The 930,419-nt window shown below is 48.7% G+C and overlaps 52 protein-coding genes, 1 long non-coding RNA gene, 10 other non-coding genes and 1 pseudogene across 127 annotated transcripts; 29 read left to right on the top strand and 35 right to left on the bottom strand.

Moving 5' to 3' along the window:
• Window positions 1-7,953: 7,953 nt before the first annotated feature.
• On the bottom strand, window positions 7,954-79,589 carry ATAD2B (ATPase family AAA domain containing 2B). 3 transcript variants are annotated; one of them, XM_072333270.1, is made up of 29 exons: window positions 79,159-79,589; window positions 65,055-65,209; window positions 62,920-62,966; window positions 61,723-61,876; window positions 59,516-59,618; window positions 58,868-58,976; window positions 57,512-57,628; window positions 56,877-56,952; window positions 55,109-55,207; window positions 53,935-54,046; window positions 52,977-53,092; window positions 51,991-52,165; window positions 51,146-51,234; window positions 49,948-50,107; window positions 48,944-49,034; window positions 42,945-43,256; window positions 39,548-39,680; window positions 37,884-38,070; window positions 37,033-37,218; window positions 36,336-36,471; window positions 35,814-36,010; window positions 33,254-33,413; window positions 29,456-29,578; window positions 26,573-26,710; window positions 16,360-16,509; window positions 15,817-16,257; window positions 14,086-14,213; window positions 12,889-13,017; window positions 7,954-11,338 (listed from the first exon to the last, which is right to left on the bottom strand). In XM_072333270.1, exons 1-29 carry the CDS (start codon window positions 79,312-79,314, stop codon window positions 11,297-11,299), a joined length of 4,221 nt encoding a protein of 1,406 aa, XP_072189371.1. In that variant the 5' UTR covers window positions 79,315-79,589; the 3' UTR covers window positions 7,954-11,296. The 3 variants fall into 3 exon arrangements, with proteins under 3 accessions (XP_072189371.1, XP_072189370.1, XP_072189372.1); XM_072333269.1 differs by having other exon boundaries at window positions 15,817-16,509; XM_072333271.1 differs by having other exon boundaries at window positions 15,817-16,509; window positions 65,055-65,254; window positions 79,159-79,194.
• A 6,830-nt stretch (window positions 79,590-86,419) lies between these two features.
• Window positions 86,420-103,956, top strand: UBXN2A (UBX domain protein 2A). 2 transcript variants are annotated; one of them, XM_072331994.1, is made up of 7 exons: window positions 86,420-86,598; window positions 88,844-88,896; window positions 90,271-90,406; window positions 91,973-92,082; window positions 93,636-93,776; window positions 98,710-98,874; window positions 101,575-103,956. In XM_072331994.1, the coding sequence occupies exons 2-7, from the start codon at window positions 88,865-88,867 to the stop codon at window positions 101,861-101,863; spliced, it is 873 nt and encodes a 290-aa protein (XP_072188095.1). In that variant the 5' UTR covers window positions 86,420-86,598; window positions 88,844-88,864; the 3' UTR covers window positions 101,864-103,956. The 2 variants fall into 2 exon arrangements, with proteins under 2 accessions (XP_072188095.1, XP_072188094.1); XM_072331993.1 differs by lacking the exon at window positions 86,420-86,598 and adding an exon at window positions 86,616-86,795 and having other exon boundaries at window positions 101,575-103,048.
• Window positions 103,957-104,736: 780 nt separating this feature from the next.
• On the top strand, window positions 104,737-134,687 carry MFSD2B (MFSD2 lysolipid transporter B, sphingolipid). Its single transcript, XM_072332938.1, has 14 exons — window positions 104,737-104,787; window positions 108,600-108,716; window positions 112,418-112,542; window positions 114,970-115,093; window positions 116,531-116,609; window positions 119,420-119,598; window positions 123,426-123,516; window positions 123,611-123,732; window positions 125,202-125,285; window positions 126,226-126,306; window positions 130,825-130,934; window positions 131,703-131,846; window positions 133,549-133,725; window positions 134,549-134,687. Exons 1-14 carry the CDS (start codon window positions 104,737-104,739, stop codon window positions 134,604-134,606), a joined length of 1,542 nt encoding a protein of 513 aa, XP_072189039.1. The 3' UTR covers window positions 134,607-134,687.
• A 4,787-nt stretch (window positions 134,688-139,474) lies between these two features.
• LOC140249810 (WD repeat and coiled-coil-containing protein) lies at window positions 139,475-146,824 on the bottom strand. 2 transcript variants are annotated; one of them, XM_072331967.1, is made up of 6 exons: window positions 146,599-146,824; window positions 146,153-146,245; window positions 146,078-146,116; window positions 142,929-144,823; window positions 141,650-141,767; window positions 139,475-140,101 (listed from the first exon to the last, which is right to left on the bottom strand). In XM_072331967.1, exons 4-6 carry the CDS (start codon window positions 144,801-144,803, stop codon window positions 139,830-139,832), a joined length of 2,265 nt encoding a protein of 754 aa, XP_072188068.1. In that variant the 5' UTR covers window positions 144,804-144,823; window positions 146,078-146,116; window positions 146,153-146,245; window positions 146,599-146,824; the 3' UTR covers window positions 139,475-139,829. The 2 variants fall into 2 exon arrangements, with proteins under 2 accessions (XP_072188068.1, XP_072188067.1); XM_072331966.1 differs by having other exon boundaries at window positions 146,078-146,245.
• Window positions 146,825-151,594: 4,770 nt separating this feature from the next.
• Window positions 151,595-166,510, bottom strand: LOC140249842 (WD repeat and coiled-coil-containing protein-like). The gene is made up of 3 exons (XM_072332043.1): window positions 164,588-166,510; window positions 156,146-156,266; window positions 151,595-152,523 (listed from the first exon to the last, which is right to left on the bottom strand). The coding sequence occupies exons 1-3, from the start codon at window positions 166,508-166,510 to the stop codon at window positions 152,357-152,359; spliced, it is 2,211 nt and encodes a 736-aa protein (XP_072188144.1). The 3' UTR covers window positions 151,595-152,356.
• A 7,269-nt stretch (window positions 166,511-173,779) lies between these two features.
• FKBP1B (FKBP prolyl isomerase 1B) lies at window positions 173,780-215,075 on the top strand. Its single transcript, XM_072332042.1, has 4 exons — window positions 173,780-173,951; window positions 175,684-175,731; window positions 212,100-212,212; window positions 214,371-215,075. The coding sequence occupies exons 1-4, from the start codon at window positions 173,915-173,917 to the stop codon at window positions 214,497-214,499; spliced, it is 327 nt and encodes a 108-aa protein (XP_072188143.1). The 5' UTR covers window positions 173,780-173,914; the 3' UTR covers window positions 214,500-215,075.
• Window positions 215,076-216,355: 1,280 nt separating this feature from the next.
• On the bottom strand, window positions 216,356-221,325 carry SF3B6 (splicing factor 3b subunit 6). The gene is made up of 4 exons (XM_072331865.1): window positions 221,193-221,325; window positions 220,904-221,022; window positions 219,410-219,548; window positions 216,356-218,935 (listed from the first exon to the last, which is right to left on the bottom strand). Exons 1-4 carry the CDS (start codon window positions 221,220-221,222, stop codon window positions 218,846-218,848), a joined length of 378 nt encoding a protein of 125 aa, XP_072187966.1. The 5' UTR covers window positions 221,223-221,325; the 3' UTR covers window positions 216,356-218,845.
• Window positions 221,326-221,554: 229 nt separating this feature from the next.
• On the bottom strand, window positions 221,555-226,093 carry TP53I3 (tumor protein p53 inducible protein 3). The gene is made up of 6 exons (XM_072332318.1): window positions 225,930-226,093; window positions 224,737-224,879; window positions 223,903-224,170; window positions 223,153-223,365; window positions 222,288-222,484; window positions 221,555-221,923 (listed from the first exon to the last, which is right to left on the bottom strand). Exons 2-6 carry the CDS (start codon window positions 224,872-224,874, stop codon window positions 221,732-221,734), a joined length of 1,008 nt encoding a protein of 335 aa, XP_072188419.1. The 5' UTR covers window positions 224,875-224,879; window positions 225,930-226,093; the 3' UTR covers window positions 221,555-221,731.
• A 718-nt stretch (window positions 226,094-226,811) lies between these two features.
• On the bottom strand, window positions 226,812-229,996 carry PFN4 (profilin family member 4). 2 transcript variants are annotated; one of them, XM_072332320.1, is made up of 5 exons: window positions 229,836-229,996; window positions 229,575-229,704; window positions 229,222-229,359; window positions 228,719-228,824; window positions 226,812-227,922 (listed from the first exon to the last, which is right to left on the bottom strand). In XM_072332320.1, the coding sequence occupies exons 2-5, from the start codon at window positions 229,689-229,691 to the stop codon at window positions 227,894-227,896; spliced, it is 390 nt and encodes a 129-aa protein (XP_072188421.1). In that variant the 5' UTR covers window positions 229,692-229,704; window positions 229,836-229,996; the 3' UTR covers window positions 226,812-227,893. The 2 variants fall into 2 exon arrangements, with proteins under 2 accessions (XP_072188421.1, XP_072188423.1); XM_072332322.1 differs by lacking the exon at window positions 229,836-229,996 and having other exon boundaries at window positions 227,767-227,922; window positions 229,575-229,794.
• A 1,122-nt stretch (window positions 229,997-231,118) lies between these two features.
• Window positions 231,119-236,044, top strand: FAM228B (family with sequence similarity 228 member B). Its single transcript, XM_072332319.1, has 8 exons — window positions 231,119-231,213; window positions 231,553-231,672; window positions 232,197-232,271; window positions 232,840-233,037; window positions 234,646-234,723; window positions 235,102-235,189; window positions 235,274-235,403; window positions 235,868-236,044. Exons 1-8 carry the CDS (start codon window positions 231,127-231,129, stop codon window positions 235,908-235,910), a joined length of 819 nt encoding a protein of 272 aa, XP_072188420.1. The 5' UTR covers window positions 231,119-231,126; the 3' UTR covers window positions 235,911-236,044.
• A 264-nt stretch (window positions 236,045-236,308) lies between these two features.
• On the bottom strand, window positions 236,309-299,595 carry ITSN2 (intersectin 2). 13 transcript variants are annotated; one of them, XM_072331344.1, is made up of 40 exons: window positions 299,463-299,595; window positions 291,501-291,564; window positions 277,967-278,059; window positions 276,410-276,473; window positions 275,254-275,417; window positions 273,731-273,928; window positions 272,977-273,073; window positions 272,128-272,270; window positions 271,098-271,161; window positions 269,314-269,451; window positions 269,088-269,173; window positions 267,866-268,128; window positions 267,023-267,172; window positions 266,656-266,796; window positions 264,480-264,567; window positions 263,735-263,874; window positions 262,807-262,887; window positions 260,561-260,697; window positions 258,416-258,792; window positions 257,551-257,672; window positions 256,494-256,669; window positions 255,927-256,071; window positions 255,419-255,621; window positions 254,759-254,823; window positions 253,799-253,965; window positions 253,430-253,475; window positions 253,118-253,239; window positions 252,594-252,690; window positions 252,072-252,263; window positions 242,972-243,093; window positions 242,598-242,704; window positions 242,303-242,486; window positions 241,429-241,527; window positions 241,091-241,258; window positions 240,192-240,404; window positions 239,858-239,979; window positions 239,230-239,312; window positions 239,007-239,090; window positions 238,571-238,744; window positions 236,309-237,768 (listed from the first exon to the last, which is right to left on the bottom strand). In XM_072331344.1, the coding sequence occupies exons 2-40, from the start codon at window positions 291,529-291,531 to the stop codon at window positions 237,611-237,613; spliced, it is 5,304 nt and encodes a 1,767-aa protein (XP_072187445.1). In that variant the 5' UTR covers window positions 291,532-291,564; window positions 299,463-299,595; the 3' UTR covers window positions 236,309-237,610. The 13 variants fall into 13 exon arrangements, with proteins under 13 accessions (XP_072187445.1, XP_072187446.1, XP_072187450.1 ...); XM_072331345.1 differs by lacking the exon at window positions 299,463-299,595 and adding an exon at window positions 299,380-299,457; XM_072331349.1 differs by lacking the exon at window positions 299,463-299,595 and adding an exon at window positions 299,156-299,271.
• Window positions 299,596-302,740: 3,145 nt separating this feature from the next.
• GPN1 (GPN-loop GTPase 1) lies at window positions 302,741-317,933 on the bottom strand. The gene is given in 17 exon segments (XM_072331701.1): window positions 302,741-305,348; window positions 305,875-305,988; window positions 306,459-306,549; window positions 307,165-307,204; window positions 308,340-308,422; window positions 309,459-309,605; window positions 312,203-312,248; window positions 313,970-314,064; window positions 314,157-314,235; window positions 314,781-314,818; window positions 315,697-315,763; window positions 316,604-316,643; window positions 317,475-317,568; window positions 317,639-317,778; window positions 317,781-317,856; window positions 317,858-317,903; window positions 317,905-317,933. Coding segments are annotated over 17 exon segments (1,317 nt in total). The 3' UTR covers window positions 302,741-305,256.
• Window positions 317,777-336,363, top strand: ZNF512 (zinc finger protein 512). Of its 4 annotated transcripts, none has more exons than XM_072331699.1 (15): window positions 317,799-317,946; window positions 319,547-319,611; window positions 320,000-320,208; window positions 322,680-322,769; window positions 323,950-324,045; window positions 325,397-325,521; window positions 325,887-325,973; window positions 326,450-326,548; window positions 328,036-328,203; window positions 329,455-329,646; window positions 330,164-330,265; window positions 331,463-331,525; window positions 331,970-332,068; window positions 332,543-332,859; window positions 336,252-336,363. In XM_072331699.1, exons 1-14 carry the CDS (start codon window positions 317,932-317,934, stop codon window positions 332,837-332,839), a joined length of 1,707 nt encoding a protein of 568 aa, XP_072187800.1. In that variant the 5' UTR covers window positions 317,799-317,931; the 3' UTR covers window positions 332,840-332,859; window positions 336,252-336,363. The 4 variants fall into 4 exon arrangements, with proteins under 4 accessions (XP_072187801.1, XP_072187800.1, XP_072187799.1 ...); XM_072331698.1 differs by lacking the exon at window positions 336,252-336,363 and adding an exon at window positions 333,396-333,527; XM_072331700.1 differs by lacking the exon at window positions 336,252-336,363 and having other exon boundaries at window positions 317,777-317,946; window positions 322,683-322,769; window positions 332,543-335,694.
• A 4,280-nt stretch (window positions 336,364-340,643) lies between these two features.
• On the top strand, window positions 340,644-346,689 carry FNDC4 (fibronectin type III domain containing 4). 2 transcript variants are annotated; one of them, XM_072333519.1, is made up of 6 exons: window positions 340,644-340,858; window positions 343,481-343,596; window positions 343,787-343,991; window positions 344,284-344,373; window positions 344,696-344,829; window positions 345,448-346,689. In XM_072333519.1, the coding sequence occupies exons 1-6, from the start codon at window positions 340,786-340,788 to the stop codon at window positions 345,481-345,483; spliced, it is 654 nt and encodes a 217-aa protein (XP_072189620.1). In that variant the 5' UTR covers window positions 340,644-340,785; the 3' UTR covers window positions 345,484-346,689. The 2 variants fall into 2 exon arrangements, with proteins under 2 accessions (XP_072189620.1, XP_072189619.1); XM_072333518.1 differs by having other exon boundaries at window positions 340,645-340,858; window positions 344,718-344,829; window positions 345,448-346,688.
• Window positions 346,690-347,641: 952 nt separating this feature from the next.
• On the bottom strand, window positions 347,642-355,775 carry LOC140249770 (low density lipoprotein receptor adapter protein 1-like). 4 transcript variants are annotated; one of them, XM_072331889.1, is made up of 9 exons: window positions 355,668-355,775; window positions 352,530-352,672; window positions 352,266-352,378; window positions 351,395-351,509; window positions 350,968-351,040; window positions 350,436-350,548; window positions 349,431-349,480; window positions 348,521-348,606; window positions 347,642-348,359 (listed from the first exon to the last, which is right to left on the bottom strand). In XM_072331889.1, the coding sequence occupies exons 1-9, from the start codon at window positions 355,750-355,752 to the stop codon at window positions 348,196-348,198; spliced, it is 942 nt and encodes a 313-aa protein (XP_072187990.1). In that variant the 5' UTR covers window positions 355,753-355,775; the 3' UTR covers window positions 347,642-348,195. The 4 variants fall into 4 exon arrangements, with proteins under 4 accessions (XP_072187990.1, XP_072187991.1, XP_072187992.1 ...); XM_072331890.1 differs by having other exon boundaries at window positions 348,521-348,603; XM_072331891.1 differs by having other exon boundaries at window positions 348,521-348,561.
• Window positions 355,776-355,825: 50 nt separating this feature from the next.
• On the top strand, window positions 355,826-385,334 carry IFT172 (intraflagellar transport 172). Of its 2 annotated transcripts, none has more exons than XM_072331198.1 (48): window positions 355,826-355,995; window positions 356,096-356,239; window positions 356,338-356,450; window positions 357,638-357,677; window positions 359,159-359,224; window positions 359,847-359,926; window positions 360,855-360,942; window positions 361,741-361,955; window positions 362,046-362,169; window positions 363,517-363,612; window positions 364,619-364,780; window positions 366,122-366,175; window positions 366,789-366,892; window positions 367,581-367,666; window positions 368,149-368,261; window positions 369,217-369,384; window positions 369,652-369,788; window positions 370,152-370,259; window positions 371,078-371,162; window positions 371,497-371,589; window positions 371,907-371,984; window positions 372,893-373,141; window positions 374,610-374,688; window positions 375,060-375,180; window positions 375,556-375,700; window positions 375,773-375,862; window positions 376,149-376,246; window positions 377,479-377,614; window positions 377,691-377,807; window positions 378,181-378,323; window positions 379,008-379,101; window positions 379,341-379,405; window positions 379,528-379,708; window positions 380,213-380,322; window positions 380,608-380,737; window positions 381,266-381,364; window positions 381,710-381,819; window positions 382,087-382,150; window positions 382,390-382,476; window positions 382,552-382,668; window positions 382,797-382,907; window positions 383,104-383,223; window positions 383,465-383,560; window positions 384,024-384,083; window positions 384,164-384,262; window positions 384,495-384,648; window positions 384,881-384,956; window positions 385,183-385,334. In XM_072331198.1, exons 1-47 carry the CDS (start codon window positions 355,957-355,959, stop codon window positions 384,943-384,945), a joined length of 5,133 nt encoding a protein of 1,710 aa, XP_072187299.1. In that variant the 5' UTR covers window positions 355,826-355,956; the 3' UTR covers window positions 384,946-384,956; window positions 385,183-385,334. The 2 variants fall into 2 exon arrangements, with proteins under 2 accessions (XP_072187299.1, XP_072187298.1); XM_072331197.1 differs by having other exon boundaries at window positions 384,865-384,956.
• Window positions 385,335-385,502: 168 nt separating this feature from the next.
• KRTCAP3 (keratinocyte associated protein 3) lies at window positions 385,503-387,792 on the bottom strand. 2 transcript variants are annotated; one of them, XM_072331202.1, is made up of 5 exons: window positions 387,550-387,792; window positions 387,385-387,444; window positions 386,338-386,538; window positions 386,026-386,160; window positions 385,506-385,891 (listed from the first exon to the last, which is right to left on the bottom strand). In XM_072331202.1, exons 1-5 carry the CDS (start codon window positions 387,766-387,768, stop codon window positions 385,826-385,828), a joined length of 681 nt encoding a protein of 226 aa, XP_072187303.1. In that variant the 5' UTR covers window positions 387,769-387,792; the 3' UTR covers window positions 385,506-385,825. The 2 variants fall into 2 exon arrangements, with proteins under 2 accessions (XP_072187304.1, XP_072187303.1); XM_072331203.1 differs by lacking the exon at window positions 387,385-387,444 and having other exon boundaries at window positions 385,503-385,891.
• A 57-nt stretch (window positions 387,793-387,849) lies between these two features.
• NRBP1 (nuclear receptor binding protein 1) lies at window positions 387,850-409,198 on the bottom strand. 2 transcript variants are annotated; one of them, XM_072331199.1, is made up of 18 exons: window positions 408,843-409,198; window positions 402,922-403,044; window positions 402,244-402,345; window positions 402,062-402,151; window positions 401,536-401,576; window positions 400,200-400,294; window positions 395,855-395,878; window positions 392,155-392,238; window positions 391,842-391,900; window positions 391,135-391,233; window positions 390,927-391,059; window positions 390,678-390,780; window positions 390,144-390,194; window positions 389,868-390,003; window positions 389,729-389,782; window positions 389,204-389,267; window positions 389,062-389,117; window positions 387,850-388,885 (listed from the first exon to the last, which is right to left on the bottom strand). In XM_072331199.1, the coding sequence occupies exons 1-18, from the start codon at window positions 409,050-409,052 to the stop codon at window positions 388,787-388,789; spliced, it is 1,623 nt and encodes a 540-aa protein (XP_072187300.1). In that variant the 5' UTR covers window positions 409,053-409,198; the 3' UTR covers window positions 387,850-388,786. The 2 variants fall into 2 exon arrangements, with proteins under 2 accessions (XP_072187300.1, XP_072187301.1); XM_072331200.1 differs by lacking the exon at window positions 395,855-395,878.
• Window positions 409,199-410,029: 831 nt separating this feature from the next.
• PPM1G (protein phosphatase, Mg2+/Mn2+ dependent 1G) lies at window positions 410,030-423,515 on the top strand. Its single transcript, XM_072330976.1, has 10 exons — window positions 410,030-410,293; window positions 412,767-412,836; window positions 417,987-418,072; window positions 418,409-418,541; window positions 419,851-420,320; window positions 420,744-420,881; window positions 421,621-421,855; window positions 422,284-422,413; window positions 422,532-422,634; window positions 422,763-423,515. The coding sequence occupies exons 1-10, from the start codon at window positions 410,174-410,176 to the stop codon at window positions 422,961-422,963; spliced, it is 1,686 nt and encodes a 561-aa protein (XP_072187077.1). The 5' UTR covers window positions 410,030-410,173; the 3' UTR covers window positions 422,964-423,515.
• Window positions 423,516-423,925: 410 nt separating this feature from the next.
• Window positions 423,926-427,903, bottom strand: LOC140249430 (E3 ubiquitin-protein ligase RNF19B-like). 2 transcript variants are annotated; one of them, XM_072330978.1, is made up of 9 exons: window positions 427,820-427,903; window positions 426,753-427,371; window positions 426,183-426,373; window positions 425,771-425,921; window positions 425,420-425,582; window positions 425,196-425,310; window positions 424,925-425,056; window positions 424,499-424,682; window positions 423,926-424,353 (listed from the first exon to the last, which is right to left on the bottom strand). In XM_072330978.1, the coding sequence occupies exons 2-9, from the start codon at window positions 427,196-427,198 to the stop codon at window positions 424,194-424,196; spliced, it is 1,542 nt and encodes a 513-aa protein (XP_072187079.1). In that variant the 5' UTR covers window positions 427,199-427,371; window positions 427,820-427,903; the 3' UTR covers window positions 423,926-424,193. The 2 variants fall into 2 exon arrangements, with proteins under 2 accessions (XP_072187079.1, XP_072187078.1); XM_072330977.1 differs by lacking the exon at window positions 427,820-427,903 and adding an exon at window positions 427,610-427,750.
• Window positions 427,904-427,914: 11 nt separating this feature from the next.
• On the top strand, window positions 427,915-431,641 carry ZNF513 (zinc finger protein 513). 3 transcript variants are annotated; one of them, XM_072330980.1, is made up of 4 exons: window positions 427,925-428,088; window positions 428,188-428,289; window positions 429,711-430,301; window positions 430,515-431,641. In XM_072330980.1, the coding sequence occupies exons 1-4, from the start codon at window positions 428,049-428,051 to the stop codon at window positions 431,264-431,266; spliced, it is 1,485 nt and encodes a 494-aa protein (XP_072187081.1). In that variant the 5' UTR covers window positions 427,925-428,048; the 3' UTR covers window positions 431,267-431,641. The 3 variants fall into 3 exon arrangements, with proteins under 3 accessions (XP_072187082.1, XP_072187081.1, XP_072187080.1); XM_072330979.1 differs by having other exon boundaries at window positions 429,708-430,301; XM_072330981.1 differs by having other exon boundaries at window positions 427,915-428,289; window positions 429,708-430,301.
• Window positions 431,580-437,349, bottom strand: SNX17 (sorting nexin 17). 2 transcript variants are annotated; one of them, XM_072330983.1, is made up of 15 exons: window positions 437,151-437,348; window positions 436,420-436,494; window positions 436,140-436,257; window positions 435,654-435,718; window positions 435,449-435,559; window positions 435,110-435,200; window positions 434,930-435,017; window positions 434,225-434,294; window positions 434,015-434,107; window positions 433,662-433,865; window positions 433,384-433,506; window positions 433,183-433,260; window positions 432,920-432,994; window positions 432,605-432,646; window positions 431,580-432,516 (listed from the first exon to the last, which is right to left on the bottom strand). In XM_072330983.1, the coding sequence occupies exons 1-15, from the start codon at window positions 437,208-437,210 to the stop codon at window positions 432,397-432,399; spliced, it is 1,413 nt and encodes a 470-aa protein (XP_072187084.1). In that variant the 5' UTR covers window positions 437,211-437,348; the 3' UTR covers window positions 431,580-432,396. The 2 variants fall into 2 exon arrangements, with proteins under 2 accessions (XP_072187084.1, XP_072187083.1); XM_072330982.1 differs by having other exon boundaries at window positions 431,753-432,516; window positions 433,384-433,521; window positions 437,151-437,349.
• A 119-nt stretch (window positions 437,350-437,468) lies between these two features.
• Window positions 437,469-441,398, top strand: EIF2B4 (eukaryotic translation initiation factor 2B subunit delta). Its single transcript, XM_072332252.1, has 12 exons — window positions 437,469-437,618; window positions 437,705-437,837; window positions 437,987-438,196; window positions 438,390-438,472; window positions 438,704-438,795; window positions 438,999-439,113; window positions 439,415-439,491; window positions 439,687-439,789; window positions 440,342-440,469; window positions 440,590-440,770; window positions 440,853-441,033; window positions 441,148-441,398. The coding sequence occupies exons 1-12, from the start codon at window positions 437,487-437,489 to the stop codon at window positions 441,348-441,350; spliced, it is 1,638 nt and encodes a 545-aa protein (XP_072188353.1). The 5' UTR covers window positions 437,469-437,486; the 3' UTR covers window positions 441,351-441,398.
• A 541-nt stretch (window positions 441,399-441,939) lies between these two features.
• On the top strand, window positions 441,940-442,103 carry LOC140250841 (U1 spliceosomal RNA). The gene has a single exon (XR_011903298.1). It is a non-coding gene; the product is annotated as a U1 spliceosomal RNA (small nuclear RNA).
• Window positions 442,104-444,269: 2,166 nt separating this feature from the next.
• Window positions 444,270-444,433, bottom strand: LOC140250836 (U1 spliceosomal RNA). Its single transcript, XR_011903293.1, has one exon. It is a non-coding gene; the product is annotated as a U1 spliceosomal RNA (small nuclear RNA).
• Window positions 444,434-446,490: 2,057 nt separating this feature from the next.
• LOC140250835 (U1 spliceosomal RNA) lies at window positions 446,491-446,654 on the top strand. Its single transcript, XR_011903292.1, has one exon. It is a non-coding gene; the product is annotated as a U1 spliceosomal RNA (small nuclear RNA).
• An 835-nt stretch (window positions 446,655-447,489) lies between these two features.
• Window positions 447,490-447,653, bottom strand: LOC140250837 (U1 spliceosomal RNA). The gene has a single exon (XR_011903294.1). It is a non-coding gene; the product is annotated as a U1 spliceosomal RNA (small nuclear RNA).
• A 318-nt stretch (window positions 447,654-447,971) lies between these two features.
• GTF3C2 (general transcription factor IIIC subunit 2) lies at window positions 447,972-454,347 on the top strand. Its single transcript, XM_072331872.1, has 17 exons — window positions 447,972-448,438; window positions 448,869-449,166; window positions 449,552-449,646; window positions 449,802-449,879; window positions 449,999-450,097; window positions 450,175-450,396; window positions 450,491-450,602; window positions 450,740-450,857; window positions 451,727-451,758; window positions 451,940-452,069; window positions 452,164-452,308; window positions 452,475-452,636; window positions 452,762-452,849; window positions 452,954-453,082; window positions 453,279-453,410; window positions 453,678-453,785; window positions 453,887-454,347. The coding sequence occupies exons 1-17, from the start codon at window positions 447,972-447,974 to the stop codon at window positions 454,064-454,066; spliced, it is 2,595 nt and encodes an 864-aa protein (XP_072187973.1). The 3' UTR covers window positions 454,067-454,347.
• A 42-nt stretch (window positions 454,348-454,389) lies between these two features.
• Window positions 454,390-457,905, bottom strand: SLC30A3 (solute carrier family 30 member 3). Of its 2 annotated transcripts, XM_072331876.1 has the most exons (8): window positions 457,791-457,905; window positions 456,895-457,085; window positions 455,773-455,919; window positions 455,547-455,700; window positions 455,282-455,471; window positions 455,104-455,209; window positions 454,827-454,961; window positions 454,390-454,746 (listed from the first exon to the last, which is right to left on the bottom strand). In XM_072331876.1, the coding sequence occupies exons 1-8, from the start codon at window positions 457,850-457,852 to the stop codon at window positions 454,601-454,603; spliced, it is 1,131 nt and encodes a 376-aa protein (XP_072187977.1). In that variant the 5' UTR covers window positions 457,853-457,905; the 3' UTR covers window positions 454,390-454,600. The 2 variants fall into 2 exon arrangements, with proteins under 2 accessions (XP_072187977.1, XP_072187976.1); XM_072331875.1 differs by having other exon boundaries at window positions 454,416-454,961.
• Window positions 457,354-464,147, top strand: LOC140249759 (uridine-cytidine kinase-like 1). 2 transcript variants are annotated; one of them, XM_072331874.1, is made up of 14 exons: window positions 457,354-457,407; window positions 458,650-458,756; window positions 458,856-459,026; window positions 459,258-459,329; window positions 459,420-459,609; window positions 459,695-459,756; window positions 460,107-460,123; window positions 460,601-460,699; window positions 462,295-462,388; window positions 462,484-462,546; window positions 462,913-463,035; window positions 463,115-463,222; window positions 463,304-463,460; window positions 463,548-464,147. In XM_072331874.1, the coding sequence occupies exons 1-14, from the start codon at window positions 457,374-457,376 to the stop codon at window positions 463,619-463,621; spliced, it is 1,371 nt and encodes a 456-aa protein (XP_072187975.1). In that variant the 5' UTR covers window positions 457,354-457,373; the 3' UTR covers window positions 463,622-464,147. The 2 variants fall into 2 exon arrangements, with proteins under 2 accessions (XP_072187975.1, XP_072187974.1); XM_072331873.1 differs by lacking the exon at window positions 457,354-457,407 and adding an exon at window positions 458,099-458,375.
• A 374-nt stretch (window positions 464,148-464,521) lies between these two features.
• DNAJC5G (DnaJ heat shock protein family (Hsp40) member C5 gamma) lies at window positions 464,522-466,608 on the top strand. Its single transcript, XM_072331878.1, has 4 exons — window positions 464,522-464,733; window positions 465,027-465,240; window positions 465,787-465,931; window positions 466,187-466,608. The coding sequence occupies exons 1-4, from the start codon at window positions 464,621-464,623 to the stop codon at window positions 466,267-466,269; spliced, it is 555 nt and encodes a 184-aa protein (XP_072187979.1). The 5' UTR covers window positions 464,522-464,620; the 3' UTR covers window positions 466,270-466,608.
• A 264-nt stretch (window positions 466,609-466,872) lies between these two features.
• On the top strand, window positions 466,873-469,834 carry TRIM54 (tripartite motif containing 54). The gene is made up of 10 exons (XM_072331877.1): window positions 466,873-467,040; window positions 467,196-467,368; window positions 467,753-467,924; window positions 468,014-468,109; window positions 468,350-468,583; window positions 468,681-468,703; window positions 468,831-468,955; window positions 469,038-469,130; window positions 469,270-469,308; window positions 469,714-469,834. Exons 1-10 carry the CDS (start codon window positions 466,873-466,875, stop codon window positions 469,722-469,724), a joined length of 1,134 nt encoding a protein of 377 aa, XP_072187978.1. The 3' UTR covers window positions 469,725-469,834.
• Window positions 469,835-470,394: 560 nt separating this feature from the next.
• On the bottom strand, window positions 470,395-470,953 carry UCN (urocortin). The gene is made up of 2 exons (XM_072333590.1): window positions 470,904-470,953; window positions 470,395-470,789 (listed from the first exon to the last, which is right to left on the bottom strand). The coding sequence occupies exon 2, from the start codon at window positions 470,771-470,773 to the stop codon at window positions 470,471-470,473; it is 303 nt and encodes a 100-aa protein (XP_072189691.1). The 5' UTR covers window positions 470,774-470,789; window positions 470,904-470,953; the 3' UTR covers window positions 470,395-470,470.
• A 690-nt stretch (window positions 470,954-471,643) lies between these two features.
• On the bottom strand, window positions 471,644-475,411 carry MPV17 (mitochondrial inner membrane protein MPV17). Its single transcript, XM_072331880.1, has 7 exons — window positions 475,326-475,411; window positions 473,832-473,947; window positions 473,650-473,742; window positions 473,398-473,493; window positions 472,238-472,270; window positions 472,091-472,143; window positions 471,644-472,010 (listed from the first exon to the last, which is right to left on the bottom strand). Exons 1-7 carry the CDS (start codon window positions 475,384-475,386, stop codon window positions 471,941-471,943), a joined length of 522 nt encoding a protein of 173 aa, XP_072187981.1. The 5' UTR covers window positions 475,387-475,411; the 3' UTR covers window positions 471,644-471,940.
• Window positions 475,412-475,437: 26 nt separating this feature from the next.
• CAD (carbamoyl-phosphate synthetase 2, aspartate transcarbamylase, and dihydroorotase) lies at window positions 475,438-488,037 on the bottom strand. Of its 2 annotated transcripts, XM_072331869.1 has the most exons (45): window positions 487,757-488,037; window positions 487,529-487,668; window positions 487,066-487,195; window positions 486,772-486,914; window positions 486,563-486,704; window positions 486,044-486,215; window positions 485,777-485,962; window positions 485,599-485,708; window positions 485,078-485,223; window positions 484,872-485,003; window positions 484,548-484,781; window positions 484,241-484,462; window positions 483,803-483,991; window positions 483,596-483,720; window positions 483,378-483,511; window positions 483,197-483,309; window positions 482,871-483,121; window positions 482,557-482,803; window positions 482,371-482,469; window positions 482,043-482,267; window positions 481,792-481,974; window positions 481,499-481,717; window positions 481,247-481,414; window positions 480,999-481,181; window positions 480,827-480,931; window positions 480,508-480,756; window positions 480,311-480,392; window positions 479,802-479,968; window positions 479,540-479,704; window positions 479,322-479,453; window positions 479,043-479,244; window positions 478,782-478,972; window positions 478,578-478,718; window positions 478,368-478,463; window positions 478,159-478,300; window positions 478,004-478,051; window positions 477,605-477,649; window positions 477,380-477,534; window positions 477,218-477,292; window positions 476,940-477,152; window positions 476,719-476,844; window positions 476,490-476,645; window positions 476,321-476,422; window positions 476,014-476,108; window positions 475,438-475,593 (listed from the first exon to the last, which is right to left on the bottom strand). In XM_072331869.1, exons 1-45 carry the CDS (start codon window positions 487,839-487,841, stop codon window positions 475,491-475,493), a joined length of 6,768 nt encoding a protein of 2,255 aa, XP_072187970.1. In that variant the 5' UTR covers window positions 487,842-488,037; the 3' UTR covers window positions 475,438-475,490. The 2 variants fall into 2 exon arrangements, with proteins under 2 accessions (XP_072187970.1, XP_072187971.1); XM_072331870.1 differs by lacking the exon at window positions 478,004-478,051.
• Window positions 488,038-488,098: 61 nt separating this feature from the next.
• Window positions 488,099-488,262, bottom strand: LOC140250840 (U1 spliceosomal RNA). Its single transcript, XR_011903297.1, has one exon. It is a non-coding gene; the product is annotated as a U1 spliceosomal RNA (small nuclear RNA).
• Window positions 488,263-488,793: 531 nt separating this feature from the next.
• On the top strand, window positions 488,794-493,927 carry TMEM214 (transmembrane protein 214). Its single transcript, XM_072332352.1, has 16 exons — window positions 488,794-489,208; window positions 489,473-489,623; window positions 489,826-489,960; window positions 490,320-490,402; window positions 490,544-490,649; window positions 490,964-491,045; window positions 491,155-491,256; window positions 491,684-491,825; window positions 491,907-491,998; window positions 492,132-492,180; window positions 492,255-492,368; window positions 492,456-492,573; window positions 492,679-492,775; window positions 493,035-493,203; window positions 493,301-493,452; window positions 493,615-493,927. Exons 1-16 carry the CDS (start codon window positions 488,897-488,899, stop codon window positions 493,739-493,741), a joined length of 2,031 nt encoding a protein of 676 aa, XP_072188453.1. The 5' UTR covers window positions 488,794-488,896; the 3' UTR covers window positions 493,742-493,927.
• Window positions 493,928-494,129: 202 nt separating this feature from the next.
• Window positions 494,130-494,202, top strand: TRNAA-AGC (transfer RNA alanine (anticodon AGC)). The gene has a single exon. It is a non-coding gene; the product is annotated as a tRNA-Ala (tRNA).
• A 228-nt stretch (window positions 494,203-494,430) lies between these two features.
• Window positions 494,431-502,307, top strand: AGBL5 (AGBL carboxypeptidase 5). 2 transcript variants are annotated; one of them, XM_072333398.1, is made up of 14 exons: window positions 494,431-494,679; window positions 494,784-494,955; window positions 495,066-495,232; window positions 495,512-495,689; window positions 495,808-495,986; window positions 496,106-496,583; window positions 496,827-496,996; window positions 498,431-498,566; window positions 498,637-498,824; window positions 498,908-499,077; window positions 501,288-501,406; window positions 501,516-501,562; window positions 501,667-501,979; window positions 502,066-502,280. In XM_072333398.1, the coding sequence occupies exons 1-14, from the start codon at window positions 494,474-494,476 to the stop codon at window positions 502,141-502,143; spliced, it is 2,601 nt and encodes an 866-aa protein (XP_072189499.1). In that variant the 5' UTR covers window positions 494,431-494,473; the 3' UTR covers window positions 502,144-502,280. The 2 variants fall into 2 exon arrangements, with proteins under 2 accessions (XP_072189499.1, XP_072189498.1); XM_072333397.1 differs by having other exon boundaries at window positions 501,667-502,307.
• On the bottom strand, window positions 502,290-503,800 carry OST4 (oligosaccharyltransferase complex subunit 4, non-catalytic). The gene is made up of 3 exons (XM_072333400.1): window positions 503,663-503,800; window positions 503,373-503,538; window positions 502,290-502,428 (listed from the first exon to the last, which is right to left on the bottom strand). The coding sequence occupies exon 2, from the start codon at window positions 503,535-503,537 to the stop codon at window positions 503,424-503,426; it is 114 nt and encodes a 37-aa protein (XP_072189501.1). The 5' UTR covers window position 503,538; window positions 503,663-503,800; the 3' UTR covers window positions 502,290-502,428; window positions 503,373-503,423.
• A 563-nt stretch (window positions 503,801-504,363) lies between these two features.
• On the top strand, window positions 504,364-509,347 carry EMILIN1 (elastin microfibril interfacer 1). Its single transcript, XM_072333720.1, is given in 8 exon segments — window positions 504,364-504,626; window positions 505,924-506,049; window positions 506,436-507,979; window positions 508,371-508,478; window positions 508,560-508,577; window positions 508,649-508,783; window positions 508,905-509,167; window positions 509,170-509,347. Coding segments are annotated over 8 exon segments (2,385 nt in total). The 5' UTR covers window positions 504,364-504,498; the 3' UTR covers window positions 509,233-509,347.
• A 105-nt stretch (window positions 509,348-509,452) lies between these two features.
• On the bottom strand, window positions 509,453-514,582 carry LOC140249421 (cGMP-dependent protein kinase 1-like; annotated as a pseudogene).
• Window positions 514,581-516,256, top strand: KHK (ketohexokinase). Its single transcript, XM_072332633.1, has 8 exons — window positions 514,581-514,687; window positions 514,758-514,874; window positions 514,981-515,115; window positions 515,275-515,347; window positions 515,435-515,581; window positions 515,711-515,799; window positions 515,901-516,058; window positions 516,157-516,256. The coding sequence occupies exons 1-8, from the start codon at window positions 514,581-514,583 to the stop codon at window positions 516,240-516,242; spliced, it is 912 nt and encodes a 303-aa protein (XP_072188734.1). The 3' UTR covers window positions 516,243-516,256.
• Window positions 516,257-516,327: 71 nt separating this feature from the next.
• Window positions 516,328-518,011, bottom strand: CGREF1 (cell growth regulator with EF-hand domain 1). Of its 2 annotated transcripts, XM_072332635.1 has the most exons (6): window positions 517,825-518,011; window positions 517,423-517,488; window positions 517,154-517,224; window positions 516,931-517,055; window positions 516,487-516,846; window positions 516,339-516,450 (listed from the first exon to the last, which is right to left on the bottom strand). In XM_072332635.1, the coding sequence occupies exons 1-6, from the start codon at window positions 517,920-517,922 to the stop codon at window positions 516,445-516,447; spliced, it is 726 nt and encodes a 241-aa protein (XP_072188736.1). In that variant the 5' UTR covers window positions 517,923-518,011; the 3' UTR covers window positions 516,339-516,444. The 2 variants fall into 2 exon arrangements, with proteins under 2 accessions (XP_072188735.1, XP_072188736.1); XM_072332634.1 differs by having other exon boundaries at window positions 516,328-516,846.
• A 71-nt stretch (window positions 518,012-518,082) lies between these two features.
• On the top strand, window positions 518,083-520,267 carry ABHD1 (abhydrolase domain containing 1). 2 transcript variants are annotated; one of them, XM_072331845.1, is made up of 9 exons: window positions 518,083-518,519; window positions 518,658-518,822; window positions 518,889-518,934; window positions 519,028-519,140; window positions 519,218-519,391; window positions 519,492-519,540; window positions 519,616-519,781; window positions 519,861-520,040; window positions 520,175-520,267. In XM_072331845.1, the coding sequence occupies exons 1-9, from the start codon at window positions 518,137-518,139 to the stop codon at window positions 520,177-520,179; spliced, it is 1,281 nt and encodes a 426-aa protein (XP_072187946.1). In that variant the 5' UTR covers window positions 518,083-518,136; the 3' UTR covers window positions 520,180-520,267. The 2 variants fall into 2 exon arrangements, with proteins under 2 accessions (XP_072187946.1, XP_072187945.1); XM_072331844.1 differs by lacking the exon at window positions 520,175-520,267 and having other exon boundaries at window positions 518,084-518,519; window positions 519,861-520,151.
• A 59-nt stretch (window positions 520,268-520,326) lies between these two features.
• On the bottom strand, window positions 520,327-522,280 carry PREB (prolactin regulatory element binding). 2 transcript variants are annotated; one of them, XM_072331846.1, is made up of 9 exons: window positions 522,105-522,280; window positions 521,837-522,020; window positions 521,548-521,759; window positions 521,399-521,479; window positions 521,201-521,328; window positions 520,919-521,092; window positions 520,779-520,851; window positions 520,548-520,707; window positions 520,327-520,468 (listed from the first exon to the last, which is right to left on the bottom strand). In XM_072331846.1, exons 1-9 carry the CDS (start codon window positions 522,234-522,236, stop codon window positions 520,374-520,376), a joined length of 1,239 nt encoding a protein of 412 aa, XP_072187947.1. In that variant the 5' UTR covers window positions 522,237-522,280; the 3' UTR covers window positions 520,327-520,373. The 2 variants fall into 2 exon arrangements, with proteins under 2 accessions (XP_072187947.1, XP_072187948.1); XM_072331847.1 differs by having other exon boundaries at window positions 521,201-521,325.
• A 138-nt stretch (window positions 522,281-522,418) lies between these two features.
• Window positions 522,419-525,589, bottom strand: SLC5A6 (solute carrier family 5 member 6). The gene is made up of 15 exons (XM_072333219.1): window positions 525,225-525,589; window positions 525,065-525,130; window positions 524,946-524,997; window positions 524,801-524,868; window positions 524,562-524,716; window positions 524,314-524,454; window positions 524,109-524,238; window positions 523,947-524,035; window positions 523,753-523,865; window positions 523,597-523,664; window positions 523,424-523,510; window positions 523,155-523,339; window positions 522,972-523,075; window positions 522,780-522,901; window positions 522,419-522,685 (listed from the first exon to the last, which is right to left on the bottom strand). Exons 1-15 carry the CDS (start codon window positions 525,552-525,554, stop codon window positions 522,557-522,559), a joined length of 1,839 nt encoding a protein of 612 aa, XP_072189320.1. The 5' UTR covers window positions 525,555-525,589; the 3' UTR covers window positions 522,419-522,556.
• A 1,142-nt stretch (window positions 525,590-526,731) lies between these two features.
• ATRAID (all-trans retinoic acid induced differentiation factor) lies at window positions 526,732-529,055 on the top strand. Its single transcript, XM_072333220.1, has 6 exons — window positions 526,732-527,124; window positions 528,182-528,253; window positions 528,364-528,435; window positions 528,509-528,630; window positions 528,720-528,820; window positions 528,892-529,055. Exons 1-6 carry the CDS (start codon window positions 526,829-526,831, stop codon window positions 528,994-528,996), a joined length of 768 nt encoding a protein of 255 aa, XP_072189321.1. The 5' UTR covers window positions 526,732-526,828; the 3' UTR covers window positions 528,997-529,055.
• A 466-nt stretch (window positions 529,056-529,521) lies between these two features.
• On the top strand, window positions 529,522-529,685 carry LOC140250839 (U1 spliceosomal RNA). The gene has a single exon (XR_011903296.1). It is a non-coding gene; the product is annotated as a U1 spliceosomal RNA (small nuclear RNA).
• A 1,097-nt stretch (window positions 529,686-530,782) lies between these two features.
• On the bottom strand, window positions 530,783-530,946 carry LOC140250838 (U1 spliceosomal RNA). The gene has a single exon (XR_011903295.1). It is a non-coding gene; the product is annotated as a U1 spliceosomal RNA (small nuclear RNA).
• Window positions 530,947-532,997: 2,051 nt separating this feature from the next.
• Window positions 532,998-533,161, top strand: LOC140250834 (U1 spliceosomal RNA). The gene has a single exon (XR_011903291.1). It is a non-coding gene; the product is annotated as a U1 spliceosomal RNA (small nuclear RNA).
• A 2,136-nt stretch (window positions 533,162-535,297) lies between these two features.
• On the bottom strand, window positions 535,298-535,461 carry LOC140250833 (U1 spliceosomal RNA). The gene has a single exon (XR_011903290.1). It is a non-coding gene; the product is annotated as a U1 spliceosomal RNA (small nuclear RNA).
• Window positions 535,462-535,787: 326 nt separating this feature from the next.
• Window positions 535,788-540,473, bottom strand: MAPRE3 (microtubule associated protein RP/EB family member 3). Of its 2 annotated transcripts, none has more exons than XM_072331959.1 (7): window positions 540,344-540,473; window positions 537,822-537,949; window positions 537,583-537,728; window positions 537,298-537,499; window positions 536,746-536,897; window positions 536,500-536,652; window positions 535,788-536,408 (listed from the first exon to the last, which is right to left on the bottom strand). In XM_072331959.1, exons 2-7 carry the CDS (start codon window positions 537,940-537,942, stop codon window positions 536,343-536,345), a joined length of 840 nt encoding a protein of 279 aa, XP_072188060.1. In that variant the 5' UTR covers window positions 537,943-537,949; window positions 540,344-540,473; the 3' UTR covers window positions 535,788-536,342. The 2 variants fall into 2 exon arrangements, with proteins under 2 accessions (XP_072188060.1, XP_072188061.1); XM_072331960.1 differs by having other exon boundaries at window positions 536,198-536,408; window positions 537,343-537,499.
• A 974-nt stretch (window positions 540,474-541,447) lies between these two features.
• On the bottom strand, window positions 541,448-548,043 carry DPYSL5 (dihydropyrimidinase like 5). 3 transcript variants are annotated; one of them, XM_072333081.1, is made up of 13 exons: window positions 547,935-548,043; window positions 546,322-546,586; window positions 545,545-545,703; window positions 545,110-545,289; window positions 544,967-545,035; window positions 544,823-544,867; window positions 544,655-544,730; window positions 544,406-544,562; window positions 543,427-543,568; window positions 543,196-543,338; window positions 542,916-543,123; window positions 542,281-542,449; window positions 541,448-541,908 (listed from the first exon to the last, which is right to left on the bottom strand). In XM_072333081.1, the coding sequence occupies exons 2-13, from the start codon at window positions 546,580-546,582 to the stop codon at window positions 541,823-541,825; spliced, it is 1,695 nt and encodes a 564-aa protein (XP_072189182.1). In that variant the 5' UTR covers window positions 546,583-546,586; window positions 547,935-548,043; the 3' UTR covers window positions 541,448-541,822. The 3 variants fall into 3 exon arrangements, with proteins under 3 accessions (XP_072189182.1, XP_072189183.1, XP_072189184.1); XM_072333082.1 differs by lacking the exon at window positions 547,935-548,043 and adding an exon at window positions 547,769-547,914; XM_072333083.1 differs by lacking the exon at window positions 542,281-542,449.
• A 9,179-nt stretch (window positions 548,044-557,222) lies between these two features.
• On the bottom strand, window positions 557,223-582,954 carry DNMT3A (DNA methyltransferase 3 alpha). 5 transcript variants are annotated; one of them, XM_072333854.1, is made up of 24 exons: window positions 582,699-582,954; window positions 582,419-582,527; window positions 579,919-580,121; window positions 576,817-576,921; window positions 571,102-571,441; window positions 569,043-569,089; window positions 568,555-568,701; window positions 563,639-563,851; window positions 563,384-563,542; window positions 563,196-563,303; window positions 562,792-562,948; window positions 562,554-562,703; window positions 562,247-562,291; window positions 561,903-561,982; window positions 561,703-561,815; window positions 561,322-561,505; window positions 561,152-561,236; window positions 560,300-560,445; window positions 560,096-560,186; window positions 559,605-559,753; window positions 559,415-559,500; window positions 558,963-559,032; window positions 558,712-558,830; window positions 557,223-558,220 (listed from the first exon to the last, which is right to left on the bottom strand). In XM_072333854.1, the coding sequence occupies exons 3-24, from the start codon at window positions 579,985-579,987 to the stop codon at window positions 558,079-558,081; spliced, it is 2,805 nt and encodes a 934-aa protein (XP_072189955.1). In that variant the 5' UTR covers window positions 579,988-580,121; window positions 582,419-582,527; window positions 582,699-582,954; the 3' UTR covers window positions 557,223-558,078. The 5 variants fall into 5 exon arrangements, with proteins under 5 accessions (XP_072189955.1, XP_072189954.1, XP_072189956.1 ...); XM_072333853.1 differs by lacking the exon at window positions 582,699-582,954 and having other exon boundaries at window positions 582,419-582,602; XM_072333855.1 differs by lacking the exons at window positions 579,919-580,121; window positions 582,419-582,527; window positions 582,699-582,954 and adding an exon at window positions 577,063-577,406 and having other exon boundaries at window positions 571,171-571,441.
• Window positions 582,955-590,605: 7,651 nt separating this feature from the next.
• DTNB (dystrobrevin beta) lies at window positions 590,606-725,783 on the bottom strand. Of its 18 annotated transcripts, none has more exons than XM_072330818.1 (22): window positions 725,663-725,783; window positions 725,258-725,326; window positions 717,004-717,071; window positions 711,846-711,926; window positions 710,104-710,317; window positions 705,864-705,949; window positions 699,141-699,295; window positions 693,867-693,972; window positions 685,582-685,748; window positions 679,695-679,819; window positions 664,682-664,759; window positions 650,858-650,947; window positions 645,815-645,902; window positions 636,208-636,293; window positions 634,804-634,917; window positions 630,936-631,032; window positions 625,558-625,578; window positions 601,088-601,232; window positions 596,823-596,912; window positions 595,568-595,621; window positions 593,071-593,106; window positions 590,606-591,616 (listed from the first exon to the last, which is right to left on the bottom strand). In XM_072330818.1, exons 3-21 carry the CDS (start codon window positions 717,068-717,070, stop codon window positions 593,102-593,104), a joined length of 1,869 nt encoding a protein of 622 aa, XP_072186919.1. In that variant the 5' UTR covers window position 717,071; window positions 725,258-725,326; window positions 725,663-725,783; the 3' UTR covers window positions 590,606-591,616; window positions 593,071-593,101. The 18 variants fall into 18 exon arrangements, 16 of the variants coding, with proteins under 16 accessions (XP_072186919.1, XP_072186922.1, XP_072186916.1 ...); XM_072330821.1 differs by having other exon boundaries at window positions 595,568-595,618; XM_072330822.1 differs by lacking the exon at window positions 590,606-591,616 and adding an exon at window positions 592,730-592,851 and having other exon boundaries at window positions 595,568-595,618.
• Window positions 725,784-728,787: 3,004 nt separating this feature from the next.
• Window positions 728,788-805,109, bottom strand: ASXL2 (ASXL transcriptional regulator 2). The gene is made up of 12 exons (XM_072332391.1): window positions 804,898-805,109; window positions 787,803-787,885; window positions 777,410-777,518; window positions 773,785-773,941; window positions 754,635-754,750; window positions 751,217-751,343; window positions 747,156-747,296; window positions 745,522-745,685; window positions 742,719-742,815; window positions 740,695-740,800; window positions 739,327-740,032; window positions 728,788-737,801 (listed from the first exon to the last, which is right to left on the bottom strand). The coding sequence occupies exons 1-12, from the start codon at window positions 804,952-804,954 to the stop codon at window positions 735,429-735,431; spliced, it is 4,236 nt and encodes a 1,411-aa protein (XP_072188492.1). The 5' UTR covers window positions 804,955-805,109; the 3' UTR covers window positions 728,788-735,428.
• Window positions 805,110-813,579: 8,470 nt separating this feature from the next.
• KIF3C (kinesin family member 3C) lies at window positions 813,580-826,624 on the bottom strand. Its single transcript, XM_072332548.1, has 8 exons — window positions 825,150-826,624; window positions 820,937-821,038; window positions 820,682-820,804; window positions 820,147-820,265; window positions 818,935-819,051; window positions 818,626-818,734; window positions 817,208-817,383; window positions 813,580-816,671 (listed from the first exon to the last, which is right to left on the bottom strand). The coding sequence occupies exons 1-8, from the start codon at window positions 826,557-826,559 to the stop codon at window positions 816,578-816,580; spliced, it is 2,250 nt and encodes a 749-aa protein (XP_072188649.1). The 5' UTR covers window positions 826,560-826,624; the 3' UTR covers window positions 813,580-816,577.
• A 6,977-nt stretch (window positions 826,625-833,601) lies between these two features.
• On the top strand, window positions 833,602-865,287 carry RAB10 (RAB10, member RAS oncogene family). The gene is made up of 6 exons (XM_072331390.1): window positions 833,602-833,788; window positions 852,005-852,065; window positions 859,510-859,648; window positions 861,865-861,954; window positions 862,418-862,519; window positions 864,852-865,287. Exons 1-6 carry the CDS (start codon window positions 833,662-833,664, stop codon window positions 864,933-864,935), a joined length of 603 nt encoding a protein of 200 aa, XP_072187491.1. The 5' UTR covers window positions 833,602-833,661; the 3' UTR covers window positions 864,936-865,287.
• A 3,079-nt stretch (window positions 865,288-868,366) lies between these two features.
• GAREM2 (GRB2 associated regulator of MAPK1 subtype 2) lies at window positions 868,367-876,031 on the top strand. Its single transcript, XM_072331440.1, has 6 exons — window positions 868,367-868,626; window positions 870,681-870,821; window positions 872,420-872,550; window positions 873,033-874,115; window positions 874,727-874,890; window positions 874,966-876,031. The coding sequence occupies exons 1-6, from the start codon at window positions 868,515-868,517 to the stop codon at window positions 875,822-875,824; spliced, it is 2,490 nt and encodes an 829-aa protein (XP_072187541.1). The 5' UTR covers window positions 868,367-868,514; the 3' UTR covers window positions 875,825-876,031.
• A 193-nt stretch (window positions 876,032-876,224) lies between these two features.
• On the bottom strand, window positions 876,225-899,440 carry HADHA (hydroxyacyl-CoA dehydrogenase trifunctional multienzyme complex subunit alpha). The gene is made up of 20 exons (XM_072331441.1): window positions 899,324-899,440; window positions 895,331-895,372; window positions 895,180-895,250; window positions 894,552-894,685; window positions 893,184-893,322; window positions 892,053-892,172; window positions 891,865-891,967; window positions 889,951-890,073; window positions 889,184-889,302; window positions 888,301-888,357; window positions 885,461-885,570; window positions 884,831-884,965; window positions 884,503-884,674; window positions 883,752-883,838; window positions 882,182-882,322; window positions 881,585-881,653; window positions 880,207-880,402; window positions 879,214-879,328; window positions 878,489-878,634; window positions 876,225-877,152 (listed from the first exon to the last, which is right to left on the bottom strand). Exons 1-20 carry the CDS (start codon window positions 899,409-899,411, stop codon window positions 877,007-877,009), a joined length of 2,313 nt encoding a protein of 770 aa, XP_072187542.1. The 5' UTR covers window positions 899,412-899,440; the 3' UTR covers window positions 876,225-877,006.
• A 202-nt stretch (window positions 899,441-899,642) lies between these two features.
• On the top strand, window positions 899,643-911,141 carry HADHB (hydroxyacyl-CoA dehydrogenase trifunctional multienzyme complex subunit beta). Of its 3 annotated transcripts, XR_011903137.1 has the most exons (17): window positions 899,675-899,758; window positions 900,837-900,911; window positions 901,263-901,304; window positions 902,670-902,769; window positions 902,991-903,035; window positions 903,880-903,979; window positions 905,027-905,114; window positions 905,647-905,834; window positions 906,743-906,923; window positions 907,790-907,911; window positions 908,239-908,318; window positions 908,410-908,457; window positions 908,619-908,706; window positions 908,839-908,913; window positions 909,681-909,845; window positions 909,968-910,496; window positions 911,013-911,141. XR_011903137.1 is itself a non-coding variant. In XM_072332980.1 (16 exons), exons 2-16 carry the CDS (start codon window positions 900,845-900,847, stop codon window positions 910,001-910,003), a joined length of 1,425 nt encoding a protein of 474 aa, XP_072189081.1. In that variant the 5' UTR covers window positions 899,643-899,742; window positions 900,837-900,844; the 3' UTR covers window positions 910,004-910,545. The 3 variants fall into 3 exon arrangements, 2 of the variants coding, with proteins under 2 accessions (XP_072189081.1, XP_072189082.1); XM_072332980.1 differs by lacking the exon at window positions 911,013-911,141 and having other exon boundaries at window positions 899,643-899,742; window positions 909,968-910,545; XM_072332981.1 differs by lacking the exon at window positions 911,013-911,141 and having other exon boundaries at window positions 909,968-910,545.
• A 379-nt stretch (window positions 911,142-911,520) lies between these two features.
• LOC140250316 (uncharacterized) lies at window positions 911,521-913,556 on the top strand. The gene is made up of 3 exons (XR_011903136.1): window positions 911,521-911,622; window positions 912,144-912,233; window positions 912,440-913,556. It is a non-coding gene; the product is annotated as an uncharacterized lncRNA (long non-coding RNA).
• A 5,800-nt stretch (window positions 913,557-919,356) lies between these two features.
• LOC140250473 (interferon-induced very large GTPase 1-like) lies at window positions 919,357-926,658 on the bottom strand. The gene has a single exon (XM_072333218.1). The coding sequence runs from the start codon at window positions 926,656-926,658 to the stop codon at window positions 919,357-919,359; it is 7,302 nt and encodes a 2,433-aa protein (XP_072189319.1).
• Window positions 926,659-930,419: the final 3,761 nt, after the last annotated feature.

The raw sequence follows: 930,419 nt of genomic DNA, 5'->3' as shown, positions 1-930,419 counted from the left end.
AGACTGCAGCGAGGTGTTAAGGCTGAGCTTAGCACAGAGCAATCAGATCAGCCTCATTAGAGCACTCATTACACCCCAGCTTGCTCCAGGTGTGAGCACCCATGCCCAGAGCTGTGGGATTAACACTGAGAGGCCTTCCAGATGGGAGCTTTAATCAGCAGGGAGGGTGACTCTGTGCATAGGCAGGTAGTGGTAGGACACAAGGGGGAATGGTTTTAAACCAAAAGAGGGGAGATTTAGCTTAGATGTTAGGAGAAAATTCTTTACTCGGAGGAAGGTGAGGCACTGGCATTGCCCAGAGAAGGAACAGCCTCAAGGAAGGTGAAGGGATGTGTCTCCAGCACAGTGCTTCCATCCCCCATCACATGAAGCTGGACAGCCATACCAGAGCAAAAACACCATTTCTTCCTCTGAAAAGCTGGTCTGTTGGAGGCACAACTGAAGATCGCTGATGGAAGCTTTCGGTTCTTTCTGTTCAGCCAGCAGATTTCTTATACAGTAACAAATCCCAATTTTCTTCATCTAAAATTTCATTTAAATCAGCACCAGCTCTACGCGTGGAATTAAATGTTTTGGCTCAGTTTCTACCTGGGAGAAGGAAGCTCCAGAGCTGTCATCAAGTCAAATCTGCCTCTGAATTTTTCATTAGTGGCAGTCTTTACAATAAAGGTCTGAAAGGCTGCCTGCTGGTTTTAATTTCATCATCTGTTCTTTCTGACTGACAATCTCCTTCCCTTCAGAGCTCAGACCCCCATCTCACACAGCGAGATTCATCCTGGCAACGACATCAAACTCCTTTTCGACCTGTCCAGAGAGCAGCACTCATAATCCCGGGTTTTCAAGAGCTTGACAGGAAACTCCAGCACACTGCTTGTAAGCAGAGCAATTAATACAGAAGCAGGAACTGTAATGAGGGGAAATTTAGGTCAGATTGTTAGGTGGAAATCCTTTACTCAGAGGGCGGTGAGGCCCTGGCACTGCTGCCCAGAGAAGCGTGGTGCCTATTCCTGGAAGTGCCCAAGGCCACGGATGGGCTCTGGGCAGCCTGAGCTGGTGGGGGGCACCCAGCCCGTGGCAGGGGTTGGGGCTGGATGGCCTTTCAGGTCCCTTATAGAATCATAGAATCATAGAATTACCCAGGTTGGAAAAGACCTTGAAGATCATCAAGTCCAACCGCAGCCGAACCAGTACCCCATCTCTAAAAAAAACACCTCTGCTAAATCATATCCCTGAGCACCACATCCAAACGGCTCTTAAACACATCCAGGGATGGCAATTCAACCACCTCCCTGTTTATCCCATTCCAGTCCCTAACCATGTGTATCCCATTCCAGTCCCTAACCACCCTTTCTGTAAAGAAGTTCTTCCTAATATCCAACCTGAACTTGCCCTGACGCAACTTGAGGCCATTTCCCCTCGTCCTGTCACTTGTCACTAGTGAGAAGAGACCTGCCCCACTCTCACTGTAAGAACCTTTCAGGTACTGGAAGACGGCAATAAGGTCTCCCCTCAGCCTCCTCTTCCTCAGACTAAACTTCCAACCCAACCCTGTGATTCTATGATCAAGGGCTGCTGAAAGCCACACCATGTTCCACAGACAACGCACACACCTCCTCTGCTGCTCAGCATCAGTGACTTTTCCTCACGTTTTTGTGGCTAAAGAGAAGAAGCCAACAGTGACAAAAGCTTCAGCTCATTCCTCTTCCCCACCCTATGAAAAACAGTTTTATAATAGCTCTTACAGGTACCGATTCCTCTACAATTTTGGGAACTTGACCGAAGCAGTCCCTCATTCGTAATACAATGGCCTCGTGCTGGCAGACAGCATCACAGGAAGGATCACTGAACTGAATCTGAAGGTGATGCACCAAATGTTTGAGGCCGTAAGAACATAATGCTCATTATGCTCTGCCAGAAACATTGGCCCTCCACGCAGGTAAAAATAATCAGCTCTTGCAAAGCAAGCCTGGACTTCGAGACCCACTGGAATTTCTGTAGCCATTCTGTTTCCATTAAAAGAGATCGTCTTTTAATAAGTTATTTACTTCCACGTCCAATGAATGCATTGTTCCATTACAGTGTTCCATTACTTGTTGACACCAAGTTCAATTTTACCTACTTCAATTTATCCTCAGCCTTTCTGCAAGCTGCCTGTTTATGTGTTGGAACGTACAAATGTCACATACAGCTTTGCCAGGGAAAAGGAGGAGCGGAAATGTGGCAGAGGGTGTTATGGAATGACTCACACTGCGTTTCCCATTCAGAAAGATGCATCCTATGGGGATTAAGATCTCATTTCCAGACTGCATACTACCTGCAAAGGTAGCCCAATGGCTTCCTCTAGTAGATAACAAGTTTCAAATTCAAAAGGGAACCCATCCACTTCAAGAAAGCCTTAAATGTCTTAGCCCTGCTGACCGTCCTTTTTAATAACATTTGCAATACCCGGGTATTTCAGAAAGTGCTGAAAATACAACAGTTGTCAAAAGGGCATGCTAAAGAACTGAGTAATTACAGGGCACTCACCTGGCATCAATCCCAAGCGAAAATGGAAAAGATGATATCTGACTAAACTGATCACAAATCAAAGAGGCAAGAATAAACATGATGATTTTTGAGAAAATGGGCCCTATCACACAAACCTGATTTCATTCTCCGACAGGATTACACATTTGATTGATAAAGTAATAGATTTTCAACAGCGCGTGACAAAATACTTCATCTTTCTCACTGTACAACATCCGGACAGAAAATACTCAGCAGGTTAAGAATAGGTAGATCAAGGAATATCTGATCTGTTCAAGTACTTCCCATTTGGTATTATCTGAATATTCCTAGTGGGTGGGGGTTGTGAGGATCTACTTCTTTCAAGTTCTGAAAGGATAATGTTGAAATAAATCGCTAGCCAAGGATCAGTGGAAAGACAGATGAGCAGAGGAGAACAGGGACCAAACAAAACATAAGCCTTCTGCTGGCTCCTCTGGCTAGCTGGGACCATTAAAGCAAACCTTGTGTTCATAAAACTAAGGTGGATCTCAGAGAGGTGGGAGTGAGGAATTATGGCATTCAGGAGGGAGCCCGGCAGCAAGCTGGGCAAGAACCAAGCAACAAGAGCTCCTAGTCTGATTTCAAAGTATAAAAGGACTGCATTGATTTTTGGACGTGTAAAGAGGGGATTGTTGAGTGGGAATCTGCAATTTTAGTTCTAAATACAGCACTGGTGGGACCAATGCTGGAATATCAAATCCATTTCCACTGTGAACAAGTGTTTCAGGAAACGGTGAAAAATTGACCTGCTACAAAAAGAGTCACAAAAATGACTTAAAGGCTGGAGCAAAGGCAGTGAGAGCCACGAAGAACTCACTCTGCTCAGCAAAAAGGCAGAGAGGCTCTGAAATTATGCTGCAGTACTATCTTTGGGGATCAGGGGGGGGAAATAGGCATGAAAAGTTCATTTAATCTAGAAGAAAAAGCAAAGACAAGGAACTGTTAAATATACGCTAGACAAAAGCAAATGAATAAGGCCTGGTTCTGGCAGTGAGCTTAACCTCTCAATGCAAAGCTCTAAGCACAGGGCAGACGTACAGACTCTCCAACCAAGCCTCTGTTTTACCCAACAGCAATTAGGAGATGCTGGGCACTGAATCATTTGTGGCAGAGCATCAGATTCAACACACCAATGCTTTCTACTGATGCTGCACTGCGTGAGTGGACCTGAATTTCTCTGACAAATGGCGAAATGCTTAAATCATCATTCGGTGTCAGAGCTACGAGTCACATCCATTTCCAAAATATATGCACAAGTATTGAAGAGATTTAATAGTTAAGATTTATGCTCAACTCGTGCTTCTGTGGTTGTGTCTGAATCTTAGGAAAATGATGCTTTTTAATCTTAAAATAAAGCCTTTCCACCTGCTAAAGTTAAGAGGATAACTCTGAAGCACTCCAACCCTGGTATATATAGGTTAACCATTCATTTTAAAGCTATTGTATGTGAAGTGTTTCATGTACACGTATGTAGTTGTTCTACATGCTTGCATTCCTGCTACTCAAGATGCCTACACAAAACAGGAAACTGATGCTAACCATCAAACTGAACGTGCAACATTTTCTCCACCGATCTAAAACCTTTCATATTGTCACAGAGAATCACAGAATTGTTTGCTTCGGAACACCTAAAGGTCAACTGGTCCAAATGTGCTGCAATTAACAGGAACATCTACAGCTCAGACAGGTCGCTCACAGCCCCATCCAACCTGACCTTGAATATCTCCAAAGATGGGGCACCCACCATCTCTCTGGGCAACCTGTTCCAAAATCAGGTACTGTGTTCTTCCAGCCAGCTTCCACACAGCAGGTATCCTACATTTGGCGGCCGGTCACAAGTGGCGTCCCCCAGGGCTCGGTGCTTGGGCCGCTTCTGTTTAACATCTTCATTGATGATTTGGATGAGGGGATTGAGTGCACCCTCAGTAAGTTCGCGGACGACACTAAGCTGGGAGGGAGTGTTGATCTGCCTGAGGGGAGAAGGGCACTACAGAGAGACCTGGATAGACTTGATCGATGGGCCAAGGTTAATGGAATGAGTTTCAACAGGGCCAAGTGTCAGGTCCTGCATTTTGGTCATAACAACCCCAGGCAACCCTACAGGCTTGGGGAGGTGTGGCTGGAAAGCTCCCAGACAGAAAGGGACCTTGGTGTGCTGATGGACAGTCGGCTGAATATGAGCCAGCAGTGTGCCCAGGTGGCCAAGAAGGCCAATGGCATCCTGGCTTGTATCAGGAATGGTGTGGTGAGCAGCACTAAGGAAGTCATCCTGCCCCTGTACTCAGCATTGGTGAGGCCTCACCTCGAGTACTGTGTCCAGTTTTGGGCACCTCAGCACAAGAAGGACATGGAGGTACTGGAGCAGGTCCAGAGAAGGGCAACGAGGCTTGTTAAGGGCTTGGAGAATCAGCCCTATGAGGAGAGACTAAGGAAGCTGGGGCTGTTCAGTCTGAGGAAGAGGAGGCTGAGGGGAGACCTTATTGCTGTCTTCCAGTACCTGAAAGGTTCTTACAGTGAGAGTGGGGCAGGTCTCCTCTCACTACTGACTTGTGACAGGACGAGGGGAAATGGCCTCAAGTTGCGCCAAGGCAAGTTTAGGTTGGATATTAGAAAGAACTTCTTTACAGAAAGGGTGGTTAGGTACTGGAATGGGCTCCCCAAGGAGGTGGTTGAATCGCCATCCCTGGATGTGTTTAAGAGTCGCTTGGATGTGGTACTCAGGGATATGATTTAGCAGAGGTTTGTTGTTGTGGTATTGTTTTGTGGTTGTTTTTTAAGAGATAGGCTACTGGTTAGGCTGCGGTTGGACTTGATGATCTTCAAGGTCTTTTCCAACCTGAGTAATTCTATGATTCTATACAAGATACAGCCAACACAGTATGAGAATGTAAGCAAGCTCCTTATGACAGAAACAGCGCTGGGGTTTGGGAGACAATGAACAGTTCCCTTAAGATGAAGCAACTGTAGTTTATCTCCTTTTCCATAGCAGAAAAACTCAGTTTCATAGCAAATTCATTCACTCAACACTCAAATGCAACATATTTTCAAGGAGTTTTATGTTTTTGCCTATGCTTTACATCATTTACTAAGCATTTCAAAGGAAGCCCCTCTGAAACTTGCCTGCATTTCCTTCATCCCAATCTAGAGCTGAAGGGTACTGGCCTTCTACAGACTGCCATACACAGACAGGCACCTCTAGGTTATAGCAAACGTGAAATTCCGCACTGATGCAAAGGCTTTTTCATCACAACGAATGCAGCTCCACAAAAAACAAGCTGACAAACGGTGTGAGCATTCTCAGCAGCCATATGAATTCCTGACTGCTATGAGGCAGAAGTTAACACCACAAAACACGAGAGGAACCCATCACAGCACGACTATCTCAGTATCTGCAGCGTGCCCACACGCCCCAAGTGCTGCAACACTGATGTCCCAAGTGCAGACTGAATGTGAGGAACCTTCTAGCATAAACCAATTGAAGAATACCTGCTGTACTTGTACCCTGAAAACAGCTGTATTCCAAATCAGCACCCAGCCATTAGCAAACCTTGATGAGGATGGCCAGGTTTACACAAGCATTCCACTGAAAGTGGCAAATCCATTTTAAATCTCAGCACCTTGTCCTATTTTCTTTTAAATATGGTAACTCCACTATCAAAGCAAGGCTCCGTGCAGCACAAATCAAAATGTAGCATTCCAAAAATAAACTGAATTTAGTAGTAGCTGCAGACATTTACTGGCATTGGATTAAACAGAAATATACTCCCTATGCAAATGATAACACTGTAAAAAAGAATTTACTCACCTAGAAACTGAATGAGGCTGAAATAATTAGTGTTAAAGTTTATAATCCCCGATTTTTACATAATAGTTACATGACCACAAGTGATGCATAAAAGGGGGAGAAAAAAAAATGAAGTGTTTAACTTCGTTGATCAGTACGTAAGTTTACTGATTTGGCTTTCAGAATTTAGTCACGTGCAGCGCCAGCTTAAAACTCCAAACGCTGCATGTCCTGATCAAAATCCCGCCTGAAACAGAGAACAAAAAGATCTCGCTTTTAATTCATTTAAATGAAATATCTGAGTTGCAAAGAGGAAAAAGGAGACGTGCGGCACTTTAAATTTAGAGCTGTATAGGAAATTGCACATCAAAACTACACAAAATGCAGAAACAACAACAGAAGGAAGCAGGCTTGAGCAGCACACATTTGACAAGTAAGGCTGCTGCTCCAGTTTTTGCTACGGCTTTATTAACAGCACATGAAACTCAACTACTGCTTGCTAATTCACACTTTTGAAGGACCAGAGCTCCCTGATTTTCCAAGAAATGTTTTTCCAATGTCCCAAAAAAAGCAGTTTTGTCTCTTTTGACTGCTTATATTTACCAGCACTGCTGGAAATTAAGCCTTCCACTGTTCTCTCCGTTAAGGTAGCCATCACCACTCCAGAAAATAGAAACTAAGAGCAAGCCCTCAGCCCTGCACTCTTTGTTCAGAACCTACTGATTCCTTGGACAGCATTAGGTGTCTGTAGGGCAGCAAATCTCACGACCTTCAAATCCAACAGACCTGGCCATGCTGGCTGAAGGGGTTGGAGCCTGTTTGAGCTCAGGCTCCTACCCATCACCTTGTTCACTGTCTGCTTTCCCACATTCTACCTAATTGTGCAGTATTTAAGAGTTAAGTCAGGCATGGAACAAGTTACAACCCTCTTTGCTTAACCACTGTTTCTTGCAGGAAGCCTGTAGTTTGAGGAACAGGGAGGAAAAAACAAGCCAACGTTGTCTATGTCTTCCCTCTCAAGAGGAACCCTACCAGATCTGTGCAACATCTGCTGACGTTCTGTGCCACATCAAACAAGTTACCAACGCTTAGCTCTGGATAAACTGCCAACGTAGATCTAACATGAGTGAGATGTGGGTTGATCCTGAACTTCCATAACCTCTGACAGATTTAATAGATATAAATTATCTTTTTCTTAATAAATAAAGAAATAAGGATAACTATGATAGGTAGGGAAGAATTGAGAGAGTGTTTCCTTAAGCACCTCTAGCTAGAAATTCTGGTATAACCTGCATGCTGATGTACCATAAGCAGCCCTGGGTATTTCCCCCACAGTTCAATATGAAATGTTTTCTAAGCACAGAATGTAAACTCATAATTACATTGTCCACCTGCCAACGTACGATGCTAATTTCACTTCTTCAGTCAAAATTAATCAGGACTTTAATGGACAAACACTGAACACAAGAGTTACACATTAAAACCACCGCAAACAACACCACAGCGAGATCCCAGAGTAAAACATGTCACCTGCAGCACCAGGGAATTCTGTACAAAAAGACTGCAACCAGCTAAGAGGCAGAATTGCTTTTTAAATACAACACTTTTGAAGGAACTAAAGCTGTGTTTTCTTGTCATCTTTATTCAAGTATTTCACAGCAGTTATATTACAAATTACAGTAAAATGTTCAAAATTTCCAGAAGTTCAAAAAAAAAAAAAAAAAAAAAAATTAAATAACTTACTTCAAACTAACGTAAAATGAAGTCAAACTGCAAAACATCCATTTGAACACAGTTCCGAATAAAACTATAGAATTCAAAATATACCATAGTTGATGAAGGAAGTCTACTTAATCCACCAAGTAGACACACGTTAATGAAACCAAACAGGACTCCCCAATGTCTAAATAACCCAATGTACAAGATACAAAAGATGCAAGTACAAGCCCAAATTCAAGCTTATGTTGCGATTACAAAATAAAAACAAAAGAAACGACTATCAGCTGCATGACCTGCCATTCAGGAGACTGAAGGATAAGCCCACAGCTGACCCACCGAAACAAAAAATAAAGGAAGACGGGATATTACAAAAAACAGTAATCCTATAAATACATTGGCATATGAGGAAATCAAGTAACAATACAGAGGACACAGAACAAAAAAAATAATTAATCACAGGTGAGATTCAAGCTTGCAAATACAATCAACTCCATAGCCATCGACTCCACCCAAGAGCAACGCCATCATCTCCAGTACAGCCCTGCCAGCCCCACGGAGAAACCCCCTCTCTCACGGGTGGCCACATTTCATTGACCCCAGCACAAGGACTCACACAGGAGTTTATTTGCAATTTTCACAATAAGAAACAAGGAAGAGAGGTCAATTTATACAAATTCTTGACAGTGCTATATGGCAAAAAAAAAAAATAAAATAAAAAAAAATAAAATAAAAACATACAGAGAGTAAACAAGTTTAGACCACATGGATAGATTAACAGCTGCTTTAACTCTAGAACCACCAGACATCTGTAAAGGAAAACAAAACTGAACTGTGGTTATTTGGGCTACAAAGGCGGGTATACCATTTTATGTAAGCTGTCCACTATCACATTTGAAATCAGCTACTTCTCTCTAAACAACATGGCAGCTCTCAAATTAGCAGAGCCGCCTCTTAAAGATTTTTCCCAATCAACAACTGACAGTAAAAATTTTCCTTTAGAAACATGACTTTTGAGAACCATTTTTAATGCCAGGCATTAGCTTAAACTTGCATTTCACACTCACTGGTGACTAAACTTCTCAACTGTTTTTAATTCATATAAATGTATTATCGTCTTAAAAACGTATGCAGTTTTATCTTCCACAAGTGCTGCTGTTACTTGAACAAAAACTCCTTTGAGTAAGTGAAACTGGAATAAATATTTTTAAAAAATTCTGCAGCAAGAACCTGAGACTTGCAAAAAACCCTTTTATCAGAAACTTGCTACAAAAAATCTGCTACATTTTATTTAATCAAATCTTAAAGTTTGTAACAATTTCCATCAAAATACAAAATGCTGTTAATGTACCAGACACAAAAATATCTCAAACAGGTATGACGCTAATAAATACTAAACAAAACATGGAAAAAAATCCCCTAAACAAATCTGAGATCAAAGAATCTCATCTAAAATGTGTTTTCTGCTTGTTTTTGTTGTTTTTAATCGCACTTTCCCACCTAAAAAATACAGCGATTCTGCATGGGTTCTGCATTTAGGTGTAACTAGATGTACAAGAATACCTAAAACCTTTTTCTGCCATTAGCTACAAAGAAAAACAGCGGCATTCGGGGGAGAAATAGTTCCAAGATAGAATTATGTTGAATTATAATATACAAAGCACTTTGGATTACTGCAGTAGCCCAAGGCCCGTGTTTGTTTCTCTGCAGTGGCATACTACTATTAGCCATAGAGGTGGAGACAAGTACCTTAGCTTCAGCTTGTAAATGGGAGCAGAGTGATTACAGTCCTCCATAAACACTGTTGGTAACTAAAATACAAAAAGCTGAGGTAGCTCAGTATCTCTGCAGTAGTCCAAGACTGTTTGCTCTAATTAAAAACTAATCACACCGTGTTGCATATTTCTGGAAAGACACTTGCGCAGCTACGTAGGGATACGATGGATGGTTAGAGACGGTAACACCAGCCAACTTCTCTACCACAGTTTCCACTTACATTTGAAAGGAATCAGCCCAGGTAGCATCTTAATACCGAGCTCTTGACAAAACTTGTTTCTTGAAACTGCCTAGACCGTTCTCTTCGGTTTCCAGAGAGGAAAGGTTCTGAACTACACAATTCAGACTGGAGAACTGTTGTCCGAACAGATCGATTTGAAAGGCCGTCCTCCAGTCTCCTGACATTAACAGTGCTTTGCATTGTCTGAGTCTTGAAGCCCAGTTTAAGTTTTATTTTCAGGTGAGCTTGGGCTCCAGGATTTTGACCAGCATCTTCTTACCTGCACTGCACAGTCCAAACACAGAAACCCGCCAGTATTAAACTGGCTTTTCTTAAAGAACTCAAGATGGCAACAAGGGCAACAAAGAAACGGTGGGAAAACGCTTCACTTTTAGCAACACAGAAGAGTTTCACTGTGTAACTTGTTTCTAAAACAAATCTATACCAATGAAAAAGAAATGTCACCATTTTGGTAAAGTATGTGGCTTTTTCAGAGTGTCTTGGTTTAGTTCTGTAGAGTAAGACAGGCATTACAGAACCATAATACTGGCTGCCATCCAATGAAGGGAATACAAATCATCTGTTTGGAGATGGTCATTCTGAAGAGAGCTTTCTAACATTGCCATTTGCTATAATCCGAACCAATTGATTAGCCTTATCTTTCTCAATTGACTAAAAGGCACATAATAGGCAGTTCTAGAGAGCCTCATCTTCAAATTACTGTACATCCAGTTACTCAAGATTCCTACCACAATGCATCATTGCCGCCTTTAGAACAGATTTTTTTTGTCCATTGCCCCAGAGAAGAGAAAGATCAGGAAAAAAAACAAAAAACAAAACAAAAACTAAAAAAAAGTTGCCTGTTTAAAAATATTCAACTTAGATCTGCTCTTTTCAGTTCTCTCACGTATGTTGGTCTCCACTTTGCCTGAAGTTTCACCAGAGATAATGCATGTAGAGTGAAAAAAAGAGCAGAAGAGAGAACAGTTTCTGTAGCACCAAAAATCTCCAAGCTGTGGCATTGTATTCTTTATTTATATCAGATACAACTATTTGAAGTTCCGTTTGGTTCTTGTAGGCTGGTTGGTTTCAGGTACCTGAGACAATAGCACCAAATTCAACAGAAAGAAAAAGAGAGAGCACTTAAGACCAAGGCTCTGCACATACTTGGTGCAAATGGAAACTGAATGGCTCAGAGGACTGCTCTCCCATGAGCAGTTTAAGAGAGGACAAACCCACCCATCTTGACGAGTTCACAGGAATGTTTCAAACACATGAACTGTTCTTTCCATCTCCTGCAAAAAAAAACAAAGAACTCCAATTATACACAAGTACAGAGAGAGACAAAAATAAAGTTATTTTACATCATCATATTTACTGGGACATCACTGTTTCTTTTCTTGAAATCCAAACAAGTAATTCACAGGAAAACAGATGTTTCTGTTTATTAGCTCTCATCTGCTAGCAAAAGATGGTGAAAGAGGACACTACTTAAGAAGATCTTAATGCAGAAAAGCACTCCAGTATTACAATCCATGAGAAAACACAAGACTAGTAGGGTCACGTATAAAATGTAGGTACTTGATGAGAAAGCACTGCGATAGCACACTGCATGGATCCAAGTCTTACTGCACATTTGAGCTACTGGCAACTTGGCTGTAAACACTTATCTGCACGGTTTGAAGAATCAAAGAAAAGATCAGTCTCTACACAGTTCTTCTGCATAGATGCCTTTTTAATCTACATCATATTTGTCACAGGCTTCTAGCACACTTTTAGGTGAAGATGGCAGAGGAAAAGTATGAAAATGGCTTTTAAGTATTTTGCAGGACAATACCCTATGCTACAGCCTCTCCAGATTTCGTAGTCAAATATTTATGGAGAAAAGTATTCAGGGTTTGGGGTTCCAATTAGAAACTAGCAACTGTTGTCTCTTTATCAGCAGGGTTATCAGTTGAATGACAAAGTTGATCTAAACCACTCAGCTGCTAGAACAATTTTGCCGGAGGGAAAGCATGTCCAGAGTTATGATCAGTCTGCATCAATGGTGAAATGACCCACTTACTCCTAATGTAGACAGAAGGCCTTTGAAATGAAAACACTTTAAAAGGAAATGCTGTCAGCAGAGCAGGCAACTGGCCTATATCACACTGTACTGAACTTTCCCAAGACTATCAGGAGTTTATTTTTCAATTCAGAAAAAGCTTGCACACTTTTGTATTTTAACCTAAACTGAATAACATAGTGCAAATCAGTGAAGAACAAGGAAAGGTATGTTCAGATTGATACATTCACTTACTAGGAGGGAAACCAAACCTAATGAATGGTGCCCCAGCCCAGGACAGGGGAGTTGGACAAGATTATTTTTAAAGGTCCCTCCCAACCCAAACCATTCTATGTTTCTACCCATAAAGCCTCTCCAATATTATTTTTACAGACTTCCATATAAAATAGCTACAATTAAGCCTGTTTATCAGTGCTCCACACAAATAAGGGAAATTGTTACTTAGTTGGAATAACACTTTGCAAAGCCAAGATGACCACCTGAAAGCTCCCATTTCTGTTCCATTCTTACTCTGCTAGCAAATGCATCTAAATGTTGCTGCATTCTATCCTCCTTTTCCTCTGTTATTTTAGGTTAAATTCTTAATCCTCTTCTGAGAAAAGTATAAATAGAAACAATCTCTGTTGAAGTCATTACTACACTGCACTTTCTTCTGTTCATAAATACTTCCTCTAAGTCTACTTAAAGCTCTTACATTCTAGTACAACAATAAAGTCATAGATTCTATGGAAAACCAGTCACACAAAAGTCAAATAAATAAAATGAATTCTATAACATCACCTCTATAAGTTGTGATTTGTCATAGTCTCTACGATGCCTGTAGATGCATTGGCTGAGTAGCGAATACAATCTCTCAAGTTGGTCAACAGTCAAGTTGTCACTTTTCTCAACCACTAAATTAAGCAGTTCCTGTGGAACAACAAAGGGTAAAGTTTAAAAAGCCTTTATAACCTTTTCTTCTTTTGTTTCTTCTTTTTTAAGGGCAAATTGGATTAATCTGCTTCTAAAACGCTGTTTTGCAGAGATACATACAAGTAAAATGGACCAAATCTGGCTATTAGTAAGGCCACTGCTTCCATATTAATTCAACAGAACTCAACGTTTATCTTTACTTCTGTATTTACACCCATGCTTTTCTTAGTGTTTAAGCATATCATAACCACTGCGTTCTTTGTTCTGCTTGGAATTATACTTAATCCTATTGCGTATTGGTTATTATTACTGTTTATAAACAAAGCAAGCCATGAAAAGTATCTCGATAGGTGAACACTCAAGAACTTTTGTGTTGACATGAAATTTTAAAAGTACCAAATGGAAACATCTGGAATTCCACAAATGTCAAACAATGATACAATAAAAAGCATCTGTAGGGAAAACATGTAGACCTGCTCATAAACAAATGATGCAGAAAGCGAGGGAGTCTAAATTTCTTCATAGTTCAAGCTAGTTTCTACCACAGAAGATGGCAAAATCTCTTTTAATTTTGCTTAAATTTAGACAAAAGTGAAACAAAATTAACTAGCAGAGGTCTGAACTATAGCACCAAAACATCCGCACAAATTCCAATTTACTGTCCAATTCGTTAACAATTCTTCCCACCAAGTACATATACATGGGACAGGAAATGATATGTTAACGCCTAATTACCAGGCACCTAGCAGTTCCTCAGTCACTGGAGTTCAATTAACACATAAGAGTATCATCAAGAGCCACAATCAGAATAATGGACTGTCATGTCATTACTGCATTTGTAAAGGTAGTATTAATTGGACGATAAGGCTTCAGTAGGTTCATTAACTTCTCATCCAAAAGAAAAAACAAAACCAAAAGCCACTAATCAACAAGTCATCTTCAGAAGTTACTGGTCCCAAAATACAAGTTTGTAACTAAAAATAAAAGGAAATTTTACTTTATAGAGGAAGGAAACATTTTTTTCATGAAGCCTGTTACAATTCAATTTAATTTTCAGTTCATTACCTTTAGTCTGTCATGGTCAACAACTAGAGAAGGTAATGGATCTGATGGTTCCTCTGGGGCATGCTCCAGACTTGGGAGTTTTGACTGTTCCACAGTGACTTTTCGAGTTTTCTTACTCTTGAACATACCTGTAATTTAAGGGGGGAAAAGCCATTAGCCGTATCAGTTCCACAAAATAAACAGCTTTTGTCCTAGCTTTGACTAGATTTTTCTTGGATCGTGTGAACCAGGAAAACATGACATTTCCAGTGTACATTATTAATCATCTCCACAGAATTCTCAAGGTTTATGAGAACTAAAATCACAGTTCCTAAGGCACACATGAAACATATCAACTTCAAAAGTGACCTCTGAAGTCCCAACAGAATGCTGAATGTCACTGGAAATTTCTCCTTTGCATCATTTTTGCTTAACAACATCAAATTACATAACTTTCAAAGGAAGTTCAGATATCCAGCTAACTCCCAAGACCTTCCAAAGTGACTGAGAATCCTCCCTTTTCCTTCCCAAAGCTGTTTTCATCCCTCCCTTCCCTGTTTTCATCCTCACAGTAATTCCCATCATGGTAATTCTGACATCTGCTCTAAACCCAAAACTTCATGTTTTGGTACGACTTCTAATTTCACCTACCTCTGTATTAAAGCTGCTGTCCAAACTCCATCTCTACACTTACTCACTGCCTTTCTCCTCTACAACTTCTAAATGCCTTTTTTTTTTTATTTCCTAAGACCTTCCTATTACTTACAATCATCCTTAATGCATTCAAAACACAACTATTAAATTCAGAAGTGTAATGGCTCTAACGTACATTGCACTCCTCTTCTGATAACCTTAGGAGCTTTTCTCAGCTACGCTCCTCATCCTTGGAGAAAATGTGTATACACACATTTTCAGCGTGTATACAGTGATATTCTCATAATTCATCTCTCTCATTAAAGCTCATTTATTTTGTAAATCTCAGTGCTAACTTTTGAAGTAAAGATTTCATTCTTTTACATAATTCTGAAAAGCTAATTAAAAAGGCAATCATGCATAAGGCTTTTATTTATCTTCCCTGAGGAAACTTTGTCTCTTTTCTTCAAAGGACACGGTCCCTTCTTTTATGCACCACCAGGATTTCCCTTCTCTTATCTTTTTGCTGCACTACTACTGCGCTGACTGTAAATCCAGATACTTACTCCAGTAGATAAACAATGATGTATCTGGCTTTTGCTGAGCTTAACTATTTTAACTTTCATTATGAGCCCACGCTTTATTTTTTTAAGGAGTCATTCAAGATTAAATACATTCTATATTTCTGTGGTTTTTGATCTTAACAACAACTTTTACGACAAATTCCACCAAAAAAAAAAAAAAAAAACAACAAAGAATGTATCACGTATACCCAACTACATATCATACAGTTATTTATATTCATTGATAATAGTTTTTATATCTTGAATTGTAATTTAAATAACGTTATCGCAATACTTACAATGTCTCCCTTCTATAAAGTATTCTGGTTTTTTAATGCTTTAAATATGAAGAAAACTTATTTGCTCAAGATAACATAACAGCAAGTCAACAGTGAACTTTTAATTGATTTATGTGGAATTAAATGGTATAAGCAGAAGTTTCAAATAACTAAACATGAGATTACAAGATATAATAATTATCATAACTCGCGTTGTTACAATTAAAAAATATACACATTAACATGGACACTACAATGACACTGAGAATAAACTATACCTTCTTTATCTGTTTCAGCATCTTTAGTCTCAAGTTCTGTGCTCTGTAGTGTTTTTTCATTATTGCTGCAGTGTGGTACCTCGGCTTTCACTAAATCATCTCCTTGGTTTTCACTGCAAGGCTCTGTTTTCTCCTTTGGCTGATCTTCAGAAGATTTTTTCTTGTCAGCAGATCCAGCGCTGTTGTCATTGGCTGAAGCAGCATCAACTGATTCCACTTTACCATTATGGCATGCTGGAACAGGTATACCCTCTAAGCTGTGTACAGATGTCTCTCCATTTACACAGTCTCCTTTCAATGTAGAGTCTTTCCTTAAATCCTTTTCAGCATTCAGGGTAACACTCTCGGTTATTAAGAGAGATTCATTTGAGCTCTCTTCTTCTGTGGATGCAAAGTTGTTTTCCTTTCCTGATGTTCCATTGTTAAGCCTCTGCTCTGCATCTATATCCATAATATCACAAGAGGATTCATCATTTGTCAGAGAGAGATCTCCTATTTCCTCCCCATTCTCCTCAATGCAGTCAGTGCTGATTTCTAGCTCACCATTTTCCAGCAATTTACTGTCCTCTCCGTGATTTTCATCATCAGCAAACTTTGCATCATCTTCATCTTTCTTTAAATTATTGACTTTCCTCTTCTTAATAATGCCTTTGCCCCACTGTGAGCGCCGTCTTGACTTCCTCCTTATTCGAACTGAATTACAAGGGGGAAAAAAAGAATTCAGACATGCAAGTACCTCCCATTAAACAGACTAGTACATCTGAATATGCTGTATTGTACTGAATATATTTTATACATACTACGTATCCATTTGAAGGTAAATCACTCAAAGAAAACAGCTAAACAATGATGTAGAACCCAGTCCCCTTTTTGTAACACCAGCTACTCGAATCTATTATACAACAAAAGAGATCGAAGCGAAATCCGTGTACTGTTAGATAATTCATGTTGGAGGGTACATCAGGAATTCTCTAGATCAACCTCCTGCTCAAAATAGGGTTAGCTATGAGGGCAGACCAGGTTGCTCACGGCTTTATCTGGTCAGGTATTGAAAAACTCCATAGATGTAGACTACATGACCTCCATGTGTCTTGTACTGATGCACAACTGAACATCTCATTTCTATTTATGTCCACTGTCAATTCAAACACATCTTCAGTTATTAAATCACCTGAGGAGTAATCCTTTTCTCCATCTCCTGTTCACTCTCACCTCTGTACACAAGGTCACTGCACTGACAAAACGTGGCTTTAAAAGAAAAGGACTTTTTTCTTCAAGTCCAGACCATTTTAGCAACCCAGTCTACAGCAAGACCTGACAAACATTTGTGTTTATGTATTCAGTCTACATGAAGAACACAAAACAAGACTCTTAAAAAGAACTTACTAATCCAGCATCATGTCTTTCTCTCGCTATATGCAACTCAACCCAAAGCAACATTGGTAGATGATTCTTTTACCATTACTCTGCATTTATACTTTCTTACTTTTCCTTTTGGAAGAGGCCTAGTAAGACACAGCTCAGAAGACTAAGGAAAAGAATGGGAAAAATGGAAATGCCTATATTCATATTAAGGCAACAATGAAAACTGTTATTTTGCAAAGTTGCAGCCAAGTGTTTATAACTGAAAATGATAGCCAATACTTAGCAGATTAACAACAACTCCATTTCAAAATGGGGACCTGCTGAGCACCTCCATAACGGTCCTCCTGTTCATAGGTTGCCTTGATTTATGGGGTATCAAGTCCTAGGTCTGCACCTGCCAGCTTCACACTGAGTTACAAAGATTGGTGTTTATTAAGTTGCTTTTAAGATGCAAGCACTATGTAGGTACACATGTTGAGAATTAAATGACAGAAAGTCACAGAGCATCAGGCTCAGCACTGCTAGCTGGGCGAGAGAAGGGACTGTCCCACACAGCTATCTGGTGCAGCCTCCCTTGCAGCACCATGTGTAGTTTTGGGTACCACAACAGAAGGAGGACATAAAACTATTAGAAAATATCCTAAAGAGGGCTATGAAAATGGGGGAAGGGTCCAGAGTGCAAGACATGTGAGGAGCAGATGAGGCCCCTTGGTTTGCTCAGCCCAGAGCAGAGGAGCTGAGCAGAGGCCTCCTGGCAGCTGCATCTCCTCACAGGGAGCAGAGGGCAGAGCTGAGTTCTGCTCTGGTGACATCAATGGGGCCCAAGGGAACAGCATGGAGTGCACCAGTGGAAGCCCTCGCTAGATTTCATTATCTACATTCTCCTTACGTTTACTGGGAAAAAATAAGGCACTGCTGAGGGCCTAGATGATCTAAGAGGAATTTTCCAACCTTAATGATTCTAGGACTGACATGGACCTGATAAGCTATAGATCAAAAAGGAAATAGGAACCAGCATAAGGTAAAACTCATAGAAAGCTGAAGGGCAAATGTTCATGGATTGCTGCTAAATAATGAACTTAATCCGGAGTTCCCTCTCCCCTGCTTTCACATTCATCTTCTGTAGGACTGTTAACCATCCGGAGCAGAATCGCGCTCTTTTTATTTTGCAGTTCATATGGTTCGTAATACATTGAAGTTTTCAGTAACAGAATGGGGTGATCATTTACAGAAGAAAAACTAGGAGTTAACTTTAAGAAAAAAATAAAATAAAAAAATTAGCAGAGCATATACAATTGCAAGTTAATGCATTAACACCTTTTCAATTACTTCTTTCAGAACTACTCATCTGAAATGTATCATTGATAGTCAGTCTTTTGGCACTATTTGTGCCAGAGGCAGTAGAAATACTATTGTCAGAGGAATCCTGCTTTTTAGAACTGAGTTTCTATAACTCAAACTATTATAATACCAATTATTCACACATGAATACATTCACTCGCCTTCTGAATTGCAGAACTGCTCTCTCTATAATCTTCACATAACCTCTATAGATTTGCCAAGGGGATCCTCACATCAGTTCTAGCTTCCTTCTGCTTCACTTTTTTGTAAATCATTAGCCCAGCTCATACAGAATTTTTAATAACACTAAATACATGTTTGACCACAAGTCGCATACATTTCACTTGCGTGTAAATTTGATACCAGAAATTACCTTCCTCGCTCATTAATTTGTGCTAAGCTGCATGGTTTATGCAGACAGCATCTTAAAGGACAACGCAACACAATGCAATTAATCACTGAATGTGAGCTTATCCTACATTTTCTTAAAGCATTAAGCGGGGTTTCTCGATTCCTCTATTCCTACCTTGACAATCTGCTGAAATTGTCAATCCCTGAATTGAAAGCAGACAGCATTTTCTGCAGGAGCAGCACAAGTTAAGCAAAGGGAAACCTACAGCAGACTTTCAGAAATCCTCAATCCTTGTCCACTGACAGGTTCCGCTTCAAAATGTTCATGACAGATACACCAAGTAATGACAACACCTGCTGAAATAATGCATATCATGCATGGTGCACACCAACTCTGTCCAGAGCAGAATTCAGCTCTTCCACACTGAAGAGATAGCAAAAACCAAATCCAAACTCTTCCAACAATCTTTAAGTATTTCCACAAGTTCTAGAGGTTATCGCCACCTTACTGTAATATATATTGAATAATAGCCCTGAGTGCCTAACAAGTTCTCTTTATGCTGCAGAAAAGTAGCATCTTCATATGTCTCTGTGCTGCTCCAAAGGCCACCAGAAAAATGGGACTAAACATCAATAAAAGATAAAATTCACATCCATCAAACAGTAGATAAATAAAGAATTGCTGGGGATTCAAATCCAAAGATGATTCTCTCCCAGCAAACAAGATCACCATGGATCTAGGTTTTGTGCCCGTGGTACCAAGAACCACTTGATTCAATGCATACTTCAAGGCTTTCTTCCACGACCAAAACCCCAAGGTTCCTTTTGATGTCTTGCATATAACTCAAAACCCTGAAAAAGCACTTATTACCAGCAATTTTGCTTTCCCTTATGCAGCATCCAGAAGACAAACATATCAGTAATTGAACTGCTTCCAAAAGCTCCACGTTCCTTACCAATGGACATGGAATAGCCCACTTCAAAGTTTCTGAAGTTTCAAGTCACAAACTGCAGACAGAGATAAGAAGCAAGAAAGAACAGAGTACTGTTCCACAATGGCTTAAAACGCAAAATGAGGTGCCAGCTTCCACCAACAGACAAAACCATTTCTCCCTCCAAAGCCAGCTATATTATTCCTACCACTGCATCTGTGCTGGTATTACTGTTCCTGCAGTAAAACAGATAAGGAAACTAATCTGTCTGAAAGTCAGTATTCTTTCCCGAGTTAGTTTTCAACTTCAGTTCCCAAATAGAGATTTCCAGCTCTCAAGTGATGGTGCTCACTTAAGAGGGTGAGTGGGGAAATGCAGACACTGAAAAGTAAGACTTCTTCACTAGGAACCTGCAGCTTGACCAGTTTGAAGGGGCTGCAGAACTAACCCCTAAGAGCTATGTCATTTTCTTCATTTAGATGAAAGGTGTGAAGATACTCAAGGCATGGACCTCATAAATATTTAAAAACAAGAACAACCTGCCTGCAGCAACACCCACCCCACATATGGCCACCAACAGCATAAGAACTGTTAAATAAAGGCATACTTGATGAATCTGGAAACTTCTCAACAAAGAGGAATCAGATTCCACAAGGAGAACTGGGAATACATGTCACAAAACAAGCTTGGCTACAGCAACCTCAGTGCTCCCCCCTCTCTAGGCAAACACTATCCCCAACCATTCCATCTGACACTCAAGCCTTTACCAATACCTCTCCAGAAACCCCTCCCAGTATCTTTTGTTCCACCGCAACCCCAGCTGAGTAGTATGCAAGATACACTACATCTCAGGTGTGCACGCTCTGTCTGGCCAACATGATGTTTTAATCGATCAGCTCAGAAGGCCAGGCAGAACGGGTAACTACCATTTTCAATCTAGAGGCCTTTCCTTCAGCAGATGCATAGATTTATTCAGCTAACAATTTTCACAAAACCTGCAGGAATCCAATCTTTTAGACCTCAACTCCTGTCAAATCTGTCTGAACCAGGCTAAATGATTCAGAAGTTATTACGGAGCAGAGATGGACAGAGAGGATAGGTATTATTTTCTTGGGAAACCAAGCTAAAAATATAATTTACATGAAACCAGAGTAATTATGTTAGCTAAGTACATGACAAGACAGTCACACAGGAAGATTAAAAAGAAAAATGAAGTCAGAAGAGAAGAGACAATCAGATTAATATCACCCGTGGAGATCAGTTTTAGACTTTCCACCTCTATAGCTCTGCTCATTTTCCTTCTGCTGAGTAGCTTTTTTACAATAGCAACTATTACAGCTATTTACATTTTTGGTACATTTAGCTGGTTCTTAAGGACTGCTGAATGACATCTTCTCTGCTGCAACAGAGCTGTGAACAAACGCAAGGTTATTCTGCAATTCCATAAGTGGAGGACAGGCTCCCACTTTACATTAATTAAAATGACATTTGACAGTTTATGGCGTTCTCTTCTATCACAGATCTGAAAGGTTCACGGCTGCTGGTTGGTTTCCACAACAAGGAGGCAAAGTAAAAAAAAACAAAAACAATACACTGCTTAAAATGGAAGTGAAAAAACAAAAACCAACAACCCATACGAGCACAGACAAACCATTAATATAAGAGTATAAGGCAGAAATTTATATATACTCCTAAATAAAGCAAGGACAGCTGAAGCTCTCAATCAGGAGGAAGGAGTAATATCTCTAAAAAGCCTGAAAACTTTTTTATTGCATTACTGATCTGTACCCCACTTACAGTAAAAACAGTCATCAATTTTAGAACTCAAAAGTATATTATTTTTTTTCCTACAAAAACCCTCTTTTCACCACGTGTAAAAAAGGCTTTCAGGCAAACCTTGTTCTTAAGAGAGGCTGAGCCATCTTGGATTACTGAGTTAGAAGGAGATGAATCACATGAGAATGTAAGAAAAGCACTGATGCAGGTAAACTGCAGGACCGTTTGCCCTATCTCAGAGTAAAGAGAATTAATTCAAGAGGCAGAGTATTTAATAGTGATAAAAAATTTCTTTGCCACTAGGTACCACCACATCCAAAAGCCTGATGGGATTCCAAAGAAGAACTAGCAGCCAGGATTTATAAGAATACTCACAAATTCACTAAATGGGATTTTAAATTAGAAGAATTACAAAGCCTATGGGTTTAAAACAACTGTTAACCAACTCAGAATCAGCTAAGATAGTCTATCCTTCAAAAAAATCAGGTATTTTTACTTCTCCAATTTCCTTTGCAATTTCCTTTCAAAGCACCCAGTCGAAGCCAGCATCAGATACAAATCAAACTGCTCCCACCCAAAATGCACACTCCGAAACTACCAAGAAATGATGAAGAGGCAGTCATCTCAGCTCTGAGTAAAGGAAGTTTAGAGGAAGTTTTTCACCCAGAGGGTGGTGACGCACTGGAACAGGTTACCCAAGGAGCCTGTGGATACCCCATCCCTGCAGGCATTCAAGGCCAGGCTGGATGTGGCTCTGGGCAGCCCAATCTGGTGGCTGGTGACCCTGCACATAGTAGGAGGGTTGAAACCAGATGGTCATTGTGGTCCCTTTCAACCCAGGCTATTCCGTGCTCCTACGATAAAGATGTTCACAAATTCCAAAGAAGCATTTTTAATCACGTTTGTCAAGTCGTAGTGTTTGCCTCCATCTCAGGTGCACTGTGAGAATCAATACACATCTCTTTGCAGGAGGAGAACAGGAACCAGTAGGAAGTACAGGATTCATGGTTTTGACAGGACATCAGCTGCTACAAGGAATTTAACATTAACATCTGGCTGGCTGTTATTATGCACTACCCCCAATTCAGTAGCAAGTGGGACAGAACGACTGTTAAGATAATGAAAACCTTAAGGCATCTGGCCTGCCATGTCCTCTGATAAGGCATAGCCGCATACATTCACACAAATGCCCAACGTACTGCAATCACTGACAAAGGAGAGGTCCAAAGGAGAGACAAAAGCAATGAAAAGCTGAATGACCAAGAATGAAACGGCTTCTGAGAAAGAGGGCAAGCAAGATTTTTCTCCTAAATTTACTTAGAACAAACACTTCCTCCCAAACAAAAACACCTCCTCCCTATTAGATGAAAATACTTATTTCTACATTTTAAGAGCAAAGATTGCCATTCAGCAAAAGCCACGGAGAAGTGCACAAAATGCTATTTAATTAGTGGGTAAATTTTCCACAGCCGTTTTTTATTTCCTTATCTGATCTTCCAGCCATTCCTTCTATAGCGACCACTACTCAATTCCATCACTGGGAGAATTCAGCATAAGGTCTACTTAAAATTCATTGTATGAAATATGACCTCAAACATTTCTGGTAGTTCACCTAACAAAATGCACTCTAATTTTTTCTTGCTCCAAATGTCATTCTCACATTGGCCAGCTACTGTATTTATCATTCTTCAAGCAAGACACTCCTCTGTGAAGGAAGCAAAACCTGTAGTCTGTCACTATGGTACATTATTGTTGAATAATGCAAAAAAAATTATAAGAATGGAAAACTAAACCTTCCCCATGCAGGTTATTTATACGTAACATTAACAGAAGAAAGTGCAAGAGAATAAAATAACATGGCAACATACTCCATCTACTGGCAAGATGCAGTAGTAGAACAAAGTTTTACTATACAGCACCAAAACAATTAAAGAGATAATAATGTTTTACACGCTAAAGCCGATCTAAATCGCTTAGCAATGATTAATTTACCAGACACAAAACTCCGTGTTGCTGGTAGTTTCTTCTTCCATACATATTACACAATGGAAAACTCAGACTCCTCTCATTAGTGCTCAGTCCTAAGAGGCAATGGGCACCGACTGAGACACAAGAAATTCAATTTGAAATTAAGAAGTGTACTGTGAAGGTGGTCAAGCACTAGAAAATGTGGCAGAAAGCATGTCATGGAGCCTCCATTCTTTGACATACTCAGAACAGAACGGAACACAGGGCTGAGCAACCTACTCTGAGCAGGTGAGATGGGCCACATGATGTCCAGAGGTTCCTCCCAAGCACAACAATTCTTTCTTGGATCTTGCAGCTACTTAGGCCAGGCTTACACTGTGCAGGAACTTGCATGTTTCCCCCAAAATATGCAGTCAATACTGATGTATTTTAAATCAATTGTGGCAGAATTCTATCAAATGAGTTCTAGAAATGCAATACTTCTGAAAATCATCTATATTGTAATACAGAATCTACTATAATTACTACCTCAACAAGGGATATGAAGTTGCAGATTAAATTTAACTATATGATTTGCACCACGTTTCTGATAACCCATACAGACTAATCATATGGGGGAAAAAAAATGTGAAATAACATTAGTAAAATCAAATACATCCCAAAACAATAGGTAACTACAAATCAAAGTAGCATTTCATAAAAAATACATAAACCTCAGAAAACAAACCAACACTAGATCTCCTTCATTGCTGTATTATCGGTGAATAGTTAACAGGGATTTAAACTGAGCAAGGCCGCTACACTACCTGTAGCCCACCGTGTTTCCAAAGAAGATGCCTGGCAATACTTTCTTTAAGGTTCTCAAACATTTTACCTGAATTGACTCTTTTGAAGCCTTTTTCTAAAATACTGTGAACAAAGCTCCTAAAAAATAATTTCATTGAGAAAACAACATTAATATTGGTGATTACAAATAAGGAATATAAATATAAAAGAAAAAGTATGCTAGACCAGCCCCCCACCCCATCCAAAAAAAAAAACACCCCAAAAATACACTGTGTAAGGAAAAAAAAATGAACTCAAATTCAAAACAGTGAGGAAAAAGAAGATCTTCAGTATTATTAACAGGCAAGTCAAGTCTTCCTCATACGTAATTAAAATAGATCACTGTCCTTGCTCCTCTGCTACTGTAATGCAGCTTAGTCTTCAAAACTTTCTAGTACTTGACCACAAAAAGATTCTTCTGCGCCTCTAAATCATCTCTATTCTATAATCAATTATTTAAACTACTTTATTCCATTTATACAGTCACAATCTGCCATGCAATTTGCAGCTATTTGAGCTCCCTTGCCATCTGCCCAGTTCTGCTCTTGCTTTAACTCCAGCTCCTTCCTCCAGTTCCTCTTCTGCTCTGCCTCTCTTCCTCATTTTTCAGTCTCTGCAGAACTTACCACATCAGTCAAAGTGCATCCATGTAGCACCTGAATCCCTTCTGCACGTTTCTGATTGGGTCAATCAGCTCCTGTTTCTCCCTCTTGACTACTTGATGCACAACACTACTCCTAGACCAGCTGCCTTTCCCAATCTGATTCTAAAAGAGAAGAGCTGCACTTGATGGTAGTCATAAACAACACCATGTCTCCAGTTTTCCTATCTTACAATCTAAAGCACCAAAACACTAGCAGAAAAGGTCCATTAACACAAGCTCTTCTTCTGTTTACACACAGTAAAGCCGGAAAGTTGCTTCACTTGATGGCTCTAGTCTTGAAACGACTGCCACTGAATGCACAACAGAATAACAGAACAGATAGAAGAGTTTCTTTTAATACAGTACTAACCAGTAATGGCTGCTATCTCTCTTCATGAGAGATGTCCAGCTTAAAAGTCTGTAACCAGTGCTGTCCGCTGTATACCAAACAGAGCCAGGAACGATCAGCTGGAGTGACAATCTCCCCTGTGGGTCTCATAGGAAGCTAAGAACACTGCGAATCCTCTCCCTCTTTTTTGCCAAACACAATTCAATTTCTTACATAACAATTTAGTTGAACCATAGCACTGTATGATTGATTTTAATTCCTTTAGCAGAAGAAATTACAGCTCTAGGAAATCCAACTACACATATGTAATTAAATAAACTCTTTCACATCAATGCTATCATTCACAGAAACAAAGTTCAGCTCTGGACAGTTATCCCCATGCCGAGAAAATGCTCTCACCACGAAAAAAAGAAAAGCACCATCAGGGAGAAGAACAAAGGCCAATGAAAATGTGACTTTCCCAATGCAGTCTGCCTATTAAGCAGCCATTTTTCTGATTCCACACCTTCATCAGGAAAGCCATGCATTACAATCAGCATCTCTCTCATACACACCATTTCTTACTATCTTCGTGCTTCTAACAAAATTTACTGTAGCATATTTACCTGTTCTAATCAACTCACCTCTTGAAAGTAATTAGCATTGCCTCCAATTACCTACACAACAGTTAAGTAGTTACAACTCTTCATAATTTTAGAGACTTTGACCAATTAATTGGACTAATTCAGTAGGCTGCATCAAGAGCATCTTAACATCCTTCAGTAACAGGCACAGACCATTGAAAACCAAGTACCACAAATAAGAATAGCTGTATTTGTAACTACTTTATTATAAGGCCGTACGCATTGCAGGATAGGAAGTAACCAGTGTATGTGAGAGTATAATGCAGCACGCAGGTACATACCTGTCAATATACACACTGCATAAACAACGGAGTGGCCAAGAGTCAAAACTGATGAACATATTGAACAGCAATAATAGGTTTTTTTAAATTTAACATATAAAATACACTACAAGAACAGAAATCCCTCTTCTTTATGGTTTATTGGGCAGAAATTTCATGTAGTCAGAAAGAGAGCAGCTCTTAAATTTCCATGCCTCAGTATTACCTCTGGAAACAACCCAGTAAGCAACAGTACAGATAGGTGAAATGTCTGCCATCAGAGGTGCCTGTAATTGTGCACAACCATCACCCACAGTACTCACATGCACATTTAGTTGCAGAGTTGGGCCACACCGCCATTGTGGGCTTCTGTTTGTTCCGAAATGTTTCTTCAACTCTCGCTTCTGTTTTGCGTACAGCGGAACTGTGAGGATTTATTTGTTCTGCTGTTACTGATAAGCCTGCAAACAGAAAATAACCATACCTATTTAAATAAACCAAGCTGCAAAAAACTTCAATTTTAAAAGAAACTTGGGATACCATGCAATATGAGCGCATCAATTAATATTTAGTTGGACATTCAAAAGAAAGATTAGAATCAAGAGTATTTGTTTTCTACTAACAGAATAACTTACTGGCTGTACAGTCTTCAAACTGTCAGCTCTGACAGCCTAGGAAAACATAACTCTCTGACAGCCTAACTCTCTCACACCCAGGTCTCCAAAGACCACACACTCCTATCCATATTTTCCCTATAAAACAAATTCCTATTGACTGTTTCAATTTTTCCTAATTTTAAAGAGACAATTTATATGTGTGTGTGTGTGTGTGTGTGTGTGTGTGTGTGTGTGTGTGTGTGTATAAAATATGAAGTTTCCTATTTGTGAATGAGAATTAGCTATTCATCCACTGTTAACAGTCTTCTTAAAAACCTCCAAGAGAAGCCAGAATAAAGTGACTGAGTGCAGGCAGGAAGCTCTAAGACTGACAGAAGCCAAAATAAAGATTCACGAAGGAACTCTCACTTAGCATTTTAAGCACAAGTATTCCGGAATCATTACGAATATTTTAAACTACATATCTGATACATTTATTTACTCAAAACATTCAGTGTTTCTACCTTGCTATCTGCTAGCTTCAACAAGAAGCTGCAATTCCCAGTAACTTAGCATATATTTTTTATTTACCAACTTAGGTTTACACTCTTCCAACAACAGACACATTTCTGTAATACAAGAACAAGATATTCTAGCTTAACTTCCAGACACTAATTCTGCTACTCTGTAGTACTGTGAGATTTGTCACCAGTCACAGTACTAAATAAAATCAGCAGACCTGACAGAAGTGTAGAAAAGATATTTTTGTTTGGAACTGTGGGGAAAAAGAAGAAGAGAGGGAGAAAATAACCTGCATTTTCAAGCTATGTAAGATCACGAAACAGCTTGCCAAGATAACTGTGAAGAAAATGGATAGAGAGCTTTTTAGCCTTAGTCCTCATCTCCAGTGTTTCCTGGAAACCAATTAAGAGCTAATAAATGGCAACATTCAGAAAAATCAATGGCTTTTCAACTGGGCAAAGATTAAAAAGTCTACAAGATGTGCCACTTGCCTTCCAAACTCCCATGTGCTCAAAAACACTTCGCAGAACTGCCGGAGAACCTACAGAAGTCTCAAACAGATCAGCTTGTTTGAGTCCTTCCCAATCTCAAATTGAAGCCTTTCTAAAAGTAGCTGAGAAAACACTGGCCGAGATCTAACCAACTTCAGGGCTTGTTCTTTTAGTCAAGTTGATTTCTGATGGTCACATTCACCACTATAGCTCAATCTGTGGACCGTAGTACTGCTCTTAACTAATTCAGGTCTAAATGAGAATTGAGCTGCTAGTGGATTCCAGTTAGCTCTTGAGAAACCCTCAAGGAGCAACTGCGAGCTCTAGTCACTCTTTGTAACAAAAAACTCTTACACACAGCAAACTTTAACCTCAGAAGCAATCATTGGGAACATGCAATGGATAATTAAGCTCTCAGTGCGACACTAAGGCCAGAATTGTGAATATTCTTTTAACCTCAAAAGACAGAAAAGTATTGGTTCAATTTTACTATCACGGTGAATTACAATTTGTTCTCTTATCAACTATTTAAGATGCACATTGGAAACTCGAACAGAATTAAACAAAAATACACGAATGAATTGGACAATAAAAGGAACTGTATCTGCTTAAAGCTGAAGAGAAAGCCTACAGACACTTGCTTTGAACAAAGAAATTTACTAATAAAGGGTCTTCAATCTACTGAGAAAAGTGTATTTCAGGAACCTGCAAAAACAAGAGTGGCCAAAGTCAATCTAGAAATCTAATAATGCAAGTTTTTGTTCTCTTTTGGTTGGTTTTGGTTTTTTTTCAAAGCAGTAAACAACCTTGCAAAGCAAAGCTGGAATTACTCAAACAAGTAGGCATTAAAGAAGCAGGATTTTTTTTTTTTCAACCTTTTTCAATTTTCAGAAAGAAAAACTCATGGAGGTACAGAATTTCTCCTGCAAACAGAGCCGTTCTGACAGCACATCTGGGTTTTCAGTTACCTACTGCGGTCAACTTTAGAAGTTGTCCACAGACTTGGTGGTCTATGAGCTACAAGTTGAACACAACTGCGCTGATTTGTATAATAATGAAGTCAGTGCCCAACAGAGGGGGATCTATTTCCTGATTCTGGATTATTGGACTGTCAATCCTCCCTCAGCGTGGATTTAAGAGACATTTTCTAATCCAAAAAGTCAATATATTATCACCAAAAGTACACGTAGGCACATGCCAGGCTGAGCTGAAAATCCAGTGTTTTAAAATGGTATTCTCCCAAATGTTGTTATTGCACTGGATTATATTGCCACTTTAGAACACAGCTCTGGTGTCACCATGCCTTCAAATAGTACAGCAGTCCCGATGCCTATCTATCTGTCCACTGCATTCAACAGTACTTTTTGTAGCAACAAACACTGCATCCTTCTTTTGTAAAGAAGGACAGCGCCTTATCAGATAAACTCACACAACTGGAAAAAGTAGACAAGTTTCAAGCTCAGCCATCCTTTAACAGGTACTGCCCGAGCCTGACATGCACTCCATTTTCCATTTTAAATTTAATTTTTTATGTGGACATTTGTAATTGTCTTCTATCCTACTTATGTTCTGTTATGATAAATGAAGCTAAACATACCTCTTTTTCTTCTTGCTTCCTTGATTTCTTCACACATCTTATTAAATTCTGGATCCAGTTCAGCAGCAATGATAGCGTGAGCAGTGTCCTTCAAAGTACAAGCTCTATGTCTTATTATTTTATCTAGAAAACAGAACAGAATGCTGATTAATTTTAATCACAATTAGCAAAAGACTTATCATTTCTATGTAAGTTTGTATCATATATGACAACACTGATATAGATGGAACTGGAAATAGAAATACGTGAAAATGTACACAGATCAATATCACAGCATGCTCAAAAATTCCAACCCAGCAATGTTAAAAATACAGTAGTTTTCAGAAGTGTAAACTGTTAATTTAATCATTAGTGGCATTTCTAAGCAAATGCAAACAATGAAAGATGAACACACTTAAATCAACTCGCAGCTCTTCAAAACTTGCAAAAACCAGCTGGTGTAACCAGTTCCCCCAGGCAGATCTACACAGAATAATGGAGTACAATAAGAGTGCCCCAAGTAACAAGAGACTTGTCCAGGAGTAAATTCACTCACTGAGGGGGTAGCACTCATATATTGCCAGCAAAATTGTACTGGACGCCCTCTGCATTCGTATGGCAGATCTGGACCACATTACACCATATGTGGAGGAAACTGACATCTAGAATGCTGCTTTTCAATGAAATCCACAACGCCATTTACTTTTAGCGCAAACATATTTAATTTGTCAATTCATCCACACTGAATTGCTTTTTCCAGCTGATGGATGTACTTCTACAGCAAACACCAACATTAATGTCTACAACATATTATATAATTAGCATATTTAATCTGTTTTAATAATCGCTAAAGACAACAATTAAGACTATCAATGAATGTTTATTAAACAAGGTTTATAAATCTAAAAACAGTAAATTTTACAGATGAGAGGGCAGCTGAGTCAAAAATAACACCAATATGCAGCCCAATCAAGCCCTCGGTATGTTATCTGGGGAAATCTACTACTGCTTAAATTGACTGTAAAGTAGATTTATTTTTTCTTTTTACCCACATGTATTGGTGAAGCACCTTGATTTGTGATCACAAATAAACATCTGCAGTTTGCTTGTGTATAAGTCAGTCAGGAAATAAAGCATAAAACACCTTAGTAGAGGATGGGGGAAAAAAGCCTCTACAGTGGTCAAAGCTCTACGTGGAGTTTAAGTTGGGTTTTTGATACTGATTAGAAGCTTGCTGTTGCAACAGCCCTCTCCAAAACCAGGTTTATAGAGTCACGCCAACATGCCATACTTGCAATTCCATTCCACTTTAACCCAATAGGCTTTTATATGAACCATGAATGTTAAGTATGAGTTGAATCACACTACCACCATCCACACTACGGATGACCATAGCACCAACTGTATTCTATCACACAATACGGGGGCACAGATTTCCAAGACTACACCAGTCATTTTATTGAAAAACATCGCAGTATTATTCCATAATGGCAAACATTATTTTGCATCTGTTGAAGGGAACATTTGACTGAAATACTTTTTTCCTCTAATCCTGTGATAGACAGGACTTTCCCACAGACATTTTGACATCTAACGCACAAAGTTTGTTCCCACTCCTGAAGAATGGAAAAATGGACAAATAATGGAAGGAAAAAGAAAGGTTCTCCTATGAAAATCTATCTGCAATTGCATAGCAAAATACATTTTAAAAGAACACAAAGAATCCAGTTTTGAGCATTTATATTCAGTAGATGAATCGGTAATCCAATAGCCTTTCCAAACGAAAAGGCAGAACAGAACCAGGTACAGCCTGATCCTGTTGCAAATTCATGCGTGAGACAGAGGAAGCATATATGCCCAGCTCTAAAAATGTGAATGTTTATATCTAAATAATCAGTTAATGGATATGAACACATAATGCCTACTCAGAATAGAAATGATGTACTGTTTCAGCAGTGTATTCAAACAAAAACTCATGACATCTTGTACGTGAGAAGAACAATATATCATCAACCTGTGACAACACTAAGACAGAACTATCTTTCAATTACCTTCTCAATGTTGAGAAGCTACAACCAGAAACTTAACCTAGAAAGAGACAGATCCATTTCTCCTCATTTGATCCTGACATAAAGAAAAACTAGAATGTTCCTATTTCAGTTCCCTGCAAGTGTTTCCCTACAGCACTTCTCTCTGGTCAAGCTCAATGAAAAATTCTGCCTCTACATTCTGCCCAAGCTGCCTCACCAAGCTTGAGATTCATGTCACGATTCCTAGAAGACCTGACCTCCAAAATCTGTTCTTTGGAGGTAGAGAGACCTGCTCTACAACTTCAAGAACCTCTTCAGACTGTATATCCCAGAATTAAGCAACCAAGCTCACAGATTCAAAAGGCCTAAAAAAAGGAGAACAAAAGGTGTGTATTAATGCCAGTTTTTCCCAAAGCTCATCATTAAGTCAAAAACATGTCAGTCACATGCAGGAGGTGTTTCTCCTAGCCCTCACTAGGTAAGCAGGCACTCTTCAGGGACACTTGGAGAATCCCACATGCCCATCATGGCTTTGATTAGCTCCTAATAATTACACATTAGAAGTCCTTAAGCAGTGTTATCAAGAACACGTCGAATCATTTGCTGCATTCCACCAGTGTATTTTCTTTTAGTTGTAATACAAAAAGCATCCGTAAATCAAAGAAAGGTTTATTTTCAATAGCTATGAACTAGCACAGCAATCAAAAGGCACAGGAAACATGAAAAACACTCAACTCGAGGCTTCACAACTACACAAATGCAAGGCAATTCTTCTCACGTGACCCTGGCTTTGCAAAGCTAGGATCTGACATTACAAGAACTAAACTGTGCAAAACAATTTTAGAATTACAGCATGCTTTTCAAAATAACCACCCAAGAGGATTAGTGCTCTCAGCATTCACCTTACAGCTCAGAAGTACAGGAGAGCGGAGAATGGGAAAGAATGGCATCAAACAATTTGAGTAGAAAAAATATACATTATCAGGCGATAACCTGGTAAAATTATTTCATAAAATGCAACGAAACACTTAAATGCATCGATCTACAGACAGACTCAGGCTTCAGGTATCACAGATATTAAATAAAGCTACGCTAAAAGGACATTGCTTTTGCATATTAAATGTTTTCTTGATGATTCTGAAAGCTGCCAAATGAAAGGCTTTCTTTTAGCAACATTCACAATAAGGAGGCCCCTGCAAAGAGTATAAAATATGCCCTTTCCTTTGAGTACAAACAGTTTCCCATGCATTTCATTCTACAAATTTTGCCTTAATTGAAAGCACAGGGTGACACTTTGTCAGACCATACCCTCTAAATCTCTCCTAACCAGCTGCAGCAACTTCCTTGCCTGATGATCTATCTCACTTTATTTCTATCCCCAGACAGACAGTTCTTAATTTCTGTGGGTGCATTTCACATTATAAGCCAACGAGAAAATAAAAGCAGACCACTGCCAGATTGTGTGTAGTATTCTCTACACAGCTCTCCAAATTGCACTGGCTTTTGTTGCATATGCAAAGTCAATTCATTGAAAATGAGCTATTGAGTTTAAAAAGGAGCTACAAAACCTAATTTATTAGGGAACAACTCTGAGTGCTGTAGCTCTTGTAACGTTCCCCAGTGCTCCAAGTGCTTTAAAACACTAAAAGCAAAGACTCTTAGGAATATTTGCTTGTTTATCTTAATTATTATAATGCATGCAGGTTATTTAGAGGCCAAAATAGTAACTGAGTATGCGATTAAATACAAAGCTTTCAGTTTTGGTAAGCCAAAATGAAGTAGATCTTACCTCCAGGATCTTTGTCTGGATTGTACTCCAATGCATTGCTGCATATCAGATCAATATCTGTTAGGAAATCCTTGGCTGTTAAGTAGTTGTGTTTATCAATTTTGGTTATTACTGTTGACAGGTCCATTGGCTCTTTGATAACCTCAAGGTAATCTGAAACCTACAATCAAACAGCATACAAAAATGACAAAGAACTGTAGTTGAACACTGCTAGTTTCATATCTTTATACCCTTATTCATTCCACATGCTTAGCTCCAATACAATAATTAACAGCTTCAATAATAAAAGAAAAATTATGTTAAAAGGCAAAATTTTAACTGGACTCCCAAAATTAGTGTCTTCGGTTTCTTTAAAATGGATTTGATGGTGTTTTTGAGGCGCGGCACTTTATCTAAATGTATTTTTATTTCTACTTTTTTTGTTACTGTTATAACGTTATCTTGAGCTGGAAAGGGAAACCAAGCAGCTTCACCCAAAGAAAAGTGAGGAAAACTGCGTGTGGTTCAAGTTTTAAGTAAACTTCTCATTAAACTGAACAGTCAAATTGCCAACTTGTAAGTGTATGTGATTAATTAGTTCCTTCGATCCATTTTATTTTTTTTAAAAAGATTTTAATGATTGAAGGCAGTAACTTTACAGAAGGGCAGCCTAAAGAGAAAGTACTGTGCCAGAGTTCAGAGCTTACTACAAGCTTAGCTCATAAATGGGTATCCAGCATCCACTAGGGCACACTGAAAAGTATTTCACATAATTAATGGTACCATAAGGGGCTCAAGCTTGACAGTCAAATGTATCAGCACAGCTGCTGTAGCAAAGTTCACCAAAAAAAAAGAAATAAACTATGAATCTGTTATTTACTTCAAGGCAGAACAATCCTATACGTGCATGTTTCAATGCAATTAAGGTTACAATCAATTAGTAACACTGGCAGCCTCAGAAACAGCACTGCTTTTTTTCCTTTTGAAATCACCCACGTATGATGATAGCTGCCAAAATACTCAACAGTTACACACGTATCCAGATTAAGCTACAATGGTTCCATAAGACTTTGGTTTTTCTAAATAAAGTATCTATAGATATTCATACAAAAATCTACTGCAATATGAAATAACTTGAATGCAGCGGACAGCAGTATATAGCCTAATTCCTTACACACAAACACTGAAATTTATGCTGAAAAACTCAAATGGCAAAAATTCCCCTTATGTCTCTCTCTATAGAAACACGATAATTAGTTCATTGAGTGGAACGCCAAGTCACGATCTTCCTCTTCTCATTAGCACATCAGAAATAATCTTCACTGGAAACTGTAAACACTGCTGTTGTATTAGTCAGGAAAACCTCTGATTTGTCACACAGCAGCATTCCTTCTGCAATGTAAGCAGGAGGGGAACAAGCTCAACACTCCCTCAGAAAATCAGACAGCTCTCCTACAATGGGACAGAGCCACGCTTAAAAGTACGACGTGGGACAAAAAGGGACAATTTCTAGTGCTGTCGTGCATTACAAGACTTGCAAAAAAAATCCTGCTAACATGATTTTTTAATTCAAATTTCTCCACCTAGAAAACCAGCACTGTGGTTCTGTGGGTGTTGGTTGTTTTTTTTCTCCCTATCTTACCCACATGTATTTGAACTACAACTTCACTGGGGGAAAAGAATTTTACCATGAGTATGGTGGATTCCCCACAACTCCTATGCAGCTTCATAATAAAAAGACTCCTGTGACCATACTCACAATAAACTGCCTTATTGAAGAGCTCCTCAGTCTTACAAAAACTGATACACAACACTGAGGAAAGCTCCCATTAAGAAGACTGCATCAGACTATAGAAATATGCCATTTAGACAAAGCAAATTCATTTTCTACAGTGCCGTACTGCAAAATATTTGTCTTGTAATATCTTCTTAAAGAAATGTTTCTTGTGAAACAAAAGACAAACAATCCTAACTACCAGACTTGCAGCATTTGCTTTCTAAGTCAGGCTAAACCACATCCTTTTCTTATACAAGCATCTGAAAATAGATTTGCAGATCGAGTCATCTTATCAGTTAGGTGTGCACACCATATAATCAACCAGCAAATGTCTTATAAAGTGCTACCATCTGCAATTAATGGCATCTATAAGCATTACTGCTGAAATTATTCAACAATACTATTAATGCTCGCTACATTACAGAACACAGATTGCTTCTCCAATACTATCATGCCTACAGGACTATTATGCTCTAAAAGCTTTTGTTAAAGAATAGTATTTATGCTTCCAAATATTTCAGAAGTACTGGTAGGGATCGGAGTGGCATTTTTAAATGCTACTTTTAGTTGGAAAACTGACAGGAAAGCACAGCTTCCTACAGGTTACAGGTACGGACAACACTCACAAACTCCTTGCATCTCAATTGATGTGGCTGACTACTAGCTAAAACTAGTAGTCTAGACAGGAAAGATCATGGCTAAAACATTCATTTGACTTATTGACTTATCCATTTCCTTTTTCAATTGATACTCTTTTTTTCTAATAATTTCAACTTCATTCTTTGCACATCACTGAAACAAGACCTCTTCAATATCCACCGGTTTGCTGAAGATGTTAAAGCGCTTGTCTGTAGCCAGCCTCTTGGTAACATCCCTGAGAAACAACCGCAGCTCCCTCAATGTGTTCTCCTCCTGGTCTTCCATTCGTTGTTTTTCTGCTTCCGACAGCTCGCGGGCAGGAGACGGCAGTGCAAGAGGAAGAACTTCCATAGCACGAAGAGCTAGGGAAAAAGAAGTTAGACAACAGAAGTATTAACAACAGCGTATCTTATCATTATGCCCCTCCAAATTTCATTACGCATTTAATGTGTCTCACCAACACAACCATCAATAAACCCTTAGTCCCACAGCTCCCCTTTTCTGAAACCAATAATTGCAATTCCTCCAATCCTCCTCCAAATAAACTTTTTTCTGGGTACAGAAACACTGCCACATTATTATCTATACTAGCGGTCAGTTACTCGTGCCTTTTGAAAAGAAAAAATGTTATCAGAAAACAAAACACCGAAATCACATTATTATTGGCTTTACTGTAATTTAGTTTACCAGCCTGTTTCCTTCTTGGTGGGGGCATTGCTGCCTCATCAAGAATTAATCCTCTGAAAAATCTCAATCTGTCTTCTTCACTTGGTTTTTGAATATAAAAAACCTCCTCGTATTGGATTCTGAAAATACATTTCACCTAGAAAGAAAACAATGTTGTGTGAAAATTGAGCCTCCACTCAAAATGACATAATTAGCAACCATACTAAAAAGCTGGTCACAAGCTTCCCCACAATTAGTCAAATTAGAGAAGATAGGAAACTCTACCCAAATCTGCGTACACAGAAGGAATGGATGCCATCCAGAGGGACCTGGACAGGTTTAAGAAGTGGGCCCACATGAACATAATGAGGTTCAACAAGGCCAAGCGCAAGGTGTTGCACATGCATTTGGGCAATCCCAGGTACGTCTACAAACAGGATAAAAAGGTCCTGCAGAGAAAGACTTGGGGGCCCCAGTGGATGAAAAGCTAGACAACTCATTTCTAAACAGCAAGTGTAGCTCAAGAACTACTTGGTCTCCTCAGCAAAACAGCGTGGAGATTATGATTATCAGTAATACGGTACATCCCTCATTACAGAAAATTACAGATTTTATTATAAAGTTTGAAAAACATTGCAAAACAATGTTTTTGTGTGGTCAGAACATGCTGAATAGCACAAGCATTCATAATTATACTGCCCTCCCACATTAAACTCACCTCTTCAGGCAATTCACTATACATGGACTCGGAGGTAGACAGTAGAAATATAGGGGAGAAAGATGGTATATTTTGCAGCAAAGTTAGAAAAGTAGCTCTCACAGTTTCACTGACAGCTTCCCACCAATCACCAATCTGAGGCATGTAAACAATACTTGGTACTGTTCTTCGAGCTTCACGAAAGATCTAATTAAAAGTAACAATGATATTTAACTAAGAAATTGTTGTTATCCCCCCATGAGAAGCAAAACTCTTGCAGACTAGGAAATGACTTGTGTTGGTAGTACTTGGTATATGAATGCTCCAATAAAATAACATTATTTAATGATTAAGGCTTTCTAAACAACTGTTTGCAACTGTTAGCTGTATCATTCAGTTATTTTACATCAATGTGGTAATGCCTATAAAAATACTGCTTTCAGGTGTGTTTTAAAAACTTGTCCAGATTGAACTACCAATATGAAAATTAAACTGGCTTGCTATCTTTACACGCCATAAAATTCACTGCACACGTAAGCACTTACAGTAAGTAATTGAGCATAAAACCGCAACACAACAATTTACACATAAACTAACAAAAATGAAAACTTGGACCCAAAAACCCAGATTCGGTTCACTTGAGATAAAGTATGTGCCTGAGCAGTCACATTAAAAACACGATTACTCTTATTAGTCAACAGAGAGATCTGAATATCCATCTAGAGAGACATATATTTAAAATATCAAAATACAAGGAGCCTTTGAAAACCTGGCTTTTACCTAACATTCCACTCAGCTGCCGTTATTTAAATGCTACTGATCTGTTCCAGAATTACATCTGTTACACACTACAAGAGAATTTTAAATGTCACCTGTGCACACGATTCTTCAGGTGTTTTGGCACTGACTGAATAAAGTGCTGGCAGATCTAGCCTGTGTACAGAGAACTTTTCAAGGGTGTGCAATAGCGCTGGAGCAAGGTGTGAAGTCTGACCCGAACCCCTCTCTCCAGTTAGCAGTAATCTCGGTCTGTAAGAGGTTGGCTGGTGATAAGATGACCTGTAACAGACAACAGTTAGAATTAACACGCCACTGTTATCAATGGACATACGTATAACTTCAATCACTGCTTCATTTCTGTAAGCCTGGGTATTTGTTTTGGGTCTTCTGTTTGCTAAGAATCCAAAAACCCGAGTAATGGACAACTTCCAACAACAGCCTAAAAAAGATTCAACAAGCTGTAAAAGAATTCAGCACTAATTCAGCTCTAAGCAACTCAAGCTTTCTCTATTGTTTTTAATTTCACAACAATTTTATTTAAACTTATCTGCAAAAATGTGCAGATATGAAACTTACACAACATCACATGAACATACTCTCACATAAATGGACTTTCAGTCAAGATATCTATTTAGTCACATGCTGCTCTGGCATCATTTTTTAGCAGAAAGAAAATTTAGCATTTTTCCACAAGATGGCTCTACTGAACAGTACTACTACTGAACAGTTCTCCTAACCTCATTTTCTTTATTAAGCAAACTCCCCAGAGAACCTACGGAAGATAGGCTAAAACAGTTCTAACTAAAAACCAAAGCAATGTTACTTTATAATTGATTACTGTAGGCAATTCAAATTAAACAAGAAGGATTCAGCCAAATTTCACACAACCTTTCCAAATGCCCATTTCCCAAAAACTTTCCAAGAAAAACAAGAAAAAAATGTGCTAAAAAGCCCAAAATATTTTTATCATTTAACCAAACAACTGCATACACTGAAGCTCGACAGTACTTCAGACCAAGACAAAGCAAATTATCTCTACTGTCACTGTAATGTTTCCTACAAAGTAAACCTCTAAATCTTCCCCTCCAAAATCACAGAATCATAGAACCTTTAAAAGTTGGAAGGGACCTCTGAGGGCCATCTAGTCCAGCTCCCCTGCAATGAACAGGAACACCACAGCTACATCAGGTTGCCCAAGACCTGACCCAGACTGGCCTTGAAAGTCTCCAGGGATGAGACACCAATCACATCACTGGGCAACCTGTTCCAGTGTCTCACCACCACCACTGTAAAAGATTTCTTCCTCGTATCTAATCTAATCTACTCTTCCTGAGCTTGAAACCATTTCCCCTTGTTCTATCACCACAGACCCTGCTAAAGAGTCTGTCCCCTTCTTTTCTGTAGCTCCCCTTTAGGTAATGAAAGGCTGCTCTTAGGTCACCCCACAGCTCCAGCCTAGGAAAATATTCCACCATATCTCTCTTCCCAATGTGTGGTATTTCATTTCAATACCACTTGTTACAATTGAGAATTACTGTTAAGATCACTGCTTCTAAGATAAATCTATCTGTTCCAAGCTGTGTCTGCTTGCTGTGTTTGGTCTTCCTAAGACCATTTCAATCTAAAACCTCTTATCCATGCAGTTATATTTTTTCTAGCACAGAACAGCATTACCATCACACTTCTATTACCACTGCTGATCTAAGCGTACCATAATTCCAGCAATTTGGTTAGAGACAGTTAAAGAAACACTCACGTTGTAAAATGAAGGTAGGGTTTATGTATAGCAGCTGATGACTGTTTCTTTGGTGATCCTGAGGGACAGCTCGTCTCAAAAATTGATGAAGCATTCTCATCTTCACTATCATCTAATATTAGACTTGGTACATCTGTTCCAAGAAATACATTAATTAGTCCCATCACTTATACTCACAACAAACAAGAAAAGGCATTACAATTTTCTTCAATTAAAACACTTATTTTCAAGAGTAGAAAAAAAAAAAAACTATTATATCTGTCAAAAATGTAAGAACGCAGAAAAATAAATACTTTCAAAAAAAGCAAATTATTAAATACTGTAGAATTCTAATAATTACAAATTTACTCTTCAAGCCATCAAGCAGAATGCTCCCACAAACAAAAATGTTTGACTTGCTATGAATGGCTTCATTTAATTTTATTGCCAGAGATTTTTCAAGGATAAAGTAACAAAATTTTTAATTCCTCAGACTATAAAGAATTTTGTATTTCTTCCTTTAATAGGGGTGCCCCAATATTTACAAGTACACTTCTTCCAAAATTATTCCCTGCATGATTACGTGGGCAATGGGTGTTTATAAGGAAACGTTTCCCATAATCTGACTACCTGCCAGAAAACAAAGCCACCACAAATGAAACTGCTACAATCAGAGCAGCTAATCCTGAGTTCACATTCTGTACTTCAACCTATCTTAATTCCTTTTCTAATGTATGAACGTGATGAAGTAATTTCTACACAGTCCTTCAGAAACAAAAAGCTAAAAGACTGATTACATTCTAAAGACAGCCCCTGGGGACAAAAAAAACCTGCAAAATATGTTAAGCGTGGCTGAAAACCAAAACAACCAGTTGACAGAAGACCCATTTGAAAATTAGGTTCTGCTAAATTAACTACCATGGCTACAGTGGGATAAAGAATAGACTGCTGCCATTAGATAATGGAAAATCAACTGCTATGAGATCTTTATTCGCTCCTTGGAAAGGAATTTATTTGATGTTAACTTCAACAAACCATTCTCATTCCCTCAGCAAAATCAGTTTGCACGAACAGGGTGAAAATGGTCAGCAAGAGAAGCGCAGAGGTCAACAAAATATTGTGTAATGGATGGGCCAAGCTTGAGAGCGGCTCAGCCACAGCTGCACTCTGCTTTTGCAGGGTAACCATCAGAGATCCTAGCAGCACCCCAAGTTGGCCACAAACATTTAGAAAAATTGAGTGCTGTGGGGAAAAAAAAGCACAAAATAAAGAGATAGAATCATAGAATCACCCAGGTCGGAAAAGACCTTGAAGATCATCAAGCCCAACCACAGCCTAACCATAGTACCCTAACTCTAACAACCTTCCACTAAATCAGGGCCCTGAGCACCACGATCACACATCCAGGGACAGTGACTCAACCACCTCCCCGGGCAGCCCATTCCAGTGCTTAACAACCCTTTCTGTAAAGAAGTGTTTCCTGATATCCAACCTAAACTTACCCTGGCACAACTTAAGGCCGTTTCCCAACATCCTATCACCTGTCGCCAGTGAGAAGAGAACAACCCCACTCTTGCTGTATGTATTCTTTAATAACAACAGTATCCAAATTGAGTATTTGCACAAGAAAGATATGGAAGTACTGGAGCAGGTCCAGAGAAGGGCAACGAGGCTCGTTAAGGGCTTGGAGAATCAGCCCTATGAGGAGAGGCTAAGGAAGCTGGGGTTGTTTAGTCTGAGGAAAAGGAGGCTGAGGGGAGACCTTATCGCGCTCTTCCAGTACCTGAAAGGTTCTTACAGTGAGAGTGGGGCAGGTCTCTTCTCACTAGTGACAAGTGACAGGATGAGGGGAAATGGCCTCAAGTTGTGCCAGGGCAAGTATAGGTTGGATATTAGGAAGAACTTCTTTACAGAAAGGGTAGTTAGATACTCGAATAGGCTCCCCAGGGAGGTGGTTGAATCACCATCCCTGGATGTGTTTAAGAGCCGTTTGGATGTGGTGCTCAGGGATATGATTTAGCAGAGGTGTTTTTTTTAGAGATGTGGTACTGGTTGGGCTGCGGTTGGACTTGATGATCTTCAAGGTCTTTTCCAACCTGGGTAATTCTATGATTCTATGATTACCAAAAGGTAAGAAGTATGAAGGTAGACAAATTTCTTACACCGCTCTGGCTTCAAGAGAACCTAATATGATCTAACCACAGTTGCAATCTAGTTCACTTCCCTCAGCTCACTGCCACTCCTGGATGCCACTTCAGGCTAACTCCACCCTTGAAACCTTCAGCTATCCCAGTCAACACAGAAGTAACCCAACAAAAGTATGTTTTTAAGCAAGTTTGCCAATGAAATGATTTAACAAAAGGCCTGACATGTACATGAAATTCAATGGACAGAGCAAAACTGCACAGCTGGTCTGGTGGAACTGCTGCAGCCAGCGCAACAATCAGCCTAAACTGCCTGGGGTGCAGTCTGAAAGCATTTTCTGGAATAGGAAAGAAGAAGAAGTCATAGATGTCACAGATCTGCTTTATGACTAGGCTATTTTCAAGTTAATTACACACAACCACAAGTAGTGTTTATAGAGCCAGGGGGATTGAGGGAGCTTCCAAATATGAACAGTAAAAAATATTATGTCAGAATACAAAGACATCAGAAACCAAAGTAATTTCAACATTTAAGTTAAGAAATGACAAGGCTAACTATTAAAGTATGTCTCCAAGAACACAGAACCTACTGAACCACTGCCAGTCAAGACAGTCAGTCATGTTCCTTCTTACTCTCTGCTTTACTAACACACTCGTACCACCTCCCTTTGCAGGAGGGTTCTGACACACTTTCGACCCCTTAACCACATTAAACATCACACACTCATCTGGCAAAAAAAGCTAACGTGACACAACAGCGAATAGTTCTCTGTTTGCTAACACAGCAGAAACAGCTCCAGGATCGGAAGCATATCAGGCACTTCAAGGTGAATAAATCCTCAGGACTTTCTCATTATCCAGGAGATGACCAGCCCACAGGCCCAGGGATCTTGTCTAACCTAAACTCTGAGCTCCCCATTGAACTCCTTTGCAGCCTGTTTCTATCCCACTAACAAGCAAACAACTGAGGACAGGTAATTGCCACTCAGGCAGGAGCACCAATTCCAGGTCCTAACATGTTGAGAAGGACTCTATTTAGTTCCTGTTTGTTTTTATACCATCTGATTACGTTCTATTATTTCTGATTTAAGCTGTAACTCACTTATGGGTGTGGGTTTGGGTTTTGTGTTCGTTTTTTTTCAGGTAGCACTGAAACCTACAGCATGTTGGTCTACAGAGGTTAGTTCATTAAATGCCACGGCAACTTAAAAACCTGCAAAACTATTTAGGCAACAGGTTAGCAATACAAGAAAGCCAACTGACAACCCACATACCTTCACTTCTGTCACTCTGGCTGAAGTCAGCGTGAGGAAACACTTTGTGTAAAGCCTCAAGAAGGTCAGCGAAGGTCCGTTCCAACAGTGGTCTGATCACAGGAGATAGCGCATGTCCTGAAGACATCACGGCACGTTGGGAAGCAGGCACAATGTTCTGCATTGCATGGTAAAAATCCTGCGCACTGAGAACTACCGACGAAACATCGAGCTGCAGCTTCTGACTGCTCACATAAATCTGGGGGTAGCGTCGTCTCAAGGCGATCAAGGCAGCCTCAGTGCAAAGTGCTTTGATGTCGGCCCCACAGTACCCTGGTATACAAAAAGAAGGAAAGAAAAACAAAACAACCTTCCATGAAATAGCACTGTTGTGCTGCATACGTTTCGAGCATGCCTACAGCTAAAAACAACCAGCAATACTTTGTTGTCAAGGTCCACAAAGCATCTGCCAAAACATGCCAGGCTATAATCCAGCAACAGCATTGTATATCAAGAAATTATGTACAGTTACACTGAAATACAGACTGAAATGAATCCTACACGATGGTTCAAATGACCTCTGTTTTCACTACACAGTGTTTATCTTCAGCTCATGGTTTTCAGTCTGTCATCACTCTTCCTGTTTCAATACTGTCTCAGGCATACTTGCCATAGATACTTGCCACTTGTAACTGCTTAGCCCTGGGATTTTTGGTTTCGTGTGTTTGCTGCTGTTTTACTTTGCTTGACTTAACATCTCTATGTGAATATACATATTAAAGCAAAGTTGTTTTGTTATACTGGATGAGCATCTAACTATTAGAGACTGAGAAAAATAAGCACCATCAAGGAAAAAGGTTCATGAATAAAGGTTAATAAATAAAGAAGGAATCTCTGGTTAAAAAGGCATAATGTAGATTCTTAGAAAAACCCGAGCTTCTACCATTGAGGAAAACATTTCAGACTCCTTACAGTTTTCTAACGTTACCAATAAAAGAGTAGGAAAGCTACTAAAAAGCAGGACAATTTTCATCCAGCTTCTAGGTATCTACAGGTGGCTTTGCATAATTGCTTAATCGTCATTATTAAGAACCATAGATCTGATAATTACGAAATACTTAGGGACTTAATAGCTCTGTGTTTTTTGCAGTTCCAGTGGCTTGGGGTTTCTCCCCAGAGCTAGAGATTACATTACAAGTTTTCTCATCTCTCTCAGCAAGACGCATTTAATGCGCTGCTGCATTTTGTAGCACGACAGCTCCATCTTTCAATGAATTTTTAATATTATTCCAGTGGGGCACAGTCACCACAGGAAAAGGCAGGATATTGTACAGAGGTATTGTCACCTACGTTCATAGTTTTGCAACCAAGTGTTTACAGATACTAATTGATCAATTCTCTAGGTAAATTCTTGTGGCTCTTTTCCTCCCCCACCTCCTCCCATTCATACTTTTTCTATTCTATTTTTGTATCAGTTTTTTTGGCAGCACCAAGTCCCAAAGGCAAAGCCTGCTGCCTTGCTTCTCTCCATCCTTTAACGTTCTTGCACTGCTATGGGAATGCATAGTTTTACAAAAATCAATACAGTAAAAGGAACAAAGTTGATTCTATACACAGTGTTGAAAAATAAAGAAGCAATCGGATGAGGGGGAAGAACAATTTCCCACCCTCATCTTTCAGTTGCATTATTTGGGGTTTTATAATACAAGATGCCAACTTTCCAGCTACAAAGACAACTTGCAATGGCTGAGACTTAAAATTCCACCTGAAATTCTTGTATTTATTCAAACATAATTCAAGAAACAAAAACCAACCAAAGAAAGAATGCCGTGAATGTCAGACCTGTAATACAACTCCTAAGCCGTGCTCACAGAAAAGTTAGTCACTACTACTATGTAAACTGCATGAGCACACGGGTTGTTTTCTAAGCAGCAGCCAGCAATTCACATTCACAACTTACCTTAAAATGGAAGAAATATATGTTACATTTGAAATATGCTTAAATATGTCCACATACGTCACTCAGCAAGTAATTATTTTCAGTGCTAAGGCTGTTCATTTATTTATTTACACCAACCCCCACCATGAAATCAAAATCATGCAGGCACACTTTGTCAACCACATGTACTTATTGAACAGTACCTACAAGTCCATCTAACAAACCAAAAGCAGGTTTTTTTTTATCCAAGTTTTGCTTTGTTCTTTCAACATGAGTTAGCCTTTTCCCATTTAAATTAGTCTAATTAGCATGTAACAAGCGTTCTGAATTTAACAAGTCTGGGGGCACTAAGGCAAGGCTTGGATCAAAGATGTACAAGAGATATATAGAACTCCAGCGGCCTGTCACCTTAAAAACTAGTTCAGCATCTTTGCCACAGAAGATTCAGCAGCTCAGGAGCTCGGTCCTTTTCAATTTTTCTATTAATAAATGCTGTAATACCACTTTCTAACAGTCTTTTTAATCACCGCTTGCACATCTCCAAGGAACTGCAAAATTAGGAAATAATAGCCTGTAGCCTACTTCTAAAATTACATTCTCAGGTGATCAGATACACAATTAGTCTCCATTTCTATTTTTCATTTCTCAGGAGCAATTACATTTGAAGAGTAATAATTGGTGTCTCTTTCTAAGGGATCCTCTTGTGTACACTCTACATCCATTTCAGCGACAGGAAAATTGCAAAAAAAAAAACAACAAAAAACCATATCTTGTGAAACACTGAAGAGTTTTTTGTTTCTAAGAAGTAAACGCACACTGATAAAGATGTGAATAAACACGAGTAAAATGCTGTCAACGGGAATAATAAATAAAATGAGTCATAGCTAGATGAAATAATCTGAATTTATTTCTGTCTAAATTGACACTACTGAATCAAGGCTCAGTGCATTTATTTCCATTTTGAAGAATTCACAAGGGATGCTCATTTTGGCAGGCAAAACACACTGGCACAACACATCAAAAAGCTCTCCTCAAGAAGCCCAATTTGCTCAGCCTATCACCACCACACTGCGCTAACTAGTTTTGAAACCCAGCTTTCAGAAAGCAGATTTCCAAAGAATGCATTTTGATCACTGAAATCTTACAAGTAGTGTTTTACTGTCCCTATCCTGCAGATCCTGCAGGTACTATGTCCTCTCTAATGTATCCCCTGTCCAATATCCATCCAAATATCTATAACAAACTGCACCTGAGTTAGGCTGAACATCTAACTTAATGATCTTAACCACTGCTTTTACAATAAAGGGTAGTGAGGCGATGAAACTGGTTGGCCAGAGGTGTAGGACCCATCCCTGGAGACACCCAAGGTAAGGCTGGTGGGCCCTGAGCAGCTCATCTAGTGTAGGTGTCCCTGTTCACTGCAGGGGAGTTTGACTAGATGGCCTTTAAGGATCCCTTCCAACTCAAACCATTCTGTGATTCCCCCAGTTTTTGCAGTACAGCTCCCTACAATTCCTCCAATGGAGAAAAGTAAGTTGGTCAAAGTTCAGTATTGTGAGAGAAATGAAAACCGTTTTCTACGCATTGGTGTTTTTCATACATTTATGAAAAGTATGAAGCACTAAAACTAACACCGTATCTTCCTTCTTCCACATTACATTAGGGCAGGAAGAAGATCTAACAAAATAACTATGTTGTCTCAAAATGTTCCTTCAAAAATAAGCTTAACAAGCACCTTGAGTACAATGGCTTACAGAACACTGTTTACATTGTAAAAAAAATTCATCTGCAAGGTGAAGGCATTCACACTTCATGTTGCCAGTATGTTCTGTTTCCTACAAGTCTGAGTTAACAGCCTCACTACCTACAGAAAGTTTAGAACAATAAAGCAAGCACAAGAGAAAAGCGAATATTATAAAGTTCAGGACTGCTGTGACCCATCTCCACTACTCACATAGATAGCAAAAATGGTACTAAGTACTTCTGCTTTTTGACAGTAGTAGAAAGACATCATTGTGTGGTCTTCAGAGTAATTCCATGTTCTCCCCGAGCAGCTTCACTTGTCACACACACTGCATTTATGTGGCAATTCACTGAAGTGTGATCATTAATTCTCACAAACAAAAATCTTCAAAAAGGCATCCATAACACCTGGGACAAAAATCAGCCCTCAGAAATAACTTTTTCTGTGTGTGTTTGATTAAGTCTTGGAATCTTTCCCTTGTAATATCATTAAAATTGTACCCCCGATCTTAGAAAGTTTTGAGTCACACATACATCTGCTTCCCCAAAGTCATTTGCTTTGGTAGTATTTCAGCAGGTTTCTTCATTAGGATCCACATGCTTGTAAGTCAAGTGTTGCCAAGCTTGCTGAATTGGAGAGAGGTATAAACCATGCTGTGCAAAAAGCCCGCTGGGTGTAGGAAGCTTTCAGGGGCACAAGGAGAGGCTTTAAAATGGAAAAAAGAAACCAAAAGCTATACACGAGGAAACAGACCAGCACATATTCTTATCAGAGTGAGAAGTGGGCCAGTAAGTTCAATTTGCAGGGATACAAAGGATCTGGAATGCCTGCTTAAATATTAGTTGCTGCTGAGTTCGCTTACAGAAACGATGATGCAATCTGAAGGTGAAGAAGATAAACCACTCTTCAACTGTTTTAAAAGATCTTTGTAACAGCCAAAAGGCTTTAATCTTGGATGTAAAAAAAACATGTATATTCCAAGACACGGAACTGAGAAAGTCAAGTGCACAATAGCTGGACAAAAGGAAAGCCAAGGAAAACAGAAAAGGGCATTTCCTTTGATTAGCTGGCTTTTCCACAGAACAGGTTTTACTGAGAATGAAGAATGTCTTCCGATCAAACCTACCAACAGCTCTCCTTACGGTCTGACCTTCTAAAACACACAATTGTGTTCTCAATGCAAAAATATGGTGAATTTTCAATGAAACAATTGAGTTTTACATCAACTACTCCCCTCTCTCCCACTAAGCAGCATCATGTCTTTGCACAAATCAAGCAGAATTTACATGAAATGGGTTTGGCACATGCTGTCTTATACCCGGCAAAGCTTAAATTGGAGTTTGCTGGACAGTTATCTTTTCTCCTCACCAGAAGATGTTGAGGTCTTTGTGCATCAAAAGCGGAGGGATGCTGCTTCGATGATAGATGTCCCTGTGGATGAAGAGGATAATTCGGATGTACTGCAGCTGACTGAATGGACTGATGTTCAATTTAAAGTTCTTATTTCTCTGATGATGGGGTCCAATGCACAGATATTTGAGACCGTCCTTTTTCTGAGAACTTCAGTGCCTCTCCAAGCAGATGACTGACAGAGGATGCATCTTTGCATGACAAATTGTTGAGAAGAGATTTGTGGTGTGTGTTTTAGGGTCACTTCCTCTGTTAAATTCACTATAAAAATATTGGGTTTTATTTCTGATTAGCTTTTAAGCAGCAGGTTTATCTTGAACAACCATCCTCCATTCAGTACAGCAAGTCTTTGGGCGCTCCACAGTTAACATACTCACGCTGTGGTGTTTTTTCCCTCCACCCCCGCCTATGTCTACACTTTGTATGTTCTATGCTAGCAATCTGTAAAGAAAAAAACCACCTTTAGAAAGGCTGAGTAGTCTGTGGGATTTCTGTCAGAGGAGAACATGCCAGGCAATGTTAAAACAAGTGCAGATTATTTTTTTTTGTCCATATGTAGACAGAAAAAACCAACACATTTCCCTACCCCATCTGTAGGATTCTATTTAAATGGGAGATCTACCTGACGATTCCAATTCCCACTTCTATTCGTTTCTTTTTGTGGGTATGCATCCTATTAAAGGACAAGTGGAAGTTGCAGAAAGGAATAATGATATTATTTTACCTTCAAACGACTGATTTTGTATTTCAGTAAGACAGAAGCATGTTTTACCACACACACAAAAAAAAAAAAATAACACTGTTGAAAGTACGAAAGTTCAAAAAGATAAAAACAATAAAATATCCTGATATATTTAACAAGCCTTCCAAGTTACACACAAAGGAGAAAGCATACATTAGTAGAAGTACTAACATGGTAACACTCACCAACACATTTTTCAGCTAGTTCTCCTAAGAAAGGATCTGACAGTTTGGGGTTCCAATCCCTGGTATGAATTTGTAAAATGTGCTTTCGTGCCTGATTTAAAAATGAAAATAAAGTCAGCAAGACAAACCCATGGCAGAAGATTTGAATATATTATTTATTCAAGTAAACATCAATTTATTTTCCCTTGACATGTGCCTGAATTGTATAAAATGCAACTTATCATGCAAAGATCTCCTGAGAATAAATGTTTTCCCCTCTTTTACAGTTTTATATAGCAGCAGTAATCTTTTCATTATAGCAGTTACGTGTTTTAATTGTTCTATCAACACCAGTATTACATGTGAACTGATCACAGTTCATGTTCTTGTAGGAATTATCTTAATTTTATAACTGAATGTTTAAGTGCTGTATATGTGATCAACAGCTTCCACTGCCAAATGCCTCACCAATTCAATTAATTTTTTGCTGAGTAGCACAGTATATACACATGAATTGCAAAACTATTTCATTTCTGAACTGTAAAGAATTCAAATAAGTTAAAAAATAAACTTATTATGAATGTAGTTAAGTATGAATTCATGCAATATTAAGGCTGAATTCTTAAAAACACAGAACAAGGAACTGACATATTCCTGTCATCTATCAATTACCTTTTATGTTTACGTGTACAATTTTTGTGCTTTCAGAGTATTATTTTCTTTTATTGTAACTTCCGAAATCCCCAAATTTGACATTCCTTATATAAATCCATACAAAAACATAGGTTTTAGCTAAGATATCCAGTTTAATGCAAAAAAGTTTACCTTTGTTTTTATTTTAACTATATGCTGAAGATTTGGAGTTCAGTACAACTTCATATACACTATCAATGTGTTTTTACTAAACAAGTCTTCACCAAATTTCATATACTTACCAGAACAAATGTAATCTGCTTTTCTTTATGAGCTTGGCTGTCAGACATTCAAATGCATTATGCTCAAGAAAAAATTACTTTAAGTTTTACCTTTTGATCAGGCAAGTTGAAAAGAAATTCCCTGTCAAAACGACCAGGTCTCCTGAGTGCAGGATCTATAGAATCCAGTCTGTTTGTAGCACCAATAACAACTATCTCTCCTCTATTATCCAGTCCGTCCATGAGGGCAAGAAGAGTAGACACTATAGAACTAGAAGAGTTTTCAATAAAAATAAACAAAACAATAGGGAACAGTGTAATTATTTTTGCTCTTTCCCTCTTCATTTTAAAAACTATGTATGTCAAAGAAAAACTGCTCAAGTATTTCAAGTTTCAAACCAAGGAGAACTCTTTTGATATAATTTGTATTGCTCTTAGCATAACCACTCCATTATGCACTACAACAAGTTCAAGCTTATTTCTTTATAGAACATTCTGGGGAACGTGAGCTCAGTTAGTCACGTGCTGTGACTTTAGAGACCTCTTCCATTAACAGTGTATGCATCATCCCATTTAAAGCAAGTGGTGGAATAGCACCAAGAAGAAAGGTGCAACAAAATGAAGCCACATACATCCCATAAACTAGCCTGCCGTCCCCAAACCTCCTTCCTTTTTCCCTCATTTGAGTCATGGGAGATGTGCACACAATATACCACAGTATGCTTATAACATGAAAAACACAACCACGCTGCCATAAAGGGCACAGCAAGACTGAGACTGAAGGCAACCAGAAAAAAGTACATCTAGCAGTAAATCTGTTTTTAAAAAAATATGGAAGTCAATCAGGATACACTTCTGCATCACCCAGAAATCAAAAGGACGGAGGTGTTCATTCATAGAACATTACAATTGAAAAATCTCAGTGCATTTTCAGCTGATTATCCTATCAGGGCGGTAAGAGATAACCTGTTCACATACAAAACCAGCAACCAATCCTTAGTTGATACCTCAGCTGACAGGTTATCCACTGCTACAAGTTGACTGCCAGAAAATTGCAGCCCATCTGAAAAGCTAAAAAGGTAATTTTCCACAGCAAAAAAAGCCTCAGCAATCTGTCCTTTCTCCTGTAATAGACCTTACGCAAAGGTAAAAATCCTTCTTGAAAGCTCAATAAAATTATGCTTTAGAATTTACCAAAATAACATGGTCCTGTAGCCAAAAATTGAACTCTATGATACTTGTAGGTCCCCTCCAAATCATATTCCATTCAATAATGTATATTGCTTGATAGCACACAAAAAAATAATACCTGTGAATCTGATCTTGTCTACTAGAACGAACTGGAGCCAAACCATCTATTTCATCAAAGAAGATTATAGATGGTCTCATCAAGTATGCCTGGTGTGCAAGAAAAAAAACAAACTGAATTCACCATTAATTCACAATTACTCCATCAACATCAAAAATAGCAATAACATGCTAAAATAACACACACTGCAACACTCTGGTTAAAGGTGCAGTCTGAAAATAAAAATGTTCAACAACAGTACTGTTTCAAAGGAAACAGATGCATTCTCCTTTGAATAAGCAAGATGGCACCAGTGTATCAGTTTTACTGTCTGAGAGATTCAAGACAGCACAGTTCTCATAAACTGAGACACCTTACACTGAGTTACAGAAAACAGTATCTTATCTGCACACAATCCATTTGTTCAGGCGTCTGTCTGTAAACAGCTTGTCTGTACAACTGTGTCTCACTGCTTGATAAGACTCTCCCATCTATCATTTTCCAAGCCCCGTGAAGGTACTAAAATGCACACACAACAGATGCAGTTCAGCATCCTCCTCTACACAGCATATCTTGAACTCAACAGACAACTTCAAACTCACTGTCTCTACTTTTCTTTCCCCTTCTTCCAATTTTTACTCAATCTACTCTGTCCATTTTATTAACAGACAAGTTTAGAGACGTCTTCCTCACAGTTCTCAAAGCAAAATAATGCTATCATTTGTACATTAATTTATTATTTCATACGAATATATAAGCTATTTAGTATTTAATTTCATTTGCAAATAATCTGGGTTGCCTAGAACACAGTGCAGATGCAATAACAAAAAAGCAGAGAATATACACAAGATGTATTTTTTTCTAACCTGATCAAAGAGGAGTCGAAGCTGACGTTCAGATTCACCAACCCACTTACTGAGACAGTCTGCTCCTTTCCTCATAAAGAAAGCCACCTTTTTGTCTCCTTGACTGCATTCATTAGCTAGAGCTCTAGCTACCAAGGTTTTACCTGTTCCAGGAGGACCATAGAATAAACAGCCCCTGAAGATAAATGGATCAACACAGTCACAAACTTATTTTACGTCTCCTGAAAAACTCCAAGTCAAATTTTATAATGAAGACAGGGAGCCTGGAGAAGAAAGACTTCAGTACTATTATTACTACTTATAATGTATTCAACATGATTTCATAAAATCTATGTTTGTTTTATGCTTTTGTATATAAGCTTCAAAAGGATTGCTTTACTCTAGTTAAATAACTCCTCAAGCATTAACTGTTCAGTAATACTTCAAGGCAGTTTTTATTACTTCTTTGGAGAGATTTACTCCTTCAAAATGACAAAAATATCTCAAAGTTTTCCTCTTATTTCAATTAGGTGTACCCATTTAAATCTCACACTAAAATGGCTGATTAATTGACATTAAAATCATAACATAACATTACTGAGATTACTTCAATTTAAAAAAAAAATCAGCACTTACCTTAATTTAGTCAATCATTTGACAAAAGGATTGAAATTTAAAAAATGTCAAGATATTAAGGCTGCCTTTATAGTACATCCAAATTCATTCTTCAACCAAATCACAAAAAAGTTCACTTTACCACAAGAAAAATAGATTATAGATTAAAAATAGATTATAAAAATAGATTATAAAAATAGATTATAAATTAGATTTTTGTAACTCCTCATCCTGGTTATTACATTCCAATAGACATGTGGAGTGGCAGACATGTAAGTCTATTTTAACTGTAAACACTTGATGGAAAGAAGCAATCTCTTATTTGTTTTCAATTGAAGCATACTTCAAGTTTACCAAATTAAAAAACAAGAAATAAGAGCAAATACACCTACCTTGGTGGCTGAATTTTGAATTTTTCAAATATTTCTGGATAGAGAAGAGGAAACACTACCATTTCCTTAAGTGCAAGGATATGGTGACTCAATCCCCCTATGCTATCAAAACGCACCTTAGGAAAAAAAATAAAAAGCAAAGCATGTATAAGCAAGAGCTTTTATAATTAGAGACTCTTCTATGAAAACAACATAATCAAAGAAACACTGCAAACAACAACACGTTAATTAAAAAAACTGTACTATAATTGGAGGGAGCTCACTGAAGTTTAAAATGTTGACTAAGTCAATTTCTCAGTGACTGAGGTGAGGTTTATCTGGTTTGAAAATTAAGTGTGCCGTGGATGGCTGGATGTCAACAGCGATACAAAAACTTTAAGTTCAGGCACCCAATACCATGAATACACCTTCAGTACTTCTAGAAATCGGTTTGGATCTGCTAATAATACAGCAAATTCTTCACAATACACACCATAAACAACACACATCATTGCTCCTCAACAGGTTTTATCTTGGGCCAAACTGAGACGATACACTGAGTATATACCAGGACTATACACTGAGGATCCACACACACCATGCATGAAGTTTGCACAGGACCATGGCTAGCTCCACAATCAGGCTTACACCTGTTTCTGCCCCGCTTATGATATCACATGTTTCTCTACTAGAGTAATAGTAGAATAGAGAATAGTAGTTCTACTAGAGTAATTAAAACCTGGCTATAAACAAAGAAATCTAGTTGAGAAACAAGTTATGTATGCAGCCTGATGATTACTTAGAGGCAAAAAGCAAATGCTTTCTAGCACAAGATAATAAACAGACAACAGACTTCAAACAATCATAAGAGATCAGTGAGTTTATAATTAATTTATTTCTATTTCATTGAGAGGATGTGGTGAATTCTACTTATGCAAAACTGATGGAAGGGGAAAAAAAACCTTCTGACTGAACTTACCGACTTATCAACAATCATGGGGTCAACATCAGCCAAGCTTGCACCAACTTTCACACGTTCTCGCAGGATTCCACTAGCTAAGTCTTCTGCTCTGAAGTTTAAAGGCAGGCATCTGTTCAACCATAACAAAGATCAAATATTGTTTTATTTCAATCATTTTGCAGGAATGGGCAAAGACAAGAGAGTGAATGGCTTCATCCCTTGAATTAAAACGGACATCAGCTTAACCAATTTTCATCAAATTTCAAAACTCTTAGTAAGGAAAAAAATTCATCAGGCTGATTAAAAAGAACTTAAGAATAAAGAACTAATTCTCATAAGGATAAGTAAAAATTGAGAGCACCTAATAAGATGACTTTCCCAGTTTGATAAGGCATTAAATACTAAAGTTTTGGTAATTCTTCTGTATTTAGGAGTTCCTTAAACACACTGTTATGCTTGCAGTCTGTAGAGATAGAGAGGACTTATTATTTCTATTAAACACTGAAAAAATGCTGAGCAAAAAAAATGAGACTATCTGCTGGCAGTGATGAAATGCATAAGTTCAGTAAAGTAAGAAAAGTATTAACAGAGCGTATCAGAGTAAGGAAACATTAAAAAAAAATATTGAGTTTTAAAAAGTCCAAGTCAAAAACAGTCTTACAGATCAGCCAGTCTTACAGACATGATACAAAGAAACTTCAAACACTTCAGTATTTCACCCTATGAATTACCAAGCAAGAGAGGAAGAAAGATAACAGTAATACACTGGTTACACTTGCAATTAGCACTTTTGATAGCTGTAGTTGGGGAAAAAAAGAAAACTGAGTTTTCCTACTAAGCTATCTGTGGCAGTGAACAGATCTTCCATTCTGAAAAAAGAAGTGAAAAAATGCAAGGCCAGAATACTGTACTTTGTGTTTAAAACGTAGGTATTGTTAAACAGGAAGAAGACAGAGTTGGTACTGGAGTACTTCAAGCGGCTGGAAGCACCAAAGTAACTTGTGGTAGGTTTTTTGGGCTTTTTTTGTTTGTTTATACACCAATAATAACAATATTTTTAACTGACATGAGTTATATCTTGTAATCCATCTAAAGCTCTCTCTCACAACACAACACTATCACTTTGCAGTGGTTTATTTTATGCCACATAATAAAAATCAAACTCTCCCAAAGACCCAGGATGACTTCGTACCTATTTCTTGCTCTGGCCATGCTTTTAGATTTTCTTCTTTCAAAACGTTCTTCATCTGAGGAAGTGGTGTCACTGCTGTGAATGGCATGCTTCTTTCTCCTATTGAAATCACAAAATAAATATCAAACTCTGTCCTTTTCACGGTGGAATAGCATGTTTTGATTTTTTTTATTAAAAATCAAATTGAAAGGGCAAACACTATATTGCTCAGGTTTACCAGACACGTGGGAATTGTTGTGTATCAAAAGAATTATGAGGAGGAGATGATGATATCATCATTTACAGTCTCAAGGATATCAACATGAATATCACTGGAACAGCAAATCCTTATAAGACGTGGTCCAGTTCACCTTAACAACAGTGAGTGTGATTAAGTATCCAGACCTTAAATTGTTGATGTTCAGACAGTTACAAAGAAAAGTTTTCAAACACCAGAGTTATCCATCTCTAACATAACAGAAATACCAAGACCTACGTATTCAGTTTGATGCTTCCCTCTAAATATTCCTCCCTTAAGAATTCCATACCTCCTACAACAAAACTTCATAAAAGGAGAGAGCACATCTGAACAGCAGAAGTTTTACAAACTACCCATGTTATTCACTTTTCAACATCTGTATGACTCATTTCTTATGGTAGTACCACAATATTTCAGAAAGCCCTTAGAAAGTACTACATCACATGCATTACTTGATTCTCTGTATAGGAAAATGTCCGGTTTTTGAGGTTTTTTTTCTTGTTTTTTTGGATTTGTGTGAAAAAAAGAAGCATTTTTTGCAAAAACAAACAGGAATTGGCTAACAGAATAACTCATGCATTTTTAGCAAATATGGTGAGCTGCATCATCTGTAAGAACATGATATGCATTGATGAGATGCTTTCTGCACAAAGAAAACAAGTAAAGGACTAAAAATTAAACCCATTTTAAAACATACCAAAGAGAACACTATGCAAATTGGGAAGAACTTCTTCCAGAGTGTAAAACATGCTGAGAAGTAGAAATAAAATGGCAGCGGAAAAAATAAGCATGTTAAAACTGAAGGGATATCTGCCTTCAAACCCTTTGCATCTTGCTAGCAAATACAAGTTCAGGGATTATCCAATAAAATGCTGTATATGCATGATAAGCAATAGTAACACTCTCCAAAATTATAAATGGTAATTAGTATTTCAAAGGAACTCATAGGATAGTAGGATTCTGCCACTGAGCAGAACCTTTGAAAGTTCTGAGTGAAATTATTCTCACACAAACAATCTAATCGAGTTTGCTAAATAAAAGCCTTTCAACTGCTTCCAAGAGAGTTTGGTATACTACAGATTCCTCAGACACAAAAGATAAAGTCAAAAAACATTTTCAGCTAACTTTGTGTTAAACTGCTAATGCTACTTGCAACTTGAGTGAAAAGAAATTACCTTTTTTTAATCTTGTAGAGCAGAAGAGGGGCGTCATTTTAACTACTGCTTTAGAATTAAATACTAAATACAAACCCTTAAAGAAAAAGTTACTGTGTTGTGCAAGAATCTCTTTCTGGTACTTGCAGCACATTTGCTTCCAGTCTGCTTCCAGATCCCTTGTTACAAGGCTTCTACTGCTATTGTGAAATGCTGTGAAATTCACTCTCATATGCTGATCAGGAGCTCAACCTGATACACAATTCAAGACCCGTCCGTGAGGATGAATGAAATGAACAACAAGAACACTTTTAAAATCAAAAGGTAATAGAAATGTACCACGCAAACAACTGTGTACCAAAAGACTGACACTTACCTGATATGGCTTCTTCTTGCAGGAGATCTGTGAATATCAAACAGTGTATTTTCTCTCTTTTTTTGGTGAGCTGGCACTGAATGAGAGAGTGACAGGTTTGTAACGTCAGTTAAGAAAATAATAATAAAATAAATAGAGCTACAAAAACAGGAACTTAGCAACTATTTTATCACTGGTTTCTCCAACAGCTCAAATTAAGAAATTTCTCATTAAGGTAATAGGTGGTTATACCTCTGCTATGCATTTACCTAGTTATAAATAGGGCTTATCACTCAAAAACAAAAAACAACAACAAAAAATTAGCAATCTTTCTACACAATTATTTATTACGTTCCTTTCTGAGCTCATCTTTCGCCAACTACTTCTTTCCAACGCTGAGCACAGAGCAAGGCAGTACGTGCAGAGTTCAATGAAGCAGCAAGCATTAGAAATGCCCCCACAGTTCACTCTTCACAGATGTTCTGAGCAATCGCACTCATACAGTGAACAGGAACAGACAATAACAGAAGTCACAAAGCACTGCATGGGATCTCTTTCAGTGATCAGGAGCAGCCACACTAATTCCCTTCCCATGCCCGTGGTGTTTCCTAGAGGTAAATAAAGCAGAACTGTATGAGCAGGGTCCAGTTCCTCACCTATTGGAGGGGCCTGATACCTTTCAACAGTTTTTCTCTGTCTTAGATTATATGGTCGGTCATTTTCTTCCCCTTCGGCTTCTTCTGCTTCTATATCTCCATCTTCTTCCTGAGACTCTGTTTTGAAAGAGGAAAAATTACAAAATTCATCTTCTTAACATCAGAACATCAGAGAAATAGATAATTTGATGGACACAGAGAATTGTGCCCCTCCTATTCATTAGTAGTAATCGGCAAGTCACTAGAAATTTGAACATCAAGATAAATCTACAAACTATTCACACAATCTCTTCCAGTTTTCCACAGACAGTTCTGGAAAAGCAACAGACAAAAGTAAGTATAATCAGATCAGTTTTAGTTGTGAAGTACTGCAAATATCTGCTATCATTCTCCCTCAGTAATTATCCTCCATGTTAAGAATAATGCCTCTCTTCTCTCTTTTCACACACTAGCCTGGGAAAATCAATATTTGACACAGAAAAATAAGATTCACGGTATAAGTTTTACACAAAGCAAATGAGCACACTTTATACCAAGATTATTACCTAGATCTATCTGTTACTACGATCTGTATTTCTATCCCTGGATCACAGAACAAAGACTGCATTCTTACTAACTGGTAGAGAACAAAACTCCTACAGCAAAGTTTCAGTTTGAAATCAAAAGACACTGCGCTGTACCCTGCATGCATCCCTAAAGTCAAGTTTGATCCTGACTTCCTTAGGAAATCAAGCATGCTGTTGACCATGCCTCAGAGTTAGCCACCATCCATTCTTTCTCCAGTACTTTTTGAAACTACTGGCCACTTTCAAGCAACATTTCAAAAGAATTTCAAATGCAGCTGCCTTGACAAGCCTTCTAAGATTCAGAAGACAGAAAACAGAGACTTCAGTTAATACCTTCAACAAAAGAAAGGATGAAGAACCAACCTATACATTCTTTCTGGTAAGTCATCCACTATTAGAGAAATAGTGAGGCAATCAGTACATACACAGTTCTGGAATACATACAACAAACACTGGTTTCATAAAAACACAGGATTGTTAGAGGGAATATGAGTAAAGTGCCAATCATTTAGCAATACAGAAAACACAAGTAAAGGAAAGCAGAAAACCATTTAAAAGCCAAGCTTTGTTGTACTACTTTCAGATAAACTTGAATTGGTTTTGTTCAAAGAAAACTATTTACTTTTCCCAGTGCATACTTCCTTACAATTCTTTAGCTGTTTAATAGCTCCAAATTCAGATCCCAAACCAAATTATTCTCTGCAGCTTAATACATCACTAGTTTAGGTTGAGCAGAGCATCGTTTTATAAATATTTCAGACAAACCCTTACAATCCTGTATAATCCATACCTTCTTCTTCACCTTCAGTGGACACTTCATGGTGGTTCTGAATGCCATAGCTATTTCTCCTCAGTGATTTCCTCCTTCTTTTTACTCGTGAATACATATCCATGTTCTCCTGAAATAAAAGTAACACGCAGCCCATCAGTACCATCCCATGTCACACTGTTACTGCACAGTTCAGTAACACTAGATAATTTCTAGGCCTCAAATGTTTCTTCAACTAAGCCCACTACAGATAGACCACAAAAGCACTTTCATTCTATAAGTGTTAAAACAAACCTCTCAGTATCCAGACTAATACATTGCTAATAGCAGTATGAGGCTGTTTTAGGGAACAAAAAGATGACAGTCCTTAGTTCTGTTATCACACTGCCAGAGCATGCATCAAATCAAAAGAGAACCACCAGAGCAAATCAGATGGTCACAGTAGTCAATTTATCAATAAAGAACACGTGATTTTGTACATGTGATTTTTGTGCCAAAATACATATCACTTTCATTAATTTCCTTCCTAACTTGAGTTCAGCAAGTTTTCCAATGTCATCCTCCAATGAGGATCCACAGAGCTACTGACTTGTGCACAGACAATACAAAAACTAACGTGCTCTCCCTTCATATTGCTTTCATCCAACAGATAAGAAATGCTCCACTTACAAACTCAGTATCCGTCCACATTCGCAGCCGTTCTACCTCCCCAGACCGCCTATTTCTCCTGATGTTAATATTATCCATCTCCTGTAGGACAGCCTCGGCAGTACTGAAATATATGCAACAGTTAGCAAAAAAAGAATAGTCTTGAAATAGTAGACACAAAGAACTCTTTATCATCCAACAGCTTAGCATATCTAATTATGGTCTGTTATGGTTATCTCAAGGTCAACAAGATGACTAAACATACAAATGTCTCAAAATATGACATTTTTAAAGGTAGCTTTCTGAATCTAGCAATTAAGGAAAATACTAACTGTAATAAAGAGAACTGAAAGTTACAGAATATAACCTAGGGATTATGCATAAGAAAAAATCCCGATGCTCCAGGTTCATATTAAACTGTAATGTTTTAATTTTGTGCTTAACATGCAATATTTGAAACTGCTTATAAGAAGGTGCCAGACTTGCAGAGTAAGGAAGTAAAGCTTTATGTCCACATTATTATAATATTGGGAAAGCAGTCAATGCTTCACAACTATAAACTTTACAGCTTCCCACCTTGGCCTCAAAAAGACAAAAATAAAGAAACTACTTAAAAACTATTAGATCAGTAATTTCACCATTCATTACTTGAGCTCGTTACTCTATCACTTCTTATCTACTATCTAACTAAACTACGTTTTCATTATCTAGAGTATTTATAAAGAGACTGCAAAGCAATCTGAGGTTGTGAATTAGAGCCCTGTCCAAGAAGCTCTATTGTTAAGGAAGAAAACAACAGAGTGATTAGCAGAACTAATCCAAATCTTTGGCTAGCTGTTCTGACCACCTAGTTACTACCTTCTGTAGAGATTATGGTACATTTCTTCTTGAATTCTACTATCGTTGCATAATAACTGTAAGAAGATGCAAACTTTCACTTCTTTTAAGCTGTTTAAAAGTAAATCTGAATTGGGAAAACTTGTCCAGAGAGATATCAATGGAATTTCTGGTCACAGATGTCAGTAAAGTCAACCTTTCATTATGAGTACCCCTCTCAATTTTAAACAATTCTTCTACAGCATCCGGGATGTGTCATATTTATTGTTTCAAGAAAAGTCATGCTACAGTTCATTACCAAAGAAAGCAGGACTTGGTGGGACTGGAAAAGTCTACAAATTCTTCCAGACTAAAACGAACTACACAGTATCTAAATCACTGCTGACATACATCTGTTTAACCTGTTCTTAAACCTCCAGTGATTGATTATTGGAGGCAGTACAGTCAAAGTTCACATATAGACTTCAGTACCATAATCTTATCAAATTACAGTATTCACAGTAGACTTTTTCCTATTGTTCATGAGGAGAGGGAGATTCAACTGCAACTAAAAATGTAAATGTTAAGTCAGTATAAATTTGTCAAGTGATATGAAGTAGTTATTAAGTAAATTGAAAAGAAAATTTAATGAATCAAAGATTCAACAGAGTGTGTTTAGCAATTCAATGTTCCTATCATTTCTCAAGCTCTGGCAAGCAGACTCTGAAAGATGTGACCATTGAAATCCATCTTACAGGTGGGAAAATTGACACACATTAAGCAGTCTGCCCAGGGCCACACAGAAATAACAGCTCAAGAAAAACACTGCGGGCTCCCATTCCTATGCTCAGGCCAGACCGTGCCTCCATCTCTGACCTACTTTGTCTGCACAAGTAAATGTCAAAAAGTGACACCCACCCTACGTGAATTGTTAACAAATGGTAAATAAAGCAAAAACAAAAACAACAAAAAAAGAAAGCTACAAACTTTTGATAATTTTATGATCCAAATCATACAAGCAATATCTGGAAAGCTTTCCATGCATTGTTGCTAATCACTACTTTAGATCACATTCAGATATCACTACGTGAACGGGTTACTAAGAGACAAACCAGGGTGTGGATTTACAGCATGTCAACCAGCCCGCAGTAACTGCCAACATACACAGCTTTATCAAGGGGAAAACACAAAGGAGTACCAGACACCAGGAGTCCAGCAGGCTACTTTGCATTTAGAGCATGGGTAAAACTGGCAGTTACAGCACGGGACCCAGCCTTTAACTCAAACCACAACCCAGCCAGTCTCAACACTAATATGTTTGCACAGTAAAACACAAGGATGGCACTGGAAGACGAGGTTTTCTAACAAAAAGCAGGCTGTTTTGTGAATACAGCTGAAGCATCCCCACATACCTGTTGACTAGCTGATCAAACAATAAACTCTGATTCAATGTTTCAAATCTGTTTTTCCTGGACCGACAACTTTTTCTGACTTCTATATCTCCGTTTATGCAAGCATGGTCCCCATCTCCCTTTTTTTCCCCTCGAAGGGGATGGCTTTTGAGAGCTAAGAGAAATTTGTATTACTACTTTAAAATGCAGTTCAAGAACATTTTCACAAACAAAAGTTAATAAACAGAATACTTAACAAGGACAATAAACCAGAAGTTATTACGGAGCGCAATAAAAGCATCCTTACATTCACCTAAGAAATACATACTTAAAATTCCAATCAAAGTTGTTTTTTGAACTATTTCTTCAGGCTTAAGTTTGTTTCCTTATAAAAATCGATCTTATGACTGAAATTTGCTATTCATATTTTTAACTTGATATTTTTAACTTGACGTTAATGCTAAATGCACACTTGGCCCCCAGCTTTGATTCTTAGGCTTCCAAATACAGCCCCAAGACATCAGATACAACACATCAATTTCACACATCTGTGCCAGCCACTCTGTACAGAACCAAGCAAAAAGAGGTCCCCCCTCCTGATTGTCCCTCAGGTACCACAATTAATAAGTAATAAAAATAGCAAAAATGCTTCATGAAGTAACATTTACACAGAGTCAACAAAGAAATAAATGAGACAATTTATGAAAAGGGGACACAAAGAACAAAGTGGCTCTCACTGAGATATGAAATGAGATGACAAGTGAAAAGGAGAATCACATAGGAAAGCTGTACCAAGGCAGAAGGAGCTGCAGACAAGGCAGGTCTCTCCAGCAATAACAGAGTAAGTAATGCTAGGAGCCACAGAAGGCCAATTCTTAAACAATCAGAGAGTGTAAGGAAATTAAAGACACTAGCTGCGAGAGGAAGGCCAAAATTAGTTCCCAATACTAAATTTGGGAATTAAAGAAAACATCACAATCATGGCCAAGAGGTCTGAATTGAGAAAAGAAATGGAACTGCATCTGAGAATGTTCTCCATGTCAACAGAGAGCATCCAATATTAACAGAAGAAAGCTGAGCCAAAACAGTAACATTTCAGGTCAAAATAGCATAAGTAATCAGTGAAGTTATTAGAAAATATATGCAACTGAAAATCATTGACATAAAATTGTTAGATGTAGAAGTAGATACCAACGGGGTCCACTGTAATGCACTTACATAAGCTACGTCCATTTGATAGTGTAGCACCAGGTGGAGAAGTTAACCTAGGAAACAATTAAATTAGACAAACAAACAACATCATAGTTCCTCAGCCAAGCAAATGTTACACAGTGCAAATAAAACCTTAGAAGTTAAATGCAACTTAAAACGTTGCACAATAAACCAGGACTTCAAAATCATTGTGAAACCAAGAGCAGACTTTTTGTCTCTGAAGATTCTGCTTCATGCCCAATGTCAGAATGAGGGCAAAACTGCCAAATACCAATTACATGAATCCTCCCAATTATCCAAATATCTCTTATTAATCCCTCCAACATTCCCTCATGCCATGTCCTACTATTAACTCTCCCTTTCTGCTTCAGAACAGGATCTTGATATAGCTCTTCAAAAGCAATTAACATTTAAGCACTTAGAATAAACTAGGAGAAGCAAAGAAAGCTGTTCTGTAGTCACACACTCACACAAAAAGAAAATTTAATAAAATTAAGAACTGAATAAGATTATTTTATGCCTGGTGTACTTCAATCGGGAAAGAAGTAATTTCAGGTTCTCTATCAATTCTTTTTAAATTAACTTTTCAGAGAATTTAACCTCTGCTATTCCATAATTAAAGAAAACAACACAGTCTCAATTCTTCTGAAATGTTATTGCCTAAGCAACTGCTCATTCACTTTTAAATAACTTCACATTGCTTCACTATTAGACATTATCATTCTGAAAGAATAGTAGATAGAAACGAACGAGAACTCCACAGCTATTAGCACACTGTTAGAAGCCATTTGTCAATATTGCTATTAAAAGCAAGTCACTTAATAGAAAAAAATACGTGTTATCCATCTTCTCCACCCTAAGCAGCACTCAGTACTTTAAAGATGAGTGACGTGTAGTGTACAGTGCACACCAGTACCGGACAGGAAGGGGCACCTTGTTCTCAAATTCAAACCTACAGTAAATGTCATAGGAAAAAATAAAGAGGAGAACTAAATAATAAATGGAATCTGAGCTTGAATTTGACCAAAAGTTCAACATACTACAAACCATTTAACTTAATAGAAGATGTGAGCTTTGGCTATTATTTTCCTACCAAATACATATAAAAGAAAGGTAATCTAAGGGCTTGCTGCAAGACTTTGCAACAATTCCGCACATTTTTTGAAAGCCACATTTAAATACATCCAAGTTTCCAATCATGTTTTTCTGGACAGATACTTGACGTTTTTTCAGAAACCACAACTGAGGAAATGAAACTTGATTATAATAAAAGGCTCGGGAACGAAACCTTGGCGAAAAGCCTTCAAGACTTGAGATCATTATTAGGGACAGCACTTCAGATCTGGGCCAAAAAGAACAACAAAAGCTCAGAAGCAAAGAGGAGTCACGGTGCGTTTCCTATACAGAAACAAGAGCAACAGTAACCTGACCAAGTTCCATCTGACACAGTGATCTAAATTCTCCTAACTGTGTTATTTTTCTCTCTTAGAGTTCCTAATACATTACAAGTCTATACTTGCAAATGAAAAAGGCATGAATCACAAATATATTCAATTTATTCTGTTTTAAAAGGGAAAAGCAAAAAGAAACAGAAAAAAGAACAGATCTATTTAAGCTTTACAGAGTTTTTCAAAATATCTCACCCTAGCAGTTGACAGCCCTGTAGTGAATTACGGTCATTCATATATACAAAGTGTGTAGAAGAATAGTTGTGATTTGCACACAAACATGAAATACCCATCTACAAGAACACTATTAACTGAACATTCATTCTGCAGGAACATACAGTCTATGACATCTCATAATTACTTGGAATTGTGTGAAGAACCTTATGAACAAAGAATGGCTTTTAAAACTATGAAGAGTTAGAAAATGAAACAAATTACTTCACTTTTGGATTATAAGAACGGGGCACGACCTAGGCCTTATTTAATAAAACACAGTAGTTTGTTCAGGTCCTTGTAACCAAAAATAGGGAAGGGTAACTTTCTTTCCACTGTCATTTTCTGCCTCTCTTCCCTGTCCATTTGGAGCTCATCAAAAATACCCTCAAGCTGCAGCTCACTGCAGAAACAAGCAAAGTGCATTACAAATACAGAAAGAATTGAACAAACTCTGTACTTCTTTTAGTATCAAGTTACCTGGACTGTCCAGCTGAGATGCTCCATTCCTCTCGCTGCCCAGTACTGCGTGATTTTGATTTCTCTTTGCACACAGGATCCGCATGTTTCGAGGTACGTTTGGCAGGAGGAGATATGTGGCTGTCGCTCAAACTACCATCACTACCTTCATCTTTCTGAAAATGAAGAAGCGCCATTAATTGGCTCGTTTTTTATATATCCTTATAAAAGAAAAAAAGAAAGAAATTAAGCTTTGTAAAATAGAACTTTAATGTACTGTACTTTACCCACTGTATTTTGTATACATGACGCTGTTACCCTTACTCTATTGCAAAAGAACTAATAGTGAAATAAAGACTGAGGAAATTAACGCACTTAGAAACAGAGCAGGAATTCATCTTACTGATATTATCTTTGTATTTAAAATGCTGAAACAGTCACATTATAATCTCCTTGGATAGTATCCATAGGTACCTGGACAGGCCTGAAATGTGGACTTGATGAAACCAATGAGGTTCAACAAGGTCAAGTGTGAGGTGTTGTACTTAGGTCGGGACAATCCCAGATAACGTGTACAGAATGGGAGAACTCAATCTTTAATCAAAGGGCAGTGAGGCCATGGCACAAGGTGCAGAGAGAGGCTGTGGGTGCCCCATCCCTGGAGGTGTTTGAAGCCAGACTGGATAAAACCCTGGGAGCCTGAGCTGCTGGGGGCACCCAGCCTACAGCAGGGGGGTGGCAGGATGCAAGCCCCCTGCTAAAGCAGGTACCGTATCATAAGTTGTACAGGCATCCAGATGGGTCTTGAATACATCCACAAAAGGAGAATCCACAAGCTCTCTGGACAACCTGCTTCAGAGCTCCGTCACCCTCACCATAAAGAAGTTCTTTTGTTTGCTTGTATGAACTTCCTATGTACGAGTTTTGGGTCATAGCTCCTTTTCCTATTGCTACATACCACCAAGAAGAGCCTGACCTCATTCATTTGCCTCCCACAACCCTTCAGACTTTTGTAAGCATTAATGAGATCCTCCCCCTCGTTCTTCTTTTCCCCAGGCAGAACAGACCCAGGTTACTCAGCCTTTCTTCTTACAGGAGATACTCCAGGCCCTTTATCATCTTTGTGGCCCTCTGATGGACTCCTTCTAGATCCCTGTCTTTTTTCAACTGGGGAGCCCAGAACCAGACCAAGTCCGCACAGCGTTCTAAAGCAGCCTCACCAGGACAGTGCACAGCAGGAGGATCACCTCCCTTGAACTACAAGCCATGCTCTTTTTAATGTGCCCCAGGATACTACTGGCCTTCCTGGCCACTAGCATTATAAATTCTCTGCTTTATAAATTCTTAATTCAGAGATACACGCACAGATCCTGGTTAAAAACCTAAATATCTACTACAAGAGAGTAACAAGCCTCTGAGTATTGAGACCTGGGAACTGTCAGAAAGCACTTAAAGCTAAGAAGAAAAGACAGTTTTACTTATATGCAAGGAGACGATGGTGGAAGTCCAGTTTATTCATCCAGCTTAAGTGCAACAACAAACCGTTTTGTTCTACAAGTGATTCAAATTCTGGATCACAAAAGTATTCAAGAAAAAAAAGAAAATGTTGTTTCTAAAGCAGAAGAAAACGATCACAGCACATTTAGAAAGCTGCAAAGCCTAAAGCAAAGCAGATGCAGGGGAGCAGCACAGTAACAGAGCAGACCCAAAGGAGCTCAGCACCAGTGAACTTGCCAACCTCCTTTGATCTTGCCCTGATGTTATCTGACCCACCCAGAAACCAAACCAGCTCACTGAGGCCTCACAAGTTCATTTTCTTTCAGCTGGATTAGTTTCTCAGCTGCTTAAAGAGCTGAATTATTTCATTAAAAGATATTAGATTGTAACTACCCACGTTCCTGTGTCGTTTAAGTTGTTTTAATCACGGCAGTTATTTACCTGGGAGTAGGGAAAGCAGGATGTTTCTATTAAGATTCAGTCTTGGGAAACCTTTAACCCTCATCAACAACAAAACAAAATACAACAAAAAGCAAAACAAAAGCATGTCCTCCCTCACTGCTTCACTTCTTCAGGAAGTGCATCCATTTAACTCCACTCTTTATATTATCTTTACTAGAAGACTACAACCAGAAGTTTACATGAAACAGGATCTGGGGTCAAACCCTCAGACTCAGGCAAAGTGACAGCAGAGATGAGAGCTCCCTTCCCAAGCATAACCCTTGTGTCACTTCACACAGTGACACCCCACAAGCCCTGTCATCCAGCTGCTCTGCACGGCATCCAGCGCCCACAGAAAAATGGCTTATCGCAGTTCTGATAACTGAATATGTTCCATTTGCATACTGTAGGTATTTGTGCTTATCCATTAACCAGAAGCAAGCTCATTTGTGGACTTACGCAAGTGCTGCACTGCTAAAATGTGTGTCAGTAGGAACTTTCTCTTTGCAATTACCAGAGCAGAATGAAAGCAGAGGCTTCAAGGGAAGCCACAGAACCAGTTTCAAACCGGCTAAGCCAGAAAGAGAAAATGAAGCTAAGAAAAAGGAACAAACAAGTAATGAAGCTTTATGAGGGGTTTGTGAGCAGGGAAATACATAACACCTATTCTCCTACGCTCTGTCTGTACTCCTTCCCATGCAAAGATCTTCACTCCTCCCAGGTCTCCTACAAGCACCTTTGTTTGCACTTCCTCCAGTCTCCCGCCCCCAGCCTGGCTGCTGTTCCTTGTTCCCCAGCCATTCCTCCTGGCTATTTAGTGAGGAAAGGAAATATGGCACGGCAAACTACTGCCCAGCTCTGTGCACACTGAGCAGCCAACCAGCAGCTAAAACACAACAGCCTTCAACCCAGGGATAGAAGGTGCTGCTTTGGGTCTCTGTTTGCTACTGAGTCCTAATCCTCACAAAATACATCACAACTGAGGAACGCTGAGATCTCTGCTACTATCAGACAGGAGGAGAACCATCTCACAAATACAAAGCCAGTCTGGAACTGAAGACAGTTAAGCCCAAATACTAATCCAAGTGAAGAACACTAACATACAAACTGTCCTAACTGAGGCAATGACAAAGCCACAACAGTGAGAAATCGATGCACATTTAACTGTATTAATAAGTCTAGAAACTCCCTTTTCCAGTCAACACTCCACGGAATCAAACCCCACCAAGACAACATCCAGACTTTTCACCTACCTACAGCAAAACATGGAGATAGAGATCTCATTACTCTCAAGTGATTAGCCAGATGGGATGCACGTGAACAAGAAAATAAATTAATCTTAAATTGAAAAGCCTTTATGAGAGTCGTCTTCCCATCGCTTCCTCCCATTTATAGCAAAAGAGGTCTAATGATTCCACTGCACTCAACTTGCTCCCTCAAGAAACTGGGTCTCAAATCATTTTATATCTTTAATGATTAAAAACAGTACTTAGGTTTCACCCAGAAACTTATTACTTAACAGTACACACTGTGAGTATGTTCAGGGACCAGGAAGGAAAATGGACGATAAAAGTATCAAGCCTAGAAATTGTGCCATTGTAGAAGCAGGAATCAGCACACTGAATTCAAAGCTCCTAATGAAACACTGGCACGGAAGCAAGCCCGCTCACATGCTGAGAGCAGAGCTGCCACCAGAATTCAGAAAATCCTAATTATGCCAGAAACTGCCTGAAAGTACCAACACCGCACAGTTATCAGTGCTGGAAGGTGAAAAAAACGCTATCAGATAAACCTGATTTAGCACAATTCTATTTATCTGCCAGAAACAAGAGACCCACAGTAGTCCAGATACGATCCAGAACCCAGTGCATCACTGTATGGAAAGCCGTCTCACTAATAACGGGCTAAGAAGTAACTGAAGTTAAGAAGACAAAACCTGCAGTCTACCATGGAGAAACAACGTTCATTGTCATGGGATATCCTGAGTTGGGGGAAGGGATCCATGAGAATCACTGAGTCCAACTCCTCCTCCTCCTCTATGGAGGTCTCCTCTTCAAATTGCTCCAGAGCTGAAGGCCTCATGAGTTCACTGAATGGAAGGACTCTGGACCCCTGTTCACTGAATAGGATTCAGGATCTCCATTCACTAAATGGAAGGAATCGGCATCCCAGAAGGGCCCTTCCCTTGTATTAGCCCACCTATGGATTCAAGAGTATAATTGAATTTGATAGCCAAAGGAATATTTCAAATGAGCTGTTAAGTACCCACAGCAAGCCATGCAGAAGTAGTGGCAAACTCTGGAAACATGATTTCACAAAAGCACTTCAATGACAGTAACGATTAATCTAATAAATCAACCCAAAATCATTAAGTCAAGTAATAAAGCAAATATATCTGCACACTTTTATGTTTTCTTTGCATGAAAATGATGGAAAAAAACATTTATCATCTTCTAATACACAGGAGCACCAACAGACACTGTTACTTCAGTCTGCTCTTCCAAATCACCACTACGCACAAATGTCAAAGCAATAATCTGACATTCAGAAAACTTTAGTGCAACATTCAGAGGTAAGTTCTTCAGTTCTGAAGGATCACAAACTAGACATCAGCAAATAACACTAAATTCTCCTTCTCCACCTTTCTACTTAGAAGTGACTCAACTGATGAAGACTCTCAGAAAGACCGGAGTACACGTGCCATGGGATTCCGAATTCAAAGAGGATTCATCTATAAAGGCTGCTTTTAGGGACATCAGAGGGGCCAGCTGGCTAAAACACTATCACTGATTAATTGTCAAGTCAAAACACATACATCACCTGTAGCGCATTGAAGATATCATATAGAGGGCTAAAAGCTTGGTTTTGAGGGTGGTTTTGGTGTTGATCTTTTCTAGCTGGTTGGTTTTGGTTTGGTGGGGTTTTTGTTTTTTAAATAAGCTGAATCTTCTGGCCAGGAGAACATCTGTAGGAATCCTCTATCAGTCTGAATATCCCAAAATAATTACAACCCAGAAGTCTTGGTGATAGACGATGAGTTATCTAACACTGCCATCTTGAAGAACACCGACTCGAGTCCATCTCGTCTTGGGTGAAGCAACAACACTATACTAAAGCACAACACCATCTGGCAATTTCAGGAAGAAGCATTTGGTTTGCTGCAGGCCCAACTGTATTAAAAAACAAGTGTGCGGACAGGCTGATATATTATTTGAGCTTCCCATGATGGTAAAACTCGCTCTCCTTGCCATGCCTTCTGCAGGTCACACCCTTCCTCTGACTAACTCTCCCACACCCAGAAAGTTACCATGATTGCTCCTGTGGCTTCGCAAATCAGACCTGAGTTACCAACACAGTATTTTAATTCTTTCAGGTATGCTTTTCTCTTTTCTATCATCTCTGCCCACGTCTAAGACATGAAATAAAGACCAACCAGCACTCAAGCTTCAATTGATTAACAGTATTCCTCCGCACTTCAGACAACGTACAAACCATTACAACTAGTTATTCGCTTTGCTCTGATGAACGATCAGAATCTGAAGTTCACTCTTGCCTTAATTTAAAGCAAGGAAATAAGCATAACAAAGAAATCCACTTCAGCTGCATGTTTTCACTTATGTCTACTAACTTTGTGCTTCGGTAACTATTCAGTTCACAAACAACCTGCTTCTTCTGCACTTTATCTGTAACGTCATTTCGAACACATGAGAACAAAATGGAGCTTGTCCTGTGATTCTGGACAAGTCACCTGCTCCCCTGCATATCAGATCCTGCAAGAGGTAAAACGTGTGGATTAAGACATCAGCTTAGGCAGATCTACTGCACTGAAGACCTACTTTGAGATCCATTGCTGAAAGTGAGGCAAGAGCCAGGCATCCCTCCTGATGCATTTTTGGGTTAGACATACTAAGCAGGCAGAAAAGCCAAAACATTTCACAAGTTGAGTTATTTTTAGCTTTTCCCTGGTTTGATTACAAATTCTAGCAACAAAACCAAGTGAGTTTTCTGCCATAACTACGATAACGTCATCTGACTATAACCGAGTAAACCCCTTCAAATCTTACCTCTACTGTTGTCATTTGGTTTTTAGCTTCTTATCTTCTGGTTCTAGCTCCCAAATCCACACTTGTATGCAATCATTTCTCTGATCTTACCACAGGCGTTAAGAAAGAATAGCATGATTTATGCTCAAGTATTTGATGATAAAGGAATTAACAACTACGACTGCTGTAATTTATTGGTGATGATGGCAGTAAAGAGTGCCCCAATTGCAAGTTGAGCAGAATTCTTTAACATTCAGCTCCTGCATTTTAGCTTTCAGTAAATGATACTTAAGTCAGCAGTAGCCATCAAGAATATAGAGAACACCATCAACTTCTTCCCAACTCATTCTTCCAAAAGAAACACCTCCTGCATGAGAGTTGCTTTCATTATTACAACAGATTTCTACTTTATTTCCTAGAACTCTCCAACCCAAGATCTTTAACAAATGGGAAAGCTTTTGATTAAAGAGTTAAAAGTGTAAAAACAGAACACAAGCCCACTTGTTTATTGGGTATTTTCATACTTGCAAACGTTCATCCTTCCTGCAGCAGCAACCTGCTCAGAGCCAGGCTGAGTATTGAACAGAAAAGCCCTTGAAAAAGAGGTTCTGATCCGACACCCAGCAGCTCCTGCAGTCCATGGGCTACCTGCAGGTTGATAAGGGAGAGCCTCTGCCAAGGGGGCTGAGGTTTGTCCTCCTCTCCTCACCACTGCCCCCTCCAAACTCTCCACAATGAGTCCCTCTCCTCCCTCTTGTGCCTTCCCAAAAACAGATGTGAAAATGGGAATTTCCAGCTGATAATCAGGGCAAGGGGAACAGGAGGAAGTGGGTTAGATTGCAGCTGGACCAGCAACCTGATCCTGATGCAGCTGATCAGATGGCCAGACAAGCATTAATACTGCCAAGTCTGCCCCTTTTCGCAACTGTAGAGCAAGCAGCTCGCAGCACAAGAAGTCATGCACCTTCACATGAGCAAATCTACTGAGATGAGGTCTCTGTCTGCTGTAAAGGGGTTTGCACTTTACCCAGAAGCTCTTCTAGAATACATCAGTTCTATATACTACCTATCTGCCCAATTTAACACTAAAGGAATACTAAAAGCAGGGCATTTTCAGTCAGAACCACTTCCACGAGTTTCAAGCTTCTGTTAACAAAGACCTTAAAAACAGAAACATTTACAGGATGTTTACAATTCAGAAGTGGAAAAAACAAAGCATTCCAAACTACTTTTTTTTCCCCCCTTCAGTTCTTAGTCTTCAAGAATCTCATTTTTTTTTTTTTTTTCCAAATCTCAAAAGACTTGAACTACTATGAAACCTAAATACAGAAAGATAATCATCTGAATAAGGATAACAAGCAGGAGGGCAGAGAGATCCTTTAGGACAGAGGTTTCCCAAAGTTTGGACATAACCACGCAATCAAGCTATTACATCAAGCAATGAAGTGTCCATAGCAAGTAAAGTCAACAATAAGGTAACCTGCTGCTTTAAAGTACGCGGGAGTCAAGATCATAGAATCATAGAATTACGCAGGTTGGAAAAGACCCTGAAGATCATCAAGTCCAACCGCAGCCTAACCATAGCACCCCAACGCTAAAACCCTCTGCTAAATCATATCCCTGAGCACCACATCCAAACGGCTCTTAAACACATCCAGGGATGGCGATTCAACCACCTCCCTGTTTATCCCATTCCAGTCCCTAACCACCCTTTCTGTAAAGAAGTGCTTCCTAATATCCAACCTAAACTTGCCCTGGTGCAACTTGAGGCCATTTCCCCTCGTCCTGTCACTTGTCGCCAGTGAGAAGAGACCTGCCCCACTCTCACTGTAAGAACCTTTCAGGTACTTGAAGAGGGTGATAAGGTCTCCCCTCAACCTCCATTTCCCCAGAGGGAAAAAGGATGCTTGTGGATCTCAATCTACAGAGCACTTAAAGACACTACTTCAAAAGTAAAACCAAATTAAAACCTTGTATGTTATCTTCAGATTAATGTCTTGAATCTTAAAATCAAGATGAAAACAACATTCAAGATAACCTCAGAGGAATAACAGAAAGTAGTTAATGAACATTTAAAATGAGGGACTGCAGAAACACAGCAACAAATGTTGATGTGCGTAAACTCTTCCATGCGGGCAGGGAGAAGAGCTGCTTTGGTTTTGGTGGGTATTTTGTTGTTGTTGTTTTGCTACTTGCTCACTTAATTTCAAGAAACAGATTGGATGCTGTAGAAACACAAAGAGCCCACCTTCCGAACTATGGAAGTGCCCAAACCGAAGTATCTGCTTTGAGCGCAGCCAGGCAGAAAGCAGAAACATAACAACATGAAAATCTGGATAGGCTACAAAAGCTGCTCAGGAGCTCTGGACAAACTGGAGTTGTGTATTTCTGGTAGGAGCACAAAAGCTGCATCACACAATCCAAGTTCAGATGGAGTTGAAGCTATCAGGGCACACACATTCTCAGTTCAAAACTGAAAGGCTGATAGAAGATCGCATCTGGGTCAGAAGAGCCATGTTTCAGTGCCTACCTAGCATGAAATTGAACTTATTCAGGAACAGAACCCAAGAAAACATAAATGCAAAATAACACCTGAATAATTTAAAGCAAAACTCGTGGTTAAACTAAGCCACAAAAATCCATTAAAGGTAATGAAAGCAGTGTTTCAAGAATAAACTCAGGTAAAAACTGCTGAGAAAAAGCAGCGAAGTATGAAGAGTAAAACAGGAGCAGGACAAGGGGAAATGGTTTTAAGTTGAGGGAGGTAAGATTCAGGTTGGATGGCAGGGGGAAGTTCTATATCAAGAGTAGTGAGGTGCTGGAACAGCTGCCCAGAGAGGCTGTGGATGCCCCGTCCATCTCTGGAGGTGTTCAAGGACAGGTTGGATGGAGCCCTGGGCAGCCTGGACTGGTATTAAATGGGGAGGCTGTCAGCCCTGCATGCAGCAGGGTGGTTGGAGACTCATGATCTTTGAGGTCCCTTCCAACCCAATCATTCTGTGATTCCATGATGAGAAAACTGCAGGATGAGAAAGGATGGCAAAACAGTTCTCTCTGCAGTAGTAAGGAGGTTTATTCCCACACGAAGTAATATATTACACCTCAAATATCTATCAGCATCATTTAAATGGTCACAGCTATGATATAAGAGCAATGAAAGCTTCATGCTACCAATTCCCACATGCAGGATGCTTTGGGTTGGGAAGGGTTTTCTTCATCAAACTCTGTAAAAACATTTAAAGCATCACTAGAACAGCATGAAAACTTTTCCACACATAGCAAATACTCAACAATTTAGGGCAGGATATGCAAAACTTTATCACATCCAAGTGAAACCGCAGGGGAATGTAGGTGATCACAATGTAATTTACCTGAGCTAATTATCTTACGTAACCCCAGGCTGTACGCCACTCTTGCAAAACTGTCATGGGATCTCTCCCGACAACTGGTTAAGCTTTTCTGCCTTGAGTTTTAAAGGAGAGACAGCATCGTGAGCAGCAGCTTTTGCTAACATTCCCTTTTGGTCAAACCCAATATTCAGAGAGCAATCAAACATCGGCACCACTCTGAGTATTCCTCGGAGCTGTTACCCGCTGCAGTAGTCCTTGTATTTCTTCCTTGTCAGGCCCTCTAACAGTATGACGGCAAAGATAGCAGTTTTGAATGACACATGACTTCCTCCTAAAACAAACTGCGTGTCCTCAGGAGGTGCCGTGAATTTGCTTGGTGACTTATTCTGCCTGGGTAACGCAGATAGGACACACACACATACACACAAAGAACTTTGACTCAGAACAGCCATTTGGAAGCACGGAACTGTTACAAATGCTGATTATAGAGAATTTGGACAGCAACCTGGACACGGATCACTCCTGACAAGTACTCATTTCCCCGCTGCTCACAGTGTGTTAATATCACACTAGCAAGGAACAGACTGCACGATCTGTTATAGATCACTGACTTTCTCCTGGTACGAAGAACAAGAGAACACTAAAACAGAAGGAACTGCCGTTTCACCGCACTGCTAAGATGAGCTTAGTCAGAAACTCTCTTTAAACTGAAGTTATTCTCAGTAATTTCAATAGGCTCTGTATCTCAGTATATAATTCGAAGAGCTGTAGAAGCACTGAGTCCCCTCAGCACCTTCCTTAATTTATTGCAAACTCTTAGCCATAACCCAATTAAATTTATTATAAAATGTAAGTATTTAAGAGGAGCTTCTGTCCCTGAAGAGCTCTCCATGCAGAGGGTAAGCAATAGTAATTCCCCCTAGGGATGAAGGACGCACCAAGTTGTGTTAAGAGTTTTACTCTAAGTCCATTCTGGGCTACCCAGAACACAGTAAGATGCTCTGCAAAGGAGCCAGTCTGAAAAAATAACCTGCATCAAACTCTTTCACAAAGAAAAGGTTTATTTTCGGGAAGCTCTAAGTTTAAAACTAGAATCATAGAATTACGCAGGTTGGAAAAGACCCTGAAGATCATCAAGTCCAACCGCAGCCTAACCATAGTACCCCAACACTAAAACCCTCTGCTAAATCATATCCCTGAGCACCACATCCAAACGGCTCTTAAACACATCCAGGGATGGCGATTCAACCACCTCCCCGGGGAGCCTATTCCAGCACTTAACTACTCTTTCTGTAAAGAAGTGCTTCCTAATATCCAACCTAAACTTGCCCTGGTGCAACTTGAGGCCATTTCCCCTCGTCCTGTCGCTTGTCACCAGTGAGAAGAGACCTGCCCCACTCTCACTGTAAGCACCTTTCAGGTACTGGAAGAGGGCGATAAGGTCTCCCCTCAGCCTCCTTTTCCCCAGACTAAACAACCCCAGCTTCCTTATCCTCTCCTATATATTCTATAACAAATCATGATACACATTAAAAGTTCGCTCTGTACGTTTGCAATAGCTGACCATTAAAGTGCATTTCTTAAGGAGTGAAGCAGTGGGTTTGCGCAAGGAAAGCTGCATTATCACATTTTCCAAAGCAAAAAATGGAAATATTTTGTTACAGACTGAGATATTACAGTAAGAGATGTAGAAATATATGGGTATTACAGAGCACAAAAACGCCGCTTAGTTTTATACTTGACCACACTGCAGCTCTTTCTGTCAGTCCCAAGCCTGTGCTTGTTCCTATTAGCAATTAAGTACAATGGAGAGCTCTATGTTGCGACTGAGCAAGCTGAATGATGCTGGCAGCACTACTTTTAGATGGGATCACGTGCTACAATTAACACAGAGCCCTCAAGTAGCTCTTAAGGCACTGCTAATGCTTTCTTGCCTAATTAAATTAAGTTAATCTCGTATACATTTCTACAGTGTCTAACTAATACACTGACATGTTTTCAAAGTGTTTATTTCCCAAGAAATCCCCCTTCTCAATGAGCATTTTGATGCTTTTGTACGTTGAGAAAAGCCATTTCCATTGCCAAATAAATATCACAAGCATCATCACAACTCAACACCTGAAAACATCAGACGTAAGTAAACCTCAGCTACACTGAACCACTTATGGTCATAACCTCCAATAATAATAAATAATAAACTTCCTGGCTCTCTGATGCATTTAGTGAGGGATTCTGTTCATTTTCATCTTGCTGCTCAGTGGACACGCATCTATTCATCTCAATCATTGCCCAGAACTCCAAACAGTTTTCTTTTCAAATACTGATGTCATTGCTTTGTCTGAGATGAGAAAATACTACAGAGGGAGTAAAGAGAATATGATACAGGTTTTCTGTGGAAATGATCCATCACAGTCTTAATATGTATTGCTTCCACATTAAGATCCAAAAAATTGGACACTTAGTAAGCAGTTTAACACAACATGGAACCTAAAGCAACTTCAAGTCAGATCTTCTTTTCTGGGCTTGGGAAAGAAGGGATTCCCACCTACCCTTGTACACGTATAGAGAGAAAAACAAAAACAAACCACAAGGAAATAAGGAGAAAGGAAATAGACCTATAACACTGTTCGTAGTACCTGGTCTACAAGTGTTTCACAGGATGCCATTAGATTACTAACTCAGTTTTCCTAACAAGGAACAAATAGATCATCTGTTAAAATACACTCCAAAAGGGAATTACAAGGGTTGCCACCAATGAGCGCTTCCCTGTGAATTCAAGTTCAAACTTCCTCAGCGGAGGGAAATTAAGTCACAGTGCAAATAAGCAGCGTGACATCTCTGCCAGAGCTCCCAGCTCTAGCTGCCCATTAACCCAATTAACTGCCGTAGTAAGGCTGCTTTCTGACATTACAACTAAAAAGTCTTAAAAGGACACGCTGTTCCAGTCAACAACAGCAACTGCACAAAAACAAACCCGGCACCAAACAGCCTCCCCTATCTGTCTGCTGACACTCACTTCCAAAAAGCAAAGGCTTTGTCTTCCTACCGCTGCACTTACTCACGCTGTACTCACTGAAATCCTCCTTTGGCATTATTTCAAGGAGATCCGGGAGCTCAGAAACACTGCATCACTGACAAACACTTAGATCTGAAGAATAAAAAACTGTTGGACAAAGATCACTCAAAAATAGGGTGGGATATATATATATATATAGATAGATAGATATACACACACACACACATATATATGTATATATTACAGAGCCAAAGCATTTCTTCTAATGTTGAGTGAACGTATCTTTAGACGTATGGGGTGCACCCCGTGATGAAAAATATCATCATTAAATCAATAATCTCCTTTCTTTAGAGCATGAAAATCACACCGTGTAAAAAAAAAGGTGTGGAAAGAAGCCCAACCTATTTACTTAGCAGCTGCAAACTCCCTGCTATATAAACCAGTGAGAGTTACGCCAAACTTTGCCTTGCAAACCACAAGACCCACGATACAAATAAACAGAAACTGCACATGAGAACAAGCAGAACGGCTCCGTACAGCCACGTCCTCCATCCCCACGAGCCCAATGAAGTTACACACAGAGTAAGGGCCACTCAGAACAAGTAAGGTGTGCAAAGAGGAGCAACGTGAAGCACAAGGGAATGGAAAGAGTCCTTAGAAGGAATCTGACAGTGATTTTATTATTTTCAAACAAAAGATATGGGGGAAAAGGCTCTCTGGCCATTCCAGCTGTCATCCTCCAGATCTGCTGCTGTTTTCAGTCTGTCTAATTAACATTTTCCTTCGCACAGGGCAGGACGTGGTCAGTTGGTGCACGACTGACAAACAACCAGACCCCTCCCCATTTTCACTTCTGTATTTACCGAGTCTTTCACAACACACAGCTCTGAAAACAGGCATGCGGCTGAGCGAGCTATAACCATTAGCCTAAGCCCTCAAGCACCTGAAAAAAAAAAAGCCTTGTATGTAATGAAAAGAACAGCGCTGTCAACAGAACCGCTTGGAGACACCAAGGCAAAACCAAAGGGTTTCGGAATTCTCTTTCCCAGTTAGTTTGTTGCTCGAATCTGTCTATGGAATTCATCTGCCACCAGACCACAGTAAAGGCATTATAAGTTACGTTGAGAAAGCGTTCAACTTAACCCCGTGCAGCGACGGCACAACCGCGTCCTCCCCGCCCCACAGCGAGCGGGGCGTCCCACCGACAGGACGGCTTCCCCAGACGACAGTATGTTACCTCATGAGCCGCTGCGAGCCCTCGCTTCAAACGCACTGAGGTCATTTAGGGAAGGAATTAGGAAAAAAAGGAAAACGAAAAGAAAAGAAGGGAGGAGGGACAGACGATCGCGAAGTTGCGACCGGCGCGGCTCCCAACTTTTGTCTGGCGGCGGCGCAGAGCCGCTCTCGGCCGCAGGGGGCGCTCCGCCCGCAGCGCGGCCCCCGCCCGCCGTGCCGGCCCTGCCTCAGCGCCGCGGCCCCGCCGCAACTTCGCCTCCCGTGTCCTCGGCCGCCCCCTGACCCTGTCAGGGGCCGCCCGCTCGGCGGCTTCCCTACAACGCCGCGTCCCCGCACGCCCCGCTGTCCCTCCGCTCCCCCTCCTCCGCTCAGCTCGGCACCGTCTCGGAGCCGCCCCCCTGCGCGACAGCGGCGCTGTCCTCAGCGGTTCCCGGCCGAGGCCCTGACGCCGCCACCGCCCGCCACCCCCCCCCCCCCGTCCGCCCCCGGTTCCCTTCTCCGCGTACGCTGTCCGCTGCCCGCTCCCCGCCGCCAGCCCTCACCCGCGCCGCCGCCGTCTCTTCTAGCCCGGCCGCATCTGCCTTGGTGCCCCTTTTGGAAGAGCGGGTCCGGGACGAGATGAAATGGCTGCCGGCTCCGGCCGCTGCGGCCGTCGCTTTGCCCAGGGGGCGCAAGGAGCTCTTCCTGGTGTTCACCATGGCCCCGGGAAGGGGGACACGGGGGGCCCCGCCGCCGCCGCCGCTGCTGCTGCCGCTGCCGCCGGCGCGGAGGGAGGAGGGAGGGCGGACAGGCGGGGGCTCGGGCAGGGAGGGGAAGGGAAGGGGAGGGGGAAGAAGGAGAAGAAGTCCTCTGGGGACGCCGCTCCGCCGGGCAGAGCCACAAGACAGAACCGCGCCGACTCCTCCCGCCGCTGCCGCCGCCGCCGCCTCCTCGGCTGAGCCGCGCACTAGCCGGCCGCCATTACTGCCCCTTCTCCCTTTCTCTCCTCGCCGCGCCGCCACCCCGGCTGTTGCCGCAGGAGGGCGCTGCGGCGCCGCCGCCGCCTCGCGCAGGGCCGAAACGGCTCCCGCTGTGTACGTTCTAGCACGGCGCCGGCGCCGCTCTATGGGCCTGGTACGAGCCGCGGCCGCGGGGGGGGGGGCCGGGAGGCGGCCGGCGGGGTCCCGCCGGGATCGAGCCGCGCCAGGTAGCCGGCGTGTCGGGCTGGAGGCCGCAGCAGAGGTCTGGAGGCGCGCGGTCACCGCTTCTGTCAGGCGGTGCCTCCCCCGGCGGGATCCGGCCCCTCGCGTTTACACCAGCAGCGCTCCGGGGCCGGGCCGAAGAAGGGACGGCTGCCCACGGCCGGGCCCGCGGAGCTCTGCTCAGCCACCGGACTCCGTGTCGGTCAGTGACGCGGCTTTCACGGACGAGGATTAGGGAACCCAGCCCTTTGCGTGGAGAAGTTATTTCGCAGCCTGTGAAGGAATGCTCTGCTGCCCAGCTGCCTCAGCTCGCGTCCGATGTCCATTGCTCAGCACTTGGAAAGCTGGCTTTTCTGTCTCTCGTATCACAGATCCAACAATCACGTTACAAAGATTTGTATCTATTACACTGCCTGAGTGCTTTTCACACTGTTGGCAAACTACAATCCCTTCACACTGATGTGCAGCAAGAAATCCTTGTGCCACCAGCTGTTGGCCTTCATTGAACTTAACCACAATGCACGTCCATAAGCCCTCAAACACATTCAGCATAGAGCTGTAGGTGATGTAGGCAGCAATAGAAGCACAGAGCTGTAGGTGACAAAGTCGCAGCCTCTGTTTGTTACTCTGACTTGCTTGGCACTGCTGTTTTGACCAAAGTAATACAAGTAATACAAGTAATACGAAGTAATACAATTACAGATCACATGGCTGGGGCTGCTAGGCTCATATAGGCTCTATCAGTATTCTTAGTGCTTAAAGGTGGAAATTGCAATGATGTTTAAATAGAGAACAATAAATGTAAAAACTGTTATTCTGGTTCACGTCCATACTCCCACGTGCTTCCTTTCAAGATTGAAGTCTGAAAGCACAATGGAGCATATACTTAACAATGTAAAACATACAGTAGTTCCATTAGGATGTATAATATGAAAATGGGCCATTTAGATTTCCGAGAAAATAAATATCTCCGTATACAGAGACCATTTTTCATTTTCCTAAGGTACTCCTGAGTACAGCATCTTTCGAAGTAGAAATGATCATCTTCTGGTTATCTGACGTTCTCTGTTTACAGCTTTTAATCTGTAACAGCAGCAGTACTTTGTCTCCTGGTTAAGAGCCCGCAGTCTTTCTAAAGCACAGTTGTTCTGCTCAGTGCAATTTGTTTGGTTACATTGCCTATTCTTCATTTATTCCTTTATTTGTATTGAGGTCATAGAAAGATGCAGCCATTTCAAACCCTTGTAGGGTAAAGGAGTATTTTAATGAAAAACGCATGACAGGTTTTGAAAATGACATTGGGAAACAAGTTGTAGGAATGGAAGCTGTGCTTTACCAAACACGTTGTGGGAAAGAACCCAGAGATATGTTTCCTACAAGAGCTACTACTGCAACCATGTGATGATAGATAAATGTGCTTTCCCATTTCCGTCCTTGCTACCGATCAGCCATGGAATTCAGATATAGTGTTCGAATTCTTCTGGTCTGCAAATGAAAAATAGTATTTTGATCTGAAAGTTTTTTGTGTGCATCACAAAAATACCATCCCCATTTTGGGAAAACCGACAGATGAAGCTGTGGCCCAAAAAAGGACCCAAACTGTAGATGCAGTGAATGTCATAACTCAGGATTGCAATGCATTGGCAGGAGCGTTTGGGGAAGCTTGCATAACATCTGCTTGCAACATGCCTGATTCAAACCAGCACTCCTCCCTCCTCTCAGGAACACTGATGGCTTTTTAAAAGTAAAATCAACTTTGTCATTATGCAAGCAAAATTATTTTCTGGGTGCCTATTCAGATCTGCTCGAGGCAACAGAAAGCCCACAGCATGAAAGCATTTAATATTTACTCAATATTTTGACCGCAGTTGTATCCTTTTGTTGTTGTTGTTGTTCCTTTGTCCTTTTGTTGCAATGCTCTGATCTCATTCCTGTGAGCCACGCTCTTTATGACGCCAGAGGGACCACTCTTGCGGAGGGATTGATGTCGTTAAAAATCCCTGCTCACTGCTTTGAACACTCTTACTGCTTCATTCTCATTATGTTAGCATAGTAGGGAACAGGGAAAGACATGTTTCATTTTGGATGTTTCCTCCCTACGTGGTTTTTGGCAGATGGTTTTATTTCCACGTTTCTTTGTTGTCCCGTTGTTCTCGCAAGGCGTGGCCAGTAACGGACTCAGTCATCTCATGGCTTTCTGGCTTCTACGTGTGCTCCATCGCCATTCTGAGTAGGAACGCTATAAGTGAATAAATCGTAAATCACGAGATTTTATTGTCACTTTTGTTTGGGGTTTTTGTTTCTTACACAAATGACATCGTAACGTCAGATTAACATTTTATATTACACGTACTAAGAGATGCTGAGGAGCTCCGAGATCTGGTTTAGTGGTTTGCTGTAGCTACAGTAATGGGAGGATGGATGGACTGGATGACCTTGTAGGTCCCTTCCAACCTTGTGATTCTATGATTCTATGATTTCTATACAGTTTAACAATAAAAGATGAAGTCCTGCAGACATGAATTTACAGCAATTTCACTAATTCCAAAATGTATTTGTTCCCTCTTTCTTATTTGTTGTTTGTGTCTGCTGTAATATAATGATGGCATTAAAACCTGTTTTGACCCTCTATACGTAGGGAGAGCTCTGTGGGGAAAAAAACTGAGTAGTGAAAGAGAAAAGACAAGAAAGAAGGGGAGAAGGAACGCAGTTATACTCCACAAAGTATTACATAAAACTTTGGTAGGGTTCGATCTCAGTAAGATTCAATTTGAAGGTTTGTAGTTTGGTCTTGAAGACAGACGGGTAAATGCTTCTGAAAATAAATGCCATTGGGAAGGACTCTGTTTCAAATTGAACCAATTTATAACAAGTGCTGAAGCTTGCAGCAGTGTTCAACACCCTTTTATCTCCAGTTATTAGAAAAGAAGATGAAAATAACCAAAACTTATATTGAGAAGAGGCCAGGACATCTGCTGTGGCTGGTACGCCACTGAGACATTGGGAGACAATGAAAAAGTGCTTGAGCAAGAGAATCCCTTTAGCTCAACAAGACTTGGGGAATTAAGTCTTATTGGGACTCGGTGACATAAAAAGACATTAAAAGATGAGCCAGGATAAAGAAGAATGGAAATCCTTGTTTATTCCATAAGTAACATTTAATGTCATGGGAAATAGTTGGAGATGGAAGATTTTGTTGCCATCTGTTCCTGTTTTACAAGGAAATCAGGAGCACATTATAACAAAAGAAAAAGTGCTTCGTCATTTATTAAGAACTTTTGTAGAGACCTTCATCCCAGTAAGGACCAGAGGGCTTTTTTTGGTGAAATCCTATTTGCTTCAATCACAGGCAATTTATCAGAGATTGCTTTGTAATATCTCTGAATAGCTGTAAAGTTCCAAAGAATGGAAATTAAATCATCTTTTCAGGACTCTATTTATAAGCTCTTGCGTGCTTCTCTCTGTCATGCTGTCAACTCATCCTGGTTTCAGCTGAATCTCAAAATAAAGAGATTCAGAAGAAATTAGGCTTTTGTACATGTGCTCTATGTCCTTTCTTGAAAGAACTTTAGGAAATTGAGATGGAACAGCTTCTCTCTTGAGAACTGTCCACTATAAAGATAGGCCTTTAGGGAAACTTCAAACAAGGAGGGTCTGTTAGCCCGGATTGGTCCCACCTAACACTTAAGCACATAAAGTCCCTCCATGTTGCAAACACTTTGCAGTGATATTAAAGTGACCCATTCTTAATAATAATTAACTTTGAATGTTCTGTTCGTATGTTCAGCTGAATATTGCTTTCCAAACTACAACAGGTAACGTAACTGCAGCTTGAAATGATATCAGGGAGCAGATTAAATAAACACGACATTAAATAGGAGTGATAAGAACTACCTCCTGATATATCAAAATTAGCTTCACATCACATCCAGCAATCAGCTTCCATACCATTTCCTGCTGAGCTAAGGTTACATACAGTAGATGGTCTGATACTAGAAAGGCTGATGACACTCTAAGCCAGGAATCTGCAGGATCTGTTTTTTCACTATCATCCCATACTGAAAATTGCTTCCATCTAGGAGAAAAGTGGCATATCATCTCACTTCGGTGTTTATGATCATTAATCATATGAAAGTAGTACCCCAGCCTGTTACTACGCTGGGTGATATATAGCTTTGTCATAAAGAACAGACTCTGCTCTAAAATGCTTACAATATAAATAAGTGTTTATTAACACATTTGCAGATAAGCATTAGGAGTATATGAATGCAGAATAAAGGTCACATGGATAGTCCACTGGAAACCTTATTTGCTCATAAATCTCCCTGCTCCTCACACACAATCTTAGCTTCAAAATTAAGTTTTCTTGTTTTGCGCCTAAGAACAATCCTATAAACTGTGCTACCATATCTTAATTTCACATGAAAGTGCCTTTGTTTGGAGAATTCACAGCATTTCCAAATGTGTGTTATCTGGTACTAACAGTTGCTCAAGCTGTCTTTGTGGCTTCATACATTCTATGGTATTTTTAAATTGAAGCTATGTTCACTTTGCTGTGGATTTACACTCCAGGGGCCCAGCTGCATGTGTGGATACCTCATTGCATGGGGGTAACACCCTGTTCATGAGTGCTGACTCACGCAGTGTCTCCCATAAAGCAATGACTCGCTTTCCCATTGCACTGATTTTCCAGCAATGTGAGCTCCCAAACTATTTCTCCCATTGTGGCAGCCTGCAGCACTTACCATCCCTGCAAGGAGCAGGGGGGAAAAGGACACCGCACAGAGGAATGTGCTGTCATGTCAACAGAACTACCGAGCACGGAGTGACCAAACTCTGTTCTATTTTACAATCCCATTTCCCTCTCGGTCTGTTACAGCTATATAGATATGTGTATATTACTGCAAAGGCTTCAGGCAACAGCTGCTATCTCAAGTAAAGGTCAATCAATATAACCGATGTGTTGATGTTTAATTATAGGTAGCTGCTGTTTTCCTCTGGCATGGGTTAACCTTGGCTTAAAATATACCTTCAGAATTAGTTTTCTGATTGTTTTTAGGTGCACCACGTGCAGTGCTTCTTCTACAACCCTGACAGCTGGGCAGTGACAGCTGGAACAGCGCTTCATTTTTGTCATCATTGAGATTCACTCCTACATTATAAAACAAGTTCAGGGGGTTGTTACCGTCTTCCACACCAGCGCATCTGATCACTCCTGACAAAGGGCCATGAGATGGTTGTATTCATCTAATGAATACCCTGTTACAATGTTTTTCAGTGAACTCAGTCTGGGTTGTTTGCTTCTATTCGCCACACTGTAAGAAAAGGACCATTTGCTTCTGTTCATCTTCTATGATGTTTCTTGCCAGAGAATAAGTTTAAAAAATGCATAGTCTAAAAGGATTTCAGTAAAGGCTCGATTGTAACCACACTAACTTGAACATATCCACTTTTTAAGAAAAGGAGATTTTTTTTATGCTATACTGGAGTTGAAGGCAGATTTTCCTTTTATTTTTCTTGCTCCCATGCTTTGTCAAGTTTCAGTCCTGAGGGAAAACAGCTGCACTTAGAAGAGCTATTAAGGAACCACTAAATTCACTAGGACACCAATTCCTATTGTAGTAGGTCAGCGTGTCTCCAGCTGTACTCTGATTTGCAGTAATAGATCTAATCTTCTAAATCAATACTTGATTGCAGTTGAGAAGCCCGCAACATTAAACCAGGTAAAGTCCAATCTTGCCTTTTGCTGTGCTTACCTTGGGTCTAATACAATTTTTGCAGAAAGGGCCCCAAGGCAGGTCTTGCACTTATTATAAAGCTTGTGTGTTCAATGGAATGAAGCAAATGTACTTAAGATATTGAAAGTAAAATATGTTCGGCACCGCAGAACAACTTTATTATATTTTACCCAGCAGAATTTGTAAATTCCTTACATTTCTTCAACAGCAGCATGAACACCTCGTGATACATCCCTTACACGTACAGATATATATGTGTATATGTGAGGTATAAAACTCGGTAGAATCATAGAATCACTCAGGTTGGAAAAGATCTCTAGGATCATCTGGTCCAACCCCAAACATTACACCATGCCCACGTCCCTCATTGCCACATCCCCACGTTCCTTCAACACCTCCAGGGCAGTGACCCCACCACTCCATGTAGCTGTGCCACTGCATCACTGCTCTTCTGAAGAAGCAATTTTTCTTGATATCCAACCTGGACGTCCCCTGGCACATCCTGAGGCCACGACCTCTCCTCTTATCACTAATTAACTGGGAAGAAAATGCCTACCTACCTACAACCTCCTCTCAGGTAGGTGTAAGGTGGTAAGCATGGTCTGCTAGATACCATAATTAGGCCTGCAGTCTGAGACCACCAAGAGGAGAACTGGAAAGCTAAGCAAGGAGGTGTAAGGTTAAGCATCTCGTTTCAGTTTTAGCTTTGAAAAACGTGATTTTAGTTGTTACACGCACTTAAAGGACAGCACAACGTGTGAAGAAAAAATAAAACGGGTGACCTTTGCTTTTAGAATTATCACCGATCACGCTGGATTTCCTATTCATTAAAAGAATTAATTCGTTCCTAAAGCGAATTAGGAACCAACGGAGAGAATCTGGGACCCAAACGCTCTCTTTCCAACATGGCGGCCCAACACCGCCTCCTCTGTGGGCGGGGCGCAGCCCTCCCCGCCCGGCCCGGCCCGGCAGCGGGTGCCCGGGCCGCCTCTGGCCGCGCGTGCGCAGTGGAGCGCGGGACAGTGAGGAGTTGGTGCGGCGGGGAGGCTGCGGGCGGTGCCGGGTGAGTTGGTGCGGGGAGCCGGGAGAGTGTGTCCCATCGAGCCGGTATCCCCTCGGCTCCGAGCGGGGTTTGAACTTGGCTCGACGCTGTGCCTGAGGCCGGCGGGCCGGTCCCGGCCCCCCCTTGTCCGCGCTCCGCCTCAGCGCGGGGTTACCTCATCGGCTCTAAAAATAGCTCCTGCGCGGGCTGCCCTTGGGGTAGGTCGGGTTGGGGGAGGCACTGCTGGGGGCTCTCCGCCTTGCTTTTCGATATACGCGTGGCTGGCTGGAGATCTCGGAGCCGTGTTTAGCTGAGCGTGTCGGGTTGGCGCACTTGGTGCTCTTCCTCCTTGTCCGTTTTTCCTGCGTAAGTTGTTCCCTGTCGAGGCGCTGGGCTGCGCTCAGCCGCGGCCGTCGGTTCTGAGCTATAGAAGTTCTGCTTGTGCTAAAGTTAGCCGGCCAGCCCCGGCTTCCCCTTAATTGTGTTTAATTTCCAAGGCTGGAAGCTCAGCCGTGCGATATGTTCGTTACAAACGGCGTAACGAAACTCCCAGCGCTGTGGGTGACGTGTGGGCGCGTCTGTCTGAAGTTGGCCGAAGGGAGCTGCTCCCTCTGCAGCACCCTGCGTTCATCTGGGCGCTGTGCCCCAATGGCTCTTTGCTCATAACGCATGTATTTCTTCTGAGTACAACCCAACACCTTCGAAAGGCTGTTGAGCTTCAGTGGGAGCAGCAGCTTTTCACAGCTGAGCGGTTCTAAATGCCGTTGGTGCGGGCTGGAGGCCAGTCCTGTGTGGCTCTGAGCTCCCTCATTGTGCTGTGTGTCAGCAGCTCTGCTGGCAGCTCACAGAGAAATCAACAGAAGACAAGAAGAGAAATCAACATTTAGAGGTGGCTTGGGGACACATGATGCACACAGAGACAGATTTAATCCAAGAAAATGACTTAGCTGTGTTAAAAGTTAATTTGAGAGAAGCTGATGAACATTAATACATTAAGCATTCTGGTTACTGAAAGTTCCTGTTTTGCAGAGCAGGTGCAAAGTTCCAAGTGCAGCAATCAGATACGCTCACAAGGTTGTGATGTACCAGCGCAGGCTTGGCCAACTATAATTTTCTGGCTGTGAGGAAGAAAAAAAAGCTGTGCTGCATCTTATGTGTCATGTCAGAGGTATTCGAAGTGTAGTCTTCTGACCTAGCTTATAGCAAAAGCAGATAATCTGAAGGCTGCCTGAACTTTCTCATAGTAACACAGAGTGTTACAACCAACACTACTTTGTGGTTGTTCTGAGTGTTCTCTGAAGGCTCTCGTGCATCTCAACACAAAGTGTGTTGCTGTACATGATTATTCTTTTTCCCTAGGAGCACATGGGCTGTTGCTGCTTAGTTTGATACTGATATCTGTGCGCAATATGATGACTTAGTTCTAAGCCTGCCAGGAGCACAGCATCATCTGTGTAACCTCTGTCCAGAAATATTTAAACAGTTGCTGTTTAAAATGTATGTCCTTCTGGAGGCTTGTTTAATTTCAGGGTGGTTTTGGGGGGGTCTCTGGCTTTTTGTGGCTCTCTGTAACATCTCCTCAGAGCACTCAGAAGGTTGGGATGACATTCTTGGTTTCTTCTGACTCAGCAAACAAATCCTTATTTAGTACATCCAAATCCAGGATTTTCTTTCCAGCTGGGTGGTAGACTAGAAATGACAACGTTATGCAGATCTTTGAGTGCTGCACTAAGAAGTTGAGGTATGTTAGGAAGAGGAACCTGACAAATCTCACACCTTTGGGTAATGTGCTCTGTTGAAGTGAAGGTCATCAGAGTGCCTGCAGTGGCAGTGCAGTTTTCCTTTGACTATCTCATAGCACTGCTAAGAATCAGGAGATTTTAAGTCACGCTGATGAGAGAAGGAATGTGATCGAAGGAATGAGATCTCCTTTTTCTCAGTTAGTGTGGCTGTGGATGTGCATTTGCAATTCACATGACTGTTGTGAAATTGATTCCTCTGCGTTTATGTGAGAGTAGTGTTTGTTTAAAAGGTCTAAAAGCGACGTTTGGTTCATGTGTCATCAAATTAAAAGTGGAGGAAACAAAGAACCATCTGGGGTGGGTGCGGGGGGTGAAAAGATTCAGGTTTCAGGTTAAACTCACTTCCGACACAGGAGAAACTTAAAGAGCATTTCAGCTTCAGTTGTAGGCAGGAGTGCCAGGCGTATCGTCTGCTGTTGTCCGTGTGGGTTTTGTGTTGTTAACTGTTGTCTTTTCGTAATTAGGAGGAGCCCCAGGATGAAAACATGGACAATATCAAAACTGTGAAGGAAGAATGGTAGGTCTCCTTTAGCTGTTTTCTTTCTCTTTCCAATTAGTGTTTCTTTGTCCTATCAGGACTTCTTAAACTTCCTGTCCGATTTCAGGATTCAATTCCTTGTTTGTTCTGCTGTGCCCTCTGTTCCGCATATAGTGAAGTTTCAAAGAAAAAGATTTTTGCTTGGAGATTTCTCCCATACCCAGAGTGTTTCCTAGATGCGAGAAGTGGCGTAAATATTTTACTTAAAATAGAAAGGCAGGGTTACACTTTGCTAACTCACTGTGTACTTTGACATTTAGTATGGAGGTGTTCGGTTTTCCAGTTATGCTTGTGAGATAAAACGTAGTTATGGCCTCAAATAATGCTCCAGGTTTGTTTTGTTTCTCTTAGGAAACAGAAGTGGGTGCAGTGTGGTACAGCATGCTTCTGAAGTCTTTCTTAATGTCACTGAGTTTTTCTTTACTTAAATACATGAATCCCTAGCGATTCTTACTGTTGCATGGATGCACTGCAAACAGTAATTCCTTTTAATGCAAATGTGGCTCGTTACTAGTCAAGTAAGCATTGCTTGCCTTGAATTTATTGCAGAGTTTTACATAAAACTGGATGTTTTTTGAAGAGCTGCATTTCTTTTCCTAAATTACTTAGAATAGATTTCTGAATCTCCAGTTGAAATGACTCCTGCAGTGTTTACCAAAACCTGCATAATCCTCTTGCTATGCAAAGAATCCAAACTGCAAGATAATTGTTCATTCATGTTGCATACATCTGCATTTTGATTGGTCAAAATCTAACAGAGGCAGCTGTTACGTATACAGCGTTCTATAAAAAGATGTGGATGATGCATCTCTTTTTATACTCTGGCAGTCTCCAAGGTGTTAAGGTCTTCTATTGTATTTCTTCACTGTGGTGCAAACACTTGTTCTTCTGTTTCTTCACATCCTTCCAAGGACAGGAATGGGGGATCTGTGGTGCTGATGGGAACGGGCAGTAAATACTAGGGCAGTTTTCCTGTATGTGGCTTTTAAAACTGAAGTCACTGAAGCCTGTATCATGGAAGTGCTTTGAAGATCTTTCAATGGTGTGCAACAATTTGAGTTAGAGATGTGGCAGCAGAGCAAGGAACACATCCACGTTTAGAACTTTTTCATGCATGAGTTCACCTTTTCTATTGGCATTTTGAAATCTGTGCTTCTGAAGTGCAAATGCAGTTACAGGTTCCTGAAACTCTTCTTGAAAAGGGCCCGATACAAAACCGACTTGATGTTTTCTAACAGCCAAGTAAGCTGGTTGCAGGAGAGCACATCTTTTGGTACTGAACTTCCAGGGTAACTGCTTGTTGTCTTCTGTGCTGTCTGGAACATCTTCGTTATGTAAACATTTGTTCTGCAGGATGTGTAAGTCTAGAACCGATGACCAGATTTTGAATGGTACGGAACAAAACCATGACTGTTTTGTCGATAACCTTTTTGAAGAAGCTCAGAAGATTGGTGCAATATGCATGTCTCCAACTACAGTCAAGAACCAGGTAGGTGTTGATGAAAAAAAATACTCATTTAACATAACAGTATTCCAGGAATACTCCAGAGAACAAATGCAAGAAGTTCAGCAATCTTATCCAATACGCCTATGGGCAAATGCATGCAGAAATCAGACAGCAGTAGGAACAATCTGCCATCTCTGGCTGAACCAAGCCTATAATTCTATGCTTCTGACACCTAAAAACCACTATAAGCCTGTTGTTCTAGGACTTACCTCATGCACTTCTCATTAATTGCTAAAGAGAGAGAGATCGTAATTAAGTGCAAGGAGTGATAACTGCTATTTCAGGGAAGGCTTTTAAGAGCTGTGACCTTTCTATGAAGAAATAGTCCAGATTTTTTGCTTACTCTCTTTTATATAGTTGTGGTAGTGGGATGCTTAGGATGGCTTTATTTGTCAGTGGTTTTGTCCTTTTCATGTATTTCTGTTGCTCCTGAAGATGGTTGGATGAGAAGCTGAACATGAGCCATCAGTGTGTGCTTGGAGCCCAGAAGGCCAACTGAGTTCTGGGCTGCATTAAAAGAGGGGTGGCCAGCAAGGAGAGGAAGGTGATTGTCTCCTTCTTCTCAGCTCTCATGAGGCCCCATCTGCAGTACTGTGTCCAGTGCAGGAAGGACATGGAGCTCTTAGAGTAGGTCCAGAGGATGGCCAGTAAGATGATCAGAGGGCTGGAGCACCTCTCCTATGAGGGAAGGTTGAAGGAACTGGACTTGTTTAGCTTGGGGAAGAGAAGGCCCTGGAAACACCTCATTGTGGCCCTCCTATACTTGAAGGGAGCATATAAATAGGAGGGGGAATGGCTGTTTATGAGGGTGGACAGTGATAGGACAAGGGGGAATGGTTTTAAACTGAGATGGGGGAGATTTAGGTTGGGTATTAGGAAGAAGGCTTTCACCCAGAGGGTGGTGATGCACTGGAAAAGGTTGCCCAAGGAGGCTGTGGATGCCCCATCCCTGGAGACATTCAAGGCCAGGCTGGGATGTGACTCTGGATAGGCTGGTCTGGTGGCTGGTGACCCTGCATGTAGCAGGAGGTTGAATCTACATGATCTTTGAGATCCCTTTCAACCTGAGCAATTCTATGATTCTGTGATTGGAAGGGACTGAAAAAAAAAAGGGCTGCGTTCAACAGAAATGTTAGGGAGAGATCTGGAGAGAGGACCTCTACAAATTATATTCATAGATCCCTGCCTGGGCAAGGGGAGAAAAGGAGTATTGAGAGTAGTACTTGAACCCTGGCTTCTGAAAGAATTCCATGGCAGTACTAGTTTCTTTCAGCTTTGTTTGTTTTTTACTGCTTAATAGGATGAGTGTTTGTGACCAAAGAAAGCGTAATGATTGGAGTGAGGTTTACTTCTAACTCTGATTGACAGAAGACACTTGGAAATCTCGCTTTCCCCTTGCAGTCACTCTGCCTGTCGAGACAGGGTCAAAACACACTATTCAGTATTTTCAGTCCATGCGCTGGGTGGTTTAAAATCATAGGGTACTGTTGCTTATATTAAGCTAGTTATAAATCAGCGTTAAACTGAAGAATTGTTCTTGCTTTACAGGTTGATGTGATCATTAAGCTTTGGAAAAATGGGTTTACAGTAAATGATGGTGAACTTAGAAGCTACGCTGATGTTGGAAATCAGCAGTTCTTGGACTCCGTTAAAAAAGGGTGAGGGAGTTTTGTGTTCCTTATCTGCCTGAGTTAACGTGCTTTGGACAGCAGTTTGCTCATACTCTACATTTTTGGCATTGCTTCGCTACAGTAGCCCTGCAGGAGCACAGTCTGCTGACTCTGTCATTTCCTGCCATGCTGATGACGTTTCACATGCTTCAACTGAAAGCAGTCATACACTTGCTGATGGAGTAGATAAGTGGGTGTTGGTAGGAGGCACGGCAGACACAGAATGAAATAAAAAGGAAATAATCGTGCCCAGTAATAGCTGCTGCTCAAATGGTTCTTCTGCTGACAGTCTCAGTGTGAAGGTGCTTCAGCATGTCTGGTTTGGTGGTCTTTGTTTTCCTTTTATTGATGAAAAGCCTTTGGTGGGTGCAGTTGCTGCACTGTAATACCAGGAAGCTTCAGTCAGCCTTCAATTGCAGTCATCTTCCCTTGTACAAACTTACTATTTCACTCACTCGTGTGTGTATATAGTGATCCTACTTTTATCCAACTACTGAAATAGAGCATGCTGTAATGATTTCTGCTTGGGTTTGATGCAGTCTTACTTTAAAATAGCAGATTGGACATAGAAACCAGTATAATTTGAGCCTTTCACTTGTAGTCTGTTTCCTCATCCTGTACAAATAGGAGGGAGAAAATAATTTTGCACAGTATTATTTTATAACTCATTTTCATGTATATGAAATAATTACACCATTCTATTATCATCTCTTCTGTGCTTTACAAGCCCATAAAAAAAAAGTACTAGTTTTACATTTAACTTTATACGTGTCACCTGCATTGGTTGTAATAGCAGTTGTCTGCATTGTTGAAAGCCCTCTACTTTCTTTGTATAAGTGAGATGTTTACCACCTCCCTTTCTCTGTTTGCTCATGGAGATGCTGAGTAACTACCAGATGGTTCCTGCATGATTGGTGATGGTAGAGTGGCACCCAGCACCACCCAGAAATGAGGCCTGCATCAGAGCCCCAAGGCAAAGCCGCTGGGTTCTGCTTAAGGCAAATAAAGCATTGCTGAACAATGTTACTGCACTGCAGACTGTGGCTATTAGTGATCTAATTTCTTAAAGCTGAGCTTCCTGTTTATCACTAATTAAACGCATTGTTTCTACTCTCAGTCTTTCTCATTAAAAGTTGATCATTGTTTTCTTTTTTCTTTTTTTGGTCTTTTATTCCAATAAGTTATGAAAAAAAATTGAACCTACTGTGTATTGCTGCAGTAATATTAAACTCTCTGCATGTTGTTGTACTTTGGTATGGTAACTACTGGGTAAATTTCAGTATCATTCAGTGAATTACATTGTTTTTTTTTCCTATTGTTCAAGTTGTATTTAATTAGCAGCTCAAGAACTTGGAGTTATTTGCATATCATGCAGTTAGTATGTTATTAATAAGTTATGTAGTTCTTTAGTTCTTTAAAGCATGATCTCTAAAGATCATATATGATATAGATCATATTTATAAGAGCTGGTGTTAATCATTAATGTATTTTGTATACTGAAACAGTATAATTCTTGTTCTGATGTATTTTTTTTTCTTAAGGGAACTGCCTTTTGAGCTACAGAAAGTATTTGAGAAGGAAGAGGTAGATGTGAAGGTGGAAGACAAAAAGAATGAGTTGTATCTGTCCTCAAAAAAGCCAATATTTCATCCCTTTTCTGGGCACGGTTACAGATTAGGAAGGTGAGTAACTTGATGTGATCTGTGATTGAGAAGCTGAAGGAAAGTGTACATATGGTAAGGGATCATATAATTCAGATTGGAGGCTACCTCTGGAGTTCTCTAATCCAGGCTCCCATGTGAAACAGGCTCACTGTGGGGACAGATGGGATTCCTTAGGGCTTTATCCAGCTGGGCTATGAAATTCTGCAAGGATGGATGCTGTGAAACTTGGTTCAGGGACCTGACCTCACGAGGGGAAAAAATGTTTTTCCTTATACCCAGTTTGAACTTGCCATGTTTCAGTTTATATTCACCATGTAGAGCCTGATAATGTCCTGTAAGTACTGGCAGGTTGGTGCCAAGGTCCCTAGTATCATTTCTCCCACAGACTGAACAAGCCCACTTTTTCCATCCTCTCCTCCCAAGGCAGATGCTCCAACCCAAGCACATCTTTGTGGCTTTCCATGGAACTCCCTCCAGTTTATAAATATTATTCTGTCATTGGTCTTTTATCAAGAACCAAATCTGAGTTCAGTATTTAGGTGTGTCTGATGAATGCTGTGTAGGGGACTGTCAGCTCCAAAAAATCTTCTGGCTGGGGTCCTGCTAATGCAGCCGGGAGTTTAATGACTGTCTTTGCTCAAAATTGATGAATGTTATCAGTACTTTCTCAAAGAACTGTCATCCAATTTCTTCTATTCTGTGATTTAATAAAAAAGGCTTTGCTGTTAAAGGTTAATGTACAGTACTTTCTATGAGAGAAGGGAAATGTGAGTATTGGAGCTGAAGAGGAGAATATTATGTATTCTGTTGAGGTTCTTCAGTGTTTAAATGTGTTCGTTGCAGCTGGACTTCTTACTGATTCTTTCCTTTGCTGTGTGGGTGGATAGAGTCAACCAGCACAAAAACTGGACTTGGTTTATGACCATACAGCGCTTTGGAAATCGTTTGTACATGGGCAAGCCAGGAGTTTGCCTTTAAAAAGTCTCTGCAACTTTAGCTTCTGTTGAATCATCTTTTGCATATTTGTCATGTAAGATTTGTGTGTATGAAAAAGGTGACTTCAGCCTTGGGAATGAAATACAGTGACCAGGAATCCACAGGTAGCCTTCAGTGCTGGGTATGCTTAGTGACCTGTAGAGCGGGGTTAGTAGGCTGTGCTGAAGCCTGAAATGAACAGCTTGTTCTGATGTACTGGGAAGGGTTTGTTGTTCAGGCTCAGCACCCAAGCTGAGAGACAGCATCAGCAGGATAGGAAGGGGTGAGGCTGGGGGAGAAGCTGGTAATGTGCAGAGTAAAAGGCTGGTGTGGCAAAGAGTGAGTGGTTTCAGGATGCATTAGAGAAGCAAGCATCTTTGATCAGTTTCATCCGTTTCAGTTGCTGTTAATTCAATTGCTGTATGCTTGGGTTGATAGGGAAGAACTTCCCTGGAGAGGTGGATGAGAAATGCCTCAAGTCTCACTTTTGACCTTTGCTCAGGATTTCAGTGCTACCAAGAGTTTAATAGCATTTCACCTACCAGTAGACATATATATAGCAGGAGCAGATCTTCAGCATGCTGGGTTTCTGCTGCTAAGCGGGGCTAAGTGGCAGGTTGTTCAGTTGCTTGTCGTGCTCTGTCATGCCTACAGCAAGTAATGATCTGGTTTCCCAGTAGGCGGGTTAGGCTCAGGAAACATGCTATTCTGTGACTTTCGCTTGAGTGGTTTTGCACACTGAGACATCCCACAACTTGCTCAGCAATTTTGTTCTGTATGAACAGGATAGAATGTGCCCTCCTGCTGTCTGTTCAGTGCTGTGGTATCAGAATGTTTTCTTTCAAGACTACTAAATATTTTTTGTTGGTGTTGGAAGCATGAGCCATGAGTGTTTCGTTAACTGGTCCTCGCTTCCTGATGTTAATAAGCATCCATTGCATCCATATGCTACTCTTGGAACAGAAGAGCCTTTTGGGGAAATAATGATACTGCCTGAGATGTGTATGTTGTGGTTTAACCCAGCAGTCAGCTCAGCACCACACGGTCTTTTGCTCACTACCCCTTCCTCTCACTGAGTTGGGGAAAGAACCTGGAGGGGAAAAAGAGTTTTTATCTCAACCTGCAATTTCTTCTATTTACTAAGACAGAAAAGGAAGAGAGAAATTGATATCAGTGGTAATCCGAAGTGTTTACATTTAGAAGTGATGCACAATGCAATTACTTACCACCCACCAGCTGATGTTCATCCAGTCCCTGAGAAATAGCTGCCCTTCCTCCCCCCAGCCAAATTCTTACAGCTTTATAATTTTCTTAATGATACCATCTGATATGGAAGGTCCATTTGGCCCTCTGATCCCTTGGATCAGCTGGCCTGGTTCTGTCCCCCTACCAGCTCCCTGTATCCTCTCATTCACTTCACTGTGACAGGACAGCAGGAGAAACTGAAACATCCTCAGCCCTGTTAACCACTGGTGAGCAACAAATGAACACTGATGTGTTATCAACATTGCTTCTCTCCTAAAGCCAAAACGTAGCATCACAGGAGATGCTATGAAGAAAACTAACTCTGTCCCAGCTGAAGCAAGGACAGTATAATAAGGTTGAAGCTGTAGAGCTCCCTTTACTCCCTTTGTGTGCTTAATTAAAAGAGAGGGAGATGAATGACTGACTTACCTTAGCTTATGACCTGCTTATCAGTTAAACTTCCTAACAGTCTCTATAGATTTTTCTACTAATGTTTCCAGGTGAATGAATTACACGAGTGGCTGCATTCTATTGTCCCAATGGAAGCTGGTCAGTTGACCACCTCATTAAATTTGTTTGGGGAAAAAAATAGAGGAACTAGAACTGTTTTTATTTGCTATTTTATTTTTAATGCAACCCAAATGAGTTTGAGCCTTTCCATTTATGTTGTACAGGAGAAGACTTTTCCAATATGCCTTAGGTAGCTGCATAACTAATGGATATATTCAGGTTTATTTACCCCTGCTCAGGTTCATTTAATAGCTTGACTAGCCAAAAATCTCTGTTAAGTTTAACAAGGTATTTTAAAGCCAGCCTTAGAAAGAAGCCATGCTGTTGACTGAAATCACTTGTAGCAAAATGGATTTGCTGTACAGTGTTATTAGGGTAAAAGTGTGCTTCAAGCTTCTTCACCATTCATCTGGGTAAGCACAATACGTAAAGAGAAAAAGCCCGGTGTTTGAAAAATTGCCTGCAGACTCTTGTGTCTCTTCAATCTTTGTAAGATTATCAAAGGAAGATGTAAAAGGAGTAAACTGTGAAAAGGAATGATGATGGTTTGATGTCAGGCTAATAGAAGACTTAACATTTTTGGTTTGTGGCTTTAGTCAGAGCTCCCACCACTGGATGGCTTTGTCTGTCAGTTCTATGGGAGCAAATTTAAGTATAGAAATGCTTTAGAACTTGGTGGATAGAGTAATAACTTTCTCCTGTGGCTTAGTTTAATGTGTTGCCTTCAGTTTGGCATGTGCCAGCTATTAAAGAATCATCTCCAATGCTACTACAAAGTCTTTAGATGTGGAAAGAGGAGAGAGGTGGTTTGAGAACAGCATCAAAATTTGTATGTATGTGAGATAGTTGTCTGAACTGCAGACATAGCTGATGGGACTAAAATGTGTCTGGTTTAGCTTGGGCAGAGCTGCACAGTTGGTTAGCTCTCCAGCATTCACTGTACTGGATACAGCTGGCCCACGTGTGACTGCTTACGTGTCAGTGTCTGGGCTCTGAACTGGACTGCACTGTCAGGCAGCCAGTGAAAGCTGATCACTGCTGGACTTCAGTATGACTTACACATAATTTTTGTTTTTATTTCCATTGCCAAGATTGTTTAACTTTATCTTGTTGATGCTTAAGGGCATTTATTTTTTTTTTCTTCGAATCTGGACTACAGCTAGGGTTTATTGTGTCTTCAGGTCAAGCACAGTGAGAAGCTGGGTGTGAGTTAAGTACATCAGTAGGGGCAGATGGGTGATAGTAAGTCACCTGTACTTGGAATGCAACCAGATTGTTTTACAGATGCACATCTTGAAATCTATTGGTTCCTAGTTCTTGCACCCCAGATGGTTTCTGTCTGTTGCCTTCAATTATAGTGAGCATCTCTTATCACTTGAGAGTGAGATTGCTTAATTCTCTTTGGTTTTTTTTGTTTTGATTTGGTTTTTTATCAAGTTTCAGTGGAAGAAATCAAGAGTGCCTCTACTGGCTGATAGCCTGGGAATTAGAACACTTACCTGGGCATGAGTGGTAAAGAATTCATGAAATGCTTCAGATTGAGAAGGGCTTTATTAGCTGGAATGTGTCAAAACAGTAGACAACTTTGTTTTTAATAAAAAATGAGCCCTGACTTTTCTGCTATATGGTAAAACTAATGCAATACAACAACATAAGGATGCAAAGCGGATGCAGTATTGTTAAGAACTGTTCTATTGTTTAGTGACTTTTCCCTCAAGAAACAGTAGGTGATTTGTGTGTGTGTGTCTGCAAAGTGAGCTTTGTCTGAAGCCACTGTGAAGCACTCGTGTAGTCAGTAACCACTGCAGAGCTCAGAAGAAATGCTGACTCCTTAAGTCACTGCTATTGTTTTGCAAGCAAACATCTGCTTATATTTACGTGTGCTGAGGATGCGTCCATTGGATCAGGCCTTAGTGGTGACATAAACAATATGTACTGAACAAGATTGCTCCTGAAAGAAAAACTTTTCCTAAACAAAAGTGCTTACTGCAGAGAAGCAAATTCTTTAGTGTATTGAAGACGTCAACATGGAATTATTAGCATAGTTTTATGTTGTGGTTTTTTGTTGTTGTCTTTTGAAATGATATCAAATCCTATGACCTTTATTTATTATTTTTAAGTCAGCGATGCTCTTTGACACAGGGCTGAGAGCTCCAGAACAAGAGATCCAGACAAAGGTTCAAACTTGTGAGAAGACATAACGTTGGCTTCTTTTTTTCAGTGCAACTCCAAGGATAATCTCTAAAGTAAGAGAGGATCATCAAGGAGCTGCAGATAAAAGACACCTTCCTGTAGTACCCTTAAATGATTTGGAGCCTGTCACTAACATCCAGATCTGGTTAGCAGATGGGGAGAGGATCATTCAGAAATTCAACATTTCACACAGGTAATGCTGTTATTTGTGCTTGCACCTGAATTGTTTGTGCTCTAACTGTATGTGTAATACATCCAATGTCTGTAACTCATCTACCTCCCCAGTTCACTTCACATTGCATTGCTCTTTGGCTCTACCTGGAGTATCTTCTTTACTTTTTTTTTTGAGAAACTTCATTGCTTTTTAGGGAACAAGTGAGAGGAGTGTGAGAGAAACTTGAGCTGACGTTACCGGTCAGCTCGTAACTGGGCATAAATCAAAATCCACTGAGGAAACTTGAGAGTTTTTAGGTTAGTGGAAGTTAAGGTGTATGAATTGTTCATGGCTGGAGGAAACAGTTAAGTGGATTTATGCAGCTCCTACCACGACAGGGCTGTAAGAGCCCTGAATGACTGCCTCTGGAGCAAATCGCTTATTCAAAATAGCACCTGCTGGTTGTTGAGCAGACAGCAGCACAGGTGTTGGGTTTCAGAAAATCCACTTGTGTCTTTTCCAGCATGGAAAAGGAAGTGGAGGACGTGACTTTGAATTGAGCCAGAGGAACATCCAGGGACAGCTGAAGATAAGCAGGCGAGTTTATTCACCTGCATGTCTGTCCTGTCAGCATGGATAGAACAGAACACATCCAGTGTGCTTAATTCTTAATTATTACAATTTCCAGTTCCCAAAGAGGCTTATAAATGGGGGTGAAGTCAGAAGGTGTCAGCACAGCAGATGTATGGGGGAACCTTGAGAAAGTAGGATTAATGGCTTAACATTAAATTTTAGAACTGCTGTCTTTAGGGACCTTTCTCCAATTTGTAATTTGCTGCTACAGTACCACACAGTCACGTCATATGCAAAGGTTACATTGCCTGTGTTTCCCTGTGAATCACTTTAAAGTGATCATAGGTTTTAATACAACCCAGTTTGCTGTCAAGATTAACTGTGAATAGCAGGCTTCCCAGACTGATTTTGGAGTCTCCTCTGAAGATACTCAGAACCCCCTTTGGATTCTTTTCTGTGCAACCTACTGTAGAAAACCTGCTTTAGCAGAGGGTTGGTCTGGATGATCTCCAGAGGTCTTTTTCCTATCCTGACCGTTCTGTGACTATGAATAGTCAGAAGAAGAGCTCAGGTGTTTAACTTGGACTGATTTATTATTCTTAGCAGCTTAAGGTGTGATGTAAAATGTTGTTGTGATGTACTGCTGAAAGATCAACTGCTAATTTAATTATAAGCTCCCAAGTAAAGATTTTTATCTTTGTTATTCCAAGTTTAACAGGTTTAAGTATATTAAGAAGGCTTTATTTTCTTTGTGATAAATAGTGTTATTTACAATTGTGAAATAATTCAACAAGGATTAAAAAATCCTGATAAGCAGAACAACAGCCTTGCTAATGTGATGTTCTTTTCAGGAGATTTTAATAAATACTGCTTTGTAACGTATCTTCCTGTCACAAGATCTGCAAGTTGATGCTGTTTCTAGTATGTCTGTATGAGTTAATAAGAGATAGCATAGAATCCTCTTAGGGTGCTGAAGGTAAGCATTACAAGTGCAAGTATAGCAGCTTCTTCAGTGGAGAAGCAGGAAATCCAACACTTGTTAAAGCTCTGTAGCATGTATATTGCAGTGTCTGGGTAAATTGATTTCTTTTACCTTTTCACAGTGGGAATGTGTGGGTATGTAGCCTAGAAAGAGGCTTGTTCATCCTGAAGCCGGTAGCTGGTAGCTAATGACCTGAGTTGGTCTTGAAATTCATTGAACCTTAGATATAATGCTTGTAAGCACCTGTAAAATGCCTAGCCAAAACTTAAAGTCTACTCGAGATTTTTCAGGCTTTATAGAACAAGCACTGTCTCTTAATTGAGGCCAGTATGCCAAGAATTAGTTGCTGGCTGTATCTATCCTACTATGAGTAAGGTGTGGAATTCTTACTATGAGTAAGGCATGGAATTTGGTCATCTGTGCTGTTAACTCATAGAACGGCTTTATCTCAAGGCAACTAGCACTATCCCAGACCATATCCAGGCTCATATGAAAGTTAGTCCAGATCACAGATGATTCCCAGCAGGTGGCAAATGCTGTGGGGCTACCCTGGGCATGGGGGAGAGGAAGGATGAGTTTAATGATTTGCCATGGAATATACTCCACTAGTTGGGCTCAGGATCAGAGAATGAGTACTGTGTTTAGTCCTCTGGCACAAATGTATCCTGTCACCTTGATTTACTCATTAAATTCGTCAGTTCTTGTTACTGGAAAACCTGTGTCTTGCTTACTCTTGAAAGATTCTTCTCACCTTAGCAGGCATCATGAATTTACTATTGCTCCCTGCTTTGAGAGACAGAGGCTACTTTGAGACCTAATGAATTAATTATCCAGGCAATCCTTGCAGATTTTGCTTTTATGGTTCTGCTGCATGTACCATACACTGAAGTCTTCCTTATTCTAGCTCTTGGCTATGGAAACTTCAAGTAGAGCTCCACCAGCTGGCTAAGAAATAGCAGATTTCTGTAGCAACCATCTGTGAGCCATGGTGAAGCATTTCAGTCCTTTTTTTTCTCTTGTTCTCAAGTGAACCATGTGCTTCAGGATACCTATTTCTGCATTTGTATGCCGTCAGCCATTATGTCTTATTCTGTTCCTGAGGTGACTCTGTGCGTGCTGTGGTTGTGTTCTGTGTTGGGACTAAAGTACTTTGATGCTGAGTCTTCTTGTTTTTTTCTTCTCAGAATAAGCCACGTCAGAGACTTCATAACAAAGTACCAAGGATCAGAGGGAGGTGTTCCCTTCATGCTGGCTACTTCCATGCCCTTTCGAGAACTGCAGGATGAGACGCTCACGCTAAAGGAAGCAAAATTGCAAAATGCTGTTGTTGTTCAGAGACTTCGGAAAACAACAGAACCTTTTAGACTCTTAGTGGTGAAAGCTCCTGACAGTGACTGTGGAACTGCTTCTACACCTAATGGACGGCTCAAGAACGAGCAACAAAACGCTGTCAGAAGCACAAGTTCAAATTAGTTTAGAACTGACTGAAAGCTACAGACAGGCAGAACTAGACAAAACATAACCAGCAATATCTGGATGCACTGTCATTCTTACCTAGTGTGATCTTAGAGAGCAGGTGTGTGCTGTGCTGCAATCTGCTGTAACAAAGGGATTTTCAACTAGTTTTGGTGATCAGAGCCTGGGTGAATAATGCAGCAGAGGTAACTGTACAACAGGGATTATCCTTATGATTTCCTTGGCTTTGCTGGCATGTTCTTTAATGAATATACTTAGGTGGAATGGTACTCTGAGACTTAATTACTACTGGTAACACATTTTAGGGAAAAACAATATTTATTTTTGCACTTTGAACTGAAGAGAGACTGAACTGGTTGATTTAATTTATACTTCAATATAAATTGCTCCAGTTTCCCTTTTAGCTTTAGTAACAGGCAATAAATACTGCAGGAAAGTTCACATTTGAACTCCTCTGAGAATTTTGAAAACCAGTGTAAGTATCATTATTAGTATTTAACTTCATCACAGGGTCTGCGGTGTGAGTGTCCTATTAAGTCTTCACATGATGGTAGGCGCACGTGCAAGAAGGTTGAAATTAGGTAGCGTGGTGCATACTGGGTATGAAGTGCCTCAAAGTAAGCTCTGAAGGAATTGTTATTCCTCATGGTTGAAGTGTTTTCTGCCTCTCGTGTTCTGCTACAGATGTCTTACAGACAGGGTGATGTTAAACTGGCTCACTAGGATAGAGAGCTGCTTTTAGCCTCGTTACAGAGAAACTTCAGTTCTTCTGTGGTTTGCCATGTGGCTGTAGTGGCTCAGAGGGACACAATTGTTTTTGTACTACATGTCTGTCTGTCCTGAACTATCCATCTGACTGAGGCATCGACTGCATGCAGACAAACTTCAGAGATATCTAAAATCCCTATTTGAAAACTGAGGCTGCTCCTCTACCCCTTCACCCTCTTTCCATTCAGACTGTATGGTTTTTTTTTGTCCTTGTATTTTTTGTATAAGATTTGTACGCAACCATCCCAGCTAAAGGAGAACATTAAGGACTAAATCTATATATTTTGTATTGGTTGTGTTAAATCACACGTGGGTTTGTGTATAAACCTAGAGTTTCTGACTAAAGACTTTCTTGGGGCCTTCAATAAATGCTGTCTAGTTTGTGCTACCTACACACGCGGGTGATTGTCAGTTAAACTCCTTTCGCATGGTTAAAGATCATTTGGGGCTTCTTTGTTCTTGTTTTAATTAGAAAATTATTTAACTGAGATGACTTGAATTATTTCTAAAAGTCCTGTTATTTCATGCTAAGGATGCACTTCTTTCATTTACAGGAATGTAAAACAGCTAATTTTGTTCCAGGGTCTCTCTCAGAGTCGCAGCATGGCTGAGGTTGGCAGGGACCTTAGGGGGTCTGTCTGATCCAACCAGAAGGACTAGGGGAACTCAAAGCAGAGTGTCCAGCACCACATCCAGCTGGATCTTAGAGATCTCCAAGTGACTCCACAACCTCTCTGGTCAACTTTGCATGTGCTGGAGCACTGAGAAGTACATCCGAGGACAGTCAAATCAAAGTCAACTGCACGAATAACTGCTCAGTGTTTTCAAGAAGCAAATACCTGAACACTGTGAGCCATGCGGTATGCACTGTTTTCAGTGCTGTAAACTTGATGTGTTGCTGTATCATTCAGGTTTGTTTTGTTTGCTCTACCATCCTGCATTACATGCAATGCCTACCAGATCTCTAGTGGTAAGAAAGAGTATCCAGATGAGTCCCTTGATAAAACTGAAGAGACAAGTCACCCACAGGCATATATTCTATGCTTAGCTTGCTATTTTAAATCAAATTGGTTATGGTCAGCTTGTAAAGACTGATGAGGCTGTCCAGGTACTACAGGCAGCTTATCTGTTGCTCAGTGCTGTAGACACCTATTGTGATTTGATCAGAAAGAGGAAATCTTTCATCTAGTTTCTCCTTTGTGTAGAAGCATGTAAATGTAGCTAACAAAGACTCGGTGTATTTTGGATACGATGCCTGAAGTCTAAGTGAAGAACCTACATGTTGAGTTTGAGTTTCTGAAGTTAAAAGTGCTCCAACTTGCATCTAGCTTAGAGTTTGTTCCATTAGTGCCGTGTTGGGATACAACACTGAGCAGTCCAGCACCTGCCCTTAAGGATGCTTTGGAGTCTAAATGCTTTACTCTTCTGAAGTGAAACCCTGCTGCTATGTGGGGAGCTCACCAAGTGAGCGTAGCAGATAATGAGCTGCAGCAGCAGCTCGCTGTCTGATGGGGAAATGCTGCATGTATAGATTAGTCCTTGCCTTCACGACGTGGACATGGTGCTTGTTGCTGTGTTTAAGCCCTCTTTTCCTGTTTGTCAACGAATTCATCGTTGGAAAGGCACTTTTCTTGACATTTTTCCACGCTCGCTGAGTGAAGCTGTGCCGGTGGTGAACTTACACTGCCTAAATTAAGACTGAAGCACGACGGCTGCTCTGTCTTGGTACAGAACCAGTTGCTCCGTGGCCGAGCAGTTGGATGCCCGCTTCCCTCACGTAGAGCGGGGCCGGGACCAAGCGAGGGAGCGGCGCGGGGCTCTGAGGGGAGCGGCGGGGCGGGCTCGGGGCGGCCTTTCCAGCGGGCGCTCCCGCAGGCTGCCGGCTTCGGGTAGAATAAAGCACCAATTTCACCTCTCGGGGCGGAGATGCTCCCGCAGCCCTAGTAGGGAATGCCTTCCCCGAGCATGGAGGGCAGCGATAGCACCTTCGCCCCTCTTGGGCGGGAGGGGGAGGGCATCGCCCGCGTTGTCCTTCTCTTTCCCTCCGCCCGCCCCGCCCCGGGCACGCAGGTGTCGGACCGGGCTGTGCTGTCCGCAGCACGATGGCGGGGGCTGCGAGGGACAGCCTGGAGCAGCCGGAGGAGGAGGTGGAGGTAAGCGGCTCCCGAGGGGGAGATGGTGGACGCCGGGGGGTCCCGAGGCGCCTCTCGGAGCGCTGAGATGTGGTTTTCAGCTTTTCCTCCTCGGTGCGAAGGGAGCGTGCACCTCGGAGGGGTTTTCGGGGCTACCTGTCTCAGTGAGAGACCTGAAGGAAGGAGTTCTTCAGCTCTTCAATCTCCCCTTCTCTGTCGTCGAGAAGTTGGATGTACTTCTGACGCTTCCCCTCCAAGTAAAGACACAACTCTTGCTATCCCGTTTGGTGGCTGGAGGAAGCGCATCACGCTCTGTGGCTGCTCCTCCGTCCGGGTATGAGTCTGTAGCAGTAGAGAGCTCACAGCTGATCCCCGTCGGCGCCGCAGGTGCGAGGCGGTCCCAGCACCGCCATCCAGCCTCGGTGCTCGTGGGGCCAGAAGTGAGGGGCAGCGGAAGGGTGAGGGCAGCCCCCTGTGTGCCTTCGGGGCATCAGGTAAACCTGGATGCTTTGAAGCAGCCTGAGGTGTAGTCAAACCGTGGGGCTCATCAGCATTGGATGCTTTGGGGTGGGTGCAGTTTTGGTGTGAATTTAGGGGTTACAAAGCAGGGATTCACAGAAGAAATAAAGATAAAACCACCTCTGGCTCACACAGCCCCTTGGCTCTACAGTGTTGGCAGATGGAAGAGTATCCCAGAGACCTACTGCTGCCTCCAGCCTTAGTGTGCCCATCCCAGTCATCTGCAGCTGAGCCCCATTCCTGCTGTTTCCCCTGCTCAGGGCTGGGCTGATCACAGAATGCTTTGGGTTGGGAGGGACCTTGAAGATGGTCCGTTTCCAACCCCTGCGGCAGGCAGGGCTGCTTCTAACTCAGACACTGGGTAAGGTTGATGGTGTCCCTAACAAACCAAAGAGAGGCTTCACGACAGCTGACATGAGAGCTTAGGGATCTCACCTGTCACAGTGGCACTTCTGCTTTTAAGGGGACATTGTATGGTCACTCACAGAGCAACAGCTTTGACTATTAAAGCTACGTTGAGAGAAAAGCTGACTCAGAAGCTGTTCCTTGTTAGCTGCACTGTCTCTGTTTCTCAGATAAACCTGCATTTATCTGGGACTTCCAGGTTTTGCTCTCTCTTCTTGTTACTCTTAAATTACACGTTGCCTCTGTTCTGGACAGAGCAGATAAAGAATAGCTTAGGACCAAATGCTCGCAGCAGACCTTTGTGCTGGTAGTGTATGTTCGTGAAAGATCTTCACACCATTGCAAAGTGTAGTTTTCAACGTGATTAAGACTTTCCTAACATAAATAAGATGATCTGTTATGCTGTTCAGTTCCCATTCTGTTGGGGAACAGGAAATGTAAAGCAGAAATGTAAAGCACCGAATACGGTTTTCACTCACAAAAGAATGAAAAATAAAGGAGTTAACCTGAAAGTAGAAAATAACAGATCTTAATGTCACCTTCCTTTCTCTTATCTCCTACCCCATCCTTTCACCTTCCTCCCAAAGACCTGTAGAAGCAATTGGGTGTGGATGTAAATTGCATTCAGCTGCATTCTCACAGCAGAATTTTGAGTACGATCCCTTTGCGTTTTGCCCCTTGATGGCTGCTCACACATTCAGCTCTCTGTTTTTGGCAGTGCTTTAAGCTTACAAGCAAACTTACACAGGTGAAAAAGCTTTTGCAGGGGTCAAACAACTTCTGCTGCTCAAGGTAGCAATGCAGCAGGGGCTTTGGTCATCAGAGTAACAAAGAAAACCTCCCTCAGCTGCTCACAGCCAGGCTGCTGGTTGCTATCACTGCACAGGTGTCATTTCAACCTTCTCATCCTTTGGGATGAGTTTAAGGTTATGGCCTTAAACTGCACCAGGGAGGTGTTAGGTTGGGCATTAGGAAACATTTCTTCTCATAAAGAGCAAAAATGCAGTGGGACAGCTGCCCAGAGAGGTGGTAGGGTCACCATCTGTGGAGCTGTTGAAGGAATTGGGGATGTGGCACTGAGGGACGTGGGCTGTGGGCATGGGGGGGTGGGCTGGGGTTGGACTGGGTGAGGTCTTTTCCAACCTGAATGATTCTCTGATTCAAGACCATTTCTGGCTTTGCACAATCCCAATGAAGGCTGGGGAGGTTTACTCACCCAGATCCTGTCACCTTTTCTAGTCTTAACTGACTGCCCAGGGGGGTTGTGGAGTCTCCTTCTCTGGAGATATTCAAGGCCTGCCTGGACATCTACCTGTGCAGCCTGGTGCAGGGAACCTCCTTTGGCAGGGGGGCTGGACTCCAAGATCTCTGGAGGTCGCTTCCAACCCCTATGAATCTGTTGGCTCTGGAAGTTAGAAGGAACGATTTCACTTCACAGGTGCAGAGACTCACTTTCATTCCTACCCGTACCTCCAAAACATTGAGGTAGAAAACACAACGATTACAGTAAAACAGGAGTTTGAGTAACTATTGGAATGATTATTTGCGGTAGGGGGTGCTGGGCAGCAAGTTTAAAATGAACCAGTTCCTTTCACAGTACGCGTCATTCATGTGTAGACTGTGATGTGTGTAGGTTGCTCCGAAAGTAATGCCTCCTATTTATTTCGATGGAAACTACAACAGGTACAAAGAGCACAACAGCGCTATTCGATAGAGCAAATTCTCAGCTACAAAGAGTTATTTTTTGGTGTAGTCACCACCATTTTCATTTTTACCAGCCTTGGAGAATCTGCACCAGTGGATGTGAACACAAAAATGGTGTCCACGTAACTAAGCCAGTAATGAGAGCTGTGGTTAACCTGAGACTTTTTACTGTTTCTCTGTAGATGCAGAATAAGGGAAGGGTCCTGATACTGTGCTCACTTGCTCACACCCACTCAGATAAAGCAGTTCAAAGGAGAACAATTAGATGATGAGAGGCTCTGTCTGGAAGGCTAAAACTTATCAAAACTCTGTTATGTAGTGAAGGTGATGGTGCTAAGTACATTCTATAACATTCAGAAGTCAGGTAATGCATCTGAATACTATCATCATTTGGGATCTCATTACCGTACCTCTATTTTTATCCTGATCTAATTGAAGAACTTAGGGCTTGTGTATTCAGTTCAGAGGCACAGCAGAGGCAAGATGAACACCGCTGCTCTTCCTGACAGAAGTCTTCAAGGAGGGATGGAATATGTGTGAAACTTCTCAGCACTTGGGTTGGATGTGTTGACCCTATGAAGGGAATACAGGACTAACAGAGCCACTGTCTTCTGATACTTGGAGTTTTATGTAATTAAATTCATTCTGAGATACTTTTAAAAGCTTTCTGGTATTTTTTACCTAGTGGAAAGCACAGCATTCTTCATTAGAATTTCTATTAGACTGTACATCTTTGGACTTTTAATTCAGAAATTTCACCTTCTTTACAACTTTTATCAGACCTTTATTTGTCGGTTTGATTAAAGAATATTCTCAGGTGCTTGTGGTACTTTTGTGGTGTTTTTGATGTCTGAATCGAACGTTCCAGACTGCAATCATTTTGTTTCTTCTTGCTTGTAAACAGGTTCCTTTTTAGTAGTTAATGAGAAGCAGGTAGGCAAACCTCAATGCCACTGTAGGAAAACCATGGTTTGTTTTTAGACGCTGAATTAAGGAGCAAAACTGTTAAAAAAAAAACAAACAACAACAAAAAAAAGAATGAGCATTCCAATGATGGTGGGAGTTTAGGGCACTTTTGTTAATGGAAGACCCATGAAGCAAATATATGATTTTGGTGTTAGCCTCAGATTTTAACATTGGATTTCTGTGTTTTTTATGCGCATACCTTGGTCTTCTCATCAGTTGTTCTGTTTGTTCTTGCACAGGAACACAGGCTGTCAGTTTGCAGCAAGTTATGCTATGCCATAGGAGGTGCCCCGAATCAAGTGGCAGGGAGCGCGGCTTCCTTCTTCCTGCAGATCTACCTGCTGGATATAGCCCATGTAAGTAGCACAAGAGACCTTTACAGATGGTAGATTTACCTCAGCTCTGATGTCATTTACAATGTCCCTAGAACGATAAAGGGTAAATTAGCCAATAATGCTTTTAAATCTTCTTCTTAGCCTTGCTTTTAGCCATTCATCACCCTGGAAGCTGAATAAACTTCTTTGAAAACGCTCTTTATTTTCACTAGATTCTTTTCTGCCTTGAGGTGGCCAATGTTTTTATGATTATTAATTGTTCTTTGTAAAGAAAGCTGAGTGATCCTTCCTGAAGGTTCCCCGCTGTCAGTTTGTGCAGAAGCAGACCTGGTGAAACAAAGAAGTAGGAGTCATCCCATTCATATGACTTGCAGCTGCTCCAGCTTGATTCTGGGACAGCAGCGAAACAAAGAAAATGATTCTATAGGCTTTTTTTGTTTTACTGGTTTGAATGGTCTTGTATGGTTTCATGGTAACTAGGTGAGGTAGGTAAAGTTTCACAGCATAGAAGAAAACACTTATAGGGAGATGAGACCAAATTGCAGGGGCTGTGAGAAAGCTGAGGTTTGAACTGTCATAGATTTCAGTGCAAATGCCAAAGTTTATGCTTAATGCTTTTCATATAAAAGTCCAATATCAGAAGCCGAGGCTATAAAGGAAAAACTAAATCCTGTGTGCTACTTAAATACAATTGGTCACAGAATAAGACTGGCACGTAAAAGTGAGATCTCATACGTCTGGTTGAGGCTGCATTCACTGGATTTGGAAAGTGAGCCAGATTTGGACAGCAGTGTCAAAGATGTCAAGTGGATGCTGTGGAGTCTGAGGACAACTGAATGTGGAAGAAGTAACTTCCTGGAGATGCAGCAGGAGGTGGATGCAGCTCCGACCTCTTTTGATTTTTACTTAAATTGAGGATGGCAGTACAAGCCATTGGAGATGACAAGCGGGAACTGGATGAGAAAGGCATTAATATGATTTTCCCAGCATGCTTATCAGTACTGGAAGTTACCCATCCTCTGCCAATCACAGAAACTGGAAGATCCAGAAGCTAGGGAACTTTTGTTTGTTTATGTTTGTGTAGTGTTCAAAATACTGGGGTCCCATTCCCGAATCTCTGCATGCCACCTAAAAACAACATAACTCATTTTGTTTACAGGCTTCTACTGAAAGCCAGTAGCTTTGCTTAACATTTGTAGCTATACTTTTATTACCTCATTAAAGAGCCTGAATTATTGAAACCTTGATGGCTTAGTTTGTTCTATGAAGTAATTCTTCATAGAAGTTTTTTCAAGATCAGATCAAGAGCTTCCTAAGTCTTTTCTTCCACATATTTCCAGAGGAGAATATGTCATTTTATAGGCAATACCTGAATTTAAATCTTACCCACTTGAAGGGCAGATCTGCTACTGCTCTTTCTGGGAGGCTGTACGTAAAACTTCATATGTTATCTGGGCCCCTTCTGACAAAACTACATTTGTATTCAGTTTCTGTAGCTTACACTTTGTTCCATATCAATTCCATGTTCCACCTAAATTACCTGTATAAACTACAAGTTTGTAACTGCAAACCACAGAGAATCCTTGTGTCAAATCACTAGAAAGCACTAAAACCTCTGATATTAGGATACTGGTCTTTACTCCTTTTGAGGTGGATGGATAGAAAAAGGGGAAATGTCTTCAAGCTTTAAGAGGGTAGATATAGGCTGGTCTTCAGGAAGAAGTCTTTTACAGTGAGGGTGGGGAGGCACCAGAACAGGTTGCCCAGAGATGTGATGGATAACCCATCCATGGAGACTTTCAAGGCCAGGCTGGACCAGGCCCTGGGCAGCCTGATATAGCTGTGGCGTCCCTGTTCATTGCAGGGGAGATGGACTACACGGCCTTCAGAGGTCCCTTCCTACCCTAAGGATTCTATGATTCTATGAATTTAGCTTGTTTTATCTTGTCTGTTATCACTGAGAAGCTGTTGATGTTAGTGCTGACAGAGTGTTTAAGTTTAGGGGCTAACAAAATGCAGCTAAGGGACGCATAAGACCCTTATGAAAATGAAAGCAGGGACACCATGGTAAGACTCAGCCCTCCATATGAGGCTCTCTTCTGCCTCTGTTTATTTAGTACCTACTTCCTTTCTGTCTTTTCACTTTATCTAAACAAAACACCAATGAAAAATTCACCTAATTTGAAACTTTTTGCCCGTATATCCTTCATCACTGCAGTATTTCAACAACTGTATCTTTCTGACTCATTGCTCTTTTGTTCTTTTGGCCACCCTGGCTATAGGAGGGCACAAGTAGCAGAGCTGGACATCAGCAAGCTGCTGTGGCACCCAGCACAGCGTCCCAGCAGTGCAGCAATGGGATGCTTGGAGTGCCACTGTCATTACCTGCTACATCATCAGTCTCAGTCCTCCCTTGTTCTTAAGCTTTCTTGGAGCTGTGTGTCTTGGAGCTGGCAAGTGTGAGGAAGACTGACTATTCCTGCAATTCCAGCTAATCTGGTCTAAAATTTAACAAGTGTGGTTATGGAAACGCATAGCATCTGTCTTTACCAAAGTCACTCAGGATACTTCAGATATAGTTTCTTTTTGTCACCTCTGAGGAAATACCTGCAGCAAGTTCATAGAGCAGGGAACCAGCTGGAAGCTGTGTGACAGTGCCTGGGAAAGAATAGCAAGCTCAGCAGATGAGCAGGGAATGCTAACTCAAGCTTGGTGTTGCATTAGCTGCATTCACCAGGTTTCCTGCTGAGTTAAAGAACTTCTGGCATGAAAGAGTATATAGATGAAGGGTATTTTTTGTGCAGTCACTCTCTAAGTTCAGTAGGCTGTTTCAGTGGGCTCTCTCTCTCTATATATATATATATATATTAGAGATTTAAGAGAACATTTATCATTATATAGACTTCAGTGACTCTTATTTTTTTCCCAGGCCTAAAGTTTTAATGGCATGAACTAGACACTTCAAGGAGAAGTCACATTTTTTAATCCACTGTGTGATGTGAATTCCTAAGGTCTCTACAGATGCAATGGAAAAATAAACACACAACCCAGGCTAAGCTGTAATTCTAGACACACACTTAATTATGGTCGAACTTCAGACTTGGCTATTTTATTCACATATAATGCCTGAACGTTTTTCAAGTGAGGTTTGTTGGGTGCGCACTGGTAACGTTGAACAGATGTGTGTTACGCAGTTCAACCCTGAGGGGATGGGATAGAATCTGCTGTGCTGCAGCCTCGTCCAAGCCACACTGCACCAGTTGGCAGCCTTGTTGGTAGTCCCAGGAGGTGAAAAACCCAGATGCATGCAGACACTTACCTCTGCTTTTATCTGCTTCCGGTCAAGGTAGTGATCTAAAAGTGGGACTGTATGAGAGAAAAGTTACAGAGATGCTCTGTCAGGTTTTATGTCTAAAACAAGGACTTTGGGCTCCTGTTTGACTCATTCTCCTCATTCTAAGCACATCTATAATCTCACCTTCCTTGCATTTTTTCCTCTGTAATCCCATTTTGACTTGTCTCAGTCTTTCGGCTTTTTTTTTGCTATGGGAAACCAGTAGTGTATCCAGTAGGAATTTCTGTGACAGCAACAGACACGTTTTGTAAACGAACTGACATTACTCTTTAAAACACCAAGGTTCTTTCTGGAAAGTTGCTTTATGCTGTTTCATTGTACTGTGGAACAATAGCTCGTGTTTAGAGTCCTGTGTTTCTGTTTTCAGATTACTCCATTTCATGCCTCTTTGGTGCTGTTTATTGGCAAAGCCTCAGGAGCTGTTACTGATCCTGTTGCTGGCTTTTTTATTAGCAAAAGTAGATGGACAAAAATTGGCCGTCTCATGCCTTGGTAAGCAGAAATCTGTACGTGTATTTACACATATATATGTAAATATTTTGTGTGTGTGTGCTTTAAGGTCATGCAGTCATCTCACTGAGTTATTTTTCCCTTGCCTGTTTCCCAGACAACTGTGATTGTATTATTTCTACATATATAAAAGCAAAAAGAGAAATTCTCGTGTCATCTATTTCCCTTCAACTTGCTCACCCATGGAAAACAACTGGAGAAACAAACAGATAAAGCCAAGACAATGCGCTGTTAACAAAACTGGAATCTCATGTGTAAAACCTTCTTGCTGACTGAATTTTCACCTCTGGCTAGATTCCATTTAGTTTGGCTTCATTCCCTCACAAAGCTGGGATGAGTTTCTTCTTGTGTCCTAACGTGCCATCACTTCTCACATCAGCTTTCCAGGAGTTCCCTTGGCTTTAATTGGCTAGGCCTTCCAAATCTGTAAAGGATATGTGCGTGTGTGTGGAGCAGATGTGACACCATGGCACTGAAGGGCCCAGCAGTTAGCAGTGCCTGACACTGTCTCTTTCTTCCTAACAGCAGTCATTCTGCTCCTTAAAAAGAGGAAAAGAATTCCAGTATTTGAAAGGAGATTATAAACAGGAGAGGGAATGGCTGTTTTTGGGGGTGGACAGCCATAGGACAAAGGGGAATGGTTTTAAACTGAGACTGGGGAGGCTTAGATTAGATATTAGGAGGAAGTTTTTCACCCAGAGGGTGGTGACGCACTGGAACAGGTTGCCCAAGGAGGCTGTGGATGCCCCATCCCTGAAGGCATTCAAGGCCAGGCTGGATGTGGCTCTGGGCAGCCTGGGCTGCTGGTTGGCGACCCTGCACACAGCAGGGGGTTGAAACCAGATGGTCATTGTGGTCTTTTTCAACCCAGGCCATTCTATGATTCTATGAATCTATGATTATTTCCAGAAGGATTTTTCCTATTTGTCTTCTTTGTAATGGCAATCTTTCCATGGGAATTTGGTTCTTGTGCTTTTGCATTCAGATTGTCTTCATGCAAGGAAAAGAATGTGTCTCCTGTTAGTTAAAAAATACCTTTTTATTAAGTGTCCAGAGTGAGGATTTTACCCTTCTTTGTGTTTTCTATTGCTGACCAGCTGGAAACGAGCTGTGTGCTCCGCACGGAGAGGCAGAGAATAGCAGAACCTGGCACTTTCCTTGTGGAGGTTCAGCGCCCAGTGATGCCCTCCATCCCCACAGAGCAGTGTGGGAAAGTCATTGTTTGACTGAACTATTGACACATTACTCTTTTGTATGCCACGTTTTTAGTTCACGATTGCAAAATAATCAGCTGACCCCAAATGTCGGTAGAGCTGCTGTGAAGGGATTAATCTGTTTTCCTTTTTTGTGTGTCTGGATATTTTTTACTGGAATCTTGGTCATCTAATTACATTGTTCAATGTGTTGTTTACAAGGAGAGCCCTGATGCTGCTGCAGCTCGGACTTTTTGGAAATAATGGCACTTGATAACTTCTTCCATATCATTGAGTTTGAAGTGTTGTTCGCCTGCAATAATGCTTAGACCGAATGTAGTTAATCACTATTATGTGTCTGGAATTGAAGTTTCTGCAGTTCTGTTTTTCAGCCACTTTCCTCACCAGATGATGCTCCTTTTGTGTTTTGAGTGATTAGGAATTTTACTGTTGAGTAAAATAGAGCAAATCGTTATATATCAGGGTAGATACAGACCGTAGTTGTGAGCTGTCCATTTTCTTTTATGCTGCTTCAGCATTTTTCATACACTCATTGAATGGCCTGGGTTGAAAAGGACCACAGTGACCATCTGGTTCCAACCCCCTGCTGTGTGGTCACCAACCAGCAGCCCAGGCTGCCCAGAGCCACATCCAGCCTGGCCTTGAATGCCTGCAGGGATGGGGCATCCACAGACTCCTTGGGCATTTTAAAGTATATCGACATATTTGCATTTGTTTGAAATAGCCCTGAAGAGACCAGATTCAAAGGAAAACTGGAAGAGTTAAAATTAGAGCAAGGAATCCTTCATAATAAGTAAGCTCATGTAAACGTTGCTGAAGTATGTTATGACATGTGACAGGAGGGCTTAGCTCTCAGTGAGTCTTTTAACAGAGATTTTGTCTGAGGGATGCGCAGGCATGGCAGTGTAGTTATGCTGTTACAGTGTGTGTGCAAGGCAATTGTGTCCATTCTGAATAGGATATTAATTTAAGTATAGCACTTTTCCTTCAGGTTTGGTATTTTATTCCATTTTGTGGCGGTATTTGCATACATTTTACATTAATTTGTGCATTTAATGCTTAAAAATCACATCTTTATTGTGTTTTGGGAAAACACGTAACACAAATTGCACGATATCAACTATTAGCAGGAAAACATTCTATGCTTTGCTGTCATGATGTTGAGATTGTTGGCGTGTGTTCCATTTCTTTGCAGGATGCTGGCATGTACACCCTTCACAGTAGTGTCCTACTTTTTCATGTGGTACCTGCCTCCTTTTGTATCAGGAAGGGCTGTATGGTACCTGATTTTCTACTGCATTTTCCAAGCACTGACCACAGTAAGTAGGTTACAAGTCGTGGTGCTCTCAGCAGTAACTTCTTGGTTTTCTTTTCCTGCCTGTTTTGTTGCATTCCAGTTTAGTAAACTGAAGTTACCAAACCTTTTCATTATATTTCTGCTTCTAGTATCTTTTAAGGTCTCGGCAGATGTCCCTTTATCAAGCTCTCTGCTGGCCAACAATTCCTGCCCAGGCTTTCTCTGTCAAAAAGTTTAGCAATTCAGCCTCCAGTCACTATCATTGAGGCTAAGGTGGTGATTTAATGCCGAGGGGTTTGAGAAGCCTGAATGTGAATCATAGAGTCATAGAATAATAAAATATCCTGGGTTGGAAAGGACCGCAGTGTTCATCCATTTTCAACCCGCCCTGCTATGTGCAGGGTTGCCAACCACCAGACCAGGCTGCCTAGAAGAGGAAAAGCACATTTGGGGAAATACGGTGTCAGAAATCATCTCAGCTTTTTGGAAAATTAGTCACTTATGTGCTCAGTTCATTCTTGTATAGATCCACAGTAACATTTAGATTCCCAAACTGCAGTTAGATCCCGGCTTCTTGTAACTTCTGTTGTCAGGGGCAGAATGGGAGACAAATAGTTTTGTGGCTTTAATTCTGGGTGCTTTATCTCAAAGTGGAAGGCAAAGAGTCCCAAAGAGTCCCCACTGGTAGTAGTCATTGTGATATTTATGCCTGGATAGGAGGGTTTGAGCACATGAATTTTTGCACTGTGTTGCACTACGCACAGTACATACGTATAAGCCTTTATTTTAGATGGTCCCAGAGAACTTCATCAATGATTCCAGCACTGCATGCAGGAATGTATCACCTGTTTCTGCCTTGTAGCAAGTATCAAGATGAAACAAGGTGTCTTCAGTGCCATGCAGGGTCTCACAGCAGGCTAGGACTGGAAGTGAGGCAACTGTATTGCAACGTAGCAGGATGAAACCTGAATGAATTTCGTTGATCGGAGCTTGAAAAAGGAGCTCCCAGACATTTGAAGAATTACACAGTGAAAGAGATACTGAAATATTTGGGAGATTACGCAGTCTTTTGGTTTTAATAAGGTGGGATGCAGTATTGTCTTCATTATGGCTCTGTTTCCTGATAGCAGGCTGAAGCTAGGAAAGTGATTCTCCTATTGCAAATAAAACTAAATGCTTTATAGCCTGATAATAAAGGAGTTTTTCCTGTGGAAGCTGAAGGAATACAGCATAAAGGTAAAGCCTCTTGTTTACTTTTTACTTATTATTTCCATTATGACAGAGGTAATTTTTCCTCACTCTTTATAAATCAGGAAGAAAAGACAGGACTTGATGCTAAAAGACGCAACGCTCTAAATAAGTGAACCCCAATGTTGCATTAAACCATTTTCCTGGATATCAGTGAAGTAAAGCATCTACTCTGAAATGTCTTATGTGATGTTCTTTTCTTTTTGCCTAGTTATTCCAGGTACCATATTCTGCTCTCACCATGTTTCTCAGCGCAGACCAGAGAGAGAGAGATTCTGCAACAGCGTACCGTGAGTGTGATATGAGTTATTCCATGAGAACTGGGGCTGTGTTTTATTTCAAATCATTCACTAAATATAGGGAATTCCTAATACTCAGTGTCCCTGGACTGGACTTTTCCTTGGGACTTCAAAGGAAAAGCTTTTGTCCTGTAACCACTACCATTTTTTTTTTATCTAAATAGGAGACATTAATGTTTTATTGTCTCAAACTGAGGAGGTGTGAACTCTTTACAATTTATTTTTACCCAAAGCTATGGCAGGCAATAATTATTTCACTGAAGGATGGTTTGTAGAGGAGAAAAAAACAAAGGGCTGATCTCCTTCTATGTTTAATTAGGAAAGAATCACAGAATCACAGAATTGGAAAGCCTCAAAGCAATTTTTTTGGTTTATTTGTATTCAGTTTGGATTTCTGTGGGTTTGTGTGTTTCACGTTGTAAATTCAAGGTCCCAACCTCTGAAACCTCCCAATCTCTGGAAAATTTCTCTGCAAAATACAACCAGGGCAGTCGACCTCGCCAACAAGAATGAAAAAGAAGAAGAAATTTGTATGCATGTTCACGCCAATTCAAATCTCTCTTTATAATTCTATCTATAGCTATTTCACTCTAACACATGCCAGGTAGTTTGAAGAAAGGTCTTACTGAAATATTACCAACACTCAGACTGTATCCATTAAAAGAATGACAGCTTCCAGACCGTATCTCTGGCTCTTAAAAAATCAAAAACAGACAAGGATTTTACTTTGAAGCAAACTGATCAAACTGAGAAAGTGCAAGGAAAATCTTTTCAAGGTTTCCTGTACAGACCATTAATCGCGTGTAAGAACAGTTCCTTCCCTTACTGTTCTCTTCAGCTCTGTTCTCATGCCTTCTTTATTATGTAACTGCTGTCTCTCGTGTCTGCCAGCATTAAGCAAGGTAAAGAGAAAAGAGTGCTGAAACATCACATGAAAGTTTTTTCTCTGTCACAACCTGTCCTTCAGTGGTGCTTTAGAATAGTTTCTGATTTCCTTTTTTATTGCATCTGTTCTTTCTTTGTGGCAAGATCCCTTTCAACAGTCAACGTAGTTGCTTGATTATATTGAAAACTAAGCCATAGAGGCACAGTGATACAGCCATAAGTCCTAAAATTTCACATCAGGAATTCTAAATGTATTCCTTGAGCAACACCACCCTTCTTCAGCCACGTGGAATAGTTGTAATTAGCATCATCATCGTCTCAAAAGAAAGCCACAGCTAGTAGTCAGAGGATAGGCCTAAACAGCAGGAGATTCCAGTTGTGTTATATTCTTTGGCAGTGGTTCTGTGTCCTGAGTCATCTGGCTGAAATTCTAACTAAATAAATCCACATACTTAGTATTTTCTGCTGTCTGTTTTTACCTGTTCGGAGGCTGTTACCCAAAGAAATGTGTTTTCCTACCTGCTAGTCCAATATAACGCCTCACAGGCGTGTGAAATTCTTGCTCATAAAGGCTGTTGAACTCCATGGGTGAGAGACATTTATAATGTCATTTTTCTGTTCAGAAAAGTGTTTCAACTTTCTAATGCACAGCTCTTCCACTAAGACAATTTTAGGGTGGTGCAATGAACCGTAATTTTGACTTCTCAAATGTTGGTGCTTTTGTTTGCATTTGTGGTAGTACAAATAGTATTTGTTTGTAGGCAAGTTTTCTTGGAATGGTTGTGACCACACGAGAATCATTTCATTTATTTAGTCTTTACAAGGCTTTACTTAAACACTCTTCTCTTACCTCTACTTGGGTTTCAGAAAGAATTAATTCTTGGTTCTAGACATTCTTGGACGCAGTCTGTTGTTCAGGCATTCGTCAACTGCTTAAAGAAAAGCAGCTGTAATATGAGGTGTGCTTTAGAAACACAAAAGGTTGGGACCAGAGGATCCACTACCCTCTACCGGAGACAAGCAGAACTGTTTATCATCAATTTTCCCCTGCTCCTCCTTGTAAATATATGGCAGAAATACTGGATTCCAAAGTTGCTTTAAGATAAATCCTACTTACACTCTGTGCAAATTAAAACTTGCTCCAGTATATAATCTGCTTCCTGGAGGATCTGCTTTGCTGTCTAAGGTGGAAAGTGATACGTTATAAATTCTGAGCACACAAGAGCTTTGAAATCTGCTTGTTTCTCGGCTCTTGGTACTTTTCAGTAAAGAAGTTTCATCTCAGTTGTATCTCTGTTGCCTGTAATAAATTGTCTGAGTTTTAGTGTATGATCCTATGATGCTGTTAAGAACAGCATCTGCTGTTTTCAAGAGCTTTACAGCAGTGTTATTTCCTACAGAAGCCTGAGGTAAGTATCATTTCATTTTACTGTTGTAGAAGCCCAGAGATCTGAGCAGATAAGTGGCTCGCAAAATGTTTCATGAAGTTACCGTCAAACCTGAGATGAAAAGTCTCATGTTATGGCTCCTAGTTGTGCTTTGGAAACGTGGCATTCAGTATTTAATTTGTAGTTCAGCTCTTGCCCATGAGATGAAATGTTTCTGTGTTATCCCCTTACAGCTCTTAATCCCAGCCATACTCGTCACACAGCCTGTGTGTAAAAGAAGCTTTTCCCGTAGAAGCTTCTAAAAGCTGATCAGAAAACCAGTTATAAAACTCTCTTTCACTGACACTATTCTACCACTGGCCTTCCAGTTCAGCTGCTCTTCATACTGCTTTTTTCTGTCTGATATATATGAAAGAAAATGGTATTGCTTTAATGTAGTTGCTCTTCAGTGAGGTACATGAGGATGCTTGTAAACAGTGGAGGAATCAGGTTCTCATCATCCACACACATTTGTGCTTCCTTCTTTAGGAATGACAATGGAAGTCCTCGGGACCTTGGTTGGAGCTGCACTTCAGGGGCAAATAGTTGCCAGCGCTCATCTCTCTCACCACTGCACTTTGAACCCCCCAGTAAACACCACCAGCCCTACCTACTCCTTGCACAACGCTCCTGGCTTTCCCGAGCCTTCAGACCCCTTGTCTCATCAAGTAAGTGTCTATGGAAGCATGCTAAAATCTCTTAGGGAGAGGAATGTGTTTTTTTCTGTAAGACCACATCATATTACCCAGCTGGATAAGCATGAACATGACTTCCTTGAAGCCAGCAGTGCTGGAGCTGAGGCAGTTCCCTTGTTGAAGAACAAGGCTACATATCTGTTGTATTTGCAGCCTGTACTCAGTGTGACAGCAGAATTATACTGAGGAGCTTTACTGATGATACTGACCTGTGAAGTAACTGGTAGGTAGGTAGCTACACTTTGTTTTCACTAGAGGCTGATCTACAGTTTAAAATAGAAGCTTAGTGAGAAAAAGAGGCCGTAGCAGAATCTTTCAGTTCAGCAACACTGCTTTCCAAAGCAGTAGTAGGCATCTGCTGTGAAGATTAATGGCTGGCACATGCAAGAAGCTGTAAATCCTAATTGGAATCCATATTCTTGTGAAAGTACAAAAGACAGTTGATAGTAAATGGTTGGTAACGGGGAATAAGCGGGAGCACTTCTCCATGAAGAAGCCTTCTTTGACCTCAGTTTAGTCTCAGGTGCACACTGCAAATCAGGATGTATGTATCTGTAGCCAGCGCTCTGCTTACTGTAGTTAAATCAAATCACTACTATTACCAGCAACAGAAAAATCACAGGCTAATGTGCATACCCTGGCACCAGCACAGGAAGGGGACTAACCGGTGCATCCCCCCCATCTCAGACACTGCTCTCTCCTGCTTCTCTTTTTGTTGGCACAGGCCATTGGATGTCTTCTCAGATGGCAAATTATTTGAGAAACTGACTGGGGAGATCTGGACCGCTTTTCTAAGTGGCAGTGCCATTTTATAGCTGATTAAAGTGTTTTTGAAGCTGCTCATTAGGTAACTCCTAGTGCATGTTTTAAAAAGACACAGAACACCATTATTTCTTCCCTTTTAGCTTCTAGTGGACAATGGCTTGCTGTAGAAAACTGCTGTGCTATTTCAGCTCTGTGAATTGTGGACTCAAGTAGCTTGAGGAGCTGTAGAGCAAGCTGAATTTCATTGCACAGCAGATTCCTTATCTGAATCTGCCCTATGCCATAATCACCAGCTTCCACTTTCAAATCTCCTAAATGGCTTTCAAGGAGAAAAAAAAAAAATACATGACTTTATTTTCTTTTGAACCACGTGTTCTTTCCTGTGCTTTTGGACGTAAAGGAGAGACAGAGGAGGAAGCTTCACAATGCAAGTAGCTTGCATTGTCTGAGCTAGTACAGGTTTGTAGGTGTAAGTAATCCTTTTAATCCAAGTATCTGCTAGCACTGAGAAACAATGCAGAAGCATTTGGGCAGGCAAATATTTTAGATCTGTTTCTTTTTCAGATCTGCAGAGGTAGGACTGTAAGGTTGCCTCTTAGTCTTTCTTTTTGCCCCAACTGTACAGGTTGAATAAAGATACCACCATTTCTAACAAATCTGTTGTTGGTTATGTTCTCCTTTTAACATTATTTCTACAGCTTTAGTGCTGCCCTAAAATACTGTGGGTTGGTTTTGTTCTATATATATATGTATATATAAATTTTCCCTCTATTCTGTGTGTCACCTTCTCAAGTCTTGTAGATGAGTAGTGTCCCATGGTTGAGAATGGTCTGGAATGTGGTGTCCAGCTGTTTTCTTTGGGAAAGGCTCTGTTCTCTCCTTGCTTTCTGCTGCCCTTTTCCCCCACAAAAAAAACCAAAACCCTCAGGTATAGCCATAGCCATAGAAGCCATAGTTTGAATAAACTGCTTTGGCAACTCGCCTCGCTTCCTACTACCCTGTTTTGTTAGGATACAAATTTTTGCCACTTGCATGACCTGACATCGGTTCCTTTGTATTATGGGAGCATGCCTGGCCACCAACACACGCAAGAGAACTGCTTTACATTGCACGACAGGGCACCTGTCTTTCATTTATGTGGTGCGCAAAGAACATGCACCCAACTAGATGACTGATATATACTGAATCTTGATTGTGTGAGTGATGGACAGTTGTTTATAAGTTAAGCAATGGATAGGGTCTATGAACATATATAAACATACATGTACATTTAGAAGCGGTGAAATCCTGATTATTTCTCTTAGAGTCATTCGGGAGAATGACCCTAATTTTATTTGTCACACAGACTGACTCTTAGTTGCTCAAGTGCACACCTCTTTTAAAGGCAGACCCTGTGAATGACTGAGGTTACTTTGCTTATTATTAATAAAGGGAGGTGAAAGAACTGGTTATTTTGCATCTTAGCTCTCCTGATGTCATTTCTATATCAAACTTCAAAATGGCTTAGTGGAGTGGGTCCTTCCCACTGCAAATCATGCATGGACAGTGATACAGGCTAACAAGTTTTGCTGAGGGTCAGAGAATCTTATTTGGCCCACCATGAAAATCCTTAATAGTTTGAATGAATAAGGCTTGACTTACACATAGTTAAGACTTAGGAAAGAAAGCATTTAGCTCAGTTGCTTCAAACAAACTTACAAATGAATAGATATGAAATACAGAATTCATAACGAATCCTTGTAAATATCCTTTTTAGCCCCTTCTGTCCTATCTAGGCTGCTTTTGAGGCTGAAATTACCTTAAGTGAATTTAAGTATCTGCACTACTGTATTCTGCAGTCTGTACAAACCATAGCCAGCAGTATAAATGTAATCTGTGGCTGTGTTATAGTTTTTGGCATCCAAAATATCTTTATCCCAAATAAAGAAACACAACACTGTTCTTTATTTCACCAAGTCCCTTTCTGAAATGTGAGTACCTTAACAAAAGTTGTCATCTAAAGCTTGTCTAAAGGAACGCTTGAAGACTGTCTAATTGAAACACTCAAGTGGTTCACCTCTCTGACTTTGCATCTACACTAAACGACTTCGTATCTGGGAGTACGTTCTTGTGATTGCATGCCTACTTACCATTTTGTTCCTAGATTTATAACCCTGGCATTTGCAACATGGTACCCATCATTCAGAATTCGGTTTTCCAATCAAGTAATCTTTGTGTCAAAAAGCTCTAAAACCAGCACTTGCTTTATCTTTCATAATATAGTAAAAAAAATAAATTATTACAGAAAACTAAAGCAAAATAAAATCGTAAAGCTTTATTCAAGAGTCAACCTCATCATGGTCAGAAACAATAGATACGGTTGGTGTGGGAGGTGTCCTTGGAGGGCTTTCTCGCCTGGATTAATAGAAAGCAAAGATTTCTGAATTTGCTTCAACATTTCACTACCTAACTGGGAAAACAAGCATGCAGGCTGCTCGGTTCTCAAACCAGCATCATTAAAGTGTGCTTTCTAAAATTCATTACAACCTAAAGTAAGGTTTTATTACTGTGATGTATATACGCAGTAACTGTAAGAGTTAGGTTTGCATCAGCTCAGAAGCCTTTCCCACCCAGAATGAAGATACAATTTTAGGTCTGCTTAGAAAGATCAACAAGATTGAAAATAAGATAAAAAAATACAAACATCCAGAATCATTCCATGAATGCTGTGTGCTTCTGACAGATGACTGTGTATGCCTATAGCTAGTCTCAACATAAGCATTTTCTTTTCATGTTCTTGTTGCCAGCACAGCAGACCTTTGTTCACACCTTCTTTTCCTCCCCCTCCTGGATTTATCCTTAAGTAGGAGTTATTTATAAATGAATTGCAGAAGTGAATGTTCTTCACAGAAGTAAAAGATAGACAGTTGGCACTATTTAGGTGGGCATTTCTTCACTTGCAGATGACTCACCAGAAAAAAAAAAAGACTGAAATTTTCATACTGATTTGTCACTCTCCTGTCACCATTTCAAATGTGTCCTTTTTCTTTCCGAAGGCTAAAGTCTACATGATTGCAGCAGGGGTTATAGGAGGTATATATCTTCTGGGAATTATCATTCTTTTCCTTGGAGTGAAGGAAAAAGACGGTAAGATATATTTAAACTTGTCTAGATTTGCTAATAATTATTTCCTAGTTGTCTCTGGAAAAGGTTGTTATTTTAAGTGTTCTGTTCCTCCTAGATCCTTATGCCTTGAGTTCAGACAGAGCAATTCCTTTTTGCAAGGGGCTTGGACTCACCATGAAGCACGGCCCGTATGTGAAACTTACAGCTTCATTTCTTCTCATCTCAGCAGCGGTTCAGGTAACTTCAGTCTCTAAGGCTGTATGTTGGCCTCACTCCAGTCTCAGCATGAGAGAGTCTGAAGCAGCTAAAATGCAAATAACCTTTGACTTGTGACTGGAGGTGATGATCAAGGGGGTGGTACCTTCCCCTAGAAACCAGCAGGGAACCAGAGCCTTCTTTTGGTGCCTGGGGTTCTGTGCTGCTGGAGATGGTTCATTCAAACGAGAAGGAAAACCAAAGTCCTGACCATTTAAAGATGGGTTTTTATTTTCTTTTTTTTTTTTCATAAAAGGTGAAGAAGTAGTTCCAGTGACCCAGATTGGGTCATTATATGTTATCCATCTACACTCTCCTGTGGTTTCAGTTGCTTAGAGAGTGTTTTTGCTCTTCTGTCTGATCTTTTGTGCCACTTTAAACCATTGCCCCCTTTCCTTTGCGTAGGTGACTGATCTCAGACAGTGGCTGAACTGGTTCTGGTAGAGAATTCTGTGATGGAAGGCATTAGGTTAGAGTTAGAAGATATTCAGAGGCAGGTGGTCTTACCTATTTCAGAGCTAGATAGAGCTGATTTTCAAATCAGGACCTGCAGTTGAATGTGACTCTCACAAAATGATGCAGTATGTCCTTCCACAGAGAGGAGATGTAGAAAAAAACATGAAGCCACTTGGTAAGAAACCTTTACTCCCTGAATTCCAGGGGTCTTTTAAAGGTTGTTACATGAGCTGTATTTGACTCAATAAATACATAGTTTTAACGCGAACCTGACGTTACGTACATATAAGTTGAAGTGGGCTTTATTTTAGCAAGCACACAATACCTGTGTTTTTGTCAGTCACGTGAACCACGGATCACAGTGTGTATCAGGAGAAAGGATAAAAACCAAGACACCAGTGCTGTGTTCACCAGCAGTCATGGTGAATTACGAAGTTCCTTGGGAAGTCTGTGTGCCAAAGAAGCACTGAAGTCTCCTGATGGCATGAATTTGGGCACAGTTAGTAAGGCTGTCCTTTACTTGGAGGCCCAAGTGTGAAAAATGAATGATAGGAGAAGCATTTTTGCTTACATCTGGGAGCTGCAGGCACCAAAAGCATCAGAGACAAGGAGGAGATGAATGATGGAAGTCTCTTTGGTCTAGATCCGTCCAGCACCCATTCAATCAGTATGGGTACAGCATGAATACAGGAGCCGTTCAGTCAGCCCCCATCCAGTGAACATTCTCCTAACCCAATCTTTAGATAGAACCCTCTCATGAGGCATTTTTATGCTCTGTTAGAATCATGGTTTTCCTCTTGCTTGCCCTGATATTATCAGTGTGTTACTCCAGTGATAACAGGAGAGTGACTGCTTTTTTAACTTGATGCAGGACTCCCAGATCCTACATTTGCTAAATCAGTCCCCATGTATGTTTGGCTAGTACAGGGGGTGATGTCTTTTTATCTTTTCCCTTCTTCCTTCTTTTGGTGGTGGTCACCAAATAACTCCAACAGCTGGAGCAGAGCAACTTCGTCCTATTCTGTACTCATGCAGCTGGTCTTCGCAATCACTTCCAGTATTTGGTGGTGACCATCTTGGTGAGTTGGGGTTTTATTTATATTTTTATCTGCTAGTTCAATCTCGCTGTTTTTTGGCACAAATTATAAAAGATAAGAAGATTTTTATGTATAGACTGAGCTGGGGCATATACTCTGAGCATACTTCCAGATAAATGTAAATTGCCATTCAGCTTTCTTCCTGTACTGAGGGATAAGGCTTAATTGAATTATCATGCATCAGGTTCAAATCACGAGGTAAAAGACATCAGGACAGAGTACAAGTATTTGCAGTATGCTTGGGCTTTAATGATTGTGTGGCTTTAACTGCAGTGGCTTAGAATCATAGAATCATAGAATTACTCAGGTTGGAAAAGACCTTGAAGATCATCAAGTCCAACCGCAGCCTAACCAGTAGCCTATCTCTTAAAAAACAACCACAAAACAATATCAGAACAACAACACACCTGCTAAATCATATCCCTGAGTACCACATCCAAACGGCTCTTAAACACATCCAGGGATGGCAATTCAACCACCTCCCTGGGGAGCCCATTCCAGTACCTAACCACCCTTTCTGTAAAGAAGTTCTTTCTAAAATCCAACCTAAACTTGCCCTGGCGCAACTTGAGGCCATTTCCCCTCGTCCTGTCACATGTCACTAGTGAGAAGAGACCTTACATTAGGATTAGGATTAGGCTTACATTAGGAAAAGGAAAGTTAGATACCGTATTTTGATATTTGTCTATTTTATGTAGATATTTATCTATCTATAAATCTAGATATTTATCTATCTCGCATCGTTTTCATTTGTAACATATTAGAGTGAACCAGACAACCTGGAGAGTGACAGGGAGCAATCTGCAAGTTAGCAGATCATCATGTACTATACAAAATGATACTGGTGAACTCTACAGCCAATGAAGACAGTGAAGCCTATGAAGTAGCAATAAGCGCAGCACTGATTTTCTGTTAATTGTAGGTATCAGCAGCTGTGAGCATTCCCTTCTGGCAGAAGTTTCTGCAGCGATTTGGCAAGAAGTGTGCAGCATGTGGGATTTCGGTAAGCAAATCCTTGGAGAAAAGAAAAGAATCTTGTGCTCGTTTACTGTGACAAGTGGAGCCATTGCAGGAATTATTTCACGTGTTTATCACCTCAAGGTCCAAGAAATTTGCTCAGTTTTAAAGGTTACACAAAAATTTTAGATAGATTCCATGTTTTCAAGAGAAACCTTTAAGAAACGAATGGATGCTGAAGGAAATCTCGGAATATTCTTATAATTACTGTTGTTAAGAATCTGCACAAGCTCTGCATTTCACTGCTCCCAGAAGTGAGCACAAATGATGTTTAATGAATTCAGATCCATTTTGACTCAAGTTGGCAGGCTATCCGTTCAAGTAATATGTTCTACGAGGTTAGTTTTGTCTACGATGCTCAGCTGAATGCATTTTTAATGCAGTCACAAAGGAAGAAACACAAGTCTATTCCTCATCCTATTCTAGAAGCCTAAGCAGGAAGGGGTGCCCACATCCCTGTGACTGGGAATGGACAGTTATTAGTGAAGTAATGGAAATTACCTGACCTGCTGGAGAAAAGAAGCCTAGTTTTACTCTGACACAGCTCTACAAAGCCACCTCAGGGAGCCTGCCCTCATCTCTGATGGATTATTTTAAATCCTTCACTTAGTGAGGACAGTAGCAATTTTCTGTCATCATCCTCAGTGAATCACTGTATAGGCTTGTTACTCCCCATTTTCCCCTGTTTACCTTCAATTACTTATGAAAGAGGAAAAAGAAAAGAAATTGTCTGTCTTGTGTACTACAGAGTGTGAAGACTTGAAAAATCCAGCCTGAAGTTATATGTCAAGTCTGAACAAAGTCAGAAAGTTTAGGTCCGGTGACAAAAAATGAATATAACTGAATAGTTATCATTTTATGCAATTACAGCCTGTGTGTTAGAATGACTTTCAAGGAATCAGAAGTAACTTTAAAACCACTATTCCAAATATGCGGAATGGTTACGTGTCTTGAAGTAAACATCTGGAACCCAAGTCCCATCCCCATTAATTTTTAACATTAGAGTGAAAATAATTGCTAAAAGCAGTATTGGACCACTGGGTGGATCAGGGCATGAAGATTCCCTTCTTAGGAAAACCCCTGCGTATATTTGGCTATGAAAAATGCTTTCTTCAACCAACTTGGCTATATAAATTCAGTTTAACATAACTGGAAAGCCTGTTGACAACTCTGCAAACATGGTTTAACTTAATTTTACAGTTGAATTGCTTGACTGTGTTATGATCCAACCAGGGGCTGGACTGAAAAAAGCCACATCTCCCTTTCACCTTGTAGATATTTCTCAGGGGACTGTGAATGCTTTCTGTGTGTTCGGTGATGGATGTTATGTCTGGCAGTGCATCACAGGAGCTTCCTATAGTACCACCCTGTGTGATCTGTACAACTATTCTGTTCTCTCTCACTGTGAAGAGAAATCACATTATTCAAAGCTCCTGTGTTTGTCACTCAGGAATGTTCTTCTGGAAGGGAAGGTGATGGGAGAAAAGCTTTTCCTCCAAAATCTTGCTCAGCTTTCGGGGTGTAATTTGACTATAAGCTTCCAGAAAAAAAGAAGAATTAGAGTTTCTCTGGAGTCATTTTTTTCTGTGAAAGCAGTTCTGTGTTGAAGGGACCCCTGAAGGAGTATAGAAGGCAGGGTAGGTAGATGGGCAACAGGAATCTTGGCTTCCCACTACTGGTATTGTTCTCTTTTCAGTTGTTCCCCAGATGACCAGCCATTTGTGTACTGACTAGAAGTTCAGAGACTAGATCCCTTTAAATATAGGGTCATATCCAAACGAGATTCTCCATGCTCAGGTTGGTGCACAGACTAGAAATGTCACACTGCAGTTTATTGGCTTCTGCTTCCATATGCTTTGTATAATTTAGACAGTTAGGGACAAACATTGAGTTTACAATCATTAAGTCCTGGTGGCTGGAAGGAGGATTTTCATGAAGAATTTTGCACGTGGCAGCTGTTGAATCATGGATTTGGCAAGATGTCTATTAGAAGACATCTCTTTCTCTTGTATTTGAGTAGTAAAGATTCTTGGAGATGCTGTGTATGTGCAGATAATGTGTTTCTCTTTTTTAAGGCCTAAGTTTGCTTAACAATAAATGTCACAGATCTGCCTTCCGTCTTAGCTAACATTTGCTTTTCACAGAGTCATACAGTATCCTGAGTTGGAAGGGACACATAGGGTTCATTGAGTCCAACTCCTGGCCCTACAGAGGAACAGCCAGAATTCAAACCCTCTGTCTGAGAACACTGTCAAAATGCTTCTTGAACTCCAGCTGGCTTGTGGCCATGACCATTGCTCTGGAAAGCCCGTTCCAGTGCCCAAACACCCTCAGACAAAGAACCTTTTCCTAACACATAACCAGGCCCTCTCCTTAATCCATACCTAGAGTCTGTCAGTCATGTCATCATGAGCTCCATACAGTCTGACTCCCCAGTAACATACAGTGCTACCCCTACCACACGTGCCTTGCCTGTCACTTCTAAAGATCCCATAACCATCTGTTGTAACCACCAGTCTCAGGGCTCTTCCCACTAAGCCTCATCTGTGCCAGTGTCTCCATAGCTCTGATTCAAGCCAAAGCTTTTACCTCTTTTTGCTTATTCTTCATGCTGCATGCACTGGAGTTGAAACATTTCAAACATGCTACTATGTACCTACTATCTTATGGAAAGAAATGAAGGAAATTGTTACTACCCTGTTCCCTGTTAGCTGTGGGATCCCATAGCTTATCACCAGTGAGCCTGATTATTTTCCTTTCCCCTTCAAACCTAGTTTAAAGCTCTTTGAGAAAGGTGTAGCCCATCAGGTACCAATCACTATAATGCCATGTAGACCAGAACATGATCAAAAAACCCCAACATTTTGCCAGTGACACCAACCTTCATAAGCTGATCTGCCTTATTCTTCCAGTATCGTTCCCTATACCTGAAAGAGCAGAGGGAAATATTGCATGTACTTGCATGATCCCTTAACCAATCATCTCAACGCCCTAAAGTCTCTTAATGGATTCTTCGTTGCACCCTCATCACTGCCTACATGAAACAGTAATGATGGATAATAATTTGGGGGCCATACTAGACTGAATTTACTGTACAAACTTTAACCCAGCAGCAATCTTCCCTAAGCAGAGGGATGCCAGACTGACTTTCTGAGCACTCTGTATCTCTGGGTTTTGGAGGACTTTGTAAAAAAAAAACAAGAAAATTAATTTTAATCCACAAATTTCTTTGGTCTTTCATTTCACCAAACACATCCCTGTCTGAATGCCGTCCATCAGCACTGTTCAGCATGGAAGCACGCTTCTGTGTGAAGCCTCACTGCAGCTTTTCCTGCTCTGCCCTTCATCGTCTGCTGCTGCACAGATCAGCATCACCTTCCACATCCCAGAGGGGTCCCCTGCCATTGTGCTGCCAGCAAATGGATGGAAGATGCTTGTTAACTGTGGGATATTGTTTATGACTCAGTGCTGCGGGTAGGGAACAGGGAGCCAATAGCAGAGTATTATTTGCTTTACAAATAAGAAGGAAGAAGACACTCTGGCTGTTCATTGCAGCAGGAATAGTACCCTCACAATGGCACTAGCATTGCATGAGTGAAACTCCAGGGCATTGCAGCCTCAGTCCTATGGGTTGTTCTTCTCTTCCAATAGAAAATTACCATTATAATGATTATTATTATTGATCCAGGATTTTGTTTAAGTGCTTTGGTTTCTGAGCGGGGCCCCATGTGGAGCGTAAGCCTGTCATGAAATCGCTTATTGGCAACATAAAATCTTGTATTGCTGGAGTGCTCTCTTGTGGTGAAATAACGATTTTGCCACAACACTGGGCTGTCTGTGCTGGGAACGTGCTGTCAGGAAAGGTTGTTTTCTGCCTCCTTAGGATAGGAGAAAATGCTTTAGATGGGAAACGCATTTAAAACATAAACGTAATGGATTAGACTCCAGGACTCCTAGAATCACTTATCATATGGAACTGTAAATAGCAGTGCTTAAGGGAATCACTCCCTGAGAAAGCTCTTCTCATACCCTCAGTTCCCTAGCTGTGACTATAGGAGATTGAAATGCTTTATATTAAACTAATCCCCTATCATTAAAAAGCCCTGTAGATAAGCCCGTGGTTCTGGGTTCTACATGTGCTGCGCCTGTGGTTCACAGGCAGGGGAGATGGAGCATGTGATGGATATGTGACAGCTGGGCTGTGTACATTCAATCAGCATTTAAAACAGCGGATTTTCAGTCCTGTAAGCCCACTGCCTCAAGCTGAAGTTGAAGAAATCTGGTGGTTTAAAGTACTGCCATAAAAAGAGTCCTGAGCAGCCCAAATTAGTTTAATTGGAGTAACCTTAGTGACTTGTGCCATTTCACCATAATACTGAAGCATAAGTCTTTGCTCTATAGGATGTATCATTTCACAAGACGATCTTTTATTTTGAAAGAATATTTATATACCACTAAGTAGCGCGTACTGTAAGTGATGTGCGCTGTTTTCCTTCTTCCTCAGTGGATGATTCCTTTTGCAGTCATGCTGGTGACCATTCCAAACCCAATCCTGGCTTACTTCGTGGCCTTTGTCTCCGGTCTGAGCATTGCAGCATCTCTGCTGTTGCCATGGTAGGAAAATTTTACATCTGAGGTGGAGAAGGGTTGTATGTCTATTTGTATAAGTGTGCTGGGTGGAATTTGCCTCTGAAAGAGACATAGTCTGGCAAGAGTCCCTTCCAGTAATTTGTATTAGCTTTTATAATAAAGGCTGTTTGTAATTGTGCTGTTGTTAATGGATTATGCCTGTATTGTAACTGTAGCTGCTCTTTGTACTTAAAAGTATCCACATTAATCGTTAGCCTAAGTAGTTGTTGAAGTTGTGAGAACAGAAAATCAGTTGCTTAGGTCTGGTTTCTAATAGAACTACAATAATGGCGAAGTTGGATGTTGTACTCAAATTAATGCTTGAGCAATTAAGTAGCAAAGAAAGTCAAGCAGTGTATTTCTCTTGAGCAATCCTACGTTACGAATTAAATACCACAACAACATGGATAAAAGAAACTGCGATGTGAAGGTTGTTGGTTCTAGGACTGAAAATATGCGGGGAGAATGGGAGATTTCTTTTCCATGTGGAATAATTATTGTTCAGGTCAAGTCGACCAGAAAGCAAGACCACTGTTGAGAGTTGTGTTCCACTTCTCATCTGGACAGTTCCCTGAAAACTCTGAAACTCCGAAGGATCATGTAATATAATATGTAATGTAATATAATATGTAATGTAATATATGCTGTCAGGCTACAAATGCCTTTCTGCACAGAAGATCACGAGCCTTTTATTACAACAGCAAATGGTGAAATATACTGGAAAGTTGAGTTTTACTCTTATATTGCTTCTAGGTCAATGCTGCCTGATGTTGTTGATAACTTTCGCCTGCAGAATCCTCACAGGAAAGGACATGAAACCATTTTCTATTCTTCTTATGTTTTCTTTACCAAGATGTCAGCGGGAATTGGCCTGGGAATTTCTGCAGCTTGCCTGGAGTAAGTAACACTGTGTTTTCATTTAGTGGATCTACTCTGTAAGTGCTCTGCCTTTACCCTATGGAGTTAATTGCCTTTTGCCCTGAGTCGGAAAGTGCCAGCAGCTCTAGTTGACTGACCACTAAAGAGGGGATTGTTATCACTGAGGCCAGGCCGCTGAGCATTCAGCCACTTGCCCTAGAAAATTTCAGTTCAGAAAGTCCTGACTTGCCTTTAGACATTACATTTTTCAAACTCTCTGTCATGGTTTTGTAAATTGTAGTGTTTTACATGAATAAAGAACTGAATATGAAAGCTCAGCGGATGAAGGTCTCCCATGAGAGATACACCTCTTCTGAGCAATCCCTGTTGTATCTGGGTTAGTCTACATGAATGAGTTTGTAAGTCTCTGCGCACACTGCAGTGCTTTTAGGGAGCCTAAAGGCCTGTTCTGCATGAAAGGATCCCAAATTCCTGCATGGTTTTAGGGAACTGAATGCAGAACAGAGTCAGGAACCGAGATTTTCTCACAGCTCTGCTCATAACCTAACTGATATCAGCCTGGAAGATGCTTTCTGTTCTCCTCCCAGCACCTGCCTTGCATGTTCTGATTAGAAGGCCACACTGGGAAAGTTGCCTGACACCTGCCCTACATTTGTACATGACCCAGGTTCCAGATGAACAGCACACAACCGTGCAATGAACACTTAGAAGTGAACTTGTCTGAATTGTTATTTAGCTTTTGGGCTCCGGGTCAGGTTTTGGTAACCAGACTACTTTGCTTCAGGGCCTGCAGTCAAAACTGTTAAATAACAGCCAGTGCTTTGGCCTAGGAGCTTTAGACCCTTACAACTAACACCCTCATTTGAAAACCAAAGAGCCAAAATGACAGGAGGAAGGCTGGGTGAGGCCTACAGCATGAGCTGTTCATGGCTGTTCACTTAGCAAGCTTGTTTTGTGAGGGATGCCACAATGCCTCCCCTCCTCAAAAAAAGGGGGGATAAAAAATAAAAGGAAAAAAGGAAAATAATAATAATTTTAAAAAAGACCCTGAAACCAAATCTGCTTGATTTTACTATTTAGGAAGAGTTTAAAACAAGCAATTTAGCTGTTTACCAATGAGGTCTTTGATGATTCCATTCCAGTTAGCTCCCAGCAGTTTGCCAAGGCAGATGTTTGTGAGAGAACGCAGGTGAATATTATGAGGAATACAAACTCATTCCGCAGGCTGGGAATGGGAACTTCAGTAGATCAGCTCTTATGGGGCTGCATGAGAGCTCTGTATCAACACAGTGTAAATGTGTACCTAACTCTCAGCACTTGAGTAAATTTGTCTGTGTTGAACAGCGTGCTTAAGTATGTGTTTAAATTAAGGTTATGAATTGCTGCTGAAATTGGTAGGATTATTTGCATTTTTTAAAGCTGAGGCTAAATACTTCACTGAATATTTATAGGAGTCACAGATCAGACCAATTTCTTTGCCTGGGATTCCAGCCTCCTCTTAGTAGTTAAATGTTACAGTACGATAATGAGAAAATACAGAGATAAGGTAGCTATATGAAAAGGCAGAAAGATGAGATCTGAAAAACAAGATATAAAACGTGTAGGGAAGGAGAGGAAAGAGCATAGGCAGAAAGGAGTGATCCAAACAGGAGACTTTCAGATGAACAAGAGCCTATAAGTTTTGGACATCTGCACACCACTGTAATTTCCATTGGTTTAGGTTTACTGGGTACAAGCCAGGAATATGCAGACAATCCAAGGACGTGATCCTCACTCTGAAAATCCTCATTGGAGCAGTTCCTGCTGTCCTCATCCTCGTAGGTTTATTTATACTTCTCTTCTACCCAATCACTGAAGAAAGCCGGAAAGAAACAAAGCTCGCACTTGAGGTGTTAAGGTAGGTTTGAACTAGCAGCGACATCATTACAGCAGTCATACTGGGGAAAAACAACCAGCTATCAGCACATACATTTATATTCCTCAGAACAAAACAGAACAACATTCTCTCCGTTGAATTATTAACTGAATGATACCATTACATGCTCCACTACCTTATTTTTGTAGCATTGTGCTGGCTGTTTAGAGGAACACTTGCCAGATATATATCAGCTGCTAGGTTTTACTTCTTTGGGGTGGCACACAGAGCGCTGTTATTGCACAGTGTTTCAGTGCACACATGAAGAATCTCTCAGATACGTTAAATTAACCGAAGAAAATGTGAATGGTTGCAATTTTCTTACATATGGAAGAAAATAGGGTTATTGACAGCATTCATGGTGTTTATGGTGTGTAAGAAATATAGAAATTGTTCAGGGGAGCAAGCAGACAAGATCATGGGAAAAAAAGAAAGGACAACTTTGAGCACTCTTTCCCTTTTTTCCTTGTCCCTGACCCTTCATCCCCTTCTTTCTTCTCTATTCCTCTATAAAGAAAATCTTGCCTAGCTCAAAATCATCCATCTCTGTTAAATGAAAGCCTCGTAGATTGAGGGCGTGCATAAAAGCAGTCTATCCTACAAGACTGATGGATTAAATTCCAAAGCATTTTCTTACACCCCCAACCTAAAACATCACCCACCCCTCCGCATACACACAACAGTCACTGTCCATAACAAGCACATCTTGATGGTGGTTCTAAGTTGTATTAATTGTTTGAGACTGCCAAACTGTGGCCTATCTAGTTAACAACAGAAGCCGTATCATTTGTCCTGCTTTTAACAGAAGGAGCCATCAAAGCACAGAGAATCTGGATGACCACAAAGAGGACACCTCACTCTGAACGTTCTGAATACGGAGTCTTCCTAAACTCAATTTCACATCCCACACACAAACTCTGTGAGAGTCTCCTGGGTCATTTCCATGCTCCCATATTGTCAGAAGGAATAAATAATAATTCTGATATTCAGTAATGAAATCGAGAGAGGGAAATCACTATGCAAAAAGTAGGTATAATTCTATGAGCTGTTCTAAAAGAGACATTGCAACCGTTCAGGAATGCAAGCTATTGGAGATTTGGGGTTGGTTGTTTCTTTGTTTTTCAGTGATAACATAAAGCTGCCATCTTTTTGCAGCAGGATGGTCTATGAACTCGTAGGCAAAGGGAACAGCACGTACATTTGGTGTACTACCCACATTTTAACATCCGATATCTATCAGCCTCAGAGGCTGGGGTGGTTTCTGAACCTATAAGCCCAATCTCTACCTCTAAACTGCACACCAGTGTGTTCAGTGAAAGCACTTTGGAATCCCGATGTTTGCCATAGACATCCAGGTTTTCATCATCCATTTTGTCATCCATACAAAATATCATGGCATGGCTGCTTATCTCTGCTTGCACACGGTGTTTATAATAACAGGGCTATGCCTGACTGGTGATTCTTTTCAGTTAGAGATCTCATCATGCTTTAGATACATTATCAGAAACCTCATTTCTACTATAGATTCACACGCCAAACATGTTTTGTTGATAAAAGGTGCAACTAATGGCTGGTGCTTTGTGGGGTAGTTAAGTTCAGGCCTTGTCATTTGGGGCTTGAAAGACAGACACCTCCAATCTCAGGCTAAAATGACTGGACTCTAAAGGAAGATATCTGAATTTGGAGGGGAGAGCGATGAACCCAAGAGCTGAAGGCTTGTTCTCATAAAGAAACCAGCACAGTGCAAGACAAGGAACAAATTTACAGGCCACTGTCTGCACCATGAACATATGGAAAGGTGCCTTAATTCTGTACTGGAAGTGCCTTTGGATGAGCAGCACACCATGTTGGGAGGTGTCACTGGGGACAGTGATCATAACGAGTTTGCTCAGGGTCATCTGGGAAGGCAAATCATGGTCCTGGGACTGAAAACTGGGAAAGACGCTGTGAAATAAAAACAGCACATCCACAGAGTGTCTCGTAAAGTTTAAGATGGAACCCTAAACCTTTTCAGCCAAGTCTGAGAGCTAATGAACTGTCCTAATTTGGTGAAGTGCTTCATTACAAGTGAGCCTTTAAGTGCGTGTGGGTAAGAGTGAATGATGTTTAAGACTTGTATTGAACCAACACCTGGGGATGGGTTTTTTTTAGGCTGCAGCTTCTGAACAAACCAAGATTTGCATTGCCTGGGGCGTATGTGTTCACAACAATAAAAACCATAAGTCTGTTTACAGTTTGCAGTCTAATAGAATTTGAAGTACAAGTTCACTTGATTTTGTAGTGGGTAAATGATGTAGTGTTATTACAGAGCTCCTAAACAACATAGAAAACAATGTGTGGGGTTTGATTTGTTCTGTAACATTTGTGTCTGTCTGAATGGTCTCCTTTAAAAACATTCAGAAGTCCCAGTAAGTCTCTATTCACTTTAATGGGTTTTGCTTTCAGCTGCTATGAATCTGTAGCTACAAGGTAAAGATTTCACATCAGTTACTTAAGCCAATATCTTGGTGTGATGGACAGAATTCCCACCTACGTACAAACTGTTCCAATTAATGGATTTACACAAATAGAGGGAGAAAAGGACAAGAGAATTAACTGTCCTTGGGTAGTCCTCTGTAATGCAGATTATACCCATTCCTGGTCCTTGCGTGATATAAGCTAACGACCACCCAAACCTTCTAGACTGGCCTGGTTGCTGCTATAGTCAGTAGCAGAGCTTGTCACACGACACCTCTTCCATTTTCATCCGCTTTGTATTTTCTGCTTAAAAAACGATGCTGAAAACTTCCAGCTGGAGCATTGCTGCTGGCAGTCGGTCTCCCTGCAGGTTGCAGCCGAGTGTGCAGACAAGTTGCTGTTCCCTGTCACTGTCAGGGAGAGTTGCTGCTGGCAATGCCACCAGCCGTGCCGTGTTGTCCTGTCTGCCCCTGGGCTTGCGGGCTGTTGTAGCTTAGGGGGATTAGATCCTTTGTGCTGAGTCCCCCACTTCAATAGGTGACATCGGACATCTGTCCCTGGGCACCTCCTTAGGTTTCAGGTCACCGGGTTTTCAAGAGGGGCTCTTGCAGATTTGAGAGCTAATTCCTTATGTCACTTCTGCACCTCAGCATAATCGCTGCGAGGGTCAATCCCTGCCGCATCCTCTGGTTTCTTTTCACCTTCTGTATTTCAAGTAAAATCCTCAAAAGCGGACAGAGCTCAACTCTGCTTTTCTGGGTCCACGGATCGTTGCCAAATAGAACCTGTTCGTCTCCTTTCCTACTTGCCTTTCTGGGTCACAGATAAAAACCTCAAAACTAAACCGGTCATCTCCGTCAGAGGAGGAATTTCCTTGAGAGAAATCTAACGCCCTCTAAGACCTGGTGTGTTTTTTGGCAAACCCTTTGAAAACAAGCAAAGAAAGCAAGGACATTCCACGTCTCATGCGATAGGGCGCAGCAAGTAGCACTTCTGTGTACACCAGTCAACCACGTATCTTGTATGATTTTCCCATCGCTGCTTAAAAAATAGGAAAAACAGCCTCCAAGAGCTACAGCAGGAGCTTTCCCTTCAGAAAGCCGCTCACCTCACTGATGGAAAGGTCACCTGGATCCATACAGCTGACAGGTGGGTGAGTTTCTGTTGGCTTGTAATTTCTTCCTGAGATCCCAGGTTCCTTGCGCTGCTCAGAGTGTCTTTTTTTCCACCTTAACTCCCTGTAAGACCGTGGTTCAAATACTAGCAAGAAAGCTGAGTAGTATGGTTATAAAAACGAGTTTATGTTATAGGTTTAAGATATGAAATTAGATAGCTTTCACATCATTAAGCACCAAATCTGCTGCATAAACACGCGCTAACTCACTGCGAGGCTTCATTTCAAAGACAGAGAAGCAGCACATGCCTCAGCCCTTCAGGTGGAGGAGGTGACTTTTCTGGTTTGCACCTGAGATCTTGCAGCCTCTGGAAACACAACCTGGAGCCAGAGCACTCTGCAGGAAAGGTGGGTCCCAGAGAAATATCAGAGTTCATAGAGCAGTGTCTGTAACCCCAGCTGGAGAGCAGCAGTGCCGTTGGATGGCAGGGAAACGTGTCTTTTCTAAAGGCGTAGAAGTAAGATTTAGGTCTTCAGGAAGTTCTTGCCTGGCTTTCTCTTTTCAGTACTGCTGCATTCTGTACAAGTGGTGAGGACTGTGTGGGACTGATACTTGTTCAGCTTCACCTGATGGAGATACGCCTTGGAGCCCCACATCCAACCCCTGCCTCTCTGACTTTGCTGGTGCCCCTGCAATCACTTACCTTCAGCAAGGGATCAATGGGATTTCCTTCACAGCTTTGTAGGTTCCATCCTCTCCTTTACCTACAGGATGTTTTTACCCTAGAGATTACCTTTTCACCCTCGCATCCATTCAGGCCACCAGCTTGTCATGTTGGTAACAGCACCAGGCTTACAACGGCTGACCAGCTGTTTTGTTTGGTTTTTCTTCTGCCCAAATAAGCTGCTGTCCATGAGGAAGAATTTCCATTACCAAAACAAACTCACCCAACATTGAGAAGACTCTGTACGTTGCCACCAGCCTCAGCTGCGGCAGTTCCACCAATGCAGGCCGCCTTGTCAGATTCTCTTTGCAGCTTTTAGCTCTGTTGTACCTTTAGCATCGTATTTTGTGGGCAGACGATTTATGACAGTGGCTAAATTTCCAAATAGGCAATAAAAAAAGAGATTATGTTATTCCAGAGGCAGCAGCTCCAATTCCATAATCTCATCACTCGATTCCTTCTCACAGTTAAGTGTCACTGAAAGCCCGATAAACCGCTTATTGTGACCGTGCTTTAATTTTATGGGTAGCAATCTTGGATTACTGTGTTTTCCTGGTGCTGCAATCCACGCTACATAAACCTGTGTTCTAAATGTCACTGTTTCCTCTCTCACTACGAAGGCAGTAGAACCTTTTTCTTTTGCCACCCTTTAAACTGGAGGCTCTCAAGGCAGCAGGTGATGGGCATTCTCTCCTGCCAGTTCAATACATGCGTATGTATAGGCAAGAAAAAGCTTATATATATATATAGGGAGAGAGAGAGACAGATATAGCTGATATACATCTATATATACCTAGATAGGAAGCAACTTTGTTAATATCATAGTATTTCTTCAAAGGAAATAGTGACATTTTCAATATAAAGACAAAGAAATGAATGAAAAGAATGAAAACGCTAGCGAGGAAGTTGTACAATGAATCCAAAGCAGCTAATGCCACTTTGCCTACAAAGACGTAGCAGGTCTGGCTGTGGTGGAGATAAGTTTACTTTATGGCAGCCCGTGTGGAGTTGTGCTTTGGATCTGTGACCATACAGAGCTGCTGGCACAGCAGTGCCTCACCTGCTGCTGAGCAGCATTCACACAGCATCAAGGCTTTCCTTTCTTTCTGCCCAGTAAGAAGGCTGGGTCATCAAAGGGACGTTCCATTCCACACCATGCCACGCTCAACAATAAAAGCTGGGGGAAAAGAATGAAGGTGGGAGAACGTTTGGCATTATGGAGTTCAATTTCCCACGTACCCGTTAAGCACAATGACACTCTGCTTGCCCTCAAAGCTGCTGGAGATCTGCCCGCTGATGGGAAGTACTGAATGAACTCCTTGTTCTGCTTTGCTTGCACACACAGCAATTTTCTGCTGGACGCAGCATCTGCCCACTCCTGAATACGAATGCAATATTCCAGGATCTGACAGAAGTGAGAAAGTGAGGAAGAATGCCGTGTTTTCACAGATGTCTTTATTAAGCAAGTTTACTATTATCTAAAAACACCAACGTACTAAAGAGTAGGATCAAAGCTTCAGCCCTGCAGCTTGTAAGAACTCCTACCTCCAATCACGGATACAAATAACTGGCATACAATGCAAGAGGCATATTATAAAACACGGCTCAGTATAAAATAAAAAAGCTAAGGTTTCCAAGGACCAAATAAATAACTTACAGCGACGGTGAACAAAAATGATAGAAATCCAACAGGGCTTTGAGACAGACCTTCATTTAGAATTTGCAGTCCTCAGCTGTAAGTTCAGGAGTCTCCTACGGTAAGACAGGCACTACGAAATCAATGTCCAAAGTTACATTTTACTGCTGGGTTGCTCAGAAGGACTGCTGCCATCCAAAGCCTTGGAGGAGCAATCTCGGAGGACTTCCAAAGAGCTGGTGATATCCAGGCTTTCAGAAGCAGCATGTCTGCAGCCTTCTGTGGAACGGATGATGTCCAAAGTCTTGGAGGATCGGGCACTGTAGCCTTTCATACTGGCATCTCTCACAACCACCTCCTGCATGGACGTAAACGTCAACGGGACGAAGCCCTCACTGTCTGCTGTGAGAACGATCCAAGATGAACCTGTGGAGACAGAGAAGCTCCTGTTCATAACCACCCCTGTAGTTAGGTATGTTGATAGTACACAAAACCCATTTCGTCTCAAATGGAATGTTCATGGTTTGGGCACCTCAGCACAAGAAGGACATGGAGGTACTGGAGCAGGTCCAGAGAAGGGCAACGAGGCTCGTTAAGGGCTTGGAGAATCAGCCCTATGAGGAGAGACTAAGGAAGCTGGGGCTGTTTAGTCTGAGGAAGAGGAGGCTGAGGGGAGACCTTATTGCTGTCTTCCAGTACCTGAAAGGTTCTTACAGTGAGAGTGGGGCAGGTCTCTTCTCACTACTGACTTGTGACAGGACGAGGGGAAATGGCCTCAAGTTGCGCCAGGGCAAGTTCAGGTTGGATATTAGGAAGAACTTCTTTACAGAAAGGGTGGTTAGGGACTGGAATGGGCTCCCCAGGGAGGTGGTTGAATCGCCATCCCTGGATGTGTTTAAGAGCCGCTTGGATGTGGTACTCAGGGATATGATTTAGCAGAGGTTTGTTGTTGTGGTATTGTTTTGTGGTTGTTTTTTAAGAGATAGGCTACTGGTTAGGCTGCGGTTGGACTTGATGATCTTCAAGGTCTTTTCCAACCTGAGTAATTCTATGATTCTATGATTCAACACTTCCATATGCTTACAGTTCTTGTAGCGCTAAAAGGGATGGGGAGACGCAGGTTGTGTAATCTCAAAGCCAGAGGACTGATAGCAACCATGCAGAATTCAGCTTCCTGAGCAGTTTTCCCACTCAGAGATGTGACTGTAAGAAACGCACACTTCAATAATAAAAAGGGAATTCAATTCGGAACAGAATCCATAAGCATCCAGAGTTGGTTTTAATTAGGCATTCAAAGGCTACTCTGCAGTGCTTAAGCTGTGCAGACACCTTACAAAGCAGCCATTTATTAAACTATATGACAAATATAATTAAAAACAAAAATTAGGAACGGATTCTGTTATGTAATTTCAATATGATTAATCCCAATAAGCATGAGAAAGGAACACTGTGCTGTACTGCACAAGCCCCATGTCTCTGGCCTATTTGCTATTTGACTTTGCATTATCATTACTCTTACAGTTTGAAGGCATTTACTGCAACAGAAGCACTGAATTCTACCAGTTCTTACAGGGAGTTCTCATGGCTGTATCCATTAAGTCAATGAAGTAGATGGAGATGGAGGCACATGGGAGTTCAGGGAACCACTTCCAGCTGTTCATACAGTTACATTATGTAACTCCATGGCACAAGTGAGGTCAGGAGAAGACTGCAGCTTAAAAGCACACGGCCCTTTGAGCTTTCGGCTTCATATCTCATTTGGAATAAAACTTGAATGTCAATTCAGGAATTCAAAACTACCTACACTATTGCCAAAGGTAATCCATTGAGAGCTGACATGTATGCAGGCACATGAGATGTGAGCATGGGACCTTCAGGGTTGTTTTTCCAGATCAGATTATGCACAGTGCCACTGCCCACTGTGAACGTTGCCTGTGTTTCAAGTGTTTGTTTGATTGGATCATTACAACGTACCGTGCTGCATCTCCACCAGAGAGAGGTTGAAGATCTGCTGGACTACGCTTAGACAAAGTTTACCCTCACAAAGAAGAACAGATCGCCTCTCATCTGAATCACTTCTGGAAAGCTGCTTCTGCAAATGCAAGAAAGACTCATTAGATACAGCAATCTATTTTTAAGCGGAGATATCAAAGTAATGTCCATCAAAACTGTATCAGAAGTCTGTAAAGCAGCAAATTCTCTCTCCCCTCCTCCCTGATCCTCATCTTATGAGAAGGTAAGAACTCCTGTGCACAAACAGGGACAACCCCGCACATAGCAGAGGGGTTGAAACTACACGATGATTGTGGTCCCTTTCAATGCAGGCCATTCTATGATTCCATTCGATGAGGAACAGGCCAACAAATCAGCAGTGTTTGTCTTTCTCATCTCTGATCACCGCTGCTCTAAGTCTGAGATGCCGCAAAGAATATCCCCCCCAAGGGGAAAAGAAAAGCAAATGACAGAAACAAAGTGAACTCTGACTCCTCTTCCATGCCCAGAGCCACCCATCCACCAGGAAGACATATGTTCCAAATTAGAGGAGACCCTGGTAGCTGGTTTCCTGAGTGACCTGAGGTCTGCTCTCCCCATAACCAGTGCCAAAGCTCTGCTGGCAGTTTTCCCCCTGTCACCCGAATGCTTCATGTCACTATGGCCAAGGCAGCCACCAAACGTCACTTCTCCCACAGGACCCTCTCTGTATACAAGCAACAAATCTAAGAGGGCATCCTTCCTAGTCAGCTTCCTTAGTACCCGTACTCAGTTCCTGTACCAGGAAGTTATCATAAAGGCGGTTTAGGAATCTCCTGAAGCTGTGTAGTACTCCCACTTAAATGTGAGTCACACACAAAGACAAGGGTGGCTGGCCTGGACATATCTCTTCTTCCCTTACAGATTAATTAACCATTGTCATCGTGGGAGTCTACTACAGGCCACTCAGCCAGGAGGACAACATCAGCTGTATTTGTGTGTCCCTTGGCCCTTACCCTGAGGCTCTCAACCACATCACTGTGATCTACAAACTCCAGTCAGATCCCTCCGCTCCATACAGTTCCTCCCTGCCCACCCCTCCTGAGGAGCCCGTAACTACCAAGTGCAACACACCAGGGCTCCTCCCATCTAGTTTAACTTTACACCAATGACGTCCTGCCCTTCTAGCATATAATCCCACAGGAGCTTTAACCCCGTGCTTTACAAAGACCATATATCCATACACAGATATCGTCACTAAAGTTTCCAGCGTTAGAGTTACCTGATAGGTGATGTTAATAAAAGGGGGTTCCTGAGAAGATGGGTACATTGGAAGATTTCTCTTCCCCGCTTTTAGCAGCTCGGTTAATTCACAGACATGATGTTGTAATTGGGTAAAGTTACCAGACAGTTTTTCTACATTTTTGGAAAAGTAACTTGCTTCCTTTTCACTTAATAGGTTATTTTTGTAAGAATTTGGTATTTTGGAAGCTGTTTCTATCTGTCTTTTTGGAGACGTTGGCTTGTTAGAAAATGCCAGCGATGTGGACAGTGATGGAGACTGATTAAGCGGTTCGGTATTGAGAGACTCGACAGCCAGAGGAAAATTCAAGGAAACCTTCTTTTCTTTGAGGTCACTCATGTTCAACAAACAGCTTTGCTCATAACCAGGACTCTTAATTTCTTCAATAAGTTTTCTTCTGCTGGTAGGGGACTGGAGAGCAGCACGATCTGGTATCAAGAGTCCACGACTAAGAGGGTGAACATCCGGAGAGACATCGTGAGGTATGTTTGAAAGATTCAAACTCCCATTGACTGACGCACAGCTCCCATTAACTGATGCAGATGTTGAAGGAGCCGCTTCAAATACCAGCTCTTTTATCATCAACCTGATCATGTACTTGTCCGATCTGGAAGATGGAAGAAAAGCGGGATCGGTGAATTTCTGTTTCCCAACCAGTATCAGTAACAATTTACTGGTCAAGAAGCACAAACCCTTTGGTTTTTCATTTTTCTCTAGCTGAATCTGTTGAATATTCGGCAAATTGGACGAAGTCAGCGAATAGACTAAAACAACGTTACAGGTATTTGAGGCGACCGATACGGTTTGAGTTTTGAGGTCAAAAGCCATTATGTCGGGAACCAGAATGCCCGGGATGCTAACTTTTTTGGTGGAGGTCACCTTTCTCTCAAAAGTCACCAAAATGAGATGTGAAGAATCTTGGCCGCTTCCCGTTAAGTAGTCCTTGGGCCTCAGATGAAGTAGAGGGCTGGAATCAGCACCCGGCTTGCTAGAGAGTATGTGGGTCAGATCCACGGGAGATGTAACCGCAGACATGGGCTTCTCAGCATCCAGCACCTTCTTCCCCCCATCCATGGAATACTCTTCCTCGCCACATAAGCTGGACTGCGAGGGAAAGGATTCCGTTTCAATGCTGGCTGGGACTTCAAAAGCCACACCGGCATTTAAGCCACAGATCTTGTCCAGAGGAAGCTCAGTAGTGACAGCAATTTGAAAATTCAAAGTAGCTTCTACAGCACAGATGTATCCTCCCACATCAAAGACTGGGCAAAAAGTACAAGCATTGAGCGTCTTCTGAGTGTCATCCCAAATATACGAATGAAGGGCACTGCCTACGCCGACCACTAAGCGATTGCCTTCCTTAGTCCAACAAGCACAATGGATGAGACCGCTGCCTTTAATATCTGCTTTAATTCTACAGTTGTTGAGATGAACAGAGTGCAAGACCGAGGCATCCCGCGTCGTCAGCACGGCCAAGATCTCCTTCTTTGGATGCCACACACAACCTTGGGGGAGCACTGGAAACGACTCACTGATGTCACAGATCTGAGAAACCAAGAGCTTATTTCTGTCTGCAGTGTTAAAGCAGAGCTGCCAAACAGTGATATGCTTCTTGTGTTGAACAGCAAGCAGGGCTGGGGCATCAGGGGGACCCGGGCCCCAGTAGAGTCCATGGACATGTTCAAACTGACCAATGACGCTCGAGTCACCAAATTTTGGCTCTCCATTCTGAAGGTGTAAGGAAGTTAATATGACCTGTTTCCCATCAGTCCAGGCAATCCCGTGCACAGGGTGAATCGTTTGGTGTAAGGCATTAAGGCCTGTTCTCAGAAGCTTTGCCTTTCCTAGCTCCATGGCTTTTTGATACGAGACATCTAAACAAATTAAAGAATAAAAATTATTGTAGAGGACAGAGGCAAACATCCATATGTATATTTAACTTACGATGCTCCCTGTGCTGGACTCTTCCTTTCAGCCAAGTCAATATGTACAAATACTCATCTATGCTTAATCCACAACCCTACTTTTTTTTTTTGTTTTAATGTCTCCACAGTGAAATGTGATTTTAAAAGAAAGCGGTTATGATATTTATATAGGCCAAGGCTGCTTCACTTTCAGTACAAAACCAGTTTGCTCCTTCTAACTGACGGGTTGCTGCTTCTCAGAATATTTTCTAACAACTTCTGGCATTCCACACGTTGAAAATATTGCCCCTCGTTCTCAGCTTCATCAACCATTTGTGATCACATAAAGTAATCCCTTACAAGTATAACAGAGCATTAACGTATTATTTATAAATCTGACCCTGCATTAAGTGGGCAAGTAAGAGGCACTTGCCTAGTTATTTCAAAAACCTCCATAAAAGAGCAAGTGTAATTGTGAAGGAAGGTAGTATCAAAGCAGATTTCTCCAAGGAAATGTATGACAAAGAACTTAAAATATAACTTTACAAGAGGTGCCATACAACAGGGAGATGATTACCCTGTTACCCCTGAAAAAGCGATATCTCCACTGGCGTTTTGTGCCCAGTTCTGAGCTTCACGGTCCAATGACAATGGAAAGGCTTTGTTGAGATCAAGGACCAGAGAAGCATAAGAAATGGGTTCAATTAGTTTGGAGAAGACCGTGAGACTAAATTTGCAAACACAAGCCAGGTTGTTGGTGAGAGAGCACTTGTCAATTTTCTCCAAGTCCACTGTGCAAGGTAATAATCAGCTTAGTGTTAACAAAGGAGATTTAGGTCAGCTATGAAGGAAAAACTGAAAATGTCAGCTCAGCACAGAAGCAGGTTACCTTGGAGAGAAGGTGCTCCATGAATTCGATAATCCTCAAGAGCTACTGGGTAAATGTCTGTCAAGGACAAATCCAAGCGGTCAAGTGGGCAAGTCTGGTGCTGGGTGGAGGGTTGGACCTGATGATCTTAGAGGTCTTTTCCACCCTTAATGATTCTGAGATTTTAAGCATGCTGGATGCTTCCTCATGGCAGAACAGCTGGAGGACCTGGATGTACCTCACCACCAACCTGGCTCTCCTCTAAGCTCCAACCACAGACCTCAATCACAAACACCAAAGCGTGAGTCGATCACTGTAAGTAACACGAACAGCAGCTCCCTGCGGGCAGTACTTACTTAGGGAAAGGAGATGACAACTCCCCTCACGGGATACACAGAGACACCGGGATACACGGAGACACCGGGATACACGGAGACACCGGGATACACGGAGACACCGAGCCTTGTGGCCATCCGGGTGCCTTCCTCCACCACGACAGAGGCTTCACATTCCCCGCAGCAGACCTGCGAAAGGAAAACCAGGCCCGGTGTTCACACAGTGCCACACCCCCAGCCCACCACACGGCCTCGTACGACCCTCGGGACGCCGATTAGGCCGGGTCTCCCCGCAACCAGCCTTCGCCTCTCACCCCAGCAGCCTCCAATGGCCCAGCTGACCCTGTGAGGGCCGCAGTTGAGGAGCGAGGCGGGGCTGCGCGGCCGCGGTGAGAAAGAACGCCAAAACGCGCCCGCCCGCACCGCTTTACTCCGCGCCGGGTGCCGCCCGCCCCACAGCCCCAAAGCCCCGCCGCTTCTGCTCGGGCCCGCCCGCACCGATCTCCCCCCGCCTCCCTCAGCACCACGACCGGCAGCCTCACCCGCTCGGCGGCTCAGACCGGCTCCGTTGAGGCGGTACCCGCAGCGGAGCACGCCGTGCCCACGGCCGGACACCTTCAGCCCCCAGCTCGGTCCCGCCCTCCCTCGCTGCGCTCCCGCCGGCCACGCCCGAGCTCCGTGACGCAGCGGGCGGCGCCTCCGTGGGGAGGACGGCGGGACTACAGCTCCCAAGAGGGGAGCGGGAGCGGCCTCTTCCGGGCTCCCCAACCGTCGTCGTTCCTGAGGGGGGGAGTTTTGCTTCTGAGGTTCCGTTTATAGTCAGTGAAGAAAGCTACAGGTCCTCCGTGCTGTGAAGCGCAGCAGCAAAATAATGAATAAACTAAATCAAAACCTCAGGTTTGAGACTGTTACTTCGAAGTTTTAGTACGTTTTAGAACAGCTGCCCAGAGAGGCTGTGGATGCCCCATCTGTCCATGGAGGTGTTCAAGGCCAGCTTGGATGGGGTCCTGAGCAGCCTGGGCTGCTATTAAAGGGGGAGGCTGGTAGTCCTTCCTGTGGTGGGAGGTTGGTTCTGCCATGCTTAAGGCAGAGCTGGGCCAGCAGAGGGCTATACCAGACAGATTGCTGCAGAGGAGATGAATTCTTCAGTGCCGTTATACCCCTATAAAAGTCCTGATTTCACCTTTTTTTCTCTATCTGTTTGAACGTATCAGGTGTCAGGAGGAAAGACCGCACTGAAAAACGCCTTAGAAGATATTTTCACATGAATAGAATCATAGAATATCCCAATTGGGACCCATAAGGATCATTGAATCCAGCTCCTGGCTCCCTGTCTGTGCCCAGAATAGCCAAGTATTCTTAAAGGCTGTTATTTTAGTCGTGTGAATTTTCTCTTTCCCTTGTTCTACAAACAAGCCAAAGACATTACAGACACACGTAGTCACTGGTAAGTCTGTCAAATACAGCCAGTTGTGTAATATCTTGATTACAGCCAGTTTTGATTGCAGCAGAATTGTCTCAGCTTATCAGAGTGCCCGGATGGTACGTAGGTAGTTACTATTACATCTAGATGGTTATTTCCATGCCCGATAGGGTGTGTAACCACAGCATGGCTGTTGGTATTGTAGAACAGCATGAAAGTGACTGTGGGCTGCTTGGCCAGTGGCTGCTGGTCATGGCTATTTACACAGCTGTAAGTATGAAGAATGGCAGGGAAAGAAAATGAAGTGGATGCAATAAGGAGCCATGCTGTAGTATTATTTATGTTCACCATGGAGTCTACCTCTGCTTTTATTATTTGCTCACGCGAGGAACATAATATTGTAAGGGAAAAAGAATAATTTGAAAATACTTGCTATTAACTTCGTAACTATATTTTATGAGATCTGCTTAATCCAGGCGATGGGCATTACTTGAATGAGCAAGAAGATCTCATCATTATTTCTTAATGGGAAAGCTCGGTGAGACACCGCTGTGTAATTTAGAGCCTTAAACCAGATGTGGTAAAAGCCTAAGATCAGTAATTAAAATGTACACACGTTTTAATTGCTTTCTGCTATTACGGTAAGAAGATGTTTTGGTTTCTTCTTCCATTTGGGAAGCTATTAGTAATAAAGATAATAAAAGATGAGTAATTTTGCAGAAAATGACCAAGACCTGGTTGAATATCATGCTGTTACAAGAAGGCAGACATCATAGTGGGATGTGTGAACGGGATCATTGTGTGCAGGGAGTATATGTGAGTAACTTGGGCTGTTTGCTTGGCTGCATGAAACCAGAAGGGCTCACTGTGTTTCTGAATGCAGGCAAAACTGAATGTTTCTGCTCCATAGTGAAAGGACTTGCAAGGAGTTCCATGTGGCTCCAGCCTTTAGAAGAATAAGGAGGATTGGTGAAAGTTTGGGGGGATTAAAACAGCGACAGAGTGAGATGGAATTTAAAGTTCAAGGCCAGCACTGGCTTGATGCAGACCAAGGCTGAGCTGCAGCAAGCACTTTGGACGCAGCTGAGAGGCACCCAAATGCCATTAGCAGGGTAGGCAGCCCCCCCTGCTAGATAACAGCACCAGCAGGGACCTGCTGAGCCTCCACAATGTGCATTTAATACAGAGATGGTGAAACTGCCTCAATCTGGCAGAAAGCTGAAGCAACAGTATCCAGTAATTAACATATATAAACATAGATAATGCTAATACATAAGCTCATTTCTGCTGCGTGGGACAATAGGAAATAAGTTCATAACTTCAAATGAGATACTGAATAACCTCTGAGATTCACCTGTGCCTGACTTCACATGCTTTAAAGTTAGGTCACATGAGCCTGAAGGACTGAACTGTTTCAGCTTAGCAATCCAGTACTGTATGGTGGGGGTTTTTAAGAACAAATTAGATAAACTGTTTATTGTGTTACATCTTAGAGAATCACTACAGTTGGAAAAGACCTCTAAGAAGACCAAGTCTGGAGCTTTATTCAAGGGTACCCAGGTCTTTAGTAATATCATCTAGTCATCTAGTCTAACCCACTGCTAAAGCAGGTTCCCAACAGCAAGTTACACAGGAAGGCACCCAGGTGGGTCTTGAATTTCTCCTGAGAAGGGAGATTTCACAGACTCTCTGGAAGCCTGTTCCTGTTCTCTGTCACCCTTACCATAAAGAAGTTCTTCCTCATGTTTGTGTGGAACTCCCTGTGTTCCAGTTTGTGCCCATTGCCTCTTGTCCTGTTGCTGGGCACCACGAACAGAGCCTGGTCCCATCTGCTTGACTTCTGCCCTTCAGCTTTTTGTAAGCATTGATCAGATCTTCAGCCTTCTTTTCTCCAGGCTGAACGGTCCCAGGGCTCTCAGCCTTTCCTCATAAGGAGATGCTCCAGGTCTCCAGTCATCTCTGTGGCCATCTGTTCAGCTCTCTCCAGGATGGAGAGAATGAATATAAATGTATATGTATGTAAATGTATATAAATGTGCTTGATAAAGGTGCAGAGGAATTTAAATGGAACTTCAAATTTTCTGCTATGCTGTTTATTCCCCACAAGGGAAAGAGGAGCTGGTATACCACGAAGTGCTCTGAGTGCCACCAGTATGGCATACTGTTAAGCTTTGGCTTCTAATTTAAGCCCCAAGGTTCCTTAGCTTTCCTTTGTTTAAATGATGACAGAGACTTCCCACAGGTTGACTCTAGGCAGGAGTCAGCATTCCCATTGCTCTCCTAGAGGAGCCCGAGCTTCCTGCTGATGACAGAAGGAGCCTGAAAGAGGGGTTTATCCCCTTCACAACACAGAAGTGACCCAAACAACTCTTTTTTTCTGTTTCAGCCACTGGATATAAAAGAGCCTTGCTGGAGGAAGGTGAATGCTTCCCAATCTGTGCTTTTCTCCTTTTCGCAGCCTACGGTCTGCACAGCCGAGCACTTCCACACGCCTTTTACATTATTTGTGCAAAAATCTTCTGTACGGCTTGTGCTTAATAGAACAGCTTTCTATCTCTCTACTTCACTGATTCTCCATCTGTTCTCCATCCAAACCGAAGCTGAACATTTATCCTCTGCTTTGCATGAATCCCTTCTGCACTTCCTTTAGCGCTTTTATTACAGCCCTGTGATAGACACTGTATAAAACACTTCTGTGCCGGAGCCCTAAATCACTACCTGTAAACAAGTATTTCTTCGCTTAGGAGTCATTTGGTTGTAATTGCACGCATATGATTTAAACATTTTCACATTGAGTTAGATGCGCATGATGCGTGTTCAGAAGCGTGGAAGGTTTTGCTGGTTTTTAATACTATTGATTTTTATTTGATTGTCAAGAGCACTTTTCCTAAGCCAGCCTGTGTAATTCGAAACGCCCTCAAATGAGACCCGGGGTCCCCATTTGTGACTGGACTAATTGTGCTGAGTAACAATAGTGCCTTCAGACAGACTAGTTCCTCTGTTGGTCCATGAATCATACAGCAAGGGAAAACAGTGTCCCCAAAGTACAACAAAGAAACAAAGTTTGTTCAACATCACAGAAGTGAGTTTTGGAATGTAACAGTCAGCTGTGCCCTGAAACCAATTGTTCTGTCACCTGAAAGATTGTTGGCCTCCTTTTATCCCCGTTGAACCAAACCAAACTCTGACAGCCATTCTGGCACAGAAGCTCTTTTCATTCCCGTTCTCAACATTCAGACCATTTAGTAGAGAAGTAGTACATAAACAATTAGAAGGGTAGTGTGGCAGGCTGACATTGAAATGTTTAGTGATAATTGTTCTGAGGCAGCTTTGATGCACATACTTCCTGATCTTAATAGTTAAGATTTCCCCCTTTGGTTGCTCTTGTGGCACTAAGGCATGAAGATGACAAAAGGGGGAACGTGAGTATTCCTCCAACAGCAAGGAATCCTTCGGAATAATGCATATCATGAACTCAAAGAAACTATGGAGTACAGGTGGAAGTGTATTGGTGTATAACCAACATGGGAGGCTCAGTCAATTGTTCAATTGCGTATGTTCATAGTGCAGATCTGATCCATATAACACATCTTTTGTGTTTCAGTAGCCTCATATTAAGTGGGACTATCACCATTCCCTTTAGAAAGCAATACTTGTCTATAAAATTTCCTTCAGTTCTTCCCTTAGTTTAGCCTAAATGTATCCTTCCATCATTTCTAGTCAATTGAAGTTTGTATTTTAAACACTAGATTCTGCTGTGAGACACAAGGATGTTGTTCAAATACACCGTGCTTTTTCAAAATACATGACATCAGTGAGAAAGCTGGTAGTACAAATACACCCAGCTACATCACACACCTGAGCTTGCAGGCTCGTTAGAATGATGGTCTCTTAGTCTCTGGGAAGACATTTGCATGAGAAGGACATATTACTTATGTCAGTGAATGGAAACTTCTCAGAGTGAGGTTCATCTGAATAAATGTGAATGCCTGTATTCACAGCAGTCACACCAGCTTGCTTTGCAGCCAGTAGAAGGGAATAGGCACTTAATTACGTATTTAATAGGGATGGCTCACCATGACCAGCATTAGAAGCTATGGTAGGACACAAATAATCTGCTATAGGAGTGCTTTCCTTTATTTGTCTGTTCATACAGGTGCCTGGATGGAAAGTTCAGCACAGACATCTGAATTTAACCAAATGACATTTACACTCAACGTCTTTGATCTTTAATTTACCCATCAAGTTGTGTTTTTTTTACTTTCTCTTCGGTGTGCACGTATAAATCTCCACGCGGTGTGAGACAGTGACAGGAGACAGTGACGCAGCCGTATTTGTAGCTGAACATTTTCATGTTAGAATCATGCATTTCTGAAAGTGTTGCAGGTTTCCATGGGACCCATAGGAACTCCATATAGAGCCAAGAAGTGCTTTCCCTCCTCTTTATGCAGTTTTCCTTTGCATAAATGCTCGTTTTAGTAGCACTCGCTCCAGCTTTTATGTAGGCTGTATTGGTTTGGCTGTTTTTTACTGCATGATTTTTAAGCATACTGTTGTTTCTCCCAGAACATCCTGACCACAATTAGAAGCTTGTCACTGCTCCAGTCTGCCAGCAGTCATTAATAACAAAACGTTGTTAATAACAATTAATAACAGTGGCAAACTCCATTCTAGGTCTGATCATTCTGAAGAAATCATAAGGGTGCAGACAACCCTAGGACTCAGCTACTGTGTGACTGTGCCGCAGATTTTGTCCAAGTGTATTGAAAGTAGTGAAGACAACTTTCTAATCATTCACTGTCTGATACCACAGAACATCTCTGCATTGCTTGAGTTAAAAACAAAACCCACGATCATTGGTGTTCTTTGGTGAGCACTTATGTCACTCTGCTCGGTGGCTGCATTAAACTGCCCTTGTTGTAGGAGTGACGACCGCAGACTTCGGAACTGTCAGTTCCATCCCTTATGATTACGTCCTGTTTTGCTTTGAATATTAATGGCACAAAGCCATCCTTGTCTGCAGTGAGCACGATCCAAGAAGAACCTACAAAAATTAAGCAAAAAAAAAAAAGGAAAATGAGTGTACTGCTCTGGTTATATAAAGGGTACAGAGATGTTTTAAAACAGTCATCTGGCACATGAGCAGAGCAGGCTTCCTTTTGCACTAAGCCTCATTACCTAACGGCATTAAGGCCTGGCAGTCTGTGCTAAACACACCTTTGTGTAAATACAAGGGGAGGCAAAATGAAGCTCTTCAAAGTTTTGAGGCATTTTGTCCCTTATGGAACTTAAGTGGAAAAAACACACATATCTTTGCCAGTTTTGATAAACAATGAGTATCTCCATTTTTCTGACACTCCAGACAACCTTTCCATGCCAACTTTGATCCACCTCTGCTTCTCCCATTTGCTCATCTGCTGTATCCAAACAATGAATCACAGATCTGCTGGGATTGGAATTCTTTAGCTACACACCACTGAAAAGAGCCTGGCCTCATCCAGTCGTCTCCCACACTTTAGGTATTTATGAGCATTGATCAGATCCCCTTTCAACCTTCCCTTCAGATCCAGGTCTCCCAGCCTTTCCTCATACAGGAGATACTCCAGGCCCTCTATCATCTTTGTCTCCCTCCACTGGACTCCTTCTAGGAGATGGTAAAGAAATTGTTTGTACTTTATTGATTCCAGAGGGAAATAGGGGTTTTCTTCTGCACTAAGCCAAGGTTGTGCAGTATGCTTACAAATTCATATAGCAAATGGAAGGAAGTTACATCTCAACGATTTACAGAATTGATACTATCACGGTTTTTTTTGCCTTTTAATTATTAATCAGAACTTTTCATAGATAATAGAATGAACAAATTTAAATGATATTTTTAATGTTGTTGTTTTGTTGCTTTTTTTCCCCTGAAAAAAAAAGAGACAAGATTACATGAAAAAGACATCAAAATCATTCAGGTTTACTTTCTGTATTGCAGAGAAACAGAAATTAATCTTAACCCTTTGATTTTACCTTCCTTTGAACGCAGGTTTGAAACAGAAGCGTTATGAACTATATTTTTCTCTAGTGATTCATCCGTTTCCTGTTGGAGTGGATATTGCAGCTGTTACTGCAAATTCTCTCTTTTGTTCAGTTTTGACACTTTGTGGAAAGGAAAAAGAATGAAAACAAACTGTAGCAGCTGGTAAGCACTGCGGGAGCCTTCATGTCACACACTGTTCTTAGGGAGTATGATCCTGTCATCTCTGGGTGCTGGCATTAGCTGGGATTGGAGGTAAAGAAAGTCTTGTTACAGTTGTTCAGATTTTTACTTTGGGGACATAAAACTGTTCTTAAAAAGGATGTGGAATAGGAGAATGCGGGGGATATAGGCTTCATTTTTGTCATTCATAATGAACCATGTTACTGGACTAAGCAAATCTCTCTTCCTTATACCATTAACAGAGCACCTTTTCAGGCTGCTGCACTATTCCACGCTGTCATGTCACCTGTTACATCATAAGAAGATTGTCATTCCAAACCACGAATCTTTAATCTTCTGCTCTTAATACTTTCTTATTCTGGACTGTCTTCAGATTCTGAAAACAGTGGGACTAGGAGTGGAAATTCTGCCATCCAAACTGGTAGTTACATTGGTGGTCAAGTTGATAAAGCATATTCTTTTCGTCATACTTTTAGGACTTTTTGTTTTCTCCTGTTGAAACAGTTGAACTTCTCTGTGTCATTGGTAATGCTTGCTTTGAAGCATAACCCACATAATAAACATATTGAAGGTAGGTAAATCTTGTGCTGAATGCATTTTCCTTCTGTTATGCAAAGTTCTTACCATGATAACCTTCAGAAAATAGTAACTCCCATGTGCTAATGCCAGGGATCTATATGGCAGGTTATATTTAGTACAGGTAATGTTATTATAGTTCCTGGACTTAACATCCACATGATGAGGCCAAGTTCACTGCTCTTATAACTGTTATGATCTTAATGGCTTTGCTGTGGGTATGAATTTGGTCTGCAGTTATCAGCTTCTTTATTTCAATATGTTCATGTTGAAGAGTATATTCATAGTTTAAAAAATGCAGGACTGTCTCTGCAGTATAAGCACACTCTTGATTACATCCCTTTTAATTGTAAATCGTTAAAGGATGGGAGTGACATTTTTAAACACCAAATGTGATATTCAAGCCTAGTGGCAAAGGAAGGGTTTAGGAATTTAAACCTCTACTGGTCATAAGTGAATGAAGAGATACATAACAACCTCTGCCCAGAACCTGATAGTGCCTCAGGATTATGGTGAGTTTCAGAGTGATTCTTGATTCATTCTTTCTTTCTGCTGTCAACAGATTTGATTTCTGAAACACCAAGGGGTCTGAAATACAACGCAGGAGATTGTAGAGGTGAGTTCTACTAACTTAATATTCAGTCATCCCATAGAGCTGAAAATAGACATTCTCCATCACATAATGTTTCATTTTCATACTGAAAATCTGCAGCAAGTGAAGGTTTTTTATCATAGCATCATGGAATGGCCCGGGTTGAAAAGGACCACAGTGAACATCTGGTTTCAACCCCCCTGCTATGTGCAGGGTCACTAACCACCACATCAGGTTGCCCAGGGCCACATCCAGCCTGGACATGGCTCCTTTTTTTATCAGCCTTCACTGCACTGTACAGACAAGAGAGACTGCCGACAAAAATAGAGAAGTTGCATATCTTTATATTCTGGAGCAACTCTCAGAAAGTCAGGGAAAAACTGAAATATCCCAGTAAGCCTTGGCTAAAGGCACTTCCTTGATCTGTAGTCTATGTGTAGTCTTCCCATCAATTAGCCTATTACACACCAGTCATTACTGATAACTGTCATCATTTGGAAAATTGCAGTGTATTATTACTGTCCTTTTCATTTTGCTTTCACCAAGAGTCAAATTCAGTTCTCGTGAGATGGGATATAGTGATTAAGCCTATGTGTGTCAGCCTGTCAGGGGCTAAGGGTCAAAGACAATGAGCTATTTGTGGATCTCTCCATGTGGAAACAATGCAAGCAGATCACAATTACAGCCAATGCTTTATACTATCTAGGCTGAGATGAGAAAAGCCATTAGAAGTATTATGGAGAAGTGGCTAAGAAAAATAATCTGTATATTGCTGTATATTGTATACATGCATGAACAGACAGGGACAAGGTCATTCAGCAACCAGTGTGGGGATAGGTTTTCCCTAGTGGTGTCTGCATTTAAAAGTTGATCAGTGGTGGTGGTAAACATGTGATGGGAAAATTACAACACTGAGCTTTACCGTTTGTCTTAGATTAAAATAATCCCAAATGCTACATGATATACATGTCTGTCACGTCCTGAGAGTTAATTTTCCTCCAGCCTCTTCCATATTGTCAGGTGTGGGACATGTTGTGAAGATAGAAAAAGCAGAATACCAAAAGGTCTCGTAAGGAAGAATTGCTATTTCCATATATCGCAGCAGACTGATTATTTTCTCAGCCTTCCTCTGCAGAAGCATCCAACATATCACTCTGGTAATAGGTAGTTCTGCAATTAGCATTTAAGTGAATTTAGCTATCACCACTTGCTACAGTATGGGATAATTACCACAACTGCCTCATTTACTCTAAAAATCTCAGTCAAAACCAGATACTAGAAATAGAAAGAACTTACCATATTTCATTTCAATAACGGTCAGGTCAAACAGCTGCTGGACTAAATTCAAATGGATCTTGCCATCACAGAGGAGAACATCCTTTGTTTCTTCAGTAACTGCTCCACTTGAAAAATTTTTCTTCAAACGCAGATATGTAAAAGAAAACATCTTGTTAAAGGCTTAGATATTTTACCAGAGTTCTTCTAACCATTCCTCTCCTCACAGCCCTTTCAGTTCTTTAATATATTTGCCTTTTTTTCCTCTGTCATTGCTACAGTTTATCAATGGCACAATCCCGTGTGAAGAGGCGTTTGCCTCCTCACTTTTTGTGCTAACACAATTCAAAACTGCGTGGTCTGTGATATGCAGTGTATTAGGCCATGTCTACTTGTGTCCATTGGGCCCTTCTGCCCTAATGGTCAATTCAGTGAAAAGGAATATATCATAACTGGGAGAAAGTCACTTCGATTTTACATTGCCAAAGCGAGTGCTTTGCTCAGTATCAGTGCTATGTGTGGGTGTTTATGATAATCATCTTTCAGCTATTCCACCCCAGTAAAATCCCCCATTTCTGGCACAGAGAGAATTTCATAGAGACAATCTCTTTGAAAAGCTGTCACAACAAGGTAGCTTGGAAACTACAGCTTTTTTTTCTTTTTTTTTTTTTATTTTATTTTTATAGATAATATATGGATTTACTTCCCTGGAAGTTGCTCTAACATTCACTAGAAAATACTCTTTAAACAGAAGGGTGGCATAGTTGAGGTGGCATTTGTGATGTTTATCTGGTCTTGAACCATTATGTTCTGTCATTCAGATTACTGCAAAGTGCGGGGACCACAGAATAGCTGAGTTAATATGAATACGGAATGAATATATATTTGCATTTACAATTTCCTGCTGTCTTTTGAAAGTCAGTCTTAACATTAAAACTTCTCCGGTGACTTAACGCCACTATAAAAATATTTGAGTCAGCCATTTGCTTCTAAATTATCTTGCTCTACTTTTGTTCTGCCAGTTCCATTTGGATCTTTTCTCTGTCCACCAATAAAACAGAACTTCATTGTCATTTTTATGTCTCTCCAAATTATATTCTGTTGAACCCAGGTACAGTTAAAATTCAGTGGACAGAATTTTCAGCACGAGCACATGCATTGCATTTGCACTCCAAAGATGCTATTTGCCTGTTCAGGTATTTCAGTGGTACATCGCTGCATATAGTAGATCAGTATATCTATAACTACTTCATTTTCCTAATCTCAGGATGAAATACTAGAGTTTATTCAGACTTGTACCTCAGTTAATGAATTATGAAAAGAGGTGGGCTTCAAGTGAGACAGGTACCCAAGTGGTATTTTTCATTACACATGCATCAGCTCAAAAATAATCAGAAAATGATCTAGCTGTGCCTCCACTGACTTGAAAGCAGTTGAATAGACTTGGATGACTTTGTTCTAGTATGATTTCTACCTAACCATGCAAGTTATTTTAATGGCCTTTAGAACTGGAAGACATTTTTGCACATACAAAATACACGGTATCTCTTTTTTATCCTTTCCTATGGTTTTACAGTTTTTCAAGTACAGACATCAGAGCTCGCATTTCAGAGGTGCTTGTCTTTCATCACTTCTGGGCCTTCATATCGGCTTTTCTTTCTTTGTGAAACACTCCTGCTCATCACATTAAACTTGATCACATTTACGTGTTATTTTTGTCTGCTGACAAATTCTCTCAGCTCAAGATTTCTTCTTTTTCCCTCTTCTTGTTTGTTAGTTTCTTCTGTTTAATGTTTGCTTTAAGTGATGGTAACATTTCTCCTTGAAGAATACGTTGACACACGTGTGTTTTCTTGAGAGCTGGGTAACTGCTTTTATTCTCTTCTTATAGACGATCAAACCATTACACCAGAAGATTAAGAGATTTACTCAAGGTCATGCAGGTAATTTGTGACAAAGTTAGAAGCACAAATGAAATCTCACTTTAGTACCTGCCATTTTCATGCCTTAACCCAACAACAATTTTCTAGTCAAATCTAAATTCAATCATCCACTTCCTAAAATATGTATCTGTTTTGCAGTGCTGCTATTAGTCTCCAGCAGAAGCCAGAGGACTTGCAAATTTCACATGAAAAGCCCTTACTGTTGGTTGTCTCACTCTAAACCAAAGTTTATTGGTGTACTTAGCACACATTAACCACAGAATAAACAAATATATTTCCACATACTTGAGCGGATACTTTCAGATAAAGTTTCTGTAGCCAAATTCCTGTAGTCTCTCAGGTCCAACCATCCCTCAACAAAAAATCCAACAGAAACCAACCATCAATTCAACAATTGTTTTCCTTCATCTGTGTCAACCTGCCCCTCGATCATTTTTTATAGCCTACAAAGGATCTTCTGGGCAGCAGCCAGCTGGTCACAGCGTTGCCAATCTGTCTTTCAGAATTCTTGTTTTGGAATACAAATATATATGCGAAAAATAATTTGCTAAGGCAAGAAAAAAAAACCAAACCAAAAAAGTTCCTGGATTAGGTGATGCACACTGTATGACTGCACAATAAATAACCTTCTTTTATAGTGTTTTTGCATCCTGCTGAGCAGCCAGCTGGTTCGGCTTCTGGGGTCTTCTCTCTAGGTACCTTTTGTTTTCTTATAGCCTACGGTTACCTGGATGCAAAGATCATCTTTGTGAACTTAAATTCAATGACTGACAAAACTGTGATATACTTCATGATACATTACCAACCAAAAATGTTTTGTACTAATATTGGGTTAGTAACTGCACGCAGTTTGAATGTGTTTTTCTCTTACATGGATGTCTAGAAATGGAAACTGCACTCCAGATGAAGCCTCACACTGCATTTCTTTTTGTATGTACCTCCCCAATATATCAAAAAACTGCCTTTATTCTTTTCATAAACTTATCATCTTCCTGATTGATACTTGTCTTGTATTCACTTAACACATGCAAGCCTTTCTCTTTTTCAGCTTCCAGCCTGTGAGTATCCAGTTTACAACAGTAATTTTTGCTCTTAATACCAGTATTTCCACTATGCTCTTCAAACTAGTTCATTTCAATCCATTTTTATTATTCTAGATGTTAAGGTCATCAAATTACAGGTGTGATATCTCAATCCTCTATTGAAAATACTACCGACATTAGGCCATAAAGGGATTTTAATAGCTTATCTCAAGAGCGGTTGGTGACCCTGCACATAGCAGGGGGTTGAAAGTAGATGATCGCTGTGGTTCTATTCAACCCGGGCCATTCCATGATTCTATGATTCTATGAAACTTTTAGATTAGCCTGAAGGTCAATCATAGGCAAATCCACAAGTAAATCGGTTCCATTTTCTTTTATATTACTACAGTCATCATTCCAGCCAATTTTCAACCATAGAATCACAGAATCACAGGGGTTGGATGAGACCTTGTGAGGTCAGAGTCCAATCCCCTGGCTAAAGCAGGTAACCATCTTACACTTCTCCTATTAATCCCAATTCTCTGCTATCAAACCAATAATTTTCCCTATGGCACAATTATGAGTGCTGTGTTGAACCACAGATATTTTAAATATTCTTCATATCTTTTGTGTTAATAATCTTTTATTTCATAAAGGAAAAACATCACGTTTGTCAGTCCTATTTATGCACTGTTAGATGAAGAAGGGCTGTAGTTGTCTAGAACTCTGTTTTCTTTTTCTTACACCCTTGATTTCAGCTCTTTGGTTTGTGTCTCATTGAAATTTCAGTTGTGATGCCTTAATGACTCTTAGTCAGCTCGCTCTTGCTTTGCCCCCGCACTCATTGTGTGGGATGCAAGACAACTGTCAAATCATGTAGACATGAGGAATCTGACCAAGAAGACAATGGAAGATCATTGAATGGCTGAGGAAGAGCACTGAAGAGGAATAAGAATTGTGATTTCTGATATTCAAGGTACTGTCTGTCTGAAAGCTATGTGCAGCATTGCTATAGATACCACCCATGAAGTTTGGCAGCCTGGACTGCTTCCCTTTCCTGTCATGAGTTCTACTTCTGGTGGATCCTGATTTTATTTTGGTAGAGTTCTCAGTATCCCCACAAGCCCTTAAGTGGGAAATTCCAACTGCAACCCTAATTAACCTGTGAGAGAAGTATAAGCCTGTCAAATGTTTAAGTTAGAAGAGATTTGAGGTGCTCAGGGGTGCTTAAATCGCAGTACAGTTTGCATTTATAGCACACAGAAGGAGTTCAGCTCTTCCAATGATACAGTGCTAGGACTTCTCTGCTCTTGGGCCCCTGTTGATAATTCTACAATTAATATGTTGGCCATCTCATTATCTAAGATACACCTTATTCCCTCATACATGTGCTTCTGTGATCTTCCAGTACTGTCTTTTTAAAAAAAGAAAAAACCTGAATCTTAACTTTCTTTCGGTACAAAAACTAGGCTGCATTTTTGACATTACATATTCCTTTATCTTTTGTATCTATGTTTCTGTCAACCAAATGATCATAGAATCATAGAATCACCAAGGTTGGAAAAGACCTAAAAGATCATCCAGTCCAACTGTTCACCTATTACCAATAGCTCCCACTAAACCATGTCCCTCAACACAACATCCACTCGTTCCTTGAACACCCCCAGGGTCGGTGACTCCACCACCTCCCTGGACAGTCCATTCCAGTGCTTCACCACCCTTTCTGAGAAGTAATACTTCCTAATGTCCAGCCTGAATCTCCCCTGCCGTAGCTTGAAACCATTCCCTCTAGTCCCAATGATCTGGCCTAATAAGAGATGTCACATCTCCTGTGCAGACCCTGCTTGTCTGCTATTGATCACTTTCTCAGCAGTGTCATCAGAATTTGTTCTTAACAGATTCTTCAACCTTTGCTCAAAATGTTTTCGGTGCATTGATCACACCTCGGCTTGACTACTGCAGGTTTTTTATGATCATCCTAAATCTCTCTGTTCTAAACTTCGAGATGCCCAGTTCTCACTCTGGGGAGCAGTCAGACCACCTTCCTTTTCCATCATTTTCATGACTTTCTATTGCTCAAGTCGAGTCAAAATTGCCCTTTGGTTTTCATGAGGTTCATGCTCTTCTTACAACTGATCACTGAAGTCTGGTTTCTCTTTATGTCTTTGGCTCACTTCACTGTCACTGTTATGCAGTCTTTCTCCTTTATCTCTACTCCATATATTTGTATATATAAAAAAATAGTGTGGTGTGTTTGGACCCCTTCTATTCATCTCCCAGCTCTGCATAAAAATTGTTTATTTCATAGCTGACCTTGTTAATAAAATTTCCTGTAATGAATCATAGAAGGACATTATAAAAGGACAAATTGTGTATACAATTGTTGGCCAAGGTTAAGAAAGGGAAATCCTGGTGACTACTTGCTGCAAAGAAATCTATTTCCAGTTTAATCATCAAATATATGCTTTTAGCAGTACAGATCATACAGACATAATACTGCTTGTGAGCAAAATGTAGGAGTTTTACGATACTCCTTAGATGAAAAAGAATCTTATTCCTTCTGGAGAGATTTGCCTAAATGCCATCATTTTCAAATCCAGATTGGCTTTATTTCCACTGTAATTAGCTTTTGAATGAGGCTAGTTTAAATATTCTGCAGCTGTTTCTTTTCTGGGAGATGGATGAGAAAATGGATAAGAAAAGTATCTTTTTTTTTTTTTTTTTTTTTTTTTCCCCCAAAATGAAACAGAAATAAATTCTCTCTCTTCTTTTTTTTCTTGTTAAATAATATCTTCTTATTGCATCTGTCTGTCTGCCCTCCCACGCTAGCCTGAATCACAAGTCTGTATGTGATGAAAGAGCAATAATATTTGCTTTTCAGGGTTGAATGATCAAATCACCTCTGGTGGCTGGATGCTATTACACAAGTGATAGTGCAGTGACATTTCCGAAGTGTGAGCGATCATGTTTTTCTTTTATGGCCATAGGCTACAAAGCATATAAATTCTGGTGGTACTGCACGGACATGACTTCAGAGAAGTTATGTGCAGGCTAGCATTAACAGGATAAATGAAGGTTGTGAAGACTATTTAGTAAGCCAACATTATGCATTATTAATTAACACACATCCTGTTTTATGCTAGGGTTTTTCTAAGCAGAACTGGAATCTTTCTGTGTGTCAATACTGCTTCTGCACAGTAGTGTTCATAACTGACTGTTCGTTATTGCTGCTTTTTGGGTTGTTTTTTTTTTTCTATATTGTTTTAAACTTTTATGTTTGTAATGTGTAAATGTGGTTATGTAGTACTGATCATTATACCTTATAGTACAAAAGATTTCTTAGTCAAGATTGGGCCTCTGCTGTGCTGGGGATTATGCAAACACTTAAGAAGACGCAGACTTGGCACAAAAAGTTGACAGATAATGGCCATATTATTGACTAGACTGCAGTGTTCCTGAAGTTTAGAATGTTTTCCACTGCCTGATATTTATATCATAAGGCAATAAAGCTATTTCCTGACTCTGCACTGTGAACAGCTCCTGGCTGGAACCCACAGCCCAGCTGCTCTCTGAGCTCCCGGAGCGCTAATCAACTCCTGGAGGAGAATCAAGGTTCAAATGTCTCAATCCAAACTAATCAAAACAACTATTTTCTGAAAATATATATATATATATTAGCTGCCTACGAAGCAAATATTTCCTTCTCTGTCTGGAGACCTTTCTGCCATCAGTCTATTTTTCATTATCTTTTGGCATCATTCTGTGATCCTGTTAGATTTCAGAAGAGGAGCAGAGCTATGCAAAGCATTAAAAGTGAGGCTCCAACAGAAAAGCTATGTGTTTTGGAAAGCTGTGAAGTGGCACTTTTTCTGAGTCATTATTATGTAGTACTAGAGGGACTTTCTTCTGGCTCAATGCGAAACTAACCTGCTTAGATAAATAAGTCTGCTTTTCTCAATGCAGTTAGTCTGGCAGTATCTTAGGCCCACTGGTTTTATTATCTTTGTCTCATTCCCAAAGAGAAAAACCGGAAAATTATTTCTCACTGCGTGTGCAAGTCAACACGTGCACAGTGACTTCAGATCTTGGATTAATGTTAGGTGTCACAACCAGAACTTCTCTTGGGAGAGGTTAATCCTATCGAATCCAAGTGACAGAGCTGCTTGTAAAATGAATAAGGTTGATTTATATTAAGAAAACTGAATTAATTTGAACATGCTGGAGAACAGAAGAGCGCGCATCTTGGCAAACAAAATCCTAAATTATTTTCAAAAGGCATCTTGCTTTTTTTCACCAGAATTCATATAATATACCAAAGTTACAATACTAACTCAGATCAAAAGCTTTGCTTTCATCCAGTCTACTTAGCTTACTAGAATCTGCTAAAATGCCAAGTGAACAATTGATAAGAACTGATGAATATTTTCGAATGGAGTCACAATTCCCTTAATGAGTGCTTAAGGAAGGATATTTAGATGTCTGTATTACCCCTCCAAGTGAAAGGAGGCTGTATAGCTGTGAGTCAAATCTGTTTAAGAAACGGGAACTTTGGCATCATCACTATGAAATAAATGTATCACTTGACATAATTCTGCTTATCTTATAATAGATAAGAATCCATTTGAAATTGGCATCAACATCCCTGAAAGGAACCCCAGTTCTAGCAGCAACACAACTAGTATTAGCAAGGCCAAAACTATTATCAGTATAATGTCAGTATTACTGCTAATAATAAGAAGAATAATATCAGGAAATGATTGTGTAGTCTATGTTCCCAAGTTGAAATCCTTATTGGAGCCAGTAGGAATTTTGCCAAAACAAGGGTGGGGTAGGAACATGGTGATTTGACATTCATATCTTCATTTAATGAAATGATAATTGTACAATGACAGATTTTTTTTTATTATTTTTTTTCCTGAAAATTTGAAGTGGTAATACTTGCAAATTGATTATGTCCAGCTGTGTAAAGAGACAAGTAGAAATAAGACAACTTTGTATCATCTGCATCTGAATTGTCCACGAATTGAGATTCACTACTTTGTTTCAGCCTTCATGAGAGTCTAGAGCTACCTTCAAATTCTGGATTTGCAGTGATCAGGTTTCTAGTGGGGATGCCTAATTTTGGCTACTTGCAGGCTCATCTCTACACTAAGCACATAAATCTTTTTTGTACATCAGTAACTGCATGCCTGTTCTCTTATTTGATAGCTGCACCAAAATCAGCAACTATACAAGACTGTTTTGCTTAGAAGTTGTGCAAAGAAGACACAGGCCTCCTGTGTGAAATATCCTCTAAGTCACTGACATCATCCTTAGTTATTGTTTCAATAATAAATTATAATACCATTTTAAACTAAGCTCGATGCCGAACTAGGTTTACATTTCTCAAGAGTTGACAAGGATCAAACTGCAACCTCTTGTTTTTAAGTGATAGAAATAAAGATAGTTTAAAACATCAGTGCCCCATCACAGTGTTTTTAAGTTGATGAAAAATTTACCTGGTAAGTGATATGAATGACCGGTGGTTCTTGTGAACTTGGGTAGGCTAACGATACCCTTCTCCCATTTTTAGCAAAGTCTGTTATTTCAGAAAGACTCAGTTGTAAGTCATTGAAACTGCCACAGAGCCTCTCTAAATTTCTAGATATGTGACTCATGCCCCTTTCACTTGGCAAACTGTTGTTTTTTGGAGAACTTGATGTTTCTTCAATCACATTGAACTGCACTTTAGGAGAAGCTGGTCTGCTGGAAAGCCTGGTAGCTGTTCCAAAACCAAGAAGAGCCATTGAACGATTGATAGGTTCAGCATCCAAAGTTTCCAAGGCAACGGAGGGGTCACCTGGGAGCTTTTTCTCATCCAAGTCACTAACACTTGATGAAGAGCTCTGCTCATAACTAGGGCTCTTCACTTCTTCTATGAGTCTTCTCCTGCCGCTGGGAGACTGAATAACTGTACTTCTTGGTATTAACAGGTCTCTGCTCTGATGCTGGTCTTCTGTGGCAAGGTTTTCAAAAAACTTCCTTTTTCCGGGTATGTTCACAGATGATACAAAGTTATAAAGCATATGCTGCTTAGTGTCTGGCAGCGTTGAAGCATCTTCTTCCAGCATCAGTTCTTTGATCATCAAGCGCATTACATACCTGTCCGAACTTGAAGATGGAATGAGATTCGGCTCAGGGAACTTTTGCTTCCCAATTAATATCAAGAGGAGTTTATCTGTCAAAAAGCATAAGCCTTTTGGTCTTTCATTTTTTTCCAGCTGGATTTGTTGAATATGGGGCATGCAGGAAGAGGTTACAGAATACACCAAAACAATGTTAGAAGTATTAGAGGCTACTGCCACTATCTGAGCTCTGAGGTCAAAAGCCATTATATCAGGAACTAGAATACCTGGGATGTTGACTTTTCTGGTGGTGGTTACCTTCCTTTCAAAAGTCACCAAGATCAGGTAAGAAGAATCTTGACCATTTATTGCTGCAGAGTCTTTGCGTTTCAGAGTAATGAGAGGACTGGGATCAGACCGACGGTGGTTTGCAAGGATGTGGGTTAAATCCAAAGGACCTGATGAAGAAGAAGCTACTGAATCAACAGTGCCTGATCTGTCGGAGTCTGTGGACTTTCTTCGCAGGTCCATGGAGTATTCTTCATCACCAAGTGCTGTAGTGGACTGCGAGGTTAAAGAACTAGTTTCAGCACCAGATGGCATGTCAAATGCAATGCCCGCGTTCAAACCACAGATATTATCTAAAGGAAGCTCAGTAGCTACAGCAATTTGGAAATCCAGGGTGGCTTCTATAGCACAGATATAGCCTCCCACATCAAAGACTGGGCAGAAGGAGCAGGCATTTAGAGTTTTTTGAGCATCATCCCATATATAGGAATGCAGGGCACTGCCTATAGCAACTACTAAGCGATTACCGTCCTTAGTCCAGCAAGCACAGTGAATAAGCCCGCTGCTTTTGATATCTGCCTTAACCCTGGTATTGTCCGTTCGAACAGTGTGCAAGACTGAAGCATCTCTTTTTGTAAGGACAGCCAAGACCTCCTTTTTTGGATGCCACACACAGCCCTGGGAAAGCAATGGGAACGGCTCACCGATTTCACAAGTCTGAGAAATCAAGGGTTTGTTTTTCTCCGCAGTGCTGTGGCCCAGCCGCCAAACGCTAACATGCTTTTTATGCTGAACAGCAAGCAGAGCTGGGGTCTCTGTAGAGCAACACGGGCCCCAGTAAAGCCCATGCACGTGTTCAAATTGACCAACAACACTCGAGTCTCCAAACTTCAGCTCTCCATTATGATAGTATAAAGCAGTCAGTATCACTTGCTTCCCGTCTGTCCAGGCAATTCCGTGCACAGGATGGATGGCTTGGTATAAAGCATTGAGGCCGGTTCTCAACAGTTTTGCCTTTCCCAGCTCCATATTTTTAGGCTCTCTGTCTATTGGTGATTGTTCCAAAGACGAGAATCCATGGAATTCATTTGTAGATCATGAGGAAGAAAAAAATATATATATGCCTTTTATTTCCTTCCTTTCCTTTGCAGAATGAAGCTGTTTGTTTTTTTCCTTTTCTGCTAGCTGTCGAAGAGCCTGTCTTGTGAACTCCTTCCCCGTAAGCCTGCAGCTGCTCTTCTAAGTATAAACCCATGTCAAAGCTGCTTTTGCTATGTCTTTTCCTGGGAGGAGTTATCATCTTCATGTGATGCCTAACAAGGTTTAACCAATTACTGGACGTTTTTGTAGGTGTCTATTTTTAACTCTTTACTGCGGGTGTATCTTTAAAGATAGCATTCTAATACCTTGACCTTCACTGAATGAAGGTCTTTGGTGAATAGTGGAGAGGGATCATATACTGTTAACCCCAAGCATTAAGCTGCAGCCTGAAATAATGACCTAACACTTCTTTCAACCAGCCTTTGAAGGGTAAAAGAAGATTTAAATATATCCGAGAGCTGCACAAAGAAGATTGCAATCTCCAGTGGATAGTACATGTCAGATATCTAAGACCTCAGAGGCTATGAAATGAAGGTAGAAAAGAGAAATTACATTCTGTTCTGCTAGTAATTACAGGAAGATGAAGAAAGGTGAAATAAAAAAATTAAATTAAATTAAAGGGCAAATATTCTCAAAGCAGACATCTGATTAATGTTCATTTTACTGGGTCAGATTTTGCAGCTGCAAAGGAACACTGATTTTGACTAATGTGAATACGTTACACCTGGGCAAAGAAGGTTTTCAGCTGGCAGATGTAATAACTACAGCTAGAGGTTTCAGACAACTATATGCATTCTGCATCTTTGTCTGAACTCTAGAATCATAGAGAGGAAAAGACCTCTCAGATCATCTAATCCAACCATCCACCTACCACCAACATTGCCCACAAATACTTCATATTTGAAGACAATTTGAAGACAAAGTCTAATTTCAGATAGAGCCGGGGAGGGGGATGTTCCCTTCATTCCATTCATCTATTTTGCTGGAAATTAGTAAAACATTTTAATAATATTCCTTTGTCACCCTGGCATGCATAGATCTATATAATGCATGAAATAAAGGCTGGTAATTGAAAGCTGCCCTGGAAATACTTTAGTTTTCCTTTGAGACTGAAGAAAGCAACAAGAGTAATCCATTAGTAATCTGAGTCGTTCATTGAGCAGTCACAGTCTCTGTGCAGGTACTGAGCTAGATTCTGATCCTACTCATGTAACTGTGCCTCTGATCAGCTTTGCTTTAACTAAGGTGTTCCCGCTGGTGGCACCTTTGCTGGCTCTGTCTACTTCAATGGTTTTCAGAAGTACCACACAAAGTCTAAGACTGAGCAGTCCACTGATGGTGTGTTCATTAGCAGGTACAACATAGCTGTTGAAGAGCTGGGTTAAGTTCCCATAGTTCACAATGAGTGCTGGAAAACCAAATCCAGCCCTCATCATTACAAAGGTCACTATACACTTTCTACAGTTGTGATTTTACAGTGCTGTTTTCTCACATTGCCGTACCCATTATTCACCTCTTTCTCCTGGGAAATGGTGAATACTTTTTGTATTCAGTATGCATCAGAGCTAATGAGATGCAGGCTCTTAAATATACCTACTTGCCTACTTCCTGTCTAGGAAGGTATCTAAGTATCTCCGTGGACTGGAGTTCAGTGCCTTGCTGGAAAAGCTGTGACTCCAGTCTTCATTTTCTCCTTTATTCATGGTAAAATTCCTTCTGGGCTAAATCTTGCTTCGAGTTAATTAAATTGATGTTAATATTCCTGGTGACTTCAAAAGAAGACAGATCCAGCTCAATATGTAATGAAAACATAACAGTAATATTTTTTTCTAATAGTAATTTAATTCAAATGTATAAAATATCTGATGCTTTGTGATATTTTTACTTCAAAAACATTTCTATTTAAAGCTACCCACCATGATTTCACCCATTTAAGCTGATGTGTCACTGAGTTCAATACTTTCAAGAAGCTTGAGTAATGTATTTATTTTTCCACATTGACATTTCTTTTCCTCGAGATCTGATTCTAAAAAACAGTTATCTGTCACAAGCTGACTGGAACAGAATGTGAAAATGATGTGCAGTTAATAAAGATACAGAATACGTAATCCATCAGAGCAGATCCACTGATGCCACTTTGTAAATCAGCATCCTTCTGACAGTGCTATGCCTGGGTGCTGTTACTGCTCTCCAAATAGGGTTTCAGCTGCACTTTTTTTGCTAGCAAGGTACATGTCAGGTAAAGTAGGAAAGAGCTAATGAGCAACCGCTCATTAATTTGTTCAAGCAAACCATTCAGAAGCCTGGTTAATTCCAAAACATTATGTAAATTATTATTTAAACTAAAACCCTGAGCTTTTCTATTCAGGCTATATTCAAACTAAAGAGACTCCAGGATGGGATGTCACAGCTTCTTGTGTCTCAGGGTGAGACTTTTGATCCATGGGGCTGGAGGAGGAAAACCAGAGCATTCTGGGAGGATACTTCATTCTTGGTCCCACTTGTCGGGCTCAAGTTTTTTTCTGCCTTTCACAATGCTAAAGCAAAATAGCTGAGGAATTATGAAGGAAGGCACGTAGAGGGTAGTTGTGCAAACACAATCACAGAGAATGAGATTCAGCTGACTTTTAATTGTAGGGATGGGATTCATCTCCCAAATTAACATGCTGAAGTTGAGGTATACACATATAGCTGCCTACAGGAAAGTAATACCCAAGCTCCTATGGGGCAATTGAGCTGGGCCTCACCTTTCTGACATAACTACTGCCATAAACAGCGTGATTGTCTGAGTCTGACCCTCTGCTTACTGACTCATTTAGAGATTAATAGATATAGTATAGATATAGATATAGAGATTTATAGATTAATAGTGAGAAATTGACACTTTTAGGGCATGATTCATTCCACTCTAAGGTACCTAAGATAGACAAATGATTCTTGCTTTATGAGTCTAGCTGATGTACTTAGATAGGACATGGTTATGGGCAGATGAATGCCCAGACATGGTTCGGTAGGCATTTCATACATGTCTGTTACAGCTAGAAAACTTATCAGCAATCAGCCCACTGACAGCCCTTTCTAGAGCTGCAACATTTGTGTGGAATAGAATCTCAAGGAAAATGATAGAAACTCCAGCACTTATGTTATTAAAGTTAGAGTGGGGAGAAGAGTATGAAATGTTCTTTAGAAAACATCCCTGTCTTGGCAAAGAGAGGGAAGGAATGATCTAATAGGTCTTTCCATCTGTAAGTCAGCATTCAGCTTCCAAATAGTGCCAGTCTTTTTCTTTCACAAGCATTACATCTATTTATTCTTAAGGAAATATCCATTAATATTTTCCATTGCACACAGTGAAGCAAACAGAAGGTATATACCTTCTATATTACCATAGATAGATAATATTTCTATATTATCTATATCTATATTATCTATATCTATTATCTATATTACCATATAGACAATATTTCTATATTAACAAGTCCTAGCTTGGTAATTTGTAAAGGCTTCTTAGAATGTGTCAGTATTGGAAAAGCAACTTATGGTTGTAACAAGACTCAGAACAGCAGGAGTCTGATATAACCCTGTATCAAAACCGGTTCATTGACATTGCAGACCAAGTCAAACTCTTGGCAACATCTACTTTGGAAAGTGCACTAGAAAGCAAATTGAATAAAGTATATCAAAATTGGCTGCTTCTGAGTCAAGTGGATTCTAGCATTTTTTCAAGCAGTTAAGCCATGGTTGAGAATTTTGATTGAGAGGGATTGCCAGGTCTCTCTCAGAATCTAATTTTGCTTCAAGGATGGGATGTGTCTGATGATAACACTTCTGATGGGATGTAACACGACCATTTTCACCGCTGCCTTCATTGGCAGAACTGTTCTGCTTTATGGATGATGAAGGGATGTTTTGAGAAGGATGTGAACAAAGCTGCCTCCCAGCTGTATTTGGAAACCCTTGTAACAAATCACATTTGGCTTGGTCTTCCCTAGAAAAGTTCCTGCTAGTTCATCATAATGGGACCCCCCTATTTCTCCCAACTAACACAAATAGGTCAGTGAATGTCGTCGAATACAAGCATAATAATTAAAGAAAGCTAACATCCTGCTGCTATCCATCTGTGCTGTTTGGACACAGGTCTGTGGTAGACCTGGTTGGTTCACCTTTCTGCCTCCGGGATTTTTCTTTATCACTTCAAATCACTTTGGTCTGGAGGTTCTAGAAGCTCATTAAACAGCATTATAATTTCACGTGCAGAATAAAGGAAAACAAATAGAGCCTTAATTTTCTGAATCCATTATTCATCTCCCTTGATTCATTTATCTGGAGGACCGAGAATGCCAGTTAATTTCTTTTCCTCGGTTACATTTTCCAGTATCATCAGAAGACTAATCAGGAGTTTGTAGCTAATATTTGCAGTTTGCTTGGTTTTCTCCCATTGTTTGAACTGCTTCCAACACGTCTAGCCAGTGACATTTCCTCACAATGCAGAATAAATACCAAAACTATAGAGAAAAGACTTCTACTGGGAGAAAGCAGTAAATACATTGCATTGTAAATACAAAGACTCTCAGTGATCCTTCTGTCGCTTCCATGGCGAGGAAATGGCAGAGCTGGAATAATTGGTGTACTGTTTATAGATAGGATTCCAGTTCTGTTTTGTTCAGCGTGAAAGATAGACTTACATCTCTTTTTATCCCCTTTTATTTTTTGTTATGAAAGACTGGATGAAAGAGAAATGTTAATCCCCCCCCGGCCTGTCTGCTTGTGATATTGTTATTATGAGAAATTTTATCTGTGAGAGCACACTGCATGACCCCGGGTTTAGTCTTTGGGCCCCAAGCCGTTCCATTTATTTATTATAAAAGAGGACCTCTGCTCTTCAACTGTTTGCAATCTAAACAGAAGAGGCAGAATTATCATCCTCATTATATAGGGGGGATACCGCGGCACACAGCAACTCGGAGTAGAACTTCAGTTCAGCAAGCTGGCTTCCAAATGGCGGGCAGTGAAGCACATCCATGCAACAATCTACATGGTGCTAATTAGCTGGATGGATGCTGCAATTTCATATTTATGTGGTATCTGAAATGCCCACTACTTTTTACACGTACCGTTGTACATTGCCCAATAGACATATTAGCCAGTTTGGAGTATTACGCACTGCAAATATAACCAAAGTGATTTAGTGATGCAGTCAGTCTGTTCCAGAGCCGTGAGCTGTAATTGCATTTCTTCAGTCTAAGATGAATGCTGTGCAGTTCACCTCACCACCGCTGCTCTTCTTCCTCATTCTATGGGAAAAGCATTACAGGCTCATACAGCAGTCGAAGGGAAGGGATCTTTGGAGGCCATACGGTGCAACAGCTAGCTCCAAGGTTTGGTCAGGTTCCCCAAGGCTTTGTGCAGATTTCCCTGGTGTTGGAAATGCCCTTTTGATTTGTGTCCATTACCTCTTGCTGTGCACCTCCACCCACATGAGGGAGCTGCAGACAGCAACAGAGGCGCTTCCTTAGCTTTGTCTTATGCAGAACAGCCCCAGATCCTCCTCCCTTCCACACCCTCCGGTCTTATCCATGTTGGTGGCCCTTTGCTGAACTGGCAGCATCTTGCACTGGGGAGACAGAAGCTTGGGAAAGAGTGAGTTCAGTTCAAGACATTAATCTTACACCAACATTTTTTGGAAGTGGTAAATTGTATTGACCTCTCCCTTAAGTCCTGGTGTCGAGGGATATTTGCCTCCATTTCTGAGCACATACTATCAAATTCATTGCTCTAGAAACCAATATGTCAAGCACTTGAGAGCCTTGAAAGCTGAGGCTAGAGGGCTTTATACTTGAGACACAGACCTCCCAGCAGAGGAGGAGGTGGATGTCATGCAATAGCTTTAAAGAGTGTTCTTTAAAACATTAATCTCCTATAACTTGGTTTTAGCCGGTCATTCAAAGACTTTCCCTTTTGGCCCTGTTGTTCATTTTGCCAATCCTCCAATCCTCTGCCAATGCTAAACCATTTTCCCTTCTATTTCAGAGGCTTTCCTGAAGATAACGTTCATTGCTTCAGCCTTCTCTTCCAAGCTCTTCATCCGCTATGCAGTTGTTAACAGCAGTATCTTTGAGGGCCTCAATAGCACTGAGTGAGTACAGTAAGGTGAGAAACAACAACACTGTCTGCTGTTTGATATCTGTGATAACAAAGATTTTAAAATATATCTTCGGAATCACAGAATGACATAAAATTGGAAGGAACCTTAAAGCCCATCGAGTTCCAATGCTCTGCCATGGGCTGGCTGCCACCCAACCAGCACAGGATGCCCAGAGCTCCATCCAACCTGGCCTTTGTTTACTCAGAGCGGACAGGACTGCAAACAGAACTATTTGTTTGGAGTCAGTGGGAACTTCAAGGTTCACATGCACAACAGCCTATGAGGAAATAGTTTTCCATTCTCCCAGGTACATCTAACAAAGCAGTGAGGGGTCTGGAGCACGAGTCTTATGGGGAGCAGCTGAGGGAGCTGGGATTGTTCAGTCTGGAGCAGAGGAGACTCAGGGGAGACCTCATTGCTCTCTACAGCTCTTGAAAGGAGGTTGTGGTGAGGTGGGGGTCAACCTCTGCCCCCTGGGCGAGAGGTGATGGCCTCAAGTTCAGGAGGTTCAGGTTGGATATTAGGAAACATTTCTTCTCAAGCTGGTGAGATATTGCAGTGGGCTGCCCAGGGAGGTGGTGGATCACTATCCCTGCAGGTGTTCAACAACAACGGAGATGTGGCAGTGAGGGCAGCCCCAGGCACAGCCGGACTAAGATAACCTTGGTGGTCTTTCCCACCTGAATGATTCTACAACTCTCCGATCCACCAGAACCGGCTGCAGCTCTCGAACAGGCAAACGAACTTGCGGTCTCCCATCACGGGAGCAGCTACGGAATACAGACACACGTTTTCATCTTTAAGGCTGAGGGCGGTGCCTGAGGGCGGGGGTGCCGCTGCCCTCCCCGTGCTGAGGGGGCCGCGCTGCTGGAGGCCTAGCAGAGCATAGCATAGCATAGCATAGCATAGCATAGCATAGCATAGCACAGCATAGCATAGCATAGTATAGCGTAGCACTGCACTGCACTGCACAGCACAGCAGCCCCGCGCCCCTAGGGAGCTGCGGGCGGAGGCGGGCGGCCCCCCTCCCCTGCCTCCCCGCCCCTGCCCTGCATTGGCTGCGGGCGGCTGACGGGCAGCCGGGGAGGCCCCTGTCAGCCGGCCGCGGAGGGGCATGCCTGCACTGGGGGTCCGGCCGCGCCGAGCCGAGCCGAGCCCAGGGCTGCCGATCGGAGCCCAGCGCCGAGATGGGGGTGGAGATCGAGACCATCTCTCCGGGAGACGGTACGCGCCGCAGCGGGGATTAACGAGCGGTAGGGCAGCCCTGCGGGGGTGCCCGGCTGCGGGGTGCTCCCGTCGGACGGAGCTCCGACGCCGGGGAGCGGCCGTACCCGGAGCGCCGGGTCCCGGGAGGCGAGCGGAGGGGGCAGCGCGGGGGCCGGGGATTTTCCTCTGGTATCCGCCGACAGCTGCACGACGCCGAGAGCTGGCAGTCATTGAGGCTCGTCAGGCCGGCACCGCCCCGCCGCAAACTTTGCCCGGCGTTCTGCCGGCTCTCCCGAGGGCGGGCGGCCATTTGGGGCAGCATCCATCCATCCCTCCTCCGGTACCCGGCTGGGAGCGGCATCGCCCTGCAGAGCCTCGCGGTCAGGCTGCAGCGTCGTTTCACGGCTCTGCTTTTTGTTGCGATGATTTGTACGCAGCCCCCGAGATCCCACCATCCCCGTCCGCCTCCAGCCCAGATTCACCCTCGGCTCAACGCGATTCGCCGCAGTCCGTCCCTGTGTAACTTTCTCGGCCCGTTTTCTCCGCTTCCTCCGTGTGTACCTTTAAAACTGCCTTCTCTCTCCGTGCTCTTGTCCGCGGGCATCGCGCTGTGCCCCTGGATGGGCGCTCAGAACGCCGCGTGGGTGCCCTGGGCTCGGAGTGCAGCACTGCGTGTGAGCTCTGAGATCTTTGGAAGCCATCAGCTATCCCAAACAAGGAGATATCGATCATTTCTCTTGCTTGACTGTTGCACCCACAGCTGGAGGGGCTGCAGCCACACACAGGCTGCTGGCTCAGGGTGTTCCAATGATGCTCGGAAGCACCATCTTCTCCATTGTATGACACAGATCTCTGTGGTAGCCTGTTCTCCTACTGCTTGCTTGGTGCTTTGGGCATACGAGTCTTGAATGCACAGCTTGTATTGTTAGCTGATGATTTACACACGATTGTGCATAACTTGCTCTCATGTTAAGTCAGACTAAGGAGGCGAGAGATCCAAGATACAAACAAGCCTTAGTTTCTATCTGAATCCCTATTTCCTAGCTTTATGACAATGCTGTTCTTTAATCATTTGTCTCGTTCATACTTCCTAAGTTCTTGAGTCTCCCCTTGCTGGCCAGCACTGCTTTAGAGATCAAGGTTAGCTGAGCTAGTGTGCATAGAGCCCAGCAGATCTTCCCCCAGCCTGCAGTGCCTGGAGCAGGTAATACGAAAGCAGTGATTCCATCTTTCATTGAGGAAATAAGCTTCATTTTGGGGTGAACGTTTTAGGGGGAGCTGCCAGGCTCACACAGGGGTTCAGCATCTCTCTGCTCTACCATAGCTCAATACTACAACATTAACATTAGTGACTGAAGGAGCTGGGGCTGTTCAGTCTGGGGGAAAGGAGTCTGAGGGGAGACCTTGTTGCTCTCTTCCAGGAGGTTGGACTGGATGATCTTGTAGGTCCTTTCCAACCTTGTGATTCTATGATTCTACGACAGTCTTTTTGCACGTGGGGAATGTAAGTGCATCTATTATACACACACAGATATAGGGAAAATTAACTTGGTGCGAGTAAAATACGATTTGGTCTAACAGCTTGGCCAAGCTGAAGTGTTCTACCCAAACCCTACCAGTTCCTGCCCATCGTTGTCAGTGTTTTGATAAGACACAAATCTCAGTCTGGTGTTTTCTTCTTGAAATACACACCTGGGTAGTTATAGGGATCACAGAGAACATATACAGTAACCCGTTATCCTTTTAACAGGACGGACGTTCCCGAAGAAGGGGCAGACGTGTGTGGTGCACTACACAGGTAAGGCATGTTCTGGTTGTTGTGTCCATGCCAGCTGCATCATGCCCAGCAGGGTTGTATCAGTTCAGTTGTGGCTGTTGCTTTGTGCTGCCGTTCACAATCCATTTAATCGTGTTGTGATGGATCTCCTGAATGTTTGATTTGTCATTCAGTATCGCGATGCGCACCAGTCAATTTGTCAAGAGTGGTGTTTAGTGGGGACAAAACAGATGAATCTGCACACCCGATTCTTTAAGTCATTCCATGAGCAAATGAAATGGAGCATGAAGCAATGCAAATGCCAGGTTCGTATTTTTCCAGCCTCTGACCTTGATGCAGACAATTCATGATTGCTTATATCTTAAAAGAATCTGTGTATCGCTGGTAGAATTCATTCCGGTTTGAAGAGATCCATTCAAGGTCTGGTTAACACCTGCTTTGTGGGCATGCGTGAATCTCAAGCGGTGAGTTAGCTGGTTGTGCTGTACCTCTGCACAGAGGGAAAGTGTCCTTTAAGTCAGTTTGCAGTGTTGTCTTGTGTATTTAGTTACGTCAGTTGTCATAAGAATGCAAAGACTTCTGCAGCCCGAGTCCTCAGTGTGACGTTCACATCGAGAGCTGCCATTTCAGGTTTTCTCCTTAGAATGTGAAACATCACCATTTTCATTTGATACAATTAATGAAGTTATATGCATTTACATTTATAAATACATACATTTGTATTTCCAAGAAGCTTTTTAACATGGTTTCAATAATCTTTCTCCTCAGAGGTTACACTGTTAGCACACTGGCTTAGGATATGAGGAGTCAGGGTTTGCTCATGTATACATTTATATGTTCAGAGTATTTTTATCTAGGGTTTCTATGAGTATTTTTATCTAGGGTATCTATGAGTTAGAACAGTGGGGAAGTTAAACACGTGGATCTCCCATGCCAGCTTCAGCTCTTGCAGACGTTTCCTTGCACCTTGGATCTGAAAACGGGTGTTTTGAAGCTGTTTTTGTGAAGGTGCTGAAAGATACGTTTCTGTTCCAGCCCCAAATTCAGAAGTTTTCCTGCAAGAAAACTGTCACCTCCCACCTCCAGTTGGATTTAGACACGTGAATGTCAGAGGTGAAAGAGGCAAACACTGCAGAGGTGGCAGTGCGTAGAGGTGGTGGCAGTGGTCTGTGGCAGCCACTTCAGAGGGAGTGCAAACAATGAGTGTGGAAAGAGAACAAGGTGCTGCATGCTGTTCTTGGCATTAGATAGATGACTTAGTTGAGGCTTTCGTAACCTGGCTTTTGATACAGACTTTATGAAAACTCATTAAATCAATCCCCGGCCTAAACTGCGCTTCCTCCATGCATGTTGCTATTGGTGCTGTGCTCTCTAACTCCCAGATTAGAACAACGCCAGATGAAGGGAACACGTGATTCATGGATAAGGTGTTTCTTTCCAATGTACTGCAAAATGTTAGGCTTCTTCTTGGACGTAACTAGAGATAGGATGAGAGGTGATGGCCTCAAGTTGTGTGCCAGGGGAGGTTCATGTTGGATGTTAGGAAACATTTCTTCTCATAAATAGCAGTGATGCAGTGGCGCCACTGCCCAGGGAGGTGTTGGGGTCACCATCCATGGAGCTGTTCCAGAACCGTGGGGATGTGGCACTGAGGGACGTGGGCAGTGGGCAAGGTGGGGTGGGCTGGGGTTGGACTTGGGGATCATTGAGGTCTTTTCCAACCTTAATAATTCTCTGATTCCATGTGGGGAAAATATGAAATATAAATGTCAAATTTTAACTCAGTTTTATCTGAATGCGATATGACTTTGTACTGATGTCCAGATATGTCTGGGATTCATCTTGAAATGATCCGCCTTATTTGTGTGATCTCATTATGCCTCATGGTTCTTCATGTTTATCCTCAGCACACTCATAGCAGCCCAGTTTTGCCAGGCAGGTGGCTAAGTTGCAGAGATATCTGGGGAGATATCCAGAACATACAGCAGCAAGAGGGTGACAAATTGGTTCAGGCATTTGTGAGAGTGCTGGAAGAGTTGTATTGCAGTCTATAGGATTCGTTTTGTACTTCTTTAAGCCCTTGATTTTCCCACGCAGTGGTGCATCATCTTGACACCTTGGTTGGCCCCATATCTTATTGCATTGCCCATCACCGCTCCCGTACCTGTGCACATATTACAGTGATGCAGCTCCTTGGCATGCTGTTAGTTCCTTGCTTCCCTGAGAAGTTATTTTATTTTGAGCAGAACAAAGCATGGTCTGTTTGCTAACTGTTCATGCTTTTAGAGCTTCTTGCAAGGAGAAGGAAACCAAGAAGGGGCTTAAGTTATAAATTTCATAGGAGAAGTGACCCCTCCTTGGAAGCATTCCAGGCCAGGCTGGATGGGGCTGTGAGCAACCTGGTTTAGAGGGAGGTGTCCCTGCCTACAGCAGGGGGTTGGAACTACATGAACTTAAAGGTCCCTTCCAACCCAAACCGTTGTATGATTCTGTGAGATTCAAACAAAGGAATGGGCTGTGGGCTCTCTTGCCTTCCTTCGAGTCCCGCAGGTGCCCATTCCCTATGGGATGAGGAGTGATGGAAGAGAGAGTACGGGCAGGAGCAGACTACTGCTGCAAGAGTGAAAGGTCTGCGGATTGATTCTGAAACACATCTGGGAGAAGGCGGTTCTGGGAGCAAGCTGTCTCTGCATGAGTTGTCCTGACAGCGCATCTGCAGCAGGTGAGAGGCTGAGCATCCCAGTGCAATGCAGCAAGTGTCCAGAGAGGACCACAGTCTGCTATCCTCCATATCTGGCAGAGCTTCAGAGTCCTGGCTGGTCACCTTCTGCATTGCTTGATTTGTTCACCTTCAGGGTAGAGATTCACCAGGGGAGTTTCTAGTCTGACAACCCCGAGAAGTGGGAAGTGAGAGCTGGAATCTCCTCCAGATGAGGGAGAACTGTGAGTTTTACACTTCTTCTGCCAGTGCTTCAGCTATCAGGCTGTTCATGTGGCAGCTTTGCCACTTTCTCTCCTTCTGCAATTAGATGCATAACCCCAGGAGCAGGCATTGTGGTCTGACTGGCAAATCAATTTCATTGCGGTGCCTCAATGAACAAGACTTAAGTTCCAGTGGCAGCGGGAGGTAAGGTGCAACTTCATTAGGGAACAGATTAGAAGGAACATCCAGTTTAAGCAAATATTTTTTTTTCTTCCCCCCTTAGGAGTAACTCCTGGCTGTGTTCAATTAGAGCAGGATTTTTGGATTACCCTTCAGGAGTACCTAATTGCCCTTCCATAAGGCGCCTTAGAGCCTAGCGTGGTACTGTAAATAACCTGCTAATTTTTCAGCTTGGCACAGCCTTAGTTAAGTACACACATAGGTGATTAGATAGGAAGACGGGTAGAGAATATGAAACAGGGTCCTGATCTTTTTTGGTGACAAGAATATAATCAGATCCCCATATGTTTGTTAAGAAATATAACGAACACAACCACTTTTTCTGATCATCCAGCATCTATGTTGTGTCTCAAAAGCAACCTGATAATGAGTAATGAGATTAGTGGATATGGCAGTGAGTTGGCACCGAAATGCATTTCCAGCAGCCATGGTTTATGTCATGCTTTTGTCATAGATTTCCTTGAGCAAGCTTCTGAAAGCTTTTGGCAGTCTGCTCTCTCCTTCTGTTTTCTGTCTGCAAAATGATTGTCATACTTTGTCTGCCTTGTGGAGATAGATTGCAAGCAATGTGGGGTATGGGCTGCCTCCTTCCTCGTGCCTAATGTAATGGCTTCCTAATCTTGATTGGGTCTTCGGGTTCTGTTGCAGCAGTGATAGCAATGCCAGTAAACAAATTACATTATCATTAGTCCTGGAGTGGATCAGCGGAGCTGAGCCATTTGCTGTAGTTTCCTTCCCTGTGATTTTTTAATGTGTTGACTCTGGGAGCAGGGATCAGCAGTGCTGAGTTTTCAAAGATGGGTGAAGATGATGCAGCACGTGGCCCTGAAGATGACAGAATCTTTGCTGAGCTTGTGAGTGCTTTGACTGTGTGGTCAAACCTTCATCCTGGGAAGGTGATTTCTGGCCCTCCTGCTCTTGGTGGTTTGCCCTCAAATAAGATTTGTGTTCACAGCTGCACACCTGCAGCTTTTCTCTCATTATTCATAGAATCACAGACTCATAGAATGGCCTGGGTTGAAAAGGACCACAATGATCATCCACTTTCAACCCCCTGCTATGTGCAGGGTCACCAACCAGCAGCCCAGGCTGCCCAGAGCCACATCCAGCCTGGCCTTGAATGCCTGCAGGAATGGGGCATCCACAGCCTCCTTGGGCAACATGTTCCAGTGCGTCACCACCCTCTGGGTGAAAAACTTCCTCCTGATATCCAACCTAAACCTCCCCTGTCTCAGTTTTAAACCATCCTCCTTTGTGCTATCACTATCCACCCTCATAAATGGCCATTCTCCTTCCTGAGCAGACATTCTCTGGTAGTTTGTGGTAAAGGTAGGTTTGTAACCTTGTCATTGTCCTCCTTGCCCACATGTACATCTGTGGTAATACAATTACCCTCTTAAAGAAACTGGACGTTCAGCATTTGTAGCTGCAACAGATCTCTTGGAGTAAGACCATCAAGGCACATTAAGTCATTAATTAATTTCTTAAACCAAACTTCTATAAAAGAAGATTTTCCCTGGACTTCTTAGTTCCAGGCAATGACCACAAAATTACACTCAATATCAAGTAATTGATTTTATGTTGCTCTCTATTGGAGTGTTAGAATGCTACTCTGTATATTTCAGATATGCTGTACAGATGGATTCTGTCTTAGGAAGCAGAACAAAAGATGACTTGTTCTTTTCCTAACCATCTGGGGACAGACTCAGATCATCTTCTTTTTTCCACATATTACCAAATTGCTTTGTGTTATTTATTTTTGTTTCTTCAGCTTCACCAGTGCTGCGATGCTGTGAGAGTTATGCTTGCATCTGTGTAGCTGAAAGCCTTTTTAATACTTTTTTCTTTAATAACAAAAGCAGACTGCATAGATTTATAGAACATGCCTGATTTACTGTGATGTAAAATGCGTCTCCATTGAACTCGATACAAACATAATGCAATTCCTCTGCAAAAACACTTGCCAAAAAGAAAAGAGATCTGCCTATATTTTCTTGGATTGAAATCAACCCAGCGTAAAGCGTATTCAGTAATAGCCAGACATTTGCCAAAATGCTCTCAAAGAGACTGATGTAAATCCAGGATAACACTGCAGAGTGTCGTGTTCTTATCTATGAACCTTGGATTCCACATGGCTGGTGTACACCAGCTCAGTGTGGGAGTGCTTTGTGTGAGGTGGGCACGGGGCTGTGCCTGATTTCATTCTGTGCCCTGCTCTCATGTTCTGAAAAATCTGCACGACTTCTGTGAGAGCCAAAGAGATCTGCGAGGGAACGACAGAAGGAATTCAATCCGAATTATTTGTCTCCAGAAAACTGTCTTGGTGGTTTGGGAAGAGAAGAGCGAACAACGCAATTGGAGCCATCGTTAAGAAGAACTCGTTTTTTAACAGACATTATAATTGAGTCTTGAATTAGAGCCAGCTAAATCTCGCTTACCTAGAAAGAATGTAATTGTTTCATCGAGCACGTTCACCAGATGCATTCTTCCAGGAGAGTGAGACGTCCGTCCATCCTTTGGGGCCTGCCAATGCCTGCAAGTTTTTGACTTGAAGCAATCTCTCCAAATTGCCCTGGTTTAAAAGATGAAAGCCTTTTACGTCTGGAAAGATCTTTGTGGCAGCTGAGCACTTAAAAACATGGGCTTTTTTCCCCTCAGTAAATCATAACTGCAAGAAGTAGGTTTGACTCTTCAGTGTTCTTTTGATGTCCCGCAGACGCGATTTGCAAGTCTTAAAGCTCTTGATAAAAGGAGTGAAATGTTCATCTTTGCTTATTTGTTGCGGATCGGTTACCTTTGGAAATGCTTCAGTGGCATGTTCAGGCTGATAGCGATTGGAAAACTGAAGAGGGCAAATTTCTCTGAAGCATTTTGCTGCCAGCTGAGTGACTGCTTCCAGACACATAACTTGCACCTTCAGTTTTGCAGCCTGACAGGAAAAGGGCCCTGCCTCCCAGAATGGTCTTGAAATTAATGCTTACAAGTGCTGTGAGGCTGTCTATGAGAAGAGAATATTGATGTGAAAAAATGGTTTGATGGGGAGGGGAGGAAAAAAAAAGGGTTCCACCATTTGTGTGAAGAAATGTGGTTGCTTCGGCAGTTAAATTAGTGGGTTTAAATTGAGCACATCAGATTGTTGTGTGATGGAAAAGGTTTGGCATAACTAGCCTCGTGCTTCCTGGTTCCTCCTTGAACACACATTGTGCCCATTGGCTTCAATGAAATTCCTTGTACTATTGGATGCTATTTAATATGGATTCATAAACAGCTTGAAATTATCCACTGCTTTCTTGCAGGCAACCTCAACAGCACTGCTATGTTTTCATAGAATCATAGAATGGCGTGGGTTGGAAGGGACCTTAAAGATCATTGAGTTCCAACATTCCTGCCCTAGGCTGGTTGCTCTCCACCAGCTCAGGATGCTCAGGGCCCATCCAGCCTGGCTCTAAGCACCTCCAAGGATGGGGCATCCACAGCTTCTCTGGGCAGCAATGCTAGGGCATCACTGCCTTCTGAGTAAGAATTTTTTCCTAACATCTGACCTAAATCTCCCCTTTTTTGGCTTGAAGCCATTCCCCATTGACCTATCACTATCAGACCATAAGAAAAGTCAGTCCCCCTCTTGTTTACAAGTTCCTTTCAAGTACTGGAAGGCTGCAATGAGTTCTCCCTGGAGCCATCTCTTCTCCAAGCTAAACAAGCCCAACTCCCTCAACCTTTCTTGATAACTCAAGTGTCCCAGCCCTTTATTCATCTTCATGGCCCTCCTCTGGACCCACTCCAACAGCTTTGCATCCTTGTTGTGTGGGGGGCTCAGACCTGGACACAGTACTCCAGATAGGATCTCACAAGGACAGAGTAGAAGGGGACAATCCCCCCTTGCCCCTCTGCTGTTGCAGCCCAGAACACAGTTGGCCTTCCAGGCTGCAAGCTCACACTGCTGGCTCATGTCCGGCATTTCATCCACAGGACCCCCAAATCCATCTCCACAGGACTGCTCTCAAGGGGTTCTTCTCCCAGTCTGTATTCAGTGTATGGGATTGCCTTGACTACAGTTCAACTCCTTGCACTTGATCTTGTTAAACCTCATAGGGTTCACGTGGGCTCACTTCTTGAGCCTGTCCAGGTCCCTCTGGATAGTACCCCTTCCTTCTGTTGCGTCAACTGCACCACTCAGCGTGGTGTCATCAGCAAACTGCTGAGGGTGCATTTGATCCCAAGAAGACAGGATGAGTTTCTTGCAGGGTATGGATTATAGAGAGACTTCTTTATGAAACCATGCACAGGTGCTTTCCTTGCTGACAGACACTCTTCTATCAGTATGAGAGAAGCTGAATAGCTTTGACTGCTGGCTTCTGTGTTGGAGCACACACCAAACTCTAGAGCTTCTATAGGATTTCTTTTCACGGACACCCTGCAGTATCTTTCTCTATTCCTACTGCACATAGAAATGAAACTGCTGGCAAATCAGATTGCATAGTTTAACAAAACTAGTAGCCACAGAGCATCGAGTTCTTAGAAGCTCACAACGATTCCAAACGCTTCTGTCTTAAAAAAAAAGAAATAATAATGGCTATTTTCAAACAAAGTATTTTTGCCCCATCCTCTTCATGTGAAAATAATGCCACTTTTCTTACCGCTTGTGCATATATGCAATGACCAGGACCTGAAAAAGTTTGCGTCAGCCCTCGATAATTAGAATCCCAGATCCTCACAAGGCTGAGATTTAAATTATTTTGCACCATTTATTAGAAATCAAAGAATTCCTCGAACAGTTGTTGGATAGTGGACTAAATAGTTGGTTCCTGTAAATGGACAAATGGTTACAGCGTAATTAAATGAGAAACTCTATCAGCTGGCAACAACATGGATAGGCTTGTCTCCCTTTATTGACAAAATAGACCTGACATCACCGTATTTACCTAATTAAGAAGTCTAAATTGAGAGCTTAGTTACCTTATGCTACCTAAATATTTAGCCTTTGGACGTGCCTCTCTCTGTCTCAATTAGATAAAGAGCTTAATCAGGTTCCTAAGCCAGACAGCTCAGCCAGGCAGGGCTTGTGGCAGGGGTGGTAATTTAAATTAGACAAGATGCAGTGTCATTGCTCTGCGGGGCGCAGACAGCACCCACACTTCAACTGGCACCCACCCGGCTACTGCATGGCCAAGGCCATCTGCAGGTTGGTGATGATCTGAGCTCTGCAGGCTGCAGTCTGAGGGAGGATCACTGCCCAGGAGCTCGTGGGGTGTGATGGATCAGGAGGCCACGGAGGAGCCCCACGCTGCTGCAGGAAGCAGTGACTGGGTGCTGGCAATGAGTTCTGCTGAGCCTCGCTGAACCAATGCCAGGGCCCTGCCGAGTGGGCTCAGTATTGAAAGTGATGTCTCACAATGGAGATATATTCTCGAGCTTCCTTTACTGCAGGGCACTGTAAATCTTATTTAATTTCTTTCATGAGCCTGCTGGCTGCAGAAGTTTGTACTCCCTCCAGTGCAGATGACATGGCCGTGGTGGGTCCTCATCACTGGGGCAGCAGCAGGTCCAAGCAGTCAGCAGAGTCCTCCAGCTGCCATCCAGCATCCCAGGGCTCCTAAAACTCAGTGTTGCAGCACTGACTTGTAACTTTCCCTCTGTTTCTGTGTGTGATATTCCAAGTCTGGTTTCCTCTCCCAGACCTTTTCTGTTATTCCTGTGTAGTTTTTGGTTCTCGACAGCGTCTTGCTGCTCTAAATCACTTCTCCTTTAATGATGTGGCTACCAAGACTGACCACTTCCACACGAAGAGTTCTTCTAATAGAAGAATTTTGTTTTGAGAAGGGAGAATTCTTCTTGGAGAGAGACTAACCTAACGTGTGATTCCAATCCTACGTTTGCTGTATGCAGTACACTCTCTAACACATTGGTTGTCTGCTTTTAAATGACCGAAGTGATAATGCTATTTCTGCTACATTAGTCACAGAATCATAGAACAGCCTGGGTTGAAAAGGACCACACTGATCATCCACTTTCAACCCCCTGCTACGTGCAGGGACACCAACCAGCAGCCCAGGCTGCCCAGAGCCACATCCAGCCTGGCCTTGAATGCCTGCAGGGATGGGGCATCCACAGCCTCCTTGGGCAACCTGTTCCAGTGCGTCACCACCCTCCAGCTTTCTTTATAACTTCAGAAAACACACACACAGAACAATAACAAAGGATGGTCATTCAGAAAATAGGCTGTAGTACTACATAGTAGTTACAGTAATTTAGATTTTCATTCTTCTCCATGAATAAGTTTCTCCTTATTCTACAAGCAGGATTTCCAGTAGAAGGGGAAGATTGGTTACTTTGGGAGATGGAATTTAGCGATATCTGGGACACGTGAAAGAAAAGAGGAGATGAGTCACACAGTTCCTGAGAAGTTCCTGAGGCATCACCACGATGTATCGCCATTTCCAGACTGGGATGCATAATTTTCAGCTTAGAGAATTGGAGAGATTTTTTTGTTGTTGCAAAAGCTGTAATTTTGGTTGAAAAAGCTTTTCCCACAAGTTTTATTTTGAAGGTTGAGGATCTGAGACTGAAATTCACAGGCTAACTGCCAAGTCTATATTGGTTTGAGCTGAAGTGTTGGATATTAACAGAAGTATGTGGCAGGATTTAAAGACGTGGAGCTGAATTTTACAGCTCAGGCTTTCATTCAGATCACAACTCAAGATGTCTCGGTGGGTTCTCCCTGTTTTCACTGCAGGATAAGAACATTCTTCTTATTAAGGACTTATTCAGTCTGACCCTACTGTACCCCATCCTGATCTTTCATGCCTGAAAGTTACGCGGCACGATGGTCAGGTTACTACAGTCCTGTACCACATGAGGAGCATCAGGCCATGGTGTTTGCAGGTATGGGAACTGCTATCCAAACATGCTTTAATTACTGAGTAAAAGCAGAATCGCATGCAGTGTTTTTTTCAGTATGAAACTGTTCTCCTTTTCATGGAAGAGAGTAGAACAGTGATCACAGTGACTTTAACCCCCAGGAGAGAAGTCTTCCTATAGGATGTATGTCATTGATGGAGAAGAGCAGGCTTGACAACCTGACTTTGGCTTCAGCTTGAGGTCCCCATCTGGCAGTGTGTCTCCACTGGCCAGGACAGGAGATGCTTCTGTCACGCTGCCCTTTGACTTGCTCTCCCATCCCCTCCGTGCCCAATGGTGGCCAGCTGGCAACAACTCTGTCACAGCACTGACTGCATCTGTCCCACCTCACCAGGGGAATTTCTGAGTGTCCAACCAAACCCATCCGGTAGCTTTCTGCTTATGCTCTGCTTTCCATTTTCTTCTGCTGTCATTTGCACCTTGTCTTCAGCCAAATAAATAGCAGGGGAAGCTTCACAGCTCCTGCTCTGTTCCTTAGGTCACTCAGCAGCGCTTCTGCACAGCACAGCTGAGAGCTATCATGTGGCTGGGGCTGAGCCCCTTCTGCAGTGTCCTGCCTTTTCCTGGCTCCAACTCAGAAGTCACGACCTTGTATCCGAACCCTGAGCACTTCTGAGTCTGTAGCTGCAAGAAGAGATGTCGAAAGGGCAGTGAATCGGATTGGAAATGCCTCATTAAAAAATCACACTCACTTTTGCTGTTAAGACTTATTCCACGTGAGACCTTTTATACAGCTCACCTCCTTTTCAACATTTATTCTGATTCCTGGCTGGGAACGTAGGAGTGTCAGACACCTGCGAGTCAAATGCAAATTCATGCTTGATACCATAATGAAGAACAGCCATTATTGAACCCCTGTGGATAATTGTTAAAGTTGAATCTGATCAAAATTCTATACCCTTCACTCATAAATCACTTTGGGAACGGAAAAGCATTGTTTACCTCACTGTAAAAGACAGGAAAATTCAGGAGGGAAATGATTTATCTGGAGAACGCAGCAAGTCTTTGATAAAACTGGGGACAGAAATTTGTTTCAAGTGCTTATCTATTATGTTTTCCACTAGGCTGTATCAACTCTGGAAGAACTGTTTTTCTCCAGATCCAAAAAGTGCTTTTGAGAACAAACTGTATGCGCTCAGATAAATGTCAGAAGATCACACAGTACTGTGGTCTTTTATTAGGTTCTCTGTCTTTCTCCGACCAGTCCTGATTTCATTGGTTATACAAGCATTGTAAACAGATTAAGAGCTCAACCCCTCCTTGCTGTGAAGAATAATAGGGGATGTAATGCTAACTCTAACTCAGGAAAGAAACTAAAGCTTGCCATATGTTGATTGGATAAAACTGCAGAGCCATTTCGAAGGGCTTTCATAAGGAAAGGTTGAGGGAACTGGGATTGCTTAGCTTGGAGAAGAGAAGGCTCCAGGGAGACCTCATTGCAGCCTTCCAGTACTTGAAGGGAGTGTATAAACAGGAGGGGGAACGGCTGTTTGTGAGGGTGGACAGTGATAGGACAAGGGGGAATGGTTTTAAACTGAGGCAGGGGAGGTTTAGGTTGGATCAAAGGAGGAAGATTTTCACCCAGAGGGTGGTGACGCACTGGAACAGGTTGCCCAAGGAGGCTGTGGATGCCCCATCCCTGCAGGCATTCAAGGCCAGGCTGGATGTGGCTCTGGGCAGCCTGGGCTGCTGGTTGGTGACCCTGCACGTAGCAGGGGGTTGAACCTGGATGATCATTGTGGTCCTTTTCAACCCAGGCCATTCTGTGATTCCATGACGAGCTATCATGGCACATTCAAAACTCTTCTTCAGATGCAATAGTTTATATAAATTGTTTGGGAAAACAACATCAAGCAGAGAAGTTGGGACCTGAGAGAGAGCTGGAAATACAGATGCCGGAGTGAACAGAGAACTGAGAAATGATTTTGCAGTGCAGGAAATAAACAATTAAATGAATATACAGTGAAATGTTGAGTTGGGATTCTTCCCTGCAGGAATATGGGCAGAAACAGTGACTGACTGCAAAATTCCTCTGTACAGTAATGGAGTCTTAAGACCTGTAACCTTCCTGTTATTCAGTCCATCCCTGTCGGACTGGCCCACGTCTAGAGCACAAAGCATTTAAATGATGACAGTTGTATTAGGGAGTAATGCACGTGGTTATCCCACTGTGTTAATAGAGGGCAGTAAGATAAGAATAACTATCAGTCTTCAGTGCTTCCCACGTTTATTTTAGTTTTCGGACACCTCTGTACATTTTGTGGACAAGTAGCTGAGTTGAAAAAGGTGGGGAAACCACGGCAATGGTTATCTTAGCTCTTGTTTTCCTTTGAGAAACTGATGTACAACACAGACTGAGAGGGTGTTGGCTGATAAAAGCCAGGCTGATGTGAAGCGTTCTTTGGATTTGATGTCAGGTCAAGGAGCTGAGAGAAACTGAATGGTGTCTGAAAGCACAAAGAATAAATGAGTAAGTGAGTGAGTTAGTGAGTGAATGAATGAATGAATATCCCCAGTGTGCCCTTCCACTGCACCCTCCTGCTGGCCTGGGTTCTCATTATGCACAGGAGCCCTTGTTTTTCTTCAGCACATAGAGGTTATAATAGACTCTTGGAAAAATTTTCTAGCTTAGTGCACACTTAGATGTCATTTCACTTTCACAGTTCATTGAATTACTTCACATATCTTTGGAATTTTTAACTTAATATTCATAGAGCTGGAGAGTCACAGAAGGATTTGAGTTGGAAGGGACCTTAAAGGGACCTGGAAGGGACCACATTTTGGCCTTGCAGTACTTAAAGGGAGTTTATTAACATGAGGGAAATGAACTTTTTACACGGGTAGATAGTGAGAGGACAGAGGGAAATGGTTGTAAACTAAAGGAAGGGAGATCTACATTAGATGTCAGGGAAGTTCTTTGCTGAGGTGCTGGAACAGGTTGCTCAGAAAGGCTGTGGATGCCCCATCCCTAGAGGTGTTTAAGGCTAGGTTGGATGGGGCCCTGGGCAATCTGGTCTAGAGCTTGATCTAGTGATTGGCAACACTGTCTGTGGCAGGGGCACTGGGACTTCATGATCCTTGAGGTCCCTTCCAACCCAAGCCATTCTGTGGTCATGCAGTCAGACTGACGCGTGTTTTCTCATTGCCACTTCAGAGGGAGAGGTGTGTGCTATGAAATGTTTTAACCCATCCAAAGTGTTAATCTGAACCTGAATTCCAGACTGGGTTCCTTAATGCAGACCAAACCTTGGCTCTTAAAACTTAAAACAGGCCTCCATTTGCAAGAACTTCTTATCTGCATCTCAATTTTGTAGCTTATTTGTTTGTAAACAGCCAGAATCAAAGTAAAGTGGGAGGAAAAAGGGACTGGAAAGCATGAGTGTCTTAAGCAGCGCTCTGGGAATGTGTGATGTTCATCTTCTGTCCCTGATCTCGGGTACATCACCTGGCTGTGTTTCCTTGTTTATAACATCACCAGAATCAGGAATCATAGAAACAGGAACTTGACACAAGAAGAAGAGACTGAATGCAGGGCAATCAATTTCACGTGTATTTTGTGTTAGTAAATTGAAAACTATGTAAGCTCCTCAAGGCTTTGTGTTAGTAAATTAAAAACTATGTAAACTTTGCAAGGCTTGGGGCAAAAAAAGAATGAGGTCATTGAGTAAGAGCAAAGCTTAGAAGAAGAATCACCAGGCCGGCAATTGCAAACTGCAGGCTTTCTGCCCTCTACATTCCTCAACTGATGACACTCCTGCTTACATGAAGCTGTTGTGGCTTTGGAGCAAATGCCTGAATTCACAAGGAAACAAAGTAGGAGAGAGTCTGACAGTGTGCAGTATGCTGTTTCTTTTCTCATTTAGCCCTTCCAACAGAATCAGAGACCTAATTTTAGATAGTATCAGGGTAAATGTCAAGTCAGAGAGGACAGCCTATTCTGTTGTCAGTGGAGTTGGGGATATCAATGAGAGCATGTTATGCTTCTACCTCAAAAAAGCAAGCAAGGAACCCCATGAGTGCACCCTGCATTTGCAGATGCTGCTTGCAGTGTAGCGCAGTGGGTTCCCAATAGGTTCCAGGGGTGCTGGGATAAAGGTATTTAATCAGTGTGAGGCTAAAACAGGGCTGACCAGAGCCATTTCTTGTGCCTTTGCACTGTTCTTTGTGCACACAGACACATTGGTGGTTGCAGTGTGAGCTGGGCTAAGGATCTGACATGACATCTGCGACAGAATTATTGTTACTAATGTGTTTATTAATACTGCATACATTGCTGTTTTTGGAGGACATGGTGCTGCCCTTCTACTGAGCGACTGCAAATTTAAAGCTTTATAATTAGCTTCTTATCAGAAAATAAATCAATGTCACAAGCTGAGGATGCTTCTGAACATGACTTGCATAAACCTGTCGTTGAGGAGGATCCGCCACTTGTCCCCTATCAAAGAACAGCAGCAGAATGGACGTGACAAGTCCTACCAGGGTGAATGATTTAAAGACCCCCACCTTACCCTGAAATGCTGCTCTTACAGCCAAGGAGCTGCTGGTGGAGTCAGTTGTCAGCAGGTTTGCTTGAGAAACATTTGAGCTGAGTAGGAATGGACTCCATGACTGACCACAAATACAAGGAAGAGGCTTGTTGCCTTCCTACCATGAGAAGGAACAATTCATACATGGTCTTCTACTGCTGCTTGCCAAAGAGGGAGTAAGACATCTTAGAGCAGTTTTGGGGTGTATGGATAGCTGTTGTTGTCAAGCTGGCTTTCCAGGAACAGGTATACGAACAACAAGACAATATCTACAGAGATATAAAGTTTTCCATCATGCTCTGCATGGGACTTGCAATGCTTTGAGTAAGACACTGAAAAGATAGAAAATAAATATGCCAGTGGATGTAACATTGGCTTTTAGAGTTGGAGGCTTTCTGTTGGGTATTAAAATGGACTGTAAGTGACACTGTAATAGTAGAAAAAGATGTAAAAAAGACTACAGGTGATAAGAAGAAATAAATACTTCCTAAATAAGGGATCTCATTCACATTGACACACAATAATAGGGATCACTACCTAAAATGGTCCCAAGCAAATAATATAGTTATTTCTATTTCTGTGAAACCTTTTGCTCTTACACATAGGACCTTATAAAGAAGGTAGTCTGCACATATAGATAAGAGGATTTTGTCAGAGAAGCAACAACACTGACAATATCCTGGAGAGTGGTGGCTGATTATCAACTGAATGCAAATCCCAGAGCAGCTTTTATGCCAAAAAGCTGACTACAGTCCATGAGCATACATAAACATGAGGAACAGGGAGGAGGTTCAGGGCATCGCACTCCTATGGCTGTTTTGAAAAGAGGCAGCTCAGTTTTGTAATCCACAATTCAGGAAAGAGACATGAGAATGGTGGAGGGGTTGGGAAACTGGTTTGTTCAGAAGAGGTGAAGAGGTGTTTTGGGGAACACGGGGAACAAAGAACTCATAGGATGACTAAGTTGTTCTGTTAGTTCACCAGGGCATCTTAAAATGTCATGGCTGGAAAGTGATATCTTACAAGTTCACCTTAAAATAAGGCATTTGTTTGAACTGGAAATAATGATTTATAATTGAGCATCGGTCAATAACTGTGGCCAGTTCATCACCCCAAAACATACTTAAATCAGCACTAGTTCAAGAAGGTATTTAGTGAAAATCCTACAGCCTACACTAAAGTAGGAAACCAGATGAAGAGATTGCAAGGAGCGTTTCTAGTATATAAGTGCATTAACTGATCGCTTTGTCGTGTACTTTGGAAGCATTGGTTGCATGCTCTTTTAATGCTCTTTCCCTTATGTAGGTCATTCCTGAAAGTTTCAGACTGTTCCTGGATATATGGCTTTTAGGGATGGGCTGACAATTAGTCTGACTTCCCCAATAATACTAACATTGGAGCTTGAGCTCATTTGCTTCTCTAGGCTTAATCAAGTCAATTATTTTTCCTTTATTGCGTTTCATTTTTTGCTTCCCCAGGGAATTGATGTGCTTTTCTGTATAATGATGCAGGTAAACCACAAAATGGAGCTGATAAATGTTATCTGCTTTTTCAGCTTCTCCTTGGCTTTATAATGGTCAGAAAAACGCTCTGGTGAAATTTACTGTCAGCAGAGGACAGTCAGCGCTCTGCAGGGGATGCTCTGTATCATGAAAAATGAGCTGGTACATAGCTCTAAAGCTATTGGCCTTCTCATGTATTCTGGTTACCAGCCTGCACCAGGCACCCTTAGAATTGGTCACTTCCCTAAAAAGAACTCAGAGCATATTAAAAAGTGATTAACAAGATGGTTAATCGATTCTAGGATATAGTATTACGATACCCCCAAAGCCATTTTCTGTATGTAGCCAGAGGGCTTAATTAAGTTTTTACTTCCACTTTGGGTGATATGATTTTTATTAGATAGCTCTTCACGTGCATAAAAACCAGAACGATTGCATTAAAACAGATGGGTACATAATGTCAGGGTCCTTCAGTGCAGAGATCACTCAGCAGAAACCTTTGTGCTATAGATGTGGCCGGATCGTTCCTTTGGTAAGCGCTGGTGAGCGTTAGAAACACCCAGCATAAGACTGCAGCCACCACTGGAGGGGAGGCTCTGTGTCACCATCTGCAATGCACAGAAATATTTGCAGTTCAGAAGACTGACAAGCCAGCATGCTGCTCGGGGTAACTAAAGCCCTTTGCACGAATCCCCTTGCCACAATCACGTCTCATTTAATTGACATCCCCACCAGCTTGCGGTTGCGGTTTTGGGTTGTTGGTTTTGTTTCTTTCTTTCCTCTAAAATTTGGCTGAGCTCGCTGGAAAACCCTGCATTACCAATTCTAACACTTCTGCTGTATTCGGGAGCTAATTTTAGCCTGGTGAGGCATTGTCCTGCCTTCAGTCCTGTCCTGTGCGTCACTGCATGCCCAGCACTGGGCTCCCGTGTGCCGCGGGCCGTATCGCATTACCAGAAAACCCTGCGTTGGCAAACGGCTTTCACAGCTTATGCTGGTAAGTGTACCTCAAGGCCATCTGTGTATGGTAAAAATAACAACAGCCATGGGGCTGCAGGGCTGTGGAAAGGTGCAGCAGAAAGAAACAGAGCCATGATGTCATTGGGTGCGTGGTTGTGCGGCCGGCAGCGTTGAGTAGGAGAGGTGCAGGCCATGTAAGTCTGTGGGAATGCTAAGCCCAATAATGCCTGCACGTCTTCCCCTGCGTAAACATGCAGAATAAACAGTACAAAAAGTGAATTTCTTCCTCGTCTCTAATCCCAAACTATCTTTCCTTAGTTTAGAACCGTTGAAATACTAAGTTCAAGCTTGGGGTGAGCACAAATATCTTGAAGTCCAGTCATAAAATACAGCCTTATCCTGTTAATAGTTTTGGTATCAGATTTTTCAACTGTAGTATTTTAAGCAGACAAAAATGCCTTTCTTGAATATTTTTAGAGGGGGGGTTTGAGGGGGGGAATAGGGCTATAGATCAAACTAAATGTACAGCAACATGTCTGTGAAAGAACATGGACTCATAGAATGGTTTGAGTTGGAAGGGACCTTCAGAGACCGCCTGGTTCAACTCCCTGCAGTGAGCAGGGACACCCACAGCTCCATCAGTGCTTACAGCCCATCCAGACTGACCTTGGCTGTCTGCAGGGACATCCAGCACCTCTCTGGACAACCTATGCTAGTGCTTCTCTGCTCTTATGGTAAAAAAAACTTCCTTATATCCAGTCTAAATCTCACCTCTTTTAGTTTGAAGCCATTCTCCCTTGTCCTGTTACAACAGACCCTCCTCCCTTTCTTCTTACATCCCCCTTTCAGGTACTGAAAGGTTGCTCTCAGGGTTCCCTGCAACCTTCTCTTCTCCAGGCTGAACAGCCCCAGCTCTCAGCCTGTCCTTACAGGGGAGGAGTTCTATCTCGTGGATCATTTTTGTGTCTCTTACCTGTAATGTCATGCAACGATAACTCTCAAAACAGAATCTCAGGATCATAAGCACGAACCCACCAGTAAGCCCTGATTGTACTGTTCATCAGTCGTGTTTTGACTTCAGCAATTGTATTCTTCAAGTATATATTTGTCATTATTTTCCACACAATGCAATCATCCTTTATTTGTGTTACAGTAACCCCTAGAGGTCCCAATGGAAGGTTTCATCATGCTACTTACAACTGACATAATAAGGGTCGTTTTATTTAGTGTCTGTGTTTCTCTGTACCCCAGTGCTCATGATTCATCATTTCTTTTGTCAGTGAATAGTGAGATAGTGAGCTAGGAGGCTGACAAGGGCAGAAATAAATTTAGATTTACAATAACTGATGTGCCTTGTGAGCAAGTTCAGCTAAGGAGGACCTCCATCTGTTCGATGGGCATTGCTAGGTCAAAGCTGACTCAGAATCAGTATTTATGAACACTCTTTCAAAAGGTAAGCATAAATAATAATAAACGTCTTACTAATACACACATTAACTGATGGTTTCCACTTACCAGTATTTTTTTAAACATCTATACCCTGGCATTGAAAAGAATAGTACTTTAAATATCGTTGGCTCGGGGTTACGGCTGCCTCTTGTGATGCACTGTGTTCTTTATTCGAGACAATAAGATTATGTGTATGTAGACATGATAGGATTTGCAGTGTTCCTGCCTGTCCATTTCCTCATTTTTTAAGAACTGGGTTTTAAGTGATAAATGTTGTGGGGGTTTCCACACACTATTGCAGCTCAAGTTGCTGACCTTTCTTAATGAAGTGTAGGAGGCTGTGGTAGTTATGCTTTATATCTGTCGAAAGCTGAAGAAAATGCTTGGAGCTGAACTGCCTTAAGAGTAATTTAGTTGAAATCAAAGAAAATAAATGCTCAGGTGCACTTGAAATTCCTGCAGTGTGGCCACTGTGTCTTTAGACACCTGAGTATCTTCAAATAGCTGCATGTTATGCTGTGCTTACATGCAAAAAAAATGATGCTGTTTGTAGTTAGCGTTGTGTTTTCTGGCATGAGCATCTTCATATATATCATTTATTATTCATAGAGTCATAGAACGGCCTGGGCTGAAAAGGACCACAATGACCATCCAGTTTCAACCCCCCTGCTATGTGCAGGGTTGCCAACCACCAGAGCTATCGAGAGGAACTTCTATACTCAACCAGGGATTTTGTATGATAGGAAGTGTGTGTGAGACCAGGTGCTGAGTTCTCCTATCCTAGTAGACGTCAAGTTTTTAATCTAGTTGATACATGCGGCATTCTGTATACATTTGTTTTGAAGAGAAGGTTGCATGCTGCTCTATTGCAGTGTTTCTCAGCTTTTACTGGGCATTCAATGCTATGAGTCATGGAGTCAGGGGAGTATATAGCATATCTGGCTACATTAAATGAACATTGCTCCCATTTGGCTTGCAACTTGAAGTACTTATTAGTTTATCTAATAAAGATTTTGACTGGCCTTTATTATGCCTATGCGTGCGTTTCACAGGCTTAGGAGACGTGGCACATTCAGCCTCCAGCTCCAGAGGATCTACAGAGCAGGAGACAAGACAAGCACATTGCAGCTCCTGAGCAACACCCGGGGCCATTTCTACCTTTCAGGAGGGGCTGGGAGCAGGACGGCTGCATGAGCCATCGCTCCTGATCACAGCTTTGCCCTGCAGGCAGTCTGCAGACAGCCGGGTCGGGTGCACTGAGGTGCCTGGTAGAATATTAAAGTGCCAGACAGATTCAGACATAGAGTCCCTCGGGTTGTGCCGGGGGTTGCTTCGCCATCTGAATATAGAGTAAGCCTGATCCAGAGGGCAGCCTTTGGATGACCCCAGAGTGCAATGTGAAAATACCCATGGTCTCAGAGAACAGACAGCTCTCTAAGCTGGAAAGTCAGGTCGAAGATACACTGCTGTGAAGGAGAGAGAGAGAAAGAGAGCCATTTCAGCTGAGGAAACATCCATGACCTCTATACGCCCCAGCTACGATTCTGTAGCTCTCCACTGGTGATAATCCATGTTGGCTCAGACCCCAGCTGGGATCAGCCAGGTCAGCTCTTGCTTCAAGACTTTTGACCGGGGAGCAGAAATACAGCTCTGAGCGCAAGGAAACGAATGAAAAAGCTTTAGAATGAGGCTGAGCGAGGTGACGTGTGGCTTGGCAGTAGCGGTGCCGTGCATGCACACAGCTTGAGAGCAGCTTCCTGACCGCACCGCCTGCATTGGTGCAGCAGAATCCAGGCTGCTTATCAGAGCGTTTGCAAATCTCCACTTGGCTCTAGAGCCAGCCATAGAGTTTGCTACTGGCCTCACAGGGCAAATTATAGTTTCTTTTATTTGCTCTTACGTTGGACATAGGGAGAGCCTGATGACAAGAATGTTCAGGGCATGATTTAGCTTCTGCAGATGGTCAGGACGTGCCAGTCGAACTTCTTGCATGTAGGTGCCAAGGGGAGAGAAGGCAAAGAATTTAGTCTGCACTGTAGAGCAGTGGCAAGGAACACCCCGCTGGTACTCTGCAATGTAACCTCAGAGCTGCACGAGGCAAGTGTTGCTTTGTCTGTGAAGACACTGCGTTGTGTTTGCTTTATGGATCTCCTCAGGCCAATATAGTATTTCCGTGCCTTCTGAAGGCTGCAATTTGGGAGGTTTTTGTCAGTTGTGCTGCTGATTTCATTTTTTTAGGAGAAACGGGTATAGAAACGTGTATGTAGGAAGAAGAGCCCAAGTTGCTTTTGAAATGGTTAAAAATAATGCAATTAAACCCCTGCACCAAGCTACAGCTTGTGACCATTCTTTTCAAGGTCCTTTATGCTGTCCTGCTGCTGCCGTCAACCAGAGGTAGTTCATGGGCTTTAGACATTCATATAAGGGCAGGGACATCAGGATGGATCTTTTGAGTGAATGTAACTGCTCATCAGTGCTCAGAAAGTAAGGAATGAGGCAGCTGTTTGTAGCTGCTATCACAAATAGCAACAGTTTTAAAGATCCTTTCTTTGATTTCATGGCGAGTGCTATGAAGGGCAAGTTCTGCCCTCAGATATACCCCCACACTATAGATATTCCCACTTTTTTTTTCTGATAGCATCATCATTTCCGGGAACAGAGAAAAGAGAATTTGATTATATTGGTATCACAGCGTCATTCAAGAGCTCCGTTGTGCTTAACTCTGCACAAACAAATTAAGACAAACTGTTATTCCCAGACAGCTGAGGGGGGTGAACAGCAAAGAAGAGAGAAAGAAAGGATGCAGTCAGAGACGTGCATCTATTATATTTACTGCCTATTTCAAAGGTACGTAAGGTAAGAGGCCAAGTCAGCCCCTTATATATCATTTCTCTTTGTTGTTAGGACACGTTTGAGTGTTGAGGGGAGCGGAGGTGGCCTCAGAGAGATGCTCGGAGAGAAAGAGAGCATTCAAGGCATGGATTGCAAGAATCAACCCCTTCCGCAAGGTCTCCAAGATCGTCTTGTTTATTTTGAAAGCATTTTAGCCCACAGGCAGCCTCACCTTTGCTAGCTACAGAAGGAGATGGTTACACTGGAGCGCGTACAGTATGAACCGTTGCTATTAATACACCGCTGGGGAGAGGGAGGGCTGCCCAGTACAGTGTGTGTGAAAAGACATCTTGTGCCGGCAGCAGCGCCGTTGAGTCATCCCAGCCCGTCTGCAAGGAGCACCCAGAGCTGTAAAGCCGCCACCATAATCATTATTAGAAGCACTTCAGGCTCGGGCTGCTCTCCCCCTTCAGTCTCCAGCCACTCCAGGTCTGTAAATATTTGTGCTGTCCACACATCTATTGTTGGCACAGAGGCATCAGAAGAAAGTTCTCCTCAGCCTTTGCTTGCATGTTTGGCTTCGGGCCATTGCAAGTTAAACCCTCCACCTCTTGCTGCCCCCGCTCATTCTTTTTCTCAGCGGTCAATGACTCTCTTGAAGATAGGCTGGCATTTCCTGAGGGTGGGCTGGCGCTCCCCCAAGGTGTCCTCATTCCATAGTATGTGCCAGCACAAGTAAACAGAGGGACGGAAGGGTTTTTCTTCCTTTTGTTCACAGCATCCAATTTGTTCCTTGGCACTTTCCCCACTCCCAGGGAAGGATGGCTGGCTCTCTATGCAAGCCACGGTTGGGTTTTCTTATCTTCCTGTAACTATCTGCAGCAGGCACACCACATCTCCAAAAAGGAAGGTGTTGATACAAGTATCTCCCGCTGTCCCTGTCATGACACTGATCCCACTGTTATTTGCACGCTCCCCAAAATGAGAGGAGCAATTTGAATGAGTCAGGAGATCGCTCTTACTCACATTGACGTGGGAGCATCTCAGGGTCATATATATTTCTATTAATACAGGGTCAAACTTGAGTAGGGAGCTCTGGTTTGATGTGCCTATTTTTAGCAAGGGCACAGCAATGCAGCAAAACCAGCCAAATTCAACATAGCTGCAGTTTGCTTTCAGTTTGAGTGAATCAAAGGGACGTGAGTTAGTGGGAACGGTGGGGATGGGTGAATAGTAGGACTAAATGATTGTAGAGGTCTTTTCTAACCTTAGTGAGACTATGATTCTATAAAATAAAATAAGCCAACAGAGTCCTTAAGATCTGGAAGCATTCACTTTATTCTGTGCTCAGCCAGCACACTTACCTAATGGCTGTGGTGAGGAGTTCTGTATAAAGCCTTCCTTCCGCCTGTTGGAGGAAGTGGTGCAAGGATTAGAATGTGTTAATTTTCTTGCTTCCAGGGAGGCAAATCTTTATATACAGCAAGAAGAAAAAAAATAAATCAAGAAATTAAGATACAAAATCTGGAAAGCTGAGGAAATTCTGTTTAGAAGAGTAGAAAATGGTTGTAGGTACTTGTGTGGTGGGAAAAATACCTGTATCTGGAAACTCCTATCTCTGGAATGGCTCTCTCAGAATTCCTTCCTGGCTGGGGCAGATTGCAATGCTCTTTTGACCTTCCCAGGGTTCAGCTGATTTACCCCAGCTTAAAATCTGCCCTTTTGTGTCCAGATAGCAAGGTGACGTAGAACTGGAAGAGATCAGAGCAACACTTCCTAATCTCCATGGAGGCTTCTGAAGCAGATAAAAGGGTAACAATCCTGCTTTGCATTCTTTAACACTTTAGCAGAGCAAGAGGGATGTTGAAGTTGCTCTGAATGAGCAATGATTAGAAAATCCTATCGCCCTGAAATGCAGGTGATGCTGATTTGTGGAAGCAGCCAAACTGAGACGATGCCCATTGCCCTTAGTCTGGTAGCACTGCAAAGATCATATCTAATGGGGTTCTATGGACTGCTGAACACATTCTGGGTCAGGTACGGTGTTCTGCTGGCCACTGGAACAAAGCTGTTTGCCTCAGAGTAATAACATAGCTGGGAAGGCTCTCTGCAAACTTCTTATCGTGTGCGAAAATCCATATTGTTTTTTAGGGCTGTGTAAAGCGTTAGTTCATCAGAAACAAAAATGACAAAAATCCCCTCTTTATTAGGCAACATCAAGAGTCAGCAACAACTCGTGGAGCTCACCCAGAGGATGTTTGCTGTTCAATTTGAACATCCCTAGCACATCTCTGAAATTTGAACTAGACATGAAGGCTAAGACAGATCCATTCAGGCAGACAGCCTGGACCTGCAGTCTGTGTTAATGGCAGCCTGGTGTCCTGCTTTTAGCCTGTGCAGCATTTGTAGCACGGCATTTGGAGCAGCCATCGTCTTTGCAGCATCAGAAGCAAGAGCTTTCTGTTGATTTTTAATGCTAGGGCTTAATCTGCAGCCACTGTTAGATTATTTGATAAAGAACCTGACACAGAGCTCAAGCTAATGTGAGAAAATACAACTGTATGGATCTGCACATGCAGCACTTCTGAAGAATTGATATTGCTCATGTGTTTATTGGGGATAGATAGTCACAGTTCACCTTTATGCTGCACTACAGCAATATGTGCATTGCTGCCTTTTCTGGGGCGATCAGTGATCTTCCTTGCTGATACAATCCTATAATTTCCACTCCCTTCTCATTCTTCTTGTCTCACTTAACACAGAAAGACTTAAAAACAAAAATGGGATCGTTTGATTCCTGGTCAACAGCATCCTGGGAGAGCAGCTTGGGTTGCGCCACTGAAGAAGTTGCTACAAGATGATGCCATATGACAGTAGGCTGCAAAACAAGGCATGGTATTGCAGCAGCTAAACATGGCAGTCTACACTGCACCAGTATGTTGGTGCTGTGGTCCTGCAGAGCAGTTTCATTCAAACAGATGCAACTGAACGCTGCTTGTGTTCTGGCCTCTTGCAGGATGCATGGTGCCTGCATTATGCACATCACTGTCAGCTGTGGTCCTTGTTCCTAAAATGATTTCTCTGCCTAATGCAGTGTTGCAGTCCAAAGAAAGCTGGTTTATAAGGCACTTGACACTACTTTCTTTTAAGCCCCTGAGAAAGCCCCGATGAATTTCAGATGTGCTGTGCAGGAGTCTGGTGTGATAATCTACAAAGTCAAGAGTTCAGATTTTTGCAGAAGAGGCTGTTTACATTCAGGAAGCCACCGTTGTGCTAAGTACAACTCTCTGGGGGGTTTGCTGATTCATTTGCAAGCTGTGCAGAAATTTAGATGTAGATTTTGCCTGGAGAATTGGCTCCTAAATACCAAGCAGATTGGTCTCGGAAGCATGTGACAACCTCTCTAAGAAGGCCATGAGAAATGAGTGAAAAAGTAGAGTTCTGCAGGGACAAGTAGAGTTCTACTGGGAGAAGTTAAACCCTGAGGCATGCGCTGCATGTGCAAAACAAAGGATGCTTTGACTTGTAATGGCAGTGTGCAAACAATGTAGAAATACACATGGTTCTCATCGCTGTATTGTCTTCTGGGCAGGTTATTAAGGTGAAAGCAGTGATTCCATGACTTCCAAAGACTGGGCAGTCTGGGTGATCATTGCCCCTGCGAGCTGGATGACTCCCAACTAACTACACAGGCAGCCAGTAAATCTGCGGACTTGTCTTTAGGCATTGAAATGATACACAAAACTAAGATAGATTAACTCCCACAAACCTTTTTCTTTGCTCTGCAAAGCAGGAAAATGGGAAAAGTAGCATAAAGTAATGGAGCTTTGCTGTCACAGAATAGAGTCATAGAATATCTCAAGTTGGAAGGGACCCATGAGGATCAATGAGTCCAACTCCTGGCTCTACACAGATCTACCAGCGCTGTCCAGATGCTTCTTGAACTCTGCCAAACTTGGGGTGGTAACCGCTGTCTTGGGGAGGCTGTTCAGGACCCAACCACCCTCTTGGTGAAGAACCTTTTCCTGATGTCCAACCTGTGTGTTGGCTGTGTTCCGTGATGCTGTTATGGATTCAGCACGCTCCTAACAAACTTCAACTTTCTTTCTTTCTCTTTTTTTCTCCTTATGGGCTCTGGTATCTTGTAGATTGGATGTGGCTGAGCAGCGTGTCACGTTAAATAACTGGAAAGAAGATGTTGTTCAAGAACTCCCCAGACCTCATAGGAGTTGAATTTAAGTAGTTCCTAAGAGTAATCTGAAAACAAAACAGCGTACTCTCAGTGGAAGGAAACGTTTCAGATAATCAGAAGGCACTTTTTTCATTTTTGAAAGCACAGTATTTCACTTTTTCATTCCATTTAAGCCAGAACTGTATTTTCTTTAGAGTTTTGCATAAAATTGAACGAGACAACCCCTTATTTTACTGCAGAAAAAGACTGTGGTCATGATGTGTGTATTTTGGCTGTTGGATCGCTAGGAACAGATATTTATGTACTTCATATACTAAGTTACTCACATAGGATGCTATTTTTTCCAGTTCTATTTACTAGGATGATGAAAGATGGCCTGGCTTGTGACAGAAAGCTGCTTGGTCTGTAACAATTGCTGTGAGTTATGCTATATATTTAGCAGCTCTGTTTTTGCTTTTACAGATGATAATATTGCATGTTTCAATGTCTGAAAGCATTGCTGGTGTGATAATATATTTGTTTATATAACGGTTCACAGTTAGGTAGTCTCTCAACTTGTTTGTCTTGCTTTCCACTCTTGTGCTGTTGAGGCCAGTGTTTGCTTTTGTTATTTGTGTCTATGGACTGTCTACTATTTTTATTCGTGGCGTCTAACCTGGTTTAATTTACAGTGTCTTTTGTTTACAGCATTCCTAAGCATGAAAATGCTTCTTGGAAAAGTGCTATAGCCTATGCGGTCTGTTGTTGCACTCCTACTGAAGTCAAGAATGTTAGTAAACGAAGTAAGGGCAGATTCTATACAAGATTGCTACAGTCAATCTAACAAGTCCTAGCAGTGAGGATCTAGGTTTTTGCCTTTCCAACATACCTCCCTACTTATTTCCTTACTCTTCTGGCTTCATCATACTCTGCTCTTCCACCATGTGGGTTCAAGTGAAGGTGTAGAGAGTGACCCTGTTGAGTGGTTGATTGTCTGAGAATACCATCAGAGAAGGTGAAGAACACGAGTTTATATTCAGACCTGAGCTGGAGTTGAATGTGTGGTGCTTTTGGCAAGTGCTTGAGGTGGAAAAGGTGGGCAGAAATATTCTTTCTACCAACTACCTTTCAAAAACAATGAACCCTTCTCAACTTTGTCCTTGAAACTGGATTCGAAACTCCAACTCCAAAGCAGATGATGATGCTAAATACTATGAAGAGCAGAAAGTTGAGGCTCTCCCTTGTACTCATCTTGCCCTACTGGTTGACTGCAAGCACTCAGTGCACAGTCTTTCTGTACCTCACCTACAAGGGTGTGTTTGTCCCCACTGGCTCTATAACAACCTTCTAGTTGTTTTTCTGTCATGTCTGTTAACTCTACAGGGGGACTCACAAATAGGTGATACTTGTCTGATTCTCACCTTATTCCCTGAGATGTTTCCCCAAAGACACTTATTTTGTGTTCTCCTCGCTTCTTCCCTTCACTAGTCCAAGACTTGAGTGGCTTGTCAAGTAGATGAAAATAGATACAGGCACTTGGAAATTCCTATTGTTCTTCATAGAGACGACTGTCTAATGTCCATCGGAGCAATGCCTGAGACCCATCTGTCAAGATAGCAGCTGTCACTTTTTCCATGGTTTGTTTGTAAGATCACAGGGATCAAAACTTGGAGATGGAAAAGACCTATTTATAATAAACCGTGCTGTTAATAGCTCCTTTCCACTGAGGCTATGAAGATATTTTAAAGGCTTACTGAATGAAGCCTTTCAGGATTCCTAAGGCAAAGTATATTAATTAATAATATTATTCTTGGATATGCCAGCGACTGTCTGACCTTTGGGAAACCGCAGCCATCATTTCACAGGGAGTAAAATCAATCTAAGTTATACTTACGTAGCTGCCCAGTGGTTGAACCTATTCTTTTTGACTTAGAGCTTTTTGTGCTGATCACAAATCAACACCACTCTGTTTTCACACAGGATTCTGCTCTGGAGAGCAGTTCCAAGTGCATCATTCAACTTAGCTTTAAATTAATGTGATCCAGGTCTTAACCTGCTAGATATATTCTTGTACTTTCATTAACATCGGGACAACTGTGCCAACTTAACACCACTGGGGATCAGCAGCAATGGAAAGGATGGACAAAATCAGGAAACAAACGTGACAAAAGGTGAATTTCATGGCTAATGTTTTTGCAGAACACTCTCAGAGTTTACAACCAGAGGCGTATTTGTGACCCTGCTATGGTCTGCCTTGGAGCCCACAAAGCTGTTTACACTGAAAACAGTACTATAAAAATACTGTTTTTTGTGAAAGAAGGTACATATTAGTGAGAAGAGCAAACTATGCTTCTATAGACAGCTCTGTTCCTTGGATGAGTATTGCTCATAAACCTTTCTACAAGAAAGACTAGAAAAATAACAGTGTCTGAATAAGATGTTCTTCACTGGAGTGCTGCAGCAAATGATAAAGGCTGTTTGCCAAAATGCTGTTTTTAATCTGATCTTAATTGTAGGCTGCACTCTGACAACATAATGAGGGTTACCGAATACATAACTTGTTAATAAATCCTTTCCTGTGTTCACTTACATACTAGAACTGACTTCTGTCTCCTAATATTTATACAGCGTGTTTACTGTATGTGTTACTATACAGTAGGAGACTTCAGGTAGATCTGCAGTCACTGAGTCTAATGGACTGTGGGCATCAGAATCCATGGGAAGGATTTTGGTGTGCAAAGCAAAACCAACTCGGGTTCAGACTGCATTTTCTCACTTATTTTGACTGTGATTGAGTCATTTTGGGTGGAATCCACAGCAGCTGCCTTTAGCTATCTAAATCCATGATCTGTGCACACCAGTAGAGAGCAAGCGGCATGTAGATAGCTGTCCTTGCCCACTCTTGACCGGGGTGCGTGTTTGCTGAGTGAAACAGCAGTGTGTTTCACCTGACCGCCCTGCAAAATGCCCCTGGTGTGGTGAGCCCCACTGAGCCCTGTTATCAAATTAGTGCCGGTGAAGTCATGTCTCATTTTCCCACATGGAATCACAGTCGGGAGGAGACGATTCCTCAGGAGTTCTCCGAACACTTGTGAAGGGAAAGGTCATTACATAATGCCAGCCAGGAATGTCACGGCACACCTCGAAAATGAGACGCATTACAGAAATGTCTGGCCAGTCTGGATCAAAAAGTCGCAATGCCAAATAAACCATTTGACTTTGGCATCATGTATGTTTTGTGGACGCACGAGATGGGGGTAGAACTGCGCTGTCTGCCTCTGACTTATTTAGAGTAAATGTAATCATGGCATATTGACCATCCCTTCTTACATGGCATAGTCAGCACCCACTTCAATAAACGGTGTTTATAAATATACTCCTTCATGTTCAAATTTGCTGTTTCAAGGTGTGTACAGCCTCTTAATGCCATGCCCTACCAGAGGTGGGTAGATAAGTTACTACCTCTAGCCAAGGAAACCCAGAATCACAGGATATCCCAAGTTGGAAGGCACCCACATGGACCAAATGCCCAACTCCTGGCTGCACACAGGGCCACCCAGAAATCAGTGTGTTCTCTGTGTTGATCAGCGTTGCTCTGAAAAATTAGGATTTCAGAGCTGATTTTATTCAGAATGAAATACAGGCACATGCTGGAAATCTAGATAGTTGAAAATCAAAGAATGTCCTGTCTGGAAACAGTCTGGGCCATGAAAACCACTGCTGATGGAGTGTTGTTAGTGGTCTGTGCTGGAGTGGTTGGCAAAGTGGTCCTAAGGGAGGAATTAACCCCATAGTGGTCATTTGTTCCCAGCTTCCTTCAGGAAAAAACTTGACCCAAAATCTTTCCCTCGTGTGATCACATGGGCAGTGTTGGTGGTAGGTGGGTGGTTGGAATAGATGATCTTGGAGGTCGTTTCCAACCTTAATGATTCTGTGATGATTCTATGATTCCACTTCATTAATTTTACTGTCCTAATAAACTAGACTTGCTATAATTTGTATTTTTTACCAAGTTGTACTTTATGTGTTTGGGTGGAAAAACATCTTCACATTCCAGTCACGCTCTTGATTTGCTCTTTGTGCATCTTGGCTGGTGCCAGAGGGCAGTGGCAGAAAGACCTGGCCTGGCCAGGAACAGTCCCTGTCTTTCCTGTGTTGCAGGGTGTGGTGCTGAGGGGCAGAGATGCAGAAGGGGCCAAGGATTTCTGTAGTGACGTGTTCTTTCCAAAGCACTGCTTTAGACATCTGCTGTCTCAGTCATTAGCGCAGCCAGACTGGCCTGATTCTACAACGCCTATTCAAATGAAATTTGCCTTCTGCTGCAGAGCATGTATATTTTACAGCTCTGTTCTATAACGGTAACAGAATCAGAGCCTAAAGTGAAATGTCTGCGTTAAAGTAGCGGGGTACCAGAGGAATTGTTTTGTTCTCCTTACTATTCACGTAGAATATGCTTATTGAACCTTATAGCTGCCTTGAGGGTAAGTCTACTTTTCTCTTTTAAAAGTATGCAGATCCACAAAGCCACTAGAACAGAGTGATGCCTTTCAGTAGAGTGAGCTAGACAATTGCATGCAACTTTGCTTGGCTGTGAAGTCAAGCTAAGTGCAAGGCTCAGTCATACTGCCTTGTAGTTGCACGCAGCGCTGACATATAGTTCACGGTAATGCATTATTGAGCAGTTGTCTGTCGTGTCTTCATTGCATGGTGTCAGCTGTGTAATAAATAATGGATAACATTGCTCTTACCCCACATTAAAGATATATGAGTATATAATACATGAAGAAAATGCAGCAGCAAGGCATCCTGTGCTGAAAAGATCAACCGTTCCAAAGTACTCTGTGGCAACTGGAACCACAAAGTGACCACCACCACCATTTCCCATTTCTATACTTTGAGTGTGTGATGGTTTGTCATGGCAACAAATGGCACGCTCAGACCATTGCTGTTGCTTTCTAAATGGAAGAAAAATTGCTGTAAAGAGCTGATGTGCTGCAGTGCTGCACACCCAGGTCTCTCCAGTTATTATCCCTGTAGACTGAAAATTCCCTTAGAAAGGTCTTTTCTTTCTTAAGTGGCTGTCAACTGTCACAAAAATACAGTCTAAGCAAATCCTTTTTCCTCGGAAGACCATTTTTTGGGTTAAGGATAGGAAAAGTTTAGGGGGAAAAACTGAGTTTGTATCCACAGTGATGTTAAACCTCTGTTGTTGAACTGCTCCCCTGGAAAGCCACGCTCCCCTCCTTAAGTCGATGCCAAGATCCTGTACAGGACACGGTAAGATGTCTCGCTGTGCAGACATCCTGTAAGAAGCAGAAGCTTTCTTCAGCTTACATTCAACACTCTTTTGTTTCCATTACAAGAATAATAATCATTTCTGATGATAAGTTTTTTAATCAGTAAAACTGATGAGGCAGCAGATTTGTTCAGGGAAGGTGAGTTTGTGAGTCAAACCAAGGAGATGGGAATGGAATGGGCTGTATGGTTGTTTGGAAGAAGGCACACAGCCAAAGAAAACACTACAGGTTACTGGAAGCTGTTATTATGGCAGAAAGGTGTAAAACAGTGTACTGCGTGTTGGGGTAATAACAAAACAACTGGAGATGCAGGAGGTGTGAGATACCCGGCCTGCACCGTGAATTCTGATGGAATGATCTGAGGAGCCAGAGGCATGTTAGCTGCTCCAGGCATGTCCCTGGGGATGAGAACAACAAGGCACCAACTGTTTTGACCCAGACAAGCGCTGCCCAGATCTCTTCCTTTAACACTAAGGCACAAAGACAGAGAGAAACTGATAGAAAACCGCAAGTTTTCCAAGTGCATTAGACATGAGCTGCAACCACAAGGTAGGGGGAAAAGCCACTGAACACAGTGGAGCTTTTCTGCTTTACTACAGTGTGTCAGAACAGAATAGTAAAGAAAACTGGTCTGTTATAACGTGGAATGTGAAAAACACCAGTAAAATCAGCAGAGTTCTGCTGGTGTAATCCAACCAGATTTGTGCCTTTATGGATGTGTTTTTTCTGCTATTATATGTTTGTGCTGAACTCCACTTTGCTGAACTGCATCCACCTCTATATGCTGAGAAGGCCGTATGTATATAACACTGTATATGTTGATGTGGTTTCTATACAATTTCTAGAAACATCCCATTAAGTAACATCTTAAGTAACATCTCAAAGTTTGTTTTAATGATATTCACAGACTATAAGTGGGAAAAATCAGAATTTCCAGCCTGTGTGAAGTTGTCCTGACAGCCTGTTGACATGTTTTGACATTAGAAACAATATATTTTAGGCAAAAAGAAATAAACTTGAGATTATAAATTCTTAGCCCACAGCAATACTAACTAGAGGAAACTCTGCTTCCGACAGTCCCAGTTGCTCGAGTCTCTGTAAACCAACTAAAGGACACGTTTATGGTAGCACAGATTTATCACAAGGCATAATTGGAGAGGTGATCCCATTAAGAGCCATCAGAATATAGTCCCTGTCCTGAAGAACCCCTGGTCTACATAAAAGGAAACAGGATAGCATCCTAGAAACACCATCTGAATATCTGCCCTTCCTTCTGATACCAACAAATATACAGAAGATTGCTGTCTTCAAGTACATGCATTGAGTTTACTTTCTGTATTGGTAATTGTAGAAGAATAAGGGAATTCATGACGTCTGTTTTTTGGAAGTCACTTGTTCAGTTCATCCCCTTAATACTGTTGTCAGGTGAGTGGATCCCATTGTAGACAGATAGTAAAACCAAGGGATTTGTCCTGGATTACAATCTCTGATTCCCAGAACATGACAACACTTTAAAGACAAGCAACTCAGCAAACACTGGAGCTGGGGAAGCCTGGGATGCAATTTGGTCTGCTTTGTGTAGAAGGATGTGTCAGTTAATGCCTCCTCCTCTGGGCCCTCATGAGTTAATTCCTTAGAATTCATGTTGTCAACTTCTTAACTTTTTTTGAAGCTACATGAGAATATCCTTCAATTCCAGGAGGTCACTGAAGTTATAAGGTACATATCTAGATGGGAGAAATCATCCTTGGTGATACCAAGGCTGGATGTGGCTCTGGGCAGCCTGGTCTGGTGGTTGGACACCCTGCACATAGCAGGGGGTTGAAACCAGATGATCATTGTGGTCCTTTTCAACCCAGGCCATTCTGTGATTCTATACCGCTCTTTCTCCACTGACTGTAGAAGTAGCCCAAGTGGCCAGCCAAGACACAGCTTCTGTCTCTGAGATGGCTGATGTAAGCAATAGAATTCATCGTGCCTCAGTTAGACCTCTTTAAACTAGCTTCAGGCTCTAGATTTGACATGATGTCACGGAGGGCTTTCTGTTCTCTCTCTCTCCGTCTGTCTAATTTGTAGATAAGAGTCTGAGCGTAGCTTTGGGTATAGCTTTGTTGGAACCATAGGTATAAATCAGGTGCTTAAGTAGCTGGGTTCTTTAAGCTGAGAATAATTCAGCTGGGAATTCAACCAGCCACACAACCAGAACCCCTAGTAAAAAGAAACATAGACTGCAGCCTGGTTATGACATTCCTATTTCTCCTAACTTCATAATTTAGGTTCTCTGGTAACAAAAACGAACCCCTCTCTTTGTAGAAGCTTTGTAGCCAGATTTCTTTCCATGAAATACATAGGTCATTAGGAACCCCACTCCTCTGCCAGTCTTGGTCAAAACTGGCTAAAAGACTGAAAACACATTTTCTTTAACCCTCTCTCCTTAGGGAATGGTCTTACACTGTGTGGTCTTAGCTGAGGTTGACGGACCTCAGAGAGGTAATGCATAGTGAAAGAGTAGTGCAGGCATGCGTATCCCTGCTCATTTTCCTCAACAAGATAATTTGCCCACAATTTGATCTTCTTCAGTTTCAATGAGCCCTTCTGCAGCCACCTGAGTTTTAGCACTGATTTGTCGATCAGGACACCCTGTAGATAAGAACATTTCCTAATCCAGACGAAATTCTGACAGATGAGTTTGTACAATTAATTATTCTTGTACAGTAGTTGTTACCTCTCAGAATCAAAAGTGAGGCAACTGTAACAAACATATAAGCTGCTTGGTGTCCTTGCTCAATGCAGCCTCTTGTTGATTGCCAAGAGAGTTTTGACTTTGCAAAGCCATGCCGTTGTTCATTCCTGAGTGTGGTTTTCTTTGCCTCCCTGTTGTTAGCTAGATAAATACAGGTGCTTGCAGGCTGAAGATGGGCATCCATCTTTGTCGAAGAATATTAACCAAAACAATTGTTTTCACAGAAAGAAAACCAATTGATATATTAGCGAGAGAGAAAACAAAACATAGTGCTGTTTTAGCACCCAGGAGACCAAAGAACCAGTTCTTAACTTTCAGGAATAGAGAGATAAAAAAGATAGGCTTCAAAGTTCAGATCTAAATTCAGATCAGAACTTCTCCAGGACACATGGAGAGTCTGACTCATTTCTAATCTCGATGTGCATTTAAAGGGCAGTCATATAAAAACTGACCCTCTTGTATTCAGTGAATACAGATACACCTGACTGCCTGAATCCCAACTTGCAAAGAGGTGGGGTGATGGCAGGGGAGGTTGCGTGTTTTGATTCATTGCTTGATGAGCTTTTATCCATTGCTGACCATAGGAGGTTACTGTAAACAACTATCTTTCCCCCTAAAGCCTTGTTTGATAGGCTTTTGATGGGGAAACAAGTCAGGTTTGGTGTTCTATGCATTAGAATAGGAAGCTCTCCAAAGAGCGCATTCTGGTTCAGTTTAACGTGTGGTATACAGTAATGCATCAGACCTTTAAACTAAGTATTTTAGTAGGATATAGTTTCAAAAGAGACTAAAAACATACCAAAGTTTTGAGGAACTTTGCATCTGAGCTGAACTTCCAGAGTGAGGCTATTTTATAATATCTTTATCTACCTCCTTGGGCTGCTGGGGAGAACAGTTAATGTTTGCATACTACTTTGAACTTGCAGAATGTAATGGCACTACTAAGATTTAATATTTAAACTGTTAAATGTTGAAATTCTCTAATGGTCTCCTTCCATTTCATAGAAACAAAAGATTTTCAGGTGCATTTAATAATAAAATTGCTGTAAGAAAGGACCACTATTAAATGCGAGATCAAATAGTTCCGAAAGGATTATATGACATGCCCTAGAGTTCTCCTTGAGCTGCTTCGTTCTGCCTGCCCTTCTCCATACACGTGCTGTTTTTCCACCATACAGATGAGCTTGTGTTTGTTTGTAACTGGATGGCCTCATGCAGGCTGCTTTGTGACATCCCATTTGGCATGGAAGGGGTTTCAAGAGATGACTGAGTGGATATATTGCAACATATGGGAATATACTTGAGTCAGAGCATACATAAAATACATTGCTATTCTACTGTTAATAAAACTTCAGGAATGTGACAAGCAGTAATGGTGAACACTGTGAAGTGTGCCTTCTGGGCAGGTTATTCCATAATCACAGTATCACAGTATCGTGCGAGTTGGAAGGGACCTTAGAGATAATGACTTCCTAAGGCCTTATACAGAAACACACACACTTCTCTGAAGTACAGAATTAGGCGTGCTGGACCTGATGAACAGTTAAGTGGCCCTAATATGTCATTTGTGCAAGATATCCAGACATAAAACCCCACTTGAACAACCAAATATTGTATTCTTGTTACTGCAAATCTAGAATGCCACCGCCTGTGGTTTAACCACTAACGTGTTTGGAGACATCTGTGCCTGAGCTGGCTGGTTGGACTTCCTTTGTATTCATTGCAAAGAAATAGGCACAGCTAGGATGCAATTCCTTAAGTCCTATTGTAGATCCCAAGATTTGGTTGGATGAATTGCCCCCCCCCCTAAGTACTTTCTCTTCTGACTTGGTTATAGAGGGAAGCAGAGAAATTAGCTCAAAACCAGCAGGCTACATCTCAACACAAGGAAGATAGGTAAGATGGATCCTACCCTTCAGGTCTTTGGTTTTTATTCTGGCACATCTCTTTATATTTACATTCTTTAAATAAGACACGTGTGCCTTTTTTTTAGTTGTTTGAACAATAATGAATGATTTTCACTAGGAAAAAAAAAGAAAAACTATATCAATCTGGTCTATTAATGTAACAGCTATAATGAGAAGAAATCAGGAAGACTGTATGTTTCATATTGAATCATAAAGGTGGTATTTCTCAGCATTTTCTGTCACAGCTGTGCTTTATTAAATTGTTTGCAACTGGAAACAGTCTCAAATATTGGCTTATTCACAGGCATTTCTTTTTACAGCACCTTGTACAGTAGAGTCATGGTACGTGTCCAGAAAACTCTGGCATTACAACATTACAAAGAAGGTATTTATTCTCACATGGAAATATCTGCTCAGCCTTGCAATATTCAGAATGTAACGTTTGGAAAAAGCAATTATCAATATTACCCTTAAGGTTAAAGTTGTTATAAAAATCCCTTGCTTGAAACAATAATGAGAATAGCTCAGGATGTAGAGCTCTGTGAAAGCTTACCCATTTGCTGTGGAACCTGTGTACACATAGGTAAGTTGAAACAGTGTGTTGGGTTCATCAGAATGTAAGGTGTTCCTGTGGCTGTCTTGTGGCTGGATGACAAGGGAAGGAAATACCACTTCTAACGACTCCTAATGGCAGAGAGTTGGTTTTGTGACTTCTGGTTAATGACTTGTGGTGATGATGGTCCTGCACATTGGCCCTCACCCTGCTCTGATGTTTTCTCTCTGTTCCCCTTCACCATTTTAAAGTGAAAATGGACATAAGCTTGTGACCAAGACATTAATTTTTCACTTCTTTCTCCCGTACTCCCCAGCACTTAAGTTTAGATGTTGCTCAGATTGAAACTGTGTCTCTTCTTTTGGCAGGAATGCTACAGAATGGAAAGAAGTTTGATTCCTCCAGAGACAGAAACAAGCCTTTCAGGTTCAAGATTGGCAGGCAAGAAGTCATTAAAGGATTTGAAGAAGGTGTTACACAGGTACAAAGACATGATGCTGGCTCAATTTCCAACTGGGTGAAAGATGTATTAGGGCTTAGTGTCCAGTGCAATGTTGACAAGAGCAAGTGGAAATCACAGTGTCAAATCCTAAGTGGTTTTCTTAATGGTCTTAAAGTTGTTCCAGGGAAAGTTTAGATTGGATACCGGGGAAAGTGTATTTATGAGAAAGAAGGTCAAGAACTGGAACAGGCCGCCCACTGCAGTGGTGGAGTCCTCATCCCAATTTAAGAGATGTGAACATGGCACTGAGAGACATGATTCAGTGATGGGGCTCAGGAGCTGAGGTTGGTGGTTGGAATTGATGATCTTGAAGGTCTTCTCCAACCTGGATAATTCTGTGGTTCTGTTCTGTGAAAACGTGGCCCATTCAAGGACAGTATTTCCTGTAGTCCTCCACTAGCTGACTAAGACTAAGACGCTGACTAAGACTAAGACACCTCCTGCTCACAAGGCTTTACCTGAAGTATGCATTTGAGAAAGGAGAGGCAAGATCCTCTTGCCAGATGTCAGTGTGCATGTAAGTCTTGCTTCTTCCAGGGCTAACTACTGCACATAAACCACAGTGACCTCTAAAATGATCCAGGTGGTGGTATTTTATGAAGTGGCCTCTATTCAGCTACTCAATAAAAAACCAGGCTGTCGTTTTTGACAACATCTACGACTGTGCTGCAGATTTTGACCCTTATTGAGTAGGGCACCGTACTGCACTGTTAAACTTTTATGACTTCGTACTCTCAGCTACAAAACTTAACATTCAGCGAGCAGCCCTAAGACATGAAAAAGGAAACTGCCCTCCATTAATTACAGCTTGAGTGCCAGCACAGTAAAACCCTGAGAGAGCCACACAGAGCAACTCCATGCCATCTCTGTGGCGTTTCGTCTGCAGTGATTGTGAGGACCCACAGTGTGAGGAGGGCAGTCGAGGTGCTCAAGTGCAAAAGTTACTCCGTTTCTGACTTCTGGAGCTCAGAATAGGAGGAAATAGCTTCAATATTATTGACAGGAGCAAATTCTTACACTTAAATACAGAGAAGGAAAGGATGCAAAATGAGAAACAATCCAGTGATGAATAATGCAGCCAGGCTTGTTTGGAGAGGTAAGGAAAAGAACGTGGTTTCCAGCTCCAGAAGAAAGAAACACAAGCGTATCCTTCTCTCCAAGCAGAGAAGGATCAGGTCCATCTGAGGAATCCTGGAGTCTGAAAAATATCCACCTTCTGCTCTAACATTTAGGTGGCACCCTTTGCTATTTGCTTTGCAATAATACCTAAGGAGAGCTCAGGGTCCCCATTGAAATGCAGAATCGCTGGTCTGAATAGAGGAGAACAACAAAAGGGTTTCAAGAGGGCCAGCAGCAGGAATGCTTGCAAATAGTTCCATGATTTTTCATCCACCTGTTGTTGACAAGGAGCCCCACAAAGAGAAGGAACCCAAAAGTGCATTTAAGTTCACTTGGGGTTGCTTTTATCCCAGTCAGAAGCCAGTGCAGGTAAAGCTCTGGCAGCAAGCTCTGGGTGAACCGGTTTTGTCTCTGCCTTGAACAGAGACTCTCACCAACCTCCGGTCTCTTAATTACTCGCCTAACTCTATTCCAGCAGTGTGGCCACACGCTGCCCTCCTGCTCCTCCTAGTGGATCGCTACGTTAAACTCGTGGCTGCCTCCTTCCACCTCGGGGTTTTTGAGGGTTTGGGGAGCGTGACTGACACAAGGCACATGGGAAAAGGCAATTCACTACGTCGACCTTGGTTTATTAGACCTTGGTGAGATGGCAGCAGCAGCTGCTTTTCTGTGCTCAACTTCTGACAGCTCGAGGTTGCCCCATGCTGAAGGTCTATTGGTGATGTACCAGCTATCTTACTGGCAGGGACCCACCAGAGCACCAAACCCTGCAGAGACCAGGGAGGTTAATCTACTCTCACACCTTCAGCTGCATTCTGCAAATGCTGCCTTAATGTGAGGGAGGTTGGTGGCCCTGGCTGTGCAGTGGGGTTGGAATGTGATCCTTTCTTGAAGAGCTAAAAGATGAATTTGATCATCCTGAATATCCTCAGTTCTGTAGGTCTGCCACATCATTCTGGCTTCCTGCTAATGCTGTGTTTTATCTTGTTTTCTTCTATCTCCCCCATCCAAAAACCAGATGAGCTTAGGACAAAGAGCAAAGCTGACCTGCACACCTGAGATGGCCTACGGAGCCACGGGCCACCCCGGGGTCATCCCTCCCAATGCCACGCTCCTCTTTGATGTGGAGCTTCTCAGGTTGGAGTGAGTCTTCTAGTGGGAGCTGGCTGGAGGCACCTCTCCATAACCATCCCTTCTTTCTCACCCTCCCAGCAGCGGGGGGAGATCTTCACTGGAATCCTAATCTTCCTGCTCAAGCTGTCATATCAGTAGCGCCTGCCATTAGGTTTCTTAAGCCTTTCTTTCTCCTTTCTTCTTAGACTTTGTGGTGTCCATATTTGCCTTTCATTGGAAGCTTTGCTTTGGGCAAGATGTCTGCCGTTGTAACATTCTCAAGTTGTACATTTTATTTAATCTGCATGTGATGAGAATTCACAGTGATGATTGAAAATATATATAAATATAAATATATATATATATATATATTCCTTATTGAAAAACCACTGCCTTACTGTACACTTAAACCAAGAAAAAGAAAACAAAACACAAAAGGTGCTCAAAAACTCCAGTGTACGCCTTGTACATGAACGGGCATTAGCCAAACAGAGTTACCTGCGCTGCCACTTTTCTCAACTTGTACGTTCTGCTTGCTGCTGTTTTAAACAATACTGTCTCATTTAAGAATGACGTATATATATAAACAATAAAACCTTGATACTTTACAGTTTCTGTTTTCTTTCTTCCTGCTTTCCGTCGGCCATCGCAATTCATTTTGGTGAATGTTCTCCAGATAAACGTGAAGAGAGGTTGAGGGAACTGGGCTTTAGTTTGGAGAAGGCTCCAGGGAAACCTCATTGTGGCTTTCCAGTACTTGAAGGGAGCTTATAAACAGGAGAGGGAATGGCTGTTTGTGAGGGTGGATGGTGATAGGACAAGGGGGAATGGTCTTAAACTGAGACAGGGGAGGTTCAGGTTGGATCTTAGGAGGAAGTTTGTCACCCAGAGGGTGGTGACACACTGGAACAGGTTGCCCAAGGAGGCTGTGGATGCCCCATCCCTGCAGGCATTCAAGGCCAGGCTGGATGTGGCTCTGGGCAGCCTGGGCTGCTGGTTGGTGAACCTGCACACAGCAGGGGGTTGAAACCAAATGATCACTGTGGTCTTTTTCAACCCAGGCCATTCTATGATTCTATGATTCTCTTTTTACACAAAATATGCATTACAGGGGTATTCCAGTATTTCAGTACAGGGGAAATCTTAAGCTGTTGGGGCACATCCAGAGGAGGCCACTAAGATGATCAGAGGGCTGGAGCACCTCTCCTATGAAGAAGGGCTGAGGGAGAAGCTTGTTTAGCTTGGTGAAGAGAAGGCTCCGGATAGACCTCATTGTGGCCTTCCAGTACTTGAAGGGAGCCTGTAAGCTATTTGCATCATTTTCAGCTACAGGATTTTTTGAGGTGAGCATCTGAAACAGTTCTCTACTTTCTTGTGTGAGTTTCTGTCAGGAAAACACAGCTCTCATGGGAAGATGGACTGCAAAATCCAAATGCATAGTGAGGGCATTCCCCCTGGAGATGAGAGGATAAAAGAAGGACTGCCCATCTGACCCCAGCACAAGAGCTGGGGCATCGCTCTCCCTTTCCACTTCTGCTGGGTTTCTAACCCGTGAGCAGTGCATTCCTGCTGGGCTGTAAGAGCTGATCACAGCCCCGTCACCTCCATCCAAAGAGCTGCTACACACTCACCTTTCCCATTGCCCTCAGCTTTGTAACCCTGCCATTAGGAGTCCGTAAAACCCTTATAACAGCTGCTCGATGAAGCTCTCTCCCTCATCACTCTCTCCCTTCAGAGACCTTTGTTGGAAGCAGAGATTATTACATCTTTCCTGCCAAATTCATTAACATAAATAAATAAATAAATAAATGTGAAAGGAAAACTAATTGTGCTTTGTGATACTCAGGGAAATTAAGTCTTCAAGGAAATGTAATCTCTAGCTCTTCATTTGACTGCAAATGTGTTAATTTATTTAATTGTTATCATTGATCAACACAGTACATACCATTATTGCCACCATATAATGGATTGGGAAAAAATTGACTGTTGCCGCCTGTGTAATCAGATCTGCTCTTGTTACTGGTTTCTAAACAGGATAAATGGGGGAAAAAAATGACCTTCCAGGCTTAATTTCATGCCCTACTTCCTGAAAAATTAAATGGAAAGTGAGCACAAACAAAAAAAAAACCAGCACAGATGCAGACTGCGAGGCTGGTAACATCTGCCTTATTCGCTGCCCCTTCTGCCATTCGTATAACTGAACTCATTTCCTCATCCTTTGATATTACGTTTCAAACAAAATCTTGAGCAGACCTCATCAAAACAATCCTCCGGGCGTTCCATTTCCATTCCCTCTGTCTTGCAGGTACAAATTATGATTTCATTTTCCCCACGTAGAGGGAACATTGAAAGCCCCAAACAGACACTAGAAGGAAAAGTATGAGATGGAATATTTAATGAAAGGCAGCAGCTGAGCTCTCGGAGATATCAAAAGCTGCTGATCTTGAGGATTCATTGAAGGAATTTTTATTAATCTTATTACCCTACAGAATTGCTTTTTTAGATGTATTTTTTCAAGCAGCACCAAATCCTCATCAACACAGACACTACAGAGCAGGCAACATGCTGTCTGCTATTGACAGATGGGATGCGGTATTTGCAGATGATTTTAAACAAGGCCGACAGAACGGGTTCCCTTATTAGCACTTCAGTGGGTTATTACCAGCATTTATCATTATTTATTAAAGCATCAATCCAGTTCTTGTTACAGCCAAGAGCCATCTAAACGCCCAACAGCTCGTGTAAAGTGCATGTTCATGGGCCTCCCTCCAACCTTTACAAAGCTGTGCCAGGTCACACAGAAGTCTCCCATAAGATTTCTTTTATTTAAACATTTTAAGGCGAGATTTGCCTGAGCAGCTTAGATTTGTGGTAACCTGACAGGTCGGACCTCTTAACCAAGTTGACACAGAAGTAATCAATTAAGTATGAAGCAGATGAAACTGATCGCTGCCCCTTCGCATTTAAACACATGCACATCACAGATGCATTGGGTGGGGGAAGCAGAAGAGGGATGAGTAAGTCAGAAAGCCAACCACAGTGGCAGCAGGGATTTAGAACAAATGGCAGGATGGCTTATGTTGGCAGGGACCATCCAATGAATGCTGATACTTTGAGAAACAATAAAATCCACATTTATTTTCCCCCTTCTGGCTACTATAAGCTTTCTACTCCGCCTGAACTTTATTAGTCACATTTCAGGTTATCTTAAGTTACCACCATTATCAACCGCCTTGCTTTGGTCCTGTGTTCTCTACTTAATATTAAAGGCATTCACTTCATTCCTGTTGCTCTGACTTCAGTGCAAAGCTGGTACACTTCCAAACCTCTTCCAGCATCCTCAACCACCCAGCAATGAGAGCTGTTAGAGCAGGAGTATCTCACAGCAGCTCACCTGCTCTGGCCTTATCACTGGGAACAAGGTATCTTGACAGACATCACCTAAACAGTTGGATTATTACACATGGCCACTCACTTGCTATTTGTAGATGAATCTCCATTATAAATGTAGATTTAGCTTTGTTTCTAGCAAGCAGCAGCCTAACAGGCTTGTCTTGGTTTCAGCTGGAACAAAATTGATCTCTTCATAGCGTCTGGTATGATGCTGTGGTTTTGTTCTAGGAGAGAAACAAGCAGTGATAACACACTGATGTTTATAGTCACTGCTAAGCAGCATTATACAGAGCCAAAGCCCTTCTCGGTGAAGGACCCAAGGAGCTGGAAGGGAACAGAGCAAGGACAGCTGACAGAATCCAGCCTAAGGGATTTCCATACCCTGGAACATCATGCAGGTGGAGTTCTGAAGGGGTTGGGAGTTTATCTTGCTCTCTGCCGCTGCTCAGAGGGCTAGCTGGGCCTTGCTTGGCAGGTGGTAGACAACTGCTACATATACACGTATACAATATGCAAGTATGAAGAATCAAACCACACACAAACCACAAGTAAAAAAGCAGGGTCCTGTTTACTTGCATTTAACCCATTTTTAGAAGCAGCAAGTGAAATACAGAGAGAGTTCATACAAAGCCCTTGAAACCTCTTCTGCATCAGCTGGCTACCATGTTTCAAGTCAGCCCTGGAGGCTGGGAAGCAGCTGGTGAGAACTGCTTGATAAATGTGGTCCCATCTTACAAAGGCCTGCCCCAAACAGGACTGTGGTTACACAGCAATTACCCATCCAAGCCCTCACAACACAGGGAATGTCATGTCCCATCAGGGGATTTCATCTTCAAGCAGATGTTGTGATGTTTCACATCTATTCAGCTGATCTAAAGATTCAGTTTACAGCCTATTAAAAACAGTAAGTTATGTTTCAATGGGAAACCTCATTTAGTTTCAAAACGCAGCAGAAGGTCTGGAGAACAGTTATTCAAGAACATTGGTTTATTTTGGTGGGTCTGTATTTATTCCGTATTTTTCTTTGAGAAGTTTAAGCTGTTCTTCTTTCTTCTTTGTGTCCATCTTCTGGAATGCCTGTAAATTAAGGGAAAGAATAAAACGCATGAGGAGAAAAACTGCATCTTAAGGCATGTTATTTCCTATCAACTGCAACCAACTTCTCAGCGTCAATGACATTAACATCACATACAAACAGCACTGCTTAATTCTCAACCTCAGAGAAGCCCACCAGACTGTGGGCCTCATCAAGCAGGACATCAAAGATTTACAGACTTAATTCCTTTTAAACAAATCTCAAAGCCTGCTGTGACTGTTTGGCCCCTTCTACCTCTTCTCACCAGCAGCACGATCTCCACATCCTGAGTCCAAAGGCTGTGGTGATTTCTGCACGCGAATCACGCTGAAGATGAAATGTTAACCATTTATCCGATCCATTCCCTCTACAGCTTTGGAATTATTACTTAAAAACAATCCAACCATTTTCTCAAACTGATTTCTTTTTATGCTGAACATCTTCAAAAGGTAACAAAGGAAACCAAGTGCCCTTACCCTGTTTGCATTGTAGTACAAAACGACAAGGTATCTGTTGCACACGTTGAATCCTGACAGGTGATCACAAGCATTTTTGGCATCAAAGATGTCTTCATAGACTACATAGGCTGTTCCTCTTGTTTCTGGAGTGTTTCCACTGCAGAGCAAGTGTTAACAAGCATTAATATCAAACTCTATGAGAGAGCGAACAGGACTCTATAGATATTCAGCACTGACTGAGACAGAACACTGTTCTTAGCACAGTACAGATACACTGATGCAAGCTGGTTCAGCTGCACGACCATCACTTATCATCAGACAACCAATTCAATTTCCTTTGCCTGAAGAGCAGGAGACACGTCTGGGCACATCACACTAACCAGCCCTGAGAAATGACAGGGCTTACACAGCCACAGGATCTCAGCTAAAAGATGGTTACAGCCAAGTCAGGAATCACAAGAACCCTTTCTTAGGAGCCGACTTAGAAATGAACCCCAATAAACAACATCACACGTGTCCATGCCACAGTGCGTATGCAAACCAAAAGGACTAAAACTGCACAAAGGAGGAGAAGAATGACAAAGGGAGTTCACTACCAATACTAGGGGAAGAAATGATTGAGCACAGCCCTGCTGAAGACATCCAGAGGATACTGGTGGGTGACAGCTGCGCTCACAGCCCAGAAAGCCAAACTATACCCTGGGCTGCACAAAACGCAGCGTGGCCAGCAGAGCAAGGGAGGTGATCCTGCCTCTCTGCTCTGTACTGTGAGGCCTCACCTGGAGTGCTGCATCCAGACACGCAATGTCCAACCTACTCTTTTTCGTATCAGTTCTCTGCCAATTAGGGAAAATCCCACCTGTTTAGCCAAGCAAAAGAATTAAGCTCTCTCTCTCTCGTTCTTTCAACCCTTCCCCAAGCCCTTTTGTTGTTTTTTTCCCTGTATTAACAAGACCCCACCAGCTGCACGTTCCAATACAGCATGCAGGAGCACTCCCCAATACTCCCCTTCTGTTTGTGTTTACACAGAGAACTCACTGTGTTCCTTGCACTGAGCCATCACTTTTTATCACTACAGCACTGGCTGAATTGAGCAGTTTGATTTGGGGTACAGTTTGATCTTTATAGCTGTTATCATATCCACGCCCCACAGAATGGAAGTGATGAACGTGATGGATTCAATTCATTACCCAGCCCAGTCTAAGAGCAAAGGGAAACAGAGCAACATAACCAATAAGGGCACGTTCAGCTGTAAGCCAGTCAACAAGCTGAGAACTCAAGAGATGCCACAACTTATTCTGTCAACATCTGGATAAGGGCAGGATGAAGAAAAACCATATATCTACCTGTTTCTCCATTAGTTCTTCATCTAACACTCACTGAGCAGAAGTGGTTTCCTTCAAACCCAGCTCTGTATCTTTCCTTAAAGGACAGCTCATTTCAGATTTAAGTCCTTCTATTTCCCCACTTACCTCCACACAGACCAGGTTTAAGCTATTCCAACTGACTTACACTCTGATTTGCCGGATAGGCCCGTATTTCCCGAAAATATCATACATCTCCTCGGCGGTGATTTTATAAGGCAAGTTCCTGATGTAAAGGATCCGATTGACCTCTGGTGGCAGCCGAATCTGAAGCAGAAACAACAACGCGTTACGTTACACACAGAACTCGCTTCCAGCCTTAAGCACTACAGCCTACCTACCGCATCCCGGCCCTACTGCCCATCAGCTATAGACTTTACGTTAAGCTCGGCGCAGAAGGGCCTCCCCCCTCCTACACCCCTCCAAAGAGCACTCACGTTGGCTCGCTTGGCCGCTTGCATCGCCATGGCGCCGGGATAACGAGGGGCCTCGGGCCTGGGAGAGAAACAGCAGCCCGCAACAGGCCGCCACAGCGCGTAGCGGAAGACCCGGATGTTATCCCAGATTGCACCGCGCGCCCGCCCCCGGCCCCGCCCGCGGTCCTGCCCCCATTCCCGCCTCCCGTGGGCTGAGGGGAGCGGCGGCGGCCGCCATTTTGTTGAGGCGGGGCTGGCTTTGTGTTTTATGGGTTGTAGAAATCGTGCGGCTTGGAAAGCGGTGGGAAAACAGAACTGAGCCCAAAACTAGGAGTGGAGATGGATGTGTGGTGGTTTTCCCGTGTAAAGATGTCATACGCCGTATCCGCAGTGTGAATTTCTTTATTCACATATCCCGCAAGGCTTTCTTTTGGCCCTCATTTTTTGACGCCTTCCACAATAAATCATTTCCAATTTGGAAGCAGAAAGTGCAGAATCCCCGCTTTTAAGGCACCTGTAGTGCACCTGCATGTAGAGCAACTACAAAAGGGAGCCTTTCTTTAGGGTGATTTCACTGGCATTTCGATGACAATTTTGCCGATGTTCTTGTTTTCTTCCATTTTCCTGTGTGCCTCCACAATCTCATGCAGAGGGTAAACGCTGTCAACAAGTGGCTGGAGACGTGGGGAGGCTCCTCCGGAGAAATATGGCAGCACGTTTTCTATGAAGGCTTTCACCAGCTGCTCCTTATACTGGAGAAAGACAAAGAATTTTGCAGATCTCATTCACATTCACAGAACAGACTTAATCAAGTCATCAGATCACTTGGGTTTTATTACTTAGGACAAATCTTTAAGCTATGGCACTCATTAAGTATATTAAAAAGTCCCAGGTATGCGCAATGTATTCCTCTGATGCTCTAGCTACTGAAACAACGCGCTTCATAGAGGTAGAAAAAGGAAACGAATGTAATTTTGCACTGTTCTCTAAATTATGTAATAATAATTCAAGGTGGTATTCTCTTTTTCTGCTTTAGAGCTGGTATCAAAAGAAAACTCTCAAAATTGTCACATATTTTAAGGTGAAACTATATACACACTGATCATCATTACTTGCCTCCTTGTCTCGTGATCTTAATAGACTCGTATGGATGCTCCCTCTTTTGGCAAGCAACCTTGCAAGCAAATCTCCATGAACTTCACCTCCACTCAGTAGTCCATAAATAACCCACCGGCCATCAGTTCTTAAGCAGCTGAGATTCTTCTCCCAGTAAGAGCCACCAACACAATCTAAAATAATATCTACTCCAGAACCTGAAGTAGAAACAGAAAGAAAAAAAGAAACAGCAATATCATTGAGCTGTATTAAAGGTAGGATAACCTCAGGCAAGCAAAAGTAAAACACCATTCTCTCTTTAGGTACAGAGTTATTCTTGCAGGGCTTACTTAAAACCTGGAAAATGGGGAACTAGCACAATGGTAAAGAATCCTAGCATGAGGCACAAAACCAAATCATTACAGATACACACATACATACCCTGTCAGAAAGTATCTCAAATGCTTTAAAAAACCCTGTTTTTTCCTGGCTGTAAGAGAACAAAGTTTTGTGCACATATTCAAACAAGGATTTGCTCCTACACTTTGTTGTAGGTGCAACAATAATACTGTAACCATTTTTATGCTGCAGATGAGCATAAAGCCAAAGGGAGCGCATGAGCAAAACAGAGCCCAGATAACTAAGGAAAGATAGATTCTTGGCCTGAACAGGATGTTATGTTACCTGTAGTAACTCGCAAGTAGTAAAGCAGATTTGATACCACTGGATTCCCAGCCTCTTCAGCACCAAGGAGAGCATGAAGAAGATTGGCATGCTTCTTTTTGAAAAGATGATGGAAACTCCCAGTTGAAATTGAGTGCATGTGCACACGCTTTAGAAGATACAACCTATTTCTTAACTGTGTCTTTCACTCAGAGGTTTTTACCTTGGGTAAAGGCCAAGACCTTTTCGCTAAAGTCTTCATTCTTGTAGTTGAACCCTGCAGCTGCTCCAGCGTTTCGTGTTGCTTTGAGTTTCTCCTCAGTTCCTGCTGTCACAATGGGAATAGCATTTGCCAGTCTGACCAGCTGAATGGCTGCCACACCAACCCCGCTAGCTCCAGCATGGATCAACACTGTTTCCCCTTTCTGTATTTTACCTGAAGGAGGATGTAAAGGAAACAATTACCCTTTGGGCATTATCTGTGAAGTAAAATGTGATCAAAGTGGCAAAAACTGAATAGATAAAAATAGTGAAATCTTAAAGAGATGCCCCTATTCACCGGGTCCTATTTACAACCTCATGTCCTTTATTAAAGCAACAAACCCAGAATGAACACAACTCCCGGTGTGCAAACAGGACTCCATTTTACTGACTTCAGTAAACTGCTGCCAACAGAAAACACGCTCACTGAATGTTAATGTTGAGAAACTGGGCACTCAGCAGTGGAGAAATTCCTCAAGTTTTGGGTAACATTAAAGATTGGATCTCCTGGAGTCAGCAGATTATGGTGTGACGGGTCAGGATTTCAGAATGTGAGTTCTTCTGACCAGATAGGTAAAATGTGAATGGAGTGACAGCGAAAAGACTTTCTGAAGGCAAACAGCATTCAGATGGAGGCAACAATCGATGGATTTAATAGCAGAAGTGAAGGTGAGCTGTTTTGACAGGATAGATTCACAAGTACACCTCTCACCTACAAAATGCAGCAGCTGAAAAGCTGTTAACCAGGCCTCAGGAATGGCTGCAGCCTGAATAAAAGTCATATCTTTGGGAACTGGCATCAGGTGGCCTTCAGGTACTGTAACGTATTCAGCCTGGCCGCCTCCAGAGAGCAGAGCCATCACTGCATCACCAATCTTCCACCGCCCGGTGCAGCCAGGTCCAAGCCCAGCCACACTCCCAGCTGCTTCTAAGCCTAAAATATCACTTGATCCTTTGGGAGGAGGGTACTTCCCTCTCCTCTAAAACAAAACACAAGAGAGGGTAGGGAAGGAAAAGCCACACATCAGTGAGTGTAACAACCTGCGGTATTTTATTTGCATACTTCCTACCTACATGCATTTTATCCTGATTTTGGACTGGGCAAATGTTTCAGTAATTTAAGGACCTTTTGCAACACTTTTTCCTAAGTAAGTATATTTGATTCTTAAAACTGTGCAAGTATGATTTGTTGCAAGCTCCCTTTGTCCACACCGATCCATACTGGGGGTGGCTTTCTGTTCCTGATCATGGTTTTCTGCTCAAATTAGGGAATGGTCTGTGCATCCAGGAAGACCGGAGCTCTCATAGGCTTGAAAGACAGCTGTCTTCCCATATCTCCATGCATTGCAGGGACCAAAATAAAAGCATTCACCTACTCAATCTACGCCTCTGCTTTCAGCCCTGTGAGCATTTCCTTGGAAGAGCTGCCCATCCACATTTTCACCGGGGCCAATCACTCTTAACTCTTCTGATTTGTCAAGACTTCAAATGGGGACTTCAAAAGTTGGTGTTTTCAGGTGCATAAACCCACTTAACACACACGTACCTGGAGTAAATCAGCCCTATTCAGAGCACTGGCAGAGACCTTCACAAGAACTTCTCCTTCTCCTGGATGTGGTTTCATCACTTCTTTCACATAGAGATTTTCTGGGCCTCCTGGGCAATCAAAGTTGGCTGCCAGCATCTTCTCTAGAAACCAATAACGTCAAAGTCATCACTAATGCAGGCATACAGTGTAGGTGGGACATTTCTACAATCAGTACAGCTAAGTTCCTCTAACTCTGAAAGGCAGAGGCATGGGCTGGAGTGCAGATGGACAACACGAACTGTGAAGCAGCTTGAAGGTGAAACAGTTGCCTGAGGAAACGGTGAGTTAGCATGACTGAAAGATGCTTTGAAAACCTCCTGCTTATGTTCCTTGCCTCCTTGAGCAGGTGATTCCTGACTGCTGCATGCTAGATTCACTCCTGCAAAGGGTCCTACTATTGCAGAGCCTTGTAGGTAACACCTCACAGTTCTGCCACCAGCAGCCATTGAGGTGGGCTGAGATGTCAAGCCTGTTTCAATCAAACTGGAGGAATCATCCCTCTGGGTACCAGGTGGAAGCAGAAGAGGAAAGAATGGGAAAATCTGTGTTATTGCCTGTACTTTGCAGTACAGATCTGCTGCACAAACGTGCAGGATGCGCTGCAAGGTAAGTAGAGTTTCTACTTACCTCTTCAGGTAAGTAGAGTTGCGCGATAGGGCTGCATGCCCTCTGCAAAGTCAATTGCATTACGTTATCTGCACCCCTAAAGTGCTTACTTAAACACTGGTTTTAAGGCTGGAAACGTGGAATGATAAACACCTTAAAGCCAAGGGATGTAATTCCCCACAGGGTGGTGCTCTGTGGCTGCTTTACGGTGAGTTGAAAACTGCTACCAATTACTGGCATAAAATGTAACTTTAAGGCTTCTTGTTCTGAGACTGGCTGGTTTTTTGTTTTGTTTTCAGCTAAACCACTCAATCCAGTCTGACAACATTCATCTGTCAGCACAGAAATGTAATGGGGAGCCCCCCCTATACACGTTTCTCCCCTCTTAACCTGTTCCACTATAGGCAATTAAAAACCAGATGGTAAAGAAGTTTTCATCCCCCTTCCACCAAACCCATTTTTATGACTGCTCTGTTGCTGGAAGCAGGTCCACCAAAATAAGCATGCATATAGGTTTCAAAAAGCATAGCAAAGATAAAGAATACCTATATTGCTTTCAAATGCAGCACCTTCAAACGATCAGATCTGCCAGCGGTGGCCTGAAGCAACAGTTCAGGGGTGTGTGGTTCCTGGCCGAGGCTTGTAACCCACCTTTTCCTTTAAAGAGGAGTTGTGCAATGCGAACAGTCAGCTTTGCTTCCCTCCTCCCAGGCCCTGCCTTTGCAGTCAGCTGTTCCCCAGCAAGGCAAGGGGTGCGATCAGAAGAGGTCGTGTTTTACTTGGAGGGAAAGACCTGAACCGAGTCAGAAATATTAGCACATTTCACTGTTATTTCTTCCCACAGACCTGCTTTGTTCCATGGATTGAAGCAGAATCTGCTTTTCCATTTGACATCGATGTAGAGATTTCACGCACGCCCCCAGCGCGCAGGGAGGTTTGGTGCCTTTACCCTTCTGCTGCTCTTCATTGATTGGCCGGTTGTGCGCATTCAGAGCTTCCTGGGCAAAGCACTTCAGTGCTCTTTGGATTTCTGAGCTCTGAATAGCACAGACTGGATTTACTCACACTGTGTGAAGGGCGCATGAGCTGTGACAGCCCTTAATGATATAGATCTGTCTCTGGCTCCTGTGAGACTGCAGCCCTCAGAGCTTACTGGCTCATGTCCATCCGCCCACTGCACTTCTACCTGCTGGTTCAGCCACCTTATCTCACCTCTCAGCTGAGCTTTGCCATTTCCCACAGTGGGAGGTGCCTCAGATTATGCCTCTATCCACATCCCACCTGCCAGCTCCTGATTATGTGGGAGTTGTCAGGAAATAAAACTGCCATTTCAAAGTATTTAGATACAGTATCATTTTTCATGGCTGTCTGTGTGTGGGGTTATTCTGTGAGGCTTTTTTTCATATTGATTGATATTTTGGGATTTGGACACTTAAACATTTATTTGAAACTAAATATATATATATATATATATATAGCTAAAAAATTGTTTTAATCATAGAATTATAGAATAGCCTGGGTTGAAAAGGACCACAATGATCTTTGAGTTTCAACCCTCTGCTGTTTGCAGGGTTGCCAACCAGCAGCCCAGGCTGCCCAGAGCCATATCCAGTCTGGCCTTGAATGCCTCCAGGGATGGAGCATCCACAGCCTCCTTGGGCAACCTGTTCAGTGCGTCACCACCCTCTGTGTGAAAAAAATTCCTCCTAATATCTAACCTAAACTTCAGTTTAAAACCATTCCCCTTGTCCTATCACTATCCAAGAGCTATAAAATATTTGCTCCTGCAGATGAGAAGATCACAGGACCTGGTTTTCTTCAGCCTGTTCTTCACCTGGTGATACAGCCAGAGCCTCAGTTGTCTTCTGTACAGTTCAAGAACTGTGGAGATGTGGCACTGAGGGACAGGCTGGGATGGGTTGTGGTTGGACTAGATGATCTTAGTGGTCTTTTCCAACCTGATTGATTCTACTCCTGAGTCTTCACCAAACTTCACAACCCACTGCAGGTTAAAGTATATTGTATAGCAGTCAGTGACAGTGCAAACAGACGTGAAAAATGTGTTCTGTTTTTAATATTCAGAGGTGTACAGAGCAATCTGAAAGTCTGTTAATGTGGCAATTTCCTTAGCCCCCTGGGTCTGTGATGCTGTAGAGAAACACTACGAGTGAAGTTATTTTGCACAGGAAGATTCATAACCTTCTTATCTGGAAACAAACTAAAAGACAACATCCAAGAGACTAAGGAAAGCGTCTTAAGCCAAATCCTGTGGACATCACTCTAAACTCCGTTCAGAAGCTTGGATGACACGTGCACAGGGTGCTCCTCTGGGGAGCTGTGAACCTTCAGGAGTTCTTGAAAGAAAAACAGAAGGAAAGGGCCTCCACTTTGCAGCTGGAATGCAGGAAAACAGCAGGTGCTTTATAGGCTGGAATTGGACAATATGTCAGACTGGTTGTCCTGGTGAACAGTCCTTCCGAGCTTGATGGAGTTGGAGTTTTCTGCTGATTCAGCTCCCTTTCTCCCTTAAGTAATCTGCTATAAAAACACAAGGAGATAAATTCAGAAAGAAACAATCAACAACGATGAAAATCACACACACAACTGCTGTAATGGAAATGCTTCTTTCAAGTTCAAGCCCCCCCCCCCCTCAAATTTTATTTGAAGGAACAGACAGCAGTATTTCTAATTGCACAGTCAAATCCTAATGCCTATAAACATGTGGTATTTGTTCTACAAAATAAACAAAGTGTGAGATTTTAACCCCGAGTCTTTGAAACACTGAAACTGAGAGAGGAGAACGTAAGAGGAGTCCCACAAAGGGAACTCTGGCAGAAAATGGGCATTGTTGTTAGAGGTGATTTGTAGCTGTGAAAGAAAACATGAGAGGAAGCAGCTGAATTGATGCCTTCCGATCCATACAGACATAGAAGGAAAGTCTGAAACCTTTGGGGAAGCTCATGGTTCTCTGAGGAAGTGGAATGTGAATCAGAGCATCGAAGATGAAGCGCCTATGATGTGCATTAAGACACGGGCTCAGCATTAGTTGTATGGGGTCAAGGAAATGTGACTGCTGAGTTCTATTGTGTTTAAGAGTAACAAACAAAACACTTGTGCCACAAAGGCCAAGGCAAGAGACAGTTCTGCAACCTGTCTATACCCATGGAGGCTTTGGATCATGGTGGGATGTCTGGAGAGCAGTAACCCATGGCTGCAGTCAAGTTGCCAAGATGTTGAGGATTTGATGCTATGTCAGATACATTTCTGAAGCGAGAGCAGAGCCGGTCAATGGCTGCACTGACACGCAGGCATCAGGTACACCTGTTTGTCTTACCGAGTTTCTCCACAGCCTCCACACACACACTGGGATGCATGCCCGCTCTGTACGTCGCTATCAGGATGAAAGCATTCGTCTTCACCGCTATGAGGCCTCCATCTGCCTAGATAACAGACAGCTGGGACAGAGTTAGGCGCACGCATGTACATACTGCCTTCCAATTTACTACTCAGACATTCCCTTTGCGTGAGGGGGGGAAAAAAGACAAATACTCTCAAATCCTAAGGAAGGATGCAGACAGAACAGTAGCTGTGCATGTTTTGAAGACTGCTGCTCATTACAGCAGGTCACTCAGATGCTGTACTGCCCGCTGTTGCTCCCAATGATTAACGTACCATTGTACAGCAATGTCACCGAGTTCCCCCAACCTGCTGGGAAATGATACCAGGAGAAAGAAGGAAAGAAACACTTGGAAGCATTCATCTTAAGGCAACCAGGCAGTAAAAGAAGGAAACAGGAGGCTTCCAAGCTTCTCAGGACTGCCGTAGCTGTCAACATACATTTTTAAGATAGATGGAATGCTCATCTGCTCGGACACACTTATAGTGCTTCTGCTTGAAGTAGAGGCCTTCCTTCCTAACTTGCAGCAGGTTCTTGTAGAAAGCATAGATGAGGTTTATAGCGTTCTCTGGTGGCACCTGCGTGCAAACAGCACAGCGTTACGGACTGAAAATGCGTGTCTTCACAGCGATGGGCTGCTCTTCATCCACCCATTTACTTCCATAGGTCACTTAAAACAACGCTCTCTCTCTATATAGGGCTCTGTTAGTAGGGCTCTGTTAGCAAGTCCCCACTGCCTGCAGCTCCGCACTCCCCGCCCTCAGTCACCCCGCAGGTCGCTCCCATCTCTTACATGGAAGCCAGGGGTGGAAGCGCAGACTTCCCTCTCCTTGATGGCGATGGCGGCCGCGTTCTCCACGTGCTTTGTTCTGATGAGGCCTTCCTTCAGCAAAGCCCGAAGTTGGATCATTTCGCCTCCCGTTCTGCGAGAACAAACAGACGCATAAATAATGTTCGTCCTCTTTTAAACTGCAAACCAATGCTGCGTGGGGAATTTAGGAGTTTGGGCACAATTAACGCTAACCCTCAAGGGAAAACAACAAAAATCCCAAACCTAAGAGACCAGCAGAATAGACCAGCAGTAGAACGGCCCCCTTTGCAAGGCTGTCCAACCCCTCTGAAGTTACTTATTACGGCACTTCTGGGTTCCGTCCCTCACAGCCGCAGGAGCTGCCCGGCGGCCGCAACCGCAGCGCCGCGACGCGTCTCCATGGCAACTGCGCCCCAAGCGCCGCACTGCGCTGCCCACCGTGCGCCTCCTCGAGAGGCGGGCCGTGCTCGGCTCCCGATTGGCTCACTCGGCAAGGCGCTCCCATTTTGATTGGTGGAAAGGTCCTCCCGTTGCTACGGGCTGCCGGCAGCGTGCGCGGAGGGATCTGGCCGCTCTTCTGTCCCGCCTTGTCCCCTCCGGCCCGGCCGACAGCCGGTGTGTGCCTGCCCTGCGGACGGGGAGCCGGATCCTGTCCCGAGGGGTTCCTTCCCTCCTCTTCCGAGAGACCGGAGGTAGTGGGGAGGGACTATGTTCTCAGGCGGAAGGACACACGGAAGGGGTGGTGTGATGAGAAAGGGGCGGTGCTGTTTTTAACCGCTCTACTAGAGCTGAGGTGGTGCTGCGGGCTGTGGTGCTGGGAGTGCTGTGGTGCGGCCATTGCTCGGTCCTTCAGTAGGTTTTGGAGGAAGGACTTTCATAGAACTTCATGTTTTAAATATTGCAGAGTTTTCATGTCAGCATGTTTGAATACATAAAGTTTTCTCAGTATAAAGAGCGTTTCTTCCCTCAGGGGGGAAAAAAACTACTTGAGCATGGCAGATTTTTAACCATCAAATCCCCTTCTGTGTGAGGATTTGGCGTGTGCACCCAAACACAAGTAACCTTACTTTACCACATCAGCAGTTATGTGTCAGGTAGTAAGCTGAATTCTTAACCCTCTGTCTTCCTTTGCGTGGCCGACGGAATTCAGTGCATTGCTAACAAGTGTATATATGGTTTTTATAACATGTATATCAAGTGCGTTGTGGCTGGCCTTGATCTTGAGGGGTTTACTCCAACCCAGATCATTCTATGAGCCTGCAGGTAGCTTCTGGTAAAGGCTTTTGAGAGAACTCAGCCTCATGTCTAAGGGAACTTAATTTCTGCCATAGAAAGGATTCATCTGCCTTCTCAGTGTTTCTGCAAAACCAGAAACCAGCGTTTGGGAAGCTACAGTGTATTTTAGCAGAGAATGCTCTGCTCTACTGGGTGGAACTGAAGCAAGAGGCAATTGATGGTATTAGTAGGAAATACTGGTGATAGGTGGATGGTTGGACTGGATGAACTTTGATGCTTCTTGCAGCTTCCCCCAGCAATGCGTACTGCAGAGAGCTCAGAGAATGCTCCCCCAGCTACGGGTCCACCATCTGTGGCAGAACTCGGTCAGCGAAAGCTGTGCCAGGTGAGCAACTCTGCATTCCTTCAGCTGTGAATTCTAACGCGAAGAACCAAAGTGAAACATGAAACCTGTGCGTAACTGAGAACCCAAGGCATTTGGCTACAGCTGCTTTCTTGGCACTGGCAACTGCCTTCCCTGCATGTGTGTGAAACGATCTCTCCTGAAGTACTGCAGAGAACTGCTAGAGTGATGTTTTGTTGTAGCTCCTGCCCTGGCAGAATGAGGTTTGCAAGGCAGTATTGTGTTCCTGTAGCCTGGAACCTAGATAAGAACCTGATCTTTATAAAGCAGTTAGAAGTTTTTTCATGCAGACCTTTATATTACTATTATTTATTTATCCAGAGGTGCCCCACAGCACCAGCAAGGAGCAACACAGCAAATACTTTTGACTGCAGTAGATTCTTTGGGAAGATAAATACTAGCAGATACTGGCTGACACAGAAGGACTTCTATCGCGTGAAGGTATGAGTGGAGGAGTGGAGGAATGGAAGGGATGAAGGGAGAAATAACAGATGGTTGTTTGCAAAGTTATGTTTGCCATTGGAGAGGAGAACAAAGAACTGAAAATATTGATCTGGTGGGTTTTACTGAGCACTTTGAGATAGCTTTATTGAGTCCCATGACATTCAGAAAGCTTTCACATGACACCTACATTTTGGGGTTTATTTGATTTTGGGTTTTTTTGTTTGTTTTGGACACACTTGAGCAAGTGACCTGGATCAATTGGTGGTGCAGCCCCAGTGAGGAGCATCCAAAGAGGTGTATGGTCTGATCACAATGAACACGAGCACTTTAGTCCTTCCAAAACATAACTTGAGTTTATCTATTCAGAGCAAGGCTCACAGAGATCTGTGCTGTTGTGCCAGCTGTGGTATGGTGTAACATGCCTTAAATCCCAGCACCAGTAACTGTTTTGATCTGAGGTAATTCTGACTGCTGCTGTAACTCCTGCTTTTACTTCACGTGTTTTTGTGTTCTTCTGTCAGGTGACTCCTGATGAAAGCGGAGACATCATCACTTCTGCTCAGTCCATCTTGGACAGAGAAAATTACTTTGTGAGAGTAAGAAATGATCTCTTTTCCCTTGCTCGCTGTTGGTTTTCTGTATGTAAAAGCCTTTATCTCCATCAGTGAATTATGTTAAAATATCAACATTCTTGGAAAACTAAATTCAGAAATACATCTTTCTGACTTCCTGAAGACAGAACTCCTAAATGGGAGTTTCACAGTTGTCTCTTCAGTGGCTGAGTGCCTGTTTGCACCTAACTTTCGTTTTGTGAATGAGATGGATGGTGAGACTGTAAATGATGGACAGCAGGGCTGACCCAATCCAGCAGACTGCCTGCCACTGCAGGAGGAAGAGAATCATTTTCCCAATAACCTGGTGGAAAAAAAAATGAATAGTTTTCATCTGATACTGCATAATGGTTAAATAAACACAGAGTGTGGCTGCTGGAACCCATGCAAGGAAGGGGTTGGAACCAAGAGGAGAGAGAAGGGAGGGCAGGCGAGGAGGGCAGCAGTGCCCATTTGGATCAGGTCAGCTGTGCTGCATAACTTTACCCATGGACTCATTAAGGTGTTTGTTTGGCTGATGTGTTGTGTGCTTATTTTTCCATTTTCCACACAGGAGGTGGACAGCTATTTGAGGCACCACGATTTCTTACATCTGAGAAAGAAGGAGATGCTATACAAGAAATGGCTTGAGGATGTTTCAGAGCCACTGCTGTGGAAAATTGAGGACAAAATGGATAGCCAGTCAATGAAAGAAATACAGAAGAGGAGGGAAGAACAACTTTCTCTCTATTTAAACTACCGTAAAAAGAAGGTACCAAGATACGAATTTCTGCCCTGGGAAGGGTTGTGGACAAGACTGGGGCCTTGGCAGCTATTTGCTATTAGTTGACCAGCTTGGTGTTCCACTGTGCCTTATTTATAACCCTGCCTGAGGATCTCTAATTGTGGCATAGATCATTCCAGCCAGTTGTTCAAATTCACCATCAGATAAAAGCAATCGCTGTGCTCCGTGCACTGAGCACACACTGGGTTCTGAGAATGGAGAAACTGGATTTCATTCGTGAGCTCCATCAATGCTGCTGAAAGCAAAGGCCAGCAATCACTGTAGGAAATGCTTCTTCTTGTTGCTCTGAATTTCATCTAATTCTTTAAGAGATTCCACGACTCAGCTTTCGGCATCTCTGACTTGGATATCAAGAGCAATAAGGGCAGTCAGATCATCTACCACAAATAGGGTAGTATTTTATATAGGGCAGGCTTTTGTTGTCAGTGGAAACCAGTGCACAGTGGATTTATGAGACTGTAAACAAGCTTTCTATCCAGAAATGAGAACACTGTGAGAGCTGCGGTGTTGAAATAAGAGCAAACAATCCATTCTTCAAAAGTCTGATGTGAAAGATCCATGCATTTAAACTGCACTTAATGATGAGAGGCTGAATCAGTCTTTCAGCCCAAGTCCTGGCATTTGGATCTGTTAGGTGTACTGTGCACATCTGGGTCTGCATCAGTGCATCTTGCAAACCCCTGCGTTGGGTCAGGACTTTGCTGGGTGACCTCTGAACACAGTGGCTGTTGCACTGGAGTGTTTTTCACCCCAAACAATCACACCACCAGGGACCAACCCCCACCTTTTCTCCTTGCCTTGGCGAGCTGCAGCCCTCCAGAATAACAGCATCATTATTTGCATATGTTTGCATTAATTATGGCATCATATGACACGTTTTGCAGAACTGAAGACACTTCTGTGGGCTGGTTCATATCCCAAATTCTGGCTGTGCACTTTTTTCTCCTCCCTTCTCTTTGTCCATTTTCTCTTGCACCACTCCCTGCTTTGTAGGCTCTTTGTTTTGTTCCCCAGCTCTCACTTTGTTTCTCTTTCATCAGTCTGTTCCCTCTTTCTATGTAAATTTGTCCAGTTTCTCTTCTTTTTTTTCTCCAGTCCCAAGGCCACAATCGGTGAGGAGGGGTGTGGCACAGCACCCAGCACTGAGGCTTCAGCCACTATTTTAATAGGATGATATACAGTAATTAGCCAAGGGGTGGCACTAAAACTTTGCAAATCAAGGCATGTTAGGCCTTAAAGTAGTGTATAGGGCTGAGATCCAGAGAGCCAAAGGCTGGATCCCTTCCTTGCTGTGACCCCTGGCAAACTATGTCCACAGGAAAGCTGGAAACCTTCATTTAAAGGGAAAAATGAGGCTGGTGGTGCTTAGTCACTTCCTTTTTACTATTTTTTTCCCCTTAAGATCTATTTCAGAATTTCCACTACCTGGACTGCCCTAGTAATAATTAACCTTTTAGTCTGTAAATATGTCTGGATGCTTCATGAAAGTACTTACAATGTATGTATGCCCGCATTCAGTTAAAATGGATGGAGGTATTGCCTGTTACACTACAATGTAACCTGCTTCTCCTACAGGGCTACGTGGCTTTGGAAACTTATGACCCATCAGAATATGACCCATTGTTCCTGAAGACGTGCACAGACTTCTGGAAGGTGGGGTGGTTTATGCTATAAAGATCATATCAGATGCACCAAAGCCTTGTGTACCGGGTGGGAGAGGTAGGTAGGAAGGACTCAGACACAAATCCACATCATGCAGTTCTCCAAATCCTTCCTGGCTGCTGTGAGCCCTCGGGACCACCTGCGTCTCATTGTTGGTGACAGAGCTGACTGTGATGTGGTCTGTGCGAGGAGCTGCAATACTCAGCATTTCTAAGAACTAGGGCTTTCTGTTCATAAAAACTGAGGTTGATGCTTCTCCCTGCTAACCAACAGTATCTCGAAGTTTACATTTGTCTGACTTTGGTCTTTGAGACACTCATCAAATCCTCGTCTAAGTGCTTAAGCTTGAAATTGCTGTCTCTGTCACAGGTTTCAATCCCAGCTCTACAGGATCCTCTGTTACAAGCTGTTCAGAAAAAGTTCATTGAGACAGGCATAGCTAAGCGGTGCGAGACAGGTATGTTACATCATCAGTATCCCTTGGAAACTTTTCACCTGGGGAAACTCCCCGTTCCTTGGCAAATATCTTCTGTTCCATCAGGGAGACCGTGCTCTAGCAGAGAGCTGCAGGAACTGCCTCTGCTTCCCCTGGGCCGGCAGCACATGGATGCGATCAAATGGCTGAAGGTTCCACACACCTACATTGCTAGTGAGCTCCACCGAACGAGGAGGTAAGAGCTGGTGTGTTCTTGAGAGGAGTTACACCAGGTAAAGCCTCTCTTGTTTGGCTGCATAGTAAAGTATTTGACAAAACAGTGCCAGTGCTCTGATTCACCTCCTCCTGAAAGCTCCCTGGGCCTGCTGGTGCAGTGCACAACAGTTAAAGGAAGTCCTGCTCCACGGTGACTAAAACATCAAAGCTCAGCTGGGAGCCAGATGTCCTTGAAGCAGGCCCACTCTCTCCCCTGAGCCCATGCTGTGGAGCTTTATGCCTCTTGCTGGCCTGAGCCTTTGTCCAGCATAATTGTTAGAGCAGTTGTGGGCTAACAGCAAGTTCTAGAAAGGAAACCCGTCACAAAGACAAACATTTCCTGGAGTAACTCAGTGTGGGAAAGAGCTACTGCAGGAAGCTGTGCTGGGCGATGGCAGCCTTGCTCTTAGGTTGACTGACAATAGTTTTTATTTCTGTTTGAAGGCGGAGAGTCGTGGACCACCACAAAGACAGCGAGAGCAGATGACATCACCTGTCCTACAGCTCACTGCAGTGGCAAGCACAGCCATCAGAAGGTACTGCCTGCAAAACACACTTCTGCAAAAGCAAGTGACAGTGGGCCAAGTCTTATTGCAGAAGTGCAATAAACTCATTGTCTTAAAGTAGTGCTTCTGCAGTACTGTTACCCAGCAGTCAAAGAAATGTATGAAATACTGCTGTCACTTCCAGCAGCGGGCAGAGGAATGGCAAAGCCTGCATTTAGCTTCAGGTGTTGCAATACTGCATGGAGCTGCTGGTGCCCTAAAGATGCACGTACTGTTCTGCTGTGGTCCCCATTGCTGTGACTGCACAGGAGCTCTGATATCAAAGCCTGAGAACAGCAGCAGCTCGCTCTCCCACAGCACAGACAGGATCTCGCAAGCGTTGCCAAGATATAGTTTTATTTAGGATTAGAAATACTGAACCACAGAAAACTGTTAAAAGTAACAGAGGTTGACTCAGCTCTGTAACAGGAGGGTACACAGATGGCAGTCAAGTGTAGAACTGTCAGACACCGGGAGGTATTGCGGCACCCACAGAAAACAAGGGCACCCGCTGTTCAGAATTGCATGCTGTGCTTTTTCAACAAAGCAACTGGAGGAGGCAGTACAATGGTTCCCATGTATCAAACCCTTTACAAACAATCTTTAAATCAGCCCTCGTTTTGGTGCCCCCAAGGAGGTTTTTGCGTGCAGCCAGTCTCATCTTGCAGATGAACGCTGTGCTAACACTTCCCCAGAGCAAACATTTTAAGCTTTTAACAAACTTCTCTTGAATTTAATTCCATAAGTAAGTTTTTTTTTCTCATGATTTCACAATCCCTTGTACAATAAAATATACTTTTTAAAAGTCACTATGCATCAATAGACATCTGTAGACAAATTACATTAATAAACTTATATTTTACTCTCTATATACAATGTTGGCAACGTCAAAGCTTCAAGATTCACACGGAGGTCTGCAAAACCAAGGAACTGTACACAAATAACTTAGATTTAGGAAAACCAAAAGCTGGAAAGTATTTTTCCACCTTCTTGCGGGTCACAGTATTTAAGACATTGTTTCCAGTTATTTTCTTCACAATGACATTGTCTCAGCAGAGAACTGTTCATCCAACTGAAGCGGAAAATAAAATCAAGTTGCAGTTACTGATTTCAGTGCAGAACTAAGTCAAGTGAAGAACTACACTTGATTCTTAAAGAATATACAATAAATTGGAGAACTCTCCAGTGCTAAGGCTTCGTCAGCGTTTCATCTTTATCATCCTGAGACAGGAAGATTCCAGTGGATATCACTTTTCAGATTTCAAACAGAATGATTCTAGTGCAAAACTAAACCATTCCTCAGTCTGCGCGTTAGACTACGTGGTAAAATACACATACGTTTTGATGCCACGTTTCTACCTAATACTTTTTATGGCCCTGAAAATGAAAACATTGGCATCCAAAAACAATATATTCCAAAGTAATAAAAAGGCACTGAGCTATAGTACTGTACACACAGTAACATCTGTGTTTGCATAGATCAACGACAGCGAGGACACAGCGAGGAGCTAAATGCAACCAGTGACTGAGGGAATCAGAAAGCAGCAGGTATCTTGCTTAATGAGGAGCTTAGGGCAAGGAGTCTTATCCCAAAGTTCAATCCATCAGTTTCATTTGTCCTTCATAAATTAAAGAAGTGCTTTCAGAGAAGTGTTTTCTGGTCAAAGAGCTGCAGGTCAAAACGGACCCAGACCTCTCCAGTTGGCACTTCATGCAGCAATAAGTGCTTCGTTGTGGGGCCTTTGCTCTCCTGTTCTGTTCGGATTTTTGCCACCGGAATTTCAGTGCGACCCAAAAAATCTGTTGTAGGAAAATGAGCACGAGATGTCATTAAGCACAGACATGAAGCCCAGGAAACCTGAAAGCGCAACGTTAATTAGCAACGCTATGTGCTGCACAGGTGAGCACCACGCGGCACCTGAAGGGGAAGCTTGTCAGACAGGGGAGCTCAGGGCTGCGCAGCAGTTTTTCAGCATCACACAGATTTCTTACCGTGCAGACTTTGATTTCAGGCACTACTTTTGGTTATTCAGTTGTTACTTCCAGTGTTAACGTTTCTGTACTATCACACTTGAAATGTCCTATCTGTGACATCTAAAATTTATGACAAGTTTCAACCTCAAGGTCAGAACTAAGTGACGGCGCCTGTTTACGTGTCAGCTGCACTGCTAGAAAGACCATAAAAAATGAAGTACTCTGACTCAGCCAACTTTTATTTACGCTTCTGTATCACTTCTCCTTTTAAAGGCTACCAAAACAATGTCTGGTTTCCAGGCAAAAGAAAGTTTATCAAGTGACTGCTGTGCAAACAGAACCTAGCACTTCATTTTCAGGCACTGCCTACAATGACAGACAGAAACTTCTTTCAGTTTCTTCCCAGCTGGACGAAAAGTAATTCTGTTCTTGATACAAAAGCCTGAGTGGGATCGAATCTGACTGTTGGCTCTGGGCGGCAGCTATTCAGCTTCTTCAGTATGGAAGCATTGCTTTTTACACAACATTTTGCAGAAAGCAATTGTATCTACATACTGTTGGCGAAGATCCACGCATCCTGAGTCACAAGAACGCTTTATTTTCCTAAAAAGAATGTTCACGCACTTACCGTCAGGAGAGAACTGATCCCTGTCAAACATGGTGATACAGAGGACATCCTGATACAGATCCTTAATGAAGAACTGGCAGTTAAAGTTCCACTTGGGGTTCAAGGTGTCCTGCATGGTCCTTGTCGTGTAGCTCTGAGAGCCCATGCTGATTTCACAGTACGGGTTGCTCTTCCCTAAGCACAGAAGCAGCAGTGAAACACCCCAGCAGCGCCAAATACTCCCTCCCTGCTTGGACACACATCTATGCTGCTGTCCAGAAGATGAGGGGTTACATATCCCTAGATCCTATAGCAGCACAGAGCTGTTTCTCCATTCAGTGGAGATGGCTGATTTGTCCAGGAGCTGCAGCTGTAACCGCATTTCCCAAATTGCCAGACTGCTCTCAATGAGCCTTTCCAAACCCTACAGGAATGTGAGATTATTTCCATCGCTTACCATTGGGTTTACAGGCCTTCAGCTCTGTTGCTTCGATCACGTGCACCATCAAACGTCCTATTCCTGAGGTCTTCTGCGAGCGAGCTGGAAACAAAGAAGTCAGAAATTGTCTACAACCATAAAAACTGGCAGTTTTGGAAGAGAGAACCCCCCAGAGATGTGCAGCGTCCTTCAGAACACACTGCTGTCTGGGTGGGTGAGGGAAGAAGGCAGAACTCAGTACCTTGATATGCTTTTTCACGTTTCTTCTTCTCAGTTTCAATGTACTGCTCGGACGCTGCTTTGATTTTCTGGACCCAGGCAGTGCTGCAAAGAGCAATCCCAATATAAGTGTTGTACCACAGGCAGGAAATCCCTCATCAGCAGCAACTCTGCCCCATCCTCTTTTGCCATTTTTTATTTACTGGATTTCAGAGGCATCACAAGTCAAGTTCACTTAGGGACTAAAGCTGCAGAGGTTTCACATTAATTTGTATGGCATGCTTCCATATGAATCTAACTAAATGAAATTGGAATGGCTGTTTTATTACAAATTGCAGGGTCGCATGGAAGACTGACCAGGGAAGAATCTGGGGAAGAATCCAAAGGGATGCAGGACTTGGCAGCCCTAAACTATTCTTCTATACAGCTACAACATCTGGGAGCAGTAGATGCAATGCTATATTCAACTGCGAGAGTTCTGCTCACCAAGCAGAACAAAGCGAAAGGAGACTTGTAATTCACACGAGGGTCAGAGGAGTTTATGTCCTGATGGGGAAGCTAACCCCTGTCCTGCTCACCAGGAGCTCAGCCCCCAGCCATGTTTAGATGTTCAGAAAGGTTAATTGCAAATTCGCATTTGGTTTACTCACCGCTCATTAATGTTGTCAGTTTTAAGTGTGTAAACTCTGTCAATGTGTGATATGTGGAAAACTGGCTCATCGCTTGAAGGATCCGTGGGCAATTTCACTAGGACTTCATTAAGGAAAACAGGCTGAAAGAAAAGCAAACATTGCTGTGGCATCATGACCCCGACATTCAGCTGAAACTCTACAAGGATATTTAAATATGTGGTTTTTCTGCAGGGTCTTTGAAAGTTGAAGGATACAAGAAGATCAATGAGATCACCATGTAAAGGAAGCAACAAAGGACTGAAAGAAAAACTACTCCGTATCAACAGGACTATGGAGCACCACCCGCACTCACCATTTTGTACATTTTGAACTGGGAGTTGGACTTGGGGCTGAACAGTTTATCAGAGCCAGAAGAGACAAACTGTTTGACCATGTAGGTAAGCAGCAGGAAGTCGTTGAACAGGAAGCCATACAGCTCCTTGCTGCTCTTCGCCTTGTAGAGCTTGCCGCTGTGCAGGAGCTTCCGTGGTCCCAAGCAGTTTGTGAGGGAATTGAATACGGGTTGCTAGGAAAAACAAGAAATGCTCAAGTCTGGACCAGCATTCACCTCATGGCTGCCTTTCTACCATCCAGAAGCTGCGTTTAAGAAGAATCCATGAAGTCTGCAGTCAGGTCACCTCTTACGGCTGCTGCACAGGGACACGAAGGCACCAGGACAGACCTGCTGGGCTCTGTTCTCTGTCCAGCCCTGGCAGTCAGTGAGAACTGGCACCACGCTTCATTTTGAAGACTGTCTCAAAGTGTGCACCTGATTGCTAAAGGCAATCAAAGGCAGCACAAGCAGAACTTCAGGGCTGGGAGTTACTTGTTTGTTTAACTGTTTGAATGGCATTAATTATACACTGGTAAATGGGGATTCCCCACTGCCAAGTAATACTTGAACAATGGATGTTCATCATAATACAGCTGTGATCTCTCTGCCAAGAGATCAGCAGTGGATCACATCCCAGTATGGGATATGGGCAAGTACTCTCATTTCACTGAATCACAGAGCTGTAGTGAATGGAAGGGACCTCTGGAGCTCCTCTAGTCCAACCCCCTGCTATAGCAGCTTCTCTGCAGTAGGGTACACAAGAAAGCATCCAGGCAGGTTTTAAGTATCTCCAGAGTAGAAGACTCCCCTGTTCTGGACATCCCGAACCCAAAACAAACTGACACTGTCTCTGCCACAGAGCACTGCAGTGCAGCTACCTCAGCAAGGCCTTCACACTGCACGTGGGACTGTATCCATTCCAGCCGGTCCGAGTTCTCTTTCTCACGCACCCCTTCGTTCACCTGAGAACACAGCTCTTCTGCACGCTCCAAGGCAAGCTTGAGGTTACTGTGATCGGGGTGATTTTCCGGAGTGTTCTCTAGAATCTGGTGCAGAACAGAGTGGGGAGAAACCAACACAAAAGCAGAGGTAAGCACAGGAAACAGTTCTCCACACTCTTCCAGAAATCCCCATACAGAGATAAGGGTTGTTTTTCTTTGCTACAGAGACCAAAATCAAAAGCATTCTCGTACAAGACATCACTCAGGGTACTTACACTCTTTATAAGCAGAGGATAACGCGTTATTCTTTGCATGGGTTTCAGGAGGAAACTGGAGAGGGGCATTCCTTTGCAGCGAGGATCCAGAGCAAGTTTCTACAGTGCAATCCAGAGACATCACATTACTCATCAAGAAACAGCTGCTTCACTGCACTGAAAAGGGTCTGAATAATTTTTTCAGGCCTTCCAAGAAATCTCAGGCTTTTAGGTTAGCAAACAATACAGTCCACTTGTATCTAGAGCAAACAGGAAAGCCAGCGCTGTCATTGTGCCCAGATGCTTTGCCAGCACAGCACTGTAGCACCGTTGCCCGTGCAGATCTGAACATACAAAGCCATTCTAGCTGTTACTCTGACATAATATGCTCCACTCAGGTTGGAAAAAAAGAAAAGAATAAAAAAGAAGCAATGAAAGAAGCAAATGCCTGATGTCAGCAGCTCTGGCATTGCTCCTTTCATGGCTTCAAATGCACAGCATCAGCTGCAATACGGCAGCAGTCCCTCATTTCTTTCTGCAGCTGCCTGCCTGCTGTGCTCACAATGCACAACTGAAGGCTCAGTCCCTGCTGCAACCTCAGCACAACAGCTTTCTTATTTTAACTCCAGACTCCGCCCCCTTCCAACCACATGTATTTTGGGAAGGTGCAGACATAGGCTCTGCAGCTTCCTAAGGTTAACCACGACACCAAAGGAAGGAGGGACGGAATGGGAAATGAAGTAAATACTTGCTGAAGATGCATATAAACCTCCAGCCCTTAGAAGACTCTCGCCTTATTTTCGCAAGATTTACTCCTCTGATCTGGTCGATGCTGGTTAGACAGGCTTCTGTCAGTGAAGAAAGACAAAGGTACAAAGGCTGCTGAACAAGATACCTTTAAGTAGTCTTTGAAATCAGCTTCTTCATCAGTTTTCTGCTGCAGCAACGAAGCCCCGTTAAGCTGGCAGCTGCAGAACCGAATGTAGGCTTGCATGTGCGACAGCTCTGCTGCCAAGATGTCTCCAATCATCTGCACCGGCATTTTTTCTCCTCCCGTTTTCTTACGCACTCGCAAGGCTCTAAAGAGAAAAGAAATTACCGTCCAGCTTTGCACTCAGCTGTTCTGAATGCACACGTTGCACATACAGCACACACACGCCAAAATGCGAGATGGAGACACAAGCACTCACTTCAGTAACTTGGTATTTGACATGATGAGTTCCTTCCAGTTAACAAAGATCAGCCCCATTTCCCCTTCTGTGAGACAACCCGAATCAGCCATTGGCTTTTGGAAAACCTGCAATCAAAACCATCAGAAAGGTGAGCAGCTCTTTGAGAAGAATCCTCTCACTCTCCCCTTGGTCAGGTCAGCGCTGATTTTGCTTTGTCTTTCACATGATTTTTTAGGCTGTTGGACAACCACGCAACATTGACAAGGAGAGGGAGGTGCTCACACAACCTCCTTGCCTTCCTCCGGCATTTCACAGTTCTTAAACATCTCTTCACTGCTACTTAAAGACAAAGGTGGTGATTTTGCAAAGACTTCCACACGAAGGCATCTCACCTCCAGGACAAGCTGAAGATCATCCATATACCTTTCTTCTGTCTGAATGAGTTCGTGGATGTAGCCCTGCCTCTTCCTTTCCATGGGCTGCATGGTATCGAGGCTTTGGAGATCAGCACACCCTACAAGAAGCAAGCCAGCAGTTCAGATACCACTCAAGCCTTCAGACGTGATGAATTCACAAAGCTACATCAACATATGCCAGCCCAAGGCTCACACTACACACAGCACTTCCTTCTGAAGCCCCTGTCCACAGCAGCACTGGGTTTCAACTGATTGTGGTTTGCACCCTGCTCTCTTTATGGCAGTTTTGAGTCTGACACCTTTTCATTCCTGCAAGCTTCCCTTTTGCCATGCTGTGATGCAGAATAAGGATTCCTGACTTCCTGTAACTTCCCACATCTCTTCATTTCTGCAGCAGTTTTTGAAGTCATGTTTTCCTCTTGCCTTACACAACCTGTGCTGTGAGATGAAGTCATCTAGGACGTGTCTGGTGCTGATTTATAGCACGGCACCTTTAATCTCAACCCCGTTTCTCAAGTGCCTCAGCTATTAATTTACTATACAAACCAAAATCTGCAAAGTTGTGATGCAAAGTTCTACATTTTCTACTTTAGAAACCAAATAAGCCAGAGGTACATTGAATTATTCTGATGCGCTGCGTACCAACAATCCAAACCATGCATGAGGACACAGAGGACATTCGATGACACACATTCAGTTCTCTGTGGTAACATGCGGACTCTACAAGTTTCACACCTGTTCTCCTCATTCTATGTGTTAGTGAACACGACAGCAGCGTTTGAGGTTTAGTAACCAAACGAAAAGTGGCAAAAACGAAGCAGTAAATATGATTAGATGGGTAAAGGAGAGGACGTAAAGAGCAACTCTGATCCACCTGTTGGCCGTCACGTGCTAGCAGAGCACTGCAGGGGAGCCAGGGAGAAAGAAAAGAAACAATTGCAGTTTATTTAAGAGTAGGCATCAATCACTTGATGCAGCTGCATTCAATTTTGATAAAGGCTACACCAGAAAAGGCAACAGCCAGATGTAAAATGAGGGCTTTTCAGTTCTGCTACGTATATCCAGAAGAGCCTTGAACTTTAAGCTTCGTAACAAGAACTAAATAAATACTACTGCATACACAGAGCTCTGGGATTGCAGCTCTTCCAGCTGCAGAGAATGCTGCTTCGAGCCTTAGTTGCTTCCAAAGTTATAATGAGGACAGAATTAGAAGAAAAAAAGGAGTGAAATTTTAGCCTGCTGTGATTCCTATGAAGTCCAGTATTGACTTCATAACCCATCAAGATTGACTGTGGTCAATGTGTGCTGCTTCTGTTCTGGTGCCATTCACGTACGTAGCTGGATGTAAGCTGGTTCCTGACATGCTGCATTATAGGACAGTCAGAGCTTGCACAGTAACTGTACTTTGTTTGCCCACACTCAGACCTCAGATCTCAGCTTTGACCAAGTGCTTCTTTTTCCTGTTGCAACATGCAGCCCTACAACAGGGACAGCGAAGTACTGAAGCTCCTGTTGCTGTCTGCTTGTATCGTAACTGTTAGGAACACACGTACTCTTGCATTTGCGTCTGTCTTGTTCCATATACATCAAGCTGAAGCAAACTCTGGGAGGCAAACACACCTTTCATACCCACCAAGGATAGGCGTGGTTTATAAAGCTTATTAACCAGATACAGAACAACAGCTGATTCAGATGGCTGTGCAATAACCCTGCACTTGGACTGTCACAGCTTCTGGGATCAGAGGATGAGTGCTGCTTTACATTTAAATCATCACTGCTCAAAAAACCTCTGACTTGGGATGGGTCTGATGATACCAGCATGAAAACATAGTGTGGAATCCATTTATCTGATTTCAGAAGGCCTGTGTAGGCTCTGGGATCTGAAGGGAGGAAAAGCAAAGGAGAGAACACATCAGCCTACCTAACATACTTGCCAATGTTTTCTACAGCTGCCACAGTAACCGCTTGGCTCCCTGGCACAGAATGGTCAGCCTACATCTCTGCCCGTTCTCCTCCCACATTCCTGCTGCCCCTCTCCCTGCACCAGCTCTGGCACTCAGCTCACACCCGGCAGAAAATGAACCGGGACTTTCCTGCTAGTTTAACAGCCAGGAGCTTCTTTCCTTGGCAGCAGAAAGCTTTTGCTTTGGTTTCTGGCTTGCAACAGCAAAGCAACACCAGGCTGTCCAAGGAACCTGGGGCAGGTTTGCCTTGTTCCCTCCTGAGCACATCTACAGAGCTGCTGTGGGCAGCACCTTTGAGACACGGGCCCTAACCACAGAGCAACGCACTACTGACATCTTTAGGACTTGAGGTAAGTTCTAGGGGAAGGAGGCACTTCTTGAAGGAGATCTGCTCAGGCACCACCTGCTTTGCCCAACTCCCATGAATTTCCCCACACAGCCAACAACACAAACACCCAGTTAGAAAGTGGAAATTCCACTCCAGAAGCTCTGGAAAGACCTCGAGTCTCACAGAGTGTTCCAGCACTTTCCCTGAAGGGTCAAGCCAGATCTAAGCAAGCCCAACAGTGAAGACCACCTAGTGGTGGTCAATGCATGAACTGCACACGTAAGAAGTTTGGTTCGTTTAGGGCTGTGGGTTTGTTCAGGTTTAGGGCATGCTGAGTAGGGTGTGCTTTGTGGGTTGGTTTGTCCCTTCTGTTTGTGTCCGTATTATCTTTTTCTCCTCGGCTACCACAGCAAAAAATACATCTGGTCACAAGTGCCACAGACCAGCATTCAGCAGTGCCTTCATTCCAGGCCGAGCACAGACGGGATGGTGTAGCTGGCACAGCACCCACACCTGCTGGCACACCACAGCAGTGTCCTCCTGCCATACCAGCGGCGGTCGGACGCCTCTGTGCCTCATGAAAAGGTCATTTTCCATCAGGCCCTGGGAAACACCACCAGAATTTTGGCCAAGCTCCCCTAACTGCTGATTGCAGCGACTCTTTCCACTGCAACAGCAGCAACTTAGGGTTCAGCCTGCAAGAGGTGAAAGAGCTCAGTCACTGCATCGCATACCCAGGCAGCGTAAGGCAGAACCTGGCTATTCAGATGGGAAAAAGATGTCCCCGGGTGAACAAAAAACCACAACAGACAAGCTGGGTCCTTTTATGTGTCCCTTTAATAAAGTACATTTGCATAGTTATCTTACAACTTCGTTTCAACCCAAAGATGAACAATTGCCTCATGCTAAGCACAGCCTGCATTCGCATGTCCAAACAGTCACCCTTGCACATTAATACTCCAGCTCGAAGAGGACAACAGAAGATACTTTAAGGCAGCACACACCGTTCAGCAGCAGTTTATTGGTTCATTACATGGAAGCAGCGTCGCCCCACAGCAGCTCCCAGCAGCAGGGCACAGTTTGCCAGCGTTCCTACGAGCAGATCTATGCGCAGGTGGTGAACCCCATCAGAAACATCACACAGGGATACAGTCTGACAAAGCATCGGGATGGAATAAAGACTGGCTGGTAGGACACCCAGTTACACAACGGCCCCCATTTTCATAGAAAACAGCACCTGGCAAGTACTGCGCTGCAGGAAATGCCACCTTTTGCTCTCCTGGATGGCTTCAGATTTAACTGTTAATGCCTGGTTGCTCTGAGAAGCATTTGGGCTCTCAGGGCCAGAGAGGGGATCGGCAGTTCAGCAGGTATCTCTTGTTTTCACCCTGTCCTCAGCTGCTCCAAAATTCTTCCCCCAGATTAATACAGCTTCTATAGCTACGCCTTGTTTTAAAGCCCAGCCATTAATACACCCTCGGCACAGCCTTTCCTACTGATAACCTGATGCATTTGTACAGCTCTTTCTGCTCCAGCACACAACAAGAACAGAGAGAGCTCTCAGGTGACTGCACCTGATGTGCACAAGGGCAGGGGCTGCAGTTTCTCCAGTCAGCGTTAGTAAAGTCGGCTATTATCATCAGCAATAGAAGATCTGGGGCGTACTCAGGTAATACTGGAACATCAGGAGAAGCTGTGAAAGCCCCCAATGCTTCATTGCAATGCTCAGCAGTTTAAGTAGAGGGGCAGCTGTTTCAATGGTTGTTACCACCTACGTACCCAAACACGGGGCTGCTTGTGTGAGAGCATTCAGCAGCTTTTAGCAGAAATACTGGAAAACGTAGCTTCAAAAGGAAATCAAGTCAGGCAGAACGCTGCAGAAATGACTGAGCACGTCATCTGCCTACAGCAACGTGATCTCGTTCCATAGCAAAGTACTGGCTGAGACAAAACACACCCAGAGTAAAAACCCATTTGTAGTTTTCTGTAGGCACGTCGCCGTGGTCAATATTGCACAAAAGAGATACGTTTGACCTAAAGGGTACATCCACACCATTGGATAAAGCATATGAAATACATTACATCCCGCTCTTTCAATAGAGAAAGGCTGTTACATCTCCGCAGTTTGATCTGATCGTACCTTCCCAACACTGACAGATACGTACGTGTAGGAAACACAGGGTGGGTTGTAAACATTTCTGATTGCATAAGTGACCTTTGCTGTTTTGTTACTCATTTCAGAAACCAACTAAATTAAATAGATTCATTAAATTACCTACATCTCTCTCACCTTTACGGGATCACAGTCCTAACTGCTCAGACAAGCCGCTGCTGCTGCCAACTCCTTTCATCTGGAGGGGACTTGGGGTTACAGCCCTCCAGTTCTGCTCCCTCCCTCCTCACACCAACAGCAGTAGTGTAGTGTAACTGTGCCCTCTGCCTTAAACCCAGATTCTTTGCCTTCAGGCTCCGGGTGTCTCTTAGTGTTCCTTTTCTGCCAGCACCAGAGGGAGTGGGCTGACAGCACAGAGGCTGTGTAAGCACTTACTGCATTAACCACTATCATTTGCTGTTGGCCAAAACTGAAAGCATCAGTGAGTTGTCAGAATAAAATGCTTAAAGGACGTTGGTTAAGGATAGGGCATATCGAGCCTCAACAACCTGAATTCCTGCCATAGGGCTACTGTGAAGGAAGACAACAAATACGTATCTTCCATTCTATGCTTAATATCTCTTTCCCTGATAAAAAAGGTTAATTAAGAGGCACAACTGCCCCAGACCCAACAGATCTCAACCTTGGATCACGTGGTATATTTGGAATCACAGTGACCACCAGCAGTCGAAACAGGGAAGGTTTCTTTTCTGGGTGCACCCTACAGGCTGCCCATTTTATAGCTCAATATGTTGTACATTAAATCAAGTAAATTAAAACAGCAACCGGCAAACATTTTAATTCTGCAAAGTATGTACATTACAACATCAAAAGAACACAGCTCCCCGTTCAAAACAGCGCAGATAAAGTGTGCAAATAGTGGGTCTTTGTGTGCCTGCAGTCCCACCACGCAAAGGATAACTGGATATGCATGCTAATGATCGAGGATTATCAACGCCAAAGAAAAACGCTAAAGGAAACGAGAATGAGCAGCAGTGAAAGCCACACAAAGACCCACTATCCTTTCTTTTACAAATCAATGGTAACTGTAGATAAGAAAACCCACGGTAACCTAATTTCTTGACTGGATCTAGCATTCAAGCGAAGCAAAGGGATTGTTTCAGAGATACGTGAGCAGGGCTGGCCACCCTGCCTCCACGCTACAGTCAAACTCGGATAGTGGGTCTCTGAGGTGCTTTCACACTGGAAGACAACATTGGGTCCTAAAAAAAAACAAAACAAAAACAAAAACAAAATGAAGGATAAAATGGACGTCAATTTGAAGAGCGAAACATGAGTTCTACGGACAGACAGAACAAGGAACGACCGACACGGCTTTCTGCAAACAGCCATCATGCACTTCTGCTCTGTAAGACGGCAAGTTACAAACACGCACAGCACTGAGCAGCTGTGATGCTCATCGCTGACTCAGAAACACGCTGCAGTGACTCAGCTGAAGAAAGCTCCTTCCCCAGGAAGCCTTCTGTTACCGCACCAAGCCGAGCCCTGGGCTCCTTGTAAAAGGCAAGGCAACATTCCCTGAGACTTCAACAAAGCCAGGATTCCTCCTAAAAAGAAGCTTGCAATGAGGCATTAGGAAAGCAGAGCGTAGGACTGGTCATGAAAAAATCAAACAATTCAACCTGCTTTACTCTGTGCTAAGGCTGGAATGACAAAATTGTGTCTCTGCTTTTTGTCCACATCACTCAAGATTCCCATCAGAAACCCAAAGCCGTGAGATCTAAGAGCAGGCACTGTTATGTCAGGGTAAAAGCGGATGTATGCCCTGGGTTTATGGGCTCTCCTTCAGCCCACAGCCCAGATCCGGAAGCTTGAGAAGACCTGACTGAGATTCACTGCATCTTTTTAGACACATGGAATGACAACGTGACAATGGGGACTGATCTCACGTTTGTTTCCTGGTAAAGGAGGGGGAATGTTGAACAAAACCCTACAATGTCTTGGAACTATCACATGTTGGAAAGTGCACTCAGATCTGTGCATGCAGTGCTTCAAAGCCACTGATCCCGTGAGCTCTTAGTGCCTAACAAAAAAGAGACGTTCCTCGGCAGTAACTTGGAGTGTTTTGACGTGTTGTCCACACACAGACACTCAAACACACTCACCCCAAGCACATCAGTGCAGAACTCAGCTCTTCCCTATGAACATCCTTGAAAATGGGTCAGCTTCACTAATCAGAGGATGGTGGGCAGGAATTATGAACTTCAATGCACAGAGATCTAATAGAAAGGCAGCTCCTTGTTGAAAGGACAAGACTCAGCTCATCTCTCCAATGTCACGTGTAGATGTAAGGCTTTGGGCTGCCTTATGTGTGCCAAGAGCAGGAAGAACACGTGGCAGGCCTGCACCAAGGAGATAGCGGCTGTGCACAAGATCTCACCCAGGATGAACCAGTGAGCACTCAAAGAACAGAAGGTAGTGTATTCCTTTAGGTAAATCTACAGCTACGTATGCTTTAAAGCCTCCTGCACATGTTCTTTATGTGGATGATTTGGGGCAGACATTAGAACAAGGGCTAACGTTAATGAAACATGAACAACTCTTACTGACAACAAGGTCGCTGAGAGCACGACCCAGCATTTTCTGGTCTGCAATGACCAAGGCCTGGGTTGTAGTAAGAGATGCTGGCAGAGCTACAGCACCCTGAATTGTTTTTCCTCCTTGCAGAGTCCAATGCCAGAATGCATCCCAAAAAGAGGTTATTCTTGTCAGCACCATTTCTTCTGCCCAGAGAGCTACTGACACAGCTCAAGAGGAGGGGAAAGCAGAATTGTAACGAGCCTCAAACCTTTGTGAGTAAACCCAATTTGTTCCCATTCACATACCCTTACATTCAACTGGCCAGGAGAGACAGTGGGAGAAACTTGTGTTTGTCAACAGAAGCACTGCAATATTCACACCAACCAAGTAGGGATGACACCTGCTCTTCAGTGACTGCTGCTGGCTGGCCCTGTCAATGCAATCTCAAAGGACAACTCTCGTCACACAGCCACAATCCAAAGGCTGAGAGCAAGACAGCCTAATGATCTAAGAGCAAACAATGAGGAAGACTATCACATCAAATGTTTCCAATTGCAGTTTGATCTCAGGACTGCTTCTGTTGAAAACTGATGATGTTGAAAACTGACACAACCATCCTGCACTCATCACATCCAGCTACTCAAGTCACCGATGTGATAAGCAAAGATCTTTCTCAGTTTTGAAAAATTCAGGAGTGTTTAATCATAGAATGGGCTGGGTTGAAAAGGACCACACTGATCATCTGGGTTCAACCCCTGCTGTTTGCAGGGTCACCAACCAGCAGCCCAGGCTGCCCAGAGCCACATCCAGCCTGGCCTTGAATGCCTGCAGGGATGGGGCATCCACAGCCTCCTTGGGCAACATGTTCAGTGCATCACCACCATCTGGGTAAAAAACTCAGCCAGAACCTTAATTTCACGGACTGGCTGGATGCATTCCATGCTATTTTATCCAAATGATAAGCAAACAAAGGATTTCCAAAGGAACAGGTCAATCTTTAGATAAGTCCAATCAAAAGTTGTTTAGGTTCAATCTAAATGCAGCAGTTTTTGACATCACAGTCAGAAACATTTAGAATACATGAAAGAAGGATGTGTTACCTGGAACATTTACACAGATGTAATTTAACTACAAATAAAACCTCAGGAATGGGGCATTCTGGCCAGGTATGACAGCTACTGGGGGGACAATCCAAGCTGGTCCTCCATCACCACATCTTCTCTAACAACCACACTAAGCTCATCAAATCTCAAGTGCAAGCCGCTCCCACAGACCAGCTGCAGGCTTTTAAGGGCACACCTCAACCAGAATTCCAGGTGTTTGCCTTTATAGTGCAAAAAATACAAGTGATGCCTAGTGAAAAAACAGCAAGGGAAGGGATGTGGCTTGGTAAGTGAAAGGGACAACTTTCATATCGTCTACCCAAACCCTAAATGGGGCTTTCAAAGCCACAGATACTGCGGGCTGATGAAATGCTGATTTAATTCAAGTGCCCAAGGATGGAAAGCTGAAGGAGGAGTAAGAGCAGAGCTCATTTTCTCTGAGGAAAGCTGACAAAAGAAACGACAACTGAAAAATACCCACACGGGTGAGTGGGGGATCAGAAACATTTCCTATATTTACATGCAAAAAAACGTCTGACTTTCAGACAGGAGAATATTCTGGCATTCATTTAACATTGTTAAGTTTAAGGTAAAGGTGACAACAGCAGACACTCTGTTCATGGTTTATGAAACTAGTGGAAGTCCTGCAATGAAGTATAATACACCTGCACTGGCTTCCGCTCAGTACAAGCTATTGAACATGAGGTATCTGTACACCAGCTGCTCTTTTAGGTGGACACCCACCAGACGTTTTGCCCCAGCTCACCCTCACACCCTCACTACTGCAGTCTGGCTGGTTGGTAATCCAATGGTTCTTTGTAGGTTAAATAGAGAAGCATTTCAAGTACAGAGCTCCAAAGAAAAGTATTTAAAGAGCATTTAAAATCCCAATAACTTTGGTTGGTGCTCCAAGCTGAAAGCAAAAAAAAACAGTAATGCACTTTGGAAAGAAAGAAACAAAATGGTTTTCAATAAAAGAGTTGCTTACACTGCTGACTCGGATCAGAATCTGTGGTCATCTTCACGTAGTTGGAAGGGAAGAGACCTGTCACACCATTGATTTCCCCTTGCCACCAGTCAGCGTCATCTTTGTTCAGCACGTTGATGAGCTGCCCTTTGGAGAAGCTGAGCTCGTCTTCATTGTTTGCCATGTAATCATACATTGCTATTACTTGACACACTACGAAGAAAAAGCACAGTTAGCAGAACGCCATAACATAAAGCAGGCAGTAAAGTTTAAAAGCCTTATAAAATAGTATAGTTTGGGGCAGGGACCCCACGAAGAATTGCTGAAAGCAAATGGGAGATTCTCCCCCTTTTGTGGACAGCAATAATATCTGAATGGACACATATGCCAAAAGACTCGGATTCTGACTAGGACTTTACCTTGTACAGCAAAGCACAGTTAGGTGAGGCTATTAAACACGGTGTTAATTCAAATTAGTGTGTGAACAAAGTAGTTCAATAATATACTCTAAATTAAATACAAATAAGACCATTTTTTTTTCACCTGAGGGGGCAGCAGATGTGGTTCGCTCACTGCTCGGACCCAGTAACTTCACATGGCTGGCAGGGAACCACCCTTTCTGTCTCTTTTTCCCTCTTGCCTGTTGAAATGGGTATAATACAGTCAAGAAACAAAACAGCATAAGGACTGGAAAAATCACAACAGATGTATCACACAGTTCTGCCTAAGGAAAACAAAGCTGGTCTTCCAACAGCAATTAAGCACTAAGCATCTTAGATGGTAAGATCTGGCTGAAGGATGAAACAATCACACTCAAAGCTGCGTCTTGACTTGCTCTGACAAATACATAACATTCAAAGGTTTTAAGTGCAGCTAATCATTTCACAGTAGGGCTGCACATCTGCTCTAAGAAAATTGCACTTACGCATCAATTTAAGAGTCTCTAACGAGGAACTGCAGCTTTCCAACCAGCTTTCAGAGCGCTCTACTCGTTCATTTCAAGTTAAACCAAAGAACCTCTCGCTGCTGCTCATCAAGTCAGGATTCCTGTTCTTCCAACCACTCACCTGCAGCTCTCCTTGCCACCATCCGCTTGCATTTTTCTTCAGGATAAGAATGAGCTGCCCGGGAGCAAGACTAAGCTGTTCACTTCCTGATGCAGCATAAGCAGTAGTTACCTGAGCGATTTCTGAAAAGAAGGGATATTAATTGTCTTTGCTATATTTTCACTACGGTAAGAGCTATTCCCATAGAAAGAAGCTGGTATTTATCTTGCAGGTAAGCAACCTGGCAGACCTTAAAACACCTCCATGAACACACGTGCTTCATTAATCACTTCAAACACAGCCCGAAACATTGAAAAGTTATAATGTACTCACCAGGTTTCTTATTTGTTGTTCCAGCTTTGCCAGCATTACTAGAACCCTGTAACAAAGACACAACAATATTCTTTGCACGTGTAATAAAACCAGCAGAGTTTAGTCAGGCTGTTTTTAAGCACATGACATGTACATACACTGCAACTCTGAGCCCTAATTTAACAGAACACCAAGATCCTGCTGGGAGACCAACAGTGGGACACCGTGGTTACAGCACTGATCTGGGACTTGAGTCCCCTAGGATTCTCTTTCCTGTCAAGCAATTTAATCTCTGCTTAAAATCAGTCTTTAATAGACAGGTATCAATAACACAAATACATGAAAACAGAGGAAAAGCATAGTTATGCGAGACTCAAAATAAGAACTCACTTCTTGATCCTTTGGTCTGACATAATTGGAGGGGAAGATCCCAGTTCTGTCATCAATGCTCCCTGTCCACCATTCCCCTTCTTTCTGGGTCACCAGGATTTCCTCCCCTTCAGTGAAAGTCAAGTCGCCAGGCTCAGAGCTTGAATACGAATACAGCGCAACGTACTCTGCACAAACAGTACATATAAAGGTAGAGAGAACACGTTCAGATAGGAGGATTGAAGTCCATCAGACACAAGAATGTTGGATGTCTGCACCCCCCATGGTGTCAGTAGTGTGGATCATGTCAGAGAATTGTGGAATGGCCTGGGTTGAAAAGTTCCACAATGACCACCTGGGTTCAACCCCCTGCTGTGTGCAGGGCTGCCAACCAGCAGACCAGGCTGCCCAGAGCCACATCCAGCCTGGCCTTGAATGCCTGCAGGGATGGGGCATCCACAGCCTCCTTGGGCAACCTGTTCAGTGCGTCAACACCCTGGGGGTGAAAAACTTCCCCCTAGGATCCAACCTGAACCTCCCCTGAACGTCCTAGCAAACCTGTGAAACAACCCACCTTACAGACTGCCACCACAGCTTGCCTCATGCTCACACCTCTGAGTTAAGGATGCACAACGTTTTACAGACAGGAATTTGGCAGTGAGTCACCACACTTGGAACACACTACAGATAAGCAAAAGCCTGAAGAACTTACACCCAATTGTACAAAGCAAAAGAAAAAAACAACAAACAAAAAAAACCCAAGCAGAGAAAATCAAACCCAACCAAACAACACCAACGTACCTACACTCAACCTGAATTAGTTACAAGTATTACTTAAGTTCTCACTCTCAGATTCTCACTCTCAGATTCTCCTAACTATAGCTCGGCACTTGCACGGTATTTTCTGGTCAAGCACTAAAGGAATTGCTCAGACACGTCTCACATACTTCAGCTCCATCACGCACTGTTATGCTCTCTTACCCTCTCCTGCTGGGTAGGGCTGTGCACCAGACTTCTTCTTCACTGCTGCATAAACAGCTTCTGGTCTGCAGACATTAAAAAGAACGTTTGAATAATGAAAATGCTGACCAATGCATTCCTTAATTAGGATGAACCTAAGCTCGCTCAAGTGTCTCCAAGTTGCTATTTTTTCATTATAAAAGCCCCCTCCTCTTTCAACAAGTGACAGATATCACCGGTTTTAAGAGGTGAGCAGCAGCCAAGAGCACACCACACTTCAAAAACAATGTCAGACGATAGAACTGGAAGGTATTGTTCACACCCATAAAGATTTCTGCCCAATCTTCTCATTCTGAAGTATTTCTAACAACTTGCATCACAACACGATGAGAACAATTCACACACAGCAGCACAGCCACTCCAGCATGGGTAAGACTTAAGTAACTACCCTGAGGAATAATCAGCCACCACTGACTTCTCACAGCACTCACCTTGGAAGGCTGTTCATTTGCACAGCCATAAGCTCAACATTAATTGGCTTCCAAGAATGAAATAATAAAAGACTAGAACAGTATGATGTAAATCAAAGAGCATTCAGGATCTGCACTGCAATCCTTTGGCACTCTGGAACACCTCTCTTTACAAACTGCCAAATAAAATAGCTGTCAAAGTTACACTTACTCCTCTTTCTTCTCACTTCCAGGTAAGAGCTTGACGTAAGACTTGGGAAACCAACCCCTTCCTCCATGCACCTCCCCAAACCACCAGTTTTCCTGCTGCTCCAGGACAGAAATGATATCGTTTTTGGAGAAGTTCAAGTGGTTTTCTTTTTTTGCAGTCCAAGAGCAAAGTGCTTGTGCTTTCAAGTTCTCGACGGGCTGCCCCTGGTAAGACAGAAGCAGAAGTGTGTTAGCACTCCCCCCTCACTGGTGTGAGTGTTAAACATCCACTGACGCATCATTTATTGCGGTCTAAGCGAGTTCATTCCTAACTGTTGGCTATTTCTTTGTCATCTGGACAATGTTTTACAGAATTGACTAAGAAACAATCTCCACTGTTTCCTATCTGTTACAAACATCCCGTGTGTTTAATTACAGGTAAAAACTATCATGACTCAGAAATGCACTGCACGTGTTCTCTTGGCCCCAGTCCACTGGTGGATGGAATCACATCAGAACACACAACGTACCTGTCCATGAATGGGTGACACAGACCCAGGGGACACAGTGCGGGTAAAAGCTGACTTCTGTTGCCACGCTGCGTTAACATTCAGGCTGGAGAAATGCACGTTCTGGTAATCTGACTCTTCTACAGATTTGCTTGGTGAAAGCGGTCTGCAAATTGAAGACAGACAAGATAAACACACAGCACTTCTTATTTTAAAAGCACTTCACGTAGAATCACTACTTCTTAAAATACAGACATAAAACAAGCAATACTACAGCTGTGGATGCCCCATCCCTGGATGCATTGAAGGCCAGGCTGGATGTGGCTCTGGGCAGCCTGGTCTGCTGGTTGGTGACCCTGCACACAGCAGGGGGTTGAAACCAGATGATCCTTTTCAACCCAGGCCATCCTATGTTGTACACACTGAAAAAAAGCCCATCAAATATTTAAAATACACAAACTATGAGTTTCCAGTAGGTTCTTCCATAAGTTCTCTTCACTTATGTTTTCTGTATCACTGATTGATACCACACAGCACGTTACCTTAACTTTGAACAAGCAATCTGAACACAAATACAACAGAACTCACTCTGAAGCAGCTGAGGTAGTAGACAAAGATACTGTAGGAGGAAGTAAGGCCTTCTTAGGAGATAAAGCTTTTTCTCCTTCTGGTATTCTTTCCACATAATTGCATGGAAACCAACCAATACGCCCTTGGAAGCTCCCATAAAGCCAGCCAGGCTCGCCAACATTTTTTTCATCAACCTACGGACAGGAAGATAAATACAAAGAAAACACAATTTGCAGTGTGGAACAACAGGATATCTATCACATGTCAGTATCTATTGGTAGAGCAAACAGCACAAGCAGCACTCGCAGGGTCAGCATTTGCAATTCTCTCTCCTTCCAGAACTGAGCAGATTTCACACCGGTGGTGATGCAGTTGTACTGTGCCTCCAGCAGCTCCTCCTCAGCTAACAGACCAACTCAGTGACTTGTGGAGGCCAGCAGAGACAGCCTCGGGTTTTGTGCTCCTTCAAACGGGGCGCAAACCACACGACACTGAGGGACCACAGATAACACCAGAAGCAATTCTGGCTTGCCAAAATTATGATGACTTGTGTTGCATTTTATTGACTGCGTGGCCAAGAAGCAGAGGCTGGGTAGCTGAGCAGCACATGAAAACTAACGCAGTTTTAAGAGCTGTGCTGCTCTTAAATGAGGAAGCCCAAATCTCTCTCAGTAAACTTGATTTTTATTAAAAGACAAAATGTGCTGAGCCTTCAATTAACTTTATTCACAACTCATCCAAAAATGTTGTTATTTACTGTAATGATTAAGGGTGGAGCATTTGTGCTACACTTCTACGTCAGTACAGAAGCCTCCATCATCAAAGGCAGAGTAAGAAAAAACAGGCTAAAATTAGCAGCTCATCAAGTCCCAGCAGTTTAGCTTAGTTGAGGTTGGGGGTAGAAGAGGAGGTGGTGGCTGCTGGTGTATTTCTAAATAAGACAGGAGCAGTTCAATAAGACAGCCAATTATATCTGAAAAGGAAGCCAAAACAACACCAGCCTCTTTTGTTTCCTCTCAGGGTCAGACGAAAGGAACTGTTTTGCGACAAGCTAAATACAAATGGCAAATCTCACCTGAATGATATCTCCAGCATTAAAGCTCATCTCATCATGATTCCTTGCTTCAAACGGATATAAAGCTCTGTAATTTACAAAGGCAGCAGAATTCCTGGATTCTGAAGTACTGACGGCATTGCCTGAAATGATAAGAAAACTCATCAGCATTGAAGGCCAGGCTGGATGTGGCTCTGGGCAGCCTGGTCTGCTGGCTGGTGACCTTGAACACAGCAGGGGGTTGAAACTGGATGAGCACTGCGGTCTTTTTCAACCCAGGCCATTCTATGGTTCTATCTTTCTGCACCCCAGTTGGTGCTCACTTAACTCAGCAATTAAACCAGCTAATGAGAACTGGCACGAACTAAAGAAAGATGAATTAAAGTCAAGTCATCTTTTGAGAAAATACTGTTAAACGAGGATTTCGGAAGACCAATGGAGAAAGCCAAGTTGACTTCAGTTCTACTTTTGTTAATCAGAGGTACTGAGTGGTGCAAAAATAAGTGGGTTTCAGTGTTAATAAACCACTGAGGATTACCTGTGCATCCACTCATCATCTGACAGAGCCGCTCCACGTTAGCCTTCTGCTTTAAAGACAGAAAGATCAGAACTTACAAGAAAGCTACAGTATTTCTGTTTCCACCACCTACAATTTGTCAGCCATGATCACTGGAGGATTTGCCACTGGGGCCACAGGTGGTAAAAACTTATAAGAGACAAACTAAATCAATAGGATGATTTACAGCTAACTGAAGACACAGAACATCGTGTTTTGTTCGTAATAAGAGGCAGTAAGTCTGCCACAGAGTCACATTAACACACCTAAAGAGTGAAAAATGACTTAGAAAAGCAAGAACCACCAAGGCAACAACCTAACTAAGAGTACCTTCGTTTGTCCATGGCGGCTTAAGACTTTTGCCCTCTGCTGGTTTCAACAGATCTCCAAACTTGTCACTTATGTTTAATTTAGCAGCGTGTTTCTCTGCCTCGTGAGAGTTGGTGACTTCTTTCATCTTCTTTATTTCTTCATTCTGCTTACGCTTCCCCTCAGCTTCTTTAGCAATTTGCTCTTGCTTTCTTCTCTCTTCCTCCTGTTGTCTCTGCCGTTGCTCTGTTTCTCTCAAGATCCCGGCTTGCCTGTTTTTCTCCTCCTCTTCATGAAGCTTTTCCTGCATTCTCTCTTCTTCTAATCGCCTCTTTTTCTCCTCCTCTTCCCTTCGGATGTTTTCCTGCCATTGGTTCTCCTTCTCCCGTTTTGCTTTCCTTAAAAGACCAAAATGAGAGAGGGGTAAGAGAACATTCATCTGAAAACTGAAGAGATCCTGTTCACAGAATAATCAGATTCACTTGTAAGCAGACCAGAATCCATCGTATCAGTTACTTTTCTCTATGGACAATAAGCTCTTGTACAGGAGACTGCTTCATCTACACAGGAGTGCTTAGATATCTCACATGGAAGTAATAAATGGATTCCTTGCATGTTATCTTTGTTGCTTTAGCTCCCTGTTTTCAGCATCCACTCAATGTTTATTGCCCCACTGCTGCCACACACTTCAGCTATGCAGCATAAAATGGGTAGCTGACAGTACAAAGTCAGGAGAGGAGAAAAACAGTGACATCCTAGGACAGCAAGCATAAAAACTACTGCTTCTTAGTCAGCAACACAAGAGATACTATACTTGTTGGGAATGAGACTATGAGAAAGCAAGAGGCAACAACTGAAAAGCTTGATTTCTTGATACAAGCTGAGCAGTGCAAAACCAGCACCTCATCCATGAATCAGGACTACGTAAATGATTTGCTCAAAGATGTATTGCAACATTCTGGTCCTCCTCCTAAAACAGGAATCAAACTTACAGTTCAAAACTGGCTCGCTTATTGAGCTCCCAAGATTAACACGGGCTATTGCACAGCTGCCCAGGGAGGTGGTGGGGTCACCTGGAGCTGTTCCAGAACTGTGGGGATGTGGCACTGAGGGACGTGAGCAGTGGGTATGGGGGGGTGGGCTGGGGTTGGACTTGGGGGTCTTAGAGGTCTTTTCCAACCTGAATGATTTAAAGAATCAATAAGTCAGTGTCCTTCCTACTGTCTAAGTACCTATTCCACAACTGAATTAATATACATGACAAAGAACTAGCAGCTATTCAAGAAGTGCTTTTAAGGAGATATTTAAGAACTTATCAAAGGTAACAAAACAAAACAACAAACATGAGGAATTTCAGATGTGTGAGAATTAACAACTGCAGTGCTGCACCCAGGCCTGGGGCCCCCAATACAAGAAGGATGATATGAAACAGGACCACAGGAGGCCACTAAGATGATCAGAGGGCTGGAGCACCTCTCCTATGAAGAAGGGCTGAGGGAACTGGGCTTGCTTAGATGGGAGAAGGCTCTGGGGAGACCTCATTGCAGCCTTCCAATACTTGAAGGGAGCTTATAAACAGGAGAGGGAATGGCTGTTTATGAGGGTGGATAGAGATAGACAAGGGGGAATGGTTTTAACCTGAGACAGAGGAGATTTAGGTTAGATATTAGGAGGAGGTTTTTCACCCAGAGGTGGTTACACACTGGAACAGGTTGCCCCAGGAGGTTGTGGACGCCCCATCCCTGCAGGCATTCAAGGCCAGGCTGGATGTGGCTCTAGGCAGCCTGGGCTGCTGGCTGGTGACCCTGCACACAGCCGGGGGTTGAAAGTAGATGGGCATTGTGGTCTTTTTCAACCCAGGCCATTCTGTGATTGTGATAAAAGAAGCCAAAAAACCTAATAGAAGGAGTGTTGCTTGGCTTATTTGCTCTTCAAACCTGAGTTTCTAAATTATATGAAAAGACAAAAATAGATCAGAAAAAGGAAACGCAGAACATCTCGTATCAGTGGTATCAGTGGTACTCCATTTAAACTGCTTTCTCAAGGCAACTAACCAGGATGTATTTTTGCCATTCTACTTCCTGTCTATTAAAACCAGGATCTTTAAGACATAATGGCTCTCGTTGGCTGTAATAGCTGCAATGCTGACAATTTAAGATATGGTACCTTGCAGCCTCATCTTCCAGCCGCTTTTTCTGCACAAGTTCAGCTCTTCTTTTCTCTACCTCTCTGATCTTGCTCTGTTTGATCTTATGGAGCTGCTCCAAGGCTAATTGCTGCGTGCTGTAGCTTTCTCTCAGGTCCTAATAAGGAAACACAACGAAGTACATCAAAAGAAATGAAACCAGTCTTTTGAGAGAAGCACCCAAGCACCGTAACACTTTGTGAACCCAAGTACAATTTGATCCATACAAATGAACAACGTAACACTGAGTGATTAACAGTCCTTGAAGGTCACTGTAGAGTCAGGTTTGCAAGTCCTTGCATAGAACTCAGGCTTTCAAAGAGCCCTTCGGACGGACACCTGCTGGAAACAACAAACGTGACAGGAAACAGGAAAAGATAGAACTTCATGTTTAAATACAACACGTTGTAAGGACAAAGACGACAATGAAGCACACTCTGAAAAACCACAGAACACACCGTTGAAGAGGCAGACTTCAACTGAAAGCCAACACTGTGCTTTATGATTCTACGAACACGAAGCTGAGAATACATCCCCTGTGCTCCCCTCTGCAATGTTTCTGTTCATCCCCAATTGTAAAATACAACCACAAATTGCTGCATGGAAATGGAAGACTGAAATTATTCGAGCGGAGTAAGAAGGATTAGTTCCATAACTCCATCAAAAACCTTAAGAGCATCCTCAGTAGGTTTACCACTGCAGGCAGCTACAGCTTAACATACCCACACTGCCTTCTTCCTCCTACTTTTTAGGGCACATTCTTTAGTTCCTATTCCACCTCGCTCTGATTATGGGTATTTTCACAGGACACGAGCATGAATCTTTGGGATAATTACATTTGCAGGAAACAAAACCAGCAATAACTCAATACTTTGAGAACTTACTTTGTCAGAGTACAAAGCTGGATGCCGCACTACTATGAGGCAAACCACTGACACACACTGAGCTACATGGTGCATTCTGACTTTCTGTATCTGATATGAAACACAAATAAAGCGGTTATGAACGATCTGTTCCCACCGCAGTAAGCACCACCAACAGCAATCACAGTGCCTGCAATAAGGGCAAGGCAACAAGACTTCTATGCCAGTGAAAGTCTCAAACAGATGCATTTGCTGCTGTTTTTTCCCCTAATGTATTCAGCTGAAAACATTTTCTCATGCTACATGGAAACTGAGGATTACTATGGAAACAAACTCTCACATCTTTGATTTAAGAAGGAAAAAAACCCAAGCCAGATTTCTGACACCAGCAGACAAAAGCAGCGTGGAGGAAAAACAGGAAGCAAGCTTTAGTAGGGGGTTAATCTGGAGGTTTCAAAGCATGGCCGTTGCTGTGCCATATGTCATCATCTGGGCACTGATACCACTTCAGTCTCAAATTCAGAATTCATATACCTGACTCCATTATACCTGATGAGGTCCAGAGCACCTCCCCCTACAAAGACAGGCTGAGGGAGCTGGACTCGTTCAGCCTGGAGAAATGAAGGCTGTGGGGTGACCTCATTGCAGTACCTAAAAGGAGCCTATAAGCAGGAGGGGAGTCAACAAAGGTAGGTAATGGCAGGAGAAGGGGAAGAGGTTTTAAGTTGAAGGAGGGAAGATTTAGGTTGAATGTCAGGGGGAAGTTCTTTACTCTGGGAGTGGTGAGGTGCTGGAACAGCTGCCCAGAGAGGCTGTGGATGCCCCGTCCATCCCTGCAGGCGTTCAAGGCCAGGTTGGATGGGGCCCTGGGCAGGTATTAAATGGGGAGGATGGTGGCCCTGCATGCAGCAGGAGATTGGAGCTTTGTGATCTTTGAGGTCCTTTCCAGCCCAACCATTCTATGACTCTACAATTCCCAGCTTCAGGTGTATGAATGTAGGCACGGTCAGACACATAGAGAGCGACAGATGGAAAGCTGGGAGAAGACACCGCTTCCATCTTAAGACAGTGCTCTTTTTGTTGATGTTACCTTAACTAAAAAGAAAATGTTGAATAAAACAATTTAAACACAGCCCATTAAGAACAAAAATAGCCATCGTCACTTTGCAGTTTGGCTTTCTAAGCAGGTAAACAAAACTGTACGTCTTTATGAGGATTTAAAAGCTAGCAGAAAGAGCAAAACTACTGGTTTTCCTTTAGGAAAATGTCTTTAACGTAAGTTTTACATCCAAACAGAAAAGGTGAGCAGAGAAAAAAAAAACAAGTAATTCAAAAAGCAAAAGAGCCAAAGATTAGAAAATAACCTTAAGTAAGAGGAAGAGGTGGTTGAGACAGCTTAGCAGAGACAAAAGGCACTGAAGAACAGAATCATCCATACTGTCACACTGTAAGATAAGGCAGATAAAAAGCTAATTAATCTTTGCACCGTACTTCGGAAAACATTCTAGGGAAGACTAAACAGCGGATGCAGCCACTGAACACAGCAAGCCATGCAAGCACACAAGTAACTAAAAATGCACATTGCCAATGTTTCGTGCAGCCCGTTCTTTTTGCAAGAAAAGAAACTCTTAGAAATGCTTACAAATTCATCCCTGTTCTTTTCACTGGCGAGCGTAGAGCCCTCACATTGGCCCAGCACAAATGCATTGCATAGGAATACAGCTCACATCACTGCCACTGAGAGTAGGCCAGGAAATAAAGTTAAGCAGATGCATGCCTGAGCACTGTATGCATTTTTAGGTACATCGAGAGTTGCTGCTGAAACAAAAATAGTTTTAGGGCCAGCAGTCAACATTTACCACCTTATCCTCAAAGAAGCAGCCTATGCTGACTTACAAAACAGCAGCCAAGTCTGCTACTGGATCCTGTGCGATGTACTATAAAACCCTGCATTCCTTTCAACAAGAATTAAATGTTCACGATCCATAAATTGGAGCCCGTAAGAATACTATATAACCCCGTAAGATAAGAACCTCCAGGAGCCTAAGCAACCTCAGTTCCAAAGCAAAGGTTGAGAGTGAGCAACAGTCGATTCATGCAAAGCAACGATCAGCAAGATGTGGATACTTTAGTACATGAGTGATAGCTTTGAATGAGTTGTTCCTGTGCTACAAGACTTCTGGTAATTCTTATGTGACACTAAAAGTTGGGAAGACCTTTTGGAAGCGCCACACACCTTCACACATGGATGAAGAAATACGTTTACTGAATGTATTGAGAGAACACACGTACCTTAAGCTGACTGTTAAACGCATCCATTTCGGCAAGTTTAGAAGCAGTTTCCTTCTCAAGGGCATCTAATTGTTCCTTCAGTCTTTGGCACAATTCTTCCTTTTCTAGAGACTTCTTTTGCACTGAAGCAACTCCTGCATCTGCATTAAAAGAAAGATAAGCAGCTTGACAAGGACTTTAGCTCTCGTCAATTTATTTTCTCCCCAATGTACATACATACATTCCCAGACCCTTTCCTTACAAAAGTCCTTTGACTTACCCTCGTGTTGGCATACAGCACAGAGAAGGGGGCCAACAGCTACCTGACCCGCACAAGTGTTACATGTAATATGGAATACTTTACAAATGGTTTTTCATATCATGTTAGATCAATTCACAACAAGCTCTGGAAGGCAGGAATTTGCAGTGTGCTTTGAGACAAAGTTCAGTGTAAACTTTTAATGACCCCCCCCTGACTTAATGCTATCAAGAACCCACTGTGTAATAAGGGTCACAGCCTCTGAGGACTGTACAGTCTGCAGAAATTAAGCTTTAAGCAAAAATGTGCTTATTTGCTCCTTATTACATGGCAGAAGCAATAGAACACAGATGCAACAACTCTTAGGTGGTTCTCACTGAAAAAATATGAAAACAAAGGTAGGATTGAGCCCTCTATACTCTACAGCTTATTCTTTTCAACAGTATGGTATAAAATGACAAACACCCGGCAATGTGAAGCACACAGAACTCATCTGCACGAACTTACTTTGAGCGCTGTCGACTTGAACGTTTTTAATTCTTTCACTTAACAGCTGCTTCTCAGGAACTAAACAGGTCAACTTGTTCTGATACTCCTGTAGAGATTGAAGAGAACATAACAAATGTGTGATCCTGTTCAGACAGCAGCGTGCAAAAATTGTCAGACATAACCCCAAGTCACTCTAATGAAACATGGATGCAAGTTACCACTACAGAGTAGAGGAAAAACTACTTTTATACTTATTGTACAAACAACATTAACACCAAATACTCCTTAATCTTTAAATCTTATCACAGTTGGAATAAAAAGTTAACAGATTTACTAAAAGTAGAAACTATCATGAGAACTGAGCTACTGGCTTCTTAGAAGGGACAGGCAGGGCAAGTGGGGTGGGGGAGTTGCCCTCTACGTTAAGAAGAGAGACTGCAAAGAGCTGTATCTGAGAAACAGCGATCATCAAGCTGAGAGCTTGTGGGTTAAAATTAGGGACCAGACCAATAAAGGACATCTGGTGGTCAGGTTCTACTACAGGCTGCCCAAACAAGGGGTGTCTGTGGATGAGGCCTTCTTGCTTCATCTGCAGGGAGTGTTGTGCTCTCATCTTGATGGGGATTTCAACTACCCAGATGTCTACTGGGGAAGCAACACAGCAGGCAGCAAGCAACAGCAGGCAGCAAGGGGACTCCTTGAGTCCTATGGGGATAACTTCATGGCCCACATACCAGACAGACCAGAGCAAAGCAAATCCAAAACTTCCTTGTGAGGCTGAATGTGTATAAGTCTATGGGGCCAAACAACATGCATTCCTGGGTCCTGGAAGAACTGGCTGCTGTGGGTGTCAAGTTGCTCCCCAGCATTTCTGAGAAGTCGTGACTAACAGGCAAAGTCCATGATGAGCGGATAAAAGGAAACACCTCTCCCATGTTCAAGAAAGGGAGAAACGAAGACCCAAGAAACTACAGGCTGGTGAGCCTCACTTCTGTGCCTGGGAAGATCTTGGTGCAGATCCTCCTGTAAGATATGTTAAGGCACATGTGCGATGAGGAGGCGATCTGAGACAGTGAGCATGGCTTCACCAAGGAGACATTGTCCCTGACCTGTCTGGTGGCCTTCTATAATGAAGTGATGGCAATGGTGGACAAAGGAAGTGCAACTGCTGTCATCTGCAATGCCTTTGATGTGGTCCTGCACCACATCCTTATCTCTAATTGGAGAAATATGGATTTGAAAGCTGGATGGATTATTGAGCAGTAAAGAATGGAAAGTTGCAGCCGGAGGGTTGTTGTTGTCAATGGTTCTATGTCCAGGTGGAGGCCAGTGACAAGTGATGTCCCCCAGGGATCCACGTGGGGACCAGTGCTCTTTGACATCTTTATCAGCAATAAAGACAGTGAGACAGAGGGCACCCTCAGCAAATCTGCTGATGACACCAAGCTGAGTGGTGCAGATGACACAACTGAAGGACTGGATGGCATCCACAGACCTGAAGAGCCTTGAAAAGTGGGCTCACAAGAACCTAATGAGGTTCAACAAGGCTAAGTGCAAGGTGTTGAACTCTAGCTGGGGCAATTCCAGAAATGAAAACAGGGAGACCAACTTTTTACATGTTCTGACAGGGATAGGTCAAAGGGGAATAGCTTTACACCAAAAAAGGTGAGATTTAGGTTAGATGTCAAACTATTTGGTCAGACTGTGGTGAGGCACTGGCACAGGCTCCCCAGAGAAGCTGTAGTTGCCCCATCCCTGGAGACATTCAAGGTCAGGTTGGATGGGGCACTGAGCAGCCTGAGCTGGTGGGTGACAACTTTACCTACAGCAGAAGGTTGGAAGTGGACGGGCTTTAAGGTCCCTTCCAATCTAAGCCATTCTACTGACTGCCTCATGTCTAACACAAAAATCCTCACAAAAAACTGAGACTGGAACCATCAAAGTAACGATTAAGAAGTCGTCACTATTATCAATTCAAAACAGTTTTGACTACTGTCTGCATTCAATTACCAGCTTGTTGTTGTATGTGCAATCAATTCTTTAGCACCAAAAATAAGCCTAAAAACCTCTGCAGTGTTGATGGCCTTGCAGACTCAAATTGATACACTATTCCTCCCTGCTGGAGCACATAAAATTACTGAAAGAAAAAGTAGGAAATAAAGGAGAATTAAAAGCTTATCGGAAAGTGATGTACCTGAAGTTGCTGTTGTAGTTGCTTGACTTCCATAATTCCTTGGTCACATTTTCTATCTAAAGCCTCCAGCTCAGCCTTCTGAATCTGCTTTTTGCTTCGAATATCTTGCAATCTGCCTGAAATTTGCTGATGTTTGTCTGTCTAGAAAGAAATCAGAGTAATTACATATAGCAACAAAGCCTTTCTCCACTACATCCGTGGGCATATTACTACACAATCATCTCCCTACAAGAACTCAAAAATACTTGGTTTAGATTGCTCATCCAAAGCGGAGTGAAGCTCCTAGCACACCATTCACTCTGTAAGATTGGCGTACTTCAAAATATTGCATTTCATTTCAAGTTGGCCAGTAAAATGCATATCTTACCAGAGCTTCTAATTCAAGATTAAGGCTCTTCTTCTTAGAGGTCAACTTGATAATTTCTTCTTGTTCCCTGTTACGTTGATTAAGAAGTTCTTGGCGGCGAATTCTCTCCCATTCCAAACGCCGCTGGCGCTCAAGTTCTTGCTTTGCTGCCTACAGAGAAGTTACACTGCTTTAAACCACCACACAGATACGGAACTCTGTGATCATGTTTTAATCCAATGTGCTCCACTCGTGTAACAGCAACACAATGGATTGCTTTTCTCAAAATGATCTTGTAAACTTCAGCATCAAAGAATGGACAAAGTGATCCTCTAGGATCCTGTATGCCATACTCCTATCCCTTATGAAGTAAAGCTATTTGAAGAAAGATGCATAATTCAGAGAGGGGAAAAAATATCTGTTTAGCTTAGAAAACTGACAATAAATGAGCACACTGTGATATTACTCTTAACCTCTTTCGAGTATTTCACAGAACTCTCTAAAACAGGAAAGCCTTACGTATGCACTGAGACCCAGCTAGAAGCAAATCTGCCTGAAGTTCAAAGAGCAAATTATTATCAATAATGAATACGGTAGAGCCTTGTTTGGAATATAGATATTTTTCTTATTAAATCTAAGAAATCTGTCCAACAAGTCTCATCTGTCCTTCAAAGAATGTGAATGTCTTTGACTTACAACACCACTTTGTTCATTTATAATGGACACAATATTTTCAGACAGAAATGCCATTGGCCACTCAATGAGTCCAAGTCAGTGCCCAAACTCTGTGCACTCCATCAAGTGACTACCACATGCACATACATATTCCTTAAAGCATTATAAAAATAATGTCAAGAAAACAACCTCCCGCCTTTCTATTTCTTTCCTCCTTTCTTCTTCCCTTTGCCTTTCCAGCTCTCGTTGTCTCTCCAGCTGCCTTTCCAATTCAAGCTGTTTTTTCCGTTCCTGCTCCTGCCGTTCCCTCTCTCTTCGTTCTTGTTCTTCTCTTTCCTTCTGAGCTTTACGTTCTGCCTCTCTCTGCTGCTGTTCCAACAGGACCTGACGACGTTTTTCCAGCTCCACATTTCCTCTCTCATAGTTTGCTTTTCTTTTGTCCTCAAACGTCACTAAAACAAGGAAAAGCAGTTATTTCTGTCCTGTGCAAAACATTGCTCTCAAATAAGTGCCTCAGTTGTTCCACTAAAGATAGGTATCCTCTCTTTGGCAAGTTCAGGTACTTAGGTCATGGATGATGGGACCATTTTTTCTAGTATTATTTTTCTCCTCCAAAATACCCTGAAACTTTCCTAAGTCTATTCCAACTGCAAAAACATTGCAATTTAAAACTGACCAAGAAAATGGTTTCAATTTTAGAGGTAACACAAAGGAACAGCTTTTACAAGCTGAAAGAAGTCAATATTTTGCTACAGAGGTTTTCCACTGAGCAAGAAATGCTAACACACACAGAGTTAGCCTTAAAGGGCGTTCCCTGTAAGATCTCTTGGAGTTAAAAACAGCAGAAAACAAAACAGGATTAAGCTGAACTACTGCAGGGTAAAAGGAGTTTGAAAGGAATGACTCAGGTTCCAAGTAACCACTCTTTAAAAAGAGAGGCACATTGCTGCACACACAACAGACCTTTGCTTGTTGCATCAGGTAGCCAACAGCAGAATTTACTTCTGTGTGCAAATCACATCCCGTTTTTAGATAATTAAACAACATTGGGATCTCCTGTTTTCAGAATGCCCAGAATAAAGTACTGCCAGTAACACTCCGCTGCACAAAATTGTGCAGTAGCATTGCAGTAGTTGGAAATGAAAGATTTGTTTTCCAAAATACATTATTAATCAGAACACTTTTCCATTCCTACAACTAATAATAGCACCTATCTCTATCTTCTCGATTTTATTAGATGTAATAGGCTGACTACATCCACTTAACAACATTCCTACTGTCCAAGTTAAAAGAGATGTAGCTCTTGAAATGAGCCCCCCAGGGATTTGATTGTCTTCTACTTTCTAACTGTTCCAGAGTCCTTCAAAGACAGCCTTACATACCAACAACGGAAACATGAACTTTGTTTTACCTGGCTGTTTTTTCTGTGGCTCCTCCTCTTGCACAGGCTGGTAAGATGGCAGAGTCCCATTAATATTTTCAGTGTATTTTCCACTCCTGGAGATGGCAAAAAAACAAACAAACAAAAAACCCCAGAAACACAAAACCCCATTAGACAAATAATACAGTCACCTTGTTTGCATAAAAAAAAATTCTGTTGAAGGTACAGTTATGTTTCACTGCCCTCAGCAATTTACCTGAAGGAAGGTGGTACCAGCTCAAGAGGCAGAGTTAGTGGCAGAGGTTGCCCAGCTTTGGCCATATCAGTGAGGTGCATGGCCAGCACAAACTCATCTGCTTTCAGCTGTCCATCTCCATCAATATCAGCCAGTGACCTGCATAGTTTTAATGGTAATAATAATTAGAACTGAATATCACAACCACTCACAAGTGACAGCTGAAGATTTTCACACATGGAACTGTGAAATAAAACTGAAAACAGAAAACTCCTCTGAAATGATCTGACAAAAATAATTAAAATTAGTAATACAAACCATGGATGGAAGGAGAGATTATTCTCCAAGAACTATCGATTCAGATATGGAGCGCGTCCTTCGACACACATAGATTGGAGTTATGTGAGATGCTTAATAGGTGCCTGTGCTATATTTTGTACTAAGAGTTGGACACACAAGAAAGAATTGAGCCATTTAAAAAAAGAATCAAAGAGGAAGCAAACAAAAAATCCACCACCCACTCACACACCACGGGGAAAACAAAAGCAGGAGATGATGAAATGAGCTTTTTATTGTGTTGACAGACCAGCACTATTCACACACTACTGTTATTTATTATCACATTGTTACTATTATATTACAGTAATTAAGACCATAATGCCAGTAGAAATATCAGTAATTCCTTATGTTGGGCAGAACTGTAACTTGGTCTGTTAATCCTCTACATGTGCACAGAGACACCCCTGCACTGGCTAGTGATCCATTCAGGCCAGGCACCCAGGAGGAAAGCAGTAGCTGTGTACCTGCTTTATTTCTCCACACTCCAAAGTGGATGAACATAACCACAAACTCCATTTCCATCCTCACTGCATGCAATCAAATTAGTTGAACTAGTAGGAATAACGTTTCGGGTAACTTCTGATAATACAAACAAATGACTGCCCCCAAGATGAAGACAACAGTGGAACCTCAGAAAGAGCCATGAAGCACAAAACTAACGTGAATTCCTCTGGAACAGTGAAGTTCATGCATAACATCCAAGTTATGACTGAAAGCAAAGCCCAAACTATCATATCTAGAAGGTTAAAGGCAGATTATTCAAGCCTTCAGACACACTAACAATTTCCACCACCACAGCAAAGACAAATCTTAAGAGCTGTTTGATATTCGAGTACCTTGATGGGCTACTCCTTCCTTAAGCTCTCCATATTTAAAAACTAACAAGATCATAGAATTATCACAGAACAGCTTGGGTTGGAAGGGACCTCAAGGATCATGAAGCTCCAACCTCCCTGTCTCATGCAGGGCTGCCAACCTCCATATCTAATTCTAGACCAGACTGCCCAGGGCCCCATCCAACCTGGCCTTGAACACTCCAGGGATTCACAACCTCTCTGAGCAGCCTGTTCCAAGGTGAGATGGTCTTTTGCTTTGCAACCCTGCTTTTCAAACCAACAAACCCTCCCCTCAGCTTAAGTAGCACGCTGCTCAAATAGAAGCTGAAATTAACATCTGTACTACTCTATGGAGCTCAAAAAACAAAGCATGAGTAGAATAGAATCATAGAATCCTTAGAGTTGGAAGAGACCCCGGGCGCCATCTAGTCCAAAAAGTGAGAAGCTTATTACATTAGGTTGAAGTGTCTTTTCAAAATGCATCAAACACCGAACGAGTTTAAGCAGTAGCTTAGTTTCTGGTTACAGTATAAGATCTATGGTGTCCTTTCATCACTTCTTATTAAACAAAAATTACCTCTCTTTTAACACCATAAATGTATTGGATGCACCATCAGTAACTCAACTTACCAAATAGTAGCCAGCTGAGTCTGTGAGAGGTTTGATTGCAGAAGGGCATTCCTTGCTTGAAATCCTTCATGCAAAAAACACAAAAGAGATTAATAAATGCTATGAACAAAGATTCACATGTAGCAAAAATGGGTCATGAACCGGGGCATGTTTATTTCTGATGTTAATCTAATCCATTTTCATTAATCGCTGACAGTTGGTATTACTTCCAGGCTTAACAAAAGGCATTTCAATCTGAACACAATGAAGATGGAAGTATTTTTGTGTAATTCTCTTTTCATTCGAAGGTCAAAAGAGGAAAAACTGACATAAAAAAGGGGTATTTATGGTAATCCCCGCAGCTGTTTCAAAAGCACAGCTGATTGCCTGCTGAAAGTTTGAGCTGGTAAGCTGGAAAATGGCCAGTTTTTTTTTTAGGTTAACAGAGAACCACACACCTTCTTCAGGCAAGTCAATGAAACTTTCAGCTCAAAAATCAACCAAACAAGATAAAACGCAGAGAGCCCCTTTCAGGAAAGAAAGGATTCTCCTTTTTTTATTAAAAAACTGAGGCAAAGGGTTGGCAAGCAGTCAATCACAATGAGAAATCTGCTCGGCTACAGGCATACATTCTGACTCCAAACCTGTCTCCTGCTTTTTCAGCGTTCCACTCACCGGATTACAGTTCATAATCCAGTTTTACAAGCACTTTCATTCATTTCAAATTCTGCTCTTGTGCTAAGTTGGGTTGAAGTCTTTCAGAAACCACCACAATGCTGTGGCACAGCACAAATGTCACTGGAAGTCAATGAAGAATTACTCCCTTAAATTACTTTCCAGAAGTTACAAATCCATGCCTGCAGTATTGCCACATCTTTCCTCAACTGCTTTCTTTGTAAAGAAAACAAAGCCCAAATAGCTAAGCAATTACTGATGGATATACGCAGAAATGGAGCACATGGCACAAAAACAACCGTGTAGATGTCTCTCATTTTCACAGAAAGCACTGCTCCACTGCTCTCTCCTGATCTGTACCAAATGCCATACTCACCTGATAAATATCCACTCATGCTTTTATCAAGGCTGTTAAATTTCTGTCTGTATTTTAATCTGGAAGCCTGAGGAACTGCCCAGTCTGAGGGTGCAATCTTTGGTGAATTCCCAGCTAGCGAAGCACTGGAGGAAGAATTTGAACTGTTCCAAAAAAGAAAGAAAGAAGATCTCTGTGTTAATCACTAGGATTAACAAACAGGCACTGTAGAAGATATACAGCTTCATCTGGCGCCCGGATGAGGAGCCCAAAGCTGGACATGCATTCATCCTACATTTCTTGTGTCAGCAGCAAAAAGGCACAAACACTTCTGAGTCACCTTATGGAACTGAGAACCCTCTGCACTGTCCTTTGGGAAACTGTTCCCTCAAAGCCCAACTGTACAGCAGGTAAACCCAAACCCTTCCTTCTGCCCGTGACAAAGCTCTAAAATCAGCAAACAGAGCAGCTGATGACAAAGATTTATGATCTTCTATTATTCATAAAACAAATTCACAGATAAACATTTACAACAAACGCTGTTCTTATGTATCTGTTGGTGCTATCTATAATGAATGAGCACATCAATCCATAAACGCTGCTTTTACAACCACTTGTTTTGCTTCTATTTGCTAATGCTGTACATTCCACTCTTTTTGGCACTGCTTTTTCTTGTTTGAGCTTTCTCATCCACTTCAGAAAGCTTTGTTAGAGTTAAAATATTAATTAGCCTATATCAAAACTATTTACTTTCAGATATGGCAGGCCATTATTAATGAATAATACCTTAAAGACATAAGTGCTTCATGCTTCTTAGGAGGTGTAGTACTTGAGACTAAGACATAGCCATTGTAAACCTAACTTTCATACCTGCTAGATCCTAAATCGATTAGTGACTGTGCCTTCTGCATGTTAGATCCACCAAACCCTCCTGCCACAGGACCTAAGGAACTAGTATGAGGCTGCACTGAAACAAAGAAAAACAAAAGCTGTAAAGAAAACAGGTACACGGTAGCAAAGTTACCCAAGTGTTTGAGAGAAATAAGAGAAACTAACCAGCGCCTTGCTTTTAAGGCTATTTAGTTATGAAAGATGGGATGAACGCAAACTTTGGAAAGAACATGTGTGTACTGGGTGGCCAGCAGGGAGAGGGAGGTGACTGTCCTCCTCTACTCAGCTCTTGTGAGGCCCCATCTGTAATACTGCATCCAGGCCTGGGGCCTCCAGCACAGGAAGGATGCGGAGATCTTGGAGCGGATCCAGGAGGCCACTAAGATGACCAGAGGGGCTGGAGCACCTCTCCTATGAGGAAGTTGAGGGAACTGGGTTTGTCTAGCTTGAAGAAGAGAAGGTTCCAGGGAGACCTCATTGTGGCCTTCCAGTACTTGAAGGGAGTGTATAAACAGGAGGGGGAACAGCTGATTACAGGGATGGACAGTGATAGGACAAGGGGGAATGGTTTTAAACTGAGACAGAGGAGGTTTAGGTTGGATCTTAGGAGGAAGTTTTTCACCCAGAGGGTGGTGATGCACTGGAACACTAGCATCAGTTTTATCTCTGAAATTAGCCACAGAGAAAATGAGATTCACACATCAAACTGAGCCGTGGACTGCACTATACTTACTTGAAGAGAAAGGTATGGCCAAAGGCTGCAGAAGGCTGGATGTTCCATTTGGCAGTGATGAGGTACTGACAGAAGGCACCAGGGGAGCAGAAATAACCAAAGGAGGAATGGATGTCATTGAGGTCAGAGACATTGGAGCTAATGGTGTGATCGTAGACATGGATGTTGGCATGGACAAATTTGGCATACTACCCATTCCTAGAGCAAAAACAAACAGTACATGATGTTGCATTGCAGAGACTCCAGCAAGAAATGAAATCCACTATGCTAAGTAAAAACTACACAAAGCAGCCTGGATACAGAGATGCGATAAATTAAATAGATGCTTGTGTAGAGTATTTACTTTTCCACTCACACAACACAGCTAACAGAAGGAAATATACCAAAGCAGATGAATTTTCAAAATGAAAGCCAAACAAACCCTGCTCCTTACAAGCAATTCATTCTCCTGGCTGACCTGGCAGATATTTCACAAAAGGATTAAGATGTCATTTTCTATAATTATCAACATAACTCACTTTTTAACAAGCCTTTCTGTGTCTGCCCCCTGAGATAGAACTCTAACAGAACAGGAAACTTGCAACAATTCTCTACAAAGAACAGCTCGTGATATTTCTGAACTAAGTCTCTTCCTAATCTTGGTCCTGGAAGAATGTACAAGGGTGAAATATCCATATTTAGGGACCCACACCCAGCACAGGGACTTCTTTAAGGCAGTTTTCTGATTAGGACACTCGAATTACTGACTAAATCTTGTGGAGGAAAACAGGATGCAGATGAGGTGATGAATGGTTAACAGTAAGTATTAATTTGCCAACCACAGCTATATATAAATGCATGCATTGGTATGCAAACACAAGGTTTAGAGTTGGGCAGGCATTTAAAATCACACGTGCAATTAATACACGCATGCATTTAACTGTATAAACACCAAAAGAAGCACATGCTGAATTTAGTAGCCTAGCTGAAACCAGGTGAGTATTTTCTCCTACAAGATACCCATCAGTGTGCAGACATGCACTGACACACACTCAATTCCAAAACATAGCAGAAAAGTTAAAAACAATTATATTCCGTCAATGATCAAGTAAACAATCTGATTCATCCTATAGAAGTATTATACATAACTGATGTTAAAACTTTGACCACTGCTAAGTTTGACTTAAAAGGAAGAAAGTTAGGAGTGTAATATGAGTGAATAGAGGGAGACAGAAAAAGGCCTTCAGTATAACAGCCTGCAAGTCAAAGGGCAGATGTGAAGGGCCTTCCTGAACCTCAAAATTCAATAGATGCTGCTTCTTTATTATTTAACGTCTCCAGAGAATGAAGTCATCAAAAAGGCCATTTGCTCTGCCTCAAGTAAGAGGCTTCATGGATTTCTTGCATCAGCAAAGCCACGGTGGTTTTTTTGGTTTTAACTGACTCCCCCAGTGATGTGGTCAGATTAATGATACTTGTATTTGAATGCAGATCAACTGTGTGTTTTCTCTTTGAACACTAATTAACTATATATTAATAAGTACCGAAGCGAGCTGACATTAGAGGTGAAAGTACTGGAGTTTGTTTCATGACAGGAGGGAGAACCATAGGCAAGTGCTGTCCTTGTAATTTCAGCTTGATGAGTTTCATGGCTATGGAGAACTCCAGTTGATCCATTTTTCCATCTTTGTTCAAGTCTGACAGTGCCCTTAAGGGAAAAACAAAGAAAGAAAGAATTCACATGGGAGAAATGTAACTTCAAGTTTTCCACAAATGAGAAGCGTTATCATCAATTTTACATATTATTTTCATACAAAAAAACAACACACTGCAACCATCTATATGCTTTCTACTTACGACAACATTTAAATTCTCGTAAGTTTGCATCATTTCACACTATAATGCCTAACTATATCCAATTAAATTCACTTGGTAGACTTCTACTTACTTCAGTTTCAAAGTTACTGTGTATTAAATACTTAAGAGTAGGAAGATATTGGGAAAACAGTCATCTCCTGCTTACTTGTTGCTACAGCAATGCTTCTTTCCACAATCATTTTAAATGAGCAAGTCGTAGCAAAAGGAAATACTGCAAAAAAGCATTGCAATATAGAAACCTGCTACAAGCATTAAAAGCCACTTTGAAAACTGCATTACTTCACAAATTCTGAAATCTTATTAATAATTAAATGTCCACGAACGGGCACAGGAACGTGGATAAAATTAGTAGAAAATGACAAGGTTAATAATGAGCTGCATGTTCCATTCCCAGCTTTGTTCTCTTACTACTCAGAACAAATCAGGGCTGATCTGTGCTGTGAAGTGTCAGAAGGAGAAATTAACTTCGTATTAGATCAAAATACATCCTTTCACACTGCCCACTAGTGAGTTCCTCTTCATTATTATAGCCTGCTCTGACTTTCAGCATGCATACATCTTGATAACAACATCCACTGCAGCACCATGGATGAAGACTGAAGAGTTACAGAGAAGAAAAGCTATCTTTTAAGTGTTGCAACTACCACATACGTGTTGCAAAGAACAGAACTTTGTCCTTTTCCTATGTTACAGATCCGGGTTGGTATCTTACAGTCCATTACAACTACTACGGAGCTACAGATTGTTTGTTTTAGTAGTTGGATGCTATGCACTTCCCATCTTAAAAGATAGAAATATCAAATTAAAGCAAGAACCCCTTACCATATGTCAGCAAGGACTGAAGATGGTAGACCTGATTGCAAAAAAAAGGTACGTGCTTGATCACCTATGACAAACATGAAAAGAAAGAGGTTTTAACACTAGAGACATGGATTACTGACAAGTATCAGGCATCTCAGATAGTCTCAGCACTCTCCTGTGGGAGCAGATCCTCAAAAGGAATCACCACACTTTATCTTTTCAGTCCTGTGTCACTTAGCTCCTTCCTTTTTGACATCTATTTTCAGATAGTCTTCTTGTAATCTTGAATCAGCTCTCTGAAGCACAGCTTCAAATAGCAGTAAGAAGCTTTAAAATGTGGGAGTAAGAAAGAAACCAAAAGGCTGCCAACAGTTTAACAAATGCACCATTTCAAGAAATGTCATACAAGTATAAATGGCCAAAAACGTAATCATGACCCAATTAATTATAGAGGAAAGGATGAGCACATCATTTCTTTCCTTCTCCTTTATCCAACCTAACCTGAGCCATTACTGCCTGCCTAGGAAAAAAAGAAGAAAAATCTCATGTTCTAAGCAATATTCAGTTCCATCACAGAAGCATCCAATAGTTCAGTATTTCAGGAAGAGAACAGGAGCCACTGTGCACATTCGTACCAAATTCCACATCAACTGACATTGACTGCGCTGTTAAACAAAGATATAATAAAACACAGGCAGTGGTGGTTACTCCTCTCTACGAGCAATTTATAAAAGCTTAAATCTAAGGCCTCAGGTTATTTTTTCAGCACCTTCTTCCCCTTCTATTCACATACAGACTTTAATTTCAAGCACTCAACAAATAAATAATGAAGCCTGTAGACATGCACGTGACAACCATGATATGGCCTCAAGGTAGTCCCTGGGACTGCATGCTTTCCAGCTGGTGCTAAAATAGCACCGAGACAGCAGTATTTGTTTGGTCAATGCAGGAGACAGTTATCCCTTAGCCAACAGAAGTACATACTCCCCCCATAGACAACTTCCCACTCTTTTCTCTGTCCTTTCCAGACCAAAAAGAGGAAAAACAGGAGCACCAGAATTAACAGACAGGGTACAGACTCAGCAGATAGTTAGGCAGGCAGGAGTGAGGGTTAATAAACTATAAGCAGTCATTAACGAGTTGTCAGCATCTCTCTCCCTGCCTCCTACTCCAGAACAAAGATATCTAACAGCACAGTGTTCTCCAGCCCTTTTCAGACAGAAGAGAGCACTTCTTGTGTCCCTGACATCGCCTGCCACAATAGCTACTACAAGTGTTTTGTTGGCAGCTTCTCATCTCGATGCAGATTCAGCCCCTGATTCTGTTTTCTGAAGCTAGACAGAGTGACAGCACTTGACTGCTGGCTGCAGAAGTGATGGGGTTAATAACTGTGTGCTTCTGTGCCAGACTTCGACCCAAAGCTCACACAAGTTTAGTAATAACCTGTGGCTGTTTGCCCAAAGTATGCTTATTAGTCACACCACAAAGGCCTGAAATAGGATGTAGTTTTCAATCTGTTTCACAACACTACTTATGTGTACCCAGAAGTTAATGTGTAATGCAGAATCCCAGACTAACCTGTGATGTAGCCTCCCGTGGGCTTAAGGCTATCAAACTGCTTGTCATGCTTGGCCCGTTCTTCTGCGGTGATGGCCCATATGTTTGGCCCTCCTAAAACAACAACACAACAAAAGCTGAGAGATTGAGGATTTTGACAAATCAAGCACGTCACTTATAAAAGCAAAGCTTGGCTTCCCAAAGGACAAAGCAAGATCTAGGCACACCCAGCTCCTACCAGTTTGGCAAGGGCATTATGAAATGCAAACCCGCTTCCCAGATGTGAAAGTGGCAGCTGTAACAACTCCTCAGCCCTGCTGCTTTTTGCTCTGCTTTCAAACAAGCTGTCTTGTCTTTCCAAGCCAGTGCAAAGTAGTTGCCTGTGGCTGCTGTCAGCTTGCAGCTCGGGCAGGAAGCATGCCAACCACAGTACTCTGTGTGAACCAACATTCCCCTGCTCCACCGGTGAACAAACAGGATTCAGCGTCAACTAAAGGTTCTCGCAGAGGAGGCTCACATCCTAAAGCTGCCCAAAAGACTTGTGCTTTATCTCACTGATGCTCTAAAATCAACATTGGGACTGCCAGTAAAAACAGTCTGGTTTTGTATGGTAAAGGAGTAACATTCTGGATTTATGTCTTAAAATAGCATGTGACTTCAATTGAGCTTTTTTCAGTACTTACAAGGAAAAGGTTTAAAAATATTACAGCCTCAAGGTAATACGGAGAAATAGCAAGGAATAATCGTGTGCACAGAGATGTTCGGGTATACTAAATGGAATCAGGAGTGACTTCAGGATCACTCACATCTGCTGTATGAAGGTCTGGGTGTGTGCCTGAGCAGGAAAAGCAGCTTCCCAGTAACAGCTGGTTTGGGATTCATGCAAGAGAAGTTTTAACTGGGAAGCTTTTGACAAAATCTCACCTTCTAATCAGTGAATAGAAGAATGTGTCAACATTTTCAATGGAACCCCCAGCAGTAACGTTAAAAACTTATTAAAAACATCAGCAAAACCTAATCAGCATTACCACTTCCAAAGAACTCTTACAGCATCTTCCAAGGAATGGCATCACTTAGCAAAAAGCAGCCAAGGAAACAATAATTCTTTTAATCGGACATTTACAAGGTTCTCTAAGGGCTATCATTCTCCTCCCATGTTTATACATTGACTTCTTTACACTGTTGTTTCAGATGGAAAGACAAATAGTTAGAAAGCAAACAAATAAGAGGAACTCAATGGAGATATGAATGACAAAATGGTGGGAGGATGTTAGGATATAACCTCGAAGCACCTGAATTTGGAGTTCCACCTCCCCGTCCATCAACAGTTACCAAAGGTCTGTGCTGAAGCAGCTGTTTCACACAGAGGAGACCTCATTTGGAGGAAGGAGAATGAAGATGGGACAAGGAACCCAGCACCGCCAGCTCATGGACCTCCTTCTGTCTTTCCATCCCGCCATGCTGGCCCACCTGTCCATGGTCTCACCACTCAACACAATGATGCAGGCAGCCATAACGCTCCTCAGCGTTACGCAGAAAGATTACACCACCCACACCACTGCGGCTTGTCTAAGGAATACAACCTGCATCATACTGTAGACTTCTGTTGATGTATGCACTGAAGTTCCCAGCATCACATAAACGTATCACAAAGTATACAAGAAGACGGCAATTACTCTTTCAATCCACTGCAGCAAAATGGCTGTTTGCGTAACACGTGGTGAGTTTTCTTTCTTATTTATTTCCCCTATGTTCCCAAACGAGACTTGCAGAAGCACTTCTACAGCAGTCATTACCTGCCAATAATTCATTTTCCAAGGTAAGAATTTCAGATTCTCCCTGTGCCAGAGAGAGAAACCATAAATCCTTCATAACTCGTTCTATAAAGATACGCTCTCATCTACTGAGGGCTTTTGCAGGCACCAAAGAAAGTAATGCAATAGGGCTTAAAACCCAAAGCCCAACCCAGGTAACCTCAATATTCCACTCATAAGGAAACATATAAAAATATATATTACATTCATTATTCAAAGAAAACATTCACTTTCAATAATTTTTAGCGGTATCCCTCAAGACTTGCCAACACTAAAGACGTTTAAGAAGAGATAACAAAGCACCTTGTAATTTAGAAGGTTGCAGGAAAACGTGCCATAAATTCCAAATAGAACTGAGATAAGCAGGGTGGAGCAAGGAATAACCAAAGTCCTCCTGGGGCTGTGATTCTTTACAAGCTAAGAAACAAAACTAAGGGCATAGCACATGAGGGAAGGTGAAAGTGTTGTGAGGGCTCGTTTTCAGCTTACCCAGGTGTCTGTGACTCTTTTGATGTTCCACTTTGGAGATAAGAATAATAAGAACAAAAAAGCTTGTACTGAAAGTGTCATTAAAAATAAGATCCCTCCGAGCAAAGATACCAAATCAGTTTATCTGAAATCAACCCTGTGAACAACAGGGTTGAACACAAGGCCTTGGCAAGTCCACAAAGTGCCTCATGAAACCATTCTTCAAAGTAATTACCATATTTATTTACGGTACAAATGAAACCATCACAGTAAAGACTCACCACAGATGGTAATATTAGTTTGAAACTCAGCTCCCCTGCAAAATCACTATCAAAGCCCAATATGATCCTCAGGAATACTGTGGTCATCTCCCAAAGCAACCATAATCTAAATCTGACCTGTCAGCATTGCCTGGTAGACAAACTATCAAGTTTGTTGGGCCATCGAACGTCTTCCGATGTACAACAGAGACAGCTAAGTGAAAACAAATAGTACAGCTCCACTAAATCATTAGTATTGCAGGCACATCAAAGCGTGCAACAGCAGGAAGACCACTCCTGCATGAAAATCAAATTGAAGTGTGCCACTAAGACATACCAACTAAACACCTCTGGACTCCCCCAACAGTCTTTTGCCCAAACCTCTCAGTTTCAGGCTGAGAAACGTGCTGCTGGTAAGCCAACTCTGGCCAAAGGGAACAACCAAGGTTACCCAGAGCCTTCATTGTTCTTCATTTCTCACTGCTCCAGTTCTTAATCATGGCACATCATACATGACTCACAAAAACCAACCTGCAGGCATCTAGCTCCTCTGGTCAGACTTGGGTGGGTAAGGATGCCTTTCCATCACAACTTTGGGGAAGAGGCACACACACATCCCTTAGTGGAGCAGTGGTGAGCCTTTGGAAATAAGCAACTATGCTGGGGATTAAGCAAGTTATTCTGTTCCTTTAAGCTCGTCCTAAACAAAAGACATCTTCCTAAGAGAACTTTAGGGTCTGTTTATGACAGGATCGTAGACCTTGTTAGGGACAGTCTGCTTTCTTCAGAAGGTTATCAGCCTGATGCAGAGTCCTAATGGCATTTCTAAAGGACTTGCTTTGATGGGCTGCCAACACGAAACAGAAACAAACACTTCTTTCCTTAAAAGGGCAAACTGCAAATGTAAAAGAGGGGAGGAAAGAAAACACAGTTCTAGAAGAGCAGTAAACAGCCTTCAAAATGCTGCAGTGAAACATCTGACACTGGTTAGTATTACCTATAGGCAAATGTAGCTGTGCATACTGGCGTTATTAGCAAAACAGACAACTTCTTCACTTGCAGAATACTGCAAGGCATTATCACATCCTACAGAGAACTACGTGTTTTTCACTGGTTGGTGCTGCTTGTTTGGTAATCTCTAAGAAAAACTATGCTCCTACGTGCTACAAAGTTAATTAACTCCTCTGAGATAATAAAACTAAATTGAAAGAGCACTCCCTGCACACGCAAGTCATGAGGGCGAGTGATTACACACCACTTTTTTAACCATCCAAAGAAAACTAGTATTAAACTTCATAATGACCCTAAATAAATATTTATCCCTGTGTTTAAAAAGGGGGGAATTTCACCCAGCAGTTTGCCTGCAGCTTCATAACTAGGGACTTTCCACAGTTCAACCACCCAGAGCATACATTGCTGCCTCCCATCAAGAGGACTCAAGAGAACTGCTTGGTGTACAACATGCTGGGTTTACTCTACTACAAATACAAACATGGGGAGACTGGAATTCAGTTCACCAAAGAAATATTCACTACAGATCAAACTGAACGACCCCAACTGAGGCAAACAAAGCGTGGAATCATACTTTTCATTTCTCTTTGGTATTGGATAAACACACTAAGAGTCTCAAGCACACAATACCACACCATTATTATGAATTCCCAGAGTCCCTATATCAGCATTTCTAATATTTTCAGTACTTGTTTCTCTTATTTTTTCGTTGATCTTCATTTTTGTAGATTCTTTGCCCACCCCAAACACTACCTGCTCATCGCTGTCTCCCAGCTCCCCTAACCTTAGACCACAGCACGACCCACACTCAACCTCCCTTCCCAACACACACATTTAACCCCACTACTACTTGTCCTACCCAAAAAGCATCACAGAGGCTCTGGGAGTATGAGGCAACACTGCAACAACTGCCAGAGGAAAAGAAAAGGCCACGTCTGTGCTTAAGGACAACTTGAGCAGTTTCTTTAACACACGTGCTGTTACAAAGGAAACACCTGTAGCTGAAGCTCATTCAACAGTAGGAAAAAAGCTCCTGGGTTTCCCCTTCCATTTCATATTTTCACTGAAGTTCTCTGAATTGTGTCCACTGAAGCCAAGAGTCATTTCATTTTATTTTTTTTTGTAAGATGTTTTGAAAGTCTCTGATGTGCTGTCCAAAAATAACTGCTCCACACAGCGAGGCTGTTAACAGATCTGGCCAAGAAACACCTGATTAACTCAAGGGCACGCTCACAGAAATGTGAAGGAAGAAGCAGCAGATGCTGCATTGCGAGGTGTAATTCATACTCCCCCTATTTTGTGCAGGGCTTCCACATATTGTGGTGCATTAGAAATCCTCAGCTTCAGCAGTTCACTACAATTAAATACTGGGGTTGTTGACGCACGTGGCCTGTAAAGAGGAACAGCATTCCATACCATGCCCTATTTTCACTGATGGTGACTGAAGCCCCACTTTGATGTACAAAACCTATCGTGAAGAATGAACATGAGAACTTCTTGCCATGCCGTGATCTCAATTAGAAATGCACTCCTTTTAGAACAAGTATAATCCCTACAACAACTTAAAGACACATTGTCTCGTGTAGTGTAAGATACGTCATAGTATCACAGAACAGCTTGGGTTGGAAGGGAACTCAAAGATCATGAATCTCCAACCCCCCTGCCTCAGGCAGGGCTGCCAACCTTCACATTTAAGACCAGAGCAGACTGCCCAGGGCCCCATCCAACTTGGCCTTGAACACCTCCAGGGATGGACAGGGCAGCCTACAACCCCTCTAGACAGTGACGATCCACTTGTAATCTGAATTTAACAGTGCAACCTGATGATTCCACGGCACTTAAACTATCAGGTTATAACAATGGGATATGACTATACTTACACAATCGCAGTATCATTTAGCTCATTATTTTCATCCATTTTTAGAAGCTCCTTTATAATTCAATTGTAGCCAAACTCCACTGAAACACGATGCAATGCACCCAACAAAACGTTTTAAAAGAAAAAAATAAATAAAACAAAACATACAAAGTGCATCAATTGCCTTTTCAAAATGTGTAAATGAAGATCTTTTTGGAGTTCTGTCAGAGCTCCACTAATGCCAGAACAGATGACAACATGAGTATAAACGTGACTGTACTCCTGAGTGCACACTGCTGTGCTGCCTTTTATGATAGCTGGTTCTAGCACTTCTGTCAACTCATTCAATGGTGTTTTATGAAGTTTTAATGAGACAAGGTATCTTGAATAGCCTTCCCCAAATCTCAGTTCAATAGCAGCAATAACGACGAAGTACTTTTTGCCTAACTGGAAAACCAATGCTCATGAAATCATCTGTAATCACTGAGTTACTGATGGATGCATGTAAAGTAATCTTATTTTTCTATCCGCTGGTGTGGATTTGTACAACATGAATAATTCTGGATGGATTTTAGAAAAGGGACAAATAAAGCCACAACAACAGAAACTTCTCAGTGGAAGGTACGAGATGGTCAAAGAAATGTGATCACTACATAAAATGGAGGGTCCTGTGCCACGTTCTCCCATACCCTGGGAGGCAAAGCCTGCCTCCATTTGTTGCAGGTGTAAGCATACTTGCAGCTGGCAGCCTCCACAACCTTCCTTGGCACAACATGACACAGAAGTTGGAAGATATGCTTATCCTTCAGTTTAGGGCAAGTCAGCAGCTCTTCTGGGTGAACTGCCGTCAACCTGTATCAAAGTGTTTAATAAGGAAAATAAAAGCTTTTAATCAGCACTGTTCAGGAAGAAAACCTGTCGGTGCTTAGATTAAAGCCTTTCATTACTCAAGGTGGATTCTTTTCATACTGCTGCCCACCAGCATTCAGAAAAACCCTACTAATTAACTGAAAAGTTACAAAAGGACAATTTGTTTAATCATTGTCTAGCAAATCTCTGTGGAATGCAGCAAAACTAATAAGATTCAGGTCAGTAGAAGATGCAAAACGATCCTTGAAATTAGGTTGAGGAAAGGAAACGATCCTCTTACAACAACAGGAGCCGACATCAAATCAGAGCAGAACTTTGTTCAAATAATATTATATACTTTATAGCAACTTCTGTAGCTATTATCTTCATATTTCCAGTTTCTCAGACTGGAAGAGGAAGTGTGAGACTAAGAGGAAAAAAGAACCACCGCCAAATTGAAAAAAAACCCAGACAGGAAGGGTGAGACAGAAGGAAAAATGAAGAGGCATTTCCTGAGCAATCTGTGGAATAAAACCAATTAGGAGATAATTTAAGAAACAAGCCATGGTAACGACTGCCAGCTCAGACCAACTATTCACCTCGCTAAGCAGCCAGCTCCCAAGCCCAACACCTGGCATGGAAGGAAAGCATGGAATGAGCCTGTGGTGGCATTTCCTCACTGCATTTTCTCAGCCCTCAGTGTAGCTCCTGATCCAGTTGCGTATGGAATGAAATGGGATGAAAACACACCTGTATCTAATCACACATGGAATCCAAGTCACCTTTTGGCATCCACAGCTTTCAGTGCTTAACTGACACTGTACTAAGTGCTCTGTTTGATAGCTGCCTATGGTATTTTCATTTGATATTGGTTAATTCTTCTATTATGAGAGATCAATTACCACTCTCTTGTCACCTTCCCAAGGTCATTCATCATTCTATACATATTTATTGTATCCATCACTCCAAGCTGGAAAGTCCCAATCAGTATAATTACTCCTCATATGAAAGCTGCTCTAACCATTCTTCCTACCCTCTTCTAAGTTGTAGTCCTGGTACACAGCTAACATGCAAGGAAAGCTGGAAAAAAACCAAAAAAACAGAAAGGTAACAAAAACAAGAACACAAGTTTGCTTAAGCTGTACTCATTAGTATGGTTATTAATAATTAGCAGCATTTTCAGCTACAGTCAGTACAAATAATAGTTTCCTGGCATGCTAGAGCTTGATTTTAAATATAATACATTTTAAAATGTCTCATTTAAGAACTTAAGACTTTCAGTACCTGATTATATCACAGTCCCTAATCATGTTTCCACGGTGGCTCATGTTTACTGAAAGAAGAGAATCAGGAACAGAGTCCTTCGTTGGGCATTATGCTCCGTTCGCTTTCAGATATCAGCAATCTGGGAGAGTTCTGGAGACAAAAGTCCACAAGTTTTGGTTCCAAGCACTTGGAGATTTGAGTTCCCTGGTGTTTTGAGACAATGAGTCCTCAACAAAAAGGAAAAAAAGAAATAACCACATCATCTGCCTACTATAAGCTCATTAATTTCATTGTGAGCTGGTAAGAAACTCAGTCCCACCAACGTTTCTTGTTTTTTAAGTTTTCCAGCATTTCACTCCTTCCAGCTGTCTCGATTATGATTGAAGGCTGTTGTTCAATTGTAAGAAAAACAGCAGATGTCCTCAGCAACTGATCCAAGATACTGAAAAGCCCAAACCTAAAGCATCCCTAATTAAAGCAACACTGCAGCATTGTATAAATGCATTTAACAGACTATGGACAACATCTAAAAATGGTTTATTCTTGCTGTTATGATTAAGGGGCTAAACCTGAACTCATTCTGCCAATACCAATTAATATTATCTCTGGCCTGTTCGAAGTCCATAGACCACAACAACTACAAGAAGGCACAGTATTTAGCAGATGCTAAAAAGACAGTATTTCACACTATGACAAACAACCCCACGTGGTACCAACCATATGAAGCAGTTTATCAGAGTAGGAGTGCAATTCCCAAAATGCTGGTGCTCATCTTTCTATCGAGATGAGTGAAACTTTCAATTGTCAAAGGCCCCTGCAGTTCTGCCGTGTGGTAGATTGATGTTTGAGTCCCTACAGTGAAGCCTTTAGGCTCTAGCTTCATTTTGGGGAAGTATTTCTTGATCTCCTTACATTTTCTGCTTTGTCTTTTTAAGTATATGCTCTGAGGAACAACAGAATCATGAGGAAGTCTCACCAGCATCCAAAACGATTAAAGCAGCCTGAATTATAGACATATTACAGATGATGAATCCCCTGATCCCCCACACAGCGCAGTCTTACCTTACAAAAACTAACACAGTCCTAAAAGTAAAACCTCATCAAGGCAAGGTAGCTTAAAGTAACTGATGATATTTGCCAAGTTACCAACTAATGCTGAAGGTTGGTTTAGGACTGCAAGGTACTTCCAACATCATCATGTCCAGACTGCAGTTACTCTGAGGAGGTACAACACAGAACTCCTTCCCAAAAACCAAGCTCTGCCCCATGGTATTCAGATTCCTCCCTGACCACAGGGACCAGAACATCCCAGAACCATTCTGATTTCCATCCCAAAGCACTAACAGCCAATTCATAGGGGGCTGGAGCTTCATGATCCTTGAGGTCCCTTCCAACCCAGCTATTCTGTGATCTCTATTGAACTTTGTGCTACCACTAAGATCACCAAGTCCAACCCCAACCCACCCCACCGTGCCCACTGTCCATGGTTCTGGAACACCTCCAGGGACAGTGACCCCGCCACCTCCCTTGGACAGCCTTATTGCATTGCATTATGCAACAGCACACAGTATCACTTATTTCACCATCACATTCTACGATGCATTTCCTTTCCCTCAAATTACATAACTATAACACGACCATTGAAGGCATCCGGTTATCTTCCCCCTTAGTCACAGCCAAACCCTGGGCTCCCAGCACACAGCAGAAATTCTTCCAGCTTACAGCAGTATGACTAAAAAGCTACTTGAGGAAGCACAACGGAAATGTGATAGAAGGGAACCAATGATATGCAGCGTTTCCTGAATAATCTTCCCTGGAAAATGACTCCTACATTTGTGTCATCAGAAAATCTAACCAGCATACAAGTGCTTTGTATTAATGATGTTTCCATAAATAATAAACGAGTAAGTTTGGTCCCAGGATAACAGTCCACAGAGAACATCCAAGTCTAGTACTTCCATTTTCTCTCCCTTTCAGCCAGTTCTCTCTCTAATAAACTCCAAAGACAAGACCTTATCCACAGAATTCAGAGACTAAAGAAAAGCATGGGACGCCACCTTCGTTAAAGCCTAGCTCCTTTTATTGTGTTAACATTTACCTCCACATCTCACTATTTTCAGCTTCCAAAATTACATATGAACAAGATACTTCTGCAAGTCTACAGAAGTATTTCTCACTTCTTAGAACTATAGTACACATCTGATACAGGACATGCAACTGGAAACTTAATGTTCTGCAGAGTTTGATAGCGAAACATGTAAGTCCATCTGACTTGAACGCGTGAAGTTTGCCCTGTATCAAGCAAAACCAGTGTCCTCATGCAGAATCCAGGGATTAACTTATGAACGTAAGTAAGGCCACAGAATATTTCTGTCCTTTTGTCTTTGAATTTCCCTCGTTTCCTTTGCCTTACTTGAGGTGGAAGAACAAGTTCTGATGCTTCTTTCGCAAGTTGTAATTCAGCTCAGTATCTTTATCTACACTTGCTGATATCCAAGTCTACAGTTTCCGTGTCTGCAGTGCACACAAGGTTAAGAGTCATGTTGCACCCATTAAGGTTTTAATTGAACTGCAATAACCAATTCCAAGAAATTTCAGACCAGGGATCTTGAGATAGACTTTTTAAATAGAGAGGACAATCCGTGAGTGTATTATTCTTCACAACAGTGGAACCAGAACCCCATTCTGCACTGAATTCACTAACAGGGCAAAACCCCTGCTTGACTTATTAAGCTTAAAAAGAAAGTGAAATTGTGTTATGAGCATTACTTTTTGCATTTCAGCTTATCAGAGGTATTTTCCTGTCGGGCCACTACACATTATATCAAAGGAAACAGGTGGTAGGAGGGAAAAGGAAGGACAAATAAAAACATAAACAGGAAAACCACACTCCCAGAACTCCTATGGTACTTAAGGAAACTGTGAGATACTGATCAGCAAAGACTGCCTTCCTCATTCCTGCTGGACTATCAAGATTAAAAACCAAACCAAGATCCAGCCCCAGTCTGAAAAATTCTAACCAAGAGAAGAGGAGTTAGGAGAACAGAAACACCTTGCAACCACTCTCCAGTTGTAACAGAAAACACCCCATGGCAGGGAAAGTTGCTTTATGACAGATACAGCAATCAGAAATAAAAATGATGTGGATATGCATTTTTATCTGTTTCAGTTCCTATCCTATGTTTAACTGCAAACACATTGTTTAGAAATGTAATTTTGAAAGTACTTGATATTTAGTTTAACTAAATGCCACTTTTACAGGATTTGAGATGAGTTCCTTGGATTAGACCTGGATCTCACAGTAGACTCCAATGTTTGTGATCTATCTGGTGCTCTATGCATGCTTTGCAACTTGCAGCCTTTCCACAGAAAGGCATCACTTGGTCTTGCCTGTTCACATATAAAGTCATCATAACCTTTACATTTATCCTAAGTTTGTCAGACCTGGCAGATGCATCATGAGTTCCATAAAAATCAACATGCAATCCTCAAGTCCTGCTTCTCCTCTTCACATTCCCAGCCTATTTGTAACGCACCCACAAAGGTCACCTTGGACAGAAATGGAAGGTCAAAGGGAACTCCCCTGTAGATGTTCACTGTGTACTTGTGTATTTATAGAGAGGAAAGGTTAGTGGTTTAGCAAGCATATGTGTCCCAGGAGCACAGAAGGCCCCACCAAGTTAATGTTTATGTGTAACCACAGAATTAGAAAAGGACAGTTCTCAGCCCAACACGCAGCTTGGCTGTCAGCCACATGCTCAGGCTGCAGAGTCTTGACAACCTGTTCTCGGAGAGAGCCCAAGGTGCCCTCTGTGAATTCGAGTCTCTGAACTGGAACTCCAGCAGTTAAGTGAGTTAACCTTCTTCCCTTTCTCTGCTCAGATGGAAAACAAGGTGCTGCAGCCTCTTCTCACATTGTTTGAGATTATCTAAGTACCTCACTTTGTCACTTGAACCCAACAGTTCTCAAACCCGGCGTCATTCTGTACCATGTAATTAGTCACTTGCATACGCACACACACACACACTGTCTGCTCACTTTTAACACCAAACAACAAAAATAGTTTTGAAACAGAAACTACTTCTGTAATTAATGATCTAAAAGATAAGACTTTGCACCCTGATAAAAACAAGAGGTTCTTCCCCCAGAAAAAAAAACAAAACAAAACACAATTTTCCCCTAGTAGAGAACAAAACAAAGTGTCAGTGCCCCATGGCAGACAACCTGTGCTCTCCACTTGGGCTGCAGAACTGCCTACAGGTTTTATTGCCTCATGCATAACCTCATTATTCATCCAATGCTTGAAGTCATTACCAATGTCTAATGCCATAATTAGAGGTTTGCAGTGAGTGTTAAATGTAGGTGATCTACTCTGAATGCAAACAGTAGTAGGAAGTAGCAGAGAAGAGGAACACAGATTACAGAACAGTTTCAGTACCAAGAATTGCTCAATATTTATCCAGAAAACACATTAAAACAACTCCTTTTTTTCCCTGCCTTACTTGTTTCAAATTTAATCAATTCTCATGAGAAATATCATTGCAAAACCACACACAGTCATTCAAATACACTATGAACTTAACTGCTGCCTGCTGTATCACATTTTCTTACTAAGTATTTCAACACAGAACAACTCATGTCTTGACACAACAAAACTGCACCTTTTGGCCAAGTTCCCTTTTGAGCTGATGGGAAGAACTGTGCAAGTGATTTCAGATGAAGAGCACCACTCTCCCAAATTAACATCTTTCTGAGTTCAAGTCATTCACGTGATCGCTGCTGTCAAATACCTACAGTCCTCCACCAGAACCAAAGAGGAAAGAATCAAACCAAAATGTCCATGTGTAAATCAACCACAGGGACAGACTAGAGCACAAATCTATGTCTTCTCTAAAGAGCATTTTGTGTTTAAGTTGGGGAGCAAAAAGCACACAATGACAAGAAACTGTTTTTCCATGATGCCCAAGAAGTGGAAGTGATACATAGGTTTTTCGCTATAATATGCAATGTGTTGACTCCTTTTACTTCTCTTTTAAGGCTGTGGAACAAAGTCCAGATCAAACTGCAACTGTCTGTATAAAAAAAAGAAGGTGTTTTACGCATATATGAAACATGTAAAACAGTTTGAGTTCTGAGCACTTTCCTTTGGCTAAGAAACACCTTGTTTTCTCTACTTGATTCATTTTAGCAGCAATGATTTTCTAAACTGGTTAAATGAAGAACCCCCCCCCAGTCCTGCAGTAACCTTCAAAGACAGAGAAGAAACACCTTTATCATTCAACTCCCTATCTAGAATATCTGAAGCACAAAGCATTGTTCCTATATTTGTCTTTCCATTTTGGCCAGCTCTGCAAACAACAGCACATAAACATAACATTTCTCAGCAGACAGCTGCAACTTTTGCCTTCACAAAGAAGCTTGCTTTAGAACTAATGAGCTCCACCATATACATATACACACAAACAATTGTAAACTCCGGTCTCTCATACATCTTTAAAAGAGAATCATCTAGAAACAAACCCACAAGTTTCCACAGAGCACAGAATCAAGAGGAAGGTACTTAAATTAGACTTATTTGTTTAAAGAAAGATTGTTTTAGTGAACACAGTAAACTGATTAATGCATTCAACTATTGCAGCTTAAGCAGTATACTATAATGAAACAAATTTTCTGCTGCATTACATAACACAGAAGGTATGCAAGCCAAATCAACTATTACTTTGCATATTCCCCCTTGCAGTCAGTCAGTGCTCACAACACAAGACTCACATCCCTCACCCCTTTGAATGACCTGAGCTTTCTAGATGCTCCAGGCATTTCTGTATCTAAATCATGCCACAATCACGCTAGCAGCCAATTTATCCCAGTGTTACAAGGTAACCTGAAGTACAGGAAACAGTCTGCAGCACACAGTCCGTAACGCTGCTGTGGGAGCTAAAATCAGCTCTTCTCTCATAGGGGCATTTCAACAAAAAATAAAAACAAACGCTCCCACCCCTACCCAAACAACCAGAACTGAACTACTCACCGTTCACAGCCATGGGAAACTGAGCCATCATGGTCCTGAAAGTGCCTTGCTAGCTCTCAGCCATCTGCAACATAAAAACATCAAGCCATTAATAATGCAACAAGGGCAAAACGTTGCTGCGTGCTCCCACTGAGCAGGGGGAACGGCTGTCCCCTTCGGCTCCCACTTCCGACAGCAAACAATGCAGGGCTTCACGCTGCTGCTGAACAAGCCGAATTTACATTTGGGAGGGGGTGGGGGATTGTTTTATTTTTTTTATTATTTCTTGCAGTCTTGAATCTAGCGGCACATTCTTAAAGGAAAACAGTCCCGACTGCTTAGCAGCCCCCGCATAAAGCACACAAACAGCTGCCTCAGGGCATGCAGCGTGGGGTGCAGCCCTCTCTTGGCAAGGGTCTGCATGCCCTAAGCATGGTCCCTGGTGTTACTTGTGCCTATGACTAAAAAGTTCACCTGCAGCTCTGTATAGAATGCTTCTGCTGAGAAAAGCAGAGAAACAACCACTCTTCAAATCTACCCACTGCTAAAGTGATTTACAAAGAGAACGCTCCAACAGGATGCACTCTGGAAAAAGAACTGCCCTAATAAAAAACACAGAATGGCCTGGGCTGAAAAGGACCACAATGATCATCCAGTTTCAACCCCCTGCTGTGTGCAGGGTCACCAACCACCAGACCAGGCTGCCCAGAGCCACATCCAGCCTGGCCTTGAATGCCTGCAGGGATGGGGCATCCACAGCCTCCTTGGGCAACCTGTCCAGTGCATCACTATCCTCTGGGTGAAAAACTTCCTCCTAAGAGCCAACCTAAACATCCCGACTCAGTTTAAAACCATTCCCCCTTGTCCAATCACTGTCCATCCTTGTAATCAGCCATTCCCCCTCCTGTTTATACACTCCACAAGGTCTCTCCAGAGCCTTCTCTTCTCCGAGCTAAACAAGCCCAGTTTCCTCAACCTTTCCTCATTATCAGAGTTACTCCAGCCCTCTGATCATCTTAATGGCCCTAATCCTCAGTTGCCTTTCCATCAGCAATGCACATCACGACCCCACGCTGCCCTGCCCCCAAGAAAACTGCTGCACATCCCATCCCAAAACTCACACAACTGGGAAGAAAGCATTTCAGTTCTGATGGTGGACAGGACAGAGCGTTTGTGCCTATTGCACATTCTTACACGGGGTCCAACGTTAACAATCCTGCCTCTGTATGTTTACACACCATTATTTGTAAATCCACTTTAATACCTATTCTTCATATGCTTATGCACCCTAAAAGTGACATGTAAAACCAGGTGACTGTGATGGGATGCCATCCATTCATTCTCTCTGGGTCACTTGTAAACATCACAGCCATGTGTACACTGGGCTTCCCCAAAATGAGCCAAAGAGAGTACAGCATCCAAAGTTCACTCACTCTGCATTGCTCATATAACTGCCCAGCAAGGGAAGAACAACATATCCATATTTTAAATGTGACACATTACAGAACAGTTTCATTAGGAGACTTGAAAATACCCACGAATGTCAAGCATCCTAATGATGCCGCCCTGCAGTGCGTTATATTTCTATATATATACACTGATACATACATATTACGTATATAAAATGTCACTTATGTAAGATATATGTCAGATACACAACTGTGTATGTATGCACACATACAGAATACACACACACATAAACATAAATGGAAACAGCAGACGAGTCCAAGTGATCTCTCAGGGTCCCATTTGGCATCAGCTGCAGAAAGATGAAAAAAGGAAGCCTGGATCTATTCCAAGAGAGGAACTCTAAAATGAATTTGGGTATTTTTAGGTTGCTTGCAGCAGCCCCTCCTAGGCCCTACCAGTAAGAGACACTTGAGATCTATGAATAGCTCTCCTGACAAATGCTTCCAATGTTATTAAACACTGCTACAGCGTGCCTTGCTGCAGAAGCTGTTCTGCCAGGAGGGCCAGTGGAGAACCTGAAGGCAGGAGAGCAGCAGGATGCTGAGCAACACCCTCCCCCAGGAGCAGCAGAGCAAAGCACAGCGTAGCAACACAGATTCACTTCTAAAGCCCAGAAATCTCAAGATAGATTTTCTTCAAGTCAGCTGCAGAGCAAGTCAGACTTTGCAGCCCTTGGGTCAGATGATGCATGAGTGGCTCACATACATTGAGCTTTCTACACTCTCAGCTGCGAGTGGGAAAAGCAAGCTGGACTGTTAACGGGCTTAAATGTGTAAAGCTTCTCTGCCCTGTTCTGATGCTCCTGGAATCTCAGCTATACCTTATCTTAAAAGCTACTTTTAATTGATAATTGTTGCTTTGAGACAGCAGGCCTGCACTAGGCTCTTCTGCATGCACATATGGACGATGATCAGTAGCCTAAACAGACCATAAAGATGAGAAAATGGCCATTATAACCAGACCACCTCAGGGAAAAGATTCATTTCTGCAAAATATTATAGAAGTGCTCGGTGAACTCATTTCTCAGCATCCATCAGTGCCAGGAACAGCACAAAATCCAGCTTGCCACCCAACAGCATCAGGTGCCCCACTGGGGACAACACAAAGCCCCTCTGCGATCTAGGGGGGAAAACATGTAAACTTGGATGTTATATTTAAAGGGTAAAGCCATCAGTTCTCATAAACAAATTCTCAGTGCTTAAAGCCATTTGTTAATTGCTTGAGACGTGCCAAAGTGCAGCTTCTGCTCCCTTCCTCAATATGGGAAGCCACGGGTGCATGGTTTTAGCTGGAATGCAGGTCTGGAGTGCCTGGTTCAGTCGCCCCAGGTGTTACTGGAAGACAGCAAACACTACAGAAGCAACACATCTGGACACCTCTACCGCTTTCCTGCCTTTCTCAAGGGCAGCAAGAAGCTGTACTGCAGATTTCTGCTGTAAGGACAATTAGGAAATATTGCATCTGATGAGTATTTTCTGCAAAAAGCATAATTACAGCTATTTGCTACTGAGCTAATTACATATCATTTCCCATTCCTACTGTTCTGTACTTTCTGGTTTACACCCTCCCTGCAGTAGCAGGATCCTAGTATAGCACATGTGTTATTTAGGCGAGACCTTGTGCGAATTATATCTATTTTAAAACCATAAGGCACTTGAAATGAAAGGATTTAGAACACGACCAGAGTCAGTGTCCCAGGGGTGAGCTTTCCTCCAAGCAGCAGCCACCTGCATGGAGGCAATTTCAAGTCAACAAACCAACATATCACATCAACTGTCCTTTTTGGGACCCCAGCATTCAGTTTAGAACTGCAACAGAGCCACTCCAGCACCACCTTCAGAAGTGTCAGGTACTAACATTGATTTCACTATTCCTTCTGAAGGACTTGTTCTGCATTTGGCTGCTGTACGTCAACCTACAGTCTAGAAAGTCTCTGTTCCCACTCAATTTCATTTCCAACTTTAATAGCCTCCTGACCCTTGTATCACTAGCTTGAAAAAGGGTTAAATGGCATTGGAATTCACAAAGCATCCTTCTGACCGGCTTGCCTGACTCGTGGGTTTTCTGAATATACTGACCACGCAAAATGGATGCCATGCAAAATAAAAGAATCACTGTTTCCATCGTGATGGCAAAAAATAACTGCAACAGGTTTACTATTTTCTTTACAATTGTTAATAGGTATTTTTACCCACAGTTGCCCAGCTTTTCAGAAGCCATTCGAAATAACAAGACTCAGCTCAGCTCCGTCTGAAGAGACGTAAACCCACCTGTTGCTTCTCTCAGACACTCCCACATTTTATTGCACTGTCATTTCAGGAAGCCCATGCACAGAGTTGAGAGGAGCAATGTAAGCTCAGGACTTCACCTTGCTATGTGAATACCTGTGTCACTAAGCTAAGAAGACACAGATCCCCGTCTGCTCATGCTGCCTCAGCTTTGATTCCTCTTTGCAAAGATGCTTTGAAGGAGAGAACAGGAGCCCCACTTTGGGAAACTCACTATTGAAACCCTACATTCTTCCCGTAGGAAGATGTGCACATGAACTTCAACAGAAAAGGATGGGAATTCAACCCAGCTCTGCCGCACACTGAAAGAATACATTCACTAACCTGATTCCAGACAAGGAGACACATCACCAACTCCACCTGCTTTGTTTCGAAAGTGAAAAAAGCAACGGATGGATTTAAAAGAAAAAAATCCATGTTAGAAACAAACACAAAAGCTCTGCATTTCTACCTTTGAGAAGGAAATCCAGGCTGTCGGTTGAAGCCTTCGCAGAGAACTGAAAGTGATACAGTTGCTCCTGAATGGGTGGTAACTTAAAATACACTCCTCTTTCTTGCTTCCTACTTCCTCATTTGCATGACTGCACTAAGCACTCTGCCTCTTGCAGATCACATTTTGAGACGCAGTTTTCAGCTCTAATTCTCTGCCAGCACCATCCCGTGAGCTCCATGAACCTTGAGAGAACTTCCACATTGGTACATTGATAGACTGGAACAGGCTGCCCAAGGAGGCTGTGGATGCCCCAACCCTGGAAGCATTGAAGGCCAGGCTGGATGTGGCTTTGGGCAGCCTGGTCTGCTGGTTGATGACCCTGCACATAGCAGGGGTTGAAACTGGATGAGCACCGTGGTCCTTTTCAACCCAGGGCACACTATGATTCATGTCAACATTGGGTCCCAAGGAGCTAAACCATAAGTAATTAGAAAGACAGTTTGATCTTACTAAACTCTCCCTAATATGAACACATTAACAGCGTGGTTGGGGAAAAAAAGAGACTCAATATTTAGTGTTAAAATTCTTGACCTCTGAGAACTAAGGTAGAGTTGCATCATTGGAAATCAGTTCTGATTTTTGATAAACCACAGTATAGCCATAATAGGTAATTCTTTTACATTGCAATTGGCATATTTATAGAAACAAAGAGGAGTAACTCCCATTTCCTGTTCTTCCCAAGCGTTGCTTCACATACTGTTGAATCACAAACTGCAGACAACACTCAGGACTGAGGCCACAGCATTTCAGGAGCTCCACTTGCATCAGCACCAAAGCTTTTCAATAGAGGAGTAAACTCTGAGCTGAACACCTGACACCAACACTCTTCCCATCCCATTTGCTGCCCTTGATACTGCAGTCCCAAAGCAGCACTGCACCAACAATGCTTTTTCTACAACCTGTAACCGCAAAGCAAAACTTAAAATAGCTCTCAAATAATTGCTCCCTATTAAGCAATTCCAGTGAATTACTCCATCATCGCGTTACGTCATCTGAATTTCACGTGGTGTTTTGAGAACACGAGTTACACAACGCAGCGCTCACTGCACACGACCAGCTCAACCCATCCCAGCAGCAGCCAGCCCTGCCAGACTGCGCTGACCAAAACAAAGCATCAAACGTGCTGAAGTTCAGCAGAAATGAAGCTGCATCAGCTTCACGTTTCATCCTGATTTCTATCTTATGTATCTTTTCAATATTTGGTGCTAAAGGCATCAGGAAAGCGAGTCGCTGCAGTGTCTGTATCATGCTGCAATATGCAATGCAGCAAAGTATGCGGGACTGCGTGAGGAATCAAAAATGCCTTATGAAACAAAATCATCTGCCTTGGTTTCTAGAGAAAGGCTTAGAGAATACATTAAAAACCCTGATAGGTTCGTCAGTGACCAAAAGCACAACGTGGCAGCAACCAGCGTACTAACATTTTTAGCCTGGCTTTAGAATTACAGCACGTATCAGACCATCATTCAAAGGAAACACAGCTTACAAGCCTCACAGTTCTACAAAGATCCAGAAACATGCAACTTTACAAGGTAAAAGATGGCAAACTGGTTTTATAGCTAAAAGAATACAGCAGTTGTTGTCTAATCTCATACCAAAAATACACATCAGAACCTCGAAGAACTTTGTGTGAGTGTTTTACCAACAAGTGAGCGTGCTTGAAATAAGCCATAGAAAAGGTAATCCAGCAGATGCTATACATGGAACAGAGCTGGGCCCAGTGCTGACAATAACACTAGCTGAGGTCACTGCAAGACTTTGTGGCTTTGGAAAGGTTCTGGTGCCTGGAGGAGAATCCTGATGTCTGGGAAAAGACAAGTATCACACCCATCTTCCAGGTGGGCAAGAGGTACAATTCAGCCATGTTAAAGGCTGCAATTCTGACTTCAGTCCTTCGAAAGATTAAGGAAGATATCCTATTGTAGCAATGTACAGATGCTTGACTGATACCGTTTGACATCTTAGCTGATGAGCTGGGCAGTGGGATGCACAACCCTGCAGAAAGGGTAGGGGATGCCAAACCGCTGCATGCTGCCCAGAGAGGCTGAGGATCTCCACCCCAGAGGCATTTCCGACATGGCTGGATGCTGATCTGAGCTGGCCCTGCTTCTAGCTGGGGTTGGACCGCACCACCTCCAGGAGTCCGTTCCAAACTAAATTCTTCTGCGATGACATTTCAGGGAAACAGAAGCAAATGGAAGCAGTTTAAAGGTATTTAAAAAGAAAAAAAAGATATCTGAGGTATTTCCTTCCAAGTGAAAATAGGCCAGAAACGAGCATTAAAAATGAGGATGTCCAACTTCTGAGGCAGTTTCAAAAATGAAAAGAGAACAACTCAGGACTTCCAAAGGAATCTCACGAAACACTTCCTTCCTCAGTTTTACGTGCTGACCAAACTGCTGCTTCTGTGGCAAGAGCAGAGACTTGCAAACTGTTAATTAACAGGTCAGAGACACCTGTCCCAGTTGGCAATCGGAACCAGTGAGCTGAGAATGCTGCTGGGCAGCAACCATGACGTCTTCTCCCATCAGAGACCTGTGGCTGGGAGGTGCGAAGCCTTATGACAGTCCTTCAAGTCAAGCACACAAACCACCTTTCCCTCTATAAATCCCACCCCATTTCCCCTACCAGCTCCAGACGAGCAGATGAATGAAGAGCTGCTACCAGCCATACAGTTTAACTTCATTTCTGATGGCTCCACAACAAAATCAATTTGCTTTTTGCTATTAAAGACCACAAACTGAATTATCTGTAAGTAAACCTGTAAGACTCGCTATGGTCCCCTTTGCTGTAATACCTGAAACTGAATAAAGCTTTTCCTCGGCAACACAGTTCGAAGTCATTAAGAACTCAGTTCTGCCTTGAACTTAATCTCTCTCTGCCCACAGTCAGAGTGGTATCACAGTATCACAGTATAAGAAAGCATGCAGCCCATAAAGCACAGACAGTGCGAAATATCTGCAATGAACAACCCCATAAACAATAACGCTATGGGAACATTACATCCCACACTGAGATGCTGCTCCGATGTATCTCATATCCTTGATCCTGTACAGACAGGAGAAGGAAGAAAAAAAATACATGCAATTCCCTCAGGGTAGTAATTAAAAGGAAAATCGTACTCACTTGATCTAATTCGGGCACCTGATCGAGGAGACAAGCCAAAAGTCTCTCCATAGCAGAGAGCACAGAGCAGCCCGAACCCATACCTGTGGGGATGCTCTTCATACCCTGAACGTCACACAGGGCCTGAGAGCCAACCAATTATCCCTCCAAGGACCCGGAGTGGTGTGAAACACCATAATTTAGTCAGAGGGAGGAAAAAAAAAACAACAGCCAAACAACCGAAACCCAAAGGGAAGTAAAGCAAGAGCACAAAAATGAAGCTTAGTGCAAGAATGAAGCCCAGCTAGCACCCAATTTACCCAATTAGCTGCTACGGCTCATTAGTTCTAACCATCGCTGTCGCATCGGCGGATTCAGGTGTTTGTCACGGGTGAAGCCTTTTGAATTTCCAAGCAAACTACGTTGTTTTTTCTTCCGTCCGGACGACGAACTGCCACCAACTTCAGCCCCCCCAGAGCTGCAGCTTCTCACGGCAGCGACACAACGCAGCGCCCCGTCCCGCTCACCGCCCGCCCCGCGCTACCTCAGATCCGGCCCTGCCGCGCTGACAGCACCGCCGCTCGCCCCACTTCGTCCCCCCGCTCCGCACAGCCGAGCCGCCGATACCTGTTGCGCCGCCCGGGAGCGCCCGCACCGCACCGCACCGCGCCGCCTCCTCCTTCGCCGCCCCACAACATGGCGGCGGGGGCGGGGGCCGCCCGCTGTGTGGGGAGGCGGCGGGCGCGGGCTGAGGGCGCCGCCGGGCGCTCGGGTTGGAGCAGTTCCCCACAGGGAGCTGTGGGTGCCGTAGCCACGCCTGGTGCAGCTGAGCGACGGCGGAGCTCTGAGCCCCGTCAATTACAAGCCCCTAATCCACACCTCCAGCCGGCCTGTAGGAACTGTGTGCAGTTGTAGGATTCGTTCTTCCCTATCAGGTGGAGCTTGCTGCGTACCAAAGATGAGCGTCTTCCTGCTGCGTTTTTGCCGTGTGGATAATTACATATCATCTCCGAGAGCAGATTTTTCCAGTGACTCATTCGTTCAGGTTCTCAGTGGGCCTGTTCACTTCGTGACACCTTGTGCAATTCATCCCCATCCCACACAGTCACGTTACTGCACCCTGTTTTGGTCACGGTCACGCAGCAGGACGCTCTCCTCTATGCTGTATTTCTTTGGTGCTTTACCTCAGATGTTTGATTGCTGCTCCGGCTGCCACGTGGCATTGCCACCTTGAGTTAATACATTTACCTTCCCAATCTCCTCAGCCTTCTTCTGATATAATGCTCTCAAAGAGGCAGCATTTCCCTTCCTTACTGGCAGCCCCAAAGTACACGACGTGATTTGGATGCGTAGCTGTTTGTTGTGGAGGCGGATGAAAACACGTGTTCAAGCAGCACTTGCTCACTTGGTGACTTAAATTGCTGTGTCTGTGCCGTTATCTACATCTTCAGCTGTGTAATTTCTGTGATCTGAGCTTCATTTCACTCCGAAGGATGGGCTGAGGTAAGAGAACAGCACTGGGACAGGCACAGATTCCTCTGGAGCCTCTCTGATGGTAATTTCTCATTTAAATTAGTTTCTAATATCTCTTATAAAGCAGCCTTTAATCCCTCTAGGATGTATTACAGTGATATTGCCTGGTTCTCAATGTGACTTTGCTGCATAGGCGATACCCGCAGCCTTCTTTGCATTTAAGATAAACGCTTATACTGGACATAACAACATTCAGATTCTCTCTTGTAGAGAAGTGTAAAATAACAATAACCAGACAAACAAACTTATTTCTTCTCATAGTAACAAAAAGATCAGGCTGGTAACTATAGTAATAAAGCACCGGGGGGGGGGGGGGGAGGCAGTGGAAAACCTATCAGCGATTTTCCTTGAAAGGAAAACCTTGGGCGTGGAATTAGCATATCAAAGCTTTATGCGTTATTGTAGACAAGTTGAATGCTGTTTCATCTTCATTATCACAAGATAATCAGAGCTATTAGAACAATACATATCTGTAAGATTAATTAGCCAGCAGGAAGAGGAGCAGAACTCACAGGCTGCTGTGAATACACGGCAGCCCTCCAATCGTTTTTCCTTGTAATTAGAGCGAAGTTCAGCGTGAACTAGAAAAACTGCATCCTTGAAATGAACCCTTACCAAGCTTGAGAAGGCTCTTGCAGAGGGATCTCAGAGTCTGGGGAACAGTGCACCTTTTGCAAGCTTCAGCGTGGTTTTGGGTGGCAATATCAAGTATAGGGTGAGATAAAAGACCTTTCTTGCAGTAGTCTGTATCCTTTGGGTAAGGAGTAGGCAGTGGGAAAACAGCTTAAAGCTGCAGGAATAAGTTTGTTGGTCCTAGAGGACCATTTAGGTGAAGAAAATTACTGATGAGTAAGGAATGTCAGCTGAAAGGAGAAGAAATTAATCGTAGGATTGTATGAACCCGTGCAGACACTGGGGCAGAGTTTCAGCATATTATCTACCCTAAAGAGACCAATTAAGATGAAATGTGTGGGAGAAGTAGAAAAGAAGCAGGATGTCCTGTAAGCAGCAGTAATGTTACTGCTAGCATTTACTATCCTGCAAGCCCCTGTCATATCTGAGCCAAAAACAACTTACAGAAGCAAAAGCTACCGACATCTTATGAAGGCAGGTAAAGTAACAAGGAAATCTTTGCTGTCTTTAGTGTGATGTGGGAATATAGAATAACAGAATAATTTGAGTTGGAAGGGGCCTTCAAAGGCAATCTAGTCCAACTCCCTGCAATGACCATATTGCTCACAGCCTGACATGAGTGTCACCAGGGACAGGGCACCCACCGCCGCTCTGAGCAATGTGTGCTGGTGCTTCATTCCCCTTACTGTCAAGACTTTTTCCTTATATCCATCCTAAATCTCCACTCTTTTAGTTTGAAACCGGCACAATCATACTGAAATTGAGATGTATAGAAAAAGCAATGTAACCATAGAGAAAGTACATCTCCAGGTAGGCCAGAATGTGTTGCAAAGGCAACATTGACTCATACAGACTGAACTGTAGCAAATAAAGTTTTCCCAACAGCTGAACAGACAGAATTTAACTTGCAAAACCTACCTCCAGCATTGAGAAACAAAGAAGTACATACAAATTTCAGCTTTTAAGTACTGGCAGTAACTAATTAATAGCATTAAGCAAGGTTATTCCTTGCAGTTTGTAATCCCTAATCTCTAATTAGTAAATAATACTTTGGAAGCCAGAGTTGCAAGCTCTTTCCAAGTGCCTTTGTTTCTCTGCTCTCATGTTTTATGGCCAAGAAGCCAGTCCAATCCCAACGGGTTGCCATCCTTAAGTTATGTTTGGCATCAATTGATTCTCTTTTTGCCCAAGGCCTTCAATTTTAGGTGCTAGACAGATATTATTAGGTTTGTATTGTTAAGATAAAAGAGCCAATGGTGTGAGGGCACAGGGGATGTCCAATTAACGCACCGTCCCATTGCTCCCAGGCCCCTTACAGAAGCTACAGCCCATCCAAGGTCCATCTCCGGAAGCCCAGAGGTGCACAGGGGCATGAATGCAATGGATAACCTGAATTATAGTTGGTGATCACTGGTCTATACCAATAGCTGCAAGGAGAAAGCAGTTTCATGGGCTTCAATGTTTGGGTACAGCAATGAGTGAGGCTGGAATCCAGGGAGCTGATTACTTTTAAGAAGTCCAGAAGTGCCTCTTAGCAGAATTTTGTGACACCCTGTAGAATTCTAAGATGTTTTTCAAGGATGAATGATTTAAGAACCAACTTTTGAAGTAATTCCGATCTTTTACAGTGTTTTTTGAGTTGCTGTGAAAAGGAACGTTTTCCAGATTCAGAGAGATCTGTAAAGATGCAGGCACACTAAGAGTAAACAAAAGACAACTGCAAAGAAAGGCAAAACATTGCAAGAGTGAATTCAATGCATGATTAGTAACATAATTAATACAAGCAGGCATTAATCGACAAGCCAAACAGACCACTCTGGTTTTAAACCTACTGATATCAGTCTACACTGCCCTATTGCTAGTGCTCATGGCTCTGTGTTTTAGATACAGTGCTGAGTTTGAGGTGCTGCTGCCACCCTCTGTTTGCCTCACATTCTGCAGAATTTTCCCAACACAGACAACAGAAGTAAGCAGGAATTGTTCTCTCAGGTGCTCCAAATAATAACTACGTCTTGAACTCCAGCTTCTGGAGGTCAAGAAGTTGTTGCATTCAGAGGGTTGTGTCTGTTTTCCAATCTTCAGCCAGGATGGAGTTGACTTTCAGCTTCTGGGTTTTTCTGCACGTGAAACTTGTTTTTGAAGAGTGGTGAAGTCCAAGCAAGTCACTTTGTGACTTAGATGGACGTGAAAGTTTAACAGAGTTCAGGTCAGAGCTGAAGTCCAGGGAGTACAAGAAGAGACCATATTATCAAACACTGCTGCTTCACTTCAATTTGTGTGCAAGATTTGTTTTGCTTTCAAGCTGCTTCTTGCTTTGATAAAGGAAGCCTACAAGAAGTTGCTGCTCTGCTTCATTGGTTTCCATAGAGGCCTTCTTAAAATTCATTTTCCTCAATAAAGGGGAAACGGTGAGACTTGAGTTACTAAAACAGTGACTGTTGTTGAATAACCCATGATTCTAATATTCCTTTCCAATAATTCTCACCTATCCATCACTTTAACCTCCAGTTCTAAATTGTTTAAGGCAAAATCCTTTCTGTTCTGTGTCAGCAGTGTCAAGAAACGAGCTTTTGGTGCCTAATAAAATCAATCTATTGGCACTTGTGCTGGAGTCCTTCCAGAACAATACGATTTTGCTTTGCTGCACCTGAATTTGCCTTTTCTCTCCTGCACCAGGATCATCTTGATTAAATCCAACTAATTTGTATAATATCATGGCACCAGGTGAGTGTATTAAGTGCAGTGACAGCTGCAAACTGCAGTTTTTCCCTGCTAGAAATACCAAGTGTACTGCAGCTCTGCTCCATGTTTCTGCCACACTGAAGTCCTGGATCTTACAAGCAACCAGCTCAGCTCTGCCTGAAAAGCACTCTTTGGATCACCTTTATTAAATAAATTAAAATCAGATGAGAGAGGAGAAACATTCCGGGCTTCCTATAGGACCACTGAAAAAGAAAGGTGCTATTAAAACAATGTCAGAGGAAAAACAGGCTCCTAGGAAAACAAAATATCTGTTCAGCATCACGAAACATCAGTGCTGGAACGGCACATAAGAAACTTCATCAGCATCATTCCAGGTTGCTCAGTGTCAGCAAACTGCATTGTATTCAACTGCAGGGGATACATTCAGTGCACCTGCACATCCCCCACTGCCATCTCTTGTAGTAGCTTGGCTCAAGTGGACCCTACGTAGGTCAAGAAGGACTGAAATAGAAAGAACATAGTACTTGGATATTTTAAGCTTAAATATGTATATATATATATATATATATATATATATATATAGTTTAAAAATATGTAACTGTTTTAGCTGGAATAATTTTGGTATAATTGTTTTATATTTCTAGAGGATTAAGGAGGAAAGGAGATCTCAGTATAGATCACAAAATAATTCTTTATCCTCATTTAAGTAAAACTGTGCTTTTATCTACAAGTGGAGAACCAGAAGCAAACCCGCCCTTTGCAAAGACGGCGTTTCCGCACACATGCCTAGTAGTGCCTGGAGGACCTTTCACCATCGAGACTGGCAGCATAAAGTGGCTGCAGCAGTTTAAGCCACCTCCGTATTCCAACACGCATGCGTGTTGCTCATGGAAGATGACTTGATTAGTGGACCTGGTGGCTCAGAGCTGCTTCAGCAAGATGCATGTTAAGGACTGAAGGGCTGATGACATCAAGTCCTGGAGGACTAGTGGAGAGGAGCAGCTACATTCAAATCCATCGCTGGATCTGGTCAGTGCTCATCGGTATCTGAAGGGTGGGGGTCAGGAGGATGGGGCTCTGTTCAGTGGCACCCAGCAATAGGACAAGGGGCGACGAGCACAAGAAAGAAAACAGAAGTTCCATACAAACATCAGAAAGAAACTTCTTTACTGTGAGGTTGGCAGAGCTCTGGAATGGGCTGTCCAGAGAGGTGGTGGAGTCTCCTTGAGATATCCAAACCCACCTGGATGCTTTCCTGTGCAACCTGCTCTAGGGAACTTGCTTCAGCAGGGCTTGGACTGGGGGATCTCCAAGGGTCCCTTCCAACTCCCAAGGTTCTGTGATTTTGTAGCAGATGGCCAAATGTGCAGTCAGTTGGGTAGAAAACCCTCCACTCATACGACCAACAGATACTGCAGGAAGGTACGATATATCAGAGGAAGCTGTTCAGGGACTTCACACTTCAAGCATGTTTCCATGCAGCTTTCTTTATGCTGTTCCTTTACTGTTAATTCCATTTCAAGGAATTTCAAGCCATTTATTTCTGGGTGTCTCATTCATTCTCATTGCTTCTTCTCTGGTATCTCATCCGTGTTTCCTGCATAAAGTTTTTGAAGGCTGGTTCTTCATGACTCTCCTCAGTAACTGGGAGGAAAAAAATATCCACAATTTAATACCATTTCAACATTCATTCTGTTTGTGTTCCTGAGGAAAGCTAGAAAGATGCTAGTCTGAGCAACACCACAGGTCCCTTTTGTCTTCAACTTCATTACAAGGGAAAAGAAAGAAGTGATCCTAAATATTAATTGAACAAGGAAAGAATGAAGAATAAAGTCTGCAAACTTTAACAGAACGTGACACAGTCTAAGAATGTAAAAGGCATAACAAGCTGCCTACTGCATGTGTCTTATTTTATGCATTACTTTGTTAAAAATGCTTACTTGAATATCAAATCTGCAGTTGAACTTTCATGAAGATTAGACTGTGGTATCACTGGACTGAGCACTGCAGCTGGGCTTCTGCTACAGATTCAGACACCTTCATTTAGGTGACTGAATGTTTGCTTTTCTCTTAGGCTCTCAGTACAGTCAATACAGTTAATGAAATACAAAGGATATTTCATGCCTAGATGAGCAGCTTTTAGATCAAATCACATCTCTCATTCCCTTACCTTCATGGTCAATGTCATCAGTATCACTCTCTTCTCTCTCTTCTTCATCCTCATCAAGATTTCCTCGTGTTAGGATCAGCTCAGAGGGACCCATTGCAGAAGCATCATCAGACCCTTGGAAGGAACAGAAATGGTTATAAGCAAAACATCACACAAACAAATAAGTTAGCTCATGCCCTGACCATTTCTATGCGTGTACTTTAAATGCTTAATCTATAGGAAATCTGTAAGTACGAGCTTGCTGTCTAAAGATTCAGCACTACATCAGCACCAAATTGAACCTCACATAAGGCAACAGATCAATCAGCAGTTTTCTCATATTTTAATTTGACTGTTTCATCTTTTCTCAAGTATTTCATTACTCTGAGTACATCCACTGCTTTATCTACACACCAGGCTTTCTTCTTTGCATGTTTGTGACTGACATATAGTAGAGTTAACTCTGACCCATCCCACAGGGACTGAAGTCCCACTTCACAAAGATGAACACACTTGCATGTTTTTGCAGAGGAAAGTTCTATGCGATTTGTCAAGGCAGGCTCTTCAGAGACCTTCTGCAGTAAACTTCAATCCTGAGAGTATACCTGCAAGTGTGTTGCCCTGAATACACACAGGGCCCATGTCCTTCCGAAGGCGCTCCAGCTGATCTCTCTTGTGTTTATTTTCAGCCTTCTCCTGTGGGTAGAGTTACAAGTGGCTTCTGAAAACATTTAAAATATATCTCCCACAATACTCTGTCCCAGGGGGAAAAAGAAAAAAAAGAAGAAAAAAACAACCCAGAAAACAGAAGTCAACAAGCAGGTCTTACATTGCAGCTGAAGTTACACAAAACTTCTGGTTAAGCATGGAAAGCAACCTCCAGCACTATGAACTTCAGGAACATTTTCAGCAGCATCGGGAAATCAAACTTAGTGAAGCTGTGTCTGCAAGAACCATCCTTGCACAGCCAGAACTCCACGTGAGCAGAGTTACTCATTTTGGCATTCCAATTCAGTCTTCATTATGAATTATCGAAGTCGAAACCGTGCATTCGACTAGTGCAGAAATATGGCCCAGTAAGCTTGAATTATTTAGCACTAGAACAGAGAGCAACATCTCTTCTACAAAACATCCCTATTTTTGTAAAGATGTGCTCCACCAAATCTAGAGGAAAAGGTCAGATTGGGAGCTTCAGGGCAAGACACTTAATATTAAATGAAATGTTACAGCCTCACAATGTAGAGTCAATTCTGCACATAAAAGTGACTGTGATATACACTGCTCCAGGCTACAGCAGTTAAAAGTACGTACCAATGTTTTCCTCAGGCGCTCGTATTCTGGACGATATTCCCTGCAAAGATAAATGTACACAGTGCATTCATTCTCAGCTAATACTTCAATTATATTAAGAAGGGATCACTTTGGAGGCTTGTTTCTATCCCAAACTAAATGTACCTCTTACCAAATGTCTTTTGAAACTAAAGGATGTAAAATAAGTGAATATACACCGTTAAAATGCCAAACCTTTCTCATACAGTCTGGTTAGATTAAAAAATAAGCTTTGGAAAAAAAAAACCAACAACCTAGCTCTATAGAAGTAGTTATTACACTGCCATAACCAGCAGATCACTCACTCTGACTAAACTAAAAGAGGGGAAAATTAGATGTTAGAAAGTAATTATTTACTCAGAAAGCGGTGAGATTCTGGCATAGGTTGCTCAAAGCTGTAGATGCCCCCAGACTGGATGGGGCCCTGGGCAGCCTGATCTGCCAGGCGGCAACTTGATCTAGTGTGTGGCAACCCTATCCAAGGCAATGGGGTTGAAACTGGATGATCTTTAAGATGCCTTCCAACCTAAGCCATTCTACTATCTTGTGAAGTTCACAATAAGCTCTCTGTGAATCCATCTAATCTGTGTGGCTGGCTTTATACATACATGGCATCCAGTCTCCCTATTAGTTTTATTTGGAGACCATAAAGTTATAGCAGCCTTTCTCAGACCGCCTGATCCAGCATGATGTATTCTCCTCTAAAAATAATATACAGTCTGTCTCAGCTATCTCCATGTAATCCAAATTCCTAGATTTGCTTTCTAATGTCACAGAGCAATTTAGCAGAATTTCACGAGGCAGAATCCAGTAAATCCATCAAGTTCTCAAAGAATTGTTGAATTTCAGCTCACTCACCTACTCTTCCTACCTCTTTATGAGGACAATTCAAAGCTTGATCATTGTACAGAACCAGGCCAAAAAACTGACTTTGGAATTTGCTAGCACAGTTGGCTTTTACTTTTTTTCCCCATTGAATAGCACACTGTGTAGTTTCTTCTGATTGCTTCTTCTTATGCTCTTACATTTCAGTTTATTAGAAACCTTATTACCTTGACTTGAAAAGTGAACACTTCTTCAAATCAAAGTAGTAGTTTAGCAAATCAGTTATTTCAGCAAGTATTCGGAGGGTCAGGAATCAAATGTTATCAACTTACCTCTCATATTCTTCTGCAGCTTTAGAGAGCTGAACAAAAAAGTCATCCAGTCCTGTGCCTAACACAGCAGAAACACCAACCACCTGTAAAAGAAAACCATACATTAGAACTAACAGGTAACTGAAGTGAGCTTTTAGGTCACTGACAGAGAACGCGAGCTGGAAAGGCCAAACAATGTCTTTGAAAGAATACCTGTGGGAATCCAGTGATACCCATATCCTCCCCCACTCTCTACTTTTAAATAAGCCAAGGAACTGAGTTTTCCTTCCCATTCTATAAAATTGAACACATCACATAAAAATGAGCAAGATGGGGCAACTGTGATAGTTTCACACTGATTGAGCTCCATCACTCCACTCTCTCTCCCATCTCAAAGGAACTGAGGAAAAGTGTAATGATCAAAAAGGGCTCAAAGGCTGAAAATGACAAGGAGATTATAGCAGCAGACAGAACAGACTCAGCATGGGGACATTAATGTAACTTATTACCAACTACTAACAGATGATAGCTGTGAGAAACTGGTCTTCTTGGTCACAAGGGCACTCTGCTGGCTCACAGGCAATGTGTTATCCCCCAGGACACTCCACTCCAGCAGTTCCACTCCTAACCTGTTCTACTGAATGTGGTTATTCCTCCCCAGGTGTAGGACTCTACATTTGCCATCACTGAACCTTATCAGGTTCATCTGCCAAACTCTCAGCCTGTCCACATCTCACATCTCCTTCCAGCTTTGTATCATCAGCAAACTTGCTGAGGGTGGACTCTATCCCTGCATCTAGGTCACTGATGAAGACATTGAACAAGATCAGGGAACGCTGCTGCTTGCAGACCTCCAGCTGGACCCTGAGAATAAATTGCTCCAGCTTGTCAAAAACCTTCTGAAAGGCAGCAGAGCACTCCACACAGTTTGACAGCAACAGCAAACTTGCTGAGGAGGCACCCTATCCCTTCATCCAAGTCACTGATGGATACATTAAAGATTACTGGACCCACAGGGGACACCACTAGACACCAGCCACCAACTAGACTCCTTGAGCTTTCTCTTCTCCAAGCTTTTGTGAGAGGTATTTACAATTAAAGATAAAATTTTAAAAAAAGAGAGAGAGAGAGAAGACTTACCTTCAATGAGCTGTAAAACTCATCCAGCACTAAGCTCATAGAACGAGTCAGGTTACTGACGTAGGAAGTCTCTTGATTCAGAGCATCCTGAAAAGTCTCAAAGTCCTGCATCCATTCTACTGCAAAACTGTGATCAATTATATCTGTCTGGAAGGAGAAGTCAGAGTTTTCAAGAGTAATAAACGATTTATTGTCCACATCCTAAGGCTAATTAAAAAAAACACATTAAACTTACTCACATAACACTGATCTTTTCCAAACATTCAGCCCTGATCTGCAGTTTTCCAACTTCTGCTTTTTTTTTGTCTAATCAACTACTTCAACACAAGAAGAGAAGACGACACCTATCTCAGTTTTAGGGAGTGTTTAAGAAAACAACTGAAAGCCTGGTAATAAAAAAATGGTATGGCTTACTGAAAGGCAGCCAAAAATTGCTTTACAAAACAGCTTAATTTGCAAATATTACATTTTATGATTGAGGTGTGACAGGAGCAGATTGAATCTTTTTTTGACTGTCTTGGGAGCTGTGGGACACTTCTATGCTAGGCAACGTGCTATAGGACCTTTCAGCTGTGCTCTGACCTAAAGAACTTACAAACTAAATTCAGAGCAAAATCATGGACACAAAACAGGTTCCATAAGTTTACACGGATTGATAATTGAACAGTCAATTAAAGATTTCTATAAACATACCTAAATACATGTAAATACTCAACCATTACAACACGAGTGTCTAAAATTGATATATTTCATTTCCCAGCACCAGTAGGAAGGAGGAAAACAGAAAAAGGAAGTATGTCCTTGTATTCAAAATACTTGTGACAGAACTGAGTCCATCAAGGATCCAAACGCTGACAGTTTAGAAATGCTCTGGTTGAGTTCTGTAAGTAAAATTGAACCAACTCTGGAAGTTGGTATTTTTTGTCCTCTGCATATCTGGTATTTCTTAAATCTATGTCACAAAATGATAGGTTGGAGGCAATCTTAAAGATCGTGTAGTCCCAACCTCCCTGCTGTGGAGTGGGGGAGATGAACAGTCCAATTACACTGAAATGCCCACAGCCCCATCCAATCTTGTCTTAACACTGCCAGGCAAAGAGCATCAACTTCTCTGGGCAACCTGTTCTAGTGCCTCACCTCCCTCATAGGACAGAGTTTCTTACTCTTAGTTTAAAACCATTAACCCTTGTCCTGATACTACAGTCCCCAAAGCGTTTTTCCTCAGTATACAGAACGCTAAGTGGGGTCTTGCAAGAGTGGAGTAGAGGGAGACAATCACCTCCTTTGACCTGCTAACATTGCTTCTTTTGATGGAGCCCAAGATATGGTTAGTCTTCTGGGCTACAAGCACACACTGCCTGCTCCTGTCAAGGAGAACCCTCAAGGCCCTCTTTATCACTGCACAATCCTTGGGATTTCTCCACTCTTGCCAAAAAATCATTTTCTTAAGAGAGAACCACTTTCATGCCTCATGCTCTTTCCCACAGCTTATTCTAGAGTAATTGTCTGGAAAACAGCATACAAAAGCTTGCTAAGGAAGGAAGAAGATATTAAAGACATGCACTGTAAGGGTCAGTAGGAAGATGCATGTAGTTGGAGCACATCAGATATGAATCCTGCTCAGCAGAGGTGAGATAAAATTTCACACTCTGGCACTCAAAAGAAGCGTGTGAGATACATACGCACACACAAAAATTGCTCTGTTGGAAGAACAATTCCTTGAATAAAAAGAATGCCTGTGAGAAGAAGGAATAGTACTTACAACAGAAACTGGAGTCTTCTAATACATGGAATTATTATGTTTAAAGAGATGGCAAGATGTTAAGCTTAAAACATTCCTTTAGGCGACAAACCAATACCTAATCCTTAGCATAGTAAGTATCTGCTTTCTGGCAGGTACTGGTACATTTTAAAAGTCACCAATTAGAGCCGTACACATTTTGTACAGGCAGGTATGACACAACTGCCACCATAAGTCTTCAGACCAGTGTTCAGAAACAATGATTAAGACATTTCTTTTAAGAAGGCAGGGAACTGTAAAAGAAGATTCAATAATGAACTTCAGTTAGAAAGTTACGCTTCCTTATAGCGTAGCATTAAGCTGTTAGGAGGCCATGGATGGCACTCTTTAAAACAAGTGCAGATAAAAAACAAGTCTAACAAAGAAACATTGAAGCCGTGGAGGTTTCTGGGCCAATGTCCAAATATTCCACTTTTAAAGACTAAAACAAGAATAGGATTGGCATCCAGTCACTCAGGCAGCTTCCCAGGGGAAAATCCACCTCTGTGACACACACTTCTAGTTGACACTGAATTTGTAGAATGTACTTTACAAAATTCACTCAAAAAAATAAAAAAAGGATTTAGAACAAGAAAGCCTCAAGAAATCAAATCTCTAACAGATCCTGCAAAACAGTTTTCAAACGTAGCGTGATGTCTAATTTGAATGTTTGGGTCTAACTGCCTGTCCCTGTTTTTTCTCACTCCTTCTTTTGACTGGTTAAAGATCTTTTCTAGATTCAGTTTTCAGCCTGCGGCTCCTTCCCAGCCTTTCTTTTCCAAAAAAAGCCTGGTCTGCTGGTTGGTGACCCTGCACATAGCAGGGGGTTGAAACGAGATGATCATTGGGGTCTTTTTCAACCCAGGCCATTCTATGATTCTATCAAAAGATGAAGACACTACAATAAAACAAGCTGAAGAGAACCATGCTGTACTGGAACTTAGAAACCATAGCTTTCACTTACCTTGTTCATGACAACAATAAAAGGTAGCTTTGTCTTGTACAGGATACTGAAAGTTTAACAATAAAAAAGGAACTGTTAAAAATAAGTTAACACTCATTAGAACAGATAGAAATATTAAGCACAAAGCAGGCAAGACTTGTGCAAAACATTCCAGTTCTTTTCTGATACCTAAACTATTTTGTGCATCTAGTGGGGAAACATCCAAGACAGTCAATAACCAAGAGAGCAGATATTAGTGCTGTTGTGATAAAGTAACTTTTAAGACACTGAAAAATACAGAACAAAGATATAGTATGAATTCTACCAAGATTTATCAGCTAAGATGCTTATAACCAAGAACCACATTCAGTCTTGACTAGGAAAATTGAACAGTTTCATGTCCAGTTTGCCTGAAGAGTCTAGTAACACTGCCAGAAAGAGCAAGTAAAAGCCACAGACTGTAAGATGTTAGAGCAAAAACTGGGCTTTTTCAATATATAATATCTTGTTGGTAAAAGAAATGTTGCAGATTTTACTAGACAAGCTACAGTAAGTCATAAACTCCAACAACTGCTGAACATCTCTGGATGAAATTCTCAGTACTCCAATTAGATTCAGTAGCAAGAGATGCTATAATGATACAGTGCTGTCTGATTTGTGTAACAACTTGGGAACAAAAGAAAACTCAAAACAAGCTTATGAACAATCACATAAGCTAGAAGTGACACATCTTTCTACACTGATTTCTTCTGCTGGGATTTGTCCCCACTTGTATATTCCTCACTAGGTGCACACAAAACACCACAGCACTATAGTAGTGTGCTCAAACAAGTACAAACCACAGTGTGAAAAGCATCAGAAAGTTGCATAGCTGCACACAGCCCTATATATTGTCATAACAACACCTGGAAAGATGTGTATCACCTTTGAATCTCTTTGGAAACTTTCTAATTTGGTAGATTTTGTAAATGACGAGATTACTATGAAGAATGGTTGAGGGAAGTGGGCTTGTCTAGCTTTGAGAAGGCTCCAGGGAAACCTCATTGTGGCCTTCCAATACTTGAAGGGAGCGTATGAACAGGAGGGGGAACAGCTATTTACAAGGATGGACAGTGACAGGACAAGGGGGAAATGGTCTTAAGCTGAGACAGGAGAGATTTATTTTAGATATTAGGAGGAAGTTTTTCATCCAGAGGGTGGTGACACACCGGGACAGATTGCCCAAGGAGGTTGTGGATGCCCCATTCCTGGAGGCATTCAAGGCCAGGCTGGATGTGGCTCTGGGCAGCCTGGTCTGGTAGAGACCCAACAAACAGCAGGGGGGTTGAAAATGGATGATCATTGTGGTCCTTTTCAACCCAGGCCATTCTGTGACTCTAGAAATCCAATATGCTAAGCCCCGACTTGCCAGAGATTTAAATTAGAACCATCATTTCTCAGAGACAATAAGAAAACTGAACCACGGTCAACATCTGGAAGAAATGCATTAAAAGGATTGGGATTCACATACTTAATAATTTGTCAGCTCCATTATTTATTGTAGCAACAAAAATCCCTTATTCAAGTCAGAAAACAGACTGAATGTAGCCACAACAACACTCTAACTACACTGTAAGCCCTGGTCCTTCCTATCAGCCAAATTCCCAAGAAATGAGTTGGACATATTCTCCTCAACTGAAAAGCTCTCTGGATGAAGTCTAAACAAATAGCCATTCTCCCACCCCACCAAATAATATCAAGGAGACAAAGCACTGAAAAGTGATGGTTTGTTTATTCAGCTTTTCTTACCTGCAGGCGTACAGCATGTTGGACATAAAGGTGATAGGGTTGGTACTGCGAGAGGTGTCCATCACATAAACAACAACTGAAGGAAAAGAGGAAGCCTGGGAAAACATGGCAAAAGGCATCTTGATTAGAAGAAGGCAGACCCATTTTTCACCCAGCCTCAATGTCAAGTCACATAGAACACACTTACCAGTGCCTCAGTTATGATGGTTCCTGATGCTGACCATGTGAACACCTCAATCTGTCCAGGTGTGTCAATGATAACATACCTGTTGAGAAGTCACCACCAACAAAAAACATAGGGAACATTAGTCAGGTACACGGTCCTGTTGTGACCAGATTACCACATGCAAGGAATAGCAAATCACATTCTCATTGTGCTATAGATCAGAAAAGCTGCTCCCAAATAGTGATGAGATTTATGAGCATAGCTGAAAAATCCCTGTGTGACTTTTGTGAAAGCACTCATTCTCTTAAGGTTCTGCTAGAGCCAAAGGCATTAATTTCACACATACTATCTCCAGAACTGAAACTAACTGCTGCCTGTTTAAGTAGTACATGAAGAAAAGCAATGAAAGTCTGACACAGGATGAGAAAAGCAGATCTAAAATCAGCAGATATTTCTTTGTAATATGTATTGGAAAAAAAAAAAGTCCAGTAATCTGTTCTAATTCTATGCCATTTTTCCAGATAAAATTTACTCCAAGGCAGAAGAACAACTAGGAAACGCACAGAGATCCTTATTATGGATGTCACGTATCTTCCCACACAGATTCAGAACAGTAAAACCTGGTAGAAGGTAGAAGGTACTCACTTGGATGCGTTTTGCCGTTTTTCGATAAACTTCATCACCTGATTGAAAAAGCAGCAGAACACTTTGTAGTTAGGCTCCAAACAGGGAACTTCAATAACCATTTTGTAACAGAAGCCTCAACCTTAGCTTGCACGGCTATTAGAGCTATAAAAATACACACTGTCTCTAAATCTGAAGATGGAAACGGATAGCAAATACTCAGATACTGTGAAACCTTGCAAAAACAGCCTTGATGTCAGCTGTGTTCTACTACCTGGTGAAACAAATGATGTAATGAATGCAGCTGTTCTCCACCTATTTGCAACACTGGAGGGCCCGGGTTCGAATCCCCCTTGTGGCGCAAGTGGTACAAGTGCTGCTCTGCTACACTAGAGGGCTCGAATCCCAGGAGTTGGACTCAATGATCTCTAAGGTCTCTTCCAACTCACATGATACTGTGATACTATGATACTATGATGATATTTCCTAAGAGATCTGGCACTTCTTTAACATCTCAAATAAGGTTACCCCAGTGCTGATTAAGCATAAACATTTAAGAGAACATAAGATTATCAAATAAGCTTAGAGAAACTTGATCAGTCTCCAAAAGTGACTTCCCTACTTCAAAGTCTAAGCAATCACTTACAGGTTTTCGCAGCAAACACAAAACAGAACAGTTATATGACTTAAAGTTCTGTGTACGAGGCCTTTAAATTTCACATTACAAAAAGCAATAGGAAAAGAACAAGGATAGAATTCACTTAATTAAGAGCTACTGTAGTTTGACTGCTTTGCAGAATAGGGAGAATGCTCTGACTCTAAAAAAAATATCAGAAGGTTAAACAGCACTTTCTGAAACTCTAGATAAAACAAAAAGCATCTACAGCCTCCAGGCACACTATTCATAGCACAGTATCACATAGGAGCAAACTCATACCTGATCAAATCTTGTAGCAAAAAGATTGAGAGAAGTCACTATTCCACCGTTCGGGCCCAGCCCATACCTAAATGCTTCATTCAGGAAAGCAGATGATCATGCAGACCTGAGAGAACTTACTTTTAACATTCTGATAGTTAAAACTAGCTCTCTGGAGCTGCAGTCATTGTAGTGTGATGTTACTGACTCACAATCCCCAAGCTACTGTGCAGCTTAAACCACCCGTGCAATGTCTTACAGACTCAGAGAGACAACAGTGCTTTTATTATGATCACACTATGCAGAAATAGTTTTCTCCACCTCCTACAGGCAAATACTAATTTGCATGTTTTAAATAACAATATTAGATTTGTAAATACACAAGAAAAAAAGCTGCTGGCCCCCTCTATTACAAATAGAAACTGACTGAATAAAACAACACAAAAGAGATGTGAATAGAGTTCCTGTGGTGGTGATGAGACACTGAGCAGGTTGCCCAGCGAGGCTGTGGATGCCCCCTCCATGGAAGCACTTAAGGCCAGGCTGGATGGGGCTGTGAGCAGCCTGGGCTAGAGGGAGGTGTCCCCAATTACAGGAGGGGGCTGGAACTACATGAGCTTAGAGGTCTCTTCCAACCCAAACTATATATATTCTATATAGAATATGTTATATTCTATAACTCATACTATTTGTAAAAACATACTACTAGGCAGAAACACCTGTAGCACATGAGAAGAAATGACCCATGATGCATAAAAATCTCGCTCACACACATTTCTGATCTCAGATACAAGAAATACACAGTCAAAAACCTTTGGTCTTCATGCAACAATCTGCATTATTCCAATCCCAATTGCCCTTCATCCTCCCATGTAAAAATGACATCCTGAGATTTCAAAGGTCATTGTAAGACCAAAAGAAAGGATACTGCTTCATGACTTCTTTGTACTTCACAGTGTCCCGGATATCTAGAATGGGAGCAAGCATAAATTGTTTCAGTACACTTAGTTTGTAACAGTCGTCTTTAAAACCTCTTTGTTTTTAAGGTATCATATCCAAAATTCACATCTTTTACACTGCTTTATTTGTTAGCATACAGCCACTGCACAGATCTGAGGATAGGAAACCCAATCAAATCTGCTGAAATGCTCATTATCAATCACAGGGAGAAATAAAAATAAAGCCACGTGCATTAAATCACACTCCAACTCCAATACTGGGACGGTTCTCATTAATATCTTACGAAATGACTTGGATTTGGGACGAGGAGGTGCTTTCAGCATCTTTCCTGATGATACTAAACTGGGAGGACTCTGTCACGATGCAGAGACACCTTGCAGAGATCTAAGCAACTTCAGAGAGCTGAGCAATCTCCAGCTGCATGAAATGTAACAAGAGCGGGTGCCAGATTCTGCAACCAGGAGGGGACAGCCCTGGCTATACATACAGCCTGGGGGAAAAGATGCTGAGGAGTAACCCTGCTGTTACTCCTGTGGACTCACCTCTAGCACTGTGTACAGGTTTGAGTACCACAATATAAGGACATAAAAGTAAGACACTGACCAAAGGAAGGCCACGAAATAGTGAAGGGTCTGTAGAGGAAGATACATGAGATGCTGCTGAGTGTGTTCAGCTCAGAACAGAAGAGACTGAGAGGAGGCCTCGCTGTGGCCCACAGGCCCTCACAGGGTGCAGCTTTACCTCGTTCCCAGCAGAAGGGACCCGCTCGGTTCCTGCAGACCCTACAAACGCGATCCTCCCCCCCATCAAGCTGCCGCCCTCCGCCCAGCCCTGCTCACCGATGTTGGCAGGGAAGGGCAGCTCGTGCACGGCGGGGTCCAGGTTGATCACATACGGGGGGCAGCGCTGGCCGTGCAGGTGGGCTGCGAGGCACTGCGGGGACACAAGATGGCTGTCAGGCCCCGGAAGGCGCGAGAGAACATTGCCGGTCACCACGCCTTACCTGCACGAAGGTGGTTTTCCCGGAGCCGGCCATACCCAGCACCAACACACACACCGGCGCCGCCGAACCTTCCGCAGCCGCCATCTTTCCCGGCACCCCCTTGCGTTTCCGGTAGCTAGCCGGAAACATCCGGTGATCGGCTTCCGGGGTGTGGCCCGCAGGTTCCGGTGGTCGCTTCGCCGCCGGTCAGGGCCGCGTAGAGGGGTCGGCGGTTCCCCCGCGGCCTTGGGAGCTGCCGGGAGGAGACGGTTGGAGGTGACCGGTCGTGTGCGCGGCGTTGTGGTGGCGTCACCATGCCGGGCAGCGCAGTGAGTGCTTGGAGGAGGCGGTCCGGGGCTGCGCGGCCCCGCTGTGGTGTTGGAGGAGCGGGGGTTGGGGAGGGGGAGCGGATCGCCTTCAGTTGTGCCTGGAGAGCTTCAGGTTGGGGGTTGGGAAACGTGTCTGAAAGAGTGGCCAGTGATTGGCACGGGCTGCACAGGGAGCTGTGGGGTCACCGACCATGGAGGGGTCCCACAGCCGTGCTGGTGTGGCGCTGAGAGATGCGGTCGTGGTGGGGTTGAGTTGACACTTAGACCTCGTTATTGCAGAGATCCATAACGAGTTTAACTATTCTATGAGTCCAGAAGGGCGCTGGGCCTGCCTCGGGTCTCATGGCGTTCTCTATGGGGATGGGGACAGGCAGCGTGGGACAGTTGCTGCTTTCAGGTTCCTCCTCATTAACTGTGGAACCAATTAATCAGCAGTTACCGCATCTCTTGTTGTTGCTGCAGATCCTTTGCAGTGACCTCCATTCTTCATGCTAATTTTGGGTTGTTTGACGAAGTTTAGTAGTGCTAAAAATAGCAAAACCATGTGCTGTGTTTGTCAGTCGTCGAGGTTCTCCTCATGATGGATTAGGGCAGATGGTTACAGCAGGCTGCTCATTCATTTCATCATTATCACATCACACTTATATGGCCTGACTCTTTCGCAGCTGTTCGTCACGCTAATGTTCCTCTACCTTTCTGTCTTAGAGTTTCCCATATACACTTGCATATACTACTAGCAGCATCTAAACTCTTATCCAAGTAATGCAAACACAAGCCTTCAACTGGTTTTTCATTTAGAGAAGGGGGAAGAGTAAAGTCTTGTCTGCTCCTATATGTATGTTAGAAGGCAGGAGCATGAAAGGCAGATCGATGGTCATTTTTCCAGCAGGTATTTTTTAATGGCGAATTGCTTTTGCCTTGAAATTGCCTATTCCCTGAGTTGTTGCAGCACTTGAAGTTTCTCTGCGTATTTGTCTCATTATTTATGTGTTCTTCAAATTCTGTTCCTCTCCTGTTAGTTGTAAGGTTTATTTCTGGTAACAAACGTAATAGTCCAATTGATAGGTAGAAATAGTTACGTATAAGGAAAATAAGGTAACTTATCCATAGAATCATTGAGGCAGGAAAAGACCCAGAAGCTCTTTAGGCCCAACCATTGCCTAATGTGACCAAGTCCCAACTTGTGGAGTGTGACAAAATAATTGAGGTGAAGAATGAAAAAAGAACTCAAAGGGCACAGAGACAGCATTCTTGGCATGGAAAAGGCAATGATTATGATGGGAAAAGGCACCATAGAAAAACCAGTAGGTTACAATCTAAAATACCTGTCATTATGCGATAAGATATGGGCATAAAGCAGGCACTGCTGAATTAGAGCTAAAGAAAAACTCCATCATGCCCCATTGCAAGGAGAACGATTTCATATGGGAAGTGGAGGGGGGCTCAGCACTGTTCTGATTGGAGTTCTACTTTGGCTGGAATTGAAAGGGTTCCTTGTTTAAAGGATGGTGTGCGCATCCTCAAAGTGCAGATGATTGTGCTTGACTGGAAAGAATTAAGACAAACTCTACTGTTGATGTGAATTGTTCTGTTTTGCTAGGATACCAGAGCTGCGCATCATGGACAGGAGAAGGGCAAGAGGCCTCGGTCTGTGGAAAACAAAAAGTATGTAATGTTTTGTGTAGGCTTTGACTGAGGGCCAAAGAAAAAAGTTGAGATTCGTGTTGGAAAACTGCATCTGACTTTTGTATAATAATCTAAACATTAAGAGCTGCACTGATGTTTGTTTGTGGGATGGAATCTCAGATGAGATCCACTCTGGCCCCTGATGGCTTAAAGAGAATTGTTTATTTTTACACTGTGATGAACTTGTGATTGCTCCTTTCATTGAAGTGCTGAGGTAGGATGAGTATCTTTTTACTGATGCTCTCAGGTAGCTTACTAATGTCAAACTCTTACAATATGTTGAATAATAGACTTTAGGATGTTTTGCTTTGCTGGTGTCTTTGAGTTCATAAAACTCATAATGAGATTTCAAATTGATGTTTTCCAGGACTAAAGAGGTTGAGAAGATGGAAACTACTCCCCTAGGATTGAACAGTAACTACAATGAGACAGCCAGCAACATTTCTTCTGACTCTCAGAAGAGTCCAGTGAATGGAAGAGCAGAGTCCAGAAGCAAGCGGACCATTCGTCGGCCTGCTTACTGGCTGGAAATGAGGGGCATAAAAAACAATGTGAACAAATCATCAGATGAAAAAGGTACTCGCTGCTCTTGGCTCAGTGCAAAACTGTTTTTCCTCTTCCTTTATTTTACAAGAGATGGAGACACCTGATGATTTCTGAAAGACGTGCAGTTTAATCACTAATTACAAGCTTGATGGTGATGCTTATACATTAGGAGAGGCAAACTTCCTCCACTTCAGAAGTTTAGGTTTAAATTCTCTGGTGTTAGCAGTTCCTTTTAAGTGATTTGTCTATTAAAATTAATGATTCTATGAGTGATAACAGTTTTATCAGTAGAAGAGAAGTGCGTAGGGCATCTGCCAATCATTTCAGCATGATACTGTAATAACTTGAAAAATAGAACAAGTAATGCTAAAAATGTACAGCAGCAAATCAGTGCGCAGCATTCTGGTTTAGACATGGTTTTTTTGGTTGTTAGATTTTTGGTGTGGGGGGGGTTAAATGTTTTTGTAACTGTTTTCTCTCTGCTGTCATTGGTGATTTTCTTACTTGGAGTGGATGGGGTCTTACCTTGTTTCAGGGACATCCAGATTTCCTGGCTTCAGAATTGTTTCTCAAACTTCTCGTGTGGTTCTTCTTTTTTTTGGACTTTAGGAAACACTTCTTTACAGAAAGGGTAGCTACACACTGGAATAGGCTCCCCAGGGTGGTGGTTGAGTCACCGTCCCTGGATGTGTTTAAGAGCCATTTGAATGTGGTGCTCAGAGATATGATTTAGCAGAGGGTTGTTAGAGTTAGGGTACTATGGTTAGGCTGCGGTTGGACTTGATGATCTTTGATGTCTTTTCCAACCTGCGTAATTCTATGATTCTGTGATTCTATTCTTCAATGTTTTTTCCTCCTCTCACTGAATCAGAATGTCTGTATTATCCTGTTGCAGGGAGGACCAAATATTAGTTTGATAAAGGTGAGGTAGCTGCAGCTTCGTGCCCCTAGGTTCAACCAATAGCAAGACTGAGCATATATTCCCATGAGTACAAACGTGTATTCAATACATGTATACACAGTCAGCCATGCAGATCAACAGAAATAGATGTGCTCAGCACTCACACCAACATCACTGATGGCATCCATCCCATTTCCCTCTCTGGCTGATCAGCGTGGAGATATGTTTGTGAGAAATAAAAAGGTGTATATACACATATATATCAAACATATATATGTATCTGTTTGTACATATGAGTGCAGTGTGAATCCCTCCTGTAGCTGAATTAGGACCTCAAGTCTACTCTTAAGTGGCCTGGTCTCCCCTGTTGCTGGCACAAGGAGATAGTAGTGCCTGATACCTGCAGAGGCACCCCAGGTACTGATGTAGAGCTCCTTTCAGACATGCTTAGACTCGCATATTCTGAAGGGAGTTGCCTGGAACTCCCCTCCTCCCTTTGGTCACCAGTTTCCACTGTGATCTTGTTCTTGTGCTTTACCACACATGCATTTATACACCTGGCTCTGTTTTCTTCACTTTCTCACCCAACAGTCCGCTTAGCAGTTGCATGCAATCATACTCACAGACTCACTCCAGTTTGTGGCACCGCAGACACCCTGGCCCATTTGACCAGTAGTATCGCTTTTGTTGCTGACACTGAAGCCTCCCTGAAGTCACCTATGGACATAGATCCACAGATTATAGAGTCCTGCACACTGTTCATTCGTTGCTAGGTATGAGCAAACTTGTGTGCTGACCAACTGCTTGTTTACAAGAGAGTGGCCTTATCCTCTGTTTTTCCACATGTTCTTCCCCAAACCACCTCCTTCCTTCCTTTTCCTTGCCTTTGATGTCTTGTGTAATATTTAAATGATCTTTCCCTGCATTCCATATACCCTATAACCCCAGGCGTTAACAGGACGCTCATCACCAGTTCAACACACTTCCCATTCCAAAGCATGTTCCACAGAGCAATTCCCATTGATTCACCTCGAATCTTGTACCTAATCAATGAGGTTGATGGGTATCACAGGAAGAATGTATTTGTTTCTTTGAATTCCTAGTTTGCCCATCATGGTGCTGCTGTGCTTGTCTGCTCTCATGGAGGGTCATAAGACACTATTCTGAGTACATAGGGAGGTGTAAGTGCTGCAGCTTTCTCTGTCTTTGATGAGCCTGCAAATAGTGAGGACAGACAGAATGTTATCCATGTTCTCCCACCTGTCATTGTCTCTCTGTGCTCCTTTTTGTGTGTGTAGATGAGCTTTTTATGACATAACCTAGCAGCTTCTAGCTCTCTTCCTAAGCAGTACAACTTTCCCAAGCCATGCTATTGCATTGCTTCTTCCTTGTCTTTTGTACTGGAGGATTGCAGACCAAGGAGTACCTAATGTGAATGGGTCATAAAGCTGTGTACGTAGCTTACTGGTGTCCAGGCGCCTCACAAAAACTACTTTATTCCTTTAAAAGTACAAGGAGAAGCTGAGGTAGCAGACGGACACAAAGCTGTTACCCAGACTGAGTTTAATAAGACTGAAGCATTTCTTTTCTTGTTTGTTAGCAGAAGTGCTTGTGAAAGGCAAGAGGAAATCTGAGCACAGGGAAGGTGAAGATCTTAAAGACTCTCCCAAGAAGAAGCAGAAGATTTCTGGTAATATTAAATAACTTTTCATTTCTAGTTACAGGCATACAGGTACTTCAGACTTCTGTCTAAATGCTCTTCTCCGTGTCTATTTCTGATTCTGTGTATCCTGTTGGAAGCTGCTGAATAGTGTTTGCTTTACAGTGTGGGGTGCTTATTCTTATGTGAGTCTCTCTTAAAGTTGAGCAGAGGGAGGGAAAAGGGTAACAGGGTAAGAACAATCTGGTCGAGTTCATTTTAGTTTCCCAAAAGATTCTGAACTAAATAATCAGGCAAATTACTTATATACGTCTGAAGATTAATGAGTATGTGATGGAACATGAAGCTGCATCAAGGGAAGGTCATGTAGAGGTTAGGAAGAGGTTCTGCATCAAAGGGTAGTGGGTGTGGAATGGGCCCTGAACTGCTGGAGTTGGACAAGTGTTTGGACAATGTTTTCAGACATAGGGCCATCCAGAAATCAAACCCTATATGGAGCCAGGTGAAATCAAGGATCCTTCTGGGTCTCTTCTAGCTCAAGTTATTCTATGTTTCTGTTCTCTGAACCCTCTTAGCAGGCTCCTAGAGAGAGTAAGATCTGCTGCGAGAGAAAAGCAGGTATTATACTGAGATGTTTGAGCAGGAGTGTAGACTTCCAGGTGTGACATAACTTTTCTACTCTGCTGCATGGTCTTGAAGTACTTTTTCCAGCAAGCAGTTCAGGAAACTTGTAGATCAAATGAAGAAAATACGGAGAGAAAATAAGGGTAGGAAATGTAACACATGGATAAATACTGAAACAATAAGTGTTGTTTAGTCTGAAGAAAACAGGAACAAGCAGAGGGGTCTGTCCGTTTTGTTGCTAACAAGTTATTAAATTGCCTTATCTACGCTGTGAACTGATGATTGTGTTTTGGCGTAAAGAGTTCCCATCCTATGAGCTTTGTGTATGAACAGCCGGATAAATGTGTGAAATGAGACTAATTTGAGACTAATGCCTGCAGCTGCAAACAAATGTGGATTTTTGAGAGAGAGGAGAGATTATAACCTTTAAGAGGAGAGATTATAACCTTTAAGTTCCTTTTCAAAAGTAAAATGGATCATTTTGAATGTGCAGTCTTGAGACAGAAGGCTGACTAGCAGCTTCCCAGCCAAGCTCTGCTTTTTGTGTGACAGGGCTCACAGAATTAAATCTCTTGGTCTTCCTTAGCTGTTAAAACAGGAAAAAAGCGGCAGTCTGGAGCACAACAAAACTCCAAACCAAAAAGCCACAGTGTTCGGAAGGAACCAGAAACCTACAGCACAGGTAAGGAGGAGGAGCGGTTGCTCACAATTGTTTATAGAGCAGGTAAGAGGTAACTGTGACTCTGCAAGTTCACTCTGAGCAACATCTGTCTCTCTGACGTTTCCATTTTGTCTTTCACTGTTGAGTGGCTGCTGTCTTGTTGGGATATTGCGGAGCAGCGTTGAAGGGACAGCATGTTGTCTATAGTTTCACAAGGTTTAACCCTAAAACAGTGTGAAGGGGAAATCATTTCAGTTAGGCAAAAGCCTGTTAAAGTAGTTTTGGTGTAAAACTCATAGAAATATGTCTACTATTTTACTCAACAGGGTATATCTGGAGGAAAAACTGTCACACTTACTGTCACATCTCTTCTGGTTACCTGATAGCCAGAGACCTAAACAGTCTGTGCTTGAGAATTAGCGTTGTAGCCTTGATTCAGCCTTGGCTTGGTATGTGTAGCTCACAGCACTCATTAATTCCTTGTTTTCTAGCAAGTGCACTTTGATTAACAGGCTTTTCTGCTGACTACTCAAGGAAGGACAAACCCTTCCTGTTATGACTGGGCAAAGAGAAAAGCCTGTTTTTATAATAAGATATTTTTATGGTAAGAATTAAAGCAGGTGGCTTTTAAGCCACTTTCTTCCCAGAATTCATGTCAGTAATTTATAATCCTTGCAGACAGAGTTTCTCCTTTGCATTGCAAAAGTGGCCAGGCACTGAAAATCATGCCTCATAAGATGCTTTTTCCTGGCTGTTGAGAGGATTGGTGTCGTGGTGCAGCTCTTTTCATTTATGGTGCCAGAATCCCTGTCTGACATAAGTGAAGTTCTGAAGGTTTGTTTGATAGTTGTGTTGTTGATTGTGTTTAAGAGCCGTTTGGATGTGGTACTCAGGGATATGATTTAGTGGAGGGTTTTTAGGGTTAGGGTACTGGTTAGGCTGCGGTTGGACTTGATGATCTTCAAGGTCTTTTCCAACCTGGGTAATTCTATGACTCTATAGAATTGAGCCAAGAACATTGTTCCAAACACTCTTCAGTCACATCTGTCACCACTTTTAACAAAAGTGTTTTGTCAGAAGTGCATGCTGAAGTAATTCAGTCCTGAAAACAAACGAAGGAAAAATCTCTGCTGAACAACTAGGACTCTTCTCACAAGAAGAAAGCAGTGTAGAGGGTTCTTATCCATCTTCCAAAAGGTGTGATGTGTGCCTTGTCACATTTAAAGCTGGTGGTGAGCCGAAACTCCTGAAGTAGAGCAGGATACAAGTTTGGTGGCATGTGATTTATTTCCTCCAGGGATACGTTGTGGACATGAATGGAAAAAAGAGAACTTGTGTTTCCAGTTTTATTACAACTGCTTTGTTTTGACAGGTAGTTTAGAAGAGCAGTGGGCTTTGGAAATTCAGGACAAAGGTCGAGTTACTTGTCCTACGTGCCGGGCTGTGGTGAGAAAGACCGTAGAAGGACTGAAGAAACATATGGCGAATTGCAGACAGGTGAGGAAGAAGAGAGATGTTTGCTGTGCTCTGTTCTGCTTGCACATGGAATTTTGTTGCAGTTAAAACCGCTTTTGTCTCATCATGTCTCTAAGCAAGAGGCTTTTATGTCTCTAGAGGCTGCAGGTGGTGCTTCCAGCTCGGTCTGTTGCTGGAGTTTTAGCGTGGTGACTAAAGACCTGCATATTTCATTGCTTCCTTCCAATTGTACTGAATTGTACTCTACATAATATATGTTTTATTTTTAATGGGCAGTTACCAGGCCTGTATACAATGTTCCATTCTCGTGCTCCTTTCTCCCAGAGACTTTCCCACTGCTTTGGTTAATTTGCAGTTACACACACGGTGTCCTTATTTCTTCATAGGAAACATTCACATGTCATTACTGTGGGAAACAGCTGAAGTCTTTAGGAGGAATGAAATACCACGTCATGGCAGACCACAGCAGTCAGGTAAAATAATTACTCTACGTCTGAAAGTTTGCTGTACGGATACAAATGCTGCAGTCTGCTTTTCCTCTTTGCTATTGCTTTAGAGAAGGTGATGTCTGCTGTTGTCACTGTGAAACATTGGGACTTCATTTCTTTGGGAGGTTTGGATAATATTTGGAGAAATACATCACAGTGGTATTTTAGCAGTAAATGCTGAAGATGTGGGATAAAGGTGAGTTAGTGCTTTCCACAGGCAGGAGGGGTACAAGGAAATACACACCCATGTCCTTCCTAGCAGCTATAGTTTGAAAGTACATGCTGTCAAGTGTTTGTTCCAACACAGCTATCTGCAAAGTGGTTTTCAGACAGTTCGCTCCTTTTAAAGACAGTTTGGTTTTCCTGGGATACAGACAGGGGTCACTGTATGAAATCCACTCCTGTAAAATCACAGTGCTGAGCATCCTGCGTTTTTCTTTCATCCTTCTGCTGTCCTTTAGCCAGTTGTGAAGGAAGGAGGAGAACTGGATGAGCAGCTTGAGCGAGGCCGCCTTCGGAAGGTTTTGAAGCGTATGGGAAAGCTGAAGTGTACAAGGGAGGTAAGCTGCATTGTCTTAACCATCCTAAATTGAACAGCAGCAGATGGCATGAACATATAATACTGTGAAATACATTCTGCTGGATGTGCTTTTGGTGCTGGTAAAAGATGACTTTGTTTTTATATCCTGGCTGTGCATTAAAGACAGGATCGTCCCTTGAGAGACTTTGAAGGAATGCTGTGTTACCAGGAAATCAGTAGGAGGCACGGAGAATTTCCTCTAAACAATTATGAAGCACTGAGCTTAGAGAACAAATTTTAACATAACTGATGCTTGATGAGAACCTCTTAGTTGAAAAACTAGGTGTCTAACGAATGCTGGTTGAATTAACTAGCAGTGTTATGGCTTTGCTCTTGACTGACAAGGTGACATGCTCTTTCCTATACTAGAAAGCTGATTGGCTTTTGTAGCTGTCTGATCCCCATCTGCACTCTGAAAGACAAGATTACTAGGCTGATGATCAAAACAGAGGTTTTAGTTTTGATTTCCTTGTTTTTGTTCAAATGGCTTCTTTAGACTGATTGTGTCAATGTTGATTGAGCGAAGGTATGACTGAACTTGAGAAGAGCAAACTTCTGCCTTTCTAAGGAATTACCAGACAAGTTGTTGATGCCCCATGCAAGGCCAGGTTGGATGAGGCCCTGGGCAGCCTGATTTGGTGGGTGGCAACCAGCACATGGTAGGGGGGTTGGAACTGGATGAGCTTTTAGGTCCGTTCCAACCCAAGCCATTTTATGGCGAGTGCTTTCAATTGAGGATGTCAGGGAGGAGGAAGTTAAAGGATAACAATTTACCTTGCCAGCAGTATTACAGACTGTTCACAGAACAAGGCAATTGTTAAGGTTGGAAAGGTTCTCCTGGTATCATCTGGTCCAAGCCCTGTGCTCCAGAAAGGTCCTTTAGAGGTCCTTGAGTATTTGGTACCTTGATGTCAAGGGAGGTTTGGAAGGATATTGGTTTCTTTCCTGCATGCACCAAAAGTATAGTATTAATGTTTACTTCTGTTCTTTCCTTCCTTAGTTGTTTTAATAGCTGTAAAGATGTAAGTGACAACTGCATGAACTGTTGGGGTTGATTGCCCTCCTCTGCAGTTTGAGATATGATCTATATTCTAGGAACAGCTGAAAGTTTTGTTTACAATTCAATAATGCTGCATTCGAGACATTTCAACCACCCAACCAAGAGTTGGCTCTTTCTCTACCCAAATCCTCCATTTGTATCTTGAAATCTTTGTTTTGTGCACCCTTGAATGTCTTGTTTCTTCATTCCATGTATTGAAATTTTCTGTTCCGTGCTACCCACAAAGCTGTTCTCAGAAGCAATTTCTTCCATTTGCAGTCAGCTCTTTGTGCCAGGTTTTGTCTAGTTAAAGATTACTGTCTGATTGTCTCGGGTTTGTCAGGAAAGCTAGTAGCACTTTTATCAGCAGTGGCCTTATAATCACTTGGAGAGCATTTGATCCATGTGTTTTTCTTCCATGTTGACAGGGCTGCACAGGCAGCTTCACTAGCATAATGGGATACCTGTATCACATAAAAAAATGTGGGAAGACTGCTTCTGAGCTGGAGAAAATAGCAATGAAGTGCCATCATTGTGAAAAAGCATACAGATCAAAGGCAGGACTTGTGTACCATCTCAGAGCTAAGCATGGGCCGGTAAGTGCAAATTGCTGTAGTTATCAGAGTGGTGATTTGATATTTCAGGCCAGTGTGTCCAGAGAAGGGCCACAAAAATAATCCAAGGGATGGAACAGCTCTCCTAGGAAGACGGACTGAAAGAGCTGGAGCTGTGCAGCCTGAAGAAAAGGCTGCTGGGAAACCTGAGAGCGGCCTGTCAGTATCTAAAGGGCAGCTACAAGAAAGAAGGGGACAGGCTCTTTATCAGGGGCTGTGGTGACAGAATAAGGGGAAGTGGCTTCAAGCTTGAGGAGGGTAGAGTGAGGCACTGGAACAGGTTGCCCAGAGATGTAGTGAATACCCCGTCCTTGGAGACTCAGTGCTGGATGGGGCTCTGAGCACCTGATCGAGCATAGGTGTCCCTGTTCATTGCAGGGGGAGTTGGAGTAGATGACCTTAGAAGGTCCCTTCCTACTCAAACAATTCTATGAAAGCACTAGCTGTGTACAGAAGTAAAACCAAATACAGAATTCATTCACTACTTCCCATCAGTAGGCAAGTATTTAGCCATTTCCAGGAAAGCACAGCTTCATCATCTGTAGTGGTGATTTGAGAAGACAAATGCTGTAGCTCTGAATAGTCACCCCTTCTCCCTTTTATTGCTGAGCATGATGTCATACAGTACAGAATATCAACTTTGGTCAGTTAGGGTCAGCTGCCTTGGCTGTATTCCCTCCAGCTTCCTGTGCACCCCCAGCCTACTCACTGGTGGGTTAGCATGAGAAACAGAAAAGCCCTTGCTGCTGTGTAAGCACTGTTCAGCAATAGCCTAAACATCGGTGTCTTATCAAAACTGCTGTTTTGATAAACGTAATACCCTACAAGCTACTGTGAAAAAAACTGTCTGTCCCAGCCAAAACAAGTGCATGTGTAACCTGGTGGAGCTTCCTATTATGTTGTTGTTTGCTCTAAGAAGAGTTAGCACTGGAACAGAACAAGCAACGCTATTCTTGTTGTCCATGTGGCTTTTACAGTGAAAGATGTGGTATCCTTTCAAGATAGTGGCTGTGTGAAACTCTGCTTGAGCCTGTTGTGTCGCTGGGTAGATCTGGGGATCCGTCTTGGTAGGTAGTGGGATGCATCTCTGTCGATGAACCACAGTTGCTGTAGCATTTCTGTGAGCGATTTGGCTGAGTATTTATTCGTAGTATTTTGCCTTGCTGAAATAGGAAGTGTTGAGGAGGCTTAGCTTTTTTTTCTTTTTGTTTTTTTTTTTAACCTTCATTGTAGGTCACCTACCTCCATGAAGAAAGAACAGAGAACCTGAAAGATGCCAAATGGGAGCAAAGTAGTACAGGTAGAGTTCAGAGGAGATCTGCAAAGGTGGCAATCTACTATCTCCATGAACTAGCTGGAGAGGAGCTGGCCAAAGAGTGGCCCAAGAGAAGAGTGCTGCAAGACTTGATTCCAGATGATAGGAAGGTACAAGACCTTAAAAATGCTATACAGTGTTTGAGTCTTTCTCCCTATCAAATGAGTCTTGTAATGGCATTTTTCCAGTGCTGGCAGTGTTTAGTGGCCCTTGGAATTTAATACTGAGGAAATAATATCTTGTGGAAGAGATGAAGTTTTGCATTCTCCCTGATATTAGATTAAGCTGTAACTACATTAACAGTTACTGTGGTGTGTTTTATTCAGGCAGGCTGTAATGACTTTACAGCTACTAAGGCAATAGCACTTCCATTTTCAGTATTCTCAAGCACAAAAGCAGTTATAGGCAGTATGTTGCTTGCAAGTTAGAATTCTAGTATTTTAGGGGGTTCCAGATTCAGTTATGTTTATAGATATGTGGGAGAAGATTGTTTATTGAGTGTCTGGCTTTTAGAAGTGCTGTTTCACTTTCTACCCTGTCACAAAAACAGGGAGAGGAAAAGGATATGCTTGTCACAATGTGTAGCTAGCTTTGCTTCCAGCTGTCAATTCCATCTCTTTATCTCAGCTGAAATATACCCGCCCTGGACTGCCCACGTTTAGTCAAGATGTGCTGTGCAAATGGAAAACAGAAATAAAGATGTACCGAAGAGTCCACTGTCCAAATCAGGTAATTGATTCTGAAGGCTCAAAGGGGGATAATTTCAGGTCTGCATGAGCCAACAACTTTCCACAGCCTTGAAAATGCAGTTTCTGTCTGTCTGCAGAGGGAAATTCTGCTCCATCTCTGTCTGGTGGTTCACTGTAACTAAAACCCTGATTGATCCCTCTGAGGATGCGTTTGTCTTCTTCAGAGCTAGTAACTTTCAGAATTAGGCAGCTTTCGGTTCATCTGGGTGCTGGTCCATGTGGAGGTGTGACTGAGTAAAGGAAAAGTGACCGTCTCCTGTCTAGCAGGTGTACTAAATCTTAATCTCAGAAGAAAGGGGAAACAGAGATGAAAGTCTGAGAGTGAAAGGACTTTCAAAGTAAAACCAAAGTGTTGTACCAAAGCTTGAAATGGCCAATGAAAGGTACACGTGTGGCATCCTGGTCTTGGGTTGTTTGTGCTTGTGCACATAGTTTCTTACAACTCCATGCAGTGGTTGCCAGTCAGATCCAGTGAAAAGAAATGGCTCCGCTAGCGGAACTATTTTGGTGATGCATGTGATGCAGAGTGACAAGGGTTAGTGGTGGCTTTCATCTGGAATTTGTACAGAGAGAAAGACTTCCCCCTCCTTGTCCCTCTCACAGCGCTCTCCTCAGTTTTCAGGCTCGTGTCATTGCCAACTATAAGAATTGCAGTATGATGTCTTATATTATTTACCTCCAGAAGCAGCTGTCCTAGTTCTCCAGGCAGTAACCCAGAAGTATGCCTTGCACTTAACCTCCTGTTTCAGGTTCTGAGCTGCCAGCTGAGCATAATCTAGCATGCTGAGACTGACGCCTACAGCTCCACGTTGGGTAGGCCTTTAAAGCTGCCTTTTAAGTGGGACTATTGATGTCACATGCAGCTCTCTGCCACTAGATACAAAGTCAGGGCAGGAGAGATTGTAGTGTCAGCCTCTCGTGACATGTGCTCCATTCAAAACAAGTCTGTGATCTTACTCAGGCTTTTGGCAGGGGGTGCTGTAACTCACTGAAATCTTAAGTCCCTTGTGAAGGTCTTTACCAGAAGTTTTCTGGCTCTCTACAACTTGCTATCTCCTTTCCTCTTCCTGTCTTATCCCTTTGGGATTTGTGTTCCAGAGGATAAGTGTTCTCTTACCTGGGAAGAAATAATTTCCAACAAGAGTTTTGCTGACACAGACATTTTTTGCTGTTTCAGGGTTGTGAATCTGCGTACGGCACGCTCTCAGGACTCAAATCCCACCTCGGCACATGTACCTTGGTTGGTAGCATCTTTCATACCAATATCCTGACTGTGCCTGTCCTTCTGATATATCTTTGTTCAACCCGCTGTCCTAATCAGAATTTCTCATAACTTGAGTGCTTTTCTACATGCCACTGGGGTTGTCACTGCAAATACTGTTTGAAGGAACGAGGGAGCATCTTAGTGCTATGCAATTTAGTGAAGCTACAGTCCTACCTTTAGATTCAAAAATGCAAGAGGATTTTTCTACAGCTACATCACTAGAGACCCTACAGCATCTCACAGGGCTGTTCTCTGCTGTAGCTGGTCTATCATGTCACGGCTCCTGTACAGATAAAGTATTGTCTGGTATGAATAAGAGATTCTGCTTCTTGCTGCTATGTTGCATCTATACAAGACAATATAAGGTGTATTGGCCTTCTAAGGAGCAATTGGTGACGTATTTCTTTGTTTTGATGCCAGGGAGATTTTGTGGCTGGCAAATACAAGTGTCTCCTGTGTGAGAAAGAATTCATTTCAGAGAGTGGAGTCAAGTATCACATCAACTCTGCACACGCTGAGGTAAGACAAGCAGAATCGAAGTCCTCAAGCCTTAGTTTGTGGAAAAGGGGTCTTAGGAAGGAAATGCTCACAGCCTACCCTATTTTACTCTTTCCTTGCTTAGTGCTGGCAGCGGGGCACTGAGCTCAAGTGGCTTTTGATCGCATAAACAAAGCTATTCTTATGTGTAGGTCAGGGGAGCAAATGTTGTGTCGTGTCACAGGTCTTGTCCCAGGTGGCCGCTGTTCAGTTTAGCTTTTCACCATTTTCCCTGCCTTTAGACAGTCAATTGCTAAGTCAGAGCTGACTGTTCTGAGATGGGGTGACAGCTGATGAGGAGCTTCAAAGAGCAAAGCTTTGTTAGTTACTTGCTTTTTTAAATCTCGCGTTTCAGCAAACATTTGTCCCACGGATTCAGCTTTCATTATAAGCCCTACTAACCTTTGTGTGGTATTTCTACCACCGGTACCAACCTGTTACCTTCTAACCCTCCAGGACTGGTTTGATATGAACACAAATACCACCAAAAGCTTTGAGAAACTAATGAAAATCCGCCAAAGAGAGGAGCAGAGGAAGCAACGGAAGAAACATCCTTTGACCCAGGGCAAAAAGAAGAGAACTGGGTCCTTGGCTACTAAGAAACTCCCTAGTGCTGGAGCTGAGAAAAAGAGAAGTAAGAGGGGCCGTCCAAAGCAAGTGGGCAATGAAAATGAGAGAAGTGAGGAAATGAAACCTCAAGTTGCACGGAGAGACAAATATCCAAAGTCCAGCCACAAGCAAGGCCGGAAGTAAATCCTAGCAGAAGGGAATGGGTAATCCTAAATCTTTTCACTTACAAGCTCCAATTCTGTCAGTCTCGTAACCCACAGCCTCATAACCCACAGGATTCAAGATGGTACATATCTACAGTTGCAGCGTTGGTAATGCTGCAGCCTAGAACCCATTGAGCTGCCTTGCCCCAGTGCAACGTGCTTTGTCACGCTCACACTTCCATAGTGTCCTTTTCTCTGCAAGCGAGTACTGTAGATGCCTTCTTTGTTACATTACATATTTATTTTCAATACTACTTCTGTTACGTGGATGAGATATTTTAGCGGTGGCTTCCCTGGATGGGAAAGAACAGAATAAGGGGATTAACTTTTTTTTAATTAAGTCACATGTTGGTATGAATTCTGGGTCATTGGGAATATCTTCTTGTGCTCCAGAAATGCAGCAGGTATGATTGAAACGAGCAGGAAGCAGCAGCATGGGCATTGCCACTCTGTCAGAGAATGTATTTTCCAGAACCTCTGTTATCCAAAGACCCAGTATCCCCAGCAAGTTGCAAAATTTAACCTTTTTCTTGCAGGTTTGCCAGCAGGAGAATAGACAGGTGGGTCCATGCTGTTTTCTTGTGAGCTTTCCCAGGCTAACAAAATAGGCAGCTGGTGCTGAAGTTCACAGGGAAGCCATCTGCTGTCAGCACTCCCCCCTTCTCAAGGCTGCATCCCAAACCATAGTACCCAAAGCCTTGAGTGCGACACCATTTGCAAAGCCATTCATTCAGCATGTCCACCTTCCTCCTTTTGTGCGGATCCCAGTCACCACGTGAGAGGATAAAGGAGAACACAGCTTGCTCTCCTGATCCCTTCAGAAGTCTTTCCAGAGCCCTGAAGTCCCTTTTGATCACCCAAGAACTTCTTTTGCCTACCTCTTCATTTCCAATGTGGAAAACTAGTAATGGGTCATAGTTGGAGGGATTAACCAGGTGAGTGATGTTCACTGGCCCTGGCACATTGGCCCTGGTAGTGGGAAGCCCTGTGGCCAGGGTGTTCTTGAGAGCTGCCTATGCGCTAAGCAAAGCAGTGGTGAGGCAGCACACAGTGCTCCATTGTGATTGATGTAGTGGTTACACTGCTTCTCTTTCTTAAACCAGTTGTCACTCTGGTTGCAGTACTGCACCAAAGGCATTAATATGTGGGCTTCTGTGCAGGCTGTACGAGGCTTGCAGCCAGAGGGGCAAAATAAAGATGTCACCAGTGTGAGAACGTGATTTCTTGTCCATTTGGTGTGTGGTGATCTTGGCACCATCTTTACCTGCACAGCCCACCCCAGCCTGCTCACTTGGTTGTCATGCATGCTTACTGATGCTGTTCATTTCTCCACCCCGTTCCTCCTTAGTGCTGCCCTCTGCACAGCTGCGCTTTGACCACGTTTACTGCCTTACTGATGGGCAACAGGATAAGCCCCTGCATCAAAGGAGGCTTTCCTTAGTGGGTTTTGGTCTGTAGCCTGTTTGCTGTCACTTTTAAGCTATTAATCAGCCTTGCTTTCTAGATATGGGTCTTTGCGACCATATGGATTTTGTATTTATATCAAGATTGCATCCCCCCACATTACGTGGTGTGTAGGGGAAAAATCATTACCCAAGAGTCCATCCACAACTGGGTGAGCTAAGGCAGGCTGCCCAGTACACACACAGCATACTGCTTGGAGGCATGGGAAAATCCAGGCTCAAGGAAGGGACTGAAAGGGAGGAATTCACATTTGTCATGTGGATCTAGGCTTAATAACATATAACATTTGTACGACAGCCCAGTGCTAAGATGTACTGTTTGAACACCCATTAATCTACTGTACGCTCCTTTGTCAATGGTTCAGTTAGCCCAGCCTCCTGCAAATCCAGGTCAAAAATCCCAACCCAGCATATTTGCCCTGGCAGTTACCAATAGTATTTGAGCATGTATGTATGTATTTAGAAAGAGATCTGTTTCGATGTGAACAAAGTGACAGAAGAGACCGGCTGGTCACCGACTAATTGCTCCTGTGATTCATTACTCCAAAAGCAATGTGCCTTACTTCTCATTGGGATTGTTTTCAGCTTCTGCATCTCCTGTTGCTCGATCCTATTAGGTCCAATAGCCTTTACAGTATGGGAAGTTTCTTCCTGCCTGTTTTCAGTCACAAATAACTCCATGTAATTTCCTATATGAGCTGAAGAGGTTCTTTAGTCTCAGTCAAAATAGTTTTCTTTTGCTGTTGCTCTGATTGTTGCTGATGGTTTAAGCATTTAGCAATGTAGGGACAGGAAACAGAAACCCAGCAAAGTATTCAGTCTTTCTAACATAGAATGCAATGATGATATCGCCCTGTTCTCAGCTATCTTTTTTTCACCCCCACAACTGTTTATTACGCTGTTTATGTTCACTTTGCAATCTGCTCTATCAAATATCGATTTCGGTTCTGGATGTTGGTTGGGGGGCCTGTTTCTGTCCTCTGTACGACACTACAGTAGGTCTCACTGCATAGCAGAGGCTATAATTCCGTCTTGTTTTGCTTGAGCCACTCTTCGAGATAACTTGGTCGTATTATTTCTCTTCTCACGGCTTTCATTTTCCACCAGCTTTTTTTTTACCCTGCAGATTTGCATTGTAATTGTTTTATATTTTCATTAGCGTTGTTAAGAACTATATCAAATAGCTGCAGACTCTGGCAATCTGTGGAACAAATCCTTATGTACAAGTATTTAGTAACTAGCATTTAAGATACTGCACGGATACTTGTATAGCGTATGGGCAAGAACAATGCCTTACAGAAGCTGACCGTGTCAACAGCTACTTTTACCAACCCAGACTTGTAATTTAATTAAAAAATGTTTACAGAAATCCGTTCTGTGAAGCCACGTTGGTTGGTTTTCCTTACGACGTCGTTCAGTGTCGGTTGTGCTGTTGGTTCGGTGAGAGGATTTCAGACTGATGAGCTGTGAGCGCTGTTTGCCGTTGTTTGAATGTTGGTACAGGGCTGGAGTTGTGTTTTGTTCCTTGTCCCGGAGAGGGGAAGAGAAAACATTGAGGGTTGTTTTTTTTTGTTCTTGTGTTTTGATTGAATGATGGTGAGCTCACAGCATCACTCAGTGGTTGGGTTGGAAGGGACCTCAACGATCATGAAGCTCCAACCCCCTGCTGCATGCAGGGCCACCAGCCTCCACATCTAACACCAGCCCAGGCTGCCCAGGGCCACATCCAACCTGGCCTTGAACACCTCCGGGGATGGATGGGGCATCCACAGCCTCTCTGGGCAGCTGTTCCAGCACCTCACCACTCTCAGAGTAAAGAACTTCCTCCTGATATCCAACCTAAACCTTCCCTCTTTCAACTTAAAACCATTTCCTCTTTTCCTGCCATTATCTACCCTTTCAAAGAGCTGATTTCCCTCCTGTTTATAGGTTCCCTTTAGGTACTGGAAGGCTGCAATGAGGTCACCCCACAGCCTTCTCCAGGCTGAACAAGCCCAGCTCTCTCAGCCTGTCCTCATAGGAGAGGTGCTCCAGCCCTCTGATCATCTTCATGGCTTCTTCTGGACCCTCTCCAACAGCTCCCTGTCATTCTTGTATTGGGGGGCCCAGACCTGGACTCAGTACTGCAGTTGGGGCCTCACGATGGCAGAGTAGAGAGTGACAATCACCTCGCTGTCCCTGCTGGCCGCCCCTCTTCTGATGGAGCCCAACTTACAGCATCTCACATCATACGCTCACTACTGCACCTGTAAGGAATACTTCCAACTTGATTTTTAATGTCTCCCATGGTGAGGACAGCACACTGGGCCAGACAGACTCTTCCTCACAGAGGCGTTATGTATAACCTGGATGTTTCACTGTGCGCTGTCACGGGGAGCAGTTCTTGAAGCAACGTGGAGCTCAGTGATGGCACTGACCTGCACAGTAGGTGGCTGGAGGGATGATGTCACCCTGGGATGCTGCCTGGCTGGAATGGTGGGCATGAAACCAACCCCACTAAGCATGACACCATCAATTTCTCAAAGTGTTGCTTGTCTGAAGGCCAGCTTTCTTCAAAACGAAGTAGGTCAATTTTGTAATTAAAATACCGCAAGATTAACAAAGATTTGGGTTGGGGGGGGAGGGAATAAATTCAACAGCTCCGCTTATTAATTAGTGTAGTGTCTCTTTATGCACGTTGTATCAGTTCCAAGCATCCATTTGAGCTACCCTCAAAGGTTTCCTAAATCACAGAATCGTGGAATCATTTGGAGTTGGAAGGGACCTTTAGAGGTCATCATGTCTGACTCCAATGAATGGGACATGAGAGAGGCAGCGTGTCGGTGCTGAGCCACCTGCCAACGTTAAAGCACCACACCAGGAGGTGCTCCTGACCAGTGCTGGGAATGAATCCTTTTCAGCCAAGAGTTAACGTCATACCTAGTTTCTAACTGGGACACCTTTGATTTTATTCCTAGCTCTTTAATCTTATGCAACCTCCCTCCATAGACCAAAGGGGCCTTTCACCTTCAGCACATTTTCCAAGCTCTGTGTATTGCGGTGTATGATAACCTTTAGGTATCTTTTTTAAGAGCTCAAACTCTTTCTGTCTCCCCCTGAGACGTTTCCTTGTCTGCAGCTCATTGTCTCCTTGCTCCCCAAACGTTTGTGTTCTTTTCAGGTGAGGCTCCAGGTCAGTTTCTACATCTGTCATGCCTGTTTTTCCCATCTACAGACAGAACAATCTTCTTCATCACAGTTTACATAACCACGGAGGAGGACTACGTGTGTCCCTGCTGCCCTTGAATCCCTTTTAGCTGCTGCTTTGCAGGATGCAGGCTTAGTACAGCCTGCTTTAAACACGTCACTTATGCCTACACTAAGAAACTGGAGAAGCCCAGCGACCATTTCCAGGCACAGAACTCTGACCATCCTGGCTGTTTAATTGGGGTTTAGCCCCATTGATGCTTTCCCACACTCTCCAGGCACTCTTCAAGCCATCAGCGTACTGCAGTCTGGGTACACACATCCTATTCTGGACTCTTTAGTAGCCATGGTGGGGACAACTGACCCCAGGGCTTGGAAGTAGTACTGGGCACAAATGTATGAGCACCATTTTGTCCAACGGATCCAGCCTGTGAGAGCCATGGAGAGCCTCCCTGTGCCACACCAGTGGTCCCAATGGTAAACTGTAGTCACGGTAAACACGTGTTTCATATCTGGATTCAATTGCCCTTAATGGGAGGGTAGGTCTGCAGGGACTTGCAAGGGACTTTTAGGTGGGAATGCTGCTGCATAAGGAAGAATCCGTTTGGATGCGGTGCTCAGGGATATGATTTAGCAGAGGGTTGTTAGAGTTAGGGTACTATGGTTAGGCTGCGGTTGGACTTGATGATCTTTGAGGTCTTTTCCAACCTGAGTAATTCTATGATTCTGTGATTCTATGATTCTATGTTCCAGTGCAACATTCTACCTCAAGCACAAGGTCCCAGCCTGCCCCAAGGTACTGCGCTCCATCCCTGGCCTCCTCAAGACAGATCTTCATCATCTCCTGAACAAAAGTGAATATTCAGTTGCCTGAATCTGGACTTGGAATCAGGATCCTTACAGCAGGAAGGGACCTTGAAAGGCCTTTTAGTGCAGCACCCCTGCAATGAGCAGGGACGCCTACAGCTCCCATCAGGTTGCTCAGAGCCTGATGCAGGCTTGCCTTGAAAGCCTCCAGGCATGGCGCATCCACCACAACCCTTCTTTTCTTTTTCCTCTTTGCTTTGCCGTTGTGTTCGGAGCTCAAGATCGCAACGAAGAGGTTGTTATTCCCTCTACATTGCAATTAAGCTTTCAATGAAAGCAATGCACTGAATTGAATGCGTCGAAATTTGGCACGTATGCAATTGAATGTTTAAAGGCTTATTTTAGAAAATGCACGGTTGAGAAGGGGCTTGATAGCCATTAGAAGTGCTCAGTCACCTCTGTCTTTGTAGTCTTCAAGTACTTAAGAGTGCAGTGGGATGACCCCCTCCTGTTTGATAATAACGCCTTTCCAAATAACACTTCCCTGTCAAATTGCTTTGCGTTTTATCAGGCTCTTGGCTTCAATGCCTTCATGTGGCGTAAATGCATCTAAAGAAGGGCTGTAAGAAAGAAGGGAACAGGGTCTTGGGCAGGGTCTATTGTAACAGGACACAGGGAAACCATTTCAAACTAAACGAGGGGAGATTTAGACTGGATATAAAGAAGTTTTTTTACAATATCATCATATCACAGAATGGCCTGTGTTGAAAAGGACCACAGCGATCATCTGGTTCCAACCCAATGCTGTGTGCTGGGTCACCAACCAGCAGCCCAGGCTGCCCAGAGCCACATCCAGCCTGGCCTTGAATGCCTGCAGGGATGGGGCATCCACAGCCTCCTTGGGCAACCTGTTCCAGTGCGTCACCACCCTCTGGGTGAAAAACTTCCTCCTAAGATCCAGCCTAAGCCTAAGGCTTAGTGGATAAGTGGGACCCGGTGGCCTTTAAGGGTCCCTTCCAACTCAAACCATGAAACGATCTGGGAAGGGGTTAGTGGTAACAATATTCACCTGGGACCGCCATAGCACTGTATCAGTAAAGAAGGCATCTTGTGGGCTGGACTTAAAAGGACTTTAAAAGGATGGAAATACGGTAAGGAGCTACAGTGACACAAATGGTGCAGTGCGCACGCATAGAGAATAATTATTAACTATCTCTTACTACAGAAACTGGGAAGCACCAGAAGAAGTAATTGGGCAGCTGGTCTAAACCCAACAGAATAAATTACTTTTCACATTGCACATAATTACATAGCCAAACTCTTGGCTTCACCGTACCCTATGATAATAAAAAGTATTGATGTCTGTTCTTGGGCAGCACTGAACATCCCCCAAGCCAATTATGCTAAAAAATTACCATCTCCAAATGAACAAAGAGGAAGATCAGGAGTTATTAGCGGCTTGCAGGGGGACTTCACGTCTCATAAAGATCATAATCACAAAACGTTGCTATCTACAGCACGGTGATGGAGTTGAGCCACACATTCGAATCATAGACTCGTTCAGGTTGGAAAAGACCTCTCAGATCCCCAAGTCCAACCCCAGCCCACCCCCCCATGCCCACAGCCCACATCCCTCAGTGCCACATCCCCGCAGTTATGGAACAGCTCCATGGATGGTGACCCCAGCACCTCCCTGTGCAGCTGTGCCACTGCATCACTGCTCTGTTTGGAGGCAGGGCTGCGGCTGGGGGCTGTGAGTTCCTTCCATCGCTATGATACCAAATGCAGACGGGTGAGAAAGATGGCTGGGCGGAGCCCCCTCGGGGCCATGGCTGGCGATGTTATTGGACCCAAGCATTGGGCAGGGAGAGGTATCCAGCCGGCCCAGGCTGCAGCACAGCGGGGATAACATCACTCCCATTTCTAAGAGAGAAAGGAAGAGCCATAGAACTATTGAGTTGCTGTGCTGGGATAGGATGGAGTGACAGCTTGTGCACGGCCTCGGATGCGGTCCTGCGCCGCCACATCCTCATCCCTGCATAGAATGGAGGTGGATTTGGAGGCCGTGGATAAGGGATGGATTGCTTGGAAGGTCGCAGCCGGAGGCTCTGCGTCCATCCAGGTGGACGAGGGGTGACCCCCAGGGGTCCGTCCGCCTTGAGACGGGACACGCTCGGGCAGCGGACCCACGGGCGGCTAACGAGGCTGAACGAGGAGCAAAGCGCCGCGCTCGGCTCGGGGCAACCACAGACACGAAGGTTTGAGAACCGGGGAACGACGCCGGAGGGCGCTGCGGGGCCGCTCGGGGCTGCGGGGCGGAGCCGGACCGGGGAGGGAGGGTCGTCCCGCCCCAACACCCCCGCGCTGCGGTCGGGGCTCGGCCCCGCTCCGTCCCCCCGGCGCAGGGAGCGGGCCGGTGCCAGGGCTGCCGCCCGGGGTAGGGCTGCGGTCCGGGGCCGGCCCCGCCGCCATGGCCCGATTCTCGGCGTACCTTAACCCCGTGCTGGTGCTTTTCAGCTGCGACCTGTGCCTGGTGCGAGCCAGTAAGTGCCGCCGGGGGACGGGATGGGGATGGGGATGGGGATGGGGATGGGGATGGGGATGGGATGGGATGGGATGGGATGGGATGGGATGGGATGGGATGGGATGGGATGGGATGGGATGGGATGGGATGGGATGGGTATGGCCGCAGCGGTGTCCCGGGGCTGTCCCGTGAGCTGTTCCCCGTGGCTGCCGTGCCTGCATCCCTCCGGGCGTTGCTGCCCGGCTGTCCCCGCGCTGCTGTCGGTTCAGACCGAGGTGATGCGCTTTAAGCCGGGCGCTGCTCTCCTTCCTTCCCCGACTCACCTCCATGGCAATGCCTGCCGCTCTCTGCTGGCTCCTTCTGCATTGCTACGTTCTGGCAGCCCGTCACGGCAGAACGGGCTGCTTCATCCTGAGCTCGGCCTGGTGTCCGTCCCCTGCTGTCCCCTGACAGCCTCGTTGCACAACAGCAACTCCGTGGCCCGTGGCATTTGAGAAGAAAAGCAGTTAAAAAGTGACCCCTCGTCTTCAGGTGCGTGGTACGAGGCTGGCTGCCCTGCTGCGGGGATGGGTGGCTCGGACCAACATCTGTGCCCTTGAGCAGCGGTGCCAAGGGCACGGGTCCTCCTCCAGAGGCACAGCAGGACAGGGAGAGAGTGCGTGGGGCTGTGCCCCATCCCTGTGCCCAGCCGTGTCCTCCAGTGCTATTGAGGTCCATCCATCCAACACCTCCGTGGTAACAGGAAAGGGTGCTCCATCAGCCTCTTTCTGTGGTGCTGCCCCATTCTTCAATAGGGTTTTAATCAGAAGTGAAGCTGGATAGCTTATAAATGATGCAGGATCATTAGCTCTGAATGCACTGTATGGGGCTGAGCTCTGGGGAAAGCATGCCAAAGAGCCCAGCATCTTGGAGGAGCTTGGCTTTATAGAGGTGTTTTCAACAGTCGTATCAGAGTGCAGATGTTTTGCAGCCCAGGCATTCGGATGTTTATGACACAGGACTGCTCTGACTGGAGAACATGGGTTTGATGTGGGGATCGTTCTGTGGTGAGAGCTCTCCTTTAGAGGTCTTGTCCCGGTGACGTTCATCTTGTGTATCCTTGAGGTTGAAGGCTGTCCCTGTGTTTCCAGAGTGAACTTGTAGAGTCGTGGAATCATTCAGGTTGGAAAAGACCTCCAAGATCCCCCAGTCCAACCCCAGCCCACCCCCCCATGCCCACTGCCCACGTCCCTCAGTGCCACATCCCCACGGTTATGGAACAGCTCCATGGATGGTGATCCCAGCACCTCCCTGGGCAGCTGTGCCACTGCATCACTGCCCTTTATGAGAAATGCTTCCTAATACCCAACCTGAACCTCCCCATGCACAACTTGAGGCCATCATCTCTCATCAGTTCCAACAGCTGACTCTTTCCTTCCTTCCTGAGCTGACTCTTCCTGCTAGGTGAGCAAATCCCACATGTTCATTGTATGTTCTCTACAGCAAACCAACCACGAGACATGTCCCAGTCCACGTGGACCCAGCAGCGTGGATCACGGATCACTGCAGTGACCTTGCTCTCAAACTGTAGTGACTCAGTCCCATGTCTCATGATCCCCGGCATGAAGCTGGGCTGGGCCGTGCTGCCTTCCTGCAGGACCTAGAAGATTCTGCAGGCTCCACACGTGGACTTTTGCAGTGCCAAGATATCGGACCTTTAGTTTCTCTGCAAATACGTTGGGCACGTTCAGACCTTCCCTTATTCTGTTAGATGTAAAAGTCCACCTAATTTATTACTGTGGTAAAACACCAGGTCTTGTTCTCGGCCCGAGGCCAAATGGCAGCAGGATGTGGCCACGTCCGTAGCACTGAGCTCACATGTTCCAAAGAGCATAGAGTACATCAGGGCTGTGTGCTGGGAATGGCCTGTGGCTCGTGCTGAATCCTGAGCCGTGTCCCTGAAGGGTTTGGGCACATGCTGCCCAGTTCAGACCTCAGTAGTTCCAGGGGCTGAAATGAGACAACAGCAGTGGTGCAGCCTGTGGGTCAATCCAAAGGATGGCAGTGGCTCAGCATTGCTGTCAGCTTTACAACCGATGGCATTGCACTGTCAAAGTCAGCTCTGCTCTCTGCACTGGGCTTTCATCCCCATTTTGGAGCAGGGAGCAGTGCCAGGCAGATGAGGTGCCCAGGCTGAGCTCTGTAGTGTGTTTATTCCGAGCTGCCCCATTTTTCTGTCACAGTTGATATATAAATACTGTGTCTGTGCTGCTTCCTACGCAGCCCTGGGTGGTGTGCCAGGCATTCATGATGTGCACATGTACAGGGTAGCCCCAGAGATTGGAGGATCCTCGTCTCACTGTCACAGTTGTGGTTGAAGTGCTGCATTAATGTAGGGCTTGTTTGGACTCAGAACCCTGCAGAAGCGTGGGACTTTACTACCAAGAAGCTGCTGTGTCTGGGCTGAGCAGCAGCATGCCATGCCAGGCAGCTCTGCTGCTACTCTGCAGGATGCTTTCCAACAGATGAAAAGCTGAGCTGCAGTGAGCGAATGCTGGAGAAAACCCCCGTGGTTGGAGGGAAAGGGAGAGATGAATGCCTTTTCTGACAGATCTTTTGCCTCTCTCCTTTGACTCCCCTCGATCCACCCCTGCTCACCCAGACAGGCCGCCGTCCCCCGTCAACGTGACTGTGACGCAGCTGAAGGCGAACTCTGCCACCGTCTCTTGGGATGTGCCAGAAGGAGACGTGGTCATCGGCTATGCCATCCTCCAGCAGGTACCCAGGCCGTGTCCCCGGGGGTCCCTCTGGCTGCACAGGGATGCTGCGGAGCGAGGTGCCGGCCCACCCCAGGGGTGGAGGATTGCCTGGGAAGGGAGGAGTGAGGGCACTGCGCTCAGCAGAGCCCTGCAGGAAGGGTGCAGCTGGGATCAGCTCCCCGGGGAATGACAGCTCTTCACTCTGGCAGCGGCAGGATGGTCAGATGCAGCGCTTCATCCGGGAGGTGAACACCACCAACCGGGCCTGCGTGCTGTGGGACCTGGCAGAAGATGCTGATTACATCATCCAGGTGCAGAGCATTGGCCTCTATGGGGAAAGTCAGGCCAGCAAACGTGTCCACTTCCGGACCCTGAAAGAGACCGACCGCCTCCCCTCCAACAGCTCCAACCAAGGTGAGGGCATTGCCCAAGTGCCACCCGTGGGGCTGTCTCCTTTCCACTTTGCAGCCACGCTGTACTGTTTGCCCGGGGGTTGCTTAAATGCTGGCCATGAATCCAAGAGAGATGATGTGCAGCGTGTGTCTTTATGGAAAGCTGTAGGCTTCTTTCCAGTCAACTTTTGTTTGTCAGGGGGAGGTGGGTCTCCCTTTGTGGTTCCTCAGATTCTTGAATGATGCTGGTCATGAGGTGGGTTCTGCTGGGAGGGTGACCACTGCCAGCCCTGCCCGGCTGCTCTTTTCCACAGGTGACATCACCATGGAAGGGCTGGACAAAGACAGGCAACTGCAGACAGGAGAGATCATCATCATCGTGGCTGTGCTGCTCATGTGGGCAGGTGAGTGCCACTAACAGCATTCCAGCAGGCTGGGACAGAGGCACAGTCTTGGGTCCACAGAGAGGATGGGGCTCAGAGAGCGCAGAGGAATGCTGGCACAGTCCTGGCAACCCCCTTCCTTGCAAGTCTATTGGGACTGGTTCTTCTAGGTGCCTCGGGCTCCATTTTCATAGAATCATTAAGGCTAGAAGAGACCTCTAAGGTCATCATTCCAACCATCACCCCAACCCCTGGGACTGGCTGCTCTCCTGTTGTGACGATGGGGAGGGGAGCAGAGGGCAGCCAGTGTGAGGGAGTCCTTTCATCCCTCCTCTTTCTGCAGCGGTGATCGCCCTCTTCTGCAGACAGTATGACATCATCAAGGACAACGACTCCAACAACAACAAGGAGAAGACGAAGCCATCCTCGGAACACAGCACTCCAGAGCGACCTACTGGAGGACTGCTGCGGAGCAAGGTGAGGGGGAGGGCTGACAGGAGGGCTGGCATGTGACATCTGCTGTGTCTTAGTGGCTGGACAGGTTCTTGTTCTCTCCAGAAATAGAAAACACCCCAGTCTGTGTCCTCACCCTAAAAGCTGAGGACTTGTAGTGAGCCCTGGGGCAGTTTGTGTGCCCCGTGTGCGAGTTCAGGAGAAACACCCATAGTGATGGCAGGACACCTCTGCTGGGATGGCTCCCACGTTGCAGGATGGTAGCTGTCCTCTTGCTGTAACAGCCAGTGCTTGCTCCATTACCATGCCCCATTACCACGCCCCATCACCACTCCACTTTGAGGCTACACCTCTTCTACATCTCAGAGAGGTCAGCACCTGACTTGGTCTTTGTTACTCAACGAAGACTGATTTATAACCCTGACTGCACGTGCGCTAATGGGACGTTGCAGTAGTTCTTCCCCTTGGGTCTCATCTGCTTTCTCTGTCCATGGTGCTGACTCCACGTGTTGCCCATTGGCCTGTTTCTGTCTCCTTGGTTTCCAGGCCTTTGAGGGCCAAGTTCTCTTTCCTCCTCCATATCTCCCACCTCAAAGTCTCCAAAAAGCATGGCCTCAAAATGTGCTTTTTTCTCTCCCGTAGAAGAAGTCTCCTTCTGTCAACATAATTGAGGTGTAAGTGCAGCACCAGCTCTGCATCTGGGCTCCCGGGCATCGTGTCAGAGCTAAAAACAGGCCTTGGAAGAGGAGGCAGCACCAGGCAGCCAGCCTGGAACTCTGCATGCGAAGATCCACATATCTGAACTTACGCTTTCCCAAGGGCACCTGTCTGGGGATGTGCATGGAGTTGGCTCCCAGCCGTGCATGCATGCCTCGCCCCGCTTCCCTGCCGCTATGGAGCGTGGAGCTGAGTGATGGAGTGGGGGGTCTGCCAGCAGCCTGTGGGGGAGCGGACGGGCTGCTGCCCTGTCCTGCACACAGCCCTGAGGGGAGGCAGCATCTCGGAGCCCAGGCTTGGCCAGTGGCTGGGATGCAGCTGTGTGGCACCACACTCCTGCCCAGATGTTCTGAGGCAGACCTGGCTCTCTCTGCTGTGCTGGGGGTGGAAAGATCTGCACCCTTTTGTCCCCAAGGCTGAGGGGAGGGTGCAGTGCAGGTGCTGGCCCCAGTGCTGCCACAAGGTCACGGCAAAGCAGCGGGGGGGGGGGGGGTGTCTGTGAGGGTGGGCTTTGAGAGCGGGTCCCTGCTGGAGGATGGGGCCCACTGCACCCCGTCACTGCAGGCTTCCCACACCTCGCCCTGCTGCAGGGGACAAAAATACAAATGAGAGCTTGAGGAGTTAGTGCTGCTGCAGTGCCTGGCTGGACTGCAGCAGGGCAGGGAGCATCAGTCCCATGGGTGAGGTAAGGCGCACAGAGCTATGAGAATAGGTCTTGGCCAGCGCGCTGCTGTGGCTCTGCTACTTCCCCATCAGGGCTCACTGTCCGCGTGCACTGCATGCATAATGCAGCCAGCCCGGCTGGATCGGTGGGATGCGTGCTGTGTCTCAGGCTGAGGTCTGGCCCAGCCACACTCTCTTGCCAGAGGCAGGGTGACACGAGGAGCCCCGCTGCCACAGAGGCCGTGCCTGGTGCCCTGGCTGCTGCTCTTCCCTCCGTGCTCTGCTCTGTGGCTGGTCACCGAGCCGGGCGCTGGCTCTGCAGCCCTGGACTCGAGCATCACAGGATCCAGCGTCTTCCAGGAATAAACCTCCCAGCAAAGCACTTTCAGAACTCTCACTTCCAGGTGCTGTTCAGCTCCTGCTGCAGGACTGGATTGGGAAGGGACAGGGTAAGCAACTCCCTGTGGCGGGGTCTTTTCAATAAAAGCATCCTGGCTCAAATGCAGCGTCGTCCCTGCAGTATTGCAGGTGGGGGATGGAGGGGGGGCAAACACATCCAGTCACTTCTTGCACTCGTGTATGGCCTTGTTCTTGATAGCACATGCTCTGCAGCAGGTCCTCTAAGGCCATCTTGCAATTCTTTTTGGCCTTTGAGAGAGTACCAGTGCTGGAGACTGGCCTGTCATGATGTAGGACACGCAGCTGCTGATGGAAGATGATGCCAGGGCTCAGCAGGCTGCTGCCAGGAGGCCGTGCTGCTCCCCATCAGGTGAGGAGAGAAGAAAACAAAAGTCGTGGCCAAATTAAAAAGGAACACAATGTCTCTCACGTTATACAGAGCAGGCACAGCAACCGGTCCAGGCTGACACAAGGAGCTGGAAGCTGCTCACTGCAGCAGCAGCTGGCAAAACCCAGGATTAACTGCAGACCTGACACCCACCAAGAAGTCACATGGGGCTGCAGTGTCAGTAGAGGCAACACACTGCAGCAACCTCATGTCTCAGGGAGACTGAGGCACTTAGGCTGCCTGGAGTGTGACAGCTCCCAGGCAACAGGCACAGCCCACTGCCTGCCCCAGCGGCAGGAGATGGTGAAGCAGAATTGTTCACAGCAAGAACAGCAAGCGGCTGCAAACCTGGCTGGAGAAACCAGGCATGCTGCTGGCCATGCCTCCACACCACAGACCAAGTGCAGCAGGACAGCAGCAGCAGAGCAGGCACAAGGTTGAAGTGGGTGGAGAGCTGCTGATACAGGGGATATTACGCCATCTCTGGCCTCTGCAGGGGTTTGCTGTCAGCTCCTGCTGTGCCAACACACACTGGTACACAAGAAGCTCCTTGACATCCCTCTGACAGCACCAGCCAACCCTTCCTGCAGGTAGTACAGCGGACACAGTACTTCACACACTTGCACCAGGCCCCCACTGAGCACTTAGAAACAAATGGACAACGGTTAAAAAAAAAAACAACAACCAACCCTCAGTTTATTTCCCTACAAATGCAGAGCTTTCCTTTCAAAAACAGCTCGCTTCACTTGTGGGAGGGTGCAGGGCTGAACTGCAGGGGCAAAAACCCCTCCAGGCCGAGAGCTATGGCTTCCCAAGGGTCATATGCACCTTCAGTTTGCTGAGCAAGCCCCGTGCCCAGTGGGCTGCTCTGTCTCAGCTGCTCCCTGCTGCCACTACAAGGAGTAAAGTCAGATCAGCACAGCTCTGGGTGCACCCCCTGCATCCTGCAGGCTCAGGGCACATGGGGTGGCTACGCCTGCACCAGCAGCAGGCAGAGCAACGAACACCAGTCCATCAGCCTTAAAGGGGAGCAGGGAGCAACTGCAGTTTGAGGCGGTTCATGCAGGTGGGCAGCAGGACAAGGAGTGGGCATCGTAATCCATGAGCTGCACAGCAGCGCTGCCAACAGTCCCTGTGCCTGTGAGCAAAGCAGGAACCGACCAGCCTGGGTGCAGGCACAGGGTGAATCCTGAGTGGCTGCTCCATTGCTGCAGAGATGTGGCTCAGCTCAGGGGATTCCTGGGGCAATCAGTCCCAGGGCCAGCTGTGGGGGGGCCTCCAGCTCCTCCTGGCTCCTTTCGGCTGCCTGGGGGCTGCCCCAGGCGGGGCCAGCTCAGTGGCAGCTGTGCAGTAGATGAGCTCGTTCTGGGCACAGGAGGTGCCAACTCTGAAAAGCAAGAGGAAGGGAGATGTGGTCCATAACATTTGTGGTTGGGAACCCAATATGGACAGGGAGGGGAAGCAGACCTCCACAAGAGAGCCATCAACCTCTTTCCTCTGCAGAGGCCATGCTGGGAGAGGTAGAAAAGCAATAGAGAAAGAGCTTACCTGTTGGTCCATGGGTTCCCCTCCCCAGCTCCTCCATGCAGCTTTGGAAGAGAACAGAGCACCCATCATCTCCAAGCAAGCACCTGCTGAGAGACCCATACTCATGACCCTGCCAACATCGGCCCAGCAGTACCAGGCACTCAGCCTGCAGAAAGCCCTAACCTACTTGCTACCAAACCCTTTCCCCAGGCCATCCTGCTTGATGCTGCAAAGCCACACCTCCTCCCATCAAGAATCCCCCAAGAACAAGTGGCCACATCAGAGGGACACACACACACCTTCACACTTCGCATGTGCTGATGCCCTGATGACACCTGCTTAGAGCAGTCTCAGCCTGCTGGCATTGCCAGACCCATTAGGCACTGGCTTCACAGGTGCATGAGAACAGCCATAATGGAACAGGCTTAGCAAGCCCACCACCACCACCACCCACACCTCTGCATAGACCTGTGGGTTAATACTCCACTTCTGGCCTCCTCCCAGGTTCAGTCCCAGCTCCTAGTCCACACCGTCAGCATGACTGGGCATCCAACCTGGCCTAAGCCCACAGAAGTCAGGGTGAGGAGAGGGCCAGCTCTGGGTTCAAAAGAAGCACATCTGGATGGGCTGTCCTCAGCAAAGAGCACCAGAAACACACTCAGATGTCCCTTATTCTGTCCTGTGGGTAAGTATCAACCCCCCACTGCAAGAGCTGAACTGCAAAATCCGTCCCTCCACAACTCAGCCCCCTGTACATTCAACCTCAGCTGACACAGACAGAGAAAGCAGCAGGAAGCTCCCCCACAGATTTCATCTGAGCTCCCACAAAGCTCGTGGCTTCAGCAGTATCCCTTGCTTGGGACATGGAGAAAGAAACGAGACAGGGCGCACCAAAGCACTCTGTACACACAAGCAACAGCTCACCACCTACCCAGATAAAGTTTCATCGAGGTTTTCATCTTCCTCCTCCTCTTCCTCCTCCTTGCAAGCAAGCAAACAAACAGAAAAGTAGGTCTCTACCACGATCCAGTCTGGGATGCCCAGAGCCTCTTCTGGGGCAGCAGGGCTGTCCCCAGCACCTTCACAAGACAGTCACCCACCAGGCATGACAAGGACAAGACTCGTCTACAAGCAGGAAGGGGAAAAATGGCACCTGCAGTACTGGGCTGATGAAATCCTTGGAGCTCAGACACAGCCACACAAAGGAAGAGACAGACCAAGGTTCTCCTCACATTCCCCAAGCCAGCAGAGCACCAAACACAGGGCGTGAACTGGGGATGAGCCACCAAGCTGAGATAGCTGCTGCACACAGCACACCTTTGCCTAGAGACTGGAGCAGGGTGAGCATGTCCCAGCTGGATGGCCAGGCAGAGAACCACCTGGAGCACGCTGCAAGCAATGATGGCCCCAACCACTGCCAGGCTGGGTCAATGCTGGAAGCACGAAGTCAAGAAGCAAGCATTCAGAGGCTCCTGGGCAGGGACACAATGACAACAGAGACTTGCAACACTAGAAATGCTGTGACTGGCTCGGGACATTCAGTGGGTGTGCAGATGGGCAGGGCTGAGCCTTATCCCAGGCTGGTAAGATGACGACCAGACAAAGGTTCCTCTCCTTAAGAGAGGCTGTCTCACCCCAAACCATGGCACCAAGTACGCTGAGCAGGTTCCAGCTCCCTGTGCAACAGGGCTGGCTGCTTCAATGCTGGGCCTGACAGGAGAGCTCCTAAAGCAAAGATCACCTGAGGCTCCTGCCTTGTGAGCCAGACAGAGCACAGAGTGCTCCCTGTCATGTCAAGCCCGCACATACATGGGGGGCTGTGCAGACACCAACAGGAGCCTGAAAGGCCAGGAGGAGGGAGCTGCAAAAGAGTTACTCTTCTCCTGCCCTAATGCATGACAGCCCTGGGCATGGGCCAGACTTGCACATACTGTACCCCAAACTGGTGTCTGAAGGGAGGGCTCCCCGGGGGAGCTGGCTCACTTGCTCTGCTGGGCTCACTGCGCTCCAAGACGCATGGAGGGTGAAGGGGCTGTTCCTGCCTAGAGCCTGGGACAGGGCAAAAGCAGCAGAGTTAGCACCTGGAACTTGAACAAGGCTCAGCGGGGGATGTACAGGCAGGACTGTGGGCAAGAGACAGAAGCCCCTATTGTGCTTGGGGGACGGTGCAAACAAACATGGGGGACACTGCTCGGGGCAGGTCCCACAGGGCCCTGAGCTGTGCAATAGCTCAGCAGTGCAGAGGAGGTCAGCATGGATAGCAGGGACACCTCCAGCCAGAGACAGGGCAGGCTCCCCTCACAGGGAAGCAGCAGAGAGCACAACAGCAAGGACAGTGCCCTGGCTGGTGCATTTCACCACCCAAGCAGCAAGCCATCTCTCCTCCATACAGCCCAAAACAGGATCTAGCAATGTAGACCCCTATCCCAGGACTAGACAGAGGGAGACATCAGAGAAATTCCTCCTACCTGCGTTTGCTGCTTCCCAGAGATCCAGTGCCATCTGAAAGGCCTGGGCTACTGTCAGAGTCACAGCCTGGGCCTGTGTACAAGAAAGAGGGAAAATGTCTGCTTCCATCTCTGCCCCCAAGCCATGGCAATAGTGCTGCCCAAGAACAGAGCTGCAATGCTTCTATGGAAGGCCAGGGTTCGGTGCTCTGCCAGTCTGTGCCTATGAGCCAGCCCTTCCCAAGAGGAGATCCTAGATGAGCTGGGACAGAAGGACTTCCTGTTGCTCACCATCTACCCCTGCACAATGTGAGGAAACGTGCTTTCCCTGACTCTATTTCCAGCTAGGGTTATAGAAGTAATGGTCTGCTCTCTCTGAAGGGGAAGAAGAAAGGGCTTCATACCCACCCTTACCTCAAAGAACCAAGAGACAAAGAGAAGTGCTTACAATCTTCTTCTTGGGTGACAGGAAGGCATGGCACTCCAGAGCCCCACTCTCCTGGCTCTGTGCAACGTAAGCAAAGACTTTGTTCTGCAGCTTGTCTGTTGTGCAGTAGGAGATCCTATGGGCAGAGAGGAGCTGCTCAGAGAAACAGGGGAACCCAGCACAGGTTTGCTGTGCTCCCAGCACACCAACAAACAAGAAACAGCCTGAGACTGAACCAAAAGGAGCATAGAAAAGCAAAAGCACAACTGGAAGCCAGGCAATAGGATGCTCTGCTTTGGTGTATGAGCTCTTGTGCTGAGTCCTAACATTTGCACCAAGGATATATCCTGACTCCCCTTCTCATCTAGCAATCAGCCCTCAGCCATGCTCCCCTCCCACAAACACACAGCCGAAGTACAACTGGCAGCAGTAAGGAGGGAACAAACAAACAGGAAAACAGCTCTTTAAACTGCCTTTTAGCCAGCTCAAGTGAACTGCAGACCAAGGCACATTCAGGTCATTGCAGCCAGAAAGCAGAAGGGTGGTCCTCTGGTCCCTCATCAGCAAGAAAAGGTAGGCATCCAACTCTTGCCCTAGCTGGGAGGAGGTCTTCTATCCATCAGCCCCAGTCTGACATCCTGCTGAACACAGGACGCAGAAGAGATAAGCAGGGTCCAGAGAAAAGGCCAGAGACTGATGGAGAACACAAAGTGATCCAGGTCCCTGCACGCATTCAGACCTAGGTAGTGCTGTGGGGACCAGCACAAGGACCAGCCCACCCCTGCTGCTCAGGGTCCCACCAGTCTCTTGCTGGTTGCTTGGGAACACCCAGAACCATAGAATCATCTAGGATCACCTCCCTTACCCAGGCCCTCTTGCATGTCATACCCACCTGTAGATGGAGATGTTCTCAACCATCTCTTTGGTGTCAGCGTCCTGCAGTGAGATGCCCCTTGGAGACACTGTCAGAATCACCTTCTGGAACTTGCGAGCTCCCACTCGTGCCTGGCAGTGGAGAGACACCAGACATCCCTGAAGACCCAGTGGGGGCCCTCATCCCACCCTGCTGCTCAGGACTGTGATGTCAATGCTTCCTAAGTCTACTTGCCAGCTCCAAACTGGCTCTTCTCTACAACAGCACAGAGCTGGCTCTCACCGTGGCGACAATCCGGCGGATGGCAGCAGCTGCCATGTCTTCCCCTTTGGGTTTCTCTACCAATGTCATGCCTAGATACTTCAGAGTGAAGCACATCCCCTCAAGCAGCGGTTCCTGCATGTCAGCCCAGCTCTCGGGAAGCTCTGTGAAGACAAAATGATTTAGAAGCAGAAGCCATCTATCAGCAGCCCTGTGGCCAGTCCCAGCAGAGCCACATCTGCTCATTGCAGCTTCAGTGCTCCCAGCAGCAGTGCTGCTGCCTGCTCTCACCACAGCACTCCCCTGGTTCTGTGACTATCTTGTCAGAACAAAGTGAGAAGAGAGCTCACCCTCGAAGCTCTTAGCCCTGGAGGTATAAGCTCTGTCAGCAAAGACATGAAGCTCCTGCATATCTGCACAGGGCCTCAGATCTGCATAGTGCCCAGTGCTATCCACCAAAACCTAATATTTCCAAGGCCTCAACCCTTCACCGCAAGCAGTACATGCTACGTACTGCATTCACCTCATCCACTTCAGGTCCCGACATATCTCAGGAACAGCAGTTTTTGCTGCCCCACTCAGACTGAAATCCCCAAGCTGTCTCAGCGCAAGCAAAGCCAAACTATGATCTGCTGTTATCTGCAGCAGCTGGCTGCCAGGAAAGGGGTAGAACAGCCAGCATTCACAGCTGAAGCAGAGGTGACTGGGAAGCAATCACCCTATATAGGCTCTATGTTACAGAACAGCTTAGACTGGCATTTAAAGAGTGCAAGCTAGCTTCCAGAAGAATGTGTTTTATGGATGAATTCCAATGAACAGAGGGAAGAGAACTCCATGTGCATTACTGGTCTATTAAAAAAAATAAAGGACAAAGAGCATCTGTTCAAAAACTACCCTCATTAGTGAGGAATTTCTTCCTAATGTCTAATCTAAATCTCCCCTTTTAGTTTAAAGCTGTTACCCATCGTACTATCACTGCACCCTCTAACAAAGGATCATAGAATTGCTTGAGCTGGAAGGGACCTTTTAAGGTCAATCTAGCCCAACTCCCTGCACCCAACATGGACACCCACAGCTCCATCAAGTGCTCAGAGCCCCATCCAGCCTGACTTTGGGTGTCTGCAGAGACATTCACCACCTCTTCGGGCAACCTGTGTCAGTACTTCACTAAGAGTCCCATAGGCCTCCAGGTACAGGAAGGCAATAAAGAGGTCATCATGGAGCCTTCCCTTCTCCAGGCTGAACACCCCAGCTGTTCTCACAGGGAGATATTTCAGCCCTCTGAGCATCCTCATGGTCTTCTCTGAACCCACTTCAAAAGGCCCACATCTTTCTTATGTTGGGATTCTTTTGGTGGGGTCTCAAAAGAGAGCAGAGCAGAGGTGGACAATTAGCTCCTCAGTCTCCTCAGATTCCCTAAGGATTAGGGTCCTCAGCACGATCAGCTTCCTTCCGAAACCAATTTACTTCACATTCTGCATGTGCTGGTAGAAGAAGGAGTCCTCACACCACTGTTATTAGTAGAGGACACGCAAAACAAGCACAGTAAAAGCGTACCTACAAGCTCAGCTGACAGAAAGCTCACTCTCATCAAAGACAGAAACTGTTTAGGAGATCAGTGCCATCCGCAAAGGCACACTTCTTTCATACCAACTGCTTCCTCTGGGGACGCTTTTCAAGGACAGATGTAGCAGAACTGAGTACACGTTTACCTTCTCAAACCTCAGAGAGCAGAAGGACGGTGACAGAAGAGCCTGTAGAATCATCTGAGGTTGGAAAAGACCTCTAAGATCATCTAGTCCTCTCATCCAACCCACCTCGCCATGCTCACGTCCCTCAGTGCCACATTTACCCACCTCTGGATGGTGACCCCACCACCTCCCTGGGCAGCTGTGCCACTGCATCACCGCTCTTCCTGAGAACAAATGCTTCCTAATCCCCAACCTGAGCCTCCCCCGGCACAACGTGAGGCAACCACCTCTTGTCATGCAGCAGTTACCTAGAAGAATCCAATCCCCGCCTCACTACAACACCTTTTCAGATACAGAGAACCATGAGATCTCCCTTGAGCCTCCTCACAGAATCACAGAATGACCCGGGTTGGAAGGGACCTCAAGGATCATGTAGTTCCAACCCCCCTGCCTAGCAGGGCCACCAAACATACGCCTTTACTAGATCAGGTTGCCCAGAGCCCCGTCCAACCTGGTCTTGAACACCTCCAAGGACGGGGCATCCACAACCTCCCTGGGCAGCCTGTTCCAGGACCTAACCACTCTCCTAGTAAAGAACTTCCCCCTAACATCCAACCTAAATCTTCCCTCTTTTAACTTAAAACCATTTCCCCTAGTCCTGCTATTATCAGCCCTTTCGAAGAGTTTGCTCCCCTCCTGGGAGTAAGTTCCCTTCAGGTATTGAAAGGCTGCAATGAGGTCACCCCGCAACCTTCTCTTCTCCAGGCTGAACAAACCCAACTCCCTCAGCCTGTCCTCATAGGGGAGGTGCTCCAGCCCTCTGATCATCTTCGTGGCATCATTCTCCTCAGCTGCTCCCCATAACACTTGTGCTTCACACCCCTCACAGTGTCATCATCATTCTATCCACATACACCAGGGCCTCAATGTCTTTCTTGTAGTAAGGAGTATAGGATGAGAAGGGTTAAGCTACAGGGAATCAGCCTGTCTGGATTCACCCATAGAGGAGGGAGAGACAAGGACCAGAGGATTCTATCTGCCATGAGGAGCACCAGATCCAAATGCCTCCCTGGGGATGAGCCCTGCCCGTGCCGTTCACCCTCACATAACGCTTCTCGGGGTTCTTTTTCACCTCTTTCCTGGGATCGGCTCCCAGAACGTTACCGCTCCGCTTATAGAACGCTCTGACCTATAATTGAAGCAGCCCGAATCCACAGGGGAAACCAGACGCCCTCATCCGTACAGCACGTTAAAGCTGCAGCTACCACGGAGCTCAGGCCGAACCTCGCTCCGACCTCTAAGCGCCACTTCAGCCCCACAGAGGCCGCAACCCACCCACAGCCACAACCCGGCTCCGGGCCCACAGACCCCGCTTTATCCCAAGGCCAAAGGAGCCCAGAGCGGCGCTTCCCGCCTCATAGGCCTGCACCGACCCTCAGCCCACCCTCCGCTCCCGGCTCGCACTCACTGCGCCGCCGGCAGAGCCCCAGGCCGTGCCGGGCGAGACGCGGACTCCGCAGCACAGCGCGACCCGCCGCACGGAGCGCCTCCATGGCTGATCGCTGCCGGAACTGGGACGGGGCGGGACCGGAAGTTTGAGATGCTGATAACGGAAGGGGCGGGGCGCCCCTAGAGTATCGACGCGTGATGATGACGTCATCAGCAGTCCGCGCTCAGTGGTTGCTAGGCAACGCGTGTGGGTTGCAGCGGGTACCGCATCAGCGATCCGGTGCTGCTCCCTCTGTCCGTCCCGCACCATGCAGCTCCGGCACGTGCGGACCCTGCTGGCCCCGCAGGTCGTTTCGGGTCGGGGGGAGTCGGTCGGGGGGAGTCCGGGCTGCGGTTGGCACTGAAGTTGTGTGTGTGTGTGTGTGTGTGTGTGTGTGTGTCCCGTAGGACGGCATCGCTCGTGTGAGCTGCGTGGCCTGGTCGGCCAACAACGGCCGCTTCGCCGTGTGCACCTCGGAGAGTGTGGTGCTGCTGTACGACGAGCACGGGGAGCGGCGTGACAAGTTCTCCACCAAGCCCGTGGATGCCAAGGTGAGGGGCCTGGGCCCGGGTTGTCGCCCGTGGCTGTGGGCTGTGTGGATGGGACTTGGTGGCCTTCCCCTGGTGCTCAGTGTGCCCTCTGTCTACAGTACGGCAGGAAGAGTTACGTGGTGAGAGGGATGGCCTTCTCCCCTGACTCCACCAAAATCGCCATTGGCCAAACAGACAACGTTGTCTACGTCTACAGGATCGGAGAGGAGTGGTGAGTCTTGTGGCGGTGTCCAGTGCTGCACCCACAGGGAGGATTGAAGGGTCCTGCTGGGAGAAGGCCCGGCCTGAGAAGGTCGGTGGTGTCCTGGTTGACCAGCAGTTGACCACAAGCTGGCCATGGCAGTGTGCCCCTGTGGCCAAGAAGACCGGTGGGCCAGTGGTATCTTGGGGTGTGCTGCAGAGAGCATGGCTAGTCGGGTAAGGGAGGTGATCTTCTCCCTTTGTTCTGCCCTGGTGAGGCCACATCTAGAGCACTGTGTCCAGTTCTGGGCTCCCCAGTTCAAAAAAGACACAGATCTCCTAGAGGGAGTCCTGGAGAAGGTCACAGAGATAATCAGATCCTGGAGAATCATAGAATCATAGAATCATAGAATTACTCAGGTTGGAAAAGACCTTGAAGATCATCAAGTCCAACCGCAGCCTAACCAGTAGCCTATCTCTTAAAAAACAACCACAAAACAATACCACAACAACAAACCTCTGCTAAATCATATCCCTGAGTACCACATCCAAGCGGCTCTTAAACACATCCAGGGATGGCGATTCAACCACCTCCCTGGGGAGCCCATTCCAGTCCCTAACCACCCTTTCTGTAAAGAAGTTCTTTCTAATATCCAACCTAAACTTGCCCTGGCGCAACTTGAGGCCATTTCCCCTCGTCCTGTCACAAGTCAGTAGTGAGAATAGACCTGCCCCACTCTCACTGTAAGAACCTTTCAGGTACTGGAAGACAGCAATAAGGTCTCCCCTCAGCCTCCTCTTCCTCAGACTAAACAGCCCCAGCTTCCTTAGTCTCTCCTCATAGGGCTGATTCTCCAAGCCCTTAACAAGCCTCGTTGCCCTTCTCTGGACCTGCTCCAGTACCTCCATGTCCTTCTTGTGCTGAGGTGCCCAAAACTGGACACAGTACTCGAGGTGAGGCCTCACCAATGCTGAGTACAGGGGCATCTCCTGTATGCGGAAAGGCCAAGAGCCCTGGGACTCTTTTGCCTTTTTTAACTGGGACTCTTTTACCTCTTCCAAGCCTGATCATCAGCATAGAACACGCAGTGATACAGATCATCCAACCTGAGTGAATCACTGCATATTAAAATGGGCTAAAGATAAAGGGTGGGGTTGCCAGAATAGGCAGTTTTACCAGCTTCACCAATAGGCTTTTCTGTCTGCCTTTTTCTGCAGGGGTGACAAGAAGGTGATATGCAACAAGTTCATCCAAATGGTGAGACACAGGCTACACATTTTCTCCACAGGACAGGGACAACAGTTAGATTTCTCTCTGCTCATACTCAGAGACATATGCGGGCAAACTGTCAGTGATATCTGATTACTCAAAGACATGGATAGAAGCTAAGATAATCTCTACATTTTGAGACATGTCTCCAAGCTTGAGAGGCCTCCTAATGCTGTGATGTGACACAGTAATTAGCTGTTTATTGATCAGTGCAGTCAGTTACAAAACTTCAGGGATGACTCGTGGCATCGGCGGACAGAATGTTTTATGTGAGTTGAAATGGAAAAACAGAAAAGAATCTGAGCCTGTTTTTCACAGATCAGCAGCTCTAAATGTTTCTGCAGCTGATCAAAGATCAGACATTTGCTGTAATCCATCCATTGCTTCCTGCAGCGGAGCAATACTGGTGCCTGACTGAGACCAGAACTAGAAGAAAATCTGTCCATTGATTCCCAACCAGATACGATTGCTTCCTTGTACCTCCTTCTCCTGTCTCAGAGAAGAGTAACCAAGACGGTGGATCTGCCTTTGCAGTTGTTCCCCAGCCACCATTTCCATTCTGCAGACAGTAGCAGAGGGGGTAGATGGGTAGCCAAGTTTTGCACTGTCACAGGATTGCAGATGTTGATAGCCTGTGCATGGAGTTTTGGGCTCTTGGGCTCAAGACTCACCCAGTTTAACTTGCAGTTCTGCAGGCAGCAATATGTTCCTACCCTGACATGTTAAAAGGCCTGGAAGTGTGACCTGGTTACCTTATAGCATGTCAGACTTGGAGTGGATTTACATTACCAGCCAAATATGCTTTGCTTTTTCCATATGGTTCATAATTTTAGGGTGCATCATTACCCCAAGATTACCCATTAACCAAAATGTTAACCATGCAGAATTCAGTCAAAATGCAGTTTTGACATGTTCTAATACTACTTAGGTTTGTAATTTCATTCAGGCTATGTTCTTGGCCTTTTTAGCGTTCTGCTTCTCTAGTTCTACCTGCACATGTCAGTGAGCACTCTATCCAAACTTACTGAAATGCGTCAGTTGAAATGTGAAGCAGTTGAACTCTCTTTGGCCCTCTCTTACAATTAGGTTTCATGGTCAGATTTGTTCACCTGATCCCCAAACCTCAGATTCTGAGAATTCCTTTGATTTGGGTTTAATAAACCTGTTTCTGCCTGGCCTACTTGGTAGCATCTGATTACTAACTTGCTTGTAAATAAAATAATATATAAATAAACACCATTTGATGCTCAGCTTTAACTTTTCTAAGCCTCTAACTGTACCCTAGCTCACTGTTACCTAGTTCAGACATGAGTATGGAGTGCCTTAATCCCACATTAAGGTCCATTCCAGTGCCCACATCTCTTTCTTGATCTGAATGGTCTTACTTTTTGTGAGCTGCCTTATGTAGTGGACAAGAAGCTTTCTGAGTAGGGTGGAGCTTTTACTTCTTTTTTCTTCCTCTCTGGCAGAGTGCTGTGACCTGCTTATTGTGGCCAGCGGAGAATAGTATCGTCTTTGGTCTTGCCGAAGGAAAGGTAGAGAAACTTGTTACTTACCTGATTTTCTTTTCCATGCAAGGTCTATGAAAGCTTGCAAGCACCTGCACTTCAAAGTAGAAAACATTACTGTGTGGGCTTAGGACACTGATCAGCAATGAAGGGATTACACCACTGGCATAAACGTCCTGATTTTGGTTCCCAGCTAGTCATAGAATGGCCTGGGTTGAAAAGGACCACAATGACCATCCAGTTTCATCCCCCCTGCTGTGTGCTGGGTCGCCAGTCACCAGCCCAGGCTGCCCAGAGCCACATCCAGCCTGGCCTTGAATGCCTGCAGGGATGGGGCATCCACAGCCTCCTTGGGCAACCTGTTCCAGAGTGTCATCACCCTCTGCGTGAAAAGTCCTTGGAGGTCGTCCTGGATCCTTATGTCCTTTTCCTGTGCTGTCCTAGAAATGTGGAAGTGTGAATGCAGCACTAATTTTTCCACTTGTTCTCTATCCTACCAGAAACAAATGAGCTTCCTACTATTAGGAAGCTTATATAAGTTATATAAACTTAGTCCTTATAAACTGGAAAGCCTCTGGGGATATTACAGTGCAGGAAGTCCGCTGTTCTGTATGGGGCCAGGAGCAACACTGACCCTTCTCTTTTTCAGGTTCGTTTAGCAAATACAAAGAACAACAAATCTTCCACCATTTATGGGACAGATTCCTATGTGGTCTCGCTAGCCTCCAAGTGAGTATGGAATTGCTTTAGCTATGCTGCTTTGGCTCATTCTCCTGCCCAGCTGTTGGCCCTAGTAGAACTTGTGGCAATATGGGATGTTGGCAGTGTGTCTTTATGCTGTTGGCTCCTATCAAGATGATAAAATTCCCTGCTTTCCAGAATAAATTGCTTTCTAAAATCTGACACCTGGCCTCTCCACACCCTTCTCTTTCCCTTCTTTCCTCCCCAGTCTCCCCCTTTCCTCCTCCTGCCTTTTCTTCCTCATATTTCTAAACACAGCTCATGCTGTTATTGATTTAGTGGTAAATGTGGGATTGAAATAGACAGAAGGCAACGTTCATAGAATTTGTATTCCATAAATGAATTTTCATTAAAAGTATTCATTCTATGTACATCACATTAAGCCTTTTTCCTCTTCTTTACTCCTCCCTTTTTGCATAGAGAAATACATGATATAATAATGCTATAGATAATGGTTTTAGTCTTGGAGTGTTTGTCGAGATGTTTTCTTTCCAACTGTTGTTGCTTTTAGGGATTACTGGTGTTACAATACCCAGCCTCATTTCCATAGGAGTTTCAATGAAAAGATTGTTTGAAACACCTTGTTATAAGAAGTTTTTATTATGTCACTTAAGTTTCCTTAGCCTCTCTGTGTTTTAGTAATGTAGTATGTTATAGTAAGTTAGTTATTGTGCTTTGTGATGAAGATATTTAATTGCCCACTCTCCTCTCTATATACCTTTGTCAGCTCTCTTTTTACAGACACTGGTACAGTACTACATTTCCTTGTGTTCACCACCCTACTTATGTTTGGTGAAGGCTCCTTTGATGAGGAACCACAGCCTTGTCCCTGGGACTGGTTTCTTTAGGGAGGCATAGAAAAACAAAGATGCAAGTCTTCCTGCAACTTCACGTCATCCTGACTGTTTCTTTACAGCGTGTCGGGGAAGGGAATCCTGTCTGGCCATGCAGATGGAACCATAGTACGCTTCTTCTTTGATGATGAGGGCTCAGGAGAATCACAGGTATCAAAGATCCTTATTCAGTGAGCAGAATTTCCATCTATGCAATTTAATCCCCAGCTCAAGAGCTCTGTAAAATGATCAGGTTGTAGAGGGAGTGCAAGTCTGGAGAGAAGCAGTCTGTGTTTGCTGGAATTGGTTTTGTGCAGCACCGATATAGATGGAGCAGTAATGAGGTACTTGAAACTACTCTTGAGTGTAGTGGTAAGAGAGGTATTTCTTCTGTGTGTGAGACATGAGGTTTTTCAGGTATCTGGGAAGATCTCATTTTAGGCTGTCTTGAAGAACGATGCTTGCATGGGTAGGGTTTTCAGGGAACAATCCCAAGTTCACATTGTGTCTCTGGACAGGATACTGTGGGCACCCAGCATTTCTCCCAAGCCTCCTTTTTCTCTCCATAAGTCTCACTGTTTTAAGCTGTGGTGAAGAAATGCTATTCCTACTAAGATCTTTTCTTTTTAATTGAAGCAATTTGAGCACATCTGCCTTTTAGCATGATAAACTGAAAGGCCCAAAATGTACTCTGCCAGGTTAATAATGCATCCCAGTCTAGTTAATATTATCGATCTTCTTACTGACGTCAGCAATCTTCTCTCCTAGTTAAATGAGTGGAATAGTTCGTATATCTCAGCTCTGGTTTCTGTCTGCCTTCCTACAGCCTAGGGAATGCAGGCAAAGAAACACCCATGAACTGGTCTTTATGGAAAGGCATCATACTGGTCTCATTCTGGTAAACTACAGAGCTCAGCTGAGGGCTAAATCTAACGTTGTGTTCAAAGTCTTATCTCCTTTCTTATGTAGGGTAAGCTGGTGGTGCATCCTTGTCCTCCTTATGCCCTTGCCTGGGCTTTGAACAGCATCGTGGCTGCAGGATGTGATAAGAAGATTGTAGCTTATGGGAGGGAGGGCAACGTAATTCAAACCTTTGACTATAGCCGAGACTCCTCAGAGAAGGAATTCACCACAGCAGCTGCCAGTCCTGGTGGCCAGGCTGTTGTCATTGGAAGCTATGATAGGTACGATATCTGATGGTAAAGTCTCCCTTTTGTAGTGCTTCCTCCTTCAACTGTGTTCATTTCTTCATTGTTTTTTATCTCTTCTCATAGGCTGAGGGTTTTGAACTGGAGCCCACGCCGTGGTGCTTGGGAGGAAGCCAAGCCCAAAGAAATACCTCACCTCTATACCATCACATCTTTAGCGTGGAAGAGGGATGGCTCAAGAATCTGTGTGGTTTGTATCACAAATTAGTAGCCTTGAGCCAACGAATCAAATGCCACGTGTAGTCTCAGGCATTCCCTTGAGATCAGAGTTATGTGGTACGGAGAGGGCTCATCAGATTAGTCACCATCACCTAGGAGTGTGATGCAAGGTGCCAAGGTGCCTTGTAAAGGGGATGCTGCTAAAGTCAGGTGTGCATATGCCCAGTGAGAGGACAAGAGGCAGTGGGCACAAACAAACACAAGAAATTCCATCAGGAGACATTTCTTCCCTGTGCAGGAGGCTGAGCCATGAAACAGGTTGATCTAGAGGGTTTGGGAATCTTCCTCCTTGGAGATCTTCAAAAGCCATCTGGATGTGGTCATGGGCAACCTGCTCTAGATGACTCTTGCTTTCGCAGGGGATTTAGACCAGGTGACCTCCAGAGTTCTCTGCCAGCCCTAAACTATTCTGTGATATTTTCAATGAGCCTGGAAAATACCATGAATGGTTGTATAATGACTCAGAGGTAGCAACCCCTTTTTTGGCTCAATAAGGTCAGCATAGCTTCTCTAGGGCAGTATTATGAGCACCAGTTCCAGAAAAACTGAACTGTTTCTTATTTTCCGTGTGCTGTTTTCAGTTCATAGCTCTCTTTTTTCTACTCACAGTCTATGGGCTCTGGTCTAGCTTTCCCTATTAAGTAAATCTTTAAAGCTCTTCTAGTTGAGTTTTCAGTTGCATTGGACTCAATGAACTTTATGGGTCCCTTCCAACTCAGAATATTCTATTATTCTAAATTAGTCTTTCTTTAAACATTTCTTTATTAAGTTAAATATCTCCCTACATAATTTAACGAATTTTAAAGAGATTGCTATTTACAGCTTCTTTTTGGTAGTTTATCCATCTTTTTATGTTCAACAAAGTCAAGAACCCTTAAAATCTTTTCAGAGAATTAGTTGAGTAAGAACAAATATTTGCAGAGGAAGGGAAGGAAATAAGAGATATGTGAGTGCTGGAAGGAATGGAGATGTTATAAAGAAAAGGATAAAGGTGGAAGGATTCTGTTGGAAGGGAGGAGAGTTTGGGAGGGTAGAAGAGGGTTTGTGGGAAGTAGCAATAATGAGGAATAAAGGAGATGAAGATAAAGATGAGGATAAAAAGAAATTATTTTTTATCCCTCTCTCTGTCATGTGTGTGCCAATGTTTGGAAAGCTCCATTTCTCTAGAATTTTTCCTGTTCTTTTAAGAAAGTCAGAATAGGGCTGGTCCTTATGCATCTGGAGGCTAGTTCTGCAGACCTCTGACCTTCTTTGCGTGAGTAAGGTCTGAATACCTCCCCTTAAATTCATTGACTAAGAAGTGTGTTTGTTACCCCAGGGCACTCTGTGTGGAGGTGTTGAACAGTTTGACTGCTGCCTTCGTAGAAGCATTTACAAAAATAAATTTGAAATGACATATGTGGGACCAAGCCAGGTAAGTGAATGTCCAATAAGATAACATCTCTTGGTGAAAATGATACCTTCACTAAAACTTAATGTGTTTTAAGTTATTTGTGCCATCAGCTTCTTTTCTGCCCATAAACTGTCTCTGGTCCTTGTCCCAAACATTCAGATTCCTCGTAATCTGCAAAGAGAATTCTGTAAATTCTATAGTAGTTATCAGCTCCATTACAACTACGCAACTAGACTTGAAAGAGTTCTGAGTAATGGTGTATTTCCCGAAGTCCATCTCCCTCATTCTCTCCTCCCTCTAAAGCAGTTACACCTCCTTTAAAAAAATATGCACCAAAATCATCATGGCAAGTTACCAAAGCATTTTAGGTGCACATTTACATCTATGTTTTGTCCACAGCAATTTGTTGGGAGGGACACAGGGAATATTCCAGGAACAGGGTCAAGTCTGGGTGGAAATTTGGTAGTAGAAAAAGATAATGGAATTTATTTCCTACCTTGTGAATTCGTTTGAGGTACCTCTGAGTAAAATACAGGCTTCTTAAGCGTCCTTAATTTCATTCAACTTTACCTGGTTCAAAATCAGGTAGTAAAGGTGCAGAAACAATCCGGGCATCCTTCATCTTAGGGATCCCTCTATCTTAAGGAAAGACAGATATCTGGTGGCCCATACATCAGACACATTATTGCTGGGTGACATCAACCCCAACAAGCTCAGTGAGGTAATGGAAGGGGCTTGCTCATGATGATCAAGCAGGACTCCAAGAGAATGGCTTATCCTTGAGAGCGTGAGTAGTCCTCCAATTAGTCTAGAAACTTCCAAATGGTAGAAGTGACAGTCCCACACTTCTACTAGTCATCATCCCATACAAAATAAACTGTAAGATTTCTTTATAAAACAGGGTGAAATTGTATGAGGGGATATCTAAACAACCAAATATCACCTGTTACATAATCCTTCATAGGCCAGGGATGGTCTTCCTCTATGTTTGGAAAGCAGGCTTCATATTTTTTCCTACTTTCTGTAGGTCATTGTGAAAAACCTCTCATCAGGAACTCGTGTTGTATTGAAATCCCACTATGGTTATGAAATCGATGAGGTGAAGATCTTAGGGAAAGACAGATATCTGGTGGCCCATACATCAGACACGTTACTGCTGGGTGACATCAACTCCAACAAGCTCAGTGAGGTAATGGAAAATGTTTCATGAATGTCAAATAATTAACTTTGCAACTCACAAGATACGTTGTCTGCATGGAAAAAATACAGTTATTTTCAAAGAATCAAAGAATAATTTAGGTTGGAAGGGATTTGGGGATGTATCTTATCAAACCACTTGTGCAAAGAAGGTTCATCTTCATAGGTGTTTCCTAAGGTTTCCCTTCTCTAAGTTGAAAAAGACCAATTCCTTTAGCTTCTGCTCGTAGTGTAAGTGTCCCAGCCCCAAACATCTTAATGGCTTTCTGCTGAATTTGCTCCAGTTTGCTCTTAGCAAAGAGAAAATTCAAGACCAGCTGATGAGAGTGAATGTGTCCAAATCAATGGGACCCAATGACATGCATCCCAGGGACCAGAAGGAACTGGCTGATGTGGTTGCCAGGCTCCTGTCATACTTGAGAAGTCATGGCTGCCAGGTGAAGTCTAGATTAAACGTTAGGAGGAAAGTCTTCACTTTAGGGTGGTGAGGCCCTGGCACAGCTGCCCAGAGAAGAGTGGGTGCTCCATCCCTGGCCAAGCTGGATGGGGCCCTGGGCAGCTTGAGCTGTGGGGGACACTAAGCTCATGGCAGGGAGGTCAGGACTAGATAATCTTTAAGGTCCCTTCCAACCCAATCCATTCTATGATTCTATGATTTATCAGCATTTTCACTGTTTAGTACTGGGAGAGTGGAGAGGGGAGGGCAGTACTGGGTGCACATCTGCGCATTCCAGATATGAATGTATGAATTCTATTGTGCTTTCTCTTAAAAAAAAATAAAAAATATATGTTAAAAATGTATTCATGAGTACCACAGCTTGTGCCAGTACCATTTCCAGTACAGAACAATCCAGACTAAACTTCCCAATGCCTTGAGCCTGTGTGCAGAGTGATGAGATTATATGCCAAGCCTGGAAAATGTAGGCAGTAGGTAAATAGCAAAAGTATTAACAACACCCCAGGACATTTTTTGCTTGTTTGCACAAGTGATTATATTCAGACCAATGATATGCTCACAAATCGGTCTGGGGATGGTAGTTCCTAATTATAGATTTGAGTTGGAAGATACTGCTGGAAACTTAGGCAGACTAAATCTCTGTATCAGATTTCTGACCACTTGCCTGTTGTAATCACAGCAACTATTGAATTACCTCGTACTCTTCTCAGATTCCAAGTGAACAACAGTGTTGGCAGCTGGAGGACTGGAATGTGATCACTTGTGCAGTGTAGTTCTTGTTATCTCTCCTGGGAGATTAGAGCTTACCACAGACAACAGTATTTCCCTCCTAAAGCTGTCAGCCTGGACTGCTCACCCTGTGTCATTGCATTGTAGGTAGCCTGGCAAGGATCTGGAGGGAATGAGAAGTTCTTCTTCGACAATGAGAACGTAAGTTGGATGGTACAGGGTGCTACTGTAAATGCTGGGTAAAGAAGTGTATGATCTGGCAGAAAAAGTGACAAGCAAATTCCTGGAAAGTAGTGTTTTTCATCTGGTTCCTGGACTGATCCTCTCTGTGTGCATCCCAGTCTGCTTCTTCACTGTGATCCCAATCTGCTTCTTCACCGTGCTTTCCTTTTCCACATTTTTCCACGTTTGTCAGGTATAGAGCAAATCCACTGTGATGACTGTGTAAGCAATAACCACATAGGAGAGAGGAGAAAAATAGCCAGAGAGGATGTTAGAGGTACAGAGAACAACATGTGTTAACTGTCTGGAATCCTGTGCTGTTTGGCATGGCAGGAAGATATGGACAAGTTTAGATTTATTGTCTGATAGCTCTCAGAATGACAGCTTGGCTCTTCCTGTGGGAATGATAGGCCCAGAACGAAACTTACCAGCCTTGAAGCAGTCACAACAAGAAGACAAAAGCAGTTCCTTGCTCATTCTAGGGGGTTTGAATTTATATTTGTCTGAAGCAGTCTTTTTCTGCTCAACTCACTGGTAGGTATTGGTGCTCACCTGGCTTTTCTGTAACAGTGCATTCACCTCTCTCTTACAGGTCTGCATGATCTTTAATGCAGGCGAGCTGACACTGGTGGAATATGGAAGCAATGACATCTTAGGGTCTGTTCGCACGGAGTTTGTGAATCCTCATCTGGTCAGGTAAGTGTGATACCTGCCTGTGTAGCCAGTACTGATGTTTTGTGGGAGCAATCTCAGTTATGTACACTTGGAAGTGTACCACTCTGTAGAATGTAGCTTACAGGCACTGGGACCTGACCACACATTGCTGCATGTTTTCAGAGTAGTCCAGCCAACGGTTGGGGTTTAATTGTCGTGTTGTGATTAAGGGTTGTAACGTTTTGGAAGCACTTGTAAAGCCCATTTTCTTCTTTGTTTATTCAAACCTGACTTGGTTATTGCCTGAAAAGGAATCTGTGCATGTACTCAGGCATCTCTGTATCCAGCTGATCCTAGCACGACATTGCTGGGGACTTCAGGTGCAAGTGGGAACTCCTCTGTCTCTCTAAAATATCATACTCCCTTTACTAATTCAGGAGGAGAGAAGGGAAAATCATGGGCTGCTCAGAGGTGGAAGCATCATAACTGATTTGCTATAGGGAACCGTAGGTCCAAAGGGGCAGCTTCTGGTATGAAGCCATGAATAAGAGGCATTGTTCTTATTTGAGGCAGCCATAGGTGTTGTACAAGAGTCTCAGATCAAAGGACTGCAAGAGGCTCCATGTGTTGAGGATAACTGCAAGTAAGTCTTGCAGGGGGAGGATGGGATTTGATCCTTTTAATTTAGAGAGCAGTTAAGGTAACAGTTATCATTCCTTTCAAATAATAGTGTCCGTATCAATGAGAGACAACAGAGAGGCGTGGAGGAGAACAAGAGACTGGCTTATTTGATAGACATCAAGACAATAGCAACAGGTAAATGTAAACATCACTCACTGCCCTGTATTTTGCTGGCCTTCCCAATTCCTTTGCATGCACCATGCCAGGCAGCATATACCTGGAGGCCGTCTTTGCATTCACGCTATCAGGCAGCAGATTCCTGAAGGCTCATTTCACGTTCACTCTGCCTTGTCAGCAGATCACTAGACACCAGGCTTGGAAGGTTAAGTGCCTTGTGTGGGCACAGCTGTGGAGTGGCTGTCACTGTGTAGAGGACCCAAGGTTCCGCACTGCCTGTAATGTGTGCATGCTCATAGAAGGATGGAGGGAATTACTGTTGTTGATAAGGCTCCAAGATAAATGTCACTGCAGTATGCTTTTCATGTTGAAATGTATTTGCTAGTGTGTTCTGCAGCATTTAAATCCCAGATACCTGATCCCTGTAGCTCAACACTGAGTGTTCAGCACCCTGACGCACATTAGGTTCTTAACACTGTTTTTTCTTGTTCTTTCCCAAGTGGACCTTGTTAGTAACTACAGCGTTGGCACTGTCAGCCACGACAGCAAGATTGATTGGCTGGAGCTGAATGAAACAGGCCACAAACTACTCTTCAGGGACAAGAAGATGAGGGTAAGGCCAGGCAGGGGAGTGTGGTGAGTTGGCACACTTTGGGTAAAGACAGGTAGGCCTGAGTGCAGGGAGAGAAATGAGAAACATGTAGTCGTCGTGACTTTTTGACCACTCCTTAGGAAAACCAGACCATGATCAGATTGCATGAGCTGGCAGTATCATATGTTTGGATTTTAGTCATATCTAACTCTGAAATTAGTTACTTGATATCTTTCTTCATCTCATTACTCCTTAAAATATGAATCATAGACTCTTTTGCTGGGAGAGGGAAGCAATTGAGTGAATCTCAGGATGAGGACTCCAATGTTGTTCTTACGCATCAGTTTAAAAAGGCATTCTCTGCTTGAGTTACATCTGCAAGATGAACTCTAATTCTCTAAAACAGTTTAGTCACAACCAAATAGCAGGTCCAGTATGACCTTTGGCTTGTGCTGATTCCCAGACCGAGACTGAACATAGCCTGGGAGAGTATTAGTAAGCCCAGGACAAAGCTATGCCCAAAATGATGGTAACAGTTTCACAAGCAAACACCATCCCAGCTTGTAGGCAGCAGTTCTTGCAGAAAGATTTTACCTAGGATGGACAGTTCAGCACAGAATTGCAGAGTAAGGCTTTCTTGGCCCCCTAGCCTGTTTGCATGAAGGATTTAGAAGACCATTCTCCTGTTAGAGCTCTATTCTGGTTTAGTTATTTATGAGCTTATTAAGAAGGAAGGAAGGATCTGAGCATGCTGCTTCAAATATGCAAGTATTTAAAAAGATCTGAAGTCTTGAACAGTAATATGTATAAATAAAGCAGTGTGAAAGTTCAAGCAACATATCTTGGAAAACGTTTAACTCTTGGTGGGTGATATCTGTTTGCAGTATGATTGCTCAAATGTTTCTACCAAGTTCATGTGAGCTAGCAGCCCAGCCATAAGCCATACTGAGCCTTTTTCTCCACTTTCCCCATCTAGTTGCAGCTGTATGACATTGGAAGCAGCACCAAGACTACCATTTTGAACTATTGCTCCTATGTGCAATGGGTCCCAGGCAGTGATGTGGTGGTGGCTCAGAGCAGAAACAACCTCTGCATTTGGTATAACATAGATGCTCCTGAGCAAGTCACAATGTTTCCTCTGAAGGTAAAACTCTGGAGTCTTTGATTTCCTCCATTAGTTTCTGTTGTATCTTGCTTACATGTGTGGGAATAGGCAGGATGGTATTGCAGAAAGTGGACAAAAGGGGATTACTGTTTTCTCCTGGACAAAATACGGGCTCATCTGTTTTATATTGCTCTGCCAGAAATGCTCTGGTAGAGCTTTCACAGTTGGTTGAATTGTCCTCATGTCATCGCTACCCTACATACCCCCAGACAACATGGGAGTGTTGACAGCTGGTACTCTTTTTAGGGAGATGTTGTAAACTTGGAACGGAGTGATGGAAAGACTGAAGTGATCGTGTCTGAAGGGGTGAACACTGTGTCCTACACGCTAGATGAAGGTCTCATAGAGTTTGGAACTGCTATTGACGATGGGGATTATCACAGGTAAGTGCTAGATAAGCCATGTGGTTGTGGCAGGTACTCCACATCACTTAACAGATATCTGAGGGTCTGTAATCTGTGAATTACACCAGCACAACTTTCCATGGTGAGTTGAGGTTTGGGTACAGAGCATGACTTTGAGACAGGATGTGGCTGTAACACACAGTGAAGTCTTTCAGCAGTGAGTACTCAGTTCTGTCATCTTCACTGATTTTTTTTCCTTGTCGGGCCTTGCTTTACACAGTTTTCTTCAGAGCTCATCATGCCCATCTGTTTTCAGCGCAATTCCTGTTAGGGAGCTCTAGTCTCAGCTTAAAGAGCTCTTCTGTTCTGTCACTGAAAGTCTGCAAATCTCATTGTCTCAAGGGCTACTGCATTTTTGGAGACGTTGGAAATGTCAACAGAGACTGAAGCCATGTGGAAGACCTTAAGCAAACTAGCTTTGGAAGCTAGACAGCTGCACATAGCAGAGAGGTATGGGGAAAAGCTAAATCATCTTCCTGGTGTGAACACGCTCTTTGCTAAATCACTCATGGAATCAAGGACCTGGATTGTGCGACCTGGAAAGTTACTGCATCAAAGAATGATGTGTTCTCTATTCCAGGCGATGACTTTGCCCTTTAATCCTAGACAATAATGATAGTACTGGGGAGAGGAGGTTATCATTCTGTAGCTTAAACTTGTGTTGATGGCAAACCAAGTACACGGTTGGAAGAGTAACACGGTTAGGATGGTACTCTACAGGTGTTATAGTTGGAACGATTATCATGGTGGAAAAAAGAAACAATCAAGGAAGAAATGCTTATCCTTATCTGAGGATCCAGGTTTGTGGTGGAAAACTCCAAAAGGGAGGGATCTCCAGAAAGAGATCCTTCCCCATTGGTAGTCAGCCCTTAAATGGGGTCTAGGAGGGATGGAGCCTGGCCCGGTCACATTGCATTCACCTGTGCTCCCACAGCTGAACCAGTCCTTGCCTCAGGTGATCAATCAGTGGTTCAGGCTGTGACTCAACAGTTCCCATGCACCAAGGCAGAGCAGTAACAAGGCTTCAGGGACCTGGTAGAGATGGACAAACTCTGCACATCTCTAAATCGTAGAGGGTTGAAGCTTGGACACTGATTATGTCTGTGGCTTCTCTACAAACCAGGGCTAGAGGGCACATCTGAATGTGGATCTTGGCTAAATCTTTCTGTTGAGACAAGGCTACCCATCTCTACACCTTGCACTGCATGATTTTGCTGCTGAGGTTCTGACAAACCCATTAGTGACTTAACTGCTTTGTTTTTTCAAAGGTGCTTTGCAGCTCTGGGCAATGTGGCAAAGGTTCGATTTCTACATGAAACCAATGCTATTGCTGACCAGGCAGCTCGAGAGCATGTGAGTCCTTTTCCACTATACAGGGTAGTCACATCCCTATAAATACTTGCATACATGTGATCTGGTGGCCAAGTCCCACAGTATTCTGCGACAGACCAGGACATGGTCTTATGGGATCTGCTGACGTAATTCATCATCTTAGTCTGTCAGAACCCTCTTCTAGCTGGCCACTGCATATTGTGCTGCTCCTGTCTTCTCATGTCTGTGACTCACATCCATCTTCTTCAGTTTCTGTAGTGACACAGACTCTACCTGCATTCCCTTCCCTTGTACCATATCCAGAGCCTTTTCTTCCCCCCACTGTAACAACTGAGCTAACTGTAACTGCTTGCAGGGTGGGGATGGTACAGACCATTACCTGGTGCGTGCCCGCTTGGCCATGCTAGACAAGAACTACAAGCTGGCAGAGATGATCTTCCTGGAACAGGTGAGTAAAGGAACAAGGAGCAGAAAAGATCTCACTTATTTCTGAGCAGGATGATCTGTGATCTGAGAGTGATTTCTGAGAAGAAAGAGAATGCTTGTTCCTGGGAGAAAGTTTTTTGCCCTGAAATAGAAGGAAACATTCTGTCTTCCAAGATATAGAGTGTAGGAAGAGAGCAAGGAAGAATCATTATCCATGTAAAGGATGTAGTTCATGTGTTCAAGTGTTTCCTACGTTTCTGACCCTACCTGCTGTGAGAGTTCAATGGCAATATGTCTCATAATGGACCCTTCAGCTTGACTCTTTGCTCTTTAACACAGAATGCCACGGAAGAAGCCATGAACATGTACCAGGAACTGCACATGTGGGATGAATGCATTGTAGTTGCTGAGGCCAAGGTACAGATATAGTTTTACTAGACTGTGGTCTGTGCTTATTTGGCAAGTCTGCTGGTTCAGAGTCCAGTCAGGGTCTAGGTGCACTTCACCTGATCTCTCAGGACTCACATCTGCTTGGAGAGACTCTCATAACGACTCTGAGCTTGCCTTGGAGATCCCCCATCTGATTCAACTCCAGATGGTGGGATTGTTGTACAAAGGAGCCTTGTCTGCTAGAGAAATGAGGAATTCGTGCCATCAGAGAGTCCAGAGCAGGTCATAGAACTGGGAAAACAAGACACAAGTGTGGAGGCTTGGATGTTGAGAGAATTAATTATAGTGCTAGGTAGGAAGTGATGTCTCTAAGACACAGCAAGAGCAGAAATCAGGACGATAACTGTTAATGGCAGAAAGTCATGGTTTGGAGATGGATACATCTTTGTTCCAACACCAAACACATGCTTTTATTTTCTAGAGTAGAGTGTTAAATAGCTAGAGAGCCAGGGTGCATTAGAGATGGAGTTCAGAGAAGATTATGCTAGCTCAATTTGTCCACAAGAAAGAACACGAGAATAAAATCAATGGGTTCTTCATGATCACGTAACTGACAGTCAAGGAATAAAATAGCAAGGAATGTCTCCATGTACTAAAAGAGGAGTCTAAGGGGAGGTTGCTTTGATGGACTTACAAACTTGGTGAATAGTGAGGAAGAAAGGATAATGAGATGAATTTAGGAGTAGCTGGAGCTTTGCAAAAGAATGAGCAATGCAGTGGTACACTGGGCTTGTCTTTTGGTTTCTGCTCACTGCAGTTGCTTAGTTTAGCTGGGCAGCAAGATTGCTGGTGCCACGAGCTATTCAGAGCCTACAGGAGGAGCAGGACAACATCTCGCCTTTGTTCAGATCAACCAATGATGAATTTTTCTACAGGGACACCCGATGCTGGATAAGCTACGTCGAGATTACTACCAATGGCTGCTGGATACCCAACAGGAAGAGAAGGCTGGGGAGGTCCAGGAGGGACAGGGAGATTATCTGGCAGCTCTCAGCTTGTACCTGCGGGCAGGGCTGCCAGCTAAGGCAGCACGGCTGGCCATGAACAGAGATGAGCTCGTGACCAATGGGGATGTCATCAATAGGATCTCCACAGCACTGATCAGAGGAGAACTGTTTGAGCAGGTAAGTGGTCCTCCCCACTGGGCTGCCTTCTTACTTAGTAGTATGAAAGCTCTTACCCTGTCCTCTGCATCTGTGAGATAGAGAGGACTGTAGCGGATGCAATTCCGTGCTGATAAATTCACCTTTGACATTTAGTAGGAAATCCAAACTGCATCCACCATACACAGATGAAGTCTGAAACAAGTGCTGTTGTTAGTCAGGAAAAAGATCACAACTCACTGATGGCACGTCTCCAAAGCTGAGCATTCAGTAACAGCCAAGGAGGCCTCTGTGAAACCAGGAACCAACTGAAAAAGGGGTTTCTAGTGAAACAGAAAACTTGATACCACTGCAGACACATGCAGTGTGCTTTCTTACAGCAGAATGAAAAAGTGATGGTACAGCTTTCATATAATAATAGCCTAAATGAAAAAGCTAAAGAAAACCAAAGGAGGTTATGAAGACACTCCAGCACTATGAATGTCAGAGAAGGGTAGTGATTATGTCTAATAACACAAGAAATTGGTAACTACTTGTCATTGGGTGACACTCTTAAAACAGAAGGATGTATTTCATATAGCTCACGGTTATGTTAACGAAAGAAAGCAGTGCTGAGTCTGACCCATACACAGCTTGGCATCCTGGCCAGAAGTAGCCTCTTGCAGATGCTTGAGGAGGAAGTATAAAGAGCAAGCAAGACAAATATGTGCTGATGCTTCCTATAGAGTGTTTTCATGGCTACCAGCAGCTTGCAGACTATAGTCTACCTGAACTGGGAAGATATATTTTTACATTTAAGGGCTTGCCAAATTATTAGTTTAACTATATGTACTTTTGGATCTACGACACTGGCTGTGAGTTACCCAGTTCAACTGTGCATCGCGTGAAAAAGTCACATCCTTTTGCTTGCCTATTTTATGTGCCCTGCTTCAATTATGTTTCTCCAGTTTCATTTTGCTTTGGGCCATTTCATTTTGACCAGAGAGAAATGTATGCTTCTCATAGAATCGTGGAATCGCTTGAGTTGGAAGGGACCCCTAAAGACCATCAGCCCAACTCCCCTGCAGTGAACAGGGACATCTACAGCTAGATCAGGTTGCTCAGAGCCTTGTCCTGCTTGACTTAGAATTTCTCCAGGGATGGGACACCCACCATGTCTCATCAGCATGCAGAGAGAAGTTATCTCACAAAAATGATCTTACTGATAGGTGATACTCCAAAAAAATAATTGGAGTGTGTGGGCCCACAGAGAGGATGAGGATCTCAGCATGTGCAGTCTTTCACCAAAGCCCCCTTTGTCTGGGTTAGTCTTGGTTAGTGAGATTAACCATGGTCTTGGTTAGTGAGGAAGGCATAAATGATGGAGGAGTCTGTGTGGCAAGGTCTAGTAACAGAGCTCTGTAGATGGGGTGGTAGCGTGGATCTTGTGGGGAGACAGGAGCTCTGGAAACTGGCAGCCCGTGTTTACCATTAGTTTGTTTGTCATTAGGCAGGAGACCTGTTTGAGAAGGTTGGGAACACACGGAAGGCTCTGGAGTGCTATTGCAAAGGCAATGCCTTCCTGAAAGGTACTGTGCTAATTACCTTCTACCCCCAGCCCCCCCTTTTCCCAGCTGGATCCTGTGTACTCCAGCCTGGTGGCAATAGGAGCTTATTGCCCTGGAGCTCCACATATCACCTCATTCAGTGCATGTATTTTCACATAGTCACACACACAACTCAACAACAAAAGCTTCTTCCCCAAGGCCTTCATCAGGCTGATTGCACCAGCATAGGTTTGATCCAGCATTCCATAGTGTTCAGATTGCTGGACAGCCCATTGGAGCTGGACTGGTCTAGGGAGTCACCATCCCCTTACCCCCTATCCAAGGCCTTTGTTTGCCTCACAGTTCTGCTTCCTTGCTGGTTGCAGCATGTCAGCTTTCATGTCCCCTTACAGCAGTGGAACTGGCTCGCCTGGCATTTCCTGCAGAAGTTGTGAAGCTGGAGGAGGCATGGGGAGACCATCTGGTGCAGCAGAAACAGCTGGATGCTGCCATTAACCATTATATTGAAGCCAGGTGGGGGAAGGTGATGGCTGTAAAACTAGCAGCAGCATAACCTAGTGGGTTGTTTGCGTTGCCAGTGCCCCTGGTACTTCTGTGCAGTCTCTGCTGGCCCAGCCATGGATTCCTCACTTTCTTTCAAGATCTCTCAGCCCTAATTAGTCTTCTCTGCTGTCCCAGTTCTTAATTATTTCCCCTAGCTTTGCCAGTACACCAGACCTTTGTTCTCATGCTTCCTGAAGACTGCTTTCTTCTCTGCTGATACTGTGAAGTTATTCAGGTCCTTTTTGCTGCTCTAACCCTGGAAGAAGAATCAAGCAGCAGACTGCTTTGGTCTCCCTGGCTCAGCTGTAGGAGATGACTGCTGGCTGATAATGTTTCTGTTGCTAGGTGCTCCATTAAGGCCATAGAGGCAGCTTTGGGAGCCCGACAGTGGAAGAAAGCCATCTACATTTTGGACTTGCAGGACAAAAAGACGGCAGCTAAATATTATCCTAAGATTGCACAGCACTATGCAGCCCTGCAGGAGTATCAGGTGAGGCCACAGAACACAATCACTGCTGCTCTGTATACGTTGAGACTGCTGACCATAGTCATCTCACTACAGATCGCAGAGGAGCTGTACATCAAAGGAGACCAGACCAAAGATGCCATTGACATGTACACGCAGGCCGGGCTGTGGGAACAGGCTCACAAGGTAAAATCAAAAGCCAGAGTTTCTAGGAACCTCATCCTGCTTAGTGAATTGTCCTTCATCAGCAGGTGGCCTTGTGTGCCAGCATCAGCAAGCACTGTTTCTAAAGGACTAGGACTTCTAAGGGCCTGGTCCTGTGTACTTTGATCACAGTGATAAATGACAACCAATTCTTGCAGAGCATGTAGTGTACACACCTGCTTGGAGTGGGAAGGAGATTCATTTTCACCTTCTACTTCAGTACTCTGTACCAAGAAATTGCTTATTCCACGTGTGTTTGTTTTGGCAGCTGGCAGTCAAGTGTATGAGCCAGGAAGATGTATCTGTTCTCTACATAACCCAAGCCCAAGAGATGGAGAAGCAGGGCAAGTACAAAGAAGCGGAGAGGTGAGCATTATGATCAGTGCTAGTCCAAGATAGAGCTCTGAAAGTTTGGCTACAGTGGGGAGGAGCCCTTTCCTTGAATAGGAGCAGAGTTTGAGACTGAGATTTGGAAAGATCCCATGTACTATCACCACATTTGGAGCCCTTGAACTGATATTTCTGAAGTTGTAGGAAGAGAAGTCAGGGAACTATTAACAAATGCCAGTACATGAAAGGAAGGACTACGACTGTAAAGGTCACACCTAGTTTAATCCTTTTGGTGGCATATATGAGTAAGCTGAGCTGACATTTTCATGTCGCCATTCCACCAGAACTGACAACCTAAAGTTGGAGGCCGAGATGAAGGCAGGTCACAGAAGCCCAGAGGGTCCTTCCAAGTCAGGACACAGGGTTACCGATGAGGACAGAGGAAATAACTTTACCCTTCAGTAGATGATGGTGGTATAACAGAAGGGCCCTGTCTAAGCAGTGCTCAGCCATGCATTCTGCAACAGTTATGCTGTATATCAGTGCTGTATATCAGCTATATGCCATGCTGTGTACCAGCTAACGGTGCTGGGCCTGATGTACCCCAATGTGCAGTTGGTCCTTTTAACTGCCAAAGCACACTGCTGACACATGCAGCTTGCTGTCAACCAGAACCCTTAGGTCTCTTTTTACAGGGCTGCTCTCCAACCTCTCACCCCGCAGTCTGTATGTATATCCAGGGTTCCCTCATCTTCCACTTGGTCTTGTTAAATTTCATGTGATTGGTGATTGCTTAGCCCTCCAATTTGTCAGTATCTCTGCAAGGACACCACCCTCAGGGGAGTCAGCAGTTCCTCCCGCTTTAGTATTGTCCACAAACTTACCCAGCATATGCCTTCAAGTCCTGCACCTAAGTTAGTGAAGAAAGCATTAAAAAGAACTGGCCCTAAAACGGATCCTGGTGGATGAAAAACTTAACATGAGCCAGCAGTGTGCTGTTGCAGCTCAAAAAGCAAATGGTGTCCTGGGCTCCATCAGAAGAGGGGTGGCCAGCAGGGACAGGGAGGTGATTGTCCCCCTCTACTCTGTTCTTGTGATGTTCCTGCACAAGTTTGATGTTGGCTATGAGTTACTTGTTCCTGCAGTCATGGTCTTCCAGTAATGCCTTCTGACAGTGGGCCTACGATGTGATCCCTGCTGGATGCAGAGAGAATACAGGGACTGAGTATTTCTTCATTTGAGTCTTGTGAATGTGCTTGTGTTCCCAGGCTGTACATCACTGTGGATGAACCTGATTTGGCCATCACTATGTACAAGAAGTGTAAGATGTATGATGAGATGGTTCGCTTGGTAGCCAAGTACCACAAGGACTTACTTAGTGACACCCATCTACACCTGGGCAAGGTGAATGCATCTCATGGCCAGCGATCAGGTAGGGCAAGCAAGGATAAGTGTCACTAATTCATTGCTCTAATTGCAGGAGCTAGAGGTAGAGGGACGTTTACAGGAGGCTGAGTACCACTACCTAGAAGCTAAGGACTGGAAGGCCACAGTGAACATGTACAGAGTGAATGACATGTGGGAAGAAGCCTACAGGGTAATGATCACAGCTGTCCTGCTGTGCAGGGTTGCAGGATCCCAGTAGGAATTACCCTGTCCATATTCACCATAAAATACGCAGGCTTGATGTGGACCATCTAACTTCTGCATGTGGCACAGCAATGAAGGCCCTTGTGCCGCTGCTCTGCCTCCAACTGCTCTGCAGTATTGCACACCAAAAGCAGGCCTGGACTCTTAGCCACTGTGCAGCGCTGCCATTGAAGCCTTTGTCTCATTCTCTGTGGCCCAGTGGTGGCTACAGAAAGGCTCCTTGAGCGAAAGCAGTTGGTGCAAGGGGGTAAGTCTTGGCTCATCCTGCTGAAGTAGAAATTGATGCATTGTGTTTTTTCTGCTTTCTTCGCTTTGGATAGGTGGCCAAGGCACATGGTGGGGCAAACTCCTATAAGCAAGTGGCTTATATGTGGGCAAAGAGCCTGGGTGGAGAGGCAGCTGTGAAACTCCTCAGTAAATTTGGACTTCTGGAGTTGACCATTGACCATGCAGCTGACAGTGGGTAAGCAGGTCTTTCAGCCTCATACTTCTACTTTCATGACCTGAGAAAGATGGAATGGCCCAAGATAAATCACTGTATGTGTTGTGATAGCTACAGGACAAGGCATATCTTCCCATGCTCCTCCCCTCATGTTTTCCCCTGCCCATACCTTGTGCTTCCTCACACTCTGCCCATGGCACAGAGGACTCAGCAAACAAGTCTTGCGAAATGTGAAATCTGAGGTGGGCGTACAAAAGAAATTTTCCCTTTAACTTGAATAGGGAGATCTTGTGAGAACCTCTGAACATGGAGGAAGGTATTCCTCATGCTTTCCAGAAGTGTTTTGGCCCCACTTTGCACCTGCCTAGGCCTGTGTCTGCACTGCTATCCACAGTGCTGCTTTGCCCCAGCTATTCTACTTTTCTGGGCTCCTGGGAGCTTTATGATCCCCTTCTAGGGCTGAACAAAGGGCCTCTGGCTCTTAGAGCGAGTGTGAAGGAGCTGAATCTCCTTAGTGAGAGCCAGAAAAGTACGTAGGTTTTGATTAAGAACAGAAGTAGTGGCCGTTCCATTCACTTGAAATCCCCCATCTTCCCCCCTCTCCTCTCCCTGTGTCTTGTGCTCTGTTTGATGTCTCACTCTTGATGAAAGCATGCTCTCACAGTGCACAGTCCTGCTGTGACCTCTTTTTCTCTTTCATTTCAGTGTCTTTGAATTTGCTTTTGAACTGGCTCGCCTCTCCATGAAGCAGAAGATGCCAGAGATCCACTTAAAATACGCCATGTTCCTAGAAGATGAGGTAATTTTACCCCCTTGGAATAGGTAGAAGCTCCCTGGCCACTCAGGTAATCGAAGAGTTCTCATGAGGGGCTGCTGCAGGTACTTTTGTGGCTGCAGACCCTGCTCACCTCCACAACTATAGCCCCAAGCTCCCACGCACCTCTCTGTCATAAATCCACTCTGCTTCATGGTAAGTAGAGGAGGTGATGTTCTGTTATCAGGAGAGAAAAGAATGCACATAAACTCCTTCTTTCCTAGGGCAAATTTGAAGAGGCTGAAGCAGAATTTATTAAAGCTGGAAAACCCAAGGAGGCAGTGCTAATGTATGTGGTCTTCTTGCTTTTGGAACGCTGCATCTCCCCGTATGGTGCCAGCCTGATTGCTTCCCCAGCACTGCTCTGCCTCCTGCTGTGCCTCTTATTACATCTCCTGTCGATCCTTCTAGGTTTGTGCATAACCAGAACTGGGATGCTGCACAGCGTGTGGCTGAAGCTCATGACCCAGACAGCGTTGCTGATGTGCTTGTGGGACAAGCACGTTTTGCTTTTGAGAATCGAGAGTTCCAGAAAGCAGAGGCCTTCCTCCTGCGAGCACAGAGACCTGAGCTGGCAATTAAGTACTACAAGGTGAGTGTTGGCTGTGGCTGAATCATTGTCTTTGTCACTGGTTGATAGCCCGGTTTCTATGGGGGAGTAAAATCCAGCTCCTGTCAGCTCAGTAGCCAAAGAGAAATGTTTATACAGGTGGTTATATACTATAACTTTGTTCTGGCCTTTTCTAAGAAAGCTTATCTGGTAAGATTTTCACAGCACATCTGAGTTGTCCCACAGCTCTGGGACAAAGTACCTTGACAGAAAGTTATGGGTAAGCCTCAAGGATGGTGTGTGTGAGTTTGAGGACTGTAAGAGCCTGTTCCATACTGTTAGCAAGGATGAATGCAGAACCTTCCCCTGACACTGCCCGGGTGAGTGGTGCTATTTCAGCTAGCAGAGGAATTGGATGACATTGCCATGGTTGTTCCTCCCAGTGGATCCTCTGGCAAGGTGACACGAGAAGCAAGATATGTTGTCGTGTCAGGAGAGCAAAGGACCCTGGTGAGCTGGTGTCTCCTCTCTGCTGTGCTCCTGCAGGAAGCTGACATGTGGAGTGAAGCCCTGCGGATCTGCAAGGAATATATGCCTGGTCAGCTGGAGGAGTTACAGAAGGAGTGTGGCAGGGAGGCTGCCAAGAAGGGCTCTGGGTAAGTACTGTGCTCGTGCTGCAGGGAGCAGACTGCTTGCTCTTTCCCTTAGGCCATTGAACTGCCAGGTCTCCAGTGCTGCCAGTGTATCTCCTCGGGTTCCTTAATCAGTCCTCTCCTCAGTGTTAGCTGTGTGCATTCCTTGACACACACACAGCCCCCTCTCCCTTCTGAGGGCTCTGACTTACGTCTGCTTGCACCTCCCTGTCAGTGCACTACACACTGACTGCAGGATTTCTGTGGCAGCGTCACAGTCTTGCTCACAGCTTGTATTTCTCCCTACAGAGGAACAGAAGGGCTGCTGGAGCAGGCACGGGAGTGGGAACAGGCAGGGGAATATGCCAGGGCAGTGGACTGCTATCTGAAGGTGCAGGATTCCAGCAACAGTGCCCTGATGGAGAAATGTTTGCTGAAGGTGGGATTCCCTTCATCTGCTCTACTATCTAGGAAGCTTCAAAGAACCCTCAGTGCGTCCCTCAGATACCTTAGTCACTGCAGGACACAAGAGAGCCATCAGTGTCCATTCTCTTGAGCCCAAATGGGCTGTTCTATTACCCCATGCTGTGCTGACTTCCTTGCTGTTGCACTACTTTCAGCAGCATGTCATAATCTTTGTGCCTGTATCTCCCTGCACAACAAAGCTAGACTTTATGATGTAGATCTTAGCTAACTGAGCACCTTTTCTTGGGACACATCCACCAGCCTTTGAGTTACGTTCTTGTTTATACTTTTCACTATCTGTCTTCATATATCTTCATATCCACTTCAGTAACAACTGTGTCCTTGTCTGAGCCTCTCTGAATCACTAAATTGGGCTATCATTTCTCCTCTTCTTCTGCATAGTTCAAGCGCAGCTGACTCTGTGTTAGCTGGGACTGAGCTCTTTGCAGCTTCATCCCTTTCTCAAACAGCTCTTATTGCTGCTGATGATTTCCCTTCACAGGCTGCTGAGCTGGCCATTAAGTTCTTGAGTCAGTCACAGAGCATGGAGGTCACACGGACTGTGGCTCCTCAGCTGGTGGCCATGAAGAAATACAGTTCGGTGAGGGCTGGTGTCTTGACACTGCAGAAACAGTGACATAGGAAAGAAGAGCTGTATCCAAAGGGGAAGAGGGCAAGTCACAACCTGGGGTGATGGGTGGGTGGCCCACTTCAGAGTGAGGCAGCGCTGAGCCATCAGTAAGAAGGAAGGGAGGGGAAGGAATCAAGTCCTGGATTGGTGTGAGAGCCTCAGGCCTTGGGAGGAGTCAGAGAAGGGGGTTATCTTTTGGGAAGAGACTTTGTGTTGCTGCTGTGTGTTTGGCACTTCCAGCAGTGCCAGCTCCAGCCTGGGCTGCAGGGTGTCTTTGGAGTTTTGTTCCTCATGAGACTCTCTCTGCCCTTGCAGGCAGCAGAGCTCTACCTCAACATGGACCTCATCCGAGAAGCTATCGATGCTTTCATTGAAGGGGAAGAATGGAGCAAAGCCAAACGTGTGGCCAAGGAGTTGGACCCCAGGTATGGGCTTGGACTCCTTCCACTTCCCCTCCCACACCAGCATGGTCTCTTGCCCTGTACATACTTCCTTCTGAAAGGCCTGTCATCCCTTTCCATATACATGTTGGAAAGAGCTGCCCAGACTCCTCCTACCTGTGTACACAGCTGCAGACCTGAAAGATGTGAAAATCCTCTTTATCTCAAAGCAGACAAAGTTGAACCCAGCCTCTGCACTGATCCAAAGCGCTGTTAGTCCTGCTGTCTGTGCAGATTCTTTCTACCCTGCAGGTCAGAGGAGTACGTGGACCAGCGTTACAAGGAGTATTTGAAGAACCAAGGAAAGGTAGATTCGGTATGTATTTGGGATGCCCCATAGGGCAGTCCCCGGGGCCTTCCTTATGGGACTTTTGCCTAAATATCCATAGGAGGGGATTCTGTGTATGCCTGAGTCATGGCTTCTGCTTGCCAGATGGGTCACACTGGATTTCTGCTTCCATAAGGAGGGAGGGACTATGTGTGTATGTGAAGAAAAGATGGAGGTGGATCGGAAACGTTGCCTTCACAGTGAATTTGTGCTGTTTCCATCCTCAGCTGGTGGGAGTCGACGTCGTGGCTGCTTTGGATATGTATGCGGAGCAGGAGCAATGGGAGAAGTGTCTGGAGGTTGCAGCTAAGCAGGTGAGTGAGTACCTGTGTGAGGTACTTTAATCTTATGCTTTCAGTTATTATGTTTTCTGTGTGTACCTTCTCCAGAACTATAAAGTCTTGCACAAGTATGTAGCTCTATATGCAACCCACCTCATCCGGGAGGGCAGCTGGGACAAAGCCCTGAGCCTGTATGTACAGCATGGAGCCCCTGTCAACCCACAGGTAACGAGAACAGCTTAATGTCCCTTTGGGAGTTGCCAGAGAGCGGAGCTGCCCTTCCCTTAGCCTTTGCTTAGCAGCAGAAGGGCTCCAAACTTCTGCCACCGAGATTTTACTCTTTTCTCTCGCAGAACTTCAACATTTACAAGCGTCTGTTTGTGGAGATGGTGAATGCACCTGGCATGAACTGTACCGAGGCTTATTCCAGCTGGGCTGACCTGCGTGATGTCCTCTTCAGTCTGGTGAGTGTTGGCCACGGCCACCACTGCCTGTTAAAGTCTGAACTGCCCGCTCCTCACCCTCTACCTGTATTCAGCAGGTGAGGGAAGGACCCAGAACTGCTGAGCCTGGAAACTCTCTTCCAAACTTGTCCCAGGTTTTCCACAGCCTCAAGCAGATGCAAAGTGTTCACATGTTCCTTCTTATTCTCTTCTTCAGTGTGAAAACTTAGTAAAGTCAAGTGAGGTGAACACTCCGGCACACGCAGAGTTTGAAACCATGCTGTTGATATCTCACTACTACGCCACCCGCTCTGCTGCTCAGGGCGTGAAGCAACTGGTAAGGCTCCCAAAGTTCCTTTTTCAAGTCAGCACTGTGAGTGCAGAGCTGGAGATGTGCAGGTTCAGGGCTTCAGGGTGGTCAAGAGCTCCTTCAATGAAGGCTTTTAGAATAGACAGATATGCCAGGAAAGGTGGCTGCAGAGCTCTGCTATGAGGCCGTGGTTATATGATCTCATCTCTTCCAGCCTGGTTCTTTTCCACGCTGACTGTTGTGGTTTTACTGTCCCCTGTGTCTACAGGACACCGTGGCTGCCAGGTTGTCCATTTCTCTGCTGCGCCACACTGATCTCCTTCCTGCAGACAAAGCCTTCTATGAAGCTGGGTTAGCAGCCAAGGTGAGAGCTGTCTGCTGCCAGAGCGGCTCAGGGATTCCAGACTTTATCTTCCATGGTCTCTCCCCAGCTGCATTGGCACATGAGCAGCCAGATGTTGGCTCTGGAGGCAACATTTTGTGTTTTACTGTGATGTGGTGGAAGGGCAAACCTGAAGTAGTAAAGGGACATGAACTGCAGACCCAGGGGGTCGGCCAGAGTTCTGTTTTGTGGCTCTGCTGTTGCAGATGCAGGACTCTTCATTGGTCCACTTTGCTCTGGGTCACCTAATTGTTGCCGCCTAACTGCTATGTAATGACTACAGGCTCTGACCTCCTGCCCAGACGTAATGACACACAGCAAACATAGCAGCATGTTCTTGCTGTTTGGTGCTGGCTTTCCAGCCCATCACTCACATGGGAGAGTTGTGGCTGGCAACACAAACCATCCGCTGCCTGGTCTCACTTGTGGTTTCTCTCAACACCAGGCGGTCAACTGGGAGAACATGGCCTTCATCTTCCTGAACCACTTCCTGGACTTCTCCGATGTGCGTATCTTCTGCCAGGGGAGAGGTTGTGAATGCCAAGGATGGTACTGCCTCGAGATCCACCACTTCTCCTTTCACAGGCCATTGAAGAAGGGAACCTGGATGCTCTGGACCACTCAGATTTCCAAAGCACAGACATTCCCTTTGAGGTGCCACTCCCAGCCCATCAGCACGTACCTGTGAGTATCATCCCCCTCTGTTAGCTGCCTAGAAGTGCTGCCTGGAGGCCCACTCTGAACAGGGACTCGCACATGGGTGGCACTACAGAAGATGGAATAGCAGCCAGCACCACCCACCACAAACACACCTGCAGCCCCTGTTTACACACTCATGCACCCTCACGCTCCCTCTGCTATACACACTCACTTGTGCACGCACGCACGCACTCACACAGTACCCCTGTCCTTGCAGGAGGAGAAGCGGGAGGAGGTGAGGGATTGGGTGCTCACCATGTCCATGGACCAGCGGCTGGAGCAGGTGCTGCCACAGGACGAGCGTGACACGTACGAAGCCTCCTTGGTGGCTGCGGGCACAGGGGTGCGCTCCCTGCCCTGTGTGCTTACAGGTGAGCTCTGGGCCAGCTCACAGCTACACAGAGACATGGAGCAATTTGCACATTGATTTGAGAGGGGTCGGGCAGTGCTGTAAGAGGAGCGGGATGGCTGCGTGGCTGGGCAAGCTGCCCTGCTGTGAGGAAGTGCCCGTGGCTGGGAGGGATGCGTAAGGCAGGAGGGCTGCTGTGGGGCTCGGCTGGTTGGTGAGGGTGTCACTGTGTGGCCAGGGTACCCCGTGCTAAGGAACAAGATCGAGTTCAAGAGGCCGGGACGAGAAGCCAACAAGGACACGTGGAACAAGTTCCTGATGGCTGTCAAGGTGAGCCAGGCACTCATCCCCCCAATGCTGCTAATTAATCATTGTCCCACTGGCAGAGCTACACCAACCCGAGCCTGTTTCATTGTACATCCATTGAATTCATCTCACAGTACCGGGGCACAACACGCCCTGCAGGTGCAGCTCTGCCAGCTCCCAGGTGCCACCAGGGACAAGGCAGCTGTGCTGCCCCAGTGCTGGTGCCAGGGCCACCTCTTTTACCCTGTAGACATCCCACAGCCCTGCGTGCCAAGATGTGCTCAAGTTCCTCAGCCAATGGTGCGGGGGGCTCCCAAGCACCAGCTTCTCCTTCCAGTGAGCCGGACCGGCCTGTTCCTCAGCCTCCTCTGCTTCTACCCTCCAATAAACACCTCTCATCCATTCTGTGCTCCCATTTGTCAGGGGATGCAGCTCCCAGAGCCACGTAGCTCCTGGAGGACAGAGCCGTAGCCTTTCCTCTCACTTCTTTGCTCTTGATATGAGTGCTAACCACGCAGCCTCCACGCTGAGGGGTGAAGCATCACCCTGCAAGCATCCACCCTGAGAATGGGGCAGCGTAAGAATGAAAACCTTTATTTACTCAAGGAAACAACAGAGGTTTACAAAGAAAGGGGCTCTTTGCCTTCTATTCATGGGCCTGCTTCTGAGCACCAGCTCTGCAGGTGGACCACCAGCACCAAGTCCAGCCCCAGCTATTGCCGGGCCTCAGCATTTCTTCCTGCCCCCACCCGGTCCCTCTACCTCTCTACAGCTCTGCATGTAAGAGACTGACACAGCTTTGGGTGCAGCAGGAGGAGCCTTGTGGCCCAGGGAGGGGAAGGGAGGGGGCTCATGAAACACAGCCCCTGCGGGGTGAAGGGTGACCTCTCCCGCTATGTGCACGTCTCAGCCAGCCCCACCAGCAGCTGCCTCTCCTTCGCTGTACCCGGCCTGGCCACCTGGAAGGAAAGAGATCGAGGACTGCAAGGAGTGCTGGGTGCTGGGAGCCCTCAGTCCAGCTGTGAGAGCCCAGGCCTGGCCCACAGCGGTGGTGGGGCAGACAGGGATACCTGTGTGTGCGGTTAGGACATACCTGGCCCTTGCTGTAGCTGCGTGCCCAAGGGCCGATGCCCCGCAGGACCAGGGCTGCCAAAGAGCACCTTCCAGACAGCACAGCTTCTGTGGCTGCCAGCAGCATGGAGGGGAACCAGAGCGCCAGGGCTGTGTCCTGCAGAGCAGAAAGGGGTTGGGGGGCACTTGGGGGGGCACAGACTGCAGCACTCACCAGCACGGAGCTGAGGGGCCCATGCGGACCAACGGGGGTCGGGATGTAGGGAAGAGAAAGAGAACAAAGGCAGAAAATAGAGATAGCAGAAGCGAGAGGGCCGGGCCCACACGTACTCACATAGATGCGCGTGGTGTTGAAGGGGCAGTCGTTGGTGGCTATGGCTGCTCGGGCATCAGCCGGCAGCGCGGGGCTGTTGCAGCCGGTGACCAGGCGCATCCCGCGGCTGTGGATGGTGAGCGCGATGGCCAAGGCCAGCCCCACGCTGCACGCCGTGGACAGCAGGCAGTTCAGCAGCGACACGCTCAGCAGGGCCCAGTGCTGCCAGCATAAGGAGAGCGTGTGAGAGCGGGACCGGCCAGAGCAGGGACGGGGTGAGACGTGGGGTTGGGCACACAGTGGTTCTGCGTGGGGTCACTGGGAACCCTGCAGAGGTTTGTGCCACATAGATTGATGCTGTGCACATCCCCGCCTCTTGGTGGGCTTCAGCCATCCTCCGTGCTGTGCCTCACACTGACCCACAGAACCACAGAACGGCCTGGGTTGAAAAGGACCACAATGAGCATCTGGTTCAAGCCCTGCTGTGTGCAGGGACACCAACCAGCAGCCCAGGCTGCCCAGAGCCACATCCAGCCTGGCCTTGAATGCCTGCAGGGATGGGGCATCCACAGCCTCCTTGGGCAACCTGTTCAGTGCGTCACCACCCTCTGGGGGAAAAACTTCCTCCTGAGCTCCAGCCTGAACCTCCCATCTCAGTTTAAGACCATTCCCCCAATCCCCACGAACCACAGAGGCTCCCCCCACCCCCCGCCCTGTGACTGCACCGTGAGCTGTCAGACTGTGCTGCAGCTTTACCCGTTAGTTGGGACGTTTCTGCCCCAACAAACCAGCCAGGGCCTGGGCTGCTGCCCACCCTTCTCCTGCTGCCCGCCCTTCTCCTGCTGCCCACCCTTCTCCTGCTGCCCACCCTTCTCCTGCTGCCCGCCCTTCTTCTCCGGCACCTGCAGCCCCAGCAGCTGCCGCAGCCCCAGCAGCAGAGGCGGAAGGAGCTGCCGGGTCCAAGGTCCGAGGGAGCGGCTGCCTGCAGCCCCGGGGCACAGCGAGGCGCTCCGAGGTCCCCGCACGGCTCCATCCCCCCCATCTCCCACCGCGCAGCCCCGCACTCACCAGGGCGGCCCGGGAAAGGTTGCGCGACACCAGGATGGCCACGATGCCCACGGCGATGCTCTGCGGGTTACAGATCCTCACTCAACACGACGCCGCAGCCCTTGCCCCGCTCCCACCCACCTGCGGACCCGGCCCGGGGTCCCATCCGCCCCGCACGGCTCTCACCAGCAGCCCGGACACGACGGACACGATGTTGGTCACGGCGTACTCCGGGGTGACGGCGCCTTTGGCCCGAGCGACGTGCCGCAGGACGGAGCCGTGCACGATGGCTCCCAGCACCAGGTTGCTGTGGCCCAGCACGATGAGAGCCAGCCCTGCACGCATCAGGCGCTGCGGTTCGGCCAGGGGTCCCGGCCACCGTCGCCCCGCCCGCCCGCCCGCCATGACCGCTCGGCGCCCGCAGCTGGAGCCGCCCCGAGGCGGAGCCCCGCTCCTCCCCAGCCCCGGAAAGAGGCAGCAGTCCGGTATTTACAAAACAGTTTATTAAAAATAGGAAATGATAGAAATGAGATGCGGGAGCAGCGCCGCGCTCAGCCCCGAAGATGCATAAGATGCAGGCAGGGCCGCCGGCTCGGCCCCAACCAGCACCCCCGGGCTACAAAGGAGACGCAGAGGGAACCGAGAGCCGGAGCAGCCGGCGGCCCGGCAGGGTCCAGGCCGACAGCACGGGGCTCCGGGCTGCCCACACAGCAGCAGGGCGGGAGGGCCAAGCTCGGCTCCGGGATGCTGCAGCAGGGAACACAGCCCAGGGGAGCGCACAGCACGGCCCTGCAGCACAGAGCGACGTGCGGAGCCGCGGGGCTGTGCAAAACAAGTAAACAAAGTGCAGCCAAAGGGGAGCAAAGAGGAGAAGGGCCGGGCTGGAGCTGGATCCCTCCGCACAGGGACGAGGCTGGTGGCTGCTGCCACAGGCGGTTGCAGAGTTGGAGGTGGGAGGGGGGGGGTACAGAGAGGGAACGGGGCTTAAAGGGCTCCCTCTGCTTACCTTTAAATTAAAATAAAAACAAAAAACAACCAAAAAAATCAAAAAAAGAAAATGAAAAAACCAACCAAAAACCATTTGTGTGCTGTGCAAAAAAAATAAAGACACTTGGTACAATCCAAACAGAAGCAATTCCATGCACGTGAACGGGGCTGCAGAACAGCACCCAGCCAGGACCCGGCTCCCCCAGCAGCACCTGGCAAAATCCCAACATAAACAGGGCTGGAAATTAATACTGATGCTCAAAGTCCCCTTTAATAGGCGGGCAGGGAGGATCGCTGCTGGGCCCAGCCACAGCACATGCAGGATGAGCTTCCAAGCACTGCAGCTGGGGGCTTGCTGATGCCCTATGGTGATGGACAGACACAGAAGGGGTCACAGGCAACAAAGCTGCACCGGCCGCCCTGGAGCCAAGGGATGCTACGATGACACCGTCACTGCCGTCAGAGCTCCGTTCCGGGTGTAGTAGAACTTGCTGAATGCCTCTTCAAGTAAACAGGTAAGTCTGCTCTGGTCAGCCTGTGTTTGGGGAACAAGTCAGAGTGAGGGGTGGTGTGAAGCTGAGAGCTTGGTTCAAGCCGGCCTGGGGACGTGGGCAGGAACACGGTGCTACTTCTGCCTCCCCAAGCAGACAAGGACGGGTAAAAGAAAGGAACACTGAGCTGCATCCCGGCTTGGGACTCAGGGCTGCTCACCTCACTGATGAATCCAAGCTGGACCAATTCGGCTGCCAGCTCCTGGATATTATCATCTGCAACACAGGGAAGCGTGTCAATCCCGGGTCCAGGCTGCACCGCTGAGTGCAGTGCACAGGAGTAGAGGAGGAGAGGCACTTACTGGGCTGCAGGTCACAACTCAAGTGTCGATTCAACTTGTCTTCCAGTTTCAGCAGCAGCGTTAACTGCAGGGTAGAGAAACACGGGCAGTTTTACAGGCTGCCACACTACAGGCAGCAGCCAGCACAGCCAGGAATGTTCCCTACCCCCTCTCCCCCACTAGGATGATGGGAATCACCCTCTTCCCTGCCCCTATAGAGCTCCACTGGAGTCTAAGAGGAAAAAAACACACCCAGTTCCATTATTCCCAAGCCCTGCCGGCTCACAACCACACAGAAGGAGCGTCCTGAGGCTGTATCTTATGAGGACAAGCCATAAATGCTGGCTAAGCAGCAGGCCACCTACAGGCACAAGCTGTAGAGGTCACTGTTCATCCCAGAACTGGGTGAGCTTTAAAGGACCCTTCACACCCAAGCTGGGCCTCAGTCTGGCTTTGTGCCCCAAGGACTGCAGCTGTGGCAGCAGCACATCAGCACAGCCCCCCTACACACACACACAGCATGCTCAGCCACAAGCTGGGACCTACATGATGCTTCACTCCCTCCTCTACTGACTCGATGTTGCACTGCATCAGCACCACCTGAAAGAGAAGCAGAGACGCCCCATGAGCCACTGCTGCCCACAGCACGGCTGCATGGGGAGGAATGGAGGTGCTGCGTTCTCACCTTGCGGGTTTCCACCTCCGCTGGCTCCGGAGTTGGGGTTTTTACTGATGGTGGAGCAATGGGAGACTTCACCACCACCTGCTGGGGCTGCTGAGGTCGCGGCATCCCAAAAGCCGTGAGTGGGTAGATACCATTCCTACAAAGAATCCGGATCTGAGGTTTACGCCTCTCCTAAAAAGCACTCCCAGTCTCAGGCACAGTTAAAGAGGTACTTAAAAACAAACACACGCCATTCCAAAACCAAAAGAGAGGACACCAAGAAATGAACTCTCTTACCTGACGTCCTCCAGGAACTTGTCCAGCTCCAACGCTGGAGACTGTGAGAAGCTGGAAGGAAAGAAGCAGTGCGGTGAGAAGCCATTCACAGAACCACGTTAACATCCACTGGAGTCCATTTGGATGCTGTTTCAAATCCCTGTATCCCAGATTGCAGCTCCGTAAGCAGGCAGGGGAAGCACAAAGTGAGACGCGCTCCACTCCTACACCAGCTCACTCCACTCTTCCTACACCAGCTCACAGAAGCCAACAGCAAGGCAACATTTGAAGGGTGCTTTCCTTTAGAGAGCTGTGCAGTGCTGAGCATTATTTGGCAGCTGCTTCCCCTCATTGCTCTCATCAGATCTTCCTACAATTGCTGGCCATGCTGTAGCTGCATTTCCCTTCCCTCAGCCTGGGAGCGAAGCACATCTCAGCTACGTGGGATCTGGTTGTGCAAGTTCTCCTCCCATAGGGCAGAGAGCAGCAAGAGATGGTCCAGCACTCACCCAGTGCCCAGAGCAGAACCCTCTGAGCACACCCAGGGCTACTCACATCATTTTGACTCCTTCCCTGTCGGCGTGGTTGATCTCTGCCAGCACTGCGCTCATGTCGAGGTTTTTGGTCATTTCTTCTAAAGCGTTTTCGGGAATCATATCTATTGAAAAGAATGGAAAGGTAAACCTGAATAAACTGCGTTTCTTTTCTGTGCTAAGAAGAGCGAGGATAAAACCACCCCTAGAGTTGTGGAACTCAGCAAGGCGTTATGGAATACAATATGGCACCGTGGCACTCCGTACTCACGCTGATGCCCAACGATGCAGTGAGCAGCGAGCAGCTTTAGTGATGGCACCTCAAACAATGCCTGATGGAAAAGGAGCTCCCGGGCCGTAGGACGTTTGCCTGGGTCCTGTTCTAGACACTTCTGAATGAACTCCTACGAGACAAAGATGGTATGAGACCACGCACAAGGCCCACAGCTCCATAGGGGTGCTGACCTCTCTGTGCTCACCCTCTGCAAGGGGTCCTCCAGCAGCTGGATGGCACTGTTAATGGCCTCCTGGGGCACGTAAGATGACTCTCCATTACCCTGTATTTCCAGCACTGCCATCTGCAAGCACAAAACAGCACGTTGGACCTCGCTAAGAAGTGATTAAGATCACTGCTGGCCAAGTACGAGATCCTAACAACAAAGTTGATTGGTGTTATTTAAGGTGACGGTTTGTGGAGGCAGAGAGAATAACTGCTTCATTAATATAGCTTGGTTCCAGCACCTCCACTGATTGCCAAGAAGCCCTTCAAACTACGCCAGCGCCTCCTTAGACAGACAGCCTCTCTACTTTGAATTTCATGGTCCATTGGCCTCTAGTTCTGCTTGACAATCCCCATCCTCTAATGAAGCACTAAGTGGATGGCTGCCAGAACCTGGCAGTGCCCTCCTGGCTGCATGAATAGCTCTGTTTTAGGAGCAGAAAAGCACACAACGGCACCCAGAACTCGCTCCAGCCAACACACATCCACAAGTTTCCAACAGGGAAAGGCTGGCAGAAGATTCTAGACAACGTCTGAAGGTTCAGCAAGGCAAAGCGCCTTGGGCTCAGAAAATCAAGAGCTCCCGTAACCAAACTAACACACACCCGTCACCACAGCAACTCCATACAGCCACGTCCTTCCCTTGGATTCATTCTCCCTGTCCCATAGTCAGTGTTCCCAACTCACCTCCAGGGCACACATCCCAAAGGAATAAATATCCACAGCAGTGGTAACATTGGCGACTTCTGTAACATAGAAACAATGATGCTGTCAGTCTCTTCCTGCACCCAAGGGCAGGACGACCTCGGTATCAGGCTGTGACAACCTGCAGCCTGCTCTCCCTCCTGTGCTATCAGAAGGCAAGAGTAGTTGGAGCAATCAAAGGGGCAAATAACACAGAAACTGATACAGGGACATCGCTCATCAAACTTCAAACAGCTGCTTCAAACAAGGAGCCTGGGAGCCTTAGTGAGCCAGGATAACCGATGGCACACCGTACCTCCGTATTCTGGAGCAAAGAAGTGCAGGTTCTTCTGTTCCTCCCGACACGTCTTCACGTGGTTGTTTATCGTGTCTGGTGCCACTAGAAGAAAGGAACAAATGCTCAGGATACGAGAAATCTTAACCCATCCCCACACGTGTGTTAAGGAACGCCCTGTTGAAATGCAAGCCCAGAAAGCACCTCACTTCAATCAGATTTGTAGTGTCTGTTGCAAGCAGCCCAGCTGTACCAGCAGCCCTACGTTATAGATGAGCAGGGCTACTGAGCCCAGAGCCTATTTAGCTTCCAAATGATGAGCTCAGGGCTTCTGTATTTTACACTACTGACCTACCTGCCCTGTATTAGCCCAGTCATAGAATGCCCTGGGTTGAAAAGGACCACAATGACCATCTGGTTTTAACCCCCTGCTGTGTGCAGGGTCACCAACCAGCAGCCCAGGCTGCCCAGAGCCACATCCAGCCTGGCCTTGAATGCCTGCAGGGATGGGGCATCCACAGCCTCCTTGGGCAAAGTCCTTTAAGTGCAGTCAGAAACGTGATGCAGAGCTCTTAACTTTGTCTCAGTTCTCATACAACCCTACTGTAAGGAACCTGTTTTAGCAGGGGGTTGGTCTTAACCCCCAGAGATCCCCTCCAAACCCAACGATTCTGTGACAGTGTTGCAGGACTTCAGCACCGAGAATCATTCAGGTCTTTTCCAGCCAAACCCAACCATCAGCCAGACCCACTGAGTCTTAATGCACAACCTAAACCTTCCCTGGTGCAACCTGAGGCCACTTCATGTCCTAACGCTTGTCAGCTGAGGAAATGAGACCGACACCTCCTCACTGCAACCTGCTTTCAGGTCATCACTGAGCACAGTGAGGTCTCCCCTCCCAGGTTGGAAGAGACCTTCAAGACCCTCAAGCCCAACCAACACTACAATCCCACCACTAAACCACGTCCTTAAGCCCCACAATACAAGAGGTATTCCCAGGAACTATGGTTCCATAGGTCAATATATGAAAGTCTGGGGGGGGGAAAAAAGGAGGTGGCTGTTAATACAGCTTCTGCTATTTCAGAAGCTGGGGCTACTGCATGTCTATCACCTTGGTATATATGCAACCCAGCATAAAGGTATGCTTGAGAAGAGCTTCACCTGTATCAAACATTCATAGCCATAGAAGAGAAGGGTGCAGACTTTAAGATACCTCTGATACAAGCTCTTCTGAACGATTTCCACATCATTTCTACTGCCACCCACTGCCATATAAAGCGATGACTTAATGATGTCAAGAATCAGACGCATGATGGCTAGGGAGAAATCATGATAAGGAAGGCAAACAATGAAGGTCAAAGATGAAAGTCAGACTGCAACGAGTGTGCCTTTGTCAGTCACAAGGAAGGGGAAGGCAGCAAAGGACAGGCTGTAGGACAGGGCCACACACAACTAATAAGTGTGGCAGGGAGTCAGTGAAGCAGAAAATGGATTTTAGGGAAGGATTCAGCCAAATACGGCATCCACAAAGAGCAGATGATAAGAAGAGGCATCAAGTGCGGGAGAAAGCAGAACGAGCAACTTGTCTTTGGCAAACTGAGATGAATCTGACAAGAAAAAATGGATGTGCATCACTACGGGGACACACAGAGCTTGCTGGACTTGTCAGACCCTCGGGGATTAGCTACTGTGAACACCTCTTCATCAGAAAGGCAGTCATAAGGAGCACCAGCCAACAACTCACTTGGTGGCATTACTTCCCAGCTGTCACCGATGTCAAGCTGTAGCAGATGCCCAGTCTCACAGGGACCTGCCTTTTTAAGCACTACATGCTGCAGGAGGCATTTGCTTCTGACAGTTCACACCCACTTGTCCTGCATTCACCCCTTCCTTCTGGCATGTAGGAAGGAATCTGGACAGCTGCCCCTCCTTTCCCTTTGGAAAATAGAGAGGTTGGAGGAGGAACGGAACCACTCAGCCATTGGTTGCACACGTCTAAGTATCCACTGAAGCAGGAATGTTATCCCACTGCTCCAGTGAAGTGCCTGAGTACACAGCACTCCAGATTTCAGCAGGCTTAGGAAGCAAAAGAAAACAAGATGATATCCAGAAGGACCGACTACTAACCTTTCAGGTTAGGCACAGGCTTGCTAAGCAACCCAGGGACAGAGGATATGGCCTTACCTTTGTCACACAGCATCACAGATCTTCAGCTGAATACAAGAGCAGCTGTTTGCAGCTGCAAGGGATGGTGATGGGGCCAGGATGGGAATCAGAATCTGTTATCTTCTCCTTCACTGCTGCAAGAAGCTACCAGGCTATACAGAAAACTGCACTTCACCTTTCACTTCCGTGGTACACTAAGATGACAAATGTGTTTCTATTAGGGAGGACACAACCCAGAGCAGATGGGAACAATGGCACCTCTTGACCTGCTGGTAGCAGTCCTCTTAATGCAGCCCAGGATACCATAGGCCTTCTTAACTGCAAGAGTGCCATCACATGGATGCAGGAAATATCATCCACCTCTTGAGTAAAAAAAGCATTTGGGGTTTTAAAAGGTTATGTCTGACTATATCCAATTCATGGAGGTAGAAAGTGAAAGCTGGAAGAACAGAAAACGCGGAACAGTAGGCACAGAGCTGATAAGGAAGGTCTAGAAGATGAATACCTCTGAAGCAGGTCCTTAAAGGCTTATTAGCACTCTATCTGAAGAAGTGTGTGGACTTTCCTAAACTGCTTTCAAAGGGCTCCAGAAGGAAGCTATGTGCAACTGTTGTACCCGTACTACAATGAGTCAACAAAGACCAGACTGACTATAGAAGCCTATCTGACAGACATCTCCTTTCCATCACTGCTGACTGATATGCTCCCAACCATTCAGCAGAAACAAGCTCTAACAACCCTGATGGCAAAAATAATACTCCCTTGGGATGTAAGTACAGATATCTATTGAACGGGGTTATAAATTTCAGCACTCAAATCCTTCTCTAGTCTCTGCAGCCCAACACCCTCCTCACACACCCAGGTTTCTCCAAGAATCAGAGCTCTCCCTGGGGAAAGCAATAGGGAACCTCGTGTCACAACCAGGGGCTCGTTTGGGTGGCAGATCTCTGGCCACCACGAGCCAGACATCTCAGTGAAACATCTGTCTTAAAAACAAAACAGCTAAGGAGTTAGAACTACAAGCAAGCAGTTGGATATCCAAGCACAAAGCAAAGGCTAGCCCAGGTTGGGTGCTCAGCCAAGTCTAGCGGAGCAGTAGCAGGAAACAGCCTAATGTTGGTGGCAAGTTCAGCCAGGAGAGCTCAGAAGAATGCATCCCATTGGCTTGACATGCAGGAGCCAGCATGCACTAGGATCCATCGACTAGCAGCTAAGAACGAGGAGAGGAAGAGAACCAACAACCAGGAGACTTCACAAAGGGCAGTGCTCCCTCTCTGTAAGGCTCGGGGTGAGAGGAACTGTTTCCATCCCAGCACAAAGCACACGGTCTCAAAGTAGGAGACACCTCAACCAAACAGTTTGACACGTCAGCCTTATAGCAAGGGAACACTTTCTTTATAAAGAAAGTATAACGTGTGTGCGCGCATGTGTAGGACAAATATATATATATATACATATATACACGCATATATAAATATATATATACACACACACAAGTCATGTACATTACATATAGAGTGGCAGTCACATCACAGGAGCGGAGAAGTTTGCTCACCATTAGCAAATATCCTATGAAAGACTGTTGGTAACAGAGCAGCCCGTGAGCGGGGAGTAAAACAAGATAGAAGTCAATGAGTTGATGAAACAGCAAGCACTTCACATTGATACAGACAGCTAGGTCAGAGTCATTGCAAAACACAGACAGCTCCTGTCAAGTAGGAAATCACAGCTAAGGTAAAGAAGTCGGAAGTTCTGTTGTTTCTGTGGGTGCTCTCCTGCCCCTGTCCGCCTGTTCCTGGCTCTTACACTCCCAATGATAGGAGACGTGGCTCAGCAGCGGTAACGCGAGCAAAAAGCAGCATCAGACATCCTGCCCAAACACACACTTGTTCCCCAGCACTCAGTGCTTTTGCCCTGTTGCAGTGAAACACCCTGCAGTGTGCTCCCTTCACAGGTCCAATGGCTGGGCTAGCAAGGTTTGTACAGATGCAATACGGTCCTTCACGTGGATCCCATGGGAGAGCGCAGAGAAAGCAACGCATCTCACAAGGAATACTTTCATCTGATCACAGCTCAAGAAAGAATCATAAAATCATAGAATGGTTGGGTTGGAAGGGACCTCAAGGATCGTGAAGCTCCAACCCCCTGCCATAGGCAGAGCTGCCAACCTCCACATCTAACACCAGCCCAGGCTGCCCAGGGCCCCATCCAACCTGGCCTTGAACACCTCCAGGGATGGATGGGGCATCCACAGCCTCTCTGGGCAGCTGTTCCAGCACCTCACCACTCTCATAGTAAAGAACTTTGCCCTGACATCCAACCTAAATCTTCCCTCCTTCAACTTAAAACCACTTCCCCTTGTCCTGCTGTTGTCTACCCTTTCTAACAGTTGACTCCTCTCCTGTTTATAGGCTCCCTTTAGGTACTGGAAGGCTGCAATGAGGTCACCCCACAGCCTTCTCTTCTCCAAGCTGAATAAGCCCAGCTCCCTCAGCCTGTCTTTGTAGGGGAGGTGCTCCAGATCATCTTTGTGGCCCTCCTCTGGCCCCTCTCCAACAGCTCCCTGTCTCTCTTGTATTGGGAGCCCCAGAAAGCATTCCTATCCCCAGAACACCAGTGACAGGATCTTCCTCATCCCCATCACGAGCCCTCAAAGGCACTCTGCTCATTTAAGGCTTTCTCCTTAACTCTACTAACCTTGCACTTCAGGCTGCTGAGAAGAAATAGTCTGTAAACAAATGGCTCATTGATGGCTTTGCATTAAGCAGTACGAGACATCCTCTCTCTTTCCAACTCTCTTTACTCCACAGATGACAAATATTTCAGTCCTACCCCCACAACTCCACGTGCCTCACTCCTAAAATCAATCTTCTCTTCCTCTTTACAAGGCACAGGTGGCATCCCAATAGGAACCCGTGCTTCTGCAATCTGACGTAGCAGCAGGATGTGATAGAAGTGCTACAGGAGAGCAAGTACCACGCATTTGTAAGGCAACTACTTGCTGCCATCGCTCTTCTGGTACTCCTTCACCTAGCAGAGGGGTGAGCGTTCTGTGGGATTCACCTGGCAGCTGCCTTGCCCCACATTTCTGCCCACAACCAGCTTTGTGAAAAGCAAAGGGATGGAGAGCTTTCAGAAGTCCTCAGTGCTGCTGGGGACAGAGGCAGCATTAAAGAGAAGATCATAGTGATCTGAATGACATACTGAATCACTGCTTCCTTTAAATCCACGAGGATTACTGCCCCACTTCTTATAAGCACACATAGAACTCTTCAGATATCAACCAGCTCTGAGAAGTAATTACATGAAGCAATAAAGATGGGCTTAATGTTGTCGGTGACCCCACAGCAACACTCTCTAAGGTCTGAACGTGGAAACAGCCTGTCTGGTTACTGCACAGCCAGCAGGGATAGAGAGTCACAAGCATCCGATGACAAGAGTTCTGCCTTTTGAAGCTTGGTGTGTACTACAGGAATAGGAATACATTCTGCAGCACTGCCAACTTCAACTGCAGCCTATGCTGGAATTGTAGTCATTACACTTTGAGGATTGTCTTCTGATCACAAGATCACAAGTGCTCACTTCATTTATTTTCTCCTTAAGTTTAAGAAAGGATCAAATCTCCTACATAATTCATTTCTGACCACAGAATGAATAGGGCAGTCTGCAATTGTGGAGTTAAACCAGCTGGGGCTGGGATAGAGTTGATTTTCTTCAGAGTGAGTGACACGGTTCCGTGCCTGGGATTTGAGGCTGTGACAGAACTGACGGCACACCAATGTTTTAGCTATCACTGAAAAGCACTAACACAGAGACGAGGCCTTTTCTTTCTCTCCTGCTACCCCACCAGCAAGTGGCCGGAGTACCTCAGAAACTGATGTGGGCATAGTGAGAACAGTTGATCTCAACTGACCAAAGGGATATTTCATGCCATATGACATCATGCTGAGCAATAAAAGCTGAGACGAGGAAGGTGAGCACAGGAGACACTCAGAGTTATGGCATTTGTCTTCCCAAGCAGCTGTTACGTGCCCTGCTTTTCTGCAAGTGGCTGAGCATCTGCATGCTGGTAAGTAGCAAATCACAGAATCATTTGAGTTGGAAGGGAACTTCAAGGCTGCCTGATCCAAGTCCCCTGCACTGAGCAGGGACATCTAACAGCTCCACCAGGTGCTCAGAGCCACATCCAGCCTGACCTTGGTTGTCTGCAGGGCCATCCATCACCTCTTTGAGCAACCTGTGCCAGCACTTTGCAACCCTTACTGTAAAAAAGGTTTTCCTTATACCCAGTCTACTACTAGTCCAGAAGTGATTGAGTTCCTTGTTTCTGCTTCCTGAGGAGTAACAAGGAGTCCTGCTGAGGACGCAGCTGCTACAGCATACAGACACCCCCTGCTCCTTGAAAGAGGCACATCAGTCCCACTGCCTCTGTTCCTTCCACCATGAAACAAAGCTGATAAATTGAAAGAGTAGGCAACTGTGTCACCACTGAGGTGTGTGACCTACACTCAAAGAACCACCTTTCTCGACAGCCTCTGAGTGGCACTGCTGACAGTTGGAGTGCCCCTGAGAATACACATGCTCATGATCTGCAGAACTACCCTCTGCTAAAGCCTCAGCTCCGGATACCAATTGAAGGTGGTTTGCTTCTATGGACAAAGCATTGGCTACCAGTCAGAAAGATTCTAGCTAGTATAATATTTTCAAACTCAAGCAGAAAGAAAAGGATCTCTTACATGCTCCTTGAATAGAACCTGCAATAGGTTTCCCATAGGAGGCCTGAATCTAATGCCAGAGAGCCAGCTGCCTGCCAGCAGCCAGGTATGAGTTATGTACAACTCTTGGCAACTCCTCCTACCTGGACAACTTCAGAAAAAGATAAAGTGAAGCCCACAATGAGATCAGTCTGCATGAAGAGCAAGATGTTCACCAGTTTACAGGCAGATAGCTGAGGGTACTTCCTGTCCTGGCTCACCCTCCCTGGGTAGGAGTACACATCAGAGAACAAAGACCTCAATTCTGTAACGAAGAGACAACATAAGAGCTCTTCGGTGGAAAGAAAAGGCTACAGAGGTTTACAGTTTATGAAGAGTGTATTTTAGATGACAGGTAAAGCATTCTTTCCTGTGGAGGGTAAGTGCCCACCCCTCAGGGTTAAGAGCACTCACAACAGTCAGACTGCTGTTGCTTGGAAGGGTATGTCAAGGTACCAGAGAACGTATCTGAACTGCAAGCATTTTTGGAGACACAAGAATAGCAACAAATGGAAAAAATAAAATAAAACTGAACAAGCAAGGATGCACTGCTAGCAAAACCGTATCTTTGGCACAAGCCTGAACGGGACATGTCTTTGCCATACAGGCACAATGTGAGCTAGCAACCTCAAGTTCAAGCTAAAGCAAGTGATGTTGGGTGAGGGTGTCAAGACTAGCAGCTTGCTGAAGACAAGAGCCTATAGCTTTGATGCACTGGCTGGTACAAGAAGCTCTCAGCAGACGCAGCTCTCCAGACGGCTCTCAGTGCTTCCCAACACAAACTCCGTGTGTATTAACCAATAAATAAATAAATACATAAAATTGCAGAGCTGATGAATCCAAGTATAGTGCACATACAAAACTTGAAAGCTGCAACATCTTTTCTGAGATCAGACCCTTGAAATTGAAAACTGGGAGGGGTGGGGGGCAAACATGGGAAACTGTACTCAGTATCAGCCCTTCCTATGCCTAAAGGTGGTGCAGCCAAGGGTGAATTTGACTGCCAGTCCCCAGCCCAAATGATGCAGAGGTGGAGGAACATGTACACACATGCCTATCATGCCAGATGGAATTGAAAGGATTAGATGCCCTGTTCTGATTGAGCAGTTTGCCCCATAGGCAAGGGGTACCTCCAAAAAGCCTTACCTGACCCAATTTTGATCAGTCCGTTGTGCTGAATGAAGATGGTGTCGCAGGTCAGGTTGCCGTGGATGATTGGAGGGTCACAGGAATGGAGGTAGCTGGATATTCAAAAAGAACAGTGGTCAGGAAACAATCCCAGACTGAGGCAAGAATCCCCTCCCCTCATCCCTTCCCTGGAAGAAAACAGGGATGCAAAGGATAACATGCCAAGGATAGCAGGGAGGTACAATTCTGTGATGGCACATCAGTATTTAGGCTAGGATTGAACAACAACTTCCAAAACCGGGGGCAGAGGGGAAAGAAAGCAAGCTGCTTCTGACCTGATCTTACAAAATCCAGGATACCAGATCTGCATTATCCACCTGGTTACTGCTAGGTGAGTGCTAAAAGGGCTAAGATACAGTTGAGGATGGTCTCATATTTCACTCTACACAATTAAAGCCTGTCAGCTCCCCAAAGTTTATTACAATGCCAGATATTCCTCAGCAGCTACACGAAAACAGAACTTTCTCTATGGAGGGGGAGTCTTACTCTGACATAAAGGTTATCATTTTTTTCAAGGCTGTTTTTAGCCACACACCAGATCTGGCTCACATAGGGAAGACTCTAAGACAAAACAAACCTCCATATTTTATTCAACCAGACTGCATGAGGGTAGCTGCAGATCTGCACCACTGAGATGTGTACAGATTCATATATACTGCTAACAATACGACACCACAATAATTACAAATACATTGCATGGCTGTAGGGCTGCAGGCTGCCAAGTTGAAGAAAATTTTCTACAGTCCATTCACATAACATTTAATTTCTTTAAGACTTCTTTGCAACATCTTCTTGACAGTGGTTTGGGGCCAGGTTATAAAGCTGGATACTTGGGAAAGCTCCCTGATGCCTAGCTTGCATACTCACCACACCAGTCACAATTGCTGGGATCCAAAACTTACATTGCACCTGTTTCTTTTTTATAGAAGCTTTAGTATTATCTAACTGATCTGGCTGGATGGGGCCCTGGGCAACCTGATCTCATGGGTGGCAACCCTGCCCACAGCAGGGCTTGGAAATGGCTTTAAGGGCTCTTCCAGCCTAAGCCATTCTATGAACTGCACAGTCTCTGGCATGTCTCTGATCCTCCTCTGTTGTAGGGAGTGCAGTTGACCCTGTGCAGAGTCAGACTGGGGTAAGAATCAGGCTGGGCAACCAGAAATGCTCTCCTGGCTCCATTCAGTGAAGTCTGCTTGCATTTAACAGCACATGTATTTAAATCTTTTACTATCCTAGCACAAGAAATGCTACAGTTAAACAGATAGCTAGACCTTGAGATCAGCAACTCACATACCTGAGAGCAGAAAGGATCTGGGTACACCATCGCTTCCAGGCCTACAGAAAAGAACAAGGAGGATAGAAGTCATTCAAGGAAGAAGAACTAATCCATACTTCTGTGATTCAGAGCCCACTCACATGGAAGATTATACCCTCCATTCAGTGATAGCTTCTAACCAACAAAGGTGTGAAGGAAGTAAAGACTGTAAGGATCAGTGCTCTCACACTCTGTTTAGTTCATATGCCCTCCCTCCTACAACTCCTCTTGAACAGACCACCTCCCTCTTTCCTGCACGCACACATGGAAATAGGACAAGCTGTCACACCATTCAGACAAAGCTGCAGAAGTGCAAGGAAACAAAGTAAGCAGCATAGAAAAAACATCCCAGAACACCTGCAAACAAACTAGTTTACAACAACAAGAAAGAATGCCAGCAATGCGTTATCACCAGGTTTCTTTCTCATTAGGAACCTTTGCTGAAAGGCCTTTTGGAAGCTGAAGGCAGCAAGTGAAAATATACATAGAGGAAAAAACAGGTTACCTTTTCATTCATAGTTTTGTGGTTTTTCTTTGTCTTCTTCAGAAACTGTTTCAAGCTCCCTGAAGACATATATTCAGTGATGAAGATTACCTGCAGGGAAGCATAAGGTATTATCTTCTGCTTCACCAATTGCCTACAGAATACACAGCAAGAAAACCCAACAGGCTGCTTGTTTTACTTACTCTGGCTTTATTCTCCTTCACATCAGCCCAGTATTTGTGAAACTTTACGATGTTCAGATGTTCCAACTGAATTAAGTTGTCAAACACTGCTTTAACTTTCTCCTGTGACATAAAGACAAAGCCACGTTACACTAGTGACCACGTTGGCCTACACTTTACCTTCTTCTTGGGTCTGAGACCCCAGAAACGAGGCAATACACTTTAAGTTTCTATGCCAAGAACAAATAGCGTCTGAGTTCATCTTACATTGCCTTGTTTGATCACCAAGACTAAGCCAATAGATCTGCTACATTTTCTGCAGAGGTCAGACTTAAGCTGAATGTGCTACATTTAAACAGCACAGCTCTCCATACTGGAGGAGTTACTGATCCAGCCAACAACCCACATGAACCAATGTCCAAAACTCCACCCTGATGGAAAGCACGTCACCCTGATGAAACATACATTAACTGTACAGGTGATGGAGCAATGGAATAGGTTGCCAAGAAAGGAAGCTGACTGCTCTTCCTCATAGAACTTCAGAAGCCCCATGGACACGGTCCTGGGCAATCAGTTGTAGGTATCCCTGCTTGAGCAGTGGGGTGCAACTGCATGACCCAACATGACCTCCAGAGATTTGTTCCAACCTCAACCACTCTGATTCTGTGGCGTTTCCCATATCGTGTTGGGTCAACGTACCTCCTGAAGTTTGAAGTTCTTCCGCTCAGAAAACTGAACCTCATTCCAAACAACTTCCACGCCTTCCTCTGTATCCATAGCCAGGTAGGCACTATCAATGCCTGGCACATTGCGCTGATTCACCTGAATGGGAGAGAAACAGATACAAGTTAGCAGGTTAGATCATCATTTCACATCCTTCACTTGAAGTATTACGAACTTTGTTAATTACCCGTCAATTATATTAGCAATACACCATCAGCTGGCTTACCTAACTTCCAGCTGATCTGACTCTCCCCTTGAGGTAAAAGTCAACACAGATTCAGTTTGTTTCCAGCCTCACTAGATATCCTACCACCAACCGTTTGCTGGAAACCTCTCACAGTATTCAAAGGCTTCTTCACAAACCCATCCCTCCTGGCAGCCACTTTTACATGATCCAATTTCCAATTTACTTTCAACTAGTGAGCTGATCCACCAGCTGATCTCGAGTTCCTAATCCAACTCATGACCCAAAGGACTAACAAACCAACAGACCACGCACACACAAGAACTGTAAGCAAAGAAAGGAGCCCATTAAAGCATTAAGCTTGCTTTTGTGCAGACTTCTAACGGTGATGGTGTAATTTGACAACTTCAACCAACCAATATAGGCTGGTTTCTTTGGAGATCTTCCAAGGGAATCAGAAGAGGCCTAACAACGTTCAACATTCTCAAACTCCAGATGACATCCAGGAGCAATAATTGACCACAAGAACGGTACAGTTGGAACAATACAGATCGCTCAGTGAACTGGGCCATAAACTGTGATGCAATGGCGTGATGTAGATAGGAGTAAAGAATATAGTTCATAATTATGTAAGGACTGTTATGTTCCACTGTCAAATAAAAGGTGGGGTCATGGGTGACATGGGTTAGCGAACATGGTGGTGATGGATCACAGTTGGACTTGACGATCTCAGGGGCCTCTTCCTATTTTAATGATACTACGAATGCTGAAAGATTGAAGACTGTAAGAATAAAATTCAATATTTAGTGGAAGAAAACTCTCAGGCATGACAACAGCGTATCAAGTTCACTATGTGTTCCTCAATAGTTGAATGCCCAAAGGCTTTAACTTTAGGAAGCTTAAGACCCCAGTCAACACAAAGCTAGTATTGCAGCAACAAGATACTGCCATGACTCCAACACCAAATACCCGTGCGTGCCTCAATATTCTCTTATTTTGTTATATTCACTGCCTACACAGAGCTTCTGACTACTGGATTAATTACTGTAGCCCTCAAGTATTGATAACTACTCAAAATCTGCCTCAATAAGGCGGGCAGCGGAACTTAATGTAACTTCTGTTCTGGGCACCTTATCTAGAGCAAATCACTTTTATGACTCATAGGCATCACATTCCAGGGCATCACCTATGACTCACGACACCAAACCCGTATGACATCACTGAGGATAATCCTCAGTGCAAGCTTAACGAGTTAGAAGCAACAAGGCAGTTAATAATGTTGTAGGCAGACGTAGCTGTAGGAATATAAAGTTCAACTTCTCTACAAACTTAGCCAAGCAAGCAGAAATAAAAAGGCTAAATACAAGATGGTGTCTTCCATGAGTTGCTCTGAAGGCTACGGAGTGCATGGACATTAACACTGGATGAAGGGGATGGAAGTTCTCTCCCTGCAAGATTTGTCAAGTAACTAAATACTACTTTAACCTGTTCAATTTTCAGCAGCCTTCTCATGACCCAAACCAAAGACAAGTGCTTGTGAACTACACCGGTGAAACAACAAGACCTGCTCAAGCACAATATATGTCCTATCAGATCTTAAAGCAATGACATACTGCCTTTGGGCACAGGGGGTGTGATGCGCTCCCTACTTTCTCTCAACTACACTGAATCAGCTATCTATCCTTCTATATATAGATATAGCTATCTATATCCTATAGTGATATCCTACCTATCACCCTACAGGTAGGAAAGGTGAAAAACAACAGATTTGTTACCATTGGTTTTAAAGAGAGCAAACCCTAACCTGTTCAAGGAGTGAGTTAGTAGGGTCCCCTGGCAATCTGCCTCCAAGGGCTGAGAGGTCCACGAGACTTGGTTACTTCTTCAGAATCACCTTAGAAAAGCACAGAGGTAGGCAGCCCCACTGCATCCTGAATCAAGCATGAGCAGAGTAAGACCAGCTTGGCTGAACAGGGAAGGAAGAAGCATTTAATGACTCTTTTGCCTCAGTCTTTAATGATAAGCTTTGGGTTGCCCGGTCCTGCAACAAGTTGGAGGACTTCAACATAGAGAACAAGGACTTTCCAATCTTTGACATCAAAATGTAAGGAACCGGTTGTGTCAGTTGAGCACATATATAAGTCCATTGGTCCTGAATGTATTCATCTGAGAGTGCTGAGGGAGGTAGCAGGTGTCATAGCCAAACTCCTCTCAGTGATCTACCAAAGGTCTTGGGAGGATGCACCGATTGGAAACTAACCAGACCTGTAAGTTTAACTTCAGTACTTGGAGAATTTGTGGAGAAGATGAACCTGAGCTCTACTGAAAGGCACGTAAAGGATGGTGCAATCAGTGTGGACTCACAAGAAGAAACTCCTGTCGCACGAATCATCCCATGGTAAGACTACCTCCTGGGTGGACAAAGGGAAGATGATGGGTGTAGTTTCCCTGGATTTCAGCGAGGCTTTTAATCCCTGTCCTGGAGGAATTCATTTGCACAAACCACCCGGCTGTGAGATGAACACTGGGTGCAGAACTGGCTGAACAGGAGGGCTCAAAGGGCAGACACGGCAGCCCTGGAGCTTAATTTGGAGGCTGGGTATTTTTATTAAAGTTCTGTACTAACAGATTTCCAGACATTCATGTCTGCAGCAGAATTCAGAACCGTAACCATTGATTTCAAATGGGAAGGGTATCGACTCCAAGCTATTCAAAAGATAAACAACTACTTCAATGATCAGAACCACCACAATAGAGGGAGGAACCCAGACAAACTAGTCAATGGCGAGTGCAACACTGAACCCAAGGCCTTGCATGGCTGGAAAGGTGAGCAATGAAGTCATCACCCATCAGCAAATCCACCTAAGCAGTCCAGTGGGAGAAACATCTTGAGCAATAAGCTCCCTACTCTCTCTACAGCACAGATCTGAACAGAGCAAGGCTGTGGTGCTGCCAATAAGCTACATGGGATGCGTTTTATTCTGTTTTTTACAAGAGCTCTTTCAAGAATGCAAAGCAAACCCTAGACCTTAGTCATGGGCAGCTGGAGTGTAACTAGCACAACTAACCACCCAGGAAAGCTGGGAAAGCAGCAGACAGCTGCTCTGGCTGTGCCTGCTCTCCCCCACTGAGGCAGCATAAAGGCTGAGAGGTGCTGCAGGCTGATGAGGCACTGAGAAAGCTGCCAGCTGTCAGTTACAGTCAATAAGCAAGAACACAATGGCTCTGTAGACAACAGGCCCCAGACAAAGGCACAGTTCCCTCTACTTTCTGCAGTGCCTCTGTTCTCATTCAAGCATATCTCAAAGGTTCACTCCTTCCAGGGCATCCTTAAATGAGGCAAAAAAAAAGTGTTAAAGGGCTGCACATACAATCCCAATGGTCAAGTATATAACATAACAACTACAGCATGGCAGCTGTTTTATTACCATCAGCTGGAAAAAGGATCCACTGCCAAAGCTAATCATAAAGCTGGCAGCCCTCCTCATACCAACTTGAAGATCTCTACTACCCTTCCTCTCTCCAATAGCAAAGGCAAAGCTCAGAGCACCTGAAATGCCACCTTTCTGAGGACCGTGCCTCACTTTCCATTGTAAAGAAACTCAGTACAGTGGGCTCAATAGTGACGAGCTGTTGGTTGGACTTGATGACCTTACAGGTCTTTTCCAACCTCAATGATACTATGACAGTAAAGACACTGCTGTTGCCTATATTAACTTTCAACAAGATACAATGAAGAAGCAGCAAGAAAGAAACACTAACCTCATAGCTGCCCACAGGAACAACCTGCACTGCCTTAAATACTGGTCCTCACGTTTTGCAGATGATCTGACATCCATGTGGAATTTCTTCCAGAACCCATCAGCCTCTGCTGCTCCTTCTACAACTCCATTAAGCACTCCAGCCCTGGAAGTGCCCAAGGTCAGGCTAGATGAGATCCTGGGCAGCCTAAAGCTGGAAGGGACACCCAACCCACAGCAGAAGGTTGGAACTGGATGATCAAAAAAAGGTCCTTTCCAACCCAAGCCATTCTATGATTGTGTGCAGTTCTGAGCTCCACAACATGAAGAGGCTCCTAAAGTCCTGCAGTGTGCCTGCAGGAGGGCACAGAGCTGGCAGCAGGGCTGGGAGGAGAGGGGTCTATCTGAAGGAAAGGAGGCCCAGAGGCAGCTATGCACTAAGTGTGCAACAGAACGAACAGCCCCCCATCAGCACAGCCTCGTTTGCTCACCCTGGACACGACCCCAGCGCACCAGAAAGCCCGAACTGCCATGTGATGGCACCATTGTGCTAGAACAAAGACAGAATGAATAGCGGCAGAGCTGGGAAAGCTTCCAGCGTGAAACAGGCGGTGTTCGAACAACTTCTGCCTGACCGCTCGAGTACAAGGCCCCGTTCCGCAGGGCCCGCACCGCCCCCACCGCCCGGCACGGCGCAGGCCGCGGGGACACCGAGCAGCGCCAACCGGAAGCGGCTGAGCAGGGGGGCGGGACCGCACGCAGCCAATGGGAACGCCGAACAGCGCTATTCGGAAGCGGCTGGGAAGGGGGCGGGGAAGCGAGCAACCAATGGGAGCTCCCGCAGATGATGTAATGCTCCTACTCCACAAAGCATTGGCTGGAGGAGTTGTCACTCCGGGGCCGCTCCCGGCTCCGAAGGCCGCGGCCTGCCGGGAGGGGCTCCTTCCACGCGCGAGGGACTGGAAAAGCCCATAGGGAGCTTTCCCGAAGGGAGGAGAACCGAGAGGCCACACGGGCCGCCCTCTGCACGTATCGTCACGTTGCTCTGCTCCTGGCAGCACCCAGAGAGCAAGGACACTGCTGGGATCACAAGCAGCGTTGCATCACGGCGGGAGGGGAGGCCACAGCATTCCTTCCCTATGGAGTAACCCCGCTGGCCAGGGGCAGTGAGTAAGAGGAGCCTGCAATGGGCACACAGAGCGGGTTAAGCAGAGCTGGCTGCTCAGTCCCACTGACAGCCCTCATAGGGACAGGGCAGGTTGTCATAAGGAACGTGCTCCAAAGAACAGAATTCGAGTCTCCCATAGAAGTTAAGACACATTGGAATAGGTGAACAAATACAAGACGGCCTTCAAATAAGTAAAGGGAAGGAGGTGCAGGGAATCTTTAACCTTATTTTGACCTCCAGATTTACATCAGAACAAGCGACTCTTTCACCACCACCGGAGCTGGCATTGCTCTATGAATGTATCTGTTAACGCAGGCATCATTGCTTTCAGTTGGCCCAGTAAGGCAACATCAGCACAATGGGGTCCGATTTCCTCAGCCACAAAGCTTGCCCGAGCACGGCAGGTTTTACCAAGGCAACACGAAGCAGAAAGCAACGTCTGGAGGCAGCCCCTTGAGAGCACACTGAGAGCTCTGAAAGAGTAAGATCTAATCTGCTGCTGCCATTGTACACCGCGGTCCCAATCCGCGTGCTGAGAAAAGAATGCAAATCAAACCACAAGAGCCTGCAAGCACCGGCCACGCTTTGTCCTCACTGAAGGCTTCAAAGCAAACCCAAACGTACGACTCAAAAAGCTGATGAGGCTGCGCAACGTAACAGCAAAGATACCAACCGTTCGGAAGTGCCCCCAGTGCTACGGCAGGAGAGCAGGCGGACCTCAAGCCACCGCACAGCCCAGAAAGGCCGTTCCCGGCCCCACACAAACAGCTGCGGTGCCCGCCCAGCCCCGGCCGCCAGCACTGACCTCCTCACGCCGCTTCTGCCAGCGGCCGCACGGCGACTCCTCGAGGATCTCGGACTCGTCCTCGCTCTCTTCTTCTTCTTCCTCCTCCTCCGGGGGAGCCGCGGAAGTCACGGGCGCGGACACCGAGGTCAACCCCGGCCCCGACGAAGCGGACTCCGGCTTCGGGTCGGAGCCGCCGCTCGGCGCCTGTTTGGCCTCGCCCTCCGACATGCTGCGTCGCACCACCTGCGGGCGGGACGCGGCGTCAGGCCTCGGTCACAGCAGGCCCTCACAGCAGGCCCAGAGAGCCGGACCGGGCCGCAGCAGCCAACTGAAGCTGCGGCCCAACCCTACGGCAGGTACCGGCTCCTCGCTGGGCGCGGCCCGAGCCGCAGGATGCCGCAGTGATGCCGTTAAGCGCCGAGCGCGGACCGCGCCTGCCGGGCTCAGCCGGCACCTCCCGCTCCCCAAACGCGGAGCCGCTCCGCCGACGGCCGCCGCCAACCGCCGCGCTGCGTAACGCGCCGTCAGAGGCGGAGCCGCCCGCTCGCCAGCCAATCAGAACGCGGATACTGACCTGCGTCCTGCGCGGATTGGTCGGTGGGCGGGGCTCGGGGAACGAGGCGCGATAGAGGGCGCCCGCGCACCTGTGTGGCAGGATGGGGCGGGAGCGGGGAGCTCAGCGACCAATCAGAGCACGGCGGCGGGCTGCCGGCATCCGCTGATTGGTCGGCAGCGGGGGGCTGGGGTACATAAGGCCGGGGAAGCGAGTGCGGCGGGCAGTAGCCCCGTGCTGGGCTATTAATGCGGGATGGTCGGTCGTTGGTGGCTTTGTTTGTGCCGTGGTCTCGCGTGGGATCTAGGCGCTCCCTGTTAACATACAGTGTTATCTGTTTTCAGTCTCTACTTCTTCCCCACGCACGTACAAGCGAAGCACCGCCTCTGAGGGGCTGCTGCAGCCGAGCGGTGTCATGGATCCCAGGGCTGCGTCCTATCGCTAAGCGCTGGGCGACCTCCGAGAGGCCTGAGGCCGCCGAGCCGGAGCGCTTGCCCGGCCGCGCCGCTCTAGGCGCCGCCCGGCTCTATGGTCCGCACTTCCGGTCCCCGCGCCTCGGCCGCGCGGGTTGAGCGCCCCCCTCCCCCAACCCCCGTGGCGACTCTCTAGCCCGCGCTTCCGGCCGCGCTACTTCCGCTCGGCGGCTCGTTGGTGGGTGGTTCCGCCGCCCTCGCCGCTTTGCCGCCCGCGCCCCTCAGGTGCCGCCCGCTCCGCTCCGGCCGCCTCAGCGTCCGCCGCCACCGCCCCTCCGCGCACGGCCGCCGCGCCGAGGGCTGGCACCGCGGCGGCCTCCGCCATGGGCGCGTATCTGTCGCAGCCCAACACGGTGAAGAGCTCCGGGGATGGGGCCGGGCTCGGGCCGCGCCCGCTGCACTTCGGTTTCAGCGCTATGCAGGGTTGGCGCGTCTCTATGGAGGTAAGCGGGGCCCGGCGGAGGGTCCGGGCCTGGCGGGAGCGGGCGGGCGCTGCTCCTCCCTCCCTCCCCTCCCCATGTGCCTCCCAAGGCCGTTCTAGGGGGGGAACCCCGCCCGGTGGGAGCCTGGGGATAAGGGATAAAGAGGGTATCAACACCGGGCCCTGCAGCCCGAGGGGTGTATCTCCTAAATATGAATAAGCACCTCGTTGTTTGCAGCCCTTCGGCTTAGTCTGGACGGCCCATTCGCAGCATGAGGGATTGGGCTCTGTATGATCCCACAAGTCACAGTGGGACACTCGATCGCTTCTGAAATGCTTGAGTGGTTTCACAAAGCAGTGACTGAGTTTGTCCTTCTTTCTGTGCGCACCGGAGCTTTGTGGAGCTGCAGGGCACGGCTCCTAGAGTAGGAGAGGCAGAAAGGAGAATTGCTGCCTGTGCTCCTAAGGTGAACTCAGTGTTTTCGTGCTCACTTGGCTGTGACCAATAGCATCTCCGTTGCTCCGCTGTGTTGACCTTTGCCTGGGTGGAATGGTGGCATAGAGACACAAGTGGGGTGAAACGCGGCCATTGGCTCGTGGCAAGAGGCCGAATGTGGGCAGTTGTTTTGGTGCACTGAGGCTGGAAACATCTTAAGGTTGCGGGCTCGGATGGTTGAGAGCAGAGAGCCTACAGCACTGCTGGTGGGCCACCATAGTCCTCCCACAGGTGGGAAGCTGGCTCAGTTTTGCTATTTTAAAGCCTGTTCTCACTGTCGTTGACCTTTCTGGTAATTGGATGAGGGCCAGAGCTTGCAGCTGTGTGTTTTTTTTGCCCTAACCAACATCTTTGGCATATCTCCCCACTGGGAAAAGCACTGCTGAGAGGGCATCGCTGTGAACCTGCAGCAGGTTCCGATTGTAACAAAGCACTCCCACATCATCTCACTTCGTGCGATAATGTAACTGAACCACGTTCACACCGATGCCAGTGTGCTTCATCCTGGAGCATGAAGTCCTTTACCTGTTTGTCTGCTTCCTCAACAGTGCTGCCCCGGTTCGGGATCAGGACGCGTTGCAGTCATATGAATGGAGTAGAAAGATCCTTTTTGCTGCCAGCTTCGGGTTTCCTCCCATTTGCGTTACTTGCTCTAATTAAGCTGCTTGCTTAGTCACCAGGGGCTTATCCCAGTTACTTTATTGTGGTTTTGCTATCTCTCAGGCTTCTGTAAATGCTATGAGAAGTGAAGCTAAGAGCAGAAAAGCTGCTCAGCTGTGCAGCAATCCAACGTGGCTGAGTGTATGTCTAGAACTGTTTGGGGATGGCTGGCGGTGTGAGCTAAGCCAAACCTGGAGCCAGCTTACTTGGAGCAAGTGCTTTTCTTTTGGGGCACCTGTAGCACAGTGAGCTTCCAGGTGAAGAGCTTCAACCACAGCAAGGAGGCAAGATCACATCGTTTAAACAATCCCATGCATGTTTGGTTTATTCACGGGGTGAAAGAGGTCGCACTGGCTGTAAGGTCTGGGCAGTGTCTTCTTTCAGGTCTGCTGCTCCTGTGACTGTGTAGAGATAGAGGGTTCCCTGTGTATGAACTCTGTGTGTTGGTCATCTCTGTAGACTGGGAGCATGTACAGGCTGGTATGATTCTGACACTCCTATCCCAAAGCCCCTGGGACAAACTTTCCCTCCTTTTTGTCCATGGAGTGCCAAGGTTTCTGGACGGCTGGCAGCACAGAGATGTCTGTCTTACCTTAAGAAGTGATACCTGGTTCTGTACTTTGGTTTGAGCACTGCTAGTTACATCTTTGCTTTGTTGCTGTAAAGTTGCTTGGCAGATGCCTGGCTCCTTCCTTTGCTGTCAGGATCCCGTGTGATGGAAGCAGGAAGGAACCTGTGTGCCAAGAGGAGGTTTTCCAGCCCAGTTCTTTGTTCTTGGTGGGTGCAGTAATCCTGTGCTTACCAAGGCTGCTTTTCCTTGGTCTGCTGGGATAGATGGCTTCTGTCATCGTGGTTGCATTCACAGGACGAGTTAAGGCAAAGCCTGTGGTTGTATGAAAGGCATAAGCTCGGGAGGTTCCGTATGTGACCTTCTGGGTTCACTCATGTATCAGAGCAGCTTTTCACTTTGCACACAACTTGTTTGGCAAGAGGAGGGGTAGAGGGCTACTGCAGTAACACAGCCCTTACAGGTACTGAGGGAACTGGTTCTGCCTTGAAGCTGGCAATATCTAGAGTCATATTGAGGAATTAAAGCAGTATACAGCATGATTTCATTGTAAAGAGGCTGAGCTGCTCTAGCACAGAGAACACCACAGTGTTAAAGATCTGTGTTCCTTCTCTGAAGATGAGTTCTCAGGTAAGGTAAGCTCTTGCGAATATGTTCTCATTCTTCCTCCAGCTTTGAGACCCTGTGTCAGCGCTCACAGCCTTTCTGCTCCTTTCTATGCAAGTGCCCAGTGCAGCCCATCTCATCCCAGACTTGTGCTCTCTCTTTCAGGATGCACACAACTGCATACCAGAGCTGGACAGCGAAACGGCCATGTTCTCAGTCTACGATGGACATGGAGGTAACTGCACCCCTGCTCTCCCCGGAGTTCTTCACTGTGGTGGCTTGGTAAAAGTGGCTTCTGGCATGGCAGCTGGAGCCAGCGTCTGCCCAGCTTCCTTCGTGGGAAGCACTTTCTTAGGTAGATTGACTAAGGCTCTGAAAGACTCTTAGGGTTTCTACAAGGAAGGTCATGGGTTGACACAAAACTGCGAGGAGATTTACATTCCAGCTCCTAAACCTCATTTCAAAATGCCTGTTTATTTTCTTGTTGGCTAAGTTAGGATAATCACAGAGATTGCAGCTTTATAAGTTTGGTGGGTTTTCTGTGCGCTTAAATGACAAGGAATTGGTAAATAGTCACTGTTACCAATTTCCACTTACATCATTTGGGACTCTTTTAGTAGGAAGAGTCCTAAATCTGTACTGTTAAATGAAATAAAAGCAGCCCCTGTTTTCTGGCCCCTCTGGCCTGCTGTTACAGTGTGGAGCCACTGATGCTATTAACCTGACTTCGAATAGCGTGGCTGCATCCAGTCTGGCTGTTAGTCCCAGCAATCCAGGCTGCTCAAGACTCCATCCAGGCTGGCTTTGGGCACTGCCAGAGGTGGAGCACCCACAGCTTCTTTGGGCACCCTGTGCCACCATCTCATCACCTTCATAGTGAAGAATTTCTTCCTAATATCTAGTCTAAATCTCTTTAAGTTTAAAGCTGTTACCCTTGTTCTGTTGCTGACAAAGAGTCCTCCCCCAGCTTTCCTGTAGGCCTTTGGGCACAGGAAGGCATAAAGGTCTCCCCTGAGCCTTCTCTTCTGCAGGCTGAGCAACCTCAACTATCTCAGCCTGTCATGTACTGAGACCAGGTAGATAACATCAGTTGCTCTTCCCTTATCTGCTGATGCTATAAACCTGTTATAGAAGGCAACCAAATTTCTCAGGGTCTGTTTGCCTGAATTTCATTTGCCAATATCATGTATTTGCAGGGCTCAGATACCAGATGTGCTGGTCCATACTTCTGCAAACCCAGTTTCCTCTACATTTGGAAGCTCTTTAATAGATGTTTTTCTGTATCATGTATGTGCCTTTCATGTCTTTGATAGTGGAGCCAATGGAGGAGGTGGTTACCTGCTCCCCTGCATGGCATCTCACTTTCATGTGTGATTGCCTTTAGAATCAACGTAAATCTGACAGTCTGTAAATAGGAGTTTAAGGCTTATCTGTAGTGGTAGTTCTTCTACCAAGGTTGGTCTGAGTCAGTAACTGACAGTTACCCAGAAGAGATGGTATCAGTCTGAAGTGTTGAGATTGAATGCTTTGAAACTCTTTTCCCCTTGAACTTGATTGCAGAGCATGCAGAGAACTGGGCAGGGCACCTGCTTGTATCCCTAAGATTATCTTTAAGAGCATCTGAGTGATGGATTGGTCCTGAAAGGCAGAGAAGGACAAAGAAGAGGACTTAGCAACTATAAAGCTTAATGGGTTTTCTTACATAAATTCAGCAGCCATTTGTAGGCATCTCACAAGTAAGAAGATAAAGTAACAGCTGGCAAAAAACCGGTCGGGAACAAATAACATCGAGCCAGCGTGTTTTTCTTGTGAGATCAATGTGATCTTGTTAGCTGAAAGCATTTATTTCATGCGTTGGTTGTCGGAAGGACTTCTTTCTGATGTTCACATCTGCGTAGGGTAGGAAGTAATGTGTGCTTTTGTTTCTTCTGTTGGTGGAGGGGTTTTTTCAATAGGATAGAAAAGATTTGTGACAGACACTGGGGAAAGCCATTAGTTGGGATGGCAAAGCACTGGCATAGAGTTCTACATCATGTTTGATGTTTCTGGCTATTGAATTCTCCAGCTTGTTGTTCCATGTTGGAAAGGACCTCTCAGATCCAACCACCAATCCATCACCACCATACCCACCGGTCCCTAGGGGTTCCATGGTGCTTGTTGATAGCCAGCTTATTTGTTACTTGATTCAGAGCTTTCTTTATTACAAATGCAAATTGAATGTGTCTAAATAAAGATCAGATCTTACAGTCAGATCTACTTTCAGTCTTACGAAGGTGAGAGGGGAATGGGTTTGTGCACGTCCATGTACTGACAATGATTTCATCTAGGAACCTTGATCTCTGGAGGCCTTTGCCTCGCCTGGGCTTCCATGTTCCTGCCTTGAGGCTGCTGCCTGCTCCTGTCTTCACACGTCCTGTTCAGGCCCATGCTCCTGGAGATGGAGCAATCATACTGCAACACAGTTCTTGTTGGCTCTTGGCTACCTGACCTGCCAGGATAAATGGGGTTTGCTTCATGTTTTGTCTGAGTGAGACTTAGCTGGATGCTTCTCTGTTAGAAACCAGCAATAGGATGATTAATGGAGACTTTGAGGGTTGTGCAAAGGGATTCGTACCGTAGACATGGATGCAATGTTGGCTTATATATGAATAATTCTGTTCTCCGTGTGTTCAGCCCCTGAAGGCTTTTGAGGATGCTTCCAGATGAAGGTATTGCACGCAGGATGACAGTGATAAAGAGCACCCAGCAGGACAGAGGTTTCTGCATCAGCTTTCTCACCTGGCTCTTCCGCTCTGCTCTTGCTGCCCTCATCCCTCCATGGGCATGAGCATTCAGAGGGAGAGTGCTTGATAGTTAGTGAGGATGAGATGTTGATAAAATGTGGTGAGTAGGCTGGTTTTTGACATGTAACTGAAGCCAGGAGTGTGATACCCAATTAACTGAAAGGATCCATTAGCAGCCAGTAGGGTAATGCTGCTGACTGCACCTCAGTGCAGCTGTGGCAAGGTTTCCTTGGCACAGCTTAACACCTAATGACCACTCAGTGCTCTGGTCAGGATCTGGCTTCTTGACTGCATTCTCAGAAAGGCTTTTTTCAATGAGAAGAATCTGATGAGTTTCTTGCTGTTGACAGGTCCAGAAATGCTGAGGCAGAGTATTTGAGTGCACGTGCCTGCATCTAAAAGATGAGTTCCTTGAGCCAGCTCAGTTTCTCTGGCCACGTTGGCAGCGCTGTGCTTTGAGGTACTGATTCAGCTTATAAAAACCATTAGACCTCCCCGGGCTTGCTGTGCAAGCAATTGGATCTGTGATCTGCGTGTGCTGGGCTGCTGGCTGCCTCCTGTGCACCAAAGGGATGCACGGCTTTTGGATTGAAGGACTTGATTTGTTAAATCATCTTCCATGGGTGGAAGACCTCAAAGAAGAATCTTATTTTTCTGGGCATTTTGATTAAAATGCTGTAAGTGAGCACCTTTTTCCTACAGTCTGGGCACCAGCTCATGCCTCGTCTGCTTACAGAGGCAGTATGGAGGCGCTGAGCCCATCACTGTAAAGCTGTTGTGACTTAACTCAGATCAAACTACCTGTTACTTTGAAGAGAATTCCTCGTCCGTAGCTCTGGTGCAAATATTGCACTGTTCAATCATCTCCATCTGGCAGAGGATCAGATGTCCACACTGGTATTATTAGATCTGTCAGCTGCTTCCAGCAGCACACACCCCAGTGTACTGGGCAGGAATGGAGCTTCACCAGAGCATCCAAACAAGATTAGAAAGTAGATAAGCCAGATGTCAGGGCTGTCGTGCTGATTGAATTGGAAGAGAAACTGGAGGAAACTATTGATGTCTGGCAATCATGTCAGTAGCCCCGTGCTGTTATTTCTGGCTTTTGACAAGCTGTTCCTGCAGTTTCCTTGGGTTCTCTTTTCATTTTGCTGAGGGATGCACGATGCAGCACTTTGCTTACTGGTCAGAACGTGTAATGGGAGCATAGACGTGTAATGTCTAGGTCTAAGCCAAAGTACCAGCCAAGTTCTGGAACTCACCTGCCATGCCACAAGCTCTGCATTCTCACAACTGTCTTTAGGTCTGGCTGTTCAGCTGTCAGTATCACTGCCATTATTCACTGCTGGCTTCATGGATGTCCAGTAGAAGTTGTTTTGGCTCTCAGATAGAAGCGTGACTGTATCATCTGTAACAGTCCTCTGTCATCACGTGTGAACACCTTCAGGTGTGATTCTTTGCTCGGTTTGTTTCATGGCACTTCTTGAACCTATTTGCTGCGTGGCATCTTGAAAGTGCTTCTATACCTTACTTAGATTGCTCTGGGCAGCCTGGTCTGGTGGTTGATGACCCTACCCATGGCAGGGGGGTTGAAACCAGATGATCACTGAGGTCCTTTTCAACCCAAGCTATTCTATGAAGTCATAGAATCATTCAGGTTGGAAAAGACTTCCAAGATCACCAAGTCCAACCATCATCCCATCTCCACCATGACCACCAAACTGCGTCTCTAAATAGACTAGTGGAGTCATTAAGGTTGGAAAAGACCCTGGTCCAATCGTCCACCTATCACCACCGTGCCCACTGAATTAAACTACTTAGTTTTGTCAACAAAAGTCGTAGGATCTTTATGAGCAGAAGTTGAGTTGGATCCACAAGTTCTGCTTTCCAATAAGTTTAGCTTAATGGACATTATTTGCCTGTCCATCCCAGGACCCCGTGAGCCTCAGCCAATCCTTTATTTCCCTGCCAGGTCTGTTGTTGTCAGGTTACCTTCCAAGTTCTCATTAAAAGCACTGGGGTCATTTCTTGCATCGTTTATTTTTCTGTGACCTTCCATCTTTTTCTCCCCTCTTCCTTCCACCACAATTGTAAGAGTACGATCAGAATAGAGCTCGGTCTCTGTTGTGTAGCTCCACAGCATTGAACTTTTCAGTGCTATTTTAACAGCAGCTGTTTTGCAAGGTTTCTGTTCTTTGTCAATGGCCACTTAATCCCTTTTCAGCAAGCACATTTAAAAAGTCCCTTGTCTGCTGTTTCTTTTTTCCTCCAATCTCATTCCCTCTTCTTGCTGCGTTCCCTTTGCACAGAATGGGCCTACATGGAACAGTTGTACTGTAGTCAGAATAGGTCCCGTCCCTTTCTGGGAGCTTACGGTGTTGCCCAGCTCTGAGGGGTGAGAACTTACTGAGGTTTCCCAAGGATCATGAGCAAATCAAAGCGGTCGTGAGAAGCGCAGCAGTCTGCTCTATGTGATTTCTTTCTCCACATCTGGGTTGGTTCTGATTGTGTCCCAAGATCTGCCTCAGGAATTCGGTTGCTTATGCATACGTTCTGCTTCTAGGAGGACCAGCATCTTTACGTGATTTCTGCTATCTTTCAGGAGAAGAAGTTGCCCTGTACTGTGCCAAGTATCTTCCTGAGATCATCAAGGATCAGAAGGCCTATAAGGAAGGCAAATTGCAAAAGGTAGGAGTGAAGCACTGCCCTGGAACAAGCATGAATACCACTGCAGCAGAAAGCCCTTGTTTGGTACCTAGGGCTTATATAGTTCCCCATCCCTCCAGGACCTGTCTGCCCCACCTTCCTCTATTGTAGTTCTCTCTGGTGGTGCTGATCTGACATTGGGTATCCCCAGGGTTGGTACTGGGATCTGATTTGAACCAGATGGACCCAGAGATACCACCTGCCTTGACCAGTTTGGTCTCCACTTCTGTGTGGTGTGTTCTGGAAGAGGTTTGATTGCAGCAGGTGTCTATAGGGAAGATGAAACTCTGCATCCTGATTGTCTGTGTTCACATCTAGGCCCTGGAAGATGCTTTCTTAGCCATAGATGCCAAGCTCACCACTGAGGAGGTGATAAAAGAGCTCTCTCAGATGGCTGGGCGACCCCAGGATGATGAAGATGAGAAAGAGAAAGTTGCTGATGAAGATGATGGTAAGTCAGATGCCACAGAAAAGATGAGTCTGCAGCTCCAGGCCAGGGACTGAGAGCAACTGTTAGCAGAAGGTTTGCTTGTCCAAGCCATCCAATTCAGTTTCAGGTGAAGCTGCCACCTCTCTCCGTTGCTTTGAGCTGGTTCATTTGGTAGCTTAATCCTCTGGAAAGCAAACCAACCTTGTAGCAGTTTTCCATAGGATATCCTTCATGTGCAGACTTTTTAGGATGTGGCAGAAATCATTGAGCTGGGAAGTGGGCTAAGGTGTAAAAGTGAACCGTGTGGTGCTTATCTCTGCCAGGTTGCTGTCAGACAAACTGTGGGCAGGACTGAATGAGATTCCTGTCTCTTTTCAGCAATTCTTTGTTGCCAAGAAGTGAGTGTGCTTTTCTATGAGCAAGTAGTTGCCAGATCATGAAGCCAGCTTAGAAGGTGAATCCCAGGATGGAATCCTGCGCTGCCTTTGGCTGAACAGCTTGTGGCTAGCCTTGAAGTGGATGTGAAGGGATTCCATCACCCTGAAGTGTGTTGATCAGTAATTGCCGAGTTTGTTGGCCCTCGTTCTCCAGCCAAAAAAGGGTTTATGGCTTTTCATTTTGACATTAAGTAGCAAAGAGAAGAATAGCCAAGAGGTCGTCAGTAGGGAAATGAAGGTTCCCTGGTACCAGTGGAGTTTCAGGCCCTGGGCTCCCAGTTGATGAAAAGCCATCCTATTTTCTGTCTAGCGTCCTTCACACCTAAAGCTATTTTATGACCTGATTTAAATGTCTAGATCCCGAATGCTTGGGATCTCTGTGCATAAGCCCTGTGGAGCAACTGCTGTACCAAAAACTTGTTCACAGTCGCAGTGTTAATGAGTGGTCTGTCTGCTTTCCCCCACAGCTTCATTTGAGCTCACACTGGTGTAATACGAGGCTCTTTACCCCCCAACCTTTACATGTAATTTAAACACTTCTTTGCTGCTTACAAGCCAGACAGATAGCATCAGCAGCCCAAGGCGGTACGATAACTTGCAGACTGGTATGATAACTTGCAGACTGCTTGCCTTGGCCGTGGGTAGGAGCCCTTCCCCTGCCATCTGCATATTGTTCAGCAGCAGCACCTGGAAGCGGTGGGATGGTGCAGGCCTGGCTGCATTTGTCTGTGCCTGCTGGTGAGCAGCAAGCATGCTGAGCAGTGCTGAAACACGTCTGCAAATAGCAACCTCCAGTCATGGCAACTCACCGCTGAGCACAGATGCTGCTATGGTGATGTGTCCTGCTTTTGGACACTCTTTGTCCTCACCCTTCTCCCCCTTTCTGTTTCTAGTGGATAATGAGGAAGCTGCTCTTCTGCACGAAGAAGCCACAATGACCATTGAGGAACTTCTCACACGTTATGGACAAAACTGCACCAAGAACCTCAAACACAAGTCCTTAGCTCCGGCTGAGGACAATGCTGCGGAGGGGACAGGCAAGCAGCACGATGGGGAGTCAAATATGAATGGAGAGGCTGACCCAGGGGACCTTATCGACCACAAGGAGAGGAAGAATGGGAAGCCAGATGAAGAATTCACGGGTATTTCCTCCACCTCAGACAAAGCCAGCACTGGAGGCAACAGCCCTGCTCTGCAGAAGCCTGAACTAGGCAAAGGTGACGAGGCCGTCACCTCTTCTACTGGGGAGGCCGGGCCCTCCTGCTCCTCCACGGGAAAGCCCCAGCGCACAACCAAATCCAAATTTTTTGAGGACAGTGAGGATGAGTCAGATGAGGTTGAGGAAGAGGAGGAAGACAGTGAGGTAGGAAACGGCACTGGGGACAGAGTGGCCTTCTGGCTGGGCAGAATGCATTGCTTGCTGTGGTACTTGAGCGACGAGGCTCACCCTAGGTGTGCCCTAGGAGTAGGTTTTTCAGGCTGATAACTCTGAGGCCATCTCATTGGGGATTGTTTAGATAATTCTGAGGGCAGCGTAACCCTCACCTGCACAGCAGCCATAGTGGATAATCATCAGTCTTGCTGCATGCACCATCCCTCCATTCACCGTCGTAGTTGAAACTAGCTGCTCTGTTTGTAGACATCAGGTTTGGGGAACACCGACCAGGTCATTTCACTCTTCTGGGGCAAAGTGATCCTCTGTCCCTGGGGTGGAGGGACCAGCTGTCTGGGGAGGGCGCTGAGGGTGTCCTGCGTGACTCCTGGTGCTATCTCTTGTTTCTCATAGGAATGCAGTGAAGATGAGGATGGCTACAGCAGTGAAGAGGCAGAGAATGAAGATGATGAAGATGACACTGAAGAAGCAGAGGAGGATGAGGATGAAGAGGAGGAAATGTTGTTACCAGGCATGGAGGGGAAAGAGGAGGTGCACACCTTGTTCCTGTGTTCTGCAGCGTAGCATGGAGCCAAGGGCATGTAGCATGGGGTTGGGGGGGCGGGGGGGATGAGGCTCAGCAGGGGGCTTTCCATGCAGCTAAGAGTATTCCTTCTGTTCTCCCAAGGCTGAACACAGCTACTGACAGCTTGACTCAAGGCAAAAGGTGGGGGGGTAGAGCATGTATCTGGGCAGCAGGTTGAGACTGTGCTGCAGGGTTTGCTGTGTTTAGAAGCGCTGTGGGAGCTGGCATGGGAGGGACACGTGTGACAGTAGCAGGACAGCTGGTCTCAAGCAGAGCACTGCCCTTTGCTGGGCCAAGGCTGTGGCTCCTCAGCACATGGCAGATGGCCAAGGACCCAGGATCTCCAGGAAAGGGAGTTACAGCTTCCAAGGTGCAAACTTTCTTTGGAGAGGTATCCTGGCTTGCTGCAGGACTTCTGCTTGAATTGGGCAGGACCTGGAACTGCTGCATTATAGAGTTGAGAGCACAGCAGGATGTGCTGAACACTGCAGAATCGGGGTGGTTGAGAGGCTACATTGGGGGTGTGGTTTGATGGTGCCTCTCGATGAACAGCACCACTGCCACTTTTCTCCATCGTTCTGCATGCTCATGAGAAGAAGAGCTGAGATGAGTTTGGGGCAGTGCTGAGCCTGCGGTGGTCAGTGTTGCTTATGATCTGATCTAGAGCAATGGGAAGAATTCTGAGCAAAAATGTTTGTCTTGCAGCCTGGCTCTGACAGTGGGACGACCGCTGTCGTGGCCCTCATCCGAGGCAAGCAGCTGATCGTGGCTAATGCTGGAGACTCACGTTGCGTGGTGTCAGAAGGTGGCAAAGCCGTCGACATGTCGTATGACCACAAGCCAGAGGATGAGGTAGAACTGGCCAGGATAAAGAATGCTGGTGGCAAGGTCACCATGGATGGGAGAGTGAATGGTGGCCTCAACCTCTCCAGGGCAATTGGTGAGCAGAACCAGGGGTGAACAGGACATCCCTTAGAGCTGAGGATTGATTGAGAGTTCCTTGTTGCTCAAGTGAGCTTTGGTTTACTGAGGATTGAGAAGCCCCAAACCCAGCATTGCAATGTGGGCTGTCAGGTAGGGCACTGTACTGACATATCTGGCCCTGAGCTTCTGGAAAATGAGCATCTAATATCATCACAGCAGAGCCAGGCTAGCACTCCTTTTTCCTATTGTGTGGTAACAGCATGGTGGGCTCACCTCGTGCCCTGAATGTGTGGCAGATTTCTCTGATGTCCCCACAGTCAAATCTGGTAATGGGAGCACTGGTGTCAGTTCTCTTAAGGCTGGGTAGAGTTCCTTGTTGCTCAGGGGTAGGCAGGGTTGCCATTGCCCAGCAGCTGCATAAATCCGTCCTCCTCTCTTCTACAGGTGATCACTTCTACAAGCGGAACAAGAATCTGCCTCCAGAAGAACAGATGATCTCTGCTTTGCCTGACATCAAAGTACTGACAATAAACGACGACCATGACTTCATGGTCATTGCCTGTGATGGGATCTGGTAGGTAGCGAGGAAGCAGTTGTGCCTCTTGGGTCATTGCTGCCCTGATTTTTCTCTCTTGGGACAGTGTGGTGTGACAGCTCCCTTAGCTAATAACCCCTCTGACCTTCCCATTCAGGAATGTGATGAGCAGCCAGGAGGTGGTGGATTTCATCCAGTCCAAGATCACCCAAAAGGATGAGAATGGAGTCCTGAGGCCGCTCTCCTCCATCGTAGAAGAGGTAAGGTCCGGAGTTCACCTACCCTGGTCCAGCCCCTACTTACCCTGCTATCAGAAGGGGCCCAATGACTCCGAATATCCCAAGTGCCACATCTCTGCCATCTGCTAACCTGTCCCATCCCTCCCCAGCTGCTGGATCAGTGTTTGGCTCCAGACACTTCAGGGGACGGCACTGGCTGCGATAACATGACCTGCATCATTATCAGTTTTAAACCCCGCAATACGCACCCACCTGCCGACAGTGGGAAGAGGAAACTGGAGGACGTGGAAGCACCGGCAGCACCAGCAGAGGAAAACGGCAGTGATAAGAAGAAGGCTAAGCTGGAATAACAAGCCTCGCACAGGGACTGCGCTGTGCGCTCACCAGACTCTCGTTTCTTAAAACATGCTGAAGTCAAGACTCCAAAAAGTCTTGTCCTTTTTTTAGCCTTAGCAGAGGCCTTGTTTGTCCGTGTCCTGGTTGGGGGGGTGGGTCTGGTTAGCAAAGGGCATGTGGCACTGTTCATCTGTAACCATTCCAAAGAGCGAAGCCAAGGGCAGAGCTGCACGCGGGAGCAGCCACCGGCCGCGGCGTGAGAGCCCACCATCGGTGGCAGCCTCTTCTTAGCACAGAGCCCTGTGGTTAGAAGGATGTCCCCCCCCCTCTCCCCCCCACCCCTCATTGTCTCCATGTGGTTGTTGCCATTTCTGTGCCTGTGACTTTTCTGTTCGGAGGGAAAGAACTTTTTCACTGTTGAGGTTTTTTAAATCCGCACCCGATTATTTAAGGCCCTTTTCTGTTTTTATTTGTGGAACAAGCCGGCTGTGGTGCTGCCGCCACACCTCGCGCTGTTGTACACTTTCAATCAATACCTTTTTCAAACTAAAAAAGCCTGGAAAACACGGTTGTGCTTCTGGTCGTTGGTCCTTTCCTTGGAAGTTGGAGGTGGGGGGGGGGGGAAGAAAAGGGAGGTGGGAAGGCAGAGAACTTCTCTTTCCCTGCGTCTCAAAGCACCGCGAGGGTCGCTGGGTTGTGGACGGCTTTGTATGGCTTGTGTCAATACTGCTGCTGCTCCTATGGGACTGAACTCTGCTGTCCCTTGCTGCTGTGTCCCTTCACCTCGCACCCGTGCTTCACCAGCCCACAGAACTCCCATCTCTCCCAAGGTGAGCCCCTTCCCAAGTGGCCCTGACCCAAAGTGCCTCCGTTAAGCGCCCAGTAATGACACATCCAGAGCTGGAACTGCTTTAGTCCCTGTACCATCAAAGCAGGCTGCCCAGCCTCAGAGGTTCCCACAGATCAGAGCCCGCCGTGACACTTGGAGTGTTTTATTTCTCAGCAGTGCCGATGCTCAAGGCTGCCTTTGGGAAAGAGGTGCGATGGGATGGATACAACAGGGAGCGGGCAGTGCTGAGTGTGGGGTGAGAGTCCGTCTGCCGAGCCTGGGGACAGCCAGATCCAAGCCCCAGGGCAGCTGATGCCACACAGAGGGCGCTCAGGGCTGCCAAGGGAGAATGTGGGCTGTTCACGTCGGTGGGTGCTCTGCAGCTCAGGGATGTCCCAGCTCGCTGCTGTCCTCTTCACTCCGCTGGGCCGCCTGTGACACTGCAGCTGTCGCTGGTGCCCCCCAGGGAGTCCCCTGAGAGAGACTGCCCTGACTGCGGGCTGCACAGGCTCTGCTCTCGGGTGGGATGCGGCACTGATTCAATTGCCACTTCCACCTCGATGTTGATGCCTTCCCTGCAGACAAACACATTAGGGCAGCAGCCCAACAGGTGAACACTGCTGAGTCCCCATCCAGCAGTACGGTAAGCATGGCGATGGCTGTTAATAAAGGGGCCTTGCCGTGCCAACCTCCCTCCTCCCCAGGTCTCCTTCAGCTCACCGGTAGGACATATCACTCAGCGTGCTCCCTGCAAGGGCCACGGTGCTGGCTGAGTGGCCGTCCTGCTCCTTCCACATCACCCTGGGGCGGGGGCTGTGGCTGCTGCTGGGGAAAGAGTTGGCTGTGTCCGGGACTCCGTCCTCAACGGCTTTGGGGCTGGGCAGCACTGACCACAGCTCATTCACTAGCAGAGAGAGAGAGAGAGAGAGTGCTGAACGCCCTGTGCAAGAGGAGCACTTCAACATCAGGTGCAGAACAGCCCCCAAAGCTCATTGCTTGGAGGCATGTAAGTGGAGCACAGCCCCCCAGGACACCAACCTGCAACCTCCCCGCTGCCCCGGGGCCAACAGGAAGCCCCAGGCTATGGAGCCATCACAGCCCATGCAGCACCGTGCAGGGGTCCCCACTAGGACCCCTAGGACTCACGCTTGGTCAGGTTCTCCAGTTCCACCACACCGAGGTCCCCAGGTTGGCTGCGGCCACAGCTACTGCGGTTCCGGCACAGAGACAGCACTACCACTCCATAGACATAGGTGAGCATCAGGGGCACGCCAATGCCTGTGGGCAGAATCAGCTACTGCCAGCCTGCATTGGCAGCCCCCACCACTGCCATAAGTCCGCTGCCAAAGGTCTCTGACATCCCCCTAAAGCTGCTCCATCAGTGGCCCCTGTGCCACCAGCCCTCAGGTGCACTTACCCACCGTGACAGCTGTTATGATGGGGGACACAAAGAGAGAGAGGAGGACGCCGCTGGTGACAGAGAAGCACTGCTGGCACGGTGACAAGCTGCTCCTCCGGCTCTGGCCCAACACCTGGAGAAGATGCAAGACGGGTGAATTGGCTTTGCAGATCCGTGTCCCTGAGGCCAGGGGCTGTCAGGCTCAATGCAGAGCAAGACTCCAGAGACCCCAGGATCAGTACCTTCCTACCCGTGTAGATGGGAAGCCCGATGATAATGACAGGCACAGCGATGCCCGCGACGAGGGAGATCACCATCGGTGCCCCCAGCACCATCCCCAGCTGCCACAGGATCTTCCGGGTCCTTGACCAGGGCCTCTTACCCCAGAAGGTGCATCCGGATGGGCTGCAAGGACAGCACGAGGCTGAGCCAACAGCGCACAAACAGGGACAGGCAAACAATGGGCACCGGTTGCACTCCAGAGCAGCACAAAGCCCTGTCACCCAGCAGAACACGGCCGTGGCTCTCTGCAGGACCCCACAGCTCCTGATGGCACCCCCAAGCCCCAGCACAACCCACAGCCCCACACTGACCTCAGGAAGTGCACGTCAGAGATCTCCTGCAGGCAGAGCCAGCAGAACAGGCAGCCGCACACCGTGCAGTTCATGCGGTTGCAGCTCCCGTCATTGATCTTCATAATGAAGGCACTGCAGCGGGGACAGACCTTGATGTCCTCAGCCTCAGCTGGCAGGGGGAAGGCAGATGGACTGGGATTGAGGACAGGGCAGGGCGCTGCAGCTCTCCCCCAGCCCCTGCCATAGGGCTGCAGCCCAGCCCGTGAGTGGCTGGGTGAGCTGGGCACTGCCAGCACAACAAGGTCCTGCTCCACAGGGGCTGCACCCCTCCACACAGAGGCAGCAGAGAGTTACCACTGGCTCAGGGCAGGAAGAGCATTTGATTTAGTGTGTTAAATCCCCACGTTCCCATTCTGGATCGGGGTCTCACCGTTGGCAGAGTCCTCTGTGGAAACCAGCTGTGCGGAGGGGCTGGTTAGGCTGGAGGCCAGCGGCACCGCCGTGCAGGGCCCATCAGGGTGCCAGAGCTGCCGGCAGCGGTAGCAGAACTCGGTGCCACAGCCCTCACGCCCACAGGTGAGGCGAGGACACTCGGCAAAGCCATAGGCAATGACAGCATAACTGTGGGGAGAAAGCAGTTAGTTTGCTGGGGCCAGCTGTGTCCGTGGCCTCCCCTTGCACCCCAGCATGGCATCCAGGCTGTGCACCAAGAGCTCTGTGCAGTGACAGAGCAGCAGCCAGCATTCAGGTGCCAGGTGCCACTCTCGTCAGCTCCATAGTAAAACCTCCCCCACCCAGCACTCACAACATCCCCCAGGGTCTCCATAGCCAAACACTCCAGCCCTAACCGACACACATGGCTACCCAGACTCTGCAGCCACAATCAGGACATCTCTCTGAACAGACCCAGTCACAAGCCTGCAAAAGGCTCCCAGCACGCAGGCAAACCAACCTGCCAGGAAGCCAGGAAGAAGAGATCCACAGTAGGGGTCAAAATTACCTGCAATCCGGTGCGGGACACCAACGGGTGCCCGGATCAGCTGCCAGCAGCCTCCGCAGGAGGAACTCCTCGTACTTGTCACGGAGGGCAGGCTCAGGCAGGAGGCTGTGGACGTCAGCGGGCTGCAGCACGGTGGGGCAGTGTGGACAGGCCACACACACGCGGCTCTCGGCGATGGCGATACGCAGGTATTGCTGCAGGCAGGTCCGGCACGAGAGGTGGGAGCAGGAGACAAGGCTGGGAAAGGCCTCGGGTGGCTGGGGAAGCAGGCACAGGGGACACTCCACCAGCTCCCCGTCCTCTCCCAGGGGCAGGGCAACGTGCAGCTCCTCGGGGTCCCCCGGTTCTTGCACCGGGTCTGGTGGCACTTCCACTATGGCCTCTGCCTTCTGCCCATAGGAGCCCAGGTTGTGTGGGGGCTGAGGAACCCACGTGGGCTGCTCCATGGTGGCACGTCAGGGCACCAATCTGCTTCTGGCAGGCTATGGAGGACAGCGCGGTGGTGGCAGCCCCAGCACAGCGGCCATAGTGGGGCAGACACGTCCTACCTGTGCCTTGGAACCAGCATCTCCGCAACCAGCGTCCAAAGCATCTCCAGCTGCAGCCCAACCCGCGCAGCCTGCCAAGGAATTGAGTGTGAGAAGCACAGGGTGCTGGGGGGGGGAAGGAGCTCCCGGCATCGGGGAGACCCCCCTGCACCTCGGCCCAGCCTCCGTGTGTAACACAGACACCGGAGCCAGGAGAACCAAGAGCCAAACCACCGGGCAGGCAGGGATCGGGGGCTGAGCTGAGAGCAGGCGATGAGGACAGGCCTGATCTCAGAGCTCCGCTCCAACACGCTTCTACCCGCGCCGTACCTCAGTGCGCCCTCAGCGTCCAGCGGAGCCCCGGGCCGGGCGGCGCAGCGACGGCAGGCGGGGACCGGGGCTGCGGCCGGGCCCGAGGCCTGAAAGCGATGGGGACGCTCGCACCGCCTCGGTCGCGTCCAGCGCAGGGCCCGGCCCCGGGGACCCTCCCGGTCCCCAGCCGCCTCCCGCGCTGCCCGGCCGGGCCCTCCCGCCACATACCGAAGCCGCGGCCCCGGCGCGGGCGGGCGACGGACCGTGAGCGCACTTCCGGGTTCGCCATCTACCTCCGGGGCGTGGCGCCGGCTTCCGGCGTCGGGCCCCGTCCCGCGGCGGCCGGAAGCGGAAGTCGCCCGGTCGAGGCGGGGCGGCGGTGGCCGCCCCGGGGCTGGCGGGGGCGGCTGGCGGGCCGCGGGCAGGAGGGAGGGCGGCGGGGCCGGGACCGAGCACGATGCCCCGGCGGAAGCAGAGCCACCCGCAGCCGGTGAAGGGTGAGTGCGCGGCGGCGGGGCCGGGGGGGGGGTTGGGGAGGCGGTTAGAGCCCGTCGGTCGGAGCCCGGCCGTGACCCGCGGCGCTCGGTGTGTTGCAGCGGAAGCCGAGGACGGCCCCGAGGAGACGGCGGGAGCGGCGCTGGTGCTGCCCGGAGAGCTGCTGCTGGGCCGCGGCCTGGCCTGCGAGAACGGACCGCCAGGTGCGTGCCGCCGCCCCGCACCGCCCCGCCGCGACCCCCGGCAGCGTCTCCCCGTCGGTGTCCTCCGTCCCCATCCGCCGGGAGAGACGCCTCCCCGGTAACGCGGGGACCCCGCGGGGCCGCCGCCTCCCGTTAACGCCCCGTGTGGCAGCCCAATAGAGGAGGGAACGCCGCTACTGCTCGGCTCTGGTGCCTCCCGGGGAGCGGTGAGAGCGGCGCGTTGCCCTCGGGTGCCAGCAATGAGATGGGGATGTAGGCAGCAGGGAGACACACGGCACCCAGCTCCTGCACCCCACCTGCTCCCACCTGGGCCGTGCTCTGTGCTGAGGTTCAGCCCCAGCTGCCTGGCTGATGGGCTCTGCTCCGAGGGCTGCACCTCCCTGCAGTGCATCCTTAGCCCTGTCCTGGTGCTGTAAAAAGCTGTTCTCTGCAGCAGCTCTTTGCAAGTAGGATTCCCTACTTCCATCCCTTCCTGCCCTCAGCTCCAGCCTGGCTGGGGAACAACATCAGGCAGGTCTGGAGTCCTGAAGAGCCAACACTGGTAATGTTCTCAGCCCCGCAGGCAGTGCTGCAGGGATGCTGGGCTGTGCCACCAAGCTTGCAGGAAGGTCCCTTGTCGTGAGTTCCCCTAGCAATAGCGAGGCTGTAGCAGGATGCTCTGATTTGGCATCAGATTTTCCTAGTGTTTCTGAATCTGGGGCTAGGAAACACGAGGGACTCTGGGACGTGGACCCTGCAGGGTGAGTGGCAGCAAAGGGGACAACCCAGGGCAATAGCCGACTGATGGCTCTTGTGGAGCCTCTTACATGGACTCTGGGTTGGGCGCAACACAAGAACAGATGGAGATGGCTTGAGGCTGACTGTGGTAAGGCTTTGCTGCCTGTCGATACCCTTCTGTTCTGAGCAGCAGCCTGTGGCCACATCCAGGGCCTCCAGGTGTCCCAGCTAGATGCGGGTGGCTGCAGGTCAGTGGTTCTGCTTCTGTCTTCCCGTGCTGGGGCATAGGCGTTGCACATCCTTGTCCAGCTGGCAAGCAGAAGTGCCCTCTGAGAGCCCAGAACTGATTTCTCCCCATCCCAGTGGGGCAACAGCACTGTGTGGGGCCAGGGGACATCTCTTGTGCTGCCTATTGCTGGCCAAGGGACCAGGACCAGCATCCTGGTGAGCTGTGCCCACCAGCACCTGGCACAACTGGGTGAGCCCTTGCAGCGGGACCTGAGGGCAGGTCAGGCCGCCTCACCCTGCCATCTGAGTGCTGGGGGTGCAGTGGGCTCCTGGGTGCCAGTGGGGTGAGCACGGCTGCCTGACACCTCCTGGCTGCACTCCCCCCCATCCTCCTGGGACCGGCGGCACCAAAATGGGGCCGCGCATGAGCCAGCCGAGCCCCCGCTGCTATCCCATCCCCACGCTCTTCTCAGCAGAGGCACTGGTGGGGAAGATCGCCATCCCAGCGTACGCGCTGAGCGACGACGACTGCTCCTCCGGGTACCAGCAGCTGAGCGTGGACAGCGACCCCGAGGAGGGCGGCGAGCCCGGCCCCGCAGCGCTGCCCTGCCGCCAGTGTGGGCTGCAGCTGGCTGCCAGCCTGGGCCAGAGCTGCCTGCAGTGCGCCGGCTCTGAGGGCGGCCGCAACCAGCGCATCGTGTACACCTGCCAGCTCTGCCCCTTCGCCTCCCACTACTCCAGCCACCTCAAGCGCCACATGAAGACACACAACGGGGAGAAGCCGTTTGCGTGCCCGCAGTGTGCCTACGCCTCGGCCCAGCTGGTGAACCTGACCCGCCACCTGCGCACGCACACCGGGGAGAAGCCCTACCGCTGCACGGGATGCAGCTTCGCCTGCAGCAGCCTGGGCAACCTCAAACGCCACGAACGGGTCCACAGCCAGGACAAGCCCTTCCAATGTGCTGCTTGCGACTACCGCTGCAACCAGAGCCGCAACCTGAAGCGGCACATGCTCAGCCACCGCCTGCCTGAAGGCGAGGGGCAGCACCAGCAGGACAAGGACGCAGGTAAGGCGGGGTCGGGAGGGAAACTGCCATGGGAGAGCCCCAGAGCGCAGTCTGGAGACGGGCGAGGAGCACATCCTGCTGTCTTCTGTTGAGCCGATCCTGGTGCGCGTCCTCGGTTGGCACCGTTACCTCCACGCTAGGGCTGCCCGCAGGATTTGCGCTTTGCCAGCGCCGTGCTGCCTGCTGACATCCCTGCTTCTCTTTGTCTCGCAGAGCCGCTGCTGCCGGAGCTGAACCTGCACATGGGCAGCGGCAGCGGCCCCTTCCTGCCCGGTTGCGCGCGGCTGCGTGGCGAGGAGACGGCCGCGCTGCCCGAGCTGCTCTTCCCCTTTACGTGCCGCATGTGTGGGCTGGTGCTGGACGATGGGTTCGCTCAGGACGAGGGCCTGGCCGAGCAGGTCTGTGGGCGCTGCAGCCTGGCGGTGCTGGGCACCGAGCCGGGCGCCAGCCCTCGTAAAGGCACCGGGGACAAAGGCTTCGCTTGCAGCCTCTGCCCCTTTGTCACCCACTACCCCAACCACTTGGCACGGCACATGAAGACGCACAGCGGGGAGAAGCCGTTCGCCTGCCCGCTCTGCCCCTACGCCTCCGCCCACCTCGACAACCTGAAGCGGCACCAGCGCGTGCACACGGGTGAGAAGCCCTACAAGTGCCAGCTCTGTGACTACGCCTGCGGCAACCTGGCCAACCTCAAGCGCCACGGGCGCATCCACTCGGGCGACAAGCCCTTCCAGTGCAGCCTCTGCAGTTACAGCTGCAACCAGAGCATGAACCTGAAGCGGCACATGCTGCGACACACGGGCGAGAAGCCCTTCCAGTGCCGGGACTGCACCTACACCACTGGCCACTGGGACAACTACAAACGCCACCAGAAAATCCACGGCCACACGGCTGAGAATTGGGTCAACCCACGCAATGCCAAAGCCCTCCTGGCTCCTCCTGCCGTGGACACGGCCCTGCCCTGAACAGCACTTAAGTCTGGCTGCAGGGGCTTGGCCCCACGCCGGGCCCTGGGGGGGGCCACAGGGCACCCCGACCCCTCGCCAGCTGTGGCCCCTGCCCTCCCTGGGGGAGGGATGGGCAACAAGCTCCCCTGGGCTCAGGGCTGCCTTAAGCAGGGCCCGCTGCCCTGGGAGGGGCCTCTCGCAGCCCTATGCTGCCCGTGGTGGGGTTATATCCTTGGCACCACGCTGGGTGGCACCGGCCTGTTCCTCCTGCCCATCAGAGCCTTCCTCTGCCAGCATATGAGGAAAGGGAGGAGGGAACAAGGCTGGTTGTGTGGCTGCTGCCATACCGGTCAGTGTAATTTATATTGTGTATAAAAGCATTAAACAGTCAGTTTTGTTATCCGGTATTCTCCCCAGGGACCTTGTTCTGCTTCAGGAGAGGATGTGGGGCTACCGAGGTGGGAGGGGAGCAATGGCTGCCACCCCACAAGAGACAGCCCAAGTACCAATCAAGATCCGTTTTAATCATCATTGCAGTATGTAAACATTGGTTACTGTCCATTAATGCTCTGGTCGGTCTGAGCAGCAGGAGATAGGTGGTTACAAGCCTAGATTACACTGGAGTCTACGAGCGGGTTAGAGACAGGGCTCTGCGCAGAGCCCCACCGGAGACAGCTTAGACAGCTTACTGCACTCTGTCTCTGAGCAGAAACCTAAAGGCTAATTTGGCATTATGGAGCCTCGCGAGGGCCGCTCGGTGCCACCGGGCTGCTGCCAACACCCCCTGGGGCGGCCGCCTGCCCACACAGCGGGCCAGGCCTGATGTAGGCCCAGGTCCTCCCAGGGTGGGAGAAGGGGGGGGGGGCTCTGCCCCTCCGGAGCTGGGCTGGGCTCCGTGACACCTGCTCCAGGGCTCGGCACCGGCACAGGCTGCCCCGTGGGAAGCCGGCAGCAAAAGGAGCTCAGCTGCCCCCAGCCTTGAAGGCAATGGTGGGTCGGGGATGCACCCCCCCAGCCCTTGGGGAGCAGGGGAAGGTGGATGGTAGCAGGTGAGAGGCACGTTGATTGCAACCTGTCTGCAGGTCGTACATTCCTCAGCGAAGGCCCTGGGGCCCTCAGGCCAGTGCTGTCCTAGAAGGGGGGAGTGGCTACAGATCTTCATCACCAATGCCCTCAAAGGCATAATTGCCGTGGAAGTCGTTAGCGCCCACATCGTTAGCGGAGCTGGAGTGGCTGATCCCTCGCAGGCTGACAGAGGTGAGTTTGCTCTGCGAAAAGAGATGCCATCGGGATCCCCTTCATGCTCCAGCTCATCTCAGGGTGACAACACCCGCTGCACGCACACACACAACTCACCGACAGTTTGGCCATCGGCTCCCGGGAGGCATCAGGCGAGTCCTGGGGGGGACAGCACTGTCAGTCTTATGTATCAGCCCCCCATGCTCACTGCTCTTCTGCGCACCAGCCCTTGGTCGGTGCTGCCAACCCTCAAGGTGAGGTCTAGGAGCGCCCAACCATAATCGCCTCCCTCGCTTAGGGATGGCCTCAGGGCCAACCTTTTCTCATCCCAAGGCTACAGGAGCGAGGCGACAGCCCTGCTGGTGGAACCTCTGTGGCTCTGGTACCTGACCTGCAGCACTCATCTCCCCACAGGGGCAGAGTCACACTCACCAGCAACGGGGGTGACTTCACGGCTTGCTGGCTGTCCGAGCGCCGCAGGGCCCCATTCACCCGCCGGCGGAACATCTGCAGGGGAGAAGCTCAACTCAGTAGCAGGGTCTCCATGGGTAGGTAGCTCCAGGAGCTGAGTTTCCTCCTGGGGATCCTTCAGCTGGCCCCACGCTGAGGAGGGCAAGCAAGGCCAAGCCTAGACCTCACAAACTCACAGGGACGAGATGGGACCCGCCTGGACAACATGCTTACCCAACCCTTACCTTGCGGATGCTGCCACCTGACTTTTTCACCATCAGTTCATCCACCATGGATTGCAGGCAGATGCTCAGCATGATGGCCTGCAGGAGAGAAGTGTCATCAGACAACGGCCCCACACACCATGCTGAGCCCAGACCCGCCCTCTCCCTCAAGCTGCCCCTCATTCCAACCCTTTTCCAATGCTGGTGTGCAGACAGCCCTACCTGTGGACTGGTGATGGTGACCCACTGCAGCCGGTCCTTGCTCATGAGATACTCAAAAGCCAGCTCCAGCTTCACCTCTGACTTCCCTGGGCTGCTCCCTGAGGGACCATTGCTCATGGGCACCTGCACAGACACAAGCTGAGGCACGCAGGCCTTTCACCACTGCCCAGTTCCCATGCCCCGAACGGCTGAGACCTTCCCCAGCCTTCCAGACTGGCCAGCAGGCTTCCTGCCGAGAGCGGGCAGAGCCGGGTCCCAGCAGCTCTCCTGGGACTCACCGAGGACGTGACCCGCCAGCACCGCATGCGTGTAACCTTGAAGCTGCCTTCCTTGATCTGCTCGCTCGGCAGCCGCACTTGGAAGTTGAGCTCGTTGTTGCCGGCGCTGACGACGACATGACATCCCTTCTCGGGGAAGTCCGTGACGCAGGGATCGAACTTGAGATAGCCGTAGTACTTCAGGGTCTGCGCCAGTCGGATGAACTGTGGGTAGAGCCAAGGAAGGTCGTACCCACAGGCAGCTCCATCGGTTGGAAAGCAGGCACCAAGCTCAGCCCTGGGGCTCTTATGGGGCAGTGGGGCCAGTCTGGCACTTGGGACTACCCCAACCACAGCATCGTGCCCTCCCCTACCTCCTTCTTGGAGACTTTTTCCTGCAGAGACTTGAGCTGCCGGTGCTGCTCCTTGTTGACAAGGATCCATCCATGCTCGATGTCTGACACCGTCTATCAAGAAGAAGAGGCTGGTGAGCAGCTGGGCCCAAAGTCCTCAGAGCTGCAGAGCAGCCAACTGAAGGGTGAGGTGCCCCCCTCCTCACCCCACTGGGCCACACAGACCCTCACCTGTGCATACAGCAAGTTGAGTCCCACGCGATGCTCCATTACATCGTCATCATAGGAGGAGTCCCAGTAGCTGGAAGGGAACCACACGAGTCAGCTTCTTCCCCAGCTCCCGACAGCGGTGGGGAGAACGCTGTCCTACATGCAGGGACGTGGAGCTGGGCTGCCCCCACAGCCTGCTCCCTTCAGTAGCCCTCAGCAGCCACATCTGTGAGGGATACCATGGAGGGTCACAAGGGACCTCTGGAGATCATCCAGTCCAACTCCCTGCTAAATAGGTCTGCTACAGGACTTCACATAGGAAAGCATCCAGGGTAGTTTTGAACTGGGCAGCCCAGAACTGGGCCCAGATGCCCAGGGCGTAACAGAGAGGAGGAGAACCCTTGCTGGCTCATGGTCAACCTTTGGTCAACTGTTGGTCAACCAGGACACCATCAGCTTTCTGGGCCACAAAAGCACACTGCTGGCTCACAGTGACCTACTGGCCACCAGCGCAGCCGGGTCCTTCTCTGCAGGGCTGCTACAGGCAGGCAGCACCACGGCTGGGAAAACAGACGCGAGGACCAACCCCAGTAGGGCAGTCCAGGCCCAGCGTCACCGAGGACACGCAGTGCATTCCCAGGTGGGTCAATGGCAGAAGTGGAAGGGTCCTCCTGCACTGCGGGAGTCCTGAAGGGCACCCCCAGGCGCTGAGTGGCTGCAGCTCACCTCTTGCGCAGGATGATCCTGAACTCGGGGTTGTGCAGGCTGGTGACAGACACGTATGGCAGCTCAAACTCCTGCAGCTTCCGCACAACTGCGGGGAAATGGCAGCTCAGCAGAGGCCCAGGGCTGGGGGTGTCCATCAGGCCCTTGTGGGACTGACTGCCCATAGCGCGCTCTACTCACACGAGAAGGCTCCATCCTTGGTCTCTCGCACCAGGAAGAGACTAAAGTAGCCAACCAGGTCATCAGGTAGATCCAACTTGGAGGCCACAGCCTATGAGTGAGAGCAGGAAGTCACCACTGAGAGCTACAGCACCTCTGTATGTCACCCTGCAGCCCCCCGGTAGGATCCAGCTCGGGCACTTTGTGGGGAGCCAGGACCTCTGCTGAATATGGGACAGGACAGGGGGAACAAATGGAGAAGCCAAGGGATCACGGCATCATAGAGCTCCACCGCTCCCCAGCCCCCTCCCAAGGCCAACCCTGCTCTGGGGCAAGCACAAAGCACAAGAGCTCCGGCACCTCAAGGACGTCCTCCGTCTGGTCTGAAGTGAGGATGGTGACCTTGACCTTCTGGCCATTGGAAAGCAGCACTTCCAGCACCACCTCCTCCGTAGGGATCTGCTGCGTCTCCTGCAGAAAGAAAGGGGTTGGCAGCCCGACCCCATCCACCAACCCACTCTTGGGGCCCACCACGTATCACCCCAGCCTGGCAGCTCCTTCCCACCTGCTGGGCCTTGCGCAGAAAGCTGTTGAAGGTCTCACTGCCTCCCAGCGTTGGGTCCTGCCGCACTGGGGTGGAAGACAAGCAGAGAGAAGCGTTAGTTGGGAAAGCACAGGGACCCGCATCAACCCCCACCCGCTCTGCAGCCCCTCAGTGTTTGCACCCAGACAAAACAAGTGCTGAGCGAGGGGTGTGCGCATGGACAGCCCTGTGTTCCCTGCAGAGGGGGGCACTGGAGGGAAAGGGAAGAGGCTGGGGACTGAGAAGCAGCACTGGCGGTGCTGCGTATTGCAGGCCGACGTTCAGGGAACGATGCCAGCTATTATCAGAGCACAGCCAAGAACAGCGAGACGGGCTGCTGCAAGCTCAGCACTGCGGGAGGAAGGGGCCAACGCCGAGCCTGGGTGGCCACAGGAAGGTAACCTGGGCAGTGCTCTGAGGCACCGAGCCGGGGACGTGGCTGGCCCTGGGCTGCAGCACCCCGCTTACCAGCCTGCATGTATTTCTCCAGCTGTTCCCTACGCTGCTCTACCTCCGCTGGGGTGAGCGTGAAGATCTTCTTTGGGGGAAAAGCCGGTACCACGTTGGTGCCATATTCTTTCCTTAGCTGGGAAGAGAGCAAAGCGCTGTGAGAGCCCCCAGAGAGACAGGGACGGCACTGACACCCAGCCACGGCTCCCAGCCTGCAGGAGCCCAGGCAGGACAGCACGCAGCAGGCAAGGCCTGGCCCAGCAGCTCTGCAGCTGCTGCGTTCCGCTCTCCTCCCTACCTGCTCGTGCAGCCCCAGCAGCTGGCTGTAGCGCACCCGGCAGTGCAGCACCCCGTTCACGTGGATGTTGTAGGCCTGCAGCGGGGAGAGGAGCGGGTCGGAACCGAGCAGCAGCACCCGCAGAGTCATCATTCAGCTCGGAGAAGACCTCGATGCTCAGCCATCCCAACCCCAACCCCAACCCAGCCCATCAGCTGCTCCGTGACCGTCCGTGCCACATCCCCACGTTCCCTGAATCTCGGTGCCCCCAGCGCCTCCCCGGGCAGCACCGCACACCGCACAGCACACACCGCACAGCACACACCGCACACCGCTCCTTCCCAACGGGAGCGGTCCGTCACGTCCGGACCCGAAGCTCGGAGCCGCTCCCGGCTGCACCTCCAAGCCGTTCGGGGTTCCCCTGCAGCGCGGCTCCGAGGCGCTCAGCCGCCCCCGGGCCCATCCCCGCTCCGTCCCCGAAAGGTCCCGGCGGCGCCGAGGGCAAAGTCTGCGGGAAGCGCCGGGCCCGCACCGACCGCCGCGCGGCTCCGGGCCCCGCAGCGGGGCGGGAGGGCGTTCACCGCACGGAGCACAACAGGAAGCGGGCACGGGCCGCGGCTCCCCGGTCCTCCCCTCCCCGCCGCCCCCCCCCGAGCCCCGGGCGGGGCCGAGCAGCGCCGCGCGGCGCCCCCGAGGGCTGCGAACTCCCCCCCCCCCTTCCTCCCCGGGGCCCCGCAGCCGCCCCCGCTGACCACGTAGGCGGCGCCGCCGTCGCCGGAGCGGGTCTCGGTCTCGGGGATGGAGAAGTGCATGGCGGGGCCGGGGCCGCGGAACCGGGGAGCGGGGCGTTGTGTGCGCCCACCGCTACCGGCCGCGCTCCGCCGCCATCTCGGGCCCGGCGCTCCGCGGCGCCGCCCCGCGGGGCCCACGCGATGGCGCTGCCCGGGAACCGCCCCGCTCCGCCCCGCGCCCGGCCCGCCCGCCCCGCGGCTGCTCGGCGCCCTCCGGCCGGCAGGGGGCGCTGTGGGCGGGCGGAGCGGCGCCCTCCGGCAGGAGCCGCGAGGCGGCGGAAGGGGGCGGGGGGTGTCATGGCGGAGCGGGAGGCGCCGGGCGGTGAGTGCGGGCCGTGCCGGGCGGCCCCGGGCCGGGAAACGTCTCACGTCGCCCCCGTGACAGGTGCGGGATCCGGAGCGGCCCCGACGGTACCGGCGGGAGTGCAGGTGAGCGGGGCTTGAGGCTGCGGGAGAGGGGGCGGCGCGGGGCCGGCGCTGCTTCACCGTGTTGCCGCTTCCCCGTGTTGCCGCAGGGCCCCGAGCTGTCCCGGGAGGAGAAACTGCAGCTGCGGAAGGAGAAGAAGCAGCAGAAGAAGAAGAAGAGGAGCGAGAAGGGAGCGGCCGCTGAAGCCCCGGAGCCGGGCACGGACCCCGCGCAGCCCCGCGGTGAGGGCTCTGCCCGGGGGAGGCTCGGGCAGCACCGCGGGACGGAACGGGGCGGGTGGGAGCCGTTCACCCCCGAGGGCAGAGCCTCACCTGGGCCGTGTGTCGGCGATGGAGGCCGGGCACAGCCCTCCCCTTCCTGTCTCCCGCAGTTGCTCCTCACCCCGCATCTCCTCCGGCCTCGGCCAATGTCCCCAACGACAGCGAGAAGCCCGTGGGGGGCAAGAGCAAAGCGGAGCTGCGAGCGGAGCGCAGGGCCAAGCAAGAGGCCGAGCGGGCCCAGAAGCAGGCCAAGAAAGCAGAGCTGGGACAGGGAGCCGGACCAGCCAAGCCCAGGCTGACCCCCACTGAGGCTCCATCCGGTAAGGGTGGCACTGCTGGGCTGCAGAGGGCTGCTGGGTGAGCGGGTCGGGGCCCTGCAGGGTGTGCCCCATCCTGGCACTGTTTCTGTGATGCCCTGGTATTGCTGTGCATTGCCATCGGGGCAGTCAGGCTGGGGTGTGGGCTGCAGCACTTCACTGCTGCCACGTGCCACCCTCTTTGCTATCCTTGCAGTGGTAAAGCGGTTGCCGGAGCACGTGCAGGTGGATGATCCTGCTGCCCAGAGGAAGCTGGCCAAGAAGCTGGAGCGCCAGCAGGTAGGAGGAGGGTTGTGCAGCAGTATATGAGCTGCAGGATGGTTCTGCCTCAGTTCTGTGTGCTGGCTGTCACGCTGAGGCATAGTGGGGAGGAGGGTTTGCCCTCTGCTGGGCAGAGGGAACCTTTGATGTAGCCCAGCCAGTAAGTGTTGGATGAAATTAGTGGTGTTGGAACAAGCAGGGCTGGATGGCAGCTTTGAACAAGTCATCATTGCTGCTGTTTGGCGTTAGGTACCTCTGAGGCAGGACTATGGTACCAAGGTCAACCTGTTCTCCCACTTGCACCAGTACAGCCGGAAGAAGCCGCTGACACAGCAGATGAGGTATGTGGCCTTCTCAGCCCAGGCCCGTGGCCCAGCTTCAGCCACCCTGTCTGTAACACAGTCACGGAGCAAGTAGGGCTGGGCTGACAGCTGTTTCCTTAGTGCATCCTTTGGACTGCCTGTGGAGGGACCTGAATGTGCCTTAGCCTTTCCTGGGCTCTGCAGCACCAGAGCTGACAGCTCTCTCACCTTTGTCTCTGCAGCATCCCCTCCACAGTAATTCACCCCGCTGTAGTGCGCCTCGGCCTCCAATACTCCCAGGGTATCATCAATGGTTCCAATGCCCGTTGCATCGCTCTGCTGGAAGTCTTCAAACAGGTATGTGTGCTGCCCAGCAGGCAGTAGGGACGTTACACCAAATGTCAGCATCTCTTCCTCTCCCCCAGCTATTGGGACTGTGGTTCCGCTCAGTCTCCTCCACACCTCTTTTCTCTGGCCTCGAGCATCCCTCCTGCTGGGCTCCTGTTCTAGTCCTGTAGAGTCCCAGAGCTCCTTATTTCCCTTTCTGCAAAGATTGATCGGGCTTTGCAGTACACACAGTGCCTGGGCTGCAAGCTCCTGGGGGAGGCTGGCTACGTGCAATGCCTGGCCAAACTCACGCTTGTTCTTCTTGTTCCAGCTGATTCGGGATTACTCCACACCCCCTAATGAGGAGCTATCAAGAGACCTAGTGGCCAAGCTGAAGCCGCACATCAGGTGAGGGGACCCAGTGCCTTAGTAGAGAGACTGATGTGGTCCATCAACCACCTCTCTGGCTTTCTGTTCCACTGGAGCTTCTCTGGGGCTTTGGTTCTGCCTCTCCATCTGCCATCCCCAGCCCAGCTGCATCTTCCTTTTTTCTATTCTTGTCCTCCAGGCTACTCTGGAGCTAAGCACATTTCCTCTCTGCAGCTTCCTGAACCAGTGCCGGCCCCTTTCAGTCAGCATGGGCAATGCCATTAAGTTCCTCAAGAAGGAGATTTCATGTCTCCCTGACACCCTGAGAGAAGAGGAGGTGAGTGGTTGCACACGAACTGCAGGCTCCAACCAGGCTGCCGGTGTCTGTAGGCTGATAGGCTGGAGTTTGTCAGGAGCAGGGGTGTAAAATGGGGGGAGCCAAGCAGTCAGAGGGTGGTGATGCAGTGGAATAGTAGCCCAAGGAGGCTGTAGATGCCCCATCCCTGCAGGCATTCAAGGCCAGGCTGGATGTGGCTCTGGGCAGCTTGGTCTGCTGGTTGGTGACCCTGCACGCAGCAGGGGGTTGGAACCAGATGGTCCTTGTGGTCCTTTTCAACCCAGGCCATTCTTTGATTCTATGATTCTCTGAAGCTGCAGCAGAAAGAGCACATGTGGTGCATGGTGAGGCACCGTGGTGTGCTGGGAGCCCTGTGCTGGGATAGCAACTGGCCCTGTGTGTTGTGCAGACAGAGCCCCTGTTGGAAGCTGAGGTGCCGTTCAGCAAACAGGCTGGGAGCAGGATGGGGCTCACGGGCAGTGCTAAGCTCACAGTCATCCCCATGTGGCAAAGGACAAAGTGATGCTGTTTGTTGTGGTACCGCCCTTGCAGGCAAAGGAGAAGCTGCAGGGCACCATTGACAACTACCTGCGAGAGAAAATAGTTCTGGCAGCTGAAGCCATTTCGAAATCTGCCTTTGAGAAGATAAATGACAACGATGTGATCCTGGTGTACGGATGGTAAGAGCGGGGCTGGAGGGGCAATACAGCCCTACCCCAGTCGGGGCGGATGGGGGGGGGCAGGTTTGTGGGTCTGGGAAGCTCAGCCCAGGCAGAGCAGCCCCCTGAGGTACCCGACAGCTCGTCCCTGGTGACCCGCACGCTGTGTGACGCACACAAGCAGACGGAGCGGACCTTCCGTGTCATCGTGGTGGACAGCCGGCCGCGGTTGGAGGGCCGGGAGACGCTGCGGCGCCTGGTACGTCACGGCATCCACTGCACCTACGTGATGATCAATGCCATTTCTTACGTGCTGCCCGAGGTGAGGAGCGAACAGGGTTAGGATGGGAGGTTGCAATGTGATCGCTGGGTGCTGATGGGTCCCTCCCGTGCTTCCCCATCAGGTGTCCAAAGTGCTGCTGGGAGCCCACGCGCTGCTGGCCAACGGCTCCGTCATGTCCCGTGTGGGGACGTCGCAGATCGCGTTGGTCTCCAAGGCTTACAACGTGCCCGTGCTGGTGTGCTGCGAGACATACAAGTTCTGCGAGCGCGTGCAGACGGACTCCTTTGTCTCCAACGAGCTGGGTACGGCTCTACCCCCTCCTTCCCACTTGGGGGTCTGCATCCTCCTCCTCCTGCTGTGTGTTGAACTGTTGTGCCCTTCCCCTACCTGGGGGTTCCGATCCCCTCTCTCTGCAGATGACCCCGACGACCTGATCGTGCTGCGCAAGGGACAGGCCCAGCTGGGCGGCTGGACAGAGAACAAGTCCCTGCATCTCCTCAACCTGGTGTATGATGTGACACCGCCAGACTTGGTGGATCTGGTCATCACTGACCTGGGCATGATCCCCTGCACCTCCGTGCCCGTCGTCCTGCGTGTCAAGAACGTGGATCAGCAGTAGGGGGCAGCTGCGTGGACCGTAATAAACCGAGACCCGTGGTTGTAACTTGTCTTGTGTGTTGTGGCAGCCTGTGGCACACTGGGCTCAGTTGTGCACCAGCCTGGGGTACATGGAGCTCCTCCCAGCCTGCAGCTGCTGCAGGAGAACCACAACCCCACTGTCAGCAGAGCCTGGAGCAGGAGGGGCTCCAAGGCACGAGGTAGCAGGGATGGGGGCACAAGAGGCACCTGAGCCGGGCAGGGTAACGCTGCACAGCACAGAGCGGCAGCCCGAATGCACAGCAGGGCGAGCTGAGCCGGCGGCAGAGCGACTCAGGGGGCGGGGCCATGCAAATGAGGCAGCTAAAAACCGGAGCAGAGGCTGATAGATGGGGTGGAGCTATGCAAATATATCCGCGCGAGGCATGACGGGAGCGCAAGATATCAGGAACGGATCGAGCGTGGACACCCGTGGGCACCGCGTGGGTGTCGGCGTGGGCAGCACGGAGGGGCGGAGCGGGACGGAGCAGGTCCGACGTTGTGGAGGCGGGTCGGCGCGTGTTGTGGGCCGGTGTCGGGGCGTGTGTAGCGGTTTGGGCCGAGAGCAAAGCATACTTACCTGGCAGGGGAGACACCATGATCAGGCAGGTGGTTTTCCCAGGGCGAGGCTCATCCCCTGCACTCCGGGTGTGCTGACCCCTGCGATTTCCCCAAATGCGGGAAACTCGACTGCATCATTTGTGGTAGTGGGGGACTGCGTTCGCGCTCTCCCCTGGCTTTGCTGGTTTAATGACAGAACGGAGCGAGCATCCAAGTAGTGTTTGCCAGTGTTCCTTTGGCCGTAGTGAGGCAGCAAACTATGGCCTAGTTGCCATAACAGAAACGTGCTGGGATCGCTCGCATGACTGGAGCGCTGCGATGGATGGCTACAAACCCTACAGGAGGGACAGGCGAGGAAGGAGGGGTGGCGGCGTGGCTCTCTGTGTCAGGGAATGCTTTCATGCTGAAGAGCTTGAGATTGGGGACGATGTGGTTGAATCCCTATGGGTACAGATCAGAGGAAGGGCTGACAAGGCAGATATCCTGGTGGGCGTCTGTCATAGACCGCCAAACCAGGATGAAGAGACAGGTGAGCTGTTCTACGAGCAGCTGGCACGAGCTGCACGGTCGTCAGCCCTTGTCCTCGTGGGGGACTTCAACTTCCCTGACGTGTGCTGGGAGCACAGCACAGAGGAAACAGTGTAGGAGGTTTTTGGAGTGCATAGAGGATGCCTTCCTGAGGCAGCTGCTCAGAGAGCCCACGAGAGGAACTGCCCCGCTAGACCTGCTGCTCACGAACAGGGATGGTCTGGTAGGAGATGTGGAGGTTGGGGGCTGCCTTGGGCAGAGCGACCATGAAATGAGACATTTCTCCATTCATGGTGGAGCTTGGAGAGGGAATAATAGAACTGCCACCTTGGACTCAGGAGGGCGGACTCGGTGCCAGGGAAGGTAATGGAACAGATTGTCTTGAGGGAGATCACATGGCATGTGCGGGATGGCCGGGGGATCAGGCCTAGCCAGCATGGGTTCATGAAGGGCAGGTCCTGTTTGACCAACCTGATCTCCTTCTATGATCTAGTGACCCATCTGCTGGATGAGGGAAAGGCTGTTGATGTGCTCTACCTGGACTTCAGTAAAGCCTTCGACACTGTCTCCCATGCTATTCTCCTGCAGAAGCTGGCAGCCCGTGGCTTGGACGGGTACAGTCTCGGCTGGGTAAGGAGCTGGCTGGAGGGCCGGGCTCAGAGAGTGGTGGTAAATGGAGTTAAATCCAGCTGGCGACCGGTCACGAGTGGTGTTCCCCTGGGGCCTGTCCTCTTCAACATCTTTATTGATGACCTCAATGAGGGCATTGAGTGCACCCTCAGTAAGTTCGCAGATGACACCAAATTGGCTGGGAGTGTGGATCTGCCTGGGGGTAGCGAGGCCCTACAGAGGGATCTGGACAGGCTGGAGAGCTGGGCTGAAGCCAATGGGATGAGGTTCAACAAGAGCAAATGCCGGGTCCTGCACTTCGGCCACAACAAGCCCAGGCAGCGCTATAGGCTTGGGGCGGAGTGGCTGGAGGACTGTGTGGAGGAAATGGACCTGGGGGAACTGATTGATGCTCGGCTGAACATGAGCCGACAGTGTGCCCGGGTGGCCAAGAAGGCCAACGGCATCCTGGTGTGTATCAGGAATGGTGTGCTGAGCAGGACTAAGGAAGTCATCCTGTCCCTGTACTCGGCATTGGTGAGGCCTCACCTCGAGTACTGTGTCCAGTTTTGGGCACCTCAGCACAAGAAAGATATGGAGGTACTGGAGCAGGTCCAGAGAAGGGCAATGAGGCTCGTGAAGGGCTTGGAGAATCAGCCCTATGAGGAGAGACTAAGGAAGCTGGGGCTGTTTAGTCTGAGGAAGAGGAGACTGAGGGGAGACCTTATTGCCGTCTGCCAGTACCTGAAAGGTTCTTACAGTGAGAGTGGGGCAGGTCTCTTCTCACTAGTGACAAGTGACAGGACGAGGGGAAATGGCCTCAAGTTGCGTCAGGGCAAGTTCAGGTTGGATATTAGAAAGAACTTCTTTATAGAAAGGGTGGTTAGGGACTGGAATGGGATACACATGGTTAGGGACTGGAATGGGATACACAGGGAGGTGGTTGAATCGCCATCCCTGGATGTGTTTAAGAGCCGTTTGGATGTGGTGCTCAGGGATATGATTTAGCAGAGGGTTGTTAGAGATGTGGTACTGGTTGGGCTGCGGTTGGACTTGATGATCTTCAAGGTCTTTTCCAACCTGGGTAATTCTATGATTCTACTCTCGTAACTCCGCTCCGCTCGGCCGGTAACGGGGAAGCAGGGAGCAAAATAGGGAAAAAGGAACAAAACGAGACAATATTCTGCCATTAAACCAGCAAAACCAGGGGAGAGCGCGAACGCAGTCCCCCACTACCACAAATTATGCAGTCGAGTTTCCCGCATTTGGGGAAATCGCAGGGGTCAGCACACCCGGAGTGCAGGGGATGAGCCTCGCCCTGGGAAAACCACCTGCCTGATCATGGTGTCTCCCCTGCCAGGTAAGTATGCTTTGCTCTCAGCCCGAACCGCTACACACGCCCCGACACCGGCCCACAACACGCGCCGACCCGCCTCCACAACGTCGGACCTGCTCCGTCCCGCTCCGCCCCTCCGTGCTGCCCACGCCGACACCCACGCGGTGCCCACGGGTGTCCACGCTCGCTCCGTTCCTGCTTTATCTCGCTCCCGTCATGCCGCGCGCGGAGCGATCTGCGCTCTGATCTGCATATATTTGCATGGCCACGCCCCCTCCCGCCGCACACCCGCTCCCAGCAGCTCTTCGGCTCGCTCCGATTCCATCCCGCCCGCACTCAGCGCCCAAAGCTCCTCAGCAAAGCGGAACCGACGTGTCGCTGTCATTGCTGGCAGCTGGAGGAGCAGAACCGGAGGTTCAGGCTGGAGCTCGGGAGGAAGTTTTCCCCCGTAGGATGGTGACGCACTGAACTTGAACCCAAGGAGGCTGTGGGTGCCCCATCCCTGCAGGCGTTCCAGGCCGGGCTGGATGTGGCTCTGGGCAGCCTGGGCTGCTGGTTGCTGTCCCTGCACACAGCAGGGCTTGAACCAGATGCTCGTTGCCGTCCTTTCCAACCCAGGCCGTTCTGTGATGGTGATTTCAGGACACAACAGCTGTGGCTTCTCCCACCAGGGTTGGGGTGAGGCTGTTGGCTGTACAGACACCCCATTGCGGTCATGGGGGTACGAGGGCTATGAGGGCTGTGCTGCTCCAAAGGAGGCCCGGCTCAGGTGCCTTGACAGCAACGCACACGGCACGGGGACAAACAGGAGGAGCTGGAGGGTGTTGTGTGCTCAGAAAGTTGTACTCAGGGACTGAGTTGCACCTTCAGTACGTCTGTGGGTGACACCGAGTTGGGAGGGAGGGCTGCTCTGCCTGAGGGGACGAGGGCGCTACAGAGGGAGCCGGGCAGGATGGAGAGCTGGGCCCACGGCAGCCTCATGGAGTTCAACAAGGCCGAGTGCGAGGTGCTGGGTGTGGGTTGGAGCAACCACAGGCACAGGTACAGGTTGGGCGGAGGATGGCGGAGAGCAGCAGGAGGATGTGGGGTGTCAGCTGGTGAAAGACTCGACGTGAGCCGCAATGTGTGCTCACAGCCCAGAAGGCCACGTGGATCCTGGGCTGTATCAATGGAAAGGGGACCAGCAGGGCCAGGAAGGTGGTTCTGCCCCTCGGATCTGAGACCCCACCTGGAGTCCTGCGTCCAGTTCTGGAGCCCCAGCACAAGCAGCGCATGGAGCTGCTGGAGCAGGTCCGGATGGGGGACATGGGGACGGTCAGGGGGCTGGAGCACCTCCACTATGGGGACAGGCCGGGCTGGATGGGCTGGGAGCAACTGGGCCAGAGGGAGGTGTCCGTGATTGCAGCAGGGATTGGAACCGCACAGCAACGTGGGCGGGTGGCTGAAGGAGAACGGACACATCAAGGGCTTCAAGGACGCGGGGATGTTATGAATGAACAAAGTAGCAGCTGGAACGAACAAACAACGTTGGGAGAGCTCCCATGAGAAACAGGAACCCGGCGCTCAGTAGGAGCGAGCACAGCGAGCATCGTCAGCTGATGGGTGACACAAAGAACCGTCTGGCCAATCGCAGGTTGATACACGTTGCCCGTCACGGCTGTTATCAATGGCTGCCTCAGTAACGTTGTATCTCGCTGCTGTCTCGTATCGAGTCTCGATTCCAAGCCTCTCTCCCGCTCAGCTTCGCGGTCCCTTCCAGCCCGTTCTGCGGTTCAGCTTCTGCGAGCGCCATCCTGCTCGGCACGGCCCCGCCGAGGCGCCGCTGGGAGCGAGTCTGCGGCGGGAGTGGGCGTGGCCATGCAAATCATATGCAGATCAGAGCGCAGATCGCTCCGCGCGCGGCATGACGGGAGCGAGATAAAGCAGGAACGGAACGAGCGTGGACACCCGTGGGCACCGCGTGGGTGTCGGCGTGGGCAGCACGGAGGGGCGGAGCGGGACGGAGCAGGTCCGACGTTGTGGAGGCGGGTCGGCGCGTGTTGTGGGCCGGTGTCGGGGCGTGTGTAGCGGTTCGGGCCGAGAGCGAAGCATACTTACCTGGCAGGGGAGACACCATGATCAGGCAGGTGGTTTTCCCAGGGCGAGGCTCATCCCCTGCACTCCGGGTGTGCTGACCCCTGCGATTTCCCCAAATGCGGGAAACTCGACTGCATAATTTGTGGTAGTGGGGGACTGCGTTCGCGCTCTCCCCTGGCTTTGCTGGTTTAATGACAGAACGCGGAGCTATTTCTGCTCTTCTATTCGTATATATCCTATATAGACGCTGAGCTCGGCGTAAGGATCGCGCCGCGCCGTGCGGAACAACGCGAGGTCGGGCTGCGGTTGGACTCGGAAAGTCCCGTCCGGTCCGTTTCTCTCCGGTGCCGAACGCCCCGCGCGGGTCCAGGTCGATGACATCGTTTGTTCTTCCTGCATCCGCTGACGCTGCGGTTCCATCACAGGGGCCGCCAACTTTGTCAGGCAGCACCTTCAGATCCAACGGATGGTGTCGGAGACGGCGGGAGAAAAGCAAACGACCGCAGCTGTCATCGACATAATCAGCTGGTCTCGTTTATTGCTTGGCTGCGTGTACCTTTATAATGCGGATAATTAGCTCATACATAGTGCAAAAGCGGAGCTCATCATTGGTTCCCAATTCCATCCCATCCCCAAGTATCCTCGCTACTTGTGGTTATGGTCCTGATAGTTACTCCCTCGTTAAGTTCACAGAACCATGGCTCGTTTCTCACCATCTCAGGGCATACTGCTGTTCTTACTGTCCTTGCGGTGGTACGGCTGCTTGTTCAGCTGCGCTGTGTTTATGTGACCCTTCTCAGCCAGACAGTTGTCAATAAGACTCTCCAACGGATGGCGGCCGGGCAGCTTCATCTGCCGCATCGCTCAGCGCACGGATGGAGCAAGTTGGGCCGCAGCGACTCACGCAGCTCCAGGTTCCTGCGGGGGTCTCAACCCCAACCTGCGCTTACAGACTGAAAACCGACTGCCTCTCCCTTCAGCTCATACAGTTCTATCATTAAACCAGCAAAGCCAGGGGAGAGCGCGAACGCAGTCCCCCACTACCACAAATGATGCAGTCGAGTTTCCCGCATTTGGGGAAATCGCAGGGGTCAGCACACCCGGAGTGCAAGGGATGAGCCTCGCCCTGGGAAAACCACCTGCCTGATCATGGTGTCTCCCCTGCCAGGTAAGTATGCTTTGCTTTCCCCTCGCACCGCTCCCCATACCCCGACACTAACTCAGAACACACGGCGACTCCCACCCCAAAGCTCCACTCTATTTCTCCCCGCTCCTCCCCGTTATCCACATCCCGCACCCCTCACACCGTTCCTTACGCCGAGGTCTAACAGGGCTCCGTGCGGTCTCGATGTGTGGGATGCTCCTTTCCCGGCATGCAGCGCGGCCTTATTTGCATATTCCCGCCCAGTCGTTGCGCTGTCCCCGCCCTAATATCTTTCTCATTGATGGTTCAGTCTTACGGTCTCCTGTCACGTGACCGGACGTCTCGGCGTCATGACGTCATCTCCGCGCGCCGCGCGCCGCCATGTTGCGGGTTCCGGGCCCGGTGTTGAGCGTGGCTGTGGCGGACGGCGGAGGGGCGGCAGCCATGCGGGCGGCGCCGGCCTGAGCGCCGCGAGAGCGCCTCCGGGACTCCCCCGCATGGCGTCCAGCGCCGCCGGGGCCCGTGGGCCGCGCTGCCGCGGTCGTGGCGCTTCCCGGGAGCTGTCATCGCCCGCGGCACCGGGGGAGGCGGGGCTGAAGGCCCGGCAAAGGCCCGTTCGCGGCCCAAAGGCGCCGAGAGACCCGCAGGGCCCGGACCCGGAGGAGGCGGATGGGCGCGGGGAGGCCTCGCGGAGCCCCGAGGCCGAGGTGCTGCTGCGGCTGTCCCGGGGCCTGCAGGGTCCCGGCGTGTTGCGGGACGGCCCGGATGGACCCGACACCCCCCCGGGAGGGCGGCCCAGGAGGCGGGCGGCCAAAATGTGAGCGGGGCTGCGGGGGACGGGCGGGCGGCTTCGGGGGCTGCTCCCGGAGGGTTTGGTCCCGCTTCAGGGGGCGTGTGAGGCTCCAGGAGCTGGGGGCTGCGGGATCAACTCCGGCCGGGGAGAGACAGAGACCTGTGTGAGCCCCATAGAGATGCGGGTGGGCCCGGAGGTGCCCTGGGGGGGCTGTGGGTGATGCATCCAGCCACACGCTGTGAACCGATACCGACTTGGAGCCACACAGCCCCGTTGGGCTCCTTGGTGCTGAGGGCGATGCTGAGCCTGCAAGGAGCTCCGTGTCTGGGTTGGTCCTTCCCAGTGGTTCCCACAGACCCTTAGGGTTGGGCTGGGTGCCGCTGTGCTACACAGATGTGCTGCTGGTGTTGCACCTCTACTTGCTTACTTAAAGGGCGCTGCCTTTCTGTGACAGGGCACTGCTGTACCTCCAGAAGCTGGCAGAAGAGCTGACGTCTGTGTGCCAGCAACCAGCTCCCACCGAGGGCCCCCAGGAGCCCCAACGTGTCCAGAGGAAGCGTCGGAGGAAGAAGGAGGAGGAAGATGCCAACAGTGATGACCCCACCCAGGATGCTGACTTTGTGCCCTCTACGGATGTACTGCTGCAGGCAGAGGAGGAGGAGGAGGAGGAGGAGGAAAGTGATGCAGCACTCAGTGAGGACTCTGAAATGGAGTCAGTCCAGGAGCACAGTGTGAGGGCATCATCAGGAGGGGTAAGGAGAAGTGCTTTTCCTCTACTGCTGCTTGCTTTATATGCTCTAAGTGTCCCAAAGTGAGCTCTCACTGGCTGTGTGTGCGCGTGTCCCCCTCTCACTCCGGCTCTTTGGAGCAGATCTGCCCTGAAACAGGATTCTGTAGGGGTAATGTTGTGCTGTGTACAGTGTGAGGGTGGGAGTGAGCTCCTGGAGAGGAAACTGGGAGTGAGAGTGGGTGGGAAGAAAGTGAGTGTGTTCCTGGGCTGCTGCTGGAGCTGATGTCAGGCTTCTTAGCACAGTGACGCGGTGTTGGGTGGTTATAGAGAGATTCAGTCTGGGTTGTTTGGGCAGGTGGGGGCAGCCCTTTGGCTAAATCTTTCTCTGACTCTACTGTCGTTCCCAGAGATCCAAGCCCCTGTGCCGTGGCGTTGCTCCCAATGGCTTCCACAACTCCATCATGGCCCCGGTGGAGAAATGCTCCAGCCTCACCTGCAGCCTGTGAGTGGGGTTGGGAAGGCTGTGGGGGCATCCTGTGCCGCACTGTGGGCATAGGGATGGCATAGGGGCAGCCCCTCCCAGGGTCCACGTGTGGGGCAGGACCTGGCTGCTGGGCTCAGCATAGTCAGTGCTGATGTCCGTGGCATCTCCTGCAGGAGGGAGCAGGTGCACTCACAGTGGGAATTCCCTGACTGGATCCCCTTGGCACACAACTGGATGTGTCTCTCTGAAAGGTACTTGTGGGCAGCGCTGGGAGGGACCAGCTGCAGGGACACAGTGCTGGGGGGTGGCCATGGCATAGGTCACCCTTTGGTAGGGGCAGGACGCACCGTTCACACTTGTTCCTCTCCAGCGAAGCCGCCCCATACCTGCCGGTGGAGGAGAAGTCTCCTCTCTTCTCCATCCAGAGGGAGGGCCTTGAGGATGGCGGTGCTTTGTACCGCTTGAACAGGTCAGTGGGTGATCTTGGGGTCCCGCCACGTGCAGCCCCTGTTTGTTGCCTGCTGCCCTGACCCTTCCTCACCACAGATTCGGCTCCCTGTATCCCCACGAGGAGCGCCGGGATGCAGCTTTCTTTGTGGGCGGCCCCGTCTGGGCCATGGAGTGGTGCCCGACGCCGGAGGGCGCAGCGGCTGCGCAGTACGTGGCTCTGTACTGCCACAGAACCATGGAGGAGACGCACAGCGTGGTGGGGCTGTACCAGGGCCCCGCGCTGCTGCAGCTCTGGGGCCTGGGCACGCTGCAGGAGGGGTGAGTGGTAGAGAGGGACAGCATGGGGCCGTTGTGTCCCGGTGGTGGGGCTGCTGCTCTCCAGCTCCAGCGTTACTCACAGTTCCACCCACAGCTCTGCTGACAGAGCTGGGCTGGCCTACGCCATCGCTGCTGACCACGGCTGCGTGTGGGACATGAAGTTCTGCCCCAGCGGTGCTTGGGAGCCCCCTAGCAGTTCCACAAAGGTGGGTGTGTGGGCTGGCCTTGGGTTTTCCCTGCTCGCATCTGTGCCAAAGCGCTGCCTTCCCTGGGCAGAGCGTGGTGATCCCGAGGCTCCTCTCAAAAACCAGGGGGAGGCTGAGAGCCTGTGCCTGTCCTACAGCACCCGCGGATGAGTCGGCTCGGCCTCCTGGCTGCTGCTTTCTCAGATGGCAGCGTGGTGCTGTACGCCCTCCCGCACCCTGGCGCGCTGCAGAGCTGCATGAGAACCCAGGTAAAAGGTAGGAAGAGCCACGCCGCCCTCATTCCTTTGTGCCCAGAGCTCTGGGAAGCCCGGAGCTGGAGCGTGGCTGCAGCCGCATTGAGGCAGAGCTGCGTGTTCATTCCTCCCGGCTGGGAGCTGTACGTTGTGGCTGGGACCGGAGCTCTGATCAGGTCTGGTGCTGCCCAATGGTCCTTGTAATGCTCCCATCTGCCGGCAGCCGCGTGAGATTGATGAGCTGCTCGGGGCCGCTCAGCCGCAGCTGACAGCCCCCATCCATCCATCGCCTCCGACAATGGGAAATGGGTTTCCCGTGTCCCCAGCCCCAGTCCGTGTGCCGGTTCCGGATGGGTTGCGCTGCTGCCGCAGCCCCACGTGGGGGTGGGTTGGATCCTTCTCCAGCCTGCAACGCTCCCGCGGAGCAGCCGGGTGCGGCCGTGCTGCGGCATCACGTCCCATCCTCGCGCGTCGCGTCCATCTGCTGCCCTGGGCTTGGTGCAGTGCGGGGCTTCGGTCCTCCCCGCTCTGTGACCCCGCAGTGATTGCGGTGCCGGGGATGATGCATGGCTCTCTGCATCTTCCCGCCTCCGCTGCGGTGCGCAGGGTGCTGATGTGCCTGGATTCCTGCTGAGCGCAGGGCATGGAGCTTGTTGTCATCCCCCCCCCCCCACCCCAGCACTCGTGGTGTTGCTGGATGGGCTCTCAGCTGGTGCTGGGGATCCTGTGAGCACCCGAGTGTGTGCGTGCGTGACGTTGGGGTGCAGGAGAGCAGCGCTGGGCTGCAGTGGGCACTCTGCCCTGAGCAGGATGGGTGGGAATGTGGGAGCACCGTGCCAAGCTCAAGGCTGCCGGCAGCTCCTGCCCTGACCCCCTTCTGCTCTCTTCCAGATGGGTCCCCATACAAGCACATGATCTGCAAGGTCAGTGTCCCTGCTGCTGTCCCGCCGTGCCTCCTGCCTGCTGCAGGCGGGGATCTGGGGGGCAGCAGGAAGCCCGCAGAGCTTGCTGCCCCCAGCACCGTGCTCCCGGCCCTGTGTGTCTCCCACTGCCAGGACAAGCGGTGCTAGAACATGGCTTTACCTGTGCCCTTTCTCCCTGCAGGTGCAGCGTACCACCACCCTGCGGGTGGGCTCCATCCAGGCAGGGAGCGCAACCGAGTGCGGGCAGTGCTTCAGCCTCTCCTGGATGCCCTCCCGGCCCCACCAGCACCTTGCGGCGGGGTTTTATGACGGTGAGTCCCTGCTTTCAGGGAGCAGCTCTCGCCTTTTGTGCTCCAACCTGTGGTGCTGGGGCAGCTCACCATAGCAGCACACCTCTGTCTGCAGGCACAGTGGCCATCTGGAACTTGCTGACCACATCCCCGCTGCAGCGCGTGTCCTACACCAACGGCTCCCTCCAGCTGTACCCTTTTCAGTGCTTCCTGGCCCACGACCACGCTGTGCGCAGCATCGAGTGGTGCAAAGCCAACAGGTGAGTGGAGCGTGGAGCTGCTAGTTGGCAGGGCTTTGCTCCTGCCGGCTCGGTGCTAACAGTGCCTGAGATGCTGGCTGGTTTTGGGATTGAAGGCTCCGTGGTGTGCAGCCGGTGGCACAGCTCAGCCCTGGGGTCTCAGTGCCGCCTCTCTCCTGGTTCTCAGCAACTTCCTGGTCACGGTAGGGAAAGATCGAAAGATCAAATTCTGGGACCTGCGGCGCCTTTACGAACCCATCAACAGCATCAAGCGTTTCCTCAGCACTGAGGTGGCCTGGCTGCTGCCCTACAACGGTGTCACCGTGGCCCAGGACAACTGCTATGCCTCGTGAGTGCTGGGAGGTCACCAGGGCACGGGTGGGCTCCTGCCCTCCAAGAGGCAATGCTCTGAGGGCAGGAGGGCTGGGACACGGCTCTGTTCTTGAGCTCAGCTCTCACCCTTTTGCATTGCAGTTATGGTCTCTGTGGGATCCATTACATCGATGCTGGGTACCTGGGATACAAGGCATATTTTGTGGCTCCTCGCAAGGGGACTGTGTGGGTAAGGGGCAGACACAGCTCCATGCCGTGCAGCAGTCCCAGAGATAGCTGGGGCACGGCACCATCACTGCTGGGAGCTGCTCCCCAGCTCTTTTGTTCCCACAGAGCATCTCAGGCTCAGACTGGCTGAACACGGTGGCTGCTGGGGACATCACAGGCGAACTGGTGGCTGCGGTGCTGCCCGACCTGGCTGTCAACCCACTCAATGTCAAGCGCTCCTCGGACCGCAGATTTGTAAGGAACGGGGCTGGGAGGCTGCTGTGCCAATGGAAAAGTGCTGCTCTGTGTTCCCATCTGGGCACTACAGTGGGACGTTGGGGCTGGGTTCCCTGCCCTGTCCTCTGCCTTTTAGCCTGACGTGCCTTAGTGTTGGGCATAGTCCCTTCAGAGGGGTGTAGACCCCTGCCCCTCAGCCTCTTCTCTTCCCCAGCCGGTGTACAAAGCTGACCTGCAGCCCTGCAGCCCTGCAGTGCCAGGGAGCAGTGAGCCAGTGCTGCCCAGGACCCGGCACTACAGTGAGATGGTGGCCACAGCCTACGTGCGGTTCCGGGACACTGATCTGGTATGAGGGTTAGGGGGGAGCTGGGCTTTCTTGGCTAGGAGCCGTGGGACTGGGGGTGATGGTTGTGGCTCCCAGCCCTTGCTCAGTCTTAGAGCTGTGAGTATGGGGCAGAACAGACCTCTGAGGAGAAGGGGGTGTGTGGGATGGGGGCAGCTCAGCTCACCCAGCACCAGGACAGAGCCTGGGGGCTGTAGTTGGGTCTGGGGGTGCCACCCTCTGCACCTCAGAGTGTGCCCACAGCCTGCCTCCCCCAACCCCCACCCCCAGCGCAGCTTCAAGAACTTCCCCAGCCGGGAGCCCATGCGCCGGATGCACAAGCAGGAGGGGAAGGCAGAGCTGAGCCTCGACCGCCTGCAACTGGAAGCCCTGCACAAGGTAAGGCGATTTCCTGCCCCCACCCACCTTATCCCAGCTCCCTGTGCCATCTCCAGGGTGTGGGACCCCCCCCCATCCTCCTGACAACCCCCTTTCTACAGGTGCGCTTCAGCCCCAACCTGGATGTGTGCGGCTGGCTGGTGTCAGGGGGACAGGCCGGCATCGTGCGCCTGCACTGCCTGGCAGGGCTGGCAGCTGCCGTGGACCCACAGCTGCTGCCACGGAGCCGTGCCCGCTACAGCTCCCAGCCCAGCCCTCCTGTCAGCCCCCCCTCCGAGTAACCCCAGCCCCTCGCTGCGGCTATGGGGGCTGCGTTGCCCCCCTTGGTGCTCCTTCCCCAGGGACCCGGTGCTCCCGCTGTCCCCTCGGGGCCCAGAGGGCTCTGTGCTGTGCTTTGTGCTGGTGCAGGGCGGGCAGTGGGACCGCAGCTGTGTCCCTGCCCTGGGCTGAGGCCACGTGTGGGGCTGCGCTTGTGCTCCTCACCCCCCCCCACCCTGGTGCTGGGGCCTCTGGAATCGCTCACATTGAGCTGTGGTGGCAGCAGTGCAGTAAAGTGGTGCGTTTTGTAATGGTGGTGTCATTGGAGTTCCCCTGTGCTGAGCCCTCGGCTGCTCTCCAACACCTTTATTGGGGCTGCAGCCCCACACGATGGGACAAACACAGACAGACACAGACACTGACACACAAAGAGTGGAAGGGGCCGAGCTCCGGCCCCACGCTGCCCTGCTCCCTGCCCTACAGTGGGGGCAGCGGGAGGAGAAGGTGCAGCTGTGGCCCCCAGGCACTGCCACAGCCCCGCAACACAAGGGGGGGGCTCATGCCAGAGGGCTGTGGCCGTGTGGGCAGCTTCCTACCCCTTCCAGGTACCGCTCCACCTGCACTGTGCATGCCGTGAAGCCAAACTTCTGCTGCAGCCGCCCCGTGGCATCCTGCAGCACCGTCTCGGGGTCAGCTGTGGCATCTGCAGGTGATGGGCACTGTGGCTCAGCCCCACAGGGCCGGGCTGTGCTGTGGGATGTGTGCAATGTGTGGGGCACTCACCCACAGCCACGTGCACAGACATCAGGGGGTGGCTCGGCGTCAGCGCCCACACGTGGAGGTCGTGGATGGCCCTCACCCCATTGACTGCCAGCAGCTCCTCCGTCACTGCAGTCACTGCCATTCCTCGGGGGGCTCCTGTGCCAAGGGGTCACCCCCAGCCCCTTCCTCCATTTGGGGCTGGGGCTGGGGACAGCTTCTCCCCATAGGGCTGGGAGGGACAGGGAAGGGCTGTGGGGTGGGGGCTGCAGCCCTGAGGAACCCCCCCCCTCCCCCTCACCTTCCATGAGAACCCTGAAGACGTCCCTGAGGATGGTGATGGTGGAGCCCAGGACGAAGACGGAGAAGAAGAGGGTGCTGATGGGGTCTGCAATCTTGCACTGGGGCTGCAGAAGGACAGAGGAGGGCTGACATGGGGCTGCGGTGTCCCCCACGTAGGGCAGAGACCAGCCCCGTACCTTGAAGTAGATGATGGTGGCGGCCAGCAGGACGCCGACGCTCTGCAGCAGGTCCCCCACCACGTGCACGAAGGCGGCGCGGACGCTGGTGCTGCCGGGCAGGGGGGCACGGCCGGGCAGACAGCTCCCCTCCAGCTGCTCATAGCCCCCCATGCCGTGCCCGTGGCCCTGGTGCAGGACGTAGGCCATGCTGCAGGGAGGGCATCGCTCAGCACCGGGGCCGTGGGGAACATCTGGGGCTGGGGGTGGATGTGGGGGGACGTACACCAGGTTGGCACCCACGGCACAGGCAGAGGTGGCCAGCATGGTGCGTGCCTCGATCTCGTAGTCGGCGCTGAGGATGCGGGCGGCCGCCAGGTAGAGCAGCACTGCCGTCACCACCCAGATGGACAGCACGGAGGCCAGAGCGCCCAGCGTCTCTGCAGGGTGGATGGGGAGGTCAGCAGGACCCTTCACCGTGATGGGCAGCCCCAGGGCTGAGCCCTCCTCACCTGAGCGGTGCCAGCCGAAGGTCATGGTGGCTGTGGGCGGGCGGGTGGACACCCAGAGCGAGAAGAGGCTGACGGCCATGCTGCCCACATCTGTCAGCAGGTGGGCTGCGTCCGTCATGATGGCCAGGCTGTGTGCCAGGTACCCACCTGTGGGCGGCACCGGGCTCTGGCACAGCATCCCATCCCACCATGTCCCACCTTGTCCCAGTCTGACTCCTCATCCCATTGTATCTCATCCCATTGTATCTCATCCCATTTCCATCCTTTCCCAACTCTCCATCCCATCATGTCCTACCTCATTATGTCCCAGCCCAACTCCTTGTCTGTCCCATCATCTTGTACCCTGTGCTACTATGTCCTTTCCCATTTTGCCCCATCCCATCCTGCCCCATTATCTTTCATCCTGTTCCATCCCAGCTCCCCATCCCATCGTGTTCCATCTTGTCCCCTCTCCCCACCCCATTGTATCCCATCCTGTCCCAATCAAATCTCCCCATTCCATCACATCCCATTATGCTCCATCCCATTCCTGTTCTATCTCAACTCTCCACCTCATTATGTCTCATCCTGTTATGTTCCATCCTGCCCCATCCCACCATGTCCAACATCATACCATCATGTCCCATCCCTACCATGTCCCATCTCATCCCATTATGTCCCATCATATCCCATCCCACCAGATTCCAGCTCATCCCATTATGTCCCATCCCACCACATCCCATCTCATCCCATTATGTCCCATCCTACCCCATCCCACCATGTCCCACTTCATCCCACCATGTCCCATCCCACCACGTCCCATCTCACCCCATTATGTCCCATCCCATCATATCCCATCCCACCAGATTCCATCTCATCCCATTATGTCCCATCTCACCATGTCCCATCCCACCATGTCCCATCCCATCCCATCTCATCCCATCCTGCCCCATCCCATGTCCCATGTCATCCCATCCCACCATGTCCCATTATATCCCATCCCATTCCATCCCACCATGTCCCACCTCATCCCATCATGTCCCATTCTGTCTCATTACGTCCTTTCCCATTCTGTCCCATCCTGACTCATCCTGTCACACCTCATCTCACCCCATTATGTCCTATTCTTTACCATCCCCTTACCTATCACCTCCCCAACCATGAAGACACAGCAGACGCTGCAGGCGATGCTCAGCTGCCTCCGTGCTTGGAGCCTCTCTGGGATGGGGCCGGGGGGGGCCGGGCTGCAGGGGCACAGTGGGACCCCCCCCGGCTCCTGTGTGTCCTTCCTAGGGGGCAGCAGGGCTGGGGCGTCCTGAGGACCTGGGAACAGACTGGGGAGGGGGGCAGTACCGGTGTGGGGGTGGGGGTGGTACCGGCACGGGGTGATGGATGGATGGTAGCAGTGCGGGGGGTGGCAGTGGGGTGCTGCTGTCAGATGGACGCCTGTGGGGGGAGCCGAGGGTGGCACAGAGGTGGAGGTGACAGCGAAATGGGAACGGCATGAGGGGGGGGGGGGGGGCTGCGGGTCCTGGGGGCGGGGTGGGGAGCAGTGAGTGATGGGGATATGGGGGTGGTGGGGATGCAGGTGTCGGGATGGACGTGCTGTCTGGGGTGTCGGGATGGACGTGCCGGTGATGGAGCGCTGGGATGGAGGTGGGTGCAAGTGATGGGATGCCGATGCCGGTGGTGGAGTGCCGGTGTTGTGATGCCGGTGGTGGAGTGCCGGTGTTGTGATGCCGGTGTTGTGATGCCGGTGCTGGGGGTGCCGATGCCGGTACGGGGATGCCGGTGTTGTGATGCTGGTGATGGAGTGCCGGTGCCGGTGATGGGGCGCCGATGCCAGCGATGGAGTGCTGAGGGTGCCGATGTCGGTATGGGGATGCCGGTGATACGGTGCCGGTGTCGGTGATGGGATGCCGGTGCCGGTGATGTGGTGCCGGTGATGTGGTGCCGGTGATGTGGTGCCGGTGATGCGGTGCCGGGGCCGCCGACGGCAGTACGGGGCTGCAGATGCTGCGGTGCGGGCCGTGCGGTACCTGTGTCCCCGCGCTCCCAGCAGCCGCGCGCTCTCGGTACCGGAGGCGGCCGGTCGCTCCATGCCGGGCAGCACCGCGCGGCGCCGGGACCCCGCACGCCCCGCCCCTTCCCGTGGCCCCGCCCCTTCTCCGCCTCGGGGGGCGTGGCCGGACAGCGCCGCTCAGCCCGTAGGCCACGCCCCCCAGCCCGTAGGCCACGCCCCTGGCGCGATCCCGCCCGCGTCGTCTCCGCGGAGGGGGCGTGGCCTGCGTGCTCCGCGAGGGGCGTGGCCCCGCCGTTCGCCCCGCCCCTTCCCGCCAGGCCCCGCGGCCGCCGCGCGGTGATGGCGGCGTTGGGCGCGGGCGAGCGGTGCGGGCAGTGGGGCGCGGCGGGGCCCGAGCGCGGCCCCGGCCCCGGTCCCGGCTCGCTGGGCTCGCTGCTCAGCCGCCTGCCGCTGGCCCCGCCGCGCCGCCGCACCGCCAGTCAAGGCCAGGGCCCGCCCGAGCCGCCGCTGCTGCGCACCAGCAAGCGGACCATCTACACGGCCGGGCGGCCGCCCTGGTACAGCGAGACCGGGGCGCCCGTGGGAGAGGCCTTCGTCATCGGTGCGGGGCGGGCGGGGCGGGGGGAGCCCGGATCGGGGCGGGCGGGTGGGACGTGGGCTGCGGGATCTGAAGCTGGGCTGGGGATTGGGGCTGCGCTTTAGAGATGGGCCGGGCCCGGTTCGGAGCGTGCGGTCTGAGCTTCGGGGTTGAGCCGGGGTTGGCGCGTGGGAGCGAGGGCTGCGGTTTCGGTCTGGATCCGGGGCTGGGATCGGGGACCTCGGCCCGGTACCGGGCTGTGGCTCCGGGCCGTGCTGACGGTGCCGTCTCGCCGCAGGGCTGTGCGGCGGCAGCGCCTCGGGTAAGACGACGGTGGCCACGCGGATCATCGAGGCGCTGGACGTGCCCTGGGTGGTGCTGCTGTCCATGGATTCCTTCTACAAGGTGAGGGCCGGGGGCTGGTGCGGCACGACGTGCTGCTAAGCCACAACGTGCTGCTGAGCCACAACGTGCTGCTGAGCCACAACGTGCTGCCGTTCCCAGGTGCTGGACGAGGGGCAGCAGGCGCTGGCGGCCCGCAGCGATTACAACTTCGACCACCCGGATGCCTTCGACTTCGAGCTGCTCGTCAGCGTCCTGCGCAAGCTGAAGAAAGGCAAGAGCGTGAAGGTGCCCGTCTACGACTTCACCACGCACAGCCGGCGCCGAGAGTGGGTGTGTGGCCTGGGGCTGTGGGGCTGGCAGTGGGCGCAGGGGGCAAGGCTTGTGCTTTTGTGCTGAAGGCTGAGATATGGAGTGACCGCAATGGCCCCTGGTGGCTGCGTGCTGAGTGTGGGTGCAAGAAACCCCCCTCCCAGCCCAGCCCTGGGGCTAAGACACAGTGGGAGAGGGGGTGGGATGCTGCAGTCGAGGGGCAGGGTGAGCTCAGCGCCTTTCTCCCCACAGAAAACCGTCTATGGGGCCAACGTCATCGTGTTTGAGGGCATCCTGGCGTTTGCCAACAAGGAGCTGCTGAAGGTATTGCTGCGTAGGGGATCCCAGGGCTGCCTTAGGGCTGTTGGGGGGAGGGGTCCGCATAGGGGGCGCTCACCCCTCCCAGTGTTCCAGCTCCTGGACATGAAGGTGTTTGTGGACACGGACTCGGACATCCGGTTGGTGCGGCGGCTGCAGCGCGACATCATGGAGCGCGGGCGCGACATCGTGGGGGTCATCAAGCAGTACCACAAGTTTGTGAAGCCGGCCTTCGAGCAGTACATCGAGCCCAGCGTGCAGGTGGCAGACATCGTGGTGCCCCGGGGTGAGATGCTCTGCTCGTACCCGACCCCATTGCGGTGCTGGCTGTGCTTCCTCACCCCCACCCCGTGTCTGTGCTCTGCGGGCAGGTGGGGAGAACTCTGTGGCGCTGGACCTGATTGTGCAGCACGTGCACAGCCAGCTGGAAAAGGTGAGCGGCTGGCGGGGGGTGGGAGCTGGGTGAGGAGGGGGCTGCTCACTGCTCTGTACCCCGTGCGTCTCTGCATCGCCCCTGTACGTGACTCAAGGCAGACAAGGGCTGGGATGGGGTGGAATCCTGCTTGTGCTGCGGCCTCATCCTCCTGGCCCCTTGGTCCCAAGCAGCTCTTGCCATCCCACTTGTCCCTGGTGTCACCAGTCTTGGTCACGGCGAGGTTTTCCCCTTGTGCAGCCCCAGGAGAAGGGATGGGAGCTGGGCCAGTGCTGTTGGCACAGTGACCAAATGTCCCTTCTTGTTTTCCTCTCCCTTTTATCACACTGAATGTTTGCTGTCCCACCCAGCGCGAAATCACTGTCAGGTACGTTGTGGACCTGCTGGCTGGGCTACGGCCAGCTCTGGGGGGGGGGAATGGCTGCCAGCCCCTGCTGTCCTCTTGTTCTCCTTCTTCCCCATCCCTGCTGGCTGAAGCTCTGCGGAGTTGTCTGAGTGCTGTTCCTCAGGGGTGGATGCTGTGCGTGCAGCTCATTTGGGGTGCATGCAGCTGTGCTGTGTTTGCGGGGCTGCCTCCAAGTGCTGCTGTTATCCCTCTGTGGAGCACAATTCCTGCCCTGAAGGTTGGAAGTTGCTCCCATAGAAGGAAGCTGCAGGTTCCCTTGGTATTTGGTCCATCACGCGGGTATCTGCAGCAGGGCAGTCCTCACGCTGTGCTGCAGTGTCCCATAGCAGCACCCAGCATGCCTTGCCCACGTAGAGCCGCTTCCCCACTGCCCAGGTGCTGGCAGAACCTTGCATTCTGTGTGCACCTGATGGCTCTGACCGCTGCTCTCTGCTGCAGGGCAGCTCTGGCCTCAGCCCACCAGGGGCAGCCACTGCCGGCGACACTGAGCGTGCTGGAGAACACGCCGCAGGTGCGGGGCATGCACACCATCATCAGGTGAGTGCCTCCCACGGGGGCTGTACTGTGACCGTACAAAGGCTGCTGTCACTTTACCCATCCCACCCCTTAGTTCTTCCAGCAGGACCCGGCTTCTGCCCCACAGCTTTGCCCTCGCTCTTGTTTTTGTTCCCTGCCCGACGCTCTGCTTTCTCTAGGTGGCAATAGCACGCTCGTAAGGTCGAGGCCTAATCCTGTGGGACCTGCGACATGTTGCTTTGCCTTCCTGTTCCCAGGCCACAAGTGTCTGATAACCTTAATCTGCTCAGAGCTGGGCGCTGGCTCAGCTGCCCGGGAGGAGGGGATCAGCCCCGCTAATCTCCCTTCACCGGCAGCGCCGTGCATTGCAGCCTGGGCTGTGGGGAGGCGGACTTTGCCTCTTCCAGATGGTAACTGGAAAAACACCACATTTATGAGGGGCGTTGGCTTGGCCCGTCAGCCACCCCCTCACATCCTACAGCAGCCCACGGGAAGGGAGGAAAGCTGAAGCAAGGCGGTTCTTAGGAACCTGAGCTGAGAAACTCTCCTGGTGGAAGGGCGCTGCGTTTGGGGGCGGCTCAGTGCCTTTGGCTTTTGGTGCTTGGAGGTGATCAGCCTTCCTCTTTTGGCTCTGCCTTCCCACTCGCTGGGTGCTGGCAGCCCCGTTGCTTGGCTCTGGGGCTCCCCGTGTTGCAGCCGTCTGTGAGCGCTGCAGGCTGGCAGCAGCTGAGCAGCTCGCTGCGTCATGGCAAATCCAAGCTTGGCATCTCAAGAAGGAGATTCCAGGGCAATCCTCGGCTCTTGTGCAGAGCTGGGGAGCAGCAGGTAGCCCTGTGTGGACACAGAACGGCATTGCCCTGCCGTTGTTTGCACGCCGGTCCCTGTGTACATGTGGAAGGGCTCCAGGATGTGTGCTGGCAGCCGAGGCTGCAGGGCTTGGGTCAGCCCTGCCCTGAGCTCCTGGACTTTGTGCCCTGGCAGGATGCGTTGCCTGATTTGTGCTAAGGCTTCTTGGGTTTTCCTGGTCCTCGCAGAGCTCCTGGCTGCAAGGAACCCAGATCTGAGCGCAGATAGAAGCAATAGAATAGAAGCAGTTGAGATAGAAGCAATTGCTTTGCCCTTCTCCAGCGCTGCCGTTGGTGGGCTGTCTGTCATCTGCGCCGTGCGATGGCGAGAAGTGGGAGATGATGTCCCAAAATACGGCATAAAAATATCCAATATCCTTCTGCCTCTCGGGGACCGTTGCCAACGCCGACACTTCCATCTGCTGACCAGCTGAGAGCTCTTAGGGCTCCTCCGTCTCCTTTGTGTTGTCAAGAAAGCAACGTGCTGTGGGCTGTTTGTTTGCTTTCTCCTCCCTCAGCACGGCAGCGTTGGCGCAGTCTCGCCGCACCTCTCAGAATCTCACAGAATCCCACAGTTCTGTGCCTTCTCTCCCCCAGGCTGAACGGTCTCAGGGCTGTCAGCTGTTCCCCATTGAGATGCTCCAAACCCCCGCCACCTCTATAGGCTTCCTCCCATGTTGTCAGCATGTCCCCAGGCTCCGGCCACAAGGGCTGCTCCGTGCTCACGTCCCTTGTTGGCAGCACGGCTGCTGAGCACCCATCCTCCCCCAGGAACAAGGACACCACCAGGGACGAGTTCATCTTCTACTCCAAGCGCCTGATGCGGCTGCTGATTGAGCACGCGCTCTCCTTCCTCCCACTAAAGGTACGGCCCTGACCCTCCATCCCCATCACCCCAGAGGCAGCGGGGCCACGTGGGGACGGCTTTGCCCACACTCTCTCCACCTTTCCTTTCTGCAGTCAGTCACGGTGGAGACGCCGCAGGGGACAACCTATGAGGGAAAGCGGTTCCATAGGCAGCGGGTGAGATATACTGGTCTCCCTACCCGCTGGGTACCAAGTGGCACAGTGCAATGGTCAACCATTGGGCAACCGGTCATCAACTGTCAGGCAGCTGTTGGCCAACTGTTGTTCAACTGCTGGTCAACCACTGGTCAGCCATTGCTAGGTCAACCATTGGCCAATTGTCAGCTGTTGGCCAACCATTGGTCAGCCGCAAGGGGGGCTGACCAGCTCCAAGGGGTAGTTGTGGGTCCCATCAGGTCCCATGGGAGCCCCCAGAGAGGAGCTGGGTTCAGAGCGAGGCAGGCAGAGGCTCAGCAGGGCTGGGCAGGGGGACACTGAGTGCTGAGGATGCGGCCGTGACGCAGGGCTCCTTTCCCATCGTAGATCACCGGCGTGTCCATCCTGAGGGCCGGGGAGACCATGGAGCAAGCGCTGACCGCCGTCTGCAAGGACATCCGCCTGGGCAAGATCCTGATCCAGACCAACCACGACACGGGGGAGCCCGAGGTGAGCAGCACCTGCAGCCCCCAGGCTGAGCCCCCAGCGTGCCGCCTCGCTGCCTGACCGCCCGTCCTCCCTCCCCCAGCTGCACTACCTGCGCCTGCCCAAGGAGATCAGCGAGGACTACGTCATCCTCATGGACAGCACCGTGTCCACCGGCGCCGCCGCCATGATGGCCGTGCGCGTGCTGCTGGTGAGGGGCCGGGCAGGGTGTGTGTGGGGGCTCACAGCCCGCTGGGGAGCAGGGCCGGGCTCTGATGGTGCCGTGCTGCAGGACCACGACGTGCCGGAGGAGCGCATCTTCCTGCTGTCGCTGCTGATGGCCGAGATGGGGGTGCACTCGGTGGCCTACGCCTTCCCCCGCGTCCGCATCATCACCACGGCTGTGGACAAGAGGATCAACGAGGAGTTCCACATCATCCCCGGTATCGGTGAGAGCAGGAGGGGGCTGTGGGGGGGGAAAGGGGGTGCTGCTCCTCTTTGGTCACCCCACTCGACTCCTCCCTTATTTCCCACAGGGAACTTTGGGGACAGGTACTTTGGCACCGATGCGCCGCCCGCCTGCACCGACAGCGAAGCCATGAACTGCTGAGCCCGACGGCCCCGGGGGGGGGGGGGGGTGGTGGTAGGGGGCTACAGTGCCACCATTCCCCCCACCCAGCGGGGTCCCAGCTTGGGTCCTGCGTTGCTGGAATCTGTATTTATTTGTATTTATTCTGAGCAGCCGCCCCCTCGGTGCTGCTGCGGACCATCAGGGATGGGGGAAGGGGAGGGCGGGGGGGCTCCTCCTTGCACTCCATCACCCCCGCGCGGCACGGGGCGGGGGGTTTGATATTCAAACACTCCTTTGCATTCCAGCCCCGTGGCGGTGGGGCCGTACTGTAACCCCTGAAGATCCTTTTTGGTGGGGAAGGGGACCACGCTGGCGCAGGGGCTGCTCCTCGGGCCCCCCATCCCTCCGGGGCTGGGCCGTGCCACGCTTCTTGCTCAGGTTCTTCGGGCCGGGGGCCATGGGGGCAGCGCCCCCCTCCCCCCCTCTTCCGCTTTTCCGCCCGCTCCGTACTGTACGTGGCCGCCTTCGTTTTGTACTGGAATAAAGGAGCAGCGCGGCCACCGCCGATGGCTCAGAGCGATGGGGGGGAAGGTGGGGGTCACGGCGCTGCGGGGGGGGCCGCGGGTGTCCGGGGGCAGAGGGGTGGCTCTGGGTGCCGTCCGAGGGTGTCCCCGGTGGGGTGGGCAGCGGCTGGAACCTGCTGCTCGTGGCTTAGTGCGGGGGGATGGGGGCTGGCGGGGTGGGGGGCTAAACCTGGGGGCTAGAGTGGGAGACCAGGGGCTGGGGGAGGGGTCAGTGCTGGGCTCCAGGGGCTACTCTGGGGGACTGATAGGGGCTGATAGGGGAGGCTGCAGCTGGAGGCTGGCGCTGCGGCTCTCGCTGCCCGCCGCCGGCCGTGCCGTGCCGGCCCGCAGCCCAGGCTCCGCCCGCTCGGGGCGGTGTCGGACGGACGGACGGAAGCGGCCGCGGCTCCGCGCTCCCTGCCGTACCGGCCGGGCTCCGCCTCGAGCCCGCTGCCCCCCGGCGGTTGCCGAGGCCATGGCGGAGCCGGGCAGGCCGCAGCGGAAACTGTCGAGGGTCGGAGAGAGCCTCTACCGCGTCCTGGGGCTGGAGAAGGGCAGCTCGCCCGAGGAGATCAAGCGGGCGTACCGGTACGGCGGGCGTGGGGCGGGCCGTGTATTCCGTACCGGTACGGCGGGCGTGGGGCGGGCCGTGTATTCCGTACCGGTACGGCGGGCCGTGTATTCCGTACCGGTACGGCGGGCGTGGGGCGGGCCGTGTATTCCGTACCGGTACGGCGGGCGTGGGGCGGGCCGTGTATTCCGTACCGGTACGGCGGGCGTGGGGCGGGCCGTGTATTCCGTACCGGTACGGCGGGCGTGGGGCGGCCGTAGCGCTCCGTCCGGGCCGTGCCGTACCGCGCCGTGTCCCCGTGTGCCCCCAGGAAGCTGGCGCTGCGTTACCACCCCGATAAGAACCCCGACGATCCGGCGGCCGCCGAACGCTTCAAGGAGATCAACAGCGCTCACGCCACGCTCAGCGACGCCGACCGGAGGCAGCTGTACGATCAGTACGGGTCGCTGGGCCTCTACGTGGCCGAGCAGTTCGGAGACGATGCCGTCCGTCACTACTTCCTCATGTCCCAGTGGTGGTTCCAGGTGGGAGCCGGGTCTCGCAGTGCCCGGGTCTGTGGTCTCAGGATTGCGCTGGGGTCTGACGGTGGCTCCAGGGGTCTTAGAGTGGCCCTGGGGATCTCAGGGCAGCCAGACACTGGATTCTCAGGGTGGCTCTAGGGGTGTCAATGAGGCTCCAAGGGTCTCAAGGTCACTCTGGGGTCTCACAGTGCCTGGGTCTGGGGTTTTAGGATGGAAGTGGGGTCTTCTAGTGGTCCTGGGATTTCATGGCAGCTGGATGCTGGGTTCTCAGGGTGACCCTGGTAGTCTCAGGGTGGCCCCAGGGGTCTCAGTGTACAGCCCCAGGGGTTTCAAGGCAGCCCTGGGGTCTCATAGTGTCTGAGTCTGGGGTCTCGGGTGGCCCTGGGGTCTGATAGTGGCCCAGGGGATCTCCATGGCAGCTGGGTCCTGGGGTCTCAGAGCAGCCCCATGGGTCTCATGGCAATCCCAGGCTCTTAGGGCATATTGGGGGTCTCAGGGCAGCCCTGGGGGTCTCTAGGAAGCCACAGGCTGTGACATCCCATCCCGCAGGCCCTGGCGCTGTGCTGCGGTGTGCTGACCTGCTGCTGCTGTTTCTGTTGCTGCTTCTTCTGCTGCGGGAAGTGCTGCCCACCCCGCGAGGACGAGTCCTATAAGTATGTGGACCCCAAGGACCTGGAGGCGGACGATGGTGGCGGTGAGTTGGGGTCCAAAATGACCCCCCCACGATGCTCCCGGCTTACAGAGACCTGCAGGGGGGGCTGCACCGGGCTCGGGGGCCACCTGCTGGGGTGGGGGCTGGTGGGACACGTGGGTTGGGGGCTCTCTTGGTTTCCTTAACAGAGGAACAGAGACACGAGGGCTGTGCTGGTGCCAGGGGGCAGCCCCAGGTCGCTGCTGGGACCCCCAGGACTCCCTCCCGGTTCCACTGAGCCACACGTTTTCTTTCCAGACCCGCAGGTCCCGGTGGAAGCGCAGCCCCCTGCAAGCAACGCCCAGCCCCTGCCTGCTGCAGGAGCCAGGAGCGAGGCATAGGGCCACCTACGTACCGGAGGGGGAGAGGGGGGGGGGAGAGCCTCCTCCGGGACCACCGCCGCTTCCCAGGACCCCATCTTGGGGTGGGGGGTGGCACAATCTCAGGTGAAACCGTCCTACAGCGCTGTGACTGAGACCGGTAGCACTGTAAGCCCGGGGCCGGACCCCCCTGACGGGAGCTGGGTGCCAAACGCTGCTCTGGGGCTGACGGGGGGGGGAGGGAGGGGAGGGGAAAGAGGAGGGGTCGGAGAGGTCGTTCTGGGGCTGGGACCCTTCAGGCACTTTCCGTGGGTTTGTGTATGTTTTCTGGGCACCATTAAAGGATGATGCGGGCTCGGCGCTGTGCTCTCTTGTCTCGGAGCGGCGGATGTGGGGCTGGGCTATGGGGGGCAGCGCCGTGCCGCTCCCGGGGGGCGTCGGGACGGAGTGACCCCGGCGGTGGGACGGCCGCCCGCCGTGACTCAGTGTCACCCGACGCCGCCGACAGCTGCGCGGCCCCGACGGGGCGGGGGCGGCTAAAATTAGCGCTGCGGGGCCGCGGCGGGGCAGTGAGGGGCCGGAGCGGTACCGGAGCGGTACCGGAGAGGTACCGGGACCGCGGCCATGAACTTCGCGGTGGGGCTGAAGCCGCTGCTGGCGGAAGCGCGCAGCATGGAGAGCCTGGAGAAGCAGCTCATCTGCCCCATCTGCCTGGAGATGTTCACCAAGCCCGTGGTCATCCTGCCCTGCCAGCACAACCTCTGCCGCAAGTGCGCCAACGACGTCTTCCAGGTGCGGGGCGCTGCGGGGCGCAGGGACCTGGCGCGCCGTGCCCGGGGTTGGGGGCTCCGCGCACGGGAGGGGGGTGATCTCTCTCTCGGAGCGGCTCGCTAACCCCCCCCACTCCCCCTCCCTGCTCTCTCCTTTCCCCCCTGCCTCCCCCCCAGGCCTCCAACCCGCTGTGGCAGTCGCGGGGTTCCGGCGCGGGGCCGTCCGGGGGACGGTTCCGGTGCCCGTCGTGCCGCCACGAGGTGGTGCTGGACCGGCACGGGGTGTACGGGCTGCAGCGGAACCTGCTGGTGGAGAACATCATCGACATCTACAAGCAAGAGTCGGCGCGGTGCGGGGCGGCCCACACGGGACACGCGTGGAGGGAGCCCGTGGGGATGGGGAGGGGGGTGATTGGGGCTAAAGGGGCTCCTGGGGGGCACCGTGGGGTGAGGTAGGGCAGGGGGGTGCCGTGGCTTGTGGGGGTATGGAGAGTTGTGCAGAGGACAGGAGGGGTAATGAGCCTGGGTGGGGGGGTATTAGGGCTAAAGGGGCACTTGTGGGGCTGGGGGTGCAAGTGAGGCGGGGGATGCTATGGGGCAGAGGGGTGCCGTGGGGCCGTGCCGTGGGGCCGTGCCGTGGGGCCGTGCCGTGGGGCCGTGCCGTGGGGCCGTGCCGTGGGGCCGTGCCGTGGGGCCGTGCCGTGGGGCGCAGCGCCCTCTCCGTCCCGTCGCAGCCCCCTGCACGCGAAGGCGGAGCAGCAGCTGATGTGCGAGGAGCACGAGGACGAGCGCATCAACATCTACTGCCTGCGCTGCGAGGCGCCCACCTGCTCGCTCTGCAAGGTGTTCGGCGCCCACAAGGACTGCGAGGTCGCCCCTCTGCCCGCCGTGTACCAACGGCAGAAGGTGGGTGACCCCCAGTGGTGGGGGGTCAAGAGAGCGGGCACGGTGGGAGGGCTTTCCCGGTGCGACCCTCAACGCCGCTCCGCCCCCAGAGCGAACTGAGCGACGGCATCGCCATGCTGGTGGCGGGGAACGACCGCATCCAGGCCATCATCACGCAGATGGAGGAGATCTGCCGCACCATCGAGGTGGGGCTGCCCGATGTGTGCCTTCCCCCCACCCCGACCCCCTCCCCAGGCCCCGCGTGTGGGGTCTGCGTGGTTCGGGACCCCCCTCCCGGTGGGTTGTGCCCACACGGTGGGATGCTCCTGGGAGGGAAATCCCCACTGCGGCCATAAATACGGGTGTCCCCGGGGGCAGCGCCATCTGTGGGGCTGGGCTGGGAGCGTGGCAGCCCCCTGAGCCCCTGGGGGGGGGGGATCCTACAGGAGAACGGCCGCCGGCAGAAGCAGCACGTGGGGCTGCGCTTCGACTCGCTCTGCAGCATCCTGGAGGAGCGCAAGAAGGAGCTGCTGCAGAGCATCGCCCGCGAGCAGGAGGGCAAGGTGCAGCGCGTGCGCGGCCTCATCCGGCAGTACGGGGACCACCTGGAGGCCTCCTCCAAGCTGGTGGAGACGGCCATCCAGGCCATGGAGGAACCCCAGATGGCCGTGTACCTGCAGGTGTCTGGGGGGGCTGTGTGCGGGGCGCTCTGCCCTGCGCCCTGCGGCTTGGTGCGTTGCTCCTGGGATGCTGACGGCACTCTGCTTTCCCCCACAGCACTCCAAGGAGCTCCTGAAGAAGTGAGTGGGGGTAGGGTGGGATGGGATGAGATTGGATGGGATTGGATGGGATTGGATGGGATTGGATGGGATGCGGATGGCACGGGGGGTGGGTGGGCAGGGCTGATGCTGCTTGCTCTACTCCCAGGATCACAGACATGTCCAAGGTGTCGATGAGCAGCCGCCCTGAGCCCGGCTATGAGAGTATGGACCACTTCTCCATCAATGTGGACCATGTGGCTGAGATGCTGCGCACCATCGACTTCCAGCCAGGTGCCAGCGTGGGGTGGGCGCTGCCTCGGGTTGGGGCTGCAGCAGGGATGTCCTCACACTGAGATGTGCCTCTGCCCCACAGAAGCGCTGGGTGAGGACGATGGGGATGGACCCACAGACAGCAGTGAAGGTGCAGGGGATGAGGAGAGCCTGGAGGCACCTGAGGCTGCTGAAGGTGAGAGCGTGCTGTGCCGTGCCGTGCTATGCTGTGCCACAGTCACCATGGTGCTGCTGTGGCTGCAGCGTGGCCATGTATGGTGCGTGGTCTCACCGTGTGTCCCTCTCTCCGTCTGTCCAATGCTTTTTCTCTACAGATGTGGGGCCGAGGCAGAAGCCATTGAGCTCTCCCCATGGTGAGATGCTCTGTGGGGATGAGCTGGGTGTAGGGATGGGATGGGGAGAGGGATGGGGATGGGATAGAGATGGAGTGGCAGGGGATGGGGTGAGGATGGGTGGGGATGGGGTAACAGGGGATGGGGTAGGAATGGGGTGAGGATGGGTGGGGAGGGAGAGAGGGAGTGACGATGGGGATATGATAGGGATGGGATGGGGATGGGGTGGCTGGAGATGGGGTGAAGATGGGTGAGGATGAGGATGGGGAGAGGGGTGGAGGGAGGATGGGGATAGGATAGGGATGGGTATAGGGATTGGGATGAGATGGGATGGGATGGGATGGGGATGAGATGAGATGGGAATAAGATTGGGATGAGATGGGGACTTTGTGCTGGGCACAGCGCTGAGGCCAATGTTTGGTGCAGGTCAGCACTGAGCTGGACTCACGGCACAGCACTGACACCAGCAAACCCTACAGCCCTACAACTGCTACGAAGCCCCCACACAGTGGGGCTGCCTCCAGCCCTCATTAAACTGAGCGAGAGGACGCTGTGAGGTGTGGTGTGTGGGGATGAGTTGGTTGCAGGGTTCCCTTGCACCAGGGCTTTGCACTGTGCCTGCAGCCCCATGTCTGGGGGGAGCACCCACGTCTGCCACCCCCGCAGCTCCGTCTGGCAGCAGCGTCCCCTGGGTGCAGCGAGCAAACAGCGCCGGGCTGAGCATACAGCGCCGCAATTACCGGTGGGTCACAGCCTGTGCCCCCACCCCACCGCTGCACCGCGCTGCGTCAGCCCCCCACGTCAGCCACCCCACGTCACTGCTGATGCTCGGGGATGGGGACTGGGTGTCTCTGTGCCCCACAGCTCCCAGCTGGGTGTGCAGCCCGAGTGCCGGACCCAAAGCCGTTGGGCCTTCAGAAGGGGATGGGGGGCAGCGACGGCTGCGGGGTGGGGATGGGGCACAATCGGGGATGCTCAGCCTGGAACGGGGGGTGTTTGGGGAGGGTCTTACCACGGGCTGCAAATAAGGCAAGGTGGGGACGCAGCGGAGATGGAGGTGGTGCCCCACACGCAGGTCCGCGCTACGGCTTTTCTGCAGCGTTTTATTACAAAATCGGAGCGGAGCCGTCCCGGGGGGCGGTCCGGCAGCCTCGCACCCGTCGGAGCGGTCCCGGCGCGGGGCTCAGCGTCCCACGGCGTCGAGGATGCGGCGGTTGGTGTCGGCGCGGGCGCGCTGGCTCTGGGCGCGGGCGAGCAGCAGGAGGTGCCGCAGGAGATGGAACGTGAGGTCGATGGAGAGCGGCGGGTCGTCCCTCCGCGCCCTCCACGGCTGTGCGGGCAGCGGCGGCCACAGCGCTTCGGACCTCCCTTCCGCCGCGGGGACTCCCGAGCCGGGACCGTCGAGGCCGTCGGGGCGAGCGGGGCGGGGGGCGGCGGGGAACGGGCGGCACAGCAGCAGCAGAACGGTGAGCAGCGCCCGCCGCATCTCGGCTCGTCCGCACCTGCGGGGCGCCGGGTCAGCGCGGGCTCCGCACCCGACGGGGCTTTCCCGAACCCGAACGCTCCCCGTCCCTCACCGCCCCGCACCGCCCCGTCCCGTCCCGCACCGCCCGTACCGCTGCGCTGAGCTCTGGGCGCCGTGCGCTGCGCGGAGCTCCGTCCGTCCCCGCGGGGCTGAGCCGGAGCCGCGCTCGGGGCTTTATATGGGGCCCGGAGTGAGGTTGACGTCAGCGGCGGGGACGCACAGGGCGGGGGCGGGGGGTGCGGGGCTACGGGGGGCGGCGGATCCGGACCGCACCGGGACCGGGAGCGGCCCCTCCGGGACTCGCACCGCTCCGGTACCCGTTCTCCTCCGGGACTCGCACCGCTCCGGTACCCGTTCTTCTCCCGCATCGCTCCGGTACCCGTTCTCCTCCCGCACCCCGCACGGCTCCCGGCGCCCCGTCCGGCCCCGCACCCCAATCCCGCTGCCGCTCTCCGTGGTGCTGAAGTGGCGATGCGGGGCGCTGCGCCGTCGGGGCGAGGCGGCCGTCGGGGCGGCGTTCCCCGTCGGAGATGGGGTGCCGGAACCCCGCACCGACACGACGTCCCCCCAGCCCTTCCCCCCCCCGGTGCACCCCCCATGGCACCGCGCCGGTCCAGCACGCCGCGGCCAAGCGCTGCAGACGGTCCCGAGGAAGCGGCGGTGGCCAACGGCGTGACTCATAGAGACGAGCGCGGTGCCATGCGGCTCGGGGGTACGGCACCGCGGCACCGCGCCCGGCGAGGATGGGAAACGACGGGCCGAGGGCTGAATCCCCGACCCCAAAAGACCCAGGTGACGGGGGGAGGGGGCGATAATTCACACGTTACCAGGGGCAGCGGAGCGGTGCTTTTATTGGGTGCTCCTGAAGGGCCCGACCCAAGTCCGAGTGGAGGTACCGTAGTGCACTGTTACACGTGGGGTGTGAGCCAGCAGTGGGGCTGGGGAAGGACGGAGCATCTCCTGTGCTGGGCAGGGCACAGAGAACGGACAGAGCGGTCCCACAGCCCCAAGGGGTCATCGATGCCACAGCATCCCCGTGATGGACAGCACGGCACTCCAGCCCCACACACACTCCCCGGCTGAGGCTCCAGAGCTGGTGGGTGGGGGCACCTGGAGCACAGCTCCCCCTCACAACCGGTTTGCTTTCCAGGACAGGTAGCAGTTCCAGACAATGGCAACACACTGCACGACAGCCAGCCTGGGAACAGAGGGAAGGATGGGTCAGCAGACACAGCCATGGGCACCGGGAGCCGTGGGGCCACGGGACAGTGCTGCTACCTGTGGGCCAGAGGGACGAAGTAGAAGTTGGCGATCTGCACCGGCGGCCAAATCTGGGCAGAGGGGAGGAGCGATATGAGGGGCTGCGGGCAGCTCTGTGCCACGGGATCAGGGAATCCAACCGAGGATTCCATCCTCAGCACTTACACAGTAGTTGGTGAGCAGAGCGTCCATGTAGTCCTGGGGAAGACAGAGGCCTTGAGCGCAGGGAGCAGCCCTGCAACCACCCCACCCCACACACAGCCCGGCCCAGTTGAGGGCAGAGGAACAGTGCAGGGACAGCTGTGACCCAGCACGCAGCAGGCAGGGACTGCAGTCCCCCCAAGCTGGGCACAGGGCACCCTTCCCCTGTGTGGGGACGTGCCCATATAGGGCCAGGAGTGGCGGCAGCGTGAGGGCAGAAGGCAGCCAGGAGCTCTGTAGCAGGTCTGGGGCACAGCTTCCGTCACCAGCCCTGGTGCAGCCCCCTGGGGTCACAGATGTCAGGGACAAGAGGGGAACGCAGCACGCCACCCATCCCCTTGCCCAGCCTGGCTGTGACTCAGCCAGGATCCGGCCTCCTCCCGGCACTGGCCGGCGGCCCAGAACGGGGAGAGCAAGCGCTGGGGTGATGGATGCGCTGTGACGCTCCCTCTACGTGGGGAGAGGCGGATGTGCCCCAAGTGGGGGTGAAGATGTCCCCAGAACGGAGCCTGGGGCACCCAGCCCACCTGGGGCACCCGGCTCCAGTTACAGCCTGTGGGATGGGGACCTCGCCCACAGCCCTGCTACTCCGTGTGCTGCACCCCGACAGACGGGTGAGCACCCCTTGTCCCCTCGTGCTGCATCCCATGCTGGGTGGGCACCTGCTCCCCGGTGAGTCACCCTCTGGCTGAGCTGACTCAGCGCCTGTGCTGGGTTCCAGCAATCGCGGCTAATGGGAACCATCTCATTAATGGCTCTGAGATGTGGCCAGGAGAGGGGACAGATGACACACGGGGAGCTCGGGGCACCACATCCGGCCCAAGCGGAACCCCAGAGCGTGTCCCACTCCTATACTCATTGCCTCCTGTAAATGGCTGCACCAAAGCACTGACCTGGCTCTGTCCCTGCAGTGGCTGTTCTGTGTCCCACGGCCGTCATCACCCCACCCCAGCAGTGGGGTTGCAGCAGCAGCCGGCTCTGGGCTGGGGACAACAACAGCCACGAGGGCAGGAGGGAACAGGCAGGTCAGGGGCAAACCCAGCACCAGGGCAGTACCACAGGTGTTAGAGCCAAGCGTGTACCCCGGCCCCAACAGCCCCACATCACTCAGGGCAGGCACGCACCTGCTGGATCTTGGCCCAGTTCTGCTCCACCGACAGCCCGTTCAATGCCCCGGTGATGGCGAGGAAGCAGCCAAGGAAACACGGTGCAAAAGCGCCCTGCAAGAGAGCAGCAGCAGTCTAATGGAGGCCCTGCAGTTCCCAGAGCCCCCAGCTGCAGGGACATGGCCTGCAAGTCTGGGAGCAGCTGTGAGCAATAGCAGGAGGGAAGCAGCACCACCCTGCCGCCCCATCCCCACCCCCACGTGGACTGACCTGGTCCAGCACCATCTTCTTTACAGCCACGACTTTTGTGGCCCCTGGGATGAGCCGGTCCAGGATCCTGTACCAGCCGCCCACAACGGGGCCCTGCGAGAGCTGCGTGCTGAGCGCGGTGCCCAGGCTGCGAGGTGCCCACAGGAGCAGCTCAGCACGTGCGCCCCAACATCAGCACTCACCACAAAGCAGAACCCGATGGCCGTCATTTTCAAGGTGCGTTGGCTCTGGTGCCCGCGCAGCCCGCGCTGCTCCACCAGCTGCTGTGCGATCACATCGCCGGCTCCCATCAGTGCCCCTGCAACCGGCATGGAGGTGAGGAGGGCAGCGGGCACAGGGTGGGGGTCCTGCCCCAGCACAGCCCCCAGCCCCACAGGCAGCCGATCCCCAGTTGTGCCGTTCCTCGCTCGGTGCCAGGACCACTCCTGGTTCCTCTTGGCTGTTGGCACAGCTCAGAGCAGTGTTTCCATATCAGTCTGCATGCCCACACCCTCGGCGGGGTGCAGCCCAGCAGGTCTTTGGCAGCCCCCGCCCCGTCCTGCCCTCCCGACCTCTTCGACGCAACTCCCTTGGCTCGGTCCTCCGTGCCCCAGCCCTAAAACACAACCCAGCACTGGAGCTCTCTGCTGTGTCCCTCAGCCCCAAGCTGATCCCCCAGTCCCTACAGGCCCTGCTCGCTGAGCCTGCCGCTCCCACGCATTGCAGCCAAGGGCCCTGGAGTGCACTCAAGCCTAAGTAGGGCACAGTGTAGGCAGCCCCCGTGGGCCTCGCTGGCTGCGGGGCCGCTCACTGCAGGCAGAGGCCACGAGGTCACCATTGCAGGCACGTGCTGCTGCTGCCGGACTCAGGCTCTGCTGGCATCCTGGCCCCCAGCCCGAGCTGCGGGAGGTAAAGTGCTGCCCCGCAGCTTTCACTGCTGCTGGCTGCCCCCGGTGCAAGCAGCTGCCAGGAAACGTCCCCAAGCCTGGCCCCGGCTGCAGCTCTGTGCTGGGCGAACAACGTAGCAGCACATTAGGACTGGAGCTCAGGGTTGGAGCATGGGGGGGCTGCGGTGCTTCAGGCGTTCCCAGGCACAGCCCCTCCTTAGCCAACCGATCCCATTCAGCACCGAGGGCTGCGTGCTCCCAGTCGGCCCACGGGCTGCCCCACGCTGCAGAGGAGTCGCTCCAGCAGGGAGAAGCCATGCTGAGGGAGAAGCCGTGCTGAGGGGGAGGCCAGAGCGAGCCTCGCACCGCAGCGTGTATCCAGCATGAGCCCCCCCCGCTCTGCCTGGCCCCCCTCCAGGACACGGAGGAACACGGTGGCGGCGCTGTGAGCGGCTGCCAGGCACTGAGTCCCATCAAAGGAGATAAAAATAACAACGGGGCGGCGATGCGGCACAGCCCGGCGCTTGGCACCGCCCCCAGCAGCGGCCCGGCAACACGGACGGTGCCGTCACCACGCGGGGAGCGGGGCGGGGATGGGCGACGGTGTCCGGAGGCGCCGCCATCCCCCGCTCCCCTTCCAGGGCGGTACGTGTCAGCGGGCTGGGATCCACCCGGAGGCAGCGCTCGGCTGGGGGCAGCGCCTGTCCCGGACACGGAGGGACCCCGAAGGACACGGAGAGGCCCCCACCCCCCCCCCCCCGGCCCACAGAGCCGCGGTGCGGTGCACAGGGGGGCACGCCGGGCCCTTACCGGCGGTCAGCGCCTGAACGGCCCCGGGCCGCTGCGCCAGGAGCCGCCGCAACGCCGCCATGCCGCCCGCGCGGCCACGTGATACGGCGCAGAATGATGACGCACAAAGCAGCGAGGCACGCGATTGGCTGAAAAGAGGCGACGCCCCGTCGCAGTTTATTGGCGTCAGTAGCGGCCCAGCACTGTAGCCAACAGCGCCATCCGCACGTACATGCCCTGCTCGGCCTGCCGGAAGTACGCGGCGCGCGGGTCCGAGTCCACCTCCACGCTGCGGATGTGACGTCAGTACCGGCAGGATCTCCCCCCCCCCCCCCCCCCAGGGCCCGGACAGGGGCCGTCCCCCCCCTTCACGGCCTCTATTCCCACTGTTGGCCCGGCGGACCCCAGCTCCATGCGCTCCCCTGTCCCCATTCCCCCCCTTCAGACCCCACCTACCCCCATCACCTCACATCTCCCTCCCCAACATCCCTTCCCTGTGCCCCCCCCACCCCAAGGATCCCACCGCCCAATTGCAGCCCCCCCCCAGGCCCCCATTTCCCTCCTCATGCACAGCACCCACCTTTGCATCCCCTTCTCTCCCCCACCAAAGCTTCTGTCTCCCTTCCCTCCATTCCTCCCCCCTCCAGCTGGACTCCATAACCCTCTACCCCCCCCAACCCCCTTAAAATAGTGCTCACCCCGACCCCACCTGATCTCATTGACGCGGGGCATGGGGTGCATCACCACCATCTTTTCCTTGGCCCTCGTCATGATGTGCGGCGTGAGGATGAACTGCCCGAAGCACTGCAGGGCCACAGCCATCAGCAAGGGAAAGGGGACCCTCCCAGCCCTCCATCCCAGCCCCTCCATCCCAGCCCCTCCATCCCAGCCCCCTCCATCCCAGCCCCCTCCATCCCAGCCCCCTCCATCCCAGCCCCCTCCATCCCAGCCCCCTCCATCCCAGCCCCCTCCATCCCGGCCCTCCAGCCCAGACCTCCAGCCCAGCCTGCACTCACAGCCTCGTACTCCTCAGCACTCTGGAAGCGCTCCTTCTGGATGCGGGTCATATAGAGCACGTCGGTGTCGGGCAGCGCCTCCTCAATGCTCCCAAACTCCTCCTGGGACAGCGCCATCAGCAGGGCCATGGGGTGGTCACAGCCCCACAGCCCCAGCCCCGTTCCTCACCTGCGAGATGCCCTTGGAAGCCACGAAGGCAGCGATGTCGGGCGGCATGCCGAGGCCACGGGGCGTGACGTAGCGCAGGTGGACACGGTACTGCGTGAGCAGGCGGGCCAGCGAGTGCACCGTGCGCCCGTGCTTCAGGTCACCCACCATGGTGATCTGCAGGGAGAGCCGTCAGCACGACCCACGGCACGGCACCCACCACCCCGCGGCACAGCGTGCGGCATCTCACCGTCATGCCATTGACGGTGCCCAGCTCCTCACGGATGGTGAAGATGTCCAGCAGTGCCTGCGTCGGGTGCTCGCCCACCCCATCACCAGCATTGATCACAGGCTTGCGGCAGTGCGTGGCGGCCAGCTGGGCACAGAGTGGATCAAGAGTGAAGCCCCCACACATACCCTGGCAGCACCAGGGCACTGCCACGTGGCAGGACACAGCCCCCTCCCGCTCACCTCCACAGCTCCAGGCTGGGGGTGCCGCAGCACCAGCACATCGGCGTAGCAGCACATGGTCTGCACAGAGTCGGCCAGCGACTCGCCCTTCTGCACCGAGGAGGTGGCCTCGCAGAATGACACCACGGAGCCGCCCAGCCGGCACATGGCGGCCGCGAAGGAGCTGCTGGTGCGCGTGCTCGCCTCGTAGAACATGGATGCCATCACTTTGCCCTGCAGGACGTGGTGTCAGGTGTGGGACGAGGCGTGGGGGCTCGCAGCGTTGGCTCCCTACTCACCTTGAGGATGTCCAAACTGCGCTCCTTCTGCACCAGCATGCGCAGGGTGTGTGCCACGTTGAAGAGATGTGACATCTGTGGGGAGAAGTGGCTCAGGACAGGTACCCAGCACTGAGACCCAGCACTGAGACCCCCCCCCCCCCGTCCCCACCTGGGACCCACCTGCTCCTTGGAGAACTGCCGCACAGAAAGGATGTGCTGCCCGACCAGGGGGTGCAGCAGCGGTGAGGTGGGGAAGTGGGGCACACCTTGGGGGGATGCCTGGCGTGGGAAGGGGCCCAACAAGTGGGGGTGGCTGTCCTGAGCGGCCGTCGCATCTGTGACACCAGGAACATACAGTGAACCCATATGGGAAGCACACAGAATTCCCAGCCCCCCGTTACTCACCTGCTTCTGCCATCCTCCTGCCGGCCTTCTCCCGCATGTCCTCAGCTGAGCATGAGAGGGGAATGCAGTGTCAGAGCGCAGCACTCCCGGCACCCTCAGCACCGCAGACGCGACGCTACAGCGATGCTTGCCCCAAAATGAGCTGGATCAAGCCCCCACGCCATGCTCCACATGCACCCCATGGAACCCAATGGGACGCAGCCCTGATCCTGGGAGGCACAGGGCCCCAAGGTGCCGGGCAGGATGGGGCTGAGCAGGAGGGGAGCACCGCTGTGCCCCGTCCCGAACACTCAGCCCCTCGCAGGGGCAGCACAGGGGCCCGGGGCTGGCGCGGCACCTGGGGGGGGCTGCACTTATAGTGCCATAACGCGGGGCTGAGTGAGTCCCCCCCAACATTACCGGTGCCTCGGGCGCCCGGGCGGTGTGCGGCTCCCAGCCTCCGGAACGCTGAACGGGACACAAGGGCAGGGTCAGCGCGGCACCCAGCCCCGACGCAGCTCCCGCACGGCCACATGCACGCTGTCCCCATGCGCCGTGCTGTGCCCCCCCCTCACCTGGCAGACCAGGGTCAGAGGCACGGTGGATGCGGGGTGGGAGGTGGAAGCGGCCCTCGGGCATGGGGCCGGCACGGCGTGGGCTGGAGGCTCGGCTGCGCAGCGTCTCACCCACTGCTGCGTGCCGGGGCCGCTCAGGGGTCTGCAGAGAGAGGATGAGCTGGAGCAGGGCACAGGTTGTGCCCCCGTGGCACCCTGCACCCCATTACCTTCACAATCTCCTTGGTGGGGGCCACGAGCGGTGCCAGCACAGCTCCCATGGGCCACTTCCTCACATCCTGCCCGTAGCCAGGGGGTACCAGGACCTGTGGCCACAGACAGAAGGGATCAGTGCTCAGAGACCCCTAGCTGAGGGGACTTGGTGCCAAGGGACTCCTGGATGTAGGGGAGCAGCACAGAGAGTGGCACTTGGTTCCCACCTGCCCATCGATGTAGGCGACCTCCCCGCGCAGCACCACCCTGCGCACTGTCCCCTTCACATTCCTGCCCTCAAAGGGCGTCCATTGCGCTTTGGAGAACGCAGTGCGCTCAGGGATGACCCATTCTTGCTCCAAATCCACCTGCAGGGAGACTGGTCAGAGTCTGGGGCTGGCTGTGGGGCGGGCAGTGGGGCAGCGACCCACCTCCACGTAGGTGTCCTCCTGTGCCGGCAGCCCAAAGATCTTGCGGGGGTTCTCATAGAGGCGCAGGATGATATCCTCCACCGTCAGCCGCCCCTCAGAGACAGCAGTCAGCAGCAGAGGCAGCATGGTCTCCAGCCCAGGGAAGCCAGGGGGCGGCTTGGGGCCCTGCTTCTCCTCCAGTGTGTGTGGGGCTGCAGGGTGGGAATCATTACCACGTTGCTTGGCCTCACCCATATCCACCCTGTGCCCACAAAGACTCACCATGGTCAGTGGCAAAGCAGTCAATGGTGTCCATGTTCTCCCAGAGAGCCTCGAGGTCCTGGGAGGTGCCCAGTGCTGGGCGCACGGCCCCACAACCCTCCCCGAGGCGCTGCAGGTCATCTTGGCACAGGAAGAGGTGGTGTGGGGCCACCTCGCACGTCACCGGGATCCCCTTCTGCTTGGCTGCCTTGATGAGGAGGATCTGGAGGGGGCACAGTGAGGGGCAGCCCCCGAACATGCCTCACCAGCCATGGGAGGGGGTCCCAGCCCTCTGCTCACCTCCTCCTTGCGTGCCACGTGGCAGATGTGCACGGGACGCTGGTGCAGCTGTGCCACCATCAGGACGGCAGCCACCGTCTGCCCCTCTGCGTGGGCCACGATGGGCAAATGCCGTGGCCACTGCTGGAAGTGCTGCGGGGACACAGAGCGATGGGTGCTGGGGCAAAGCACCAGGCCAAAACCCCCCGCGGCTCCCACCCCCTGCAGCAGCAGCTCACCTCCATCCACAGTGACACGTCATCCATGCGCAGGCTGGTGAAGGTGTCGTTGAGGTACAGCTTCAGCCCTGCTGCTGCCGCTGCCAGCGCACCCAGTGAGCCCGCGTTCTCCGCTGATGCGCCCAGGAACAGGGCGAAGTCACAGCGCGCCCCGGCCTCGGCCAGCTGCGGGGAGGGGGATGCAGTGGGTTCAGCAGGGCAGAGGCTGATGTCCTGCGGGCCTCATGGGGAGGGGACGCGGCCATGCCAGCTCCCCACTCACCTTCTGTGCCAGGGCAAAGGAGGTAGCATCGGTGATGGCGGGGCTGGTGTTGGGCATGGCACACACCATGGTGACACCCCCAGCCAAGGCGGCTGCAGTGCCCGAAGAGAAGTCCTCCTTGTGTGTGGCACCCGGCTCACGTAGGTGCACATGGACATCAATCAGCCCTGGGGAGAGCAAGCATCAGTGTGGGAGCACTGGAGAAGTGGCTGGAGCACGGGGATATGGCAGACACAGAGAGAAGGCAGCAGAGTGTAACATCTCTGACCCCACGGTTACTCCGGGCACAGCCCCAGCCCCACGTCAGCCCCAGCCCCACGTCAGCCCCAGCCCCACGTCAGCCCCAGCCCCACGTCAGCCCCAGCCCCACGTCAGCCCCAGCCCCACGTCAGCCCCAGCCCCACGTCAGCCCCAGCCCCACGTCAGCCCCAGCCCCACGTCAGCCCCAGCCCCACGTCAGCCCCAGCCCCACGTCAGCCCCAGCCCCACGTCAGCCCCAGCCCTCCAACCTGGCAGGCGGATCAGCTTCTGGGATGTCATGCAGTCCACGTGCATCTTGAGTGGCGGGGCTGCCCCAATCTGTCCCAGTGCCTGAGGGCACAGCCATCATCAGGCTGGGCACATCCACCATGGCAAAGCCAGGAGGATGCCTGCCCAGACCCCACCGCATCACGCAGCGGAGCTCTCCGTGCTGCACCCATCCCACCTCCACGAAGAGCTTGGTGCACTTGATGTCAATGATGAGCGGCACGGAGTAGTCGACAGCCAGGCGCCGCGTGCGGTACCCCTTGGTGACAAAGGAGGAGAGCCGGCGGCCCCCAGAGTTGCGCATGGAGAGGTTGATGACCATCTCAAAGTGGTTCTCTGCCAGGTAGTCCAGGATGCTACGCTGTGTCTCACGGGCACCCGCTTCAGTGCTGTCTGCCTCCTCGAAGTGCCAATCCACTGCCATCACCTGCAGCAGTGCCGCCGTCACCACTCCGTGCTGGCACCACAGACCTCCCCACCAAACCCTGAGCCCCCACCTTGATGCCATGCTCAGTGTAGAAGTCAGCAGTGCCAAGACTGGCATACAGATTGTAGCCAAGGCTCTCCAGGGTCCGCACGGTGGGCAGCAGCTCACTCTTGTTCTGCAAGAGCACCGCAGGGGTCAAAGAGCATTTGGGATACCCAACCCAACCCTGGCACACCCCACACCTTATAGCTGCCGATGGTCAGCAGGATGTTCTTCTTGGGGATCTTGAAGCCGGTGCTGAGCATGGCCTTGAGGTACGCCTCGCAGCGGTTCTCCCCGAAGCACGCCACCTCACCTGTGCTCGTCATCTCCACACCCAGCACCACGTCAGCACCCGCCAGGCGTGAGAAGGAGAACTGCGGCACCTGCGGGCACAGTGGGTCAGCGGCCACCCAACACAGTCCACATCCCACTTCTGGCCCCAGCTCACCTTGACGCCGACGATGCCCGTGCCTGTCATCAGCCCTACAGGCTGCACATCCTCACCCATGATCACCTGGCTGGCCAGGGCCACCAGGTCCACCCCCAGGGTCTTGGAGACGAAAGGGAAGGAGCGCGACACACGCACGTTGCACTCGATCACCTTCAGCTGGTCGTCCTGCAGAGAGGGGATGGCGTGAGGCACATCCTGAGGCTGCAGGGTGCTCAGTGCCCCCCAGAGTGGCTCTGCTCTCCCCAGTACCTTGGCGATAAGCTGCAGGTTGAAGGGCCCGGTGACCTGCAGCTCCTGCCCGATGGCATGCACGATGGCCTTGATGCGCTCCAGTGTCTTGGGCGTGATGTCCTGCGGGGGGGTCACCAGCGTAGCATCGCCTGAGTGCACTCCAGCATTCTCCACATGCTCAGAGATGGCAATGGCCACCACCACGCCATCGCAGGCCACCGCATCCACGTCGATCTCCTGTGAGCAGGCACACGGTCACAGCTCCATCCCGCCACAGCTCTGGAGCAGCGCGGGAGCCACGTTCATTCAACCTTGGCCTCCTGAATGAACTTGGAGATGACAACAGGCTGCTCCTTGGACACGGCCACAGCATTGCTGAGAAACTTCTCCAGGTCACTGTCCGAGTAGGCGACGTTCATGGCAGCACCGCTCAGCACGTAGGAGGGCCTCACCACACAGGGGTAACCCACCGTGCAGCAGAAGTGCTTGGCTGACTGCAAAGAGACACGCAGCTCAGCAGGTGGTAGGTGGGGGGCACAGCCCCGGGCAGCCTTGTACCCACCTCCATGTCAGAGAGCTCCTTCCAGAGCGGCTGGCTGATGCCGATGGTGTCCAGCAGACGTGAGAACTTGAAGCGGTTCTCAGCTGAGTCGATGGCCTCAGGGGAGGTGCCCAGGATGCGGCACTGCTGCCGGTGCAGCGCCATGGCGATGTTGTTGGGCAGCTGCCCGCCCATGGACAGGATGACACCCTCGGGGTTCTCCAGCTCATAGATGTCCATCACCACCTGCAGCATGGGGCCGGCTGGGAGGGTGCCACGCAGCCCCTGTCCCTTTGGGGCAGCTTTCAGAGACTCCCTGCCCTGCAGCATGCAGCCCTCACCCACTCACCTCAAATGAGATCTCATCAAAGTAGAGGCGGTCACACATGTCATAGTCCGTGCTCACAGTCTCAGGGTTGTAATTCACCATGATGGTCTTAAAACCCATCTGTAGGGCAGAGCAATGCGGTGAGGCCAGGGACGTCCCCAGCCTCGCTCCTCCCCACATCCCTGCACCCCACCAACCCCAGCCCACCTTGCGCAGCTCCTGGATGCAGCCAACAGCGCACCAGTCAAACTCGACGGAGCTGCCGATGCGGTAAACGCCGGAGCCGATGACCATGACATGGGGCTGGCGGAAGGGCAGGTCGTGCTCGGCACCATTGTAGGTCAGGTAGAGGTAGTTGGTCTGTGCCGGCCACTCGGCCGCCACCGTGTCGATCTGCTTCACCACCGGCAGGATGCCCAGGTCGCGCCGCATCTTCCGCACGGCCAGCTCGGTGCTGCAAAGGGCAGGGTGAGCACCGGCTGTGGGGCAGCAGCAGGGTGGGGGCCGCCCCCCCACCTCACCTGAGCACAGCCAAGGCCACCTGCTTGTCGGAGAAGCCGAGCTGCTTGGCACGGCGCAGCACGGCGGGCGGCATGGCGCTCTGCTCGCCGCGGAATGCCTCCAGCCGCACCGCGTGGTCCGTGATGTTCTTCATCTTGTGCAGGAACCAGCGGTCGATCTTGGTCAGCTCATAGAGGCGCTCGATGGAATATCCAGCACGCAGCGCAGCCGCCAGCACAAAGATGCGCTTGTCTGTCGGCGTTTCCAGCTCCTGGGGAGCCGAGGGGTGAGCGGGGCACAGCCTCCCACAGCTGACCCATGTGCTGTGCCGAGCCCCAGTGCTCACCACGTCCGATGCCGGCTTCACCGTGTGGTCAAAGCCCACGCAGTTCTCATCCACCATCCGCAGCGCCTTCTGGAAGGCCTCCTCAAAGTTCCTGCCGATGGCCATCACCTCCCCTGTGGGAGGCTGTGAGCAGATGGAGCCCCACGGGCTGCCCCACACCACACCGCCCCGCTGCGCTCACCCACGCTCTTCATGGAGCTGCCAATCTTGGTGCTGACACGCAGGAACTTGCTGAGGTCCCAGCGTGGGATCTTCACCACGCAGTAATCCAGGCTGGGCTCAAAGTTGGCAGTGGTGGAGTTGGTGACAGAGTTCCTGCGCAGCACATGGGACAGTGTTGGCACATGGAACCCACAGCACAGCCGAGCTGCACCCTGTACCCCACAGTGACACGGTTACCTGAGGACAGGCAGCGGGATGCCCAGTGCCAGCTTAGCTGCCACGTAGGCCAGCGGGTAGCCTGTGGCCTTGCTGGCTAACGCTGAGCTGCGGGAGAGCCGCGCATTCACCTCGATGATGTAGTACTGCAAGGAGCAATGCGCCATGAGCATGGAAAGGACCCCTCCTCCACCACAGGGGGGCACACAGGGGACACGCTGCACCCACCTGCTCCGACTCGGGGTTCAGGGCAAACTGGATGTTGCATTCGCCCACGATGCCCAGGTGCTGCACCACCTTGATGGCCGTGTGGCGCAGCATGAAGTACTCGGTGTCGTTGAGCGTCTGGCTGGGTGCCACCACGATGGACTCACCCGTGTGGATGCCCAGTGGGTCCAGGTTCTCCATATTGCACACCTGGGGCAGGGGGGCACTGGCTGTCTATCACCTGTGTTCCCCATTCCACTATATGTCAGAATGGCCTCAATGGGGGCTCCCACCTCCTCCCCTGCCCCAGAGACCACCAGGGCTGCCCACACCACCACACCGTGGCACCGTGCCCATAGAAGGCACGCTAGGGTCTTGCTGCCAGCATATGCAGTTGTGCTGGCACAATTTGGAAAGGGCCTAGGGGAGCCTTGCTACCCCCTGGCACCGCTGCCGTACCGTGACGCAGTTGTTGTAGGCATCGCGCACCACCTCGTACTCAATCTCCTTCCAGCCCTTCAGCGACTTGTCCACCAGCACCTGGGAGGTGTGGGTGAAGGCCTGGCTCACCAGGGCCGCCAGCTCCTCCCGGCTGGAGGCAAAGCCGGAGCCCAGGCCCCCCAGGGCATATGCCGAGCGCACCAGCACCGGGTACCCCAACCGCTCCGCCGCCGCCTGCGCCTGCAGAGAGCACAGAGTGAGCATAGGGTTGGCACCCCCTGGGGACAGCCCACATCCTGCCACACGCCACACTGCAGCCCCAGACCTGCTCCAGGGAAGCAGCGGCCTCGCTGGGCGCCACGTGCTCGCCGATCTCCTCCATCTTCTCCACAAAGACCTTGCGGTCCTCCGTCATCTCGATGGAAGCCACGGGGGTGCCCAGCACACGCACGTGGTAGCGCTGCAGCACGCCGCTCTTGGTCAGCTCCACACCACAGTTGAGGGCTGTCTGCCCCCCGAAGGTCAGCAGCACGCCGTCGGGGCGCTCGTTGCGGATCACCTACAGGATGGGGGCCGGGGCAGTGAGGTGCAGACCCACAGCGGCCCCCGCCATCCCCATAGCGGCCCCCAGTATCCCCACAGCACTCACCTGGGTGACGTACTCAGGGGTGATGGGCAGGAAGTACACCTTGTCTGCCAGCCCCTTGGAGGTCTGCACCGTGGCGATGTTGGGGTTGATGAGCACCGTTTGAATGTTCTCCTCTTTCAGCGCTTTGATGGCCTGGAGGTCAGGGGGGCAGTGACATCAGCTCTGTGTAGAGGACCCTGTTTGCCAACTCTCTGAGGGACGCTCACCTGTGACCCTGAATAGTCAAACTCGCCCGCCTGTCCTATGGAGAGCCCTCCGGAGCCCAGGATCAGCACCTTGCGGGGTCGTGATGCCTCCAGCCCCGCTGCCGGCACCTCATTGTACGCCAGGAGATCCCTCAGGCGCTGCCGCACTGCAGGGATGGGATGGAACGAGGCAGGAACGGGACGGAACGAGGCAGGGTAGGGGTGCTGTAAGCCCTGTGTACAGCTCCGCACAGCACCCAGCACAACAGTGCAAACACAGCACGGTGCCCCAGCACCAAATACAGTCCTACAGCCACTTGTGTACAAGCCCTGAGCACCAACCACAGCCCAGACCCTGCGCACCAACACCAGCCCTGAGCAATCTCCAACTTGGCCCCAAGCATCTCCCACTGCCCCAGGACCTTGAGTACAGAATCCCACACACAGCCACAGCCCCAAGCCTTGACCTCAAGCACAGCACCCCGCACACAGCCCCGACCCCAACCCTGAGGGGCTCATATCTCCCCCAGCCCCACACCCACCTGTTTTGCCATTGTTCCCTCTCTGCAGATCGCGTGCTGCCTCCACAAAGACATCAAAGAGCCCCTCCAGGTCCGTGGGGCCAGCGCGGTGCTCGGGGTGGAACTGCACACTGCGGGGGCATCAGGTGAGACACAGCCCCACGCCCCCAGCCCCACACCAAAGTGATCCCTTGCCCACCTGAAGAAGGGTTTGTGCTCGTGCACCAGCCCCTCATTGGAGCCGTCGTTGGCGTTGGTGAAGAGCGGTGCCCAGCCGGGGGGCAGACTGGCTGCCTCCACTGCAAAGCCGTGGTTCTGTGCCGTGATGAAGCAGCGCTGCGTGTCCTCGTGCACACACGGCTGGTTGTGCCCACGGTTGCCATACCTGAGGGGAATGGGGGTGAGCACAGAACGTCACTTACCCAACCGAATATCAGGAGCCCCCCGGAGCTGGAACCCTGCTCACTTCATCTTGTAGGTGCGGGCACCCAGGGCCAGAGCCAGCAGCTGGTGGCCCAGGCACACCCCGAAGATGGGCTTGGGATGGTCAGCAGCCAGCACGGCGCGAAGGTTGGCCACTGTCTGCTGGCACAGCCGTGGGTCCCCGGGGCCATTGCTGAGGAAGAGCCCATCGAAGTCTGCGCACAGACAGCAGTGTTAGGCTGCGGACCTCCATGGCTCCCCCCACTTTAGGGAGTCACAGTGGGGACCCACAGCCCCACAAGCTCCCAAATGGGTTTGCACAGGGGTTGCTGACCCCACCACTCACAGCACATCACGGTGTCCCACATCAGGGTACAGTGAGCACCCCACCACACACCTCCCTTATAAACCCCAGCAAGAATAACACTGCAATGCCCCAAACCCCCACAATGGGGCAGGATGAGGCTCCCCAAGGACCTCAGACCCATAGCACGAGGCTCCCCCAAGGCCCCCCACACTCATCCTACCCCACGTCCCCTCTCCAACCCCAGAGCCCCCCTACCAGCGGGGTCCAGCGGATGATCCCACGGCACCACGGTGACGACCGCCCCCCGCTCACAGAGGCACCGCACCTGGTTGTGCTTCAGGCCACAGTCCACAGCAGTGATGCGCAGGGATCCACCGGGGTTAAAGACACGCGGCTCCTGCAGACAGGGTGAGTGGGGGTCCGGCCCATCGCCACCCCATAGCCTGGGACCAGCTGCCTCTTACCTTCAGGGACACCTCCTGCACCAGGTGCCGCTCGTTTGGGTCCTGGAAGGGGATGTTCACCTCCGGGGCCTCATCCGGCAGCAGCCTGCCCAGCAGCGTGCCCTGCTCACGGATCTTCTTGGTGAGGGCTCTGGTGTCCACCCCTATGGATGTACGGTGACACGGGGCCCCACAGCACCTTCACCAACCCCCCCTGCAGGGCACAGCCTCACAGATCCCAATGTAAGTAAGTTTAGCTCTGCACCAAACCCACCACTCCCAGGTGCCCCCGGCCCTGACCCCCCCCATCCCCACCTTCCAGCCCGGGCACGTTGTGCTCCTTGAGCCATTGGTCGAGGGATTGAGCAGCGCTCCAGTGGCTGGGGGTCTCCGAGCACTCGCCCACCACCAGCGCGGCCACGTGGATCTTGTTGGACTCAAACCACTGCGGGGAGACGGGGCGAGAACGTGGCCGAAAGCGCAGCAACACCCCCCGGAGCCGCGGGCAGGGCCGGGGGAGCGGCCAACCGGGGACCCCCAGAGCACAACGGCGGCACCGCCGGGTGTCCCCGCGCATCCCCCATCCCCGCACCGTCTCCGGACGCCGAATGGAGCCCGTTCAGCCCCACGGCCCCGGCAGCCCCACAGAGCGGCGGCCCCGCCCCCATCCGCGGCCCCACAGCGGGGCGGCCCCACCCGAGAGCCGCGGAGGGGGGCGGGGGAGGAGGACTCTGCCCCGGGGGTCGGGGTGGGAGGGGGCGAGGGGCGCCGCGCTCACCGTGCCGAGCTCGAAGGGGCCCCGCCGCTCCCGGGGGACTCCGTAGTTGCCCACGAGCGGGTAGGTGAGCACCAGGATCTGCGCCGCGTACGACGGGTCGGTGAGCGCCTCGGGGTACCCGACGACGCCCGTCTGGAACACTGCGGGGACACGGACGGAGAGCGGCGGATCCGCGCGCGTCCCCGCGCATCCCCGCAGCCCGCCCTCACCCGGCCCCGCCGCACTCACCCACTTCCCCGCTGGCGGCCGTGCCCGTAGCGCCGAAGGCTCGACCGCGCAGCACGGAACCGTCCTGCAGCACCAGGCGGCCCATGGCGGAGCCACGTGCGGGAACGTGCGGGAGGCGGCGGAAAAGAGCGGGGAGTGCGGGAGGGGCGGGGAGCGGGGATGCGCGAGGGAGCGGGGCCAGGAACGAAGGGGGCGGGGCGAGGGCAGAGAGTGACCAATCAGCGCGAGGCTGGGAGGGAAAAGAGCGCGGGCTGCAGCGAGTAGCGATACGGGACGGGGAGCGGGGAGAGAACGGGGATAGGGAGATAAGGGGGAAATCAGTCTAATGTTGGACCCGGAAACCAGGGGAGAGCGCGAACGCAGTCCCCCACTACCACAAATGATGCAGTCGAGTTTCCCGCATTTGGGGAAATCGCAGGGGTCAGCACACCCGGAGTGCAGGGGATGAGCCTCGCCCTGGGAAAACCACCTGCCTGATCATGGTGTCTCCCCTGCCAGGTAAGTATGCTTTGCTCTCAACCCGAACCGCTACACACGCCCCGACACCGGCCCACAACACGCGCCGACCCGCCTCTACAACGTCGGACCTGCTCCGTCCCGCTCCGCCCCTCCGTGCTGCCCACGCCGACACCCACGCGGTGCCCACGGGTGTCCACGCTCGCTCCGTTCCTGCTTTATCTCGCTCCCGTCATGCCGCGCGCGGAGCGATCTGCGCTCTGATCTGCATATGATTTGCATGGCCCCGCCCCCAAGCTCCGTGCTGCCCAACAGCGCCGCCGCGGAGCGTTGACCGACGGTGACTGACCCGCGGTGGCAGCCGGACACACACAGCGCCCCCAGCGGCCGCGCGGGGAATGGCACGTGCAGGAAGTGGGGCGGTGCCATAGGGGTAGCGCGGAGTGCGGTGGGCGTGGCCATGTAAGTTAATTTGCATGGCCACGCCCCTTTAGCGCGCACTTTCCGTCCCTTCCACGTGGAGGCGGGGCGCGCTTGCGGATCACGTGACTCGGCGTCGGGGCCGGCGCAGACGTGGCAAGCGGCGCGCGTTGCACGTGTGTTCTGGCTCAGCCAATCGACGGGCGCGATGGGCGCAGGCGCATTGCCGTCCCGGCGCGGCGCGCTCCGCTCCGTCCGGCGGCGATGGCGGCGCTGAGCCCGGCGTCGGCGGGCGGCGGGCGCTGGGAGGTGGTGCGCAGGGGGCGGCGCCCCGCGGGACGGCCCCGGGATCTGCCCGCGGCTCCCGGAGCGCCCATCGCCACCACCGAGACCCTTTTCGAGCTCGGGTTCGAGCGCCCCCCGCGCCGTGCGGGCCGGGAGGCGACGGCGGCGGCCGAACCGCAGCAACAGCAGCAGCAGCGGCGGCAGCAGCCCGGGAAGGGCGCTCGGAAGGGCGGCGGGGATGGAGGCAACAAGGCGGGGCGGTTCCGATCCCTGGAGGAGGCGCTGAAAGCCGTGAGTGGGGCGGGAAGGGCGGGTCAGCAACCAGCAGCTGCACAGAGCACAGCCAGGATGGACTGGAGTGCATGCAGCCTGCTCGGTGACACCACCCCGAGGGCAGGGCTGTCATGTAGGGGATGGACACAGCCATCTCTGGTTGCACGATAGACACAGAGCCATCTCTGGTTGCATGACGGACACAGAGCCATCTCTGGTTGCATGATGGACACAGAGCCATCTCTGGTTGCATGATGGACACAGAGCCATCTCTGGTTGCAGCTCAACGTGGCTGACCTGCAGAAGGAGCTGGATAAAAGCCAGAGCATGTTCCCAGAGAACCCCTCGGTCTGGGTGAAGGACCTGGCCGGCTGCCTCAACTACAAGCTGCAGGCACCCAAGAGTGACCCGGCGCTCAGCCAGCACAGCCACGGTCAGTGCTGCAATGGGGGGAGGTCGCTGGGGCTCCGTGCGCTGCGTGGCTCCTCTGTGGTGCTGCGAGCTGCAAGGAATACACTATAGAGTTGAATTGATGCTGTGCTGTTTGTTTTGCTGGGTCTTATGCATCACCCAGTGTTATACCCTGTACGGTCTGTGCTCACTGTCTTCCTCTTTACATGTTGGATCGCCTGCAGATTATCCTTACTGTCTGGTGAGCAAAGAGCTGAAGAACACCATCAGATCCCTGCTGGGCAAGTCTTCTGGTGTGCTGGAGCTCTTCTTCGATCACTGCATTTATACCATGCTGCAGGAGCTGGACAAGACCCCCGGTGAGCACGCTCTCTGCAGAGCAGCCCAGTGCTGCTGATGGGTTCTGATGTGGGAATGCTTTCGCTGCTCGCTGCCTGTGCTGAGAGCAGCACTCTGGGTGGGGTGGGGAAGGAAGCTGTAGGCCGGGCTTGTTGCTTTAGGCACAGTGGGTGCAAGGTGGGGGCCCCACTGTGTTGTTATGGAGAACATGGTGCAGATGCTTTCTGAGGGTGCTTTGGGGCAGTGTTACTGTAGTCATCATCTTGGCATCCAGTGGGATTCAGTCAGTGCCTGGAGCAGCTGCAGTGTTCCTAGCAGTGCAGTGGGGCTGTGGATGACTGCTAAGGAGAAGCCTGACCTCATCCTTTTGCTGTTCCAGGGGAGTCCCTACACGGGTACAGGATCTGCATCCAGGCCGTGCTGCTGGAACGGCCTAAAATCGCTACCAGCAACCTGGGCAAGGTGAGCTGGGCTTCTGCTGCTCACCTGAGATCCCAGTTCAGCTCTGCCCGCTTCCATGAGTCCCTGGGTATCGCAGCATGGTGCTGGGCTGGGACAGCTTTGACAGCTGGCCCTCTGAGCCACCCCTCTTTGCTTCCCCAGTACCTGGAGCTGCTGCGCTCACACCAGAACCGGCCGGCCAAGTGCCTGACCATCCTATGGGCTCTGGGGCAAGCTGGCTTCACCGACCTGGCTGAGGGCTTGAGAGGTGAGAGCACGTATGTGCCCCAATGGGGTCCTGTCTGCCTGGAGCGGCTCCCATGAGCTGCTCATCCATCGTGTGTTGTGTCTGCGTCCTGGCCATATACGTCAAACACGAGCTGCTACCGCCATCAGGGAGGGAATGTGTTTATAGCTGTGTAAACACACAGAGCTGTTCAGTGTCACCACTGTAAACACTGGGAAGGGCTTAATTATTTTCCTCCTGCTGGAGCTCAGCCAGCAGAGCCCATTGCTGACTCCCTGGAACATGCCTGGCTCTCATGCTGGCTGCAGTCCCGGAGCTGATGCTTCTCTCCACAGTGTGGCTCGGTGTGATGCTCCCTGTGCTCGGCATCAAGGCGCTCTCCCCATATGCTGTCTCCTACCTGGACCGTCTGTTGACGTGAGTTGCCCCTCGGTTGTGTGCCTGCCGTGGGCAGAGCCTGCTGGGCTGTGGTGTCCTTTCATCTCTGTTGTGCTCATGGAGCATGTGTGCTCCCTCTGCTTTGCAGGGTGCACCCGAATCTGACCAAAGGCTTTGGCATGATTGGACCCAAGGATTTCTTTCCCCTCCTGGACTTCGCCTTCATGCCCAACAATTCACTGGCACCTAGGTAGGGCTGTGCCACCCGTGAGTGTGGTGGGGGGACAGCATCCCAACCCTGGTGCTTCTTCGTATCTTGTGGGATATGCAGCTCCTGGTGCCCCTTGGGAAAGGCACAGTGAGATTGAGGAAGGGGTAGTGAAGAAATCAAGGGGTAGGAGAAAACCCATTGGCATCAGGGAGGCAGGAGATGGCAGCTCACTGTACGTGCTAGAGGCAGCTGTCCCCAGCCAACTCTTAGTGTGCCACTGCAGCATTCAGTGAGCACATCAGGTGCTCCTGGAGCTGGTCGGGGAGCTCGGAGCAGGGTGAGATGGGAACATTGCGCTGTTGTGTCACACTGTGGGCTCAGGGACAGCTCAGATGAGTCACGCTGCAGGGAGCACATGGGGCACTGTGGGGATGGGGCCAGCAGCCACAGGCAGCACCTCTCCCAGCCTGCAGGAGCAGCTGCGGCGGCTGTACCCACGCCTGAAGGTGCTGGCACTGGGTGCGAGGCCGGAGACGACGCTGCACACTTACTTCCCCTCCTTCCTGTCCCGAGCCACACCGAGCTGCCCGTCTGCCATGAAGAAAGAGGTGAGGAGGGGAGCTGGGGGTGCCAGGTCTCTGTGCATCCTGTGGGTGGCGTGGTGGCAGCAGGTCCGGTTCTCCCTGCAGCTCCTCACCTCTATGAGCCAGTGCCTGAGCGTGGATCCGCTGAGCTTCAGCGTCTGGAGGCAGCTCTACACCAAGCACCTCTCCCAGTCCAGGTGGATGCGGCGGGCAGCGCTCCGGGCTGTTGCCACATCTGGTCTGGCTGCCGGGTGTGCTTTGGCACAGCGCTGGGGAGCACACGCGTTGCTGCTGAGCGCCAACCGTGCCCTGCTTTATTCTGCCCCGTAGCTTGCTCCTGAGCCACCTGCTGGAGTCCTGGGACAGCAGCAGCAGGAAGGTAGGAGTGAGCCGGGAGGGGCTGGGTGCCCAGTGCTGAGCTCCCACCCACCGCTGCAGCTCTGCTGTCCCCAGACCCGCCAGGCCCTGCAGGAGACCGTTCGCTCCTTCAAGGTGACCAACGAGGAGCTGGTTGCGAAGGGACCCGGCAGCCAGCAGGACGTGGCTGCGTGTGACGCTGCCTGCAAGGTGAGTGCCTCCGTGCCGGGCTGGGGCTGCTCGCTCCCTACCGAGGCCGTGGGCACGGTGTGACGGGGCCGTTCTGCTTCTCCCCAGCTGCTGCTGCAGAAGATGAAGGGCCGGGGCTTCCCCTGGTCTCGGCTGCTGCTCGTCCTGCTGGTGTTCGCCGTCGGTTTCCTCATACACGACGTCCGGACGCACGGCTCTCTGCAGGGTACGGGAGCCTCCGCGGCCCCTCCGAGCTGCCCCAAATAGAAGCTACGTGGGGGTGGAGCTGTAGGTGCCCCCGTTGCGCTCAGGTGCTGCTCTCTTCTTGCAGCCTCCTCCTGTGCCCACGCGCTCCGTTCCTCTGGCATCCTGCCCGCCTGGCAGCACGGCTGGCACAAGGCGGCCCACTTCTCCCTAGAAGGCTACAGGTCAGTGTCCCCGGCGCTCGGCAGCGCTGCCACTTGAGCGGCGTGAAGTGGCTAACGCAGCACCAAGTGATTTCTGTAGGGAGCCCTTTTAGCTCGGGAAGCGTTCCCCCGGGTGCTCCTGGAAGTGCTTTCCCGCTCAGCTCTTGAGTTCTCCCGTTCCCTTGGCTGCGGCGGCGGTCTGCAGGTACACGTGTGCTCCCGTGGCTTTGCCGTCGGTGCCGGCGCGCCCGGCGCGGCCTCAGCCTGCGTTCCCTTGCAGGTGGTTGGAAAGGACGCTGCCCGCCTGCTGCTCCCGCGTCGCCGCTCTCCTGCAGCCCACGCTGCAGCCGCTCTGGGCCAAGGCGGCCGAGCTGGCCCTGCTCATCAGCAAGCAGTGCTCCACGTACCTCGCCTGGGCCGGGGAGCGCCTGCCCTGGCTGCTGGAATGGGTGAGGATGGGAACGGCACCCAAAGGTGGGGGGGTGTGAGGCTGCTCTGCTCCCAGCCCCGGTCTGAGCCTCCGACCTCCTCTCTGTCTCCCTGCAGCTCCAGTCCCGGGTCCCCGACGCCGTCCTGCACGTCGCCGAGTGCATGCGGGAGCTGCTGCTCTTCCTGCTGCGGAGCTGCCTGCTGCCGCTGCTGGAGCACGTGGCTGCTGCCCTGCAGCGGGGATGGCAGTGCTGCGTGGATGCCTGCAAGTGAGCGCCACCCTTCCATCCCATCCGTGGGGCCGAGCCCACTGGGGCCGTGTAGGGTCACAGCCGGCTGTGAGCCAGCGCTGTGGGGCTCAGTGGGGCGGGGGGCTGCTGCCCATGGCTCAGGAACCGCCACGCATGTAACCGTGCTCCTCTCTTTGGCAGTGGAGAAGCGCTGTGGGACTGCGTGAGGGACAACCTGGGCAACCTGACCTATTCGTCCTGGCTTTACCTGCAGAACACGACCCTGGCCCTTAAGAACTGGGCCCTGGCCATGATTTCTGGACACTGAGCCGCCCCCGGGCCGGGGGGTCGCTGTGCGGCCGGCCCCGCTGCTGCCGCCACCGGGGGCTTGTGTCCCTCCTGTCCTCGCGGGGTCGCCGCGGGTGTCGCGGGGTGTCCTCGTGGTGGGGGCGGCGCTGTGCGGATGGGTCCTGCGGCAATGAACGGGTCCAGCGGCAATGAACGGGTCCTGCGGCTCCCGTCTGTGCGTGCCTTTGTCCTGCGTTCGGCTGGGGGAGGGAGATGGGGGGTGGTTGGAGGGGCCGACGGAGCGAATGTGCTCCCGTGTGCTCGCGTTCCGCTCCCTGGGGCCGCTGTGGGCGGTGCGGGTGGAGGAGGAAGGGCCGGGTCCGGCAGCGCGGCGCTAAGGGCGGCGTTGCGGCGCTCAGTGTCCGAGCGGGGGATTAGCTCAAATGGTAGAGCGCTCGCTTAGCATGCGAGAGGTAGCGGGATCGATGCCCGCATCCTCCAGTTTTGCCGCAGCCGGCGGCGCTCACGCGGCGCTCGCACGCGGATCCGCGGGGACGCGCCGCACCCGCGGGCACCCACGTGCGTGCGCGTGCACGGCGGGAGAGCCGGGGAGCGACGGCGGCGCGGCCAACCGGCAGGGGGCGTGGCCGGCGGCGGGCGGCCCGCGCGTCGCCGTTGCCGTGGCGCCGTCCAATGAGCGGCCGCGTTGCTGGGGGGCGGCGTCCAACGGGCGTCCGCGTTGGAGCGGGGCGGCGACGGCGGCGGGGCGGCCATGGAGGTGCGTTGCGGCGGGCTGCTCTTCAGCTCCCGCTTCGACTCGGGCAACCTGGAGCGCGTGGAGCAGGTGGGGCCGCACGACGGCAGCGCCGCGCCCGGTTGTAGCGCGCCCGGCTGCACCGCGCTGCCCGACGCCGACTACGAGTTCAACGTCTGGACGCGGCCCGACTGCGCGCACACCGAGTACGAGAACGGCAACAGGTAACGGGCGGGGCGGGCACCGCGGTACCGTAACACACCGTAACACACCGTAATACACCGTAATACCGTAACACACCGTAACGCCGCCCCGCGTCCTCCCGCAGGTCGTGGTTCTACTTCAGCGTGCGGGGCGGCGCGCCCGGGAAGCTGATCAAGCTGCACATCCTGAACATGAACCGGCAGAGCCGGCTGTACGCGCACGGCATGGCGCCCTTCGTGCGCACCGTGCCCGGCAGGCCCCGCTGGGAGCGCGTCCGCCAGCGGCCCTGCTTCCAGGTGCGGCCGCCTCGGGGCGCGGGGACCGGCTGCTGCTGCTGCTGCTGCTGTGGGGAGCGGCTGTGCATGGCTGAGCGCTGCACGGCGGCCCCGCTCTGTGTCCGTCCCAGGTGGTGGAGGCACAGTTCGTGCTGTCCTTCGTGCACCGCTTCCTGGAGCAGCGCGGCACCACCACCTACTTTGCCTTCTGCTACCCCTTCTCCTACACCGAGTGCCAGGAGATGCTGGCGCGGCTGGACGGCCGCTTCGAGGAGTGCCGCCGTATGGCTCCCGGCAGGTGCGCTCTGCCCTGCGTGCGCTCGTAGCGGGGCTGGGGGGGGAGCTGGGGGTCGATCCTCACTTCGCTTCAGGGCCGGGCCGGAACCGCTTCCCCGGTTGGAAGGAGAAGGGTTTCTCGTGCTGAGCGCTGCCCGGCAGAGCCTCGCTGCCTTTCTGCTGCCCGCCTGCATTGCTTGTCTCCTTTCCTCCTTCCCGTCGTTCTGATTCCCGTCCCGATAGTGGTGACGGGCAGCCCGCAGAGCCCAGCCCGGGGTGCTGAGCTCCTCTCTCCCCGCAGCCCCCTGGATTCAGTCTATTACCACCGGGAGCTGCTGTGCCATTCCCTGGACAAGCTCCGCGTCGACCTGCTGACCGTCACCTCCTGTCACGGCATGCAGGAGCGCCGCGAGCCCCGGCTCGACAAGCTCTTCCCAGACACGGCCACGCCACGGCCGCGCTGCTTCACGGGGAAGAGGGTGAGCAGCTGCACCGGGACCCCAGGGCGGCTCTGCTGCCCCGCATGGAGGCTCGGTGTCATTGCTGCGAGGGGCCCTGGTGGGAGCGCTGCCTGTCAGCCCCTCTGCTCGCCCCCAGGTGTTCTTCCTGAGCAGCCGCGTGCACCCCGGGGAGACGCCCTCCAGCTTCGTCTTCAACGGCTTCCTGCACTTCATCCTGCGCGAGGAGGATCCCCGCGCCCAGATGCTGCGCCGCATGTTTGTTTTTAAGCTCATTCCCATGCTGAACCCGGACGGGGTGGTGCGAGGCCACTACCGGTGAGCAGCTCGATCCCAGGATGGGCTTTGTACAGCCCGGCTGTTTGCAGGAGCGGAGCCGATGGGCTCCAGGCTCAATGGTGACCTCCAGGTGAGAGCAGCGTCGTCACCCTTTGCAGGACTGACTCGCGTGGGGTCAACCTGAACCGGCAGTACCTCAACCCCGACGCCGAGCTGCACCCCGCCGTGTACGGGGCCAAAGCGGTGCTGCTGTACCACCACGTGCACAGCCGTGTGCTGCCGGGCAGCCCCGACTGGAGGACCTACGTGTTGCCGCTCAGCAGCAGCGTGCTCAGCACCAGGGCTGACAACCAGCCCGTTCCGGAGGCGGCGCTGTCGGAGCTGGAGAAGACCAACAACCTCCGCAACGCGCCCAGCACGTGGAGTCAAGCCCTCGGCCCTTCTCAGCAGCCCCCCGTGGAGCTGATCCTCCCGGCTCAGCAGCGCTGCGAGGAGGAAGCCGGGCAGCCACCGCCGCTTCCCGAAGCCATCCTGCCCCAGCACAGCGGGCTGGCCTACTACGTCGACCTGCACGGCCATGCCTCCAAGCGTGGCTGCTTCATGTATGGCAACAGCTTCAGCGATGAGAACGATCAGGTGAGGGCAGGAGCGCTGCCTCGGGGCTGTGGTCTCCCTGATGCACGCTCGTGGCGCCGGGACCTGTAGCCGGTCCTGGCCCTGGTGTGGGAAGGATGGGAACTGCCCCTTCGTCCCATAAAGAGTAGCGTGGTGAGCCGTGCCTGCTGCTGGCTGTGAGCAGGGGATGCATGCCCTGCAGGGATACCACATCCCTGGGGTGCTGCTGGGGCACGGCATCACCTCTCGCCCTCCGCGCCGCAGGTGGAGAACATGTTGTTCCCTAAGCTCATCTCTTTGAACTCACCTCACTTTGACTTCACGGGCTGCAACTTCTCCGAGAAGAACATGTATGCCAAAGACAAGCGGGACGGGCAGTCCAAGGAGGGCAGCGGGCGTGTGGCCATCTACAAAGCACTGGGGATCATCCACAGGTAGGCAGAGCTCCACATCACGCCGTGCTGTGCCAGCCTGGCTGCCATCCAGCAGATGGATCTGGTCCCAGAGCCAGGCAAGGAGCTGGGTGTGCTGGGGGCAGATGTGGGAGCTCCGACACTGCAGGTGCATCCTGCCCGCAGCCTCTCTGCTGTTTCTCTTTGCCTTTGTGTCCCTTCTGCAGCACTTCTGACTTCCTACAGCGTAGCTTCAGCTGGGAAGAACCACAGAGGTTACCCAGTTCTTGTCCAAGCACTTGTGCTCTATGTTTGCTGCTTTCCAGACCGTAGAGCTCTTTCCCAAATAGATGTGTTTGCATTTAGTCGCGATTAAAGCTTCTTAGAGAGGTTCAGCCTTGCAGATCTCACGCACGAGATTGCTGTGGTATGCAAGCTGAGGGCATTCTTGTGCTCTGCAGCAGCCGCATGCCTCTGTTCAGCAGCAATGTGGTATTTTAGGACTGTTTTTGCTGTGGTTGCTGGGAACAGAGGGAGGGCAGCTGGGAGCCAACAGGGAAGGGCACTAAGAAGTCGGGTGTGCAGCGCTTCCTTAGCAGATCCCCCGCTCCCCAGGTATTACAGCTAATAAGCCTCTCGTTAGTGCATCACCTGGGGTGGCCCACCAATCCTCTGCAAGCTTCCCAGGAAGGGGTTCCCCAGCACCCTTAGGCAGCAGTGCTTTGTCCTGGGACACAAGCAGCGCTCACTGAGTGTTTCTATCACAGTCGCTCCTGAGCACGAATTAATTTCCTGTACCTGTTGCAGGGATGCAAAGAGCCTGTGGCCACGTTAATCATTGATCTGAAAAGCCATTGCTTCTGCACGCGGCTCGGAAACGCTGAGGGCAGAGAAAGGTCGAATGTTGAAACAAAGAACAATAATGTGGCAAATGGAAAAGTTCTCGCAGACTGCGTGAGCGTACAGAGGGAGGCAGAGCGTGTAGGGAAACACTGAGAAGAAGGGTTCAGAGAGCTGGGTTGGTTTGGTTTGGAGAAGGCTTCAGGGAGACCTCATTGTGGCCTTCCAGTACTTGAAGGGAGCGTATAAATAGGAGGGGGAACGGCTGTTTACAAGGGTGGACAGCGATAGGACAAGGGGGAATGGTTTCAAACTGAGACAGGGGGGGTTTAAGTTGGGCCTTAGGAGGAAGTTTTTCCCCCAGAGGGTGGTGATGCACTGGAACAGGTTGCCCAAGGAGGCTGTGGATGCCCCATCCCTGCAGGCATTCAAGGCCAGGCTGGATGTGGCTCTGGGCAGCCTGGGCTGCTGGTTGCTGACCCTGCACACAGCAGGGGGTTGGAGCTGGGTGAGCACTGTGTCTGTCCTCCTCCCAGGCTGTGCTCATGCCATCTGCTCCGCTCCCTTATGTCGGGATCCCGAGCTCCCTTGTTGTGGCCATCGTTACTAATGGCAGCGTTTCCTTCTGCCCCACAGCTACACACTGGAGTGCAACTACAACACAGGCCGCTCTGTCAACACTATCCCTCTGGCCTGCCACGACAACGGGCGCGCCAGCCCCCCGCCACCACCCACCTTCCCTTCCAGATACACCGTGGAGCTGTTTGAGCAGGTGAGAGCCGCCGCGGGGCAGTGCAGCCGCACGATGGGGCCACGTCTCACGGCCACCCTTCATCCCGCAGGTCGGCAGAGCGCTGGCCGTGGCCGCGCTGGACATGGCAGAGTGCAACCCGTGGCCGCGCATCGTGCTGTCGGAGCACAGCTGCCTCAGCAACCTGAGGGCCTGGATGCTGAAGCACGTGCGCGGCACGCGGGGCAACGGAGCCTGCGTGAGGAGGAAAGGAGGCCGCAGCCCCCCCAGGAGTGCCGGGTGAGAGCCGGGGGGTTGTACTGTGTACTGGGAGGGCTGAGCCACGGGCGTCACACTGAGGTTCACTTCTCCTCCCCTGGCAGCGGGCTCCCGACCTCAGCCTCAGAGAGCGCCCTGTCCCGTGTGCGCAGCTTCAGCCACGGCAGCCAGCAGGACTCGCCCCGTGTCAGAGCCTCACCCAGCTTCCCCGGTGCTGCTGTGGATGCTCCGGGCCTACAGAAGGGTGGCATGCAACCCCCAGCGCCGCTCCGAGGTAAGCCGGGCTGGGGGCCGCTCGCACACATGCTGCAGTGCCTGCCGAGCTGCTGTGCCGAGCCGCAGCCCTGAGCCAAGGAGCACTGGGTGCTGGTGTAATGCTTTGGTTTGATGTGACAAAAGTGGGTCTGTGTGGAAGAAGTGCGTGTGAGAGCGGCCGCCCCGTCCTCTTGGAAGGGCCCCGGATACGTGGCAAGAGACCCCTGATGGCAGCATCCAGTGGGGCTGCAGGGCCGGCACGGTGCCCAGCCCCACATCTGGGCCGTGCTCGCTGCCCACTGCCGCAGCCCCACCGTGCCCTGGGTCTGAAGCATCACTGTGTGGAGGGCAGAGCAGTGTGAAAAGCTCTTACCCCGCAGCCTCTGCCACCCAGATTGTTCCTGGGGATACACCAAAGTGCCTTTCTGCACCCCAGGCAGCGGCTGAGGGTGCTGCAGGTGTGTGCCAAGCTACCTGCACGCCTGGAAGGCACAACCACAGCCCTGCCACGGGGTGACAAAGCAAGGCGGTGGCCGTACCTCTCGCTGCAGGGCACTGCCCAGAGGTGGGCACAGCCACGGTGCCGCAGGAAGGCTGCAGCAGTGCACAGCACAGCAGGGCTTTGCTGCAGCCCCGGGCTGCTGCAGGGCTCCCAGCCCCACAGGCGTTGCACTGTGAATAAGCAGCAGTGGGGCTCGGAGCGGAGGGCTGTGGGTGCTGCTGGGTGTGCGTGGAGCTGTACTCGGGTCCAGGCTTTGTGCTGCCATGTTTCTGACTGTCGGTGTGTCCCTGTGCTTGGGCGTGCGTTGCACGCGTCGCTTCCTCCTCCGTGGTTCCTTGCTGGTGTTGTGTAGTGGTTCTGCTCTGTCTCAAGGGCACAGCAGGGAGGAAATAAAAGGTTTGTGTTCCCGTGGGCACGTTGTGGCGTCTGTTCCTTCTGCCGTGCACAGGCTGCCCACCCGCAGCAGCACGCAGGGCTCCAGAGCCAGCATGACGGCGGGGGGATGCTGGGGGGGGGGGATGCAGCTGCACCACTCTTAAGGCAGGGATGGTGGCATTGTGTGACAGCAGGGCGCCATCCCAGCCACGGTGCAGCTTCAGTGTTTGTGCAGCGTGTTGGAAGTGTGGCTGTAGGCTGCCCGACCCCCCTGGCTGTGCCGTTGTGAACCCAGAGCACCCACCCTTCCTTGCTGCTGTTCCCTTGTGGGACCGGGATGGTTCTGTTCCCTCTTCCTTCCCTGTGCAGCTGGAGAATGGAAGCACTCAGATCCCACGGCGTGGGGCAGCACAGGATGAGGGTGCTGCCCTGGCAGATCTCCTTCCTGTGCACACACTGCGTGCTGTGCGGAAAGGGGCCAGATGCTGCCAGCTGCACGGGATGTGGGGGTCAGGGCTCAGGCCTGGCTGTGCTGCCTGTCCTGTGCCACCACCTATGGGGACATCCTGCACCGCTGGCCCTGACCCCCCAGCAGCCTCATCTCCTTCCTCACAGCCAGACATGGAGCTCCTACTCTGGTCCAGCCAGACTGGAGGGGACCTCATTTCAGAGCTCTCCGGTGCTGTGATGAGCCCAAGGTTGAGCACTGCTGCTGCTGCCCCTGAGCACCAGCACGTGGGGTTTGGCTGCTGCACACCCAGAACTCCCCTCTAGCTGCACTGAGACCCCCACAGCATAGGGCCTACTTTCATCAGGCTTCCTGCACACCCTCAGCTTCCCATGCTGTCTTCACAGTCCCCGTGCTGTTTCATTATCCCCATCCCAGCCTGTACCTCAGGGCTGTGTCCTGCAGCCCTCAGCTCTGCTATGGCACAGACTGCGTGCTCGTGCTCTGTCCCCTGCAGGCGCTCATTAGCAGCCCTCCTCCATCAGGGCTGCCGACATGCAGCGCAGGCTCTGGGCTCTGTCTGCGGCCACAGCGTGTCCCCGTGGTGCAGAGCCGCGTGGCCGTAGCTCTTTCTTCTCCCTCCAGCATCCTGTTTCCCATTAGCCAGGCCGTGCTGGTTACCGCCCTCCTGCTGCTGGCGTTCCAGCAGCTGCTAAAGCTTTGGCAGCAGCCAGTCCAGCTCCGCTGCCAAAAGGTCCTCCAGGCACAGGGGCTGATCCCGTGCCAAAGCCTGGCCTTGTGCTGGGGGATCTGTGCTCACCCTGCGTACAGCAGAGCAATCCGACCTCATTGCTGTACAGCACCACGCGCAGCTCTGCAATGAGCCATCTCCTTTGTCCCACAGGGTCCCTGCCGGCAGGTGTCTGTGCAGGGTCGGTGCTGGGTGCCAGCTACAGACTGCAGGAGGCTCCGCACGGTGGCGGCAGCAAGGCAGGGGCCACGCACGGCACCGTGCTGCTGCAGGTACGGCTGTGCAAAGGGGAGCGAGGGTGGGTGTGAGGGATGTGGGGCTGGGGCACGGCACAGCTGCGCTGGGAAGGGACGGGGCCTCACGTTCTGCTCTTCCCCGCAGGTGTTCCCAAGGAAGCCGAATGCCAGGAGAGCCCTGGAGCAGCCCGGGTAGGTGCCGGCGTGGCCACGGTGCTGAGCCAGCCCACAGGAACCCCTCACCCCCACGCGGCAGCGCCAAGCCCCTCACTGCTGCCCCTTGTGCTTTCCTGCAGCCCAGGAGGGCTCACCACCCGCCCCAGCAGGATCCCGGTGCGGAGGAAGGCAGCAGCAGCCCTGAGCTTGCCTGCGCTCAGCTCCAGCAGCACTACAGCCCTCCAGGCCCCGACACACAGCTGTGCTGCGCTCTGCACCACGCAATCTACCCCAGGCGGAGCCGTCCCGACCACTGTGGTACAGGAGGGCAGCGATGCATCACCGGCCCTGAGCCCACTCCCTGTACCCCCAGCGCCGCACTCAGAGACCCCAGTCCCTGGCAGCGGGGCACCCAGCGTGGAGGAGCTGCTTGGCGAGGGTCTGCGCCCCCAGGTACATCCCAGGGGGTGGCGGGGGAACGTGGCACGAGTCGGGGGCTCCATCTCTGGCCTCCTTCCACCCGCTGTCGTGCTTTGCAGTGCCCACCCGGCCTCACCACCGCCCGCCCCGTGCTGCGCTCCTACCGGCAGCTCCTCTCCTTCTGTGCCGAGGCCTGACCGTGGCCACAAGCGCCGGACCCGCACGTGCCACAGCCGTGTGCCCAACGTGGGAGCCACCGCACGGCCAGGCCGCCGTCAGCACCGCATCGGGAGCCGTGTGCGGGGCTGGGGGCCGCCCCGCTCAGCACTGAGACCACGAGGCATTTTTACATAACACGGTTTTGTCTCATATCATGTTTCCATCAGAGCCGACACGGGGCTGGGGGGGTGTCAGGGGGGTGAGGGTTGGGATTCCACAGCCGCCATGTGATGCTGCTCCGAGGGGATCTGTGCAGTGCAGCCCTGGGGGGAGAGAGAGCAATGTGAGCAGGGGGGGCACTGGGACATGGATGGGGATGGGATGGGGATAGGATGGGGATGGGATGGGGACAAGGATGGGGATGGGATGGGGACAAGGATGGGAATGGGATGGGAATGGGATGGGATGGAGACAAGGATGGGGATGGGATGGGATGGGATGGGATGGGATGGGGATGGGAATGGGATGGGGATGGGATGGGATGGAGACAAGGATGGGGATGGGATGGGATGGGGACAAGGATGGGGATGGGATGGGATGGAGACAAGGATGGGGATGGGATGGAGACAAGGATGGGGATGGGATGGAGACAAGGATGGGGATGGGATGGAGACAAGGATGGGGATGGGATGGAGACGGGGACGGGGATGGGATGGGGATGGGGACAAGGATGGGGATGGGATAGAGGTGTGTGACAGGAATAAGGACAGGATGGGGATGGGATTGGGACAGGAATAGGGACGGGATGGGGACAAGGATGGGGATGGGATGGGGACAAGGATGGGGATGGGGACAAGGATGGGGATAAGGATGGAGATGGGATGGAGACAAGGATGGGGATGGGATGGAGATGGGGATGGGATGGAGACAAGGATGGGGATGGGATGGGGACAAGGATGGGGATGGGATGGGGATGGGATGGGATGGGGACAAGATGGGATGGGGATGGGATGGGGACAAGGATGGGGACGGGATGGAGACAAGGATGGGGATGGGGACAAGATGGGATGGGAATGGGATGGGGATGGGGACAAGGATGGGGATGGGATGGAGACGGGGATGGGGTGGGGACGGGGATGGGGATGGGATAGAGGTGTGTGACAGGAATAAGGACAGGATGGGGATGGGATGGGATGGAGACATGGGTGGCAACGAGGATGGCGACCGGGACACTGATGGGGCCCATGGCGATGGGAAGGCCGTGTACCCGCCGTGCCGGTGCCCGGTCCCCGCCGTCGCGGTGCCGCTCGGTCCCGGCTCACTCGTGCCGCTTGGGGTTGTTGACGGCCACGTAGTGGTAGAGCACGACCAGCAGGAAGAGCGACACGCCCAGCATGTTGGCGAAGATGGCGAGCTGCACGTCCGTCACCATCCTGCGGGCGGCGGCAATGGGCCGAATGGCAATGGGCACCGGCACCGAACCACGACCCCCCCCCCCCGGTACCGGAGCCCGCGTCCCGCCCCGCCGCCTTCCCGCCTTCCCGTCCCGCCGCTCACGCGATGCCGCCCGCTTCTCTCCGCCGCCTCCACGTCGCCCCGCGCCACTTCCGGCCGCCCGCTACTTCCGGCCGCGGGGCACGGCGGGAGAGGGAGGGGCGGGGCGCGCTTCTCTCGTGACGTCACGACCCCGCCCTGACGTCACGACCCCGCGGTGACGTCACGCCGCGGGCACGCAGCCAGCCCCGTCCCGCTCGGGCCGTTCCCCGACGGGCGGCGGCGGCCGAAAATAGCGCGGGGCGGGGCGGGACCGGGGGGGGGGGAACCTCCAGCCGCGGGGCTCCGCGCCCCCGCGCCGTGACGTCACAGCGGGGCCGGGGGGCGAGGCGTGACGTCACCCGCAGCCGGCGCCCGGGGGCAGCGCCGTGTCACGGCGGGGCCGGGGCCGCCCGTGACGTCACCGCGGGGTCACCGTGGGGACGTGGCGCGGCGCGGCCGGGGGCCGAGGGGGGGAACCGGGGGGGGGGGGCGCGGAGCCCCCAGAGCCGAACCACGTCCCCGAGCCGCGGGGCCACGCAACGGGCCGACGCGGGGCCGCCCGGAGCCGATCGCCGCGCGCTGCCCCCTGCCCGGCCCCCCGCCCCCCCCGGCGGGCCCTAACGAGGAGCAGATGTGCGGTGGCGGCGGCGGCGGCGGCGGCGGTGGGGGCGGCGGGGGCGGCGCGCGGTGCCCGGCGGAGCGACGGCGCGGGGCGGGCAGGAAGCGGGGGGCCCCGGGGACGCCGTCGGGCGGCTGCGGCGGGGCGGCCCCGCGGCGGGGGTTGGCCGAAGGGGAGGGGAGCGCCGAGCGGAGCGGGGGGCTGAGCCGAGGGACGGGACGGCACCGGACGGGACGGCATGGCCCCGTGGCTGTGGCCGTGGCTCGTGGCCGCCCAGGCCCTGGCCGCCAACTTCCCCCCGCGCTACAGCCTCTACACCGGGGGGGCCGCCCCGCACGGCGCCGCGCGGGCCGCCAGCAGGCACAGGTAGGAGCCGTCCGACGGCCGCAGGGCGGTGCGGGGCTCGGCGCGGTCCTCCCGCGGCGGACGAGCACGTGGAGGGCGCGGGGCGGGGGCTGCGGGCCGGGGGCAGCGGGGCGCAGGGAGGTCCCGTCCTCTCGCCGCACCGCGGGGTCTCCGTGCGGACACGGGGCCGCTGCGGGGTCCGGCGGCGCGGAGCTGCGGTCCCTCCGCTCGCCGCGGCCACATCAGCACCGCAACTGCGGAGCCGTGCGGGAGTTGGGGGGGGGGTGGTGCCCCTCGGATGAGCGGGGACACGCGGGACCCATCGCGGGATATCGCCCCTTTCCTCGCGGGATATCGCCGCGGGGCTGAGCCGGGGGAGACTCGGCCTCCCCGGTCCCGCACCGCACCGGGGCAACTTTCACCTGCGGCTCTGAGGCCGCGCCGGGGGGTCCCGGGAGTGCGCCGAGCCCCGTGCCAGCGGCTGCGGGATGCGGAGCCCCATCCCCGCCGTGCGGGTGCTGCGGGTCGGCCCGGGATGGGGGGGATGTGCGGGGGAAGCGGGGGCGCCCTCGGCGCAGGAATTCCCGGCGGCCCCCGGGGAGGAGCTGGAATCCGGCCGCGGGCTGAGGGGAACCAGCCGGGCTGCCGGGAACGGCCGCGGGGCTGTGGGGAGGCCCGGGAGGGGCGGGGGGGCCGCGCATGGCTCGGACCATATATGGCTGTGCGCAGCGCGGGGCCGGGCCGGGGTCTTGCGGCTGGGGGCGGGCGGGGGGCCCTGCCCGGAGCCGGGGCGGGGAGGGGCTGGGGGGCCGAGCCCCGCCTCACCACTCGAGTAGGGTGGGAGGTGGGGCGCGGGTCTCATCCCGGCTGTGCGCCGTCGGGGGTGGATGGGGCGGGGGCTGCGCCCTCTGCTCTCGGGCTCCGGGGAGGGGAGAGCCCCTGAGAGACGGGCCGGTGCGGGATGGCACCGAGGGATGCCCGCACCGAGGGATGCCCGCACCTCGCGGCTGTGTGTGTTCTGTCAGCGGGGTCCCCGCAGCGCCCCGGCCTCACCTGGGGGCACCTCGGTGTCGGGCCCTTCTGCCTTCCCATCCCCGACCCCGCACGAGGCCGCGAGCGCGGCTGCGGTGCGCCCTCGGGATTGCGGGGTTGGCACCGGCGGGAGAGGGCGTCGGCGGGGCGGGATGCGGCCCATTAACCCGCGGCACCGGGCCGTGACGGTTCTACCGGGGGAGGAAAAGGGAGAAGCGGGAGGTGGGGGGGGGGGAGGGATGCGGAGCCCGGCGGTGCCGTTACGCTGCCGACCCCCTCCCCGCAGGAATTGGTGCGCCTTCGTGGTGACGCGCACGGTGAGCTGCGTGGTGGAGGACGGCGTGGAGAGCTTCGTTAAGGCCGACTTCCAGCCGTGCGCCTGGGGGCAGCTGCAGTGTCCCCGCGTCCTGGCGTGAGTGCCGCGGGGCTGGAGGAGGGCGGGGGGTGCTCGGAGCCGGCCGCCGTGTTTATCCACGCTGGGAACGCTGTTTACTTTTTCGCAAGAACGCGGTCGCGGCGGCGCCTGACCCGCCCCGACCCGGCTCTTCCCGCACCGCACGGATGCGGGGGCTCGGGGAGAGGCGCCCTCGCGTATGGGGCGGCTGTGTGGTGTGAGGGGGGGGTGTCCAGACCACACAGGGGGAGGCGATGGTGGAGGCAACCTGTCCGGCTCCGTGACAGCCTCGCAGCCTCCGGTAGCTTCGCGTTCTTCCCAGCCCGGTGCCGCGGACCGGCGCTGTGGCGGGGCGGTACGCGCGGCCGCTGGAATCCCCTCCCCCCGCACCGCTCTGCCCTCAGGTACCGCAGCTTCCTGAGGCCCCGTTACAAAGTGGCCCAGAAGACGGTGTCGGACCTGGAGTGGCGGTGCTGCCAGGGCTACTCGGGGGAGGACTGCTCCGAGGGGCCGCTGCCGGGCCCCCCCCAACCCACCGCCCATCCCCGGCCCCGGCCCGGCCGCCCCACGCTCTCCGGCTTCGGCAGCGCGCTGAGCGGGCTGGGGGGCGAGGGCGGCGCCGGCGGGGGAGGGGGCGGGGGGGGGAGGGGCGGAGCGGCGGCCCCGCGGAGCCCGGACGAGGCCGAGAAGGTGCGGCGGCTGGAGGAAGCGGTGCAGCGGCTGAGCCGGCAGCTGGAGGAGCAGCAGAAGCAGCTGCGGGACGCGCGGCGCGGGGCCGACGGCGGGACCCCCCCGGCCGACGCCGCGCCGCCCGACGTGCGGGAGGCTCTCGTCCACATCCAGCAGCGGCTGCAGCGCCTGGAGGCGGCGAGGGACGGAGCCGGCGGAGAGAGGGGCCCGGGGGAAGGCACGACACCGGAGGAGGACGAGCGGCTGCGGGAGATGTGCGCGGCGTGCGCGGCCGGCACCGAGGGGCTGCGGCGGCAGCAGGCGGAGGACCGCGAGCGCATGCGGGCGCTGGAGAAGCTGGTGGGCTCGGTGGACCAGCGCAACCGCGAGGCGGTGGAGACGGTGCAGCGGCACGTCAGCGCCCTGAGCGCCCGGCTGGCCCCCCCCGCGCCCCACGACGAGCTGCTCCGGCGCACGGCCGAGCTGGAGCGGCGCGTGGGAGCGCTGGAGACGGCACGAGGAGCGGGGCCGGCGCCGGGCCCGACGCTGGCGCGGCGGCTGACGGAGCTGGAGGGGCGGCTGAACGCGTCCCGAGCCGCCGGGCCGCCCGACGGGGATCCGTCGCTGCGGGGCCGCGTGGCCAACCTGAGCCGCGCGCTGGAGGGCCTGGAGGGGCGGCTGCGGGAGCACGAAGCGCGGCTGCGGGTGCCCGCCGACCTCGGCGACGAGGAGGAGCCGCTCGAAGGCTTCAGCGTGTTCGGAGGCGCCGCCGCGCCCTGGGAGCTGCGGGAGCTGCGGGCGGAGCTGACGGACGCTCTGCTGGCCTTCGGGGCGCTGAACGACACCGTGCGGGGCCTGCAGGACACCGCCGAGCAGCACGACGCCAGGCTGCGGGACCTGAACGCCGCCCGGCAGAGCCTCACCGCCGAGCTCGACCGCCTGGTGGCCGAAGCGGCGGAACGCGCGGCGCGGAGCGAGGAACGCGGGGAGAGCGCGGCGGAGTGCGGGGAAACGCTGGAACCGCGCGTGGCCAAACTGGAGGGAGTCTGCGAGCAGTTGGAGGCGGTGGCCGGGGGGCTGCGGGCCGTGCGGGAGGGGCTGGGCCGGCACGTAGCGGGGCTATGGGAGGCGGTGCGGGAGCTGAACGGCACCGGCCGCACCCACGAGGCGCTGCTGGAGAAGCTGCAGGCGCAGCTCCCGCGTCGGTTCGCGGCTCTCGACGGCAGCGTGCAGCAGCTGCGCAACGAGGTGCTCGGCGGAGGGAGGCGGCAGGAGGCCGGTGGGTGCGGGGCGTGCGGGGGGAGGGGCTGCGGGAAGGGGTGGGAGAGGGAGCGTGGGTGGGGGAGGGAGGAAAAGGGGTGCGGGGATGGAAGAATGGGAACGTAGGGAGGGAAGAGGTGGGCACCGGGATGGGGAAAAGAACGTGAAGGAGGCGGGTATTGGGTGGAAGCGGGGCCGTGTCGTGCGTGGGGGTTTATGGTTTTGAGGGCAGAGTGTGGAGATGGTCGCAGAGCTTGTGGGTGTGGGGCTGAGGGATGGGGGCACGGCTGGGGGCATTGTGAGAGCACGGGGATGGGAAGCAGAGGCCTGTGGGTGTGGGGGGTGTGGGACACGAGCTGTGGGGGCGTTTAATGGGAATGAAGGGCCCTAACAATCCCCCTTTTCCTTAGGTCCCCCAGGACCCCCGGGCCCCATGGGCCCCCCAGGGGAGATGGGCCCTTCCGGCCCCTCTGGGCCACCTGGCAAGGATGGGGAGCAGGGCCCTGTGGGCCCCCCAGGTAGGGAGTAGCCCCTGTGCCCCCGCAGTCCGGTGCTGGTGTGGCCATGCCCACAGCGTTGTTCTATCCCTTCTCTTACAGGTCTGCCAGGAGAGAGAGGTATGAGGGCACGGGTTGGGATGGGATGGGGGTGGAGGCCACTGAGGGCCCCGTGCTGACATAGTGCCCAGGCCCGGTGGGAGAGCCGGGTTCTGTGCCCCACATCGCCTTCTCGGCCGCCCTGAGCACACAGCGCACGGAGCCGGGCACCGTGCCCTTCGACAGGGTGCTGCTCAACGACGGCGGAGCCTACGACCCCGAGACGGGTGAGTGGGGGGAGGGGGAGGAAGGGCTTGCGAGGGGGGGTTAGAAGCATATTAAGGCCACGTGGCTGAGCCTGTCCCCGTGGCACCGTGGGAGCCGCCACCCACTGCCATTGCCCCCCAGGGACCTTCACGGCACCGGTGAGCGGGCGCTACCTGGTGAGCGCGGTGCTGACGGGGCACAAGGGCGAGAAGCTGGAGGCGGTGCTGTCACGTTCCAACCACGGCATAGCGCGCCTGGACTCGGGGGGCTTCCAGCCCGAGGGTCTGGAGAACCAACCCATAGCCGAGCTGCAGCCCAGCCCCGGAGCATTGGGGGTCTTCAGCCTCATCGTGCCGCTGGAGGCGGGCGAGACGCTGTGCGTCGATCTGGTGGCGGGGGCGGTTGGGCCCACGCGCCCGACGAGCCCCTCACTGTGTTCAGCGCCGCGCTGCTCTACGACGCCCTGTAGGGATCCCCGCCACGCAGACCCCCCCACACCCCCTTATTTATCGGCACCCCCCCATCCCTGCGCCCACGCTGCCACGTGCCCCCCGCCTCCCCCCCCCCCACGCCCCATCCCACCCAATAAAGATGCGACACCGGGTTTTGTACCACTGTCTCCTGCCTCCTTCCTGCCCCGTCGCTTTATTGCCCATTCCAGAGGGGGCCCCAGCGTCGTCCCGTTGCCATCAGAACTCCTCATCCCATCCTGAAAGCTCATCCTCCACCGGCGTCGAATCAACCGAGAACCTCATGAAGTTGGCATAGGAGGGCCCTGGAGGGTGGGGTCAGCACTGGGCCCCTGGCCTCCCCAGTACCCCCCACCCCACACCCCCATCCCCACCTCTTTCAGTAGCTGCATAGTGGGTGCCTCCATCTGCCTCAGCGCGAGTCGCTTCCATCGGATGGTCCCGAACCACCTGGGGACCAGAGGGCTGCAGGAAGGGCCGTGGAGGGGGTGGCATGGCATAACCCCCTCTACCTCTGTGTCCCCTCACCTGTGCTTCTTAATGCCACGGATACCACTGGCTGTGTTTCCCAGGCGCTGCCCTGGGCGCCTCCTGTGAAGGGATGGGATGGGATGGGATGGGATGGGATGGGATGGGATGGGATGGGATGGATGGGATGGGATGGGATGGGATGGGATGGCAGTGGGGATGGGATGGCAGTGGGGATGGGGATAGAGCCAGACCTGCAGAGCTTGGCAATGAGCGAGCAGGCAGCCTCACTGAGGAAAGCAGGGAAGGAGAAGATGCCATCCAGGATGCGGCTGTAGATCTTCCGTGGGGTCGGCGCTGTGGAAGGGGGGCCTGCAAGACACGGGGGGTCACAGCTGGCCAGGGGGGTGTGTCAGGCTCATCCCCAAGGCACACGCTCACCTGCCCACCAGCAGCATCAAACACCAGGATGCCCAGCATCCAGAAGTCGACTGCGAAGTCGTGGCCCTCGTGGCGTAGCATCTCGGGCGCCAGGTACTCAGGTGTCCCACAGAAGGAGAACGTCTTCTCCCCACGCTCCAGCTCCTTGGCAAAGCCAAAGTCCACCTGCGGCACAGCAGCCCTCAGCCCGGATCCATTCACAAGTGTCAGGACCCAGAGCGCTGCCCCCACGTCTTGGTACCCAGCTTGACATAACCCAGCTGGTCCAGCATCAGGTTCTCAGGCTTCAGGTCCCGGTAGACGATGCCGTGGCCATGCAGGTACTCCAGGCCCTCCACCACACAGGCAGAGCAGAACACGGCCAGCGGTTCCTCAAAGTAGCGCCTGCAGACAGGACCAGCATTCGGCACGGCTCGGGCACGGCATCGCCTGGCACTGCAGCACCCCGTGGCTGCACCACCCCGTGCCCCAGCTCCGTACACCTCGCGCAGCTTGGTCCACAGCTCTCCGCCCTGGCAGAACTCCAGCAGCAGGTAGATGTGCTGCGTGTCACGGAAGGAGCCAAAGAACCTGCGGGTGGGAGCAGCTCAGTGCCCCGCACAACCCCCTCCCCGGCCCCACACAGCCTCCCCAGCCCCACCCCGGCCCTACACTCACCCCACAATGAAGGGGCAGTGGCTGCGGGCCAGCACCCTCCTCTCGGTGCGCATGTGCTCCTGCTGCCGCGTCCGCACCACCCAGTCCTTGCGGATCCGCTTCAGTGCAAAGAGCTGCTGGGCGGCAGCGCACCTGGCAGAGGGCACCGGGATGGGGACAGGGATGGCACAGCGGGGAGCACGTGGGTCGGGCACGGCTCTCACCAGCTCCACCCCTGCCGAAGCCGCCGGTGCCCAGCACGACGCGCTGCCCCTGCTTCTGCCCCTCCTCGTAGTGCACGGCTGCCAGCTCCTCCAGCTGCAACGCTGGGCAGGGCTGAGGCAAGTGGGGGGACCCCCAGCTCCTGTGGGGAGAGAATTGCCCTGCAGAGCCTGCACCCAGAGCGCCCGTCCCCATCACTATCTCATCCCATTCCATTCCCACCCTATGTCTCTATTTCCATCCCCATCCCATCTCATTACCATGCCATCCACATTCCCATCCACATTCCATCCCATCCCATCCCCATCTCATCCCATCCCCATCCACATTTTCATCCCCATTCCCACCCCCATCCCAACCCCATTCCCATCCCTTCCCCATTCCCTTCCCATCCCTTCCCCATTCCCATTGCACCCCCATCCCATCTCATCCCCATCCCATTTCCATTCCCATTCCCACCTCCATCTCTATTTCCATCCCATCCCTTCCCATCCCATTACCATCCCCATCCCATCCCATTCTCATTACCATCCCATTCCTTCCTCATTCCCATCCCTTCCTCATTCCCATCCCATCCCCATTCCCACCCCCATCCCATCCCTATCCCCATTTCCATCTCATGCCTTCATTTCCATCCCATACCTTCCCCATCTCCATCTCCATCCCCATCCCCATTCCCATCCCACCCCATCCCCTTCCCCATCCCTATCCCCATCCCCATCCCCATCCCCATCCCCATTCCCATTCCCATCCCACCCCCATCCCATCCTATTCCTGCTCCCAGCCCATCCCACCCCCATCTCATCCATCCCACCCCCATCCCATCCATCCCACCCCCATCCCATCCATCCCACACTGACCGCCTGGGTTCTGTCAGGTTGGGCACCTCCGTTGCAGACACATTTCTGCAAATAGAAGCAGCCCCAGCTCAGCCCTCCCGGCCCCCAGAGCCACACGGTGTGGTTGGGATGGGCACAGGGTGAGTTCTGGGATCTGGAGTTCTGAACCCATCATACAGGGCAGCACGCAGACCGTGCTGAGCACGGCGCCAGGGCCGTGCTGTGTTCCCAGGGCAGAGTCCAGGACCCGCTGCTGGTGCCAACGTCACCGTGCCCAGCACCCCACCCAGACAACAATGAGCATGGGGACCTTGGGGCCAGAGCATCCCCACGGGGACACTCACACATCTGAGTCATGGCGGGGGCAGAAGGGGATGATCTCCAGGAAGTCCCTGTGGGGCAGAGCAAGAGTCAGTGCCATGCAGGGACATGGGGACATGGGGCCATAAGGGACACGGGGATGTGAGAACACAGGGACACCCACTCCTTAGCCACGGTGATGCAGGTGACATGTCCTTGTGCTTGGCACGACGCTGTGCGGCGGACGTTCCTGTGTGGAGGAGTGGGTGTGCAAAAGCTCTGTGCACGTGAGAGGCGGTGCATGTGTGTGCACGAGAGCTGCATGCACGAGGTGCTGCCCCGCAGCCCTGCAGAGCACCTACTGCAGCAGTGAGAGCTCCCCAAAGTGCTCTCCAGCACCCAGCACCCGCAGCAGCTTCTCCTGCCCATCCTCGCGCCGGCTGACCCGCACCTGTGGGGATGTGAGGCTGAGAGGGGTGGGAGAGACCCAGTGCTGCCCCACAGCGCTGCCCCACAGCACAGCACCCACCTCGCCCTTCAGGATGATATAGAAGCTCTGTCCCTCGTCGCCCTCACGGATGATGATGTGTCCGGGTGCGAAGGAGCACTATGGGCACACGAGTTCAGGGCTGTGCTGTGTGGGGAGCCCTGTCTAATAGCCAACACCTGCATCTTTACCTCCTCCATGGCGTCAAGCAGCTTGGAGAGGTGGCTGTCTGACAGCTCCTGCAGCCACGGCACCCTGTGTGAGGGCAAAGCTCCTGTGCATGCTGCAGCCCACCTGCATCCCTCCTCCACCCCCCCTGCATCCCACCTGCATCCCCCCTGCATCCCACCTTCATCCTCCTGCGCCTCCCCCGCACCTTCCTACATCTCTCCCGCACCCCTCCCGCTCTCGGTGCCCCTCCCCACGGGCCGAGGCCGGACTCACGTTCTCAGGACCCGCAGCACATCTGCCCGCCGCTGCCGGGCGTTGCCGGTTGTGATGGCACGGAACCGCTGCCGGTCAATGGCCCAGAGGCGCACGGGGCCGAGCGCTGGGGCAGAGCGGAGTGAGCGGGGTGCCGGGTGGGAAGCAGGGCCGGACGCTGGGGACACGCGGGCAGGAACGCACTTACCTCTCACGGTGGCGGTGCGCCGGCAGTGGTACAGGATGGCCAACTCGCCGAACACGTCCCCGGGTCCCAACGTGCGGAGCTGCTGGCCCCGCTGGGTCACGCTCAGGCGTCCCTCTGCGGGGTGCGGGCGGCCTCGTGCACCGCGGCGGACGCGCACACGCACACGCACACGCGCGCCCGGGGCTGCGGGGCTGCGGGCGAGCGGGCGGCGGCCTCGCACGTGGGCGCGCACACGGCCACGCGGCCCGGCTCTCGCAGCCCTCCCTCACCTGCCACGATGTACATCTCGGTCCCCTCGTCGCCCTCGGCCACCACCGTGTCGCCGGCCTCGCGTCTCACGGTCACGAAGCTCCGCGCCAGAGCCTCGGGGCAGCCCTCTCCCAAACGCCGCAGGAAGTCGCTGCGCCGCACGGCCTCCGCCATCAGGGTCACATCCCTGCGAGCCCGGGGACGGCGGTGAAGCGGCCCCGACCCCCGGCTCCCCCCCCTCCCCGCTTCCCTCCGGGTACCTCTGCGAGTTGGTTCCGGGGGGCGGCGGGGGCGTGGCGGAGTCACCCGGGAGGGGCTCGGGCACGATGGCGGGGGCGCGGCGGTGCGGAGAGCCGGGGGGCGGCTCGACGTCCGGGAGGTCCCCGTTGTCGCCCGGTCCCCGAGCCGCGCGTTGCAGGAAGTCGCGCTCCTCCTGCAGCTTCAGCTCCCGCAGCCGCCGCTCCATCGCGTATCCCCGAGGCTGCCGGACGGCGGAGATGCGGAGTCAACCGGCGCCACCCCCGGGGTAGCGGCTGCGGGACGATGCGGGACGACCCCGCGGCACCGGGAACGGCGGTTCTGGGCACGGAGCCACCCGGCACCGGCGGTGTCTGCACAGCTCCGCGGTACGGGGAGGGCTCTGAGGGCGCTCTGCGCCCGAGCAAAGGTCGCCCCGCCGGGAAGGGACGAGACGGGAAGAGACCCGGTGCTCGCCCCCCTTTCGCGGCTACCGGCACCACCGCCCCCCTCCCGCCCGCACCGGCCGCAGACACAGCCCCGCGCCCCCCGCCCTCACGGCCCTTCCTCACCTCCGACCCCTCCGGCCCGCGGAGCACCGCACCGCCCCGCACCCCGCGCGGTGACACATTAACCCGCCCCGCCTCTCCTCGGGCACATGCTGACCCGTCCCCGCGGCCAACGTGCACCGAGCCTGCCCCGAGCTCCGCGCATCGGCGGCGGTGCGAGGTACGGGAGCTGCGGGAGTCCAGCGGGGCGGAGCCTGCGGGGTGCCACCCCCGATCCCCCCCCAGTCCCCCGGGGCAGAGCGGAGCGCAGCGCTGCGGGGATCGCGGCATGGCGGAGGGGGCGGGAGGCGAGAAGCGGATCCTGTGCGTGGGGCTGGTTTGCCTCGACGTGATCAGCGTGGTGGACGCGTACCCGGCCGAGGACAGCGACACGAGGTACCGCCCCGCTCGGCGCCCCGCACGCCGTTCCGTTCGGCGCCCCGCACGCTGACCCCGCGCCCCGCAGGTGCCTGACGCAGCGGTGGCAGCGCGGGGGGAACGCGTCCAACTCGTGCACGGTGCTGGCGCTGCTGGGCGCTCCGTGCGCCTTCATGGGCTCCTTGGCACCCGGACACGCGGCCGAGTGAGTGGGGACGACGGGGCGGGCGGGGGACCGAGAGAACGCGGTGCCGGGCGCCCGCAGCCCCGCTGCGCCCCCGTCGCCCCCCCGACCCCGTACGTGCCTCCAGCTTCATCGTGGCGGATTTTCGGCGCCGCGGCGTGGACGTGACACACGTCGCCTGGCAGCCCCACGGGGACGTGCCCTGCGCTTGCTGCGTGGTCAGCGCCGCCAGCGGCTCGCGGACCATCGTGCTGCACGACACGTGGGTCCCCTCCCCCCGGGATCCCCGGCCGTGATCTGCGGAGCTCCCGCAGGGCAGCGGGACGGACGGAGGGCGGCCACCCCGTTAATCGTTCGCCGCTCGCCCGGGGCCCCCTTGCCCGGGGCAGAGTCGAGGCGCTGGGCTGCCCTTCGCCCGCAGGAACCTGCCCGACGTCACTGAGCGCGACTTCGAGCGGGTCGACCTGACTCAGTACAAGTGGATCCACTGGGAGGTGCGGGCCCCGAGGGAGGGGGGGGGGGTGGGGAGGGGGGTTTGTCTCGCCGTGCCCCGCCGTGCCCACGCTCCCTGTTCCCTTCAGGCCCGCAACGCTGCGGAGCAGGAGCGGATGATGCTCCGCGTGGAGCGACACAACAGCGCGTTGCCGCCCGCGCAGCGCATCCGCACGTCGGTGGAGGTGGAGAAGCCGCGGGACGAACTGCTGCCGCTCCTGGCGCACGGCGACGTGGTACGGCCCGGCCACGCCCACACGGCCACGCCCCGTCGGGGATTGGTCCGATCGGGGAAGGGGCGGGGCCACGAGCGGGTGTGGCTCGAAACGGGGCTCGAAAGAAACGGCGGCCCGCCCCCCCCGCAGGTGTTCATCAGCAAGGACCTGGCCAAGCACTTCGGCTACGGGACGGCGGCCGAGGCGCTGCGGGGGCTGCGGGGCCGCGTGCGGCCGGGGTAAGGCGTGGGGACGGGAGGGCGATGGGGCGGGGTGGGAAGGGTGGGGCGCAGCCGCGGGTGGGGCTCCGCCCGTCCCGGCCCCAGCTGTAGCCCCGCAGCGCGACCATGATCTGCGCGTGGGCCGAGGAGGGCGCCGACGCGCTGGAGCCGGACGGGACCCTGGTGCACGCCGACGCGTTCCCACCGGAGCGGCTGGTGGACACGTTGGGGGCCGGAGACACCTTCAACGCCGCCGTCATCTTCGCGCTGTCGGGAGGTGAGTCCGGAGCCGCCGGTTCGCCACGGCCCGGCACGACCCCGCAGCTCCCCGCGGCGCTTCACGCCTCTTCCCCGTGTCCGTCTCTCCCCTCCCAGGGCAGAGCCTGCGGGACGCGCTCACCTTCGGCTGCCGCATCGCGGGGAAGAAGTGCGGGATCCACGGCTACGACGGCATCGTCTGAGCCGCGCGGTGCCCCCCGCCCCGCGCCCAATAAAGCTCGCGGACCCCCACAGCCGCCTCCTGCCGGAGCCCCCGCTTGTCCCCCCTGCTCTGTTCGCACCGTGGGTGGCAGCGGCTGTATTCCTCGACCCCGTTACAGCGCCAACTCGTGCGTCCCGAAACCCCCCCGTCCCACCGGGCCCTGGATGGGCCTCTTGCCGCCCCTACATCTCCCCGGGATCCTCCCAGGAGGGGGATGCCGGCGCCTCGGGGGGCTCAACCCGGAGCTCTCTATCCTCAATGACCGTCTCCAGTTCCGCCGTCTCGTTCTCTTCCACGGGGGTTCCGGCCTCGGGGTTTCCCTCTGCTCGGATACCGCCATCCCCCCGCAGACCCTGCCCCTCTGGGGGGCTGCTCTCCCCCGCGTCCACCCCCGGCGTCTCCTGCCCCACAGCGGGCATCCCATCCTGCTCCCCAACGTGCCCCTCCGCCGTCCCCTCGAGGGCAGCGCCGCCTCCTCGCGGGGGTCCCCGTGCCGGGGCGGGCAGCAGCAGCTCGGGGGGGTCCAACAGTCCGTCCCCGCTGCGGTCCCGCTGCTCCAGAGCGCGGTCCACAAGCGCGGCCACCTGCGGGGACGGGAGCGGATGGGGACGCGGTGAGAGCGGAGCTCGGCGCAGGGACCCCGCGGGGCTCGAACCCCCCGCACGCACCGCCTCGGGGCTGGGCCGCCCCTCGCCCCCCTGGGTCAGCACCGCCCCCAGCAGCTGCAGCAGCTCCAGTCCGTCCAGCTGCCCGCTCCGATCGTGATCGTGCATGGCGAAGAGGAAGAGCAGAGCTGCGGGCACGAGGCGAGCGGCGTGGGGTTGACATTCACTCAACCCCCCCCCCAGAAACGGCCGCCCTCCTCTCCCCAGCCCCTCCGCACGGCCTTACCCTGATCCCGCGTCATTTCGTCCGCGTCCCGCTGCGGGGGTCCCAAACTCCGCACGGCGCTTCGCAGCAACCTGGGCACAGCGGGGCAGGGGAGGGGGGCACGCACCGCTCCCGCCCCACGACCAGAGCCGGGTCGCCGCCCCGCAGCTCCCCAACCCCGCATCCCCACGGCTCTGCAGCCACTCGCGGGGTGCCCAAGTACCCGGCGTGCCCCCCCACCCCTCCTCCCGGCATCTCCGTGCCCCCCGGCCCCTGGGTCGAGCACTCACTGCAGAGCGGAGGGCTCCGGGCTCAGAGGGTCGGGATGCATCCCCACGGCCGCGGGGGGCTCAGGTCTGGATAGGGAATAGGAAAGGGGGGGTTTACCGGGGAGCCTCCAACCCCCGCCCGGCCCGCAGCCCCCGTGCTGCCCCCGTCCCCCGGCCTCGACCCTCAGCGTCTGCGTGCAACCCCGCAATGGCGTAACCCCCGCACCTACGTGCAACCGTGCCGTTGTGCCATTCCGCACCTGCGTGCGACCCTCGCGATCCCCGCACCGGTGTGATCCCCGCACCCGTGTGATCCCCGCACCCATGTGATCCCCGCTCCCTGCCATCCCGCACACAGCACCCTTCATCCGCACAGCCCCTCCCGCAGCTCCGCCCCCCCTCTCCTCTCCGTTCTCCCCGTACCGCAGCACTCCGTCCCTGGGAGCCGCCCGCACCGCGGCTCCGAGCAGCAGCAGCAGCAGCAGCAGCGGCGGCGGCGGGGCCTCCCGCGTGTCTCTCATCCCGCAGCCGGCGCGGCCTCACGCGTGGAACGGCCGAGCGCTCACACTCGAGGAGCTATTCCAGGTGACGGCCGCCCCGCGTCACGCACACCCGCGGGTGTTCCCCCCCCCCGCCCCGCCCCGGGCCACGTCGCCGGCCCCGCCTCGCCGCGCCCGGAGACTTCGCTTCTGCCGGCAGCGAAAGGGTTAACCGGCGTCTCTGCCCGCCGCAAAGATGGCCGCCGGCGTCACGTCCGCCCGGCCGTGGGCGTGGTCACGTCGGAGGGGGCGGGGCCTGGCGCTCCCGGTAGCGGCTGCGATGAGCGCGGAGGGGCCGAGGGGCGCCGCGCCGCTCCCGGTGCAGCTCCCGGTGCCGCCGCCGCTGTTGCTGCTGCTGGCGGCCGCCGCCGCGCTGCTCGGCTGCCTGTGGGCTCGATCCCCGCGCCGTTCCCCGCAGCCGCCCCTGCTGGCCGGCGGGCCGGGGATCCGAGCCTTCCTGCGGCGGCGCTGCCCGGCCGTGCGGGAGCCGTTCCGACCCACCGCGTGGTGCTGCGGGGGGCGGCTGCAGACCGTGAGCAGAGCGCTGCTGCAAAGCCGGCCCCGCGTCCGGTACCGCAGGTGGGGCGGGATGGGGGCGGTAGGACGGGACCGAAGGTGGGAGCGGGGACGGGGACGGGACGGGGGGAGACGGGGGGAGACGGGGACGGGACGGGGGGAGACGGGGACTGCAGCTCTGTGCGCATCCCCGCCCCGCAGCGAGGCCATCCGCACTCCCGACGGCGGGCAGCTCATCCTGGATTGGGCCGATGACGGCGGCGCCGCCGAACGTCCCACGGTGCTGTTGCTGCCGGGGCTGACGGGGAACAGCCGAGCCGCCTACATGCTGCACCTGGTGCGAGAGGCGTGCGGCGCCGGCTACAGGTGAGCGCTGGGGGCGGGGGGAGGGTCAACCCACAGCCCCTGCTGCCACCTCTCTCCTCCTTATAGGGCCGTCGTGCTCAACAACCGAGGCTGCCGCGGCGAGGAGCTGCTGGTGAGATCCTACCCAGGTCGATCCTACCCAGGTCGATCCTACCCAGGTCCCTGCCCTAAAGCCGGGGGTCTCAAACGGCTCTGTCCCCCCCAGACCCCCAGGACGTTCTGTGCCAGCAACACCGAGGACCTGGAGACGGCCATCGCGCACATCCGCTGCCAGTACCCGCACGCCCCGCTGCTGGCTGCGGGTGTATCCCTGGGAGGGTATGGCACTGAGGGGGGGGCAGGAGAGCCGGGGGGTGGCACAGGAGCGCCCCCCATCCCTGCCCGCCCCCTTGCAGGATGCAGGTGTTGAACTACCTGGCGCGGGCGGGACACGCGGCGGGGCTGGTGGCTGCCATGGCCATTTCCCCGAGCTGGGACCCCATGGAGACAACGGCGTCGCTGGAGCAGCCGCTCAACACGTGGCTCTTTAACCGGCGCTTGGCTGCCGGGCTGCGGCAGCTCGTCCGCAGGTGGGGGGCGCACCTGGATGGGGGGTTCGCCCCACCCTGCCCCCAGGTCTGCAGGCTGGGGGGTAGGGCATTACCCTGCTCTGACTTGGGGTCCTCGCAGGCACCGCGACGTGATCGGGAACACCGTGGACGTGGAGCACATCCTGAAGGTAGCGCCCACCCCCGTTCCCCGCCCCCTGCACCGAGTGCCACCCGCCACCCCCCGCTCCTCCCCTCGCCCCCAGGCTCGCACCATCCGGGAGTTCGATGAGCGTTACACCGCGCCCGCCTTCGGGTACAGCTCCTGCACGGAGTACTACCGTGCCGCCAGCCCTGCCAGCAGCCTGCACCGCATCCGCGTGCCCACGCTGTGCCTCAACGCCGCCGATGACCCCTTCTCCCCCATGCACGGTGAGTGGGGCCGGGAGGGGCCGTGCCCACCCCTACGTTGTTGTGGGGCCGGCCGCTGACCCGCGTGTCCCCCTCGCAGCCATCCCCGTGGCGGCCGCCTGGCACCTGCCCCACGTGGCGCTGCTGGTGACGTCTCGTGGAGGCCACATCGGGTTCCTGGAGGGGCTCCTGCCGTGGCACGGCGGCCTCATGGAGCGCCTCTTCCTGCAGTTTGTCACCGCCGTGTTCCAGCACGGGGAGGAGCTGCAGGGGCTGCAGGGTGAGGGGGCTGCGGAGGAGGTCAGCACCTGCTGTCCCCCGTGAACCCGCTCCAAGTCCCAATAAACCCATTCCCGTCCCCACTGGCCCCTCTCCCACCCCTATGGCCCCACTCCTATCCCCCTCCCACCCCAGGGTAAAGTATGTGGACAGGGAGGCCGCCAGATCCTTACAGCCCCAGCACATACAACACCTTCACGCTCTGGGTTTAATGGTGGGGACAAGAAGCAGCTCCAGCCCAGCTACTGCCATGCTGCGTTCCATTGCCTTGCTAGCACTGCATCCCAAGGTGGTCCCACTCCCACAGCTGGATCCATCCATCCCCCAATACTTCCTAGAGGAAGCCAGGGAAGGCAATCTGCAGCAGCACGATGCTGCCCACGATGAGCGCGGCACACAGCAGCAGCAGCAGCCAGATGGGCAGCGACCCTGGGGGGGGGGGGAGAATGGAAGCTGAGAGAGGTGGGGTCCTTGGGGGTGTCCCGGCCCCACAGCCCCACACACATACGGCGGGCAGGAAGCAGGTGCAGCTTGCAGCGGCTGTCCACGGCCACGCTGAGCAGTGCTGCCTCGTTCCCCGCCAGCAGCTCCCGTCCTTGCTCACTCTCAGGCACGAAGGCCACATCAGTGACGACGATGCCATGTGCCTCCTTCACGTAGTACAGCCTCTGAAGGGGGACACACACGAGGTGGTGGTGGCCCCGGTGCCCGCTCTGTACCCTCCCTGTGTCACACTCACCTGCAGTGAGAAGGCGATGTGCACAGCGACGGAGCCGGTGACGGTGCCCAGCCCCAGGAAGGTGCCCGAATCACTGTGGGGAGAGGGACGGTGAGCAGGGCTGGGAGCAGGTGGGGGCAGCGGGGAACCTCCTCACATACCTGACGGAGAGGCAGGAGATGACCTCGGAGCCGCAGGGCCGTGTCAGCAGCGGCAGGAAGGTGCCCCCGTCCCACTTGGTCAGGTAGCAGGGCGGTGGACGGCGCTCCCGCTTGTGGGGCACCTGCACCGTGTAGAGCCGCAGCGCCCCGCAGTCGTCCTCCACCGCCCCGAAGCTGGTATGGGGGAGCAAAGGTGAGCTGAGGCCGTGCTGCCAGGGGACGGCCCCGCGGGGTCACCACCACTGTCCCACGGCACGGCCCCGCGGCCAGCCTCGCACCCACCGGCAGGCCTGGTAGCGGTACGCGGTGCTGGGGACGCCGGGCAGGTTCTCGTTCCATTGCAGCCCGGTCACCAGCTGGTCCCGCTGCCACACGCGGCACTGCAGGTCCCGTCCCGCCGTCACCACCTGCTGGGCACACGCGGCTCATTCGGCCGCTCGGGGCTGCGCGCCCCCCCCAGCCCGCGCCCCCCCTCCCCACCTTATTGTCGGGGCCCAGCGTGATGTCCTCGATCTCCCCATCGTGCGCCTTGAACTCCAGCGCCTTCTTCATGCTGGGGAACTGTGACGGCCGTCAGCGGATCCCCGATAGGCGACCCCTCCTCCCGGACCCTCCCGCTCCGCTCCCACCTCCCAGAGCCGCAGGAATCCGTCGGCTCCGCCGGTGACGAGCAACGTGCCGTCGGCGCTGAAGCGCACGGCCTTCTGCAGCGCGTCGGGGCTGAAGTCGGTGCGCACGCGGTGCAGACTCTCCACCGACACCTCTCCGCCGCCGCTCCTCGTCTCGCCGCGCTCCGCGGGGCCGGCGCCCTTCCTCCTGCGCGGGCCTTTCTCCGCCGCGGCTGCGGGACCGGAGAGCGGCCGGCTGAGCGCCCCGCACGTCGTCCCCGGCCTCCCGTCGCCCCGCAGCCCCGCTCACCGTCGCCGCCTCCCTTGCCGGCCGCCCGCACGCAGAGCCGCAGGATGTGGCAGCTGTGGTCCTGCCCCGCCGCGATGAAGTCCCCGCTGAGCGCCATGCTCATGGTGGCGCGGGTCTCGGTGTCGTGGCAATGCAGCAGCGACGCGCTCAGCCGCCCCCCGATCTGCTCCAGCTTCAGGAAGTGCTGCGGGGACGCCGCCGCTCAGCTCCGCGCCCCGGGAGCCCCGCACTCGTTCCCCCCCCCGTCGCCCCCCGCACCGCACCGCACCACTCCATTGCCGATCCCGGTTTTGGCCGCTCCTCCGCCTCCAGCGGTGATGGCGAGGCCGCGGCGCGGGTGCAGCCGCACGGTGTAAAGCGGGAAGGGCGCCCGGTACAGCTCGGTCGGGCGCGGCGCCATTGCGGGAACGGCGCGCCGCGTCAGCGCCCCGCCCCCTATAGGCCCCGCCCACATATAGGCTCCGCCCCCCGCACTTTAAGCCCCGCCCCCTGCGCGGTGCCGTCCCCACGCGTGCCCCGCCGCCCCACGCTACCGCACGACGCCGCAGCCCCGTGGGCACCCCCCGGCCCCGCAGGACCCCGTTGTTCTCCATAACGGTTTATTGAAATGCAGGTAGGAAGAGAGCACAGCGCGGTACCGCTCCGCATTGTGCTCCCACCCACGGCCCCCCCCCCGGGCAGCACCGGCCCCGCGGGGCTCCCGTGTCCCCCCGGCTGCGCTCAGAAGGCCGTCTCCTGCAGCGCGTAGGCAGGCGGCCCGTAGCCCTGCTCCTCCGAGCCGTCCCGTGGCGCAGCACCCAGCCCGTTGGGAATGCGCTTCTCGGCTGTGGGTGATGGATGGGGGGCGTCCTGCGGGCACACGGCGAGGGGGGGCAGTCGGGCTGTGCACAGACACCCCCCTCCCCACAACCCGATGCCCCCTGTCCCGCTGCGAGCCGCTCACCTGCGTGGGGAAGCGCACCCCGCAGCACAGGCGCTGCCGGTAGCGGGCGGGCAGGCAGCGCAACAGCCGCGGCAGCACCGGGAAAATGGTGCGGGGATCCACGGCAGAGGGCGGTGTGGGGCCTGGGGGGGTCATAGGGGTGAGAGGGATGCTGGGGGGGGAGCAGCACCCGGCCCCACATCCGGCACCCACCAGTGAGCAGGCTGACCAGGAGCCCCACCGCGATGACGGTGGTGGAGTTGTGGGCGCTGTACCACATGTAGGAGAGGCTGTAGAACTTCTGCAGGCCTGTGGGGCTGGGGGGGGAAAGGCGGTGAGGGGGGGGGTGCAAGTCAGACCCTCACAGACCACCCCCATCACCCCCACGGTGCTCACCTCGGGGGGGGCGTCGTGGTGGGGGTGAGCAGCGTGGTGGTGAGCACGGCTGGTGTGGTCAGGTTGATGGGGAGGGACACGGTGCTGTTGGCCGGGGGGGTGGCACCCCCCGTGCTGGCCACCAGGCTGCCGATGCCCACCCAGAAGGCCATGGCCAGCCCGGCCAGCAGCCCCACTACTGCACCCTGCGGGGGGGAGAGGCACTCAGCCACTTGGTGGCACCTGACAGGGTAGCTGTGGTGGGGGGAGAGGGACCCGGGGGTACTCACTGTGGAGTTGGCACAGGGGAAGAACATCCCCAGGCAGAAGAGCCCCAGCAGCGGCCCCCCCACCATGCCGAAGATACTGATGGCCGCCTGCGGGGAGATGGTACCATTTTGGGGCCGAGGGGGGGAAATAGGGACTGCAAGGCTGGGGATGACCCCAGCACCCCATCACCTACCTGCAGCACAGGGCCCAGCATGGAGGACACGTAGGCCATCCCCAGGCACAGCAGCCCGTAGCCAAAAGCTGGGGATGGATGGATGGATGGATGGAGGGGGTTCAGGGCCCTGCCAGGACCCTGCTGCCCCCCCCACGTCCCATGCCCCCCGCTCACCCAGGAGCTTGGAGAGCAGCGTGGCACGCGACTCTGACAGCCCAGGGCAGTGCGGCCGCACCAGGTCCTCCATCGTCACCGTCGCCAGCGAGTTGAAGGCGGAGGAGATGGTGCTGGGGGGGAGGAGGAGGGAAAGGAGCAGCAAGGGGACTCAGCCGGGCCCTAAGCCCACCATCCCCTGTTATAGCACCTACCTGAGGGAGCCGCTGAAGAGACAGGCGACAAAGAGGCCAGGCAGCCCTGGCAGGTCCCGCAGCACATCCATCACAAAGTACAGCACCAGCTGCGGGGGGCGCGGGGTAAGCGTGGCACTGGGAGGGGAGGGGGCTGTCGGGGTGGGGGAGTGCTGCACCCACCTGGTCGGAGCTGATGTGGGTGCCGCTGGGGACCAGCGGGTGCTCGAGGTCGTAGACGAACATGACGAGGCCGGTGAGGCAGCTGAGGCACAGTACAATCTGCTGGCAGGGGAAGACGGCGTAGCAGGAGCTGCGGGCGCCACAGGAGCGTCAGAGGTGGGCAGAGAGGGAAGCGGGGTCCCCACGCTGCCCCCACCGCACTCACAGCACCGCCTGCCTCTCGCTGCGGGAGCTCAGGTAGCGCTGCACTTGCGCCTGGTTCACGCCGTACAGCGACAGCATCATGAAGACCCCCCCGAAAGCCAGCGTCCAGAAGGTGTGCCGCACGTAGGGGTCAGGGTCCAGGCTGCGGGGACACATAAGAGTCACGGCCGTGCCAGCATCCCATCCCCCGCCCCTTCGCGAGTCCCAGCTGTGCTGCCGCCCCCATCCCAGCCCTGCAGTGCGGCTCACTCGATGCCGGAGATCTTGCCCTGCTGCTCGGCCAGGTGCCACACGCGGGCCATGCCCCCCACGCGCCGTGCGCCCACCACGATGACGGCCAGCTGCCCCGCAAACATCACCAGCGTCTGGAACACGTCTGTCCAGATGACGGCCTTCAGCCCTCCCTGCAGAAGGACACAGCTGTCATCGCTGCCCCTTTAAGGGCTGGGCACACATGAGTGGCTGCGAGGCACGGTGACAGCACTCACCAATGTAGTGTATAGCGTGCAGACCAGCCCGATGGTGAGCACCGCGCTCCAGAGGTCAAAGCCTGTCACTGGGGGCCATTAAGGAGAGATGAGGATGGCAGCCACCACGCCACAGGGGCCCCTAACCACCCTCCTGAGCCCTTACCTGCATTGAGCGCCAGCGCGGGCGCGTAGAGCACCACTCCCATGTAGATGACCTGTAGGAACAGTGAGCTGCAGCCCCTTCATGTGCCCCCTCCCCGGGACCCCAAACCCGGCCCTCACCATCTGGAAGATGAAGGTGATGGTGCCAAAGATGCGCACGGTCTTGTTGAAGCGCAGCTCCAAGTACTGGAGGGGGGAGAAGAAGAAACGGCTGGGTCAGGGGTGCATCCCCACCCCGACGCGGGGCATGAGAAGGGCGCGGGACCCCCTTTCCACTCACCTCGTAGGTGCTGGTGATCTGCAGGCGGTAGAAGACGGGGATGAAGACGTGAGCGGGGATGAGCAGCCCCAGGAAATAGGAGCAGCCCAGGAACCAGTACTCGGTGCCGAAGCGATAGATCTCGGCCGGCACCCCCAGGATGGCCACCGCCGACTGGAAGGTGGCCAGCAGGGACAGGGCGACGGGTAGGAAGCTCATGCTGCGATTGGCCAGCAGGAATTCCTGCACCGTGCGCTGCCGCCCGCCGCTCAGGGCGTAGAACAGCCCGATGGCCGCCGACAGCACCAGCAGCAGCACGAAGATGCTGTAGTCCGCCGTCGAGAACTCCATGGCGAGTGTCCTCCGCCGCCCCGCCACCACCCCCACCTTTCCGGTTCATGGGCGGAGGGGCCCGGCCGGCAGCGCCCGGCGCTGCGGGAGGTGGCGACGGCGAATCCGGCCCCGCTCGTCCTCGCGGGGACCTTCGCTCCGGAGTTCTCGGCCCGCCTCAAGGACCTGGGGGGGGGACGACGCAGCCGGGAGGGGTCACCGCAGCCTTCCCCTCCCCGCTCCCCCCGCAGCTCGTCTCCGGGCCAAAGGCGAACGCGGCAGCCCCGCCCGACGCCGATCCCGGGTCCCCTCAGCCGGTAAGACCGGCACGGCCGGAGCCGGACGGACGGGCTCTGCGTGGGGCAGCCGGGCTCCGTGCGGGACGAACCCGCCGCTCTGCCCGCACTTTGTTAATGCGCACCACCCCCTGCTGGGGCCGCGCTACGACGGGGCGGGCGGCGCTGATCCGAGCAGGAATGCGGCTGGATCAGCCCCGCGTCGCCGTGCCCGGAGCGAGGAGCGGGGGTTGGCGGTGCCGAGAGGAGCCGAAGGGCAGCGCTGCCCGCCCCGCCCGCACAGCGGCCATGGTCCAAGGTCACCCACCGCGCTCCGAGACACAACACGGGGCAATCCCCCCCCGCCCCGTCCTGGCCCATTGCCCCACGTTCCGGCCCGGTGCTCCGGGTTCCACCCGCGTCCCGTGCAGGCGGCGGCGTCCCGCGGTGTCCCCGCACGGCTCCCGGTGCCCCCGTGACCTCAGCCCGCGGCTCCGCTCCCGGTGTCGCCGTTCCCACGTCCCCTCACTGCCCTCCCCGCGTCCCGGAGCCCCGCGATCCCGGCCCGCCGCCTCCCTCCCGTTGCCGCTCCCTCTCCCTCGCCGTCCGCAGCCCGAGGGCCCGCACCGACTCCCGCCGCAGCCCCGATCCCGCCGCCCGCTCCTCATCCCCCGCCTCGACCCCGCCGCCCCCCGCCGGAGCCCGTTTCCCGCCGTCCCGGTTCCCCGCGGCATTACGGCCCCGCGCGGGACTCCTCGTGCATCGCACGGTCCCGTTCCGCGCCGCCACTCACCGGGCGGTTGCCCGGCTCAGCCCACGTGCGCCTGACAACGCCGCGGCGCACGCTGATGACGTCACGACACCGAGCATCCCCCCTCGCCTCCAGCCCGGCTCTCCGCGCGCCCCGATGCCGTCAGCTCCCTTCCGTCCAATCCCGTGCGCGGAACTGATCACGTGGCGCCTCCGGGGTCGGGTCGTCGCGCCTCGGCTCCCTCGGGCCGCGGTGGTCCCGCTCCGTTAATGGCTGAACCATCGGCCCCACGGAGCGGCCGTTCCGCCCCACAGTCGGGAACAGCCCGTACGGGGCCGGCACCGGGGCGGGGCGGGGCTGCCGGCAGCGGAGCCGCGGGTTCAATCCTGATGCTGCTGCTGCTGCTGCCGTCAGCCGGGGCGGGGGGAGCAACGCGACTGTGCGGGAGGTGCGCGGGGCCGCTGAGCCACGGATCCGTGGTGGAACAGTATTGCGGGTACACGGCGGGAACGGCGGAACGGGGACGGTGCTGTGTGAGACTGGGAGACGGACAGCGACTGCTGGGGTATGGGATGGGAGGGGATGGGATGGGATATGGGATATGGGAGGGGATGGGAGGGGATGGGATGGGATGGGATGGGAGGGGATATGGGATGGGATATGATGGGAGGGGATGGGATGGATGGGATGGGATATGATGAGATGGGATGGGATGGGATGGAATGGGATGGGATGGGATGGCATGGGTTGGGATGGGAGGGGATGGGATGGGATGGGATGGGATGGGATGGGATGAGATGGGAGGGGAGGGGATGGGATGGGGTATGGAATGGGATGGGATGAGATGGGGTATGGAATGGGAGGGGATGGGGTGGGATGGGATGGGATATGATGAGATGGGATATGGGATGGGATGGGATGGGAGGGGAGGGGATGGGATGGGATATGGGATGGGAGGGGATATGGGATGGGATGGGAGGGGATGGAAGGGGATGGGGATGGGATGGGATGGGGATGAGATGGGATGGGATATGATGGCATGGGATGGGATATGGGATGGGATGGGATGGGAGGGGAGGGGATGGGATGGGATGGGAGGGGATGGGATGGGATGGGAGGGGATGGGGATGAGATGGGATGGGATGGGATATGATGGCATGGGATGGGATATGATGGGATGGGATGGGGATGAGGATGGGGATGGGATGGGATATGATGGAATGGGATATGATGGGATATGATGGAATGGGATATGATGGGATGGGAGGGTATGGGATGGGATATGATGGGATGGGATGGGGATGAGAATGGGGATGGGGTGGGATATGATGGGATGGAAGGGGATGGGATGGGATATGATGGGATGGAAGGGGATGGGATGGGAGGGGATGGGATGGGATATGATGGAATGGAAGGGGATGGGATGGGATATGATGGGATGGGATGGGGTGGGTAATGCAGGGTGGGGTAACAGGTACAGGTTTGGGGTGTGCTATGGGTATTGGGTGTGGTACAGGGCACAGGTGTGGTGTGAGTTTGTTGTGGGTGACGGGCCATGAGTAGGGCTGTGGGGTATGGGAGCAGAACAGAGGAACACGGGGCTCCTGGTGCTGCCCCTCCAGGTTGGACCTCAGCAACTGTTCCCTGCAGACCCTCCCCAGTGACTTCAATGAGGCCGCGGCTGCTGTGGTGCTGTGAGTGTTGGGGGAAGGGGGAGGTGTGCGGGTGGTTCTTGGCCGCCCATCCCACGCTGGGCTGTCAGTCAGTGCTGGCCCTGGGTTGCAGTCAGTGTGATGCATTGTAGGGACCTGACGGACAACCCGCTGCTGTCACTCCCCGACGGCTCCTTCTTGGGCTTCACGCAGCTGCAACAACTGTGAGTGTTGGGGGCTGGGCCGGGCTGTGGGCTGAGCCCTGGGCTGTGCCTGGTGCTGAGCTGTGTTTGGCAGCGCGGTGCCGCTGGCAGTGCCGTGCCCGGGTGGCAGCGGAGCATGGGAGGAGGTGACAACAAATGGCAGCAGCCGCCTGTGCCAGGGCCAGAGGAACCCCTGCAATGGCTCCGAGGAGCTCGGTAGGTGGCTGGGGCTCTCCCTGCTCCCGCCGTGGCCCTGTGTTTTGGCACCGGGCAGGGCAGCTCGTGACCCCTGTGCTGCCCACCAGCCCCGCTGTGCCCTGAGAACGCCGCCTGTGTCCCAGACGGCCCCGGCCTCACACAGTGCCTCTGTGCCAGCCCCTTCCACGGCTACAGGTGTCTGCGACAGGTGGGTGCGTGGGGCTGGGGGGGCAGGGGGGGCTCGGAGAAGGCAGCGACCTCACCGTGCTCACCTTACAGGGCACCTTCCCCGTGCCGCTCTTCTGCAGCGTGCTGGGGACGGTGACGGCAGCGCTGAGCCTCACGTTGTGGGGCACCCAGCGCCGACACGCTGCAGGGACGTGACCACAACCGGGATGTGGACGGACTGCGGGGCACGGGCTGAATAAAGAGTGTGGATCTGAGGCTGTGTGTGTGTCTGTGCTCTGCTAATGGGGTGGTGTGGGTGCGGGGATGGTGCGCGGTACAACAACCTCGGGCTGCCCGGGCTGTGCGGGAGAGGAAGGAACAGACAGGAGAGCACAGAGCTGGAGGTGTGGTGAGATGGGGATGTGCACATAGAGCTCGGCAGGAATAGGAAACAAGGGTGGAAATGCAGCGCGCGTTGGGTTGGGTGGAGATTAAGAGAGGGCGTGGCCATGCAAATCATATGCAGATCAGAGCGCAGATCGCTCCGCGCGCGGCATGACGGGAGCGAAAGAAATCAGGAACGGAAGGAGCGTGGACACCCGTGGGCACCGCGTGGGTGTCGGCGTGGGCAGCACGGAGGGGCGGAGCGGGACGGAGCAGGTCCGACGTTGTGGAGGCGGGTCGCCGTGCGTTAGGGGCCGGTGTCAGGGCATGGGGAGCGGTTTGGGCTGAGAGCAAAGCATACTTACCTGGCAGGGGAGACACCATGATCAGGCAGGTGGTTTTCCCAGGGCGAGGCTCATCCCCTGCACTCCGGGTGTGCTGACCCCTGCGATTTCCCCAAATGCGGGAAACTCGACTGCATCATTTGTGGTAGTGGGGGACTGCGTTCGCGCTCTCCCCTGGCTTCTCATGTTTAACGATAGAACGGCAAGAGGTGGAGGAAGAGGAAGTCGGTTTTCAGTCTGGAAAAGCAGGTTGGGGTTGAAACCACCGCAGGAACCTGGAGCTGCGTGAGTCGCTGCGGCCCAACTTGCTCCATCCGCGCGCTGAGCGATGCGGCAGATGAAGCTGCCCGGCCGCCATCCGTTGGAGAGTCTTATTGACAACTGTCTGGCTGAGAAGGGTCACATAAACACAGTGCAGCTGAACAAGCAGCCGTACCACCGCAAGGACAGCAAGAACAGCAGTATGCCCTGAGATGGTGAGAAACTGGCCATGGTTCTGTGAACTTAACGAGGGAGTAACTATCAGGACGATAACCACAAGTAGCAAGGATACAAGGGATGGGATGGAATTGGGAACCAATGATGAGCTCCGCTTTTGCACTATATATGAGCTAATTATCCGCATTATAAAGGTACACGCAGCCAAGCAATAAACGAGACCAGCTGATTATGTCGATGACAGCTGTGGTCGTTTGCTTTTCTCCCGCCGTCTCCGACACCATCCGTTGGATCTGAAGGTGCCGCCGGTCGGTCCAGTTCTCCGCAGTCTCTCGGTCCCAGCTCTGTGCCCGGCGGCATCGTGGAGCGGATCCTCCCGAAGGCCCCATTAAGGCACGTGGGAAATAAAGACGAGCGGATCGGTGGGAACCGACGTGGCTCCACAAGGGCGAGTCGAGCCCGACAAAGTTGGCGGCCCCTGTGATGGAACCGCAGCGTCAGTGGATAAAGTGCCGCTATTCCCGTCTCCCCGCTCCGCTCCGCTCGCTCTCCCGTTCGATCTTCCGCCCCGTTCCGACCCGACGCCGCGTCCCGTTCCCCACAGTCTGGCCCCGGACGCGCCGAGCGGTGCGGGAGGGCTGTGACAGCGGGACGTTCCCGCTCGCCCTTCGCAACGCCCCGCAGCCACACGGCGGCGGAGCGGCGCGCACGGAGCGGGACGGGATGCGCGTATCGCCACCGAGAGCTGCGAGTAACGGCCGGCAGCGGTGAGATGGGAGCAGAAAAGGGAAAAGGGAGAAAAACAGGACTATATTCTGTCATTAAACCAGCAAAGCCAGGGGAGAGCGCGAACGCAGTCCCCCACTACCACAAATGATGCAGTCGAGTTTCCCGCATTTGGGGAAATCGCAGGGGTCAGCACACCCGGAGTGCAGGGGATGAGCCTCGCCCTGGGAAAACCACCTGCCTGATCATGGTGTCTCCCCTGCCAGGTAAGTATGCTTTGCTCTCGGCCCAAACCGCTACACACGCCCCGACACCGGCCCACAACACGCGCCGATCCGCCTCCACAACGTCGGACCTGCTCCGTCCCGCTCCGCCCCTCCGTGCTGCCCACGCCGACACCCACGCGGTGCCCACGGGTGTCCACGCTCGCTCCGTTCCTGCTTTATCTCGCTCCCGTCATGCCGCGCGCGGAGCGCTCTGCGCTCTGATCTGCATATGATTTGCATGGCCACGCCCCCTCCCGCCGCAGACTCGCTCCCAACGGCGCCTCGGCGGGGCCGTGCCGAGCAGGATGGCGCTCGCAGAAGCTGAACCGCAGAACGGGCTGGAAGGGACCGCGAAGCTGAGCGGGAGAGAGGCTTGGAATCGAGACTCGATACGAGACAGCAGCGAGATACAACGTTACTGAGGCAGCCATTGATAACAGCCGTGACGGGCAACGTGTATCAACCTGCGATTGGCCAGACGGTTCTTGGTGTCACCCATCAGCTGACGATGCTCGCTGTGCTCGCTCCTACTGAGCGCCGGGTTCCTGTTTCTCATGGGAGCTCTCCCAACGTTGTTTGTTCGTTCCAGCTGCTACTTTGTTCCTTCATAACATCCCCGCGTCCTTGAAGCCCTTGATGTGTCCTCAGCCACCCGCCCACGTTGCTGTGCGGTTCCAATCCCTGCTGCAATCACGGACACCTCCCTCTGGCCCAGTTGCTCCCAGCCCATCCAGACCGGCCTGTCCCCATAGTGGAGGTGCTCCAGCCCCCCGACCATCCCCATGTCCCCCATCCGGACCTGCTCCAGCAGCTCCATGCGCTGCTTGTGCTGGGGCTCCAGAACTGGACGCAGGACTCCAGGTGGGGTCTCAGATCCGAGGGGCAAAACCACCTTCCTGGCCCTGCTGGTCCCCTTTCCATTGATACAGCCCAGGATCCACGTGGCCTTCTGGGCTGTGAGCGCACATTGTGGCTCACGTCGAGTCTTTCACCAGCTGACACCCCACATCCTCCTGCTGCTCTCCGCCATCCTCCGCCCAACCTGTACCTGTGCCTGTGGTTGCTCCAACCCACACCCAGCACCTCGCACTCGGCCTTGTTGGACTCCATGAGGCTGCCGTGGGCCCAGCTCTCCATCCTGCCCGGCTCCCTCTGTAGCGCCCTCGTCCCCTCAGGCAGAGCAGCCCTCCCTCCCAACTCGGTGTCACCCACAGACGTACTGAAGGTGCAACTCAGTCCCCGAGTACAACTTTCTGAGCACACAACACCCTCCAGCTCCTCCTGTTTGTCCCCGTGCCGTGTGCGTTGCTGTCAAGGCACCTGAGCCGGGCCTCCTTTGGAGCAGCACAGCCCTCATAGCCCTCGTACCCCCATGACCGCAATGGGGTGTCTGTACAGCCAACAGCCTCACCCCAACCCTGGTGGGAGAAGCCACAGCTGTTGTGTCCTGAAATCACCATCACAGAACGGCCTGGGTTGGAAAGGACGGCAACGAGCATCTGGTTCAAGCCCTGCTGTGTGCAGGGACAGCAACCAGCAGCCCAGGCTGCCCAGAGCCACATCCAGCCCGGCCTGGAACGCCTGCAGGGATGGGGCACCCACAGCCTCCTTGGGTTCAAGTTCAGTGCGTCACCATCCTACGGGGGAAAAACTTCCTCCCGAGCTCCAGCCTGAACCTCCGGTTCTGCTCCTGCAGCTGCCAGCAATGACAGCGACACGTCGGTTCCGCTTTGCTGAGGAGCTTTGGGCGCTGAGTGCGGGCGGGATGGAATCGGAGCGAGCCGAAGAGCTGCTGGGAGCGGGTGTGCGGCGGGAGGGGGCGTGGCCATGCAAATCATATGCAGATCAGAGCGCAGATCGCTCCGCGCGCGGCATGACGGGAGCGAGATAAAGCAGGAACGGAACGAGCGTGGACACCCGTGGGCACCGCGTGGGTGTCGGCGTGGGCAGCACGGAGGGGCGGAGCGGGACGGAGCAGGTCCGACGTTGTGGAGGCGGGTCGGCGCGTGTTGTGGGCCGGTGTCGGGGCGTGTGTAGCGGTTTGGGCCGAGAGCAAAGCATACTTACCTGGCAGGGGAGACACCATGATCAGGCAGGTGGTTTTCCCAGGGCGAGGCTCATCCCCTGCACTCCGGGTGTGCTGACCCCTGCGATTTCCCCAAATGCGGGAAACTCGACTGCATAATTTGTGGTAGTGGGGGACTGCGTTCGCGCTCTCCCCTGGCTTTGCTGGTTTAATGGCAGAATAGTGTCTCGTTTTGTTCCCTTTTCCCTATTTTGCTCCCAGCTCCCCGTTGCCGGCCGAGCGGAGCTCATCAAGTCCAACCGCAGCCCAACCAGTACCACATCTCTAACAACCCTCTGCTAAATCATATCCCTGAGCACCACATCCAAACGGCTCTTAAACACATCCAGGGATGGCGATTCAACCACCTCCCTGTTTATCCCATTCCAGTCCCTAACCATGTGTATCCCATTCCAGTACCTAACCACCCTTTCTGTAAAGAAGTTCTTCCTAATATCCAATGTAAACTTGCCCTGGCGCAACTTGAGGCCATTTCCCCTCGTCCTGTCACTTGTCACTAGTGAGAAGAGACCTGCCCCACTCTCACTGGAAGAACCTTTCAGGTACTGGCAGACGGCAATAAGGTCTCCCCTCAGCCTCCTCTTCCTCAGACTAAACAGCCCCAGCTTCCTTAGTCTCTCCTCGTAGGGCTGATTCTCCAAGCCCTTAATGAGCCTCGTTGCCCTTCTCTGGACCTGCTCCAGTACCTCCATGTCCTTCCTGTGCTGAGGTGCCCAAAACTGGACACAGTACTCGAGGTGAGGCCTCACCAATGCCGAGTACAGGGGCAGGATGACTTCCTTAGTCCTGCTCACCACACCATTCTTGATACACACCAGGATGCCGTTGGCCTTCTTGGCCACCCGGGCACACTGTCGGCTCATGTTCAGCCGAGCATCAATCAGTTCCCCCAGGTCCGTTTCCTCCACACAGTCCTCCAGCCACTCCGCCCCAAGCCTATAGCGCTGCCTGGGCTTGTTGTGGCCAAAGTGCAGGACTCGGCATTTGCTCTTGTTGAACCTCATTCCATTGGCTTCAGCCCGGCTCTCCAGCCTGTCCAGATCCCTCTGTAGGGCCTCGCTACCCCCAGGCAGATCCACACTCCCAGCCAGTTTAGTGTCATCTGCGAACTTACTGAGGGTGCACTCGATGCCCTCATTGAGGTCATCAATAAAGATGTTGAAGAGGACAGGCCCCAGCACCGACCCCTGGGGAACACCACTCGTGACCGGTCTCCAGCTGGATTTAACTCCATTTACCACCACTCTCTGAGCCCGGCCCTCCAGCCAGCTCCTTACCCAGCCGAGACTGTACCCGTCCAAGCCACGGGCTGCCAGCTTCTGCAGGAGAATAGCATGGGAGACAGTGTCAAAGGCTTTGCTGAAGTCCAGGTAGACACATCAACAGCCTTTTCCTCATCCAGCAGATGGGTCACTAGATCATAGAAGGAGATCAGGTTGGTCAAACAGGACCTGCCCTTCATGAACCCATGCTGGCTAGGCCTGATCCCCTGGCCATCCTGCACATGCCGCGTGATCTCCCCCAAGACAATCTGTTCCATTACCTTTCCTGGAACCGAGTCCGCCCTCCTGAGTCCAAGGTGGCAGTTCTATTATTCCCTCTCCAAGCTCCACCATGAATGGAGAAATGTCTCATTTCATGGTCGCTCTGCCCAAGGCAGCCCCCAACCTCCACATCTCCTACCAGACCATCCCTGTTCGTGAGCAGCAGGTCTAGCGGGGCAGTTCCTCTCGTGGGCTCTCTGAGCAGCTGCCTCAGGAAGGCATCCTCTATGCACTCCAAAACCCTCCTACACTGTTTCCTCTGTGCTGTGCTCCCAACATACGTCAGGGAAGTTGAAGTCCCCCACGAGGACAAGGGCTGACGACCGTGCAGCTCGTGCCAGCTGCTCGTAGAACAGCTCACCTGTCTCTTCACCCTGGTTTGGCGGTCTGTAACAGACGCCCACCAGGATATCTGCCTTGTCAGCCCTTCCTCTGATCTGTACCCATAGGGATTCAACCACATCGTCCCCAATCTCAAGCTCTGCAGCATGAAAGCATTCCCTGACATAGAGAGCCACGCCGCCAGCCCTCCTTCCTCGCCTGTCCCTCCTGTAGGGTTTGTAGCCATCCATCGCAGCGCTCCAGTCATGGGAGCGATCCCAGCACGTTCCTGTTATGGCAACTGGGTCATAGTTTGCTGCCGCACTATGGCTTCCAACTCGCCCCCAAAGGAACACTGGACAACGCTACTTCTATGCTCGCTCCGTTCTATCATTAAACACATCAGACCAGGGGAGAGCGCGAACGCAGTCCCCCACTACCACAAATTATGCAGTCGAGTTTCCCGCATTTGGGGAAATCGCAGGGGTCAGCACACCCGGAGTGCAGGGGATGAGCCTCGCCCTGGGAAAACCACCTGCCTGATCATGGTGTCTCCCCTGCCAGGTAAGTATGCTTTGCTCTCGGCCCAAACCGCTACACACGCCCCGACACCGGCCCACAACACACAACGACCCGCCTCCACAACGTCGGACCTGCTCCGTCCCGCTCCGCCCCTCCGTGCTGCCCACGCCGACACCCACGCGGTGCCCACGGGTGTCCACGCTCGTTCCGTTCCTGCTTTATCTCGCTCCCGTCATGCCTCGCGCTCCCGTTTATTTGCATGTCCCCACCCACCGCCGTCCATTTCCCGCGGTGCTCTCCCTCTCACCCCGCCCCGTTTCCTCCCCGTGTCCCGGCGGTGCCGCTGCCCCGCGGTTCGGTTTCGCACAGCGTTGTACCACGCGAAGTTTATTTAAATAAACCCGAACGATCACAGATGCGCGCTGTGCAACCGCGGTGACGGCGCTGTAAGCGATGCAGCGAGGGGGAAGGCCGGGCCGGGCCGCTCTCGGTACCCCTCTCCCCTCCCCCCCCCCCCCCCCTTCCCCAGCGCCCGGACCCGCGCCGCCCGCACCGGGCCGGGACCTTCCTCCTCCTCCTCCTCCTCCTCCTCCTTCTCTCTCCGGGCTGCGGGCCCCGCTCGGATCCCCCGGCTCACGGTGTGGGCACAGCGAGGCGCCCCCCCCCCCTTTGGAAAGCCATGGCACAGTGGGGGGGCGGAGAGGAACTGAAATAAATATGGGGTGAAAGGGGCGAGGATGGGGCTGGGGGCGCGTCTCTTCCCCCCCCCCCCTCCCCCGTCCGGCAGACGCACGGCCCCGCTCCGCTGTGCGGTGACATCGGTTTATTGTGGAGACCGGCGCTGTCCCACGGAGCTGCGATGGCGGTGGGGTGCAGGGGCTCAGACCTCAATGTCTATGGAGGGGTCGCACGTGGGGTGGGCCGCGGCGGTTCAGTACTCGTCCTGCTCCGTTTGCTGCTCCTCCAGCTCGTCGTCCTCCGGCGGGGCGAAGCCTTCCTGCGTGGGGACAACGGAACCGTCAGCACCGGGCTGCGTTGAATGGGGAATGAACGAAGGCGGCCGCGGGGCTGCGCTGCAGGGCACGCACCTCGGTGGCGTAGAGCACGCTGACGATGCCGCTGATGATGGGGCTGTTCTCGTTCTCGTGCTCCTGGCAGATGAGTTCGATGTCCCGCAGTTTGCTGAAGTAGAAATCCCTCTCCTTCTCCAAGCCGTCCACCGTCAGCTTCAGGTCCATCAGCTGCAGGCAGGTCAGACGGGGACGTTAGCACTGATGTATGTATGTGTGTGGATGGGGGGGGGGGTTCCCTTCGTTCCGTGCTCCCCAACGTACCTGCTGGTTGAGCTCCAGGATCTGTGCGTCAGCCTCGGAGCCCCCGTTGCGGGTGGCAGGTGAGTTTTTCCTCAGGATGCCGCTGGGGACGTTGCCCAGCCGTGCCGGGTGCTGCGTGTTCTTGGGGCCCGTGGGGGAGGTCCTCTGTGGGACTTGGGAAGGGGAGGGTTCGGAGAGCAGCGTTAATGCTGGAGAATCCCCTCCCATTGGCAGCAGGCTGAAGGGCCGAGCCACCCCCGTGCCTCAGTTTCCCCAGGCAGAGCCCTCCCTGCGCCCCCCGCTGCCCTTGTGACCGGGTTGGGGGGGGCTTTGCCATGCAGGCAGCCAGCAGGCACTCATCCATGGTCCGGGGCACCGTCCCCCGGTCGTGGCACCGTCCCTAAGTCGTGGCGGTGCCCCCAGGGTCACCGCACAGCCCTGGGTTGTGCCACCGTCCCTGATGGCTGCAGGCAGCAGAGCGCAGGCAGGGCAGGGTGGGGGCACGCTGGGGGTGCACACTGAGAGCAGTGAGAGCGATGTGGGGCGCGGGGAGGCGGGGGTCCCGGGCATTACCTGCAGTGCCAATGAGTTTCTTGGGTTTGTTGAAGCTGTGATCACCTGGGTTAGGGGCGGGCGCCGCATCCTGGCCCTGCCGCGCCAGCAGAGGGTTGTATTCCTTCCCGTCGTAGTTGGCATCAAAGAACTTCTTGAACCATTGGATGAACTCAAAGTTGTCCTGGAACTTTCCCTTCACCAGCCTCTCCACTGCGATGATCTGTGGGGACACACGGGCTGGGGGCCGCCCTCCCCACTCAGGACCCCCCCTCTGTGTGCCCTCCACCCCAGCCCAGGACCCACCTTATCCACTCCCATCTTCTTGAAGGCGGCTTGCAGCACCTTGAAGTTGTGGATGTACTCGTGCTCCAGCTTAGCCTGGAACTTCACCTTCCGCAGGTGCACGCAGCCGGGGAACAGCATGTCCATGAACTGGCAGTAAGCAGCCCCTAGAGGGAGGTAAGGGGTGGGAAGGGAGAACGTGTGTCAGGTGGCTGTGACACCCTCGGGGGGGACACGAAGGGGCGGTGGCACATCCCCACCTGAGCAGAGCTGCTCGATCTTGGTGTAGTTGAGCTGCAGAGAGTCGTTGACCCAGGCCAGCATGTCATGCCGGCTCAGGTTCTCGCTGGTCACCGAGGTGGAGTACACATTGACGGCCATGCCCCAGCTGCGGAGAGATGGGGAGTCATGTGGGATCCCCCAGTCTTCTGTAGGGCACGGCTGTGGGGCAGGATGCGGCCCTTTGCCATTGAGACCCCCACTCTGAGGGTCACAGCTGTGGGGCAGGACGCAGCCTGATGCCCCTGGGACCTCCCTCTGGGGCGCAGGCTGTGACCCCCCCTATTGGGATGTTCCACCCACGGGGCACGGCTGTGGGGCACAGACTGCATTATGCAGCCGGGTACCATCACGATGCCCCAGCCATGGTGCCGGGGGGCTGTGGGTGTGCCACCAACCCCATAAGCAGCTTACAGCCCCTCCGGCTCGGCCCAGCCCTCGATAGCATCCTAATCTGCCCGGGGTACACTGCAGCAGGGCTTACAGGGGTAACATCTGCCAACAGATCCCGTGCCCAGATGGCGAGGGGATGTGGAGCAGGGCGCAGCCCCCAGCCCCACAGCGCAGCACTGGAGGTCGGAGGGGGGTGGGGTGGGAGGTGGCCGCGGTGCTGCACCCTCACCCCACACAGCGATCATCCCACTGGCTGCGGCCAAAGGCGTTGGGAAGCGACCCTACCTACACTGAGGGTGTCGTGGGGGTCCCACCTCCCCCCCTCCCGGAGCCCCCCGAGCCCCCATCCATAGGCATTAATCCGCTTTCACTCTGCGGCGCAGATCAGAGATCACGGCTTAGGGGCCAGCTGCGAACCACGCTACGGGGGGAGGGAGGGGGACGAACCCACCCCGTCCCATTCACTCGGGGTGCAGCCGCCCCGCTGGGTCCCCCCGGCCCGGAGCTGTCGGTGCGGGGGGGAGCGGAGCTGAGTCATGCGCGGCGCTGAGCCACGCACTGCGGTGCGGCCGTGCCGCCGGCACACGGTGCGCGATGGGGACAACCCCGAGGGCAACGGCGGCCCCGGGCCGCTCAGTGCGGGGCTCCTCCTCGTTTTATAGTGAGACAAGGACTTTGCTCGCAACAGCGGCGGCGAATTCAGGTCAACCCCGCGCCAGACGCGGTGCCACGTGTGGCAGCCCGATGTGGGCACCGCCGCCGTGCCGCGGCCGCCGGGGTCTCGTTCAACCGGCAGCCACCGGGTAACGGGAATCGGTGGCTGTCGGTACGGCGCCGAGCCGACGGGGGAGACCCTGCGGCTGGGGGAGGAGTGGGGGTCAGCGGAGACCCCGAGAGCTGGGGGGACCTTCGGGGTCGGGGGGAGGGATTCCATGATCGGGGGGTACCCCGACAGCAGGGAGCCCAGGAACGGAGGGAGCCCTGGGAGCCAGAAGAACCTCAATCAGGAGGGGATCCCAGCACTGGAAGGAGCCCAGGAGCAAAGATCCCACGAGGGACATCGGGATCAGAGACCACCCCCAGGATCAGGGACCTCGGGAACAGAGGAGGAACCCCAGCAGGAGGGATCTCTTCATCAGCGAGACCCCAAAGGGTAGAAGACCCCACGATCTGCGGGAACGGGGGAGGGGGAAGCTCCGGAGCAGAGGAGACCCCGGGTCCCGTTCCGTTCCCCCGCTCCCCCCCCATCCCCGCGGCCCTGCGGCAGCGCAGCCGCGCATCGGGGCGGGCAGGCCGGGCGCTTAGCTCTGCATTTCAATTGTGGCACAGCGAGACGCTGGGTGAGCAGGGACGGGAATAACGGAGAGAACGGGGGGGAACCGGGTGGGGGAGGGAGGGAGGGATGGACGGATGGACGGGTGGAGTGATGGATGGATGGAGGGATGGATGGATGGATGGAGGGATGGATGGAGGGATGGATGGATGGAGGGATGGATGGATGGAGAGATGGATGGAGGGATGGATGGATGGATGGAGGGATGGATGGATGGAGGGATGGATGGAGGGATGGAGGGATGGATGGAGGCTGCGGGATGGGAGGGCTGCGGGTCTCCCCGCCCGCACGGTGGATGGAGCGCTGCTATTTTGGGAGCCGCGTCCCGGCGACAAACAAACGTGCGGGGCACGGCGCTGCCGGCGGGGACCCGGGGCGGTGGCGGCGGGGCCGCGTCCCTACAGCGGGCACGGAGCTGTGCCGCTCAGCACCGGGGGGCGCCGGGACGCGTCCCCGTGCACCGGCAATGCCGCCGTGACAGCGCTATGCCCGCTGTCAGCGCCGTATCACCGCCGTGTTACCGCCGTGTCAGCGCCGTGTCACCGCAGCGCCTCCCGGAGCCCACCAGGCCGCCGCCGCCCCCCCCTCCTCGCCCCGCAGCACCACAACGGCCGCCCCCCCCCCCCCCGAGGGCCGCTCCATCCCGGAGGGCCGTTCGGACCCCCCGACCGCTCCCGGTTCCCCCCCCCCCCACCCCGGACAGGTCCGTCCCGACCCCTTTCCCCCCTCCCGGCTCCGTCCCGTCCCCCCGTTGGTTCCCGCCGTCTCCCCGCTCACCGCTCGGGCCGCCCCCGCCGTTCTCCGCCGCCCGCAGCGCTCTGGGGACCGGGCCGGCACCGGGCGGGCACTGCGCATGCGCCGCCGCCGCTTCCCCGCTGCGGGGTGGGGCCGCGCTGACCACGCCCCCGCGTCGCCACGGCAACGGGCGGAGGGACCGCCCCCTTCTCTCCTGCGCCGCTTCCGGCACAGCGCCCCCTGGCGGCCGGCGGCGGTGGAGGACTGTGGCGGCCTTCGGGGGTCCCTATGGCTCCACTGTCCCCATGTCACGTTCCCATCTGTGTCCCCATGTCCCCCCCGCTCTGTGTCCTTCCATCCCCACATCCTTGTGCCCGTGTCCCCATATCCCCACATCACGTTTGTCTCCTCACATGTCCCTGTGTTCCCATACCCCCATCCCTGTGTCTCCATCGTCCCCATCTCCCCCCCCCTCCTCTATGTCCCTCCATCCCCACATCCTTGTGTCTCCGTGTCCCACGTCCCTGTGTCCCCACACTCCCATGTCCCCATGTCCCTGTATCCCCACCTTCCTGTGCTCCCGTGTCCCCATCCCTGTGTCTCCATCGTCCCCATGTCACATTCCCATTTGCGTCCCCATGTCCCCTTGCTCTGTGTCCCTACATCCCCGTGTCCCCATCTCCATGTCCCCGTGTCCCCATGTCTTCATTTCCAAGCCCCCATCTCCCCACCTCCCTGCGTCCCCATGCCATATCCCCATTGGCGTCCCCATGACCCCACCTCCATGTCCCCACATCCCCATGTCCCCACATCCCCATGTCCCCACCTCCATGTCCCCACATCCCCGTATTCCCATCCCACGTCCCTATTTGCCGCCCCTCCGTCCCCCTCCCATCAAACAAGGCTGCGGTGAGAACAGTTTTTAATGCGCGACGGGAGCGAACCCCCCCCTCGCCTACGGGGACATCTACGGGGACAAAGTGCACGAAGCCACATTTCACATCTCACACTACCCCGGGGGAAGGAAGGGGGGGGGGGGGGGAAGGGGGCAGGGGGCAGGGGCGGCCCCATAGCACCATGGTGTGTGTGTGTAGGGGGGTTGGGGAGGAGCTGGGGGGCGTTGGGGGGGGTGTTTTTGGGGGGGGGTCCCTTCGGTGTGTCCCCTCCCGCTATCGACACGAACCATTATTGGGGGCATTTCCACGCGATGCACAAAGGAGGCAAAAAAATGCTCACTGATCCAAACCCGACGTGCAAACAGAAAAGGGACGGGAAAGGGGACGGGGGATGGGGGGCCCTCCTCCTGCCACCCCCCAACCACCCCCACTCCTCTCAGCCCCGGCTCCATCTCTGGGGCTCGAAGCCACAGCCCTACGGCACAGCTCCAGGGGGTCCCCCCCCCCATCCACCGGGGCACCCCCACGGGAGGGGCCACGTCTCGGCTGAGCCGGGGGCTCGGGGCGTGGGGGGGCCCCGCCGGAGGGCTGCCTGCATCCTCACTTGGGGGGCAGCCCCTCGGCGTTACCAAATGCCGCTCGATCGCCCTCCGGGGGGGGCGAGGATCCGGGCCGAGGCGCGTTTGGGGACGTGATCATCGATCTGCGAACCTGCGGGGGGGGACAGACGGACGGACACGGGGATGGGTGGACGGGACCCGCAGCGCAGCCTCCCCCCCAACCCAGCACCACTCCAACACCATGGGAGCGTGGGATGGGGATGGGAATGGGATGAGGGTGGGCTCAGCCCCTGCCCGGCCCAGGAGGAGCTGTGGGTGCTGCATACAGAGGAGGGGGGATGGGGGAAGGATGTAGGGGGCGCATGGGGGGGTACATTGGGACAGCTGGGGAGCACCGGGATGCACTGCGATGCTCAGGGCTGTACTGGGTTCTGTGATGCTCCGAATTTGTGGGGTGGCTGGGGAGGTACTGGGAAGCCCAGATCACTCCTGGGGTGCCCTGGGGGTGCCGGGTCCCTCTTACCGGACAGGCTGAAGCTGGACTCGTGCAGGTCCCTCATGCCCCCGTGGCGCGTGGCGGGCCGGGTGGGCGTATCGGCCAGGGGCGTCCCCGTCTCTTTTTTCCCCGCGTGGACCACTGCTGCCACGTCCCCCAGGTACGGGCTGCGGTCCACGGGCCTCGGCTTTAAGCTCTGCCGGGAGATCGGGTTGGAGGGGGAGAAGCACAGAGCAGGGGGGGGAGGGGGAAGCTGTGAGCTGAGCCCGTCTGGGGGGGCTATGGGGTGGGTGCGGGGTTATGGGGTGAGCGTAGGGCTGGGGGTGGCTGTGGGGCTGCGGGCAGTGGGGTGGGTGTGGGGATGTGGGGTGGGCGTGGGGTTGTGGGGTCTCCCTGCAGCCATGGGGTGGGCATGAGGTGCCCCTCAGTGTGGGATGGAGACGGGGGGGTGGTCTGTGGTATATGAGGAGGAGGTGGATGGCCCGTGCCCCCCCTCAGAGCAACACCAACCCGCGTCCCCCAGCAATGGTTTGGATGCCGTGGTGGGGGGACACATCAGGGAGGGGGATGGGGATGGACATGGGGGTGCGGATGGAGATGAAGGTGGGGATGGGTCTGTGTCATCCAGGCCACTGCTGCCCGCCCGTCCCCGTGCCGCACACCTTCTCACGCTGCACCAGCTTCTTGTACACGCAGTCGGGGAAGGAGCGCAGCGGGCAGAAGCGCCCGGTTCCCTCGGCGCACATGAAGACTCCGTTCTCATACACCACGCGCCCGCGGCTGATGGTGACCAGCGGCACGCCGTGGCAGCGCATGTTCTCGTACAGGTTGACGTCCCCTCCCTGCACTTGGGTGCTGGCTGAGATGGTCCTGGTGGGTGAGAAGCGGGGTGCTGAGCGTTGCCCTGCGGCTGCCATCCGTGCCGCTGCGCCCCACACCGACCTGGTGGCCTCGGGGTCCCACACCACCACGTCGGCGTCGGCGCCGGGCACGATGCGACCCTTGCGCGGGTACAGGTTGTGCAGCTTGGCCGCGTTGGAGCTGGTGACGGCCACGAAGCGGTTCTCGTCCATTTTGCCCCCCACCTGCGGGGTGGGAGCGGGGTGAGGACGTCCCTCCCCCCGAGGCTGGGGCTCAGCGTCACCCCTATAGGGCCGCAGCCACCGCACGCACCACGCCGCGCTCCCAGATGATGTTCATGCGGTCCTGCACCCCGCTGACGCCGTGCGGGATCTTGGTGAAGTCCTCGCGGCCCATCGCCTTCTGCTTGGCGCTGAACGGGCGGTGATCCGAGGCCACCACGTTCAGGGTGTCACTGCGGGGAATGGGGATGGCGGGGCTGGGGGTCATCGCTGGTTTTGGGGGGGAGGCATGGGGAGGAGGGGTTCTGTGCAATGGGGCGCTCAGGAGTGGTGTAGAGGGGTGGCTGGAGAGCTGTGGGCTCGGAGGAGGGGACATCCATGCATTGAGTTGCTCGGAGAGTGGGGCTTCCATGCAGTAGTGTGCTCAGGACCCATGGAGGGGGGTGCTTGGGGAGCTGGGCACCCACGCAATGGGATGCCTGGTGAGCAGGGTGCTTGGGGAGTGGGGTGCTCAAGGATAGGGATACTCACACATTGAGGTGCTCGGGGATTGGGGCTTCCATGCAGTGGGGTGCTCAGGACCCATGGAGCAGGGTGCCTGGGGAGTTGGGCACCCACATAGTGGGGTCCTTGAGGAGTGGGACACTCATGCAGCGGGGTGCTTGGAGAGTCAGGTGCTTGTGAACTGAGATACCCATGCATTGAGGTGCTCAGGGAGTGGGGCCTCCATACAATGGGGTGCTCAGGAACCATGGAGTAGGGTGCTTGGGGAGCTGGGCACCCATGCAGGGGGGGCTGATGGGTGTGGGACACTCGAGCAATGGAGTTCTTGGGGAGGGGGACACTCATGCAGCAGGATGCTTGGAGAGTTGGGTGCCTGGGGTGCTGGGCACTTGTGCAGTAGGATGTTTGGGGAGTGGGGTGCTCGGGGGGCGGGGTGCCCATACAGTGGGGTGCTCAGCAGTGGGACAGCCATGGAGCAGGGTGTTTGGGCATCAGGGCACCAAGGGGCTGGGGATGGGGTTGGGGCGCCCCGAGGTAGCCGGGTGGGGGTACCCAGGTGGGGGTACCTGGCAAGCAGGCTGAGGAGGTGAGCGGAGGTGTTGGTGTCGAGGCGCAGCGGGGGCACGGTGACGTAGGCGGCGGCGTGGAACCAGTCCTGGTGGTAGTAGTGCAGCCCCGTCAGCGTGGCATGCGCCGTCGTCGTCTCGGCGTACACCGCCTTCCCTGCAGGAGGGGCACGGGGTGGGGATGCGGACCACGTGCCCACGCAGGTGCCCACGTCCCCACGCACATCCCCGCAGCCCCCCTTGGCGTACCCTGCATCTTGGCGGCCGCGATGACGTCCCCCGCCGCCATGCTGGAGACGTTGACCAGGTAGACGGGGCAGTGCGTCTGCGGGCAGTGCCGCCATGGGGTGACACGGGGACACGGAGACCCCCGGGTCGGGGGCACCACCCGCAGCCCCCCCGGCACACAGCACTCACCCTGTTGGCGATGGTGATGGCGCGGTGCGTGGCCTCCGCCTCCAGCTGTGGGGAGAGGGAGCAAGGTATGGCACCAAGAGGGGGGCAACGGGGGCAGGGAATGGAGCGGGGACAGCCTCTGCCCCCCCCCGTCCCTGCACCCACCTCCTCAGGCCGGCTGATCTCGATGCCCTCAGGCCCGGTGATGCCCAGCTCCAGTGCTTCCTTCGCTCCCTGCGGGGCACAGCGCAGCGCTGCGGTGTCACCCTGTCACTGTGCCCCCCCCATCCCTGCAGCCCCTCGCCCACCTCAGCCACCAGGTCCCCATTCTCAGCGTGCACGCGGGCGATGGCCCCGATGTCCCGGCAGGCACGCAGGGCCTGGTACAGCTCCCCATCCCGCAGCATGTACAGCTCCTTGTAGGCCAGGAACATCTGGAAGGAGTTCACTCCCTTCTCCCTCACCAGCGTCTCCATCTCTGCCTTCACCTGCAGTGGGGGCACAGCGGCTGCGGGCACCACCGTATGGAGCGGGGCCCACACGTCACCCCGTGGGAGGGGGGCAGAGTGTCTCTGGGGCACACGGAGCTATGGGGTGCATGCAATGGGGATCCATAGCTGGGGGTGCAGCTGGGCACACAGCGGTGCCATGGTGCGCTATGGATCAGGCACAGACAGGCACACGGGAGGCTCAGTGGGGAGGAGGATCCCACCCACCCACCCCATGGGGGGGGGGTCACCCACCTGCGGCGCCCACCAGGTGACGCCCACGTGCAGGGCGTAGTCGCAGCACACCTGGGGGTCTGCCAGAGCCCGGCACCGCTCGAAGGCGTCCACCAGCGAGCGCTCCTTGGCGGGCAGCACGTGGCCCAGCACCATCGTCGTGCCCCCCACCAGCGCCGCCTGCGGGAACAACGGTGGGGAGCTGGTGGGGCGATGGCCCCGTGTCACCCCGCAGAGCTAAGCCACAAAGCCACAAAGCTGCTTTGGCGGTGGCACCGCGCCGGGTGTCACCGCTGTCATTGTGTGCGCTGCAGGGATGGGGACGGGGACAGACGGTGCTGCCCCGCACAATGGAGCTCTGTGCAGGGGATGGGGATGGGGCTGTGCTGGGAGGAGAGGGGCTGGGGGTGGGACCCATGGAACAGCTGAGATTTATGGCATGGGTGGAATCTACAGCAAGGCTGGGACCCACGGCATGGCTGGGACCCACGGCATGGCACTTCTGGGACCCACAGCATGACTGGGACCTACAGCATGACTGGGACCTGTGACACAAATGGGACCCATGGCATGGCCAGGACCCACAGCGTGGCACAACTGGGACCCACAGCATGCCTGGTACTTGTGGCATAACTGAGACCCACAGGACATAGGGCTAGGAGCCAGGGCATGACCAAGACCTACAACACAGCCAGGTGCTAGATCCAGTAGTGACATCCATGGGGCTATGATCCATATGGCTCTAACTCAACCCCCCCAACCCCACTCTACACCCTTCATCCCCACGGTGCAGCCCACCTTCGTGCCGTGGTAGAAGTCATCGAGGCAGGTGGCGTTCATGAAGGTCTGGTGGAAGTGGGTGCTGGTGTCGATGCCGCCGGGGATGACCAGCTTCCCGCTGGCGTCGATCACTTTGGCACCGCCGGGGATCATCAGCTCGCGCCCCACTTGCTGGATGATGCCGTTCTCGATGTAGACGTCGGCCTCCATGGAGCAGTCGTCGTTCACCACCTTCCCCCCCTTGATCAGGATCCGCACCGAGGCCGCGTTGGCGAGCATGGTGCTGCGGGCACGGCGTGGGGCAGCGGGGTGCCACGGGGGTCAATGGGGCGCTCTGTAGGGCCGGCACCACCCGCATGCAGCCCCACGCTAAGCCCATAACCCACAGCCCCACGTGCAATGGGGCGACTCTGCCTCCTGCCACGGGGACGCAGCAGCTGAGCATCCCAGCACCGTGGCTCGGGCAGCTGCCCGGGGTGGGGCCGCGGGTCCGACCCACACCCCGTAACACCGGGAATGTCATTACCCACATAGCAGCACTGCTCCAGCCCCGCACCGTGGGGACGGAGAGTCAGAGCCCCACGGGGCCAGACCCAGAGGGGCAGACCCAGAGGGGAAGACCCATAGAGACAGACCCATAGAGACAGATCCATAGGGGCAGACCCATAGGGGCAGACCCAGAGGGGCAGACCCAGAGGGGAAGACCCATAGAGACAGACCCATAGAGACAGATCCATAGGGGCAGACCCAGAGGGGCAGACCCTCGCGGCGCGGGGATGAATGGGGACGTGGGGACGGCTCGGGGCGGCTGTTGCGTGGCAGCCCGGAGATGAAAGAGACAACGGTGACGGATTTGGGGCGTCGTGGAGCGGCACCGCCCTGCAGCAGCACGGCGCGATGGGGCCGACCCACGGGGAGCGCCGGGATCCGACCCGCTGGGGGGGAAGGGGGCGGCGGGGCGGGCGAGACGCGCGTGGGCTCCACGGAGCGCGGCCCCGAACGCCGCTCGGCCCCGAACCCATCTCCCCATCGGCCGCCCCGACTCCCACCGCGGTCCCCTACAGACCCGACGGGCACCGCCCGCATCCCCCCCCCCCCCCCACCAACCCGCATCCCCGCAGCGGTTCCCGCCCCGCACCCCGCGCACCTCCCGGCCCCAAATCCCACGCGGCCCCGCCCGCCCCCCCCCCACCTCCCCGCTTTGTGCCGCGGCCCCGCGGAGGACAAAGGCGGCGGCGCTGCGGCCACGCCCGTAGTGTCTCCATCCGCTCCGGTACCGCCGCCGCTCCCCGCCCCCCCCCCCCGGTACCGCCCCGCACACAAAGCCCCATTGTTCCCCGCCCTATCGCGATACCCCGCGCCCACCCTCGGTCCCGTCGCGACGCGGCCACCCGAGGGAAGAGGTGAACGCGGAGGTGACCCCGGGGCATATCGCGACAGCCCGTCCCCATCGCGATACGCGCACCTGTCGCGATCGGGACCGGCCTATCGCGATACGGGAGAGACCAACGGGGCCCGGCGGGAGCAGACGTGCCATTTCCCACCGAATCCCGTCGTATCCCATAGCGGCACCCCGGCCATCCCATAATAACACCGCGTTCCCCCGCCGCTCCCGCCGCTCCCTCCCGTACCTCCGTTATCCGCTCCGCTCCGCTCCCGCCGCACCCTCCGCTCCGCTCCGCTATCCCCACAAGCCACGCCCTCGGGGGCGGGGCCCGACGAACGTTCGTCCAATCGTTGCCCTCGTTTCCCGTTTGTGGGCGGGGCTTTCTGATGGGCAGGTGTAATGGGCGGGGCCTGGAGGTGAGACCACGCCCACCCGGCGGCACCTGTCGTTGCCGTGGGGACGGCACCGAGGGCCCCGCCCGCAGGACCCTACGTGAAATGCCATTGGCTGATGGCAGCGCCCCGAGGAATCCCATTGGCTGGTCACGGCTCTCCGGGTATCTCATTGGCTGAGCTCAGCCCCCCAGTGGTCACCCCGCCCCGGAAGGCCCAATGGCTTTGCACCATAGACATACCCTACAGAACCTGTAGATCTCCTATAGACCCTATATACCGTATAGTCCTCTATAATCCCCCGCAGCTCCCTATAGCCCCCTATAGCTCTCTATAGTTCCATATAGACTCCTATATACCCTATAAACCTACACTGATCCTATAGACCCTATCGACCCTATAAACTCTATTGCCCCCCGTAGACCCTACAGTCCCCTATGACACCCTGTACATCCCCTATACCTCCCTATAGCCTCCATAACCCTTATAGATCCTCTGCGCAACCCCTACAACCCCTGTAGACCTTGATAGCTCCCTACAGCCCCCCACAGAGCCTGTAGTTCCCCGTAGAGTCCCCTGTAGACCCTATAGAGGCAGGTGCTGTGCCAGGGGGTTTCTGACCCACAGCTTGTGGGGAGAAAGTGCAAGGCCCCACAGCCTTGTGCTGCAAGAGCAGAGCTCTGACATACGCTTCTCATCTCCCATTAGGACCCCATAGGTTATTGGGATCCCAACATCCACTGAGGTCCTTGTCACCCACTGGAAATCCCATCACCTACACTGACCTCACCATCCATTGGGATTTCGTCATCTACAGAGACCTCGCCACCTACTGAGAATGCCATCGCCCATGGAGGTCTCCATAACCCATTGGAATCCCGTAATCAGTTGGGATACCAGCACCCATTGAAGTCCCATCACACACTTAGGTCCCACCATCCATTGGGACCCGACCACCCATTGGGACTCCACCGCTCATTGGGATCTCATTGAGATTCCAGCATCCACAGGGATCCCATCACCCACTGAGATCCCATCACCCACTGAGATCCCATCACCCACTGAGATCCCATCACCTACTGAGGTCCTCGTCATCCACTGAGATCCAATCAGCAATGGGATCATTAGATACTACCCAATCGCACCCCATCACTTGTTGTCCACTGAGGTCTCCCTCGCTTATTATGGTCTCCATCACTTACTAGGATCCTGTCACCCATTGGGACCCCATCACCCATTGAAGTTCTCCATCACCCATCTGGATCCCATCATCCGCTGAAGTCCCATTACCCATTGAGGTATCCATTGCTTATTGAGATCCCATCATCCACTGGGACCCTGCCACCCACTGGAACCCCATCACCTGCTGGGGCCCTATCACCAAAGTGTATGTCACTACTTAATTGGACCCACTGAGACTCCACTTCCCATGGGAATCTATCACCCACTAACAGCCTGCCACTTATTGGGACCTCACTATCCAATGGCAATATATTACCTACTGATCATCCATAGGGCCCCACCACCCACTGGGACCTCATCACCCATGGGGATCCCATCATCTATTGAGGTTTCCATCACCCACTGGGATCACATAGTCCACTGGGATTCCATCACCCATTAGAACCCCATCACCCATTGAGATCCCATCACCTACTGAGACCCTACCATCCAGTGGGATTTCATCACCCACTGAGGTTTCTATCACCCACTGGAACCCCATCAGCCACCAAGATCCCCTATTGGGGGACCCAATAGGACCCCATCACCCACTGAGATCTCCATCGCTCATTGTATTCCAGCCACCCACTGGGATCCTGTCACTCAGTGGGACCCCACTGTCAACAGGGTTGCCACTAACTCAATATGATCCCATGACCCTTTGAGAACCCAGAACCCACTGTGGTTTTCATCATTCACTGAGGTCCCATCACTGACTAGGATCCCTTCACCCATTCAGGCCCCATCACCAATGGGAGTGCCACCACCCTCTGAGATCCCATCCCATCACACCATTGGGATCCCACTAAGTAATGGGATCCCATCACCCACTGAGGTCTCCATCATTGAGGTGCCATCACCCATTGGGACCCCATAACCAACAGGAACACCACAACTTATGGAGGCCCCATCACCCACTGGGATTCCACCACCCACACCCATCACACACTGGGATCCCATTACCCACTGAGATCCCATCACCCCATTGGGATCCCACTGTGTAGTGGGATCCCACTGAGGTCTCCATCACTCACTGAGGTCCCTCATCACCCACTGGGATCCTATCACCCATTTGGACACCACCACTAATGGGAATGCCTCTACGCACTGGCACCCCATCATGCATTGGGATCCCATTACCTGTTGAGATCTCCATCACTCATTGAAATCCACCATCACCCATTGGTACCCATCACCAACAGGAACAACACAACTTACTGAGACCCCATCACCCACTGGGATCCCACTACCCACACCCACTGAGGTCTGCGTCACCCAAAGGGACCTCATCACCTGTGGTAATACCATTACCCATTGGGATCCCATCACTCATTGGGATCCTATTACTTGTTGAGATCTCCATCACCCACTGAGCTCCCATCACCCATTGAGGTCCCACTACACATTGGGACCTCATCACCCATTGGGATCTCACCACCCACACCCACTGATTTCTCCATCAACCATTAGGACGCCATCACCCACTGGGATCCCATTATCCACTGTGATCTTCATTACTTGTTGAGGTTTCCCCATCACCCATTGGGTCCCCATCACCAACAGGAACACCAATACTCATTGGGACCCCATCATCTATTGGGATCCCACCACCCACACCCATTGAGGTCTCCATCACGCATTGGGACCCCATCACCCATTGGGACCTCATCACCCATTGAGCCTCCATCACTCATTGTGGTCCCCCATCACCCATTTGGACCCCATCACCAATGTGATTGCCACTACCCATTGGGACCCCATCACCCATTGGGATCTCACCACCCACACCCACTGAAGTCTCCATCAACCACTGGGACCTCATCACCCATTGAGGTTTCCATCATTCATTGTGGTTCCCCATCTCCCGTTTGGACCCAATCACCAATGCGAGTGCAACTACCCATTGGGACCCCGTCACCCATTGGGATCTTCATTACTCATTGAGGTTCCCCCATCACCCATTGGGATCTTCATTACTCATTGAGGTTCCCCCATCACCCATTGGGTCCCCATCACCAGCAGGAACACCACTACTCATTGGGACCCCATCACCCATTGGGATCCCACCACCCACACCCACTGAGGTCTCCATTAAGCATTGGGATCCCATCACCCATTTGGATCCCACCACCCACACCTAGTGATTTCTCCATCACCCATTGGTATCTTCATTACTCATCGAGGTTCCCCCATCACCATTGGGTCCCCATCACCAACAGAAACACCACTACTAATTGGGACTCCATCATCCATTGGGATCCCACCACCCACACGCACCAAGGTCTCCATTAAGCATTGGGATCCCATCACCCATTGGGACCTCATCACCCACTGAGGTCTCCATCACTCATTGTTGGTCCCCTATCACCCATTTGGACCTCATCATCAACGTGAGTACCACTACCCATTAGGACCCCATCACCCACTGGGATCCCGCTACCCACAGCCACTGATTTCTCCATCATCCATTGTGATCTTTGTTACTCATTCAGGTTCCCCCATCACCATTGGGTCCCCATTACCAACAGGAACACCAGGACACATTGGGACCCCATCACCCATTGGGATCCCGCCACCCACACCCACTGATTTCTCCATCACCCACTGGGATCTTCATTACTCACTGAGGTTCCCCCATCACCATTGGGTCCCCATCACCAACAGGAACACCAGGACACATTGGGACCCCATCACCCATTGGGATCCCGCCACCCACACCCACTGATTTCTCCATCACCCACTGGGATCTTCATTACTCACTGAGGTTCCCCCATCACCATTGGGTCCCCATCACCAACAGGAACACCACTACTAATTGGGAACCCATCATCTATTGGGATCCCACCACCCAATGAGGTCTCCATCACGCATTGGGATCCCATCACCCATTGAGCCTCCATCACTCATTGTGGTCCCCCATCACCCATTTGGACCCCATTATCAATGTGAGTACCACTATCCATTGGGACCCCATCACCCATTGGGATCCCACCACCCACAGCCACTGATTTCTCCATCAACCATTGGGACGCCATCACCCACTGGGATCCCATTATCCACTGTGATCTTCATTACTCATTGAGGTTCCCCTATCACCCATTGGGTCCCCATCACCAACAGGAACAACACAACTTACTGAGACCCCATCACCCACTGGGATACCACCACCCACACCCATTGAGGTCTCCATCACGCATTGGGACCCCATCACCCATTGGGACCCATCACCCATTGAACCTCCATCACTCATTGTGGTCCCCCATCACCCATTTGGACCCCATCACCAATGTGATTGCCACTACCCATTGGGACCCCATCACCCATTGGGATCTCACCACCCACACCCACTGATTTCTCCATCATCCATTGTGATCTTCATTACTCATTGGGGTTCCCCCTCCACCATTGGGTCCCCATCACCAAGAGGAACACCACGACATATTGGGACCCCATCACCCATTGGGATCCCACCACCTGCACCCACTGAGGTCTCTACCACCCATTGGGATGCCATCACCCACTTGGATCCCATCACCGAGATCTCTACCGCCCACTGAGATCCCACCACCCATTGAAACCCCACCACCTATTAAGCTCTCCATCACCAATGGGACCCCACACCCAATGGGCCGCATCCCACCAGCGCCACAGGAAACCACGCGGAGACCGATTTTTCTTTTTTTTTTCCTCTTTTTTTTTCTCCTTTTTTTTTTTTTTTTTGTCTTTTTTTTGTTTGTTTGTTTTTGTTGGTTTTTTTTTGTGGATTTTTTTTTTTCTTTTTTTTTTTTGCACAAAAACAGTACATTTATTCAAGTGTTCTCCAGCACAAGTACATTAGAAAGGAGCTCGTCTTTTATGGTAATTCTTCTGGGCACCAGAGAAAATAAAATAAAAAAGCGGATGGGATGGGAGCGGGACGGACAGACTTCCTACACCTGCTGCACGCATTTGACCTCTTAATTAGTTCAGAACAGCAATGTCACGAGCAATACTCACACAGATACAACAGAGCGCCGGGCAGCGGCCGCGGGCGAACCGTACGGTGAAATGTACACAGCTCCCGGCAATAAATAGAGAAGCGACCCTAACATAAAAAAAAAAAAAAAAGCCAACAATAACAAAAAGAAAAAAAAAAAAAAAGAAAAACAACCCAAAAATTCCGAAAAAAAAAAAAAAATAAAAAAACAAACCCAAAAAAACCCTCCCCCCCAAAAAACCTGGAACAACAACAACAACGACGAAAAAAAAAACCAACCCCAAAACAACGCAAAAACAAAAGGAACGAACCGAGAGAGAGAAAGAGAGAGAGAGAAAGAGAGAGAAGAGAGGAGGATGAGGAGGAGGAGGAAGGGCGCGGGGCGGAATGTGGCGCGGGCGGCGGCGCCCGCCGGAGGAGCGGTCCCAACTCGACGCGGCGATCCCTCGTGGTGAGCACACGGCGCGGCACACAACTGCGGCGCTGCGGCGGCTTCCACGGCGCGGGGCGGAAACACGCGAGCGCGGCTGGCTTCAAGTACAAAGTTACAACGCAAAGTTACAACGCCTTGTGGTTTGCTTTTTTTTCCCCTCTTTTTCTCTTTTTTTTTTTCCCCCATATTTTTTTTCTTTCTTCTTTTTTTTTTCTATTTTCCTTTTTTGTTTTTATTCCTCTCATTTTTTTTTTCCCCTCTCATTCATTCCTTTCTCCCGTTGCTTTTGTTGTTTTTTCCCCTCCATCTTTTATTATTATTTTTTTTTATCCACGGTTTTCTTTTTTTTTTTGTCTTTTCCTTTTTTTTTTTTTTTTTTTTTTTCCATAATAATATATCAGAGTAAAATTATAGTGCTCTTTGAAACTCCACTACGAGAAAACGAAACAAACAGTCATTGTCTGGACAGCAGACTTAAGTTAACAATATATATTCTTAATAAAATGTTTTAGCACCGTGTTTGTTTGTCACCTATCCCTCGGCGGATCTTAAGGAATTTAGGTTTCTTTTTTTTTTAATTCTTTTTTTTTTTTAATTTTTTTTATTCTTTTTTTTTTATTTTTGATTTTTTTTTATTTTTTCTTTTTTTTTTTTCTTTTTTTCTTTTTTTTTTTTTTTTTTTTCCTTAAACCTAGGGCTGTGCAACAAAAGGTGTCTGTTTGTCTTTTAAAAAAAAGCTGTAGGTCGGGGACGTTAAAAACGGAACTCTTTCCCCAAGCATCCCCCATAGTGGGGGCCGCTGCCGCGGGTGCCTTCCAGTTGTGCTGCAATGGAGGAGCTGCTGCTTCCCTGTGCTGCATTGCAATGCGTGCTGCAGGCCTGTGCATCGCTTGCTCTGGAGCTGCAGGGCCGTGAAGGACCTGCATAGTTTGCACCCTACACTGCAGGGCCGTGCGCAGCTTGCACCAGGCGTTGCAGCGCTGTGCACAACCCGCAAGCAGTGCTGCAGGGCTGTGCAAAGCGTGCACCCTCTGCTGCTGGGCCATGCAGGGCCTGCAACTTGTGCTGCAAGGCCGTGCAAAGTTTGGAGCCTACGCTGCAGGGCTATGCACTGCTCTGCACCTGGTGTCACAGGACCATGCACAACTGGCAAACAGCGCTGCAGCACCACGCAAAGTTTGCACCTAATGCTGCCGGGCTATGCCAGGTTTGCGTCTGGTGCTGCAGGGCTGTGCAGGACCTGCAATCACTGCTGCAGGACCCTGCAAAATTGGCACCCTATGCTGCAGGGCCATGCACAGCTTGCACCTGGTGCTGCAGTGCAACGCGGGATGGACAAGCAGTGCTTACAGGGCCATGCAAGGTTTGCACCCTGTGCTGCAGGGCTGTGCAGGGTTTGCACTCAGTGCTTTAGGATTTGCACCCAACATTGCAGAGTGGCACAGGATTTGCACCCAGCACTGCAGGGTCATGAGGGCTTTGCAGCCATGCTGCAGCACGCACCGTGCAGGCCCTGCACCCAGCACCACACAGGACCCACAGCACTGCCCCCTCCTAGCACCATGGGGACCCCCTGCCCCAAGCACCTCTCCAAGCACCCTGCAACGCCGCCGGCTGGCTCGCTGCGCATTAGCCAGCACCCTGCACCGAGCTGCCGGCGGCGGTGGTGGCATGGGGGGACCGGGGGTGTCCAGGCCCCCGCCCTGCACACGGGACCCCCCCTTTCACAGTTACAGGAAGAGACGGCAACGGGGCCCCCCCGTGCCTTAGCACCAGTCCCTGCGCTCTCCCCGCGCACCGCAACCGAACCCCGAGCGCTGAGCACCATCCGCACCGCAGCACCACTGAATGCACCCGGCTCCGGAACTCTGCCACCAGGCTGTTGTCCTCGCCACTGTCACTGCCACTGTGACTGTCACCACGACCATCACCATCATCATGACCGTCACAGCCACCATCACCATGACCATCATCACAACTGTCACGATGACCACGACCACCAGCGTGATCATGACTACAACCATGACTATTGCTGTCACCATCACTGTTACCATGACCCATCAACAAGTTCTTGACCATCACCATGATCGTCATTATCCCCCTGACCAACACCAGGACTGTCTCCGACATGACGACTGTCACTGTGACCAAAACCATGACCACAACGGTGATCACGGTAATCACTGTCATCAGGATTACCACCATCAGCATGACCATCACTGTGACTGTTATTGTCACCATGACCATCGATCACCATGACTGCCACCAAGACCATGACCATCACCATGAACGTCACCATCTTTGTCACCATGACTGTCACTGTGACCATAGCCATGATCATGGCCATAACTACCCATCACCACGACCATGATCACCACCAACACCATGACCATCACCATGACCATCATCATCTCTGTCATCGTGACTGCCACCGTGACCATAACCATGATCGTGACCCACCACTATGACTGTCACTGTCACCACAACCATGACGTTGACTGTTGCTGTCACTGTGACCATGACTGCCACCAAGAACATGACCGCCGCTGTCTCTGTCACCACGACCATGACCCACGACCACGATGGTCACCACCGCCATCACGCCACCGCAGCATCCCCACGCTCAGCACAGCACCGGCCGCCCCGCGCCCTCCTGCAGCTGCCACTGCCACGGGTGCACCATGGACACACCGTGGTGCCCACCAAAGGGACTGCTGGAGCCCATCGCTCCAAAAAAGACACCGGCACCGGGGTGGGCTCCAGCCCTGTCCCAACCCAGCGTTAGCACCAGGGTCCGAGCACCGTTCCGGCACCGCCTCCGCGCCAAAACCTCCGCCCGCTCGGGGCCACGTACACAGAACAGCACCAGTACGTCGGGCGGGACGGCGCCGCTTCCTTTTGGGACAGAAAAAGGTTATTGCATGAGTCGGGGTGGGGGCTCCCCCCCGGCCCCGCCGGCCCCCTCCACGCAGCTCCGGAAAGGCGCGGCGCGTAAGGCAACGTGGAAGCTGATGTCTCGACTCCCCCCGCTGTTTAAAAGCACCATTATGAAGTCGGGTTGTACAGTAGTAACAGTACCTTTTATATATATATATATCTATATCTCATATCTATCATATATATATAAACTGTAAACAAGAGGTAACAGCGGCTTCTAGGATTTGCTTTCTTCAAGGTTTCCCGTGTGGTAGGCACCCAAAATATTGTAGAAAAGGTGTGAGTGTGGCGTGCGTGTTGTCCGCCGCGTCCCCGCCGGTGCTTCTGCTCCGTGTCACCGCGCGCGGCGCTGCTGGCAAGGAGGGAGGGAGGCGCGGGCGGCGCAGCTCCGAGCAGCAGGGACCCAACGAACGGAAAAACCCAGCCAGAAAAGAGCGGAAAACGGAAAAGGTTACCCCGAAAAAAAATTAAAAACCCTTTTGGTTGGTTGGTCGTCTTTTGCTTTCTTTCTTTGTTTTTTTTTTTCCTCTTTTGTTTTTTCCTTTCGTTTTTTTTTTTGTTTGTTTGTTTTCCTTTTGTTTTTGTTTTTTTTTTTGCCTTTTTCGCTTCGCTTTTTACTTGTTTCCTCACTTTGTTGTTTTCTTCTTTTGCGTCGTTTTTTTCCCCACATTTCCTTTTTAGGCGCTTTGATTCCCCCATTGGGTTTGGTTTCTTTTTTTCTCCGTGTTTTGCATTTCCTTGCATTTTTTTTCCTTTTGTTATTCCACATTTCGGTGTCGTTTTTTTTTTTTTTTCCCCTTTGTTTTGCTTTTTTTCCCCCCACGTTTTTATTCCCATTTTTGTTTTCCCATCTTCTGTTTTTCCGCATTTTGCTTTTTTTTTTTTTCCCCGTTGTTTTGTTTCCTTCCCGCATTTTGTTTGGCCACAATTTGGGTTTTTCCCACCTTTTGATTTTTCCTTTTGGTTCCTATTTCTGCATTTTGGTTTTTTCCTTCCGTTTATTTCCCCGTTTTGATTTCCCACGTTGCGTTTTTATCCGTATTTTCTTGTTTTCTTTTTCCTTCTGTTTTGTGGGCTTTTTTTCTTTCTTTTAGTTTTCCTTTTGTTTTCTTTTTTTTTTCTTTTTTCTTTTTTTTTTTTGTTTGCTTTTTTTTCCTTTGTGTCCTGGTGCGATTTATTTCTGAATTTTTAAAAAAATTTTTTAATTTTTTTTTTTTTTTCTCCTGGTTTTAAATAGGCTGAAAGCTGATCGTTGGGGATGGGGAGGCCCCGAGCCCTGCGCTCGGGGAGGCGCGTGCCAGCGGCCGCCGCGCCGTGCTCCCGTCTCTCTGCTGGGTGCTGGCTCTTCTCTCGCTCCGCGTTTTCTCTTCTCTTGGCATGGATGGTTCGGTTCCGACGCGCTCCGTGGCACAGTCCCCGTCCGGCTCTCCTAAACGCAGGCGAAGTACTCTTTGAGGGGCGCAAAGAGGTGGCGGATCACCGGCACGCTCCAGGATCTGCCGAGCAGTCTCTGCCGGGCCAGGCGGCTCATGTTGGACACGTCCGTGTAGTGCACCGGGAAGCCAAACACCCTGTGGGACAGGGAGACACAGGGTCAGCTGGGTGGCAGCGGGGCAGACGTGGAGGTCCCATGTGCCTCCTGGAGGTCCCATGTGCCATGGAGGCACGGCGTATGGAGCTGTGCCATGGAGCCCTGGCACATGTGGAGCCGTGCTGCGGAGATATGGCACGTGGAGCATCACCATGCAGAACTGTGTCACAGAGGTTTGGCTCATGCCATGGAGGCACTCAGGACATGGAGCTGTGTTGCAGAGCCACAGTGTGCAGAACTGCACCATGGAGGCACGGCATGGCACACCGCACAACACTGTGCCATGGAGGCTCAGCTTGGCACACAGAGCTGCACCACAAAGGTTTGGTACGTGCTCTGGATGTTCAGCATGTAGAACTGCACCACGGAGGCTCAGTGTTCAGAACAGTGCCCTCGGGCTCAGCAGCGCGGAACTTTGCCATGGAGGCTCAGCACATGAAGATGCCTCCCACCGCCCCCCACCCACAGTACCTCTCCATCTCCGTGCACCACAGGATGTCTTCCTTCTCGTTCATGAAGACGGGGAAGTGCTGGTCTTTGCCCTGCTTGATGGAGTTGGAGCGAGTGGTGATGGTTCTCACTTTGCTGAACTGCAAGAGGCACAGGCTCATTATCACCAGGTGCGGCACCCAAAGGGCTATGCCATCCCCATGAGCACAGCCGGGCACCAAAACCCCCAGGGGATGTGGCAAAGCCCCCATGATGTCACCCCATGGGCTGACCTTGGCTATCCTGCCGTGCTCCAGGCACTCCTGGAGTTCCAGCTTGTCATTGACCGTGGACGCCAGCGGCCTGAGAAGGACAGAGGTTGGAATGGGGTAGCAGTATTATGTCTCCACTTTCCCATGTGGGGGCTTCCCAAAAGAGTTTGTTGGGTACCCCTGTCCCCATGTGGTGACTCCTCAGGATGAGTTTGTTGAGTCCCCATGTCCCCACATCTCAAGTCCCCACGCGGTGGCTTCCCCGAAGAGTTTGTTGGATCCCCATATGGTGGCTCCCCAGGAAGAGTTTGTAGGGGATGGCTGCAGCCATGTGAGAAACATCAGTGCCCACTGCCCACGGGGATTTTAGGGACTCCAGGGGGCTGCAAAGCCATGTTGGCACCCAGCATTAGATCCAGGCCCTGTGGGCTGCCATAAACACACATACATGGGATTGGGGGGCTCTCACCAACCTGTTCATACCGGGAAGGTTACCCCAGAAGTAACGGGCCCGGTGCGCCGCAGACACCTCTTTGGCATCAATCATGACAGGGTTAGACTGGCAGAACAGAGAGAGGTCAGGGGTTACTGGGGGCTCTGCAAGGCCCAGAGTGCCCTATAAGATGGTGATATGGGAATATGGGGATATGGGGAGGCACTGACCTCGAGGAAGCGCGAGATGTCCCTTTTGTCGCTCACCCCCATGGCCACCACATTCTCAAAGAGCCAGAAGAAGGGTCGGTCGTCACCCTCCTTGGGCCGTGCTTCATGCAGGAGGCGGTAGAACTCAAAGAAGAGGCGCCCAGTGCCCTCTGGGCAGGAGAGAGAGGCATCAGCAGAGGGGTTGAGGGGAGTGACGGGGACGTGGTGAGGGGACACTGATGGAGACACACTAACAAGGAAATGGCAAAGAAATGCGGAGGGGACACGGCAAGGGGATACAGTGATGGGGACAAGGAGCAGATATGGTGAGGGGATGGAGAGGGGCCACAGTGATGGGGACACTGTGAAGGGACATGATGAGAGGATACAATAAGGGGATGCAGCAAAGGATGCAGTGGGGGGACATAATGAGGTGAGGAGACAAGGGGATGCAGTGATGGTGATGCAGTGAGGGGACATGGCGAGGGGATATGGAGAGGACATGGCCTTACCGTACAGCCCTTTCCTGGCTGGGTTCACTATAGAGAGGTCGTTGCAGGGGCTGCCCCCGATGACCAGGTCAAAGGGGCCCCACTCCTGTATCTGGGGGAGGAAGCATGCGGTGAGCTGTGGGATGCCCCATAATGTGGGGATGCCATGGGACAGTGGGATAGGGGCATGGACCTGGGATCTGTACTGTATTGGAGGGGACGTACGTGTTTCTGGGTGACATTTCGGACGTCACCGACGTACATGATCTTGCCCTGGTGCCTCACCATGCCCACAGTGATAGAGTCCTCGCACACCTCGGAGGCAATATAGCGGTCCACCTGGATGCCCAGGTCCTTCAGCACCAGCAGGCCTGTGAGCAGTAGGGACAGGTTGGCAAGCAGCAGGATGGGGGTCTCAGCCCACCTCCCTGTCCCACGTGTCCTGCCCTATCCCTTCCCACCTCTCCATCCCATTCCATTCTGTCCCATCCTGTGTCAATTCCTTGTTCTAACCCATTCCATCCCAATATGTCCCATCCTGTCCCATCCCATCCCCAACCCATCATATCCCATCCCGTTATGTTCCATCCAGACCTATCTCAACTCATCAAATTCCATTCCCTTCCATCCTGTCCCATTTCCTCCCATTAGGTCTCAGCCCATGCCATCATGTCCCAGCCCATCCCACCGCATTCCATCATGTCCCATCCCATTACATTACATCCAACCTCATCCTGTTCTGTCCAATCCCACCTTATCCCGTCCTGTTATGTTCAATCTCATCCCATTACATCCCACCCCATCCCACCCAGACTCATCCCACTCCGTCCCCTTATGTCTCACATCCTGTCTCTTCCCATCACGTCCAATCTTATGTCACTTGCCCATCCCATTCTGCTCCATTCAGTCCCATTCCAACCCATGACATTATGTCTCATCCCACTCCATCCCATTACATCTTCTTCCCTTATATTCCATCCCACCTCCCCATCCTGTCTCACCCCAACCCCCCAGATCATCCCATTCTCCCAGAGGGTGGATGCCACCATCCAGCTGCTCCCAACCCCATAGACTCACCGGTGGCGATGCCATCGAACAGTGACAGCACACGGATGGGCTTCCTCTTCTCAGCGGGGACGGGTGGGTACACCTTTGGCGGATCCTACAAACAATGGGGCACAGATATGAGGCTGGGGCAGCAGGGCCACAGGATGGGGGGGGTCTACAGGGTGATGGGGGGCACTCACAAACTCCTGGTCGTGGTTGTTGGCGAAGAACATCTGGAGGCGCGATGGCCAATCTTCACGCCGCCGCAGGAGCCCATAGACACCCTTATGGCCGCACATGTAGCAGTTCCAAGGGTCCTCCTTGATGGCCGCCTGTGCAGCCCCCGGCCCCACCAACAGGTCCACACACTCCACACAGAAACACCTGGGGTGGGGGGTACGTGTCAGGGTGGGAGTCCCAGTACCCCCCGCACACACTGCATTGGTGAGAGTCCCAATCTTGGTGGTGCGCCATCACCTCCACCATTTCATCTCTATTGGACAACCCCTTTGCAATGCAAGCCCCCACACTTTGTGGTGCCCCTCCAGCCCCACAGAAGCACCCCCAGCTGCTCCCCCCACCTGCAGCAGTTGTTGTTGCCACACATGAGCACCTCACGCCCACCACAGCAGATGGTGCAGTAGGACTGGTATCCGTCGTCGTCGTATTGGTACGCACACTCCAGAAAGCAGTTCTGGGGATGGGGGGCACAGAGTCAGTGTGGACCCCCCGCCCCACAGCCCTGTGTGGGGCTGTGAGACCCCCACCTCCCTGCACATACCTTGCAGTTTTGGCACATTCCCCCAATGAACAGAGGGTGCTCCAGGGTGACGTTGAGGCTCCCACAGGAGATGCAGATATCTGGGGTGGCACACAGGGAGGGAGGGGGCAGTAAATCACAGTCCCCCACCACAGCACCCCCAGAGCCCAGAAGGACTGCCCCACTTCTTGCCAAGGCTCAGCCATGCCCACACTGGAGAACCCCAAGGACCCAGAGATGGCAGTCCTGAAGGGGTGGGGGAGCAGAGCCCCAGAGACCCCCCCTGACCATGGGTTGGAGGCTGTTCAGGGCCCACCCAGGCCCACCACTGTCAGGAGGTGTTGGAGGCTGTGCGCAGTGCTCACCTTCAATGTTTCTGCATTTCTGCCGCACCTCGTAGACCAGTCGCTCTGTAGGGGGAGAGGTACTCAGGGTTGGGGGTTAGGGGTGAGGGAGGAACCCCTCTGTGCCCCCAGCCCTGCTTGAGGGGTATCCAGGGTGAAGGGACCCCATTATGGGCACTCCATCATGGACACCCCACTATGGGCACTTCACCAGGGGTTCTCCATTATGGCCACTCTCCATTGTGGGCACCCCACCACGGTCAGCCCCACAGACATAGGGCAGCCCCAGAACACAGCCCATTGCAGACCCATTGGGATCTGTGGATACCTCGGGTGCGCTCATCGATGATCTCCTTGACCTTGGGTTTCTCTGTTGTGCTTTTCCGGGGCTTTTTGGCAGGTGGGGGTGGCGCGTAGGCAGCGGCTTCTGGCTCGACCCACATCTCTGTGTAAACTTCTTTGTAGGGGTTGCGCTCCTCTGTGAGGCAATAGGGGGTTGTGAGGTTGTGAGCAGGCACCGTGGATGGAGATGGACCCCTTGTCCCCATGCCTGTCCCACTGCTTACCCTCGGGGGGCTCCAGGCCCTTGGGGCCAGAGGGCTGGAAACCACCCAGCGCCCACTCGATCATCTGCTTGTTCTGGATCTCCACCACCTTGGAGGTGTCAGTCTCGTCATTCTCGGGGCACGCTGGGAAGATCTTTCCTGCTCTGCTGCTTGCCACCTGCGTGGGAGCCACCAGCACTGTGTCACCTTCTGTGTCCCTTCCTGGTGCCACCCCGTAGATGCCAACCCCCAGAGACACATGCACTGAGTGCCCATGTACTCAGCAGTGACAGGTCTTTGTGCCCCCTCCTGCTTTCACTCCATAGATGCTGGCTCCCACCTACCCCAGCCACACGTGCACCGAACGCCATGCCCTCAGCAGTGCCACGTCCCTGATGTCCCCTCCCAGTGCCACCAGTGCTCACCTGTAGCACCTCATAGATGGCTTTGCGATACATGGGCTGCTTGTTGTAGGTGGCCTGGTGGAAGGCGCTGGAGAAGGAGCTGAGAGGCAGGAGCTTCTCCACACAGACCTGCGGGAGGGGACGTGGTGGCCATCACCCAAACAGGGACGCACCAAGGTCGGTGTGCACGGAGCAGGGATGCCACTCACCACTGAGAACTTGCCATCCCCGAACCACATCACCCAGCGGGTGCCCTCGGCTGCACGGCTGCGTCCCGTCATCCACCAGGACACGATGCGCCCCGGCCACCAGGAGAAGCCACGCAGCTTGCCCCACACCAGCTCACCGATGCCAAAGCCCCGACCGTCCTGGGGACAGGGGGAACACAAGGAAGGGACACAGTAAGGGCTGCCCTCGAGTCAGCCCTGATCCCGCACGGTGCTGCTGGTGTGGGATGTGCTCACCTCGTACTCAGGCTCGTCATCTGCTGACTTGGATGTGTTCTTGTCGACGGCATCGGCCACCACAGGCTCAGGCGTGGTGGCCACGTTTGGCGAGGCAGGGTCGGTGGGCTGCTGCGAGGCAGGGGGGCTGGCCTCCTCCTCCTTCTGCGGCTCGGCCCGCGGCGTCTCCTCCACCACGTTCATCACGGCGATCACTTTTGCCTTCTTCTCCGCCTGGTGGAAGAGAGGTGTCAAGGCAGTCCAGGAAGCCTCATCCCATCCCACTGCATGCGTATCCCACCGCATCCTCATCTCATCCCATCCTCATCTCATTGTACTCCATCCCACTGAGGCCCCGCTCAGCCCCGTTGCACTCCATCCCCATCCTAACCCGCCGCATCTGATCCTCACCCCACTGCATCCCATCCCACTGCATCTTCATCCCGTCGCATTCCATCCCACCGCCATTGCATCACATTGCATCCTCATTTCACCCCATCCTCACCTCTATTTGTGTCCCCAGCCTCATCTCCATCCCTTTCCTTCTCCCTGGGCATGGCTGCCCCCCTACACCAACCCAACATGCCACAAGCTGCTCCCCCTTGTTCCCATGCCTCAGTTTCCCCCCGCACTGTTTATACCCCAATACCTGGCCAAGCTGTGCCAAACCCAGCTGAGCTGGACCAGACCTGGGCCAAACCATGCCAAACTCAAGAGAGGCTGGACTGGATTGTGTCAAACTGTGCCAAACTCAGCAGAACTGGACCAAACGGTGCAGAACCCAGCCAAGATGGACTGGACCGTGCCAAACTGTGACAAAATCCACTAAGCTGGACCACACCGTGCCAAACTCTGCCAAACCGAACCAGACCCAAGCCAAACCGTGTCAAACTCAGCCAAGTTGGACCGCACTGGACCAAACCGTGCCAAACTCATCTCGAGACGGCCCAGACTGGATTAAAACACCCCGAACTCTGCCGACCTGTCCAACCCATACCAAACTCCGCCGAGCCAGCCCGGACCAATCCAATCTGTGCCAAACTCCACCACGCGGAGTTCAACCCAAACCGTACCAAACTCAATCGAACCGGTCCGAGCTGTGCCAAGCCGTGCCGGGCCGAGCCGTGCCACCCCCGCGCCCACCCCACGAAGGCACCTACCCATGCGGGCTGAGCGCTGCGGCCGGACCGAACCGAGCCGAGCCGAGCCGTGCCGTGCCGAGCCGGGGGCACGGCCGGCGGTTCTTTGTCTGGGAACTCCGGGTCACATGGTCCCAATCGGCCCGGCTGGTTGGCTGCGGGGCACCCGGCTCGGCCCGCCCCCCCCGCACGACTCGGTCCGGCCCGGCCCGGCCCGAAGGCTGCCCTTTGTCCCGGCGGTGCGCTCCTTTCGTGGACAAAGGGGGACGGCTCTGCAGCCCGGCCTTGGGGTGCCACTGGGGGGGATGGGGGCTCGGCTCTGCACCCCAAAGCGGCTGCGTCCCGACAGCACCGTGTCCCATGCGTGTCCCCGGAGAGCCGCGTGTCCCCAAATGAACCTCAAACGAATCTCAGCAGCACCCCGAAGTAACTCCGGGTACCTCAAAGAGTCTCACCAGACACACAAACGTCCCCTGCGTGCCCCCAAAGAGCCGCGTGTCCGCACTGCATCCACCCAAGCATCAGCCCAGAGTAAATCGCCCCAACACCCCGAAGCATCCTTCCCAACATCCAGATGCCCCCCGACTGTCCCCAAGGTGTCCCCAAAGGCACCCAACTGAGCAGCACTCCGAGGCACACCTGGACACCCCAAACTGCATTCCCACGGGCTCGCAGCCCCACACCGCGCCACCACCTCTGTCCCAAGGCGTGGGGATCCCAAGAGCTGACGCAGCCCTGGCACCTCGAGCTCCGAACCCACAGCGGAGTCCCGTTGGGGCAGAGAACCCCACACCGGCGGCACCCACCATGCCATGCACCCACAGAGCCGTGCCACGCGTATCCATTCCCACCCATGCCCACTCCCACGCGTGCCACCTCCACGTTTCCATTGCCACGCGTGCCATCTCCACGCTCCCATTCCCACCCGTGTCCACTCCCACGCGTCCCCACCCCACACACCCATCTCCGCACGTCCACCCCCACGCGTGCCCGTCCCCCGTCCATGCCTGCTCCCACACGATCCCACTCCTCAGCCCCATGGTCATGCTGCGGCCGCGCCGTCTCTGCGTGGAGTCGCGACGCGGCCGCAGCGTGCGCTTGGTGGTGGCACCGCCGGGGATGGGCTTTGCCATGCGGCACCGCGCCATGCTGCGAGGAGCCGAGCCTTCGTCGGATGCGGGATGAGCGCGGAGATGGAGACGGCACGGCTCTGGGATGGGACTGACGCGATGAGCTCGGGGTGCCAGCACCCAGCTCAGTGCCCACCCCCCAGTGTCCCCAGCGCAGGGCTGAGTCACTCAGGGTCCCTTTGTGTTGCAGATAGAAGGGACAAAGGGAATGGCCGTGGGCCCCGGGCAATGCAATGAGGGCAGAAGGGGATGAGGTGGGGGTGGCAGCAGGGCCCCTGGTCCTGTTCCCATCCCCACTGCTGGCTGCCTGCTACCCCCACTCTTCCCAAGCATCTGGAACTCTTAAGATCCCCACGGCGCAGGAATTCCAAGGTAAGGAGACCCAAATGGCACAGGGATGCTGTGACATTGGGATCCTCATGGCATGAGAATTCCACTGCACACAGATTACTATGGCACAGGGACTCCTATGGCATTGGGATCCCCACAACACAGAAATTCTATTCACGAGACTCCACAGCATGGAGACATTACAGCACAGGGACCCACATGGCATAGGGACACCATGGCACAAGGACCTCCATGGCACAGGAATGCCATGGCATAGGGACATCACAGCACAAGAGCCCTCATGGCACGGGAATTCCACAGCACAAGGACCCCCATGGCATGGGAATTCCATAGCACAGGGACATCACAGCACAAGGACCCCCACTGCACAGGGACCACCATGACACAGGAGCCCCCATGGCATTGGGATCCTCACAGCACAGAAACTGTATGGCATGGGGACTCCATAGCATGGGGAATCTTATGGCACAGGGACCCCTATAGCATGGGAACATAATAGTACAGGGACCCACATGATACTGGGACTCTCATGGCATGGGAATTGCACAGCTTGGGGACTCCTATGGCACAAGGATCCCTATGGCACAAAGACTCCCATGGCATTGAGACCCCCATGGCATGGAAATTCCATGGCATGCACATCCCGTGGCATGAGGACCCCCATGGCACAGAGATGCTCATGGACACCCCAAGCACGAGGAGCCGCAAGGCACAGGGGCTGTCTCTTGGGAAAAATCACTCAGGCCCTGCGCAGCACATAGGAAAACCAAGAGAACTTGGACAACCACGGCATGCAGCATAGTGGGAGGATCTGCACTGCCCGTACTTGGGTGGGGGGACCCCAGGATCCAGGAGTGACATAAAAAGTACCCAAGAAAAGCTTCTGTCAGGGGTGAGCACACTGCTAATTCTGCTTGGGGCTGTTCCGCCTTTGTCTTGGGAAGGAGCAGGGCAGGAGAGGGAGGAAATGTCCCATCCGCTGACTATTAACGCAGAGATAAGCAGAGATTGGCACATCCCTGCGACTGGCAGATTGGCCTTCCTGCCCTCGGGTCACAGACATCCTGTCCCCATCCCAAGCCATCCCATCCTATCACATCCCCGTCACCATCACTGTTGCCACAACCAACATAGTCGCTATCTTCCTTGCCATCCCATCCCAATCAAACCCAACACGGCTTACCCCAACCTCATCCCCTTACCATCACCACTGCCACTGCTATCTCTATCCCCATTGCCATCGCCATGCCCATCCTCACCCCATCCCTGCCCCGTCTCCATCTTATCCCCATCCAATCCAATCCCAATCCGACTCACTCCATCCCCATTGTATAGCCACATCCCACACGCACCCTTGTCCTATCCTATCCCCGTCCCATTGTTTCTCCACCTCCATGCTATCCCTGTCCCATCACCACTGAGATCTCCATGGCGATCATCACGGTCACCCCCACTGCCATCCCCATCTCCACCCCTAACCCCATCTTTGTCCTGTCCCATCCCATCTTACTCCCATCCCATCTCACAGCCGGCACAGCGTTATCATAGCATACCAATGTCAGGCAGTGGCGGTCCCCAGCCCTGAGCTCTCTCCACACCCTACATCAAGCAAACCCCATGGGAACGCAGCTGGAAGGGGACACTGTCCCCTTGGCCGTGGGCACCTCCCGTTCACGTTGCCACCAGCACAGGGTGACAACTGGCAGCCAGGCTGTGAGAGCCACGGGAAGCACATTGAGTGCGGCTCAGCCTTTCTCCCCGTAATGAAAACACTTCGTCTCGTTAGAAAAATAAAGGAATTACACGTGGCCAAAATCGGGATTGTTTGAGGAAGAGGAACTGCTGAAAAGATGTACTTTTTTTTTTAAAGTATTTTTCCCCAATTATTTTTGGCCGCTGAGTGCTGCTGGCTGACCTGAATCTGTGTTTATTTGGCGAGGGAACGATGTGCTGGGAATGTGGTGCTTGGTGCAAGAACTGCACTGGGACAGAGCCAAGTCCCATGCAGGACAGAGAGCATGGGGAGCCACTGCCACCAGCGTCCTCACAGTGCAGAGGGGCTGAGACCCCTCCAGTACACCCGCAGAGCAATCAGCCATGGCCTGACCTTGCTGTGCCTGTGGGTACACCAAGGCTGCGCCAGCTGTGCCCTGTGGGGATGCAGGGATGCAGGGACACCGTGGCTGTGCCCCATCTCCACCACCCCCAGACCCTGCTCTGGTCCCTGGAGAGACACAGCACGGTCACTGTACCCACACCACGGCACCGTCCTGCTGTCCCCAGGGCTGGTATTGTCTGGCTGTCACCACGTCCTCACCTCCCTCTTCCAGCGTGCCAGCCACTCGTCGCGCTTCCTCTTGCTGATGTAGTAGGGGTCCCCTGCCTGGAAGGTGTGCCGCTGCATGGGGCGCTGCCGCAGGCTCGACTCCCAGCCCAGCCCACCCCGCAGCCGCCCGCGGGAACCCTGTGGGGAGAGAGTGGGGTGAGGGGGGGGCAATGGGGGCTGCGGCACCATCACCCCCTCCTTGTGAGCAGACTCACACGCACGTGCAAACATGCACACATGACGTGCACTCACAGTTCTGCACGCGCACAGATGCACAAAGGGCTGCACACACTCGCGCCTCCACTTCCGTGCCCACTGACACACACACAGCTGTGTGCCCACACACGCAGGTGCACACACACAAACACACACTCACATCTGTGTGCACTCTCACACGCGCACACGCAGTCATGCACATCACAAACACACACATATATACACACACGGAAGCACATGCAGTTACGTGCACACACACTTGCCTCCATTTTCAGGCTGTCGAAGTTGTTTTCCTCCTTCTCCTCTTTGCCTGCACACAGAGCAGAGCAGCCATCAGTGCCGTGCCATGGGGTGGGACGTGGGCAGGGCTGGGGGGCAGCTCTGGCTGTAGGGGGGCCTTGGGGCACGCAGGGGAAGTGGGGCTGGGGTGGTTTCCTGCGCTCTCGGCCCCTTGCGCAGAGCTGCAGGTACGCACAGAGCCGCTGCCGGGAAAGCAGCTAAAAATAACCCCACTGTTTCTGGGGCTGCAAAACCGCCGGGTGACGCGGCTGCGGGGAGGGGGGAGCGGTGACACCGGCTGGGCACCGGCACCGTGTCCCTGCGGGTCCTCGGTGCTGCACGCCCAGCTCACTTGTCCTGCCTGTGGACGGTGCGGGGCTGCGGGTGGGGAAACTGAGGCCCGGGGTTGGGGATTGGCCTGTGGGGAAACTGAGGCCCGGGGACCAACTGAAGCGAAGTCTCCACAGGCCTGCGTCCTCAGCACGGGGACAGAGCAAGCGCCAGCACGGGGTGGCATGGAGGGGACAGTGCGGTGGGCTTCTTGCCGCAGAGCTTGAGCTGCAGGGTATGAAAGGGCTCTTTAATGCAGAGGGGAAAGGGCGGAGGAATATGAGCCCCCGGCAGGGAGGTGAAACCCGAGCGCAGCCGCTGGCAGCCACCCCACTCCCTGCAGAGGGTGAGTCACGGGCTGGCCCTGCAGCCAGGTGCAGCGAAGGACTGCGCGGCTCCGGGCCTCCGGAGCAGCCTGCAGGCTCAGCGGGGGATGCAGGTAGCTTCCCTGGCCTGTGTGTGGATGGCTCATCCCCAGCTCACTCATCTCCACCTTGCTCAGCCCCTTCCCAATCTGGCTCATCTCCACCTCACTCATCTCCGCTCTCATCTCGCTCATCTCCATCCCCATCACCCATTTCCATCTGCATCCCCACTACCATCTCCACCTCCATCCCCATTCCCATCTCACTCACCTCCATCCCTATCTCAATTACCTCCATTCCCATCTCGCTTATCTTCCGCTCCATCACTCACCCCCATTTGCATCCCCACTTCCATCTCCATCCCCATCTCCATCTCACTCCATCCCTATCCCAATCACCTCCATCCTCATCTTACTCATCTCTGCACCCATTTTGCTCATCTCCATCCCCATCTTGCTCATCCTCATCTCCATTTTGCTTATCTTCATCCCCATCCCGAATTCTACCTCCATCCCCATCTCACTCATCTGCTTCTCCACCTCTCCATCCCATCTTGCTTATCTCCATTCATCTCTATTTATCTCCGCCTCCATCCTCAATGCCATCTTTACCTCTACTTCCATTTCCATTTCCATCTCCATCCCCATCCCATCTCAAACCCACCCCATCCCATCCCCATTCCCACTTTGCTCAGCTCCATTTCTATTTCCATCCTCATCTCCATCTCTACCTCCACTTCCACATCCATTTCCACCCCCATCCTTATCTCCATCCCATCTCCACATCCATCCCCATCTTGCTCATCTTCACCTCCACCTCCATCTCCACCTTCACCTTCATCTTGTTCATCTTCACCTTGATCTTTACCTCCACCTCCACTTCGTTCAACTCCGTTTCCATCTTGCTCATCTCTACCATTTTTGCTTCCCTCTATCCCAATCTCACTCAGGGTGCCCAGCCCACATCCCGGCTCATTGTGAGACCCCCAAGAAGACACCCTGGTCTTGGTGTCCCCATGCCCAGGTGTGTCCCATCCACGTGCCTCCCACCAGCACCAAGGGTGTGGGCACCAGGAAGGGACCCCAGCACCGCATCCCACCATGCACAACACCTCCGTGGCACATGCGGGACTGCCCATGCAAAGCAGCACAAGGACGCAGGACACGTGTGGGCACATGCAGGAGGACGGTCCCTCTAACCCTCCTGTCCCTTTCCCTCCCATGAGGCATGGAGCCCTTCTTCCTCCTCCTCTTCCTCCTCTGGTGCTGCCGCCCGTACCCCAGCAGGATGGGCAAGGGCCGGGGGTGCCCGGGGGCGCAGTGGGTGCCCCTGAACGCTCAGATCTTACTTTTCTCTGTGGCCTCCAGGAGTTTCCTCCTCCCGCGTTTCTTCTGGGGGTCGGAAGGGGCCAGCTCACCCTCATCGGCCGGGGCGTCCAGGCCCTCCTTGGGGGTGCAGCGGCCGTTCTCCAGCGCCCGGCCCGTCTCGCCATCCGCCAGGCTCTCCGTCTCGTCCTCCTCGGGGCGCCCGCTTTTGGGACTCGTGCCGCCCTCCTCTGTGCCCTTCCACTGGGTTCCGTCCGCCTCCAGGTCCCCGTTGGGCAGTGGCTCGGCAGGGCTGGCCTCTGGGCAGGGAGGGGGGCACTTGGGGATGGCCGCCGTGTCTTTGGGTGTGTCACTGCTTTCCACCTGCAAAACAGAAGGGAAAGGATCGATGATGGGCACAGGGATGCCACCGCCTGTGTGGGGGCTGAGGTCCCCGTCCCCTGGCTGCTGTGTCTAAAGATATGAAGAACTGCAGTGATAATCTGGGGACAAAAAGTTGACTGTGCCAAAAAAAACAACACCCAAGTCCCAGCTCCTGCACAAGGCTGGCAGAGACTGACAGGGCACCATGAGGACCAGGACACATGGGCATGACATAGTCAGACCCAGGATGTAGAACCCTGGTACCCTCAGGGCCCAGACATGCTGTCATGGAAACTGTAAGACCAGGACACACCAATATGGCACCCCCAGGACCAGGAGATGCTGCCATGGAACCATCAGGTGAAGGACACCACGAAGATCAGGACACACACACTTGATACCACAAGTTTTAGGACACGTGAACATGGCACCACCAAGACCAGGATGTGTAGAGGTGACACCACAAAGTCCAAGACATGGGGTTTAGAAATCAGCAATCTTTGTGCTCGGGAACTAGTTGGGCACCTGTGGGATGTGGTGGGTGAGCATCTTTGCATCACTTCTTTGCTTTTCTTTCTCTTCTCTTCCACATCTCCTCTGTTTGTTAAACAATTTCTATCTGACTCACAGGATTTCTTGCTTTTACTCTCCCTTTTCTCTTCCGCCATCCCACTGTGTGGTGCTGAGCTCCTTAAAGCTATCAGCCCACAACACTCTAGAGGCATTATTCCACAACACCATTAACCCATGCTATCACAACACCCCCAGACACTGTGTGGACCTCAATATGCTGCCATGACACCCTGAGGACCAGGTCTGCCATGGCAACCTCAGGACACTGACACACAGCCACAATATCTTGAAGAGCAGGAAACCCCACCATGACATCCCCTGGACCAGAAAGCACAGACCTGGCACCATGAGGACCACTCTGGCCACATGGACATGACATATGCAGGACTACAACACATGGCTATAACACTGGCAAGACCACAACACATGGATGGACGTGGCACCCTCAGCATCACAACACGTGGACCCTGCACCCTCAGAATGGCAACACATGGATGTGACACCCTCAGGATCAGGACACATGGATGTGACATCTGCAGGACCACACACACGGACATGACACCCTCAGGACAAAGACGTGGACATGGCATCCTCAGGGCCACAACACACAAATACAGTCACTCAGGGGGTGGTGATGCAATGGAACAGGTTGCCCAAGGAGGCTGTGGATGCCCCATCCCTGCAGGCATTCAAGGCCAGGCTGGATGTGGCTCTGAGCAGCCTGGTCTGCTGGTTGGAGACCCTGCACGTAGCAGGGGGATTGAAACTACATGATCATTGTGGTCCTTTTCAACCCAGGCCATTCTATGATTCCGTGGTTCTATGGTCTCCTCAGGACAAGGACACAGTGCAGTAGTGCCCTCAGGACCAGGACACACCAGGATGGCACCACCAGTCCCAGGACAAATGGGGATAACCTGAGCAAAGGGGACACCGTCCTGCCCAGCTGGGTGCTGTCAGGACCCTCTGGACTGTCACACCAGGGCTGGGGGACAGTGGTGCAAGAGACAGGTGGAACTGGGGGCATGCACGTGTGTGTGACAGGCAGAGACAGTGACTGTGGTGTGTGTGTGTGTGTGTGCATGTGACAGGAAGAGACAGGGCATGTGACAACAGGACGTGTGACAACTGCGCGTGTGTGTGCATGATGGTCTGAAACCGCCCGTGACGTCTGTGTGTGGGTGTTCATACGTGTGTGTGCACACAGGAGAGGCAGAACCCTGCAACAACCCGATGTGCACACGTGTGTCACGCTAAGCAGGCACAACCAAAGCGTGCAACGTGTGCCAGTGTCAGGGTGACGGCACCAACACCGCCAGCGGGGTCTGTATGTGAGTCAGCTGCTGCTGAGCGAAACACCTGCGTGCCAGCGTCAAGGTGACAGCACCAACACCTCCAGCGGGGTGTGTGCGCACACCAGGCGGCTCAGAGCACGGTGCGCGGCCGGTGCGCGGGGCTGCAGGGGTCCGAAGTGGCCACGGTGACAGTCAGAGCGAAAGGGCCGAGCCCGGCAGGCGGTTTCCGTGGCGAAGGAGAGTGAAAGTGCCGCTGCGTCACCGCGCCATCTCGGCGGTGCGCCGGGCTCGCCCTCCCCCCCGGCACCCCCCAGCTCAGTGCGCCGTCGCTGCCGTAAGCCCAGTGCCACGGGACGGCCCGAAGCGCAGAAGCCCGGCCGTCCCCCGTGCCATCGCTCGTGCGCTCCCTCCCCCGTCCCCGGCAAACTACACGTCCCAGGATGCACCGTACGGTGGCACGGAGCCAGCGACCGCCGCGCTGCCAGCGGGGCTCGGCGTGAGTGGGGGTCCGCGGAGGCGGAAAGCGATCCGTCCCAGCCTCGCCCCACGGGCACCGGCGGGGCCACCGGGTGCTGGAGGACCCCCTGCCCTCCTCCGCTCGCCACATTCTCCCATCCGTTCGCCCGCTCACCCGCAGGAGCCCCCCTCTCCGGGCGTGCCGGGGGGGTCCCGCTGCCGCTTACCATGGCGCATCCCCCGTGGGGTGGGCACGCGGACCCCGGAGCCCTTATGGGGCCGTCTCCTCCCGGTGCTGCTGCAGTGTCCCCACGGCGCTTCCTGCTCGCCCGACCGCGCTCACTTCCTCCGCTGGCGGCTGGGGAAGGCCGGGGCAGGCGGGCAGCAGCTGCGCACGGGGCCGGGAAGGAGGGGACGCGACGCACGGGGGGAGGAACGGGGCTGGAGAGGGGAGGGACGTTGGGTGACGGATGGGGGTCCGGCAGTGCCAACCCAACCGTGGCACGGGGACGTGGGGCACCGAGCCCCGGCTCCATCCCGTCGGCACCCAACGCCGTCCCCGTGGCAGCGCGCAGCCCCCCGCTCTCCTGGGGACGGTGCGACGCTGCGGATGCGCGCACAGGGGGCACGCTCGCTACCGCCACCCTGGTGGCCTTTCCCCGTGCCCACAGTGCTGGCGGAAAGCTGGAGGCTGCCCCTCGGCCGCCCCCGCTGCAGGAAAGCGGCGTCACCGTTCGCCAACCGCCCCCGGCACGGCACGGCACGGGCAGGGGCTCTGCGGGCTGCGTGGGGCGGGTGGACAATGCCAGGAAACGGGTGGGTGTGGGACGTGCACTGCGTCCCCGTGCACGATGGCCTGCCTTGCACGACAACTTCTCTTGCACAACAGCTCACCACTGCATGCTGGACTGCCCTGCACGACATCCGACCCTTGCAGAACGGTGCCCCTTGCATGACAACCTTCCTTGCGTGACCAACCTGACAACCTCCCCTTCATGACAGCTCCCTGCTGCATGCTGGGCTGCCTTGCATGATGTCCTCCCTTACACAATTGCCTTCCCTTCCACGATGGCCTTCTTTACACGACAAACTCCCCTGAACGACAACCTCCCTTGCATGGTGGCTCTCTGTTGCACGCTGGGCTGTCTTGCAGGATGGCCTCCCTCGCACGACATCTGTCCCTTGTATATCCATCCCTTACACACCAACAGGGGAAGGGGCTGTGAATCCACCCTTGCGCCCATCCCTGTCCCAGGGGAAGGCCTGGCTCGCCTGCTGCTGCCTTCCTTCCCACCCACCCTCTTCCTCTGCTCTGCTGGCTCTGGGAACAAGCACTGCCTTCTTCCGCACTCCCCTCCCCGCAGGGCCCCCGCCAAGGACTCTGCTCCACAGCTGTGTGCCCGCAGGGGGACCAGGGTGCACCATGACCAGGATGGTGCTGGGCTCCTGCCTGCTCTGTAGTGGCAAAGCATCATAGGGCAGAACCGCCGCCGTGCATGGCACCAGCTGCGAGGTCACCGGCTGGGGGTGGCCTCAGAGCCACAGCTTGGCATGGCTTGGCATGGCACAGCGTGGCTTAAAGTGACTTGGCACGGCACAGCACAGCTCGTGGTGACTTGGTGGCCCTGGGGGTACTGGTCTCAGGGCCATGGCACGGCACAGCTTGGCATGGCATGGCTTGAAGTGAGTTGGCATGGCACGGCTCAGCACAGAGTGGCATGGTGCTGCCATCAACACCCTGCAGCTCCTTGTCCCCACAGGGTCCCCAGGTGCAGGGGCAGATCCGCCCTGCCCCAGGCCCTGCTCACCTGGCTGACGTCACCCCTCAGGATACATACCTTGGAACACCTGGAAAAACAAATGGTCCTGTTACAGCCGTGCCGGAGGGCTGCCCACCCCCTCCCCAGCTGGGGGTCCCCACATTCCCTCCAAACCCTGGGGCTGGAAAAAGCTCCTTGCCCCGTGGGTCCCCAACGTCTCCATGTGTCCCCATGCTGAGAGGACAGAGCTGCCACCTCTGCAGCACAAGCCCTCGGTGGCACACTCCTGGTGTCCCCACACCAAGTGTCCTCCTCTCTGCCTGGGTCCTGTCCCTCCTATACCTGGTGGTACAGGGCAAGCACAGCACACGGTACCTAGGAAGGATGGGGGTCACACTTCCCTGTGCCCCCTCTGGCACCAGGAGGTGCCACCACTGCCACTGCTGAATTCCAGCCCCAATGTGGGGACCCCAGAGCTGCCCTTCAGAGGGTCAGAGCCCTCCAGGCTTCCCAGCTTGCTCTGTTCCTGGATAACTTCTCCCCACTTGTTCCTGTGCCAGCATTGTTCTCGCACTGAAATAGCTCCCGCCCTCCGTGCTCACCTCCCGTCCCGCTGCATTGATAGCCCCACTGTGCCCCAGGGCTGCACTCCTCATCATCAGAGTCCCCTCATCCCAATGCCATCCCATCACACAGTGCCACACCGCAGTGTTCCTGTCCCACTGAGAAATGTCCAAGTGCAGAATTAACCCTTACTGCAGCCACAAACTTTTGTAGAATTAACCCTTATTTCAGCTGTAAACTTCTGCAAAGAGGTTGCTTGGTGTCCCACGGAGCAGACGGCGCCAATGCTTACTGCAGCCACAACCTTTTGCCAAAAGGTTTTTGGTGTCCCATGGAGAAGACAGTGCCAATGTGCCCGACTGTGGCCATGTGCCCATCCTTGGCAATGGCCAATGCTGCTGGGGGTCCCCTCCTGCTCAGCACTGTCCCCACTGTCAGCATGTATCCCCGTGCCAGGAGGATGGAACTGAAAGCTCTGCCAAAAACAGTGCCCGAAGTCCAATGCCACGTCCCCAAAGCTAGTGCCACACTGGGGTTTGTGCTTTCCTATGCCATACCCTGTGCCAGCAGCTCCGGAGCTGCTCCATGAGGGAACCATTTCCACCACCTATGAGTAGCAGAGCAGGGATATCCCCACTTTGGGTGGCAGTGGGCTGTGGTTCCAGCTTGAGAGAGACAGGGAAAATGGACTTTGGGGATGGCCGTCCCACTGGGCCCCACAGCTCACCTGGGCGTGTTTGCGCTTCCGCCCGGGCCGCCCGGCCTTCCTCATGGGCGTCCCTGGCTCCTGCTTCTCCTCCTTGCTCGGATGCTCCTCCTGCTCCTCTTCCCCCTGTGGGACGGAGACAAGAGCATGGTTATGGGGTTGCAGCTTAGGCATGGCTCCCGCTCAGCACCCATGGGGCAGCATGGTGGCACCCCACACCCCCCCACGCCCCCCCATTTCCACAGACAGGTGGTGGTAGGCACTCACCCCAAATCCCCACGCTCCAGGGGGCTCCAAAGCCGAGCGCGGCCTACTGCAAGGCCTGAAGCCTGCGGTTGCCATGGCGACGCCACACTGCCACCACCGCGCGTGGGGCTGAGGCCTACACCTCCACGTACCCCACAGAGCCGGTGCCTGAGCCTCCGTGCCCCAAACACAGGGCTGGGGCCTACACCTCCATGCCCCCCTGCAGGGCCGGGCCCCCCCCAGTGCCGCCTGCCCCACAGCGGGAACGGGACCGGCTCCGGTCTTATGGGCAGAAGGGCTGAGCCTACAGCCGAGGCCTATGGCGTTGGGGAGCGCTCCACCTGAGCCCCAGAAGATCGCGGTGGTGGCGGCAGCAGAGGCCCAAGGCAGGAAGAGGCCGCGGAGGGGGGAGCGGGGAAGGCGGGGAGGCCGGCGGGGGGGCGGCGAGGGAGAGGCCGGGGAGGGGACGGGAGCTGGCAGGCAGACAGCGCTGGGCCCAGCCGCCATAGCCAGTGTGGGCCTGGCCTGTGGGGAGAGAGCAGGGAGTCAGGGGTGCCGTGCAGGGGGTGACGTGGCCGGGAAACCAGGGCTGAGAAGTAGGGGCACGGCACAGCCTGATGGCACCGGGGCTTGGCCTCCATGAGGCCCCAGTTTCAGGTGGGTGTTTGGGAGGAGGGGTCTGCAGACGTGCTGCCTGCTCCCCCTCTACTGGCAGAGGGCATGTTGGTACCATGCTGACTCCAAACACCCCATGGTACTTGAGGAGGGGGTCTTTGTGCTTCCCCCACTCCAAGCACTACTGCGATTCCCCTCCTGTCCCGGCTGGGTGTGACCCTGGGGGCACTGGTCTCAGATCCACAGTATGGCATGTCTTGGGATAGCTCGAGATGACATGGTAGCCCTGGAGGCACTGATGTCCGGGGCACAGTGTGGCACAGCATGTCATGGCTCAAGGTCACTCGGCATAGCATGGCATGTCGTGGCTTGAGGTGATGTGGTGGCTCTGAGGACACTGGTCTTGGGGCCACAGCATGCCAGGGCTTGGCACGGTGTGACGTGGGACCACTAGGGCTGTGTAGCACAGGGAGGAGGTGACATGGCATTGGAATGCACTGGAGAGCTGGGGGATGTTCTGGGATGCCTAGAGCTTCACACAACACCCAGAACTCCACATAGCCCCAGAGCTCCATGCAACCCCTGGAGCTCTGTGTAACCCCCAAAGCTCCATGCAGCCCCCAGAGCTCCTTGCAGCCCCCAGAGCTCCATGCAGACCCTGGAGCCCTCTGCGATCCCCGCACTGAGCCCCAGGCTGTGCTGCACCCACATGCATCCCACATTGGGGCACTTTGCAGGGTGATGCTCCCCATGTGCACCCTATGGGGCTCAGCGCCGCCCTGCAGCACAGAGCTGGGGCACACCACCAGGAACCCCCAAAATGTGGCAGATGGAAACAGGCACAGGGCTGCAGCCACCAAGCCCCCCCCCCCCCAAACAATGTTGCATCCCCTTGCTGGGAGCTGAGTCACCTCCCCATAAATCACCCCTGCCTCTGTTCCCTGGGGCTCAACGAAGAGCCTGGCGCGTCCCTGCAGCACCACTGCTGCCAAGCAACAGCCCAGAGGGAAACCACCTCCGAGGGGAGAGCTGTGAGCTGTGAGCTGTGAGCTGTGAGCTGTGAGCTGCTGCTGCTGCTGCATGACGCAGTGCCGGCGCCGCGCCCGATGCCAGGTCCTTACTCCTGACTGAAGCAGGGCTGTGGGTGTGGGGCTGGGTGCTGGGACCCCCGTGCTGAGCTGTTGTCATCGGTGTGACCCACAGTGAAGGGAGAATACATCCCTTATGCAGGGGTGACTCAGTGTGTAATGACACGTCCCAGTGGGGTCAGGCTGGGACAGAGCAGTGTGGTGAGGTGATGCCCACACCCAGGCACCAGGACCCCAGGCACTGAGACTCCAAGCATCATTCCTCAGGCACTGGCAATGGGCACAGGGACCCTGGGCATGGGACCCCTGGCACCAGGACCCCAGGCATCGGGACCCCACTGGGACCCCACTGGGACCCCAGGCACCAGGACCCCAGGCATTGGGACCCCACTGGGACCCCAGGCACCAGGACCCCAGGCATTGGGTCCCCAGGCACCCACACTGTGGGGTCCAGCTCATGAGACACAGTCCTGTTGCACCTCTGCCATCCTTATGGGATGAGAGACAGCTGTGGGCACAGCAAGGCACGTGCCGTGGAGCACCACACTATATATATCCCAGAAACAGAATGAGATCTCAGTGTGCCCTTGTGTCCTGCACTGAAGCAGCCCCCAGCTGATGGGCACAGGGACTGACACGGACCGGAGAAACCCGCGTGACCCCGTCCCTGTGCTGCTCATGGCAGGCTGGCATCCAGCTGGCAGCGTCCCCGGTCCCCACGCTGTGACCGGGCCATGCTATGTCCCCTGTGTGCTGGGGACAAACCTCCCCAAGGAAAGGGCAATGCCTTCTGGTAAAGAGAGTGGGCACTTGGCTTTGGGTTTGTCTTCACGTCATGAGGACATGAAGAGGCTGGTGGGGGGCGGCCCAGGACTGCCACTGGGGTCAGGGGCTGTGTGTGCCACATGGGGATGGGGACAGATGTTGTGTTGTCACCAGGACCCACAGTGGGGGTTACCTTTTCCCACTCCAACCCAGCCCCGTGGCAGGGGTCACCCTGCATCCCCGCAGCAGCAGCCGGCGCGGTGCCCCCTCCCCACTGCCCCCACTGCCAGAAATAGCTCAATCCCCACTAATCCCCATGCAGCTCAGCCTAGCTCCCCCTCCCTGCTGCCGCCTCGCTCTGGGGGGAGTGTAGCTGTGGGGTCCCCCCAGTCCCAGAACGGGGCTGTACCTTGTGCATGTCATGCGCCTCGCGGTCTGGTGCGGGGCTGCTGGCGTCGAGGGCTCCGCTGGAGGGCATGGTGCCGAGGGGGGGACACGGGGAGGGGGGCTTGGCACCGCGAGGGGCCCCGCTGCCACCACCACCACCGCCGCCGCTGCGCTCCGGCTCCAAGGAGGGCTCCGGGAGGGGTCAGCCAGCCCTCGTGTGGGTCCCTGCGGGATGCAAAGGGATGGGGTGAGGGGGGAGCAGCGGCCCCCAGCCCCCCGCCGCGCCCCCGAGCGTGGCAATGATTAACATGGCACAGCCTTGACACGGCTGCGCTGCGCCCTGCCTGCGCCCTGGCACGTGGGGTGCGCGGTGTGGGGTGTTGCAGGATGCGCGGTGCTGGGTGTGGGATGCACAGCGTGGGGTGTGTGGGGTGCAGGATGCACAGCGTGGGGTGAGGAGCGTACAGTGCAGGGGGCACAGTGCGTGATGTGGGGGCACAGTGTGGCACAGGGTGCACAAAGTGGGGTGCACAGCGCAAAGCGTGGGGTACACAGGGCACGATGTGGGGCGCAAAGAGCACAACGTGGGGTGCACTGAGCACTACCCGGTGAGGTGCAGGGTGCGCAACGTGGGGTGCTCAGAGCGTGGCACGAGCTGCGTGGTGCACAACGTGGGGGTGCACAGAACACCGTGTGGGGCACACGCTGCAGCAGGCAGGGTGCACGGCGTGCAGTGCGGGGTGCAGGGTGCAGGAGGCGGGGTGCGCGGCGCAGGCAGGGCCCCGCGGGGCTGCGGAGGAGGCGTCAGCCCCAGCACCTGTTGCTATGGAAAACGCTGCCTGCATTAGCCATGGCCGAGGCTGCTGTTGCCTTTGGCACCGGCGCTGCAATTTGTTTCTAGAGCTTTCCAGCCGCAGCTCGTTCCCAGCCAGCGGGGTGGGGGGCTGCCGGGCGGGCAGGGCCCTGCTTCTAGGAACACAAACTCAGAGCCCGGCACGTTCCTCCCGTCCCCTTGGCTGCCTACAGCACGGGGCTGCTGCGGGGGGAGAGGGGGCCCCAACTGCTGCCGGGGCTGCAGCGATCCCTGGGGCCGCGGTGCATGGTGCATGGGGTGGGGGGGCGGCGGGGGGAGGCTATGGGTGATGGGGGCTTCCACCCCTCCCTGGTGCTGTTTGCAAAGTGGGGGGTAGGGGGGAAGAGGAGGGGGTGCAAGCTGGGGGTGCAGGATGCAAGCTGGGGATGCAGGATGGGGAGCTGGACACAGGACTGGGGACCGTGGGGTGCAAGCTGGGGGTGCAGAATGCAACGTGGGGATGGGGGTTGTGAGATGTGGGTGCCAGCCGGGGGGTGCAGGATGCAGGTGCAGGGTGTGGGATGCAGACCAAGGCACAGGACTGGGGAGCAGGGCTGCAGGCTGGGGGAGCAGCACGCAACCTGGGGCTGTGGGCTCTGGGGTGGTGAGTGCACAGGGCTGTGAGTACAGGACGTGGGCTGGGGTGCTGTGCCCCCCCCCCTCCCGTGCCCCCCCACTGTATACAGCACAAGGGCTTTCCCCGGCCCCTCCCTCGCTAGCTGCTAGGGAGCCTCCATGGGGAACCCCGTCCCCATCCCTGTCCCATTCCTGTCCCCATTCCTGTCCCTGCAGCACGGAGTCTGCCATGCCCCATGCCTGCAGCTCTGGGGGATCCCACACTGGTGCATGGCCACACGTCACCGCTGCGGGTGCACGTCCCCAAGGTGCCACACGGACAGCACCACAGCACAGCATGGCACACACTGTGGTACATGGGCATCTCAGCCCCACAGCCCCAAGCAGGCGGTGCACCCCACTGGCCCCCCCATAGCCACATCCGCTGTCACAGGAGGCCACGTGCTGCTGGAGGACATCTGGGGACACCTGGGGACACCCTGTGCCCCCCCCCCACCCCGTATCCCCAGTGTCCCCGATGTCCCCTTGATGCAGCACCTCCAAAATAACACTGCCCCCCAAGCTCCCATAGCCCCCCACAGCGCACACTTGTGGGGCTATGGACCCCCCCCCCCCCCCCCCCTCCATGCCCGCCGTCACGCTCAGCCCCGCGCCGAACCCCCCCCCACCCCCCCGGCTGCCGGAGCCCTTTGATTCCCTTCCAGTCAACATGGTCTCCAAACGCACTAAAAATAGTTGGGCTGCGTACAAAACCCTCCGCACCCGCAGGGCTGCGGGGAAAGGAGGAGGAGGGGTGGGGGGGACACGGAATGAACAAAGCCTGGAGGTGCTGGGGGGGGGGGGGGGGGGAGGGAAGAGGGGGGGAAGGAACCCGACAGCACCCCAAAAACATTCCCCCCCCCCCCCCCTCCCAGCCCCACGGCACGCTCTTACCCCCGCGCTTAGGCCACCGTCACCGCTCTCCTCCAGCACAGCAGCGGGGCATTCCCTCTGCGGGTAGAACCGCGTCCCCTTCTCCCTCCCTAATTCCCTCCTTCCCTCCCTTCTTCCCTTCTGCTTTTCCCCCCTATTTAACCGCCGGCTCTGACCTTACCCGGTGACGGCGGCGGCGGCGAAGCGGGGGGGAACGCGTCCGCCCCAAACCTCTCCGCTGCACGGAGTCACGCTCGGCGGCGGCGGCGGAGGCGGTGGAAGTAGGTTACCTGCGATGATGCACGGCGAGAAAAAAAGGAAAAATCATATAGCTCATCTCCTTCCATCCATCCATCCATCCACCCTCCTCGTATTTCGGGATGCCGACAGCCAAACTCCCCCCCCCCCACCAACCCCCCCCCCCAAATCCCCCACCCCCCCCTCTACCACCCCGGAGCTACCCAACAGCCATTTTAGGTGACGGCAGCAGGGGATGGTTTTTTGGGTTCCCGCAGCCGTGGAAAGGATGCGGGGAGGGAGGGAGGGACCTCCCCGGCTCCCCCCGCCCCGGTGTGCTCTGTCCTAAGGTGACCCGGGGACTGCAGCGTCCCCAGCGCAGGGACGGCTGCTGTGTTGGGAGGGGGTCCCTCTGTGCAGACACAGCGCCTTCATCGCTCTCCAGGAGGCAACGCGCTGCACGCTGCACCCCCAGGGAGCAATGCACCGCACCGTGCTGCACCCCCAGGAGCAATGCACCACGCCATGCTTGCACCTAAGGGAGCCATGCACTGCCCAGCGCTGCAACAGACCTCACAGCACCCCGGGGAAGGGAAGGGGGGGGAATGCACTGCACCACGTTGCACCGTGGGGAGCAATGCGATGCATTGCCTCGCACCCAAGGGAGCAACGTGCTGCGTTGTGTTGCACCCCGGGGAGCAGCGCACTGCCCGGCACTGCAGGGAGCCACGGGCTGTGCCACGCTGCAACAGACCGCACTGCACCCCAGGGGGCACTGCGCTGCATCCTGGGGACCAATGCATTGCACTGCACTGTGCTCCAGGGGGCACCGCGCTGCACTGTGCAACGCTGCGCACGGGGAGCTTCACTACCCCCCCCAGGGAGCGATGCACTGCCCAGCACTGCACTGCCCCGAGCTGCACCCAAGGCAGTGATGATGCACCACACCACACATAATGCACTGCATCCTGGGGAGCGATGCACTGCACAGCACAGAGCGCTGCGCCGCGCTGCACTGCACCACAAGCAGAGATGTGCTGCCTGTGCTGCACACTGCAGAGCACTGCACAGCCCGGCCCTGCGCTGCACTGCACCCCAAGGAGAGCGACGTGCTGCCCTGCACTGCACTGTGCAGCGAGAAGTGCTGCGCTGCATCCCAGGCACCAATGCACTGCTGCGAGCTGCGCCCAAGGGAGCACTGCACTGCACTGCACTGCACTGCACTGCACTGCACTGCACTGCACTGCAGTTGAGAGCAATGCACTGTCCTGCACTGCACGACACTGCACCCCGAGGAGCACTGCACTCTGCTTCGCCCCACGGACTGCTGCACTGCCCCGCACTGCACTGTGCCACACTGCACCCTGGGGCGCAATGCACTGCACGGCGCTGCACCCTGCACAGCCACGCACTGCACCACACTGCACCCTGCAGAGCCCCGCACCGCCCGGCACTGCAAAGCCACGCTGCAAGCAAACCGAAACCCAAGCCTCAGGCCTAAGCAAAGCCTGCAAAGCAGTGACACCGGCAAGGGCACAGCCAGGGATGGGGACACCGGGATGGCCACGGGGACACCGGGAGGGCAATGGGGACACCGGGAGGGGGGACACCGGCGCTTTGGGATTGGTTGTGGGGGATCCTGGGGGGCGCTGGGGGGGCTGACCCGGAGCGGTGCCACCCCCGGTGCCCGTCCCCACCGTGAGCCCCACGGGGCCGCGCTCACCCCGCGGTGACACCGCCGACGTCACCCGGAGGGAAGGGACGGAGAGAAAGAGGAACTGAGCCGGAGGAACGTTTCCTCGGGCCGCGGGGTTCGCGTGGAAAGAAAAGAACAGAAAAGAAATAGGACAAAATAAAACGAAAAGGGTCGGGGTTGGGGGAAGAAAAGGGGCTGAAAGGAGTGTGGCACCGCGCTGGGTAACACTGGGGGGCTGCTCCCCCCCCCCCACCCCGTGCTGTGGGCTCACAGCTGTAGCTGCACTTTGCCTGGGTTGGGGGGTGGGTTGGGGGTTTGGTTCGCTTTTCCCTTTCTTGTTTTAGGGGTTTTCTTCTTTGCTCGGAAAGTAACTTTCCGCGGGCGGAGAGACGCGGGGTGAAGTTCGCTGCTGGGCCGGGGCTGTTGGGGAGAGGGCGGGGGGCAACGGGGGGGGGGCGAGCAGGGCACGGAGGCATGAGCAGGCAGGGATCGTGGGGCGGACAGGGGGCAGAGGGGGAGAGCGAGGGACGGGCCGGGGGCGGGCAGGACCCTGGAAAGGGGCTGAGGGTACGGCAGGGGGGCGCAGCGGGCAGGGTGCGGGCAGCAGGGGGCACAGGGTGCAGGCAGGGCACAGGGCTCAGGGCTCCCGCACCCGCAGCCCCTCCCGCAGCCCCCCCCGAAACCCCGCATCACCCCCCCCCCCCCCCCGCAACACAGAACCCCTTATAACACCCCCTCCCCAACCCCGGAAGCCCTCCCCCTCCCGCAGCCAGCCGCCCCCCCACAACCCGCTGCCCTTCAGCCGCCGTCGGGCGCTCAAGGACGCGGGGGGGGCTGAAGGGGGGGGGAGGGCCGCTGCCATCTTTTCCTGCCCGGGGCGTTTTTGGGGGGGGGTTGTGCGGGGTTACCTGGGGCGCTGCGGGGCCCGGCGGAGCGCTGCGGGGCGGTGCGGGGCGGTGCGGGGCCGAGCGGGGCCGAGCGGAGCCGAGCGGAGCCGGGCCGAGCCGAGCGGAGCCGAACCGCCCGGCGGGGCCCCTCCCGCAGCGCTCCGCCGCCACCGCCTCCACTGCCGCAAAGCGGAGCTGAACCGCCCGGCGGCCGCGTGCGGTCCTAATGCCCGTCCGCACCTATGGGGTGGGGTGGGGACGGGACGGGGACGGGATGGGGACGCGGTGGGGATGGGATGGGGATGGCGATGGAGTGGCCCCAAGGCGCTGCCGATGCGGTTGGAGCCAGGAGGTGCCGAGCCGTGCTGAGCTGCGCTGAGCTGCGCTGAGCTGCGCCGTGCTCAGTCCAAGTGCTGAGTTGTTGATGCAACGCCAAACCGAGCTGAGCCGTGCCAGGCTGGACCGCATCGGGTCAGGGCAATGCAGGGCACACAGCGCACAGCCAGGCTGGGCTCAAGCGAGTCAAGGTGTGCAGGGCCAGGCCGAGCCGTGCTGAGCCGTGCCATGTTGTGTTGGGCTGAGCTGGGCCGGGCCAAACGGGGCTAAGTCCAACTGTGCCATGCAGTGCTGGGCCACAGCCACGCTGAGCCGTGCTGCTGACCCTGACCCCTAACCCTGACTGAGCCCCCGACTGCTTAGTGCCCGGAGGAACGTGCTCAGGGAGGGCCCCGTGCTGGAAGGCGCTCAGTGCACATGGGGGCACTGTAAAATAAGGCATTAATTAATAATCATAATTAATGTTACGTTCCCCTGGCTTCATTACCACTGCCTCACTCAGTGCTGCAGGGGAAACCACTCCCACTCTGATGGTGTTCTTGAATGTGGGGCTGGGCAGGGATGATTCCCATCTCATCCCCATCCCATCCCATCCCATCCCATCCCATCCCATCCCATCCCATCCCATCCCATCCCATCCCATCCCATCCCATCCCATCCCATCCCATCCCATCCCATCCCATCCCCATCCCATCCCATCCCATCCCATCCCATCCCCATCCCATCCCATCCCATCTCCATCCCATCCCATCCCATCCCATCCCATCCCATCCCATCCCATCCCATCCCATCCCATCCCATCCCATCTCCATCCCATCCCATCCCATCCCATCCCATCTTATCCCCATCCCATCCCATCCCATCCCATCCCATCCCATCCCATCCCATCCCATCCCATCCCATCCCCATCCCCTCGCATCTCCATCCCATCCCTGTCTCTATCCCTGTCTCCATCCCCATCTCCATCCGATTCCATCCCATCCCATCTCATCCCATCCCATCCCATCCCATCCCATCCCATCCCATCCCATCCCATCCCATCCCATCCCATCCCATCCCATCCCATCCCATCCCATCCCATCCCATCCCTATCCCATCTCCGTCTCCATCCCCATCTCCATATCATCCCATCCCATCTCATCCCATTCCCATCTCCATCCCCATCCCCTCGCATCTCCATCCCATCCCCATCCCATCCCTGTCTCCATCCCCATCTCCGTCCCATCCCATCCCATCCCATCCCATCCCATCCCATCCCATCCCATCCCATCCCATCCCATCCCATCCCATCCCATCCACATCCCCTCTGAACCACTGTTTGCATCCCCCATCCCCAAACAGCTCTCCAGGCACAGCCCTATTTTTCATCGCCCTCATTCTTGCTGATCCTGCTTGCGCTGGGAGTGCTTTCCCATATCCTGAAGCCATCCCCTAATTGCTCTCTCCTTGGCACACCCTTCCTCCCCTGAACACGGGCCCTGCGGCTTTTCCTCATGGAGTGTTGCAAAAGTGCAGGTGGGTGCCCTGGAGGTGCATGGAGACGTGGCTGCACGAGTGTATTTACACATAGGTTTACACATAGCCACATTTGTACATGGGTGTGTTTGCACAACCATGGATCTACCCACACCCATTTGTTGTAAGGCCTTTCCCCCCCCCCCTGGTTCCCGGAGGAGCAGCATTGGGGTGGGGGCATCTGGGCTGCAGCTGCCTCACATCTGGCTCTGCTCCCTGGCCGCGGTGCGGCTCCGTCTGCAGCGGCGTTGGCTGCTCCTCATCAAAACGCTTCCTGCGGCGCTCCCCTCCTCGTCAGAAGGCCTCACCCCTCGGCGTGCTTTGCTGACAGCTTTCAGGATGGAAAACATGACTCGTGCCAAAGACGGAGCCTTTTCCACCCGCTTTGAAACCCCCCCTGTGAAAGGAAATGTTGATGCAAAGAGCGTTGGTTGGGTTTTGCCTCCTCTTCCCATCACCCATTGGCCGTGCTGTTGGCTCTGGGGACAGGGACAGGGATGCAGCCAAGGAACCATCCTATTGAGTGAGACCTTGGAATCACAGAGTCGTAGAACCATGAAGGTTTGCCCATCCCTGCTGTGGTTTCCCATCTCCATTGGGGTTTCCAGCCTTCCCCATCCCCACTGAGGTTCCATATTCCATTGGGATTCCCACCTTTCCCCATTCCAATTGGTGTTCCCCATCCATTCTGAGATTCCTGTCATACCCTGTCCCCACTGGGGTTCCCAGCACTCCCCATCCCCTTTGGGATGCCTGTAAACCCTCATCCCACTGGGGCACCCAGTCTCATTGGGACTTCTGCCTATCCCCACTGTGGCTCCCCATCCCATTAGGGTCTGTACCACTGTTCTCCTTGGGTAGCCACGGGCACTCCCAACCCAGTAGCTCCCTTTAAGTTAATGGATGCAATTATCCCAGGCTTAAATCTCTGTGTGACAGGAGAGGTCATTGTGGGCTGTGGGAGGGCAGCGGGCTCCTGGCAAGACGTTTCCTATGGCCATAAATCTCCCACCCCACAGCACAGAGCAGCATCAGAGATGCAATGGGCAGCTCCATCCTCACTCCATCCCCAGCCCCAGCCCCATCATCTCCATCCCCATCATCTCCATCCCCATCTCCATCCCCATCCCACCCTCATCTCCATCCCATCCTCATCCTCATCCCCCATCCCAGCCCCAACCCATCCCCATCTCTATCTATCCTATCCCTTCTCATCCCCATCCTTGCTCCAACCCCATCCCCACCTCACCCCATTCCCATCCCCATCCCCATCCCCATCCCCATCGCCATCCCATTGCCATCCCATCCCATCCCATCCCATCCCATCCCATCCCATCCCATCCCATCCCATCCCATCCCATCCCATCCCATCCCATCCCATCCCATCCCACTGACAGGTGCCAATTTGGAGGCAGCTCTCTGGGGGTTTGGGGATGGATTAATGCATCTCACTGAGCGTGTGGGAGCCAAATTAAGCCGGTGACACACGGTCAGCCGCTGACTCAGCCTTCGTCACGCTCCGGTGCAGCTGCAGTGTGCGGGGCCGTGGGCATTGGGCTTCCCCCGTGGGGTGTGTCAGCCCCAAAGCCTCCACAACTCTCTGAGTGCTGAGTGTCTCTGCAGCAGAGCAGAAGGAGGAAGGGGGGGGGGGGTTGTACAGCTGTAGACCCCCACAGTCCTGGTGGGTACTGTGCCATGCCCCTGTGCTGTGTTACTTCCTTGTGCCGTGTCACATCCCAATGCTGTGCTGCATCCTGGTGCCATGCCACATCCCATTAACATGCCCTATCCCAGTGCCATTCCCTATCCCAGTGCCACGTCACGTCCCCAAAGTGGGGGCCGAGGACCAGGACCCCCACACCCTGGGGCTGTCCCCATGCTCATGGCTCCTGTGTGGTGTTTGCACTGCGATTGCCCTGATAACCCCACGGGCGCTCCCCATTCCTTCCCCATCAATCATTAATGCCAGCTGGGTGTGGGGCAGAGGAGGAGGAGGAGGGCTGGAGGAAGGCTTGTGGTGTTTCCCAGCTCATGGCAGAGGAATTAATTTTACAGTGATGGATGAGAGTGGGAGCGGATAATGCAGCCCCGGGTGGTCATTAAATGCTGCAAACGAGCACAAATCCCATCCCCAGTGCCCCAGGGTCAGAGCACTTACACTGAGGTCACCCAACCCTGCAATGAGGGGAGGCCAGGACCCCACCTTGCTCTGCTCCTGGGTCTCCATGGGGTGCATGGGGTCTTCATGGGGTGAATGGGGTCTCCATTGGGCACAAAGGAGTCCCTTAGTCTCCACAGAATGCATGGGATTTTCACAGGGGTCTTCACGGGGTGCATAGGGTCCTTGTATCCCCATGGAGTACTTGGGGGTCCTTGAGTCTCCATGGGGCGCATGGGAACTCTGTGGGGCACTTGGGATCTTCATGTAGCTCAAGGGGTTTCTATTGAGCATATGGGGGTCCCTGGATCTCTATGGAATGCATGAGGTTTCCATGGAACACACACTGGTCCCTGGGTCTCTGTGGGGTGCACAGGGCCTGCATGGGGCACATGGTGTCCTTGTGCCCCCATGCATACTGGGGTCCCTGGGTCTCCGTGGGGTTCATAGGGTCTCCATAGGACACATGGGGTGGGAGCGCAGACTGGAGCAATGCGAAGCCCCTGAGCCGCGGCCCACCCCATCCCCATCCAGATGTGCGGTGCGGCGGGCCAACATCTGGTGGCCCTGAACACAGGCTGCTCTGTCTGCTCCCAGCGACCCGCGCCCATGACCAACACGGATAATCCCCAGCTCTGCCATTCCGTATGAATGCACAGCGAAGCACTGGCAGCTGCTTCCATGCTATGCACTGATTTCCTAACTAAAATCCTTCTTTAACATTTATTTTTTGCTCTTCCACGAATATCCTTGGGACGAGACACCCCGTAGGGATGAGATGAATTTATTCAGTATTTGGCAGATGACAGAACATGGCTTCCAGTTCACAGGTTCCTACCAATGGCACTCCCATCTCCCCACCACGTGCCCCGGGCACCGGTGCCGATTGAGCCACCAAACCCCATGGTGTGCACAAGAAACAAACCTCAAACTAGAAAGGAAAGATGCACACACACTGGAGCCATGATGGCACAGCTCCCAGCTTGGAGAAAGCATGGTCTGCAGTCTCTTCCTGCAGGGGGTTAAGGCGGTGATGGTGAAGGCAAGCAGAAGGTTTGCAGTGTTCCCAGTTAAGCACAAGCAAGCTGTAGGGTTCGCTTCCCAACATGGATGAAGGTTGGAAAGGCTGAGTCATCACGTCCAACTGTCAGCCCAGCACCACTATGGCTGCCTACGGAGCCACGGGATCATTCTGGTTGGGAAAGACCTCCACCATCACCGTGTCCAGCTGCCAACCCATCACCACCGTGCCCACTAACCGCATCCCTGAACAGAATCATAGACTCATTCCAGTTGGAAAAGACCTCAAAGGTCACCAACCCCAGCCCCAACCCCAACCCCACCATGCCCACTGACCCATGTCCCCCAAAGCAAGAAGGGGAAGTCGTGGAGTGAGCAATGACACAAAACAAAAAGGAGTAGTTGTGAGGGTTCCCTGTGGATCTGTGTTTCACGAGCCGTGCACGCGCTGAGCCGGGTTCTCATCACTCCTCTCCCCTCCCTGACAGCTCGCTCACAATATTTACACTTGGCTCAGGCTGTGGCCACCACGTCTGTTTATTTCTGCTCTCCCAAAGGGCTGCAGGTACCCAACGAGCGCTCTCTGTGGTGCACTGGCTGCTGTTGGCTTCGGGCTTTATCGCTCCTTCCCATTCATCACCCCTGATAAATATTTATGGCTGCATTAGGGCACTCAGCTCCTTCCACTAAAAATAACATTCCGAAGCACTGAGGGGAAAAAAAAAAACCCACACCAAAATGGTGTGATTGGAACTGATTGCGATGTTTCCTAAGCACCCAGACGGCGGTGAGCTCCCAGCCTCAGACTACACAACTCTGCTCCTTCTCTTAATTTTAAACAAAACCCAACCCGGCTCTCAAGAATGAACACAGAGATGCTGATGCCAACCCGGAGCTGCTCGTCCCCAAATTCCCTGCCTGGAAGGGGACATTTGGTAACAGTTTAAAGAAGAGGCACTGGTCCGGGGTCCTCCCACTTCTCGTTCCTCCCCGACACACCATCACTTACAGAAGACAATGCAACATCAAATGCAACAGCAACCTGACAGCGGAGTGGTGCTTCCAGGTGGGTCTTAAGGGTCTGCCCTCAGAGTCCCCCCTACTTTACACGCAAAGAGACCCCAATGGTGCAAACCTCATTTTTGTCATGCACAGCAAAGGGTGGGAGCCAAGAGGAAACAGCCAGGATGGGATGTGATGGTGCTGCTGTTGAGTGTGAAATCCAACAGATCGGAATGCGTAGCGGGAGTGGGGAGTATTGCCTTTTTCTTGAACCTCCCGCAAATGGCAGAGTTCGATGGGGCGCTGTCTGATTATCGTTAGTAAACACATTGAGGAAAACAGTACATGCAATGGCCTAAGAGGCAAATGCCCACGGGGAAAGCCCTCGGTCGGTTGGGAGAACGCCGGTGCTGGTGGGAAGTCAACGCCGGTCACAGTCGCGTGATGGTGATGGGTCGGCCAGAACATGCCTCTCCGAGCGGCGTGGGGACGTCTTCGGGGCGTGAGCTCACTGAGAGCCCCCTGCGCCTGCACCGTGTGAGACAGAGATGGAGCCCATTGGCATTGGACCATGCAATCACAGAATCATTGGCTGGTTTGGGTTGGAGAGACCCTAAGGAACACCCATAGAGTGGTTTGGGTTGAAGTGACTCTAAAGAACACCCAGAGTCATAGACTGGCTTAGGTTGGGTTGGAAGGGTCTCTGAAGACCATCCAATTCCAATGTTCCCCCCCATTCTTTCCCCTTCTGACTCATTCTGGCGGATAAAGGAGCCCTGTAATAGTCTCTTGCCTTTATTATCTCACTTCTCTCCATTTTGTGCTTCTCAGCACCATCCCTGACGCTCCAGCCCATGCCCTGTGGCAAGGGACAGCCACATCCCAGCTGCCCCCCATACAGCAAAGTGCAGCACAGCCATTAGAGTCCAAGGGGCACAAAGGGACTGCCACGTACAGCCGGCACAAAGAGCTCTGTGCTGCCAACGTCTCCTCTAATGGCATCATTTCGCTCCTTCTTCAGTTACCAGATTGTTTCCCAGCCGAGACAGGACTTGAATTTCTAATGTAAAAACTATCAGAGGAACTCTGAAGCTGCTTTCAGGTTATCTCTATCCATTACTAAAATGGCAGGGAGGCAGAAGGGGCAAAAGCTTTGTTTTTCTGCTTTGCAAATTACCTTCAGAGCGCAACGGTGCTGGTTTTATCATGCAGAATTGTGTTTTGCAGCCATCGCGCTTAATTCTATTTGGCTAACATGGGCTGGATCCCAACAGACAATGTGAAGGTGGGATCCTTGTTCTGCTCTTCGGGTTCTGAACAAAGTACAAGCTTCCAGCACAATGGAAGAAGACCCAAGAATGGGATCCCCACTGACCTCTGTGAACCCACGTGTATGCCCACGCTGCGTGTTTTGGCGGCAGGAACCCTCCTCCTTCCCACCACCAGTGCTCAGAGATCAGCACTGTGCAAATACTATGCGGCATGGAAACCCAACCCGGTGCCCTCCTACGTTTTTCAGTGTGGAGATGATAGGGATCTGCCCCAGGTGCCTCGGAGGCATTGTGAGTGCGGGGCTCAGCCTCTCCCCGCCGACACTGTCTCATGCTCCCCAGCACCTGTTAGTCTGTCCATCTGCTGTGTCTTATTATAACGCAAAGTGCCGGCTCTTTGAGGGTAGAGATTGTATTTTTAGTACATCTGGATAGCGTCCGTCGCAATAGACTCCGATTTCCTGGCGGAGGCCTCTCAGTGTAAAAGTAATGCTAATAAAAGAAGAGATAACGGCGGTAATTCTGCTTTCACTGAAGTTAATGATGTTTTCCCACTGTCTGTAGCAGGAGCTGAATTAGGTCATAACTAGGAAAACCCAGCACCCTTTGGAATAGGTGTGGAGTGGTGGGAGGGAAATGCTCCTTGTCTTGTACAGAAGAAGAAAAGGAAGGTAAGAGGCTGAAGGTTGGCAGAGAAATGTCCAGGCTCACCTGAACTGCTGCACAGCCTGCGGTTGTCCCTCTAACCTGCAACACAGGAAGAAGATACATCCATAAAACAGGCAACTGTATTTCCTGTGAAATGAAAAACCATTGAATCATAGAATTGTGAAGGTTGGAAAACACATCCAAGATCATCCGGTCCAACCATCAACCCATCACCACCACCATGCCCACTAACCATGTCCCTAAACTGAATCACTGAACCATTCAGGTTGGAAAAGACCTCTCAGATCCCCAAGTTCAACCCCAGTCCACCCCCCCATGCCCACTGCCCACGTCCCTCAGTGCCACATCCCCACAGTTCTGGAACAGCTCCATGGATGGTGACCCCACCACTCCCTGGGCAGCTGTGCCACTGCATCACTGCTCTGTTTGGAGAAGAAATTTTCCTAATACCCAGCACAGACCTCTCATGGTGCTGCTTGAAGCCATTAGCTCTTGTCCTAAACCCAACCTCTCCATCTCCCATTGCTCTACTGAGCAGCTCTTCAGCTGCCAATAGCTCTGAAGTCATTGGGATCAACTTCCAGCCCTCTGGAATACAGGAGAGGAGCCCCAGTTAAACCCACGTTCCCCACAGCAAACTAAGAAATCACAGAGAGAGGCTCCTCATGGCCACCAGCACTTGGAGTCTGGAGGTGCCTTCACCACCTCCTGGGCTGCAGGAGGACTGCACCTTCAATATCGATCATTCCTTGATTTCTTGGCCAGCTTTTCATCTCACTATCTCTGCAACATTAAAAAATCACTTTATTTCTGGCAGAGATAATATTTACATTCCACACAAAGGCTTTTGGGCCAAGTCCTGCTTTGGGTTATGTCACTGTTCCCCAGTGCTGCTGCAGTGAGTAATAGGATTTGTCCTACTATGTCTCCACCACACGTCCCATCTCAAAACCCTCTTCTCCTTTATTCCCATTGCAAGATGGGATGCACATTTGGGGGAAAAAAAAAAAAAAAGAAAGAGAGAGAAAAAGAAGCAGAAGGGTCATCTGCTATGCATCTCAACTATTTAGCTTAAGAGGAATGTTCTAGGGCAGAGAGAGTCCTGTGATTTAGAGCCAACGCCACACTGCTTTGAAAGCTGAGATCAGACCCGGTGCATTTCTTCATGCATGCTGACAATGCCGAACGCTGATGGACAAACCAGCAGGAAGCTGAGCATTCCCAGGAACCTGAAAGCACTGCACTGGAAGACTCAGGAAAACGAGGAATTTTAGTGAGAAATGTGAGCCCCTTCGCTTTGTCTCAGCCAGAAGGAAAATACGCACAGAGCAACAACAACAAGGAAAAGGATCAAAAGTCCAAGTTTGTCACTGCTGGAATGAGGCTTGGCTCAACGAGAGAGAAAAACCTCCGGGGATGGTGGAAATGAAAGGGAGCCATGAGCAGCCCCGCACTGCCCACGTGGGATCATCGCCTGTGGGCGATGCTGAGCGCCCATCCGGCCAAGGTCATACAAGGTGGTGCTGTGCCGGTACCCGGCCCACGCGTGGGGCTGTTGTTTCTGTATGTATTCATCCACAGCAGAGCTCCTGCAGCACTTGGAGCAGCTCTTCCTCCTCCTCTTACACATTTCAAATATCTGTGTGGGGCTTTGTTAAAGAAAAACGTTCCCTAAAGCTGGATGCACACTGCGGGGACAGCCATGGTGGCACTGAGGCACCAAAAGTCATCTTTGGGGAATTAGAATGGAGAAAGCAAATCGACCCCTGGGGATGAGCGGATACAGAAATGTGTGGCTGGAGGATCAGAACTAGACAGTCTTCAAGGTCCCTTCCAACCCAACCTTTCTATGGCTCTATGACCTTTAAAGTCCCTTCCAATCCAAACATTCCAGGGCTCTATGACCCTTAAGGTCCCTTCCAACCCAAACATTCCATGGCTCTATGACCTTTAAAGTCCCTTCCAACCCAACCATTCTATGGCTCTATGACCTTTAAAGTCCCTTCCAACCCAAACATTCCAGGGCTCTATGACCCTTAAGGTCCCTTCCAACCCAAACATTCCATGGCTCTATGACCTTTAAAGTCCCTTCCAACCCAACCATTCTATGGCTCTATGACCTTTAAAGTCCCTTCCAACCCAAACATTCCAGGGCTCTATGACCCTTAAGGTCCCTTCCAACCCAAACATTCTATGGCTCTATGACCTTTAAGGTCCCTTCCAACCCAACCATTCTATGGCTCTATGACCCTTAAGGTCCCTTCCAACACAACCATTCTATGGCTCTATGACCTTTAAGGTCCTTCCCAACTCAAACATTCTATGGCTCTATGATCTTTAAGGTCCCTTCCAACCCAACCATTCTATGGCTCTATGACCTTTAAGGTCCCTTCCAACTCAACCATTCTATGGTTCCATGACCTTTAAGGTCCCCTCCAACCCAACCATTCTATGGCTCTATGATCTCTAAGGTCCCTTCCAACCCAACCATTCTATCATTCTGCAATTCACAGCTCAGAGATATGATTCCTTCCCTTACCTCGATCCTTCCCGTTCTGTATTTTTTCCATTTCTTCTTCATCTTCTTCCTCTGCTTCAAGAAGAAAAAAACCAAGCATAGATGAGATGTACGTGAGAGAACTGAGACATACGGAAATCACAAGTTTTAAGCTAATCTAAAAAGTGGAAGTATTTTTATGGAAAAAGGAAATGGCTTTATGGAAGAAGGAAATGGCTTCATGTTGATCTGATGTGGAAGCCCTGAGGTCCCTTCCTGGAACTGCTGTTTGCCTTTTTGTGCTCTCTGGACCCCAGGGCCAGGCTGTGCCCAAGGCTGGGTTTTTGCTCCATACCCATCCTAGCAATATTTCAGCTGAAGAGAATTTATGACAAAGCTCATATTTATATTGCAAAGCATAGGAACAGAAAGTCACATTCTTCTGTAGATGGTGGCTTGTATCTGTGCGCAACATCTCCCTGAGCCCTGGGCAAACAGGTGACAATCGTCATGCGCAGCGCTGTCACTCCTGCCCACTTCACACGCTGCTGAGTGCAAAGAGAGGCAGAAAGCTCCTCAATAAAGGGCACAATTTGAAGACCTTCGGATCAAAGTAGATCTTGATCTGCACACTGACATTTGCTTTACTTGCAAAGCACCAGGAGCACCAGGAGGAGCACCAGGACCCATCAAGTCTCAAACCAGAGCCACACAGCATTCTGTGATTCCATTTAGGGACGTGGGTTAGAGGACATGGTGGGGATGGGCTGATGGTTGGGCTTAATGATCTTGGCTTTTCCAACCTTAATGATTCTATGAATCTACGGTTCTTTATCATCAAGCAAGAACACGTAATTAATTTCCTTTTCACTTCCTCATGCCCCACAGCTGCATCACACACCACATCTGCTGCTGGACCAGCACTGCCATTGCTCAGCAGCTTGTGCCCTGCTTAGGAGATCTGACCTTCAGGAATGCAGCATTCCCTGGTGGTGCCCAAGTCATGGGGGGCTCCTGCTATTGCACACGCACAGACCAATAGCAGCAGGAACGCAGCAGCTAGGTGTTAGTCTGCTCCAAGAATCAGCAGCCAGGTTTCTATCTGCAGAACGTGACCTTAACCATCAGTGATAAAATCAATGGAAATCCTGTTCGGATGGCATTTGGAGTTCTCAACGACGTTAGCCATAAAACATGATTTTTTCACTTTATTGTTGAAGAAATGAACGGACCATCTTGTATTACACCTTAAATAGAATTTTTATAAAGAATAAACCTAAAGACAAATCGCTGTTACCTGAGTGCAACTCCTTCACCAGCGATGACATCGTGTTGGTGATGGAGTCGGCGGCCACCAGCAGGTCGTTCCGCAGGTTCCTCCTTGTACCTGGGAGCAGAGCAAACACACAGCACGTACAGCAGCCTGCCTCATGGACCCCAGCCCCATGGAGCTCAGCCCCACAGAGCTCAGCTCCATGCAGCAGAGCCCCACCAGGGACCCCTGCTTGGGAGGGCAGTAGTGCTACACCCAGCTGCATTGGAGGGCCCCAAGAAGAGATCTGGATTTGCTCTGGAACGCTCCCACTCTGCCTGGCTGCCTATTGTTTGCTTGGCTAATTAGCTGCTGCATTGCTTTTCTCCTTGATGAGGGCAGCGCTCCTACGTCAGCTGAGGGACAGATGTTATTCTGCTCAAGATGCTTGAAGTTGAGTGCCTGTCTTGTTCCAGACATTTCCCATCTCATTCATCTCCTAAATGCTGCAATGGCATCGAGTCCTCTGTGCGATTCTGTCATTAGCTGTGGTGCTGTGAAGTTGCCAGCTGCTATGCTCTGTGTTGGCTGTCAGCATGGTCCATGGATACCAACATGTGAATGTCAGCGTGGCCCATAGGAGTTAACGCAGCCCATGGATGGATACCGAGACAACCAATGGATATCAACACAACCCATGGATATCAACACAACCCATGGACAGATGTCAACACCACCCATGGATATCAACATGAACCATGGATGTCAGCATGGTCAGCACGTTTCTTAGAGCCCACAAGCATCCCACCAACACATCTCTGTCCTCTGGGCTGGGCTGCCAAGTGACCAGCACTGTGCCCATGGCGTGATGCTCTGGTAGCTACACAAACAAACACCAACTTTAACGAGCTCATCTGGACACCCACTGTCACTGGGGGCCCTCCTGGCTGGTGGCATTAAATTATTTTATTACATGAATACACAGAAATTTTATCCTGTTTCCTGCATTCTCCACTTGCTTAGAATTTGTCTGATTTTGCATGATTGATTTGAAATAGCACTAATTGTGCAGATTGCCTTCCCAGAAGGATCATTCCCGGAAACTTATTACAGAGCCTGCTGACCATGTTCTCTTGCAAAAGGTTTTCCAGCCGTTGGGTTTTATTCTAATACTGCATTACTGTGTTCTCTCAGTGGAAGACCATGAGGGCACCATCAAAGGCAGCATGTCCCATTGGGTTCCCTAAGATTTCCTTCTGCAAACATTTCCAGCTGATTTCCCCACTGGTGTGGGGTGGGAGTGATGATGTTGGCAGTCCTGGGTATGGCAATGTGAGAGCAGGACAGAGACCTTCACCCACTTTTTTTCTCCTCTCTCATTTTATAAGATACGCAAGAGTTCACAGAGATAATTTAAATGCTTTTGTTTAAAAAAAGTAAAAAATAAAAAGCAAAATAAATGGAACCTTCCAAGGGGTTTTGTTCTGAAAGCATTGCCTATGGATAATTTGCTCCTGTGTGCCACCACCACCACTACCATACCATTGGGATGTGGATGCCACCCAAGCCCTTAGCACTACAACAGCCCTATACAATACCTGCCATACACTGTATAGGGATGCTAAGGCATTAAAAACCTGGAAAAAAAAAGAAAACAAATGTTCACTTTGGGCAGAATTGACAGGGCCTATTGAAGATTGTGCTCCTATGAAGCAGGAATGAGCTCCTGTTCATTTCACGAGCTTGTACCAGAGCCAGGGGCTTGAAGCCTGCACACTGTGCAGAGGGAACATCGCTTCTTCTGTGTCTCCAAAAGCAGATGGATATAAAGCATATTTCGATGCCAAATCACTACTGTAAAATAAAAAGAATCAAGTAGGGCAGTTCCTGTACTACAACAATCTTGTGTTCATTACTCGTAGCTGCAGAAAGGAGATCATTTCGTCTCTTTGTGCTTTCCTCATTAAAAAACCAAAGGGGAAAATGATGAACCAGATACAGCAGATTTTCCCAGTGCCTGGTAGGACTCCCCGCACCGCTGCGTGCAGCCTGGAGAACAGAAAGCTGATCTGCAGGGGAAGGACGGGCAGCTGTTGAAGGAGTGGGATGAGGCTCTTGACTCGTTGGGGGGATGAAGAGGAGGCGCCAGGGCCACCCACAGCAGCAGATGGAGCCGTGCCGCTGGTGTTTGGCACCGCGCCTCCTGGAACGCGGCTCCTGCTTCGTCTCTGGAAGCGCTTAGAGAGATCAGAGAATCATAGAGTGGTTGGGTTGGAAAGGACCTTAGAGATCACAGAACCATAGAATGGTTGGCTTGGAAGGGTCCTTTCAGCCCATTCAGTTCCAACTCCCTGCATTGGGCTGGTTGCCACTGAGCAGATCAGCCTGTCTGGGGCCTTGGGCACTTCAGGGGATGGAGCACCCACAGCTTCTCTGAGCTTGTTTCTGCTGATGGGGTCAGAAAAAGGCATTTCCTTCTCCAAGATGAGCACTGATGGGTTGACGGTTGGACTTGATTTTAGTGGTCTTTTCCAGTCTTAACGATTTTGTCATTCTATGAGCTGTAGATGCTTTGTGCTTCCATTCTGGACTTCTTCCACCATCTGACCTACTCACCAGCTGAGCCTTTTCCTTTCACCAAGCACTGAGGGCTGAAGGCTTGTGGTCCTCACTGCATCCTGCACTGTGTCGGGGATTCAACATCCGTTAAGGTTGGAAAAGATCACTAAGATCATCAAGTCCAGACAACCCATCACCACCACGAACAGGAGAACACCTGTCTGACAAAATATCTGACATTAATATTCACCACCTCCCCTACTCAGCAAGAAATATGCTCATGAATGAGAAAATTCCACCTCCAGATAATGAAAGTATGAGATAGAAGTTGTCATCTTTTATGGAACTGAACAGCTTCACCTCTGGGAGATGTAGATCTTGGGGAAGGCAGGACTAAAGAATGAACTCCCTTGTTCTTTGCAGTGTGATGGCTCCCTAAAGGCAGAGAACCTCTTCTTTGCCAGCCTTCTTGACATCAGACCCACTTAATGCCTTTGCTTGCCTTTTCCCAACATCCTGAGGGTGGAACCTCCATTTTATTCCCTCTCCCCTCAGTGAGGAAGAGGAAGAGGTCTGGACTGAGTGCACGAGGTTTCTGTTTCATCTGGTTGTCTTTAAATCCTGAAGCACTTCTTGAGCCCACAGCGATGTTTGCAATGCATGACTGCAGAAGTTTGTTTTTCTTAAAACCAATAGCAGCCATGTATGAATTCACACTACCTACAGATGCCGGGGAGTAAAAATATCTGTCAACTGCTGCCCTGGTGCATTTCAAAGCACTCTAAGCTGAATTGTTCAGAAATGGACAGCTAACCCATTTGATCCAACCGTTACGGTTTTACCAAAGGATTGGTGTACACTGAGGTGTACATAGGGAAATGCAGTTGAAATTACCCAACCACCTCAACCTCTACAATAAGCAGGGACATCTGCAGCTCAATCATAGAATCATAAAATCCCAGGATTCAACCACAGAATCGTTTGAGTTGGAAGGAACCTCTAAAAGTCATCTCGTCCAACTCCACTGCAATGATCAGGGACACCTTCAGCTCCATCAGGTTGCCCAGATCAGGCTGTACCCATACAGATTGGCACCAGCGAGCTTAGGCCAAAAACTGGTATTTTTCTTTCCAACACAAGTGGTGTAACATCTAGAGAAGGGGCAAAGGAAGTAACAAGGAGCTCTGATCCTTTGTAAGGGCTGGAGAAAGGGAGCAAGAAAACGTTCAGTCTCATAACCAGTCAGCTAGGTTGGAAAGGAACATCAAGTCCAATATGACTTACAAAAATATGTGTCCTTCTGCTTCTTTGCTTTGATCCTCCCATCTTTCCTTTCCTGCTGGCATTAGTCTGATAGTGACAGGACAAGGAGAGATGGCCTTAAACTAAAGGAGGAAAGACTGAGGCTATATGTAAGGGGGAATTTCTTTACCTAGAGGGCAGTGAGGCCCTGGCACAGAGGATCTGTGGGTGCCCCATCCCTGCCAGTGCCCAAGGCCAGGCTGGAGGGGGCTTTGGGCACCTGGTCAGTGGATGTGTCCCCATGGCAGTGGCTGGGTTGAGTGGATTTTAAAGTGCTCTCCAACTCAAACCACTCCATTCTATGAGTCTACAATTATAGGATAACTTTCTAGGATGGGAGAACCCTTCAAGTTGGAAAGAATAACAACATGCCACAGTCCCTTTGGTCCGGAGCACAGCAAAGGGGCCGGCACTGGGCTGCCCCATTCCCTGCTCCACGAGATGCTCACCTTGTGTGAAAGCTTCTTGCACATCCCCGATGTCCTGTGGGCCGTGTGTTGGTGTGGAGCCAGCGGAGGTGGATCTGACGGGCATGGGCAGCGGGCGACCAGCTCCGTGGGTGGGTGACGAGTGCGCTGAGCCCGCTGCTTGCGCCTGCACGGAGACACAGTGTGCACATCTTACACTTGTTTTGGGTCAGCGTCTAAAAATAATGCTGTAAAGCATGCAACCGTGCTCTGCAACCTGCTCTGCACAGAGCTAACCGCTGTTGGACAGAGACATGAGGTTAGGAAACCAAACGCTTAGCTCTGCAGCATCCAGAAAGCAAACAGCAAATGCACGATGAGGGGCTGAGCAAGCCCACAAATACCATGCAGATTTATTAATACTTGCTCCTAAAAAAGGCATTGGAAACAAAACAAAACAAAACAAAATAACCTTTTCTGATTGGTCTTTAACTATCCAGAGCTGCCCTGATCATCCCAGTGCTCTGCAATCTTACAACCCGGGTGTTCTCTGCAGCAGTTTCTCTCTCTCAGCACACTCTACACCCCCTTGCTCAGTTCACGACCAGCTCTGCCATGCTTTGCTAGCCATGACTGACGACCTGAGCCTGCATTTATATTTAAGCTGTGCTATCATGGATGAGGGGAAAACTACTCGTTAAAAAAATCACATGAAAGCTGCACAACCCCTGACCAAACTCATTCTGCTCGTGCCATTCTGTTTGCTTCCCTTCCTCCGACCCGTGCATCCTTTACTCCCTTTGACGTGCACCAGTTACCAGGGCAACCCTGCAACACCGCTGCACTGTGCCCAGCGCTCCGGGCACAAAAACCCACCAGTGTGCAAAACTGTTGGTTTGAAACCGCATTGATCACACATGGAGTGAAAGAAGCGAGTGAAATATTCTCATGGTGATGGCAGGGGAGACGGCTGCTGCAGGAGAGAAATGGTCTCTTATTTTGTTGCAAAAATGAAATGGTTTGCAAATAAAAGCACAGGAAACGTCATCAGCTCCATCGAGTGGATCCGTGTCACTGCCCAAGCTGCCAGCTGTAGGACCAGCTCCATGCATCTCCACATCTGGCCCGTGGTGCTCCCCAGATGTGCGCTCACTGGGACTGCAATCATAGAACGACAGAATCGTTGGGTTGGAAGGGACCTTAAAGATCATAGGACCATAAAATGGGTTTGGTTGAAAGGATCTTAAAGATCATAGAGATACAGAATGGTCGGGTTGGAAGGGACCTCACAGCCCCCTCAGCCCCACTCCCAGCCACGGGCTGGGTGCCCCCCACCAGCTCAGGCTGCACAGTGCCCTGAGCAACTCCATGGATGGGGCGCCCACAGTTCACTGGGCAGCAGCACCTGGGCATCACCAACCTTCAGAGTACAGAATTTCCTCCTCACATTTAACCTACATCTCCCCTGAAGGACCCCTTAAGCTCCACGCCCCCAGCCCCAGCCCAGCCTCCAGCCCTGGGGACACCTGTATTCTACTGACACGTGTCTCCGCGACACATCAGCTAAATCTGCCTTCTTCGAGTAAGTGCCCAAAGAACTGAAATTGTTTTTCTCAATCGCTGGGCACGCAGATGGGCTGCGCCAATTTGCATACGGCAACAACTGGAGCAGAGGGGCTGGGAACGTCCCTCACTCTCACAATGATGCAGTTCCTGGAAATCTGAGTGATTGTGAGAAAAGCTGGTGACAGCACGCAGCCAATGTGGCATGGAGAGCAGCCTGGGGGCAGCACCGTGCTTCCTGCTGCGCAGCGGCCCCAATTGATGTGCCCTGCAGCACCTGTTGGCCGAAAGAGGATCTGAAAGCTCTTGGGCGCAAATCGCCTTCGTGGGCTCTCAGGCAGTGAATCACAGAACTGTGGAATCACTGAGGTTGGAGAAGACCTCTCAGATCTCCAAGTCAAATCCCAGCCCACACCCCATGCCCACAGCCCACGTCCCTCAGTGCCACATCCCCATGGTTCTGGAACAGCTCCATGGATGCTAAGACCATCACCTCCCTGGGCAGCTGTGCCACTGCATCACTGCTCTTCATGAGAAGAAATTCTCTAATTCCAGACAAAATAAAACTATTCTAAGTATCGATCTCACCCTTCTTGTTCTTAATACAGAGAATGTAGTCTCATGCACGCTTGGGTGTTTCCACTCCCGTGGAATAATTACGTGTGTGGAAAAATACTGCGTGACCTTTAGGCAACGTTTGTGATGCGCAGCCATACAGCGAAGAGAAAGGAGAACATGTGAGCTGTCTGCACGCTGCTGTTGTTTGCTAACCATGAGCACGATTTGGGAGAACCAGAAACCCAGCGATGGGACCGTACGGCTTGGTGTCCTAGAAAGCACATTACTGACTGAGAAAGCAAGAAAGACATCTGGTGCACGCAGACACATGCGGAAGCGGAAGGGAAGAGTGGAGGAGTCCCCCAGCACGGGCGGTCATAACGTGAACCGCAGGTGCTGGGCTGGGCCCCATAGGAGGAAGCGGTGGGTGGATGCGTGGGCAGGGGATGGGGATGGAGGAGGCACAGACAGATAATGGATGAGCTCAGGAGCTGCTCCCGAGGCGGAATGGGAAAGCAATAAATCACTCCTACAGCCTTCCTCCTCCTCCAAAAGCTGAAGGAAGGAACAGGGCAGGTCGTAAATACGGAGCTGAGGCTGCTCTGAGGTTGTCAAAGCGAACTCAATGCAGGGATGCTCTGAGCACAGCTATGTGTGAACAGGAAGCTTTGGGGTTCCTTGCAGCAGAACCGTGAACAGGTTTTTAAGTTCCTCACTGATGCAGTTGGGTTATGGGAAGAAGAATGCAATGTTAAGCATCCTGGAATGCTTCTGTAAACGGGCTGCAGGAGATGGATTTCCATCAATAAAAACGGCCCAGGAAAGCCCTGACCCAGCTCCTGCAATGTTGGGAAGCTGACTCAGATAGACTGGCCCTGGTTTATCAAGACTCACATACAGCAGCTCTGAGGTTTAACCTGAAAAACCCTAAATATCTTCTAAAAAACCAAAGAGCTCTAGGCTTTGCATCAGAACAAGAGGTGTGGGAAGAAGGGACAGCAACATCTCTCACTGAATGGAAAAGGGCCTCTGGAGGCATCTGCTCCAACCGCTGTACCCATCAGCAGTTCTGCCTCCAGGGAAGCTGGGGTAGATGACCCCAGAGGGACCCACGTTATTTGTGTGGATCTGTGATCCTACCGAGAAGCTAAGGACGTTTGCTTTGCAAGGAATTTACGTTGACTTTAATGCGCTTTATCATCTAACATATTCCCGTGAATAGATTAAAATAAAAGAGATCTCGTGTACCTATAAAAAGCTAACATTTTCTTAGAGAAGCGATTCAGACAAGTAAACAACTCATCATGCCCCAAATAACCAACTCCAGAAAACACCGCAGAAATGGATCAAAAATGAAAAGAACATAAACGCGTGGCCTACAACATTCATTTTTTGTTCTGCATTTTCGCTGTAGGAAATTAAGGAAATCAGACAATGTCAAACAGCATCCGAGAAAAAGCAGGAATCTTCATTAGAAAGTGAAATGGGAACAGGCTTTTCATCTGCATATCGTGCACGTTCACTTTCTAACTTGCATTTACTATAAAAGAGGGGAGATTTAGGATAGATGTTATAGGGAAATTCTTCATTCAGAGGGCGGTGAGGCTTGGCACTGCCCAGAGCTGTGGGTGCCCCATCCCTGGAGGTGTCTGGGGAGGTAGATGAGCCCTGTGCAGCCTGAGCTGCTGGGGGCACCCAGCCCATGGCAGGGTTGGAGCTGGAGGTGCTGTAAGGTCCCTTCCAACCCAACCATTCTGTGGCTCTATGACCTTTAAGGTCCCTTCCAACACAACCATTCTTCTGTTCCATGATACCTCCCTCCCCTCTGTTTAAGAACTACACAGCAGCTTTTGATCCTGATCTTCTCAGTACAGTTCCCAAGGCCCACGCTGAGTGACTTCTACCACAGCCTCATGGCTTGCCCTGCACCGGATTTCCATTGCCCATAGCCTGCAGGCCTCATCCATCCCCTTTATTTCACCAAAAAGCTGTCAAGTCGGAAATCAAGTTGCACTCTCCGCGGATGTATAGGTCACCCGCCTAGCCTACATCATCTGTGTTTAGAATTTCACACATACACAATCCAAACACTGCAGCGCCCTTGCATTCCTTTGCTCATTTTGGGACTGAGCCAAGGCAATAAATAGTGTCGGAAAGCCTGAAAGCAACGAGCTGAGACGCTCCCTGCACCGGGGTTAATTTTGTTTAGAAACGCCCTGAAATATTGGGGAAATTTATGAGAGCTGAAGAGTGCAAATATTTTACTGAAGTGAATATTATGGACTACCAGGGGCAGGTTAGCGAGTAATCCTTGACAAAACAATCAAGCTCACTCATGAAAGTCGTTCTTTTGTTTTGCTTTGTTTTGTTTTGTTTTAATGTTTTTATCCTGTGAGCGGGTGCCAGAAAACTGGTTCACTGCAAACAGGCCCTGCCATGTAAGTTTAGGTGTGGAGATGTGGTGATCAGGGCATGGTGGGATGGGCTGGGGATGGATTTGTGATCTCAGACATCTTCTCCAACCTGAATGGTTCTGTGGTTCTCTGAGTGGGCATGGTCATCATGGTGGATTGATGACCACAGAGGTCTCAATGAGCTTCCTGGCTCTATGATTCTGTGATTTGGGTTCTGTCCTTGAGAAGATGATGAATCTCACAGACAAGGCTCAATAAAAAAGATAACAGAGATCATCCATCCAAAGGGCACTGATTGATGCTTCCCATCCTTAGCCAAGAATCCGTCATAATTGTGAACTTGTTAACGAGCTTCCATGGGGTTGGTGCTGGCCTGAGCTCATCCCTGGGCTGCCTGTGCCCTTTCAGTCGCCCCACTCCTGCATCAATAAGCAATGTGTGATATCAGGCACTTTTGTAGAGTTTAAAACTAATGAAAGCTGCTATTTGCAAAGGTGAGGTGCTGAGATAGGAGGTTACTTGCTGATGCAGGTCTGACATGAATAGAATCACAAAAACACCACTGTAAGGAGACAGCCCACTCACCATTCACTCTACAGCTGGACCAGCTCTCCAAAATCCCTTCCTGACAGATGTTTATCCAACATGCTCTCACAAACCTCTTCATTCACATTTTCCTATTGCCAAAATGAAATTCCTAAATGAAATTTTCAGCACCGTAACCTCCGCCCCGCGGGATGAGGACGGTGGTGCTTCCTTTCTCCTTGGGTTGATCACCTGTGTACTCAAAGACTTCCAAAACCTGCTTTCAGTCTCATCTTCTCTGGAGTAAAAACACAATTTCTCCATTTCTTTTCTTTTTTTTTTTTCCTTCTCCAAATATTCCTGCCATTTTTCAGGATCATTTCGAATTCTCAACACGCTCTCTGAAGCCCTCGCAATCTTCTCCTGCTTGATGCCACGAACAAATCCAAGTCCCTTGCAGGAAGACTGAACAGTAATTAATTCAGGGCAGAAATAATGAACTATAGAGGAATTTCAATTTACACGTCTCTCTGTTCTAACAGGAAAACCTTGACAAGCGACCTTGGAGAAAACTTCTGCAACCAAAGCTGCAGCTGCTGTTGCATGAGGCTCACCAGCTCCGTGCTGCTTCGATGCTACAGAAAGGATTTGTTCCGGAGTTACCTGCAGCACTGCAGAGGAGAACTACAACAGCAATGCTTTCCTCTAACACAGATGTACCTGAATTGCTTTAACCTGTGATGAAAACTAGAATCCCATCAAGCTAATTTGGCACAGGGCCTTGTTCTCACCACTTCTGCAGAATCACAGATTCAAAGAATCATTCAGGTTGGAGAAGACCACTAAGATCCCCAAGCCCAACCCCAAGACATCCCACCATGCCCACTGCCCATGGCCCCCAGTGCCACATTCCCACAGCTCCTGAACTCCCCCAAGGATGCTGACCCCACCACCTCCCTGGGCAGCTGTGCCACTGCACCACTGCTCTTTCAGAGAAGAAAGTTTTGATCTTGTTGGCTCAGCACGTTGATGCATCCCATCCAGATCCCCCTGCTGAACTTTCCTACCTTCAAACAGACCAGCACGTCCTTCCAACTTTGTGTCGCCTGCAAACTTACAATCAATCCCCTCACCCAGATGGTCATTAATGATATCCCCTGTGGGGAACATCACCAGAGAAACCAAGTGATGGGAGCGGGAATTGCTCTGTTTTGCCATTTGTGGTTTGCTTTCTTGATACGACTTGAAAAACTGCTGATGTTAACCAGAAGTGGAGAAAAAAACTCCTTTGGTGCTACAGGTGAAACCTGTGGTTGAGTTAACGCCACCCAGACCAAAACGTACACCAAAGAAAATTCACCCCTTTTCTCTGCAAATATTCTCTTAGAGAATATAAACCAGAAAACAACATTGCTAAGCTCAGACACCCCACCAATACATCTTATTAACCTCATTGGTGTAGGGAAATTAAATTCTACCATCCTCTGTGGCACATTAGCCCAGCCGATCTGCTCGCGCACACTTCCTGCCTCCATTTTATGCATTACAGTAAAGCTGACACACACATAGAGGCACACTACAAAGCTCGTTAGCGCAGTCAGCCATAAAGCAAGCACAAATATATATAGGAATATAGACACATGTCTACAGAGGGCTCATGGGGAGGGTGAACTGCGCTGCAAACCCTCCAGCATGGCCCCCAGCCAGCCCTGCGCCGGACCCCCGTGTCGCAGCAATGCGCAACCATTGCCCATGGAATTAGATCAGATGCACACAGACACAGCAACGCCTCACGGAGCACGGACCCGGCAGTGAAGCATTATACCCGGCGTTAATTAACAACGGTGGAACGCCCCGGAGCAGCAAATGCTGCAGTACAGGGCAGGACTCATTGCGTCCTGCTGCCAAGCTGGTAGATCTCCAGCCTCAGCGCTATTTCCACTGCTGTTCTGGCAACCTGATTGCATTACTCAGCTCTTTTTCCCATTTGCCTTTTCAGTGTTAATTGTAACGCACAGATAACCCGTTGCTTCAGGGCAACTGCTGTATGCAGCTTCCCTGCTGCCAGGGGATGTGAATATTCTGTGCTGACTGTGGCAACAAGAGCACTGCATCCCATGGAACCGCAGCACCACTGGATGGAAAAGTCCCTCAGGGTCAAGTCCAACGTGACCAACAAGTTCAACCATCAGGCCAACACTGCCGAGGGCTCTGGAAGGTGAAGAGCAGCAAGGATGATCCTTGCTGTATCACAATAGAAGGAAGGGGGGAGGAGGAAGAGGAAACTCCATTCGTTTCTTTCCATGGGTCAGTAGGAAAACCCTCATTTTCTCCAGTCCCAAAGCACCGTCTGAGCTCCTCCATTCACCGAACGCTGTTTGTTTTCATTCCTCCCTATCCCCCCAGCTGTGGGATAGAGAGCAGGGATCAGGAAACAATAAAATCTTGGTTACCACACAGAATGCCTTCTTTCTCCTCGCTTCTTTCAAAGCCTGACATTTTTGCTTTCATCCACCATTTCCACAGTCGTGGGGCATGTGCCGTCCCCCCTTCCAGCAGGGCCTCACGCGGGGATTCAGTCCCTGCACTCAATATGTACCAGATTGTTCCCTTCACCGGCCTCGAGTGCTTCCCCGCTCCCGCCTGGCTCTCTCTCTCCTTGCAGCTTTCCCAGGGCTCTTACAGTTTCAGTTCCCATACAATCCCCCGGAGGACTTGCATTACAAAGTCTAAAAGCAAGTGTTATCTTTCAAAATTATCCGTGCCGCGTTTCCAGCCATCTCAGCTGGCACTTTTACCCCATTAACTCATCTGCAACCTAACACGGATGGAAAGATTTCCACCTCAGTTCTGCTCCGGTGCCTTTCCCCCACAGAAGCCCGCTGGGGGTTCACCCCACAGCCTGGGCTGTGTCAGAGGAAAGGTCGTGGCTCTGTTCTGGGGGCACCCAGAGAGCTTGGAGCAAGTGGGGGCTGCCAGCAATGACTGTTCATCACAGAATCATAGAACTGTAAAGTCTGGAGAAGATGTCTTCTAAGGAAAAGCCAAGATCATTAAGAGCAACCATCAATCCACTCACCCTGCCCACCAACCACGTCCCTAAATAGAATCACAGAATCATTCAGGTTGGAAAAGACCCCTACAATCACCCAGTCTAACCTCCAATCCAACCCCACCAAGCCCTCTGATTCTCTTGTGCCACACTGACACCGTTGTAGAACACATCCAGGGAGACAAGTATACACAGAGCCCAATTTCCCAACCATTAAAATGCCCAGGAATGCTCACCCGAGATGAGCACGATCAGAGGGGTGCAGCTCTGCTTGACTTCCAGCACGATTACACCATGGCAGCAGAGCACTGAGACCTGCACTGATTGCTGCAGGTTGGACACAAGGAAGAAGTTGCCTTAGAAAACTTCCAGGATGTGAATGGAACTGGTCCTCAACACAGCAGGTTGCTGTGGGCTCACCTCGATGAGCAGCTGGAAGGTGATGTGGTGGCACAGCACCTCCAGGACCAGAGAATCATAGAATAGTTTGAGTTGGAGGGGACCTTTAAAGGTCACCTAGACTGACTCCCCTGCAATGAAGAGTGACTCGATGATCTTAGAGGTCTTTTCCAGTCTTAATGATTCTATGATTCTATCCTGTGTGTCAGGAAACAAATCCAGAGGCTACAACAACCGACACATTGTAGGTGTCCCTGTTCATTGCAGGGGAGTCGGACTGGGTGACCTTTAAAGGTCCCCTCCAACACAAACGGCTCTATGACTCTGAGAAAGCACATTAAAACACAAAACTCGTGCCCTGACATTTTGCTTGTGGAGATCTGCTTCCCCCTCCATGCAGGCAGCGTATGGCTTAAGAGAAGAGGAGTGCCAGTAGCTGTTGGCCAGGAAATATGGACTACGATGATGGATGCCACCTAATTAAGGAGCTTAGGGGATAAGTACTAGAACTAATGGGGCTCTGAATACATCCAGCTTTTAAAGTCACTGATTAAATTCTTGGTAGCAAGAATATGAAGCTAAAAATACAGCATATAAACAAGTTTGCACATGAGTTTCTAAGCAGGCAAGGGCATGTGTCTTACAAGAAAGTTGTACACAAACCACAGTTCTGCCTCAATACTTGACAGACGTTGACAACAAAGAAGTACCTTTGTAATCCTGCACGAGCAGGGAAAAAGCTTCCAAAGCCTGCAACTTCCAACAAGACACACATCTTGTACTGCCACCTTAGTGCATCCAAAGAATAATGTCACGTTGGTCAGCCTGACGTGATAACCACCGCCGAAATACAACAAAACCTGGGGAAACGAGCATGTGGGATGCTGCAAAAATGGTCTGTCCATTTGTGACCATGAGGCAGACACCCGGAATCTCCCAGCTGGGAGCACAGAGTCGTTAGGTGATACTCAGGATCAAGGAATCTGCCCGAGGCTCTGCACAATAACAGGTTACAGGAGATAAACGCGGTGTTTGGTTTTGCTCTCTGTAACAGTTGTCAGCACGGGTCAGCCAGCAAGGCAGAGCCATGATTTGTGGTTATCTGTTGCCATAAGAGAGAGTGAAGAGGAAGGGTTCTGCTGAAAGACGATCTGCAGGCTGGAGGATGCAAGTGATATGCAATAGATGAATCCTCAAGGATTCGTCTATTTAATATTCTAATTATGCGCACAAAAATAACCACGCTCTAATGAAACTTCCTGATGACATAAAGGTTAGGATGAATCATTAATACAGAGGAAGATCAGAGCACTGCAGATCAGGAATGGCTCAGAACAGCCGTGGCATGGAGAAGCCCTGGGAATGCAGATGGGAATTGGAGCTTGGTACCAGGTACATACTTGCCATAAATCACAATGCTGCTTCCTCCTCTATCAGAAAGAGGGATTCATGGCATAAAGGAGAAAAGAGGCGGGAAACACACACACACGTAATGTTTTCCAGCTCTGAAAAAGAGAAAATATTACTGCTACCTAATCACAGAATACCCTGAGATGGAAGGCACTCAAGGAGACCAACTAAGGAAAACAGTGTTGTGAAAACCCAGACAGAAAGACACCAACAGTTCTTTGGGTGTGTATCCCAAAGTAGGTGTCCAAAGAAGAAGCAAAAGCAAAAGAAATGATGGTTAACAATAAAAACCGGTTGCACCGGTGCTTTGATAGTGGAAATTTTGATGGTTGGACTTTGTAATCTTGGAGCTCCTGTCCAATGTTAATGAGTCTACAAGTGGTCATGGTGGGAATGGGTTGATGGTTGGACTTGGTGATCTTGGATGTCTTTTGCAGTCTTAATGGTTCTATGGCTCTATGTTATGTGCTTGGAATCTTAAATACAACTTTTCCCCACTCAGGAAAAGTGAAGAGCATAAAGAGGAAAAGATGTGTGTGGACAGTGGTGCCACTCCTTAAGTATTTTTCTTGCAGAATACGGAACTGCAGGATCCTGACTACAAAGGATCAGTGAAATAACTGATACCAAGAGTGCTAACGCAATCAAGTATCACAGCAAATGAGGGCTCAGAATGAGATGTTCTTTAAGCAACTGCTTGCTGAGCACAGAATTGAAGTTGCGTGGTTTTGTTAGGCATGAATTGGAGATGGGCCTGTGAGGGTTCCATAAGGAACACTGTCTGTGCCTCAAAGGGTTAGAAATGACAATTTTCTTCTATAAAACAAACCATGCTTCATCGTGGTGCACCAAGACAAAATGATTGATGCTGGGAAGGCTGGCACTTGTTCTGGGACCGGGTTTTATAATTTGATTCTGTACAGCGTTTTTGCTATTCAGCACATTGCTTTCTGAAGATACTTATCTTAAAGGCAGCAGGTTGGATGACTTGAACCCAAGAGTCCCCACAGAGCTGCTTGAAGAGGTTTTAGGTCTGCTGATATCCACTTTCATAAATCCTGAAGTGAGAGGGAAGCTCCAAGTGATGTATTAGCATTTTCCTCAATAGTACTAAAAAGGAAGAGCAGAATGACTGAATAGTTAAGAGCAGTTAGCCTCAGAGTCAGTCAGTGGGTGTCAATGGTGATGGCAGTGAAATACTTGAGCACAATAATTCTGGACACTACATTGCACAACAAAGAGTGAGAGGGAGAAGGTGCTGTGAAGAGAAAAGCCAAGCAGAGGCACTACTGCCAGATCTATAACGATCGCTGATGGCAGCAGGCTGGGACGCCTCCCCCTTCCCAGCATATCCTAAAGGTAATTAAGAGCTCACTTTGGGTGCGTGTATCCCCCAGATGGAAATACAGAACACCAGAGGTGTTTAATCTAGTCAGGAAAGGGAAAATCAAAGCCAGCTGGAAACTGGAGGCATGTACATTCATCCTGGAACGGAGACAATGTGTTTTTCACGGGGTGTGATGTACCGTGCGGGTAACCCACGATGGACACCAATGGACCCTTCATATCATTAAGTTTTATCATAGAACCATAGAATGAAGATTGGAAAAGACCGTAAGATCATCAAGTCCAACTTTAGAGACACTTCTAGCTAAACAAACTACCACATTTGATCTAGGAAATAGCCTGTCAGCTCATCCTCAGAAGCAGGTGTCAAACATCAGTGTATTAGCACCGCGAAATTCATATGTGCAACATTTCCAAATAGTTGAGAACCTTTTGCTATGCAAATGTTTTCCAAACATACAAGTATTCCCCGGGAGGTGAATTTCCAAGTCTTAGAGATGTTTTATTTTTAAACAAAATTCATTTTCTACATTTAGACAACACAAACTTGGAGCGTATAAACAACAGTCGTAAGGGAACAGTAGCACTCCGCAGCAATTCAAACATTGCAGACTTATAAAATAGGCTGCTTTGAGGAAAAAGCACCTGCTTCAAGGAATAGACAAATGACTGAAATCCATTAACAGAGAAAACTGTTTCTTGCAGCACCGTGCAATTACTAAAATATCTGATTTCTCTGTGCTTGAAACACTTGTGTTATTCAATAAAGTTTGTGGGAATCCAACCAGAGTGAGTTAGAATCATAGAATGATAGAATGGTTTGAGTTGGAAAGGACCTTTAAAAGCCATCTGGTCCAACTGCCTGCACTGAACAGGGACACCCACAGCTCCATCAGTGCTCAGAGCCCTGTTGTGCATGAACTTTGGTGTCTCCTGGGATGGGGCACCCATCACCTCTCCAGCCAACTTCAACCTGGCAATTCTCAAGCCAGAAATCCCGCAGACTCAACAAATACCTGAATTCGAGTCACAGTGTGGGTCAGACTTTATCTGATCACTTCTGATGCCAAATCCATGGTGGCAACCAGGTGATGGAAGAGAAGAGCAATCCTGGATCCAAACAGAACCCCAGAGATTGGGCTGACGCATGCAGAGAAAGAGAGGAATAGAGCAGTCCCAAGGGGAGAGTGATGTCAGGGCAGTGATGGAAACAGTTACTCACTGGATGTGAGAATTAATCATTAATTAATGACACTCTGAAAAAGGAGAGAACCCCGGGTGGATTTACAAGGTCGCTCATCTGTTGTTTAAACGTGTGACCGCCGTGTTGGAGAGAAGTGTAAAAGCAACTGAGCGCTCAGGGCTTCTCCAGGACCATAAAAACGTGGCTCAAGGTTTGAATTTGTTGGCAAAAAAGGAGGGGGGGAAGCCAATGAAGACCAAATGTGAACGAGGACAGAAAACTCAGGAAAATACTTAAATTCTTCACGGCTTCCATAATTTCCTGGAATGCTCTCCAAGTATTTTATGAGGTCCTCAAGGATACCAGCGACTGTGCTCGGGAAGCTGAGTTGGTGTCATCAGCCAACACAGGTGTTGCCAGCCTGACCTGCTGCCAGAACCCAGTGCTGTGCCATGCAAGGGGTTGGAATGGGCATGGTTAGCTCAGAAACACAGACTGTGGGCTCTCCCATATGTATTCCAGTTCTGGCTCTGGGACAGAGGCACAGAGCACATCTGAGCCAGTGTAGTATGCAGCCTGCAGTGCAAAAGCAAAGAGCAGCCTGGAATGTGGAAAAATAATGCATTATTCACGAGAGGGATCGGCATTCAGCCTGGAACCAGCAGGGCTGACAAACTGCAGAGATGTTCCAGCAGCTGAACGAGGAAGGTTGCTGCCTACTTGCGCTTGAAAAGTTGAGACATGCAATGACTAAATGTGAGCCCTCTGGCATGCTGTTCTGAGTTGGATCTCAAATCAAATCTCACCTTTTTGGGGTGTTGCACGAAACTTTTTACCATAGCAGTTGTGGAGCCGCTGTGTGATGGCAGCGCAGCCACCGACACCAGGGGCTGGGGACTTCCAGTGCGCACCAATGGTGAGCAAGGACTCACGTGCTCCTTCCTGCCCAGGAATGGACAGCTTCCACAAGGGAGCAGAGGCTCCAGAAAGGGCTTCAAACAGGAGAGGACCTTAGGAGCACAGGCTGCAGGCAAACACAAGCACCAGCTCCACCAGCTGAACCTGCATGTTCTGGTTTACCTATGGTTGATCAGTGGTTGACAAATGGTTGACAAATGGTTGGCCATAAGCCAGCAGTGTGCCTATGTGGCCAGGAAAGCCAATGGTGTTCTGGTTGACCAACAGCTGACCAACAGTTGACCATGAGCCAGCAGTGTGCCCGTTATGGCCAAGAAGGCCAGTGGGACCCTGGGGTGCATTGCACAGAGCGTGGCCAGTGAAGAAAGTTCTCCTCTATTCTGCTCTGCCCTGGGGAGGCCACATCTGGAGCACCAGCCTGTCCATCTCTCAGATCCACCCAAATGAAATGCAGAACAGTTTTGTGTTGGATGGCACGTTGTGCACAGTCTGGTCACAAGGCTGTTGATGGAATATTATGAGTATAAATTCCTGCAGAAAGCAAACAATGTACACTTTTAAAACCTGTTTCAGAAATAGGAACAAATAGTTATATTGGGTCTGAGAAACACTGCTGTGCTATGATGAGAGCTGAGTTTCTCTGGGTAAATCTATCTGTACTTTTGCAGAAAATGAAAGTCTTGAGTCTCGCCCTTCACTAGCCATTTCCACACCCTCTGAAGCCATTTTCAGACTTAAACAGCAACGGGTAACTTAGCAACTTTCACTACTTCTCTCAAGTGTGCTACCTACAAAATAGTTGAGGATTTGTCATCTTTTTGTAACATGCTTGGCTCTTAAAAAAAGCAATAATGAATGCAGATGAGTCGTCTACAAGGCTGGTGGTAGTCCAAGGATTCTGCAAGCACTTTGCAAACAAATAACCTCACCCATGTGAGTAATGACATTATCTGCATGTGAGGGTGCCCTCGGTGGGTGCCTTATAGATGATGGCCTACATGTGGACCAGAGAAGTCAAGGCCAGGTTTCAGTCCTTGGTTGCACCGGTGATGATCAAGGGCCCCAGCAATACAGCACCCAAAACTTTAAGGTATGAAGTAGTACAGAGCTAGAAAGGACGTTCACAGGATCACAGAATCATTAAGGTTGGAAAAAACCTCTTAGACCATCTAGTCCAATGGTCAACCCATCCTCATCAAGCCCACCTTGGAAGATGCCAAAGTCAAAGCTTTCTGGACAGTCAGGTTTGATCTCTTATCACTAATACACCCAGTAATGGTACTGTAAACCTTGCTGTAAACCTATCAAGCACTATGGCAATGGCTTTTCCAGGCAGGGAGGTTGGGCATGGTGGTGCTCAAAGCTTCTCTTGGTTCCTTTACCATAAGGCTGACAGAGTACTGGAACAACCTGCCTGCCCAGAGAGGTTGTGGAGTCTCCTTCTATGAACATATTAAAGACTTGCCTGGAAGCCTATGTGTGTGATCTACTGTAGGGTACCTGCTTCAGCAGGGGAGCTGGACTTGATGATCTCCTTCTGACCCCTGCAATTTTGTGATTCTCTGATTCTTCGCTTTTGCCAGAGGCCACTCCTATCCTGAAGGGAACCTCCTTACGCCACCGGGGATGTGTGGTCTGCTGCCATTCTTGACAATGACAGTAAGTCTTGGGATCAGACATTGACACTGAAGAGTCTTCCTTGGTTCATAGGATTGTCTACAGTATCACAGATATGGAATTCAGAGGCTTCAGGTCTTCCACACTGAGGAGAAGGAATGCATGCAGGGATATAACCTACTGCAGGGAAACTGCTTTAGCAGGGGGTTGGACTGGATCATTTCTGGAGGTCCAAGTCCTACCAAGCTGAGATCCTGTGATATCTGTAATTTGGGCAAGACTGAACCCAACCATGGGTATCCAGCTCAAAGAAGTCATATGGAGCCCTGAGGCTGATGAGTAATGGACAAAAGAATACAGAAATCTTTAAGAGAAATGACTGAATCAGAGAACTCTATGCCCTCACGTCACCAGGAGAGCACTGATCCTTTGTGCTGTTTGTATGTACACCAATAGCAGTGGTGCAACCCAACCAACATGATGTGGATCTCAAATTCTGCAGTTTATTTAATGTAATGAACTCATTAATGCTGTCAGAAACACAGAATTAAACTGTCAGTGTTCTGGAGCACCACCTTTCCTTAAGCTGCATCAGTCAAAACACCGAGATTTTCTCTTTCTCTGCTACTCTAATTTATTGCGGGTTTGAGCACATCTGCTTTGGGCTTGCAGAATTGAAGAGCTATTTGCAGAAGTGACTAAATCACAAATACAAAACAAGCATTTCTCCCCAGAACCAACTTGAGTTACACAACGTTAGTAGTTAGAACCACTTTCACTTCACTTTGATAAATAAAACCTCTAAGAGGTTTCTGTTTGAACGCCTCGTGAAAGGCAAAGTGTGCAGCTGGAATGGATATTTCCTACCATTGGGCTCCAAGGTAAGGCTATTACAATTGAGCACTTTGGACAAATTGATTCCAGGCCCGGTGTTTCATTTCTGCAGCGTGGTGTACATCGACTACATCGATGCATTGTGATTTTTTTTTGATAGGGGTGTTGTAAATACGTGTTGTCGCAGCACAGAAGCCATCACTCTAATGGCCAACATCACATCTGAGCAAGCAGATATCAAACCTCATCATTTCCGAGGTCTTGAATTCATAGTGTTTCCCTAATACTAAACAGCACTACACCTGTAATTTTGAGGTTTATCTTCTAGCATCTTTTGAATCAGCTCCAGCTACTAAAAAAAATAAAGGAAAATAAAGGTCATGCAATAAAGGTGACAACAGGGAGGCAGACGCCGAGCAGTGAAGGCAAAAACCCTTCCTCTGGACGCTCTGTGCTCTTCAAAAGCTGCTCACTTGCACACAACTCATTGGGGTGCATCATTAAATGAGACTTCGGTGACACCAGTGCTGGTTTGAGATGGCGCTTTATGCCGACGATGATGCGGCTGTGTCTCCTCATCTCTCTTTAATTTGCTCAAAGGCAGAGTGCAAAAGTGTATTTGTGGGCTGGGGAAATAGAGAACAAATTGGAGAGGGGCCAATCAGCCAGAAGAAACTACCGACTTCAAAAAGATGGAAGTTTACAACACAGTGAGCAAAAGAGTGATTTATGCTCGGAGGGATTATTTTGTTGTATCAGCCCGTACCTAAACGCTCGTGCTGCACATAACATGCTTTAACAAGATGTTTCGGGACTCCCTTTGAAAAAAGACAACTCTTAAAAAGAGAGGAGGTGGAAAAAGGGATAGCTCCTTACAAAGGAAAAGGGCAAAACCAAGCCATAAAGTCTGTGTAACAGATGATGAAATGAGCCCCAATTGCTGCCATCTGCTAGCAACCTTTGCCCAGCGAAATGAATTTCATGTGAGGTCAAGAAATCCCAAACTGCTATTTCCTCATTACTATTAATAAGGGCCAGGTGCCACACAAACCAGCGCTGGATCCAGATGTCCTTCATGTGGCTTTGATTTCCCTCCTATGCTTGCATAATGATAGGAGGAAAAGCATTGCAAATGCACGCACAGAAACATATTTAATATTAATTTCTTTGCAATTGAATTACAGAGGATTAACACCACCGTACACCTTCCCTTCCACTAAGTGTCCAGAGTTCAGCTCTGTAGACATAACTCATGCAAGGTGCAGTCCCTAAGCACCAAGCTACAGCCCGTGCAGCTGCTCTAAGGGCTTCTCCCATGCTTTTCATGACTGTGTATGAGAACCAATTCCTTATACCAGTGACAGCCAAGATGCAAGCAACCCTTCTCATTTGAATTTCATCAACAGTTGGGTAGCCTTGAGTGTCTAAAGAAGGATCAGTTTTCCCCGTCTCTGAAATGGGTGCACTCACATTGATCCAGAAAGATGTGAAGACATACAGCTGTATATTTTCATGGAATCACCTGGGTTGGAAGGGACTGTTAAAGGTCATTTGGTCCAGCTCTCCTTTTGGTTAAGATCAGAATTCTACAGACAGGTGTATGCACAACATGTGATACTGGTTGTTGTTTTGGGTGCCAACCCAACGCGCACACTGAGGCGGTATGCAGGCACTGTCTGCATCTCTACAAACTTAAGTAGTTTGTAGATAAATAAGCTTATCTACAAACTAGATCAAGTCTTTGACTATAACATCAATCAAGGTTTGTTGTAGAACCATCAGCATAGCTGTGAAATTTAGCTGGGGAGCACAGAGGCATTTCACATCCTGGACTCTACACAGATATCATTTAACCAGTTGCAATCTATGCTTGAATAAACTATGGGAAGATAAATTATTCCTGAATTCTGTCTTCCGACTTTCAGTCTTGCCAAACTCATCATCAGCATCACATTTCCTACGGACAAAACAAGCAGCGCGTGAAACTCAATCTTGCCAAACAAATGCAAATCCTCGCAGCGTATCTCTGCAGTCATCTCAATGATAGCTCCACAACACAAACACAACCTCGAGAAGCTCATGAATATCCACCCCAAGTTGTGGCAACAAATGCTTTGGTGGAGACATGCATGCGAAATGAAAAATCCCACTGATGCACCACAATGAATCCTCATGAACAAGCAGCACAGGATGGAAACACTCATTAGAGGGAGAATATCTGTCTCTAAAAAAAAACCCAGACTGAATTTGCAAATGAGATGCTTCATGAGGACCTATGAAATGTTCCTGCAGAATGAGCCTAAGCACTGAATGCACACTTCCAAATCACCGCTGACTCTGCAGGGACACTGCGTATCATCTTTGCAGCCCCTCTAATGTGCTGCAGAGCCTCTCCCAGCCTCTTTCAGCCCAGATCTGTACTTCTTGAAGATCTGACGTGAGGCCAATGAAGGTGTAGGTACAAGAATTTCCCGTTTCATCTTTTTTTTTTCTAGGAACACTGTCTTTAATTAGAAAGATGTCAGTGCTCTGATTTGGAGCACGGCCCCTCAGAAACTGCAAGAACATAACTGCTGGAGCAGGGAATGTTGGCACGGGAAAAGGAATGTCTCAAGCTGGTTTTGCTGTCAAAGTCAGCTCATTGTGCAGCCGAACCCTCCATCCAAGGCTCTGCTTTATCCAACGGCATCAGCCCAGTAAGGCAGTATGGCCTCTCCCTTTGCTTGCTTAGCAAAATATAAAGCCCTAGGAAGAAGGAAGCAAGTGCCCTGAGTGCAGGAAGAAGTTCCTGGGGCTCCTGGAGCCCCTCTGGCCACATGTGAGCAAGAGTTGGATCTCCTTGTCCACCCATGGTGCACCCAAAGGAATTGCTTTGTGTGCAAGACTGTTCCACTCCTAATCCTCTTTTTGTAAATAGAGCATATTTCCGATCACCCTGAACAAGCTGTGAACATCCCTGCTCAATGCAGTTGGACTCGGCAACCTCTGAAGGTCCCTTCCAACTCAAACCGATTCCGTGATTCTAAAAAAGCAAGCAAGCAAACAAACAGAAACCTTGAGCGGAGTAAAACTGAAAATGCTCACGCTGGGCAGCCTCTCGACAGAGGATCTGTTTAGAAAATAGAAAACCCTTCAGCTGTTCCTGAAGTGCATTAGAATGAATAAGCATATTTTTTCCCCGAAGTCAAAAGCAAGTGCAGCCACAATGCTTTTGTGTGGAGCTTTGTTAGAAATGGTAGCGGCAAAAAGTTCAGACTTGGCATACGTGTCTTTCTCAGCTTGGAAAACATTAAACCGAACAAACTCCTGCCTGTTCCTGGCTGTGCAGTCCAAGATGTGATTAAGTACAGAGGAATGCGATTCAGGGAAGACATGAATGGAGCGAGTGCTCTGCATAAATGGTTCTACGCTATGGCTGTTCCCTCCTAATGGGGCAGCAGGAACACAGGAAAAATTGCACATCCCCGTGACAATTTTCTCAACTGCTATTTTTGAAAGTATCTATTTACTACGAGTCAGAAATAACCAAGAAAATATCCAAGTGCTACCCGCTGCCTTAGTTTGTCTTGCACATCTGACAGCACTTTGTAGAATCATAGAACCACAGAATCGTTTGAGTTGGAAGGGACCTTTAGAGGTCATCTGATCCAACCTCCCAGCAACGAACAGGGACACCCACAGCTCCGTCAGGTGCTCAGAGCCCCTTCCAGCCTGACCTCGGGTGTTCCCAGGGACCATCTACCACCTCCTGGGGTAACCTATTCCAATACTTTGTAGAATAGAAGCATCAAATCATTAAGGTTGGAAAAGACCTCTAAGATCATCAAGCCCAACTATCAACTCACCATCATCTTGCCTGCTCATAGAATCATTAAGGTTGGGAAAGACCTTGCTCCCAGTACAGCGTCAAATGCTCAACATTTAAGTGGCTCTTCTGGAGTCTTTCTGTGTTTGACATCCTTTAGGAGGCCCATAAACATGGCTCGTGGCATGGAGGCACAAACTCAAAGCTTACTCTGAAGCTAAATCTGTCTATAAGAGTGAATTGAATCATGCCCAGGAGTGCTTCTGGCACAGCAACAAGGTAATTTACAGCAGTGAAGTGTGAGAAGGCTCCTTGGCACAGCTTTGACACATTTCAGCCATCGCATTCCCCAGCACGCTGTGGGGACCATCCCAGTGCTTCATGCAGCCACCAGGTCCTGCAGACCAAGGTGTTCCCATGCCAGCTGGCTTCAGCATCACAGAACTTTTCCATGCACTCACTCAAGACTTAGCTGGTGAGACTCAGGAACTGCTGCAATTCTTTTCAGCTTAATTGGGCAGATAGAGATGCCAGTGTGGTAGGCAACCAGATGTGCTCTTCTAAATTTCATAGAGTCATGAAGGTTGGAAAAGACCACTAAGGTCATTTAGTCCAGTAGTCAACCCATCACCACCATGCCCACTGACCGTGTCCCTGAGTCATAGAATCGTTACGGTTGTAGAAGACCTCTAAGATCATCAAGTCCAACCACCATCCATCCCCACTGTGCCCACTTTGAAGGATGCCAAGATACACACAGCAGTCTCAGATTCAGATATCAGCACAATGAGGCTTCTCCAAGGCTCTTCAAGGCTAGGAATTTCCCTCTCCCAGTTTTCTGCAGGAAAACTGGGGCTCCCAAGAGCCCATCTGTGGGGCTGAGGAACAACCCTCCCACGATGTCCATGACCTCACGAGCATGGTTTGGTGACAGCGTGCCCACTTTTTCCATTTGGTAATACAACATTCATCAGCCTCATCTGCTCCGCAATGCTGTATGGTTCCCACCATCTTCTGAAAGGAAAAGATTTCCATTCCAGTCTTTAAATACTCCCATGTGAGCTCCTCTGCTGTGAGGCTGTTTCTGTGCCTGTTTGGCACCAGATCAGTTCTCTTGACGCTCTTCTGGATTTGTTCTATGTATTGTACTACATGCCAGAGACATGATACATGTGATGTACATCTCCATGAATTCCTACAGCGTTCCTCTGAATATCGAACAGTACAGCTCCAATGGCTGTTCGTTTGACAATAAAACAAAGGTTTTAATATTTAGCAGATTATTTAAGTCTCTCACCAGCTGTGACATGAACACGGCCCTGTTGTAAATTAGGATCTATGTTGGAAAAGAACTTTATTAGCTAGGACACAACAATTTTAGCAGTGGGAGAGAATAGTGTGACGGTTTATGTGGCATAATGCTCTGTAGAGTGAAGTAATCTCTCTACACAGTGTTTTTTCCTTCAGGATGTGTCCAGGACTGGCCCAACTCATTCGAAGGAGTTCCTCGGTGCCACATTTCCACATTTCTTGAATACCTATAGTGAGTGAGCCCATGTGCTCCCTATGTGGCCTGTTCCAGTGCCTGACCACTCTTTTGAAGAAGAAATTGTTCCTAATATCCAGCCTGTCCACGCTAACCTGGGCACGTCCAGTCCTTGGAATGCATACGTTGTTTGGGGAGGTGGTGGAGTCACTATCTCTGGAGGTGTTCAGGAAATGTGGAGATATGGCCCTTAAGGACATGGTTGGGATGGGTTGGACTTGGTGACCTGAGAGGTGTTCTCCAACATGAATGATTCCATGATTCTATGTATGTTGTCTTTAGAATGAACCAGATGGCATTTTTTTGGGGAAGTCCTTTTTTTTGGCCATGAAACTTGCTTGAGTACAGCCAGGAAAACTGATCCTCTTTACCCCTGTAACAGTTGTTAGCAATACTAGGAAGGTGGGATAAGATTTGCTGCTCTAGTAGAGAAGGGAAAGCAGAAATTCCTGAAGCGGATGCTGATGCTACTGCTTTTGATGCATGGCCAGTGCTGAATCTGAGACTGCTCCATTGATTTGTTTCTTACTAACCATAATCCTTCATGTAAATGGATGCCATCACCACGTAATCGATCCATCTCATCAGGGGGTGAGAGGGCCATCCCTTCAGATCACTGAGGCCTTCTCTTCCATGGGTCCCAGGCAGTGTAACACATTTCTTCCCATCTGCGCTTCAGCTGTTTCTGGACTAGACTGGAGCCCTTTGTGAAGTACCAACCAGACCAGGCTTTTCTTCCACGCCTGATGGGCAGGGGAAGGGCTGGCTGAGCACGTGTTAGTCTGGGACCCTTTTCAAGATATTCTTCCACAGAGAGGGAAGATGCATCACCATAACCACCAAAACTGGCAGAGTCTGTAAAGGGCAGTGTGACTCTTGATAATAATTTTAATTGATAAAATAATAGGTAAGAGTTTTAAAACCTCTTCAGTTGGCTTTAAGCCAAACTGTCACAGACAGTTCAGGTACATCTTCCACTGGAGAAAATGCATGACATGAAGACCTGAAGACATCTGGACTCTGGGGTATGGTTCAATGAATCCTTCTGGACTTCAAACTGGAGAGGTTCCATTGATGCCTTTCCAGATCAGTGCTGACACCAATCCACACAGTGATGTGTAAAGCTGCTAGTGGTGACACAAGTCCAGCTGGAGGACACTCACTGATGGTGTGCCGCAAGGGTTGACACTGGGGCCAGAACTATTTAGGATCTCCAGTAATGATGTAGATGAAAGGAGAGCGCTCACCCCTAATGAGTGCAAAACTGTGAGAGCAACTGACACACCAGATGGCTGCAGTGCCATTAGAGGGACCCTGGCAGACCTCACCAAACTGGTCAGTGTCCCATCCCTGGTGACAGCCGAGGTGAGGCTGGATGGGGCTCTGAGCACCTGATCCAGCTGTGGGTGTCTCTGCTCACTACCAGATGGCCTTTCAAGGTCCCTCCCAACTCGAACAATTCCGAATCTTTCTCAGTGCCATACTACCTAGAGGATGAGGGGAAGGCTGTGGATACGATGTGCCTAGATTTTAGTACAGCCTTTGTCTCCCATGGTATTTCCCCGGAGAAGTTGGCAGATGGGAGTCACCGTCCCTGAAGGTGTTCCAGAATCACGGAGATGTGGCACTGAGGAACATGGCTGGTGGGCACGGTGGGCTGGGCTGGGGTTGGACTCGGTGATGTCAGATGTTTTTACCAACCTGAAGGATTCTATGATTCTATCCAGTGAAAGGGCCAGATGCACTTTTATAGTTAGGAGAACAATTTTGGTCTATTTCAGCCTACATAAACATAAGGATGTAAATTTTCCACTCCTAATGATTAGCGGTGTGCCCTTTGGCTGGCCAAAATCTGCTTTCCTGAGTTTCAAATCCTTTTTGGCTCGTTCATCATCTATTCCAACAGAACGGGACTGGCAGCGTAACAATGTACTGACATTATTTTAGTGCTCAGTTTTGGCTCTCTTATCCTCTTACTAACACACTGCTCCAGGGATTGAGAGGAAGTAAAATTGGGCAAGTTATTCACTTGATCTCCTATTTACCCGTTTTCTATATTCAGAATAAGGATGAACATCACAGCGGAGGAAAAAAACAAGCTAATAACACGCAGCACTTCCGTGTAGAGCATTATTCCTAGCAAAGATGGTGGGTAAGAAAATGACATACGATACAGCATGAAGTAGGAGGACAGGGACTGAGGAATGTTGGCTCTTCCCTTTCCCCAGGAAATTCCTTAAGACTGGTGCCATGTGCTACAATCTGTCCCCTTCCCTAAGCCAAGGGATTTCTGCAAGGTGTCTCAGCAAGTCCAGGGATAAATACTGGAAGCGTCACCTAAAGACAAACTGGGCTCCAACAGGAGATGCACACTTACCTCAATCTCAAGTTGATGGCAGAATTGTAATAAAAGGCCACCCCAAAATTACCAAAAGCTAATTTCAGCACAAGTAGCATTGAAGCATTTTCAGCAATCGAAGTTCCCCAGAAATATAGATTTCATTACAAAAAAACCAAAAAAGTCACAAGAATTTCCAATTCGTGTATCTGATAGGACGTAAAAGAAACCCCAGCAATTGGAAACACGGGATTGATCGCCATTAATGCTCTGCTTACAAGAAAAAAAACATGCTCAAAAATGCTGGAGATTTGTTCTGCTGGAGGGAGACGCTGAACATCTGTCTGCTTCTGAGAAAAGCAGAAGGGCTCCCTCTGGAGTGGATTCCGAAATCAACACAGGACTCAGATTTTAAAAGGTGGGCAACAGAAAAGAGAATCAGTAACAAAGCGAACGGCGTTCTTGCCTCTTCATTTGGTTTGCTCATCCTGTGTACAATGAGCACTCTGGGACTAATTCAAGGAGACTACACCGTGATTGAGTGATATGGATCCATGCCTAGAATATTAAGTCATTAATTAGTTTTCATGCATGGGCTTGTATGTGGCAAAGAGGCAAATTAAGGATACCTGAAGAGACAAGAAAGCTTTCTTAGCAAGGAAAACACTCCAAGGAGTTGCCAAGAAAACACATTACAAAGCCAGCTGAGAATCCAAAATTTCAACCCTGGATGGTCATGCACAATTCTATAGAAACCCAACAACGTGGCCATCTCTTGCGTGCTCACAGCAATCGACTTAATTTGAAAGGGACAGAGGAAGAGCTTTATGGATGTATACAAAAACATGCTCTGCTGAATAACCACGGGGGCTGCTTTCAAACTCACCCGTGAGGAAGACCCCTTCACCCCCGTGGCTTATTTGCACACAAGACAGCAAACGGAAATTTGTATTTTCATGCAAAAAGAAGAAAAGAGGTCACCTACAAACTGAAGTCCACTTACTGCCTGTTTTTGCTCTTCTTCCTATAATGGTTGGCAAAAGATAAAGGTGAAGAGAGAAACAGGATAGATTAATTACCATGTTACGAGGAAACACACATATACATAATATACAACAGATCCAATGAAGGAAGAGAACGTGGCAAATGGTGGGAACATCTGTAGTCACAGACAGAAACAATGAAGTTGGGTGGAACAGTGAAGTGGTGGGAATGTAAAAGTGTAACTTGTCCCATTTTAAAAGGCAGCTCTTGTCTAAAATGGCCACCAGTGTTTGAGAACGTTGAAAACATGGAAAGGATGTCACTGTGGTCTTGGAAGCAGAACTTCTGCTGGGCTCTCTTCCTGCCCTAGACTCAGAAATGACTCTCCAGACGTCTTCAAGACAATCTTGCTTTCAGACTGAAAAGTTTGCCAGCACCACCTGAGGCGTGCAATCAATGCATTGCTTTTGGTTCCCTGCCATCGCAAAAACTGAAAATGCCGTCAGCTGAGAGGCAAAATGTCACCTTGTTGATCACGGAGTGAGCACTGGGGCTGTGGTGAGCTCTGCAGGTTGGGTTTCAAAAAGGCAAATTTATGGGAGGTGGGCTCTTTGGGTTTTGAACTAAGTTATACCTACAGTGGGAGAAGAGAAACTGGGAGACACAAGAATCAAAGATATGGAGAAGGTACAAAGATGGAGAGAATGATGTTACTGTTGCAATTCAGCTTTGATCAGTACTGAGCATGCTAACCTGAAAGAGCAAAAAAGGTGAAATGTGGATGAATTTATCCTCTTTTGGATCAGAGCAATGCATAATATGATCCTTCAGGGCCAGTGGGATCACACCCCAATGTCAATTACACAAGCATTTCTCGTGTCACGGTGCAAAATCACTGAAATACCACATAGTCAAGAGTTTCTTTCTAAGTCAAATGCTTTCACAGATTTTGTCCTTATATAACAACGGGCTCTGTAACAGTGGGCACACTGTTTGTTACATGAGTTCACTTCCATGGAGGAAGGCAGCAGCTGTGGTGGGGTAGCAGCAGTGTGCACTAGCAGGAAAGGTTGGCAGTGTGAGGTTTTTTTGTGTGTGTAGAATAAGCGGTTCCAGCTTTTTTGGGGGGTAACAGCATGCATTCTCCCCAGTGGTGGCTTCGCACAAAGTGCAGAGAGCAGCAGGGCTGCTCCCCAGTGCATCTCCCTAGAAAGCAGTTCATGGAATTGAAGTTCGTGGAATTAAAATTAATGGAATAGAAGTGGCTTCTGACCTTGAAAGCTGGGATCCCTTTATCAACCTCCTCTCATTTATGTCCTGTTTGAGAAGGACCCCCCCGGAGCCTGACCTCAAATTTAGATTGGGTTCTTCTCACCATCCACTACCCCAAGAGACAGTGATGTGTTCCTGAGGGCACTGCAGAGATGTATGGTAACACATGACCACAGAATTCCTCATTTCTGAGTGGACACTTCTGTTTTTTCTCCCCAGGTTTGGGGTTCAGGTGCACATTTAGGTACTGATGCAGCAGAACATGGTTCTCATGAACCATTGAACCCCACCAGCTGCCAGTGCCCTTCCCTCGCTCCCACATGTTTCCAGTTGTTGCTTCTCCCAGTGCAAGGACTCACAGGACCAGATGGTGAGTCAGGTCAGGGAAAAGATCTTAAACAATCTCCACTCTACAAAAAAAGTTGTTAGTTTGAAAAATGAGGCCTCAGCATTAACTACAGATGTGAAAAAAGGCCAACCAAAAAAACTCAAGACGCGCGGTGCTTTGCAAGAAGAACCAAGCACTTGTGAGATAAATCATCAAATCAGCCAGTGAGGAAATTACCATTGAGGAAATAGAAAAAAAGTGAAATGGGATCTGTCTGCTGAACATCCTCCTAGCTTAAGGCAAAAACCATGCGAGAAGGCAGACAATCATCACCACTGTCTGCTTATTACAAGAGTGCAGGCTAATGGCACTAGGTGATTACGTGAGACCTCAGGATAAAAACGGGCAGCTAAGCCAACAGCCTGGATGAGGAAAAGAAAATGATTTGAACAGGGCAGCTGAGGGCACTGCGGGCAGATGAGAGGCATGCAGGCTGCTGAAGAAATGGGCTTTTTGATCCTTATAGAAAAACAGAATCATAGAATGGCCTGGGTTGAAAAGGACAACAATGACCTCCAGGGATGGGGCATCCACAGCCTCCTTGGGCAACCTGTTCCAGTGCGTCACCACCCTCTGGGTGAAAAACTTCTTCCTAACATCTAACCTAAACCTCCCCTGTCTCAGTTTAAAACCATTCCCCCTTGTCCTATCACTGTCCACCCTTGTAAACAGCCATTCCCCCTCCTGTTTATACTCTCCCTTCAAGTACTGGAAGGCCGCAATTTGGTCTCCAATAGGTCCTTTCCAATTTGGTATAGAATCATAGAATCAGAGATTGACAGAATCACTGAGGTCAGAAAAGACCTCCAAGACCTCCAAGTCCAATCCCAATCCATTCCCACCATGCTCACCAACCACGTCCCTCAGTGACACATCCACCCTTTTCTTGAACACCTCCCTTGGCAGCCTGTTCCAACACCTGAACATACTTTTGGACAATAAATTCTTCCAAAAACTCAACTTGGATACTCAATGATTCCATGAAACTGGAGCTGGTTGACATCTGGATGGAGCTTTGTGGTCATCTGGAGATGAGTGTCGATTTGATGAACACAACCTTGCCCTAAGGAACTGACAGCGTGCTTCAAGATGCATTGGACAGCACAACAAAATACCACTGCCAGCACTTAGAAAAGAGCTGAGTGCAACCAGAGCTTCTCCTCCAGGACAAACTCCAATACATGCCCACCGTGGTGGAACCAAGCCCTCCTGATGATGCCAAGTGACTGTTTGCAGCACGTGTAGGCAGAAGGACGAGGAAAGATGTGGAGCTCTCTGTGAAGAACAATCTGAGTGCAGGCTGTAGCAGCGTGGGAAGATGGATTTCAGGTTGGACATCAGGAACAATTTCTTCCCATAAAGAGCAGTGATGCAGTGGCACAGCTGCGCAGGGAGGTGGTGGGGTCACCGTCCACAAAGGTACTCAAGGAATCACAGTATCACAGTATCACAGTATCGTGTGAGTTGGAAGGGACCTTAGAGATCATTGAGTCCATGTGGCACTGAGGAACGTGGGCAGTGGGCATGGGGGTGTGGGTTAACAGCTGGCCCATTCTGAGCGTTACATTGAGTCGGTTTTCAGTGTATAGAAGTTCATAAGTGAGAACAAAGAAAATGGCAGAGAGAAAAAAAATAAGAATCAGAAGAGGTGAAAAGGAATTCTGTCACAAATAACGCTGGATAAATCATCGGGGTAGAGAGGAAACTCCTCATTTTCACTGTAACTAACAGCACCCAGTGAGAACTAAGATGGCCAACACCAGTTAATCGCCTTGTCTCCTCTGTATTTAATGAAGAACAAAGAAGATTAACCCCCAGAGAACGTCTTTCCTCCCTTCCCATTTATAGAGGGAGATGGGATACCAGACGTTCAGATAACCAAAGTTAAGATCAATCCAACTCTAAATGGTGAACTGAAGGCAGCATTAAAAATGCAGAAAATACTGTATAAGAAAATGGAAAAAAACATAAAAGCTTAACAGCTGATCTAAATTATAAATGAAAACTTTTAAGAGCACCGAATGACAAGAGAAGATAAAACTTGAACTAAAAATTCACGTCTGACAGGGCTAAAACTACCAAAAAGGAGACTTTGAAATGAACACATCCCAGAAACAATGCAGCGCCGTGAGGTGGTGTGCACTGATTATTGATAGCAAAGATGGTTAAATTCTTAACAAAGGAACAGGAATTACTGTTCCTTCTCTGTGTTTGAGTAATAGGAGGATGAAGAACAACCTCCCCCTTGGAAGTCAGAGAAATGCTTTCCATCAATACTGAGAAGAGGTGCTAGGGAGGATCTGCTAGCATTTTTAGATCAACAGGACTTTCAGTACATCAGGGGTTATCTGGTCCAGCCAAGGTAATTCGTAACAGACCCCAGAACACCAAGGACTGGGATGTGCTGTGGTACTGATATTCAAACAGGAAGGCAACTCGTGAAGTATAAACATCTTGCCCTCTCATTAATTCACTGAAGTGCTGATACAAGGCTCAAGTCATAAGCAATATATGAAGCTTTATGGCTTCATGGAAAATAGATCTTGCCAAATAAACCTGATTTTGTTATTTGACTGTATTACAAGTTTGGCTTCTACGGGAGCTGCACAGATGTAATGTATTTCACTATCAGAGAACTTACTGGTGGCATCCCATTAACCAGTTAGCGCCATACACAACAAGCAAAGCACATCAGGTGCAGTAAGAATGGGACAACTACAGATTTCAGAGGAAAGACTGAAAGGGGCCATCAGTGAGGTGAGTATCTGCAAAGGGAAAAACCAGGGACACTAAGAACTCCTTCATTTAATGGAGGGAGAACCATATGAAATCACAGACTCATTAAGGTTGGAAAAGACCTCTAAGATCATCAAGTCCAACTGTAATGCAACATGTAAAACCAAGTAATGACAAAACAGCCACAGGCTCTCAGGATAACTCAGGTTGGAGGGGGGACCTCAGGGAGTCTCCAGTCCAACCTCATCCCAGGGCAGGTTGCTCAGGGCTCTGTCCAGTTGGGTCTCAGAAACCTCCAAGGATGGAGACGACACAGGCCCTCAGGACACTGCTCTGCTGCCCCAGAATCCTCCTTGGGAAGCTCTTCCACATCCCTCTCCCATTTCTCCCATTGCATCTCTTAGATCAAAAACACTTCGAGTGTTTTCCCATTTCTTTTATACAATGAGACTCGTGTCCAGTTTAAAGAATGGAAAGAAGAAACGCACAATAATATTTCAGAGTCTGGTGATCAAATGTGAGCTCAGCTCTGGCAGTAGGCTCTGAAAAGAATAATCAGAAATCCAAAGAGTAATGTATGCTATAGATCAGAACACCACTGAGCAATGAAACGGAGACATCCAAGCAACATGGGGTTGGTGCCTTGCGAAACACGCTGCCATGCTCTGCCATGAGGAGCTGTACTCTGTATATAATGCATTTTGCAATTGAATGAATGCAAATGTTACCCACAACACCATGCAGATTGCTACCAAATCTAACAGTTCCCCAAAACCTTCCAATGTTCTTAGCATTTCAACCCCAAAAGCAGCATATGAACCTGAAAAATCATTGCCCATTTGCACCCACGTGCAGAGCCCACAACGACATGACTTTTTGCAAATTCCTTCTATTCCTTATGAAGTATTTATAAGGGTAAGACCAGCAATGCAGGAGTGTCAGAACAGTGAATCCCAGACAGTGGAGAGGATGCACTGCATTTCCAGCCCCCAGTGCCTTACTTTGAGTAGCTTCATCAGCCCTTCGAGCTGCACCATCAGTTCCCTTCTGCTTTCCTGAAGCGCTGACATCCTCTGTTCCAGCTCATCCTTTCTCTGCCTGTTCAGGAGATGGGAAAGAATTCAGGAAAGAAGCTCTGAGTATTTAGAAATTCAGGAAATTCATAAATATAACCTCTTTATTTTGTCACTCCCTCCTGTTTTCAATTCATGAAAATACAACAAAACGCTGCACAACGGCCACAAATCCCCTCCATAACCATCTTTCCACTCATCATCTAAAAATCTACAGTTAAAATCTTGGTAGTAGGAAGCCCTTTTATTGATATATTTTCTTCTTTTCAGAGGGCTGCAGTTTAGAAAAAAAGCCAGCTTCCTTTGCAGAACACTCCGCACATCAGAGCCAGGCATCCTGCAGAGCCTTCAGAATGAGCTATGGGAGGAAAGAAAGGAAGGAAAAGAGCAGGGAAGAGCAGAAAAGGCTGCAGATGTTTGGATCTATCACCTCTCTGGATGGAGGCTCGGCAGAGCTATTTCTGCCCAGCAATGTGACACGCAATCTTCGAGCCCCAAACCCATGGAACAAGAATAGGAGGCAATAAGTGTCTTTCCCTGTCCTTGGCATCAATAAACCACTGCATTTCTGCAGATGCCTATCTGGGGGAGATGTAAGGAAACGTGGCCATATGGTTCTGTTTTATACGTTAAAAAAAAATAAAAATAGTGGCTAATATAAAGGGAAATTCAAAGACAAACTGTCAACACGTGTCAGAGGTTCCCTCTCTGATACGATTTAAGAAATGCCGGACCCCACAAATCACAGCCACAGGTATTAATAAATAACGGTAAGGGAAAACAGATGGGGAAGGCTTATCCATTCACTCACAGTCATTTTTGTGAATACAATAATGTCTCACTCCAGAGTTAAAGGCACCGCATACTGCAGACTGAGTTTTTGGATGCGTTTCCGTGTCCTTCCACAATGCGCAATGGATGCAGCATTCTGGGAATTCCAGTAAACCAATTGGGTATCAGAATCTGGAACCTGGACTGCATCAATCCATTGAGTGCAGCGAGCTGTTGTTATGGTGGTTGTGAATGTGGCGAGCACTCAGCCCAGCCAGAAAACTGTTCAGATCACATTATAGAATTCTTTCTACACTGGTTCTTAAAAGTACAGAAAACTACGAAGTATTTGCAATTTCAGGCATTTAAAAGTATATGTATTTTGAAGAATGTGGTTACTAAATGCCCACACCTATCACAAAAATAAGGCAATGAGGAGATCACAGAATATCCCACGTTGGAGGAGCCCCATAAGGATCACTGAGCCCAAGTCCTCCATGATGGTACACGTGGAATATGAGCACCTGATGGAGCTGTGGGTGTCCCAGTTCACTGCAGGAGAGTGGGTCCAGAAGGCCGTTAAAGGTCCTTTCCAACTCAAGCCATTCTACGACTCCACAAATACCATAAAAACCAACAGCTCTCTCACTGTAGTCATTAATTAAGAATCAATACCAATGCGTCTATCTGACTTCAGCTGACATCACCTGCTTTCTTTTTCGATGGCTTTTGGTGAAGAAAGAAGAGGAACTCTTTATCAGTGACAAAAGATGTTCCGTGATATAAAATGACAGCTCATCCCCCAGAGACATAAATGGAGAGACGCAGTCTGAGGCTCACGCCTGGAACAAACTGGCCACGGCACCTGTGTATAAATGAGCATCCTGAGTGCTCGCAAGCAGAAGGAACAAAGAACATCAGGGCACTCATCCAAGGTTACGTTTGCCAACAGTGTGGTAGAGCTGACTCATGCCTATGGGCTGTGCTGTCTGCAGATTTTTCAACCTGGGACAAGTTGATTTTCCACGGATTAACGTCTTCATGCTTTTGTAGCTACACAGAAATTGAGAAGATTTGGTAACCTGTGCTTAGATGAAATCAGGGGCAAAGTCAGCCCAGAAAAGGAGGCAGAAGGTTTAGAAACAGCACTGGGCATGGGAAGGTCAGAAATAACACACAGACTTTTAGTCCTCCGAGCACAGGCAGAGCACAGACACCGAGTGGCAATCACGTTCAGGGTATCAAGGGATGTAGTATCACCTCTAAAAGGGTAAACACAGCACAGAGGGACATGTTTGGTGGGCATGGTGGGATGGGGTGGGTTTGGAGTCGGTGATCTTAGAGGTCTTTTCCTACATTAATGATTCTGTTATTCCAAAATGAAAGCTTGAGTGTCTGCCTGATGTGGATGCTTCAGCCCAGTCAGAGAGGGTCTGGCAGGAGCACTGCGGGGAAAAAATTCTTACTCCATATGATGCAGAAGGCCAGGCTGAAAATCACGATGGTTCTTGGCCATTTGTGTGTGCATTTTTCTGCACATTCAACCTTCTGTTCTTTAGTGCATCTCCTGTGTGATGACCGCGTTTATGAACTTGAAGGCCAGAAGTGGCTGCAATGACCATTCAGGTTTTTCTGTTAGCAAAATACAAGTCTAATTTCTCCCAGCTAGCTTTACTTTTGAAGAATATCTACAGGAGACTGAAAACTCACTCACTGCTCTTGTGATTATTGCCTCACTTTAGAAAGCACGTGTTTTTATTGTGGTCTGAATGTGCCTTGTTTCCCATTTAAGCTCTTGGTTCTTATTGCATCTTTCTCTGCTTGAGCAAACACACACCAAGCTGCCTCACAACGTCCCTTTTTGCAGCTCTTGCTTAACGTCTGTTGACATCTTCTGCGTCCTCTCCAGTTTTTAAACGATTACAAAATATACACACAGCTACGAGAAGCCCATAGCTGGAAAATCTCTGTGCTGCTGTCATTAGGTAAGAGAATGCGAATATCAGCGAGATACGAAATGGGCTAATACATAGCAGGATCTGTATGAGAAACAAATGAAAGAAGCTGAAAGCTCTACATTTTCCAGCACAGGAGTGGAGTACACCATGCAGAAACTGCCTTCAGTTGCAGCAGCTCCATTAGAAGAGCATTACACTTTATGGAAAACCTACAGTTGTGCCATTTCGTAAGTGGACAGAAAAAAAAAACCCACAACAACAACAGCAAATGGAATACAGAGTCTTTTTCAAAGAGCTGCTGCTGCCAACAGCTTGAATTTCAGGACCTACTTTAGATTACAAATGCAGTTTTTGAAGGTTCAGCTCTGAATTAACTCGTAGCAGAAGATGAAATAAAATACAGTTAGAGAGAACACCCTTGTGACTACCCAAACTACGCAACATTTTATTCTATAAATACCGTCATTTTCTCCCTGTCACTTAAAAATGTGAACTTAAAGAGGCTTAGAAGATTGTTCACCAACTGTGGGTGTACGTCTGAATATTTGTAGGCAGGAACTTTCAGAGTTCCACTGATTAATCTCACATTCATCTTCAACTCGACCCTTCTGAGCAATATATAATGAGCAATTAATACCATTTTTCTTCTCGGTTATTCTTCTTCGCAGGCAGTTTTCTGAACTGTACAAAGAGAACTTGCGTTCAGAGACATTTTTATTTACTTGTAAACCCATTTCTAAAAGGGAAAATTGCAACATGCCGCCGCTCTCTGGAATTCAGCAGCTCAAAGCAAAGCTTTGAAGTTACTGAAGACATGCTGATATTGTAGGATCGCAGAATCATGGTTGGAAAAGACCTCCAAGATGCTCAAGTCCAACCCCAACCCACCCCCATGCTGCCCGCTGCCCACGTCCCTCAGTGCCACATCCCCACATCTCTCAAATGCCTCTGGTGATGATGACTCCACCACCTGCCTTATGATGTCCCTGATAAGAGTCAGCACTGCCTGTGCTACAGAGCAGATCAATTGGCCAAGTGCGCACCACCTTTCAGCCATTCCTATTTACCGTAGGAGCCGGAGCTCAGCCAGTAGTGTTGGGTTCTGCTGGGCTTTCTCCGGTGTGGGCTGTGATGCTTGCTCGTGCTCCAGTCTCAGCCGCTGGATTTCCTGCAGTATCTCTCTATACAGATGAAAAAGGGAAGATTACAGAGGAATAGTGACCCTCCACACAGCTCTTAAAACACTGTTATAGACCTTCAAGCACTCTTGCCATCACTCTTCAGTCTGAGTACAGCAATTTTGTTCATATATGACTGGCACGGATCTGAATCCAGGACAGGTACATTAGCACAGTCTTATGAATTGCTGTAATACACACTGAAAATTTACTACTTAAGTTATAAGAAGTAGGAAATTGCTTGTGTGCTGTACGCTGGAAATGACTCTTCAAAACCCTTCAAGTAGAATGGGTCTAAGAGGCAGCCAAGCTGCTCTCCTTGCACAGCTCCTTAACAGCACTGATTGAGATCTCCCTTATCTGGGATCTTGCTGAATTATTTCAAATACCTGCAGGCTCTCTTGTAAGTAGAGCATTTACTTCTTACCAACCCTCCAGGACCAGGACTCCTCTAAACAAACCTTCTTACATTCACTGGCAGCTCCCAAGGCCATGGACAGGGTCACCTGGGCACAGCTATGAGGCCAACACGGCATCGGGACCCAACACAGCACACTGTCTGCAGCTGCTGAGCAGCCTGCTTTTTAGAGCAGTACTCTTTTGGTTTCTCTTAGGCAGAGACTTATCTCTTCTCAATGATTGCTCTGGAACAAGAGGAGGAAACCATCTACAGCCCATCTCCTCTTTTTTTCCAGGACTCCTAGTTTTCTCAGTTCACAGAGTCATTCAGGTTGGAAAAGACCTCTCAGATCCCCAAATCCAACCCCAACCCACCCCCCCCTCCATGCCCACTGCCCACGACCCTCAGTGCCACATCCCCACATCTCAGACACCTCCAGGGACTGCGACTCCATCACTTCCCTGGGCAGCCTGTTCTAAATTCTTCTGTCTTCCAGGGAAAACAAAATATATGAAACAAATCCTCATTCCTCCCAAGTTATATTCATCCACCCTACCTGCTCCACCACTTATACATGATTGGTTCTCCTGCTGCCACATGAACTTATCCAGCCATGGGGTTTGCTGGGCTGGAGGGCAGCAATACAGAGCTCCTGGGAATCAGTACTGATGAGTTTAAGGGGATTACTTAAGATCAGTTCAGAAGAACAATTTGCTTCCCAGGCACTGCAGCTGCATCAGCACTGAGCTCACTGGTTAATGAGGCAGCTGCACCTTCCAACAAAAGATGTAGGAAAACAATCTGGTTGATATAATACAAAAAAGGTAAAACAATACAACGCAAAAACCCAAATGTTGTTCCTAAAACACCACCAATCAAAGCTTGGTTATCACCTGTTTTTGTTTTCCAGCTCTGCTATCAGCTGTCTTTGCTGTTTGTTGGCATCAAAGTTGAAACCCAGGTCTGTGGGTGGGCGAGGCTGGTGGATGGAGAACAAAGGAAAATCAGTCACAGCACACGTTACCTGCTATCCACATATGACACTGTTTGGATCCAGTCCCATATTTCCTGACTGACACAGTGCAGTACCAGCAACCCTAATGCAAAGTTGTGCTGGGAGGGAACATTTGACCACGATGCCTTTGGTTCTTTCCCTAGGTCCCATTTCTCCCCTTCTTCCAACTCATCACCTCAGTGGTGATGCTGGGGTTAAATTAAGTCTTTCAGTGCCTTTATCTTTAGTGATTCTCATGCTTCACTGTCTCTGTGTGCTTAGTACACTTTTCACCAGCAGGTAACACCACCACCAAGAAAAGTATTGGGCATTTAAAGAGGAATCTGTGGTTTCTGGGAGAACATACTGGCAAACAGGCTGTGAGATGAAGAAGCCAAATGCTTTGAATCACAGAATCATTCAAGTTGGAAAAGACTTGTGAGGACACCAAATTCAACCCTAACCCATCCCCACTGTGCCCACTGACCATGTCCCTCAGTGCCACATCCCCACGGTTCTTGAACACCCGCTTAGGAGGTCTCATGTGATTCAAAGCTGTTCTGGCCATCACACACAAGATGTTCTCCTTGGGAGAACTTGGAGCTAGAGGGATGGCTTCCATCATGGTAAATATACAGCAGATGGATGGGAGAGCTGGGTATTGACCTCTGCTTCTGGGGAATGAATGGGAGGAGGGTGACTGAACCAGGACAAAGGGGAGAGAAACTCCTCAAACAGTCTTAAAGCTGATGCCGATGGTCTCTCCATGTCCTGCTGCCATCAAGACAAGCATGGACCTGATCCATTTGCAGCCTCTTGGCCTTCCTCTGAAGCGCTCAGTTCTGCTGCAAACTAGGAGGCTGCCTATAGAACAATCCCATCCTCAACCTCTTTCTTCAGGAATCCTGTACAGAGCCTGAAATCATCCTTAAGACCTGAAGTGCTCAAGTCCTCAGGAGAAAAAGGCAGCGTTGCAGAGGAACTAAGCCCATGCTGCTCAGTCGATCATCAGAGGTTGAAAGGTCATTCGGAAACCTCGCAGTAGATATTTTGCAGGACAGATCAATGCTTTCTTGTTTGTTCTGTTGCTTCCAAGGGTCAATTCAAAGTTTAAAGGTAGCTCCAAATTGCAGAGCTGTTGAGATTCAAAAGGACCTCTTGAGAGGGAATTATAGATTCATAGAATTGTTAAAGTTGGGAATACCTCTAAGGCCATCAAGCCCAACCATCAACTTGTTACCATTCCCACTAAATCTAAGTATCCCACTCGCTAGTTTCATGTTTTCATTGCTGAGACAGTTGATGTGCAGTTTGCAAGAATAAATGATGTTAAAGTTACTTTCCTTACACTGCAATAATCAAATCCAATGTATAGGAGAGAAACCATTAACATCCCGTGCTTTCATTTTGATGCTATGACATTCCCTTCACTCTTGAACTCAGTACAGCATTTGCTTCAGATCTGCACACTGTACCGCACTGTGACAAGCAGGCAGCACTCTTGAGGACAAGACTAAAATACCAAATTATGTGAGAAATTCTAGAAATGGTTGGAAAAAATAGGCTGCATTCTATTAAGAAGAGTGCAACTGCTCGTATTTACTTCAAACACGTCAACTGCATTGACACCCGAAGGCAGCACTTCTGCAAAAAAAGGACCTGTAAATACGAGTGGTTTGAAAACCATACAGAGTCAGTAATGTCGCACTTCTGTGGAGCCACAGAGTCCTGAGAGAATTGGCTGATGTAGCCAACAAGTCACACTCAACAGTATCTGAAAAGTCGTGGCAGTCAGGTAAAGCCTCCAGTGACTGGAGAAAAGGCAACATCACACCCATTTTGAAGACAGGTAAAAAGGAAACTACCGACCTGCCAGCCTCACCTCTGTGCTGGGCACGATCATGGAGCAGATGCTCCTGGAGCTGTGCTAAGGCACATGGAAGGCAGGGAACTGGTACAGGAGAATCAGCTTGACTTCACCAAGGGGAAGTCCTGCTTGACCAACCTAGCGGCCTTCTATGGTGGTGTCACTGCGTCAGTGGAAAAGGAAAGAGCTGCTGACATCATCTGTCTGGACTTTGGTAAGACCTTTGACACAGTACCCTACAACACCCTTCTCTCCAAATTGGAAAGATATGGATTTGATGGGTAGACTGTTCAATGGATGAGAAACTGGTTGTGAGAACATTCCCAGAGAGCAGTGGTCAATGGCTGCATGTCCGGATAGAGATCAGTGATGAGTGGTGTCCCTCAGGGGTCACTACTGGGACCAGTGCTCTTTGATATCTTCATCAGTGACATCAACAGTGGGATTGAGTGCGTCCTCAGCAATTCGTGGGTGATACCAAGAGTGGAGTGCAGTCAATAGACCAGAGGGGTGGGACGCCATCTGAGCAGTGGGCCTGGGAAGACCACATGAGATTCAACAAAGCCAAGTCCAAGGTCTGCACCTGGGTCACGACAACCCCCACTATCACTACAAGCTGGGGGGCAAAAGGATTAAGCACAGCACTGGAACAGACTGCCCAGAGATGTGGCAGATGACCCATCACCAGAGACAGTCCAAGACAATATGCAAGGACTGAAAGACAGAGGAGAATTAACAAATAAGAGGAGACAACATAAAAAATCTGAAATACACTACGCTTACTGCCAAGAGGAAAGCCGTATATTATTCTTGATGTCCCCCGAGGCAGGAGAATGCAAACCAAGCAAGGAGTAATTAAGTTAGGATTCAGGAAAATCGTTTTACCAGGAGATGAATTTACAGATTGGCACAAATTGCCTCGATGTTCTTTATCTGGAGTGGACTGCAGTGTGTTGTGGTTTTGTTTAAGTTACATGGCTAAATGTCTGCTCAGAGCTGAACGGACCTAAAGTGGAGCATATCTGTTACTCCAAAACAGAGCGGTGCTGTAAACAGGAATGTCTCAGAACATTTCTTCCCTTAAAAATAAATCAACCTTCCTCCAAAACACCCTCAGATATCCTATAACTCATCTTTCTATCACATCTAAAGAGATTAGAGATCTTCCCTGTTTTCAGGCTTCTGAACTTAATGGATGCAGTTTGAATAAACAACTTCCTGTCTCTCCTGTTTTGATTCATTTCTAACTTCATCCTTTCAAGCCAGAAAAAACCTGACTCCCAGACACTTTTCTGCTCCCATCACTTCTCAGGCTCTTTGATGAGTCTTTCTCTTCAACCTTCCTTTTCCTTCCTTTATCATTCTTGTTACCATTCTACTTTCAGATTGATTTATAAACCTCCAAATGCCTGTGCAGAAAACGGCACTAACTAGAAACTAAAGAACTCCCTGACTGTCACAATGTCATTAACAAAGAACTAATTTAAGCCATGACCTTCATTTTTTTTTTACTTCCCTCCTTCCCTCCCCCCCCATTTCTTTCTATGGTGGGAAGAAGTATTTGTGTTCAGGTTGCATTTTTGGGTGACTTTTCCAGCAGTAGCTCAAGCATTGAAAATATCTGAACTGAAAATGTCTTCTCAGTTACTCTGCTTGCAGGATGAGTAGTCTGAATCTTTCCTTGAGTCATCTTTCCTTGACTCATCACTGATCAATAATCCTCCAAACTGTTTTACAACCTACTCGAGACTTGCAACTATCTCCCTTGTAACAGGCAAGTATCTTGGTGCTAGAGCTTGTGAAGAAAAATACAGTGTCATAAAGAAGGGAGTGAACAGCTTAATGAAGCTTGGCTCATCTTTTGCAGAAATCCCAGGATGCTGTTGCTCTTCTGAAAGCAGCAGATCGTGCAGGGAGAGAAAACTTTCTAATTAGTAGGAGATAATTTGAAAGTATGAGATATCATAGAATCATGAAATCATTAAGGTTCGGCCTCTGGGATCACCAAGTCCAACCTTCGAGCTATCCCCACCATGCTCACTCACTCACAATATCATGGAATCACTAAGGTTGGAAAAGACTTCCAAGGTCACCAGGTTCAGCCATCAACCCATCCCCACCATGTCCACTCTTAGAATCACCAAGGTTGGAAAAGACCTCCAAGATCATCAAGCCCAGTCGCTGACCCACCACCACTATGGCCACCACCATCCAAAGGTGCAGATACCCTTTTGGGTTTCATCCTGGACAGCCTGTACTTCTTCTGTCCTTTGTGGCTTTCCTTGTCGGTGAAGAGTGAAAATCTCATAAAGATAATAACCCCAGCTATTATGGCACAGAAGCAATAATGGAGATCTTTGCCTGTTGGACATGGCTTACCATTTCTGAACACATTCCTAAGGCAATAATACAATATGGCCAAACCCTGATCCCTGCGGGTCCATGCAGAAACAATCTGCAGAGTTCATTCAGGGTAAGAGGACTCAGAAATACGGTGGGGCTTGAAAAGTAAGAAGTCTTTCAATACACTGAATCATAACACAGGTCTGCAGTTTCAAACCAAACAGCAGCAAGACCAAAGCCAAAGCTTTTCAAGCTGAAGACTCCAATTATAAAAAGTAAAGTGTTAAATAAAAAGTTTCAGTGCTATGCAAACATGGCTGAAAGTACAACTGTCATTATTTTCTGCTTTTCTCGTGCTCAACATGAGTGCTGAAACCTTGAAAGTTCTGAGGATCACCCAAATGGCGAGCTCTGTCCTCTCCCAGCAATGATATCTATAAGAGGATGGTTATAAAATCTACTCCAAACACTTCATATCATATAGGAACAGTGAAACCTTCTAGCACTGTGCTTCAGTTTTTCTATGGCAGAGCATTAAGCTTGAGAGATGCCATGCTGGATCTCAAAGCTGGATCAGGACTCACCATAAGAAACTACAGTATACTTTTTGGGGTGGAAGCAGAGGATTTAATTACACTTTTTAATCAAGTTCCAAAAAAAGGTGAGCAGTTGCACTCCTCCATCAGCTGGATTTGGAAGAGCCTGTCAAAACCCACTAAAGCTTCCCGTAGGCATCAGCTTCCCATTTCCCTGCTGCAAGGACTGCTCTGTGTGATGGAAGCCTGAAGCATTATTGCTCCTCTTCACCACTGCAGTGTCACAGTGTTCTTTGTAATCAAGACAGAGAAGCAGATACAACAAGAAATGGTTCAGGTAACTCCTGTGTGCAGAAGAAGATCCAAGAATGAAGCTGCAGATTTATCCTGAAATGATGTACGACAGCAAATCTGATCTACTGTTCTTTACTTATTTAAAAAAAAACAACAACAAAAAACCAAAAAACAAACAAACAAAAACCCCATGTATGAAATATTACCTAATACCTTATTATAACTAATAAGAAGAATTAGTTAAGGAGAATATTACAAACGTTATTTAGGTTGTAGGCACAGTAGCTTTAATGAGATGAGATGATGACAGGCTTTCAGTAGCGCTTAATGTTGAAGGAAGAAGGCAACCACACACTGTTTTCAAAAAAGAGCTGTGTGGGCAGGAACCTAATTATTGCTAACTCATCCACATAACTCAACCTAGTTAGCCACTCATCCATAATTGAGTATTTTCTCCTATTTATTAGGTGCTCGTGCTTTTCTTAGTAGCGAGGTCAGCAGAGCCCTGCCAGGAGCATGCTGGTGATCTCCCAGGAACCATCGAGCCCAACCATGTTCTCACACAGCACAACCCAAACCCAAACTCTCTGTCTAAGAGTGATGTCCCGATGCCCCCCAAGCTCCAGCAGCTTGGGGCTGAGCCCACTGTCCTGGGAGCTGTTCCATGTCCTCCATCCTCTGGGGGAGAATCTTTCCCTAACTCCCACCTGACCTTGGAATAAGTGATTTATGTGAAGTTTGGCTTTCTTTCTGTTGATTTCTCTGCTTTATTCCCCTTGTCACCTTCTGCTTTTCTCTCCTTTGCTTTCCACCTCCTCAGTCTGTGGCCAGCCTACAACGCACAGCGCCCTGCTTGACTGAACTGGAAAGACCAAGCATAGCCCTGAGCAACTTGAACTCAACAAAAAAGAATCTGTCCTCCGAACACTGGCTTGAAGAAAACAAGAGCAACCTAGTCAAAGCTTCTTCTGAGTGAACACAGACTGGACTGCTGCCTACTGGGATGTAATTGCACTGGTTGCATGCCATGAGCCTCCGCTGCACTAGTGAGTAAGTAAATTACATGTATCGGGTGACAGATGATGCATTCTCCTTTATTCTCCTCTCTGCCCATTCATTTTTCTTCTTTAAGAAGAAACAGACTTGGATTTCAAGAATTGACTCTGAGATCCGCCTCAAATTATTTTGGCCCAGTAAGACTTCAAGCGAAGACGGTTCCCCTAAAAAACATTAATGGAATGTATTTGTGTTCATATTACAAGTGACATTTATTATAGTAACTGGCCTGCAGAAGGCAGCTTTAACATTTTATCTAATTTGAGAAAAAGCAGAAGCTGATGGACTGGGTCAGATCCATCACCACGTCGTCCACTGTACAATTTCCAGAAGCGATCACTGTCAGCCACTTCAAAGGGGAGAATAAGCAACCGTGCCTCGGGCTGCTGCAGTATGAACAGCCTCTGCATCTGGAGCCCTCTTAATTTCTTGCAGTCAGTGTAAAAAAATAAAGAGTATTATGTCAGAGAAGTGGGGCTGGAGAGGACATCAAGGAACGCCTTTGTACACATCAGTGTATCTCCAGTATTCCCAGCAGATATTGGTCTGTCTTGGTTTCAAAGTTTCCAAACACTCTACAGCTCCTCTATGGCACTTTGGCACTATCCCCTACTTTCATTAAGATTCACATTCATACAAAGATTCAGGTGAGGAAGGATCTCATGAGGTTTCTAGTCCAATCCATAGCATGTTGCTGGAGACCGCTGCCAGATGAGCTCTGAGCATCTCCAAGGATTCCGCTCCTCCAATGGACCACCTCTTCCAGTATCTGACCATCACTGTGGTGAAATGTTTTTCTTAAGTACATCATTAGAATTCCCTTCTTGCAAATTCTGCCTGTCGATTCTTGTTGTGATCAGTGATTATGTTTCTTTCACTGGATCTCTGAATGGGTGTTGGATTCGGGCTGTCCTCTGACTACTCTGGCACACTTATCTCCTACAGAGAATATCCTACATGACCTTCCGCAGTAAAGACAGATGCAAACAACTCTTTGCTTTGGTCTTACCATCCCTGACTACTCTGAAATACCTCGGTTTTCAAAGAGCCTTGCTGACTCCCTGGTTATTATATTACCTTTGACAGTACTGAAAATCTCTTTGCTACGGATTTCAGCCACCTTTGGAAAGTGCTCTTCCAGTTCCCCTCCTGTCTCTGAGTTTCTGGTTAACATTTAACCAGCCATGTTTATGGGCTTCTTGTTCTTTTCGTTTGGGAAAGTTCTCAATTTCCTAACTGCCAACCTTACGACAACCCCCTAGCTTTCTTATTAACTCAGAAAGAGAACTTCTTATATGATTTTGTTTTCTTTTTGCTGCTTTCCTGGGCTTCCAAGAGAGCATTTTGAATGGTTTCCAGGCAGCTTATAGGTTTCCTGTTTTTCAGACTACTCATTTCGTTTTTTTTTCCTGATTGTTTCATTTTTATACAGCTCCCCTTAATGAAACTGAGTATCTGCATCCTGGATTTACTTGGTGATCTCCCTCCCACTGCTAAACACACACGTGTGATGGTTGCATCCACTGAACAGAGGACAACACTGCCAACACCACATGAGTTAGTTTATCCTGGTGCACCACTTGGGAACAAATCCCAGAGAGATTCTTTTTGCAGACTGCAAAACAAGTTGTTTGCAGAAATCCCATTTATTGCACCCAAATGAGCTTTTGCCTCTCCCTCTGAAAAGGCTCTGATTTAGTCTCTATGTGGGTAGCTGAAATCTCCCACTGTTACTTACCTATCTTACATTATTGTAATGTAATCAGGGGTCAGAACTTCTTTTCTAGCATTAAGAACCTGCAATTTCAGCTCGCAAGGATTCTGCAGCTCTTCTCTTTTTCTGTGATATTTTTGAGCTGTCACACTGTTTCTTTCCTCTATGTATAACATCAGTCCCTTGCCTGCGTGTCCTACTGGATCATGCCTGTAAAGCTGGCAGCTGTAAAATCAATGAATGGCTTTTGGAATGGGCTTGTCATTATTTCCCAGCCTCTGAGTTGCTCCCATCTCTTTGATTTGATGTTATAAGAAGAATCTTAAAAGAAAGGAACGCAGATGGAAAATCTCAGCCATCCCATGTCCCACGCTACGAACCTTCCCCAGGATGCTCCTCCAGGGAGATCTCCCACTGGCAAGAAATGATCAGAAGCTGTCATGATACAGAGAGCATTTGAAAGGGGACCTAAAAATCTGATTTCTTCAGATAATGAAAAGTATGTCCCTGTTGGCTGTTTAGTGGTTTTTGACTGTGAATAAAACACTGGACTCAGTAAAGAACCTTAGGTTCCTTGCTATTAAGCTCTGGGCACAAAGCAAACACTGTACCATTATTCTTACATCCTTCTTTCACCTCCACACTTTAGTCCCCAGTGGTGCTTCGCCGTCACTCTACTAGATAATGTAGGGAATGCCAGAATGGATTGATGGAATGATGGAATGAAGGAGCAGTTTTTCAAAGGCCTTTGAAAAGTCTCCATAAGCTCTAAACGTTGCTTCCTTTACATCCAAAGAAGTCGACTCATTTTTTATCTACGAAGTACACACAAATAGGTCTAGGTGATCAACAGATTTTTAAATATATAAATATTATATCCATATTGTGACACTTCAGTTTTCATCAGTATGACAAAAATAAAAAATAAAAAAAAAATCAAGAGTAAGAATTCTTCCACCACTGGCTAGAGTAAAAGCAATTCAGCACAGATTTCCAGCAAGATGTAATGAAAAGATGAAGAAGACACTGACTTAGCATACTTATAAACATAGAAGTGCTTCCCTTCCTCTCTTTCAGGCTCTTTATGCATAAACACAGTCCCTGACATTTGCTGCACAATTTCTTTTCCTCGTGTACCTGCATACTTCTCTCTTCTGCAGACAGGGAGGACTGCCTTGTGCACTCCCTCATCCCCCCTGGCTCATGGTGGTCAACCAGGTCAACCATTGGTCCACCACTGGTCAACCACTAGTCAACTGCTGGTCAACTGTTGGTCAACCATTGGTCAACTGTTGGTCAACCATTGGTCAACTGTTGGTCAACCGGGACCCCCATGTCCTTTTCTGCAGAGCTCCTCTCCAGCAGCTCAGTCCCTAACCTGTACTGATGCATGTGGTTACTCCTCCCCAGGTGTAGGACTTGACACTTGCCCTTGGTGAACCTCATCAAGCTCCTCTCTGCCCAACTCTCAGCAAGTCAAGGCTTCATGGATGGCAGCACAGCCTTCTGGTGTGTCAGCCACTCCTCCCAGCTTTGAATCATTAGCAAACTCACTAAGGGTACATTCTATCCTTTCATCCAGGTCATTGATGAAGATGTCGAACAAGCTGCTAATTAAGTTCTGACCAACACCTCCTGAACAGCACGCCAAGCAAAGCAGAGGAACACAGAGAGTGGGGCCGGCGCGTTTACTCACCGTGTTGCTGGCCTCGGCGGCCAGCCTGGCTGCGTAGCGGGCGATCAGGCGGTGCTCCTCGTCCAGCCGGCCTGGGCTGTCCAGCACACTGTGGGGACAAGGACAACTGTCAGCCCTGTGGGGACGGGCCACTGCCAGGATGTGCTCACAGCAAAGAGAGAGGTGACGTGAACAGCCTACTGCACACTCTTTGTCATCCCTCTTCCAAGTGGGGGCTGCTCTTGAGACTTTGAGTTCTTGTAGCATTTCTTCCATGATTCATATACTCTGGTTTTCAGTGATAAAAATAATTGATCTTTACTAATTAAGAAACCAAAATAATCATCATCATAGAATCATAGAATTGTTAAGGTTGGAAAAGATCTCTGAGATCATCAAGTCCAACCATCGACCATCACCACCATGCCCACTAAACCACATCCCTAAATAGAATCACAGAATTGTTAGGATTGGAAAAGACCTCTAAGGTCATCTTGTCCAGAGGGAAGCTCCTGGCCACAGGACAGCCAGTCTCCAAACAATGGGAACTGAATGCCAGCACCACGATCAGGCTTACACCCAGCTATGCAGGGATGTGGCCATGCAAGATGTGGTCCTCACATCTTGGACTGCATTAGGCTGAACAACTCAGCAGCCGCTCACTGCCTTATTGCCGCACAAAGGTTTTCAGCACAGTTTCCCTTTAACAGGGAGCCAGCCAATTAGTTATGTAAACCAAAACATGGTTAGCTGAAAACCAGCATTAGCATGGAAATGAGCAATGTGTTTCGTGCTGCAGCACAGCCTTCCCAAAGCTGCTCCCGGTGTTTGATGTGGGATTCACCAACACCTCGTGGGCAGCCGTAAATAACGTGCAGCCCTACCTGGGTGCATTTGTAACCACACAGCAGAAAACAGAGCGCACAGATACATATCTAATGCACAACAACAGCTCCTTTCAGTCCCCATTTACTGCTTTATGAGATAATTTACATTTGTTTAAGCTCAATTTCACAGATTTATGTTGACGTTTAAAGAGCCACATCTATACTGTATAAATCACGTCTATATAAAAACGCAGATTTATTTTTATAACGCCAAATTGAACAAATTGAACTCTTCTGAGACTCGGAGTCTCAGAATTAAGGGAAGGAAAACAGAGCCTCCACTCCAGGCCCAATGATCTCCTTTTCACCCATTTTCTGACTTTTTCTTTTTGGGTAAGGAAGAACAATTTTTCCCATTCCACTTTCTGAATTTCATACCGGTTTTGGTCAGATTTCCTCTGTAATTTAGCCTGGTTGAATCTTCCTGATTTACAGGAACGCAGGCCATTCCATCCCTTCCACCTTGTCCATCATCTGCTAATTACTCTCCTAATTACTCTCTCAGTTCCTGGAACAATTATTTGTCCATACCTAAGTGAATTAGGAAATAACTACTGACAATTTCTTACTTTCTTGGAGAAAAGTTGTAATGAAAAAACAAAAAAAGAAAAAGCATTTTGCATTTGCTTTTGGATCAGAAGCAGATTGGGAACACTGATGCAGCACAATTTGGAAAAGTAATGCTGGAGGTTTAAATGTCCTAAAAACATTGTGCCAAACCGGCAGCTTTGTGCTTGTTGCAGAGCACTGACAGTCGAACTGTGAGATCTCCCACTAATCCTCTGGAGACTCAGCCTGTCGATGACATCCTGGCAAAGCAGATGGAGAGGTCCGGTGAAGGCATACCCATGCTCTGTTGCCAAACACTAACACAGAAATGAGCCCAGACAGCCAAATTATTGGCTAGGGCTGAGGGATGGGTAAAAAGATGTAACAGAAGATAACAGGGCATGGTGGCAGGTTGGTGACCTCAGGAATCCATGATGCAGAGATGTGGCAGAGGGCAGCACACAAGGTTTCGTTTATTCTTCCAGCGCTGAGTTGAAGGTGCAAGGAGTCAGCCCAGATGAACTAGGTCCCAAGTTGTACCAGAGGAGGTTTAGGTTGGATCTTACGGAGAATTTCTTCATGCAGATGGTAGTGAGTCACTGGAAGGAGCTGCCCAGGGCAGTGGAGTCCTTGGAGAAACCTAAGAGGCATGTGGACGTGGCACTAAGGGACATGGTTTCACAGAACCACAGAATGGCTTGGGTAGAAGGGACCCCAGGGATCATCAACTTTCAGCCTCAGGCAGAGCCAACCTCCAGAGCTGGTACTAGACCAGGCTGCCCAGGGCTCCATCCAACCTGGCCTTGAACACCTCCAGGGATGGGGCATCCACAGCCTCTCTGGGCAGCTTTGCAGCACCTCACCACTCTCTTGGTAAATAACTTCCTCCGATATCCAATCTAAACCTTTCGTCTTCAAGCTTAAAACCACTCCCACTTGTCCTTCACTGTCTACCCTTGCAAAAAATTGATTCCCCTCCTTTTTACAATCCCCTTTTAAATAGCGGAAGGCTGCAGTGAGGTCTCATTGCAGCCTTCTCTTCACCAGGCTGAACAAGCCCAGCTCCCTCAGCCTGTTTTCATACAGAAAGTGCTCCAGCCCTCTGATCATCTTCGTGGCCTCCTCTGGACCCTCTCCAACAGCTCCCCATCTTGTACTGGGGGCTCCAGACCTGGACACAGTACTGCAGATGGGGCCACATGGGGGCAGAGTAGAGAGGGACAATCACCCCTCTGTCCCTGCTGGCCGCCCCTCTTCTGATGGAGCCCATGATACCATCTGCTTTCCAATCTGCAAGAGCACACAGTTCACTCATGTTAAGTTTTTCAACCACCAGGATCCCCAGGTCCTTCTCTGCAGGGCTACTCTCGAGGAGTTCCTTTCCCAGTCTGTATACATATCTGAGATTACTCTGACCCACGTGGTGGTGGTACTTGGTACATCAGGCTGATGGTTACACTTGGCGATCTTGAAGGTCTCTTCTAACCTTGGTGAATGGATGTATCTATTCTATGATTCCAATGGTGACCGAAGAGTAAAGATCTTGGGGACAGAATATCCTTAAGGAGAGTGATTTTCTCCTCGCACTCTGCCTTAAAGTCAGCAGTGCTGCAGACAATTGAAGTTTCAGGGTCAGGATTTTAAAAGGAAATCAGACCATCTGAGCAGCTAACCAGCCATCTGTCCACCTAGATCAAGTGACCGCAGGTGAAACACACCGATCTGGTGTCCAACTACTCTGCAGGCAATGCAGAATAGAAAACGCATACAAATAACAAAACAGTAGTTTAAAAAAAAAAGAAAAAAAAAGGAAAAATAGATTGTTGTAAAACAAACGAAATCCACTGAGCTCTGTTTGCTCTACGCCTTATGCAGCATGGGTAGATTTTTTTTGGTTAGAGGACATTGGTGAGTTATTCTTAATAAGATGACAGAAGGTGAGTGATGGTCGCTGCAGCCCGTCAGGACCGCCACACTTACACTTCAGCTCTTTTGGCCAAAAAAAAAGAGGAAATAAAAGATCAAAAGAAGTGACAATGGAGTACAGATTTCACCAGGAATGTGGGGAAGCATTCTCTTGTTCCAACTTGGAACACTCCCTTACACAAAGAGAGTGGGATTTAAATTATTTTCTTCGCATTTGGCTCCTTCCAGGAGCGCACTGTTACTCTGGTAACCATACCAAAGGCATTTTTTAATTTAAAGACCTAAATGAGTGAAAACCTCTACTGCAATAGGTTGCAACATGGCAGCTATTAGCCACGTCCAATATTTCACCGCCGTACTCTGCAAGATGCAGTAACTTCTTTGTATCTTAAATCTGGTGATTGCAGTAATTCCTTCGGTTTATTGTCATATGAACAATATTATGGGCTTTCAGTTCAGCAGACAACAGTGACTCACTGTCAAGAAACAAACTGACTTTCTCCGGAGATCTGGAAAGCCAGAATGCACTCCATAAATACGGCAGTGGAATACAAATTTCTACATGGCAGAGTGGTGAAATAAGGCTCTAAAAATGTTATCCATAGGATAACAACATGGAGAGAGCCCCTAATCACTAAGCCTCCTATTCCTTCCCAGCACAATAACTCTGTCCCTGCAAAGGCAAAATCTAATTATGTCCAAAAGTGGAATATGGAAGCCTTCTGGCTATGTCCTGTGATGAAATGGGAGAACTCTGCTTTGGAGCTTTAGGGTAGAACTTTTTTACACAGATATGAAATATGAATGTGCACAAATACTAACACTGAAAAAAAAATGAAATGAACTCTTCAAAGCATTTCATTGGAAGGGCACAAAAAGAAACACGGAGTCACAGACATAGCCAGGGTGGAGGGGACCTCAAAGATCACCTAGTTTCCATAGCCCTGCTGCTGGCTGGGTGCCCCCACCAGGCTGCCCAGGATCCCATCTAGTCTGGCCTTGGGCACCTCCAGGGATGGGGTTCATGCGTGCCCATTTTTTGAGCCTGTCCAGGTCCCTCTGGATGGCCTCCTCCCTTCTCTTGTGTCAACAGCACCACTCTGCCAGGTGTCATCAGTAAACTGCTGAGGGTGCACTCCATCCCATTGTCTATGATAAAGGTATTGAAGAGCACTGGCCCTAAGATGGACACCTGGGGGACAGCACTCATCACCACCTCTACCTGGACATAGAGCCATTGACAGTAACCCTCTGGCAGCAACCTTCCAATCGATCTTTATCCAAATATTCCAGCCTTCAAATCTACATCTCTGCTGGGTAGAGATAAGGATGTGGTGCAGGACCATGTTAGAGGCCGTGCACGAGTCTGGGCAGAGAACACCAGTTGCCCTTCCTTTGTTCAACGATGATGTCAGTCCATCACAGAAAGCTACCAGGTGGGTCAGGCATGACCTTCCTTTGGTGAAGCCATGAAGCTGTTGTATTATGCAGTTCCCATCGATGAGACTGACAGAAGTTTAGCCCAGGTCAACAAAAGGTGCAACAGGTTGAGACAATATCTATGGCTGCAGAAGGGATGCAGAGGGATAACCAGCAGGGAGAAGGAAGAGCAATTTGAGTAACAGAACAAGGTGGGCACAACAGCCACGAACTAGCTGTGAAAAACCTGAAGGTGGAAATGAGAAGCTCTCCTAGCACTAACCGTGCCCCGCGCTGCAGCCGGCTCACATAGGTTGCAATCAGTGCATGCTCATCAGCTAATCGGCCAGCAGCGTCCGCCTTGCATTGCAACCTGGTGATGGTGGAGGCAAAAAGAGCAAACAAAACACAAGGTGAATACAAAGCAAATAATTAATGGGTTTTAACGAAACAAACAGTTAAACATTGAAACAAACAGTTAAAAAAAAAATTAAAACAGTTAAAAATTAAAACAAATAGATGAGTAATTAAAAAGGGTAAATATGAGTCACATGAAAACGATACCTGGTGCAGTTAGAGATTAGAACAGGGAACCATCTGGGTGCCCCAGTGTGCAGTGCACATGGTCACTGGTAATGCTTTCAACAGCATGGTGGTCTTCATGGAGCCACTCTGGGACTTGCTGCGGAACCAAAACTGGGTGAGATATTGCCTCCTCATATAACCTGGGCAGAACTCATCCTACTGACCTGCTGCCATCCCAAGGATAAGCCCAACCCTGCAAGGCTGCAGCTCTACTGGTGTCTGGAATGGGAACTGGAAGCGCCCAGCTTCTTCTCTTTCTCTCACGTAACAAAAGGGCCAGCAAAGAGATAAGGAGTGTGATAGAGAACAAAAAGATGCAGTGGAGATAAAAAGATACCATGAAAACTACCACCTGTCAGGGGGTCCTTACATAACACTGTATGCAGCCCAATGAGTATGTGATGCTTTCCACCACAACAGCAGCATCTCAGAACCTCTGACAGAACACAGCAAAATGGTTATTTCTGTGGTCCCAGGCATTGCACACAAAGTCAGCAGCAATTTTCCTGCACTGGAGCTTCCCCACGGGCAGGTGAGCAATGACTGCAGACCCAGCCTGCTGTCCCACCATCGTGTCGCTCTTATCTGAATATAACAGGCATTTCTACCCAAAATAGAAGCGTACAAGACATTCCATTCTTCATTTCTGTGTCAGGTATTCAGGCTGCTCTTTCAACTTACAAACCGCAGTTAATTCCTTCTCCGCACATGTCCAGGAAGTATTTGTCTCTAAGCTTTATAAACGCGGTATTTATTGCTTTTAGCATCAATATTCAGATGCTATGAAAGCACAATTCTCGTTTTCCAGACATACAGACTCTTTTCTTCCCTGCTACGTGCAGCAACATGTCAGAGGAGTCTGCCAGAAGCAGAGTGAGACCTCGTAAAAAGGAGGAAAGTTGAATTACCTACATCACCCCCTCTGGGCAACGAGCAACCTCTGTAATAATGGGTTTGTAACAAGAAAGAGACTTCACATTAACCACTGCACAGAGGAATTCTTAAGCAATCCACACTCTGTGAGGGCTGACTACAGCCAAGTGCTGAAAAGCTTTATTTTAGATGTGCACTATGGCTGACACATTGCTGCAGCCACCAGAATTGAGATTCCGAGACCTTACTCATTATAACTCCACGCACGGGCTCCCGTGAAAAGAAAAAGCCCGGCAGAAATGGCCACATTTTGAACTCCAAACAGCTATGGCGTTAATGATGATTAGCATTTCTGCTTCTGAAAGGAGGAAAAAAAGGAAGGGAGTTCAATTAACACGAGGCTGAGCACTGTTCCTAGCGTATCTCTGATTTCTTTCATCTGCATTTAGAAGTCACAGATTCACAGAACCATTCAGGTTGGAAAAGACCTCTCAGACCCCCAAGTCCAACCCCAGCCCACCCCCCCATGCCCACTACCCACGTCCCTCTGTGCCACAGTTATGGAACACCCCCAGGGACGGTGACCACACCACCTCCCAGGGCAGCTGTGCCACTGCATTGCCAGTCCTCCAGAGAAACACTTCCTGATGTCCAACCTGAACCTCCCCTGTTGCTCCAGACCCTTCCCCAGCTTTGTTGCCCAACAAGTGCATCACCGCAACAAACAGATGCACCCTGGGAGGAATTTATCACCGTGTTGGCAGGCGGTGCCAACTCCAGCACACAGACATCAAGGAGAACATCGACATGCGGTGGGCAGGAGGAAGCGTAGGGCTTAATGGCATCCTGTGGGTGGTGGTGATGGGTTGACAGTTGGACTTGATGATCCTAGAGATCTTGTCCAGCCTTAATGATTCTGTGATTATCTCTGAGTGTGCGTGATGGGGGTTGGTTTGATGGCTGGTCTCAGTGACCTTGGAGGTCTTGTCCAATGTTAACAAGCTTAAGATGCTATGACTGTAAAATGTTATAGGTATGCACGCTGCTTTCAGGGAGCAGAAGTATTAAAATGCAAAGCTAGTGCTGGGAATCCTGCACTACAAAATGCATATACTTCAGATCTGGTTCAGGCAAAAAGCACACAGACTGTGCCCTCTCTCCTAGCACTTCACATCGAATGCTGCCCTGTTTGCAGAGGGCATTCTGCGTTATCTCTCAGAGCAGAGCCCTCACGACTGCACCAAGAAAGCACATTTCAGTTCTGCTGACGTGCCTCTTCCACTCTTGTTTCTGCAGAGTTTGCCTCTTCCTGAATTCAGCTCCTCAGGGAAAGCCTGAGATAGCTACAGACGAGCTTAATTCTTTGTAAACCTCATCAGTGTATCATCTCCTGAACGTCTGCACAGCAATCAGTGCCCATTCAGAGCAGCTGCAGCATGGTGGCTTGCAGCAAGGCAGCAGTGTGCAGAGCAGAGAGCAGCAGTGACACGTGACGGTGCTGCTGACACACAGCACAGTCATGGCACATATGCCTGCTTCTCAAAAACCGACTTTGTGCTGGCCTTGGTTAAGGTGTAGCATCATTGCTATGGCCCTTGGCTGCCCCACGCTCTCAGCCAGGGTGCTGTGTGTAGGTAGGCTCGACAGTGCTCATATCACCAGCATTCAGGTGGGTGAGTGAACATAACCCTCAGCCTCAGCATTTCTGCTGTTTTGAGGCTGAAACTCCTCATAGAATCATTTAGGTGAGAGAAGACCGTTCAGATTATCAAATCCAACCACCAGCCTGACACTACCAAGCCCACCTTGGTAGCCTACGCAGTACTGCACCATGCTACAAATGCTCCAAGGAGTTTCATTCCTTCAAATGAATGGAATCTCTGCTTGTCTGCTCATCCCCACCCAGCTCTGTCCCTCCCCATCACCCCTGCAGCCCCATGGAGCCATGGTACAGATCCTGGTCATCAGTAGTGGAACCCCAAGGAACTCCCATGGGTGCTGACTACGACCTGGCAAATTAGGGTAATCAGGGTTTTGTTGAGGTCTCTGGCCTTGATAAATGCAGTCCCACTCCTTGTTTCTCTAGTCTCTGTTTTCAGTGAATCACTCATACATCAAAAGGCAGCTCTGCTATAGCCCAAGCTATTAAATTGAACAGAAGTTGATAAATAAATTTAAACAAAAATTAGGGAAATCAGGAAGGTGTTCCAGCCCTGCAAAGCCAGGCTGATGGGTTTTGGATGGCCTGGGGTGGTGGAAGGAGGCCCTTTTTGGGACTGACTGTGCATTAGGTCCTTTCCAAGCCAAAACACTCTGGGATTCTACTGCTAATGAACACGAGGTGAATGTCTGCTGTCCTGCTGAAGTTGCTTCATATAAAACAACAAAGTTATTACTTATACTGAGTTAAATCAGAATGATTCCACAGCTTGGTGCTGCTCCCTTCCACACACGAGCACCTCACCAAGCCCTCACCATGGCTCTCCTACTGCTACAAACCCCAGTCACATTACTGGCTCTCATTTTTTGCGGTAATTTCGTTCATTTGCATTTGGCTGCTAATCCACCATAATTCCCCAGATATTTCTCAACAATAGGCCTGTCTCGTCAGCCATTCTCTTCTTATTCGTGCATCTTATTTCATTTTCTGTCGCTTGAAGCTGTCTTTATCCATTTCACTCCACTGATTTACAGGGCCGTTCTGAATTAGAAGCCTGCCCTCTGAAGAATTTCCATAGTGTCAGTGGGAAATTTACGTACACGCGCTCACTATTTCATCATACGAGCTGTCAAGAAACAACCCGAGTAACGCCAAACATGGCACAGACCCCGTGGGATCCTTCCCGACACGTGCTCCCCCTTCAGTAGGAAAATATTGATATTTTCTTTCTCTGACTGGTTTTCCAACTGGTGTTGCACCCACTTAACAGTGGTTTCAACCAGTCCGCATTTACCTAGTTTATTTATGAAAATACCATATGGGATAGTGTCAAAAGCTTTATGAGTCAATGCATTTCAAATTAATGCTTCCTCCTCCTTCCTGAGGCCACCCACCCACCCAGAGCCATCCAATTTCCATTCTCTGACATGATTTGTTCCCAATATAGATGTGCCAACTATTTTTATTCCCCGGCTACGTGAGTACGAGATGATTGTTTTATAATGTATTCAGAAACCCAAAGGTATTCCTTCTACCTTCAGCCATGCATTTCAACAAAAATACTTATTTACTTTATACAGCCCGAGTGCAAAGAAGCAGCAACGCCATCCCTTGGCACCACAAGGCCACCACTCCCCTTCTTTCACATTTTAATCATTAAAAAAATGGAATTGGATCAGCTCGTGTCAGCACAGCAGCATCACTGCGAGCTCCTTTAAGGTCCGGTGTCAGTTTTTCAGAAAAACTCCTTTAAGAATTGACTTCCTCTTGATTCTACCCTTTGATTCACACCTAGCGGCTGTAGGTATCTACCATATCTACCTCTTTCATGACAACTTTTTAGTATCTTCCAGGATTACATCCGTCATTAACTGGGCCTGAGTTCAGATAGCAGTCGGACACCACCGAGGGCTATTCTTGCCCTACTTTTATAAAAAAAGAAATTAATATAAATCCGGTAGTAGAAACTCAAAAGTATGCTATGAGCATAGGATCAATAAGGTTGGAAAAGACTTCTAAGATCCCCAACCCCAACTCATCCCCAACCATGCGCACTGACCACGTCCCTCAGTGCCACATCTCCACAACTCCCTCCAAGGATGGGGATCCCACCACCTCCCTGGGCAGCCTAATCTGCTAGCTTTCAGAAGATGGCGTCAAGGATAAAATATCACCCGTCTGTCCCTAAATTAACCACATGCTGTGACCGAGTTCTTCAAAGCAGCACTAAGATGTAACTTCGCCGCCTGTTTTCTCACGCTTTTCCTGTAACGACAGCCACCAGACACAACAATGGCTGACACCATGCAGAACAGCAGTCAAAGGCAGCAAGAAATAGAGTTAACTGGGCTACAAATAGAGTGAGCTGAGCTCCTTCTGGGGAAGAAGTGTAGTGTTCGATGACTGGAGTGCTGCTCTGCAGCTTCAGAAGGGACTCCATAAATTACTGAGGCATTTAAATGGCATCTTAAATTCATTTCTGTCCTGAAAATCTACAAGCAAATCCAAGTAAAATAGATGATTATAAGAAATCCTGACATTTGCATCAAGAAATCCCTGCAAATTTCTAACGCGATGGCTCACACATTTGAAAATCCTTACAAAATTGCTCACTGCTGCTCTGGCCGCTCTGCAGGGAAAGAGCTTTACGAAAGAGCTGTCAGGACATGATCTAGAGGGATCTCTTGTTTTCTGTCACGTTACTTTCCCCCATGATTGATTTAAATAGATGCTAAGGTCAAAAAGGATAATTACCACCACTCGCTGCATAATAGAGAAATGAAATTTAGCACAGCAATTTCTGAATCAAAGCCATATTTCCGACTGACCTACAGCACACTGTTCAGACGGTGATGTCATCTGTCTTAAAGTCAGAGGGGAACCACCATGCTGCCTAAAAACCGCACACAACCTTTTAATTTCTTCAGCCTAGCTCCAGCTCTTGTAGGCAGGAGGGACAATGGGATGTATATCCAAGGTGAAAATCACCCCTTAATACACAGGGAAACTGAACACAGCCCAACACCAGCAGCATGCTGGATGCTCATCATTAAGGCAGAGAATAGGGAGGGAAAAATAAAAGCGTTATCTGGTAGCACTTGAATTTCAAGCAAGTAAAGGAAAGGGTGAATGAACAGCCAGCAAAGTGGTTTCAGAAAGACGGTGGTGACAAAAGCCGTTTGAATATGGATGCTGCTGCTAAGTTACTTTAAAAAAAAAAAAAAAAGTCAAAATCTTAATGGGTCCAAGTGTGGAAGTGCAGAAACCACGGACTGGAAGAAAAATGAAAGCATCAGAATGAGTTGGAGAAGGACCCAGAGAGGTGTGGGGTCTCCTCCTTGGGATCTCCCACAGCCCCTGGCCGTGGTGCTGAGCATCCTGGTCTCAGCCAAGAGGGGACCAGAAGGACCCAGGGTCGCTGTGCCTAAAAATTAAGTGCAGTCAAAATGGAGGAAAAAAAAAAAAAAAAGTGAGGAGAAATGATGGATTTGAATGTGATGAGAAAGGTGACGGAGAACAAATGTGAATCCTCAGCTGGAGTGCAGTGCTCTGGATCTGCTTTGTCTGCTGGGTACTCCCAGCTCCCTTCCTTCCAGCACTGCACTGCTGTGTGGCAGCACTCAGACTGCAGTAATGTTATTGGAAAACCCATTGTGGGCTGCAGGGGGGAAGAAATGAGTGAGAAATACAACTTCAACAGCAGCATACACGATAAGCTGGTAAGTAGTACTTGAGAAAGGAGAAAAGATAAGTAGCTGAGGTGAGAAGCGGTGCAAATGAAGACTAAAGGTTTCACAACAGAAGTAGGTTAGCAGGCACCATAAAGCAGCACAAGGATTAAGCACAGCTGTCTTCCTGCAGGTCTCAGTGCCCGTTCCCACACAGCAGTGCTTCCAGGTCCTGAGTTCTGCCCTAGTTGCGTGCCAACAGTAAGAAACAGCCTACATAGCTGGGGTCCATCACCAGGATTTCTTCCATATTTTATTCACACACTTCCTTCTTGATCTTGAATTTTATATTACACTCACTTATGTGTAGTGAATATTTCTCCTAGTTATTTACTTGCTGTTGCCTTTGGACCATTTCTTCCTTCCCACCAAACTCCCCACACTCAACTAATGCATTTTCCTCATAACCCACATCCCACAGGCTCCCAGCTGCACCCAAAGGATTTTAAACCATGGGTTAAAATAAATACATACAGGCACCTGGGTGTCAGTGTCAGTCTGAAATGCAGGACTTCTTTTTGGAATTGTTGGATCAATTTGTTATGACAGACCTCAGAATCACAGAATCATTCAGGTTGGAAAAGACCTCTGTGATAACCAAGACCAACTCCATCCCATCCCACCATGCCCACTGACCACACTCCTCAGCTCCACACCTCCATCATTCAAGAACACCTCCAGGGATGGTGATTCCACCACCACCCCGGGCGGCCTGTACCAATGCCCAATCACTCTTTTGGAGAAGATTTTTTTTCTAATATCTACCTGAACCTCCCCCGGTGCAATGTGAGGCCATGACCTCTCATTCTAGACAGATCATCTTGTCCTCATCCTTCCTTTCTCTCTTGCACTGTGTTGTGAGCTAATGTCAAACCTTCATTGGGTGAAGTTCTAAGTGAGTGAGGATCTCCCTGGTCTCTGAACAAGGAGATATTTTTAGCCCTTTTCTAGAAAGAAAACCTATTTTGGTATTACGTAGGTAGACAGAAGGTGTCATGGGATGCATTATGAAGCATGGTGCATGTCTACCCACCCCTACCATGATCTGCTCATGATGCTGACCTCTGAAACAGTGTGGCACAGGACCTACTGGAGAAGATCTGGATGACTTCTGGCCCATGCTAGTTTGCAAAACACACCCAGAGACTGTCAGTGGGAGTCAGACAGGGCCGAGGTCAAGCCAGGAACCATGACCAAGCACCGGCTCCTGCCCCAGCACTACCCCAGCCCCAGAAGTGCCTGCAGACTGTGAACTGCCTGAGGATGGAACTATGGCTAAAGTGGCTCTAGGATCTCTAGATGTCACACACATCTAAGAAGCACAATATAGGAAAATGAATGTACTGCACCTGTGTCAAAGAAAAATGGCAGAACGGACAAGAACAGTGGTCAGTCACTTTCAGGTGGAATTGGTGACTGGACAGCTAGAAGGAAATGTTGGAGAGATAAATGTGGACATGGCAACAAAGGAGAAAAAAAAGGCACATTGGAAGTTGTCAGAAGATAAATTAAGCTAGCCAAGCAAATAAACATCACTCTGGGTTACGGAACTAAAAAACACAAACAACAAGGGACAGCGTCAATGACACAGATATAAAATACATCAACGCAGAGCTGACGGCAGAGGAAGGTTTCTGGAGGTCTGACCAAAAAGCTGGAAAGTGCCCAATCATGCACACACTGAAGGACAGGATAATCAATGACACTGGAGACAGCGAAGATAAACAAGGACAAACAAAATAAAGGCAGGAAGAGAGCGAGGGACCACAAAGAGCAGATAATCAGTGATCCTAGGAGAAGAGACTGCAGAATGCACGTCGTTAAACAGGTTGAGGGCTGGCGGCCTCTGGGAAGGGAACTGCTGATGGAAGAACAGTGCACATGGACCTCAACAGAAAGAATCTATTCCTAAGGTAATATGAAATAAACCAGTAAAAAAAGACATAACATATTTTGCAGGCTTGGCCTCATGGCCTCATCTTATAGAGGAGGTGTAATCCTTTCCATCTATTTAGAAAGGTTTGTTGGCTGTAATGATCAGAGAAGCACCGACTTTTGTTGTATCATAGGTCACAAATACAGGTAAGGTTGCATTCAAATTTTCCCTCTGTAAATGCTTCACTTGATAAATGCATGGAATGTTTCCCTCCCACATTTAAGACAATGCTATCAAATGTAAACACTCCATTAAACCACTGATTTGAATTTGGAAATTTACATTCTGAGAGATGAAAAATAGCAAAATGGTGCTATTAAATATTACATACCTAAATGTGGAAATGATCCAAAGCTGCAAGTGACCATCGCTACGATTCTGCTCCCAGAACTTCCCTCTTATTAGGACAAACTTTCTCTGACCTCAATCTGTCTGCGGTTTGTTACTGACTACAGAAAGCTCCCTGCAAAATACAGATACAGAAATCCTGGGATCCACAGAGTTCACTGCCCCTCTGGATGCTTTCCCACTGAAAGCAGAGGATGAGGAGGGTGGAAAAGATAAAGGCTCCCCGAGATGTGCGCTGGGTGAGGGCAGCATTTGAGGAGGGCTGCTTTGGCTTGTTTGCTTTTCAATTTTCAGTTCATAAAAAAGCGAGCTCAGGCATTGAAATCCTGCTCTTTCAGCTCAGCCTTCTTCCCAACAAAGCAGCTGTCACACTGAGGTTATTTCCATGAAATAACAAAAGGACATTTCTTTTTCCATCCTGCCACGGTGACATCTGCCATAAGTGGATTAAAGCTCAAATGAGGCAGTTCTTCACTAATAATTTAGAACAAATCACAATGATGACTGAACTCTTCTTAAGGATATTAGTAGGAAATTCTTATTAAGAATTTTAGCAGGAAAAAAGCTTTTAAAACTATATACATACATTTATCAACACAAACTTCCACTGAGATTCAGTGGAGCTATGGCAAGCTCCACGCACAGCAGCATCCAAATGTGGGCACAGTGCAGATAAGCTGACAGCTGGACTTGATCTTAGAGGTCTTTCCAACCTTCAAGATTCTATGGCTGTAATGGATACGATCAGGAATGTGGATGTGATTACAAAATTGAAGAAGTAGTTTTCTTTTTCTAATAAAATCATGTGTATGTATTCATTTAGTATACCTTCCGGCTTAACCTTCAAACCCACTTTTGCTCCGTCCTTTGAGGAAAGAAAGCAAAGCAAAACAAAAAATCCCATATATATATATATATGTAAGACATTAGGATAGGATATAAGGATAGGGGAAGATCACGGAACATATCCTCCTGGAAGGGATGTAAAGGCACATATGAGATGAGGGACAGCTTCATGGCTTCACCACGGGCAGACCGTGTCTGACCCACCTGGTGGCCTGCTGTGATGGAGTGATGGCACTGGTGGACAAAGGGAAGGGCAACTGCTGTTGTCTGCCTGGACTTGTGTGAAGCCTTGGACATGACCCCCAACCACATCCTATCTCTACACTGGAGAGATGTGGGTTTGAAGGCTGGACTATTCTGTGGATAAAGAACTGCTTGGAAGGTCACAGCCAGAAGACTCTATGTCCATATGGAGGTGGTGATGAGTGGTACACCCCACGGGCCTGTCTTGGGACCAGAGTTCTTCATCATCTTTATCAACGGCACAGACAGTGGGATTGAGGGACCTGGACAAGCTCAAAAAGTGGGCACACAAAAAGACTAATGAAGTTTAACAAGGCCAAGTTGATGCATTTGGGTTGGGGCAATCCCAGATATGGGTACAGACTGGGAGAAGAACTCACTGAGAGCAGTCCTACAGAGATGGACTTGGGAGTTCTGATGGACAAAAAGCGGGGCAAGAGCCAGCTGTGTGTGATTGAAGCCTGGAAGGCAAACAGCATCCTGGGCTGCATCCACAGAGGGGTGGCAGTGGGGCAGAGTGGGGCTTGTGCCCCTCTGCTATGCCAGCTGGATTACTGTAGCACATAAAAATGCAGCTAAGAATGGTGCTCAGCTTGCACCAAGCAGTCTCAGTGCACGTCACTTCATGCTGCCAAGATGTGACAGTGTCTGCAGCTGGAGAAATGAGCCCCTGAATTCTGTCAGTGATGTAGTCTCACATCAGGGATTAATCTAAGCAACAGGAGCTGTAATAAATCCTAGGAAAAACATTCACAGAATCACAAAGGTTGGAAAAGACCTCCAAGATCATCAAGTCCAACCGCCAACTCATCACCACCATACCCACATTGGAATCAGACATATGTGAACTGCAAAACAGAAATAGAAGAAATTTCCAAAGGGGAAAAGAACATTTCTCCTGCCTTCGCTCACTCCGTTACTAACTGCAAACACCTGTACGTGCTCCAGGTTTAAAGAAACCTGTTTAAAGATAACACAGAGATGCGCTTTAAGTCCCTGACTAACCAGATGATAAATGAACGGATGCTCCAATGTACTCCGTGGTTCACTCAGTGCACTGGAACTCCCAAACACTCAGAAATATTATACCATATGTGGATGGGCATATGCTGAGATGAGCACGGAGTCTTCTTCAAGCTGAGGCAAGAGCCAAGTGTTTCAGCTGTGATGCTAAAGCCCCCAGATCTGCAGCCATCTACAACGGGCTGCATGCCGAGGTTATGCAGAAGCCTTGAAGAGATGGAAATGGTCTAGATACAATTCAGATACAATCCGAATCGGCTTCCACTGATCATTCCTCATAGAGCCTCACCTGAGAGGCTCTGGTGAAGACCTTTTTTCCTCACTATGATGTGACGAAAACCCATCCCTGATTAGACTTGGACAGATGTACACACTCACCATGACTTTGCAAAGAACAAAGGCACAGCAGAGGCTGAATGTCAGTACCTGACCTGAGGTGGGTTTGGGTCCCACTACAAGTCTCAGGTAGATCCCCAGGGGTTGTAGAGTGGTTATGGAGCAGTGTGCTGAGGGCCTGACAAGCTGAAATGATGGAGGCAAACATGGCTACTGCCTTTCCCCCCAGGTTCAGGAAGAGATAAATACCCCCATTCAATCTTTGGAATAAGTACATGGAGAAGAAGCCTCTTCCCACAGACTCTTCCAGAACCTGCTAGATGAAATAACCCTCAATTCTGCAAGTGAGAATCCTTGAGGAAGGGTGAGCAGGGATCTTGGTAGAAAGGAAGGTATTAAAATAGCTATGGCAATCACAGAAGATGGCAGCTACCAACTATTTGCTGCCTGTGAGCTCTCACAGTGCCTGACAGAAGATGATGCTTGAAAGTTAAGATGATTTATGGTTTTCTCACAAGTGCCTCTGGACTGGCATAATGCCCTTCTGTGCTTAAGCAAACGTCTTGCCTCTCAGAAAGAGCAAGCTGTGGACAAAGGATGACAATCACCACCATTCCATGGATTCTGGGAGTTCCTTTGGTGTTTATTCCTATTTCTTTTCTTAGCCTTTCCTGGGCACGGGATCTGTAAAGGATATGTACTATGAAGTCTTCATCTTGGAAGGTCTCAGTGCAACCCTTGAATCGCAAAGGGATTTTTATCCATTTTTACTGGGAAAAAGCTCCACACCTTTAAATGGGAAGTCAGCTACAGTTTCTTGTGTGCTTTTCAAAATACCAGCTTTGTTCAATCAACCTGTCCTTTGTAAAAATGACAGTAACAACCATGCCAAGGACCTGTCCCAGTAGCTATTACCTACTGGCCACGTTCTTGAATGTGCTACACACATTCAAGGTCCAAGTCATCAAATAACCAATTCTCATGAGGAACACTTTAAGCAAGGACGTGCTGTTGGCGATCACAGGGTGTGTAGAGGCAGATGACGTGCTGTGTTCAAACTGTTCTGATTCTCAAAGGTTTTATTTCTGAATTACCTTTGGTCTACCTGACCTTGGACAGCAGGCAGCAACAGAGACCTGCACCTTTATAAGAACAGAACTGTTCAGAGCTGAAGTGTGTCAGAGCTGATGATCCCATCATGTCATAGAGTCACAGAACCGTTAAGGTTGGAAAAGGCCTCCAAGATCACCAAGTCAAACTGCCAGCCCATCCCTGCCATGCTCACTGAACCACGTCTCCAGCTGCCACATCTCCACAGTTCTTGAACATCTCCAGGGTTGCACAGGAACAAATGGTTAAGGGGACTGCAGGCTTCCATGAGAAGAAATGGCATCTGCTGTGCCTACAGACCAGCACAGAAAACAGCCACGTACTGGGAAGACGTGAAGCCCAAATAGGGGCTTAACACAAACACTGATGGTCTCAGCCAGGAGGTTGCTTGCAACCCAATAAATGACAAAGTGTCATGGGTTGTGTGGTTTAAAGACAGCCCGCATTAATATTCAGACTCAGCCTCTTCTAATTCAGCAAAAAGCAAATTTGAAGTCACGGGACGTACCACGCTCTGTATAGAGTTTGCAGTCACCCAACGGAGGGACTCACAGACAGTTTTGGAATTTTAACACAGTTGAAAACTGCACACACAACTCACTTCATTTGTCTTGGAAACTGGAAGGAAATTATCTGGATCTGTGCTTAAGCCTTTCTGGGAGACTGCAGCTGAATCTGAGGGGTTTGGCTTGCCTCTTCAGTGCCATTTTGTCACTGAAACGTGAGAACATATTTTCCAGTTTTGTTTCTCCTTCCCTGAAGGGATCAGTTATTCATTTACAGCTTTGGGCCAGTGAAATCTTCAGCAGAACACCTTGCTACTTTCCCCTGCTTAACTTGACAAAAAGGAAAGCGCAAATCCGTGATTCAACGTTTTTGCATGTTTACAAGTGAGCATTCATGCAATAATTTACATACATAAAGGTAAGTATAGCCCAACTTTAGCTCTACCTTAATGTATTCAGTAGATATGGACAACTCAAGAGAACTTGGGTTGGTGCAGAGAATGCATGTTATTAAAAGGTAATAAGGTAAACTTATTACATGAAATGTCTCAAGCAGAAATCCTTTGCTTTGCGAGCAGTGCAGCCTATGATACAAGACCAGTCCTCCTCAGAACAGCTTTGAATGTAATGCTCTATTTAATAACAACAACAACAATTTCTTTAGCAATATTTGGATATTCCTTCAGTCACACTCACGTAACGACACCTATTTCAATAGAAGAAAATCACTCCTTAGAGGGGAAAAAAAAAGCAGCACTGCAAACAATTCCTCTTTTAATGTACGCTGTACACACGCTTTGAAGTAGAAGTGTTATTCAAAACACATTAGAAGAGCTCTGGTGATACAAAACCCATGCTCTGTGTTCTTCACCTCTCTGAGAAGCAAACGATAAATGCTGCAGGGTACGCCTACCTCTTTGTTGGTGTTGGTGCTCCGGAGGACATGTGGGTCACCATGGCGTCATTCATGTTAGTCAGAGGTCGAGGGGGACTGAAATAGAAAGAGGAATTTGTTCCAGTTAGTGATTAAAAGAAATAAATTAGAAAACAAAAACCGATAGCAGGAAAAAGGGCATCGCTGTTTCCAGTGACACTATTCGGGCAAAGAGCAGCAGGATTTGCTTTGCACAACGGTACTTAAAGTGCTCCGTCTGCTCTTCTCTAATGAGTTTTCGTGATTTCTGCACTGCTTGAAGGTGAAGGTGAAACATTTGTGATCACATAACTGACCCCTGGCACTGTCCAGTTCTTCAAAGAGATGCAGGAGACATTCAAGTTAGGGGAAACATCCAAAATGCATTCAGAGGTGAGGCACTGACTTGTTGCAACAAACCTTCATTCTAACAATGACTGCACACACCTCCCGGTTGGCTTTTATTTCTAGTGAGTTAAATCTAAGTTAGCTGGAGAAATAGTGAAGACATTCAGGTTGGAAAAGACCTCTCAGATCACCCAGTCCAGCCCCAGCCCACCCCCCCATGCCCACTGCCCACGTCCCTCAGTGCCACGTCCCCACGGTTCTGGAACAGCTCCATGGATCACTATCCACCCCACCACCTCCCTGGGCAGCTGTGCCACTGCATCACTGCTCTTTATGAGAGTAAGTCTTCCTTAACAACCAGCCTGAGCCTTCCCTGGAACAACTTAAAGCCATTACCACTTATCCTAAACCCAACAGTTGTTTAACTATCAACTAGTAATGCCTGGACTCAGGTCACTCTTTTAATAGGGATGGAATTAATAGGGATTACTGTATGACAGCTGTCACTCTTTTTTTGCTGTTTCCTTTTGATTGCATTTACTGTACTTACACACTTACAAACGGAACAGAAATAGAGTCTTGAATACCATTGCTAACCTTACAGCTGAGTTTTGTCCTATAATCTGGACAGTCCTACGCTATTAAGATTTGTAAGGGATAATGTGAGCCCTTCTGGCACTGCTCAGGGCCCCTCCTGCAGCCCAGGCTGTATTTCTTTGTGATGAGAAAATTACAGAGAATTACAATGAAAACAACCAACGCAGCCAGGCAGGCACAAACCAAAGGTATGTATTAGATGCACAGAAATGTAAAAACATATTGACATTAACTCACTTTACACTACAGAGAGTGGCTGACCTCTAACTATTATTATTCCATTTTACAGGCATGCTGACAGACATTTAAAGGGACTTAAAAATAAACAGTTCTGTGGTTACCTACCTACATATATTTATGTAGGCAAAGGTTAACATAAAGCATTTCTAGGAGCGCAGCCAGCAGACACTGTGGTCAAGATCTTGATCCAAGAGAAATTTGCATGAGGTTAAACAGAGAGCTTGTAACAAAGGAGTAGTACCCGAATCCATATGGAAACCCAGTTCAGTTTACTAATTAAAACAAAACACCGCCGTACGTAATAAGTGAGAGTTGGATATCCCAAGTTGGAAGGTACCCACGAGGACCGACTCCAATTCCTGATGGAACACAGTTGTACATAACTGTAAAAATAAAACCATCCCAGCTGGCATGCGAGCCCTCCCACTTCCCTCTGTAAGGCGGAAAAAGCAGTAAAGCAAGACAGATTCCTCTTCCTGGGAGCTTTATTATTTCTCATACAGCAGGCTCGGAAAGGACAACTCATCACAAGTCACTACAACAAACAAGCATTAACTCAGTTTTCTTAATTCTTCCTATACTGCTTCACACTTTTCGTGTTGGCTTTTTTTTCTCAGATAAGAAAGACATTGACTATAAAATGCAATTTGATTTAATGAAATCCCTACTTTCTATTGCACAGTGTATCCACAGAAGCGAAGAAACAGCATTTCTTTGCTTAGCAGCCATCAGAAATCCTCTGGGACATTTCCACGCATAGCGCTGTGCAAACTAATCTCTTTCTATTACAACCTATCAGGAAGAATTCAAAGCAAAACCAGCGTGACTCGCTTTCCTCGTATCTCATCCTTGGAAGAACTGTGTCAATACATTATGATAATAGCACAATAACGCACCCACTCAGCTTTGTGTCTCAGGGAAGACCAAAGAGAATTTCTCCATAGAACAGATGTGGCTGAGGTTACCTACAGCAGGCACAACCCCAGCTCCCCACGAACACAAATGCTGCGATGGCTGAAGTGACACAAGCAAGGTTGTGCCCTCAGTACAGATACCTTCTTTCCCACTGCTGCAGCTTTTGCTGCACTTGCATGTGTTGCCCACCTGCACATCACACTAATTGCCCAGTTTACCATGCTAACAAGGGGCCAAGCCACGTCCTGTATCAACCCATCCCCACCATGCCCTCTCATAGAATTACTGGAGCTGGAAACGACCTCTAAGATCACTGACAATTGATGATAATTCAAAAGCCAAAGCAGGACATATTCTTCCAGGATAGTGCATAAAGTAAGACTGCTGGCTGGTGTTCCTAGTTGACTGAAAACTCAACCAAGCAGTAGGAAAGAAGACAGGAACACAAACTGGCATTTGCCTGCAAACCTTCCATCTGTATGGAGCTTCTGCTGCAAAGCTGCCTGTATTCAGTGCAGCAAGGACAGCTGGCTGCAGGAGAGCTGGATGCCTCCCCAGCAGGCACCATGCCAGGCACTGCAATGGGACAGGAGGGACAGCAAACAGATCGCTCTGCTTGCTCCAGAAACCATCACCAGATCTCAGCAACTGAATGGAAGAGTGATGCGGAGGGAAGCACAAGAGGAGCATACTTCATTAGCAAGGGAGGATAAAGCAGTTTTACTGTAGACACAGCATTCTGTAAGGATGTCATGAGCAATGCAATCCACCTCTTTCCCTGTCACACTGCAAACTTTCCAACAATACAAATGTGAGTTACCATAAATGTGAAACGTGGTCCTGAGCACGTGGAAACTAACAGTATATGCAGCACTTTGGTTTAATCTAAAGCTCATTCCTGTATCTTCTTTGATATTAAAGCTCTGTGGTTTTTCATCATAAACCTGTTTGAGGAAGCAAGTTTGGTTGTGATACCAAGCTATGTGGAGTGGCAGATACACCGGAGGACTGCATTGCTATTCAGCGACCTTGACAGGCTGAGAGATGGGCAAAGAACATCAAGAAGTTCAACGAGGGCAAGTGTTGAGTCCTGCATCTTGGGGAGGAATAACATCACCTACCAGTACAGGTTAACCTGCTGGAAAGGAACTCTACTGAGAAGGACCTGGTTGCTCTGCTTGACCAATGGTTGACCAGTGGTTGACCAATGGTTGAACAAAAGTTGACCAAAGGTTGGCCATGAGCCAGCACTGTGTCCTTATGGCCAAGAAGGCCAATGGGACCATGGGGTGCATTGCACAGAGCGTAGCCAGTGCGGTAAGGGAGGTGATCTTCCCCCTCTGCTCTGCTTTGGGGAGGCCCCATCTGGAGCTCTGCACGTGGTCCCTTCAATTCTATAATTCTATATCAATCTGTAAAAGTGGTTCCAGACTCCTTCCTTAGACATAGCCTTACTAAACCTCTCTGTGCCTGAAGAATGCAACAATTACCTGAGAAACTTCTGGAAATTAATTGTGCCAGGCCTATGCTTGTTTCACAGTCCATCAGCCAGGACATCAGTAGGTCCCATCACACGTCTGATGACGGCACCTGATGGAAAGAATTTTCTCTCTAGCATTCCCTTTACTGAGCAAATTTGTTCTTCTATCTAAGAGGACAATTCTTTTACTATTATTTGCTACATAAAGTTTTATCCTCTGATTACTCAGTAAGAAGGAAGAAATGAAAGAATGACTTCTTTTGTACCGTATATTATATGCAGCAAAGGCCATAAAGAAGGCCTGTTATTTATTATTCAAATCCAAATAATGATCTCCTGCTGCCTTCTGACTCTGCCTACGTGCTTGGCTAAGTAGAATATAAGATCGATACGACCAATTCAATAGCAAGCACTGAAGGCAGGCCGGTGAAGAAAAGGAAAACCTATTTAAAGATGCAATAGTTGGTAATGACAAGTGAAACTTCACAACAGAAAGCAAGGAAGAAAAACGGGAACAACTGAAAGCTGGAAAAGGTTTTTTTCACAGAGATATCTCCAAACCTCCTATTTGGAGACAAATCTGTGGTGATTTCATGGTAATCTGTGCATTAATTTATCTGTAATAAAAGCACGCAGCGGTACTTGAGCACAGATACATCAAAATCCAAAGGGCAGACAGCAACGGAAACAAATCCTGCTTGGAAGCATCTTTGCAAACTTTAAATAACGAGGGCAATAAAGCACACAAACCAATCTCGTGGCTGCGGCAAGTTCTTCCTGTTGGAAACATCCCTGTTTTTTACCAACTGCACCATTTCTTGTATTTTCTACTTCGCACAGGAAATAATCGAGAGAAATCTCCCAATCTCGGTTGTATTTGTGGTTCTGGTTAGAGGACTGTGATGACTCACTGCAAAGTCACAAACTCTGAGTTAGCAAATAACTGCAGTAGCATCTGTGCGTTTGTTTTCAGCTCTTCTGCCCCCAAAACGTGAGGGGTAAAACTTCACAGCAGGGTAAGTTGTGGAAACTTTGGTGTATATATGTAATTTCTTAGAATGCTTGGAGACAAATCCATCATCTGTAAGGAAAAGTTTTAAGGAGCTGCTCTGGAAACCAGGATATTTAAAACACAATGAGAAAATGTTAAACAGAGTCGAATTGTTGAAGTTCTATTCCTGTTCTGGAACACTTTCAGATTAGATTTCTTCATTTTCAAGTGAAAAGGACAATGTGTGCACAGCGGCTGCATCAAGCTCAAGGGAGGAAAAGACTGAGTTAAAGAAGTGATCAAATGCAGCTGGGATTGAACTGGAACTGTGGAACACAAGTGCAGCAGCAAAGCCGAAGGCATGGGGGGCGAGGTGCATGAGATGAGCACAGGACATGCTACAACCAATAGCCACAGTGACCATCCATTCAAAAGGAGTTTACTGGTGTGCACTTCCCCTGCTGCTGTAGGCGTGGGCAGAGGGCAACCGAATCTCTGTCACTGCTCACCTCACCGTGACTTCAATCCAGGGCTCATTCATCACAGAATTGTTTGAGTTGGAAAGGACCCTTCAAGGTCATCTGGTCCCACTCCCTGCAATGAACAGGGACACCCACAGCTGCATCAGGTGCTCAAAGCCTCATCCAGCCTGACCTTGGGTACTGGCAGGGACATGCACCATCTCTCTGGGCAATCCGTGCCACTGGCAGAGAATAGCAATAGAATTATGAAGGTCGGAAAAGACCTCTCAGATCTCCAAACCCAACCCCAGCCCACCCCCCATTGCCCACTGCCCACATCCCCACGGTTCTGGAACAGCTCCATGGACGGTGACTCTACCACCTCCCTGGGCAGCTGTGCCAAAGGATCACCACTCTTTTGGAGGAGAGTTTTCTCCTGATATCCAACCTCAACTCCCCTGGCACTACTTAGTCATTACCTCTTGCTCTACCTTTATCATGAAAAGCTTTTTCCTTACATCCAATACAAATCTTTCCTCTTTTAGTTGGAAACCATTTCCCCTTGTCCTGTCACAACAGATCTAGCTAAAGAGTTGGTCCCTTTCTTTTTTATCTCACCTGGGAGGCAGGAGAGCAAGCACAGGTTTCAGTTCTGATCTACCTTCTGACCTTATCTATTCTTATCTTCAGGCTGGATACCAGGAAACATTTCCTTCTCCAGAAGAGCAGTGATGCTCAGCTGCCCAGGGAGGTGGTGGGGCCACCATCCATGGAGGTGTTCCAGAACCATAGGGATGTGGGCTGTGGACATGGGGGGTGGGCTGGGCTTGGTGACCTTAGAGGTCTTTTCCAAACTTCACGATCCTGTGATTCTGTTCTATGATTTGAGATCCCCAATAAACTGAGCAAAACCCTCCAGCAGAAAGTTACTCATTATTACCTTTGTAAAAGAAAAGCAAGAGCTTCTTATCCAACTGCAACTCGCCCACAGCAAACAATGGGGATCTACTTGTTCCCTTTGCTTTTTGCGCAGGTAAGAAGGAAACAGAGGTAACAGAGGAAAACAGACAGAGGAAGCCTGCATTTATGGGGCAAAGCAGCTCTCTGCACAACTGAACCAAAGTTAGATGGAAGCACACCTGTGGTTACCCCAAATGGCAAAGAATCAAAAGTTCTCTGCAACCCTTTACCAGCTCCCTAAGGTATTCAGAAATACAGGAATTATCCTTCTCATGATTATGTTGTAATTAAAACAACAGAATGGCAGCTCTCAGGTAGGCACTGAGCCACTGCCTTTGAGCTTGGGGTTGTGGGGAAGGCTGCGGGATGACTGTCAGCAGCTCCTCGCTGCACCGTGCCACGTTCTGACGGTGCATTTGTATGGGGAAGGGAATAAAAAAAAAGAAGAGGAATTGTTTAAAAATAGCTGCCAACTCTCCTGCAATGAGAGCACCAAGGGCACAGCCACCCGCGGGGGTGCTGAGCCAACGCTTTCCCTATAGGAAGAGAAGGAAACCGTAGGATGGCATCGGGTCTCAGCGCTCCATCCCAGTGCAAATTAATGACTTCTGAAACAACAAACCAACGTCCTGTATGGATGACAGATCCACGGCTGCTTTGTTCTCTTTGTTATTTTAAGCAGAAAATGGCCAAGTGCCGTTCTGACGTTATTCAAAGTGTTGGGATGGGGGTTTTTTTGTTGTTGTTGTTTGTGATGAGGAATATGTTTTAAGCTAAGTTTCCTACATCATCACACGCAGCTTTTATGTCTCTTTAACTAATTTTGCACCGTGCACCGAGCAGCAATCCAGCCGAAAGCTGTTTTGTGACAGAGCAAAGCACAAAACACAACAGAACTCCCTATAACACAGCCCCAGTTCAAGTTAAAGATGCATAATCCCCCCCCCCCCAGAATATCAGTGTTGCTCTCAGGACACACCGTGTGCCCACTGTGCAGACAGTGATATATATATACATAAACAGTGCAATATATGCAACACAATATAGACATGTACGATGCTAGATAGACACATAAAATGTCACATATACATCAACGACCCCGAGCTCATCGCTGCACTCATTCACCGCCGCTAATTAGGAATATGCAAACTACTCACCGCAACAAAGCATCGCTCTTAATTGTGCCGCTTGCCGCTCCGACGCCGCGTTTTAGGCATTCTTGTCAGCGTGCCACATTTTAGGACGGGTCCGTCTGTGCCAGCTGTCACCCGCCGCTGCTCCCGGCCCCGCCCCGCGCACCACCTCCGCTCCCCGCTCCGCTCCCCCCGGTCCCAAGCGCTGCCGCCGGGGTCGGGACTCGAACGCGCGGCCCCGGAGCTGCGCCCCGGATGCGCCGCACGGCGGCGGTTACCGCGGCAACCATAGGCCGGTACACATTCAGGCTCGCGAGGCGGACTCGGATTTGTTCTTCTCTTACAGTGAGAACTACGGCGGCGACTGCGTTGAAAAAAAAAATAGCGTTTTGTAGCTGGGAAGGTGCTCTATCAAAAAGGGATATCGCGCTCCTTGTAGCTGTTGTACTTTCCACGGAAATTAAATAGGAGGCATTACTTTTGGAGCAACACAAGACAATTCCTCTTCGCTCAGCGTGGCCCAGGCAAGTCAAAAGGTTGGACACCCGCGACCTCTGTCCCTCTGGACAGCATCCCTCCCCTCCAGCGTGTCGGCTGCACCATCAGCTTGGTGTCACCTGCAAATGTGCTGAGGATGCACTCGATCCCGCTGTCCATGTCGCCTACAAAGATGTTAAACAGCACCAGCTCCATCACCAATCCCTGGGGAACGCCTCTCGTCACCCATCCCCACTTGGACCAGCTCTGAGTGCAACCATCCAGCCAATTCCTCACCCATCCATCCGGTCCGTTTCTCTCCAGTGCCAAACGCCCTGCACAGGTCCAGGTAGATGACATCGTTTGCTCTTCCTTCATCCACTGATGCTGCAATTCCATCATAAGGGCCACCAACATTGTCAGGCTCGACTTGCCCTTGGGAAGCCACGTTGGTTACCACCGATCACCTCGTCTTTATTTTCTGTATGCCTTATTAGGGCCTTCAGGAGGATCTGCTCCACAATCCTGCCAGGCACAGAGGTGAGACTGACCGGCTTGTTGTTCCCTGGATCTTCTTTCTTTCCCTTCTTGAAAATGGGGGTTATGTTTCCCCTTTTCCAATCAGTGAGAACTTCACCAAACTGGCACCACCCTTCAAATACAACAGATGGTGACTTGGCAACTTGATCTGATCCCTCAGAATCCAGGAATGAATCTCTTTGGGTTGCACGGACTCATGAACCTTCAGGTTCTATAGATGTGCCTTCTCCAAGTTCTCACCATTCCCTTCTGCAATTTGGGCAGTGTGGCTACAGCCCTTGCCAACGAAGACTGAGGCAAACAAGTCTTTGAGCACCTCAGCGTTCTCTGTATCCTTTGTGACCAAGTCTCTGGTTTCCTTCTAGAGAGGGCTTACATCCTCCCTGATCTTTTTATCACTGATATATCGGTAGAATTCCTTCTTGTTCCCTTTATGTCCCTGTCTAGATTTAATTCTGCCAGGGTTTTAGCTTTCCTAATCTGACGTCTGGTTGCTTGGACAACTTCTTCATAGTCCTCCCAGGTTACCTGATCCTGCTTCCAATCCCTATAGACTTTCTTTTTAAGCTTAAGTGAGTCCAGGAGCATCTTGGGTGATCCATGGAGGCCTCCTGGCATTCTTGCCTGCGTTCCTTTTCTCAGGCAAAATCTTAGAGGTCTTTCCCAATCCAAGTCATTCTATGGCTCTATGAAAACATGAGCTAAGTATCAACAAAGTCTTTTTGAGTGGATTAAGCTCCTTTAGATACCAAAACCAGCTGTCAGTTCATCATCTTTGAAATCAAACAGTCTTAGTGGATTTTTACAGCTACCGTAGAAGACTGGAGACTTTTCATTACAAGTTACATACAAATTCATTAAGTAGTAAGTAATGCTGAGATGGTGATCACAAACAGCAGGTCAGATCAACAAGCTAAGCTTGTTAAAGCCAACTATTTCAATGGACCAAACACTAAGTGACATCTCTATGACATCTCTGATGTCACAGTTGGATGGGCCACGGGCCACCTGATCTAGTGTTGGCAATCAACATTGGGATTGGAACTGTGACATGCCCATGGCAGGGGATTGGAACTGTGACATCTCTGATGTCATAGATGCAAAGAATAGAGCTGTGTCGCAGAAGGCACTGGCTACAGAAAGGATCAGGGATTGCAGCAGGCATGTAAGGCAATCTGAAGGCAGCAGAGCTAACCTGATAATGCAGCACAGACATGGAAATGTACTTGTGCTTGGATCAGCAGAGAAGGGAAAAGAGAACAAGTGCTGGAAATGAAACACAGCTCAAGTGAAAAATAAGACATAAGTAAGTGACCACTCCCTCAAACAATTCCTCAATAACTGGCACCTTTGTAACCTCTCAAAACCAAGGTGTGCCTTGTTGTTAGATAACCTTTCCTGAACGCTAATTACTGGGCTTGGAAGGAATGTGGTGCCATTTAATGATCAATGAGTACCAGGCGGTCAGAGAGGCTGGTTTAATATTTTCTGATCTTAACTTCTATAATAAGTCATCTTTGATGTATGTTTGCAATAAATGCCATCAACCAAAGCATATCTCTGATTCCTTTGCTTTGTGTTGATGGGAATTGAATTGAATCTGTTTAAGAAGCTGATTTGGATCAGCAAGCCCCACTTCGAGGAGAAAAGACTTGTACTTTCTTGGAGTCTTTTTCTAGTCCTTACATGAGGGTTTTCCTGGAGGCTTCCCTACACAGAAGGAAACCTGTGATTTGTTTGCAATTGTCACTGCAATTCAGCAGCCTGATGAGGAAGCCTCAACTGGAGGTTGAAGGAGCACAACAACGCTGTATCAGATCTGCTGCTACCCCCACCCAAAGCAAGGCAGTTTCAGCAGCCAAGCACTCTGTAATACTTTAGAGAGGTGTAAAATGACACCCCGATAAGCAGGTTTCTCGGCACCACGCTGTACACCACCCTCCTCCTCTTGGCAGGAGAGAGGAGCTTTTCTTCCCTCTCTGATCCTCAGAGCTTTTTGACAACTGCAAGATAAGGATTTTCACCAAAGGCAGACTCACTCACTAACTTAGCTGAGGAGGTTTTAGCCCCCAATGTGTGCAATGCAAAAGCAATAGGAATCTGGGTCGAAGAAAAGACAGGGTTGTAGGCATTTTCAGGGCAATGTTGTACCCCCAGAGGCAAACATGAGTGCAAGGAGAAGTCCTCGCCCTTGGTGCTGGGTGGTGGAGAGGTCCAGTCAGCTTGGCTTCTATTCATTTTACAAGCTATACAATAGCAGTAGATAAGGGGATCTGACCTTTGGGAGATCACTGCTCCCTCTATGGGCTTGAAGTTGAAGCAATGGCAGATACCCAACTCACTGATGCCTGCGGAAAAGTTCATGGGGAGAAGAAGGGAACAGTCAACAAAGTTTTGGAATTGTCAAGATAAAATCCCTGGCCATGTACATCTGATGGACTAGAAAGGTTTGTAACCCACAGACTGGCATTCAAACACCTTCACTAAGATCTTACAAACCATGTTTAGCACTATCGGTCAATAGCACCAACACGAATGCATGGAGGAAAAGAATCTGGGAGGGGTGGTCAGAAGATGGCTGAACACGAGCCAGCAGTGTGCCCAGTTGGCCAAGAAGATCAAAGGCTTGTATCAGAATTAGTGTAGCCAGATTGCCTTATGGAGCACATCCCTTGTGCTCCTTCAGTAGATTCTGTGAAGGTCCCACATGGAAATTGCTGTATGTGTTTTCTATAGATCATAGGAGTAGAAGGAAATACTGCAGTAAGAGAGCTTCTGTCAAGCACAGAGTAAAACCAGTATTTGATGAAAAAAATACTCTCCTCTTGGTTTTAAAGTTTCAGTAGAGGAGATTCCACCTCTACTATTTTGCTTACCTATTCTAACCATTAACTTACTATTAAAAACCTCTTTTTTATTTTCATTCTGAATTTGTTTAGCTTCATCTCCTGGTCAGTTGATGGATAACCCCATCCGTTAAAGCTCCCTGGATGATACTTCCATTTATTAGAAAGAACTTCTTTACAGAAGGGTGGTTAGGTACTGGAATGGGCTCCCCAAGGAGGTGGTTGAATCGCCATCCCTGGATGTGTTTAAGAGCCGCTTGGATGTGGTACTCAGGGATATGATTTAGCAGAGGTTTGTTGTTGTGGTATTGTTTTGTGGTTGTTTTTTAAGAGATAGGCTACTGGTTAGGCTGCGGTTGGACTTGATGATCTTCAAGGTCTTTTCCAACCTGAGTGATTCTATGATTCTATGATTCTATGATTCCCAGGATAGATATTTCTAGAACTATCAAATCATTCCAATACCGATGCATTAAATATTGCAGTACTTGAGCTACTGGAGTCTTTGAACTCAAGCTTGTGCAACTTCCAGTATCTCTTCCCAGGCCTTGAATTCTTTTCACTGACCTTTTCAACCTTTCCATCTTTTTGGTCCTACAGTATCTATCTGTGGGTGCTCTCATCAGCTTGCTGACCAGAACCTCTCCATCACTCAACACCAAGGGTGAGGTCTTCTTCTTGCACTCATGTTAGCTCCTGGGGCTACAACATTGCCCTGAAAATGCATATTCAACCACTCATATACCATGACCTCCACAACTTTTGGAGTCATTTTTCTTAGCATTCCGTCCTTTTAATCGTCTTCATTCCTCCAACAGCTTTCTAATTTCATAGAATCATAGAATCATTCAGGGGCCTCTCAGATCCCCAAGTCCAACCCCAGCTCACCCTCCATACCCACAGCCCACGTCCCTCAGTGCCACATCCCCACAGTTCTGGAACAGCTCCATGGATGGTGACCCCACCACCTCCCTGGGCAGCTGTGCCACTGCATCACTGCTCTGTCAGAGAAGAAATGTTTCCTAACATCCAACCTGAACCTGCCTTAAGAACTCGAGGCTGTTACCTCTCATCTTACTACTAAATACCAAGGAGAAGACACCAAACCTCACCTCACTGATTTTATATTTTTCCTCCTATCCATTAAAACATGAATTAACAGCACAGAGGCCAGGTCTGCAGGTCTTTGTTTCTAACCAAGCAATTCAGCTATAATTCAGCAATCCTCCTGTTGAGTTACCCCAAGAGCAACGAGCTCAGCACTTGGTTTTCAACCAGCTGTGTATCTGTTGATGATTGTTTTCTAAATTGTGCAACGCTCATACTAAGTGCATGACTTCAACTCTATCACTTCACTAATCAAAACTAATCTGATCAAGAAGATACAAACCGAGTCTGACTACATTACATTGCCAAAAGTCCATGTATGCTGATTGGCACGAGTTAGGTTTGTATTTACTGATCAACAAATTAGCTTCTCTACTGCTCCATTAGTTTGTTTGCCATCAAAGTCATGTTGGTAAACTCAACGTGTCAGATACTGCCCTGTGCAATTTCAATCTCTCTCCCTCCGTGGAAAAAGAAAGAACAGGCATTTTCCTCCTGCACTCTGGGAACTTTCCGATTGCTCCAAGACATCAACAACTGGCAGCAAGTGTCCAAATGAAGGAATTCTGCACCTGTTTCAGTTGGGACCAAAAACATAGAAGGTGCAATTCCAGATCCTTTTTGGATTACCTCTGAAAGGGACCGACAGCACACTGCACAACTGCTCGCCAGCCAAACCACAGCCTGGAAACTGCTCTGGAAACTCTCATCAGCACTCATCAATTTTATTATTTTAAGGCAGCAACAGGACGATTTTCATTGTGTCCTTTATTATCTGTACTAACAATGTATGCCCGTTTCTTTGTTCCCTCAGCAATCCTTTTCATCAAGTCCCTCTCCCATACTGCATAACTCACGGTTTGCATTCTTTCTACCAATCTTTTCTGGTTCCCTGGAGCAGTGCAGCTTTCTTCTTGCCACCCTTCCAAACCTTCCCTGCAGGGTGACACTTGGCCAAGTGTTCTTAGACAGCTCCTAGTTATTAATATCCCTATGTTCGCATTATTTACTCAGCTGACATTGATTCCAGCTTTGCAAGACAGACTGCTAAGCGCCGTTAGATGCTGATGTGCACCTCATTTACATGCAAGAACTGTAATCAGGTCATGATCACTTGCACCTAAATAATGACTCATTGTAGCCCTGAGCAATTTCTCTTTGTAAGCTGAATTCTAGCAAAGAATTCACCCTGGATATGTCCCTTTTCACCCTTAAAAACTCTTTATTTTTATTTTCTATTCCTTTAAAGAAATTCCCATGGTATCACTCATACAGAAAACCCAAAAACCAGAACCATCACTGTAATCACTAACATGTACTGCACTTAGGGAATTGCATAGTCTTTTATTTACTTGCTCTTTTATTTCCTGTAGGAGTGTTATATGTTGTTACACTCCCAATTGCGAATGCTGGTGAGCTGCAGCCAGGCAGCAGCACAGACAATCTTAGGAGAAAAATGGGAACAGATTCAGGATGATTCACCATTTGAGACAATTTAGAAGCACAGAATCCTTTTCTATGAGTCTGAGCAGGACCTCACGACAGAAAATCTTAATGACAAACTGCACGGCGCATCCAAACCACAGCATAGAGGTAGGCAGTCTAATTCCGGAGACATCTAATATGCCTTTTGTTAAGGATAGCTCTGACGAGAGAAGGCTTTGTTTTTAATTTATGAGTTGAATTACACAGTGAACATTAGAACAGTGATACTCCACTGCATCATGTCCAACTCCACTCACTGCACAGGACTGAAGAAAGTATAAATGATGGGAAATTTTCAGTGATGCAAGAAAAAAACTATCACATGGCTAATTACAAATCGGTAAAGCTCAGAGCTATGTTTTTAAGGAGTTTAGTACTGTAACTACTTTTCTAGATCGAGTTATGGATCTTTCATGCTTGATACAAAAGAAAACCACACCACGCTAAGCCTCGCTGCTCCACCCTCCTGATACTGTGACAAGCCACCCTTCATCTTTCTCTTAGTGAAAGGAGATTATAAACAGCCCACAAAAATCATCCAGCACCAGGAAAGGTCACAGCAGCACATGCTCATATTAAACTTTCAGCAGTTCTAAGACATTCAGATTTGAGTCATTTGGGTTTCCATTCAGATATTGTGACACCAGTTCAAGAAGAACCTGATATCTTTGACAACATGCAAAGAAAAACAGATGAGCATCAACTCTGCTTACTCTCAGAACTGCAAATTGCTGAATACTCCTGAACACAGGAGTCCTCCATTTTGTATAAATTACATCTCTCTGCTTCTCCTTCCTCCCTCTTCTCCGTACCATGTGCTTAAATTTATCCACATGAGAAGACTGAGACTTTTCCCAAAGTCCTACAGATATTAAAATCACAGAACCATAGAAACATAGAATGTCCTGGGTTGAAAAGGACCACAATGCTCATTCCAACCCCCTGCTGTGTGCAGGGTCACCAACCAGCAGCCCAGGCTGTCCAGAGCCACATCCAGCCTGGCCTTGAATGCCTGCAGGGATGGGGCATCCACAGCCTCCTTGGGCAACCTGTTCCAGTGCGTCACCACCCTCTGGGTGAAAATCTTCCTCCCAAGATTCCCCCTTGTCCTATCACTATCCACCCTTGTAAGCAGCTGGTGAAATAGATCTACTTGGATGCTGTTTATTAAGAACAGAAAGTGCCAGAATTTGAGGATTTTCTCCAGTTTTACTCTCCCTGGCAAATCAGGGAGGCAGACTCATTTCAGGTGGCTTCAAACTAACACCAGTACAACAGTATTCCATCAAAATAATTCCATGAGTTTGACTTTATAATTCCAACCCAAGTCCTCTTTCCAAAGTCCCAAACAACCACACAGACTTTAGTTCATATTGTTGATTATTCTGTATTGCTGATTAAGTGGAAGTTCCACTACAACAACAAATACTCACACTATATGTGCAAGATCAAGTGGCTTCTCTGGCTGCTCAGGAAACACGGGACGAGGTGGTTCTCTGCTTGGTACACAGCCGAGTGATTTACTGATCGCATGGCTCAGCTTCTTCGCAGGCGATTTCTGGTTTGGGAAAGAGTGACCAAAATGAGTCCACTGTTACCAAGGGCAGGGCAATGTGTGCAATCAGATAACAACAGAGACATGAAAAAGAGAGTTTTCAGAAACATTCCTTTATGCTACAGCACAGCAAGGAACTGTAGAATCATACAACCGTTGAGTTGGAAGGAACCTCCAAAAGTCATTTGTTAGTACAGAAACTGCACAGATGAGCAAGTTGGGTTTTGTTGGCTTTTTTTGGTTTTGGCTGGTGGTTTGTTAGTTGCCTTTTCTTTTTTTTCTTTTCTTTTCAGTGTTATAATACCGAAAAATGAAAGTAGTTTAACAAAAATAGGTGACATCAAGAAATACGCTGCTCGGTGTTTGTGTCAGAACCGAGAACAGGGATTTCCCACCTGCTCTGACAAGGACCTTCTGGAGATGGGTGTTGTATTTTGGGGAAGGGGAAGGGAAGACATAAAGAGCTGATGCAGGAGGATTTCCAGCACCTATCTTAAAATGTTAACCCCGCTGAGCTCAAGTTTATGATGTGGAGGCCAGGAAACTCTCTTGTTCAGAAGTGACCCACCAGTGCTGTGCTTCCAATCAAACTCCCCACATGGATGCTGCAACCTTGTGGCTGATTGCTATCCCCCCTCAGTTCCTATTTCTGTAAGATGCTCCAGTGGGAAATTTGGTTCAATTCTGAATGCACTTTTAATGATAGAATCCATAAAGCTGGAAAAGACATCTGAGATGAAGAACAACCGTCAAGCCAACCCCATCATAGAATCATAGAATTGCTCAGGTGGAAAAGACCTTTAAGATCAAGTACAACCACAACCTGACCAAACTACCCCAACTAACAGCCCTCTGCTAAATCACACCCACTGCCCACGTCCCTCAGTGTCACATCCCCACGTCCAGGGATGGTGACCCCACCACCTCCCCGGGCAGCCGTACCACTGCATCGCCGCTCTTTCAGAGCAGAAATTGTTCCTAATATCCAACCTGAAACTACAGTTCAACTTAACACTGATTTAAAGAGAAAGCAAGACCACCCAGAACAGGGTTACACACACACTTGCTATTAACACGATTTAGTACCTAGCAATTAATGATAATTACTAACAATAGATTACACAGTTAATAATCACCAACCAGTGAGCTTCTTCATCTCTGGGCCTCTTGGCTTTAGCAAAATACAACAGGCAATGAAGAGTTTTAGAGTGGGGAATCTGTGTGTGTTCCCTCTCTGAGTTAACGTGGTTTGTAGCAGATGAGAATGCATTTCAAGTAGAACACTCAACTAAACTGGATAATAATAGAAGAAGATAAAAATCGCTGTCAAATTAGAAAAGAAGTATGAGTTGGGTGCCTATAAGAATACATTAAGATTTCTGGCTCTTAACTGAAGTTTTATTACCTTCTCCCCTACTCTTACAATTCAAGTCGGTGCTAAGTGAGAACTGTGAAAGGCATGACTGGAGGCTGCCTCTTACAACTCATGATGAATACTGATTTGGAAACAAAGCCGCAGAACCATAGAATCACTAAGGTTGGAAAAGACCTCCAAGATCAACATGACCAACCATCACCACCACACCCACTTAACATTTCTTATGGTACTTTCTTCCTGTTAGTACAGGTGGCTTCGGACACAGCTGAAAAGGGCCACTTGCCCCTTCTATGTGTAGGCTCGGGTTCTGCAGACAGATCTTAGCCCCATCCAAGCACCAATGCAAAACTCCTCCTCTAGATGTCTTATGGTTGAAGTGCACAGCGCTCTCGTCACAGAGGGTTTTACAGAGGAGCCTTTAATTACTTTGAAAACTAATGAAAAATCACAATTCGTGCTTTATTTCCTACCAAACCCACAGTAAAATTCAAACTATCATCTTCCATTTTGCTACCACATGCAATGATAGTAAAAAATTCTGGGTTTCCTTAATTCACCCTGCATGTTGAAAATTCCCACCTAGATTTCTCTCTAAATGTTCTCTGCTCCTAGTCTCGGTGTATTTCTGTCCTTACCCTTTATCATGTTCATCTTCTGGTTTCTGCACAGACCATCTATCTCACGGTGCCTTTTCTGTGACTTCTTTGCAGCACTTTAGCCTATTTTAGAAGTGTTTTTCCATTGTGGTAACAAGCACTACATCCTGTCGTGCTACACCACCATTTATAATGTCAAGCAAATGCGGTGCTGCCTAGAATGCAGAAATAGAGCAGCTTCACCTTGTGAAAATGATAGAGGAGAGATGATTTCCACCAACTCCAACTTTTGGACAATGATTTTCAGTGTGACTGAGGGTGAAAAAGGCAGAGTGTGCTGAACTGTACCTGGTAGGGATAGCTGCTTTCCCTCAGAAATGGCTTTTTTTTTCCCCCAATTATCTGAGTTTTACTTTTCTGTCTGACATCTTCATTAAACATCTTTGAATCACTGAATCATTAAGGCTGAAAAAGACCTTCTAAGAGCCCCAAGCCCAACCCCAATCCCTCCCACTATGCCCACTGCCCATGTCCCTCAGTGCCTATGAACTATGTTTCATGAACAATTGCAACTTTCCATCACATTGGATCTCAGTCAGCTGGGTACTTGGACATGTCACTGTGGTATCCCCAGTAGCCTCCAGGTTTCACACATCCTACAGTCCAATTTATGCTCTTCAGGTTTAGATAGAAACACAGTCAGTGTGCTTTTAGTTTCAAATACTTTCAGCCATCACCCATTTCCTCCAGGCCCAAGGCAATTCCTCAGTGCAGCCCAAGCAGGACAAAAGCTTGGGTATCTATGGTTAAGGAACCAAGGAGGCTTTTCAACAGTTAAATTTCAGTGTCTGGTTGCTGAACATCCCAGAGGTCCCCTTCTTTTCAGAGTGGTTACTTCAGATGTGCAGTTTTGGTTTCCTGCCCTCTGAACACCTCTGAAGCTCCCCATCTGAGGTGGACAACCGAATTATGGATAAACCAACTATCAGCTCCATAACTGTTTCTGTAGCACCACTTCCAACATTACTTTTTAGATCATTCAAACTTTGTTTTTTTTCAGTTCGAGGACTGAACAGAGCAGGTAAATATTATCAAACCCTTCTTTCTGCAGGCTCGGCACTGGCTGGCCTCAGGCTTTGTGCAGCTCCGGCAGCAGGAAGCAGCGAAACCATATTTCTCAGTGTCAAAGGTCTGAAGGTAGAGATTCTGAAGTGAGGTTTTTTCTTCTCCCCTGTTGGGCTCACAAGTCCTGCACTGTAGTGTGCCCTCAGTTACTACTGTGTCCCCTCAGCCCCTGAGGACAGAATGGAACATGCTCCAGATGTTGTATTACTTTAAGGCAGTCTAAGTGGAAAATTAAACGAACTAGAAATATAGGAGAAGCAATTTTGCAAACACAATCTTATTAACAACTACTTACAGTATTGCTAAACCATAACCTTGTAGATAACAGGGTCTGCCTGTTATTCTCCATTGGATTAGTGCTCACTGCAATGGCTTCCCAATGGAAGTCAAGATTTTATCCCTACTGACACTGAACATTTGCTGGGTTTATTGATAAGTCTTCCAAAGCCACTCATTGAAGGGTGCTTATAACTAACAAAACACTATTATTTATAGAAGAACATGGAGCAGATCCTCCTGGAAGAGACATTAAGCACGTGTGAGATGAAGAGGTGATCAGAGACAAGGCAGCAAGCACAGCTTCACCAAGGGCAGACTATGCCTGACCCACCTGGTGGCCTTCTGTGATGGAGTGATGGCACTGGTGGACAAAAGAAGGGCAACTGCTGTTGTCTGCCTGGACTCGTGTGAAGCCTTGGACATGGCCCCCAACCACATCCTAACTCTACACTGAAGAGATGTGGGTTTGAAGGCTGGGCTATTCTGTGGATAAAGAATTGGTTGGATGGTCACAGTCAGAGGGTTGTAGTTAATGGTTCTATGTCCAGATGGAGGCAGTGATGAGTTGAGTCCCCCAGGGGTTGCTCATCTTGGGTCTGGTGCACTCCAACAGCTTTATCAGTGACAAGGACAGTAGGATGAATTGTACCCTAGGTGAGTCTGTTGATGGCACCAAGCTGAGTGGTTAACATGAGAGAAAGGGGAGATGCCATCCAGAAGGACATGGACAGGCTTGAAAAGTGGGCACATATGAACCTGATGAGGTCTAACAAGGCCAAGCGATGTTGCACTTGGGCCAGGGCAACCCCAGATTTGAGTACAGACTGGGAGAACTCATTGAGAGCAGCTCTGTGGAGAAGGACTTGGGGGTCCTGGTGGATGAAAAACTGGGTATGAGCCAGCAATGTGCATCTGCAGCCTGGAAGGCCAACAGCAACCTGGGCTGCATCCACAGAGGGGTGGGAGCGGGGCAAGGAGGGGACTGTGTCTCTCTACCTTGCCTTCACGAAGCCCCACCTACAGTACTACGTCCAGGACTGAGGCCCCCAGTAAAGATAAATAGATGCACAGATAGAAAATAATGGAAGATATTGGTCCTCTTTTAAAAAATCCCCCTTCCATATTCATTTTACAGGGAACTACTAAGTCTGTAGTGGTATTTTATGCATCACTGAACTTTTTAGTCCACTCAGAACACTTTGTTGCTTAAGAACCAACCAGTCAGAAAAGAAAAAAAGCCACAGTAAATCATCAGAAAGGTTCAGATGTTTCTAGAGACAGAACAAGAAATATTGATTTAGGTTACAGGAACACAGACGCTTGTTACATTTGTTACTGTTCACTGAAATCCCCTGATTTTCCCCATTTTGTCCTTGATTTCTACCTTCTGCCTTTGCTTCACCTGCAGGTAATCTTTTGTCTTCTGACTGAATCCCCCTTTGATTTGGATTCTGACTATACCAAACCCCTCTTACCTTTTATTCCTTTAGCTCACGTTCCCCCATATCTTTATATTTGTTCTACTTAATCTTCCTACAAACACAGTGTATGTACATAAGAACATCTTTTAAAAACGTTTCTTCCATTTCAGCTGCTGCTGTAATTTCCTACCAAGACAAGCTAACTCTTGTTTCTGAGCAATAAAACAGCATTTTCTGTTGCTAAAACTCCTTTCCTTCTACAGATTCCTCAGCAAATTGCCTTTAAGTATCAAAGTCTTTTTTAGACGATAGTTTAACTACTGCCTGGTACTAAGCCCCAGCTTTCTAAATTAAAGTCATACCGTAACGATTCTTCCTCATGGAGATAATTACTAATTATAATCCAGTCATCATCTGATCTTCTCTTTGAAAAAGTAAAAAATCAAGACTTAAATCTTTTGCCAGAAATTAAGTTTTTACATCTAGAATTGTCTTGTTACTTTAGATGTGATTATCATACAGCCCTTTTCTTTTAAAGAAATACTGTGCTTAAAGATGCTGCTTAGATACAGACCCTTCTTCAGAACAGCATTCATGCCAATTGGTTTACCTTTCTGAGGAGGAAAGGAGTTGCAAGCTTTAAGACTTCTTAAGCTAGAATAGAAGGAAAATAATAGTAGCATAAAATAATATATAAAAAAAGTAGAACTGTGGTGAAGGGGGGAAGAAAACAATGTGTTAGGGCCTTGAAAAGGACTGTACTGTGTGCTTTAAACACCAGTGAATACGACAGCCACTGAAAAAGGAATAACATTATGAATAAGTAAAAATAAAGTAATCTACCTATTTACACACTTTGACTATTTGAAAGCCTTTAACAGTCCTACTGTGCAGTTCTGTTACAAAAACAACTTTAGCTTTCATCAGTACAGAAGAGGCTGACGAAGACAAAGAAAGGCAAGTTACCCAAGAGGAATGCTCCTTCATCTGGTGCTGGTTGCTGTGAGGCCCACTGGCATGGCCACGCCAAAAGCAGTTTTGGCAAAGCTGGTAGTTGTGGCACTGTTGACACCGGTACCGGAACCCCATCATGCTCTCACACCGGCAATAGGAACACTCCACAGGATGGAAGACTTGGTGAAGATGGGGGAGGGAAACAAACAAAAGTGAAAAGTAATAAGCAAAACCTTAAGAAAACTGCAATCGTTACATTTCATGAAGGCTTCCAAAAAAAATCCCAAATGAACTACAACCCAGGTTTTTAACCACTAAAAGAAATTATTACTCCAGCCACACCAGGGCTTCTGAGTCCAGAAGAGATTATTTAGGAAGAACTAATATGTTCTAACATAACTACATATGTTAGCTGATGATAACATATCAGCACCATCCAACAAGTTCAATATTTCTTCTCCAGCTTCTTCCCTCTTTGGATTTCCTCAGAACCAGAAAGCTCAATGCAAATTCAACAATGGAACATGAGGGGACAGGGAAAGCAATAGCATCGCATTCATATAATCATAGAATCACTGAAGCTTGAAATAACAAAGGTCATCGAGTCCAACCCCAACCCATTCCCACCACATCCCTAGATAGAAGGATAGAATCACCAACATTAAGAAAGACCTCTAAAAAAGGTTCACAAAGGTTGATTTCTGCCTCAAGGACCTGAGTCAGCCAAGAGCTTCCCCCCCAAATTCAGAGCACTGTATTTCTGCTCTAAAGCCCTTTACTAGAGGACACTTCCCATAGACCAGGGGTTTGCCCAGCTTGACAGTGCAGAAACTCCATGCAAAGAGTGGATGGGTGTGCCCAAGTCATTGAAAACATCAGGGTAATAACTACAGGGAAGACCACTTGAGCATCAACCTGGACAGCAATATCATAAGCCAAGAATCAGGTGGATGATGCTCTTATTGCTACACAGGAACACCACATAAAAAAGTGATACATAGAAGACAGTCAACTTCAATGATACAAATGCCCATTGGAAATGGAAGCTGCTGTAGAGGAACTGCTGACCACATCTTTATCCTAAAGGTAGAGAAAGCAATGAAAAGAAAGTTCTACATTCATTTCAAATATAAGAAAAGAACTGGTTGGAAAAGTAATAAATAAGATGACAAGCAACCTTCAGTTAACACAGCAACAAAGTAATTTTCTGAATCTTAGGAAGCACAGAACAAGATTTCAGTGACTTCAGTAAATTCATATGAGAATTAGTGAGTATAATACAAGAAGACACAATTTAACAGGAAAAGTAAGTTCAGAGAATTGACAGTTCCTTAAAGAAACAATGCTAAAGAAACAAGTATAAATATCTCTGGGCAGAAGAAGAAGCAGACTGTTGTAAAAAGAGCAGCTTGACTAAAACGATGAGCTCAATAACTTAAAATTCAAAATGAAGCCTATAGAAGACGGTTAAAAGAATAATGCAGCATCCCAGGACAAAGACAGAAACAAAACAGTGAGAGAAAATTAGCAAGCAAATTTAAAAGAGATACCACAAAACTTGTAATTATTTCTGATCCTTAAGAGAAGATGAAATTATACATATGTAGCTACAGCCTTTCCCATGTTATCTTAACTTCTAGAGTACTTGAACAAATACTACAGCAATTTAAGCACCTGAAGAACACAAACAACATTTCCCAACTCAACTTTGTGTCTTTCCATGCCAGGCTAATTGATCTTGAACATAGAAAGAGAACATTAAATGTCACCAATTTCCTATTTTACTTCAGTAATTCTTCCAAAACTGGCGTGCCGTGGTATCTGTCTAACAGAGGGAAATACTCAGGAGATTAAAGGGCTGTAACTGTAATGTGAATCTCATTGGAAAAGACCAGAAAAGTATCCAAACAGAATGATCTAATGAGAAGGGCTCCAAAGGGCTTTATTCCAGGTCAAGTGCTGCTCGCTGTTTTCATAAAAATATTGAAAAACTGACAAAATGCCCAATTTGGGGCATCACATTTCAACGAACAAGGAGGCAGCTTAGCTAAGAGGTGACTGTGAGAAGGCACCAAACACGCAAGAGATACTTACAGAAATACCAATGCATTCTGCAGAGCCAGCAGCCAAAACCCAGGGAGCTGAGGATTTAAACTGCAGTAAGAAAAATCTATGCTAGAATATTAGGGAAAACTTTCTCACCCTAAGAATAATTAACACTGATCTCAGCCCAGCTTCTCATCCTCACCAACGCTGAAACCTTTGGACTGAACATTTTAAGCAGCTGCAGGGCAGATCTCCTGAGAACTTTTACATACATCCAAGTTTGCTTCTGGAAAAGGAAATGGATGATGTAATGTGTTCCCACGGCTTTTTGGTATCCACCTCCAAGAACCCTTTTGTCCATGGAGAGCTTCTGTCTCCTGCTGGGATCAAGCATGGGGTCACTGCCTTAATGCGGAGTTCTGAACTGAAGAATCAAAAACTTGAAGCTGATGAACTTGACTTAAAGAAAGCAGTAACAGCATTCTAATGAACTGAACACCAGATAATGTAACAGTGGTAACAGGGTTCTGAGCATACTGCAAAAGCAAGCTCGAAAAATGATGAGGAAAAAGACTGAAACAGTCATTATCAGAGGTTATGAGGTCCTCCTTACCTGGTTACCGCCGTGTGCTACAACAAAATCAGATACAGATGCTTTTTTTTCAACTTGTTGGAATACATCAATGTGCCAATAAAATATGGCGTTGCAGACTTTAGTTGTCTCCTGTTCAGACTGCCTCCCATGCTTCTACCCACGCTAATCCATTCAGGACTGAGGCTGCCATGAAGAGGTCCTCCAAGAATGTTTCTAATACCGCCAACATGCCTGACTCCACATCATGCTTGAACCACACGGACCTCATCCCATCTCATTCTTCCTTTCCTTTCTGCTTCTGAAACATTCACTGGTGTCATTGCTTATGCTTTATTTTCCCTGCCTCGGTGATCTGAACAAGTTCTTGCTATTGACACTTCCTCTTAGGAAGGTGTCCCTTTACTAAAAGCTTCCAGTCACGTACAGGAGTGGGAGTTCTAAGCTTCTTTCTACTTTTCACTGCTTCCAAGACTTCAGTCATTCCCTTTCCTGGTTGTCAGTGCTTCAAAAATTCAAGACTCCTCCTGGGTCCTTTTTGACAGAGACAACCTGTTCCTTCCTTCCTGCACTGGACCTGATGATCTCAGATGTCTTTTCCAACCTAAAGGATACTGTGATTCCTGCCAGCAGACGCTTTAAGACATCACAAAACTCACCTCACCCGTTCCCAGCCGTGTCCTCTTCTTCCAACTCTGCCAGCCTCCAAAATTCTTCTAGTTAACTCTCAGCAGCAGACTATTTCGGCCATCAGTGTACAAAACTGCCATCATCAATCGTCCAGTCATTATTCAAATCTCTCTTTTTACTCACATTTCTCCTCTGATCTGGACACGTTAAATTCTTCCAAGTGGAAATGTGACGTGACCGTTCTCCTCCTCCTTTTCTTCCCTCCTCTGTCTCAAAGATCCCTCTCATTTGCTCTCTTCTACAAAACTGTAATTTATTCAAAGATCTTTCCCCCCCATTTCAGTGGTCTGCTTTTCTGACTCTCCAATATCAAAATACATATAAAAGCGGTGATGCAGTGGTACAGCTGCCCAGAGAGGTGGTGGGGCCACGGTCCCTAGAGTTGTTCCAGAACCACGAAGATGAGGCATTGAGGGCCATGGTCAGAGGACATGCTGGGACGGGTTTGGGTTGGGCTTGGTTATCTTAAAAGTCTTCTCAATGGTTGGAATATATTGAATTAGGTTTTCGGATTATAAGGACACAAAAATTTGTCCATATTTTCTTCTCTAACTCCTGAAGAAGAGGACGTAAGTCCCTCTGCCTCATTACCACAGAAGCCATTCCTGTCAAAATCCCTCATTACTGTTTCTCACCCAAATGGTAAATGTTTCTCCACCATCAGCCTTTGAGCTGCAACCCCCAAATCTCTGCCTTGAAATCTCCATTTGCTGCCCTCTTTCTGTGCATCCATCTTTCATCTTACGCCTTCTCTGCTGATGCCAAAGCAACAGCTCTGTCTGAACAATGCGTTTCCCACTGGGACATATGACAAGGGCCTCCAAAATACAGCAGCAATATACACGTTAGATTACTTGAAATGAAATAATGAGGAAAAGTTTTAGAGTAATTGTGGATCTGCATTTTGGATATACTATTTCAAAATACTGTTAATGTAAAGATACATGAGACAGGTAAGATATATGCAGACTGGAGACTGGTCTGGAACTGAGAAGCATAGGAAGGTTGTCTACATAGAGATGACAGAGTATTTCCATGGGAAGGATCTCCAGAACAAAACACAGACAGAAATAGGTAGGAGAAAAGAACAGAGCCTTTATAAAAGTGCGTAGGAGTAATCGAGAGGGATGTGAAAAAAAACAAAAACTAGCAGCTAAAGGAAAATGAAAATATGAGAACTTTAAAATACAAGAAAAGAAATCAAAGAGGAGATAATGAAAGTAGAAAGCTAAAGCAGGATGCAGATGAAGCAATATTTTTGTGTAAGAGCGTTGCAGGGAAGACGTGGAAAAACATATTGTTCAAAAACTCTGGCAAAGACAGAATTAGTGTTGGAAGAGAAACGCTTTGAAGAACTTGCCATGACTATAAATACAAACCTTTATTTAAACATCTGTCTTTATACCACTCTTTTTCATCTGGTACTAATAGCTACATCTGTAAGCTGACATACTGCTACATGACTGTGCTTTGTCCCTGTGGACCCAGGCCAGGAATACTGATGTGCACATCCAGAAGATCTAAATTCTACTACTCCAAGGCAAAATACTTACCAACAATGATGTTCGCTATGAGATAAAAATGTAATCGTCTGCTCAATTAAGCCATACATACCACAAAAATCCTACTGCTAACAAACTCATGCAAAATTAGCACAGAAATAATGCCCAGTATATAATGCGTGTGTCAAACTCCAGGTTCCAACTCTAGAGTTTTTCATTTTTCCATGGAAACTATTCTAATGAGCAGAAAGAGGAGTCATGAAGTCTTCCAGCAGATTAACATCCTCAGCCCAGCCCAATGGAGAGAGGTCTGCTCAAACGGCTGTTCAACACAGGAACCCAAACTTATCTATTGATTAAACAAGGAACCTGACCTCCTGATTCAATGAAGTTGTGAATATGCCCAAATGGGTTCTGTATTCTTCTGCTGGAACTCAGTTTTCCTGTAGAAAGCACTACTAAGCATTAAAAATGTAATTTCTGGCAACTACAATGATGAATTCCTGTGATATATTAGATGTATAAAAAGCACCAAAACAGAACTTGGATCATCTTCCGAGATAAGTTCTGACAAGTTACCGGGCATGCACAGACATATCCTGAGCAATATGGATGGAAGAAGAGGAAAGGCTTGTAAAGAGGGGACAATGCACTGGCAGAATCTAGGGGCAGGAGGGAAGGTGTTGGTTGGTCGGGGTTCACTCGATTGGTTTGTCTTCCTCCTCTCCTGAGTTTTACAAAACTCTAGCAAAAACGAGATGGGAAAAACCTGTGAAATTAAAGTCTGAGTGTGAGCTATGAAAGGAATGATCAAAATTCTCAAGCTTTGCCAAACTTTTACATAAAGCTTTCTCTTCGGATCTGCTTTCCACCTGACCCTGCAGATCAGATGGGCTCCTTGCACGGGATCAGCAGCTTCAGATGGACTGCGGCAGTCTGGCACGTGCCATGCAGCAGGCTATGAAGGGTGGCCTTCTGCAGAAACCTACATTCCACGGGAAAGCTTGGGGACCAGCAAGAGGGAAGGCTGAAAAGCATTACGGCATTTTTATCCAGGAAAGAAATGATGGGTTTTAAACCTCCTGGAATATTACTTCTTTCTGAAATGTGCTTCCGTATGCTCATCACTGGTACATGTTAAGTGACATTATGCCTCTCAGAGGAGGATCAGACCAAAATGAAAGCATGGAGTTGCCACTGGAACTCCTTTGCCACTGTTAGGATATTTCTGTGCGGTTTTGTGGGACATCTGTGAGCTTATGAAAAGCTTTCTTAATGGAAATGAGAATTCCCAGGAGCCTGGGGGGAGCACAGAGGCAAGTATGGCATATTTCTCCAGGAAATCACCTTCTTCCTTTCAAAATACATGGAGAACAAAAAGGAGAAAAATGGCATAAGCACTGCAGTTCTGTGGGTTTTCGAGCTTTTTATTGTTTTTATCTGTTTATTTCCAAAGGCAAGTTGAAAATGGATTCCACTGCCAGGTTCTATCCTTTCTTGTTCGGAATAAGGCGATTTACTACAGGCAAGGCTGCTTAGCAGTTGCTAAACATGAATTGGGTCACTTCAGGAAAAGAGCAAGTAGCAATTCTCAATCCCTTACAGAAGTTATTGCACTGATTTTGAGCTTCTGGGAAAGCCTAAGATTGATTTGCCACACAAAGCAGCCACAACCCAACCAAAGAATGACCCAACATTACAAAAAAATGCAATGGGTTATTCTTTAAATGGGAACTCCTAAAGACAAATGGCACTGTCCTTATCCACACATACACTTGTTTTTCTGACTCACTGTACAGTCCTTACAAAGTCCTTAGCAAATGAGCTAGCAAAGTATTTCTACCAGTGACAACTTGATGGCAAAGGGCACTGTTCAGGACATCACCATTCTGGCTAACTAGTAATTTCTTCCAAGTAGTTTCAAGAAAAAAGCCCAGACTACTGGATTATCCCCAGATCTTTCCACCATTTCCCTTGTAGTTGGACCAGACGGTCGGTGAAAGTCCCTTCCAACTGAACTATTCCACTATGCTTCAACATTTTACCCTGAGCTCTGTGAAATTCTACCCTGACCTATAATTCATATTAATTTTTTACTGCTTGTTCCCTTACTGTACTTGTTCTGATCTGCATGCTTTACTTGGAGTAAAAGCTTATAAATATAAGAGGATAAATGAAAAAGAGCAAACAGTGTCTGTTGCCATTTCAACCTGTTACATAAGGGTGGGAAACAGATTGGCAGTACCACAGTCTAACACTTCAATTACATCAACCTTCTCAGCTCTTTCAGAAGTTTTCCCCTTCGGATCTGTTTCCATGACATTAATCCCCCCAAAAAGATAAATCACTTTTTTTCTTTCTCTTTTCAATTGTACACATAATTGTCAGAAAACATTTGTAAACATACAGAGCAATTGGAAAATCAACCAGCTCTTCTGTTGCAATAAACAAGGAAAAGCCCACTGAGCATTGCAGCTCTGCTCTTATTCAGAACTGCACCAGTGCAGATTAAAATCACAACCAGATATGCTTTGCAAGAGGCTCAAGAAAAGACAATAAAATAAATGCCACAAAAGAACATATTGAAATCACAGCAACACTGAACCACTTCACAGACATCAGGAAGCAGAGAAGGGAATAAATCCTGAACACTCAGCTAGAGACACACAGAATGCTGGAGCTTTAAAGCTGTGCCTGGGCAATGATAAGAGGGAACTTATCTATGTCTTAAAAGCAAGAAATCTACACCCTGAGATGCTTATAAACATACTAAGCTGAAGAAGAGATAACATCTGGTAGGGCAGAGGTGTTGAAGAATGATAAGAGGATTTTACTGTGTGTTGAAGGAAACAAAAGATGACATTTAGTTTTTCCATCTCTTATTGCTCCTTGAATACATTTATTAGCAGTAAAAAAGGGAATTTTAGAAGAGGTCTGGAAGTGAGAGGAACTCAACATTCATAGTGAGTGAATGAAGTGACCAGATGGAGCCAGACTCGATGGATCCTTATGGGTCATGATATTCTGCGATTCTATGACTCATGTGTTCAAATGCTGCTCAAGACAGACATTTAATCTGTACCAACATCTTTGGAAGTTCACACTTGAAAGCATATGTTAAAGCATCATTCAAGTGAAGATTTACTTTAAAAAGTTTCAGAATAAATGGGAGCGCTGAGAGAATGCCATTTTTCTACTTTATTTTTTGTCTTTCACCGCTAACGATGCTAGAACCTTAACTTAAATACTAATAACAAGCTGACGTTGTTGTTGGTTCCATCAGTCATCCATTTTCCTCCTAGAAATGCTGAGCATGTGTCACTCCAACAGAATCCTAAGGCTTAAGTGCTCTGAGACCTGAACAGTTACAGTGGGAACACACTGACTGAGAAAGGACAGCACACCAACGTACCGATCAACGTACAGCCCTGCTCTGACAGATGTTCTGTACAAAATATTCCATTTACCGTTTTCAACATGGGCAAGTCTGTGCATGAGAGGCAGCCACACAAGGCACTGAGGAGGTGGATCAGCCATCAATGTGTCTAAAAACATGTTTAGCGTGATCTTTTTCTGCAAAGGAAAAAGAAACACAACTTAAGAAAATCATCCATTTTCATTTCAAAATCTCACCATCAAAAATAACTGCAGCTTTAATGTTTCTCTACTGCTCTGCTTCCATCCACCAATATTATAGCAAATGCTATAAAGGCAAAAGCGACATTTTGCTCAGGGAGCTTCAATCTACACTGAGCTAACAGCAGCACCCACAAAGAGGTTATCAGTACAGACACAGCATCACTGCACAGAAACTAAAGATACACGGATGAGCAGAAAAACACGGAGGACAAGTCAGTCTGGATTAACTCCCAAATTGTAGCTCAATGAGGGATACAACAGATGTGAGGAGATCATTTAACAACATAGGAAAAGGTGTTTCAACCATACGGGCAGCACTGAAAAAAAGGAGACATTTAAGAAAAATAGAAGGTAATTATAACCAATATTCATACAGTATCCACACAGTAAGTTACTTCAAACAAATACAAAACAGGAGGCAAGTGGAGAATCATGCTAAGGCTTAGAAAATGTATTAACACTGGGGATGAAACTGGAATGAAATAATTAGAAGGAACGATTTAAGAGCAGTATTTTCATGTTTTAAGAGCAGTATTTTCTAAGGTTTCAGATTCAAGTGAGCAAGAGAAAATTTCTGCTGCAAATACAAACAGATGGAGACAATTGGTAACAAATTTGAGTGTTGCCAGCCAGTTGAGAGTGTTATGGATATAACATGAGAATACATTGGCCTTTGCATGCAGGCAGCTGGAGGATTAGGAATGCCTCCTAAGCAAATGACCATTGTTTCCTCACCTTACCCCTGTGGTGCTGCTACCCCAAATAACATCCAAAGGGCAGGGCAAGCAGAGCTGGAGGAAAAGCCAGGCTGGGATCCCCAAAGCTCTGCCCCACCAACCTGCCTCCTCCTCGCTGTGGAGGTGAAGAAACCCAGCACCTTTCAACAAATCCACATCTCAGTGCCACCAAGAAGCCCACTACCAGCGCTGAAGGAAGCTTTCTGATAGGAGATATCCCATCCCTCAAGGTGCTCAAAGCCAGGTTGGATGACCCTGGACTGATTTCATGGTTTGCAACCTTACCGATGGCAGGGGGTTGGAACTGGATTGGCTTTAAGGTCTCTTCCCACCCAAACCATTCCATGATTCTATTCTATGAACTGTTCACAGCATGCAGAGCCTGAAAACCCAACGCCCTGTTCACACAACAAGGAACCATAAAAACAAGAAGTCATAGAACCATTCAGGTTGGAAAAGACACCTAAGATCACCCAGTCTAACCCCAACCCACCCCCCCCATGTCCACTGACCACATCCCTCAGTGCCACATCCCCACGGTTCTGGAACAGCTCCAGGGATGGCGACTCCACCACTTTCCTGGAGAACCACAGTGCTCATGGTGTTGAATGCCATCACTGCCCAACATGCAAGCAGCGCATAAGACATCCTAACAGCCTTAACTAATTGTTCACTTGTATGGGTAGAGTTGGTGCTCAATGCCAGGTTGAATGGAGCTTTGGGCAACCTGATCTGATGGGTGGCAACCAGCCTATGGCAGGTGTTGAAACTGGCTTAAGGGACCCTTCCAACCCAACCCATTTTATGATTCAATGATTCCATGACTGTATAGCATTACACACAAACTCCTCTAAGACTCCCAGTTTTGTCTGACTCCCATCTCTCACCCTGTCTCATGCATGGCAGCACATGAAACATTTTCTGGCTGTAATTCTTTGCCAGAGCTGAAGAAGGGCATGCAGCACCTGGGCCATACCAAGATGGCCTAGGGGCACTTTGGTTTTGATACAGCATTTCCAATATAGAAAATAACAGAATCCTCATGGAGTGGTTGGGTTGGCAGGGTCTTTAAAGAACCACAGAATGCTTGGATTGGAAAGGACCTTAAAATTCAGAGACACAGAATGATAGAATGGCTTGGGTTGGAAGGGTCCTGAAAGCCCCCTCAGCACCAACCCCTGCCATGGGATGGTTACCACCCACCAGATCAGGCTGCCCAGGGCCTCATCCAGCCTGGCCTTGAGCAAATCCAGAGATAAAGCATCCAAAATGCATGCCAACATTTTGGGTCACTGCAACCCAACTAAGCTCACAGATGAGTTTGGGGGTTATTGCAACAGCAGGAGAACACAACAGAATAGTTTCACTTGAACAGGACCTGCTGTGTCCTACCGTCATGTTACTTCGGGGCTGACTCCAAATATCACTAAGAGTGCTCCCCAGGTGCCTTTAATATGACCTGTAGGTCTCACATGGGTAGCAGACAGCTGAAGGCCATATGAACTTGCAACAAGAGAATTCATTGTGGCCATAAGGATTATGAGGAGGAGCGAAAACCAGACAGAGTTGAGTACCAATGTACGCCCTAAGGTCAGATGTATGTTACTTTTTGTTAAAGTCAGAAACCTTGTATCTCAGAGCAGCCCTAAGTTCTTCCTCCTCCTGTGGGTTGCTCCAGGTCATACATAAATGTTTCCTGGTGACAAAGATCTCTGTGCACAACACGCACAACTCACATTAGAAGTCAAATGTAATACAGCAGCTTTTATGCTGGAAATGTTTCCCTCAAGCAAATTAAACCTTCCAGGCCCTGTTGGAGCAATGTGACTTCGCAGCAGTGCACCAGAGGGCAGCACGGACCCAGGCCCTGGATTTTTGCACTGATACAGGTGAGAAATGCTGCAAGCATGAGCCTAACAAAAGCACACAGCTTTGTTGCCACTGCAAGCATTCCTGGCAATGCAGCAAGCAGCACATCCTGCTGCTCCCGAAACTAAAGTGCAGGGAAGGAGACTCAAAGTGGCTTTTTTGGAGGTGGGCTCAGAGGCTCACTGTGAAGTAAACACAAAAACCTTACTCACCCGGCATTTCTGATGCAATTCAATCAGATAATCTGCCAACAGGGACCCAGCTCAAAGAACACAAAGTGAAAAATAGCTAATTTTCACAGCACAGCCAGCCAGGAGAGTCCAACACCTCCCAGCATTTGCTGCATTGGTGTTTTCTGCAATGGGTGATGCTACATCCTTATGAGAAACAGGCTGATCACAGCCAAGCAAACAGAAGCTTTAAGAAAAGTATGACATGATCTCATATCTGTGGCAGCACCCACTTGACCTTGAATAGTAAATTATAGCTGGAAGCTCTAAATGAATCTGGAAACCATCGTAAAGAAGGCAGCTCTTGCCAGAGTGTCCCAATAAAATCTATTTCCTCTGGACAACAAGACTGAGTTACTCCAGCTGTGACCCAGTGGGGTTTAAGTAAAACAGGGCAATGTTCCTGGCCCCAAGCTCAATAACACATGGATTTACATTATTGTACCTGTGCCCAGTTTATCCACTCAGTCTCCCAAATGATTTCAGCATCCAGATATAGTGCTCACATCAGGTAGGAATCACTTTCAATAAACGCTTCCCATGTAACCACACTGCTTGAGGGAGGTTGAAGAAGATAACGTGAAGATGCGTTCCAACAGCTCCATGTCTCTCCTGTACTGAGGACTCCATATCTGGATGCAGCACTCCAGGTGAGGCCTCACAGTACAGAGCAGAGGGGCAGGATCGCCTCCCTCACCCTGCTGGCCATGCTGCTTTTGGTGCAGCCCAGGGTATGGTTGGCTATCTGGGCTGTGAGGGCACACTGCTGGTTCATGGCCAGCTGCCACCCACTAGCACTTTCAAGTCCTTTTTGGTAGGGCTGTGCTCAATTCTTTTGCCCCCCAGCTTATAGTGATAGTGGGGGTTGCCTCAACACAGGTGCAGACCTTGCACTTGGCTTTGTTGAACCTCCTGAGGTCTTCCTGAGCCCACTGCTCAGACTGTCTAGGTCTCTCTGTATAGCATCCTGTCCCTTGGGTGGGTCAGCTGCATCCCACAGCTTGGTGTCGCCCATAAACTGCTGTAAGATGCACTCGATCCCACTGTTAATGTCATTGATGAAGACATCAAAGAGCATCAGTCCCAGTAGTGACCCCTGAGGGACACCACTCATCACTGATCTCTATCCGGACATGCAGCCATTGACCACTGCTCTCTGGGAACATTCTCATAACCAGTTTCTCATCCACTGAACAGTCTACCCATCAAATCCATATCTTTCCAATTTGGAGAGAAGGATTTTGTGGAGAACTGTGCCAGTGGCCTCACTGAAGTCTAGATAGACAACACCAGTGTCTCTTCCCTTGTCTACTGACACAGTCACGCCATCATAAAAAGACACCAGGTTGTTCAGGCAGCAATCTTGACAAAACTCAGGCAAGTCTCATATCTCTCTTTGCAGACAGAGCATGTACAGCTAAAAATCTGATGTCTGACTGGGTACCTCTCAAATGAGTCCATGGTTTGCCCCTTAGATGCAGTATCCATATCCCTACATGCAGGAGTGGCTTTTGTGCGGCTTGAGAAGAAGGGTGGTATGATGTTGGGAACAAGGGATTACCCACAGATGCCTCAGCAACTTACAGATGAGCAGGAGCTCTTGTCATTTCCTACACCAAAGGCCCTTTCCTTTTGTGTTCTATTTCAAATATATGAATTCCTAAGCAATATGAGTTCAGCAAAAAGTGACTACAAATTCTAAACCTAAACACTTCGAGAAATACTTAGAATACAATCACAGTCACAGCCTAAACATCTAAGTTTTGGTCTAGATTTATCTAGGCTTATGCTTACATTAGAATTAAGGCTTAATTAAGCTATTGCGCATCTCAAATTAGAAGCAATTTCTTGGAACAATCAAATCATAACAGAAACGTTGACACTGCAGAAGCATTTATTTTGTGCAGATTAAACCAACTAACAATTGATTTGTTGAAAATAATACTCTTACTACTGGTAAGTCTAAAAAAACTCCAAGGTAGAAATGCTGTGCTTCCTGCTTCAGACAAGAAGAAGTCATCCTTAATGTTCTTCCCATGTGTTCAACGGTGGTCCTTGGAGAACACACTAAAAGTGTGCGAAGTCCTTTATTTCCTTAAGACCTAGGTGGACTATTTTAAACTATTCGGGCTTAAATCTGCTTATTTAACACACTGCATGTCACCAATTCCCCCTTCCTGTAAACCCAATACAAGCTATGCCCAAAGAAATCAGGACTTCACGACTGCAGTAATAAGAAATGAAACAGTTTTGAATTAGCTCTTACCTGTTGTGGGAAGCACGTCCGTACAGAATGCTCCGTGTATCCGAAAGAAGGTCCCTCAAACACAGCAGTTGGAAGTTTCAGTACTTCTTTCAAGAACTGATCAAACTTGGAAAATATCATTAGGCCGTTTGAGTCTGATATTTGAGAGAAAATATCTGTAAGGAGATAAAATAAAACCTTTGAGTAAATACACGCCTGCTACAGAAAAGCCTTATAATTTCAGTTCATTTGAACTCCAAAGCATTGCTCCTTTTGTTTAATCCTAAGTGCAGTTTCTTCTTAGTTGATATCAAGATAAAATTTATCAACAACCAAGTTTCAGTGCGCTATGACATAAATCCCTCTATTCCCTCCATCCCATATGAAAAAGCACTGAGAAGAAAGACACTGAGGCACTGAGGGACATCAGGGTTAGGGGGCAGGATGGGATGGGTTGGCGGTTGGACGTGGTGATCTTAGTAATCTGTTCCAACCTTATGGATTCTATGTATTTTTTCAGCCCCGCTGCCCTACCCATCCCATCCTGTTAACCCAGAGCTCCCAGCTCCCGTGTCTCAGCAAAAACAAAAATATAGGAAAAGATGGATAGGGAGGGTTGGAGGAAGATTATGTCATGGGAAATGCTAAGACTGCAGCACACAAATAAAGCAGAACTGTCCGGGGGGCAAACATTTCTCTGGAAAATACACATTCTTGAACAGTAAAGCTTGGTCTCTGCTATAACTGCAGCCAGGTTACACTATAAAGAAAGATTTCTCTAATATTAGTAAGACCTAAAATGTTTGAAGACAAGACAGATACCAGAATGCTTCACTAAGCAGCCTCTGAATCATCTGTGAGGTTATCTAAGACACCGTAAGTAATTAAACATCAAAAAGGATGCGCTGTCAGAAGGTAAGCTTAGTTTAAGAGATCAAAGCCACGTCCGTAAAAAAAGACTACTTCAGAAAGGTGTATTTCCATCAAACTAGAGAAATGAAGGACCGAGCTCATCAAAAAGCCTACAGTGCTTTTTCCTACATGAAAACATTTCTTCTCTGAGGAGCAACCAAGTATTGGGATAGGCTGCCCTGGGAAGTGGTGGAGTCACCATCCCTGGAGATGTCCAAGGAATGTGGGGATGTGGCACTGAGGGATGTAGTCAGTAGGCACGGTGGGATGGGTTGGGGATCTTGGAGGTCTTTTCCAACCTGAATGATTCTGTGATATAAATGCTTGGGGTTTGTATCAGGCAAAATGTACAGGCTCGATGGAAAGGTCTGAAGTCCTTGCTAAACAGTCTTACAGGGCATATAAGAAATAAGGACTGGAAAAAAAAAACAACCAAACAAACAAGAAAGGGAGAAGGTAGATGATTAAAGAACGCTGTGTTTGAAAGAACTAATCCAATCAGAAAAATCAAGTTTCTCTGGGAAATTTAACATGGAAGTCATGGAAATAAGTGGAACTAATTAGAGAGCAGAAGCTTCACAATCCTAAAATGCTGAAGATCAGATTCAGCCCAGAACTGGCACATGAACTTGGTCCAGTAATCAGTCTATTAAGGTGGGACTGGTAGAACACGACTGCAACATGACAGTACTTGTATTTAAAAAAAGCACAAGAATCATTTGGGTAAATACAATCTATTAATCTAATTTCAACAGCAAGCAGGATTTAAATGATTTTAAGGAGAAGGTAATTAAAGCTATGAAAGAAATGAAAAATGAGATAAAAATGAACAAGCTATATCAAGAATAAATTAAAAGAAACCCAAGTGGCTTTATAGTCAAAATGAAGTTGAAGTCATCAACATGGGGAAACTTTCACATGGGAAATTAGTGGTTGAAATTGGAAAAGATAAAGATTCATAGGATTTAATTAAATAGTCATCTTCCCTTTCAAAGGGCACTAAATTACCTTAAAAGAGAAAACCTCAAGCTAAACGGGAGCTAACAGGGTAATTTCTCAAGATCCCACCTTAAGGTCACATCATGCATGTACTAATTAAGTTTCCTGATGACAAGGTAATATACTTTAATTCTCATCCAAGGTTTCAGTTCAGTGCAATCACACTATAAACATATTTCTGCACTTTCTCATTTTACTGGAGCAAATAAAAAATGAACACCAAAACACTGCTCAATTCCAAAGATCCCAACGTAAAATGGAGTAGAACTTGATGAACATTGTGAAAAAAGCTCCTATTGTATCACAGAATCACAGAATGGCCTGGGTTGAAAAGGAGCACAGTGACCATCTAGTTCCCACTGCCATATGCAGGGTCGCCAACCAGCAGCCCAGGCTGCCCAGAGCCACATCCAGCCTGGCCTTGAATGCCTGCAGGGATGGGGCATCCACAGCCTCCTTGGGCAACCTGTTCCATTGCATCACCACCCTCTGGGTGACAAACTTCCTCCTGATATCCAACATGAACCTCCCCTTGCTCCCCTTGCATGGGGGCAAGAACAAGGGGAATGATGCTGAGATCTGTCCTGCTCAACATCCCTGTTAGTGAGCAGCAGGGAGCACTCTCCTCAGGTTTGTGGGTACAAGGCTGAGGAGGCCCAGGTGCCCAAGTGGCCATAAAGACCAGAAACACCCTTGTTTGTGTCAGAATTAGTGCAGTCAGCAGGACAGGGAGGTGATGGTCCCTCTGTACCCAGCTCTGATGAGACCACTCCTCAAGTACCGTGTTCAGTTTTGGGCCCAAAAAAGACAGTGCAGGCCTTCCTCATGATCACCCAGAGAGAGGAACAAACCCAGGTCACGATACTGTCCATGTGGGTGCTCTCTGGTCCTGATGTTCCATGAGGCCATTATGATCCTACTGGGATGCAGGCCCTTGAAACGAGCAAAGTTGGAATTTGTTTGAAGCCAGGTTCTGTTTGCAATTTACTTGCAGAAAGGACACGGAAGGAAACACTAATTACTTCACTATGGATCTGCTTGTAAGCCAAAATGAAATCACTCAATCCACAAACTTCATCATCCTTATATGGTATTTCCCTAGCTTAAAAGATGGGATGCAAAAGAACTAATCCCATAGCAACGGGCTGAGCTTATAACTCCTTCCTTGCACATCATGTAAAGCAACTTCTTCACAACGAGTGTCAGTCACTGGGAATAATCTTTCCCACTGAAAGCAAAGTGGTACCATTGAACAACTCCATTCATATGTACTGTCAGACACTGTACGGTCTGGAAAAAGAACAACCTCAATTTGTTCACATTTTCAGAATGTCAAAAGAAAGCCTGTATGCATATGCAAGTACAGAGACCAAGTGACTACCACTCAAATTCGGAGAGGAGAACAAGAAATATTTACAACTTCCTGGATTTCCAGAAAGCCTCATGGTCCAGCTGAGCCGACAGCCTGCTCACTTAGTGCCTTCAGTCCTTGTCTTGGAAGGGGAATGGAGCAGCTGGTTTCTATTTACCACAAATGTATTGTCAGAACACTGTCCCTTCACCACCATTTTGCTTTCCATCCAGGTTGAAGGCTCCTGTTTTCTGTCTAGTTGTTCCTTATACAGAAAGCTTGCTCTGACTTTGGTGACTGCTGTTCTCAGGAAAGATAAAGCAGATCTGGAGAATGAGCGCGAGGTACCAGAGCAGTGCTCATACAAAGCATAAACATACCATGGACTTATACAATGTTGTAATCTTCCTGTTTTGTTCTACATGTCCTTCCCTCTCGGTCACACCACTTCATTACTTTTTTAACCACTACTAAATAGAGCATCAATCTTCCAGGAGAGACTCCAAGATCTGTCTCAGCAGTAACAGCTTCCTGAGCTCACCTTTCCTTGCATGACATTAGGATGACACCTCACTCCTCCAGCACACACCACTTCACATAAATTCACACTGAATCTCAGCTACCGTTTCATTCACAGTTATTCAGCACTGTCAGATGATGCTACAACTCTTCACAGTCTATTTTGGCTTTTACTACACCAAAGTACTTTACAAAAGACTGTCATCTTCCACTGTATTTTTCCAGACAATTTATGACACGTTAAAAACAGTTTAAGTCCAGCACTATTCACCCACCTTTTTACTGCTCTTCTTTGGGCTCCTTTCGGCTAAAATCTTACACATGGAAAGGACCTTCCTTTCATCCCTTTCAAGACTTCAATGTTTTTATCTGTTTGATAAGAGATACTTGAAGTCCTTTCAGAAACTCAGTAAGTCTGTAACAGTCAGAAATCCTTTGCATTTTTCTACCTTTTTTTGCCCTACTTTAGGGAACTCCTATGGTTCTGTAAGACGTTCCTTCCAAAAGCCATCCCTCCTCCCTACCCAATAAATGATTTACCCATTAATCAACTAATTCTGTTCTTCATTACTACCAGTTTGCCCAGAAGTATATCAGGCCCAAAGGTGAAAAGTGACTGAAGAGAGAGCAGGGTCGGTCTCTTCTCACTAGTGACAGGACAAAGGGAAATGGCTTCAAGTTGCACCAGGTAAGTTTAGGTTGGATATCAGGAAACACTTCTTTACAGAAAGGGTCGTTAAGCACTGGAATGGGCTGCCCAGGGAGGTGGTTGATTCACCAACCCTGGATGTGCTTAAGATCTGTTTGGATGCGGTGCTCAGGGATAGGATTTAGCAGAGGGGTTGTTACTTAGGGTAGTACGGTCAGGTTGTGGTTGGACTTAATGCTCTTAAAGGTCTTTTCCAACAAGAAAGAAGAGAGAGAGAGACTTCTCCACCCTTTCTAAACTTCACACTACATTTTCTTTTACCTCCTCCCTTGGTCCTCCGAAGTTTTTCACAAAGGAAATCAACAGTAACTCAGTTACTCTATGATTTGAGTTCTAACATTCTGGTAACAGTAACACTTCCTTTCTCCTTCCATAAGTAGGTTTGCAAGATCCTACTAACCTGCATCACACCCTTCTGAGTTTCTCTCATCTTAAAGTTGACCCATTATCTTGCCTGAAAAGCCAATTGCCTGATTTTAGAATCATAGTGCCATTAAGGTAGGAAAAAATTACTAAGATCACCAAGTCCAACCATCAACCCACTAGAGAACAGCCTGGTTGAAAGAAAACTATTCCCTCCTGCACAGGTTTGCTCTCCTTCTCTTTCTGAATTGCTGAATAAAATAAATCAATTTTTCACAGTTGGCTGATAGCATATTATAGAGATTTCAAATAGGTGTGGTCAACAGTTAGTACTATCATCACCATAAAAAACAGCCAACATCATGGTGGATGCAGCATGAGTGATATACCAAGAAGGATAAGGAAAGAAACTGAGTTTAAAACTGAATTTTAAAAGGCAGAAGAGCTGCTTCCCAGAACACATGTTGAATATGGAGGTAACCTGCTCTTTGGAAAACAAAGCTCCATGTCCAACCATGGAACCATCCAATCATGGTTGCCCAAGCCACTGGAACAGGTTGCCCAAAGAGGCTGTGGATGCCCCATCCCTGCAGGCATTCAAGGCCAGGCTGGATGTGGCTCTGGGCAGCCTGGGCTGCTGGTTGGCGACCCTGCACACAGCAGGGGGTTGAAACTGGATGATCACTGTGGTCCTTTTCAACCCAGTCCATTCTATGATTCTATGATTCTATCCAGATAGTGCACAAAGAAAATAGGGAGTGCAGATACTGGAGGACAGATCCCAGCAGTACAACATAAATTGGAGGGCAGCAGATAAAGTGCAAGAAAGAAGACATGACAACCAAAATACAAAATAGCAGCATTCGGTGAGGGTAGTCAAAAGCCTTTTATCCTACCTCAGCTGAACCTCAAGTAAGAATTCTTATAAAGAAGGAAATTACCGTAGTAAAGGAATAGGACTCAACCGGATTAGCAAAAAGAAAAAGAAAGTTTCACATGCTATGAAAAAAACTGGGGTGGAGAAGAGAACATTAAATTCAAAACTGTCAAGTTTTAAGACACATTTGTGAAGGAGGACTATTGAATAAGGAGTCTTTCAGGTGAAGGCATCTTAATCAGCCACCTCCTGATTCAGCAACCTGCAGCCCAGTGTAACCTCCAGGATGGTGTCTGGACTTTGTTTGAAAGCATCAGTTCCTTTAACATCTAATTCCATGTTTAATTGCCTTTTCCATTAATAGGTCATTTTTTACCATTTGCTTGACATGTTTCAGTGTGGTCCTGCTTACGCATAAATATAGATCTCCTTTTGTGTACCAAGTTTATACCAAACTGTTTACCTATTGTAACCTCTTCAGATCCTGAGGTAATGGGATCCAAAGTTGTGTAGTATAAAAGATCACACTGGTATTTTCTATCATTTTTAGAGAAAATACATTTTAGAAATTTAATGCTGTGGAAAACTGAGAAGAATTATTTAGGGTGAATAATAACCACAGAGGTCAGAAAGAATGAATTATTACAAAGCAACTTTCATAAAGGAAATTCAGGGGGAAGATGAAAACCACTGACACCAAAACAGCAAAATCTGGCACGAGCAGTAAGGCCAGCTTCCAATCTTGTCAGGACAGGAAAGGAAAGAAAATCCCATAAACCACACTACGGCATCTGAGAAGGATGGAAGAATTACACCTAAGTGCCAAAGCTTTTTAATATAAACACACGGCCTCATAAAAGCTACTCAGTAACACACTCAGGATGTCTGCTGTGTGACCAGCAGATGGCATATGTTACAAAAAAACCCATGAATGTGACAACATTGCCCACTCAGCAAAAATAAATAAATAAAATAGGAAAAAAAAAGGTTGTGATTTTGATTGGAAATACTTACATCTTAGTTTGTCCAGTATTTTGCCACCACACATTGTTGCTAACATCGCTTTCACTGAAAACACCGTCAGCTTCCCATGGCCCTCGCTGTGGAAAAGAAGTCTGTGGTAAGTAATTGCTGCAGAGTGAGAAGGAACACAAACACTGGAGTCGTAGGTAGGGAATGCATAACTGCTAGCAACTAAGATCGAGCACAACTACTTAATATAATGTTAAACCAGTGCTAATATCTTGAACATACCACTTTGAATAGGAATAACGTGAACAGTCAAAATTAGTTTAAACTGATGGTACGTATGGGGAATTGTTGTCTAACATCAGCAAGAGAAAGTGAATTTGTCCATGAGGAAAGCACAAGAAAGCCCACTGAGCACAGCATGGTATGCTGAAACAGCAAGGTGTGTTATCTCTGTTATGAGGATGAAACTGGGGGGAAGCAAGTCACCAGCCCAGGACAGGCAGAGTGAAACACACTGCAGTTAATACTGGCAACAGATTCCAGTTGCGCCAGCCTGGCCCAAGGCACAGATCCTTCCTCCCTGCTTCCCAGTTTCAGGATGAGCTTCCATAGCAATAAAGACAGAAGTCAGAGAACCTTCACTGTGCCATACTGGACAACTACATTTGCACTTGGAGGACCAGTACTTGGAAAATGTTAGGAAGGAATAAAATCACTGAAAGTAATTCTGCCTCGTGGCACCAGAATGGTGACAAAATTCTTATTTTAAGCTGCATAAAGGCTATAAAGTTAACAAAACAGTAAAGGTAGCAGTTATCCCACTTCATTTCTGTCTTGTAGTTTCCTCAAAGGAAAAAGCTGGCACTCCCGCTATGCCAAACCACCAAGCCACAGAAATAATAACACCCAAAACTCAACAGGAAAGACTTCACTACATCTGAAATCTGAAGTCTGAATAGACCCATTCTCTTCAAACCATTTCAAGCTTCTTTAAAGCACCATCTCAGCCCCTCTCTCCATTTGCTCTGTTGTAGCCATTCTTCTCTCAGCCCTGAACTACTTTTTAAATAATTAAAAGAAAGAATGAGTGACTGGAACCATCCACGTCTCCTCACATGACACAGTCTTATCCTTGAAAGACATCTCATGGGGTCTTCAGATCACAGAATCAGATATAGGCCTGCTTCTGCTGGCGTTCATCTCATCGAGGATCTGGGTGTGCTGATGGCCAACAAGGCGATCATGAGCCAGCAGCGCGCCCTTGTGGCCACAAAGGCCAGTGGTGTCCTGGTTGAGCAATGATAGGCCAACAGTAGACCAAAGGTTGACCATGAGCCAGAAGTATGCCCGTAGTGGCCAAGGCGGCCAATGGGACTTTGGGGTGCATTGCACAGAGTGTGGCCAGCAGGCAAAGGAGGTGCAACTCCCTTCTGCCCTGGAAAGGCCATACCTGGAGCACTGAGCCCAGTGCTGGGCTCCTCAGTTCAAGGGGGGACAGGGAACTGCTGGATAGAGCCCAGCAGAGGGCTGCAGAGATGGTGGGGGCCTGGAGCACCTCCTGATGGGAAGAGACTTAGAGCCCTGGGGCTGTTCAGCCTGGGGAAGAGAAGGGGAGAAGGGATCTGGTCATCAGTAACTGAAGGGTGGGGGTCAGGAGGATGGGGCTTTTTTGTGGTACCCAGCAACAGGACAAGGGGCAACAGGCACAAACTAGAACCCAGGGAATTCCATCTGAATGTGAGAAAGAACTTCTTTACTGTGAAGGTGCCAAAGCTCTGGAACAGGCTGCCCTGAGAAGTAGTGGGAGTGGGGAGATCTCCAGAGGTTCCTTCCAGCCCCTACAGTTCTGGGATCCTGGAGGGAAAGAGGTGTGAGGAGCAGTTCAGATCCAGAGCAGAGGAGCTGAGAAGAGGCCTCATGGCAGCCTACCTGCGGTGGAGGGGCAGCTCTGAGTTCTGAAGAGCATGGAGTTGTGTCAGGGAAAGGTCAGGTGGGGGTTAGGGAAAGACTCTGCCCCAGATAGCAGTGGGCACAGAGCAGACTGCCCAGGGCAGCTAGCACGGCCCTGAGATGCTGGAGCTCAAAGAGTGCCTGGACACTGCTCTCAGCCATAGGGTTTGGGTGATCCTGTGCAGAGCCGGGAGTTGGATTCGATGATCATTGGGGGTCTATTCTATGGCTTCAGACCTGCAATTCCTCCTTTTTGTTCCTTATTCTGTGTTCAGTAGAAGGCAGTCACTTCACAGAGACAGTCATAAAATCACAGAATGGCTTGGGTTGGAAGGGACTTCAAGGATCATCAAGCTCCAATCGCACTGCCACAGGCAGGGCTGCCAACCTCCACATTTAATATCAGTTAATATCATTTAATATCAGTTATCAAGGTCATATCAGTTTCCCCCAAAAAGCCATCAAAGCTTTCCTCATAGTGCTGCACTGTGGGCACTTCCCAATACACCGTGTGAGCTCCTTCCAGCTTTGCCAACTATGGGGTCCCTCCTGTTCATGCTGCTTGCCAACTCATTTCCTCACCTAACTGTTGGTCAAACTCTCCCTTCTCCTTACTGTGTGCTGCTGTTACAACATAAAAACAAAAAAGAAGTTGAAGCAACTAAAGCTGTTGCTAAATCAAATGCATTTCTAGAAAAGGTGAACTCAGAAAGAATGGACCATCACTCTGTGGTGCCAATAATGGGTCAGGGATTTCAGAAAGCTGTAGAAGGCTACCGAGAAAAACAGACTCTGGAACAAACCACCACCACTTTGAAACACCCAGAGGCAGATCTTCATGGGAGAAAGCAGCAAAGAATACCATAACACAGCTACTCCTCCCAGCTCACCACTGTACAGCCTATGAACCACCAGTTCTTCACCACAACCCGAGCTGTTCTACAAGTCTCGGGGATGAGCTGATGGTGAGCTCAGCTCTCCTCTCATTCTTGGCACTGCCACAGCACAACAGAGGGCAGCATCACAGCTTCTCTCTCAGCACCATGTGACAGATAGAGGAAGCTCAACAGAGCTGCTGTGGCGTACTAGGAGCAAGCAGGCTGCTCGTGCTGCAGACAAGAGGCAGAATTTGCAGGGTTGGGGCAGAGGGAGACAAACATGTCTCTAACTCAACACGTCTCAACCTTTAGAGCCAGTCCCCCCAAAACATAACCACTTCTATTTTAAATCCTACATTTTCTAGTGTGACCTGACTCAGAATAAGGAAACTCATGGGTTACCCTTCACAACAACTCTCACAATCAATATCGTATCAGACTAAACCGAAAAATATAGAGGTTTGGTTCTGATCTCGTAGCAGTATTCCTACTCTGAGCTCTGCACTGTTTTTAGCTGCCCTTATTGAGACTGGGACTGCTCTGGACTTATGGGGAGGATAAATTTAGTTGCTGTTTGGTAACCTTAAGAAGAGGTCTTATTAAGAATGATTAAAACTTGGACATTACAAGCACAGCAACTATTTGGCATAGTCAGTGGTCCAGGTTGCTTTAGATAAAACTCCTTCATCTCTGTGTCAACATCCTGGCCTCAAGCAGTTTTCTACTGCTCAGAGAGAAAGCAAAAGCAGAAGAAAGGCAAAACAGATAATAGCTGACTGTGAGAAAGATAAGAAAAAAAGAACTGATAAACAACAGGGAAAGATTTCCATTTACTACTCAAAGGACCCAGAGATAACTTTTACTCAGGATTAGCAGATTAACCCCTGTTGAAAGAGGTTGTGAAGGAAACTTAGTAAAGCTGGATGTAAGGGAATATCTGGCAGTATTCTGAATAGGTAAACAAACTTCCTCCAGTGAACAAATGAGAATTAGTCTTTGTGTGGTCACAGTGCGTTACACAATAGGATCCAAGCTGAACGTCCAAACAAAGCAGCCTTGTAAAACGGTCTTGTTGATTAAGAGTCAACAACAAAAAAAGCTTTCCCTTTTTAAAACATTGCTACAGCACCATTTAACATTAAGTTTAACATTCAATCCTATCATAGCCTGCAGAACACTTCAGACATGCAGCTGACAGCAGGCTGCCATTTCCAGAAGGCACTAACTCATCTTCCTCAAGAAAGCAACTGTTAACAAAAAGCATCTCTGCTGTGTAGATCTGTAAATCTCTGCAGGCACTACTATGATATTAAGTGTGTGTGTGCAGCGCACAACTCCACAACACTGAGAAACAGCACGCGGACACTTTGCCAGAGACTCGTGCAGTTGCTGGCTGCGTTCATCCAACTAAAAGAGCAAATCAGTTTAGGAGTACAACTAGAAGAGTTACTAGCCTGTCATATGCTGCTATCATGAAGTTGAGGAGAAGGCTGATGGATTGCTCTACACTGATTTGGTGAGTAGAAGGAAGGCGTTTGTTGAGCTGGTAGTAGATGGATGAGATGATTGTTTCTAGTCGAGACACGTTGATCTCTGTGTTATGATCCAAAGTGTTAAGGCCATTATCTCGGAAGGCTTCAATCATATTCCAGATATCAACGAGATGAACTGAAAATAAAGGAAAAAAAATAATTAGCTTCTATTCTGTAATGCACACAACCTTACTTTTAAGGCACTACTTCCGAACACAGCATTCGCTTTGACTTTGGAATTAACCACTGCTTACTCATCTTCTAAGTGAGAGACAGAGTCTCGATACTCTGTTCACACCAGCTACTGTAACACAGCAGCAGTTCACTGAGTTGCTGCAGGCTTTTTGTTCTGCTCCTCAATGGAGGGCTCTGAAGCAAAGCCACATGAAAGAGAAACGTGCTCCTCCACCATCACCCAGTGCTGGAGTCACTGTAGCCAAATTAAGTATTTTCTCCTGAGAGGGACATCAGCCACATTCAACATCCACTACAAACTGGTTACTGTAACGTTGGGACCAGGAACCTGATGTTCCAGTTCAATTGTGGCTGCTTCCAGCTGGTGCCAAGAGAAAAATACTTTGTAAACATACGTCTTGAACTTCAAAGCCTGTCCCTAAATTATCCCACTGTATCTGTTCAGGTATCTAACAGTTAACAATGTAGTGAAAGTGATCTGCAGAACCTCATTAAACTACGTTTGAAAATGTTTCAGTGTTTGAAAAGCATGCAGGGCAGTGAGTAAGACATCTAGGGACCAGCGAGAATCCATTGGTCCAAACCATCAACTCACACCAAACACACCCCTGGATCACTGCCTGGTGCAGACAAAGAGCACAAAAGCTCTCTGCTTTATGCATATATGTAAATGAAAGGTTACTTGAAGCATATGTATGGCACCAGTGAGTTAGGCCCTAAGTGTGCATGGCACTATAATTAACATATCTTAATACCTTGCTACTGATTAATAGGTCTTTTTAATTCAAAAGCATGGTTGGTGTTTTTTGTTTAGGCTTTTCCTAAGGCATGAAGAAGGTGTGGAGCTGCACTTTGCATCTGCACACATCTGCAGGACTCCTCAGCTGCTTTTCTGTTCTCTCCCACACCAGTTTCACATCACTGCGAGGAAGCAGCTGCTCCATTAGTCTGCCAAGCATTCTGCTTGATCCAGTTTAATAAAGGAAACAGAACCCCTGGGTTCATCCTTACTTTGGCGAGCTACTTAATGTGGAAGGCTAGGGAAAAGAATGAGAAAACATGCAGCGAGTAGCGTGGCATAAACTTCAAGCACTCTCTGAGGTTGCTATATATATGTCATGACGGTGAAATGCAGACACCTTCACGCTAGTGATCATCACCAAAGCTCACAGCTGCGTCCAGCTGTCTGCTGGATTCTGTTCCACCACAGCGGAAAGGAGGTAAAGCAGCCCGGGGCTGTCTGCAGGCAGCACTGAAGCATGTCAGTCTGGCCCAGGTACTTCAGGTTTTCCTTGAAGCATCAGAAACTAAAACTGAAGACACTATAAATACAGATCAAAAATCACTGCCTCTTTAATTATCCCTATTTTGAAGTAACAGCTCCCATTGTTGATTATTCCTGCCGCATTTAAAATTCACGTGGGAAGAATATTTGCATGAGAAATTGACAAAGAGCGATTATAACTTACGGTTACATCGCTTCTGCACAAACCGCAGCTTACAGGCTGTTCGATACGTTGAAAGTCTGATGACATCGAAGTTCTGGGCCCCTATGAATAAAAAAAGAAGTTGGTGTTTTTCTTGCCTCTATGACACTCAGCTCATTTGTTCACTTTGAAAGTGATGTTGATTGTTTCCCTGTTATGGGACAGTGACCAAGGTTTTCATGCGGTATTTCATGAGGAAATGGGACCAGTGTATTACAAACTGATGGAAGCATCAGACTGACATGAGAACTCTGAAGTCCCAAAATGGAATCAAGAATTGGGTTGAGTTGCAAGTGTGTACAAAGAGGAGCTCACTGCTGCTGGGTGGTGGGTACACAGAAGATAGAAGAAAAAAGAGGGGTGATGCTCCTACCACTGTCTGCATTGCAGCCTCCCCAGGAGTATGCTTTCCTCCCCCCCAGGGAGATCCACACCAGGTAAGAAGCAGAAGAAAAAGGACAGAGGAGAGAACTCCAACCTCACCAACAACCTCCCACTTCAAGATGTTTAAAGCTTTCCTTGTACCTTCAACCAACCCCACATCATGAAAGATGCAAACGCTATTATCTGTCACCTGCCTGCACCACATCTACCAGCTCCAGCCAGCACTGCAATTACTTTGAACATTACAAACCTGAGCAATCCCTGAAAGTTGTATTAATCCTCTGCCAAAGGCCAAACAGATCTGCACATCTCCCAGGCTGATCAGATGAGATGATAAATGATGAGGAGGGATGATAAATGACACCACTTTTAAGTCTGGTATCGATCATTTCAGATCTGGAAGAAGCCAACAACTGGTCCAAGCCTTGAAAATCTCATTAATCATAAACAGAAATGTCTTTTAACTGGCTCACATTCCAACAGCATGTGTGGCTACACCCTGTAATCAGTTGAGTTCTAAGGAGGAGCGTGAACAATCCAGCTGCACAGCAGTGGGTGCAAGTGGATCCTGCACCTCCCCTGTTCTCACAGGAGTGCAGCAGAGTAACATCTGTACAATCTTTCAGACTTCTGAAATGTCAGTGACTCCATGAGGACTGCACTGAGAAGCAGGGAAAACTGACTCATCGAATGCAGACCGCTAAAAGACACACACACAGCAAAAAGAAACCCCAAAAGCAACAAACCCACATCCTCCTGTAGAAGGTATGTGGCTGCTGTATGGGGGTCATGCTCAAAGGTGATCACCTTTCTTTTCCTCCTACAGCATTCTGAATTCAGAAACCAATCTGCAAACCTTTGAGACCACGTTCACCAGTTCCTTATTTGATCAGTACAGATGTGCAGGTCTGTTTGGTCTTTATGTCTTTTGGGTATTTTGTAAGAAATCTGTAAATACAACACCAAGGTCACATGCTTAGGCTCACACAGACCTATAGGCTGCCTTGAAACCAAAGAACACGAGGTGAGAAGCATCCCCTAAGAGCAGTGAGAGCACTGACCGCTGCTCAAATATGAAGCTCCCCAAAGCTCACCCAGGAGCAGCATTAAATGAGCCAAACTGCGGAGCATCCTGCTGGGCAATGCAGCACAGCAAACATTCCTGGGTTATTTCTCAGTGCCATCTTAGAAAACTTATCTCAGATTAAGTACCTGATTTAGTGGCTGGCAACCCTACCTGTGGCAGGAGGTTGGAACTAGATGATCCTTGAAGTCCCTTCCAATCCAAGCCTTTCTATGATTTATGATTTGGACAAATAAGTCTTCAGATCCAAGGCCAGATTAATGTAATTCACTTTGTGCTTCTTATGCAATATTCTTTCAAAACTCTCCATAAAAGCTCCTAGGTCTGCCTTCCAACACATGAAAAACACTTGAACAGATGATGAGTCTTCTCAAACTTTGTCAGTCAGAAACTTTTGTATGGCTAGCCAAGGACCAGTTACTGCACCTCCTTTTTAGACCTCTTTAGCAGAGTCTGTTGTGATAGCACAATGAGAAATGGTTCCAAACTAAAAGAGGGGATATTCAGCATTGATATAGGGAAAAGGTTTTGTTTATGGAAAGCATGGTGAAGCACTGGAACAGGCTGCCCAAAGAGGTGGTGGATGTCCCTGAAGAAACCCAAGGTCAGGCTGGATCTTGGGTGGAGAGCAATAGGACAAGGGGGAACAGTCTCAAACTGAGATGGAAGGTTTAGGTTGGATATTAGGAGGAAGTTTTTCACCCATAGGGTGGTGACACACTAGAACAGGCTGCCCAAGGAGGTTGTGGATACCCCATCCCTGGAGGCACTGAAGGCCAGGCTGGATGTGGCTCTGGGCAGCCTGGTCTGCTGGTTGGCAACCCTGCACATAGCAATGGGAACTAGATGTTCACTGTGGTCCTTTTCAACCCAGACCATTTTATGACGGGGCTCTTAGCAAACAATCAAGCCATAAGTGTCCCTGTTTACTGCAGGGGAGTTGGAACAAATGGCCTTTAGAGGTCCCTTCCAACTCAAACAATTCTGTGATATCACAGCAATATATGCTGTAAAGCTTTATCAGCTTCCATCTTCACTTCCAGCCCTGACAGCTTTGCTTGCAGCTGGGACTAGAGCACACAAACACACTTGAAGGCTTATCACCACCTCAAGATACATGCATATAAAAAGGGTCAATTAACAGCTACATCCAAAACCAAAGAAAAAAGTCCATTTTCTATTCCTCTCTTCCTGTGTCAAACTGTTGCATAGGTCTCAATGAGGTTCTTCTTCTAAAGCATGACTGTCCAACCTTTTGGCTTGCCTGGGCAGCACTGAGTGAAAAGGAGTTGTCTTCATTTGCATATAAAATGCATAATATAGTTCATGTACATAAGTAACAAAGAAAAAAAAAAACCTTCTTTTCTTGTTCATCTGAGTTCTGTCCATCTGCAAGGTGGAGAGCCCACAGCTTCCTTGGGCAGCATCCTGCAGCGCTCAACAACACTTACAGTAAAAGTGTTTTTTTTTCTCACGTTCAGATGGAATTTGCCAGTTTTAGTTTGTGCCCACTGCTCTGTGCCCGCCACTGGACTGAAGAAAGCCTGACTCCATCCTCCTCACACCCTGACAATAAGAAACTTCCAGTTGCCCAGGGAGGTGGTGGGGTCACAGTCCCTGGAGGTGTTCCAGAACTGTGGGGATGAGGCAGTGAGGGATGCGGGCACTGGGCACAGTGGGGTGGGTTGGGGTTGGACTGGGTGATCTTAGAGGTTTTCTCCAACCTGAATGATTCTATGACTTTATATATCCTGCAGGTTAGAAACTTAGGATAGCTTACACAGATTTCTTACAAGCTCCACAAACAATACAAAAATCAACAAACACACCCTCGGGTGGTGCGTTCAATGTGGATGAGTGTCATAAAATCTACTTCTGCCTCATAAGAGGAATCCTCTAGATACCAACGAGCACCTGTGTATGAAGATCTCCTAGAAAGGAGAGCACTTCTGCATTCATCTTCACAAGGAAATGCGTAGTCTTTCTCGGGACATATGAAGACCTTCAATCTGCCATCCAACATGTTAGAGTGCACTTCCACTGACAAAAGCCAGTAAGAACCACAGCTGCAAAACCCAACAGAACACCTTCTATAAACAGATGATAGAAGAATCATCTATCCTGTTAGATAATTAGAGGAATTACAAATATTTTTTTAGCAACTTAGCCAAAACTAAAAACAAGTAATTAGATTTCTGCTCCCCCTGCCTTGGGTAGCACATCCAAATACCGCCAGCAGAACTCTTTGAAGACAACACTATAATCAAACATGGGTGCTTCAGAAGAACTCTTTTGCTAAAGTAGCTTTAAAGGTTTCACCAATATGCAAGGTAATTACAACATCAAAGCAGGAATGAGGTGACTCTGAGAATCTTCACTGAATTAATACTGAAGAGAAACTGTATGGCTGCATATGGTTACTGATGAGATGCCAGCTACCTGTAGAAACACAACCAGCTGTACCAAATGATCACCAGATGAATATTGGAGATACAAGGCGTGTAATACTCTGATGTATCAGGCAAAGCTCTTCTAATGGCGACATGATCCCAGCGAGATTCAGTTTGGGATTTCATGCACCAATCCAACCACCTTTGCTTAAGCAGAGCAAAGGCAGAGAAAGAGATGAGGTGTGTAGACTGGAGAGTGCAGGTGTTGGCTTGTGCCACATGCTGAGCATATAGAAAGCAATCTCACTATAACCTCAGACACAAACCAAGTTGGGAAGGCAGGGAGGAATACAACCCAGACAGCTCTCATGTGAAAGGAAGCAGATATAAATCATCCAGGAATGAAACTACTCTTGAAATTACACGATGCTCATAACCACACTAAGAATAATGCTCTGGAAGTCTTCCAGCAAAACAGTAGCACTGATATGTTACCTGTTTAAGAAACACACTCACCAGCCTAAATTCTGGATTATAGGATGTGCTGGCCTAACCCGAGGAGTTTCATTTAGTCCAGTGTTTCAGTAGGAAAGTAAAGTAACATGAAGACAAGCAAACACACACACACACACACACACACACAAACACACATGATCTTTTATTTGTAACTGCTCACAACTTATTAAAAGGCTGTGCATCATTCTTTAAATGAGATTACCTCCAGACAGGCACTTGATTTATACTAACAATTACAGCCTCTCTTTGGGCATCACAGTCTACCTTAAGGTGAAATACGCCCTTTCTGACTTCATTTATTTTAGTAGCTGTCTACAAACCTCAGAAGTCCCAACATATGGGAAACGTGAATGCTCCTTATAAAAGGAGCTTGGCAAAGCATAGCACTTCATGTACTTCTGGTACTGGAATAGGCTCCCCAGGGAGGTGGTTGAATCGCCATCCCTGGATGTGTTTAAGAGCCATTTGGATGTGGTACTCAGGGATATGATTTAGCAGAGGGTTTTTAGAGACAGGGTACTGGTTAGGCTGCGGTTGGACTTGATGATCTTCAAGGTCTTTTCCAACCTGGGTAATTCTATGATTCTATGACTCCTCAGGCACTGTTACCCATCTCCTGCACTCTCCTCCTGACCAGCACCCAGGATGCCTTTCACCAGCTCAGGGAACGGTATTGAGGAAACCAGATGTAAATGATTGGGTGAAATCCTAAAAACAAAGCTCTGCGTAAAGAATAAATGATGTTACCTTCCAATCTCTTACTTACTCATTTCCATGAACAGCTGTCTCTTCTCCGCCATTGTCCTCCTCCTCTTCCCACTCTCCTCAATCATTCTGAAGACAAAAATGGCAGTGAGTGTTTGTGCCAGAATTCCTGTTACAAGAGCAACTTGCTGTGAACAATATCGTTACATTTGGAAAATGAAGAGTCAAGAGTTGGACTTGATGAACCTTATGGGTCCCTTTCAATTCGGGATATTTTGTGATTAAGAGTAGAGAGAAACAAGCACTTCCCCACAACTACAGCATTCCACAGCATAGAGAACTGTGTAATTCTTCTTAAAGCTGTGCATGCTGTAGGAAATGGTAATTCCGACATTTTAGTTTCTAACCTGATGTTTGTAAAACTCAAGAGTTCCTTACAAGCAAGATTTTGGGTTCAGGGTTGTCTTAAGACAAATGTTGTAAGACTATCACCCAACTTTGAAACAAGCTTCCCTTGTCATCTTAGGGAAACAGATGAAAGAAGTGGAACAGCTAAAGAGCCAACGGGCAATGCAGTGCTTCCCACAGCTTACCTCTTAAGGGAGACTCAAAAGACAACTACTAAATCTCAACCAACTGCAGCACGACAACAAGCAGCTAAGTTCAATATCTAAAATTTCAGTTCAAATTGCTCCATTATATTATTCTGTTGTTATTCACCAACCAATTAAACATGTTTTCTAAATGGCTTAAACAATGAAACCAACAAACAAACAACAAAACAACAAGGGAATGCATAACAATCACTCTACAGTCTCACCAGAAACCAACTCCAAGGGAGCTGGCCAGCTCATCCTCATGCAGCACAATGGCAAGACAGATTTCATTAGGCTTAAATGTCACCCAAGAAAAAGAAGCTGTGCCTTGGCACTTAACATGTGCTCTGATTAACAGCATCCCTCAGCAGTCCTCCGCTCTCTGTTAATTATTCTCTGATAAAGAACCCAACATGCACTCATCCTGGAAGCCACCAAGACCTTTACACTGAGCAGTTCATAAAATGAAAATAACTGCATGGTGGTATCTGGGAATACACTTTGTTTCCTACTTCAGACAATCACAGACTTGGAACCAACGTGCTTCTTGCTATCTTCAAACGCTGCCCCAAGCACAGCACAGCCCCAAGGAGCTATTTTTCAGTGCTAATATTCCCTTTATCTCCATAGGCATGTCATCTTGAAGAATGCCAGTCGCTGTACCAGCCAGCAGCTTTATTTCAAATGCCAGCACCTCTCTAAATTCCACAACAGATGGATCCCCATGGGTTGGGTTAATTACTTGGTCTTCTAAACAGCTTTAATAGAGACCATTTTATCAAGAGACGAGGCATGATACCACTGCATTTTCTGCAACATCGAAACCCACCAGGATGACATTACAACTGCTGGCCTTGGTCCCTCCTTCCACCTCCCCAACACCCCGTTCCCATCTGCAGTGCTGGGACTGGTCCTGTGGAACCTTTCTCATGTCACAGCTGCATAGAATCACAGAATGGTTGGGTTGGAAGAGACCTCAAAGATCATGAACTCCAACTCCCCTGCTGTATGCAGGGCCGCCAACCTCCGCATTTAATACCAGCCCAGGCTGCTCAGGGCCCCATCCAACCTGGCTATGAACACCTCTGGGGATGGATGGGGCATCCACAGCCTCTCTGAGCAGCTGTTCCAGCACCTCACCACTCTCTCTGTAAAGAACTTCCTCCTGACATTCAACCAAAACTGCAATGCAGAACATTTAAAGTCATTATATCACCCTGACATCAGCCTCTTCCTCTATGGAGGCTTCATTGCTTTTCTTGTACCAGGATTTTAGATTTTTAGAGGCCGTTCACCTACCACTGCTATGGAACACTATCACAGAACTCAAAGTCAGAAGGCTGAGACTGACCAAGATACAGGCTTCTAGGGGAGCTACCACTATCCCTCGTACTCTCTGCAAGCAATGAGTGATCCATCTGCTCAGTGACACTCTTGAACTGAGATCTGAGTATGCAAGCCAGCCTCTCAATGCTATAAGAGCAGAGACACATGAACGCAACCTGATCAACCAAAACTCAGGACCTTGTGCTAAGGAAGGTTCAGGATGGGTACATGTCCACTAAACCAAGTCCCACAGTGCTACATCTCTTGCACTTGCTTACCAAAAAAAAACCCAACCAATAACCAACAAACCCTGCTTGTAAAGCTGGAAATAAAGAGGTACAGAAGCACCCGTGAGCCTCAGAAGAACCACAAATATCCAGGTCCCTAGAAGGGTCTTACAGCAAAGCCTCACTTGCCAGCAGAGGAAAGGCACTTCAACCTCTTGAAAACCAGTGGCTGAGAAACAGGTAACGCTTCTTGTTATTTGAATAATGCTAGAAGCCAAAACCCTGAAAATGTTACAGATCACTTGTTAAGAACTTTTCTATATGCACTGTCCTGAAAAGCTAAACTTCACTTTAAAAGCCTGGGTTAAAACTGTAGTACTGAGTCCTGTCTTCAATATGGCTCCTCTGTATGAATAGGAAAGCTGCTAAGAACCACCAGGAGCTGTTCTCTAACCCTTTTGTTGTATTTCACTTCTGCCCAAGAATGTAACCTCACTCCTACAGTAAAGAGATTGTGTTCTTACCTCTGCGCTATACTGATGTGTGCTTTGCAGTGAGACAATTTATTTAGTCTGGCTTTGTGTTGCTTCCCCTGCCCCAGTGTTTTCCCAATGGAAGATCTGTATCCTATGATACGAAACAAACCCGTTTCATTTTTTCCTCTTGCTACTAAAAAGACACACAAGTCCTGGCCACAGTAAATACCGAAGACACAAATGAAACAAAAAGGAAATCGGAGGTTTGCAAATTGCTTCAGGTGCTAAGTGAGACCAGCAAGTTTTCAGAACTTGTAGTATGGGTGCACAAAGAACTGGCCTTAATTTCACTAATTAAAACAACACCCAATTCAACCAAAGGCCGAAACGTCAGCATCTGCAGAAACATGCTTGGATACAAATCACCTACACTAGCATCAGCCTTTTAAGCATCATGGAAAACCTAAAAGGTGATAAAGATCTGAATTTCGCACCCAGATGTGCTGCACGATGAGCATCTGAACAGCTTTAGCTGTACTTGCAAAATATTCCATTTCCCCTTAAAGCAGCAAAGCAGTATGACTACACAACCCACCCTGCTCCTAGTGATGGCGATGGGAAAGTAAAGGCTGGATGGCTTCCATTGGCATTTCTTTCTCAACGAGCTGCTCTGTCACCTGTAGCAATCTGGAAAGGACACTTGCATTACGACAACTCCTGCTTCACTTATGAGGCGGTTGGACCTCCAGAGGCCCCGTCCAACCCAAAGGATTCTATGAGGTTCAACCCAACGCACTTTTTTCCTTAAAGGCTCTTACAATCAAATGCAACTAAACCTGCAGCCAGCCTCTCTGGCTGGACAGCTCCCAGAGTTTGAAGGATTCTGCTCTGCATGGAAACCTGCAAGATCAAGTATGTTCTTCAGGTTCTGGTCTTCATATTGGCTCTTGCTCTGATAGCATGGGCTCAATTCACACTCCATACCAGTGGTGGAAGACAGAACATTTACAAGAGTGGATGCAGGTGCCCTGTTCAATTCCAACTCAAATGAAACAGAGAATATTCTCCCAGCAGCAGCAGAGCAGTGCTGACTTTAATGTAAGAACGGTGCTGGTTCAACACAGTACAGCTCTGTTTGATGTCAAGATACAGTAACTTTGCTCAAGGAGGCAGATATGAGATCAGCAAGATGAACACGTTGCTGTCAAAGAGTTCACCTTCCACCTGGCAGAGAAGCCAGCAGAGGTACTGATGCTGACTGCGCTCTACACGTCTTAAAGTCAAGCATGCTCAGGCATGCAAGGAGACATGATAGTGACAATTATTTTTACATATATATATATATATATATATATATATATATAAGCTATATTTTATACTGTGATGGAAGGAGCAGCCCCAAGTCCTATGGAATATTTCAGCTCTTCCCATTTCTCCCTCGCCTTTGAAAATTCTCTCCCATGCCCACAATACATACAAGAATTATTTAAGCCTGGCTGGATAAAAAACTAATGACGTAACAAAAAGCAAAGCCTGTATGCTGTCCTCCCCCACATGTGCTTCAACAGGCTCAGCCACTGATGGCACCACAGCGCTTCTTAATCACTCACAGCTCAAGCACAGAAGGAGCACATCAGGCCAATACTACAGGACCTATTTTACAAGGTTTCGCTCTTCTTGGAGCTCATCAGCTGTAGGTAACGGCCCAGACAAATGGCACTGCCTTTTCTATGGATGCCCCATCCCTGGATGCAATGAAGGCCAGGCTGATGTGGCTCTGGGCAGCCTGGTCTGCTGGTTGGTGACCCTGCACACAGCAGGGGGTTGAAACCAGATGGTCATTGTGGTCCTTCTCAACCCAGGCCATTCTGTGATTCTATCAGTGGGAGGAGCCCATGGATCCAACTCCAGCTAAAGCCACAGTCCTCGCTCTTGCCCCAACCACAGCCACCATCCCAAATCACACCATCTGTTCTTCCCCAAGCACCACCACAGGCATCTCCTGCCACGTTATAAATCATAGCCTGAAATGCTGTCATCCTGGTTCCGTATCTGCAACTTCAAGCTGTTGCCTCACTGCTTCCTAATTACTTTAATTTAGGGACTAAATAAATCAGCTTCTGAGCTATCAAAGGGACGTGCTGCTTTTTTCCTCTTGTTTTGGGGTTGCTTTTTAAATACTCCATTTGGTTTTCTGTCGTAATTCCACTCATGAGACATCCTCCAAAGGAAGCTCCGATACCCTGAAGATCTGATAACCACTATCAGGCGCTGTTTATGACAGAATGCTGCAGCCCCATCAGCTACCCAGAATGCAAATACAAGTTCATTTATGAAAGATTAAATAGGAGTTCGCTTTGCATCCTGATGTTCACTTCTTTCAGACTTCTAAACTTCCATGGTTCCCATTTTCATTTGATGTCAACAATTTTCAATGGTTTGTTTTATATTAAAGCCTAAACGTGACAACGCTGCTGTCCCACTTCTTTGCTCCTCTCTTCACCTTCCATTCTCATGTGGTTCAAACTCTGATCTCCCTTTAATCAGCAGTCAAACACGAATGCATGTAAACGATTAAAAGTACTCCACTAAAAGTACTCCATTAAAAGAAATCCATTAAAAGTTGGGTACAGGTTGCCCAAGGAGGCCGTGGATGCCCCATCCCTGCAGGCATTCAGGGCCAGGCTGGATGTGACTCTGGGCAGCCTGGTCTGGTGGTTGGCAACCCTGCACATAGCAGAGGGGCTGAAACCAGATGATCATTGTGGTCCTTTTCAACCCAGGCCATTCTGTAATTCATTCTATGATTCTTTACTTCACTATATCTCTTACCAGGAAAAAAGGAGAGCTCCAGAAGTTATTTCAGGGGCATACGTTTAACAGGTTTAAGGTCCCTTCCAACCCAAACCATTCAACGGAAACCCAAGGAGAGAAAAAGAAGAGCCACTCACGCAAACAGACCACCAATGCCTTCTTTCAAAGCATATTTTACACATTTCTGATCATTCTTCTAGTTCAACTCCAATTTCAAACTCAGTTCCCAACCCTGAATGGAATTCATTAAAGCATAAGTAATGGTGCACGGAAGTATTAAGAATGCTTTGATATGTCACCTCAATATCTACGCCAACCTGACAACAGAGCATCCATGAAGAACCACATACACCTTCTGGTACTACGGATCCCAAACAAAGCTCAAATGCTTGCTTAAGATCTTCACGAGCCATCATGAATGGCAGTTTAGAAGAGCATCATCAAGAAACTCCAGATCAAGACCAAGACTGTATTGAATTACATTGCAAAGTCACAAGTGTTTAATGGTGCACGTTTCATACACTCAAACTACTAAGAACTGAGACACAAGTGGGGATTCATCTCAACATCACATTCATTTTTAAATAGATAAGTTGGCCAGCCAAAGTTACCCAACAGATAGCACATGACAAAGCCCCTTCCCATGTCTTCCACAATAAGTTTACCTAAAAGGTTCATTGGCACATCCTGTTACACGGCTGTACTGCTTTAGCACAGCTGAGAGGTTCAAACACTTCCATTCCTTTTAGTAAAGGAATGGAAGCCCACAGGTCTGGTTTAGGTTGTGGATGCCCCATCCCTGCAGGCATTCAAGGCCAGGCTGGATGTGGCTCTGGGCAGCCTGGTCTGGTGGTTGGCGACCCTGCACATAGCAGGGGGTTGAAACTGGATGATCATTGTGGTCCTTTTCAACCCAGGCCATTCTATGATTCATTCTATGACTGCAAGAGACACATGAAGCTAAGCTTAGGCTCCTACTGATAACCTGTGCCTATCTAAACACTAAACCAAATGTGCACCTTACAATCATGATTTCTCTTCTTTGGCACTGAGAGAAAAACCTGAAACGTAACTCAACATAAATGTTACGGATTTAAGTCCTTATCACCAAATCTCACCATCCTGAAAGCACGAAGTTAAAGAGCAGCAGTGATAAGGCTAAGAGAAGCAGGCTGCGCTCAGAGGGGAATGCTGAGAACTGTGCCAACTGGAAAAAGTCTCCTTTCCCACCAGGCAAAGTGTTGTGCAACTGCAATAGCAGCGCCGACCCTACAGACTGCCCACAGCTGCACCGAGGGAGTTGCCTTCCCTTTTAAAAGGAGTTTTCAAAGGAAATGATATGCAAAGAGCCTTCTTTGAGAAATAAACAGCTTGTAAGAAGAGCAGCCAGCTGATGAGTGGAAGCATGAAGCCTCTCCCTGAAGGATCCTGGTTAGGAGGGATTGGAAGCTGCCACTCTTAATGCCACCCTGCGGTACTGAGTGCACAGTATATACAGGCTGATAGAAAAAGCCTGTGTGTTTTACTAATGACGCCACAAAATCCCTTCGTTTTGCATCTACCTAAGTTTTCTATACCACTCATCACTGTTATTTATGTTAGTACTGACAAATAATGTGACGGGCGAGAGGGCTAAGTGCACCACCTGCCTCATGGACAGCAGGAGTTTCCTCTTCCAAACTGCCTGCAAGAAGAGCAGCAGCAAGAGCTGGGGGCAATCCAGAGTCCACTGCTATCATAGGATCTGCATTCCCAACAACACAGCAAGTCAGGCTGGGGACTCACAGGGCTCTCAGGGACCCACAAAAGGAAAATAAGAACCCCCTGCACGAGAAGCAGCAGAATCCCATGGAGGACTTATACAACAAGATGGTACAGTCAAGGCAATAGCAGCTTGGGACAGCTACCTATGGAGGAGCATCCCGGGCAGAAGAAGGCACAGAAGGACTGCAAGGCTCAGAATAACAGTGTAGGAAGCATGAGGTGAACTGAGCAGTCTGGCAAATACCTTTGGAGAAAGTGCAGCACAGACCACAGCCAGCCTGACTAACAGCACTGGTTCTGGTGAGAGGTTACAGCTGGAACTGCCCTACAGAGCGATTAATCCTTTCCATCTTCTCTAGCTGCTTGTCAGTAACAACACCCTTTTACCCAAACTCTCCACCAATCTAAAACATCCTTTGGAAACACAGAAAGCAACGGCCTCAAACAGACGCTTCTGGGTTACCTCCATTCCTTCGAGTGCAGTTTGTAACATCAGCTGGCAGTACAGGATCACGCACACTTACCAATGAAAGGCAGGGGGAAAAAAAACAACAACCCAAGTCATTCTTCAGGCCAACGTTTCTCACATTTCCCAACATGGAAATGCAAATTTAACTTCTTTTTTTTTTTGCCTGGAAAGCCACAGCAGCCAACAGCAGAACAAGGAAACTGACGCACTGCACACTCAGCTTCAGGAACGGTGAATAAGAAAACTGAAAGTACAAAGCGTTTTTAAAGAGCAGCACTGCACAGCTGATGACCAAACTCACGGCAGTGGCTCGGGTGTTATCAGAGGGTTCTCAAGCAGCACACAAACCATTGGCAAAGGGCTCCCCAGCCTATTTGGGGCTCAACGATCCTCTATGAATAAGGGGAGCGCTGCACAGCAGTACGGCTCTCCAGGTCCATCAGGTTGCCTAGAGAGGTGCTGGATGTCCCTGCAGACAGCCAAGGTCAGGCTGGATGGGCTCTGAGCACTGATGGAGCTGTGGGTGTCCCTGCTCAGCGGGACAGCTGGCCTTGAAGGGTCCCATCCAACCCTAAGGATGCTCTGATGACCATGAGCCCACAGACACAGCTCCGTGCGCATCAGCCCAGCCGCAGCTCATTACCTGGATGGCACACGGAGCCTCTCAGGGCAGCGGCCACCTCAGCTCCTTCTGCCAACATCGAAGGACAACCTGAAAAACAACCAACCACACGAGAAAAAAAGAAAGAGCCACCATAAAGCTCTGCAGGAAAACAGCCGCTTATCGTCCCCCTGTTCTGCTTATGCTAAGACCCAACTTCTTGATGTACCCTTAGAGGGAGGCTCCACGTTGGCTGCCGATGTCACGGCCTGGCCGGGCGCTCCCACCCCAACCCGGCACGGAGTGTGGGACGAGTGTGGGACCACGCCGCCCTCCCCATTTCCCGGCTCCCGCTGCAATGAAGCCCGCCGCCGATTGCGCAGCCCGACCCCGACAGAGAACACGGAGCGTCCCACGTGTAGCCGCAGCCCCGCTCAGGCCACGCACCTTCACCGGGATGGCCGCCCCGCTCCGCCCGGCCCGCATCCACCGCCGCTCCGCCTCGGCGTCCCCACTCCGACGGTCCCCGGCCGCCTCACGGCGCGCAGCCAATCGCAAGGCGCCTCCGCGGGGGCGCGCGCCCTCTGGCCAATCCTACCCCGCCCTCTGCCGCCGAGAGCCAATGGCTGAGCGAACCCTCGAGCCTCGCCCCTCCTCCTCGCCGCCACAGCCAATCGTCGAGCGGACGCTTCTCCGGCGGCGGACGTGCGTGCGCTCGCCCCGCCCCTCAGCCAATCAGACGCGCTCTTCGTCCCCGGGAGCGCTCGTGCTCTCCAGCCAATCAACAGCCGGCCAAGCTTCGCGCGCTCCCGTCTGAGGCGCAGGCGCAGTGGGCGGTCAGCGCTGCTCCTCAGGGCGCTGAGGGGAGGTAAGGGAGGTTTGTGCAGCAGTGTCCGCTCCAAGGGGAGCTCCTGAGGGCACATCGAAGAGCCAGAGCGTGAACATTACACAACCATCGCTTGTCTGAGCTCACTGCGTGGTGACAGCGGGTGAGACGGACCCTCCTTCATCCGGCATCTCCAAATGTGACCGTGGTTCATGGTGTGATTAGAAATGGCGGACTGGAAGGGTCCAAAACCATCTCCTTTGTGCCACTGACTGAGTCAGTCGGTCTGAGCCTAAACTCACTTGGCTGTGATGAGACCGGCCCAAAAGAAGCACGAGCTACAGGTAAGGTTGGGAGCGGCCTCACCAAGGCACTGCAGTGACACGTTTGCTGTCCCCGTTTTGCTTGACGTCGTAACTGAAGGACTTTGAATTCTGAATGTAGGTGTTTTTCAGACCAGCAGCTGAGTACCAAAGAAAAGCCCCAAAGAACATCCCTGTAGCCTTTAATCGATATGTGTAGATAGAGGTACCTCCAGCTGTGCATCCAGAGCTGCTCTTCCATCTCATTCATACCCCCACTTAACAGCCGACACAGCAACTGAGATAAAGCAGAAGCTGCGTTCAGGAATGAGGAACAGCCTCTTTTTTGTTCCTTTCTGGTGTGACAAGATAATTACTTTGCTTGAGCCCTGGGTGCGCTTCTTCTCTATATTTAGACATCGATTCTGCGGCGTTTCTTTCACTCACAAGTTTTGGGGTTGGCTGCAATTTGGCAGAGAACAAAACAAACCAGATGATGATGATTAAACTGAAAGCAGCCCGTTAAAGCAGAGATGAAACGTCCAAATGTAAAGGGATGGCTTCTGTACGGCTCCCTCCCAGGGCACTTAGCACAGCAGGCTCATTATCCTTAAGAGCTGTACGGAGAGATGGAGGAAAACCAGTGTAGGAAGGCATGGAGAGCTCAGGAAACGGGCACTCAGGTGAAGTAAAGCAGAGAAGACAAAGCTTGAGAATCAACCTGGTGTAGTGGGAGATGTTCCTGCCTGTAGCAGGAGGTTGCAACTGGATGATGCCCAAGGAGGCAGTGGACGCCCCATCCCTGCAGGCATTAAAGGCCAGGCTGGATGTGGCTCTGGGCAGCCTGGTCTGCTGGTTGGTGACCCTGCATATAGCAGGGGGTTGGAGCTGGATGAGCATTGTGGGCCTTTTCAACCCAGGCCATTCTATGATTCTATGATCTTAAAGGTCCCTTCCAGCCCTGTGGGACTGTGATGGTACAGTAATAATGAGATATAACCATCAAAGAGTAGAACAAAACAGATGGAAAAGCGGTGCCGAGGACGTGACATCACCGCCGACACAGACAAGTCAGTGAAAGCAATAATTTAAATGACTCATAAAGAAATGCCTGGACTCCAAAAGTCTTTTCCTTAGGATAACAGGTCCATCAAATGCTTCCTAGAGCACTAAGCCCACTGCCTTGATAGAGATGCACGATGATACCCTTTGTAAGTTTCTGTTCTTTAACCTGCACTTTTTGGCTTCTTTCTTACCTGTCAGGGATTTGTCCTTTCCTGGTCACCTCCAAGTCCTTCAGCACATCTGTTGCAGTTTGAAGCGCAGTCATTCTTGGACACAGGGGAGCGGAGTCACACGCAGTAAGTGCTTCATTGCCTTGGGCAATGCACTGAGTCTGTCTCTGCTGCCAATACACAAAGTGGACTTCCAGAATTGTTTTTCCTTCCCCGTGGCTAAATCACACTGACAGCTTATAATTACAGGATATGATTAATTAGTATGTCAAGTTCCTTCTCATCCCATTAGTTCCACTTACTGTGCACCCACTCCTGGAGCAGCAGGTTGCGTTGTTGCCCCCAGACACCTTTGTGTGCTGTTGGGTATCACTTTGAGTTACAGACGACCAGTTTTGTCTGCGCGCATTGCTGAGATTTCCCAAATCTGTGCTATCAGTTTGTTTTCTTGGGATATTCCTGACATTTGGTGCTGATGTCACTGATAAAAACCAGTAAGATTCATGGCTGGACTGCTGAGACACTTCAGTAGGATCCTCCATCCAAACTGATTTCCTGCTTTAGGCCTATCCATATTAAGACCCTTTAAACCAGTTCTTTATTTTATAAGCATCTCCTCAAGCTTTGCTACCAGGTTTCCATGTGGTTTCCTGTACCACCTGTATTGCTGAAGACACATCTTACTTTTTTTCTGAGCAGAAAAACACTTACACTGGATTAGCCTGCACAAACCTTAGGCGAGATTGTGTTGTTTTCTCTCCCAGTAGATTTTACTTCAAAACTTCCAGAACCTTGCATAGAGAATCATAGAATCCTTAGAGTTGGAAGGGACCTCTGAAGGCCATCCAGTCCAGCTCCCCTGCAATGAACAGGGAAATCACAGCTCGATCAGGTTGCCCAGGGCCTGGTCCAGCCTTGCCTTGAAAGTCTCCAAGGACAGGGCATCAATCACAATATTAGGTATCCTGTTCCAGAGCCTCACCACCCTCACTGTAAAAGGCTTTTTCCTTATATCTAACCCTGTAATATATCAGTGAGAAGCAGTCCCAGGCTTTCTGTGTGTTCCCAGGCACCCACTGACTGCACTGAGTTGTTAAGTGATTCCAGTTATAAGAGACATGGCTCATCTTTGTTCATCGGGGTCCCTTAAAAAAACCAAGAGGTAATCACTGAAAAATCAACATTAGCAGCACTAACGGCCATAAAATCATACGCCTTTTATTTAACATAAAATGAAACATGAAGATAAAATACACAATTGCCCATGTGCTGAAGAACTACGGTATTTTACATTCATTTATAAAGCAGGTAGTTTTACATGACAAAAAGAAGGGAGAGGAAAGGGAACGGAATCTGCAGTAAGACAGAAGCCACGGGGCAGGCTTTTGCTTGTCCAAAGTGCTGCCTCCTATGGGCACCGATCTTCAAGTGACAGGTTAGAAACTGGCCGTTCTTAGCACTCCTTTGATCCCTCTTAGTGCTGCTGAGAAGCTAAGGTGGAAGTTTACAGAGCAAAATGAGTGACAACGTGTTGAGGAAACACCCTTGGCTAAGAGGTACAGCTGCAGCACGATGGACCATGTCTGTCCCTGCTGTCTTGCTCCTTTGCAGGAATGGGCCCACACCGTTTTAAATGCCTACAGCTTACATTACTATATCCACCCCACCCCCCTTCTTCTTTTCTTTCTCTATTGCCAGATTTCTAAGTGAAATTTAACTTTCCAAGCAGACAGCAGTAGGGTGAGGGCTCACTGATGTGCAGATTTAGGGCAAAGGAAGGGAGCTACCACCCGTCAGTGAGGGTGGCTGCTGGCAGGCACATCCCTTGCACACCTCCAGACACACAATAAAGGATTGTACCCGGAACCTCCGTCCCTGCTGCCTGAGGCAAAGGAACAACACCTTCCACATTGAAGCCACAGGTGGGCCAAGAGCACAGCCCTGCCCTGAGCAATGAACACTGCAGCATCTGCTAACTGAACGGTACAGGAGACAGACGGGGTAAGGTTTAAATCAGGGTAGGGAGGGATGGGAGATGCAGCAGTACTGGGGAACAAGGAATGTTGTTTTTTCTTTTGTCAAAGTGCAGCAGATCGAAACACGTTACTAGCGTATATTTTGTCTACCCCATAAATCTTAAATATGAAAACAAACATGAAAACAGCCCTAATTCCATCTCACATCTGTGGTGCTTCCCAAGGTGTAAACGTCAGCACAAGGCTGAGGTGGAGCTGGTCTTGCTACGTATGCATGGCCAACATGGCTGTGCACACCTATACAGATGCACACACATCTGCACAGCCCCTGTATGCACACCCATCAGTGGGGCTTCCTGATAGTGCGAGTGTTCAGAGTGGAAGGCCCAGCAGACAGACAGGGATGCTCTGGAGCTGTTTCTACCCTTATCTCTGTGACAAATTTGTGTGCAGAACTGGGGCCAGCAGCTGTGTGGGCTGCAGATCTCAGCCTGCAGTGCCCTGCTTGCCCTATAGAATCATAGAATGGCCTGGGTTGAAAAGGCCCACAACAATCATCTCATTTCAACCTCCTGCTGTGTGCAGGGCTACCAGCCACCGGACCAGGCTGCCCAGAGCCACATCCAACCTGGGTGGATGTGCCCATTGGGGAGTACTGTGGCCAGTACATCTCGAGGATCCCACTCCAGTGCAGCCAAGTGAATTCACTCCGCTCCCAAAAGCTGCAGGGATGTATCGTCCCTTACAGCAACACTTTCACCCCAATTCCTACAAGCAGCAAGACCAATCTGCTTAGACAGTGCTCCCTTGAAATCACTGGACTTATGGTATGTTGTCTGAATTCCCCCTCGGCACCCCGTGGTGCTCACACAAGCAATGGAGCTACTGATCGCCATTGCAGTGGCACAGCAAAACTGAGTCGCTTCGGATTCTCTTTTGGTTGAGCAGCTTCAATGTGTCTCTTTGGCTATGAAGGTAGCGTTGTTTATGGGAAGGATCCGTCTCAACTTGTCTCCTTGTTCTGCTGGGTGGCCGTGAGGCAAAAGGAACAGATACTGATGGAACGCAACAGGACACAGGACTGAAAAGGTTCTGTACACTCCATCTGAAGCTGCAAAACTCTCCCAGATTCCTTCAGCGCTGAACTCCTGCTTTCCCTGCAGCCTCCCTCCTCGTGTCCTCCCTCCCTCTTCTCTTTTCTTCCCCTTTTAACATTATTACATGCTCAAATCCAACCAGCTCAAATACTTTTTAATACACTGAAAATGTAAAATAAAGAATATATGAAGTACATACAGTATATATATACATATTTCAAATACTTAAAATTCTTACGTAAAATATGATTTTTCTATATTATTTGTGTAAAAATACATTTTAAAATGGTGTCAACTCGATTTTTCTGTACATACCCTCTATTCCAATTTAAGTCCCTTTTAAAAAGGCGAAAGACAGACAAAGGTTCAGCATCTCCGCGCTGCGTTTACAGGCCTGTTGTCAAAACCAGAATAGCTCGTGGTAAACAGTACTGGATTCCTTCTCTTTAACAACTCCCACATTTATTGCATCAATGGACAAAACGGAATCTTTCCAGTTCTCCTGCTAGTGAAACTCCATGGCCTTGCTGAGAAACTGTGTGCTCTCCATACCCTGTTCTTCTAGTTCATAAATCATCCTTTGTCTTTGTGTTTGTTTTTTTTACAGATACTAAAATATATATTACTTAAAATATATTACTGTAAGCTCTTAAAATTGATCTTCAGTTATATCAAAGGTATAGCATTAAAAAAAAACAACCCCAGTTAAGGAACAGAACTGCGGATGTTGTGATCGCAGCAGGTGCCTGAGATGCTCCCCCAGTCGGACTCCGGTGCTGCACCAATGGAACTGCCAGCCCCATGGAGGGACTCCCTGCAGCCTCCTGCGCACCCACAATGGGATTTGGGAAGCTGAAAGCCCTGCGCAGAGCCCAGCACACTCCTGGGCTGACCCAGCCATGACTGCATGGTGGAGGTTTTGGACAGCTGAGCCTGAGCTAATCCCAAGAAGACAGGAGCCTCCCCAGGGCTTCAAGCATCCAACACAGAGCGACCACTGACTGGTCTTCTGGGCACTTCTCTGAACAAAACCCAATATTTCCTTCACCAGCAGGTGGCAGAGCTCCTTGTCAGCCCCCAAGCGGCTCAAAACCACCGCTGGACTGAGCATGGTTGGCACAGAAGAGCCAGCGCCCAGCTCGACCGTGGCAGCTCCCATTGGGCAGGACGCAGCCCCAGGACATAAAGGTGCCCCCCTCAGTCCCAACCTGAGGACTCACCTCCCAGATGTGACCCAACGCTGTGCACTACACAACTCCACTGACCGTGCAGCTCCTCAGCACGTTGGCCTTCCCTTTTGATTTAAGGGCATCACAATTCCAAATGGATTTCCTTCCCTGTGCTCCCAACCCATACCTCAAAGCCTCAGCTCATCTGTGGACTTCCATTATGCTCCTCCATCAAAACAGCTTGAACGAGGTGGGTTGTTTTTTTGCACTGGAAAGTTAAATTATGTTGCTCAGTTTGTATTTCTAGTTCTCAAGCTGCGGGACTTGGATTGTGGCTCAAGAGGAAAAGTATAAACCTGAGCATCTCTTCCTACTCAAGCTGCTTCTACTGCCACAAAGAGTCTGACATCAGACGTTGTAAAATATTTAGTATCAGATCTTATCTGTTATAGAATCATAAAATCATTTAAGGTTGGAAAAGACCTCTGATATCAAATCCAACCATCAACCCGTCACCACCATACTCAGCAAAACGACGGCATTTCCTGTAGAATGCCATTATTTAATACCCGGGCTCCAAAATCTGTTGTTTTAAACTACGCTTAACACAAGTGAGGCCAGCAGGGAGCACTGCTACATGGACTGCAGGATGTTCCTCTTCAAGAACACATTATTCAACAACCAGCACTGTGAAACAAGCAAAGCTTTGAAGGCTTCAGGCGGAACTGTGCTTCTGTTGGTTACTGTACTGAGCTCTGTTATTCCTAATGATTTCTTGACTACTTCATGCCCTCCTGCAAACCTGTGGATGTTACTCCATCGAGTTCCACCTCATAGCTCGTAGCGTGTGGTAAAACCAAAGACATGCAGTTGAAAGAACTTACTATCTGAAAAAGGAATAGAGTAGAAGTAGCCCAGGAAAAGTGCTCATCTGTTAAAATAGAACTAAGGCACTGAACAGTTGTAAACTTCCAAGTCGTGGCATGAGATGCCCGCGTTTCCCATCCAGCCTGGCGGCCTTGCACATCTCAGTGGTCACCCTGTGTCCAAATCTGGCCTGGCTCCACTTGGTTGCTATTGCTGTATGTGTTGCAGAAACCAATCTGTGCTGCAGAGGAATGCCTGCAAAATGTAAAGGCAGCAAGGAGCTAGAGCTGCGGGGGGGAGGTGGCTTTAGGAAATGCTGAGCATGTGGATGTTCAAACACCAGGCAGCAACGTGTGCTGCTCCCTCAGCACCTCCCCTTCCCTGTTTGGAACAGCCTTGTTGGCCCTGAAGTGTTACACTGATGAATGTCGAGGTGTGAACAGAATCGATCCAATTTCTCCAGCAAAACCTCCTGGCTTTTATTTGCAGCAGAACTGGCTTTTTCAGATTCTTTTGTAACCAGCTACAGCCTTCGGGCTGGGTTACACTGGGGGATCTGCATTTAGAGGGGAATTAATGTGTCTCATGAAGGATCACATTGCCGTAACGCTTCCCTTCAGGGCTCAAGTTAACAAGGCAAAGGAAGATCCTGCTCTGCCTGGGGTACCACATGGACCCCCTTCATATGCCCATTGGAGAAGGAAGGAGGGATGCGGGCAGCGATGTGGCCAAGTCAGCGCTTCCATAGCAACCAACCCAGCAAAGCAGCCATCCCTCTGCCATCGACTCAGCCATCCAAAGCCATGGGGCTACAGCCGTGGCCAACGCTTGTGCAGCACAACAGAACAACCAGGGGTAATTGTTTTTTTTTTTTTGAGATTTAAGTGGTTTCAAAGAAAACCCTGACTGTACTTCTCATAGTTAAATCCTTTCCACCACTGGATGCCCAAGGAGAGATGTGCAGTTGGAAACCAGGGGTCCCTAGTCAATGTATGGTGAGCAAATCAAATCCCAGGACGTGCCCATCCTACGTTGGAGGATAGCACACTCTGTGGGGCAGGGAAGGAAATCTTTCTCTGCCAAGTGATTCAGCCTGCAACTCTCTTTATCATTACGCTCCCTGCAGAAACACTCAGTGCTCCCACGTGTGGGAAACGCGGAAAGCAGCAGTGCAGTCCAATGGAAAGAAGGAAAAAGGCTTTAGGACCCCAGCTCATAAAACAGCTGTCACCTCTTTCGTTTATATTGCTTCATCTTAAAAAGGCCTTTGGATTCAAAGTGAATTCAGTGCTTTTCCATCAAAAAGATACACAGATTTGTTACCTGACCAAGATCTCGTATGGCCCCCCTCCCTCCCCCAACAGTGACAACATGGGACTGGATGTGAACCTGATGTTTTCTGGGAAGAGGAGTAACCTACAGCTCCTCCATGCAATGCACGCTCGTTGCACTACATCAGAATGCAGACTGCAGTATGCTCCATCAGCCTGCCTGTCGAAAATCACTGCAGTTGAGTACCATGTAGTACCACTTTGTTAATTTGGAGTAATTGGAAATAATGGATTACGAACACCGGCACTGGGCCACAATAGAGCGCTACCAGCAGTTGGGGCAGTTTGGTTTCAAAAAGACACGGAAATGCCCGGACAACAGTGAGGCCCAATGAAGAGGCTTGTTTTCCACACTTAGCTTCATATAAAATCTTCTATAGAAATGAGTGAAGTCTGACTACGTGGAGTTTTTAATGAGCCACAGTAAGTTTCCTAGAAAACGGCAGGACAGAGGGTGACATTTAGTGCACTTCACTTGCATAATGTGCTGTGATGGTTCTCAGTGGTGGGGATGGCACCTTCCAGCTCACTTGAAACAGTGCTTAAGAAAGCAGGTTTCTGCCAAGTCCTGACAGTCCAGAAATGAAGTGCAGTTCAGCACATCTTTGTGATCTCTGCTTTAAATGGTTCCTGGGATTACCAACCATCACAGTTACTGAGTTGGTTTAGTGATTTAAATTCAGGTATCCTATGGTTAGTATAGTTGCCTTTTTCAGCAGCAAAACCAAGATACTACCGCCCTTAAAACAAGGTTACTGCAACTGACTCCTTGGAGAGGAGAGGATATGCAATCAAAACCACCAGCCAATATTGCACAACCCAGCATGCCTTCTGGGAATGGCCATGCCACGGGTGATGGGTGACTCTTGAAGGCTGGTGTAACGTCAGCACCTTCCAATTCTGACCAATTTGAACTGAAGTTCAGAGCAACACGGCAGCCCACTGAGGGGCTGTGGGGCTCTCTGTCAGCACGGACACGTCGTGCCTTGATTGCCCAGCTCCTCTCCTTGCCAAGAGAAGACCAACAGCTGAGGTTTTGTTGGGGGACTGTTACCCCATCTAGAGCAGAGCTCAGCAAACATGCTGGATAGCAGGCTAGGGTTAATGGAACTGCAGTACAAGTCAAACACTATCTCCTAAAAGATTGAAAAAATATTTTTAAACAAAATAATGTGACATATTTACATAATTCCTTAAGTGCAAACTCTTGTCACAATTCACGTAGTTGAGCTCAATTTAGACTCACTGTACAAGAAGGTGCTCTTTCTTTAATGAAAGAAGAACTCTACTCTGTATTCCTGATTCAGTAACGTGTCTCTTGTGCAAGGCAGTAAATTTCCTGTTTCTTCCCAATGTACTCCCAAAAGCAAACCCAACATGGAGCCTTCCTCTTCCCACATCACGTCCTGGTTACCGCACAACCAGGCAGGAGACACAGAGCTTAGAAGGGCCAATGCAGTCATCATGGCAGAAGGCACCGCAGCCCTTGCACATGATCATGGCTTTCAACCTGCAGTAACACTTGGAAGGGGAGTCCTCCATGCTGCTGTCTTCAGCAAAGGCCTGAACTGGGATGGTCTGGCTGTGGTTGCCGGAGTTCATGGCTTGGCTGGTGGGAATGGTGGTTACAGTCACAGAGAAGGACATGACGTTCCCCATGCTACTGGACAACTGATTGCACTCAGAGAGCCCGCTCATGAGGGAGCCCTGGTTCACGTCCGGGGAGGTGGAGACGTTTATTGTGCCGCTGTAGCTGGGCCCAATGAGCTGTGCTGCCGCAGCATCTCCTCCCAGCTTCGGAGGGTGGGGGTGAGAAAGCTGGGGAAGCTGCGGCTGCGCAGAGTCTGAGGACGGTGCAGAAGAGCTGAATTGCTCAGGGCTGCTGCGCGTTTTTCCCTTCACTGTGTGCACCATTTGCTCTTGAGCGGCCTGAATAAAATCTCGTGCCAACGCCGTTCCATCCAACGCCTGAATGTTCTCCCTGCTGCTGGCTGCCTGCTGAGGCACGGCTGCTTCTGCCTTCACGCCCTTTTTAACAAGGATGCTGTAATCTGAGGAATTTGCACCGCGTGATACCTGTTCTTTTTCACACGGAGCAGCCAGCTGGGAAGCCTGGGGCTCCTCTTTTACGCTGATGTGCTCACGTTCATCACCGGTGCTCTCATCATCCACATCTCCTTCCTCGCTGCTGCTGCCATGGCCAGGCATCTCCTCACATTCCCCAAATGCTGCTTTTGGACCACCGGCTGGGCTGCTCAGACACGAGCGAGTTTCAGGGTTCAAGGAGAAGCCTCTCCTCAAACTCTCCGAACCGCGGCCGTAGGTGGAAATGTTGAGCAGATAATGGCCAGACATAGCGGGTTTGGATGTCCTTCTGCCCATGAAACCCAGCACAAATCTCTGGCTGGTGGAGCTGTTTTCTACCTGGAAACCTGAGTGTGCGAGGTTCACTTGGGAAGGCTGAAGGACTGGGAGCAAATTCTGCCTCTGGACTCTCTTGATGAGTGTCTGAAGGATCTGCTCCTGCGTTGTTTTACTGAGCGCCTCTGCGTGCTGGTCAGCACTGGGTTCCTTTCCTGCGGGGAGCACAAATGTCCTTGGAATGTGAGGCAGAGGCCTGCTCTGGCAAAAGATCTTCCCGAGCTGCTGTGGGGATAACCCTGACTGCCTTTCACCACCCTCAGCTCCAGCACCACTCCCTGCTACACCAGGTGCTGCTACTCCTTTCTCTTCATTAGAAGCTAATGGGACAGTTTTCATTTCTGCTTTGGTGAGAGGTTTCGGCAGGATTTGCTCCAGGGGGACACTCTTGCCTTGAAGAAGTTGGGTGACCAAAGGGTTGTTGGCAGGAATACTGGAGTTTGCTTTTGGGAGGGCCCCACTTGAACTCGGATGGGTTTTAAGGCTAGGTGCTGCTGACAAGGCGTTGGAGCATAGGGCAGATGGAGCTGACACCACCGCACCTCCAGCCTGGGCTTCTGAGCTAGTGGGGGTCAGTGAAGGCATCAGAGGGGAAGGAGACATGCCTTTGGGGACATCTGAACTGGTCCCTCCTAAGGCCGCGGGTGCTCCCCTGGTGATGTTGGCGTTGCTATCTGCTGAGGACACAGTGACACAAGTTGTTCCATCCCTGACAGTTGATGCCCCACAGGCCTGGCCGGGACCTGCTGGAGCAGAAGGTGCTTTCTCTTGTTTGTCACAGCCACCAGCACACGAGGAGCCCGAAACCTGATTTATAGCCATGTTTGGGGGGCTCTGTTTGATTCTGCTGATTTGCTCTATCGCTGATACCGCTGGGGAGGAGCAGCTGGTGCCTGTATTGCCAGCTGCACTTCTGGATTGCAATGTGGAAGTTTGCTGTAGTTGTGCTCTAGAAAGACTGGGGGCTGCTGGCTGCTCCTGGGTCTCCATTGGGGAATGGGTCCCTGGGCAGCGTGGAAGAAACCTTCTCGAACTTCCCCCGCTTCCAGTTCCTGCCAGTTCCAGTGCGTTTCCTCGTGTTCCAGTTTCACCAGCTCCACTCGTCGCTGCGTTGCCTGTCCCTCCACCGCCCGCTGGGCCCCCACCGGGGCCCGGCCCTGGGACTGCTCCCCCCGAAGAAGCGGCGGCGGCGGCTGCGGCGGCCGCTGCCCTCTGGGCCCTGACCTGCTGGGCTTTGGCCTTGATGTCCGCCAAGGTTCTGGCGCCTGTTCTGGCTGGACTGATGAGTGAGGCTGGGAAACGTACCCTGGGAGAGACCTGGCCCGCAGGAAATGGCATGGGGGAGATTCGGGAAACGGGAATCTGAAAGAGAGGAGAAAAGTGGAATTGATATACAGGGAATGCTTGACCCACATCATTAAAGACAGTTTAGATAAATGCTTTCAGAGTTCTCACTTCTCATTTGAGAAGAATACAAAGAAGAAGGTCCACATCCTTTTGATGTCTGGCACACCTATTTTGGGTCTGTTATCACCTCATTAACTCAGGCTGGAAGCTCTTCCCTTGCAGGTGCTCGCTGTTCCATCACACCCCATCACTACAAAGCCTACCGAGCTCCCTCAAAAGTGACCAAAACTCAACACCTCTCACCCCTTAGTGTAGGTTTTGTGCTTAGCATTACACGTAAGCAACTCACATCCACTTGTACATCTGTGAATTGCTCTTCTACCCCTGCATGTCATTTCACTCCTTGGTGTCTTTCTATGAACTAATACTACTCTACTATGCATCTTCACATAAAATGCCAAATTTTAGTCCTGTCTTCTAACTTACGTTCTCCACTCCCTTCACCTTTGCAGTTTACTTTGTGTGATCCCTCTTTCTTCCTAAAATGGAAATGATGAGATCAGTACACTCATAGTAGTGCTTTTCTCTTATCTGTAGAGACTTAAGCTCGTATTCCTTGAAGTCACATTTGTTTTCATACATCCGCAATACCTCGCTGACTCCCAGTTACCTTCTAATCTTAATAAGAGATTAGAATTCTTAGAACATACAGAAATAGAGCAAGAGAATCATTTTCTATGCACAGTTTCTGCCTAAGGCCCCAAACAAGGGAGCTGATCTGGGCATTTCCTGGAAGCTCAATAGCAGGTGTGTTTCTTATGGCCTACGTCTCAAGTACAAGAGAACAGCGCTGTTCAGACCAAAGCCTGGAACCCTTCTGTCACTGTCATGCTTTGCTTCTGTTTTCCTTTCTGGGAACTTATTGCTTAATTCACAGAATCATGGAATCATAAAGGTTTGAAAGACCAATAAGATAATCTATTCCAACCATCAGTCCATGCCTGCAACCACTCAAGACCATGTCATCTTTTCATATGTAGATTCCTGCTAAGATTCAGCAGATAAAAGGCTTTTGGAATTGAGATGTGCCCTAAAATAGTCCTCTGATACTTCACTGCATTCAGTACTAATGATGACCACATCATTTTTTGGATTTATTTTTAACAAGGGCAAATAATTTACTTTCTGAGCTTGATATTGTAGAGCAAACTGCTGGCAGCATTCTTTCTAGACCTGTTCTTGTACCAATGGGGATACACCTACAAAGTTCCACTTGGGCTGTAGCTCCCTTTGTGATTTCAGTCCTGTAATTGCTGGAGCTTCTGGTTGAGCAGGTCTTGTAGCAGATGTGTGTGTCCAGGAGACTTCACTGAACTCAATTTCCTTTAGCAAACAGCTACGCTTTGCATTTTTGAATCAAACATTTCCATCATGGCAATAAGCAGGCAACGGAACTTGCATACAGAACCAGAACTGAGCTGACCCAGCAGCGCTGACCAACATGAACCCACTGTGTGGATCTGCCTTCCTTTCTCCTTACCTTGAGTGGGGGCACACGTGGCACCGGGGGCCCGGCAGCAGGAAAGGACTGCGTTTGGCTGCGAAACGCCGGCTGCTGCTGCTGGCACTTCTCCGCAATGCGAGGCTTCTTCTCAGGCGTGGTCGAAGCTCCTTCACTGCTCTCCGACTTCCTCTTATGGCCTTCGACACTGACCTCCATTTCTTCATTTACAGGGGGTTTCTTTTCTGACGTTGGTGGGGCGACCGCTGGACTTGTCACCTTTGCCGCTGCTTCACCTGCTTCAGGGCTCTTTGGTTTGCTTGGGGCCAAGACCGGGGCACGCGCAGCCTCCTTCACTTCCTTTGATGCAGCGTGCTTCCTCTCTTCTTCTAGCTTTAGGCTCACAGCAGGCTGTGGTTTCTCTTGGATGGGTTCTGCTTGGGTTCTCTCTTGGATTTGGGGGTCGCTGGGCTTTGCTGCACACCCAGCTGGGGAAACTGAGGCCTCGGCAGGTTTGGCTGCTTTGGGCTGCATCTCTTCTCTCCCCTCCTCTCCTCTTATCTCTTCTCCCTTTTTCACCGCAGGTGCTTCATGGACCACTTGTGCTTTAAACTCTGATGGAGAAGTCATCTCTTCTTTGACTGGCATGCATTTTGGCTGTTCTGCTGCTGGCTTTTCAGCCTCTCTATCATCGGTGCTGGTGTTGGCTGTCAGTCTCTCAGACTCTTCAGGACTTAATCCAGAACTAACAAGAAAAGCAGAATTTTTGTTTCGTGAAATATCCTTGAACAAAGCATGCTATTCTTACAGACACAAAGAGGGCTGCCCAAATGCCATACCCAAAGTAAACAGAACTTTTACTGATTTGATGCCATGATCTCTGAAATCCTTCACTGCTGTTAGTGCTTCCAAATGAAACAGAACTGGATAGCAGTGTTTAAAACCAACTAAACAAAGTACGTGAGTGTGCATTAGATTGAGGCCTCTGCCCAGATACTCCCTTTCCAAGCTGCAAACCAAAAGAATTTGGCCAACAGTAAACATTTCCTTTCCTTGTCCCCGCAGGCCTATCTCTGCCATATGCAAAGTGCCTCACACAGCCCGCATCTGAATTCAGCTCATATGGTGACATCTGCTGAAAGGGACTCTGGGCTCCTGAAAAGCATCCCCCAGTTTTGGCCAGCAGCAGAACCACTGATGTACCCTCAGCTTAGAACCAACACTGCCTGTCCCATTAACTCATCCTTATTTACAAAAGAAATGAACAAGTCGGGAATCTAATGAAGCTAGACCTGGTTGAGGGCTGATGAAAGGTAATGGTCTCCTGGGGGGTGGCACACAGAATCCACAGGAATAAGTGTGCCCAGAGGCAGTGGGGGAGGTAAAAAAGATGCTGAAGTTCCTTACCTTTGGCCATAGTAGCTCTCAAAGAAGTGTTCCTTCCACAGCTCAACCTTCTTTTCCTTTTCTATCTCCTGACGTATTCTTAGCTGCATTTCTGGTGTGAACTCACCTGCAAAATGCAGGAAGGGTCATGTACAAAACAAGCCATGGATAAAGTGAATTAGGATAATTACAGGAGCTTGCAGATGTCAGTCCTGTCTCACAGAAGCCCTCCACGGCTTTCAACATTGTAGCCCTACACTTCTCCTGAGCTGCAAAGTGTTCCTCTGCTGCCTGCCCCTTGCTGGATTCTACTGGATGGCACCTGCCCTCAAGTACATCAACTTGTGCCCACTATCTGGTGTCCTCTGCAAACTGCCCCAGTGTCACTGACAGATAATAAATGCATGGGGTGCCAAGACAGATCCGTGTGCTCCATGTGCTACCAGCATCCAGGTGTAAACCACGAGGCAGAACACCCCACTAGCTGCTCTCCCAACTGGCTGTACAGCCATTCAGACCCTAACGTCTCATGTTACATACAAGAATACTGTGGGAGACAGACAAGAGACAGGCAGAGAATCATTCAGGTTTGAAAAGACCTCTAAGATTTCCAAGTCCAACCCCAGCCCACCCCCCCATTCCTACTGCCCACCTCCCTTAGTGCGACATCCCCATTGGTTCCAGAACAGCTCCAGGGATGGTGACCCCACCACCACCCTGGGCAGCTGAGCCAAAAAGCTTTACTTAAGTTGATGTGAATGACACCTATTGATCTCTGCTTGTTCACAAATTCAGGGTTTTTTTTTTTAGGCAGTTGAGCCATGCAGGCAAGAAATAAATCCTTGCTGAGTGTTCCCAGTCACCTCCTTCACACACCCAGAAGCGTCCTCCAAGAGGGCCTGCCCCATGATGAAACTGAGACTGACCGGATTTGCATTTTCTCAGATCATCTTTTTGGTGCTTTTTGAAGGTGGGTGCAACATTTGCCTTTCTTAGTTGTGGGAAATTTCTGCCAGTCCTCACTTCCTTTTCAGGATGATGGGCAGGGGCCTTTCAGGCACTGGAAGTTCCCTTCGCTCCCTGAAACGCAGCCCATCTGCTCCAAAGTCATTTGATGGTCATTTCTACCATTTTACGCCTTGTAGAGTCTTACAATCATGAAGGTTGGAAAAGCTGTCCAAGATCATCAAGTCCAACTGCTGACCCACCCCCACCGTGGCCACGTCCCTCAGTGCCACATCCCCATGGTCCTGGAACACCTCCATGGACGGTGACCCCACCACCTCCTTGGGCAGACGTGCCCCTGCATCACTGCTCTTTAAGATAAGTCGTCCTTATTATCCAACCTGAACCTCCTCTACAAACGAATCATACTGCTGTATGGATGAAGATATCCTAAGCTTGGTGTCAGTAGACACCTCCAGACATCAGCCCGACTGCTGCATGCTTTATCAGCACAGAAGGTTCTATAGCTGTTGTGTATTTTAATCTGGTGATTAGACATCATTGTACCCTTTAGATGTGGAGTCATGAATGGATGAAAGATCTTCAGTAAAGCTTTAAAGGGAAACCATGACAGGGAATACAATTCTCTACTGAGCTGAATTTGGCTAGAAAATAACAAACCTCTACTGTCATTTCACCAACATTTTAAAAGCGTTTTTCATCCTTTTGCCATTTATTCCACAGCCTTGCTCATTTTCCCACACAAGTTCAGAAGACAATTCCTTGTTACAGTCCTTACTATGACCTGCAGCTCATAAGATCACAGAATCACCAGGGCTGGAAGAGACTTCCAAAGGTCATCCAGTCCAACTGTCAGCCAACCACCAATATTTACCCACTAAGGGGAAACCTTTCCCACCAAGGGGTAATATATCTAGGCTTGCACCCGCTCTTATGGGCTACATTACCTACAGCTGTCTTTACCTAGGAACTGATGCAGCCTTTCAGTTTCTCCATCACATTTCTTTTACGCATTCCCCACAACACTGCTGAGCTGAAAGCCTTATAGCGCTTTACTTCTTTGCCAGGGGAAGTCTTACCTTCTGACAACCTTTCCTTCCAGCCCTGGGCAGCTGAAGTGAAGAACTCATTGTTCAATGCCGAACCACTCAGCTTCATCAAACCGTCTGCCCCAACCTGGAATACATCACAAAGCAAACAGTGATAATTAGGTGCAAATGACAAAGGTCAGGTGTTGTCTGAAGACAGAGCAAGAGCTGCAGTGTTGCCACAAATCTCTCTAGAATTGGCTCTTTATCTCTTTCAAAAGGGAAGAAACCCAGCCTGAGATCCAGGAGATTGTGGCCAATTTTCTTCTTCTTTGTTTCAGCTCAACCCTCTCCAACTCTGCTGCTGCACAAACACACACAAACAGCGCAAGATACAGGTGGCAAGGAGAAGAGCAAGGAAACAGGATGGCACAACCCATGAACAGCTTCTTCAGATGCATTCCACCCTACAAAAAGTAATGGAGGACATTGCCTTGAATTGCTGTCCAGAGCAACAGCTCTGCTGTCTTCTGGGAAAAGCAAGGATATAAAAGTTATCAGGTTAAAGCAACTCTGAAATGCCTGTAATCATTATCACAGCTGCCTCTGGAAAAACAGGGACAAGTGAAGCTCAAAACTCATTTAGTCTTCAAAATGCAGTTAACCAAATAGAACAGCCAAGCTACAGTGTAGGATGTAAACGCAAAAGCATAAGGCTAAGGCTGGAACACAACATGGTGGGAAATGATCAACACACAGAAATAAATGTGGGTTTTTCTGTTAGAAACACAAAAAGATGCATTCAGTGACTTGCAGCCGCAGAGCCACTACAGAGATGTACCAAAAGAGAGGTTCCTTTCCTAATCCACAGAGCAGAACTCCAAAGACGATCCTCTGCTGCATGTATGGTGCTGCCCGTAACTTATGCTGGGGCAGAGCCCTGGGCTGTGTCTCAGAAAGCATCCACCTTGTTTGATGGAGGCACTAAGCCACCTCCACACAAACATAACACGTCCAGGACCTTTTGCGTTTGGCACATCCAATGTCTTCACCTCTTCTGGTTACTACAGGAAGCTCTGACATTGCTATGGAGTGTGTCACTGCAGGGTGGGAGATTTACTACGGTGAAATGCAAAATGCTCTTAGGAGCTAAGCAGCATTATTTAGATCATCAAAATTCATTCTTGGTCAAATTCTAATTGAATTCAAGGATAATTAAACTTTAAAGTCGGGACAGAATTCTCTTGCCATCTGCTGTGAGCTTCTTGCCAGTAAACTCCAGCTGCAAACTCCATTACATTGTACTTTGACACGTACCTCACTACTGCAAAGGCAGCAAGACTTAGAAAACAAGCCCTCCAATTATTTATTGAACTAACAAGCCCCTGATGAGTGCTGATTGAAGGTTAGAATTTATGACACAACATTACAACTCTTCCTAAATCCTAATGGATCTGCTCAAGACGGCACGCTCTGCAAAGCAGACCTCAGTGCAGCTGTGTGACCCATATGCATTATTAGTGCTTCGTGAGCTGCAGAAGAGCAGCACAGACACAAAGGCTTCATCCTGAAGCAGCTGGTTTGGCTGCATGCTGCTAACTGTACCAACAGGATTTCCACTTCCTATAGGAGCCTGCAGTAACTACAGCTGAGATGCAGACCCCTTGGGAGTGCCTGAGATGAGTTTGAATTGGCATCTAGCACTAATCTCAACAGACACAGTAAAATATCTTCAAGGGACTCCCAGATCTGATACAGGATGTGCCAAAGCCAGCCGTGGTGTCTGCAGGATGTTCAGGTTGATTCTAGGCCGTATGTGAATACATCTGAATGAACACCCCTACAACTGATGTGGAAGCACATTGCAGAATCCCATGGAAGCACAGTGCAGGAGCCCATGTTGCTCAGAAGCTCCCAGGCCCGTTGAGGTAGGAATGCTGGTGATCAACATAACATATGATGAAGGTAAAAGGAAGTATCCTTGTTCTAGCTCTAACCTTTCTGGTACTCAGCACAAACAGACTGAACTTCACTGCCTGAACTCACTGTATTTTCCTCCTTCTACAAGCAAGGGTAATGTTTGGTCTCATCTCCATCGTCCCTGGATCCAGATACTGAAGAAAACTGCTGAGATGTTAAGACTTCTATGATTCTATGACTGCTCCAAGCAGGTTGTTTTGTATCCCTCAGGATGGAATTCATCAGATCCACCTGATATGGATCCCATTCCTTCCCATCAAGTACTATTCTGGGTTTTCAAGCCCTTCTCTTCCCACACACACAGAGGTCTCAAGCACATCATCTGCAAGAAAAACTGCCTCTGTAGCTGCCTCTTGTTTGTGTGCCCAGTGCCTTTAACCTGCTGCATGTTTCAGATCAGGACATCAACTCTGTGGAGTTTACTCTGCAATCCGGGCAGAAGAAAAATGCAATTGAAAACTCACTCCATTCTCAATTTACCAAATCTAGAAATTGACAGAGGCAACAAAAGATAATGAGAAACAGAAGAAGATGGAACTGAATTCCAGTGTCTGTTTAGGTATTGGGAAGGCACCGTGCCTCTACCACTGCTGGCCCTTGTGCAGCCTGATGTACCAGAAACACTTCTCTCGCTGTAGCTGGGAACACAGAGTTGACTGAATGGAACTAAGTCACTGTTTTATCAAACTTGAATTCTTTTATCTGGTAGCAACAAATACCCAAAGGAAACAAAGAAGGATTTTCTAATATTCTGCACGGTACACAGAATAAGAAGCCTTCTCCATTAGAGATGAACGTACTAGTTGGATCTCTCATCAGATTTACTCCCTGCTGACATCAAGATCCTTCCCTCTGCCCCCAAACCATGACCCACCTGCCTGTCCACCTCTGGCAGCAGCAGCAGCAGGCGTTGCTGGCACTCTGTGGGCAGAACGGAGAACGTGTGCTTGTTGATCAGCGCCCGCAGGTTGGTGTTCACCAGGATGGAGTCGGGAGTTTCCACGTCAATTTCAGCACACTTTGTTCTCTTCAGCTGCCCTGCAAAGAACCAGAGAGAACCGAGTAGCATCTTATCTACGAGAGGATTAAAGGCTCCCAAAGAGCGCTTCAGCGGTCCATTCCAAACCTTAACTTGAAATACACCATTTACCTTTGTAGAAGGTTATATATGCAGAATGTGGGAGGTCCTTTCTATCACTGAACGCTTCCTACTGCATCATACCCAGGGTCAGTTCTTCCAGCTTTCCTAGGAAGCCTGGCCGTCTATTTGGGGGCTGGCAAGGACTGTTCTGAAAGAAGGGTTTCTACACGAGCTTTCAGCCGCACCAGTTTTCTGTTTTAAGCCTCCAGTTAAGGTCACTTTGTTCTTAGGGATTTCTCCCTGGGCTTTCCCACTTTATTCTTAATAAAAGCAGCTCATTCCGCTCGTGTTGAAACCACAAGGCCAGACAAAGCAGCAAAAATGAGCAACCCTCTTTCCTTTTGTGTGTTGGGAAACCAACAAATTCAGCATGAACTCTTACGCTACAGCCAGCTTCACGTACGTGCTACAAACTCAGGACACAAAAGCAAAGGAAGCATTTGTATCACATACACGACTCCCTCAGGAAACGCAGGTCTGTAATTTATCAGGAGCTGCAGTTTCCTGATTACAGGGTGAGCTGAAGCTGGGCTGGAGAGCAGCATCTCCACCTGGCTGCGTGGTTCCCATCTGATTGAGAGTTCAAGTGGCACCTGAGCATTCCTCTGCCTTACGTTTTTGTTCCAGTATTTCACTCGTATGAACTCGAGAGCCTGGAAATTCACCCACGTTAGTGGAATCTTTTTTAAACAGCCAACGTAATCACTGTAAAAGCAACCTTCTCTCATGTGGCTCTGTAAATGGGTCTGAGCCTTGAGGTGGTGGCGCTTCAGCTAACTGCTGAGGCTTCCCTAAGTCAGACCTCCAGGGTGTAAATCATCCCACAGGAAAGCAGAATCTAATGGAGGGCAAATGAAACATGCCCTCAAACTGCCTGTTCTTCACCAGTGATAAAGGAAATCTGGGATGATTAGCACGGATGGAGCAGCATTAAACAAGGCCAATCCCATCCTTGGTACACGCAGAAGAAAGTAAAGAAGTTGAGGAAAGATGAATGGGAAGGAAGGTAAGTAACACCGGGGCCTGAAGGATCTGGGAAGGAGTAATTTTTCCTCTTTGTATGTTACCAAAGTGTCTTAAGTACATATGAAAAGCATTCAAAACAATGCAAATCCTTCTTTGCTTCTCAGACCGAGCTCCAAATTCACAGGTAGAAATCCTTGACGATAAGAAATGAGCAAAGGCTTATTTGTATACGAAAGGTTTGAATTGTTTATCTTGGTTCATGCGGAACACTGGGAGTGCCTTCCCCAAATCACTGTAGAAATGGAATTAATCGCTTGTTTTAGTCAACGCTGCTATTTTGGCTTTTGATTTGGCACCAGAACAACAAAATCCCCGTAATCAGAAAAAAATCAATGTCTTACTTGCATGGAGCCTGTCAGATCTCTGGAACGGTTTCTTGCCCAGCCCTGGCAAGGAGTTGTCAAGCTTAACAGAGGCAGAGGAACTGAAGGTGGAGTTCTGAGAGCTGTTTGAGTGTCCATCGGATTGCTTTCCTACCCAAGCTGCACAGGAAATTGAAACAGTAAAACATGGGGCTGTACAAAGAAATATTATGCAAGACATCTGTTTGGACTGAAATACAGATTCTTTAACACGCTCGCTGCAGCTCTGGGACAAGCACTTCTATGATATTTAGACACCTTTATTCCTGTAGCGCTTATTTCCCAGCAGGCCGAGAGCAGAACAACCCTCTGTCACTCTCACATTATCACAAAACAAAGGCAAAATAAAGAGACAGACAGCCTTTTTGGTTATGGTTTGAATCCATTTTCCTTCTAGTCCCATTTGACTACATTCAGTCCACTCATGATCTTGTTAAAACATCCTTTCAGACGCAGCTTTAATTTCTACCAGGGTACACAAAAAATCCTTTCATACCTTATGTGTACGTTCTGATTTTGTACCTTTCATTCTAAATGTTCTTATTTGAGACCAGCCTCAGTAATTCCTCCTCCCCTTTCCTATCTCAGGAGATAACTTAGCTGGTGATTTCACCACCATGATTCTGCCTCACAAAGCAGTGCCACCCACATTCCTTTTCGCACCGCAGCATTATTTACTGCTGCTGGGAAGGATTTCTTCCCCAGAGTCTCCCTGCCTGCCTCTCTCTCTCCTCTTTCTAAGTGAGATGAGTTAAGAGCACTGAGAAAATACAGGCCAGTCACGTTCATCCCTGTGAACGCCACAGAGTGAGCCCTCCTGGAGCACATTTCTGTGCACACGAAGGAGATGGAAGCAGTCAGCGTGGATTTAGCAGGGGTAAATCATGCCTGAATAGCTTGATTACCTTCTGCCATCCAATGACTGGATTTGTGGATAAGAGAAGACAGGTGAATGCCAATTACTTCAATTTCAGCAAGACATTTGACATTGTGTCCTGAAATGCTGCAGGCAAGCTGAGACATTTGGTTTGGATGGGTGGGCAAATGGAAGGGAACCATCACAGGATGATAGAACTGTAGCTGACTGGCTGGTGAGAGCTGGGGAGCAAAGCTTGACAGAATCACTGAAACAAACACCCATCACCACCAGGCCAACCAAAGGTAACTGCATCGCAGGCTGCAGCAGCAGGACCACAGCTTAGGACAGACACGAGAATAATGGCTTTCTCCTTAACCTTTTAGAAAGGATCTGAACTACAAAGCTGCCTGGGAACAACAGAAAACATCGAGTATTCAGTACCCACATCGCTTACTCTGCCATTAAATGATGCATGAAGTACAGCTGATAAGTATGCCTATTTCTTTCAAATGGATGTACAGCACATGGCTGCAACCCTGCATATGTCTGCACAGATGTTCAAGAAACATTCGGGCTGTATATAACCAGCAAGCCAGGACAGATTGGTCTAGTTTTGGTTTGGATTTCTTTAGGGCTGTTTGGAAAGAGAGAATAAACAAACAAACTAAAACACAGGAAGAACTTCAAACTAAAGAAAATGAGCAAGAGATGAGGCAACATTTCCAGTTATGCGAGAGGCTGTGAGAGAGAAGAGATCCAACAATCAAACGATCAAATAAACTTCTATTTCTACAGTGGACAGGACAGGAGACCTTGGTTTTAAACCAAACTGAGGAAGGATTCTTATTGGAGACTGATCAAAACAATTTAAGGACAGAGTTAACAGAGCAGGAAGGGAGTTTCTGGCCTTCACAACGGCGTCTCTGAGAATAGAGTGAAGAAAACAGCTGTTGGGGGAAAGCACAGCAGATCCTGCCCTGAGGAAGGGATGTGGGCAAGATGAGCTCCCCGGGGCACTCCTAGTGCTGATTTCTGCTGCCTGTGTCATTTTTAGCCTGACCAGCGGATTTCAGCATAATTCACAGAATTACACCAAGAAGATCCAACAGCAAACAGCAAAATGTCCACCCGACTATTGTATTACTGCTACGCACTTCTCTCTAGTTATTTCCATACTTGTAAACCAAGTGGTGTTGCTGGGCATTTCCCTGCCTGTAAGAAGGGCAAGAAGTTGTTTTTAAGCAGACTAAGAATAGCTGAGGGTTTGAGATTGGAGAGGTAATTTTGCTGTCATCTTTTGTGTATTTTCTCTCTCATTCTTTGCGCAGCCATTCTCTCACGTAGCTGGTAATAGAACGAGAAGCGATGGCCTCAAGTTGCACCAGGGGAGGTTCAGGTTGGATATTAGGAAACATTTCTTCTCTGAAACAGTGGTCGGGCATTGGGGTGGGCTGCTTAGTAAGATGGTGGGATCTCCATCCCTGGAGCTGTTCCAGAACTGTGGGGATGTGGCACTGAGGGATGTGGGCAGTGGGAATGGTGGGGTGGGTTGGGGTTGGACTTGGGTATTGTAGAGGTCTTTTCCAACCTGAATTAGAACCCATGATTCATGACTGCCAGTCTCAGTCACTTTATCTGTGACAGAAGCCTTTGACGGCGCTGTGTTTCTCTCAGTGGTTACATTTTCATGGTCACCATCTTTCTGAGATGAATCAAGGTCAGCCATGTAAATCAAGGCCTAACGATGAAAAAACGGGGTCGTTATTAAGAAGGAGGGAATTTCCCACTCATGAAAGTGCTTGAGTTTGAAAGAGAGCACAGCATTTTACCCGTAATAATGGGTGAACAGTGGGGGTAAGAGTGAGGACTTCAGTGCTGGGACTTCAGACAGGACCTGAGGATGTGCTGCAGGATCAGAATCAGCAGGACTAAACCAAAGGAGATCCTTGCTTTTTGGTAGAGATTCCAGTCCCCCATTGTTGCTGCAGGAGGGCTTCATGTTAACGGATAACTGAGTGACAGAACAGATGTGATTCACTGCACAGAAACATAGAATCATAGAATTACTCAGGTTGGAAAAGACCTTGAAGATCATCAAGTCCATGAAGTGATGACATGAAGTGATGCCCAAAAAGAACAGCTCTCCTAACCTTACATATGCAGTGTTGGGCCCTCAAATAGAAAATAAGTCAGAAAAGAGTCTTGGAACTTCAACAGTTGTATGAAAATGCTGGTCAATAACAGGTAAAAGAAATGCTAGGAATGGTTAATGAAGGAACAACATTTAGAATACCACAGCACTGCACAAGCTCAGAATGGATGCACACCCTGAATGTTCTGCAGGGTTTTAATTCTCTACATCAGAAGTAAGGAGGACAGCAGGACTCTTCCAACTGAAAAAGAGATGTCTGCCCCAGGGCCCAGCATGACCTTGGGCTTGGTATAAACCACACAATAGAAACACAGAGCATTTGCTGCATCTTAACAACTTAAGTCATGCCTACAGAACCAGGAGCTCATCCTGGAAAGCAGTTTTGACGAGAAGAAGTGAGATAGAACTGGCCAGAAGTAACCACACACAACTTGTGACGAGCAGTGAAAACCTGCTGCTGGTAAGGAAGCAAATGTGCTGCTGGACAAGAAAGAGAAGAGCAACTCTGTTCATGGCAGGGGGTTGAAACTGGGTGATCTTTAAGGTCTCTTCCAACCTAAGCCGTTCTGCGATGATTCTGTGATCGCATTCATTTTGCATGTAGTGTAATTTCAGGAAAGCACTTGAGAATCTTTCAGGTAAAAACAGACATCTTTGGAACATGACATGAAAGCCACACTACAGAATGAGAAAACAGCCTGGAAAAGAATGAATACTAAAAGAAACTCTGCCTAATTTGCTTAGCAGTGAGAAAGACCCATCTACAGTGCATAGGAAACTAAGGGGGCTGACATTTGTCATAGGAAGATGCAGAACAGGACGATGGCACAATAAAACCCATTCAAGATCTGCTCTTAACAGAATGCACTCCTAATAAAATCCAAGGCAGGGAGAAAGGAACTAGAATATTTCAGAAACAAAACCATTTGAAAAGAGGACTTTATTCTCTCCTCCCCTAAGAGAAAGGAAAAGCAACTTGCAGACAATAACAGTGACAATGACCATGACAGGAGTGTTGCTGCCACGTACCAGGTTTTGTAGGTGTGGAGGTGCTGGCTGCCTTGACAGCCTTCAGCAGGGCGTGCTGATTAGAGGACACCGGCATGCCTGCTCTGCATTGCTGCTGCTGCTGCTTCTGCTGCTGCTGTTTCAAGGCCTGGGGAAGAAGAAATACAAAACACTCTCAGAAATCATTAATACATGGTACAAGCATCTTGATTTACAGCAGATGACAGCTGGGTTCTAACTCTGAACACATAAGAAGTCTCCATTCATTTTGCATGGTACTACAGGTACACACATTTCCTACCCTTGCACACACAGCCAAAAGCTAATGGCTGCAGAACGTCTTAGACTGAATTAGATTAAAGAAAGATATCTCCAGAGGGCACAAAGAGAAGGAATCCCAAACCTGGAGTTGGTTCAAGCAGTAATAATATAACTAACTTCAAAGTAGAAGTTCCACCATGTAATTCATTTTCACCTCCTGGAGAAGCAAGTGGCAACTGACCAAAAACATTCAAGAGAGACAGCGTCCATTAGGAAAGATATTTCTTTAATTAGGAAAGTAATAAAGAATAGAGCACCAAAATCCTCTGCTACAATAAAGGCTGTTAAGACAAGTACAGCTTTGCCAAGAAAATACCAGTGATTGTGACCAGGGAGTAAGAAGGCAATTTGGTTAAACTGCTTCTCAAACCCTTTGCTTTCAGAAGATGAACTCAAATCTCCGATAAGCAGGATACAATGCGACAGATAAAGCACCCAGCACAAGTCTTATGAGGAGCGGCTCAGGGAGCTGGGATTGTTCAGCCTGGAGAAGAGGAGGCTCAGGGGAGACCTCATGGCACTTTACAACTTCCTGGTCCAATAGCCTTGACATTGAGACTGTACCATCACAACTTGCACACACGGATGACTGTGTAGAGGACCCAGACCAACCAGCTCTGAAGCCTTGCAAAAAGGAGCTTGTTCACCCTCCTTGGCCGTCAAAGTATGATTGTGAACGTGGGTTCAGACCCCAACCAGAGAATATGGGTGATGAATGGATAATGAATTATGGATTATGAATTTCAGAATCTGAATGCCTTTTTCTCCTGTATCACCACACAATCACTGTAACCAAAGAGGAATCTCCCCGTGAGCGTTTCATCGTCCCACCAGGATGAGCGCTGACGTGCCTCTGCCCATTTAGATCCAGGTAATGCTAAACTCCAACTCACAGTTCTTCCAAAAGACTGTAAAGAACACTGTAAGGAACACATGGCTTAAGCAGCAATATGGTCTTCAAGGGTTAAACATCCTCACTTAGAAATCTGCTCTCTCTTCCCTGCAGTGATGTTATAATTACCCAGCACCGAGTCCAGCCAGCTGTCTCCTCCACTGCCTGCAAGCAAATAATCTGGGCATACTTAAAAAATACAAAAGCTTTCTTTAGGATTATGAGCGAAACAAAACTTATGGTTTTTTTCTGGTATACTCATAACAGCTTTGTCTCCCTCCTGCTATCAGTGCTTGCTTATTCTATCTAATTTTCATGAGTTTTCCTGTCTGCAGCAGGAATTGTGTTTAGGAAGAGGTGGCTGATGTGATAGTTGGACCAAATGGCAGAATTCCATCGGAACTACAATCAATGGATCGGGCACACAATGTTCTTCATTTGATCCAAAGGCACAGTGAGTTTTAGGCAGGTGGTTTAGAATGGTTTGGATGATTACAGCACTGTGCTCAGAAGATCAGATATCCCTGCGCTCCAACTTGATATACTCTCTACTCTGGGAAGAAAGTTCAGGGAGAAATGCTGCTGTGATGGAAGGCAACAATCACCAGGAACAGCTTCTGGCCCTATAGACAGCTGCACATTGGTGCAGTATGATCAAGGTACGCTACGTGTCAAGGCCAACGTGTGCTTCCCCATTTCTCTTTCTTTCTGGCTTTTCTTCCCCAGCCCAAGAAGACTGAGAACAGTGAGACTGAGAACACCGCCTAAGATTTGGACCTCACCAGGTCTGACATATTTCACTGCACACGGAGTCAGCGTTGGAACAAGAATGCTCCAGAGGTAAACATCACAAGAAGAAAGGTGGGATGAAGTGTGGGGAGAGAGGAGAGACGCAGGGGGCGGATGTAGAGGTGGGGAAGGCTGCTGGCAAGAGGAGCAGAGGGAATTTGGAGATGAAAAGTGGGAAACTATCAGGCAAGAATTAGAAAGAAGAGAGGTTTGACATCCATCTAACTCCTGCTGGAAACAAAGCTCCAGTTCATTCCATTGCTTTATCTTCACCTGCAATATTTTCCTCAACAGTATGTTCTAATTGAATCCTTATCTCTCACTGCAAATCCTTTTCCAAACACCACGGGCATCTCTAAGAGCTGAATACCATTCTGAGCGCTGGGAAAAGCTGGGAAAACCGGCTGGGAAAAGGTAAATCCTCTCCAGAACACATCAGGATTTCATCTGTCTGAGACAAGCTTCCGTAATCCCTCGACTAGCACCTCCTCTGCAGCTTGATTCATAACTCCTTGCAGATTTTTGCTTGACTAAGGACTAAGTCTAACCCTATTATAGCACTTCCTTTCTAAGGATCACGGAAAACTAAACAATGCAGCTGGGGAAACACCTGCAAATAAGATGCTCAAGGGAATCATTCATCCTGCATTTTTTCATGAACAGAACAGGACCACGTGAGGTTACAGTTATCTGTTCCATCCTGAGAGCACGCAGTAACTTCTACAGATGAGCACACAAAACAACCGGCCCTGCTCCTTCTCTCATTATGCCCACTAGAGGAGCCACGCAAAGGCTCTGCTTCCCCTTTGTCACCTCCATAAAGACACATCGGACCGAAGAATTCATTGGAAGGGAAAGTATGCCCCCAATGAGGGGAAGAAATTAAAGGATTTAATTCTTTTCTCAGAAAAACCTTCCTGTTTCTAAACCAGACTGTAGAAAGCTAAGCACATTCATCGAAAAGCTTGGGTGAAAATGGGTATCTTGTATTTATTCCCTACAATAACACTGATGAAAGTTCTAAGTGCTTTTTCAAGCAAGATGAATTGATGGGATGAATTTTAGGACAAGAGGTGATGGCCTTAAGTTGTGCCAGAGGAGATTCAGGTTGGATATTAGGAAAGATTTCTTCTCCAGAAGAGCAGTGATGCAGTGATACAGCTGCTCATGGTGAGGTCACCATCCATGGAGCTGTTCCAGAACCGTGGGGATGTGGCACTGAGGGACGTGGGCAGCGGGGTGGGTTGGGCTTCGGGATCTGAGAGGTTCTTCTCCAACCTGAATGATCCTATGGTTTAGCAAAGCCCTGTTTTATGCAATAGGCAGGAAGTCTTGACTCTGACCCACAGAGTGCGGCTTCCCTTAGAAAAATGATCTACCAGAGAAATAAAATGACTGCAGCAATCCCCAAACTCAGTTCCAGACTGTGCCACTTACCTGTTTGAGTGCCTTCTTGCTGTGCTTCTGAGACGAAGAGATGACTTTGCCTGTCTGGATGGAAGGTGACTGGCAGCTTGTCTGAGGGGAGGATGTCTGTGACAGTCTTGATGACACTGGAAGGAAACAAAACGTATGGAAAATTCAATCTTGATACATTTGCCTGCAGCGCATGAGCCAGGTCTCACCATTAAAGAACATCTCACGAGGCTCGGGAAAATTGCACCTCTAGCAAGTGTTACTCATTGTGTAAGAGAAGAATCATTTCTATTTCCTATTTGTGTATCAACAAGGCAGCTGCCTTCCTTGGAGACCCAACTGCAGTTCCTATAACTGACTTCAGATGTTCCATCTCTTGCCTATTCCTTTTTTATCGTGGAAGTAGCTTGAGAAAAAGTTCCACGGAAGTCTAAATGGAAATGCAGACATGGGCGATGGTCTGCATCTGGGATGGCCTACGGTCAGGTACCTACCTGACAGCAGCTTAAATCTGCATCCCAAGCAAGAGTTGGAGGATAAACGACATGGAAACAGGGTGGGCTGTGACTACTGCTTGTTCCTTTTCAAAAGAGATATGTATGTGAGAATAGAGAGGCTATACAGTACATGAACACACACAGTCACTGACCAACCCCAGACAGACCTTAAATTAATCTGGTCCTAGCCATGTGGAGTCCTAAAGCAAAGCTTCTCGTTCCACGTGACTGAGACTTCTGGACAGTCCCTTCACAATCAGCAAATCAGGGACGGCAATTAAACCACAGCTGCTCACATGGCTCGAATACGCCTATTTGGCACAGGGTACTCAAGATATCTTGCTGTGGCCTCAGCGGTGATGCCGTGTGGCCAACCAGGGAACCCATTTGGCATCAGTCTCTCACAATCATGGTTTTCCCTCCTGGCAAATCTGTGCTGTGTTGACCAGCAGCCATTGTTAACCCACCACATGTACAACAAGGCAGGTAAATCAGCGCCATTGGGCTGCTCAAAGCTGGTCAGCTGCTGACAATGAAATAGAGCAACAAAAAGAGACCAAAAAAAACCACAGGGACATTAATTGGAATGCCTTGCATTGCGTGACGGCCGTAACAGGACAGACGCTATGTACGTGTAGGCGAGAAGATCAGTGAGATGCTTCATATGCAATGCACTCTAAAGCTGGGAGACTGAGTGTAGCAGGCTGAAAAAAGAGAAAGTTAGCAAATTCTGGGTCTGCATATATATCTGGACAAGAATTAGTACAGATAGCAGTACCAGGCTGTACAATCAAGGGGAAAAAACAAAGTGCAGAAGAGTGTTTGAGCCCAGGGAGAAAGACGATCCCCATTATAAAGAATAACCAGCCCTGCATGTTGGCTGTTTAAACTACTGCTTCCTGCAGCAATTAACTGCAGATTAGATGAGGCTGAGCTAATCCTTTCTTAGCAGAAAGGAGTCAAGAGATAATAGCACTCTTCATTAATGATTGCTGCAGTGTGACTCTGCTCAGTGCCACCAGAGAAGGGAAATTCCCAGAGATTTTCAATGTGCTCCATGAGAAAGTGTTCTGAAAATCAGCAGGCAGTTATCATAGAATCATTCCGGTTGGAAAAGGCCTCTCAGATCCCCAAGTCCAACCCCAGCCCACCCCCCATGCCCACAGCCCACATCCCTCAGTGCCACATCCCCATGGTTCTGGAACAGCTCCATGGATGGTGACCCCACCACCTCCCTGGGCAGCTGTGCCACTGCATCACTGCTATTTATGAGAAGAAATTGTTCCTAATGTCCAACCTGAACCTCCCCTGGCACACTCGCTTCAAAAAGCAAATCCGCGCTGTCTGTCTCACTTGCACGCCATAGCGTTGGTCCCACATCAAGAAGATTTATTACAGAATGTGAGAGGATTCAGGAATGCAAAGAAAATGGTGATGGGCATAGAAAAAATGAGGGATATTCTGCATGGAAGGACCACGACTGAAACACACAAACCCAGTTAAGCATCTTCAGGTCCAGGTGAGAGCCCCATGGGGAAGCACCGCGCTTGTGGCCTCCGACGCTGCTCAGCATGAAGCAAACACAAATGCAGCTTAACATCTGAAACCCATGCACAGCAACAGGCTGACTTACTGGCTTTGAGACATTTGAATAGCAGGAACACAAACCACATCCTCTCTAAAGCCCATCACTGCAGAAACTAAAGGTTCTGCATGAAGCAGAAAATTCACTCAAATACAGGCTCCTTTGCTCTACTCTCACATTCAATCCCCATTTTAATTTTCGTGCTGTCTTGCAACTAAGCAAACAAATCTTTCAGAACCAGTAATGGCAGAACAAGCTAAAATCCACCCCTGGGAGGAGGACTCAGCCCATGAGCTGATGCCATAAAGAAACACTGCAGCAATTTGTGCATGCAAGCCCTTGGTGCTACAATGGCTGCAGACTGACAGCTGTAACCACAACAGCTTCTCAAGAACAAAAGGAGAGCTCCAAAAGCTGAGCAAGGCATGGCTGCTTGAACTCAGTTGTAGGCCCAAAGTGAAGCAGTACGGATGGGAATGGAATCCTAGAGGCAATTCAGGTTGGAAAAGACCTCTAAGATCACTCAATCCAGCCCCGATCCATCCCATCGTGCCCGATGACCACATCCCTCAATGCTGCATCTCTGTGGTTCTCAAGTTCCACGCTCATTTATGGGTCAAAAAGCAAAGAGGGATGCAAAATGTGATAGAAAGGGATGAGCAAAACTATGTTAAATGATTAGAAAATAAAAGAGAAGGCATCATATCCCCAGAACAGGAATGCTTTGGTGTGTTTCTACCCACCGGTCTTGGAAAAAGACATGGGAAAGCTGAAAAAAGATTCAGCACATGAAATAAAGACAGTTGGAAACTCCCCGCTAAGGGAAAAAGCAACACAAATTGCTCCCAAATGTACCCCTGGGTCTTTGGACCTGAAAACTCTCAGCAAGTTCACAGCCCTTTAAGGACTCAGCATGCAGCCAAGAGCAGGTATAAAGCACGGACATGCATGTACAGAGAAATACTCTTGACTCCCACAGGACGAGGCTTGAGGAGCTAAGCTTGTTTCCTTTAGATTTAAAAAGAAGTTAAGCAAAGCGAGCTCTCTCTCTTCACTTCAGGCTTTCTTAATTGGAAAAATATGCGGAGCAAAGATGACACCTCTTGATGCCATTAAATCCTAAGAGCACTTTTGGAGGGAAGCTGCAGAAATAATTACAGAATGCAAAGTGACACCTGGGAAAGCAATGAACCGAGCAAGGCGCTGCTGTTAAAACACTCCGGGAGCTGCTCTGCATTGTTTCTGCATAACCAAAGAAAGATATTCTTCATCAGCTGAAGGATGGAGACAGAATCTGACCATAAAGAATTGCAGTGGATTCAGGGATTCTTCTCGTCCCAAAGAGGAGTGAGAGATAAGGGATGGAGATGTCACCTGGATCACGGGTGGTGAGGACAGAGACAGGACTGCATGGCAGTGCCCCAAAAATCCCATAGGTACTGAAGAGTTCTGCTTTAGAGCAGTTAAACCCAAGCATGCATAGCCCAGAGAGCTCCGAAACGAATAACTCCGAACACTTGGCCCCAGATTTTAGGCCATCTGGTTCATTCACAAGGTTTCAGGACTTCCTGCTGTTGGTTTGGCTGGGAGAGGAGCTTGCCAGGTGAAATTTTAACAGTTCTCTTAGATTAAAGTTGAGGAGACAAAGTGGAACATGTGTCAGCCAAACCTCATGAAACCCAATTTGTTAGATAAACTGAGATTGGACCCAGCACAGCCCCATGTCCCAGCTGCAAAAATACTGGAGAAGATGCATCTGCAGTCAATTACCTCTGCAATCTGTGGAATAGAGGCTCCTTTACACTGCTGTCTTCTTACTTTAAGTGTAATTGACACAAAAGTATTTCTTCTGAGAAACTGAGCTGCAACAGAAGTTTAATTGAGCTAAAGGGCAAATTAAATAAGAAATTCTGTTCTGGCAGGATCTGATGACATTTTGCAAGGTGTCAGGTTCCTTCAAGATTTGCAAACCCTAAAATATCCATCAACTTTAGATAGAATAACCTGAGATGGAAGGGACCCAGAAGGATCAAGGTTGCCCAAGGAGGCTGTGGATGCCCCATCCCTGCAGGCATTCAAGGCCAGGCTGGATGTGGCTCTGGGCAGCCTGGGCTGCTGGTTGGTGACCCTGCACATAGCAGGGGGTTGGAACCAGATGGTCATTGTGGTCCTTCTCAACCCAGGCCGTTCTGTGATTCTGTAACCACCGAGTTCAACCCTGATGCTGCCTCATGTCTTCCCTTTGTTGAGTTCCAGCTCAGGCAGTACTAAGAGCTCTGCCTGAAGCCCTGGGACAGAGGAACACGCTGATTAACCACAGCTCCAGACAATGAGACAGAAGGGTTATTTGACGACGCGTCCATTCTGACACCATACCACGCCATTTGCTTTTCCATCATTGCCAAAGGCACTGCTGGGAGTGGATCCTGCTGACACCGCGGTGCTTGGGGCACTCCGTGATCTCTGCTGTCACCACGTAGCATGAGACTGAACTCTGCCAACAGGCCACCCCGCTACCCAACAAGCACCATCAAGGCTCACAATTCTCATCCGGTGCCAAATATCAGCACATAGAAGTGAGACCAGCAGGTGAAGAAGAAAGGTGAAGAAGAAAGGTGAAGACATTCGAATCACTTTGACTCCCTTCTTTTGCTCTTTTCCCGGATATCTCCTCTTAGACAAGTTATTTACTCTGTAGGGTGTGAATGGAGCAGGATGCCTCTCTGTTTGACATCACAAACCATAGGATGGTTTGGGTGGGAAATCCCTCTGGCTCCCAGCATACATCTGCTCCCTTTCCTAAAAGAAAATCTAGTAATAATCCTCCAGCTATGTTTCTCTTTCTCAACTAGTGCCGAATAAACAAGAAAACAGATGGATGTTGCTGATCCTGCTTTGGGAGAGCAAGATTAACTGCTTGGCTGCAATATCACTTTAAGCTCAGTAGTTGTGTATAACAGAACTACACAAGTCTCAGCTCATTCAGGCAGTAGTTTACTTTCTGATTTATTGCCTTCCCTTGACAGTGCGTGAAGTGCAGAACCGCACTATGGGAGCACAATGGCCTATGCAGGAAGACACCTGGAGAATCACTGAGCTGGAAAGGAGGAAACAGGGAAGCATGGGGAGATCTTACAAGGAAACAATGGGGATGATGACAGAAATCATACTTTCTTGGCCGGCACTCAAGTAATTCCTAAATCAGGATAAAGATGAAGATTTCCTTAAACTGATGTTGCAGAAAGAACTGGATGCTTTCCTTGGGCTTAGCAGGAGAAACTGAAGCACGCCAAATCGCCTCACACCACGCAACCACTTTGATTCTGTGTCTCCAAAGGTAGATTACCCTTAGGGTCACTCAGCTCAAGGTCAACCCTGGCAGCTCACTTTACCAAATACACGGACACCGTGACTGAAGTGCTAAAGATATAACAGCAGAAAATCATAGAATCATTAAGGTTGGAAAACAACACTGAGATCATCCAGTCCAACTGCCAACTCATTGCCACCGTGCCCACAGAATGAAACAAGACTACTGGAAATGCACAAGAAATGCAGGAAAAACACATCCGCAGTTGTCAAGAGAATCTGGCAGGCGAAAAACTCCCTCAGATCAGAAGAAAAAAACGTTTGCTGAAGTTTGCTGAACTTTGTGAGACCAAAATGATTCTGAGCAGAAGGCAATTTGCATGAGTTATGAGGACAACCAGAACATCCTCCCCTCCCTCCCCCCAGATATAAGTAGTGTAAAGCCAGTAAAGGATCCTGCACCTTGGTACTGCAACAGGCTCAGCAGTGTAAGCGGAGGGCTGCAGCCTTCTGAGCCATTCACATCACTGATAACTGGAAATTCAGGCTCTTACTGCACATCTCATCCTTCTTTTAAAGATCAGAGCAAATTAGTTTCAAATATAGCATGCAATAAAAGAAACTCTCAGCTTTTTAAGTGGAATCAAACTATTCTGGAGCAATGACTCCATCTACATGCAGTGCAGCAATCAGTGCCATCCTATGAATGGGTCACAGATCCCAATCATTCATTCCATCCAATAGGAATCCACAATCTGTGATGTGCTGAGAGGGTGAACTGGATTTATTACTTGGCACAGCAGAAGCACTCTTCTCTATGGTCTCCAGGTATGAGACGCTCATTCTTTACCTCTAAAAGGACCCAACTGCAGCACTGACCAAGTACAAGACACATCCCAGCACACAGACCAAGTACTCACCTCTCCTCCTGGCTGGAGCTCAGCTGTAGGAACTGTACTGTAGGAACTCTACTGGGGTTTTGTCTCTGCTTTTGTTTAGGCTTGGGAGAGTCTAACGTGAACATAAATTGAAAGAGCAGAACCAAAGTTCCTGCTCAAGATTTGCATGTGTTTCCATGGGGTTTTCTGCCTTGAAATCAACACATTCAGAAAGAAAAGGCTGAACTTTTACTAATTTGGAAAGAAATTACAGTCAAGATGGACTAAAAATACAGTACTCCCCCCCTTTCAACTATGCGCAGTCACAAGCTTAAAATAACCCAATTTTAAACAGCTAATGGGATCCAGATGTACGGCACAAAAAAGTCCTAGTGAAAGTCATCAAACACGTTCTGAGAAGCACATAAACGCCTCCTGTTTGTCCAATGCCTTTTCTGTTTTACAGGTATGCAGTCTGTCAGAAGGAGAACGGGAACTCAAGCCAGAATTCATAGCAAACCAAGACCAAAGGCACAAGGAAGACGGCCATTTCATGACAGTTCACCGCCGCACAACAGCTCTTTGCTAAAATCGAGGAGCAAAAAAATGACCAAAAATATCTTCCAAGTGCAACTTTGCAGAACTCCCACTCCTGCACTTTGCTCTGGGTGAAGCTGAGACTCTCGCTGCCGTGATGAGGATTACACATTCCTAAAATCACATTCGGTTTTTACGGACGTAATAGAGATCGGGCGTCTGCTTCATACAGAGGCTGGAGTGTATTTGGCACCGGCAGCTCTGAGAAAACAAGCTGAAGTTCTAAACAAGCAGTGGATCACTCACACATCCCCGTGCTCCATTGATTGCACTGTACCCACTGTATCATTGTTTGGTCCCAGTTCAAGGCTTTCTCAGATCCCTGTGGGATGGCAGTGGTATTCCTCGGCACAGGAGCACCCACCAGCACTATCCAAGTGTCATATGCCTCTGTTACAAGGCCACACCAACGATGGAGATCTCCCAGTCAAACCAACCCTAGGATTACCTAAACGGCACAGCAGAAGCTCTGGTTTTGGGAGGTGTAGCCATAGGGAGGGCACATGACTACATTTCTCATTTGGTTCAGGCTGGATATTAGGAAAAAATATGCTTTGTAAAGAACAATGATGCAGTGGCACAGCTGCCCAGGGAGGTGGTGGGATCAACGTCCATGGAGCTGTTCCAGAACCGTGGGGATGTGGCACTGAGGGACATGGGCTGGGGTTGGATTTGGGGATCTGAGAGGTCTTCTCCAACCTGAATGATTCTGTGATTCTGAGCATGGAGCACATGTAGGAGCACCAGCCATGGACTGTGCTGCAGGCGGTGCATCCAAAAGGAATGACAAGTCCTCAACCCAACATGCTCAGAACCTATGTATAAAACAGAGGGAATGAAGTGGTAATAAAAGACTGGCAATCTACATCCTTATCACTTTTGAAACTGATGTGACATCAAGTGTTCTGGAGGATGCACAGTAATGACAGACAAAGTCACAGCTCCTCGTGTGCTTGTAAAAACAAAACCATGAGCATCAAAATGCTCTGAATTTGGAGATACTCTACTGGCCTAAAGAGCACTTTTTCAGCTGTTGAAACGTAAGGCAACTATTTCACATAAACACACTAGGAAATGATGGTGCTAATTACCTCAAATGACAGCACATTAGCCAACACCAATTACTTGTTCTGTTTTGTTAATAATATAGTATAGGAAAAAAGTGAAGTTCTCCTTAAAAGATAAGTTCTCCTTATCTGTTCTTACCAGCCTACCTGTGTCACTCACTAGGGGGGGTACACCCTCCTGGACTTTCCCTTTCTAGTCTCCACAGATATTTTCTTTCTCTGGATCATGGCTGATGTGCAATAACCACAGAGGAGGTGTCTTATGCTACTTTGCAGCATCATTCAGCAACATATTGACTGTTTTGAGCATTACTTGCCACTGCCTACTAATACCACAGCATACTGAGGACACAAGGGCTCATGAGCTGGCACAATGTATCTGGAGCACAGCAGGTCTCCTACGGTGCATCAGCAACTGATCTGCACTATTGGTCTGTTGCCATCATAAGGAAGCTTTACTTCTCCCACCCACGAGTCTGACATTCATCTATACATGAGATCTCACACCTCCCACCCATTCGTCTGACATCCATCCAAACACACGAGGTCTTACATCTCCCACCCACGAGTCTGACATCCATTCATACACACAAGGTCCCACCTACGCATACATGCATCATCTCCCACCTACAAGGCTGATATCCATCCATACATATGAAGTCTTACATCTTCCATATGTGAGTCTTCCATCCAGCCATACACACAAGGTTCTCCATCTCCCATCTACAAGCCTATCCATCCATCCACCCATCCACCCATCCATCCATCCATCCATCCATCCATCCATCCATCCATCCATCCATCCATCCATCCATCCATCCATCCATCCATCCACCATCCATCCATCCATCCATCCATCCATCCATCCATCCATCCATCCATCCATCCATCCACCATCCATCCAAGGCTCTACATCTCCCACATACAAACCTTACACCCATCTATCCATACAAAGCCTTACCTCTCCCTCCCCAGGGGTAGCCCCATCCCCTACCTCGAACCATCCTGGCATTCATCAGGCCCCTGGCTGAGCTGATGCAAGCTGTTGGTCAGGCACAAAGCTACCAGCCTTTTGTCACTAGCTTTCTATCTGTAGGACCACTGAGGTGTGCTGGCTCACAACGGGGTCTCCATGACTGCCTCAGTCCTCCCCAGGTCTGAAAAGGGAGCACACAGCTTAAAGCTGTGGGAGAAAATCTCTGAGCAGCTCTGCTGACCCTGAGCATCTCCACAGCAGATACTCAGAGGACAGCGCAAGCGGGGCTGCATGCTTCACGTTTTGTTATGGGGTGCCAGAACACGTTTCTAGGTTGCTGACTCAAACAGTGCAGATGAGAGGTGGCCAAACACGAACTGTGTAGGAAGCTACTGTAGGCGTTCGGAGAAGGGAAGATGTGGTCACGTTTCTTTGAACTCCCCTCCAGGTTCGTGCATCGCGCATCGCCACAGTGCAATAAGGCAGGCAGCACAGCTACCCTCTTCCTTGCATATGATGAGCTCTGTTACAGACAGGTAACAATTAATTCATCACCTCTCAGGTCTCTTTGATGATTTTTACTGCAGCTTATCTCTGCCAATACACATTCTATTAGAAAAATAGCAGTTTTAAACTCTTGGATCCTGACGACTACTGAGCACCTCCAGCTCCTTCTTAAACTAAAAGAGGGAAGATTTAGGTTAGATGTTAGGAAGAAATTCTTTACTCAGACAGTGAGGAGGTACTGGCACTGCTGCTCAGAGGCCAGTTATGCCCTCGGCAGCCTGATCTGGTGTGGGGCACTCAACTAAGTTATCTTAAAGTACCCCTCCAACCCAACCAGTCCATGGCTCTATGATCTTTAAGGACCCTTCCAACCCAACCAGTCCATGGCTCTATGATCTTTAAGGACCCTTCCAACCCAACCATTCCATGGCTCTACGATCTTTAAGGACCCTTCCAACCCAACCAGTCCATGGCTCTATGATCTTTAAGGACCCTTCCAACCCAACCAGTCCATGGCTCTATGATCTTTAAGGACCCTTCCAACCCAACCAGTCCATGGCTCTATGATCTTTAAGGACCCTTCCAACCCAACCATTCCATGGCTCTATGATCTTTAAGGACCCTTCCAACCCAACCAGTCCATGGCTCTACAATCTTTAAGGACCCTTCCAACCCAACCAGTCCATGGCTCTATGATCTTTAAGGACCCTTCCAACCCAACCATTCCATGGCTCTATGATCTTTAAGGACCCTTCCAACCCAACCATTCCATGGCTCTATGATCTTTAAGGACCCTTCCAACCCAACCAGTCCATGGCTCTATGATTTTTAAGGACCCTTCCAACCCAACCATTCCATGGCTCTATGATCTTTAAGGACCCTTCCAACCCAACCATTCCATGGCTCTATGATCTTTAAGGACCCTTCCAAATCAGCCCGTTCTGAAGTACTGTGATTCTATGACTTGACTGAGAGCCCGCAGGGGAAGCAATCCCTTGTGCAGATCCAACCCAATGATGCTCCAATGCAGTCCTATGACAGGGTTGTAATGTGTCCATGTTGTCTATAGAAGTGCAGAAAACTCAGCTCAGATTAAATTTAGTTTCTTCTTTGCTACTGAGAGATCAGTTCCTAGAGACCACTACCAAAAACATCAAAATAAAGCCATTAGGGCTCTTCCTTGTACAGTTGTTCGTGATTAACTGCTCTTCCCGATTCCCTCCAGATGTGAATGACCACTCAGGAGAGATCCACATGTAGAATTAACTGGGAACAGAAATTCCAGCCCACACCCCAAACTGATTCCCAATGGAGGTCAAGCGGTGTTTAAAAGCCCATCTCTGCTGACACCAAGGTTACACTCACTGTTCCTGCCGATGACCCGTCCCACTGCTTATTTCTGCAAACCAGCTTAAAAATGCAGGTGTAATGTCATGGAAATGGAAAATCGTTCTGCATTTACAGCAGGAATGTGAAGTCTTGGGCTGAGGCGCTGCCTGGGCAGTGCATTACATTGTAAACTAAGGGCTTTTAAGTGGACAGAAAATCAATTTCCCTATACTACGTTCTCAGCAGCAGCTGAAGTGATTTTGCTGCTATTAAAAGATACTCCCCGTTCCCCTGACAGACACCGAAAATGGAGAAACCAAGCCCCAAAAATAATGTTCGTCAAGTAAAATCAAGTCTTAAAAAGGTCACCTGAACTACCAGCACTGCCACTTCAGTGCCTGCCACGAGAACCACAGAGAAAATACCGCATGCTGAGAAACAGAAATCACCCCAAAGCCAAACTGCTACAGACCCTGTTAGGATGAGTGCAAGGAGAAGAAGCACTAAAAGCATCCGCAGCACGGGTGCGTTTTTATTCTGAGTTATCAGCTGTTTATGCATCAGGGTGTATTACACATGGCTATGACTCCTTCAGTGCTGAAGATGATGACAAAGCTGGTGGTAATCGGTGTTACGACAGGACTCGGCTGCTCCTGACACTGAAAATACAAAGAGGCAGTTATACTGCAAACGCTTTGCTGTAGATCAGAGAAGCGTAGGAGAAATGTCAGCTCCTCCGCAGTGAGCACAGGGCAGTGCTGTCTAGACAGTACTTTTAGAATGCACGTCACCCTTTTCTTGAATATCAGTGAAGCAAAAAAGCATTTTTATCCCCTACAGGTGAAGCAAGATGCTTTCGGTCACTTGGGGCAAAGCTGCACAACATCCAACGTTTATGAAGCCTCCTCACATCCCTACAGCTCAATATGTAGGTATATATAAGCTGCATGTAATTTAAGTATTGGTCGGACATAGAATCATAGAATCAGTGAGGTTTGATAGTATCAGGTTACTTGGAAGAACACAGAGGCTGATTGAAAATTCACAGGACTCGTATTACGATGACCTCAGGAAAGTGGTATTTTCATAGCTATAGAATGGCTGGGTTGGAAGGGACCTTCGCATCCAATGAGCTCTACCCACTGCCACAGGCTGGGTGTCCCACACCAGCCCAGCTCTTGAACAATGTGTGCTGTTTTCATCTGGAGTGTAAATACAACCAGGTGTGTTGGAAAAGCACAATGAGGATGGAATGGCCTGAGCTGGAGCTTTCATTTCTAAGTGCCACCGACCACGAGCCATCAGACAGCTGCTGCTGAGGGTCACGACTTCTGCCTGCAAAATACCCTATTTAAGCAAAGCATGTTTTTTGCATGCAGACATGGAAAACACACAACCTCAGTATCAGAGCACACGTGGTTCAGTATTGATTCAACGTGGAACAGCAAGCCTCAGCTTAAAGGCACACAGAGGTTAAAGGAGGAACCCATCATGCTGGTGAAATGGGAAGGTCAGTCTACACTCAGAAACAGCTTCACATACATGGAAACCAAACCTCTAGAATATAATGGGGAAGGAATTCCACATAATCACGGTACTGTTCGTGTTCAAAAGATCTTGACAACCAAGTCCGACCATTAAGCCATTACCACTGTGCTCACTCACAGAATCATTCAGGTTGGAAAAGACATCTACCACCCCCACGACCAACCCCAACCCAGCCCACCATGCCCACGTCCCTCAGTGCTACACCCCCACGTCCCTTGAACACCTCCATGGATGGTGACCCCACCACTGCATCGCTGCTCTTTCAGAACAGAAATTGTTCCTAACATCCAACCTGAACCTTGCAATTTAAGGCCACTGCATCTCAGATTTCAAGTAGATCCTTTAAAACACGAGCATTCCCGCTGCTTTTAGCGCAGGCAGCAGCCCGAACCCTGTAGTTTCGAATGGGCTTTCCCTGAAAACCTGTATTTGCCTCTTGTCAGCTGGAGACTGATTGAATGAGTGCTGTGCCACCACCCACACAGCCCCTTCCTGCACAGCCTGCGCTCAGCTCAGCAGAAAAACAGCTCTGACTGCAAGACGGCGGAGGTACGAGGTCTGGATGAAATGGAACAATACATCAATTTCCAGCGACTCTCAACAACCACACATGCAACAGATCGGTTTAGCCTATAGCTGAGGGAAACCATGTGAGTGCAGGCAGAGCGTATCAGGGCACCGGGGCTCAGAGCTCAGCAAGGAGCAGTGTCACGGCTCGCCTCGAGCAGCTGCAGATGCATGCAGCAGCTTTCAGTTCCCCCTTGCTATGAGCGCTGCAATGTGCTCCTCACGTCAAATCCATGCAAAACTCACGCACAAAATCCTCTGTTGTAAAGCTTCAATTCATAACCCATCTTTCCGTGCACCTGAATGCCCCCCAAGCAGGCTTGAGCTCTCTGCCAATAGCTCCCGTGACCACAACATCTACAGAAATAAAACTGCTGGGGAATGAGCCTTGGATACCTTACAGCTCATTGAGTGCATAGTATGGCACAAAGCGGAGGACACCCCAACCTTATAAATAGGGAAAAAGGGACATTTTTGGTGTTGCATGACACTTGCTACACTGTATGTGACACTTGGGAAACAGCTTCCTCCTGAGTCACGAGCACAAACAGGAACTGGCTGCATTCAGAAGAGCTGAGATATTTCAACCAAACCTTTAACAGGAAGAAACTAAATGACATAACCCAACACAGTTCTTTTGAATTCTCTTTTTGTTTTTTTTTATCACCTTTTCCTTTGCATTTGTTGTGGGCTGGTGGCAGCCAAACACTTGCTGAAGGCATTGCTGTGATCAGTGTCAATTACAGAAGCTGCCAGCAAAGCCAGCACGTGGCCTCCAATGCTCTGGTGTCTGACACTCCTCCAGACTAAAAGATAACGCACTGAAATCCAGGCAGGGAACGGGGCTTTATTTCATTGAATCATAGCATCGTTAAGCACCGTCATTAAGGTTGGGAGAGATTGTTAACACCTGACTTTATTCCCCCTTTTTCCCTCGGGGGAACACCAGGAGCATCCAGCATGGCAGAAATTACAGGAAAATCCAATGTTGAATGCTGCTTTTTAACTAATATAAGCCAGGAAAGAAGTCTGGGCAGATCTACAGTGCAATGAGATAGCTTTATTTGGGGTTGGAACTAGATGACCCCTTAAGGTCCTTTCCAACTCAAGCCATCCTGTGATTCCATTTGCACCAGCATGCAAAGCCAGGTCTTTGCACTGCTCAAATTGCACTTAAGCCAGCTGAAGTTTTGCAGCTGGTTGTAGAAACAAGACTAAGTTGCACATGTTTTATTTCCAGACTCCATAAGCACAGGCTACACAGTGGAGCTCAGAAACAGCCCCAGACGTACAAATGAGGTGTAGCACGCAGACAGCAACGCCGAGCTCACTGCATTTCTTGTTCGTGGAGTGCATTACAACAACAAATGGCAAGTTGCCCCAAAACCATAGTGAAAAAGATGATAAAAGCATCTGGAAGTGAGATATTTACACTTTGAGTTTCAGGATGATTGAAAAAGAACGTGAAACCAAAGTGTTTTGGTGGCAGCCCTTTACAAGCGCCGCACCCCAAAAAGCTCTGCTTTTATTCTCAGTCTCAAAAGGCTACAGCCGAGAAACCGTTTCCCATCAGGGCCAAAGAAAAGCTGTCTGTGTCTCACCGCCCAGCAGCACAGAGCCAAAACAAACCCCACTCCATCCCCTACAATACAAAGCCGCAGCAGCAGCCGCCTGCTGGAGCAGCACCCCCTTACCTTCCAGTGGAACTGCACGGAGCTGCTCCATGAACATGATTTCTTCTGCTTAAAACCTGCGATCTCGGGGCTTCCTCCAGCCTCCTGCTTATGCACAGATGTACAGGCAATAATGCAGGAGGGTTGTTTTAAATTTTCTCCTCCGTGCTCCTGATTGGCTCAGCTCAATGCCCATGTGGGTCTACAAACGCGAGGTTTCTACCCTCTTTAAAAAATCAAAGTGTCAGGTTGTTTTTTTTTTTGCTGCTGTCAGAGCACTTTACTTTTGTGCATATAAGGAAGTGGCTGTTGATGTTATCTGAACGTGCTTCCTGTTTTATATGTATATGAGCAAGAAATGATGGCACGTAAAGCTGAGCCGCGGTTTCGGAGAGCTCAAGTCGAAGCCTCCGAGCAAAACGCAATAACGGGAGCACACCTCATCTGCTCGCTGTCCACCGCGGTTTGCACTCACTTCACTGACTCCCATCAGAGATCTGTGCCCTCCCAACAACAACACCCCCCCCTCCCTTTGCAATGAGCTGTGTGAGCATCGCTTCTTAACGAGGTTCTGGGATGCTTCCAATGGCAAAGGGTTCACCGTACCCCAACTACCGCGCAGGTAATAAAGCAGCCAGCAGCCAGGCAATGCCACCAGAGCACCCTGTCTGAATTTGGGGCTATTAGTTTGGGTTTTTAAAGCAGGAAGGAGTCCTCCAAGTGTTTCATGTAAGCATCCAGGAAGCGGCCGTGTAGGAGTGCTGCGTTCCAGAGCTGATGCTGTGGAACAAAAGGGGATGGGGACCTAATTGGAATTTCATGTCTTTTTGGGTTATTTCAAAGCAGAGCAAACAAACATACAACTAAAAACTTGCTTCTGTGCAGAAATTCTTCCACTCCACCTCTTGGATATTAAATGCAAGTTATTTCTTGCATATATCAATACAATTAAACTGCAGGGTTTGCTAAACGAAGTCGAAAAGAAAGCCTTTCAGACGCATGCAGTAAGTGAAACCTATGAGCTGAAAGCTATGGGATAAAACAACACCAAGAGCACAAGGTCTGGGTTGGAAGGGACCTCAAGGGGCATGAAGCTCCAACCCTCCTGCTGTCAGGACGCAATTTATTTCATATGAACACCAGAAATCTGATGACATTGACTTATTCAAGTCCAACCCTCAACCCACCACAACTGCACCCACTAAAGCAAGCCATGTCCCTATTGCTTTCATTTTAAATCTGCAAGGAAAATCTCTGTTACAGGTGGGGAAAGAATGAAGGAGTCAGTGTTCTTAATGTCCGCCCTGGAGTAGGGCACCTTTATAAAGGTGTTTAAAAGAGTGTCTGGCGAACAACTGAGCTTAATCAGCATCTATATGGCCATGAGGCTACAAGATGGAGACTTTAAATAAATAAACACATAAATACACAAATAAAGGTATTTTTGGATACCAAACCAACAGGTTGGATAATAGAAAGCATTTCTTTCTTGAAGGAGTGGCACAGCTGCCCAGGGAGGTGGTGGGGGTCACTGTCCATGGAGATGTTCCAGAACTGTGGGATGTGGCACTGAGGGACGTGGGCATAGTGGGATGGGTTGGGGTCAGACTAGAGGATCTTGGAGCTCTTCTCCAACCTGAATGGTTCTGGGATTCTATGAGCAAGGTGTCTGCAGTGTCTGATAGCATCCAAAGGAGCAGGGCTGCTCAGTGGTAATGAGATGAGAGAGAAGAGAGGAAGATCACAGAGAGAGCAAACACACCCTGCAAAACAAAAGGTACGGAGGTCACCAGCGCTCAGGGGAGGCCCCTGCTGTGGTTGCTGACTTCCTACTGCTTATCACTGACACAGCAGCACAAAAAGGTATCAAAAAAGGTAAATTTGTCATGATGGTTGAATTTGTCCCTGTGTAGAAGAACAGAGGAATATAACATGTGACCAGGCAATACAAATCTGTTTTCACACTGTGCAGTAAGAGGGAGCTTACTAAGAGCCCACACTCTCATAATAAAGCCTTTGAAAGAAGAAAGTACCAGGGAACTTGTTTATGGCTTTAAGTGTTCTTTTGTGTAACATCGGCTTGAAAAATGTTATTTTTTACATGGAGTTTCTGAGTTCTGGTTGAGCAAAGTGCAGGTTTTGGTGTTTTAATAACAAACATCTTTAGAGAGAGATCTCTTAAAGAACTTCACACATCACGGCACAGTAATATTAAGCTTCCTATAAAGGGGAACCATAATGAAACACGGAAACAACCTACAAAGAAATTAAGCAGCGCATCTAAAAGGACAAAGTCAAAGCCAATGGCAAAGACATCGCTTATATTAACCATAATAGCTTCCTTGGGTTGGGGCAAACTGAGGTACATGCACAGTGGTGAACTGCTCCATCCCTGGAGGAGCCCGAATGCCAGGCTGGGTAGGGTCATATGCAGACACCAGCTCACAGCAGGGGCTGCACTGAATGGTCTTTAAGGTCCCTTCCAACCCAACTGTTCTATGATTCTATGACGTACCTCCTCATCTTGCTTTTCTACCTGTTCCCTGCACAGAGGCCCAGCACCTTCAGCCAGAATAGCATTTATAGGACTTACACTGAGCTGTAAATACAGAGGCTGTGCTTCCATTTCCACTCTTGCAGTGCCTTGCTGGCACAGGGGCAACTCAGGCTGCACAGAGCTCTGCAGGGCCTGGTAGCAATTCCACACATCTGCAGCCCCAACAACTCATTGCACAGTTGCCATCCCTGCTCCAGCAAGGTGGTGTACGTGGATTTTCTTAAAGAGAAGCTTAAGGAAAACACCGTTTCCGCTCAGAACCCGTGAATGCCTTTGTGTGACGCTAAGAGGTGGGTTCATTAACAATTAAGAGCTGCTCAAACAAAGGAAAACAAACCTCAGGGGAACAGAAGGAAAATACCTGGCGACACCACTGACCACAGCCACGCTTTTAATCATGAAGTTGTTGGCTTTGAGTGCATTTAAGCACCGCGATTCCTAGAAAGAAGAATAATCATTACCTGGCCACAAAAGAAGTGCAATATTCCCTTTGTTTATTTGTACTGGAACTGCTACCTTGAAATCTTCTGCTTTCAGCTCCAGGTAACTTGTGCCACCCCTTTCAGCCTACAGATTCCCTTCCTTCTTCCTCTGGTTCCCGAACCATACAGGGTTCTGCTTACACACAAAATACGTGCACATATTGTGAGGCAAACAACCTCTCTGTAAGATTTCTGCATTTCCTTGCAAGTTTTTTTTCCATAACATCCCATTGGAGGTACAGACGACGCAGCCCCTAAAAAATCCCTTAGTGGCCCAATCATTTTGAGAGGCTTTCTTAGAAATGAATGTATTTTAGCCAGGCTACTCATCCTTTCCCTTTCAAAGGATTAATTTGGAGTCGTCTAAACTTTTAACACCACCTATTTTGTGGTGTTCTAAACGCTCACAATTCTACCTAACAAGTTCGTCTAGGTTTGTTTACTTGCACTATGCAGAAAACCCCATACACAGTGGGGTCCACGCAACCCCAGCCGATCCGAATGCTCCATTGCATGGCTCCAGCAGTTCCACAAAGCTGCTTACGCGCCTCCACCGCTGCAATGGAAATAAGCTTTTAATTTTGTTGCATGTCAGCCAGGAAATTCTGTGCATGACTGAGTAGAAAAGGAAAGGATCACATTAAAGGGTAAAGCTGTAACAGCAGCAGCTGTGCTGGAAGATGCAGGAATACCCACAAGAGAAAGGTGTGGCCTCTGCCTAAAAGAGCAAAGGATTCGTAGTAAACGTACACTGCATCCTCAAATTCTATTATGGCTTTTAATTAATTCAACATTTAAACAGATACTTGACCAGAATTCTGAAGGAGGAACGAAGGTTCAGACACTGATTGAATGAATGGGTTCTGGAACTAGACGTGGGCAAAGGGAACTGCAATGTATTACCAAGACGTGATGCAACCACTGACAGCATCCAGCCAGACACCGTGTCAAGATACCAGGATTGAGAAGGGAGTGGAATGTATTATTTCCTCGGCTTGTTCCCCCACAGCACCAGAGATGTTATTCTGCAGGACATTCAGAATTCAGCTGCTCTTGAAACACTGCTGAACTTCACTGTATTATTTACAAGTGACTGACGTTTGAAAGAGATTAAATACTCAACTGTACAAAATACCTAAACACTAATTGAGTTTGTAGGGGAAAAAAGTCCAAAGCAGGGAAATGGAGCCCAGACCTGCAGATCCATCCGTCCCCATAAGGAGCTGTAATCTCAGAGCCTCTGTGCTCACTCCTAGTCAATGATGCACTGAGAGAGGCCACGATCTGAAGGTGCAGTGGTCTCAGGGAAGAAGGGTTAGAGTTAGGCCTAGGGTTCAATAGAAGGCTCAGGGTAAAGGGAAAACCTGGAAAAGAACCCAATGCTGCCATTCCTAGGTCTGAAGCACAGTCTGCTGGTATCAAGGACTTATACACAGATATTTAATTGCAAATACTTCGCCTTCAGTTTCAAGTTATGCTGTACTTACGATGTAAGTTCAAATCTGGAGCATAAACTGTAAATGAGATTTCAGGCTCCTGTAACGCCCTGTCTTTGTATGGCAACCTGTGTTACCATCTCTCCTGAACAGGAAAAATTACCTTTCCTTTTCCATCTGCTTTTCTTCCCATCCTTGTTCGTGCACCCATCACTGCTGCTGCTGCTGCTGCTGTTCTCAGAGCTCTGTGAGTCAGACTGTGCATCGCTGCTTTCCTCCGAGCCATCTGAGAGCTCCTTCAGCCCATCCGGAACGTCCTTCTGCAAATGGAGCCAACAGGTCAGTAAACCCGTTCAGTGAGAAATCCCTCACTTAAAAACATTAAGTTGCAGTTTCCTTCCTTTAGCCAGTGCCTGTCATTGACTTTTTATGCAGCAAAGACGTGTCAGAACAGCTCAGCTTCAGGCCTTCCAGTGCTTTCTGCTAGCCCGCATAAAACACATGCCCTCTGGCGTGGCTCTTGCACTTCCCTGTCACCATCTCACATCTCCCTCCCTGCATACCCACTGTAGTTGCCTATCCCCAGTCACCATCTATAGCACACTGTAACACGCCGTGGTGAACTGCAATGCACTACAAGTCATCTGCAGGTTCAGCATTCCCACACACAGCATTTCAGGCTGATAACAGCCAGCCTTTGCTACCTGTCCACATCTAAACCCAGGCTGCCCTCTAGCGATCACCACCACTCAGATTTTAACCTACACTGCCATGTTAGCGCTAATTAGCAACAACGCCTCGACTTCTGCAAGGAAGAATTCAGCTGGAATTACAGCTCTGTGTTCTTAGATACACAGCTGCAACTTCACACGATTACTGTCCAAGCTGCTCAAATAAGGGGTGTGTGTGTATTGGTGTGCCAGCATCCTTTTGTCAGCCATCAGCTGGACACTGGACGCTCAACATCCCAAGCGTAGCTGGAAGAAGTCACAGCATCTCTCCCTTCTCCTGGAGGCAATTCACACACCACCCTTTCTTGGAAGGTACAGCTGCGATTGGTCTTTGCTTGTAGGTCCAAAAAGTAATTCAGATGACACCAGTGTCACCAAGTGAATGATTCCAGACCGTTTTCCACCAGCGAGGTGACTATTAACTGGGTCGGATATTGAATATTTTCATCCTTCACTGCACAAATGCAGTTCTTCTGACTGCACAGGAAGAATTACTTGCAAGTCATGAGGGAAGAATTCCCGTCTGCAACACCAGGGGGCCCGGGTTCGAATCCCCCCTGTGGAGCAGGGGGTAGAAGTGCCGCTCTGCTACACAGAGGGCTCGAATCCCGGGAGTTGGACTCGATGATCTCTAAGGTCCCTTCCAACTCGCACAATACTATGATACTATGATACTATGATACTATGAAGAGGAAGCATAACGAGAAGCACGGAAAAAATCTATTTATACCAAGTGTCACCTTAAGCTGGTGAAGAGTAAACTTGGGTGCTCAAAACATCACAGAACCACAGAATCATTAAAGCTGGAAAAGACAGTTCAGTCCAACTGCAAACCCACTCCCTCCATGCCCACTGAGCACATCCCTCAGTGCCACATCTCCACGATCCCTGAACACCTCCCGGGATGGTGACCCCAGCACCTCCCTGGGCAGCCTGTTCTAATGCTTCCCCACCACTCTTTTGAAGGAGAGATGTTTCCTAAGATTCAACCTGAATTTCCCTACGTGCAACTTGAGGCCAACGCTTCTCATCCTTCTCACTGTTATCTGGGACAAGAGGCCAACCCCCACCTTGCTACAACCTCCTTTCAGGAGCAGTTGTAGAGAGTGATGAGGTCTCCCTTGAGCCTCCTCTGCTCCAGAGAAAACAATCCCAGCTCCCTCAGCTGCTCTCCATCACATTTGTGCTCCAAGCAAGATGTCAACGTGTGATCTTTATTAACATAAACTCCTCTAGGCACCTTCACCTCTCCCTACTGCACATTCTGTTTCCAAAGCAGAACTGCACTCTACACTATAGAAACATCTTGTTATAACTGTTCTTCTTTCAATAATTAAGCTTCCCCCATTTAGTGAACCATATGGAATAATCGAATACAATCTGGTCTTCCAGCTAGCACTCCTATAAATACTTCTGCAAGACGATGTGTTCTGTTTTTATCACCTGTAGTAAAAATGGAGCTTGCTGGACTTCTCCAAACATCAGGTTAGAAATATTCCTACAGACTGGAATCTTTCAGGCTACCGGTGAACAGGAAATCCAGCTGTGGGCCTTTCTGCTGTGAAGGGGATAATAAGTACAGGGGAAGCAATGAATACAAGCACATGGGGACATGAGCCAAATGGACAGAGGTACGGGGCAGTGCCAATCACCAAAAGGCTCCAACCACCAACTGGGGGAAAACTAGGATGCTCCAACACTGACGTCATTACTTGCATTCCATCTTCTAAGATGGGAAAATGGAAGAACAGAAGGGTTCCACTCATTTGCCTTGGTCTGGATTTCCAAGATGTGGCACTTAAGGACATGGTTTAGTGGGCTCGGTGGTGATGGGTTGGACTACACGATCTTAGAGACCTTTTCCAACTTTAATGATTCAAATATTGCAGGATAAGACAAACATTACCTCAGAAGGTACCGCTCTGGAGCATGGAATGAGAAGAATGAGGCTACAACAGACACAACCCACACTGTAGGTCTATGTTAGTAAGAGGAACCTTAGGGCAAAGACTCCGATTTCAAATACATAGAAAACCAAGAACAGTGCAAGCAGGACTCAGCCAAGTAGCTTAACCAGGGAAAATAAGCCACAAATAGAGACTGTTTATAGGAGCACAAATCAGCTACATCAAGGAATCCATACTTCTTTTTCCTGTCTGCTATTAATCGATTAAGGATAAGGGACTACTTCATTTCTAGATATGAGCTGAGTGGTGATAACATTCCCTTTTTGCGGTTATAATTTTATTACTATTTCATTTCTGGATGATAATGAATACCAGCAAGTTACACCGCTGTGAACAAGAACTAGCACTATTTTGGTTATAGCTTCTGCACACAATCACCAGCAATAAGGATGAGTCCAGCGTTTGCATTTAGAGGGACAGTTCACACTACAGTCCATGCTGCTGAGGAACAGTTCCCCCTTCCATACACTGGACTACCCTATTTTCCTCCTCTACTCAGCTTTGGTGAGGCCGCATCTAGGGTACTGTGTTCAGTTTTGGGCTCCTCACTACAAGAAAGACATTGAGGCCCTGGAACGTGTTCAGAGAAGGGCAACAAAACTGGTGAGGGGGCTGGAGCACAAGTCTTATGAGGAGCAGCTCAGGGAGCTGGGATTGTTTAGCCTGGGGAAGAGGAGGCTCAGGGGAGACCTCATTGCACTCTACAACTTCCTGAAGGGAGGTTGTGATGAGGAGGGCCTTGGCCTCTTCTGCCAGGCAACAAACAGGACCCGAGGAAATGGCCACAAGTTGTATCAGAGAAGGTTTAGATTAGACATAAGGAAAAACTTTTTCTCTCAGAGAGTGGTCAGGCACTGGAATGGCTGCCCAGGAAGGTGGTAGAATTGCCATCCCTGACAGTGTTCAAGAGGTGTCTGGATGAGGAGCTCCGAGATATGGTTTAGTGGTTTGCTGTAGCTACAGTAATGGGAAGACAGTTGGACTGGATGATCTTGTAGGTCCTTTCCAACCTTGTGATTCTATGGAAATACCTGTAAAGGAACAAAAGCCACCGAGCACTCAAACAAGAGTGCCCAGCTGAGAAACTTACCTTCAGAGTGTACACTCCCATCCGCCCTGGGACCTTATAGAAAATGCCCTCTTCCCCTCGGGAGTTTGTATGTAGCATAGCATTCAGGCAGGCAAGAGGAGAAGTCCCACTGAAAATAAAAGCACAGGATTAATTTTTGTATTCGTATGGACAGAATTAATCGTCACAACCGCTCACCCAACGACCAAGCATGCACAAAGCACAGACCCAATGGGTATTGCCATTGATATGACTTGAATCAGCCACAACGAGCAATGGTGTAACCAGCCTGATGTACCCACGCTCCAGTTCCAGGAACAAAAAGCAAACAACAAGCTCCCATGCTCAGGCCCTCCACCTCTTCTTTGCAGAACGCCAAAGCGGACGCTCATTTGTACAGCTCTGAGTGCAAGAAGTTGCATCTCTGAAACTCGGAGCAGATCTGTTGCAAGCTAACTACAGACTGCAGAGATCATCAGAATTCCCTCCCTGCTTTTCTTACATGGCAGAACTGAGTTTCACCCAGTTCCTTCAACACCTAATGACAGCTGTGGCTGAAGCAGACAGACAGCTGGGAGGCAGAACACCAACAGCTCCATGCTGAGAGCTTGTGCTCATCTCCAGACAGCTCCAACTCCAGCCAGCATCCCCAGCCCTGGACAGAAGTGTCTGCTAAGCACATTTACACTAAGCGAGAACATCATCCCACACCAAGCCCAGCCCTGAGCTCTGCTTCCATTCCCCCAGTAGTCGGAATCAGAAGCAATACTGCGCTTAAGGTTGACTTCACTACAGCCATGTAGGAGCTTCACAATCCTATTCCTCATCTCTTAAAAGCCATAGGGTTACCCTGGAAGCAACAACCCAGTACAGTTTCCTACAGCAGCTCTATATGCTTTTCAAAGGTGCTGCTTTCCAGCACAGAGCATTTCCTCTCTTTATACAAAACCCATTTCTGCATTTAACTGCATGCAAGAAGCCCACCATGTGCCTGACCTTGAGCTCATTCCTCCTAAAAACTCGCTCAGGGCAGCAGATAAGAGCTAAGTCAGGCATTTCACAAGAATCCAGGCAAAGCAGTGCTCTGGAAGCTCAACAAGGAACCAGGTTTTGGCAGGACCCAGCTTTACAAAGGCTGGAATAGTCTGTGATTGCTACTATTCAGATAACTAGTGATAGAATGAGGTGTGATGGCCTCAGGTTGCACACGGGGAGGTTCAGGTTGGATATTGGGAAACATTTCTTCTCATACAGAGCAGTGATGCAGTGGCTGCCCAGGGAGGTGGTGGGGTCACCGTCCATGGAGGTGTTTGAGACATGGAGATGCGACACTGAGTGCAATAGTGGTGATGGGTTCTATGATTCCATCATCCCATGCCTACTTAGTTCCATTGCTTAACAGCCCTACTCAGGTCTCACACCAGCAGACCCAGATCCTGCTGGGAATCCCAAACCTCCTACATGGAAAATAGACTTCTGGCACAATGGCACAGCTTAAGGCCGTTACCACTCATTCCCATTGTTGCACCACAAAACCAGCAGTTAGAAGCACTCAAAGGGAAAGATGGGTACCTGCATGTTTCAGATGTCCCATTTACAACTATGGGACTTCATCCACGCCTGTACTGCTGCCATATGGGGCTGTGGTTGGTTGGGCACCACTGACTATGAGGTCCTGGTAACGTGCAAGGTACTTCATAGGCCTCAAAGCAGGATTCAGCCTTTAGAATCATATCATTGAGTTGGAAGGGACCTTTAAAGGCCACCTAGACCAGCTCCCTGCAATGAAGGGAGACGTCCCCATAGGGGACAACTACAGCTCCATCAGGTGCTCAGAGCTCCATCCAGCCTGACTTTGGGTGTCTGCAGGAATCCATCCACCACCTCTCTGGGTAACCTGTGCCAGCTCATGAATCAAAATGACCTTTTCTTTGGTAAGAACATTTGCACACACACATTCTTGAACTCTGCATTACCAGAGTAGGCGCTGACCTGCTCGCTGTACGCCTATATGCAGTGTTTATAGTTGGCCAAAGGGGCCTTTAGAACCATTCCATCTACACTGCACTGTGTGTTAATGACCTGGAAGGTGACAAAAAGGCCCCGACAGACCCAGCTGTGTTTAAGGGTGAGGGTCTTCCCCATTTCTACCTTTCGAGCACCCCCACATTCCCTTTGAATCAGACATTCATACAAAAAGCTTTCGGTTCATTAGCAAATTAAAACAGGCTCTAAAACCCAATAGATTCAGATCAAGCGCCAGAGCAGAGAGGCGTGATAAGCAGATGCCACAGCACCAACTCTAAGCACGTTAAAACAAATCTGAGAGTCAGAAGCAGCTGATTCTATGAATAAAGCAGATTCGATGCACAGACAAAGATGCACAAAGCCATCATGCAAACCAAGGGCAAACCCAAGACTGCACAGCGATGTTAATTTGGTGAGACACTGAGCATTCTGTGCCGTCAGCCTGACACTTCCACAACCTGCAAGCAGGCTTCGTGCCTGCATTATACTCACACAGCGTACAGGGAAGGCAGGTTAGTGCAACAAGCACAGACACAAGTTACACCGCTACAACTTAGTTTCTATGCCTGCATAAGACAAGCAGGGCTCTTCAATTAGGGCTTGTGCAGCTTGAGTTAAGACAGAACAGCTTCACAACGATCAGCAGTGGTTCTTACCTTCTGGAGTTGGAGTGCAACCCAAAAAAAGGAGAGAAACACCCCTTTAAAAACTTCAGCAAAACAATTTCTAAGCATCAACACGAACCCCTCCTCCCCATCCGCCAGAAACAATTGTTATCGATTTCGTTTGAAAACATTCAGGGTAGATCTGCAGTAATAATAAGACCAGGTTATATCATCAACACGAGCAGAGAAAGGAACGTGTGCATCTGTTGAGCTTCTCAATTTATCTTCTACCAAGAAGATATCTTCTATCAAGAGATATTGGCTTTGGAGGGTTTTTCTTTGGTGGGAGTAGATTTAGCCAGAAGCTTCTTGTGCTATAAAGTCAAGGAAAGATTGATTCTGTAAATGAGTGATGATGCATTGGCATAGCACTGAAACAGCCTCACTTAAGCACAGTGTCCGTGCATAAGGTACTTGTTTGTGTGCTGCACTCCCATTAGGGCCTATGTGGAAAGGCTCAGTGTTTTCTGACCTGAAAGGAAGAACCCAGACAAAAACCCAGACAAAACCACCCTTTAAGGCTTTGGGGGCACAGAATTAAGACTTCCAAATCTTTGACATCCCCCCCCCCCAACTTCCCTTTACCACCTTTACCAAAACAACTGCTATGAACAGAGTCACACAGCAGAGCTTTTCCCTAATGCAATGAATGTGTCCAGCAGTCCCTGCTAACAGAAACGTGATCTCTCTACATAAGCATCCTCTGAAACACTATTCTTCAAATGAACATTTCTCCCTATGCCTGCTGTTGATGTCAAGTACCAACTCACCTCCATCCTTCTGCACAGATATAGGATGCTACAGCTAAGGACCTGGGTGCCCTGACTGACTAATAGTTGACCAAAGGTTGACTATGTGCCTTTGATAGCCAAAAAGGCCAACAGAACCCTGTGGTGCATTGCATAGAGCACAGCCAGCAGCGCAAGGGAGTTGCTCCTCTCCTCATGGAGAGGCCACATCTGGAGCATGGAGCCCAGTGCTGGGTTTCCCAGTTCAAGGAGGACAGGGAACTGCTGGAGCCCAGCAGAGATGGTGGGGGGCTGGAGCATCTCCTGATGGGAAGAGGATGAGAGCCCTGGGGCTGTTCAGCCTGGGGAAGAGGAGAGGGGATCTGATCATCAGTATCTGAAGGGTGAGGGTCAAGAGGATGGGGCTCTTTCTGGTAGTGCTCAGCAACAGGACAATGGGCAACAGGCACAAACTGGAACTCAAGGAGTTCTATATAAGCATGAGAAAGAATCCCTTTAACTGTGAGGGTGGCAGAGCAGCAGAGCACTGGAAGAAGCTGCCCTGAAAGGTGGTGGGGTCTCCTTCTGTGGAGATACTCAAAACCCATCTCAAAAGGAAGATGCTTTCCTGTGTGACCTGCTCTAAGGAACCTGCTTTAGCCCCTGGCCACACACAGCACCAAAGCTCCCCGAGAGCCACAGCCTTCACACTGCCCTAAACAGCTTCAGCCTGTGCTTTACAGATGGGACATCATACAAATCCCCCTTTGCTGAAGAGACATAAACACAGAATGTAACGTTCTGGTGACCTCCGGTTAAGAAATAAAAGCTGATAGTTGGTTATTTTCTCCAGAAAAAGCCAAATCTGACTTTTTTAAATGAAAGGGGAAAAAAAAAACAAACCACAAGAATTTCCTTTATCAGCATTTATTGCTCTGTCTCTGCCAATCTTCCTTTTGAGCTTCTATAGGAATGGATGGAAGAAAGCTGAAGAATCCCACACTTCAGATGAGGCTGCCTGTCAGTCTGTCTCGAGGGCACCTTCCTCCAGCAAATAACCATTTCCCATTGGAAAAGATCCCCCCAGTTCCAACTGAGAGTCCCGCATACAGTAACCCCAATGGGTCAAGTAAAACCCTGATGAATATTTCAGACTCTCAATCTTCTATCAGAACGGAAGTAATTAACAGGGAACAGCAGAGAGATGTAACTCAACCCTGATGGTCCCAAAGCACAACGTGCACAAACCCTTGTCCTTTTCCCCCGGTACACACTCAATACCATCACCTCTATACTATGTAGAGTAAATACATTTCGGCTCATTTGAAGATTGAATTCAAATAAAGCGTGGATTAAAGAATTTGTGAAGTAACTGGAAGTTTGTCAGCTGATGGTTTCAGTTATGTACAAAGCCTTCCAAGCCAGCTCAAGATTTGTGCACTGAAAGGGAGCAAAAACGAGAGCTGTCTGTACTAACATTTGGAGCATTGTGTCCCCGGCTGCACAAAGAAGCAGCAGCCCTTAACTCCAGACTTTCCATAAAGCCCAGGAAGTCTTTGACGCACCGCAATGACTCAATCTTACAGGAGGCACAGAAGCCAAAAACCACTTCACCTCCAGGGCATCAGGCTGGGAACCAGAGATTGAGCAACTGGGATGGGAGGAACTTTGGGATATCAGAGCCCAGCCTCCAGCTCAAGCCAACACCAGGGCTTTGTCCAGCCCCCTCTGAGCAGCTCTGAAAATGGAGAAGCCTCTGACCCTGCTCTAGTGGCCTATCACCTCAAGAGAGGCATTTTTCCCATCTCATGGGAACTCACATCCAGCAGTTTGAGTTCGTTGCCTCTCAGTCTAGCACTGGGCACCTCCCTTCACAGCATCTGGCTCTGTGCAGTGTGACCTACCTACAGAAACGAGCGCTCACCAGAAATACGAACCAGCAACTCCTGAAAAGCAGCTTTGGTTGGACCAGTCTACAACAGAAGCTGCTGCCACCAATGTAATAACACACTAGTCCTCCCTCTGATATGTGCACGTGAAGGTGTTCACACAACACGAATGGGTTGCCACTGGAAAAAAAGATTGGCTGACAGTTTGTATGTAAGAAGCTGTATGGTTAGCAGAGATCAGATGGCTGTACAAACCAGTGAGGCATGGTCACTATGAGCAGGTCTGGAAGCCCTCTAGGTATGTCCTTCCCATCTCATCCACTCCATTTCAGCTGCAGCAGGAAAATACAATGTAAATTAGCTTGCTGGCTTCAGCACGTTATTTTCTAGTTTCCCGGCTTCCTGCTGTCACAAGGAATCAAGTGGGAGATGCACTGCTTCAAGGTTGCTTCTGGTCTCTGCTTCAAGGACCTTTCCCATCTCAGGTATACAGGGCATTTCTCAGTCACCTGCTCAGATCAGAAGACACTGAGGAAAAGCTAAAAATGAGCTCACCAAAATGACAGTGAGAGCCCACTCTCATTTTAAGAGCAATGCACTGAAAGTTGCTCTGTTATGTGCTAATCTTCATCAAAATTTGAGCTTCCCAGTGGCTCATCAGTAAAAACGTGCTCACAAAACAAAACTTCAAGTTGCCAATGTGCTGATATTCATTAAAAGGAGACAGCAAGTAGGATACAAAGCAACTTCCTTCTTTAGCATTTAGATGACAGCCATCAAGGTTGAAGACAAATGTGCAGTAACATCTCATTTGCAGATGAATCTATAACCAAAAGCTGCTTTCAACCTTAGACTTAGATTGCCTAAAGGTCATACAGCTCTAAAGCTGGTGGCCATTTGGAGCATCCCTCTTTGGGGATCTCCCCAGCCCCCAGCTGTGGTGCTGGGCACCCTGCACTGCTCTGCGTGCCCCTGCTGGGGTAGGGGGGGTCAGAGGGACCCAAGGGTGCCTCCAGCCCCAAGCACCCTGGGATTAGCTGGGCTGCCAAACAATTGCTCATTACCAAAGGCATCATCCACCACATGCAGATTGGTCACACTCCTCATTCTGATCAGATGGCCTCCAGAAGTCCCTCCCAAACTCAGCCATTCTGAGCTGCCAGCTGTGGCTTGACACAACTGGAAATATCAAAAGCCATTTTCATGAGAGCTTGCTCAGAAAGACTTCTCTCCCCAGAGAACTTAATTAGATGTTTATATCACACACTATAACGGCCACACCTCTAAGCTCAGAGCTGAGGAACATCTAAACTGGAAACAGCAATTGCTATTTCTGTCCGCTTCCTCCATAAGAAGCCACCCAATGAACTGCTGGATGTTCTGCCATGACAAATTTGCACGTTAACACGCTGCGTCTAGAAGGTGCCTAGTGGGCTCTAAGTGTTCTTCAGCTGTAAGGTCATTTTGACAAGGTTCAGAGCTGATGAAAAGCAAAAAACAAACAACCAAAGTCATTAGGGAATGGCTCGAAGGATGCAACCTACACTTGATATCCCCAGGACTTGTGAAAACTCTGAACAACTTCAGAACCTACAGATGAAATAAGTGATGAGATCTGCTATTTGGGAGCTAAAACTATCATGGAGGAGACACCATTCCCATACCCACAGAGGACAACCTACCCACAGCTTCTGGTTTTCAACTAGCAAAAACAGGAGGGAAAGAAAACCTAGTAAGAAACCCTTATGGAAGTCTAAAATTAGAGAAGGCAACTCATTGCTACAAACATCAGACTGAGCAGCTCCAGCCCTGCTCACACAACCACCCCCTTGTCAGGAAGGGAATCACCTCCCCAAGGCTGCCTGGAGCCAAACCTGCAGAGCATCTTGCAAGGAATTTGGGAGGAGAGACATGTCAATGAGGCACAGATGATCCACCCACAGAAGGGCAGGTGAAAGCCCTGAAGCCAAGCCACGATGACACACTCCTCTCTAATCTAAACAGGACCAGAGAAAAGTAAAACTTGGCTTTTATACTTTGTTTCTTACCCCCCTAGAAGTGGTTTTAGTAGCTTTTTGGGTTTCTCCATAGAAGAAATCCAATGGATACTCAAAAGAAGCAGCTGGAGTACCATGTTGTTACTTACACTGAAATTAGACATGCTTCCTTGTTCAAATACTGACTCAATCAGCATTTGGGCAAAAGCATTACCATACATGGGCTGAGACCCACACCAGTACTGCCACAGAACCACCAGTGTAAGACATGAGAAAACAGGGCATTCATGGCTATGGAGAAAAGACCATGGAAGATACCCTCCAAAGAAGCTAACTCCTTGGGTGTTATACCAGTGACCATTTCTAACAGACCAAAAGGGGATTAAGATTCAGGGACTTTTTTTCTTCCCTCCCGCCCCCAAACAGCTACTCATGTTCAAACAAATGTTTGTTGCTGCCACCCAGCCTACGTATCCAGGTTTAGGGAGCATTCAAAGCTGTTGCTGTGTGAGTTAGGACCAATTCTGGGCATCTTCAAAGCCCTGTCTGAAAGTGCTCAGACTTGTCCCCACTATATTGCCAACAGAGATAAGGCAAGTGGGATTCATTCATAAGGATGAAGCCTAGAGTCACGTATGGTTATGGTGCTGATTCATGGAGTACTTTTTCACATGGATCTTATTTTTGCTGTGTGCAAGCAGTGACCGGTAGGAAAGGATCTCGTGGGATCTGGGTAGCCTGTCAAAATAGGCAAATAAAGGAAATCAGGATGACAGATCATGTAAGAAGTACAGATCTGCCTTCAGGATGCCTTACATCTCCAAAACTGACAGCACTGGTCCTAGGCTGACCTTTAAAATCACACAAGTAAATGGCTGGTTTGAGTACTAGAATAAAATGACGAGTATAGGTGAAATAACCAGCCAGAATCACTGAAGGTATCAGTACTGTTACTGGCAGCTCAATATGAATCAAAGCCAAAGGGAGAGGGCTGGCTGGGGCCAAACAAGTGACCACAGGACACCATTTGGACTCCCCATTCTCTCTGCCTCATTCTAGACAACCTACAGTAACTCATCACTTCTCAACCTACCTCCTATCTAGAACTGGAGATTCAGAGAAGAAGGGTGTATCTCATACAATCATAGAATGGTCTGGGTTGAAAAGAACCTCAAAGATCATCTAGTTTCAAGCCCTGTGCCATAGATAGGGTCACCAAACACTAGACCAAGACAATATATCTAATAATATAAGGAATAGATGCTGAAATAAGAAGCCTTACAGTCAAAAGTGACAGTGTTTAAGAGACTGTGGTTTACATAAATAGTTCATCACCAGAAAAAAAACCTGTATTTATTAATTGGAAATAATTTGCACTAAAAGACAACTCAAAACTTGAATGCTTTGGTAGACATGAGCAGGAGACTCTACATCCTGCCTGCAAACTTGTACCATGCTTTAGCAGCCTGAGAGTCTTGCAGCTTCTTGTTATCTCAACACAACCAAGAATGGGGAAATTGCTGTAATCTGCTCTCCAAGGTTTTGTCATCGTTTCCTGCCAGAACTTCCATAACAAAAGAAGACTAAGGATCTGGTGAGTTACATGAGCTCAACTGACAAGCTGGAGGTTGGAGACACGTGATCTTTAAGGTCGTTCCAACCCAAGCCAGCCTGTGATTTAAGCTCTACATCTCACGTAGCACGATTTTTCCTTTAATGGACTTAACATAAATAAGCATCTATCTGTCAAAAGCTATGACTTGTCACCCAAATCTAGGTACCGATGGCACTCATTGAAATGGAATCGCTGCAGAACTGGTAATGTTTTAAGTCTTAACCTAAATAAAGCTTTATTATACCATTTTAACATTTAAGAGGAAGGACTGGTATTCAAATGAGGACAGCTAAACTAGAGTTTGGCATCCGATAGCTCCTACCAGCATCTTTTGGGATTTGGGCCACTGAGGAGTCCAAGGTCTCCTGACAGCCTGCCCAAAAGCACGTTCTGAATTGCTAGAAGGGTTGATGACTGTTAAGTACCTAATGTTGGTTATCAGGAAGAATTTCTTCTTGGAAAGAATGGTGACACAGTGGCACAGCCTGCCCAGAAAGCAGTATGTCATCTCTAGAGGTATTCAAGACACATACAGACGTGGCACCGAGGGATATGGTCAGTGGGCATGGTGGGGGTAAGGGTGGGGTTTAGTGAGCTTAGAGGTCACTAAAACACCTTTCCATTATCTACAACTTGAGCAGAAGATCTTGTCATCGGCAGTATTTTTACACTTGGGCCCTTCTGTACTTCCTGCAAAGCATACATTGCTGCATTGAACTGGCAACACAGAGAAGGGGACATAATGAAGTCAAATCTAGGATGACTGTTTCCTTCCAAAATAGATGAGCTGGCATGCAGTCCTTTCTCCCTGCTTCTTCTTTACTATTAGAAGATAGATTGCAAGTGCCTGCATTAGCTGATAAACCTGTCCACCTCATGGACCATACACAAGCAAAGACTCAAGAATTAAGCTGTTGTAACAACACACAGTTCCAGATTTGACATCTGAGCTACTCTTTGTAAAGCAGATCAGGAGCATTTAAACACTCAAGAAGCTCCTTGCACGGAACAGGGAGATCTCTAAAGCTACCGCAGGCAATAGTAAAGAAAACAGCATAAGACAGTTTTCTAGATTAAGATTTGTAAGTGAAGCTTCTTTTATTTTAAATTATTATTTGCTGAAGTGCTTCAAGTTTTGTTTTGGATCATTTCCATTGAACTACAGTCACTTTTCCCTTTAAATAAAATTAAAGGGTAGTTAAGATTACCTGTGTGACTGCCACCTGAACTACCTGATCAGATCCAGTTTGCGTCATATGAGAGCTGCAGATGAGGTGTGTGCAGCTTATATCTGGAAGTTGTTATGATCCTCACCTACCTCTCTTGGTGAGAAATACCAGCAACCTATAGGATATATATATATGTATGTATGTATATGTATATATGCATTTAACATTTCAGTCCCAAAGACACACATGAGTAAAGCGTTTACAGTAAACTAAGTTGTAACCAAGATGTTAACTCGTTTTACTGCAATGGACGCTTAACTCACCTGATTTCTTTAAGTCCTTCTTTCTGGATAACTTGAAGAATTTCTTTATGGCTCATAGGTGTATTAGGATATTTCTCCAGGACCTGGTAAACAAAGTAGATTGAGAGTATGTTACTCATTTGTATTTCCATATTAGTGATCTACGACAAAGAAAACTACATTTACAGGTTTAGACCTTGAGTTAAAACCAAGGAAGAACGAATGACTTGTGCCTGGTGACCAGCTCTCCCAGAAGACTTGCTTTAGAGCGATTCCCAAACAAAACCCATGCCCTGCAATGACAAAATGGCTTCGTCATCATCCCCTTCACATGGGGATTATTGAGGACCCTCTGAAGTACCACATATATGGAACTTGTGAGAAACAAATCCTTAATGCACACACGTATCTGAGCTACCAAAACCTGCTGAATTCCCAACAGGTACGATCACGTAGTGCAGGCCCTGTCTTACATCAGTTAATGTCCCCCTATAAAAGGTTCAGATAAAGTTGTAACAACTTAGAATCAAACTGATTATTATTTAGGCGAGTATGGTGTTCAATACTGGCAGGGTTCTTTGAACATTTTTTCCCCATACAATTCAGGCTTCAATTTTAGAAATACAGACTCAGATAATATTTCCTGCATTAAAAAAGTCAAATATATCCCATCCCTCTCCCGGCCCACAGCAGGCACTGCCCTCAAGACACAAACAATACTTCTGCTCAGCAGTGGACAGACGGATGCTTCTGGGGGAAAGATATCAGCTACTACACAGGATTTGGATATTTTAAGCAATATTTGCACTGGGGAGGAGCAGGAAATGCCTCATTTCCTTCTTAATCATCCACTTTTGACCTGAACCCAGCATACCAACCCTCAAATCCTTGACGTATCTTTGACCAGAATCAGAAACACTGCAAATATGCACCAGCATGTTTGCTCGTCACTGCTATCACTGCTAAGGATTCAGTACTCTGAGTGTACAGTGGCATTAAATGGTACTTTTTCACTTGGAAAAAGATCTGAAAGCTCATTCTGCTCAGTATGATGAAAGTGCTTGAAAGACGAGAAGAGTTTAGGCAGTCTCAATTTTCACATGCAGTACCAACTCCTTTATGGCAGCAAAACAAAGGAGAAAAATAGCCACGGCGTAGCTCTGTTAACAAGGAACTTCAGGACATTCACTATTTCACGCAGACAAGAGCAAGAAGTGTTTGCAAGCCCCAGTTAACTGTTAATATTGACTTAGAAATAATGCCCATCTCAGTACACACTGCAAGAAGACCATCTGTCTGCTGGTAGGAAAGAGAGAGTCTACAATATTGAGACCATCCGCTGACTCCTGACAAGGGATGGCAATCTTTACTTAGCTACTCTCACCTCCCCACATACACCGATGAAGATATTAACCTGCATGAAGTTCAAGCTGCCAGCAGGATGGCCCGAGTACTGCTGCATAACACAGAACCAAGGCTTCAGAGACATGGCTGTTTGACAGCACTCAGTTCTAAGGAGGAAAAGGGAAGACTTCAAGCCAATAGGAGAGGAGGACATGGTTGAACAAGAACAGAGAATGAAGCTGTAGGATGACAATGGTGGTCTGTGTAACCAGCTACATAGCAAGAAGGGAGGAGATCAGGTCTCAGACTTTCACGTAAGATGAGCAGAAACACGAGGAGGATGGAGAGAAGGACGCAGAAATGGAGGAAGATCTCAAGTTGCCTCTGCCATCACAGTATACTGGAAGAAGAACCACATGAAGCTGCAAGACTAAGAGAACAAAAAGATATAATACGGAAGTGAAGAGCCCCTTAGAAGCATTAGGATTTTAGGCTCGCATGACAGGTAAGGCACAACCCAAGAGAACGTTCCTCAGTCATTGTGCCTATGCCATGAATTCGGCACTGTTTCACGAACCGCAAGTTCAAGATGACATCAACCAAGGGGAACTAAACACTGCCTTACTGTGAAAAGGAATGAGGTCCATTGTAAAAAGGCTTTTGGATGACTGAAAATGCTATATCCCACAAGTACTATGCAATTAGGTATGGTCGAAAGAAAACAACAAAAAAATAACAAGAAGGGTTGAAGATTCAGGAAACATGCCCCATTACTTAAACTCGGTCTAGACAAGCTCATCTGGAAAAACAACTCTGCTGGCTGAGCAGCCTCAGCTCCTCAGAGCAACAGAAAGTTCACATGAAAACCTCAGGGACTTAGTTACAGCGGTCAGATGTTTCCCAGAAGCCTCCAAGCACATCTCGTGCACAGCCAGATCCAAGGACAGGCCAGCAAGGAAGAGTCCAAGCGATCCATGCTGAATGTAGCCAACAGCCCAGTGCAGTCTTTGATAGAATCATTCAGGTTGGAATGGATCATCATGATTCCCAGTCCCCCCCACCATACCTACAGTCCCTCAGTGCCATATCCTTATGGTTCTGGAACACCTCCATGGATGGTGATCCCACCACTCCCTTGGCAGCTGTGCCAATGCATCACTGCTCTTCTGGAAAAGAAATGTTTTCTCACATCCAACCTGAATCCCCCCGGGCACAACTTGAGGCTATTAAGCCTTAACCTAAGGGCACACAGCCCAATAAGATAACCTCAAGCAGCATGCCAAATTGCAAGCGTTTCAAATCTCAGCCCATGTAGATAAGCAGAGCAGTTTGCATCTTGATATACGTAACAACTGCATGCTACTTTACAGGCTGATCAAGAAGAACCAGGTACAGGGAGCTGAAAGAGACTTCAGGAGACAGATACACCTCAAGTAGCTTCTCTCCTTTGCCCTTTTAATGCCATATTGGATTAAAGCCTTTCTGATTACTGTGTGGGCTTGTTCAGCCTGGAAAAGAGAAGGCTGAGGAGTGACCTCATTGTAGCCTTTCAGTACCTAAAGGGAGTCTGTGAACAGGAGGGGAGTCAACTCTTTACAAGGGTAGATAACAGCAGGACAAGGGGAAATGGTTTTAAGTTGAAGGAGGGAAGATTTAGGTTGGATATCAGGGGGAAGTTCTTTACTCTGAGAGTGGTGAGGTGCTGGAACAGCTGCCCAGAGAGGCTGTGGATGCCCCATCCATCCCTGGAGGTGTTCAAGGCCAGGTTGGATGGGGCCCTGGGCAGCCTGGGCTGGTATTAAATGGGGAGGATGGCAGCCCTGTATGCAGCAGCGGGTTGGAGCTTCGTGATCTTCCCAACCCAACCATTCTGTGATTCAGCACAACCACAAAACTCACGCAGCAAGAGCTTACAAGAAGCGCTGCATTGAAACGTGAGCATCAAGTGCAAGCAGGAGGGATTTAAAAGTTGAAAAGCAAATGGCACAACACTAAATGTGGTCATTCAGGGTTTGCTGCTTTGGGAGAAACGCGGCATGCACAGCCAACACAAATCTCACCTTTACATAGAATCATATGGTCATGAAGGTTGGGAAAGGCCTCTAAGATCCTCTAGTCCAACTGCCAGCCCATGCCTGCTATGTCTCTCAGTGCCACATCTACCATTTCTTTGAACACCTGCAGGGACAGCGATCCCACCATCCCCATGGGCAGCAGTGCCAATGCATCACCACTCTTCTACAGAGGATAGTTTTCCTAATACACAACCTGAACCTCCTCCACAAAGCTTTCATCTCATTTTCAGATGAAACCAATGGACTTCCCATCCCAAACCTAGTGATAAAGCATCCTGTTCATAATGGGAACTCTCCAGCCATTCCTCTGTGCTACACTGGACCGGCTATAAGACACTTATGAGACCTTTTAAGAAGACTGAAGACCATACACAAACAGTGAAGCTCTTTGGTACTGGCCATTGGTACAGTCAAGTTGCTCTGTAGACGCACTGAACAATTATCTGCTTGCCACTGAAGCAAACCAATGCTTGCTACCATTGCTATTGACATGAATGCAACAAATTAAATGACTGCTGCTGCTGCATCTGCAAGATATGAGATATTTAACTCCTCTGCACTGGCCTCAGAGTCTCTAGAGTACATGGGAACCTTTGGGTAGAGATGAGTTTTGTATCTCCTCATTTTAGATTATACTACTTTCCTCAATTCTTTGACAGGAGGAGGAGTGGAAACCACAGGAAGAGCATCCCTTCAAGCTGAAGTATCAAAGCTATTATTATAGTGACTGACAACTAATTGCAAAGGAAAAAAGAAAACCCACCTTAGGAATAAAACAATGGCAACTTCAATTGCTATAGCTTTGTGTTTAGTGAACAGCCAGGCTGCTCAGCCTGAACAAAGCTCTTGGCACAGACTTCTATCCAGGAAAGTGGAACCATCAGAGCCACAAACTCTGCTCCTGACATTACAGTATGCTGCCTAACAGTCCTAATCCAGAGCTGTGGGAATCAGGGACCTCCTTCCAGCAAGATAATGGAATATAGCACTTAACTATACATCCCTGAGTATTAGTGATTTAGTATGAGTGTTAGTGGATGCATCTCAAACCAAAGCAGTCAGAGGTCAAGCCTCTGCTACCAAGTGCCCAATGCACTCTTCTTCAAAGCCACCAGACTGCAGATTACATTGGAAAAAATAGCTCCTTCCTGTTAGATCTGACTTCAGGGCTTCAGGAAACTCAGCAGTGTCCACCAAACCCAATATTTGCTGCTGACTGCCGGGCAGAGAAGGCTGAAGAGCACTACAGGGAAGGTCCTCCACTCACCACGGGAAGCAAATCTGCACAGACACATTCACAGGTGCCAAAGTTCAAGGCTGAGTGAGAGCTCCAGTGCACCAAATTAGCATTCACCTCACTAAAGTGCATTACACCACGAGCAGGCAGAGTCCTTAAAAGGCTGCAATGAATCATTCATGAATGAGGGAGCTAAAACCTTCCTTAAGGGAATTAAGAACAGGCCTCCCCTCCCCCAGGAGCTGCCCGGCACAAGCAGCTTACTGGACCAAACCATTAAGTTCTCTTCTATAGTTTATTCTTTGCCAGAAGACTTAGCCATAACTCTCAATTTAGAAGGGCTCTAAACGATTAGAGGAAGCTCTCCTCAAATAACTATGACAGCACGCCCTGCCAGCATTGAAAGGTAAGGTGAAAGCTTCATGGCAACTTGTCAAGCAATGGTTTGACTTCTTTTTCCTTCAGCAGCAAACTACCCGTCATTCTCCAAGACCAGATAAGAAGAAACACCTTTAATCCATGAATATTTTCAGCAACTTCTCATAAAAACGCACTTTTAAGGTTTTGCTATTGATGATCATTTAGATAAAAGAACCAGAATTGCCCAAGCTAATGCCACAAATGTAATTATCTCTTACACTACCGAATCTAAAGAGCTGAAAGGGACAACCAAGGATTGTAGAATATCCTAAGCTGGAAGGGACCCACAAAGGTCACTAAGAGAACCTCTGGCTCCATGCAACACCACCCCAAATCCAAACCCTATGGCTGAGAGTGGTGCCCCAACACTCCCCAACTCCAGAACCACAGAAGGGTTGGGTTGGAAGGGACCTCAAAAGATCACGAAGCTCCAACCCCCTGCTGCATATAGGGCTGCCAACCTCCACACTTAATACCAGCCCAGGCTGCCCAGGGCCCCATCCAACCTGGCCTTGAACACCTGCAGGGATGGACTGCAGCCCTTCTGGGCAGCTGTTCCAGCACCTCACCACTCTCATAGTGAAGAACTTCCCCCTGACATTCAACCTAAATCTTCCCTCCTTCAACTTCAAACCATTTCCCCTTGTCCTGCTGTTATCTACCCTTGTAAAGAGCTGACTTCCCCTCCTGTTTATTGGCTCCCTTTAGGTACTGAAATGGCTGCAATGAGTTCACCCCGCAGCCTTCTCTTCTCCAGGCTGAACGCTGCACTGGGGCTATTATTCCCACTGCCCTCTGGGGCAAAATCTTTTCCTCACATCTTACCCTTCAGTCCCTTTTACACTCCTGCAGTGGGAAAATATCGCTATGCAAAGCAAACTTCACAGCTAAATGAGCACGTGGATCCTTCCCAGGTGGTCAGGGGTAGCTTGCAAAGACAGAGGGGCTTGACCTATATATTGCAGTGTCTCTCCTGCTCATCCAATTAGCCAAATGCTATTCATGGCTTGAACCAGAAACGAGGCCAAGATGGTATGGGCAATCCTATGCCATTAGAAACCGAGTGCCATTAAATACACCAGCACATGTAGCCTTTCCTGTAGCATCTAAGACTGCAGCGTATCAGAACTGTATTTGGAGATGTTTCATTTTAAGGATATCACATAGTGGAAACCAAAGCACCGCTCCTAATAAACCATTTCTGGATCCGTGAGCAACTTTTCCATCAGTAAGACAGCTGCACTTCTCTTCAGTGCCCACGCTGCAAGCTGCCAGAGCTCCCACCTGGATGCAGATCCAAGAGAGGAAGCAGCATTGGCAGCATTATATCAGCCTCAAACACTGGGAGAAGCCTGAGTCTGGGACAGATTCCTGTGGGTAAAGCCAAAAGCAATCATCTCTACAAAAAAAAACTTAGTACTTTTGGACCTAGTGCATACATACCTTAACTCAGAAAGCAGCAAACAAACGTGAAGGAGGCCAGAAGGGACAGAAGTCCACCAATGGAGACTAACAGAGCAACAATCCACTGCATGCTCAAGGCTTGGGATGGCTGAAGAGTTACAAAGCAATCATATAGCAATGAGAGGGGAAGGTTATGTTATTAGCAAGAGAATTATTATGCAAGAGACTCGCTGAACTGCACCTGGCTGTGTGTTCTGGCTCTTCCACACAGCACAAAAAAATTCAGAATTTGGATGAAAAACCACTATGAAGTTGTCAACTTTACACGTATATACACTTTGAAACACAAATGATCTCAGGCTCTCAGCATTTGTGGAAACAAAATACTTGAGCTTAAGTTCAAAGCGCGTTGTGAAAAGAGGACCCTGAGCGGGCAGTGAGGCTCACTCAGTGCAGATCGATGGTGCCCAATATAACCTAAATCACAAAGCAAACAGCAGACGGGGCAGAGGGCCAGGAACTGCATGCAGCAGCCATGGAAGGAAGCCTCAAAGCAAACAGGCTTCAGAGGTCTGTGTTGCCTGGAGCAAAGAGTTGAATACAGCCATGTCCAGTGGCACCCAGTTTGACAGGGGAGCCCCCGGTGCTGGTGTGAGAGCACAGACATGCTACAACCAATGTGATTAGCTACCCAACTTAGACAAGTTAATTTACTTTGCTTACTGCCAAGAAACTGTGTGTCCAAGTGACCAAATGTACTATTAACACACTGAGCTGCTGTGCTGCTGCTGACCCACTGCCCCGTGCCGCAGCTCCCCTCCTTCTGCCAGCACATGTGTTCATGCAGGCTAAGTGGGAAACAAGATTGGGGACCTAATCCAAGCTAAAAATACCCTTTGAAAGACCAAATCAGTTTTATCATTCTGTTTGCCAAGCGGCTTCAAATCAAGGGGTTCCATGGAAAAAGAAAAGGCAGTGCAAGGGCACAGAGTGCCCCACAGCAGCAGGAGCTCGAGCTGCTGGTGAAGCAGCATCTGCTGTACAGCCAGCAAGCATCACAGGAGCCACAGGAAGCAGGGTCCTTCTCTGACAATAGGGCATGGGAGGAAAGGGAAGCACTCAGACCAGCACATTACAGCCAGAATATAGCCAAGCTGCATAGTGCAGTGTCACAGACTTGTCAGCCATGATCTGCAACACCAACCTTCTCTTAAGGCTCGCTGTTGCATACAGAACCGCAGTGCATGCTCCCAGGCTGTTCATGCAGAGCGCCCTCCCAGCCACAGCAGCTCTTCTCACCCTGCTGTTAGGTCCTGGTGCTCGTGCTGAGCTAACAGCTCAGACAGTCCTGTGATGGAAGGGACCATTAAAGGCCATCTGTCTGCTCCCACTCCCCTGCAATAAGCAGGGACACCCACAGCTCCATCAGGTGCTCAGAGCCTCACCCAGCCTGACTTGAAACATCTCCAGTAGAACAGTTATCATCTTTATATATGGGTTCCCAACCCTATTTTACCTTTCACACCAGGCAGAAATCCAAAGCAGAGGTACCTCAGGAAACCCATGGCCACTGACCTGAAGTGAGAACTAACATCAAGAGCCTTCCCTTGAGCCTGAAGAGCTGCTGACGAGACTGCCTGGCTGTAACGAGCAGAAATATCTCAGAACAAACTCCTACAGCTCCTCAGTCTCACTCAAATACAGCTGAGCAGACCCTGAAATGCAAGAATCGCGTTACCATAAGAGAGTAGCTGGGTGTTGGCAGGAGGCTCACTGTGCCTGCCAGAAAACCTCAATAGCTGCTCCGAAGTTGCTGCTCAGGCATGCCTGCCTTACCCAAACCACTGCATGCCTTCCAACTGGCTGGGACAACCAGCAGTGAGTGCTGGAAGGTTGCTGGGCTCTGCTGGTTTAAGTGGTTCTGTTTGGTTTTAAACACTGCAAGCAAGGCTTTGTATCTCACCGTATCCACTCTGCCTCTAGTAAAGGGAGCAAGGACCAGTTTTCATCAAATCCTGCACGTTGAAGTTAGCGAACACGCTTTGGAACAGACTCAATAGAGACAGCAAAGCTTCTGCAGCTTTTGAGATATCCCATAGGATAAAGATACAGCCCTGACAGCCAGTGCTGGAGCACGTGGATCCCACATGCAAACAGCCATGGAATATACAGGTAAGTAATTCGAAGCAGGGAATTTCTCTTGCAGGATATTATTTTTTCCACATTCCTTCCCTTGCAGCAAAGAGGAAACCTTAACGCTCATTCTTTCCTTTCAGGACTGGAAAACGTTGAGCAGCACGCAGCTCTAGAGCAGACATTAGGTTGAAGAGACAGGAAGCCCCAACGGCCTGAAACATCAAAATAAAAGCATCTGAGGTACGTTTAGTGCTTAGTTAAGGGAAGTGTGATATTCGCAGGGAGCTGTGTAAATAAAGATTGTTTACTTTTATGAACAGGGTTTGGAGCTCCACTTCAAACCCTCGTCAGAAGAACAGCAGTTGGCTGCAGAGTTCCCATTCCCCCAGCATAGAGCTGAAAGCCTCCCACAGAAGCGAGGCTCACACGATCCTCAAGAGCCTACATGGATGTAATAGAGCAGATCTGAAATGATGGTTCACACGAACACTTCAAAACAGCTACTCAAGCTCAGCAAGACTTGAATCTCAGCCAAAACCTATCAACTACACTATTCCAACCAGCAAACAACCTGCACCAAGTTCCATGCCTTCCTGCACACCAACTGTGGAATGAAGTGAGGTTATGACCGTACCAGGAAACAAACACCGACTTGGTGTAACAACAAGAATGGGATTTATGCCTCAGTGGAGGATTTGAGAGCTCAAATAATCCTGGCTGATGCAGTGAAGGACATGCTTGGGAGAGGGCAAAGATTGCCATAGGAATAAAATGGCATGAGCCGCAAGAGAAGGCGTTGCTGACCCTCCGCCACCAGAGAAAGCGATGTCCACATCGCAACGACAGCCTGAACTTCACTTGCAGCATCTCCAAAGGTCCCTCGCTATTTCATAAGACAGTACAGAGGAGAAAGCAGAACTCACCACTCAACTTGCTGAAGTCTTTTTACGTTGCAATAACCACAGCTGCCAGGAACACGAGTCTCCTGCAGCCTTCCAGCCGACACAAATCCCTTGAAACGTTTGGTTTGTGCATTGCATGCCAGAAAACACGAGGGGGAAAAAAAAGGGAGTATGAGGGCTTTCTGGATCTCAGGGGGATGATATTGGGCCAGAGTCAAGAGGGAGCTCGAAAAGAGCTTCTGAACAGCCTAACTGGGAGCTGTAAGAGTGAATGTTTATTGCTGCGGCTTGTAAGAGGTTTGAGAGTTAGCTCAAGTTTCCCCACAAGGAAAGGGAGAGAAAAAGAGAATTTGTCCTAGCAGAATTTGGGTTGCATAACTTGTCTGAAAAAAAGAACAGGGTAAATTTTTTTAAAGGAGTGATCTTATCAAATCAGTTTCTATTCAGAATCCAGCCAAACATCAGACTGCAGCACAGTTTAGTGTACATAAACCCACCGTAAGGAGCTGGAGGAAGACACATGGCTACCAACAGTGGCACTGAATTATTCTGTGCTCTTGGAAGTTCAGTCCCACCTCACAGGAGATGCATCAAAATAAATCCATAGAACCTCTTGGCTAAAAGTCAACTGTTGTAAGTGCAGTTTCACTACTAACAAGAACTGAAAGCCTCAGGTTTTAAACACAACAAGAACCAGAGAAGCACGTAACCTACCTGGCTCAATAATTACATGCATGTTTCCTGACGCTGCAGAGTCTACAGGTACATACCTAGTTTCAATCAGGCAAATAAGAACTCCACACTGATTTGAGGAGGAGCAGGAACTCTACATTCATAGTCCCATCATGTACTTGTTCAGAAGAGCCAGACATTCCATTTCAGTATCAATAAAATACCTCGCGCCTGAACAATAGACTTGAAGGCTGTCACCGTATAATGCCAGGAGAAGCATCTGAACACATTACATCTACCACATGCGACACAAATACAATCACAATCATTCAGCTTAGAAAAGACCTCTGAGACCACCAGGGCCAACTTCTGGCCCCCCCCCCCCCCCCCCCCCATGCTCACTTCCTTCAGTGCCACATCTCCACAGCTCTTGAGCACCTCCAGGGATGATGGTGACCCCAGCACCTCCCTGGGCACCTTGTGCCAATACTTGACCACTCTTTTGGCTCATCTAATCCCTACTGCCACAGCTACTGAGCAATAAGCTTACATGGCTGCCCCCTAAACTTTCTTCTCCACCCAGCTCCACCCACCCCAGTCATACTTCACTGTTTCTGTCCGCAGCAATTCATGCTATCAGCAGACCATAAGCAACGGGCCTAATTCATTATCTAGTAGCTCACATTTTATTTGAGAGGCTATCAGAAACAACCAAGGATATTTCCAGTACTCCTCATGAAGCTGCCTCATACAGGGGCTGAATTTGGACCTGACCTTTGAGAAACAGGAAAACTATACCAAGGGCTCTGTGTCTTTATTCCTCCCAACATACCAAACTAACCACATATGCAGAGAACTCAACAGTCACACAACAAAACAGACCAAGCATCCACTTCTTTTTATGCAACTGTTCTGGTTTAATATGAGTTGCAAGCAATCAAAGCACAAACAGACCTGAACATCCCCCCCCCACGTATGAAACCAGAGGAGCACAGTATACTGAAGTTAAAGAGACCAAGCAAACACGTAGCTGAGATCCTCTTTAAAACTACTATCTTGGCTGTATCTATTGCTTTAAATAAGGACAGAACCTTGACGGTTTTCCTCCGGACCAGCTTTATGGTGTTTTTATTGCCTTGCCCCAGTTTGATTTTGTACCGACGTGCTGAGGGTTCGTGCTAGCTCACACCAGAAGGTGCCAGGAGCACAAGGGCACACAGCTTCAGTAGGGGATTCCCTACGGTACAGGTGCAGCTTTCTCTGCCTGGGGTTCCAGCAAGATGCTTTGGGACAGACAAGACAGCACCAACCTCAAGGCCAGGGCCAGCTGCACTGCTGACATGAAACTAACCACATCCCAGCGCTGTGTTGTCATCACCATCCAATGACTGCAAAGCCAAACAAACCGAGGTCACGTCTGAAGCAGCAGCAGGCAGAGCCCTGTAGCACACGTGGGTTGACATTCCCAACAGGATCACTCTTCCACGGCTTGGGAATTAGTTTGTAGAAAGACAGGCAAGTAACTGGATGGCTGAGTGGGTGAAGGTCAGGGTCTGTAACCTGTTTGCTTCCTAGAGGAATAAAGGGTTTCTTTCCCACCTCATCCCTTTCCAGCTTTACTGCCGTATCAGCATCAACTTGAGAAGAGCTTCCACATGGGAAAAACCATCTCTCCTAAGGAATCTCAAGAAGAGCCAAAAGCACCATCAGCTGAGGCATCCAATAGAGCACAACCTACACTGGGTGACACCACTTTGTATGTGCAGAACAGCGGCTGATCTTACAGGAAGTGCCGCCAAAACAAGAGGAAAATAAAGCGCTGCAGTTGACAAGAGATGCAAAGAAAGCTGCAGTTCTGCACTAACACCTGATAAAGTCGGCACATTGCAGCTCAGGCTCGTGCAGCTACACAAGTTTCGCAGCCCTGCAGTACAACAGGAAGGGTTGCTGTGCTCCAAACCCTCCTCTTGTTTCCTCCTGGTTGATTTCGGCACTTCACCAGAGAACCCATCACTCAACCTCAGGCATCATGTACATCATGGACCCAAGTACAACTTCCCTCTGAAACACCGATCTGTGAGCACAATTCAGCTCTGCTGACCTATAAATTGAAGAGCCGAGCATCTGAAATAAGCAACAGAAAATAATCTATCAGTACTGTCTGCCAGGCTGTCAGTCCCTTCCCATCAGCCTCAAATTAATGTTTCACTGAATCCTCTGAACTCCTGTATATTTCTGCAGCAGTCTTTGAACCTTTGCACATTTTCACTCTGTGTGAATAGGAATGAGCAAATGGACTCAGGCACTTGCAGACAAGGGGCTGCCCCTGACAGCCTGAATCCATCTCTTCTGAACAGAAAGCAGCAAAGGATGGCATCTAGACTTCCTCAGCTTAAGGAAATCTGCACCTTAATGAAGAGGGCAGTCTTCATGAAGTCCACTTGAGAAAGCGCTGCCATTTGTCTCCCCATGAATTAAGCTTTCTGACTTGCCCTTTTGACCAGGAGGGTGGTGATGCACTGGAACAGGTTGCCCAAGGAGGCTGTGGATGCCCCATCCCTGCAGGCATTCAAGGCTGGGCTGGATGTGGCTCTGGGCAGCCTGGGCTGCTGGTTGGCGACCCTGCACACAGCAGGGGGTTGAACCTGGATGATCATTGCAGCCCTTTTAAACCCAGGCCATTCTATGACTCTATAACCTTACTATATATATCCCCTCCTGGGAAGGCTGCATCAGGCTGTATGCTCCATGCTCCCCATCTCTGTGTTGCCATGCTGTCTCATTCCTTAAGTTGATATCAGTAATCCAAGCAGACCCTGCAGCAGAAGATGTTTTCCCATGGTAGAGCTGAGAGCGTTGCAAAGAGCTCCTACTCCAATGTCTTCGCCTTCATTGTGGCTACACATAGGTGAGGACATTGGATTTCCACCCTCCAAAGCCAACAGGAGTCAGTGCGACTCAATAGGAAAAGCAAGAAAACACGCTGTTGTAAGCAGCCTGAGCTCACAAAATAAGGCATTTTGTGTTCATGATGGCCCAGCCAAAGGGCATTTCAGAGAGACAAAGAGACAGCCTGGAGCACCAGCACTCTGCCCCTGTTCACAGCACCCAACCCACACAACAGCAAACAGTTTTGTCGGGTCACACAAGGGGTGGACTCCCCCATCAAAAAACAAACACCAAATTTCTTTGAGCTTGGCACGAGTCAACACACACTTCCCTGCACACAAACAAAGCACTAAGATGACCTGCACATGGCTCTTGTCCAGCACCAGGATTCCTTGCCTGGATTTCAGCAGGGCATTGACAGCACACAGCAACTGAGGGGCTATTGGTGCAGCACAGCAGAAAGATATGCATAGCATTCTGCTGCTCCTGGATTTATGTTACTCAACATTAAGTAAGGGGACTGGTAACTTGGGTACCTCCACCATAATGCAGGGCTTCTTTACTGCACTACCAAAGTCCTGCTGCCTCACATAACATCATACCTGCACTCATGAACATACTGGTGTGTCTGCAGTGCTGCTGCTTTACCACAGGGCTGTAGGAAAGTCTATTGCAGGTTAGAGCCTTATTCACTGCATTTACCTTCCACCTGGGGTACCGTGCAGCACTGGCTGCCTACTTTAATGAAGCTTTATACCTTAATAACAGGGACTTCATAAGTTAACGCAGCCACTGTCCCAAGTTAACAGTCATCTGCAGCTGCAAGGTTACTGAATGAGCCAGGAAATAAGAAAGAGGTTGTTTATCAACAGTGACTTCCTCCCTGAGCACTGCCCTCATGGGGCACCCTTCCCTCCCCTCATACTGTACTGCTGTTCCCATTAATAGCCCAAAACTCATAAAAAACCAGCACGGTTTTAAGTCCCACTGAATTATACTCCTCTGTACACCCACTGCCCACACTATGTCATCTAAGCAAGCAAATAAGGCTGTGCTTCTGGTGCTTAGCACCTTATTTCAAGCAAACCCTGAAATACTGCAACAGATGCAGCTAGGTCAGCAACCTCCCCACACCCCCTGCCCCTGCCTTGCATGGCAGCCACCTGATTCCGAGCTGCTCGTTAGGAGGACTAAGCTGGCACAGAGCCACAGCAACACCATAAGAACAGCAGCTTCCTGCTGCTTCAGCTCCCTGAACTGCCAGCACCAGCGGTGATGCAAGAGCTGGAGCAAGGAGCTGGGACAGACACCACAGACACCAGGATCTGGGACATCATGCTGCCATCAATGCTTGAAGCCCTATGACTCTGCTGTGACCATCAGGGCCCCTTCCACCCCACCTGGAGTCAGTTCAGAGTTAAACCTGCCAAGAACTCAGCTCCGTGCACAGAGAGGTAAACCACAACAGAACGCAAAGAGAAGCTTTCCCAAGTTTTACGATACCTTTCAGGAGCGGAACAGCCTATGCGAGAGCCATATGTGACTACACAAGCTAAGACAAGAACCAATAGGCATCAGTTCAAACTGAAGATGCAGGGGAACTTTCTGAAGGCTGGAATCGGATCAGAATATTTTAACATTCCCGCTGAATACACAAATAGAAACATTTGCCAAAGGGGAGGTTTTGGCAAGCACTTGTTCATTTTGGCTCTCTCTGCCATGAGGCTGGATACGTGACCCAGGATAACACGCAACCTTCAGTGCTGAGAGCTCTCTGAGCAGCTTTTCTATACGCACGTTCAGCTTTTAAGTGGGTTTTGGAAGAGCTCGTTGGATGGAATAGCAACAGCAACGCACACGGGCTGGAAAAGATCTGCACACACTTACAGCCTGGACTGGAAATTCTACCATCCTTATATGGGAAAAAAATAATTGAAATGCATAAATTGGTGTATACATTATATAATATATATATATACACACACACAACAACATATGCAGAGAAACCAACACCTGTGGGACACATTCTGCATTCTTAAAATAGTTACCTGCATCGTGTCTCCTGAGCGAAGAGCAACTATTCTGATGCCTTGCAAGCTGTAAATACAAGCTCCAAATAAATTACTGTTTATGAAGAGTTTGTGCTTGCAAGTCTCAACCACAGAGGCCTATTTACATTTGCTCTCTAGCCAGACTTTTCAAGTCTTGTTTTAACAGATACCTGTCAGGATGCTTGTGATTTAACCCAACTCCTTGCTCTCTCCCATTAGGTTGAATCTAAGCTGCACATACAGACAGCTCCCAAGTGTACACCATGCTGTTACCACGTAGCCCTCCTGTCCAGCTCCCACAGATCCCACTTATTCACTTTCCCTGCTTAAGATCCCTTTCTCTACACCCAACTCAACAGGCTCAGAGAAAATACACCAAAGCCAGCCCCAAACCAGACTGAAACAAAAGAAATCAGCAGGCAGGAATCCAGAACTGCAGGGACCTCAGAATATCCCCCAGTCCCATCCTCTTAAGTAGGTTTCCAACAGCAGGTTGCACAGCAAAGTGTCCAGGTGAGTCTGAATATCTCCAGAGATTCCACCACCTCCCTGGGCAGCCTGTTCAGGGCTGTCACCCTCAAGTTCTCCTTCTGGGGTCAGCAACTTGTTCATACAATACAAGGCAACTTGCTTGTCCCTTCCACAACTGAGGAAAGGCATTAATACAACATAAACACAGAGAAAAATCATCACACATGACTTGTTTGGAAATACTTCCAGCCTCACAGCACTGAGTGAATAGGAATCATACAATCATTCAGGTTGGAAAAGACATTTAAGGTCAGCAAATCCAACTGGCAGCCTATTTTCACCATGCCCACATCCCTCAGTGCCACATCCCAACAGTTGTGGAACAGCTCCAGGGATGGTGATCCCATTATCACCATGGGCAGCTGTATCACCGCACATCACTGCTCTTTTGGAGAGCATAATATCCATAATATCCAACCTGATTGTTCCCTGGCACGACTCGATGCCATCTCATCCTGTTGCTGTTACCCAGGAGCACAGGCTGAACCCCTACTTTGCTACAACCTCCTTTCAGCAATAAGGTCTACTCTGAGCCTCCTCTTCTCCAGACTGAACAAACCCAGTTGCCATAAGGCACTCCTCATAACACTCGTGCTCCAGAACCTTCACCAGTTTTCTTGCCCTTTTTTATGGGCACACTCCATGGAATCACTGCAGTTGCAAAAGACCTCCAAGATCTTTTACACTGAACCACCAACCCCACCACGACCACCTCCCTCCCCCATTAAACCACGTTCCTAAGTGCCACAGGAAGAAGCAAGCTGACAAGCCTCCCACCTGGACTTGCAGCACTCAAGCTGCTTTCACCTCCTGTCCACCCCAAGCGACTCCACCTGAGGCTGCAAAAGTCGAGCTGAACTTCAGATGAGCAAAGGACAAGAAATAACAGCACTAGCACCAGGGCAGGTTCAAGTTGGATTACAGGGACGATTCCTGCTCTATAGAAGTGGTGATGCAGTGGCACAGCTGTCCAGGGAGGTGGTGGTGCCACCATCCATGGAGGTGTTAAAGGAACATGGGGATGTGGCACTGAGGGACATGGGCAGTGGTTGGTAATCTGAGGGGTCTTTTGCAACCCCAGTGGCCCTATGACCCTAAAGAGCCTTAAAAATCATTAGCATTCCTACCAATATACACGAATATATAACACACTTAAACATACACAGGCACATGCATAAAGTTTACAGGCACACGTGCAGCTGTTTTCACCCACAGAAGCCCCTTCCCATCACCCCATCCAAGAACAGCAACTAAACGCTGCCCCCTCAGCCACACGCCTACCCACCCCTGAGCACCACTTACTCTTCGTTACACCCCAGCAGCCGTCCCAGCCCCCAGACTGACACACGGACCCGCTGCCGGCCGGTCCCGGCCTCCACAGCGGCCGCCTCCCGCTTCAGCCCCCCCCGCCTACAGGACCGGGCCGCCGCCCTCCCGCCGCAAGGCCCCACGTACCGTCCGGGCGGCCTCGGCCCAGGTCCTGCCCTTCTTCCGTCGCCCTTTTTCCCTCATGTCGCTGGCGTTGGGGGTGGGAGGTCGTGACTCTTTCGCTTTTTCTTTCCTTCCACCCGCCCGACGAGGAGCGGCGGCGGCCTCAAGACAGAGCGCTCCCAACCCCGACAGCCCCCGCGCCCGCCGCCGCTGCCATATTGGGACCCGACTGTACAGCGCCGCGGTCATGTGACCCCGCCGCGTGACCCCTCCTACTGTACGGGTGGGCGGGGCTAGGCGAAAGGAAGCCACGCCCCCTTAGGGTTGCGCATGCGCGCTGCCCCGCCCCTCTGTGCCACCAACCGCCTGCGGGTCCCCTCCCCCCCCCACCGTCACCCAGCGCCACCCACTGCCCTTGTCCCTCCCACAGCTCCCCTCCCCCACTGCCACCAAAGGCTTCCGGCTCCCCGCCCCCCCCACTGCCTCCAGTTGCCACCACCACCTCCCCGCTGCTACCTTCCTTCCCAGGAGACCCCCCTTTGGCCACCAACCCTTCATCATGGTGGTCACCACCACCACCCCACCCAGTCACCATCTGTAAGGAGGGACACTGGGTTCCCCTTCTTGTTGCCATCCCCAAAGGCCTCCCAGTGTTGGCTCTCCATTCTCCAGTGGCCACCATAGCCGCCTTCTTCCCACAGCCGAGCCATGCAGTCATACAGCCAACAAAGGGTCGTTAAGGTTGGAAAAGACCTCTAAGGTCATCAGATCCATCCATCACAACTGACAAACATTGCCTGTTCCCCTCCTGCTTCCTGCTCTCATAGTCTTGTTTTCCACTGTATGGTGCCCTCATCCCGCATCTTCCCATAGGGTGGCAACCCACCGCCACCATCTTGATAGGACAAGGGGAAATGGCTTTAAGTTGAAGGAGGGAAGGTTTAGATTGGATGTCAGGGCGAAGTTCTTCACTACGAGAGTGTTGAGGTGATGGAACAGCTGCACAGAGAGGCTGTGGATGCCCCGTCCATCCCTGGAGGTGTTCAAGGCCAGGTTGGATGGGGCCCTGGGCAGCCTGGGCTGGTGTTAAAGTTGGTGGCCCTTCCTATAGCAGAGGGTTTGGAACTTGATCCTTCCAACCCAAGCTATTCTATGATTCTATGGTTCTATGATTCTATGATTCTATAATTCTATGATTCTATGATTCTATAATTCTATGATTCTATGATCTCTCCACCACCATCATCCCTCCACCACCACCATAATCGCCATCATCTCTCTACCATCTTTATCTCCACCCCTGTCATCTCCCCATCATCACCACCATCATCTCCACCATTATCTCCACACAGCTCCAGGTGGCATTCCTATCCCACAGGTTGGGAAGCTGAGTCCCTCAGCTTTGAAAACTCCTTTAAATACAGGGCAGTCCGGTCCAATGTCTGTTACAAGTCAGCCTGCCATCATAAAAGATCTTTTGAAAGCAGAACAAGGGTACAGACTGACATGTATGTGAGATACAGCTGAGTAAGTCACACAGGAACATGACAACTTGGCCTGAATTCTCCTCTCTGCATCTGAAGCCTGCTCAGGATTAAAATGGTAACCATTTAGAAGGGTAAAAAATGACTTCTAGAGCAGAGCAGAGTTTGATTTGTAGCTGACACAGGACAGGCCCCAGTACCGACCCCTGGGCATTGCTCATGGCCGACCACCAGGTGAATGGAGCTCCTTTCATCAGCACGATGCTTCCCAGTTCCTGAACCCAGAAAAGCTGCCTTTGTAGAGCAGGGCCTCTTCTGTCCTCCTTCAGAAGGAGCAAAGCCCTGAGATCAGGCAGGAACTGCACTCATCTGGCTGCTTTCTGAGAGGCTGCGCATCAGCACCTCTGCAACTCATGCTCTGTGCTGCTCCATCCTCTAAAGCAGCTGTGCAAGCCACAGAATCGAGCTGTTGGTGTTTATGGCAAAAAAAATATTGCTCCATTTTCTTCTAATTCGGTCGTTATCGAAGCCACTGCTGTGGCAGGAAGCGTTGCAGCTGAAGTGCACATTGCAGCTTGTTAGAGATGTTCCCCCAGCAAGGAGCTGGGCTGGCCAGCTGCTCTCAAGAGGTCACTGTCCTCAGAGCTAATTTTATCTTGGAGCCGTACGTGAGGAAGCAAAGCAGAGTTCATTGTGAGTGCATCGCTTCATTGCTGATGGAGAAAGGAAAGACTGACCTCAGTGTGCACGAACCCAGCAGCATCCTGCTTTGGCAAAATGAGAAGCGAGGTCGTTCGAATCATTAAGCTTTAATAATTCACGTGTATGAAGCGGGAATTAATATTGAAGTACTGAATGGAGAGGGCCGATTAATTCCTATTTCTGAACTCAGGTTCCAAGCAGGCAGTCGGCTGATTTCAGGTTGAGACTTCCAGCCAGGAAAATGAACATTCAAATGTCAGACTGCTGCTAAGCCCAAACAAGGAGCAGATGGCTTCTTTAGGTGGGGGGTGGTTATGTGGCTACCGCACAGCTTTGCAATGAGTATTTTAAGTTGTGAAAGCGATACAAAAACCAGGAACCCAAATCTTCCTGCAAAGCGCTGCCTGCAGTCTCGAAGGAAGCTGAGAAAAGCAATACAGGCAATTTACAGGAGTGAGGTGCTGGCTTCTTAGAATCATGGAGTCAGTCAGCTTGGAAAAGATCTCTCAGATCCACAAGTCCAAGCCCAGCCCACCCCTCCATCCTCACTGTGTCCCTCAGTGCCACATCCCCACAGTTCTGGAGCGCCCTCCATGGATGGTGACGCCACCACCTTCCTTGGCAGCCCATCTCAATGTCTGACCACTCTGCAGGGCAGAAGACAGAAGCATGGTCCTTCATTATGCCATTTGGTTTACCCAGTGAGCCTCAGACTGTCATCTTGGCATGCATGACATCTCCTCTGCTGTCTGTTAGCGTCCATGCTCAGTGCAATAAGAGCTCACGGATCACATGTAAGTACCCTTTTGAGGCCCCTTTACCACATTTTTTCCTAGCAGATACCTCTCCTTTCTTTGAGGTGAGTCACTAGGAAGGCTCTGGTGTCCTCGATGCATCATTCACTCCTGAGACTTGCAATCCTGGCAGGGCGATTAGGAAAAAAAAGCATAAAGCCAGCAGGAGAAGCCTTCCATTTTCAGCCTCAGCAGACTTGCAGCCAGATGTTCCGTCTCCTTGATGAGTGCCTACGGAGGGTATCATATAAAGAAGAGGAAAGCATTCCTTTTGAAGGAAGGACTTTGTTTAGTACTGATAAGAGAGTTTGTTAACTCAGCTTTGAAGTCTCAAGCAATCTGAGGATCTCCTGGGCTCCTCCTTTTACCCTGCAGACATCTCAGCGTTGCTCACAGACCTTCCTACACCTCTCCCTGCTTGCCTCTTGGTGTGTACCAGGTGCTCCCAAAGACGTTGTGCCACGGACAGGAGATGCAATGACGAGTTGACTGTGCCTTTGGTACTACAGGTGATTGAAGAAGGATTGGAAGGTTGGAGATCGACACTGGCGTTAAGATGGCTGCAAATTGTTTAGAAAGTCAATCATTAAAAAAAAAGAGTAAGAAGCATGGAAGGATAGGGAGAAACATGACCGTGTTGGATTGACGGGCAGGCTGGATGACCTTGGAGGACTTTTCCAACCTTAGCGGTTCTATGATTCTATGATTGGTTTGGTGGTGGTGGGTTGACAGCTGGACTTGATGATCTCAAAGGTCTTTTCCAACCTTAATGATTCCATGATTGTATGAATCCATTTAGCACCGGCTCCGGTGCTGCCTGTTGCCTCACAGACCACCGCAGTCTGTCATGGAAAGGCACAGAGCAGAGAGGAGCAGGGAGTAAAGAGACTGGATTGAATTTCAGCCTCAGGAAGGGGGAGACCAATTATTCCCCTAAGTGCTGGTTGAATTTCCTGTCTTACAGCTTTTCTCAATCCCCACATCAGTAGAGAAAAGTGTCTGTTAGTTGGCAAAAAATTAAACTAAGGGAAATTCCCAGCTGAAAGTGGGAACCTCTTGGCAACCTCTTGACCTTTCTTCCTCCTTAGCCGTGTGGTTGGTACAATGTGCTGCCATTCGGGTTGTCTGCAGAGTCAAGGATTTTCATAAAAGCCATAGAATCCTACATAGAGTCTTTCAGGTTGGAAAAGACCTCCAAGATCTCCAAGCCCAACCTCAGTCCAACCTCCCCATTGCCCACTGCCCACATCCCCACAGTTCTGGAACAGCTCCATGGATGGTGACCCCACCACCTCCCTGGGCAGCTGTGCCACTGCATCACTGCTCTTTGGGAGAAGAAATGTTTCCAATCTGAATTCATGGAATTGGGAAAGGAAAAGAGAATTTCCCAGCAATGGGAAACTTTGTGCATGGCTCAGCCCCACACAGAGCATATAAACTGGGCAACCAACAAGAGTTATAAGAAGACCAGACGGCTTGAGATGGTTTCAACCTTCATATTCCTCTGTAGAAATCATGGATACTTAATATTGTGGTGGTGAGTGTGTTCTGGAGGCTGGTAATGAAGATCACATCTGTATTGTCATGCAGTGGTACACTGTAACTGCTGCATGCTGCTGGCATTTCTGTTGGGGTTTCAGTTCATTGGTGCAGCACTCTGTTTAGTCAAAATCCCATCTGACATGAAATACCTCCTGATAAGTCAACTTGGTATTTAACATTAAGCCCTCTGTGCATGGAATGTCTATAAGAACCTGTTCAGAAAGGCTGCTCTGCCAGGCTGTGAGTAGAAAAGTCCTCCTGGAAGCCCTGGGTCATTGAGCTGTAATCCTGTAGGGCTTCACCTGAAATCTCCTCTGTTTGCTCTGTTTAGTATAAATTTCCAATTATCCATCCAATAACCACGTCTTCCTCTCAACAACCGCTGCAGTTCCTCCTGAGCGCAAGTCCAGAACAAGACGAGAGAAGGAATGACTTCACATGCGCTTCCACTATCCACAATGATGGGGTTTGGGTTCACTTCCAGCCACGTGAAAGCTCAAAGCTGGTGGGTGATCTCACCTGTCACACAGTTTGCATCAGCACCCCAGAAATCAGGGAGAGATGAGAGCAGGTCTGGTGTTTTGTTCACGCATACAAGATGGTCACGCATGATAACGACAAACAATAAGACTGCTTTGTTCTGTTTCCATGAAGAGGATGCAAGCTCTGTTTCCATTTCCTTGGGAAGTGATGCACAAAGCACCAGGTGCTCTCAGGCTGGATTCTGGGGCATGTTAATAGGTCGGTCACTGCACTGTGGTGTCTCCTCCAGCCAAAACCCTCCTCCTGCACAGGACGAAGGGCCCTTCATGTGATTGCTTCTCCCTTTGCAAGGGAAGTTGCTCTGCTGCTTTTCTCTTCTGCTCCAAACTTAGCTGAAGGATCCAGCAGTGAGCACTGTGAGTCATCCTACTGGGCTCCGTCGGTCCGAATTCACCGCTGGCTTCTGTTGCAGAGCTCTGAGATAGCTCAGCTCATCCCATCACACTCGGTTGGGCTACATCTTATGACAGCTCACAGCAGGGTGCTGCGTGCTCTCCAGTGCACAAAACATTCCAGTGGACACGTAACCGTGGGGGCTGGGCTTGGTTCCTGATGAGCATCCATCCCTTTCAATGCATTCAGTTTACTCATGTCCCCATCCCTGGGGGTGCCCAAGGCCAGTTTGGATGGGACCCTCATCAATTTGAAGTGGTGAGGGGCAGCCAGTCTATAGCAGGAGGCTGGAACTCAATGATCTTCATGGTCCCTTCCAACCCAAGCCATTCTGTGATTCCAACAAACAGAACAGATCTCTGGGGCTAAAAGCACTCACGGGCTTCTTGCAGTGCTTTCAGGGGTTATATTTGTCTCCAGCCCATGAAAGAGTGCCCACCTCTTTTATTTTCTTTATGCCTTCCAAGGTTTCCCCTCCTTACACAAAGTATTTCCCGAAGGTTATTGAGCCCACGTGCACTTGGAGCTGCCATGAAAACCTTTGGCTGCTCAGTGTCCCCACCATTCAGTATGGAGAGGCTTTTTGGTGGTCATGGCCACCAGGGGATAATCCAAATCTATGACTTTCCAGGAGCCATGCTTTGAGGCAGTATTACCAACAAAATTCAGCCTAAGTTTTAAACCAAGATTTTGCCCCAATATCTCAATAATGAATGGAATATTGACTATTGACCATGACTTTACCCTCTGAAGTCTGTTGTTTTCCCCATAAGCTATGCAGGTGTTGTCTCTGTTCTATAGCATGGCCACCTCAAGCTCCATCCTCCTGCTAAGCAAACCTAACAGTACCACGGGGTCTCCAGGCGTACAGAACAGCCCAATACTTTGCCTCTGAAATCACCAGTGCTCTCTTCCAGTTGTTTGGTGGGTTCTGGGTGGTTTTACTTGGGGAACTCCAATGGGGGAAAGCACTCAGAGCTCACAAAGGAGAAAGAATGTTTATATCCTGCTTTTTTTCCTTCCTTTCACGTGCCAACATTTCTTTGGAGGACGGGATGTAAAGCGCTGCCCATCTGTAGCACGGAATGCCATGGGGAGTTGATGGCTGGCAACGCTCAGTGCTTGCTTAAGGGTACGTCTCTGAAATGGAGGACACATGGGCAGCAAATGTAGAGGCAGAACAGTTCCAAGTAACCAACATATCCTTCTGCTGCCGTAGAAATCCGCGCTGAAGGGATGAAGGAGAAGCACAGCAGTACAGGGAAGAGTCCACAGGGTGTCCTCAGAGTGTCAAGGAACAGGAAAAAAAACCACACAGAAACAAGAAAAACTCAAACCTTCTTGATGTAAAGGCTTGGTGCTTTTGTAGGAGAAGTCCACACTCAGCTTTAGAGCTGCTTTGGGCACCTCTGTGCTGACGTGCTTCAAAATCTTCTTAACAGTAAAAACGTTTCGCTCTTGAAACCTCACTGAAAAGTCAATCTCGGGGTACTGTACGAAGATGCTAACAGCTGTTTGCGCTGTTTTGGTGGTAGGAAAGCTGGGACAAGGAGCAGCTCAGCACAGTGACTCGGGAGCAGCTCTCCTGAGGGCCCCAAAGGTCTTGATGCCCTCTCTGTATGCTCTTGGGAGAACCTCTGACCATCACTCACAAGTGGGAGGGGAGGAGGGATTAGCTGCGGCTCTGTAATCAGTTACCCCTGTCCCACAGCTGATTCTTATGCTTTCGGTCAGGATTTGGGCACAGGATGCTAAAACCATCTTGCAACAGCCTGAAAGCAGCAGCGGATGCTCCCCAGGGAGCTGTAATTGCTGGTAGCTGCTGCAGGATGTGCAGCTCTCCTTTGGAGCCATCTGCTCCATCACACCACGCACACCCTCTGCTCTGGCCCTTGGGGACACATGAGCTGCCTGTGGTTCCTCTGCAGCTGGTCTTTGAAGGGATTTCCATCCGTAGGGGAATCTGAATACCAAAGGCAATGCTGGGATTTAGTGTAAGTGCAAGCTGAGTGGGCAAAGAGAGAGATCTTCCATGCACTGTTGGGTAGCATCTTGGACTCGCAGATGTACAGGAGCTGTTTCTAACTTAAATGAGAAGATTCTCTTTGCTGCTAGATCTACTGCATGTTGTCATTGCAGTAGGCAACTGTAAAAACACTGAACCAATTCCAAACAAGAAGGAATCACTAAGCAAAATTAATCAGAGCTGGAGCACATAGATACTCGTTGCAAATATAGAATCATAGGAATATTCAGGTTGGAAAAGACCTTCAAGATCCCCAAGTCCAACCATCAACCTGACCTACTGAGTCCCACAGTACCACATCCGTATCTCCAGAGATGTGGACTCCAACACTGTTCCAGTGCTTCACCTTCCTTTCCATGAATAAATTCCATTTAGCAACTAATCTAAACCTCCCTTGGTGCAACTTCAGACCCACCCACCCACCCTACTCATCCATCCCATCTGCCTATCCGCACAACCAGCTACCCACCCCATCCAACCTAATTAAGACCATCAATAGAACCATTTAGGATTCAACACCCTGATTTCCACTTGGTCTTGTCAGCACTGTGCCCCGATACACCCTTCACCTGGCATTTCTTTGAACCTGTTAACACCTTCAAATCATTGATATCTGTGAACTGCAATGAGGGCATCCATGGATTTAATCCAACCCAGCTGATCCGGGAACATGCAGCCTATACAAGTAGTCCTTGACCTACCACTTTCTAGCCTGGGTTCGCAGCCCTTTATCACTGACATTTATCTTGAGCCATCTGATTGCAGCTGACCTTTTCAGCGAAGACTGAAGGAAAAGAAAATCATTTCATTGCTTGTTTGTTTGTTTGTTTCCTCTTTGTTTCCTGGTGTGGAATGAATCATCCTTTCCTTCATCTTCCACAGGTTGCCCAAGGAGGCTGTGGATGCCCCATCCCTGCAGGCATTCAAGGCCAGGCTGGATGTGGCTCTGGGCAGCCTGGGCTGCTGGTTGGTGACCCTGCACATAGCAGGGGGGTTGAAACTGGATGATCATTGTGGTGTACCAACAATGGGCCTCTCTGTACTCACAGAGCTCACACTTGGCTCTTTATAAGGCCCTCTTGCATAGCAAAGCCATCACTTTGTCTGCTTCGACCATGGAACATCCCAGGTTGGATGGGATCCACAAGGACAATTGAGTCCAATGCCTACACACGTGCTAGAGGCGTAGAGCTGGGGACGAAGGATGCGACAGACACTCCGTGCAATGATGCTCACTCTTTTATTGGTGTCATTGCCAGTTTTTGGAGGAGTGCTGGAGCTTTCTGGTCACATCCAGCACCGAGTCAAAGCTACATTACAGAATATTGAAGAGGTGTCCATCCAAAGCCAGAGGGGGGTGAGATTCATGACCTCTCTCCATACAGTATGTATAATATATATATATTTATAATATGTCCTGTATATTCGTATGTATAGAGTGACAAGGATGGGCCACCATACAGTAAACTTTTGATTCCTAAATAGATCACCATAGCAACAGGCACAAAAATTTGGTCCTAATCAAGGCCCTCACCTTGTCAATCAATCCAAGACAGGCCCCCCCTCCCCCCTACCCTCCCCCTGCCAAAAAAAGAAGAACCTGAAACCAAAAATAACTAAAAAAGGAAAAAAAAAAGCCCACCGACCCCCCCTGTACAATCACTCACATCGAAGGTAAACAGATCCCTTGGCTACACACACGCGTGCGCGCACACCCACACACACCTACACACATTCATATGTAAATACACACGCACCAACATACAAAGAACAAAGAACATTACAAATATACATCTGAGGTTGCTGCAGCGACTCCGTGAGGCTGCGGGGTGGGGGAAGTGCCACAGCACTCTCACCCCTTCCCATCTCCGAGCCCTCCCTGGGGCTTTGTGTTGAAAGGCTGAGGTCGGAGCAATGCATGAAGACACAGAGTGAGGTTCTGGACCTACACATGCAATGGAGGCATCGAAGCAGTGCTTGGACGTGGGCAGAATAAGACAAAGCCAGAGCAGGGCAGCACACAGCCACCATGGGAGACCCTGGTGTGCATTCCCCAAGATGTGAGCAGGTTCCCATAGGCTTCCTTCTACCCAATGCTTGGGGTCATCACGGTGGAAAGAGAACAGATGGCTCCTGAGCTCTTCTGGTTCTTCATCCCCAGGCTCAGTGAGTTGCTGGCCTGGATGTCAAGGAACTTGGCGCAACTGGAAAACGAGGAGGATGGGAGAAAATCTTCCTGCAGGCTGCCACAGAATGACAGAATCATTAAGGTTGGAAAAGACCGCTAAGATCATGGAGTCTGATCACCAACCCATCCCCGCCACGCCGCCATGCCATGCAGACAGCTCCTCCCCTTTCTTAGATCTCTACTTTCTGATCTTCCATCCCAGCGGCCGTCCTTTAAAAGAAGGAAGGAGCTGGATCTCCCATCCACTTGTTTTACAACTCCAGGGACACCACCCACCACCCAGTGTCTGTAGGCAGAAGGAACTCGCCACCAGTCATGGAGGAGACCCAGCTTCCTAAACCTGCTTCCTTGTGTGCTCTGCTCACACAGTGGGGAAGGATGGGCAGAATGATGGGCAGAAAGATGGGCAGAAGGATGGATGGGGATGGGAAGCAGGTTGGACAGAAGGTTGGGCAGAAAGATAGGCAGAAGGATGGGAAAAGGTTGGACACAAGGACAGGCATAAAGATGACCAGAAGGTTGGACAAAAGGATAGTGCTGGATGCTTGACTGTCCTTCCCTGGAATTTCTTCCCCTACCCAACTGGCAGCTTTCACTATTGAGTTCCCATCTACATACAGGATTTCAGGGCAAGCTCATGAGACATTTTATCACGCTGCCCCACACATTATCCCATGGTTCTTCTAACAGCAAACTTCTGCAAGAAGCCAGATGGCCACTCAAAGGGAACACACCGAGTACTGTCAGCAACACACAGGCTCTCATCTTGGCTGCAGCTTTCTGGGTTGGGGGGATGAGACTTCAGCTATAGGACATAGGCAAGGAAGGGATGATGGCAGCAGAAGCAAAGATTAGAAAACACAAAACAGGGCAGCACAGGGCAAAGGGAGAAGACCTCAGTAGAAGAGGAGATGGGTCAGGAGAGGAGCACACCCCAGCCTGGCCTCATTAGGTGGCACTTGGTCCAAAGCAGCTGCCCCCAGTGCTTCCCTCACATCAGTGCAAGTTCCCCTCCCACCCTCCCTGGAAATTAGATGAGGTCCTGCATGCAGAAAACACTGCCCCCACCTGTAATCTCTTAGCTTGCCCACCCAGTGACTATCTCCAGCACTCGCTTCTTTGCAGACCCATGTCTTCCTTCCTAGACCAGGAGGCTGCTCCCTCGTTCATCAGGATGCTGCAGCACAACTCAATCTCAACTGCAGATGCTGATTTGATGGGTTTCAAATGCTCTGTGCCAGTTAAAAGAGCCTCACTGCTCACCCCTCTCCTACCCATTACCCGTTTCACATCCATTAGCAACCGCTCCGCAACCCATAAAATCACCATATGTCCTCCAGACCCCATTTGACCTCAGTGCAGCACTATCCAGAGGAGAGCTGCACAGGGCTGACTTGGTTGGTGAATCTGTCAGCCCATCTGGTGCATGGAGCTGGCACTTGCGGAGCGACAGCCGTGTCCAGACATCAGTGAGACATCACTGCCACCAGCACCGATGCAGTCCAGAGTGTTCCTTGTGGTCTTGGACAAGCTCAGCACAAGGGTCTGCCATTGGGAAGTCTCTGAAGTCCTGTAGCAGTTGCCACAAGCATGAATCATATGGCAAACTTGGTGGGATCCAATGAACACAGCAAGGAATATCCGGAGCCACCTCATCCTGTGTCAAAGCCAATGGGGTCCCAGGGGGCTCAGAGCACCAGAGCTGACCCAGCTCGGTGTCCTGCGAGAGCACATTCCAGCTGCTCGTCAACCACTCCATAAATAAATACATTAAATAAATAAAGTGACAGATCCAGACTTGGGAAGGGTGTGTTGGGGAAAAGAGGATGAAGAGGGCGGCTCCCACCATCTCAGAGCTGCTGGGAGCATCTCACACACATACAGTGCACATAAGTAGCTGAAGGCGGCGGGACGCTGCCGCTGGGGACACTGCACGGCCCTGGGGTGGAGGTGGCCACAGTCCTGGGGCCAAAAGGTCCTGGTGTCGGGGGTCCTAGGGTTGGGGGTCCTGGGGTTGGGGGTCCTGGGGCCATCACTCCTGTGCCGGTGTCACAGAGGTGCGTGGGGAGCCAGCAGCGAGGGCCACGTGTGTGGTGGAGGATGGCAGCGACCGCGGTGTCTGGCACCTGGGGGTGGCACAAGCAGAAAAAGAAACGCTTTTCTTCTGCTTCCTCTTTCTTGATCTCCACCCCCAAATCCTGCTGTTTTCTCAGTGACTTGCTATGTAGGCAGCACTGATGGAAACCCAGCTCTGAGCAGCACTGGATGTTGTATATGACCATCCTGGGCATATGTACATGGTGATATACTGTATCATCATCCTGTTTTTTAGAGAACCAGAGAACAAGTCCAACCTCAACCCACCCCACCATGCCACCGCCCTCTTAGTGCCACATCTTCATGGTCCACGAACACCTCCAGGGATGGCAGACTGTGCCAGTAGAACAGAATCCCTGAGTGGTTTGAGTTGGAAGGGACCTGAAGGCCCACCCAGCCTCAACCCCTACCTTGGACCCCAAACCTGTCTCCAATTAAAGACGGGGAACACTTCCAGGCTGCCCTGCACTCTTGCAGCTTCCCCTCGACTGCAGTGTCCTCAACCCAGCACTGTCCCATATCCAGTGTCCCAGCTCAGTGCCCAAATGTCCACATGATCACTCACCAGGAGCGGGACTTCCTCACCCGGGAGGCTGCTGGTCGCTCCAGGATGCTGTCCAGGTGCATCAGCCTCTCCAGGTGCAGAGCCCGTGGGTCCTGCTCAGCCGGGTCCCGGCTCCGCTCAAACTCAAACACTGCTGGAGGGGAGAGGTCCAGCTCCAGGAACATGATGTTCTCAGCCTGCAGCAGGATGGGGCAAAGGGAAAGACAACACGCAGAGTTATGGCACAGTAAAGCACATCTCATGTAGGTCCACATGGCTGAGAGGCTGAATACCCTGAGGGACAGAGATCTTCTGGCTGCAGCTGCATCCTGCTCTGCTCAGGCTGTTGTGGTCTTTCACAGCACTGGAAAGTAAAACTGAATGTTTTCAGCCCTCAGACAAGCTGCGTGAGCTGGCAGAGGCAGCAAGCCCACAACTCAGTCAGGGCTGGCTGGTAAAGACAGTGCTGCTGACCTAGCCAAATGAGACCAAGGCTCACAAAGCTTGAAGCTTTACCTAAATCATCTCCAGTCTTCATGAGCTTATTTACCCCACATTCTCTCCAGCTGCATGGAGCTGTTACCCATCCACCCAGCCATTAATCTCATTCATCCACTCACTCCATCCATCCGTACACACTGTCCATCCGTCTGCCTTATCCGTTCATCCATCCACACAACCCAACCATTCATCCATCCACTCCAGACATCCAATCATTCCACCCATCCATCCCATACTATTCATCCATCCAACCATACACTCATCTGCCTACCCATCCCATTCATCCAGTCACCCCATCTACCCACCCCAGTCATTCATATACAGAATCATACAATGCTTTGGATTGGAAGGGACCTTTAAGATCATCTCATATGCCAGCTATCCATCTACCCTACCCACGCATCCATCCATCTATACACCCTTCCATCCACCCATCCATCCACACATCCACATATCCCATCCATCTATTTGTTCCATCCCACCATCCACCCATCCTGTCCACCCCATCATCCCACAAACCCTATCCTTCCATGCATCCCAACCACACATCCACCCACCCACCCATCCACCCACCCACCCATCCATCCATCCATCCATCCATCCATCCATCCATCCATCCATCCATCCATCCATCCATCCATCCATCCATTGATCCATCCATCCATCCATCCATCCATCCATCCATCCATCCATCCATCCATCCATCCATCCATCCATCCATCCATCTACCCATTGACCCATCCATCCATCCATCCATCCATCCATCCATCCATCCATCCATCCACCCATTCCATCCACTCCATCCATCCCATGAAGCCCATCCTCCCAAACACCCCATTCATCCATCCACCTACCCACTCATTCATCTCATCCATCCTCCCCACTGACCCAACACCACCTTGTCCCCCAGCACATACCAGCAGTGTCCCCTCCCTTACCCGATACCGTGGATGTGATCCCATGGCCATGGCCACACGGGCATACTGGCTGATGGGTCTCTTATACCCCACTGCAGATGTTGGCCTCTTCTTCATTTGGTTACTGTTCCTGAAAAGGAAATTAAGAGAGGAACACCCATTAGACAACATGAATGACAGCACTGAGTTCCCCAAGCACAGGATGGAATCCAATAGACCACCCTGGTGCCACCCATGGGCATCTCCATCATTTCCCCATGTCCCATGGGTGGTGGCACTGCACTGCCCAACCCAGTGGTGTCCCCAGCCCTTGCCCATGCCCACACGCACCCGCCAGCTGGCACCAATGGTTGGAACTTCCACTGGTCCTCCTCGCAGTCAAAGTAGAGGCGGTTCATGATCTTGTTCTTCTCCTCTGGTGGGATGAAGTTCTCGATGATCAGGTACCTGAATGAGGGACAGGCCAGGAGAGAGGAGTGGCAGGTGGGACAGAGTGGAAAGGAGGGAGGTAACAGGACAAGGCACAGTGAGCGGAGCAAAGGGAGTGGAGAGGAAAGGTCAGGAGAGGAGCCAGGATACGGAAAGCAGATGGGGGGTGAAAACATGAATGGGGAGGAAAGGAAGACGGAGAGGGTGGGAAGGGGCCAGGGATCCAGCAGAGGCAGGAGAGAAAGGGCAGAGGAAGACTGTCATTCAGAGAGGAGCAGAAGAAACATCATCAGCTCTGCATGCTGCCTTCAGGGTGTAACCCCACGGTCTTTTCCTTAGCAACCCCCAGGCAGTGTCTGCAATGCACGGTCTGCAATGCAACCTGCAACTGTTTGAAATACACGGTCTGAAATGAAACTAAAATACAGTCTGTGACGTATGGCCTACAGTCTGCAAGGCACAATTTACAATGCGTTTTGAAACACAGGCTGCAAGACACAACTCGCAGTGCAGCTTGCACTGTTGCAATGCATTTTGCACCGATTCACCCAGGACTCCTCGGGAGCACCTCAGACCTAACCCCTTTGCTCAGTGGAATGGAAATCCAAACTGGCCCCACTGTTGCAGCAGCAAAACACAGAAGGGTCTGCATGATTCTCAGCCCACAGCAGAGCTGCCGGATGAGAAAATGAGAGGAAACGCCTTAAAACTGACCCTGAAGGGATTTTTTTTCCCCTCCGCTTTTTGCCACGTTGCTTTGGGGCAAATGAAGAAGCTGCAGAAAGCAGTTTTGAATGGATGAGTCGCTGACTGAGGTTTTGCACGCTCTTAAAGCATTTTAATTACGTTCCAAAGGGCGCGGAGCAAAACTGGACACAAAATTGTGCTTCGAGCAGAATTTTAAATATTTTATCACGAAAACGTTAAAATATTTATACATGTCTGGGTTGGTTGCGGTAAGATAGTGAAGAGAATGACTGCCTCCTCCGCAGGGATCTCCTGCAGGCCCCAGATGTGAGTCTGGATGCTCTGAGTGGCACTGCTAGGGCTGGAGTGGGGGGCAGGGGGACCTCAGCATCACTGCCCAGCTGAGGGGACACCGATGGCACCTACTTGAGCTTGAGCTCCCGTGTCTGCTCGTTCTGTGCCTCCTCCAGGTCCTGCCGCACACGGATGTACTCGTCGTGCTGGTCCTGGATCTCTGCCTTCACAGCCTGCAGCTTGGCGTACAGCTGTCCCCAGAGAGATTGCATTAGCCCTGGTGGCATGGGTGTACCCAGGGAGTGGTGCAATGGGCGACCTCAGTGGCACTGGAGTCGTCAGGACATGGTGGCATGAGTGTTCCTTATGGCACAGATGTCCCCAAAATACGGTGGTATGGCTGACCCCCAGGCATGGTGACACTGGTGTCCTCAGGACATGGTGACATAAGCATCCCTGGTGGCACAGGGGACCCCAGGGCATAATGACATGAGTGTCTGCAGGGCAAGGTGGCACAGGTGTTCCCAGTACCAGGCCTGGAGCTTCCTCCAGGGCATCAAGTTCCTATGGATAGAGGGCAGGACATATGCCCCCAAATTTGAGACATGAGCAAAAGGCAACTCCACGTCCCTCCCGACCCAAGTGAAGCCCCCCCTGGATCTCTCACCTTCTTCAGTTTCTTGGTCTTGATCTCCACCTCCTGTTGCAGGGATGTGTAGGTCTCCCGCAGCTCCATGGTCTCCTCATCCCTCAGCAGCATCTCCTGCTGCATCTCCCTCTCTCGGCGTTTCTGTAACCAAGGGAGGGTTGCTCAGAGTTGGGATGGGCACCGACCACCCCACAGACCCCCTAACCCCACCATGGACGTTCTGGCCCCATGGATGCTCCCAGTCCATTGGGACTGGGATGGATGGGATGCTACCTGCTCAGCTATCTCTTGCCGCTTCAGCTCCAGCATCTTCTGCTGCTCATTGGTGTGGTCCACGATGGTCCTGCCGCCGATCAGCAACTTGCTCTCCATGGCCTGGGGAGGGCAGATGGGGTGGGTCAGTGCATCTCATGGAATCACTGAATCACAGAATGGTTGGGTTGGAAGAGACCTCAAAGATCATGAAGCTCCAACCTCTCTGCAGCACGCAGGGCCACCAACCTCTCCATTTAATGCCAACCCAGACTGCCCAGGGCCCCATCCAACCTGGCCTTGAACACCTCCAGGGATGGAGCACCCACAGCCCTTCTGGGCAGCTGTTCCAGCACCTCACTAAACTAAATCTTCCCTCCCTCCTTGAACTTCAAACAAATTCCCCCTGTTGTTACTACCTACCCTTGTAAAGAGCTGACTCCCCTCCTGTTTATCGTTTCCCTTTAGGTACTGGAAGGCTGCAATGAGGTCACCCCACAGCCTTCTCTTCTCCAGGCTGAACAAGCCCATCTCCTTCATCCTTTCTTCGTAGGAGAGGTGCTCCAGCCCTATGACCATCTTTGTGGCCTCCTCTGGACCCCCTCCAACAGCTCCCTGTCTTGTACCAGGGGCTCCAGACCTGGACACAGCACTGCAGCTTCACAAGGGCAGAGAAGGACAATCACCTCCCTGTCCCTGCTGGCCACCCCTCTTCTGATGGAGCCCAGGATACCATTTGCTTTCTAAGCCACAAGAACACACTGATGGCTCATGAGAAGTTTTTAATCCATCAGGTCCTTCTCTGCAGGGCTACTCTCAAGGACAGCTCCTTCTAGTCTCTATACATGCCCAGGATTCCTCCAGCATCTCCACCATGTACTGTCCAAGGGGTCAAAAACACCCTTCTCAGACACAGGGTTTGAGTGGTTCTGGTACAGCCAGGAGTTGGGCTGGATGGTCCTTGAGGGTCCCATCCAACTCAGGATATTATATAGTCTGGTGATTCTGAGCCCCCCCCTAACCCCATCCTGCTCACTGTACTGATGGATGCGGCTCCATGGGGACGTGGCCGGGGCTGCTGGCACAAACCCAGGGCTGCCTCACTCCCACTTCCTTCCGCACAGCTGCAAGCCCGCGGGGCGCCACGGATGTGCAGCAGCTGCCGGCAGTGCAGAACGGCGCCGGGCCATCCGCCCCAGCTGAGCTGAGCCAAGCCGAGCTGTGCCAAGCTGAGCTGAAAAGTGCATCCCAAGCACAGTTTGCATCCCACAGTGCTCCTGATTTGAACTCCAGCTCTGCCAGGATGCCCGAAGGATGGCACTGCGCTGGACACTGGGGGCTGACATTGCTTTCCTTGTGACCATCCCATCCTGACCCCACACCCCGCCCCATCACATCACACCCCACCCCACCTCATCTCAATCCATCTCCTCCCACCCCAGTCCATCCCATCCAACTCCATCTCATCCCATCCCATCCCATCCCATCCCATCCCATCCCATCCCATCCCATCCCATCCCACACCACTCTGTCCCATCCCATCCCATCCCACCTCAATTTCATCTTATCCCAACCCCCACCCATTCCACCCCATCCCATCCAACTCCATCTCACCTCATCCCAACCCATCTCACCCCTCCCTATCCTGTTCCATCCCACCCCAACCCTCCCAATTGCACTTCCCTTCCCCCTCCCCAGGGAAAACATGCTCCCCATCGCACAGCTGTGCACACACATCGCTGAGCACACACACACACACACATGCATGCTCACATGCACATACACATTTCTGCATGTCCACAACATTTGCTCACACGTGAGCACACACTAATTTACACCGCTGCACGCATACATCCGCACGCCCACGTGTGCTGGCATTTGTGTGCATACACACACACATTCACACCCACACATCTGCACACACCCTTGGACCATAGGATGTGACAAAGGCTGTGCCCCCCCGGGACCCTTTCACTGCTGTTTCCAAGCAACCAGGAGACACGCGGGTGGTGACGTGGTGCAAAGGGGGGACAGCATCTCCTGGGCACGGAGGTTTCTGGGGCAAACCCACAGAGCTGCATGTAAATTATCTGGGGCAATACTGCATTTTCCCTATTATTCTCCTATATATATTTTTTTTCTCCCTTCCCAGCCATTGCATGGGTACTTTTGGCATGCAGCGCCTGCAGTACGCGATGGTGAGCTGCTATGGGGTCGAGAGGGGCCATAAAACCCCACAGCCAGCTCTGCCCCACCCTGCTGCTGCAGGAATAGCTTTTTGGTCCTGTTGTTTTCTCCCTGCAGAAGTGTTTGTTTACTGCGATGAAGATGACGCTCAATCTTCCTTAATACAGATGAACCCTTAAGCCTCTCACTGCAACCCATTTCCTGCCTCCAGATAACTCCTCCAGCACTCGCCTGCGCCCTGAGCTCCCAAGATTGTGGTGCTGACATTACAGCCGATGGCACCGTCCCCCCCACGGCCACATCATGCATGTGGCAGATGCTGGGAGCTCTGCTTTGAGATGGAGGCTGCTGCCTCCTCTGGATGGAGCACATCCATCTGAGCAGGACAGTGCACATCTGTCTGCCTGCAACGGTGCACATCTGTCCGAGCAGGATGGTGCAACAGACCCCGTGTCCACATGGATGTGTACAGGTCTTGCATGTATCATCCATGCATGGGCAGCCCCCTGCACTGCTCCTGTCCTGCACCCATCACGGTTTTGTCCCCTGGGTGATGCCCTCCCCACAACCCCTGGGCTGGCCCCCCACAACTGGAAGCTCTGAAGGCCAAGGAAGGGGATGCAGAGTCATCCTACCTCCATCCCTGCCTCATTACTCAGCAATTACTGGACAGGCCGTGGCCCTGAGCCAGACCCACTGTGCTGTGCCGGACAAGGAGACACTGCAGGACAGCTGCCAGTGGTGCAGCACCATGGCTGGAGTGTGTCATGCACCCCTGGGCACAGCCACATGTCTCCAGGGCTGCTAGACCCTATCTCTGTGCTGTCACCACCCTTGTGAGGCAGGGAACCCTCCCTGTAGCCAGAGCACAGCAGGGAGCTCAGCGCTGGCCCGGAGCCCTGCCCCAGCATCCCTTCCTCCAATCCCCCAAATCCTGGCGATGTAACCCAAAGCATGACACAGGGCTGCTATGCTGTGTGTTGGGACACCCAGGCTTCCTTCCCATCTCAGCACTGGAGAGCCATCCCTGCAGCCAGGTGCATCCCTGGGCATCCCTGAGCCCTGGGTGTGTTCCCGGCGCTGCTTGGAGGCAGCAGTCCCAACGTGCAGCATCACTCCCTCTCTCCACCGTGAGCTGCTTTGTTGTGCCGAGCAGCTGGAGCACAGCACAGCATGCTGGTGTCATCAGCAAGCATGGCTGGGTGTCCCTGCCTGCCCTGCACCCTTGGCACCCCCCACATAAGGTCCCCCCCCACAATGCCAGGACGTGCCTGTGGGCGACCTCAGTCCAACACTGCCCAGGGGAATGGGGCTTTCCCTGAGCACTATGCTCGTGTACCTTGCTTGGGCACTCTGACTGGGGACATTTCTCAGTCACCTTGCTTTGGGACTCTGCTTTGGTACCATGCTTGGGGACCCTGATAGCCACCTCACTTGGCTACCTTGCTTGGTCATCCAGCTTGGCCACCTTCCTTGTGGACACTATTTGGGCACGCTGAGTGCAGGCCCTTCCTGGGGACCCAGCTAGCCACCTCACCTGACTACCCTACTTAATCACCTTGGCTTGCAACCTTGCTTGGTCACTTTGTTTGGTCATCCTGCTTCATCACCCCTACCTGTCCACCTCTCAAGCACTGTGTGACCTTACAAGCCACCTCATTTAACTACCCCACTTGGTCACATTTCTTGGCCACCTTTCTTGGGAACATTGTTTGGGCACCTTATGTGGGGACCCTGCTAGCCACCCTACCCCTACCCTGTCTACCCTATTTGGCCAGCCTACTTGGTTAATTTGGCCACCTCACTTGATCACCCTACTTGGTTACTTTACTTGGCCACCTTGCTTGGTGACCCTACTTGGTCACCCTGCTTGGTCACCTTGCTCAGTCATCCTGCTTGGTCACTCTGCTTGGTCATCCTGCATCACCACCCTACTTGGTCACTGCCATCTCACTTGGCCACCAACTCAAGCACTCCACAAGTGTCCCAAGGCAAACCAGGTCCCACCCAGTATCACCCACTGGCACCAGCACTACACAACACATACCTTATACTTGGTGGCCAGCAGTTCGGTGGCCTCCTGCTCCTTCCGCAGGTCCTCGATCATTTTCTCCTTCTCCTCCAGCAGCTTCTGCTTCTCCTCGCTCACCAGGCTGTGGTCATCGCGGATAGCGGCCTTCTCCTCTTCCAGCCTCTCCTTCTGCTCCTGCAGGTAGTTCTCCATGTTCTTCTCCAGCCCATCCTCATTGTCGTCCTCCCCTTCATTCTCCGTCGCCGTCTCCCCATCCGCCGCCTTCTTCCTCCGGCTGCTCCTCCTCCTCTTCTTGCCCAGCATGCCGCGCCTCTCCAGCTGCGCCTTCAGCCTCACGATCTCCTCCTGGAACTCCCGCAGCAACGTGTCCTTGGGGTCCTCGTTCACCCGGGGTTTGTTCTTGATGTTCTTGGCCCTGTTGGCGAACCGGAGGGTGGAGAGGCTCTCCTCGTAACTGTGCGACGCCGGGCCCAAGGTGGCCACCATGATGGTCTTGGCATTGCCACCCAGTGAATCTTGCAGCAGACGGGTCAGCTTGGAGTCCCGGTATGGGACATGCGTGCTCTTACCATCCACCAGCGCCGAGATGACATTGCCCAAAGCAGAGAGGGACAGGTTGATCTTGGAGGCCTCTTTGGGCCGCTCTCCAGGGCCGCCCGTTTTGCTCTGCCGCTCGCTGCCCGCCAGGTCCACCAGGTTGAGCTTCCCAACACGGATGTGCTCGTGGCCGTCCGGCCCCGTCTCACTGCACTCCACCGTGATGAGGAAGATGGCGTGCGAGCGGGAGCTGCGCTCGTTCATGTTGGTGCTGCCCACCGAGCGAGCCTGGCTGCCCAGGTTCATCACGTGCTCGATCTCCTTCACATTCTTGGTGACGAAGGAGGAGAGGTCCTTGATGTAGACGCCCGTCTCGGGGTTCTCCTTCAGCTCCAGCTTCTTGCTCTGGTCCTTGGCCAGCAGATCGCGGATCTCCTCCTGGTAGATCTCCAGGTAGGAGGCTCGCACCAGGTACTGCTGGTTCTGCGAGCGCGAGATGTGCGTGAAGATGTGCTCGAAGGAGCTGGGGATGATGCCGCGCGTCTCGGGGTCCCCCCAAGCTCCCTGCATGGTGTAGGTCTTGCCGGTGCCCGTCTGCCCGTAGGCCAGCACGGTGCCATTGAACCCCCGCAGCACCGAGTCCACCAGCGGCCGCACCGTCTCGTCGTACAGATCCGCCTGCTTGGAGCTGGCGTCGTAGACGGCGTCGAAGGTGAAAGTCTTGGGCAGCTCTCCGGGCGCGGCGCGGGGGTTGCGGATGGTCACCCGGCCCAGCTTCACCTCCAGCTCCAGGACGCGCTCGCAGCCCGCAGCCTCCTCCCGCCTGCTCATGGGGCGGCAGCGGGCCACCACCCGCAGCGCTTCGCCGCTCCGCGTCCTCCCGGCCATGGTGGCCGCACCCCGGCTGCCCGCTGCCCGCTGCCCGCTGCCCACCGCGGCCCCGGGCGGCGGCAGCGGCGGCGGCGGCGGCGGCGGGGCGCGGGTTCGCGGCGGCTGCGCGGGGCGGGCGGGCGGATGATTGGCTGCGCGGGGGCGCGGGCGCGGGTCCGCACGCGCACACGAGCGCGCGCGCGCGAGTTGAGACGGCCGCGGTTCTGGCTGGGGCTGAGAACGTCGGGAGCTGTAGTTCTGTGGTTGGGGGGGGGGGGGATGAGGGAATGGGATGCGGGATGCTGAACGTGATGTGGGGCTGGGATGCAGGAATGGGATGTGGGAATGGGATGCGGGATGCTGAACGTGATGTGGGGCTGGGATGCAGGAATGGGATGTGGGAATGGGATGCGGGATGCTGAACGTGATGTGGGGCTGGGATGCAGGAATGGGATGTGGGAATGGGATGCGGGATGCTGAACGTGATGTGGGGCTGGGATGCAGGAATGGGATGTGGGAATGGGATGCGAGATGCTGAACGTGATGTGGGATTGGGATGCAGGAATGGGATGTGGGAATGGGATGCGGGATGCTGAACGTGATGTGGGGCTGGGATGCAGGAATGGGATGCAGGATGTTGAACATGATGTGAGAATGGGATGCAGGGATGGGATGTGGGAATGGGAAGTGGGATGGTGAACGTGATGTGAGAAAAGGATGTGTGGATGAGATATGGGATGCTGAACATGATGTGGGATTGGGATGTGAGAATAGGATGTGGGACTGGGATGCAGGATGCTGAACATGATCCAGGAATGGGATGCGGGAATGGTATGTGGGATGCTGAACATGATGTGGGACAGGGATTCAGCTATGGGATGTGAGGATGGGATGCGGGATGATGAACATGATGTGGGATTGGAATACAGGAATGGGATGCAGGAATGGGGTGTGAGAATGGGATACAGGATGCTGAGCATGATGTGAGAAAGGGATGTGGGATGTTGAACATGATGTAGGATTGAGATGCAGGAATGGAGTATGGGATGCAGGGTATGGGATGTAGGCTGCTGGATGCAGGACATAAAGCAGGACTGGGATGTGGGATGCAGGACTGGGATGTGGGATGCAGGACTGGGATGTGGGATTCAGAATATGGGATGCAGGAATGGGATGTGGGATACCGAACATGATGTAGGGATAGGATGCAGAGTTGGGATGTGGGTTGCAAGATGTGGGAATTAGGATATGGGATGCAGGGTAAAGGATGCAGCTTGTGGGATGCAGGATACAAGACTTGATGCAACATTGCGGATGTGAGATGCAGGACTGGGTTGTAGAGTTGGGATTTAAAGACAAAGTGCAGGATAGAGGATGAAGGGTATGGCCTGCAGGATGCAGGGTGCAAGAATGGGATGCAAGGTATGGGATGCAGGCTGTGGGATATGGAATGCAGGACGTGATGCAGGATTGGGATACAGACTGGAAGGCTGGTTACGGGATGCAAGATGTGGGATGCAGGCTGTGGGATGCAGGATGCAGGGTGAAGGAATAGGATGTAGGAATGGGATGCAGGGTATGGGATGTAGGCATGGGATATGGAATGTAAGCTTGGGATGCAGGCTGTGGGATGCAGGATGCAGCACAGGATTCAGGATTGGGATGCAGGACTGGGATGTGGGGTACAGGATACAGGATTTGGGATATGGGATGCGGCTTGTAGCATGCAGGATACCAGACACGATGCAGGATGGGGATGTGGGATGCAGGTTGCCTTATGTGGGACAGGACATTTGGGATGTGAGATGTAAACTGCCTTCACCCCAAAGCCCTGTGTATTCAGGAATCATCCCTGGCACCTCTGGGAGAGGCAGCCAGCAGCTTGGGGTGGGGATTAAACATTCTTGTGACTAATCAAGTCTCGGCAGCCGCCTGTTCCCTGGAAGCAGAGATTATCCCTTAATTAATTAATGAGGGTATTGGCTCCCAAAGGCAGAGCTGCCCTGTGTAATCCCAGTGCTTGTCTTCCTCCCCGAGGGCACAGCCCCAGTGGGGAAGAGGGGATGGAGGGGGGTTGGGGGATGTGGAGGAGGGAGGGTGGAGGAAGGATGGAGGAAGGATGGAGGGGATGATGGAGGGATTTAGGGGAGATTTAGGGCCCTTGTGCCCAAGCACGGAGGTACTGGGGGGTCCTGATGGGATTGGGGTCCCAGAGGATATGTAGGAGGGGCATGATGTAAGGACAAGGTGACACAGGGGGATGGGGTGACACGTCAGGAGGGGTGACATGTAGTGAGGTGATGGACGGGGATGGGATGACACGTTCAGATGGGGTGGTCTGTTGGGACAAAGCGTCGTGGAGGGGCAGGGTGCCACTGAGGGACACGGTGACATGCAGGGGCAGGGTGCCACTGAGAGACACGGTGACATGCAGGGGCATGGTGACATTGTGGGACACGGTGACATGCAGGGACGCCTGCTCACCCGCAGGTGTCAGCAGGGGACAAGGACGCACTGCTGGTGGCCGGGTCCGCTGTCCTGGCCCTAGGGCTGTCCCCAGGGAGGTGGGACCAAGGGACAGAGCCAAGGCTCGCTAAGGGCATGGGGCCACCCTGAGTGCAGAAATGTCACAGGGGAGACATGGTGATGGTGGCACCTCCCCATGGCCATCCTGGGACATCACAGCCATCCCTGGGTCATGGCTGCTGTTGGGGCAGTACAAATGTCCTTGGGAACCATACCCAGCCCTTAGAAATCTCATTAATGTTGGGTACCACAGTCAGCCCCGAGACACCCCTGCCATCCCTAGGACACCACGGTCATCTGTGAGCCACCACAGTCATCTCTGGGATGCTGTGATCAAGCCTAGGACCCCAAGGATGATCCTGGGACACTACGTCTTCCCCAGCATTGAGCTGGGTGGTTGGGTGTGATGGGCCGTGGCCTTGCCTATGGATGAACCTTTCAGGCTGAGGTCAGAGGGGGCTTTTTTGGGTGACTTTCCTCATGGATTTGCAGATGGGCTGCATGGCTGGGCTCACATTGGGAACTGAGAGCAGAGCTCCCACAGCACACCACAGGGGCAAAAGGGGAATCACTTGGATGGATTTACCCCATATCACAAGCAGGGGGTTAGTGGGGGCAAGTACAGCTTAAACTAAGCCTGGATTTGGGATGGATCATTTTGCTGGCAGCTGACTCTTCTATTATTAGACTTGGCTCCAGTAAGGGAGCCAACTTGGAACATCAAACTCCAACCTCTTCCAGCCTTTAGATGTACAATTAAAGGAAGCTTCCCATTTCAGAACGACCCCCAGATGCTGACAGCAGTGGGATGAACAGTGGGTTCATCTCCTGGTGGAGGGGAGAGGACGAGGAGATCCTGTAATGCACAACTCCTTCGCAAAGGCCTTGGGATGCCCTCAGAAGAGAAGTGATGCTAACACAGCAGCTCTACATGGGATGAATCAGTTTAGATAGTAGGAAACATTTCTTCTCTGTAAGAGCGGTGATGCAGTGGCACAGCTGCCCAGGGAGGTGGTGGGGTCACCTGGAGCTGTTCCATAACCGTGGGGATGTGGCACTGAGGGACGTGGGCATGGATGGGGGTGGGCTGGGGTTGGACTTGGGGATCTGAGAGGTCTTTTCCAACCTGAATGAGTCTATGATTCTGTGATCCCATGGCTGGACAATCACCAGGATATGGGGTTCGGAGCTGTGACCCCTATTTCTTTCCCATCTCTGCCACCACCCCAGGGGAGCAGGGACAGGGAAGGAGGAGCTGCTGACAGTCATGTGGGAGGCTCTGGGCTTTTATCTTGGGTTGGGGTTTGAACAGATGTGGTGTGAGCAATGTCTGTAAGGCACCCAGATTGGCGTCGTTGCTCAGAGATTAAAGGATTTAATAATCTGCCAGCAAGATGTAGTTTAAAGAGGCAGAGCTCTGGCTTTACAGTGCTCAATGCGTGCTGAGGATTTCCCATTCTTTCCTGAGATCCATCCAAACTTTCCTTTAAACTGAACAAACACCCTCAATGGAAGGAGCCACTTCTATCCAGCCCCAGGGAGTATCGTTTTGTCCTCATCTTAGATAACCACTGATTAATTGCTAACACGCTTCTGCACAGCCTTCCACTCAGTGATCTCAAACCACTCTTGAAGAAACACCGACCCCACTGCCCGCGTCGTGCAGGTTGTACTTGATGATCTCAGTGTTCTTGTTCAGCCTAAATAAATCTGTAATGCCGTGACTGTATGATCTTATGTTGTCCATCGCCCCAGGCAGCCCCTTGTTCTCATTTCTGTGTCCCTCCCTGGTGGAAACCTCAGAAAACAAGGCGGTGACTGGCTCTGCAAAGCACTAGTGACAACAATGCCGAGCTGTTTGCTCCGGGAGAGGGATCATGACCCAGCATTACTGCAGAGGAGTGATGCAGTGAGGGCAGAAGCTTTGCTTCTCCCAGCAGACAGCATCTCAGAGAGGGGAGGTGTCTGGGACTGGTTGGGAGCGCAGAGTGCACAAAGCTCAACATATCCCTGGCGGTCTGTGCCCCTCTGCTGTATGCTGGCTGGGCTCTGTGTGACTTCTGCATCCTTCCTGCTGCCTTCAAGTGCTGATGAAGCACTTCTGTACTTCTGCTCTTGATGCCAGGGTGGTTGTGGGGGCAGAATTTGGGAAGAGACGGTCTCTTTTCAGAGGTATAGAGCTGGCTTTCATGTTCCTCTTCTTCTCTGGCCTTCCGCTGCAGCTGGGCTGGGGCACAGATGTGGGAAGAGGCAGGAAAGCAGAAACCCAGCTGGTGAAACCCTGATCCCACCAGCAGCCGAGGCATCAGCCACACTGAGCACCAGCCCATCCTCCAAACACTGGCACAGTGCTGCATGGCAGCAGGTAGAGTCATTTTGGTTCCTTCCTGCTCCTCCTCACTTCTGTACTTCTGCTCTTGATGCCAGGGTGGTTGTGGGGGCAGAATTTGGGAAGAGACGGTCTCTTTTCAGAGGTATAGAGCTGGCTTTCATGTTCCTCTTCTTCTCTGGCCTTCCGCTGCAGCTGGGCTGGGGCACAGATGTGGGAAGAGGCAGGAAAGCAGAAACCCAGCTGGTGAAACCCTGATCCCACCAGCAGCCGAGGCATCAGCCACACTGAGCACCAGCCCATCCTCCAAACACTGGCACAGTGCTGCATGGCAGCAGGTAGAGTCATTTTGGTTCCTTCCTGCTCCTCCTCAGACAACATGTTGAACATCTGGGGCTGTTATTGCCTGCCCCAAGGAGGATCCTGTCCTTGCTGAGTCACAGAAAACCAGAACAGTCTGGAAGAGATTGAAAAGGCCACCCAGCCTCAACCCTTGCTATAGGGACACCTCCCACTAAACTAGGCTGCCCAAAGCACCATCTAGGGTCTGGGCACTGGCCTTGGGCACTGCCAGGAATCGGACATCCACAGCTTCTCTTTGTGGTTTCCCATTCTAGCAGCTCCCAAATGTGTGAGAGCTGCAAGCAACTCTGGGGGGGGCAGAAACCACATCTGCCCCTGTCCCGGCTGCAGAAAACAAAGCTGTGTGCTGAGGCCATGGGGCCGGTGATGCCTCCTGGATGACAAAGATCTTTCCCATCCCTGCATATATGCAGGGCCAAGCTTTGTAAGAGGATTTACTCACCAGCAAACCCAGAATGTTGCAGCTCTATTTGAGCAAACCTCCCCAGACACAAATAGCGTTGCACAACCCGTGATTCACTTTTCCCCTTCCCCCAGCAAGATCTCGTGGGCATGAACCTTCAGTGCAGTGTTGCAACCAAGGGTGTTCATCTGAAGAGAGGCTACTGAATCGTGTTGGCTCTTGCTTTCATAGAATCATAGAATCAGGAAGGTTGGAAAAGAGCTCCAAGATCCCCAAGTCCATCCCATTCCATCATACCCACTGACCACATCCATCAGTGCTATATTCACATCATTCTGGAACACCTCCATGGACGGTGACCCCACCACCTCCTTGGGCAGCTGTGTCACTGCATCACTGCTCTTTGGGAGAAGAAATGTTTCCTAATATCCAACTTGAACATCCACAACTTGAGGCCATTAGCTCTGATACCTCCCTGTTCCTCAGTTATCCCATCAGACTGATCACATCAGATTGATCACATCAGATTGATCACATCAGATTGATGCCCTCCTGGGATCGGGAAGGTATCAGTCTTTGGAAGGATGAGATGGGGAGGGTTGTGAGAATGGCTTTGCCTCTCATTGAATATACCCCAAATTCACCAGCTTTGTGCTGACGGCCTCTAGACCAGAATGGAACCAACAGGCACCGAGCACGACTGACCTTGACACAGTGTCTTCTAACAGGTTATAGGCCTCTTTCTTCTCAGAAGGAGTGAACAAGGTGCTCAGATGGGATCATCGTCCCTTGATGTGTTCAAGAAATGAGTGGGTTTTCCCCTTCAGGACGATGGAGGTGGGTTGGAGGTTGGATGTGAGGCCTTGAGGAGCCCCAGAGCCACGCAGTGCTGAGTCCGCCACGCCTCGCCCCGCCGGCAGGGGGCGCACTCCGCCCCGCCCACTCCCCTGTGGCGGCGTCGCCCCGCTTACGTCACCCCCTTGGGTGTTGAGAGAAAAGAGAGACAGGACCCGCAACCAATCACATGAACAGGAGGGTGGGACTTCCGCCTCGAGAGAGCTACTTCGCCCTCCCCCGTGACGTCATCGCCTTTCAGCCCATGGCCTGACACAGGGAAGGCGGGGCTTACGCGCGTCCGTGCGTCCCTACGTCCGTGCGTGCGTGCTGACGTCACGGCCTCGCCTGGCGGCCTGCGCGGTTACCGAGCGCCGCTGAGGAGCCGCCGCCGTGCGAGGGCCGGGCCGCAGCGAGCGCAGCCGGGCCGCGAGGTTATGAGGCCGAGCGCCGCCGCCTCCCCTTGAGGAGAAGCAGCAGCGGGCGCCGGGAGCGCGGCAGGAAGCCATTTTGTGGGCCTCCTTCCTCCTCCTCCTCGTCGTCGTTCGTCGCCGCCGCCCTCAGCGAGCGGCGCGGGCCGTGCTGCTGCCGGCAGGGGGGGGGGCCGGGGCGGCCGCTGGGTGAGGGGGGGGGGAGCGAGCGGGAGGAGGCCGCAGCCGCTCCCCATGGCGAAGAAAACCTACGACCTGCTCTTCAAGCTGCTGCTGATCGGGGACTCGGGGGTCGGCAAGACCTGCGTGCTCTTCCGCTTCTCCGACGATGCCTTCAACACCACCTTCATTTCCACCATCGGTCAGTGCCCGTCCCCCCCCCCCATTGCGGTCTCCCCTGTGGAGTTCGGCGTTGAGGTTTCGTTTGGAAATAGGCGCTGTTCGGGAGGCCTTGTGCTTAAAGGGCCTTTCTGCCTGTTTTTGGTTGGTCTGATTTTTGGTGTTTTGGGTTTTTTTTTTGTTCGCTATTCGATGCTTTGAAGGGGTTTTTACGTGGCTTCGTAGCGATAATAGGGTGAGGATTGATGGCTTTAGACTGAAAGAAGGGATGTTTGGGTTGAATATTAGCTGGCCGTTCTTTACTCAGAGGGTGGCGAGGCTCTGTTAGAGAGGCTCTGTTAGAGGCTGCTTAGAGCTGTGGGTGTCCCATCCCTGGCAGCGCCCAGCCCCAGAAGGAGCTGTCTCTATGGCAGCTATGGGGCTAAATGAGCTTTTAAAGCCTTTTCCTACTAAAACCACTCTGGGATCCCCCCTGGCACCATCTTGTTTTGCAGATCAGTTGAGATGAGCAGCTTCAGTTCTTGGTGAGTGTTTCTGGGGGCAATCAAAGAGAATTAAAGCCAGTGTCTTGTGGTCAACCACGTGTCAGAAAGCGTAAGGAATGTTTCTGTTTGCTTGAATTGGATCTGGCTTTTTGTGGTTGATAGAAATCCCATCAATGATTGGCAATGCAGCTGTTGTCCAAGAGTAGCAGAACGCATAATGGCCAATGCATCCCACTATGCTTCCATGTTGGTGCCCAGATGTCACCATAGCTGGGATTAGAGAATGTAAAAGGGCATTCATAGGCAAAACTTGAGTAATTCCAAGTGAAATAAAGTATATTTGGGTTTCAGGGGCAACAGAATACCAGGAAACAGTTGTCTAAAGACTCTTTAGGCTTCAATTTGCAGGGGTTGTTTTGGTGGGGTCACCGAAATGGCTTCGTCTCGTCTCTTAACATCTCATACTTTGGCTTTTGAAGGCTGTGTTTCTTTTGCTGCCGGGGCCGTAGTGTCATTCTGCGTTGCTTGTCAAGTTCTGGCCCAGATCACATGGCGTGTGTTGCTTTTGGAGTTCTCTGGGAAGGCTCATTTCCATTCTCAGTTATAAATAGTCAGCGCGTTGGGTTGAGAAGTCAGCAGTGGCTGTTTGCTCCAGAGATCTTCAGCTATAGTAGCCAGTGATATTTTACTAATTAGTACTAATAATAGCACTGCAATTTGTGAGCTTTCAGGCTGAATATCACCAGGTTGATTGGCAAATGCGCACCAGCAGATTTCGGAAGTGTCTCTAAGCAGATTGAGACCCACTGGTGTTTCTGGAGTAGGTTTTGTGGTACGCGTATGCTAAAAATGACTTTTATTTCCTCAGCTTTGAACTAGGAGTCTGGTTATGATGGCTGTGGACGTGAGATAGGTCGTGCTTCCATCTTCATAGTGGAATTGAGCAGATTTTGGGGGGGGACAAATAGGTTTTTCACATGGTACTTAAGTGTGTGAAGATAAATTAGTTTGTTTCCTGACTCCTTGTGTATGCAGTTTAATGCGAAAACCCGATGGGAAGGTGTGCGTGCAAGCAACGCCAGTTGAAATGAAGATCATGAGCAGTGGATGAGCACCTTTAATGGCAGCCCACTCGTGAAGGAAGGATCATGAGCTTTTACAGTGGGTTAAATCACCTCTCCAGGTAGCTGTTCTCTGTGTGGTTACAGCAAAGTGATTGAGTCATGTGTATGAAAACAGGTTCTCTCACACTGCTGCTGGTAGATTTCAGACTCTTTTGTAGTGATAATAGTGGTGGTGCAGGAATGCAAAGGTGCTGTGTTGACTGCTATGACAGCTCCTAGTGCAATAGGTGCACAGGGCTGGTTTTGCAGGAGTCTTTGACCTGCAGCAACAAGGAAATCCCACTTCTGTATTGCTTCTGCACACAGTAGATGACGTTGAAGGTGAGTGGCTTATTGGTGAATCCCTCTTTGTGTTTAAATTGGTAGCTTGTTAGCTCTGATTCATGCTTTGGTGTCTACAGAGAGCTCCACCAAGAACCTGAGATAGGGAAGGCTGTAAAAGGCATGCAGTACCAATGGCTGTGAGCAGGGGCTGGATCAGCCTTTACAGGAAAAGGCAGATGACAAAGAATAATGAAACCTGCTTATGTGTGCAGGGAGGGAAATGTTTAACTCTATAAAAGGCTTGTCTGTGCTTATAAATACAGACACAATAATGTGCGTTTCCACTTCACAATGGCAACTTGCATATGCTTTCTTTCATCTGTACACATCTCTAGAACTGTTTGGACGTGATGCTGGCTGGCAGTTTGGGTATCATTTCCTAGAGCTGTGATTTGGTACGCTGTAATGTTTGGCTCCGAATCACTTCAGCCCAATATTTCCTGCAAAAACAGCAGTTAAAGCTTCTGGGTGTGATAAGGTGAGTGTGTGAATGATTGCATTACCCTGCCTAGTGGCACTATAAATAATCCAGATGGCTCTTCTGCAAGAATCCCTAAGTCATCGTAACCTCCCTGATGAGAGCAGGGGCCTTGTCTCCGCTGCTACCTTGCTGTTGTCAGGGAGAAAGCAAGTAAATCAGAGTAGCCTTTGCCTATCACACGCTGTGTTTGTTTTTAATGGCTCTTCAGTAATTGTGTGGTGCATAAATCTCTTCCAGTGTTTATTTGTAAGAAAGCTACTGTTGGGTTCTGTGCCTGGGTGCTCTGCAGCTGGGTTGGGTCAGTGAGAGCTGCTTCCTTTGCTGTGCTATTGCTCCCATCTATCCCCAGACACCAGTGAACTCAGTGCTTGCACTCCTGCCTCTTCTCTTTCAATTCAAAAAAGGTCAGTGTAAGTACCTTCCAATCGATACGTGCTTGAGATCTTATTTCTTTTGTCAGTTTGATAGGAGGAGAGACAATGGCTTCGCGTTGTGCCAGAGGAAGTTCAGGTTGGATATTAGGAAACATTGCTTCTTTGAAAGAGTGATGATGCAGTGGCACAGCTGCCCAGGGAGGTGGTGGGGTCACCGTCTATGGAGGTGTTCCAGAACCATGGGGATGTGGCACTGAGGGATGCAAGCAGTAGGCATGGGGGGGTGGGCTGGGGTTGGGCTTGGGGATCTCAGTGGTCTTTTCCAAGCTGAGTGACTCTCTGATTTTTATCAGCCTTCAACATGTCAGGTTGGTGTCGGTTGGAAGTGAGCCATTGTCAAGTGACCAGTCAGCTCTGCAGGAACACAATGGGAAATGCTTTGGGGGCAGCAGGTGAAACATTGCCCTTCAGTTCTGCGACTTAAGCAGGTGGAAAGGGCTCTTCTTTCAGGGATGTCAGTCTGAAGATTTGAATGTCAAAATCGAACTCAGGTGCATAATTGCAATTGTTTGATGAAGTAGAATGCAAATAGAGGTGAGTCACAAGCTATGTTTTCCCCCGAAGCCTGACTACTTCTAGTAAGAGAACAAAGAATATGGCGTCATTTTGAGGTTTCCTCCCCTCAAATACTATTGATTTAAGTAAAACTTTCATAGATCGTAACCCATGCTGAAAATATAGCAAATAAAGAACTGAAACAGTGAACAGCAACTGCAACTTGTGGGGTGTAAGTGATCCTGCAAATCCAGAGATTGATTAGAACATGGTGTGATTTTGAGATTTGATCACTGTGTATCTTATTCTGAACAGGGGTAAGTCTTGATCCCAGAATGTGCAGGTCTGTGTTGTTTGATACGCCTGTTACGTAATGTATTAATATTAGGAAGAAAAGAATTACTGATAATAAATGGGGGATGAAGTTTGCTGTCCTGGCTGCTGTGCTCTCTTGCTGTCCCAGGATGGAAACCCTGAGTGAAGGCTGAGAATGCTGCTGAGCTCCTTGTTGATGCACACCTCCTCTTGCTGCTTGTCCTTGTGCTGATGTGCTTGCCTGCAGCCTAAAGGTGTGAAGCGAAATGAGTTAGACGTGCAGAAGCTGGAGTTGTGGTTTTGGCAGGAAGGGCACATAACAAATATTAATGCTTTCACTTTAGGGTGAAGCGTGTTTCAGATTTGGAGCCTCTTGTGACTTTGTGTGCGTAATCCATGGTCACTGGGTCATGAAATGGCTGTTGGTGTTGGTAGAAAACTTGCTCAGGGCCAGGCAAGGAGGGATGGAGATGCTTTTAACTTAGAGACCAAGGAGGATTTTGTAGTGCCTTGCTGAGCAATGAGCACAGCTTGGGGGAGAGCAGGGGGTTGCTTGCTTTGTGACTTCTCCATTGCATCCAGAGAAGGACAAGAGAGCTGTGAAGGATCTGGAGTACAAGACTTATAGGGAGGGAACTGGGATTGCTTAGCCTGGAGAAGAGGAGGCTTGGGGGGAACCTTATTGCTCTCAGCATCTCCTGGAAGGGTTTCGGGTTTTGGGTCAGTCTCTTCTCCCAGATAACTACAGACAGGACAAGAGCTGATGGCTTTAAGTTGAGCCAGGAGATGTTCAGGTTGGATACTGGGAAACATTTCTTCCCTAAAAGAGTGGTGAGGCATTGGCTGTACCTGGAGGTGTTCAAGGACCGTGGATGGGGATGTGGCACTGAGGGACGTGCTCAATGGTTATGGTGGGTTGGAGTGTTGGATTTGGTGATCTTGGAGGTCTTTTCCAACCTTAATGATTCAATGATCTGCCTGTTTGAAAAGTAGGTCTGTTAGACCCCTCCTCTTTATCCCTTGGATATGGAAATGCTTAATCTTTTCTCTCCTTGAAGAAAGCTAAGAAGGCTAATTGAGATGAGAGCCCGTTGATAAACACTTGAAGGGTTTCCTCTGCTCCCTCCTTAACAGTGGGGAAACTGGAGTGGGGCTGGAGCTGTTGCAAGTCTTCCTCAGCATTTGGTGCTTTAGTACAGCTTAACTGTGGGGCGTTTTCTTCTCCATGTGGGTGTAACTAGAAGCCTTGTGTGGGTTTAACTAGAAGTCTTGGCGTGTTTTTGTTACTTTCTGTAGTTCAAACAACTCGAGGCTTTTTCCCACTGGGATCGTGACTGTTTCATACTGCGTGACACGGAGAAACGTCTGCTTTTGTCTTGCATTTCCTAAGTAGACTTAACAATCCCTGAGTGGGGCCTGCTGCTGCTAAGGATGGAATACCCACACTCACATCCGTTCTTGCACAACTTTTTCCTTCAGGATGCTGCTCAAGCTGCTGTCTTACTCATATTCAGGCTGATGACCAGCTCTGCAGCCCCCAGGCCTGCTGAAACACTAGGTGGAATGGAAACATCTCTTCCAGGTGATCCTGGCGAGGCATGCTGCTGTGCTGGGAGCACTGCAGGCTTTAGCTTTAGCTAGAGGCACCCTTGGCCCAGAACCTGAGCTCCACAGCCCTTAAAAGATGTGATTACAAATCAAGTGAGAGCACTTACTCACCTGTCCTTTGGTTTATGAGGGAATTGGAAAGTTGATCGAAACTGTCAAGGATTTGTCTCAAACTCTTGTTTTTGTTCCACTGTGGCTGAATTCACTCAACAGCATCTTAAAGGAAGAGTTATTATGTGCTCGGGCAGGTGTTGCTTAACTTGACTTCACCAGCATCTTGGTCTTCTAGAGCAAAGGTGGTTCATTTTACTTCAGATGCTGTTAGCAATTTTCAAGTATCTGGATTTTAAGACAAGGGAAAGCATATCCAAACTAAAAGAGAGGAGATTTAGCCTGGGTATAAGGAAATCTTTTTATGGTAAGGGTGGTGAAGCAGTGACACAGGTTGCCCAGAGGGGTGGTGGGTGTCCCATCCCTGGAAGCATTCAAGGTCAGGCTGGATGTGTCTGCGAGCACTGATGAAGCTGTAGGACTAGATGGCCTTTGTGTTCACGTCCTTGTGTCTGGCAGCAGCTGAAGTACCAAGTGACATCGTTCTGCTTCCTGTTCTTCTGTCGTGGTCTTGTCCCTTGGTCTTCTGCCCACCAAACCTCAGTGGCAGCTGGCTTCCTTGTAGTTAACAAACGTGTTTGTGCTTCTGGGGCTACTTCGCTACTGCAGGTCTATAGTAAATGCCTGAACTTTCATAATTAAGAAGAAAATTGACTGTGCTGGCAGTAACGTCTCGTTAGCAGTTCCTTAAGTAGCAGTCTTAATTTCACTTGCTCCTGATGCTTGTTACAAGCAGAGTCGTCAGCACAGGCTAACTGTCTGGGCTTCTCCTGTAACTGGGGCAAAGAAATGAGGGCTCCCATCCATCGGAGCGTGGCACTGCGTGTGCCTCTGTCACTATAGAGGAGGCAGAGTTGTGTAGCTTAAATATAGCTGTCTAATTGTTGGCTAAACGAGTCCCACCAATGCCTCTGTTTCATTAAGTATGCTGTGAAGAGCTTTCATCTCACCCGACGTTTGTGATCTTGCCAGTAAACAACAAAACCGATTTTATTATTGCTTTATTTTAAAGCTGTTCAGATTTCTGATGAAAACTAAGATTCTGCTGGCTAGCTGGTTGGGTTTTGTACTTGCATTGGTATGCGTGGGACGGCATGCACCAGCAATGTGCTCAGTATTGCAGTGAGGTGCCTGTTTGCAGAGTAGGTGTGGGCTATGGGAGCTGCAATAATAGGCTTAGTGCAGGTGAGGTGTAACCAGCCTTGTTGCAGCATACAGCAAGATGCAGGATCCAAGGGAGTCTCATAGAATCATAGAATGGCCTGGGTTGAAAAGGACCACAATGACCATCTGGTTCCAACCCCCTGCTGTGTGCAGGGTCACCAACCAGCAGCCCAGGCTGCCCAGAGCCACATCCAGCCTGGCCTTGAATGCCTGCAGGGATGGGGCATCCACAGCCTCCTTGGGCAACCTGTTCCAGTGCATCAGCACCCTCTGGATGAAAACCTTCCTCCTGATATCCAACCTAAACCTCCCCTGTCTCAGTTTAAAACCATCCCCCCCTTGTCCTGCCGTGGTTCACCCCTGCAAACAGCCATTTCCCCTCCTGTTTATATGCTCCCTTTAGGTACTGGAAGGCAACAGTGAGGTCCCCATGGTGTCTTCTCCAAGCTAAACAAGCCCAGTTCCTTCAGCCTTTCCTCGTAGGAGAGTCTCATGGCCTCTGGTCTGCCTTGGGAGAGCTTTGGTGATTCTCTGAACAGAATAAACGTATGAGCTGATATTCATCAACTGGGAACATCCGAAATCCCGTGGTGGCTGTGTCAGTCACATCCTCACTGACTGGTGCTGATGCAGTACAAGCAGTGAAACTTCGCAGTTTGCACATGCTATATTTAACACTAAACACAATGCTGTTCTTTGCAGGCTGGGTAGGAAGTGATAGGCGTGTCCTCAAGCAGCTATCCTGCATTGAAAACTCATGCAGAAAGGTCTGGGTCACAGCTTATCTCCTACCCGGGTCTGTGGGACCGGTGCTTTTAGGCTGCACTGCTTCCTGCTTTAAGGATGGTAGCGTGCGTTGCATGTAAGTTATTGCAGGCTTCCAGTTCTCAAATATTGTTGTTTGGTGCCAACAAAGATCCAAATTGGCATGGGAATTATGGTGGAGTTTCTGGCTCGGTTTCCCTGTTGAGAGTTGGAAGGGCTGGCACGGTACCTGTACTTTGCTTCTGTGTGTTTTGTGACTTTCAATGGCTGGCATGGCTGAAAGCAATCAAATGTAGGTCAGTGGGTTCAGCTGGGAGAGCGCGCCGCGCTTGGTCTGAGCACGTAAGCGATGGTCTCATGGCTTGGTTCGTTAGGCCTCGCAGTGGGGGGTTCTTAATTATTGAAACAAAAAGTAACCCGGCTTAGTTCCTGCCTTCAGTGAGTCACAGTTACAGAAGCTGGGAAGGCAGAGAGCTTCTGCTTCCTTCTTGAGCTCTTACTGCATTCAGTGGCTGGATCTTCTCATGACCTCGAAGCCTTGAAACGCGCTGCTTTGGCAAAGCTGCTGCTCTTTCTGTAGCAGACGAGACAAATCCAGTCGCCTTTGTGCGTCAGCTTTCTTGTCAATCTGATGAGTATAAATGAACCAGGGTAAGTGTTAACTTGAGTTTTGTTTGTATGTCACTTGAGGATAGCGTTACCATTATAGCAAGTAGTGAGAAATCTTCTGTTTCATAAATGGAAGCAGTGGACGGGAAAGCAGATTTGCATATCTGTTGATTTCTGAGCTAACAAATATAGCACAAGCAGGCTGAGACGCACATGAAAAGCAATTCAATCTGATGCCATCAAACTTGACCACCTGTAGTACGTGTGCTTGGCTCTTTAGAGTAGAATTCCAACGAATTGCTGATATTTTCCTTTGCTGGAGCCCTGCTGTGAATTCAGGTATCACCCAATGGGATTTGCTGGCGGCTTCTGTGATGGGAGCCTGCACCATGCCTAGGTGGAGTGTCAGCAAGTGAAGGATGTCATGGCAGAGAATTAAATCAGCTCATGCAAATGACTGACACCAAGAGATTATTCCTGCATGGGAACAGCTCCTAAGGAAGTGCTATTTCTTGCTAGAGCTTTGTTTCCTTTATTCCTTACTACCTTGTGAATAAAAACCTTATTGTCTCCTTTGTCCCTCGGTATGCATAAAACATCACTGAAATAGGTCCTTTGTTCATTTGCTTTTGTGTAGTTTGTGGGAGCCCTGTGTAAGGTTTAGCCTCTGGAATAACAGAATGAGAAAGTTTCTTTCTTCTGGAAGAAGTAACTGCTTGTTGAAGCTGTTTGTGCTTTCACTGACTGAACCAGCAGTGTAGGTGGTGTCAGCAGGAAGCTTTGCTTGCCTCTCCAAGCAGGGATGTGTTTTTTATGGCCCTTGGAGCTGTGCTTGCGTGTGAGTCCCAAGGAGGAACGTGCTGAGGTGAGTGGCTGTCCCCTTTCCACCATTCTTTCTTTATGGCCACTGTGGGTTTTCCTGCTCAACATGCTTTGCCAGCACAGTGTTGCAGATCTCACCAGGCAGAACTTGAATGAACGCTTACAGGTGAGGTGAAGGCAGGAGGAGAGGATGAGAAGGCTTCATAACTGGTTCTGCCTTGGTGTCTGTCCTAGTCTTATCTGACAAGATGCTTGCACCAAGGTGAACTTTCATCTGGGATCTCCAGGTTAGTGTACTTAGTATGAGTGTAGCCTTGCTGCACTTGAAATTGGTGGCTGTTATGCTTTGAACAGGTGAGCTGTTTGCATCCTGCTCTAAGGAACATGCTTTGAGAGGGGCAAGCTGCATAACGTCACCCCAGCTCTGTGGTTCTGTAACTGGATTAACACTTAGATTTTAACAGTGACAGATATAAGCTGTTGCTTGATATTCACGGCTTGGCATCTACATCCATTTTACTGGAAAGTGCTCCTTGCTCTGGTTATCTCCTGAACTTTGCCCAAGCCCTGATATGGAGTGTGGCAGCTCTCAGATCAAACCCATGAGATTAAATCTGTGCCATAAGCACCAAGTCCACTTGGTTGCAGTGTTCACCTTCCCCTTTGGACTTGGTGGGCATCGTGCTTTGCATGTAGAGGTTGTTAGGAACCAGGTTGTTCTGAGCTCCTGTAGATACAGCTTCACTTCAGTCAGAGATCTTTCCCTTCAGACCCACAGCGAGGCACCTCTGATTGATGTTTTTAAGCTCATAAATCTTAGTTCTTCCCCTTGCAGTGTCATTGTCCTTAGTTCACAGGAACATTGTGTTTAGCACTAATCTTTGCAAATAAACTTAGCTGCTGGCTTTCTGTTTGCTGGGTGGTATTTGGTCAAGCATTGGCACAGCTGCCCAGGGGAGTGGTGGGGTCACCATCCATGGAGGTATTCCAGAACAATGGGGATGTGGGCTGGGTTTGGGCTCGGTCATTTAGGAGACCTTTTCAAACCGGAATGATCCTATAATTTAAATGAATGCATTGGATGAAGTCAGGGAGCTGAAGTGTGAGATGTGTGGAGCTCCTGCTAAATCACCATCCCTTCTGTTATTGAATGTGGCAGTGACATTTTAGAATATCTCAATGTGTATTTATTGGGACATCAGCTACAGCAGCGTGTTGTGCTTAATGACAAGGCCAAGGACCTCTACAGTGGAGGGGAGCAGACCTCATGTTCTGTTTCTGAAGAAGGTTAATTATTTTAATGAGGTGACGAGGCAGTGGAGGAATGGAAGGTCACAGTTGCTGTGTAGGCACAGCATAAAGGTGTATGGAAAACAGACAGCTCACAGCATCTTCTATCCTCCTTCACTTGATGTCTTTTACTTGAATATTGCACTCAAGTGCTCTTATAGAGTTTCTGATGGTGATGTTGACTTTTGTTATGATCTCCAGAATTACCACGTAGGTGTTAGCTTATGGTTCTTGTATGTATCTCTGATTGTTGAGTAGAGAGAGAAGGTTTTGGTGCGCTCCAAGTCCTGACCTAGTTTTAATATTCAGCCTTGAAACTGACGCACAAAGGAAGCTTGCAACTTGTCTGCCTGTTTGAAGGGAAACGGGAGCACTTCAAAGAGGGTTTCAAGTTAGGAAAGTATCTGTCATTGATTCTCGTAGCTCTGAACTGTGTGATGCTGAACTTGGCTGCCTGTGTCTGAGCTCTGCCCGGTGTTTGTGGCCAGAACAAGAGGCAGACTGCTCCAAACGCTCCACCGAGGCAACTGCAAGTGGGAAACAGCACTGAGCAAGGATCCCCTCTTCCTGAAAACTGTGAAGATGTGAATGAATTCAGAGGATGTGACCTTATTCAGATAAGAGATCAAGCTGGATAACGATGGCCTTTTTATCACTTTGGGGCATTGGAAGCCATTTGGATGGATTTGTCACCCGAATGGATATTCAGCTGGGTCCCACTTATCTGCATGTCAGCACTGGTTTTCATTAATATAGTATCGTGGAGGTTGAAAAAGGCCTCTAAGATCATCAGGTCCAACTGTCAACCCATCCCTACCATGTCCACCACCCACAGCCATCAGTTACTTGTTTGTAACCTGTGACAGCATTTGAAAGCACAACAAATGCAGGCGTCTAGATTGGGAGAATGTGGGTCGCACTGAAGTTGCTGTCTTGCAGGGCTGTCATCTGCTTTGTTAAGGGTATGTCATTGGTAGGAGAGCATCTGGCAATAGTGCTCTTGCCCATGTCCTGCAGTCTCCTTCACAAATACCAAAGCCAACAGGGTGTTGTGCATTGGAGCTGCTGACCTCACGATAAGGGAGTGAATGTTTGCTTAAGTGAGGGAACTGAAATGAGGTGTTTAATTAGTTGTGTAAGCACTTAAGTAAGGTCCTTCCTGGAAGGAGAAGTCTCAAGTGGTAGATCCAATCTGAAGACAGAAGGACTGCCAGCATATGTGGGAAAGAGGAGCAAAAAAAAATGGGTAAGTAATCACATCAGTGTTTGTGGCTGGTGGAGTTAATCTAATTAAAACACTCGTTTCTCTCGTTCTCACATATCCAGCCTGATCGAATCTGAACTCTCAAACAGGACACTGCCTTCATGGATATTTTCCCATACCTGGTTGTTGTGGAACTGTCTTAAAGTGCTAGAATTAATGTTTCCGAAGGCTTCATGTAAGATATTACTCATTCAGATGTGGCTTTTGGTAAATGCTAAGTTGTCATGACTTGAAACCTTGCAGAGCAGGAAGAGTGAGTTCTTGCTGCACTTCCAGTTTGCACGCTCTGCACTGGCAGAACTTCGGTGCGGGGAAGATGAAACAAATGAATTCACGGAGTGTTTTTACTACCACGTAAACCCTTCACCTGCTGATATGTTTAGTGCTTAAAGCCATTTCCCCTCATTCTGACTTGATCATCTTCAAGTTCTTATCCAACCTTAGTGATTCCATAAGAAGTGAGTCATTGTGGAGGCCACTCGTGGGCATGAAAGTGGTTGGGAACACTTAGCATGGGATTACCAGAGGCAAAATATACTTGGCTGTTCCCGTCTTCTCTGCTGAAGTTGATGGATTGGAAGTTGCAGGAGTGGGGAGCAACAGGCATTGACCTTACTGAGCATTTGACATGGTCTAGAAGAGCATAGCTGTAATCTGGCTCTCTCCTTCTAGGGCACCGAGCTCCTGGACACTCTTGCTTCTTAGCAAATCATACAAGATTTTACTTCAGTTATTGAATGCTTCTGTCCTAATAGTGAGTGCGCAGTGGGTGCAGTAAGTTATTTATAGCTCGCTTTGTTTTGCAGCAGTTTGTTTGGAGTTATCTTAGGCCAGCAGTAGAAATCAGACTGCTTGGCTCCAGGTATTTAGCGGGTAAGAGATACGTGCCTGTCTTCTCTAGCTGCTTGTGCTATTGTGAGGTTTGTGTTAATGCTCTGGTTTCTATTTCTTCAAGGAATTCATTGCCATGCGAGTGCAGAAAAGGTGCAGCCTTGTGTATATGCATACAACACATGCAGCTCCACATATGTGCACATACATGTGCTCACAAAGGAAGCTAACAAGCCTGCCAGTGAAATAAATACAGCTAGTCTTATTTACTTAGCTACCAGCTTGTTTGCTCCTGAGATTAAACCTGTTTGAAAGCTGGAGAGTAGCTTCAGTCTTGTGAAACAGGAGGTGTGGAGCTGCCACAGCTCTTTGTGCCTCTTTCTATGGAGGTACGAGCAAAATTACCTGCTTAGTTTAGACTGTGAGCAATGTGTGTTTGCACCCCGTCAGGCTCCGATGTGCTTCTGATGGCTTCGATTTCATCACTTGTTCTCTGTTGCGGTTGCGTTGCCTTTCTATCTTCCCACCTTGTTCCTTCCCCACGTAGCTGAGCGTGCTAGGAATGATCAGGGCTAAAGACAAGCACAGAGCTGAAATGCAGCATAGTCCTTGCCTGCTGCTAAGTAAAGTCTTCAGGTTAGAGAAAGTAGTCCTGACCTCAAGTACCAGCTCCTCACATGGATCTGCAGTTTCTCAATATTGCCTGAAAGTGACCAAGTCATCTGGGTGTTCAGGTTTTCTCTGATGATCTCATTCAGACTCAATTGAGTGAGCAAGAGTTTGAGACTTTGTCTAGTGAATCCTTTTATTGTTCTGTTGCAATTATCCCTTGGGAAAGAAAACTTGATCGTATAATGATGGGGTTACTAAGGTTGGAAGAGACCTATGAGATCATCAACTCCAGCTGTCAACCCATCCCCACCACGCCTGCTGAACACATCCCTCAGCGCCACATCTACTGAAAGGAATTAATAGCCAGAGAGATTTACCTGTTGGCCAGATAGAGAAGCTCACATGAGATTTAAGCTACAAGGTGGGGGGACGTGATTCCAGCGCACTCAGAGACTGATTACTGAGTTTTGTCTCCTCTGTAGGTGAATGCATGGCAGATGTGTGTTTCAGAAGGAATCGCCGTGGGGCTGGAGCCCTGTCTCAGCTCGCCGAGAGCTGCCTGCTGCTTCCTTTGTCAGCTGAATTTTGCTCTCGATGATAAAACTGATGCTTTTGCCAAAGGATGAGCCTGAACAACTTAAGTTTCTTGTCCTGAATTAGTCTGTACACTCACTGATTCCTAAATTCTTTGTTAAAGGAGTAACACTCCTAATATTCCTAATAGTCCGTTAAAAAGATCCCAGAATGGTAGGAGTTGGAAGGGATCTCTTGGAGATCATCTACTCCAACCCTCTTCTAAAGCAGGCTCCCTAGAGAAGGTTACAAAGGCACATCTTAAGCTGACACACTGCAGTGGGTGCTTCTTCCTCATCTATTGCTTCTATTGGACCAAGTGAAGGGAGACGTGCCAGGGAACTTTGTCTGTCAGGAAAAGGGGGAAGCCCTGTTGGGAATGGCTGCCCCATTCCTCTCTACCAAGGAAAAAGCCATTCTTTGGGTTCCCTTCTAGGGAATGAGAATTGAGATTGTTAAGCCATTGCAGCATCAAAGTGGAGTTCAACATAAGCTTTATTAAGAAGCACGGTTGTTGGTGGTGTTTTTTCTGTGTGTTTTTAATAATTCTTTAAAGATAAGATCCTTTAGAAGAGATTATACTCTTGTGGAATCTGCGTGTACTTGCACCCATCTGTTGAGATGGAATCAATTAGTGCCAATGTACCCAGGCAAAAAGTGATCATAGAATGGTTGGGGGTGGAAGGGACTTCAAATATCATACAGTCCAACCCCCTTGCCTTGGGCAGGACTTCTGTCTCCTAGATCAGGTTGCTCAAAGCTCTGTCCAACATGACTTTGTCTGTATCTACTTGACATATCTTGATGCAGAAACATCCTGAAGCTGATACTCAGCAGAGATCAGGTTCCTTTGAAATCACAGCACTCCAGGGTTTTTTATGCAAAGAATATTACCCATAATAAGAAAGTAGACAGAGGAGAGTCCATGTACTGGGGTCACACGTGCCCCATACCGGTTGTCCCAATATTCCATCTATAACCACTTCTGAGAATAAGGAACACGATAGGGAGGGTATGTTCTAAGGCTTCATGTGACTTTGCATCTCGGAGAGGTGTAATGAATTAGGCAGAAGATACCATGGATGAGCTGCCTGACTTCAGCTGCTTAAATAAAAGGTGTCTTCTTTCTTTTAACACCTAAGAAACGTGGTTTAGTGGACTTAATCATAGAGGTTTTTTCCCAAGCTGGGCTGTATTCTTCACTGCATGGAGTTTGCTGCCGTTCCTCTAAACTAACTGCAAAGAACTGTAACTCATTAAAGTTAAAGCCTCTGAAAAATACTGTTTGCTCTCGCGATGCTGAGCGTGGTTGGGAATGTTGTATGTTCATCCTGTGTAGGTATGAGTACCTTGTAAATATTTTGAAAGACCAAAGTAATAACTGTGATCACAAAGAGTTTAATTAAAACCAGAACTCCATCTCTTGTCTGATCCTCTTTTGTATCACACCAGTGGGTGGCTTGCAGATGGCTGCGGTGTGAGTCACTACACTTTTGCTTTCCTGCATTGCAAACGCACAGTGCAGCTGCAGTTGCAAAGCAATTGCTAACCAAGGAAACACGAAATGCACCAAGTGCTGCTCGTGGTGGGATGCTGAGGGCACTGTGCTGTGGGTTGGCTGTCAGCATCCTTAGGGCTGCCCACTGGGGCTCAATGGTGGCTTTGTTGGGGAAGAATGCAGGCACAGTCCGTGCTGCCTGCAAGGGGCCAGCTTATTGCTTGCAGCTCTGACAGGGAGTGCAGAATGAATGTCTCCTTCCCTCATGCTGATGGCATCCTGCCTTTCAATTTAGGTTTGTGATTTAACGACGGTGGAGGGATAGCCACAAAATCTTGTTGGGGCTGGGAAATGCACGAGGTGATCTAGAGCTGCATGTTGTACTGATGCATTTCAGATACTCTGTTCTGCTATCACAGTTCCCAGGCCTTCGTTAATGTCTTTCATCTGAGAGCAATAGAAGCCTCAAACTGCTAAGCAGGCAGTTCTGCATTCACCAAGACCATCAGGTACATAACCCTACACAACTACCATTGGAATCCTTTGTCCACAGTAGTGGCAGCAATGACTTCTGCTGATGCTCAGATATAGGAGCTTCCTTGCAGTGACCTGGTGCACTTCCAAACCCCCCTCCTGGCCTGCAGCTTTCTAAACCTTGAGTTTGGTTTTTGGTGAGTCCAGGGCCCAAGAATGAGCTTGGGAGGCCTGGATGAACTGCCTGAGGCTTCCTTATTAAACCAGGTGAACAATATTAAGATAGAAACGCTTCCACATTCTTAATTGTGAAAAGGCAGCTTTACCTTGAATGTGCAATAAGCTGGCTGTGGGTCTCCAGGTCTTTTGGAGTATTCCAGCGTGCCCTGCTGTAGCTGATGAACATCTTAACAACACTTAGCAAGGGAATGATGCTTATCTTTAATTCATTAGCTCTGTCATTATCCCCCTGTGACATCAGTGTGCTGTTCGGTTTTTGTGCCCGTTACTGCCTTAAAACTCCTTCCTGACCTACATGCTGCTGGTGCAACCTGGCTGCTTGAAGGGAGTGAGCAGGGTAGCCTGTAACAGCGGGGCAAAAATCTCCCTTCTTTTCAGCCTGCTAAAACTACTCGGAAAGCAGTTGGAGGCAAATAGTCACTGCTATTTATAACGTTTGTTACGAAGGCTGAGCTAGTATTACAGTGTAATTGGAGTGGAAGCTGAGTATAACATGGAATTAGAGATTTGTTTTATCCCCGAATGCTGGAGTTAGCTAAATCCCTCTCAGAGAGGAGAATTAATTTGTTTGGGTAGGTTAACAGCTCGCTTTATCTCAACGCGCGCTCCGAGTGGCTGTCAAACATCCCGCGTTATCTGGGCAGAGCTTGAAAGCAAATGGCACCGGGCGAAATACTCTTCAATAAGATCTTCTGGCAAATGCCGGGGGTGTTTGTCTGATGGCAGAGATGGTGTTGCTCTGGTGTGCTGCATCATAGCCAGCAGCTTGGCCAAAGGCCCTGTGTGGTGGATGTCATTAACGCTGACTAAGCCCTGCTTGGGGCAACTCTGTTCATTGGCTTTTGGTCATTCAGCAGATTGGTTTGTCAATGATACTAATTGTATTGCTTCACAAATTTAGCTTAGTTAGCAGTTCCTTACTCATGATAGGTTGGAATTGCCAGCTCCATAGTTGGCTAACCAGGAAACATGGCACGCTTACCTGAAATTGGAGTGTCTGCAGCCCGAGCTGCCATTGTAGCATGGGGCTTCATTTCATCACTGAACTCCTTAGAGTCCTTGGAAATGGGGAGTTCTGCTCCTTTATGCTCATCTTGGTGCTGATGGAAGACTTGCGTTGGGTGTTCATTCAAGGCCCATTCTGCCCTATTGCTCCATGGCTGCTGTCTATCCCTCAAGCACAGCCCTACTGGTATGGGGAGGCTTTGTTGTCCTTGCTGAGAGGTAAAAGCCGTTTCCTAGCTTATGTTTTGAAGTTACCATGAGAGACTGTGTGCGGTGTAGTGGAGTGAAAGGGGCTGAGCTGGGCAGAGTTGGAAGCAGGCTTCCCATGTAGACCCATTGTGTAATGGTCTGTTTTGTAAATCCTGCTTCCACTTTCCTTGGTACAAAATAACCTTGTGAAGCTGGAAGTCTGTGCTTGCAAAAAGGTCCAAAAGCAGGCAGATATGAGGGAAGTATAAGTTAGCAGCTCTGATTTGGATGGAAAGTCAGACCTTGGCATCTGGCTGCTATTAGGACATTGTGCTCCTGCTGTGCTGGCTGCAATCCATGCAGGTTCCTATGAAAGAATAGATCCACGTGTTGTGTGTGGAGCTGCCGGGTCTCCCTTCACTTGCTCTGTTTTGTGTTGAAACCCATTTTGTCTGGGAAAGAGTGAATTGTCCAGGCATGCTGCAGAAAGGAGGTTTCACCCAGCTCTTGTGCAATGGTGTCTCCATTTCTCTTTCTCCAATGGATATTTCCCACTGGGTGCACTTGGCTTTGCATTCACTTGTCTTAGCACATGGTTTAGGTTGTCTCTGTTGATCTGTGGTTCTCTGTGGATGGTCACACGTGGGCCTTCTCTTCATTATATAGTGCCACTTCAGCACGTGCACAATGTAGCACGTGGGCTGTTTCATCTTAGCTGGTACTGAAAGTAAAACCTGAGCTATGCTGCGTCAAAATATTGTGCTCATCTCGAGTGCTCTAAGCTGAGCCAGGGGAAGTTCAGGTTGGATATTAGAAACAATTTCTTCTCATACAGAGCAGTGATGCAGTGGCACAACTGCCCAGGGAGGTGGTGGGGTCACCATCCGTGGAGGTGCTCAAGGAACGTGGGGATGTGGCACTGAGGGACATAGGCAGTGGGTATGGGGGGGTGGGCTGTGGTTGGACTTGGGGATCTGTGAGGTCTTTTCCAACCTGAATGCTTCTGTGATTCAAAGAGGACACGGGGCTGTGTGTCAGATCCCAGCAGGGTGGCTATTTCTGATGGTCGGGTCCTGTTACGTGCTCCGTGTTAGCGGTGCCAAGCAGGCTGCGGGCCTGGAGATGGCTGTGATTAGTGTTATTTCTACAAGTGGATTACTTGAAGGAGATGAATAAGCAAAAAAACCAAACAAACCCGACAACGAAACAGAAAGCTTGCTGTTTTAATTGGGATCTAAACATCTGTATCTACATTCCAACCTTTCTTCTCAACAAAATTGCAAAAATCTGTTTTTTTCATAGCTATAAATGAGAAAAATGTAAAGACATTTGCTGGCTGGTTTGCTGGGCTGATGCAGCCCCTTTGAATCCATGTTGTGTTTGTAGGCGCTCGCACTCCATCTTCCTTGGTTATCCTTGGTTTACCTGGTGCTGCAAAAGAAAAGCTGTTTGTGTATCTGGACGTGGGATTGCTTTTTGTAATCAAATACCAATGGTTCGTTTTATGTTTCTTTGTTTATTTCAGGGATAGACTTCAAGATTAAAACCGTTGAATTGCAAGGAAAGAAGATCAAGCTACAGATATGGTGAGTAGTCAAGCCAAGGTGCTGCATGGTGCCATCCTCTGGGTGGCTTCCTTCAGAAGTGGATTCTCTTTCCAAGATTACATTGGGGAATCTAATTCAGTTGGAGCTGTGTATTTGCAGAAGTGGTGAGGCTCCAAGTGTGAAATTCCCTTCTTTATATCAATAAACAGGGAGGAGATGAGGTGCTGCGTTGATAGTTGGTGTTGCTGGGCTGCTCTGTGGGCCGGGCTGTTGGCACAACTCGTGGTTGGGATGACAGAATCCATGTAGTCTGTGATTTAGTGGGAAGTGTTTTAAAATGGGAACCCTTAAATTAAGAGTTGCCTCAGATCACAAACTTGGTCATGTCAACTGGCCTTCCCTTGCCTCAGCAATGCACCTCCGTGTTTACTTTGTATTCTCCCATAGTAAACTAAAGTGTTTCTAAGCTGGCTGTTACTGTAACAAAGTCTAACATGAAACTGGACTTGCACTGTTTTCCCTCTATTCGTTCTGCATGTCTAACTTGCATAACTCCCCACTTTTTCCCCATTTAATAGCCCTGTAACAAGTCAGGTCAGGAAAGCTAATGGCTTCTAGCCTGTGTTTTTGCTTTATCTCCCCCTTCAGTCAACTGTGTATACTGCTGATGTGTTCTCTAGCTGTGCTGTTCACAGCTTGAATTTGCCCTTTTTTGTCCCCAGTAATTAAAAGCTCCATCTTGTTATTGCTGCTCAAAGCACACATCCCATCTCTCAGTTGTATCTGGCATTGCAGCCCTGCCAGCAGCTCCTGAGCAGAATTGGGGCAACTTAGTTATTTTGGTTTGTGTTCTGCGAGGGAAAAGAGTTCCTGAAGTTGATTTTCCTGTGTAAACTGGTCGATAATGAAGCACTTGGATGAAGTAGCTCTGTGCATTGGAATGCTTCATCAGGGAGCCACAAAGGGTAACCATCTTCGTAAGGGCAACGTTTTAGATTGAGATATCTGCAGTAAGACGGGTATAGATCAACTGGGGGCTGAAAGCAGGGCGGTGAGGGGAGGCAGTGAGAGCATTAGCTAAAGAGGCATTCAGGTGTAATAGCTTCATCGATTGACATGCTTAGCATCTCTCGCTGTGTTATCAGTTCATTAGACTGCAGTCAGGCTTTCAATAAGATCAAATCACATCGTTGTGTGTCTTTCTTTTTTACCACGGCAGTCTGGGTGCTGGGAGTTACATGGCTTTGCTGTGGACAGAGCGAAACATTGATGCTGTGTTTTCCAGCTTTGCCTATGCAAGGAGTTGAGCTCAGCAGTGGTTTGGCTTAGAACAGCAGTAACTCTGGGTGAAGATGCTTTGTGCAATGCATCTATATTTAACTACTGCTTCCTGTGTTTAAACTCAACTTGCACTTCTAGTGGTTGTGTAACACATTTCCAGCATTGCACTTCACTACTGCTGCAGTAATTTAGTAAGCAAGGGATGCTTTGAGTGGAACGTTTCCCACAGAAGCTCAAAGCTGTACTGATAACCTTTTCCTTGTGTCCAGAATATGGGTTGTGTTTTACACAGGAGCTAACACAGCTGAATCAGAATAAATTTGTCTTCTCAGCTGTCGGAAGAACTTCCACTGGGACACAGCTCCATGCTTGAATGAGCTCATCAGAAGAGAAGGAAAGTCTGGCAAATAGAAAACAGTAGATTTTAGATAAGGGCAGAAGATAAAAGCACTGGGTACCTCTATGTTTTAAGTTAATATTTTGACCTGTTTCTCACTGCTGCTTGTAATTCTCCATCTCCCTTGAATTAGATCCCTCTCTGCCTGCCTGCAAAGCTGTATCACTAGGTCCCATTACCCTACAGTGTCTCCAGAGTGTCAGTGATTTGGAGTACAAGTGGCTAGCACTGCCTTTGCACTGCTTGGGGCACACTTTCAGTCTCTGTGGGCAAACAGATAAAAATGGCACTTTCTGATACAGCTCTGTTCCTTTCCTGCAAAGCAGGGTAGTTACCTTCCTCAGGCATGGAAAATGAGCAGACGTGGCAGTACCTCAGTCATGCCTTGACCTCTGAAATATATATATAGAGAGAGCAAGAATATCAAGGTCAAGCTGAGTTAAACCTTGCCAGAGGTGATAAGCAACTCGATACCTCATTGCTATTAAAAAGTGGGGTTGCTGTTCAGTAAAGATCAAGCTAGGATTAGTGTGTTCACATTACATTTGGAACAAATGTGCCAAGCATTGAAGTAGGAAGCTTGGGAATAGAGGAAACAGAGTGGTGGGCCTGGTAGCAAGCGGGGCTGTGTTGGTGCGCAGGGAGCTGCTGGGTGGCCTTGGTTAGGCTGAGCAAGCCCTGAGGGGTGCTTGGGCTGCAAGCCAGGAGGATGGGACAGAGCTCAGGGCTGGCTTTGTGAAGGAGCAACAGCAGGAGTCGAGGTATGGCAACTTCTGGGTGGTGGCACGTGATGGAGGGATCAGTGATCTTGGCTGGGTTGTTGAATTGCCCATCTGCTTCGAAATGCTGCTAGCTTAGAGTATATGGTGGAAAGTCATATAGAAAGTCACTGGTAGTGGTTCTATTCCAGAAAGAGAGTAGGAATACTTGAGTTGGGTGGCGTCTGAGAAGCCTGACACGAAGGAATGCATTGAAAAATGTTCATATTTTCAGTGATTGTCATGAATACAGAGAAGGGAGGGAAAACAAAGGTGCCAGCAAAAGAGAGAGAATTGCTCTGGGGAGAGCTGTGTTTATTGCAGAAGAGATGAAATGCTTTTGAGGAATAATAGAGAAGCAGGGCTCAAAATTCAGCTGTTAAAACTAATAGCGTGCTCCCCAGGACTTGGGAAGAATAGCTTTGAAATGGAAACCACGATGCTTCGAGCACACTGTAATTCAGTAGCCTTATTAGGGTAGCGTAACAATTGAAAGATTGAATGTGATTTTTCTCATACAGTGGGTGAAATGGTTTCCAGTGGACAAGGGATTGTCACTACTCAACAACGTGCAGTTTAGATCAGTATGCGTTAGAAAGGGCAAGCAGGATTGCAGAGGGGTGTAATAGCTGTACTGAAATGAACTGGGAAACATAGGATGCTTAGGGTCGTGAGGGGGAAAAAAAACAAAGCACGCTTTTGAAATAGTGGATATGGTGGAGAAGGTGAGCAGGGCTGGATTTAACTCGTGTCCTTCTGTAATACAAAGGCATTACAAGGGCAGTCGTTGTAGCATGAGGCTGGAAGGCAGCAGCGTGCGCAAGGCATGAGGAAATGAGGTTAAGCTGTGGAACTCCCCATCACAAGATGCTGTGGTGGCTGTAAATGGGAATTAAAACAGCTTGTTTTCCACTGCTGTATATGCAGATGTGATCTCTAGCTGCAAAAGTCCTGCAACTACAAAGGGCTGGGGGCTGTGGAACCTCTGGCCTGACCAGGTATGCACCTTTGTGTTAGTAGAACACATGCAGATCAGATCTGGCTTTTTTATCCTGTGAAATGAAGGAAATGAAGGCCGAAAGGAAATGCTGCTGTCATTCAGAAGCGCGTAGCAGCAGCAGATGCCAAAGAGGAGGGGAGGATTCATTAAGGTCAAGGACAGTGGAAATCGGAGTTGCTGGAAACCCACCAGCAGGGGTGAGAGACTTGGAGGAGATCCTGTTCAGCGTAATGGAAATAAGGCAGAGAAAGGAGAACACGGAGGAAAAAAAACCACCCGGATCCACCAGGTATTTTGGAATAGAACTTGAAAAATAAGAGGAACGTGGTGCAGTTATTCAAGAATACTCAGTGAATATTGCTTGCAGAAAGCACAACTGCTTGCTGGTCTCTGTTCACAGACTCTGAAGTGTGGGAAAACAACAAGGAGTTGTAAGAGCTAATCCGAAATGTGGATTTACAGGATGTTGATGTTGGGAAAGTGAACTGAAAGCTCAACAAGCCACACGCACTGATGTCGAGTAGGAGAAAGCAGCGTACTCAGAGAATGGAAGACATCCCGTTTTTACTTCCTTTTCCACTGCTTAGCTGGTGCTCTGATCTTCCCTACACAGAACTCATGTGCCCGTGTGCTTTCCTGATGTCTTTTTGACTAATGATGTGTCTCAGGAATAGCTTTGCTTCTTTAATACGAACTTCTTAATTGTTCGGAGGCGCATGAAGGCAAAGTCTTCAATCAGTGCTTCTTCACCAGGGAGCACATCTGTGTGGCTGGAGAGGTTTCTGCAGAATTTTTGGCTCAGCTCATTGCGAAAATAACCATCCTCAAGTGAAGGAAGTTGTAGCTGTAGATGTCCCTGTTCGTTGCAGGGGAATTGAACTGGATGGCCTATAAAGGTCCTTTCCAACTCACACCAAGCTGTTATTCTATGAAGTGGTTACGTGTGGGAATTCCTTCTGAATCGCAGGAATTTGCATATAACAAGGATGGTGGTGCCCAGCCAGAGCTGCAGACAGCTTCATTAACCAGAGTGCAGTTGGTCTCAGTAGTGTTTGCAATTATCCTGGGGATGCTGGAAGGTTCATTTTTGCTGCTGGCATCTTTGGAGACCATCCTCCATGTATGTAGATCAAGGTGTATTTTGGCATCTTCTGACTTCCTAGAAAACAATTGGATGCTTTTCTAATTGTAGATCTCTATGATATCTATCTATATCTATATATATGGTGGAGTATCTCAGCAGAAAACCTGAAATTTCCAATAGCAAAGTGTCTGCCAGATGTGGAGCTCTGGGAGTGGGTCCAGAGGAGGCCACTAAGATGATCAGAGGACTAGAGCTCCTCTCCTATGAGGAAAGGTTGAGGGAACTGGGTTTGTTTAGCTTGGGGAAGAGAAGGCTCCGGGGAGACCTCACTGTGGCCATCCAGTACTTGAAGGGAATATATAAACAGGAGTGGAATGGCTGTTTGTGAGGGTGGACAGTGAACTGAGGCAGGGGAGGTTTAGGTTGGATATTAGGAGGAAGTTTTTCACCCAGAGGGTGGTGACGCACTGAACATGTTGCCCAAGGAGGCTGTGGATGCCCCATCCCTGCAGGCATTCAAGGCCAGGCTGGATGTGGCTCTGGGCAGCCTGGGCTGCTGGTTGGTGACCCTGCACACAGCAGGGGGTTGGAACTGGATGATCATTGTGGTCCTTCTCAACCCAGGCCATTCTGTGATTATTCCTGTGTGAAGGAACATCTCTGACCCAGTTGCTAAAGGCTCTGAAGTGTACCCAATACCAGCAGTCCGGTTTCTTCAAAGCAGAATTCTGCTGTGTAGTTTAAAGAACATTCCAAGAAGCAGCAATGGGACAATCATGGGTCAACCCATTACTTTGGGTTATTTTCTGGAAGCGTTTTGGCTCAGTGGGCTGGAGACCATTATTTCAAGCTGTGCCGACAAGATGGATCTTCACAGCTCATCAGATACAATCTCCTCTTGTTGCATCCATGTCAACCTTTGGTAAACAAATCACGGTACATTTTAAGGTTTCTTTAGTCTCTGTTCGGTCAGCTGGAAAGCTGTCCCAGAAATTCCTTTCCCTGTTGGTTGGATTCTAATATGATCCAGTTTATTCATACTTTAATGTCAGCATGAGAATCATTTACATAGAATTCTTTCATTTTCCTTCTGTTTCTCCTTCCCCGATTCCCACAGGACAGCCTTCTTTGTCTTCATTTTGCAGTTAAACAAACCGAGTTCTGTCTCCTCTCACACAGCAGGGCCTCATTTCCTTTGGCTATCTTTATAGACTTGTCTACGTTTATTTTAGCTCGGAGAGCTAGCTGGCTTCCACAAATATCCTACCTACATCAAGGATTTAACACACACTCGTGGCTTCAGAGCGTGTTCTTCCACCATAGAGCTCTGAACAAAAGAATGGGAACCCAGGGCAGAGAGCAAGACACGCCGTCTACCATTGTGCTCTGCCATTTGCTCAGGGCGGATTCATCAGTCTTGGGTAGTTAGGAAACCATAACTCACTTCCTCTGTTTGCACCAGTCAGTTCTCTAATCTCACATCCATTAAGAGTTATCTTTGAATAATGAATGGAGCGATCCATTAAGGAGGAGAAAGGGCAAATAATGCTTAAAAATTAAAAACAATACAAAGCGGGTTATTTGCATTTTTCCCTCCCCGTCTTGATTCTTGTCCATTATCTTCGCTTCAGTTGCCTGAGGAAATACTGGAGGAGTAAGTGAAGCAAGTTGGTGGTAGGTGTGGAGGGCTTGACAAGCGGTGAGTAACAGCTACGTGTTGGCAAAGCCAAACTGTGTAAAAATCAACCTGAATTCTTACCGTGGTGGTTGTTGGCCTCGTCAGGGAGGGAGTTGTGAGTGCCATATATCTCAGTGGTTTTGGTAAGGCTTTAATGAGACTGTCCTGTCTAATAGAAGCAAGTTAGGGGGAAATGAAATAGGTGAAGGTGCTGTCAAGTGTGTACAAAGCTCGTGAGGAGAGAAATTATGTGTGAGTAGGAGCTCTCTTGAGATATTTTGGTAGGACAAGGGGGAATGGTCTTAAACTGAGACAGGGGAGGTTCAGGTTGGATATCAGGAGGAAGTTTTTCACCCAGAGGGTGGTGATGCACTGGAACAGGTTGCCCAAGGAGGCTGTGGATGCCCCATCCCTGCAGGCATTCAAGGCCAGGCTGGATGTGGCTCTGGGCAGCCTGGGCTGCTGGTTGGTGACCCTGCACACAGCAGGGGGTTGGAACTGGGTGAGCGCTGTGTTCTTTTTCAACCCAGGCCATTCTGTGATTCTATGATTTTGCAAGAGTCTGTCCCAAGTTTTGTGATAGGAAAGGAAGGAAGGAGGAGAGTGGTTGTTGTATTAAAGCTAAGCAGGAAGACATGAAGTTGCAAAGTACATGTGGAAATATTGGAGATAGGTGAGCAGTTGGACTGGACCGTCTTAGTGTCATTTCCAACCTTGGTGATTCTGTGATGCTAATTCAGACTGCTGCTGACTGATAGAAGAAATAGGAAAAAGCCCTGTGCAATTCAGTAGAGACAAATGCAGAGCTGTATGCTTTGGTATGTATGCCAGCTTACTCAGGTGTCAGAGCAGACTGCTTAATCACAAGGGAAGGGAGTGGGATGCATGACTAGATATGCTGAAGCCTTTGAGAAACTTCTTATATGATGCTTGAGCATGGTGTTGGGTTTTGCACCTCAGTGAGACATAGGTAAGTGCAAAGTAGTCCAGAGAGCAGAAAGTGAGGCTGTGTGGGTGAGACCTTCAGCCAGGGAATAAAGTCCATGGAGCTTGGGTTGGCTTGAGGGAATTCAGGGGAGGTGCAAGAGCTGTGTTTGATCTGTAATTGAGGCCAGAAGGGCAATGAACTCCTCTGCTTACCTGTGTCAAGTAAGTACTCCACTCCCCATCAGTAGTGGTGTAATAAGGCACATACTGGGCCACACACTCTTGTCTTTACAGGTAAATGCTGTTGGTTTCTTTACAGCTTGCCTCTGATGTTCACTCTTATCTGTTCTTTTTGCAGGGACACAGCAGGGCAGGAGCGATTTCACACCATCACCACCTCCTATTACAGAGGTGCCATGGGAATCATGCTAGTATATGACATCACCAATGCCAAGAGCTTTGAAAACATCAGCAAGTGGCTCAGAAACATAGATGAGGTGAGTAACATCTGTAAGATCCCAGAGTGAGCAGCCTGCTACCTTGTGATGTCCCACAGAGCCCAGCTTCTGGTGTAACTTAGCACAGGGCTTTGGTGCTGTTCTTACCTGATTTAGCTCCTGCACAAACTCATCTCTCCCTGCAGTGCCATGGGGGGTTGCACTGGGGTTAGTGGTGTCCTGAAATGTCATATTCATGCACAAACAAACAGTGGAGCATGTGTGGAGGTAAGGAATACATGTTTGGTAACTGAGAATTGCTTTTTTCAGGAGGAGCTACCACCACATGGTAGTGTGCAGAGGAGCAGCACAAAGCAGTGAGCTGTGGAGTGGCTATAGAATAGAACACCTCTATTACTAAGCTGTTTTATTAGGCTGTGTAGTCCTCAAAGACAGTTATATGTGCTCACCTCTGCTCCCTCTAAACTGATGTCACAATGAAAGGTTCTTCCAGAGCACAGATATCACACTGGGCCTTCAGTTATGGCACGGCAGAGATTGAAGTGGGTACAGAAGTAAAAGCTGGGGAAAAGAGCAGGCTAGGACAGGAAGAAACTCAGCAAAGAACCAAAGGTAAACTTGAAATCAAGGCCTTTATGTTCTGCAGTTGCTGTGTTTAAAACACTTGGCAGTATCCAGGAAGTGGAGCAATGAATGTAATTCATGCCATTGCGTCTGAGATAGTGTAGTTTTTTTATCTGACCTCATGTTGCACAGAGCTCTGCAGCTGATTTCAGGTGCGTGGTGAGGGCTGCACGATTGCTGCGGTTTTATAAGGTCTGACACCTTAGAAAGCTTTTATTGATTATGGAGGAGGCCCCCAAGTGGAGTGAATGTACACAAGTGATGGGTGAATTCTTCCTTCTGAGTTTCCAGCTCCAGCATTCAGGCTTCTTGCTAAAATGCATGGTGGATGTTTTCCCATCACCTACAGGATTACAGTGAAGGATAGCTGCAAATGAAACACTGAATCGCATCTGTTTCACAAGGAGTTAGTGTTGACAGGGATATTCTGTCAGTAATGAAGATTTTAGATAAGGAAACCGATGCAAATTGCTGCCCTGTGTGAAGGGACTCTTCCGTAGGATCGGTAAACCCTGATTTAGAAACAACTTTCTCCTTATGACCTGAAGGAGAAAGTTGGAGGTGGGTTCTATTCAGGAACGTGGAATGGGTTATTACTATAAGCAGGAGTATTGGATACACGAATCTCTTGCCTCCGTAGTTCTGTTAGTAATTCAGCTGCAAAGTAGCATTAAGACTGCTGGAGTGAAAATAAATGGAGATTAGGCTTCCCAAGAAGCTTCTCATGTCAGGCCTCAAAGCACTTCAGTTATCCACTTAAGCGATGCTTTGTACCGTGGCTGCTGGAACTTCTATGCTAGTCTGATGCATGTCCTTGGTGTATTCTCTCTTTATTATGATGACTATTAGCAAGCTTTCAATAATAGAACAGCCAAGGTATTTTTTGCTCCTGCAGCATTCCTGGAGAAGCCCTTGGTGCTCTGTTTTGCCTTACAGGGCTGATTCCCTGTGTACGGGGTCCCGCGTTTTGCTGGTTCCTGAGCATGGTGCTCACTCTGCTTCTCCCTTTATGATGCTTTTTGTTGTTAGGGAGACTTACCTGTCTACAATAAAGCCATGTAGAGGGATCCTGCAAACACCAAAGAAAATAACAGTGTCAGCTGGAGCCATTGCAGTGCATGGAGCTCGATGGTTGGCAGCTGTAGCGCGGGGATTTGTTTTGTCCTCCAGTGGTTGGGCCTTTGTAGCGTTGTTTCTGTACATGCGTTAATGCTGACATCTCCAAGCACCAGGCGGGAAGTCATTTATTTTCCCACATCTCTGAATGCAACCCAGCCAAGGTTTGTCATGCTGGTGAAGGTAACTGGAAGAATCTGGGCTGGGAAACAGTGCTTAGTTCTTTTTGGAAAGGAAGACATCCCACTTCAGACTGTACAAACAAAAAGGAAAGGGAAAAATAACTGATGTTGAGATGGTGAGTTCCATCTTGATGCTGTTGCCATTGTTTCTTTCTGCTTCCTGGATATGAGCTCTTTAGTCTGAAGGTGGAGAGATCTCAAGCAACCTCTTCAGGGTTACAGGTCCTGTAAGTGTTAGCCTGCACTTCAGGCAGTCTGGAAAGTAGAAGAGCACAACAGATACTTGCTGCTGGTTGGGGGAGATGTGTCAACCTGGTTCTTATCTCATTTTAGCATGCCAATGAAGATGTGGAGAGGATGCTGTTAGGAAACAAGTGTGACATGGAAGATAAAAGAGTTGTTCCTAAAGCAAAAGGTGAACAGGTAGGTACTGAACACTGACTCGCTTTTCCAAGTAAGCAGAGCACTGCCAAGGGTTCCACTGTAGTTGGGTGGTTTGGATTCCACAGTAGGGTGTGAGACAGCTGGATTTACTGGTAGTGTGTGTGCCTAAGCAGCGTGTTCTTAGGAGCTGCATTGTGTGCAACTACCATGAATGCAATGAGCTCAGCTGCAGTTTCTTCTTTTTGGATAGCTCAAATTCTGTGATTATCCTTTGTGAAGTTGCTTGTCCTGTGTCTGGTTTGTGTGATATCCATCCTCATGTGCTCACACGTTTACTTGTGGTTGAACACACTTGAATTTCTGATTCTGATGGTTATGTTCCAGATCGTTTTTGTGACAGTCTGACTAGTAGTGCTGAGAGATGCTTATCGTGTGAGCAGCGCCAGCTGAATAACCCCACAGGGATAATAACCTTCCCTTTCTCTTCTCTTTTCTGGTTTAGATTGCTAGGGAGCACGGTATTAGGTTTTTCGAAACTAGTGCAAAAGCAAATATAAACATTGAGAAGGCATTCCTCACATTAGCAGAAGATATTCTTCGAAAGGTAGGTGGTGGTGGTGGGATCCGTTTGGGGGATAATTGGAATCCTAAAATGCCAGCTCCTATTGCTTTGCATGTTCACCTGAACTGTTGTGGCTTTTTACTTTGGTATGCTAAGGTAAACAAGTCCCCAAAGGGGGACTGTTGTACTCTTAAAGCTTCAGAGCTTCTAAAGCCTGTTTGATGTTTCATTGCTGTGCAGGTGCTATCTAGAGGGAGCATTATACATCAAAGAGCCAGGGAATCTAAATTCAGCCCTTGAACTCATTTATGATTCACACGCAGTGCTTGAAGTTACAAACATTAGAATGAATTTTTGGAGGAGAATTGGCCCTTCCCTGCCACCTTCATTTGTTCTGCTCTGTGAACAGGACTGGTCACTGCTTCCCATCCCAGATGACTGAAGCTTGTTTTAATCCTGAGGAGACCCAAAGTCACTGGAACCTGTAGGAGTGGAACCTGACCTTGATTTCCTATGTTTCAGTCTCTGTGTCAGGTTGTCCTCAGATTCCTGTTCTGACCAGACTGTAAAACTACAGCCAAAGGATTTTAACAGTTTGCAGTGGCAGAGTCCATTGGGACCCCAGTGATTCTAGTAGCTGTGCTTTAAAACTTCCTGCTTTAAAACAAGCACTTGATTTCTGGTGTGTTACAAAACATTTCACTATAGAGATCAGATTCTCACATAAGGGAATCCTCTGTCTTCTACTGTATTTTTCCCTGCCATGTCATTACTTTTTCTTCAGTTATGCCATTTTTATTTTATTTTTTTTTACATTTCAGTTCAATCATTTTTATCAATACACAACATTATCTAAAAGCTCTTCAGTATCTGCCAGGAAGGGTTTTGATGAGGTTGGTAGTACTGGATCTGTCCCTTCATAGAATCACAGAATGGTTAGGTTGGGAGGGACCTCAGGGATCATGAAGCTCCAACCCCCCACCACATTCAGTACCAGCCCAGGCTGCCCAGGGCCCCATCCAACCTGGCCTTGAACACCTCCAGCGATGGATGGGGCATTCACAGCCTCTCTGGGCAGCTGTTCCAGCATCTCACCACTCTCATAGTGAAGGTCTTGCCCCTGATATCCAACCTAAATCTTCCCTCCTTCAAATTAAAACCATTTCCTCCCTGTCTTGATTCAGTGATTGGCCCTTTATACCCTCTGCATTTCATGGGGAGTCTTGCTCAGAAGGTTAAATTGCAGCTGAGAGAGGAAAATGGCTCACCAGGTCTCCCTGGTGGTTGGTTCTTCTTCCTGAGTTGCACCACATGCCATCAAGAGGGCTGTCTCTCCTGAGAATCCCACTGTTGTGTTGCTGGATTGAGCTGGATATGGATCTGCATGTGGCTCTGGGGTTGATTTTCAGTCAGCTCGTGTTCTCCCATAGCCAGAGACTTGATAACGCCTTCCTGCTTACGATCAGCTCCATCTCCAGCACTGCTGACCCTCCTGGCCTTTGCATTTTTACTTTGACCTTTGAATAAAGAGGTAGGGTGGGGAACGATTTTTTCATAGAATCATAGAATTACCCAGGTTGGAAAAGACCTTGAAGATCATCAAGTCCAACCGCAGCCTAACCAGTACCCCATCTCTAAAAAAAACCTCTGCTAAATCATATCCCTGAGTACCACATCCAAACGGCTCTTAAACACATCCAGGGATGGCTGCTAGGATTCTTTGCTGCTAGGCTGTGAGGTAGAGAACAAGAACAGGAACAAAGGGTCTAAACTGCTGTAATCTCACAAGTGTATAGTTTTTAATCACCTGAAAATAGACACCAGCATCTGATCAGAACCACCAGACCAAGATTCTAACCAAGATTCCATCCCATGGTGCAGATGAGCCTGTTGCATGCATGGCCTTGGACACTGGCATCCCAATGGGTGGAAGGCAGATGCTTTTGAGTACCCCTTTTTTATCCATGTCCTTCTTAATCTGTACATTGCTGTGCCACTTTTGAGGTCATCAGTTCGTATAACAGCCTACGTTCACCATGCACTGTGATTTCCTTACTCTGAGTGTCAGTTCTAAAGGGCAAGAGTCTGGAAATCGTTCCCATCCACTTTGATCCGAATTTGAAGGCTTTCCCCAGGCTTTCAAGTGTCAATTTGGAATGACGGTGACAAAAACCCATCAACTCATTTTGCACAGCCATGCTAGCAAGGGGAGGGAAGCGTCCCTTGTGTTCTTCAGAGCATTTTGCCCATCACTTATTTGGGATATGATGTTGCAACATCGGTCTGGATGTAAGCCCTGGCCTCTTCTGCTCTGAACAGTTGGCCTTCCAAACATCTCAGGAGCTCTCTAACCTTCTTGCTTGTTTCATTGCAGACGCCTGTAAAAGAGCCCAACAGCGAAAATGTAGATATCAGCAGTGGAGGTGGGGTGACGGGCTGGAAGAGCAAGTGTTGCTGAACGTTCTCCTTTATCACCAATCGCCATCCACCGCCTCTTTTTTCTCGCTGCAAAACAAACCACTCTGTCCGTTTTTAACCTTAAGCCAATGTTTTTGTTCCTCATCTTAACGAGCTCCTGTCTCCCTTTTGTTCTCCCACGTAGGACAGCTTGCGTGCTTATAATTTCCTCAACGTGTGTAGGAAAATCATCTCCGTGACTTCATGTTTATTTTTTTTTACTGTACCTGCTCCACTCACCACTACGTTTTGGTTGTATGATAGCCCCGCTCCTCCCGCCATTAAAACGTAGAGCAATCGTATATTCGACTCTCTTCTGCAAATGGTATAAGAATAAAAGCTAGAATTAATGATTCCTTTTGTACAACAGTGGAATTTTCTGTCCTGGATAACGTGCTCGAGTCACCGTGTTCATTTAGATGCAGCAGCAAAAGAGCCAGGAAAACACTCAACGTTCGCCTTTGAGTGTGTGAATGGGGTTTCTTTTGTCCTGTGCCTTACGTGGAAAGGAACTTTTTATTTTCACTTTGATTTCCCTTCTGGTGGAAGCATGTGCAGGGGAGACACGGCATCCATCCCTGACCATTTCCGAGTACCCAGCTCTTTTGTGATTGCTTTCTGTAACCGTTGGTGTCGTGCATCGAGGACAAAGGGTGGTGCAAAAAAAAACAAACAACAAAGCAACTACTACTACTGCTACTGCTACTACTGCTGCTCCATTGAACGCGCCGCGTCTCCTTTTGGCGATCTGGCCATTCGGAACCGTTCCTGCTGCCGTTTTCTTTTCTCACTCGCAGCTCTTTCCTTTTGCCTGCATGCCGCTTTGATTTGCTTTCCTCCATGGTGTGATGTGTTAATTAAAAAGGATGGCAACGTGGTATGTTTGCCAAAAAACTTAATACAAAGCACTGAGTTAGCTTTCGAGGTAAGATGTTGACGATACCTACTAATTTCCCTCTAGCCAATGTCAGTTCACTAGTATATCCTCTCTCCTCCTGCATAGCCGTTGGGTTTTATGATATGGAAGAGTTATTTGCATGCACTAGTTTTCTATGGAGGGTGATGTGGTTGTCTACTTTATGTGTATGAATATAACACGCGATTCCCAAACTGACAGCGTTTTAACGTGAACTTCTTCAGTTCTCTCTCACCGTGAGCCACTCCAACAACAAGCTGTTGGGTAGCCGAGCACGAGGCCGAGTCCAGCTAGGTTAGAAAGGAAGAAATAGCAACAAAACTGAGACAAAAGTCGGCAGTTTAATTTATTACCTCCCCCTTCCCTCGCCCCCCCCAAAACCTTCCACTTCCCGAGCCTCGCGTTCCTCTCCAAGCTCACTCTGGTCCGCTTGAGTTTTGGACTTTCTCCAGTCTCGATGACGCCGTGGGTAAACGCTGGTTGAATTTTAACACGATGACGGTGTTTGAACGCGGAGATCCCGGTTCTGAGAGCCGCCTCCCGTGTAGGGATGTGGCCCCGCAGCTCCCTGTCCCCATTCGGCTCCACCTTCCGCCTAAACTGCACTTTCGAACGTTACATCAAAAAGGGAAAACGGAGAAAACAGACACCTTGTCGTCGTCGTCGTCGTTGTTTTTTCTTTGATAGATAACCTTGCTTTGAAACGTGAGCTTTTTATTTGCTCCTGGGGCTTGGCTCCTTCTGCGTCAACCCGTCGGGACCCCCCTGTTGTAGGCGCTGTGCTGGCGGCTCCCACCCCTCACACCCAACCTCGGCATCGCCGTGACCTTGGCCGAGTCTTTAAACCCAAACATCTCTACAGGTTCTGCCTCCCTCTGTGCAAAGATACCTGAACCTTGGCCGCGTGGCTTTGGCTTGGCTTGGCCTTTAGTGGAGCGCGAGGCCCAGCCGAGGAGGAGCGAGCAACCAGAGTCAGTTCAGATGCTAAAAACACACCAGATAACGGCGTTGATCTTTAGGTTAAACCGCTTTAGCGTTAACTACAGCCTGGAGGTGGGGGTAAGGAGCAAAGCCAGCCTGGGGGCTGCTCCTTCTGGGCACGGCTCACTTAATTCAATTGGTCCCGATGAACCCCCTGAAGCTGATGGGTTGGTTGTGTGAGCGCCTCGAGCAGGCGGGGCCGGGCTGGAAGCCGCGCTTCGTCCCATCGCGTTTGGATGGTGGGAAAGAGAAACAGAAACAGCATCGACTTCAGGTCTAGGATTAAACTCCCATGCCTACAATTTTTTTACTTAATCTTTTAATATTTTTGCTACTCCACTCTGGCTTTTTATTTAAAACACATTCTTTTGTACCACTTAACTGTATCAAATTGTATAAAAGATCACTGTCCCATTCTTGGTCATACCAAGAGCAAATAAAAGCTTTTATAAACTTGAACTGCTTCCTTCCTGGGCCCTTCGTGTCCCATTGCGTCCCCATCCTCCCCCCCCCACCCCAGGCTCCAAGCTGTGACCGTGTGGATGTGGCAATAAAGCCTTCCTGCTGTAAGGAATGGTGTTTGCATGCGGCCTTTGCTTGGTGTGATGTACAGGACCCAGTTCCCATTTGGGACCCCACAGCAGCCCGATGTCCCCCACTGTGCCTGCAGCTGGTGGCTGAGTTGTTGCCCTCCCCCCTGCCCCCAATCCATGCGGGAGCCATTGGCAGCAGCCCTGCTGGCTGCAGGTTTGGGCTGTGCGGTGTGATGTGGGTACGGCCACGCTTGGCCTCGTTTCCTCCACCTGCTGTGAGATGGGAGATAAGAGGCTTCGTGCCGAGGCTGCGGCAGCCGACAGTGCAGCCCTGCAGCCCGGAGGTGTCACTGTGCCACCGTCGCGGTGCCGTCCGTGGGGCGGTGCTGCTTCTCCCTGCCCTGCTCCAGGTCACCGCTCTGGCTGTGCTGGAACCTGCTCTGATGTGAAGCCCGGTGTGCCAGCAGAGGGGCTCCCCGCTCCGTCCCTTTCCCATCCCCATCCCTGCTCCAACCCCATCCTCGCTCCATCCTTCTCTGCTACGTTCCTGCCCCTTTCCCATCCCCATCGTTACTCCTTCCTCATTCCCATCTCCATCCCCTTCCCACACCAACGCTGATCCAACCCCAGCTCTGTTTCTTCCCCATCTCACCTGCATCCCCATCCCTGCTCCTTTCCTGCCCCATCCCCATCCCTGCCCCATCCCAACCGCTGCTCCATCCCCATTCCTTCCCTCATCTCTTCTCCATCCCTTCTCTTTCCCCATCCCATTTCTTCCACCAACTTCAGAGTCTCATAGGATCGCTGTGATATCCCGGGCCCAACAACTCTCAGGCTGTAACCATCCCCCCCCCCACACACACACACCCCCTCCACCTCCCACCCCGGTTCCGGCTCTGAGCGTGGGGATCGCAGCCCCCCGGGAAGCCTTTAGGGGCCGCCCAAAGGAGGCGTCTCCCACCTCCAACCCTCCACCCCCCCCCCCTCCTCCCCCTTCTCCATCCTTACGCCCCTCCAACCCTTTTCCCCACCCGGCTCCGATCCCGGTGAACGACACCGATGGGAAGCGGAGCGGTGGTGGCCGCCTCCCCCGCCCCTCACCGCGGCCTCGGGGCCTCCTGAGCCCGACGGCGGCGATGAAGCGGAGGAGATGGAGAAGCTGGCGGCGGGGCTGGCCCGGCTCCGCTGGAACCCCGCGGCTCTACCCCTGGATGCCATCGTCAGCAAGTGCCGGCTGCCCACGTTGGTGTGCCTGGGGCAGGGTGAGAGCGGAGGGGGTAGAGGGGGGGATGGAGGGGTGGTAGGGGTTGGAGGGACTGGGACGGAGGGATGGAGAAGGCGGGGAAGGGGGGTCCGGGAATGGGGGAAGAGGGGCTGAGAGTGTGGAGGAGGTGAGGAGGTGTGGGTGGGGATGTGGGATGGGGAGCGTGGGGACGGGGATGGGGACGGAGGGAGAGGGACCATGGAGTGTGAAAGGGATGGGGATAGAGGTTGGGGATGGAGGGATGAGAGCAGGGGGAGTGCGGGGCACAAGGATGGGGATAGAGGGATGGAGGAGCGAGGAGGGGATGAGGGGATGGTGGGGGTGTGGACGGGGACATGGGATGTGAGACAGAGGGATGGGGACATGGGGAATGGGAGCACGAGGGTCTGCAGATTACAGACAGGGATGGGGAGAGAGGAATGGGGTCAACAGCTGGGGAGCATTGGGGGGTTGCAGGAGACAAGGATGGGGATAGAGGGATGGGGACGTGGGGATGGAGACAGGGATGGGTACAGAGGAATAGGAAACGTGAGGGGGATGTGGGGGATAGGGGTGAGGACAGCAGGACACGGGCAGAGGGGTGGGGAACATGGAGGAGATGCAGAGGGCAGGGATGGGAAAGAGGGACGTGGACAGTGATGGGGAGAATGGAGATGAGTATGGGAACAGAAGGATGGGGAGCATGGAGGGGTGCAGGGGACAGGGAGAGAGAGAAGGATGGGGACTGATGGACGGGACAGAGGGATGGGAACAGGGACAGGGTGTGGGATGGAGGGATGGGGAGACAGGAGGGATGGGGAGCAATGGAAGGCTCTAAGAAATGGATGGGACTAAAGGGAGATGGGGAGACAGGAAGGATGTGGAATGTAGGGATGGTGGAGACAAGGACAGAGATGGGGATACAGGGGGGACGGAGGGGCTGGAGAAGGAGGGGGACTGGGAACAAGGAAGGGACAGGAGCAGGATGGAGCCGGAGCAGCAGAGCAAAGGAGGGGCAGGGGACAGGGACAGGCAGTTTCATGGCCCTTTTGGGGTGTCCACGGGGGGGTCCCATTAATGCTACTTGCCTGGCACAGGCACCTGGGGACACAAAGAGGCCGCATGTGCAGCATCGCACAGCCAGAGGCGGCTTTGCCCATTGCCTGGGTAACTGTTGCTGAGATTCCGGGCTGGAAGTGCATGGCACGGCTGTGTCCACTGCCTGCACCCCCAGCCTGCCCCACTGCTGCCCGGCTGCGGGTGTAGGTGTGCGTGGGGCTGTGCACGGTGATGGGTTTGTGCCCCCAGGTGCAAAAGTGTTTGTGTGTGTGCAGGAATACACACGACTATGGGTTTGTGCACCGAGAGTGTGCATGGGTTTTGCACGGGTGCAGAGGTGCTGCAAGGTGTGTAGGGACAGAGGAGGGTGTGAGGGGTTGGGGTGCACCCTCCAAGCTTGGTGTGTCCCTGGAGATGCTGTGCTGGGGTGCCGGGGCCCCCCGAGCCGCCTTTCCCTGTGTCAATAAACTTGTTGTTGTTCAGCTGCTGCTGCTGCAGCCTTTCAAGAGGGACAAAGAAATTGTTTCCAAGGCAACTGGAGGTTCTTGGCAGCGGGCACCTGCTCAACCCTGCACCCGGCAGCTCCCGTCGTGGCTGTCCCTGGGCCCTCAGCTCAGTGCTATACCCACAGTGTCCCCAAACCCACACTGAACCCATACCTACACTGCCTCAATACCCGCACTGTCCGTCCCCATTCCCTCATTATCTCCATTCACTCACTGTCCCTAAACCCACGCTGTCCCCTCGTCTCTGTTGTCTCTGGGGCTGGTGGTACTTGAGGTGTGTGATGGGGACACTGGTGGGACCGAACCTGGGGACCCATTGTGGTGGACACCTGCTGATGGGTTGTGACCATGCTGTGTCCCCACGGGTCCCATCCCATCCCATCCCATCCCATCCCATCCCATCCCATCCCATCCCATCCCATCCCATCCCATCCCATCCCATCCCATCCCATCCCATCCCATCCCATCCCATCCCCATCCCATCCCATCCCATCCCATCCCCTTGCAGGGGAGTCGGTGGAGGGGGTTAGTGCCCAGGATGTGCTGCTGATCCACTCGTGTCGCCAATGGACGACGGTGACGGCCCACAGCCTGGAGGAGGGTCACTACGTCATCGGCCCCAAAATCGACATCCCACTGCAGTACCCAGGTGGGGGAATGGGGTTGGGGATGGGATGGGGATGGAGGTGGAGGCAGGGATGCATGGGGATAGGGACAGGGATGGATGGTGGTGGAGATATGGAAAGGGATGGAGACAAGGATGGGATGGTTGGAATGGGGATGCAGGCAGAGGTGGGGATGGAGAAAGGGATATGGGATATGGTTGGGGATGCAGAAATGGATGGGATATGGACAGATAAGAGCATGAGGGTGGAGATGGAGGCAAGGATGGGAGAGGGATGCGATGGAGACTGGGCACAACTGGAGATGGGGTTAGGTACTGAGGTGAAATAGGGATGGAGATAGGGATGGGAGAGGATACAATGGAAATGAAGACAGGGATAGGGACAGAAATGGAACAAGGATGGGGATAGGGGTGGGTGGGAAGAGAATGAAGACAAGGATGAGACGTGGGTGGAGATTGGGATGGGAAAGGGGACAGGGACAGAGATGAAGATGGGGATTGGGATGGAGACAAGAATGGGATGTGGTTGGAGACAAAGATGTGATAGGATAGAATAGAGATGCAGATGGGTAGAGAAAGAAATGGAGCAAGAATGGGGATGGGGATAGGAAATGGAGATGGGATAGGGAGGGGATAGGGATGGAGATGGGCATGGGACATCAGTGGAGATGTGGGTGGGAATGGGGAGAGGGTTGGGGATGGGAATGGGGATATGGAGAGGATGGAGATGGGACACGGATGAGGATGGAATGGTGACAGGGAGGTGGAGAGGGACAGGAAGGACAGGAATGGGATAGAGGTGGGTATGGAACAGGGATAGGGCAGGCTGGGACCACCATAGCGGATGAAGGTGCTGAGATCACCACGGCCGCTGTAGCAGGAGCCTTAATGACCGCTCTAAGTGCTTGCCATGGCAGTAATGAGTCCTGCTAATAAATAAATAATGGGAAATGCAGTGGGGGAGGAGCTGGACGCCCACCCCAGGGAAGGGGATGAGTTAACCAGCTGGTGGGGCCCAGCCGTGCCACGGCTCCGTTCACACGGGCTTCTGTGCACCCCAAGCTTGTCCTGCAGCCTCTCACCCCTCCCTGGCTTTTCACGTCCCCTCCGTGCAGCCCGGCTCCACAGCACTGAGTTAATATTCCCGTCAGGTCCCATCCCTGCGACGCTTGTGCTAATGAAGGCAGCTTTGCTTCTCAGTGCTCCCTCTGGCTGCAGCTGTGCTGAGCCCCCAGCACCCACCCTCACACCCTTGTCCTTGCGTCCCCATGAGCCATGTGTGGGGCTGAGGGGGCTGTAGAGCTGGGACACTCGCACAGGTACCTCTAAATGCTGTTTCCTCCACCCATGGGGCATTTCTGAGGTGGCTTTGGAGCATCCCCTTTAGCAATGGGGGATGCTGGAGGGACCCTGGCGAGGTGCCCTCAGAGGATAAGCCTTGGGATGTCCCCAGAGTTGGATGGGGATTCAAGGGCAGTTGCCTCAGTGACCAGCCACGCCACAGGGTCCCCCCAGATTAGATGGGGACTCAATAGCAGCTGCCCCAATGCCCAGTTGTGCCAATGGCTTACAAGGTCCACAGGGTCCCCACTAACTGCTGTGGGGTTGGGTGTGCCCTACAGGGAAGTTCAAGCTGCTGGACCAGGACCGGGACATCCGTGAGCCCGTGCAATATTTCAATAGCGTGGAGGAGGTGGCCAGCATCTTCCCAGACCGCGTCTTCGTTATGGAGGCCATCACATTCAGCGTGAAGGTTGGTGTGGGGACAGCAGGGGGTGGGGGAGGTAACAGGGAATAATGGTGGGACAGGAGGGGATGGGAGGGTGGGCAGTAGGGGACACCAGGGGGCAGTGGTGGGACAGTAGATGGGACATGAAGAGGTGATGATGGGACATTACGGGGTGGTGATGAGAAGTCGGGGTTGGTGGTGGGACATCAGATGATGGCAGAGGGACATCAAGGGACAGTGATGGGACAATAGATGGACACCAGAGAGCGGTGGTGAGGCAGAAGGAGCTGGTGGTGGGACATCAGGGTTTGTGATGTGACGTTGTGGAATGGTGATGGGACACCAGAAGATGATGGTGGGACATTATGGGATGACAGTGGGACATGAAGGGGTCAGCAGTGGGACATCAGAGGATGGCGATGGGGGTTGGTGAAGTGACCTTATGGGATGGCGATGGGACGTAAGAAGATGGTGGTGGTATGACATTATGAAGTGGTGACGGGCAGGTGGTGTCGGGGGAGTTCAGCGAGGACAGCGAGGTGTACAACTTCACATTGCACGCGGGGGACGAGCTGACGCTGATGGGACAGGCAGAGATCCTGTGCGCCAAGACGGTGAAGGAGAAGTCGCGCCTCAACACCCTCCTGCGGAAGCTGGGCAAGGCAGCTCCGGCGGCAGGAGCCAGGCAGGTGAAGGGCAAAATGCCGTGCCTGATCTGCATGAACCACCGCACCAACGAGAGCCTCAGCCTCCCCTTCCAGTGCAAGGGTCGCTTCAGCACCCGCAGCCCGTTGGAGCTGCGCCTGCAGGAGGGCGAGCACACCATCCGCAGCATCATCGAGAAGGTCCGGCTGCCCGTCAACGTGGCCGTGCCCAGCCGCCCGGCGCGCAACCCTTACGACCTGCACGCCATCCGCGAGGGACACTGCTACAAGCTGGTGGGCATCATCTCCAAGACGGTGGTGCTGTGCTGCATCCTCCGGCGCGAGCGCCTGGTGCCCTTCCACTTCTTGCTGCTGGCCGACATGCCGCGCTTCCAGCTGCCCGAGGGGCTGCTCGGCGGGGACCCTCAGCTGGAGAAGCTGCTGCGGGACAGCGCGGCGTATTGCCACGAGCGCTTCAACCCCGACGAGTATTCGCGGGCCGTGCGGGAGGCCAAGCCGGATTTCTCGGAGGAATGTGCCAGCCCCCGGCGCCTGCGGCTCTGCCTGCCAAGCTGCGGCCGCGAGGAGCTCAGCCAACCCCTGCAGAGGCTCTCGCTCTGCTTCTATGGTGGGGGGCTGCCCCGCGCACCCCCGGATTCAGCCACTCGCTGCCAGGATCCCCCTGATTTTACCGAGCCTGACAGGGAGTATGTGACACCTGACTGGGCTGAGCCTGAATTCAGGACTCAGGAGCCACTGGAGATCCCTTACGAAGAGCTCTGGAGCAACCAGGGCCTGGAGAGCTGCTCCTCCTCACGGCCTGGCACTGCGGGGCAGCCGGACCTCATCGCCTTCGGGGCCACATCCCCGCTGGGTTCCCTGCGACGCCCCAGGGATGAGCCACTGGGGGACGCACCACCCCCGGTGCCACCCAAGTCGGAGGCGGTAAGGGGGACCCCGGGGTGGCACGTGTCAGCTCAGCCACCATGGCTCCATGGTGGAGCACCACTGGGTTGCCGAAATCCTCTGGGATCCATGGGGTGCTCACATCCTTTTATCCACATCCTTTGGTCTCCATGGGGACATCCATGCCACTGGTTCTGTCCAATGGGATGCCCACACCACAGGGTCCCTCCTTGCTCAGTGAGGCATCCGTAGCTCTGTGCATTGGGCTGTATCACGTGGCTCCATCCTCAGGAGAGCCCTGAAGCCCACAAGCTGCACCATCAGCACCAGAATCCCCTGGGTCCCTTGTTGTGAGTACCCAAATCCTTTGGGATCCCCACACCAAAACCTGAAGGATGACCTGCACCAAGGGAGCACCAAAATGCCTAGGGATCTCTGTACCAAACCCTTTGGGTTCCCTGCAGCACACCTTGCCAAGTCCTTAGAGCACCACTGAGTACCCAGAATTTTCAGGCTCCCCTGCACCTTGGGGTACCCTGCATCTCCCCAACCCTGCATCCCTCGTGTCTTGATAACTGAGGACCAGAGGGGCAGCCCAGCACCTCGAGGGGTCCTAAGGCAGATCCCTGACGTTGCTCACCCCATTGCAGGTGAAGGAGGAGTGCCGGCTGCTGAATGCCCCCCCTGTGCCACCCCGGGGTGATCGCCCCACGGCCCCCCGCAGCCCCCCGGCCCCACTGCGCTTCCCGAAGCTGGCACCAGCTCCCTCGCCCAGCCCCAGCCTCTCCTACTACTCCTCGGGGCTGCACGATGGGTGAGTGGTTTGGGGACAAGGGGTTGCCAAGGCTTGGGGGCAGGCTGTGGGGTGACGCTCACCTTCTCCCTGCAGGTCAGCCCCACGGAGCGGCAGCGGCTCGCCCTCACCTGACGCTTACTCCCTCTATTGCTACCCCTGTGCCTGGGGAGACTGCAAAGCTGGGGACCCCCCCGGCTGCCCGCTGCCCCCCGCTGCCCCGCCGGCCTCCACCACCTGGTCTGATCCCTGGACCTGCACCGAGGGTGCAGGGGCCGGGGGGAACAGCGGCCGCTCCACTCCACTGCCAGCAACTGAGCCCCCTCTGAAGCCTTTCCGGAGCTGCCCTCGCCTCAAACCCCCTCATCCCCAAAAACGCTTTGCACCCTTTGGGGCGCTCAACCCCTTTGCTGGTGCAACAGAGTGGCCCGAGAACCCCGAGTGGCCCAAACCGCCTTCAGCCCCAGCTGCGCCCTCCTCATCCTCTTCGCCAGAGCCCTTTGAGGTCCCGGATCCGGTGGCCCCCCCACGACCACCCAAGGGCTTCGATGGGGACGGCATCATCATCCGCGGCACGGCCCCGCTCTCTCCTGCCATGCTGAGAGGCGCCGAGGGTGGCGTCACCCACCTCTACCTGGCACAGGGCGTCATTGAGGTGCCACCGGGGACGTGGGGTGAAGGGGGGGCCCCGCCGGCTGCCCCCAGACCCAGCGGGGATGGTTCACCCTGGCTGCCCCCTGCTGACCTGTCGGCCCTGTCGGTGGAAGAGGTCTCCAAGTGCCTACGTTTCATTGGTCTCTCTGAGGACGTCGTCAGCTTCTTTGCACGGGAGCGCATTGATGGCAGCATCTTTGTGCAGCTCAGCGAAGAGATCCTGGCTGATGATTTCCGCCTCACTAAGCTCCAGGTGAAGAAAATCATGCAGTTCATCAAGGGCTGGCGCCCCAAAATATAGCCTGATGATGGGGTACCCACAGGTGCCCCGACCCAGCAGTGCCTCTCCCCGCTTTCAGCTGTGGGGTTTCTTTCTTCCTGAGCCTCTCCCTTTCCTGTTGTAACACTGGACAGTTCATTTTGGCCTGAAAGGGCTGGAAAATATTGGAGTTTGCATTGACTGGTTTAACTTAATCCTTGTGGATTAGTGTAATAAAACATACGGGAGAAAACGAGCTGCTGGAAGAGCCCCTTGATTGGGGAGGAGGGGGACAGGAACCCTCAGTGCAGAGGATGGAAGGGTGGCATAGCACACTTCACGCTGTCCCTGTGTCCCTTGTGGCTCTGCTCGGGCTGGGAGACAGACCTGGCACCACAGCAAGGTGGAGGCCAGCAGGGCTCTGAAATCAGTGACAGGTGCAGAGATTTAAAGCCTTTTAGTTTAAATTGAGCTCTCCCCACGGGGGGACCCTTCTGGCCTTTGGCTGCTTGATTCGCAATTACAGGCGGGTCCATCTGCCAAGATAACACTGGCGGTAGCGCTCAGGGCCAGACAAAAGAGCCGGAGGCTCCTTGCAGGCACTGATGGATGGTGGAGGTGACAGAGCAGGGCTTTGTTCTGCACTGCCGGCCTTTTTCTACTTCCCCCTGCCCCCCCCTTGGTTGCTCTCACAGCTCAGCAGGCAGCCAGCAAGTGTGGGTGGCCCACGATGTACTGAGAGGAGCCCTGAGGATTGCCTGAACGCTTTATTTCCACCCCAGAGTGGTTCTGTTCCTTGGTGCTGAGGGGCTGAGCCCTAGGGAGAGCGGAGGAGAAGAAGGCATAGAGTCCAAACCCAGGAGATGGGGATTTATTGGTGGAGGTTCAAAGGCAAGGCCCCAGGGCCAGTCGTGTGGAGGATGGCGTCTGCCAGGCCCCAGGAGCATTGTTGGGGTGCAACATGGAGGTAAATGTAGAAGGAATTCTCACTCTCATCCCCAAGGCTCACAGCGGCACAGGACGGATGTGCCCAACGCACAGTAACTGGTAAGGCACTTGAAATGAATACAAGCAACAAGGCAATCTGCTGCCACCCTCCTTCCCTTCCTGCCTCTCTAGGGTGCCTCGCAGATTAACCTTAAAGAGAATCGGGTGTTGGTAGAGCGCTGGTGCCCCCGGGGCTCAGGTTGATGGTGTATCACAGATGGGCATCATGGGCCACGCTCACTGGTAGAACTTCTTGCCTGGGCTGTTGGTGTAGTCCAGCAGCAGCTGGCACGGCGTGAACTGGCAGCCATAGATGGCCTCGTACTTCCGCAGCTTGTCCACCAGCTGCTTGGCACCGTAGGAGTCCACGTACCTGAAGGGACCTGGAAGGACAGGAGGGGATGTGCTGAAGAAGGGAGGAGAACCAAGGCTACCGGAAAGGTGACAGCACTGGATTTGGCCGATATGTCATGGAATCATAGAATCCTTAGAGATGGATGGGACCTCTGAAGGCCATCTAGTCCAACTCCCTGGCAGTGAACAGGGACACCACAGCTACATCAGGCAGCCCAGGGCCTGGTCCAGCCTCACCTTGAGAGTCTCCAGGGATGGGGCATCAACCACATCTCTGGACAACCAGTGCCAGCACCTCACCGCTCTCACTATGAAAGGCTCCTTCTTTACATCTAACCTAAATTTACTCTTTTTAAGCTTAAAACCATCTCGCCCTACTATATCACCACAGACCCTGCTAAAAGTTTGTCCCTCCTTTCCTGTTGCTCCCCTTTAGATACTGACATGCCACCCTCAGGTCACCTCACAGCCTTCTCTTCTCCAGGCTGCACAGCCCCAGCTCTCTCAGCCTGTCCTCATAGGAGAGCTGTTCCATCCCTGGGATCATTTTTGTGGCCCTTTTCTGGATGTGTTACAACAGCTCCACATCTCTCCCATACTGAAGACTCCACATCTGGATGCAGCACTCCAGGTGAGGCCTCACAGTGCAGAGCAGAGGGGCTGGATCACTTCCCTCACCCTGCTGGCCATGCTGCTTTTGGTGCAGCCCAGGATGCAGTGTTGGCTTTCTGGGCTGTGAGGGCACATTGCTGGCTCTCATCCACCAGTACCCCCAGAGGTCCTTTCCAGCAGGGCAGTGCTCAATCTTTTCACTTCCAGCTTGTATTGGTAATGGAGGTTGCCTTGACATAGGTGCGAGACCTTGCATTTGGATTTGTTGAACCTCACAAGGTTCTCTTGGGCCCATTGCTCAGCCTGTCTAGGCCCCTCTGGATGGCATTCTGTTTCTCAGGGGTGTTGACTGCACACCACACTTGGTGCCATCTTGCTGGGGGTGCACTCAACCCCACTGTCAATGTCATTGAGGAAGGTACTAAACCGTATCAGTCCCAGATAGGACATTCTCCAGAGGAGAACCCCAGCTGCTGACACAGGAAGCCAGCACCTCATCCTATGCATGAACCCAGCCTAGAGGGGAGAAGAAGCATGCTGTCATCTTTGTGTAGACCTTTGTGTCAGACCAAACAAAACCAACAGTTGAAATGTGCACCCTAAAATTGGCAGCAAAGCTTTGAGTGTTTCTGCATTCCAGAGAACACCTTAGGGGTACAAAGCTGCCTGCAAGGAAGGGGACAAGCAAATTATTTTGATTCCACTCCTAGTCTGAGATTGCGAGGAGGGATGTACCAGGTACCTGACACTTACCTCCCAAGCAAGGTGGGAAGCCCAAACCAAACACAGCACCAATGTCTCCCTCCACAGGACTGCTGAGGATCCCCTCCTGCAGGCACATGGCTGCCTCGTTCACAAACCTCGTCACCAAGCGCATCTGGATGTCCTCATCAGTACAGCTGCAAGGAAAGAAATCGTTCAGGGCTGTGCAGCTTAAAACAGTAGAGAGTAACAGAGAGTATATATAACAGAGAGTATGTGAAGAAAAAAGGGACAGGGAAAGGACCGTGGAGGAATCTTTTCTCATTGGAGTCATCCCCAGCCACGTGAGGTTAAGGACTGCCAAGTTCTGTGCTATGACTTGAGTCAGGCAAGTAAGAATGCAAGGAGTTGATCTGGCCAGATGGGAGCTGCTCCAGGAGACATTTCAGTGTCAGGCTGCACAACAGGTCTGAAACATGAAGGCCATGGTTACCCACCTGCTCTGACAAACCCAGCCACCACAGGAAACCCTTCTGTAAAGGTGTTCAAGCAAGGGCTGATGAATTCAAGGATGCTCTACTATAAGCATGGGCTCTCTCGAGCCAACAGCCTGCTCCCCTACATGGTAGCTGGTAACAGCCACCTGGCATTCAGAGTGACCCTGTGTTCAGTGCTGTCCTTCAAGGCTCCTGGTGCAGACATTGTGCTTGGAGCCAGGAGGAGCTGGACAGTGCAAGAGCCAGACAACAGCACTGCTCAGCACTGCAGGTACTTACACTTCAGGTTTAGCTGGCAACTTGAACTGCGCCAAGACCTCATCCATGCCAGAATTCAAGCTCCTGTTTTTCACCCCCTCCTGGTAAACATAGAAACCCTTCCCTGCCTTGCGACCTGCCAGGGGAAATAAAAAAAGACAGTTACATCTTGCTATTTGTCTCACATGCTCACAACACCTTTGCCTCTGACCTCGTGACTCCCACTTCTGTTAGTGTGAGCAGATTCTCTCAGCACAGGCAGCCTCTCTGCTCTTCACAGCAAGACTGTTTGCTGCCTCACCACGGAGGGAGGGAAGGGGCTCACATCCAGCTGGCTCCTTGGCAAAATGCTGCCACTTGTGCCAGGCCCCAGTGCCTTCATTAGGTGCAGAGGACAGCCACATAATGTCACCATTTGCATGGCTTTGGCAGTAAAAAAGATGCAGTCCTTGTCCATAAGAGCAAGGGACAGAGATGACAAGAAGTGAGTAACTCTAACTGCCAGATTCTGGCCACAGAAAGGGCTGTTTGCAGGGTGAGAGCTGCCATAGCCCAGACACAGGTCCCACTGCTGCACATAGCTCTATCCTGGCACGCTCAGAGGCATGGCTGACTCTTGAACCCAACATGAAACTGCCTTTACCACATGGACAGAGCCACCACCTTCCCTCCAATGGAGCTTCTATAAATCTCAGGTCAGAGCTTGCTTCATTTCAGCACATTCACTCCCAAACACTTGTTTCTAACATCCCTGCATGTGCAGGTTCAATGAAAGAGCGAGACAGAGCTTTATGGCATCCTGCTTGCTGCTTTCACTCTCAGCAGCATCTCTGCCTGCAGAAGTCATTTCTAAAAGGAAGGTCCCAAGGCCTACTCAGGGTACAGCTTCCCATCCCTTTCCTAGGACTGTTCTGCCTGCTCTCACCTGAAGCAGAAGAGGCTGGTGGACGCAAAATACTTTCCCTTGGAAAAAAAAGAGGGAAAACGTTGGATCACAACAGCACAGCATCTTACCTAAGAAGCCTTTCTGCACCATGAGCTTGAACAAACCGATGTTGCCACCTCCAAACCGCTCGCCAAAGGCCTTGCCGAGATCCTCAGCCACATGTGCAGCCACGTCCACACCAACCTCATCAATCAATGTAGCAGCACCCACCGGAAAGCCAAAGGCTGTAGAGATGGCATCTATTTTCTTTGGGTCAATGCCCTCCTGCAGCGATAGAAGGGAAAGAAGTGACATCTCTGGAAACCCACTGTAGGGGTAGAAAGGCCCATCTGGGGTCACAGATGGTGACAAGCCCCATTAGCTGCTTGAGAACAGAAAGGAGCAGTGTAATTGTGCTCACAGAGCTCCCAGTTCTCCCCTGACTTTGTACAAAGAGGAAAACCCCAGGCACCACATCTCAGCAGACCACATTACAGCCAAGAAAAGGCTGAAGATAACCACAGGCACCAAGTCTGGTGCCTCACTTCATTCATCAACACAGGGAGATGAAAATTCCTTACAGCAGGCAAATTCCATGCAGGACAGGACTCTTTTCTGTAAGATTCCTTCAACAGAGCAAAAACTTGCCCAGCTCAAAGCCTGAACAGGGCAAGGTCACCAAGGACATGGTGGCAGGGATTTGCTCACTGTCTCGTGTGCTGTGCCATGGCCTGATGAGGACAACCTGACTCCTACCCCACAAAGACTCTCTCAAGCCTGCTCTGGTCAGGAGCAGAGCCAAGAGAAACCTGTGTGTACACCCCTGCCATTTTCCCAATCACTGTTTTGAATGCTGAGTTTGTAACACTGCACTCTGATTTGCAGCCCTGGATTCAAGAACTTTTGGAGAGCTGCCTTGCAGGAAATACATGGCACAGCACAGAGCAGACCACAGTGCAGATAAAGGGGAGTCCTTGTAACTGCGATGCAAACTCTGCCTCGTGTGTTTCTTAAATGGTTTGAAATCTAGATCCAGCACTGCAACAATTGTCCAAACGAGCTTCCCAACCACTCTGTGTGAGAGGACACGTATCTAATAAGAGTCTGAGTAGAGGAACTGGGCCAGTGGTTTGGAATCCTGTGGAAACCCATCATCAGACTTCAATGGAATTTTATACCTTCTGAGTATTTTCAAGCCAGGATCCGGGCAGAAAACCCCTCCCTATTGGACACCTGGGGGTCTGGTTTAATAAGTGCTAATGGTTCAATGTGCAGCTTCAGCTGCCTGTCAGGGATGTAGTGAGAAGACAGCCACTTTGTGGGTTTACCCTACACCATTAGTTCCCCTGTCTTGAAGGCTTACCCCATTTCCCTTCTCAGCCAGAACTCAGGCCAGGCTGACAGGGCAAGGAAGCAGCAGAATTTACACTACTGTTTGGTGGACACAGTATCCAATGGGATACACACCTGGAGAACTCGGCCCACTTCTGCCAGCATTGGTGCCAGGCACCTCGTGGTGTAGAAACCAGGTCCATCCTGGGGAAGAAGAGCACAAGAGGGAAGCAGGTGAGAAAAACACTTTCACCTACAAATCACAGCAGTTTGTTCTCAGGTCCTGCCTCTCTTCTCCCTCTGCTTTGCTTAACTCTTTCTCTGCACTCGCACACGTATCACACAGAATTTAAATCCAGGAAGAGGATGGTTACTGTTCATAGGCCCCTCTGTCCCTGCATCTACCCAGACAGAAGAGGTAGAGGGGTCCTGCCCACACTCTGTTCCATCTCTGATGCATCTACAGACTGCAGCCCCCTAGAAGCTGCTTAGAGCAGGGATGCGGCTTCTTATGCTGATTCACCAGACTTCTCCTGTGTGTCCAGCCCTTCAAGGCTGCTCCAAGAGACATCTGAAGGATCAGCTAGGCATCTGTCTTATTCTAACCTCCATTTTCACTTCTCTGCATGAGTAGCTCATGTCATCTTATCCAAAGCCACGTGAGCCTTCTTTCAGTGCACAAGCCACTCTTATTTATAATCCCATCTTGTATTTTGTGCAGCATTCCCTCACCTTTACCACAATGACAACTTTGCCTTGTTTGAGGCCAACAGCAACAACAGAAGCAGTTGTGTCCTGGGATGTTTTGTCTGTAGTGATGATTTCCAGCAGCTGCATCTTGTCAACAGGGGAGAAGTAGTGCATCCCAATCACCTAGGCAGGAGGAAGAGCTCAAGGTTAAGACACATTCTATGTCACACTGTGAACTACTGGACAAAACTGCATCCCTTTCCAGTGGGAGGACTCTTTTCTTCTCTCCTCAGCTTTCCCAAGGAAGCAGCACACATCCCACAGCTCTTGCCTTAGTGAGGATTTAGGTAGGATGATTACAGGATCAAGAGCGTGGCTCAACCCTCTGCTAATGGTCTGGCAGCAAAACTTATCGACCTGTCCAGGAATCTCAGCTGAGCTCAGTCTCCAGGTGAAGCACAGGCACTGTGTGATCTGCAGGTGCTCTCTGACCTGACCTAGGAGAGCAGCAACATGCTTGGGTGGTGCTCCTTCAAGAGTCTGGATGTGGCAGAATCCCTGTGTACAGCTAGTAATGTTTCTTCTTGGGGAAAGGAAAGCAAGGGGGAGGGGGTGATGAAGCCTATCTAACAACCAGAAGGCATGATTTCAGCAATTAATTACAGAGATAAGTAACAGCATTTAAGAGATGATTATTCATCTGTATGCCTCTTCCTCCTAATGTGGCCATGTAATCAGGATGTCACCTTCATTCGTCCTGGAAGCTACACTTGGCACTAAGACCTGCACAAGTCAGAGGCACCTTGGAGGACATTTGCAGTCTGCAAAACTAATCAAAGAAAATATGTTAATTAGTTAACTGATTTCCTATTTGTTTCCCCATAAAGAGTCATTACACAGGCAATTTATTCAGCAAGAGGATGTTATTTGCAAGTATGAACAACTAAGATGCAATTTGCATTTCCAATGCAACTACGGTCTGAACAACAAACCAAAAAGAGACTCATGAAGGTCACTGAATCCTCCAACAGTGGGGAGGGCACGTTGTTACTCTATGACCCTTACAGGCATCCATGGAACTTGTACAGTAAGATGAGCTTCTCAGGCAATGCATTGCCCTGGGCAGCTTTTAGACCATTGCAGAGTTGAGGACACCAGCCATGGGCAACTTTACGTTTATATTTGTGGAATAATTTCCAGCTGATCTCTACAGCTTCCCTTTCCTTCTCCTCAAGAACCTACTGCCTCCATATCCTACCTACCTAAAAAGCCTGGCTGCCCCTTTGGTTTCATCACCTCTGAATTCAGTCTCCCAGCCTCCAACTTTCCTTCTCTTTTTTGCTGCCAGATTAGTGCCTTCTCCCTGAGGAGGCACATTACCACTGTGGTAAGTCACTCCTACATCTAACCAGCCATTAAAATGACTTAGGTCTCCCTGTCTGAAGTGTTTCTCAACTTGAGACTAATGTAGCTTCTCTGCCCACCGTGGGTATTAAGACATTCTGGGGAGAAAGCAGAAGATCTCAATGCTTGTCTACAGCAAAACCATTTTGTCAATACAGACAACTCAGCACAGAGCAGACTCACAGGCTCTTTGGTACTGGTTACTCACCTTCTCTGGCCTCTGGCTAGCAGCAGCAATTTGTTTGATTGGGAGGGCAGATGTGTTACTGGCGAAGATACAGTGAGGAGGGGTTACCTGTGGCAGGGAGTAGAACAAACACTTTGAATGCACTGAAGTCAGATGTGATGTACAGAGTCTGAGAGAACAGTGCTAGCACAGAGCATTCCCAGCACCTGCTAATGCCTGAGACATGAGGAAAACCTGATTTTCTCTGTCAGTGTTGTAAGTTTGTTCTAAGCAGCAGCCCAACTCAGCCAGGCCTGACTTCCACTGGGGGTCTGCAGTATCAGTCAGTCCCAGAGCTCCTGTGACTCTGCAGTCCACTATAACCACACTGGATGAGGTGAGGGACTTCAGAGGAACACAGGCTAACTGCTTTAGCAAACAGTTATTTCCCCAAGTGTGCTCTTGAACAGAGAAGAGCAGTGGCAGCAAGCCAGGGATAGGTAAAGGACAAGCAGTGGAGATACCAAAGGACATTACTGTCATTCTGTGCTCCAAAGAATGCAAGATTTTCTGGAGTAGCTCCCAGGAGTCAGGGAATGTTGGAACTGACCCCGTTCAGCTTGGAGCTGTTGACTCCTTATTCACAGAAAGGGAAGACTGGCCTTGACACTTGCCCATGTACTGAAATGAGCAACTAGCAGCATAAGATGTGAGAAATTCATTGGGCCAAATACCCTGCGCCTTCACCATACAGTGGCCGTGTCTGGTGTAGTTGCTCAAAACCAATACTCACAGCCTCCACTTCCTTCAGCACTTTGTGCTTGATGTTAATGTCCTCGAACACAGCCTCGATCACCATGTCTGCTTTCTCAAAGCCCTTGTAGTCTAGCTGGCCCGTTAGGTTGCTGAGAATAGAGTCCCTCTCAAACGATGTTAGACTCTTCTTCTTCACCTTGCCATTCAGCCTAGGGAAGAACATCTGTCAGAGCATTTCTGTGACAATTAATGGTAGAAGCTTCCAGAGGAACAGTGGTGTCACAAGTTTCCGACTGCCAGCAAACAAAGGAATATTTTGGCTAAGAGAAGCCCCATCCCATGCAAACTCCTGCAAGCTCACGTACCCTTTGAAGACTTGCTGCTGTCCTCTGTCCAAGCCTTTCTGCAATGTGTCTTTCAAAATGGTCTTCATGCCTTTATCCACTGAAACCTGTGCAATCCCAGCTCCCATGAGCCCTGCTCCCAGCACTGCCAGGGTCCTGTAGAGAAAGCATGGGGGGAAGGGGGAGGGAAGCATTCAAAGCTGGAAATAGCTGAATTTCCATTGCTGTGGTCAGACTCGCACAGATAAGAGTCACAAAATCATTACGACTGGAAAAAACCTCCAAAACCATCAAGTCCAACCACCAACCCATCACCACCATGCCCAATAAACCACATCCTTAAGTGCCACGTGTACCCACTTCTTGAACAGCTGCAGGGATGGTGACTCCACCACTCCCCTGGTCAGATTTCCAATGCTTAATCACTCTTTCAGAGATGAAATTTTTCCTAATATCCATCCCGAATGGTGTCCAAAAAGGCACTATTTTTAACGCAACGAGATTTAATTTGTGGGTGAGACCTCCAGACGATGGAATATTAACATTCCCAAGGTTGGAAAATCTCCCTTCTGCTTTTCAGGACTCTGGATCAAAAGCCTCTCAACAGATGCCCTCCAGCTCCTCCTTCACACACCCCACATTTGCACTCACTTGACCTCTCGCTGAGGTGTTCCAAACTTGTTCTTCTTGCAGTGCACCTGCCCGTGGTAAAGTCCAATCAGAGCCTTGGATTCATTGGTCATTGCAAGTTGGCCAAAATTCTGGAAGAAAGGGAATAGGGAAGCAAAAATGTAAGTCTTTAACACAGCTGTCACTCTCCCAAGCATGCACCATCAAAAATATGGCCATGGGTCAGCACCTACACATAGATGAGTCACCTGGAAATGGACGCTCAGAGCACCTTTTGTGCTGGGCACAGCTCATTTTGCACCATTATCTCCCATGCAGGCCAGCAGTAAGGAACTGCTTTGCTCAGTGTCATTTTCCACGCACAATATAATGCAAGGAATATATACCTCTAACACACAGAAGTGTCTGCAGGAGTGGGGGTCTGCCAGAGAGCAAAAGCAGCCATCATTTTTGTGTGCCCATCTCCTTCCTCCCCAACTAATGCATTCAAAACTCGTTTCCACTCATCCTGGGAACCTCCAAGCATTGCTCTGGGGAGGAACATTCACTGGCAGGGTAAACCAGAGGTGAAGCTGCTGCCTTGCCAGATTTGAGGGCCTTACAGACCAATGCAGGAGCCACTTCTGCTTCCCCCAGTGATAATAATTTACAGACAAGAGACTAGAGCAAGAAGCGACCCTTTCTCTTCCATGTGCATCCTGCATTAGCTAGGACCATTGACAAGGCGGCTTCCAAGTGAAAGGGTCCTGCACTCAGACTTTAAGAACAATCTCTGAACAGGCCAATTCTCACTGACAGCAGGACTCTGATGCTATTTTCAGAGGATCACAAAGAGGCCACAAAATCAAAGGCCTGCATAATCTCTCAGCATTCAGCATGAAAGAGGAAAGGAGACAGGAAGACAAAAGACAGCCAGGGTACGGCGGCTGCAAACTAATGATGTTGTCTGAGCCAAATCAGCTAGGGAAAACCACTGATATAATGGAGCGTGCAGCAGGCAGTATCTTCCCTCACTACTGTCCTCTGAGTTAAAGGCTTGTTAAAACATCAGAAATGAGAAGATTGGAAGAGAACCTGTGATTCTCCTATCCTAAAGGGAAGGAGGAGGCATCAGAAAAGGCACGACACAAACTCTTATTCTTTAGGGGTTCCTGGTAAGATCTTCGCCCTGCTGCTATTCTCAGGAAATAAACCACTCATTCTTTTCTGTAAGGAACAGAATATCCCGAGTCTTTTATTCGGCATCAGATCAAATGTGGGTGGAATGAATAACTAGAACAGACAGTTCTGGGGAGGGGGGGAGGAAGGGGGCGCATCTAGGAGGTCACTGCTAAGGTACAAGGCAGACAGCTACATCTCAGACCAGGACTTCATCACCAGAAGAGAACAAAGCAACCTACTGACAAAGCATGAGAAACTGCTGGATGTGCCAGACAGCAGCATGAAAAGCCGATGAAGGCTGCAAACAGTGCTATGTGAACGGGCTGCATTTCAGTGGTGGTGAAGGGGCAGTGATGTGACAGATGGCCCAAATACACAGATAAACAGATGGGCATGTTGCGGATCTTCTGGGGATCCACAAGTTGCAATGCCAGCAGTGCTCAGGTAATGACATCAGAACCACTGTGCAAGGCCGGGGTTACCTTATCTGTATCAAAAATACTAAGTTACTAATTACTTTACAGTTTTTGATGGTGAACTCAACAAACATGGCATGGAAGTAAAGAACTGAATGGAAAGGAAGGACAAAATAGGGGTTTATTTCACAGAATCAATGAGTCACAGAATGGCTGAGGTTGGAAGAGACCTGTGGAGACTGTCTTGTCCAACCCCATTGCTCAAAGCAGACTCAACTGGGGCAGGTTGCTGCACTCAGCTGGGTTTTGAACACCACCATGGAAGATGAATCCATAGTCTCTGGCCAACCTGTGCCAGTGTTCAAACACTTCCATAAACAGAAATAAGTCTCTCATGTTTCAGTGAATTTATTGTGCTCTGGTTGTGCCCTTGACCTCCAATCCTGCCACTGGATGCCAAAGCATGCAGCTATTCCTTCTTTATTGCTTCTGGTATTTATACACACTGGTAAGATCCCCCCTGAGTTATTCTCTTCTCCAGGCTGAAGAGTTCCAGCTCTCTCAGCCTCTCCTCATGTGTCAGACGTTCTGGACCTCCAATCATTTTTGTGATCCTCTGCTGGACTCAGACCAGGCTCATCTGCCTGTTGTGGAGACTAGAGCTGCTCCTCTCAAGGGGCAGAACTTGGCACTTCCCTTTGCTGAACTTCACAAGGCTCCTGCCTGCTGAGGTCACTCTGAATGGCCAGTACTAGCAGTACTCCCACTGGAGTGGTTGCTAAATAAGGCCAGCTCCACTGAGAGATAAGGAAAAAGAAGCCCTACTCTGTGTAGGGAAACCACTGCTGAAAACAAACAAGGACACCACAAAAGCATCACCTCTAGGTTACCCATCCCATGTGTCAAACAGAACAAACAAATATTGCTCAGATACATAGAGAAATCAAACACAAAGCCCTGCTATGTGAAACCTAGATCAGTGAACTCAGCTTGCTTATTCCCAGCCCAGGAAGACTAAACAGACAGGAATGAGAAGAAACACAAATTGTTTCCACAGATGAAGAACCTTGAAAAAAGCCCCCCAAAACTTAACCAGAATAGCAACAGAAAACCAACACAAAACCAGTTCTGTTGTTCAGGATAGGCCTTTTCCACAGACCCGCTTGCAGTAGAGCGGGCAGGGATCCAGGCACCTGTGGAGAATGTTATCCTTTGTGTGTATGGTTAAACTCACCACACAACTATACAGCTTATTTATTGCTACCAGGGATCTCATCTTCTTACCTGGGATTCAGCGAGGTATCCGGTGTCACGCCCCTGATCAAGACCAGTCTTTACGACCTATTTAAAAACAATAAAGATCTCCCATGACTAAAGGCACATCCATCAACAGCTGTGCTATCATAATTGCTTAGATGCACCTCCTGTTGTCACCAGTGACCGCCCTCCAGTATTCAAAGGGCACTTCAAACACTCTGGGTCCTGTTCATGTTGTTGGTATTTACACACAACTTATGGATTCAGGAATTGTTTCAGTTGGACTCTGCTCCTGTAAGGTCACAGCTCTCAGTTAGAGGGTGACATTCACAGGTTTTAGAGGTGAAAAGTCACTTAAAAGAAACAAAAATCCAACCAAGGATAATGTCTGTAATACAATGCCTGTTTTAACGTTTTGTGGGGTTAGAGTTAGGAAAACAGCACTGGTTTTATTGACAAAGCTTTAGAGACAAAGTATTCCAAGTTAAGCATTCCCTCACTTGGGTTTCATAGAATCATAGAATGGCTTGGGTTGAAAAGGACCACAATGACCATCTGGCTCCAACCCCCCTGCTGTGCTAAGGGTTGCCAACCACCAGAACAGGCTGCCCAGAGCCACATCCAGCCTGGCCTTGAATGCCTCCAGGGATGGGGCATCCACAGCCTCCTTGGGCAACCTGTTGTTCCATTACCATAGAAACTGACAATCATGTTCTGGGAAGCTATTCTGAATTTTACCATGTTTGCTGGGCAGACCACACAACTAGCTCCCATCTTCTATAAAGATCAGTCAGTACCCATAGCTTGGCTCAGAGGAAGGAAACACCAACCCCCTGTCTGTTGCCATGTTATTTACCCCAAAAATCCATCTTCATTTAGGTGGTTTTTTATGTCTCACAGTGAGCATTACCTCAATGATTTTCAGTGGAGCAGGGTACAGTCCTTTGGTTTGCTTCTGAACTTTGCTCTCCACTGTCTTGTAGATTTGCTGCCTCACAAATGGAAGAGCCATCGCATAGTCTGTTAACTCTGCAAGATGGAACAAAGCATGTGTCAGCACAGTGGCCTGTAATCAGCCTTAAAATTACAAAACCAACAGTTAAATAGTAGTATCACAGAATTGCTCAGGTTGGAATGGACCTTAAGGATCACTGAGCTCCAACCACCCTTCTGTGAGCAGGATTGCCAACCACTAAACCAGGCTGTCTAGGAATTGATGCAACCTGGAGGTGTGAATGTTGTGTAGCTGCAATAAGAGTATGCACAAAAAACTCAGCTAATCACAGGTAGCATGATCTGCTAAGGAGGGCACCTATGGCTTTCTCTATGGATAAGTCTTTTCTAGGGCTAAGGTATTCTCCTAACGTAACCGCAAAGCAGAACTGAACAGAGGGATGTCATAATTTCCAGGCTCTGTTAACTGCACAAGGGCATGACTACAGAGGATCAGTGCAGGGCATACCAACATGTCACTCCTCACCTGATTACATAAGCTTTGTACAGAACCTAAACTGCACAGAAACCTTCTAACTACCAACCCACCTGGCTCAGGAGACAATTTACAACATCAAATAACTTTGCTTTGATGACAAAACTATGTAGGAGCATGACCTCTGAGCAAGGCTGGATTAATATTCACTACAGTTCTTTGGCTTGGGCTGTGGTGCCCAGACTTACTCTGTACTAGTCCTTTTGATCTCTTGGCAGACACAGTCTTGTTGGCTAACCCTCTGGCAAAGCCAATTGCTACCTCCTCCAAGTACTCAATTGTTCGTGCATCTGGAGCCTTCACACCTGGCCCTGTGAACAAAAGAAAAGTCTTGAGGAAACACAGCAGAATTTATCATTGATGAGAGGGTGTGACAGTGACAGGATATTCCTTTTAACTGCTACCACTCTGCCCCCTCCCTGCTTGACTCTTCTTGATTCTGAAGGTCTCCCAGATATTTAATGTTCATACTATTCATACAGAAATGCCAACATGTCAAATCCCAATGGAAGTCAATGGCTGTACATCAATTAAACACAAACACTGATTTCAGAGAAGAACAGAAAAGCTTTGGTTGGATGGGAACACGGCCAGACAGTCAGACCTACTGCTCAAAGCAAGGCCAAGTTCAAAGTCTGGTTTTAACTTGAGAATTCCATCAGGTTACTCAGGAATGGCCATGAATATGTTTGGTCCGGCTCTGAATATCTCTGAGAATGAGGATCCCATCACCTCTCTAGATCCTTGTTTCACTGTCTGACTATAAAGACCTTTTTCTAACACCTAACTATCATTCATCTTGTTGCTGTTTGTGCCCTTTATTTCTCACTCTTTCACTCTGCATAAGTGCAGGCACCCCTAAAATATTAACGGAACTCAAGTTTTCTGCCTCTCTCCCCCTCTTGTTGCACCCCTACTTCCTTATATACCATAGAAAGTCTGCACAACATTGAGTGCAAAAAGTTTCTCAATTGCTTTAGCTAGTACTACACACAGCAACATTTAGCCTCGATGTCCTAACTGTTGCAGTATCTTAGCCAAGGGAGCCTCAAGCTATCAACTAAAATGTGTTTTATTACATAAAAGGCACATGCTAGAGTTAGATTAGGGCACACCATTAGGCACATCAAGAGAACGCTGTGGAGCACCTTACTGAAGGAGAACTGCTTGCAATGCATGAAACCGCCTCCTTTCTACAGTCAACTAAAGCACTACCCCAGCTGAATAAAGCTACTTTCATGCAGACATTGAGAATGAACATGAGAATACTCAGTAAGAAAGCCCCTTGGCACTGGGTGCTATTTGAAGGAACAAGAAATGCCTCCAGTGCTTGCACATCACCTTTTTTGTGTTCCTTCTATATCCTAATTTGGTTTGAGTCAAGGGTGGTAAGTTAGCTCTTAAAGGCAATTCACACTTAATACACACAGTGGTAAAGCTTCATCAGCAGATTTAACTCAAGGCCGTGTACCATGGAGCTATTTTATAAGCGAGAACCAAGCTAATAACATCTCATCCAGCTGGTCTGAGACAAGGCACATGGGAGCTTCCCTTGCATTTCTCAGGGTAGACAGCAGCACTTTAAAAATAGGTACATATATTTTCTTCGCATTCAGGAGCACTTGGAAGTGCAATCTGCTCTGCAGCCTGCAAGGTATATATCACCATCCAGCTGAAAGTCAGTTAGCAATTCAGACTGCCTAAGCTGTGGGGGGTTGGCTTCTGCTCAAGATCTTGCCACTGGACTTAACATCTGCAGGCTGCATAAGCATGACAGATTCCAGTCTGCTCCTCTGACATGATAAATGAGGAATGCAGGTTCTCAACTATATTATGAGCTTAAGCAAGAGAGCCGACACGCCTGATGCCCTCTATGCTAACCTTCCCCTGTTCATTTAGCTTTACCCTGACATTTAAAGATCCTTGTACCCATGCTTCAGCAGTGGGAATGAAGATTATCCTGCAGAGAACGGTAATGACTTTGCAGTCCACATGCTCTGCTCCACATAGACTGTGGCATCAATGGCTTCTCCCCCCATTAAACTGGAGAGGTTCACCAATGGGCAGCAGCTTCCTATCAACTGAAAGGCAGAGTGTCTGACCTAGTGGGTCCACCAGCTGGTCAACTAGACCCATCTTCTTTGCTTTGTCAGCACGGATATTCCTCCCAGTCAGCATCATATCAAAGGCAGCAGGAAGTCCCACCTGAAAGCATAGAAAGGGGGTTTTAAAAAAGGGATGACATCGTGCAGCAGAAGAGGCTGCAGAGTAAAGTTTTTCTCCTCCTTACCATCTTTGGTAGGCGCTGAGTTCCCCCTGCCCCTGGCAGGAGTCCCAGTAATACTTCAGGTGTTCCCAAGATTGTTTTCCTGTCCTTTGTTGCTATTCTGTAGTGACAAGCAATGGCAACCTTAGGGGAAAAAAAAGGAAAAGACAACTAAAGGTTTCCGTGGGAAAGACCACAGAAGAACTGGGCATCCATCAAAAATGTCTCTTGTGCACACTGCTTTGGCTTTCCTCCTAATTCTATTCTGAGTCCCTAACTCAGCTGCTCAAATTCCTTCAGTGCTCATTCAAGGCTTCTTCCAGCACACTCAGGGCTGAGAGAGTAACAAGGAGCTACTGATGTGAACATGAGACTAACAATCTGAATCAAGCTACTTTCAAACCTCGTTAATTTAAATCTCATCGAGACCTTTAAGGGCTAGAGTCATACAATGCATTTAAAGCACAGTCCCATTTACTGATCAACCATGATATAATCACTTCATCACCAAATCCAGATCAATCACCGCTGTGCTTGTAAGAAGATGTGGTTACTTAAGAAGTACGCAAGCAACTCAAGACTCTATTCCTATGATGTTGTTCCACTTTAGCAACAGATTTGCTCTACGAGTTACTACAGTCTTAGTTTACAATACACTGAGTGAAGATTATGAAGCAGATACTACATCCAGCTGAAGGGGGAAGCGAGGGAGAAGGGTACACAGGCCAGGGTGGAGTCCGGCCAGGTTCCCCACACTCATCCCTCCCACAGGAACCTTTAAAAGAACAGAAGCTGCTGGGATGTGAGACACATTTGCAGCCTGAACTCCGCCAGCAGTACTTATGTAAATACAATGCCTGCTGGAAACAGCCTGTTTGCCCCAGGATGCTCTCATCTAAATATTATTCTGGCCCACACACATCATATCTGACTAGCTGCCTTCTGACAGAAGCAGGAAAATTAGCATGGCAGAGCTCTGAAGCTCAGAAGCTCCAAACCATTAACTTGCCACAAACTCGTTTGAATGGATGTAATGAATCCATGTCAGGTCTCAAAACCCTCACAGGGCAGACCTGTGGGCATCATATGGATAACTTAGAGAACCAGTGCTACCAACTCCCCCTGCTGCTCAGCAGACCCAGAATTGCTCAATACCTCCAGTCCTCCTCCCAGGCAGGAACCACTGATGGCAGCAACTATGGGCTTTGGAGAGTGCTCAATTTTTTCTAGCATCTTCTGTCCTTCCTGAGAGAGCTGAGTCACTTCCTGAGAAGTCTTGCAGGCTGCAATCATGCTGCAGTGAGGCAGAAAGGCTGATCAGAACTGGAAAAGCACTGAGAAAACAGCAATAAAATGGAGAGTGCTTCAAGGAGTTTGCTCCCCTTTTCCCAACAAAGCTCCAGTGACTGACAGACAGGCCAAAGCTATTCAGTCCCACAGTCTTAGATTAACGGACAACGCAGGAAGACTACTAAATTCAGTGGGTTAAGTCACCACACGATGACACTGGTTCATGCTTGCAGGCAGTGAATGAGTTTCCTTGTGTCAGGGCTTTGAAAGGCTTTGGGGGAGAAGAGGAAGGGGTCATAGAAAACCTCAAAGCACTTGCCAGAAAGGGTGTGGGGAGAATCCAGAATCACTTTTTAGAGAAGCAGATGGCCAAGGATCTGATGCTGCACTCCACCAATTAGAGACTCCCTCAGTCAATTATTCCCATGGAGGCTAGAACTGTTTGCCAGACAGGCACAATTCAGCAGGCTCGTAGTGCTGAGGCCAACAGGCACCTCTTAAATGCAGCCTGTCCTTTTGCTCTGCTCTCGCTACTCCCTCCTTCCCACCATATCACATATCAAGTGCCTGGCCTTATTCATGGGCAAAGCAAAAGGTAATACGCTTTTTGAAAGGCTGGTTTGTCATTTACCTTCCTGAAAGCTTAGAGCTTTCTGGCTTTCATTGTCTTTAAACAATAATTCTGCCCTGCCTGAGGTCAGGACTAACAGCCAATTGCACTCCAGGTCCCAGCGAAAGCACCCACACACCCTGTGAGCTCCCCACAATGAATGGCCTGGGAGGCTGCTTGGATGCTTCACATGGCAGGAAGCCAAGTCCTGCCTCATTGAGGGGCCATACTGGCAGACAACCAGGCACTCAAACCCAGCTTAAATGAAGCTCTGCATGTAAATTATCTGCTCTTGTTTTGTCCCAGCCCAAAGCACAATGCTAACCCCGGAGCCAGGAAAGGAACTTTCCTTGGCTGCACTCCAGCATGCAGGAAGGAATGACCCAATGCTACAAGCAAATCAAGTTTAATGACGAGCCATGCTCCTTTTTATCAAGGTCCTGACTTCGTTTGAGCAAGCTGCATATCCGGTGCACAAGGATTCACACCCAGCCTCTGTCTCATCCCTGGGGAGATGTCGGTGACAAACTGCTCAGACTGCACAGCACACCAGGACTCTGACCCTGGTTACCAGACTTTGGGAGAAACACCATCAGCATAACTTGTAACACACCCAAACTTACTCAATATCTGCTCCGGCAATGAAAGAACCTGGCTTTGAAGAGATGAGGACGGCACTTCTGATTGCTTCATTGGTCCAAATCTCATTCATTACTTCAGTAAACTCTGCATTCAATTGTTTGGATAGAGTGTTCACCTGAAGGCAGCAAACAAACATTGTAAAGGATGGAGATGGTGGAGTTTAACATCTGATTAAACACTGAACTAAGCCATTCAGGAACTTCCCCAGCACAATTATAATCATAGAATCATCAAGGTTGGAAAAAACCTCTAAGATCATGGAGCCCAATTGTCAGCCCACCCTCACCATGCTCAATAAGCCACCTCCCTCAGTGCCACATCTCCATGCTTCCCAAACACCTCCATAGACAGTGACCCCACCACCTCCCCAGGCAGCCTGTTCTAATGCTTCATTGCTCTTCCAGACAAGAAATGTTTCCTAATATCCAACCTGAACCTCCCCTGGTGCAACTCGAGACCATCACCTTTCACCCTCTCATTAAACATCCAAAAGCTCACTGTCCAATTTTTACTATGTTCACAGCTTTGAAAGGCTGCAGGTTAGGGATGTTCTTGGTCTGAAATCACAGCATTTTCATTGCCTCATCTGTACTGCAGTTGAAACAGTACCTTTGAATTTGGTGTGTGGAAGCGTACAACAGCAACATCTCCTTTGATATCATAGCTCACGTGGGTTCTAGCTGGAAACAAATGGAAACACGTTATCAGCTTATGTTCAATGGGTTTTAGATGAACTCACATAGAAAATCTTCAAGCTTACCCTGAAGAGCAGTGGAAGTGGAGACATTACGGCAAGCATAGCCTAAAGAAAAGACATTGCAGACGTTAAAGGAATGCTCAGTAATCCCAGCTGCAGTGTCCCTTGTTCATGTACCCTTCTTATGCCAAGCACTGTTACAGAAAATCCTAAACCTGCCTGCTCCCTCTTTAAGGCTCTGTGCTACCACCAGGGTTCAGCACACTCCATGCTATGGAAGTGACCTTCACACACAGCTTCCAATACAGGAATGCCAAGCTGAGGGCAACAAGCAAAACCTCATTACTCAAATGGTGAGAAGAGACAACAGGGGAACAAATGGGGGTATTTTGCCATCAGGGTGCACAGTTCAACACAGTAACTTTCAGATCTTGTTGCACTTTGGGGAGTTTGAAGCCTTCAAATTACATGCTCCAAAGATCAAATAAGTGCCTGACAATACCCAATGTACATGATACTCAATGTATATAATTACATATACTGCAAAAATACACTTGTGCCTGTGACCTGTGCCAACACAAGCATTACTTCATAGACAGCAGGGAGTGCACCTGGTAAAGCAAAGCACACAATGTATATTCTCTCCTCCAATCTCTATCAACTAAATACCAGATCTATCCCTACTAATTGCAGGTGGAAGCACCCAGACAAACTTACTATGTTTTAAGCACTCCAAAAACTCAGACCATCATACAAACAAGTTCTGTCTGCAAGTGAAATCCCAAATCTCTCTCTTTTTTCTGCTGAGAAACTGTGTTTTGTCCAGTGACCTTTTGCTACACAAATGAACTCCAGCTCTGCTCAAGTGACCTTGATCCTGACCAACAGGACCTTCTGCTACTGCAGACCTATGCTGAATCACTGCCAAAGCTGTTTTAAGTCTGAAATCTAGAAGCATTACTTCTTACACCATAGTGCATACCTACCAATGGAAAACTTAGCTGGGGGAGGTGTATTGTTCAGTGCTGATAGCAAATTCAAGAGGAAAACAAGCCCTTTCCCATCAGTTTGGTAGAAAATTCAGCAGAGAAAAGCTTGCAAACCCTCCAGGTCTCCCTCCCCTCCCCCCCCCCCCCCCCCCCCCAATAGCCCCATGACACAGCTTAGGGCTGCAGCTCCCCTGCACTTCGACCCTCCTTCCATCCCACCGCAGTGCTGGCAGCAGGCTGTGACCTTTGTGCTCCATTCCTCGTCTCCTACACACACACAGGGCTGAGCTGCAGGATGGAAACTGTGCGTCGCTCTGCACCCAAATGCCATCTTATAAACAACGAGTGAATGGATTTCCACTCCAAAGTTATTTGCAGGCCACAGGTTGTGTGGCCCAGGTTGAAACGGCTGTGGCCAAACTCAACTTCCCTTAGTGAGCTGAAGACAGGTGTTTCTGAAACTAAGCACACAGATGAGCACGGCTTGACAACAGTCTCTTTGCTGAACGATGCTCCTCAGCATCACATCTGCACTTAGAACTCAGCAGTATTTTAACCTGGCAAAAAACACCATCACTGTTCTGACAAGAAGATGGAGGCCGTCTGAGTTCTTTCACTTTAATCCTGCATTACTTCCAGGCATACCAGGAAGGAGAATTACATCAAACGAATCTGAGTTGCAAAGCAGATGATCGTGTTCTCCTTCCACACCCACAACCAGATTCTGGTAGAGCAGGGACAGCAACATCTCTTCCCAGTGCTTACCAATAGTCTTCTCCATTGTACGACCCCAATCCAAAGTAATAATAAGAAATACCTGAAGAAATGAATTAACCTTATCCTATGGCCAACCATTCTTTCCTCTTTCCAATTCCTACACACAGAACAGAATGTTTCTGAGAAAACCTGAAACCTCAAATTCTACTTTGCTTTCAGGCTTAGCAAAACAAAAGACAGGAAGGGGGGGGGGGGGGGGGGGGATAAAACATTCAAGAGAAAGGCTGAACAAATCTCACCATATTTTAAATACAAACTCTTTGGGGAATGGTAGTGTCATAAGAGTGAGAGCAGCTTAATAACCAAGCGAGGTTTCATCAGCCTGAGAGGCTTTTCTTACAGATCCCAGCATGATCGTGCTTTTAGTTTTGGATGTGGAAGATATTTTCCACGTTTACTTGGTCACAGCCACAGCACGCCTGCTTCAGGAATCAAATCATTCAGCAGCAGTGCTGGGAACTTGCCTAGATCAGAGGCAGAAACCCCTCCTTCGTGATTCTGAAGGGAACAGCACAGCATCAGGCCAGATGCACACTTCTGCCATTTCACTAACGAGTCGCTCCAGCATTAAAACGTTTAAATACAGACTGATTTTGCCTGCTTCACTCATTCCAACTGAAAGACCGTCCGGAGAAAGAGTGCATCATAAAATTGCTCTCAGGGCTCGGCACAGAACTTCAGATGCAGCAGAGATCAGAAAACACCTCTTTTCTGACACCTAGCCAGGACCCATTTCCTCCCACTTTCTTTTCTACTCCTTCCCTACCCAGCACTTCCCCATGCTCACCCAGAGATGGCAGACCACTCGAGCTGGGAACGGGATCCATAGGTGGCTGAGAAAAGATTCCTTGTAGTCCTGAGCTAAGCTGAGCAAAGCCAACGAGCTGCAGCACTTCCAGCCTCTCCTGTGAGCTGCAAGATGGGAAATGTCTGGCACACTGAGCCTCACTGTCCCCTCCGGGAAGCTGTCAGCACACGTAGCTGAGCAGGTACAGCTTGCTCCTGAGCTTTTCTTTAGCCTACTTACTGCCTTTTGCATGCTTTCTGGCCTGCCCTGGCTAGGTTTGCATGCTGCTTGATAAATGCTTTGTTACAGCAGAACAACACTATTTAATTATGGTAAGTGACAGTAGCTCCAGGAGTGTAATGAAGAACATTACTAGAAGAAACAGATCCACCAATGATGGCCCCAGAAACCTCTGGAGTTGCCACAGTTCTGCTTGTTATCAACTGCAGAACTCTGCTCCTGTAGCAACTGGGTCACGCACAAATTTGCTCCAGCATCATATGAAGACAGGCATTAAGTTCCAGGAAACACTGCTTACTTCAGCTCCACGTCTATAGAAGACTCTAAGGCCCTTGAGAGAGAAAAAATTGGCTGCTTCCAACAGCCTGAGTTTTGTTCCCAGGTCTCACTTGAGGTCCTGGTGACTTCTCTCTATGGAACTTCTATAGGGAAGCAGTGTGAACTAGGTCAAGGAGCAAATGCATAAGGGAGAAATGTTTGTACACCAGAAATAGGGCAGACTGTGGGACACCAAAGACACTTCCCCAGCCATCTGTGGACACCTTGCACCCCTGTGTGCACAAATAAGTCCCAAAGACAAAGGTGTTCCCCCCTAGAGGGGCGGAAACACTGAGGTGAGAGCAACTCAAGGACACGGAGACAGCCCTCAAGGACAGCCCCCCACAGGGGGGGATCCCTCCAAAGGGGTGAGATCTCGACATGGGATGGCAGCTCCCTCAAGGAGGGATGCACCCAGGAGTATCACCCCCCTGCAGGAGCCCCCTCACCACATACCTCAGCACCTCCCATCCCCACCAGCCTCCACAGTGACACACACAGACAGAGCCAACCCCACCCAGTGACCCCCCTCATGAGTGGACACACCACTTCACAGCCCCATTACCTCCCATATAACCTTAACGAGGCCCTCACCCAGCGGGATATGAGGCCCTACGACCCCCCCCCAACCCCTCACAGATCCCTCTGGTGACCTCCACACGCCAGCATACCGCCCTCCACCCCTCACAAACACCTCTAGCGAGGCGTCCACAGCACACCCCCCTTCCCAACACCACCCCTACGATCATTTAACCCTCATAAACCCCCTCCGGTGACACCTTCACATGTAGATACACCTACAGCCCCTTCACCCCTCACAAACCCTCTTGTAAGGCCTCCACGCCCCCGATCCAACCACCCGTCATTACCCTCCTTGTAAGGCCACCCCCCCCCTCCTCAACGACCCCACCGTCACACACGGCTCCCCCCCCACCCGTAACTCACCCTCAGCCGCCGGGCGGCGAGGCGGATAATACTTCGTAGCGGCCGCAAAGCGCCCCAAGCTGCCAATAGCGCGCACTGCGGCCGCCATCTTGCTGCGCGCGAGGTCGAATGAGGGAGAGGCCGCCAAGGGAGGGGGCTTCGCGCAGCGCTTGGGGCTGCCCATATCAGTGCCTGTCTCCGAACACGGCCGGTTTTTGGTTCCCTCTCTCTTTCACCTTGCCCACAGAGCGTCGGTGGCTGTCGGTGCTAAAGCAGAGGGGACATCAGTCCGGCGGAGGAGGAGGATAAAAGGGGGGGTGTGTGAGATTTTTTATCAGGCAGATTGTGGGGCAGCCCTGGAGGCGGGGAGGGGCCTTCGTGAGGGCAGCCGGCGGCGGCGGCGGCAGTGAGAGGACGGTGCGGGGGGTGCGCAGGAGGAGGTGGGAGAGCGGGGGGGTGAGTTGTGATTTAATGGGGGAAATAATGATTTCTGTGGGGAAATAATGATTTCTATGAGGAAATGGGGGCTCGTGTGGGTTAAACAGTGTGGAATGTGGGGAGGGATTGGTGTTAGTTGTCGCTAGTGGGCATCGGAGGGGGGTTATTTGTGGGTGCGGCCTAGGTGTGAGTGTGGGGTGTGAGGTGGGGACGTGTGAGGGGTGTGGAAGTACCGTATGGGGCGCGCTATGGGTGTATATATGGGGGTGTAGGGGTTGCTATGCAGGCAGGGCAGGTTCTGGGTCTCTATGGGTGTTGAAGTGTTTTCTTGGGGTCCCTGAGGGTTTCTGGAAAGAAAAGAAAAAGAATAAAGAAGGTTTTTATACATTTAAGGGAATAAAATCCATGAGGGTTGTGCTGGTGTGAGGTTGGGGATGTGGGAACTGCTCTGGGATGTGGGCAGGAGGTACAAGGGAGGAGAATTGGAGGCAGAGAGGGATGATATAGAAGGGAGGAGGTTTGGTTTGGTGGGTCTTTATCTGTGTGAGGAGCTTGAGGTTGGCTTGTAAGATGCCAGCGTAGCCAGAGAGGGTCGTAGAACCTTTTAAATTGGAAGGGACCTTTAAAGAGAAGTGCTGCGTGGGATATTGTTCTGCTTACTGTAGGGGATGCCCAATGAGGGTTATTGGGGTTAAAGTTAAAGGTAGTGGTGTGAAATTGCACCAAGGAAAGTGCGTCAGGAGGGTCACGCTGGTGGTGACATCGGCTGGGCTCTGGGACAGTATTTCAAGGGGGAAGTGGTGGAATAGTTAGTGAGGGGGGAACCTAAAACTGCCAGCTGCTGACAGATCAGAGCTGGGTCCTCCGGGAGATAAGTGTTTATTTACAGGGGTATTAGCAGGCCTCAGTCACAAGCCAGTCCCTTCATCTGTTAGATGCTGTTCAAGAGGTGGAACGGAAAGTAATCTCTGCTGCTCTCGGATCAGCTTCTGTTTCTTCCCTTTCTTTGGCTCTGTGTGAAGCGAGCAGATTATTTCCCTTGAAATTATTCCATATAGATCAGAGTGGATTATTAGCAGTCTTTTTTCACTTCTAGATATCAAAATGACTTCTATGCTGAGCCATACCATCCGAAACCTCCCTGCTTCCTCAGCATGGGCCATCAGGGTCTGTAAGTATGTTTACATTTATCAGAACCTTGACATGTCAGGTTGTTATGTTCTTTTTAAGTGTTAGCCTTTGAGTGGATGCTTGTAGTTGAATCTTTCTTCCACTGTCAACTGTTTCTTAAACAACTGATTCCATTGTTGATGCATTTCTCCTTCCCACGTATGGGAAGACTCTCATGGTAACTGGTCATATCAGCTGTCTCTTTTATGAACAGAATCACAAAGAATATCTTGTTGGTATTTAGGTGCAGTTGCCTCACTGTGACTATATTTTAACATGTCTTTCAGAAACCAGAAATGTTTTTGACACTTAAGATTTGGCTGAGCCTTTTCCTTCTGATTTTGTTTTTCAGTTGCTCGATCTCTCAGCTGCTCTTCACAGTTACAAGCTCCAGGTAAAGTGAAAGTACCAGAGATCCCATTGGATCTGTGCTAGAAGGCTGTGCTACCCTTTTTGAGGCACGGATCTCAGATATGCAGTGCAGACAGCTGTAAATCACAAGTGCCCCTCAATAATTGCAAAGAAGTAAAACTCCAAGCAAAACACCATGGTGGAATGCTACAAACACCTGAGCGCCTCTCACCCCCAAAAGCTGTACCCATTCCAGAGCTCACAGCACATCCTCATGTGATTTTCTAGAGTCTGATCTGAGAAGCTAAGCTAGGAAGTTACAAAGTGGATATAACCAGGCCTCTTTCCCTGGAGAAGAGGGAATTGTCCTCTACTAGGAGGACATAGTGGAGTTAGCTCTGAAGTCCAGTGAGACTCTGGTCCCAGCAGAGCTGCTGAGAGCACACAGGGATTATTAGCTGTGGTTCTCACAGAGCAGCTGGGGTACTGTAGGGCTCTAATATTGATTGTGTGCTTGCTCAAGTGACTAATGCTTTGAGCTGCCTGGACTTGGGAAAAGACCCTAAGTGGTGACTTCCCTTTACCTCCTTGGTTTTTCACACAGAGCCTTGTAAAACAAACAACACATGAACATGCTGGGGTTGCATACCGCGTGTTTACTCACTCAGCATGCTATTTAGCCAGATTTAATCTGGTTTTGTCCTTCAATGGTTTGCAAATGGAGTTACCCCATGCTGCTGTATATGCTCACTATGATTTGCATGTCTGAGTAGGTTAGGGAGTTCTCATTGAGCTCTGTTCATTCTAACTCCAAAAGAGCTCTGACAGTGGTGTGTTGAATGGTGCTGTATTGTGACTGCTTTATCTTGATCCTGAAATAATTGGATACCTTAAAGTAACAAGTTACCTGCAGCAACCGTATGCATCTTTTCTCCTGCTCTGCTATGGAAGTGCAAGTTAGTTGTTTATTGAACTGTATATTGATTTATCATGGGTTATCTCACTTTTACTGTGCAGTAAGAGCACAGATGTAAGTAGTTATTTTGCAAGGTGGATCGTTGTCAGCTATTTCTTAGTGAGAGACTGTGAGGTCTAACTCTGGCTGCAGGGCTTTCAATTTGTTCTGCTTCATTACTGTAAGCTGTGCACTATTTTTAGTTGCATTTGCTTCTGCACTGCTCTCACCAGTTGCATCAGCACTATGAATCTCTGTGTTGATGGGGGAAATAGTGAGTTGTCAAACCATTTTTATGCATCACCTGATTAACCAGAGACAAGATAACAACATGGGTGTTCTCCCTGCAACACTATTGACTTATGCACCAAAAGAGAACATCTTCCCTAGTTTTCACTTAGTTTTAACAGCTCTATGCTTGCTTGTTAATAGTTAAGTATGCTTCCCTTTTAGCTGTTCAGCCTAAGAGTAAGAAGACTTTAGCCAAAAGTGGTGTGAAGAATATTGTTGTGGTGGAGGGCGTTCGTATTCCATTCTTACAGTCTGGCACCTCGTAAGTATAGCATGAGGAAACACATGCTCACGTGGTTGGTGGCGGAATCTTTCTGTGGGAAAAGACTGGGCTTGGTTGTTCATCTTCATGTAGTTATTTCTTTAATGCCTGAAAGTGCTGAACTATACTGTGCAGCTGATGTCTGCTTATGGTGTTCGGGTGAAGTCATTTTCTATGGCTTTCTGTCACTTACATTTTTGCCTTTCTTTTTTGACTTCCAGCTATGCAGATCTTATGCCCCATGACTTAGCCCGAGCTGCACTGCAGTAAGTAAACTGAATTTCCTTTTCATTTGGTCCTTATAGTGCATTAAACTATGTTTGAATCCCACTATTCTTAACTTACGCCTACAGTGGGATTTCCTGTGTTGGTATATTTGCCATGATGTTTGGACAAATTATGCAGTGTTTTCCTAATGAACTGTAGAAACAGACTGCTCATTTTCTATGTCTCTTCATGGGAGCTTTACATGTTCCTACACCAAAGGTAGATGGCTTTGTTATCTCTAAGGCATTCTTCCATTAATTTGATGTTGGAAGAGTCAAAATGGGGAATATAACAACTACTTCTGGAGTGAAATGGGAACTGCTTTCATGAAGTTATGTCACCATTTAACTGCTGTTTATGAGGGTGGATAGTGATAGGACAAGGGGGAATGGTTTTAAACTGAGAAGGGAGGTTTAGGTTGGATCTTAAGAGGAAGTTTTTCACCCAGAGGGTGGTGATGCACTGAACAGGTTGCCCAAGGAGGCTGTGGATGCCCCATCCCTGCAGGCATTCAAGGCCAGGCTGGATGTGGCTCTGGGCAGCCTGGTCTGCTGGTTGGTGACCCTGCACACAGCAGGGGGTTGGAACTGGATGATCATTGTGGTCCTTTTCAACACATTTTATGGCTATTTATAGTAGTGTTATTGCTATGTTTTTTTGCAGTCAATTGCACTTGTCATTAAGTACATATACAAGCAAGATTTCATATGAATTTGTGCAGTAAGTGTAGCTCCACTGTTGCCATGTTCTTCAGACAAGCTAGTGGAAGGTAGGAGCTTGATGGTAGAGGGAAGGTTATTGCTCACATGCTGCAAATTCTACTTGTTTCTGTCTTCTCCTTAGGGGGTTGCTGAACAGGACCAGTGTCCCAAAGGATGTTGTTGATTACATTGTGTATGGCACAGTTATCCAGGAAGTGAAAACAAGCAATGTTGCCAGAGAGGTGGGTGATGTACAGCTTATCTCCTATAAGTTAGATTTCAGCAGCTAGTAAGAAGATAATAAACTCCTTACAAAAAATTCTGGTACAGTGTGTTTGCAGTATAAGCTACATGTGCAGTGTTGTCTTATCCAATAACTGCATGGGAATCTGCCATAGACCAAATGCATTCTGATGCTGTGAAGCCTCTGCTCTATTCTACACTGAAATGACCAATTGGATTCAATTGCTGGCTTGTCAGAAGTACTTGAGAGGAGCAGAGCGTGCTGTGATAGATTGCTTTGTATTTGTTTTAGTATTTAAATGAATTGAAATGGAGCAGCTTAGTTGCTCTTTTGTTTTGCTGGCAAGCAAAAAATGCAGTTTGCATATTAGACACAGAGAGAATTTGGTCCACTGAAGGAACGTTATGGAGGTGGCATGTGATTTTTCTGTTATTCTCTGCAACCAGGCTAAGCTATTACATAACACGTACTGGAAACACTTAAGAGATTGTGAGGCTCTGGGTTCCACCAGCAGTTTTATCCTTGTATATGCAAATACTTGCTTTGGTCACCTGCCAGTCAGATGGGACTGTGGTTTAATTTTAACTTGGAGCAACTGCTGAACTTTAAACTAGTTGGCCACGTCTCAACTAGGGAAGGTCATGGTGTGAGTAATTCTGTGCTAGGAGGTTGGGGCAGACGAGACACAGCTTTCTGAACTGCAGGAAATGTTTTCTGTTCTGTTTAAAGCAACTCGGTGCCTTTTATTGAGAACCCTCAGTACTTCTTTTCATGTGCCACGTTTGCAAATAGTGTCTATAAAGGATGATGCTGTGTATTTTAAAGCTCCTTTGCATGGCTTGAGGGCCCTAAGGGCTGGGCAGCCACCTTCTCCTGTTCCCAGGGGAGGTGGGGGGGAAAGTGCTGCTGCAGTAATTGGCTGAGTAGAAACTCAGTGTACTTGTTTTCAGCTTAGTCTGCAAAGGTGTGTTACTGGGCAGAAGGCAGCTCTGGCCCTGTTGAGCAAAATGCTTAAGTTTTAACAGTCATTTCTTGTTGTTCATAGGCTGCTTTGGGAGCTGGCTTCTCTGACAAAACTCCAGCCCATACAGTCACCATGGCTTGCATTTCTTCAAACCAGGCTATGACCACAGGTATGTTGACTGGAGGAACAAGCTGTGGTTTGAGACTGAGCTTAGCAACTCCATCCCTCCTCTGGCTTGTGGTGCTTAGTGCCTATAACGAAGGATCTGAAGGAATTCTGGAGTGGAAGGAAAAATTTTGAGCCAACAAAATGCAACACAAACTGAGTATCTGCAGTAGGCCTGCCAGCAGCTCAACACTGTTTATATCCAGTCATAGTGTCTGTTCAGCATCCATGTTTGCCTGGGACGAAAAGGCAGAATCTTGATGAGGAAGTTGGTACCTTTCAGCTTGCTGTCAGCCTAGGCAGAATGGAAGACAAAGACTGAGTTAGTATCTTGATTTACTGGGGGCATTCTTCTTCCAGCTGCTGTGTAGAACAGAGAATTGGAAGCAAAGTGTGTTTGTTTATCATCTCATTAAGCACATGCTGTATAACATGGCTGAAGCCAGTGGCTGGAGAAGGAAATACAATGTAGTTCTGTAGGCACCGATGGCTAGGCATTACTTCTGCAGCTCTCATGGGAACCTCTTGTCCTACAGGCATAGGTATGATTGCAGCTGGACAGTGCGACGTCGTTGTAGCAGGAGGTGTGGAGCTGATGTCAGACGTTCCCATTCGTCACAGCAGAAAGATGAGGAAGACTATGCTCACCCTGAACCGAGCCAAGACCATGGGCCAAAAGCTTGCCCTGATTTCCAAAATCCGCCCTGACTACTTTGCTCCTGAGGTAACGTTTTCAGGCATGTAGATACTAAAGCTGAACTACTTTACAGGGAGGTATAATGCAAGGTGGCTCAGATACGTTTTTAGCTTCAGCAGAGAGCATAAATAATAAGGGCTAAGGTGACTGCCTTTCACTCACCCTTATCAGCTCTCTGTACTGTGATTTGAGTTAAAACTAAGTTGATTAGTGCAGCTTATAGCACTCGTGACTCTGCTTTGTTTTCACCTTGTCTCCTTATGTGTTGGTCTTCAGTAACCCAGCTTATTTCAGCATTTCAGACCTCCCCCTCTTTCTGCAGCTCCTAGCCAAGCTGTGTGCTGGAGGCTAAGAAGTGGAAGCTTTATTCCATCAGTACAAAGATTATGAGAACTCCTCTGATGCTTTACAACCATTTTATTTCCTAAATAAGACAAGTGACATGCACAGAAAAGGAAACCCTTGGTATATTAATGTGCTTATCGTTTGGTTAATGCATCTTAGTTACGCGTTGTGCTTGCTGTTCCAAATCCTGCTGGATGTGTTCAGCTTCCCTAATGGGAATTAGTAGCATTCTGGTTAATGACAGGAGCCACTCTGGTAGCCCTTTGTACGAGGTGAATTAAGGCATGATAGGGACAAGAAGGAGAAGCAGTTCCTTCCACCACCTCTGCTGGCCACCTTTGGTTGGACTGCAGGGAAGCACAGTGTAACTGTGGACTTAAATCCATGCAGGGATTTCTTATGTGCTTTTGGAAGAGTAAAAGCTGAGCTGAACTCACCCCACATCCCTGACTTTGTTTGTGGGAGTGTTAGACGTGAAGTTGAAACTCGTCCCAAAAAGGGGAATCCTTGTTTGTATACGTTTCATTAACTGCCTGTAACCACTGTTGGGGTGGCTGTACTGTGTGCTGACTTGGTGTCTTGCTTTGTAGCTACCAGCTGTGGCAGAGTTCTCCACCAGTGAGACTATGGGGCACTCTGCCGACCGCTTGGCTGCTGCCTTTGCAATCTCCCGTGTGGAGCAAGATGAGTATGCCCTCCGTTCACACACGCTCGCCAAGAAAGCCCAGGATGAAGGCTTGCTCCTTGATGTGGTGCCCTTCAAAGTACCAGGTGAAAGAGCACAGATTGCTAGCATGAACTAGTTTGGTAAAGAAATACTTCCTTTAGAAGAGGAGGTGAAGTGTTGAGGTTTGATTCTTCACATTCAGTATAGGTTTGGTATTTTAACTCTCTGGTGGTTTGGCAGCCCTGCACGCGGCAGGAGGGTTGAAACCAGATGATCATTGTGGTCCTTTTCAACCCAGGCCATTCTATGATATGCCCTCTGTTGCTTTGTGGAAACCTCCTGACTTAGAACCATACTGACATGTGTTTAAACATACATATCTCAACATAGAAATGTAACCCTACTTGTCTAAGTTTTGTAGTACCTATTTTGTATCCCTTCTAACATGATTAAAAAAGGAAAATCAGAACCAGATGTTATATCCCAAGATAATAATAAATAGCCTAATAAAATACTGTCTGATGAATCAGGGTTTGGTTAGGAAGGCCTGAAACTTGAACACCTGGTTTCACAGCATAGAATTAAAGAATGGCTTGGTTTGGAAGGGACCTCAAAGTTCATCTACTTCTTGCTTGGTAGCATCCAGTTCACCAGGCCTTATAGTCATTGCCCAGGTATGAAACAGTTTGAACACTTTTGTGTTGGGGGGGCACTTTTATTGTGGAGTTAATCTCCTAATGAGGCCTTCCTTCTGCAGATCTGCAGGTACCTACAATCTGTATGTTAGAATTGGTACTTGGAATTTCTTCAACCATGTTAAACGTCCTGATACCACAGATGGATTTGCCCGTTTTCTTCCACCAATGTGTCATAAAAAGCACATTTTTGTGCTTTTATTTCTTATCTTTTTCTGGAATCCTAATGTTCCTATACAGTGCTTATATATTTCTTACTTAAAACCCATCCACAGGCAAGGATACGGTCACCAAAGACAATGGGATCCGTCCATCCTCCCTGGAGCAGATGAGCAAACTGAAGCCAGCTTTTGTCAAGCCCTATGGAACTGTTACTGCTGCCAACTCATCCTTCCTGGTAAGCCGTGTGTGAAGCAGCAGGGTAAAGTGGTAGTCAAGAGGTAAACCCTGAAACATCAAATCCAACTGTCATCCATGCTGAAGTCCAAATTAGTTCGTTAAATTAGGTGGGGTGTATCTGACTCCCAGTTTTTGAGACTTCATAGGATTAATTTAGGCTGGGATTCAATAGCAAAACCAGCTCTAGAGATCTTGGAGTGCTGTGGCAGAGCATGGAAGCTCTGGTTGCATTTGGGTACTCCTCCAGAAGGCTGTCAGGCTCGTTCTGTTTGGGGTGTGCTTCCTCTTGGCACAGCAACCTTATGTGTTTGTCTGCCTCTTGTAGACGGACGGTGCCTCAGCGATGCTGCTCATGTCTGAAGAGAAGGCTTTGGCACTAGGATACAAACCCAAGGCCTACCTAAGGTAAAAGAAAGGGGCTGCTGCTTGTGGGGTCTGAAACCCGTTTTTGCATCTTTCTCCTCTTTCTTTTACTGAGAGCATTTGTTTTGTGCAGGGATTTTGTCTACGTGTCCCAGGATCCGAAGGACCAGCTGCTATTGGGGTAGGTGGCGCTGATGAAGAGTATCTCCTAACAGTTCATATAGTGGCACGCCAGCACAAAGGTTGTACTGTGCATCCTAAGGAGAAGGAATGTTAGCTGGCTTGGAATAATCATAGGAAAGAAACATATATGACTCCTGTTTCTTACCTCTTCTTCATCAGTCCAACGTATGCTACACCCAAAGTGTTAGAGAAGGCTGGTCTGACCATGGCTGATATTGACGTGTTTGAATTCCACGAAGCTTTTGCTGTAAGTGATGCTGGAGCACCGAGGCTGCCTCTAACTGTAAAATGTTTTGTGGCTGTGGGTGATCTCAGAATATCTCGGGTTTGTTAGCACTGTCTGCAGGCTTTCCTTATCATCTTTTCCTCTCCCTTTCAGGGGCAGATACTGGCTAACATGAAAGCTATGGATTCAGACTGGTTTGCACAAAACTACATGGGCAGGAAGTCAAAGGTAAGGACTGTGCCAGGATGTTTCTATCTTTAATTTCTACTCAAGATGGTTGGATTTCATGTCGTAGCTACTGCTTCTGTCGTGCTCCATGGGGAGAAGTCATAGAATCATAGCATGGCCTGGGTTGAAAAGGACCACAATGACCATCTGGTTCCAACCCCCTGCTGTGTGCAGGGTCACCAACCAGCAGCCCAGGCTGCCCAGAGCCACATCCAGCCTGGCCTTGAATGCCTGCAGGGATGGGGCATCCACAGCCACCTGTTCAGTGCATCACCACCCTCTGTGTGGAAAAACTTCCTCCTAAGATCCAACCTAAACCTCCTGTCTCAGTTTAAAACCATTCCCCCTTGTCCTATCGCTATCAAATCACGTAAACAGCCATTCTCCCTCCTGCTTATGTGGTCCCTTCAAGTATTGGAAGGCCACAATGAGGTCTGCCCAGAGCTTTTGTGTCATGTTTCTTGAGCTCTGGGTTAGCAAATCCCAATCTGAACAGCTTCTGTGGGAGTGTTGGCATTCCCCATGACAGCAGGAGGTGGAAACCTAGACACGCTGTAGTGACTGTTGGCAATTAAGGCAATGGATGAGGTCAGTCCTTTCGGATGCCTTCAAACAGTACAGGGTGCAGTGAAGCAGTAAAACCCTTTGGCATAGTTATGTGCTGTCACTTGTAAACGCTAAGAAACACTTACCAAGCCCCACGTGCCGCGTTGTTGTGGTGAGGGCAGGCTGTCTCTTTACATGTGTCACTGTGTGTGTTCCTGTAGGTCGGAGCCCCTCCCTTGGAGAAGTTCAACACGTGGGGTGGTTCCCTCTCTCTGGGACATCCATTCGGTGCCACTGGCTGTCGCCTGGCCATTACTGCTGCCCACAGGCTCAAGAAGGAGGGAGGGCAGTATGGCCTGATCGCTGCCTGCGCCGCAGGGGGGCAGGTAATGATGCCGTGCTGTCCTTTGCTGTACCCTCAGAACAAGGGTTGTGGTTACATGGGGACAGCTGTCCTGTTACCATCGGTGCTTCATCTGACATCTCTTTTTTCTCTCTTTATTTCTAGGGGCACGCGATGTTGGTGGAGCTCTACCCTCAGTAGTGGCATGAGGAACTGCCGAAGGAAGTACTCACGTATCCTGTGCCTGGCAATGCCATTTCAATGCACTAATGAAAACATACATACGGTCCTTCTTGGGAAGGACCTTTTGGTGGCCTTTGTATATATCTTTTAGCTGTTCTTGCTGGTAATTGTCAGCTAACGAGCTCACTCTAAAGGAATATTCCACTTTTAGGAGAATAAAAGTTAATACAGCTCTTGGTGTCTCCGGTTTCCTTGTAACCACGCTCATCTCAACTGTAATTCTTCAGTAATTGAGACTTGGTTTGGAGGAAAAGAATGATTCCAAGGCGATGTACAAAGAGGTTGGAGATGAGATGCATGAAGTGCTGAATGTCAGCAGGCTGAGCTGGGAATTAACGTGCTGCCCTTCTCAGAAGTGGCTTTAAACTCAAGTGACTGACCTGGTTCGAAGGTGGAGGTTTTACTGCACGGTGTCTGAACAGCGTTGGGATGTGCGAATTGCTTCTGAGAAGTGAGTGTCACCGATGTTTAGCCTCAATAAACCACGCTTTGGATTGCTCTTCCTGTTCTGTTTGCATGAGGAGTTTCTATGTGTGGGGAGTGATGGAGGGGGTTTATGTGAAGGATTCTTTTTGGTTAATATTCTGGGTTCTTTTCCTTGCTCGTTTTGTGTTATAAAGGGGGATGGCTTGGGTTACTCGCCAAGCAATACGGATTGATCCAAAACAATCCTATGGGTCCCATGTATCAATGAAACCAATCCTGTTAAGTCTCCCATGGGCTGAGATAAGAGATGGGTGGTGACTGTTTGTTCCTGGCTGTAAATGTTGTGCAATGCTGCTGGGTGGAACTGAGGACCTGAGGAGGAGCTCTTTGGTTTTGCATTTAAACCTGGTGTGTTTCTTGGCCAAGCGTGCACAGCAGCAGAGCTGGTGTCACACCAAGGCACCTTATGGGCAGGTGCTGTGCTGTGAGCCGCAATCGGACCTCACCGAGATTGAAAATCCATTCCTCTGCCCCTGTTTAGGTAATGGGGCAAGTCCAAGCCATGGAATTCTGTACAGGTGACTCATTGGAGTCTGCAGATGAGGAAGAAGAGAACTGGAGAGTAGGAGCTGATCTACGCTGGCCATTCCGTGCCTCCATGTTGATGGTGGTAGGACAGCTCTGCAATCCCTGGTGTTCCCATACACATAGAAGTGTGTACCCACAGCTGTAGCAGCACACAAGTGCTAGAAGCTCTGCACCCACCTGGCTGCATGGGGCATTTTTCTTCCAGCAGCTGCAAATTGCATAACTCTGTGCAATCCTACTTTGCAGGGGGGGGAACGAGCACTCCAACCGTCCCAGTACAAGCCCTGTGGGGGCTGTTGCAGGCAGTGACAGGTTCCTACAAGCTGAGTGGGGCAGGGCTGCAGCCTTTGGGACGTGACTCATCCCTATGGCTCATCCTGGTCTGGTGCCCGCTGCCTCTCCCCAGTGTTGGGGTGAGGCTGCTGTGTGCTTCCCACACTGATCTATGCGGGTACCTGAGGGCTTTACCCCATGATGCAGGCAGAGATGGGCCCTTTCTACAGCTGATGGGGACAGGAGATGGAGGAGCCTTTGCAGAGCTCCCTCACCCGCTTACAAGTAAGGTTGGTGCCACGCTCTGTGCTCCTCTGACCTTAGGAAACCCTGTTCTTGGGGCTGGTTGGGGTCTCAGCAACCCCTGAGCTGCATGGGGAGGATGGAGCCAGGCAAAGAAGAAGGAGGGGGGGAGCACGTTGTCAGCTCACGGAGCAGCCGTGCCCCTGGCAGCTCTGCGGTGTGCCTGCAGAGGGAGTGCCCGGGCAAAGGTTCTTTTCGCTCTCCTAGTTTCAGTGCTGCGGGTCTGCGCTCCGCTTGGTAGGGGGAGGTGTGGAGTATGGTGGGGAGGGGGATGGAGGAGGGATCCAGGCTGGGCTGAGAGCATTGGAGCACGCTGGTGCCTTTCTTTATCACCAGGTTTGTGGAAAGGGTGTGGAGTTGGGGCTGATATCATTTCCTGGGTGCTCCGGGATCTCCACACCGAGCACCAAGACTTCATTCCAGCTTTGGCCCAGGGGACGTGAACTGGGTAGTCTACGCTGGGTGAGGGAGTCCGTGTTCATTGCAGTTATCGCAGCCCTGTTTGCAGGGAGCTCTGACACCTGCCTGGATCCCCACCATGGAGCCCCGGGTACAGGATGGTGCCGAGGAGCAGCAGAAGGGATGTTTACACAAAGAGGTGAGCCAAGGGCAGCAGCTGCAGCCACCACAGTGGGAAAGTGGGGGACGATATGGGGATGTGAATGTAGTTGCTGATACAGGGATGGCAGAAGGGCCATGTTTTGGGATAGGTGATCGCGGCATGGAGGGGTCACCCTGACCCTATAACTCTCACGGGGATGGGGGGTAAAGGGACACCCACAGCTCATTCTCCTCTTAACACAGATGTCCCCAGCACAATGGACAGTGCCTGAGGTGTGTGCATGGCTGGGTCCACGACATGGGGATCTGGCACCTCTGGCAGCTGAGCATGCGATCACCGGGCGAGCCTTGCTGCGCTTGACAGAGGGGACACTACAACGCATGGGGGTGGCACCGTGCAGCCGACGCTGGGAGCTGCTGCAGGAGCTGCTGGGCCTGCGGTTGCAGCAGGAGCTGGAGGAGCTGCTGTGCATCGTCGGGGAGGAGCAGCATCCACGAGGCCATGGTGATGTCCCCACAGCTGGACCAAGGTCACCTCCATCCCCAGAGTGAAGGCTGTGGGCAGGGAGGTGATGCCATGTGATGGAATTAAGTGCATGACAAGCACGATAAGCAGTGCTGGAGAGAGTCCCGAGGCCACAGTGTCCCCAAAATATCCCAAGCACAGCTGGTGATGCAGGGATGCACATGGAGAAGGTGGCTGCTGGGTGACACCGGTGGGTGCTCCTGCATCCTGCAGAGTAGGGGGAGCCTGGTGACAATAATGCACTGGGGGCTGTCCCCGTCCACCAGATCCTGCTGCAAGCCCAGGGTGCAGCAACCCACATCATGGGACCTCTCTTAGTTGAGTACTGGACATCACTTGGGGTTGGCAGAATGAGTAGAGCACGGGGCGTGACTGTGGGCCTCAATAAATGTGGCTGGAGCTGTTAAACTGCTGAGTGGTTGTGCCTGAGAGAAATGCCATTTCCTGGGCAGGCCATGTAGGGCTATCCCTTATTTTGCCCTAATTTCCCCTATTTATTTCCCCCCCCCCCTTTTTTTTCTCCTATTTGCCAAGGGAGACAGAGCAGTCTCAACCCAAAGTTGACTTGGGTGGGATGGCTGTGCTGTCATTCAGTGAGATCTGGACAGGCTGAGAGTTGGGTGGAGAGGAGTTTGATGATGCTCAGCGAGGGCGTGCGGAGTTCTGCAGCAGGGGAGGAATTACTGCACGCATCAGTATAGGTTAAGAGCTGAGCTGAAGGAGAAGGGCTCTGCAGAGAAGGACCTGGGGGTGCTGGTTGCACAGTGGTTGACCAGCAGCCGACCAATAGTTGACCAAAGGTTAACCATGAGCCAGCAGTGTGCCCTGGTGGCCAAGAAGTCCAATGCACCCTGGGGTGCATTGCATAGAGCATGGTCAGCAGGGCAAGGAAGGTGATCCTCCCCTCTTCTCCACCATCAAGAGGCCACATCTGGAGCACTGAACCCAGTGCTGGGCTCAGCAGTTCTAGGTGGCCAGGGAACTGCTGGAGAAAGCCCAGAGGAGGGTTGCAGAGATGGCGTTGGCCTGGAGCACACCCTGATGGGGAGAGGCTGAGAGCTCTTCAGCTGTTCAGCCTGGGGAATAAAATGAAAGAGAGGGGATCTGATCAGTGCTGTTCAGTAACTAAACGACGGGGATCAAGTGGATGGGGCATGAGGAATAACTTCTTTACTGTGAGGGTGGCAGAGCTCTGGAACAGGCTGCCCAGAGCAGTGGTGGAATCTCCTTTCCCAGAGATATTCAAACCCACCTGGATGCTTTCCTGTGCAACCTGCTCTGAGGATCCTCTTTAGAGGGACTTGGACTGGGGGATCCCCAGAGGTCCCTTCCAACCCCTATGGTTTGTATTATGTGAAATATACAGTAAAATTATCAGTTACTACAAATGTGTTACTAGTAAAGTGACGGAGATATTTGTGACGGATGATGTGTATGCATATGCATCTACATATACTCAACATATTGTGGGCACCAAGTGTTATCAAACTGATCCCAGCTGTGGGGTACTGGGTTAAACAGACCTCCACAATGGGCTGGTAAGGAAAACCAACCTCCAAAATGGATCAGAAATGACCTAAGTCTCAACAGCAGCCCAGCAGATCAGGAACCAAGTCCCAAATTGAGGGGTTCAGAGTCAACCAGGCATCCCCACCTGAACAGGACTGGTTTGGGGAATGCTGTGAGGAAAGGAGAAGCTTGGGCGGCATGGGAAGAGACAGTGTTTTGGGCACAGAATGGGTTATTTTTGTCAGGGACAAGAGAGGGTGCAGGACACTCCCGTATCCAGCAGCTCCGCCTTGACCCAAGTGCACTTTGCTTTGCAGAAACTCATCAGATTCACAAGGTCCCACCTTTTGAGTTTATCAGGGTCCTTCTGGATGGCATCCCTTCCTTCTGCAGTGTAACTGCACTGCTCAGCTTGGTGTCATCAGCAAACTTGCTGAGGGTGCACTCCATCCCAGCACCTATGGCACAGATAAAGGTGTTAGAGAGTACTGCTTCCAAGACTGACCTCTCGGGGACATTGCTCGCCATCGGCCTCCACCTGGACATGGAGCCTCTTCTGACCAGATCCTTATCCACTGAATAGTCCACCCTTGAAATTCATATCCCTCTAATTTAGAGATAATGACGTGGTGTGGGACCACATCAAAGGCCTTGCAGAAGTCAAGGCAGAGACTCCTGGGCCCCACAGTTGCAACAAATAAATAAATAAGGGTTTCAGGGTAGTGTTGCTGTGTTCTTCCATGGTTCAACCACCCCCTGCCCTTAAGCTGGTGTCATCCCCTCACCAGGACCATCAACCACACTCACACCACTTTGATGGATGGTAAAAATGATGTTTATTGTGACACAGTTAGCACCTTATATACTTTAATCACTTCGTCTACGCCCCTTGAGAGTGCATTTGAAATACATGCCCAATACACATCACAAGGTAGGGGATGGAACAGGGAAGGGTCCTGCCACGTCACAACCCGAATCCTCGTTAACGCCTACAGCATCTCCCCCTCCCCATGCTTGATAAAGTTTTGCCCTGTTACAGCGCGACCCCTAAATCCCGATAATAACCTTTTGCAAAGCTTATAGTATTCTATATGCTAATTGAAATACTTAAAGAATTCTAATTGAATTATACGTCTAATTATTTGCTAAACCTTAATAAACTATATATAACATAATAGCGTAAGGCACAACAGTGTTTAGAAAAGCAGCACCACGATTGGATGGAGCAAATAATAGTCCTCTTGCCATCGGGGACCATTTGAGAAGCACTTCCCATCAGTGATGTTCTCCATCCTTCTTCATTCTTCCTAGGGCATGATGTATCTCCTCTATATTACGGTGAACAGTAATCAAAGTTTTCTGTCCATAGTCTCGAATGCGTCCATCATCTCGAATCATCAGGTGGTACAGGTCGTCATGCTGCAATAGCTTCCTTACTAAAACAGGATTCATTAAAATAGAAACAAGCGATAGATCTAAAATTAACGTGTAATTAGATTGTAATAATTGATACATAGTGACTAAGCAATTAAAATCACACCCTATAAGATTAGTAAAGTTGCAAATACAGATAAGCGTGGATCTACTGTTGTCTGTGACCTGACAATTTAGACTGAATTCTAAAGGTTCCCGTGCCTGTTGTCTGAGCGGTACTTATCACTGACACCAACAGCAGAACAGCCAGCTTATTGATTTTAGCAGTGGTTCTTTGTCCTGTGATCCTCCTTTTGATTGTTCAGGTACCGGATTTGGACTCCCCACCAACTACTCCTGTAAAGAAAGAACTCTTATCCTGCTTACTATATGAATATGAGAAATAATTACAATCATTATTGTATTTTTTGCTGAGATCTGGTTTTACCTTTCGTGATGGGATCCATAAGATTTTTCCTGTATCCCCATGTTTTACTGCAGCATAGCCTCTTCCCCACACCAGTATTCTCCATCCTGCTTCCCACATCCCATTATCGATCTTCGCTTTAACTGGAGGCCCCTCACTCTACCGACAGGTATTATCTCCATGTATCCTTCTGCTTCTTCAAGGACACATATCTTATCTTTGAGGAGGTGGTTAGCACGCTCTACAATTGCTTGCCCTTGAGAGTTGCCAGGAATACTTGTGGTATGAGAGATTCCCCACCATGTTAACCATTCTTGAGTTGAACGTGAGGTAAAGCAGGACCCATTGTCGGTCTTGATGTGACTGGATAAGCCTATTGCATCAATAGCGGCGGTCCAACGGAGTTGCACTGCAGTGGCTAGGATGACAGTAGAGGAGGTATCCACCGTAACAGCCAACCATTTGCGGGGAGACAAGCGAGGCTCCCAGGTGAAATCAGTTTGCCAGATCTGCAGCGGTCCGAGGCCACGAGGGTTAACCCCAGCCCCTATTGCAGGTGCAGAATTGCAATGAGGACACGCCTGGACGATATCACACGCAACAGACAGCGGAATAGAGCAAATTCTGGATAACGCACGGGCGCCTATATGAAGGGTGGAATGAAAATCATGGGCTTCTTGGACCGTGAAAATATGTGTGCTGGCAGCTTTATCTGCTATTGCAGTGGTAAAAAAACCTGGCACCTCAGAGTGACTACGCATGTGTAAGATTGCAACAGGAGCTGTGTGAGAAGCCAAGGCCTCTTCCAGAATACCAGCGGCCTCTGTACTTGGGAGGCCCTCCCAGCCCATTCGGGCCAGCAGTTTGGCTGCAAAAGTGGAGTTGGGTATCCCCAAAGCGCCCCGAACCCACTGGAGGGCTCCTACCAGTTTCTGCACATCCCATAACGTCTTAACATGTGGTTGAATATCAAGATCCACTGGCTGAACCATCTCAGGACCAAACTTATACCCCAAGTATTCAACTCCTGGGCCCCTCTGTAATTTTTTCTCTGAAATGGTAAATCCGGCGGTAGTTAAAGTGGCTACTACCTGTGACTCAAGTGTCTGTAGTCCTAATTCAGTAGGGGCCATGAGCAAAAGGTCATCCATATAATGCAAAATTCTATACTGAGGTAAGTCTTTCCTGCTCGTCTCCAATATTTACCTACCACTAGCTGACCGATCGTGGGGGAGCACGCCATTCCTTGCACGAGGACACACCATTGAAATCTTTCAACGGGGCCTTGGTTGTTAGGTGTTGGCACTGGAAAGCAAACGCCTCCTGATCCTCTTCCGCAAGAGGAATGGAGAAAAAGCAATCTTTAAGATCTATGACCACTAGCGGCCGTCCCTTGGGTACGGCTGATAATACTGGTCCACCCTGCTGCACTGCTCCAAAAGGCACAAGCTGATCATTGACTGCACACAAGTCATGCAACAGGCGGAAGGCACCGGAGTGCTTTCTTATGACAAAGATCCAGGTGTTCCATTGGCTAAGAGAAGGTTCTATATGGCCTAACTGAAGCTCTTGCCAGACTAATTGCTTGAGTGCTTTGAGTTTCTCATGAGGAAGGGGCCGCTGATCTACCCAAACGGGGCGCACATCCCGTTTCCACCGCAATGGAATCGCGTGTGTAGTAGACAGCTGGTAGACACTGGCTCTTATTATAAATTTGTAATGCGTACACCCACACTGTTCACGTGCCATTAGAATCTCCAGTGTGTTTAAAGTTATGGGTGATCTCATCCCCTTCTTCTCTACTGCCTCTATGAGGCGTGCGACCCCTTTCGGATCAAGGGGAATCCATGTCGGGCCCCCATCCCCTGCTACAACCGGCCAGGCCCATACTCCCCAACCCCCAGGATGAAACCATGCGTACACTCCCCACCCGCCAGAGCAGCATCATGCCTGTGCTCCCCAATCCCGACGCGGCAACATGCCTGCACTCCCCGCCCCCCAGGGCGGCAAGGAGTTAATGCCTACAACAGGGTAGGAGGGCTGTGCATATAGATTGTATGGCAGTGGGCACAGAAAGTTTGACTACAAAGAAGGGGAATGCTGTCTGGATTGAGCCCCACAGTTCCTTGGCAATTAGGGCCACAAGGATGCTCAGAAGGCTGGAGCACCTCACCTATGAAGAAAAGTTGAGGGTTGGGCTTGATCAGGCCAGAGAAGAGTGGGCTCCAGGGATAATTCTCTGTGGCCTTCCAGTACCTAAAGGTGCCTACTGGGAAGCTGGGAAGGATGATTTGTCAGGGACCGTCACATGGAATGGTCTTAAACCAAATGAGGGGACATTTATATTTCGATTTAGAAATTATGAAGAAATTCTTCAGTCAGAGGGTGCTGAGGACCTGGCAGAGGCTGCCCAGAGAAGCTATGGGTGCCTCATGCCTGGAGGTGCTCGAGACCAAGCTGGATGGGGCTTCAGGCAGCCTGACCAGGTGAGCGGTGTTCTAGCCCAAAGCAGGGATTGAGACTGGGTGGGCTTTAAGGTCCCTTCCAATGCAAACTCCTCTAGGATTCTATAATGATTGTGGCTTAAGTGGAAAGAAAGCATGCAGAGACCAGTCCAGTCCAACTCTACCAGTTCATTAGCAAAGGCTACAAATGCTTATACTGAATACCAGCTCCTCAGGAGAGTCAACAGTACTGCTGGAACTGTGCAGCAAACCCCACTGTTGCCTGTGTTGGTACAGGCAGAGCTGGTGAGATGTTCTTCAGACCAGCACCCAGTTCCCAGCTGCCTTCAGAACACAAATGCTAACATCACACACTGCTGATGCCTACTGAGGAAGCTGCAGAGATAACTAATTCTCTACGTTGGTTCTACAAGGGGCTTTTGCCCAAAATCTAAGCACATGCTAAATGTAGTTGGATTGGCTGTGAGATAGAGGGAAGTTCAACAGGGGACTTGAGCAGGAGCTCATGGAAGTGTGGGCACATCTTAACATAGAAAGGATAACTAATGAATACTGAGATAAATCACTGTCACGGAGTGGAGTACTAAGTTTAGCAAGATGGGGTTTTAAACTCCCCAGAAATGTTTACCTGCGTTCAGACATTGTTGTCTTTTCTTTAAGTGTTATGATGATTTCCTGCAGGGAAACTGTTCTTTTGCCAATGTCATTTATTTTCACATAGCAGACACTTTGGTACTTTCTAATGCTGCCTTGCTCTTAACCTTGCCTATATGAATGGCTGATGCAGAAATGTGCAGATGTTCCTTCATGTCAACTTAGCCTACCTCAGTTCGTCAAGTGCTTCCTGCTTTGTAACTGTGTACCAGGAATCAGGGATTTCTCCTCTTTTATGGAATTTACCTTTGAAGAATTTTTCTAGCTGTGCCCTGAAATGACTCACAAACCATTTCCAGTATTTTTGCATGGATGAATCAGGAAGAATGTTCCAAGTGGAAAAAGGAGGTCCTGCATCTCGGTATTTCTTGTAGGGGAACTTCATGACGTCTCTAAGAATGAAGTTCTTATTGCTGGCAACACTGCTAGAGCAAATATCAATGACAAGGATATCCGTTTTATACACTTTCCATCCGCGCAAAGCTTGTGGACGATGGAAGACAAGCTGGTGGTCTCCATCATGATTTGGTATAGTGTTTGTGCAACGTGCCCCACAAAATGGACACTGTTCCTTGCACCCTGCAAACTGTTCCACCAGTATCATGTGAGGCTGCTTTTTAAATGAGCTCAAATCAGCACAAACAAACTCTTTCTCGAGACGATTCCTCAGGGGTGAAAGGGCCTTCATCATGGCGTCATTCAGGAACTCTATGTCAGTTATCTCCAGATGTTCAATGCCAACCAGGTCACCCCTGGGCAATCTTAGGACTCCTCCAAGTTCTCTGCAGAATTCATCCAGCCAAAGAGAGATTATCTTATTGCTGTCTCTTCTGCCTTTGACAGCTGCGGTTGATGCAAAAACAGCTTTCTGAATGGTTTCATAGTACTGGGTAAGAGTTGTATTTAGAAACATCTCCAGCCGTCTGTTCTGATCTAAACAGTATGTCTCAAAACGTGTCTTAATGTAAATCTCCATAAAGTCTACTGGGGAACTAAGGTAAAGCTTGTATTTTTCAAACTTTTCTTCTTGTGCCAGGTATTTCAGTATGCAGACTTCCAGATTGGCTCTACTGCCACTGAAATCTGGTACTTCACTCCTCGTACTCTCCGCTATGACAAGAGCTGTCTTGTCATAGATGGCCAGGCGAAGACCTGGGTCAATCTTGCTGCAGAGGAAATCAGCAAATGTTGTGATAGAAGTGGCTCCTTGGCAGGAAATCTGGAAACTTTTGAAGAAATCTTCTCTCTTGCTCTCCAGGTAGATGGCTGGGTCATTTGCTTTCCTGAAGGCCGCATGCATCTCCTTAAACCTGTCTGCTGCCATTCTGCACAGATACACTGAAAGATCTATTTGGTATTCTTTTGTAAAATGATATATTTCAGTGCTAGGGACAGTTTCCATACCTTCCTGTACTTCCTTTAGTATTTCATGAATAAAAGTAGAACTGTAATCCATTTTGTCCTTTTCCTTCTGGTCAATGTTTTCTTTCACACGCCTTATGATGCGGTCTGTAATGTACTGAAAGCTGCTCACATTGCATTCACCAAAACCATAAGGAATAATGCCCAAAACCATTTTCTTGGATATGTGTTTCTTCTTATCAAGTGTAAAGATGGTATGTTTGGAAAACTTCTCGATTTGTTCAGCTACATTAGGCTCCTTAAACTGATCTAGAAGGACAGTGTCTATTTCTGCATCAATGTTCACCTCTTCCAGATGGGGAGCATTAGAAGACACTTCAGTAACCCAGGTCATCCAGAGGAAATTGAAGTTTTTTCTCAGTTCTCGTTCACTTAACTCCTTTCCTTTTAGAGACAGAGCCAGCTCCCTGCTCTTTTTCAGGAGCTCGTTTTCATATTCAGATTTCCTCTCATCCAGTTTACTCTGATTCTTCTTTAGTTCTAGAAGTTCCTCACACTTCCTCTTGGTTTCATTCAGAAGGGACGCTTTTAGCTCTCTCAGCTTCAGTTCCGTGCTAACTTTCCACTGAATCAGTATCTCACGGTCTCTGTCTTCCCTGAAGAACTTCTCCACGTCTTTGTTGATGGCATCGCTTGTTTCTCGCACCTCTTCTTCAAGCTCATTTGTGGTGATTTTCCCTAGCTTTCCATTCCGAATTTTATTGTCCAGTTTAATTTGCAAGTCTAAGATGTGCCTTCTCAGTTTCCAGGTCCACTGACTAAAGGAGGTTTCCAGTTTCTTGTATGCAGCAATCTCCACCGAGTTCTTGAAGCTGAAGATGAAGTTTTCATTCCGCAAGGCGTTCCACAGGTCACTAATACGAACTTTCAAGCTGGAAAGCCTCAGAACACTGCCCGGAGATTCCTTCCTGGCAGCTTGCAGAATTTTGCTCTTTAATTCCTGGACGTTCTGGCTGTAGGTGGGGTTGGGTGGTGCCATTGGTGGGTTACCCTCCCACAGGTGAGCAAAGTAATGAATGTGGGTGTTCACGTCAAAGCGGATGACATCACTGAAGCAGGTGACGTCACAGTATTCCTGCTGGGCTGCTATCACTGTCATTTTATCCAGCTTCTCCTGCAGACGCCTCTGTCCTTCCATGTTCTGTTCCTTTGCCGTTATTTCGCCCACATTCTGATGTACAAACAGGCAGCTTGGGGAAAGCTTGACTTGCTTCATCCTCAGAAAAGCCTGCATGGCAATCTGAAGGATGTCTTGCATTTCAGAAGGGTTCTCTCCAAAGATGTTGATCAGAGTCATGTTGCCAATGCCAATGACAAAGGTGGCCAGCTCGTTGTCATGATTCAGTGACCGCTTATTGGCCATCTCTATGGCACGAAGTCCTTCAGTGTCCACCACGAGCATGTAATCAAAGTTCACATCCTCCTGCAGCTTCCCATCCACTTTGATGAGCTGCATAAAAGCTCCCTGAGTGCATCTGCCAGCACTGACATTGAACTGGAGACCAAACATGGTGTTCAGTAGGGTTGACTTGCCTGTGCTCTGGATGCCAAGCACCGAGAGGACAAAGACTCGCTTGTCACCTAACGTCTCAATTAACCTGTCAAAGATTGCTGCAACCCATTGTAAGGGTACATAAGAAGCATCACCATCCATCAGCTCAATGGGATACCCCGAAACCATCAGATCAGCTGCAATTTCAGGTAGTTTTTGTAAACGTTCATCTTTGGAGTCTGTTGATTCAAGAGCTTCATAAATCTGCCCTACCTCTCTCAAAATATGCTCAAGGCCAATGGACGAACAGTTGATTTCATTGGAAAGGGAATCTAATCTGCTCATCATTATGGTTTTGGAGGTGTTTTCTTCATTGCTTTTCTTCATTGCCAGGATCTGAGACCATAACTGATGATACTCTTTCTTCAGTTCATCAAGGCGATCGGAGGACAGGTCATCCATGAAGACCTTCATCCACTGCAGGAAGTATTTCTTGGTGTCGACTGGCCGGGACTGGAGAAAGCCAAGGACTGATTTCATCAGTGGATTGAGGATGCGTACTTTGCCTACCTGCTCTCTTCTTATTGCAGCTTTGTCACTTTCAATTTGGCTCCGATGATGTTCTATGCTGTTGTTCCCCTTCTCCTGTAAGCGAGTGAGTTCTTTGTCCTTTTTACACCAATCGTGCCACAGTTTTCCTTGAAGAGGCAGTAGCTTTGATTTGATCTCAGACAGCTTCTCTTCCTTCAGCAGCTTCACCAGCTCGTTTGCCCACTCTTTGGCTATCACACACACTTCTGCATCTTCATCAACTAAGAATCCATGTTGGCGAGCTGTTCCCAGACACATATCAAGGCTACGGAGTGTGCTTGAGCCCTGCAGAAGATCTTGGATTGTTTTTGTCAGCTCACCCATTAATTCTGCTTCGTTTCTGTTCTTGATACCTATTCTTACATTTTGGCTAGATCGGCCAGCTGCAATGTTCTCTTTCTCAGTGAAAAGACAAACCAAAGGCCTCTGAGACTGCCACAGGTCTTGCAAAATTTTCCTGCCTTTCTTCTCACTCTGATTTGACTCAGAAAAGAGAACGACGATCACAGCAGAGATCTCCTGCAAGAAGCTCAGCTGTGGCTCGTGATCCCTGGCATCTCCGTGCAGGTTACAGAATGCAACACAGCTGTCAAAACTGTCATTGTCGCTACCACGGGGACAATACCAGGAGATCTCCACCACACCTTTCATCAGCAAACAGTCTTTGGTGCTGCCTTTGCAATACCTGTGGAAAAATATGTCGTGTTTTTGTTTGCTCAGCAGAGCGTTCAGGAGCTGCGACTTGGAAGAAGAAGGAGAGCTGCCGATGCGTATGAAGGACACGATGGGTGTCTCTGCCTGATAAATGAGTTTGTTTGTGTAGCTGCTACTTTTCATCTGGCCTCCTGATTTTTCTGCTCCTTTCCAGCTCTTTTTGACTTGGCTGAGGGACCAGAGAGGGAACTCTATCTTTGTAGTGCATGGGTTGGGTACCAGGAGAGGGAGTGCAAACTGGCAGAAGGCAAGCTTTGAGGAAATGTACTGCCTCATGAAATCATTGGCGCAATGAAAAATGGCCATCTGGATGTCCATAGGGTGCACGTGGCTCTCCCTGATTGCAGACTCAGAGGCTCCTTCATCCAACTCACTGAAAAAGTCATCAAAGGAATCAGAAGGCTCTTCCTCGGTGGCTTTCGGTTTGGGCATGACTTCTGGCTTACTCTTGTCCTTGCAAGTCAGGTACCTCACGCTGTAGTCCACACACAGTAGCTGTTGTAGGAAGTAAAAAGGTAGTTCACTCTCCTTGCTGGGCTGGCTGTCATGTACAGATGTCTTGTGTATGATGTGGAAGTCTTCTGTCCCCATTTTTCTTGGATAGTATCTTTCTAGCCCAAGGCGCTTAAGTAAGTTGAGGAACTCCGGGTTTGTATTGACTTGGTGAGTTTGGGATTTGCTGTCATCTGATTCAGGTTTGGATGGACTGGGAGGCGGTGTTCCTTGCAAAGTCTCTTCCATGTCTTTGATTATGCCTTGTTTCTTGAGATTGACAGAGGCGTTCTGCAATTGCCCACAGATGTAGGACTGCAAGTCTTCTTCCAGCTCCTTCCAGTCTCTGACCGTGTTCTGTTTCTTGAGGAGATCTTCTATCTCAGCAGACCACGAGTTCTTCATCTTATCTTCCATGAAAGCTAAGCGGTCGTTCTTCTGCTCAAAGGACACCTCGCTGCTTTTGGATGTTAAGGTGAGACCAGTGAAGAGCAAGAAGGCCTCGGCTCTGTACACATCCTGCTCCTTCAGGCTCTTATACTTATCATATGCAGTTTTCATTTCCTTGGCCATGAAGTTAATTTCTGGACAACCAAGGAGGTACTGAAAAGTGCTGCTTTCTACTTGGTATCCTATTGCAATTGTAACTAAGAGCACTAATAGTTCTATGTCTTTCTCTTCCCTTTCCTGCAGATACTGCAGGAAAGAAGAAACAGCCAGGCTTGTAGTCAGGGTGGCTTTGATCTTTGCTTCATGAATGGCAGATTCAGAGGTGGCTGGTGAGTAGGTGACTTCCAGAATGTGTTCCTTCATTTGCTGCAGTGTCTCTATGAGGTCTTGAACCTCAGAAATATTGGGAGTTTTGGGAAACGTGTGCTCAGTGCAGGTAACCCATTGCAAAATGAAGGTAGCCTGGGGGAAGTCCTTAACAGAATAGATATGAGGATCCAGCAGGAACTGAAGCAGAGATTTGATATAGGTGATGTTTTCTGGAGGTGATTTTTGGCAGAACAGAACGGTATTCAGCAGGAACTCCTGCAGCGTCTTATCTGACAGGCATACGTTGATCCAGACATTGGGATTTTTTGCTTTCTCATTCAGAGCCTGTTTGAAATCCATCAGCGTGAGCAGTTTGCTTTCATCTGTGGTCACCTCCCAGGTCTTCACATGCTCCAGGAAAGCTCTGGCCTCTTCCACGGCACTGGCCAGTTCCTCTCCAAATACTGTGCCAACACTGTGTTTTGTGAGTGCTTCATATGCAGCCCTGAGGCTGCTGCTCATCTGATAGGTGGATTTAAAGTCTTTACTATGGTTGGACTGGATTATGTCCCACACTGGGATCATGTGAGAGCCCCTGTCGATAACAAACCAGGTTGTGTTACTGGCTACAAGCCCACACTTCCACTGGGCAAGGGAATCTGTCTCTGATGGACCCCCTATGTTGGTCACAGAGAGCTGAATTGCTGTGTGGCTGCTGCTTCTATCGCTTCTCCCAAGTGATGCCTGTGAGCTCGATTTGGAAACATCCACATTCCCTCCCGCACTGACAGCAAAGAAGCTGAAACTCGCACTGACAAAGCAGTTTAGTGCTTCAGATGCTTGTTGCTTCATCTCTTCCCTTTGCTCTTCCTTGAATCCTACGGAAGTTGCTTTCCACCAGAATATGCCCCCAAAGTGGATGGGTCCCTGACTGACATGCGACCCAAACCTGCTGAAGAAGCTGGCACACCTGCTCTTCAGCATGTGGAGCCTGTCCGCCTCCTGGGTGACGCTCAGAAGGTCCTCGATGCGTTGCAGCTCTCTCAGGGCCCCATCTGAGAGGCGAAGTTGGTCCTTTTGGAAGAAGCAGGAGGCCGTGGGGATGTAGTGGTACCTGCTGCTACAAATGTACGTCTGCTCTGAACGTGACTGGCGAGTGTCTTCCTTGTGTGAGGAGCTGCTCTGATCTCTACCTCCTTCAACACTGAACCCCCAGAACGCGGCTTTGGCAGAAACGCTTAGGCTGAATCCCAGCTGCTCCATGGACTTTGTGAAATTGGCTTCTGCTGCAGAGGAGGAGAACTCCCTCCTCTCAAACAATGACTTCTGCTCCGGACCAGCAAGCTTGAAACCCACGGGGACTCTGATGAGCTGCTCTCGCTTTGCCAGTGCATCTGCAAGGCTGTTGGTTTGGTAAATGCCCTGCAGAGCCAGCCCTCCTGACGCCCGTCTCAGCACCTCCTCATCGGAGACATTCTCACTCCTGCCCAAGGACACCTCCTGCCGTTCCAGTTGCTTCTGGATGCTTGCAAGCACATCAGGCAAGGCATTCTCGGGTGGTGACCAGTACTCCCTGGGAATGTCCATGGCTTTCCATAGTGCCTCCACTTTCTTATTTACCGTCTCCTTGCTGTGACTGTGGCTGTGATGCATTTCTTTCAGCTCCTGCAGGGCCAGCTTGGCTTCTTCTTGCCTCTGCTTCAGCATTTCCAGGTGCTGTTTCTGCTGCTCCTCAACAGTTGCTTTGATGTCTGTAATTTGGAGAAGCTTTCGGAGTGCCCTTTTCTCCCAGTGGTACCGTACCACACTCTCCAGCTTCAGGTAGTCTTCATACTGCAGATGTTTCAAAGCTTCTTTGGATTTCACACATAATATGTTCATCAACTTGGGAAGCCAGTATTCTTCATCCAGCCCTTCACTCTGAATTGTTTCTGCCAGCAGTTGTTTAGCAAGATTTGCCTTTTCTAAATCATCTGCTCTCTTCTCCTTGGACTCCATGGCTGTGGAAGAGGTAAAACAGACTTCAGTTAAAGGCATGTTAGAAGAGGCCGATGCCTTTTCTTTGAAGAGGCGTCTATGCAGCTCTGGGGATTCTTCCCATGCAGCTGCTGGAATCCTACCTTGGGTACACCAGAAACAGGCAGATATGGCCAGACACACATACAGACCACAGAGTTGGCTACACAACCAACCACGAACAGGGAGCTGCCTTCAGCAGCACCCATGCAAATCCACCAGACTGGTCTCACCTATCACTGGCTCTCCTTCCTTGTCGCGTGTAGATATGAGGTCAAGAATGGGGTTGAACTAGGACAACGAGGAAAGTATTCAATAAGGAGTCAGGATAGAGTGTGGTGACCAAGGCTGGTCTTGCTCAGAGAAGTGATCTGCCACTGTTCTCATGACAGCAGCCCCTTTTGTATCCTTTTCTGCCTATTACTAAGTTATGGTCCCATTCCACTCCCCTTCAACATTGTTCCACCGGTTGTCCTCAAATATCTTAAGGTCTCTCTCTGGTTAGTCTAAGTTGAGTTTCTATGGAGCAGGGCACCCAGAGTGTTAGAATCATAGAATCATAGAATTACCCAGGTTGGAAAAGACCTTGAAGATCATCAAGTCCAACCGCAGCCTAACCAGTACCCCATCTCTAAAAAAAAAAAAACAAAAACAAAAAAGAAAAAAAAAAAAAAAACAACAAACAAAAAAAACCTCTGCTAAATCATATCCCTGAGTACCACATCCAAACGGCTCTTAAACACATCCAGGGATGGCGATTCAACCACCTCCCTGTTTATCCCATTCCAGTCCCTAACCACCCTTTCTGTAAAGAAGTTCTTCCTAATATCCAACCTGAACTTGCCCTGGTGCAACTTGAGGCCATTTCCCCTCGTCCTGTCACTTGTCACTAGTGAGAAGAGACCTGCCCCACTCTCACTGTAAGAACCTTTCAGGTCCTGGCAGACGGCAATAAGGTCTCCCCTCAGCCTCCTCTTCCTCAGACTAAACAGCCCCAGCTTCCTTAGTCTCTCCTCGTAGGGCTGATTCTCCAAGCCCTTCACGAGCCTCGTTGCCCTTCTCTGGACCTGCTCCAGTACTTCCATGTCCTTCCTGTGCTGAGGTGCCCAAAACTGGACACAGTACTCGAGGTGAGGCCTCACCAATGCCGAGTACAGGGACAGGATGACTTCCTTAGTCCTGCTCAGCACACCATTCTTGATACAAGCCAGGATGCCATTGGCCTTCTTGGCCACCCGGGCACACTGTCGGCTCATGTTCAGCTGAGCATCAATCAGTTCCCCCAGGTCCATTTCCTCCACACAGTCCTCCAGCCACTCCGTCCCAAGCCTATAGCGCTGCCTGGGGTTGTTGTGGCCGAAGTGCAGGACTCGGCATTTGGTCTTGTTGAACCTCATCCCATTGGCTTCAGCCCAGCTCTCCAGCCTGTCCAGATCCCTCTGTAGGGCCTCGCTACCCCCAGGCAGACCCACACTCCCAGCCAATTTAGTGTCATCTGCGAACTTACTGAGAGCGCACTCGATGCCCTCATCGAGGTCATCAATAAAGATATTGAAGAGGACAGGCCCCAGCACCGACCCCTGGGGAACACCACTCGTGACCGGTCGCCAGCTGGATTTAACTCCATCATCGCTATCGCATCGCATCGTTCTATCATCATCAGTTTCTCTGCTATCCCCCATACATCCAGTTGATGTCCTTTTGGAGTTTAGTTTATCATTGCCCCCTGTATTCATCACTGCCACATCACTGGGATGGTCCATGATGGGCTAATAGTAAGGAAGCCAATAATCTCACTGTCCACATACCATTTAAAGTGCAGTCACAAAGACCTGATAATATCTCAGTCTCTACCCAGCTGGACACTCAGATTGATTTAGTGCTCTTCCTGTTCAGTCAGCTCTCATCCCAGCAACACCACACTACAGCCTTAGAATCATAGAATCGCAAGTTTGGAAAGGAACCATAAGATCATCTAGTCCAACTGTCCTCCCTTTACCATACCTACAGAAAACCACTAACCCATACCTGCTAGCTTCCTATCCAGACGCCTATTGAACACTGACAGCGATGGCAACTCCACCACCTCCCTGGGCAGGCTATTCCAGTGCCTGACCACTCTCTGAGAAAAAAAGTTCCTTCTTATGTCCAGTCTAAACCTCATTTGATACGACTTGTGGCCATTTCCTCAGGTCCTGTTTATTGCCTGGCAGAAGAGGCCAAGGCCCTCCTCATCACAGCCTCCCTTCAGGAAGTTGTAGAGTGCAATGAGGTCTCCTCTGAGCCTCCTCTTCTCCAGGCTAAACGATCCCAGCTCTGTGTGCTGCTCCTCATAAGACTTGTGCTCCAGACCTCTCACCAGTTTTGTTGCCCTTCTCTGAACACGTTCCAGGGCCTCAATGTCTTTCTTGTAGTGAGGAGCCCAAAACTGAACACGATACTCTAGATGCGGCCTCACCGGAGCTGAGTACAGAGGGATGATCACCTCTCTGCTCCTGCTGGCCACACTATTTCTTATGCAGGTCAGGATGTTGTTGGCCCTCTTGGCCACCTGGGCATACTGTGGGCTCATGTTCAGCCCAGCATCGCCCAACACCACCAGGTCCCTTTTCTCTTCACAGCCATTCTGCCCCAAGCCTATAATACTGCATGTGGTTATTATGGCCAAAGTTCATCCCTTGTTGAACCTCATCCCGTTCACCTCAGCCCAGTGATTTAGCCTATCCAGATCTGTCTGGAGGGCCTCCCTACCCTCAGGCAGATCAACATCACCTCCCAACTTGGTGTCACCTGAAATCTTACTGAGCTTGCACTCAATACCCTCATCCAGGTCATCAATGAAGATGTTAAACAAGATGGGCCCTAGAACTGACCCCTGCTGGTCAGTGCTGAGAAGCTCAGTTCAGCGACCTGCCCTGCCTGGGGCTGGGCACAGCGAGGTTCCCACCCACTCTCCAGGAACAGAGGCATCTTTTCCCCACTATGTACAGAGGGTTCCACTTCTCATGGCAAGGGAGAGCCCAGCAGCCAGTCTTCCCTTGGCCACTTATAGAGCTGTGGTTAATGGAGGATGGAATGCATCCCGGTGGGGTGCAGAATGGGCCAGAAGGAGAAAGCAGCATAGTGCCAGATAAGAGGAAAAGCTCAGCAACAAGAGAAATCCCTCTGTGAGGAGCCCCATCAAGAGTGAAGGTGGCAGGGAGAGATGCAGGCACAGCATGTTGCACAGACAATGCTGCCAGGTGTTGTCTCAAAGGGCTGCACACTGTGACACACAACCAGCACAGCTGCACCGAGCCCTTAGCGCAGGAATGAGTGCAGCACACCAGCATACAGAGCACGGCCACAGGGCTACAAGGATCTGTGCAGGACTTTGCTTTTCAGCTCCCCAAGCTCTGCCTCAGGGCTTTGCATCCCACTCATGCTTGCACAGCCTTTCTCCTCAACGTGTCCCTTGTGCTTCCACTCCTGCCATGTTCAGCCCCTGATCTGGGTGCTGAGTTCTTCATGCTTCCCCGCTCCTCCTTGCCATCCAGTGCAGACATTGCCACCACAGCCCCCACAGCACAGTCCCTTTGCCCCCTGCCATATTCCCTTCTTTCCTGCCGGCCCTCTCAGCCCAGCACCATAACATGAAGCACCAAGCAGAGGACCAAGAAGCTCCCAGAGGGTGCGAGTGCCCCTGTCCCAACCCATATAACCGCAGCCAGGCCCTACCTGCACTGTCAGTGCTCCCCATCCCA

The sequence above is a fragment of the Excalfactoria chinensis genome, chromosome 3 (assembly GCF_039878825.1).
Source record: "Excalfactoria chinensis isolate bCotChi1 chromosome 3, bCotChi1.hap2, whole genome shotgun sequence".
NCBI classification, from domain to species: domain Eukaryota; kingdom Metazoa; phylum Chordata; class Aves; order Galliformes; family Phasianidae; genus Excalfactoria; species Excalfactoria chinensis.
This window is presented reverse-complemented; position numbering and strand designations above follow the sequence as displayed.

Excerpts from the sequence above, each read along its gene's own strand:
- DTNB (XM_072330815.1), bottom strand. The coding sequence starts at position 717,070 with ATGATTGAGGAGAGTGGGAAGAGGAGGAGGACAATGGCGGAGAAGAGA. Across the intron at positions 645,903-650,857 it reads CGGCTGCAGCGCGGGGCACG|TGTGCTGGACAGCCCAGGCC; the intron begins GTTAGTGCTAGG and ends TTGTCCCCACAG. Across the intron at positions 631,033-634,803 it reads GCTGAGCTCCGGCTCCTACG|GCAGAGAAAGGATGAGCTGG; the intron begins GTAAATAGGAAT and ends TCTCCTGAACAG.
- FNDC4 (XM_072333519.1), top strand. The coding sequence starts at position 340,786 with ATGGCCCGATTCTCGGCGTACCTTAACCCCGTGCTGGTGCTTTTCAGC. Across the intron at positions 343,597-343,786 it reads GCTATGCCATCCTCCAGCAG|CGGCAGGATGGTCAGATGCA; the intron begins GTACCCAGGCCG and ends TCACTCTGGCAG. Across the intron at positions 344,830-345,447 it reads GAGGACTGCTGCGGAGCAAG|AAGAAGTCTCCTTCTGTCAA; the intron begins GTGAGGGGGAGG and ends TCTCTCCCGTAG.
- ABHD1 (XM_072331844.1), top strand. The coding sequence starts at position 518,137 with ATGGCCGCCGGCGTCACGTCCGCCCGGCCGTGGGCGTGGTCACGTCGG. Across the intron at positions 519,141-519,217 it reads GCGGGTGTATCCCTGGGAGG|GATGCAGGTGTTGAACTACC; the intron begins GTATGGCACTGA and ends GCCCCCTTGCAG. Across the intron at positions 519,782-519,860 it reads CCCCTTCTCCCCCATGCACG|CCATCCCCGTGGCGGCCGCC; the intron begins GTGAGTGGGGCC and ends TCCCCCTCGCAG.
- GAREM2 (XM_072331440.1), top strand. The coding sequence starts at position 868,515 with ATGGAGAAGCTGGCGGCGGGGCTGGCCCGGCTCCGCTGGAACCCCGCG. Across the intron at positions 872,551-873,032 it reads CCATCACATTCAGCGTGAAG|GTGGTGTCGGGGGAGTTCAG; the intron begins GTTGGTGTGGGG and ends GGTGACGGGCAG. Across the intron at positions 874,891-874,965 it reads TCCTCGGGGCTGCACGATGG|GTCAGCCCCACGGAGCGGCA; the intron begins GTGAGTGGTTTG and ends TTCTCCCTGCAG.
- OST4 (XM_072333400.1), bottom strand. The coding sequence starts at position 503,537 with ATGGTGACGGACGTGCAGCTCGCCATCTTCGCCAACATGCTGGGCGTG.
- PPM1G (XM_072330976.1), top strand. The coding sequence starts at position 410,174 with ATGGGCGCGTATCTGTCGCAGCCCAACACGGTGAAGAGCTCCGGGGAT. Across the intron at positions 410,294-412,766 it reads GTTGGCGCGTCTCTATGGAG|GATGCACACAACTGCATACC; the intron begins GTAAGCGGGGCC and ends TCTCTCTTTCAG. Across the intron at positions 422,414-422,531 it reads ATTGCCTGTGATGGGATCTG|GAATGTGATGAGCAGCCAGG; the intron begins GTAGGTAGCGAG and ends CTTCCCATTCAG.
- KRTCAP3 (XM_072331202.1), bottom strand. The coding sequence starts at position 387,768 with ATGGCGGGCGGGCGGGCGGGGCGACGGTGGCCGGGACCCCTGGCCGAA. Across the intron at positions 386,539-387,384 it reads ACCTTTCCCGGGCCGCCCTG|CACTGGGCCCTGCTGAGCGT; the intron begins GTGAGTGCGGGG and ends TTATGCTGGCAG. Across the intron at positions 386,161-386,337 it reads TCAACACCACGCGCATCTAT|GACACAGCCCTGGCGCTCTG; the intron begins GTGAGTACGTGT and ends TCTGCTCTGCAG.
- PREB (XM_072331846.1), bottom strand. The coding sequence starts at position 522,236 with ATGGCGCCGCGCCCGACCGAGCTGTACCGGGCGCCCTTCCCGCTTTAC. Across the intron at positions 522,021-522,104 it reads CCGGGATCGGCAATGGAGTG|CACTTCCTGAAGCTGGAGCA; the intron begins GTGCGGTGCGGT and ends GCGTCCCCGCAG. Across the intron at positions 521,329-521,398 it reads CGCTGGGCCCCGACAATAAG|CAGGTGGTGACGGCGGGACG; the intron begins GTGGGGAGGGGG and ends GCGTGTGCCCAG.
- SLC5A6 (XM_072333219.1), bottom strand. The coding sequence starts at position 525,554 with ATGGAGTTCTCGACGGCGGACTACAGCATCTTCGTGCTGCTGCTGGTG. Across the intron at positions 524,717-524,800 it reads GCACGCTATACACTACATTG|GGAGGGCTGAAGGCCGTCAT; the intron begins GTGAGTGCTGTC and ends GTCCTTCTGCAG. Across the intron at positions 522,686-522,779 it reads GGGTGCGCTTCCCCACGCAG|GACGCCCCCCATCCATCACC; the intron begins GTGAGCGGCTCG and ends GTGTGCCCGCAG.
- LOC140249759 (XM_072331873.1), top strand. The coding sequence starts at position 458,114 with ATGGCGGCGTTGGGCGCGGGCGAGCGGTGCGGGCAGTGGGGCGCGGCG. Across the intron at positions 462,547-462,912 it reads AGCGGTTCCATAGGCAGCGG|ATCACCGGCGTGTCCATCCT; the intron begins GTGAGATATACT and ends TTCCCATCGTAG. Across the intron at positions 463,223-463,303 it reads TGGCCGTGCGCGTGCTGCTG|GACCACGACGTGCCGGAGGA; the intron begins GTGAGGGGCCGG and ends GCCGTGCTGCAG.
- ATRAID (XM_072333220.1), top strand. The coding sequence starts at position 526,829 with ATGGCTGAACCATCGGCCCCACGGAGCGGCCGTTCCGCCCCACAGTCG. Across the intron at positions 528,436-528,508 it reads TTCACGCAGCTGCAACAACT|CGCGGTGCCGCTGGCAGTGC; the intron begins GTGAGTGTTGGG and ends TGTGTTTGGCAG. Across the intron at positions 528,631-528,719 it reads CAATGGCTCCGAGGAGCTCG|CCCCGCTGTGCCCTGAGAAC; the intron begins GTAGGTGGCTGG and ends GCTGCCCACCAG.
- SF3B6 (XM_072331865.1), bottom strand. The coding sequence starts at position 221,222 with ATGGCGATGCAAGCGGCCAAGCGAGCCAAC. Across the intron at positions 219,549-220,903 it reads CCTATCCGGCAAATCAGAGT|TGGAAACACTCCAGAAACAA; the intron begins GTAAGTCAGTTG and ends CTTGCTCTGCAG. Across the intron at positions 218,936-219,409 it reads TGTACTACAATGCAAACAGG|GCATTCCAGAAGATGGACAC; the intron begins GTAAGGGCACTT and ends CTTAATTTACAG.
- LOC140249810 (XM_072331966.1), bottom strand. The coding sequence starts at position 144,803 with ATGGAGCTAGGAAAGGCAAAGCTTCTGAGAACAGGCCTTAATGCCTTA. Across the intron at positions 141,768-142,928 it reads TTATTAACATCACCTATCAG|AAGCAGCTTTCCAGAAGTGA; the intron begins GTAACTCTAACG and ends TTGCATTTGCAG. Across the intron at positions 140,102-141,649 it reads TCTGGTGGAGATGCAGCACG|GTTCATCTTGGATCGTTCTC; the intron begins GTACGTTGTAAT and ends CTGTCTCCACAG.
- TMEM214 (XM_072332352.1), top strand. The coding sequence starts at position 488,897 with ATGGCGGCGCTGAGCCCGGCGTCGGCGGGCGGCGGGCGCTGGGAGGTG. Across the intron at positions 489,624-489,825 it reads GCTCAGCCAGCACAGCCACG|ATTATCCTTACTGTCTGGTG; the intron begins GTCAGTGCTGCA and ends GATCGCCTGCAG. Across the intron at positions 490,403-490,543 it reads CTACCAGCAACCTGGGCAAG|TACCTGGAGCTGCTGCGCTC; the intron begins GTGAGCTGGGCT and ends TTGCTTCCCCAG.
- LOC140249430 (XM_072330978.1), bottom strand. The coding sequence starts at position 427,198 with ATGGAGCAGCCCACGTGGGTTCCTCAGCCCCCACACAACCTGGGCTCC. Across the intron at positions 426,374-426,752 it reads TGTCCCGCACCGGATTGCAG|TTATGCTGTCATTGCCTATG; the intron begins GTAATTTTGACC and ends TTCTCCCCACAG. Across the intron at positions 424,683-424,924 it reads ACTGGAGAACCTGACCAAGC|TGAATGAGCTGTGGTCAGTG; the intron begins GTGAGTCCTAGG and ends TCTCTCTGCTAG.
- MPV17 (XM_072331880.1), bottom strand. The coding sequence starts at position 475,386 with ATGGCGGCGTTGCGGCGGCTCCTGGCGCAGCGGCCCGGGGCCGTTCAG. Across the intron at positions 473,743-473,831 it reads CCATCGGGTTCTGCTTTGTG|GGCCCCGTTGTGGGCGGCTG; the intron begins GTGAGTGCTGAT and ends CAGCTCTCGCAG. Across the intron at positions 472,011-472,090 it reads TTCGTCCCTCTGGCCCACAG|GCTGGCTGTCGTGCAGTGTG; the intron begins GTAGCAGCACTG and ends CTCTGTTCCCAG.
- TRIM54 (XM_072331877.1), top strand. The coding sequence starts at position 466,873 with ATGAACTTCGCGGTGGGGCTGAAGCCGCTGCTGGCGGAAGCGCGCAGC. Across the intron at positions 468,110-468,349 it reads AGATCTGCCGCACCATCGAG|GAGAACGGCCGCCGGCAGAA; the intron begins GTGGGGCTGCCC and ends GGGATCCTACAG. Across the intron at positions 468,704-468,830 it reads TCCAAGGAGCTCCTGAAGAA|GATCACAGACATGTCCAAGG; the intron begins GTGAGTGGGGGT and ends CTCTACTCCCAG.
- ITSN2 (XM_072331344.1), bottom strand. The coding sequence starts at position 291,531 with ATGATGGCTCAGTTTCCCATGGCTGTGAACG. Across the intron at positions 264,568-266,655 it reads AACTACAACAGCAACTTCAG|GAGTATCAGAACAAGTTGAC; the intron begins GTACATCACTTT and ends CAATCTCTACAG. Across the intron at positions 239,313-239,857 it reads ACTGACAACATTAATGAGCG|CACTGCCTGGGTCCAGAAAA; the intron begins GTGAGTAAACCA and ends TGCTCTTTGCAG.
- FKBP1B (XM_072332042.1), top strand. The coding sequence starts at position 173,915 with ATGGGGGTGGAGATCGAGACCATCTCTCCGGGAGACG. Across the intron at positions 173,952-175,683 it reads GACCATCTCTCCGGGAGACG|GACGGACGTTCCCGAAGAAG; the intron begins GTACGCGCCGCA and ends TCCTTTTAACAG. Across the intron at positions 212,213-214,370 it reads TTGAAGAAGGTGTTACACAG|ATGAGCTTAGGACAAAGAGC; the intron begins GTACAAAGACAT and ends TCCAAAAACCAG.
- TP53I3 (XM_072332318.1), bottom strand. The coding sequence starts at position 224,874 with ATGCTGGCAGCCAACTTTGATTGCCCAGGAGGCCCAGAAAATCTCTAT. Across the intron at positions 223,366-223,902 it reads TCAGCTGCTGCATTTTGTAG|GTAAAATACAGAAAGGGGAA; the intron begins GTGAGAGGTGTA and ends ATCCTCCTTCAG. Across the intron at positions 221,924-222,287 it reads TAAGATCACGAGACAAGGAG|TATAAGGAGCAGCTGGTGAA; the intron begins GCAAGTAATGAT and ends GTCTTTCTCCAG.
- KHK (XM_072332633.1), top strand. The coding sequence starts at position 514,581 with ATGGCGGAGGGGGCGGGAGGCGAGAAGCGGATCCTGTGCGTGGGGCTG. Across the intron at positions 515,116-515,274 it reads ACCATCGTGCTGCACGACAC|GAACCTGCCCGACGTCACTG; the intron begins GTGGGTCCCCTC and ends CTTCGCCCGCAG. Across the intron at positions 516,059-516,156 it reads CATCTTCGCGCTGTCGGGAG|GGCAGAGCCTGCGGGACGCG; the intron begins GTGAGTCCGGAG and ends CTCCCCTCCCAG.
- ATAD2B (XM_072333269.1), bottom strand. The coding sequence starts at position 79,314 with ATGGTGAACACCAGGAAGAGCTCCTTGCGCCCCCTGGGCAAAGCGACG. Across the intron at positions 56,953-57,511 it reads GTATCAGGCCCCTCCAATAG|TGCCAGCTCACCAAAAAAAG; the intron begins GTGAGGAACTGG and ends TCTCTCATTCAG. Across the intron at positions 37,219-37,883 it reads CTGAAGAATCGTGTGCACAG|ATCTTTCGTGAAGCTCGAAG; the intron begins GTGACATTTAAA and ends ACTTTTAATTAG.
- FAM228B (XM_072332319.1), top strand. The coding sequence starts at position 231,127 with ATGCGTACTGCAGAGAGCTCAGAGAATGCTCCCCCAGCTACGGGTCCA. Across the intron at positions 235,190-235,273 it reads AGCTAAGCGGTGCGAGACAG|GGAGACCGTGCTCTAGCAGA; the intron begins GTATGTTACATC and ends CTGTTCCATCAG. Across the intron at positions 235,404-235,867 it reads GAGCTCCACCGAACGAGGAG|GCGGAGAGTCGTGGACCACC; the intron begins GTAAGAGCTGGT and ends TTCTGTTTGAAG.
- CAD (XM_072331869.1), bottom strand. The coding sequence starts at position 487,841 with ATGGGCCGCCTGGTGCTGCAGGACGGTTCCGTGCTGCGCGGTCGAGCC. Across the intron at positions 477,293-477,379 it reads GGCAGTTCTCCAAGGAGCAG|ATGTCACATCTCTTCAACGT; the intron begins GTGGGTCCCAGG and ends TTCTCCCCACAG. Across the intron at positions 476,423-476,489 it reads CTTCCAAGGGCATCTCGCAG|GAGGAGTTTGGGAGCATTGA; the intron begins GTGAGGAACGGG and ends GCGCTGTCCCAG.
- RAB10 (XM_072331390.1), top strand. The coding sequence starts at position 833,662 with ATGGCGAAGAAAACCTACGACCTGCTCTTCAAGCTGCTGCTGATCGGG. Across the intron at positions 852,066-859,509 it reads AAGATCAAGCTACAGATATG|GGACACAGCAGGGCAGGAGC; the intron begins GTGAGTAGTCAA and ends TTCTTTTTGCAG. Across the intron at positions 859,649-861,864 it reads GGCTCAGAAACATAGATGAG|CATGCCAATGAAGATGTGGA; the intron begins GTGAGTAACATC and ends ATCTCATTTTAG.
- DNMT3A (XM_072333852.1), bottom strand. The coding sequence starts at position 577,137 with ATGGCAACCGCAGGCTTCAGGCCTTGCAGTAGGCCGCGCTCGGCTTTG. Across the intron at positions 576,922-577,062 it reads CTGGAGCGTGGGGATTTGGG|GGGGAAGAGGAGCAGGAGGA; the intron begins GTGAGTGCCTAC and ends TCCGTCCCACAG. Across the intron at positions 562,949-563,195 it reads CCATCTATGAGGTGCTACAG|GTGGCAAGCAGCAGAGCAGG; the intron begins GTGAGCACTGGT and ends GCTCCCACGCAG.
- MFSD2B (XM_072332938.1), top strand. The coding sequence starts at position 104,737 with ATGGCGGGGGCTGCGAGGGACAGCCTGGAGCAGCCGGAGGAGGAGGTG. Across the intron at positions 131,847-133,548 it reads ATTTCTGCAGCTTGCCTGGA|GTTTACTGGGTACAAGCCAG; the intron begins GTAAGTAACACT and ends CCATTGGTTTAG. Across the intron at positions 133,726-134,548 it reads CTCGCACTTGAGGTGTTAAG|AAGGAGCCATCAAAGCACAG; the intron begins GTAGGTTTGAAC and ends TGCTTTTAACAG.
- LOC140249842 (XM_072332043.1), bottom strand. The coding sequence starts at position 166,510 with ATGGAGCTGGGAAAGGCAAAACTGTTGAGAACCGGCCTCAATGCTTTA. Across the intron at positions 156,267-164,587 it reads TCATTCATATCACTTACCAG|AAAAATTTTTCAAGTGGAGC; the intron begins GTAAATTTTTCA and ends CTGCGTTTGAAG. Across the intron at positions 152,524-156,145 it reads CGTTATTGAAATGAAATATG|GTTCTTCTTGGATCGTGCTC; the intron begins GTAAGTTCTTTC and ends TAATTTTTGTAG.
- UCN (XM_072333590.1), bottom strand. The coding sequence starts at position 470,773 with ATGCGGCGGGCGCTGCTCACCGTTCTGCTGCTGCTGTGCCGCCCGTTC.
- PFN4 (XM_072332320.1), bottom strand. The coding sequence starts at position 229,691 with ATGATCCAACTTCGGGCTTTGCTGAAGGAAGGCCTCATCAGAACAAAG. Across the intron at positions 228,825-229,221 it reads ATTCCATCTATCTTAAAAAT|GCAGATGGAGGCCTCATAGC; the intron begins GTATGTTGACAG and ends TCTGTTATCTAG. Across the intron at positions 227,923-228,718 it reads GGAGGCTGTGGAGAAACTCG|CAGATTACTTAAGGGAGAAA; the intron begins GTAAGACAAACA and ends GTGTTTTTATAG.
- NRBP1 (XM_072331199.1), bottom strand. The coding sequence starts at position 409,052 with ATGTCGGAGGGCGAGGCCAAACAGGCGCCGAGCGGCGGCTCCGACCCG. Across the intron at positions 403,045-408,842 it reads GGCAGAAGCGGCGTGAGGAG|GTGAATCAGCGCAATGTGCC; the intron begins GTCAGTGCTGGC and ends TCTCCCATTCAG. Across the intron at positions 402,346-402,921 it reads AGAACTTCAAACTTCAGGAG|GAGAAAGTTAAAGCAGTGTT; the intron begins GTACGTTGACCC and ends TTTATGTCACAG.
- IFT172 (XM_072331197.1), top strand. The coding sequence starts at position 355,957 with ATGCAGCTCCGGCACGTGCGGACCCTGCTGGCCCCGCAG. Across the intron at positions 368,262-369,216 it reads TCAGGGACAAGAAGATGAGG|TTGCAGCTGTATGACATTGG; the intron begins GTAAGGCCAGGC and ends TTCCCCATCTAG. Across the intron at positions 371,163-371,496 it reads ACCAGGCAGCTCGAGAGCAT|GGTGGGGATGGTACAGACCA; the intron begins GTGAGTCCTTTT and ends AACTGCTTGCAG.
- ZNF513 (XM_072330981.1), top strand. The coding sequence starts at position 428,049 with ATGCCCCGGCGGAAGCAGAGCCACCCGCAGCCGGTGAAGGGTGAGTGC. Across the intron at positions 428,290-429,707 it reads CTGCGAGAACGGACCGCCAG|CAGAGGCACTGGTGGGGAAG; the intron begins GTGCGTGCCGCC and ends CGCTCTTCTCAG. Across the intron at positions 430,302-430,514 it reads CCAGCAGGACAAGGACGCAG|AGCCGCTGCTGCCGGAGCTG; the intron begins GTAAGGCGGGGT and ends TTTGTCTCGCAG.
- DNAJC5G (XM_072331878.1), top strand. The coding sequence starts at position 464,621 with ATGGCGGAGCCGGGCAGGCCGCAGCGGAAACTGTCGAGGGTCGGAGAG. Across the intron at positions 464,734-465,026 it reads GAGATCAAGCGGGCGTACCG|GAAGCTGGCGCTGCGTTACC; the intron begins GTACGGCGGGCG and ends GTGTGCCCCCAG. Across the intron at positions 465,241-465,786 it reads TGTCCCAGTGGTGGTTCCAG|GCCCTGGCGCTGTGCTGCGG; the intron begins GTGGGAGCCGGG and ends CCCATCCCGCAG.
- HADHA (XM_072331441.1), bottom strand. The coding sequence starts at position 899,411 with ATGGCGGCCGCAGTGCGCGCTATTGGCAGCTTGGGGCGCTTTGCGGCC. Across the intron at positions 890,074-891,864 it reads CCAGCTGGTGGACCCACTAG|GGCCAGGTGTGAAGGCTCCA; the intron begins GTCAGACACTCT and ends TTTTGTTCACAG. Across the intron at positions 883,839-884,502 it reads TGCTGAAGGAAGTGGAGGCT|GTAACCCCTCCTCACTGTAT; the intron begins GTGAGTATTGGT and ends TCCCTGCCACAG.
- SNX17 (XM_072330982.1), bottom strand. The coding sequence starts at position 437,210 with ATGCACTTCTCCATCCCCGAGACCGAGACCCGCTCCGGCGACGGCGGC. Across the intron at positions 435,018-435,109 it reads CAAGGATGGAGCCTTCTCGT|TTGTGCGGAAGCTGCAGGAG; the intron begins GTGAGTAGAGCG and ends ATTTCCCCGCAG. Across the intron at positions 433,866-434,014 it reads AAAAAGTCTCCAAGAAGGAG|TTCATCCGACTGGCGCAGAC; the intron begins GTAGGGGAGGGC and ends CTCTACCCACAG.
- ZNF512 (XM_072331699.1), top strand. Across the intron at positions 319,612-319,999 it reads CGGTCTGTGGAAAACAAAAA|GACTAAAGAGGTTGAGAAGA; the intron begins GTATGTAATGTT and ends GATGTTTTCCAG. Across the intron at positions 325,522-325,886 it reads ATATGGCGAATTGCAGACAG|GAAACATTCACATGTCATTA; the intron begins GTGAGGAAGAAG and ends ATTTCTTCATAG.
- CGREF1 (XM_072332634.1), bottom strand. The coding sequence starts at position 517,922 with ATGAGAGACACGCGGGAGGCCCCGCCGCCGCCGCTGCTGCTGCTGCTG. Across the intron at positions 517,489-517,824 it reads CCCAGGGACGGAGTGCTGCG|ACCTGAGCCCCCCGCGGCCG; the intron begins GTACGGGGAGAA and ends TTCCCTATCCAG. Across the intron at positions 517,056-517,153 it reads CGAAATGACGCGGGATCAGG|CTCTGCTCTTCCTCTTCGCC; the intron begins GTAAGGCCGTGC and ends TCGTGCCCGCAG.
- LOC140250473 (XM_072333218.1), bottom strand. The coding sequence starts at position 926,658 with ATGGAGTCCAAGGAGAAGAGAGCAGATGATTTAGAAAAGGCAAATCTT.
- DPYSL5 (XM_072333081.1), bottom strand. The coding sequence starts at position 546,582 with ATGCTCGCCAACGCGGCCTCGGTGCGGATCCTGATCAAGGGGGGGAAG. Across the intron at positions 544,563-544,654 it reads CGCGGCCGCCAAGATGCAGG|GGAAGGCGGTGTACGCCGAG; the intron begins GTACGCCAAGGG and ends CCCCTCCTGCAG. Across the intron at positions 543,569-544,405 it reads CTCCTCAGCCTGCTTGCCAG|TGACACCCTGAACGTGGTGG; the intron begins GTACCCCCACCT and ends CATTCCCCGCAG.
- HADHB (XM_072332980.1), top strand. The coding sequence starts at position 900,845 with ATGACTTCTATGCTGAGCCATACCATCCGAAACCTCCCTGCTTCCTCA. Across the intron at positions 902,770-902,990 it reads TTCTTACAGTCTGGCACCTC|CTATGCAGATCTTATGCCCC; the intron begins GTAAGTATAGCA and ends TTTGACTTCCAG. Across the intron at positions 908,707-908,838 it reads AATTCCACGAAGCTTTTGCT|GGGCAGATACTGGCTAACAT; the intron begins GTAAGTGATGCT and ends TCTCCCTTTCAG.
- SLC30A3 (XM_072331875.1), bottom strand. The coding sequence starts at position 457,852 with ATGGAGCGACCGGCCGCCTCCGGTACCGAGAGCGCGCGGCTGCTGGGA. Across the intron at positions 455,472-455,546 it reads GCCGTGGGTGCCAACCTGGT|CATGGCCTACGTCCTGCACC; the intron begins GTACGTCCCCCC and ends CCCTCCCTGCAG. Across the intron at positions 455,210-455,281 it reads CCACCATCATCTACTTCAAG|CCCCAGTGCAAGATTGCAGA; the intron begins GTACGGGGCTGG and ends GTCCTTCTGCAG.
- LOC140249770 (XM_072331889.1), bottom strand. The coding sequence starts at position 355,752 with ATGGAGGCGCTCCGTGCGGCGGGTCGCGCTGTGCTGCGGAGTCCGCGT. Across the intron at positions 352,673-355,667 it reads GGGGCTCTGCCGGCGGCGCA|AGCTTCCCGAGAGCTGGGCT; the intron begins GTGAGTGCGAGC and ends TTGTCTTCACAG. Across the intron at positions 351,041-351,394 it reads TGTCACCCAAGAAGAAGATT|GCCCAGGCTGTGACTCTGAC; the intron begins GTAAGCACTTCT and ends TCTTGTACACAG.
- EIF2B4 (XM_072332252.1), top strand. The coding sequence starts at position 437,487 with ATGGCGGAGCGGGAGGCGCCGGGCGGTGAGTGCGGGCCGTGCCGGGCG. Across the intron at positions 437,619-437,704 it reads CGGTACCGGCGGGAGTGCAG|GGCCCCGAGCTGTCCCGGGA; the intron begins GTGAGCGGGGCT and ends GTGTTGCCGCAG. Across the intron at positions 437,838-437,986 it reads GGACCCCGCGCAGCCCCGCG|TTGCTCCTCACCCCGCATCT; the intron begins GTGAGGGCTCTG and ends TGTCTCCCGCAG.
- UBXN2A (XM_072331994.1), top strand. The coding sequence starts at position 88,865 with ATGGACAATATCAAAACTGTGAAGGAAGAATG. Across the intron at positions 93,777-98,709 it reads CACGGTTACAGATTAGGAAG|TGCAACTCCAAGGATAATCT; the intron begins GTGAGTAACTTG and ends TCTTTTTTTCAG. Across the intron at positions 98,875-101,574 it reads AAATTCAACATTTCACACAG|AATAAGCCACGTCAGAGACT; the intron begins GTAATGCTGTTA and ends TTTTCTTCTCAG.
- ASXL2 (XM_072332391.1), bottom strand. The coding sequence starts at position 804,954 with ATGAGGGAAAAAGGGCGACGGAAGAAGGGCAGGACCTGGGCCGAGGCC. Across the intron at positions 773,942-777,409 it reads TGGGAGTGTACACTCTGAAG|AAGGACGTTCCGGATGGGCT; the intron begins GTAAGTTTCTCA and ends CTCCATTTGCAG. Across the intron at positions 737,802-739,326 it reads CACGTGTGCCCCCACTCAAG|ATTCCCGTTTCCCGAATCTC; the intron begins GTAAGGAGAAAG and ends CCTCTCTTTCAG.
- AGBL5 (XM_072333397.1), top strand. The coding sequence starts at position 494,474 with ATGGAGGTGCGTTGCGGCGGGCTGCTCTTCAGCTCCCGCTTCGACTCG. Across the intron at positions 494,956-495,065 it reads GCCAGCGGCCCTGCTTCCAG|GTGGTGGAGGCACAGTTCGT; the intron begins GTGCGGCCGCCT and ends TGTCCGTCCCAG. Across the intron at positions 495,233-495,511 it reads CGCCGTATGGCTCCCGGCAG|CCCCCTGGATTCAGTCTATT; the intron begins GTGCGCTCTGCC and ends CTCTCCCCGCAG.
- MAPRE3 (XM_072331959.1), bottom strand. The coding sequence starts at position 537,942 with ATGGCCGTCAATGTGTACTCCACCTCGGTGACCAGCGAGAACCTGAGC. Across the intron at positions 537,729-537,821 it reads GATCGAGCAGCTCTGCTCAG|GGGCTGCTTACTGCCAGTTC; the intron begins GTGGGGATGTGC and ends ACCTCCCTCTAG. Across the intron at positions 536,898-537,297 it reads GAAACTCATTGGCACTGCAG|TCCCACAGAGGACCTCCCCC; the intron begins GTAATGCCCGGG and ends CCCCTTCCCAAG.
- GTF3C2 (XM_072331872.1), top strand. The coding sequence starts at position 447,972 with ATGACGTCATCTCCGCGCGCCGCGCGCCGCCATGTTGCGGGTTCCGGG. Across the intron at positions 449,647-449,801 it reads TCCAGCCTCACCTGCAGCCT|GAGGGAGCAGGTGCACTCAC; the intron begins GTGAGTGGGGTT and ends CATCTCCTGCAG. Across the intron at positions 453,786-453,886 it reads AACTGGAAGCCCTGCACAAG|GTGCGCTTCAGCCCCAACCT; the intron begins GTAAGGCGATTT and ends CCCTTTCTACAG.
- KIF3C (XM_072332548.1), bottom strand. The coding sequence starts at position 826,559 with ATGGCCGGGAGGACGCGGAGCGGCGAAGCGCTGCGGGTGGTGGCCCGC. Across the intron at positions 821,039-825,149 it reads TGCTGGCCACCAAGTATAAG|GCCATGGAGAGCAAGTTGCT; the intron begins GTATGTGTTGTG and ends TGCCCTCCCCAG. Across the intron at positions 818,735-818,934 it reads CCATTGGTGCCAGCTGGCGG|GAACAGTAACCAAATGAAGA; the intron begins GTGCGTGTGGGC and ends TTTCCTTTTCAG.